Consider the following 1132375-nt stretch of genomic DNA (forward strand, 5'->3'; position numbering starts at 1 on the left):
CAGCAATAATTGGGGTGAAATTCTGCACCCATAATTTAGGCATTTAAGTAACCAAAATACGTGTGATGCCAGATAAGGGTTTCTCTACGCAGGAAATAAACTATTCAGCAATAGCTATTCTGGAATAGCTCCCTTTGTGGACACACTATTCCAGAATAATTACTCTGTGTTGGAAGCTCACTAATTGGCTGAATGATGGGAGGCCCTACCCTGGAGCATTTGTCTGTCTGTTTGAATGTACTGCAATCACTTTTTAAAGGCCACATTTGATTAATTCCAAAATTAAGTGAACATTCTAAGCATCAGTAGAGCCCGACTGATTTTGGTGAAAACTAGAAACCTGGAAGGGAGAGATGGGGAACACATGGCACCTCTGGCATCTGGTTAGCAGAGGCAGCAACTTTAACCACCTCTGTAATTGTGGATAGATCAAAGAACCAGTTGATGGCACTTTCCCGCGTAACAATACCCCCTATTTCAACTCTGCCCACCCCCCCAATACTGTTAACAAGTGGACATCCTGAATGACTTATTTTCTGACTGAGACAAAGGGCTGGTGGAAGGGAGAGCGGAATAGGTGGGCTCACACAGCTCCTGGCCTGGTGGGGGCGAATGAAGGACTGTGGTGTGGAGAGAGGGGAGAACATGAGAGACAAAGAATCCTGGCTGGGGGAGAATGAGAATGAGAATGAGAATGGGGGTAAAAAAGGGAAATTGGGTACACACCGAGCCCCTGCCATGGTGGGGAGGGTGGGGAGACAATGATATTGGGAGAGGGGGACATAGGGGACACACAATGCTTTTCTGCAGCACGAAATCACACCTGTAGGTTGCACAGCACAGAGAGGTGCACAATGTAACAGTGATGTAGGATCCATGCTGCTGAAGCCTTTTATAGCAGCAAACTCATGTTAATCAGGTGTCACTTTGGTCCTAGGGGAATCCTGGGAGAAAAAGATTGCTGTCCCCTGAGATCTCAAAGGGAAATTCTCGTTGTCCGAACCCGAAGGCTGGGATGATTTAGTTGGGTTTGGTCCTGCTTTGAGCAGGGGGTTGGACTAGATGACCTCCTGAGGTCCCTTCCAACCCTGAGATTCTTTGATTCTATGATTCTTCCTGGGCAATGCTGAATCAGCGAGCTTTGCAGACAACCCCTCTTCATTCCTGTGCAGCAGCAGCTCCCTGGCCCATCCTGCAGCCCAAAGGGTGTAGTAGTGGCTAAGGCTGCTGCCAGGCCTAGAAGATGCACCTATCCCCTTGTGCCCGCCCCTTTCCAAGCCCAGTCCCCTCTGCACAGAGGTGTGGATGAACCTGTATGACAGTGTTGCTCAGGTTGCGCCGTGCATAGAGGGTTTGTACCCACGGGATGGGGGCGGTTCTCCAGCCCGTGCCCTGGCCATGTGTAGTGGAACTTACTGCTCTGGTCCTGCTTAGCCCTTGATATTTTATCTCCTATGGATTTAAATGTATTGAAAATAAAATTCTCCACAGGTTCCTCAGGTGACAGGCTCAGTGGCGCAGGTATGGGACCGAGGTTGCCGTTCTCAGCTGTTGACTGCATTATTCATTTGCATGAGGCTGGGGATTTGTAACACCTCCCTTGTAGTGCAGCCTAACCAGTAGCAAGAGTCTCCTTTGCTGGCTCCCTTTTCAAAATGGGCAGCTGGGCCAGCACATTTGCCTCCTGGTTTACTTTTTGGTAACATTTCCATGATTATTTCCAATCATGCCCAACGTCATTGTAACTGTCCCATCTCACACCTCTGAAGATGGCAATGTGTCCCCAGTGGGTAAGCTTGATATCGTGTTTCCTATATGGGCAGAGTTCAGTGCAAGCAATCCCACCAGAACATGTAACAGTTTACCATAACACCTGTCTCCAGATTCTAAGCACAAGTTCTAACCTCCTGCTGGTCTGGCTGCTAGTTTAGAACACAAAAATGGAGCTGCACAAAAACTGACCACGCCCAGAAAGAGGGTGTGGCTTCAGGAGGGCATGCGGGAGGACCTAAAGCAAAACCTAAGGAGCCTGCGGGCTGGCCTGTTACTCTAGTGGAAATTTTTGGGGTGCTGACTGAGGACGGTGTGTGGCCCCAGGTGTGGGTTGGGTGTTTGCTAACTGAAGAAATTGTGTGAGGCTGAGAGTGTAGCTTTGCAGGTGATTCTTTATGGGTGCATGTTTCATAGAAATTTTCAACCATTGGTGTTGAAACACATTTGTAATAATCAGGAGAAATTTCCTGAGCTATATTTTTGTAACTTCTGCATGGGGCAGCCTTTAATGCCAATGCTACGCTGTCATTTCACATCCCAGTTTGACAGGGTTCTTAGAGTTCTACCAATGCATTCCAGTAAAAAAAACAACACTTACTGACAAAGTGCGGTAAGTGGCTTGTAAAAATGTCTCTCTGTGCTGCATAAAAAAGGAACGTCTCCCAGAATTCCATTCAGCTGTTTCCATTAATGTCTGATGGGGCGTGCAGCCAATAGAAAGGTATTAATAGCTGCAACGTGGCTTAAAGAACAGAAGAAAATCCTCTAGCTTTTCTTTTTGTGGGTTTGGCGTAGACAGAATTAGAAAGTGAGTTGAGGACATCCTAAGAGTTCAGCTTGGAACCAAGGATGCAGAGGAGGGACTTGTCTTCAAATCACAGAAGTTAGAGATTAAAAAAGACCAACTAGCTAGTGGTTCTTGGATGTTCTCATTCTGGGGACCTCTGCGATCCCCATCCCAGCTAGCCTGGACCGAGTCAGGGCCCTCGTCTCATTAGCAACATGGGGAGGGCAAGGTGGCCAATCCCCAGAGTATTCCAGGCCTTGCCAGGGCAGGATTGTCTCCTCTGGTATAAGATCTAGTGCCATTCTGCTTTCACAGCTTTTACAGCTTTGTGCCTCTCTCTGATCTAACCCGTGCAGCCATTCGGCCGTGTGACTCACAGCCACAGAAATGCCGAGGAAACACTCAGGCAATGCTTTGAGAATTTTCCCAGCGTTTTCAGCCTGGTTCTTTTCCCCAAGGGGTTTCTGAAGCAGGTGAAGTAAAGGCGGTGGCACCCGGAGCCGCTCCGCCAAGGAGGTGGGTGGGGACTTGGGGCACAAGGCTGGCACAGAGGCCCTGGGTCTCTGCACCAGTGGCCTCAGACGCCTGTAAATCCCTTCCGATTTCCACTTGGAGATAGCAGTGGAATCACTGCCCCTCCTCGGGGGGCCTGGCTCTCACTACACAGAGGCAGGGCCTCCCTCTTTCCCGGGGATTCCAGTGCGACTGCTCGCGGGGCGGGGGCAGCGAGGCGGGGCCCTGCGTGGCGCTGGGAAGACATTCCTAGACATAGCATTGGGGAGCGCAGAAAAGGGCGTTGTGCTTTTGGACACTTTTCTGTAATTACAGGAGTAACAAAACGTCAGGTCTGGCTGGGTGCAATGCAGTGTTAGGGCTCCTGTGCCACACTGCGGCTGGGTCAATCCTGCTGCATACGTTCAACCAGGCGCAGCACCAGCGCGGGCCCTCCCCATGACAGGGAGTCGGCTCAGCCAATCCGAGGCTCAGAAGACCTACCGTGTCATTAACACCGCCGAGCATAACCCCTCCCATGGTAACTTGAATGAGCCAGAGACACTCCGTCTCATTATTTTCACTTGACCGTTTCCCTCACAGACCTGTCGCCTTCAGTCCAGGCTGAATTCCCAGCCTGATTCCTGACTGACTGTCCCTCATGTGCCACGGGCTCCCACCGCCGCGTGTGCCAGGATATCTGCCTTCCTCCCGCACTGGTTCCATTTTCAAACAAGCACCTTTGTGGTTTCTTCTCTGCTGCCCCTCGCGCTGGGGAGCAGCTGCCCAGGAACCACTTCCTTGTCCTCCCAGAAAACCCTTCTGAAACCTCTCCTTCGCCAGCATGCCTGCGAAACACCTGACAACCATGGGAAAGCTGGCGTGCGGATGCCACCGCCCGGCGTCATGCCAACTGGTATTGCCTCATTGTTTCCTAATGCTCCCCTGCCTGTTCGAATCCACCTGCTGTTTCTCATCTCACAGATTGTCAGCGCTGTGGGGCAGAGACTGTCTTTGTGTCCTGTGTTCGTACAGCACCCGACACAGCGGGGTCCTGGTCCGTGACTGGGCCTCTAGGTGTTACAGCGATGCGCATGACAGTAACAATGATAGGGTGCACTGAAGGGTGATGGGCTGGGGGAAAGTGAGGACAACACAAAGTTGGTTTGATTTCTGAGGGCAGACCTCAGGGTTTCACAATTTCAGGTTTCACAAGGAAATGTCCAGGCAGCTCTAGTTCTTACCTCAGGCTGATGACCTGATGCCAGAAAGAAGCTTCCTCTCCCCTGTGAGGGGTGATGCACTCTGCGCTCTTGGTCACCTGGGCGAAGAGAAGGGTTTTCTTCAGATGACTTGACCTTTGCCAGAAGTTTTTCAAGGTATTTTTGTTTTTAAAAACAGGCCAGCCAGACTCTCAGCTGCTTGATCCCGAAGTAGGTGTGGAGATTACTCCTCCTGAGCCAGCAGAATGCCAAATAAGAGCTAACAGAAGTTTCAGGGAGGAATTAGTCAGATACAACAGCTGAAACAATACACGGCAGAGAAAGTAATCCAAGCCTGTGCAGCTACCAAACGGGGGCTTCAGCTGCTGACTTGAGTGTCAACAGAGCAAGAGCAGGAGGGGGATAAAGACCACGTGAAGCGCACCTGTTGCAACAGGAATGGCTCTGGGGCAATATTCATTTACACACACATGACAGCTGGATTTGCAGCTTAATTGTCATTATTAAAAGTAAGCTATAAAGCCCAGGACAAGTTGTGTTCTTTCCTTGGTTCTCTTACGAAGTCCACGTTCCCCGGAGGACTGACAAAGTGCCCTGTCACTCTCACCTGGGTGGATGCTGGCACTGAGGGGTGGAATAAGGGCCATCATTGATAAAACACGCGCAGTATTGAAAGCAGCAGATACAGCACAAGTCGGAGGTTCCATTGTTGACAGTCATTTTTCTATGACATCAAAGTAGCTCTTTGAGGCTCCAGTCAGGACCCCCCATTATGTGGGGCCCTGGACAAGGACGAAGGAAAAAGAGAGTCCCTCCCCAAAATGCTCACAGTCCAGGGCCCTGATCCTGCCTGCACAGAGCCCCTGTGACCTCAGCGGGGCTCCAGGGGGCTGTCGGGAGCCGCCTGCAAGGATCATGGTAGAGCTAGACTGGGGGTGTAGGTGAATGGCAAGAGGTGGATGAATCTAACAGAGGAGAGGGGCAGGAGGAGTTTGATCTACAGAGTTAAGTAAAGTGAGCAAGGCCAATGACTCCAATGCACCGTCTAAGGATTGGTGCTCCCCTCCCCTCGCGCAGGTGGGGAGCTGTGAGACCCGACACCACGGGGCACAGAAGTGGGGAAGATGTCGCTGCCCTGCTCCTCCTCCCCAGCAGCAGCTCCACCCAGCTGGGGCTCTCTGAGACAGGACGGGAGCGTTCTGGGGGCATGTCCAGAGAGCAGCCGAGCCGGGGGTAGCCTGACTTGAGCAAGGGACATGCTCCCACAGCGTGGAGGCCAGCAGAGCAGCAGCTAGCCTAGCAAGAAAACTTCTGGCTCCAGGGAGTGGGGTGGGGGTTGGTCCCAAGATCTGTGTGATCAGGAGGAGGCAAGGCCTCCAAACTCCACCAGGCCCCTCCCCGCTATCTCCTCCTGCCGGGGGGTGCCAGGAGAACTTTACTGAGCTTTGCTCCCCACAGGAGGTGGTTCAGTGGGGTATGTTCATGGAGGGGCCATTCTGGATCACGGAGCTGCCCCTGCGTTTCCGCCCAGAGCCTGCGGTTCTGTGGAGTTCACATACTCCACGCGCTGTGCAAACATTAAGTCCGTTCAATGCTCTTGCCTGCGCTCTCTCCCCTCTGAGAGTGCGGTTATCTCCAGTGCACTCTGTGTGCCAGCTCCCACAGAGAGCTGCCTGTGTTCATGGCTTTGCCAACGAGCAGGATCTCGTGTGACCTGCTCAGACCCAAAGCATACATGGGCGGGGGGAGGAATGGAAATGAGCAATGCTAGAGGAGCAGGGACCTTCTTTCTGAGATGAGACTATTAAATAAGTCAGAGATGCCAACGTTAGTAGACCTTCCACACTGCAGAGCGCTGCTCAGCATGAACGAGGCAGCCCACATATTTTACAGACCTGGTAGATATTTACAGAGGATTACGAGCATCTGATAAGTGTTTGCCCTAATACAAAGAAGTGCTGGGAAATGGTATGACATGAATTACAGGAAATAAGAGTGGAGCACAGGACTCCGAACGACGTATTCTGCTTTCCCAGTGAGGTTTGGTAAAGCAGAGTCTGAGTCTCACAAGTGTGCTGGTTACAGCAAACATCCTCCAGGCAATTTACAAAGTATTGCACATTAACTCAGCGGAGTTTTGACAGCCCTTCCTGACAACCATCCACAGCAGCAATGAACTGTAACCTCACTGGTGCGCACCTTCCTGTTTCAATAGCAAGGTGTGGGAAGGGGAGGGAATGGTTCACTGAGAATCCACCTCCCCATCCTTCTCTGTGAGATGCTCCTTTGATAATTATTGATCAGATCCTTTGTTCTCTGTCATCCTGCAGCTTATTGTGAAATGAAAAGAGCGAGCCGTGCCCTTCGCTGGTGCGTGGCTGTTTCCCTGTGGGCTTTATAGGAAAGTCTGGTTTCTCTTTCCGGTGCATCTTCTCCCATTGAAATAAACCAGGAACAAGGACTAGCATTTAAAATGCTTGGTGCCTACTGTGCCCACAGCAAGCATGGCGAGAGCGTCATTCAGGGGCAAGCTGTGACTCTTTTATGTGTGTGCAGAGTGGGTGGAGGGGGAAGATCCTGGGAGCCCTTTCATCCTCTTGTGCACATGCACAAACCCAGACAGGATACAGGTGCTTGCACCTTGTGTGCAGGGAGATGGCAGGCTCGGGCAGCCTCCTCGGACATCTCCCATTGAAACAATGGGGCTAGAGGGGGCCATCGCCCCATCTCTCTGCACCCATGGGTGCTCAGAGGCCAGCACTGTGGGGAGCCAATCTGGATCCCTTTTAGGGACTTCCCAGTCCCTCAGGGGCTTCCAGACTGGATCAACACTGCAAAGGGGATGCCTCCAACCACCACAGTATCTAGCCCAGTCATGTAACTAATCTATACGCACCAGTCTCACATGGGCATAGAAAAGCATATGCCATAAATCTTAGCAATACCCAGGGCATAGGAATGTTCACTGGGCCATTCTTGCTTCCATGTGGCTTGTTGTCCATTCCTTGAACATCCAAAAACTCCCACTGAATTGCAGATGGTGTGATTTTTCTAATTAGTAAGTGAGCAAATTGGGATATTCCATCACTGAACATGCCGTGGTTGTGAGTGTATCAGGATACCCAGGCTTTCCTTTCCATTGGCTAAGATACTGTCGGTAAATGTGCTGGGCAATCTCGGTGCCAGTAAATGACTTTCACCAAAGGACTCTGCTGTGTGATCTTTGCTAAGGAGAGGGAAGAAATGACTTTGATAAACGGTTGTGACTAGAGACACCTTATTATGGCAGCACTGAGCCCGGGGCAGCTGGGAGTCACCTCTTTGGGGCAGTGACCCCGAGAGTAGAGCAGGGTGACGTTTTTCAGATGATTAGCTGATTTGTTGAAATATGTGTTTTCAGTCAACCTGAATTTGACATGAATTGTATCAGTCATTCTCCAAACAGCCAGAGGAGAGGTGGAGCCACTGCTGCCCTCCCACCCTGACCCCTTTATCTGTAGCAGAGACATTGGGGCATTCACCTCAAATGTGAGAGATGCCAGTTCAAATCCCTGTTCTAGCACAGACCCCAAACAGGCTTCTTTGAGCCTCTGGAAAAGTCAGATTCGGTTCAACCCCAACCTAAATTTCTTTTTTAATTCTTCAGAACTGCCACCAAATCGAAAAACCAATGATTTTCCCAGCTCTCCTTGGGAGTCAATACCCCGTTTGTCAGCCACTGCTGTGTATCTCCGCTGGTGGGCAAAGAACCTAGTGCCAACCGAATGGATTAGCTGAACTCAGCGATATGTTGGGCCCTTACCTCATTCAAGTCTGTAGCTGGGCTGAAGTGAGGCAGTGCAGGTCTGCGGATCCCTGAACCCACCAATGTTCCCCAGTGACTGCGACCCTCAGCCTTAGCACTGCCCACTCCTTTCCTTTGCAGAGCTGAACACTGCGTCCCCCGGCTCGATGTCAGTCCAATGCTCTGTGGTATCAAGGACAAGGTTTCATATCTTGAGATGGTGGCAAGGCTAAAGGTCTTTGTGATGGCAGGGGGGTGGGAAGTGGACGTCTTGTAATGATTTGTGTTGGAAAGAGAGCTGGAGTTAAGGTTACTGCGATCTGCAACTGCTAGCAGCAAATATTTCCAATGGCCGGTGATGGGACACTAGATGGGAAGGGACTTACTACAGAGAATTCCTTCTCATGTGTCTGGCTGGTGGGTCTCCCCCACATGCTCAGGGTCCAACTGATCGCCATAGTTGGTGTCAGGAAGGAATTTTCCCTCAGGGCAGATTGGCAGAGACCCTGGAGGGTTTTCCCCTTCCTCTGCAACATGGGGCAGGGGTCACTTGCTGGTTTAAGCTAGTGTAAATGGTGGGTTCTCGGTAACTTGAAGTCTTTAAATGGAGGTTTGAGGACGTCAGTAACTCAGCCAGAGGTTGGGGTCTATTACAAGAGTGAGGTCCTGTGTTCTGCACTGTGCAGGAGGTCAGACTAGATGATCATGATGGTCCCTTCTGGCCTTGAAGTCTATGAATCTAGGGTCTCGAGTGCAGAGGTGCGGGAGGATACAGACAGGAAAGAAAACAGGAGGCCGGCGATTAGAAGAAAGTCGGCACTCGTATCCATGCTTCCATAGTGTGTTGTTTCCTTGGCTTGGCTCAGGAGTTGCATGCTTGTTATAAACGTCTGTACTCAGTGGAACCCACATTAGCCGCACGTGTCATGTAGAGAGTTCCTCAGCCCCGGGACTCAGCACCAGACACACACCAGAAGGGGCCCATTGGCTTTGTCACTGTAACAGCCGACGCTGACTCTGTTGTTAGGGCAAATTCAGATGTGCCAATTATACCCAGTTCTTTACAGCCTTTCCATCAGCAGCTCACAAAGCGCTTTACCCGGTCAGGACCATTATCTCCTGTAGCGGGGCGGTCACCCGCTCCAGCCCTGAAGGGGTTAAAACAGCCCTGGGGAGCCAATCGGGTAGGCCGACTGGGGAAGCAGCCACAGCTGGGGCCACGCCCAGTTAGGCGACAGCTGGCCCTATAAAGGGGCTGTGAACCAGGAGCTGGGGCATCTCTCTCTTGCTCTGGAGAGAGAAGCAACGGCCCTAGAGCCCTCCTGGCTTGCAAAGTGTTGTCCTGCGTCCTCTGAACACTAGCACAGCGCTTCTCACCCCTGCTCTGTGGAGCCCGGGCACTGTCGTCGAAGGAGCCCTGGGTGGTGGCCCACAGGCCCATTAGAACGGGAGGAGATTACCCCTAGACTGGGAGGGGAAGCACTCCGTAAAGGGCGTGTGTTCTCACTCATAGCAAAATGGAACCTGTGAGAACCTCAGCTCCAGTAAGCGCCAATGGGCTGATGAGAAACTTTTCCTGGTGGAATGTTGCTTTATGATTGTCTCTCAAAAAACAAGGAGAATATTCTCTGTTAATGGCACTTTCTGACTCAGTGATTTGCAATGTTGTTTTATCTTAAAAACAAACCAAGGAAATTGTATGGGGAAAGTTTGAGAGAGATGAGGGGGCTCAGCCCACTTCCTAAGAAATCCTACGTGCCCACTGCAAGGCTGACTCCAGAGCCGTCAGTGCTTGGGGTGCATGCTGGAATGCTGTTTGGGTAGCTCTGACAAAGAGATTTCCCCCACTAATTGCTTCCCCTCTCGGACAGAAATGCATTTAAAAACCGGAGGAAGTAAGCAAGAGACAGCTCTGGCTTTGTTGCAGATATGACAGAACTCGTATTAGTTTGACCTATACCATGGACCAAATCCACAGCAGAACAAAAGCAGCCAGACTAACACTCTTCTAAATAAATAAAAACAATCTCCACAGGGTCTGTTAGTACCAGAGACTCTTGGACGCTGGTAAATCAGAGCTCTGAGTCAATTGCTGTACCTTAGATACTAGCAGCCCTTATGAAGCACGTACCTCTAATCTTTGGCAACCACACTACCTAAGGGGTGAGCGAATATCTGAATTAGGGTCTTAGAGCAAAGGGGGAAGGGAAAAGAAACCATTGCAATTGATTTGTCTACCTCTTTGCTCTGCACCAATACACACAGGAGGAGAGTCCCAATGGCACTTATGCTCCCAACCTCCAATGACAGACATAATTCCCGCAAGGTCCTCTGTGGGGAGAAGTGTGGGGCAAGCCCTGGCGCGGTGCTGCCTGGGCGTGCCAGGGGAGAGAAGAGCTTGGGAGGAGGATGCCTTTTCTGCCAGCAAGCAGTAAGACAGAGTCTCTCTGGGAAGCGCAAGGAAGAGACCTGAGTTTCCACCAGGAATGTGGTTGTGTGTCTAGAAGGCAAATCCAGTCCCCTGGGAACTAGCCTGCAGGATGTGTGTATGTGCTAGCAACAAGTGCACACTGCACCCTCTCAGAGCAGCAGCAAATGGTGCCTGGCATCACATTCCCATGGCCAGGCTCAGCCATCCTACCCTGCAAGGGCAGGTCTCATCGGAGGTACTTACCCGGCCAGCATCACTGGAGTGTCTGAGCCCCTCCAACCCTGAATGTATTTATCTCCCCAGCCCCCGGGAGGCAGAGCAGGGCTGTTATCCCCACTGTACAGGGGAGGAACCCAGGCCTAGAGAAGCTAAATGACTTGCCCAAGGTCACCCAGGAAGCCTGTAGCAGAGCAGGGATTTGAGCCCCGGTCTCCCAAGCCCTAGGCTGGCATTGTAACCTCCTGTCTTTGTGCAGCTCTCTACCATAGGAGCGGGAACTTGGCCTCTGACTAAGCAGCTACCACGCTTCACTCCTGGTGATTACCGGCACATCGCAGAAGCTATTTCTGAATCCCCCTGAAATTGACCTTGGCTGCACTTCTGTTCAGTCTAAAAGGGTGAGAAAAATGAAGACAGATGGGGCTGGATTGAGTCTAGAACGGCTGTGCTGTACCCAGCCCTCCAGGGGGGCTTGCTGCAGTCCCTCGGTGGTGTGGTTATTCCTACAAGCCGCTGAGGGAGCGAGCCAGCAGGTGTGGCATGTTCATTCAGCACCTAGGAGCAGGCTGGCATTGAGATGCTTTCTGCATTCGGGCCCCATGATTCGGGAGAGATTTGGAGCCCTCCTGAGGCTGTGATCTGCAGCCAGACATTAACAGTTCATGGAAGGGGGCGGCACGTCTGGGTCTTTGGCGGCAATTCAGTGGTGGGTCCCTCAGTCCCTATTGGAGGGGAGGACCCACCGCCGAATTGCCGCCGAAGGATGAAGGGGTGTGGTAGAGCAGCCGCTGAAGTGCTGCCGATCATGGCTTGTTTCCCCCCTACTTTCTCTTCGCCACTTGGGGTGGCAAAAAAGCTGGAGCCGGCCCTGCCTGGAGCCTTGGAATGGGGAGTTGGTCAGGCGGGCGCCCCTGACAGCAACAGATGGCAAACACCAGTGAGACGAATAGTGCCAACGTACTGTGGGACTTGCTGCCCTGGCTCAGAGGCCGGCAGTTGTTGCAGTCATAACATAGTCTTTATTTTTGTTTAAGCTGTACCCATTGCCTCCCTTTGAATAACGACCATCCTGCTCTCCAGTTTAGCCGGGCACATAGTGCTGGTCTACACTCCTGCACGGGGTCGATCTAAGACACGCAACTTCAGCTATGTGAATAACGTAGCTGAAGTCAACGTACTTAGAGCTACTCACTGCGGTGTCTTCACTGCGGTAAGTCGACAGCTGATGCTTCCCCATCAATTCCGCTTGCGCTCCTCGTTCTGGTGGAGTACCAGAGTTGACGGGAGAGCGCTCAGCGGTCGATTTATTGCATCTAGTCTAGATGCGATAAATCGACCCCTGCTGGATCGATCGCTGCCCACCGATCTGGCCGGTAGTGTAGACAAGCCCATACTGTGCAAACACATGCTTCAGTAAAGAGCTTTGAGGGCCTGGACCAGGAGTAAGTCAATGGAGTATTACGAGGGTAAAGCAAGTGAAAGAGGTGAGGATCAGGCCCTGAAGTCATTCCAACTGTGTCCAAGAGCCTTTTATTATGATTCGCTTTCCCCAAATATTCCAGTAAACAAGTTTGCTGGCAAGACTGCCATGCAAACAGCCCCACAGGTTCCCAGAAAGCTCATCCAGAACTTGTGAGCGTTCCCACTAGCTGTCTGATTCTAGAGGCTGCACCCTTCCAGGTAAAGTGACACAAACTTACCATGTGACCTGTGCATCCAATCAAAACGAAGCACCCCACCTCGGATATCAAACATCAGATAGTCAAAGCAACAAACTGCTCACAGATAATCTACTGAGCATGATTTTTTCAGTGAAGATGATTTAGAGAAATTTCAACAAGCAAATTTGAGAAAATTGTAAGCTGCTGGTGAACAAATCACAAACAGAAAGAGAAGGAAAGTTAGATTTAATTATTCAGCCATCTCTGTTATCTGGTCCTTTTTCTTTGGGAAGCTCAGTAGGGTGCCATTTTAAAACTGTGACACTCACCCCACAAAATCATGTCATGATCTTAGGTACTTTGCTGTTCATTCCACTATGCAGCTTGAACTCTTCTGCGCTTCTAAAGTGTAAGGTTGTTGTTAAGAGTTGGTCCAATATTCTATTTGGTCCTTACTTTCACTGATCCTGGGAACATGCAGTTCATCCCTGCAACCATAGAGAAATTCAGTTACAAATGATTTCCTTGGCCTCTTTTCTTTCTTGGCAGTCCATATACATTCCTGAGAATGCAGCAACATTTCCCAGCTTCCATATTGAATCAAACAGATACTTAGTCACTGTTGCATTTAACTTTGTTAGACTACAAAGTGATCTGGAATTTCTGTGCATTGTATAAATCAGGGGTATTATTTTATGCTGAATGTCTCTCTCCTAGCTGTGGTGTTTTGTGAGAGTCAAATAACCATTTTCTAGACTTTTGTTATGTGCATATTATGAGGTAATATAGCTAAACTATATGAGGTGATCATGTGATATACATATTCTAAAACCAAAAGAGAGAGAGAAAAAATAAGTCCCTCATTTAGCGTATCTCTGTGTAGCGCCCCTCTCCACCTGGTGACCTCCTTTAATGGCAATCCGCTGACAGGTTCTGATGGACAGGGCTGGGCTCTTTTGGATCCCACCACCCACTCAGCAGGGGGAATCTTTTTTCTTTTTGGTTATGAAATTATCTGGCGGTGCCTCCACCCTCCTCGCTCCTGCCTGGCAGGGTCACCAGGGCAGCTTGGGCGGAAAATTCTAACTACAGAGGAATCCCCACGTACTTGCCAGATAGTTGGAGACTTCCAAGAAATAACACAACACATAAAAATATATTCAACACAACAATTATATTAAACAGGAAACATATACAACATAACAGGGGAAACACTATTTTAGGGTCACCGGTGCCCACACTGAGAATACCCATGACTTGATGTAACAAGTGTAAAATTAGTGTCCTGTTGCTACGCGTACTTTGCTGGGGCCCTTGATGACCTATACAATTCTCTGCAGCGGTTTAGCCGTGTGGCTGACTGGGTTCAGTACAGCCCAAAGGACCCACAAGTGGGAGGAGGTGGTGAATCCCTCCACAGGTGTAATAAGCAGTAGGTTATTAAATCCTCAAACCCTCACTCCCTGGCTTGAGGACACAGTTCAGGGAGTAGGGGGTCCCCAAAACAAATTCCCTGACTAACTAACTAAAGACAGTGCACTCACAAACTCCATGAATGACCTTCAGGGTTGAGGATGACGCTGGACTCCTCAGTCACTGCAGGTTGGCTGCGGTCAGGGATCCTCCTCAGGCAGGAGTCAGGCTGCGTTGGTCCCAGGATCTCCCCTCACCACAAAGAGGTGCAGGGCTCAAGGTGCAGGTTATACAACTACCCTAACATCCGAACTGTCGCCTCCTCGCCCAGCCTCCAGTCACACACTCTGCAGGCAGCAGCGCTGACCATGTGGGGACTGGTCTCACCAGGGGAGCTGGAGGTGAACCCAGCCTGGCTGGGCAAATTTCTTAGCAAATGTAACAATTGGGAATCATCCGTGGGGAAGGAAAATCCAGCTGAGGGATCTGCGGTCGGGTCCCTTGAGGCCAGTTCTCAGGGGGAACCTGTTTACAAGCCTGGGACTCCCCAGCTCCCCACACAGCCAGTCCTGCCCTGGCCCTCGCTGGCTCCAGCCTCTTCCAAATGGCCTCTCCCCTCTCCTCAACCCCCTGGGAGGGCATCTCACTCCCTAGTGGTTGCCTTGGCTCCTCCTCCCTGAGCGGCCAGCAGACAGAGCCCAGGAATCTAGGTCATCTCCTTGGGGGTTACATCTGTGACAGATGTGGCAATGTCCTGCAATGTCCTTTAAAAGCCTTTGTAGAGGTGCGCAGACTCACCCGGCGACGCCTCCTGCTGGTTGCCCAGGGAATTAGCTCTTCTCCAGCCGTCGGAGCGCCCTCTGCAGGCCAGTGTCCCACTTTCGCTTGGCCCCCATGTCCCTCCCAGACCCAGTGCCCAGTTATCTTTGGGGTGCTGCCCCCTGGCTGTACACCCCTCAGTCTCAGGGTCTTCCCTCCCCAGGGAACCCCCAACCCTCTATCCCCACCTCGCCTCAGTCACAGGTTACTGCCAGTCACCAACTAGCCCCCGCGCCCTGGGACAGACTGCAGTGTCAGCCGCTCATCACAGGCAAGGTTGGGTCTGGACCTGCTGCCTCTCTCTGCAACCCAGTGCCTCTGTGGGGCCTTGCACAAGGCCCTGCAGCCTGGGGAGTTGCCAGCCTGGAGCTCTCCAGCCCCTCTGGCCTTTCCCCGGCCCTGCCTCACTCTAGGTACCCTGAGCTTCCCTGCAGCCAGGCCCCTCTCTCTCTGAAGGCAGAGAGAGACACCTGGGCCTCTGGCTCCCAGCCTTTTTATACAGGCCGGCTGTGGCCTGATTGGGGTGTGGCCCAGCTGCGACCGCTTCCCCAATCAGCCCAGCTTTTCCCCTGCCACAGCCCTCCCCCAGCCTTATTGAATTAAGTGTCAGTATCTTTGGGGTCCATTGTATTAAATACACAGGTTCTGTATTATTTTGGGCCAGGATTGTGTGTGACCTCTTTAGGGAGGAGATGGGCTGTGAACCCTTGCTAGCGTTATGAACTTCAGAGGACTGTATTGAACAGTGAGCCAGGCAAGAATGGACAAACGGTGTCAGGGGGTTTGCCAGGGGCATCTCTAGGGGGAGGTGAATGCCAGTTCTCCCCCTCCCACCCCAGCATGCACAAAACCAGCCTTTTGAAGCTGTGCCATGAGGAAAGGGCCGTTGTCTGCTGAGTACCTGTTCCCAGAGTCTCAAGATCAAAGGCCCACGCTGTCTAAAGGGAAGACTGACCTATGCATAGGGTGTGAGTTCTGAGCTAGGCTGTTATGAACTCGTAACCACAGAAACTCCTTGGTGGTGTTTGAAGGGCTGACTCCCACCTGAGACTGAAGTTGGAGGGTGAGCTCTGGTAAGCTTATTAGCATGATATGTTTATGGAGGGGATGGTATGACAGGACTGCCTACAATGGCGTGTGGCCCATCGGCGACAGCCTGTAGCAAAAATCCCCAACAGCCGGCGACTGGACACTAGAAGGGAGGCCTCTGAGTTACTACAGAGAATTATTTCCAGGTGTCCATCTCAAGGGTCTTGTCCACATGCTCACAGTATAACTCATCACCATATTTGGGGTCGGAAAGGAATCTCCCCCGCATTTCAGATTGGCAGGGACCCTGGGGGGGGGGAGTTTCATCTTCCTCTTCAGCATGGAACACGGGTCACTTACAGGTGTAAACTAGTGTCAGTGGTGGACTCTCTGTAACTTTAAGTCTTTAAACCATGATTTGAGGGATCAGTAACTCTGACAGAGGTTAGGGGTCTATTACAGGAGTGGGTGGGTGAGGTTCTGTGGCCTGTGGTGTGCAGGAGTTCAGGCCATATGATCATGATGGTGTCTTCTGGCCTTAAAGTCTGTCTAAATCTATGCATGTAGGTTCTTTTATTGTTTTTAATATATTTTCTCTGTAATGCTTTCACCTTAAGAATAACTGTGCTTGCTTAGAAAGCTGTGCAGTGACTTGTGACTGCTAGCAATTGCAGCTGGTCATAGCTTTGGCAGAGAAAGCAAGGTGCGGACACCAGCCTCTTTAGGCAATCTGGCTTGCTGGAGATATCACAGTGCAGGCAGGGAACTGTGCCACCTGGAAATATTCCTGGTCAGGAGGGAGAGAGATGCGGGTCTCTGCCCAAGAGAGGCCAGGAGCCTAGAGCTGAGGCCCTTGAGGGACCGTGGAGAGGGAGTACAGGTGCAATTGCCCTGAACTGTGACAATCTCTATAGCAGGGTATCTGTGATAAAAATCTAGTTTTTGGTTAGAGTCGAAGCTAACATCAGCATGCCCAGTCCAGAGCTGCAGTGTGTAATAGCAGTAGCAGCCTTAGAGCATAATTACAGTGGCAATGAAGCATGAGCATGGCCTACTTAACCGAACTGGAGACATTGCACCAGCATTTGACATACTCTATCATGTTCGCCCGAGACAGCGGCTTGTACAATACGTTATTGTTTTGAATACTGCAATAGTACTGTGCACACCCACTTCCTGCAGGCTGCTAAATTAGACTGTATTCCTTCCGTCTTGCTATGGATCTCATAACAAACATCAGCCCCTCGGCTGGCATGTGACTATGGAAGTGGCATGTGAATGTCCCCAGGGATATAAGTGCTTTAAAAATGTTTTGTTCAGTTGTGTGTTTATGCCATGTGGAAATTCCTGGTTCGTGCCTCCTGGGCGCACGCGGGCTGTGGCACTCAGCAGACTGAAACAAAAGCAGACATGCAATAATTTCATCCTGATGCTGGGGGTGGGGTCAGCAGCCATCAGCCTGACTTTCTGGGAACTGGAATCATGCCTGGCTTGGAAGGCCCAACAACAGACACGAACAACAGAACAGAGTTCACATTGTGTCGCCAGCGCTGCAGACAAACAGACATGTTAAATGGGGCAGGTGTCGGTACGTCTTTCAGAGGGGGGTGACAACCCTGCTCTTGTTGCTGCCTATAAAGATGATAGTCACTGGGCAATGGCGGGGGGTGGTCTGTGCTTTCCTCACTTATGTGCAACTGTTCTCATAAGCAAACTAGGGAAACGCAGCCTACATGAAATTACTATAAGGCTGATGCAAGACCATACTCAAAGAGCAGTTGTCAGTGGTTTCCTGTTAATTAACCTGGGAGAGTGTATCTAGTGGGGTCCACCATCATCAGTCCCGGGTCCAGCACTATCCAAACTGTTCATTAATGAATTGGAGAATGGAGTGGAGAATATGTTTATAAAAATTGCAGATGACTCCAAAGCTGGGAGGGGTTTTCAAGCACTTTGGAGGACAGGATTCGAACTCAAACCAACCTTGACAAATAGGAGAATTGGCTTCAATTCAACAAGATGAAATTCAGTAAGGTGCAAAATATTTCATTTAGGCAGGAAACATCAAATGCATGACTACAAAATGGGAAATAAATAGCTAGGTGATGAAAAAGGACTTGGAGGTTATAGTGGATCACAAATTGAATGTGAGTCAACAGTGCAGCTAGAAATATTCAGAGTCAGACAGAGATTTAGCCTTGAAATTTGGTATCAAGCAGAATGGGAGTCACCCAGCTAAACCCCAGCTCGCTGTGCTGATGGAATTCCCCCTTGAGTCAGTCATTGTGATATCTTTTTGTGTTGTGGTTTATTGTCTCAGTAGAGCTGTGTTGTGGCGCATAGTCTGGCTGTGGAAGTGGCACTTGTGGATGGAATTCATTCCTCAGCTTTTCTGTGATTTACTTTGTGAAACCTTTAAACCCATAAAGCAAATGATGGCCTCATTTTCATGCCTCATGAAAAGATGGCAGTAAGCAAGCTTACACGGGTTGCCAAATGTGTATATTTAGAAGACCAATCTGTACGCAATTGGGGAGAGAGCAGGCCACGCTGTTCATGAAGTAATGTCCTGAATCATTTGTGCTGATGTTATGGTCAGGGTTTACTAAACTTAGCAATAGAGTAATGGTTTCCCAAATGCCGTTTCTGCTCCAATTTTTGAGCAGCCATTCCCCTTTAGTGTTCCAGATTTATTTCCCACTGCTCTGAGCAATTTGTTCTCCAACGATATGAAGAAAGAGGAAACTGATTGCCAGGCTCCTGTCTATCCATACAAAATCATTGTTAGACAGTTGTTTTTCCCCTTTTCCTTCAGGGCAGATACACTGAAAGATGATCTGGCTACAGCCAACTGGTCTTACACATGCAATGGGCAGTTGCTAGTATCATGTGATTGGCAGGAAAGCAATGGTTTGTGATGTTGCACCATAGTTGCCCCAGTAGGCTGGATTATTCCAGAGCCTTCTGAAGCTTTATGATTGTTTTTTCCTACTTTGTCAGCTTGAGTTGTAACACAGACAGATTGTAAATCAGTTCATGTCTCAGAGAGGAGTTTTTCCTTTGCAGAAGTGTCACGGGTGCGTATGTATATGTGTGTGCACAAGAAAGAGACAGACGCTGATGTTATGGAGAAGAGTGCTGTAGCCCAGGAGGAGCAAAAGAAATCTGTGTTGTAGGTTTTGGATTTGTTCATCCTGCGTTTCTCTTTCTTTTTCTGCCAAAGTCTATTTTAAATGTCTGACTCTACAATTGTCAGTGGTTAGTGAAAGGCCATAGCTTCTCACAACCCAACAAATCTCCACAGATCTCATAAGCATTGAGTGCTGTGCAGTTCGGACAAACTGTGCCCTGCCTTGATGTTTATACCTCATGTGCACAGAGGAGCTCAGGGTGTCCTACAACTGCAATTGCCAACCATTTCCAAGGGGCACCAGGGTGGAGGGCAGCTTTGCAAAATTGTTTTCATTTTGCTCAGATTTGGTTTTGTGCAAAGGTTGGGAAAGTTCACAGAAATCACTGGACTGGATTCGGCACCGTTGGTTCCAGCTGAGGATCTGGTACAGCATCCCGGCTCCAGGGAACGAAGCAGGTGCTTGGGGCGGCAATAGAAAGGGGCGGCGCATCCGGGTCTTCGGCAGCAATTCGGCGGTGGGTCCCTCGGTCCCTCTCGGAGGGAAGGACCTGCCGCCGCTGAATTGCCGTGGAGGAATGAAGCGGCGCAGTTCAGCTGCTGCCGAAGTGCCGCCGATCGTGGCTTTTTTATTTTTTTTCCTCTCTTTCGCTGCTTAGGGCAGCAAAAATCCTGAGCCAGCCCTGGTAAAGCAACAGTTGACTGAGGATAAGCAGCGAGGTGGTGTGGCTGTGCTGTTTACATCCAGTCTGAAATGCAGGAAGCCTCCAGTCCCAAAGCCGAAGAGGACAGTGTGCTCACTTGTTGTGCAAGTCCCCAGAAGTGGCTAAGTCCTGGCTGGCTGTAGGGTATCAATCCCCCATTGCAGGGTAAAGTCCCTGCGGGAGCTGATGAAGTTCCTCATCACAGAGGCTGAGAGTGGTCGGTGACCTTATCCACCTGGATGAGAAATCCTGAGAGGCAGATGTGGATTTTATGGCCACAATCCTATTCCAGGTGATTATTGGCTCAACTCACCTCACTGGTCACAGTCTTGACCTGGAGTTTGGCAACTGGCAACTAGATCACTGTCCTGGACTAACAATTATCGCCTGCGTTTCGAGGTTGGGGAGCATCTAGGCTTTTGGGGAGAGGGCTCTGTTTCCGTGGTCCACCTCAAAGGCTAATGGAACCAAAATATTCCCAGAGGCCTGGAGGAATATGCTGTTCCTCCAACAGGGCACTCTATTGATGGCTTGGTAGGACTTATCCCATAATCGTCAGCAGTGCAATGTCTGTCACCCTTCCCTCCCCCCCCCCCCCGGTGCCCTCTTCTCTGGCTCCACCCTGACAGGTCACTTCTTTGGTTTATTGCTGACCGATGAGGCAGGGTGGCCAGTGTACCAGCAGTATTAGCCTTGGGCTGAAAAGGAGGAGACAGTATAAGTTGGTGGGGTCAGATCTTGTTGACCCTGGTCAGCCTGGGAACAGCACCGAGGCTACACGGGGCGATGGAGGAGATCTGCCCCTGGCGATGGATAGAGCTGAAGGACCAGGTTCTTTGGACTGGGCAAGCAGCACTTGGCACAAGTCCAAGAGGGGCAGAGCTCGACCCTGGATCCAGTGCAGGAGCGGCTCTATGTATTTTGCCACCCCAACCATGGCAGTCAGGCGGCTTTCAGCGGCGCGCCTGCGGGAGGTCCGGCTGGTAACGCGGATTCGGCGGCTTGCCTGCGGGAGGTCCAGCTGGTAACGCGGATTCAGCGGCTTGCCTGCGGGAGGTCCAGCTGGTAATGCGGATTCAGCGGCTTGCCTGCGGGAGGTCCGGCTGGTAACGCGGATTCAGCCTGACTGCTGCCCTCACAGCGACCGGCAAGCCGCCCCCCATGGCTTGCTGCCCCAGGCACATGCTTGGTGCGCTGGTGCCTGGAGCCGCCCCTGATCCAGTGGGACTTTTGTGACCATGATTTAGCCCGTTGATCTTTCCCGGGTACAAATCTGGCCCTTCTGCCTGAGACATCACCCAGATCCAGAGCTGTCTTCTGACTATGTTGGAGTTTTAACTGAAAGCCCCTTGGCGGTGTACATACAGTCCCTCTCTCTCTCTCTCTGCTTGTAGTTCTGCTTCAAAATCAGGTTTTGTTACGTTCAGTTACCGCGTGCTTATTAACCACACAGCGTTCTCTCGTTGTGCTGCTCGGAAATGCATCTAGTCCAGCTCAGTTTCCCCAAGCCTAGGGGTGCTGGAACAATTTGTATAGCAGGCGTGCTGAGAGCCACTGTAAACCCTGTATGTGATGGAAACCATTTCAAGCCAGGGGGAGCGGCAGCACCCTAGCCTCCCTGGTTCCAGCTCCTAGGCCGAACAATATAAATCGTTGGTTCCTGCAGTGAAAGAAACACATTTTTTCTTTTCCTTTTCACAGGCGCAGTCATTTCTGAAATGTCTGATGAATCCCATCAATGCACTCTTCGTATGAAGGGGTTTTAAGTTGCATTTGAGAGAAGCTGTGTCCTCACAGGACTCTTTCAATGCACTCTAACAAGTATCATTCTAGTTCCATTGCCTGCTTCATTTATGTAATTGCAGTTGGCATTTGAACAATAAACACAAGTGCTGGTCAGTGATCCAGTCCCTAGTAAACAGGTCTGTAGGCATTTACCTTCTTATCTCAATAGAAAGAGAGGTAGACACGCATTGAAATCCTTGCACAATGAGGAGAGCATTAACACACCCTATAGCGTACACAGCACGTTATTCATTGGATAGTGTCACCGGGTGAGCGGCCCCTTTAAATGCAGCAGGGTCTGATGCAGCTGGACTGATCACCTGCTGCCCAATAGGGTTTAAAGGAAGGCACCTGGGCCTTATGGAGAGGAGACAGCTGCAGGTGGCTGGTAGATGGCTGCAGACACTTCAGGGAGAAGACAGCAGTAGGGAAGACTCCAGGCAAGAGGAGTTGGGAGGGTATGAAACAGACCTCAACACAGAGGGGCTGGGCCCAGTTTGGGACTGGGATGAAGACATAAAGCTGAGTTTTCTTTTGAAAGATTTTGTGCAGGACTTAATAAGCTGGACCCCAGATGTTCTAACTATCTAGCCTGTGGACTTTCCATTGTCCTGAGGGAAGGGGGAACTTGGCCAGAAGCCCCTAAGCCCATTATATTCCATAGTGAACATTACCAGGAAGTTGAGACTTCACGTGCTAGATAACCCGAGCACTGGGCAGGGATCAGATCACTTGTGTGACTGTGGAATTAGGCAATAAGCACCACTGCAGAAGGACCTATTGTTGTCTTTGCCACTCGAGCGTAATGGGGACCGAGATAAAGCAGAGGGGGATCTGCTCCAGAGTGCCCTGAGGTGCTCATGGCCCCAGGATGCAAAGAGCAGCCCAAAGATCAGTAAGGTATAAAGGTGGCCTTGCTTGGCCTGAACCAAAGGTCTAGCTGAGAAACACAGGGAACGATGACATTATTCTAATAGGAGAGACTGTAGCAGGTGCGATAGCAATATTAAAGCAGGCAAGGTAACTTCCACAGCAGCATGATGGGAGTCCTACGAAGAAATGAGCTTTTAGAACAATGTTTTTCACCCTACGTTTCCAAGGAGTTTTTAAAAAAATGTTTTAATAATACCTAGCTCTTACGTAGATCTCAAAGCACTGGACCAAGGAAGTGGCTTGCCCAAGGTAACCCAGCAGCTCGGACTACAAACCATGTCTTCTGAGTCATAGACCAGTGCTCCAACCATTAGGAAAGCCTGCCTCCCTTGTATTTAACAGTATCCAAAATATCCTGCTAATAGTGTGAGATCCAAAGAGTAACTGAAAGCAACAGCATGCCCTTTATCACAGAATCCTGACACTTCCGCTATTCCGGTTAGAAACCTTATGTTAATGAAATACAATTGGACTAAAAGGCTTTTATTACTGGAATATGGTTTGCATTGAGAACAAACAGAACACACTGATTTTCTTAGTACCACGTGCACTGAATTCCTCTTCAGCTTTATATTCAAAACTATTTGAAGAGAAAATGTCAATTCTATTACTCAACTATGATATTTTTTTCTTAGCTATCATCTGGACTGGGCAAAATTTGAAGGCATAAAGAATATGTAATGGGATCATATGAAGACAATGTGACTGCAAAAGAACAACCAGCCACACATGTGAAAACAATAACGCCTTGTTTCATGATGACAGTTTGGCTAAATGCTGTTAGGCAAGTGGGTTATGATAACAGTTTATAGAGGCCAGCTGTTAAAAATAAATATGTAATGTAGTGTAAGATAGGGATCTTACATCCAACTACCTGCAGGAAAAATATGGCCCATTTAATATTCAAAAAATGACAGTTCAGTCTTTGATACCAGACCATAATATACACACAGAGCTCTACTGAAATAAAAAATGAAAGAGAGGAAAGGATACTTTGCCCTTTAACCATACAGGCTCTTCCCCAGGGTACTGTTAAATATTTGCAACCCCCAAGATTTAAATCCTGGGCAGACAAATCTGTATTAAAAACGATGACGCCATTTTTTAAAAAGTCTGTTTATTATCATTTTATTTCTTGTTGCAAACGAGACAAACACAGTGTGGCAAGTAAAAAAATAAAACCCACAGATAAATGCATTATACCGTGCTGAGTGTGTAGGACACGTCCGAACTGAAAATGCCATTTGCACATCCGCTGTGACCCATTCTTTGATAACGTTAGTATCTGAACAATCCACTCTTCTCCATAGCCACTGACTGAGTGGGGCTGCGGTGTTTGGGGCAAGAACCCTGTAGTATCCGCTTGCTAAGGGATGCTATTAAAGAATAACCTGGAAATGAAAGAAATACTGAAAAGGAACGGGAAAAGGTGATTGCAGATAATGGGTTGTTCTGAAAACACTTAGGTGATCTGAAGCCCATTTTCCATTAATCTTTAATGGACTGAAAGCCTTAAAATATGCAGCCAAGTGTTTCAAAGTGACTTTGTGAAATATCCTCAACAGAGGCATTTCAATAAATTTTGCCCAGCAGCACACAACTAATGTAACCCTTCTCAGAAGTATCAAATGTTATAGTCAACCAAAAAGCTCCTATGCAGGTCACCCATGATGTCTTGGTACTAATATATAACTGTCTGTACTGGGTATTAACACACAAGGCGATTCAGTGGAGACCAACAGAGTTCAGTCAGCATTTCAAATCTCCAAAATCCAGTAAGGTAAAGACGAAGGAGAACAGCTTAAATGGTGCACGCTCTGTCAGCCTCTACCCGGCCTCTCACTCACATGTTCTATACAGTTACAAAATTGTAGTAATCATATTCAGCTTTGGGTGGGTTCGTTCACTACCCATATTTCCTCAGTTTGAGTGGAGTAAGAGTCTAGCGAGTGCATGGAATAGTTGCATTTCTTTTTGAGACTTAACAAGCCAAACTGCCCCACCCCCGAGCGGCCATCTTGCTTTGGCTGCCAGTGGTTCTACATGCTGGAGTTTCTGGTGGGCTTACGGGATCAGTGCTTCTCATCTCATCCTAATGATGCATTTCTGCCACTGTCTAGAGGACAGACTGTGCTGGGCATTAGTGCAGTTTGCACTTTCATCCTCCACGCCACGTCCCAGTTAAAACGCAGTCTTCCAGACACCGTTCCTACTCCAGAACGTAGCAGCGCATCGGGTCGAGACACAGGGTTCCACCGGGCTCTAGTGTCCCTTGTGGCCCTTTCTCTGCACTGCACCAGCTTGTCCTCTATCCTTGTGTTCACTGGCCCTCCAGCTCGGTCACTTCCCCATTTCCGGGGTAGCAAAAGTCTAATGTAATAAGTTCTGATCTGTTGGAAACATGAGGTCCTCTGCCCCTTCACAGGGCTATGCCCTGATTGCCAACTTCCCTCACAGCCCCCACTCAGGGTTTCCTCACAGGACTCTCTTTCTCAGCTTGTGGAAGAGTCTTCCCCTGTCTGCAGTCTCGCTCCCTCTGCCTGCTTATAAGACCCAGCGTCTAATGGATCATCACCTAGCTGGGCCCCATCTGGCCAGGAGGCAGTCAATCAGTTGTGGCACATGTCTCTAATCAGGGATCCCGCCTTTTCTAGCTGGTGCTGGGGGAACCCATTCACATTTCCGTGAACAGTGGAATTGCTCCAGAAACTAAGGACATCCTGCAAGCCATGTGAGTGATTCCGATCATCCACAGACGCCTGGGGTTGCAAGCTAGGTTGGTTGCTTACACTAATTACTCTGGTGACATGGTTTGGCGATGCAGAAGTTTCACGTACATCTGTACGTGGAATCGGACTCTTCTTTAAAAGCTGAGGGGCAAAAACTGAAGTCAGTAAAATCTGGTATATCCCATTATGTTGAAAATACATCCCAGGAGACTGTTGAAAAATTGGAAAGGGTTTGGAACAGAGCCACCAGAATGATTTGAAGTCTGGAAAACCTGCCTTATAGTGAGAGACTTAAGAAGCTCAGTCAATTTAGTTTTTCCAAGACAAGGCTAAGAAGTGACTTGATCACTGTCTATAAGGACCCTACAAGGGGAAGATATTTTGGATAGGAGGGGGCTCTTTAATCTAGTCAAAAAGGATGTAAGAAGGACCAATGATTGGAAGTTGAAGCTAGGCAAATTTGACCAGAAATAAGGTGCACATTTTTAACAGTGAGTGTAGTTAACTATAGGAACAATTTGCCAAGGATGTGGTGATTTCTCCATCACTTGAAGTCTTTAAATAAAGACTGGCTGTCTGCTCTAGCTCAGACAGAAGTTAATGGGGGTAGATGCAGAAATTACTGGGTGAAATTCTTTGGCCTGTGTTAGGCAGGAGTCAGACTAGATAACCATAATGGTCTCTTCTGGCCTTAACATCTGAGGAGATATGTTGTCCAACTTCCCTTTCCATGATATTGTTTGAAATATGTTGGTGTTCAAAGTGACATGCAGTGGGATAGGTTCTCTACTCAGTTCACAGGGGAATGTGCAGGCCTTCCAGCACTATCAGAATATAAATATTTACTACTCGTAATGATGCTATAATTCCCATTCATATTGGCAGGGCTTGCACTGAACTTCCGGCAGAGAGAGAAGATCCCCTGTGGCATTCTATGATATTACTGATGTTACCTCAAATAGCATTGTGATGGGTTTCCCCCCTCGGGTGCAACCTGGAATTGGGGAACCGCTGAGCCTCTGTCTCCTGGGCTCCTGTGCTGCTGTGGCAAACTGCAGCCCGCTCCCAGTCCTGCACTCACACAAGCACTTTCACAGCCAGGGACACACCCAGCTGCAGTTACATGAAGGCTTCTCCTCAGTCACTCATGAATTAACAATAGAGAGATTCCAGGCAGCTCACCCCCCAGCTCCCCAACCTAGGACCCCAGAGTTGTACGGTCTTGCCCTGGTCAAAAGCCCAACCAGTATAAATGTATTACCCAGTCCTCCCCTCCCTCGATGTGGAGAGGGCAATGCACCATCCCCTGTTCCTGAGCAGATTTCCCCACACATTTCAAGCAAACCACATTGTTTTAGGGAAAATATAAAACAGATTTATTGATAACAGAAAGATAGATTTTAAGTGATTATAAGAGTGGCAAACAGATCAAAGATGGTTACCTAAGAAATAAACAAAATCGCAGTCTAAGTCTAAGACACTAGGTAGGATTTGAATTAAGCAGAGTCTCACCCAGTTAGATAGCACAAGCAGGTTAGTTTTTGCATACACAGGCAGGGATCCTCTTTTCCAGCCTGGGGCCAGCACTTCCCCAGGTCAGTTTTTGCTCCTAAGGTGTTTCCAGGTGTTCTGCTGTAGAGGGAGTGAGGCCCCGTGGTGATGTCACTTCCCCCCTTGTATAGCTGCTTCCAGGTGTTTCAAGCCAAGCCCCCCAGCACAGTTTGTGGAAAAGTACAAGCACCAAGATGGAGTCCAGTATCACATAATCTAGTCACATGCCCTGGCATGCTTCAATGAGACGTGGCAGCCATTGTCCATATGCTGATTGAAGAGTCCACAGGTGAGGATAAGCTTTTTCCCATGGCCCATTGTCTTTGCTTATGGGCCATTCAACGTGAATAGGCCATTCACAATGTGCTGGCTAGACTGGATGTAAAGCTTTGTGTCTGTTACCCAGGAGCAAGCACACTTGAAATACAGATGCATAGTCAATATTTATAACTCCAGATACGAAAATGATACATGCACACAAATAGGATAAAAACAACGAGGAGTCCTTGTGGCACCTTAGAGACTAACAAATTTATTTGGGCATAAGCTTTCGTGGGCTAGACCCCACTTCATCAGATGCATGGAGTGAAAAATACAAGTACACAGCACATGAAATGATGGGAGTTGCCTTACAAAGTGGGGGGTCAGTGCTAACGAGGCCAATTCAATCAGGGTGGATGTGGCCCATTCCCAGCAGTTGACAAGAAGGGGTGAAAATCAACAGAGGGAAAATTATTTTTTGTAGTGACCCAGCCACTCCCAGTCTTTATTCAGGCCTAATTTGATTCCACTTCCCCCACCCTTCCTTCCCCAAAGGCCCCACTGCTTGCTGAGTCATTCCACACCCCTCCAAGACCCCCACCACCCAGTGCTCGCTGAGTCCCTCCCCCAAAGACCCCACCACTCACTGAGTAGCTCCACCTCCCTCTCCCGAGATGCCGGCCACATCCCTCCTCTCCTCCATCTCACGGGACTCAGCAGGTGGTGGGCGCCTCAGGGGAGGGGGATGGAGGGGAGACGGGACTCGGCAAGTGACGACCAGCGGGGACCTTGGGGGAGGGGTGGATCATGGACAGGGCCATGGGGGAACAGCGGGAGGGGGCCTCAGGGTAGAGCGCAGGTGGGGCCACCACAGTCCAGGCACCCGTGCTCTTGGAAGCGGCGGTTCGGTAGCTGCGCCCCAGGAAAGGCTTAGCCTCCCCTGGCCTCTTATACCCACCACCTCTGAGTCTCATTGTGCAAAGATTTATATTTCCTCCCTTACTGGATCAATACACCTTCCCTGAGTGCTGGTGCTATGTTAAATATGCACATGTCCCAGAAAAATACTGAACTGTGTTATCACTGTGTGTATAGTCAATGATACAGTTACAACTGCAATGGCCTAAGTACAGTATTATTTTTATATAGCATACAGATTTACATTACCAAATTAGAACAGTGGTAAACACTAGGAATTATACAGACATTTAAAACCTGTGTCATCCACACTAAAAAGAGGGTGCAAATATAAAAATCTTTATTTTGTATTTTTTTAAATCAAAATTGAAGGCTTGGCACACATTCCTCTTTTTGAAAGTGAGCGAGCGAGTGCATTCCAGGTTGTGTGGGTGATGTTTCCTGAGCTGGACAACTGAAAACCACCTCTTTGGATCTGGCAACTCCCTCTGAAAGGAGAAGAGGAGGGAGGTGACTTTGCGAACGTGGCTAAGATTTTTAAAAAGAGGAGCAAGAAGTGAGACTCCTCAATCCATATTTAGCCACCTGGCTGCCTTTCTGAAAGGCTGAGCACCCAGCCGCTCCCACGGACCTCAGAAATGTTCTCTAACCTCAGCGAGTTTGCTGGGTGTCAGCAATCCTGACAATCAGGCAGGCGCCAAACGCTGGATGCAAGAGACTAACTTGAAATTTCTTTTTATAAATGTCTTGGCCCATGTCTGCCATTCTGGGCAATGAAACTACAGGAACAGTAACCTGCAGTTTGCTCAGTGTTTACATGGCCTAAATCTGTTCTCTCTGCCTTTTATTTACTGTGCAACATCCTTTCCTGAGAAAGGAACCGTTCAGAACGTGGATGTTCCTTTACTTAAAACACAGCGTTAAGGGCCTGATCCTGAGCACCCACAACTCCCACTGAATCAAACCCTGAATGTACAGACACCAAAGTGGTGTTCACAGCGATATGATCACATGGAAAATTATGTGCACCAAGTACTGTGTTTAGAGCGGCTACCAATACTGAATGAGCTGAGAGTAAATGTCATGATCCACACAGAGCACTAGACTCGTTAATAAGTGTTTGCAGGATTGGACCCATTCCTTGGCTTGGTGTCCCGTTCGGCTGCTGTTTTCATTTCTCACTAAGTAGTTTTACAGACCTGGAAAGTATTCTCCTAACAGCCAGAGAAGCAAATGAAGATACACATATGGGTAAGAGCGAGCTGCCCAATGGAGCACTGGCCTTTGGGAAGTGAAATGATTTTGTCCTAGTTCATCATGGTTCATATGTATTTATAAGTGCGTGGTTGCCCAGGCGTGGTCTCAGACAGGTGTCTCTTGGTGAGGGTATGAGGGGGGTTCTATCACAGCTGCAATAATTACGATCAATAATTACGATCAATTACGATAAATAACTCCGGGTGCCAGAGCCTGCATCCACTGAGGTTACGATTGGCATCGAAGGGAGCAAGAAAGGGTTGGCAATTCCCTGCTGTCCAGACTCATCGGGTGAGATTCAGTGCTGCGCCTCGTCGAACTCGTGACTTGGGGAGGAGTGCCTTAAGCCACCTCTGCACCCTGCCAATCCTGGGCTGCTCCAGAGGATGAATGGACCCCGGTGTAATGTAGACAGGCCCTGGGGACCTAAGACTGCAGCTTCACTTGGAGCTAGGGAGGTGACTCTCAGCTCGTGTAGACGTACTCTTGCTAGCTGTCATCGACCCAGCAGGGTACAAAGAGCAGTGCAGCCAAGGTGGCCTAGGCTACCCATGCGGAGCACATCCCCACAGCATTTCGGCAGGTGTGTACAACTGACCAAGCGGCTCACCGCTGCTCATGTTACCCCGGCTGCTCTCCTGCTGTTAGCTCGCTAACTCGATGAGAGCTCGTGCGAGAATGTCTGTGCGAGCGTCACCCACAGCTCAAAGTGCAGACGTACCCCACATAACGGCAGCCGCCCGGCATGGCCTGTGGGTGGCAGAGCTGCCCACAATCTCCATGGCCCCATGGACACTGCCCCTGTGCTGTGCCTGCACCGGGGCAATTCTTTCCTGCCCCCTTGCAGTACAGTTCCTGCCCCAATGAGTTACTGAAATATCATCTATTGACCGTCATTGATGGCAACAAATGTTTTGCAAAGAGGCGATCACTGTACCGGCCAGAAGGAAAGATGGTCTAGCGTTAAATGCCTCTGGGAGACTTTCTTGATACAGGATAACTAGTCTATTGTGGGGGCTGGACAAGGCAGCTTTCAATCTGAGCAAAGCACTAATGTCTGCACCCAGCAAAGCGAGGAGTTTGAGCTCTTCGGCCTGCTGCTGGCACACTGATGGGCATCTTGTGTTGGATCATTTCTGCTGCAACTACTGCAGCTGGGAACATTCGTCTGGGTAAGTGTCTGGAGCCAGCTGAGGACATATTAGAAATATTAAGATTCTGCCCACAGCCCACTGACCCACCCTTCTGCCTTCAGGCACAGATGCCTTAGAAAGAATCCAAAGGAGGGGAGACAAGTGCTTGTTTTGTTTGTCCTGTGCTCATCCTGAAATAGTGCAATTCAGAAGGGAGAGTGAGGCCATTCAGCTCCCTGGCGTCTCACATAGCTCTCAGCAGCTGCATGCACCCATTGCATAATATTGTTCTTTAGCTGCCCTGGCTTTGAGTTTAAACAGCTTTCAGGTTATATTCATTGTAATGAATATCATCAACTCTGAGAGCACAGGTCATAAATAATCCAAACGCAAATTATACTCTTGGTCTAATTCGGTTACATCCTTAAATTGTATGTTTCCTCTTTCCTTCTTGAGGACGGCAGTTTTATCCTCTATAAGGAGCTGAACATTTAACCTTCCTGAGGCATCAGGTGTTTTGTGTATAGACGAAGCAAACTCCAGGCTATTTGCGTGTGGACTAAAGACACTATATGGCCCTATGGAGGTGATTCAGAGCCCAAATCTCCAAGTGCTCCATGCCTGGACTCCTAGTTCTGCCTGAAGGAAGTGCAGGATCAAGTCCTGGTTGCAGTTTCAGTGAATCACTTCTGACTAATTGCACAGGGGTCGAGGGGGGCGGTGGCACAGAATAAATATTTCTGGAACTTCTGACTTGCACTCGCCCCAGCTGGTGTTCATCAAAATGATCCTTGAGTTCAAATCACTGGCTGGTTGAGCAGAAAAGTACCATGAGTGGAGATGGGCCAAACCCACTACTATTTAATTGGTTCCAGCACAGGATCTGAACCACTCTTGGGTTTGGTTTTGCACAAATGAATGCTGAGCAATTAAGTTCTGAAGAAAAAAAGAACCCACTGAGATTAGTACTTGGAAGTTCTTCTGCCTCAGATTTCCTCATTTCGCAGTACTTCAGGCATTTACATCAGGCTGTGGGTGTATCTGTATCTTTAAAAATTCACAGGTTATCTGCTTAAGCTATTACTTTATTGTAGGCAGTAATAGCATAAGAACGGCCAGACTGGGTCAGACCAATAGTCCATCTAGCCAAGTATCCTGTCTGCTGTCAGTGGCCAGTGGCAGATGCTTCAAAGAAAATGAACAGAACGGGACAACCATTAAGTGATCCGTCCCCTGTTGTTCAGTTCCAGCTTTTACCAGTCGGAGGTTTAGGGACACCCAGACATGGAGTTCCATCCCTGACCATCTTGGCTAATAGCCTTGATGGACCTGTCCCCCATGAACTTATCTAGTTCTTTTTTTTGAACCTAGTTATACTTTTGGCCTTCACAACATCCCCTGGCAACGAGTTCCACGGGTTGGGGGAATGATTTTCCTGTCCTGAGAAAATTGCCAAGATTTTTAAAACTTTCTCTTCCCAACAAAAAGTCAAAAAAACCTGAAAACCAAAAATCTGAAGAAAAAAATATTAGTTCAGGTCAATCTAATTGTTTCATTTCAATAATTCTGAACTTTTTTGCTTCGATTTTGAATATATTTAATTTTTTCACTGTAATTAGCTTAAATGGCAAAACACAGGCACTGAGCCAGAAAACTAGAATCTTTCACTTAAAAAAAATGAAGAAATGAAACTTTCCAATAATTTTAAATTTTTTTAAACAAAAAACTTCAAGTTGATACATTTGTCAAAACCAGTCCTTTCCTGCAAAAAGTTTTGTTTTTGACAAATTGGCATTCTCAGATGAAAACTGTTTCATTGAAAAATTCATGACCACTTCTACTAGGTAATACCTGTTTAATTAATATATTTTCCCACTCTTTTGCTTCCTGCAACTTTTGGGGAAGAATGAAGTTATGCTGAGTATTCAAAGGATGCTATGTTTGAAGTCTTTCATTAACAACTATATTCTATGCCCTATGTAGTATGATAGACCCAGGCCAGTTGGGAACGGCAGAGTAGTAGAAGGGAGATATATTGGCCACTGGATACGCAGTTTTCTGTTCCCTGAGTGACCAGAGCAGGGGCTGCTCCAGGCTAATGAGATCACCTGACTCCAATTAACCTGCTAAGAGTCAGGTGAGGCTGTTAAGCACCTGACTCTAATTAAGGCCCCTCTGATGCTATAAAAGGGCTCACTCTAGTCAGGCCAGAGGGAGAGCCAGAGGAGAGGAAGTGCGTGAGTACAAGGAACTGGGAGCAAGAGGCGTGCAGGAAGCTGAGAGTGAGTAGGCACTGCTGGAGGACTGAGAAGTACAAGCGTTATCAGACATCAGGAGGAAGGTCCGGTGGTGAGGACAAAGAAGGTGTTGGGAGGAGGCCACGAGGAAGTAGCCCAGTGTGTTTTAATTCCTCCCAACTCCTGATCAGACACAGGAGGAAAGTCCGGTGGTGAAGATAAAGAAAGTGTTTGGAGGAGGCCGTGGGGAAGCAGCCCAGGGAGTTGCAGCTGTCGCACAGCTGTTGCAGGAGGCACTCTAGACAGCTGCCGTCCACAGGGCCCTGGGCTGGAACCCGGAGTAGAGGGCAGGCCCAGGTTCCCCCCAAACCTCCCAGCTCCTGATCAGACACAGGAGGAGTTAACCTGGACTGTGGGTTCCACCAGAGGGGAAGGTCTCTGTGTTATTTTCCGACCCACAGGGTGAATCTGTGAGGCAAGCAAATCCGCCAATAAGCGCAGGATCCACCAAGGTAGAGGAGGAACTTTGTCAAAATAGCTATATATACACACTTTTAGAAATCGCACAGCTTGTTGCAGAATGAAGTAGGTAGGATTAATATATCCTTATAGTATGGAGCAGGCCTGATAACATCTACAACTAGCTTTGGGGCAAAAATAGTTCCTAGACAATGAAGGTTACTTTCTCAGCCCCAAATGTTTATGCTTGGCTGGGACGCTTATTCTGCACCAATTCCTACTCCCATTCAATTCCCAAATGGCCATTTTGCCCTGGAGGCTCTGGGAACAGGACCATGCCCATTAGTTTACACACCTTCCTATGAGCAAAGCGTCACTAGTGACACTTTGGTCCTTAGTGTGTTTTAATTCAAGGCAAAGCCAAGGCCAGAATTGGTCTGGGAGGGTTGTCACCAGATAAAAAGTAAATCAAGCTGGGTGGTGATATCCTGGGCCAAAGAGGCAGGCTTGTAACCAGACTTCAAAGGGACTTCATCTTCCTTCTGCAGGGGTTGCCTTAAGACTTGCAGAGAGACAGAAGGGAATATATATTGCAAGCTAATGAAAGTCATAAAACAGGAATGGGAATTGATATGAAAGGCAATCTAAACTGCAGGAACTTTGCCACTCTGTTTGCATAACCTTCAATATGCTTATTCTTTATTTATTGAGACGTTTGGAAGTGAGAGTTAAATGGTCTTTGGCTCAAGGCTAGAAGGTATTGTGGTTTTGAAGCAGTGTGTGTGTTATATCATCCAAAATCCTAAGTCCTGTTATTGGCTTTCCTGGCTGGGCCACATGTGCTCATTCTCCATGGAAAGTCAATATTCTCTCTACCAACTCCAAAAAAGGAGTCTGCTCTATGTTCTGTACAAACACAGGGTCGGATTCAGCATCCCTTAATCAGGAAAAGCCCCTTTGAAGTTAATGGAGGTTTTGCCTAGGATTGGATTTTCAAGAAGTTCAGTAACAAAAATTCAGCCTCAGTCTCCTGAGTTTCAATGTCTGATGATTGATTGATCTTGAATTTCCTGAATAGCTGATGTAGCTACACTTAAGAGCAAATGCCAGCCGAGACTGGGAAATGGGATTGTATAATACCAGTAAAATAATTCAGCCATGGCCTCCAAACAAATTATTTAATAGAAAAAAATCTCTTTTCCTCTATCAATGCTTGGACTAGATCCACCCTCCACAGTCATTCACCCTAGAGCTGGTTGAAAGAAGTAAATGTTTTCACTAATTCATTCTGAAAATTTTAATGGTTATTCACAATCGAAAAACTTCAACCAGCTCAAATTCAGCCCAAGATGTAGCTTACTCTTTAGTCTCTGCACTTTTCTTCTTCAATTCCCCTCAAATACTTAAAACATCTGTTCCAGAGTCTTATCCTGTACTCCTTCTCAAGAAGAATGCCACCAGAAGTCAGTATGAGTGTTCCCTAGTGAGAAATGCAGGTGACTGGCTGCCATTAGAATACCTGGTGTTAAATTTTATATTACAACAAAAATTATTTCTCAGATGAAGAATTCCAGACATATGCTTTAAGTAGCCAGTTTTTTCATAAGATTAGATTTTAAAAAGGGGGGACCATTCTCAGGAGTGAGCTAGTCTGGAATTAAAGTGATACGGTTTATCTAGTTTTCCCTAGAAGCTAAGGGGAGAAAAACATGCTATCTAATCCAAAGTCATTTTTATGCTTGCATTATTTTGGTGTGGAGTGTGTTAATGAGCTCATCTGGAGGAGGATTTAGAAAAGAATGTGCTGCCTAGAAAACGGTGATGATCCTGTTTTAGTCTGCATTTGTCATGAGGCAGAGAAGCAAAACTGCTTGCAAACCTCGAACATGATGATTTCCACATGTGCTGAGTGCTGCAGAGCTGCCTTGGGTTCAGACAGAAGCACTTTGCTTTATTCCAGCAATGAGACGTGATTGGCTTCAATGCCCCAGAGCTCCAGTTTGTGTATTGAAGGCACAGAAGTAACAGCCGAGGAAAGATGTGACTTGCCAGGAAATTCTGATATTTCAACATTTGTGTTTTGTCCAAAATCAGAAAACAAAGTTAAGATATTGAAATATTTACAGAATGAAAAGTTAGAAAAAATTTCAATTCAGAAATGACAAAATGTTTTGTTTTGCCATTTTTATATGAACGAAAGAGTTTGATAGTCCCAGCTCGAAAAGATCCATTCAGTTTGTTGGCCTGAGGCAAAATGTTTCCTTTCTAGTCAGATCAAGGTTAAGCTATGGTGGTGCATTGCCTTGTGGGAGATGTAGTTTCGGATTCCTGATGCCAGCAGGGGTGGCTCCGGAGCCACATGCGGCTTTTCAGAGGTTAATATGCGGCTCCTTGTACAGGCACCGACTCTGGGGCTGGAGCTACAGGCACCAACTTTCCAATGTGCTGGGGGGTGCTCTCTGCTCAACCCCTGGCTCTGCCCCAGCCCTGCCCCCACTCCACCCCTTCCCTCCCCTGAGCCTGAGCCTACCGTGCCCTTGCTCCTCCCCCTTTCCCCCCCAGAGCCTCCTGCACATCACAAAACAGCTGATCGCGGCGGGCGGGAGGTGCAGGGATGGAGGGTTAGGTGCTGATCGGCGGGGCTGCTGGCGGGTGGGAGACACTGGGGACGGCGCGGGGGGGAGCTGACGGGGACCTGCTGACCTGTTCCTGTGACTCTTTGGCAAGGTACATTGGTAAATTCTGGCTCCTTCTCAGGCTCAGGCTGGGCTCGCTGGCTGGACACCATCCCATTTGGTCAGAGGGGAAGTGTGTTGCATCATGGAAGATGTAGTCCAGCCAGGGATTCTAGTTTATATAATAGATCAGGGATTCAAACTCCATCTCCCACAGGCACTTCCCCATAGGAACCTGCATTTAGGGTGACCAGATGTCCCGATTTTTTAGGGACAGTCCCGATTTTTGGGTCTTTTTCTTATATAGGCTCCTATTACCCCCACCCCCGTCCCGATTTTTCACACTTGCTGTCTGGTCACCCTACCTGCATTACAATGTAAAACTCGACTGTTGGCTTTTGTTCTTTAAAGCCCTAACGGGCTTAGGACCTGCCAGCTGGGGAGATGTTTCTCTCGCACCACCCCAGGCAGCGCCTTCGCTAGGAAAACGGGTGTGTCTTTTGCCAGTGTTTGCCCTGCAGGTCGCTTCTGCTCAGAATTACTTTGCTAAGTGTGCAGGGGGCAGGAGAACAGAAGTTTATAGTGTAGTGAAATGGTTAAATAAAAAGTAGTCTGTGGTGCACAGTGAACTTTGCGGTTCTAGTCAACAGGGGTGGCACAGGGTGGGCTGTGGCCAGGCCTTCTCCTGGGCTGAGCACGGCAGCCAGCTGTTTGTATCCTGTGAGCATCAGACTGAACACGCCTCTAGCCTGGTCATATCTGAGAGGAGTAAAGAAATCTCACTCCTTTCCCCCTCCCTGGTCTGGCTTTTGTCGCCTCTGCATTCGAATCGGGGAGCTGCCCCCTCGCGACTCCCTGCTTTCGGTTCTGATGCCTGCTGCAGCCCAGCCCAGAGCAGCCAGTCCAGGCAAGCCAGGCTGTGCGGGGATGGCAGATGTGCCGTTTGAGGAGCATTAGGAGCTGGGCAAGTGTTCACAAGGTTGACAAAAGCCACATCCCTGAAACAAAGGCTGTCTGTCCCCTGCCAGCTGTCCAGTCTCTGCTCCAACGCACAAGGAGAACTAGAGCCTTTCAAAGGAAAGGTCAGAGAATTTTTTAACATAGGCAAAAAAATGTTTTTCCCTATCCTCGTTTTCTGAACTGGCCGGATTGCTTTGGCCCGCCAGCAATCCAAGGCAGATATCTGGCATGGAACACTTCAGCCCAGTCCAAGTTTGGCTAAGTTAGAAACAACTGAAAACGGGGTCTTATAATGGGAAGTGATAAGCAACCTTAATAATAGATGGTGCTACCAGCCCCACCTATAATAAGTCCTTATACCACCGCGCACTACTGTAGTATTTGAGCACCTGCAGGCAGGGCATTCAGTGATGTGACTAACATCTATCACGTGTGGTTTGTCCTCTCTCATCCTCTAACCAGGGGACAATTGAATGTGATGTGGAGTGTTTTGTACTGATAGAATTTTTCCCCTTCATATCTCTGTTGTTCTATGTGTATTAGTGAAGGAAGGTGAAAGAAATGCACCTTGCCTGCGAATGCAAAATGGGAGGTTTGGTTTGGTTCTTAGTTCCTGGGGGAATTCATTCCACCATCTCGGACCAGCTCCCCAGAAAGCTGCACCTGCTGCCCAGTGGAGCTTTGCCCTTCTGGAGAGTTCCCTGAGAATCAAGGAGCAGCACAGTCAGCCAGGCTCTCCATCCCGGAACCTGAGGTCTTTTAGATACCCTGGACTCAGGCCTTGGAGTGCCTTGAGGATAAGGACCAAGACTTGATTAGAATTCTATGGGAAGCCAGTGCAGGAAGCAGAGGATGGGGTGAGTAGCCCGTGTTGTTGTGGAGATGTGCCACATTTGGGCCGGTTGGAGTTTTCTGAAAGCTCATATCCCTGGGCATGAGGTCAGCGCATTGCTGTAGTCCAGAGAGGAGGTGACAAAGGTGTGTGTCTATAACTGAGGTTCCATCATTGTCTGTGAGGATGGGATGGAGCTTCCTAGCCAATGAGTGATGATAGAAAGCTTTACTGCAGCTATGTGAGCTTAGTATCAGTGAGGAAACCAAACGGCTCCTAAACTATGGACTGAATTGACCAATTATGGGTGTGTGCCTTCACCTGAAGGACACAGCACCATGTCTGCAAACTCACCCAAATACTTTCCTCTGCCCATCAGCATCACCTCTGTCTTGTTCAGGTTCAGACAACTGTACTTCATGCACAAGCTGATCTCTTCCAAGCACGGGGCCATCTTGGTGGTAGGGGTGTGGCCATATATGGCGATGAGTCGGGAGAGCTGTGTGCCACCTGCATATTGCTGCACGAGTCGGTGTTGTCTGACCGGTGCACCCAGTGGCTGCGTATAGTTGCTGAGACGAACCAGTGGGAGAATTTATCTTAGACTCCTCAGGTGAGGGGGTCTCATGGTGGAGGTGCAGTTTCCCATCACTAGTTGTGGGGTGGACTAGTGATGGGAAGGAATCAAACCATTTTTGGCACATTCCCCTGGCCTTCTCCCCTGCCACCTCTCTCGGTATATCATGGTCGACAGAGCTGAATGCTGCAGAGAGGCCCAAGACGATGACAATGGAGGTCTGCGCTCTACCCACTGACAGCAGGAGATGTCCATCAGTGCCACTGAAGCTGATTCTGTCCCAGGTCCTGGCCTGAATCCAGCTTGTGCCAGGTCTAGAATCTTAGCTTTCAGGAGATGAGTGTATCATTGGCCCTTGGTTAGCTTCTCGAGGAGCTTGCTGAGTGATGGGAGGTTTGACACTGGGTGGGGGTGGCAGCTCATGGGCCTGGGGGGTGGCTACATGTTACTCACAAGCACCAGGAGAGGAAGAAGCACAAATAGTGGCCCACAGGGACGGTGAGCAAATGTGACTCAGACATGGGTATCCGCTCCAGGAATGCCTTAGAGAACACATGCTGAGCGCCACCAGGCCTAATCCTTCCCAAAAGCGCTAACATTTGCACAGCCCTCCCGGCAGCCTGAAGTTTAAAGACCTTTTCAATACTGGGTTTATTTGTACAGCATTTCAAGGCCTTCTTAATGTAAACAAAGCATTGTACGAACAGCTGGCAAGCATGGACACTTATGAGCAAGCCTATAGAGCAGGGCAATGTAAACAAAGCACATGCAAAGGAGATCTAGAATGCAAATGAGACTCTTACTCCGGTTGCATTACCATCACCCACGGAGACAGCCAGGGAGGGGGGAGGCATGGTGGGTAATATTTCATAGGCACCTAACTGAGCTAGTCCTTTCCTCAATCTAAATGCTGCTGAGGATTTAACCGAGAAGCTACAGTGATTGACAGACTGGGACCATTCGAGTTTTAAAGGCACCAGAGAAATCAATTTTCTACATGTTAGTGTAGATAATAAGTTCAGAATCTGCAGCTGTTGGAGCATGTTGTCCAAATCCAATCTGGATGAGGTGTGCGTGTGTGTGTGTGTGTGTGTGTGTGAGGAGGGGGGCACACACACACGCTCTCTCTTCAGAGATCAGACCCCAGTTCCACCCTGTGTCAGGCTCATCTGTAACTCTTTCCATGCCATAGACTGCAGGACGGCCTAGGAATATCCCTCTAGCAATCCCACTTACAGCAGGTGGGTTTGAGAGGCTGCTTCTTTCTGGGCAGAAATCCTGCTTCCGTTGATTATGCACATGAACCCGGTTACCGGGCTGATTCAGGAGTTGGAAATGTGTGAGCAGCATGGTCCGGTACCCGCGCATCTTGTACTCCTGTTTTATAGACTTGTCTGGAGGTGACACGGGGCAGCAGTGGGGAGAGAAGAAACAGGACAGGGAGAAGATGGCTTTCTAGTTAAGGCTCGGGACCAGGACTTGAGATCTGTGTTTTCTGCCTGCCTCTGCAATTAAAATGGGAAGCCACTGAAATAGTGTCCACAGAAAGCTGGCCCAGGACTGGGTGATCTGCCAGTGCACATAGAACCCTGCTAGATTTGGCTGTTTCTGCCTGGAGAATATTGTCCGTTATTAGTTTCAGAGGACGAGTAAGTGTCACACGCATGGCTGAGCTCGTAGGGGGGAGCAGCAATATGCATTAGCCTCCGTCAGCTGGAGCTGCTGCTGGTGGAGCACCAGGGCAGTGACTGCTCCTGCCGCGGATTACCCTTCTGCAGCTGTGCTGTGAAGTCCAGCTCAGTCCAGCTATTTTGTCACCAGGCCTAGGGTGGCTCCAGTTATCTAGGTTTGGTTCAGATGTTGGCTTATTAACCTGCACTCTCCAGAGCAGTGAATGCGGCTCTGCACATCCATAAACTGATTGATTCAGCAGCAGCATTTCATCAACCAGGTCCACCCGGGCTGGGTTGGCTTAGGTGCCCAAAGCAACTGGGGCAGTTACTCTTCACTCTGTGCTCTTTGACGGCTGAGCTTGGCGTGGACACACAAACCAGCCTTTGCAGAACTGTTTTTAGTTGATGACATGAAGCAATTGAACAAACGCTGCACCTACAACAAAGTACCTGAAGGTAAACTGGGGAGTTGCTAAGCAACTTGGGTCCAGGCAATGCTGTCTGCCTAATTAGTCCCCTGGCTGGACATTATTACAGAAGAACAAAACGGAAAATGCCTTTGTCCACATGATGCACCCAAAGGGACATGATTCTCATCTGATTTGCAGCGGTGTAAACGAGGATTAACACTACAGAAATCGGTGGAGTCTCACATCAATTTACTTGGGTGTATTTGTGGAGATGCCACATCTAATGTTTTCAGCTGTAACTAGTAAGACTGTAAGTTTAGATCCCTCTTAAGCCAATTAGTCTTTTGGAGCAAATGTGCTTTTTGGAAGTTCTGTCCCGCTCTCCACGCACACAAAATACCACGGGTTTCTTATGGAGACAAATTTTACACAACTTACTTCAAACAGACTCCCGTTTGAATAACATGTACTAGGAGAAGGCTTTGATTATCTCAAAGGAACATATTGAAAATTCTCAAATCCAACTGAATAAAATAATTAGGCTTCTGACAAGGATCCCCCTAAACATATCTCCATTAAAAAGCAACATACCGGATGCATGTTACCATGGCACTTGGAGAGCTGATACAGTTAATGACGTATAAGCAGTTTCATTCTAGACCGCTTGCATCAAGGAATTATAACCGAGCCATTAACATTTGCTTTGGGCTAAAACTTGGCACAGAATTTCTAGCCACGGTTGCTTGTTCTGAATGAATTGCTGTATTAGAGATAGGGCCACCAGTCTTCAGTGCTATCAGTCTAGTAGCCTTCGTGAACACTAAGTACAAAACAAAATTAAAGTGAGTCAATAAGCCAGAATGCTGCAGCTGAACCTGTTAAGTACTAATCCAAGCGATGGGGTAATCTGTTCATTTTACTCTAAACTGAAAGCTGGTTTAAACTAGTGAAGATTCCAGAAGTGTCTTTGGAACAACTTTATCTTTTGGTTTTGCAGACCTTTATCTGAAATTTGGCCAAATTTTAAAGAAGTATTGATTGCCAGGTTGAGATCTCATTAATCATGTGTATCTCCGCTCAGAACTAATTTTAATTTGTAACATAAACTCAAATAGAGAAGGATATGCAGAGAAATTTTTTTCTAGTACAGAGAATTTTGGAGGTTTTACGACTCCAGCTAAAAATTGCATGTTTCTAGGTGCACCGCAGATTAGAGGGGGAAATAACAGAAATACACCAGACTTTGGGGAGTTTGGATTACAACCTTAAATATACAACTTTGATCTATTTCCAATATTTGAGAAGGAAAGTCATCTCTTGTAGCCAGAGCCAGTCGGTCACCTATGAATGTAACAGATGTAATCTAGATTGAAAACTAGACAAAATATAAACATGGATACAATAAATGCTGTCCAAAGCATGTTGGTAAATTTCAGCATATTGTACTTTTCTGCAGATAAGAAAATGCAGAAATTCATTTGTCTGTTATAGTGGCACAGAAATAAATTTATTTTCTGAGGTCTGCTGACAGTTATTCATCACACCTACCAATAGAGAAGGATTAGTAACAAAAGAAGGAAAATCATTTGAAAAGGCAGGACAAATTGTCAGCCAACATACAATGGGCCATTAATCCTTCCTGCACCTGAATTCTACTTATGAGAAAGCCATGGCCTAGCAGCAAGCATGTGTATAGATGTTAAATCTGCGGGGGGAGGGGGATGATTACAAAGAAAATTAAGGCTTTTCTCCAGAGACTATCCGAGAGAGAGTGAACTGAAGAGACCTGGAGAACATGGCCCTAGTACTGAAAATAAAATCAGTCATCGCCAAACTCTGTCACCATGAAGCATGCCAATTGCCAGCCACAAATTGTCAGGACCAACTTTGAACCTGCTGAAGTTAAGATGAAGCCTTGACACTAGGTCAGAATATTTTCTGATGAAATTTCATTGGGTGGAAGTTGAAACATTTCGCAGATTCTCCTTCCATCCTTACCCAAAGAAAGCAAACAGCTGCCAATGAGCATCAACAGCCATTTTTCCATGTCTGAACCAAGTCAGAACCGCCCAACAGCCACTTGTCAAACTCCCCTGCAAGCCGCCCGAATCTAGCCCCAACCAGCCTTCCCTAGCCCAAACGAGAGACCCGGCAGGGGAGGGAATATCTGGTACTGGAACAACTTTTAGTGATATGAGAGAGAAGCTTTCGATCTTACAACACTGCACAGCCAAAACTAAGGCAGCCATAATCATATGGCACAAATGGCCACAATCAATCAGAGCCACCAGCCACACAAAGCTAAACATACAACCAGCCAGCCAGACAAACTAATGCACATTGCCTGAGCTACCTTTCACCCGGCCAGGAGCAGCCCATCCGCAGGGACTGCTTTCCATCTACAAACCATGGGAAAGCCACAAGCTGCCCCGCCCTGCCAAAAGCCACAAGCAGCCTATCAATAATGTCAATTGAGGCCAAGCTACAACCTAATCCCAACAAGATCCAAGCTAAAGGAACCCGCTGACAGCGACATCAGTCCGAAATCACCCCACCCATTACAACAGTCTCCCCACACTGGCCTGGCCGCAGCACTCCTCTTGCTGGCCCGTCTGTTGCCGTCAGTATATTCTCCCCAGAATTCTTGTAATTTTATCTTTTGTCATCACACCTTGGCCAGAGGTGGGATTTTGCTCTCCAAAGAGGAGCTTCCAAAACATAGGTTAATGTGGCGGGGCAGGACCAGTACATCCCTCTGGAGTACATGGACTAGTCCCAGTGTCTCAGGTATGGGCTGTGAGGACAGCACTTCCATGTTTTATCATCACATTTTTTTTGACAAAATACGGCTGTTTGACTGACTGGGCATTTTCTTGTGAAAATATTCACGTTTGTCAAAGTTTTTCTGGTTTTTATAGAGAATCTGAATGTTCTTTGGTTCTCAGTGACACGCAGGGGGCCCTTGGTTTCAATTTGAGAAGTGGCTGGTTTCCAGGAGTGGAGGGCAGCTCTGGTGGGGGAATGAGCAGGAGCTGGCTCTGACAGTTGAGTGCGTGAGGTCAAAAGCAACTTCTTCCTTATATACAGTGTGTTTCATAAACATTATAGGCCAGATCCTCAGGTAGTGCAAGCTGGAGTCACTCCAGTGACCTCACGGGCCAATTAATATGAGCTGAGGGTCTGGCCTCAGTGACTGAATCCTGAGAGGGGCTGAAATTCCCTTTGAATGGGCCCCAGAATGCATAAGAAATTGGCCGCCATCTTCTTTGTACGGCTGATGTAAATGTAGACCAACAGCTATAATTTTACACTCAGGTGACTAAACCAGATAATTGCATCTGGAGTGCAGAGCACATTGCTGCGATGCCTCCTTCATATTTGTGACTTAGTCATAGAGTTGTTATATGGTCCATGGTCTGTTCAGGGTCACCACATTCACAAACTGGAAAGTCTTTAATTTTCCATTTGTGCAGAAGTATCCACAGCTGCCATGGTTTGTGTGGATACGGGCTAGGGTGGCCCATGAGCTTCGTGGGAGATCGAAGCCAGGGATCTTTGGTGTGGGGTCTTTCATGAGGTGTTTGTCTGTGACTTCTTGTGAACCCCACTCGGCTTTCCAAAATTCATCATGGTCAGTTTCACCCTGATGAAACTGGCTAAATCCAGACTGCAATGACTGGTGGTCCCCGTGCATGCCTATTGGAATGTACTGGGATTTCCATGAAGTCATTGGGAGTTGGTTTCTTTACCCACCTTATTGATTTCAGAGCAAAACCATGCTTGGTTTGATCTCACCTTCCTGTCCTGCTCGTATGTCTCACACAATGATTCGCGTTGACATCACCTGATCTGAATTAAAGTAAATGAGAACATGAGCAAGATTTGGCCCTGCCAGGAAGACGGGACTGCGTATTCAACTGGTGATTTAACACAGTGGGAACCCAGAGCACACTTTAAGCATGCACATCCCCGTGGGAGCAGAGGAGGAACCACCTGCTTTTGTTTGGTTGCTTTTGTGTTGAATTACATGCACTGTTTTTGCTGAAATGCTCCAGTCGTAGCTGCAGAACAAAATGGAACGTCATTTGGGTCTAGTGCTGCAGAATGTCCCAAGATTAACTTCAGATTGAAAAGGTGCTAACAGGTGGAGCAAACACCCTGAGATGGCAGCAAGCCCTGAATTCTTCAGCATTTCCAGAATCCAGAGCCCATGAGCTTCTCAGAGATCATGTGATGTAGCTCTGCTAATGTGACGCAGCAGCAATATGTAGCGTCCCATATCTTTGAACAAAAATAGTTTTCATCTGGGTGTCCTCTTTCATGGGCCCCCTTCTCCCAGATGGGAAATCCTCCCCTGCTAAAGGCGCCCTATTAATTCTCCTGTGGGGCCTGGCTAATCCCCCTGTGGATCCACAGGAGGTGAAGAGCATCCGAGAAGGTCCTTCTGCTTATGTGCTACCTCCTGGGCTCCTAGTTCCCTGCCAGCGTACAGAGAGCCTGGCTCTTGCAGGAGCTGTGTTTCCAAGGGGGTTCCCTACCAGGGCTGCCCCTGCAAGTCCCAGCCCCCGAATGAGGATTTGCACTGTATGTTGTGTTAACTTTGTTTCATTTCCCACGTGGGCCTGGGAGGGAGAGAAAGCAGAAGAGCCCACATGGTTCCCCCTTTCCACGATTCTCCGGCTTTGTAGAGAACAAACTCCGTGGAGGGATTAGTATGAGTCTGGGGGGAGAACATGACCCAGAGGAGAACTGTTCCCTTCTGCAGACTCCCCTGTACAGGTTAATCTGAAGGGGCACGCTGTGCCAGCCAGATTCCTGCTTTCCCTGTTATCTTGCTCTGCTCTGCACGTAATTCCCTCTGATGAGCCATTAGGAGGGATTTAACATTACCGAGTCAGTTACTTGGGAAGATGCTTTTTTCATGTCATTGAAGGATGCCAGTTTCCCTTAATGCTCACCTAGGTTTCCTCCGTCTCCTTTGTGCTAGTGAGGGGGTAAGTTCTGAGGGATGCACCCTCTGATCACTAGAGGACAAGAGTTTGGCAATAAGGAACCATCTTCATGTTGCACTGAGCCTGAAAGATCCCACAGCACAGCACACACCCATAAAGATCACTTCCTCAGCCCTGGAATGTAGCCATCCAGGCGGCAGACAAGAGCAGTCTAGCAAGATATAGGCCCAGCTCTCCGTTGCCTGGCGCCTTGTGTAATCATTCACACCTGTGCAATGGCACCACTTTGCGGTGGTGCACATGGCCGTGCAAGGCAGTGGACAATCAGGCCCTGGAAAGCTACGTAAGCAGAGCCATGAGATCTTTGCTGATCACAAGTGGTCAGACTCTCATCCAACAGACACCAGCTCCAGCAGCGCAGCACCTTCGAATACCATGGGACATTGATTCAGGGGAACTCGGCTACCTGCTGGCTCAACTGGACACCACGTCCTGCGGCACACTGGTGTTCCGTCCAGGCACGTACCGCTCGGAGCAAACGGGCAGAGCAGTAATGTGCTACGGCTACAGCAGGATCCAAGCAAGTCTCTTTTTACAAGCTAAGAACTTCTTGTTGTAGGTTGTTAAAGATTTTTGTTTGTTAAAAGCCTGATATAAAAATCCCCCTTCCCGGGTTAAATACCTCACCCTGCGGTAATTCTGCTGTAGCTTCAAACCTCTGTATTAATTTCTTATTGTGGTGCAAAATGGGAAACATATCATGAGAGAGAGCAAAAATGTCTCTTAAATTTGGCTTTATAGCTGTATCGGTGTTTGCTGAAAAATAACACAGAATGTCTGGGCAAATGTCACTGACTGGATAGTTGCAATGAACTTTGCAGTTATATAAGTAAAGTGTGCTGAGCCCCTGTTGCAGTCTTCCATGATTTCACCACTTTGCAGTTCAACCCCTAAGATAACACACACATTTGTTAAATCACTTGGTAGAGAGAAGTTGCATAAGATACAGTAAAGGGTAAGGCCATGCATATCCTGCCTTCCAGCTGTCTCTTGCTAAGCACAACATGTACAGAAATGTAGCCAACTGCTGTAAAAACCTGAAATCTTGCAATTGTCAGGGATAGGAAGTGGCTATTTATTTATTTATAGAACTAAAATGAATTAGCAAATTAAGCAAGGACATTAGCATTGCTAACTGCTTTTTAGTTCTGTAGCATTGTTCTAGGTTTAAAGGTCACTGTGTGAATCGTGCAAAATGCAACCAGCAATTTCTGGGAGTGCTGTGTAGAAATACATATCAAGCATTTCCATAGCTTTATAAACATTGTGAACCCAAGTCAGCACATCTGAATCAAAGAGATTTCACAGTGACAGGTTGATATGCGGGAACATTTCTGTTTAAATATGGTTTAAAAAACCACAAAAATGGGACCCAGTCCTTGACACAGACAACACTCACAGATTGCCAGATTGGGCCTATTCTCGGGTTTTAAAAAATGAGTTTCTCTGCAAATGTATTATTCAAAAGTGCGAGTGCCAGTGGAAAAACAGCATTTGTCAGGGTTTTTAACCTGACTCAGAAGTTATGCAGACCAGTGACCAGTTAAAAACATGCTTAGGCTAAATAGTCTGTTCTTTAAGTTTCCTTTGCACATCTCTGTGCTCATGTATCTGATTATAGGGGTTCCTGAAACTGCTGCTAAAAGAAAATAAACCCATGGTGCCACTATGCTTGCTCCTACCATAGTTTGGCACTGGGGGCTATCGCTTATAGATTCATAGATTGTAGGGCTGGAAGGGACACCGAGAGGTCATCGAGTCCAGTCCCCTGCCCTCATGGCAGGACCAAATACTGTCTAGACCATTCCTGATAGACATTTATCTAACCTGCTCTTAAATATCTCCAGAGATGGAGATTCCACAACCTCCCTAGGCAGTTTATTACAGTGTTTAACCACCCTGACAGTTAGGAACTTTTTCCTAATGTCCAACCTAAACCTCCCTTGCTGCAGTTTAAGCCCATTGCTTCTTGTTCTGTCCTTACAGGCTAAGATGAACAAGTTTTCTCCCTCCTCCTGATGACACCCTTTTAGATACCTGAAAACTGCTATCCTGTCCCCTCTCAGTCTTCTCTTTTCCAAACTAAACAAACCCAATTCTTTCAGCCTTCCTTCATAGTCATGTTCTCTAGACCTTTAATCATTCTTGTTGCTCTTCTCTGGACCCTCTCCAATTTCTCCACATCTTTCTTGAAATGTGGTGCCCAGAACTGGACACAATGCTCCAGTTGAGGCCTGACCAGCGCAGAGTAGAGAAGAATGACTTCTCGTGTCTTGCTCACAACACATCTGTTAAAGCATCCCAGAATCACGTTTGCTTTTTTTGCAGCAGCATCACATTGTTGACTCACATTTAGCTTGTGATCCACTATAACCCCTAGATCCCTTTCTGCCGTACTCCTGCCTAGACAGTCTCTTCCCATTCTGCATGTGTGAAACTGATTGTATCCTTCCTAAGTGGAGCACTTTGCATTTGTCTTTGTTAAACTTCATCCTGTTTACCTCAGACCATTTCTCCAATTTGTCCAGATCATTTTGAATTATGACCCTATCCTCCAAAGCAGTTGCAATTACTAATAAAATGCTTATTACTAATAAAATATCACTCTACAAAAAAGTCATTGTGGAGCAGTGAAAGTTACTTCACATGTAACACATGTGGCTCAGACCCACAAAGGCAAGGAAGTGAAAAGTTAAGTCACCGAACAGCACACTCCTCCCCCTATGAGCACACACCTTGCCATTAGCCCAGCTGCTACAAACGAAGCCCCGCAACTTTCACTTCGCTCTCCACCTCCACGCGCCTCATTTCCAAACAACCCCCTACTAACCCCTCTGAGCAGTAGGTGTGTGGTGCTGGGAAGGGACTGTAAAGCAGGCAGTGGAAGGCTGATGGGAGGCAGAGTCGAGACTGCAATGTGTGGTCTTGGAGGAGGAGAAGATCATGTGATTCCAGATGTTATCCTCCTTGTGCAGAAATTCAGTGGTTTGTCCAAGGTTGCATCGTAACTCAATGGTAGAAGTTCAGGGACCACATTCAGTGCTGGTGCAATCCACCACAGCTCCATTGATACAAAGGAGCTGCTCCAGCTTCCACTCATAATGGAATGCCCACACATCTTCTGATACCCACCATGAAGAGATGTTGCCTCCTGCATTTGCTGTGTATTTTTTAAAAGTTCCTCCTTCATCATCCCTTTTCTTGGGGTAAAAGCCTGGATACTAGCATGGGCAGGGAGCTCCAGGTAGCACTAGCTATCTGTGACAAAGGCACGAGCAACCAACAAATTGATGCAGATGTTAGCAACACAGCCACTTGAAGGGACTAGCACCTGGAGACATTGGTGTCATGTGGAACGAAGATTATAAATGGCTGAAGAAGGTTTGAGACCAGATTTAGTACAAATCAAAGGATGTGAATAAATGTTGGGTGGCTTCAATCTTGTCAGAACCTCAGTTTAGAATAAAGAGGGCAGGTGATAAAAATTATATCCACTTTTATTTCCAAAAAAGGGCTTTGGGATGAAACAGCAAATTTTCACAACTAAATGAATGTTTTTGTTGAATTTTTTTGGCTTTGAATTGAAAAATCCGAAATTTGACAATTTTTCAGTTATCAACACCCAGAAATGACTTTTGGAGTTCTACTTTTTATTTTTATTTTTTGGTTAATGAAAAACAAAAAATCCCATGAAAAATTGTGACAAAACCAAAACCTTTTTGTTTTATTTTAATTTTTTCATGGGAACTAGAACACATTTTCAACTGCAAAGGTATTTGTCTGGGTGCTGTATGATTCAGGTCGAGTGGAGACACCATGCCAGAGGGTGCCATAAACAAAGTCAAAGATATGATCTTGTTCTTGCAGGTACTTCTTAACTTACTGTAAACTGATAGGAGGACCGGGGATGTGGGTGTGGAATGATATCAGCCAATCGCAACGCAGCTCAGGGCTGGCACCCGATTGCAGCAGCCTGCACAGGTCCATCTTCTGACAGCATGAATGGTGAATTTAACAGTTCCATTTTCTTATTTAGCCCCACCCACTTGGTGAGAGGTTTTTCTTCTAGGCATTTAATAGGTGGCTCATACATTTGACAAAGCATAGAGCGGGCGGCAAATAGCTGAGATAATAAGGAATTCCAGCCCCATGCCCCAAGACATCTGAAGTCCTCAGCAGTCCATATGAACAGGAAATCATTCAGCCACACATTAGGTACGTAGCGAGATACACTAAAGGCTTCTGGTTTGTTGGAATGAATTGTGAGCTCTTGGGACCCTGCTGAGCTCTTCTATACTTGGGTCTAGGGTGGAGTCCCAAAGAGGAAGCAGGATGTCGCTGTCATAAGCAGAATGGATGAGTCTCTCCCCTGGATGCCATCACCTACATCTGTTCGCATTTTGTGATGCTGTCAGCACAGGATTCCGTGGCCGAGCGTGATCTCAGCAGCCCGGTCAGGAGCCAGGCACACTAGCCAAACATCAGAACATTTCTGTTCTCAAAGGCTCTAGGGTTTAGAAAAGAACGTCATGTTGATTTCATTGAAAGTGGCTCCAGCATGAAAGACACTTCAAAGAGCCATCTCTTCAGCCTCCCGGAGACTCAGCAAATCCTCCCGGCCTAAACAAAAACCACATGCTGGTGAGCTGCTTGGAAACTGGGAGCGGGCTCAGCACTTGATTTGTGCCCTGCCTCTTATCTCATTTCTGCAGCTGACTTTTAAAGATAAGGAAGGAAAGCCTCACCGCTGGGAACTAAAACGTTGCCTTGTCCCAGCTGCAGCCACACAAGCCCTCCCTGGCGCAGGGTGTGGCAGCAAGTGCCTGTTGTTCTCCTTTGGGACTCCTTATTTGCCTTTGTTCCAGAGCGCCGTGCCCAGGCAAGAAGTGGGGTTGAGACAGCACCAGAGGGCTGCTGGGATGAGGGAACAGGGAGCGTTTTGTATCAGAACAAGGACAAAGAAGTCAAGTGACACAAAATATAAACATGGCTCAAGGGTGGAAGGAAGAGCTGACGATGAGCCAAGTAACGGAGAAAAATATGTTTAGGATCCATCCCCTTCTCCTGGGGGCTGGGGAGAGAAATGGCAGCTGGAGCCAGGTTCCATAGAGAACAGCAGTGCAGGCCTGAATTCTTTTTACAGCTCACTTGGCCGCAGGCTGGGCGTGGGACAGTGTTGGTTTCCTGTCCTGGAGGGATCAGTCTTTCAAAAGCTGGTGCTGCCACTTTGCTGGGTGACACATGGTGAAACATGATGCTAATTACAGGTGGTTGGAATGGATTTCTTCCACACATCTGAGGCTAGGTACTGTGCCCTGGCTTCTGTTGTGCTCCTGCTTGGTCTAAAACTCTGAACTTCTGGTGTTTCTGGGTGGGAAAAAAGAATGTGACGCATGGCCAGAAAGGGTTAAACATCCTGTAGAATAAATTACTCATATTCAACCCTTAAAGACCTGTGGGGAGATAATGTTTGTGGTTTTGTGTATTTACGGGTATATGGGTAGTGGTCAACAATGTAATCAACAGTCCCTGTCTATGCTGTATTCTGATAATTGAGAGGTCAAAAGAACATCCTAGCATTTAAATGAATTGTAAACATGGGATATCTCTGTATTCATCTCTCTTTGAAATGTATAGCAAATGGTGGAGGAACAGGCGATTGTCTTATGTTAATTCGCATAGCTAAGTACCGGTGATAGACTGCCTGGTGGACAGTTTGCCTTATGTTAATCTGTGTGAATAATTAACAAGGATGCTTAGGAAATGAGGGCCTATTGTTCCCCAAGGGACTCCAACTGGTCAAAGAAGACATGAAATTGTATAAAAGATCCTTGAGTCCTGATCCTGTTATCTCAATCTACTTGATGCTTCAATGCAGGGGAAGCTTAAGGCACAAGATTGGGATCCCAGTACTGACTGGTATGCTATTGGACACTGGACTATCACCTATGAACTAAATGCTAAAAGAAAAGGCCCTTGAAGAATTGTGCTCACAGAGGGGGGTTGCTGGAGGGTTCTCTGCAGCTTGAGGTCTTCAAACCACAATTTGAGGACTTCAATAACTCAGACATAGGTTAGGGGTTTGTTATAGAAGTGGATGGGTGAGATTCTGTGGCCTGCCTTGTGCAGGAGGTCAGACTAGATGATCATAATGGTCCCTTGGGACCTTAAAGTTTATTCAATTTATTCATAAATGATCTATTGGGCAACAAAAGATATTCTAGCACTAGATGTTCTTATGTTCTTAAAGTCTATGAGTCTATTTTATATCCCGTGTTTACAATTCATTTAAAGTAATACGGCAAAACACAAAGTGTGTCAAAAGTTCTTGGAATGTGCCAGGGCCAACTTTTTGTTTCAGAAGGTTGAGGAAGAACCAGGGGGACACCCATGTTAGACTTGATTCTGACTAACAGGGAGAAATTGCCTGCAAATCCAAAGGTTGAAGGCAATTTTATGGAAAGTGATCGTGGAAATAATAGATTTCAGGATTCTGAGGAAAGGAAGGAGTGAGAGCAGCAGAACAAGGACAATGGACTAGAAAAACAACCCCCCTGATGTTACCAAACTAAGCGAACTGGTAGGTAAGGTCTCCTGGGAAGAAAATCTAAGGGAAAAGGGGTTCGGGACAGCTGACAGCTTCTCAGAGACAACATTAAAGGTGCAACAGGAAACTAGCCGAATGCAAAGGAAAGATACGAGGAATAGTAAGAGGCCAATATGGCTGCATTAGGAGCTCTTTAATGACCTGAAGTCAAAAGGGAATCCTACAAGAAGTGGAAGTGTGCTTGAATTGCTAGGGAGGAGTACAAAACAATAGCACAAGCTTGCAAGGGCAAAAGCAGAAAGGCTAAAGCACAAAATGAGTTACACCTAGAGAGGGACATAAAAGGCAATAAGAGGTTCTTTAAATACATTAGGAGCAAGAGAAAGCTGAAGGAAAGTGCAGGTCCTCTACATAGCGAGGAAGGAGAGTTAATAACAGACAACATCAGAGGGCTGAGGTATTTAATGCCTATTTTGCTTCAGCTTTCGCTAAAAGGGTTAAAGGTGACCAGGCACTCAATGCACTTAGTATTAATAACAAGGGAGAAGGAATGCAAACCAAAACAGGGAACGTGTGACAGGGCGCACCAGGCCCTGAGGCCCCCTGCTGGACACTTCATGACCCTGCCATACCCCACCCCAGAAAAGGGAAGTGGAGGGGGTCCTCCAAGCTGCCTAGAGTGGCTGTGTGGGACACAGCCAATCAGAAGGGGCTACAGGGAGCAGCCAATCTGGGCCCAGCAGGCTAGTATAAAAAGAGCTGCAGGACCAAAGTAAGATCAGTTCCCTACTAGAGCTGAGTGAATGGTGTGCCTGGCTGGTGGAGGGAGGTACAGGAGCCTGGACAGAGCAGTGCTGGCAGAGGCCAGGGGGAATATGAAGGAGCTCCGGGCTGGCGACAAGGTAAGGGTGAAAAATGTGCTGGGGCCATGGGGAAGTGGCCCAGGGAATTGCAGCAGTGATGCAGTTTATTTAAAGGGACATGGCGGATGGCTGTTATCTATAGGGTCCCTGGGCTGGGACCTGGAAAAAAGGGTGGGTCTGGGTCTCCCCCACCAGACACTGGGAAAGTGGCCTGGACTTTGATACAACCCAGAAGGGGAACTGAACTCTTTTAGTGTCCCAGCAGGAGAGCTGGGGCCAGAAAGGTCCAGAGAGGCAGAGTCTCCAGGAGTGAGCCCTGGGGGACATGGCCCCACACCGGGGCCAGGACTCTTGAACAGAGACAATTTGAAAGAGCCCAGAAGGGGCTGACATACCGTTTGAACCAGAGTTCTGCGATAGGCCCTGTTGGACTGACTGAGGCTCAAGCCCAGAGATAGGGCTGCAGATGAAGGGACCTTACAGAGGGCTCTGAAATAGGGCCCCCGTTGGACTTGTATCCTGGAAGTGGTGTGATTTATCTCACATACAGACACTGTGTGTGTTGGCTGGGTTGCTGAAGACCCACCACAAACAGAGTCAGTGTGCAGGCACATGCACTGAGACGGGGTGCTCGTGAGAGGTGAGTGCCCCCATTACGCCAGGTTTAAGAATATTTAAATAAGTTAGATGTGTTCAGATCAGCACAGCTTGATGAAATTCATCCTAGGATTCTTAAGGAACTAGCTGAAGCAATGTTGGAACCATTAGCAATTATCTTGGAGAACTCCTGGAGGAAGGGTGAGGTCCCAGAGGACTGGAGAAAGATACTATATTTGCCTATCTTGAAAAAGGGAACAAAGAGGACCTGAGGAATTATAGTCCAGTCTGCTTAACTTTGATACCTCGGAAGATACTGGAACAAATAATTAAATAATCAAGTTTTAAGCACCTAGAGCAGGGATTGGCAAGCTTTCAGAAGTGCTGTGCCGAGTCTTCATTTATTCACTCTAATTTAAGGTTCCGCGTGCCAGTAATACATTTTAACGTTTTTAGAAGGTCTCTTTCTATAAGTCTATAATATATAACTAAACTATTGTTGTATGTAAAGTAAATAAGGTTTTTTTAAATGTTTAAGAAGCTTCATTTAAAATTAAATTAAAATGCAGAGCCCCCCCCAGACCTGTGGCCAGGACCCGGGCAGTGTGAGTGCCACTGAAAATCAGCTTGCGTTCTGCCTTCGGCATGAGTGCCATAGGTTGCCTACCCCTGACCTAGAGGATGAGATGGTTATAAGGAATACTCAGCATGGATTTGTCAAGAACAAACCTACCTAAATTCCTTCTTGGACAGGGTTACTGGCCTAGTGGATAGAGTGAAGAAGTAGATATGTCTTGATTTTTAGTAAGGCTTTTGACACAGTCCCACATGACATTCTACATAACATGTCCCTGTTTTGCTTATGAGAAGAAATTACATTAGCTACGTGCACAACTGGTTGAAAGACTGTATTCAAACTGTAGTTATCGGTGGTTCACTGGCTAAGTGGGAGGACATAGCTAGTGGAGGTCTGTCCTGGGTTCAGTACTAGTCAGTATTTTCATTAACGACTTGGATAATGGAGTGGAGAGGGTGCTTGTAACATCTGTGGATGACACCAAGCTGGGAGGGGTTGCAAGCACTTTGGGGCAGGATTAGAATTCAAAAGGCCCTTGACAAATTGGAGAATTGGTCTGAAATAAACATGGTTGGAAAAAAGACAAGTGCAAAGTCCTACACTTAGGAAGGAAAAATCACATGCACAGCTGTGAAATGAGAACTAGGTGGTGGTATTGCTGAAAAGGATCTGGGGGCTATAGTGGATCACAAATTGATTGAAACAACAATGTGGTGCAGTTCTGAAAAAGGCTAATATTCTGCGGTGTGTTAAAAGGAGTGCGTATGTAAGACACGGGAGGTAATTGTCCTACGCTACTTGGCACTTGTGAGGCCTCGTGAGCTGGAGTATTGTGTCCAGTTCTGGGCACTGCACTTTAAGAAAGACAAATTGGAGAGTCCAGAGGAGAGCAACAAAAATGATAAAAGGCTTTGAACACGTGACCTATGAGGACAGGTTAAAAAGACTGGGCATGGTTAGTCTTGAAAAAAGATTGAGGGAGGACCTGATAAGTCTTCAAATACGTTAAGGGCTGTTGTAAAGAGAACGGTGATTGATTGTTTTCCTTCTGTTCTTCCCATGTCCACTGAAAATAGGACTAGAAGTAGTAATTGGCTTAGGCTGCAGCAAGGGCATGTTAAGTTAGATAGTGGGGAAGACTTTCTATCTCTGAGGGTAGCTGAGCTCCGGAACAGGCTTCACGAGAAGTTGTGGACTCCCTGCCACTGGAAGTTTTTGAGACCAGGTTAGACAAAAACCTAGACCAGCCCTGACAGGTGAACTTGGTCCTGTCTCAGTTCAGGGAGCTGGACTCAATGGCCTCTCGAGCCATTTCCAGCCCAGCACGTCTGATTCTGTGTGTCATGGTGATTCTGGTCTGTAAGAGGCCAATAGTGCTCCAGACACAAGTAAGTAAGTCCAGCTCACTGCTGGCATGGTACCATTTTACATGGGCAGCCTGAACCGTGGAGATTTGGGATGGCCAGTGGTGCTACAGTGACGGGTGGGAGAGCTTTGTACACTGAACGTTTTCAGAAAGGAAAACAGGTTTGTGTGAAGCCAAAGTTCTTTGTAGGGTAAGTGGCTGTTTTCTCACCTAGGAAGTATCTGCTCACTAAAGTGTCTGTGCCCTGACATCAGGACGTTTTGCAGTGCGGTGTCGGAGCGTTTGCTGTCCAAACAGTCCTGGGACTTGGCACCCTGCCCAAGGAGCATTCAGCTTTGATACAGGGCAGCACAGAGTCACGTACCAGCCACGCACAGAACGCGGACAATGGAGTGAGTTAGGTGGCACCTAAACCCCTTGGGCCGGACTCTCCTTTCACACTAGTCTAAAACAAGCATAAGTAACTCTAGCGACTTCAAAAGAAAAAAAAACTAGGAGTCCTTGTGGCACCTTAGAAACTAACAAATTTATTTGGGCATAAGCTTTCATGGGCTAAAACCCACTTCATGAGATGCATGAAGTAAAAAATACAGGAGCAGGTATAAATACATGAAAGGCTGGGGGCTGCTTTACCAGGTGTGAGGTCAGTCTAATGAGATAAATCAATTATCAGCAGGATACCAAGGGAGGAAAAATAACTTCCAAGGAGTTACTCTGGATTTATACTGGGTAGGTGAGCGGGAAACAGGGCCGGCTCCAGGGGTTTTGCCACCCCAAGCAGCAAAAAAAAAAGCTGTGATCAGCTCTACTGCAGCCGCTTCAGTCTTCGGCAGCAATTCAGCAGCAGGTCCTTCCCTCCGAGAGGGACCGAGGGACCCGCTGCCGAATTGCCACCGAAGATCTGGACACACTGCCCCTCTCCGTTGGCCGCCCCAAGCACCTGCTTGCTGGGCTGGTGCCTGGAGCCGGCCCTGGCGGGAAATAGGCCTAGTGTCTAGTTATGTATAAATAAACCACTTTGCCAGATGTTGTAAACATCAGAGGAGTTATCTGGAATCCTAGATTGACCAGCTCCACCTCCCTATTTCCGAATGACCCTCCATGCAATACATGGCATACGGGTGCATTGATTTACCAATTCTTAGAGTTTAGGGCCAGAAGGGAGCATTAAATCATCTGGTCTGACCTCCTGCATATCCCAGGCCATTGAATGTCACCCAGAGACCCCCGTATTGAGCCCAATAACTTGTCTTTGGCTAACGCAGCTTCCAGAAAGGCAGCCCGTCTGGATCTGAAGACGACATCAAGAGATGGAGACTCCACCTCTCCCTTTGGGAGTTTGTGCCAACAGTTAATCACCCTCACTACTGAACACATGTGCCGAATAGCACATCTACACATGTGCTGTGATCATGTGACTTGGTCCCTAAGCAGTGCTCTGGCCCCCAAAGAGCTTAGTCTAAAGGCACAAGTCAGCTGTACAATGCACAGCTTCACAAAAGCACCAGGCCGATTGTACACAGGGTTTGGCGTGGTCCTCTGGCTTGACTGCTTCACTACACCTGGGGGTCTCTGGGTGTTCTGAGGAGGCGATTTGAAGTGGGCAAACAGATCAGTGTGTGATGAACCGGTCGTCATGTGCAGGGATTGAACCTGTGACCCCTGGAACTAAAAGCAGGACCCACCACTGCTGGAGCGAAAGGACCGGGCCCATGAGCTCAGCGGCAGTCACAGACTTGCATGATGTAGCCGCAGGATGGGGACAAAGCTGTGTCAGCGTGATGCATTGGCAGGCGCTTGAGCATCTAGGTCCCTGGGAGAAACTGTCCTGCAGCAGGGATGCGCTGGGATCTACCAGCCATAAGGAATAAGACTGTGGTTTGAGCTAACTAAGGTAAGTCCATGGCTCAGCGAGCAGACAAGGCTCAGTATGGGACTGGGGAGAGACCCGAGCAGGAGCACCGTTCTGCAGGGCTGCCAGGGGAGGAGAGAAGCTGGACGTGACGTGAGCACAAGCTGGTGTAACCGCCTGAAGAGAGGCATGTCCTGGCCAGAGCAGCAGGAGAGGAAGACTGTAGCAGCAGCATTTTGGCTGGGTGGGGAGAGGTGAGAGTGGAGGTTAAAGCAAGGGAGGAGTGCAGGGAGCGGGGAGCTCCGTTTATGACATGTGATAGCAAGAGAAACACGGAGGAACTAACCTGCGAGAGGGGGAGACTTGGGTGACTGCAGCGTCGGGGGTACTTTTGGGAGAGGATTCTTTTCAGCACTGCTCCATTAATTGAATTTCGGCTGTACAATGCAGCGTTCCCTATGGATAATGGTGATATAGGCATGTATGCACCAGAGCTCTTCTCACAGGGCCGGCCACTCACCAGCCAGGGGGTGACTTTCATTTACTGCCGACCTCCAGGTGCAAGCAAGCCTGTCTAACCCATTCCCATTCCCTTCCGGCGTCCCATTCCCCTGCAGGGGGGCACTGTACGCACAACTTCCTAGGCTGGATAGACCAGCAGGGAGAGGTTTGGAAAAATAACAGAGCATTTTCCTTAGGGAGTGGTACACCTCTACCCCGATATAATGCCACCCGATATAACACGAATTAGGCTATAACACGGTAAAGCAGCGCTCCGGGGCGGGCGGGGCTGTGCTCTCCGGTGGATCAAAGCAAGTTCGATATAACGCGGTTTCACCTATAACGCAGTAAGATTATATTTTTTTTTTGGCTCCCGAGGACAGTGTTATATCAGGGTAGAGGTGTATATTTGCATCCATTGTCACAGATTCATTGTCATAGATTCAACAGTGTGAGTCAAACAGTTTCTAAAACATAATCAAATTGGATTATCCATTTTATCTCCTGCTTGCTCGGCTCCGGTAGTCCAGTGTCACTCCAGAGTCACTCCAGTGCCCTCTGTACTCATGCTGCGGTGCCCCTGGCTTGCTATTGACATGGGCGCTAGTGGAAAGAAATAATCCAAACATGATTCCAATCTGCTCTAGAAAAGAGAGTTGTACAATACGCCGCTCTTTGCCCACTTAGCTTGTTGTACCTAAATTGAAAATCACCCTAGGACCTTACAAGCCGCAGCAGTTGTCAGCATCCTACTGCTTGGCCCGAAAGGTGAAATTCAGCCATCTGCGGCTACCATGGCTCTGGATTTCTTCAAAAACTCGGGTCCAGATTGTTCCCAACCTCCCTTTCCCCAGATCTGTGAGCAGAGCATGACTCTCCGCATTCCTGCACCAAAAGGGGCAGGTGAGGCCGCCACCTGTGTTCAGGTTCTCCTCCCCTTAGGTGCTATGGGTCTGTGCTGGATGATGGGGTGGTCACCAAAGTTCACTCTCCAGCCCTTAAGATGCAAATGCAGCCTGGGGTGGCCTTGTCATTTCCGCAGAGCCCATCAGCCCCAAAGCCCCAGGCAGTCTGCAAATGCAGCCCCTAGTTCTCCTCTATGCGGCCAGGTCCCCTCCCTCTTGCACTTTTCCTGACAATGAAAATGCTTCACTACGCTTTCCTCCAGGTTGTTCACTGTCTGGAGAGATGGGGCCCTCCTCCCGGCACCGAGACTCTGTGTCTGTCAGCCCCTCTCTCTCCGTAGTCTTCTGTTTGGCTTGAAGGTTCCAGCTCAGCTTGGTTCTGACTGTGGCGTTTCCCTTTGCAAACCTAACGCCCCCGGTTCCCGCACACAGAGATGTTCAACACGGCCTGTCTTATTCCGGGGGCTGAGATCCCAGAGGAATCCACCTCAGCTGCACTTTATTTTCATGTTGAGGTGAAATTTGTTCCTAGGAGATGTCAGACAGTCTGGGATAGTTTTCCCAGATGACTTTTAACTGCAGTTTCTTAGAATAAAACCAAAGCCCAGATGTTTTATTGGTTTATGCAAAATAAATATATTGGCCTCATTTTATTTATAGCTCGTTGGAGTATATGTGCCTCTCTTTGTGCACATGTAACTTCCATTAGTGTGAATGGGAGCTAGTGGCTGCATTCATGGAGAGGAGAGCGCCCCTGGGAGTTATTCCTTACTCTTTCTTACAGTGGGAAATGCAATGGCTGTACCAGGTGCCTGGCAAAAAAAAGGTTCCATGTGAATTGTTACTTTTTCACACCATGAACTTTTTTGATGCGTTTTCCTAAGCTGCTGCGAGTTACGAGCTGGGTTTTCTTTTGTACAGAACCATCAACATTAGCGATGGCAAAAACCTCTACGTTACTTAGACCCCAATCCTGCACTCAAATGAGGCGTTCACAAGTTGTTTTGTATGCCACTGGCCTTGTATTATAGCTGCAAAGTGTACTGATGATATAACTGCACTTCAGATAAGTATCAGAGGGGTGGCCGTGTTAGTCTGGATCTGTAAAAGCGGCAAAGAGTCCTGTGGCACCTTATAGACTAACAGACGTATTGGAGCACGAGCTTTTGTGGGTGAATACCCACTTCGTCATGCATCCAATGAAGTGGGTATTCACCCACGAAAGCTCATGCTCCAATACGTCTGTTAGTCTATAAGATGCTTCAGATAAAAGTCTGGTAGTTACTTGTTAATAAATAGCTAGCCACTGAGGAATGCTCTAAATTTCAGCTCCCTTCCTCCCTTTAGACAGACATTTTCTGCATACCACAATTAACTGTGGTCAAAAGCGAGAGGTGAGATTGGCTGATGGTGGAATCCTTTAAGCAGAGGCTCAGATGAATCCTTGCACAGCTCAGGATGTGAGGCATGAAGTGAAATTTTACCTCGAGGACATGCGTTCTTTGCAGCCTTAGAGGAGGCAGCCCAGGTAAATCGCCTTGACTTTTCCGATTGGCTGTGTCTAGCGGACTGAGGTGAATATTACCTGTAGTATCAATATTGCTGAGGTCAGTGCTTGCTGTGATGTGGTCATGCTTCAGAAGAGGTACTTCTGCCCCCGAAGAGACACTGTATCTAAGGGGCCAATCTTTCTGTTCAGGGCAATGGAAATCCTGCGCAAGGCATTGGCCTGGCAGTCTAAGAATGGGACGAGGTGAGATCTACTTATAAACCCTGACAACTCAGTCCTTGGCCAAAGTGGTAACGAAGCAGGTTCTCCCAAAGGCCCATACAAACTCCAATGCCATGGCCATTTGTTCATGGCAGGCCTCACGCGTCTCTGTGTCCTCTTTCTGCAGGAAGAGAACTTACCTAGCTGTGGGCACTGGTTTCAGAAGGTGATGTGATGACTGGGTACTTCTCCTTTCTGGGTGCAGCTAAAGGAGAGCCTGTGTGGCTGGTTTGTAGGGTCAGGGTCTGATAAACCCACTGCCGGGTATGTAGCCCTGTTGGCGTAGCAGCTGCTGTGTATAAGGAGAGTGGCTAATTCACCTGCAGAGGTGGACTCTACGATTCAGACTCTGCACCAGGAGGAAGGTCTGTCTGAGGTGCCCTGGGGGTTGCTGTAACCGGGTGCTGAGCGCCTTGAAGAACAACGGGTCCAGTTCTACCTGTTACTTTTTTTTTTTTACAGAAAGGAGAGGGAAGGTTTTCTCTCATTGCCCGTGTCTGAGGGCACAAGTGGGGAGTTCACTAATGTCCTCGCATCAGACGTGTTTTATAAACAGATTGGTGATCTCCGATCCATTCTCAGGGGACTGTCATCATCTCAGGAGAGTCCAGGGGGCTGAGTGTGGCAAGAGATTCACCTCTCCACTCCAAACTCCTGCCGTGTTCACTGGGGTTTATGAGCATTTCAAGCAAGAAAAGAAAAAAGCAGCCACTGAGGGAAGAAAATAATTCCTCCTTCAGGAAGTGTGCTAATTACAAATTGCCCGGATTACAACATGGACCAGAACCAGGAGTCACCCCCCTTCTGCTTTGTTGTTTTTCACTGCAGCATCACTTGACGTTCCTGGCTGCCCTTTCACAGAATTTTACTACTCCTGGCATCCAATCTTCAGCCCATTTTTAATCCTTCCTGACCTGTAAACAGGACCGGGTAGCTGGAGAATGGTGCAGTGATGGAAAATGGCTCTGAACTGAGGGTGCAGAAGTTGGTGACGGTGCTTCACCATGGCTTGTCATGTTCCTCCAGCACTGCTAAGACCAAGGCTCTGGATAAATAGTTCTGGTCTGCTTAATATGCTTCAGAATTGGCCAGAGTCATTCTGCTCCAACCCAGCCTTCTGGCCTGACCCTGGGAAAATTTAGAATTTACTCTAGCCCAGCTGGATATTTCATGCACTACATATGCAGCTTTTAGTGCCGTGTGTGTGGTCTGGTGCCTAAAGCCAAGACCCAGATACCGTAATGGTGAACACCTCTGAATGCTTGTAAATCTCGACTAATCATTAGAAAGGTCCCAAGACTAGCTCTGGCCCAGAGATACAGTGTGATTAACTCCAAGGGCTCCAGAATCATGAGATTAGCTGAAAACTCTTGAGATTTAGAAAACCAGTAATACTTGGGGGTTCTTTTTCTTTGACGTCTGGTTCCGGAGCCTTTAGGGGGCACTCGGGTCACACTTTGAAGCTTTTCTCCACAGCAGTGAGGGCTAGAAACTGACACTTTGCGTAAGTGGAGGCTGAGATTGTTATGAATTCACTGGATCTGCGGCTTTAATTAAAACATCGTCAAATATCATGAGATTTGTAATAAAACCATGGAAGTTGTCAACACTGCACTTAAAAAGCCTGCTTTGGGAAGTGGCTTAGTATTAACACCCAAGGCCCTGATCCTGAATGGATAAGGCTTCAATCATTTTTCACTGTTCTCTTTTCCTCAGTATTGGTGCAGCTTAAAGCAGCTACGTTGCCTATAAAAGCCAGTCAAAGGTCATCTGGCTGAAGAGTTAATGTCAGAGGTCCATGACTGCAGATGCAAATAATGCTCTGCTGCGCATATGGAAGTTGAACTCTGAAAGGGGCTATCTGATTTCAAGGGCACAGAGCAGCAGGCACCTCAGCCTAAGTCTCACCTGCACCTACCATAGGTCACAGCTTATTAACAAAATAAACATTCACTTCAGGATGACAGGGCTGGGAAAGCCAAGTATTCTACAGACTCTAACTAGTTTACTGGCCTTAATTTACTGGTTTTCAGTCAGTGCCTGGCCAAACCTTTATTATCACAGGATCTTTGTGGAAAACGATAACTCCATCAGGTATCTAACATGCTGCTTGATCCAACTACCTGCCCGTTCTGTTCCTGGGATCTTACACTGTTTCCTACAGAAATCTTTTTGGAATGAGGTTTCCACAACTGTGTAAATGTACTTTTATCTTCTCCACCGTGGGTTTATGTTTAATTCCGCTCTGCTACAAACACAATAAAATGAGGCTGAGTGCCATGCAAGCATATTACAACGGAGAGAGGAAACTGGGGAGTCATCTCTGTAGTGAGAAGTGGGAAAGCCCTGACAGGTCTCCAAAGCACATCTTGCATTGGCAGGGGAAAGTCCTAATGGATTTTAACTTCCATGTGCACAACCGAGGGGGAAATAGTGGCCTAAGTTAGCAATTCAAGTGTCTCTAAAGACACACGCCATGTGGGGCCTAATGCTGCTCTCCCCATCTCCGTGCATTGTGACACTCTGGACCGGTCTGTTCTCTGCTGCACGCAGGAAGATCTGCTGCTCTCCTCTTCAGGTTCAGCTCAGACTTCCTCTTTTTAAAAAACCAAACCTGCCGCTGTCTAATACACTCCCTAAATCTCCCCGTTTGCTTAGCTTATCTCCAGGGCGGCAGCAAGTCCAGAGGGATTTGCAGAGACGGGGGTGCAGGTTGGGTCTCAGGTTTCTGGTGAAATATTTGGAGCTCAGTTTCTGGCTGCCTGAATCCCTCCAAGGGCCCCTGAAAGACAAACAATTCTTACATGCTGATAACGGGCTCCACCTCCGCTAAGAACCCTTCCCCTGCAGGCTCCTCGCCTGGGATCTCCCAGCCGGGAAGTGACTTTACGCCTTGTGTGACTCGGCTTTGCAGCCAGGCTGAGAATTTGCTTGAGCATCCCCCCCTCGAGAAAATAAAAGGACTGGAGTCCAACAAGAGGGACAGTGCAAGGAGTGACTGTGGTGGAAGAGCAGCTCCCCATTTCACAGTCAGTGCCGAATGCACTTCAGCACCAGCCCAGTCTCCAGCTTCTACCAGGCCTGGTGTTCGATCATTCAGCTGCTTCTCTGCTGCCAGGATAGACTTGGCCAACTGTCTAGAGAGCACAGTCTGCCTTAAACCGCACTCGTTTTTGTCCTCGTGGGCCTCTGCTCCAGGAAATCAGACGCAGGCATTTAGAGCTCAGACCGAATTTCTGTTCCTTAACCCCCTGGGTGACTGTTGTAGGCTGGTTGTGATGGAGTCACTTGCAGGGATGCTGTTACATATGTTTTGCCTTGTGGTGCAAACTAATTACAAGAACTCTCCTTAGTTTGCAATGTGATTTTAAAAAGACAGAGGACGGCCTGCAGCCTGCTCTTGGTGGCCTCCCAAAGCATTGCTACACAGAGCTGGTGTTTAGAGCAGTAAATGGGGATGTTCCAAAAAGAGAGAGTCAGGATCGTTTGTTTTCAAAGACCAGGGCCTGAGTCTTATTCCCACGGTTCTGGGAGTGTGGAGGGACCTTTCAGTGCCAAAACGGTGCGAAGGAGCCTTGGTGTAAATGAGAAGCAGGCCCCAGATGTCTCGGCTGGAGGTTCTAGATGGGGCTGCTGGGACATTCCCGCCAGCATGGCAAGGTGTGCCTGAACTACAGCACATGTGCACAAGACACGTCATTGTGGCAGTTTGAGATTGCTCTAAAACGGTGAGCCCAGGATGCTGGGGTGCTGGGTGTTGCGTGCAGCTGGCCAGTCCTGACTGGGCTGAGAAGAGCTGGGAGTCGCCTGGAGCTGGTTGAAAGGCAGCCAGACAGGTGCAGTTGAGACAGCACAGCTACCAGGATGATAAAGGGCTGGAACAGAGCTGAGCCAGGCCGGGCGCAGCACCGGGGAAGGATGCTGCTGACCCCCTGTAAAGGAATGGGCAACGTTCTGCATAACCTGCCCCCTTCGCAGAAGCTGAGTTCTGGAGTCAGCCAGCAGCACATACATTGTGCCAAAGCCAGTTGCTAGGTGTGGGCAGAGACTCCTCCCCACGGGGCCGACACTAGATGCCTGCGGCTGGCTCTGCCCATCTGGCCCTGGGACTTATGCCTGGCTACAGCCCTAGGGAAACAAAGCTCAAAACTGCATTTCCGTGTGTGTGTGTGTTTAAATGGCACAGCTCAGCAATGGTGCTCACCTCCAGCATCCCAGCCATATCGATCGCCCTGCTCGTTCATTGCAAAGCAGCCCCCTTCAAACTGGACCAGATCCCAACAGGATTTCCATGACACGCTGTGATTGGGTGGTAGACTTCCTCCCACAGATACCGACACACCGGGCAGCCCAGCTGTTCACACAGCCAGATCAGGACAGCCAGCCCTACCCAAACCAAACCCGGCTTCTTGTCCCACTCACACCTCACTTTGGGACCATATCTGGCAACCCCTCCATAGACATGAGTTCAAAGGTGCCGTGTACATGAGACAGATCTGTTTACTGCAGAAAATGGGCGAAGTCCTGCTTCCCTCCTAACGGCAAGGAGGCAGACTGAAGCCAGCAGGTCTGATCAGCAGATGAGCATGATTTGGACCATGGCAGAACGTGCCCATTAACCATTGAGCTGGTGCCAGATCTTAAAGAAACACTTGAACTGTTCATGTCTCTAGTGGAGGTTATACAAGGCAACAATTATACAAGGCAGCTCTTGTCAGCAATTAAAGGGGGGAGCTGTATTTTGGTGTTTGATGACCACAAAAGCCATTTAATTTATTGTGAGCACAGGCCAGACCATGAGCTTTGCTTAGTTATTGGATTAGAGAGAATGTTTCAGTGCTTCACTTGTGAGTGCATGAACTTTCTGAGCCTCCGGTTTCCTGGATTTCCTGTTGACATCACTTCGTGCTGGGCTTAAGTGTGACGTGTCTGCTGTAATTTCTAATGGAAGTGCCTGTAGTCTGGAAGCTGAAAGATACAGTTGGACAATGAGTTTTTAGCACAGTTTTTTCTAATTGAAAATGCCTTCATAGTTAGAACCTGAAATGCTGCCTGCAACCCAGGAATGAAGATGGTCCTAAAATTGCAGCATTTTGTTTAGAAAAGAAACTATTTCCTCATTTGTGTTTAATGCTCGTCAAAGTGCTTGGTGTGCAGCTAGTGGGTCGCACGCTGCCCTGTCTGCCCACACCCCTCCCGGGGCAGTTTACTGGCAGAGCTAGGAGTAAATGGGCTGTAAGAGGGCGCAGGAGCCACGTTGGCTCAAAGGGGCTGTCTTGCGATGCAACTGACCATAGTGATCTGATGAGTCTAATGGAGGCCTTAAATGTGAGACTACACCTGCTGCTTTGGGTCAGTAACATGCTTCCAGGAACAATCAGAAGTACCCTAATGCAGTTACTCCTGCTGTCCATAGAACAGGAAGGTTGTGGGGAAATTGACAATGGAGGAAATTGACTGGGAACTCATCCCTAATCTGATAAACTCATTCAAGGTGAGGCTTTAGCTTGAGAGTTCAGCCAGACCTCCATTGAACAGCTAGAAAAATACTGACTGTGGGAGCTGCTGCATAAGGGGGGAAAAAATCACGTCCAGCAACGCTGGTCAAAATGATAAAGTGACTCCAAAATGATGGAGTCACTTATTTCAGCCAGTTTTCTGGGTGGTCTCTTCTTCTCTATACAGTGAAATGAATGTATCTTTGGCAGAAATGGATGATATGTGAGAATATCTGCTGCAGAAGATAGTGTTTAGGGGGCTGTCGAGAGCTTTGATTGGACATTAGTTTTACTAAATCCATATAAATGTTACCTGTCATCTCTTGCCCTACAATGCATTCGAGGCCATAAATTCTCAGTGATCTCCATGCGTCTTCTGGCAGCCTGGAAACTGTTTATTTAAAATAAAGTCAGACCAGTGCTGCTGTGAGTGAAATATTTTCCAGCGTTAGCAGATGCCCTTCCTTCCCTGTGGCCTCCAAAGTCTGTGCAATTTTGTTACCACTCCAGCTTTTCCCTCTCTCCAGCTGAAATCCTATACACCCAACTGCAGGTTCCTGTAAACAGCTGAATGCCGCCACCTGCTGGGCACGTGGTATGTTTGGGGGCTGGAGGAAACTTCTGAGCATGAAAATCTTAGTGGCAGCAAAATTATACAGGGCTAGAGAAAATGTTTAGCTCGCCCCAGTTTTAAATGCAAAGGTGATGCATAAATTCAATTTTGCAAAAGGAAAGATTCACGAGTCACTTCAAAATGCTTTCAATTGTTTCTAAGTTAGATATGTTAAGTCCATCAGTTACCTACTGCATTGAGCTACTAACGTATGCTGTGGTCATCAGTTAACTACCTAACTCAAATACAACGTAACTTACATTTTAGAGAATTATTTCACTATTTTATGCTTAGCAAGGCAGAAAGTGATGTTTTTCCAGTGCCTGACCCAATACGCCGTGGGCTGTGATGTTTTGGAATATTGCTGGTTATCAGTTCAGTCCACTTTTACATAGGGCTAAATTTTTCTCTTGCACCATCCAAATTCATGAGTCAGTGAGAACAAAGGGCAAGATCAATGTGGCCTTTAGCTCTTAGGTCTGCCTACTTTTATTTAACTAACCCTTACACCAAATACACAGTACAGCCATGTCGCTGACGCACGTACCAACAGGATGACAGCAGAGAACACCCTGATTGACTTGATTACAGCCTATAAGTAGCTACAGAGGGAACAAATGTTTAATAATGGGCTCTTCAGTCTAGCAGAGACAGGTCTAACACGACCCAATGGCTGGAAGCTGAAGCTAGACAAATTCAGACTGGAACTAAGACACATTTTTAGCAATGAGAGTAATCCTTGAAACAACTCACCAAAGATCATGGTGGTTTTTTCCATCACCGGCAATGTTTAAATCGAGTCTGGATGTTTTTCTAAAGGCTCTGCTCTGGGAATTGTTTTGGGAAGTTCTCTGGCCTGTGTTATAGAGGAGATCAGACTAGATGATCCATGTGATGTGGATGCATGATGATCACAATGAACATAATGTAAGAACGGCCAGACCGGGTCAGGCCAAAGGTCCATCTAGCCCAGTATCCTGTGTACCGACAGTGGCCAGTGCCAGGTGCCCACGGGGAATGAACAGAACAGGGAATCATCAAGTGATCCATGCCTTGTCCATCCTGTCCGAGCATCTGGGTATCCCTAGCCTCTGACTGCCCGAACATGGGGTTTCATCCCTCACCATCTTGACTAATAGGCATTGATGGGCCTATCCTCCATGAATTTATCTAGTTCTTTTCTGTTATAATTTTGGCCTTCACAGCATCCCCTGGCAACGAGTGTCACAGGCTGTGTGACGAAATGCTTCCTTATGTTTGTTTTTAAACCTGATGCCTGTTAATCTCAATGGGTGACCCCTGGGTCTTGTGTTATGGGAAGAAGTAAATAACACTTCCTGATTCCCTTTCTCCACACCAGTCATGGTTGGATAGACCTCCATCATATCCTCCCTTAGTCGTCTCTTTTCCAAGCTGAACGGGCCCAGTCTTTCTAATCTCTCCTCATACGGCAGCTGTTCCAGACCCCTCATCGTTTTGTTGCCCTTCTCTGCACCTTTTCCAATTCTAGTTTCTTTTTTGGTCCCTTGTGGCCTTAGAATTTATGAACAATTTAACAAACTATCTGCATCACCATTCCCTCTCTGGCAAGTTCATACCGTCTGGGATGAATGGGTTTGTCTTTTTTAGGGTCTGTTTGCAAGTTCACGTAATGTCTAGTGCTGTCCTGCATTCAGTGCACATGGAGAACAATTGATCACCGTCCTCTTTTAATGGCCCTTAACATATCTGAGGACTGTTATCAGCGTCTCCCCCTCAGCCTTCTTTTCTCAAGACTAAACTTGCCCAGTTTTCTTTTAACCTTTCCTCACAGGTCAGGTTTTCTAAACCTCTTTAGCATTTTGTTCCTCTCCTCTGGCCTCTCTCCAGTTTAGCCACATCCCTCCTACACTGTGGTCCCCAGAACTGGACAGAGTAAACCAGCCGAGGCCTCCCCAGTGCCAAGAAGAGCTGGACAGTTACTTCCCGTGGCTTACATACAGCACAGCCCAGAATGCTATTTTATTTTATATATATATATAATGACGAGTTTCTTAATCTTCCAGGCATGCTGCAGGGTCCATCTCCGCTCCCCAGGGAACTGGGGAATGGTAGGCGTGGGGTTGCGATGGGGGTCACTAAATGTCTGTGTATCCGTGTTGGTGCCAGGCAGTGTGATCCATGGGTAATGACTGGAGTCTGTTTATTTTACTGCCTGTATATTTTAAAGCTGGGGCTGGGCACCTTCTGTTCCTTGCAGAAGATAAACGGGAGTGAGGAGATACTTTGCCCCCTTCCCTACCCCCCCAGAGAAGAACAGTGGACCTGCCATGTGAGCAGGTTCTGTGCTTCTCAGCAGGTCAGGCTGCGCCCCATGGTGAACCACACGCACTCAAGGGACTGAGGCCCAGTATTTTGGTTAGACTAAAATGCCTGTTGAGGGCAAATCACTAATCAGACCCAACACTTTAAAGATGTTTTATTCGGTGCAATGACCTCTCATCCCACCTCTTTATAAATTAGTAATGCCTCAAAAATTCCTGTCCAACCACGTTAGTTGCTCTGCTGTAAAGCTGAAAGCGCGCTGTCACGCACGGCCCTTTCCCCGTCCGTGGCAAGGCCCAGGCCAGGCTCTGTACGGTGCAGGCACAGACTGAAGGAGGGGGAGCTTAGTCTGGGAAAGTCTAAGCTCCACTGTTCGCTCTCATTAGCCTTCATTTGGAGGGGCTGTCGGGAGGCCCCAGCCCTGCAAACTCGCTGCAGATAATGCCTTGTTTACACTGGGACCTTGGCCACCAATGGAGCTACACCGGGGCAGATCCCTAGTGCAGACGTGCTGCAGTGACGTAAAAACCAACGTGCACCAGCACAGGCTTCCTTGGCATCAAACCAGGGTCAGCCTCACCCCTGCGAGGCTCTTCACATCAGTGCAGCATGTGTCTGCTCGGGGTTTGCACTGGGGCAGCAACCTTAGTCAGCCCAGTGCAAACCCCCCAGCACGCAAGGCCTGGGTCACCCTCCTGATGCGAACTGTACCCCGACCACAATGGGACTCTGTGTGCACGCGCCAGGCTGGAGCCTTAGCTTGTAAAGTCTTGGGGTACAGACCCTGTCTTCACACGTGTTTGTAAAGTGCTTGGCCTGCCACGTAAGTCAATCGTTCAGAATTCAGGTGGACAAGAACTAAAGCAAACCACCCTAATAAACGCTGACACCTGAAAAGCTCCCTGAGACTGGTCCACTTTCCTTTCATCACCCGCGTGCTGGTTCCTCTCCTGGGTCTCAGACTCCCTGCCTTCCCAGGGCCCCCATCCAAGCAAAGGAAGAGAACAAGTGCTGGGCAAAGCCAAGGGGGGTGACAGGCTGGGTGCTGCCCTGGGAGCTCAGGGGCTGGCAGGATGCCTAGAGGAGGCCCCAGGAGCCCATCTGAGGGTGGAGGGCCAGACATCCTCTCCTGCACAGGAAGCAGTGTGGGGGGAGGGAGTCACTGCCACAGGAGCAGTGGGGACCAGGCTTGCCCCCAGAGTTGGTGGGTCCCCCTGCAATGATGGAGAACCACAGCTCCATGGCTTGCAGCTCCCTTAAAGACACGCTACCAGGGCCTGTCTGGCCACCGCAGCCCCCGGTCTCCCTGGCTGGGGGGCAGTTACGCAGAGCTAGGGGTCACTGCCTGCCCAAGAGTTTAGCCCTGAAGTTCTGGTTGTCCCTGCCCCAGCCAGTACCTTGACTCCCTGTGTGTACGCAAGGGAATGGTGTAATACCAAGGTAGCCGGCAGAAAGGGAATCAATTGCCTTTTATTGGTGGCCTGTTATTCAGGTTGGGCTGGATCCGCCATCCCTGGGCCACACACATGGCACTAGGGCAGCATGACTGTCCGGCTGCTGTTCCTCGCTGCCGTAAAACGCCTCTTGTTCCTCAGGCCGGAGAATCTCTCATCCAAGGTCAGGCTGGTCTGCAGGGGAAAGGGAGGGCACAGCGTGATTCACACCCAGATCTGCAGGGGGTATTGATTAAAACACGCCAGGAATGTGCTTCTGCAGCCAGCTAGTCAATTAAACTATCCATCACATGGAGTTGTGCAAGGAGCTTGATTAAATGCATTTGGCTGGAAAACCTCCATCAGCACCAGACCCGACCACTAAAGTATCCTCAGTCAGGACCAGAACAAGCAGGGGGCACCTGAGTGCACAGTATCTGGCAAGGAACTCGAGTAACCGCGAGGGAAGATAAAGCAGGAGCTTGGAGCTATTCTGGGTATGACAGTGTGAAAGCTAGAGCTGTGCGAATAACCAACGTTTTGATTCAGCAGCCAAACTGGAAAATCCCCAAACACGATTTCAGGTTGAACAAAATGTTTAGTTACCAAGATATTTTTTTTAACTTTTTAAAATATAAAATTGAAATAGTAAAATTCAAACAAAAAGGGGTTTTAAATCCAAATGGAAACATTTTGTTTGGAAAATCCGAGTGGTCACACGGCAACCGTGCCCTGCGGCCGTGCAGCACGGAGCTTGGCACATCCAGCTGATCTGAGCATTCACACACTCGTGCCATCCGCTCTACCTGATTCGCCATCGCACGGAAGTTGAATCTTAGCGGCACTCCTCGGGGCTGGGGCTTGGCTGTCCTTGGCGGGGGTCTCCTGCCTCTGAGGAACGGCCGCTTGCCTCCCGGCCTGTGGAATGGACGGAGCGTTTACTTAGCAAGCGAAGGTCGCTCGTTTTCAATCACTCTCTAGCAGCAGGCAGCTGAAAGGGCCACCTGCATCTCCTTAGCCTTTCCGGGGGTATGGTTCACTGCCGCCTTGAGGAGTGTGATTGACAGTGCAGCGTAGCTCCCAGCAGGCGTGCAGCACTGGGGCTACAGGGAGATGCAGTCTGGGCCATAGCCCAAGGCACTGGAGCCCAGCCCTCCTCCGCTGCTACTCCAGCCCCATGGCGGTGGGGTTGCTAGTTGCTGCCTGCATTGCCACTGCACAGCACTAAAGCCCCTCTTCCAGCCGGGACCTGGAGCAGCATCTCTCTCCAGTGCCCCTCTGTGGACCCACAGTACCCCCACGGGGCCAGTGGTGTCTCTCCAGCGGTTGCACAATATCAGCTACCACCAGCAAATGGAGCTGGCCCTTGAGTTCAAACAGATGCTTAGATTCCGAGGTCCCAGGTTCGCTCCCCACCACTAGTTCCACAAGCACTGTCCCTGCAGATCAAGCCAGGTAATGAATCAATGGGAGGATATTGCAATCTGCTTTCAGTTATTCCAGGAGCAGAAAGAGGTCATATTGTCTGGAAATCTTAATCTGAATTCTTCACTCAGCTCTAAAGTGCAAAAGGGATTTCAGGGGGGCCTTTTCAGCATCACAGATCTTAACAGCTTGTCTAAAACCATACACCATGGCCATGTACTCACATGTTGGTGTGGCTTGCCTGAGGATTACAGACAGAAATGGTTAGAACTGCTCCAGAGCTGGGCTGCAGCTGCCACCTGCTGGGGAAGAGAAAGTTAGTCCATTTGGTTTGCGTAGTGATTGTGTGTGTGTCTCTTTTAATTCTCCCAATTACCTTCTCATCCATGGTCGTTTACCTTCTGTGCGTGGTTCTGTTTGCTGTAAAATAAAATGCAGGAGAGAGATTGATTTTAGAAGCTGTCCCTCCGAGAAATAATTCCCTCTAAAGTAGCTTAAAATAATGGAATATCGCCACTCTACGGTGAATGGTCCTTTAGAATATTCACTAACTACTTACGCTAAACACTCTGTTCCACCTCCTATTTGCTGTGATGCTGGGAGCACCTTCCCCAGACCTGAGGAAGAGCTCGGTGTGGCTTGACAGCTTGTCTCTCTCCCCACCAGAAGCTGGTCCAATCAGAGAGATTCCCTCACCCGCCAGCTCTCTCTAATATCCTGGGACCGACATGGCTCCAGCTGCATATCCCCAACAAGTCAGTGAATTTGGTTTTCACTGTAATGTATGGATTAGTTGGGGCTAATTTTGCTCTGTTCCTTCTGTCTTGCAGTCCAAGCAAACCCGATTTTATCACCTATTCTACTGTTATTAGCCAGAGGCCAAAGTGGTAAGCTGAGACTCTGTGTTTGTAATCAGCGGCGGCTCCATGCACCAGTGCTCCAAGCGCGTGCCTGGGGCGGCAAGCCGCGGGGGGAGCCCTGCCGGTCCCTGCGAGGGCGGCGGTCAGGCAGCATTTGGCAGCACACCTGCGGGAGGTCTGCCGGTCCTGCGGATTCGGCGGTAATTCGGCGGTGGGTACGCCAAAGCCACAGGACCGGCAGACCTCCCGCAGGCAAGCCGCCGAAGCCGCAGGACCGGCAGACCTCCCGCAGGCAAGCCGCCGAAGCCGCAGGACCGGCAGACCTCCCGCAGCAGCGAAGCCGCGCCCGACGGACCACAGAGCCGCGCAGGGGCCCCGCCGCAACGCAGGACCGGCGGCAGGCCGCAGGCCGCCCAAAAGGCAGGACGACAGACTTCCTAATGCAGCCCGCCGCGCCTCTGCTCCTGCCTCTGCAGTCCGGTCCTGCACAGCTGGATGCCTGCCTGCCTGTTATGCAGCACGTGGCACAAGATGGTCTGGGTCCTGAACATAGTACAAGCATTATCTGCCCATGTTGTCTTGTTGGGTGCTGCTTTGTAATGCTGCAGAATGGATGTGTGCTGTTGTTGTCTTGTTGCAAGCTGATCAGGGCTTTACTGAGGCCAGAAATGGATGTGACCCATGTCTACGCAGCCCCCGGGAGCAAGTCCCCCCAGCCTGCATTGACAGACTCCGGTGAGCAGGGCGCAGAGTGCTCCCGGACAGCGGTGTAGACAGCCCTTCGAAGATGCCAGGCTTCGCAGCCCATCCCCAGCCTGAGCTGCAGCTTCAAAGCGCAGTCTGCACAGCTGTGTTCAGCATGCGCCCTGCTAACCCCAGGCTCTCGACCCAGGCTGGAGGTGCAGTGCTGTGGGCTGTGCGCACACCCCCTTAGAGGCCAGCACCAGGACACGTAGACGTGTGCAGGACACTTAGAACTGAGTGAACAGCATAAGAGCAACTACGGCCCCGATCCTGCATATGCTCACTCGCTTTTGGAAGATAGGCCCAGCTGGATTTCAATGGGTGAGGGGCCTTTGAGGCTCTGGGCCATGCACTCTGTATAACCACGGCTATTTCTCCCAGCTAATTGCAGAAGCAAGGATTCACATGTGGGAGGGAGGGAGGGAGACAGGACGATTCACATTTAAATAATTATCAAGCTTGTCAGATCTTACAAGAGCCTGTGGCACACTGACCCCTCTGGTAAAGCTGACTTTGGATTGCCTCTGCTGGAAGGCTGGTCTCCTGTTTAGCGGGAAAGGCCTGCAATGAAAAGAAAAGAGGCAAAGTGACGAAACGATTGCCTTAAGGAGGAGCATTGGGAAAGGTCTAGTCATCAGCTTAATAGGAAATAATCTAACTGGGTTTGATTTTAAAACACATGAAAAGCAACCCAGGAACTGCCAGCTGCCCAGGGCTGCCAACGTTGCTGCTACGAGTCAGACGTTCCAAACGCTTCTCGTGCAGAGCTGGGAGGAGCCAAAGTCTCTTGGGCAGCTCTGCACTTGGCCTAACAGGAGTTATGCCATGGGACGCTGTGCTGGGACGAGGCTCCTGTGCTGCTCCCTGTTACACTATTATTCCCTTAGGAGCGGATCAAACAGTTAGTTTTATTCCCAGGACAATTTCTGAACGAAATGACAAACTAAAGTTTGGTGTTTTCCAAAAAGAAAAAAATGTCAACTCTCAAGTCTCAGATTTGGGGTTTCTTCCCTGCCTCCTCCTCTCTCTCTCTCTCCATATTTTAATTTGGGGGAAGGGAGTAAAAAAGGAAAAGGGACGGGACAGAAATTAGAAAACCAAAACTTGCCTACAGAAATGTTTTACGCATTGGAACACTTCAGTTCAAAAGGCAAGGAACGTTTTGGTTTTGTTTCAAATATTTTCATCAAAAAATCACATTTTGTTGACATCAAGCTGTTTTTGTGAAAAATTCCGACCGTCTCCAGCTGCTGCGCTGAATCCTGCCCCTTGCGCCCCTGTTCCCCAGGACACAGTAGTGGGTCCCTGAGCTCACTCACACGTAGTGCAGCAGGGGCCTAGTGGAGCCCAATCTACAACTCATACTGGCAGACAAGTAACGGGGTGAAATACTGTGGCCTGTGTTATACGTCAGACTGGTCCCTTCTAGCCTTAAAATGTCTGCAGAGAGCATCAGCCTCAGCTCAGAATTTCCCTGCTCTCCTTATTTTCAGGCCCTTGGGCTGAGATTCAGATCACCTTGCTGGTCTCCAGGAGTCGGCTCACTGGTTTCAGTGGCGCTACCTGTGTCGTGAGGTACAATCTAGTGTGAATTAGGCTACTGGACTCTGGCTCTAAGGTTTTAGCACCTTTCCTTTATTTTATTTTCAAGTTACATTTTTTGTTTTTATAAAGGCAAAAGTAACAAGTGCAATCAAAGTGTCGGACAAAATGTTTAATACAAGTTGAAATTCTAATGTATTTATTAACAGTGGCAGAGGAAATGTCTGGTTATTAAACACAAGCATGCAGTAAGCTTATTTCCAAGTGATTTAGCAATACAAGAAGGAATATTTCATAAAGTACAGTGCACTCCATGGCTGCTGCACCTCGCCAGTCAATGCAGAACGAGAGGAGATTTAATAGCACGAGAGAGTCTTCCAAATTGACAAGGAAATAATTTCTCAGTCAGATCAATGTACCAGACTGTTTACCTTCTAGCTGGGGCTTGGCCAGGGACTCCCGCTGTCCTGAATCTCTTGGGGCGCTGGGGTAGCCATCTCTGTGCTTCAGGCTGTCCGCTGTCACTGCTTTTTGTAAGCGCTTCATCATGCTGGTTGCCCTAAAACATAGCAACAGCTCACTTGCGATCAGCTATAATTGCCGTGTTTGCTTTCTCAGTAGCCAGAGAAAAGGGTCACCCAATATGACAAAGCAGGGGATTAGTCTCTACCAGAATACTCGTATGAATGTTGTTCCTGATCTGTCCCCAGCCACACTGCCATGGGGGTCAGGCAGTGCTTACATCTATTTGTTTGTTTGCTGGACTGACTTGCTTCCCTTTTGTACATGGTTGTACTTGGTCTGCTGGAAAGACTGAGTGTGCCCAAACAGCCTGCGTTTCTCAGCACATCATTCAGGATGGGCTTTGTTTGGCAGTTTTCAGGGAGATTCATCCTTGGAATTGACTCACTCCCACTGTCCCCATGTTAATTTCACGGGGGCTGACTTCTCTCCTGTGCAGGGCAGCTGTAGCTGTGTCAGTCCCAGGATGTTAGAGACAAGGTGGGTGAGGAAATATCTGTTATGGGACCAGCTTCTGTTGGTGAGAGAGCCAAGCTTTCGAGCCACATCGAGCTCTTCTTCAGGTCTGGGAAAGGTATTCCAAGGGTCACCTTGTCTCTTATTTCCTACGTGACTTTTGTATTATTATGAAAGATCCTGATGTGTGTTTTTTCTTCTTTGATAATTGACATGGTATGTAATCGATCCCTTAAGCTTATTAAATCCTGAGATGTTTTGTGATCTTTCCCGCTATGACATGGATATTTCCACTGATCCATGATATTGTAGCAACTTCTTTTCCTCAATCATGTCTCTTTTTTTTTAACTGTAATTAACAATTTTTTGAAATTATGAATGACAGGATAGAATGTTTCAAAGGGAATGTGTGGGTGTATTATATTTCATAGGGAAAACAGAAATGCCAAAACTTGTTTGTGGAGACACAGGATTATGCAAAGACAGTATGACCCCAGGTCACAACCCCCCTGAAATCCTGCCTCATTCAATAAACTACTGCTTACTGTTCACCCATGCGCTGAAATACCTTGCTGGATCAGAGCCTTAGAATGTGGAAGATCAGACACCTCAAAAGATCCCCATTCAGTAAAGCAGAGCTTCTGCATTTCTTCTAAATACTGCTACTTACTATCCCCCTCCATGTCTGTAGGACCATCTCCATCTCACTGTCCCCACCCACTAACCGATACACGTTTCCACAGACTCCTACTCCGTTAATTTCTGTGGAATGAAAGCTACCTTAGAATTATGCTTCCTAGCAACTACTTCCTACTTTCTCTTAATATCCTGCCATAGTCAGTACGTACCTAATTCATTACATGCCCTTTAAATAAGTACCGAATTCTATACACCCGCAGATGCAGTGCTGCCCTCTTTCACTATCAGGAGATTGTCGTTATATGAGTTATCATTAGTTTTAAAAAACGTATTGAGCACATGTGAAATACTATTTTCAAACCTTCCTAACCCACCCAAATCAAAATGGATTTCTACCATGACAGCAAAAGGCAACTCTCCTCCCGCAGGGCGAGCTACATGCTACACTTCAGCTTTCTGTCCCAAACCATTTTGGTGCTAGAGATGTTCAAAACAAAGTTACAAGAATTATTTTAATGGCAAAGGTGTATTGTTCCCCTAGTCTCTCGATGCTAAAAGTAGCTGAATCACTTTTTCACTCAAACCTTAAAAACCAATCAAACAAAACCTCACTCCTGAAGGATTTCAGGCTGACACAGTGAAAGTCTGAGAAAGTCACAAGTTACCCCCAAGGGGAGTTTATCATGGCAGCAGTTGAGCACCTTAACCAAAGCTATCACTAGCACCCCTGTAGAATCAAAGATTATTATCCATATGCCAATGAGCCATACAGACCTAATCTTTCCAAACCCATTGAAATCAATGGATGTCCTCCCATTGACCTCACAGGGCACTGGATCTTGCCTTGTGTGGGCAAAACTGATGGTGACTCTTCAGCTATTTCCTTGGGAGAGGCCACAGTAAGGGGAGGTGACCTGGAATCTCTGTAAGACAGGGCTGCTTTTGCACAGCCAAGCGGCACAGATTCCGTAAAATACATTGACACCATTACAAGCTTCACATCCTATAAGCCTAACTGGACAACAAAGAAAATATTCTCTGCTTAGACTCTCTTCTCTTAGGCAAGTCAAGATAAAAACCCCAGGCCCTTCCAGAACGCTGTGACACTGAGGAACAGCTGTGGATTCCCCCCCGGCCCGCCTACCTCTTGAGCTAACGCCTGCCGGTTTAAAGGGCTCGCTCCATTTAATGTGGCAGCTACTCCTCCTCTTGGACCAGCCATGGCACTTCTAAATGGTCTTCTGTTATACTGCTGCTGTCCAAACCCTCTTCTAAATCGATTGGGTCCTAGGAAGAGAAACACTTGTTTTAGAATCCTTCACAACCTGGACTTAGGAATTTGAATGCTTCACCGGGTTCATTCACATGGACCGAAGGGTAACTCTGCTGACAGTGATCAGGGAGCTCTGGGGGCACAGCTACTCTGGGTTAGCATTGTTATCAATTCTTATTTTGAAAGCACCTCTTATTTCAAAATGTGTCTGGTTGAAACTTAGTGTCAGCCTGGGAGCAACAATTTTAATAATAACAAAATTAAAATGTACTGGATTTTCTTAGTACAGGAGCTTGAAATGTGTCTTGGAATGGTGGGATCTGTTTTGCTCAAAACCAAGTGAATTAATTTTAAAAAATGTAAGGGGGGTTGTCTTTCCAGTGACTCGATTTCAAGGTTTTAAAGCTGTATCTGATTTGATTTAGGAAAGGTCTGAATGTTAAGACGTAACTGACTTGTGGACAGAAGACAATTCTGACTTGTAATAAAGACAGTACCCCAACGAGCCTTCCCGTCTGCCGCCGAGCTCCCATCCCCACATTGCTATGAAATAGCTGTGAGATTCCAGTGCCCACTGGCCACTGACATGCAAATGAGCGCACACATCTGGAGGATTAACCTGCAAAAGGCTGGGAATGGTCATGAATGCCCAGATGATGATGCTTCATAAATGAACAGGGGTCTATTCCCTTTTGTAGCTTTATAAACCTTTGCATAAATTCTGCATCTACCTGCTGCTGTTGTTGGTAACAAATGAGCAGTCCACGCACACACTGCTTAAAACCCATTTAGCTTTAGTGATATTTTCTTTTCTCAAAGCCTGTTCATGCTTTTGTGCTTTCTGAACTGTAAAGAGAGAGTAAAACAGCTCTTAATCTTTAGGTGAAGTTATGGTGCATTATGGTCTAATTACTATATGTGATAAACTCATGTAGTCAGAATTGTTTATCATTTTCAGAGAGGCCATCTCAACAAACTGTATATTCACACTCATGTAGAAATTATTGGTCGGGACATAGTTTCAAGAACAAGCATAGCTCATGATGCTTTACAATGCTTAATATCTCAATGCAGTTAACAAAATACTGCACTCTACATAACTTCAGTAGTGCAAAATGCAAAGCAGGTACAGTCTATCTACAGCACTGAGTCAATAATTCATGATGACTTGAGCAGCTAGAGATGAAGTGTTCTTATGAAGCACTGATGTTCCTTTGACACATGGGTCTCACAGGTGACGTCTGCACTGCAGTGTAAGCCCAGGGCTCAAACTCAGGCTCAGGCCTAACCCCCCCCTTCCATCTACACACAAATCACACTAGCCCAGGGCTGAGACCCAGGACCCCACAGAGATGGATGGGTTTGACCCAGGGTACAAGCCCTGTGGCTTTGCAGTGTACATGCAGCCCCACTGGAGTCTTGTTCTGGAACTCTGCCAAAAGTACCCCACAATCCCACAGGCCGACTTCCTGTCCCCTGGACGGTGACATTTTCCCACACTGTACCACCAACAAAGAGCTGCAGTGGCCACATTTTGGGAGGACACTAGGAGTTCTGGGATAGGGGTGGTTGGACACAAGCTCACACAACAGAGTGTGGATGCTGGAGGCCCCGGTTGGGACCCAGAGTTCAACAATTCCTATCCTAAGGTTACACATGAGTGTAGATGCTCATTCAATTTGTGACTACCTGCATTTACCAAGAACAAATCATGCCAAACCAACTTGATTTCCTTCTTTGACAGAGTAACTGGTTTGGTGGCCTGGGACTACATGGTGGACATAATATAACTGAACTTCAGCAAGGCTTTTGACATAGTGTTGGAAAGTTAGTTGAGGGAATATAGTAGTTCAAAGGGGAAAGAAGGGAAGGGCAAATGTAGGATGCTTTGGTCCTAACAGCGGTGAAGCACTGGGAGGGTACTGGCTATTATGAAGAGGGGGCTGGCTGGGTCGATAGTCAATGGACATGGTGCCCCTAGATGGCGCTCAAGAATATGCAGCATTGTTCATAAGTTTTATAGGGTCAATAATGTCGTCTGGTTGTGGTGCCCTGCGAATGGCCACTCTAAATACTGGAGACTCCACTGCAGCAGTGGCTGCAGAATGAATGAAGTTGGTGCATCTGGGCAGGGAGGAAGAGAAGGGATAGAAAGCTGTGGTTTGATGTATCTAGATAATCTGGGCGGAGCTGGGGGCCTTCCTCCAGGAAATTAGCTTTACAAACGGATTTGCTCTGGAATCGTGTTCAGCATCTGAAGGAGGAAGATGCCTTTCACCCTCTTCTTCCACTGCTCCCTGGAACATTCCCCTCTCGCTCTGGCTGACAGAGGATGACTCATGGCCAGCCCTGGGCTCTCTCTCCTGGAGTCCTAAGCTGTTGTTAACCATTCTCCCATCCTGCTCTCCTTGTTCTGCCCCCATGGGGGTGTTTCTGTCTGCCCCCATCTTGTTTTTCTTCCTCGCCACGCCTGGGTTGTTCTCTCTTTGTCCCTCTCACCCAGCTGCCAGACGCCACTGTCACGCTCCCCACCCACCACCTTCCCCGCAGGCCGGCGAGCCAGCTAGCATGGCTCTGCACAGGGAGAGAAGAAAGCAGGCTCAGTGGTGCATTTCCTTGCCACCAGGAGGCACTGAGCTCAGCGGTGCCTTTTCAGGGGACCATAAATCCTGTCTTAGCGACCACCTCTGAAGAGAGCCCACCTGTCACAAGCCACCTGCAGAGGCCACAGAACTTTCCCCCCTATAATTTAACTGTGAAGAAACTATGAAAAGTGACCAGCTGTCATCTGTGACCCGTGACCACAATTTCTTACTCCCTTGAGAGCTGGGCACCCGGCCAGCAGCTGCCAATCTTCGCTCTGCCTTCAGAGCCGGGCAGCCAGAGAGCGGTGGCTACTGGCCGGGCACCCAGCTCTGAAGGTAGCACGGTGGCCAGCAGCAGTGCAGAAGTAAGGGTGCCAATGCCATATCTTTGAAGAGAGACCACCTCTTACAAGCAACCACTTTTGCTCTTGGCAGGTTTTACTGTATTTCACTGGTGCAGCAGGAGGGATTAATACTAACAGGAGCCAGGGTCAAAAAATCCTGCTCCTGCCAGTCAGTTCACACTGCAAAGCCTCCACTCACTGAGGCCTGAGGTTGTGTAAATCATCACTGCTCCATTGGCTTCCACGGCGCTCCCTGGATTTACAGCAGCTGAGAGTCTGACCCAGAATACACTGTGTGTATGTTGCTATTTTAAAAGTTGCAGACCCCACCTCTGATGTAGTGGGGGCAATGTTCGTTACAGCAGATTTTCCTAAACTCAGCAGGGCATGCCGCTGATCAGGGGACTTGCTCTGTGCTGACACGGGGAGCTCCAAACTGCGTTTGTGCAGAGCACAGCTATGCTGGCAAAGAGCCTCCTCTGCCCCAGCAAGCTGAGTTCTGAGAGGAGCTCCCATGAGAGCAGAGCTTAACAGTCCCTCTTGGAGAAGATTTAACACAGAAACTCCAATAACCGCTTGGCATTGCAGACTCTCTGGAGCAACCTTCACCAAGTTTTAGGCCAAATTGCAATACAGGCAATTGCGTTTCACCTGTGTAAATCCCTTGCTGCTTCATTCAGAGACTTAATTCCCTCTCCCTAAAGTGTTGTGTTGCTGGTACTTGTGATAAGAACTATCACACTTCAGCCCAGAGCTGGCTGCATTTCAGGGGTGATTGAATTGAAGTAAGCCCTTTCAATGTATAAGGCAGTGCTGAGCACCCTAAACTTCCACTGACTTCAACTCTGGCAGGGGCAGTGGGTGCTCTGTAGCTTACAGGAGCAAGTCTTAAATGCAGTTTAATCTGCAAAATGCTGAGGCTTGCAAAAACCACGATGTAAATTAAGAATAAGGGAATTTTTTTAAAGGAATACCTACACTAAAATCGTGACAGACTGTATCCCTATTTTCACTACTTTTACACAACTATGATACACATTGTACAAAGTATGCCTTGTGAAGTATCATTTGAAAAGTCATCATTTGCTGATCATTATTGTCCTGGTAAAATATGTGTGGCAATGTTGTATGTAAAGTTATAAGATTCTCCTGTATTGTGCTACTGAGGCATATTCCAAATCTGGGGAAGCAGCCCAAATCAGTTCCTCAGAGACAAAAGTTTAGCCAGCACCACAGCCTGGTGTCAGCATAATCAAATGGACTATCACCTGGTTAAGCAGCCATTCTTTGGCAGGAAGAAGGGTGTAAGCAAGAAATTTACATTTTGGCAATGAATCAGATGCGGGTTCCAGTGTGAACAGACTGGCTGTCACCCGAACCCCCGCTGGAGATGATTCTCAAAGAGGAGGAAAAGATATAAAGATTAGGAACAGAGGATACAAACCACCTCTTTCCCCTCATCTCTACTCATGGCATCAACAATGTTTGAAAGACAAAAGAAGCATCATTGAACTGGGTCCTGGCTGAAGGAACTCAGCCAGACTGCTGTGAGCATGTGGTGAGAGAACCTTTTTTGCTTCAAGTTCACTTAGCTTATCAAGTTAGATATTAGTTTGTGTTTTACCTTTTATTTCTTTGTAACCAATTCTGACTTCTATGCCTCATTCCTTGTAATCACTTAACATCTATCGTTCTGTAGTTAATAAACTTATTTTATTGTTTTTTCTAAACCAGTGGATGTTTAGATTGCAGTATTTGGAAACCTCCATTTGAGACAACAGGGTTTGTGCATATCGTTTTCTGCTAATGAAATGATGGACTTTCTAGGAGCTGGTACTGCACAGAAGGAAGGAGCTGGGCAGTACAAGATGCACATTTCTGGGGACAAGTCTGGGACTGGGAGTTTGTGGTGTTGCTCTGCAATATAATTCAGGCATGGCTGGCTAGCAGGACTCATAGAATTCATCTGGGAGTGACATACATGCTGGAGGCTGTGTGTGAACAGACAAGGAGCGGTAGTTCTCACAGCAGAGCAGAGTAAAAGGAACCCCAGGTTGGAGAATTGAGGAGACACCGCTGTTCAGCTGTCCAGATTGTACCCTGGGGAATGTCACAAAAATCTTTAGTTTGACTTAGTTACCTCTGAGTTCACTCTTGTCAATGGCTGAACAATGGTGGTTCAGGGTACAAGACCATCAACATCCTAAATAATTTTTGTCCCATTTGCTAGGGTAAATTAAGAGTAACTTCTTCTGAACCTTAGCAAGTTGAGGGCTGCTCATTGTGCTGACTGAGAATGTACCAAGAACAAGGCAAACACCAACAGGACCTATGCTCAGTACTCATACTGCACTACATACTGTTTGCATTGAGAAGAGAAATAGTTAAGATAGAGCAGAATAATCCTTTAAAACCTTCAGCAAACTTGTTTAACAGCAGTAAAAAACAGATGGAAAAATTCTAAGATGCACAAAAGAAGTCATTTGAGCTTTGTGAATAAAAAGTAGTAGAGCCAATTTAGATTATTGTGTGGTCACACATTATTATTCAAGGCACATCCTAAAAATAATGGGTTCAAGCAAAATGACAAATTAACTCCAATAACTGAACTATCAGAGGATAACCTAAGGGGTAATTTAAGTGTGTTCTGGGAAAAGGGGGGATTATGAGAGTATAATTAAAATATGCAAAACTCAAAAGGGAAGAGTTGATATTAAGTCATTTTGAATTAGTAATTCATGAGGAAGGAAGGCGGGGGAGAAAGGCATGAATTTATGCTTTGAAAGAGCCTGGATATTCAATTGTTACAGACAAATTCCTTTTTGCTAAGCTACCAAGAGCAAAAGTAGATATAACAACCGGCCAGGATTAGAGAAGCAAAGGTTTGGGACGATATCGCTTGGTGTGCAAATGTACACTCAAAAGAGGAGAGTCAGTGTGGTTGGCTTCACAGGTGTCCTTCCATCCTAAACCTCTCCTTAGTTCCTATGGCTGCACTTTAGCATGTACATACCTTGCAGGTTGCGTTGCATCCAGGTACGGAACCTGGGTCTCCCATTTCCATATGCTGAATTCCTGTTCTTGACTTGCTGCCTTCGTTTGTCCCCTACTAACTTTGCACCTGTTTGTCCTTTCCTGTGGCGCTTTATGATGTCATCTGGATTGGAAAACACAAAGGAAAAAAACTGGGAAAACTGCAATTTCAGCTAACATCACATTCCACTGTGAGTACTTCTAATTATCCTCCATATTGAAAACAAGGCTTGTGCTACGACAAACAAGGCTTGCCAAGCGCTAAACGCCCCAGCTCAGTCCCATGGTGGTGGCGGCATGTGTAACTATAACTGTGCATGGAAGGTAGAAATGAACAGAAGCGTGGGTTCACAACCTGGGCCTGTGACATGGTGACCACCTTCCCTCTCTTACAGCTAGACGTGGGGCGTCCAAAAACTTTTTTCTGCTGTACCCTAGGGTCACAGTTCGGGAAAGTTTGAACACTTGTGAGCTGGAACGTTCCATTCTGGCTACTTGGGAGCAAATAAACACCTGCAAGTAAAATAACGCACACACCATCCCAAAGTAAAGTCACCATTAAATACATTGCGAGCAACACAGAGAAACCGAGCGATTCACACCCAATCTCCTCATACTTACACCAGCTAGACAATATTCCCATTAGGTTTGGTTTGGTTTTTAATGGAGAAAAGACCTGCAGAAGGAATCAATCCGCTGTTTGTGATACCTTAGAGACTATGCAGCTTAGGGAGAGGCAGGTTAGAGCTGAAGTATTGTTCCTCCTGTGAAGCCACAGCTATAGAGCATTAATTTAATAGCTACACCTAATGCTGCTTGGTACCTGAATTTAATTAAGGGTCACATTCTGCATGGGCGCATATCTGGATTAAGTGCCTGGAGATCAGTCCTTATCTACAGCAATGTCCCTGAGAGCAGACTCTGGCTGTACGTGAAAATGGCTGTAGGGATTGGACCATGTATCTGCACTAGTCATACGCATCTCAAGGATGATTTAGTTGGGGCTGGTCCTACTTTGAGCAGAGGGTTGGACTAGATGACCTCCTGAGGTCCCTTCCAACCCTGAGATTCTGTGATTCGAAGGGCAGAGAGATGTCTGGCCTCCGGTATAGCACAGAAAGCCGGATGCTGCCCAGAGATCCCGCCCTTGGCATGACCCTCACAAGGGGCTTTCACACAGTCCTTCCCAGCCCCCTGCCCCCATAGACATTCATACATTGCCCCACAGGGGTAAGGAGGAGGCAGGGCCATGGATCTGACCCCCGCTGTGCCAGGCTCCGTGCAGTGTAATCCGGCTCACTGCTACCTCTGGGACAGTGCTGCAGCTCTGCACTGCCCCCATAGTGCACAACGAAGCCCTTGGTCCATAAGCAATTCGCCAGCAGCCACCCCCTGAGGATTGTAAGATGCTGTACGACCATTAATGAATTAATTGTCCCTGCAACTGCACATTTTACAGATGGAAAAACCGAGGCACAGCAATGATAAAGGCCTGAAAGTGGGGTGATAAATGAGGAATCACACTCCTTAGGGGTCTGAGTTCATTTAATGTGACATCAGTAAAGGTGTATACCCCCGACAGTGTTCCCAGCTCTCAGGGATCTATCGTGAGTCTTGTGATGTTTTTTCATAAAGCCCCAGCTCTGGGAGTTATGAGATTAAGTGAGAATCTCTGTTTCCATTTAAAAAATAAAAGTAAATTTCTAGCCCTGCTGGCTGCAAGGAAAAACTTTGAAATTGTGAACCCTTCAAAAGCTCAAAAACCAGCAGGCAAATAAAAACAACCCAAAGAGTATTATTATTATTTTAAAATCTCGTGACTTTTAAGACAATCTCATGATTTTCAGTGACCTGACTCAGGACTTTTGACTGCACGGGGTTGGTGATACTTCTCCAGTTGTTTGGAACGTGCACTCAAACCATTGGATGGGCCACATGAGCTGAAAAGTAACGGTCTTATCCAGCATGTATCAGCACGGAGCACGGTAACAGCATGAGAGGAACAAGCAGACGAGCACTGAGTGGGGAAATACCTGCATTTCATGGCAGGGAGGTAGATTCTCTCTAACAGATCCCTCCTCTGTCCTACACCAAGGGAACCAGCTATTAGGTTTCATGTTGAACAGAGGGGTTCAGTTTCCATGTTTGCCCCGTGGCCAGCAGCAGCAGCAGCAGGTAGGTATTTTGGAAATCGCCCACTGCCTGTACAGGAAAAGGAGAGAGCAACCCGCTGGCCCTCGTCCTGCTCTATAACGGGTTAGTGACTGGGACAGTGCCACCTGTCAGCTCTGAGTCAGCCTCAGCCCCGCCTCCCCACACATGGGTAGAGAAAAGGGACCAGGCAACACTGCTAATGTCCCAGACCTCCACAGAACACCTGCTGCAGGGCCTATAATTAGATCCGGGGCGTTAACTGTTCGTTCAGTGGGGAGAGAGGTACTGGGTCACGGTGCTCACAGCATGAAACCCAGCTGTTGGTCATGTCTTCTTTTGCTGGACTCTGTTGCCTTTCTGGGTGTATCATTATTGGTCCTGAGCCTGTACAATGCCACCCGTTCATATGGCTGCAATTAACTTTTCCTTTGATTAAACCCTTATACATTTAAACCTAAATTAGTGGCATTATGGCAGCAGGAAGGAGAATCTCTCTCTCTCTCTCTTCACCACTGTCTTACTCCAGTTTTTTGCTGGTTCAGCTCCAGTCAGGCACCTGTATTTCTGTTAGTTGCAGATTTCCTTAGACACATACCTGTGCCTATAGACCACTGTGATAGGACATGCTTTAGAAACACTTAAACCAGACACAAACAGCTATGCACCTTAGGATGGAGCATGGTGGTGCTGCTACTCTGAGAGGCTTCAGAAAGAGCTCCTGCCCCCCATGTGGGTTACTTAGGATGTGCCTGGGAGCTTTGCACAGTTTTGGAAGCTACCATCCATCTTCTGCAAACTTCTTACACTCTCCACAGGGCAGCATGTGGACTCTGGATCACTTTATGCATGTTTCAACTGCTTTTAGCGAAATGACTCTGCTAAGAAACCCTCCCCAGTTAGCCAAAGGCTCCAGTTCTCAACAAGGTGGATTAAAATAATTCTAGGCTTTGTAACCCAAAGTGTGTTGAAGTCTGGTGCAAAAAAAAAAAGAAGAGGTTCAAGAAATGAAAAGTACCTTTAAAATTTCATATTTCCAAAACTCGTTCAATTTGCCTCAAACTTTCCAGAAAGGTTCCAACCTGTCATCAGATAATGTATATGGAATTCCAGGCAGATTGTTTCAGTTTTCACCAAATTAGCGGGGGAAGGACTGTCAAAATCAGGCTTATAATGGAGTGTTCACTTCACCGCTGCTTATGCAGAGACTGGTGGAAGGTGCGTTCTTTGATGGAGGTGGCCACATGCCAGGAGATTTCCTAGAGCCATTATTGTGGGTACAAATCATTCCTCAAGTGCTTGTCATTTGTCAATCTCTATCAAATCTCTATCAAAAATACCAAGAACCAAAGGAATACAAGTGAACAGTGTCAGGTACGAGGGAGGCTAGACTCCCTGCCTGCTTTTGTGATTTTGCTAACCCGTCTGCCGGGAGCAGAGCCCATGGGGTGATCTCAACGTTAATGTGCTTTAATGGTCTCACTGAAGTGTTGCTGTGAGGTTGGAGCACGGACATTTTTGAGATGCATTCCTAGCTGAGTCCCTGCTTGCTCCTGGTGGAGGTGGGAACAGGGAGCAGATGTTGGGATCCAAGGACTGATGGAAATCGCTCTCCCTTTGCTATAAGTGAAAAATACTCAGTTGTTTGCTTGACCACCTTTCCATGCTGAAAAGGAAATAGCTACAGCAACGGTTACCGTGGGCCTCTCTGGGACCCTCCTGTAAATGCTGTAGAAAAGAGACAACAATGAGGAAAAATAATGTTCTGCTGTGTGACTGTGCATAGGAACTGAGTCTTGGGGCTATAATATCAGCATCTGCAGTGGAGTGGGACAGATCTTCAGTCAGTGTCAGAGCAGAAATATCTAGCTTGATGGGTGACTGGGATGATCCAAAGCAGTGCTCCCTCCTCCCTTCCGCCTTTGCAGTATAAACTCTATCACAGAGGCCTTCAGCAGTGGGATTAGGAGCTATGAATCTGCTTCTGATCTCCCTTAGACCCACTTCACATCACGGTATCTCCTTTAACTTCAGTAGAGTTACTCCTCATTGACAGTGGTATAAGGCCCAATATAGCTGAAAATGAAGAGCCAAAGACCTGATTTTGATGCTGAAAGTGTCTCCTTAGAGCTGCGGCCCCTACATTGCCAAATTAACCTCCCCCTTGAGGTAGGTGCACTTTGCAGGGATCACGAGTAGTGAGAGATGGAGCATAAAGGTTCTGCTAAAAGTGAGCCTTCAACCTGCCCTGAGCAGCGCCTTCCATGGGAGCTCAGTCAGTCCAGAAGGGACAACCACACCTCAGAGGACCCAGTGCTAGGGTCACCCAGAGTGACCCAAAACAAATAGTGAAATTAGGGGGCACATCCTCAGCCGCTGTAAATCAGTAGAGCTTCATTGAAGTCAGTAAAGCTACATCAATTCACACCAAGCCAAGGATCTGGCGCTGGGTTTTCTGTGAAAACAATAGAACTTTCTGTTGTTCTGCTCCAGAAGTTCTACTGTATCCTGATAGAAACAGTCCCGTGCAGCTATTAGAAGTATGAAGCTAACCCAACAATTCAAGCCTGGCAAAGCTTGTTTATAGAATGGAAATGTCAGTATAATAATCCTCCCGGATCTGTATCCCAAACCTCGTGACTTAATAAAAGGACAGTTGTTTATGCCCAGATCAACATATTCACTGCCAGAAAACGACTGCCCTAATGAGCGAGCTGCTATAAATAGTCTCAGCACCAAGTGACCACAGGCCCTGGCTCATGTTTTCATTTTGGCCGAGGGTCCATGTATGGGTCTCTCTCCGGCCTGCTGGGTTTGAAACTTTCAGCTCTGAAGTTAGGTTGTGTCTCAGCAGCGTTCAGAGACCGTTTTTTAAACTATGATTTTTTCCCACCTGCTCTCTTTCTGCCATTTAACACACACACTGTACATTTATCACAGCCATACATTCTCTTGGAATGTAACCTTGAGCTTTCTATTGTATGGGGCATGGTCTGTATGCCTGACAGCCTGCTGTCTTTCTGTGTAATTCTATGGGGCACTGTCACATAACAGAAACCTCAAAATACAGGGGGGAAACCTGACAAAACAGCTATTCTGATGTTACTGGTCCTTGGGAAGGGGCTACTCCAGCTCCCTTTAATATCCACGGCTAGGCCCCTAAAATTCCTAGATTATGCTGCAACTGGGAACTAATTTTACTTATAAAGGCCGAATTTTTCAACGGGACATGACAGAATTGGGCATCTAATCCACCTCATCCAGTCAAATGGCACTGGGTCAATTCCTTTTTCTTGTTTTCATTTATTAGCGCACAATTGAAAAAAGTCAGCATCCTTCCTGCTGCAGTATTTGGTTTTTCACCATATTCACAATATTCCTCCTCCTTAGAGTAGAAACATCCCAACTCTCCCAGCAAAGACCACATGTCATTCCCTATGAACCTGCTCACTGTAAATACCCAGAAACAAGCTGCTGGCCTGGGGCTGAGCCAACCCCCGCCTGCTGCTCCACCTGTGCAGACTCAGGTGTGGGGAAAGCAGCTCTACACCCGACAGCAGTTTCCTTTCTCTGGTTTTGTTTGCTTCTAGCACCAGACTCAACTGGCTGGGGAGCCCGGGGGGCCCTAGCCTCGGAGATCCCGGCTTGCAGAATGCCAGCTGCGGCTCCCCGGCAGGTAAGCGCCGCTTGAGTCCTGCACAGGCGGTAGTTACAGGCAGTACAAGGAAAGGCTCAGAATCAGGTCTCGCCTCCCGCCAGCATTTCTGCCCCTTTGCAGAGGGGCGCCGGGGAAGCGCCCAGCCAGGGGGCGAGGATGATTTCATGGCACTGGCATTGTGCTGAGGGCGGGCCGCTGGCAGCCGGGCGCAGGCAAAGCTCGGGCTGCCGGGCACCTCCCGTTCACTGCCAGCTCGGGCGGCCAGGCCAGGCGCTCTCGGACTCCGGGACACCAGGCGCGGCGCGCCCCGGGGCAGCTCCGCCAGCCGGCCCAGGGGTCACCCAGCGGGGCCGGGCGCCGTGCCAAGCCCGGAGGGGCCCCTCGCAGGGCTGCGGCAAACGCCAGCGCACGGGGCTCGGCTCGCCCCGTCCAGCCAAGGGGCTGCGCCCCGCGGAGCCCAGCGCAGAGACCGGGGCTGGCGGGGCCCGGCTCCCCTCCGGCTGCGCCCGGCGCACTGTGCGCTCTGCCTCTCCAAGCGCTCCAGGCTGCGCGCCCCGGCTTCCCGGGGCAGGGACCGGCACCTACCCAGGGACATGTCAATCTCCTCCGCGCCCGGCTCCGGCCCCGCGCCGGCTCCCGGCTCCGGCTCCGGCCCCGCCGGCTCCATGGCCTCCTGCTGCGGATCCAGCGCTGGGAGCGGAGAGGTAGTGCCCAGCCTGGCCGGTGCTCCGGGCGCGCTGCCCAGCTGCCCGTCCCCGCCCGCCGGCTCTGCGCCCAGCTCCTCTGTGCGCCTGCCTGGAATGTGCCGGGCCGGAGAGTGCCAGCGGGCCAGCCAGCACCCACTCCTGGTATCCTCCCCTGGCACCCACCCTGGCGCCCTCCCTTGGCACCCACCCCTGGTATCCTCCTCTGGCACCCACCCTGGCACCCACCCTGGTACCCTCCCTTGGCACCCACCCCTGGAACCCTCCCTGGTACCCTCCCCTGCTCCCAGCCAGGACCCACCCCTGCCACCCGCCCAGGGCACCTGCCCCGGTCAGCACCCACTCCTGGTATCCTCCCCTGGCACCCACCCTGGCACCCTCCCTTGGTACCCTCCCTTGGCACCCACCCCGGCACCCAGCCAGCACCCACCCCTGGTATCCTCCCCTAGCACCCACCCTGGTACCCTCCCTTGGCACCCACCCCTGGTATCCTCCTCTGGCACCCACCCTGGTACCCTCCCTTGGCACCCACCCTGGCACCCTCCCTTGTCACCCACCCTGGCACCCAGCCAGCACCCACTCCTGGTATCCTCCCCTGGCACTCACCCTGGCACCCACTCTAGGACCCAACCCTGCCACCCGCCCCGGTCAGCACCCACTCCAGGCACCCACCCCACTTCCCAGCCAGAACCCGCCCTGGACACCCTCCCTAGCCCCCAGCCAGCACCCACCCCTGGCACCCGCCCCTGGCACCCTCCCCAGCTCCCAGCCAGCACCCACCCCTGGCACCCACCCCAGTCCCCACCCAGCACCCGTCCCGGCCAGCACCCCCCCCAGGCCCCCAGCCAGCCCCCGGCCAGCACCCACCCCACGCACCCAGCCAGCACCCACCCCTGGCACCCTCCCCAGTGCCCAGCCAGCACCCTCCCCAGTCCCCAGCCAGCACCCACCCCAGGCACCCTTCCCAGCACCCCCCCCTGGCACCCGCCCTGGTCAGCACCCACCCCTGGCACCCACCCCAGTCCCCAGTCAGCACCCACCCCGGGCACCCAGCCAGCCAGCACCCACCACGGGCACCCTCCCCAGCATCAGCCAGCACCTGCCACAGGCACCCTATCCTGCCAGCCAGCATCCACCCCAGACACCCTCCCCAGCATCCAGCCAGCACCCCCCTACATAATCCCCCCCAGTGCCCAGCCAGCGGGCACCCTCCCCCAGTGACCAGCCAGGACATACTCTGCGCTGCTCCAGGCATCCTCCTTCAACACCCACTCAGCCTGTACCCTCTACCCCACCCGTGGCACATTCTCCCAGCACCTATGTGCCCCAAGCACCCTTCACCCCCCTGGGCACCCTCTTCCAGCACCAACCCAGCTTGCACCCTCCACCTCACCCTGAGCACCCACACCCAGCACCCAGCCAGCCAGCCCTCTCAACCCCGCTCCTGCCAGCCTCTCTCAGCACCCAGCCAGCCAGCACCCACCCCCACCCAGGCCCCCTCCCCCCAGCAGCCAGTACCCCACCTGAGGCACCCTGCCCCCAGCAGCCAGCCAGCTCCCCACCCTGCTCCAAGCACCCTCCCCCAGCACCCAGGGAGCCAACACTTGTCCCACTCCGGGCATCCTTCCCCCAGCACTCATCTAGCCAGCACCATACCCTACCCTGCCTCATGCACCCTTCCCCAGCACCCTCCTCCTATCCCTGCCCAGTTTCCCTCTCCCCAGCACCCAAGCACCCAACCTAAGCTGGTAAAATATAAGCCTAGGGAGTCTTTCATGTGGGTTCCCACATCTGTACCCCAGAGTTCATGGGGGGGGGACCCTGACAACCTCTCAGCACCCCAATCAGCTCTCTCCCTCACCCTGCCGTTCCTCCAGCAACCCCAGCCAACACCTTCCCCTTCCCAGCACCCATTCCACCAACACCCTCCATTCCCCGTATTCATTCCATCGCCCTCTGTCCCGGCCAGCATCTTCTCTCCCTGCCTCAGCTCCAGATAGCACCATCCCTTCCTCTTCCACCCCATTCCAGTAGCATTAGCAGTACCCACCTCACCCTTTCTAGCACCAGCACTCCCTTCAGCCCTTCTTCCAGCAGCAGCTTTCCACCCAGAGCTCCACCTATCTCAGCAGCTGCTGCCTCCTTTTCCAAATCCACCTGTCCCAGCAGCAACCTCAAATGTTCTGTCTTCTTCTCCTGACCTACTGCTCTCCTGTCTCCATTTATTACACTTATTTCATGAATTGTAGTGGGGGTATGGAGGTTCCACTACTCAGGTTATGCCGGGGCTGTCATGCTAACTGCAGGCTCATCTGAGTCTGAGCAGGTCTCCTCAGCGGTTGATGCTGCCCAGGCCCGGGCGAAGCCCAGAGGTGAATATAATTTGGGGAAATTATCCACCGTTTCTGAGTTATGGAAAAGGGGGAAATGGGCCTTCCCCATTGTAAGGCTTGTCACAGGGGGGCTGGCCCTTTGAAGGGAGATGGGTCTCAGCCACAAGTGTGACGCAGCCAACTCTCCTCCCCAGATGGGGAAAATGAAAAAGGTCTCCTGAGCCCATCAGGCCCCTGGAGGGAGAAGGAAAGGTGCTAGCCAGCTGGGGTCATGGAGCCTCGCTAGGGAGCCGGTGTCTGCAGGAGTCCCTGAGACTCTAGAGCAGTGGTTCTCAATGTATTTACCATTGTGGGCCACATGGAGCTGCATCCACACTATATATACACACACTGCCTGTATGGCCCTGAGCATGTCACATGGGCCACAGCTGTGTGCTGACTGGGCTATACGCTGCACACAGGTTGAAAACCACTGCTCTAGAGGGCTGTGCCTGGGTCTCCAAGCCAGAGAGAAAAGCTGCACCTGGTGGAGATGCCGCAGAGGAAGGATTATTGCTATGAAGGTTTTATTTTGAATTCTCTGTTTTGAAATGCTTTGCTACTAGCCTGGGTGGAATGGCCAGAGGGTAATTTGAAGGGAGCCGGGAGAAGCCCAGCCCCAACCCAGAAGAAGGGCAGTGTAATGCCTTAGCCAAGAAGGAAGGATGTGGGCCTGGAAGACCACTGGGAACTGTGTGGACAGGCTGTCATAAACTAGACCCCAGAAGGAGAGTTTTGTTTTAAATACTTTAGAGTGTGGAAAGTTACTGAGTGAAGGGGCTGCATGGCCCCCCTGGGCCTTGAGAGGGTGCCCTGGAAGTGGTGTTCCCACAAGGCCAAAAACCTGCCCTTTAAAAATATGGTATTTTCAGTTTGTGTTTAGATTGTAAACTCTCTGGGGGAGGAATGTGTTGCTGCTCTGTGTTGGTACAGTTCCTAGCACAATGGGGCTCCAGGCTGGGCTGGTCTCTAGGGACTATTGTAATACAAATGAATAATAATATGGCCTATTAAGTGCCTTCTCCTAATAGTGACCCTTCAGCCCACAACTGTTCCTGCTCAAAAGCAGCTGATGTTGGTGGTTTTACTTGGGAAGAGGTTTAAGATTAGGGCTTAAATTGGAGTTACTCAGGAATATTTTCTTGTTATTCCTGAATAACTCCACATTTGGGCACTGATATGGAAAAATAGTGTCCACACAGTTATTCCAAATAGCTGTTGTGCTCTAAATTCACACCCTACCTTAGTTCAAGTGTAGACAAACCATTAAGGAAGTACAAAGCATTTAGTCTCCTTTGGATCTTGCTGGCAGGGAACAAAGATGCTTTAAAATTGAATTGTGTTTCAAATCATGTTACCTCCTTTAACACCCAGCGTAGACAATAGTTTAACAACATTAAAATTGTTTCCCTGTGGCCGGCTAGCACTAAGGGACCAGCTAATACCATTTTAAGGTGCTATTATGTGATGCCAAGGGGTGTTTCAAATCTCATTAGCTAACTTGAGTTTGCTGACTCAGTTTCCGCAAGCACCTCTTTTCATCATCTAGACAAAACCTGTGTCACAGACTCCTTCTTCCCTACTTCATCTGTTAGGGACCTCGATGGTATGATGAAAGATAAATTAAAAACTGATAGATGCCTCCTTATAAATCCTAAATACCATTGTGTCGTCCTCCCCCCGCCAAAATTAGCAGTAAACTGCAGAGCATAATTAGTATGGACTTGTTTATTGCTGTTTCCTCTCTACCCTTTGCGTCGTCTCCCTTTTAAAACACAGTCTGTGTCCCCCATGAATAAGATCCAGACCCAAGTCTTAGCACCCCGAATGGATTGCAAGTGCAAGTCAGATTCTTCAATGGACATTTCTCTCCCTATACAAGAGAACAGGTCAATCCCGGGAACGTCCATCGCCCACTCTCTGAATGCAGAATGTCCTGCCAAACTATCTTCCTCTGCTTTCAATGCCTTATGGAGAAACAAACCAGAAAGGAATAGAAAATCTGCTGAAAGAACAATCTACCCTTTTAAATTGGGCTAATGTGATACTAGATGAATAGCATGTTTGTTTCTGCAGTTTTATATAACAATTGCTCTGAAATCGTCTCTGCTATAGGGTACATAATAAAGGTCACATAAATCACTGAACAAAGTTTGCACAACTGCAAAGTGTGGCGAGTTTCTGAGACAGTGTCTCATTTCCCCCAATGTACAGTACACAGTTCGAGTGGGGGCATTCGCCACATACAATGCACTACCTAATATCCCTGGAAATAGATATGAAATTCTTGGTGATACGGAAGGAACGTGAGGGAGCCAAAGTACCAGTAACAAGAGACAGCTATGAGTCATAGTTCCTAATAGATATGTGTGGAGGGGCCTTAAAAACAGGAGTACATTGAAATGCTAGAATGCTGAAGCTTAAAGGTGATGGAAGCGGAACAGACTCAGTCAGAATGTGGTCCAGGGGATAGGGCACTGAACTGGTACTTGGACAAGCTGTCACTGCTAACCTGTCCTGAGACCTTGGGCAAGACCCACCTCTCTGTGGTTCTTTCTCTTCCCACATGATGCCTTAAATATTTAGGACCGCATCCTGCAAACACTGAGGAGCATGCCTACCTTCATAGTGCCATTTAAGTGAATGGCACTGAAGTTAAGCATGAGGCAAGTGTTGATGGAATCAGGAGCTTAGATTGAAAACTATTCAGGGCAAAGATTGTCTCTTACTATGTGTACAGCCCCTAGCACTACCATAATAGAAATAACCTTTACAAGACATGGGAAAGCAGACTGAATTGCTGGGCTCACATTCAAATTGGAAAAGTGAGGGCAATAATTTAGGGAATTTACATTTATAATACTCAAAGAATAGAATGGTGTTAAGGTAGGAACAACCATCGCACTGTATTGTAGTGACACCATGCAATAACTACGTGATTATGATTAAGGCGTTTTACTGTTTCTGTTCCCACATTAGATTAATCTGGTTTTTAAAGACCCGTTAGACTTTTTCTTATTTCCCCTCCACCCCACCCCACCCGTGTCACGACAGGGCAAAGTGAAGGGTGGTTGAATTCCTTACCTGTATTTTCATACTATAACATGCTTGGGTTTCTTTTAAGTTTAACTTTGAATCTCCTGGGTTTATACTACTTGCTTTTGGGATAACTGCAATATAGCTGTAGTGTAGTTAATCTTAAATTGCTGATATGTGCGGTCAATCTTAACTCCATTTGAACATCTTTTGTCTAGGAATTTCTGTGGCATGTTTCAATTTTTAATTGAAAATGTCGTACATGAACGGTAAACAAGAATCCCAAAGAGAATGTTGCTGACCCAGCTGGGAAGATTAAGGCAAGATGCATCTGCAGCATGTGACCTGGCTGCAAGAGGGGGCATGGCAGTGGCATGCACATTCTAGTTACTATCTGATGTTTCTCAGGACTTTGACAGATGAAGTGTCAACCTTCCATATTTTTAAATTTAACTTTGATGGCCATGTTAACCTGTACACACGGGTTCCTTTCCCCACTCCGGAGCAGCACAAAGCAGCCTGAGCTTACTGGCCAGTTAAACAAGATTTACAGTTGCTTCCTATCGCCAGAGTAGCACAGAGCAGCTATACTGTATGCTCCAAATTCCCCCAGCCACTTGAATCTCTCTGCATTCCTCTGCACACCTCTTCCCAATCCCTCCTCCATTCTGCACCCCATATTTCCCTGTCTTTAAGCCAAAGTTGCTTTTCTTTTAATTTGCCTGGAGGGTTATTGGACCTTTGAGGTGCACTCAGTCTCAGTTCATGGCTTTGAGCTTTTCTCTGCAACAAAACATGAACGGATTGCACATTTTTAAGCCAATCTCTTGGTTTGAGGCCCGACTCATTTTTGAATGCTTGGGATTTGTAATATTGAACTCGATCTGCATTTTACTATAGTGTTAAATTGTAATAGGTTGTGAGGAGCCCCAGGGTGTCCTTTTAAGGGCAAGCCTGGGGCTGCACATCCCTGTTCCAAGTGCCATCCCCCTGAAGGCAGCCATTGTGGGAGCTAGTTATGGCCGGACGGAAGCAGGGCTGGCTGGGAAGAGAGAGAGGGTTATGTAAATCAAGCCTTTTGCAACAGGGAGGAAGCCAGTCGAGGGAAGGAGGAGTTTCATGGGGACTGTGGATGAGGCAAGATTTGGTGTCTCTCTCTCCAGTGAGGTACAGCTGGAAGGAGCAGCAGCTTGCTGGGCAGACTCTTCAGAGAGGGAAGGGCTGGCGGTCATGCCCGTCGTGGCCAGGGAGTTGGAGCTGGGGAAGGAACCTAAGACAGGCTGTGACCAGAATAGTGGCATGGGAGGAGCCTGAGAGCTGCCAGTAAAACAAGGAACCCGGGTGTGGGGGGGAGGAGGAGCAGGGTGCTTGATAAGACGTTTGTGGGCCTTGAACTGGGGAGGGGCAGGTGAGGTCTGTGCAGAGTGGTCATGGTTTCTGGAGCAGGGGAATACGTGAAGGAAAACCCCCAGGGGAACAAAGGATTGGTTGGAACTGAAGGCCTGGTGCAGGCATCTTCCGGGGGCCAGTTCTAGGGGTGGGTGAAGCAGGGCAGTCGCCCTAGGTACCAACTTCCAGGGGGCACTGGGCTGCTGTGGCAATCAGCTTTTTCTGCTGTGCTTGCCAGCCATTTTAGCTACGCTGATGATTGGCTGGCCTTTTTCTTGGCTTTTCTGATTGGCTGGCCTTTTTCTTGGCTTTTCTGATTGGCTGGCCTTTTTTAGGGAGGGGAGGTTGGCTGTTGGTGATGGTGCCTTGGCCTGCAAAACAGCTAAGGTCCGTCCTGCAACTGCCCTTACTTAGGGCTCCCAACAAGGGTGGGAGGAAGCTGCTCTTCTTCCCTGCATCTAGTAGGCCAGACGAGGGTGGACCCAGCGGAAAACACTGTAGCCTGCAAAGGACTATGGAGGCCTGCACTGAGGGGTGAAAGAGTTAGTAGCCTGCGGAGCTGAGGCTTTAAGAAGAACATCAAATATGGTGAGACATATGGTAAAATCGCCAGTTGGAAAAGCTATACTAGTGCTCTTACGGTTAGGAGGGAGTGCCAGAATGCTCACCCCTCGTGTGCACACTTGTGTCTGTCATCCATCTCGTCAGGTTCTCTACAGCTGGCACCTCAGCTGCTTGCACTGGGATAAATTCTTCTCTCTTCAGTTTTCCTCTGTAGATCCTAGAGGAACCCAGCATAAGAATAGGATGCCTTCTGGGAAGTTAGGAGATCTCTGGGCCAACTCTGATATTTGGTGTTTTTCTTAAAGCTCCAGCTCCTGGAGTCATGCATTACAAGAGAATCTCAACTTTTTTTTTTTTAATGAAAGTTCATAGCCTTTATAATTTTGGAGAAAAGCCTGAAAACACAAACCCTAAGTCTCAAGAACCAGAAGGCAAATAAAATTAATCCAAAATGTATTGTTTTAACAATCATGAGATTTTTTTAAAAATAATCTCATGGGGTTTTTTTGGGTGTGGAGTGGTGGTTCATGAATCATGAATGCTTGGGGCTCACCATATTTCCACTACATTATTTCTGTCTTACCCCAGTCTCTCGGGTGAGAAGAATACAATGGGGGTTGCACAGATTACTTTGTTACACCACTCTTACCCCACTGTAACTCCACTGACAATGGAGTTGACTCCAGATTTACTCTAGTGTGAGAGGAGAAAATTGACCCTGCTGTCCATAGTGATCATGAATGATACAGATCTAATTTTTCCCACATTGGTGCTATTTCTGAAGGTAACTGTTTGCTTCAGTCATCTAAAATCCAGGATTGGGGGGAGATCATTAAGATGCTGATTGAAGTAGAATAACTTGTGAAGAACTCTCCAGAGAGATCCTGGAGATCTTACAGTATTCTGTTAAATTTGCATAGAAAAGGCATCAATATAGACTTAAGAAACTGTGATCTGAACAGAGAGCCACCTGGGATGAGATGGTGGTGGGGGAACTGTATTTTATTTTGCTTCATTTCTCTAGTGCTAAAGATACTAAACAAAATCTACGTTAACTATGTTAGGGCTACTATGGCCATGAAATCAATTGGCAGATGTGATTGCTTGTATCATTCCAACTCTGCTGACAGAAATTATTTATCCCTTTTGGCATTAGGTATTTAAATGATTGCCCTAAGAAGATTTTTGTTCTTTTTAAACCTTGAAAGCGTAGGCTAAATAAATGAATGAATGAAATCTACACATAATGATTTTTTATCCAAAGGCATTTTTATTCTTTCCCTAACAAAGCCTTGGAGTTTTTCACAGTGTATCAAGGGGGTTTAGTGATGCATTTGTGATTTTCTGTGAAATCATAACAATTGCCTTGTTAAAACATTTGAAAAAGTAACAGACCTGTGGGATTTCCAATAGTGTTTCCTTTTACCACATTAACAGTGAAACAATGTCACTTTATCTCAAAGGTTTAAAGGTGAGAGTTAGAAATATTTTGAATCACAGAGATTAATTTAAAAGACAGCATGTATAGCAATATTTGCTGATTTGAAATGGCAAAACTAATTGTATGGAACTACAGTGCAAATGAGGTTTTTATATTTTTTTTTACTCTTACATATCCATATGATATTGGGATTTAGGAAGAAACAAAATTTAATAAGCCTAGATTTTAGGGCAGTGAATCGCCTTCATAGACAGGCGACTGAGATAAATAAGCCCAGATATTAGGGTTATAACCCTTCCAAACTAAATCTGTGACCTCATAATAACTTGGCAAATATCCCATTTGCCCTGCTTTATTTAAGACAGTCTAAGCACCACAGTTAATTCCATTCCACATAATTTCAGAGGTTAACAGTTTAAGAGTTTCACATTCTGATTGGCCTGCTAAACCCAGGGTTGTGAGTTCAATCCTTGAGGAGGTCACTTAGGGATCTGGGGCAAAAATTGGTCCTGCTAGTGAAGGCAGGGGGCTGGACTCGATGACCTTTCGAGGTCCCTTCCAGTTCTAGGACATTGGTATATCTCCTATTATTACCTAAGGTTGATAAAAAGGTCAAGATCTACTCTGTAATAAGTCTGCAACCCCAAAGAACTAAATTGGGTTGCATGAGAGTAACAGACAAATTTGGCTCTATCATTTTAAAATAACAGTTAATAAAAACTAGCCAAGTTACTGAATGTTTGTAAAGTATAATTGTAAAACATCTGGTCACCAGGAACAGATGGTATTCTCCTAAGAGTTCTGAAGGAACTCAAATGTGAAATTGCAGAACTACTAACTGTGGTTTATCATTTAAATCAGTTTCTGTACCAAATGTCTGGAGGATAGCTAATGTGATGCCAATTTTTAAAAAGGACTCCAGAGGTGATCCCAGCAATTACAGGCCGGTAAGCCTGACTTCAGTATCGGGCAAACTGGTTGAAACTATAGTAAAGAACAGAATTGTCAGACACATATATGAACATAATTTGTTGGGGAAGAGTCAACATGTTTTTTGTAAAGGGAAATCATGCCTCACCAATCTACTAGAATTCTTTGAGGGGATCAACAATCATGTGGACAAGGGGGATCCTGTGGATATAGTGTACTTAGATTTTCAGAAAGCCTTTGACAAGGTCCCTCACCAAAGGCTCTTCAGCAAAGTAAGCTGCCATGGGATAAGAGGGAAGGTCCTCTCATGGATCAGTAACTGGTTAAAAGACAGGAAACAAAGGGTAGGAATAAATGGTCAGTTTTCAGAATGGAGAGAGGTAAATAGTGGTGTCCCCCGGGGGTCTGTACTGGGACAAGTACTATTCAACATATTGATAAATGATCTGGAAAAAGGGGTAAACAGTGAGGTGGCAACATTTGCAGATGATACAAAACTACTCAAGATACTTAAATCCAAAGCAGACTGCAAAGAGCTACAAAGGGATCTCATAAAACTAGGTGACTGAGCAACAAAATGGCAAATGAAATTCAATGTTGATAAATGCAAAGTAATGCACATTGGAAAACATAATCCCAACTATACATATAAAATGATGGGGTCTGAATTACCTGTTACCACTCAAGAGAGAGTTATTGGAGTTATTGTAGATATTTCTCTGAAAACAGTCAATGTGCAGCAGCAGTCAAAAAAGTGAACAGAATGTTGGAAATCATTAAGAAAGGGATTGATAATAAGACAGAGAATATCATATTGCCTCTATGTAAATCCATGGTATGCCCACATCTTGAATACTGTGTGCAGATGTATTTGCCCCATCTCAAAATATATTGGAATTGGAAAAGGTTCAGAAAAGGGCAGCAAAAATGATTATGGGTATGAAACAGCTTCCTTATGAGGAGAGATTAATAAGATTGGGATTTTTCAGTTTGGAAAAGAGATGACTAAGGGAGGGATATGATAGAGGTCTATAAAATCATGACTGGTGTAGATAAAGTAGATAAGGAAGTGTTTACTACTTCTCATAACACAAGAACTAGGGGTCACCAAATGAAATTAATAGGCAGCAGGTTTAAAACAAACCAAAGGAAGTATTTTTTTCACACAGTCAGTCTGTGGAACTCCTTGCCAGAGGATGCTGTGAAGGCCAAGACTATGACAGGGTTCAAAAAAGAACTAGATAAATTAATGCAGGATAGGTCCATCAATGGCTATTAGCCAGGATGGGCAGGGATGGTGTCTCTAGTCTCTGGTTGCCAGAAGCTGGGAATGGGCGACAGGGAATGGATCACTTGATGATTCCCTGTTCTGTTCATTCCCCCTGGGGCACCTGGCATTGGCCACTGTCAGAAGATAGGATACTGGGCTAGATGGACTTTTGGTCTGACCCAGTGTGGCCGTTTTTATGTTGTGAAGTTCATGTTGCATTCCCCTCTGGTAAGATAAAAGCTGCCACCTAAATGGGTTGCTCATTAACTCAAATGGTAGCGATCTGTGCTCTGGTTCTCAGGATCCTGGAATGAGACTCTGGTGGGGATTGTTTCTCTGTGAAGATGAAAAATATTCCAGTATTCAGGAACAAGTACTCTTATTTATTTACTGGAAGATAGTAAATATTCTAGTTATTGTGGGATCTCCTACTCTTAATGTACCCTTGGGAAATATTAACTATTCCATAAACTCAGGCTTTCCCATGGAATCTGGATCTGATGAAAAAGCCACTCAAAATGCACTAATGGTTACCTGAGAAATGATCTAATCATCATGTAACTATGGCAGAAAACTAATGGAGCCAATTTCCCCTCTAGAGCATCAGAGTTTACCATACACTCCTATTGTGACACAATCACAATATAAAGGAATTCTAAAAGGCTTTTAGTTAATTAGAAAAAACAAAATCAACCCAAAAGTTAGTTGGGAATGGAACATATGCCCTCTAATTCCCAGGCAAACTATAATATCCCCTGAACTATTTTCTCCCACTTTTAGCAGTCTCAATGTATTCTGTTTGGAAAGTTACTAATTTTGTCATGATAGCCATACAAATTAATCTTAAATTGTATTACTTTAAGATAAATAATAATGTATATTAACACTGACCACTACTGGTATCTGATTTTTTTAAAACTTGTATATGATACAATAGCTATTTTATACCATAACACTGAAGCTATAAATCCTTCCTCTTTCATTAAGCATCCTAAAATCACATGCTGTAAAAGAAAATCAAGGCACTGGCATCTTTGGAAATGAAGATAAGATCTGTTTAATGTTATAAGGATAGCATTCCCCTGAAATCTTTTAACATTTGGTGTTTCCAGTTTTCTCTTTTTAAAGTGCAATTCCACATCTCAGAAGATTCACTCAAAGTAAAAACAATGTTATTTATGTAAAAGGTAAAAAAAAAAAAAAAACCAAACTGATCAGAGCCACATATTCTTTGTGGCACTTCTTATTTTGGCCACAAGGGTGCGTCTATCTTTTATTTTATTTTATTTTTGTGAGGGGGTGTTACTTGTCGATTTTTCAGTTAGCAAGAATTAGAGGGAGCATAATTTTCAGTTTGGTGGGGAGTACTGGCATCAGAAATGGAAATTTCATTAAGATTACATTGAAATCAGTGTATCACAGTAGAAAGGCTTATGTTGAACATATTTGTCATTCATTAGATCTTTCAGCAGCCCCGCCCCCCCCACTTGCATATCATCTATTAAAGGGGATGCAAAACTGGTTTCTTGAGGGAAAAGGAGGTCCAAATTATGCTGACTTTTCTTTACCTATTTTCCCCTTGCAAAATGAACTACTGAACCATATTACATATCACCTTCTGAGTGAGAATGAATATACATTCATTGAAATATTTATTATGGAATATTTGTCATTGTGCTATTGTAATAAATTGGGTAGTGTTTGCATCACCAGTGATTTCTACTGTTCAATCGTGTGGCAAAAGATCTCTTCCGTCAATTACCAATGGAGCTTTTCTTTTCCTACAGAACATCACCACCTTGCTAGCGGATGCAGCCTGTGCTACAAGATTATTCACTCTGGGGCAAGCACTGTCTTTGTTCTGTCTGTACAGTGTCCCCACAATGGGGTCTTGGTCCATTATTAGGATCCTGAGTGTTACAGTAATACAAATAAATAATATCTTCTTTTTTCTGTCTGAGTAGTATACGATTTGTTGTTTTTTGCCTGCTATCTGTGGAAGTTAAAGATTGCTCTTGGATTTTACTGTCTCTGGCATAAACCATATTTGGCATTTCTGAACCACATCGCACTCCATGAGAATATACCTTGAGAGAGGTGTCCATGGAATAAGCCAACACCAAGGTAGTGGGTTAAACCTTAATACTATCATGGGCAGCTGTTTAGGAAATCGTTTTCATTAACTTGGCCTGTCCTAACATATGGCTAGACTGGAAGTGAAGGTGTGTGATTGCAGCATGAGTAGGCATCTCCATGCTAGTTTTAATCTAGTTAGCACTGGTGACAACGGTAGTGTAGACAAGGAGGCACAGGCTAGCAACTCAACTACGTACCCTGACTTCCCGGCCATCTCGTACTCAGGAGGCTAGCCCGGGCACCTTGTCGACACTACTGTCATTGCCTGTGCTAGCTAGATTTAAGCTAGTAGGGGTATGCTTACCCACACTACAATTACACCTTTGTTTGCAATACAGACATAACCTTTAATGTGACTGCACTTTCAGAAGTGTCTTCCCTGAGACTAAAGTAAGGTTTTAATGGAAGACCACATTCTTAATTCTATCAAGAACCAGGACATGGGAATGCACTTTGTCATGGCATAGCATGCAAATTATTTAAAGTCAGAAGAGCAAACTCCCTTAAGACACAATTGTAGGAAGACTGAATGCAACGCACACCTTCATCCCAGCCTTGCCATCTGTAAAGAATTTCTAGCTTTCTACATATTTCTAGCACGCACGCTTGCCACTAAAATACATTAAGCTCATGAACTTCATCTTTTAGGGTAGAAACCCTGAAAATGTACTTTCTGTAGTTCACTGAAGCATTGACAGTTGTACAATTAAACAGATGCTCCAAATGGGGGATATATCAGGGAATTTTCTCTTTAACGGATCTTCTGTTTTATTGTAGTCTGTACAATAATAAAATCACATTTATTTATTTATTTACATATGAAGAGATGTTCACTGAAGCAGCCAAAGGGAAATTATTTTTGTTTCTTTTCTATTAACAAATCAGATGTCACAGAATAAGCCATGTCCATATCTTTCAAAATATTCCACTACATAAAGCATTAACACTTTAGTATTGACAGTGGTGCATTTGCCTTTTGTTCTAGCTAGAAAAATGTGGCTTGCTTCACTGCCAAAATGGGCCAATGTGTTGAGACTTTAATAGGATCTGTCCTTATTTATACCAAGTTTGAATTTGATTATTTGTGTGTGCACGTAAGGAGAAAGGGGGGTTAATTGACAAAAGAACCACTTAACATCTGTTTCTGTTGGCCTTTCTATCTCTGCTCACATTTACACGTGTGTCCAGGTGAAATCAGGCAACTGGTTCTTCAAAATAGAGAGAATGAATAGAAAGACAGTCAACCACCTAGCACGTGGGAACCTGACACATGAAACTGGTAGCTAAATACTGAAGGCATGCTTGTTAGTGTTATTCAATGTGTGTGTGAAAAGTGACGTTATGCATAAAAAAAGCCTCACAGGAACATCAGTAAAGTCTGAATGTTGAATAGTTCTTGCACTCTTAAAAGCCCTCTTGGATTACTGTGTTTAAAGACATATCAGTAATGTCCTTTCTTTAAAGAGAAGACCTTCAGCTTCATTGGTGTGTTTTCAACTGTTGCTCAAGCCTCTGCTTTCTCTTCCCTACGTAAAGCTTCTAAACCCTTGTCTGTACTTGGAAACTGCAGGGCTTCAACTTGCACTAATGCAATCACATTGCCGCAAGTGGCAAAAGTGTGGTGCCTCCACACACACTATTCTTGCAACCACTGCTTGATCTTCGATAGGCGCAACTATCTCACAACGCCTGGCAGACCCTCTCTGGAGCAAGTGCATACTGTCAGTGATGTATAAAAGCACATTTGGTACCTACTGGCAGCCTGCTGTAAATGGTTCTGTCCTACCACAGTATCCATGCATACTTCATGAAGGGCAGGGACTACTTTCTAGTTGGTATGCATACTTTCACCTTTTCATGTTCTCTGTATGTATAAATATCTCCTGTCTGTGTGTTCCATTCTACGCATCTGAAGAAGTGAGCTGTAGCCCACGAAAGCTTATGCTGAAATAAATGTGTTAGTCTCTAAGGTGCCACAAGTACTCCTGTTCTTTTTGCGGATACAGACTAACACGGCTGCTACTCTGAAACCTTTCTATGACCTGACACTCACACATGTTGCAAATGCCTTGGTGCAGATTCATCAACCCCTACACATATCAAACCACTGCTGAATCAACTGTGGGCCTAGCAGCCTGGGATGTACTAAGAATACCATTCACTCACCAAGGTGCTTGGAGAGATAAGGAGCTGTATTACTATTTTCTTTCTCTATGTCACTTCCATAATTATTTAAGTTTCTTTTTATGTTTGAAATTTGAACCAGAAGTTTCCTTCTTGTCTCCTGTGGAGATACTTGGATGGGAAAGATCTTGCCTGGTTGTAGAGGCTCACAGACTAGGGTGGGGCCAGAAGGGACCATTTTGCCATGGAAAAGCATGGAGATGTTTTTAGACAGCTGGGCTTTGCGTTGGGTGTGTCTCATGTTTCTGTATGTTATTAATGTCCTTTTTTTCCTTTTTCAGGCTTCCTTGGAGATTCAGCCGTCTCGCTATGATGCACACAATAGGGTAAGCACATTCATGGATTGCTGTGTGTGCATGCTGTCTAATGTATGAGCTGTCTAATGTGTGTGTTGTATGAGCTGTGTCTACATGCTGTCTAATGTGTGTGTTGGTTCAAAAAGTAAAGGTAAAAAGTAAAACAAAGTTCTAATATTTTATAATGTACTAAACTTGTTAAAAAAAAAACAAAGGAAGAGTCTAGTGAAATGTTACTTGTAATAGGGCAGTGCTTTTATTGACACAGGAGGAGAGAAGAAGACTTGTGTGTTGTATATGATGTCTTGCAGGCATGCTAGAGGGCAGACACATATGCACAAAGGCCTTATCTAGACATGGCTTCCTCAGGCTCTAACTCAGACACGTGTGAAAGGCAGGGTGGCTTGTATATATTAGACTTCTAAAATTATATGTGTGCTAGCACATAACACCATACCTTAAATCGTAGACTAGACAAGGTGAAGTTCATGTACAACGGATGTGGATAACCACAAAGATTCTCAAAGTGGAAGTTACCCACAAGAGCTGGAGACTTTGTAGTGGTTTTCAGCATCCTGAAAACTAGAGGTGTTTGGGTTTTTTTAGCACTGTGGGGAAGAAGCAATAAAGAAAGGGAGGAAATGGAGTGCTTATTAATAAAGACAAACTGGAAGGATAGTGAGAAAAAATGGTGAAAGATATGACAGCCAACAGAACAAGTGGAATAATAAGTGGGTAAAATTAGACTTCAGAATCCCAGACATCAAACAAAAGGTTGGATTCATTTACCAGAAACTCTCAAGTGAACACCAGTTTTCCTACCTGTTCCTCACTTAGAAACCTGGAAATCATAGGCACCCTCTCATAATAGTTAATTGTTGATCTGTAGCTATGGTGACCATACCATCATTTCAAATAACTATTCTCTTTCAGCCTCAGCCATTTCATTTAGCCCATCCTATTTGCTACTTATACTTTTTATTGTGTGAGTGAGCTAAAGGCAGCATTTGTCCATAGGTGGGATTGAGCCAGTACTTGATATACGCTGTATCAGTACTTTTCTGGTGGCCTCCAAGCACTTTCTCTCCTGAATTAATCTTTCACTAAAGTAATAGCTCTTATGGTTTCTAAGAAAACTTTCTGAATATGACTCAATATGGTGCTGCAAAACAGAGTTCAGACAACCTGCCTGGAATAATTGCTCTATGAGATGTGTGAGCAGCCCCTATTCATCTCTAAAGTTACTGAAACTAGATAGGAATTCAAATAACTGCAATTCTACATTTTTGCCCACATCCATGGCTCTAGGCAAGGAGCATAGCTCAGATGGGGGTTTGCAAAGTTAGCCTTGATACTTCCCCAGCCTGGGCTCTCTAAGAGCTGGGCTAATCCCCTAGTGCAATTTAGAGCAATCTTCAGGCTGCTGTAAATTTTTCCACTTGCCAAGAATCCCTAAGATTCAATAAAGCAGCTAACTGGTGTAGCAATGCCCTGGCCCTACCTCTCTTCTCAGGCCTCATTCCTACATCAGCAGCAGGAAGGAAATTGACATAGGAGACACTACATCAGCTCTGTACCACCAAAAGATTCCCCTCCACTAGGTTTCAGAGGGGTAGCCGTGTTAATCTGTATCAGCAAAAACAACGAGGAGTCCTTGTGGCACCTTAGAGACTAACAAATTGGGAAGTGGGTTCTAGCCCACGAAAGCTTATGCCCAAATAAATTTGTTAGTCTCTAAGGTGCCACAAGGACTCCTCGTTGTTTTCCCTCCACTAGGGTTATTCTTTCATGGCCAGATAGCTTCTATAAAGTGGCTGCTCCTGCAACACACCAGGATTTGAGCCCTTGATTGCATACACTAAATTGTTGCCATTGGAGACCACAATTTATGGATACTTTGACAGAGTAAAGACAGAAAAGAGAATTCCACTAAATCTGAAAGAAACAGTCACTGAGTTTAGTAATACCCTGAAGCTGCCTCTACTCACCAACAGCTCATTCAGCTTCTAAAACAAGACAGATTATTCCCACTGCTATTTGGTTGATATATTTTTTTAAAAATCTCATGAGCAGAGGGTGGGCCTCAGCTGAAGCACTAGAACTGAGCCCCCTGTTCTTTGGGAGAGCTCAGAGATCTGGGCTTTGCGGCTCAGCCTTTTTGGTAATGAGCCAAACCAAAACCTCTGATGCAAATATTCCCCAAACTCTGCAAAAATGTAGGTCCTGTTCTGAATATACTGACTTGACTCCATTTCTACTCAAAAGTATTTCAAATCTGTGGGGGGTTTTAACCTGGAAATCCAGATGCAAACACTATGTTAATCTAAAATACCACACTGCCACCAGTTAGTTCCCTGTGAGTTGTGCTGCTCCCATGCTGCTTTAATGCAAAAAAACCCAAAGCAAAACTAAAAAAAGGGAAGTCTCATAAGAATGCTGAGATCAGGTACACAGCAGTCTCACGATGCAGAATAATGCTTGCAAACACAAGAGTGTTTGAGACTCAGCCAACCAATAGCTGACTGAACCCTAAGGATACAAATTTGTATATGACTTTGAAGTCAGATCTGGAGTCGTTAACAACAAATTGTGACAACTAGAGATTATGTAGATATATTGGCCCTGATCCTCACATATGACTGAATGTGATTAGCCAGGACTCAGATTAGGGGGCAAAGGTAGCTTTATGCAACTTTTGTGCTCCTCTGAGCCTGGTGCCAGCCAGGTGCTAGTTCTACCTGCAGTGCAACTTAGAACAGCCTGGAGGCTGCTCTAAATTGTGGCCAGCTGCAATAATTTTCAAAGGAAGTTGTGGCAAAGAGGCAAGGCCAGCTATTTCTGGCCATACTGTCCTCTGGCCCGACCCCAACATACTACTTATGCTAAGAACTGTGAGGATGGTTGGCATTGGACTGCCTCTATTTTCTCCCATGTTGGGAAATCTTCAGCTGGCTGTTTAAGATAGCATTAGAAGACCTTTCTGCCTTAGGCTGGAGCAAAGCAGATGTTCTGGGCCACTGATACTACTTATGACAATTGCCTATTTCACTTCTCATGCTACTTCCTTCATAGACTTGGGATTTTTTGTAGGAGAAAATCAGTCTATTTGCAATGACATGATCATATTGTCTGTACATCCGTGACTGCTTCCTCATTAAGTTTTTCTAAACGATATGCCCTAGGAATTACATTAGGGGACTCCTATGGCCTGTGTTATACAGGAGATCAGACTGGATGATCTCAATAGTCGCTTCTGCCCTTGGAATCTATAAATCTCATTAAACATGCTAAACAGTCAAAGCACTAAAGAACTAAATCTTTCAGTCCTTGGTAGTTTCCTTCCTTATCTTGGCTAATTCTGTACTACTCAATTTCAGACAGATATCGCCCACACTGTATTCAAGGGCTGTTCCTCTTTTGACTAATAATGTCTCAGCTGCCTCACATTGACATATGAACTAATTTGCTGTCTGAAGGCTAGTCTCCTTTATAGAGCTCATAGAAGCAATTTCCCTCAGAGCCTCAAAATTAGTCATATCGCATATATAAAATTTCCACTTTAGGGAACCATAGAAAGATCTAAATATGAAAACAAATTCTGCTCTGTGTCGCACCCTGTGCAATCTACTGAGAATCTGCTTCTGTGGATCTTACTTTAGGCTTATTCTGCTTGGGAGCATGCCTAGCCATGTGATTCTTTCTGACTGACATGTATACAGTATCTCATATTTACAGAGCACCAATTTAGATAATTCCTCATGCAGAAGAGGTAGTATTCCAGGACACTTGCTAATCACAAAATGTTAAACAATTTTACAAGTACTAATAATATTACTACAGAGCATAGGATATTGCAACAGTGGCTTCTGATTTTCTATATTCCTCCACTTTGCATCCAAGATTTGGAGTCTGAGCATCAATATTTTTTTCCACATTCACTTCAACGTTACTTAATTTATCTTTCATGTTAGAACCTTACCTGCATCCTTTATTTCTGCTCTTTTGTATTGTCTGATGAGATTCCTTATTGATTTTTTTCTCTCCTACATCACAAATACTAATCATGCTCTGTAGTTATTGAACAGATGCTCTTACTGATTTGTTTTCACCATAGCATTTATGTTCCTGTATACAGGAATTTCTGATTGTTTGGCCTAGCCTCTTGTAAAACATTTCTCTCTCTCACACACACACAGCTAAACTGGTATTATGGCTTAATGTATACTTCTTTAAATAATATTTTTATAATAGTCATCTAAGAGTTGCCATGGCCACCATGGTAGGCTAGGATTGTGCCAAATTGTTAATCAAACAGGATGAAAATGGATCTTTCGTGTCTACCCTGCAAGTACCCTAGACTTTCATAGATGGCACACTGATGGGACTATCAGGGAAAGGGACTATCCTTTGCTTTTTCAAGGAAATTCTGTGACCCTTCAAGCTTTACCGAATCTCCTTCTTTTCAATACAGTGTACATTTCCTCCTCCATGTTATTAGCAAGATGATAGCTTGCAACAACATAAACCAACATACTCCTACAGTTCTTTCTAAAGTTCCTTATATTCCACACCCACTCGATATTTCTTCTTTACATCCATTCTATCAATATACAACTTTACAGAAGACTACATTCTCTGCTGGTGCAAACTGAGAAACACCACTGAAGTTTCACCCATTTATCCCAGCAGATGATTTGGTCTAAGAATGAATACTTTAATACTGGATTACTATGGATAAATTATAAACAGATTTTTATGATTACTTTAAACTGCAACTCCTCCTTTTTTTGTAGAAGCATTCATATGTTGGACAGTATAACAGAGTACATGGTGAAACCTTCCATTTTATAAATTTTGCTAAATGGCTTTGGAGCAATTAACAAATTAATCTATGGGCCCCATCCTGCATCCTTGTTCATCCAAGTCCCAGCCAGTGAAGTCAATGCACTACTCATGAGGGTAAGGTTGCAGGAGTGGATCCTATTCTTAAATTGGCTATTGATTGGTTATGACCGAACAGGAATTCTCACCTTTTCATGACTAATTATATTTGCATTGTATAGTTTTTACAAAGACTCTTAATGCCCATAACACAATGTGATGTGGAAGAGGACTATACGTAGTAAAAACTGTCTCAGTAGTTCTGTAATTCCCTCTCCAAGGACTATACCACTAAATACAATAGAAAGCTCTATCACATTTAACTTTATCAAATTGCTTATCCATATCTAGGTCACTTGCCCAGGATTTCATATGCATTTAGAGGACTATTATTTATTGAATCCTTTTCAGGAAACAAATACCTTGGGGAAATGGGTGGACAGCTGGCAAATATATTCTGAGACTGCCCTACAGCAGTAAAAAAGCAGTTCTCCAATCAGATGGTTTCCCACTTCATTTCACATCATCATGATTTCCAAGACTTCTCATACTGTGCCCTCTAAGGGCATTAGGATGTGTGCTACAGCAGAGCAGCTGAACCCAGACTTATTGCTTGCCTCACTGCCCATCCATTTGTGTATTAAATGATAGATTTATCTTCATTCGATTCTTTATCACTTTCCAGGTGTTCATCTTTTGACTCTGGCTTTTTTACATTGTAAAATTCTCATACTACAATTTTGATATTGCTCATTCAGTCTCATAAACTTGCCTCCACACTCACAAGTAGCAAGTAACGTTCGTACACGCTGATAACAGAAACGGCTGAGCTGCTGGCTTGGTGTGTTTTGATCCTGATATTCTTCTTGCAGTTGGCCCCTAGGCCGAGCCTGACAATGTGCAGTAGCAGATAGGCAGCGTGCTAACAGCCCAGCCCAGAGGGAGGGGTACCCAGGAGTGGCTGGAGTCACCACGGTAAGTACAAGGTATTTCCCCAAGGGCCCGCCCGCCCGCTTTAAAAACCAGCCTCCTGCGGGGAGGGGAACGGTGCCCGGTGCCAGGTGCCGGGCAGGGTGACCAGACAGCGAGTGTGAAGAACCGGGATGCGGGGGGGGGGGTAACAGGAGCCTGTCTGAGAAAACAGACCGCAGAGTCGGGGCACCGGGTGACCCTGGTGCCCGGTGCGTGTGGCAGAGCCCGCCGGGCTGTCCCCGGGCTCGGGCACGGAGCCGCTGGCCGGGACTGGCTGTGCCCAGCCCAGGGCGAGGGGACAGAGGCTCTGCAAGCCCAGCCCGGCCCTGATCTCAACGCAGGACGTGGCCCGAGCGAGTCTCCCTGCGGGGCCGCGCGGGGTGTGGCGGGGGGGGGGGGGTCGCTGGCTAAGCCGGGAGTTGCCTTGAATTGTTACGCGGCCGGCGTGAGGGCAGCGCGCCCCCCCGTCTCCACACAGCGCCCGGCCCGACCCTAACGCCGCCCTCAGGCCCCGCTGGCAGGGCGCTGAGGAGACACGCCGGGCGCGCCCCGGCCCTGCCCCGCGCCCGGCGCGCCCCCGGTCCACGCTCGCTGCCCCGCGCCGGGCGCGCCCCCGGCCCTGCCCCGCGCTCGCTGCCCCGCGCCGGGCGCGCCCCCTCCTCCTGGCCGGCGGCGCCTGCGCGCCGCGCCGCCGTTTGTTGTGGGGCCGGCCTGTCTCCGGCACTAACATGGCGGCCGGGCAGGGAGGCGGAGGCGGCGGCGGGCTGGGGCTCCCCGCTCACCTCACCCTGTGCTACCCCACCGGGCCGTACTGGGGCGCGGCCCCGCTGCCCCAGCCCCACACGGGGCGCAGCCTGGACCGGGCCCTGGAGGAGGCGGCCAGCTCGGGCATCCTCTGCCTCAGCGGCAGGAAGCTCCGCGACTTCCCCGGCGGCGGCTACGACCTGAGCGACACCACGCAAGCAGGTGCGGGGCCGGGGCCGGGGCCCTGGGGAGATGCCCGGCCGGTGGGGGCGGGACATGGGCTGGGGGACCGAGGAAGGGTGGGGGCGGGGGAGTGTGGGGACATGGGGGTGTGTGTAGGGGGGAGATGGGCTGGGGGACAGAGGAGGAGGGGGCTGGGGACATGGGTGTGTGTGTGTGTGTTGTGGGGTTGTGTAGGGTGGAGATGGGCTGGGGAGATATGAAGGGTGGGAGGGGAGTTGGGGACATGGGGGTGTGTGTAGGCGGGAGATGGGCTGGGGGACATAGGAAGGGTATGTCCCTAGCGGGGGATGGGGGGGCTGAGTGTGTGTAGGGGGGAGATGGGCTGGGGGGAGATATGAAGGGTATGTCCCTGGTGGGGGGATGGGCTGGGATTGCGCTTTGGGTAGGACACAGGCAGTCACTTATTTCTCTCTTTCAATAATCAGGCCTGAGTGTTGTGGCTCATCTGTCCCATTTTGGGGGCTCTGGCCCCATCAGGGTGGCAAGTCGCTCATGATGCAGCATTGTTGCTTGGGATTTTCCAATGTGCCTCTTTCCCATTACGAGTAAGGGGTAAGGCGGGGGCATAGTGTGCACACATCGCAGCCTGCGAACACAGTGTGCAGATCAGGACTGAATGTATTCACCATGTTACTAAATACAGATGTGGGAACCTAGACCATTGAATTTATCTAGACTCTCTTAAAATGTGAGGTGAATTGGAGGTATTTGCTTCGGTATAGTCTCTAGACAACCTGGTTTCTATTATAAGCTATGGGGGGGTTTATTGTGTATTTTTATACTCTTAATTTTGAATTTATTTGCTACTGGACTGGTCACTGAACATGAGTTAATTAGGGTAGGATGGTAAAATGAAATATATTAACTGAGGTCTGCTGTATTTTGATCAAAAGTAGTAAGGGTTTTTAACATATATTAGTAGGAAACAGAAAGTGATATTTATTTCTTTTTTTCATGGGATTGTGGGTAATTGGCTTATCATTCTGAAAGAGAGAGTCTGCCCATTGTAGTGCTTTCATCCATCTGTGACAATTCTGTGCTCCCATGGTTCATCAAATACTTATTCTTTGTTAGTCTTTGTTGTGGACTGCATTTTGTGTGTTGGGTTATAGGCAATCTTGTTCAATAAGATCACAATATCTTTTTTTTTTTTTAATGATTTGTGAAGGCCTGCTAAGAAACTGGATGTTTGGAGTATCCAGCAGTAAGGCTGTTAATGGTTTTATTCTCTGACACATGTAGTATATTTGCATATGCTATGCAGAATGTGGATAGGCAAGAGTGCTTTAATTGTCTTACAATGGATGCACAAGATTAATTAAAAAATGGGTTATGGAGTGAGAGCTCTACATTTTTCTGTTTAAAAAAAAAAAAAAGGGGGTGGGGGTATAAAATGTGCCTGTCAACACACTAAGCACTTCTATGTGTAAATACTCAACAATGAAAATATATATGAGGAAATGGATACAGTGAATAAAAGATTTCTTCTGTCTTGTATTCTGTTCATCATGGGTCCATACATTTAATGGGTATACATTGATCATAAGATACCACTGAAATGGTTTTGAATGTATACAGTAATTCAAATACAAAGTCAACACAATTTTGTGTAAATGAATAGCTATCTGACTCTTTTGTCAGAATGCCAATCTGACCTGAGTGATTTATATTACTGTAGTGCCTACAGTCCCTAATCGGAATTGAGGCTTCATAATGCAAGATATTGTGCAAACACATACAAAAAGAGGTCCCTGCCCCAAAGAGCTGTATGTGCTTTTATGGCATCAAGAAATTGTTCAAATAATTAGTAATATTGGCAAATGGCACCGTGAGTCTTCTGCTATTTGTATACAGTGGAACTGGTTTAATGCAGGACCTACTAAAGAATTAATCCTCAAACCATATAGGTTGTAGTTCAACTCCTATACAGATCTTTCCAAAAGTTGTTTGTAAACAAGAACTTTGTAGTTTTGTTTTTGATTTGGTTTTTGGAGTTATCTAATCTGTTTCTTTTGACTGGTGAGTGAATTTTTAGTATTCTGTGAGTGCATCAAAAGTTGTTACTTACAGATTTTCTCTAAAGAAGCATTAGATTCTTGGATCAGATTTGCATTATTGTTACACTATTTGTATTTATTTACAGGCACTTCTATGGCACTTAACACTATTAATAAATTAGCTTCACATCACAACATGCCTGTGAAGCAGGGAAGCATTAATCCCCATCTTGTACTATGTAATTTGAGGCACAGTGGTTCTGGTTAAGATTGCTCTGTTTTTGTTGCCTCAGTTCTTAGTTATTCATCTTGAGACATTCTTCCAGCAGTGCTGAGCACCCACAGGTCCTGTAAAAGTCAGTGGTAGTTGCCTGTGCTCAACATGCTGAAAATCAGACCCAAAATGTTTCAAGATGGGCATGCAAAATAAATGCTGTTTTTGAAAATTTGTCTGTAAGTGACTGACTTGCACAAGATTTGTGGTGGAGCTGAAAACAGGACCCTAGAACTACTACTATAGCTTCAGGGTTCTGTGCCTTAGCCACAACAACATCCTTCCTCCCTAGAGACCAATTTCTGTTTACTGAGTTGGAAGTACTTCTGGTTCACATTTCATAAAACGTCTATTGAATTAAGTGTAAATCAATTGTGACACATAAACTTGAACTGAACTGAATTGTCCTATCCAGAAAGGGGATGTGGGTGAGAGGATGGGTGTGAGAGTGTGTTTCCCAGTTTGAACACTTCCCTTCCTCCAGTTTATTTGTGTGGTCTCCTGCATATGCTGAAGTTTTAAATGCCTTACTAAACCATGAGTTGCAAGTGTTGTAGCAAAGGCCTGTGGCATCTTATCGCATCTCATTATATTATGTGGCAAAACTTATTTCCTGCAATAATCTTGCAGCAACAGTAATCTGGCCCTTTAACTCTGATTATGCATCTGTCAAAGCCTTTAAACTGGAGAATCTGTGTAAATTGGAGAATATCCAGTAGGAAATGCTCTGAGACCAAAGTAATTACAGTCTTGAGGCCCACATCCTCTCATTGTGTGGGCACTGTTAAGTCTGATGGGAATTAAGCATACAGGTCTATTACATCACTGACGTCTTGATTTGGCCAAGAAATGAGTTGTGGTGGTGGTTGGTTTTTTTTTTTTTTTTTTTTTTTGTAAATCTACTATCAGATTGACACACAGGAAGTGTCTTATGTTTTTGCTTTTTTACTTTTGTGATCTTAGTCATTTAAAAAAAAATGTGAATTCGATGCTTGTGAAAGGTGCTATGTTGACAGCCCTTGAAACTAACATTCTCTATACACAGAACAGGGACCACATAGTAAGCAGATTTGCAAACATCCTGACATTGTCCCACCAAACTTCAGCCCTCATTTATTTTTTCTTCAGATATTAAAAATGTGCCTATAAGCACCTGTCCAGTGCTATGGATGCCCATCCTGTAGACCAGGGTTTCTTGGTGCGGGCCGAGGGACTTACTGGCCACTGCTTCCAGCAGCTCCCATTGGCCCGGAGCAGCGATCTGCGGCCAGTGGGAGCCGCGACTAGCCGGACCTGCAGACGGGGCAGGTAAACACACCGGCCCGGCCGCCAGGGGCTTTCCCTACACAAGCGGTGACCCCTGTTTGAGAAACCCTGCTGTAGACGGAGGACTAACCAAGTTCATTCACTTCAACTGCTACCCTCCTCCACAGCCTTAACAAAGAGAGAGGTAAATGATGGGCTTTGCAGTGTGCCTGCCTCAAAAGTGTCTCTGATATGGAGAGGTTGTCGTAAGATGTAACGGGGAGGCTAAAACAGCCTAACTTCTGATTCCTTGATGTCTCTGCTGAGACTGTCAACAAGCATACCAATTTGGAAGGGTATATCATTGTCTGATGCTCCTGACATTATTTGACCCAGTTTATTTCATGTTTATCTGGCCCCTTTTAGATGGAGCAATTGATGTTCTCACATAATGCAGATAAGTTTACACCCAAAGAGAGTTGTTGTGGGCATGCTGGTTTGATGATTTACATCCTAGTCATCTAACCAGATTGTACCTTCTTGAATGAAATAGAAATGCGGTGTGGTGTTTTTTTTTGTTTGTTTGTTTGTTTGTTTTTTTATGGTACTGACATTGATAAGAATGGTGGCAGGTAGCTGGCCGGCTGCCAGATACTAAGAACTCAAAGAATCTGTTATTTTGGAACCAGAAACTGTTCCGTAATTTGTTGAGTCTAGATTTTATTGTAGAAATTGAGTGAGGTGCATCTGAAATAGAGAATATGTGATTGCAAACTGAAGAACATCCGTCTTCAATAAGAATCTGCAGATCATAATACATGTAAATTAACCTTACAGAAGCTGAAGCATATTATGTTGGTGCATTTCTTGCTCATGAAAGGTGCCGGACTAAAAGTTCTGAAAAATAGAATAGTTACAGCATAAAAAGGAATGGAAGCTTCTCTGCAATGCCTGTCTGCCTGCCAGTGTGTCTCCTACCCCTGTTTTGGGGACTACTCTGGGGTAATTACCCATTCATTCTATCCAGTCAATCCTGGGCTTATCATCTAAAAGATGACAACTGAGGTTGCCAACTGCAATGCTTCTTGGAGTTTTATGGACCTCCGTCCTTTAGGAATTGGACTGAAACTTTCAACTAGCCTTCTCTTAGATGTAGTCTGTGTTTATACCAGTGACCTAGAGACAAAAGATTTAGTTCTGATCTATTCCTTTTACCTAACTTACAATTTATATTTCCTTGACTCGCCCTACTAAATGGACTATCAGTTTTTTAGAACAGCATTCCAAGACAGCATTTTATTAGTACGCTTTAAAAAGCTCATTTTATAAAATTCCCCACATTTCTTCAGTTAAATATTATAAATGTACCCTATTGGAAACATGAAACAAATTCCAGTGTTTTGTCCATATTCATTTCCTATTATCCTAGAACAGAATCTCTTTAACTCATGTTTTCAGAGTTAGTGCATGTGTAGATAACTTAAAATATATACAAAAACTTCTTTAGCAGTAACTTGCAGATAGGAATAAAGGAATTGCTATCCTGGGTCAGACTCTAAAGATAGTCCAGTATGCTGTCTGTCAGTGGCCAGCAACAGCTGCTTCACAGGAAGGTGTAGAACCCTGCAAATGTGGGTTAATCTGGCATCTATATTGCCTTGCTTTCTAATAATTGAAAATTGTCTTAAGTCCTAAAGAATAACGTTTAATATCCCTTCCAAAACTCTTGTTATAATCTTGTTGTCCATATACATTTCCAGTCACTCTTTGAATCTTGCTAAGTTCATGGCTTCAATGACTTCATTTGGCAGTGAGTTCCACAGTTTTATTGCACATGTGAAAAAGTATTGCCTTTCCTTGGTTTTGAATTTTCCACACTTTTTTTTAAATTTAATTGAAAGTGTGCCCCTTGTTCTTGTGTTGCCAGATGGAAAGAAGAGAAATGTCTATCTTCTGTAGCTTTGATTATTTTGTATACTTTTATTGTGTCCTTTATGTATTTTTTTCTAAAGTAAACAACCTTTCTTCATAGAAGAATTTGCCTATGTCTTTCTTAGAATCATAGAATATCAGGGTTGGAAGGGACCTCAGGAGGTCATCTACTCTCAACCCCCTGCTCAAAGCAGGACCTGTCTCCAGACAGATTTTTGCCCCAAATGGCCCCCTCAAGGCTTGAACTCACAACCCTGGGTTTAGCAGGCCAATGCTCAAACCACTGAGCTATCCCTCCCCCATCATTCTTGTTGTTTTTCTACAATATCTGTCTTGAGATGGGCTGACCAGTACTGCTCAGAGTATTCTAAATGAGGCTGCAACCCTGATTTATAGAAAAGCATAATAATACTTTCTGTATTATTCAGCTTTCTGTTGCTTATGCAGCCTACTATCCTGCTAGCTGTTTTAACTGCAGCTGCATAATGAGCAGCGGTCTTCATTGAGCTGTCCACAGTGATGCCTAGGTCTCTTTACTGAATGGATAAACCAATGTAAAACCCAGGGTGGTGTATAAGTAGTTCAAATTTTTGCCTACAGTATGCATTACATCTGTTGTCTTTACTTTTGTCTCTTTGATCCATGAGGACTTAGCTGCGTGTGAAGAATTTTATCAAATGCCTTCTGAAAGCCTGAGTAAATTGTCAACCAGTTCTTTTTATCCACAAATTTATTGACATGTTCAAAGAATTCGAAGAGATTAGTAAGATACTATTTCCCTTGGCAGAAGCTGTGCTGGTTAGACCATGATCTTCCAGGTGTTTTAAGTTTATTTTTTCAGTTTGTTCCATATATAGATGTAAGGCTTACTGGTCTGTAATTCCATGAGTCACCTCTGTCCTTTTTTAAAATATAGGTACATCATCTGCTACTCTCAGTCCTTTGGAACTGTAGCTGCTCTCGGTTAGAGGTTACATATTTTTCTTAGCCATTCAGTCACTTCATACTTTTGGATTCATGCTGGGCCTGGTGACTTGTTGCTTTTTAAATGATCAGATTGCTTCAGTACATCTTCTGGCACTGCAGTCTTTGATAGTACCTCACCTCTATTACCAGTCCCAGACCTGTAATTTTCTTGTATCTCTTCAATATCCTTTGAAGACTGATGCAAATAAGTCATGTAGCTTCTCAGCAATGTCCTTACCTTCCTTAATTGCTCCCTTTAACCCGTCGAGATCCAGCTGTATGACCTGTATCAGTATGATACTGATAATTCCAAAACTCTAATTTTATTATTATTTTTATCTCTATTTGATGTAGAAAACTTGTTTGTTTGTTTTGGACAGTGCCTGCCATGTTTGAATTTGTAATGGGACTTTGGGAGGAAAGGTCCACACTAGCAGATCCCAATTCAGAATCAGATCTTTATTCGAACAAAGTCAGTGTTAATATCTCATCAACCCAGTGCAGTTGCTTAAAATGAAGTTACATATTGAAATAGCTGGAACCCAACACTCCACACACCTTTATTTAAATAGCTTAGTGCACATTGATTTTTAGAAGGAGGAAATACCATGTTCTGCTGTGTATGTTTCACTCTCATTGAAGGCTTTGTCAGAGAAACAGGTGTAAATGACTGAAGAGAATTGGAGGATTAAACATGTGAATAACTGGTTCAGAAATACTGATGTCTGTGTGTGGGGGGAAATAATGGCAGTGGACACTAGAAGAAAAATAATTTTGAGTATTATAACACCTAAATACTTCTGTCTGGTATGCTAGTATGGATTTCTGAGTTAAGGAAAACTTATTTTGAAATTTCAGTCTGCTCGGGTGTTCTCTGAAGAAATGTCATAATACTCTACTTTTTGAGCTTTCTGTGGTTTACTTGTCTTTTTGTATTTTAATTCAGCCAACTTTCATAGCTGGCTCTCAATTTGGGCAGATACTGCACTTTATAAAATACACCCAAGGACGATTTAATAGATGTACTAGCCTTTTTCCTAGCTAGTAATTCAGAACACCCATTGTCCTGGATGCTGTATGAACATGTACAAAGATTTGATTTCTTCCCCCATGATTTTACAGTCTGGCCTGACTATTGAAGATCTGCCAAATGTAAGCACTGTGGATTTCAGAACGATATCTTTTCATTTCAGTTATTTTATAAAAGCAGTGAGCATCTCCGAGTCCAGCATAACACTTGCTCATCAGATCTAAGCTTCAGATCACTGAAGCCTTCTGATCAAACACAGGTTTTTCAGGCTACGCACCATAAAAAGATGGTTGAAAATTTTGGATTTTCATCTATACTCTGCTATCAAATCTTCTTAAAGCATGGGCAGTCCCAAATGGCTGTGTGGTTCTGAATGTTCTTAAAATCATATTAGCATAATTAATGTTAATATAAAATAGTAAATTATAGAAATAAAACTAGGTCTTTTGATGCATGTGCATCCTTGAAATACAACAGACAAATTAGTCTGTTTTCACCATTCCAAGCAGCATCAGGAACAGCCTGCTAGTACAAAATTTGAAGTCTGGAAAAATGAGAGAGTAAATTTTGACTTAATTCAACATTGCTTTAAAAAATTAAAAACAAAGATGAACTAAATTAAATTTATGAAAGATTGGAACGTGAAAGTAAGATGATTATTATGATTTAAATATTTATCAGAAAACACACATCCTTGGCTATAGTAACTGGGGTATTGTAGAAACTTAAACTGAATAAAAGATGGGCCTAATGTCTGAAAAATTAGATGTACCCCGTACCCCTTATTAAAATTGGGCAAAAGAAAATCTGAAAAGCGCTCTTGCTTCCCAAACAGATAACTAAAAGTGGAAGGGAATCTACTTCTGAAAGCTATTAGAAAAGTTGGATGTTTTTTCTCTTTATATTACCAATGCATTGAATCAGAGCTTGAAAAATCCACTTGCTGCTAGTCACTAGGCAGCTTGCAGTGGCATATATGAGGACCTACAACAAATTCTGTCAAGTGTAAGCACACTTTCCTTACCAAAGTATTCTTTGTCCTTAAAGTTGTGGAAGAAACCTTCCAAATATGAACAAATGCAGCAGTATCTCCCGCAGCATCTAAAAAGCTCCACGGTCTCTGCAGAGTGTGTGTGTGTGTGGGGGGGGGGGGGTTATGCAGCAATAGAATGAATCTAACAACTTTGTCCAGTTTTTCCATTGCTGTTCAAAACTGTGACCATTAATGAAATTGACCAGAGTAATGCTAGGGTTTTCTGCTGCTGTTTGGGACAAAGATGAGTGGAGTAATTCCAACACTTGCCCCAAGACAGCTAGAGGGGGATAGAACAGCATAGGCCATCACCTCACTTACAGCAGCCCTGAGACTCTGGGGTTGGTGAGAGAAAGTGGTCAGTCTTCCTTTCCAGCAGCCAAATTACTTGTTTGGGGAAAAAGGAGTTCAAATTTGAGACATTGGCAGATGCTTTTCCAAAAGATAGCACCTACTCTTCCCGGCATCTGGGGCTTGGTCTTTGTCTAAAAGCATCGCCCAATGAGATCGCAGTTGAAGTCACTTATTTTTGAAATCAGTCTCCTGACTAATAGGTTTAGATCTGTGCAAAATGAGTGATTGGTAAAATTGTAAAGCCTCATCATATTAAATATCAGAGGGGTAGCCGTGTTAGTCTGGATCTGTAAAAGCAACAAAGAATCCTGTGGCACCTTATAGACTAACAGACGTTCTGCAGCATGAGCTTTCTTCTTTGGATTCAAGTTCTTTCAGAGCAAGTCTATCATATTAAATGTACATATTAAATGTACTTTGACTAACATTAATAATGTTTGTTAATATCAACAGAACTTATAATAGGTTGTTTTTATTTAAGAAATAACTGAAGAAGGCACCATTAACAAACTCAAAAGCATTTAGTTCCAGTAGAAAGTCTAACCTAAGTTGACATCTCATGTAAGTTATCTCACCTAGTTGTGCAATATTACTGTAGCTGGGAGACCTTTTTTTTTCTATAATCCTGCCTCTTCATTAGTAAAGTTTAAAATTTCACCAGTGAAATCTTTTATTCTCCGGAGTTTGTAAAATGTAATGTGAGCAGAGCATTAGACATTTATCTCAGTGGTAAAGTTTCTATGAATTGGCAGTTATTTTCTTTCCTTCCCTGTTTTATAATTGAAGATAAACATTTCCTGAAAAAAGCCAGTTTGGTTGGATAAAGGTGAAAATGCAATGTCAGTCTTTCATTAACTGTCTTCTGTAGAAGACTAGAAATAAAATGTATTCTTTAAATCTTCCTTTATTATAATGTCTAATAAATAACTCAACATGAACAGATTGGGCAGCGTATAAATTCTAGAAGTGTTTGAATAGCCTCCAGATTGCACAGGTAAGAGTAAAAGTTGCTTCTTCTCACCTGCTAGTTGCACTGATTCCTTAAGATTTTGCTTCAGTGGCCTATTTCAACAAATCTCAATTCAATATTCAAGCCTTATTAAAAAAATTTTCCCAAATACTTGAGATTATCAGGGCAAGTCAAAGTGATAGCACTGAATCATTTAAAAAAAAATACTATCAAAGCCCACCAGCTGATACTTTTCAGATTCTGTTTTACATGTATTAGTGTAGTAATCATACCCTGTATATTTTAATTCGGCACAAATGTGCCAGTTAGTAATTTACATACAACAAGGTATTTTATGAACTGACAGTATCTTTTGTTCTTTTAGAACAAATGATTTATTTAGGGAGCCTGTAAACAATGAATTTTAAAGGCCTTTCACGTATAACTAGTTTTTCCAGACAGTACCTGTCAAATTACCTTTTTATTATTTTTTTCAATTTAAATTTGGATAGTGTACTGTTTAAATGTATTCATCTAAAGAGCTGCAAAGCTGTTTTTTTGAGACACTAAGAATGCAGTCCTGTTCACATTGGTTACATGGTTTCCAGTTTCAAAATTAGTACTTACATTTACATTTTTGAAAACAGTCGGTGAAGGTAGTGGAAATAATTTAGCATCCCTAAATATCTAACTGAAAGGAAAATTTACTGTGAGATGAAGTTATTTGACAGCCTGGCTTCAGAGAAGTTAGCGCTCTGTAGGCATTGTGCATTTGAGCAAGTCTTTAAGGCCTCCTGGCCTCTTGGAAGCAGCCTACCACACACAAGGGTTTACAGTCTTTAGTTGAAAAGACTTATGCTGTAGGCCCATGTGGAACCTTTTGCCTGCCCTATACATTGCTTAACTGCTTTCATCTCACTTTAGATTAACTCCATCCGGGGCCATATGGCAGGTATTTCTAGTTGTGTTATGAATGAATAGAAGGTTGACCAATGTGTCTGCAGCCTCTTTTTGTCTGGTTTATTCAGGACCTGACACTGTGAAATTAGGATGCTCCCAATGTTGAGGAATATCAGTGTGGTCTTGACGAAGAAAATGGTGGCTCATCTTAGCCACTCAGTACCTCTGACATCAAATTCCTGATCTGAAAGAATATTTTCCTTGATGGTGTGACTTAATTTCATAGAGTAACTGAAATTCAGGCACTAATATCTGATCAACTTGATACCACATGCTGTAAGGATAAAGTGGTGCAGTGGACTCATCTGAGTTCTGTCTTAATAAGAGTATTGCATTGGCAACAGTTTTCCCCATAACTGCATACCCATCTTAAGAAGGCCTTTTCCCATATACTTGATGTCAAAAGGCCCTCACAGGTCTCCTTGGAGAGGACTAATTCTTAAATTCCACTTGGCTTTCTATCATTTAACTGCAGTTCCTCAGGCAGTGCAGTCAGTAGGTGACTGCATTTTGCATTGTGATGACCTTAAAAGCTGTGTCAAGGCTCATTCAATCTGAGGTAGAGTTATTGTTTCTATTGCAATCATATGTAAAACAGCCGCATGGCTAGGTGGTAGGTTTATAGAGCACTATTGCTTGGGTTTGGCCCCTGGTTTTTCAGTCCTGTAGAACCTGTTTCTGAAGTGGAGGGGTGGGGGCACAATTTGAACTTGCAGTTCAGTTGTTTTGGCATGGTGAAATATTTGAAAATTCTGGATTGTTAGAATGCACTGTACAGGCTGTTGTACTTTAAATAGTTTCGCACTCGCTTTAAAATTATTTTTACATAATGTAGTGTTAATGGAACAATGTCAGTTTAGTCAGGGAGTATATGAGTATATATTTTATATAATAGCTCTTATATAGTGCTTTTCATGAGTATCTCAAAGGAGAATGGTATCATTATCCTCATTTTACAGATGGGTAAACTGAGGCATAGAGAAGTGAAGTGACTTAGCCACTGGCCTTCTAGGCAACCTTGGGTAAGCCAGCAATAGAACCCTGGTCTCCTGGGTCTCAGTCCAGTGGTTTTTCCACTAGACCATACTGCCTTCTCAAATCTTGAAATAAAGGAATAGATCAGGGGTCGGCAACCTTTCAGAAGTGGTGTGCCGAGTCTTCATTTATTCATTCTAATCTAAGGTTTCACGTGCCAGTAATACAGAAAGAGACCACCTAAAAATGTTAAAATGTAAGTCTATAATATATAACTAAACTATTGTATGTAAACTAAATAAGGTTTTTAAAATGTTTAAGATGCTTCATTTAAAATTAAAGTAAAATGCAGAGTCCCCCAGACCTGTGGCCTGAACCCAGGCAGTGTTGAGTGCCACTGAAAATCCGCTCGCGTGCCGCCTTTGGCACGCATGCCATAGGTTGCCTACCCCTCGTATAGATGAAAATTTAAGCATCCTATCCAGTAGAACCTGATGATCTTAGTTTGTGATAACCTGTGTATATCTGGTTGTTGCGTGAGGTTGAATGAATGAGAAAGGAAGAATGCAGCTGCAAATACAGCAGTTTGATGTTTGGGCTACCTGCTGTGCATTTAGTGATTAAATAAGCTATGATGTTGATGGCTCTACAGTAGGTATAAATAGAGAAGCACTGAGTAACTAAAACATCCTTATGTACCTTTAAATATTCATTGTACTTTTTTCACATTTAATGAAAAAAGAGCTTCTGAAATACCTGTGCACCTTCAAGAACTAAGTGTCATTAGCTGCTCATGTCTTGCTGTTGGTTATGAGGATTAATTGTATTCTGTGAAATCCATGTTATTCCTTAGATGAGTTTTTTGTATCTGCCGATCAGCCAGACTCATATTGGTGGGGATGATGACATTAATTTAAAGTTAATAATCTTAATTGAACCTGGAGCAAATGTTCAGTTTTTAAAAGTGTATTACTAAGAACTAAATTGGCAAGTCTGATACCATCCAATTATTCTAGAATTGTTGGTTGTTGCTGCTGTTTTATCATGTTATGATGGTGGTTGGGGTCGAATGGGAATCATTGTGCTAGGTACTGTACAAACACAAGCGTAAGACTGTTCCTGCCCCAAAGATCTTCCAATCCAAATAAGCAAAACAGACAAAGGGTAGGAGAAAAGAATAGAACATGCATTGTTCACTACCCTTGTAAGAGCAGCAAATGTCATGTTAGTTAGTTCTGACTTTGTTTTTGCTAGTGGATTTAGGTAGATGTAAAGACTAAGGAAGGGAAGCGGCAAGAGCAAACAGTCACCACTGGAGTGGTCATCAGCTCCCCATGTTCCCAGTGTAAGGGCTGGTCCACACTAAGAAGCGGGGTCGAGCTAGGGTACGCAAATTCAGCTACGTGAATAGCGTAGCTGAATTCGAAGTACCCTAGTTCGAACTACTCACCCGTCCAGACGCCACGGAATCGAAGTCCGCAGCTCCAAGGTCGACTCCGCCACCGCCTTTTGCAGTGGTGGAGTACCGGAGTCGACCGCGGCGCTTCCGGAGTTCGAACTATCGCGTCCAGATTAGACGCGATAGTTCGAACTCTGAGAAGTCGAACTCACCGCATCGACCCGGCTGGTAAGTGTAGACTAGCCCTAAGTGTGTTGGGGAGAAAGGTGTGTGCTGCTTTGGAAATGGAGGCCTGGCTTTTAAATTAGTGTTCACATTCAGTTATGGCATGGTGACAACACAAGCAACCCGAGAGAAGTGGAGACTTCTGAAAGTTTTTGTCAGCCAAACCTGAATGGAATTTCACTGGACAAAAGACCCTTCTCCAGCCCATGGACTTTCCCACTGCTAAATTTGAAAAAACCTGCTGCAAACATTGAGGGTTTTAGAATTTCTCAAAGTCACAAAAATATTTCACAGTGGAATGTGTTAACCAAAATACAGGAGTGGAGTCTTTGCCAGCTCTCCTTAGAATACAGTTTTAAAGTAGCAACATATTATGTGTTGTCTTTTGTAATTTTAAAACCACTTTTCACTTACTAGCTTCTCTCTACTCTCTACTTCTTTCTTGTAATAGATCATGATACAGTTGTAAAGTACTTTTTTTTTTAAAAAGTGTGTAATGGGATGGGGTTTATTTCCATTTTGGTAAACTGATGACAGACTAATCTGTGAACTCCTTTTAGCTAAAGTCATTGAGCTGTTTTCTACCACTAATCTTCTGTATTGGTTTTATAAATACTTGTTTGTTTAATGCTACAATATAAATTCATAAGAATCATTAGAGGTCTTGAAGGCAGATATGTACCCATGGACATGTCTTGCTATTCTAAATGCATACTTATAGATACAGATATCTGTATATGACTTATGGACTGATTCAGTTTAAGGACAATAGATTGAGTCTTGTCTTTAAATGTCTGCCAACTTCTCATCAACCACATTTTTTCCCTTGGAGAATGGTATTATTATTCACATTGTATTTGTCATTCCTTTTTAAAAAAGACAATTGCATAAAAACAGGGCCTCTGTTCCTCAGTGACAAGAAAATATATACTTCCTCTTTCCAAATTGAAATCATATCCTCTGACACTGAAGTTAGTTACTGTGGAAATGATTGATGTCACAAAAAGATGATTACGGCTTCAGTTTGGGAATGAGCAGCAGAAATGGATCTCTTCTGCAGAAACAACTATCCTGGTTTGAAGTAGACTGTGTTTGTTATTTCCCTGGTTTACTATTACATAGTAGAACACAGTCAGTTTCTAAAGAAATGTTGTCAGAGTCCTGAAAGATGTGTTAATAGCAGTAGCACTTTAAATTCTTCAGAAACTTGGCACTTTTCTGAGTGGTATGGGCACGTCTCTCTTTCTGTTGTTATTATTAATCATACTAAAGAATGATGTTAGACACAAACTACATGTTGCTGTTGATGCAGGTGTTTTTTCCCCCCTGTTGCTCTATCTGACCAGCACTTCTGAGATTTATCCTCTTTTCTTTTTACAGGGCATAATAATAGGGAAAAATAACTGACAGTGGGAGTCTCTGGATATCTGGCAAGGGTTATATAGGTATTTGTACCTCTTTTACAACAGCTGAAATAATGGAATAAAAGCTTAGAAAAAGTCCTCAATAACCCTGCCAAGGAACCTTTAGTCTGCAATGATTGGATGCTGATCTATGACAGAGAGGATTCTTTCTCTTTTTTAATTCTTCATCCCTCTACTTAGAAGAATCACAGCTTCTTACAGGGCTTGATCTTGCACGATGTGCTGCTATCTTGCATGGAAGACATGTGGACTACTCACATGGTTTAAGCTATGCATGTGCTTAAGTGCTTTGCTGGATCATGCTAGTGTGCTAAGCACCTTGCAGAACTGAGCCCATAGAGACAGTCGGCTTAAAAACTGAGCTTTCATTGGACATTCCCCTTCCCTTATAGATTGTGGAATACTTGGTAAGGGCTTTGATCTGGAACATGATTGTGTGTCTTTTTCTGTTTCAGATGCACATCTTTGTTTTTTCTTTTTAAATAAGAATCTGGGATTGATATATCAAATATTTTGAATCATTTTCCATTGGTTGTCACAAGTGTCTTTCTCTTACTCCTGTACTCTATGCTAAATGAAATATTGTGAAATTTTTGTATACAGTGAAAGTTTCATTTCAGATGATTAGGCAGTTGTAACTCTGAAGACAGTTTGTCTTTACGTTGAGTAGAAGTGGGTTTTAATTGATTGACTATTTTTTTAAGTTGTTCCCAACATTAACTTTAAATGTTACTGATCAAGCAGCTGCAATAAGTTGCAGAGAAACTTATTTTCTAATTATTATTGAAAAGATTCTCTTGCTTTTTAATATTTAGACTTTAATATAGTGCCATCCATCCAAAAAATCAAAGCTGTTTACACACACTAATAAATTAAGCTTCACATCCCAGTGAAGTAGAGAACTATCTCCATTTTGTAGATTTACCATAAGTGTCACAAGAAGTTTGTGGTAGTTCTTGGAATACATCCCAGTTGTCCAGACTCTTTCTTGTGCTTTTGACAGAAAAGAATCCTTTCCCCACCTCTTCTCCACTGAAATTACATTGTGTATCAATGAGAAAAATATCACAAATATACACACGTTTATATAAAATTCCTGGTGTTTTGACTTTCAGGCCAGACACCTGGAATTACTTATATGTGGGTTCTGTAATCACATCACTGGTACAATAATTACTTAGTAAATTTAAATTTCATTTTAACTTTCTTTGGCCACTGATATGGTCATAGGAATCCAAGGATCGTTACCGTGATATAAAAAGTGCCTGTTTTATATTAGAATGACTACAATTTAGTATTAATAGATGTTTAAATGGCATCAAATCTTTTTCGTATCCAAGAGTGAATTAGTGCACACTCCAGTGGTGGTAGATATCGGAGTCTTGGGGCTTTTTTCCCTTTTGCCTTCTGTGGCTTACCATTCATCTTGAGATAGAGTCAAGGATCATAATTTTCCCTGCTCTGACAAGAAATCTTAGTGCTGAGGTTTACTTTTCTCAAAAACAAACAAACAAAACTATTTTAGTTTGTGATTTCATTCTTTCACTTTCCCCTTCTATCTGGGAAAGGGGCTATGTTTGTGTTGGATAAACTTATGAAAGATTAAATTTAAATGCAATTGTCCAGTCCATTGAGTATCAAAATTGGGAGCAAAAAGGAGCAGGTGCTAGATATGAAATCTGAGTGGTAACTTTTCCTTCCTTCTCTGGCTAATGGCTAACTTAATTTGATCATTAATGATTCAATTTCAATATATTCAGATGTGTAACTCAGATACTGGTGTATGACTTGTAAAACAAAGCATCCTTTGTGGGTCCCATATTTTCTAGTCCTGCACAGATTAATCATCGCCATGTAAACCTGTTCATGAGGAAATGATCCTGCTGTCATTAAAATGGTAAATTTGGCTTGTTTTTATGATGCATCAGTAATAGGCTAAGGAAAATATTTAATTATCCATCCAGTGGAATGATCTGGAGAAAACTAGAATGAACTCTTTTGGTCTTGTCTACACAGAGGCTTTCTTTGACATACCCCTGCCTCTTTTTACTTTAGCATGTTTGAACTGGCTTTCAGTGGTATATTGCATAGTCCTGGCTTGTGCTGACTAAGGATTAGCCAATTGTAATAAAAACTCCAACAGCTGGTTTACACGAGTGCTCCCACAATTACTAGTACTGGTCGAGTGTCACTGGTGCTAGAAGAATGGTGGGAGAAGTTCACAAAAAACGCAGTGTAGGTGATAGAGCGGCTTAGCCTCAGTGTGGGCTTACCACATAGGGGACCATATGCCTCATGGTTTGGCTCTATTCACACTTGTCAGAGAGAAACAAAGATATCTTCAAATGTGGTTCCCAACCCTAAATGGGTGGAGCCCAAACTGTACTGGCAATCCCACCTCCTAAATTAATTATTCAAACCCCTTGCCACCACCCATAGAACTGTAGTAACATTTCATAAAAATAAAATATGGTGCTTTAAACTGTGATTTGTTTACATTAATCTTTATAAAACAATGTTAATATTAAAACAGTTTTGTAAGCCATAATTCTACCCTGGGTTTACTGGAAAGATGGCGATGGGAAACTGAAATTATGACACAACAGGAATATAGGGTTAAAATATAGCGTATATTTTCGCAGCATTGTATATTTTAAGTATCCAAGATAAGTAGAATTTTTTCTTCACCCTCAGCCTCCCCTATTGTTGATCTGTCCTCATCAAAGCTGACAGATGTCATCAGGAGTGACACAAACATTGGGCGCCATTGTGAAACTGGAAGACTAATAATTGAATCCAGATGCTTGCCAAGAATTTCCATTTACTTCAGGTTGGTTTCAAGTGTGCCAGCATTTATGAGGGAGAAGATGACTTTTAAGCGGATGACTCTACATTTTTATGTTAGCGAAACATAAATAACACTATGAAGCATGTTCCCCCTGAACATTTGCAAGTTGCTTAAAAGCCTTAACACCCATGTGAGTTAGATAAATAATATTATACCACTTAGTACCTCCGTTTCCCTGCCCGTGAAGTAGCTTGCTCAAGTGAGTCAGTGGCAGAGTGGAAATAAAACCTAGATTTCCAGACCTACAACTTGCTGTGCTGGAGCAGACAAGTTGTCCATCTAGAATTGCATCCAGTTTCTGACACCAGCATATGCTTCAGAGTACAGTACAGGAATCCTTATATTGGGAGCTATTTAATAACCTGCTCATAAGAAGAAATATTTCATATATGAAATCCCACTCTATTTTCTGCGTTATACATTTATTTGTTAAAATTTGATGAATTCCAGGAACAGTGGGATTGATCATATTATTAGGTGATGATTTTTTGAATGGCTGATTACAGGGGCCAGCAGAAAAGACCTATGTTGGGGATCTGATGTGCAAGTTAACTGTAGTCTGCATAGTAGGGTCCCTTCTTGGAGTACAGGACCAGACCGTTGTTCCCGTGTTTACCTCAAGGCAAGATATGCTGTTTCCGTAAAACGGGAAGATGAAACTGTGGTTGAGGTGTGGTGCTTCTGGAGTGAAAGTGGGATGTCTGTAAAATGGAAATAATACATGTTTCATGGTGTTGATCCTTGATTGGAAAATTAATCAACAATGTGTAATTAGCACACTGTGAGATGTTTAAGTAGCACATCACTTAGTCATATGACTTGTTCCAGATGATTGTGTATATTAAAGTACACGACAAATCTGAAAGGAATCTTTCCAGTTAAAGTAGTATAATTAAAGAAACTTAAACTGAGATTCTTCGTAAGGAAATCCAGTAACTTTTTTTTTTTAAACAAGAGTGTGTAGCACTTAAATCCAGCTATTTCAATCTTGATTTCCTTCAACATATTCAGCTTTCATTTACATGGTTTTCAAAAACTATCCCTTGTGATTTGTAGTTTTGGAACCAAGAAGGGAACCATGAAAAGCTTGAATTCTCCTAGTTGGAGTGAGAATTCTCTAGAGCTTAAGAAGTAGGAGAGCTTCTGTGAGATAAGCACTCCTATTTTGCATATGTCAGGAAACCAAAAATCTCTTTAAACTATAACAGCTCATCTCATTGACATGCTATAATTATTCTACCATTTTAGCTATAGAACATTGTACTATAGGACTAAGCTTGCTAATAAAATCAAAGTCTTAAATACACTCACTTGCCACACTGCACGAAAAACAAAATACAAACACTTTACCCACAAGAATTGTACAGTAACGAATTGGTGATGGTCGCAGCAATCTTGTGTCTGTGTTCACTTCTGCATTTGTGGATGGGGGGCAATGCTGCAGCCCTTCCATGAATGGGAATTCCTTTGAATTTAGTGGGTGTTGACATACACGCAGAGCAGCTGCTGCATCAGTCCATATAACAGAAAGATAATAGTGGAACAGTCTTTATTTTTTTTATATTAGCATATGGCCTATAGGTGACACTGACACTTAATAGTAGTAGAGGTTTTTCAAGTTACTGGGTCCACATTAGCATCCTCTGAATACGAGGCCTTCATCCTTGAGCTTTATCTGTTGTTTTTGAGGATGCTCTCTGAAAAAGAAGCTCTCTTGTTGATGGCTCATATGTATTTGTTTTCCAACATTATGTTGTCTGGTTAAATGTCTATGGTGGTAGCAGATGTTGCAGTGTTTCAGCCTTTGTGGCTCCTGAGGGAGGTGTGTGTATATGTATATATGGGGAGGAAAGTTACTCTGAAACACTAGACATTTTTCTGTGCTGTTCACATACATGCTGTGCAGTGTCCCGTGCTTTGTCTACACAGGCTAGAATGGGACACATCCACTGTTGGCTGTAAAGGTGAAAGCTGCAGTGTAGCTCAGGCATGGTTATCTGTAGGGCTAAATGACACAGCTGTCAAAGTGCCTTAGCCATGCCTGCATTGTGGATTCCACCCTTGCTTCCACTATTGCAGCTCTGTCAAGGAAGGTGCAGATCTTGAGTTTGAGGGCTTTTGCTCCCCCTACCCACTTTTTGATTTTCCTCATGTCACTTGCCCTAGTGTTTGAAAAGAGGAAAAGGGAGTGACTGGATATTTGCCTTTATATGAGACAGGAATAATAGGTAGAGCATGTAATTACATTATGTATTTTGAGTGTTATATTTAATGAGCCCAGTATTTGACTGCATGTAGTTTATTCAACACCATTGCTCTGTCTAGTGATTGCATATGCACTGTGTAAAGGGTAATTTGATTGTGATATCTTATCATATTATTATTCCACGTATAAGGTGCCTCTCTCAGTACTTGGAGAAAATTACCTGTACACTGAGATGGCCATATGCATTGTGTGATCAGACCTGAACTGCAAGTGGAAGGTTTTGGAATCGCTCTGTAGTGTCTCTCAAAAGTTTGAGATCTTATGTGTATTAATGATGATATTCTATAAGGTTCTAGAAGAAGTATTATTTAGTTTGGAAGGGGAGGAAACAGAAGTGCTTTGCTATGTATTCAGAGTGAAATGTGTAGCATATTTGGTAGAATATATAAATTGAAAAGATGCCAGATTACCACTTATCTATTTACATTAAAAGTTCTCTTTTTCTCTCATTCTTTTTCTGTTGACATAACTAGTAGTAATCCAAGGATTAATAATAAACTAATCTAATCTAACACATTACCATGCCAGAGACTTTCAATTGTAAATGAGCATTATCACATAATGCAGGTTTGCAAAACTACCTGAAAGTTTACCAGGAACAGCACAAAATATAATCTCTCACCCTTTGGCATAATGACAAGGATATATGCTATGGAAAAATATATTCGTTTTCTCACTCCTCAAAAAGTGACTGACCTGGGTGATTAGAATTTTGCAAGTCTGGAATGACACCTGCCCAGGTATGGAAACATGGTGCTTACACAGTACAAGTTGTAAAGTCAGCTGAGGGAGCACAAAATTAATGTTTTTATGTCACATATAATTTTCCTTTGCTAATGGAGTCGTTTTTTCTTTTCCACAATGTGTACCATAGAACTTTTCCTATTGATTACAATTATCTTTATGCATTAAAATTCAGTGTCTGTCTTTAACAGCTGGCTAGGTACCAAAAGAATTAAACACACTTAGAAAATCCCTGCCTTTAAAGTATTAAACTATATAGATTGCACTGAAAATGCCATTTCTCAAAGGGCATATGGTAATTTATAGTGGAATATATGTGGGGATTTTAGTGCCTTTATTTCCCTTTTGCATGATAAGACTTCACCAAAACACATTTTCTCTGCTGGTTGTCAGTGAGGCAGATACCATTTGTGTTTATTAAGCAAGTGTAATAAAGTGCACTGCCCAGGTTTTGGACAGCCTCAGGTTTTTTGGTGAAGTAATAATAAATGGTATATTTCAAACAGGGAAGGAAACATTGTGGGTTTGGACAGTATTAACCAGTGTTAATCTGCTTTTGTTTGAAACCATCCTTAGTGTTAAATCATGTTTGAGCATATAAATCTGTTCTTTCAGAGTCTTTATTTGAGACATGAAATTTCTTAAATTGCAAGATATAATATATATGGCAGTAAAGGTCTACAAAGTGTATGAAAAGCATTCTGAGAACTGCGCTTAGTTGAGCTTATCTCCACATGCAATACTGCATTTTGGCACATAACCTCCTTTTGACAATTATCACAAGTGTACCTGTCTGAACATCAGTGGTGGCAAAATGTATTTATATGCCTGCATGCCTGTAACAGTTGCACTGTAATTTTATACTGCAGTTTTCTGCATTTAATTCATTTAAAATGCCTTGGATTAGTCAGTATCTGTGGTGTAAAAGCATCTGGATTAAACCTTAACCTTGTTTTAAACAATATTTTATTTCCCTTGATTTGTCTGCAACAGTTCATGGGGATGGGGACGGGGCGCAGAAGAGCGGGGAGATGTTCCAGAAGCTGGAATTAAAGAAGGGGAAAGAAGCCTTAAAAATCTAGAACTGGGGAGGATGGAGGGAGATGAATGGGAGTGAAAGAGGACAAATGAGACAGAAGAGATTTGGAAGCAAGTTCAGTGTGTGGATGGGGAAATTAGTTCGGAAGGTAATGATATTCCGGAGGGCAGGGGGATGTAACAGCATCAGGAAACAGAGAATGTAAATAATCCATCTTATTTATTTATTTATTCTCATTCTCTCTCTGTCTCTCTCTTCTGAATGGCCCTACAGGGTTCTGTTTTCTAGGACTTCCTCTCTCCCTCAATAACAGAGGGGTGCTCAGAAGATCCTCATGTACTGGGGCTTTGAAGGGCCACAACACTTTTCCCTTCCAACCTAGGGAAACTCCCATGAGCCATCCTATGCTAGATGCCTGTGTGGGGATGGGTTGCCACAGTTCTCAGCATTCCATTTTCCTCATATCTCTCCATAGGACTGATGCTGAAAGATATTAAACTTTTGTAAACCCCTCACTGACTTCAATGGGAATTGAGTGCTCAATACCTCATGGGATCAGTCCCAGAAGAAGGAAAATTTCTTCCTCTGTAGGCACTCTAAAACACAGGCTCTCAGTCACAAAAGGATAGGGGTTTCAGGTAGTAATGAACACTTTCTGGAGAAGATTTACTCTGTATTCTGATCAGGATTCCTGGGCCCTGTCCACTCCTGCATTATTTTCCGACCCAGATACTAAAGATAATTCAAGGTTGAACTTTATTTCATAAGTATACAGTAGAACCTCAGAGTTATGAACACCTTGGGAATAGATGTTGTTTGTAACTCTGAGCAAAACATTATGGTTATTCGTTTAAAAGTTTACAACTAAACATTGACAAAATACAGCTTTGAAACTTTACTATGCAGAAGACAAATGCTGCTTTTAGCTATCTTAATTTAAATGACAGAAACAATTTCCTTATCTTGTCAAATTTTTTTAAAACTTTTCCTACATTTTTTTTTTTAGTAATTTATGTTTAATAAAGTACTGTACTGTTTAGCTCTTTTTGGTCTCTGCAGCTGCCTGATTGTGTACTTCCAGTTCCAAATGAGGTGTGTAGTTGACTGGTCAGTTTGTAACTCTGGTGTTTGTAACTCTGAGGTTCTCCTGCATGTAAAAAAGCTAAGGAAGAATCCAATTTGAAGCAAAATATGCAGCATGTACAGGGATTATAGTTGGCTGGGGAATAAAATTTTTGTAATCCAGTGACTGGGTCACTGTTTTGTATATTTGAATAGACCAGTGATTTTCTTTCTACTAGATTTTCAATAGCTTTGCTACAGAAACCCAGTTTCAAGTAGGGAGAATCTTCCATTTTCTAGTGTTTTTTAAAAATCAAAGCATCTTGGAAGCAGAAAATTTTTGTTAATTAGGGTTATGGTGACAAGATGCATTCTTTCTTAATTATATAGATTTAGTTTTAATTCCATTAAATTACAGTAATAAACCATTTTAAATTGCAGTTTTTTGATCTAAAAGATTTTGCTTGCAAAAGCAAGTCTGTTTATCTAGGATAAGTTTGAAATGCAATTTTAACTATTATCTTTGAGACCTTTCTACAGTTATTTTGAATAAAGGAACAAATCTGGGTCTCTAATACACGCAGGAGTCCGGTGGCACCTTAAAGACTAACAAGCTTATGCCCAAATAAATCTTTGTGGTTTTTTTTACCCACGAAAGCTTATGCCCAAATAAATCTGTTAGTCTTTAAGGTGCCACCGGACTCCTCGTCATTTTTGTGGATACAGACTAACATGGCTACCCTCTGATATTTGCATCTCTATATTCTATCTAGATTGTGTGCCCTTAATCTCTATTTTATTCAATATGAGTAGGCTTTGCAGAACTAGATTTTATTTTATTTTATTTTTTATAATTTTGACTATCAGTGTTTGTTTTTAAGCATTTTTTGTGTGTTTTATCCCCATGATGAAAGGAGTGCATAACCAATGAAAAATCTTTCATGGACCTATTCAACAGCAAGAGGAAAAATCTGTTCTATGTGGTGATAATGCTGAAGAATGATAGTGCTGTAATACTACTTATAATTATTTAATGATCGTAGATCTAAAGATTTAAAAAGTTAAAACACAAATTGTCAACATAATATGTCAAAATATAAAAATAAATATCCTTAAATTAAAATCAGTGTTCTTAAGCAGCATTTTTCTTACTTTTGCCTTACTTTATCATCAGTGGAAATATTTTTTTGTCTGTTGTGTGTGGGTGAAATGATGTTTACCAATTTAAAAATCTAATTCTTCCAAGCCTAAATATAATTAACGAATTAATTCCATAAGTAAATTTACTGTTCATTGTAACAGATTATTTTGGGAGAAGAAGCTGTTTACCTAAACTGACAAGATGAGGTTAAGAACTCCCTGAAGATACACAAATGTATAAAGAAATACAAAGGCCTGACTCTTTCCCAGTCTTCCCGTTTTCTTGAAGAAAAAAATTATTCATGAATGAAAAATCTGTACTGGAAAAGATACTGTGTAGGTAGTTACTTTTTTAACATTTAAAATGTTATGTGAAGGTTGTCACGGCTCATTTAAACCCTGATGTTCAGGGATCTTATTTTGTTCTAAAAACGTGGGCTGAGATCTTGGCCACTGAAGTCAGTGGGGCCAGGATTTTACTTTGATCTTTACTGAAAATTGGCATAAAAAGCCAAATGTTCTTAGAGAGTGGCAAGGTCCTTACGCTGATGTCTACTTCTAATGTGATGTTACTGTTGCTTTGTACACAAATCATGCATTTATGCATGCAGTTAAGTTTGTTTAGTCTGGGAAAGAGAAGACTGGGGATGTGATAGTTTTTATGTTTGTAAAAGATTGTTATAAAGAAGTGTTAAATTGTTCTCATCCACTGAGAACAGCACAAGAAGTAATGGTCTTAAATGGTAGCAAAGGAGATTTAGGTTAGACCATAGGAAAAACTTTGTAATTGAAAGTATAGTTAAGCACTGAATAAATTTCCTAGGGAAGTTATGGAATCTCTGTTGTTGGAGGTTATGAAGAACAGGTTAGACAAATACCTGTCGGATAGCCTAGAATAATACTTAGACTTGACTCAGTGCCAGGGACTGGACTAAGCGACCTATTGAGGTCCGTTCCAGTCTTACATTTCTGTGCTTCTGTGTGGATATGTGCCCACCCACTCACTGTCCTGTCATAACTTAATTAGCTGAATGGGTTTTGCTCAAATATTAAATCACTCAGTTAGTAGTGAGAATGGACTCAAAGGGGGTTACTGATCTATCCAAATGAAGTCACTTGTCTTTATTATATATACTATTGTGCTAAGGATCTTGACATCTTTTAAAAAAAAACTTTTTTGGTGGTTAACTGATCAGTAAGGCTAAGATTTTTGTCATGGATATTTTTAGTAACAGTCACTGACAGGTCACAGGCAATAATGAAAAATTCACAGAAGAAGTAACCTGTCTCTGACTTTTACTAAAAATATCCATAACCAAATGGGGAGCCTGGGCATCTGCTGTGGGCTGGGAGCTCCAGGGGCCCCCTCCGTTGGTGGCTTCAGGCAGTGGGGGCCCCCCTTGCTGGCCGGGAGAGGTAGGGGCCCTTCTCCCCACTTCCTGCCTGGCAGCAGGAGGGGGTACCCTGCAGTTCTATGCCTCCACAGGCAACAGGGGACCCTGAAGCTCCCAGCTGGTGCTGGCTGAAGTCACAGAGGTCTTTGGAATTCACAGAATCCATGACTTCCCAGGCCTCCATGACTAAATGGCAGCCTTATTGATACCTCTGGAATTCAGGGTTCATATCACACTTTTAAATTGATGTGTATTAAAACTACCCAGTGTACTCACCTGTCAAAGATGACAACATGAACTGATTCTGTCACTTGATTTGAGAACGTAGACTTGATGAAGTCATTGTTGCAACTTTTTTATGGTATGGGAGCTTTTTTCATATAGTCTGTAGTATTTTGTTCTGACCACTTAGTTTCAAATGATGGCTTGCATTTTGAAACATATCACCATTGCGACTTGAATATGGTGGAAACTACACCCCTCTTCTGCCCACCAAAATAATCCTAGCGTTAGTTTGTCTGGATTTTATTCTGTTTTGAACTGTTTGATTAGTACTACTTAAATGGAAAACATGACAGTTGTGTTTTCTTGAGATGAAAGGCATGATAAATCTGCTAAAATAATGTTGTTTAACAGGGTGAATGGATAAGTTGTTTCTCAGCAGCATCTAGTAAAACCAAAATACTTATAAACATCAAACACCTAATCTTGCAGCAACATGGCAAGGACAGCAGTTATCTTGTGCATCTCTCCAATTTTGGTTAAATTTTTGACTTTTTGGAAAACTATCTTTTCTTTTCAGATCTTTCAAAGAACAGATTTACTGAAATTCCTCCAGATGTCTGGCTGTTTGCACCACTTGAGACTTTAAATTTGTATCACAACTGCATCAAATCCATTCCTGAAGCCATCAAAAATCTGCAGATGTTAACATATCTTAATATTAGGTGAGTAACTCTTTTTTCCTGTTGATGTCTAGGGATTATATATAGACCCTCAGGAAAGATGGCTTTGGTTGTAGATCAAGTAGCTCCTTCTTCCTTCATGGGAAGGAGTTGACTGTATTGCCATATTCCAAACAGTAATTTACAGAAGCTAACTATGTGGGAAGCTAATGGAAGTTTCCTTTCTTTCTGGTGCTATACAGATAAAAGTGTCTATGAAGGTTGGAAATAGGCTATAGAACCTGGATTATTCTCTTCAGAAGGCTCAATTGACTTAGCACACAAATGAGTAGCGAGAGAGCTGACTGTATTACTGAAAACAAATAGTGGGATCTTGTGAGACGAAAGAAACACCAGCTTTTCAGGAAGACTTGTTTATAAAGTCTAATCGGTATACATAAATATTGTATGGGGTATTATGGAAAACTGTAACCTTCCCATGTGCAGCTGAGACTTGTTTTCTACAATATGCCCAAGTTTTGGTCCCTGATCACCTAAAATCTTCTGGAATAATCTCTTCCACTGTACATTTTGCACATGGGATTTGTGACCATCCGTCATTTTGCTCTTGTCAAGTTTGAGGTGACTTGATTGCTAGAGAGAGAGGACTCAGGAAAAATAATTGTTAATCATGTCTTGAAAGCTCCAATGTGCCCCCCCCCCCCCGTCCTGTCCTTTTTTTTTTTTTTTTAAAACTCAACTTCAAGTGACGTTTAGTCAGAAGCTTATGGAGATGTAGTATACAGGGCCAAATTTGAAACAGGAAGGAATATTTAGGAAGTTATGCACTGGCAAATTTGCAGAGTAAGAATGGTCTGCTTTGTGGAGGTTTTAAAGAGCACTAGTGACATCTGAGAGATCTGTGCTGTTTTTCTTTTCCTGTGCAAAGGGGCTGTAAAGCACAATCCTTTTCTGCTTCTGGGGATAAAAGATGCAGGAAAAAACCTCCTCAAACAAGACCAGAACAAATGCACATTTAAGTAGGGGGTTTTATTTCTGCATTGAAGCAGGTTCTTGGGGTATTTGAGTGGCCTGTTCCATGATGTGCTTTACTTCTCTGGGGAAGTATCCTTGCTTGGTGAAGAGGAGGAAGGACTCAGCTGCTTTCAGACCCTCCTTCAGGATCTGTCTCTGTGGTTACCCAAAACAGCTCCCTCAACTCTCCCTCTGTGTTGCTAGTCAAAAGCACTGTATAGCTTGAGTGTTTCACAGTTTGGCCCATCATTCTCTTGAGCTAAGCTAGCTGGAGTGGAGTAACTAGACTCTACTGCTGGAATGAAGACAAGCCCTAACAGAGGTCTGGTCTACACTAGAAAATTAGATCAATCCAGCTACATTGCTCAGGAGTGAGAAAAATTCCCACCCCCAGAGCCACATAGTTTAAGCCAATCTAAGTTCACTTGTAGACAGTCTTCCATCAATCTCGGTACTGCCTCTTGGGGAGATGAGTTACCTACACCGACAGGAGAACTCCTGCCATCAGCGTAGGTCAGTGGGTCTCAAACTTTTTTTTACTGGCGACCCCTTTCACACAGCAAGTCTCTGAGTATGACCTCCCCCCCAATAAATTAAACACACTTTTTGATATATTTAACACCATTGTAAATGCTGGAGGCAAGCAGGGTTTAAGATGGAGGTTGACAGCTCGTGACCCCCCATGTAATAACCTCATGAGCCCCTGAAGGGTCCTGACCCGCAGTTTGAGAACCCCTGGCCTAGGTAGTATCTACTCCAAAGTGCAGCTGTTCTCCTGTAGCTTTTCAAGTGTAGAGAAGCCCAGAGATTCAATTTACAAGTCAATGGGTTTGCTTATTTTGTCTTGTTTATCTTCAGTCCATTTTAACTGACATTACTTGTACAGGCTGGTCTGCCAAGATGTTGAAATGTTTTTATAATTGCATCTTGTTCCCTAGTTTTACATCATATTATTGGAAGACTAAATTATTACACTAGAATGCTATTTTATTCAAATTGAATGGGGACATGGAATTTATTTGGCTACGGCAGGCTTTTTTCATGTAAGTGATTCACACTGGGGAACACAGCTAAAATTTGAATGAGGGGTATTGCTGTGTATTTTAATACCTATTGGAACAGAGAGAATGTTTTCTTGGAATTCATACAAGCTTCAAAAGACTATTTCAATGTAATCTTTTTTTCCCTTTTTAGTCGAAATCTTTTAGCAACATTGCCAAAATACCTGTTTGACCTGCCACTTAAAGTTTTGGTTGTCAGTAATAATAAGCTGGTATCCATTCCAGAAGAAATTGGAAAGTTAAGAGACCTGATGGAGTTGGTGAGTATAATTGTGTACACCAGTGTTAAGTGTATTTACAGTATAGATAACTTATTAGTGCTGTAAAAAAGTATAATTTGATACTACTGCTATTAGTAGTTTATTATGGTAGTGCAAGGGGCTGACTAAGAGTGGGGCCCTGTTGTTCTAAGCACTGTACAGAGTAGAAGACAGTCCGTGCTGTAAAGAGCTTACAGCATAAAGACACCCATCTGGTCGGGGAAGGGGATATGAGACAAAAGCAGTGTGAACAATATGACGGTAGCAAACGTCATGTTGCCTATATTTTTTTGGTGGGGGTGGAGGGAGGGAATCATGTAGGAGATAAGCTAACAGGGAAGGGGAACTGAGGGGGACAGGGCAGCGGAGAAGATTGTAAGAGGGACAAGTGTGGAGGTAAACTGAGGTGAAGAGATTGTAAGGGGCGGACGGGATGGAGAGGATTGGCGCTAACAGCTGATTGGCACAGGGCAAAGAGAGGCAAGTCAAAACTGTGAGAAGTTCTCTGACGGTATGTTTACACAGTGCTTTGAAGCCAGGGGAGCAAGTCTCCCAGCCCAGGTTGACAGCCTTGAGCTAGCAGGGCTCCTGCTAGCATTCTAAAAACAGCTGTGTAGACCTCTCTTTGAAGTTGTGGCTTGGTTGGAGCTTGGGGCATGAAACCTCGGGGAGGGGGTGATCTATTTACTTGGGCTGGGAGGCTTGGTCTTGTGGGCTCCAAAACTCTGTGTAGCCCTACCCGAAATGTCCAGAGCTCCCTACTTTGGCTCCTTGTGCTCCTCCTGGTTGGAGTCCGACTGGTTCCCCACTGTAGTTTTTCCCAAAGGCCATGTGGCAGGGACAAGCTAAGGAACCTCCTGGATCCTAATCCCTCCAGGTTGTGGAGACTCTCTCCTATACTGTTCTGGGTCCTGGGGGATGTGATTTATTGCTGCAGAATTCCAACTTAGTTATTGCATGGTCAGCATTTGATAGCATGTTACAAAAGTACAGTATATTGCAGAACTCAAAGTACAGTTACAAAGTAATTAATAGTTTAGAATAACTGAACATTGAAATATGTAAGTAATCAAACTTTTTCTTAATACATTGACATGAAAGATTTGGGAAACCTATTTATTGAATATGGTTTCTCAGTTTAATATGTAGTAACAAGTAAATTACGAAGGAATGTAGCTTCACTTACTATAAAATGAAATTGCATCTTTTAACTTAATTTTTGCTGTAGTTCACCTGTAACAGATATGCTTAGTCTAGAACATTGCACTCACATCTGTAATGAAACATGAGTGTATTCCAGGTCCAGCTTTTTCATTTCAAAAGTCAGAAATAAAGATTTAACTCAGTTTCCTTTGTGAAATATGTTAGTGAAATGAATGCCCATTATTTATACTATCCCTTTCTCTCGTGGGTCTGTACTATACCTTCTGTGTGCGTAAAGAAACATATTTTGGGGGGAGGGGGGAGAGAATACTAAATTTTGATCAGCTAGTCAGTATATTCGAAAGTACATTGTCACGGTATCTTTCATATGTTTAAAATGTGTTTACTCACTGTTTAAAGCCCCTTGAATCTGACATCTTTGCCATTTGAAAATGGGATAAATGTTTTTACTATTGGGGATTTTACAGGGGTTTCATAAAGTTCATCTTCAAAAACCAAGTAAGAATTAATTGCCATGTAATTAATGTGAGGAGGCAATCTGGTATTAAGTAAAGATTAGTTTTTTGCAGTCTGTCTACAATTGCACCCAGAATGGAGTCTGAGTGTACTAATGGCTGTATAATAACTCGATAGAACAATGAGGACCTGGGCTGGATCTGGTGACTTGTCAGTGTTGAGGTGCACTGTTATCTCACTGCACATTGTAAACAGCCTGCCCCCCATTTCTGTAACAATTCAGACTCAATGCCTTTGGTAATATAATTGTGTATGCTGTTCTAGTCACTTCTGCAGCGTTTGAAATGTTTTTTCTTATACTGTATATATGTAGAACTTGAAAATTCTGGCTTTTTAAAATTACAGATCCATGGGATCACTCACTGACCGAAATCTAGACCTACAGTTCTCTGTATATGGACATGTAAAATATTGCCAGAAATAAAAAATCCACCACAAGGTGTAAAATGTGATCTTGAATATATTAAATATAGCTCCTGTATGTGGGTTTGTGCTCTGCTGCCTTTACTGTCGTGGTTTTCAAGCACACTGCCAGCTGTACACAACATGAAGGTGTTTTTAATCTTGGTGCTTAAATACCCTTTCATGTCCATTTCCACTATTGTTTGATATCTGCATTAGAGATAACATCTCTAGCCTGTCAAGTAGGCATACTGTCTTTATTCTAAAGACTCAGAGCAACCGTTGCCAACCAAGAATATTGAGATGAGTATTTTTAAAAATATTAACCATTCCAGCTCTATTTTTGTCCCTTAAAAAAAAATATTTTCACTTTGTGTACGTCACCACTCTGCATTATAATTATCAAGAAAATTCAACAGATTAAAAAGCATTTGTTGCCACAAATAAAACTGAAGTGTAGATTTTTAATGTTTTTATCACCCTTCCTTACTTACTCCATGGACTTGGAATAGAAAACTCTGTTAAACTATTATTTAAGTGTACTGAAAACTGGTTAACAATCCACGTTGAACATTTAAGACTGGTAGGCAACCCAAGTAGTCAAATGGATGCTGGAGAGAGATGTTGGGAAGGAATTCTGTCCTAAAGTAGGGAGGCGGAAGAGAGAGAATGGGCACATGTATGCAAGAGTGGAGTCACTTGTCCCACCGCCTGAGCACGGGAGCTGCACAGGAGAAAAGCTGGATTTACATCTAGGGACCTACCCTTTAAAATCAATATCCAGTTTTCATCTGCAGCATTGTGTATTTAGACATGTAAGTGTTATCATTGCACACATGAATCACAGCTGGAAAACGAGCTATAGGTCTCTCTTGTTGAACCAGTGTTCAGCCAGGTTAGAAATTAGTTTTTAGGTCTTTTCCATATTTTATTAAAGCTTATGCTAAAATTATCTAAGACACTGGTTAATAAAGAAGTTTCTGTTCATCAGAATATAATGTTAAATTGTCCAAAAAGTAGCAAGTTTGATTTAAAAAGTCATAAAATGGATATAATACATAATCTGCAATATCTCAAATTAGGGTTAATAAATTTAACAGTACATTTTAAATATCAGTATCCAAATACTCAGATACATCACTCATGGAAACTTATGCTAAGAGTAGCTTGTGGAAAATATAATAATGAGTATAGATTGTTCCTCAATAATTGAAAATTTAAAGTATTTTGTCCATGAATAAATATGGTCCACCAGAGAAGAATTTCAGCTACTTTCCTGTCTTTGCTTCTCGTTGGCACTGTAGCTCATTTCTCCTGGTATTGCCAATTTCTGGTGATATGTTCTAGTCTAAATAAATGTCCCTTGATCACCTGATGGTGTCTGATGCTGTGAGTCACTGCTTTAGCCAGGCACTGAGCTGACTGATTCCACATTCTAGTAGCATTCGCTTGTTACCAGGATCCTGGGTGACCCAGGCTCCCACAATCAGTCCATGTGTTTGAACCTTGTAACCCCTGGCACTCAAAGCATCAGCCAGGGGAGTGTATTTCTCCAGCTTTCGAGCTCTAGCACTGCAGAAGGCCGGGGTTCTGTTCTCAAAAGGAACTGTGTCATCCACCATGACTGCCACCTTCTGTTCCTCATTAGTAATGACTATGTCCAGTTGCAGTTGATTCTCTGTTCCAGGGACGGTGGAGTTCATGGCAACCTTTGCCACGGTTGGTAGAATGGCTTTGATTAGGTGGTCTTGGATAGTGGTGTGGTGCAGCTGGCAGGCTTTGAAGTTGGGTTTGCAGCTGCACAAGATGTAGGGGGTGTCTCGTTAGCACAGTGAAGCTTTCTGCATTGATTGTCCCAATGGCTCCGTTCAGCAGGATGCAATTGAGCCAAACCCTATTGATGAATTTCTAGTCAGCAAATCAGGTGAAACTGTCCCTGGGGAGGAAGTGGTTGCTGGCATCCCACTTTTGTCACCTCAAAAGCCTTGACCTGGTCCGACTTCCGTCTTAGGTTTTCCACTTACTGCCAACGGATGGCATCCTTCAGTGTCCTCTTGAGTATGGTCCTTGCTGTCGGACTAATGACTGTGTGCTCGATGTTCTTGACCTGTGGCACCAAGACTCCCAGCTCCTGATGTTCCTCATACTATGTCCAGAGGCGGCCAATAAGCTGCTGCAGCCATCGTTTAGCATTGTGGGTACAAGTCCAAGTGAAGCAAAGTCTCCCCAGTCTGTTCCAAATTCGCCTTCCAGGGAGCCACTCAAGTACATGGCGACATCTTGGCTGGAAGGGGCCCTAGCTGTTGGCTTCCTGCTGCCATCACGCACAGCACTGGCTGCAGTGCTCCTCACCATAGCATCCTGATATATCAAAAGACGGAATGTGTGAGTGATCACCGCAGTGTTGCATAGATCACCATTCAAAGGATGTTGACTCTACCCTGCCTATGCAAGATGTCCACCAGTTCATTATTGGCCCTCTGGGGAAGGTACATCCACTTCTTCACCACCTGCCTTAAGGTGGTGTCCGCCTTGTTGAGAGGTACCTTCCCATGCTTACATGAATGCCTAAACAAACATTAATTTAGTCTTGCAACACCTGTGAGAAGTAGGTGTAAACTCTGCTTATTCATTGTGGCTGAACCAGAGAGGTTTAATGAGTCTGCAGCAGCCTTTGAGGGACCAGGATGATATCTTTTTTTCTGAGGCAGTAGAGCAGGAGGTTCCCAAACTTTTTGCTAGCACAACCCTATCTTAATTAAGTATTTTCAGCTGGGATCACAGACAGCATGGAGGATGCCATTTTATAGAGCAAAATGGCGTCCTCTGCGCAACGTGACCTTGCACGCTTCGTATGTGTGAAGTCATGCTGCATGGAGGATGCCATTTTGCTCTACAAAATGGCACCCTCTGCAAAGTGTGACCTTGCATGTCTGGTGCGTGTGAGGTCACACTATGCAGAGGATGCTATTTTGTAGAGTGAAATGCTGTCCTCCATGCATCGTGACCTTGCACTCACTGTACATGCAAGGTTATGCTGTGTGGCATGAAATGGCATTTTCCACACAGTAGAGGTTGCTGTCATCCTCTCTGCTGATGGTGTGACCCCATTTGGTGTTGCAACCCACAGTTTTGGAACCGCTACAGTGGAGGCTCATCATTTTAGATCCAGGGATCTCAGGTGATTGTGTAACATAGGGAAGAAGAAAAATTATTATCCCCATTTTGCAGAGGTACAGAATGTAAGTGAGCTGTCTGCAGCCACACAAAAGACAGATGGGAATCAAATCCAGATCTCCTGATTGGGTCCAGTGCAAATCTCAAAGGTGACCTTTCCTTGTCCATTGGATTAGACTCCTTGATTGGGCTCCCACACTACCAAATGTTGTTTCAGATTGGGAAAGGCTCTCCTGAGAGCTGGGTTATAGCAGCTCTCAGTTTGGTAAGAAAAGGGGGGAAAAGGAATGAGGATAATGTTCTTTAAAACATGTTTTTGTAATAACTTTCACTGAAATTTTTCCTTTGTTTAATTTCAATCGAGCTATTCAGCTCATTGACTCATTATCTTTTACTTAGGATATCAGCTGCAATGAGATTCAGGTCCTTCCCCAGCAAATAGGAAAACTCCAGTCACTTAGAGAACTAAACATTAGAAGAAATAATCTCCATGTGTTGCCAGATGGTAAGCTGCTCACCATCCTCGTGTTGAAATAGGTAGATTACACAAAACATTAGGGTGTCTGATTTTGTTTTCTTTCCCCCTTAACAGAATTGGGAGACCTTCCCTTGGTAAAGCTGGATTTTTCTTGTAATAAAATTACAGAGATCCCAATTTGTTACAGGAAATTACGTCATTTACAAGTAATAATTTTGGATAACAATCCAATGCAGATACCACCGGCACAGGTTAGTATAAAAAAACTTCCATTTTCTCAACTTTCCCAGGATTTTAAGAAAGGGTGAGATGTGTTAGGTTAATTACCAACCAACTAGCAGTGGCACAAGGAAATATCATAAGGGCATTTCTTGACCCATAATCCTTTGCTCAAAAACATTATTTTGTAGTTTAGTCATTCATCCCACCCTTTACATTAGTTAATCTGGAGGCCAGACTAGATAATTGTAATAATTGGAGATATACCAATCTCCTAGAACTGGAAGGGACCTTGAAAGGTCATTGAGTCCAGCCCCCTGCCTTCACTAGCAGGACCAATTTTTGCCCCAGATCCCTAACTGGCTCCCTCAAGGATTGTAATAGTCCATTCTATCCTTAAAAAAACAAAACTATGAATAAACCCCTGAAAATCAGGCTAATGCTGATTATATTATGGGGTAATCTGATAAATTGTCATGAACATCCAAAGACTTAACCCAGGAGAAAAATTGTAGGTGTGAATGTTAGGGTCAGTCTTCTTTCTCCCCCACACAGCCATCTTTCTTTCTCTGCATCCATGTTTCTGCTTGTTCTTTCCATCTGCTTTCTGTTGCTGATCTTTTCCTCAACCCAGCCCTATAGAGACATAATGAGCAGGGTCCGCCCCCAAAAAGTCTTAAAAATCAGTTTAATCTAATCTGAAACCACAAACCATATCATTCACTAGTCATAATTGCATGTAATTGTATTGAATAACGTCATTACAGGGTGGATTAAAGGCACCCAACAGCCGTATCTTTGCATTTCCATACCTTAACATCTTTGGATTTCTTTTAAGTTTAATTCGAATATTTCTGGGTTTGTGATGTTTGTTTTGGAGATAATTACTACATCCCTGTAACTTTTTTTTTTACTGTTAAATTACTGATACGTACGCAACTTTGACTCCAGGTCAGCATAGTTTTTATCTGGATATTATATAGCACATCTCTACCCTAATATAACGCAGGTTCGCATACAACACGGTAAAGCTCTGACATGCTGCTCTGAGCAGCATGTTGAGGGTGCCGGGCCAGGCTGGGGCTGAGGGGTTCGATAAGGGGCAGAGGGTCTCGGGGGCAGTCAGGGGCTCCCCCCCCCCAGGGTCTAGGGGGCAGGAGCTGTGGGAGGGCACTTTTGGGGGCCCTGCAGTCCCAGAGTGGCCTGGGGGATTAGCAGGGGACCGGGAGCAGCCCGCTCTGCTTCCGTCGCCCCGGCCCCAGCCATGTCACTCGGAGGATGTGGCTTGGGGGAAGGGATCTCCCCCCCCCACACTCACCAGCAGTGGCGGAAGCAGAGGAGCCCAGCCCCAGCCAGCTCCACTCCGCCAGCTCCCAGCCGTGGTGCTCCATTTCCCACCGCAGGTGAGTACGTGGGAGTGTCCTTTCCCCAAGCTCCCCGCACTCATCAGCAGCGGGAAGCAGAGCGCCGCGGCTGGGAGCTGGCGGAGTGGAGTGGACTGGGGCCGGGCTGCTCCGCTTTCCGCTGCTGCTGGTAAGTGCCTGTCGGGGTGGTGGGTGGTGGATAGGGTTTGGAGCAGTCAGGATGGGGGTTGGGTAGGGGGTGAGGTCCTGGGAGTGATTAGGGACAGGGGTCTCTGGAGGGGGTGGTCAGGGAACAAGGAACAGGGGAGGGGCAAAGCAAGTCTCACCTATAACGCAGTGAGATTTTTTTGTCTCCCGAGGACCGTGTTATATCGGGGTAGAGGTGTACTTGTTTTTTCCCTTATTGAAATTTGAAAGTAATCATAAAATTTACTTTAATACAGTTGTATGAGTTGTACTTATTAGAAACATCTTTGACATAAGAAAATTAATGGTGGAGTTTAATTTTGTTTATAACCTGTATACTGGCTTAGTTTGATAATATGTATTATGAGTTTCATACAGCATGTATCAGAAATGTCCAAACTCAGCTCCTTTCCTCCCTGATCCCTGAGATGTCTTATTTACCTTTGTTGCGGCTTCAGCCACCCTGATACCTTTCCCTGTGATTGGTATTCAGATGCTTCTGTGTCTGATTTATGCAGTGGTGTTGTAGCCATGTTGCTCCCAGAATATTAGAGTGACAAGGTGGTTGAGGTAATATATCTTATTGGACCAGCTTCTGTTGGTGAGAGAGACGAGCTTTCGAGTTTACCTAGCTCAAAAGTTTGTCTCTCACCAAGAGAAGTTGGTCCAATAAGACACACATCGTGTCACCCACCTTGTCTCTGTGCCTGATGCCATTCAGACCACCGGCAGCCTTCTCTGCTGTCCTTACTCTGCAGGCAGGCCGGGCACTTTTATCTACCCAAAGAGCAGGTCTGCTTGTCTTGGGCTTCTGGACAATTAGATTTTTTTCCAGCCCTGACTGCTAAACTACTAAAGCTCCATTTTTTTCATTTGAATAGTAGAAAGTAAATTAAAAAATAACTCTTAAATGTAGAAAGTGTCTGATGTATGATATTATAAATATACCATACATCTAAATTAATTTTTTTCATGTGTTTCTTAACAGATATGTTTAAAGGGCAAAGTTCACATATTTAAATTCCTCAGTATTCAAGAATGCCTCAGAATAGATAAAAAACCAGATTCCTTGGATCTTCCATCACTGGGTAAAAGAATCCCATCCCAGCCACTCACAGACAGGTATTACCTTTCTTCTTTAGAACTACTTAATGTTTGCTATGAAATAAGCGTTTAGGATAATGGAGAACTATTCTCACAATAAGGTCATGTAATTTTAATAGTCAGAGGGGTAGCCGTGTTAGTCTGGATCTGTAAAAGCGGCAAAGAGTCCTGTGGCACCTTATAGACTAACAAACGTATTGGAGCATGAGCTTTCATGGGTGAATACCCACTTCATCGGATGCATCTTATTCTGCACTGAGAGTGGCTTAAGCGAGGCTGCGAGAAGGAACTCTTAGTGCACAGTGAGCATCGCTGTGCGGGGGTTAGTGCAGAATATTGCACTTGAAATTCACACAGCGATTGAATGGACTTTGGGAAACAATCCTGAATTTTTTGGGAAGTTGGACGAGATAACCTAGTTGATCTTCTCAACCTTAAATTTCCATCCAATACCGTTCTTTAAAATAACCTCTCAGCACACTAAACATTTCTATAGTGGGTCTTATGTCACAGATAGGTGTAAAAGAAAGCAATAAACTCTTTTTGTCCCAGCAACCGTAGAGATATGGGGGGAAACATCTTGAAAATCGTGTCTTCCTTTCACTTACCATTTAGAAAAGTGATATTTTGTCTTACCTGCAATGCCTTCTCTTTGTTATAGTATGGAAGACTTTTATCCCAATAAAAATCATGGTCCTGACTCTGGCATTGGCAGTGATAATGGGGATAAAAGATTGTCTACAACTGAAGTGAGTGGTTTTTTACTATTCACTGTATATTTTTACTTTTCTGTGTTGATAGAAGAGGGCTGAAAGGACAGTACTTTTCTTCATTTACAGAAGCAGTTTATCGTTTAGCTTGTGCATAAGTTTGCTGCAGTAAATTGCTTATTTCTTTGTCATTCAGATGTGCTTTGTAGAACTTGAGAAAGCTTAAATGTAATGCATTAAATGAACTCAGTAAAATGTGTGACAAACTTACTGTAAACAGTGTAATTGTAGCTGCATTGGTCCCAGAGTATTAGAGACACAAGGGGGGTGAGGTAATATCTTTTATTGGACCAACTTCTGTTGGTGAAACTTGCTGTAAAGCATAGAATGATACTAAATATTAAAATTATTTATGTCCCTCTGAATATTTAGCCCTAATTAGTTGCATGGTGCTCTGTCACCCCACTCCAAGCTTTTTCAAAATTGAACTCTGAACCAAATCAGTGGTGGCTTCTTTGGCCATTTTCAGATATAAAATGCAAGATAATTTTTTACAACAGGGAACAATTAATTTGAGAGTTGCTCTTGTTTTTCTAATAATTTCTGTATTAATTAATATAAGTTGAGGTATAATGTATTTTTCTTTGCATTGGCTGTTTATTAATGGGGACTATTGATTGACAGACATATTATTAGCAACATTTAAAAGCTATAAGGGAATTGGAGATTTTATCCTATTTTTCCAATAGCTTGCTTATGTAGCTGTATGGATCTTTGTGTAATCAACTACAGTTTGATAACAGCAGTACTAAAATTGAATATGGTAAAATTATAAAACTGGCACTAAGGGAAGATTTATGTCTAGGCTAAAAACTGTACTTGCAAATTCATCTGAAGCATAATTAGATTATTCGTAGGAAATCGTAAAGTGGAGGAGTATTCCAGGATTATGTCAAGAAGGTCAAACTGATTAGAAGTAAAGTGGCCACACAAACTTAATGGACAGAATCACAGATCCTTTAAGTGTGGTTGTGCTTGGTAACTGGGTAGAGAAATATCTGTGTGCTTCAGAAACTGTTGATTTTGTAGGTGGCACACTTTACTCAGCTAAGAGACCAGTGGCCCCAAAATTGTGCTGCAGGGCACTGTAAATAAAAAGTTCTGTCTTTCAAATGAAACAAAACCATGTTTTGACCATAGTTTGCATTCATATAAGTGTTTCATCTGAATCTCCTCTTGTAGTAGGCTTTTACGACACTCAGATTCTATGTTGTAATCTGTGGCTCATCAGTAAACTGAGTAATAATATGCCAGTCATGTTTTAATTCTGATTATTCTTTGCAGCCGTCTGATGATGATACAATCAGCCTTCACTCTCAGGTATCAGAATCGACGAGGGAACAGACGTTAAGGAATGACAATCATTTAATAGGAAGTAAATTTGACTCACATAAAGGTAATTCCTAATCTTTTTAGTACACAGAAACACTCTTGTTGCAGGTGCAGATAATTTCCATTAAGCACTGCACAAGATTATATGATGGTGTATTAGATCTGTGCATTTACACTCAAACAACATTGTAATAAAATTCTAAATACAAGATCAACAAAGAAAAAGCCATCTCTTGCAAATCTTGTCTAGATATAGCAAGAGCTCATTGTGTTAGTTATATTTGACTTTGTCACAAGTACCTCGGTTCAGAGAACTGTTTAACATTTTCTTTTTTTTTTTCAAACTTGATCAATCATCCCTAGACCAGGAGGTGTATGATTACATTGACCCTAACACAGAAGATGCAGCTATTCCTGAGCAAGGAGATGTACAAATGGGACCATTTGTCTCTTATGTTAAGGTAAGGTAACTTAATAAGTGGAAAAAATTAGATGACACATCTTGGTCATTAATGTCTAAACTCTTAATTTTTTTCCTTTTGTATAAGGAACGAGGAAAACACCCTGAGAAATTGCAGAAAATAGAAGGGAATGATGAGTGGGGAGATGAAAAAAGGTAGGCCTTATAAACATCTCTTTAGAAGTCAATATTTCCAAAGCATAGTTCTGCGATAGTGAGTACAAGCACCTGTGGTTGGGCAGAAGATCAACTTTTAGGAAGGGTTTATTTCAATTACTGTCAAGTAACACAATCATTTGCTTAAAAAACAAGTCCCCAAACATACATGCCTTTCCATAACCTACTGAAAACAAAATGTTTAAGCTAAATTAATCTTTCAGGCTTCAGAAAGAGCAGCTATTGGCAGAGGAATATGATGAATTGAAAGAAGTGACTGACTTGAGAAAAATAGCAGCTCAGCTACTGCAACAAGAGCAGAAAAACAGGTAATACAAAATCCAAATACAGTAAATATGGCCCACAACTCGTCTGACCTATTAATTTGTTTTTCCATTTAAGTTGTCTGGTTAAAACTCTTGTTTGTTTGTTTTTGTTCTATAGCTTTGAGGATAGACTTATGCAACTAAAGACATTAAACAGTCAAACAAATTCATACAGAATGTTTAGGTGTGTGTCTCACATGTCTGTTTTCATAAAATGGATAGAGAAGCCACAGTGTCCAGATGTAACCTGTATATTGTGATAGATAACAATTAATGATTATTTTTTTCATTGCTCATCTAGTGGAAACGAGAACAGGAAATCTATTTGACGTGAACATTTTATGTTTCATAATGTTAAGCTAGTCATTGATTATCTGATCAGGTGTTTAACACTGGCACTTTTCAAAGTGAGACACTCCTATGTAAAAATGATGGAAATTAGTAATGGCAAATTCTTGGCATTATTGCTGATGTGCTAAAATGCTCTAAGCGTAGATTATAAATGACTGTTTAGCACCATGTACTGCTTCTGTGTGGTTGGTTATTTTTACAGAATATGAAGTTTTCAGTGAATGCAGGATACCAGATTTTAGAGGGTAACTCCTCCATTCAGACTTCCAAGATATAACATTTTGCTAAAGGATGAGGAGAGAGGACCCTTGTTCAAGTATGGGTCTTTCAAATGATAAAACTCACAAACAAGTTGAATATCAGTAGTCCATCTAGCTAGCTGGCAGTTTCCAATAGGCATTGCAGAGGAAGGGGCTCTTGAGGAGGGATTTGGAGTGGGACAGGAGGACTGGTTTGGGCAGGGTATTCTACATATAGGTGTAACAAGGAAGAAAATAAAAAGGTGCTCGTGGAGGTGGGAAAACAGGTGATGGAGGCTGGCTGCCGTGGAGTGAGAAGGGGAAAGAAGGCAATATGAGAAGATACAAGAGAGGATAAGTAGGGAAGGGCTAAGTTGTTGTTAAGGACCAGAAGCTTGTATTTGATGTTGGGGAGAATGGAATAGAATCAGTGCAATCCTGAATGGAAGGGCTCTGAAAGGATTACTTGGGAGAGCCAATGGCATATTGGCAGATGGATTTCTGGATGTGGCATTCAGTGATGGTGAAGAAGTGGTGTTCTATAAGGAACATGGCAGAACTAAGAGGGGTTAAGGAGTATTTCTAGTAGGGGAGTCTGCATGGTCATAGGGTTTCCCACAAATGTGCTCAGCTGTGGAGGAGCAAGACTGAACGAAGCAGAGAGAGTGTGGCAGCAATCTGGCAAGATGACACATTCCATGATCAGATGAATATAGTTTTCATTAGTGTCTTAAATTTCAGCATAGCAATGAGATGATGGGGATGCTACGCATCAGTTTGTCTTAAAACATTTTGAAAGATATTAAACCTTAAAATATCCTGATATTGCAGCTGCATATTGTCAGGCTTTAAATTGGCCAGAGTTTATCCCCATCGAGTACTTCTTAAATCACAACTAATGAATTGGTGTTAGCTGAGTTTAATATTAACTGTGTGAAAAGATAATATGAATGTTTCTATAGCTTTAATTACTTGTAATTCTGTTTAAAGTATTTAGGAATGTGGATGTGTCCATAGGGAAGGGAAATACAATTAAGAAAGAGATAAGTAGGAAACAGTAATGTTTAGTCCTGGTTAGGTGGCAACTGGCAAAAAAGAATTAGAAAATATTTTGAATTTTTCCTGTACTATAAAATAAATATAAACAATATTTTAAAATTATAGTAAACATTGTTTCAAAACATTGTCATGTTAGTTTTTTTAAATGGTGATAATTATATTGGAAAAACATGTTGTAAATCTCCTTATGTCATCATTTGTTACACCAAACGTTTCCTCTGTGACCAGACTTCTAACCTAGTGCTGCTTTTAAATTACTTCTGTTAAGCATAGCCATTACTGTGCTGTGTTTAGTAATTGAGTTCAGAACACTAAATTCTGCTTTGGTTGGCATTGCAATGGTTATACTTGCATGAACCTATTGATTTGCTAAGCTTTACTGCTATATCCATGGCACTTGTATTTATTTGTGTGCATTTTTTAAAATGTGGAGACAAACTCAGCACTGATTTAAACTATATGCAATCAGCAAAATATAACAAGGTGTAAGTCAGCCCTGATTTTGGCTCATAATTTTTTGTGAATGTATAATTCCTTGTAGTGACAGCAATAAGAATTGGAATTAGAGATTAACAGTTGGAATATTTCTGGTTTTGAATCTACAACTTTGTAAATATTTAGATTGTGCAATTTTGACCTGGTCACATGGACTCCTCTAAAATTTGTGCAATCTAATAATTTCTTATTAACCTTAACTCTGATCATTTAGCATGTTTTCTTTTAATCCTGTGAAATCTATCCTCTTTTTCTTTACTGCTTGCTATACTAATGACTTCCCTGTCCTCTCCCATCTACTTCTCCTGCTTCCTTCTTCCATCTCTGGGTTTGGTGTACATGAAATGTGAATACAGACGGAGACCATTAACCTATAGAACTTCATTCAGTGAAAAACTCTTCCAGAGGACGAGGGCTGCAGGACGTGCATCCAGGTATCTAGTGTTTGTGGAGCTTAAAACTCTGAAGATCGCATGTTAGACAAAAGCAATATTATCAAGACTTGGCTTATGCAAAGTAGAACAAAGTAATTGAGTGAATTAGTATAGGATATTAAATGGCCAAAAAACTGATCACGAACTAAATTGTTATGAACACATTCAGTATTGTCCAAGAGGAAATGTGTTTGTATTTCAGAACGTTAGGTAGTTTAACATTAGCTATTCAGAGGTAACTTCCAATTGTAAGCTTGACTTTTTTTTTCCAGTCCCAACCACTGACTTCACTAGACCTAAGCAACCAGCCTGAAATTTCAAATATTATATCTTGCCCTAGATAACAATTTTCTGCAAAGTTCAAGATGGAGGGAGTTGGCAACCAGTAAAAGCCACATGGGATACAAGAAGTTCAGTGTTGGGATATGGAAGGAAGAGTCATATGTAAAGATGGGATACTGCCTTGAAAGGAATGGGGTCCTTCTCCCTATTGATTTTAGAATCCATCTGAATTCCTTCCCCACTTGCAAGACCCACCAAGGTCCTGTTCACCTGGCATATTCTGCAGGGACTCCTGTCACTGAGAAATTCTTGAGTATTTTAATCTAAGGGGACTTCCAGGCAAAAATCTTTTAATGTCCAGTTAATGTCACACATGACACAATTTTTCACTTGACTTGGAAAATTCTTGAGAACAATGTAGTGTACTCAGGAATCACAAACATTAGAGAGCCTACTAATGCCAAAAAAAACCAGGAGTACTTGTGGCACCTTAAAGACTAACATTTATTTAAGCATGAGCTTTCGTGAGCTACAGCTCACTTCTTCGGATGCATAGAATGGAACACACAGACAGGGGATATTTATACATACAGAGAACATGAAAAGGTGGAAGTATGCATACCAACAGGAAGAGTCTAATCAATTGAGATGAGCTAATGCCAAGTGAAGATTCCACATTATTTAAAAACGAAACAACCTATTAAACTTTGGAAAGTAAGCACAGGTAAGGTCAGCCCCCCATCATCCCTTCTAATCTGAATTTGGAGAAGATCCTGTACTTGTAATATATGTCAATGGAACACTGAAAATCGGAGTGGAGATTGTATACACTAGTTTGGTGTACAGCAAAATTTGTATAATTGTCAGGACATGGGATTTTTTTAAAGAGGAGAAAACGATGGAACTCATGCTATATGTCTTGCAAAGAAATACTGAAGTACTCTTCTAGTGATAAATAAGGCCAGACTCCCTTCAACTACTGATTATAGTACATGACAAAGAGTGAGGGCTGAGTGTGAAGATGGAAATGGTGGAATCTGTCCTGGTAGCATCACTCTGAGAATAATTTGTGAGTGACTTGACACATTCGTTTTGCATAGACCCTGCAGTTTGTTGGCTTTTTTTTTTATAAACTGGAATCTTAGTTTTGGAGTTACAAAGCTTACTAATGTCTGGTGGTTGTTTTGTTTTGTTTTTTGAGAAAAGTATAATGTTCTCAGGGGACGGGGCAATGTTTGGAATGAACGAATGACTCTTTTTCCAGTTCAGAGAACTTTACCTTGAACTGTTGGGCTTGGAAACTTAGTAAATACAGATTAACTAACTTCCATGCAGTTTTATAAACAGGTTGTAGACAACATTTTCCCGACGAACCTGCAAAAATCCATTTAGCTCTGTCATTCAGTCTCACAGGAAATTCAAAAAGCCCTGACTAGTCAAACATCCAACCACTAACCTGACAGATACTGAACTTGCTGTTACTTACCAGTACATTTACTCTGAGTTCACTTGTGATTATACCATTCCAGACTATTTTCAATACTGGAAAAAAAGAGATCTGAATTTATTTTTCCTAAGTACAGTATTTAAAATATATTTGAACACCCATATAAATGTCTTGGTTTTTAATGATTGGAAGCATCAGTGACTTGTGTCATTAATGGAAATAGCTTCAACCAGCAAAAATGCACACATCATTAGTATTTAATGTGTCAAACGGCTTATTTCTAAAACTGCGTGTCTGTCTTACATGAAATCATTTTATCTACACTGACACTTTCAGTTGTGGCATTAAAGTTAAGTGATTCAAATTAGTCCATGTTTTTAATCTTTAATTTTATTCTAAGGGTCTTATTTAGAGGATACTGATGGCAGAATTGTCCACTGACTTCAGTGGGAATATTTCCTGAAAACTAATGATCATAAAATGGTTGCATTATTTTACAGTATTTGCTATATCACATAGCACAAACATTGTAGCCTTATGTAAGTATTTTTTCTGGAGAATTAGAATTTTTTTCTTACCTCAAAACACCCCGAAATATTCAGTCCTTAAAGACTGAATACAGGGAATGTGGACTGGAGGGAGTATATTTTCCAGTTTCAGAGTTCAATCTGCATGATTTTATTGCGTTAAATGAGATTTGTACAGTCACACCACCATACAACACTTACCCTGTCATTGAAAAGTGTTTATAGTACCATTAAGCTGAGCCACCGATGATGAGGTTGAATGAAAGCCTGTGATACAAGTCAGCAGTTAAAATTAATTCACTGCTACTAAAGACAGTTGTAAGAGAGTGGTTAATCTGTGACTTAAAATGTAGGTGTCTTTCACTTTTCCAATTTTACTTTTTATCCTTCTAGTACATATTTGTTTTTATTATCATTATTATTATTGAATTCTAGGTTTTTGTATAATTTAAGGGTACACTTTGATTTCACGGTGAGCAGGACTGAGAACAGTGGAGTATTACAGTGCAATATTTTCTGTTCTAAGAATTCAAAAATCCTGAGTCCAACCCTAAAATAGCACGAGGCTTGCTTGAAAATCGTTCAATTAAAAAAATTGCTCTGTTTATTGGTTTGCCTTCTGCCTTTTTAATCCTTTAAGGGGGGCAGCCCCATCTCTTTCTACACTGTGTGTGATTGTTTCAGGTTAATAATCCACCCCTAAATGCACACACAAGCATAGGCCACCAGCTGTTTTGAGGGTGACTTCAATTGCCCATTCCAGAGTTCAGGAGGGTAATTGCCATTTTATTCAGCACCATTCTCCCCGTCATTGTTCTGACTCCCTCCCAATTCTCTCAGCCTTTACTGCGGTCTCCTGCTCAAAACCCCACTGCCAGTCTTCTGTTTGTTTTAAGTTTCCCCTGCTCCCCATGCTGTGCCTTACTAACCACCTGTATGTTCTTCCTGACTGCTCCCACTCTGCATTCCCATGTCCCTCTGTCTCCTATCTTTGGGTGAATACTGACTGGGCTTCTAAGCTGAAGGCTGGCTGGCTTTAAACCCAATGAGAGCAGCTGATGTGGCCTCTTGTGTGAAAAAATGAGGAAGGAGACCTAGCTTTTTCTGAGATTGTAAAGAGTGGGGTTTTTTTTTATGTAAAGAAACCTACTATTGCAAGACTTGAGAGAGCATAAAAGTTGGAAACTCTGCTATTGACTTCAGTGGAAGCAGGACTGGGCTCTGTTGGGTTTTCTTTATATAAGCACATTCAGATTCTATGTAAAATATGCCACAAATATTCAGTGTTTGTTTATTTTGTAGGAAGCATTTAATGGAGAAGGTGCTGTATACTTTAGAGGTTGCTAACTAGAGAGCTGCCAGATAAATGTGTTTTCTCTTTGTAGGCTTCTTAATCATTCGACCTCCGTAAGCACAAGAAACAGGCCAAAGCAGACCGTGGAATCTGAAAAAAGGTATTAAGAAATTTTTAGCGTTTTCTTTCATAGTACTGAAATAAAATTTTTATTTTTTTTTGTGGTGAACATTTCATACAGGGTAGGGATGAAGGAACACTGAACAGTGAGGACTGAATTCTGCCCTTGAATGTTCGTGAATAACTTTTATTGACTTTTGTGGGAGCCCCACACTCCTTCCAGTGACAAAATTTGGATGTGAAATACGGCTGTTGGAATAATACCAGAGCACTTTTTAGCTGTTCTGGGGTTGTGGTGGTGAACTTCTTCAAGAAATTATTTTTTGTTTAATTCTGGTATAACATGATCATTAAGACATTTTACAGCAATGTATATTTCTGTAGATCAGTATTTTTTCACACTGTGAAACATGATATCAGAAAGTTCTTATTCTTTCAGCCATGAGTTCATAAAAAGATGAGTATTCCGGACTGCTCCGTGCCCTTTGCTGTATCGCTACTCTGCTGGGCGACCTTATCTGCCTTTTGTGCTGAGAGACCCAAACTTGCCTTATACCAGTGTTGATAAAGGGGTATATTTTTTTAGGAAACAAAGGCCAGAGTTGCTTGGTGTCTGCTAACACCACCCTCTGACTCATGGTCCCCAGCAGCAGAAAACCAATCTGAGGGGGGTGAGGGATTGAGCAGAGAGAGGTTCTCACAGCTGAGAGTCTGGTTGAGGAGCTGATTCAATGGAAAACAGCTAGCAGAGAGGCCTGCACTTCCCAGGCTTGATTTTTCTCTCCACTTGGTCCCTGGTGGGCACAGTGAGGTGCAGTTTGCACTTCCCTGCACCATTGGGGCTGAATACTTACCTAAGTATCTAACATTCGTATGGTTTGGGTTGCTCAGATTCCATGGCTGAAGTTCAGTTATAAATTGAAGAATTTTGTTCTATATCACTAAAAGCTTAACACCAGTTCCTCTGATAATGCATGTTTGAAATACTCAGGAATGAATGGCATAGTTACCTTTCACTTATTTCTTTTTGTGAATATGTGCCTACTATATGATGTAGTAACATCCAAGATTATTCTGACAGAAGTCAGTGAAAATATCTTTATTTTATTATTTATTTCATTTTGTTTACTTGGCGCATTTGGCAGGTTGTTTGTAGAATCAGTTTCACTGTTTGCCCTCTTTTGTCAGCTTGTCAGTTTCTTTCTGGTTGAAAAGAACAGATAAAAGGTAAAAATTTATAAGACATTTTAAAGAAAAAACTCAGAACGCTCTCTTTGAAAGAGTGCCCTGTCAAAAGAATTTGTTTTAGTTTGCCAATTTTAAAAGAAATGCAAGTTGACCGTGTCCCTGAGATGTCAGTTTTGTTTAATTTTGGCATGTCCCTAATGGCTGAGAGAGCTTTTCATTGAGTTTAATTTACCAGTTTTATTCTTTGAAATATAGTCAGGTTAGTTTTTTATCTATATTAGGAATAACTTGGGGGTAAGTGTGGAATTTCTCACTTCGAACATTTAAGTAGAACTTGAGAAAATTAGTTTTGGTGTTTAACTTAAACTGTTAGTAATTTGAAAAACACTTCTGTATGGTGTAAACAGTGCATTTCCAAGTTATTCAGGCATTAAACTGAAAGCAAACTTTTTTTTAATCCTAAATTTTGTTTTTTTTCTAGGGATACTATTGCTTTGCTAGAGTTCTTTAATGGCGGTTTTTGCTGTTTGCAGCTGCTAATAAACACTTCCCAACTGTAAATAGTCAGAAGCATCAGGAGTGGAAAAGCTACTCTGCAAATCATATCAGTGAATAATGCCAAATCCTAAACCCAGCTACTGGGCAGGGGAGAGCACAATTACAATTACTTGGTATATTCAGGAGCAATCATGGGGGGAAGGCCCTCTTCATAAGGTAGATTTTAACTAGCATCTTTTTGTCTGTGTTTGAACCAGTCCTAGGTAGAGGACCGGTAGATATAGATATTCTATTTCTAAGAAACAAATTTGGCAGATACAAACTTCCCTTTTAATGTCAGAAGAAACCGTTTTTGAACTGTAAAATTAGAGCCCCAGAGTCCTAATCCTTTGTCTGTGACAACATAATCCTCTCCTCAGCAGCCTAGTCTGTAACTAACAGGATTTACTTCAAGTAAGGAATAATCAACGCGAGTGGATGGAACTTAAAAACAGGATTTTTGTTTCCTATTAAATACTTGCAATAATAAATGGAAAGGCAGAAAGGAAATAGATATACAAGTAAAATTTTGTCTAAATACAATTGTTTTTCAATGCTTTTTATTCAGATTGGATTTCTTTGATGAATAGGTCTATAAATGATAAATACATATTTAAGTGATTTAAAAATTGTGTATGATGTATCTCACACAGGACTGGTTCCAAGCATCTTAACGTATATTGTACCTTTTGAAAAAGGTACATTATCCATGTATAAACCAAAAATTAGTTCTTACAGGGTTCACTCACTGTTGGCAGCGCCACCTGCTTGCCATCCTGGCGATTAGGTCCGGCCAGGCCTTGTTCCCTCCCCTGGTGGTGTCTCTTCCTTTGTCCTCTTGCCCTGCAGACCCCTCACTCCAGGAACCCCAGCCTCCTTTTCATGACTCGACCCCTCTGGCCAGGTCACCATACTTGTTTCCCGACCCCCACCCTTCCCCCCCCGGTTATCAAAGGCCCTCTTGAAAAATGGGTTCAGGCAGTTTTCTTACTCACTGCCCCACTGGTGCCATTTCATCAGTGGCTGGTAGGGGGACCTGGATATGCCCTATACTCTGGGTCCTGGCTCAGGGGCCCTGTCATTGGCAGCAAAGGTTTGTCCTCTCCCATACCTCGCTGTTTTCCCCCTGAGCCTTGTCCTACTTTCCTAGCTTCCTCTCAGGTTTGCCAGCCTCCCAATTCCCTCTTCCCAAGGAGTGACTTTGGACTATCCTCTGTAGCAGTGGTTCTCAAACTAGGGCTGCCACTTGTTCAGGGAAAGCCCCTGGCGGGCTGGGCCAGTTTGTTTACCTGCCGCGTCTGTAGATTCGGCCGATCGCCGCTCCAGGTCAATGGGGGCTGCAGGAAGCGGCGCGGGCCGAAGGACATGCTGACCACCCTTCCTGCAGCCCCCATTGGCCTGGAGCGGTGAACCGCGGCCAGTGGGAGCCACGATCGGCCGAACCTGCAGACACGGCAGTAAACAACCTGGTCCGGCCCGCCCGGGGCTTTCCCTGAACAAGCGGCAGCCCTACTTTGAGAACCACTGCTCTATAGTCCGAACCATATCGCCCTTCACCCAGGGAGTGACTACAGACTACTTCCATGCAGTCCCCTCTGTTGCCAGCTTCCTGGATTATATAGGCCCCACCTGTTCCTGCCCATCTGAGCTCCCTGTCTCCTCCAGGTGCAGCCCAGGCAGTTAATTGGCTCACTTAGCCATTTTAACCCTTCCAGGTCTTTCACTGGGTGAACACTCCATCACAGGATTGTTTCTGGTTCGTTATTTATGTGCATTGCTGTTTTTCCTCCTTAGATATTCTAATGCAATTAAAACTAGGATTTTAACAAAACCTATAATGGCCCTCAGTAGAAATTTTGCAGCCTGTTTCCCAAATTGCAGCTTGTGACATTTATAGTTCTGCTCTCACCAGGACAGTATTGTAGAAGGATCATATATCTCATTCCTATTTTTAAATCTACCTGCTAAAAGTCTTGGCAGAGTATTAAGCGACTTTGTAGCTACTGCAGTTACCTTAGAAATAGCCCCTTGTCATCAGAAATGATTTACTGCTTTTTTATCCTTCCCTTTCTGTCGTGTTGTATTCAGTGATGTCATCATATTGTATGATGCAACATCATAATCCAGTTGCCCACTTCTGAGCCACACAACGGCCCCTGAGAATTTATGTACCAGCCTGTTTCAGGCCTAAGGCCTTGTATTCCTGTGCTGAACATCTTACCGGCCTGAGTCACTACATAAATTAATACTTATATTTAGGGTATAGGGGGGAACTATACTTGATATCTTTTATTCTTGATTACATCTGTAAGGCAACAACTTTGAGTAATCTACTGACCTTTGTTAAACACTACGTCTTGTGTGAGATGCCAGGTTCAGGAGGGCAGTACTAGAATAGCTGTTTAACCGTGTGCAGCTGAAATCCTTCTTCCCAGAGTCCTGAGGGAGTGCTGCTTGCCAGTCACCACAGAGGAATCCGCATACTCAGGGAACAGTTACATACTCTACAGCAACTGGTTCTTATCAGTGTGTATCCCACAGCCCATCCTCCGGTCCCATTTTCCAGAATCCCCAGTTTCCACAGGCTTTGAATTGCAAGGGAAACGAGAAAAGGCTGCAGCCGCTCTGCCCTTTGTCACTGCTCAAGAGCCCAAGGTGGCAAAGGGTGCTTGCGTCGCCCCAACAGATGCTGCTATTTAAAAAAAAAAAAATCCAATCTCGCATTCATGAGGCACATGCACATCTGCTATGGGATCCACACTGACTGCAACTCCTTGAAGAACCTTTTAACATAGGGCAGGTAACAGATTATTGTTGTTTATTTGTATTGCAGTAACATCTAGGAGCCCCAGCCATAAACCAGGAACCTATTGTGCTAGGCATGGTAAAAACAGAACAAAAAGACTGTCCCTGCCCTGAAGTCTTTACAGTCCTGTAGCCATGTGGGTTCCAGGATACTAGCGAGACAAGGTGGGTGAGGTGATAGCTCTTCTTGGACAGGCTTCTGTTGGTTGAAACGAGAGGCTTTCAAGTTTACCAGGTCTTTTTCTGGTCTGTGTAAGCTCAAAAGCTTCTCTCTTTCACAAACAGAAGTTGGTCCAATAAAAGATATCACCTCACCTGCCTTGTGTTTCTGAAGAATTTAAGCAGGCAAAACCTTCATTGTGGTTAGATCTCACTATGTAAGAGCTGCAGGATTGAGTACTTACATTGTAGTAGCATCTAGAGGCCTTGGCCAAATTGGTCCCCAATGTAACATGTTCCATTCAAACATATAGAAAATAGTCCCTAACCCCCCAAATGCTTACAGTCTAAAAAATAAGGCCTGTCAGGCAAATGAGAGAAATAAGGAGAGTGAGCTTGAGGAAGACAGACAAAATAGCAGGATATGCACAGTTCTTATGCAGTAGGAGCAGAAATTACAAGTTGCTACTCGTCTAACTGTTACCAAGTTGTAGATGACTCTAAGTGTAACCCACTGTTTGGTGAGTGCTATGTATCCCTCGCTGTGCAAAGTCCTCAGAAGGGAGGATCTCTTGCAGCCCACAGCTACTGTGTCTGGCTCTTCAGCTCATGATGGGACTCATGCTTTCAGCTCTGGAGGTTCCCTGGTTCGGTCCCCAGTGTCAGCCAAGATGGTTGTTGGTAACCATTACTGAAGCAGTGAGTTTTAAGTAGGAACTTTGAAGAAGGATTTTGTTCAAAGAACTTAAGTTTTTTAAGCTCATTTTTTGAATTGAATAATACAAGTAGTTTCAAGTACTATATCTACCCGTTAGTCCCCCTATGAACTTTTGAGGTTCTACAATTTAATTTTCCTCTTCTAAAATGTTTCTCTGCCTTATTGCTGTGTGAAGGATCCCCCCACACACAAAAACTGACCGTACAGGGCAAACAGTGAAACTGACTATATACGGGGCTGTTGCAGTCACAAAGTAAAAACTCTGGAAACGATAGAGAAATTTTTACTCTGAACTTTCAGTTGTTGTAATCTTAGATGTTCCTAATATTCAGTGTAAAAAAAAAAGGGGGGGGTGCCGTTAAACTGAAAGTGCCCTTTTAAAATGGCATTAGAACAGACTTCAGTTTTACTGTTAATTTTGAATAAAGTGTGTATCTGGTTCTTGAAGAAAGGCAGTAACTGAATTCCACAAGTAATATTTTAAAGATTTTGTTATCCAGTTGTAGTATGTATTGGAAATAAACTTGGAAAATAGTAAGCATAGTATGCTAAAACTATAAAGGACCATGAAATGGATCTGTATGCATAAATCTCAAATTTCATTACATTTTAATCAAATACTCATAAAACTACCTTTGACAGTATTGGTTATAAAGTTGTTGGGCAACAGACAAGACATCAAAACAGTGTTGATAACAATATGTATTTTTAACACTGCATTCAGACCTCAAAAAATCTGCTTAAAATATCAAATTTCTATATTCGTATAAAATATTTTAGAAGTCTTGCTATTAGTGTGTAAAAAGTAATAACATAGTTAATAAAACCAAGAAAATACATATACAAATAGGTTTTGTTTGTTTGTTTTTTAAAGTGTCTCAACAGATGAAACAAATTCTCCAGTGTCTCCTTACAGATGGCAGGTAAATATGTGTATGTAAAACTGTGTAACCTTTATTAGCCCTTGATAATCATTTCATCCATGGATGTGCTACTGGTGTAGCATAACTTGCATAGTGTTTGTGTTCACAGATGTATTTGTTTGCAATTTACCAATAAATTTATGTACATAATTGTGGTTGCAAAGGTAAAGTTAATCTAAAAATGTCACTCTTCATGCAAACTTCATTTTGTATTGCATCTTTAATACAGGCTTCATTTTTTTTCTTTCAAATAATGCTTATATGAATTTAAGATCTTTGTATTGCTTCTAAGGCATTATGGGTCTTAATTTCGCCCTACTTTATTCTTGTATCATTTCTTTGCCTTGTGCGTAACAGATTTTTCTGTTTTTCTCAGTTTTTAAATAGTCCTTATAGTGTAGATCTCTTGTTTTGCTTTTTATACCTAGATAGGAAACACATCAAAGTGCTGTGAAATGTTTGTGATAAAACTCAAAATGTTCGGTTGTAGACTTCAATTCAGTGTTTGTTTTATGTTCATTTTATGGTGCCCTTAGGTGGTAATACAAAGAGAGCTTTAGAAATGTAGAATGATTGATTTATATGTATTGTCCTTGTAGGTAAATATTTCCTTTTGAATCATCTTCCTTTATATTTAGTGGATATGAGAACATTTAATTATTTAAATTAACTGATCTTTTATGAATAAGCCTTTTATTGTCTCCTTCAAATTATTATATTAATTTACATGTTGTAAAGATGGATATCTAGATAGTGCCCATCTATTGCATACATTTGATTGTAGGTGGGAGTCACAAGAAAATGCTTTTTTAAAAAAAATCAGTGAGTAACTGACCTGATGTATAAAATTATGCACACCTCAATTTGCATGCACAGTGCCTCGCTGCGTGCTCAGATAGGGTAATAATCACACATGAATAGCTCATCACAAATCTACCTTTCCATTTGCATGCCTATTAGTGTATACAATTTCAGTACATGCCTAATTTGTGAAAATCAGGCCCAGCAGGGATAATGAAGAAAGCTGTGGTTTAAAAAAAAAATTAAGTAATTTAAGACCATCATTAAACTTATACTCTCCACCATATATAACTTATTTTAGAGTCTTGAAATGTAAGAAGTGCTGTCTGTAGAAGTGACCTGTATCAGAGATTGGTGAAATTACAATGCTGCAAAACTGAAGTGTAACAGAGGCAAATAAGGCCCAAGATAAATAGTATTTCTAGTTAAACCAACTTTTCCGTTCAAATTTACCTCTTTAATATAATTTCAGTGTCCTCATAATCCATGCTAATGTTTAAATACTTGCTGTCTTAAAAACTTTGTTGAACTTTGCAGCCACTAGAGAATCAAAAGGATCTGACAGATGAGCAGCACTGGCCAGAAACACAGCCTGTTATCTGGCAGAATGAAGAGAGGAGGAGGAGCAAACAAGTTAGAAAGGAATATTTCAAGGTATTGTATACTTATTTTTTCATTTGCTGCCTCTTTTTTCCCTTTTTGAAGAACTAATGTTTCTAGTTACAACTTGAGCACCTTTTCTGTATCCTAAAGGAAGACAATGTATTTAAGCTTAATTATCACCAGACTAGTATGATACAAACTGATACATTTATCTTCTGGTTCACTCTCTGCTGCAGTTTGTAGAAGTAAGTGTGTATATATCATCTAATCAAATACATATTAACAAACAGTATTTTGAAATACTGTGTTTTAGGCATGAATCATTAAAATACTATGGGCTTTATTTCTCTTTTGTAAGATACACAAGTGGGTTTTCTTGGGTAACTACCGTATTTTCCGGCGTATAAGGCGACGGGGAGTATAAGACAACCCCCTAATTTTACAGTTAAAATATAGGTTTTGGCCTATATTCACCCTATAAGACGACCCCCCCCCTTCCGAGGGGGGGAGCCCAGAGCCTTTTAAATCCCAGTCGCAGCCGGGAATCAGAGGGCTCTGGGCTGCCCGCTGTGGCGGGGAGCCCAGAGCCTTTTAAACCCCAGCCGCCCGCTGTTTATACCCGGCATATAAGACGACCCCCGATTTTTGGGGGTTGTTTTTTAATATAGAAAGTCGTCTTAAACGCCGGAATATACGGTAAATGAAGGGGCCTGATGGGATAGCATTTTCTTCTAACTTGCACGTGAGTTATATTCTCCAGTTGGTTCAATCCTGTTAGATTAATACATATGCTTCCAGAGCAATTTGAGAGTGCAGAAAACTGGAAACATTTAGCTGAGTGAGGAAATGCTTCTTATTCCTCTTATCTTCAATAGCAAATGTAAACTTAAAACTGTGTTCTGAAGGCAGAGAATAAAACCTAACCTAGAATCCTTCCAAACATCCATCATTTCTTCTTTTCTTTGCTCCACCTCAGGATTAAAACCACAAAAAATATCCAAAACTATTTTAAACATTTATGCTCAATTTGGTATTTTTGCAGTCTAAGAAAGATATACTATGTATCTTAAATCAGTTGCCATATCCTAGTACAGTATGCTAATATCACCCTTACATGTTTGATTTAGTAAGTATCTTACTGCATTAACTTGAGGGTGAGAGAGAGGAAGTACTCTGAAATTATTTCCATTTGTTTGCAGTGTGTACTAATGGTCACAAGATGTCAGTGCCTGCATGATGCAAAATAGGCACACGATCACGGGCAACAGAGCAGATGTAAATTTTTTCCCCAACTTCTGTAGATAATTGTGGTATTTTATGACAAGCTTTAGATTAGCCCTTCTATCTATAAAGATATGACAGCTTTAACAGTGTTACAGAAGATCTAAATAAACTGAATCCAATCGCACATTTCTTCTTTGAGTGCAAGTGCCTCTTTATATTCAACTGAATATATATGTGATCCATCCTCCTGAAAGTGGAGAATTATTGCAAATAGTGTCCGTTAGTCCACACCAGTGTCCCTATTCTCCTCATGCTCCACACTGAGGAGATAAGGGGTGGGGCTGACCGACTGCCTCTCCAGTTCTTTCTTAGCACCACATGGTCTGAGTCAGAATCCTCTAATGTCCAGAGCTGATACTTCATTATAATTTTTTCGTTTTATTTGTTATTTAGTGTTCACTAGTTATTGCTGGATTCCCCAACGTGAGATTCTTTCCAATCTCCCAACATGAGACTTAGATTATGCCTAGGATACCAGGTTTCAAAAACCACGTCTCCTCTCGTCACTCCTTTTGGGCCAGTGACGATAACCATACTGCCTCTACTGCCTTGGAGAAGCTTATATCTCCATTAAATGCAATAGCTGCTGTGCGTTTCTGCGAGAACGTTGGCTTTGGAAGCACCTTATGGAGTGCAGCAAGGCCCTAGTCAGGCCCAGGCTGGGGAGACCTCCCTGCACATCATCCTGAATTGGCAAGAAGTGTGTCCTCTAGTACTATATGTGACTCTGGAGCAAAGAGGGGGAAAGGGAAGGACTCTTTACATAAAGACTGTCCGGTTTGGCCGGTTTGTACATGGCAGAGGGGCACTGCTGGCACATATCACATCGGTAGATGTGCAGGTGAATGAGTCCCTGATGGTGCGGCTCATGCCCAACAAGGAAAATAACAGAACACTACTGGCCATCACCTACAACCCCAGCTAAAACCTCTCCAGCACATCGTCAACAATCTACAACCTATCCTGGAAAACAATCCCTCTCTCTCACAGACCTTGGGAGGAAGGCCAGTCCTCGCTTACAGACAGCCCCGCAACCTGAACAAATACTCACCAGCAACTACACACTACACCACAGAAACACTAACCCAGGAACCAATCCCTGTAACAAACCTCATTGCCTACTCTGTCCCCATATCTACTCTAGCGACACCATCAGAGGACCCAACCACATGAGCCACACCATTGGCCAAACCAGAAAGTCTCTACGTAAAAGAATAAATGGACACAAATCGGATATCAGGAATGGTAACATACAAAAGCCAGTAAGAGAACACGTCAATCTCCCTGAACGTTCTACTACAGATTTAAAAGTAGCCATACTTCAACAAAAAAACTTCAAAAACAAACTTCAAGGAGAAACTGCAGAACTAAAATTCATTTGTAAATTTAACACCATTAATTTGGGCTTGAATAGGGACTGGGCATGGCTGGCTCTCTACAAAAGCAATTTTCCCTGTCTCGGTATTGACACCTCCTCATCAATTATTGGGAGTGGACTACATCCACCCTGATTGAGTTGGCCCTGTCAACGCTGGTTCTCCACTTGTAAGGTAACGCCCTTCTCTTCATGTATAATGCCTGCATCTGAAGAAGTGGGTTTTTTACCCACGAAAGCTTATGCCCAAATAAATCTGTTAGTCTTTGAGGTGCCACGGATCTCTGTTTTTGTGGATACAGACTAACAAGGCCACCCCCTAATACTAAGGGCCAGTGATGACTTTGTCTTACGTAAGATGATTTTTTTTTTTAAATTATAGCTAAAATGTTTGTCATTTCAAAGAATGTTGCTTTGCCCATGTTATAAAATTTTGGTGACCCTTTCTTTAAAAAAATCTCTAGGGCTGCTGCTTTGGAATAGGTACTTGAAATTTGACAGGATGGTGGCTTTTGTGTCCAGGATGTGCCTTTTGCTGTCCCCACAAAAATCTGCCCAAATTTGGCCAAATTATAAGCCCTTGAAAAATTGCAGTTCACACTTGCTCAGTAGAGACATCTTCAGTTTTAGCAGCTAGAAGTTCCATAGGTGATTTCTGCACTGAGCATGCTCCAGCCCAGGGCTGAGCAGGACTTTCCCTGTAATTGCAGTTCTGGGCTGCTGCAGACTGTGCTGGGTCTAAGTCCGAGTGCCTGAACTAAGAACAGGGATGCTGTCTGTTTCCTCTTAGGACCCGTTCCTCATTCAGTGCATAGGATGGACCCTGTGGGGATGAACCAGGGTTGTCTAGTAAAGGAAGTGATTGTCTCTAGGTCCCAGGCTTCATTTGTTCCAGAAGTTAGAGGTGTGTGGTGAATGAGGCAGAAGATTGCAGAACGAGTGGTCTTATGATTAAGGCAGTTGAAATCTGCCATTAAGAATTTAATGGCTTTCGGCCTTTGACCTACAGGACGCCTTGTTTCATATAGCAATACATCCCGTACACAGGAAATACCTGCACTCTGGTATCATGGGCCGGGATCATTTTCAATATCTAGTACTTCCCTTTGACCTCTCTTTGGCCCCAACGGTGTTCTTAAAGCTTTTAGTGGTGTTGTCAGATGTTGGCTGTGTGTGTCTGTTCTTTCAGGGTGCTCTCCTAGCTCTGTGCAGATAGCAGACACAGCAGACCTAGATAGAACTGCCCAATAAGACCACAAGACTTGGTTTAGAAGCGAAGGCACCCGGCCAGGTTTATTGCCAACGAAGCATGGTCCTAGCTCCCCGGATCAATGTCTACAGTTACACTCACACATGTATGCCCGTGACAATGGGCCAGCTCAATTAGTGGTGGGTCTTTCCACTGCCCCCTAAGCCAGACAAAGACTCCCTCTAAGATCCATCCTTATACACCAGTACAAACAAGTTGCGTGTTGCCCCTCAGATGTAGTTAGTTACTGCTCCATGACGTGGTTTGGTACCACCCATTACCATGTATATGTTGGTTCAATCAAAACATCTCTGTCCATCACACTGTCATCCTGACCTTACCTCTAAGAGGGGGTCAGTGTATCCTTGCATCATCTTTGGGGAGTGTGTTCGTACTATACTTGGTGTCGGGGTGTTGTAGTACCACCCTTCTGGAATGTGCTTGCGTGAGTGTCCTGTGCCTAGCACTTAGGAGTGTGCATGTTTCTGCAATACCAGCCCTGTTTTTGCCAGGTTCTGTGAGCCTGCACACAGGCAGAGCCTGAGTTTTGCTAACTTTGCTTTCTATTAGCAAGGCTTGACCACTACTTTTGTTCTAATCTTAGGCCTCATGATGGGCTTCTGATACAAAGCCTCTTGTCTCAGGCTCTCTTTCTGCTACAAGTGGGGCTGGCTCCTTATCTTCATCAAGAAGCAGTTTTAGTCGTCCTGTATCTGAAAAGTCAAGGCCCAGTCTTACAAAGCAGTGCTAATTTCCATCCAGACAGCTCTCTCCCTCTTCCAGAATTGGGTGTCCAGCTAAATGTTAAGAAGTCCAAGTTATCCCCGTTCAGTTCTGACACCTTTTCAAGGGTAAATCAATCAGAATCACTTACAGATAATGTGGCTTGCATGTTCTATATCAGTAAACAGGAAGGTGCAAGATCACCAAAACTATACAATTATGGAACTGCTGTATAGCCCAGCAGCTTCAGATATTAGCTGCTTTCCTGGAGTCCAAAATTTCAAAGCCTGTTGCTCAGCAGGCGCTCCTCCCAGGACTATGAATGGGAGTTGGACTCTCAAATCCTTCATGGAATATTCCAGAGGTGGAGACTTCCACAGATGGACCTATTCACCACATCCCCCAACAGGAAGTTGCTCTTATTCTACTGAAGAGAAGGTCTAAGTCGCCTCTCTTTGGGAGACACCTCTCTGCTTCCTTGGATAGAGGACCTATTCTACACATTCACTCCAACACTACTAATGCTAGAGTGATGAACAAGATCAGGCAAAACAAGACCAGGGTTATCCTTGTAGTACTGACCTGGCCGATGCAAGCTTGATAGCTTTACCTGCTTCACCTATGTATCCAGCTGGCGCTCAAGCTTCCAACGGTCCCTCTTCTCCTCTCTCAGGATGCAGGTCATGTGCTTCACCCCAACCTAGAAGTCCTCCATCTCCAGGCATGGCTCTTAGATGGTTCAAGGGATTAAAATCCACCTGCTCAACATTACTAAATATTACTAATCAGTAAAAGGGAGTTAACTCTAATTATTTACCTTCAGAACTGGAAGAGGTTCAACCACTAGTATCAAGATCACCTCCTTGTGCCCGAATCTTCTCCTCCATCAGCCATATTGGATTATCTGCTGGGTTTAAAAAAATAGGTGTATCTATTAGTTCTATTAAAGTTCCTCTCACTGCAATATCAGCTTTTCATTTCCCTCTAGAGGGGTTTTCTATTTTTGTGCACTTAATGTCATCGAGATTTATTAAGGTCTGGGTAAATCTTCACCCACATGTTAAGGATCCTGCTCAGACTTCAAATCTCAACTGCGTACTTAGATATCTTATGGGACCTCCGTTTTAATCTGTAGCGACCTGCTCCTTGCTTCACTTATCTATGAAGATGGCCTTTCTAGTAGCTATCATGTCAGCCCTCAGGGTTGGAGAAATTGGAGCCTTGATGGTAGACCCCCACACGATATTTTTCAAGGACAAGATCTCTCTGTGACTGCACCCAAAGTTCTTACCTGAGGTGCTGTCGAATTTCCATTTTAACCAATCTTAACCAGTGTTTTTTCCTAAACCACATAAATCTCACCAGGAGATTTCTCTTCAGACATTAGTTGTATGATGGGCATTGGCCTTTTATATGGATAAGACTAAACAATTTTGGAAATCACCTAGACTCTCTATCACCATTGCTGAACGGTCAAAGAAGTGCATGATCTCTTCATGGAGACTGTTGAGATGGATCTCTGGCTGTATTAGTGCTTGGTATGATGCAGCTGGTGCTTTGCCTCCCCAAAGGACTGTAGCACACACTACAAGATCACAAGCAACTTCCACAGCATTACACACAAATATTCCAGCATCTGAGATAAGCAAAGCTGCTACAGTGCATACCTTTCTCAACCCTATGCATTTAGTTCACGCCACCAGATCTGATGCAGCACTTGGTTCTGCTGTACGGCCTTCGATTTTGGACTTGATTCCGAAGCTCGCTCGCTCCCTCTCAGTGAGCACACTGCTCGGGAGTCACCTGAAGTGGAGCACCCATAAGGACACTGCTCAAAGAAGTAGTTACACAGTAACTGTGGTTCTTCGAGATGTGTGTCCCTCTCACTACTGCCCTCCTTCCCCTCTGCTTCAGACTGTTCTTGTTGGGCAGTCAGATACAGAAGAATTGAGGGCAGTTTGCCTGTGTAGCCCTGTATGCCCTCAGAGTGTGGCATTAGGTTGTACAGAGGGCATGAGCGGGCCAAATGGACACTGCTAATGGAAAAATCTCTGATCAAGGGCTTGAGAGGTGCATGTGCACCTTATGTGGAGCACCCATAGGGACATGCATCTCAAAGAAGCACTGTTACTACACAAGGTAAGTAACCTTTTGTTTTTACTTCTGCAGCACTGCTAGCTTGTCAGCAGCCCTGTGACATAGGTAAGTAATGTGGATGGACAAAGGTAAGTAACGTGACCTGCTCGGGATCATGTCAGGAGTTAGTGGCAGTCAGGAATAGAAACTGCTAACTCCCAGCCCCGAGTTCTTCACCATTTAAAAACGTTTACTGAATGATGCCAATCTAGCTGGCAATTTGATGGACAGAGATTCCATTTGGTACAAATGAAACCCATGTTTCCTGTTTAAAAAACACAACTTGTTTCTGTTTTGTAGTACAAGTCTTCCAGAAAGAGTTCAAGTGGAAATGAAAATGATGAGGTGAGCATGATAGTGGTAAAAACTACCTCAGAAAATCCATTATTTATTTGTATTACTATACCACCTAAGAACCCAGTCGTGGACCAGGATCACGCTGGGCTAGGTGCTATACAAACATCACACAGACTGTCCATGCCCCAGATATCTTACAATCAAAATATAAAACAAGAGACAACAGTTGCATTCAGACAGATGGGAACACAAGGAAACAATGAGACAATGAAGCATGTGCGGATTTTTACATTTTAGTAGCAGTATAATACCGAACTAGTAACTGAACAAAAGCAATATATACACTGCTATGTACATACTATACACAATATTAGGTACTTCGGATGAAGTGACTCTTCCACAAAAAGCCTGTTCATATTTCCTTATGCTTTTTGCACCATATTATTTCCATAGCATCCATCAGCATGAAATGCTTATACTAGGACTCTCATGAGATTAAAAAAAATTAATCGTGATTGATTGCACGATTAATTGCGCTGTTAAACAATAATAGAATGCCATTTATTTAAATATTTTTGGATGTTTTCTACATTTTCAAATATATTGATTTCAATTAAAACACGGAATACAAAGTGTATAGTGCTCACTTTGTAATTTTTTTTACAAATATTTGCACTTTAAAAAGCAAAAGAAATAATATTTTTCAGTTCACCTACTACAAGACTGTAGTGCAATCTCTTTATCATGAAAGTTGAACTTACTAATGTAGAATTATGTACCAAAAAAACTGCATTCAAAAATAAAACAATTGAAAACTTCAGAGCCTACAAGTCCACTCAGCCCTACTTCTTGTTCAGCCAATCGCTCAGACAAGTTTGTTTACCTTTGCAGATAATGCTGCCCGCTTCTTGTTTACAGTGTCACCTGAAAGCGAGAACAGGCGTTTGCATGGCACTGTTGTAGCCCGCGTTGCAAGATATTTACGTGCCAGATGCGCTAAAGATTCAGATGTTCCCTTCATGCTTCAACCACCATTCCAGAGGACATGTGTCTGTGCTGAGGATGGGTTCTGCTCAATAATAATCCAAAGCAGTGCAGACCAATTCATGTTCATTTTAATTATGTGAGTCAGATGCCACCAGCAGAAGGTTGATTTTCTTTTTTGGTTGTTCAGGTTCTGTAGTTTCCGCATCAGAGTGTTGCTCTTTTAAGACTTTTGAAAGTATGCTCCACATCTTGTCCCTCTCAGATTTTGGAAGGCACTTCAGAGTCTGAAACCTTGGGTCAAGTGCTGTAGCTATCTTTAGAAATCTCACATTGGTCCCTTCTTTGCATTTTGTCAAATCTGCAGTGAAAGTGTTCTTAAAACAAACACATGCTGGGTCATCATCCAAGACTGCTATAACGTGAAATATATGCAGGTAAAACAGAGCAGGAGATGTACAATTCTCCCTCCAGGAGTTTAGTCACAAATTTAATGAATGCATTATTTTTTTTAACGAGCATCAGCAGCATGGAATCATGTTCTCTGGAATGCTGGCTGAAGCATGAAGAGGCGTATGAATGTTTAGCATATCTGGCGCACAGATACCTTGCAATGCCAGCTACAAACGTGCCATGCAAACACCTGTTCTCACTTTCAGGTGACATTGTAAATAAGAAGTGGGTAGCATTATCTCTTGTAAATTTAAAAAAAAATTGTTTTTCTTAGCGATTGGCTGAACAAGGAGGACTGAGTGAACTTGTGGGCTCTAAAGTTTTACATTGTTTTGGGTTTGAGTGCAGTTATGTAATAAAGAAAAATCTACATTTGTAAATTGCACTTTCACAGTAAAGAGATTGCACTACAGTACTTGTATGAGGTGAATTGAAAAATACTGTTTTTTAATATTTTTACAGTGCAAATATTTGTAATAAATAATATGAAGTGAGCACTGTACACTTTATATTCTGTGTTGTAACAGAAATCCATATATTGGAATATATAGAAAAACATCCAAAAATATTTAATACATTAGTATTCTATTGTTTAACAGTGTGATTAAAACTGCGATTAATCGCCATTAATTTTTTTTACTTAATCGTGTGAGTTAACTGCCATTTAATTGGCAGCCCTAGCTAATACCAAATGCACTCCAGCCTCGCATTTGAAAGTCTGGACTATAGTAAAGAGTTAGTGTTACTTTTGAAATTCATTTTTTGTCCTCCTTTCTTTGTCTTGTCTTTCATTTCTTGTTGGAAATATTTAAAGCGAAACCTTTGGCAAACCATAATGTTGTCAGTTACCTTTCCAATTGCAAGGTCAGGATGGCTGAAATATTCTTCCTTTATCTTTTTTGTCTTTTAACGATATGGAAATGCACAAAGCAATCCTTTAGATTATTATAACAGTTACCAGTTCAACTGCTGTAGTTACTCAAGTGTGAGTTAGTAGATGCATCTAAAGTTAAAATCTGGAGAAAAATTGTTCTGTAGTGTAGAAAAAGCTGGATCTCAAAGAAAGATCCAGTGAAAACTTACATTCTATTTTTGTGACCATCTTTAAAGGAAAACCACAGTAACTAGTCCGATCTTTTCCAAAATAATATTTATAGATAAAGGTGTGCTCTGTTACTTAAACGTTTTACAACTAAATGAAAGGACTATATTTTAAAATAACATTAGCTTCAAAATGAAGTATATCAAATTGAAATGTATTTAATGAATAATAGACTTATGCATTTTTCCATGTATTGAGGTGTTCAAGTTAAAGATGTTTTACAATAGGAAAAACTTTGTCAAATTATGGCTGTTGTACATGTGTGTTTAGTTGATTTGCAATTTTTTTTATTTAGTCACTACCACTTTGCCCGACACTTGAAGAAAAAATATTGCATGTGTATTTTGTATGCATTTTCATAATTTCATATTATACCTATTCAAAATCATAATTTTCATTTTATAATTTCATCTCTTTGATTTATTTTTAGCAAGACAGTGATAATACTAATGTGTCCCCACAGTCTCCTGTATCATCTGAGGTACAAGTTTGTGGTTTTTTTTTCTTTCAGTGAACATTTTCTGTGTGCTAATTTGTTTTCATTGTGGTTCACTGTGCAAAAACATGCAACTCTTGGACAGGTCAGAAAATGTTAATCAGTGGGCTTTGCTTTGAAAGAGGAATTGAAATATTATACACTTCTGCAATAATTTAAAAGCAGAAATAAGTAGGAATCAAGGACAGATTCCTTGTTAACTTCCTTAACTTGTCCTGCCTCCACTACCATCAAATCTCTTGCTCCCTCTCTGATTTTTTTGGAAGGTTGGAGTATAAGAAAGCGCCATTTGTTTTCTGCCTCTCTTACTCTAGCTGATCAAAATAGCTACTGAGAAGGGAGAAATCATAGCTGCCATATTGAACAGAGACAGAGTGTAGGCTACCTACATGTGTAGCATTTTAGTTTTAAAAACAAGTTATGGTGTAGGACCTCAGCGAGTCCATAGAGGAGCCAGAATTGTGAAAGGCCCCCTTCTAATTTAAGGGGTTTCATCCCCACAGTCATGACTGCCTTATGCATCTTTTACCCGGGCAGTGTGGTTCTCTGGCTGTTTGAGGGTTAAGAAGGAAAATGCTTTGTGGCCTGACCATGATGTTTCCCTGGCTGTCAGCTGCATTATAGTACTGACCCAGGAAGAAAAGACACCCAATGAAGCTGAAGGTTTCTACCCACTGTCATATAGGGATCATGAGGGTGTGGCATGAGGTAGGAGTCTCCTGTGTACAGTGGAGGGGGCTGGGAGAAGATTCCAAGCACATCAGGGATCTGAAGAGTTGGAGTTTCCCTTCACCACCTTTTGGGATGAGAGAGACCGCTGTCCCAGCTGTTGAAAGTAATTTCTTCTTGAAAACAGAAAGATAGTCCCTCCTGGGTCTATTTTCCCCCCATTTGAGCTGCAAAAGGGTGTCCAGACCAGATCTTGTTCTGTACTGTCACAGCAGGGGAGAGACAGACTTGGATTAGTGGCTGTCTATCTGCAAGTTGCTCATTCCACAATTACCTACCCATGCTGTCATTTACCATTGTTTTGTAAGTGGTTCTGGCCTTGCTTGCACATACAAGTGGCACCAAGTTAACTAGCATTGGCTTTTATATAGATTTAGTTAAATGGATCCCAGCTTGTGTGTGGATACACTTAGTCTTCACAACTAGCTTAGAAATGTGTCCATGCAGAGGCTTGCACTAGTTTAAATTGATTTAAAAACAGATTTGAATTAAACTTGTGCCACTTTTGTGCCTAGAAGAGGCTTGTGTCTTTTTCGATTCTGTGGATGATGAGTCTTCATTCGCTGCTTTCTTATTAAAATGTCTTCCCCCTTATTATAGCTTTTCAACTAAATTAAAACAGGTTGTCATCATGGAAACAAAAGTTTAGGGCGTGAAAACACTTTTTTTTAATTTTTCATCAAAAATTGGAGAAAATTGCAGAAAACTTGATATATTATCTCTTTAACAGGATTATGAAAGGACAGACAGTAACTCTCATGGTCCATTTGGTCTCAAACCTAGGTCAGGTAAGGTGGTGTTCTCTAATACAGTATGCCACAGCAAATCTTGCTTCCCACATTAGAGCTGAAGATAAGGGCAGCAGAGATGTGAGACTGGGCCTTTTTGGAACAAATAGAAGGGGAGAGGCCACTGCACAGTACAGTGCCCACGGTTGACTTATGGCAAGTGTACAGTTGGAAGAGGCATGGCTAGCTGCTCTGATAAGCTCATAACTGCACTGTCTCTAAATTGCAGTTTTGCTACATTGATTTCTAGAGTCCTGCACAGATACAAAATTTCGATCTGCATCGGAGCTGCAAAACTGGTCTGAGTATCCACAGATGCAGGTACCCGCGGATATAAAGCAAATATCCACGGATTTGCAGGGCTCTATTGATTTCTCTTTTGTGTCTTTTGCCATCCTTTGTAGGAGGGAAAACAATGCAGACCTGCCTTTGGCAATCAATGGCTGGGAGCTTCACAGAAGGGCAGGCTATTGTCCATTGACATAATATGTGGGGTTTCAGAGTTTGCCAATAGTCATTAGGCTCAGCACATTTAGGCTGCCATGCCCTTGACACTTCCAGAGTGCTGCTAACTCCTCTTATTTAAAGCAGACCTTAATTTTCTGAAGACTAGGAAGCAAGGCTACAAATATTTGTAGTTAGTGCTGTCTGCTGACATTTGCATCAATCATATGCATGTTATATATATTAACCATTTAAAGTATAGTTGAGAAATGCTGCCTTGGCCAAACAATGAAGAATTTCGGATGAACATCTGGGAGGTTCTGAGCTCATTAGGAAAAGCTTGCCTTACTTCTTTACAATATGTATTCAGGTCAATCTTTTGCTCTCTCAACAAATTTGTTCTTTGTTTTATACTAGCTTGTAAGCACTCAGTATTAAAATGCATTCTGCAGTTGGTCATTTATTGTCTCTGTGGACAGTTCACTCTCTAGCGTACAGTGTATTATAAAAGAGTTCCACCTTTTAAGAAGTTTATGCTTTGGGTATTTCCATAGACTCGGTGGTTAAGATGAGAATACACATCTTTTATACGTAGCATGCATGTCATAAAATGTACAGGACCAGTGTTGGCATTAGGAACAAGTTACATAAAACGCTCATTATTGGGGATGTCTAAATTCTTTCCTGCTAAGACGACCCCCCTCCCCCAAATAGAACCTCTTTCAATGTGTTTTCACAAGAATTAAACTTAAAAGTGTAATAAGTTACAATATTTCTAAATATTATGGAAATTCTTCCAACTTAAATACTGCAAAGTTATTGGTATTTGCAAGTATGAGGATAATCCAATAATAAAATAGTTGCCTGCAAGGTTTTTTGATAGTGGATAATGATAAACAAATGCAAACTTGAATGCTTAACCTTGTCCTTTCCATTGCAGCAGTGCGAAGCTTTGGTCAATAAGAAAATTCATACTTGTAACTTGTAGTTTCATAAACTTTCTCCCATGACCTAGTTTTAAATATTTATTTTAATAATTTATGGTTATAAATAAATTCAGGGAGTTCCTTCCACAACAGTTTTATGCTGGGCTACAGTAAAAAGCTGTAAGAATAGATATTTTCAAAAACCAGTATGGTTTACCCTGTCAAAAATGAAAGCACAGTTTTGTATCCAGACAGATTTGCTACCTACCTAATTTCCAGGCAAAAATGCAGACATTTGAAGGAAGAGCCAATGTGCTTCCCTTTGAAAATTTAACCCCTAAAGACTACATGTAGCTGCTAGGCCATTGAGCCTTAAGTTATTGTAGTCACTTTATAGCATTGAAACATACTTGTTCTGCTTAACATTTCAGTAACCGTGATTTTCTCTTTTACTTTACTGGCGGATGTTTTTTCCACAGTGGGGGTGTTCCAAATATTGACAACTGTCTGTTTTATAACAGCTTTCAGCCGTTCCTCTCGCCAGGACTCTGGAGTAGTGGACCCTGGATTTACAATGAGGAGGAAAATGGAGCATTTAAGGGAAGAAAGGGAACAAATAAGACATCTTCGCAATGTACGTTCCCATGACTTGCTGTTTAGGCTCCAGCTGGTGGGGCCACACCCTTGCGTGCAGTGCGCTTACTTTTCTTTGCACCACCAGCATGTACTTGTTGTAAAACCTGTCTACATGGTCCAGGCAGTGCAAGGATGATAACTGTGGTATTGTAACTCCATATTTGGAGTTTGTATGCAACACATCTCTCCTACCAGGTTAGGAAAGGGGGTGCATTTGGGATGCCCCTACACCATGTCAATCTGGGCCATACATTTGGCCCTTGAGAGCCAGTGCTGCTGTAATGTGGCACAAGGAAAATGGTGCCCACCTCTTGACTAGCGAGCTGTGCATTCTGGCATGTACCTGAAGAGTTGGTCCCAGGTTTCGAATCCTCATCCCTGAATCATCAGACATGCTTTGGTGGGAAGGACCTTAGCTGAAAAAAGTGTGAATAAAGCCATGTTGGATCTAAATTTCAGTGTTTTGAATAAATGTTTTCCTATATCACTCTATTCTGAGAATCATTTTGTAAGTTACATTCTTAATTATTAAAATAAAGTGTAACTCTTTTTTAATGCAACTAATGAAGAATGGTTAGATAAAATAGAAACTTAGAACAGTCAGTTCTTCTTGATGTTGTGTTAGTTATATTTTTAATTCATCCTCAAATTCTCAGCTGCCTGCATGTCATCAGAGGCTGCACACATCTAAAGGGCACATAATGTTCAGAGATTTCAGTTAAACACTGAGTCTATATTATAAACAATACCATGATAGCAGCTCCAGCTCCTGCTGCAGCAGCAATTTGCTCAAGTCCAGTTAAGCTGTTGAGGAAAAGCACTGCTCCTAAGATGATTAATTGAGTGTGCTTCCTGCCCCTTTTTCCATGAAGGCTTGTAGTTTGTGTGGTGAAAAGCACTTCCTCCTTCCTCCAACTCACTTGCTACACAGGTTTAGGTACTTCTACCCCTCACCACTCAATTATCACTTCCTGGATGGGTGACACCCCACCCCCCAAAATATGCTTCCACTCCAACCATCTCTCTCTCTCTCTGTGGGTATGACCCCCAGAGTAGAAGAAAAAAGAAGTTGCCTCCCATGAATAGCATGTATCAAACCCATAGCCTCCATATCTTCACCAGCAGCCGATGCTGCTTTTCAGCCTGACATTTCAGCCTACAGATCCTTCACCTTCAGAAAATGAATGTGCAAGCTGTCCATCATATGGACTTTGATAGGAGCAGTAGGTTTGTTTTCATAGCTGATCTGCACAGGTGAGCAGCTGCATGAGCTGCTACCTCTATATACCTGTGAACATAGTCACATCATTAAAAACTGAGCTGAGGAAAAACAAGTTAATTATACAAAGAATATTTGTACCCAGTAGCATAACAGTTTAGGCTTAGTGTTGCCATTTTTAAATTTATGGGATTACTGGATTTTAAATTAAATCAAAATTTCCTTGACAGTGAGAATATCGTTACTATGGATGCCTCTTCTATTTTACAGAATCTTGAATCGAGGCTAAAAGTTATTTTGCCAGATGACATTGGAGCAGCATTGATGGATGGGGTTGTTCTTTGCCATTTAGCCAATCACATAAGGCCACGTTCTGTTGCAAGTATTCATGTACCATCACCAGCAGTGGTGAGTCAGCTACATCATTTTTATTCTATCTGAAGTGAAAGCAAACTGTTGGAGTTCAACACTAGAAAATTGTGTATTATCTTCACTATTTTAAATGGTTATATTATCAATTTTTATTTTATTTCAGGATGCAATAAGCCAGTATTTGGTGTTACATTAAGGCTCAAGGGTTTAGCAGTCTGTTATGTACTAAGTCCTTAAATTAGTTTTGTAACTTTGCTTGTTTTCTAATACAACTGTTATTGAATTTGCATCATAATTATAAAGTCCTTTTATAAATGCGTAACAAAGATCTAACATCCTATCTTTACAGCCTAAACTCAGTATGGCAAAGTGCAGAAGAAATGTTGAAAACTTTCTTGATGCTTGTAAAAAATTGGGCGTGCCACAGGTATACTAATCACTTTATTGATTAATATACTTCATTAATAATCACAGATAAGATGTGTCAGCATTTACTTTTCTGGGTTATCTAGAAAGCATAGTAGTTAAAGCAGTGAAATGTGAGTTGGGAGACCTGTGTTCCATTCCTGGCTCTGCCACTGGCTTGCTGGATGACCTTGGCCAGGTCACTTCCCTGTGCCTCAGTTTCAGGGGATGATGATAGTGACCGTCTGTATAAAGTGCTTTGAGATCTACTGGTGAATAGAAGAGGGGTGGGTGTGTGTGTTTATCAGAAACCCTTCGTTTAGTGGCACATTGTGGCATGAATGACCGTATCTGCCTTGGAAAGATCTTGGGCTAGAATGAAAGGGATTTTGCAGATCACAAGGTGCATTGACAGAGCTACACAGAGGAAGCTTGCATGGCTCTTAACTGTACTAGCTCATCTGTAGTTTTTGTTACTATTCCCTCACTTTCATTTTACCCACGCTCATTCTTCCACCTTCTCCATGAAGGGAAAAATTAAGGGCCAAATTTTCTTCTGTGCATTAGGGGACAGGAAACTCCATGAGTTTGTATTTGCAGTAGCCACATGACTGTTCTGCTAGTGGCCGTTTAACTCCACCTCAGTAGGACAGGAAGGTGGCTTAACCCTGAAAACCGTAGTTCCTAAGCTATAACCCTGTGCTTCTGCACTGCTTCTGCTCCCACCCTCCATATCCGCACAAGTCATGTTTCCAACGACTCCCCTACTGGCTGCTACCCAGGACTCCACTTTGGTAGAGAAAAGGGGTTCATGTTGAATGTAACGCTTAAGAGAATTCCTATGGGTTTGGGTGGGAGATGAGTCATTCTTGAGTTCCAGCAGATTGTAATCCTCCTTACAGACAACTTGTAGTGGAGCTTCTGCAAGGACAAGGAAGGAAGAAGTCTGCCACTGACCAGCACTACCCCACCCTCACTCCATTTTGCTCCCTCTGTTTATGAAAGCAGATGGGAGTCTCCGGCCCTAAATAGTCAATAAACTGTCAGAGGCTTCTAAGAAATAGTGTTTATTTCTTCTTTGTTTAACATTTTAATGAAACTCTCTTTAGTTTTTGTTTTGCTCTAATTTATATTTGTGTGTCATTTTTTCACACTGCAATTATCAGATCTTATGTGAGATATAATTAACTTCTGAGCACCTTGTCACACTTAAAATTTTGCTGTAGAGATAGATGCATATGCAAACGTATTGACCAGAGAAGATTTCTACATGGATCTCTAATTAGTCATAGTGAGGTATTTGAGTGTTGAAGTCTTCTGAAAGTACACTTTTTACCCAAGCTGTGCAGAATGATTGAAACATGATGCATATACCATTTTATTTTTCAGGAAAGGCTTTGCCTGCCTCATCACATTTTGGAGGAAAGGGGTCTAGTGAAAGTTGGTCTTACAGTTCAGGCTCTGCTTGAACTACCTTCATCTAAAGCATCCCAGCTTTCTTCTGTGTAACATGACTTTTGGAAACCAGACAACTTATCATGGATCTATTGATTTAGATTGCTGCCAAGCAATTCAGCTTCCTCAATGGGAACATCCAAGCCATCAGAAGTAGTTTCTGCCCAGACACTTTAGACAGAGCCTTATTTTGGAGGGACATGTAAAACTTTGATTTCAAACTGACTGTTACCTGAATAAACAGTTATACTGATGTTTTAAAACTTGGATGCACAAGAGATTTTTAACAACATCAGATTCTCTGTCCAGGTAATATAAGTTCTAAGTTTCCCATTAATGTTTCATTATATTATTTTTAAAAGCTGGATTTTTCTTTTTACTACATTGAAAATGTTGTTTAGTTCTGTTTTATAAAGGATAACACACACACACACACACCCCCACCCCCAAACAAAGCCCTACTAGAAAAAGTTTGTCAATCATTTGGGTTAAATGTAAAGATAAAACAAAAACCAGCTACAGTATGATAATGAAAATCTGAGTGACAGATCACATTTAATCCATTTTTGTTTCATATAGCTCTATATTTGAGTTCTTTATTTCTTGCACTTCTGACTGTAATTTATATACTTCTAACATCTCCAGTATTTAGTTGGATGTATGGTAATTACACAAAACATTATATAGGAAAAAGGTGTTTTTTCCAATCTTCTAAGTTCGTGCCAAACTATTTTTTCAGTTGTACGGTAGATTGTTTACATGTGAAGTGCCTGTGTAATTGATGACTCTTAATAGTCTTAAATGTTTTTGCAATTTCTTTGTCTGAAATAGATACAATGGGAATTTTAATATTTTAATAGTTTTTCTTAAGGTCAGTAATATGTGAAGATTTAAATGATGCTTCACATTTTTTTGTTAGGTGTTTTAAGTTGCACAATTTGATTATGTTTAATGATTGGAAAATAATGTAAATACATTTTATTTATGCTATTTAATTTGATAATACCCAATCACTTCTCTTTTAATGTATTGTTAACAAAAATTGTCACTTTGAGTTATTTTCCGTCTTTGAGACAAACCATGACGTCCATAGTTAAATAAGAAATGTATGGACTAGTGATGCATACATAATAATCATTAAGGATGTTTTGATAAAGCTGCCAAAATCTCAGGTTTATGCTGTGACTTTCAGGATTTTACATCATGTTGTTCCTGATTTTGCATTAGTTTTTTTTACAGTAACAAATCACCACAAGTTAGATTAAACATGTTTGTTGAGAGGGACTTATTTTGGAAATAACCACCTGCATGACATACCGCATCATCACTTTGCACCAATGCTTCTCATTTGCACCAGTGTCACCAATTATCAACAGTTAAGTCTGTGCTGAGAATATCAAACTCTCGGGGACAAATGTTTAAAAAAAGAAAAAAATTAAATCCCCACAACAGAAGCTTTGTTGAACTTCTGGGTTTAAGTACTTGTTTGATTCTACAACTTTTCTGACTGATATTTTTCCCACAGTGTTCTGAGATATTTTAAGATTGATGGACAGTTGACTCCCTTTCTTTCTGTCTCTTTCCCTTCCTCCCAAACAAGTTTACCTTCTTAGTAAATATTTAGTATCAGAGGGGTAGCCGTGTTAGTCTGGATCTGTAAAAGCAGCAAAGAGTCCTGTGGCACCTTATAGACTAACAGACGTTTTGGAGCATGAGCTTTCGACATGCATCCGACGAAGTGGGTATTCACCCACGAAAGCTCATGCTCCAAAACGTCTGTTAGTCTATAAGGTGCCACAGGACTCTTTGCTGCTTTTAGTAAATATGTGTCTTAATAAAAAAAATGTTGGGCTCTGAATATGTCTCAGATGTATTTTTAGACTGTTACTTTAGATCAAGGGTAAAACCTTGTGTGCCAGATGATGTAAAAAAATTAAGTTGTACTCTTTTGCCAATTGACCTAAAGCTATTTCATTTCATTTGGCAAAGGAATGAGGAAGAAAATATTGCTTTATTTCTTCCTTACTCTCTTTAATTGAAGCATTAAAGCCAGTTAAGAAGAAAATTAAAATCCCGATGGCTAAAAGATTTAGAAGATAAAATTATTTTAATGTTCTTTAACTAAAATCCATTGAAATAAAAGTAATTCATAGGCTCTTGTTAACATATGCTATTGTTTATAGAGTGCATTCTCAAATACAGTTCATGCCCTCCTTTACAAAATCACATACATAAAAATATCATTTAAACAGGTACTCATGCAGAAACTGTAATTGGCTCAATATAATCAGCCATTAAAATAAGTAGTTTCATTTATCTTTCCTCTGAATTATCCTTTTTTATTGTTTATCTTAATTCATATTCATAGCAGAGGTCCATTCTAAAAAAAGAATGGGTAAATATTCTCATTTCACATAAATGCAATATCAGGGGGAAAAAATTTAGTTGAGATTACAATGAACAAGCACATTTTAGTTCAGTAAGCAGATTTTTGGTTGTTACTTTTGCTGTATTTTAATAGCTGAAGAATTACCTGATCATTCAAAGAGGGAAAATGTTCCATATTAAGAACTGTACTGTCTTGCAGGTTTTTTTATACATACCCTCTTGACCTCAAAAATAGCAATTCCTGTTCCAGTAGTGTTAACCATAGACTTGCAGGTGGCAAAGACATTAAGTTTCAGATTTTTGTAACCATAGTCTGTTGGATAATGCAAGTGTTTGTTGGATTGTTTAAATATGTTCACCAATCCTGAACGACACTTCAGTTTTCCTGATGGAATTAAGTTTCCTCTGTAAAGTTTGCTGAATACAGTGCAATCCTCACTTAAGACCCCTTCTAGTCACTTAGTTTTCGTTTATCCCGTGTGAAGTATTGCAATATGTCAAGAGAAGATTACATTCTGACTTAACATTTTAACACTAAAAAGTCTAGCTGTCAGTGTAGTACACTAGTTTCACTTAAAAATAAATAAAAGTTAGCACAGTTTTCCCTAAATAGCTTAAAATAGTTGGACAGATTTATTTGGGCATAAGCTTTTGTGGATTAAAAAACCCACTTCTTCAGATTCATGGAGTCATGCATCTGAAGAAGTGCTTTTTTTACCCACGAAAGCACCTCCTGTGCAGGGATCCAGAGGGAAAAACAGCCTGATGCCAGGTTCCAGGCTTGTACGGCGTTTCCTGTATGCCACCTCCTTCAGGGCATGCTGGGAACCACAACTGCCCAGAACCCTCGTTCTCCCCCCAGCAATGTATTTGCAAGCTAAAGAGCTGGACTTTGCTGGCCCCAGTGGCAGCCAGCAGCTCTGCAGCGCCAATTCTGCAGGGGAAAAAGGAAATTCTGCCCAGAACATGAATTCTGCACAAATTCTGCATTGTGCAATGGTGCAGAATTCCCACAGGAGTAGTAGTATCTGTAGAAGAAACTGAAAAAGGAGTTAATACGGCTCCATGTTTTAAGGACTGAAGAAACTATACCTCCAATCTGAAAATGGGGGAGGCATTGCTGTCTACAACATATCTTTTTCCCCCCACCTCAGAATTCAAAATAAACCCCAACTGCAGCTTTGGAGAGTAAGGGAAGGGCAAGGTTCCTTAGGTCAATATTGAATGAATATTAGATTTCCATGCAGAAATCAGGATGCAGTGTGGCAGGGCCTGGCCATTCCCTTGTGTTAAACCAGCCCACTGAGTGGAAGTAGCAGTCCCTCTCTCCTCCCATGTACAGACAAGGGGAAAGCAGCCTGTAGAAGGATGCTCCTAGCTGGTGGAATTAACTAATATTGCATATTTAGAGTGTTGTTTCTAAATGTCTTTAATCATAAGAAGCTATCATCAGTCCTTCTATTATCTATTTCTATTACTAACCACATCTGCTTACAGACCCATTAACTTCACCCCCTCATGCTCCCAGTAGCCTGTCTTCCCCCTTACTTTTCCATGTGGGAAACTGCCTCAGGGCTCTGCACTGGGGCATCAAATGGAGTGAAGAGATCCCAACATCCTGCACATTTGAAACACTGTTTCCATTTTGTGTAGGACCTTCTTTGGCTACTCAGATTGGGCTTTTTTTGGTGGGGGCTTCAGAGAACTCAGCATTGGCTTGACTTGAATAGGAATAGAGTTATGCCAACAGTAAGAGCTTTAGGAAATCTCACTCATTGCCTTTTGATGATTTAACTATCATAGGAGTTATTCACGTGCTGATTATTGAGCATTACCCCAAGATAATTACCCCAAGATAATTAAAAATGCATCTTATAGTTTTATATTATTATGTGTCTGAACATATCAATATGTTTTCTTTGGCCCTATATGTTTCTTCTCTTCCCCCAAAGATTGGCAGGATGTTTGGATGGCTCCAATGTCTCTCGTAAGAATGTTTTGTCCTTTAAGGAATAAGATATTTCAGCTAAGGCATTTCTAGGTGATTCATTGCACTACTTAAAACATGCTATAAAATGCTTAGTTCAAGGTGGCTGAATGACTTCGAACTGTCTCAGAAATACTCTTACTAAAGTGTCTCACTAGTTTACATATAAACAATTAAAGGCTGGACTGATCTGTGACTTTGATATGGCACACAGGAGTGCAAGTCATTGACAGACAATCAAAAAGCCTCAGTTGTGTCCAGATTTCTAAAGCCCTTCCATAACATAACCAAGGCCCTAAATAATGTCCTGTATAAAGGAGCAAATTAAGAAAGGAAATAGTAATTTTTTAACTATCACATGAATTGTAAGGATTCTGAGTAAAATCCTGGCTCCATTGAATTCATTGAGAGTTTTGCTAGTGACTTCAATGGGACCAAGACTTCTGATCTTATGGAAACCGAAAGCCTATAGTTTTTTGAAAACAAAATAAAGATCAGGAGAAGGTTTTAAAAGAGCTTAATGAGCCTGAGCAGAGGTTTGGGTGTGGAGGTCTCCACAGCAGTTTTTTAGATAATGCCACTGTAAATTTTAGAGTGCTTCTAAAAGCCAGTCAATGATTCACCTCTTTTCAGCTCTCTGGTAAGCTACAGAAAGCTCTAAAATATGTACATTAATACATTTATATAGCAAAGTACTATATTTTGTGTCATGTGCAGTACTAAGACAGTGAAAGAATTCCTCAGGAGCACAACTTTTATACCACGAGAAGCTAAATAGCATCAAGTGTGGAGGTGGGAACTATCAGCAGTTGTTTCACAATAGTGAAAACTGCATTTTTTTTTTTAAATGTTTGGTGACTTGGAGGCAGTTATCTTCCAAAATAAAAAATATTGGCATTAAAATCCATGGCCAGATTCAAGCCATGGTAAGATGTGATGTAGTCCATAAATATTTTCAATTTTGATCATTTTTTGACAAGATGGTGATTGTCTTCACTAAACCTCAGAAGTTCCATGTTTCTCCCCAGTATTTCAGGAAACGATAGTTTTAAAATATATTTTCAAAACTACTGGTGTTCACAGGCGGAGCGTGTGAAAATGAAGTAAAGGATCACTTAAGCTCTGACGTCATTTCCTTTTGATATTTTCTTAAATGCCAAAACACAATATAGGGCTGCATTTTGTCTGGCTTTTTCAAAATAAGTCTGCATTCCAACACAGAGACAATGATAAAACATTTATTTGGTAAACAAAGTCTTAAAAAGAAATGTATCTTTACCAAATTCCAACTTCCCCAACATGTTTTTCATAATTTGGTAAATGACAAAATGTCAAGCCTTCACTTGCATTAAAAGGCCTACTTTTACCATGATACAATCTAATTAACGTTTGTCTCAGTGTAGCAGGTTCTAGTTTATATTTTCACTGGTAATTCTTACAAGATTTTTAGCACTTCTTCCTATTAAAAATTATTCTGCACTGGTTAGGCATTCTACCTCTTCGAGTGATGGTACATGTGTGCACCATGCATCTGAGTCTGGATATTTTTAGTAAGCAGTGTCTGTTGGTCCACATACACAGTTGCTCTTCTCAAGCTCTGAACCGAGGAAGTATGAGGCAGTGTGGACCGATGCCTTTCCAATTCCTTCCACATTGCCTGAGGTGGAATCTTCTGCATCCACAGCTTCTTCCATTGTTTTCTTCAATCAATCAATCAGTCCCTGTGTCTATCTGTCTGTAGATAGTGCAAATACTAAAAACTATATTATTTTCGAGTTGCACTATTTGTATAGTGTAGCTTAGTTAGGTTTTTTTCCCCACGTTGGAGAAATTCTCCTCCAAGGGCAAGGACTATGCCCACAGTCCCAGGGTTTAAGAACTGTTTCCTGCCCTCCACTCCTTCTCAGTGAGTAACTAACACCAATGCTGACTTTACCGTCTTGGCAAGGCTCACATTCCTGCTACGTGCAGCATCCGCCACTCTTTCCCCAAATTCATGAGGGTTGAGCACTCAGACTGAGAGAGAACCTCATGGGGAAAAAACCATGAGACCACAGTTGCATCCAGACTGGGGAGACCTCCTGTACACCAATCTCAATCAACAGGCAGCACTCCTCTGAGCACAAACTCAGGAGCTCAGGCTACAACCTGCAAGGCTAAAGAATCAAAGGGTTCTCATGAGAGTATGGGGCACTTTCACAAGCACAGGGGCAAAGACCCTCTTCAAAATCTGACCTGAAGAGATCCCTCCCGAACTCCATTGAAGTTGGGTGAGTCCTTGCACACATCCCAAGGACTTAGGCCTGGGTAAACCACCTCTACAGGAGAATGTGGCATGCAGGTGTACAGATCTGTTGATACCAATCTCGGTGTCAACATAGAAACCAAAAGACAGGCATCCACTACCTTCAGCATCCAGATCAGACTCTGCACCAACAAAGTCTCAGAAAAATCTGATGTCCACTCTAACTAGGGAAGTGTTGGCTCCAGGGGCCCTGACCACCAAAACACCCTACACTATGTGGTAGTCTGAGACCTATGTCTCCCGTGGGGATATTTTCACTCTTGTGTCCTCAATCCCTTCTCCTCTCAGGTCCAACCTTATTTAGAGAGATCGTCATACCAGAGGAAGAAACCATCTTGAGGGTACAGAGTTAATCTCTCTCATACATGAACCTGAGCTACCCGTCCATCGGTATCAACACTTCCAGTGGTTGATCAGGAACCAAACTTCACATCAGATTAGTGAGAGGCTACATATGAACCTCTGCATCTACAAAGGGAGGCAAGTATGGACAGAATTTCCAGGAAAACAGGATTCAGTCCTCTGTCAAAGTATGACTTTCCAAGGGACCGATGGTTCCTAATGTCATGGGTCTACCCCCCCAACCAGTTGACCTCTCGCAATGGCATTACTGAGGCCCTAGGAGACTCTTACTCTTGGCACCCTGATCCATGCATGAGCCTTATCTACTATCTCCTACCCAACACCAAAGAGCTCCATTGGAGTGTGAGGGGGAGGAAGCTGAGCCAGATCTGACAGTTCCAGTGGTTCCGGTGGCCATTTTGCATCATCCTACCTAGATTAAGCAGTCACCCCATCTGCTGCTGATCATAGGCAATATCAGGAACTCTCACAAAAAGTGGTGTCTTAGTGCCAGATGCAGCTCAAGCAGGTTCAGGAGTCTCAGCACAGCTATTGGATATCTTGCAACTCTCAGGTCCAAGTCAAGAGGCCCTCCCAGACAACAGTCATTATGGATCCAGCCAGAGTAGTGTAGCACATTCCTGCCTCATGCACTCTTCTTCCCTGCCTCCCCTACTGCCCCCCCCCAAAAAAGCTGAGAAGCATTACTTCACTCCACTTAAAGGAGCAGGTTTTGTTCGCACATTCAGCACCCAACTTCAGCAGCCACTGAGATCCGGGCTGCAGCACCCCCAAGAGAACACCTTTGGAGAAGGGTGCCAAATGCCTCAGTCTCCTAGGGGGAGAAGTTTTCTCTTCAACAAGCTTTCAGTTGCAAATTGTTGACAACCTGGCCCTCTTAGCAAAATATGATTTCACCAATTAAGGGAAGTTTTTTGACTTCAAGGACAAACTTCCTCAGCAGGATAGAGCCCAATTCCAGAACCTAATTGATGAGGGTAAACTTTGTGGCCAAAACATTTCTTCATGCTGCAGTAGATGCTGCTGATATTGCTTCCAGAAAGATGGCTACTTCAGTTGTTATGAGGAGAGAATCCTGGTTACAGTCTTTTGGGTTTTTCTTGGGAGGTGCAAAGTACCATTGAAGATCTGCCCTTTGATGAAGTTAACTTATTTAATGAAAAGACTGAGTCTCTTCACTCTGTTGAGGACTTGAGAACAACACTTTGCTGTCTGGACATCTATACCCTTGTCCCACAGGGAGCATCACAAACAAGTGTACAGGCCAAGACAGCCCCCTCACGAACCACCACAGGAGCAGCAGAAGGTACAGAGACCAAGGTACACAGCTTCCTCAAGATCTACCACAGCTGATTCCAACCTCCTGCCCAAGAATTTCTTTTGACAAGACATGCAAGGTCCGCATTGCTGGGTTGATGCCTCATTATTCTGACCCTGTCCCCGGGTATTTGGTGACTACTTTATTCATTGCATCCCCAATTGGAGGGCAATAACAGACAAGTGGGTGCTGGAAACTGTTCACTCAGGCTATACGATTGAGTTTGTTACCTCCTACCCACAAACCTGCTTCTCAGCCCCCTTTCAGGGACCGAGTTCATGAGGCAGTTCTACATCAGGAGGTGGACTCTCTTCTCCAGCAAGGAGCCATAGAACGAGTGCCACCTCAACATCAAGGGAAGGGATTCTACTGCCCAGTTTTCTTAGTTGCCGAAAAGAACAGAGAATAGAGACTGATTCTTGACCTACACCAACTAAATGTCTTCATCTGAAAATTAAAATTCAGCATGGTCACATTGGCATCAATAATCTCCTCTCAGGAAGATGGCGACATGGTTCACAGATCTTGACATGGAAGATGCTTGCTTTCACTTAAGCATTCACCCATACCACATAATGTTTCTCAGGTTCTTCCTTGGGCAAGATCTTTATCACTTCAGAGTCCTCCTGTTCACACTAGATACAGGGTAATGGTGGCCCAGATGAGAAGGCCACCATGTCTTTCCGTGTCGCGAAAACTGGCTGCTGATGGGCAGATCTGGCAGGGAAGTCCAGTCAACAACCTTATTCGTACTCCACCTCTTCTCTTCCTGGCAGTATGCATCAACAAACAAAAATCTACTTTGATTCCCACAAGGACCATAAATTTCATAACAGCAACTCTGGACTCGGCAAGAACCTACCTTCTGATGGAGAGAATTCTACACCATGAGTAATTTAATAAAACAGGTCACCCTCAGACTACAGACAGGGTCTGCCTTTCCCATCTAAGCAACATGGCCTCACGCACCCACATAAGTGTTTACTGGGCGCCACCTCTGCTGCCTATAAACCTGGTTTCAGGCCATCTGCTCACTAGACAAAGACAACATCAATGCTGAATAACAGTCCTGGCCAAGATCCTGGCTTCTGTTGCCTGGTGGGGAAACCCAGTAAGGTTCCTTTTCTCACACTCGAGGATTGGGGAGCCCATGTGGACAATCACAGTGCACTAGGCACCTTGACCCCTTGAGAGGTCAGGATGCATATCAACCTAGTGGAATTAAAAGTGATCTGTCTAGCTTGCAACACGTTCCTTCCACTCATCCAATCCTGATCTATCTAGATAATATCTGATAACACGACAGTCTTTTACACAAAGAGAGGAACAAGGTCCCTTACTTTGTGTAGAGGCAGTTAACCTATGGAGTTGATGCATCAGAAACCACATAATGCTCAAGGCAGCATACCTAGCAGGTGTGCAGAACTCCTTTAGCAGCCATCTCAGAAAATGTCTTCTTATAGACCACGAATTCACAATTCTGTCCTAAATAAGAACTCCACCCTGTGGGGAACACTCTCTTGGGACCTCGTCATCTCATAGGCGAACAAGAAATTCACCTTGTGTACTGTTCCAGAGCAGCACTGGGCTGGGGCTCGAAGGGCAATACCCTTCTGCTACCTTGGACAGACCACCCCAGCCTTTTCTCCCATCCCACTGATACCACAAGTTCTGCTAAAGATTCATCACAATAAGGCTCAGGTCATCCTCATCACACCCAACTGGCCGGAGACAGTTCTGGATCTTGGATTTCCTGAAGTTCTCAACCCATCCTCCAAGCAGCATTTGACCATTTCCAGCTCTACTGACAACATAATGGTGTAACTAGGCATCCCTGCACAACCTCTCTGCAACTCATGATCTGATATTTGGATGGGTGGCAGTCCATTCCATTCTCAACCAAAGCAAAATGGAAGCCCTTCTCTTGGTCACAACAGCACTAGTTATCTCCATAATCCTTTGGCATTCCTGTCATTTTAGACTACTCTACTCACCTTTTAGACAGTAGATCCATCTTGTAGCAATCAGTGCCTTTCATCCTTCAGTCCTCCAATCGAGTGCCATACTACCTTCACTCATCCAACAACTCATCCTGAAAGGGGCTCATTAGAACCTTCTCACCAGTGGTGAAATTAACACCAGAATGGGATCTCCATCTTGTCCTGTCAGTACTTAACAGATCTCCTTTTGGACAATAGCCACCTGTTCCATGTCCCACCTGGCGATGAAAGTTGTCTTCCTAGGCACCATCCCATCAATCAGAAGTGTGAGCGAGCTGGGGGAACTCATGGCTAACCACAACTAGCAAACAGCAGCAAATGAGAGTTTTGCAAGGGTGTTCTCAGATGAAGGAGGCAAGACTATGTGATCCTTGGGATGAGTTTTTGTCTTTTGTGTGCTTGCTTGCTGTGTGCTTGCTTGATTTAAGATTATAGTGTGATCGATTTTTGGGGGCTGTATGCTGAGCCAAGGGGCCGGCTGGGCTGGGAGCTTACTAATGAGGGTCAAGCCTGCTATCCTTTGATGGTAACCCCCTTTGGACTCCGTTGACAAGGGAGCAGGACTAACTCAGGGCGAATGGGTTTAAAACGCAAGTTTCTTAGCAACCAGAGGAGCTAGCAAATGGGAGCAGCAAACAGAGTTTTGAGGGAGTATGAGGCAGATACCTAACAAACATACTCTAAACTTAGGCCAATAACCATCACCCCTCCCACCCCTACCCCCCAAAAAGGCCGTTCAAGAGTCAAAAGTCCAGCAGCAGAGTGGGGCTGTCCAGTTTATTGCTCTGAAGGTGCCATGTGTGCATTCAGTGCAAGCAGCTCCTGGCCCTCAGAAACCAGGTACAGGCTCTTGACGCTAGAGTGGCTGAACTGGAGGAGCTAAAGGAAGCAGGTAAACAGGTAAGACTTTCAGGGACACAGCAGAACGGTCCCATCCCATATCTCATGGAAGAACATCCAAAATCCCATATTTGGAACCCTCCTTCCAGATGATGTCATGGTGTCCTCTTGCACTCAGGATACCCAACTGGGGGAGGCAACTCCAGTTATTGAGACAAACCAGATAATGTGGATCAGATTATTAGAAATATAGGTAGTTAGGGTTGTGGTGACCAGGAGAACATTATGGTAAATTGCCTGCCAGGTGTGAAGACTGTGGATTTCACAAGACATCTAGACAGTGCATTTATGTTCAGTGCTGGGGAGGAGTCAGTGGTTGTGGTACATGTCGGTGCCAATGACATAGGAAAAGGTAGGAGAGAGGTCCTGAGGGCCAATTTTGGCTGTTAGGTCAGAGATTAATGTTAAGGATCTCCATTGTAACATTATTTGAAATGCTTCAAGTTCCGCACATAGTGCCAGGAAGACAGGAAGAACTGCAGGGTCTCAATGTGTGGACAAGAAGAGTGTGTAGGGAGCAGAGATTTTAGGTTTATTAGGAAAGGAAGGATGGGCTCCACCCAAAATGGAACCAGATTGCTGGCACGTAAAATTCGAAAAGTTGTAGTTGATTTTTTTTTTTAAACTAAGGGCTGGGAGAAAGCCAACAGGTGCAGAGGAGCACGTGGTTTGGACCAAGATGTCCCCTGGGGGTGACTTTATTAAGGGGTATATTCTATATCCTAGTAAAGAGGATAGGAAAGAAGTTCGTAAAGTACAGATTGGAACTAGTGAGGAACAGTAAAACATAAGAATCCCATTTAAATAGAACACATGAAAGCAAGCAACTGAATGTTGATGAATGTTGTAAGTGCTTATATAAAAATGCTAGGAGTCTAAATACCAATGTGGGTGAACTAAATTGCCTGGCATTAAATGAGGATATTGATGTAGCAGGCGCCCTGGAAACTTGGTGAGATGAGGATAATCAATGGGACACAAAAATACCAGGATACAAAATGATTAAGTGTAAATTAGCAGTTTCCTCCCAAGAAAGAGATCTTGGAGTACTTGTGGATAGTTCTCTGCAAACATCCGCTCAATGTGCAGTGGCAGCCAAAAAAGCTAACAAAGTTAGAAACCATTAGGAAAGGGATAGATAAGATAGAAAATATCATGATGTTACTCTATAAATCCATTATATGCTTCCATCTGGAATACTGATGCCATTCTGGTCATTCCGTCTAAAAAAAAAAGATACATTAGCATTGGAAACTGCAGAGAAGGACAACAAAAATAATTAGGGGTGTGGAACAGCTTCCATATGAGGAGAGATGTAAAAAGATTGGGACTGATCAGCTTAAAAAAGAGATGACTAAATGGGGGTGTGATGGAGGTCTATAAAAATCATGACTGGTGTGGAGAAAGTCAATAGGGAAGTGTTACTTACCCCTTCACAAGAACCAGGGTCACATGATGAAATTAATAACCTGTGGAACTTGTTGCCAGAGAATGTTGTGAAGGCCAAAAGTATCTAGTTCTTTTTTGAGCCTCGTTATAAGTTCATGGAGGATAGGGCCTTCAATGGCTATTAGCCAGGATGATCAGGGATGCAGCCCCATGCTCTGGGTGTCCCTAAAGCTCCAGCTGCCAGAAGGTGGAATGGGATGGATCACTCAAAATTTCCCTGTTCTGTTCATTTTCTCTGAAGCCTCTGGCACTGGCCACTATCAGACAGCGTATTGGGCTAGATGGCCCGTATGGCCACTCTTGTATACGGAGGATTTGCCTTGAATACCACTTTTCATAGAGACACCTCTCTGCCTTTACCTGGAATTCATCCCTAAAATAATTTGAGTTTCACATAAAACAAACCATCCACTTATTGGCATCTTTTTTCCCAAAACCTCAACGCTTCTGATGCGGAGAGTAGGCTTCGCTCTCTAGATGTCCGACAGGCACTGGTGCTCTATGTGGAGAGAATGAAAGCAAATCAGAAGCCACCAAGACTTTAGCGCCTTAGCAGAGCAATCAACAACTCAAGCATTCTCTATGCACAGACTCTCTAAAAAGATCTCGAGCTGAATCTTTGCTACCAACTAGCATGTCTCTCTCACATCCTGAAGGGATGAGAGCCTGCTCCACTAGAGCCAAAAAACCTCTCTATCATCTCTGAGATGTACTCTGCTAGATACAAGCAGGGAAGCTACCTGAAGCTCTAGCAGTACCTTCAGACATTATGCGCCGGTCCATACCAGTGCTGCAGATAGAGCTGTGGGAACAGCCGTACTACAAACATGCATACCATCTTCATCCTTGCTCCCACCTCCTGTTTGACTACTGCTTACTAATTTCCCATGTGTGGAATATCCCTAGGAACCATCACTCAAAGAAGAAATGGAAGTAGGTTACTTGTTACTGAAGGTTCTTTGAGATGTATGGTCCCTAGCTGTATTTACTACCCACTCTCCATCCCCTCTATGGTGGCTGATGACTGGATTCATGGTAAGAGAACAAACTGAAGAGGCATAAGTCTGCACTGCTCCTCATACCCTCAGTTCAGAGCATGAGGAGAGCAACTGCGCACATGTGGACCAATGGACATTGCTTACTAAAAATCTCTGGATTTGTGTGTGGTGCATATACTTACCCAAGTGTGGAACACAGATAGGGACCACACATCTCAAAGAACCTCTAGTTACAGGTAAGCAACCTCTTTTACCATTTTCTGCACCAGGTTATACCAAGGGGTGCATCCTTTTTTAAATGAGCATTTTGAAACACTTGTCTGTCATTTCCAACAACTTCCAGCTGAAAATGAAATGCCTGGCATTTGAAAAAGTCACATGTAAATAAAGGAACACCACTCTGATCTGAAATTGTAAAGGCAAATTCTAACGGTCCATATACAAGAGGATATGTGCAAGTTTTGTGTGGCGTAGAATTTCCAGTGGGGTGTATGCTGGCTGCATCCCAGAGCAGATTATTCAGAAGACAGGTTAGCCTGATGAAGTGAATTGGGGGAAGAAAGTAGATGGTTTGGATTTACAGTATAGTTTTAGGGTTGAAAGGATCAGCTCCTAGTTCTGGACCCACATCTCTCTGTACAGGCTATAGTAGGTATAGAATTGGCTTTCTCAGTTTCCCAGAGGCTAAGGACTCTGTTCCTCTATCCTCGTCCTGCAGGAAGTCCCTGGCTGTCTCTCATAGGTCTGTCAAGAATCCCTTCCTGCTGTCCTTCTCCCCCCAGTCATCAAGGAAAGAATGCTCCCTTCCCATCCTTCTGTGCACATCCACTCTCCCTAGAGCATTGGGCAGTGCATAGAACCACTACCTCCTCCAAGATCATTTCTGCAAAGACAATTGCTGTATACAAGTAAGGGGGCTAGGATTTTGTGGCTGTGAAAATCCAAATCCTCTTTTGTGGAGCATCTGAAGGGACAGTACCCTCTCTGCATAGAGAGCAGGAAATCTTAGGAAAGACCAGAATAATTATTTGGGAAAAGTGAGGTGAGAGTGGGCATTTTCCAATAATTGTCACTCAAAAAAAAATACTGACATATTGGACTCATGAGAGGAATGCTTGTTAGGGGAGCGTGCAGTGCTGCAAACGAAGACATTTCTCTGGAGTTAAGATTGCTTCTTGACTCCAGTTTGTGAGCCACTGTACAGTAGTTGTAATCCTATGAAAAGAAATACTATTAACACTCTTGGCCATTACATGTGCAACACACAGTTAAGCATAATATACACACAATGGATTTATAGAGGTCTCTGCACACCTGTGGGGAAAATATGTATATAAAATGCACAGATTTTTTTAAAAAAGCACAATAAGTTTTATGTACAGTTATTTTGATATAAATGTGAAAAGAAAACATTACACTTTTATTTCTAATGTGGAAATTGTTTTCTCTACATTGCCCCTGTGATTAAAATAGAGAAGCTTCCTTCTCAGTTTAATTCCAGACAGTGATTTTAATTTTTATTTCATAGAATAGAGCTTTGTATTGATTAATTTTAAAAAGATATTGTCTATAGGGCATTTCTGTTAACAGTCTTAAATTATAGTTTTATACTACACCGTGTTTCACTGTCATTTTCTTTATTTCTTATCTTTTTAAAAAAAATATGCTTTAGTTTATAAAGCTACCTAAAGATTATTTTTAAGGCTGGCAGGAGAAAACAGTAACAACCATGATGGCATCAGTCACTCTGAATGATATTCTAATTGCTTTTAAAGTAAATTAAAATTAATATTTTTTAAACAAAGGTTCTTTAAGTAAACGTCCTTCTGTTCCATGCACCAGAATGCCAGTCCTTGCTAAGCTATACAAAACTTCTCCCTCACTTTTCTAACAAGTCTTAAAATAGAGGAATTGATTAAACCGGATACAGATTAATTCCCGATGGGTGAAATTCTAGCCCCATTGAAATCAGTGAGAAAACTCTCCTTGACTTCAGGGAAACTAGGCTTTCCCATGTGTTTTATAACTGAGCTACATAGCAACCCATTTAAAACAACCTGTTGGCACTTAAGACAAAGTTAAGGCTTTCCCCTTGGTGGAAGTGTAGTACTTTCATAACGCCAGACAGATCAAATATGTGGAGGTAACCACAAAAGTGTGGGAGCTTTATGGGTTTTTTTCCTTTTAAATCAGTAAAGTCTGCCCAGAATGGCAGTTCTTATTTTGGGCCTGACCGTGTTGCTGCCCACGTGGAATTAACATTGAACAATGGGAGTTCTGTTGGCAGAGCACATGCGGGAACAAGCCTTTATTTGCAAGTATTAGTACAGTTTTGTTTGCTGAGCCCACATACTGTAGTAAGCATTGGTAGGGCATTGCCACAAGAGTGGAAATTTCCAAGTCACTGCTGTTCTGTGTTGCAGCTACAGTATATGCATATGTTAGTCCTGTTTGTGTAGTGCGCACACAAACATTGTAAAGGGATTGTTTGGTGAATAGTGTGGGATTAATGTGAATTAACTTTTAACTATTGTGTAATCTGTAGAACCAAGAAAATGTGATTGCTTAAAAACCATGTTAAACTATCACTTGGTCCGTATTCAGATACTTTGTTTTGTACCTTTTTTTGTGATTATAAAACTCAGAAAACACAATGTAACCAAATCAGCAACATGTAAATGTATGCAAAATTTACAAAGTAATTCTGAGACAGATATCTGGAAAGTGATCACATACGTAGCAGCAGATGCTTAAATTGTGTAAATAGTTATAATACAACTATTTGATATTGCGTTTCAATTCGTTCTGCATTTCATGTTTTGTAAACCCTTTTCCTCATTTTTAAGTTCACCTGTGTGTACAATACTGTATCTTGCGTCTCTTTTTCCAGGACTTCCATTATTGCTGGAGCTTCCAACATGTACATGTTTCTTTGAAAAACAATCCTACTGTTATTTTTTGTAAATAGTTTTGTATTGAATTTGCATGGATAAAACCCACATGTCCAAAACCAGTGTACATATTCTATGTATAAAATACAAACTGTTTCATAACTTCTATGTAGTCAAGTTATTCGTTTTTAATCTTTTATATCGTATGGTGTATAACTTACCAAATTCAGATTTACCTATTGTTTAGTCATAGCTTCTTTTAAAGGCCAGTACTCATGTTTAAGAGGCAACAGTGAAGACTTTTTGCATCACAGTTTTTGTTCTCTTAACAATTAATATACTTTTTTCTGCCACAATACTTTGTGTATTGAAAGACCTTCTTATGGGTAGGGGAGATTGTGATGACTTGCTTGACCAACAATTCATAACCTGTGAAGACAGAGTCCTCACTTCTAGTGAGGACTTTTTGATGTGAAATCATTCCTAATTTATATTACATAAGACCAACAAACATCCTGTTGGTTGTATATCTGAGGGCCAACTCATCTGTGTGTTTTCTGACTCCTAATGTTTAGTTGTCATGGTACAAAATCATAATCTAAGATACAAGACTTCAGTGCTGATGGCACCCTCTTCTCTGCCTGTGTTTAGCTTTTAGTTAATTTTTTTTAAACTGAGATTTTCTGGGCCTTAGGGTTCCTGAATACTAAAAGTGTGAAAGCTTCCCCTTTGCATAGGGTGTTTTTGGCATTTTTTTCATTATGTAAGATTTGGCAGCTTGCAGCAGAGCCTGGTCTTCCATTCTACTATTGTGAAGCCCGATTTGGGAAATTATGAAGTAGAAATTGAGAAACAGCATGACAAAGAAAGTGGATCAAATCCCGTGGAAAAAGCTTGTAAGCGGGTATTAAAAGAATTCTTTTATAGCAAAAATTCAAGGTTTTAAGATTTAAACATAGAATGTTCTTTGGTTAAGTCTGATACTCAGTTTCCACACAGTCATGGAGACAGGTCAGTACTGCATAGAGGAGATTTAATAATCTAACAATCTGCAATCTCCACGTGGAGGTGTTTCTAGAAAAACTGAGCCTCCAGGGGGCCCTCGAGAGATGTGTCGGGAGAGGGTTAATTTATTAGGCCAAGGGGACCCAAGAAAAATGGTCCCTATTATTCCAGCTTTTAGGATGCCACCTGCTAGCTATGTAGTTCAGACAAGGGCAGTACTTACTGTTTTTTCTTTTACCACCTCTGTTAAAGGCAATGCAAAAGGCAGATGCTCTTGCCAATACTATTGATGAAGAGAAGGGAAGAGGACTTTGTAACTCTGAGTATATTTTCTAGAGAATCTTTATTGCAATACCTTTTTCCTCTTAGCTGGTAATGCAAATGTCATTTATGAACTGATGCAACTTTCTGTTCACATCTCACTAGCTTGGGCAGTGACACAGGAATCTTTGTTTTCATGTGGTTCTTGTGCAAGACCTCAGTCTGTTTTTCTTCCCTGTGACCTATGCATGACACTCCATGTATGATTCCTTCATCACATCAGGTTGACTGTTGCAAGGGAAAGGTTCTCTCTCCATTTGTGGTTTGAAGTTGCCAGTGCGTCTCAAGATGGACTTTTAACTAGTCATGTAATACACGTTCTCATTCACATACAAGTCTATTTTTTTAAATCTATCTTCAGTTGTCACATGACAAGCAGCTGATGTCTCCCAATTTCCAACCGTTGTTCTGTGATTTTTCGATTGAGATTCATTATTCTGACCTTAGCATTTGAAAAATTCCCCCCTCTAAATGTGTGCAGGAGCAAGAGAATTTTTGTGCACTCAGTTGAGAATATTGATCATACAACAATCCCTATTTAAACCGCAACATTCCAGTACATTTTACTTGTGGAATGAGCATAAAATATTTTTTAAAAACCCAACAAAACCCCTTCAAAATATATTTGTGGGACTATATTAAATTGAAATAGCGATCAAGGTATTATAATTAGCTACAAATTTAGCATTTCAGAAAGCTGTTAAAAAGTTTGAAGTGTTTTCTGTAAATCTTAGAGTTCTTTTTTTAAAAGGTTGCATGTTATTTCAGCATGTCAAAACTATTCCCAAACCGCATATGTAATCGTTTGCTTTATTTTCAAACGAGGGCTCTGTCAGGATGGAAATCTCATAGTAATAAATGTTCTGATCAGACAGCTTTATATCCTAATTTAAAAAGTCATTTCAACTCATTTGCCTTTGTAACTGAATGACAAACATCTCCGTAGGGGAACACAACAATAACTTGCAGGTAATAACGGATAGTGTAAAAAGAATTAGAAAACGTTAATTACCTGTGAACTTCAGAAATACGGTAAAGATTTAAATGTGTATCATTATAAACTCATTTGTATTTTAATAGGAAAATGTTACAATTAACCAGCCTGTATGTAGTAATTCCTTAAACTTTTTAACTGATATTTTAAAATATGATATTTATAAAATGATTTGAATATTTGTATTTTTCAGCTGCTCAGTAAACGTCTGTCCTTCCAGTATTTTAACATTGGGTTTATTATTAAATGGTTATCTCTTTAGTATAACAAAAATGACATGTATTTATACACACATAAGGTGGAATATATGACCGTGTCCCATAAAGGTTTTATCAGCATGATGTTGGCATTCATGGAGTGGACGTAACTTTTTATGGCCCTTTTTAACTCTCCAGCAATCAAACTACAGCCCTGTAAAGAAATAATTTTTCGACTTGTCCTTTAAGAGATGAAAATACCCAATTTCATAATCCAGGTAAGTGCCCTTGAGATAATGCACAGGCCCCACACCACTGCTTCTCCCTGGTACAGTACACCACAGAAACCCTAGGAATTACTTGGAGTTTGAATGCATCAGGATGCTAAAGTAGGTTTTGCTTAGCTCTGTTTTTGCAATACAGGAACTCCTCACTTAGTCATCCCAGTTAACGTCGTTTCGTCGTTACGTCGCTGATCAATTAGGGAACATGCTCATTTAAAGTTGTGCAATGCTCCACTCTTACATTGTTTGGCTGCCTGCTTTCTCCACAGCTGGAAGCCTCCCTATGCAGCCTCTCCCCCGTCCCCACAGCGCCTCCCGCCCGCTGGTAGACCCCGCTAATCAGCGCCTTCCCCCACCTCCCACCCACGGCAATCAGCTGGCTTGCGGCGTTTAGCAGGGAGGGGGGAGGAGCAAGGCTGTAGAGTGCAAAGTAAAGGGGGAGGAGGTGTGGGGGAGAAGAGGTGGGTCAAGGGTGGGGCTTGGGGGAAGGGGTGGAGTGGATGGGCCGAGGGTTGAGCCCCCCGCCCCCAGCAGAGTCAGTGCCTGTGCTTGCAAGAACAGCGAGAGGAGCAGCCAGACAATCCATCCTCTTGCACTCTCTGACTCCACCACCTCGACCAAGCTTCATACTCAGCAGTGATGATTGTAGTATTAGATTGTTTTGTTTTAAAACTTGTACCTGTATTAAATTGCTTGTTTAAAATGTATATAATGCCTTTTGTCTGCCAAAAAAAAATTTCCCCTGGAACCTAACCTCCCCCCGCCCCACACACACACATACACCATTTACATTAATACTTGTGGGGAAATTGGATTTGTTTAACATCATTTCACTTAAAGTCGCATTTTTCAGGAACATAACTACAATGTTAAGTGAGGAGTTACTGTATATCTATTTGTATATTCCCTTAATTTCCAGTTACTTCTAAGATTGTCATAATGTCATGAAAAGTGGCAGAGCCCTGCAGGGGAGTAAGACGTAAAAGTGAACAGTAACCTACTGTATTGGCCAACTGCAGCTCTGCATCCATTCACAAGGAGTGCCCCCCAGCCTGTACTGCTCCTATGGCATGAGACTCGAGGCTCCCTGGGTCTTCTCCTCTACTTCATATAACCTGTCTGGGGCGGCTGAATGCCCAGGCTGACCTGAGAAGCTGGCCACGAGCAGAGATGACTCCTCATCTGCATCTCTAGCAGCCAAGGAGTCACTGCCATCTTGCCATGCCAGCTCCATGCTAGCCGGCCGAACAGCTCTGCAAAGTGCCATTGCTGACTTTAGCAGCCTGTCACCGCTGCAGCCACTTCCTGATGGAGCTTCTTGCGGATGTGTTGTGAGAGGGACGAGAACGAGCCACTCTATTTGCCAGACACCCTCTTCCCCACCCCCTGCCCCCGCGCAAACAGAAAAAGCTCCTCCCCAACACAATTAGAAAAAATAGCTGATCAGGGAGGTTGACCACCTGTTGCTCCGCATAGGTGGGCTTTCTAATGAGCATGGAGGCGGTTCACTCCAACATGGCCTCTGCAGCCACCTCCCAGTTCTGCACTACCTGTTGCCCAAACTTTTAAACTACACGTTGTCAGGGCCTTGGTCACACTACTTTTATCTTCCAAATTATGTATGCAAATTTGTAACTAACTTTTCTTCTTCGAGTGATTGCTCATATCCATTCCATGTAGGTGTGTGCGCGCCGCGTGCACGTTCGTCGGAAGACTTTTACTTTAGCAACTCAGTAGATCGGCTGGGCGCCCCCTGGAGTGGCGCCACCATGGCGCCGGATATATACACCAGCCAACCCACCCACTCCTCAGTTCCTTCTTACCGCCCGTGTCGGTCGTTGGAACAGTGGAGCGCGGCTTAGCTGACCTCCACTTCCCTAGCTACTCGTAGTTTCTCTCGTTAAGTATATAGTTCAGATGTTTATAGTTGTAGTTAACTTTATTTGTTTGTAGTATAGATAGTGTATTTATTTCACAGGGGTTCGGGGTTTATCCCCTTCCCCTCACCCGGTGCCGGGTCCGATGCCCGGGCCACAGGGTTTTATAATGCTCGGCCGGCCACAAGCCGATGCTGACAAGAGATCCTCTCCTAAGTGCCTCGAGGAATCTCACCTCACAGATAAGTGCCGCATTTGTGAGGCCTTTAATCTGAGAATAAAGGGGAGCGGGACTTTCGTCTCAAACAGCTCCTGAGGGAGGCAGCTCTTGCTCCTCCGCTCTCGGCGCCGAGCGCTGGTTAGTCTTCAAGGAGCGCTCCCTCGGCACCGGATCGCCGGTACCGCCAAGGCCTCTCGGCACCGGCCGTCGCTGGCTCCGATGTCCACTCGGCATGGATCCCTCTCCTGGAGGATGAAGAGGCACAATATCCTTGCTGCGTCCGAGCTGCCTGCTCCGCAGCCGAGCGCTATGCTCAGTCGGATCGCCCGGCACCGATGTCTGCCGCGGCACCGACAATATCCGCACCATTAACTCCGGCCAGGCAAGAGCCGTCGAGTCCAGTGATGGAAAGCTCCCCGGTACAAACCGTGGTCGAGCTCACTATTAAGCTGCGTCAGAGCTGCCTGCTCCGCAGCCCGAGCGCTCTGCTACATCGCACTGCCCGGCATCTGTACCTGCTGCGGCACCGACAGTATCAGCACCGTCGACTCTGGCCACGCAAGAGCCATCCAGTCCAGCACCTGAACGCTCCCCGGTGCGAGCTGTGGTTGAGCTCACTATTCCCTCCACGCTGGAAACATTTCCACAGCGAGGGAGTTGAGGGCAAGGGCAGAGCCTGCGCTGCTTTAACCCCCGACACCGCCGGTGCGGGTTATATTGTCTATTGGCGAGCCTGTCTTGCTCAGGCCACCCTGCGTCGGCACCACAGAGCGGCACCGTTCTCGATCGTGGTCCCGCAGATGTTCTCGGTCCTGTCGCCAAGCCAGGTGCCGGCACCGCTCACGGTCCTGGCACCGTTCCCCATATCGGTACTGGTCATACCCGCGGCACCAATCAGCGTCCCGTTCCCCGACCTGGAACACTCGGTGCCGATCCAGCTCCCGGCACCGCTCCAGTCACTGGACTCCCGTAGACACTCCCAGCGTTGAGCCTCGAGATCTCGGTCAGCCTCCCGGCACCGGTCCGGTCGCAGGTCCCATTCTCGCTCCCGGTACCGGTAGGCCTCACGGTACCGATCCCCAGTGCCGCGTCGAGCACCATGAGCTGGAGAGGGAGACTCTGCCCAGGGCTTTAACTTCTCCATGGCCATCCATTCGGATGTGCACACCAGTGTCATAGAATCATAGAATTCAAGATCAGAAGGGACCATTATGATCATCTAGTCTGACCTCCTGCAAGATGCAGGCCACATTAATCCACCACTCCTTCCAGCAAGCCCCCCCCCCCCCATGCTTCGGAAGAAGGAAAAAAACAGGGCCATTGCCAATTCCTCTGGAAGGAAATTCTTCGACCCCCAATATGGGCGTCAGCTGAACTCGGCATGCGGCAAGAGACTCTCAGAGCAAACTCTGGAAAAGGTTATATCATCATTATTTGACCATTTGTACTATTTATTGATTATCCCTAATCTCCACTCCGTTTAAAGTTTTAAGCGGTCTTCCGGGTGCCCCAGGCCAGGACCCTGACCCCATCAGTGGCTGCCCTGTACATCTTGGGCGTGCCAACAGGCCAACGGCCTACCTGTGATCCCATCGCGCTCTGTTCCGTCAGAGCACTGGGTACCAGGGCCGACAGTTAGCCGTCCCCCTCCGACCAGTACGGAGGAAGTCCGGTTCTGCCACCAGATTCCCACATCCCACCGGATCAGGAGGTCGTCCAGGAGCGTGAGCCCACACAGGACCCACTTGTCCCTGGCCTTTCTTCTCCCTCCTCCCCAGATGAGGCGGTGGCAGAAGCGTACTCTTTGGGCCCTTCCCTAATCGGCCTGGGGGCCCATCAGGACCTCCCGAGACGGGTGGCATTCACTAGGAATCTCCAAGTGGCCACTATCCCACTCGTGGGCACAGGAGTCGAATGCATGTGCATGGTATCCTCCAGGGGTGACGGGTACCTATAGGTACGTCTTTCCCCCTGCTCCCTTGTTATCTAGTCTGTCAATGAGACGCAATGCCATGGCCTACAGCCCCTATGTCCAAGGAGGCTAGCGTGTGGTCTTACTGGGCCGTAAGATGTACTCAGCGGGGGCCCTGCAACTTTGTGTAGCAAACCAGCAAGCCCTGCTTAGCCGTTACTATGGGCGGCGGTGGGACAATTTACGGAGTCGGTTTCTCATATCTCCCGTCAAGAGTTTAATGCCCTCCTGGAAAAAGGGCCGCAAGTGGCGAGAGTTTCCCTCCAGACCTTGTTGGATGTAGCGGACTCCACAGCCACGACTCTGGCCTCGGGTGTTGCCACGAGGCGCATTTCATGGCTCCAGTTATCGAGCCTTCCCTCGCAGCTGCCTCACACTATACAGGACTTGTCCTTCAATGACAAAGGCCTGTTCTCAAAGCTGACCCTAGGCTGCAAGGCCCAAAGGACAGCGAGGTCACTATGCACTCCCTCTCAGCATGTACGTGCCGATGTCTCACTGCCGACCTTTCCGCCAACCTCACCGCCCTTACCCTGCGCCTAGACAATGACAGGGCTTTGCCAGCAGGCGACGCTGAGGCAGTCGTAGGCGTTGGTCGGGACCCCTGAGGGACCAAGGTCCTCCCAACCACCAATCGAGCAAAACCTATCCCTCCTCGTCCCTCTTAGGGACCCCTCTCACGAGCAATTCCTCTTGCAAGAGGTGCGGGCGCTCCTCACCATCGGAGCTATAGAGGAGGTTCCAAGGACGAAAGGGACAAAAGGTTCTAGCCCCACTAATTCCTGATCCCCAAGGTGAAGGGAGGTCTCAGACCTATCCTAGACCTGCGGGAGCTCAACAAGTTATGATATACCTGGAGTTCCGCATGGTATCCATGGGGACCGTCATCCCATCCTTGGATCCCGGAGACTGGTATGCCGCCCTCGATATGAAGGGCGCGTATTTTCACGTCGCCATTTATCTTCTGAACAGAAGGTACCTCCAGTTTGTGGCCAATCGTCATTTCCAGTTTACGTTCCTCCTGGTCGGCCTCTCTACAACCCCCTGTGTATTCACGGTGTCTGGCTGTAGTCGCCGCCCTCTCCGCCACTGTCGGATACACGTGCTCCGTATCTGGACGATTGGCTCATTCCAGGGGCCACCGGGGCCCAAGTTACCACTCGTGTGGGCGTCGACGAGGTCCTATTCCTGCGTTTAGGCCTGATGATCCATATAGCGAAATCCACCCTGATTCCCACTCAGGGAATAGACTTAACTAAGGCCACCCTGGATTTCAGTATCGCACAGCCTGCTTACCTACACCTTGATTTCACGCGATGGTAACCATTGTACAAGGTCTACGGACCTTCCCGGCAACTTTGGCTTGAACTTGCCTAGGTTTTCTGGGCCACATGGCTGCCTGCACGTGCGTAACCGAACATGCCAGGCTTCGCCTCCGTACACTTTAATCGTGACTCACCTCAGTGTACCATCTGGCCAGAGACAGCATGGTCATGGTCGCCTCGATCCCCCCGAGCGTCCTAGGCTCCCTCGACTGGGGGTCGACGCCCTCCCTGATGTGTGCAGGGGTGCTGTTCCATCCACCTCACCTCGGTGTCCCTCATGATGGACGCCCCCATCTCTTGGCTGGGGTGCTCACTTTGGTCAGTTTCCCACTCCAGACCTTTGGTTGGCTCAACAGTTGCCCTTGCACATGAATGTCCGGGAGTTGAGAGCAGCCTGCCTTGTGTACCAGGCGCTTCAGCAACACATACAAGGCTGTTGTGTCTCGGTGTTCACAGACAACACAACAGACACCCGTTGCATAAACAAGCACGGAGGAGCACGGTCCTCCTCTCTTTGCAGGGAGCTATCCAGCTCCGGGACTCCTGCACAGCTCAATCGACGGACCTGGTGGCGTCCTTTCTCCTCGGGGTCCAGAACAATCTGGCGGATCGCCTCAGCAGATCCTTCCTGTCTCTCAAGTGGTTGATTCCTCCAGATTTTATCCATTACGTTTCCGGAACTTCGCTCTCGCGGGAACAGAACGAGAGAGAAGTTCTGCTCATGCCAAGGCCTCTCCCCGGGCTCGATCTTGGCTGCTTTTCAGATGCCGTGGACGAGCCGTCTGCCGTCCGCTTTCCCACCGCTCCCGCTGGTTCACAAGGTCCTGCTAACACTGCGCAGGGACAAAGCGCATCTGATCATGATCGCTCCAGTGTGGTCCAGGCAGCACTGGTACACCATGTTGCTAGACCTGTCGGTAGCCAAACGATTCCCCTGCCTCTTTGCCCAGACCTGATAACGCTGGATCACAGCAAACTTTACCACCTAGACCTGCAATCCCTGCACATCTCCGCATGCCTGCTTCGGGCCTAAACCGATCCGAGTTATGTTGTTCTGCCTCGGTTCTACAGGATTCTCCTGGGTGGTAGGAAGCCTTCCACTCGGTTAACGTATCTGCCCAACTGGCAGTCTTTCTCTTGCTGCTACGAATCACGTTTCTCCCACAGAGGTTCCGATCCATTTCCTCTTGGATTGCCTATGATCTTCATACAGCAGCGCCTGGCGCAGTTCATCATTAAGGGTGCACTTGGCAGCCGTCTCTACCTTCCTCCCAAGGGAGAGTGGCCGCTTCATATTCTCACACGCTGTGGTTTCTAGGTTCCTCAAGGGTTTGGGGCATTTATGCCCCCAGGTTCGCCGCCCCACCAACTCCTGGGTCTTCAACCTGGTTATAAGCAGACTTATGCCTGCTCCATTCGAACCACTGACAACATGCTCGCTGAGATACCTGTCCTGAGGGACAGTTTTTTTCCTTGTAGCCTTTGCATCGGCTGGACAAGTCTCCGAGCTTCGGGCTCTCACAGTGGACCCACGGTACACTATGTTGCGTAAGGACAAGGGGCGGTTGTGACCATGTCCGGCCTTCCTCCCTAAGGTGCTGTTGACCTTTCATATCATCCAGGATATCTTCCTTCCGGTCTTCTTCCGAAGCCCCATTCATCGCGACAGGAGCGCATTTGCCCTCCCTAGACGTCCGTAGGGCGCTCGCTTTTTTTATGTCGAGCGGACAAAGCCCTTTCGTACGCCCCAACTCTTCGTTGTCTTGGCAGACCGGATGAAGGGCCTGCCTGTCTCCTCCCAGAGCTTTCCATCTTGGGTGACGTCATGCATTTGCACCTCCTGTAACTTGGCCCATGTTCCGTCGAGCCACCTTACTGCTCGTTTCACCAGGGCTCAGGCTTCTTCTGCTGCCTTTCCGACTCACATACCCTTCCAGGGGCTATGTCATGCTACTATCTGGTCCTCGGTCCGGACCTTTGCCTCTTTGGTCTAACTGTCCGGAGCTGATGCAGCCTTTGGCTCAGCAGTTTGCATTCTGCGACATCTCACTCCGACCCCACCGCCTACGTAAGGCTTGGGAATCACTTACATGGAATGGATATGAGCAATTACTCGAAGAAGAAAAGACAGTTACTCACCGTTGTAACTGTTGTTCTTCGAGATGTGTTGCTCTTATCCATTCCAAACCCACCCTCCTTCACCACTGTCGGAGTAGCCGGCAAGAAGGAACTGAGGAGTGGGTGGGTCGGCTGGTGTATATATCCGGCGCCATGGTGGCGCCACTCCAGGGGGTGCCCAGCCGACCCACTGAGTTGCTAGGGTAAAAGTCTTCCGACGAACGTGCACGCGGCGCGCACACACCTACATGGAATGGATATGAGCAACACATCTCGAAGAACAACAGTTACAACGGTGAGTAACCGTCTTTTGTACCTCAAGTTGGCTTGGCTTTTAGTTGATTTGGATTTCCTGGTTGTCAGGCTTCCAGAGTTAAGTGGATTTTGTTTTCTAATTTTCATATTGAAATTAAGCTGGTCAAATTAATCATTTATAAATGTTTTTGTGACTTTGATCCTTTCTGTTCATGTGAATCACTTTGAAGCTGATCCTGATTTTTGTTAATCTGTGTGTTCTTCATAAGAATTCACCAGATAGTCACTGGATGAACTACTATCAGTTTACAGGCTAGTGAGAAACTGCTCTCTTCAAATATTTGTTCTTTGGGAGGATGTTCTTGGTCACCTAAGTCTCACGTTACTGTTTTTGTTATAATCAAAGCGTAATGACAAGCCAAGGAAAAGCAAATTAACACACCTTCCGGTACAAACATTTGGATGAACATCTTTGATTTATGAACAGTTTTTAAAGAGGTCACAACAAAAACCTTGTGATTCTATCCATGAAAACATTTTGAAAGTTTTCGTTTTAGTAATATTTAGTAACAAAAAGTATAAAAATGCATTTTAAAGTAGCCATATGCCCAGCATAAAATATTAAATGGCTGATGCACATTGCTAGGATTTGTGCAGGGGTGTAATGGATTTGCTGCCCCAGACTAGAGGCCCCACTACCTTGGCACACCCCAACAAAGAGAAAAAGAATAGCAAGTTCAGACCTGCAGGAGAGGGCACCCAGGACCAGCTACTGGCAGGACCAATATGAATTGGGCCTCCTCTAGCAACAAGAAGGGCTGGAAATGGGCAGAAGCCATTTCTGGATGAAGCTGTGGCAGGGGAGGAAGGATTTCTTCTGTCTTAATCCAAGAAACCCAGTCTGGACAGTGGCCAAACTGTGACTGCACCTTTTTTAGTTAGACCACCAAAGGACTGTTGTTCTAGGCCAGTGTTTCTCAAACTGGGGGTCGCCGCTTGTGTAGGGAAAGCCCCTGGCGGGCCGGGCCAGTTTGTTTACCTGCCCCGGACGATCGTGGGTCCAACTGGCTGCCGTTCGCTGCTCCAGGCCAATGGGAGCTGCTGGAAGCAGCGTGGGCTAAGAGACTTACTGGCCGCCACTTCCAGCAGCCCCCCTTTGGCCTGGAGCAGCAAACGGCAGCCAGTGGGAGCTGCGATCGGCCGGGGCAGGTAAACAAACCGGCCCGGCCCTCCAGGGGCTTTCCCTACACAAGCAGCGACCCCAGTTTGAGAAACCCTGTTCTAGGCTATGGAATGTAAAGCCTAGGTGACTGTCTTGAGTTAAATATTAGTTGATTGCTGTAAAATTAAGGCAGCTCACTTCATGAGACACTCCACTGACTCAGGCAAGCCTGAGGTAACAGGTTCTGGAAGTGTGAGATTTCTGACACAAGAGCAGGCCTGGGCTGAAACCTTTCCGCTGTTCCTGGAGGAGCAAGGGAGAGGCCTCGTGGGCTGCCTGGCAGCAGCAGGCTCTCTCTCTTAAGCTGGTTCAACAGCAGCAACACCACCACCAGCAAGTGTCCCTTTCAAGAGGTGGCGCTCCAGCGGATTGTCACCTCATCTGTCTGTGGAGCACAAGGTTCTGGTCTGGCCCTTTCCAAGCTGGAGCCAGCTGATGACCCAGAGGCATATCTGCTGGGGTCTGAGTGGGTAGCTGTATGCCACAGTGGGCTAAGGAAACCCAGACCACACAGCTTGTACCTTTCCTGTCCAAGGAAGCCCAGGTCGCTTACGGGGCCTTACACAATGAGGCGTCCAAAGACTATGACAGTCTAAAGATTGCTATCCTTGAGGTGGCAGAGGTATGTCAAGAGGCCCATCACAACCAGTTCTGGATGGAGCCTTGTGCTCCCAGGTCACACCACAGGCTGTTGCCCAGTGTCTGAAGAATTCCATCCTGCAATGTGATGGACATGATGTTCTATGGTATTAGAACAATAGTTGGGCACACTTCAGCTGGTATTCAGATTGGGTTCGACAACATAACCCCAGCTCCCTGGTGGCTGCCATCCAAACAAGGGATCAGAGAACTCTGTTGCCTCTGATCCCAGAGCTGACAGCTGTTACCAGGCATCATAGCTCAGTAAAACTCGGGAAAACATTGTAGGAGGTTGTAGATTCTGGGTGTTTTCACACGCTAGTCGTGGCAATCCTACTGGACCCCATAGTCCTCCACTGTGATGACCCGGCGCATGTTACCAGCATCCATGGGGATGTCCACTCCTGTCCTACCTCCTGGGTACTGCTGAGTAGGGGAGGACCCAGATTAGCAGGCGTGAAGAGTTGCTTACCCTGGAAAGTGATAACAGAGACGGACTGGCAGCATTTCCCCTCTCTACTATCTCCTTGCTCAGGCCTTCTGTGTAGCCCTGAGTCTGTACCCGACCAATTGGGCGACCTCCTTCCAATTGCAAACTTTGCTTCTGGCTTTTCTAGGTCAAAAGCCCTTCCCAAGAGTACAATGATGGGAACCCAGGAAGGTTGGTTACAAGGAGGTCTCACAGAAATGACTGAATCTGAGGAATGGTCTCACACCCCAGATGAGTACCCCCAACCCCTTGGCCAAGATGACCCACCATTCAAACTGGACAGCCATAGACAGAGGGAGGGAGACACTCTGGGAAAGCCTTATGCCCAGGTGGTGGTGATCAATGGTACCATCACCCACAGGCCTCCCAGTTCCCCACTTTGAGATACAAAATGGCTTGCTGCATGGAGCCAAACAGGACTGACAAACCTCCAACTCTTGGTCCCATGAGGAGCTAAGAGAAGTCCTATGACTGGCTCACTCAGTACCCTCCTCTGGCCACCTGGGAAAGGACAAAACCCTGAGATTGCTGGACAGGTATCCACAAAGAGACATAACTGTTGTGCTTCCTGCCCCAAATGTAAGCAAGTCGCACCCAACGAGGCCACCCAGGCCCCTCTGGTACCCTGGGAAAAAAGTGCAAGGGAACACTAGTATGTCCTAGTTGTGATAGACTGTGCCACCTGCTACCCAGAGACTATTTCTTTATGCCCCATGACAACCCAAACGATTGCAAAGAAACTAGTATCGGCCTTTTCCCAGGTAGGTTTGCCCACCAAGGTCTTCACTGACCAAGGAAACAAATTCATTGCCTGTTTACTACAGGAGATCTGGCAACTCCTTAAGAGTTGAATCTCAGTCTCTTGCCCCCAGACAGCTGGGTGTGTGGAAAGATTTCACCAGACCCTAAAGAACACATCAACCTTTTTTGTAAATCAGACCCCAAAGCTTGGGACCAGCTTCTATCATTAATTCTCTTTGCAGTGAAGGAGGTGCCACAAGCATTGACAAAGGTCCCACCCTTTGAATTATTGTGTAGACAGCCACACCAGAGAATCTTTGATCTCTTTAAGGAGGCCTGAGAAGAACAACAATCCTGCTCCCAAAATGTACTACCCTACGTCCCGCAGATGTGGGAAGTTGTAGGACAATTTGTCTGAGAAAATGTTCCACGAGCCCAGCAGACCAAGGCCTGACGCTACTGTGATGCTCTGTACCTCGGGGGAATACCCTGCGCCCCGTGTTCATTCTTATAATAATATTGTGGGGTATCCAATGCAAAGTTTGTCATGTCGGGTGTCTTCAGAAGGCTCATGATGCACTGAGCATTGTTGTTATAGTAATGTTATAGGGTGTAATTTCATGTATATACTTAGGAGGCTGAAAATGTGTCCTCATGGCTTAAAACCAGCCCAAGCAAAACTCTCCAGGAGCAGAGTTCACACCTCATCAGGGCAAGTATGGGACTAACCCAGCCCAGACTCATAGGAACAAAGGACACTGGCCTAGGCAGCAACCAATGATTTGTTGGACTCTCGAGTGAGTCACCCTCCTTCCCTTAGGCCTGGTCTACACTTGGGGGGTGTCGAACTAAGGTACGCAAGTTCAAGTTCAGCTACGCAAATAGCGTAGCTGAACTCAAACTACCTTAGTTCGAACTACTCACCCGTCCAGACGCCACAGGATCGAAGTCCGCAGCTTCCCCGTCGACTCTGCCACCGCCGTTCGCGGTGGTGGAGTTCCGGAGTCAACGGGAGCGCATTCAGAGTTCGATATATTGCATCTAGATGAGACACAATATATCGAACTCCGAGAAGTCGAACGCTATGCACTGACCCGGGTGGGTAGTATAGACGTACCCTTAGTCAGTTTGGGACTGCAATGAGGTTATGCTCACCTGACTCTGAACGGAGGGTGGGGGCGGCAAAGCCAAGAGGGAAGAAAGAACATGATAAAAAGGAGAGATGTTTGCCAGGCTTTTCCTCTCTCTTCCACCTACTTCTACAGACATCACCACCAAGCGACTGAAGCGCTGATCTAAGGGGAGAACCTGGCTGAAGGGCAACCAGCCAGCCTGGGGTGAGAAGCATCTAAGTCTGTAAGGGCACTGAAAGTGTTAAGATCAGCTTAGAATGCATTTTGCTTTTATTTCATTTGACCAAATCTGACTTGTGCTTTGATTTATAATCACTTAAAATCTATCTTTTTTGTAGTTAATAAATTTGTTTGTTTGTTCTACCTGAAGCAGTGTGTTTGTTTTGAAGCGTGTCAGAAACTCTCCTTGGTGATAACAAGCCTGGTACATATCAATTTCTTTGTTAAATTAACAAACTCATACAATCTTGCAGCATCCAGCGGGGATAACTGGACACTGCAAGATGGAGGTTCCTAAGGTTATGTCTGGGATCGAAAATAGTGGCTAGGGTCATTTGGTTGCACAATCCAAGCAGCAGCTGGCCAAAAGTGCTCACTCACATAGCTGGGAGCAGCTTACACGCAGGAGGCTGTGCGTGAACAGCCCGGGAGTGGGGGTTCTCACAGCGGAGCAGGGTAAGGTTGGCTCCCAGAGTCAAAGATTGGAGTGACCTAGCAGATCACCGCTCCAGATAACACCAGAGGGGAACGTCACAGCTACCACAAAGGGGTTAGGAAGACAGCATATCAGCCTGGGATTGTGAGTTGCGAGTGATCCCTGGCACACAAAGCAAACTCTGGGCCAAATGACAGGGCCCAGATGAAGTCATCTGGTGAGCTGGGCAGATGGATTATGAGATCCTCTATCCAGGAAAGAGAAAAGGGCAGGTATCTCATGGAAATCCATTTTAGAACAGTGGTGAGTCCAGACTAGTGGTCACATTACGTCCATGTGGCTTCCATCCTACAATTGCTGGAGGAGGCTGGGCTCACAGTAAACCCTCAGAAATGCAAGTCTGGCATGCAAGAAACAAGATATCTCGGGTGTCTCTTGGGAAACAGCTAAATCCAGCCCCTTCAGGACAAGACAGAGGCCCTTAAAAAAGCTCTGATCCCCAAGGCCAAAGAGGAAGTGTAGCATTGCTTGGGTTAGCAAATTATTACTCTTGCTTCATGCCCTCCTTTGCAACCTTGGGAGCATCTTTGACAGATGTCTCAAAGGCATCAGCACTAAACATGATCTGGGAGTGTGAGGAAGCCTTTGATAAGATAAAGAACGTTCTGTGTCAGTAAACTGTGCTCTGGCACCCAGACTTTTTGCTACTCTTTGTTGTGCAAATGGACACATCAGAATTTGGCCTGGGGCCTGTGACAGAACTGAAACAGCAGATTAACTTTGTGCTTTCCCCACAGGCAAAATATTTGTCCAGTGATGCAATAGAAGTGCCACTGCCAATAACTGCTTGGTCTATGACTTTGAGTCACGTAATCTAAACACTTAATTTCCAAGGAATATCCCTTGAATAGTGGTTATTGTATTTATAGTCAAATAATCCATGACTATATTTTTTTCTATAATATACATGTGCTGAACCCATCCAACTCCGTTAATAATATTCTGCTGACCTGTATTCTCTGACCTGTATTAGATGGAAATACAAGAATTTTGGTGATAATGCAGACCAGTTGTCCATGTAATCAAATATCATTTTTCTTCCAAACAGTGGATGGTGTTTGCCTTAACTCCTTAAGAATGAGGGTTTATACTGTATCCTTAAAATATAATCTTATCTAATGTAACTATAAATATTCCTATTAATAACATTTGCTTTTTTGTTGCATATCTCTAAGGTTTTGGCCTCAATTATACCATGTGACAATGAATGCCACAGGTTAATTAGACATTGTGCAAAACTGAATCGTATCAGTTTTTTGTCTACACCCTGGTGAATGAAGTGGTTCCCCTGATAGTTATCATTCATGTTTCACTGCACAGCAGAGAAGGATCTTTTCGAATGAAAGGTGGTGTATAAAAATGCAAGATGTTATTTTTTAAGCATTATTTTTATAGCTGCATTTCAGGTTATAAGCAACCCAAAATACGGAATTTCAGACTAAGTATTTTGGAAAAGTTGAATATATTGTTTTGCTGTCTTCTGGAAGGCAAGCTGACATCACACATAAACAAGGGGTGGCTAGGCCCTTCCTCAAAAAATCTCTGGAAGCCAACAAACTCACCAGTTGTCCTCCTGTCTGAAAGCTCCCTGTCTATTGAAGGCAACTGGAAAGGTGGAAACAATATCCAGCTAATCTGGGATTTTACATTTTTATCTTTATGATCGGGTTCAGACTGGGTCTGCACTGATATCTTTGGTGGTTGACAGCAATGGACATGGGTAAGGTGCCCATGGTGTTTCATTTACACCTCTCAGCAGGTTTTGGTGCTATTACCTAGATGGTATTGGTGGTTCACCCACTGGATCTTGTAGGAATGGACAAAGTGGGGCCCTTCGGTGGCTTTGCAGCTACATTCCTATATCAGAGGCTGTTGGTGGGACATTTTTCATCTCCCTCGAATCACCTCCCTTGTGGGACCCTGCAGGTTTCTCTCCCGTCACAGCTCCTATTCAGTGTTAATGGGCAGCATGTGAGACTGAGCGCAGAACCATTCTGCGGCTCCTGCTTGGTGCCACAAATGCACAGCACCCTGCCCACAACCCCCCCACAACTGCCCAGCACCCCACACTGAACCCCCACTCCCTAGTTCCTCAACACACAGAGATCTTCCCCGCTCCCTCACAGCCCCCAGACTCCCCACAGACCCACTCCCAGCTGCACTCACCGGCCCTGCTGGGAGGTGACTGTGGCTGCCAGGCTGAGCTGCCAGGGCTGGTCCCAGGATGGGGAATTGCTCCGGCACCTCAGGAGTGGTGCGATCAGCCAGGCCGGGCTGCCCCGGCCGGGCTCCCTCAGGACCCACCTGCCTGGAGGGGCCCAGCCAAGCCCCCGCCGAGACTGGCCAAGCGTCTGCATCAGTCCCAGTCGGGGACTGCCTGGAGCCGGAGGTGCACTGGGGTCTGGCCAGGGGGCAGAGAGGAGCCAGCGGGTGGGGCCGGAGGGCGGAGAGGAGCAAGTGGGGGTGGGGAGCCAGCAGGCTGGTGGGCTCTCAGGGCGCAGTGCAAGCAGAGCAGGCTGGGGCCCCTTCTGAGTATGGGCCCAGCTCCATGGTGCCACTGGTGCCATCGTAAACCTGGCACTGGTGTCTGACAAGTCAGGAGCCACCTGGATGAGCCCAAACTGGTCGAGATTCATCCTGGGACAAACTGAAATGATGCTTGTGGCCTGGGAAGCAGTTAGAAAGATGGGCAGAGGTGCCACCTCCATCCCTAAATGGTTTGCAACCTATTGCTGCTCCTGGATTCCACGGTAGCAGCGGCTGCTACGTTATGGCCTACATGTGGCCAGGAGCTTACAGACACTTGCGTCTAATGTGAACTTTACAAGGGTGAGCCACGCCACTGTCTCCTCCATGCTGATTTAACTACAACCAATCCAGCTGTGGCCGGCTCCAGTAAGTGCAGAATGCAGCTGCTAGTCTCTTCAGCAGCTTCCCCTTCACTCTGAGGTGCAATCGAAGAGATTTAAGGGCCTGACTGGTCTAGGAGCTGGGTGTGTGATCAGGAAAGAGGCAGTTTGTCACGGCAGTGAGAGGCAGGTTTTTCTCAGCTGAGATTTGGCATTAGGGGTCCCTCTTCCTGGGAGAGCTGGGGTGTAGCAGTATGGGGCAGCAAGCACAGGATCGTCTAGTTTGATTGAATGTCCCTGCTCTGCGTGTTTCATTTTGGCCACCGAAGCACCCAGCCACCATCAGCTGCCAAGAAAACCAGTAAAATGAATCCATTACATTGATACGTTAGATGCAGAGTTTTGAGTTGCAATTCTTGGCTTTCAGAGCGATGAGGGCTTGTTACCAGCTGGGGCCATCTCACAGCCAGGAGTGGTGGAAAGGAACTGAGGGTCGGTTGGTCACTCTACCCTTTTGATACCCTTCAGAGGGGCAGGTGCAACCAGCTGACCCTGCTAGCTAGTGTCCAATCTCCAGTGCATGGGGTAAGTGCACACCCCAGGTGGAACCCATGTAAATAATGTATCCCAAAGAACTCCGCTTACAATTGGAAGTGACCTTCCTACAGGCACTTGGTCCTTTGAATCATCCAGTTCCTCAGCATCACTACTGATGGGTGGGAATTTCCACTGTGAAATACCTTGAACAATGGTTGTAGACTCCTGTCACATATATACAAGGAAAAAATATTTGTTTCTCTTTCTTACAGCCTTTGCCCTAGGCTGACTTGTGCTCTCTGATAGTGTTCCTGGAAGCACTCTCTAGGCAGCCAAGTTTCATGAGCCTTGAAAAAACCTTCCAGTGTAAACTTGGTTGCTCTTCATCAATTTAATCTTTTTATGATACTTCATTTCTCTGACTCTTCTGGGACTAGTGAAGGCAGGATCCTGTAGCGGGAAGCTATTAGTAAGCAGAACTTCTATGTGTTTGGTGTGCATGTGTCTAATTCTGAATGCCCTGGTCTTAAAATCCCATGACTCATATTGAAATCTGTTAGTTTCCCCTAATGAAGCATGTTGCAGCATAGATGTAGGCTGAGTCTGTACACTCAGAGTAGATTTCCAGCTTGAGGAATTTAATGGGGCTAATTCAGAAAGTGCTTTAGTGTTTACTTGTGTGTGTAAATTCTGCACATACACACAGGCTTGCTAGGAAATAGTTTGTGATGGTCGGAGGCATTTCTGAAGGAGGAGAATGTATTACACATGTATGATGTTTATATTAAAAGTAGTGTAACATTACAGACACCTTCCAACCAGGGCATGAGGAACAACCAAACATCCATCCCACTCTTAGTATGCTATACATCGCAGGTTTGCAGGAATTTGGGTTACTGCATCTTTAAATTTACAGAGATGGATTTGCAAAAGGAGGCTGTCTCTTGAGTTTTACCACCGTCATGGAATTAGAGTATGTTTTGCACAAAGTCTGCCTCAGGAGGTATCATTCTAAAAGTCTTGATCTGTTGAACATTGTATGTGCTGTCATTGGTTGGGAAGTTATGAAGTTTTGCTGTGTGTGTTACTGAAATATGTTGTGAGGTTGGGAACACCCACAACCAGCCTTTCAGTACAACACTGAAGGAGCCAGATGTGCTGATGGCCCATTAAAGGGAATCCACTCTCCCAACAGCCATCCAGAGACTTCTCAGAGAGAGCATGTATACAATGGAGAATGCTTGACCAGTGAATGCCTGAGCCCCACGTCAAAAGATCTTTCCAGCAGGCTAGAAGAAACTATAAAAGAGGGGAAGTGACATCCTCACTTGGCCTCACCCCCCCCCCCCCCCCCCGCAGCTCAAAACCTGGAAACATGTCCAGAGGACCAAGACTTTGAACTGGGGAGGGTGGTCCTAGGCTGGAGGAGAATTCCAGCCTGTGTACTGAAGATCTGTGACCTGTTTATACCATCTATCAGGGTGGGACATGGCTTGATTTAAATCCTGTTTAGTTTGTAGAACTCAGATTGTGAATTTATTTCTATTTCTTAAGTAACCAACTTTGATCTCTATGCCTGCTACTTCTAATCACATAAAATCTGTCGTTCTGTTTGGTTTATATTTTACCTAAAACAGTGGGAAATCTCAGCTCAGCTTACCAAGGCTAATGTGTGTCCTCTCCACACTGAGGGAGGGACAGATGGGTAATGTGTTTGCACTGGCCAGGCTTCTGACCAGTGTGAGATGGTTCAGTTCAGAGGTGCAAGGTTGGGGCGCTGGGGGCAATTGGCTGGAGCCTCCCTATTGATGGTTCATGAGTGGCTGAGAGATCATTCCTGTAACACAGGTGGGTGTGTCCCTGCCTGAGGATGTCTGTGTCTGTGTAAGTGCAGTGTCTGCCAGAGGTTTGTGGCTTGACGTTGGCATCACAGTGTGAGAGGCAGCCCAGGTTGGAGGGACAGAGGGCTCAGCGGTTCCACACTCTAGGTTGCACCCCAGGGGGACACAATAACCCAAACCAGCTGTGAGCTATAAAAATCCCTCCAGCCATGGACAGCTAATTACCAGTTGTTTATTTTATGGTTCAAAGCCAGCTGAAATCCTTGCTTTGCATTGCTTCACTCAGCCTATATCAAAGTGCCGCAGCTTGAATACAGCACTTACCAGACTGGATGTCAGACACAAACCACCCAGGATCTCAAATCTCCCAATAATATAACACAGATATTAGAGGAAAGAGCTTATTTCGGAGACAATGTGTCGAATAGTTTACTACTGACGCTGAGTGAGTGCCTTTGAATTGTTACTGATTTTGAAATTTTGACAAAAGTGAAAAAACTTAAACTAAATTGGGATTTTTTTCTGTTCCTTTTTTCAGATGTGTTTACAGACCGTTATCCCCCAGAGCTAGTTAATTATAAATGTAATTCTTTCCCCAGGAGAGGGGGCTTATTTATTTTCAGTTTTAGCTGGGATTCCTCTGAAATGTAGAGTTCAAGGACCCTGAGGGCCGAGGTGAGAGGGAGCAGGCCGGCATGCTGAGAGTGGTGTTTACAATGAAGATGCCCATTTAGAGAAATGAGAGGCACAGTGTATCCTTCAGAATTAAGCTGGCAAAGCCATCTGCAGATCCAAGTCTGTTCCTTTGCAAGGGGAACAAGGCAGAAAAGATGAATCCTAGCTGCCTCTGGTTGGGGACAAGGGCCAGAACCCTGGGTCTCTGCCTACACGATGCGTGGAGCGTTCATGCTTGTAAGGGAACGGGAGAGCCCAGTGACGGGCACAGAGTAGAATGGGCTAGAGAGCTGGGGCCCACGATTTTTGTCAAAATTTCAAATTGTAACTTGGCTCCAGGAGTGCAGGGCTTTGTGGGTGGGCTGCGCTGAATGGCCGATTTGTATTCTGATTTTCAATTTAAACAAATGTTAGAAGTGACCCTACAGCAAGCTGGAGATGCCCTAAAGGTTAGTCAGACATAGGACTGCAAATACTGACACCTCCTCCCCCAACCCCCCCAGGATGGAACATTTAATTAGATACAAATAATAAATTAACTCAGCCACTAAACCAGTGCAGGAAAGCAGCAACCGCCACCTCCAGGAACAAGCCTTCAACCTGCCCCACATGCCCAGTCCCATAAAACATGGGCCCCATGCTCAGCATGCACTGACCCAGTGATGTAATATCTAATCATTGCAACACACCGCACCAGGCTGGTGCCCAGACTTTGTCCTAAGGGCACAATGTAGAATGAAGCCTCCAAAGCAAACTAGCCGGGTCTGGAGAGCAGGTGAACCCCAGCCAAAACCGCGGCTGCAAACCCTGAACTTCAGTGTGTTGCAAAAAAGAGTCAGACCAAGTCTTGTGGCTCGGTTTCTAGTTCAGTTTGGGACAGTGGCGCGTACCTGGGTTTGGCATAGATCCAACTGCTGCATTTCCCCAGTTCTCACTTAGAGTGAGAAATACAGGGGGGAGGCGTTTAAGAGCGAGTCTCCGAACAGACTGCGTCACTTGCAGAGTCCCAGCCTCAGAAATGCAAGGCTGATTCCTTCACCCTCTAATCTGAAAAGCCAAGCCCAAGGAGAGGGTTCTCGCATGGGGTCAGTCCCAGATGTTCAGGCGCTTTTCAGTGGGGATGAGTGTGTTTCTTTGGCTAGCAGACCTTTACCGTGGTACTGCAGAAGAGAACCGCAGAAATGAATTACTACATTGCTCTCAGATGGAATCTAAGAGAACCTCTCTGAGGTGTGCAGAGCAGTTTTCCAGTAAAAAGGAGATTGCCTAACATGGAGCATTCTTGCTTTTATAAAGATGGAATGTGTTTAGTGTGTTACAAAATGCTTGTTGGATGCTGCATGTATTGTTCGCACTCACATTATGACATGGGGTATAGTTAACATGGTATATAGCCTCTGTAACTAAGTGACCCATCAAACGAGAAAGAAGCCTTGTGTGATGCAGACGACTGTCTCTTACAAGAAGATGTTAAATCCGTTCATTAAACAATTCGACAGATCTCAGTTTGCAGTGACAGGCAATGGAATAGGCTGGACTAAGCTCCGGGGAGAACTGACTCACACTACTAATAGCCAGCCTCCAGCAAAACAGAACAGTACACTGGCCGGAACAGCCTGTAACTGGCAATACAGCTCTGCTACTCGCTGTAACACCAAGATACACACAAGCAGTTCTTACTGACTTTCGTGGAATGTGATGGTTTTGGGGAGTGAGTCGGTACAACTTACAAATTCTAGTTGTTAGGAAATTTCTGTAGCATGGGAAGCCCCCATGCCAGTGTTTCTCCCCCACGGCTGACAGGATCTGCAACAGGTGCACACCAGTTTGATGACAATGGGTAGTTCTTACTTTAATGACTGTGCTTTGAGTGGCAAATAGGTATGCTCAAGCTGTGAAAAGATACTTCCTCCTGTTGTCTGAAGGGAGGAGGAAGTGGAGAGGCAGAACAACAGGCGTCTAAAAGGGCTTGCAGGGAAAGGTGGAGCGAGGGAGCTTGGGCAGAAGAGGGGAAGGAGATGGGCTGCCGAGGACAGAGGCGAGCGGCAGGAGCAGGCCCCGTGTTTCAGAACCCACCGGCAGGGTCCCGGACGAGCTGACCCCAGCCCCAGGAATGCCCTGGAGCAGTGAGGGAATGGGAGCGGGGCAGTGTTTATTGTCTCGATGGAGATGTGGGTATTTCCAGTGGGGCAGAGGAAATAGGAATGCTGGGCTGGAGTCCTGGCTGAGTTACATGCTGATCCTTGTCCCGCGGCCCAAGAGAGTTGCACTGTAACACAAGGCTCACACCTCGGGTGGGAGTCTGGGGGCGGGGGGGACGGGTTTAAGGTCTGGGGGAGTTTGTCAAGAGTCCAGGGCTGGGCAGTTGGGCAGCGTGGTCTGAACGGAGGAAGGGGTGTTAGACAGAGGAGCTGTGCCCACCCCAGAAAGGGGCAGTGAGTGGACTCGGTTCAGATTCCAGAGGGTTAAAACACACAGGATCCGTCAGCTAGATTCCCCACCCGAGACAGAGGTGCACACCCGTAACTCAGGGCTCTGCCGCCTTTGGTCGAGGCTGGCCAGAGGGGTCAGAGTTAAGGAGCTCAAACAATCTGCATTTGTGCTGGACATGTATTGAGGTGAACCCAGCTCGTATAGCGTGTCGCAGGACAGTGCAAAGGCAGGGCAAGACAAATGGTCACGAGGCGGAGTGCAGGTAGCAATGGTAACAGCCGCAGCCAACGCCTCCTGGCCGGAGCCGACCTGCCGGAATATTAGCAGAGGCCCTGGAAGCAGGACTCCCTTGCCAATGGATGTGAGTGCATTTCAGAATCCTGTGGGGGAGCGGCTAGGGGAGAGAAGTCCTGGTAACAGCAGAGAGGTGCTAGGAGACGCAGTGGCACTTTATTTCCTGTGCGGGGGCTGGAGGAGCAGGGAGGTGCTTTGCAATCACTCTGGCATGGGGCATCACTCGGCGAGGCAGAGCCTGTTTGATGGCCCTGCTAGTACAGTGCAGCTCGTTATGCTGCTACCTACCGAGCCTGGACCCGGAGCCGCTGTGTTCAATACTGGGCTGGACATGGAGCTTTCATTGGCTGATGACTCCATCGGTCTCCTTCCCACCAGCTGGGACCTTCACCAACACTGGAGATGGGGAAACCTTACCGGTTTTGATGGCTAAAGGTAACTGCGTAGTTTTAATATACTTGGGCTTTGTAAAAAGTGTGTGACTAAGTATCACCCAATATTCTGATTTCAAAATGAGCACGGTCGCAGGCCCCTGTCAGTAGAGCCCACATTAAAAGGACTAAGACCTGGCTAACTGACAGAGCTTGAAGTTGTCAATGGGGATTCACCAAGGCTGAATGGGGTATTTCTAGCAGGGGTCCGTAGGAATCCCTGTCAGGGCTGACACGATTCAACATTCTCATCGATGATCTGAAAGTAAACACAAAATCATGTCACAAAACAAAATTGTGGCTGACACACCTATGGGTGGAGTGCTAAATAATGAGAAGGCCAGGGCAGTCTTACGGCGTGAGCTGGATGCAAGGTTATGCCTCTAGGAACAAAGAATGTAGGCCAGACCTACGGAATAGGGGGCTAGATCCTGGAAAGCAGTGGCTCTGAAAAGGATTTAGGGGTCATACTAAAGAAGCAACTCAACAGGTGCTCCCGTTGTGACACAATGACAAAAAGACTCATCTGCTCCTTAGATGTAGAGACAGGGTAGCAGTGAGGGGGGGTAGGGAGTTAATTTCAGCTCTGTATACAGCATCGGTGAGACCAATCCTGCAATAGTACATTCAGTTCTGCTGTCCACGTCTTGAAAAGGATGTTGAAAGGCTGGAGAAGGTGCAGAAAAGAGACACAAAAATGATATAAGGGCTGCAAAAAATGTCTGACAGCGAGAGACTTAAGATCCATCTGTTCAGTTTATTAAACAAGAAAATTGAGAGGTGTCTTGATCCTGATGTATACGTATGTCCATGGAGAGAAAGTGCCGGGTAGTGAAGGACTCTTTCCTCTAGCAGAGAAACACTGAACAAGAATCAATGGCTGGAAGACACAGATTTTTAACAGGGAGGGTGATTAACCATTGGCACAAACTCCCCAAGTAAGTGGTGGAAGTCATCAGACACAGCCTGGCTGCCTTTCAGATGCTTTAGCCAAACACAAGCTGTTGGGTAACAGGATGCAATGTAATGGCCTGTGATACATGGAGAGTCACACGAGAGAATCAAATGGCCCCTTCTGACCTAGCCTCTGATTTCACTGGCTCGATTAGGATAAGATTCCTAGGAGATTTCAGTAGGTTGCACAAAAGGCAACATTTGTCTCCAGATTTTTATCCTGATTTCCCCAAACCCCAGGGCATGAAAAATTAAATTTGAAATTCTCAAGAGAAACCCACATTGTACAATTCCCGCAGTCATAGCTTTTCCCGCAGTACTTGTGGCTTCATTTGCAATAATAAAAATTCAAGCTGGAGTCAATTAAATGTTGGTGAAAATTTCTGTTTCTAGTTGATCTAAATCAATTTGTCTGTTCATAGCCGAGAGCATTTGGTGGGAAAACTCTAATCTTCCCTAAAACTAGTCCTGGGCTAGTTTCATGGCCCAAGTACTCAGCTGTGGATGGCAGCTATTTTGTGCCTTGCAGAGAGCACCTCCCTTCATGTCTGGTACAGAGAGAGATAACCAGGATGGATCACATGGGTTTGATTCATCTGTGGATTGTTACATGTCGCAATCTGCAAGCTCGCTGGTATAGACGGGCTGCTAAGTCCCTGCCTGCAGATCAGACTGTAGCTGGTCCCGATGCAGATATTGAGGGGGGGATTGGGTGCAGGAAGCCTTCACACCTTCTGGTGCCCGACTGCAGGAGCTGGAGGTGGTGGCAGTTCCTGAGCTTGCTCCTGGTTAACTACAAAGGCCCAGGGAAGGGCTAGGGATTGGTCATCAGTCCCTCTCTGCAAACCGAGAGGAGTACACAGTGCACCCCTGATGGGAGGTAGGAATAAAACCTCCCTGTTGCCCTCCCACTGGTCGGAGAGACCCATTATGGCTCCAGGAGCTCCCCCTGAGGCCCGGCAGCTCCAAGTTCACAACTGAGCCCTGAGTTATTTATTGTACCTACAAAGAGCTCCACAGCTGTTGAATGTTAGTTGCTTTCTGCACAGTAACCACTGACTTGTTCAGTGAGGACTCTGTCTGCCAGCCCTCGGTGTGGGGCCGGTGGAGCTGTCATGGACAATAGGAATGAAATTAGCCCTACTGCAGCAGGGTGTGCCAGGCCAGACAGTGCTCAAACGCAGAGACTGCAGAAAGGAGGGTTTGCCCAAACCCTGAGGGACATCATCCCCTCCCATCCAGGCCAAAGGAGGCCAGAGAGTTCCAGGGTAATCGGAGCTGTAGAGCTTTCTCCTGGCAGGGTGGGGGGGGGGAGGAGAGCAAGTGTGTGTTATGAAAGGAAGAGCTGCTCAAAAAGAGAATCTCTCGGGAACGCTGCACCAGGCTTTAAGATGCTGTGAAGAAAGGAACTAGCAGATGTCCCTGGAGCTTCAGCGCAGGCATGGCACCAAGAGGAGCAGAGAAAGAACTCTTCACGCAGATAGTTTTGTATTGAAAGTTGAGGAGAAGAAAAATGACAGAGCTAGTTACTGTTTCTGATACAGTGGGTGAGCATTGAACCATTCAGAGCAGACCCCAAGGGAGTGCAGTGAAAGAGAGGGTCTATGGGAACGTCTACTAGAGGAAATGTGCCTCTCTGGAGCCAAGGGATGAGCTAAACAACTCCTCTTCCACCATTTACAAAGGCCTCAGCGAGAACAGGGTTTTTATATTGATAGGCAAAGATCTTGGGGACTGAATGCGGCAGTTCTTTGATGATCTGCCCATGGAAATGCACATCTGACTTGAGATGCCATTAAAACCAAGCTCTCAGACTGGCCATTGCTAGAAAAGCTGAATTCCATCCCATGACTCATTGAGGCTCACAGTGACCCTAAGTGTCTGATTTATGAATGCAAGGAAGGATTATTTTTGTTGCAACAATTTCTCCTCCTTATCACATCCTCTTAATTCACTCTCCCTTCATGTTTCAAGCAATTTCAAGCAATTGACTTGCTTAAAATGATGCAATTTGTGAATCTTCACTGGAGGGAACTGCTGCTTCTCGTGTTCCAGCCCTCCCTGTGGAGCTCATTTAGTGCGACTCAGGGCAACTCAACCAGGCCTCTGGGCCTCAGTTGTGTAAAATAGGGAGTCTCCGGTCTGGTCAAGGTCACCTAGCTGGACTTTTCCCAGGCTGCTGTGATGCTGAATAGTACATGCCCTTCGCAGAGTTCAGGCCGGTCCCTCGGCACGCACGCCAGGAGCGGCTCTAGTGTCCGACACCCCTCTTGGCAGTGGGACACCACAGGACAATTGCCTGGGCACCGAAACTAGCCCAGGCTCCCGAGTCTCCCCGCAGCTTGTGCATGTTCCCCAGAGTCCCGCCAAGGACACGAGCCTCCGGCTTCACACTTTACCTCTTCAGGGACATGTGATAGCAGGAGCAAAGGGGGACCGGCTAGAGCGAAAGGTGTCTAACCCCGTTAGGCCTTTCCGAAGAGAGCGCGCGCAGATCACTTAGAAAACAGCCACTCCCTGAGTGCAATGGACTTTGTTCCAGCTCCCCCTTCCCTGGGAAGTTCAGAGCTCCCCCAGGCACCTGCAGCAGCCCCCGTCAGCTGGATCACAGATCAGCTCCCATCCTTCCCAGTCTCCTCTGTCAGGTGATCTGATCATCCTCAACAGGTGACCCTGGATCCCAAGCAGGTGACTTTGTTGCCAGGTGATCTCTCCCTTAATCAACCATTATCCTGGGTGGGAGCCAGGGTGCTTCTATTTGAAGAGAGGACCAGCAAGGTTTAATAACCCTTCCAGGGTGACCAGACAGCAAGTGTGAAAAATCGGGAGGGGGGTGGGGGGTAATAGGCTCCTATATAAGAAAAAGGCCCAAAAATCAGGACTGTCCCTATAAAATCAGGACATCTGGTCACCCTAAACCCTTCATCGTTAGCCCTGGGCCACTAACCCCTGAAATTATAGCCCAATCTGAAGTAAACAGAGAAGCCAGACAAGCCCCATATTCAAAATGCAGCTTGCAGCTCAGTCAAGAGACACACACACCAAATTCATAAACTGTTCATGGACAGATTCCCCAAATCGTTAGGCCGCTGTGGTATCTGTCGATGGTAGATATATCTTACGGGTCAAGAGGTTTTATTATGACTCAAACCCATGTGATCCATCCCGGTTATCTCCCTCTGTACCAGACATGAAGGGTGGTGCTCTTTATTACATTCTTTGTATTGCAGAGAATGAATCTCTCAGGTTAAAAGCCGCCTCTTGGGATGTGTTTTCAATTCCTTTGTATTTTTCATCCCTTAACAATGAGTCCATTGACCTCAGAGGGCTTTGGATCAGGCCAAGTGATTTCAGTGACCACAGAAATTCCTTATCCACCATGTTGTTAATTCCTAATTCATGAGCTGAGCACTTGCCTCCTCAGCTGTGCTGTACATCTCCTAGCGATCACCCCCACCCAGAGCACGTTATCAGACCCGGAATCAGCTTCCTAGAAAACCTGAGATCCCCTGCGCTCTGGGAAGCTGCTGCTGCTGCACAGTCAGCTGGCAGGTCTGTGGTGAGATCACCGTACAGACGAGATCATGTTAACGACTAGACTAGACGAACTAGCATATCTCCTACCAACACAGCATCTTTAACGAGAAGGCAGCCGCTGATCTGCAGCCATTGTGCCCTTGGCTGGCCTGGCAACGGCAGCGACACAGGTCATTATAGAAGTTCATTAAGGAGCAAATTCTTTGCCCAGACTAGAGCCCAGGTGCAGGATTCGCTCCAGCCCTGCCCGGTGTGCTAAGCAGCTCTCTGCAGCCTACTCCCGTGAGAGAGAGGGGACGTCAGGATGTGCCCCTGACAAATCCTTGCCCTGCTGCCAGCCATGCCTTGCATGCTGGTCCCAAGGGCGCCGTGCCAGGCTCTGCAGCAGGGATGGGCACCGGGATTACCATCCCCATGGCACCACGGTCCCCCCTCCGCCGGCCCCACGTGCACTGCTCTCACCTGCCGACACCGCCCCCGCAGCTCCCATTGGCTGGGAATGGGGAACCGCAGCCAATGGGAGCTTCGGGGGAGGTACCAGTGTGCAGAGCCCTCTGCCCCCCTCCCCCAGGGGCCACAGGAACATGGTGCTGGCCACCTCCAGGAACGGCGTAGGGCCAGGGCTGGGGGATGGGGGCGGGAGGCAGGGAGCCTGCCCTGGCCCCGCTGTACGCTGCTGCCACTCCGGAGCCGCTCCAGGTAAGTGGCACCAGGCCGGAGCCCTCACCTCGAACCCCTCCTGCACCCCACACCCCAACCCCCTATCCCGAGCCCCCTGCTGCACCCCAAAACCCCTGCCCTGAGCCCCCTGCTGCACCCTGCACTCCCTCCTGCCCCTCGACCCCCTGCCCTGAGCCCCCTGCTGCACCCTGCACTCCCTCCTGCCCCTCGACCCCCTGCCCTGAGCCCCCTGCTGCACCCTGCACTCCCTCCTGCCCCTCAACCCCCTGCCCTGAGCCCCCTCCCGCACTGTTCACCCCCACCCACACCTCGCACCCCTCCTGCACCACTGCCCTGAGCTCCGTCCCACACTGTGCACACCCTCCTGCGCCCTGCACCCCTCCTCTGCCCCAACCCCCTGCCCTGAGCCCCCTGCTGCACACTGCACTCCCTCCTGCACCCTAACCCCCTGCCCTGAGCCCCCTCCCGCACTGTGCACCCCGTCCCACACCTCGCACCCCTCCTGCACCACTGCCCTGAGCTCCCTCCTGCATTGTGACCCCTCTTGCATCCCAACTCTCTGCCCTGAGCCCCTTCCTGCACACCGCACCCCTTCCCTGGCCCTACATTCTCGGCCCTGCAAGCAATTTCCCCATCCTGATGTGGCTCTCGGGCCAAAAATTTTGCCCACCCCTGCTCTAGAACCCACTCTGTACCTCTGTGCTGCAGCAGCAGCAGCCTGTGGCTCAGGGCCCCAGCCTTGCCCCCCCCCAGTGCCTTTGAACAGACTTCTCTGCACTGCGGCAAAGTGCAAGGGACACGGACACCACCTCAGCCAAAGACAGAGAACGGCATACGGCTGAATCGGGGAAGATGGTTAAACTCCCCAGAGGGCAGCAGGCTCCCTGTCATGGTGCTGGCCAACTCACTGTGCCCACGCAGACAGCCTGAGCGTCGTCTGGGATCCGTCTGGTGCGGCGAGCGTCCCAGTGACCAGGCCAACGTACGGCATCAAATAGGCAGCTCCGGGCTCTTCTCACCTTCCAGTGAAAACAACTTCCTCTGTGTGGGGAGTGTTCCCCTGCTTTGGCAGGTTGCCATGTCACCTAATCCCCTGTGCCGGATTTCTCCTCTGGGCGGTGCCGGTGAGGAGACAGCCAGGGTTGTAGGGTCAGATGTTTTGCTTGCACTGAGGCTCATGGAAACCCTGCTTGCAAATTTCTTAAGGTTTCTTGGATTGTGGCAATGCTGATGTTTTTCAGTGCCGGCCTTTCACAGCACTCCTGCAGGAACACCAGGACCAAGCAGGTGTCAAGTGATTAGGGATGTCTTCAGAAATTAAAAATTAATTTTGGATGTAAACTTTCTGCAGCCCACAGAGCTTTCACCCCAAACACAACAGCCTGGCAACAGTGCCTGTAAAGCAGGGGGGCAGGTGTTTTGTATCTATATTTCAGTATTCAGGCAGAGGGAAATGCAAAAGATAAACAACATAAGTGCTGACAGGTCAGGTCTGTGCTCCTCACTCAGAAAAAACTTCCACTGACCTCAGCTAGAGAATAATGGTATAGCTATTTGGACTGGGTCTGTTGGAAACAGAAATACAGTAAGCATTGGGTGGAGATTTGAGGTCCTTTCTCCCTCCTGATTCCAGTAAAGAAGTGGTTTTGTGAAATCTTTTCAAGGTACTCTGGTTTCTTACTGGCTCTCTGAGTAGCTGACAATAACCAACCCCTTGCAATATACATGCAGTCCCTACTAAAGCTGCCAGTTTGGCAGGCTCGGGAAACCAGCTGTAATTTTGGCCTTAGAACAGCCTCTATTGTTCCCAGATTGAGAGACTCTGGAAACACGCAGACGTAACTGTTGCAGAAAAATACCTTGAATTTGTTTTGGTTCATCCAGGACACTCCAGCTCACGCAGATGGAAATGGATCATTTATAGTGCAGCATCTTTGGACAGGTCTCTGCAGCTTCTCGAGACACAAGAAGCTCTAGAGTTTCTGAGTCCAGGAGGTGATTATTACTGGTCCCCAGGCCCCAGTCCAGGGTCAGGGCTACACGCAGGACAAATGAGTAATAAAAAGACGTCCCTGCCTCAGAAGTACCAGAGCAGGTTCATGACAGAATGTACCTGGGGGATGAAACGGGTGAATGGAAGAGAGGGAGGGAGCAGGGTGTGGGGAGATGAAGTAACAGGGAACTGAGAGCGCATCTAACAGCTGCTCCAGCTTGCTAGCTGCACAAACATGCCCCAGAGGGGACAGGTTTTTATGGGCACAGGGATTTGAAGGGAGGGGGGTGAGGCAGTGGCTTTATGGATCTTTTGTGAGGAATCCCGCCCCCCCATGACTAGTGGAAGGAAGCCAGGAGGTGTTGGAGGGAGCGATGGGGGGTCACAGAGTGAATGCAGGGCTCAGGGCTGGTTGAGATCCTACAGCTGATAGGAAGGGCTGAATCCTGAGGGGCCTCAGACCAGATCACCTGAAAGGGGAGAGAAGCAAAGGGGGGAAGGGCAGCCAGGGGGGTGGCGAGCTGTGTTACTTGGCAGCCTGGGGGGGGGAGGTGTGTCAGTGCCCCGGGGAAGGGGAACTGGAGATGAGAAATTATAGACGTGTTTCCCATCACGGTGAATCATCAGAGCACTCAGAAGATCTCTGTGCATTTACCCGGATATTTATAGCAGTGCTTAACACCAAGGCTTAACAAAGCCAGGAGTTTCTGGATTTCCTGTCCCAACAGCCAGCCTGGTCAAGGCTATGATCTTTGGCTATTGCAACATCATTACAATGGGTCACTCAATTTTGCGGAGGGAAACAGATTAAAGCACTCTGACTCGTGGAGACCTCCTAGTTCTTCAGATTATTAACCACGGCAGCTAAGGAACTGCCTGCTGGAAAGAACACTCACTCCAGCTTTAGCCTCTGCTGTCAAACACACCCCAGGGCTCTAGGTAAGAATTTTTGCAGTTTTAAAATGTCCTTGAGTTTTAATGTGCATCTTGGTTTAGCTGTAGCTCATTTTACAAATCTGTATTTGTTACAAACTAATTGCAATTATTTTTACTAAAATCTGCCTCATCTACTAGATGTTCCCTGTTGGCCGTTTGTGCTTAATTCTTTAGCTGGGAAATGGAACTCACCTGTGTAATTATTTCTGGTGGCTTTCTCAATTCTGCAAATCAGTGCTGCTCACAGGGAAGGTTGTACCAGTCTCTCACCTGACTCCTAAGTGTAAGGATCTTTCCGGTACTGGAACATATGCACATACCAAGTCTGATGTGTTTTTCAACAGGACACATTTTATGTTGTGATCACATATATCGTATCTGACTTTCTACAGACGAACTGCCCTCATTTACTGTGTGTAAATATCCCCCGGGTATTTCTTGATATCACACTAAAAATTGTCCATTTCAGTGTTGTCTTCATTTAGATCCAGAAACTAGAGCCACTCATATTCCTGTGGCTGTTGGCTTATGCTGGTCACTAACATTTATGTGAAGGTCTTTGATTTTGGAACGTACGTGCTTCCTGGCTCTGCCATTGCATTCTCTGGCACCATTCTGTTCTCTTTCATTGTAGCAGAAACCACAAATTGCAATTATATTAGGCTTTTAATCCAAGCACGTCAGAGCACTTCACTAGTATAAGCTATTTGAGCCACACAATGGCCCTAGGAGACAAGGAGGGAATATAGAAGATAATTTCCCCACCACTGAAATGTAGAATGTAATACTTTTGAAACCAATAAAGTTACCTTTATAACTGATCTTGATGTGTATTTTATAGACTCCTTCCGCTCCACCCTGTGTTTTTAACAGTGGGAATTCTTTACTGTTAGGATATTTTCTAACACCTGTCTTCAGTATCCCTTAATCTAGCATCAGGCTTTTACTTCTCTCCTGCCCCCTACTACTCTAGTGTCTAATCTCTTTCTGGCACTCAGCTGTAAATAAATTGAGCAGAGTGTGAACTGGAGCTGCCCAGGGTCTGCTTTATATTTACATGGCGGCTTTCTGTGTTTGCAGCCTGTCAGTCAGAGAAGCCCCTTGCAAAGCGGTTCCAGGACAAATCCCAGGTTCTGGTCTGCAGGACAGCATTCATTCAGTGGGTGGAGCGCTCTGTTGCCTGCTCCAGGGGAGGTCACCTGTGGTGTGTGAGGGTTCTGGCTGCAATAAATTTTGTTGGGTATTTTTTTAAGACAGTGAGGTTTCTCCTCACTCCATCAGATACCCGGGTACGGCAATATTCTTCTGGGTGGTAGCAGAACCAAAAGGACAGACCCAACCCTTCCAGGCTCTATGGCATTGCAAGCTCCTGCTAGAGGCATACCAAGCATGCAGTCCCTGTATTTTTTTCTCCTTCCTTTGCTAGACTTGAGCAAACAAAATTTGTGTGAATCCTTCTACCATATCCCATCACAATGTCAACCAGTTCTGCTGTAGTGTGTGATTAGTTCATAGTCTGTAAACAAGGATACCTTAGGAAGGCAAATCCCAAGTTGCTCTGATGCTGGACTGCCAGCTTTCTAATAACCTGCCCAATGCCTCTGTCCTGTAAGTGGCTTGGGGCTGAATGCCTTACACACCTATGGGGAAAACACATCCCTATTTCACAGGGTTTGCAAGCGTAAATAAATTCCTGTGTAACCTTCTCCACACCCCCCGGTGGCTCTGAGGGTGCAGACTCTGGGGTGCGCTTTACCTCCTGGGTCCTGGCTCATTCTGTCCATCTGGGTCTCCCTGCTGAAGTCAGGACTCCTCTACTGGTGGTGTCTCCTGGGAAACAATAGGTAACCCCCCGTCTCCCTGGGGACCGTACTCACTTCATAAAGGAGCAGACAGTTCTCAAATTACCAAACACCCAATGCGCTTTATATAAACACTCGACATTATAAACATTAACAATGCAAAGAACAAGTGATACGATCTATAATACAGGTGACTCTGGCTAGACTGTTAAAATATAGATACGCAGCCATCCATGGAGTCTGCCCTAAACCCTTTTTTCTTTCATTTAACCACTCACAAAGTCTCCCTGACCCTAGTTGCTAGGTCAGCTCTCTAGCCTGCCAGCCGCCAGGCCAGGCACCTGCCGATGCTGCAGGTGTCTGTCTTGCCTGAGGGGGTCCGAGGAACCGCAGAGTGGTCTGGGTCTCAGCAGTCACTTTCCATGGGATGGGCTAGCGAGCTTAGTGATCAGCTGTCCACTTTCCCTCTGCCTGAGGCAGGGTGACCAGATGTCCTGATTTTATAGGGACAGTCCCGATTTTGGGGTCTTTTTCTTATATAGGCTCCTATTACCCCCACCCCCATCCCGATTTTTCACACTTGCTGTCTGGTCACCCTAGCCTGAGGTAACGGTCAGTGGCAGCTCAGCGGTGGGCCGGACAGCCACTCCCTGCCCAGTGGTGCGACAGGCCCTGTGGGAACCGAACTCGACCGTTTCCCACTTGAGGGTTGGGAAAACTGAAAAACAGCCAATCAGTGAGGGGAGTGGGACGCTTCCCTCCTCTCTGTCTCTCTCATCTGTCCCCCCAGAATGAGCTCCCCTCCGTCGAGAGAGATGGGGCTGCTCTACTTCCCTCCCTCCGACCTCCTTTCTGTGTAGGGGAGGGTCGCTGGAGAATGGGGCAGCAACGGTTCTGGGATGCCACCTTCAGCCCTGCCCGGGCCCAGGTCCGTTCTGGTGAGAAGTAAGGGGGGGGGTCACACTGGTAGGTCTGAGGAGCTGCCCAAGGGAAAGCGATGTAAGAACAGACTGTTGTTCTTAGACTGAATCCCAGTCACGTTTGTCGGAGCCGAAAATTTCAGACTGGGAGAAATTCTCAAATTCTCCAAGAAAGTGGAATTGGTGTTTACTGTAAGAACCTGGGTTTCCAAACTCCGCTGTAATGTTGCCCCTCAGTCGACTTTACAGTGGAATTTGCATCTGCTGGCACAGGAACTGGTTCCTTGCCATCAGTCCCGGTCCCAGCGTAAGCAATGCTTACTAGTGCTCATACGCCATCCCCTGCATTGGCATCCAGGTGAACTTGCCAGCTTTCCCCAGTGGTCTGAAAGCAGTTTGCACTGGTGCCATGTGGGATCCAGTTCCCAAGGGGAGTAGCCATTCCAAGAAATCGTTGGAATCAGCCTTGTGTCTCGGGGTGAGCTGGGTGATGCCTGCGCCCCCTTCTCCAAAATCCCTCACTTCCTGGGGGTGGGGGGAGGTTGTCTGCTAAAGGGGGAGGGATGGGGCAGCGGAATGGATCTGGGTGTCTCTCCTGTTCCTGCCCTTTATTAATCCAGGATTTATTCAGGAACCCCTGATTGCTTTTCCCTTCCATCCCTACAGCTTCCTAAGTCTTCCCCTGGTTCTGCCTCCTGTGGGAGCCCCTGCCCCAGCCCCACCATGTTGTCTGAGTGGGGGATTCATGTAGGGCAGAGGCTGGACTAGCTCATCTGATCCAGTCTATCTGGAAGAGCTGGGCAGGAAATGAGTTTTGTTTCCATGAAAATAATGATTTGTGTGTGTGTGTTTTGCTGAAATCTTTCTTCAAAAATTTCCATGTTTTCATTGAGAAACTGGAACCCAGAAAACAGAGGTTTGGTTTTGATTTGTTTTGAGCCACCAAAATCTGAAATTTTGATCAAACGCTTGATGTTTCGGGGAGCTGGCTGAAATTTCTCTGTTTTCAGTTGCTCAAAGCTGAAAAGTGTTCAGGTTTCGGGGTTTTCTGTTTTCTGATGAAAACCCGAAAATGTTAACTAAAAATGGGCATTTTCTGCAGAAATCCTTGTGAGAGAGACAAGCTCACACAGGGCTCGTCTTCAGGTTTGTGTACACTTGAAAGCTCATCTCTTACCAACAGAAGTTGGTCAAATAAAAGCTATCCTGTCCCCCACCTTGGGTCTCTAATATCCTCTGACAGACGTGGCTACAACCACACTGCATATAACATTGTGATTGGCATTTAGCATCTACATTGATAAAATGCTTGTAAGGTTGTTACTGGTGCTCACAAGGCAGGGGGAAATCTGCTTCGCCGGTGTGGCTGGTTTTATACCTTAACTAGTTTTCAACCTGGCTTATTTTGTAGGTTTCTCGTGTGCGGATATTTTTCTGGCATAATACACTTCCCAGTGGGAAGCTTTGAAGTCTTACACACCAATGGACATCCAGTGGATTTGTGCTGTCACCATAATCCTAGCCTGGTTCTGCAGAGCTTCCTCGGGACAGCAGACATCAGGTAAATCAAGGCGCGTTCATGATGACGCTATTGTCTAATGCTTGCTTCAGATTAAATGGTGTGCAGAAATTTGCCAAGCTGTTTATAGAGCACAGGGCTAGAAGGGACTGCAAGGGCCTTCTAATGCCCCCCCTGCCAAGATGCAGAACGTGCTAGGTCTAAAACAGTACGAGGATGATTCCTAAATCTTAGCTTTTCATGGCTTTGACCCTGCAAACAGGCAGACCCCTGTGGAAGGGTTTACAATTGCTGGACTGGGCAAACATGCTACTGTGCTTAAAGGGGGCTTTGCAATTAACTTCAGTGGAAGCAGGAAGGGGCATCCAGTGCTGATGTACAATACATCTATTACATGTTGCTGTAATGTCTAAACGCACCTTGGGTGTCCGAGGAAAATACTCCTCAATATTTCCCAGTGAAGCCGAATGTAACAGGTTAATCTGGTGGATGGGGCTAATTTACAACCTGAAGGGAACTGACAATACAATTGTTTCTTCTCGTAAGGAATGTTTGTTTGCTATCAAAATGCAGTGTGTGCTTCCAATGATCAAAGAGAGGAACTGAAACCCTTCTGTTCCCCACTCAAAGATAAATACCTTCAGGTGATTGAGCCACGTGACTTGGGGACTCAGTGTTGCAGTCTTCTCCCACATGAAACTTCCGTGGGGCCAGATTCTCCAGAGCTGGCCCAGGGAGGTGTAAATTACACCTGGGCACCAGGAAGGAGTCCCTGTGCATAAGGACATGTGGTGGCACCGTTACCTGCTCTGCTTCAGGGTATCCACCGAGTGGAGATAGCTCAGCAGAGGCTGCCTCATAGCCCAACGAAGGCAGAGCAAGCTGGAGTCTTCTCCTTCTTATGCATCAGCAGCATGTACAAACAATTCAAGGCGAAAGCAGCAAAGAATCCTGTGGCACCTTATAGAATAACAGACGTTTTGCAGCATGAGCTTTCATGGGTGAATACCCACTTCGTCAGATGCAAGTGGTGGAAATTTCCAGGGGCAGGTATATATATGCAAGCAAGAAGCAAGCTAGAGATAACGAGGTTAGTTCAATCAGGGAGGATGAGATAACTAACCTCGTTATCTCTAGCTTGCTTCTTGCTTGCATATATATACCTGCCCCTGGAAATTTCCACTACTTGCATCCGACGAAGTGGGTATTCACCCATGAAAGCTCATGCTCCAAAACGTCTGTTAGTCTATAAGGTGCCACAGGATTCTTTGCTGCTTTTACAGATCCAGACTAACACGGCTACCCCTCTAATTCAAGGCAATTACCTCTGTGCAACCTCACTGAAAGCAAGAGGGCTGCCCAGGTGGCTGCAAGGCATCATTTGACTACATGAGATTGCACAGGTGCAACCAAAGTTCTTGATTTGAACCTAGGATTACTGGTGCTGGAAAGAGCCTAGTGTAACTCTCAGACGCCAGAGCTCTGCTCAGGCTGAGTGCACACGGCTGATTTTACATCAAAAATGTCTTTCCCTGGCTGTGCGCACATGTGCTGGGAGGTGGCTGAGTCAGCCTGGAAGTGTGAGAAACGTGACGTTTTTCACAGGAACAGATTTATTAACACTGGTGCCCTGTCCAAGTTACAATTACCCATGCCAAGCCTTGCCATTTCAATGGATCCAACATTCTTAATTACCCGTCCTAAACTGTTGAGTCTTGCTTTTGAACATTGTTAAAACGCATGCTTAATCCTGGAGGCGGTGGCAGTTTTATGGTGGTGCAGTGACCTTGGTGCAAAGCATTTTGAGATTCTGTGTCTAAAAGGCCATTTGTCTTCTGTGCAATATCAGAGTTTAAAACATCAGTTTGGTTTTTTTTATTTCTCTAAAATAACTTATTTTATCCATCTGCTTTTCCTGTTTCAGTTGAACCTCCCCGCAATCTTCAGATAATTGATCCTGGACTTTTAGGCCATCTCTATATAGAATGGCAGCCTCCACCTTCCCTGCTAACCCTCGATCAGTGTACAATAAAATATAAATTAAAATACCGTAGCACGGGTGATGCGGATTGGAAGGTAAGCTAAAGCATAGCTTGATGTATAGGCTATTGCTACTGCTTCCCCTTGGTTTCATCTGTCGATTACACCTTTTTTAAGTGAATGGTATGAAGTTGGTAAAAAAAAACAAACCTGGTAATTAAAGCAACTTCCTTTGACAAGGCCAAACTGTCAACCAAACAGATGAATGATGTAGAAAGGTAAATCTGGGAATAGGATGAAAATATTTTACAGTTTAACAGCAGCCGCCAAAACCTTTGGGACCTGCTTCTACAAACACTTCCGACTGGGTGTAGCACTGATTGCCAAGAGTAATTTCATAGTATTCAATGCACTAGTATTCAGTCTCTGCAGAACTGGGAGTCTGTAAAGTGCCTATGATCCTTCGGGATGAAAAGTGCTTTATAAATGTGAGATTACGTTTGATTCATTCTCATAACATTCTAACATTTCTTTTACCCATGATGGTATCTTTTATTACTGTTTACATTTATCTCTGAGAGATGGTCTGAACCGAAATCATCCATAAAATAAAATTGCCCATCTTATCTCATTAAAATGTAGCAAGGAGGAAGCCGATATGCCTGCTGCAAGGAGAATTGTTGAAATACTTGTCCGTGGGCAGGGAGATAAGGCTCCCACATGGGTAACAATGTAATGGACCCAGAGGAACAGACACCCGACACTCCAATTGCTCACTGTCAGATATTTAGAAGTGCCAAAAAAAAAAATCACCCAATATTGTGTTGGACACAATTCTCTGTAGGGCCATTTGCAAAACCCATGGCAGACAAGGGGAGGCTTTTCAGTGACCTCAGCAGGCTCCTAGAGAACAGGACATAGAATCATAGACTATCAGGGTTGGAAGAGACCTCAGGAGGTCATCTAGTCCAACCCCCTGCTCAAAGCAGGACCCATCCCCAACTAAATCATCCCAGCCAGGGCTTTGTCAAGCCTGACCTTAGACACCTCTAAGGAAGGAGATTCTACCACCTCCCTAGGTAACCCATTCCAGTGCTTCACCACCCTCCTAGTGAAATAGTGTTTCCTAATATCCAACCTAAATCTCCCCCACTGCAACCTGAGACCATTGCTCCTTGTTCTGTCATCTGCCACCACTGAGAACAGTCTAGATCCATCCTCTTTGGAACCCCCCTTCAGGTAGTTGAGAGCAGCTATCAAATCCCCCCTCATTCTTCTCTTCTGCAGACTAAACAATCCCAGTTCCCTCAGCCTCTCCTCATAAGTCATGTGCTCCAGCCCCCTAATAATTTTTGTTGCCCTCCGCTGGACTCTCTCCAATTTATCCACATTCTTCTTGTAGTGTGGGGCCCAAAACTGGACACAGTACTCCAGATGAGGCCTCACCAATGTCGAATAGAGGGGAATGATCACGTCCCTTGATCTGCTGGCAGTGATACAAGAACTAGGGGTCACCAAATGAAATTAATAGGCAGCAGGTTTAAAAGAAATAAAAGGAAGTTCTTCTTCACGCAGCGCACAGTCAACTTGTGGAACTCCTTACCTGAGGAGGATGTGAAGGCTAGGACTATAACAATGTTTAAAAGGGGACTGGATAAATTCATGGTGGCTAAGTCCATAAATGGCTATTAGCCAGGATGGGTAAGAATGGTGTCCCTAGCCTCTGTTCGTCAGAGGATGGAGATGGATGGCAGGAGAGAGATCACTTGATCATTGCCTGTTAGGTTCACTCCCTCAGGGGCACCTGGCATTGGCCACTGTCGGTAGACAGATACTGGGCTAGATGGACCTTTGGTCTGACCTGGTACGGCCTTTCTTATGTTCTTATGTTCTTATGCCCCTACTTATACAGCCCAAAATGCTGTTAGCCTTCTTGGCAACAAGGGCACACTGTTGACTCATATCCAGCTTCTCGTCCACTGTAACCCCTAGGTCCTTTTCTGCAGAACTGCTGCCCAGCCACTCAGTCCCTAGTCAGTAAAAGCAGCAAAGAATCCTGTGGCACCTTATAGACTAACAGACGTTTTGGAGCATGAGCTTTCATGGGTGAATACCCACTTCGTTGGATGCAAGTATTCACCCATGAAAGCTCATGCTCCAAAACGTCTGTTAGTCTATAAGGTGCCACAGGATTCTTTGCTGCTTTTAAAGATCCAGACTAACACGGCTACCCCTCTGATACTAGTCCCTAGTCTGTAGCAGTGAATGGGATTCTTCTGTCCTAAGTGCAGGACTCTGCACTTGACCTTGTTGAACCTCATCAGGTTTCTTTGGGCCCAATCCTCTAATTTGTCTAGGCTCCTCTGTATCCTATCCCTGCCCTCCAGCGTATCTACCACTCCTCCTAGTTTACTGTCATCTGCAAACTTGCTGAGAGTGCAGCCCATGGCATCTTCCAGATCATTAATGAAGATATTGAACAAAACCGGCCCCAGGACCGACCCCTACGGCACTCCGCTTGAAACCGGCTGCCAACTAGACATGGAGCCATTGATCGCTACCTGTTGAGCCCGACGATCTAGCCAGCTTTCTATCCACCTTATAGTCCAATCATCCAGCCCAGACTTCTTTAACTTGCCGGCAAGAATACTGTGGGAGACTGTATCAAAAACTTTGCTAAAGTCAAGGAATAACACGTCCACTGCTTTCCCCTCATCCACAGAGCCAGTTATCTCCTCACAGAAGGCAATTAGGTTAGTCAGGCATGACTTGCCCTTGGTGAATCCATGCTGACTGTTCCTGATCACTTTCCTCTCCTCTAAGTGCTTCAGAATTGATTCCTTGAGGACCTGCTCCATGATTTTTCCAGGGACTGAGGGGAGGCTGACTGGCCTGTAGTTCCCCAGATCCTCCTCCTTCCCTTTTTTAAAGATGGGCACTACATTAGCCTTTTTCCAGTCATCTGGGACCTCCCCCGATCGCCATGAGTTTTCAAAGATAATGGCCAATGGCTCTACAATCTCATCGGCCAACTCCTTTAGCACCCTCGGACAGGGCTGCCCGGGGGGGTGGCAAGTGGGGCAATTTTCCCCAGGCCCCGCAGAAGCCCCCATGAGAGTTTTTTTGGGCCCCTGGAGCAGGGTCCTTCACTTGCTCCGGGGGCCCTGGAAAACTCTCGCAGGGCCCGGGCCCCCGGAGCTTCTTCTACTCCAGGTCTTTGGCAGCAATTCGGTGGTGTGGGGGTCCTTCTGCCGCCAAATTACCACCGAAGGGGGGGGCCCTCTGCCGCCGAAGACCCCAGGCGCCCTGAATCCTCTGGGCAGCCCTGCCCTCGGATGCAGCACATCCACTCCATGGACTTGTGCTCATCCAGCTTTTCTAAATAGTCCCGAACCACTTCTTTCTCCACAGAGGGCTGGTCACCTCCTCCCCATGCTGTGCTGTCCAGTGCAGTAGTCTGGGAGCTGACCTTGTTCATGAAGACAGAGGCAAAAAAAGCATTGAGTATGTTAGCTTGTTCCACATCCTCTGTCACTAGGTTCCCTCCCTCATTCAGCAAGGGGGCCACACTTTCCTTGACTTTCTTCTTGTTGCTAACATACCTTCTTGTTACTCTTAATATCTCTTGCTAGCGGCAACCAGGTCAAGTTGATAGGTGAAAAGGATAGAAAGTGGACTATCAGAGTGCAGCCCATAGCCTGTCAACCAGCCACGCTACCACTGTTGGACAGTTTTGTCTACACTGGGCAGACACTGCCATGCTGCCATTAGCGCTAGGCCCCAGCCTTGTCTGGCTGACTATTCGGAGGAGAGTCCTAAAGCAGGGAAGAGCTCTATGAACCAATCCCCATTGCTAGGAGGGACTGAATAGGTTGTGAAAGGGGAAATGCGCTGCTAAGTGGGTGTCTGGGTTTCTCCACTTTGGTCGGGGGAAGTCAGAGAAGAAAGAAAAAGATCTTTGAAGAAAACAGCCCAACTTCTCTAAATTAGCAAAGATAATGAAGAAGAAATAAAGAGACAGCCTAGAAGAGCAGGAGCAGACGCAGATGTAGCAGCAAAAGTATCTTGTAAAATGCAGATCAGGAAGAAAGACAGACAGATAACATCATCGTGTGAAATATCGGTACCTAGTGTCCTGCCAAAAGACTTGACGCGGACAGGGCTTATTAACTAACTTACTCTCTTGGCAGCCCCGAGCGCACAGAAGAAATGAAAGATGAAGTCAGAGCATGTGCCCACAGGGAGCAGCTTGTGTAAAAGGCTGCGTGAGCGTCAGAGCCCTGGGGTAGTGAGGTTACTCAGAGGCTGGTCAGAAGCACATGGCTCAAGAGACTTTTTTATATTCTTGGGCTACTAAAAAAAGTGCAAGTGCAGGGGCTGTGTGCATCCATTGCAGTGATGCAGGTGGGACAGGAATCGGGCTCTGCTGTTTCTCTTCTTTTTCTTTAAATAAACCAATCCCATTTCTTGCTCGTTCATTTTAATCCTTCTCAATTTCTTTTTCCTTTTTGTTTTTTAAATTTAAATTTCATTTGTTTTCAAGTTACTTGGTGATATAAATTTTTTTCCAAGTTCAGGAAAAATATTAAATGCTCAAAAAATTGTCTGTGTCCCAGATTTGGTGGGATTAATTCCCAGCAAACTAGGAATTCCTAGCTCCATCTCCTGACTTGGGGAGATTGGTTGCACTTTGCCACATGAAGAATCAGTTAAAAGGGAACACAGATTTGCGTGACTCAGCTCCTTCTGCTGCTAGGTCCTTCTAATCTGCGCTGGCACTTTCTATAGCAGCTCTGTTAAACGCTGCATGCTGCAAAGGGACCCCCTGCCTCTTCGTTAAGATGGTCCCCTGCTGCAGTGAGAGACCCATACAAACGAGAAAGTAACTGATTAAGGGGCGACATACACTGGTCGTGTTAAGGAAGAGTCTTTCCTTCTGGGCAGGTTGTTCCAGAATTGTCTGTTTGGGAGTTTTCACACCTTCCCCTGTAATATCCGGTGCTGGCTACTGTTTGAGACACGCCATGGGAATGGTTGGATCACGGGATTAGATTGGATGAATTTCAGTGTTCCATTACAGTGCCATGAAGGATATCCATCCCCATAGAGGGAAGTGCGGGGGAGTGAAATGTTGGGTGCTGGATAAGCATTGGCCAGGGCAAATTTTGTAGGAATGTAAAAGATCTGGATTGTGTCCACAGGAAACATTGTGTGTGTGTGTGTGTGTGACCCTATGGTGTATATATAACACAGTACAGTGTAGAGAACAAGCACGCACAGCAAACTTTGCAGCCAATATAAACACCAAAAGTTGATTGCAGTGTTGCGTGTCTTACGCCAGGTTGTTTTTACTAAGAAATTAAAATATGGCGATGGATTTGATCTCAGCAAGAGAACTGAAGCAAAGGTCCAGACTCTGCTGGAAGGACGTTGTACAAATGAATCTGAAGTGAAGAGCGACTGGACTCACGCTACCTTCCAGGTGCCTTCACAAGGTAAGGTGCAGGCTGCCGGTCCCCACGCAACCTTTCCAGGCCATTCACCTTCCTGGAAAAATGTGTTGACCTGATTGAAGGTTCCACAACCAAGTTATTGCTGCCCCAGTACAGCTCCATCACCTGAGGTGCATTACGCGCAGCAGAGCCTGTCAGGCTACTAGATGCAAAAACTGTTCTTTGCCAGGTTAGGCCATTTTTTTTGCTTAGCAAATGGTCATTGTTTGAGGGTTGTGGACTTAGGGTCTCTCTACACTGCAGTTAGATGCCCCCGGCTGGCCCATGCCAGCTGACTCGGGCTCTCACTGTAGATTTTTGGGCTTGGATTGCACCAGAGCCAGCAAGTCTACATGGCAGTTAAATGGCCCACGAGCCTGAGCCGACCAGCATGGGCCAGCTGCGGGTTTTAATCGCAGTGTAGACACATCCTTAAACCCCATCATCCCATGCTTGTGCCCTGATAGCAGCACTCTGGCTTGACCTCCCGGCTCGCACATGTGTGTGCATGCATCCTCTCTGCAGTCCCTGGACAGGAGAACTCTGGCTCCATCTCCTCCACCGTGCCCTGCCAGAAGGGGAGAACACGACTGACCTTCCCCATCAGCGATCAATAGTAGTGTCTCGCCTGCACGCTGCCTTTCCCCTCTGGCTCGCAAAACCCTTTGCAGAGTATTGCAGAGCTGTGAAGTGAGTTGTCTGAGAACATGCATCAAGTCATAGACTGAGTCAGAAGTAGGGACTGGCCTCCTGCCTTGTGACCCTGCCTCTCTTAGCTGAAATCTGCTCAATTGCTCAGACAAATCACCTCTGAATAATTAAGCCGGGGTCACTTATTCACCCTTCCCTTGCAAATAAATACATGTAAATAGGGTTTGCTATGCAAAGGGTCACTTAAAATGAAGTGTTTGCCGAGCTAGCGAGTCCCTCTGGCACGTCGCTATCGAATTAGCCTGATTGGTCTGTTTACACGAGCCAGCATGATGGTGCAGAGAAACCAGATGGGCTGGCAAGGCTATTTCTCAGCTCAGCCCAAACAGGGCCTTTCAGATAATAACGTCATTCTTTCCTTTTCCTTTAACAGGAGAGCTGGAGTCACAGATCCGAGACTTCCACTGTGTCTATTACAATTGGGAGCACCTCACATGCACTTGGCAGCTGGGCTGGCTAGCCCCTCCTGGGGCACGTTATGAGCTATATTATTGGTACGTACCAGCTCGGCGGGGAAGCATTTGGGTGCCAGGTGAGCAGTCTCACAGGGCAAACAGCACACTAGCCTCACAAAGAAACAGCCATCGCAATTCTGTTTTCATTGCTGGTGTCCCCATTACATGACTCATAGGTAAATGCCACACACAGATGTTAGCACAAGACATGGGGAACAAAGCATTAACCCTGAAAGCCAAGGTCTGGGGCTCCTGAAAACAGCCGTTGTATCAAATTATTCTAGCAGAGATGTGCCCAAACCAAAAGCTCCCCAAACTTTGGATCTGGAACCAAACCTTGCAGCTTGGAGCCCTGTCTCTAAACTTGTCTGTACCAAACCCCAGGTCTCAATGGCCCTGGGAAAGTTTGGGTTTGGGACTGGAACCTGCGGCTCTCTAAATCATTATTACTGTCCTACAGTTAGCACTGAATACTCTAACAGGGAAGAATTCGTATTCTGCTGCCTGAGATTCTGTGATAGTCCCCAGAGTCTGGACTGCCAGACACTCTGGACTGACAGACAGCTGTGTCCCCTAAATTCTCCAGCCCCCACCAGCAAACTCCCAGTCCCAGACTTTCCCCCAGAAATGTGCCTCTTGTACTGCCCAGCCACCTCCTGTCATTTATTAATAGAAGATGAGATGCACAAGATCTGTCATTTATTAATAGAAAATGAGATGCACAAATCTGGTTATCCCAAATGGAGTTTCCCAAACATTTCAATCCAAACTCTCACTGGTTTAGATAAAACAAGAAAACAAATTTATTAACTACAAAAAGATTTTACGTGATTACAAATAATGAGGTGTAAAACTCAGAATTGGTTACAAGAAAATAAAAGGTAAAATGCACTTAACATCTAACTTAACAAGCTAAATGAATGCAAAGCAAAGGAGTCTCTTACCACATGCTTTAGCAGTCTTACTGGATAGAATCCTACCAGTCAGGCCCACTCCCCCACTTCAGCATTAATTTCCTTGTCCTTCAGGTGGTGGTGATGCCATGGTAGAGAGAAAGGGAGGAGTATTTGGGGACCGCTGTTCCCCTTTCTTATACTTGTCTTTTTCTTTGAAAATCATCTCCAGCTGAGGTTCAGGAGACAGAAAATATGTGGGGACCAGAACCACCTGCTGTTTCTTTGTCAAAATGTAAATTTCTTGCTCATGCCCCTTTTCCTGCCAAAGAATGGCCACTTAACCAGGTGATAGACCATTTGATTTTGTTGACACTTGGCTGAAGCATCAGTTTGTCTTTGAGGAACTATGTGCCTGCTTTTCTACACATAGAAAATGTCTCAATAATGTTATTCAGTAGAATCTTATAGCTTTACATACAAAGTTGCCACACACATTTTACCAGGACAGTAATGACCAGCAAGTTATGAGTTTTCAAACGATATCTCACAAAGCACAATTTGTACAAAATCCATCATAGCCTTGTAAAAAAGATGAACATGGGGCTACAAACTGTCACAGATTCACAGTCACACTTAAACAAATGGCTTAAAAAAGACTAAACTTTTCAGGATTCAAAATTGACTGGAGAGGGGCCCCTTCTGGCTGCCTTCAGGGTAACCTGGGACAGCTCTTAAAGGTGAGATCACTTCCTCCCACAGAGGAGGGCAGTACAGAAAAGAGTGGGTGAGGTTTACCTTCCCCCACTCTGCAGAATGGCTAGGGGGTTAGCCGTAGGACCAGGGACATTGGGGGATTCACCGCCTCTGCCCCCTTCCCCTCCCTGCTCCTATGTCAGCCACTACCCTGGATCCACCTGTAGAGAGGTTACACAGCATGGAGAGGCTCAGCGGAGATGCTAATTGCTCCTGCAGCTGAGTTCGGGCGGGGGGAAAGGTACCTCAGTCTGGACACTTCCCTCCTATGCCACCCATAGCGCCACGCCCTGCAGTCTGCAGAGCCCCGTCCTCACCTAGCCCCAGAGACGGGGCATCCGCCATGGCGAGAACTGCACACACAGATCCAGACCCCGGCCTTAGTTTGTAAATGCAGCCTCCTGGTGAGGGGTCCCTTTCTGCACCTGCTGTGTGTATTTTGCATTTGTGTGTTGCACCTTGAAGGCCCTGCCTTTCCCATCAGAACTAAAGCATGTCAGCCACGCATTTCGGCTCTCCATAAAGTCAGGTAAATCTGACTGTTGTGGGAATTGGCTTGAGTTCACCAGTCCTAGTGAGCAGCCTAGTCTGAAGGTTAATGCATCCAGGCTTTTGTCTTCTTTTGCACCCTGGCCACTCTGGGTCCCTGAATGCATATCCCACAAAAGTTAGGGGCTGTTAAAGTGTAGTGGTGCCAGCCCATCCAGACAAGTGCCGTTAATTCATGCATGGTCCAGCGATTTCTTCCGTGTAGTTAATCCTATTGACCTGCTGCAGGGTGCCACGTAGGTTTCTTTTCTTTAGGAAAAACAAAGTTGGACTTTTGGATCAAAGTAAATTAATAACACACTATCACATTTGTAATAAGTAATGCAAAAGGGAGCCAGTGAATTACTGGTAAGGCATTGTTTTTACTTTCCCCATGAAAATGAGACACCGACATCTTTCCAGTTGTTGGTTTCCACATGCTTTTAGCAACTTTGCCAAAAAACATCAAAACTGATTAGAAGTTGTTTTAGTAACAATAATGCCAAAGATCTGTTTGAAAAATGTGACCGTGAATTGGAAACCTCATCACAGAAACAAACGACTGGAGCTGGACTGTGCTCCAGTTAACACAGCAGCTGCATCAAGGTCATTTTTCAAATTGCAGGAGTCGTTTGCTTATTTATAAAGCAACGTCCAGTGAAGAGAGGGACCTTTCCTGGATAATGTATTCTGCACAGGGACACCCACTGGGCTTTGAACAGAATGGCCAAATTCAGTCCTCCTGCAAACTTCCTGGAAGGACTCCAAGCAAGTGGGAGTTGGGTACCAGCCCTGCCCTAGCAGAAAAGGACCCACTAGTGGCATGTCCAGGATCTGGGCAGGAAGGAGGGTTCCCTCCCTGGAGTGTGGCATGTTGGAGCTCAGTGTTAGGAAGTATTGGGGGAGGCGTATCTCCATGGGAACCCCAGAGGTGTAACACCTGCCGAGCCTATAATGCTCCTAGCTGGGCTGGGGAGGGGTATGTGCCAGTGGCCACGTGTACAAAGTCAGCCCTTCGGCCGGCACAGCCACCAACCAGTACACAGAGGGGTCAGGGCCAGCTCCGTGGCCCTGCCCTTGGCCCCTCCCTGCCGGGAATGTACGTCCTGCTGGCAGCACTGGCCAACGCCCAGCGTTCCTGCAGTGCAAGCAGCCAAGTGAGCAGGAGACCCCCTGGCGTGAGCTCACAGCAGGGTGCAGGCCTGCTTTGGCCCTGGCTGGAGGCAGGGCCGGCTTTAGGAAGCGTTGGGCCCACCCCAACAACAGTTTTCGATGGGGGCAGCAAGATGACTATTAAAATTTTATATATATATATATATATATATATATATATATATATATAATATATATATACATACTATTACTCACTTAGCGGTTGAGCGGGTGGTGGGGGGGCACTGGTGGTGGGTCCTTCAGCGGCGCACTGCTTCGGCAAGGACGCTGCCCGCTGCCAAAGCCCCGCCGACCACCGGGCCGCCGCAAAAAAAAAAAAATTAAAAAAACACCAGGCCTCAGGGGAGGATCTGGGTGCGGGGGCGGGCCTCTTAGGGGGGAAGGGGGGGATGGGGAATGGGCCCTGCCCCCCCTGCTGGAGGAATGGTCCCGGCACAGATGAGGGGAGGGATTCCGGATGCTGCACTAGGCTGTGATTTCCTTGGGAAATGTAACCATGCAGGAACTTACTGTGACAGAGAACGAGGTACCCCCAGCTGCCGGGTTTAGGCACCACTTCCTCCCCCAGAGCTGCTGGCTCCGGTGTTGCGGACACCAGGGTTCAGTACGTGTCATGCTTCCTCTGGAGGAGCTGGTCGCAGGGGCTGATGGGGAGCTCCTCCGCTAGCTCTGCTGGTACAGGCTGGGATTCGTAACCCTGGGATGAATACCTGCCGGTGACCCATGGTAGCAGTTGTTACACTAGTATCTCCCCAGGGTGCAGTAGCTGGAAAGAAAGGGCACGTGCCTCTTCGGCTTAGAGTCCATTTAGTGTCCAGACCTTCCAGGATTTCCAGCACACTGACGCACTTCGCTGCCTTGTGTCAGGGGATATGTTACTTTGCAAGCTTCCTGCACTGTGTGACCTCATTGCAAAAGGGAACATTCTGTATGTTCGGCTCCACATGGTAAAAGCTGCAGTCTCCACGTTCTATCACTCAGCCATATGGCACCTCATCAGTCCTCACGAGTGACTCCCTGATGGCTTACCCGATAACCTGGGTGTGCCCCTTTCCAAGAATGCTGCAGTGCTTCTCACCAGATTTGGACTGAGTCATGGCCTTCTTTGTAAACAGATTTTTAATTTGGTTTAGCCTGAAACTTTAGAGACGAGCAAATCAAAATACAAGACTTTTCTTCTGCCTTCTTGCCTTACTCATTAATTAGTTGCCATTTTTTTTTAACCCTCAATCTTGTAGAACAGGAAATGAAACACAACTTCTTTTTCAGTTCCAAATGCTTTTTCACCATAGCCAGCCTGGGAACAAAAAGGATTCATGTTTAATACTATGGGTGTTTTTATATGATCATAAAATAGTGATATTAATATTTATTCACTCTGACTGATGATTTAAAAGGCCATTCTGGTGTAGATCTTGATTGATCTCGCATATTTATTTCACTGAATCATTGGATCATGAATACTATTTTAGTCAAGGACCTGTCAGACCTTTCTGAAGAATAAAACACAGTGCAAATAGTTTAAAAATCCCTGATTTTAAATATGGCATGTAACAGAATTTTCTTACCTTATGCATAGGTATGAAGGGCTGGATCATGCAGTGCAATGCAGCGACTATATTCAGACTCATGGAAGAAATACTGGATGCAATTTGCAAAACCTGAGGCAGGCAGAATATATTGATTTCAACGTCTGTGTTAATGGTTCTTCAGAGTCCACACAGCTGAGACCCTCCTACTTCACATTCCATCTTCAGAACCTAGGTAATGACGACGGACCCATCTATTTTTGCAGGCTTGGGGGGGAAAGAGGCGGGTTCTTACATGGTCTAGTAGCTCCTGGGATGAGTCAGTAGCTGTCTTGGGACCATGTTTCAGTGGTTTGTAAGTACGATGGTAATTAACTGCCAGAACTGCTTACCAAAGGATGTGGTACAGTCTCCATCACTGGCCATCTTTAAATCAAGCCTGGCTGTCTTGGTACAAGATCTTCTCCAGTTCGACCTCAAATTATTGTGGTAGTTGCAGGATTTACTGGGGGAGGGTTTCCTACCCTGGGCTTTACAGGACGCCAGAGGGTTGCCAGATGTCCAGTTTTCAACCGAACACCCAGTTGAAAAGGGACCCTCCCCAGCCCCGTGAAAATGAGCAAGTGAGTGAGGGTGGGGGAGAGAGAGCAGCAGAGGGTTAAGGGGAGATGGAGTGGGTGAAACCTCAGGGACAGGGCGGGGCAAGGGTGTATGGTTTTGTTCGGTCAGAAAGTTGGCAACCCTAGAAAACTTTCACATCTATGAACTGAAAGCAAAGAAGCTTCGCTTCTCTACACCAGCTGAGGATCTCGCCCTTATGGGCTGGTGGAGTAGTTTTACGGTCTTGGCTCGGCAGCCTTAATAACTGGGTAATTTAGGTGTTGAACTGAAGTCTTCAAACTTTGCAGTAACTATTGTGTGCGTTAAAGACGCTGACAGCATGGGGAAAGTGCTGGGCACATTTTAAAAAAATCAGCTACAGGTTCACTTATAAGAAGCCAGTTGGTTCTAGTCCAGTCTAAGGGCCAAATTCAATGTCTCAGTAAACAGTGGCAATTGAGGCTGTCTAAACTGGTTTAACAGTTGCATTGAGGACGCTGGAAGTAGGTGTAAGTCACCTGAACTTATCCTCTCCCCAAGACCTCTGGATTTGGCCCTAAATGTGATAACTGGTCTACAAAGGTGTTTCCTAGTGCCATCCTAATGGCCATATTAAGGGAGAATTTTGTAAATAACCATGGAAAGAAACAAACTGTTGCAGATGCTGGGAGAAAGTGGGGAGGTGGGTTCCTGCTCACAGGACAGGTGTTTCCTCCTCTTTCACCTAGCGACTGTGTTACTGGCTGGCCCTTCAGACGATCGTCACTCTGAGAACGATGGGGCAGCACTGATGGAAGTCCGTACTGGTGGGAGCAAAGACTCCATTCGGTATTCTGCAGATAATACCTGATGCGGCATATTACTGGCTGTGGGTGATTTAATAAGAATGGCCATTGGAACAGAAACAGCTTCTCTGTGTCTTAATAGAACTTGTGATAATTCAGAAAAGTGCAGGGACCTTTCAGCTTTTTATTAAAACCAAGAGATACACAACTGGATGCAGTATGACGGTTACTGTTAGCCTGTTTGGCTAAAACCATAAGTGAGTTTAGAGGGAGCTGCAGCCCGGGGGACCAAAAACAGGTGTGTGGCTTGGACAGCTAATAGAAGAGAGTACAAATGTGCTCGCCTGCCCCTTGGTAGGGCCTCGTCGCATGGAAATTGCACCGGGCTACGTTCCCTTACTCTCACACAAACGTGTTGGTCCAGGGGAGGGAGCTGCCTGTATGACTTTAGGCAAGTCACATAATATTAGAACTAGGCAGAAGTTTTTGCCCGAAACATTTTGTGCCAAAAAATGCAGATTCAGGTTGACAGAAACATTTTGCAAATTTGTGCTGAATTCGCCAAATTACTTTTATTTGGGGGGAGTGGAAAAAGTCTGAAAACAATCTGAAAAAACCTAAACCTTTTTTTTCCAACACTTTCCAACCCTGATAGTCTATGATTCTATGATTCTATGATTTTTCAATTTGAAATGACTTTGTTCTGAAAATTTCTTACATTTCTTAAAAAATTAAAAATGTTTAAAAAGGCTTGAGAATGAAAAGAAACATTTTGACCCAAAACAAATTTTACTCTTTGGTTTGCTGAAAATATTTGTTTCAAGTTGACCTGAATTTGGTTTATTTAACGGATGGCGAACTGAAAAATCAGTTCCTCTCTCTGCGCTCTACTCACTAGCTCTGTAGCCCTGTTTGCCCGTCCGTAATAGGGGGACAATGAGCTCTCTCTCCCTCTGGGCAGTGTCACGAGGATGAAGCCATTAAAGCGTGTGAGATAAGTCAGGATTTGAGTGGTGGGGGAGACGCCTCAGGATATAGGTTGTGTAATAGAGTAGGGAGCTGTAATGGGTTTTGTTTACCATTTTACACATCACCTATGAATTTAGCTCCTTTAGCCAGCATTATATTTGAAGGCAATTTAGAATGTTTCTACCTAGGAAGTTGGCATGTGACTGGGATTGATTTATCGCTTCGGTATTAACAACATTTCTGATTGATATGCTGCTGGGCTTGGGAACAATCGTAATGACTCCAGAGTGAGGCTGGCCAACGTTTTTCATTTGAAAGTCTGTTTCTGATGAAAAACAGCCTTTTTAGAATATCAAATTACTGGTGAAAGCTATTTCTTTCTATCCAACTTTTCCATACTTACCAGGGTTCTCTTCCACCTCTAATTTCTGCGATTGCAAGCAATTGCGTTATTTTTAGAGAGCACAGATAAGCTTGCTGCTGTTCTGCAACATGTAACTTCATGAGACAAAGCTGGTTTGACCAAAGGATAATCTTAAATCCTGGAACATTTACCACTGAAGCCAAAGCTCTAAATATTATGGACTGTATTATGCCATAGGTTTTTAAGGTGAATACTCTCACAAATGCACTGCCATTGATTTTAATGTGAAATTCTGCTTAAAAGTCTCTCTGGCACATGATAGACCCTCACGTAAGAAGGGAGCAATCATTAGCAATTCCTATAGTAAAGAACACACGCTCCCGCTGTCACTTCCCCCCAGGAGGCAGGAAATGCCATCACGCTCAGACCCCAAATGTACACAAGAGAAGGCAAAGCCTCTGGCAGAGGGTGGATGTTCCCTTGGTGTGTGGACATCTCCGTACCCAGGTTCATAACAGCAAGCTAACGCAAACCCGGGTGCAGTTAGTGGCAAGATGGAGATTTGCTACAAGCTTTTGCACAGTGACAGATGATGTGCTGATGGCAGCAATATCCTGGACAAACCTTACTGAATTAAATGAATGTATCATTGTGGGCCAGGCATTGTGCAGAATTCCGTGGGGAGGGGATCACACCCTGCCAGAGATTAAGAACAGTGGAGGGTGGTTAGGCAAATTCACTTGGGTTGCAATATTGTCCAAGCGGTACCACCTCCTGGAGAGAGGCTCCCATGGACTGGTTCAGACTGGATTCTCCAGTGACCAACGGACAGAGAAAGGACTTAGGTTAAATAACCTGACTCTGGCTCTTCGTTCTGATCCAGCAAATGGACAGGGTCCAGTCTTTGCTGGGAAGGGTTGGAATGACTCGTTCCCGTCTGTTCTTGTTCTGAGCCAAAGGGGTTATGACCTGGTAACTGCAGGAAAACCTCCTGGGGCTGCTTAGCGCCCTTGTTGGCACTGAGGTGTTGTCTGGTAAGCTCATTCTCATGCCCATAGTTCTTTGATTGTGTTTTCTGTAATGCTTTCACCTTCGGAATATGTGCTGAGAAAGAGCCGTGTGGTAATTTAACCATGGCAGCTCCACTTTCTTGTCTCTGAGGAGGAAATTAAAGCAGTCCTGATGTTGCTGGGGAATTCACAGTGTAGGCAGGGAGCTTGGCAGCCTGAAAATACCCTGGTCAGGAGGGAGAGAGACGCACGTCTCCACCCAAGAGAGGTGTCGGCTGGAGAGCCAGAAGCCTAAATACGGGTGCCCTGGCTGGAGGGAAATACAGGTCCAGTTGCCCTGAACTGTGATGCTGACCAATGCCATTTCACCTACAATAACATCTCAAAATACTTGCCATGCGTTAAGGAGTTTTTAAGTACCAAACCCCATGTTTCAGAGGCAGAATTTAATTCTCAATTCGGAATTAAATGTAATGGTCCACATCTGTCTTCAAGGCAGCCTACATCCATGCAGCTGGTTGTCAGGGCCAGGGCCGGCTCCAGGCACCAGCCGAGCAAGCTGGCGCTTGGGGTGGCAGATTCTAAGGGGCGGCTTCCGCCCAATCCTAGGGCAGCACGGCCGCCCTTTTTTTTTCTTTGTTCGCTGCTCTGGCTGCCCTGTAGGGGGTGGCGGCGCGGAGGAGGGGAGCACCCTGCTGGGAGCCGGCTGCGGGCTCCGTCTGCCCCAGCCGGTGCCAGGACTGCAGCCAGCCTGGCAGCCCACGTCCTTCCCTCCCCGCCAACCGGAGCGGCGCGGCGAGAGGGGCCGAGTGGTGAGCGCCCCAGCTGAAGGAAGCCCTGGCCGCCCCCTCTTCTCTCTCTCTCCCCCCCTGCTTCCTCCCCTCTCCCCTGCTAGCTGGGGTGCGCACGCCACTGCCCGGGGCACGTCTGCAGTGCAGGGAGTCCCACTAGCCAAAAGTTTGCACCCCGGCTCCGGCCGCCCCGCAGGTTTATTTATTTATTTATTTATTTGCTTCGCCGCTCCAGCCGCCCCGCAGGTTTTTTGTTTTTTTTTTGCTTGGGGCAGCAAAGAAGCCAGAGCCAGCCCTGATCAGGACGCCAGAGGGCACTGGGTACCGTCTCAGGAGAAGCCGCTGAAGTTCAACCAGGACTGAAAGCAGCAATGATTCCCCAGTGGAAGGTCTAATCATGTCTCTCTCCTTTTCAGTCAAACCTTCTCCGCCTGAGAAGCTGTCGGTTTCCATTTCTCCCTCTGAGGAAGTTCATGTGGAGTGGAGCCCTCCTGCTGGGGGTACCCCCCCGCGCTGCCTGGACTACGAGGTGCAGCTGACAGAGCATGATGGTGATGCTGATGCTCCCTGGACGGTATGCGACACACACACGGTTGATAACCAACTTTCTTACACAGGCTGTAGTTTAAGATGCATGAGAAGGTTGCTCATCGTGAAGCCTGTTCCATCCCCTTGCTGTCAGGATGGGATGGGAGGGCTGGAAGCTGAAGCAGGCAAGGAACAGCCCTGAACTGAATGGTGGGAAGGCTCATTAGCTGCCACCTGTTTGTAAAAGCTGGTGAGGAGTGAGGTGCATTGGGGCAAAGTTTGACCAGCTGCAGAGAGAGAGACCTTGCTCGAGCCTGCTCCAGACATACGGTGGTGTAACAGAGGGCAGGATCTGACCTCTACAGCTGGAATATAAGGTGACATAAAAAGATCCAATCTTGTGCCTTCTGGATTGGATTGTAAGCTCTGCGAGGGGCAGAGAGACGTGGCTGGCAGGTTCTCCATCGTGCCTGCGCATGAATGTAAAAGCCTGTCATTCCTCCCCCCAGCTGAGCTCACTGCCCCAGGACTCTGGCTGTGCCATAGCTTCACCTCGGCTGATAGCCCCGGCACAGGACTCGACTGGATGGGAGGCAGGGGCAGCAGGCTGGCGTGCCCGGCTCCCCCGGCTCCCCTGGTGAAGAGCTGCCTGCACCACGCTCTTCGCAGTGCTTAACTGGGTGGCAGGGATGCTATTGTACGCGCCCTCCCTGCGTGGTGCCTGAGGGCAGAGCTTGTTATGCCAGACCCTACTTATTGCCAGCTCATGGAGAGACGAGAACGAAGGCTTTACAAAGGGACCAGACGTCTGTTTGGGGGAGGAGGAGCATATACTCACTTCTAGGGGTGACTGTACCGTCAGATGTTCATTTCTTTCTGGGTGAGGCCTGGTTTTATAGCTGTGGCCCTAATCAGGATTTAGGAGATCTGGGTTCGAATCTAATGTTTACCCAGACTCCACGTGTTACCGCAAGCTAGTCGCTTCATCTCTCCGGGGCTCAGTTTTCCATTTGTAAAATGGGGATAACAGTACTTCCTTCCTCCCAGCTCCTCTGGCCAGTCTGTATAGACTGGAGTCTCTTCAGGGCACGGTGCTGTGCACTGCCCCTGGCAAAAAGGAGCCCTGGCTTCTCCGGAGGCCCCAGGAGATACTTGGACAACTTTCCAATTCAAGCATCCAAAATATGAATGGTGTCAGTCCTGCAGCCTGCGCCCGGCAAAGCTTTCCGTGGAATCCACGGGTGTTTCGCCTGAGCAAGGATTTAGGATTTGGCCCAAGGCAAGTGTAATTTTAATTTCTTCAAAGAAGTGGTGATGAACACACGCTAACGCTGATGTGCAGCCCCTTTCCTCGTGCCTGTTCAGTTACAATATGGGCTCCAGAGTTGCTGGGATGAATCCCTGTAAGGCTGTGTTTACTGGCAAATTATAATCCACCAGTTAGGTCACTTTACGAAGGGCTCCACAAATTAGCAAGAATAAACTGTGGCCGTAGCTCACATGCCAGTACAATTGGCTTAGACGGTTGATTAGTTTGTTCATTTTACTCATGCTAGGTCTGTAGAAAGCCATCACTAAATGCATTTCAAATAAACAAAGCCAGCCTCCTGGGGGGTTTACCAGCGTCCGCAGGAGCAGTCGCTATATTGCCAGAAGACGCTCTCCCCTTGCACTGTCTAGCCCGTGTAACTGAGTAGCTCAGGGGTGTGGAGCGACACAGATATACTGATGTCAGTTTCTAGTGTCGAGACCTGGTCTAACTCCTGTAGCACATAATCAATCAACCTTCTTTATTCTGCATGTTCACCTCTTTCTCAGGCTGTCTCAACCCAAGTGGAAACCGCCTTTACCTTCTCCCAGTCCAATCGCAGCCGCGTCTCATGCGTCCGTGTACGAGGGAAAACAAACATGTTCTGCGCCGACAAGGGCTTTTGGAGTGAATGGACGCGGGAGTGTTTCTACGGTAGGAGACAGTAAAAGAAACTAGTGCGGTTGGGCCCCTTTATCGGTCTGTCTTGGGGCTGAGAGCTGGGCATCTGGCCCAGAGATGGTTTTGCGTCTTCAAAGCACATTGCAAACATGGGCTATTTAACCTTCACCAAACACCCCCCCACCCCCATTTCACAGGCAGGAAACTGCCTCTTGGTGGCCACGCAGTGCTCTGCTGGCCGCAGAACTGAAACAGTTTTGCTGGACAGGGGCTAATTTTGCAGATCTGACTATAGGGAGTACGCCCCAGCTCCATGAGAACGCTTTCCAAGTCTCTGTGGGGCAGGATTTCGGGACTAGGGACAGAGGCGGTGCTGTGCTGGCCATGGGTCCATTGGCCATTGTTTGTTCTGAGTACAGGACCATGCAGCCTCAGGAAGCAGTAGCCTGTGGAGAACCACATCCTGGGGGCCGGTTTCCTTCCCGGCTCAGCAGGGAGACCATCTGCACCGCCCAGCGTCGTGACCTTGGCGTGGAAGGCAAGGGTTTAGCTGCCAGAGGGGATTTCTGGTTGCTGAAATGGGGCTGGGGATTTGGGGAGGAGAGGGCTCTAGGAGGATGAGCCCTTCTCTGAGAAGCAAAGGGGCAGCACGTGGATACAGCCCCCCCCCCTTGCTATGAAGCAGGCGTGCATAGCAAATCACTTCCCAGGCTGCGCCACAGCCATGGCATTTCTGCATCTGGTCACCCCAGGAAAGCACCAGTCATGAGACTAGCGAGTAAACCCACTTATAGATGCGGTGACACACCACTTCTGGGAAGCAGCATGGAGGGGGGCTTGGTTTAATTAGCGGTGACAGCCGCAGTCTGAATGAACGCAGGGAGAGTGGAACGCTCCAACAGCCGGGACAGCAGGCTGGTGGGGCTCTGGTCAGACTTGGCTGCGGGGAATAGCTGGCTCTAAGCTCATGTTGCGGGGGGCTCAGGAGCACACCCCCATTCCCTGGAATGTGTGTCTCAGCCCACGTACTCAGACTGCCTCCGGCTGCACACTGGCTGCTAGCAGGCTGCGGTGAGAACTCAATAGGCTGCTGTTTTCCCAGCCCATATGCTGTGACCCTCGGGGGCGGAGGTGGTAACGGGGACCACCCCGCCTTGCGTCCACGGGGAGAGGGGAAGAAATCAGCAAAATCTTATTGTTGCTAGGAACCTCTCCTGCCTTCTGCTGCTGCCTCCTCGCTTCCTGCCTCAGAACCAGCCTCAGCTCTGGGGGCTGAGAGAGCTGAGCTGCTAGAGACCTCATAGCCGCTGGGAGAGGGAGGAGGAGACCAGCATCCCTCACCCAAACCACCCCCATTGGGTCTTCCCATGAACTAAATCCCAGCTGCCTTTGCAACCACGAAGGCTTGTGAGATGAGGAGGGAGGCATGATGGCTTTTTGGGGGGTGAGGGGGTTACACATTAATACTTTCAAGCTGCACTGGGTTATCATTGGATGCAGGTGACCAAGCGTATTGTTTCTGTGACCTGGCTACATGAGCGACATGGTTACAGTGGGACTTTCTGGACTGAATTCAAAATCAGTTTCATTAGGTTAGTTGTTTTGAGTCCTGATTATAAAAAGCTGCTAAGTGCCCTGTACAGCACATGATTGGCGAGGGCCCTGGAATCAGGCCTTGGTTGTGCCTCAGGCTTCCTGTGTATTCTTGGGCGGGTCACGTAACCCCTCTAGGCCTCACGTCCTCATCTGTGACATGGGGATGCCAGTCATTTCCATCTCCCCTCTGTCTGCCAGGGCTACTCAGATTGGAAATGTTTTGCGGGAGGCGCTTCCTTTCCTTGGCAATTGGAAAAGCTAAAACAAGAATTGTGAAAACGTTAATTCCCTTCGTAAACACACATTATCACCTCAATTCCACCACACTGCTGCAAATCTAAAGTAACACCCCAGACTCTCTCCAGCATGCGTGAGATCAGAACTGGGCTGGCTGCCTCAAGGTTTGTGAAAGATGGGTCCCTCCTGAAGCGAGTGGGTGATAAAATCTTAGTGCAGCAAAGAGCAGCACTGGTGGACATAGCTGGGCATAATGTGTCTAAACCTAAAATATTTGCAAGGATTAATGGACGTGTGCAGCATGTTAAATCTACTAATACACTAGCCCATATGCTGAGAAAATGGGATTTGTACTTGGCTCCAGTCTTGTTGCAGTGAAATGTAATTACTGCCGAATGGAGAAATTCCTTTAATGCTTTGTGGTTTGTCTTCGCAGTGTCCAGAAAAGATGAAAAGCAGCTGTTCATCCTCATTGCAGTAGCCTTAAGTTTTCTGACTGTCATCATACTATTTCTATTAGCTGCACAGCGCAAGAAAAGGTAAATGCCAAGGCAACTTGTAGGCTACATACGTCTGTCTAGCTTTTTCAGCTTGTACAGTTAGAAATGAAATGAAGTACAACTGCTATAATGTCATATTCTATCGCCATTGACAGTGACCTAAGAGCAGACCTTGCGCCTTAGACTGGCATTAAGCAGTATTTGTTTCACACTCTAGCAATGACTATTAAGTTTAATACAATAGTAACAGTTACTGTTAACCAACACCGCTATTGTGCATAAACGTATAGCTCTCCTTAGCACACAAATGGCGAAATAAGAGTGACAGTTTTTGTGTCGGTTTCATGATATAAAACGTATTAGAAAGGCCCAGGGAGTGAGCGGGTATATCTTCTTCCTAACTGTCTAGGTCAAATTCAAGTGATGTAAGTTACACTTCTGATCAGATTTTCCTAGTGATCTCTCTCCTGATCTCTCTCCTGCCATCCATCTCCACCCTCTGACGAACAGAGGCTAGGGACACCATTCTTACCCATCCTGGCTAATAGCCATTTATGGACTTAGCCACCATGAATTTATCCAGTTCCCTTTTAAACATTGTTATAGTCCTAGCCTTCACAACCTCCTCAGGTAAGGAGTTCCACAAGTTGACTGTGCGCTGCATGAAGAAGAACTTCCTTTTATTTGTTTTAAACCTGCTGCCTATTAATTTCATTTGGTGACCCCTAGTTCTTGTATTATGGGAATAAGTAAATAACTTTTCCTTATCCACTTTCTCAACATCACTCATGATTTTATATACCTCTATCATATCCCCCCTTAGTCTTCTCTTTTCCAAGCTGAAGAGTCCTAGCCTCTTTAATCTTTTCTCATATGGGACCCTCTCCAAACCCCTAATCATTTTAGTTGCCCTTTTCTGAACCTTTTCTAGTGCTAGAATATCTTTTTTGAGGTGAGGAGACCACACAGTATTCGAGATGTGGGCGTACCATGGATTTATATAAGGGCAATAATATATTCTCAGTCTTATTCTCTATCCCCTTTTTAATGATTCCTAACATCCTGTTTGCTTTTTTGACCGCCTCTGCACACTGCATGGACATCTTCAGAGAACTATCCATGATGACTCCAAGATCTTTTTCCTGACTCGTTGTAGCTAAATTAGCCCCTATCATATTGTATGTATAGTTGGGGTTATTTTTTCCAATGTGCATTACTTTTACCTGTTACCCCAGTGGAATTCTCAACTGTTTCCATTTGTTCCAATGGAGTTACTCCCAGCTTACAGCAGTGGAACTAATGCCAGCATCTGTGCCCAAAGCCATGGGGCCAGATCTTCAACCCTGGGGTAAATTTGTCTGAGCTGTACTGGAACTATGTCAGTTCACGCGGCGCTGCTGCTCCACTCTTTTGATGCCAATAGCTCTTTCATGCATTGTTGGGTAGACATTTTCCCATATTAATGATTGCACAGAGGGAAGCAGGTCTGGTAAATTAATTACCCACATCCTAGTTAATTAAATGGTCTTTGGGTCCGAAGTATCCCTTAGGATCTGTATCAAGCAAATTACCCATGAAACCTATGGTTAGAATCACTCTTTCTCTATAGCCACATAATCTCAAAGCACATGGATAGTCTGTTGTTTTTACTCATGCAGGTGTCAATACAGAGGAAGAGTTAGCTATAGAAATATTGTCACTCTAATAATAGATGAATTGAAGCCTATTAAATAGAGCAATTATTTGGATGTCCCGGCTTTTATACATACCTACATGTTGATATTTCTGTTTTTTAATTTGCCTTTTATATTTTTAAGACCAAATGGAGAGAAAAATATATCACCTACAGCTCTATATTTGGAATAATTCCTGACCAAAATGATTTCCAGAGATGCCCTCTGAGCTGTCAGCGGAACTTACTGCTGCATTATGCACGTTATTGATGGCCATAATAAAGACCCATGCCAACTTCTGGTTCTTGGCAAATTTCACGCTCCAGTGGGATGCTAACGCTGCAAATGGGCTTGCTGTGCAGCTTGTGTCCAATGGATTGCCCTTAGCATGTCATCCCAAGAACAGACATGAAACCTGAACTTCTTACGAGTCTTTTCTACTTCCCCACCCCTATTTAGTATGCTTCTATAGTCCAACAACGCAACGGTCAGAGAAGTTTTTTGACTGATGCTAGAATAATTTTTTATGATAAAATAACGGTGCAAAAAAGGAGGCAGTGGAGACTGTGATGAATAATATCGACAGGGCTGCTGTGTGTGTTTATAAGAATGAGTGGAAACACAGTTAACATGATGGAAACTCAGTGGAAGATCACGATTACACCCACCAGCCTAGGAAAGGTTGCTAGATGCTATCGTCCATAGTGAGCTGAGCACCATACGGTATATTTCCCTGCTGGCTCCCTCTCTACCTTCTTTGAGTCCACTGTTCGTTTTTAAACAGTGAACATTATTTAACTGCATTTATTTAATCATGTCATCTACCATGCCACAGTTATTTGTGAACGAGGAGACCTTGAAACAGTGTTTTTGCCGGGAATGGCTGTGCTTACAAATACAGTGCATGGCAGATGGCTCATGGGGGAACAAATCCTAAGGCTCCACTGTCAAGTGCTGGAAGGGGATGTCCTGCAGGACTTGGACATGGAAAACAGCTTTACAAAGCACCCAGAGGCTCCTAGATCGGAAAGAGCCTTATGCAAAGGACTGCCCAGCAGATGAAATGTCTGACCAGCTTTAAACGAAGCCTGTGGAGTAAAAACAGCCCAGTGCTGATCATGGCCAAGTGACATTGCACCGATGCTCCTGGAGCTTGCTGTGGGAGTAGCCTCACTTTCCACAACTCTCTCAGTGAACATGTTTCCTGGGAGGAGGGCTCAGAAGAAGGAGGGACCGCTCAGTGACTAGCTGATGCTTGGAAAGGTGCCTTTCAAATCACCACAAACCTGAGTCCAACAGCTGCCTTCATCCGATCAGAAAATGGTAACGTCCTATGGGCAAAGGGCTGAACCTGCATCCTCCCCCATGCCATGGGAGCTGTGTGCGGGTGGGGCTCGGAGACGGAAGTGCAGCTGGGGGACAAACGATGGTTTGAGTATGGTGCATGCTTGCTTTGTAACTCCATGATTGGGCCTTTGTAACAGAAGGGAGCAGTCCTGGACTTGACACTATAGCACAGAAAAAGTGAACATGGGCACGGGATGGAATCAGAAATAACTAAATGCTAGCCCTGAGCTGAGACACTCAGTACCAATCCACCATGTCCCCTCATGCAGACGTGTTTGGCTCATGGATGTTTCTAAAATACACTGGCAGAGGGAGTAGTACACGTGAATGCTGTCGGGAAAGTTTGTTTAAAAGCACACTGGCTCATTCTTTACTCTGCTTTTCAGACAGCACACATGCACACTAAAAATGTGTGTCAAACTGCCTGATGGATGTGTGCATCCGTGCACAGTTACTGCATGTCAGTCAGGTGTCCCAAGCAAGGGTCCCGCTGGGTGCATAACCAATGACTTGCACATGCAATGCAATTAAATGTAAATGCAAAAAAATGTAAATTAGGTGCAAGATTGCACGTGCAAATGGGAAATGTTTAATTTTCAATAAGACATTTTGAGACAAATGCCCAACTGACACAACAAACAAACATTGAGCCAGGCCCACTTCCTCACCCTTGTTTCAGGAGCATCCTGAAGCATCTTACCCCAGATGATGCAGCAATTAACTGATGTAGCACCTCCTCTAAGGTAGATGCAGCCCCCTCCCCCCACCCCCCGGACTCAGTGCCTCATTAGTGTTCACAATTAGGAAAGTTGAAAGCCTCCCGTAAGTGGCGAGCTCTGTAAATAAAATAGCTGCAGTAGAGCGCCTGCCTGCTGCAGATGTGCGCCGTTGCTGCGCTCTGAGAAGCAGGGCATCCCGGCCAGGGACTGCCCAAATTAACATGTATTGCACTAAGAAAAATGGCTCATGCCAGCGAGAGGCTGTTGGCAAGCTGCCTGGTGCTCTGCTGAGCAGTGGTGTGTCGGGGACAGATTATTGTGGTTTGCGGTGTCACAGCAGCACCTGACATGCTATGTGGGCTGGGGCGATGAGGGGCCAATTTCTTTTAGCGACCCAGGCTAAGTGACTGGTATCAGATTACCTGCCTGGGCTTTGGGGCAGGTGTGGTGTGTGCGTGTGAGCCCCTCATCACTCCCCCACATACTGTCATTTCAGCTGGCAACAAGCCATTACGAGCCGCTATAGTGGCTGGTTTGGTTAACCCAAAATAGCCCTCCCGGCCGCTATTATCTTAGCGCTCCAGTCGGTGAGTAATCCTGCACACTATGCTAGGGGCCAAGGCCACACAGCTGTGGTACTTGTGTGTGGCAACATAGTCTCCCATAGTCACCCAGCCTCTTCAGTGGTTGGCCTGCACGTTTTGGCTAGTAATAAACATAGTCACACTGACTCAGCCCCAGGACACGCAGTTTCTGCCGAGCCTTAGTGAGTAAGACACGCATGGGATTGTTTAAGGCTTGAGGAGGAAGAATGTATTCAAAGCATTGGGTAATGTTTATAATGGCAGGAAAAAACGGCTGGGAATTACCGTTGTCACACGAATGTTGAGGTGACGTCCCAACACCTGTAGAAGGTTGGAGCCGGCAGACGAACTTAACCGAAAGCACAGCTTGACTTCTGGGACAGTCACCAAAGAAATGACACTAATTAAATGTTGCTGCTACCTCACTCAGGCAAGTGTTACTGCAAAGTTTATTTTTTAAAAAATGCTTCTAAAACAGGCTAAGAAACTATGTACCTGGGGGACAGGGGTGAGGTGTGTTGGCTGCTTGGCCCAGTGGTTCAAGAAACATAACAGGACTTTGAGGCTCATTTCAGGTCCACTGCATCTGTCAGGTTGCTTAATGGCAATGTTCTACCAGGGTCTGTTCATTTACCTTGGACCATATTTATTTTTGATATTTGTATTAGTGCTTTCTTACTCCTGTGCCGGCTTAGTTCCTAAATTAATAAACTTTCTTGCCACAAAAATCAGTGGCCAAACACCTCCAAACTTTGTTATTCCAGTAGGGGGAAAAAAAGACCAGAATCAAAATAAGAATTTATTCCAAATGCACAAGTTGTCTCTTTACCCTGGTGATTAAAAGGTATTATTTTCAGATGTGCACTTCGACCCGCAGTACCTCACAACCTAGAACAAACCCAAGGGGGGGGCGGTGTCCAAATTCAGAGACATGCACCAACCATTACTGAAGAATTGAAAGGCCTGAGTGAAAAAAAAACCTCCAAAGAACTAAGAGCGTCTCTGCTGGTATAAAGCTGCGTCGTGCCATTGGCTCTGATTGGAGCTGCAGCAGGGGAGGATCTGGGCCAGCCCTAGCATTTGGAGGGGGTAAAGTCCCCAGCCAGGTAGGGCTTAGCCAGTGGGGTACAGGGAGAAAAACTGAGCATAGGCAAAGTCTTCTGAGAGAGAGAGAGAGAGAAAACCTCACCCCCAGGTGCAGCTGGGACCAATTGAAAGCACCACTGCTGGGAATGGAGGAAGCGCTGAGGCATAGCGGGTAGTGCTCACTCCTGCCTTGCAAGAGACCTGCCCAAGGCACTCCAGAAGGGCTCTTCCCTCTTCAGTGATGCTATGCTAGAAAAATGCTGCCGGTTCAGGGCAGGCCCGCCAGCCAGCTGGCTTGGTGTGACACGTCGTTCCTGCTGCATGACGGGGACCAAAAGCTATAAACGTATTTTGCTTTTATCCTGCACTCTCTCACTATGACCCCGGGGCCTGATCATTTTTTGCCAGCGACAGGGCAGGGAGCAGCTCTCATCAGGCCACCGCCAAAATCCAAAGCTTCCCTGCAGGGCTAACAATCAGTCACCAGAAATGGCTACAGGCTCCGGGGAACAGACAGCCACGTTTGAAACGTTTGGCTGTAATGTCCATGACCTTTTTTTTTTTTTAATAAACTGGCCTTCAATTCTTCAAATACTTGTCTTTATAACAGCAACTCTGCCAAACCCAGTCAGCCATTTCCCTCTGGGTTACACCAGCCAGCCAGCGCCTTAAAACGCAGCATCAGTCAGGCTGCAGGTGTAATCCTGATGCACAAACATGGCAGCAGGCACAAACTGCCAGTTTTCAGAGGCTTAGAACCTGTTTGCCTGTGATGGCAGGAAGCCGGCGCTCAGCGGCAGCCGGCAGAGCTGCCTTTCCCTGTGAGAGCCGCTCATGCGCTGCAAGAGCCGAGGTGCTGAATACCCTTTTTGCCATCCTCCAGAGAGGAGGGGGTCAAGTCCCGTCCACTCACTCACCCACACAAACAAAAAGGTGGTGGGTGGTGTGGAGGAGGAGAGACCACCAGGCGAAGGGCAGAAGGCTCTCTGCGGCCCGCGTCACGTGCGTCACCGCCTCTTTCGGCGTTCCGGCCTGGCGGCCTGGGCTGCAGGCTGGGCTGCTGCGCTGCTGCTACAGCTGCTGCACAGGCCGGCAGGGGCCGGCTGTGTTGTGCAGGGCAGCAGCAGGAGGGAGCCAGCCACTCCCACTGCCTGCTGTGGGGCTGCTGTGGGGGGTGTGGGGGGGGGGGTCACCTCCACACCACACCACACACCTAACCTCTGTGATAACAGGGCTACTGCTGCGACTCTGCCTCCGTCATGCCCAAACTGCCATTTGTCACCACTGAGGCCGCTCCGTGCGCCAGTGTCTAATCCTGGGGTGAGCCCCACCCCCAGCCTCCTCGCAGGCAACAGAACTAACCCTATTGCTGGGCGCAGGGCGTGCGTTCGCAGCCGCCCTGCCCTGTACAGACGCAGCCTGGCACTGGCTGGCTACACCAGTGTGGCCCCAGACACATTACTCGCAGCCCAGGTGCCCTCGGCTGAAAACGCAGGGGTAGCTGTGCTGGATGCAGCCATGGTACAGAACGTGTTTGGCCCGCGTGAGCCAGGCGGGTTAGCTCTGGGCTCCCAGCAGGCCAGGGTGGGGGGGTTGGGTGTGGTTGCGAGAGGCCAGTGTGGGGCTGTCATTAACCAGGCGTTGTGTGTTTGCACCCAGCGTGTGTGCAAACACACTGTGTGCATTGCAGTACAGGATGAAGGTTACACTCCGTCACCTTTGGCTAAAAGGCTCATGGCTGCTGGTACAAAGAACAGGCTCATAACCTGGGTTGCTGATGCCATTCAGCCCTTTGAGTAACACCCCAAACAAGTGCACTGCGCCAGTAGTACCTGGCAGGCCGAGTTACTGATCAGTGATGGGCAGGGGACACACACACACACCCCCCGAATTAGGCTGGCCAGGTGTATGACTGGAACGTCTGAGTGGAAAGAGAACCTGGTGGTGTTACCTCTGCCACGGGGTGGGGTGGGGAGATGCAGCTGCTGCTGGAGCCCGGGGGAGCAGCTCCTCCTGCCCCCAGCCTGCCGGGGACCGAGCTGCAAAGACAAAACCAGTGCCATGGGGGGGGGGGAGGGGAACCTGTCTGACCCCCCCGTACCTCGGTTTCCCCACCTGGCCCTTTGTGCCAGGGCCCCACATGTTCCCTGCTGTGCCCCGATTTCCCCACCCTAATCCCTTGCTCTGGGGGGTCTGATTCCCCCCCCCCCGGCTGTGCCCCAATTGGGCCACCAGGCAGGCACCACATCAGCTCCTCCCTGCCGGCTCTGCAGGCGGCGGTGATACCTGGGGGATGAGGGAGCGAGCGACAGGGCCGGGGCGGCATGGGAAATGGGGACAGGTGGGGCAGGGGGCGGGGCCTTGGTGAAAGAGGCGGGGCAGGGGGCAGGGCCTTGGCAAAAGAGGCGGGGCAGGGGGCAGGCTTCCTGAGTGTGTTCTCGCTGGCCCCAGTCACCCATGCGCGTCCATTCTCCAGCCGGACAGCAGTTTGGCCTCATCTTCCATCAACCTGCTCCCAGCCAGGCTCCTTCAGCGTCCGCCTGGTCCCCCCCAGCTGGATTCCCTGGGCAGACACGTTGCGGGCAAAGCCAGCTGCTGCGGGCGCACGCACCCCTCCCTGGGCTGCCAGTAAGACGAGCATGGCCCCCTGCAAGCCGAACCCCCGGAGCCGCACGGCGCTCTGTGCTTGGCCGCCAATGGCTCTGCTGCTCGGGTGGCTTTGCCCAGGAAGCGGTGGGAAGCAGGGACAGCCACCTTCCTATGGGCGTCCAAAAACCCAGTTAACCTCGTCTGAAAGAGCCATTCCTCTACCCTATGGCTCAGGGGATTGGGGGGTGGGGGCGACGGGTGGGTCGCCTAGTGCCTGGGTGGCACAGTGATTCTGGAACTGGCATGGCCACTAACCTTACCCGTTTGGAAAGTGTTGCTATTTATACTTGGCACGTTTGCACCGAAGGACCCCGGTAACAGTAAAACCGATCAGCAGTAAAATAATTGTGAGCTAGTAAACCACCCAAGGCCTGTGGGTAGTCGGTAAATACGGTGTTACCTGGCCCAGTTTTCATGTAGGGAAACAGAGTCACAGGGAGGTGCGTGCTGAGTCACAGCACAAGAGCGGGGCAGAGCTGGTAGCCCTGACGCGCAGGGCCCTGTGACACACGTGTTTTCAGTGAAAGGGAAATAATTGTGTGCTGCATGTCGGGGCCTCAGTAATGGAACCTGCTGTGCCCCACATCTTCCCCCCAAGGCTCCGCCTCTCCCCTCTCCAGCACCTACCTTGCCCCCATCGGTTCCTCGTCTCCCCTCTCCACTCCCCCGCCCCGCTGCCTGGCGCGGGTGGGACTCTCCTGCGGAGTCTGTCTACCACGCGGGGAGGAGGCAGCCCCGGCTGAGGAGGGGCTGGTGCCGGTGATGACCCAGCCCCTCCCCTGCCTGCAGTAAGTGGCCTGTGGGTGTCAGGGCAATAGATCTCACCAGACACTGTCAGGTCCCCCTTTCGACTGGACTTTCCGGTCGAAAACCAGGCACTTGGCCACCCAGAAGGGGTCGACAGTTCCCGCACGTGCCCCCCCACCACAGACACCCGGCCAGTGACCACCAGCCATTCAGCCCGCGGGGTCTAACTGCCAAACAAGGGAGCTATTCTCCACACCGGCCGGGCAGGCCGACTGGGAAACAAAACAGTCAGAGCCCAAAGCGAACTATCAGCCCTCGGCCCTGTAACGAAAGGCATTGGACAATGTGGCCTGGGCTCGGGGCTTGGGCTCGGGGGAAGTGTCTCTAGGGCAGGAAAAGGAGGGGGGCTCCCACACCCGGTGGCTGGCCAATGGCGTCCCCAGAGCTGCAGCAGGACTGGATTTAGGTTCAGGCAAGCGCCTGGGGTGCCAGGCTTGGGGGTCACCGCGCTGGGGGTGCTGTTTTTGTTGTTAGTGAGAGAGAAAATGGAATGTTTGAAGTAACATGGTTCAGGTATTCCCTATGTGGATTCATTTTTCATTAACCTCCTAGAATGTTCTGGACCTTTGTAGAATCTCATGGAACTTTCCAGACTTTTTGAGAACGACATTTTCCTCGAACCTCCTAGGATGGCACGTAGGCTCAGTTTAACAAACAGAATAAAGTCAGCAAAATTATTGTGTCCCGTGGCAGGCAAGCAAAACCAGAGCCGGATCTAACTTTTTTGCCACCCCCAAGCAAAAAAAAAAAAGAGTGCCACCCCGCCGTAACACCCCCCCCGTGAGCGCCGCTCCGCCAACCCCCCCCAGCACTGCGCTGCCAAATCCCCTGCCACCCCCAGTGCCGTGCCGCCAAAACCCCTGAGCACCGCTGAACCCTCCCAGCACCATGCTGCAGAAACCCCGTCCCCCCTTACCGCCGCGCTGCCAACCCCCCCCGAGCGCCATGCCACCGAAATCCCTGCCCCCGAGCACAGCCGAAACACTCCCCCCCTCCGAGCGCCGCCCAGCTGAAACAAAAACAAACAAAACCGTCCAGCGCCACCCTGCCAAACCAAAAAAAACCCGAGCGCCGCCCCGCCCCAAGGTGCCGCCCTAAGCACCTGCTTGGTCGGCTGGTGCCTGGAGCCAGCCCTGATCAAAACCCATGCCAGCAAAATACCTCCCCGCTCCCCCAACCTTAGCCATGAATGTAACCCCAGGTGGCTGCTCTTTCAGTCAGTCTGAGCTCGGGTGACCAGACAGCAAGTGAGACAAATCGGAAAGGAGGTGGGGGGGTAATAGGCACCTATATAAAAGAAAGCCCCAAATATAGGGACTGTCCCTATGAAATCTGGTCACCCTAGTCTGAGCTCAGCGACAATGCCCTCAGCATGGCGCAAACTCCACGAAGAGCCATCTCCACTGCAGTAACACTTGGCAAAGCACAGCTGGGGCGCTCTGTCTTTCATCACCCCATGTTTGCTGGGCGTGTTGACGTTCCCCTGGCTGAACCTCCCACTGTGGTTATGGCTTTTTTCTTACTTGGATCGATAAAGTCTTGGCACCATTAAAACACAACCCACAAGAAATGATTGTTCCTAAGGGTCTGTCCCTGGAGAGCATCAATCCTTGTCGAATACTTGCTGCAGGGGACTGACAAACCAGTCAGGGTGTCTGTCACTGCCTCACGGCCCTTCATTTGGTAAGTAACAAAGCAGAAGGGGCAAATGTCGTTATACTAAAGCACCTGCCTGCAAGGCTGAAAAGCACCTGAACAGACGTCACTGCATAGAACCCCGTGGCCCAGCCCTGGTTTCTCACCACAGCAACAGCAGCTGCTAGAAGAGCCCAGACCTTTCACTGGATCCTGGGCAGCCCTCGGTGACTCTTTCTCCTGGCTGAGTCACCCTGGGCCCCCAGGGAACCACTCTACAGTGGGTTGAGGTGTAGAGCCTGAGCCATGAGAAAAATGCCATTGAAAGAAGTCAGCTCCGGTGAGCAAGAGGCGTTTCACTCCGGTGGTGCGTGAGGGCATGAAGAAGGCAGACAGACGCTCTATTGCAGATGGCTCTGGAGCTGTGGGCTGGGTAAAAGGGAGCTCTTACAGGAGCGAAACGGGCATGACCACTGGGTGTCAGCATTTGTACTTGAATCCAAATGATGAGAACAAAGCAGAGCTGCAGTCACTCTACAAGGCCAGAATTTGGTATTTAGTTCACTAAAGTTAAATGGGGGCAAATTTTCCGCTGTAGCTGTCGTCTGCTCAGTAAGGGCTCCCCAGCTCCTTGATTCTCTGCCCCAAACCTGCTCCAGGCATGGCCTAGAGCTGCTAAATCCCTTGGGATGCGGCGGCTGCAGGGGTGGGTGTAGGGGTGTCCACTGCATCAGCTGTACACCTGCGGGAGAGAGGGCCAGATGGTATCTCAGCGCTTTGCAGTGCTGAGCGGACCTGACCTGCAGCTGATGGATAAAGGATTGTTATTTAGCAATGGCTTCTGGGGAGGAATGTGACCAATTTCTAGTTTGTGGCCAAATATAAACAAAGGCAGCTTCGAGCACGCGGGGGTGGTGGGGAGCATCTCCCACGGAAGCCTCTATGCTCGCGTCAAGGGGAGCGGACCAGTGGTGTAAGTGACACCCAGGGAAAGCCTCGGCTCAGGCTGGTGTAAATCTGGAGTAACTCCATTACAGTCAATGGAGCCACACCAGGGCTACAGTTACACACTGGTTTAGGTGAGCCTGTAAGTGGCAGCGCGTACCTTGCACCCCTCTGGCATCCAGCGTGTGCAAAGTGCGTGTGGGGCACACGCTGGGGCAGCTGCAGGGGGAGTGTAAGGAAATACAACTAAGGAAGCAGTAAGAGAAAGCAGCTCCCCCCAACACACACACACACGCCCCCCCACGCAGGTGATGCCTGCACCATCCCCAACGGGCCCGAGGGCCAACCTCACCCCTGGGGGAAAACTCTCACCGACGGAACAGTTGTGTTCATATCTGACTCTCAGCTTCTGCTCCAGGCACGCAAGCCCCCAGAGAACGGGCCGTGTATGTTCTCCTGGCGCCAGGCTGAGTACCGCTGACTGACCAGCAAGTGGTGATAATGCTGAAGGCCTCCTAAAAGCACATGTGACATCATGCCAGCCTTCAGCACCGACTTGGGCCATTGTCAAACAAGCACCTCTGTGCTTTGGCCCAGGCAGCACCCCATAAACGGACTCATCCCGCCTCAAGGCTCTCCTTTGCAGTGATGCTGTAGGGTGCTGGGATGCTGAGCCCACTGTGTGCTGCTGCTCAGTGTTGTTTCATTGGTTGCTTGTGCCCTCCCACATCTCCCGTTCGCCTGTACCCATCTGTTGTCTCTTGGCTTATGCTCAGATTGTAAACTCTCTGGGGCAGAGGGCTCTCTCTTTGTTTGGTGTCTGTACAGCACCTAGCGTAACACGCCCCTGGGGCTATGATAATATCCATAATAATGGCCAGGGTAGCTGCTGCTGCTGCCGCTAGGATAATCTCCTGTGGCGGCTTCAGAGGATGAAATATACAGTTATTTCAGCAGCTGTCACAGAGCTGATTTACACACTGAAATAACAAACGGTGTGAACCAAAACCAGTGCAGTCATTTCTGCGTGGGTCTCTGTGCTACCGACCTGCGCTCAATCAGCTTTAGGCGCTTCCGTCCCAAATGAAGGATTCACACTGATGTCACTGACTCAGGTCTAGCTCTCTTTAGTCCTGCTGTTGCTCTCTCTCCTGGCTAGATCCCCCTACCCCAGACCTCCTCCCCCCACCCAAACTCCCTCCCCGAGCCTTAGGCAGGTGGGGGGGGCGGAGTTTGGGCAGCATGAGTGACATTATTGGCTCGCTGGTGGGATTTGAGGACTGGCCCTAAAGTAAATTGAGTTTGAGACCCCTGGCTTAGAGGCAAACAGACACATGGGATTCCCGCCTCTAACAAATACAGCGCCAGGCAACAGTTTGCAAATGAGCAGTTTGAATGGTGGAAATAGCTCTGCAAACGGCATGTGTCAAACTCACCCTATGAACATGCAGAGAAATAAAACCACCGGGTGTGGAACAACGACCACCCGAAGCTTTATACCAAAATCACTATTAATTTTCTTGCCTTTCCAGGTGCTGGTCTCCTGTTGGGGCTAATGTCGTTCAGCATGACGTAGAATTATTGCTCAAGGGATCCAACCAATAAACCTCTACTTTAACAGCTATTATGCCAGAGACATTTCAAAAGGGAAAGCAATTAATAAATCCTAGCCAGAGGCAGTGGCACAGACATTTCTCCTTCAGTCAGCTCCATTCAGCTGGACAAAGCTGTTTAGACTGGCGTTTGCACCAATGTAAGTGGTATCAGATATGGGCCCTGAGCGTTAACAAGCAAAACTGCCTCGTTGTAACTTACATTGGGAAGCGTTGAATGAAAAGGCGTCTTGCTTCCTTCTGCCATTGCTCTTCACTTGCCTGTCAAGTCACTCTGCCCCTGTGGTGGTGGCTTCACCTCTGCAACGTGATCCCCCCGCTAGCGTGGGCTGCTGAGCCTCACTTGTACAACACCTTTAACAGCTCTTCCATTCTCCGTCTTGACCAAGCCCCGTGTGACTGTCAGCGCCACGTGTTGGAGAAGGAAGTGACTCCAAAAGAAACAAGCGTCCAGCCTTCTCCATTCCCCCTCCACCAAGGTCTCCTGGGTGCTCGCTGTCTGCAGCTGGACATCCTACTTGTCCTCACTAAGCTAATTTATTGTGGCCACTTTGTCCGACACTGGTGTCCTGCTCTAGCTCACCTGCTGAGCAGTGGCAGAATCCCAGGGCCTTGCAGGCCAGCTTTCGAGTGGAGAAGAAATCAGTGAGCTGTGTATATTCTAAGTGTAATTTGCTTTATCTGCCCATGTCACCAGCCCTGAAATGAGATGATCAAATAGCATGCAGGCAATCCCTACTTCCAGAAATCTCAGCCCAACACTAATGATCTGATAGCCAGCAACTCTGCACCAAGTAGTGATTCTAGCACAGAGCAAACCTTCTTGCTGCTTTCAGTTGCTTCGACTACAGCAAATCTTGCAATCAAACCTCCAACAACACAAGCATTTCTTCAACGACTAACAACTTGCTTACCTGCTAAGTGGATGACTATGTGTAACAGTGCCACCTGGTGACACTTGCCATAATGCTATTTTAAGTTTTCCAAAGTGCCCATCAACCTAATATCACAATACTAATTTCCGCATCCGTAAAGGTCCATCATTCACTAGCATTGCCCCTGTACAGCTTTCTGATGACACCACATCTGTTGAAATCCCCAATTGTGCTTTTATCTTCTGTCACCTTTACTCCTCTCCCATCGTTGCCCTTTCCATGATATATGCAAAAAGATGTTTCTCCTCTGCTCTCATGTAACAACCACAATCAACTCCATTGTCAGACATCCCTACTGGAGCCCCATTCGTTGCAGGAGATGGTTCAAAATGGTTTTAGATTTTCTCCATCTATTGATTGTCTCTCTCTTTACTGCCCTCTCCAATCTCCCCTCCCACTCAGCTGCATCTGTCTCCTTTCTGTTCCTCCCCACAACTGTGCCAGTGCTGGGCTGAGTACCATCTCTGGCCACCTCCGTGAACTGTCCTGGCTCTCTCTGCAACACGACCATCTCTTTTTTATAACATTCCCTTTCGCTCTTGTCCATGCCGCTTATCTCCTCTCTTTGCAGTGGAACACTTTCCATGTGTGCATCAGACACAGTTTAGACATCTCTGTTTCCTGTCATTTGTTGCAGTGTCACTCTGGGATTTAATCCGGTGAAGCACTGGCAGATGCATTTTCTGTGAAAGAAGCTAGACCCAGTAGCTCTGCAGGCCTGGGTGGAACAGCAGCCCACGAGGGGCCACCTCTCACCTGGATGCCACAATGCCACTGTTGAGGTGAGATGAGTGCGTGAGCTGGAGATCTCTCAGTATAAACAGGACAAGGTTGCTGGGCAGGCATTCGTTGGGAGGGACCCTGCCTTGTGCCACCACAGCCTGGATTTGTCATCCTCCAGGAATGCTGCGTTCCCCGGGTTCTGGGGAGTGCTGAGGGATTCTGGGGCGTGTTTCAGGGCAGTGTTTTTTATATTCTTATATACTGTGTACTTCAGTTTCCAGGATCGCTCATCGGATGAGATTTTCAGAAGTGCCTAAGAGAATTAGGCATCTCAATAGGAGATGACACATGACTCCAGTGGTGCTGTTGGAGATCCCACCACAGCGTGGGCCAGGCCAGGTGGCTGGAAGGATTCATTTGAAAGGCAAAATAAAAATATAAAATAAAAACAGCTTGAGATAATTTCATTTCATCTCCCCCAGACACAGTTACACGTATTTAAAGAACTAACACAACAGAATGTACTTCACTGGAATTCACACAAGGAAAGGGCAAACTAGAATAATAATTAGCAACACAGTTTCCTAGAGAAAGGTTTATGCTTCAAGGTTAAAATCTATAAACAGGCCAATCCTTCAGCACCTCCATGAATAGCTTAGAGTCACTCTATGAGCATTAAAGACCAATTTATCTGCCTTGAACTGGAGAGCAAGGACCTGATGGAACATATGGCAGATAAACATAAAACATTGAAAGCCTGGGTAAAAGCATCTTCTCTATATGTATCTACTTTGACTAGCATTGGTCTGCTTCTAAAGAGCTGCCATCATCTGCCTGGCTGGCGAGTCCTGCCGGCATTTCAAGGATGCATTCTCTGGGGCTCTACCTACGGTACATGCAAAAATTGCTTCTTCGCAAATATTAAGGCCTTGCATCAGCCCCCAAATCATCTCACACTGAGTGACTGTGACACACGAATGCTACTGTCAGTCACAACAAAGACCCCCTAGCACGCCTAGTAAAGAGTCGCCAATCACTTAGTTTTCTTCCGGAGTTGGCTCAGTGTAAATGAACAAGGAGACGGTTTCAGGGTCCATCAGTCCTGCCCTTGGCTCCAGGCAGCCCCTTGCAGCATCAATGCAAGTCCACGAACAGAGCTCTGACTGCAGCACTTGAAGCGCATTTACACCGTTAAAAGGTTGCTATTTAATGTGTTTGTTCTATTGCATTTGTTTTTATTCTTTTGACCAGGGCCTGAGGCACTTTGCAGTGGCTAAAGGACATACCTGAATTCAGTAATGATATTATCATTACAAGCACGTCGATGCTGTGATAATGGGGGCCACACGAAGCCCCAAGAGAGATTAAATAGGATAAACCAGTGGTTTAACCAGCCTCCTGCCAGCTGTCTCCTTCTGGCGGTTCATGTTTACACACGTCTGGTTTGTCCTTTCATAGTCCTCAGCTGCTTTTCTGCACATGCATCCACCGGCTTTGCTAATGACAGACTTACCGGCATCACAGAGTGAAGACTCAGGGTCGCTATCATTACCTGGATGTAGACCAACACAGTCCAGTGCACCTAACACTCATTTTGGGGTTACACCCATTAATAACTCAATCTTCAAGAATGCACTGGAGAAAGAAGGGGCCACATCCAGCAGTGAGGTAAATGGTGGTGTATATTACACCTCTGGCACAGCAGATTTAGATTAAATCTCAGGAAAAACTTCCTAGCTGTGAGAACAGCAGGACAATGGAGCAGACGTCTCGAGAGGTTGTGGAAGCTCCTTCACTGGAGGTTTGCAAAAGGATGCTGGATAACCACCTGTCTTGAATGGTTCAGACATAACAAATCCTGCAGCTTGGCAGACTAGATGACCATTGTGGTCCCTGCTAACCCTGTGGCTCTATGATTCTGTATTACATGGCAGGTGAATGTTTGTCATAAAACAGGTGTTTGAGTTCCAGGTTTTCTCAGAAGCCATTTTATGGCATCCAGATTGTACTGATCTCATGGATAGAATGTGCGTCCCCAAGACAGATGGCCAGAGATCTTTCTGCTCTGAATTTATACTTCCCTTCTCCCATGGAAACACTGTGATGTGTGACGAAATGTGCAACCAGGAGAAACATGTTGGAGATATGGCAACACCTTCCCAACAAAATGCTTCAATGGAGCTCTCTGTCACTGAGCTGGAGCTGGTGCCTTTGATTAAAATCTTAGTTGCCTATGAATGGAATCGTTAACAACCCTCCAATTTTGCTAGGTGTTAAATTCTCCAGTAAGAAGTGGCGTTGAATATTTAAGTAGAGAATTTTCTGAACATAAATGTAAAATACTCTATAAAGTAAAGAAACAAATCCAAACCAGGCATTATTCTAACGGGAGTTAGGTGACAGATTGAACTCTTTCAAATGTTTCTCCGAAGGCAAACTATCCTCAAAGAGGTTCTATGAAAGCCAATTGAATAATAAGGTTGTAATTCACTCAAATAGTAATCCAGTTTAGCTGTGACCTAATTACCATTTGACACAGAGGAAGGTTCAGAACAGCGGATTTAATTTACTCCTCTGTGATATTGTATGATTGCTCCGTTTGACAGCATTCCCTTCCTCACGCGCCCTAATGAAAACAAGTGTCGGTAGGCCAGCGGCCCCATGTTCCAGCAGGAGTGAAACAGCAGCCATCATCCCATTAACTTACTGACAAAGTTTGATTTAAATACCAGGAGAGCCGTATGTACTTGGGAAAGGGAAGCTAAGCACCGTCCATAGGAGAGGAAATGACTCCCCCTTTACTGCTCTTCATTTCAATCCCACCAAATTTCTCTTTGCTCCATTGCACACAGTAATTTTTCACCATCATCACCAGCCCAGAGCAATTAGAGTTTCTGCAAGCCTGTCACTAGGCACCTGTCTGCTTCTTTATGCACCTACATTCCTTTGAAAAGCTGGCCCTAGGTGTCTCGCCGTTTGTAACTGTTTTACCGTTGAAGATTTTGGTTCTTTGAGAAGGCTGCACCTCAGCAGCGTTCGGCAGAATGGTACAATCATTACTGGACCCAACTGCCGTAAGGAAATGAATTAAAACAATTTCTAGCCTGGTCACTACAGCAGTGCAGTAAGACGCCAGTGACCGTGGCGAGCTCGCGAAGTGCTGCCTGCACTAGGAACGTGACACGTTGCTAACACTGGGTGCAGCCAGACACAGTTTAACTGCCATGTGGAGACAAGCGCAAACCCAGTCCTGTTCAGCCCGCTTGCAGAATCCATCTTTGCTTTGGAAATGGCCGGGGCCCAGTGGGGCGAGTGTGAAACCTGCCAGGGAACCGTGCTCACTAATAATAGACTGAGTCAAGCATTACCATAATGTCACCCTTTCATAGCAATTGTGGCCTTCGCAAGGAACGTGTGTTTACACGACTTGTAATACTTTTCCAGGTGCCTTCTGGCAGCTCTCTAGCGCCACCTGGAGCCCCAGTTCCATGGGCGTTTGAACTAGTGACATCAGAGGGTGCCAGAGCAGGGCATAAGTCAGCAGGTGACGTAACAATGTTGTTTCCACCATCCCAAGGAAGCAAAGTTTTCCAGGACAGTAGGTGCAGCATGATGTTAGTGCTCAGAACATGGGTGTCTAATCTGTGCACGTACCTGGTTGTGCTACAGCACCCACCTCCTCCACAGTCACATGCAATCGCTCACCTGAGGCCCCTGCTCAGCCCAGTCAGAGCCATCAGGTGATCCCTGTGCAGCCAATAGGAAGTGATGCAGCTATTGATGGGGTGACATCTGCCAGGAGGAGAAAACCGCCCCAGGCACCGGGTGCGGGCTTCCGTGTGGCTGAAAACATCGTAATACTTCAAAGTGTCAATCATGACATCAGAATCAGCATCATAGGACTGGAAGGGACCTCGAGAGGTCATCTAGTCCAGTCCCCTGCACTCATGGCAGGACCAAATACTGCCTAGACCATCCCTGACAGGTGTTTGTCTAACCTGCTCTTGAAAATCTCCAGTGATGGAGATTCCACAACCTCCCTAGGCAATTTATTCCAGTGTTTAACCACCCTGACAGTTAGGAAGTTTTTCCTAATGTCCAACCTAGACCTCCCTTGTTGCAATTTAAGCCCAGTGCTTCTTGTCCTTGCCTCAGAGGTTAAGAAGAACAATTTTTCTCCCTCCTCCTTGTTACAACCTTTTATGTACTTGAAAACTGCTATCACGTCCCGTCTCAGTCTTCTCTTCTCCAGACTAAACCAACCCAGTTTTTTCAATCTTCCCTCATAGATCATGTTTTCTAGACCTTGAATCATTTTTGTTGCTTCTCTCTGGACTTTCTCCAATTTGTCCACATCTTTCCTGAACTGTAGTGCCCAGAACTGGATACAATGCTCCAGTTCAGGCCTATTCAGTGCAGCGTCGAGCAGAAGAATTATGGCTCATGTCTTGCTTACAACACTCCTGGCTAATACAGCCCAGAATGATGTTTGCTTTTTTTTTGTTTTGCCACAGTGTTACACTGTTGACTCATATTTAGCTTGTGATCCACGCTGCCCCCCTTCCTCCCAATTCCTTTCTGCAGTGCTCCTTCAAAGGCCGTCCTTGCCCATTTTCTGTTCCTTCCTAAGTGGAATACTTGGCATTTTTCCTCATTGAATTTCATCTTATTTACTTCAGACCATTTCTCCAGGTTGATGCAATGAAAAATCTCTGTGGCACATGCTACAATGACACGCCTACACTCTTGCTGGTCAGGCTGCCTGAGCTGCCTTTTACTGTTTTCGGAAAGGAACTTTACTATGTACCCGGTGTTGCAGTGATCAGCGACAGCCCAGCCAGGTGACATTTTTCTGCAGGGGTGGCAAGAGACAGCTCCATCTTCACCCTGGGACGGTCACTGCTCTGGGACGTCAGTGGGGGCTGATTTTGGTTATCAAATGTAAAGCCCCCTCGGAAGCTCTCACAGAAAGGATCTTTCTATAAGGGAGAGGCTGCTTGCTGTGTAATGTCTTTTCTTGAGACTACAATGGCACTGAGTAACGGCTTCGCTCTTGCGTGAATCAACATTTGTATGACCTGGCCCTGAGCTCCCAAAGCATTGAACGTTTGAGACGGTAACATGAATTCTTAGCACCATACAGTGTCCTGCTCGGAATAAGCATTAGTGGGCTCTAGTCAGAGCATTTAATAACCTTGAGTAAGTGCAGGGACAGGCAGCAGATAATTCGTGGGCACGTCTCCACTGGAGTGGGAGATGTAATTGCCAACTCGTAGACATGCCAGTCCGTCCCTGCTCAAGCTAGCATGGCTGTGTCCACTTCCAGTGCCAGTGTCGATGGACCTGCGGGAAAGGCTCTGTGTAAAACGCTGGCATCCTATGGCAGCACAGGACAGCAGCAAAGGGCCACAGACCCATGGAGCAGAAGGGTGGGTTGGCGGCATTCAGGGAATTTCTGTGTTAACATTTCTTGCCCCAGTGGCACAGCTGAACACTATGGCGTGTGTGTGAAGTGGGCTCATTGGGGCCCATCTAGCCAATGCCAACGTGAAAGCTGCTGGGTGAAGCTTGTCTCACAACAGTGGGAAGGCAAGACCCCAGGAACTCTGTCCCCAAAGTCTTCTGAAATCTCATCAGCGAAGCTGTTCAATTGCAGTGTCCCCCCATTTGGCCAGGCTCAAAGGAAAGTCTGCGTCTCTCCCATCTGCTGTGGAAAGGGAGAGGTGCTAAGATCAGCGCATTTATTCCCCAGTAACATTGCCAAGGAACTGTTGCTGTTTTACCTTAACAACAGAGTTAAAAAAAAGAAATCACTCACTGTGCTTATAAAGCAAACCCGACCTGAGCAGAGATTTGGGGACCCAAACTAAACCCCTTCCTCCTGGCAGACATGTCCACCACCCACCTCCAGATCGGTACGATACGCAGTACAATAGTGAACTGCTGGAATTTAGGGAAAGCAGGGTTGTTCTGAGGACAAGTCCATCTTGGTTAAAGCATAGAGGAATAAATCCACTTTTTTGGCATCACCTAAATTCATGTAATTCACGTCTGACAGTAGTGGAGGTTCATGTTCCTCAGGGTTTCATTGTGCTTTCTGTGTTTTGGGGAATGGACGGGTACAGACATTTGCAGGAGCTAATGTTTTGGCTTAAGTTACTATGCAACAGCCATAGGAATGGAAGAAAAAAATTAAATACATTCTGCGGATATTAGGTTTTTGGGGTAGGGTACATTTTAATTGGGGATGGGCAGAGGAGAGAAGAAAACAAAGTGAATATTTTCTTATCAAAAGACCGTGAAAATAATTAAATAAGAATTATTAAACCAACAATGTTTCTTTAATAAATTAATAGCAGCATCACAAAACCCTGGGGGTGAATGACCAGAAAGAAGTTGGGAGGTGACAGCATTCAACCATTCACAAAGATGTTCCCATCTGCTGGCAGGGAGGGAACATGGGGGTCATAAGGCTGTCCTCTCGCACGGTTATCTGAACAGGTAATATACATCCAAATGGTTTCAGCTGAGTAGCAATGGTCACCGGAGGTACAAGTCTCAGGGTGAAAGTCTCCTTTTTAAACATTTATAAAAGTATTGTAGCATCTATGTTCAATTCTCAGTATTTACATCCAAATGCAGGAGGTTCCCTGTGTATCATAACTACTGTACTTGCATGAACAGGATGGAAGGTTCCTAATCAAGGATGATCCCTGCATGTGGACTCTGCTAAATACTAGGATGCCATGACATATGAACTGTTTATACATGTGCTATAAGCTAGTATCATTCAACTTATTGCTAGTACTTTTAAAGTCTGTGGTTGCTTTTTTAAAAATCTAGATAGAGAGATTTATTTTTGGAAAAGATGTGCTGTGAATTCGCCCTGCAAAAATACCCAGCAAAAGGAAACACACCGTTCTGATCCCCTCCAGCACGTGCAGTATGTCAAACCTGAGCTAGCGAAAAGGGCAGCCACCCGAGGAGGGAAGTGGTGTCATTGTCCAGCCCCAATGCTACCAGCTACGATGACTGCGTAGAAATACAAACGGACGCATGAGCGAGGAGACATACTGAACATCCAGGCCAGTGCCTGCGTAGCTGCAGAATACATGCTGCATGTATGCATGCTGCCTTCCTGCAAAGCGGGAGCTCGATTCACCACAGCGGCACTCTGGTCCTATGCCAGTGTCACTCCATGATGGCAGTGGAAGAACTGCAGATTTACACGGACATGAATGAGAGGCGAATCAGGACCAGGGACTTCAGTGGGATTGCACCGGAGTCACACTGGAGCAATGCAGTGGTGGATCAAGCCATGGCTGCAGATTCCTGTAAGGGCCACAATCAGATAACTGCTGTCAAGTGCAATTCAACAGTGTAACCCCTTCACTAAAGCAACAGCTCCATTCTGCACTTCCTTTGTGGTTCCAGCTGGTGCCTAAGAACATGAAAACCAGTTCACATTAAGCAAATGCAACTCATCCTTGACATGCATCACCCTTGATATTCTTGGGTTTTTCATAAGCAGAGACTGCCAGTCACGCCAAAGGCACCTACTTCACAGGGATGTCGTTAGGTTTGTTAATTAGTTACAGAAGCTCTAAGTTGCTAAAGGCTAGCTCTGGCATGATGCAGAGTTCGGAGCCTGCAGCACTCCAGAACCTCACCCGAGTCAGTTCCTCACCTACTTCCTCGTACAGAAACGCCCCACTTAACGTCCTCCCGCTTAACGTTGTTTCGACGTTACGTTGCTGCTCCATTAGGGAACATGCTCATTTAAAGTTGTGCAGTGCTCCCTTCTAACGTCGTTTGGCTGCCTGCTCTGTCCACTGCTTGTAGGATTCTGTGGAAGAGCTGCGACTTTACAAGGGAGCATTGCCCAAGTTCTTCTTCTCCGCCTCCTCCCCCTCCCTCCCAGTGCTTCCCTCACCGTCAAACAGGCGGTGCGTAGGACTTTCTGGGAGGGGACGGAAGGAGCGGGGACAATGCATGCTCCGGAGAGGAGGTGGAGTGGGGGTGGGAAGAGGCGGGCCTGGAGCATCCCCCGGCAAAGACAGCACCTGTTCTTCTCCAGGGAAGCTGCCGCTGCTGCTGCGAAGCTGCTTCCTAGCGTCCTTGCCTGCAGCAGGCTGTGCCTGTGTGGGGTAAGCCAACACAGTACAGTCCAGCACTGTACAGTATATAATGCCTTTTGTCTGCCCCCCAAAAATTTCCTAGGAACCGAACCCCCCGCATTTACATTAAATCTTAGGGGGAAATTGGATTCGTTTAACATTGTTTCACTGAAAGTTGCATTTTTCAGGAACAGAACGACAGCGTTAAGTGAGGAGTTACTGTAGCTCCTGGGGCCAGTCGCTTACTGTTGGTTTACACCAGGTGGGTTGGTGCTTAGCCCGTTCCCAGGATGGAACAAGCAATGGCCTCGCTTACTCTGATGCACCTGGGCTCACGGGGCTGGGAGGGTTCTTTCGCCCTCGGGGAGGCTCACAGTCCAAGCAGCAGCCCTCCCAACACAAGCATGACGTCTGGTTTGCGGTGGCAGGATGCGCAGAAGAAAGCAGTGCTGTCTCTCCAGAACTGTGACACCGCCCATCGCAGGCTGCCGAGAAAACGAACATGGGAACGAACAAGGAAATGTCAGACTGGTGAGAGCAAGAGGCTAGGAAAGATGAAGCTGAGAGCCCCAATGAAACCAAAGCCCACTTCTCCGGGTAAAGCACATGACCTGAGCCCAATGACATGCCACTCAAAGCAAACAGCCTGACCCAGCAGCAAGCGAAGGGCACTCGGCTGGTCTAGGAGCTGTAACTAATAGACTTTGCTTGCAACTCTGCCCTGCACTAGTGTGGTGTAAAAGACCTGAACAGGAGCTAACAGCTGCTTCAGAGCCAGACACTGAGCCAAACTCCGTTCACCTTTCTGATGTGAGCCACCATCACATGCCCATCAGACAACAGGCAGGAGAAAGCGGAGCAGAGCCTGGCCCACTGCTAGCTCGGCATCCGGTGATTTTTAGGGTCCAGGGCAGAGTCAGAGACACTCTATTTACAAAGGAAGGGCCAAGAGAGTTTGCAGGTTTTAATGGTGCCATGAGAGTTCAGGATCCCAGGGTCAAATGGCCCTGAAAGCCCAGGGCTGCAGAAGTGCACTGGAGTCGCGTTCCCCAGTTGTGTGGCGTGAACAAGCATCTGCTAGGGACCAGGATGTGACTGCCAATCTCAGCACACTTGGAAATGAAATCAGAAGTGAAAACAGCTCTCCAGGGGGAAAGGTCACCCCGCCCGCACCCCCCAAGTGAGCAGTCTGCTTAGCCAACCGTTCTGTTGCAATACTGCGATGCTTGGCAGAGGGATCCCTTCCAGGAGTCTGCTAAGACTTGGTGTTGCACTGTTGCATGGCACATAACATGGGTGAGGATTTAAAGTGTATATTTACTGTCAACTTAAAAAAGTTTTCCTGATCAAGTCCATTTCCATGGAGTTGATCTATAGCTATGAATGAGCCACTCTGGACTCCAGCAAATGCCACCTGAGTAAGTATTCAGCATTTTTGTTCATACACTGGAAGAAAATGTCAGCATTTTGTCCATGATATAAGCAAAATACTTGATATTTTTGATCTAGTAGGAACAGTAAATATAGAACTTTAAACCTCCCCTCAGTGTATGTAGGATTTAAAGCACTGGGCTGGAAAGATGATTTTTTTAAAAAAAGCTTTGTTCAGGATGCAGTATTTACATTGTTCTTTGACTGACACATACATTTTTACACAGGTATATTTCAGCTGCAGAGCCACGGGTGAGACTCGATTACACACAGCTCACCCTTTCGCTTACAACATTGCAGTTGTTTATCGACAGCTCTGAAGTCCCTGGTTGCATTTCTAAGCCCTCCTCAGTTTCATCCAACTCCATGCTGTTGAGTTCATTGCCATTTCGGTAGCTATTTAAAGTAAGGTCTTTCCCGTACGAAGCTGTGGAAGCGACATTCAGACACTGGTTTTGTTGCAGTGTTGATTTTTTACTGGGCTTGTACTGGCAGCAGATGTAGTTGGCAAAAGCCCTGCGATAGGTTTTATTGAAGAGTGTGTATACCAGGGGGTTAATCCCAGAACAAATGTAACCAACCCACACAAACACGTCCATGAGTTCGCCCAGGAGGCTCCCATCACAGGCTTCCTTGCAAAGAACGGACATGATGTTAGTGATGAAAAATGGACACCACAGGATAAGAAACAAAAAAAAGACAATGCCCAGGACCTTGGAGGCTCTGCGCTCGTTGTTGATAGACTGCATGGTCCCTTTCCGAAAGAGCACGGCTTCCTTATTTGCGGGAGAGTTCAAGTGGGAGGCCGCCTCGTGGTTCTGGAGCATCGAGATGTTCTCTGTGTTGTTTTCTTTTTTGAGGCAGTTCATGCTGCTCCTTCGCTGCTTGGGCACCTCGCCGTACATGAACACCGTCGCTTGCTTCTGCAGCACCTGGACAGTCAGGCAGTACGAGATCACCATGATGATGAGCGGGATAAAGAATGCCACGAAGGACCCAAAAAGGACAAAGTTTTCATCATTCAGAATGCAGCTCCCATTCACAAACACCCTGGAGTCATCCTGCAATCCTATGACCGGGATGGGCATGGATATCCCTGGAAAAGAGAGAGCGAAAGCAGACTGTTACTAAAGCAGACAAGGACTCCAGAGAGCGTGTATAAATGATTCGTGCCTCACACACACCACATTTCACCCCGTGCCTACAGCTGTTCCAAAGACAAGCCAGTATCCCCAGGAGGAACAAGAACCCCTGTTGTAATGCTCAACCCCACTTGGTGGCAGCACGGCTCTAGTGACAGAAAGACCTGCTGTCTCGAAACATCGTGCAGGCATATTGGACTCCAGCGCCGATGCAATGAATCACCTCCCCAAGGTTTCAGTATAACTCCGCTCCTGGGCTGTTATTTCTAACGTTAATTCCGACCCGCAGACGCTGTCGACAAGGTGGCTATTTACGACACCAAAGAGCTTTGCTATATTCAGCCTGGCACCCAGGTTTGGGGCGAAGTGGAGGACAGACACTCTGAATTTCTGAGGCAGGCCCAGGCCAAACACAAGAAAGTGACATCCAGCTAGCTCGTGTGGCCAATCTGTGAAACAATATTGCAACGATTGTAAGAGAAAACCAGCCTCGTTCTTCCTAGCACTCTGGGGGAAGCACATGCTATTTTCTGGTCTCATCCTGAGCGGAGCTGACCACAGTGTTAGCTCTGGGTGCTCAGCACCTCTCAGGATCAAGCTTCTTGTCTGTATTTGTTAGGGGAGAGCAGGGGTCTCTGTAAGCCGCACAACCCATGTGTCTCCAGGCACAGGGGCTATCTGCAGCGTATACCTGGCAGTCATTATACAGGCAGTCTTCTCTGAAGCCTTAGAATGAAGCAATTGTGAAGTCTAACAATGAGGCATGCATCAAATAGTGTCTGTCTGATTCCTGTCCCTAGGACCCAGAATGCAACAGGCTACGGGTGTGTACAGGCTGCCATGGGAGGTACACCTGTGAGAACAGAAAGGGCGGAGGGAACCGCACCCCCCCCAGTGTCAGTGAAGGGGTTGTGAGAGGCAGTTGTGAATGACTTCAGCTCTGAGACTGGCCCAGAGGCACACAAATAAGGCTTTTGGCTGAGACGGGAAGCCCACTTTAAATGAATACATTCAATTTTACTAGGGTGCATCTTCTAACTTCCCCAACTACTGGGTCTGCTGACAAAACTACAGGAATCCCTGTATTTGCCAAGGGGGTTTCCCTTGCTCTCTGCACTCATCAATGGTTTAGACTGAGATAGTGGCACGGAGAGCACACTTATAAAGTGTGCGGACGATACCAAGCGGGGAGTGGTTGCAAGTGCTGAATAATCACAGGGAACACTGAAAAGATCAATAATTGATTAAATATGTGTGGAAGCCAGTCTGCTGCTGGCTGCTAAGCCACTCCCTGCTGCTCCTAGTTAAGTGTTTACATCACCAGCGAGCTCACCCTAGGTTTATACTGTATGTACAGTATCATCTTACTGGGTGATTATAATCTGGGGGGGAAACACTTTGCAATACCAGGACCTTTGTATATAAATTACATATCCATTGTCTTGTGTGTGTCATGTTCTAGAAGTCCAAAATCTTTATCTAAAAGCAGAGAGCGAAATGTGCTATTAAGCATGGCGTTCTTTTCCTGCCTTTGCTAAGCGACTCCAGAATCCTGAAGAATACATCTGAGAACTGTCAGCATCATACATTTACAGTTTGCCAGTAGGTTAGTGAGGGTATTTCTGCTGAAAAGCAATGACGCCTATAAATGCTTCACATACCTAACGCTTGTCCTTCATTGTCCTGAGCTACATCTACATTATCCAGCCATCTCGCTCTCTCTGCAGACTGCCAAAGTTCACATCCAGGCTCGCGTCTCATGTCTTCACCAATGTAATCGCCTCCTCTCTCGCCTTAACTATGACAACCTTAACCCTCTCAAGTCCGTTTAACAACCTGCTACTAAAAACCAACTTCTTAGCTTCTTGGCTCGGTAGCTTCATAGCTATTTAACAATTACTGGGTTGGATCCTGCAGCCCTTCCACACGTGAGTAATCCAAATGAAGTCAATGGAGTTATAGCAGAATAAAACCGGGATAGTGCATGTCTGAATAGATTTTTTGCTACAAGTTGTTAGTAAGAAACAAGCCCACTGTATTCAGAAAATAACAAGGGGCCAAATTCAAGCATGGTGCAACTTCACTGAGTTGAATGGAGTTCCACCAGAGCTGGATTTAGCCCACAGTGATTAGATGAACATTCAGGGTGTCATTATGGTCACATAACTAGGCAATGCTTTTGTATATTATGGAACCTAATTCCCTTCTCAGCAACACTTGCATGGAGCAGGAATATATTTATATCCTGTGTTTATATTTTAAGTCAAAGCAGATAGCTCTGTGGAAAAATAACAACTGCAGTCCTATTTTGATATCAATAACTGCAAGTGAAAAATGTTTGTGAAAAAAGTTTTAAAGAATTCTTCTTGGGAAATGCTGTTACCCTGAAGAATGATTGGTTGGCAAACAGGATGGGTCAGGCAGGCCTGTTGCACTTCTAAAAACGTTTGTAACTTTCACAGCTATTAAAATGAACTTAAACATACCTAAATTCTGATGGCTGACAAGTATATTCTACTCTGGATGCATCTGATCGGAGTCATCTTTCTTAACAACAGGTGAATATCTAATTTTGTGATGCAGCAAAGCCAGTTGTTGCAGGAACCATTTGATGGCAGGAAAAGGGAAAATCTCCGTTCTGAGAAGGGGAAATGAAATGACTTAAGAACTGGTGCCAGTGTCAGACTCTATTTCAGAGCTTGAGATGTCCAGGGTCAGGAATGAGTCAGACTGTAAAGCCAGAAGAGACCATTAGCTCATCTAGTCTGACCACCTGTGTAACACAGGCCATTAAATGTCACCTGCTTACCCCTGTACTGAGCTCAGTGTTGGATTAAAGCACGTCTTCCAGAAAGGGAGCCTGTCTTCATCTGAAAATATCAAGAGATGGAGAGTCCACCACTTCCCTGGGGAGTTTGTTCCAATGGTTAATCACCGTCTCTGTTAAACATTTGTTCCCAGTCTGTAATTTGAAATTCTCTGGCTTCAGCTTCCAGCCACGTGCTCTTGTGCTGCCTTTCTCTGCTAGAGTAAAGAGCCCTTTGGTATCCAGCATCTTCTCCCCAGGAAGGTACCGACACACTTATCATCACCTCTCTATAGGTGATCAGACTGAGCTCTTCAAGTCTCTCACTGACAGGCATCTTCTCCAGCCCTCGGATAATTTTCGTGGTTCTCTTCTGGTCCCTCTTCAGTTTTTCAACATCCTTTTTCAGATGTGGGCACCGGACCTGGACTCGGTGTTCCAGGATCGGTCTCACCAGTGCCATACACAGAGGTAAAATCACCTCCCTGCTCTGACTCCCTATCCCCCTCTGTCTACAACCCACCCACAGCATCGCCCTGGGAACTCATGTTCAGTCCACTATGACCCCATAATCCCTCCCAGAGTCCCTGCTTTCCAGGATCCAGTCCCCCATTCTGTAGGGATGGCCTGAGTTCTTTGTTCCTAGATGTAGAACTTTGCACTTGGCTATATTAAACCATGTTGTGTGTGAGTGGGCCCTGCTTGCCAAACGATCCAGATTGTTCTGATTGACTGCCCCATCCTCATCATTGTTTACCACCACTCCGCCAGTCTGCGCCATCTGCACATTTTATTTTATATTTTGTTTGAGATTACTGCTGAAAATTACAGGCCTAGTACTGATCCCTGCAGAACCCCTCTAGAAACACCCCCATTTGATGATGAGTCCTCATGGACAAGGACTTTTTGAAATCTGTCCATTAGCCAGTTCTTAACCATTTCGTATGCTCTCTCTCGATACTCCACAGTGGTCAGAGATGGCAGATGATTCGGAAAGCCTGGGATTATGACAGATTCCAATTTCTAGGAGGGCACGTATTCATTGCCTTTTAAGAAGAAAGGTTAGAAAAGCACAATGAACACAATAACTGCAGCATGGAGAACGTCGGAGCTTTCCAAAGACTGAACAAAGAGATCTTTAGAAGTTGATTAAAATATGCAAATGTTTCCGCATAAATTCCTTGCTTTAATCAACCCTCGCTGTCCTGGTTTTGAGGTTTTACAGGGGTGCTCCTCTCTCCCCGTCTGTCTCAAGGCCCAATACCGCAGCACTTTCCTGGGTAGCAGAGGCAGATCCTTTGACTCATGGATGCTGTGGATGTGAGTGGGCAGGAGAGCGCTCGCCATCGGTTAGTCTCTAGGAGTGTGTTACAGAGCAACAGGACAGCAGGTTTCTATTAGGGAGTGGGTGAAACAGTTCAGTTAAGATAAGAAACACCCTGTATCCCAAACATTGCCCCATCATTCACAGATAACCTCTTTTGGGCTGTAAGCGCCTTCATCCCCGAACAGTCCTCCCTCCAGCCTGGTACCATCTGAGCTGCTTGGTTGGGAGAAACCCCCCAGCTCCTGCTACCCTCGAGGTAGTGGTTAGCCCAGCTAGCTCTGCACTGCCAGGCATAATTCTGCTCTCATCCAGTCTTTGTGCATTGGTGCTTGCCTGGAGCTATTCCTTATTCACAGCCCAGTGGCTGAGAGCAGGATGAAGGCCAGAGGCATAGCACCCAGATGGGCTACTCCAATACCTGTTCTGTAGTTCAGTCAGGGGCCACCGCTGAATCTGCCCCTTACTCAGGACTCACCTTCTGGGAGTGGCCAAGTGACATCCCCCTTCTCCTCTATTCCACCTTCCCCCATTTCTCCCAACCGCAGCCATCCTCCCCATCCCCCAGCCTTGCAATCTGAGGGTTATCTTTGGCTGCCTCTCCCTCCCCCATCCATGGCATGGCCAGTAGATCACACGTGGGAGATGTGACCACAAGAACAGAACTTATGAGGGCAAGACTGGGACTTGTCCCGAGTCGTCTCCCTGCCTTACCAGCCTGACCTACTCGGCAGCCATTTTGCTAAAGGTTCGCTCTTAACCCAGCATTCTCCCCAGGCCTGGCTAAATGTATTTGTACGAGTTTACTAAGAACCCTTTGTAGCTCTTCAAGGGAGGGTCCATCTTTGTGTGCTATGTTTATGCAGTGCCTAGCGCAATGGGGCGCAAGGTCCATGACTGGGGCCCCCAGGCATCGGCAACCTTTCAGAAGTGCTGTGCCGAGTCTTCATTTAGTCACTCTAATTTAAGGTTTCGCATGCCGGTAATACAGTTTAACATTGTTGTATGTAAAGTAAATAAGGTTTTTAAAATGTTTAAGAAGCTTCATTTAGAATTAAATTAAAATGCAGCGTCCCTCCGACCAGTGGCCAGGACCTGGGCAATGTGAGTGCCACTGAAAATCAGCTTGGGTGCCGCCTTCGGCATGCGTGCCATAGGTTGCCTACCCCTGCACTATAGCAATGCGAATAAATAACTATTATGTAGTAGACTTCAAGGCAGCCTTTTCCTTTCTTGGAGCTGACTGGCACACAACAGGTCACACAACAGTTTCCAACCCACTACTGGGGTGCTCAATGCCTCTTTAGTCGAGTGGCATCTGAGTGGGAAGTCTCTTTTCAGAGCAGCACACAGTGGAAAGACCAGTGGGATAGTCTTCCTGCACCCCCTGCTTTCAGATTTTTGCATCTCCTCTTTGGCACAGGGAGAGCAGGAGGAAAGGGAGATGGAGCAAGACCCTTTGGACAACAAATTCAATTACAGTTGTTGTCTTAATGCCCATTTCTTGTCATCTTTTAAGGCATTCTCAAGCCAGCAGCTCAGTTCTCTGAATTTTGCTGAGATGCCATAGCAGTCACAGAGGGCAGACACTCCTCACAGTATAGTCTCAATTTATAAAACAAAAGCACAAGTGACCTCAAATACATCTTTGTAAAATATTTCACTATTTGATCCAGAGATAGTCTCATAAAAAATCCCCAAATGTACATGTACCATTGAAAATGTAATGTCACAGACAAAGTCTCTCACTGGGAGCAGACAACAAAACCCAACTGAGTCAAAAGCAATTTTGAAATCAAGATTGGATATTCTTTGAAAATATCTGTTCTAGGAATAATTATCTGGGGACAGATCTCTGTCCTGTGCTATACAGGAGGTCAGACTAGATGATCACAATGGTCCCTTCTGGCCTTGGAATCTATGAGCACTAACAAAGTTTTTTTGCCATTTCATTTCCTAGTGTTTTGAACAGAAAGAAAACTTGTCGGTAGGAGCTAGTGGTCACTGTAGCAGTTGTAGTTAGCAGGGAAGCCAAGTGGACTATTGATCCTGCCCCATCCCCTTCTCCTCCTCAGAGCCCCACCAATCAATCAATCAGCCCCACCAATCAGCCTTGTCCCTCCCCCTCCCAGCTGGCCCCATCGTACTATTTGGTCCAGACTCCTCCCCACCCCATGTTGCGGGGGGACATGTCCTGGATGTGCCTATGTGGCAGTGTACCCAGGTTTCCAACTGGGCCCAGCCTTGAACTCCAGCTGTCTCCCCCAGGCATGCCGAGAGAACCCAAAGACGCTTTTTAGAGCCACCCCAGTTTTCTGAAAAGGAGCTGCATTCTGTGCCCTGCTTGGCCCCTCACATCTCTCCTTCCCCACAGCACTACACATCCCCCTGCAGCATGGGAGGCTCAGCGAGGGGTGACATGGGGATATTCTCAGGTGAATGAGGACACCTCCAGGAGATGAACACAGCCTGAAACAAGAGTCTGCAGATGTGGGCGCTGCTCCACTCAGCGTCAGTGCATGTTCCCGTCCTCCCCTCCCCGGGCGAGACAGCCTGTGATATGCAACAAGCATGCCCATTCTGCACTGCTCACCCAGTGTCAGCATGCATGTGCCCAGCACGCTTGTGCTCAGCTGCACACCCAGATGGGCAGGGCTTTGCCAGATCCTGTACACGTGGGATGGCGGGGGGGGGGGGGAAGAGATAGGCTCCTCCGAGAATGACAAGCCCCCCAGATCCCAGCTCAAGTAACAGAGGTTAAGGAGTGGGGGGGGGTCTCAGACCCCTGTAGATGAGCTGCGGCCCCCCAGATCATGGCACACATGTGGGAGGGGAACGTAGAGCTGAGTGGTGCCTCTACCCCTATTTCCCCCAGCCCCCTCATCGCTCACCCTCATGTCTCCCTGCCCAGTGTCCCTCATTCCCCCAAACCCCTCTCTTACCACCCATCCCCTTATCCCTCTCCCTGCACTGCCCCCAGCCCCTCTCCAGACTTCCACCACGAATCAGCTCCACTCCAGCTAGCACTGGCATTTGTCATCTATTTTCTTTTAAAAAATCGCTTCAGTGCCTTGTGAATAGTCTGCTGTTCTCAGACTCCATTTCCCCTCCTTTAACAGAGGCAGCTTGGAGCAACACACCTCCCTTGTCGCTGTGCGGGACTCAGATTCAATGACCAGGCCAGTCTCAGAGCTGCCTAACTGTGAATTTTAGCTGCCTTTCAAAACTCTTGGTCTCGCTCTCTCTCTGCACAGACACCGTATAATCCAGGAGGTGCTTGAGCCCTAGAAATTCTTGCCAGTGTAACACTGTGATCTGATTTCTCCCAAAGGCTAGTGGGTGGCATGTGCTCTGCTGGGGAGACCCTGGTGGGGTGGGTGATCTCAGCCCTGGTTTGATCTCTAGCCGTATGCAAAAATGCGTTTCCAAAGGTCAACTTTACAGAAATCTGGGTTTTTCCCGGGGGCTGGATCTCAGGAACCCCCTGTTCAAATAGCCCCAAATTTGGATCTCTGACCAAATTCTGCACCTCCAAGAGGCACACAAACTTTCAAGGCAATCTGAGTAACTGTGCAGACTTCAGAGCACTTAGAAGAGTCAAGCTTTAAACAAAAAGCCTGTCTGGACCCTAACTGCAGCAGTCTGGGAGAAAGGGAATATCTGTTTTTCACAGATAGGGAACTAAGGCACAGAAATATTAAAGCCCTTTGCAAGGTCACACAAGGGATCTGTAGCCAATGCAGGAATTGAACCTGATCTCCTGAGTCCCACTCCAGTACCACAACCGCAAGCTCAGCCCTACTTCCCAAGCAACAGTGTCAGAGTCACCTGGCAGTGCTAAAGCCACCTCCATCATCTCTTCGAGCTCCAAAGAAGAGACCTGTCACACGGCTTAACAAAGCCCCGTCATTTCAGGCTCAGGAGCACATCAATCCACTTTCACTTTTCTGTCACCTCTTTTCTGTGCACCACATTTGTTATTTTCACGAATTAAGTTTTATTTTGGTTTTCTGCCGACGCAAGGTTTCCTGTCTCGTTAGAATTCCTTCACTGGGCGCCAATCAGCCAAAAACAAGCTGCTCCCACTAAGGAGAGGGTCTGTGAGAGGATTTAATGAACAACCAAGACATAGTGGGGGCAACATCTTTTTTTTAATTGGCCAGTGTATTAGAGCAGAGCTCCTTTTAGGATGAAATTCTGAACCTGCACCTGCTTTTCAGTCCTTGACTCGAACATTCTGCTATCTTTGGGCCAGATCTTAAGCTGGGATATGTCTGCATAGCCTCACTGTAGACAATGGCGCTATGCCCATCTACAGCAGCTGAGGAACACGTCCTATATGTGCAGAATTCCCATGAAGGTCTCCATTAGCAGTCAGTATTACAGAATATTGGAGACAAGAGACCAGCTGAAGCCACGTTTTCAGCTGGTCCAAATTGATGAAGCTCTAATACTTTAATGGAGATGCACCGATTTATGCCAATTATGTGATAATTGGGTCTACAAATTTACTCTAATTGTGAGCTGAACTGTAAAAAGTTTGTGAAAGTTCCTGAGATGTTACACTAACCGATAATAACAAATATGGATGGGAGCCAGACAGACTAAATTTGTCGTAACAAAAAGGCCCCCAGGACTGTATTAAGGTCAGGCTTGATGAACAAGAAAATGTGGGACTGGAAATCAGTGAACCAAAATTGGGGTGTTGGAAGTAGGCCTAAGTTGTGGACAAAACAACAAGGGGATCGGCTGTTCCACCCATCGCCCCTTGTGGGATCTTTAAAGAAAGAGACTTTGAGGGGAAAATAGGGAATAACAGACAGAGGCTACTGGAGTGAGCTTCACAATCATGGCTGCCACTGGCATTTCCTCCTGGGACCCCGGGCCTTCATGTCAGCCTGATCCTGAGAAATGTCCTGACCAGACTGGGCCAGAGAGAGGGGCCAGATGACATCGCCGCCTGCACCAGGTCGAGCTGAATCCCAACCACCACCTGGGATGAAATGGAGACTTAATAATAACAGTTCCAGCCCATCTCAACTACCTTCTTCTCATCTCCCAGCGGGACAGCTATCACCACCGAAGAGCCTGTCAGACAAGGAGTGAGGTTCCTCGCCAGAGCTCTCTTCAGCTAAAGGGGAAGGCAACAAGGGCAGGTGTGGAAAGGAAAGCCTCATTCAACGCTTTACATTTCAAAGGCTGTCACAGTATTTTCTTCTTTTCTGGATCTGTAATAAAAGGTTGAAAGGATTTGTAATGGAGTGTTTGCCGTGGTGCTAAGCAGGCTGAGGTCTCTGTATTCCAAACCCCAAACCTTGGTTAACACTGTTTAATGTTGGAAAGTGACTGGGTGACATAAACACCTTGGGCCCATTTATTCCATCTAAATTAACACAACAGCTCTCAGCCGGCACGTGAAGCCGAGCAAAAACTTTTGGCCACAGTGAGGGTCAAACAGACACTTGGTGTCCATAGACATTCTCACGACAGAAATAAAAGTACTGCGTTCCCCCAGATCTGGGGGTGTGTGGGAACGCCCTGTACGCACTTTCATTAACATGCAGTCACTTCACTTTTCAGTAATACTATTGTTGTGCCTGTCACAGAAGGAGCATTTCCAGGCAGCCTACCTTGATTCAAAGAGTTGGGTAAAGGCCCAGTAACACATTTAGACTTCCCATCTGTCATCCTGCCCATTAGTCACATTCTTCCCAGATTTTTCCTTGTAACGTGTCCTCAGCTCTGTTTGCTAACTTAGGGCTCAAGTATGCAAACAGATTCATGTTTGTGCAGCACCCCAGGGCACAGAGGGTCCATGGGGGCTGTTTCCATGATCCAGCTGTCCCTACCATAAAGAATTCCTTGCTGAGAAAGTTATCAAACATTAATAAAGACACCTCATGGCACAAATTCAAATCAAATCCAAGTAACGTGAACTTACTCTAAAAGCCTGACACACGAAAAGATGAAGGGCAAATATATCGAGTTCCACTAGCCTTCCCTTTACTTTTATATGTAACCTGCTCTGGAAAACTTCTGAATAAAGCATACGACTGCCTTTAGCCCGTGGGGCCCATTCTGCCAGTGTTCCCCAGATTGAGTAGGACACTACTCCATGAGTAATCCTACTGAGATCAACAGGGCTTTGATGTGCTACCTAGAGGCCTACAAGATGACTTCACTGGAACAACTTGCAGAGTAAAGTTCTACTCAGCGTGAGTAAGGATGGAAGGCTCAGACCCTCAACAGGAGACTATTATAAAATACCGTGGAATGTCGCTTAAGGTGAGATAAGCATGTACTTCACCTGCTCCTTTAGGTGTACGTTTTCATATTCCTATAAATAAAGCTCAGTGATAAAAAAAGATGCAACGCCGAGACAGTTAAATGTGGGTATGAAATCCTTTTTAAAGGTGAATGCTTTATTGCATTGATGAACAGGATGCCAATCTAAAGCCTACAGCATAACATAGTATGTGAATCATGGAGACTGATCTTGTTTTAACATAGTCCATGTCATACCCCAGCCATTACTTGACTACACGCTCGACTGTGTTTTGTTTTTCTTTAGTTATTTGTCATGTTTTCAATCCACAGAAGTTTTGCTTGGCAAGGGATCATTTTGAAATGGTAAAAAACCATGATGTTCACAATTAATACAACATCAACAAGACATGTGGAGGTCTGCGGCTCATTAAGACATAATGTCAGGATGCCAAAGAGAAGTCACAGCTGCTACCTGCTATGCAGAACGTGTGCAGGAGGTGCCAATTACTTTGTTCTCATGCAGTGCAAAAGACCTCAGTTGTCCTTATGCCAGCCTGAAATGGTGTCGTGCGAACAGGCAGGTTGAGAGATTGCCAGCCAGGCAAGCTGTGTAACCAAGCTTCTTCCGAAACTGGAACGAGGGATGGATAAAGAAGAGCAGCATTGAGTCTCAACTGGAACAGAGCAAATGGGGGACGTGCAGTTTTGTTGCTATTATTAATACGCTGGGTGAGTGATGCTAGAGAAACAGAAAATCTCATACCGTCCAAGAAGCTAGACGTTCCTCCACAGCAAGAAGCCCTGCTGCCGGAGGTTTGCTACAGATCTTACAGCAGCAGGAGAAGTTAGAAAAGACCTGCTCTAACTTCCTCTGGGGGCAGGTGGTTGAGGATCAGGCTGCCACTAACCACTCCCTACTACATCTGAGTAGCTTTGACGTCGTGGAGAACAGGGCCCCGGGAGAATTCCCACAAACCCACACTGCCGGGGATCGTGCTCACTCTCACAAACAGCTCTGTTGGCACCAATAAGTACTATTTTGTCCAGACTTCTCCCCACCCCCTGTTGCAGGGGGACATGTCCCGGATGTGCCTAGGTGGCAGTGTACCCAATGGTCTCGGCTGAGCTCAGCTGCTGCATGGGAGGAGAGGAAAGGTTCTGAGTCAGCCAGGACCCAACCAACACCTTGAGTGACACCCAGCTCCGGCAGCACCCACCCAGTATTCTCGATGCACAAGTTAGATTGTAACTATGCACAGTGCAGAGGCAGAGGCTCCCCACCCCAGGAGCAGCCTGGGAGACACTGTGCATTAGAGACATCCCATTGAGTCACGTTTCCTCCCTGGGTTCCGCCTCGCTGGTAGGGTAGTGGGGCCAGGCTCCACCCATTTCCTGTCTTGCCTTGCCCACTCCTGCCCCTGACTCCAGCAGGCAGCCTCACTCACTCCCATGTGCTTGGGCCCAAGCTCTGGTTAGCCTGCTTAGTGTGGGAGAGGTTCCTAGTCCTTTGTGTGGGCATGCAGTCCACGTCACAGCTCTGCCTTCCGCAGACAGGCCGCCACCTTCACGTGAACTCCCCTCCACACAGCCTGTAATGCACCAAACGAGGCAGCTTTGTTTCCTGCCACAAACAGGCTGCTCAGAGAAACCAAAGCTAAAAGTTTCTTAAAGGAGTCCATTTATTAAACAATCTAATTTCATCAGAGAGTATTAACGTGACTTCCTCTCTTTGGAGAACTGATGCAGAACTAGCACACACACAAACATGGGCTTCTAATATGTATTCGTGGTGCATCCATGACTTGGAAAGTATATTTCCCATCGTTAGTAAACATTAACCTATTACGATTTCTGTAAGTTAAACTCTCGCAATTCTTTTAGATGTAAGCAGGATCTGAATGAATTCTCCCCTGGCAACTAGCTGGGGGGAGGGAGGGAGAGACTTCAGGAGCAAAGTGTATTTACATGAACACACCTGCTCTGCTTAGATATCCAGCAGATAGAGCAGTGTTGCTCAAAGTGATCAACTTTGGCTGGTGTTGGCTCACAAATCACTTTAGTACTGAATGATATTAACCAAAATCCATTTTACATCGGGTATCTAGATAGTTAGTGCCCAATACCTACTGGAACTGAAAAGTTCTTTGTCCTTCAGTTGAACCTACTGAGTGTAAGGAAAATAAATTCAACAATAGAATATGTGTAAACTTTTCCCTGCTTTCCCCCCTGACATTACTAATATAGTCCAGGCATTGAGGGAAGGGACCACTCAAAGCTAATGAAGAGACGGCAGAAGTATGTTATAATAAACAAGACATGGTAATTGATAGGGGGCATCTTACAATCCAGTTCTGTTCTGTAACTGAAAAGGAATATAAGTTGCTGGCAAGGTTTTCTGTGATTTATGAAATAATGACCCATTGAAAGATGTTTTTAACTCATTAGGAAGTGCTTATTAGAACAGGTGCTCTTAATAATAACAATTGATTTAGAAATTCTTTTAGCTTATCAGTCATGTAAACTAAGGGTACGTCTATACTTACCGTCCGGGTCGGCAGCTAGTGTTCGACTTCTCGGAGTTCGATATATCGCGTCTAATCTAGACGCGATATATCAAACTCCGAACGCGCTCCCGTCGACTCCGGAACTCCACCACCGCGAACAGTGGTGGCGGAGTCGACGGGGGAGCCGCGGACTTCGATCCCGCGGCTATTCGCGTAGCTGAACTTGCGTACCTTAGTTTGACCCCCCCCCTTAGTGTAGACCAGACCTAAGACACCATAAAGAAATTCCATAAGTAATGAGGTAAAATAAGGTACTGAAACAGTACACATCTCAGGAAAGTAATTTTTCCCTCCGAAAAGAAACTGCTTTGTCTCACTCCCTATCAAAGGCGAGAGATTTGGGGGGTTAGACTGGGAATGAAAACTGTCAGCATCCCATCACTTACAGAGGAAGGAAACAGGGCCCAGCTCTTCACCCTACATACAGAGTGGTGCCGTATATTTTTTTCTGTATAATGCGGTAGTAATCTTTGACTGATAATCTTTGATTAAATAATTCCATTTGAGCCTCTTATTCGATGATCCTGAATCATTATTATAAATTATATATTCAAACATGCAACATCATTATCGGTCATTTTCTGTAGCTCCATGGCCAGCACTTACAAAGTGGCCTATACAGCATTGTAGACGCATGTCATCATCTTCATTCCAGTGAAGGATACCTCACTGCAGAGGGTACCGGATGAGGAGACCTTGCAGGAGTTCAAGGACCAAGATACAGTACATGTTTTTCTCGCAGCACACAGCTTAAAGCCACAAGCACAGCAGGGTGTAATGGGGGGAAAGGGACTTCCAGTCACATTTGGAATCTTGTCCCAACTGCTGTTTATACGAGCAAGACAATATAGCAGAGCAGAGCAAACTGTCCTACAATTCTTCTTGCCACAAATTCTTCTTTCCTACAAAACACTGAAACATTTTAATATTCCCCAAACTATCCCCCTTCACTTGGAATCTGAACTCCTGCCATTGGGGCACTCACTCGCTCTTGTTTCCTCCTCCTTGTACCAGGGGGTTTCTTTTACTGAAGTGGCTCCTCTCTTTGCAGTGGGCTGTTTTACTTTCAGAGTCTTCTCCAATGTCCTTTTCCTTCCCCATCTGCTTTCTTTGCACAGCAGTTTTATTGCCCCTTTCGGTTGTGTTGTGTCTGTTTATGGTGTTTACTGGCATACTGGTATGTAAGATGCGGTGATGCTTGACCATCAGAAGCAGTGGTGTTCTCAGATAGCATTGCTTAGTATGACCACTAGCCAATCAGAACAAAAGATTTCTACTTCCCATTCATTATTTTTACTCATGCAACCCAGGTAAATGTGCAACCTCTTAAAAATCCCAATGGAAAAGAGGTGTAACCAAGTGAGTTACTCGATAAGACACAGTTGGAGTGTGAGCCACATTGCTTACCGATTGATATGGTCCAAACTGCAGCAATTTTCATAATAGCCTTGGTGCGGGAATTGAAGCGGCTGTGCTCAATGGGATTGCGTATTGCTACATACCGATCAAGAGAGATGGCACAGAGATGCATGATAGAGGCAGTTGAAAAGAGCACATCTAGGGAAATCCATACGGGACACAATTGTTTAGGCAAAGGCCAAGCAGAATCTGAAACACAGAGAAGAGAAATGAAAGGAAAAGGAGAAGAAAATGATTTGGGAAGGTAGGTCATCATTTACAATCAAAGTGGTCTGGTATTTTAAGCCAATGCCATACTTTTAAGGGGTGCGTGAATGTGGATGACAGGGAAACCACCTCCAACATCCTCATCTTCTCAGTCCCTAGCTCAAGATGTCCAGCAAATTCTCAGCATTTCCCAGGTATCTATTTTCTGTGACCTGCGTTATTGTTCACTAAACACAACAGAATCCTGACCATGCTGAACTGTTGAGTCGGGAATGCATTTGGGTCCCAGCTTGATTCCATATTGCCCTGGTTTTCATCTCACCTATGCTTTCGTAAAACTAAGGGCTGCATATTGCAACATGCTATTCAATCCGCTTGAGACCAGAGCGTGCCACTCCCAACTGGGACTCGGACCGATACGTATTTGCTTCAAGCTTTCTCTTTAAAGGGTGTAAGGTACTGTAGCGGGGTGCTTACCCCGCTCCTGCCCTGAAGGGCTTAAAGCAGCCCTGGAGAGGGCTGCAGCTCTAACAGCTGAGCTGATTGGGGAAGCGGCCGCAGCTGGGCCACACCTGGCCTGTATAAAAAGGCTGGGAGCCAGGCGCTCAGCAGACTCTCTCTCTGCGTTCAGCGGGAGAAGGGCCTGGCTGCAGGGAGCTTAACTAGGTACCTGGAGGGGAGCAGGGCTGGGGACAGGCCAAGGGAGCCGGGGAGGCTCCGGCCTAGGAAAGCCCCAGGCTGCAGGCCTGGTGAGGTGTATTAGGTACCGGCGTTGCAAAGGGGCAGCCCACAGGTAGGCAAAGGCAGCAGGTCCAACCCTTCTTGCCTATGATGAGTGGCTGACACTGCAGTCTGCCCCAGGGAACGGGGGCTAAAGTGGTGACTGGCAGCAGCCAAGACTGAGGCAAGGTGGGGATGGGGGTGGGGGTTCCCCTGGGTGGGGAGCCCCAGAGTGTGGAGGTACTGCCAGGGGGCAGCACCCCAGAGAAAGGGGCACCGGGGTCCTGGGAGGGACACGGGGCCAGCGGTAAGGCAGATCACCGGCCTGCAGAGGGCGCTCTGACGGCTGGAGAGCTAATTCCCAACAGAGACCAGCAGGAGGCGCTGCAGGGGTGAGTCCGCACGTTTACAGGTAACTTTTCCACAAGCTGACTGGTACCGCTAGCTCTGAATTCAACTTTAAACATGCTTCCCAGCTTGGGCTGTTGCAGTATCTGAATAATACTTACCTGCCTCCCAGCGGAGCATTGGCCAAGGGGTTTGAAGCTGTAAAGTGCTAAGTATTATGATTTACAAACGTGAATATACTAGCAACCTGAACTGAGCAGATAGGTTCATCTGACTGCTGTTGGCACACGGCTAATAGGGGTGTCTACAATTATTAATCAGTTCACTAAGTAGTGAAGTACAGCCTGAGAATAAAACTGCCCCAGAAGGATCCTCAGGGGGCATTGCTATTTAAATTAAGGCTGGGAGAAAATTGATTTTTGTATGATACTCTGCATGCGTTAATGCTCAGAATGGATTGTAACAGATCAATGACACGTCCTGCCAACCTCTGTGCTTCCATCTCACCTATCAAAACAATTTAATCAATAGCGTCAACAGCAGCTGCAACCATGAGAGGTGCCCTAAGATTTGAATAATAAGGAATCCGCCATCAACAGCAAGTTGTTCATTATTCAGAACACTGATATTTCAGGCAATTTGCACACAGGCCCGTTCTAGATCTCAGCCAGGGAGGATTAAATAAATCAGCTATAGAATCAACTCTTCAGTAGGAGCAATGCTACATCTTACCTACCCCCCGGCCTCCCATTAATGGAAAACCAGGAAGGTTGGTCAGAACCTCACTGAAACCTTTTTTAAATGGGTAACCAAGCAGAACAGAGCCTGGAGTTTCCTTACACTTAATGGAATCTGAAATGAGTTGAACCAAATTAAATGATTTAAAATTGGCAAAGTGAAGATCAGGAACAGGTAGCAAGAGAACGTGTCAGAGGGGAAAAAGATACATTAGCCCCATCATACAAGTGGGAGAACTGAGGGAGGGACTAGCTGAGTAACTGGCCAAAAGCCAAACAGTGAGGCTCCAATTCTGGGAGTTACTTAAGCACACGTCTAATTTTCAGCGTGTGTGCGTAGCCCCACTGAAGTAAATGAAATGTCTCACGTGCTTAAGTACAATCCTGAATTGGTGACTGAGCTGGGACAGAACTCAGGAGACCTGACCCCAGGCCTGCCCTCCTCCTTACTGGATACCAGCCCCATTAACATAACGTTCCATGAACTTGTGGTGTCATTCACTGGGAACTAACCTAGGCCAAAGGCCCAGATTGACATAACCACCCGTCGTTCCGGAGACCACCGCTGTCCTCACTCAGCTCACTGTCTGGCTGTTTCCCATCCCCAGGGATACACCAGACACCACTCCATGAAACCAGCAGCAGGCGGTGCTCCGACAGCAGAAAGCGCACTTGTCATTTGCTGTGTGTCCGCGTTTCCCTGGGGGTCAGAGGCCTGTGTTCATTCTCACCCCCGGGAAGATCTTGGCTGCACACCAACATGTTGCCCTGCTGAGTTGGCCACCCTGAGTCTTGCTCGGTGGCATCCAGTCATCTGGCTTCTTTTGGAGCAAGCAGGAAGTGGTGGGTAATTAGTTTAGAGGCGCAAGCACTCAGGCTATGGCGACTCAGCGATTAAACACCCGCAGCTGGCCCGGGTCAGCTGACTCGGGCTGCAGAGCAGTAAAATTGCTGTGTAGATGTTTAGGCTCAGGCTGGGACCCTGCAAGAGGGGAGGGTCCCAGAGCCTCAGCTCCAGCCGAATGTCTACACAGCAATGTCCCCGCAGCCTGAGCCCCAAGAGCCCAAGCCGTGCTGTGGATCTTTTATTGCCGTGCAGACATACCCTAGAGACCCTTCGGGGAGGAGGTGAGGTCAAAGCCCTTGCTGCTGGAACAGCTGCGGTTGAAGGTGTCTGTGTGATATAAAATCCAATGAAATGGAACACGATTAACTTATGACTAACCCAGTTCCTAAGAGGATTAAGCATCTTTACCATAGATCAAATGATAAGTCCCCTGCGCTAGCTCACGCCTTGGACGTCCCTGCGACCAACCTGAATTGAGGTCAAAGCTTTAGCAGAGTGCAGTTCAGATTTGCTGGCTCTTTAATGATCATTTTCTGAATACCAATTAACGCCGGGAGGTGGCTTACACAATGCTGGAAAGAGGGACTCTGATCCCCTTCATGTGGTACAGTAGCTCAATATAAGCCCCAAGCCCTTGCCAGCAGCTGCCGGCCCAGGCTAACACATAGTCAGTCACAGTTAATGCCTTGTCAGTCTTTTTAGTAGGCATTTCTAGGAGCTGCCTTTCTCATATGGACTCAAGTAAGAGACGAGTATAGGAACTGCAGAATTATTATTATTGCACGTATTACATTGTGCTAGGAGCCCCAGTCTCGGACCAGGCCTCCACTGTGCTAGGTGCTGCACACACAAAGACAGTGCCTGCGCCAAAGAGCTTTGATCAAAGACAAGAGACAATGGATTGATACAGACAGGCTGATGGGGAAGTGCAAGGAAAGAATGAGACACTATTGATCAGTATGACAGGCAGTGGTGTCAGCACCCCAGCAGCCTAATGAATGAAATCAGGAACGATTTGAACATGACAGCATGCTGAGGAGGATGAAGTGGGACTGGTGAATAGGTATCAGATGAATGGATCTTTGCATGAGTCTCTGCTCAGAGAGTAAGGGAATAATATTTGCATTCCAGCTGGTTACCCCCCTCGCCCCGCCAGGCACAGTGCTGCACTGATCATCAGGGAACCTGGGCACACCCCAGCCTGGGAAGCAGGCCTTCCGAGCACCCCCCAAAGCAGCTTAACAAAACACTCTCCTTCCTGCCCAATACAATTAACGACACGGACGTCATGTGGGTGAACTCTGCCTGCTGAGGTTTATTATATACAGTCAAGAGAGCTACGGCAGCTGATTTTGCTGCATCATTTCATGATAAAAAGCTTTTTGTGCCTCTTTTCTTTTTTCAACCCCTCAGCTCCCACAATTGGTGCCTGTTAGGGCCAGCTCTGTCCCTGAGGCAGAACAGGCAATTGTACAGGGGCAGCAAAAGGTACAGCAGTTGTTTGCAGGCCTGGCCAGTAGTCCTGGGGCAGCAGAAATCCAGCCCTGGGGCAGACACCACAGCACTTTGTTATGGGAAGCCGAGAAGAGGCTTTGCACAGAGCTGGATAAATCTGCAGGCTGGCCTCAAGGCAAGGCGAGCACCCTAGTCTTCCCGAAGACTAATCCTTTCCATCTTTAGGAGTCCAGGGCCCCAGGAGGTGCTTACGCTGCAGTGGCAATTATATGTCAGCAGAGACACTTCACTTTCTCAGGGTGTTCCTTAAGTTATTGTGTGATATTAAAAATGTCACTCTTATGACGTCTGGGGCTCAGTGGCTGCTTCTAACATTTGACTAGGCCTTCAGACAACGGGTCACAAGGTATGCCCAAGCCACACAAGCAATTAGTTTTCAGTAAGAACAGTCTGTGCATATGAAAAACACCCACCCAGAGTACGAAGCCAGTCGTCTTGGTAAGAAAGAGCAATCGACTCCAGCTGTAATTTCATATGAAATGTAATCAGAGGTACAAGGTAGCTGTGCCATGTGACTGGTCAAGGATACAGACTAAGGAGAATAGAAACTTGTTTATTTTAAATGTATAATCTTATATTGCCTTCTCCCCAGAAATAATGTACTTCCCAAAGTTAACAGCTCACTTGGTCTTTTTTCATTTCCGTTTGACTGGCAAGTCTCAAGAAATGGCCATGACACCGTTATTAGACGTGCAAATGGGTGGGTCAATAATAACTGGATCCCTTGCTCCAAACACCTCTACACTTCAGTGCACGGACAAGTGTGTTTCCAAAGCCAAACTTGCACTTTAATCTGAATTTTGCTCCTGGAGAACGGGCAGAACCAACTCCCTGGATTCCGAACAGCCGGCACTTTGGCAGCCCTGAACATTCAGAAGTGGCTCAGAGTTGTATGGCTTGGGCTAATCGGTATCCTTCAGTTCACTGCAGCATCTCAGTCTCAGTTGTGGCGTATTGACAGCTCAACCTCCCAGAGCCATGTCTTCAGCATGAGTTCAACAGTCAGAATGGAGAAAATCCAACTCCATTTACAGGCATCCTTGTGATGACAACTAATAAAGCAAAAATGGGCAGTGAAATTGGCAGAAGGCCTGTGTGTTAGAGACAACACCTGTGCCAGGAGAAGTCGTCAATCCGGCGTCAGGCACTTGAATTCCACAGCTGCCTCACTGGTGTGAGAGTGGGCTCAGTGTGTGGGCCTGAATCATGAACAGCAGCACCAGGTGCACAGAGGAGGTTTCTCCGTCCAGGTTTCCAGATCACTTTAGTGAAAGCTAAACCAACCTGACCTGCTGCACAAAGGGACTGATTCAAAGCCGAGTGATGGCAGTGGGAGTCTGCCTGCTGACTTCAGTGGGCTGTGGGTCAGGCCCAACAGGACAGAACTTAAAAACAAGATTACACTGGGCTCTGTGCAACTCATGTGTGTGCCAGTGGAGTCCACCTGCCCCTGGCAGGAGGCTGGCGAGTAGAAAGGATGCCTGACTTGTCCTCTGGAGACCTGGCTTTCATTCCCAGCTCCATCTCTACAGCTGTGTGAAAACTGGAATTTCTGTCACCTGGGCAATTCTGACATTTCATCATTTGTTTCTGCCCCAAATTGGAATACAAAGTCAAAGTACTGAAATTTTGTACAGAATAAAAATTCCAAAAAATGCTGAATTTGGAAATGTCTAAAAATTTTGTTCAGGCTTGTTTTGACATTGGATTGCACCTGAGTGAGGTGACACAGTGTCTCGAGCCCCCATCCTTCCCTGTTGGGTGGGCTTTTTGGCCAGACTACATCTCCCATGATGCACCATGTTCATGGTAATTCCACAATGCACCAGTGTCGCTCAGCCAGAGTGAAGCCAGCAGTGCATCATAGGAGACACAGTCCAGCCAGGGAATTTAGCCCCTAGGGGAGAATGGAGGCTTGGAGCACCTGAACTACAACTCCCAGGGGGCACCATAGCTGCTCAGGTAGACACATATTAATATCGAGATCACCTTAAATGGAATATTTCATTTCAATTTTTCTTACAGAGTATATGGACCAGAAACAACATTTTCCATCGAAATAACATTTTGATGGCTAATTCCAGACCAGTTCTATCTCCCAATAGTCCATCTAACTCACTGTCTCGTCTTCCAACAGTGGCCGGTGCCAGATGCTTTAGAAGGAGTGAACAGAACAGAGCAATTTATGAGTGATCCATCCCCTGTCATCCAAGCCCAGCTTTTAGCAGTCAGAGGTTTAGGGACACCCAGTGCATAGGGTTGCATGCCTGACCATCTTGGCTAATAGCCATTGATGGACCTGTCCTCCATGAATTTATCTAATTCTTTTTTGAACCCACTTATACTTTTAGCCTTCACAACATCCCCTGGCAATGAGTACCACAGGTTGACTGTGCGTTGTGTAAAGAAGAATTTCCTTATGTTAGTTTTAAACCTGCAGTTTATTAATGTCATTGGGTAACCCCTAGTTCTTGTGTTATGAGGAGGAGTAAATAATAGTTCCTTATTCATTTTTTCCACACCAGTCATGATTTTATAGACTTCTATCATACCCTCTCCCCCCTTGGTCATCTATTTTCCAAACTGAAGACTCCCAGTCTTTTTAATCTCTCCTCATATGGAAGCTGTTCCATAGCCCTCATCATTTTTGTTGCCCTTCTCTGTACTTTTTCCAATTCCAATATTTCTTTTTTGAGATGGGGTGACCAGATCTGCACGCAGTTTTCAAGGTGTGATCATATCATGGATTTATAGAGGCAATATGATATTTTATCTCCTATTATCTATCCATTTACTAATGGTTCTTAACATTCTGTTGGCTCTTTTGGCTGCCACTGCGTATTGAGTGGATGTTTTCAGAGAACTATCCACGATGACTCCAAGATCTCGTTCTTGACGAGTAAGAACTAATTCAGACATTCACTTTGTATGTATAGCTGGGATTATGTTTTCCAATGTGCATTACTTTGCATTTATCAACACTGAATTTCATCTGCCATTTTGTTGCCCAGTCACCAAGTTTTGTGAGATCTTTTGTAACTCTTTGCAGTCTGCTTCGGACGTACCTATCTTGAATACTCTTGTATCATCTGTAAACTTTGCAACCTCACTGTTTGCCCCCTTTTCCAGATAATTTATTAATATGTTGAACAGCACTGGTCCCAGTACAGATCCTTGGGGGACACCACTGTTTACTGCTCTCCACTGTGTAAACTCACCATTTATTCCTACCCTTTGTTTCCTATCTTTTAACCAGTTACTTATCCATGAAAGGATATTCCCTCTTATCCCAAGATAGCTTACTTTCCTTAAGAGCCTTTGGTAAGGGACCTTGTCAAAGGCTTTCTGAAAGTCCTTCACCCTTGTCCACATGTTTGTTGACCCACTCAGAGAATTCTAATAGATTGGTGAAGCATGATTTCCCTTTACAAATGTCATGTGGACTCTTCCCCAACAAATCATGTTCATCTGTGTGTCTGATAATTCTGTTCTTTACAATAGTTGTTACTAATTTGCCTGGTATTGAAGTCAGGTTTACCAGCCTGGAGTTGCCAGGATCGCCTCAGGAGCCTTTAAAAGAATTGGTGCCACATTACCTATCTTCTAGTCATTTGGTATAGAGGCTGATTTAAGTGATAGGTTACAAACCACAGTTAATAGTTCTGCAATTTCATAGTTGAATTCCTTCAGAACTCTTGGGAGAATACCATCTGGTATTCATTCACAATGAAACACAGAATCTCTCTGATTTGTATGAGTTGCTGTTTCGAAAAAACACATTACACCAGAGTCTTCAAATGGAAAGAAACATGGAAGATGCAAAATTGAGGGAAATGACCCAAACTCTAAATCAAAAACCTGTGAGTTTTTCACTGTTTTTCTCTAGACAAGGAAGAGAAGGCCTAGCATACAGAAGGGTAAATTGGATACCTACCTCTACAAAAGGAAGTGTTCCCAAGGCAACGGAGCATGGGCAAAACACACTCTTTCAGCATGGGCACCTGAGAGGATTACTTGATCCAGACTTCCTCCATGCGTACTTGCTAACGTTCTCTCTGGCGAGGACTGGAGAAAAAGCTGTCTATTGCAAGACTGCTGTTAATCTTACTTCTTAGATCCACCAGCAAAGGGGGCAGGGGCCGTGTGTAAAGTGACTTCTCCTATCTGGCATATCACTTTGTCTATAATATCATCCAATAGCTTGGGCAATTTGAAAAGAAATGAAAATAGAGATCGCAGACCAAATTCATCCCTTGTGTGAGCAGGGTCTGGCTTCCATTGAGGTCTTACCATCATCTGAGTGCTACTTGCTTGTGCCAGGGCTCAGTTTGGCTCACTGTGTTTCATTCGGAGGCGTGGCTACTGCACACGCACAGTTACTGCGGTTCTTCGAGCAATCTGCCAAGTACCGTATTTTGCTCCAAGCCTGATCACTGTGACCATGCAGTGGGACACTCGAGCCAAATGCTGTATTAGACCCAGTGACAACATACGTGTTCACAAGACGGTAAAACAAAGAGTTTTGTAACATTAATCAAATTAGCTTCAGAAATTTTCTGTGGGAAACACATCTTAAGGTCCAGTGGCCATTTCGCTCCCAGCAGTAAAGAGGGATTTGGAAAGGCTCAGGTGTAGGAGTGGGTTTGTAACAAACACTGTGCTTAGATCAGAGCCAGGGAGGATAAAAAGCAGCTTTCAAAGCCCCACATGAAATGAGTTTATTTTTTCCCTTTTGGGCTCAGCTGCCCAATTAACCCAGGCCAGGAGTGAGGTGCTGCAGAATACACAGACAGGTGCAACCCCATTTACTGTTCATTGTCTTGGCAAGAAGTGCACATTTTCCCACATTTCTCTGTTTAAATCACTTCCTGCTTTATCTTCTTATTTATTCATGTTCTGCTCCAACTACAAACAGGGCCTGAAGTTCCTTCCCAAAAAACTGGGGGAAATGAGCATGAATTCCAGCACGGTTTACTGTATGCCATATATACCTGGCGGTCCCAGCGGGTGCTAATGATGGAGTGTAGCATGTTTTAAGCACTTCTTGATCATTCTCTGGAGTCTCGTTATCCAAATCAAACCAGAATATACACTACTCAAATAAAACCCACATATCCTGCCACTTATCCCAAGAGTTGGCTGGAAGAATACAGAAGAGGTTTTTCCTGGTTCCATGGGAAATGAGGCTATATATCCTTTTCAGTTAGTGATTACCAGCCTCTCGGATTCATTTACTTAATGAGAGGGCAATGCTACAATACTCAATTATAGCTTTCACTCGGATTGCACACATGTTACTGGGGCAGCTTTTAGTCCAGTATGTCTTCATCCATGTGCAATTCCCAGGGGACACAAGCCTATGAAATTATTTCCTAAACTTTCACTTTCAGACAGATTCTGCCATTTCTCAGATTCTTTAAAACATTTCAGGCTGAGAAGTCATGTAGTGTGCGGAAAAAACCTGTGCTATCTCCCTTGTTAAAAGCACAGAAGATGTTTTATACAGCAGTAATATATTGCAATTGAAGCATTTTCTATTAACCATACTTTCTGATATTCACTTTAAAGTTTCATAGCTGCCACAGACTATACAAAAATAGAAAGCAATTACATACAGTTTTAACATTACTGCTCTGCATTATTCTCTAGGGAACTTAAGGCTTTAATGACTCTCATTCCTCTCTCTTATCTGAAGAGCAAAGTATTTGTAAGCCTGAAACACCACATCACTAGATGTAAAACTATGTATTTCTCTTTCGCTAATTTACTTCCTTCTAACTTATGTCCACAGACAACCAATTCAGAAATGTCCCTGTCATCTTGTGAGTCATATAAATGAGCATATGTAAAAGTCTTCATCATAGTTGAGAGGTGCCAAATATCTTGTTTAATCATTGCAATTTTCCATGATTACCCTCTTCTTTTACAGAATAGAGCGCACTTGGGATCTTTTTACAGGGTGGACAAGTGTTCTGACTACAGGAGCAGCAGGACTCAAGGGCAGTGCTGCAAACTTTCATGACTTGATCATGACTCTCATGGTTCTTTTCTTAAATACCAAGCTCCTGGAGTCATGCTATTAAACCAGACTCTCAGCTTTCATTAAAAAAACCCACAAGCTTCTAGCCTTCATGTTTTTGGAGAAAAACTTTAAAATGTGATGCCCTAAGGAGCAAAAAAACAAGATGATGAATAAAATTACCCAAAATTGATTATTTTTTAAAATCTCATGATGTTTTAGGGTCTGTTTTAGGATTTTTGAATGCCTGGGGTTGGCAGTATGGCAACGGCAATTCCACAAGTAAACAATGCTCCCCACATCCCTAAAGATGATAAAATTGACAATCCTGATGTAGAATATATTCTGTTCTGTACTTGGAAAGAAGCTGGATGATGTTTTCATGTATTACAGTGATAACAAAATATGTTCTACTTCATCAATAACTAGAAAGGATGCTAAATGGTTCTAAATTATTCCTAGGGTAGGAATAAATGTCAGTTTTCAGAATGGAGAGAGGTAAATAGTGATGTCCCCCAGGGGTCTGTACTGGGCCCAGTTCTATTCAACATATTCCTAAATGATCTGGAAAAAGGAGTAAACAGTGAGGTGGCAAAATTTGCAGATGATACAAAACTACTCAAGATAGTTAAGTCCAAAGCAGACTGCAAAGAGCTACAAAGGGATCTCTCAAAACTGGGTGGCTGGGCAACAAAATGGCAGATGAAATTCAATGTTGATAAATGCAAAGTAATGCATATTGGAAAACATAATCCCAGCTATACATATAAAATGATGGGTCTAAATTAGCGGTTATCACTCACGAAAGAGATCTTGGAGTCATTGTGGATAGTTCTCTGAAAACAAGCAGATGTGGTCACCTCATCTAAAAAAAGATATATTGGAATTGGAAAAGGTTCAGAAAATGGCAATGAAAATTATTAGGGGTATGAAACAATTTCCATATAAGGAGAGATTAATAACACTGGGACATTTCAGCTTCGAAAAGAGATGACTAAGGGGGGATATGATAGAGGTCTAAAAATCATAACTGGTGTGGAGAAAGTAGATAAGGAAATATTATTTACTCCTCATAACACAAGAACTAGGGGTCACCAAATGAAATTAATAGGCAACGGGTTTAAAACAAACAAACAAAAGGAAGTATTTCTTCACACAGTGCAGTCAACCTGTGGAACTCTCTGCCAGAGGATGTTGTGAAGGCCAAGACTATAACAGGGTTCAAAAAAGAATTAGATAAGTTCATGCAGGACAGAACCATCAATGGCTATTAGTCAGGATGGGGAGGGATGGCATCCCTAGCCTCTGTTTCCCAGAAGCTGGGAATGAGCGACAGGGGATGGGTCACTTGATGATTCCCTGTTCTGTTCATTCCCTCTGGGGCACCTGGCATTGACCACTGTCAGAAGACAGGATACTGGGCTAGAGGGACCTTTGGTCTGACCCAGTATGACCGTTTTTATGTTCTTAAACAGCAACTACTTAATTTAAAAAAAAATCTTTTTTAAACCCTCACAATTGGGTAACTTGCGCCTTGGAGTATTAAAAGAATTGGCTAAGGAAATCTCGGAACCATTCATGTTATTTTTTAAATGAAGCTTGAAGCAGTGAATAAGTTCCAGGGGACTGGAGAAAGGCTCCCTTCGTGGCAATATTTAAAAAGTGTAAATGGGACGGCTATCAGCTGGTTAGACTGGCATCTTATCCATCCGGGCAAAATCCTGGAAAGGTTGATATGGGACTGTAAAGGCGCGGGACTCACCCCTGCGGCGCCTCCTGCTGGCTGTCCAGGGAATTAGCTCTTTTCCAGCTGTTGGAGCATCCTCTGCAGGCCAGTGTCCCGCTGTTGCTTGGTCCCCGTGTCCCTCCTGGACCTGGTGCCCCGTTAGCTGGGGTGCTGCCTCTGGCAGTAACCTCTCAGTCTTAGGGTCTCCCCTCCCCAGGGACCCCCCACCCACTATTCCCACCTCGCCTCAGTATCAGGCTACTGCCAGTCATTGTCTAGCCCTGCACCCTGGGGCAGACTGCAGTTATCAGCCTACTTACCACTGACAAGGAGGGTTTGGACCTGCTGCCTTGGCCTACCCCTGGGCTGCCTCTGCAACCCCCAGTACCTGTTGGCCCACTGCTAGGCCGCAGCCTGGGGCTTTCCAGGCTGGAGCTCCCCAGCCTGTCCCCAGCCCTACTTCACTCTAGGTACCTTGTCTCCAGCTCCCTGCAGCCAGGTCTGTCTCCCTCTACCGCTAGAGAGAGACTCCCCCTGCTTCTGGCCCACTGCCCTCTTATAAGGACCAGCTGGGCCCTGATTGCACTGGCTACAGCTGTGGCTGCTTTCCCCATCAGCCCAGCTTTTCTCTGCCCCAGCCCTCTCCCGGGCTGCTTTAACCCCTTCAGGGCAGAAGCAGGGTGACCAGCCTGCTACAGGGATACAATCAGTAAAGAATTAAAGGATGGTATCACAATTAATACCAATCAATATGGTTTTATGGAAAAGAGGTATTGGCAGACAAACTGATACTGTTTTTGATGAGATCACAAGTTTGGTTAATAAAGATAATGGTGTTGACATAATATACTTAGACTTCTGTAAGGTATTCAGTCCCGGATGAGCACTGTACAAATCAATGTATCCCATATTAAATGGATTAAAAACTGGTTAGCTAACCACAAAAAGTAACCGCAGTTATACAACAGCAATAGAGACCAATCTGGATCCCTTGATGGGCTCCTTTGATCAATACACGTTTTAACCCAGCCAAATGCAAGATCTGACATCTAGGAATATTGAATGTAGGTCACACTCCTGGGATTCGGGACTGTATCCTAGAAAAGCGGTGATCTGAAAAGGACTTGGAGATCACACTAGCTAACCAATGGAGCAAGAGCTCCCAAGGCGATGCAGTAGCTAGGAGGGAAAATGTGATCACTGGATGCCAGAGCAGGGTAATATTGAGTAAGAGTAAGGAGGTGGTATTAAGTGAGACCATGACTGGATACTGCAACCAACTCTGGGCCTATGGTCCACATTTCAACAGGGTTGTGGAGAGATCTGGCATGCCAGGGAGCTAATGGGGTCCCGTGGGTATAAATTCAGGGGTTGAGGCCTGTAACAAGGTTGTGTGTTTAAGCAGTTGTAGTGAGTAAGTAGGAGCAGCTGTGTGTGACCCTGGCCAGGAAGCAGAGGGATGTTCATTTCCTGGGCCCAGGACAGAGTGGATTTCTGCAGAAGCCTGTTTATTGTGTGTTCTTAATGCTGTTCAGAGAAACAGGACTTTGTGTATATTTCTATAAATAAACAGAGTGCGTCAAGGATTACACCAAGTCCATGTCACCGATTTCTCATCCAAAGGGAACCATCCCACAAGGCCTTGAACTTCAGCTTTCTGCTTAGTGGCACACTCCAGGCACTGTGACAAATACTGAGTACAGAGACTAACAGAGTGCTGAGCAGTCTGACAGTTTACTGTCCCCTGGAAATTCACTGACGGGGACTTTCTGACTCAGACTGACAAACTGCAGCAGAGTTGGCTGTTACAGTACAAGCCTCTCATCTCATGAGCTGCAACCACTAATTGATAAATGACTGGATTTTATACCAGATCCAACAATTATGGCCATTACAATATTATCTATAACAGAATTTTAAATTCCTGTGTTAGATTCTGCTTTCTAATCACCAGGGCAATGACTTGTGGCCTTGAAAGGATTTCTGAGAAGAGTGAAAATTTAAACTCAAACTTGAATTAATTATTTGATTTAGAGGACAGATGGCTGGATATCATTTTAAGAATTTTTAAAGGATAAGGCATTCCCATTGAGGGACTTTGTCAGATACAGTATTTCATAACATTCTTTCTAATAATGTAGGTTATTTGCTTAAAAGAAATTGGAAGAAACACATTTACATTTCCAGAGGTAATGTCTGTTCACTTAGAGAAGTCATCAGTATACTAGAGCTTGATCTGCCTTCATTGAGTCTATATGCAAAAGTAATGTTTCTCTTCATTGTTAGAGACAAGTGCTACCTTGGAAATCTCAGTATTGTTCTCAGCTTGCAGCATAAGTGTCTTTAGCCGTGTTCTGGAATTCCAACCCAGAATGCTCAGCGCATTAGTAGAGCAGTGATGTGATTGATTGAACTGCATTATTAACTATGTATGAAGAAATCCCTTAATACATTTTAACACAAACTGAGAATTGGTCTCCATAAACAGTACTCAGAAAGCAGATGTTCATAACACATTATCAAAACAAAAGGCCCCCAAGTCTAACAAAACGTACATTTTTATACTCCTCCCTAGTCATCTGTCAAAGTTTCCACTTTTTGTAAGCTTCCTTTTTGTGTTTAAGCTCACCGAAGGTTTCTCCTTTAAGCCAAGCTGGTCACCTGCCATATTTGCTATTCTTTCTGAGCATCGGGATGGTTTGTTCCTGCGTCCTCAATAAGGCTTCTTTAAAATTCAGGCAGCTCTCCTGGACTCCTTCCCCCCTCATGTTATTCTCCCAGGGGATCCTGCCCATCAGTTCCCTGAGGGAGTCCAAGTCTGCTTTTCTGAAGTCTGGGGTCCGTATTCTGCTGCTCTCCTTTCTTCCTTTTGTCAGGATCGTGAACTCGACCATCTCATGGTCATTGCTGCCCACGTTGCCACCCACTTCTACTTCCCCTACCAATTCTTCCCTGTTTGTGAACAGCAGGTCAAGAGGAGCCTGGCCCCTAGTTGGTTCCTCCAGCACTTGCACCAGGAAGTTGTCCCCAACACTCTCCAAAAACTTCCTGGATTGTCTGTGCACTGCTGTATTGCTCTCCCAGCCGATATCAGGGTAATAGAAGTCCCCCATAAGAACCAGGGCTTGTGATCTGGAAACTTCAGTTAGTTGTCCGAAGAAAGCCTCGTCTACCTCCTCCTCCTGGTCTGGTGATCTATAGCAGATGCCTACCACAACATCACCCTTTTTGCTCTTGCCTCTAAACTTAACCCAGAGACTCTCCTCCAGTTTCATACTGGAGCTCTGAGCAGTCATACTGCTCTCTTACACACAGTGCAACTCCTCCACCTTTTCTCCCCGCCTGTCCTTCCTGAACAGTTTATATCCATCCATCACCATGCTCCAAGTCATGTGAGTTACCCCACCAAGTCTCTCTTATTCCAATCACATCATAGTTCCTTGACTGTGCCAGGATTTCCAGTTCTTCTTGCTTGTTTCCTAGGCTTCTTGCATTCGTGTACAGGCACCTAAGATAACTAGCCGATTGCCCTACTTGCTCAGTATGGATCAGGAGGCCTCCCCTTTTGCACTCTCCTCCTTGTGTTTTGTCCTGGTATCCCACTTCCCCACTTACCTCAGGGCTTAGGTCTCCATCCCCCAGCTAACCTAATTTAAAGCCCTCCTCACTAGGTTAGCCAGCCTGCCTGCAAAGATGCTCTTCGTTAGGTGGACCCCATCTCTTCCTAGCAATCCTTCTTCCTGGAACAACACCCCACAGTCGAAGAATCCAAAGCCCTCTCTCCGACACCACCTGTGCACCATGCATTTACCTCCACAATTTGATGGTCCCTACCTGGGCCTTTTCCTTCAACAGGGAGGATGGACGAGAACACAACTTGTGCCTCAAACTCCTTTATCCTTCTTCCCAGAGCCACATAGTCTGCAGTGATCTGCTCATGGTCATTCTTGGCAGTATCATTGGTGCCCATGTGGAAAAGGGGTAGTGGTCCGAGGGCCTGATCATTCTCAGCAGATAGTCCATTGTGATGGGTTTGGTCACAGAGATCACCTTGGGACTGTCAACTGATGTGCTGAAACTACCTTTGAGCCCAGGACTTCCAGAGCCCTGTCTTGTGAGCCAGACACAGTAGCTTGCTGCAACACAGACCCAGGGTCCGGTCCACACCCCCAAAGCTGCAGACTTTAACTAAAAACAGCTCAGCAAGTTACCTGTCTCCAGCACCCAGACACCCAGGTCCCAACAGGATCCAAACCCCAAATAAATCTGTTTTACTCTATATAAAGCTTATACAGGGTAAATTCATAAATTGTCTGCCCTCTATAACACTGATAGAGAGATTTGCACAGCTGTTTGCTCTCCCAGGTATTAATCACTTACTCTGGGTTTATCAATAAACAAAAGTGATTTTATTAAGTATAAAAAGTAGGAATTAAGTGGTTTCAAGTAATAACAGAAAGAACAAAGTAAGTCACAAAAGCAAAATAAAACAAATTCACAAGTCTAAGCCTAATACATTAAGAAATTGATTACAGGTAAATCTCACCCTCAAAGATGTTCCAATAAGCTTCTTTCACAGACTAGACTCCTTCCTAGTCTGGGCCCGATTCTTTCCCCTGGTACAGTCTTTGTTAGACATCTCAGGTGGTAAGCAGGGGTTTTCTCATGACTGACAGCATCCTTTGTCCTGCTCCACCCCCTTGTATAGCTTTGGCACAAGGCGGGAAACTTTTGTCCGTGTCTTTCATACTTTTTCTAGGTCATGAGTTTGAGTTCAGCACAGGACAGCGGTGATCAAAAGTCAGTGTCATCCTGACAGTTCTTTGATGGCCTACATGAAATTAATTGGTCGTCTCACTTTAATTCTGAGCGGACAAGAGTCCACATCACAAGTGGCAGCCTCAACAGGGAGGCTGAGAATGGAACGGTCATGGGAGGAGAATTACATTCACAGCCCTAGAAGTTATCTTTCCAGGGCAGAGTGATGCTTGGAAATCTTGTAGGACTGCTGCCTCGGGTATATCTGTTCTGTTGAATAAAGGTTTTTGCAGGTAGCAAGCTCACACAACATCACTCTGACAGAAGCTTATGGCTCCATCCTGAAGTGTGTAATTTTTAGTATGAATTTATTCAGTAGATTTGATTGTAATTGTGATGTTAGCAGTAGATTTAGTGATTTGCACTTTAGGCAACAGTCTTCCATTGCCTCATAACTCATGGGTTTGCAGATGACTAATTTTTAAAACACATTTCTATGTATGAAAAAGAATATTGAGAAACTGAAAATCTGTCAGTACACCTGGAAACAGCACAATAAATTATCTTTTCAATCTTGCTACAATGGACAGGGCTGCCTTCAGTATGGCCACGTTTAATTCAGTGTAACTGCATAGTCAGAGTATAGGGATTCATTTGTTATCCTTGAGTCACCAAAGTCCCTTTTTGTTAAAGTGCCATTAAGAGGATTAGGTATACAAGGTTATGTATAATACCATCAACTGGCTGGTTAAGGTTTCTATTCTGCAAAGCACTTAAGCCCGTGATTAACTTTAAGCTTAAAATCAAGCCTGTACTTAAGAGCATTGCTGGATTGGGGCCAGAGTGATCAGCATCTTCCATGAGTGAACCCTTAATTAGCAATAGCTCATTGATTTAATCTACTTATCCTCTGAGCTAGCTGTTCATTTCCTTCCACGTAGGTTTGAATCCCAGGAGACAAGGTCATAAGAACGCTGGAGCTGAAGGTGGGGATGTGGAGGGGGGGAACAAAAGTGCTATAGTTTGAAGTGCAACAATGTTTTGACCTTGTGTCTCCTCATAGACTTGCAAATAATTTAAAGATTCATCTCTATAATAAGGGACACTTTTCTGCAGCTTTAACGAGAGCAGGTGTGACCGGTTATAGTTACATATATGCAATATAAACAGATAATAAAATACATACTACAGACAGTGCTGTTCATTATTAGAAGTGTAACACAACCCTAGTCATTGCTATGGCCCTGATTCAGTGCAACACCGATGCACATGCTTATGTCCCAATAACTTGGCTGGAAAGTTAAGCTAAGCCTAGACTTAAATGCTTTGCTGACTTCTGACCTATAAAAATAAAGCAGTGAGTTAACCCTATTTCATACTGTCCAGGGTATTTCATAGTGTGGATTCTGTGAGAGATGATAAGCCATCGTCAAGTTAGTGACATTTCACTTGTCTGATGACAAGGTTAAAAGCCAGCTAGTCTTTGTAAAAGTCTGCCCAGCTGGACTGACAGCTCCCCTGAAAACAGCTGGAAATGATGACTGTGGAGGAAATAGATCTAGCATCCCTGTCACACTGAAATGTGTCTACTTTTTATTTCAGCCCTTTCTCGCTCACGGAACAAGAGGTTTTATTGGTCCTAGAAAACCCAGGATCTAGGCTACTTATTCCTGAGTGCCATTTGTTGGCACCTTGTCCATTAACTGTTTACATACACTCATGTAAAGAGCTCTCCTATAAAAGTGTGCGCGTGGTGGTGTGGTCACAAATGGAAGAACCAGAAGCCTTTGTCATGACGCAGGAAGTCCCAGTTTGGAATTTCCTGGTGACAGTCTCAGGTAAGGAAGCTTTCACTAAGGGTGTCTGAACTTGTGTGATACAGAGAGAACACCTCAGCCAGCTTACTCAGTGGAATCCTTTGTTAATGGGTATTGTTGACTTAGCTAATAGCAAGGAAATCAAAGCCAGACGGTTATTACCTTTTCTAAATGGATTCTAGTTACTCCAACCAAAATGCAAGCAAATCCAAATTTCTAATAAAAGACATTCTAGATCACCCTAAGAATGCATACAATTCTAGTCAAGTCCATGTTCTGCTGTAATGATCTGCTGACCCTTCTAATAGTGCCTGTGACACATACATTGGAAAGAGAGACAGGCCACTTTCTGAGCTTCCAGAGCTACCGCGCAAGGATTCCCACAATGTTCCCACTCACTCTCCCACCTTAAAGGGCTGTTGCTCATAATTGTCTTTGTAATGACGTCAACACTGTAAAACTAGGGCTGGGCAAAAAAATTCAGCGGAGCCATGAGCTGACCTGACGCTTCGCTCACTCCTTCAGCTCAAACCTTTCACAGTGTGTGAGAAATAACCTGGCTCGGGATGTGTCTGAGCCCCTCTCCTGGGGCAACTCTCCAGGGGCCCTTCCCCAGCTCCTCCCCTCCCTGTGGTTCCACTCAGAATTCTGCTTCCTGTCGCGTGCATATGCACAGCCAGACGTGCGTAGCTTCATAGCAAGGGATCCTGCCATATCGCCCTATTATGTATACTGCAGCAGCGCTCACAGGCCACCGGCAGAATCAGGCCCCATTGTGCCAGGGGGAGGAGGGCTTCAAACAAATGAAAAGTCAGTCTCTGACCCAAAATGTGTAAAGTTGGAGGGCCAGATCCTGCCACCTTTACTCATGCTACTACCCGTGGGAGTAAACACTGCTCCACGTGAGCATGGAGAGCAGAATCTGCCCCGCATGCCTGAAGAGCTCATCCCCACAGCGCCTGTCAGCCCCCAAAGCTACCACAAGCAGAGATGTCAGCCCGACAACTCAGCCTCCCATCTCAAAAGCGCATTGTGTTGCTGAATGAGGGGGTGCCAGGTGGGCCACTCGCTGTGACTCGCCTCCAGAGCTGAGGGCAGCAGCAGCCACTACGTGCCGCACGGGGCAGACTGATTTTCACCCGCTGGCTCGGCAGGAATGCTCAGTGCAGGGCCGAGCTCTCCCGGCTGAGACTCCAGTGGCACCCTGCCGCAGCCACGCCACCCCCAGAAACAACTCCCACTTCTCTTGCTTTGTAACACTAAGTCCACGGTCGCGTTCCCTGCATGGGCTGGTTACGCCAGGGAACGGAGAGAGGGTTTACACACTGGCAGATTTAGGGCGATCCATTTCCCACTTGCTTAATCAAAATTACAATATACTCATTATTTGCCATTCAGGTGCAGCTGTTTGCCACCAGTTTTGCCCTCCAGCTTCTATAGATGGTCTCCCTCAAACCAGGGTAGGAGATAATTCAGCCCATTCTAACTGCAATGTGAAAGCTGGACTCTCTACTGTCTCGCACAGTAGAAGCCAGTTTATGTAAAAGGGGCTACCAGCTTGCGCTGGCTCCAGAACACATGTTCTCCGCTGAGTCTGATCAGGATAGCCAGCTGTGCAATCTGCGTTCTGCTCCCTCTTGGGTGGAAGCCCAATGCAGAGGGACAGCATAAGACTCATCCATCACTGAAATCCCTCTTCAGCCAGCAAACCTTGCATAATTCTGACCCCTAACATGCTTGCCCTCTATTGTCTGGTTCTGCACAGCTGACAGACATAACTACAGTGCTGAATTCCTGCATCTTTTGGACACTAATGGACCACATTCACTACATGTGGCTTTTCCAAGGAGACGGCTAACTTGTCAAATCAAATGACAGAATGTTAAAGGAAGTCGTATAGAATTTGTTATTGGTACTGCCTAGATACCTGTTATCAAAAGCTCTACGTGAGACTCAGACAAACTGACACTAGCATGCCTTTGCCCTGCAGCACTTGTACCCTGTAACATGTACATGGTTCTGAAACAGGTGCACAAAGGCACCCGCGATGATTTTAATCTTTGCACTCGGAAGGATTTAAAAGACCGCCACCAGCCACTCTGGTGCCATCATCCTGCAGTCCTGACCCCTGGTAGCCACAGAGTAAGAAGGGACCACAAGGGTCATCTAGTCTAACTCCCTGCCAAGCTGCAGTAATTTTCTTCCTGGCTGTGAGCTGAGTGGCTCGATCAGTTCTGGCTGGCTGAATACCGAGTACTCCTCACTCACCAGGAATCATGGGCAGGAGTCCCCTGTGAGAGAACGTGGTACAGGACGAGGTCATTACATTTCATAGAGAAGCTGCAATGTCCCCAGAGTTATACAGCACCAGAGGCGGAACGAGGCTCAAATATATGTTCACGTATGGATGAAGCCCTATTGTTTTAAATAGCACAAAGTGAGAACTCAATGTTCAGAACCAAAACAACCACAGGTTGTTACCTTCAGGTGATTTTGCCTCCTTAAGGAGACTGCCCCCAATTCATATATACGGACACTACAGAGGTATTTGTAATCTTCTTCCTCTTGCACAAGCAGGACAGATTAAAAAAAGGAAGGAGTGGAAAAGTCTGTCATGTGGTTCCAGTGTTTTAATAGCACTCTGATCTTCTACCGCTCTTGCTGTTCCTGTGTGGTCTCCTGATTTGGGATGGGAAAGGACTTTTATCACAAAGAGCCCATCATACATCAAGAGGACTATTATCAAAAAAATTATACTTCAAAAGGTGAAAATGGATTGGTCATGGATAACAATTGCACTGTGCTGATATCTTCAGCACAGTGGGAGCAGAGGGCTTATTGCCAGTTTGTTAATAGGAGTAAAGAATGGAAATCAAAGTACTCACAGAGCATGACAAAATTCAAGCTCTAGTTACAAACTTGTCTAGTCTGTGGACTCCCACATCTGAGAAGTTGTAACAAAACTGGGTATTTTATTGCTGTGGATCAATTAACAAACTTTATGAAGTTTGGAAACTTTTCTGAGCCTCTTTGATCTACAGACTGAGATGGAATCTCACAAGACAGATTCTCTCATGAAACTTCTTGTAATTTCTGGTTAGGTAGGAAATTTGATGAGAACAACAGAGTAGCAGACTCACAATATATTGGTATATCTGACACCAGGCTTGGCCAAAACCAGAATGCACTGAGGGGCATGAAAAATGGATTTGTTCCTAGATCTAACATATAAAACAAAAATGATGAGAGCTCTTGGGTTTAACCTTCAGGCCAGGATGCACAGCCCGGCACAAACTTTTACCAATGGTACATTGTTACCATCTAATACCTGATGAGAGGCCTGTGTGACAGCCTTCATTCAGACAGGCGTTCACATCACAAAGTTCCCGCCACCTATTTGTTAACAATTTTGGCACAGAAGCCACTGGAGGCCCACCCTTCCTCACACCCCTAGACGTGGTCCCTTGAGAAGCATGTCAAAATACAGTAGTGAGGTAGCATGGGAAGACTACCCAGATGTTGCGCATCCTGTGCTACTTCTACGGATGAAAGACGGCCTCAGCTGAGCACCTTCCCCAGCACTGAGTTCACAAACTTTTACATTTTCTAAAGAGAGAAGAGGAGAAGTTCACACCACCGTTCCCAGGACACCTCTCTTCATAACGACCTGGAGGGAACCAGGTTGGCTGAGAGGAAGAAAACAGGGGATTAAGCAGTGAAGGTTATGGAGAGAGGAGGGCAGTAAAGAAATTACTGCACAAGAAGTGGTACAAGCAAAGAGGAGAGAGGCAGCAAGCTTGTACCTGAACTTTTCCTTCTGCTCTCCAGAGTGCCTTTTCCTATTAAAGTTAATTTGCCTAATTATGCACCAGGGAGTATGGCGGGAAGATTTCCATTCAGGCAGCCAGCCAGGCTGAGCAGGAGCAAAACTTTCTTATGATAATTGGATGCACTGCCAGTAATGCATAAAAATCCCCTCCTGGCCAGGGGTTTCTGTAACGAGAGAGAGTGAGAGATGGTTCTGGTACTGCATGTCCTTGACTCTTAGCGTATTAACAGCCTTAAGGGCAGCATTCAGTTCCCACTTTGGCACACCCTGGGAAAACTACTTGTGTGCTGCTCAGCTGACTGCATAGGGATTTAGTGGCTACAGCGTTGAGGTGGAGGGCCCATGTGCCAATATTCCTGCCTTGAGCCAATTTCAAGCCACATTTGAATGAAGAATTTATCTGATCACCAGTAGAATCAGTGTTTTGAGGTTTGACATCTGAAGACTTCAGAATGCCCAAGTCTAGGCAGATGGTCTGGGACAGTGGAGACCTCTCGCAGGCGGAGATGTCTTATGCTTCTCCAGCATGATCAGTCTTTATTTCTGCCAGACAGTTGTGGGGAAGAGGCAAAGGGCTATACCTTCGCCCCCGCACAGAAGCAAAGCACCATTCCCACCTCGTGCTGGAGAATGCTAGGGAGGGGCACTGTCAGAACGCCATGGGCTGAAGGCACTGTGCCTGCCAGCTCTGGGGCAGTTCCCCGGCTGGCTCGTGAGCATGCTGGGGCACACGCTACCCCTCTTGCAGAATGGCTTGGATATAGGTGTAGAGTCAATGGTGCTTGGATCCCCACAACACAGCTCCTGCCCGCAGGGCACAGATTCAACCCACAATGTAGATGTATTTAACTCCCAATGCCTCTGCTCTCTCGGGGAAGAAGAGCATGTTAATCTTTTAACTGGCGGCTGCCTTCGGCACTTCTTTAGCTGTAACTTAATCAGCTCAAGAGAGGATTTTCCACATTCACATCCACATGCAATCCTCTGCACACCTAGTTCTGATACCCACTGCCAGAATGCAGGGGATCCAGGAGAGGACAGAATGCTAGGAATGTCTCAGAGATTCCCCAGCCATCACTAGGCGGCAGCAGTTGCAATCCTTAATACAATTCTCCAAGCAGCCTATGGTATTTCAATGGACTGTCCCCCATAGCAGCTGCACCCAGTGACTGTAACAGCCTACTACACACCTACAGCCTCCTCCTCTAGTTCAGCTGACCAGGGCTCATGCTTTCCTGCTGAAGATCACTGGTTCAGTCCTTGCTGAAGACTGTGGCATCTGTCTGAAGCCATGGTTTGTTACAGACACATACCAGTTCAGGTACGTGGTTCTCCTCCTCTTCAGCTTAGATGTCTGTGTTTATCATGCACCAGGTACTGTGGACACCAACCAAACTAAAGTGAACCAGTTATCACAATCAAATATATGCTGGTCCGGTCAAACAGACATTGGTAGGCTTTTATGTCTGCTCTACGAAAGTCATAGGGCTCATTAACTTTTAATCAGATTTGGGGTTTTAGTATCAATCTCCAGCACCTTACCTGTTAGTCCAGCAACACATGCTAACCTGTTCGCAAACATCTTTCTAACAGCTGTCCAGAGAAATGTCATGCAAATGGGAACGCGACATCAAAGTCACCATTTACTGAGAAAGATTTAATAAAACTAACGTAGAGACAAATGTGACCAAGTAGCAGCAGAAAACCTCCAAACCTTGAGTTCACTTACTTGAGCCTGGAAACGTCATTTAGGCTTCACAAAACAATCCAGAGCAGCATATAACACTGATGTGGTTTTCTTGTCATTGCCAGAAATGGTCCCCTCGCCTCTTTACCCCTTCTCTTCTAGCTTTGTAAAGTGTCTTTATTGTTACATGTATCAGAGGGGGAGCCGTGTTAGTCTGGATCTGTAAAAGCAGCAACGAGTTCTGTGGCATCTTATAGACTAACAGACGTATTGGAGCATGAGCCGAAAGCTGAAAGCTCATGCTCCAAAACGTCTGTTAGTCTACAAGGTGCCACAGGACTCTTTGCTGCTTTTAATATGACAGTAATCTCATTAAGAAAACCAAGAAAAGCTTCTCACAAAGAAGGAAGCAGACTGTATTTTCATCATTTTCCTATCTTTTTTTTTTTGCACGCAATCGAGTTTACCCAAATTTACCAAGGAGGAGATTGGACAAGATTACTGATGGCTGGGAGGCACCTGCACAGGACTCTAACTCCTACACAGGAAAGGGTGAAATTCTCTTTAAGTTACACAAAATTAAACAAAGTCAGATATGCAGAAGTACAGCTGACCATCATGAATCCCCTCTGCACTACCCCTAAAGTACTTCAGTATCTGCCGCTGGAGCCAGTGGGGGAAAAGAAGCCCAATGTTAAGCCTTGCAACAGACCGGGAGTCTAAGCAGTTTCTGAAATTATAACACAGCATGTTGGCAAATGCTGAGAAGTCCAGGCGACAGGCTAGCTTCCTGCTCCATATTCAGGCTGCTGAGATGAGCATAGAGAGATAGAACTGAGCAAGAAATTATTCACCCTGGATAAGTGGTGCACTGAGATTTCCTCCTTTGCTCAGGCAGCTTCTGGGAGCAGTGGCAGGGGCATTGACAGGACAGACTGTAGAAGAAACGAGGATTGATTCACAGGGTATTGGGGGCGGGCGAGGGGGGCTAATGGAATCAGTTCAGGGTGCTCCTCTGGCAATGCTGTGGCTGGCATGGCCACATCTGTGCTCTAAACCCCAAGGCCAGAGTAGATGGCAACACCTGGAAAGTGACACTTCCCATACCCCGGGGTGAGATGGTCAGGGCGGATCACACTGCACCAGTTAGGGCAGCTATAAGGCTGCTTTGCAGTGCAAGGATGTGATTTAGGATTTGTCCCAAGAGCTCCCTATTGCAATTCTACTCAGAAAAGTGACTATAAATAGCTGCTGAAGACCCTTCAGGCCTCTGCACTGCAGTCATGTAGGATCCAGTGGTCTTAAAGCAGGATTTCGGGGAAGCCTGCAATGGGGCAAGATTAGAGGGACTAATGTGTAAAACTGCTAGTAGCTGACATACCCTGAAATCGAGTATGTGAAGCTGCATGCACAGCCAGTCAGACGATCTAGACGTTATAGGAGTTAAACGCATACTTCAAAATGGTTTACTCTACAAATACGCTTGATTTTTGTAAAGTGTTTGCAATTCCAGTCTGGCTATTACTTTCATCTCTAGGGGAAAAAAAAGGCCAGTGAAAATAACCAAAGAACTATAACACCCTTTTTTTTGTTTTAATTACTATTTCAGCGAGACACATCACTAACTGACAATTTCTTCTTCGGAGCAGTTGAACATCAACTAATAATGCTTCCCCCCTCCCTCCGAAATCTGTGTTGTCTAAATACTTTCGACTGCTAGTTTTATGTTGGTTTATTATCCTTTATTGATTTTTGTTTTGCTACAGTAATGTGCATGTTTTTATTTCTTTTTAACAAACCCCCTAATGTTAATGACAATGAGGGAATGCATCCATATGGTGCTTACTGGAATGGAAAATGCCAAAATACCAGCATAAAAAGTAAATAAAGAATTCATGCATTCTAATTCATATTTAACGTCACAGATCTGTAAACAAAGAAGGCACTAGGATGCTGCATTGACAACATTGTGTTTTATTCAAATTGACAACAGGGCTCATGTAAAATTGAAATGCAACTAAACACACACAATGGAACACTTCATGTTTGTTAGGCTCCAGTGCTTTGATCAAGCACCTCGAATTCATGTATACGAACCACTAAATAACTTGTAAAAACAGCTACTGTCCTGGGTGTGGAAGCAAAGTATCCAATTTAACAAGTGAGACACCCTTATTTTTAATGCTCTGGATAGATCATTAAAGTCTTAAAAATCAGGATGCTTAGACCTAAACAATGAATTATATTTTAAAAAGAAACTTAAAAAACAGCAGCGATGCAGTGTTCTTCATTCTAACACTCACGCATGTACAGTCCATCTGCATGTGCAACTCTCACCTGCCTACGCATACATGCATATATATTTGCAAGCAAAACTTCAGTGGCTATATTTGAAAAAAATGCTACTCAATGAATGGTATTTGTGACGCTGACAGGCCAGGGGGCAGCACATGCCAAGGCTCCTAGCCCTCAATGAACACAGACAGATGCACAGCTGGAAGCAGTCTGGCTCACCTGTATGGCGCATGGTTACAAGAGATGTTAAGTTGATAAGAATGTGTTTAGACTTGATGAAATGCTTGTAGGATGGTGCATGGATTGATCTCACTTAGAACATCTGTCGCCGGTGGTATAAAGTTATATTGAGTGTTTGCATTGTAAAGCTCTGTAACTGTGTAACTCACCAAACAGGACAGCAGCATTCATTACAGTCACGCCCTGGCCCTGCACACAAGAAGGCTCATTGAAACCAAATGAGCCATTGTGAAACATCACAGGACAAAGACTTTGTTGATTGTCCCCGCTCCCTACCCCCCCCAGGAAGAGGAGACAGGTGCCAACCCTTGTGCCATCGGTTTGAAGGCTGGGGCAAGGGAATAAAGATGCCTGACCACAAGGTGCCATCTCACTGTGCTGCTTGGACTGTGAGGAGGGCAGGTGGAAGGTCTGCGGGGCTCCCACAACTGCCGGGCTCCCTGGCCAGGCTCCATTCGGGCCTGGCCAGGGGGTGGGGGCTTGGGGGGAAAGGGGAGGGGAAGGGGGTGAGGTCTGCTCTGGCAAAAAGTGGATGGGCCAGGCCCCCTGGCCCCCCTGGCCCCAGCACCACTGAGCAAATGACATCAGTGCTCTGGGACCTGCACTGGTCCCCAGCCAGTCTCTGGGTACACGTCAAGGTGTCTGGTTTAAACTACCCTCCCTAAATGGCCTGGGGACAGCTGACGTGACTGACCCCACCGTTCTCCCTCTGGGGCACTGCCACCGGTGTGATCATGGAGGTGGTGATGCCATATCCCCCTCAATGGGCAGAGAGGGACAGCTGGCCAGGCTTTCTCCCTAAGGGCCCCGGGGCTCTGCACTGCCCTCTCGGCCCGTCCGAAACAGCCCAGCTTTGTTGACTCTCAGGGCATGTGGAGGGCCCATTCTTTCCTCCCGACAGAAAAGTTAGGGCACCCAGACAGTGCTGTTTTCTGCGCCGAGGGATAAGGATTTTCTGTTCAGAGTTGCTGCTTGACAGATGGGTGAGGCTGACTGAGATGCATTTTGCTTCTGTCACTTTAATAATCTGTCCTGCATCTCCGAGCGCCAGCATGGGCACGTCTTGTTGCTATACACTGAAATAAAACAACTAAACACACACAGACGCTGGCCGTGCAGCGCCAGCAGACCAGAAAGAAAACTGGCCCTGAGAGATGCAGGGCACGATGGTATGGGCTGAGTCAGGACTTGGAAACAGGGAACCGTCCCCTGGCAAAGGCATAACAGTGATCCGATGCAGAGGGCCTGTGTATTATTTCTTTGGTACAACCTTAGTGATGGCTTTGCTACCAGCCCCCATCATCAGAACACTATTGTTTGGTACTGACAGAATTAAAACAATGACGTGGCACGCGAGGTGCCGTCCGTGGACAGACACGCAGACAGGACAGGATTACACTCTTTGCGATCTCACTTTCCCATCTGCATCATGTTGTTACTAGGAATGTAGCTATTGTTTAAAAAAGTACCTGTTTAAACTGTTAAAATTATATCGGTTAACGGTTTAATCGTTAACACGACAGGGGTCAGGGGCTGGGGCTGGGGTCCAGGGCTATCACCTGGCCCCACACAATGGGGTCTGTAGTCGGGGTGCTGCCAATCTGTTTTAAACTTTAACTGTAATATATTAATGGTAAGACCAATACTTATTGATTAACCATTTAACCGTTTAATATTTTATGCTAGAGCACAACTCCTCTCTTTGAAAAATCAAGTGAAATGGATTCCTGCTGTCCATCCTGGCCCCAAAGGGTAGGCTCAGCCAATCAGGGACCCAGATGAAACACCATGTATTTACCCTTCCGTGACCTCTCCCAGCAGCTGCTCAAATGAGAAATTCATCAGGGACCAGCAGCCCCACAATATTAGTGCAAAGAAGTTCCTAAGCAGCTTTCACCCAACCAACTTCCAGTGAAACCATTCTGTGTCTTCAAACTGACTCTGCTCCTGCAAAGACTTGAGCAGGTGCTTAAGTCCATGCACTGGGAGCAGTCCCACTGACAGACCTTGCTGTTTCTCACACTGCATAGGCACAGTTCGGCCTGTACTAAGTCTTTGCAGCATCAGGCCCTAGGCTGACGGTGAGTACAGCACATTTAAGGTTTGAGCTGAATGCTTCCTACTCATGTACTGTTAGATCAGCTGTTCTGGACACACTCCAGCTCATGCTCCCCACCTACCTGTGCCATATAATTTCAGCTGGACAGTTGCCTGCAGTGTGTGGTGTTGCTCAGCATTGCGAAGCAGTGCTGCACTGCAGTGGTGGGGAAGTGCTTGCCTGTCCATACTCTGCTGTCAGTAAGGATAAGTCTACACTGCAAAGAAGTGGCGTGTCCTTAACTTGCATTAGCCAATGTGGGTTAAAATAGCAGTGGAGACAAGGCAACTCTGCTTTTAACTTGGGTTAGCAATTAGAACACACCTTTTGTGCACTGCAGACATATCCTAATGCTTGTAGTGTATTTGGGAGCCATCTAGATGAGAGGCGCTTTGTTAGGATCATGGTAAGATGAGCAGCCATTATTATGCAGAGGAAGAGCAGAGAGAACTGGAGATGTCAGAGCAAACCTGCAGTGCTCTGCACGAAATCGTGGCCTCGCTGACGTCCACAGCGACACTCTCATTGAGTTCAGTGGGCTCTGGGGTTTCGCCCTGTGTGCTTCTCAGGTGACCATCCCTTTCCCCACCTGCGTAGCGCACAGCAAATCCCATCAGCAGGCGCTGTAAGGGACTGCAGCCTTTTACTACTGATGGAAACAAAAGAGGTGGCAAAGCGCATCTTACCTTTAGAAAAGAAGATCACGGGTGTCCTCTACCCTCTAACGTCTTTTCTTCTGAGGTAGAAAAATAGGACAATCTCTTTTCTGCTCAACATGCCTCTGTTAATCTGAACATGGATTCATGCTCCTGCGCAGCATTTTCCAGTTTTGCACAACCTTGTTTGGGCTTTTCTGCTACCCGTGCCATTGGTTAAGAAAGCTGGCAGCCCCACAGAGAAAGATTCCGCAGCATCCGTCTGCCACAGTCATGGCTCTCTGACAAAAGCAAAGCTCGGTCAGTGAGTCTTTCAAACTGGCAGTACTCTGTGGTCCTCAGAATAACAGGGCCAGATGCAGCTGGATTGTTCAGACCCACGATCTATCATCAACAGATTGCACCTGAAGGGAAGGCACTGCACTAGTTTCCAGGTGTCAGACACACGTGGCTACATTCAGACCTCAGGCTGCGCATGTGTGAAAAGCCATGGCCAGTTGGGGGAATGGTACGGCTCTACCATCAGCCACAGCCATGGAAGGGGATTTCAGAGGCAGAGCTTATGGCAATGGGGTATGATCCTCCTTATTCCCTCAAGCACCTGCTGTGGTTGACCATGCTCAGCTGGCCCAAGCCATCGCCAGGGATGGCTGCACGGGGCAGTGCACTCATTCCGGCAGCAGCCTGATTTCAGGTCCATGTTAACACGTAGGGAATGCAGACAGCACAAAGCGGCTAGGAGGCTGGCTCAGGCCCCTGTGATATTTCTGGCATTTTTGCTCCTAATCCTTAGCTGCTCTGGGATGTTTACACAGAGCACCAATTGACTTTCTTTGGGGGGGAAACCCTGTTATTCAATGAAACATACCACAACAAGGTAACACAACAGAGCAGACATCAGATAGATCTGCAACCGCAGAATACGTTTGAGATCAATGAACAGTTCAGCAATTCTGGGAAAACATCCATATAAACCTTCCCCAATGAAAAGCCATTACCGCAAGGGATGCCAAAAACATCTCTCTAGAAGCTTATCACACCAAGCATATTTAATCAGGTGGGCTTTGTTGATTCAATGGTCTTAATTGCACAGGGAGGTTACCCAACAGATCAGAGAGTACAAGAATAGGAGAGAACAGACGAAACACAGTCAGTGCACAGAAAAGAAAGACACACATAAAAGAAATAACAAGACAAAGGCAGGCAATCCCATAGCAAAGAGTAGCCAGTCTGCATCTGCACCTGACAGCAACATATGGCCTGCAGAGTCCAGTAAACTCATTGCTCTATGGGGCAGGTCGCAACTGGACGATCGGGATCGCTAGAGTAGCAAGGGACTGGCACAAAACCACTGGGCCAAACCCACTACCCATTCAATAGCTAGTCTTAGAATGATGTTCCCATGCATGCCCTTCTTCTGTAAAGCAGCTGTTAATTGCCTCTTGCTGAACGCCATCCCTTGTGTGTCCCCTCAAGCCATCCCCACCCCCAGGCAGAGAGAACTAGCAACTACTCTCCTCCGTCAGCAGAGATCAATTGATCCACCCGTCACGTCCCCTACAGGTGAGGAGCATGCTGGGGCAGGCGGCTGCTGCTCGGCAGGGTTAGAGCAGCTCCCTTCCCACTCTGACTCTGCAGATCTTCCCGTCTTGCACCTGTGTTCTGGGGACTAGATTTGACTTATTTACACTGCTCAGAGGGCATTTGCTGCTAGAGCAAAAGCTTGAAAACAGAATTGTTGCAATGTCTGGTTTTCCTGCTTTCACCCAGGGTTGGTGGAGCCAGAGAAAGGGTGAAGGTGTCTCGCTGGTGAGGAAATTAGTCTGCATTGGCATCTTTGCTCTGCCTGATTCAGAGCAAAGCTTTTCATCCCAGATGATGCTGACTCAGACAGAGGAGGGACTTGAACCGAGGGCTCCCACAGCCCAGCGCCCTGACCGCAAGGCTACATAGAATGTATGTCGTAGTTCCTCTTTTCTACCCCCCTCTCTCCCCTTCCCCCCGCCAACACACACCTCACTGAAAATGCTGTGTCTTTGCAAAACGTTTCGAATATTTCACCCGTTTCATTTCTGTAGAAATATTCCAACTGGCTCTATTTGCCACCACTTCCTCCATCATGGAAGCCGTTGTACTTGAGGCACATGCATGTCCAATGAAGGAGACACTCCAGCGTGCAGCACTCAGTGGACTATTGAGTACACTTAGTAAAAACGGATGCTTCACCAGCAGAACAGCATGGGGAAATGTCTTCAGAGGTTACTAACTTCCAGCACACGTACTGAAGGAGAATGACAACAGTGATCGTTCTCAAAAGAAAGGGCAGAGAAAGGTGCTCCTCGTGCAATATAAGCTTGATTCCTTTAATTAAAGTTAACGAAGCCTTACCAGAAGTCCAGAAGGGAGAATTGCACATTGATTACAACCAGTTGTTTATGTCCAGTTAACGCATCTGGCTTTACGCAACAGATGGCAATTTAGGTCAGATTTATATCAACGTATTAGTAAGATCCCCTGGTAATTGGGGTTGTTTATGTCGTTGTGTTAATGTTCCATCTTGCTTGCTGTGACATTGGACTCTGCTCATTATACACAGCAGAGAACCTACTCCGGAATGTGGCCTAACTGGAGTAAGTCCTGCCTGCACGGATTAAACCAGAGATTCAAGCCATGCTGCCAACAAAAAACAGCTGGAAGTGTTAGCACAGACAACGGTTTATGATCCACGGCATGTCTGATTTGTTACAAGAACGGATGAAGCGTCTATGTAAACATCGCAGAGTAAGAGGGCTATTCTCCCACCTTTTCTATGGGATATGGACAGTCTGAATCCCTACATGATACAACTCAAACCTATGCTTTGGGCTCCACTCAGCTACCAAACTCCCAGCAAGCCACGCAACTACCTTGTTTTGACAGCTTGAAACATTCCCCGGGGGCTGCAATGACTGTCCTACCCCTCCTGCATTGATAAAGCTGCTTCACGCTGCAGACCCAGAAACTGGCTGTTGCTTTTGTCTGCTCCCAATAAGTTCTGCTAAAGGACGAATGGGTTTTGTTCTGTGGAGTGAGAGAAGGGCTTCTGTGCAGAAAATTTACAGTGGGCCTTGAAAGAGAAATCCGGAGACATTTACCAAGAAATCCAAGGCTTCAGGGAAATCTGCATTTTTGCAGGGAGCATGTTTACAAAGAGTGACACTCTGTATAAAACCATCCCTAACAGCTGCAGCCACTCACAGAACGTTTCTCAGTTAGTGAGAAAGCACATTAGGCACCAGAGCCAGCGCCTTACCTGGGCAAAGCAACGGTGACAAGTCTAACATCTGGTGCTTTGGTAATGGCATCTGCTCATAGAGACACAGTTCACAGCCTGGGTGGATAGTGCTGCTCATGAGAGATGCTGCTCTGCGGCGCTTCCCGCTCCTGTCAGCCTGGGCCTGAGACACCAAGCTCGAGTGGCTCCTTAAACATAGCCAGATCAGGCTCCAGCTCCACCAGCCTCATCCATCCGTTAAGCAATCCTAGAGGCAGACCCTAGACAAGGCCCAGGAGCTCTGCTAATCAGCCAGCAGCATACAGTCCCTCATCCTGCCAGACCTGCCTCTCCAGGACAGTGCTTTCTAAGCCCTAACCGAAATGGCTTTCCATCCCTTGGATTGTTTCAGAAGGTGCAACTCAAGGAGACATGGAGAGAACGGAAGCCTCGGTTTGCAAACCTGATGCTACCTTTTCTTCCCAGGCCAGAATCTCAAGCTCATGCCAATGATGTTGCTTGTATCTTGAATTCTCTTATCGATAACCCACCAGCAGCTCTTCACGGAGAAGCCTGGAGATTTCCACTTCCTCCCTGTGTGCCGCTCTCACCTCACCTTTCCTCTCTCGCAGTCTCAAGCCGACTAGGAAAACCCCAGACCTAACCCTAGAGAAGAAAGAGCAGTGTGTGAAAATCACTAGTGTTGAAGGGCCGGGTAGGTATCCAGATGACAAGAGCAATCAGGATGGCGACTTCTGCCGATACGACATTCGACCCAAGGAAACAAACACAGGACCACAGGAGGCTCCACCTGGGAGATCGCAGCCAGCTTAGACACATTACATGATTTGACTGCAGCCATGGTTATGGGGAGTAGATTTAATGCAATCAAGTGTATCCTTTGTCAGGTTTCCTGTAATATTCTTGATTCTCTTTGGATTTTGGTGTGTGTACAGCACGAGGGGAACAGAACATAGGAAATAGGGTATGAGACATGACAGGAGAATTCTATCCAAACCAGAAATCACTGTGGTGAGGCTAAGATCTTTACTTCAAAGTGCACTGTATCACCTGTGAGTTACCCATTCTGCACTAGCTGCAAGGTCTGTCTGCACTGTGATAATCCAGTAATGGGAACTAAACAAAATGATTAAAAATTAACAGAAAGGAGGCAAAAATATGGAGCTGATAACCTCACAGACAGAGTCATACAGGAAATATCGGAGAAATCAATGTGACCAGCATTGCCGTTTTATTCAACAGTGTAAGAGAACCATCTTCTCCCCCGGTTTCTGTGGTATCATTTCTAGATGGCGAAGCAAATGGGGGGAGTCCGGGTAGGAATCTGTGGCCTGTACTTCAGCTTCTAGAGCTGTCTCCACAGCGCCTCTTCTTTCTAAATGCAGAGCCAAATTCTTCCCTCCGATCGGTTACCTCACGGGCAGCTCAGTGTGTGAGCTGAGAGCCCTTTGGCTCCGAGTGCTGGTGGGGAGCTGGGACTGGGACAGCCTCACATTTGTTGCCTTGTAAATGCACCTTCATTTGCCCCAGTTACGCACGTGTGATTTTGGGGCTGGGGAGTGACTCACGGATGCTGAATGAGGCTTGCCCGTCTGACCGCTCCTAGTTATTATGTGCTCCTGTTTGCTACAGCAGGAGTGGATGGGCTGCTGCTGTTTTCCATTCTTCTCACCACTGGTCTCTTCCCAGCCCGTGCCCTGGAAGTATCGTGCCTTTTCCCTTGTGCTGCTCACCGGGGTTGTTTATTTAGGTCACACTGGAAGCTCTCTCACCCAATTTTTGTTTTATCAACTGAGGTGGCGTTTGAGCCTTGGGCAGTTGAATATTCACCTTGATTCTTATTATCACCTTCTTCTTCAGCTACTGGGGCTCCGTGCCCGTGTTCACTCCGACTTTGCTTAGACCCTGTGAATTTACTCTTTACTAGGGCTGTCTGAAATAGCCTCATCATTAGCTATACCATTTTTGCATGTTCAAATATTTTTCATTCTAATCTGGATGTTTTCACACAGAAAAAAAATTAACCATACTTTCTGCAGGCATAAAATTGTCTCTTCACTACAAAAATCCATGTCTCCTGCGAAACTACCCATTTTTAAGGATTTCTACAATGATTCATAACTATGTGATTTTCACTATCAAAGGCAGTGACAAAAATGGAAATTGTTCCCCAAATCAAATTCACAGATGTTTATGACTGTATCAGGTAGTTTGGAACGTTTGTCTTCTACCTCTTGCATCATGTCACTGCCTTGTAAGGCATCGCCTTAGCGGGATTAGAGTTTACCTTTCTCGCGATGCTAACCACGTTAATATTTCATACCTCACCAAGCCCCGGTGAGGAGTAATTAGTAAATGACTGTGCAGCACGATGAAAACACCAGGTGCTACGTGATAAATATTCATATCAAAATCCCTCAGACTTCCATCACACCCAGTGATGCCTCAGGATCCAGCCCTAGCGCTATTTGACTCCTATTTCCTCCTGACCCTATTTTGACTTGTTCTCACTCCAGAGCCACGATACCCAGCTGAGCCTGCAGACCCCACAACACTGCTCTCATTGCTGTATAACTGTCTCGTTGACATCCAGGTTTTGCTGTCTCTGAACTTCCATAGACCAAACGTCTACCAGCTGGAGTAAGCATAGCTTGCTGGCTTGCAGGCGGCTATTTCACTGTTAATTTTTTTGAGACTCATTCTCTTTGACCTGCACTTGACACTCATGGCTGAAACCTCCGGCTCATTTCATTGTATTTAATTGTATAAATAACATACTGTTACTTTTTCCTACACCCTTCACACACACAATTCTGACCCACATGTTCAAGGCTGTCTGGCCACAGTTAATACTACATATAATGGATAGAGTAATTACTGTAAATTATCAGTGAATTCACATGGTGTATAGCCCCTGCTGTTTAGGCAGCATGTGTTCTGTGCTGCCGTTTCAGAAAATGTCAAGTATCCTCAAGATCTGCGGTCCATGTTAGCACAGCTGGAAGATATTTGCATATGCAAAATGTGGAGACATCTAGGTAAGGTATTCCAGCTGTAATGTATTGCTTCTTTATTTAATGTGTCCCATCACTTGCCTTTTGGGGCTGTTTCCCTGGGGTGAAAAGGGGATTATGGGGCAGCACCTACCTTCTCAGGCATTACATTAGCTCTCTAGTGCCAAGTAACTCGTTCAACAATAGCCAATGCTAGTCTTGCCCGACCCTGTCTATCAGCAGGGTTTCCATCCTGAGTAGCCAATGCCACAATAGAATGAGCGAGACAAGGTCAGGCAAAATTCGGTGGCTGAATGGGTTGCTTGATCCAAGAGCTGTTTCTAATTTCTTCTTTCTGCAGAGGGAACACACAGATAAATCTGCCACAAGTGCCAGGAGCATCTGTGTCACCATATAAATAATGATAATAATTACAGCTCATCATCATCATCATCTGGGTGTTCCAGCAGTTGGTACTAACACACACTGCCTCTAATACTAGCCCTCCTGGACATCTCGTTTATATTGTCTTCTAAAACCCAAGGAAGAGCTCTAAAACGTGGACTCCTGTAGTCACAGTACAGTGTGCTGGTCACTGCTCTCAGGCCACCTGCTAGTAACAGTTGGTCCCCAATTGGTTTGGATTTATCAGAGCCAAAGGTATCTTTCCTTTCTCTTGGCATTTGTGACAACTTTCCCAGTTATTTATACTAGGAATAATTCCTGTGAGAGTTGGGTTAATCTTAGGGACAAGAATGCATTCAGATACACAACACTTCTTTCTTTCTTGTAATTACCAGACACGATAGTCACCTAGCAAGGTTATATTTTTCCCAAGCTAATGCTAGTCAATGAGGATCTCCGCCAATTATCAAAAGCCACAATGCACACAGAGCGGCCGATGCCCTCACAGTTTAGTTTGATATCTATTAGCTACAAGATCACAAATTTGTCCATCAAGACTAAACAAAGTGTTAATTTCTCATCTACTTCCCCCCTCTACATATTTATTAATTAGCAAACTAATTTATTTAGTCCTTTAGGAATTACATGCCACAGCAGACATTCTAGGCTGTCAAAGAGAACTTGTCTATTAGTCCAAGACATTCAAGAAGGGCTAATAGATAAATATGTCAGAGCACTGACTAATTGGCAAAAGGTCAGGCTTGATGCATCCTGCCACCACTTCATTTGTAATTCATTTTTGATACTTACAACTTCATATTTTTTAGAAATAAAATCTATGCAAAAGCCTTTGGAGAGTGTCTATTCAATTTCCCAGATATGTCTGAAGTAAAACGTGCTTAATCTACTTCGTTAGATGAAAATTGAAGAAATGGACCTACTCTGCAAACTAAAATGTATCACTGGCTCTGAGAGAGTTGATGTGGAAATCCATAAGTAACTTTAATTTCTCATCAACTGAATATCTTATTTTAGGTGTTGTTTGGGGTCCCTTCCCGATTACCTACATCAAAAATCATTTTACAGATTTAGAACAGTCTATTATCAGCTTTGAACGAACACATGGCTGTAAACTCTGCACAAGTAGAAAATGCACACTTCAGAGATTTACACATTACACAACTGAGGCTTGGCAATCGTGTCTTAAAGCAGCATTATGCTCCTAAGGTAGAACTACCCGTCAGTCCATGGACATGACTCCAAGTTATCACCAGAAGAAGCACTGCACAAGAATTGAATGTGCTGTATTATTAGAACCACAGCTAGTATATTTCCCGGCTCCCTAGTACTAGGCTGTATGCTACCATCTGCCACGTAGAACGTAAAACCTACCCAAGTGTTTGTATGTTTATCTATTTCTTGCCCTCTAGCACCCTGAAAACAAGACAGATGGCAACAAATTCCTGCTACTAATGGTCACTCAAGGAGATTTCCCGAAATCCCAGACACCAGGAAGTCTATGCTGTCATCGCAGGAAGTGGTGAGATTTTTTTCTCCATCTTCCATGTACGTATGTAAGGTGGTGATGCCATGGTGACAACGATAGTGATGAGAATGTTCACATTTAGCTTTCCACTGTAAGCCCAATCTGACCTAACTTCCCAGCTTCCTTAGAAAAGCTGGTTTACACCATAACGTTTGCCTGCATGTTCTCTCGCGGGAAATGGTGGGTCTGCTTTGGTTTTTAAAAGCTACAATGCTGCACTCCCTTTCTTTCATTTTTATGTATCACATCAATTGATACTTTGGTAGCAGTGTGGAAAGTAACTCCTCACCGTGGGCTTTAGATCCACCCATTAAAATCAGGAGGCACAAAAAGCCCGTTGGTCTGAATCAGAATGGTCAGAATCTTCCCAAAGTCTTGAATCAAGCTGTTAGTGGGAAGGCCCGTGAGAGTGAGCTGGTGAAGGGACAGACGACAGGAGATATCACGGGCAGCGAGTGCTGCCCACTCCTCAGCCGTCTGGAACGTCAGTAGGAGCTTCGGGGTGCTGAGGCTGCCAAGTCAAACAATGGCATGGAAGATACTGAATGCAGAGGTCTAACATGTAACAGCCAAACGAGATCCCTCGTACAGCACTTCAGAAAATGGAGGCAAGACCGACCAACGGAACTGTGGGAACCTGGCTCAGAGGAAGCAACGCCATTTGTTAATGGTGTGGTTAACGCAAGAGAACCCGCCACGTGGCCATAAGGACAGCGGTGGAAGATGCATTGCTGAAGGTATTTAAATACTGCATATGCTAGGCACAGAATGTGTGGCTACTCAGTAGGGGCACACCGCATACTCCACAGGATGCCCGGCCAGCTCCGCCACCAACAGCGCATAAGAGCTAATGGTCAGTGAGTGGTACCATATGTGATGCTTAGGATACGCTGTGGTTACTACAAGTCATTGTTGCCACTGGACTTGGCACTACTGTATCCAATCCTACCAAGCAAACCTATTTTCTTGTTTGTCTTTTGCTTCTACAAAATGGACAGTCAAACCCCAGGGCACCTCCCTTCAGGGCTAGTGGAGGTACGGAGGTCTGAGAAGAGACACTGAGCACATGTTGGTCCAAAGCTATGCATAGTAATGGTTAACTAGTAATTATGATTTGTTAAGACAAGCAAGAATGGGTGAAACCTTTTAGGAGGTCAGGTTCCTACCGATGCCGGCTGAGGAGCTAAGCTAGATATTAGGAGGATGCTGGGTCATGCCCTGTAGAGTTGGTAAGAGGGTCTCTCCTATGGGAAGGATAAGACTTGCTACTGGTAAAGGAAGCAGTGCGCTTACCTATAGGAAGATGACCTTAAAACTATTCTGGTGACATCTGTAGCTCCTGAGGTGAAGGAGCAGCTGTCGTCACCGTTCCATTGGGACAAATACATTTTGATGCTGTAGCGGAACATGATCACCTGACAGAGCCTTGGTCCTGGCAGAGTAAATGGGAGTATTCACTGCTGCTGCCTAGCAGGTGGTCTCTCCTGGCAAAGGAGAGAACTAGGGCAGGCCATTTTAAAGGGAAAAGGAATGAAGTTTGAACGGATGGAAGAGACAGAGTGACGGAGATCTAAAGAAGAAGAAATTCTGCAGAAACCAGCAGACTAAGCACAGCAGGAAAGACTTGACGGCAGAGGTAGAGCATTGCTGTCCCTGGGACCAGGACGTCCTTCAGCACAATACAGCTAACTCCAGAAACTCAGCTACAGTTACTGTTAAAAGGAAAGCATCCCTAGAGAGCCCAGAAGAGGGAGATTCAGCTAGCGAAGGAGGGGTTCAGCCATGTGGACAGCCTGCAGCTCAGGAATGACCAATCAGCTCCAATGGCCTGCCATCGAAGGGGGTACTGTAGCCAACTGGATCTGAAGTCGTCTAGTGATGAGAGTGGCCAAAATCGGTGAATAAATCACAGCAATAAACTATCACTGGGCATGGAGGGAGAGGGAGATTGAACCATGAAATTGAGCCTGGTGGAACAGATAGAGCTAGGATCTAATGATGTCACCAAGAACATGGACTTGAAATAAATCCTTAGGGCTGGGTTTCTTTTCAGGAAGTCAGGGTCGTGCAGAAGAAGGACGTTCTTTGGCCAAGGCTGGCAAAAGGGGCAATTGGAGAGACTAGCACAGAACTACCGAAAAAATACATTCCAGCACCTTGTGCCTTTGCTTCCTTATGTTCTCACTTAACTGGCAAGTTAAAATATCACAGCTAAGATATAGTACAGAGAACGGACAGCTTGCATCTGTTGTGGGAAAGGAAGAGCTGTTTAAAGGGAAAACTGCCATGACTAGGTATAGTATCCTAGATCTAAACAAATATATAGTAAATAAGACTGTCTAGATCTGTATGTATCTGCACTGGAGGGGATTGGATGAAGCCCCCTGCACCCTTTCTCCACTGAACACTGGTATTTCTGGGACAATAGGGACTGCACCCCAACTATGCTTGTTTTCATTTTGCAAAACCAAAACCTGGCTGACAACCCAAGAACAGGACTGCATGGCCCATCTTGGATCCTATACACTGCAGGCAAACTTTCTCCAAGCCTGTGCAACTGTTTCATTAGCTTCACAACTGGGTGAAATTCACCCCTTTGCAAGGGACCAACACAAAACGTATGCCCCAAATAAGCCCTATGAAGCTTAGCATTGTGTGATAACGCACTCAAAGTAAGTAGGAAGATAGAGAGGAGAAATTTCATCCATAAATAATTCTGTATCACTCAATGAGAGTGATTTTGTCATACTTCCCAGCAGAAAGTCCCATCTGATGCAGTCACTGAAAGGAATATATATCCATTATTATTAGGCATCATTTTCTTTATTTATATAGTGCCACAGTTATATATGGCTCTTTACAGACAGATAACAGACAAGCTTCCTGCTGCTATGTTAAAACAGCAAACATCACCCCGGACAGGAGCAGGAGCGGGGTAGGGTAGAACAGAGGATGCACCGGAAAGGCAGGAGAGTTCAAAAAACCTTTCACCCAGTGTGATAAGCGCTGGTTTTCAAATGGTTGGCCTGCATAACAATTGTTTAATCACTCTTAAATTAATTCCTCTTCAGCCAAAGCTTCAGCCAGCTCAGTGTAAAGATCGGTTCAATGGGCATGGAGGTCACAGAGGCAAACAAGTGGTTAGGTTGATTAAGAAAAGTCTAGTGAATTACCCACTTGATGAGTGAACATCCTCACTTGGAAAGTTGTGCTCATGTTTGGTGACCCTGTTTTAAAAAGGATGTCACAGAAATGGCAAAGCTCTGGAGAAGGGCAAATAAAATCAATCAGAGACCTGGAAAGCTTGGGCGACGCACTTTAAAGAAGAGACATATGAGAAGAAATCTGACAGAGGCATATAAAATAATGCCTGTTCTAGAAGAAATCAATAGGACATTGCAATTGACCCAGGATGAACCACTCAATGAAATTAAAAGGCAACACATTTAAAACTGAGAACAGGAAATACATTTTACCCAATGCATAATTAACCTGTAGCACTCGCCGCCACTAGATAATATTGAGGCCAAGAGTTCAGCATGATTACAAAAAAAAGAGGATTTTTGGATTACTTTTATAAATGCTTAGTCAGTTGTAGCCACACTAGCTGGGATGAAAATGGCATCAGCCAACCTCTGACTGCTGGGGTTAAGAAGAAACTCCCCCTACTTCCAGGTTACAGCATAACTGTTCCTTATGACAGCGTAATGCCTTCTCCCAAAGGCTCTGGTGGTACCCACTGAGGGAGAGAGCACACTGGCCTGGACAGGCCATTGGCCAGATCCACTCTGACAATTCCAGCGCAGAGTTACAGAATGTTTGGTAAGGGTAAGACGCAAACCATCAGTGCCAGGAAGTTGAAAGCAAAGGGTTCCAGGCCACCTTTAGCTATCTAACCCCCTTTGTTGCTTACAGAAATGTATTTCAGGAGCTGAGCGCACTGTGAGATCTTACTGGATGAATGATACGTATTCCCATTTCAAAGCCCAACAGCATGAGCCGAGGTCAGAGTGATGAACATCCTGTCTTCAGTGGTTTCCAGAAAATCTTTTCATGTTATTTTAACACTGAACATTTGTTTCAGATGCTTCAGACAGAATTGCCCAGATCTTCCCCCTTCCCTCCTCCCCCACAGCCTTTCCAAGTCTGCAAAGGTTTGCTATCCACCTTTCGTAATGACTCAGAAAAGAAAAGGAGAGGAAGAAGAGGGGTGCAGTGATAATAAAAAGGAACAGAAGGAAATTGAGCAGTACAAAGTGAGAGCCAATGTTGCAGAGCTGGAGTTTGCTGGCAAGTTTTTCAGGAAGGAAACGCTCACCTCCTATCCTTGACTTTAAAGGTTATATACCTGACTTTAATGTCCTCATGTCAAATAATAACAACTCAAATTAAGGAAGTTTGTTCCATTTCACTGCACCTGGAGATGCAATTTTCAGCCTTCATTTTTCTAAATTAGTTAAGCTGCACTCACAAGCAGCTGCATGTGCTAGATCTGCTCTAGGAATTAATTTGGGGAAGTTCTCCAGCCAGTGCCATGCAGGAGGTCAGACTAGATGATCACAAGGCTTCCTTCTAGCCTTGGAATCTATGAATCTGATGCACAAATGCTGCAAAGAAAATGGGGTTTATCTGGCTTGTTAATGCCAAGTAGATTTTTTTCTGCCTCTCTGAATCATATGCCTTTACAATTAAAGGCTGTTATATAAATGGAATTTGAATGATCACACATTGAGATAGCAACTTCTCAGTTACAGAAAACAGATTGAGGGCCAAATGCATTTCTAGTGCAACTCCACAGAAATCACTGGAGAGACCCCAGGGACAAACTCATCCTGACTGAAGAGGAACATACTTGCCAAGACATACCCTGAGAAAAGATCACCAGTGGGTTTACCTAATCAGGCATCTTACTACCTTTCGGTAGTTGCTGATGCGCTGTAGGGGAGCTGTGCTACATTCTGTTACAAAACGACATTCCCCCAGGGTGCAGGGTGCAGAGGCCCCATTTGAACACAGCAAGAGGGGAGTTTCCTTCTGTAGTAAGGATACAGGTTGAGACAAAAGTCCCAACCAGGCATTCTGAGGAAAGCTGGGGTCTCCATGAAAGCAGCTTCCTGATGGCTGGAGGCAGAAGAACCTCTGTGGGAGCGCTGCTCTATTGCTGGCTTTTAGAGGGCGGGTTTAGTTTTTTCTGTTTGCTCTCACGCTCTACACCATGCAGTATATGGTATCCTTGAGAATAAAGTCTCCGGGGGAAAATCTTGTATAAAAAAAAGAAAGAAAAAAAAGAAACCTTTTGTTGAGGTTGATTTTCCACCCAAACCTACCTAATCCCTGCCTCCAAGACCTCAGGAATAATAAAGTGAAAATTGTGAAACACGGAGCATGTGAGGCTGAGGTTTGTGCCAGGGGCTGGATGCGCTTGTGGGTGCAGTGTGGCATACTGGGACCACGATGGAGCAAACTGCTATCTTCTTCTCCAGAACAAGCTTTCATTTGATTACAAAGGGTAAGTCTCCAATTGTTATGGTTGCAAAGAAAACCTCAGAAATGTGAATCAAGCATACCCGAGGCAGAGACATCTAGCTGAGTCTGCAGAGAGCTTGGCGCAGTCACTCTGAGACATGCAAACTGCCCTGTTCACCTCAGTGAGGGGTGAACTCAGATGCCCCGACACAATGATTTAAATGTTAACGATATTGTTAACTCTTTCATTCCTCGTATGAGACAGGAGGGGCAGGGTCACCCTCAGCACGAGTGACTGTGAATAAGGGCTCGTTTCGGTACCACACGTGGGTGGCATTTGGGAGACGGCAGCAGTTATGGTTTTTATCCTGGGCCAAGAAGGAGCTGAGCCGTAGGAGCCTGTCAGAGCCCATGGGAACATTCAAGTAACAAGGGCAGCCAAGCACAGGGAGCGCCACAAGCTCACACAGCACAGTTTGAACAACCTTCCCTAAGCAGTGTCTTGTTTTGGTGACATGCGTGGTTGGGGCTTGTTTGGCGGGCAGAGCATGGGCGAGCATCCCTTCTGTGCTGCCTCCCCGACCCCTACTTTGTGCTCAAGACAAGCGAGATGCTTTCTGCAGATCAAAGCCAGATTCTGAGCACTGGTGGCTCCATAACTGGAAACAGGCCGTCTGAGGCAAGCCAAGTTCTGGGCTGCAGTTACAATCTCATGCTCCTTCGTGGCTGTGTCAAGATCAGACTCTAAACTCCAGTGCACAGCTTTACCCAGCACACACCAGAGGCGTCCAGCTCACCTGTCTTCTGCACCAAGCACCTTGTTTGCCTTCTGATTCACAGATTCCACCTCTCTGTTTTTCACTGCTGTATTTCTATGGTCTTGGAGGATGAAATTAGGCAGGTTTGGTCCTGAGAGCTCCTTTTAGCTGTGGGAAATATCTGAGATACTGGGTAAACAAAGGTGGGGACTGTGCCAAAGACCATGGCTCCAAAAATGCTACCAATGAGAGAAAAAAGTTGTCTCTAGGCATCTCAGTCTAAATGCCCAAGCTACGGGCAAAAGAGGAAAATACTTTTTAAATTTTAAACCTGAATGGATCTGTGGTTCAATAAAAGCTTTAGTCAGTAGGCCAGACGGTTGTGTTATGCTCAGGGTTTTGCATTAAACAATCTTTTAAAGTCGCTTCCATCTGCTCGACAATGGATCGTTTATTATAAGCACTGTGATAGTGCCCACCAGCCCCAGTCAGGATCAGGGTGTAATGCTCATGCTTCTGCACACACCATTTGACAGTACATGCAGGGGGGTTGCTCGGTGCTGGCATCGTGCTTTTCTGCTCTCACACTGAGGGCTAAGATTCATTGCAGTCTCCCCCAGATTACACCAGCCTTCTGACGCTTGGCCACGCCCATGAGCAGCACAGCATTGTGAGCAATCTCCTTCCTCCCTTCCTCCTCCCGGCGAGGGGACACAAGCAGAAGGGGACTCGTGTGTGTGAGAAGATCGACTCTTCCTTTGCTTTACCCTGATCCCCTGCTCCCCTACCGCTGCTAGCAGGGGTTTCCTTCAGGCCTCCCCTCCGCCTCCACGGCTGCTGTCCCAGCCTGCCTATTTGCGCAGTTTGAATTACAAGTGGGATGGGAAAAATGATTTTGTCAGGAGACCCCGATCAAGAAGATCCGCAGGTTCCTCCAATGTGCCTGAACCAGCCCTGTTACCTGAACATGCTCCCCCAGTGCACTGCTGCCCAGTAATTCCTGGGTAAAGCTTGGGTGGTGGGACTCTGCTCTGTGGCACAGGGCACCTGCCAGGCAGATCCAGCACTAAAGGAAAGGGAATGAGGTAAAAGCCTCTAAAATGCAGCATGCACAAACTGGATGTTTTCTATTTAAGTGAGTTCAAGTAATTGCTCTCTTGGCCTAACAGAAAAATCTATTTCCATGTGTTTTGAAAACTGCTGAAGATATTTCATTAGGAAGTTCACTTCCATACATTGACCTTCTGTTAAACCATGGGGGTGGGCGATTGAATTATGCAAGCACAAGGTCAGTGCAATCATGCAGTGTTTAAGTGCTCCCATTTCAAGCTACAGGAAATATGGAACATTCCAGTACTATTTCTTACACCCTCAAGAGAAGTTTGCATGAAGTCAAAATAGATGTACTCTCCTTGTTGTAATTTCAGAGACAGTTCCATTTTTCGCCAGGCGATTCTGAGCATTACAGGAAGCGTAAATAGCAAGTGAAATCTAAACTCAGGAATTACTGAAAATAAAATACAGGTTCTGTGCAACTATCACAAAAGTCCAGTTTGAGGCTAGACAGACAACTGCAAATAAAAGGCTTTATGCATAAGATTTTGAACAGCTAGAAAGTCAAGCCATGAAATCCACACACAAATGATACAGTGATTTCATTCACTGCTGACATGACACATATAGCTTAGAAACCTGTGCACTTGGTCAGTGCATTTAGAAATTAAAATGCTATCTCATGCAGTGGTTCAGTCAAATGAAGAAGTCACATAAATATCCCTATTTTTAACTTTACAGGCCAGTAAACCAACCACTAATCAAACTCTTAAGTTAAGTAACCAGCATGGATTCGTATCTGCATTGTTTGTTTCTGAGAACTATTACTACTACGGCATTTAAAAAAGAATCAGAAAAAAGAGCCCTGAGAAATGCCGGCACATGTCTTTCCTCGCTGCAAAGAGGTAAATGCCAACCCCTTGGAACACTCGAGGAATTCTGAGTCTCAATACCAAGCCTCAGAAAAACAGAGCCAAACTTCCAGTCACACACAGAAAAGGACATAGATGGATATTACCCCTACGGGATGCTAACAGTGGTTATGCTTAGGGCTAGTCCGCACTAGAAGCATTACAGAGGCTAAAACCACCTCCACAAGAGGCACTAGCTATGTCGGCGGGAGAGCTGTCCACACCAGTGCTTAGGTCAGTGTAACATACGTGGTTTATTCACACCCTGGAGAAATGTAACTTTATACCAACATAAGTGACAGAGGGTACAAGCCCTCAGAAAGCCAATATTTTACCATAGTGCAGAATAATTTCCTTGCCCCCCCCCCACACTACAGTAGTCAAGTCAATAGTACAGCGATAATTCTTAGCGGTTACATAGCGCTGCTCACCCGTAGATCTTAAAGCACTTGAAAACGGAGGGTGTCATTCCCTTTGTTCTACTGATAGGAAACTGGGGCAGCGGTGGAACAACTTGCTGAAAGGCACATAGAGAGGCGGGGCACAGCTGGGAGTGGAAGCCATGCATCAAAGCGCCTCGTCCGGTGCCTCATCCGACAGATCACCCTGCCTCCCGGGAACAGATCAGTTTGGGCGATTGCTCCCACCTCAGGGAAGCAGATGCAGTGAGGTGAACGTGAGACTGTCTAGTGAAGGGAATGATGTGGCCAAGGCTACATAAAGAATAGCACCAAAAATGCAGCAAGCAGCTCATTGGAGAGTTGATCTAAGCAAGTTCCTGGCAAATTCTTCCTGGTGGGGTGTATATTGAAATAACGCTGCACCCCACTACAGTATTCAAGGGTTTGTCTAGTGTTCACTGTGGGGATGGCACATTTTTATCCTACATTTAAGTGTGTTTTTAGAGGAGTTACCGGTTCCGACTGCAGCTGTCAGGGCACTCAGAAGGGAGGCAGATTGATAACAGGGATCCCAAAGGAGAAGCCTGGCTGGGGATGTTCACAGCCTGACTACAGACATGCACCAATGCTGTACTCCGTCCGAAAAGGACAGAGGCTCCCACCTCGAAATGTTCTGGACAGTGTCGGTGCATGTTTTACAATCCTTGGGAGGGAGTTCAGTAGGTTAGGAGGAGCCTCCACTGGGGAGAAGCGGTAATGGGGTATCAGATCCTGATTAGGATGCAATGGAATTGTCACACTGACCCTGTCACCCACTGGAGAAGGGATGGGAGACAGCCCAGCCATTATGGTGAGATGTCATTCCAGAACCCTGTTGCTGAACCCGAGTACAGAGCTATGATTTGGTGTATGACAGCCAGAAATCATTGATCTAGTGTTTTTGTGGCATATAAAGCTGGATGTGGCCCAATGTGTGTTTTGTTACAGTCAGTTCTTGGAAAGCAGCTACACTTCTTCCTGCACTGGGTCCCACTCCTGTGAGATGCAGAGTGTCTTCAAACCCTATTGAAACCAATGCACGTTCACGGCACTCAGCCCTTCTTAAGACCTGACTCTGATTTAAAGCCTCTTTTGTCTTGCCATGAGACAAGTGAGCTGGAGCTGTTGGTGAGGCACTGCTGTTATTTTCTAGCTACTTCTCTCTATTCTGGGTTTTACCAGAATGATTTACAGCATATCCTCTGGGAAGGAAAAATATTCTCCATCCAAGCAGTTCCTTATAGCTGGCCTCGGTAAAAGAGATCATCACTTAAAGGTTTTTTGGAGATCGCTCCTATCCTGACAGCCTGGGGCCAAATACAGTTTCCAAAGGAGCACCCATTCCCCCAGTAAAACTAGAGAGAGAACAGTAAAGCCCATTATTTCCTCTAGCGTTCTACTCCTCTGGTTATTCATGCAATGGGTACAAACTGTGCACAGCAATTCATTGTAGCCACTGATACCAATCTGCTGTCAACTATGTTCAGCTGAACGGGGGAGAAAATGGAAGTCACTTACCGTATAGAATTGTAATGAGGGAAACGGGCATGACTAGGATCCCCACCAACATATCTGCCACCGCCAAGGACATTAGGAAGTAGTTTGTGGCATTCTGTAGCTTTTTCTCCAAGGAGACAGCCATAATTACAAGGATGTTTCCACCAATAGTCAGCAGAATGATAACCAAAATCAGGAGGGCTGGCCAGTTCTTCTGCCTCATGGACATACGAGAGACTTCTCCCCACTCAGAGGCATTAAGAGGGTCGGACGTGGGCAAACTCTGATTCAGAGTCAAATTGTTGCTTAAGGGCCAAGCCATCAGACCACCGTGCAAACTAAAATCTAGCGTGACAGACACCGTTGTTAAGCTGACTAATATCCCAGTACCACTTATAGTGCTCATTCTCTGGAGCTGATTTTCCTCTTTAATTGTTCCTCAATGTTAATTTCTTTTTCAAATGGAGGCTCCAAGGCAGCAGCCGAATTTCACAAAACCAGCGCCAGAAAATTGTTTGATCTTCCATAATGGACTAACCCTTACAGGAGTTAGAGTGGAGCTCTTCTGGTTTTCCTCTGAGATGATGTTAGATGACCACTGATTGGCAACCCAGAGGGACAGGAGATTTCATAATGTTCAACTCATTTTCATGTCCAGCATTCTGCAAAGAAAAGAAAAAGGCACCTTCTTTTTCACTGAAATCACAGTACATGCAAAATGCTCTACATCCCCATGCAAATGACATTCTCCTCCTCTCTCCTCCTGCTGGTTAGAATGTTCTCCAGACTGCAAGTAATTTATCTTATGGGGACAGACCATGCCTATAATTATGTTGGGGAAAAATCACATCAGTGTGTTCTGGCTGGTTAAAAGCTGATTATCGCTAATTAAATGTTTTGTGAAACCAGCAAAAGCAAGTCTGAAGAGCGAGACATGTTTCAGTTGATAGCCACTTCACAGATCTTCAATCTCATATACAGTAGCAATTGTACGATGCTAGAAACTCCAACAAATGCTGATAGCATGGCGAAAGCGCAATGTAAACTATAATCTTCAATGGAATTATTTGCACAGAGCTTGTATGCTCAGAGATGAAGCACAGGTGACATTTAAAACACTAGGACCAAAATGATTACTCCTGCCATAATAAAGGAGACTATACTTTGTGTTTGGTTTGACAAGTGCATAGTAAATCAAACCTGACATATATTCTTATCTGACACCATTGCTGCCAATCTTTCCAAATAAACAAACAATTAAAAACCAAAGGGGGAGGAAAGACAAAGCTCTGCTAAACTAGACCAGTATTTTTACACTTGCCTTCATCCCGCCGAGGCGAGCACACAATGAATTCAGTGGCCCAAATCCTGTTCACCTTACAGATGCAAGCTGAGCCATAGCCCTGAGATGTCAGAGCTGCTCAGCTGCTTTGTCATGGATATTTGTTTTCAACTTGGAGTTTCTAAAAATCTGTTTTTTCAATTGACAGATTATTTTTTCATAAATCGTTTAAGGCCAGAAGGGGCCATTGGATCAGCTACTCTGACCTCCTGTATAACACAGGGCAGAGAAAAGAACAAGGAGTCCTTGTGGCACCTTAGAGACTAACAAATTTGTTTGGGCATAAGCTTTCATGGGCTAAAACCCACTTCATCGGATGCATGCAGTGTAAAATACAGTAGGAAGATATATACACAAAGAGAACATGAAAAATGGGTGTTGCCATACTGATTATCACTACAAAAGATTTTTTTTCTCCTGCTGATAATAGCCCACCTTAATTGATTACTCTTGTTATAGTTGTTATGGCAACACCCATTTTTTCATGTTCTCTGTGTATATATATCTTCCTACTGTATTTTCCCATTGCATGCATCCGATGAAGTGGGTTGTAGCCCACGACAGCTTCTGCTCAAATAAATTTGTTAGTCTCTAAGGTGCCACAAGGGCTCCTTGTTCTTTTTGCTGATACAGACTAACATGGCTGCTACTCTGAAACAGGGCAGAGAGTTTTACCCAGGAACTCCTGCATTAATCCCAATAACTTTTTCTTAGGCCCCAGTTAAACAGGCACTTAAGCATGCTCCCTATGCTTAGCTGAATCGGGGCCTTAATGACTCAATTGTTTTGACCTCTGATCTTGCACCAATGAAACCAATGGCAATTTTGCCATCCACTGTGTAGGAGCCAGGCCTCTAATGAAATGCAAAATTTCACAATCAGAAATGGAAAGAAACTATGAAAGAAGAGCACTAAGCAGCATCAAAAGGAAATATGCTGTTTTTAGCACATTTTTCAGCTTCTTGTCATAACCAACAACATGCAAGTGATATTACGTCATCATTTTAAAAATATGGACAGAAAAGACTCTCTACCATATTGTTTGTATGTGATCCATCACTTTGCTATCCTAGGATCAAAAAGCTAAAGGTAATTTACAGGATTAAATTAAATGTTATGTAAAAAAGACGTGCTCCGAGTCTTACAATAAAATGTTTAGCATTCACAGTGGCTTGAGTTACTTACTAATGGGTTTCACATGGAAAAACAGTTCTCAAATGAGCAGAGTGTATAACGAACCCAGGTTTGCTTCTGAACTAGAGCTAATTAATTCCAAAGATCTGCAGACCTCAGAGTTAGGGAGACGTCTGTGAAATTTGCACAGAAAATAGTAGTGCATCTGCACATGCAACTAAAGTGATAAATCACCGGTAACCACTTATTTACTCAACTGTAATGCTCTTAAAAAATCACCAGTGACTTACCAGTAAATTGCAAAATACTTCCACAACATTCACATTAAAATGCTAAATGAAAATAGAGCTGTCTACAAACTGCTTTCCTTCTGCTAAGGGAGCACTAGTGAATGACATGCCACTTGGACTGTCTTAAAGCAGGGCATGAAGTTTTGCATTGTGACTCGCCCCCATTAAAGTTAACAGGAATCTCCTGATCAGAAATTCAGGGGCCTTTCATCAGATACATACGCACAGCACTGAAACCAATGAGAACTGTGCACCTGGGACTGATGGCAAGACGGGACTCCTGATGCAACAAGTGCTGATACATTATGTGCTACAACCATTAACACTCCTAAATTAAACTTGCTCAACATGTTGAAAAAAGATTTTTTTTCCAATTATTCTAGTAAATTAATAAAAAACAATAGCCCCCCTGGAAAGTAGCCTGGTGACTCCACCAAACTCTATGGGGTTCTTTGCAGTGTTAATGAGATCTTCAGAATGTCACAGAAATCTACCAGCAGCACAAACCCCAGGAACGTTGATAGGTCTCACTGGAACATTAGAACCCAGATGTCCAGAACAACAACAACAAAGTCAAAGAGCCTGGGCTTCACAGGAGGGAACCATTTCTTGTACTAGGAATTGTACCAGTCCCATTGATGATTTGGGGCTCGATCCTGCAAGGTGCTGAGCACTCTGATCCCAGTCCTGGAAGTGCTAATGTAGGTACCTCATTTTAAGCACTTAGGACCCAATCCAACTCCTAATGAAATAAATGTGTCTCTTTCCACTGACTTTAATGGGAGCTGGATTGGCTGTGTAAGGATTTAGGACTAGTGCCTTACCGGACTAAGCCCTCTATACAGTCGCATGAATTTGATCGGAGGCCATGTAATACACAGCAGGATTATTCACTGTTGTGCCCTCAGTAACAACTTAACTTTCAAACAAGCACCTCCAGGGTTTCCCCAACACCACCTCTGTTAGTTCTTTGAGCATTGTCTAGAACAGCGATACTCAGACCTCAGTGCTTGAGGAGCCAAATTAGCGATCAACAGTGCCCACAGGCGCCACGGGGGTGTGAATCATTCTTTCATTTACTCTCTCTCTCTATTATTCTCACAGCAAAATGACGGACCAAGTGTTCCACAATTGGTTAATACCATAGTAAAAGCATCCTGACTGGTTAATAACTTAGATGGGTTAAGAATGAAGTCACACAGTGTTTTAATAGCATGTGTTGCAAAGAGCCGCAGCCACTTGCAGCTCCCAAGCCTCAGTCTGACTGGTCTAAAGGAATGGGGCCCTCATCCCTGCCTGTGCTCCCCGAGGCTGCTGCAAGAGAAAGGAGGACACCTGTCGGTTCTAAACACGCGATTCTCATGACTTCAATAACACACTCACGCTAGGAAAGGAAGCTGGAACTGCCCCTAATTTCACTCTGATAATAAATGGGCCATGTTTATTGCTGCTACCGTGTGTCACATGATCCGATTAAAGTTCAGTCAATCACTCCACTGAGAGAGCAAAGAAACACCCCTGAAAATGATCAGAAAGCAAGAACTGCACCAGGTTAAACAGAGCCGTACAACCAACGTGAGATTATGAAGAAGACACATGCAGATGTTCTCATGACATCCAGGGCACATGATATCAAGAAGGCTGTTACAAAATGAGGTCTCACTCTGGAAGGTATCAGAATAATATGCAAAAGGCAACATTTTAGAATGGAAGCAGCCAAACAACGTCATGCTGGAAATGAATAACTTGGGTGGAAATGATGTCAGAGGCTGAATTAAAATTTCCCAGGGAGGAGATGTCTTAAAGAGAAGTTAAAAATGAGAAGCAAAGAACCAGAAACTCAGTATTATTTTTCCCAATTTCCAATTTTATAAAAGCTCCCATCACATTAACTATCTTGGGCCCTAACATTATCTCAGCCCAACGGCACAGAGATACCAGCCGTTCTTACATCCACAACAGGAGTTATAAACTGAGGAAGATTTCATGAAAAGAGGAAGATAAATCAATCTTTACAGACTGAATGAGAAAATCTTCCAACAGGCCTTGAATACACAGGAATTCAGGCAGACATCCTCCAGCAGGCAGCTCTACCATGGGTTTCCTGAAGCAAAAGGTCTCATCAGGGCAGCAGGTTGGGATGACCACAAAGGGCAACTTGCTAGGTGGTATGTCCAACCACACATCCAGAAGACAATTCTTCCATGACTAACATTACAGCACGGCAGGGAGGCTGCTATAGGCACACTCTGAGGCTACACTGGAGTAGACAACAAGAAAAAAATCACTCACTCACTCTTTCCTCACTTTCAGTTTTCAAAATGAAGCCTCCGTTCTTCAGACACTAATGTGCTGTGAAACCTTGAGCGCACAGAGCCATGTTTGACTGCCCACCAAATACAATTTGCATTAAATAAAATGATTACAAACAGGAGAAAACCGTTTATCAGAAAGACCCGAAGAAAGCAGACTTCCCTACTCGCCTTCTTGCTGCAAATGAGCTGATTGCACACACAGAGATAGAGCCTTAGTGAGCCACTTTGTATGCAAAGTGTGTTTTCCAAATCTGGTGGAAATATATTCTAATTTCCTATAAAGAAAAATAATTGAACACTCTTAAATCCAGCTCGTCTTCTCAGCATTCTGCTTCTCTGTATGTTTCAGCAGTTAGAACTGTACACATAATTATAGCAATAGAACAATTTGGCTATGAAATTCAGGAACTGAATTAAGGTTGGATTTAGGATTGGAAGGGTAAACAATTAACCCCACTCTCCAACTTCCAGTTTTGCTGAGAAACATGGAATTGTTTCTTTTAAACTTGGCCCATTAGCCTGGCTATTATTAACAGGGACAAGGGAGAAGAAGTCATTAGTACTGTAGCACAGAGGTTCTAACAAAACAGAAGGAAATGCACTGAACTATTATAACACCAAGGGACCTAAAATATGCTCCGTGTTTTTGGGGCGCAATAATGAAACCAGCGTTAAAACCTGTGGGACATATTTGTGCAGACTCTAGAATAGCTGAGTGCGCAGAATGGGGTGCGGAGGGCTTCTGAAAGTGCTCCTGAATGACAAGAGTAGGAGCCCACAAGTTTCCCTTTCAAACCAACAAAGTTCTGCTCAGCAGGCCAAGCCACAAAAAATCTCCAGCACTTTCACTTGGTCTCTTTACACCGGAGCTGTCAGCTGGTGAGAAGATGGTAGCCTATCGGTACAGAGAACCAGGTGTATGGGGGAGACAGCCCTTAAGCTGCTGAGAGTCCCAGTCTCCACTGACAGCTGTTGCCTCTTAGCTATTGTATCTCATGGTCCCCATAAATGAAGTGAAGAGGCACCAGGTTCCGCAGAGTTCCAATCACATAGGTCTCCTCAGCCCCATCTCAATTTCCTTTCCCCCAAGCTCAAAAATCCTTAGCGTCAGCTGGACAAGCTGGGCAGAGCTAGCACACATGGGAACAAGAGGTTAATAGTTGCCTGTGACTCCTGCACAGCTGGGCACAAGGACGTGAGCCATTGGAAAGAAAAGATGCCAAAGAAAAAGGGAGCACTGTTCTTAGCCCATAAAATGCTTCCATGCTGCATTCATTTATTTTTGCTCCGCTCCTTAGCGCTCCTTTTGGGGATTCCACACCTCCAGCCAACTGACCAGGAAAAATGCCATTTTGTCTGTGCATGAACTTGTAGCAAAGACTATTAACCCTGCACGGCTTTGCACATGGGCTTGGTCCTGACCTTTCTAACACTGGTTTGATTTATGCCAGCATAACTCCACTGACTTTAGCTGTTCTGAGGCAGCGTGTTCTATACTGGGCAGAGGGGAGACAATTGCTCATTCAGAAAAAGGATACTCTGGAACCTTCTCACCTCAATATCTGATCCACTCTGCTCGATAACCAGCTCTTCTCACTTGCTTATCTAGATGTGACCTGAGGCAAGTTTTGTCCCTCGCTCTATGGCACCAGGGCAGTTTTGGATCCAAGTGCTAATATCTGTGTTATAGTGAAGGAGTGGGTAACAAAAACAGTTTGGGCCTGTTCTTGTTGCCACTGAAATCAAAGGCAAAGCCCCAATCAGCTTAAATGGACAGCTGGACCGTTCTTTTCTGTAATACCCTGTTCTAGTTCAGATCACTAATATGTCCTCTTGGAACAGAAATGTCTTAGAAAAGTTATCAGGACGGAAAGCCATTTAAAAATGCAATGTATTTTGACCTAGGTTATAGCTGACTGTAAGAACCTATAGAGAGACAAGGTGGGTGAGGTAATTTGCGCAGAATTCATGTCCCCCACTGATTTTTTCCCCCTCAGAAAATAGATTCTGCCAGGGAGGCACTGCAGTTACAACTTTCACCCACCAGGGACTGCTGTGGCGTCAGAAAAGAGGGCAGCTGGCTCTGGGCGGGAGCATCCAGCTGCTGAGAGGAAGGAGGAGAGGCTGCCTTATTCACAGCACCCTGCCAGGGGGGCCAGGTAAGAGGATTTGGGATATCGGGGGAACATACAGAATGGGGCACACAGGGCTGCTGGGGAGTCATATAGAGTGGGGCAAGGGCACAGAAGCTAGGGGGGTGACAGCACTGAGCCAGGGGCTGAATGAGAGTGGGGTTGCAGGGACACGTGGGGCAGGGCAGATGTGCCTGACTGACTGAGAGAGGTTAGGGGTCAGCCAGGGTCTGCATGGGAAGGCTCCCCAACTCCCTAACAATCCCTCCCCCGCCAAATACCCCGTTCCATACTTCTCCCAGACACACCCAACGACCTTCCAGGTTCACTCCCAAGAAATTACTTCCCACTCCCTCAGCTCCTCCATTACCACCAACTGCCCCCAAGATTTTGCTTCTGCTTCTGAGGTATGTGGGAAATACAGCTCTACATTGTAGTTTAAATGAATTATTACTCAGAGTTCTGTATTAATATACCTAGTAAGGAATCTATTTGTCAGAAAACATCTCATGAACCTTTTTTGTTGTCTGTGTTGTTACAGACATACTTGCTGACAGGTATATTGAAATAAATTACCAAAATAATTGATATGGGCAGGATTATATTGTGCTATTTTGACAAATAAAATATGCAGAATTTTAAAATATTGTGTGCAGAATTTTTATTTTTTTGGCACAGAATCCTCCTAGGAGTATTTATTGGACCAACTTGTGTTGATGAGAGAGACAAGCTTTTGAGCCTACACAGAGCTTTTCTGCAGGTCTCAGAACATAGGTGGAAAGTCTCCTGTATTGTCTTAACGTAAGTTCATTTTGCATAATACATAAACCTTAATTGTATAGTGGGGCTGAAGGCTGAGCTTCATATGGAAAATCAGCCAACATCATTCAGCACCTAGAAATTAGGTTAATTTTTTTTATATAAAACAAAAATTTAAAAATTGGTTTCTGGGTTGAAGCCATCACATTATTTTCCTGCTGTATCTTTTAGTAATCATGAGGTGAAAGGCCTCTGACTAATTCCTTCAGCTACAGTCTTCTAAGCATATCACTATTGCATAAAATAATTAATATTTTATTAATTTTACATATAATTTAAAAATTATCTCCATAACTTTAAACTAAAACTTCGCACCTATCACAGATTTTGCTGAGTTAACATCAAAGGGAAGATGCTAGATTTTGAGGCCTATTGCCAATTACAGATCAATAAATTACCATTATTTCTTAAAATAATTGTTTAGACATCAACAGAGCAAATTCTGTTCTGTGCCATTCTTCTTTTTGGTGGAAGTGGGTGAGTGACAAACACTAGAATTCTTTAATCTTTGAAGCTTGATCCCTTGTGTACTGAAGCTAGAGTAACGTTTTTGTTTGTATTCTATTGAGAATGCCTGAATTATTTCAAGTGAGAGTTTGGAAGGCTGCACATCAGAGAGGTTCTGGGAGACAGAGTCAAGGGAAAACTAAAGTTAAGTATGTGCCTCAGCCTGCAGTACTGGGGCTTTAGTAGGGACGCTGTGCCTTTCAGGAAGGTCTGCCATTGATGCTCTGCCACGAAAAGAAAATAAAGTAATTCAAACTTTCTTGGGATCAATATTATTTTTTCCTTAGATGTTGATATATTTGTCTTTAACTCCATCTCCACCTTGATAGCTTAGCAAAGATTTGCAGACCCTTATTTGCTCTGAAGGAAAACAGCTCTCTCATGATAAATTTTCAATATTTTTCTATAAAATGGACTAGATCAAAGCACATTAAAGAACTGTTAATGCACATCAGCAGGGTCCACATGGGCAGTTAATCCACACCAGGCTAGTGCAGAGTATATTCACACCCCAACTTCAGCAAACTAAACATTCGTGTAGACAAATCCGAAAACTAACCAAGGACCCAAGATGCAACTTTATGCCTAAGTGTTCTCTTGAGGGTTTTCTGAATTGGGGCCTAGAAACTAGTGCTTGCTTTGGGTGTATCCTTTCATAGTAGATACTCGGCACATCCTCCAAGTTGTTCAGTGCCACCAACGTAGTCAGGAAGATAGTAGCAGTTCTCAGAGAAGGTACAGCAGACAATCAATGTAAAGAACACTGAGCAGAATTTCAGGGACTCTTCACTGAAGAAAACTTTTTATCAAATGTTTTTTTTCTTTCTGGTGCAGCAACGTATTATTTAATGACATGCACAGTAAACAAAAAAATAATCATTATTCACTTGCAAGAGAAAAACAGATTAGCTTAAACCTAGGATCAGTTAATTATATTTCTTCGGGTCATAATTATGAATCACCATAATTCCTCCCCAGAACAAATAGCATTAATTTCCCTCTCTCTATCTTCCCTAATACTGTGTCAATACGACACTAATTTATTTTCAATGGCAGGGGTGCCTTCAAAACAAAAACTCACAGAAAACAGCTTCATCGATCCTCAGTAGGCCAGACTAGGGTCTCTCTCTCTCTCCTTTAGTTCCTCAACCTGAGGAATGTGGAACACCCCAAACACATACTCAGCACCTATCCTAATCAGCTCCTTAAAGATCACTAGTGGTAAATGCGCTACTCAGCTCAAATATATGATCAGTGCAGTGTTATGACTCAGGGTCTTATCTAACTTACTGCCACTGATGTTTACTAAACGGAGCATTGTTACCCTCTCTTTTTTTTTGCACACATTATCTAGCAGAACAAATCTGCTAACAATTTAATTACATCTCTGTTCTATAGGCTAGTCACCGTGGCTTGACATTCACCCCCGTACAGAGAGCCATGTCAAGGACACCATTCCGTTTGCCTTAAGTGCTGCAGAGGCTTTGTACTGACCCTTTGTGTGGGGGGAGAATTTCACGCCAGAAGAGTATATCTGATATGATACACTAAATTGTGATGGTTTGCAAAAAACCACTTGGCTTGTGAGCTGTCTGGCCTGATTCAGGACAGCATCCCTAGTGAGGACAGCACGTAACCATGTACTTCAGTCCCATTGAAGTCAACAGGACATAAGCAAATGCTTAAAGTTAATCAGCTTTCCTGATTCAAGGCCTCTGTGAGCCTTCTCCTCTCTTTGTGACTGCAGGGACCCCCATCATGCTGCCACTGGAGTGACTCTCACTCAAGTACAGCCGGGTGGGACACTTTTGTTTCATGTTGACAGAACGTGGTGTTTCCCTGAAGCCAAAACCCTTTCGTAGAGAGGTATCGGTTTCCATGAAGCTTTAATCAGGAAGGCTTTTGGGTAGGGGGCAGGCGAATGAGAGACAGGTATAGCTGGGAAGTTAAGGTACTGGGATAGGTGAGACCATGCTCAAGTCCTGCTCTCCTTGATTCGGAATGAAAAAGCTCTTCTCTGAATCAGGCTGAGCAAGGGTTTGGTCACAGCTCTCTCACATCCCAGGCCAGCACCCTAAGCACTGGGCTAGAGACACACACTGCTAGTTTTGTGGAAGGGTTTTGTTTTTATTCCAATGTGGAACAAAAACACATTTGGAAACCTTGAAAGTTGGCATGAAATGGAATTGTCGGCCTATGGTCAAGCTCCTACTTTCAAGTCCCTCCTTATCTTTAGCAGACAGAGTCATGGTACATTTTTCAGATAATCTCCTTAGGGAATCTTCTGTGTTAGTTTTTCATCCCAAAGCTTTACTCTCAGTGCTGCCATATTAAAAAGCACATTTCATTTTTTTTCTGTTCAGCTCTGACTCCCTCACACTCTTCTGCCATTAGACAATCCATCTTTTTTTCCTGTCTCCAAAAGCTGAATGCTGCAGCTCCCCAGCTACTGTGTCTTGGGCTGGAAACCAGCTCTTGCGCTATCTGTTCCGGGAGTCCACAAAAATGTTCAAGCCCTCAAAAACTATTAGTTTCTTGTGTCTCTTGTCCTCTGAGAGGCCAATATAAATGCCTGCCACCTGGAGTGAGGTTACATGAAACCCAGATTTGTAAAAAAGAACCTGAAGAGTTTGACTGGCATAGCTCATATTTAGGATAAGCAGCTTGCTGGTGCTCTAATCTGTGTATATAAATAAAAGCATAAACCAGAATATACACATACACACATATTTTAGGGAAGGATAGTGAGGATTCATCTATCATTTCATAAAACCAGTTCCTCAGCTTTTGCATCGAGCAAGAGATCTGTTCAACATATTTCTGTTTGGGCCATTTTTTTTGATCTCCACTCCAATTTTCTGTACTTTCACAAATTATCCCAATTTTGAAACATCACTCATTCACTATCTGAAGAAACAGGGAAAGGGCATGTGACTAAAATAATCTTAAATGTTCAAAAATATAATCTAGGGAATTGGTTTTCTGTATCCTCTCAACTGTGCCATAACTTTGTGCATAACATGGGCCATATGTTCCCATGGCCACTGGATTCCGATGTCTTCACTTCTAGAACTTGAATTCTGTTACTTTTCACTGCTACAAGTCTCTAAGACTCTCAGCTAAATTTCTAAGAGATTGCAGCCTGCCAGGAGACTTTAGATGGTTAAATTACTTCCAGTTCAAAAAAAAAATTCCGAATGAGAACATCAACCTTTAAGGATAGTCGTGAGGACATATTTCTTCTCTGATGGCATAGTCAATGGTAGGTAACTGAATCGATTTTACTGGGACAGTATTCTGGTGATTTCAGTTCGAATGCTACCCAGAAAGACTCGTTATCTGAACTTGTGAACATACATGTTCTTCATCTACAACCACTTATTGTTTTGAAAAATAATTATTGCTAGATAAGGTGAGGCCCCAGATCCACCATAATCACTTGTAGGAAGCTGCACAGTGTCTCCTCAAAAATAAAGCTTAGAAATAGATCCCACCTAATAACCCTATCAAAATCTAACCTTGATACATGTCATCCTAACCAGCCTTTGTTTGTGCCAAGGATTCCATGCTAACTAAGAAAAAACATCCTACATTCAGGTCTTTATTTAAGTTAAAATCCACAAATTAGTTATTCCGTTTGGCATGAAGCCTTAAAATAACGATTTCCACATTGCTGGGTGTAAACAGATGTTCTTGTTGTGGTGTACGAATGCTGTTCAGTGCTGAAGACCTTTTAGCTACTCTTGCAGCCAGAAAGCTATTTCCCCTCGCAAACTAATGGAGCTCTTTGTTGTTTTTCTTCTTGGAAAGATTAGGAACCTAGGTAGAAAGAATAATGGTGTCACGTTCTCTCTGGCACTTCCTACACACGTGCACTTGATTGTAACAGTTTCTGTTCTCAATTAATGTTGTTTCAGATGCCCAGAATATGTATAGCTGAGTCCTGTGTTGCACCTCTAGTGCTGTACAGTCACTCATGTACATTAATGCTGTCACCGTTGCACTTAGGTTTCTCTACATTCTAATTGTTTTAATGCCAACTCTTGATGCATCTTTTATTTAGATAAGAGGAACTTGTTACTCATATTCCTTATTTCTCTCTGCTGTACCTTACATTTGAATGCACTGTCACATGGATTTCTCTAATTCAAGTCCTTGCAGAGGTGTTTATTTTAAACTACAAAATGTTTGATGGTTGTTTTCAGCCTGCTGTGACTGCAGGGTGATAATAGGGCTTATGTTAATCCTCCCCAGTTTTAGGTATTGCTTGGACTTCTTTAAAGAAATCAGATAAGTAGGGAGAAGAAAATAAAAAGGCAGCCACAACAAAGAATTTGTCTAATGAACTGGAAAATTGCTCACAGTTTTTCCATAAATGTAATTAAACCCTAGTAATGAAGTAAATCTTCTATGACTAAAAGTTAGTGTTATTCACAAAAATGCACGCTTTCAGAGCAGATGACATTAAACAGGGGAAGAGATATTATTGAAAGAAGAAAGGGGTTATTATATTTCCCTCTATTGTACTGCGTGACAACAGTAGCTGTAAGAATCAGCAAACCATTAGAATCTGCAGCAACAACCTGCTACAGACGACTACTGAAAGGCTAAAATTCCAGCCTCAGGGCAATGCGAGAGACACCTTTCCGTCAGATGTGACTCTCTTACAGGGGCAGTTGTGGTCTAGGGACATGAATTTGGGGCTGAGAGCCAGGAACTGCTGATTGCTAATTACAGCTCTCCTAAGAGGCTGGCTCTGCATGTGTGTAGAATTACACTGCCCTGCGGTAACTGGTCTAATATTGTGGATACAGGACTGACCAACTTCAAGCAGCATTAACTTCTGCTCAGGGTCTGAAGGGTCAATAACAGACACTAGCCCTTATGCACCCCCCGTTGCCAGCGTTGGTATGACCCTAAGGCGGGAGGGCATGATACCATCGAAGCAGCATTCCTCCGGTCCAGGCTCAGACATTTACCCCTTGGCTCCACCGAGGCTCTTAAAATGCTTCTACAGACTTTCCATCAACATTTACACAGAGCTGATTCAGTTTTCATGGCTGCAGAGAGTTTCTAAAATCCCTTCCCCACATTTTGATGACAGTGTCTGATGGGAAGTTTTCCTAAGGGAGCACACAGGATTATTGCTGGGAGCTTGTCACATTGCCCACTAATTATTTGCACCCTGGTTGCACAGCCCCATTGCTGCACTGGCCACACAGTCTGAGGAGTGAGGGCACATTCACCTGTGCTACAGACTCTAGACTTTTAGGGATAAATAGTTCACTGGGTTTTTTTTTAACTTCTGCCAAAAACGGTGACCCACAAGCATCCTACTTGGCTATATTACCCGCAATCTGCCTCTTGAGTGCTTGCTATTCTGATGGGGAGGCATGCGGCACATCTTCAGGCTGTTGTTTATTACGGGCTCAGCTCCCAGAGGCAAAAAGAGAGAGCTGATTTTTATGCAAATTACGTGCAGCAGCTTTGGAAATCATTTAAGGGAGGAAATGGATCAATGTCGCTTTCCTTCTGGAGCCACTTTCTTCTCAGCGTTGTTTTCAATGTGACCATGGCCTATATATATATATATGGGAAACAACAATTAATTACGTTTTCTCATAATACTATATATTATATTTTCTGAGTTGCAAAGTAATCAGCTCTCCTTGTCACTTGCAGGTGGGAGGAAGGGAACAGCTCTGCAGATTTCATGGCCTTTGTTGTTAATATAAAATAATTGAGATGAGATTATCATTGGGATATTAATATTTCTTCTCTCTTCTGGGACAATGGCCACGGAAAATAGAACTAGAGCTAGACTCTGCCCTCACTGGCACCCATCCAACCCCAATGCCTTCAGCTTCAGCATTCCCTGGCTCTTCTCCCATCTAATGCTCTCTTGGTATGTCTTTGGGCCTTACGGATAGTTAGTAAAGAAGGCAAGAGTGTGGCCCTTTGGATGTTAGCTGAAGCAGCGATCTGAGGAAAGGTAAGCCAGAGAATTGCTTGGTGATATTAAAAACTAAGAACTGTAATAATATGGCATGAGAGTCTTTAAAAAAGTCAAGGCAGTTTATTCTGGGAGATTCATACCCCTTCAGGTCCAGATGGATCAGTGTCACTGCAAATGCAGAAAGCCAGCGCTGCTTTGATTTTAACTACCTAGCACTTGGTTACTACAACACTAAAGGGAGTCCTAAGAGACAGATGGAAAAGGAACCCTTAACTCCTGGTCTAATAGTGAAGGCCAAAAGGGCAATGTTAGACAGGAACGTTACAGAGCTAGTCTTTACGTCCTTCACACTCTTGATTTTAATAAATTGAGAAGAAAGAGCAGACTCTGTTTTAAGAACTGGGTATTTTCAATATTCTGTTTCTTTCATGTAGGCATGCTAGATCATGTTTCATCTTTTCATTCAAAGCATTCCCCACATTTGTTCTTAAACTGTTTTTAACATGACATTAAAGTACATTTCTTCAAGCACCTTAATTCCTTCAACTTCCAAATTCCACTCTCTGAAAGCGTAGTCTGATGATTAACCCAAAGTCCGACACAATATAGTTCTTCTTATCAAGAGAACAACAATGCCAGACGAAATCTGTTCAGATACCTAACACTGCTAACATGAAGCAAACAATAGTTAAGAAGATGGAATTAGATTGACTATTACCCAGAGAAATGAGAAATACTGGCTGACTAAAACTCATTAAACAAACACAGTGGAGGCTTTGCCAAGTTGGTTTTATCAGCAGGAATGTGCATGCTGGAGCAGCCTGGCGCAATGGAAGGGCCAGGACTCAACTTTCTTTGATCCAAAGGCAATCACAATAGAGGATGAGGAAACAAGGAGGAAAACCAGCAAGATGCGGTACAAATACATCACAGCAGGAACTGGGAAGAGCTCAGGAAACAGGGACAGAGCAGGATACACTGAAATATACGCAGCGAGGTAAATACCTGCTATGTGTGTGAAAGTCTCATTGTTGCCTTTGTCTCCCGAAAACGTTATGCCCTAAGGGCTTGATCTTGCCCTCAGGCATGGGGGCAAGTCACATGTATAAAATCTGCTGCTGCTGCTGCACAGCCGGTGTGATGGTTTTGTAGCATATGGTGGGGTTAGCTGGGTCTGGAACACAGAGCAGCAATGGGGAACTTGTCGCCCTGTTCCCATGCGTGGCCTCAGCCCCCCCGGCTGTCCCTGTAACCCCGTCCCTTCCCAGCCCCGTGTTTCTAATTCTGCCCTCTCTTCTCTTACATGCCCCAGTTTCTTCCCATCACATCACCCCACACGCGCAGCTTTTCTTCCCCCCTCCTCTCTGCCCCGAGGAATACCTAGTCCTATTGCAGCCCCCCTACCATTGCCTCTGCTCCCCACCTCTGCCCCAGTCCCCTCCTCCTCTCTGCCCCGAGGAATACCTAGTCCTATTGCAGCCCCCCTACCATTGCCTCTGCTCCCCACCACTGCCCCAGCCCCCCCCTCTGCCCCGAGGAATACCGAGTCCGATTGCAGCCCCTACCATTGCCTCTGCTCCCCACCACTGCCCCAGTCCCCTCCTCCTCTCTGCCCCGAGGAATACCTAGTCCTATTGCAGCCCCCCCTACCATGGCCTCTGCTCCCCACCTCTGCCCCAGTCCCCTCCTCCTCTCTGCCCCGAGGAATACCTAGTCCTATTGCAGCCCCCCCTACCACGGCCTCTGCTCCCCACCACTGCCCCAGTCCCCTCCTCCTCTCTGCCCCGAGGAATACCTAGTCCTATTGCAGCCCCCCTACCACGGCCTCTGCTCCCCACCTCTGCCCCAGTCCCCTCCTCCTCTCTGTCTGTCCCACTTCTTCCTCGTCTCTTCCCACCGCGATGTAATGGGAGGAGGCGCACAGCTCCCCCTCTACACAGTGCTCATCATTGATTGGTTTCCTGCTCATTAACTGTTCCATGAACACGTGTACCTCATATTACAGCTTAAAGATGCCACTGCAGCCCTTCCCCCCAAACCTGCAAGAGTTCTTCATCCCCACACCCAGATTTCACCACCCTGCTCAACGGCTCTCCCTGAAACACAGGCTTCCTGCAGAAGTCCCAGATGATCTTTACTTCCTTTTATCTTTTTCCTCCTAAAGTTCACTTCCTTTCTTTCAGTCTCTTTCCATCTTCGACCGACTCCTTCCATGTCTCACTGCCCATTTCCATCTGGATATATTTTCATTACTCAGTTCCACAGTATGTCACCAATGTTCTTTCCATTTTCACTATTACTAGAGCCAGTTGAATGCTTTCATGGTATTCCCCCCCCCACCCCAACAAAAGTGGCTTTTTGACCAAACCATATCAATTTGGTAAAGGTTTTCAGTAAACATACAAATCATTTTTGTTCTATTACGGGTTTCCTCCTTTTGGTGTTCTGTCCTTTCCCCTCCTTTTCCAGTGGAAGAAAAGGGGGGAAGTAGGAAATTGAACTGAAACTGAAGAACCTCCATTTTTCGTTTCATGGTTCATTAAAAAAAAAAAAGTAAATGAAACCCAGCATGAAAAAAAATCACACTCCAGTGACATAACTATTTTGTTTTTTGCTTTCAATTTTTTTTCTTGGAAATTACCAAGTTTCAACCAGCTCTAGTATTATCTACGTTCTCCTACTACGGATTTTCTTAATACAATAAATTATATTACAAAACCATTAGCAGTCAGAGTTCCTGAGCTTTTTACCTAGTTTTCCCTGTCGTTATCTAATTTCAGTTCAGGTTGCTACCACTTCCTGTTCAATGTAATTTGCTTATAATTGTCATTAGCTCAAGCAGGAGACCTGGCTATTTGCACTTGTGGTAATTGTGTATCTGTATCTCATCCACCCTTTTGAACGAGTGTAATCCTCAGCAGCAAGTGTTTTTCCATCTGTTCCATTTTCTAACAAAGTATTGTGCATTTTGACAGCACTGTTTTTTAATTCTATCATCCCTCATGAGAGAAGATGCTTTAATTTGGAATGCCTCCTGTCTCCGGCTGCTGCTCACAAACAACCCAGACAGAAATTTTCATCTCATTTCCACCAGCGTAAACCAAGAATGGCTTCCTTAAAGCTAATGAGTCTGATTTGCCTCATGTCAGTGTAAATACACCCATTTCAGTGTAGTCACTCCTGATTCATAATGGAAAATCAGGTCCGTCGTGAATGAGATTAGAACCAGGCTCTTCACTTACAGTGATCATTTAATCTTAAAACTATTTGACAATTTTCACACATATCATCTGTGAAAGAGTCATATGCCCAAAGCAAAAAGAAAGAAGCCCACTGCTATGACATAACAGACACGTAAGCACATCTGGGCAGGGATGTAACAATGCTATATTATGTAAAATGGTAATTGCGATGAGTGGAACCACACAACACACACACACACACACACACATATGTATTATTTGCTGTAATAATTTCCATGGAAGCAAATTGCAATGACAAACTATTGCATATGACATCAGTAGATGAGTCAGGCAAAAGGAAGAGAAGGAAGCTAAATATAATGGAAAATGTTTCTGTTTTCATACCTATAGCTTCATAATAGGCAACGAGAAGAAACTCAATATAAAAATTCAATGACAGAAATATATCCCAGTATGGTCATCTGAAATTATGCAGCAGGCAAAACCACGTGATGTTTCGGGGGGGTGGGTGGGAGGGGCATGACACTTGCTTTGTGCTCAGGCTGTATAATACACATGAAAAATGACTTCAGTTTGAAAGAATAGAGAGAAACCTGTTCTCATGGTCTGAACACAGGACTCAGGGTGTCACATAATCCCGAGTTCTAATCCCAGTTCCATCACTGACTCTTCTATGGCGTTGGGCAAATCAATTTGTTTGCCTCTAGTTCCCAACCAGCAGAATAGAAAGAATAATTCAACTAAATTTACTTCCCCCACATGGATGCTGTGAAGAGTAATTAAAGGAACATTGTGAATTTGGGAATCTGGTTAATTACAAAAATGAGCTTCAAGTAATTTCTTGCCCTGTACTTGTCCCTGACTTCCTCTGCCAGTTTTGGTGGTTTTACAATCACATTTTCCAATTTGTTTAAAAAGAAAACAGCTCCCTTTTTCCTGTGTAACAGACCAAAACAAACAGCAGAGGGCCCTTAGAGATTCACAGATTACAAGGCCAAAAATGACTGTTGTGATCATCTAGTTTGACCGCCTGTATAACACAGGCCAGAGACCTGCCCCAAACCTGTTCCTAGCACAGAGCTCTTAGAATAACTGCCAACCTTGATTTAAACATTGTCAGTGACGGAGATTCCCCCACAAACTTTAATAAGTTGTTCAAATGATTTATTACTCTTATTGTTACAGCTTTATGCCTTATGTCCAGTCTACATTTGTCTAGCTTCACCTTACAGGCATTGGATCATGTTATGCCTTTTTCTTCTAGCCTGAAGAGACCATTATAAAATATTTATTCCCCATGAAGATACCAACACACTGTAATCAAGTCACGCCTTAACCTTCTCTTTGTTAAGTTAAATAGATTGAGATCCTTGAGTCTATCACTATAAGGCAGGTTTTTCTAATTCTTTAATCATTCTCATGGCTCTTCTTTAAACCCACTCCAATTTATCAACATCCTTCTTGAATTGTGGATACCAGAACTAGACACAGGATTCCAGCAGCGGTTGCACCACTGTCAAATACAGAGGTAAATTAACCTCTCTACTCCTATACGAGAGTCCCTTGTTTATGCATCTAAGGATCGCATTAATCCTTTAGACCACAGCGTTGCATTGGGAGCTCATGTTCATGGTCAATTATCCACCACAACCCACAAACCTTTTTCAGTGTCGTTGTTTCCAAGAATAGAGTCCCTCCATTGTCTAAGTATGGCCTACATTCTTTGTTCCTAGATGTATACACTTACATTTAGCTGTATTAAATTAATATTGTTTGCTTGAGCCCAACTTACCAATTGATCCAAATTGCTCTGTACCAGTGACACGCCCCCTTCATGATGTACCACTCCCCCAATTTTTGTGATGATTTTATGATGATTTTATGTTTTCTTTCAGGTCATTGATAAGAACATTACATAGCGTAGGGCCAAGAACTGATCTCTGAGGAACACCACTAGAAATACACCATTCAATGATGATTCCTTGTTTACAATTACACTTTGAGATCTATCAGTTAGCCAGCTTTTAATCCATTGGACCCTGACTGACTGACTGGGCTAGCAAATGCACAAAGCAAACAAACTGAATAACGAGAGATGGAAGTGTGATACTTAAGATGACAGTGCCCACTAAATGTGCAAAAGGGGTTCTTTAAAGATGAAAAACACTACACAAGTGTTAAGTATTATTAGCAATAATACATATTAAATGTGGTAGAGATGTGTTCCTTAACACAGCTGAGTAACTTGAGACAGACAGGTTTGGACAAAAATCTGAGCAAACTGCACCTTCTCGCAAAATGCAATCAGAGCCTGAATCTTTGGAGACCTCTATTAAGGCTGCTTAGCTCCATTCTGGTAGTACAAAACAGGCTTCTAGTCAGCCTACACGATCAGCTGCAGATTCCCCTTGCACAGGGGAATCCACCCGCAGCACAGAACTGTTGTATCACGCTGCATGCAGACTTATTCAGCTCTGTAGCTAGAACAATTCACATGCCTGCAGAGTCCAGGTTTTGTGCCATTTCCTGGGGCCAGCTGTGAGGAGCTGGGTAATTGGCATGCCAGGTCCACTCTTCCCCAAGGCTGCTCCCCTTTTCTATCCTGCAACCCCTGAGACATGGAACGCTAGTGGTGTCTGGTGCATGTACCCCTCACCTGGAACCAGAGAGCATCCCCAAAACCTTACAGCTTCAGGGATGGGCTTCGTTCACGGCTTGTCTTCACAGCAGAGTTAACTCATGCTCTCATTCAGGTGTTGCCCCTAACCTGGCTGTGATCCACACACAGAACTCCCTTATCTGAGCATGATGGTGCTTTACACCCCGTCTAGCTGGCCTGTCCTGGAATACAGCCTAAAGCCCAAGAGCGGTTTATATTTGGGCTGATAACCTGCTCACCTTGCAGAGTAGACACAAGCTAAACTACTCGGGTGCAGATAATCCTCCAATGCCTCCTCAGATTCCCCCACCCCCAGGGGACCAGAAGGACAGTCAAGTTCTCCCACAATTCACTGGGAAAGAACTCAATTGACTGCAGCACAAAGAATGATGAGATGTGCTTTCAGAAGTCTCAGCCGCACACTGAAGTGAGTGCAGCACCAATGGAGACACAGCAACTCACTCACACTCGAGCTAGGCTAATACAGGCGCTGATCAGGTAACTCTGCCGTGAACACATGCCTTCAGAGAGCACTCTGTGCCTTCCCATTCTCATTCCCAAGAATGCAGGACAGGCCACTATGTGGCTGCAAACACTTCGCTTAAACAATAGAAAGACTAAGGCAATAATAGCTGAAACCCAGGAAGTAAAAAAAAGAATGAATATTAACTTTATTTTATCATAAAAACATGAATCATTGATATGTTGCCAGCTTTAACTATGAATTTCTTGGTTTCTCCTTCACTTCTCGCTCTCTGGCCCCTGCATCTACCATCTGAACTAATCCCCAATATAATCTCTTTTAATTCAATTTTTTTACTTTTCACAGAACTCTAGGGATCAGTTTCACAGTTCAAAATTATTTGGCATTGGTTTGCTTAGCAAACATGAAAGTGATTTGTGCTAATTTTGTTCTCTTTATGAATATATGCAGAAATAAAGATCAGATCTAATTTGGATTCTATCCCAGATAAGACTTGAATACAAAATGGCTGCAACAGAGTGCGAATGCCAACCTCATGGCATTTCCAGCACAAACGTGCTCAAAATACAGTGAGGAAGGGAAGGCACCCTTGCAGTGTTCGGTGCTGCGAAACAGTAAAGCAACGACTGTTCAGTGGCATTTTATGGCAAAGGCTAGAAAATAGGATAGAGGCATAGTATAGAGGCTGAGAGAAGAAAATAAAGGGAGATCAAGGCTGGGGAGACTAATGCAGAGTAAAACAACCTGTGTCCCAACTGACAGTTTGAACAGACAAACTAGCATTTAGAATGTATTCCATTCGAAATAATCCCAAAGCCACTAATTTGCCATTTTCTTTTTAAAAAGAACTTATTCCTAGAATAGAAAGTTAGAAATTAGATAAAAATTGACAGGAGCATTAGACAACCCTTTTCAAGAGGATGAACAATTACTGTATTCTGGGTAGTTGAAATAATAGTGCAAATCAAAGACAAGCTCTAGTTTGTATGAACGATTGATGCAACAGGATCAATATCTTCTTCCATAACTGATGTCAGGCAGAGTGTCAAGAGACAGGTGGTCAAATGCACTTTTAATAAACTCAAATAAAGAACAATAATGAAACTATCAAAACAGCTTCGATACAAATCAGGCAGCGTGTGCACTTTAACTGCTGAAACAATGGCAACGGAACCTTAATCGAGTCAATTTTCTCCTGAAAATGATTACTAAATTGCTGACGTTTTGTCAGCCAGGTGATATCAATGTGAAAAGCTCAAAGTTATGGAGGTAACACACTATCTATTGTCTAGGGAAAAACGGGTTTTTATCTTTTGCTGTGTAAAGTACATTTTGGGGTGGGAAAAGCCATTCTACCAGCAGCCAGGCAAAACTCATGCAGCTTCCAAGGAGGGAAATGAGTCCAGCTGTTTCCAGCGTATGGGTTCATTAGTCCTATGGCTTTTGACTCTCATTGGTTTTAGTAGTGCTGTGAACTAAATACATTTGGGTGAACTCCTGGGCTTATTGAAGCCAATGGGAATTTTGTCTCTGACTTCAGAAGAGCCAGAATTTCACCCTTTATGGTTAGTGTGACAGAGAGATAAGCATGTGTTTGAATGTAATGGACATGCAGGATTCTCCATTTCTTGAACTCTCTAAAGCAACATTTGGTGTCTCCCTAAAAGATGTTCTAGGCTTGATGCAGAAATTACTGGGTGAGCTTTTATGCCCTTTTATTCAGGAGATCAGCCTAGCTGGTCTTAAAATCTATTAATCAAATCAAAAGAAAAGCCGAGGAATAGAACTCAACAGTCCTGACTTCCTGTCTCACTCTCCACTCTCTGCCTACTTTAGCTAAAGTTAAGGCTCCTACCTATTAGGAGATCAGAATTAGAAATACTGCTATCAAAATCTCCTCCCACAGCCCAATATTTGACAATGCCTAACTCCTCTTGACTTCCATGGATTGTATCCTACAGTTTAATTTTCCAAAATGCTAAACAACTAATATAAATTAAATAATCACAGTCATAGCTAAGGTCTGGCAGCAGCAGGCCACATGAGTAGCAACTTAAGCACCTTTACACCAGGTTGTGTAACTTTCACAAATCCACAATTCAATACATTGTAGATATTCTAGACATGAAATATCATATTATTTACATTAATTACAAGGCATAATAGACTTCCGTGTGGGACTGGGCCAAAAAAATCTCATCTTATTTTTGAATTAAACCGGCATTGTCTTCTCTCTCATACACATTCTGTGCTAGAGGGAAATTTACATATAAACTCAACCTAGTAACAAACACATAGAGCCTGAGTAACTGAGTTCTACCCAGCTGAAGAAAGTGTCTGTCCACTCCAGGCTGTTTGTGAGACAGGCACAGAGCACAGAGTGCTCATAAATGCAGAGCTTCTCCTCAGATATTCTGCTCACAGCCCTCAGCAGTCTGCTCAGCCCCAATATCGGGATTAATTAGTGCATGTGAATATCACTCGTAGACCATAAATTAGCTGCTGCATCAGAATTCTCTAAAGTAAAACTGGGCAGACTAAGAATTTGGATGGCCCAGGCTGTGATCAATACGTGGAGATGGGGAAGACAAACACACGGAACTATCCAGAACCCAGATATCCACAAAATCCTGAACCTGGGTGGGTGGTGCTGAAGTCCAGTAGCACAAGCCCCATCTCCAATCACAACATACAATTTCCCTACACAATGGAAGGGTGCCTTCCATTCAGCAAAAATCTCACACTGCTGAATGAACTAAAATTAGATCAGTGATAAAGATACAGCTGACTGCACAAGTCATCAAACTTAGATCTTTGTGAGGACATTGACTAACCTGAGATGTTGTAAAGATGCCTGGTGTTCAGAAGCATTAAGCACCCATCTTCTGAAAATCAGGACCATAAAAAGTACCTCAAAGGTGAACGCCCAAAAATTGAGACACCCGAAATTGCGAGTCGTTTCTGAAAAACTTGGCCTCTACTTTTAGCAGCTAGATTCTGCCATCCCGCTATTGTTTCAAATCTCAGCGTCCTCTGCAGTGACCTGGTGTTCGAATAAAAAGACAAAGAACCAAAAGTTGATTTAGAAAGACGCAATTCAATGTGATGGATGGACCTTAAAAGACTTGTAGATGTGGCTTGGTTTTGATGTTTATCTAATGTTTACTCAAACCTCCTCGGTTTACAAATTTCACCCAAAGTGAATTTCTTCTGAGATTTCCAGTGATTCCTGGTGCTAGCTGGATCAGAAGTACCTGGAACCCTCTCTCCTAAGGTATATTGCACAACAATATGTGACTTACGTTTTCAGAAGCAGAAGCCAGAGTGATGCCCACAGTTTTCTACACATAAATGCCGCCTGAGACTGTGCAACCCACTTGTCAGCGTGTCTTACACATCCCACTCTGTGCCCAATCCGGATGACAGTCTGTTGCAGATTTTAGCTAGCAACCATGGCTCTTTATCTGAAGGGGAACACACTTGTGCTATTAGCTCTAGATGTCTCTGGTTCAAATACCCAGAGGACCAAAATGGTAACCCACAGTCTAAGAGCAGACAGACAGGTCATAGGAAGGGAACATGCAAGCAGGGGGAGTCCTCGCCCAGGTAACCCACAGTCTAAGAGCAGACAGACAGGTCATAGGAAGGGAACATGCAAGCAGGGGGAGTCCTCGCCCAGGTAACCCACAGTCTAAGAGCAGACAGACAGGTCATAGGAAGGGAACATACATCGTAGTATGTATTTAGTCCATATACCTTTGGATTTTGTTTTCTTCCATAAGATAACACTCTGCATTAACTTGCCAGTAAAGACTCATGGCCTGCGGCAGTAAGAAGAAATGAAGTGTAAACCTTAGGAGTTGTAATCCCTCTAAGCTACTGCCTAGGTCTGTTTTTGTTCCTTCCTCACGAGATCTTTTGAGTGCTATTCATTTTAGAAGTTTTAAAAGAAAGTGCTAATGTTTTTATTGGAAGCTTTTAAAACCTTTAGCGAATGTTACAGTTTTTGGAAGGGTTCCAAGATTTCCCATAGGGATGTTTTACAACCAGTCTAAAAGTCTACCTTACGTCTCTTCTCTCCTCACTCTCTATTGCACACCAAGAATTTGTAATCAACCACTCCACAGAATGTCTTGTTTTCCAAAGGGGATTGTTCCAGATTATTTATCCAGTTACAGAGACTGTACAGAACCTGGATAGGATTAACACAGGAACATTATTTTTCTATGTAAATTATTTGCAAATATATTTTTTAAACCCCATATTGTAGCCATGGTAACAGAGCTGTGCAAACTTTTTTCCTCAAAATGGAAAACCCTGAAAAAATGCACGATTTTGAGTTAAAAATGCAGTTTCCTCTGAATTTTTTTCTATCAGCAAATATTTTGCAAAAGTTTTTTGTGTTTTTTTCCTTTCACTGTTGGTTGCCAGGGGAAATGCCAGGGTGAGTTTTGTATCAGAGGGGTAGCCGTGTTAGTCTGGTTCTGTAGAAGCAGCAAAGAATCCTGTGGCACCTTATAGACTAACAGATGTTTTGTAGCATGAGCTGAAATTTCCAGGGGCAGGTGTGTATATATAAGCAAGCAAGAAGCAAGCTAGAGATAACGAGGTTAGATCAATCAGGGAGGATGGGGCCCTGTTCCAGCAGCTGAGGTGTGAAAACCAAGGGAGGAGAAACTGGTTCTGTAATTGGCAAGCCATTCACAGTCTTTGTTTAGTCCTAAACTGATGGTGTTAAATTTGCAGATGAACTGGAGCTCAGCAGTTTCTCTCTGGAGTCTGGTCCTAAAGTATTTTTGCTGGAGGATGGCCACCTTAAAATCTGCTATTGTGTGGCCAGGAGGTTGAAGTGTTCTCCTACAGGTTTTTGTATATTGCCATTCCTAATGTCTGATTTGTGTCCATTTATCCTTTTCCTTAGAGACTGTCCAGTTTGGCCGATGTACATAGCAGAGGGGCATTGCTGGCATATGATGGCATATATTACATTGGTGGACGTGCAGGTGAATGAACCGGTGATGGTGTGGCTGATCTGGTTAGGTCCTGTGATGGTGTTGCTGGTGTAGATATGTGGGCAGAGTTGGCATCGAGGTTTGTTGCATGGGTTGGTTCCTGAGCTAGAGTTACGTGCAGTTGCTGGTGAGAATATGCTTCAGGTTGGCAGGTTGTCTGTGACTGGCCTGCCACCCAAGGCCTGTGAAAGTGTGGGATCATTCTCCAGGATGGGTTGTAGATCCCTGATGATGCGTTGGAGGGGTTTGAGCTGGGGACTGTATGTGATGGCCAGTGGAGTCCTGTTGGTTTCTTTCTTGGGCTTGTCTTGCAGTAGGAGGCTTCTGGGTACACATCTGGCTCTGTTGATCTGTTTCCTTATTTCCTCATGTGGGTACTGTAGTCTTGAGAATGCTTGGTGGAGATTTTCTAAGTGTTGGTCTCTGTCTGCGGGGTTAGAGCAGATACGGTTGTACCTCAGTGCTTGGCTGTAGACAATGGATCTTGTGGTGTGGGATGGAAGCTGGAGGCATGAAGGTAGGCATAGCAGTGTTAATGTGACCACCACTTATTTGCACCGTGGTGTCTAGGAAGTGGACCTCCCGTGTAGATAGGTCCAGGCTGAGGTTGATGGAGGGGTGGAAGCTGTTGAAATCAGTGAGTTTTGTGGTTCAATTTCAATTTTCATTCTGGGTGGCTGAGTTAAGTCAAAGTCAGAGTATTTCTGCAGGTTCCCCGACTGGCTGAGGCTACCTGATTGAGCACAGGTGGGCCAGCAGAGTCTATTTTGACTTGTTGGGCGAGACCTCTGTGGGATGGAGGAAGGAGACGTGCTCCCAAAAGATACCATGGCTGGGAAAGGGCTAAGCTCTGCACCCCAGACCTATAACTTCGCCTACCTAAGGAAGTACGACTAAGGTGTCTGTGAGAGGCCCTGTGGAAGACAAGGAGATTGGATGGCTACTGGGCCTCACGGACTTAGTTTAAATAAGCAGCCACATTTTGGGATATTTCTCCAAACCAAACATCAGCCCTTTTGTGATTTGCCCACAAACTAGTTTCATTAGATTTCCCAGTCTTCAGGGCACTTTACACTTCAGGGCCTTTCTAGGTGGCATTGTGATTGGGAGGCTGCTTGCTGTGGTTTTCTTCTCCACTATGTAGCTTTGCTATTATGAGGCACTGGTTTACCAGGCCCTTTTATATGTGGCTTTGCAATGAGCAGGCTGGTTTAGTGTGTGTTCTCAGATGCATTTGGCATTTCTTTCCATTTGTTGCCCTTGTACTCTTAGATATGCAACAAGACTCACTCAGAGGAAAAGGAAAGACTAGTTCAGATTGTGAATTACAGCTGACAAAAGGAAATGTGAACAATGTAAAATATCCATCCGCACAGTCCTTTAATCCAAGGTTGAAATCACTTTGTCATGTCTCATTCTCTAGTTCCTATGTAGCTCAATAACTGTTGGCTTGGGCTCAGGATCACCACTAATCTCCTCTCACATTCCATAAATTCATAGATTTTGAGGTCAGAAGGAGCCAGTAGGATCATCTAGCCAGATTTCCTGCATAACATGGGCCAGAGAATTTCATTAAGTGATTCCTGCAGCCTAGAACTTCTGGTTGACTAGACCAGATCTTTTAGAAAAAGACATAAAGACTTCAAGTGACACAAAATCCACCAGGGCCCTTGGAAGGTTGTTCCAATGATTAACTACCCTGACTGCTAAAAAGGTGTGCTTTATTTCTAGTCTGACTGTCCAGCCATTGGAGCTTGTTATGACTTTGTCAGCTACACTGTACAACCCAGAAATCTTCAGATCTCATCAGAAATTCTTCCCCATATAGTTACTTATAAACTGTGATCAAGTTACCTCTTAACCTTCTCGTGGATAAACTAGACAGATTGAACTTCGTTAAACTCTCACTATAAAGCAGGTTTTCCAGACCTTGAATCATTCCTGTAGCTCTTTTCTGAGCCGTTTCCAAATTGTCAACATCCTTTTTAAAGTGTTAAGACCAGAACTGACCACAATATTCCAATCATGGTCTCACTAATGCCTCATATAGTAGTAATACCATATCCCTACTCCTGGGCAAGATTCTGCTATGCACAACATTCAAGTTATAGCCCAGCTAGGGCTTTGTCAAGCTGGGCCTTAAATACCTCTAAGGATGGAGATTCCACCACCTCCCTAGGTAACCCATTCCAGTGCTTCACCACCCACTATTCACCCTCCTAGTGAAATAGTGTTTCCTAATATCCAACCTAGACCCACCCCACTGCAACTTGAGACCATTGCTCCTTGTTCTGTCATCTGCCACCACTGAGAACAGCTGAGCTCCATCCTCTTCGGAACCCCCTTTCAGGAAGATGAAGGCTGCTATCAAATCCCTCCTCACTCTTCTCTTCTGCAGACTAAATAAGCTCAGTTCCCTCAGCCGCTCCTTGTAAGTCATGTGTCCCAGTCCCCCTGATCATTTTCATTGTCCTCTGCTGCTCTCTCTCCAATTTGTCCACATCCTTTCTGAAGTGGTGGGCCCAAATCTGGATGCAATACTCCAGATGTGGCCTCACCAGTGCCGAATAGAGGGGAATAATCACTTCCCTCGATCTGCTGGCAACACTCCTACTAATGCAGCCCAATATACCATTAGCCTCCTTGGCAACAAGGGCACACTGCTGACTCATATCCAGCTTATCGTCCAATGTAATCCCCAGGTCCTTTTCTGCTGAACTGGTCCCCAGCCTGTAGCAGTTCATGGGAGTCTTTCATCCTAAGTGCAGGACTCTGTACTTGTCCTCGTTGAACCTCCTCAGATTTCTTTTGGCCCAATCCTCCAATTTCTCTAGGTCACTCTGGACCCTATCCCTACCCTCCAGCATATCTACCTCTCCCCCCAGCTTAGTGTCATCTGCAAACTTGCTGAGGGTGCAATCCATCCTATCATCCAGATCATTAATGAAGACGTTGAACAAAACCAGCCCCAGGACAGACCCCTGGGGCATTCCGTTTGACCCCTGGGGCATTCTGCTGCCAACTATAAGTCAATCTTTCACAGGACTGTGTGCAAGTAGAAATTCAGCTTCCATTACGCTTCCCAATTAAACCGTCACGTTAAAGAAAACAACTTACTGTTTTGATGGCAAGTAGCTTCACAAATGCACAATCCCACTCTTGACCTTCTTTTACACCTTTATCCTGTCCCTTCCGACTGGGTGGTTCCCATTGCAATGAGTTAGCATTAGCTTTAGCCAGGATGGCGGGATTTCCAGCTTTCCCCCAAGGATATATTTAATGCTCTTCTTTAGAATGAGATGTGTGTGTGTTTGTGATGCTCTGCTAGAACAAGTCTCTGATCCCCACAGACAAAACAAATGGACATCTTGCCCATACACGATGTGGTTTCCCACTATGCTCAAGCAGCCAGCATCCTAATGTTGCTCCTTCGTGCAGGAAACTCAGCATAATACTGCAGAATATTATGTCTGTCTAGCTGCCTGCTAACGTATTACTATTTTTTTAATTTATTCATTTTGTGGTTGCCTTTCACACTCAATAAAAAGGCTAGATAATATTCTAACTATGCTAAGTCTGGGTATCTGGAATCTTGAGTTAGTGATATGATTAAGTGGGACAAGATGGGTGAAGCAATATCTTTTATTGGATCAACTTCTCTTGGGTGAAAGAGACAAGTTTTTGAGCTTACACAGAGCTCTTCTTCAGGTCTAAATGATGGGGTCTAAATTAGTTGTTATCAGTCAAGAAAGATTTTGAAGTCAGTGTGGATAATTCTCTGAAAATGTCATAGAATCATAGAATATCAGGATTGGAAGGGACCTCAGGAGGTCATCTAGTCCAACCCCCTGCTCAAAGCAGGACCAAACCCAACTAAATCATCCCAGCCAGGGCTTTGTCAAACCTGACCTTAAAAACCTCTAAGGATGGAGGTTCCACCACCTCCCTAGGGAACCCATTCCAGTGCTTCACCACTCTCTGTGTGAAAAAGTTTTTCCTAATATCCAACCTAAACCTCCCCCACTGCAACTTGAGACCATTACTCCTTGTTCTGTCATTGAAAACAGTCTAGATCCATCCTCTTTGGAACCCCTTTCAGGTAGTTGAAAGCAGCTATCAAATCCCCCCTCATTCTTCTCTTCTGCAGACTAAATAAGCCCAGTTCCCTCAGCCTCTCCTCATAAGTCATGCGCTCCAGCCCCCTAATCGTTTTTGTTGCCCTCCACTGAACTCTTTCCAATTTTTCCACATCCTTCTTGTAATGTGGGGCCCAAAACTGGACACAGTACTCCAGATGAGGCCTTACCAATGTCAAATAGAAGGGAATGATCACATCCCTCGATCTGCTGGCAATGCCCCTACTTATACAGCCCAAAATGCCGTTAGCCTTCTTGGCAACAAGGGCACACTGTTGACTCATATCCAGCTTCTCGTCCACTGTAACCCCTAGGTCCTTTCCTGCAGAACTGCTGCCTAGCCACTCGGTCCCTAGTCTGTAGCAGTGAATGGGATTCTTCTGTCCTAAGTGCACGACTCGCTCAATGTGCAGCAGCAGTCAAAAAAGTGAAGAGAATGTTAGGAACCGTTACGAAAGGGACAGATCATTAGACAGAAAATATCATAATGACACTATACGCCCACACCTTGAATACTGCATGCAACTCTGGTCACCCTATCTCAAAAAAGACATATTAGAATTGGAGAAAGGGAACAAAAATGATGAGGGGTGAGGAACAGCTTCCTTGTGAGGAGAGCTTAAAAAGACCGGGACTGTTCAGCTTAGAAAAGAGATAACTAAGGAGGTGGGATATGATAGAGGTCTACAAAATAATGACTGGTGTGGAGAAAGTGAATAAGAAAATGTTATTTATCCCTTCACATAACACATGAACCAGGAGACACTAAAAATTAATAGGCAGCAGGTTTAAAACTAACATAAGGAAGTATTTCTTCAGATAACACCTAATCAACCCGTCAAACTTGTTGCCAGGGGAAGTTGAGAAGGCCAAAAATATAAGTAGGTTCAAAAAAATAATTAGATAACTTCGCAGAGGATAGGTCCCTCAGTGGCGACTAGCCAAGATGATCAAGGATGCAGCCCCATGCTCTGGATGTTACTAAAGCTCTGATTGACAGAAGCTGGGACTGGACAACAGGGGATGGCTGATGTCCCTGTTCTGTTCATTCCCTCTGAAGCATCTGGCACTAAAACAGGATACTGGGCTAGATGAATCGTTGATCTGACCCAATCTGGCCATTCATATGTTCTTAGGTTTGGAAAAGATTACCTTCCACCAACAGACATTGGTCCAATAAAAGATATTTCCTCATCTACCTTGCCTCTGTCCTATCCTGGGACAAACACAGCTCAACACACTAAACAATGATATGAATAGTAAGCAAAATCCTACCAGTATGTAGCCTCAGTACGATACCATCCAAAGAACCACCCAAATGGTCCCATCCACACTGCAATTGGCCCAATAGTGGGAAAATTCTATCCTAGATTGCATGAGCATAACCCTCCTTTTGTCTGTATGAGAAGTTATTTCCTCCTTTCACGTACTACTGTCAATGAACAAAACACAAGCATACACTGAAGTACCTCTGTGGGTCTATCTGAAACTAAGAACAAGGCTCAGACAAAGGTACCCATCTATCCTTAACTCACTCTTGCCGATACCAGGTATCCTGCGGGTGACTGAAACACGTTGAAAAGTAACACATTTCAGAGTTACTGAAATACTTGTGCACAAAAAGTTACAGGTCAGGTGGCAGCTTTCATAGATATCATAGAATCCTAGGACTGGAAGGGACCTTGAGAGGTCATCTAGTCCAGCCCCCTGCACTCACAGCAGTATTATCTTAGTCCTTTAACTTCAAACTTCCATTCTTTTCTTGGTTTAAGTCAAACATATACCATTTTTTTTTACTATTGTTATATTTAATAAGAGAACTATCTTGGTTACCAACATGGTGTTTTCAATTTATTTTAAATAGTAGGTTTTACAGGAGATTCTGTTTGTAAGGAATGAATTGGTGCTGCGTATAATGGAAAAGAACAGTCCACATCCATAGTTCAATGCATGTGGACAGTTAACCTGCTTCTAGGGAGACCGTCCAGTTCTCCTCAGGATGCAGAGAAGAAGGCATAGCTCAAGACGTGCTGCACAGAAGCTTCGCTTTTCTGAAATGTCTATCTCCATTTCCCCTGGATGTGCCAACTGCTGGATCCCAAGACCAGCAGTGTAATTCTGTGTTTTTGAGACAGAGCAAAAATGCTCTGAAAGCAAAGAAATGTGAATGTAATCCTCCTGTCACCTCCCCAGCATGACTGTGTAGGAGGACAGACATTGTTCAAGTGCAGAAGTTAGGAGAAAAAAAAATACCCAGAGATTGTAACTTCATTGAGGATTCAAAAGGCATAACAGTGCCAACTGAGTTTTTGATATTTGATGCTTCTATATTGTTCAGCTTCATTTTGGGGACTGAAAGGCATGTGTTTTATACTTGTTACATAAAAGGGACATTGTAGTCATTCTGATTTAAAAGGGCTCTATTCAGCCGAAAATATCAACAACTCACTGCAGCGTTTAAACCTGCGGAAGCCATGAAACACTCTGAAACTTTACTCTGTATCAGGCCAACTGATTCATTCAAAAATCAGGACACTGCATCCCCCACCTTGCTCCCACACAGCGCCATCAGCGGAGTCCACTGATATCACAGGCGTTGATCATATTCCATGTGCAGCAATGAGATAAAATTGTACCTCTTCATGTCTTAGAGAAAAGTACAAATTTAGCACTCAGGTTCAAAAGCACTTGTAAGCTTACACAACACCAGCTACAACTGTGCTGCAGGGAGCAGGACGATTGGGGCTTAATTCTAGAGGACGACTGATGGTCTACTGCCTAGTTCATTGACAGAGCTATGTATATTTAAAACAATAACTACAAACCCTTCAAAAACCCTCTCCAAGCAAAACACTCCAGTGCCCACACAACTCTCCCCCAGGGCCGGGTGGGAGAGACAAAGAACAACACACGACAGCTCTTACTCCCATTGATGCACAACTGGGAAGCACTCAGGTACTGCAGGATGAGGGCAGGATACAAACCTCTCCAGAGCAGAACAGAAGAACACCCAGCACTTTAGAATGAAGATGAAATTACAATGCCACAACATTTGTCTTTTGAATGACACTGCAGTGAGAAATTCTAACAGACTCCTTCAAATATAGTATTTTTGCTGCGACATACTATTTATTATTTGATGTCAAGTGGATTCTTTTTTACCACAAATGGAGCTTCCAGGTATGCCTCGTAATGCCAGCGAGAGTTATTTGGACTCCTGCTTTCATTCAGCTTGAAAATAAAAGACAAGCACAACATTGCCAACTCTCATCATTTTATCATGTCTTCCCATATTTTATGTCTTCTAAAGCCCCATCTCCTTGAGTCAGGTGATTTTGTGAGAATCTCAGCTTTTATGTTAAAAAAGGTAGATTTCTAGTCCTTGTGGCTACAGAGAAAAGCTGGAAAACATGACCTCCTACAGTCACAAAAACCAGAAAGCAAACACAAATAACCCAGAATGGAGCATTTTTAAAATGCTCATGATTTTGGGGCACTGTAGCGGGATTCACTTAGGGGCCAGCTGGCCTGGTAGACAGGCCACAGCTCAGTCTCCAAAGCTCTGGGGGGTCTTGTGGGACAACCTGGGGGCCTGGTGGAAAAGTTACAGTCTGTCCCTCTTTGGGTTCCCCCCAGTTGGACTAGGGCCATAGGGAAGGGAAGGGTAGCAGGACCTGGGCCCTCCCTCTCCACCAGGTCCCATCCCAGGGCCCAAGAGGAGAGGGGGTTTGTTTCCATCCCTTCTAGCTGATACCCCAGACCAGCATAGCCTGGGCCACTTCCTGTCCCGCTCCCCTGTTGTTCTCCTCAGTTTGGGGTCACAGCCCTCTGCTTCCCTCCTCATCCAGGGTTGTTCAAACAATGATTCAGCCAGTTGGGGCTTCCCAGCATCCTTTGCAGGGTTCAGTGATTCCCCTTTGTCCGGGAGAGAAAAAGGGGTCAGGCCCCTGGCTGCTTGATTGAGCCCTACCAAAGTCCAGGTCATTCCCTGTGGATTCCTGTTTCCCAGAAGACACTAGCTGGCTTCCTTCCGATCAACAGCTTCTCCTTCACTCTCCCCCTGCTTGACTGCCAGAGTCCCATTTTACGCAGCTCCTCCGTATGGAGCATGCTCTCCAGCTGCTGAGGGGCAGGGCTTTCTTGGCCACTACTGCTCCATCCTTTCATCTTAATGAAGGGTCTGTGAACCCCATCCCAGGCACCTAACTCCTGACTTTGGAATGCTTGGGGTTGGCAACGCTGCAGTCAGAAAGCTGAAACGAGAGTTTAAAATGCTAAAAGAGCCCCACTTGCAAACACAGTCAGATCACAATTACAGCCATCAAGCCTCAATATCTGAAAGAAAGCTGCCCTTCTCCAGAGTATTATGTGCAAGGCACCCCCCCCCCTTTGCTAGTGTAAGGTCAGATCTATGCTAGAAAAAGACATTGGTTTAACTATGTTGGTCAGGGGTGTGATAAATCCACACCTGAGCATCACAGTTAAGCCATCCTAAGTCCCCATGTAGACAGCACTAGGTTGACGGAAGATTTCTTAAGTGTAGGTACCATCTACATTGGAGAGCTACAGTGCACAGCTCTGCTACCAGAGCATTTTAAGTGAAAAGCCAGTGAAAATGAGGTAGGATCAGAGGCTAAAATAGGGAAAGAACAAGTTAAAAATCACTTAGACAAGTTAGATGTTTTCAAGTCACCAGGGCCTGATGAAATGCCTCCTAGAACACTCAAGGAGCTGAGCGAGGAGGTAGCTGAGCCATTAACGATTATCTTCGAAAAGTCATGGAAGACGGGAGAGATTCCAGAGGACTGGAACAGGGCAAATCTAGTGAAATAAGGACAACCCGGGAATTACAGACCAGTCAGCTTAACTTCTGTACCCGGAAGGATAATGGAGCAAATAATTAAACAATCAATCTGAGAACACTTAGGAGATAATAAGGTGATAAGTAACAGTCAGCATGGATTTGTCAAGAACAAATGGTGTCAAACCGACCTGGTAGCTTTCATTGACAGGGTAACAAGCCTTGTGGATGTGGGAAGCAGTACATGTGGTATAGCTTGACTTTAGTAAGGCTTTTGATACTGTCTGGCTTGACCTCATAAACAAACTAGGGAAATACATGCTACATGGAGCTACTATAAGGTGGGTGCAAAACTGTTTGGAAAACCATTCCCAGACAGTAGTTATCAGTGGTTCACAGTCAAGCTGGAAGAGCATAACGAGTGGGGTCCTGCAGGGATCGGTTCTGGGTCCAATTCTGTTTAATATCTTCATCAGTGATTTAGATAATGGCATGGAGAGTACACTTATAAAGTTTGCAGACAATACCAAGCTGGGAGGGGTTGCAAGTGCTTTGGAAGATAGGATTAAAATTCAAAATGATCTGGACAAACTGGAGAAATGGTCTGAAGAAAACAGGATGAAATTCAATAAGGACAAATGCAAAGTACTCCACTTAGGAAGGAACAATCAGCTGCACACATACAAAATGGGAAATGACGGCCTACGAGTGGGGAGTACTGCGGAAAGGGATCTGGGGGTCATAGTGGATCACAAGCTAAATATGAGTCAACAGTGTAACACTAATCCAAAAAAAGCAAACATCATTCTGGGCTGTATTAGCAGGAGTGTTGTAAGCAAGACACGAGAAGTAATTCTTCCATTCTACTCTGTGCCGATTAGGCCTCAACTGGAGTATTGTGTCCAGTTCTGGGTGCCACATTTCAGGAAAGATGTGGACAACTGGAGAAAGTCCAGAGAAGAGCAACACAAATGATTAAAGGTCTAGAAAACATGACCTATGAGGGAAGAGTGAAAAAAACTGGGTTGGTTTAGTCTGGAGAAGAGAAGACAGAGGGGACATGATGACAGTTTTCAAGTACATGAAAGATTGTTACAAGGAGGAGGGAGAAAACTTGTTCTTCTTAACCTCTGAGGATAGCACAAGAAGCAATGGGCTTAAATTGCAGCAAGGGAGGTTTAGGTTGAACATTAGGAAAAACTTCCTAGCTGTCAGGGTGGTTAAGCGCTGGAATAAATTGCCCGGGGAGGTTGTGGAATCTCCGTCACTGGAGATTTTTAAGAGCAGGTTAGACAAACACCTGCCAGGCATGGTCTAGATAATACTTAGTCCTGCCTGGAACCTGAGAAACAATGGGTCTGATTCTCATCAGCCTCACATGCAGGGATTTTAAATGACACTAGGGTGAATGCAGAGTAAGTGTGAAATGCTGCCCTTGTGGTTTAACAGCATTTTTCCTCCACTTACCACTCATTCTGCACAGCTGTATTAACCATACAAGGTGCCAGGCCATGGAGAGGCAGCCCTGGGGTTTCCAACACATTGAGTTCAGAGCTGGGAGAAGGAAAATCCTGGGCTATAATCCTGGCTCCCACCTACGGCTTTGGACATGTTCCCTAGCCCATGGGTAGAAGAGCAGTTACCTCCCTACCCAACATGGATGCTATGAGGAGCTACAGAAAGGCCCCGATTCTAATGTCTGGCCAAACTATGCCTGAGGCAGGACCTGCAGCATTAGGCAAAGGCAGCTTAATGGCACAGCTGTGATTATCTGAGCATGGGCTGCAGATGAACTGGTTTAGCCTCTGGGGTAAGTTAGATCAGGGCTGCCCACAGCCAAAAGGAGAGGTTCTAGCAAGTGAAGATAGGGATCCCCAGGTGTACACAGGTGTGCCTGCTCTCTAGCGCCCCCTCCAGGCCTCAGGTGGTTTGGCACACCTAGTCTCAGTTTCCCTTCACCCAGGAGCTCCTAAATATGTCCACCCAAGCATGAGTCACATAACAACACCCCTTCTTAGGGACTGGTTTATTAATATACAGTAGCTTCAAACATGGTCTTTCTTCTGTGCGCTGGCTTCATTTATCCACAGCACAGCACAAGATTTCAGTCCTCCCCCACTTCTTCCTGCTCTCTCCCCCGCAGAGTCAGTGGAGTTACTGACCCCTTTGTGCTCTCTGTACACTCAGGCCACTCCTTTCTGAAGGAGCCCCCAACCATTCAGCCCCAGCTCAACCAGCACCCCAGCTGCTTCCTCCGGCCTCTCAGGAGCTCTTCCTCTCTCACTGAAGCTGCTCCCCAGCTGCTTTTCTCTGTCTCCAGCAGCACTCCCTGGCTGTTCCCAAGTCTCCTTTTCCGGGAAGCTCTTACCCACCTCCTTCCTGTCCCCTCGCTCTGCATTATGAAGCCCAGCTACCACCTGCCTTTTCAACCAATCAGCAGCAGGCAGGCAGTCACAGGCACCTTCCCTTTCAGATCTGCAGGGTTCATGCCCCCTTTCCACCAGTGGCGCGTCCAAGGGGCCTGAAGCAAGAGGGAGAAACAGGCACATTTTCATAAATCTCCACAATTAATGGGAAGTGCTATATACATTCTAGTCATTGTTGTTGTTATTGTTGTTCACTCTCTTTTTGCCTCATGATGCAACTTCAGTGCTTAAGTGAGCACACTTCCTTAGCAGGACAGAGAGAATGCCTCAGATTAGACGTGGCTAAAACAGACTCTAATCTTCCTTGCCAGCATCACAACAGAAAGCTAACTTTGACCGATGGGAGAGAAAAATGAATTATAAGTATGTACACACGCACATGTACTAACCTCCTGTCTTCCAGGCCTGTCAAGAATAGCCTCTTGCATTAGCATCAAACGGCTGACAAAATAAAGCAGATGAGATTGCACTTTTTAAACTAATAAGCTATATTGCCTGATCACATTTTCCCCTAAGTGAGCAAAGCAGAGCTGATTGTGTAGTTTTGCTCCACATGATTATAAAGACAGAGAGTGAAGGGCACTGAAAAAAACAGAATATCTATATTATACACCCCCCCAAAGCATTCTTCCAGGAGAAGGCGCTAGGAGATGAGAGCCCTTTACAAATATATTTCTGCTTCCTTTCTTGTTATGGAAGTTTTATTTAGAAAATGACATTAAAAAACCCAGCAGCATGAAGTGTGTTTGCTCTGGTGCACCTCACTATAAGGCAGGCAGTCTCCAAAACACGCATACATCAGCCGGTAACTGCACAACCTGGCATTCCGGTTTTGTGGAGTGAACAGTCCGACGTTCGTGCACTCAGACACAGCCTTCCCTCCCCCGACACGCCCTGTCCTCGTAGAGCTGTGTACGATAGCTAGAGGCCACCCGCGTGGGGAATCCCTCTCCGTAAGGGTACTTTGTGGAGTTGAAATGATGCTTGAATCTGCCCTAATGCGTGCAGTTATAAGTCACCAAAATGCCACAAGCTGTAGACACTCCCAGGCAGACATTATCTCAGAGCTTCTAAAGTGGTTTGCCATTGAAACCTGTATTGACTTCACATCTCACTGGTGCCAGGCGGGGTTGGAAGCCATTAACTGAAATATATTTCGGTGCATGCTGTTTGTAAGGACACTGGCCACCCCTGCCCTCGGTGCACCGAGGGTCTGATTCTGGCCCCACTGCTGGGAAGGAGCATTAGCTGCAGTGCTGTGCCTCCTGAGTCTCAGTGGTGTCACGTTAGGATCAGGCCCTCTACCTGTAACATGAATGCTCTCTCACATCACCCCCATGCCAGCTGCTCCACATCTACTGCCTGTTGCTGAACTGGAGGCAATACGTTGGCGAGGACTTGCAGAAACAACAGCTGTTTCCTTTGCCCTCCTCAGCTTTCACTGCTTTGCCCCAGGAACTCCCACTCGTGCTTCTGGAAGCTTCACATTTGTTCACGTGAGAATAATTCCTGCACGTGGACAGTGAAAGCGGAACATGACCTGGGTGCTCATCCCGAGCCATCCCACACACTTCACAGCACTGCACGGAGGTTCTGGGAAGATATGAACTGTGATTTCTCTGAAGTATCATGTAACCCTCCCAAAGGGTAATATACCCTGGCTTTCCACTTCACTAGATGGTCTCAGTAATAAGTAGCTCCTTAGTCATTTCTCTGTATAAGCAGGGAAAGCACAGTTTACATGCAGAAACTGAGCTGGGGCTCTCGCGGAAGCTACATGCCACCCACAATTCAGAGGAAAAGCGGGTGTTTAAAAGGTGGGACACATTCACATTCTTTAGGTATAAAGTATCAGAGGGGTAGCCGTGTTAGTCTGGTTCTGTAGAAGCAGCAAAGAATCCTGTGGCACCTTATAGACTAACAGACGTTTTGCAGCATGAGCTTTCGTGGGTGAATACCCACTTCTTCAGATGCAAGCAGTGGAAATTGCTTGAACCACTTTAGAAGCTCTGAGATAATGTCTGCCTGGGAGTGTCTACAGCTTGTGGCATTTTGGTGACTTATAACTGCACGCATTAGGGCAGATTCAAGCATCATTCCACTGCTTGCATCCGAAGAAGTGGGTATTCACCCACGAAAGCTCATGCTGCAAAACGTCTGTTAGTCTATAAGGTGCCACAGGATTCTTTGCTGCTTGTTCTTGTAGGCAGCTCTGTAGCCATGTTGGTCCCAGGTGGGTGAGGGAATCGCTTTTATCGGACCAACCTCTGTTGGGGAGAGAGACAAGCCTTCAAGCTTACACTGAGCTGAAGAAGAGCTTGGCCTGGTCTACACTAGGGGGCGGGGTCGATGTAAGATACGCAACTTCAGCCACATGAATAGCATAGCTGAAGTCGAAGTATCTTATTCCGACTTACCTCCCATCCTCACGGCACAGGATTGACGGCTGCGGCTCCCCCGTCGACTCCGCTACAGCCACTCGCTCTGGTGGAGTTCCGGAGTCGACGGGTGCGCGTTCGGGGATCGATATATCGCGTCTAGACGAGGCGCAATATATCGATCCCTGATAAACCGATCGTTACGCTACCCGATCCGGCGGGTAGTGTAGACATAACCCTTGTCTCTGTCACCAATGGAAGGGCTCCTCACCCACCTTGTCTCTGCTTAATCTTGACAACGTTGATAAAACCAAGCAATGTAACAATTCCTTTTGCTTGCATCACTTGCCATGGGTTAGTCTGAGTAACAGGAATGAAGAGAATGGTTGTTGTTTATTATTATTATTAGGTTATCCTTTCTGGGGGGAAGAAGGGGTGAGGGAAGGGAAAATTTGCTGTCTGGATCCAAACTCTTCCCTCCATCATGTTCAGATTGAAACGTGTGAACAGGCTCCGCATGGAACACAAGTGCATTGTTTTTCTTCACCTAATGAACTGCGGCAAGAACACCGCATAATTATTCCCTTGGAAGAACGACTGCGCTATGCGAGACACCAAAGAAGTGCCGCTATTTGGCTAGCGCCCATCTCTGCGAATGCTGTCACAACAGTCTCCAGACTGTCACTTCAGCAACTGCCCCACACAGGAAAAACATATTTCTTCTAATTAGACCAAATTCTAGCTCCATGTTTGAAGAGTATAATTTGATCTTTTCACTAGAAACTCATTAAGCACTTGAGTTTATTAACATTTGCTTTCAAAATGCACTGAATTAGCTAGCAAGTGAGGAAGTGCAGCTATTTCTCTGTTTGGATTATGACTGTCACCATGGTACCTGGGCACATTACTACGGAAAGACCACGTGGCCCAGGGGGTGCTTTGCACTGCCTGGGGAGTCAGGAGCCTAGGTTCTGTTGCTGCTGCATGGCCGTTCACAAGCCACTTCTCTCCAGGACTCTGTTTCCCCTCCCAGCCTGTGTCTGTCTGGTCTATTGAGACTGTCAGCTCTTCGGAGCAGGGAGAGTCTCTCGCTATGTGTCTGTACAGCGGGGCAGTAATAGAATGCTAACAACTACTGACGTTAAATAACAAGCGCCGCTGGTGACTGGTGCAAGCCAGAGAACTGGTACCATCCCTGCCCAGTAAATGGGAAACTTCCTGCAGGTGTAAATTACAGAAAGGATAGAGGCCCTGCACAGCCACGCAGGGACGAGGAGATACACAGGGCAGCTCACAGCCGCAGACCCTGTGCTCCCTTCGTGCTGGAGAGCAGGATGTGGCCACGGAGCCGGAGAGAGATGCTGGTGCATACTGTGCACTCCCTGGCCACAGGGGACAGCGCTGGGGGGAAGCACATGCTCCCCGGTGCGCCTCAGGGCTCCACGCAGCTCGCGCCGGGAAAAGGTTTTTGGACAATGAATTTTTTGGTGAAAAATAAGTTGACTCAAGTCGACCAAAACATTTCATGAAATTGCATCAAATTCACCAACTTGTTTTGGTTAAAAAAAAAATGCACCACAGAAGAAAAAATCCCCCCAACCCCTGAAACATTTCATTTTGCCATTTTTTAAATGAAATGTTTTGATATTTTGATTCAAAATGACTTTTTGTTTTGAATATTACTTTAATTTCATTTTTTCAAAGGTTAAAGAAACCAAAATGAAATATTTCGGCCAACTTGAAACAAAATTGTATTAAGTATATAGCATACAGGATACAATGAAGTGATCTCCATGCTTCGATGGAAGTTTAGCAAAGTAATACAAATCCACACTGTATTAACTATGGAGGCATTTAAAAAACCTCTCTCCGATATCGCACGTACAAACAGATACGTGTATTGGGCTTGGGTCACCAGATAGCCCGTGAGATGATCGACAACACTCAACACCCTTTCTCATGCACAGATGTACATATGTGCATTGGCTGGGCAATTTTAGGGTATGGGTTGAGGATACGTAGCTCAGTGAATGATCATTAGAGCACAGACACTGTCAAAATATCATGAGTTATATCCGGGCCCCATTGACATCAATGGCAAAATTCCCACTGATTTCACTGGGGCAGGATTTCACCCCTATGTTCCAACCAACTGCAGTATTAGTAGACATGCAAGGTCGTGGATTGGCTCCAGCCCCGGTTAATCCACCAAGGAGACAGGTTCAGTTTGACACTGGAGGCCTGTTAAAAAGGGGGAAAAGCATGGAAAACTAGGCAGCTGATGGAGACGTTCTCGGACATTTTAAACTCCCCCCTGGGGCCACATAGTGAATTCTAAAGATGATCAGGTTGGAGTAGCTCAGCCGTAGGACGTCACCGGGAAAGCTGACATGGGAGTCCCTCTTTCTAAAATTTGTTTCAATTAAAAAACCAGTCAACTGTTCTTCATGTATATTTAAAACAGAAGAGTTCACGTGTTCAGGGGTTTTCTTTAAAATAAAATCATCAAGCTATAGCTCCTTTCCTGAAGGCCGTTTCTCATATCAGCCACAGGTGAATTTACTTCCATGTTAAGTCATCTGTAGAATTCCCACAGCAGGCTGAAGGGGTCCCCTGATATTCTTCAATACATATTTTCTACAAGCCTATAACTATGTGTCAGTCTGTGGGACTCTTCAGAAAACAGCCCCACTCTAGCACCAGCTCTCTCGGATTGGGCCTGCAAAAACAAATCTTTAGCACTTCCGCTTTCCAGCAAAGGAGTCTAGCAAAGCTGAGTTTTGGCTGAAGCAGACACTGTACGCTTAACCCACTTATTTTTATGTGGCATAAAAGCTCATGGCTGAAAAATGAGCCCTTCCAAGCTCCCAGTGTTGAAGAGAGTTTTAGAGAGGAATAATAATAAAAACTCATGCAAAAGCCTCCTTATAAACGGAATGATCAATCTGCATCTGTTGTATTTTTGCATTTGGTAAATTCAGGTGTAGCAATTCCTAAAGTTCTCTGGCTCTTACAAACAGACATGACTGACAGCCTCTAAGTACTGTGTCTTTCATAACAAAAATGATTGACAGCCCCTCAGTGGATAGCCCAGTCAGCCTAACAATGTTATTGTTCTCTAATAATTGCCTGATTTAAAAAAAAAATTAGTTACTGTTCACCTAAACATTGTCAGAACTTTTGAAAAGTTCATTTAGACCCACTGATTTTTATGTTTGCCTGGCTGCAGCTCTGCTTCTGTGACTCATGCCAGTGAAATGCTGGGAGGCAAACATTCATCTCCTTACGTGTAATGTTCATAGGAACAGTAGCAGAAGTAGGGGAATGGGTGATGGGATGGATCACTTGATGATTCCCTGTTCTGTTCATTCCCTCTGAGGCACCGGGCACTGGCCACTGTCAGAAGACAGGGTACTGGGCTAGATGGACCTTTGGTTTGACCCAGTACGGCCGTTCTTATGTTCAGTCTTTTTTCTTGCTGGTGATGCTTCTTCTGGCAAAGAGTGAATACTGAAGGCCAAATGTTTCAAGAGCCACGTTCACTTTACCAGCCACGTATGCCAGTTCTCACGTTGACATTTGTCACTAGATGTCCAGCCAGGGGTATTTTATGTATAATGTGAAATGTTTCTTCTCTTAGCACTGCCCATACTACATGAACATTGGACACATTATGTGTGTATCTGTGGTCACAGAGCTGCATGGGATGTGGATCTGAGTTCAGTTCACCTGGCAGGGTCTATCATTTTCACACTCCTCAGGACTGGAAGTTTGATTAATTTGTGCCTAAAGAAATAATTAAGATTTTCCATTTTACACAGAAATCATTTCCAGACATGGTTCAGAGTCAGGGAGCTGGTATGCGTGAACAGCTAACAGAGACCCAGGCTCTGCTTCTTGAGTATTTTCTGCTACTTGCATCCTTATCAAATAAAATTAAACTCTTTTTACAGAGAGTTATACTGGAAATGCTGTGGTGTCGATATTGTCTCTTCCTGTGTAACTACACATATTAGGCATGGGTGACCCTGGTTAGAACACAATATAAGCCCCAGCACCCATTTCTGGAGTTCAGCGGGAGCAGTTTGGAAGTGAATTATTTCCTCTTCAGTCCCAGTTTCCAGCAGAAGTCTCAAAAGATATCTTGTTCTTGTAAGATTCCCAGCCTAGTTTGGAAGGCTCAAGAGATCCCTATGCCTGGAAATATACTGGAACCAATTATCAAACAATCAATTTGTGAGCACCTAGAGGATAATAGGGTGATAAGGAATAGCCAGCAAGTATCTGTCAAGCACAAATGTCAAACCAACTTAATATCCTTCTATGACAGGGTTATTGGCCTTGTGATGGAGGGTTAAACGGTTATACCGTTCAGGCACTAGATGTGTCATGTGTAACATACTTTAGCTCACCACTGCCATTCCTGGCAGTAATTTAAAGGATCTGAGAGTGAACACACCTGGTGTCTCTCTCTCTAGGATGGAAGCTCTGTGGCCAATCCATGGTGGGTACAGAAGCTTGAATTGCTAGTAGCCACCCAGCAATCTACTGTGTAGAAAGTGCACATGATCTGGTGTCAGAAGTCAACTAGCCCCAGAGAAGAACAGAAACAAAAGCTGCAAACAGAAGGAACTAAGCTGTTGTGAAGGGCTGGCCTTGGGCTCGTCTCTGTGTAGGATGATAATTACCCTGGGTTACTAAGCGACAAAGGTTGCCAGATCAATCTCATCAGCATGCCACCCTTCAATGTCTCGAAGAACTTCAGTTCTGAGACACCTTCAAAACAGAATGGAAGAAGCAAGATTCCGCATTGCTACTAAACTCCATAACAAAACTGGAGATAGTCTTTAATGTATGCAATGGGGAAGCAGCATGGGTGGTTGGTGAACCTCGGGCTTGGGGAGGTTAGCTCCTGGCTGGCCCACCCCTTCTGCCCGGGGCCCCGCCCCTCCCACCCGCTCCCCTTGCTGGAGCCCAGAGTTTCCCCACCCAGCCCTGCAGTGCCGGGTAGGCAGGCAAGCGGGCAGCATGCCCCCCTGACCGCCGGGTGGGTGGGAGGGCGGGCGGCAAGAGCACCGGCTCCAGCTGCCTGGAGTGCCTGGCTGCAGGCTGGCCCCACTAGCTCCAGTACAGGACAAGGGCACCAGAGCCATCCAGTTAAGCACTGGAACAGACTACCAAGGAAGGTTGTGGAACCACCGTCACTGGAGGGTTTTAAGAACAGGTTAGACTAACTCCTTTCAGGAATGCCCAGGTGTACCCGTACTTGGTCCTGCTGCAGCACAGGCTGGACTAGATGACCTCTCAAGGCCTCTTCCAGCCCTGCATTTCCATGACTTCACGATAAGCATCTGGATTTTTCTATGCATATCCCAACTGAACCTGAAAGCTGGGTCTAGAGCGGCATATAATGTTCCACTGAGACCAAAAAAGCATTGGAAATTAACCTGCATTTGAGTTCAGAGCTTTGATCACAAACCTCAGCTCATAATCATGAAAGTCTGGTCAAAATAGACGGAGTATTGGAAAGCAGACAGACCCAGCTGGCCTACAAGAATCCTACTGAAAATATCTAAGACAAGACAATGATTGGTCCTAGGGCTTATTGAGTGAGGAAAGAGCAGATAGCTGTAATGGGTTCCTTTGGAGCACTCAAGTTGGTCAAAATCCAGCCTCCTAATGAACCTGCAGTGGTAGATTAGCTTCTAGCCGGGACCTAGCTACTTCTGTTTCCTGAGAACCAAACTGCTTGCTTCAGTTCAGAAGCCTTTGTCATGAACTGAATTTTGCAGAGTTTCCTCAGATCTGCTCCAAACCATTTGCAGGTCTGTCCGTCTCTAACACTGACTAAAAACACTGGACAAGCAAAGACAAACTGCTAGTTTTGAGGCATCCTCTTGCTGTATATTATCTCTGTGCACACAGCATAGCCAGCTAACGGCCCAAGCTCATTCTTGGTGCTCTGGAGAGCTGGTGAGGTCAGCATTACATACAAGGTCTGCAAAGAACCCTTCAGCGTAGAACTTACCCGGAAAAACTATTGCTGCCGGTTATGCAGAACATGTTATGGGGTTGGGTTTTTTTTTTTAAAAGCATTTTATAGTTTAAACTGGATACCCCCTTATTTTGATAGTTACCCATAGTTCTCCTTACCATCAAAATATGGAAGGCCACCTTTATAATCTGAATACACCTATTCTGTCAGAGAATTCTTCCCCAGCAACTCACATATACCACTGCTGTTGTAACATCTTCTCCACAAGAGAAAAGTTCTCTAACTTCTGCTTTTATTTCTGGGATTTTGCCAGCTCTCATTAAAGGCAGGTCTATAAGGAAGGATCCTTGCTGACAGGCAATGACTCATCTACATGTGCACAGTTAGGATCTCTGCATGTCCAGGATATGCCCTTGCGACATGGTGAAAAATCAAAGGAGCTGTTTTTACTTTGTAGATGTACTGTAGGGAAGGGAACTTCAGGGGCTTTTAAGGTTGATTTAAAAGTTTTACAAAAAAATTTCTAACAAGTCATAAGGACCTAAATGTTTTCTCAGATTTTTTACTTTTAACCGAGTTATGTAGGTGTTCATCATAAGAACAGCCAGCCTGGGTCAGGCCAATGGTCCAGCTAGCCCAATATCCTGTCTGCCGACAGTGGCCAGTGTCAGATGGTTCAGAGGGAATGAACAGAACAGGGCAATTATTGAGTGATCCATCCCCTGTCATCCAGTCCCAGCTTCTGGCACTCAGAGGCCTAGGGATACCCAGAGCCTGTGCTTGTGTCCCTGACCTTCTTGGTTAATAGCCATTGATGGACTTATCCTCCAAGAACGGATGGAATTATTTTTTGAATCCATTTATAGTTTTGGTGTTCACAACATCCCCTGGCAAGGAGTTCCACAGGTTGACTGTGCGTTGGGTAAAAAAATACTTCCTTATGTTTATTTTAAACCTGATGCCTATTAATTTCATTGGGTGATCCCTGGTTTGTGTGTGAACACTTCCCTATTCAATTTCGGCCAGAGGTGAAAGTAAGCCGATACGCCCTGGTACAGCATACCGGCAAGAACCGGTACGCCGTACCGGACCGGCTTCCCCAGGCAGCGATTTAAAGGGCCCTGGACTCCGCTGTGGTAGCAGCTGCTGGGAGCCCCTGGCCCTTTAAATCACCACCGGAGCCCCCGTTGCCGCTGCTACCACAGGGCTCCGGCAGCAGGGCTCAGGCAGCGATTTAAAGGGCCCAGGGCTCTGCTGCAGTAGCAGCGGCCAGAGCCCTGGGCTCTTTAAATGGGCCCTGAGCCCCAGGGCTCCCAGCCGCCTCTGCAGCTGGTAGCTCTGGCAGTGATTTAAAGGGCCCGGGGCTCCCAGCCGCCACTACTGCAGCCGGAGCCAGGGCCCTTTAAATCTGGATTTAAAGGGTGTGGGGATCTAAAGGCCCCCCTCTTCTGGTTGGGACCACGCCCCTTCTGGCTGAGGCCCCGCCCCTTGCTCAGGAATTCAGAGTACTGTTAAGTCCTTTAAGTTCTGATTTTGCCACAACATTTATGACTTTATAGACGTCTATCATAACCCCTCTATCTAGTTGTCTCTTTTCTTAGCTGAACAGTCCCAGTCTTTTTAATCTCTCCTCATAGGGAAGCTGTTCCAGACCCTTAATCAATTTTGTGGTCTTTCTCAGTACTTTTTCAAATTCTTTTTTGAGATGGGGCGACCAGAACTGCACACAATATTCCAGGTGTGGTTGTATATAGATTTATATAGCACATTATATCTTCTGTTTTATTTATCCCTTTCCTAATGGTTCCTAACGTTCTGTTTGCTTTTTTGACCACCATTGCACATTGAGCAGATGTTTACAGAGAATTATCCACAATGACTTCAAGATTTCTCTGTGAGTGGTAACTGCTAATCTAGACCTCATCATTTTGTATGTGTAGTTAAGGATTATTTTTTCTAGTGTGCATTACTTTGCATTTATCAACACTGAATTTCATCTGCCATTTTGTTGCCCAGTCACTCAGTTTCGTGTGATCACTTTGTAACACTGCAGTTTGCTTTGGACTTAACTATCTTAAGTACTTTTGTATCATCTGCAAATTCTGTCACCTCACTGTTTACCCCCTTTTGCAAATCATTTATAAATATGTTGAACAGCACAGGCCCCAGTACAGATCCTTGGAGGACGCTACTATTTACTTTTTTCCATTGTGAAAACTGACCATTAATTCCTACCCTATGTTCCCTATCTTTTAACCAGTTACTGATCCTTGAGAGGACCTTCCCTTTTAGCCCATGACAGCTTACTTTGCGTAAATGCCTTTGGTGTGGGACTTTGTCAAAGGCTTTCTGAAAGTCCAGTTACACTATATTAACCAGATCACCCTTGTCCACATTTTGTTGACACCCTTAAGGAATGGTAACAGATTCAAGCCTGGTTTCTTTTTACAAAAGCCATGTTGCTTCTTTACCAACATATTGTATTGCTCTAGGTGTCTGATAATCCTGTTCTGTACTATAGTTTCAGCCAATTTGCCTGGTACTGAAGTTAGGCTAACTGGCCTGTAATTGCCAGGATCCCTTCTGGAGTTGTTTTGTTTTTTAAATCGGCATTACATTAGCCATCTTCCAGTCATCTGATACAGAGGTTGATTAAGCAATAGATTGGTTACTATAATTAGGGGTCCGGTGGCACCTTAAAGATGAACAGATTTATTTGGGCATAAGCTTTCGTAGGTAAAAAACCCACTTGTACAGGTGCATGGAGTGAAAATTATAGATGCAGGCATAAATATACTGACACATGAAGAGAAGGGAGAACCAGTGCTGACAAGGCCAATTCAGTCAGGGTGATGAGGAGGTGTCAATACCGAGAGAGGGAAAATTGCTTTTGTAGTGAGCCAACCACTCCCAGTCCCTATTCAAGCCCAAATTAATGGTGTTAAGTTTGCAAATGAATTGTAGCTCTGGAGTTTCTCTTTGAAGTCTGTTTTTGAAGTTTTTTTGTTGAAGGATGGCTACTTTTAAGTCTGTTATTGAATGTCCAGGGAGGTTGAAGTGTTCTCCTACTGGCTTTTGTATGTTACCATTCCTGATGCCTGATTTGTGTCCATTTATTCTTTTACATAGAGACTGTTCGGTTTGGCCAATGTACATGGCAGAGGGGCACTGCTGGCACATGATGGCATATATCACATTGGTAGATGTGCAGGTGAATGAGCCCCTGATGGTGTGGCTGGTGTGGTTGGGTCCTCTGATGGTGTCACTAGAGTAGATATGGGGGCAGAGTAGGCAGCAGGGTTTGTTGCAGGGATTGGTTCCTGGGTTAGTGTTTCTGTTGTGTGGTGTGAAGTTGCTTATGAGTATTTGCTTCAGGTTGGGGGCCTGCCTCCCATTTTCCAGGATAGGTTGTGGTGGGCTTCTTTAGTATTTTACCTCTACATGAATATTACATTTAATTACATTATGGTCATTATTACCGAGCGGTTCAGCTATATTCACCTCTTGGACCAGATTCTGTGCGCCACTTAGGAGAATTGCCTCTCCCCTTGTGGGTTCCAGAACTAGTTGCTCCAAGAAGCAGTCATTAACGGTGTCTAGAAATTTTATCTCTTCATCATGTCCTGAGGTGACATGTACCCAGTCAATATGGGATAGTTAAAATCCCCCATTTTAATTGGGTTTTTGGTTTCTAGAGCCTCTCTAATCTTCCCGAGCATTTCACAGCCACCATCCCCAGCCTGGTCAGGTGGTCGGTAGATATCCCGACTGCTCTACCCTTATTATTCATGCAAGGACTTGTTGGTTTGATGATGTGCACTGGGGAAAAAAATTAGGGGTTAATTTGTGGACAGTGTCCTGGATAGGCTGGTATTGGTAACTGTTCTTCCTATTTCTGCAGTTAGGTGCCGTGTATCTGAGATACTGGACTGAAATGATTTCTGCTGGAGTACTTTGAAAAAATGGACTTGCTAGTGACGCTGCAAAGGTGCCAATCAAAGAAGTTTCTGGAGAAGAGAGGAAGCCCAGTTTTCAAATCTGGGAACCTTACTGGGCATTTTGGTGCTAATCTTGGTAATTAGGTGACTAAAAGGGGTATTTGAGTTATAAATGCACAGCTGGAAAACTCAGCTGCTCAGGTCTGAACTCTGGGCCCTGCACATCTAAGTGTAGTTGACACACTGGGCTAAGAACTGACTGGAAGGCCCCAATCATGTGGTAGGATATGCTGGTACAAGTCTCTGCATCCTTGTGGGGTGTAAGCCTAAATCTGCACACAAAACACTGCACCCACAAAGCATTGTCCCCACATTTATTGGGAGTGCAAACAAGTACATGAGTGCACAAATTGGGTAGCGAAATACAAATGGGCTAATTCTACCTACAACCACTTGTACACAGAGATTTAAAGGTCATAATAGAGCCAGGTGAACATTGGGGCTTTATGCTTTGTTAATTTGCTTTCTGGTGCTTCTGCGTGTGACCGGCATATTTATAGAATCAGTAGCTTCATGTACTGTATTGTCTACTGCCCTGGCCGCCATGATTAATTGTGCATAAAATTGGTTCTGTTATCTATTGTTTTTTCCTTATTTTAAATGTACTGGATGTTTCCTAAAAATTGTTTTCAGGTTTATAATTGCATATAGAGTTCTATAAAACTCATTATGAATCACTTTAATGGCTCTGGGCTGTGCACTGTCTATTTGAATATAGACAAGAAAAGAGGCTATGGATTGCATGCAAGTTACAAAACACAATATTAAGTTTCAACAAGTATTCCTCCATCTGCTGTCTGTTCATGCACTGTGAATGAGAGCGAGGAGGTGGGAACCATTCTCATCATTGTAAGTATCTCTGAAATAAATGGTAATGAGCACAACGTCCTCCATGACTTAAGTACATGACACTACTTGATCATTTATCTATCCCACTTTGTATTCAAAACTGTTTCCATTGTTTATAGCCAGGTTCATTTCAGGAATGCATCCTGCTCCTCTGTCTTTTTATCATTTATGCATCCCCATTTTATGGAACCAAAGTGAGGCCAAGTTTTCACCAGGTTGGAAATGTGACTTTTGACTCCGGGTTGTTAAAAATGCTACGTGATGGGGGTGGGTGTGTGCAAAACAGTCCCTAGGGAGATCACACCATCCACATGGAGACAGGTGGGAAGGTGCTGCCCCTCAGATATCACTGCACATTTTCCTAACTCGCCAAAGCCTACATATCACAGTCATGAAACCCACTCTGAGAGCTGCTTCTGGGAGCAGAACCTCCCTTTAGGATTCCACTTCCCCTCCCCAGCCAGAGAGTCAGTCAGATCGGAGAGGTCCTGAGGGTCCCAGGCCTGCAGTGGATTCTCAGTGAAGCAGTGGCCTCGCCTTTCCACGGGAGCAGCAGAACGGGCAATGTTCTGCAGCGGGAGCTCTGCTTTAAGAAGTACTCACTCACATGGGGGTGAGAGGACTCCGACCCACAAGCTGGTCTTGAATCCTGCCCTTGAACAGAACTGTATTCTGGGGCATACCAACAAATTCCCAGTGAGTGGTCAGCAGACTCGCACTCTGCTTTGTGCACGTTGGTGAAATATCTTTTGAATGAAATATTCACTCCCTGCCTGCAGAAGTTGTTCAAGGCTGAAACAGCAGCAGAAAACTGGTTACTTATAAGGGCGAGAACATGTAAATATCCACTGTCTTTCTGTTTGTATCTGGACATCCCGCCCAACCATCAGTAGCAAGAACACAGCTTTTCACTCACGTGAGAGCAATTTGTGTATAATCAAAGAATTGTAGGACTGGAAGGGACCCTGAGAGGTCATCTAGTCCAGTCCTCGGCACTCACAGCAGGGCTCAATATTATTAAGATCATCCCTGACAGGTGTTTGTCTAACCTGCTCTTAAAAATCTCCAGTGATGGAAATTCCACGACCTCCCTAGGCAATTTATTCCAGTGCTTCACCACCCTGACAGTTAGGAAGTTTTTCCTAATGTCCAACCTAGACCTCCCTTGCTGCAATTTAAGCCCATTGCTTCTTGTCCTAGCCTCAGAGGTTAAGGAGAACAATTTTTCTCCCTCCTCCTTGTAACAACCTTTTATGTACTTGAAAACTGTTATCATGTGTGGAAGCAGGGAAAGAATTAACAAGGATTTGAAGGGATCTTAATGCATGTCAGTTAGTTAGCATGAGTTAGGCTAGCAGTGACCCTAATTACGTGAGATTTGTAGAAGCAAGATAATGTGAGACAGACGAACGAACTGTGTAAAAGGTTATTACGACCTTGCAATGTTAACCAAATTTGCAGGCTTGCTTTTTCTAGTAGTGAGACAAATAAGATAGCAGAAAGGCTTATGTATAAACAAATGCAATTGTTTCTCTTTTACTGTCTCCATTATTGCTAGCTATTGTCTGTAACAAAGGTATAAATGCTTGTTGTAATTGTTTACCAATTGAGAGAGACCTGTCCGGGACAAGGGGCAACCCTGTTTCCTAGGACACTCCCTCCCTCTATTGTAATTACTAGAGAAAGAATAAAGTATTTGATTTTGCTGCACCCAAACAGAAAGCGAGAACTGAGTTTTTCTCCGACACATGTCCCCTCTCAGTCTTCTCTTCTCCAGACTAAACAAACCCAATATTTAAAATCTCCCCTCATAGGTCATGTTTTCTAGACCTTTAATCATTTTTGTTGCTCTTCTCTGGACTTTCTCCACATCTTTCCTGAAACATGGCACCCAAAACTGAACACAATACTCCAGTTGAGGCCTAATCTGCGCGGAGTAGAGCAGAAGAATGACTTGTGTCTCGCTTACAATGTTCCTTCTAATATACCCCAGAATGATATTCACTTTTTTTTGCCACAGTGTTACACTGTTGATTCATATTTAGCTTGTGATCCACCATGACCCCCAGACCCCTTTCCGCAGTGCTGCTTCCTAGGCAGTCAGTTCCCATTTTGTGTGTGTGCAACTGACTGTTCTTTGTCCTTATTGAATTTTATCCTATAATGTAGCAGAGGGTCAATAGACCTGGGCAGAGAGGAAGTGAGGAAGTGAGAAAGGAGCCATCCTAGTCTCCTAACTGCTGCAGGCTGCAATTTGAAGACAGCTACATCACCACCGAGCTGAGCAGCCTCTCTATTCCAGGAACTTTTTCATCAGCGTGGATTGTTCCAGAGCCTAGCACAGGGGTGCTCAGATTTTTCCACAGCATGGAGTACATCTTATAAGAGAGCTTCTCTCACAGACACCTCACTGCGTGGACCACCAGCTCTGGTGTTCATTGAAAGTTAGCCCTGAGGCAACTGTAATTGCTTATGTGGAAAACTCACATTAGGAAAGCGTTTAATGTGTTTTAGCATCGTTTAATGCAATCTAGCAGATGGAAACTAGGAACAGGAGCCAGCACCATGTGAGCAACCAGCCCTTCACAGACCACAGCGGTCCATGGACAACAGTTTGAGAACCTCTGGGGTCTTTCATACAAAAGAACAGTTAGCACCAGCAAGCTAATGCCTTAGATCAAATGGCTGCAGAGCCACAGTATGGGCTGTGTTATATACATTGAACTGAGGACAGAGCAGTGCCGAACTCAGAGGGTTCTACTTTACATGTGAACATGCCCTTGAATTTTGATGCCTTCTAGCTTTGTCTCCTCTCAATCGCCCTCCATTCTTCAAAGATTCACTTTGAATTTGGGGTTTAGACAAACCAATAAATCTCCAGGTGAACCCAAAGTTTCATATGGCTTCATGAAAGGCTAAAAACCATCAAAGGCTATGAATTATCCATTCATTCTGATGTCATGGGATAAGAATGGAGGTGCTCTCATGGACTGGTAACTAGTTAAAAGATAGGAAATAAATGGTCAGTTTTCAGAATGGAGAGAGGTAAATAGTGGCATCCCCCAGGGGTCTGTACTGGGCCCAGTCCTATTCAACATATTCATAAACAATCTGGAAAAAAAGGGGTAAACAGTGAGGTGGCAAAATTTGCAGATGATACAAAACTACTCAAGATAGTTAAGTCCCAGGCAGACTGCGAAGAATTACGGAAGGATCTCTCAGAACTAGGTGATGGGGCAACAAAATGTCAGATGAAATTCAGTGTTGATAAATGCAAAGTAATCCACACTGGAAAACATAATCCAACTATACATATAAAATAACGGGAGTCTAAATTAACTGTTAACACTCAAGAAAGAGATCTTGGAGTCATTGTGGATAGTTCTCTGCAAACATCCACTCAATGAGCAGCGGCAGTCAAAAAAGCGAACAAAATGTTGGGAATCATTAAGAAAGGGATAGATAATAAGACAGAAAATATCATATAAATCCATGGCTATTAGCCAGGTTGAGCAGGGATGGTGTTCTTAGCCTGTTTGCCAGAAGCTGGGAATGGGCGACGGGATGGATCACTTGATGACTACCTGCTCTGTTCATTACTTTTGGGGCACCTGGCATTGGCCACTGTCGGTAGACAGGATATTGGGCTAGATGGACCTTTGGTCTGACCCAGTAGGGCCGTTCTTATGTTCTTATTCAAACTCCTAAGTCAGCCTAGGCTTGCTCAGTATGCTCAAGAATCTTGCAGGAGCTGAACCCGAGCTGAATTTCAAGTTTGTAACAAACAGAGAAACCAAGCACATGTAGTGTTATTGTGGGTTTCACTCTGGACAGAGCACGGAGAGGCGGCCTTAAATCTTAGATTCCTTTTGTCATCTCAGATTATTCTTCTACCAATCTGTATGTTCCCAATGCTCTCTCTCGTTCATTTTTCCTTACAAGTACATGCTAAAACCAGATTCTAAGAAATCAGAATAAATTCAAGATGCCCATTTCACCAACCATTGATCAGATCAGCTAAATCAATTTTGTTCAGAATTATATGCTCATTTACAAAAACAAATTCCTCTCTTTGTTCAAACATTAAGATAGTTAAGTCAGTGACTAATTCCCTACATATTAATCACTGATCAAGATATGACATATTATTAATAAGGGAGCTCAAATTGGCAAGAAAATGCTTTTATCTAGACATATCCTTTTAATTCAAAAGTGAATTAAAGCTAGAAAAAGCAAATTATGTTACTGAATAAAATGGCGTCTGGGAAATTAAGCTAAATCTTAACATTTTCAAAGGCAATACTGGGAGTAGTATAATTTAATATTCTAAATGACCTGGATAATGAGCATATTGATCGAATTTGCAAATACACCAAAATGTAAGGTAATGAAGGCAAAGTCACAAGAGAATAAAGAAGACTACAGGAAAATGATATGAATTTTGTGAACCGGCATAAGGATGCCAACATGAAATTTCTCTGACTATGCAGTTATAAAATAGGTAACTGACGTCCATGTGTGAAAGTGATTTTCTGGGTTTAATTAATTTTATTTTATTTCTTTAGTACTGTTCTCTCTGTTTTGTTTTTTTTCCCATTTGGCCCTGACTAGACTAAGGAAATAAAGTTTTTGTAAAAAAAAGTGCTAGGTAACATGTTAATATATTTTAACCACCTCTGCGTACCTAGTCTAGACCTGATTTAACACCATTAAACGAGTGTTAGCTGATCCAGGTCAATGCGATACATTTTTAGTAGTGCAAGGTGGTGTGTGAATCACTACATTAAGTTCTAAGTGCTATTTAAAAAGGAGTTAATTAAAATGTGTTAGGCAACACTTAAAGAAAAGAATCACTTTTTATTCCTAGTCTAGACTGGCCCTTTGAGACAGAAGCGTTCCATGCTCTGCAGCCCTTTGTTCATCATCGTTCGGCACAGCAGAGGGCCAGCATTTCACTTCCACCCACCTCCAAAGGAGAGTCGTGCTGGGCTTCTGAGTCACTGCAGTTTTGAGAGGTGTCTCCAAATGTGATATTAATGGGCAGTGCATCTATGTCGCCGAGGTGAGATTTGGCCCATATAATTGATTACTCGTCTTTAAGGACTCTGATTGTTATTACCAAGGAAGCTAATGCCAGTTCATTTGATGCAATCCCTAACAGTGTCATCTTACTGTGAGCGACATTCTTTTGCAAGCTTTAGATTCCTGAGACTTTAGAAGTCACATTAGAGAATTCCTTTAAAAAATGCATGTTACTAAAAAGACAATCTTCTTGTACAACAGGAAATAACATACTGTATGCTCTACATTCAACCGCATTTTATGGCCCTCAAAAAAACTCTTTTTGTAGGGAAAAATAATTCCCCTCACTGGGAGGGTTACTCAGGGAAGTCCTGTGGCCTGTGTTCTGCTGGTGGTCGGACCAGATGATCACACGGGTCCCTTCTATGAATCTCTGATGCAGAACACGGCATTTCTGAAGCAGATCCCACTTCCTGTTGAAGTTTATTTTATTCTAAAATAGCTGTGCTCAGATTGTAGATGTGTAACCCACTGCTGGGTGTGTCTCATGGGTCCCCCTCTCTGCAGAGGATGTAAGTTAACAGAGCCGCTGCTGCGGGAGCCACAGCTCCTTAGCTCAAGCTGTAAAAGTTTGTGCTTTTAGCTCGGGAGGTCCCCCACTGCATCCCTGCTGTTTCAGTCAAGATGGCCGCCATCACGGGTGCTTGAGCGTTATTTCTCCCTGCAGTAAATGTATGCTTTTCACTCTTTGCTGAACAGCCTCTGTTTCTTTAACCCCCGCACAGCTCATGTTCAGCTGATTACAAAGAGCTCAGTGCTTTGGGGTTTGAACCAGCCCACATCTTAATATTAAAAAAATTAATAAAATGCTATTTTTTTAAATGAACTTTTTTTCTAACCCCAATTTATTTGGCAATACATCAGCAAAGGGATTTCAGCAAATTGAACGAATACATTCATTTGTGTTCAGTTTCCAATCACACCCCCAGTGAGGTGTCTGCCAAAGACCTGACTCAGAATTTTTCTGTGTTATGAAAGTGGGCAGCGCAGTGTGGTCTCTGCTTGTCTCAAGTCCGAACACCCATGAGGTCAACTATGAGAGTGCTGCACAGCACCACAGCTCCCTTACCAACTTCCACATCTGCTACACAGAGAGAAGGCCATTGTCTCTCAATCAGAAACAAAATCCAAGGGGAGCTGTCATGCGGTGGGCAAACTTCAAGAGGTTCAGATGTACCCCAAAAGTTCCTGGACCAGAGTCTCAGCTGATTTACACTCTCTGAAGATCTGGCTCCATATGCTTAGTCTGAGCTAATTACATCTCTTCAATCTGCAAAACTGGGTTAGGAATCTCACCCCAAAAGCATCTCCTGAGATACTCAGCACTTCCGGCTTCAGGTCAGGCTTGAGAGCAGCAGTATTTTTTGCAGTATGTTGGCAATCATATACCAGACTTGGCCAGAACTAGGAACTGGAGAGGTGGAAGGGAAAAGAAAAGCAAAGAAAAGAAAAGCTAACTGGATTTTTTCCAATTACAAAACAGATTCAGGTCTGGATCAATGTGAAATTGGACTAAGGATCAGACAAGTTCTTACTTTAGCTGAACCAGTTCCCTTGCCAATAGTTTTAACTTTCCTACCATTCCAAATCATAGATACATTAATTACATCCTTTGAATATAGCTAGACTTCCTCACGGCAAGTATTTACACCTTTCATCCCAGGTCTTCCAAACATTAAGTCTTATGACACTATGATACCCGTTTTACAGAGGGATAAACCAAGATTTAGCAATATGTATAAAGTCAGAGAGCAGAGAGTATAAAGTCAGAGACTCTTGGCAGAGTCAAGAACACACCCTAGGAGTTTCCTACTCTAGACTCTCAGGTTATGCCTACTCTCGAAGCTAAGGATGGGATTCCTAGTTAGCATAGACATGGTCATGGTAGCTCTCATCAACGTAGCATGCTAAAAATAGTCATGTAGCTGGGGTAGCACAGGCAGAGGTGAGCAGCGGCACTGGTTAGCTGCCCGAGTACGTATCCTTGGGGTCCAGATGGGTTTGCCCTTTGGACAGTGAGACTATGCCCATGCTAGCTTGATGAGAGCTAGTGCAAGTATGTTGATGCCGGTTGGGAATCACACACCCCAGCTCCAAGTGTAGATGTCTTACTCTAGAATTCCTGGATCTCATTCTCTTCCCTGAAACAAGACGGGAAGCTTCCACCACAATTTCCAGAACAACATTCTGGCCAACTCCAAGGGTTAAAAAAAATTCACAAGTCAGCCCCATAATATCATGAGATTTGCTTAAAGATTAACGTGTTTAAAAATAGCTATTTTGGGTTTATTTTTATTTGTTTTCTGGTGTCATAGCATTTTCATGCTTTCTCCACAATTAAGATGGCTAGAAAATTGCATTAAAGAAAACTAAGCTGTAAAATAAGCTGTAACATAATTACATAACTCCAGGAGCTGGGACTACAAGAAAAGCACAAAATATTGTGAGATTCATGATATAATTGTGAGAATTGGCAACACTGGATCACATCATGTTTAGTGCAACCCTATTGCTTCAATGATCATTAATTACTATCTTCATTGAAATTCACCTTGTTGATTTCACCTTGACAAATTGGAGAATTGGTCCAAAACCAAAAAGATGTAATTCAATAAAGACCAGAACAAAGTACTGCACTTAAAAAGGAAAACAAACAAACAAATGCACAACTACAAAATAGGGAAAAACTGGTTAGACAGTAGTGCAGCAGAAAAGGATCTGGGAGTTATAATGGATCACAAATTGAATATGGCTGAGGGAACTGGGATTGTTTAGTCTGCAGAAGAGAAGAATGAGTGGGGATTTGATAGCTGCTCTCAACTACCTGAAAGGGGGTTCCAAAGAGGATGGATCTAGACTGTTCTCAGTGGTAGCAGATGACAGAACAAGGAGTAATGGTCTCAAGTTGCAGTGAGGGAGGTTTAGGTTCGATATTAGGAAAAACTTTTTCACTCGGAGGGTGGTGAAGCACTGGAATGGGTTCCCTAGGGAGGTGGTGGAATCTCCTTCCTTAGAGGTTTTTAAGGTCAGGCTTGACAAAGCCCTGGCTGGGATGATTTAGTTGGGAATTGGTCCTGCTTTGAGCAGGGGGTTGGACTAAATACCTCCTGAGGTCCCTTCTAACCCTGATATTCTGATTCTATGAGCCAACAGTGTGGGATGCAGTTGCAAAAAAGGTTAATATTCTGCAGTCTATTGACAGGAGTGTTGTATCTAAGACACAAGAGTTAATTGTTCCAATCTATTCAGCACTGGTGAGGCCTCAGTTGAAGTATAGCGTCATGTTTTGGTCACCACAGTTTAGGAAAGATGTGGATAAACTGGAGACAGTCCAGAGGACAGCAACAAACATGAAAGATTAGAAAACTTGACCTATGAGGAAAGGTTAAAAACATTTGGCAAGTTTAGTCTTGAGAAAAGAAGACTGAGAGGAGACCTGATAAGGGCTCTTCTAAAGGGGACAGTGATCAATTGGTCTCCATGTCCAATGAAGGTAGGACAGGAAGTACTAGGCTTACGGGAGAGATTTAGGTTGGCTAAGGAAAGATTTTCCAACTCTAAAAGTAGTTAAACTTTGGAATGTGCGTTCAAGGGAGGTTATAGAATCCCTGTCATTGGAGGCTTTTAAGAACAAATTATACAAATCCCTGTGTCAGACGGCCTAGGTTTACTCGGTCCCGTGTGAGTGCAGGGGGCTGGACTAGATGACTTCTCAAGGTCCCTTCCAGGCCTACATTTCTATGGTCCTGTAGCAATGTATAAATAATTACTTTGGATAATATAAATACAAATAACATTTGAGAATAGTTTCTCCAAAGGCCTGATCCAACTTCAAAGACCTGTGAGCACAGTTCAGGTTAGATATCATCAGATAGTAACGTATTTAAAATCTTTACTGAACAAAGGATAGTCAGCAAATGGCTCCTTCCTCTCCAGCAGATCTCTGACCCACTAATACAGTGGAGTAAACCAGTTTAATCCAAAGATCTGAAGTGTGTTTTTGAGGAGCTGAGAACCAAAGCTGAGTCCAACATTACCACATTTACCAAGAAAGAGAAAAAAGTAATGCCCAGATCTGGTTCAGGCCTTTATATTAATTCAGCACCAATCAGCAAAACTTACTTGAGGCTTAGCAGCTCCGCTCATTACACTACATGCCAGAAGCACTAAGACAAAGGTCTGTGGAATTATCAGGTCATAATAATGTCATGAGGCACATTAGTCATGTTTACAGTCCAGCAGGATTCATATTTCATTTTAAAACATGATTCAATCTTTATATCACAGTAAGAAAGAAAAGGAGAAAACAACATGCCTGTAAAACACTAGACCAATTAAATGAATTTCTAATCGCAAGCACATGCTGGCTGTTTTTGGGTAATGCCACATTTTCCGATCTCAGGTGCAATGCTCTGCTTCTCTGAGACCCAAAATTATGCTGGAACATGACTACAGAAACAAACCAGTTGCTAAATGACAGTTCCAATCACATTTAGGTGTAAGATAATGATCTGAAGGACAAAATGGCACAAAAAGGGAGGAGACGATGACGTTACAAGAAAAGGAGCAAAGTGCATCCTTTACTCTTTTAGTTTAACAGGTCTCTTGCCCTGCCACAAACAACACTTCTCTGCAGACTTTCAAACGACCTCCATTTGCAGGGAAGTTCAACAGAAACCAGCTTCAGGAATCACCCTTGGCTTCCGCCAGGGACCATTACTCTGACCAGGCTGAAAGTGATAAACCTGCTTTACTTTATAGCTCTTCCCCTGGAAGACACTATGGATAAAAAAGTTGATAGATTTTGATATCCTAATTGCTCATCTAATGTATTTTTAGTAGCAATTCCTGCATTCTCCTTCCATTTCATAAGCACTAACCGAGGGAAGTTGAAGGGAAGAGAAAAGAAACCTAAGGGTAAAGTTATGGAAACCTTTATCGCATGAACCAATTCTTGCTTCTGTCTGTCAACATGTTCTGGATCAAGCTAGAATTCTTTACTTCCCTCTACATCTTAGCACCTGATTTAACTAATCAGGAGCCATTTGCAATGCAAACTGAAGGCACTTGTAATGTCTCAGGAGGACACTGTAATGCTCATAATGATGCGAAAGCTAAAACTAACAACCGGGAAGTGATGGGCTAACCTGCTCAGGAAAAGCAAAGGGGGGGGGCGGTATCTGCTAAAGAAAAAGCATGATGCTGCTCGAGGAAATGCATCTGCCCCAAAACACGTTCAGACCGTCAACAAGTTGTCTTGGCGGCTCTCAGAAAGATAGACAAACTAAAAGGAGTATCCATCCTTCAGTATTTATCAAAATCTGAACACTGACAGTGAATATATGGAAAGGGAAGGGGCATGATTCTCATCTAGAACCACAAGTTATTGGGCAGGGGTGAAACTCTTTGGCCGGTGTCCTGCAGGGGGCCAGACGAGATGATTACAATGGTCCCTCCTGGCCTTAAAATCTATTAATCTGATCTTGCAACTGACATGGTCTTTCTTAACACAGTGGTCCCTATATTTTTACCTGTGCAAACTACATGTCTATGGTAATGTTACATTTATATATTTACTGTCTTTGATGCTGAAGGGTACGCTATATTGGAACTAACTAGCTGGGCTGGATTGAAAGCAATATATAAAGAGATATATAGGCATCAGAACAAAGCAGATATTTGTGATGGCACCTGGATGCCTTTTATCACTTATAAAGTAATGATGAATCAGCATTACAGTGGCATAAATCACATGGTCAGGAAAAGAGCTGCTGGAAGTTTAGGAAGGTCTGGCATGAAATATGTTTGTTCAGTCTTGATTAAATTCTTTTCACTGACATATAGACACTCCGCACAATTATACATATTTATGTGCATCTTTTGTTAATGCTTTTGTTTTTATTTGAAACCATTGTTTTCTGCAGCTGTCAGATGGGATGATTCTGCTACCTTCTTCCAGTCTATCCACCAGCCAGCTGTACTTTTATACCATGCTAACAATCATAGCGTTTGAGTGTTTCACCCCGGTCCAGAGAAGGGTGAGAAAAATGACAACAGAGAGACGCAGCATGAGGAGAGGTTTAACAGACTAGCGCTCTTCAGAATGGAGACAAAGAAGAGATGGACAGGATGGAGGTACATAAAATAAAGAATGGGATTGAGACGGTCATTTGGTCACTTTATCCGTTCTCTCTCATAATACAAGAACAAATGGACAGACACTCATTATACTAGGTCCCTTCCAAACACAGTCTTAAAGGGATTTTAAAAGGGATTAAGCTAAACTGGAAAAAAGCATTCTTATTCTGGAATAAAGGTGTCCAAATGGGGCTTATACCCAAATCACTAATTATTCCAGATTAGCTATTTCAGTAAATGTCCAAGCGTAGGCAAACCCTCACATTTATACCCACTTGAACACTCCTTTATGGTACCAGAGGTGTGTGAAGTGGCGTTAGGGTAAGTGAGAATTTGGGCCTAAGTGAAATTAAAAGGTAACCTGTAAAACTGATAGAAGAGAATATTCTTGCACGCACCAGTGTAAAATGTGGTATCCATTGGCACAGGCCATTACTGAGGCAGAGAACTTCAAATGTTTTCTCTTGGATGATGATAACACAGAAGAATCCTCATGCTTCAGGCCACAAACCAACTACTAATTGCCTATGGCTGGAGGAAACCTCCCTCCAAGTTCAGGTTGCTGAATAATGACCTGTTAGGAGGGTTTTATACCTTCCTTTGATGATCTAGAAACAGCCACTGTCAGAGAAACAACAATGGTCTAATTCCTGTTCCAAACACCACAAACTGTATTGTAAACAAAGAGCCAGTGTCATCAGCTCAAAGAGTTGGCAATGTTTGTTGAGTCTTCTTTGTAAGATACAGAGAGACTCTGCACCGTGTCAAAGGCAGTGTATAGCACACGAGTGAGCAATGGGTGCAGAGTCAGGAGAGGCAGCAATCTCACTATTTTATCTAATTTCTTGTTTCCTTCACAGATTTTTTCCCTCATAACATCTGGAGTAGAAATGAAGTGCCCACCTCCAGGATGAATACAATAGTTATTATTTAGCAGGCACTTACATCCACAGTACATTGTGGTGAAAATGTCAGAAAGTTGGGGTAATGTGTTTGTTTGAGGATAAGTGCAGACTGCTGGTGTACACAGACGGCTCACAATGATTTAACTCATTTTCCCTTATGCAATCTGTACCCATTTTCCCTAACGTATAGCTGCTTTTATTCAACAATACAATATAGTAACTAGTAACAGAGGGGTAGCTGTGTTAGTCTGGATCTGTAAAAGCAGCAAAGAGTCCTGTGGCACCTTATAGACTAACAGACGTATTGGAGCATGTGCTTTTGTGGGTGAATACCCACTTCGTCAGATGCATGTCGAAGTGGGTATTCACCCACGAAAGCTCATGCTCCAATACATCTGAGAGTCTATAAGGTGCCACAGGACGCTTTGCTGCTAATATAGTAACTAGACATTAACTTTATATCAGCCAGCCGTCAGTTCAGCAGAGACCTCAGAACTTTTCTTGGTGACAATCAATATGCTACTGAAGTACCACATATTTTGGTGGTTTGAATACCAGTGTGGACTAATTAAAGGTTGTGAAATTCAGGATTAGGAATCATCTGCTGAACTGATGTTGATTTCACTGGGGCTATTTCCAGAGTAAGCGATTATCTAGGTGAGTAAGCATGGCAGATTGTCTCCGATTGTTTTCTATTCTGGGACACACAGAACAACCTGTGTATCAAGATATTTAGGATAAATGTAGCAGGTCTGATTCTTATCTCAGTAAGAATGATGCAAATTAGGAGCAACTCTACTGAATGCAATGGAATTACAGTAATATAAGAAGAGAGTGAGCAAGATTAGAAGCCAATCTAGTAAATAAAGAGTTACGTCCAGTTAGAATCCACCTCTGCATTTTGGTTGCATGTTGACTTATGCAGTTGGATATAGGGATAAATGGTGTCTTGGGAGCTGAAGATAAGGGGCTTACAAAAATCTAATTTTATGGTGCATTCTCTTAAAAATTTATTTTATTTTAAAAAGCATTGGAAATTAAACACATTACTTAACCTAATTACTGCCCCAAAGGCAGCGGTGAATAATATTAACGGAATCTTTTTTTTCATGGCAGGTAGTTACTGGCAAATTAATCAAGTGAATTAATTAGATGCATTAAAGTGTACAGCACCAGCTAGTACTGCAGAAACCAGAGGTTGTGATGAAAATTTGATTTTGTCGACACTTTGACACTTTGAACTGGGTCCATGCAACATTTATCAGAACACCTCCAGCAAAAGGGTCATTTAAATTCAGTGATATGCATTGTAAAAACTCCCTCCTCTGCTCCAGCCAGACTGATTAGCATCATGTCCCAGTATCTCCTAGCTAACCTTTCACACTGTACCAGGTATTGGATATTTTCAGTTTCATAGTGTTTGGCAGCTATGTTCCCTTCCTCCTACCCAGAGTTTTCCCCTTCTTTCCTTCCCTTTCCAACGATTTGCAAGAATCATTCTGGATAACCCATTTCCTGGAAATCCCCCAAATCCTGTTCACAACAGAACAGAAGCCAGGAGTTCTTGGCTCCCAAGCCCTGCTCAGTTCACTAGACAATGCTGCCTCCCTTACATACACGTCAAACAAAAGCTACCTCCGTGCAATTTTGCATAAGTTATGTGAACTTTGAAACAAGCAGGAGGGATAGCCCAGTGGTTTGAGCATTGGCCTGCTAAACCCAGGGTTGTGAGTTCAATCCTTAAGGGGGCCACTTAAGGATGTGGGGCAAAAATCTGTCTGGGGATTGGTCCTGCTTTGAGCAAGAGGTTGGACTAGATACCTCCTGAGGTCCCTTCCAACCCTGATATTCTAAGTTTTTTCCTACAGACATTTAGCAATACATGTTTTGCCCTGTTCCACTTAGAACCAAAACTATAAGTCACATAACTGGAGAGTATGAGATTTTCTAGTGCTTCAATCAGCCTTCATCCATGATACATATTTCATTTGATACCTACTCCTAAGCAATTACGTTAATTGAACTTGCTTATGTCCCATAGCGACCACCCTTCTAACAGAGCCAAACTTCCCCTGAAAGAACACTGCACATTTTCAAAGAAATAAAAGCTTTGTAAATCATGAGTGTGCTAGAAAATTTGAGTGTTCTCATAAGTGCTTGTTAGAGGGCGGAAAAGGGAGGAATTGCAGATCCTTAGTTCTCCTTTGGTCTGTGGCAGCACAAGTCAGAAGTCACACTGTGCCAACCAATCAAATTTACTAGCTGGGATACTTAGCAAACTCTACTGTTGCCCAGGTTACTGCATACAGTACCGAGAGCCTGATCTTGGGAAGAGCTGAGTACCCTCCCTTCCCACTGAAGATCTGGTCTCTTGACATAAGTTACTTGAGGGCAGGGCCTGTATCTCCTCTTTGTGCCATTCAGTCCCACCTCACTCTGTGTGCTCCATCGTTAGGTTTGGAAGGATTAGATTTTCATCAGTAAATGTCGGTACACATCAATTTCACCGTCCACACACAGACTGACAACAAAATATTTTCATCAAAACCTACAGAAAGGCTAAGTAAGAAAAATGCTGCTTCCAGTTTGATTTATGGATATTTACTTTGTATATTTTGACATATGATGCTTATGATTTGTCTTTTAATGGTTATAAAGCTTTAACTTTTTGAATCACAGCATCATTCAGTAATCATGGTCTGACACGCCCCCCCCTCATAATCTCACACAACTGTGAAAATATAAATATATAAAAACCTAAAAAAATTGCTTAAAAATAAACATTGATATTATCCATTGAAATTATAGAAAATCAAAATCCAATTCTGTTAAACCTCATTAGAGTTAATGACACTAAAGTCACTGGTGAAACTCATTACTGCCTGTATGGTCTGGGAATAAGGGATGGGATCACACATAGTGACATTCCCACTTTGGTTCTATTTTCCCTGGAAAAAATGTTTGTTGTCCCCAGGGTTCAGTGTAATGTGGCAAACTTCGTACCAGGGAGCAACCTCCAGGTGCAAAAATATGCACAAGTCTGAGAAGAATAATAGAGAAAAGGTCAGAGAGGCAGCGGAGATCAGCACACTAATAAGCAATGTATGTATTCATTATTATTCACCAATCTTCCTCTCAGTAACTTCAGCCTATGTACTGGCATGGAAAATGCCAGATGAAAAATTCAACTGCTTCCTGTTGGTTCTGATAGGGAACCAACAGACCAGTTAAAGAATTGTAATTGAGTCTTCTGGGGCTTCTGCTGGGGACAAGGTGCCATGTTTGTTTATCATTCCCACAAGCTCCTTCTAGCGATTCTTGGGGTTTTTGGCCATGGTGCTAGACAGAGCATCAATATTTTTCAGAATTGCAACTTCACGACAGATTGGCCCAGCCTAATCCCTAGTGCAGATTTCTTCAACCACTGTCTGCTCAAGAAATGTCCAAGACTAGAAGAGAGAAGGCTTGCAGAACAGAACTGAGGTGCGCTAACAGAACTGCACACGGAAAGCTGCAGTATGTGCATTCAAGCTCCCTCTAGCCGGTGCTCTGAGGCCCGCACTTTAAAGAGTCACCCCAACGTTTCTTTGGAAAGGTGGCTGTCCAACTGATGTTGATTTGGTTGGTACTGCTGTTATTTTCTGTTTTGTTCACCTTTTATTCACATTAAAAATGCAACACACAGTGAACAAAACACATACAGATGTGCAAAACTTCCCCAAAAAAACACAAAAGTCAGGCCCATAAATCTTTTGAGGAAACTGGGCCAAGTTCTCAGAAAACATGGACCAGTGGTCCATTCTTCATTCCATAACACAAAACTCATTGCCTGGGATGGTTTTGATTAAAGTAAGAATGGGGCAGGGAGGGGGTGTTCAGATTTTGATTAGGTTCTGGCTGGGGTTCGGAATTTGGGTTCAAGACAAATCAGGGATAGGGTTTGGGTTTGGATTTGTTAGGCATTTTTTCAACTCAAGAAACTTAATCCTAGTTACATCTTTTAACCTGGTTTTTTAAAAAAAAACATAATTTCATACCCATATTTGAATCCAGAAATAGGTCTGGGGAGACTGACATGTTGATTAAGTCATCAGACAAAATGCTGATGTCTCTTTGGAATCAGCAGCAGCAAGGCAGCAGCTGTTCCTAAGAGCAATTTTGTCCCATGTGGTGGAGTTGGCAGGCAGAAAGTTAACATTTAGCTCCTGCAGGAGCTGAGCCCGTCAGTAACAGGTGGTGCTGAGTCAGCAGATATGCATTCTACCCACAGGATATGGATGGAAAGGAACTTCTGCCTTTACATTAATTATTTAATATACTTGACACAACCCTTATGTTCACAATCTGGGTCTGCACAGAAAACCTGTAAACTACCCCAGATCTCAGCAGATTTTAATAGTTACAGAACACGAAGGAAGAACTTGTCAACAACAGCAATTATTGAAAGCTGTTAGCACTTTCAGGCATCAATAGCTTTGCATGAAATCCCACTTTACCTCTGGCTCAGGCTCTCCGTTGGCAACGTCTGGCTATCCCGGGGCACGTATCGAGCAGAGCCAGAAGCAGAGTGGGCACATGGACAACCGTACTGGTCTCACCCAATCAAGCAAACATCTTGTGGGGGGAGCAAGACAGCTTCTCCAAATTTCTGGGGTTGGTATCAGAGTTCCAGAAGCAGTGATATGCCTCTGAAGGCACTGCCTCTGGGAACCATGTAACAGTTGATGTGTGTGCATAAGCAACTATTCAGGATAGCCACAAGTACAGTTCATCAGGTTTCCAACCAACACACAACCAGGAACAGCTCTGCTGGTGCTGACAGACAACCACCCCCTGGCTGAGGACAGCTATTTGTCTCCTGATAGCAGCACAAAACCACACCTGTTACTGGGATCGTCAGAGGGAATAACAGTGTTCCCCAGTAAGCTTTATGGTAAATGTCACTCCTGAATACATTTTCATAGCTAGGTTACAACTTTGGCCACAGTCAAAATGATGGATTTCTACTGTAAATACTTAACCCTTGGTGTCCCTTTCTAAGCCACAAAAACCTATTAAAATCTGCCAGTAACAAAGGGTTACATCGTTGTCAAGACTTGTGAGCACCGGGATTCTTATGTTGCAATTCCACACACATCTGCTGCTGCTGAATCTCTATAATGCCTGTCTGGAAGAAGGCTAATAAAACTGCACAGCTCTCAGTTACGTTAACATGAGCTACACCTACAGAGTGCTGAGGGGAGAGAGAGCCACCTTTACCACAGCCAGGTCACTGCACTGCTGCCTCTTTCGCTGTACAGCACCAGCAAGAACAGTTTGGAAAATGCCAGCAGAAAATTCTCGACAAAAGTCACAAGGTCCAACTTTATATTTGCTTCTCTACCATGAAGGGGCCAGTCAGGGCTTCCCAGTGGAAAGCAGAGACACATTGTGATACTTTGAGAACACACGGCCCCAGAACAAAACTCTCCGGCTTGTTTCCCCGCTCCATTACCCAGCGTGACACCACAGCCACTGTTACCAGCTGCACACATGAAGCCCTTGCAGTGGACAGCAGCTGGTTTTCTTGGTCCTACCAAACCCAGGAATATCACCACATAGTCTCCTGGCACCTTATCTATTCACTTGCTATTTACATATATACAGAGATCTCTCTTTTACAGAGCATTTCTGGAACAGCAAGGCATGGAGTGGGAGATGGTTCCTGCGATGTGAGAGCTGAAGACTGTATGAACACCCACAGTGTGAGGGATGCCAGAAGGAAGTCTGGAAGTGCCACTAAGTTTTTGGTAACCAGCCAAAGTTCCTGGATCACCCAGTGCTAGGAATACACCTAAGGCCTTGGTCCCACTAGATGTCCTGGCAGGCCAGCCCTGCACTCCCTGGTCTCTGCCTGCACAGAACAGATATCAGGCCTGTGTTCCTGTGTGTCCCATCCCACACCTGAACTCAGGTCTCTGGAGTTTAAGGGCTACTGCATTAAACATTGAAGAGGCTCCAGAAGAGACATTTTAAATGAAGACAAACAGTCCCTGCCATGATTTACCCACATGCAGCCTCTGCAAGCTTTTGTAAAGCAAGTAAAAGCTGATAGAGCAAACCTCTCCGGCGTATCGATGTTACGCGCCGTCCTACTCCGCCCCTTCCATGCTGAGAGCGCTCAGCAGCAAACATGGCCGAACACTTGCAGTGCTACTGCCAGCCTCATCCCCTGCCGCTCAGTCACTGGTCTGACTTTCCGGTTTCACATCCACTATCGCAGGGAGATGGGAGAGAAAGAGGCAGGTAATTGTGCCTAAACTCAGAGTCAATGGCTCCTTGAGGCCTGTCACATTGGCTGCTGGTTGACCACCCTTGCCATGTAAAAGCAAGGCAGCAAGATATGAGACTTTCCATTACTGACTGGCCCAGGACTGACTACTGGCTCTCCTGGTCAGCAGGCAGGTGTAATTTGGAGAGGTGGGGGAGGGGAGAGGGTTGACACATTTAGGACAAAGGAGGAAATATGACTTTGGCAGGCTAATTTAAAGAAAAATGTCGGGTCTCTCCTGGGGAGAAGGGGCAGTGGAGGTCCGAGGCTAGCCACGGCAGAACTCCGCCCTCAGCATCCACTCTCAGGGCCTCCGGGCTTATTCGGAACCGTGCCCAATGTACCTCCATTTCCCCCGTACATTGTTACTGGATATTTTCCTCCGGCCATCCCTCCTCTCAGCAAACAACAGTCAAATACTCTGCAGCTGCACTCAGGCTTCCAGCCAACCACCACCAAGTGGGATCAAAATTAGCCAATAAAGTTGGACAGCACCTAGCTATTCCCAGCTACTCCCACAGGCTCTCCATCTCCGGCTCCTGAACGCTGCAGGGGAGAGAAAGAAACCAACCAACACAATAAAAATCATGGCACTAATATGTGATCTGCAAACCACGACATTGTTCACTTTGCTTCTAGGTTCTGTCTCTTCCTCCCAACTCTTCGTTTGTCCTGTACCCTTCGACTGCAAGCTCTCCGGGGCAGAGACCGTCTCCTGGTGATTGTTTGTCTGCACCTAGCACAGTGGGGTCCCCGTCTCAGCGGGGGTCTCTACCCACTACTAGTAAAAACAATAAAGAACTGATCTGTGCTACAGGAAGGCTGGAAGCACTGCAGGTCCATTTACAAGCCACCCCCCCCACATCCCAGAGTATTTTAACCTCAGCACTAGAATGAAAGGCAAAGGGCAGGCACATGAGGCTACCAGTTCTGTCAAGATCAACTTCTTCATATAAACTAGGATGAAACTTGTCTAGTCTAGAGGAAAAGAAACCCTGGAGCTGTCAGGCCAGTGTGCACACGCTGTTAAAATGTGCCTTCACAAACTTTAACAGTATTTTGCTTCCACCAAAATAATGAAAAGACGTATGGAAAGAGACACCTGACAGTAGTTTATGATTAGAAAAAACAACTCTGGCTGGTGCTGAGTTTAGAAGGGTAGGTTGTAAACCATGGCTAACAGCTGCCCACTCAGACAACCCACTAGGGACCTCCAGGACTGAAAGCACAAGTTTCAACAGCTTCAGCTAAAGAACCAGGCTCTGGAGCTGGGACTCTCCCAGCCTCACATCCTCTATGGATCAGGCACAGAGCAGAGACGAACAACCCACACTGAGCAGGAGGTTCCCACACACAGAGAAAAATTAATTCATTGATCTCCTTCCTGCCATGGGGTGGGTGGGTTCCCCCTAGGGCTCTGTCAGGAGAACAGGATTTCCTTCCCCTGCCCCCAGTGGGAAGCCCAGAGCCTCTGCATTGGCTCTGTGTTCCTGGTGACCCCACTCCCTGCCCAGGGACTGCCCCTGGCCACGGCTACCCTGGGGATCCCCCTTAAAGGGAGTTTCTTCCCTCCCCCATCTCCACGCTCAAAAGACAACCTTTCCCTGGTAAACTCTGCAGGCCACAAGGGGATGATGTGAGTTCTCCCTGCTCCACCCACTCCTTCCCCACACATCCGGTCCCGGCCCTCACCCCGTGCAGACCCCAAGAACATCACCAGGACACCACAAGGTCTGCTGCCATGTGGGAGGAGAGAGACCTGCACAGACCTCTAGGGGGCACAATCCTTATCCTCCACACCCCAATTTTTGTCTGTTGTATTACTCTCCTGGGAGAGGATTAGAAGGCAAGGGGGAAAGTCCCTCTCCCAGATGCTGGGCGCTGCAGTCACCAGCAGTGCTGATCATCAGCTTAAAAGCCATTTTCAATGCAGTATTTCAGGAGAGGAGGCACAGATGAGGTTCATTCATTTGGAGGAAGAAGAAAGCCTCCCATTCCTGGGAGCCTGTCGTTGGACCTACTGTGATAAAACATTTTGAATTTCTAGGCTGAAAACTTTTCCCGAACATAACAGTCAGTTCAGAGACAGGTCTCGTGCGCTGAATGCAAAGTTATTTTCTTTCTCAACATCTGTATGTGCCTTTCTTCTCCCAGCGAGCAGCCCTGGCAGCTGTGCTCACCCAGCTCACCCCCCAGACTCTAATGAGCTTTTCAGACCAGCTGAAATGGATGTATAGCAAACCACTCTAGCTGCGTACAAGTGCAAAGTACCTGTAGCTGAGTGAAAACACGTTAGGTGGGCAAAGCACAAGTCAATGTAAAATCATAAGAGACATGGGAAACATTGGGGTTAATTAAAAGTTGCAAGGAATCAAAAGCAATAAATGCTAATGAAGTCTTTAATCCAGTAAACATTTCTAACCAGTTCCTTAACAGCAACCCAACCGGAATACACTGGCCTGCTCAGATATGAGCTCTTCTTGCTTCTTGTGTTAATCCCATCTCATGGGGTCCCCTCCCTCCAAAGTGCTCTGTCCAACACCAGATCCTCTATCACACCCATGCGAACATGTCTTCCTTTATGACATCCCACCACTTCTTGCACTGGCCCCTGTCAGACTTGCTCTGCTGGACTCTGTTATCCATTTGAGGACTCAGGAGTCAGTGTGTGGTTTGTGAGTGAGCTTAAACACAAGAATGGCCAAACCATCATTTTCCCAAGCAAGCCACCACACCACCTTGCAATCACCCTCTTTCTGGGCGACACTACTGTCACACGAAGGAAAGGCATTTTTCTCCCCTTGGTTGTGACAGGCAGGATTTACTTACCACCAGCGAAGCTTTTCTCACAGGAGCGTGAGTTTGTTCTTTGTTGAGAGGGCATTGTTATTGTCTGGAGTGGTCTATGTAGCTCGTGTTTGATTACATCGCCCCAGTTCAACTGGGGGTTTGAGGCAGGGGGACGTATACTTGGATATGGAATTAATGCTTTTTTATCACATCCTACCCTAGATAATGCTGTCCATTACTCTTTGCTAAGAGTCATCATGACTCAGGCACAGATGGCAGCATGCTGTGAACTAGAAGTTTTGCCACTGCAGTAGCTGTAACGATACGGATCTTGTGCTGGCGTACAGCAAATGAAGGGCACAAAGGTTACTCTAAGTACTGACTCACTGTCTTGCTAACCCACCTTCAACAGCATCTCTTTGGTGGCACTCTTGGTCTGTGCGTGGGCCGCAGTGGGATTCCATACAACGTGATGAATTAAAATACTGCCAGGGTGACCTTTAAAAAAAAGAGAGAGAGAGAGAGAAATTGAAAACAGTGTTCGTCTACCCCAATATGGACTCTAGACTCGTCAATGAATCTGAGAGGATGTGGCTGTGGAGAGACTTTCCAGAGGAGACGGGGTGAATCCAGATTCTGACTGTCTTTGGGAAATGATGAAAAACCTGCCACTTTGAAATGGCCTTTCCACCCTCACAGGAATTAAATGCACAATACTGACACCCTCGCTTGCCCCTAACCCCTAATACTGACACCCCATCCTGCCCCAACCACTAACCCTGCCACCCCCTCCTGCCACTCAACCACTTCCAAACAATCCCTCCCCCCAAATCCTGTCCCGAGCAGAGGCCTGATCCCACAAATGGAGACGTGCCAGAGATTCCATGAAGTCCAGTAGGAACACTGCTATTGATTTTACATGGAAGACGTAAGAAGCGATGAGCAGAAATATAAACCCTAAGATAGACGAAAATACATAAAAATTTGCCTAAGAATAGAAAACAGATTGTGTCAATCAAATGGGATGTTTCGGGGTTAAAATAAGTAACAAGTATTGTTCCTTAAAGATCAGCATTGCCAGAGGACTCTCCCTTGTAGCTTATAGAAGATGCTTTTCAGGAGTACAATTTCCAAAAGTATTAAATCTGCTGGGAAGAGACAGCTAGGGGGAAGTAGAAGAATTCACAAGGATTGAGACAGATTAGATCTATGGACCAACCAAACAGAGCATGCAGGTAAGCAAGAAGTGAAATGTAAGGATGCTAAGAAAAAACAAACAAATGCAGCCAGTGTTCCAACCTGAAACCATGCACAAAACAGACAAGAGAAGAGCTCTAAAGCCAGTCACACAACGTAGTAGGAGTGTAAAGCAAAGGCAGAAAAGGCATTGGCCTGTACACAGACCTAGTGCTATGGAGCAAAAATCAGTGAAAGTGAGTTTGGCAATTTATAAGATACTCAGAAAAAAAATCTGTAAAATACTGTACTTGGGTTTCATTTAATGAACATTTTGTAGCAAAACTAAAATCAAACATAGCACAAAATACACTCGCAAGAGGGTCAGAACCCAGTTCTGCTGCATTCAAGGGCTCAGATTATTTCGCATTTTGCAAAATTAAACCCATAGTTGCTTGAAAAAAAAAATCCAAACCAGGAGATTTGTTTCATTCGTACTGAGATGTGCAGGGCCTAGTCACCTTGTTCTTGGCTGTCTGATAGTGCAGCCAGAAGAGGAAGCCTCTCCCATTGGGTAGGAGAGTGATCAAAATTGCCCCTGAGAAAAATGGAAGAAGCAACCTGAAAGCTTGGTCTTGCTTCTACTGAAATGAATAGAAGTTTGGCAATTTGTGTCTCTGGGATCAGTACTGGGCCCTGAATGTCGATCTTCCTTCTTGAACTTTCATAGATTCACAGAGTTTGCTCCTTCCCTGTGGCAAAGGAACTAGTCACAGCTTCCTGGCTCAGCCACCCAGCCCCAGTGGAAGTTAAAGCTGCAGAGGGGCACTGTTAGTTTGCTCCTCGGGTCTCTCAGGGCCCTTATGTCAGTGTCTCTTTGGGCCACAAGCCTTCCCCTCTCCTCCTAAGGCTCCTTCCCTCTGTGCCCCGGTCAGACGTGGGATTTCCATCCCGGGGGGAATCTCCAGCGGCATGACACAAAGTGGTAAGACCCGGACACTCCAGGCCATCGAGTTTAAGGCCAGAAGGGACCAGTGTTCTCAGTGCATAGGGGGGATTAACCCATTCACGGAAACAGAGAGTGACGTCTCTTGCTGCTGACAGAGTCGAGCGAGAGAAATAAATAATTAAACTCATGGGGAAGGTGGAGGTGCTTTGGGGATAGTACAGATTACCGCAGAGCAGCCATGAATTGTGCCTCCAAGTTAGAGGGATGCTGTCTGCTTCCCCATCCCCTTCCTGTCTGAACTCATTCTCACACGGCCCTGCTACAAGCAACACCTAACCTAAGCGTACTACTAAGGGCACATCTACACAGCGCTCTGGAGCCTGCAGGAGCCCATCTCCCACCCAGGCTTGCGCCCACGCTCTAACAGTAGCTATGTAGGAAAAGCTTTGAACTTACGGCTTGGGCTGGAGCTCGGGCTCTGAAGCTTAGTGAGGAAAGTTGGGCTTCGAAGCCTGAGCGCCAGCCCAAGCTGCAATTTCAAGGTGCTGTCAAATGCACAAAGTAACCAAACTGAACTAAGTCTGGCTGGGATGATTTAGTTGGGTTTGGTCCTGCTTTGAGCAGGGGGTTGGACTAGATACCTCCTGAGGTCCCTTCCAACCCTGATATTCTATGATTCTATGATTGTAACCTCCTGGGTCACGTCTACACAGCTATTTTAGAGAAGCAGCGTGAGCCCCGCTAATCTGAGTCCATCGACCTGGCCCGGGAGGCGTGCTGCCGCAGGTTCCGCATCACTAAGGAGTGATGTTTTTCCATTAGTTCAGTTTGTCTCCTTTGTGCATTTGACAGCACTGTATGTACAGACGGCTTCCCGGCTTCCCCGCAGAGTCAGTCCGATGCATCTGCTACTTGTATGGGTCTCTTGCAGCAACAGAGCCAGAACAACAGAGAGAACAATAGGAAAATGGGATAATAAAACAGTAAAAATTGTCCAGAGTAGGTGTAGGACCTGAAAATACCTTTGAACAGCTTATTGTTCAAAAGGGACTAGATCTGAAATTGGTGCTGTCCCTTTAAAATAAAAGGTACAGACTGATTCATATATATAAAGGGTCATATTGAGCTGTCAGGTTTTAGCAAAATTGTCCTTGACGCCAGTGGAAAGTGCTGTCTATAGCTGATAGAATCCTAGCGCAATATTGGGCCAACTGCAGATTGTGATGCATCTTGGAGGCAACATCTCCATTGCAGCTCACAGTATTCTCAATATTGCACAAACATGATGGTTTGGGCTTAGGCTCCTCTCCTCTTCTGCAAACACTTACATACATTCTTAACTTTTAAGAACAGTCCCATTGACTTCAGTGACACTAGTCACACGCTTCAATGGAAGCATGCACGTGTTTGCAGAATTGGGGCGTACGCTCAGTATCTTTTCCCTCTCTTTGGTGCCATATGTCCCGGGTCTCCTGTATACAGTATCGTGAGTAGAACAGCAATTCCCGAAAAGCAGAGATGAAATGTAGTATTTGTAAAAATAACCTGTTGCAGGAGAGTGTTTGAGAAATATATTCCCTCCATCGAAGGAGGGTTGCTTTTGGAGTCCCAGTAGTATGCACAACTTTAGACAATATTTCTCAACTCCAGTAACTTTTTAACTAATTCCTGATTGGTTTCTTAAGTGGATTCAGCAGACAAATTATCACCCAGGTGATATTAGCTTCCTCATTCAAAGTCTAATCCATTTTGAAAGATTAAGCAAATTCTATAAATATTTAAATTCAATAAAAGCTGCATCTGCTTAGTGATCTTAATGAAGAATTAAGCTGATGTTCTCATAAAACAGTGTAAATGTTCAAAGCGACTGTACTAGCAGGCTAGTGTTGGTGCATCTCAAATTATGTACAATTGATTAATACGCATTTTTGTAAGCTGCTGTCACAGGCAGGGTTCAACACTGTATTTGATTTCAAATCCTGAGGGAGCCGCCTATTCTCATGCTCAGACTCATGTTAAACTTGGAAAAATCATCACTTCTTGACTGTTTTAGAGTCTGACAGAAAAGTGCCTTTTCAGGTTCTTTTATCTTTATTATCACTTTACATATAATTTTTCTGCACTTCTTCTCCACAGATAAAACCCTGAACCTATAAGTCAGTGCTGTTGGGATTTCTTCCAGATGTTACTGAAGAGACTTGCGAACCATCAAATTGCTCTAAAACGAAATACTGCCTGCGACAACTCCGCATTATTCTCTAGAAAATCTAGGTTGGCAGAGTGTTTAAAGAGAACTGTTTGCCTCTTTCATGAGGGCACGAACTTTAAATCAGACCAGTCGACTCCATTCGTGCTGTGTAAAGACAGGAATAATATATCTGTTTCAGCATGTATACATGGCATACTCGAATTCAGCTCCATAAATCTGTTAGCTGAATTCAGTGCAGATGATCCTGGCCTACAGCATTGCTATCAGAATGCGCTGGAGATAGAGTGGCCTCATTTTCTTCCTCATAAAACTGTGTGTTTAAAGCTACATAGGCCATGCTATGCCACGTTTCAGAGAGAGTCTCCTTGGAATACAGCACTTACACCTCTCTGGTTGGGGATCCTTCCCCTGGGGATTTGTACAGTGCAACTGGTTTATCATGTGCTGAAATTTCCCCAATAGAAAAGGAGCAAAATTCCCTTGCAATGGAGTGAAGCCAGCCACTCCCCTGCAATGTAAGTGACATTTCATTACAACCAAATTCACGGTAGGACTGTACCAGCACTATCCAGATCAATACGAAACCTCCCACTGGCTTCAAAGGTGCCAGATTTGACCCCCAAAATGGGGTCCACTGCTACAGAGCAAGACTAGCCTGATCCACGCATTTCTGTATAAAAAAGGTTGGCTTTTACTGAAACATGAAATGAAGCTTATCTGCAACTGCACAGGCCAGAATGAAGGGGTAACAGCAACAATGAAGTGACCATTCCTGTGTAGCATCAACACAAGATGTGGCAGAAATGTGGACATCAAGAAGGATACAAACTGTTCTGTCTCAGAGCATAGAAACTGAGAAGTTAGAGAAATAAAACACAGAATACTCCTGCTAGAAGGTCGCGGTGTAACACTACTTGATCTCTTCGAATTCCGAATAATAAAGCAAAGAGAGACAAAGCAGGTTGCTCCCTGGAACAGAGACGCACAGCTCACCTCCCCTTACTCTAGGCTGACTGGCTGCAAACTGACTGCTGCTCGTCACATTCTTCCCTATGGAGCCCCAGCGCCTGCAAGCAGGACCAGGAAGCCCTGAGCATTCAAAGTGAGAGCTGTGCAGTTTTAATAGTTTTCCACACAAACTGCTCCTTATGTGTAGCAGTGTGGATGTGTTACAGTGGCTGGTGATGAGGAGCATGTGCTTTCCTCACTCCTTGAGCAGAAAGAGCCAGCCCCACACATATGCACCACATTTCCAATGTCCCCACCCAACAGACAGTCTGACTTGTCCCTGCATCAGAGGCAATTCCCATGCCTGGGGATTACATTGGCGAAACAGAGGGAAATGCAAGGAAGATGAAAAGAGGACTGAATATTGACAAATTAAAGGCCCGAGCTCAGGAGTGAGGATAGGAACATTATGGGTATTTAATTAGAGAAGCAGCTATTATCATAGATTGCAGTTGTTTAATGATAGGTTTAGTGAACTAATGTAATTAATTGTTGCATAGCAATGGAGAAACATGTAACAGTTATAGATCTTGGGAAGGAATAACCCAGGAAGAACAAAGTACAAGGGCTACTACCCTGTGATGTGGTAGCAAGTTCCTTACTTTCTTGCTCCACTAACAATGAAAGAGGATTTTCTATAGTGCCTCCTCCTAGGCATCAGGGTGCCTCCCTACAAAGTAAGAGTTCCCCACCAATAGGTTTTGTTTGTTTTAATGTCTAACCTCTGCTCCACATCCAACACTTCAGAGACAGGCAGCCAGCCGGATACAAGTTACAGCTCCACAATTCTCTTCTTGGCTCCACCCCACCCGCGGCATAGTCTCTGGGCTGCCCTGATGTACGCCAGTGGCAACAGTCCCATGGGGACCATCTACCAGCTGAGGCCAGCCAGTCCACCGAGCCCTCCACTCATGCCTCCTCCACCTGCCCCAAGGCCGAAGGTGGGGTGGAAATCAGCTATGGGTGCCTGGGATGACCCCCACATGATGTGGGGGAAAGCAGCATTCACCTCATTCTGTCTACTCCCCCCGTCACCAGGTTTGTCGTTACAATGGCAAATTCAAGATTTTGGAGCGGAAAAACTAAATTTTCCAAATGAATGCGATAGAGTGGCCTCATTTTCTCCCTCGTAAAAGGGTGTGTTTAAAGCTATATAGGCCAACCTACGCCAAGCTTGAGAGAGAGTCTCCTTGGAAAAACGAACTTTTTCAAATGAGAACTCAGTGCTCAGACTCGGAGGGAGTGAGAACCACGGGACTTTTCCCAGCAGCAGGCAAACTGTGCCCACAAACCACACCACACTGTGTGGAAATCGGCACTTCTGTCTTGGTTCAGTTTGGCTTCTCTGGTATAAACAGAAGGCAGCTTTGGCCTTTTCTGTTTCCCTTCCTTCATTCCAATTGCATGTGCCCACTGCAGGCTGGAGAGCGAGCCCGGGGTGAAGAACCGCACTTACCCGTGATTTGAACATGGAAGAAACTGACAGGCAGACATGGGAGAAGAATCCTTATGGTGTTTTCCTCCCTTTGGCTCAGCCCATGGGTCTGACTGGGGGAGGGGACTCACGATTACCAAATAGCTGAGCTAAATATTGAAATGAAATGGAGAGTGAGAGAGAGAGAGCGAGAATACGAGCTCTTTAGTACTTTTAATACTTTCCCCCCGATTAAATTCTCTCTCCCTGAGCTGGTTTGGTGCCAACCCATAGTTTTAACTGCTGCAGGAGACGACTGGGGACTTTATGATGAACAGTATGGGTAGGGGCAGGTACAGAAGATCCCTGCTTCAGATGCTGAAAAGTAACATCCCACTGCTCAGGCCTGGCATTAGGTAAACAGACCTGAGGAAGAGCTGAGTGTGGCTGAAAGCTTGTCTCTGTCACCAACAGAAGTTGGTCCAATAAAAGATATTCCCTCCCCCACCTTGTCTCTCCATTAAGTACACAGTCAGATTATGTGTTCCATGGCAACAGTGGTAATTTAATCACAAAGAAAGAGGCTCCTTTCAGCCACTGATGTCAAACACAAAATACCCTCACAGGACAAAAGCTCTCTCGGGGTCAGTATGATACGTTCCCAAGCACTCCAGCCCTGATCCAGCAATGCACTTAAGCATGTGTTTTAACTGAAGCTTGCAAGTAGTCTCGCTGATGTCCTAGAACCAAGGGTCCAACGAACCCAATATCCTGTCTCCCAACAGTGGCCAATGCCAGGTGCTTCAGAGGGAATGAACAGAACAGGCAATCATGGAGTGATCCTTCCCCTGTCATCTGGTCCCAGCTTCTGGTTGTTGGAGGTTTATGGACACCTGGAGCATGAGGTTTTGTCACTGACCATTTTGGCTAATGGCCATTGATGGACCTATCCTCCACGAACTTAGCTACTTGTTTTGTGAACCCAGTTATAGTTTTGGCCTTCACAACATCCCCTGGCAACGAGTTCCACGGGGTGACTGTGCGCTGTGTGAAGAAGTACTTCCTTTGGTTTGTTTTTAAACTGCTGCCTATTGACTTTATTGTGTGACCCCTGGTTCCTGTGTTAAGTGAAGGGGTAAATAACACTTCCTTATTCACTTTCTCCACACCAGTCATGATTTATAGACTTTATCACATTGCCCTTAGTCATCGCTTTTCCAGGCTGAACAGCCCCCAGTCTTTAATCTCTCTTCAGATGGAAGCTGTTCCATACCTTTAATCATTTTTGGTGCCCTTCTCTGTACTTTGTCCAATTCTAATATATCTTTTTTTGAGATAAGGTGACCAGAACTGCACGCAGCACTCAAAATGTGGGCGTACCATGGATTTATATAGTGGCATTATGATATTTTCTCACTTATTATCTATCCCTTACCTAATAGTTCCTAACATTCTATTAACTTTTTTGACTGCACATTGAGCAGATGTTTTCAGAGAAATATCTATGACAACTCCAGAATCTCCTCCTTGAGTGGTCTCATATGGGGTTTATAAACTAGACTTTCACCTCCATAGAATTAAATTAAAATCTAGTTAATTCATAAATGACAATAGATTTGATGTTCATTTCCATGCAAAAATGACTAGATGCATTCAAAACTAATTCTCAGGTATCTGTAGGGGTGATGGATTTTTTGCATTTTGGTTTAGAAAAGAGAAATAGCAACATTTACCCTGGAACAATAATTTTTCTAGTGAATAGTGAAAGTGACTTGGACGAATATAAAATAGGACGATATCTGAATTGAAACCTCAATCTGCCTCTAAATTAGCATGCCCAAATATCACATCATTACAGCGATTCATCAAGTGTCTCAGCTGTCCAGAGGCATGAACAAATAGGTGTTTGCCACACTAAAAAGTGGGCAATTTATGTGGGGAACTCTTGGTGTGCCGATTTAATGGTAGCTATTGAAAGTCTGGCCCTAAAACACTTTCAGGAAATAAAATAGAAAGGAGCAGAATAAAAAGTCAAACATTAAGCAATTTCTCAACCAATAAAAACATATGCCAAAGTGCTCTCCGACACATCTAAATAACTCTTCGCTCTCTGGTTCTCATCTAATGCCATGTTTAATTTCAACATGGCACAGGCTAGCACATTCTCCATAGTTAATCACGGGCGTAATAAATCCTCAACAGTTCTGCAGCACCTTTCAGATTTCTCCTTCTGTGATTTCCATCTTTATTGCAATTCTTTGCATGGGCAACAGGGCCAATGCAAACGCCATCTCTATCTGTCTTGGGGAAACGTCTCCTTTCTCTTCCATGTAATTAGCAGTCAGTTACTCAGTACATTACTCATAATAATTTTTAGTGCAGTCATCTACTTCCTCCTTAAGTGAGAAGGTTAATGAAGGGTTCTGTTATGCTAAATCTGCCTTGTCTGAAAAGGGGAATTTCTTTCTTAATAACAAGAAACCATCTCCTTTTCCTGAAAGGTCTCATCTACCCGTGCACCAAACAGAGATGAGGTTAGGGAAAGCTCGTTCCTAAATCATTCCAAAGCATTACTTGGAAGGTTGCTTGATATTAAAGGAACTTCATTTTGGAAACAGGAGGATTATACCCTATAGTGTGTTCAATAACTGGTCCATAACACAAGCATGCAGATTGCCAAATAGGATCAGACCAAGGGCCTATCTTGTCTAGTATCCTGGACCCAATGCTTCAAGAAAACACACAAGAAATCCCACAAATGACTGGAAATAACTGTACAGCCTCCACCAGTGCCACATGTAGATGCACATGTGCTTGGAGGTTTGGGCACTGAGTGTAGAACCAAGTATATGGTGGAGTTTAAATGCTTCAGTAATACTACTCCTTGCTTTCTAAATACCAACTGAGTGAGTGGGTCACACAGCCCTTCTGCGAGCCAGTTCGGAACGGTGAGCGCCATTCCACAGACAGGGCTACGTGACTTACCCCTCGTCACAGAGCCAGTCTGTCAGAGCCGGGATTACAGCTCAAGAGCTGCCGGCTGCCAGCCCAATGCTCTGACCACTAGACAATGTCTCTCCTTGTGGTCACGTGTGCTGACATTTAACTATTAGAGGTGAGGGTGATACTCATTTTGCTTATCTGTTGTACACAACCATTTACAGTGGTGCTGTTCAGCATGTGGGTAACATTGAAAAGACTCCTCCTCTAGTTGACTCATCTGCAGCAGAGCTTTTAAAGATCGGGAATGGAGAAAAAGCAGCTTCAGTTATCCATGCAGCCCAGCATGTGATGTGCGTACGAATGCAGGCACAGACGACAGAGGAGGCTGGATAATAGTGAATAGTATTTGTGTTGTCACATTGTGTTAGATGATCCTGGGGGAAAGAATCTCATTATTCTGTGAGCTAAAACAGCTTCTTTAGTCAGAAACAATTCTATCTCCATGCTAAATGAAACTTCACTTTCATTATGTACTTGAAATATACACATGCTAGTAGTCAGGTATTACAAATGAAGTCATGTTAAAACAACTGGAACATTTAGACATCTCATTCTTTAACAAACTAAGCACACTTAACTGGCGGTTACATTTGATCAGTTTTAAGTTTATTCCACCTTTCTTGACACTTTGTCCAGGAAAGGTGGCCAGGGAAGGAAGCCCTGAAAGATCCCATGCCTGGCAGATGTGTCTTTATTTTGGACTTTCTCTAAAAGGCAGACAAGGGAAGACAAGGTGTCAATTGGAGAAAGAGGCAAATTCAACAGTGGAGCAACGGTGGTGTCTGTGACTCATGAGGTCTGACCCTCCATTGCACTCCAGCAGTTTTACACCAGTTACTCCACTGCAGCTCACACAGCTACACAGTGTAAAACTGGCGTAATGGGAGAATCGGGCCCCGGGGGTGACTGAGGGTTAGAAAACGGATGTCAATGATGGAACTGCGTGGTGACCGTGTGCATGAAGAATGACTGGATCGTATGCGAAAGGCAGGGGCGAGGGCGGGCTCCCTTAGAAAGAGAATCCTGCCGAACTGAACACCGGCCGCAAACTCCGCAGCAGCAGGAGCATCTGCACCTTACTCACGAGGGCTCTTTTAAACCAGGGGCTGTGCAGCAGCCTGGGACTGGCCCTCCTACGCTATCTTCAGCCCTCCTGTTATTTGTGTTACCTGCTACAACCCCCAGCGCGCTGGGTGCACCCACTGGGTTGCCCACGGCTAGGCAAACTGGGCAGGTTCCCTCACTGAATCACTTGCAGCTATTTCCTGACTTACATCACTTTTTGCATCACTACTGAGTTTGGCCTGAGGCTTCCTTGGGAGACATCCCTAGTCTAGAGTTGGCCCAGAGTTGCAGTATAAATATTCCCTCCTCGTGGAGAAAAGGAGACATGTTCACAGCTTCATTTACAAGAACCTTTCTCCAAGTATCAAAACGAGCATGTGGCGAAGAGGGGCATCAGCACCATGTCTACCTCACCCCGGCCAGAGGAGATTGCAGAAAGCGGGAGAAGGGAGCAGCAGTGCCAGAAGAGAGCAGGACTAGAACTCAAGAGATCCATCCTAGCTCAGCCACATGTTAGTCCATCCTGTGGAACCTTGGAAAAGCCACTTCAAGTCTGTGCCTCAGTTCTTCACCTGCAAATGGAGACACGTCTACCCTACTTCAGAGGAGTCCCCAGAGCACAGCCTGGGCATCACCAAGGCTCTACCATGTATTTTGGTCTTGTACTGGTCTGCTCAGAGGGGTCCATGGAACTGAAATTCACTGATGTTCATAAAGTGCTTTGGGATCATCTAACAGAAAGTGCTGTAGGAATGCAAAGTAACAAATAATATCCAAGGCATGGGGCTAGTCTTGGATTCAGTTTGGCATATGATTTCCCATACACTTGTCTGTCTCTGAGTAGAGCTTTATTCTTGGCAGTGAAATGACAATTATTCATTTATGATGATGAGGTATTAAAAAAAAGTCTTCAAACTGATTTGCAAGTAAAATGCTGTAGCCCAGACATTCCAGGTGTCCTGCAGGGAGTCCCATGGTGAGTGCGCCGGGGAGACTCCATATGCATGCAGGGGAAGCAGCATCTCTCTGCTATCAGAAGACATTTCTGACCAACCCACAGCCCTGCTTTTGATACTGAATCATCACATCTAAAAATGTTCATGATGCCAGGAACTTCCAGCCTGAATCCAAGAAAAGCAAAGGGACTTTCCCCTAAACCAGCATCTCCCTAAACCAGCATCTCCTTCAAACATGGGGACATGGCCACTGTACACTGTGCTGGATAAGGTAGGCTCAGGGAGCAGTGCAGGAAAGGGACAGATGTTCCTGCAGCCGTAATTCCCGTCCCCGCTGAGCATGTTAAATAAAACTTCTAACCTGCTTAAGAGACAAAAACAGCTGGAGGGCTGGGGTGGAGGGCAGAGGAAATCTATTTACTTAGCTGTACCCAAGGCAGGTTAAACATGGGGACTGAATTGTCCAGCTGAAGAGAGATTAAAACAAACATTCCTGCGAACGTTCCCCAGGGCCTCACAGGGGTGTCATGACCTTTCCACCTGACCCACTGGTACAGGGCAGTGGAGAATCAGGTAGAGCGTCTTCAAAACGTGGCAGAAGTAAGTAGGAAACACGGTTAGGGCACTAGCCTGGGACTTTGGAGACTGCGTTTCAATTCTCTGCTCCACCACGGACTTCTTGTGTGACCTTGGTCTGAGTCTATTCCGGAAAACGGGGATAATAGCACATCCCTGCTGCGCCAGGGTGCGCCAGGCTGACTCGATACGAGACGGTGAGGTGCTCAGACACTATGAAAATGGGGCTGTAGAAGTACCCAAGGGATAGAAAGCTGATCTCTTAGCCAAGGAGAAAAGCAGCTGGATAGGAGTTGCTCAAATGGAGCCTTGACGATAACCATAAGAAGTACAGAACCGTTAGATTTGTGTAAGCGTTTAATTTTAGGTCTAATGCAATAGCATTGCCAATTTTTGCAACTTCATCATCAGTCTTGCAATATCTGGTGTTTTTCTTAATGCCTCAGCTCCTGGAGTCAGGGATTATGTGAGAATCACAATCTTAATTTAAAAAGAAAACATCTAGTCCTCGTGGCTGCACAGAGAAACATGAAAACAAGAATCCTAAATATTCAAAAAAAGAGAAAGTAAATTAGAAGAACCCAAAATATTTATTATCATCATTTTGAAGCAAATCTCATGATGTTGGGAGTTCTGGCTCATGGTTTTTCAATGTTTGGCAATACCTCATTGCTAATAAATCCATTTCCAGCATGACCATATGCTAATTCCAAACCACATCTCTAATGTTATAATGTAATCGGTGGAAAAAAGAATTACCTAAGGCCTAGCAAATGTCTCCAACAGACATCAAATATTACAGAACAGGTGCATTAAAAATTAAGGTTATTTGTTCTCAGGGTGGATTTTAAACATTTATTTCACAATATAGTATCAAGGATTTGGAGAGATTTTTAGTATTAGGATTAGACTTCAAATTAAACTCTGACACACAACTCGTACACTGGTTACACCTATTAAATGGAGTGGCTTTTCCTGCAGTTTAAAATCAAAGAGCCAGAATCTGGCTAGAGAATGAGTCCTGCATTAGAAGCGGTAGGGCATACACTTAAGGGATAAAATTTACCTCTGGGAAGAGAGCTTACATAAAGCCGACTGGAACGTCAGGCACGCATAGCCCTGGTACTGGCTCTGTGCACAGGAGTGAATTTTACCCAATGGCATGAAGTTTTCTGCTCTCAAAAATGGAAAAGAATCAACACATTAGTCTAATGAAATTATTGTAGATTTTGTTTGCCTACTCCAACAGGATGGGAGAGCACTCAGGAGTTTTAAAAATCCACTGTGCAGTTAGTGGATTAAATGCAATAGTAAGTTCCTGCGTTCTAGCAATGTTATAATTTCCTATAGTTTCTTTTTGCAAAAATTGCTATTTTGTCTTTTCAGAAAGAAATCGCATTCTGATAAGGCTTATGTCCAACACCTTAAACTGGCTACGGGCTCACAGCATTATCACTGCCAGGAAAGCAGTTATGGATGTACAAAACATTGGGAGAATTGAGAAAAGTACCTCTGAAATCAGTTAGAAAGACTTCAGAGTCTACGTGCTCCTTGATGAATGTACCAACTTCGGTTAATGCTAAGGGGATGTACCCATAGCCAGGCAGAGCTCTCCAGCTCCAGCAGCTATGATTTTATTAGCTCAGAGTCCATTCCCCTGCCTGGCTGGGATTGCAACCTACAGAATACCAGTTTGTTTTCCATAATGGTCCTAAATGTCCCCAAGCAATGGGGCACTTCCTACTTCCCAATTCCGCAGGCCATTTGGGACGTGTTTTCAGATATTCAGTGTAAATTTCCATTTTCTAACCTGTTCCTCCCATGTATGGTCCCTTGTTATTGCCTCAAGGGACTGATACGCTCATGGCATATTACATTATGCCCCTGAAACGCCAAGTTCAGACATGAAATTGCAATGAATTAGTCACATCACTATAGTCAAGAATTGAAATCTGCTGTTCCCAGTTGTTATATTCTGTGGAAGCCAAGTTCATTAATTTAGGGTTCCTGAGCTCCACGTTATCTGATATAATTTGCTCAAAAGCCCTTCAGTTCTGTCTTTTAATCTATCTCATATTTTTCATAATTTTAAATTTGACTCCACCTCAATGAAAAATTTAACACACAAAAGTCAGAGAAAAATCCTAAACCCAGATCAGAAAACAACTTATAATCATATGCCTCCAAAGTATCAAATGCTTAGTTTGTTTAAATGACCTTTTTCAAATTGTAAGACATTTATTCTTGCAAACACCCCTCCCCGCACACAAAGTAACATAAAATTCTCTTTTAGTTAGGTACTTTGTCCTACAATCGTATTATTACTTCCCAGGAGAAAAAAATTCCTAGATGCTAATATGAATATTATTTCAAGGTAAAAATAACTGCAGAGGTAAAACTTTATTCATGACGAAAACTAGAACTTTATTCAAAGTTTTAAAGACTTATTTAACATTGGTAGATACCTCCTAGAGAATTGCATTAATGAAGACTACGCCCGTACTACAGCTTGTCAGACAGATGAGAACATCAAAGTGTTTCAAAAAGGAAGAACTTGAGGCTTTAAAAGCAGTCAGAAAACAGCCCTGACAAGAAGTAAGTGCAATGCCTGAAAAGAGTGTAAGAGCGGGATTTGCACGATCCAGGAGCAGTGGAGACAGGAGACAGGAGATATGTAACGTTCTATAAAAACTCTAAAAATACACCACCCTGATGACCTACTAATGGTCTGAGCCAGACTCACTGAAATCAGTGGAAAGGCTCCCGTTCACTTCCATGGACTTTGGATCAAGCCCTAATATTGTAGCCTCGAGAGTCTCCATAGACAACCATGCTCAGCTGTGCAAACTATGTGGAGACCTTATGTGAATGAATATCCACCAACATCTAGAATGAGACAATCAAACTCATGTTCACTTGTGACCTAGGGAGGATGTAAACCCAAGAAGTAACAGAAACATTATTGCAATGTGTAGTCCTCATGAGTCACACACTTCGACTATTCTGAGTAAATGTTTCGTACAATCTCCAGATCACAGTATGATAAAACCTTGTTGCTTTGCCTAGTCTCTATATAGTAATCAGAATCAGTAAGTGCAGATTCATGAAAACCTTCAATGAGGAATGACTGTTTATTGTTCACACTGAAGAACTTTTCAAAAGAAGGAAACTAAGAGTGAGTTAGCAACTTAACCACATACCAGAAAAGTACAGCCTGTCTGAGCTGCCTAACCACCCATATACATTTCTTTGTAAGACCACACACCAACCTCTACAACCTTCACACAGTATAATAGTTCCCTAAAGTTTCAGAATAATATTGTTTTGCACCCAGCACGATTTATAATTAATCTCCATTTTTGTCTTCTGTAACGCACGCTGCGTTTGCAGTCTGCATGCCAGTTCTGGAGCAGCAAGGTTTAAATCCCCAATGGAAAGAGCTACAGCTGCTGTAAATGTTTGAATTAAAGGGATTAATCCTCAAAGATCTCATCTGAATCCCATCTCATGGAATTCATTGTTGCGTTAGCCTCCACCAGGGCTTTATTTGTAATGTCCTTGCTGTGAAAGAATTGGAAGGATGATGTTTTAGTTGCTAATTTCATCGGGTGAAGGCTTTTTAAAATACGTTTTCTGATACATGATTATTTGAAAACCCTTGAGCTTAATCTGGAAGGAACAAACAAACATAACAATACATTTCATTCAGATGGCTTCATTTGTGAATGCCACTGTCTGTCTATATAAAACGGCTGGTTCTCAGAGACACTTGTATGTCTGTCTGCCAGTTTTGATAGTGAGGGCACTGCAATTGCTGGGGCTATATCCCCCTGCCCCAGGGAAACTGAGAATCCTAGGAGATCTGCTGGAGGCACAGAGGCCCTGCTCGTCTGGCCCAGCTCTAGGACTCGCTGCCCACACCCTTTGACTTCCTTGTAGTGCTGGGCTCCAGTGAAGCCAACCTGTGACTTCCCATGAATCCTCTCCTTGCCGCATAAAGGAAACTTCTGCCTCACAGAGGGGTTTTCACTCAAATGTCAATGCAGCCCTAATAGATCCTTGTTGGCTCTGTCCCCTCTGTGGGCCTAGGGATGGAGGAGTGGTGAAATAAAAGGGACCAGCTGCCTAAACCCCTTTCACGTGAGAAAGTGAAAATCTATGCACAAAAAGGATGGTCTCTGCTCCACAGCTGGGAACTTACCATCCTTGTGCAATGCAGCAGTAGATATCTGTCCAGTGAACCTCATTTTCAAAAGACAAACTACCCAAAAGACAGCATGTCCCCTAGCACAGCCTCTGACTACTGGCTCAAAACCAACTCGGAGAGCAGCAGCATCCACCAAATTGTCAACATAGGACTTCCTGTGGCCTGGAGGTAGGTGCTGTTCCCCGCAGCTCCCTCATCCAAGTACTGACCCAGTCTGGGGGAGCTGGAAAGATCGTAGCAAAAGATGGTCAGGCTCTAAGGTACAGCAAAGTGTCTTCTCATCTCAGTGTTGGACTAATCATAGAGTAAAGCAACTGGAAACACAACCAAAAATGAAAAACAAACTTTAATCATGGCCCAGGGCTTGTTGCCAGCTGGAAATAATCTGATGAGATGCCAGCAAGCTCATTACGATCCAGCATCCAAAATAAATTGTATATTTTCAAAAACCAAAAGATGTGTAATCAAAGAAATTCTATAATGTCATTTACCCAGGAAACAGCATTATAAAACAATCTCCTCTGCTGTTTGAAATTGAATCTAGCCATGGAATTTTGTAAATGTTGATAAATATTAACTGGTTTTTGGTTTTGGTTTGTTTTTTGTCTCCCAAGCAAAGCAAATCTTATCATGCCAGTGCTACGCCCTTAACCAGCTCATCAACCTAAGTTCATGGTGATAAGATGGTGAAAAGTAATGAAGATCAAAGATAACACTGTTTTCAAAGCATAATAAAATAAATAATCCATCAAGTCTAGAACTGAATAATTACTACTGGCAGGAAAGTTTCTAGAAAATATTACAAAGCAATAGCATCAGCATTCCTCAATTAAATACATTGAGAAAGGCATCCCTTCTGCATCTCACCAAACTCTTCCGGCCACAAGACCTTGCATGGTACAATTCAATCCATCTGAAAATTAAGGATCAAGCTACAAAAAGAAAATGATAAGTTCCAAGCCAAGACACCAGAAGAAATTCTATTCAAATTCCAATAGACACCTCGGATAGTAAAACCCTGAAATACAGCTGCTCTCCTTTGTCACACAACCAAATCTTAGCTACATTACTCAGCACTGACTGTTCTGATCTGGAAGTACACTGGCTTCCTCATTAGAATTTCACCGCAGAGTCACATACTACACCCATGTCTAATTTGTTCTTTTCTGTTTTATTTACTTGGGCCTCGTATGGAGAAGAGACCAGCCGAGTGATAATCTGTTTTCTTTTTCACACTGGTATTACCCAAAAGGGCACAGCAACGGTGATTTGCTTTCTTTACTGGTCTCTTGCTCTCCTTTCTATGAGTATTTATGACTGAGGTACAGTCATATATTACAAGCCTATCCGGGAGAAAGTGATCATCTTTTATGTGATGCGACTACTAATGGAACATAAAATTCATAAAAAGCTAGCACAGCCTGTAAAACTCTCTGTAAAGTGGCATATTTCACAGTTTCTCCCTTAGCGACCTGGAAGGAAGAACACATTCAGTTCAAGGCCCAGATCCTCAACTGGTGTAAGTCACTGTAGTTCCATTTATGAGGATTTACACCAGTTGAGGATCTGGCCCTGTGTGATCAGCACCTCATCCGTGTTCCACAGATACCCTTGTATTACAACTAATGCGGTTTGTTTTCCCTCTCCTCCACCCAGATTTATGTACATTAGAATCTCTAGCTCTTAAGACTGAGAGGGTCAAAAGAAGGATTTAATTCAGAACAAAACAAGCATATTTATCTTTAAATCATGTTTATGTTGGTATTAACATATTTTCTAACAGCTAATTAACTGAAAGTAGAGAAGGTTCCTAAATAAACATCCCAAAGTATTCCAGTTTTTCTGACATCAGGATTTACATGAAGAAGAAATTCACATTCTGGTCAGAGGAGCACCCAACATGTTCTAACAGCGGTTCTCCAAGTGTGGCCTGTGGAACACGGCGCGTCCGTGGAACTCTCCCTGCGTCTGCAGACAGACCGCTGCTCGCTCTGTGCTGGCTCCTCTGCTTCTCATTCCCAGGTGCTAATTTGCATTTGAAGACAGCTAAATCCACACTAAGTACTTTCCCAAGGTTACCTTTCTATGTAAGTACTGTAATTGCTGTAGGTGCCACAGAAATGCTGCATGCTTGCAGCTCCGTGAAATCCAGTAGTCCTCCAGGCAATCTCTCTATTAAAATGGGCTCCATATTTGAGAGTGCCTGGTTCCTGCTAAGAGAGATGACAATATTTTGCATTTCAATAGCACGTTGCACCTCCAGAACTCGTTAAGTCCTGGATCCCAATGGCCTGCTCTAACCTGTAGATGACGTGCCCTACTGGTGGTTATGTTTGTTGTGTTGCTGCATTAGGATGGATGAATGTATTAATCCAGCTTTCCTGCGCTTGCATTTAAGGCTGAGTAGTGTAGCCTATAAAATATGTTAAGTAGAAATTAGGTTTTAGCCTAAGCGTAAAGGTGTATGGGAAACTGAGCATGCTAGTGTGAGCAGAAGTTAGAGATAAGTTGGAGGCAGCAAGCTGGGAAAATAGGCGTTAGCAAAGACATGTTCCATAGTAATGTTGCTGCTATGTTTTGGGTATAACTCCTTTGAGCAAGGTTTTTAATGAGTGTTTTGAGAACTGTGATTTTTTAAAGCTATCTATGTTGATAATATAGGAAGGACACTGATACAGATGTTAATTTAAATAATGTGCAATCTCAAGAGCCAATAGGGAGGTGGTGGAAATAATTATGGTAAGGGACAGTTTAATGTTAATTAGGATTATAGCGGTTATAAAAGGAGTAGCCTTGCTAGATGGCAGGAGAGCTCCAATTAGTAGCAAACTGGTATCATTAGGTTCCAGGATTAAAAGTCAGTCCTCTGTCAGTAGACTGACCTCCCATTGAAACATCATTTCATCTTGGAGTGTAAATATAACTGTAGCATATTGTAAGTGGGAACTGCAGGTCTGTTTCCTTAACTAATCATTTTTCTTTCAAATAAAGTTTGATTTTATCACTCAAAGTCTCATCTCATGGTCTTCTACTAAACACATTTTCTGTAGCCAACTGAGAGGCTCAAACCTGAAAGCTAAGTTGGCTTTTATTGCACCCTTATTTTAACTGACTTAATGTGAATTGGGATCATTTCAACATAAAGGTTATGATAGCGAGAGACTAATCAACTCAAATGAGAAGGCATTGTGATATTGCTGAATGTTATGTACCAATCCACCTAATTCCGGAATGCCATTTGAAGCTTCTGCATGTAGGTCACCAGTGTGACAGTTCGGTCACAGAGACCCCCTTGGGACTGTCACTTAACGTGCTGAAACTACCTCTGAGCCCGTTTTCCACTGCCAGCTTGGGACTCCAGAACCCTGCCTTGTTGAGCCAGACACGTTAATCTGTTGCAACACAGACCCAAAGCTGCCGACTTTAATCAAAAACTGCTCAGCAAGTCACTTATCTCCAGCACCCAGACACCCAGCTTCCAATGGGGTCCAAACCCCAAATAAATCCATTGTATTGTGTATAAAGCTTATACAAGGTAAACTCATAAACTGTCCACCCTCTGTAACACTGACAGATTGATACACACAGCTGTTTGCCCCCTCAGGTATTAATCACTTACTCTGGGATAATTAATAAACAAAAGTGATTTTATTAAGTATAAAAAGTAGGATTTAAGTGGTTTCAAGTAATAACAGACAGAACAAAGGAAGTTACCAAGCAAAATAAACCAAAAAGCACATTAAGAAACTGAATACATGTAAATCTCACCCTCAGAGATGTTCCAATAAGCTTTTTTCACAGACTAGACTCCTTAGTCTGGGCCCAATCCTTTCCCCGGTACAGTTCTTGTTAGTTCCAGCTCAGGTGGTAACTAGGGGATTTCTCATGACCGCAGCCCCCCTTGTTCTGTTCCACCCCCTTGTATGGCTTTGGCACAAGACGAGAATCTTTTGTCTCTCTGGGTCCCCACCCCTTCTCCTCAATGGAAAAGCACCCGGATTAAGATGGATTCCAGCACCAGGTGACATGGTCACATGTCCTGTGAGACCCCAAGCCTCCATTCTTCCTGGCTTGGCTACACTTACAAATTTGCAGCGCTGCAGCAGGGTGTGAAAACACACCCTCTCCAGCGCTGCAAATTGCGGCGCTACAAAGCGCCAGTGTGGTCGCGGCTCCCAGCGCTGTCCGTTATTCCCCACACGGAGGTGGAGTACGGACAGCGCTGGGAGAGCTTTCTCCCAGCGCTGGTGCTTTGACTACACTTAGCGCTTCAAAGCGCTGCCGCGACACCGCTACCGCGGCAGCGCTTTGAAGTGCTAAGTGTAGCCACAGCCTTAGAGGAACACAGGAAGCCTTACAAGTAAACAGAGCCATTTACGACCAATTGTTCTGGTCAATGGGAGCCATCAAGATTCCAAACCACCATTAATGGCCCACACTTTGCATAGTTACAGTAGGACCTCAGAGTTATATTTCCTATTCCTAATTTCATATTCCAGTTACATCATATTCACATATTCATAAATTACATCATATTCACACTCAAGCACATTTTCATAAAGCGTACGGAGCGCAACGGCACGGTCAGGGCACTGTAAACATTTATGCACAGATAATTTCCGGTTTATTAATGAGCTGCTTACCCACTAGAGTTATGCAGAATCCTTTGTTTGGAGGGTAGGGAAGTTATTTCAGCACCACACCTGCATCACAATCCTGTCTAACTGTGAAAGTGGAGGCCAGCTGCAGCATCTAGTGGCGGCACCAAACGAATCACAGTGCTCCTCCAGCGCTCAGCTCCTCACACCTAGGCCAGCTGTGGCTGGGGGGAAGTGCAGGCAGCCCCGGAGGAAGAGGCGCAATCCCTGTCTGGACTCCAGAGGGACACTGCACAGAGGGTACTGTGCCACCCAGGGCTGAGCACGAGATGAGCCCATAGGAGCAAGAGGTGCAGAAGAAGCAGAAGAATTATTTCCAAAAGGTGACTGGAGAAGACAGTAGCAGTTGCTCTGCCATCTAGTGCCATTAAACCACAGCTGCTTCTCCCAGCTCTAAGGATCTACCCTAGAAAACTTTGGCACTGCACAGTGAGGGACGTAGGCAGGGATTCCCCGTCCTGTGTAAGTGCCACACTCCCTTACATCTCCGGGGGGCTGCTAGGCCATGTGTCACCACAGAGACTGGCCTTGGTTTCAGACGGGACTAGACAAAACTGAAGAAATAAGAGACAGAGATCAAACTACAGTCCAAATCTGCAAATCCCAGGGCTGGTGTAAGGAAAGATGGGCACAGCAATTGCACACACCATACAGAAGAACACAAAGCAAAACAGCTAACCTTGAACCCAAATGAAAACACCAACACAAAATTAACCTGGCTTGCCAGGGAAATAACACCGGCTACACCACATCCTGCAGAAACCTGCCTGACCTAGAAAAAGACCCGCATGTAGTCTGGCTCCCCTACCTGCCTGCCACTCGCCACCAACTGATTTATTTCAGCACAGAACTGCTTGGCTTCCTATTAGTAGTGTGACGAGATTGTAAGTCTCTCTGTGTTGCTTCCTATTCACATAATTTCCCGTGTAACTTCTTGGACATTCTGCAAAACTATTTGCATCATTTATGTTAGATGTATTCTTCGGACACCCCCGGAACCAGGCCTTTAAACTGCAAATCAATACTTTACTCAGCTGAGGTGTGTAAACCCCACAATAGTGGCTGCACAGAATTACTTACAGTATACTGTGACAGTAACATTTTAAATACACAGAAACATAGTCCAACCAGAGGACCCCGATGGGTCAAATCCTTTGAATAACCCCTTCCCATTGCTAACACACCCAGTGCAACAGGCAGGGGTAGGTCATATGCAAAAACCTCAGAACAATTAGCTAGGTGAGAAAGACAAAGACACTTCAGAGACCCCTCCTCAAACCCATAAGCACTGGAGGGCTGCCAAATGACAATGTGCCTGCTGCTTCCTTCTTTAGACACATCCAAGAACAGACATTTCTGCAGTCCGCCGTGTCTGACTCACTCGTTTACTTCCACACAGCCAGTGACCTTGCCAGCAATGCCATAAAACCAGCTGGAGTTTTGCTAGCTTTAATTCTGAAACCATGCAGCAAGAGGCCCGGAATTCAGGATAATCTGCTTTTATGGCAGGACTAGATAGTGTGGAAATACTCAAGAGACTGATTAAGGATTCAATTGGGGGGATTAAGCTACAGTGAGCTAAGGCCACTTTACTTCTCAATGAGACACTCACATGGGGGTTTAATGCACTTTAATTTATGCCCATTAACTTCACACCTTTAGGCAATTCGTCTGAACTCCCCATGTAGACAAGCCCCGGAGCTTGAGAGACCTCACCAGTGATGGCAGCATGGCCGAGATCCTTCCGCTTTAATCAAATCATCTGATAATCTGCACTGGGACCACGCTGGAATAGAAGGGCATCTGCTCAGGACAAAGGCAAGGAAAATCAGAAAGCCGAGGAACCGGAACCCCCAAAACAACTGGGGCACCCTGTCATAGGGTAACTGGCTCTCCGAGGGGGCAGGGTCCAGTGCCCTTGGACTGACACTAAAAGGAAAGCACCTGGGCCTTAGGAAAGGGGAGGCAGTTGTAGGTTGTTGGCGGATGCCTGCAGACATTGCAGGGGTCAGAAGGCTCTTGCAGGGCCCTGAGTCAGCAGGGAGAAGACACCAGGTGGGAAGGCCAAACTCCAGGCAGTGGTGCTGGGAAAGCAGGGAGACAGACGTGCAGGGAGGCAGGGCTGGGCCCCATTTGGGACTGGGATGAAAGAAATGAATTCTTAAAGAGAGGGCAGACCCCCAGGGAATGGGCTGGGCCCAGCTGAAACTGGGGAGAAGGCTTGGTAAGTCTGACTTTTCTTTTGAAAGACTTTGTGGAGGACTTAATAAACTGGACCCAGAAGGAGGAATTTTTTTGAACACCTGGGCTGCACCTGAACCACACTGGCCAGGAGGGGGCGCTACAGGGCAGGCGTACCCTGCGACATGCCCACATGAAGATACAATGACCCACTAGGCAAAAAAACCAAACAAACACTTTTGTAGTGCCCTCTTTAAATGAAAATACGGGCCGAGGTTTTCCAAAGCGACTAGTGAGTCTGGGCCCTCAATTGGACATACCCTTATAGGAGCCTGATTTTCAGAGGTTTACGACTCAGCACTTCCAGAAACCAGGCCCCTTTAAGATGTCTCAAACTGGCCACTCAAAATCACTAGCCCCATCTGAATATCATGGCCCCTACACCTGGTGATGCTGCAGCACATTATCACAGACCTTTTGTTTATTATGTCCGGGTTTGCAATACCTCAGCAGACAGGACACTGGGCTAGATGGACCTTTGGTCTGACCCAGTCTGGCCAGTCTTATGTTCATATGTTATGTTCTTATGTGTTAAGTTGGTATCCCTTGAATAGCTCCATGCCTCAGTTTCCCTATCTCACCGATGTGTTGTGAGGCTCTCTGATGAAGCCACTACAGGAGCAAAGACTGTCGTCATCATCATGGTGTCAGAACAGGCCCAGGATAGAATGCTGAATGCTGGAAAAAAACACTGTTACCTAGCCAGTATGTATTGTGAAAAGTTCCTCCTCTCTCTTGGTGGGTCCTGCACTTATTGGTGGATTTGCTTGCCTCAGAGATTCACTCTGTGGGTCGGGAAACAGCCCAGAGACCTTTCCCTCTGGTAGAACCCACAGTCCCTGTCAGTTCTTCCTGTGTCTGATCAGGAGCTGGGAGGTTTGGGGGGAACCTGGACCTGCCCTCTACTCCGGGCTTCAGCCCAGGGCCCTGTGGACTGCAGCTGTCTAGAGTGCCTCCTGGAACAGCTGTGCGACAGCTGCAACTCCCTGGGCTACTTCCCCACGGCCTCCTCCCAACACCTTCTTTATCCTCACCACCGGACCTTTCTCCTGGTGTCTGATAACACTTGTACTCTTCAGTCCTCCAGCAGCACAGCCTCTCACTCTCAGCTCCTAGTGCCTCTTGCTCCCAACTCCTCACACGCCCACCACAAACTGAAGTGAGGTCCTTTTTAAACTCAGGTGCCCTGATTAGCCAGCCTGTCCTAATTGATTCTAGCAGTTTCTTCTTAATTGGCTCCAGGTGTCCTAATTAGACTGTCTGCCTTAATTGGTTCCAGCAAGTTCCTGCTTGTTCTGAAACTGCCCCTGTTACCTTACCCAGGGAAAAGGGATCTACTTAATCTGGGACTAATATATCTGCCTTCTAACACACTCCTGTAGCCATCTGGCCTGACCCTGTCATAGTATGTAACACCAACGTGCCATTCCACTTTCCTCATGGCCCAGACCACTCTCTTAGGCATAGCCATAGTCAGAATGCCAACCCCAAGTGTTCCAATATCATGAGTCAGGTCCCCAAAATCATGAGCTTGCCTTAGAAATCGTGAAATATTAAAACAATACACTCTGGGTTCTGAGCCCTGAACTGTTTGTACATTTTTCTCTGCACCTCCCTTTTTTCAAAAGGGAAACTGATATTCTCATGTAGTCACATAACTCCAGGAGCTGATGCTTAAAGAAAAATACCAAATATAATGAGACTCATAATAAATTTGCAAGATTTTAGACCAGTGTAAATCGAAGGAAACACCACTGAAACCCTTCTCAGTTTATACCAACGTAAACAAGTCCAGAAAGTGCCCCTTAAGGGCTGGCTTTGCATGAGTGTCAAGACTGCAATAATTATTACTTAGCACTGTGGTACTGCTTCAGCAAGTAACACGGATTGTAGTAATGCAATGCAGCATGTCACAAAGGAGCTTACTGCAGTCTCTTTTCCATTTTAATTTTCTTGTAGTTATGAACTTAGAGAAGATTCATTTATTGCAAGGCACCTTCATGTATTATTATTCATGGAGCTCCTTTCATATATTGTCAGGCTGACAAAGGAACCGTTTCTTATTCAGCGTGAACAGTTCTCAGCAATGAGACAAACTCCGTATCAGCAGAAGTGATGGAATGACATTCACAGAGCAGTCATTTTCCTTTGTCTATTTCCTGCACTAGTCTTTATGGAACTCTGAAATGTACACAGGTCCGGCACAGTGCTGCTGGAAGGCAACGTGCTCCAATGGGTAGGGCTCTGAACTGGAAATCAGAAGCCCTGGGTTTTGTTCCCAGATCAGCCACTGACCTGCTATGTGACCTTGGGCAAATCACTTCCCCTCCTTGGGGCAGGGTCTCCCCTTCATTTGCTCAGCACCTAACACAATGGAGTGCTAATCTCAGGTGTGGCCTCTAAGCATTACTGTGATCCCAACAACAACAGGATAGCTAGTAGCCTTCAGGATTTCATCATAGAGTGAAATCAAAGTTCGTGGCTTGTGAATTCAGACTGCCTATCTTAGTTCCTCTGTGTCTGACTGCTGAGAGGGAACTGAACTGCGCAACGCACATCCTTAGCCCTTTGGAAGCTACAAGGAGCAGCTGAGGGCAATCAAAAGTGTGAGCGAAATGGCATCTGCTTAGGCCACCCATCCTTTCTGGAAAACCCTTGCGCTGCTTAACACCCAAACTCCCCCCACGTTAGCCTGATATTAAGAGCAGGTCCTTTCCCTTGCGTGTGTGTTCAGGGGTTGCGTTCCTTCCTAAATTTCACCGGCTTAGAATAAAAATCCCAAGGACAGACTCCAAGGCCTTCGATTCTGCTGTATCAGGGACTAAGTCAAGGCCCAAGTGCTCATGACTGTGGTTTGGTACCATGCTGTTCTCCTTCCCTTTCCATTTCAGGGGGATGTGGGCGCTGTTTTCCAGCCTTGACAGACAGGGGCGTTTTCCCTCTATGCTGGACTGGTGGCTTCCAGCTAGATCCATATATTTATTTGTTTGGCCATTGATCCCTCAGTACAGTTAGCTGAACAAGCAGAACAAATGGTCAACTGGTTGCAGATAATGGTAACTTTGAACTGATGTAAATGACTTGCAGTTTTCTCCCCGCTCCCTATGCTCTATTTTGCTGCTCTGGGTTTAGACGAGAGCTGGTACATTTCTACTCATCTGAAGATTTGGGGTCAAATTCTCATCTGTTGGAAACCAGCATAACTCCACTGGAGACAACAGAGGTATTCTGATTGACACCAGCTGAAAATCCGTCCCTGAGTGTCTGATATTTCACTCGGAGGCTGACGGTCGCCCATCATTTTTATGTGCTTTGGCAGCACTGGGCCATTTTAACAAAAAGGAAGATAAAAATATATCTGGGCTAAGTCTTGCCGTCCTTCCACAGAAGCCTGAGAGTAAAGATTTCTGGGTTTGGTCACAACCTTTTCTACCAGCTCCGAGCTCCCTTCTGCACGTGTTGGGCCAGGATTCTCCAAAACCTCCCATCTAACAGCCTGAACTGACACGGTTTTAGCACTCTGCTGGGCGTTATGAGCCTTCCTCCCCATCTCAAACTCCCCCAGACTGCGAAGATACCATCATTAAAGCTGGCCTGCCAGTGTTCTCAGCAACACACATGTAGTTCATTCAGTGCAGGCACAGTAAGTCCCTTCCCTCACATACGGCTCCGCCAGCCTCTTCACAAGAAATCAAAGGCCACATGTAGAGCTGAGCGGGAATCTTCCAGTGAAATAGCTTTTCATCAGAAAATGTAGATTCATCAAAACCCAAATGGTTTGCAGAAAAGGTCCAATTTCGACAAACTTCCACTGAATCACGGGCAGGCTTCCAACAGAAACCTGCCTGCTTTCCTGCCAGCTAAGGCCTTCTGATTGCTGATAGCATTGGCTGCTTTGCAGAAGGAAGCCTGGAAGACCTGAGCACTCCAGCTGGAGATAAGGCTTTCAGGCCCCCTAGCAAGCATCCCGGAGCCTGGCAGCTGGCTGGAGCTAATTTACCTGGTATTTATTGATATATATCTATAGACCCAGTGTTTCAATCTGTCCCTCCTGACCTTTATGACTTAGTGTCTTTCATCACCCTTTCCTTCCTAAGACCCCACAGTACTGCTAAAACCGCACGCATACATTAACCTAAAATAGGTGAAGATACAGAGTAAAATTTAAAAACACCTAGCTGGATCAGAAGACCACAATTTTTGTATTTACAGATGATATAGCTGAAGTCAATAAGTCAATTACTTTTAGACAAGATGTCTCCCTCAAAAACCAGTTGTCCAAAGCTGCTAATAAGCATTCTCCAGTTCTCAATTTCCACATAGATGAACATATGAAAGTCAGAAAGCAGATGGTTTTACAGATGCTTTAATTACAGAGATCACCTGCATAAGACTAGAGACACAATGTGGAAGCCTATTGAAATTACATACTGATTTCACCTTTAGATCATACACTCTCTGGGGAGGGTCTACTTCTGTGTTTGGAATGCTCTTTGTATATTTTGAACACTGTCTCCATACGCTTACAAATAATAACGGTGCAGACTGCTTTAGTTTTATAATGAACAGACAATTACATGAGAGTAAGGAAGTCCATGAAACTGCCCACCCTTAGTGCTAGTGTTTGGAAGCTGCTGCTGCTAGTGCTTTTACTGGGAGAAGTTACCTCTCCTTTGACTGATTCCCTCCTTTTAAAGAAGATGCATTTTCCCCTGACTGCATAGGAGAGGAGGTCCCATTCACATGGAAGCATGGAGGTTAATGACAATAGCAATCTGTGATTGCTAAGTTGGTACATATTAACGGTTGGTCCAAATGCTGCTACCACAGTACCTGTGTTACTTGAAACAGGAAATCAAAAGATCCTGTATATTTAAAGGGCAATTTTCTAGAGCAGACAGACACACTATGTGAAAAGCATACCCTGCATGAGTATTTTAAATGCTGACAGGGATTGGTGTGCACTACCGAGAAGGATTTAGGATGGTTTTGGTTCACATGCAGCATAATCTGCTAAAATAAGTTTACAATTAACCTGTGCTGGAAAGGACTTGGAACGAAGATGCTCTAATACAGTGTTTCTCAACGACCGGTGTGTGGACCGGTGCCGGTTTCCCTGAGATCTCCCTGACACAGTTTAGGAAGGAAGCAAGCTGGTCCCTGGTATCAAAAAGGTTGAGAAACACTGCTCTAATTAGGGTGACCAGTGAGAGGAACAAAATATCGGGACACCTGCGGGGGAGGGGCCACCAGTGGAGCAAAAAAACCCAAAACAAACCAGAGTGCCGCCGGCGGAGTAAAAAATAACCCTGGAGTGCGAAATATTGGGACAAATAGTGTCCTGACCAAACATCAGTCGGGACCCGGGACAAACAACTAAATATCGGGACGTCTGGTCACCCTAGCTCTAATACACATCCGCATACTGAACCCGGCCTTTGTCATCCCTACTGAATTTATATGATTTGGAATGCATGGGCCAGGCAGCTGCTGTCTTAGATCTCTAAACTGCTCTGTACACCCAAATCCATCTATAATTATTAAATAATAGCACGAGCCAAAGCCATATATTTCACAGATCTCTGGACGAATACCCTGGCGACGATGTTTTCATTACTTTCAGTAATTCTCAGCAAGTATCACAAGGAATACACAGCAACCAACAAATGCCATTATAGAAAATAAATCACACTGCTGTGTTGTTTCCATGCTAATGACACAACTTAGAGTTCTGTTACAGTGACTGCATTTATTCACAGTGATATCTTACCATCAATAAAACTGATTGCACGCTCGCATGCTCATTCCTAACGTCATATGCCTAGTAAATTCAGCCACTTATTTTTCTAAAAAACCAAATCCCAGACACTGCATCCCTTGTGTATCTGGATCACGCTTTCTAGGCTGGATCTGAGAACGTATGGCTGTATGCTGTCTACTTTCATCCTTGTCTCGCCTTGATCTCTGAAAGGACACTCATGTAGTTCATCAACAGAGACTAAAGGAGATCTTTGGATGCCTCAAATCAAAACAAAGTCCTTATTGATTTGTGTTGATTTTATTGTATCTGTTTGCAATCCGCCCACTGAGCCAAATGCTGAACTCTAATTCTGCTCAGACAGGATTCTCCTCTGCACAGCCTTTCCACAATGACACCTCAAAGGTCCTCCTACCCTTGCTGAGATCCAAGGTGTTACTGTGTGTGCTATGAAATGTCTGGCCTGGGTATGTACTGGCTGATATGCTTTTGGGGGTGGAAACCAGCCCTTCCTATCAGAAATATGCAAAAATCAGAAACAAAACTGAAAAGTTTCCAAAAACTGGAGATTTTCATGGTCCGGTGTCAAAAAATGAAACCGAAACCCAGCACCATATAATGACTTTCAAAATCTACACAAAGCCACCCAGAAAATGCCAGGTTAAGAGTTAATGTGAATATTACAGTCTGCAATAAAGTCATAGCCAAACTGTTCACACTCAAACAACAGCAAAATGAATAAAAAAGGTAACTCATGTCAAGATGTTTTATCTTTGCATCCTGAAGGTCACCACGCATGCGCTCTGGCAGACCGGCACAGGAAGTGACTTTCAACGGAGAGAGCTCGCTATAGAGAAAGTCTTTCACCAGTTCTGGAAACTCACTCCTGGATCCTGAGCACTCCATCCAGTCATAACTACCACAGGAAAGACTTTATCTGGAAAGAAAACTCTTATTTTGATTTCATTCCCAAACATGTCTCCATTCTGGCTTGGCAAGGCAGATTGCTCAATAAGGATATTCATAGATGTTAAGGCTAGTGGGGACCATTAGGTCATCTAGTCTGAACTCCCGTGTAATGCATGCCATAGAATTTCATCCAGTTACCCCTGTATTGAGCCCAGTAATTTGTGTTTCACTAAAGCATCCTCCAGAAAGTCATCAGTTCTTACTGTGCAGATATCAAAAGAAAAAGAATGCAAAATTTCCCTTGGTACTTTGTTCCAAAGGTTAATGGTCCCTGTGGCTGCCACTGTACCAAGAGGATCAGCATCCACTTAAACACTCCTTTAATATTAAACCCACAACAGCCTACCAGGTTGAGATAGACAGGTTTTTACCTTGAAGTGGTGTTAACGTATGTGATGTATTCAGCTAGGCAAGGCATTAACCACAGGCTAGATGTTGGCACACTATTCTGCATTGCAATGAGTTCATCCTCCGGGAAACCTAATCTTCATGCCATGGTGAGCACCCTGGGAACCATTTTCATGCCTCCACTACTTCAACCTGACCTTGTATTGAAGTGCAAGATGCTTGTTCAAGCAATTAATTGTCTGTCCTTGGGCATATACTCATATACCCCTGAGCTTGATACTTTCTCATTTGAAGATTTAAATATCTTCCTTTGCCTTGCAATCATTCCTCAAGCTGATTTAAACAAAATTTGGAACTCAGTCCATTCCATCAAATGCACTGCAACGGCTACCAAGTTTTAAAATTAAAAAGTGCTTCTACTTATCTTTCAGCAGTTCTACCTCCTAACGCTCCACTCCAGCCTTTGATCTGAAATCCATGTTTCCACATTGTTAGTCAAGCCACCCGTCTCTGCAGCCTGGTGAGTACGGTAGTATCACCATTCGTGGCTAGCTCATTGTCTGTACTTACCTTTCTGAGTACAGGCTTTGAAACATGGGAAGCTGAAACATCTATGCTGGTTCTGAACCAGTTTTTGATTTACTTTCTGGTTAAGTACTGAAGAAAAATCTCATGCCAACAATGGTCTGAAATATGTGCTTGATCAATACCTCCATTCTCATTGCCTGAAACTCAGAGTCCTAACATCCAAATGGTGTACATCTATTTACATCTGCCCCTTGGCGCTATGTGGCTTTTTAAAATATGTGGTAATATCAGCTTTAGAAAAATAGTTTTAATAGTGATTCAGTCAATACACCTTCCATATAAATGTAAAGAAAATCTCCAAATGTGATACCATTTTAGAATGAATTGTCAGCATAGGTATCCAGTAACCATGCGCTTTTATCAGAGCTGGTCTGGCACTGAAATAGCTCTGGTATATTATTACAATTTCTTTGGGCAGTCCTCAGATCAACATATGATACTATCTCAGAAGGACGCACCCAAAAAGCCTTCCCCATGTGCGAATTATTGGGGGAGTGAGGAAAGGAAATCAAGAAAAATACTTCCCTTATGAGTCAATGGACAGTATTCGTCCTAGATTAGATGTACATTTTACATTCAAATTGCAGTTCTCAATATTACTGTACAGCACCATATTTTTATTACATTAGCATATACTAGTATTAAAACTGCAATAGCAGCAACTACTGTAAAATTTAAATCAACTTATGCAAAAAGAGTGTATGGCACTAGGCTAAGCTCTGGCAATACGTGTACCTTCAATAGGAAATACATTTTTTCAGCATTTTGCAACATTTATTCCTTTCTGCACGAATGAAGTGCAGAATGCGAGTTTCCTGGAAGGCAGAAAACTGATAAAACCTGAAGACTGGTATATTGAATGACAGGTTTTTTATACAGGCCGAGTCTCAAGTGATCTGAAGTTCACAAAATTGTTGTTGCATATCAAGACCTTGCAGGACTCAGGTACAACTCTGGCCATTGTGAACAAAATGTTTCTCTCATCTCTGCTCCAGTCCTTGTGAACAGGCACAAAGGGAGAGCCAGATTGTCGGTTTCAGTACTCCCGCCAAGACAATTGCTGTATGAAATTTCTAGAGACATGAAATGGCTTTTGATATGCAAGATCTAATCTGAGTGATATTCTTTCAACCCTGGCTTCAAACTAGTGCTATCTGAAAAGGCAGACTAAGAGTGGGTCAGGCGTGAGAAACTGCATGAGAGAGAGATGGGGGAGGGTTGACAGTTCCCAACGTTATTTCCTAAAGCCAAAATGAGACAAAGAAAGGCAAAAAGCACCCAGTGAAATGAAAAAAAGCACAAGGCGGCGAAGCTCACCAGAACATCCAGCTGCCATAACTCCCTGAAGGTGACATCCAGACCCTGAGCAATTGGGGGTTTTGTGGGAAAATTCTCCTATGCAGGAGGCTGGAATTCACTCCACATGAAGTTCAGTCTTTAGAAGGTCACTACTCCAATTTATAGGCTGCCATGTCCTTCTGCCCCCTACATCCTCCCCGCAGTAAAGTTTTAGGCCTTTAAAGCCAATTCAATGTAGCTCTGTTATGGTAGCCCCTTCCCATGACTTCCTCTACACTGACCTGTACATGGCCTGCAAAGAGCCCCTCTGCGTCACACAAAATGCATCGTTTTGATGAAAAACCTGGCATGATTTGAAAGGACTGACTGAATTTCGATTTGGGATTCCTTCAGACCTGAAACTAAGAGACAATCTAAGGGTGTGGGGGTTGAAGACACAATTAGCAACGAATAATTTATTTATTGAATTGAGCTTTTTCCTGCTTGCAAACTGTTCAGGAGCAGATCACAAAGGTGTCACATTTATTCATCATTATGCTTGAATTTCTTTGCAAAAAAAATTCCCCTTGCATGAGACGCTTTGAAACAGTTTATGACAAATACATAATATTCACATTTCTAAATGTGGCCAGTTGGTTAATTTTATGGCTTCTGTTCACTGACTGGATGGGTTATATAACTTTTACTAACCAATACAACACAAATTGCCTATTTCAAATATGACAGTCAAATATATAAATGGATTTTCACTGTCAGCTGTTTAAGACACATGTATATGCTCCTTCCAAACATTTCCTGCTATTTAAAGGAAATCTACCTCCCTGTTGCTCAGACTGCCATATTGATAGTTCCAAAGACAAGATAACACCTCTCCATGAGAAAAAATTCCAAAATAGTCATTTGGCAGTTTTGACGTCCCGGAATTCACACTACATTTCCTGTAATTTTACTTCAGTGAGGAATGCTCTGAAGTCAACCAAACCCAAACTGAAATTAATTTGAAACCACTGATTTAGATGCAACACCAGAAACCATCTCAGGTTCATTTAAATACCTTAGCTGAGTTTGGAAATCTGAAATCCAGTGGATTTTGCATGGCGTTTGGTTAGGTGATGGCTCTGGTCGGCTGATCTTTGGTCTTTGTGCAACGCCTGACATTCCTAGAAAGCTTTGCCATGACCCAATTGGGAAGATGGAGGCTATTTTAATCCCTGTGGTAACTCTATTTGAGTTCTGTGGAGTTGATCCAAAGCCCTCTGGGCCAGCATGACATTTCATTGATTGTCACATGCTTTGGAACAGGCCTTGAGTGTTTTAGGCTCATTCTGTATCAATTCAAGTTACAGAATAACCAAGAGCCTGAGTAGTCTGAGTAGTAATAACTCTGTACCTTTACTCACCAAATATTTTGACAGGTTTCCACACACTTCTGCCACCTTATATCCCACCCTCCTTCTACCATTTCTGGAGGTCCTGAGTAGCACATATGGACATAGACATTTTTGGTGCCTTTGGCAATTTTGGGAAAAAATGAAATGTTTACAAATTATATTTAATACTGGAATCATTACAAATCAATTCATGAATATAGATTTAATGTCTTTTTCTCAGTTTCAGAGGAATATCCAGGGCCGCCCGGGGGGGGGGGAGGAGCAATTTGCCCCAGGCCCTGTGCCTCGCAGTGGCCCCACAAGCCCTGGTCCGGCGGCGTTCCGGGTCTTCGGCGGCATTTCGGCGGCGGGGGGCCCTTCAGTGCTGCCGAAGACGCGGAGCGACTGAAGGGCCCCCTGCCGCCAAAATGCCCTGCGAGCCCTGGCCCGATGGCGATCTGGGTCTTAGGCGGCATTTCGGCGGCGGGGGGCCCTTCAGTCGCTCCAGGTCTTCAGCGGCGTTTCGGCAGCAGGGGGCCCTTCAGTGCTGCTGAAGACGCGGAGCGACTGAAGGGCCCCCTGCCGCCGAAATGCCGCCAAAGACCTGGACTGCTGCCGGGTGAGTACAAACGCCGCAGCTCCCCCGCTTTGCTCCAGGCCCCCTGAATCCTATAGGTGGCCCTGGGAATATCTGCTGTTTATGTAGTTAGTATAATTATAAATAAAGTCTATTTAACAACTGTGCTAAGCTTTAAGGACAGAGAAACAACAGAAGTGTTAACATGTACACACACGCACACACACACACACACACCATGAATTTTCCTCATTTTTAGAAAAAAGTGATTTTTATGAAGTTAGAACATTTCTGAAAAAAGTGAATTAAACAATTGTAAAAAGTCTTAATGACAGAGAAATAAAGTGTTAATATGTATCATGTATTTTCCTCATTTTAGAAGAAAATATTTTCATACAGTTAGTACATTTCTAAATAAAGTAATTAAATTGTCCAAAGTTTTAATAACAGAAGAATAAAGGGTAAGTGGATACAATCTAAATAGAGATATCAAGCCTTTTCCTCATTTTTAGAGGAAAATATTCTTTTTATGCAGCTAATACATTTCTAAATCAAGTCATTAAATAATTTTATAAAACTGCTAGTACAATTCTAAATAACTTAAATATATGCCAAAAGGCTTAATGACAGAAAAATACAGAAGTGTTTCTATATGTATGTATTCATGCCCGCAGGTAGTACAATTCTAAAGAAAGTCTATTGAACAATTATACAAAGCTATAATGACAAAGGAATAGTGTTAATAAGAAAGTGTTAAGGATTAGTGTGAATACACACATACACACACACACAAACACACACACAAATCAAGCATTTCCCTCAGTTTCAGAGGAAAGTGTTTGTATGAAATTATACATTACTAAATAAAGTCTATGAAACAACTACACTTCACATAACATATGTTAATTTAGCAATTGGCTTTATTTGTAGAGTCCCTAATGTATGTGTGACTTATTGAGAAAATGATATAAAACCAGTCTGAATATATGCTGAATGTGGGTTGTCTATAAATAGCACACAATTTGGATGAAATGTATGCGTAATTATTTTCGGAAGGAGGACAGAGACGGTGGATAGTGCTGTGTCCTTTGGGTGTGTGCAGAGCTTTGCTACATGTCCTCTAGAAAGTAATTAAGATGGTTTATCTGTGTTTTATACAAAGTAGATACCTGTGTTGCCTAGTGCCACAACTGCTGAACCTGCTCTAAAGATTTCAGAAAAAAACATCTTTTTGCTCATAGAACTTCTCTGAGGAGTTTGGGGCAGTTCAAAAGGGTCTCTACAGTTCTATTTCAATTTGTTAGTTAGCAGCCACAACTGAGAGCCATGTGTGTGACTTACTTACAAAATAATAGAAAACCAAGCTGAATGTGAGTTTAAGGTGATTTATCTGTAAGACTGTACAAGTTGGTTTGAATCTATGTTTATTTGTTTTGGGAAAGTGGAGGGAAGATGTGTGTGTTGGTAGTCTGTGTTGTATGTTTTGCTAAACTATATTTTTCTGCCCTTCAAAAACTTTACTAAAATTAAGAGGCCTGCAATACATCATAAATCAATAGTCAATTTCCAATAAACATCAAAGAGTATGAAGAAACATAATTTTGTGTAAATGGAATAAAAAAATTGGAATAAATTGGGCATGTAATTCCATTAGGGTTCCAGTTTTTAAAAGGGCAGAAGTAGGTGTGAACACCTGTCAACCTTTTGTGATGAGTAAAGGTATCGCATTACTACTACTAGCCTCTTCTGTGTTTGGCAGGTGGAACAAAGGTCCTTTGACCCAAAGTACACCTTTCCCAGGACACAGGATTAGCTTTGGCATGAACACTTACCCTGTGTCTCTGGAACCCTTTTTCACAGCTAGATCCATGTAGAATTTGGATGGGTGTTCATTACCCTGCTTCTCAAACATGAACCTCTGCAGTTCCAGTTGAAGCCAACGAGAACATAAGCACTCCATACCTCTGGCACTCTGGTCACTTTAATGTAGCAAGTCTCCTGCTGTTGGTATTATTTTGTAGCTCTCCCTGACTGTAGACTTTAGCCTTTAGAATGTAATAGGCCCTGGATACGTCTGGCACCCACACAGTTAATGATAGCAGCAGCCGCAGGATCACATGTGGCTCTTTATGTTACTGTGGTACTTTCTATTTCAGGAAAATTCCTTCCTGAAATGCAGAAGTCAAGGGCACCAAAGGCAACAGAGAGAGAAAAATTCACCTTTCACTTTCCATTATGCCAACAGAAAGTAACGATACAGTCAGACAAAGTATCTAGGAAATGTCCTGGGCAAAACAAAACGGGTGACTGGTTCCATGACATCACGGTCACTCCTTGAAAGTAGCTATTGGCTGTAAATATATGGCAGTCATTACATTCCAGGTGATGAGAATGGGAACGAGTGCTGCTGGTCTGACCCGAAAGCTCACCGGACTAAAATGCACATCGTTCTAAAACTGCAGGCAGGAAGCATTTGTCATTCTCATGCTGTTTGTTCCTCTCTCCACAGTTCCACAATCATCTCAGCTACGGCACGTAACACAGCTGAGGGGCTCTTAGAGATGACTATTTATACCGCTCACCGACTCACTGGATTTTAAAAAATTCCTGAGCAACTGTTAACACAATTATCTATTTTCCTGCAAACACGAAGTGTGAACTTGCATTTTAGTTTTGAACTGGAATTAAATTCAATGTAATGATAAGAATATGTTGATACAGTAAAATATCTGCTGAATAATTCAGACTCTCAGGAGTGAAGCTATGAAACAGACATTTTTAGATAACTTTCAGTTGACAGGCACGTAAGGTCAATATGTGTAACACAATGGAGAATGAGTCGGAAAGCCAACGTGTGTCATCTTTGCTGCTCATTTACTTCTCATCAATAAGAAATGGCATCAGCATCATGGTTTTATTTTAAATTTCAAATCAGAAAGATTGGAACATTCACACACTGGAAAGCAAAAGTAGCTCAGGATGACGTCCATAGCCAGACGTCGGAATGAGTCAGTAGCACACTGCTGACAAGCAGATGGAGTGATTGCAAGAGAGTTTAAAGGAGCCATTTGAATATGACCTAAAAGATTTCCAACACTGGGTAGGAAAGAAAGATGCACCCAGCTTTGTATTAATTCCTACTGCTGCAGTCTCCTGTATAGAGTGGGAACAAAGGATCCTGCAAAAAGGACCAAAAGAAAACAGTCTCCCTCTGCCATATATTCTCTAGGGTTCGTCACTTAAGCTAATGTGAATTTTGTCCAAGGAAGGACTTCAGAACTGGGCCCTACATTGTATCCTGTAGAACTCAAATACAAATGAGGGGATGAGAAAATTGCAGGCCCTACATAGGACAACGGCTAAACTTGCAAACCAAGGGATAATGATACTTGCTCTCTCTAGTTAATTGAAGCAAAGACTGGCCAGTCCAAGTGCTGAATTTCAGAAAGACTTGTGACATCTCTGAATGAGTCCAGAAGTTAAGAGAAATATATTTTGCAAAGCAGGTTATGTGCCAATCAATAATTCAGAACAAAAGTTTTAAAAATGTATAATTTAATTACATGGATTTATTATCTAGAGCAGTAGGCACTGATAACAAGAGAAGAAGAAAGTGCCTTAAAATGTCTGGCAGATGCACTGGTATAATTTTGAATGATCTATAATCTTACCATGTCATTCTGAGAATATCCTCTGGATGTCCATGTAGCCTTATATCTCTAAGCTACCCACCACAGAGTAAGTAGGATTCCAGCCTACTCTGGGAATAAGACTGAGTATGAGATAGAGTGTCTCAGACACAATTTTGAATAATGACCTTCAATAACCAGGTTACTGGGATTCTTTCTGGTGGATGAGTCCCAAAAAGCTAGTGTTACAAAGGCATTTATGTACCTAATGATGAAGAAAGGCACTTAGTGGGGGTTACAAAAGTGCCTAAAGCAAATTAGGCTCCTAACTCCCATTGACTTGCAATGAGATTTAGTCTCTAAGTGCCCAAGTCACTTTTGAAAACGGGACGTAGCAGTCTAAATCCTTTAGGCCTTGCAATGCTAGTGGACCAAGGCCTAAATACCGTTAAAATATCTGAGCCTAGGTGTTTATGTCAAACCCACAAAGCACCTATCTGCATCTTTAGGCACCTAAATACCTTTCTCATGCTGGCCCCACGAGCAGCATGAAAACAGAATTATTTCATATACTAGGGACTGCCCTCCATCTGGCATGTGGCAGATAACTCAGGGCCAGGGCTAACACAGCTAGGTGCCAAATGGCTTTTTCAAAAGTGTCCCAATGCCTGACTCCCACGAACAACGGTGCTGACCAGCCATTGCAAAACCCCACTAGCACGGATGTGCATCGTTAGGTGCCTAAACGTCTTTAAAAATCTGGCCCTTATAATTAGCTGTTTTCCTAATATTGTGTAACTCAACTGTATTCAGCCTGTGATATAAGACCAATTCATTTGCTGTTTTAGCATCAAATTGATGGCCCTGACAAAGACATCAGAATTAAAATTACCTTTCGGTATGAGCTATTACCTAGATGTCAAATTTAATCAGTTATGCTACCTTTGGTGTATCCCAGCCAACATGATGTATTTGCAATAAAGTTCGGTAATTACATCAGATACAAAATTATCAACTTCCCACTGTCAACACTAATTGATCGCAGTTAACTGGTCTATTTGCAATTTCCATTCAGTTTGCTATAGAACGCTCATTTAAAGCAACCAATCAGTTTCTGACCATATAATTCAAGTTAATGACACACAGTCATATACACAGTGCTCGTGCCCAAAATTTTAACTTGCCATTAAATTATTATATGGAACCAAAAATAATACGTGGCTGATTTACAATGTAATTTTCAATGGGATAAGTGATCATATGTTTGACAAGTGATAGAATTAAGCCAGTTCCTACTTCCTTTCAACTCATGTCATTTACATTATTGGATTATAGTTATTAGAAATTGGGGGAGGAGAGTGGGTAGGGAAGGGGGACTAGGTTTAGTTGTTTAATAGGCAATATGAGTAACTTACTCATTTTGGCACATACAGCAGTGCCTTTTTTTACATAATCCATAGCTCCCCCTTCCTCCCCCCCCATGTGCATCCACCCACATACAGCTTGAAGATGGTACAAGTCACATTAGTTATGTAATGGCAGCATTTTGTCTCAGCTATGTAGGCTTGTGTCACAGCACATGAAGGCGGGATCAAGCTTCAGTGGTTGAAGTCTCAGCGAAATATAAATGGGTGTGGGGCAGGGTGGGAGGGGACAGGGAAACAGGGTGCTACTCATATCTATTCCTCTCTAGGAGTCTAGTTAGTACTTTTAAGTCTCTTAAAAAAATCTCCACAAACAGATATAAGCAATTTTATAAAGATCTGTAGTGGGAACACAAGGAACCTAGTTGTCCCTTGGGGTGCACTGTAATTAACGTTAATGAAAGATAGATAAAGTTAAAGAAATGTCAGAGAAAGAACAGTTTCCTAATCTCCAAGCATCTTGGTATCCAAGCTCCTTTCCTCCCTCTGTTTTACTTGTGTGTATCCCATGAGAGGAAAAGATGAGAGTTAAGACTTCTATTCTGTGCCACCAATTTGAAAGATACAAATCAAAGGAAAAATCAGTGGGACCAATATGCGAGTATTTTACAGCATGAAAATCTTCTTGGTATCATTCAAAAATAATCTGCAAAATTTGCTTTGCTTTTGCTTTACCCCCCCTCCTCCACCTCAAATACTGAAAACATATTGAAAACAAACATGATGAAATTCATCCTAGGGTACTTTAGGAACTAGCTGAAGCAATCTCAAAACAGTTAGCAATCATCTTTGAGAACTCATGGACAACAGGTGAGGTACCAGAGGACTGGAGAAGGGCAAACATAATCCATATCTTTAAAACAGGGAAGAAAGAGGACTTGAGGAATTATAGACCAGTTAGCCTAACTTCAATACCTGGAAAGTTCATGAAACAAATGATGAAACAATCAGTTTGTAATCACCCAGAGGATAATAGGGTTCTAAGGAATAGCTAGCACTGATTTGTCAAGAACCACCCAGGGTTACTGGCCTGGTGGATAGAGACAAAGCAGTACATGTGATAGATCTTGATTTCAGTAAGGTTTTTCACACAGTCTCTCATGACATTCTCATAAGCAAATTGGGGACATGTGATCTAGATTAAATTACCACAAAGTGGGTGCACACTGGGCTGAAAGACTGTGAATGAGAGGGGAACCAAGATCTTCATCCCCTGAACTCACGGCACTGATAATGAAGTTGTTGGTGAAGGTACCCACTGGGGAAAATGACTCAGAAAACGAGGGGAAAGCCCAGCCCCTTAGCTGTAAGTTAACCCTGTTCTTCATGCAAGCTTATACAGATTTTTTTCCCCTCCCACGTGAGGGGCTACAGTGTCCTGGACTGTGGGATGATTTATAGGTTTCCTCAGTCAGGCAACTATAAGGGTTACCTCTCTCTTTCTGCCCTGGTCCTTTGGGTTTTAGCTGCCCACCCATCATCACTGTCTGCTGGGCCACCGAGAAGCTTTCCTACCAGCGCCTGCAACATTCCTGACAGTCACTAATTAATACCAACCACACCAACTCACCAGGGGATTTCTCACCAGATTATTCTTCACATTAGACACCACTGGATTCCAAACTGGATTCCCATAACTGAATGGAGATGAAGCGGGGGAGGGGAGGCTGACTTTATCTCTCCAGTTCTGAATTTGGCCAATTACAGCATAGGCGCCGACTCCATGACAACAATAGGGGTTGCTCAGCACTCATGAGCCACCAGTAGGTGGCAGGCACATGTACAGTGAAACTGGAAGGTGGAAAGTACCCACCGGCAAAAACAGAAGTACTATTGTACGCAAATCATGTATAGCAGAAACCACACCCACAAGCAACCTATGCACCGTGAGTGGGATTTTCAGAAGTGCTCAGCATTAGCTTAACTCTGGTCCCTGCCCTGCAAACAGAGTCTGGCCAGTGCTGAACAGCTTTGAAAATACCACCCTCTAGGACTGAATTATACCAAAATGAAAGAATCTGATTGTTGAGGCACCCACATAATTAACAACATGATGGGACTGCAAGGGTCAGCCTGGCTCCTCTCCTAGGTCACTCCTCAGTATGTGTGGGAGCAAAGTGCTCTGAGGTGCCTGAGGAAATGTGCACACTCTGCATATCCTCCAAACTTCAATGGCTGCAGTTCACCCATTTGGCTCAGATCTTGCCTATGCTTTCGGCTTGGCTACAGGTCAGTCAAGCAGCTTAGTGGTACCTGAGTTACACACTTGAGCCTGTTTTGCTCAAGGGAGCAGTCTGTAGGTTCACATGGACACAATCACTTCCCACTCTACATCATTTATTATGTTTGAAATGAAGGTTTCTGATTCAAATAGGAATTTCTGAGCTTCTTGCTGGAGGCAGCTCTGTTATTGAAATGTGACATTCCCACAAGTACAGCACAGAAGCCCAGAATCAGCTCAGACGCTGCAAACCAGTTCCCAGCCAGCTTTCATGGTGCTTAACAATCAGGAGAAGCACTTTAACATTTAACTTTGCATTAAAGCAACACGGTTGATGTTTAGAAGGGATGACTGCTCTCATTCTGCTAGTTTAATGGTTACTGGAAACTAGTTTACATCGCAAATGATGGTATTTTTCAGCTACATCACCACCATCACCAAGAGGCTGAGAACTGCCCACAGAGACCAGATTCACTGCTTTCAATGGGAGACAGGCATGTCCACCTTGGGAGGAGAGTTTGCCTCTTTATGTTTACATTGAAAAAACCATTACAACACTAACCTCTTTTCATATTTCAGAGTAATATTATCTGATTGATCATCCAGTTATGCAATGAATTTGCAGGCCTGTCAACAAAGTAAAAACACTTATCACGCTGTCTTTAGTTAGGACAGAGACGATGGCTTACCAATTAATTAACACACTATAATGTCAGTACAAATGCTAGAACAATGACTATGAATAACTACACTTCTAACCTTTTAGATACATTTCAAAATATGTGAGTTTAAATGAGAGTTGGGTCAAAACTGGATCTTGGATTTGACACTGTGAAACATAACCTCCTTGAAAGACACGTTTGTTCCACTGACCCATAGATGTAACTGCATTCCCAGTTTTAGATTCATTAACTTTCGCTAACACAGGAAAACATTTGGGGAGGGATTCTGCCATCTGCTCTGGATCCTGAATGATTAGGGCCAGATTTTTAAAGGTTTTGAGATTCCTAACTCCCACTGAAATCAACGCAGTCTCCTAAATATCTTTAAAATTTGGCCCTAAATCCAATTTTCAGAAATGACATAGGCCCTGTTAAGCCCAAGTGTCACTGCAACTTAATGAGGCTTGGGCTCCTAAGTCACTTAAGAGCTTTTGAAAATGTTTCAGAGAATCTTATTTTAAAATAAAAGATTCTACGTTTAAGAGTTTTCATTGGTTCCTTATAGAAAGAACCTCCTGTTACAACACTAATTTCTGGGCTTGTCACAGTGCACTGAGAATGGGAAGTTAGAGCTAGAGTGTTTTGCAGGGATGTGATTTAGCACGAGTAGGTCAGGTACCACACTTTTTCTACAGGATTATTGTCTAGGACTGTGAAAATCTTTTTTTTCCGGTTAAATACCCTGAAGGATACCAGCATTTATCTATTTATAGCAGTTAACACTCTCAGTCAAAATCATCTGCTTGCTTATTGTCCAGAGCCTTCACATGCAGGTGGAAATGGTGTGTCATACTGTCGGCAGTAAAAGTCTTTACAAAATAAAGAACCAATCTCTGGGACTCCAACTACCCAAAAGTCAATTGTTAGTCAGGATTTGGGGATCAAATTAAATTTTATAATAGATTCTTCCTCTCGGAACCTGTGCTCACACTCTTGTCACTCTGCCCATAGTCACTGGAGGTAACAGACATTGCATATAATGGGCAGAAAATGAAAGCACAAATCCATCCATTACAACCAGCATGTGCTGTACACCACTGACTTAAAGAGTCCGGCTCCCACTGATCTCTCCTTGCTACAATGAAAGGCTATTATAGTACTGGACGGTGGAGCCCCTGAATTTCATGTCTTGATATTCTCCCCAGCTATCTGTAATCTACTGTGGAGGAGTTGAATATTAGTTCTCCTGTCTCAGCCCTGCTTAACAAGTGGGACCCCTGCCAGCTTCACTTCCCACTTCCACAATTCTGGAGTTTCCAAATCCCACCTGTACTCCCAGCGAGGAGCGCCTTTTGTTCAGGAACTCAACAGGATTCATGAGAGCTGGTGAGAGAAATTCTGATCAAACATGGTTTTGAAAGAATTTGCAGATACAGTTTGATTTTGACAAAATTCTAACTGAACCTAGGCAGGGTCCGAAACCTCCTTGGCTCCCTGCCAGCTTGCCCGCCCAGCTCCTTGGCAGCCTATGCCAAAATGCTTTGGAGACAGGAACCAGGTTTCCAGGGGCCATGGCTATGGGGCAGCCTCTGAATTGGGGATCTCAGAGTTTCCAGGGTCTGTGGCGCTGGGACAGCCCACTGCGCAGATGGCCGCAGAGCTGGGGCTGTATTCCTTTGGCAGAGAATTTTGAAATTTTTGGTTTTGGCCCAAATTGGAACAAAACCAAATTTCAAAACATCGAACTCCTCCCTGAAATGAGGTATCTTTCTCCGCCCAGCTCCAGCGTTCACTCTGTAGGGCAGGCGAAATGTAACAGCTCCAGGACTATAACTCTGCTCTGCTGCTGAACAATACATATAAAATAGTGTCTTAGTCTTTATCAGGTTTTTGTAGGGAAGCAACAAGGCATTTGTCTGCTCCACACATTAAACAGAGCTGAAAAGGACATAATCTACACGCCAAAAACTATTTACTGCATAAAAAGGCCAATTTTTTCAACCTTGTCCTGGTAGGGGGAAACCTTGGCCAGTAACCACGTGTTCCTTAGTTCTAGGAAGCAACGTCGTTATTAGTGTTAGTATTGTTACCATGGCAGCTTAGAAGTCCTAGTCAGAGCCCAGGACCCCGTTGTGCTAGGCGTTGTAGAGACACTGAACGACAGATGGTCCTTGCCCCAAAGAGCTTCCAGTTTAAGAACAAGACAAGAGAAATCAGATGGACCCAGAAAACAATGAGGCAATACTGATCAACATGGTAAGAAGTGTGGTCAGCACACCAGCAATTACATTCTAGCCTGAGTAAAGTTCTTTTTCATAATTGTAGGTCTTGGCATCCTTTAAAAAGTTTGGAGCCAACTTATCATACAGCGTGTGCTGTACCTAAAACACAAATCCTGGTGTTTCCAGAGTAGAAAACTGCCATCACCAGCTACTTGTGCTAAACTCTCTTTTCAAACTTGTGTTTAGCCGTGACGCTCTGAGTAGCTTTCCCAGACCTGAAGAAGAGCTCTGTGTAGCTTGAAAGTTTGTCTCCCTCACCAATAAAGAAGTTGGTCCAATAAAAGATATTACTTGACCCAACTTGTCTCTCTACTATCCTGGGACTGACATAGCTACAGCAACACTGCACATCACCAAACCAGCATTTTGGCTCGGGCTGTGACAAAACTTTCTACTGAAAGAGATTTTGATTTGTTTCTTACACTTAGCTCAGGCTAAGTTTGCTGAACTTCAGGAATCAGGGCTGTTCCAGGCAACTTATGATCACAGATGGAAACTCTGCAAAGCCTTCTGGCTTCACTTGAAGTCAACTCAAAACAAGACAAAAGTTTGGCTGACATTTCTTTGAACCCAAAATTCAAAGCACATTTCGTGGTGGGATGGGAGGGAAAGCCACATAAACTGAAACTGAAAAGAAGACAATCACAAACTGAAATGGCCAAGTTTTCTGCACAGCTAATTGTATGACATCATTGAAGTATGCAGGCAGCCAGAACAGAAAGCTGATTTAGAAGGGAGAAATCTACTAATTGTACATAAGCATGCTGATATGCGGCAACAAAGGAAAAGGAAACGCAGGAAAAATTTGCAGAGCATTTTATCAGGGTGTTGGGAAGCTATTACTAAGCTGAGGAGATCTGTTTTACCAGGTGCTAAATATATTTGCATGCATAATCTTCCTTCAACACAATCCTGAATTCCTAATTAAGCAGATAGTATGGGCTACATTTTCAAAAGAGCAGCTTTCATTTTGCACCTGCAAAACCATGCATCTGGTTTTTTTGCACCTGATGACTGCAGATCAGGTCCAAAGAGACAGAAATACTAAGATATGTGGCTGCAATTCATCTTCCTAGTGCAAAGATGCAGATGCAGATTTTTCAGGTGGAAAAGGGGAAGCTGAACCTCAGCCCTTCTAAAATTACCTAGAAACGTACAATAACACAAGGTAAATGTTATGTTTGCTGCTCCATTTGTATCTAACTCGCTGTGCAATGACTTTTCATGCATTGTAGAGTAGACGTTCACAACTTCAACAACCACTACTCATCCACCAAACTCTCTCTAGAACATTCCTACACTAGCAGCGACTCAAGAGACAATGGTTTTATGTTCATTGAAATAATTTCAAAACACCCTTCTGCCTGCTAAACCTTAATTGACTACTTCATTTTAAGTGGTCTCCTACAGCATGTGTAAACCCCTTATGCTTAACAATCTGTCCCAACTTGTATTTAGCTCCAGACACACCGGTTTCCTTCCCCAGATCTGAAGAAGAGCTCTGTGAAGCTCAAAATCTTGTACTTTCCGCCAATGGAAGTTAGTCCAATAAAAGACATTACCCCACCCACCTTGTCTCTCTCTTTTTCATGCACTCTCATTTTAACATGTTGTTTGGGTTACTTTTCATGGTATGGATCACAACAAAGAACTGCATCTTTTTAATCTGTGTTAAGCCTCATGATGTTACAGTCTGTAGAATGTATTACATAGAGCTAGAAGGGTGTGTGGTTTTGCTGGCTACACAGTGTGCATCTAGAGATCATGAAAGCCATTACTCCAGAAAGCCAGCGAGGTGAACACATACTGTTGTGAAAGCAAAGGTAAAACCCACAGGCACATCTAGAAAACATAACCGTCTAATTCTTGGAAATAATACTGTATATGCATACCAAGAAATTACTTGTGGCCATTGTGGGTCTGAGGAAAAGGAGCACGAATTGTGATTACTATGCCACTCAAGGCATTTAGCAGTAATTTGAGAATTAACCAAGCCTTATTTTTTGGTTGAGTTTTTCAATGACTGAAAACAAAGGAGCAGCATTATGATTTATAATCACATTTGAACTGTTATTTCAGAAGACTGCCTTTTTAAAAACCCAATTACGACTTAGAAAATCTCTTTCCAGTTGAGTCCCAGGATTGGAAATCTGCACCCTTCACCCTTCAGCAACCACTGGAAAAAAGTGAGTGGAATGCTAACAAAAACGTCCCTCAGAGCCACAGAGGGAAAAGGAATTCAAACAAAAGTGGCAGTGGATTGCTGAACGGAACTGGGATAAAGCTTATTCCCAAGGAGAATTCCCAAGTGAGGTCTGGAATGTAGAGAAGGCACAGAAACCATGAAGGCAACAATAAATAATAGAATGTGATTCAAAATGATGGGGCAGCAAGTTCCCCACCAGCAGGTAATGGGAAAAATTAAAAGCAGCTTCAAAGGACAGAATATGGGTGAGAAGTACTCGTTAGACAGCGGGAAAGTGTTGACTCCCTCAGGGAACGGATGGGCAGGATCCCCTGGAAAGCTAATAAGAGGGGGATTAAATGAAACTTTACATTAAGGTGCCTGGTTTACTCAAACATTTTCTAGTTTCTATCAGTTATATTTTCAGCTGAAAAATGTCCAGTCCAAAAAATGCCCTGATTTGGGATTTTCAGTTTTTTGACCTAAAGCAGACATTTTCTATTGAAACTTATGATGAAAATGAAAAAAAAATGGATTTCTTGAAATTTTCCATGAGGGAAAAAAGCATTTTCCAATCAGCATTTACTTTGCATCTCAGGAAACCAATATTGTTATTATTTATTGGTACTTTGGTTGTGCCCAGAGGCCCAGCTCATTTTGGGGGACCGGCTGTGGGGCTGGGTTGTCATTTTGTTTTGTTGATTCTCTCTTTTGAAGTTTGTATTTAAATTGTTGTTTGTGTAAACAGAGATCCAGAAAGGCACATTTTAATAAATAAAAAAAATAAACAAAAAAAGTTGCTTCAATAAAGATTCTATGACACCAAAACAAGAGTAGTTTGATCTTTGGTCTTTCGGCAATGGAATTTTCCCTACCTTTAGCACATTATGTGTTGGACTTTTAAAATCCATATGGAAGCATTAAGCAGCTAATGGACTGCCAAACACCTGCACAGAACATGAAGCGGAGGTCAGAAAAGAAGGGTAGTGCTTCACCCAGTAAATTTCCAGGCTTAAAAGGTTCCATTTGCAAGATAAGCTTTCAATAAATAAACAAATAAAATACAGGAAAAGGGAGATTAGCAATTCCTGCTGAGACTGCATAAACCACAGATTTATGTTAATGTTTTCTGCTTCTATAGATGTGGTATATACACACAGCTTGTAATTGCAGAAATGGAATAGAATTTATGACTTACTGTTGGGGCTTAGATAATGAGATAGCATCCTGGAAAGAAAAATTACAGCACCAAAGGTGAGTCTGAGGCCACTTCTGAGGCACAACTTTCCCTCTGGTTCAGAGATTTGCATTTGTTAGTATAATATTTTTTTTTTAAATTAGCCCCCAGGTTGTTTCATGTCTCTGAACAACCTTCATCCTCCAACTGATTAAAGAGTGGCAATGAACTGCCTGTAGAAGCAGTTTAGTCCTGGAGGACAAATGGTGACCATAAAACAAGAGACATGCTTCAGTATCAGAGATAGGAGTATGCAGAGTAAGGGGGACACAAGGAAATTCAAGATAAAATTGTCTAAAGTGACTCACTTACCATCCAGCTGGAGGTACCTCAGGCTGTATTTCCAACTGAAGGCAACATACGAGCCATGAATGGTCAGTGCTACTGGAAATCAGGTCCAAAGTATCTGGCATTGGCTATGCAGAAATTAAGCCAACCAAGATCAGTAGCCTCTTTGGAAAATGTGGGTTTGAAATGTTTATGACAATTTTACCTTGTGGAAACTAAAGCAAAAGCAGTTTTCAAGACTTGTCTATGTAAAATCAAACATATCCTTTGAGCCGTATTTACAGCATAGGAACTCCTGGTAACACTCTGCTCGGGAGAACGTCCAGCAGGGCCATTCTGCTTTCTGTATTATACCATGCCCACTAATGCTTTTACAACTGTTCCATTCGTGAGACTTATTTCTTTTTCCCCTTGGCAGCCTTGGCTGGTAGGGTTATTCCTCAGCATTTTCTCTCCGCGTGAAAAGGCACTTCCTGGCACTTGTTCTTTAACTGACACTCTGCCCCTCTTTTCTAGTCACTCTTGCAAATTGCACATTGTAACTTGTGTCCACACTGCTCCTCTCCAGGCTTCTCCTGCAGTTTTTACTCAAGTAAGGCTCCCAACGACACCGATGGGCTATCTGCCTTTGGGCTGGGCCCACTGGACACATCACATCTGAATGGAGACACTATTGACTCTTTCATTATTTTTGAGGCGTAGGGTTTTGTCACAGCTTTCAATCTGGGGGCCAAACAAGGTGCCTCTTTCATCCTGGCTAACAGGTTTTTTCTCTCAAACAAACTGACCAGAACCACAAACAATATTTAAGTGCGTTAAGTGCTGTTTAAAATATTTCCTCTTAATGTCAGTATTATTTCCCAGAATTCAACTCATATAACAGGTGGGGTTTTTACTACTTCTCATCCACCTGGAGGAGGGCCTTGTGCTAAGCAGGGCCAGGCCTGCACTAGGGAAGCAGTGCAGGGAGTGACATTCTCGCCAATGAGTCAGCCTTGCTAGGCAGCGGTATGCCACTGTAGGTGCTGTCTTCTGACAGAACCCAAGGTTCTGATCATTTCATCCATTAAAAATCCCATGACATTTTTGTAAGCACCGGAGTATTATTTTTGCTTGCAGAGCAGCAGTGCCAAGGAGCAAAGCCAAGCACCGGAGCCCCACAATTCTAGGGGCTGGATAGACACAGATGAAGGAGGCGGTTCCTGTCCCAAGAGCCCACAAACAAAGCCGGATGGTAACCCCTAGCATCCTGGTCAAATTCTAACTCAGAAAATTAACCAGAATTCAACCAGAACCAGAACTGGGACCCCTCTGTGTAAAGCCCTGTACAAAAACATATTCTTCTTCATTTTCTGTCCCAAACTATTGTGTAATGTTGATATGGTCTGGCTGGTCTGGCAGTTCAGGCACTACACTGGGACTTGGAATACCAGGGCTTAATTTCTAGGCTATCACAGACTCAGTGCATGACTCTGGGCAAATCACATAATATCTCTGTGCCTCTGGCCCCTCTTTGTAACATGGGGATAAGATCTTCCTTCCTCTATTTTGTAAGCTGTTTGGGGGGGGGCATTTTACTTTGTGTGTATACAACACCTAGCACAAATGGGGCACAATCTTGGTTTGGACCAATAGGCACCACCCTCTTAATAATTAATACAGCACTGTGCTGCATCCTGAAATGGCTGGATTTCAAGGCGGGAATAGGTGATGACTCGCTTGCCTCGTGGGTGTGTTGCAAATTGGATCATTCAGTAAACATCTGTAAAGTGTTCTGAGATCCTTGAGTGAGAGCGCCAGTAAGAGGCAAATTATTAGCTTATTGTTGAGGTGTATAGGAGAAACCTTTCTGCACTGATTCAATTCAGTGGATTTAGTACCAGAGTTTCTATTTAATGTTTCCATTTCATTTAGTCCATTTGTGTTTAGCTTCTGCTCTCTCATCTTATCCTATCATGATGAGCCTTTTATTCTACTCTCTTAAATGTAGGCTTCAAACTTTCCAGTTAAAGGCTGACTACAATCAATTGAGATCAGTTTCAGGTACTATAGCTGTATTGCTTGTGGCTAGTTATTTGCCAGATGGCAGCCTTGGGGCCGAGATGAATAATTTTTAAGTAGTGAATTGTCTTGTTCAGTTAAACATTTAATAAAGGTTTAATTAATGAACTAGAAGACCTGAGATGGGAAAATTGCAACAGTGGAGCAATACTGTCTTGAAAACAATGAGAAAGAGAGAGAGAGAATTTTTTGAAGAACTTTCCAAACAGGACGAGTCCTTGCCACAAGGACTCCTCGTTCTTTTTGCTGATACAGACTAACAGGGCTACCACTCTGAAATCTGTTTCCAAAAAGGATGCATCCTAGAAATGAGCTCTCTGTAGAATGGTTGCTTGGTGGCCAGTTTAGAAAGCAACCTTCCAGAGAATGAATTCTAGACATTTTGCATACTAGTAATTTCCCTGAATTTTGGAATATAAATGAAACATCACTGAGACCTCTGTGTAACCTCATCTGGAAAACAATGAAAGGACTCTGAACTGATTCTTTTCTAACTTGTTATCCTGTGAATAAATTAACTGCACAGACAGTGTTTTATAGTGGAAACTTGCAGCTGGACCAATTTTCTGCATCTTCTCAGTATTTTCTTTTCACTCTGTGATCTGACCACACTGTCCTTCTAAATTTATATCACTGTCATCATCATCTTGCTTTTGCAGCAAACCTGAGCACTTTGAAAGAGTAACCGCCGATTGCTGTAGCCCTCCATAGCACTCTGCAGGTGTTTCATTTAAAGATGTGCTCTAGCTGTGGCCCAACCAGATACTTGTCCTGTACAGTTGACTGGGTGAATTCACTGTTCAAAAGCACCCTAGGGCAAATGCTCACATATGAAACAGCAATCCCATAACGTTAATAAAATGGCAATTGAGCCATGTGTCTGTATCCAAGCACGCACCTAATTTTATTTAAAATGCTTCTCAACTGGAGACTGTTCATCTCATTACAATATGTTCGTTTGTTTTCGCTTGTTTAGCAACTCATCATATGCTACCACAGAATACTCTAGCTTATAAAAAGGGGAAGGAAAAAAACCCTTTTGATGATTGATTAGCTATCACTTTGCTCCTAAGTACAGTGTTTCTGAAGGACTAAATGGAACAGCCCCAAAGAAGTCCTGGTCTCTGTACAATAAGTATTACTACACCAGACAGCCTACAAACGCAGCATCTGAGAAGCACGCACTCATCTCTAGCTGCTTTCCTTTGCCGCACTGATCCTGTCCTACGTCTCTGACCCACTTATGCCTTTGAACTTGGCTCCCTTTCTACCTCCCCCACATCCCTGCTCCCTGTGTCTATTGTATTTGCCTCTCCACTGATTTCTAGTCACTCTGCCCCTGTACGCCTTGTCCCCTCCTCTCCCTCTGCAGCTTTGTCATCCTAGCCTCCTTCCCAGCACTGACGCAGGACCATGAATCCCCCGTGCAGCCAGGGGATTCAGTCACAGCTCACCAGCCATGTAATTAAAATAAGCTAAATGGAGAATGGGTTCAAACTAATTGCTAGAAAAGGCGACAGGGAAAACAAGTGACCCAAGTCCATTGTCCTTATAAACCCAGGCTGTAACATTAGGGCTACACTTTCCTCCCCGTGACTATGACTTCCCGTCACTGCAAAGTTACAGACTGTGTTGGCGTGGCCTTGCAGAACATTCAGCCTGTCTATCTGCAGCACTGCACCCTAAGGCAGAGAGATGGGCCCCAAACCGGGGCCCTCAAGGGTGCCTGTGCGAAGAAGAAAATGTGTACTGGCTTGTGAGCTGAAAACGTGCTCCGCACGCTGCACCTTGGCACTTCCCAGTGGAGGTGTTTGCATCAGGCCCCTTCCTCTGCGTAGGAGGCAGGATTTCTGCACCCCCACTGCACCCCCTACCCCAGTAGCACCTCCACCGGCCACTTGCTCCATTGCAGGAGAAAGAGGAAAGAGTAGATCTGCCGGCTTCCTTCTCCCAGAGAGCGGGAGAGCGGGACAGTTTAACTTGAGCCAGGGCGCCTCTAGCAAAGGATGGTTCCCTCCCCAACAGCAGCCCAGGAGCGGGGGTGGGGAATGGAGATGCTTAGACCGGACAATCCCCAGCCACAGCACAGACAGAGCCACCTCGGGCTGCTCTAACTTGCACCCAGTGGTCTGGCTTGTTTGAAATAAAATATTCCGTCCTTGGGCTGAAAGGCTGGACACGGCTGGACTCAGAGATCCATCCAAAGGGCATTTGTTGTTAAGGGACTGAAAAATCCCATTTCTGTCGGAACGTATTTTACCTTCTCTTGTTGCAAGTACCCCTAATATCACTGTAAGTGGGAGAGATGCTGTGTGTGTGTTGGCGCAGGGGGGAATTCTCTACCCTTTTTGGCTTCTTTCTGCACTTTCCATACCGTAAGGTCACTGTTCTCCTGGGTAGCCTGTCACTCAATTTCTCCTTTAGTTTGTAAGGGCAAAATCTCAGTAAGAAGGGAGAGAAAGACAGGAGTGTGAGGCCGTAGCACTATCTCGCCAACAGCAGTTGGTCCAATAAAAGATACGTACCTCACCCACTGACTCTCTAATGTCCTGGGACCAACACGGCTACAACGCTGCCAGCACCATCAGATTGTCCAATCTCAGCACTCCAATGAAACCCAGGAAGTGCTTTTCAGCCACAGACAGCACTGCCAGCAGGGACGATATGGCAGTATCTAGAGAGAGGGTGAGCGCCTTTGGGGCAGGTTTAGAACTCCCTCAGCGTGTAGATACATGGTGATAGGGGCTCTAGAAACCCAAGAGTGGCTGCTGGATTAGACAGAAAGCCAACCCTCCCTTCAGTTTGCAGTGGGATGGTGAGACATGCTCCTCTCTGCCCCTTCCACTACACCCTGTACCTATGGGGCACAGCCGATAATACTTTCAGAGCTACACATACCGGTGAAATGAGGAATAGAGAAATACTGGCATACATGCAGCATTGCTGAGTTAAAGGTTTGGGAACAGCATTTAGCTTTTGTAATTTCCTGACTTGGAGTGTGTGATTTGCCAACCTTTATGCAAACCAAAAGCAACACTTTAGTTCTAGTCAGGAATAACAAAAGGCATTTGAACAGTGGGGGAGGAAGGTGGGGAAAGAAATAATATAGCACATTTACAAGAAAACAGCAGGATTAATACAGCAAACAACCAAAGCAGAATAATTCAGGTTGAGGGGAGGTATAGATGCACTATAGCAGAAGAGTTTTTTATACCTTATAATAAAAATCCACCATTGTATTTATACGGGTTGCTTTTGTGACATTCTTTTATTCACGCTTAACAACCTTGTTTTTAAGGAGAATCTATATTGTTTTTTGGTACCTGATGTTGTGCTGTCTGCGCACATTAGGCACTGATAGCTCCCCGTGCAATGCAGTCCCACTCTTTTCCCACTTCAACCCTATTTTCATTTGTTCATTTAAAGTTTGTGCCTGGTGGGCATCGGCAGTGAACTTCTTTCACTGCATCTTCCTTTGGGCTTCTCACTGCTACCTGCTTCATTAACACACCAGCACTGTGTTTGTTTGGCACTGCATTGTGCTGCATACTGGAAAGGAGCAAACAACTTACCAGCTCGGTCATTTTCTATACACAATGTACATTATTTGTTAAACGGAGTTTAAAAATAAAGCATCATCCCTAGTTCTAATTGTATCTTTTATCCAGTAATGGATCCGTTTTGGAAAAGATCTCAGGCTGAAACACAGTGAAGAGAATCCATCCATCATTCTCACTAAAACTATTGCCAAGTTCCCCAGCACGTGCCTTGTACTGCTGGTTGAGCCTCATCAGCTAAAAACTGAACAGAGTGTGATATGCAACCAGCCTCTACTGTTCCTGCTCTGTCAACTATCACTGAAGGACAGAGCAACACAATCAGTAAGTAGCTAGGAGAAAAGCATGGTACCAATACTTTAAACAGACTTGAGATGGCTACCAATACCTCTCAGAAACCCCACAGACAGCTCAGGTGGATTACTGCCCTTAACGATACAGAAACAGACTATGCAGATCTAAGGAATGACAGCGATTGGTATACATGTTAATGGCAACAGCACTCCGTGTGACATTTTAAATCCTCAGTACAGTCGATCCCAAAGACTTGGAAACTAGGAAGAGGAATTTAACTGCATGTTCCTGCTTAGAAACCAGAAAACCCAAAGTGCAAGTGTCCTGTCAATCCACTTGAGAGCGAGAAATTATTGACACCTCACTAAAAAGTACTTAACGTTAAGCATGTGAAACTGCTCTCACCTCAGCGTGGAAGATTGGTCTATGACTATTTGCTGTAATTGACATAAAAAGTACTCTCCATTATCTCTCTGTATTGCATTGATCTGAATTACTCTCCCAACCCTTTCCCTGAAACACAACCACTAGAGTGTCTCTGGGTTTAATTTTATTAGGAATAATCACATCTGATGGGTCAAGTAAAATGTATTTAATCACTTATCCCTAATGGCTTAGCTATTTTTAATGTGTGTACCCTAAATCAGTGACAAGTTGCAGTCAAATAAAGACAAGAGCCATTCTTAACTTGACTATGATACATTAATTCAAAAAACAAGATACTGCACCCATCATGGTCTCTGCCTAGCCTCTTAAATGTGTTCTCATCCGGTATCAGAGAGGTTGAAAATCCCACTCTAGTCACCCAGATCTTCCGTTAGCAGATGAGTTACGTAGTTCTCATGCCTGAAGGGTATTTGGGAAGATCCTTTACTAATTATAGGCTAGCCTCCTATCATATAGTTCAGCCCTTATTCAACACTGGTCCTTTCTTCTCTGAACATGGTCTTTCCTGACAGTCCATCAGCTGAGCGCACAGTCCCCATATTTAAACAGGGATTGAGGCTGGAAGCGGATTGTTTACTGTGTGGGCCGCACACTAAAACCTTGCTCCCCATGCTGGTCAGATTTAGGCCACGTCTGGACACACTCTGTGGCTCAGCTGTCTATAGAGGCTTCTGCATGAGGGCCTAGTCGAGAGAGGTTTGAGATACAAGCCCTTGAACTGGGCATGGAGTCCATTGGTTAACTGGTAACTCTGCTATGCAATTCATGTGCTTTCTAACAAAACACAGACTCATGGACTTCAAGGCAAGAAGGAACCAACATGATCTAATCTGACCTCCTGCATATCGCTGGCCACAGAATCCCACCCCACCAACCCACTCCGGTAATAAGCCCATAATCCTCTGGCTCAGTTACTGAAGTACTCAAAGACTTCACGTTACGGCGCATCCACCATTTATTCTGGTTCAAATCAGCAAGTGACCATGCCGCACGCTGAAAAGGAAAGCAAAAGCCCCCCAAGTCTCTGTCAATCTGACCTAGGGGAAAATTCCTTCTCAAATCCAAATATGGTGATCAGTTGGACCCTGGGCGTGTGAGTGAGACCCACCAGTCAGACATCTGGGAAAGAATTCTCTGTACTAACTCAGAGCCTTTCCCATCTAGTGTCCCTTATCTGGCCACTGGAAATGTTTGCTAGTAGCCAATGGGCCAGATGCCATTGTAGGCAGTCTCACCATACCATCCACTCCATAAACGTATCAAGATCAGTCTTAAAACAAGTTAGGTTTTTTGTCCTCACTATTCCCGAACGTCACTTCTCTGATGGTTAGAAACCTTTTTCTAATTTCAAGCCTAAACTTATTGATGGCCAGTTTATATCCCTTTGTTCTTGTGCCTACATTGGCCCGTAACTTAAATAACTCCTCTCCCTGCCTGGTGTTTATCTCTCTGCTGCATTTAGAGAGAGCAATCATATCTCCCCTCAGCCTTCATTTGGTTAGGCTAAACAAGCCAAGCTCTTTAAGTCTCCTTTTGTATCATAGATTCTCCATTCCTCTGATCATCCCAGTAGCCCTTCTCAGACTGAACACGTAGAGACTATAATAAGCATATAATACAAATCTATTTTTAAAACTCCTTTAGTTTATTGCTTTAGAATTTCCAAGGTCCCTGCTCCTACTTATTCCTCTGTCACTCTATAAGACTATTCATCCCCAACACAATCACTCATTCACATTCCCTCTTTTACTTTTATTCTTAGATATGATGCAACCTCTATTCAAGATCCATTTCCATTTTCAAGAGCAAATATTTCTCTGTAATCCCTGCTATGTCATTATTCTCTTTTTATTACACGTACTTTAAATGTCAAAATCCATCTTCTAGAATTAATCAAATATAAAGTAAACCTGGCAAAAGAAAGTGATCCTGAACTAGGTGTTCCAGATTAAATAGAAACGTACACTTCCTTTTTAAAAAATATACTTGTTTTTTTATTGACTCTGCATTTTCAACTGGAGAGAGATCTATCTATCAGAAGCATCTCATAGTGGTAAGGTTGCCAACTTTGTAATATATAAAAACCGGATACTTCACCAGGAATGTCGGAACCTCCCCTGCCCTGCCTCTCCCCCCAAGGTCCCGCCCTACCCCACCCCTTCCTCCTGAGGCTCCACTCCCCATTCACTCCTCTTTCCCCCCGCCCCAGGCACTCACTGCTCTTCCCCTCTCTCTCTCCCTGTCCCAGTTGGGAGCACTTCACTTGCAGAGCTGGGGCTGGGAGCTGCAGCCACCCGATGCAGGTGGCCTCAGCTGAGTAGGGGCCACGGGTGATGACTCGGTGCGTCCCCATTTCCAGTAACTGGACTTTGGGTGTCCGGTCAGTAGATCTGACTGGACACCGCCAGGTTCCCTTTTTCAACTGGACTTTCCTGTTGAAAACCAGACATCTGGCCACCCTAGACAGAGGGCCAAATTCATCCCAGGTGCAGCTCCATTGAGATCATCAGGCATTGAGATCACCAGAACTGAGTGTGTAAATGTCAAAGAACTAACTGGTCAGACTGGCTGTAACCTCTGGGGGGTTTCGCCTTCCTCTGCAGCATGGAGTACAGGATACTTGCCAGGATTATCTGGGTGGATCTCACTTAAACCTGTTCCTGCCATTGCAGAGGCCTCAGGCACCAGTGCGCCTCTGTCCCTCCTATTCTCAGCAGAGGGACATATTAGGTTAGTCTCCTGAGGGCTGTGATACTTGGGTTTAATTTCGGTTGTCGGGTTTAGGGTGCGGGTATTGGCGGCCTGTGCAGGCAGTCAGCCTAGATGCTTTGGTTGTCCCTTCTGGACTTCAACTCTTTGACTCTAATACCTCAAATGTACCCAAAGGCAGGGAAATGCATCATAATCCAGGCCATAACTTTAATATAAGTTTTTCTTCCAAAACAGATTATTAAAGGAAGTTAAAAAGGAAGAAAAACAAGAGATAGGTGGCTGAAATGAGAGGGTGGTGTATTTTGAGAGTAGAGGGAAGCTGTCTATGTTGCATTTGTTTAACTGTTTTTAATCAGTTTTGTGAATTAACTTTTTTCATACTTACCGTTAGCTGTGTAGTACCTCAGAGGCCCCAGTGATAACCACTTCTTTATACATTTTCTAGAACCGCATTTTAATGCAGTTGTTTCAAGCTTCTTAATTTCATTCAACTTTATGCTTCTATCTTGTGCTCTGTTTATTTGCAGTTTGAATGCCTGACTTATCAAAAGCCCCCAAAGTAATGCCTTGCCTACAATCCATAGCAAATTACCCTTTTGGATGCCTATATTGTTTTTTAAGAAACACAGAGCATTTTTAAAATTGGTTTCACCCTTTGAGGGTTTTGTATCAATAAACATTTCACCTTCCAGCTTTTCTTTTTCTGGTCTCCTAGTATATGTCTGAAAGCATTTCTCTGCCGGGGCACAATCTGAGTTTGTGATAGGGTGCATAACTTCCCGCATTGGCAAAAGTGCATATAAAACACAGGATCTTGCCTATTTTAGTGTGCAGGTTGTGTTGAATTGGACTAAAAAGAATAATCTTTCATTTTAGGATTCTGAGATTTCCACGTGCCACAAAGAGGTCAGGCGGTTAAATAGGTGTTTAACTTGTTTCCTGCACCATTATTCATTAGTGGATTGCAAACTGGATGGGGGGCCAGGAGACCTGAATGCTATTCCTTCATCAGGTGGGCAAGTCACTTCACTTCTCTGTGCCTCCAGTTCCCCTCCCACCCTGTAGCTGGCTTTTCTGTTTAGACTGGAAAACCTTAGGACAGTGTGTGCCTGTTCGGGGCCTAGCAAAATGGGCTCTCTAGGCTCTGATGTGATACAGATAATCACCTTTCTGTCTGGTCTACCCAGTTCTGGCTTCAAAACACAGGTCAAATCTCTTCCTATTACACTTGCTGAAGGCTTCAAGTTCCTGAAAAATGACATTATCGAAGTTTGACTGTCGCCGCATATACGGATTTATGCCCAAAATGGCATTTCCCCTGGGGGGAGGGGGTACCTGTAAGGAGAAGGACTTTACCTTATTCACCTTTAGTCTCTTCTACCCTATAAAAATTCTGCAAACCTCCTCCTCCAGCACTGCTAAAACTGGTTTAGCTTCCCCAGTGTGGTGTTAGCAACCTGGGGAGCCCTCATGCAGATAGGCCATCAGCTGCCGCTTGCATTTTAAGCACTGTGCCATCTAATCCAATTGTGCTATAAATCATAAATAATTATGTAGACATCTACAGGTCAAGATATTTAATGCTCTTGTTTAGGATAATGTCAAAATTCATGGGGCCATTACCCAGCATTCCATAGGGGTGACATAAGGTAATTGCATTGTATCCACACAATGTAATCATTAGTGTCGATGGACCTAAATTATAAAGATGTTTTTTCTCTAGCCCTTTGCGTCCTTGCTTCCTGAGTCTCACACTGGGCAGGCAATCGGATGGTTGGTGGCATGATTCCACACCGTGTTAAGCCTGCTGAGTTTACAGCCAATTTTAATACAGATGAACTCTTCCATGAAGCTCTAATCCTTGCATAGCATAATTGAAATCTTCATAGGCGTTCGCCTAATGTGCAGCGAATGCATTTCCCTTTCATTACTGAGCATTCAAAGGTATTGATTTTAAACAGCATCCTAGGCTCTGCTACACGAAATAACTCCTATTTCCATTTGAGGGCATGGAAGTGCATGCGGTGTCGGACCCTCCAGTTTCTGACCTCAGCTTTGCTCCCAAACACCTACTTGCCACAGCCTGCCCCAAAGAGAGGCATAAATGGTTTCGGTTCCATTCAATAACTTATGCATATGCAGAAAGGAAAAAGCATTCTCTGTGAGCTCAGTAATTACAATTTCAGAGGTCGAGCAAGGCATACTAATGTACCTGATTCCCGGGAGAACTCTCCTGACTGTGCTCTCCACATACTGAATAAACGGAACTCAAAAGACAACGCACACTGCTGGTGAACATTTGCTGTACGCACTATGCAAGGCATCAAGGGTACGAGTATAGGGCTCCACTACAGTTGTTTGCACATAAAGAAACTATGAAGAGGGCTTCATCAAAGAATTTCCCTGGGGTAAAGGGAGTCTCTGGATAACACAGAGCTGCTGTGGAGAGGGCATCTGAGGCATGAAAAGGGGGCTGGCTTTTGTCCCTGTGCCTCAGTGATCCCTGGCTGCCAGAATGTTATAACTGCTGTTATTTATTATTGATGCTTCAGACACCTTAACAGGGATCTGCGTCTCATTGTACTACGCAGCACACAAAACAAATAACTCACAGACTCCCTGGCCCAGGGTGCTGGCGGTCTACGATGCAACAGGTGAACAGACTAACAGAGGAATGACAAGGTAACAGTTGTGACAGGATGGAGTCCAGTGGGCCAGCTTACATCTATTATATTCACTGCTTTGTCTTATATTCTGCTTTGTATCCTGTAAGTATATTATGTATTATATAATATGTATAATATATGTATTGTATTCTGTAAGTCATTGGCTTCAGCAGTTAGCATGAGGCCTATGAACTTTGGCACAGATAAACTTGGGTAACACACAAGTTTGGGGGAACTGGAAGTAGAGCGTAGGGGGGTATTTTGTCCATAATGACATCAGCCAACCACAGAACATGAACTGACACCGGCTTCTGGAAGGTTTTGGTCAGAACATCCAACGGCAAGAGTGCCATGACAATGAACTGATGTATATGATAATGGGGTGAAATCATAAATACACTAACCTATAGAAGAAGGACATCTTAACATTGGTAAGGGAAGGAAATACATACAAGGAACCCCCCTATCGAATATGCATTAGACATGGTAACGTCAGTGTAACATATTATAAAAGTGTCATCCTAGGGCAGTAGGAGACAGAGACGTAGCCCTTGGGAGGGGCCAGAATGATGGCCACTGAGGAGGATGAAGAAGGTGACGGTGATGAGGAAGATAATGGTTAACAGTTCAGGTTGTTCTGCAAGGGATGGTGTGAGCATGGATGTTCAGATGTACAGTCTGTATTATCTCTCTCTACCTTACTGAGTTAGAGCGTGGGGGGCTTTGCTAAATGTATTAATACATTATTTATTGGGAACTATAGAAGAGTTCCTATAGTGTGAGTGCTGCACATGTGCACATCGGGGTTCCCAACTACGTAATCATTCTAATCATACTGGGCCTGATCTTGGGACAAGAACCTATCAGCCATCATAGTGGTAACTTGGAATTTTATTCATAATCTATCCATCAGGCTACACAGGGCAGGGCAGCCAAGCACAAGTGAGATCAGATATGACTACAGGGTGACAGTGTGTTACATGAAGAAATACTTCCTTTTGTTTGTTTTAAAACTGCTGCCCGTTAATTTCACTGGATGATCCTTGGTTTGTGTGTTATGTTAAGGGGTAAATAACACTTCCTTATTCACTTTCTCTGAACCAGTCATGATTTCATAGATCTCTCTCATATCCTAAGAACAGCTCTACAGAGTTAGATCAATGGTCCATCTAGACTATTTATTAGATAAGTTAAATGTACTCAAGTTGGCAGGGCCTGATGAAATTCCTCCTATGGTACTTAAGGAACTAGCTGAAGCAATCGCAGACCCATTAGCAATTATCTTTGAGAACTCAGGAGGGCGGATAAGGTCCCAGAGGATGGGAGGATGGCAAACACGAGACCTATCTTTAAAAAGGGGAACAAAGAGAAGCCAGAGAATTATAGACCAGTCAGTCCAACAATGATGTCTGGAAAGATCCTGGAACAAATTATTAAACAATCAATTTGTAAGCACCTAAAGGGCAACAGAGTTAGAAGGAATAGTCAGCATGGATTTGTCAAGAACATATCATGTCAAACCAACCTAATTTCCTTCTTTGACAGGGTTCCTGTTGTAGAGGATGGGCATGAAGCAATAGATGTGATATATCTTGACTTTAATAAGGCTTTTGACACAGTTCCTCATTACATTCTCATAAGAAAACTAGGGAAATTATTATAAGGTGAGTGCACAACTTGTTGAAAGACTGTACTCAAAGACTAGTTACCCATGGTTCCCACATCAAACAGAGAAGGTTTACCTAGTGTGGTCCCGCCAGGGTCCCTCCTACGTCCGGTACTATTCAATACTTTCACTAATGACCTTGACCTTGGCTGCCAATAGCTGTGATTTTTGTAAAAAGAACAGGAGTACTTGTGGCACCTTAGAGAATAACACATTTATTTCAGCATAAGATTTTGTGGGCTACAGCCCACTTCATCAGATGCATAGAATGGAACATATAGGAAGAAGATATATATACATACAGAGAAAATGAAAAGGTGAAAGTTGCCATACCAACTCTAAGAGGCTAATTAATTAAGATGAGCTATTATCAGCAGGAGAAAAAAAACTTTTAGTGATAATCAAGATGGCCCATTCCAGACAGTTGACAAGAAGGTGTGAGGATACTTAACATGGGGAAATAGATTCCATTTGTGTAATGACCCAGCCACTCCCAGTCTCTATTCAAGCCCAAGTTAATGGTATCTAGTTTGCAAATTAATTCTAGTTCACCAGTTTCTCGTTGGAGTCTGCTTTTGAAGCTTTTCTGTTGCAAAATTACCACCTTTAAGTCTGTTACTGAGTGGCCAGAGAGGTTGAAGTGTTCTCCTACACGTTTTTGAATGTTATGATTCCTGATGTCAGATTTGTGTCCATTTATTCTTTTGCGTAGAGACTGTCCGGTTCGGCCAATGTACATGGCAGAGGGGCATTGCTGGCACATGATGGCATATATCACATTGGTAGATGTGCAGGTGAACAAGCCCGATAGCATGGCTGATGTGATTAGGTCCTATGATGGTGTCACTTGAATAGATATGTGGACAGAGTTGGCAACGGGCTTTGTTGCAAGGTTAGGTTCCTGGGTTAGTGTTTTTGTTGTGTGGTGTGTGGCTGCTGGTGAGTGTGCAGTGTAATGCAGACACTTGTCCAACAAGGCGCAGACTGAAACCAGCACAACTAATGTCTCGCAGACCACAAAACAAATAATAATAGATAGTCACAACTCGCTACTCAGGCAGTGTAAGATTTCTAGGCTGACTGGTCCATATATGATAGTTTTAATGCTTTCATCAAGCCAATTTGCCCCAGGCTGGATTTGCTCCCTCCTAGCTTAGGGAGGGGCCATGGGAGCTGCTGGAGGCGGAGCAGGAGCAGTGAATCTGCTGTTCTCCTCCCCGAACCTGGGCAGGGAACCGCTGGGGCTGCCAATGGGGAAAGGCTGCAGGGTTGGCAGAGCTCCAGAGTTGGGCTCCGCTAAGGCTTCACCATGGGACAGCAGCAATGCTCTCACTGCTGGGCTGTGTATCATTGGCTCACCGTCTATTTTTAAGGTTTTATTTGCAAGCAGAAGGGCTAGAAATTTACTGAAAAAAAAGTTTTGGATCCTGCTGAAGTCGCTGGACGGGTCCTGCTCATCCAGGAAGACTCTTCCTCGCCTTAGGGGAGTCAGTGGGTGAGATTTGGCTCGGCTGCTAAATGTATTTGTGGCAATTTCATATTTTTAATGCAAAATTTATGCACAACCACCTGGCTTTCACACCAAGCTGATTTAGAACCAAGTAACGCATTTGTGCATTTCTAGGATTATATTTGGCAGTACAAAAATACGACCAGAACCCACCATCCATCCAGCTACCGCAAAACTATAACTATAAATATGTCAGGCACATTACAGAAGCAAAGGACAAGGCAAGGGAAAAGAACAGCCACTGATCACCAGCCAATATGGGTAAATGAAATAAAACACAAAATGGATGGTGGCCATCAATCAATCCTAACCCAGCCTTCCCCTACAAGTCACCTTCTCCATCATGACCCGCTGTTCCAAGGATGCTAATTAAAACACAGCACACATTGCCCTTCCATGGCGGTAAGGAGCGCTGCACTGGCAGGCAGCATGGTTCCTACCTACCAGCAGGACCACAGCACTGAAATCCACTGAAATGCAGCACTCCGCTGAGGCAGCTTAGTTTCTAGGGGGCCACTCCCCAAACGTGCCAGGTGCTGATCAGTGGAATTGCAGAGTGGTCAGCACCTCCCAGACCCCATCACGTGTGTTCTTTGGAAAGCCTCTTGACTAACACTGAAGCTGTTAGTTATTCACCAAGGAATGTAACATATGCTCAGTTTCACATGCAGTTGATGTATGCGACTTAGAAAAATGATGGGGAAATGTGTTAGGGGCTTGTCAACAAGTATAAATTAAGAGAATGCCTTGAACCTGCGGGTGCTGTGTCTTAGACTGAGGCAAGGCAAAGGAAGAAACACCAAGAGATTTACCTTCCAACCGAAATAAGTTATAAACATTTGGAGTCTATTTGAGATAGTTCAGAGCCTGAAGGAGAGCCAGGGAAACAAAGGAGGCTAAGACATTCCTTAAATCTCTCTTCCTCGATCTTTGTAAAGCTTTTATCTACTACAGGAGGGACAACTTGCTGCTTACATGTTCATTTTCTTTAAAATCATGATCACGTGCTATTCACAGAGCTCAATGAGAAGAGGGATTTGACTCCCCTTTTATTTCCACATTCCCATATCTGCACTTGGCTGGATATTTTTTCTCTTAATAGCAAAATGTGATCCATGTTTTTGGTAGAGAAGTTAAAATGAGCTGCTCTTTCCTTCACTGCGTCTGTTATGAGTCACTATTATCTACTGCCATTGAGAGTGCTTCAGAAAGCACAACATGGCAGGGAATCTTTATGGAAATAATTCTTGTCATTGGTGGACAACATTACATCTGTGCCACGGCAAAGATATGAAATAATTCCAATCAGCCCTTGAGAGAGACATCCCACAGTTAGTATCAACAAGGAATTTTTAGCTGTGATGTTTTGCATTCATAGTTCTCATTTTTTTAAACTTTAGCTAGACTGGGATTAGCTAGAGTGGATCACTGCACCTTTCCACTGAAGTCAGTGCAACTGCAAAGGAGTTTAGGGTCTATTCTAGCTGATTCTGATGCAGGATAGGGGGCTATTATTTTAATTTCTAACAATGCAGCTGACTGATTTGTTGCCTTATTGACTTTTGTATCTGGTTGGCTTTTTCACATCCATTTTCATGACCTCCTGGATACCTATACTATTACCATACAGCACCGTGAAATGTGAAACCAAAAATCAAGTGGTTCAGAGAGAACCATAACAATGAAATGGTTTAGGAACTAAAGTGTCGCCAAGAATGAAGAATCACAACTCCTCCTAAAGCCTTTGTGACATACCAGGGCACAATCCAGATCAGTGGGGGGGCTGCATCACCCCTGCCCTGAATCCTTGGGTGCCTCACAATGCGTTACTGCTGTAGCTCCCACCTGGGCTCCTCACAAACAGCCTCCAGCATACCAGCCACATCCTGAGTATCTGTGTGTAACTGCAGCCTGCCAGCTACCCTGTCTCTCACCAGCCTGTGTTACATTGCAGGGTGACCCCAACACACCCCAGTCCCGGATCTTCCCCCAGAAATGCACATCCTGTATGCCCAGCCCTGGCCTGGACAGTGCGACTATTTTAAGTCCATTATTCTTTTAAGAGAATAATATCCCATCTTCTTTTAAGTAGCATTACCCAAACACTTCAATTTCAACACACTGGATTAGATAAAACAGTGAAACAAGTTTATTAGCCACAAGGAGATAGATTTCAAGTGAGTACAAGTAAGGAGGCATAAAAGTCAGAAATGGTTACAAGAAAAATAAAGATAAAACACTTACTATAGTAGATAAAACTATATTAGATTCTAGCAAAATTTCTTCCCACATGCTTCCAGCCAGGTTACTGATCAAACTCTTCAGGTCAGAACCCCTCCCCCAAAGTGCAACAGCTGTTTCCTTTTGCCATCTTGGGTGCAGAGAATGTGATGGGCAAAGAGAGTGCGGGGGAGGGGGGTCTCTTGGGGTGTTTACCCCTTCTGTTTATAATTTCAGTCCACCTCATGAAAAACATTTCCAGCTGGGATCTGGGAGACAAAGAGTTTGTGTCGAAATATGTTCCCTGCTGTTTTTTTCCACCTGTTTGAGCTCCCTTTGTTTTCCCTTCCTGCTTGATGACTTTGTTTACTGCTTAAATGAAAATTAAGGCAAACATACACTCCTTTGTTCAAGACAGGTGTGTTTGCCAATATCTGCTTGGGCGGGGCTTTGAGGTTTGGAACACATGTCAATAACATCATACAGGGAAATCATATAACTTCGCATACAGTGTTGCCACACATGTTTTACCTGGACAATAATGACTAGTAAATTGTGAGTTTTCAAAGTTTACAAGGCATGCCTTGTACAAAGATTATTACACTAGTGTGTAAGGTGTGAATACAGGGGTGTATTCCATCACAGCCTTAATTCAGGGCCCCAGAAAAAGCAGGCTGAAATACTGCATTCTGTTAAGGAAAGTGTAACATCAATCCAGGGGTGGAGGCAGGGAGAAGCTACTTCCAACAGTTCAAATGGGCTGGAAGCTAATCAAAATTCAGTCATAAAGATAACATTTGAAATGGGTTTACCTCTACTTTTCAAACAAAGATGGCTGCTTCAAGTAAAAATGTGCTCTACAATATATTATTGATGGATTTTATTTCATTCCTTGGTTGTACATAATTTACCGTAGGTATTGATTTTGGTCATTAAAATTAATATAATAAACCAGCATCTGTTCCCTCTGGTCTTTAAAGCCTTATTTCACTACATATTAGACACTTTAACAGAATCATTTAGAAAATAGAGCAACCCAACATAACCAGGTGCAGCAGAACATGTAAATAACTAGCATCAGTTAACATTTCAGCACATTTTTACATTTAAATTACCTTTTTTATTCTTTTAGCAGATTCTTGGATTTGCAGCCCTGAGGTTGCAGACTCCGCGCTCCCGCTGAGACATCCCAGCTTGCACGGAACTGGAGACATCAGGATTTATTCACTGCTGAGCAATACCTTTCAGAGCTAACCAGACTTACCTTTTCAAAACAGGGAGATTATGAGCTCCAGCTTTAAATCAAAGATGTCACTGATGTCAAAAGTTTAGCATATGCTGGAATATCTGAGCAGGGGCCCTGTCGCTGAAGGACAGAAGTTTTGGGGGCTTGCAGAAGAAAACAGAAACAGTATTTTGATGTCCAAATTTGCTGCAGTTGAAATGCAGGCAATATGTATTGCATGTAAACTACAAAGGTAAATGATACAAAAGAAGCAATGCACTGAGAAACATTTTCTTGTCTCCGTAACAAAATCTGATTAACCTGGATTTTGTCAGCCTGGGAGCTGAGTTAGTTTACAGAATTAATTTACGACTTCTCAGATGAGACCAATCAGTAGCAGGCCAGTCTGAGTGCTTCCATGGAATAGCAGGAAGGGAGAAACTCCTCACCTGCTCTACTTGGGCCTTTCTCAGTACTAAGGTTCTGGGTGTGCTTAGGAAGTTGCAATCAATCGCCATGACATGGACCCACGGCCTTCACTGCCGCTGGAAACCAAAAAAAAGCCCCATGGCCCATCACTGACCAAATGATGAAAACTTCCATCACCGAGGACATGATTCCAGACTTGCCATGCCTTTGCTCAAAAACCTCTCCCGGGATGTTAGTAACCTCATCTGTTACCAGCTGTCTCAAGCCTCCCTTTGGGTCAGGATAGGCATCTGAAAAGATGGTGATGTGCCAACTTTAACAACAGTGGTGCTTCAAATACTGATGGATGATAATCTCCCTTTAGGAAAGGACCAGGGTGAAGTGCTCATGCTGGTTCCATTGGCTCTGTCATCATCTCTTGATTCCAAGGCACTGTTGACTCACATACAACATTTTGCAGGTGTGGCCTGAGCCACTGAGTCTTCACTGGGTTCGCTCCTTTTCAGACAGGTAGTGCAAGGGAACTGCTTATCCACCTGAAGGTCCTCAAAGAGGAGCCCTCGTAGGTTCTTTCTTGTCACCCGCCCTTTTGGAAGGTTAGGCAGAGCACTCTGGGAACATGGTTATGAGACATGGCATCTTTCACCCTCTGCCTTTGTCCAGGTAAGATCTTACCTCTTCTGGCTGCTGTCTGAAAACGCTAGTGCTGCATATAGAGGAAGGCAAAACCCACCCGTGAGCCCACTGGAGAGCTCACTAGTAGAACAGAAAGTAACAGATGGAGAAATATTTTTCCACCTAGTCAAAACCTTAAAAAAAACAGAAAGAAAGAAAACTGGTTCTTGTTTGGGGCCATACTAGGTAATATTACTAAGCTGTGCACTCTGGACGGCAGAATTTTAATAAGTGAACCCCAGCCTCAGAAACAGAGCCACCAGCCTCTGAGAACAGAGGCTAGATCAAGGTCAGAGTCGGTGGAAGGCAGAGTGGCTTAGTGTCAGATGTACTGCCCATTAGTCTAATCAGGAAGGTCACATATAGTATCATCAGAGAAGCAACATCATGGCCATTCCCTTGGGTCACTCATCTGGACCATAACAGAGTGAACAAAGTAAGCAGAGCTGGAAGACAATGGCAATAAAACATTTCTAAGGCTGTAGAAGAGAAACAGAAAGAGCTTAGATCAAATACATGTATTTTCTCAAAAAAGGGAAGTTACAGACCCACTAAGTTAATAATCAGCAGCAGCAACGTTTGCACTGTTCAGAAAGCAGATTGTGCTCTCTCACGCCCCATAGAACAGCCATTGTTCAATTTCACTTCACCTAAGCGAGCAACAAAACTGGCTGGTGCCAGTGCAGCAGTGCAAATTTAAAAAAAAAAAAATTGAATGTCGTTCTATGGTTCTCCCTGCATGCTTGGGTCCCAGGGTGACTCTTGTTTTCCAGCCTGCTTTTTTTCACTCTTTCACACACAGCTCTTCTTTATTTGGGTGTCTATGGGGATCAACATCATGATTCAAGGTTCCATGTCTCAATCCCTGAGTAAACTCCCAGTTATACTCTCAGAAAACTTTTGGAAATTTAAAGAAAAAAAAAAGAGAGAGAAAGAAAGTTTTGACTAACTGGCAATGTCGGGAAAATTCTGGTTTTCATTGCTCATTGAATTCACTGTCAGTACAGAGTTCTCCAGATGGGCCTTTTGCTGGCACACAACATTCCAGGTGTGACTCAGGGCCAGAAGCACAGAGCTGGCCACCTACATGAGAAACGGGGTCGTGGCCCATGACTGGGGCTTGTCGGTGCTATGATAACACAAACACATAATCATAATTGTTTACTTCACAGTCCTGTGGCAGGACTAGGGAGAGGCAGAACATTGCTTTACATTACCAAGCAGGCCATTTGCCTAGACTCAAGGTGGAAGGAAATATCTCAGTGAACTCTTCTCATGGTTCCAACAAAGACTAAAATGTAGCGGATTCGGATTTGGGAGCCGAGCTCTGTGATGGGGGACTGCAGATTGGACCTCTACTGTGGGCTCATCCTCCTCCTATTGTCTTTTCTTCTCTGCTACAGTTGTGAATGGAGGAAATAAACATACTTGATGAAATCATGCCCCCACTGAAGTCAATGAGTCTTTCCACCGTTGACTTCGGTGGGGCCCAGATTCCACATACAATGCATAATGCATCTGGCCTCTAGCGCAATATACAGATGGAAGGAGTTCAAAATAATGCATGGACTGAGCATTCAGACACATCCTACCAAGCCGTTGTTTGAGGGACAGTCTATTCCAGAATTGTAAGTAGTAATCTGATCTCTTCCCTTCCCCGTGGGCTGCACTGTTTCTTTCTGTGTATCCAGCATATTCCATATGTCTGCAGTCTGCAAAAGGTTAAAACATATCCCCATGACTAGAGCACAGCACAGAAGAAATCTGCCTCTGAAGCTTTGCTGTAGGAGGAGAGATAAGCCTACAGCATCTTTTATGTGAGGATCCCAAAGCCCTTCACTATAGGACACATTCACCAGCTTCATCAAGGGCTATTACATAAAAAGCATGTACTGTAGGAGGCAAGGACATTGGGAAATTAATGTTTATTATTGGCTCAAGTTGTCAGTGTTCCGTTCTGAAACTGCAATTGACACACCAATAATGCAGATGAATACGGGAACGAGTATAGCATTCAGGAAGATGCTCGTGGCGTTTCTGACTTCCAAGCAACCTAAGAAAGATTACAGCTTGTGTTATTAAAATTAAAAATTAGTTCAATGTTATAAAATGAGGCAATAAATATAAAGAGTCCAATACAATTCATTGGAATGAATGGGAATAACAGCGAGATCTCTCTGCCCTGGAAATTGAAAGCTTCCATTGAGCACTCTGCCTTCTGGAGAAGCACCCTTACAGGGACAAGGGGTTATTTTTAAACAATTCCCTTTTGTAGGAACAGTTAGGAGCAACAAAGTGCAAAATTGCATCGGGAAAATACATACTTTTTCATAACCGGTAGTTAGGGTTGTAATGCAACTGTAAAGTGGGAATGTGCACAAAAGTTAGTGTCCATGTAAAGACAGCTGCAGCTGCTACTGCTTACCCAGCTGGAGTGATGATGGGAGGACATACAACTGTACTGTATATATTGTGACCTCTAGTTCTCTGCTAGCAACTCAACGAGAGAGATGTCATGGCAGGAGTCTTTCCCTTTCCATAGGTAAAGCAGTCTACATTGGATGCAGAAGGAACAGGGAAGTCAGTGAAGATATTTTGTGGTATGAGGAAAGATGTCACATGGAGAGAGCAGCAGGACTGAAATCTGCTGACTTTCCCAGAACTGCTCAGTGGCCTTAGTCAGGGTCAAAAGGAGCCAGTCAGTCTTCTGGCTTTTTTTTTTATTTTATTTTTTTAAAGTTGTGACAATGAGCAAAAAATGTGACCTTTGGTTCTAACTCACAAGGGTTTGGTCTCTGCTTTGATCTTTACAGCGGTCAAATCACAGTGAGGGTTTGGTCATTGTGACAGACTTGGACTGGAAGGTGTTTCCCAGAACTGAAGCCCTGTTCCATCTAGTCACAGGACCAGCTGGGGTCTCCGTGTCTGCAGAGCCTGTAGTAAACTTGCTTTGGGCAATAATGTTGCGGCTCTGGTCTAAGTCAGGAAGAGGTTTCATTTACTTCTTCTTCCCCCTTCCCTCCCAATTTTTTTATTTGTTTGTTTGTTTGTTTCCCTTCCTTAACCCCATGGTAAAGTTCCTTTGGATGATCACAGTGGCACAGACTACATGGGACCCAAACATTACATTAGCATATACCCGCACCAAAGTGTTCCGGTCCATATCCTTATTCTCCTGAACACACTCGCACTTGCCCTCCTTCACAAATCTGCACTATTGAAGACAACGGACACATTATTAAACACACAAAACTTTGCAGACACATAAATTGAACTATCATCCAGAAGAGACTCTTTATTATTTTAATTTAAAAAATAGAACAAAGCAATGTTTTTTCCCTTCATGGAGCTACAGTAAATCATCTAAGCATAAGGAAATACATGCAAAATGATGGCAACACAATCCATATTCCTAACCACTGCATATAACTGATCTGCCACTGGTTTACCCCTTTGAAACTGCCTTCTAAAATGGTGGAAATAGATCCTGCTCTTTTATTTCTGTCTTCCTAACTGATGTTTAATTTAATTTTTTTTAAAAGAAAGGTTTTCAATCAGGTATGAGGAAATAAAACATTTATATTTTTTTCCACATATAGTTGATGTCAGACAACCATCTTTATTCAGCACATTGAATTGCTAGTGCCAACCAAGCTGAATAGCAATGTGTGTGTTAATTCATTTGACATATGTTAGTGACGTGTACGAAAATGTGAATGATACCAAAACCGTAGGCCTCTGAGCAGTTCTGGGAAAGTCAGCAGATTTCAGCTGGCAGTTATTTGGCAAATCTGATTTTCCTTTTTGGTTCCATGGGTTCTCAGTTATTTCCTGCATTTTGCTTCCAAGCGGAACCTTCTACATCTTGTGAGACTGACATGCTGGTAACAAATTCCCATAATCATGCCACAAAGGGTCCAACTTGTTTATACAAAGAGGAAATTCAAGTCACACACCACATCAGTGTGTCACAGTCATGTCACATAGAGCTAACTCACATTAGTTTACCACTCGTATAGTATCACAGGTATCTATGGTAACATCAAACTGTACTTCACGCCCCTAGTAACACATGTCAGTTATTCATATTTGTTCAGTCCCAGATTGCGGGTCATGCAGCATGATAATTGTAGACATTACAGGAGGCAGCTACCTACTGGGTCATCCAGCCCATCTCCTTCCCAAGGCAGGTGTGTTCCCAGGAATATTTACTAGTGTTTTCTCTAGCCCAGTTTTAGTTACGCTGACCAATGGGGCTTCAGGCTCTTTTCCTAGAAGACTACTCCACAACCTGAGCCTAATGCATCTCCCTGTCAGGGAGCTTTTCTCCTGATACTAAGCTTGTATTTTCTCTACATTCCTTCACCTCATGCATCACCCTAAATAACTTCCCCCCTCATTGGTGTTTACTGGTTGCTCCTTCATTGTCACTTTGCCCACTCATACATATGCAGTGGATTTAATCTGGTCTCATAAATCATCTTCTCCAGACCTCTGATCATTTTTGTTTCTTTTCTCTCAACTCCCTTCATCTTCCCACTGCCTTCCTAATGCTGTGCCCAGTGCTGGAGACACCAGACAACAGGGGACAGTTCTAACTCTCTTCTAGGATATATGGAGATATACCTATCTCATAGAACTGGAAGGGACCCCAAAAGGTCATAAAGTCCAGCCCCCTGCCCTCACTAGCAGGACCAAGTACTGATTTCACCCCAGATCCTTAAGTGGCCCCCTCAAGGATTGAGCTCACAACCCTGGGTTTAGCAGGCCAGTGCTCAAACCACTGAGCTATCCCTCCCCCTTCTTGGAAGCCTCTTGGAACCACAGACTAAAAATTACAGTTGGTGTTTCTTCTGCATTATCATGTTGCAAACTCATGTCTAATGGTTAGTTCTTTATCAGCCCTAGGCCTCCTACATCTTTACTAATTTTCCTCTTCCTCAGTACTATTCTATGTCTGTTTTGAATTTCCATCCCCAGGTCCATTATCTTGTTGTTTCACAGAGTGAAACTCGTAGTTTTCTGGCTTTGTTTCTACGTTCTTCAGATACCTTTTAATTATTCCTTCGGTGTTTGGAACACCAACCAATTTACCTATTTTGCTAAGGCTGTTTATTCCCCTTCGTAGATCAATAAGGAACCTATTTGGATCAGACATAACACACACCACAAGTTATCCACACCCACCTCTCATTAGTCAATTAATATTTATGATTTCCTCTTTTCCATTTGTTTGATGATTTTCAATGTGCTTTATTTTCACAGACTGCCAGGCCAGAACGGACCATTATGGCTGGTATTAACGATTAGGGCCTTTTTGGACTCCCTCTTGGAAACCTAAGGGTCTCACCACCTTTCCAGCTAATTCAGTTGCATGATTGTCACATATAATTATCATGGCCCCAAAAACAAGGGATCAGGGTTAAGCACAGGGAGTGCTCCAACCCCAAATCAAACCCAATATCAAGCACAAAAGTCAAAAGAGCCCGAGTCAGCATGACTTCAAACTCGGCTGGATACATTTCTATAATAGCAGCAGAAAGTATCTGTATTTTACGTGGAACGTGGTGAAGTTCTTGACTTTACTGGCCCCACTGGGGAGAGGACAGAGGTCCTGCTGCCCAGTGACAGGACCTAGAGGCTCTCTTACTAACTGAGCCAGAACACCGCTAGAACTCACAAGTGTGTGTGTGCGCCCCAGTGGGAACTGACACCCCCTTCAAAGAGGTGCAGTATGCACCTCCTCTTGTGATGACTCTGTTCTCTTGGCTGGTTCAAAGCGGGGGCAGAGCATCTGCCCCTTTACCGCGGCTGGGCATACATACCTGCAGGGCATTGTGTGACAGGAGTGTAAGCACCAAGGTTTTCTCCGCCCTTTATGCTCTTTGCACAATCACTTAGGACTAGCCACAATTTCACCAGACTGCTCTTGTGTCCACATCTCTAGGCAGGAAAAAACTGGTTTGTATCGAGCAAGAACCAAATTCACCCAAAAGGAACCACTGCCGTGGTTCAAAAAGTTTGGTGAACCTATTTTTTCAGCCACAACCAGGAGGACAAGTACCAAAGCACAAGAAAAATGACTCTCTCTCTTCTTCTGACTCAACCAGAATTAAGGAGACCTAGAAATAACACTAAAAACGCTGCTCTTGTGAGATGTCCGGCCTGTTTTCTAGATCAATAAAGTTCACAGATTATCTGAACTCAACCCTTTGAAGTTTACCCTTAACAGAAACATAACCAATAAAAACAAAAGTTTTCCTAGTAAAAAGGATGACTTTTGCTCTGAGTGGCAACCCATGCAGCTTGTCCCAAAGCAGCACTCCTGTATAGACCAGTCAAAGCAGGTTGCTAAATTCTGTCACTTCCTTCTATACAACTCTCAGTCTCCAACATACATTGTTCAGGAACATTATGCAGTTTTAAAGTAGGAGCAGATTCAAAACACACTCCAGTAACAATACAGTCACATTCATTTCTCATTACAGGTTTGATCTGGCAGGGCGGTGCTGGGTACTCTGGTTCAGTCCAGAAAAGCACTTACCCACACGTTTAAATTTCAGCATCTAAGTAATCCCCATGAAGAAAGTGGCAATTGCTACTTGCACTCTGCTACGGATAATTTCCCAGACAAAATGTGCAGTCTCAGAGTTCCAAAGTACACTGCTAGTAATGTTACTGTATGCTTCTATAATGATGACAAATATTTTTTCATAGAAAATTGCAGAGAACAAAATAAACCACTGGGAAACTGAACATCAGTATGCATAGGAGGGTTACATTTACTGGATAACTATTGGGAAATGACACAATCCCGTCTGCATCAATGGGGCATAACAGCTAAGCCCATCTGCACTGCTTTGACAACTTATTTCAGAATGTTCTCCTATAGCGGGTAAATTTCCAGTCACATTGGCTTTCCCAATGCATTACTGAAGTGCAAGTGTTCCAATGAATTTAATTAGGATATTCTGCAGTGATAAGTCACAAGTTGGAGAGTTCAGTTTCTTAAATATGTGAGAGCAAAAATTTCTCTATAGTTCAGTAAATATTGCTGAAGTTTAAAGCTGCTCAGAACTTAGCTAGAAATCACTAACAGTTGACAATTAGCAAGTTAGAACTTACTGTATTGGAAAGTACGTGCAGCATCCTGACTTTTGGAGTGTTTAGCATGCAGTACTTATTAGTCACTATGAACTTCTGAAATTATGCCTCTAGGAAAATATGAATTTTCAAAAGAGCTTGGAAATAGTCCAAGATTCACTACATCTAGTATTCACAAAGAAGATATAAATTAAAACTGCGGCTGGGAAAACCTGCCAAAGAAGCTCATGTAACAGAATACAAGTTTGCAAAGCTTAGGAAGGAAAAATTAAAGTTAATAAAGGATTTTAAAAGGGTAACATTATAAACATGGGCAGCAAGAAATAAAAAAAATATTGTTATAAAGTAATTTAAGGTAAGTCTAAGGGGCTCAATCTCAGGGATATATAACATGTCCTATTTGGCTGAGGTAGGCACAGGACTGCTACTTAACTGAGTTTATGCAATGGGTAAAAACTATGCATCAGAATGTCATGTCGCAAAGCTACAATGTTAGTTAGAATACTGCACAGTCATGTAATGAGGTTGTATCAAACACCATCAAGGTGCGATACGAGGACATTTCTAAGACCCAAATGTTATTTCAGAACCTCTTAAGTTCATGCAAGCTAAACCTGGAGAACATGAAGTTTACTCATCAAAACTGGAATGAACCCTTAAAAAAAACTCTATTGGTGGCAACCCCAGATCAGGTAGAAACACAATAAAGCAAAATCTAACAACCACCATCATCAGTCCACAAAGTATCAGCAGTCACAGAGTCTGCTTGTTCTTGGACATTTACAACATCCTACTAAAATATCAGACATTCCCAGAGGTACCATAAAGTGCATCAGAGGTTCCAGTTATTCCTTGTCCTATAGACAGGAAAATACTGGGGTGCTCAGATACCACTGGGCACAAACACCACACAATCCTGATGTTTTAACATACAGTAATTCACTGTACTTCTGGATATTACTGGCAGGCATATGGCAAAATTATTGCTCTTTTCTTGGTTGTATTTATGATAAACCAATACGTTCCCACCAATCTCTAGCTAAGTCAGAAATTATTTAACAAATGGGAGAAAAATAACAAAATATTATTTATTGAGCATCTGCCTGCCAGTATAGACAGCCCTTACGCCATCACCCACAGTATACATTACCCAGACAATACATTACAGACACAAAGTAATGCTTGAAGAAAAACAGCTCAGAAACCTTACTGCCACGGTACAACTTCAGCCAGGAAAGTCAAAGCTGTCAAGTATTGGTATAGTATCAAGTAATAATTACCCAGAAAGCAGAGCCTCTGTCTAGTCAATTCACTGGTTGTTCAAGCTTTAGCCCCTACAGCACACTGCAGAAAGGGAAATCCCAGAGGAAAAACAGAAATCTGACAAGGAGAGGTGATAGGAGAAAAGTAACGAAAACATGTATGTTACTGTGCTGTGGATTTTCTATTCAGTTCCTCTTCCAAAGCAAATCAAGTAACCCATATCTCTCTAAAGCCAGCAAACGGCTGCTTTTTGAAGATATCCACACAGCACAGCAGTGCCCCAGCATTTGGCACAGCAAAAAAGTGAACAAAAACTTGAGAACATGGCCATGTTCCTGCATTTTCATGTTTGCTCAACAACCTTCTCACCCCCACAGTCATGCTTCTGTTTGGTTGACAACTAAGAGTAGGCCAATTAATAACAGGCAGAGACAGTATTGCATCAGCAGGCATTCAAAGGGAACTAGCTGCACCTTAGAAACTTAGAAGATCATAAGAGAAGGATCAAGGACCACAAAAACAAGTTGTCTTTGGCGTTTGGAATAGGTAATACTCGTTCACTGAAGACAGCAAAAGCACATTATTTTATATATGGGTTATCAAATGTACCATGTCGGACCACAGATCTGTCACACGAGCAAGAACCCTAACACCACATGGAATTTGAATTTCCTACCTATATAAAAGTGCAGCAGCCATACAGTAAAGCCAAAGGCAAAAACCGAGGGAATCCATGGACCAGAAGAACTCATGCTCTCGAGTTTATATTGGATTAGTAGAATAGATCTAAATTAACCATTGCCAGCTTGCTCATAAAACAGTTGCTTAGAGTGACTCTGGTCCAAACACTGAGGCCCATAGTTTTAACTCAATTCTTCTACAGGCAAACTACCACTGATGTCAGGGGTTTTTACATGTCTAAGGACTACAGATTACTAAGTGTGGACCTCAGGCAATGGCCTCAAAAATACGATTAAAACAGAAAGAACTAAGCATGGGCAAAAGTGCTCAAGCTGGAGGTTTGGGGAGCTTCGTGGATCTCATCAAGCACCTCTGAAACAGGCCAGTGAGGGGGTGCCTGTGAAACTCCTGAACTTTTCAAAAAGAGAAAAAACTGCCTGGAACACTTGGCCTGGACCACGTGAGAAGGTCCACACCAAGCTCTCTCCACTCTCCCCTCACCACACACACAGATCAGGCATGCCTGGCCTGCTAGATTGACCTGGGGTTGTCCAGGACTTTTAAAGAATTGGATCTGAGAAATCTCAACCCTCAACTGCAATGCGCAGGGCTTCAGAGAGAGCATCACCTCTCCCCACTGCACCTCTCCAGGGAAATCTTCTTACGTATTTCACATTCTTCTAGAGTTTGCAGCTGGCAAACCAGGCCAGCTGCAGGGTTTGCCACAGATGTCACAGCTTTAGGAACACCTTGGTCCCTGGAAAGCCATCCTCCTCTTGTCTCTTTTCCCTCGCCACATCCACAGTTGCACTCCCTAGTCCAGGAAGTGAACTGGGCACTTAGGTGGTACTTCCCGCTAACATGACTATCACATTTTTATTGCTGATTCATCATCCACTCTGACTTGTTTCCACCTAGTTTACTGGGCATTTTGTTTTGTATTTAAGGAAAACTCTGTGGTGTGACTGTCAGACATAAATTGCACCAGGCATTTGTAGCTTTCCACAGGGCGGGTGCAAGGCTGTTTCGCACCCTAGGCGAAACTTCCACCTTGTGCCACCCCCCCACACTCACCCCTCGCCCTGAGGCGCTCCCCCCCCCCCGGCGGAAGCTCCTCCTGGCTCGGGGAGCCGTGCGGCAGCTCTCCGCCCCAGCTCACCTCTGCTCCGCCTCCTCCCTGAGCACGCCGTCGCCGCTCCACTTCTCCCGCCTCCCAGGCTTGCAGTGCCAATCAGCTGTTTGGCGCTGCAAGCCTGGGAGGGAGAGAAGCAGAGCAGGGCGGCGTGCTCAGGGAGGAGGCAGAGAATAGGTGAGCTGGGGCGGGGAGTTCCCCTGCGTGCTGCGCTCCCCCTTACTTGCTGCAGGCAGCCCTCTCCGTGCCCCCCGGCCCAGATCCCTCCGCCTAAATGTCGACGACGACCAGGGCGGCCGAAGACGCGGTCACCGCAGAAGGACCCGAAATGCCTCCCCCCAAATGCTAGCACCGTAGGCGACCGCCTAGGTCACCTAATGGGTTGCACCGGCCCTGGCTTTCAATATGGAAGTATCTCGACTTTGTTTCTACATAAAGGGGGTGGTGGTCTCTTATTATGTCCCATCTGTGACACACCTTCTCATGAACAAAAGAAGTTCCCTTGCCTGCCTTTTAATGCATGTACATCTAATATTTCTAGAGCAGACTAGTCCAAAATGAAAAATGAGTTTTTACCACAGTACATTTCCTCTTCAGTAGATTAAGTCTAGCCTAGTTTTCTCTTGACAGCCAGACACTTGCTTCCCGGTTCTTTAAAAAACGTCAGGACATCCAGCAAACAACTCTGGATACTTCTGCAACAAAGAGTGGACAATGGCTACTTCCAGGGACTGTAGTACCTGCTCAATTTTCTCTGGGGTACAGGGGGGCAATTCTCTCCTCCTTGTGCAGCTTGGTTATGCACCTCTTTCCGGACTACCGAATGTTTAAGGTCAGTTCTCCACAGGAAAGCTAGACTTGGAGAAGGAGTTAAAATAAACTTGCCTGTGTTTACCAGGAACCCCACAGGGCCCTTTTAACAGATGTTCTAAGACTCTTAAGTATAACTTTAGCTGTTATTCAGTTGCTGTTGGAAACAAAATATTGTCTCAACAGATTAACATCTTTAGCTATGATGGATTCCAGGTCTCATAACCACAATGCCCAGCCTTGAGTCAATGCATAGACTAAATATCATTACTTCTAACACTTATTCTCTAGAAATCTTTAGAAACTTAATAAAACTGTAGTGCAGAGTAGTGCTTAACACTTTGCTTAGGTTTGTCTTTGCTCTTCAAACCCTTCTGCTTATGCTCCTTCTGTCTACACAGAAGTGCTGAGTGCTAATCAAACTGTGCAGGGACCTGAGGTCTAGTGCTGGGAAGTCACCTAAAGATTTTGGAACAAAAAAAAATTAATGAAAATGTATCCATCCCCTGACATCTCTTCTGTTCGAAATGCTTCTCAGGCTCAGGATTCTGAAATGTTCTTGGTTTCCATCTCTAAAACTGAGGTGGTTTCTTCATTCGATTTTAACTGAAAGGGTGGATGCCTGGATTTGGACTGTTAGTAATGTACAGCTTTCACCCGTCTGGCACTCGCTGAAGTACAGACAGCGAGGGGTAAAGATGCTCAGAAACCCGTGCACAGAGCCATAGTCCGCTTGCTGATGCTAGGCACCCAAGGCACTGATAGGACTGCAGATGGAGGTCTTGAGAGCTACCCTAGGCTTCATCTCCAGGATTACCAGCAGAACGGTCTGCCTCTAGCACCAGGGATGAGTGGTCTTACTTCCAGAACCAGCCAGGAAAGCAGATGGAAAGTCTTTTAAGGGGCAAGATGTGAAGCTTCCCAGGGTCTCTCATAGTGTTGTTCACCCAGGCACCATGCAGGTCCCAGGAGTTAACCCCAAATGCTTTATTTTTCTGCTCGGTGTAGGAAGCCAGGGAGAAACACGGCTTTGGGTCTGGAAAAGTCTGCAAACATCTACATTAGCATCACTGAAGCCCTGGATAAACTCCATGCATAGGGAACACTAACAGCAGACTCTCTTTACATATCCAACTTCCCAGACAAGAAACCAAACATTAATGTTTATTATTTCCGTTAATGTTAGCATGTCCTGAGAAAGACCATTCCTGGCCAGAGCACTGATATTTCCTATTTATTTAGCATAGAAAGAAATAAGCAAATCTGAATGAGTCTGAGCATTTCACTGTATTTTTCAGACACAATTCAAGAGGAGATCACTTTGTCTCCCACCTTTTGCAATTAGGCAGCCCTGAGGTGGCTGATTGCCTTCAAAGTCCCTCCTTGTCATCAGTTTGTACCTTGAATCGTGCAGACTGACAGCTTGCATCATTTTAAAAGGTTTCAGAGTAGCAGCCGTGTTAGTCTGTATCCGCAAAAAGAACAGGAGTACTTGTGGCACCTTAGAGACTAACAAATTTATTTCAGCATGAGCTTTCGTGAGCTACAGCTCACTTCTTCAGATGCATAGAATGGAACACTTGGCTACACTGGAGAGTTGCAGTGCTGGTGGTGGGTTTACAGCGCTGCAACTTACTCACTGTCCACACTTGCAAGGCACATACAGCGCTGCAACTCCCTGGCTGCAGGCCTGGCTGTACTCCTGCTCTGCCTCGGGTATAACTATTGCAGCGCTGGTGATGCAGCACTGCTCCGCCAGTGTGGCCACCAAAAGAGCTGTTATTGGCCTCCAGAGGTATTTGGAGGTATCCCAGAATGCCTGTTCAGCCACTCTGCTCATCAGTTCGAACTCTACTGCCCTGGCCTCAGGTGACCTGCCCTTTAAATGCCCCGGGAATTTTAAAAATCCCCTTCCTGTTTGCTCAGCCAGGTGTGGAGTGCAATCAGTGAATCTTTCCAGGTGACCAGGCCTCCACGCGCCAAACGAGCCCCAGCATGGAGCAATGGCGAGTTGCTGGACCTCATCAGTGTTTGGGGGGAGGAAGCTGTGCAGTCCCAGCTGCGCTCCAGCCGTAGGAATTACGATACCTTTGGCCAGGTATCAAGGGCCATGCTGGAAAGGGGCCATGAGCGGGACGCGCTGCAGTGCAGGGTTAAAGTGAAGGAGCTGCGGAGTGCCTACTGCAAAGCCCATGAGGGAAACCGCCACTCCGGCACTGCCCCCACGACCTGCCGTTTCTACAGGGAGATGGACGCGATACTTGGGGGTGACCCCACTGCCAATCCGACAACCACGATGGGCACTTCAGAGCGGGGGGAGCAGGAGGAGGAGGGGGAGAGGGGGAGGAAACCGAGAGTGAGGGTACTGGGGTGGGGGGAGACACCCCGGAGTCCCTGGAGGCATGCAGCCAGGAGCTCTTCTCAAGCCAGGAGGAAGGTAGCCAGTCGCAGCAGCCGGTACTTGGTGAAGGAGAAGCAGAGGAGCGGGTTCCCGGTAAGCGGCTTTTATTTTCAGGGTGGAAATGTTTCGGGAGAGGAAGGGGGGTTATGGCTGCATGCATGCACGCCTAGATGTGGAATAGCCCATTGATGTGGTCTATCACGTCACAGTAATTGGCCTCGGTAATCTCCTCAAAAGTTTCAGCCAGAGCGTGGGCAATGTGCCTGCGCAGGTTTATAGGGAGAGCCACTGTGGTCCTTGTCCCAGTCAGGCTAACGCGTCTGCGCCACTGTGCCGTGAGGGGTGGGGGGGGACCATTGCTGCACACAGGCAAGCTGCACAGGGGCCAGGGCGGAATCCGCATTGCTGTAGAAGAGCCTCCCGCTCTTCCCAGGTGACCCGCAGCAGCGAGATATCTTCCAGGATTAACTCCTGTGGAAAATGTTGGGAGAGTGTTCAGTGCAGATGCCCCCTGTTTGCTGTCCCCAATGCACAGAAACCCCTGCACAGCCCTGAAGCAATCAGTCCCCCTTACTCACCATTTCGTGGCTCCTGTGGGTTATGTGTGCTGTTTGGTATGGGAAAAGTATGCTAAAGTGAAGACTGTAAACTCCTTCACTGTGTGGGAATAACTGTCTGGATGAGATTATAAACAATGCTGCCTCTGTTAACTGTTGCCATTTTTTGCCTTTCGAAAAGTGTCCTTGACTACTGGACTGCCTGTATCATCGACTGCTCAGAGGCTACAAAACCTCAGGAAGAAGCCACGAAAAAGCAAAGAAGACATGCTGAAAGCAGTTATGGATCAGTCTGCCAGAGAGAGTAAGAAAGTGCAGGACTGGAGGAAAAAACTGCAGGACTGGAGGGAAAGGGAAAGCAGGATCCGCCAGAGAAACGCAGCGGCTAAGAAGAAAAGCACAAAGCAGCTGATAAGCATCCTGGCGTGCCAAGCGGACTCTATCCAGTCACTCGTAGCCATGCAGGCAGAGCACTACCGTGCTGGCCCCCCCGCCCCAAAGCTCTTTCCCTTGTGCCCCAATGTCAGCTCCAAACCCCCTTCCCCAGCATCCAGGTTCTTACCACCAGCAGCTGCCTCCAACACCTGTACGTTCACCAACCAGGCCTGAGAACTACGACCCTTACCCTCTGCACTCAACCCCCATCACCATGCAGTATAGGCATCCTGAAGTGCAGCACTCATTGCACAGCACTCCAGACAGGACATATTCAAACCTGTGACTGTACAGTCCACCACCCCACCCCCCTGCCCTTTTAGGTTCCCAAAATGATGTGTGTCTGTCAATAAAGTTATTTTCTTTTAAATAAATGAATTATTGGCTTTGAAAACAGTCTTTATTATTGCAGAAATTGAAAGATACCGTAGCCCAGGAAAGAAACAGGCACTGCAAATCATTTTAGGAAAAACAGATTCCTACTAACATTGTAACCACTGCACTTCACTCCCGTGCAAGGCAGCAAACATTACTGTTGGTTTTCAGCCTCAAATTCCTCCCTCAAGGCATCCCTAATCCTTGTAGCCCTGTGCTGGGCCTCTCTAGTAGCCCTGCTCTCTGGCTGTGCAAATTCAGCCTCCAGGCATTGAATCTCGGAGATCCATGCCTGACTGAATCTTTCACCCTTCCCTTCACAAATATTATGGAGGGTACAGCACGCGGATATAACCGCGGGGATGCTGCTTTCCCCCAAGTCTAGCTTCCCATACAGAGATCGCCAGCGCCCCTTTAAACGGCCAAAAGCACACTCCACAGTCATTCGGCACTGGCTCAGCCTGTAGTTGAACCGGTCCTTGCTCCTGTCAGGCTTCCCTGTATACGGTTTCATGAGCCAAGGAATTAACAGGTAAGCGGGGTCTCCAAGGATCACAATGGGCATTTTGACATCCCCTACTGTGATCTTCCGGTCTGAGAAAAAAGTCCCAGCCTGCATCTTCCTGAACAGGCCAGTGTTCCGAAAGATGCGTGCATCATGCACCTTTCCAGGCCAGCCTGTGTAAATGTCAATGAAACGCCCACGGTGATCCACAAGCGCCTGGAGAACCATAGAGAAATACCCCTTACGATTAACGTACTCGGATGCTAGGTGGGGGGGTGCCAGAATAGGAATATGCATCCCATCTATTGCCTCTCCACAGTTAGGGAAACCCATTTGTGCAAAGCCATCCACAATGTCCTGCACGTTCCCCACAGTCACGGTTCTTCTTAGCAGGATGCGATTAATGGCCCTGCAAACTTGCATCAACATGAGTCCAACGGTCGACTTTCCCACTCCAAACTGGTTCCCGACCGATCGGTAGCTGTCTGGAGTTGCCAGCTTCCAGATTGCAATAGCCACCCGCTTCTCCACCGGCAGGGCAGCTCTCAATCTCGTGTCCTTGTGCCGCAGGGTGGGGGCGAGCTCAGCACACAGTCCCATGAAAGTGGCTTTTCTCATCCGAAAGTTCTGCAGCCACTGCTCGTCATCCCAGACTTCCATGACGATGTGATCCCCCATCACTCAGTGCTTGTTTCCGAGCTCATAAGCGGCGTTCCACGGTGCTGAGCATTTCCGTGAATGCCACAAGCAATTTAGTGTCATACGCGTCAGGCGAGTCGATATCATCATCGTCGGACTCCTCACTGTCACTTTGGAGCTGAAGGAATAGCTCAACTGCCAAACGTGATGTGCTGGCGAGACTCATTAGCATATTCCTCAGCAGCTCAGGCTCCATTTCTCACAGAAATCACACTGCACAGAAACCGTTGGGAGAGTCACAATGGTGCCAAACGTGAACGGAAAAACAGTGACTGCTGGGATTTGAAGCGATGCATCACGGGGCGTTGGGACAGGAAGCGGAATGACCTGCACCCTTCCATCCCCTTCCCACAACCCACGGCGCCAAAATGGGATGAGGTGCTCTGTGGGATACCTGCCCATAATGCACCACTCCCAACAGTGCTGCAAATGCTGCAAATGTGGCCACACTCCAGCGCTTTCCCTGCACAGCCGTACGAAGACAGCTGTAACTCCCAGCGCTGCACATCTGCAAGTGTAGCCAAGCCCACAGACAGGAGATATTTATACATACAGAGAACATGAAAAGGTGGAAGTATGCATACCAACAGGAAGAGTCTAATCAATTGAGATGAGCTATCATCAGCAGGAGAAAAAAAATCTTTTGAAGTGATAATTAAGATGACCCATGGAAGGTGTGAGAACTTAACATAGGGAAATAGATTCAATTAGTGTAATGACCCAACCATTCCCAGTCTCTGTTTAAGCCTGAGTTAATTTTATCTAATTTGCATATTAATTCAAGTTCAGTCGTCTCTCTTTGGAGTCTGTTTTTGAAGGTTTTTTGTTGCAAAATTGCCACCTTCAAGTCTGTCACTGAGTGGTTAGAGAGGTTGAAGTGTTCTCCCATTGGTTTTTGAATGTTATGATTCCTGATGTCAGATTTGTGTCCATTTATTCTTTTGCGTAGAGACTGTCCGGTTTGGCCAATGTACATGGCAGAGGGGCATTGCTGGCATTTTAAAAGTATGCCTTGTAACTCCTTTGAATGCTCTGCTTTTCAGTTTCACTGTATCCATTTGTTCTTGTATTGCAGGACAGGCCAATTTACATATTACTGTAATAGCAGCTAAAATGAAAATGTGAAAATACGAAAGGCACTTTTTATTACTATGCTTTTTGGGGAAAAGTTCACTCCTATGTAGTGGGCCAGCACAAGGTTCATTTGCTATTTAACTTCTACTTAAGCCTTCTGTAACCCTCCTTCCTTACACCCTTTCAGATCTATGGATGAAAAATATTAGGGCTTTTATTATTTAGTTGTCACACAGCCTCAGCCTAATTCAAGGGACAAAATCAATGCTTGTAACTTAACAAAGACCCCAGAATGGCCACAGAGACTTAAGACCTAATGGTGAGAGAGAATTTTACCCTAATTACTAGAGACCGCATTGATTAAGGGAATTTGGAGTGGCAAGGAATCCACCCAATATGCATGGTATTTTCTGTCCATATGCTGTGTTCTTACATGTCACAGCATAACGAGCAGCCAGAGCCTGCAATACCATTGACCTGCTCGTGAAAAATCGTCACCTTCCAAAATAGTTATTTCAGCTGAGACAGAAACCAGACTTGTGGGGAGGGACTGATGTTTAAGTTTCAAGTTAACTCCTTAACAGTGAAGAGTAAAAGTAGCTTAGGAGAAATAGAAGACAAATAAACTGAGTTATGTTTCGCTATTAGCTTTTACGTTCCCTCAGACGTGCAGGTGGATAGGTAATCTATTTTTGCAGTTATAATCTTAGTAAGTCATGTCAATGTCAGGGCTGCTCTGCAAACTTTCAGTGAATTTACTGATTCTCTTTCCTTTACCTTAGGACAAGTTAGCGCTGCCTCTTGCTGGTAAAAATAGACTCCGAGTGTTTAAAAAGACCCGAAGCATATTCAATTTGAAGTTTCTTGCTGCCTAATGGCCAAAATTGAAAAGCCAAAATCAACCTCCAGAGATAATTAAAAAAATTCAACTGTGAAATGAAGCTATCAGCATGTTACCTTTTAACTAAAACCGATTAGCGTTATGTATGCTGGGAGCTGATATAGCCATACCCAGGTGGGGTCCCTGCTGACTTGTGAGCCTTATTAAAGGCTGCTTTCATTAAAACACAAAGTTCTGCAGGTTCATTTAGACTCAAACACAGAATTTGACTGAGTTTGCAATTTACAGAAATGAATTATTTTATTCTCACCTAGACGTTGTTCTAGGTAACACCACTTTAGAGGCCAAAGCATTTCAGGGTGTGGGATCAAATATGTGGGAGGTGTTTACTATGGTTTAAAGGGAGTAACATATTACTTTGCTTTAACCCAGATAATTCCTGTTCTTTCTCCTCTTGTTAGACTTATTTCCTAATACGCAAATATTTAGCCTTTTAACCAAGGTTTTCAGTTTGCATTTCAAAATTTAGAAATGTAACATAATTTCCAGCTCCCTTAAAAACAGAAGCCCCCTCTAAAAAAAATCTTCAGGACAGATTGTAATGAACTATTTCAGTACCATAGACACGGGAACTCTGAAGTGTGTGAAACAATTAAAAGCACTCTATTACTTACCATGGAATGTTGTGTTACCTTGGTTACTTGTAAGTAAGAATGAATTGAGACGGATCCTCGGAAGCAGAAATGACTGTACCTAAGGCATTGCCAACTATTTTGAATTCATTAGCAAAATTGTAAGACTACTTCAAAGAATAGGAGGCCCTAATCTGGCAATCAGATCTGTGTGCACATAACCCTCTGTCCATGCAGAGTCCCAGTGAACTTTATGTGGGCTCAAAGGCTCTGTTCCGGATTGCCTCTGACAAACTGCATCCTTTACACGGCACGGTTTGTGAAACCCACTAATACACATCCATGAGCAGACAGCAAAAAATCACCCCACAGGTCTGGGAATAAAACAAAACCAGGATCACGTTGAAAAAGATTTTAATTGGTATTAGTTTTTTGTGTTGCTGTTATCTATACTCAAATTATGTTTATAAGTAAAAAAAAAAAGAAAAAAAGACTCAATCCCCAAAATAACCACAGCCACCGCCATGGCCAGCGTGCTTCCTGCCCATTTCAGAAATAGAGTAACTTGTACTTTGCATTGGTACCCTGAATAGCTTTAGACCATAAGCTTCAGCATTTCTGGTCTGGTTTTTGCTAAAAATCGATAGCTGAGATTTCACTCAAGCTATTCTGATTATAGAGCGTCAGTTGGTTTCTATGACTGAGACAGCAGGGTACAGTGGATAGGGAATCAAACAGGGAGCCAGAAAAAATTATTTAGATTCCCAGCTCTCTACATGACCTCTGTCTGTGCTACAATTTCCCTCTCTACAAACGGGGTGGTGGTTCTTACTCCCATATAATGCACTTTGAGATCTCTGGATGTAAAGTATTATTATTATTGTTATTAACTATTACTTAGCTGCAACGCAGCCTCCGTCTAATTCATGGACAAAAGTCTTTGGATTGTGCCAAATAGCTGAGACACAGATTTAGGCTGAAAGCTTTTAGACTAACAGGCTGCTGAAAGAATAATTCCACTCATCAGTAATGTTCTCTATACACATTTCAAGGGGCTTTTACTAGGGTTAGGAAATGGCTAATTGGCAGGGTCTAGCTTTTATTCTCTACAATCAAACACCACGGGCTGGCTTTATTTCTGATAGAAAACCATTGCCTTCAATGGGCTTAAGCCAGGGATCAATTAGGCCCAGCAAACATTATCTGCTTGCGCCATGGGCCTTTTCTCTGTGGTCTTTGGGTTCATCTGCTATAACCACATTACAGCAAGGTACAGCAGCTGGGGATCTGCCTCATTCTTTTTTATTTCCTTTTTGATACATCGAGGTGCCTGCCATACCCGCCAGTTAAGCAACCATGAGCCAATTATTTCTCAGCCACATCTTGTGTTCCAAGTTTCCCAGTGTGCCAGTAACATGCTAATTGTCTTCTTGGCAGCCACAAGTCTCCATGATCGTAGTGTTCTCATGTAGGCACTCTGGCTTTGACACGTTAACATCTGAGGTGTGATCAAGTGTAAGGCCATGTGAGTGCTTCACTGCTGGCCCGGGGGATGACACTTGCTACAGCATGCAGACTGCTCATCCAATCCAAATCCATCATTGCTTGGCCTCTGCGCTCCAGCTGCCTTGCCAGCAGGCAGGGTGCTCTCCTAACAGACCAAGCGTAGGGGGATAGGACTGCTGGCAGCAGCAGCACTTCCTGTTCCTGAAGGCGGGGCATGGCTTGGTCTCAGCGGCATTAACTTAAACAACAAAATAGCTCGATAGATAGGTGAGGTGAAAGGGTGGCTCTGCTGCTGCCCTCTCTGACCTTGTGGCCAGGTTCTCCAGCTTTAACTCTGCCCTCTCCTCTGTTGATTCCTTTGTCCCTCTCCGAGGGATGAATCCCGACATCCTTCCTCAGCTTACATTGGGTCCTCCTGCAGACAAACTTCCCCTGAAGCTGGTGTGAGAAAGTCCTGGATTAACTTTTCTGGATAACTCTGCAGGGTCAGAGGGAGAACAATATCTGATCCCCAGGGCCTGTCCGCAGCCACCTCTTCCTGCATGCCCCACAATTTCAGGGAATTTTCTGCAGGATGTAGCACGTGTCTCTGGGTGTGTGTGTGTGCGCGGAAATTACACTATGGGGCCTTCTGAGCCACCTTCCATTCATGAGGACTCATTCACACACCCATGCAGAGGGCTCAAGCTGTCTGGCTTTGTCTCTCCACACAAAGGCCTTACAATACTAGACAGCTGAGCTAGGCACAGAGCCATATCTAAGGGGATACAGAAATGTAGGGCAGGAAAGAAGAGTAGAGCAAATCAAATCCAATCTCTGCAGAAGGCTGAACACCACAAATTTCAGCAGATAGATTCAGCTAGTTTCCCAAGCAAGTAACAATTCTTTTCTAAAAGAGCCTAAGGTTTGCAATAAATTCCTTGTACACCTTGGGTAGTTAAGTCATTCATAATAACAGTCATGTGGTTTGGCCAACTCCCTGGAAATTATCAACATAAGGACATAAGCATTAGATATAGCTTGGCTCCACACCAATTAATTAGCAATAAACTCTTAGTCAGCTCCCATTGTGATGTTAACAGTATTATGATTCCAGAAGAGCTGCTGATCAGGCACCAGAGTTTCTTCCAAAAAAATGAGCCGTGGACAGAGTGGTTTATAATATTAGTTGAACTAATATGCTCATCTCTAGGCCAGCATGAGGCATTTGATATATATACTGTTGCCCCTTCACCCTGAGCAGATAGCCAATAGTAGAGGCCTTGCACGGTTGTTTCCATTAGGGCAGGGGTAGGAAACCTATGGCACGTGTGCCGAAGGCAGCAGGTGAGCTGATTTTCAGTGGCACTCACACTGCTGGGTCCTGGCCACCCGTTCGGGGGGCTCTTCATTTTAATTTAATTTTAAATGAAGCTTCTTAAACATTTTAAAAACCTTATTTACTTTACATACAACAATAGTTCAGTTATATATTATAGACTTATAGAGAGAGACCTTCTAAAAATGTTAAAATGTATTACTGGCATGTGAAACCTTCGATTAGAGTGAATAATCACTTCTGAAAGGTTGCCGACCCCTGCATTAAGGTAAGAAATGGATGATAGGGGTCAAGTATTTCTTTGGTGCAATCTAGTTTATTTACAGGGTCCTGTTTCCATAAACACAGAAGAAACAAACAACAACTATTTCCTTTGCTCAGTAATACACAAGCCTGTTACTCCAGCAAACTCTGTGTCTGAAACCCCATCTCTGCTTCCTCTCTGGATCATTCTCATAAGTCTTTCTCCAGGCTTTTTCTGCCTCTCACACAAACACAGGCTACAAAACCAGTGTCCCAGCCCCACTATTTGCAATCAGGGAAATCCTCAGCCCACATGGCTTAGCTTTGACCTGCCATTTGCCTTGGGCTGTCTCTCCACTGCCTGTAGCTGTCTCTCTCTCTATATATATATATTCTTAATAATCGTTATTATTGGAAGGTCATTCATAAAACATTTACACACCTTTTAACATCAAGAATACATACATTTATGGGGGGAAGCCTAGAACAACCTCAAAACAAACCAAAAATCATCCTCAGGTATAAATTTCGGATCCAGGTCTGGCCACCCCTAAATGCTGTTTGGTGCAAATGTGGTGATATGGACCTTCTTCCAGTCAGTACCTATTAAACCCAGCAGCCAAAATAATAATAATCTGTTGGGCAAGTCAAGAAAGAGGTCGGATCTGTCTGACAAAGTAATTCTTGTCTCCAAAGAGAAAAACACATGCTCACTCCCAAAGGGAAACGCTTTGTAAAATCAAGTACATAACTTAAACTCAGTACCATGAGTCATGCATTTGGCCCTTCACCAAAGTTTTTCTCTCTCTTCACTGTATGAGTCAGGATTTCTCAGTGGATACATTTTTATCTCCCGGCAAAGTCATGCTTTTCTCTAAATCTTTCACACATCCTGGGTAAGCACTTATATATAAATATAATCTAAATAAACCACATAACTCCTGTAAGGGAAATTCTGCAGTACGGCTAGGGATATTAATAGTTCTGACATACTCACACCAACCTATTCTCACTCGGTGTATGGGATATCAGTCAGATCTCACGTGGGCCACTCTTCAGGTACAGGTTAGCCAAAGGTGGCCTCTGGGGGGTTCCACTCAGTGGAGAGAGGTGTGGCCCAAGCATACGACTCAGAGTTAGCAACTCCCGAGTTCTAGTCCTAACTGAGTCACTGACACCCTCCCTGGCCTTGAGCAGGTCACTTAATCTCGCTGTCACAGCTCCTCCATATGTGAAATAGGGATAATAGTTACTGTACCAACTCTCAGCATTTACGATAGAACCAAGTGCAATAAGATGGTATTTAGCATAGGGAGATTTCACATGAATATCTGGAAAATGACCGTGAGAGAAGCTGTATTAGGATGTGGAGCAGCCTCCCTTGGGAGGTGGGGGAAGGCTCATCACTTGGGACGTTTACAAATAGACTGGCTAAAACAAGGTACATGTCCAGGAAGGACAACAGCTGCGATTAGTTCATTGTGAGGTTCCATAGGTTGGGCCTAAGTGATGCAGGAGCCTAAGTCCCATTTTCAGAAGTGATTTAGGCACTCAGGAGCCTGCACATCTCTGAATGTCGATGGGACTTAGTCATTTTTGAAAATGGGGCTTGGACTCCTCAGCCAGTCTGGGTTTTTTTAAATCTTTACCCAGTGTCCCCAGCACTAAGACCCTGGCCAGAGATGAGACTGTGCCACAGCCTGACCGTGCAAGACCCACTCTCTGCCAAAGCTTTCTCCCAAAATGTCTCCATGGTCGGCATCTGATGGGGCTGGCAAGAGCTCAGGGTGGACCAAGAGGAAGGATAATGAGAGCGAGAATAAAAACACAGAAGAGATGGAATGAAAAAACTTCCCTGGCATGAAGCAGAGATGAGCTAAGGTAAGAATGCCACATAACGTGCCATGGATCAAAGCAGGGTCATAGTAGCGACAGACACCCAGAGGCTCTCCGGCCAGTCCAGGCACACCCACACCTTACTTACACGATAGCGGTGGCAAACAAAAGCCATCAGTACTTTTATCACTTCCATCAACTACACAAGTAATACAAAGTCAGGAGCTGCTGCTTGCCTCCTTGAGAATCACATGGGCAGGCTCAGGGCAGCAGGGCGCTACATCTGTATATTTACCGGGCTGCTGTCCTCTCTCCTGCCTGCCCAACGCAGGTTTTATTTGCCCATCTTTCACTAAAACAAAAACCAAGGAAAGAGCGAAAGCCCCAGACTGGTGGCCACAGCCAATCTGCAGCGGAGGAGAGTCTGGGCACAAGCAGGAACAGCGGGCGGTATAACTGGTGCAGCTGAGCACAGAGGAGGAGTGGACAAACCCATCGTGCCATTCACAGAACCAAGCCAAGCCTGCACCGGAACCCTCTAGGCTCTGCCAAGCACTCCCATCGGCCCAGGCCCACAGAAACACCCACTTACCTCCAGCAACTGGGCACTCCTCCCCTCCTTAAATCTTCTTCGATTTCCTGAGACCCACCCTGTCTCCCTGTCCTATGGCCAGCACCCCAAAGACCTGGTCTGGAGTGTGGACCAGTGGCCTCCCTGAACACTCCCCTGGAGTTGTGGGCACCTGGCTCACTTTGAAGATTGGCTCCAGAAGAGGGTATCATCCTCACTGCCACAGAGCAGTTGAGGAGAGGGGATCCCTATGCTGTAGGGGACAGGGCTGGCCAGGCTATGTATGCGAGGAGGGTGCAGCTCTGGTTCCGTGAAAAAAAATCAGTCCAGATCTGCAAGTGTTTATCAACTTGGGTTTTTGTGCATGTCCGAGCACTGACTTCAGTGGGGCTGCTCAGACAAGCCAGGCTAGCAGGGATCAGAGCCAGAATGCAGAATTAGTTGTGGGCTCTGAATTCCCACTGGCCTTGCTTCCAGTGAAGCATTGATTTCTTTTCTTTTCCGCTCCTATCACTTAGGTTAAATTCTGCCCGTGCTTCTCCATGAGGCTCTTTTTATTCATTTCTTTGATTGTTTTCAGATTTCAGTTTATTCCTAAAAAAATACCACTTTTTATTCTAATATATGTCTGTCTCCCCCTCTGCCCACCCGTATCTCACTGCCTCCTCATAGCACAGTCCTGTATTTTTAGCATGTGGCACTTTACCTCACTAGATATTTTCACCTTTGCATAAGTGGTTTTCTGTGATCAGGGAAGAGAGAACATTTCCGTTTATGGATGCAGAACTAAACAGGAGTCAGAAAATTTATCTTTATCACCCTGACTGCCAATTCATCCAGACAGAGTCCCCTGCCTAGAAGGGCCCATAAGAAATTATATTAAATGAAAAGCAAAAAAGTGTATGTGGTTTGGACGGGGGGTGAGAAGGAGCAAACAGTGCAAGAGCCTGTGTGTGGCAGAAATACAGCTGGCAAATATGACCTTGGGGCTGAAATTCTACACAGATATTTTTAAATGCTTGTTTAATAAAAAAAGAAATAATTTACTATGAGCCTGGCATTGCTCAGGGTTGTGAATCACCACCAGGTGACGCGTCATTAGGAGACAGCTCTGTGCATCATTCTGTTTGGGAATATTCTTCACCGAGTGGATATAAAAGAGTAAATTCTCAATGCCTTGTCCTATGCTGTGGCCTTTCAGTATCTTTCCTAGTCAGCGCTCTCCCACCTGGGCACATGGATTTAAATCTCTAAGCCGGGTCTACTTTTTCAGGCATTAAGGAAAAAGTCTTCTGCAAAGAAGGCAAAAAATGAGAGCTCAAGCAGCTGTAGTGATGATGAGAGTGGCAAGCCCTGGAAGGCCACAGTATCTGGCATATAACTTACTCAGTAGGATTGTTTCATGGCACCCAGTTTTGGGGCCTAATGGAGTAAGCATGAGGCCAGGAACTCTAGGCTCTGACACCGACTTGCTGTTTAGGTGTGGGCAAGTCTCTTAACCTCACAGTGTCTCAGTGTCCTCACCTGCAGGGGCAGCTCCAGGCCCCAGCAAGCCAAGCGCGTGCTTGGGGCGGCATGCCACGGGGGGCGCTCTGCCAGTCGCCGGGAGGGCAGCAGGCAGGCAGCCTCCACCGGCATGCCTGTGGAGGATCCGCTGGTCCCGCGGCTCCGGTGGTCCCGCGGGACCAACGGACCCTCCACAGGCACGCCTGCAGGAGGTCCACCGGAGCCGCGGGACCGGCGACCGGCAGAGCGCCCCCCGCAGCATGCCGCCGTGCTTGGGGCAGTGAAATGTCTAGAGCCGCCCCTGCTCACCTGTAAAACAGGGACAACAACACTGACCTAACCAGGGCACAGAGGGAATTAGTGAGTGTTTCGACACAGAGTAAAGTGCGGTGCATGTTCATCCTACCCATCCCCAGGCTTCCAGACTTGTATTCCCACAGTGCACACACGTATTCTGAATCCTGGTCAGTGCCAGAAAAGCATGCAACAGTGGAAATGCTACTGCCAACATGCTCCTCTGTTCATGGACAATGCTGCCAGCAAAGTCCCACATGGTCCCACTGGATTATCAAGTGAAACATCTGACAGTCCCGTTGCTGCCAGTACTAACACAAACACTGCCAGGATGCCAGGGAAGCATACCGCCATTGCCATGGTACCAGTCACACACAGTCATGTAAGGCTCTTCTCTGAGCCAGAGAATTTTTCCACAGGGAAAATGTATCCTTCTCGCTTTATCGTATGCTCTGTGACTTATGAGGAGAGGCTGAGGGAACTGGGATTGTTTAGTCTGCAGAAGAGAAGAATGAGGGGGGATTTGATAGCTGCTTTCAACTACCTGAAGGGGGGTTCCAAAGAGGATGGAGCTCAGCTGTTCTCAGTGGTGGCAAGTGACAGAACAAGGAGCAATGGTCTCAAGTTGCAGTGGGGGAGGTTTAGGTTGGATTTTAGGAAACACTATTTCACTAGGAGGGTGGTGAAGCACTGGAATGGGTTACCTAGGGAGGTGGTGGAATCTCCTTCCTTAGAGGTTTTTAAGGTCAGGCTTGACAAAGTCCTGGCTGGGATGATTTAGTTGGGGTTGGTCCTGCTTTGAGCAGGGGGTTGCACTAGATGACCTCCTGAGGTCCCTTCCAACCCTGATATTCTATGATTCTATAACAGCATTAACATTTTAGGATGGAACCAGGCCACTACAGCTGGTCTTCAGCAGATACGTGTGTTAGGATATAGATATTCAGGCCTGACTGCAAAGGCCTCTATTTTGTATGTATAATGTATAAGAATGTAGGTGTATTCTTATCACTTAGCTAGTTATAGAGGTATAAAAGAAAGAATCAAAATCACTGTCTGCCGGTGTAAGGGCCCTCTCTTACTGTGATAGTCTGAGGCCTGGTTCTTAGGCTAAAGCCTTCAGCTAAGCAGCAGAGGCCAGCCATAAACTGGGAAGAGTATGGTCACATCCTCACATTCCAAACTAGTCACACTGAAATAAGGTGCTATTGGGCTGTTAGGAATACAGTCCTGTCCTGATATTCCTGTCACCTCCAGAGAAAGGGAAGAGCCTAGAAGATGTAAAAGGAAACTTAGTTTGATAGCATCCTGTCTGGCAAGAACTCACTTATCAATAGCTGGGATGTGAAATCCTCATTTCTGTGTTGTTCTATCACTGTAGTCTCCACTTCCCTATTGTTTGTCTGTATAATCTCTGTCTGGTTCTGAGATTGTTTCTGTCTGCTGTATAATTAATTTTGTTGGGTGTAAACCAATTAAGGTAGTGGGATATAATTGGTTAAATAGCCATGTTACAATATGTTAGGATTGGTTAGTTACATTTCAGTGAAATGATTGGTTAAGGCATAGCTAAGCAGAATGTCAATGTTATAGCTAATGTTTTATACCCTAAAGGGTTTGTTTATTCCCCTCCAAATGGCTCTGACTAGACACACCGTCAGAGCTCCAGTTGTAACTTGTGGTTTATCCATTATGGACGTTAATGGTCTTCTGAATAGTCCTGAGGCAGCAGCAAGGGATGCAGGAGTGCACAAGAAGGAAGAACTGTGCAGGAGACCTGCTTACTGGCCTCACCGCCCCTACTCCTCTGCACTCTGTCCACACAGAGCCCATTGCTCAGGTTTACACAGGTGGAGAGAGTTTCAGCCACATAGAGGCACAGCACATACAAAAACCGAATGTGGTTTCCCTGCTTATGAACTCTCAACTCAGGTACCAAACGCTGAGGAAGAAAAATTCATGCTATTACATTCTGGACCTACATCATCTCAAATTTATACTAATGCCAATCAATAATACTTCACATTCATACAGCAAGGCATGAGCATAGAACAAGTTCTGTACTATTTCAGCTTTTCTGAGCAGAGATCTTCCACTGATGAAGTAAGATTTTAATTACAGAGGTTGTTAGAATGCCAGTGAGGTTTCTGTGTATTTGTCCATACACACATATCTCTGCTGAAGGGCTCCCAGTAATTTTGTGCATATATACTTTAATACTTTCTCTGATTAAAAGAACGTGGGTGACAGGTGCCTTTGAAAAATGACAGAGATTAGGTGGACAGACAGCTGGGACACAGAATGAGCATATTGTTAAGAGCAATTCTTGGAGTCCTGAGGATGCTGTTAATATAGCAAGTGACGTTATTAGACAGTACAAACATTGTGTAAAGATAAAAATGTTAGCACAGAAATTTACTTATTTGGGGTGGGATTTTCAGAGGCACCTAAGCAATTGAGGAGCTTCTGAAACTCCAAACTAGCTAACAATGGACTATAAGCACAGTCGACCAGAATATTTTACATCAATGAACACGTTTGCCGAGTCTTCAGGTACACAATAAGTGATGGGAACAGCACACTGGCAGAGTCCAGACGGGTGTGTGATTGGAACTGCTCTGCAACACACAGCCCAGCTTTACTCACTTGCTAGTGAGTTTGTGACAACAAGCAGAGTAGGAAAGTTATCTGGTTTTGCTGTTCAGAGCGCTAACTGAAGCCAGTGTTTTCCCTGTTCCAGAGACATAACATTAAGCACTGCGCTTAATTTGTAATGAAAGAGGTGCTGGGGCTCAAGCAATTTTTTTACATTCATAACTGATGCACCAAGCTCAGAGGTCCCGGGGCTCTGAACGGCTGAGCCTAGAGGTGCTGTGGCTCAGCCCTGGCATAAATTAAGTACTGATTATGCATCAGTTATGTCAATTTAGGATGTAAAGGGAGTTTATTTAAAATTCAACTGATAATATGAGGCCAATCCTGCCCCCCACTGTCTTCAGGAGAGTGGGGTGGGGCTCTCACACATTATGATTGTGAATGTACAGTTTAATTCCAGTCAATTCCTCTCTTCATTTACTATTCATTTCCTGATGCAATGGAAATTCTGTTATATCTGTAATATCTAACACGAATTCTTAATTCATGCTCAAGCTGCAGTTCTTACTGCGTCCTTACACAGGATGCTATTGCAAGTGGCAGAGGACATTTAAATGGGGAAGCTCCAGTTGGAGTGAGTGCAACAGAGAAGTTAGAATGGCTGCATTGTAATGATGATGTGTTGGAATTAATTCATTGCCATCTGTCTTTATTTTGCTAACCCAGTCGATCAGACACTACAAATATATTCAAACATGGGCGAAATATTTAAATTATGTGTATTACATCTCTTCTGAACATGTAACTCTCACTGGCACTCAGAATGTATTGGCACCAAGTACCCTTTGGAGCAGGACAGTCATTTTTGTCCAGTCCTCTGGTATGTAGCCATTGCATTTTAAAGTCATAACATGAAATGAAAGCAGACAAAGACGTTACATTAGGGTGGGTTTTTTAGAGGCATTCAAGGACAAAAAAAAAAGCTGACAAAAGGAAACTTTAGCATATCAGTGTCAAAAGCATAAAAGGATACTAGAATCTCATTGTCTATAACATTGTTTCTTATGTAAAACATACTTGCAAAGGACAAGGCAACAATAAAGAAAGAAGGGACTGTAGGCCCAATAAGGAAAGAGAATTAAATTAAGGCGAAACCAACAGGAGAAAGTTAATAAGGACAGAGAAGGAAATAAATCCTTCGCCCCAGCACATCCATAAATGAATGACTGTATTCTAAAGAACTGAGCTTACAATGCCTGATTCTCCACTCACGTCAGTTTTTTACCATTGTAGCGCCACTGAGTTCATGCAGTCACGCCTGGCTGACATTGGTGTCAGGCCAGAAACAGGGCCTTTTTACCAGGCAGGAACAGAAAAATGATGATTTAAAATGTTTTACAATGACACGAGGGGGCAGACAATCAGAGCCAGACTGATTCAGCTCACAGGTAATGCCCTTTGTTTTCCAGTGTAAAGTGCAAAATGATGGACCAAAACTACAAACAGAAATTCGATATGCTAAAATCATGAACAATGGGATAAAATGGTCACTGTTTAAAAAAAAAAAGTCACCCTCTGCCAACACCCAGGGCACCCTGCCGTCTGAGTACCAGGGCAGCTTTCACTAGACTTTGGGCGTAACAAATAACTGCAGCGTCTCACACCACCTGGGCGAGTCAAGGCTGATTCCTTGAATGGCGCACACTGCCTTGGACTGTGCTCTGACAAGGCCTGGGCGATAATCTACTAGGGTCATTCTCCACAGTGTCTTGGCAACACACAGACAACAAACATCTTGAGCACACGTACAGGATCAGAATTTCCCAAAGCCGGGGACTGCAGGGGTGGACAAGTGGCCTGCAACAGCGAAACAGATTTGGATCTGCCCTGCTCTCTCTGCTCTCTTTGCCTTTGACAGTGTTGTGAAGTCAATTTTTGAACCCCTTCTTCAGAATGATTATTTGCCCATGACCCAATCAGGTCTAATCCCAGAACCAGGGCTGGCTTCAGGTTTTCTGCCGCCCCAAGCGGCGAAAAAAACCAAAAGCTAATCGGCGGCACTTCAGCGGCAGCTCAATCCCGCCGCTCCATTCTTCGGCAGCGCTTCGGCGGCGGGTCCTTCCCTCCCTCTCTTCCTCTTTGGCAGCACTTCAGCGGCAGCTCAAAGAGGGTCTGAGGGACCTGCCGCCGAATTCCCACTGCCCCAATCATGGACGGAGTGCCGCCCCTTTGTATTGGCCGCCCCAAGCACCTGCTTCCTTCGCTGGTGCCTGGAGCCAGCCCTGCCGAGAACTGTTCTTTCAGTCCTCTCCATTGTTCCTCCAGGCCTCCTGCCAAATGCTTTTCCACCCCACCAGTTTGCTCCCTTTCTATGCTCTCCCATCCTATCCAATACTGAAAGGTATAACTGCAGCCCCCCAGCCATGGCCTGCTCAGTGGGGCTGGAATACATGCCATTTCTCCCGCAGAGTCTGACAGGAGACACACAACGCAGCCAGCCATTACACCAGGAGGGAACCCTCACACCTGGAGCACTGCTCCCTTTTCATCATGCAGACAGTGGACATTGTATTGAGACTGAAAGGACACAGAAGATATCTGCCCCAGAGTTGAAGGGGGGGGGGCGGAAATGAAGCAGAAAGATGACCAGGAGCAGAAAAGCAGTAACTACTGAAGCGTTGGGATTGTCCTAGGACGGAAAGGAAGAGATTGCTGACAGTGACACAGGAACACGGCCAAAGGGAGGCCTCTCTCTCTCCCCCCACACAAGCACTGTGGAGAGCAGACAGGATGTACTGATATTTGTTTGTTCTTAGAGCTGAGACTTGGCTCTCCCCACCAGCCCCGAGACGGGGAGCCTGTCTGCCGGCGGGGTGCCATTCTGACTTGGCCCTACTACAAAGAGTGGCTCTTGCCAGTACGCGACACATTCCGCCTCTGCAGCCAGAGGGGGCTCAGTGTCAGAGGCTGAGACAAGATGTTTTAAAACAGAAAGAAAAGAGGAAGGGAAGAAAAAGAAGAGAAGAAAGAGGAGGACGGAGGAAGGGCAGAAGGGCCATTACTAAGCGCCCCGCCCATCTCATTCAGCACACCAGCACTGGTGGGCAGCCCTGAGGGCCAGCACTCATTCCTTCACAAGCAGGAGCTCAGGCGCTGAAGCTGATGAGGGGATCAGAATACAAACTGCTCACACAAGAGAGGCTCCTAATGACAAGAAGCGCGCCACAGCCACTGAAGCTGTGAACTCCTCATCGGTTCTAGGAGGAGTGGGACAAATCTTCGGGGAGAAAAGGTGATTCAGATGCTGCAGGAAGGACCACTCTGTGCCCCTGAAATGCAAGCATGGCAGAAACACACCGCGCGCCTCATGATAAATTTATTATATTACCTTCCTTTGTAGGAGGACTGCCTGGCAGCAGTGCTGAGGGGCCTGAGTGCCGTCATGAATCAATGCACTGCTGCTTAGGTTCAGCTGTCTAGTCTACCGGGAAACATTTAGGAGCTGCAGTGGGCGGTCCAGCATTGTCTGGAGAGCTGATTAATTGAAGAGGATGACCAGTAGGCTTGGCAAACAGGAGCCCACTTTGCAAGAGGTTTAATACTATATTTACCGAGTTGTGCTCTTAGGCCTCAGACTTAGGATCATGTTAATTTTTGGTTATTTATTTATTCCACAGCAAAACAGAACCTCACAGGGGTTTTCTGTCTATTAAAAAAAAAATCTTACAACTGACCCTCACTGACTAGCCCACTCCTCAGGCCACTCACACTTACAGAAAACTGCCACTTTGGAAGCAGGAAACACATTTCCAAAACAGATAGGCATTTTAATGTACATGGTTCTTTTAAAAGTATTGCACTGTAAGACAGATGAATCCCTGTGATCAATGATGTGGCTACCAACAAACGCAGGAGGTAAGGGACCTACCCCCATACAGGAGATAACTATTAATCTGCTGTGTCACCATGCGTAGGGTGAACAAAGGAATACAAGCAACCCAACAAGAGCAGCTCAGTGCAAATAGAAGGACCTGGAAGTAGTCTAAGGTGCTTCTCTAGCTCTGTGTTTTATGTTTAGATAGATTTCTGTTCCGCACTAACTAAAGCCCTGGGGCAGTGCTCTGGTGGACTGCCATCCCCAGCCGAGATGAAATCCAGCTACAGCCATGGCCTGAGTCAATAGTGCCTTGCAGGCACTGCTGGAGCTGAAACAAATTGTAACCTAAAAATGATTAACCTCTGCTTTCTAGCTCAGGAAACGACACGGCCTGCAACTTTACTTTAGTCTCATCTCATAAGACATAATATTTCTTACAGGGAAATCAAGAGAATTTTCTGTTTGTCACAAAATTTTGGTAATATAGCAAGAGTGTCTTTGATCTGTTGGCAATCACAGACTTCATCAAAGCTGATGGGCCTGCTAGCCCCCTTTCATTCAGGCTAAATGAGAGAGCAACTAAATACCCATTTGTTTAGTCATAGCTGAAATATTGGAAGCCACTGACCAAGGCACAGACCAATTCGAGAAGGTTTATGTAGAATCAGAGCCATGTGGCCTGATTGCAAATGTAAGGTCAGGGGCATTCATTTGGACGCAGCTGTGTGAGTGTGTACAGATGAAACTAGAAAGGAAGCAGGCAGCAAGAGACGCAGTGTGATTGTGACCCTGGGAGGAAGCCAAGAGAGAACGGCTTTTGGGCAGAGTACTGGCTTGAAAGGCACAGGTGTGGAAACAATGAAAGGAAACTGCCTGCCATTGTTGTTCCTACTGTGTTTGGGGAAGCAGGACTTCGTGGACATTTTCTGTAAAGAGACAGGATTGCACCGAAGAAATACCCGACTCACATCAATTTCTACTCCTAATGGAAGCAGCCTGGCAAGGCGCCGAATATTGGCTAACTGTTCAGGCCAAGGATCAACTATAGAGAGAGAGATATAGATACAGGTGCTAGGCAGAAGACATATTTCTATGCCATGGGAAATTTCAATATTTATTTTCATCCCAAATTGAGATGAAAAGTCAAAATGTCAAAAATTTTCACAGAAAATAGTTCAGAAAAAAAATCTTTCAGAAATGCAAAACAAAAAGTTTAAACATTTCCCACTGAAATGAACATTTTTGTTACAGAATGCTGTTTCTAAAAGAAAAAATTCCTTTCACATCAGCATTTTGACTTAAAACAACAACTTATGTTGAAATGTCCATTTGAAACAATGTAGTTTTGAAACAAAATTGCAAACAAACAAAAAGTCAACTGGTTTTAACATGTGGATTTAAATTGAAAAATGTAGCTTAGATTTTACTAATGAAAATTGATTTTTTTGGTCAAAAATCAATATTTTCTAATTTAACAAAACTGCATTTTCTGATGGGGAATTATTTTTGGTAAAAAAATTTCAGGCAGCCCTAAACACCCCCACCCCATAGAATTAAGACCTCCAAAAGCCACACATACTTCCCCTCGGATCTTTTAAGCACCCAAGACTTGCTTCATGGATCGCTGTGCGAGAAGCAGAACTGCACAGACATTCTCTACTCTGAAACATACTGTCAGTAGCTACCCGGTAAGAATCCAAAGCAGCAAACATTTGTTGGGTGTGCGTCTTCCTGCCAGTCTCATCCCATTGCCAGTGGATAACGCCCAGGCAGATGACCCGCAGGGATTGCTGACAACATTCATTACTTCTTATTTATTTGTATCTTAAAACAAAACTTTGACTCCAAAAAGCAGCTGCTTGTGCTCACAGCATCTCTGTGGAAGCACACATTCCCCTCACAGCTCCCCCTGATCTCCCTTCCCCTTCCACAATGGAGCCGGAAGGGATTGGGACCTCTGTGTGATACTGGAACACAGAAATAAAAACCTACATTGGTACTAGTGATGGAAGTCAATGGGACTGCCCCGATGATGAGTATACTCCAGATCAAGACTAAATGATGTCAAAAAGCAGAAATGAAAAAAGGAGACGGAAAGATGAAAGCTGGTTATACAAATACATAGATCAAATAATGAAAAAATGCCATTTACCACCAACAGTGTGGGAAGGTATTAAAAAAGCACAAACGGAAATAAATGAGAAAGTCAGGAACTCAGCTCTGAGATTTATCTCAGTGCCCCTCCCATCCACCAGAGCCGCACCCGGTGATGTGATGACAAAATACTATCTGTGAGGCAAACACACTGCTCTCTGCTAGAGCTGGTAGCGTGCACTTAGCTGCATTCCCCCCGCCGGTATTTGGTGGGTCTCAATATTTGCAAACAAAGAATATAACTGAAAACCATGATACCACACACATATAGAATCATAGAATCATAGAACTTAAGATCAGAAGGGACCATTATGATCATCTAGTCTGACCTCCCGCAAGATGCAGGCCACAAAAGCTGACCCACCCACTCCTGAAATAATTCTCTCCCTTGACTCAGCTGTTGAAGTCCCCAAATCTTGATTTAAAGACTTCAAGTAGCAGATAATCCTCCAGCAAGCGACCCCTGCCCCATGCTGCGGAGGAAGGCGAAAAACCTCCAGGGCCACTGCCAATCTACCCTGGAGGAAAATTCCTTCCCGACCCCAAATATGGCGATCAGCTGAACCCCGAGCATGTGGGCAAGACTCTCCAGCCAGACACTCAGGAAAAAGACTTTCAATATCCCAACATTGACCCTCGGTACTAATTACCAGTGGCGGCACGTTATTGACCTATTGACTAAATCACGTTATCCTATCAAACCATTCCCTCCATAAACTTATCAAGCTTAATCTTAAAGCCAGAGAGGTCCTTCACCCCCACTGTTTCCCTCGGTAGGCTGTTCCAGAATTTCACTCCCCTGATGGTTAGAAACCTTTGTCTAATTTCAAGCCTAAACTTCCCGACTGCCAATTTATATCCATTTGTTCTCGTGTCCACATTAGTACTGAGCTGAAATAATTCCTCTCCCTCCCTGGTATTTATCCCTCTGATATATTTAAAGAGAGCAATCATATCTCCTCTCAACCTTCTTTTGGTTAAGGAAAACAAACCGAGCTCCTCAAGTCTCCTTTCATACGACAGGCTTTCCATTCCTCGGATCATTCTAGTGGCCCTTCTTTGTACCCGTTCCAGTTTGAATTCATCCTTCTTAAACATGGGAGACCAAAACTGCACACAGTACTCCAAATGAGGTCTCACCAACGCCTTGTATAACGGGACTAGCACCTCCTTATCTCTACTAGAAATACCTCGCCTAATGCATCCCAAGACCACATTAGCTTTTTTAACGCCCACATCACATTGCCGACTCATAGTCATCCTGCGATCAACCAGGACTCCGAGGTCCTTCTCCTCTTCCATTACTTCCAGCTGGTGCGTCCTCAGCTTATAACTAAAATTCCTGTTACTCATCCCTAAATGCATAACCTTACACTTCTCACTATTGAATTTCATCCTATTACTAATACTCCAGTTTACAAGGTCATCCAAATCTCCCTGGAGGATATCCCGATCCTTCTCCAAATTGGCAATACCTCCCAACTTCGTGTCATCCGCAAACTTTATCAGCCCACTCCTACTTTTGGTTCCAAGGTCAGTGATAAATAGATTGAATAAGATCGGACCCAAAACCGAACCTTGAGGAACTCCACTGGTAACCTCCCTCCAACCCGACAGCTCACCTTTCAATACGACCCGCTGCAGTCTCCCTTTTAACCAGTTCCTTATCCACCTCTGGATTTTCATTTCGATCCCCATCTTTTCCAATTTAACCAGTAATTCTTCATGCGGTACCGTATCAAATGCCTTACTGAAATCAAGATATATTAGATCCACCGCATTTCCCTTGTCTAAAAAATCTGTTACTTTCTCAAAGAAGGAGATCAGGTTGGTTTGGCACGATCTACCTTTCGTAAAACCATGTTGTAATTTGTCCCAATTGCCATTGACCTCAAGGTCCATAACTACTCTCTCCTTTAATATTTTTTCCATGACTTTACATACTACAGATGTAAAACTAACAGGCCTGTAGTTACCCGGGTCACTTTTTTTCCCCTTCTTGAAAATAGGAACTATATTAGCTAATTTCCAGTCAAACGGTACAACCCCCGAGTTTAGAGATTCGTTAAAAATTATCGCTAACGGGCTTGCAATTTCACTCGCCAATTCCTTTAATATTCTAGGATGAAGATTATCCGGGCCGCCTGATTTACTACCCTTAAGCTGTTCAAGTTTGGCTTCTACCTCGGATACTGTAATTTCCAACCCCGCACCTTCATTCCCATCAGTCACTCTGCCACTATTCCTAAACCCTTCATTAGCCTCATTAAAGACCGAGGCAAAATATTCGTTTAGATATTGTGCCATGCCTAGCTTATCCTTAATCTCCACTCCGTTTACAGTTTTAAGCGGTCCCACTTCTTCTTTCTTGGTTTATGTAGACACACGCATGGACATATTCACACAAAACACACCAGCAGCTTTGAAGCCGTGATATGTATTTAAGAAGGAACAAAAAGTGACTTTCATCTTATCTAGTTCTATTATCGCCCTGTCTACAAAAGAAAGTTGTATCCGTTTAATTTAAATGGGCTTTCAAACCCATTTAAATTAAACCAGAGCAAACCCCTTTTTGGACACTCATACTGGGTTTAAGACTGGCTTATTTCAGTTTAATTTAAACCAATTCCTGACCAATTTAAGCTAAACTGAAATAAACCAAAATGAAACTGTCCACACGGCCTTTTGCAGCCCTTGGTAACCAAACTGGTTTAAAATCACACTTCTAGCGAAGACCGATGCTGCCTTCTCATGTAGACAAGCCCTAATGTCCTTGCTAATGCCCTCTCCAAGGATCACAGCAGGCCTCTGAACAAGGGGGGGTTGAGGAATACTATCAAACACAACAGGCATTCTCCATTCCCAGGGACTGCTTAGAGGGACAAAGCCCTGCCAGGCAATGAAGAGTTATGAAAACAAAGAAAAATAAAACTATTTTATGAGTTTAGAAATTGCAAATTACCGATGGAAAATCTCAAGTATTACAGGATTAAAGCCTGAATCTAAAAATACTCCACATTAAAAGATTATCCCAGTATGTTCTCACACCCGCACCTCGTATAGCCTGGACTAAATCCCGGGCTCCCATGAGGTACCTCTGCTGAGCTTCTCGTAGGAAGCTCTGGCTGAAATTTAAAGCTGCCCTCTCCTGGCAGAACACTCCATGGCTTCAGCATCACATGGATGGGACGCCTCCCCCAGGGCAGCAGCCACCACTGGGACAATTCACTTCTAATCCCCCAAGAAGAGCAGATGCGAATACGTTTTACTGGATCTATTGGAAAAGGCAGACCCCAGGGCTCAGTCACACAAATACACAGCCTGCTAGAGCAGCAGCACTGGCCAGAACGCAGGGACAGGAAGTGCTCACCAATCATCCGGGCTCACTCCACTTCACAGTCCTCGGAAAATTATTTCTGCAAGAAATGGCACAGCCACCTGAAGAGACCCTTCATTGCACTGGAGACTCAGAAGCTATTCGATACCAGTTCGAGACACATCTGCAGGTGTCGCAGCAGGACGGCTGTCAGCATAGGATACATCAAAGGTTAAAAAACTCTATTCCGGAGCAAAACCATTCCAGTCCCAGGCAGTAGCACAGCAAGCTTCATCCAGATTCACATGAGCCAAATCTTGGGAGCACTGAGAGACTCAGAGCTTCTGTCCTCCTTTCCTCTCCAACACGCATGTCCATCCCTCCACCACGCTGGGCTGTATCAGGGGCAGCAGGTTCTTTACAGAATCAACATATGGAAAAGCAGACTAGACAGCTGGGAATTCTGGTCCAAACTGGAGCAGCAGGAGGATGTTCTTTGTGGCTCAGCTCACAAAGTTACGAGCTGTTGTGAAATTTCAGTACATAGGCTAGTGATTTTCACTGAGGTTTCTTTATCTGAAGCCATCCTACATTTCCTCAGTGTCCTGGCTGCGCTTTCAGCCCAAGGTTAGTTGCCAGGCAGTGTGTCTAGGCTGGGAAGGGATCCAGCAGAGAGCAAACACACCACAATCAGACTCCTTGTTTCCTTTCCTCTTCCCTTTGCTTCCTCATTTATGCCCTGGTTACAGTGCTGAGTATCGGTGGGGCAGGATTACACCCTTCAGCACCCATTGTAGGTGCTAAGGAAGTTAGAACGCTTCTGAGTAATGTGGAGTAGCCACTGGTCTCTGTCCAAACTCCTGGACTGCAAATTTGAGGATCAGTCTGAGCAAATTTCTGGGGGCAATTTTCACTCCAAAGAGCAACATAACAGACCTGAGTGTCTGTGCCTGGGCATGCCAGTTTCAGTACACCCTGAAGCATTCGCAGAGTGCAGTCAGTGACCTTCAAACCCTGCTATAAGGCAGGAATTGCTCAGCACCTCCTCAGGCAGGTGGTCTTAATTTCCCTACCCCCAAACTAGCCCATATGAAAGGCCCCTAAAAACTCCAAATGCCACAATGTAGGGCCCAGGCAGCATCTCAACCTGGAGCGAGGTCTGTCATGACATTGGCCTGTCTTAACACAGGGAAAGAGGAAGCCGGGGTAGGATCCCTGGGTGCCACAAACCACCACCTGCCCCTGGAAATTTCCACTACATGCATCCGACGAAGTGGGTATTCACCCACGAAAGCTCATGCTCCAAAACGTCTGTTAGTCTATAAGGTGCCACAGGACTCTTTGCTGCTCAAACCACCACCGTCATCATCTCTCTCTTTTAGGTTGCCTTTTGATCAGGGTTTCTCAAACTGGGGGTCGCCGCTTCTGTAGGGAAAGCCCCTGGCAGACCGGGCTGGTTTGTTTACCTGCCCCGTCTGCAGGTCCAGCCAATCGCGGCTCCCAGTGGCCGTGGATCACTGTTCCGGGCCAATGGGAGCTGCTGGAAGCGGCGGCCAGTAAGTCCCTCGGCCTGCGCCACTTCCATCAGCTCCCATTGGCCTGGGCCACTGGGAGCCGCGATCAGCTGGACCTGCGGACTGGCCCAGACCACCAGGGCCTTTCCCTACACAAGCGGTGACCCCAGTTTGAGAAACCCTGCTTTTGATTCATGTTTGAAAAATCAGGAGCTGTTTTAATGCCTCCCAGCAGGAAATAAGAAAATAAGATTTCCAACTACCGCTCTAAGGCTCCATAAAAGCACCATTAGCAGGACCAGCATACCTGTGACAGTCTTAGCTAGTTAACAACACTGCCCATCTTCAGACGTAGTCCAGCAAACAACACTATTCATACAGTTCCGTGTAATTGTTGCGTGTAACCTCTTGCGCCACTCCCAAACCATGCAGCAAAGACTTAGCAGAAACCCAATCAAAAAGCAGGGAAGAGAACAAGCTTCAGTGCACATGAGGGTTTCGGCCATGCAATATTGTTCCTTTCAATGATTTCGCCTCTCTTGCCAAACATCCCTCTGCTCCAGACGCTGCCACTTTGACCCCAATGTTGAATGGGGCATCCAGCAGCACAGGCAAAGCTGCAAAGCTTCAGGCTGTTATTTTTCAGCCTCCCCAAGCAGGAAGTCAATGGAGGAATCAGAATCACAAAAAAAATTAACAATGTCATTTAAAAATTGTTAAAAGATGGCTGCTTAATTCAAGCTGAGCCCAAGAAATAAAAGTCAAAGTAGTCTATACAATTGCTATTACAATTACTCTATAATTAAGATGTAAATAAGGCTCAGCATTAGTCACTCCTTCCCCTGAGATGCAAATGCCTCACCTCTGTGATGCTCCAAACTCCTGCTGCCCCAGGGAGTTCAGATTCTAACCTCACTAGTGTGGCAGTAAAACACTGCTTCCTCCTTTGCAATGCTAGACCCCCTTCCCCTGTCTATGAATGGCAGGCAAGGAAATCAGGGTGTGGAGTAATTGTAGAAGCGGCATTATCAGTAAATTGAGCTGGACTTTGGTCTACTGTATGTGGTGCCGCCTGGAGCCATGATCGGAACAGATGGATTCCCGGAGACTATGAGGAAAATCCTGGACTACTGGACTTTTAAGTCAGTGTTGAACAGAGCAGTCATTGACAACCTCTGCAGTTTCTTCTACAGACACACAAGTAACTGCATGCCAAATGAGTGCATTTCCCCAGCTTTCCTCTGGAAAGCATGCGGTACACTTTTAAGGTAACTTGGGACTTGGTGCATGACTCCATAATGGTGGTACCCTTGTAGTTAAATCCTTCTCTCTCTCTCTCTCTCTCTCTCACACACACACACACACACACACACACAAATTATATGTCACAATGAGTCCTCTATGATAGTTTGCACGAAAGCTCTTGATCTTAATTCATGTTTTGGGATTTCCAGCCTTACACTGCTCTAATTGATATTCTTTCCAAATCAAGCTACATAACGTAGTTCAAATTAAATCAGACCAATTGGGAATTTCATTAGTTCAGTCATTCAAGAGTAATATATGTTTTTTCCCTGAGAAGACTGTTTTCAGGCTCACGGCTGTTGAAGGATTTTGGATTAGTCTTTTTTTCTTTGCTAGGACCAATGACAGGAACAATCCCAGGTTCGAAGCTCATGAGAGCAGTGCTGCACACAGAGCCATTCCCTGATCACTCGGTGGTGATGGCTATTTTCCCTATTCATTAAACAAGAACACAGCATGACGCAGAGTGAAGATTTATGAAATGGCTCTGCGAGCAGAGGCAGCACGGTATGTGTACCCTAACCAGTGCTGGGGCTATCTGTGGCACGGGAGCACAGCATACTATAATCTGCCTGTGAGCTGTATTCCTAGTCACTCCATTTCTGTGGCTTTTGACTTGATTACTGAACTGTTTTGCCTGTACAGTTCACGTCCTGTCAGTGAGTGGCTTAAGGACATTTTAAGGGATCTAGTAAACAATGTTGGAAGTGAAACAGATCAATCATCTCATCAAAATAAAATGACAGTGTACAGAGAAAGGGATGGCTTGATGGCATTGTTAGCTACCATTAAAGTACTACAAAGATTAAAGTGAACACCACATTTTGCTTGAGCCCTTTACTGCTTGTTTATGCACAGAAAGAGACTCTATACCCATGTGTAAGACTCGGGTCAGATCCTCAGCTGGTGCAAATTGTCATAGTGCCACTGACTTCAATGTAGCTGTGACAATTTACACCAGCTGAGGATGGCTGTGGAGTTCAGGCCCACCAAAGATCTTGCTAGTCTTCCAAAATCAGAGACAAGCCAGGGTCTGATAGTCCCACTATTGCTTATAGCACTTTTCAAACATGTCACAACAGGAGAAGGCACAGGTGTAACATGGCCAGGTCTGTGTCTAGATTTCCCCCAGCAGGGCCATACTCAGAGCTATTGACCCTTAACACCACTTGTGGTTTTCACATATTATATGCCCAAATGGTTGTTTCCATTCATCTTTTAGGTCTTTGTAGTTACTTTCCATTCAGGCAGTATTGAGTAACCGCTACACAACGTGGTCTCTTTTGCCCCAGGTAGTTCACACTATGCTGCCTACACAACCCATTTGCATTCTGCTCTATTTCCATTCCACTCTGGCAGAAACGTCGGGTGTGTGGCCCTCCTCACCCAACTTTCCAATAGCTGCCATCGATCTGTAACCCACTTCTGCTGGGGTCAGAGTTCCACTTCTGGGAGCACTCCACCCCACCGATGGTATTCAGTCAAACCAGAAGCCACGGTGACAGCGTGCTGAGCTCCTGAGCCAGCACACCAGTCACTAGCCGTACCCCTGGGGACGGCCTGATTGAACAAGGGTGACCCAACAGCAAGTGTGAAAAATCGGGATGGGGTTGGGGGGGGGGGTAATAAGAGCCTATATGAGAAAAAGCCCCAAATATTGGGACTGTCCCTATAATATTGGGACATCTGCTCACCCTAGATTGACCAGAGATGTACCTGATTACCAGGCCAGACGGGGGCTGGAGAGTCCATGAGCAATGTAGCCCATTACAAGGGAAATTGTATAAAAGGAGACAGGAAGGGAGGGGTGGGAGGAAGAGAGGAGGAGAGGAACAGAAGGCCAGGAGAGCCTGAGAAAGGAGGTCCCTGGGTAGAGGCAGCTTTGGGGGAACAGGCTAGAAAGTTGAGATACAGGGTGTAAAGGCCTGGAGACACTGCGTAGATTGGTGGAGGGATTCAAACACTGTAAATAAACGACACGGGGTGTTTACAAGCAAGGTGGTCTCCGTGCGGCCTGTGTTGGTGGCAGAGGCGGGGGTGCGACACGCTGCCCTCACAAGGAATACAGCGCTGGACATTTGAGCTACAAAACTGTAAAATATTTAAAGAGTAATTACTGCCCTGGAGTAGAAGGTTATCTTACCACAGGACACATCTGCTGTTGTGCAGCTAGACTAAAGCCCACTGGTGGCCACATACAGTAGAGTTGCAACAATTCCTCTCTAGCAGCCTGAGGGCTCCACATTTACTGAAGCCCTTGACTCCAAGCAGCTGGTCTCTCTCCACCTCTCTCTCAAGTCTTCTAGCCAAGTCTCCACAGTTTCTTCCATCTTCCTATATCACAGAAAACAGTGGAGTCTGCCGACACTGTCCTTTCAGAGATCCCTGACTCACCGCAATCTAAAAAAGATGCTGCAGCGCATCTTTCTTGCTAGCCCGGGATAGAACTAAAGTACATTGATCAGCACTGCCTGGAGACTGAATTACTTTTATTTAAATCAATATTTCAACACAGCCCAGACTTTGGGTTGCCAATTGTGGTTGGATGTATTCCTGGAGGTTTCATCATGTGACATAATCTTTAATTATGGAGAGTTGAGGGTTGCAAACCTATCCAGACTAGTAGCTAGAATCTCACAGTGGGACACCTCCAAACGCCTAATAGCAGTTAGAGCCAGTGTGGATGACAAAATCTAGCAATGAGCAGGGGTACTCAAAAGAACCAACAAAATGCTATTTCATTATTTGCCTTGGACAATGAACACTAGCGCTGCCCTAAATGACATCTGAAAATAAACACAAACTTGGCAAAGCTGCTGGGCAGAGAACAAAGATCACAGAGGTACTGGTGAAAAAGGGAAAGTATTTAAAAAAAAACCCAACTTGACAATGACCACAGAGAGCAAAACACTTTGCCAGGAGTTTTACTTATACTGTGAAGCAAACCTGTTTATTTTCTGTTGCTGATAGACTATTAAATTGACAGTAAGTGTGGTATTTGTTTTCATTCCCCTAACAATCTGAGACCACTTGCATAATTCCAGTGCTACAGAGGAATTGATTCACTGCTTAGTTTATTTAAACCTTGTAGCTGAGAGGGCAATATAGCATACCCCACTGTTCAAAATACTAGAGAAAAGATATTAGGCCCGGATTATTAAACATATTTAAGCATTCCTGCACGCAGCGTCACAATGCCCAACTGATTTAGGAACCCAAATATCATTTTCAAACAGGATTTAGGCTCCTAAGTGCCTAACCTCCTTTTGAAAAGGAGATTTAGGTTCCTAAATGAGTCAGGCATTGTTATACTGAGCACAGCAATGCCTAAGTACGTTACTATCTGGGCCTTAGTGCTTCGGGAAGTACAGTGGAACCCAGGTGAATGAAGCTGATTCTGGAGAACTGAATAAAGATGAGAGCTGATCCAAAATTTAAACTTCTTCCCCTTTTTTTTCATTTAAAAAAATGAACATTTTTGCATTTCATTCAAAATTTTCCAGGTTTGTTGACAAAAAGCTGAGACAGAAAATTGGAAAGTTCAGTTTTCTTTTAAAAATGGGTTAAACACCAAAAAACTGAACAATTTGTTCAAAAATGTTTCAAAAATCAAAAAATTTCCATTTCTTGCCATTCCCCCCTCCCCCACAGAAAATACTTACCATTTTGCAACCACCTCTAGTCAAGTGAAAATGTTAAAGGAGACAGGCACAATCTCACTATAGGATGGAATCACTATGGCCTACTAAATGTTTTGAAAATTATGGCAGGCTGAGAGACACTATTGGCATAATGAGGGGCTCCAAAATGGGAAAGAATAGAGCTGTTGCAATGGCTCTGGAAATGAGACTCATGTCTGCTGCTCCCACAGTCCAGAGAGGAATCAGACTGGTGCACAAATACATGACACACTGCATGGGACTCCAGAACATACAGGTTATTATATGGAGTCATATGACAGGATGGACTTGGAAAACGGCTCCCACCCCACAGCCCCACAAAACTGTGTGATGCCAGAACAGCTGTTTCTGCATATGGCTTTGTGCCACAGCAATAACTTCTGCCTTATCCCAGGGAGGAGTGAGAAAAACTCTTCCACCAAAATACTGCCACGCTGCTCTAACCCCTCAGCGTTCATCCAGATCTCTTGGTCACTTTTTTCTTTTGCTGCAACTTGTCAACTCATTTCACAGGGAACCTGGGAGAGTCCGTGCTCTCTGGTCAAAGACTGATATTCTCAGCACAAACAGAATTAATCCTGGATAAATCCTGGCCACATCCCAGCACCGGATAGGTCCGCTTTGGCCCCTGGGAGCTGACAGCTGCAGTTTTGGCAGGCTTCCCTTAACCACTTCCTCCTTCAGAGTGAAGCCACTCTATCGCCCTTTGCTCCAAAGCTAGTAAACTTGTTGGTGTGACTCTGCAATCCTCAGCTGAGCTTGTAAATGTCTGTAACCAAAAATCAGCAAGTTAATTACCTCTGCTGGCATGAGCACATCTATTTTAAAGTTCTCCAGCTCACGGCTTAATTACATTTTCTGCTGCACACGCTTGGTCCAGCAGCTCCAAATGTTCTCAACTTCCTTGTCTGATAACCATTATTTTCACACTCAGCAAAATGTGTGCTCGTTATAAGCACACATACAGTTGGGACCTTTCAAAGTTCAGCGGCTTTTAAGTTATCTTTGTAGAAGGGAGAAAAATAAGGAAAATGAATGTATATGTTTTCAATCTATTTCATGAACTCCAAAAACAATTGAAGAGATTTCACACAAATTTTCTAAAATCACCATAGTACAAAAAGCCTTGTTTGCCAAAACGCATTTCCAAAAGCTACATGCTTTTGTAAAAGAAGCTGGTTAGAATAAAAACAGTTTTGCAACCACAGCTATAGCTTGTATGACCAGTGAAACTGCTAGAGAAACGCGTACACATGTGCACAGAATAGCAAGACATCTAGTTGTAAAAATGACAGAAGAAATTATAGCAGCAATCTACTCAAAACTATTAACCCGCAGAGATGGCAACTTATCCTCATAGCCAAAAGTGTCTTTTGTAATTATTTAAGTTAACAGCATGGCATCTTAATCATATTCTTTAGCATGTATTAGACTGGGGAATGGGACATCCTTTTGTTAAAAGCTGTCTGAGTTTGAAATTTTCTTTTCATTACAAGCATCAAAGAAACCAAATAAGAATGTGGAGCAATTGTCTTGTGGCAATGATAGAGATAATGATTGGAAAAAACACATTAAAACTTGTAACGTATGCAACAGTGGCACCTCGTAAAAACAAAAGTAATTCTCGCTAATGCTCTTAGAAAATTGTTTTCTTGTTCAAGACACTGGAGTCTGTATGATCTATTATGCAGTTGGACATATTGAATAATTGGATAAACAGAAATACTGGTTTAGGATCAAGTAATAAAATCCACAAAACTAAATCAGCCGAGGGCAACCCCGGAGTGAACCGGAGCCCGTCGGTTGGAGTTCGCACTAAGGGTCTGAAGGCAGAGCGAGTGGAGGTTCCTCAGCACCAGGAAGAAGAGGTAAACATCTGACAGGCTTTGCCCCCACTATCTCCTCAGAAAAGATATAAGCAAGCCAAGTAAATTAATTCTCACCGCACTGCACCGGCACTAGGGGAACATTTTTTGCCTCCTCAAACATGTCACTGAGACAGGGATGCATTTTTCATCATCTAATAACAGGGCTTTAACGAGATTTCTGTAGCCTCAGGTGCAGATAATCAGATGAGGCTGCCAAGCTGACACCTCAACATTTAATTTGACCACTAACCTATCACCGCTTTCCCTAGCCAGCAGAAGTTCATTTTTTATTTACAAGGATGTCCCTGCACACAGTATCAGATCTAAATGGCTCTATGCCATCTCTCACACAGATTGTCAGAGCGTTTTCCATAAGTAAAAACTAGATGTTCAAGTTCCATAAAATATCAGATCATACAGATTATTGTTTAATGAGAGTCACACCACTATACCATACCATCGCCATTTATGCAACACATACAAAACAGAGTAGTGCCCTAAACCACTATGATCTGACACCTTTTTTCACATATCTGAATACAGTTGGTTCATTTAACTTTGAGACTGTAAGAATCTAATTCATATCCTCTAATCTACATATCACTGAACACGTGTAACGGTCACAAGAGTGAAATGCCTGCAAGCCGCCAGGAAATTGTATAAAAACACCATAATAGAGGCTCACATTAAATGTATACAACAAATAAAAAAAATAGTAAGAGGACCAAAAAAGAAGTGGGCCTCCATTTTTGTTACTGCATCCACTACAAAAACTGCAGGTAGAAAGTTTTCACTTACAATAATTTTGCATGCAATTCAGGATTTTTCAATACTTGTGGGGATAATCTGCCCAAATTAGCCTGTGAACCAGTGATTTTCAGGTGCAAAATTGCCAGTTGATGGTGCAGAAATGTAGGCCTGCTTCTGAAAATCTGGCCCAATGTTTGTTCATGTTAGGTTTGAGTCTATCCAGGAACTCAGTGATTTAGAACTGATCAAAAATGGTATGTTCTGTTAAAAATAATAATTAAACATCCTATCTTCATTAAAAATATTAACATTATTTTTTACAAAATACAGAAGTTGAAAATCAAAACATTTTTGTTAGGGCTGTCAAATGATTAAAAAATTAATCATGATTAATCATGATATTAAAAAAGTAATTGAGGTTAATCACAGTTTTAATTGCACTGTTAATCAGAGTACCAACTTAAATTTGTTATAAATATTTTGGATTTTTTTCTAAATTTTCAAATATTTTGATTTCAGTTACAATGCAGAATACAAAGTATGGCGTGCTCACTTTATATGATTTTTATTACAAATATTTGTTCTGTAAAAAACACAAAAGCTTGTGCAATCTACAAGTCAAGTCATGAAGAGGCGTGCGAATGTTTAGCATATCTGGTATGTAAATATCTTGCAATACAGGCTACAACAGTGCAATGCAAATGCCCGTTCTCACTTTCAGGTGACATTGTAAATCAGAAGCAGGCAGCATTTTCTCCCATAAATGTAAACAAACTTGTTTGTCTGAGCGATTGGCTGAACAACAAGTAGAACTAAGAGAACTTGCAAGCTCTAAAGTTTTACGTTGTTTTGGTTTTGCAGTTATGCAAAAACCAATTCTACATTTGTAAGTTGCACTTTCGTGATAAAGGGATTGCACTATAGTATTTGTATGAGGTAAATTGAAAAATACTATTTCTTGTGTTTATCTTCTTTCCTTAAGTTCCTTGAGAACATAAGAACGGCTGTACTGGGTCAGACCAAAGGTCCGTCTAGCCCAGTATCTGTCTACCAACAGTGGCCAACGCCAGGTGCCCCAGAGGGAGTGAACCTAACAGGGAATCATCAAGTGACCCATCCCCTGTCGCTCATTCCTACCTTCTGGCTAACAGAGGCTGGGGACACCATCCCTGCCCATCCTGGCTAATAGCCATTGATAGACTTGTCTTCCATGAACTTATCTAGTTCTTTTTTGAACCCTGAAAAGATTCCAACATTTTCATTTTATATTTCAAAAGGTGATTTTTCATTTACAAAGTTTTGAATGAGAAAATGTGACCAGATCTATTAGAGATGAAGTATGGTACAGAGACCAAAACCAGTGAATAGCTCAGAGTGAATTACAGCAGCAGCGGGTGAAATATGTATACAGGATGAAATGCACCTCAGTGCAGAGCACAAGGCCTCGGCTCCATTTAAATCCCACTTAAATATCATTTTGAGGATTTCAGTAAGAATTAAATGTTACACAGACCTTGTGCTAGCCCTCTATACAAGAGTGAATTTCACTTACAGTGTAGTTTTGAGACCCCGTCTCACACACAATGAATCCTCCCAGTGAGGAATTTGCAAAAACAAATTAAAATATTTCTATGAAACATAAATCATAATCTCCTTAAAATTCATCAGCTGTATATTGATCTCCATTATGTCCACATTGCATGCGCTGTGCATGTAATAAAGATACACACAGCATGTACAATGAGGACAACATAGAGCCAGGTTTGCAGAGGCTGAGCAGCAGGAGCAAAGGGAAAACCAGCAATCTGTTGTCCAAATGAGATTTATTTTTTGGACTGGCCTTTACTGAAATATGAATTCACCTTACTGAAGACACAAAACAGCCTTGAAGATTAAAATGCATTGGAGAAAACCATTAATTATCAGATTTCAAATTCAAAATTAAATATAGTCCAAACAAAGACTTTTTAAAATATATAGAGGAAATAATATATTGACAATGCCAATCAAACTGATAACAGTCTAGGAGTTTGCCAGAGTTGCTTAGAGCTCAGTGCACTTGCCAATCCACCTGGGGAGTAGGTTTTTAAAGACAGCTTTACTTACATTGTTTAAAACCTCTTCTATTACACAGGTTTTTTAAAAATTAGTTTTTATTGATAATTGCTGAGAACGCTCTGTAAAACATGAGACATTTCTTCCGATTATGTCAAACTGAAATTGAAAATGTTTTTTAAACGCCACAAAAAAGTGCACAACTTAGTGCTTCAGTTTTGCCATAAAATTTCCTAATTAAAACCCAGAGATTTTACACATTTACTGAAGTTCGCCATTCAGATTGTAAAACCACAGTGGGAAGTACCCATCTGGAGACTCAGAAACCTCCAACAGGTGATTAAGGAATAATCAGTCACATTAGATCACAATAGTTTGGGCAGAGAGGAGACGTGATCAGTCACAGGTGTGGGAACTAGGGGTGCGGAGGGTATTGCAGCACCCTAACATTTTACATGGGTCCCAGCTCCCCCTCTACACACTGGGCTCTCGGCTGCCTCTCCCATGCCTGCCCCCAGCTGTGGCCACAGCCTCGGCCCCCTTACCCCTGTCCGGGTCCCCCCTCCTGGAGACACAGCCCTGATCCTGGCCCAATCTTGGGGGGGGGAAAGGGAGGGAAGGGGGGGGACAGGGGTAAGGGGGCTGACTTTAAGCACACCCACTATTTAAAATGTTCCAGTGCTACTGTGACCAGTCAAGACTTCAAAGTTCTGTGACACAGAAATTTATTAAAATATGAAATGAACCCTCTTTGTCCTACTGAGCAGCACTGCAGCCTGTGTAGGATTCTCCAGATTCATGCTGTAGCCAGGGTCCTAGCTGCATTAATTAAAACCTGTCTCTCCAGACTGTGGGCATATTCCTATCTCACAGAGCTGGAAGGTCATCAAGTCTGGCCCCCTACCTTTGCTAGCAGGACCAAGTACTGATTTTGCCCTAGATTCCTAAGTAGCCCCCTCAAGGATTGAACTCACAACCCTGGGTTTAGCAGGCCAATGCTCAAACCACTGAGCTATCCCTCCCCCCAATCTTCTTAATCTTGTTTATAGTAACAGACTTTTTCTTAACCAATACCCTCTTTATATGTCAAATGGGAAACACTCATCGCTCATGTTAATGTCACGAGGAACTAATGACCATCAGTGCATACTGACATATGCAGATAAAAATTCCTGGGTAGCACGTCACATGCTTTCAAAAGTGATGCAGCATGTCACTTATTGCAAGCAAATTAAGCACACAGTTAACATGGTTAAAATGTAAAGACTACTGGAGCATAGCCCCAGGAAGGGACAGGAGGGAGCTGACCCTCTCCACCAATGACTTCTGACCCAATAGTAAAAGAAGTCTAGATTTGGCACTGGTTCATCCACTGCTGGAATCCCGTGTCCAGTTCTAGTGCCCACAGTTCAGGACGGATGTTGATACATTGGAGAGGGTTCAGAGAAAGACAATAAAAAGTGATTAAATGATTGGAAAACATGCCTTATAGTGATAAACTCAAGGAGCTCATCTACTTAGTTTAACAGAGAGAAGGTTAAGAGGTTATTTGATCACTGTCTATAAATCTACATGGGGAATAGAAATTTGATAATAGAGGGCTCTTCAATCTAGCAGACAAAGGTATAATGAGATCCAATCACTGGAAATTGAATCTAGACAAATTCAGACTAGAAATAGGGTGCAGTTTTTTAACACTGAGGGTAATTAACCATGGGAACAATTTACCAAAAGGCGTGGTGGATTCTTCATCATTGAAAATTTTTAAATAAAGACTGGATGTTATTTTAAAAGATATGTTCTAGTTCAACCCATAGCTATTTGACTTGAAGCAAGAATTAATTCAGGGAAGCTCTATAGCCCATGTCATACAGGAGGTCAGACTAGATGATCACAATGGTCCCTTCTGGCCTTGGAATCTAGGAATCTATGAAAGTCTCCTGTGTAGCCAATGATTTTAGTTTAGTATCCATTTATTGTGTGAAGTTATGATTAATCAATTTATGTTACATATATTCATTGTATGTTAATTAGAGTTAATTTGTAGGATTATAAAAATATAAGATTGAGTCCTGCATTTAGGACGGAAGAATCCCATGCACTGCTACAGACTAGGGACCGATTGGCTGGGTAGCAGTTCTGCAGAAAAGGACCTAGGGGTTACGGTGGACGAAAAGCTGAATATGAGTCAACAGTGTGCCCTTGTTGCCAAGAAGGCTAATGGCATTTTGGGTTGTATAAGTAGGGGCATTTCCAGCAGATCAAGGGATGCGATCATTCCCCTCTACTCAGCACTGGTGAGGCCTCATTTGGAGTACTGTGTCCAGTTTTGGGCCCCACACTACAAGAAGGATGTGGATAAATTGGAGAGAGTCCAGCGGAGGGCAACAAAAATGATTAGGGGGCTGGAGCACATGACTTATGAGGAGAGGCTGAGGGAACTGGGATTGTTTAGTCTGCAGAAGAGAAGAATGAGGGGGGATTTGATAGCTGCTTTCAACTACCTGAAAGGGGGTTCCAAAGAGGATGGATCTAGACTGTTCTCAGTGGTAGAAGATGACAGAACAAGGAGTAATGGTCTCAAGTTGCAGAGGGGGAGGTTTAGGTTGGATATTAGGAAAAACTTTTTCACTAGTAGGGTGGTGAAGAACTGGAATGGGTTACCTAGGGAGGTAGTGGAATCTCCTTCCTTAGAGGTTTTTAAGGTCAGGCTTGACAAAGCCCTGGCTGGGATGATTTAGTTGGGTTTGGTCCTGCTTTGAGCAGGGGGTTGGACTAGATGACCTCCTGAGGTCCCTTCCAACCCTGAGATTCTATGATTCTATTATTCTATGATCAGTATTTAGAGGAACCAAATGTTAGACATGGGTAAGAAAAGCTGAAACGCAAGACCCATAGGTTGAGGCCTGCAAGACTTTAGCTTAGTATTTTAGGCCTTGGAGACAAGTGATAATATTGCACAAAATCACCCAGAAGATTAATATTAGATCATAAAAATACCATAAAGGTGCATCTGTCTCAGACATGTGTCTTAACCACAGGGTACAGGTCGTGCATTAATGCTAATGAGAACAAAGGGAACGTACACAGCCTATAGAAAATTGGGGTCCCTTAAGTTTCCAGGAGATACAGACCAATAAGAGAAAAAAGCGTTGTCAGTTTTATGGACATGCGCAGAATGTAGGTGTAGACAGAATCACATTATAAAAAGGGGATGCCCAGAATGGGAAAACTGAGCTCTCTCTGGGAAACTCCAGCAGGAACCATCCCTCTACTGATGATCAAGCCATGAGAGACCCATCTGACCCTAACACTGTTATTAAGGATGTGAGTATAACTGTATTTGTAACTTGTGCATAGGTCTGTATAGAATTCCTATATGCTTGAGTAATCATAACTTTAATTGTAACTTTAATAAAACTTATAAAATAGACTAGACTTTGTACTGGTGAATGTATGTGTGGTCACTACCCTTGGTCTTTGTGTGTTCCTAGAGACTCTAACTCTGAAGCAAGTAGCAGAGATGACTTTCACTCTATTGAGCTTGAAACTGTAACCACGAGTGCTGAACCCACGGTGACGTAATACCATGTTATAAAACTCACTTTAAATAAAATAAAAGGCTACACCTGTACAAATTTCCAAATGAACCCGAGTGGGGCAAAACAAGAGGGCTAGAGCCTTCTGATTTTCCAAGTTCCGGGGATATTAGTTGATTTGAAATGTGGTCTCAGAAGTGAAGGCAGATACTGTTCAATTTTATTTTTAATGTCACTGTTAGAATAATTGGGAGATTTCTGTACTCACTGCACTCATTGTTCCTGCCACTAAAGTTGCTATGGCAGCTTGAAATACAATACAACCCTCTTTCTGAGCCAGCCGAATTCCAAAAGACAATTCTTCCTCCTCATCCCGAATATTAATTGATTAAAAAATGTCTGTGGGTTAAATCTTTCAGTTGATTCTAAATGCAGGTTTGTCCTGAGTAAATGCCAGGCGAAGATTGCAGGATTTGGCCTAATTAAAGAGCCGTGAGAACTGTTGGGACTTTGTAGAGAAATCCACTAGAGTTATAATCGAGTCTCAAATGGATTCTGGGTTCTACAAAAGAATCAGGTTTGTTAACATTCTTCACTAGGTCAGGTACCTCCTCAGTGCCTGTTTGAGAATCGCACTGTGCCAAACATTCTGGAAGGCATGAAGTCTGCAACCTCATTTCAGCAGCACTGTGTGATATTAACAGCCACCCAGCTGTCTAGTGCTTCCAAATATTCAGATGGAGCCCACAGCACTGCAGAAGCCATTTTCATTAGTGGGACATTAAGGCCAAGCAGGCACGTGTCATAAATCCTTCATAATCTGTAAACTTTGTACAGCTCAGACATACATAAGATAAAATAACAAGGTTTTCAATAAGATGAATAGGTATCGAAATCCAGAATATTAAACCTTGCTGAGATAGTTGGAAATTTTTACAGGAGACTTTCATAGATTCCTAGATTTTAAGGATAGAAGAGACCACTGTGATCATCTAGTCTGACCTCCTCTATGACACAGGCCATAGGGCTTTCCTGAGGGCTGTAAAGTATGGACCCTATTATATTCCCAAATACCGTCTACATCCCCGTACTGTTTAACTTTCAGAAATCTGCCGTTGTGCTTGTACAAATACAGACCCCAGCCTCTGGTTGTTATATATTTCTTACTGAGGTAACAGCATATGGCAAATGATTCCAAGAACTGGGGAGGGTCTGCTACATGTCTGGGACTGAAATCTAGCTTTAGTCTCCACAGACACGAGGAAACAGTTCTCTTCTTAGCAAAGGAGTATCTATTCTATGATCCGCAAACCTGCCCCTTGAGAACAGAAGAATGCCCATACTGGGTCAGACCAGTGGATCATCTAACTCAGTATCCTGTCTTCCAACAGTGGCCAGTGCCAGATGCTTCAGAGGTAATGAACAGAACAGGGCAATTAGCGTGTGATCCATCCACTGTCATCCAGCCTCAAATTCTGGCAGTCAGAGGTTTACAGACATCCAGAGCATGGGGTTGCATCCCTGATTATCTTGGCTACTAGCCATTGATGGACCTATCCTCCATGAACTTATCAAATTCATTTTTTAATCCAATTATACTTTTGCCCTTCACAACATCCCCTGGCAATGAGTTCCACAGGTTGACTGTATGTTGTGTGAAGAAGTACTTCATAGAATCATAGAATATCAGGGTTGGAGGTCATCTAGTCCAACCCCCTGCTCAAAGCAGAACCAATCCCCAACTAAATCATCCCAGCCAGGGCTTTGTCAAGCCTGACCTTAAAAACCTCTAAGGAAGGAGATTCCACCACCTCCCTAGGTAACCCATTCCAGTGCTTCACCACCCTCCTAGTGAAATAGTGTTTCCTAATATCCAACCTAAACCTCCCCCACCGCAACTTGAGACTATTGCTCCTTGTTCTGTCATCCGGTACCACTGAGAACAGTCTAGATCCATCCTCTTTGGAAACACTGGGTGAGGTGCACAGGCCCTCGGGCCGGAGCTGAGCACTGGCACTATAAACAGTAGCAATAAGCCCAGGCCCTGGGTCAGGGCAGGGCAACAAGGAGTCAAAAGGCTCAAGCCCTCAGGCAGGGCTGAGCAGTAGCAGTAGGCTCCAGCCTCCTCAGGTCTGGGGTAAGGGGGAGACTGACACCCATGAGTTGGGGGGCAGAGGGGACACAGGCCCACCCACTCCACGGCATCCCAGCCCGGGGCCCTAGCAGCCGCACAAGACCCGCTGCCAAGTCAGTGGGATCCTGGCCGCAACACACCGACATGGGCTCTGGCAGTGCTGCAGCCAGACTAGGGTCAGCTGCCCCCGGGCTGCTTCCAGACTCCCCTCGTATGGTACCTGGGTCAGGGTGTTGTCCTTGGAGGGTCCAGCACCATAGGTTCCTCAGGGTAGTGGATGAGTGGCAGGCCTGGCAACTCCTCCGGGTAGCGGGCGCAGGGCAGGCCCGGCCAGTCCTGGCGGCCGCCTTGGACTGCGGCGTTTTCCCAGTCGCGGGCTAGGCTAGAGACGTCTGGCCTCTCCGGCGGCTGGGCCCCTACTGAGCTCTGAGGGCGAGCCTTTATACTTCCGGGTCGCCGATTGACCTGCTGAGGGGCGGGCTCTGAGCTCCCTAGCTCCGCCCACTCCAGCCTCCGGATGGGCTCTTCCCACTCCGGGGCGGCGGGGAGCCACACCACCTCACTACACAGCCCAAAATGCCATTAGCCTTCTTGGCAACAAGGCCACACTGTCGACTCATATCTAGCTTCTCGTCCACTGTAACCCCTAGGTCCTTTTCTGCAGAACTGCTGCCTAGCCACTTGGTCCCTAGTCTGTAGCAGTGCATGGGATTCTTCTGTCTTAAGTGCAGGACTCTGCACTTGTCCTTGTTGAACCTCATCAGGTTTCTTTTGGCCCAGTCCTCTAATTTGTCTAGGTCCTTCTGTATCTTATCCCTGCCCTCCAGCGTATCTACCATTCCTCCCAGTTTAGTGTCATCTGCAAACTTGCTGAGGGTGCAGTCCATGGCATCCTCCAGATCATTACTTCCTTTTGTTTCTTTTCAACCTGCTGCCTATCCTTTCTTTCCTATCTTTTAACCACTGATCCATGAAAGGAACTTCCCTCTTATCCGATGACTGCTTAATGATGCACAAGAAAATAGTGTTCTCCAACATGCATCTGACGAAGTGGGTATTAACCCACGAAAGCTCATGCTCCAATACGTCTGTTAGTCTATAAGGTGCCACAGGACTCTTTGCTGCTTTTACAGATCCAGACTAACACGGCTACCCCTCTGATACTGTTCTCCCTTGCTCACTCTCCACCTAAAAAGACTGAAATTCATGCTGAATGAGGAAGTGCATAATTACCCCAATATATTTTCTATATTAATATGATAATGAGCCCTATTCAGTATTCCCTAGTACATTTGAATGAACAATTGACTATTAGGCATGTGAGTATTAAATGCCAGAAACGCACTCCGAATATTTAAATATTTCAAATAGTTAGGTTATAACACTAAATTATTAAATTCCTCATAAAGTCTCAGATCAGACTCACTTCATTGGCTAATATATGTTGCATTGTTATCCACGTGGATTAGAAATTGCTGACAGAGTAAACGGCTTAGGGGTTAGTTTAAGAAGCCATTAACCTGGAATCATTTTCTGATATTTTCCAAAACTACCTGTAGAACTGAAAAGGGACTGAGCATGGTCTTCAATATGAGTGTGTTCATCGCTTTGTCTCTTGCAAAATCAGTTTCCACATAATTTATGCATATGCATGTGCAGTTGCTAGTTCTACAAAAGATACAGCATTTTGCATTTCCCTGTGTGAGAGCAGTTTCAAGCTTAGAGATACCATATGGTTTTCCTCATAATAATTTGGGTACTTCATTTATGGGGCAACTGCCTAAGCATAGGTGGGGTCAAATACTTTTATAGCTGTTTACTAACCACCCATCAAGAGACTGGATAACCGCAACCCTTAGCCCTTTGTTGAGTCCTTTCCATCTCCAAAGGGACACTGCCAGTGCTGTTCAATAGAGTGAACCTGGGCGAGCATGTGTGGCTTCCAGAGCACAAAGGTGCCACCATTCTGCGGCACGTGAACAGCAAGTACCAAGACGTCCCAACAGACCCCTGAACTCTGAACAGAAGGTAGTTTAGGGAATCTGGAGAATTACAAGTCTGATCTGAAGACAAATCATCCTGGGAGCTCGCCAAAATTCCGCTCTTAGCATAACGAATGAGGAAAAGATTTTACAAGTAGAAATTTTAGGATGGCATTGTCCCTTTAATTAGAGCCCGATCCAAAATGACATCTCAGACTCAAAGCCCCTCCAAGCACGGGAGTGCCTGGATTTGATCCTCAGACCTGAGCCCACCTTCTGGATCTTGGCTCTATTTCCACAAAGCCAGTTTGAGGCTCTGGTTTCAGAAACGAGCTCATCTCTGGTCTTGCTGCACAACCCTACCCAGACCTCTCATAGTCCCACCTCTCTCTCATACCCTGATGGTATCATCCAGCCTTCTCCCTCTCTTCTGTATCCTACAAGCCCAGTTTTGTCCTCTCTCACTTCTCAGAGCATTTGTCAGAGATTGAGGCCTGGTGACTTCCCATCCCTTTCTTCCTGAGGGGCTCTTCTGGGGTATGGATCCCTCTCTTTTGGAGGAGTGCTACCAGGACCCCTCAAGGGACCTCAGCAGAAGGCTGGGGTTGTTTGCCACCCTCCAATTCAGTAGGGAAAGACACATCTCTGCTCATCACTACCCTGCAGCCTCAGAAGACAGGAGTGCATGGTTCCCTAGCAACCGCATGATGACTGCAGGCTTCTGCAGGAATGTGGGTGGAGTATCTAGAGCCCCACAGAAAAAACCCTATAGATGGGATGCAGCAGCTCCCATTCCATAGGTTCGGAACGTGTGGGAGAGACGGATGACAGCTGGCACTGCAAATGGCCCAGGAAGATGAGGAGGAAGGAGGCTCTCCTTCCCAACAATGGCAGAAGTAGGTGATGCATGGGGAAAGGACAATCAAGTGGGGCAGCAATCTCACAAGAGCTGCCCTTGCAAGAGGGTTATTGTTCTGGCAGACAGCATCTGGCAGCATTTGGGAAGTCATCCAAATCCTGAAACTTTGACTTGCCAGAATCAAATCTGAGCAGTGCCACCATGGCAATGATGAAGGCTGACTGGTGAGCCTGCAACTTTACAAGCGCTAACTGACCTGCTGACTATCTGTCAGGGCCTTCAACAGTCTGAAGATTTATAATGTTGAACTTGAGGTTTGCAACCTATTTAATTCCCTCATCACCCTAGAAGCAGGAGAAGAATTATTTTAAGGGCAAAAGGAGATTATGTTAGCACGAAAATGTCACAAAAGCTGGTGCATCAATGTAAAATTCTCCATATACCTCTAAGTCCTAAATCCAAAACCAAAACTTATGGGGAGTTTGCTTTTGCCAGCGGCAGGACAAAATACGACTTAAATTTCCAAAACTCAGTCAGCCACCTAAATCCAGCTCTTCTATTCATTATTAAAATGAATATTAAATATTAATATTCAAATTAATATTCTAATATTCAATCAGGTAACAAGATTAGCTAACACACATGAGCTAGTATTAATCATAGAATCATAGAATATCAGGGTTGGAAGGGACCTCAGGAGGTCATCTAGTCCAACCCCCTGCTCAAAGCAGGACCAACCCCAACAAAATCATCCCAGCCAGGGCTTTGTCAAGCCTGACCTTAAAAACCTTAATGGGGGATTTTAACTTCCCTGATATCTGTTGGAAGACTAATACAGCAAAACATAGTATGTCCTGCAAGTTCTTAGCATGTGTAGGGGACTAACAGGGATGAATTAGATGTGAAGGTGGTTGAACTTGGGAGGAAGTGATCCTGATCTAATAGAATTCAAGATCCTATGGAAAAGAGGACATGAAAACAGCAAAACAAGGTCACTGGACTTCAAAAAGGCAGATTTCAACCAACTCAGAGAAAGATAGGCAAAGTCCCATGGAGAGACCAATTAGGAAGAAAAGGAGTCGAACGGTGCTGGCAGTTCCTAAAAGATATAATACTCAAGGCTCAGGATAAGTAAAGAACGTGTCAGAGATCTTCTGACTAATTTGAATAAATTCAAGTCAGTGGGGCTTGATGCTATTCACCCAAAGCACTGAAGGAAAACGCTGAAGAAATCTCAGAGCCATTGGCAATAATATTTACAAACTCATGGATTACAGGAGAGGTCCCGGAAAACTGGAGAAGGGCTAACATAATGCCCATCATCTTTAACAAGGGGGGAAAAGGAGGAGCGGGGGAATTATAGACTGGTCAGCCTGATCTTGAGACCTGGGAAGCTGCTAGAGCAACGTATAAAACATTCCATGTGCAAATACCTGGTCACTAGCAGCCAGCATGGATTTACCACGAACAAATTATGCCAAACCAATTAATTTCCATCTTTGACAAGATAACTGGCTTGGTGGATGGGGGAATGCAGTGGACATAATATATCTGGCTTCTGCAAGGTATACCTTCTCCACGGCTTTTGACACAATCCCACATGACATTCTCATAAGTAAGTTGGAAAAATGTGGGCTCGGTAGAAATACCATTAAGTGGATACATAATTGGTTAAACTACTGCAAGCTAAGAGTAACTATTAATGGAATGATGTTAGATTGGATAGATGTCTCAAGTGGGGTTCTACAGGGATCTGTTCTGGGTCCAATGTTATTTAATATCTTTATTTATTACGTGGATGAAGCTATAGAGAGCATACTAATCAAATTTGCAGATGACACAAAGCTAAGAGGGGTTGCAAACACTTTGGAGGATAGAGCTAAAATTCAGAGAGCTCTTGATAAATGGGAGAACTGGGCTATAGACAACAAAATGAAATTCAACAAAGACAAATATGAGGTACTACACTGAAGGAAGAAAAACCAAATGCACAATTACAGAATGGGGGATAACTGGCTTGGCAGCAGCATGGCTGAAAAAGATCTAGGAATTCTGGTGGATCACATCCTCAACATGAGTCAACAATGCAATGCTATTGCAAAAAAAAGAAAAAAAAAAGAAAATGTGCATTAACAGAGCCATAGCATGCAAGTCATGGGAGGTGATAGTACCACTCTACTCAGCAATGGTTGTCTGGAGTACTGTGTCCAATTTTGGTCACCACTGTATAAAAAGGATGTAGAGAAACTGGAAAGATTCCAGAGCTGAGCACAAAAATTTGCAGAGAGATGAAATGCAGCCATATGAGCAAGGCTGAAGGAACTGGGTATGTTTAGTTAGGAAAAGAGGGGATTGAGAGTGGACATGATAGTGGTCTTCAAATACTTGAAAGGCTGCCATGAGAAAGATGGAGAAAAGTTGTTCTCTCTGGCCACAGAAGGCAGGACAAGAGGCAACGGCTTCAAGCTACAGCATAGCAGATTTAGATTAAATCTCAGGAAAAACTGTCTCACTGTAGGAGCAGCAGGACAATGGGACAGATGCCTCAGGAGGTTGTGGAATCTCATGCGCTGGGAGTTTTCAAAAGGAGGCTGGATAGCCATCTGTCTTGGATGTGTTAGACACAACATATCCTGCATCTTGGCAGGGGGTTAGACTAGATGACTCCCTTCAAACTTTATTGCTCTATGATTCTATGATTCACTACTTAATAAATAGAAGTCTTTCTTACTCATTAAAATATTCTGGGGAAAGAAATCCCAAGACCACGCTTTGAAGTAAGGACCAAATCCAACAACCTTTCACTCACATCTGACGGAGAAGGTAGGATGTGGAGTCTTTAAGTCTAAAGTTGTTTTGAGCCGGACAAGAGAGTTACTCAAACAGCAATGCAATGGCATCTTCTCAGAGACAGAGTGCAAACCAGACCTGCACATCCCTACCAAGCAACAGCTCAAGATTACCCTTTGGGCTTGTCTTCACTGCCGGGGTAAGTTGACCTGTTATGCTACTCCAGCTACATGAGTAACTTAGCTTACGTTGACTTAACCCAGTGTCTTCACTGCACGGCATCGACGGAGATGCTCTCTGGTCAACTTCCCTCACTCTTCTCAGGGAGTTGGAGTACTGGAGTTGACCGGAGAGCACTCTGTCGATGATATAGCCGGTCTTCACTAGACCCACTAAATCGCCCGCACTGCATCGATAGCAGCAGCCTCAATCTCCCCGGTAGCAAAGACCAGCCCTCAATCTGCACCCGAGGCTGCTCAACCCACTGACTCTGCACTTCTATCACTGTGGGGGGAAGACAGGAGGGAGGGGAGAGAAGGACAAGAGTCAGTAGCTCAGATCTCTGTTAACTGACTGGAGACTTAACAGGTGGCCTTGCCAGCCAGGGGGACAGAGGGCATTTTACTGACCCAGGAGAGCAGGGAATGAATATTTCTCTCTATGAAAACACTTCCATTAACATGATGGTAGCGTAGTAGTTCTCCCAATTTAACGAAACAACAGTAAGAGACCTGACAGTTCAGCAGCAGGGTTCCATCCCGTCCCATACCAGCCTGTTTTAAACAAGTGCAACCCCCCGGCTGTTTTCACACTATAACATTGACATTGATCTCCTTTGAAAGGCACATTGAGATTTATAGATGGAAAGTGTTCCGTGAGCGCTAGGGATTATGATAATCATAATTATTATTACTACTTCTTCAGCCTGGCCTTTAAGAAGCACATTACAGCCGATCAGTGGGCTGAGTCTTTTTCCATAGCATGCTGCCAATGAGTAAGGAAGCAAGAACTCCTCCTTTCCCTCTAGTTTCCACGCCTTTTCCGGGAGCAACCCCGCCATGTGGCATCTGCAGGACAGTGTACATCTGTACTCTAAACAGATCAACATGAACCGCTGATGTGTTCATGCTATTACAGACCGGACATTTCTTTGGGAGAAAGACATGGGCTCCAACAGCCTCCACTTCCGCAGCTCAGGGGAATGTCAATTTGCAAAACCACTACTGTGTATTCAGTTTCAGTTTTATTTGCTTCAGTATATTGCACTTTCATGTCAGAGGCAGAGTAGACCACAGCCTATGAAGGTTAACAACAATGAAGGATTTGGTTACTCAAAAGAAAGCATCCCTGGCATTCAGCTTAGTCAGTGTAAGTCACACTAAGCAGAGCTTTCTTGGTATTTAATATGACAATTCTTGGTGATTATAAACAAGCTAGGATCAGTCCTGTAACCTAATGTCATTCTAGGAGCCTGAATCTTAAATTATTTAACCTTTAATAACGGGGGATTGGAGAACCTCAAACAGTTCATCATTCTGCCTTGGAATTTGCAATTTTGGGCAAACAGGATTTCTCACAAGATTTTCAGCACTTCTGTTCCCAGACCTTGTTAGAAATTCCACAAGTACAAGCTTTCGCATGGGTTTTGCTTTTTCAGTCCTTTATTGGAACTAAAAGTAAGAAACTCTCATATAAATAATTTCATGACATCAATAAATGTCAGTTTGAATTCGATTCTAAAAATGGACAAAAGTTCAAAACTGGGCGGACAAACCCAGTTCTCCCATTTCTAAGTTCCTCCCACTCCAACATTTATGTTAGCATTGCAAAATCCCTATGTATCTGGAATTAAAGCAGAGCGAATGATTAACGAACCAGTCCAACACATTCAATTAGCCTTTCTTTCTGATTGTGAAACATCCTTGAGCCCCGTGCACTTTTCTTAGACACAGTCTTTATTCCAAATCGTTCAGTGACATTTGTGGAGTGTCTGTGGAAAGCAAACACAAGGAGCAGGGACAGCTCCACAATGAATGTGTTTGCTTCAGACGCACAAATATTCAGAGACAAATACCCGGCTGTAGCTGGAATACAGTTGTAGGTCACTTGTTCAAATCTCGTCTGTGTCAGTACTGACCAGAAGTCGTTATCATCTAACTCCGATTTGGCAGACTTAGTGCGGGTCATAGTGCACGGCTATTTGCAGCACAAAAGGTGCCATCACAGTCTATTCTCCTGTCAGTGTTATTAGCAAAGAGGTCAAGGATTGGATGGGCAAGAAGGAGGAACTACTCTCTTTGCACTTGAAGTTGGTCCCTACAGGTCAGGGCTGAACACGCTGCCAAGGCAGGCAAATATTCAGAGACGCAATCCTCCCTCCAAAGAAGAAAAGCTAATGCAGTTGCTGTAGTAGATAAATGTCCATTTATAAATCAGCTTAGAGTCCCTTGCTGTTTGACAGTATTTTAATCGGGATATTTATGCAGCACTGAAGGAGCACAGTTGCTGAAGCTGTAGCTGTGAAGTCTCTCCTGGGTCACAGCATACGGCTGTGAAACTGAACTAAAAGCCTTGCGGGGAGGACTTAAAAATCTTCCTTTCTCACACAAGAGGAGAACTCTGACATCTGCTTTCTTCATACCATTCAAAATGATTGTGAGGAGTAGACAAAGAATCCAGCCAAAGAAGCAGACGTGTCCATTTCAGTGTGACGAGCCCAGACTAGTGGCGGGGGGAAGGGAACGGTTTGCTGGTTGGTTAATAAAACAGCAGCCCTGGTGATTTACTGTGGGAAGTGACACCTCTCAAGTGCTAGCAGAAAATGTGTCTCTTTAAATGATGAATTCTCTGGGCACCAGCAGGTTTCTGATTCTCCCCATTTTCTCCTTTCACTCTTCTGCTGTGCTCTCGCTCTGTATCATCCTCCTCTTCCCCGGGCTGTCCTGTCTTTCATCCCTCTGTCTCCTCTACATCCTGCCACCCTGCATGGCTTCTGACCCACCTTCCTCCCCACTGCAACAGCATCCTCACATGCCACATTTTATAGCCACCCATCACAGAAACATTTCTCACGCTGCGCCTCACCAAGGCCAGATCAGGGGCGGGCGTTTGCTCTCCCCTTTTTACCAGCAATGGGGGAGAAGGAGGGGGCAGAGAGGAGCAAGTGGGGGCAGAGTCTTGGGAGGAAGAGGCAGTGTGGGGGCAGGGGTAGGAGTTTGGGGAGAAGGACTGTGTGGATGCGCTGGGGCCATGGTTCGGGCGTCGGTTTCCCCCCCACTTTTAGGGACCTTCTGCTGCTCCTACTCCCAGACCCCTACTCCCTTCCCTCCCTTGCTCTCCTTGTTAGTGTTATTCTGCCCATCAGCCAGCGAGTCAGACTTGGCTGAATCTCAAGATCCTTGTTTTAAACAGGTAACACTCCACCGACGTCAGAGCAAGTCCTAAGGAAAGACTGGCAGTGGGCCACATCTGTACTGAGCAAAACCTAAGCAAAGATGGTAGGATTTGGTCCTTGGAGTTGAGTTTCTATATGCTGGAGGCCAAAGAGCTGTGCCCTAAAGGAGGACAAGGGACACAAAAACTTCAAAGGAGCCCTTTCCACCTGATGTAGCACTTCTCTGAACTGTGACATCATCTCTGCATCCATAGCAGCACCACAGGGATCCGCATGGCCTTGCATTGACATCATTAACCTTGTATCCATGTCATTGCATTTTGCTTTTACACACATCACGCCATCCCCCCCAGTGCTTCATTATGGGTTTGTCTGGACACCGTTTCTGTACCATTTAAACTACATAGGTTTGAAACCAGTACTGCTGAAGCAGTACAGAGCCTTCCTGTGGATGCAGCTATACCAACAGAAGCCTTCCTGTGGATGCAGGAAGCCTTCCTGTGGATGCAGCTATACCAACAGAAGGCAACTTTTTATACTAGTATCATTGCATTTAGATCCCAGTGAGGGAATAGCTCTGATGACAATTAACCAAGGACTATGCTCAGTAGGAATTTTTCAAACCTGAGGTTCTGTTCAGAAATAGTGTGCAGGAAGCCATTGCTGTGGCTTCTGCCATGATGAGGAACCATTTCTTTTGCATTTCCATAGCCACTTTTTGCAAGGGTAAGTGGCAGAGATCTTTGTCTTCCCCTGTCCATTGGGCATTGAGAAAGGTAAGTGCAGAGATGCCCGCTTCCCTTAAACCTCAGTACAACCAGGAAATAGAAATGTACTGCTAAAGCATGCATCTGCCATGTGGCTAATTAGTGCGACACACTCCTCATGCCCATGAAGCTGTGACAGGCTGGTGACAACTGCACTCTCCCTTCACAGAAACAAGCCTGATTGTTCACTTCTGGTGAGGGGAGATTTTAATGCTTCAGGAACTGTTTTTCACAGATGGACTCCAGATTTACAGGCACAATTTTGCATCTGCAAATAATTCCACCCTCAGTGTACTTCTGGTACAAATATTTGCAGTGAGAAGCCTACCTACCTGTTCATTCAATTTAGACTCAAACAGTGGGTAGAATTATTTGTGGGTGCAAATTGCTTATGCAAAAGCCATCCCAGGTTGAGGTAGATCTTAAGATCAGACCCCTGGAAAGAAAACTAAGAAGAGGAGAGAAAACTAAGGGATCTTTTCTAAATACTAGATTATGTGGAACTACTGTTTACAAGTGCTAGAAATAACTACTGTGGATGGGAAGCAATATTTCAGCCCATTCTATGAAAATATATTTAATTATCATTAATTAGTGCCAGCTAGTGTCCAATAGTCACATTAAAGTAGATGAAAAATCACCACAACCTTTTGCTTATCTAATGGATGTTAATTATCCTTTGTGAATGTAACCCATTAATATAATATATTGACCCATATTAATATGGATAAATTTCTAAAGAAAAAATGTGTAAGCTTCTAAGTGTTCTGAAACAGAAATGAACCAGCTTTTTAACCAGACGTACTCTGACATTGTCACACAAAGGGCCTAGACCTGCTAATCTCACACAATCCAAACCCCCTAGTCCCAGACTGGTTTCAAGGAGAAAGTATTTCAGATGTATTATAGCAGTACAGCATTGTAGGGCTTCCTTGGCGCTCTCATTAGATGTCATGATTTTTTAGGGTTTAATAATTAAAAACCACCACAGGATGCGACTTGCTATAGAAGATGGCATCTGAGAAAATGTTTTTTAAAAAAAAGTTTCAGAAAGCATGGCTGCAAAAAAAATTTAATGTTTTACTGTTTCAGAAAACATTCCATTCAATATTCTGGAGTTAAGATGTTTTCTCAGCCTTGTTGGCATTTTGCAAAGGATATATATTTTGAAATAGCTAAGGTATTTCAGGAATGTCTCTGGGACAGTTTCAGAGCTCCATTACCACACAAACAAACCCTAGAGAAAATGCTAGCCTTCCCTCTCCTAAAGCTTTGATTACTTCTTTCAGCTACACCCAAAGGATCTCAACAGGACAGAATGGTACTACCGAGGAACACAGGAATTGCCAGACTGGATCAGAGCTGACGTCCACTGTCCTATTTCTGACAGTGGCTAACACCAGATGTTTCAGGAGTTGTAAGAACCACACAGTAGTCAGATGCAGGAATCTGCCCCTCATGCTGGCTCTCATCCTAATCCCTAAGAGTTAGAAATTGGTTTAAACCCTGAAGCAGGAGGTTTAATATCCTTCCAGAATTGTTGTTATCAATAACTGTTTAAACTCAGGACATTCTTTTTATCTAAATAAATGCCCAATCCATTTTGAATATTGCTAAATTGGTGGTCTCGGTGGTCTCTTGTGGCAGTGAGTTCCACGGTCAAATTACACACTGTGTAAAAAAGTATTTCCTCTGGTCACTTTTGAATCTCTCACCTTTTAATTTCTTGTGTCCGTGTGTTATGAGACCCAGCAAACAGGAACTCCCAATTTACTTCATTGTTGTGTGCACTTTTACCATGTTCCCTTTAGAAGAGATCCCCACTTCTGAGGAGCGTTTATCAGAAGACTCACAAGATCAGAACTTTACATTTTATTTTCCAAAATTCAGAGGGCTTTGTAAGCGCACATATTTTTGAGCAATACTTTCCATTAAGGATCATGTTCCATCCCACTTCCTCATGTTCAGTGGTACTTTAAGGTCTGAGCCAAAGCCCACCGAGTCAAAAGACCTACTCAATGGGCTTTGATTTAGACTCTCACAATGAATGTAGCCCATTGATATCGATAGGAATCCCTGCAGAGAAGGCTACTATAGGAGGTGATGCAGGGTGAGGGGGTAGAAACTTGCCCTAAGAATTTTTTGTGAAAACAACAGTTGAGACAAATTATTTTGAGACGGGGGTGGGGAAAAGCCAGCAAGCCAAATCCAAATCTCCATGCAGACAATGACAGGAGGCCATGATTAATATCTTTGCCATGGCCTTCGCAAGTCATTAACATTACCACACATTAAGAGCATTCCCTCCAACATCTATAGGGAATTGCACAGTGAGGCGCCTATTTGCAAAAGCTAACTTGTAAAGGTTTTAATAGTGCCCACTCCATTTAAGGAACCTACCATCTCCTGCAGCAAAAAGAAAAGAAACAAGTGAACAGCTCCAAGAAAAATCCTCACGCTGAATCCTGCAACCTTGCTCACACGAGCAAAGAAAGCAAGGAAGAAAGATCATGAAGTCAGTGGCATCACTCATGAGCTTTGAAGGACTGAGCACAGGCTGAGTAATGCTTTGCAGCATTGAGACCTTAGGCATCGGCTCTTCACACTCGTACACACCTCCTCGGTTCAATAGCACGGCCCACTTACAAACATAACCCTAGTACCTCACAAGCACAGAACGACAACGGATTTCAAGTATTTCTCAAGAGCAGAAAACACTTTGTGTATATAATCCAGAAAGGTTTCCAGAACATGAGGGGGACCTGTTTAACCAATCTACAATTGGTCTTCTCCTAGAAAGACACCCGAGGCAATGATAATCATTCCACCTCAGTGGACTGTCTATCCAGTATCATAGTTTGACTCACTTTGCTGCCATTAGTACAATTATCAACCAGGTGTCCCCTCTCTAGATAGGTTCTAATGTCAAAAGCGTCAGTACTAAAACAGCTGGTGAGTCTGACATATCTGAATCAAGAACATTATATATGCCTTCCTCAGCTCTTGTTTGGACTACAGCAGTGCACCAGACTTGGGTTTGCAGCCGTCAGCAAACTCCAGCTGGTACATATGCTGCAGTGCAGCTCCTCAGCAACACATGCTACTGCAAGCACATCAAACCTGTCCTCTGCTCCCTACTCAGCTTCCCGCAGAACTCTGAGTGAAGTTCTAGGTTTCAATGTTTATCTTCCAATACTCAGTGGCCTAGGCCCAGAGTATCTAAAAGGCTGAAGACCATCATCAACAATTCCCCTCCTCTGGCACAATGGAACTCTCCACAATAAGGACAAAGCATATCCATGCAGGAGACAGAATTTTTGCAGGGGGCAACTCAAGACTGTGGAACCAACTCCCCCAGGAACCAAGGACCATCCCAAACCACACCTCCTTCTGCTTCAAGTTCAAGGCAAAATTTCTTTAACCTAGCTTCTCTAATATAAACATATAGCAACATGCGTATAATTTAGCAGTTTCAGATAAATTGCATCCAAGAATTTTAAAAGAACTGGTCAAGAAGCTCACTGGAGATTTAATGCAGATTTTTCAATACGTCTTGGAGCACTGGGGAAGTTATAGACAACTGCAAGAAGGCTAATGTTATGCTAATGTTTTAAAAGGGTAAATGGGATGACCCAGATAACTGTAGGCCCATCAGCATGACATCGATCCCTGGCAAGATAACAGAATGGCTGATATGAGACTCAATTAACAAAGAATTAAAGGACAGTAATATAATTAAAGCAAATCTACATGAGTTTAGGGAAAACAGATCCTATTAAACTAATTTGAGATTTTTGTTATAAAATTACAAGCTTGACTGATAAACATATCAGTGTTGGTATAATATACTTAGTCTTCTGTAAGGCATTTGACTTGGTACCGCATAACATCTTAATTAAAAACCTAGACCAATATAAAATTAACATGGCTCACATTAAATGGATTAAAAACTGGCTAACTGACAGGTCTCAAGACGAAACTGTAAACGGGAAATCATTAAGTACGTTTCTAGTGGGGTCCCATAGGGATTGTTTCTTAGCCTTATGCTATTAAACATTTTCATTTAATGACCTGGAAGAAACCATAAAATTCATTAGCGATAAAGTTTGCAGGTGACCCAACAATCAGGGGAGTGGTAAATAACAAAGAGGACAGGTCACTAATACAGAATGATCTGCATTGCTTGATAAGTTGTGTGCAAGCAAGCAATATGCATTTTAATATGGCCAGATGTAAATGTGTACATCTAGGAAAAAGGAATGTAGGTCATATTTACAGGATGGGGTACTCTATCCTAGGAAACAGTGACTCTGAAAAGAACTTGGCAGTCATGGTGGATAATCAGCTGAACATAAATTCCCAGTGCAATGCTGTGATCAAAGGGTTAATGCAATCCTTGGATGCATAACAAGGGGAATCTCAAGTAGGAGGAAAGAGGTTATATAACCTCTATGTGCAGGGCCGGCTCTAGACCCCAGCGCGCCAAGCGCATGCTTGGGGCGGCATGTTACCGGGAGGGCGGCAGGCGGCTCTGGTGGACCTCCCGCAGGCATGCCTGCGGAGGGTCCGGTCGTCCGGCGGCTCCGGTGGACCTGCTGCAGATATGTCTGCGGAGGGTCTGCTGGTCCCGCGGCTCGGGTGGACCTCCCGCAGGCACACCTGTGGATGCTCCACCGGAGCCACGGGACCAGCGGACCCTCCGCAGGCACGTCTGCAGGAGGTCCACCGGAGCCACGGGACTGGTGACTGCCAGAGTGCCCCCCGCGGTGTGTCGCCCTGCTTGGGGTGGTGCAATTGCTAGAGCCGCCCCTGTCTATGTGACACTAGTGTGACCACTGCTGGAATAATGTGTTCAGTTCTTGTGTCCACGATTCGAGATGGATTTTGAAAAACTGGAGAAGCTTCAGAGAAAAGCCATGAAAAATGATTAAAGGATTAGAAAATGCCTTACAGTGATAGATTCAAGAAACTCGATCTGGTTAGTTTAACAAAGGGTCTTAATCACAGTCTATAAATATATACATGGTGAACATAAACTTGGTCATAGAAGGCTTTTCAATATAGCTGCCAAAGGTCTAACAAGATCTAGTGGCTGGAAGTTGAAGGTAGACAAATTCAGACTAGAAAGAGGGTGCAAATTTTTTAACAGCAATGGTAATTAACCAATGGAACAACTTACCAAAAGTTGTGATGGATTCTCCATCACTTGACATCTTTAAATCAAGACTGGATGTTTTTCTGAAACATCTGCTCTAGTTCAAATAAGAATTAATTCAAAGTCCTATGGCCTGTGTTATGGGGGAGGTCAAATGATCATGGTGGCCCCTTGTGGTCTGACCTACGAATATAACAACAAATTCCACAAGACACTCCCCTGAACACACTTCTCCAGCTGGGGGGAGGATGAGAAAACACACAACAGGTGTGTGTCACATGTTTAATGCACGACTTGGGGCGGCGGCGGGGGGAAGGAGGCTCAGATACTAGAGTGAGGACTGCAGAATAGAAAAGAGAATTCTAAACCCAGTTCCCATCTGACTCTGGCATTTGCAATGTTGACAATCTGCCCATTTCAACAGACTGCCAATACCGTGCATTTATGGTTTTTAAAATACTTTAACTTACAATTTGCATTTCTTACTTGTGTATTTTTTAGTAGACCCACTCTTGATAAGTAAATGATTTGCAGTGTCTTGATATGGTGGGTGGTATTTTTATCAAACTGTGGAAAGGATACAACTGTACTGCAGCTTTTAAATTTCACACTAAATTGCTTGAAATATAGCCAACCCCAAAATATGTCATTAATCTCTGTCAGGCCATTCCACTAACTTTGCCTTCTCATTTAACTGTTGCTTTATAATTTTCTCAAAAATGTATTTCAAAGTTAGGGCCTCTAATTGAATCTGCCCTGCTAAAACCAATTTATTTGACAACGTACGTTAAGTGAGAGATTGACTTTTAGGACCAGTTCAGGTCTGATAGAGATTGCAGAATACATTGTGAAAAGATATGATTAAAAAACCCTATAGCAGGCTGGCCCTTTGGAAGAGACACCTCATCACAGTACTTAGCCCTTTCCATCCACAAATGTCAAAGCACTTTGCAGAGGTGGGCAGGTGTCCTTAATGCACTTCACAGATGGGGAAACGAGCTAAGCACCACCACCATCAAACTCACTGCACAAAGGCCACTTGTCACTCCACATGCCAGCTGCAGCACAGTGCAGGTCGGACCTGCTCCCAGCCCTGATTGGCTAGGAGGGGCAGACAGGGCAAGCTGCTGGCCTCTCCACCCTATGTCCTGCTTCCAGACCTCCTCCCACTGGAGCGTGGGGATGACATTTGAGTAAATATGTAGGGCTGCTGGACAGTGTAGGGATGCAGTAAGCCAGGGCCCTGAGCTCAGGTCTGGTTGATGGCCCATGGAGCAGGCTAGGAGCGTGGCCACCACAGGTTCTCACTGCAGGCAAGACTCAGTCACTGCCCAAAAGGTGCAATGGTCAGAAGTAAAGGACAGAGGCTGGAGGGGCAGATGGGATTGTCTGTTTGCTGAGAGAGTTAGAGTTCCTTTGTGAGGCACTGACTTTATTACACTCACATTCGCCGTCCCAGTCAATGACACGGTCAGCTTTGCCAATTCTCGTGGCTTTATGGCAAGTCTCATGATATTTGGTTGTTTTCCTAAATCTCTCACTCCTGGAGGCACGTGATTGGGCAAGAACCTCCATTTTCATTTTAAAAAGAAAGTTTCCAGCCCTCATGGTTGCCAAGAAAAGCTTGAAAATGTGCTCCAAGTGTAGCCTAAAGACTCAAAAAACAGAAGGCAAAGAAAAAAAAACCCACTTTAAAAAAACAAACAAACAAGTCTTGTGATCTTTTGGGCTCTGACTCCTGATTTCCGAGTGCAGGAGGTTGTTATACTGTATTGTGGTTCTGTGACACAGGTGCTGAAATAGCTCTGCGCGCTGCAGTGATTCCTGAATGTATTCCTCCCTGTGCAGAGGGCTCGTCTCCCCAAGGCAAGGGCAGGGAGTTTGGAACAGCCTACCAGGAAGGGAGCTCCACCACAACACTATCCATCAGAGCCGACAGTAGGTGGTGAGAACTTCCATTCACCCAGACGGGAAAGCTCTGTGACCCATCCTGGGGCATTCATTTTGCTGTACAGAATGCCGCTATGTATAGAAAGGCACAGTCTCTATTAAAAACAGCAGACCACTGGCTATAATTCTCCCCATGTACAAAGAGCAAACACACACTTTCAGGCCAGAATGGCCGTTATTTTTTATTGGGGGAACAACAAGCCAAAGAAGAACGCAAGTAAAGTCTGCAGGAGACAGCAGAGATTGTGCGTCTCCTCTGATGGCCTGTCCCGAGCGACAAGAACAAAAGTTGTGCACCACTAGAGTGCTCAGAAGCTCACAGGTGCAGTACACAGAAAACAAAAGGCGTCACAGTTTCATAGCTACCAACACTAGAATTAACAATATGCTTCTCGTGCCCTTTGTTACCAGTGAAATGCAAGTGCCAGTTTTTGGATTAGGTTCTGAATGCATTAATTTGGCACAATGAGTTTTGTTCAACAATTTGCACTGGGATATGTCTGCACATTTTGAATACGTTGGCCTGCATTGTGACTGGCCCTTCTGCACCTGCACTGGTGAGGAGTCTCAGCGCTGGTCAGGAATTTTTCAACCAAATATTTTTCCCCTCAGAAAATGTGGATTCATCAAAACCAAACCTTTTTCCAGAAACGTGATCAGTTTCAGGGAAACTTTTGTTGAGGAAGATTTCTCGTGCCCAGGATAGCATTTCTGGAAGGAGGAGACAGACACTCACCCACAGAATAGCCAATCGCCGGGACCCACACCTGAGATATGGGAGACCCAGGTTCCAATTCCTGCTCCTCTTGATTCTGCACATGGACTTAAACATGGGTCTCCAACATCCACGGTCAGGGCCCTAATCCCCAGGCCACTCTGTGGGGGGCCTGTCTCAGTCTTGGTCATTGGGGCTGTTCCACTTTGTACAAATAATTCACAATCTATTGGGCCAGTGAGAGAGACTGATTCTATAGCCCAGTGGTTGAGATGACAAAGCTGCGACTTGAATCTGGGACTCCCCCGTCCCAGGCGAGTGCCCTAACAACCAGACTATAGAGCTCTGGCTCTCCTCCCCCCGGCATGTGACTACAATTATTTATACAAAGCATAACAGCTCCAACAGGAGACAAACAGGCCAACCGCGTGGGTGCTGGCACTCACCTGGGTCTCCAAACCACCAGGCTATTGGCTATTCTTGGATTGGTTTCTCTCTCTCTCTCATTTTTTGTTGAAAGGGCTCCGTTTCCTCCCAATGTGGTGCAAAGCCTGGACCAGGAATTCTCGTTTTCCATCCAGCCCTAGTCCTAAGGAGCCTTCACTCATGCGAGTGTTCCTGGCAAGGGCCAGTTACCTTGCAGTCCCTGTGCTCAGCGGAGCGCAGGAAATGCTCCTTCTGACCATCAAATAGTGAGCACTTCACCCCCAGGAGGGGTGGGGGCCACTGCCTTGTCTGGCCCCTACGGAGCAGGCTGGGCACATGGGTCCGGGGGAGGCGGTTAAGGCTGGAGTGCACAACAGGTTGATGTTGGCTAGCTCACTGGGCACCGGAGCCCCCAGCTCAGGGCTTCCCCTTACAGATACACCTGGCCCATAAGAGGCTGTCAAGTCACAGAATAACAAATTATCTAGATATGTTGGCAATTAATCAAAATTAATACACTTTTTTTTATTTTGAAATTTCTTACTTTCTGCTTCTGCTCAAAAGGCAATTCAGCCAGCATTCTGCTGCTGCACCACTGAAAACATGAAATCCTTTCAGCCAGCTTGATTTTGAAAAATTTGCAAGAAAAATCCTCAATCTAGAATAGTAAAGGTGAAACCCAGAGTTGACGCTGTGACCATGTATAAGAATCATTATTGTTAGAGGACAATCTTTAAAAAGGCAGGCTCCCAATATATTTAATGGCTCATTTTATACTTCTATTTGTCATGTTATCTCAGCTCTAGGAAAAACCACTCCTTTTGATGTAATTGTCAGATCAGATGAAAAACATCAGGGGTTATCTTACTGTCAGCCCGTCTTAGGCAGCTGCTGTCAGGGTAGATTCTCATTTACCTTTCCTGGACACCCTGCATGGAAGGGCTGCGTTTTTCATCACCAACACAAAGAGCTAACCCAGTACGTTCTGTCTGGATGCCTGGTATATCAGACTGATGGACCAGCAAAGACACAGACAGAGCGTTACACAAAGGGAGCGTGGGGAACTGTATTGTTCACTTTAGCAGCCACACTGAATCAACCCCCCGCAAACAGGGAAAGCTGCAGTACACGGAAAGCAGAATCATCACACTGGCCACACCTGTGCACACCACATACAGTATGTGCAGCCCTTGTTATAACTGATGGCTAACCCCCGCCCGAGTCAGTTCACCTCCACTTTTATAAGCCTGGTTGAGCCAGGTGGACGAGGCACAGAAGAGGGAACAGGTTTCAGAGGGGTAGCTGTATTAGTCTGTATCAGCAAAAACAATGAGGAATCCTTGTGGCACCCACAGCATCCCACTTCCAGTCCCCTGCGGGCCCTTCCAAAGGCAGCGAGAGGGCAGCTTAAGGCAAGATGGGGGACGGCCATCATCTGTGGCAATGCCCTAAAGGAAACCAGCAGGAAGTGATAACGCTAATGAACCACAGTCACAGATGCACACCTGCCGCACCAAAAACACAGGCTCCGATCACGTCAAAGAGGAGCTCCTCCAGCTTTCAGGTGGCAGCAAGCTGGTTAGTAACTGGAAAGAGTCGTTTCTGGGAGGCATGTGCACACACTACCATGCTCACTGCTCCTCAAGAGAGACCTGGGATACCCCTGCAGGGCCTGACCCTCTGAGCACTCTGCTCTCCCACGGGTGGATTGGATTGTCCTCACCCGCTTGGCGAGGAGCTGCAGAGGGAAAGAGGCCTCTGAAACTCAAAGATAAACAATCCTAACAACGTGTATTAAAAGATAACAGCAAATCAATGCCCATGCATTGCCCAGGGCATGCTGATAACAAGTGTTCCGCTCACACCTGGGAAAGAGAAAACATTTGAAATGATGAATCTTATAACTAAGGTTTATTCTTCTAGAGGAATGTGTGACGAGTTCTAACCTGAGGGCTAGTCCAGAAAGGCCTCAGAATAATTTATCCAAGGTGTTTAATAAAAGATGAATGTAGAGTGGCAATACCCAGCTTTATGGTCATCCTGGGACCACTGCTGCTTAGCTAACGGTACAGAGCCTGGCTCCATTCAATCTGTTCAGCTCCCTTCTCGCTGGCAGGCCAAAGGCGCAGGCCTGGGAATTCCAGACCTAGTTTGGGCTCAGAGAAATGTTTAAAAAGCCCTTACCGACAGTCTGATCCTATACAGCTCTACTGTGAGTTAATCTGCTCATAAACATTATCGCCTTACTTCCACAGGCCGGGCTGAACGTAAGCCAGGCTGGGCAGCAGCAGCAGCGTTATGCCACTAAGAAAGCTCTACTACATTACGATTATTCTGTATTAAGGTTTATTCTACCATAGTAATAGAAAAGTCAACATATGACTAGAAATTGAATTTTCCTAATAACAATGAATATTAACATGACATGGTCTAAATGAGTAACTGGATGACCAGAATGATTTTTCAGCTCCCCACAGTACAATAGGAAAGAGCTTTCTGTGTTGGAACCTGCTCTGACATTAAGCTGGGTTTTTTGTTTTACCTCCTCAAAGGGTTCTGTATTAGATTCATCCCAGTGAATAGCCATTGTGGGTAGGTTTGGAGACAGAATACAAGAAATTGTATCTTAATGTTGCTGTACTGTCCAACGTGACTGAAATGAACCCTACCGTCTACTTTGTAAGAACACTCAAGGTCCTTGGAGACTCTCCATGTGTCTGTCTAGATGGAAGGTTGAAAAAAGCTTTGGACTGTTACTATTGTTTTATATCATATCATAAACAGACAGCCAGAGCCTCAGCTGGTGTAAACTGGCATTATTCCACTGACCTCAATGGAGCTACATGGATTTACTCCAGTTGAGGATCGGGCCCTTAATATCCACCCACAGAGAGCTGTGCACTAAGTAACTCTAACAGAGGTGGGGGGAGAGAGATCTGATACCAAAACGTACAATCGCAAGCTTTGGAAGCCATTTACATTCCTTTTATATAACATTCTCTGTCCAGAGCACTGACAATATCCTGGTTCCAATGGATGTCAGAGGCCAGAACTGCTGCTGGGGCAGAAGAACAGAAGTTATGCATTTTATAAGATCAAAAAAGTATTCCTGAACATTTACAAAAGGCTTTAAAGATCCTGGCTGGCCTTTCAGCTCCAACAGCATCCCCAAAGTTGGCTGTCCTTTCCTTGCCCTGCTTCAAAACCTCAGCAGGCATCAACTGAGTTTACTAACTTCCAACAAAGTCATAGAGCAATCTGTCCAGATGTTAGGGTCAGTTTCTATAGAAATTAAACTGTTCTTTTCCTGTTGCAGGAATAGATAATTGTACATTATCACTGTCCAAAATCCGATGGGCCAGTGATAACATTACCCGGGATGGGCTCAAACCTTCATTTACCCCTTAAATCAAACCACAGCTGGACTTTGCTTTGAGATGAAGCTGGAAAGCAGAGGTCTGGAAATATCACAAGACAGACTATTTTCAAGTTACTCCCAGGACTGGGAACAGACGATACCAGCAACATCGCAAGACAGACAGTTCTCATGACATCTCCAGACCAGTACGGCAGACCAGAGAGGTCTGCGTAATTTGTGTAAGGGTTAGAACCGCATCCAAACTTATAGTTGCTTAACTGAACCAAACAATTGAAATCTAACCTATCACTAAATATAACCCTTCTAGCCACTTTACATGACAGCTCATTTCCCCAGAGATAAGAACATTAGATGAATGAAAAAACATATTCATCTCTTCATGGTCGATAGAGCCTGTTCCTAGAGGAATCCTTCAAGGGAGCTGGATAAATAGTTTTATTACTGCAATACATGGCAGTTGCTCATATTGATTTATTGTCCACTCAATTCCAAAAGGCAGGGAGCAGCATAAAGCACATGCAAAGAGCAAATGAAAGAGAGTGTGCTATGAAGAATGGGAGGCCAGCAGGAACGGGAGCTGGGAAGGTGGACCACTTCCCAGCCAGAACAGTCATGAGTCTTGCATAGATGAGGTGTCATATTTTGTATTTTTATAACTCAAAGCTAAAAGAACACTACTGATTTCATTCACTCCAAGTTTACATCAGCATAACTACTGACTTCAGTGCAGTTACTCCTGATTTACACCACTGTGAGATCAGAATCAGACCATTAGTTTGGACAAAAATAACTGCACTTTTGCAAGGTTTCTTATGCCAAGGTTAAGTCTACAGCAAACTTGCCTATTTTAAACCCTCCTAAAAATAAGGGATCTAATTATGGAAACAGCTAAATTCTTACAAGCCATGCAAACTGTGCCCTGGTAATCTATAATCAATGGTGACAGGTTTTATGCAGGAGGGTCGTGGTGCTTCATGGTGCTGCACACTCTGGCCCCAATCCAGCAAAGCACTTACACTTAAACATGAGTAGTTCCACTGATTTCAATTACATGATTCACCTGTCTAAAGCTTAAGCACAAACTTAAGGGAGAAAGATTTCCAAAAGGAACCCATGGGAGTTGGGTACCCAGCACTCCTCTACGCCTTTGCAAATATCCCGAGTGCTTGGCTGGCTCAGGGTCAGTGCACAGAGAGGGGGCAGGATGGTTTCGGCAAGTCGGTCAGTACTCTAGAGCAGCTTCGGTAATGTACTCAATGGAGTTCGTGTAATTACTTCTTCGCATTTACAAAATACAGCTACAGGCACCATCGTAAGCTCCAGGTGCCTACCCCATAGAGTAATACACACACAAGGACTGTCCATGAATAGGATCACCCAGCCCTCCTCCCACTCCTTCCTCGCTAGCCTGGGGAAGGAGAGAAAAGCTGGGCTTCACAGCATGCCCAGAGGGTTATCAACGGCGGCTCCAGTGGTGCCAGGAGGGGCCGGAGTACCCAAGAGGGACATTATTTCTCTGGTTCTTTCCAGGGTGTTGACTATGTGTGTGTGTGCATGGTACTGGTGTGTACATGGTCGGTTCACCTCTGCACTGACAATGTAACCCCCTTCCTAGTCTCCTGCACTCCTAGCAGCTGACAGCAGCATTCTCATGCACTGTTCGGGGGACGGGGGCCTGCTCTCCCCCAGTCACTCCAAGAGGGGGTAGCAGATGTTATTGCAGTGTTTGGTGGGATTCTGTGCAACTGGACTGCCACTGTTGAGTCTTCACGCCCTCCCCTGCCAGCTCAGCCTACGCAAACTGCAGCTGGGAAGCAGAAATGACTTCACAATTTTTTCTTAAAGTTGCAAGAGAAAAAAAAATGGACAGTGTGCTACCCCCAGCCCTGCAAAGACCTATCCTTACCTCACTAAAGTCCCACTTGTTCTGGGTGCCTTAAGGCAGCATGCAGTCCCCCTGTAATACGGTAAACTTCAGCCTACTGACAGTTCTTTTCAGGATACTATTTCTGATCTCATGTAACATTCAGTGACAAGTATAAGTGACATCAGCAGATTTCTTCACTTGTGCTTAATTAAAGTTATAAAATGCACCATTATGTAATGCAGCATAGAATGAGCTAACTATGAATGACTTCATTTTTATGTTCCAGAATGTCAAGTTATACCAGATATTCAGGATTTCCAGTGTTCATGGTTTTTTCAGGGGAATTTTTTTAAAAGTTTGTTTGGTTTATTCGGAGGAGGGAGTGTTGTTTTGACAAATTATGATGCAAGAATCACTATCTCCCTGTTCAAAATGTCTTCTCTCTTAAATCACACCAGGAAACTTTGTACATCTTTGTAGTTCAGCTACAACAAATGTACCGTAAATTGAACAAAAATTGATTTGCAGCAGCAATTTTTGGTTTAAAGTAACACACCAGGTTGCATCAGGACTCAAACAAATGTGTAAGCAACATCAGTTTGGCTTCCTCTATTTTTATGCATATGTTCGTCAGTAAGAGACAGCAAGTGATTTCTATCTTTCGCATCCATCAGTGAAAACTTTCCCAACACTTTGCGCCCTCACGGAAAGATGGAGAAGAGAGCTCAGGCAGCCATTATGCCAAGGAAAGGCACTGCGCATGGGGTCTGGATTGAGTCAGTCTGAGATTCTAGACTCCTGACTCTGGCGCAAAAGGGACCGACGAGGAGCGCCAGAGTGAGGGGCCTTCCTCTCTTCTGGCTGGGAGGGGCACAGCCAGAGACCACAGGGGTGTGTGCTTAAGGAGAGCACCCTGCATGGCCTGTGACTACGTTCTAGGCCTTCAACGCGTGCGTCCAACTAAATAAACAAGGCAGGATGCATCTTCACATCTCAGTGGGGCTAAACCCTCAGATGCTCTGCTGGGGAGAGGAAGAGAAAACAAAATGCCTTATCCTGATGGAACGACCTGCTGGAAACCACACTAGGAAACTCCCGGGCTTTCCTACCTCCCACCTGTCCCACCCGCTCACTCCTCAGGCTGCTAGAAGCTGGAGATCCTGTAGAGGCCAGTCACTTTTTCCCATTGAAGGAAATGCATTCGGTCTGTTACTCAACAGTGACCCCTGTGGCCAAGCGGGGAACAGCACTGATAAGGTGGGTGGATGGATGGATGGGGGAAATGGAAGGGTAACCCTACAAGAGGAGCTGCGACTCTTCCTGCCTAAGGCACAAGGAGCCTGGACTGGAGAGTATGTGCTCCTTGTTGTGGTTCCAGAAAGAAATCACATGTGTTCCCCCCAGGGGCTGTTGCCTATTGCAGCCTGCGTGGGGGAGGACTGGGGGGTTGCCTACGATAAGCTAACAGGCCACACTTCCATTAGTCAGAGCCTCCAACAATAGCAAGCGCCACATGCAGACGATGCCCAAGTCCTTCACAGGTGCACTGGCAGGAAAAAGGGAAGAAGCAGCTCCTTGCACGCTCTCCTCCACCCAGCATGCCCTTCCCAAAAGTCAAGCGTTCCGTTCTCATCCTGACTTGCTATGCAGCTTCAACTTAACCCAGGCCGTCTTTTGATCAGAAATCCATCAAAACATTTAGCAAATAGTTGTTGAATAAAAAGTCAAAGTAGTTTTATTCTTTATAGAGTCTTAGGTATAAGAATAAAACTAATGAAGGAGAGTGATGCGTACAAGCTTCATTATAAGCACCATCTAAAAGCACTGTTGCAAACTGGTAGTAATATGCTCTACATTTGACATTTTATTTCCCTCACAGCAGTACGAAGGGACTTGGAATAAAAAAGGATGCATAATCAGGAAAGAAATACTAAAAGCTGAATTAGCACAAAGTTACAAAACTCTGAAGGCCTTTTCAACATTTATGATATGAGCGTTTTAAAATCTAGTTATTTAGGCTGATTGTTCTGTTGTGGACTATTGTCCACAATGTTTCTGTTCTTATTCCTATTCAAAGTGCAGAAAAAGGTTTAGTGCAATCAAGAAAAGATGCCAGATACTTTGTTGTCTACCATTGCTTGCTTTTTCTACTATTTGTTTAACAAAGAGAGACCTTAACTTTTCTTAATTAAAACATAGATCTTTCTATTTACAGGCAGCATCTACATTTGATTTCTGAGTGAACCTTATTTTGTGTATGTAATTAAATACTATACATTGTGGCCTGATTTGTTCTCACTTATTCCTGATTTACACCAGTGTATTTCCACTGAAGTCAGTGAAGTTGCACCTATGCATAAGAGCAGAATCAGGCACTCTATTTCTCTAAGGTACTTACACATACCTATAGAGAGAGGGCTGTGGGGGGGAAGCAAAACAAACTCGGCGTTTTCAGGGGGGGGCAGGGTGTTGAGGGGTTTTGGGGGGGCATGGGGAAGGATGGTTGTATTTTTGTAAAATGAAAGGGCAGGTAGCTCTGACATGCATGCAGTAACGCCTGTTGCCTCGGAATTAGAGCTGGATGTATCACTGGTTAGAAGAGTTCCATTTAATCTTCTTGGTGCTTAGGAATATTGCTTCCTATTTGCCATATGAGGTAGTAGAGAAACCATTTGGCTGTCAGTAGGGGCAATGATTTCTGGTCTTCACTAGTGACAATAATATATCTATAGGATACGACTGCATAGCACTGAAGGTTTTTTTAGACTGGAGACATCAAAGACTTTTTATAACAGTGCAGCTTGAATATAAAGTACAATGAAAGCCAATGCAGTGCGGTACAGCCTGTGTGATTTGTAATGTACACTGCAGTATAAGCCCCGAGAATTAGACCCCTTCCAAGATACAATTTATTACTGGTCAAGCACTACCAGTGATCTTGGCACATTACGGAACACAGCTTCCAGCACGCTCCTACCCCACAGAGCTTGCATTCGCAGTGATGTATTGTTTGAGTTTGGGGAACACGGGTGCTAAAAATCAGTGAGCATTTTGGGAATGCAGCATAGGGTCCTTGAGATCTCCTCCTTTATATGTAATGGGCCTGGCTCACAGCTGGTGGAGTTGGGCTACACTAATATATGCCAATTGAGGATCAGGCTCACCGTTTCACTCACAGAATGGCCTTCTTGTTTTGTTATTTCAGCAGATTGTCAGGAGCTCCCATATGCCCTTTCCCTTTGCTTCTCCAGTAAGCAGTGTTTGGTTGTTTTTACACACGCACTCTCTCTCTCAATCCTACAGAGACAGGACTGCAAGGCACAGGTGATTGATATGTAATGCACATGACATATTTTAAGAAGCCGAAGAAGATCAACAGTTTACTTTGTATTGCCATTTGTCTCCCGTTTAAACCTGTATTTTTCATACCCGTACAAAACTCACACTGTCTTAGAGCAGCTTAACTGGTTTCTAGCAGCTATGGGCTGCAGTGTCGTAGCTACAGGGGCTGCATGGGGATGATCAGATCTGGACAGGCACTTCCTCTGAAATCAAGGCTTTCTGATCTGGGCTTTGGGTCCAGTTGTGAGATACAGTGTTCAGATCCAGATCTGATTTGACCACGTTCAGATCTGCGCTCTCAGTTTTCTACTCAATCTCAAATCAATCACCGCACTTAGTGAAATACCTGCAGGTGACACGCTGACATTCTCTGACGATGACGTGTGGGAGAAAGGTGCTTTCCAGCAGGGAGAATTACTCACACATTGTAAAGCCATGAACACGTCTGCAACTGAGTGTGGGTTACACCTTTAGGTCGGGCTTCTCCAAGGAGCCTAGGGGAGTTCTATCTGTCTGAGGTACTTACTTCTACAGCTCCCATTGCCCTAAGTACGTGCATGCTTCAGAGTCTTTAATCTGTCCCCACTTTACAGCTGCCGAACTGAGGCACAGGGGAACGGGGAGTGTATCTACATAGTGGGAGCAGCCTGTGGCAGCAAGGCTCAGAGCCCGGGTTGACAGATCTGGCCTCACTGAGCTCTAGCTACAAAGAGCAGGGTAGACGTTGCGGCTTGCACTCTGCAGCCGAGCGAGGGGAACCGGCTTCAGAGCCTGAGCAGCAAGAGGTTGAGTCTGTCACCCTGGGCTCCAAGACGGGCTGCTGCTCCCTGGGACGATGTGCCCGTGTGTCTACACTGCGATTAAACACCTGCGTCTGGCCCCGCTCTGCTGACTCCGGCACAAGGGGCTATAAACTGCTCTGTAGATGTTTGTGCTCTGGGACCCTCCCCCTGTCATATCCTCACGTAAGCCCTTTGTGGGGCTCCAGGTCCAAGCAGGAACATCTACATGGCAACTTTACAGCCCCCCAGCCAAGCCCCACAAGCCCACGTCAGCCGCAGGTGGGTGACAGCAGGGTAGACATACCCTATTAGTACTTGAGATTTTCCAAAGGAGCCTGACGGAGATCTCTGTGAAACTCAAAAGCTTCCACCAACACAAGTTGGTCCAGTAAAGGATATTACCTCACCCACATTGTCTCTCTCTTAGATCCTGGGACCAACACGGCTACAACACCATGGTAAACAGTATTTTCAGTTAACATTCAAAGAAAACATCTTCAGCTAGTGTAAATCAGTGCAGCTTCAGTGACTGCAATGGAGCCAGGCTGATGTACAGCAGCTCAGGGGCTGGCCCCAGGTGTAGGATCTCAGTTACTGTTCTCTGAATCCCTTCATGCAGTGCCAGCTGGTTTGCTATAAACCGCAAAGGTGCCATACAAATACACTTAAAAGGATGGACCCTTCCCTTCGTCAGCGCTGAGGAATGAAATTAATAGCTCCTCTTGTAAAAGGGGAGTGTGGGCTGGTGGTATGTACTCCTGGCAAACCAGAGAGAGAGAAGAGCAGCACTTCAGGTTCTTTTGTGCAAGGAGATTAGCCAAGAGCTGTTTTCTTCCATTTAACAGCTTTACTGTGTGTGCTCTCATAAGAACATAAAAATGGCCATACTGGGTCAGACCAAAGGTCCATCTAGCCCAGTATCCTGTCTCCCGACAGTGGCCAATACCAGGTGCCCCAGAGGGAGTGAACAGAACAGGGAATCATCAAGTGACCCATCCCCTGTCGCTCATTCCCAGCTTCTGGCAAACAGAGGCTAGGGACCCATCCCTGCCCATCCTGGCTAACAGTCATTGATGGATCTGTCCTCCATGAACTTACCTAGTTCTTTTTTGAACCCTGTTATAGTCTTGGCCTTCACAACATCCTCTGGCAACATGTTCCACAGGTTGACTGTGCGTTGTGTGAAGAAGCACTTCCTTTTGTTTGTTTTAAACCTGCTGCCTATTAATTTCATTTGGTGACCACTAGTTCTTGTGTTATGAGAAGGAATAACACTTCCTTATTTACTTTCTCCACACCAGTCATGATTGTATCGACCTCAATCATATCTCCCCCTTAGTTGTCTCTTTTCCAAACTGAAAAGTCCCAGTCTTATTAATCTCTCCTCATAAAGAAGCTGTTCCATACCCCTAATCATTTTTGTTGCCCTTTTCGGAACCTTTCCCAATTCCAATATATCTTTTTTGAGATGGGGCGACCACATCTGCACACAGTATTCAAGATGTGGGCGTACAATGGATTTACATAGAGGCAATATGATATTTTCAGTCTTATTATCTATCCCTTTCTTAATGATTCCCAACATTCTGTTTGCTTTTTTGACTGCCACTGCTCATTGAGTGAATGTTTTCAGAGAACTATCCACAATGACTCCAAGATCTCTTTCTTGAGTGGTAACAGCTAATTTAGACCCCATCATTTTATATGTGTAGTTGGGATTATGCTCTCATCCAGCACAATCTACAAACTACTATGTTGATAAACTAGAGATGATTGTCAAAGATTTTGATGAAACACTTTTTTATCAGAAAATGTTGATTCATCAAGAGTGAAATGTTCCATGGAAATCTGTCTATTTCAACAAAATTTCACTTGCAGGGGAAAAAAAGAGAGAATGGAGCATTCTGATGAGGTTGAAATGAAAGGTTTGATTGTTTTAAAACAACTTTGCTTCTTTTGTTCTTTAAATTATATAATAAATTTTTAAAAAATATGAAATCAGAATGAAATGTTTCATTCTTTATCTGAATTAAACATTTCAATCAACTCAAAACAAACTTTTTTTTTTAAATTTCACACCCTGGGAAACAGAATTTTTTTGTTTTCATTCCATTTCAAAAGCGAAGACATTCTGAAATTGCAGAATTTCCTGCAAAATGGAACATTAGTCTCTGTCCAGCAGTAGCATTACATAGAAGTCCGTGGACAATTCAGTCATTTAATCAAAACCAGAAAAATACTGTACCAATTATCTACTCATATGTCAGCCTGTCTAAATACTTTCACTGGAGTTCACAAGTAAGTAGAATTCTATAGCACAATGAATTTCAGAGGAGCAGTAAAACCAGAAAATCCCATCTCACCTCTGTCTTTTGGAATTTTATTTCCAATCTGTATTCAATTCTCAGGTTACCTACATCTTTCCCCTACTGTCAGCACTTTCCCACAGCTATTCAGTTCAGATGGGTCATTAACAAGCAAGACAGAAAAGAAAGAGATCACCATTATCATACTGTCAGTATTGCCAGGGCTTCAGTCGCCTTAACATCTAGAAAAACAACAAGGAGTCCGGTGGCACCTTAAAGACGAACAGATTTATTTAGGCATAAGCTTTCGTGGGATGCATCTGAAGTGGTTTTTTACCCACGAAAGCTTATGCCCAAATAAATCTGTTCGTCTTTAAGGTGCCACTGGACTCCTTGTTGTTTTTGTGGATACAGGCTAACCCGGCTACTCCCTGATACTTAACATCTAGGTGGCATTTCAGAGATTACAACATTTGTCTGCAGCGGATTGAGCTGATTTCAAAAAGTAACAACATAATGGCAGCTCTGGCCTTTTCTCATTTGCCCCAAGATGAGCAGCAGTGTCTATTTCTCTCTCTCTCTCTTCCTTCGAATGCCAAAAAGATCTTCTCCAGTATCCCTAAGTACCTGGGGTCCATAGAAACGCATTCAACATCTGGGCCAGTGGGAGAATATTTTCATGCGGAAATGCATATCATGGTACACATGCTACAACAGCGACAACTGAGAAATGGCTTAGTGCCTGCTCTGCTAAATTTAACACACAGAAAAGAAATATAGTGAATGCTGGTAGAGGAACCATGGTAGGCTGGGAATGCAATCCAGAGAAGCCACGTTACAATGTCTCATTTGCTTACAGAGTATTCTGGAAAAATTCTTAGACTACACATTTGCTTCTCTGTTTTACAGCTCAGAGGACGAGGCTCAACAGGAGGCTGAGTGGAGAGCTCGCCTCACTGATTTCTCTACCAGTGGTCTGCTCTCTCCTTTGCAGTTTCTGGCTGGAATGCTCTCCCATCCCATATCACATGGCCCCAATCCAAAGTTTTCTTCTTGAAGCCACAGTTGCCGAAAACACACCAACAGATGTAACAGACAGCACTAGGCTATTTAGGTTTTTGTTTTTTTAAAGACAAGTCCCATAATACAAGAACCCTTCCAGAGACAATTTTTTTTTAAATGCAGGCTGATAAGAAATAAAGTGTTTATTTTGGCAAGTTAGCCATGTGGACTATCCCAGTGTGCAGGCACGCCGTAGAACACAGAGAAATGGCTGAGCAAACCATTGGCTTGGCTTCCTTTGTTTTTGCATTTCCCACCCACTCACACTGCCTGAGAAAGACAGCAATGAAAGGGGCATTCTGGCTATTCCATCTCAATCCAAATGTAAATTGCTACCTTTATGACTCTCAGTCAGGAGAGTTGATCATTCTCCACTATCCAGCACTTAATTAGTTGGTATTAAGCCCTTGCGAACAATGCAAAATTGTGATCACCTAAAACTTTGTGCCTTGATCAAAATGTCCAGCTTAACATTTGGCATGTTCTGTTATAAAGGGGAATTAATATCTTGCAGAAAATGTCCGTTCCTCTGCAAATCAGATCCATTTGGAAGATAAAATGCACACACTTCTAAAAGATCTGCCATAGCAGGGAACACCTGTGAAGGAACTAGAGGAAGCGTCATAGAAAAGCCCTACAATGGCTTTTTTTAAACCAGAGGTTTTGTTGGAAGCTCCCTTGACTTGCATCATTTTTTAGTTTAGTGTCTTCGTTACTATTTGTGAGTATTCCAGCTCCATTAGTATTTAATTATCTTTAATGTAATTGTCAAGTCTGATAATAAATTATGTGTTACTATTTATTATGATAACCCATGTATTCTAGTGTGATTTGGTTAGCATGATATTGATACGTACAATGATCTTTTACAGGGTATGCATTGGCCTCCTCCAAGGGACTATGGATCCTTTCCCTCTAGAGGTGTCTGCAGGGGCAACAGTATCTTCTTGTGGCACCTAATACTAGTCTCCCATCAAGGTTTACAGATATATGGCTTCCTTTCACCTAATTCAAATACTCTTTAGCTATATGGTTATGGAACTAAGAATATTTGTGTGCTCTGTTGTCATGGAAATTGGAATCCTACTCCGTCACCCCAGGGTAACAGCCATGGTGTAACTGGTGGCCCATTACAATTAAGTTCCCCCATTGTATACTATGTGAAAAACATTAATTATACTCTATGCTAAAAAAGTGTGATTCAGTTCTCAACGGGGAGCATTATTACCCATACAGTGTTTGGCAGCTATAGTATTGCTACATTGGCTTTGTTTTTGTAATGTATTTTATACCTTTTCCTGCTAAATTTGAGAGCTGAAATTTGCTTTTCTTGAAGTGTACAAGTGAAAGGATTCTGCAATTATTTTTAATAAAATAAGATCTTTACCTTCATAACAACTTCTTTCAGGTGGAAAGATCCCAGAGCACTTTGCAAGTATACCTACATACATGCAGCACCACTGTAAACAGAAGAGGGAACTAAATGATGACAGAACTATATTGGATTGTCCAGGTGACAAAAGTGCCATTGTCTGTGACATGATCCAAAAAAGGACATGGAAAAAAAATGTAGAATCCGTCATTAGAGAAGACATATGCCTGGACTGGAAATTCATGGGTTTGGAGATTTTAAGGCTAAAAGGGACCATTCTGATCAACTTGCATAGCACAGACCAGGTAATTTCACCAGTGATTCCAGCATCTAGCCCAGGGAAGATCCCAAGGAAAATTCTAATGCATTCAGCAATTTTCTAGCAAAGATTGGAAAACTGGGGTGCAGGCCAGAGTCTTAAAATTTGCTCTGAGACGTACAGATGGAAAAAACAGGTCAGGGAAACCAAAAAAAAAAAAAAACTAGAAACAAAAATAACCTAGAAAAAATTGCTTGTCTTCCTGAGTAGAAACTCCTGGAGACATCTTTTAAACCCTTTGGCAGTTCTTTGTCAGTTTCAGAGCCTCTGCTGGTTTCTTCTGTTACCAATTTCCAGTAGTGGGCCACTAGCCCCAAGAGCCAGTCAACAAAAGACCCATTGTTCAACTTCAAATGCCAGTTGGCCAACTGCTGCCAGCTGGAATTTCCAGTAGGACAACTTTTAGCCAAAGGTTAATAACCAGAACCAATTAGAGACCTCAGATAAAGTCTTTGTATACTTCCAAGCCTTACAGCTGCTTGTTGATGAAGAATTGTACAAAGCAACACAGTGTCTCATTCATATGGCTATGCAGGACTGGGGAATATAAGTTATACCTACAACCATGTATTTCATCATCTGCCTCTAGAATTATAGGAGCACTTGTGGCACCTAGAGACTAACAAATTTATTTGAGCATAAGCTTTCGTGGGCTACATCCCACTTCTTCGGTGCCACAAGTACTCCTGTTCTTTTTGCGGATACAGACTAACACGGCTGCTACTCTGAAATCTACAATTATAAGCACCGGAACGTGGATAGGTCTGCTGTCTGTTCTGGATTTGAATATAATTCTGACAGGTACCAGACGGTAAGGGCAAATAAGTAATACAGCTGGTAACATCAGGATTGTCAGGAGGGAAAGAATTATTTGCAGTTTTCCTGTTCCTGGTAACAGAACACTGAATTCCACATAAAATAACATTTCATTCAAACAGGCAGATGCTAGCTAAATAGAATGTGCAATAGGATCCCCGGGGATGGACCGATGTATGCAAGAAACTAACAGCCATGCATTTCTCAAGAGGTCTAAATTAAACCAAAGTGGAACAGGAAAAAAATAAAAAACCAAAAAACTCCTAACCTCCGCAAGCGTGTGGGGCTGGAGGACTCTTAATTTTGGGAAACTGAAAAGGCGACTACCAAATTCTACCCTGAACGATTCCCTGAGCAGCCCACTGCACTGTATGGGTGCCAAGGAAGAGCTCCTCAGAACAGAAAATAGCTGGATGTTTAAAAAACCAAAGGCCCGATCCTGCATCAGGATCTGAAAGCACAGAAACCTGCCTGTGGGTGGAGTCCCATTGAAGGGTCCATCCCCATGGGTCCATTTGTAGGGCTGGAGCCTAGCTGGATACGGTTAAAACACTGGGTGCCACATCCCTTCACCTATCCCTCTGGTCTGGCAGCTGTCTGCCTAGTCCCCTGCCCACTCAACCTCCAACAGACGCTGCGTGAGCAGACTCCTGTGCCCACTCGGAGCCCCAGTGAAGACATAAGGCCCCTGCCCATGTCAGGCACTCACAGGATTGAGATCGTAGCTCTCTGGTTCAGGACCAGCCGCTAAAGCAGCAGCTCACTTGTGGGTGCTTTCTACTTATTTTCAGCAGCCGTACCACTCCCGAGCAAACAATTCATTTGGTAAATCCTGCCCGTGGAGGCTTCTCCTGGCTAATGTGAAGATGACATTTTAATTAAATGGTTTTGTATTAATTGGCCATTCCTCAGTCCAGGCTTTCCACAAAGTAGAATCGAAGCACAGTTCTGATGCGTCAGCACAGTCAGCACTGCCAGCTCATTTTTACTCATTATCTAAAAATGTCTATGGCACTCTGTCACAGGGCACTTAACAATAATTATTTAATCTCATGAATAATCAAACTACAAACCTCAGCAACCAGAAGGCCACTGTTGCACACAGCGTACACGCACACACAGGTATATTGAATAAGAATTCCCTTTGCTATCTGTGGGAGTAACCAAAGTTCCAGCAGGGTTTGTTTTAACATTGTGGATTACTAAAAGGAGAAAATTTAGAAATCCGGCCAAAATATCAAGAGTAGAGCTTTAACTAACCCGTAGTTGATATATGAAAGGCCTCCACAAGCGTCATTAAAGTCTAACATTGTTCCTTTAGGAAAAAAACAAAAAGAGAAAATCATGATGCCATTTCAGCCATGTAAATAGTGCAACATTAATGGAAGTGACCAGACAGTGCTATTGCAGATGGTCTTGCTAGTTCTATCTGTCTGAATGAACAGGAATTAGATCTGAGAGAGGTGCTCATTGTCAGCAGTGATTGCTCTTCTTTCTTAGACGCTGGGCATATCACCAGAAACGACTGTTCTGCCTAAATGTCTAAAGAATTATTTCTTAGATGTAAAACTGTAGGCCACACGTTATATCCAGGAAAGTAACACCACAACGGAGAGAAAGGTTGGGGTATGTGGGGGTGAGGGGAGGGAGAAGGATCTGGATTTAACTGAGATGTGTAATTAATTTGCAAAATCATAAACAGACCAAATGTTCTAGACCTTTATGTCTTGATCCAGAGTCCCTATTCCCTGGTAGGCAGGAAGAGAGGCAGAGAGTTGAGGCCTTTTTTGTTTTCTGGTTTTTTGCTTGAGGCAAAATTCCTTGTTCCAAATCTAAGTCAGCCGTATTGCAGCATCGGGGAATATTGATTCCATGAAGCAACACCACATTTTTCAAATCAATCTTTAATGCAACTGGTGCCCTTGCTCCAGAAGAGTCCGTCTCCCACAGAGCTGGCTGCAGGCAGCACATCATGATCAGTATGTTCAGGTCCCAGCCCTCCCCCAGCCCAGGGCACAGGGGAAGGCCAGAGTGACAGATTGTTGTTGTTCTTAAGGCTAGAGCTCCATCATGTCAGCTCCTCTGAGGTCTGAGATGGGCACAAAACACCTGCACCCAGAAAGTGAAGATAAGCAGCAGCAGATGTGGCCCCTCAGGCACAAAATACCACTCATGACGCACTCCGCAGGGGATGCCATTGTAGCCAGAGCAAATTGGATCAGGAGGCAGGTCTTCCTCGTCATGGTCTATCACCGACCACGCAGTTCTGCCTCCACGTGTCAGAGAGGGGGAAGGACTGAACAGAAAGTAAGGAAAGAAGAGGGGGCAGGATGCTATGGCCACTGGCAGTTAGAGAAACTCTGATGCTGGTGGCAGCCAGGTCCCCACACTGGAGACGAAGAAAAAAATTGCAGATGATACAAAATTACTTAAAATAGTCAAGTCCCAAGCTGACTGCGAAGAGTTACAAAGGGATCTCACAAAACTGGGTGACTGGGCAACAAAATGGCAGATGACTTTCAATGCTGATAAATGCAAAGTAATGCTCATTAGAAAACATAATCCCAACTACAGATACAGAATGATGGGGTTAAAATTAGCGGTTACCACTCAAGAGAGATCTTGGAGTCATCGTAGATACTTCTCTGAAAACATCCACTCAGTGTGCAGTGGCAATGGCAAAAGCTAGCGGAACGCGAGGAACCATTAGAAAGGGGATAGACAATAAGACAGAAAATATCAAAATGCCACTATATAAATTTACTGTGTGCAGTTCTGGACACACCATTTCAAAAAAGATATATTGGAATTGGAAAAAGTGCGGAGAAAGGCAACGAAAATGATTAGGGGTATGGAACAGCTTCCATAAAAGGGGACATTAAAAAGACGAACTGTTCTGCTAAAAAAAATGAACAAAGAGAGATATGATAGAGGTCTATAAAATCATGACTGGTGTGGAGAAAAAATGAATAAGGAACTGTTATTTACCCCCTTCATATAACACAAGAACCTGAGGTCACTCAATAAAATTACTAGGCAGCAGGTTTAAAAATAAACAAGAAAGTACTTATTCACACAATGCACAGTCCACCTGTGGAACTCATTGACAGGGGATGTTGTGAAAGCCAAAACTATAACTTGATTCAAACAAGAACTAGATAAGTTCATGGAGGACAGGTCCGTCAATGGCTGTTCACTAAGATGGTCAGGACATAAGCTCATGCTTAGGGTGTCCACAAACCTCTGACTGCCAGAAGCTGGGAGTGGAGGACAGGGGATGGATCACTCGCTAATAGCACTGTTGTGTTCATTCTCTGTTAAGCATCTGGCACTGGTCACTGTCAGAAGACAGGACGGGGGCTAGATGGACCGCTGGTCTGAGTCAGTCTGGCTGTTCTTATGTATAAGATACTTCTGCTACCCAGGAGTGCAAAGCCACAAGGCGATATACATCATGGCAGACCAAGGAGGAGGGATAATAACGCAAGTTACTGTTATGGGACAGGTTTCAGAGGAGCAGCCATGTTAGTCTGTATCAGCAAAAAGAACGAGGAGTCCTTGTGGCACCTTAGAGACTAACATTTATTTGGGCATAAGCTTTCGTGGGCTAAAACCCATAAAACTGATACAGACTAACATGGCTTATGCCCAAATAAATTTGTTAGTCTCTAAGGTGCCACAAAGACACCTCGTTCTTCTTGTTATGGGACAGTCGCTTCTCAGCCCCAACAGGTGCCCGGTGGGAAGGAGCTGCAGAGGAGCACCCCTCTGCCCAACTGGATCTCCATGGATGGTGCGGGAATGGAGGCAGAGCAGCTCCAAGGACAGCAGAACAGACCAGGTAAGGGGATGGCCAGCCATCTTGCAGGATATTGGGAGTCTGGGAGGCTTTGCTAACCACAGTCCCTGCCACCTCACAGACTAGAAGAAAAGCTGAGCTGGGTCCTGGGACCTCTAGAGACACGGACATTTTTAGTAAATATATCTAGAAAAAAAAAACTTGTGCTCATTGTTTTTGGCTCAAAAACATGTGAAATGGAAATATGGTGACACTCAGCTGCTTTGATTTAAAGCTGGCGGGGGGGGGGGGAAATGAACCAGAAACTCAAAGTGAAACTCAGTGGGTGAGAATCCATGATCCCAAGCTCATGAAAAATACACCATCCCGGTGGTCTGGGCGAGAAGTGCTGGGCATGACACAGCTCGGCTCTGGTGACAAAGCAGTCTGTCTTCGATTCTGGGCCTCAGAACTCCTTGACTGAAATACAGGCATGAATTTCAGGAGGGACTATCTAACGGCTGTATTTGTTAAGTTCCCGCTGTGATGAATACACAGTGGAAAACAGAACTTTATGAGACCCGTGGAATAGGCATCAATTGTCTAGACTGCAGCAATACAAGCCTGTTCTCTCACAGCATGCGTGTCAATATACCTCCCAGTGCATATACCAGTGTGACATTTCAACTGTCTAACTGCTGAAACTGTCAGGTTTGGAGAGCTACGATTGTCAGATCCGTTCTTATTGAGGGTGGCTTTGTGACAGGCTTTCAGAAACTACGGATTAGCACAAAGCAAACCTTTCCCTTAGTCCTCTAAAGGGCTTTAACTTGGAACCATTATTAGTTTATTCAGAAATCACTGCATCAGGACCATTCTTAAAATCTGACATGGAACCAAATCTTGTCTCTGTGCAGAAAAATCATCAATCATTTCCTTCCCCTTCCAGCGCTAATGGCTGAGAGTTTGCATCCGTCCTGCCTGTCCCTATCAGGGCTGGGTCGTGGGCAGCCAATGACTCAGTTACCAAGCTGGAGTCTGGATACCAGGGAGTCAGGGTCAGGCACCAAGCTGCAGACACAGGCAAACAGAAGAGTTGGGTTCAAACCAGGTCAGAAGCCGGCGTCTAGGCTCCGCGGCGAGGTCGGGAGCAGAAGCAAGCCTGCGGTCTGCATTGCTGCTCAGCAGCTAACGAATTCATCCTCCCAGCACCAATGTAGGTCTCACCGTGTTTGTCTTTACTGGGGGGTGGGGGGGAGTACATGCGGTGTTCTCACGTCTGTGGTTTCAGCACAGAGGTCGTCTGCACTCCCATAGGCAGGTTCCGTTTTGTCACACAATGGGCTGGATCCTGCAGTCTTTGCGCAGGCAGAGCTCTGACTTAAAAGACTACATTGTTTTGAAACAAAGTCAGAAGCATTAATGGCTTACAACGGCTAGTCACAAAATAGGCCAGTGTTCTCAGGTCAGTTGATATGATGAGAAACTACCTCGTTTAAATCTGTGCAGAAAACACATAAGGAACTAACTAATTTCTCCTCACCATCACTTCTCCACAGACGGTTCAAAGTGACGTCCATATGTCTGAACCTGCGGCAGTATCTGCGAAACCTCAGGGAGGCTGCTCACTTTTCAGCCAGCCTCTGGTCCTGGGCCCATAAACCCACTGACAGGAAGGGGAGCTGCACACCCACTAGCGGGAGACTCGTTTGGTTCCTCAGGGCAGAGGAGTACCCCCTCTGTCACACCTTGATGTCTAAGCTAACCATGTCGATGAAATGCTCTGAACTGCCCACCAGGCTGTGAGACAACCTTCCCTGGGAGATGGCAGAGGGGAAGTATGTGCCGCAGAAGCTAAGCCATCTGTCGCCGAGCCCCGTGCATCCCAGAGCAGAGACTCTTCCCGGGAGCACAGAGGGGTTTGGTGGAGGACCCAGAGGCTCTGTGACATACACAGGCTCAGAGCAGAGAGGTGGGAGGCAGCTGGCAACAAGTGCTGCTGCACTACTCTGGCTGTAGCAGGGACAAAAGCCTGGCTGTGCAGCTGCCTTGTACCCTGCCCGAAGGCTGACAGGGAGCTTTTCATCCCCAGGACTGGTCCCTGTCACGGAGTCCCCGGGCGCTGCTCTGGAACTGCTCCCCACCAAGCCAGGCAGGACTCTGGGGAGCCTCCTCTCCCTTGGAGCAGCCTGTCTGCAGGGCAAGAAGCTCACAAGGCTTCACCTCCTGGGTCTCTCCTTGGCGCATTCAGCATCCTCTGCCCCTCCGTGTGCTTCCCACAGGGAGTCCGCCCAGGCAGGGTCCTGGGGAAGCCAGAGGGTCCTGCATCCCCACTTCGCAGTCAGACGTGACTCTCAGCCAGCCAGAAAAACAGAGCTTTATTAGATGATAGGAACAGGGTCTAAACCAGAGCTTGTAGGTACAGAGAACAGGACCCCTCAGCCAGGTCCATTCTGGGACCCAGTGAGGCAGACCCCCACGTCTGCCCTCACTTCCTGTCCCCAGCCAGCTCCAAACTGAACCCCCTTCCAGCCCCTCCTTTCTGGCCTTTGTCTCTTTCCCGGGCCAGGAGGTCACCTGATCTCTTTGTTCACCTTTAGCCATCCCCTTGCAGGGGGGAAAGGGCCCCAGCCATTTGTTGCCAGGAGACAGTGTGTTGGCCATTTATGCATGCTGGAGACTTAAGAAATACACAGGGGAAACTGAGGCACCCACACAGTATTTAGAGGAAACATTAAGAACAGTCCCACTTCATCACAGTCCCCTCATGCAGACCCTTTTTACTCTGGATTTGCACAAGGAACCAAAATTCCCCCCTTCCTTAGGCCCTCTCAGGGAGGGGCAGTTAGGAATGTGCTTCTGTGCCCCAGAAGTCAGTGGGACAGAGAGAAGGGCTCTCCTGAATCAGGGCTTATGGGAAGAAGCTGTGAACTTGCATTGGGCTGCTGTACTTCTACCGACGCTTTAATAAAAGTGGTTCTTATCAAAACTCTGATGTGCTTTAACACGCCAATCCCAGTCAGCAATCCGGGAGAGCTGTATCTGAGCTCTCCAGACAGATTTTGCTCACTCATTTTTATCTAAAAAGGAGAAAGCAAATTAATCTAAAACTCCCTCTGGATTTTCCAAGGGAATATTCTTATATTTCAGTGGATGCTTCTTTATTGCAGACATTCAGGAAGTCTGTATGGTCCACAGAACAGAAACATCCAAGAGAGCCACTGCTTTACTAATGCCACGTACAATCTATATTAGGCCAACTTTCCGCCACAGCAGTAATCACTGCAGTGTGCATGTCCACACTGCCGTCCTGGGGTCGGTGCTGCGCATCCTCACCAGGAACACTTCCACGGACCTAAGAAAGGCAGCGTGGGGTGTTGAGAGCCTGGGGTCTCAGCTCTGCTGGCAGCTCCCTGTCAGGACCCCCACTACCACACAGGCTCCTGCCCCGCAGAAGCTTCTTGCCCCAGCTCCCAGTTGGGAGTGGGGTCCATTCTCCCCCAGCTATTGGGGTGGCTTCTGAGACCTTATCCAATCAGTGTCCTCTGGGACCTTAGCCACTCGGTTCCCAAGAACTCAGCTCTGAACTTGTCACGGAGGGTTTTTTACTGGCATCCAATCAAGTTGATCAGGCTCAAGCACAGGGGCTGGATACGGAGCATACTACACATCCACAGTACATAGCCATGAATCAGCTTAGCAGCACATTCGACGTAACACTATTGGTTAATACGTTGGGTCACACACTTTATGATTGGGCTACTAATTTTGGTAGTCAATCCCACCTAGGTCATGAGCTGTTCACACGCTGTAGTACCTGCTAGGCCATGGGTGCAAGCTGTGGCACATTGCTTACTACCCGGCTATCTCTTTTCTACTAGCTACAGCTTTTATGTATTGTGGCAGAGCTCTGACCTTGCTCCTGTGGGTCCTGCGCTTCTAGGTGGTTTATGCTAGCCTCAGTGGCTCACTGTGACCCTCCCCGTAGCCCTTCTCTCTCTAGGGCCAGGGTTACAGTCTACTGAGCCCTTTTCATCATAGGCTGCAAGGAGGTTGGTGAGAGAACTCCCACGGTCTCTGTTCAGCCTCCTGTCCTGACAGGGGCCTGACTTCCCCTTCCAGGAGATGTTCCTGTAGTGGTGGGTTGGGGGGAACCCGGGCCCACCCTCTACTCCGGGTTCCAGCCCAGGGACCCTAATGGTAGCAGTTGTTGGCAGCCGACCTTTCACTGCCAGAGTTGCTACATTTCCCTGGGCCACTTCCCCACAGCTCTCCTGCTTCTCCCCTCTTCACCCTTACCTTAGGGCTCCCTTAACGATGGTTTGAGGGTGTCTTCAGTAACCAGCCCTTCAGCCGCACTTCCTCTCCTCTGGCTCCCTGGCTCCCCTGCCTGACTGGAGTGAGCCCTTTTTATAGTATCAGCAGGGCCTTAATTAGAGTCAGGTGGTCACATTAACTGAATAGCCTCACCTGACTCTTTACAAGTTAATTAGAGTCAGGTGTTTCTCATTAGCCTGGAGCAGCCCCTGCTCTGGTCAGTCAGGGAACAGAAAACTGTTAATCCAGTGGCCAGTATATCTGCCTTCTGCTATTCTGCTGTACCCAACTGGCCTGGGTCTATCACCGTATTTACAAGGTTACTGTAAATTCACACTTTGTTCACTGCATCGTGGCCTTTCTCAGACTAGACCTACGCCCCAGCCCCAAAGTCCTTTCACTCGAAGATTTCATGCCTGACTACTGCCTGTATCCTTCTCCCTCTCGCTCATATCCACGCTGCCCCTCTGTTTGCTGGAGTGGCTGGACACTGCTACCCATCTGCCAGGTCCCTCCTCAGGACACAGTCCTTCCATGCAGCCTGCTAGTCTTCATCCCACCACCCTGAACAGTGCTGCTGTTTCTTAATCGGAGCCAAAGACACTAGGGGCACCATGTGTGCTGAACCCAGTGCATTGTGTCTCCGGTTGTTCCATGCGTTTGTCTCCTCTGGGCAGGGACATTACCTATACCCTAGGTGCCGGCAGCGCTGGGTATGTTCTCAGTGCACCACAAACAATAGCTAAAGTAGACACTGCTGGATTCTGCTTTCAGTTTTGGTTAAACGGCCTTTTATCAGGACTGGTTTCTCCTTTCTGAACAGAGGTAGGAACGCTGCTTCTTCCCTCACCTGCCTCGTTATCTGTTTGTCTAGGATAACAGGGCAGCATCTTTTGCCAGAAGCATCCGAGGGATCGGTCTGTAGCTGACTTACACCCTTTGCTATATTTTACCACTGTGAGATCATCTTACCAGTTTCCTTCTTCAATGCCATGTCAGGGAGCAGATACACATCTGGCTCCCCTCTCCACCTCAAGGCTCATCTACAGCGGGCTGAAGTGACTGCACTGTGTGTCACACTCATTAAAAGCTGATCCGTCAGCCCTTTCAGGCTGTAGTGAGAAACTTTCCCCCCTTCTGCCCCGAGAAGTGTGTGGAAAGACTGCAGAATGACTTCTCATCCTTTGCTAGAAACTCTGACTTCTGGTTTTACATCCCCAGAACTCCCGTACACAGGAGAGGATAACTCACGATACAGGCCCTCTAGCCCCAGGGTATCTGGGTGACTCCACTGGCTGAACTGCCAGACAGCTTAGTGACTTGTGCAGACCATCTCTTCCCAGTGTGTCTCCCTGTAAATTGCTCTGCTGTTCTCCCCTGTCCAGCTGGCACTGCATTATTCTCCCAGGAATTCTCACACCCTGCTCAGTAATACGAAATATCACCAACGTTCCCTCTCCCTACACAACAGTCTTCACTTATTCTCCCACCTCAGACTCCCAGCCTTTAGCTACGGACTCCCAGCCTCAGCCCTCTCCGCCCATGAGAAGTGGGACAACGCCACAAGAGGAATTCACCCAAAGGCTTCCCAAATAATTCCAGGGTAGGACTGCAGTTTGCCTCTGCCCAGGGAGATGCAGATTCTGGGAGATTCACAGAAGGCCTGAGTCATCTGCACACACTTCGGGGTGCTCTGATTCCCAGGCACCACAGCATCTATGGAGCCGCGCTGCCAGGGCTTCTCCTGATGGCATTAGCCCCTTTGTGCGAGGGGGGCCGTGGAAAAGCTAATGCAAGCTCAGCCTGGCATCCACTTAATACATTGATGCCGGCTCATAACTATGGAGAACTTCTGTTCATATCCTCAGCTTTACACAGATCACAAGCCTGAGCTGTGAACCCAAATCACTACAGAGAGATTGGCATTTAACCAGCTGCCTTTTACAGCAGGGCTTTTCGGTTTTCTTCATTTATGTCAGCTCAGATTTCTAATTAAATATTTAATCGGAGATTTTTCTAAATTTGCCTCTTTTTAATTGAATGTTTGGATTAATTGTCTCAGAGATATTTGATGCTTCCTGACGATAAATTAACAAGGAAGTTCAAAGGGAAGATCTGACAGCAATAATTATCAAATTAATCAGTGAAGCCAGTTCCATATTTGGGGAAAAACTTCTGTTTTGATAGACATGAGAGTGGGAAGCAAAACTTAGGAGACAGAGAAACCAAAGAAAGACAAAATGACTTTCTACAGGTGGCAATGCCCTAGATACTGGACTATAAGATGCTCTTGCATCATGAGGGAGAAAGGGAAACATTTCATTTCGCTCTGGAGAGTCTCTATAGCATTTACCACCATACACAATACACTGCCTCCCAGCCCTAATGGAAAGGACCAGTGTTCTAATCTGAAAAGCTAAACTGTAGCAAGCAGCATTGTGGGGTTCCCTGGTCACTGACTACCAATGATTTTCCGATCAAATGTGCTCCGCTGAGAAGTAGAAAGATGTTTCCCCTAACCTGCCAGCCCTGCCACATTAAACTGGCACTTGAGAAGCAATCTGGGTTCTTTTCTTTTCCAATGTCAGCAGCACATAAATGTTGTGCAAACTCAGTCAGACCATCAGTGACAGCTGTGTAACCCCACGGCCTTCCCTGAGCCCTAACAGAGATAACTGACCGGAAGGCAATACATCTTCCTACTGGGTGAAGAACACGAAGGAGCACCAGCCAACACAGGACCTTCAGTGCTAAAAACGTGCACTATAAGGTATAACTCTATCATCCAGCAGCATTAGTAGGCTCTTAACCTCTTGTGTGGACCAACCACCAGATGAGGATACCAGCCTGGGTGTACTACCTTATTTTAGCCACGGAAGCCGCTAGAACTGACTAGTAATACACACAGGTAGCAGAAAATGCCATTTTCACTGCAGAAGCACATTATTACAGTTGTAGAAGTCACATTTTTTTTAAAAAAAGCAGAGCTGAAATTAAGTAAGCCCCTGAGAGGAAGGCGGACTGATCAGCAAGCAGCAAGGCAAGGTAAAGAGTATATTTTGTACAATAAATCCAGGGACAAAAAGTCAGGTCATTCATTTTGTCAGCACAACCGGGATTGTTAGCAACAGCATGTTGTTTTGCTTCTGAAGGGTGATGTTTTCACCAGACAATTGGACAATTCTTTAGTTTTGCTTCAGTTTTTCCTCTGACAAATGTTACCTTAAAATTGCCACTCTCATCATTCCACTCTCCATGCCCCCCAGTGACTACAGCGAACCGGCAATGGAGACTAGCTAGGCTGGCAGCCAGCAGGGACGTTGGATATTTAGCTTATGTTTTACAGTTTTGTTGAACTCCTACGTAATCAGTATGAAGGCATCTGGCTACGCACCACTGGCCCATGTAGAGATGTTTCTGGACTATGCACGATTTTATTAGCTTTCCCCGTCCCCCCTGCCCCTTCACATTGTTTTACACAAACTTCGCAGCTTGTAATATCTCCAGCTCTGTGCTCTTTGTACAGCACCTAGCGCCATAAATCCCCTCTCCTGATTTGGGCCTGTGAGTGTTACAGCAATGATAATACTAACTCTAGCCACTGACGGCCTCCACCATCACTGATTCATAAACAAGCTAAAGGCGAATTTGCGTTTCAGCATGTACTTACATTCCAAAGAGGAGCGTGTTGGGGTGACAGCATGATTTGTTTGCTGAAAGCCTTAGTCTGGATCCCTCCGTTCCCTAGAAAAGCAGAGATGTTCACTGTTAGACACTGCCTTGCCACAAATCCTTTAGCTAGTCACGTTTGAAACAGCACATTACGGTAGCCCTAAAATTCTTTGACATCACTGTAGGGAAGCTATAGCCACAGACTTTCCAGCCCTATAGTAATGAATTAGAGCAGAAATTAAATGGCAAAGCACCAGGGTTAAAATGAACACATGCCTGCTGGCTGATTCCAGCATAACTAGAGCTTTTGACACAATTTAACATAATTTTGGGGGGTGCGGGAGGGGGAGGGGGTTAGGTCCCAATCCTGAAGCCCTTATTCATGTGATTTTGTTGATTTCAACGGGACTATTCAAATAAGACCTAAAAGTTTTAATTTCAAAGGGATCCAAGAGGACATATAGCTGAGCGGGCCCTTCATAAAACCACAAGGATACACTTTCTAGCTATGCATTAGTGGCATTTAAATGAAGCGGCACATTTACTCACTAGACCAACGCATCAGAAGTTATTATTTGTGTTGCAATAATCCTACAGGTACCAGGCAGGTCCCAGCACTCCAGTGGCACAGCACTATGCAGAAACACAGTGAAAAGCCAGGCCTGGCCTCAGCTGCTCACGGTTTAGATTATAATGAGCATGCAACACTGTAAAACCTATAACACAGCAGAGCAGCTCGACACTTCTAAAGATACCCACATTGGACAGGAATTATTGATAGACCTCATTCTGGGTCGAGTGAAAAATCCTCCCAGAATATCCAAAGTATCTAAATTTAAAGTGTGCATTAAAATCTCAAAGGTGAGCATTCCCATACTGGTAAAATGGGCACAGAGTAGGTATGTGCAGTGGTAAAATACATCAACTCATCTAGATAACTGCCTAGTTTTACATAAAAAGCACTAGCAAAGTCACCACAAACTAAAATTTTATACAATGACTTTATACTGCTCTATATACTATGCACTGAAATGTAAGTACAATATTTATATTCCAATTGATTATTTTTTTAATTACATGGTAAAAATGGGAAAGTCAGCAATTGTTCAATACTAGCGTGCTGTGACACTTTTGTATTTTATGTGTGATTTTGTAAGCAAGCAGTTTTTAAGTGAGGTGAAACTCGGGGTACACAAGACAAATCAGACTCCTGAAAGGAGTACAGTGGTCTGGAAATGTTGAGAGCCCCTGTGTTTTTGAGCTAGTCCCAGCAAAACCTCTCAGATCACATGGCTTAACACTGCTCAGTCTTTGCTATGCAGTCCAGTACCTTGGGCAGTAGGGTCTATTGTATCCAGCTTTCACTCCATAAAGGGGTTTAATTGCTCCTCCTATTTAGCCTGAAAAAGGGGTTGTTAGCACACCCATCAGTTTTATCCAGGTCTGTGATTAATCTACAGATCAAAGACCTGCTTGAAGGGGACCATTAGCACATTTCAGCCTAACGATAGATTTGAAATTTAGGAATGTAAAATAAGCATTTTATCCACAATATGTTTAATTATTTTATCTTGATTTACTGGTCAGGGTATGGAAAGGAAAGCGGCGAAAGGCCAGAGTGAGTGTACGTTGTATAGAGACTCAGGGAGTAACGTTATACATGCAGAAGGAGATGGAGGGGAAAGGTTCTGTGCCGGCAGTCTTGCATTAGCAATGTTTTAGCAAGTGGAAAAGGTTGAAAGAAAGAGACACTCAAATTAATAACTATCTACAGAGGCATAAACTAGCTAGGGTAGCTGTCAGAGATGTGCCAGAACAAAGCAATCCTGCCCACTGGTAGCAGGAGAATGCAGTAAATAGAAACACTTCAGTGAACAGTGGCTGACCTTATATTGCCAGGAAGGCTCAGTACAAGAAAGCAAAATGGATCTCTTGCATCGAGGCAGAGGTGTTATTACTCTGCAATAGTTAAATAAAGGGAGACTAGAAAGTTCAATGAGGAATTATTTTTCTAAATTCTCACACAAAATGAAAAAACAGAGCATGGCAGAATTGGCAGCATCTCCAAGTGCCTTATATTGTCCCGCTTTAAGCTGCTGAGCCAAAGCCCATTAAAGCTAATGACCCCCTGTGCACTGATTTCAAATCCATCCCTATATGCTGAAGCAAGTTAAGCAGAATTTGAGCTTTTGGAAAGCAAGAAAGAGGGCACAATTTCTATTCTAGTCCATCCCCACAGTCTCTGAGCTCCGCGTGTGCCTCACTGGCATAGGCACATCCCCTGTTTGGAAACCCAAGTCAGCAGAGGAATGTTTGTGCCAGTTTAAACCTCAAAATGCAGGACATGGATACATGGGAAAGCTGGGTCCAGAGAGCGAACTGACAGCTGGCTAAAGGCATTTACAGCGAAGAATTTCTACCAATACCTTCGCACTCAGAAAAACTACCAAATATAGAAAATAGATGAAGGAAGCTAAGAAAATTATCCATGTAAGCAGGGAAGAGATGTATCAAAATGAGAGTGTCAGGAAATACTGGTCTTTACCCTAAAAGAATGTTAAAGGTCTGATCTACCAACCAACCATATCAAGGACTTGTTGAGTCAGTTTAAATCCTTGGTAAAGCGCCATTCACTTGAGGCTGCTTTCCTATCCCTAACTCATGCCACTGCACTGCAGAGGCCTGAGCAGAATGAGTGCTCCAGAAAACGATACAGATATTGTATGTGCTAAAATATTCAGGCACAAGATGTGGGGGGTTAATGGAATGACCCATTTAGGGCCCAATCCTGCAAGAGTTTGCATGATTAGACCTTTACACGGCACTTCCCTTGCTTCTTTGGATTATACCAGGAAAAGAGGGAGGAAAACTCCCTTATCAGATTGTCGCAACAATAAGGGTGGCGGGGGGGAGAACAGGAATGGAAGCTGTGAAGAGATAGTAAATGTGCTCATTTTGTTCTAGGCTCACAGTTTCTCGCCACTCGCCTCACTTTCAGATAAAACGGAATCTCTAAATATAAACAAATCCCCAAAGTAGTGGCAGCTTGTAAAATGCTAACTGCTGAGGGTTACTATGAAGTATTATTCCAGGCATGATTCTTTCATAAGCTAATGTACAAACTGCACATTGTTCTCGAGCTTTTCACTGCATGGAAAAGGGTATCTAATAGCTACAGGCTGCCTTAGATCAGTGGTTCTCAATTTTTTCATTTGTGGATCCTAAGAAATTTCAAATGAAGGTGGGGACCCCTTTGGAAATCTTAGACATACTCTGCGGACCCCCAGGGGCCACAGACCACAGGCTGAGAACCACTGCCTGAGATATATAGTTGGATAGTTAGAGCATGGAAGTGGAAGTCAGGACTCCTGGGCTCTGTGACCTGCAAGTCACAATCTCTTAATTTACCCATCTGCGCAATGGGGTGATGAAGGCCACGTGTCATGAATTCCGTGCTTCCCATGTTCTCTAAAGAGCATCCATGACTTTTAATCATCTGGGATTTTTGCCAGTGGGTAGCAGGTTGCAATAGCCAACAAGTGAACCTGCTTTACTGAAAGGCTTGAGAGCTTGAATCGCAGCCCTCCACAACGCTCAGGATACGGTGGGGAGCAGGGACTCCTGCAGCTAACAGATTGTCACAATTTCCAACATTGCTCTGGGTGTTGGGGAAAAATCCAGTGTCATTAATTGGGAGGAAGAGGGAGAGGAGAGAGATTGGTGAAGGTAGAGGTCTGATCTCAAATCCATTGACGTCAGCGGAGGGGAGAGGGAGAACTAGGATGGAAAGGGAGAGTAATCTGGGGGACACAACAGAGTGATGCTGACGTCACAGGGAGGTGGGGAAGAGAGGGCTGGAGGGGGTCAGGGGAGCAAGAAAAACAGAATACGTAGAGCAAAAGCAAAATCTCAATTACATTACAGGGGGAGGGATAGTTCAGCGGTTTGAGCATTGGCCTGCTAAACCCAGGGTTGCAAGTTCAGTCCTTGAGGGGGTCACTTAGGGATCTGGGGCAAAAATTGGTCCTGTTAATGAAGGCAGGGGGCTGGACTCAATGACCTTTCAAGGTCCCTTCCAGTTCTAGGAGATTGGTATATCTCCAATTATTTATTTAAAGAAAGAGGTGGAGAGGAAGCAATGTGCCAGGGGCATGGTGGGGCTAACATACAGATCAGTCACCAATGTGCCAGGGGCAAGATACACCCAGGGCTGCCCGGGGGGGGCAAGAGGGGCAATTTGCCCCAGGCCCCACAGGGGCCCCCACAAGAGTTTTTTGGAGCCCCTGGAACAGGGTCCTTCACTTGCTCCGGGGGCCCCGGAAAACTCTCGTGGGGCCCGGGCCCCCGGAGCTTCTTCCGCTCCCGGTCTTCGCCGGCGGGGGGTCCTTACTGCCGAAGGGGGACCCGCTGCCAAAGTGCCCCGAAGACCCGCGGCGGGGGCCCCCCGCTGCCAAATTACCACCAAAGCAGGGGGGCCCCTGCTGCTGAAGACTCCAGGCCCCCGGAATCCTCTGGGCGGCCCTGGATACACCAATCCCAAAAGTTTGAGAATCTGAGTTAAACATTAATGATTTTAAGTCAGACTCATTCCAAATAAGGCGAATTTGGATTAACACATGCTGACTCAGAACTGACGTTTCCTTCTGTGATTCTGTGATGGCTGCCTTATTTCCATGGACAACCATGAGTTTTCACATATTTACCATGACAATCCAGCCCTAAGTACACAACTGGCTTGCCACACAGGCTGTTGTAAGGTTTAGTTACCCAGAGCCAGGCTCTGGAGGAGTAGCTCTCGCGCCAGTGAGCAGTCCTGTTAAAGTCAATGGGACGACTGATGAGCACAGCTCAACAGGAGCAAAGGTGGCAGAGCCTGGTCTGGTCTAGTCATCACACTTCCACTCCGAGTAACATATCCACTTACCCCAAAGGGCCATGCACCACTCAGGCCAGGCACTCAGACGTTACTGATGTCAATTGGACCTACAACCAGCCGAGCTGCATGTCTGGACTGAGGACTGAATGGGGCCCCAATAGACAAATTTAAAATGACGGAACCCACTATTTCGGCAGAACCTGCTTATCAGCTTCTAGCTGTACATATGCAAGTACAGCAGCTGCATTCTCAAGATACATGGCACTATAGACCATGCAGATGAAGGTGAAATGCTTCTAAAATGCAGAACTAAGACATCTGTCCGCCTGCTTCATTTGTTTACTATGGAGTCTGATTTGTTCTAATCTTCTAACTCAGATTTTTACAGCAGTTAATTTTTTGCTGCTTTTATCAAACTGGAAATATTAATAAATATTTATTTAATTAAATGGAAGGCATTAATTATTTGCAATTTCAGAAACTGGCTTCAGATCACAGCCCCACTTAACCCCAAATCAGCTCTATTACCCAGGTGTAAATCAATTGAAGCTAGTCTGGATTTACATTGATGAAGCACAGCAGGGTCCATTCCTAAACAGTAACTGAATCTCAGCTTATGAGAGTACCTTGTTAGAGAAGCAACAGAGTTATTCCAGATTTACACCACTGCAGCTATGAGCAGAATGTGGCCAAATCAGTCTTAATATTTTGAACCTGTTCATCTGATTTTTTTAAATTTAATATTCTTGTGGTCAAAGTTTGCTTTATGGAAGAAGAAAGATGCAAACTCCTCTTGGTCAGAAGAGCAGAATTTAACCTCAGATCTATAGCTACGAAGAGGGAATGCTGAAGAGCCCGGTAATTATTACTGTTAGTTACTGGCAGCGCTCACAGCATACTGAGTGCTCTCCAGGCATTAGGGAAGGAATGGCCCCTGCTCCAAGGAGTTCACAGTCTAAGGAACCCTGTCATTTGTTAACTAAACAAGCTGCCAGCAACAACTGCTGACATCCCCACCCACAATATTAGTTTGATGGACAAACTAAAGACAGTTAATCAGACCAACAACAAAGTAAAGATTTACCTTGGTAAACTGTGTCTTTCCTTTTAAGATGAACAAGTGCAAATCTGAGTCATCTGGCTCTAAGTTACAATTGTAAGCAATTATATCATTTTTACTGACTGTTCCTACCTGTATATCATTTTAAGAAGAGTGACTGCTTGAACTGCGTACTAGGTGACAGATTACACCTAAACATAAGCAGAGAGAATTGTTTCTACAGAGTGTGTTAAAACAGACGGTAAGCCAAGACATTTTGGGGAGGATTTCTGATCTCCCTGCCATCTCTGTGCTTACCCACTCATGGTGGTGCAGAGGCAGCACAGTGCAGGGCCGCCCGGGGAGGGCGGGGGGGATGGGGAAGTGGGGCAATTTGCCCCAGGCCCTGGGCCACGCAGGGACCCCGCGAGCCCTGGCCCGGCGGCGGTCCAGGTCTTCGGCGGCATTTCAGCGGTGGGGGGCCCTTCATTGCTGCCGAAGACCCAGATCGCCGCCGGGTGAGTACAAGCGCCGCGGCTCCCCACTTTGCCCCAGGCCCCCTGAATCCTCTGGGCAGCCCTGGCACAGTGTGAGAACTGAGCCTTAAAGGTGATTTTATTTCAGGCACTAAGTGTTCAGGGATTTTTGTGTAGCCTTTGTGTCTCTATTTAGTGAGATGGTGCAGTAAATGCCTGGGCTCTTTTATGGAAAAGGCAGATTACACTGCATAAGTAAACTATCAAACCAAGAAAAAAAAAAAAAGCATGCGGGCAAAAAAAAAACCCTGAACAAGTAAAACAATTAAAAAGATAAAATACTAGGTAAAAAAAAGACAGGGGCCTGGACTTCAAAGGGAGCAGTTCAGCCAACTCTAAGTGCTTAATTTTAAGTAAACTCTAAGTACTTAATTTTAAGTAAACTTTTACGTCTATTGTATTAAAACGAGAACCACAAAAGCCTGCAATTCTGGCACATTTACCCCACAGTTTTGCCTGTGGGTAAGATTTCAGAAGCTCCAACTTTACTTCTGCAGTAATTGCCAACATTTCATAATCTTTCCATGTTTAGATTTCATCACCCAGTGCCAACACTTTCTTTTCCAGACATAGTGCTCATAGCCCTGGGAAAACTGGGGTTAGTTAAAGAGCTGGCTAACTATGATTTTCAGATTTCTAAAATGATGGCAAGTTCCTTTTGGGTCAACTAGCATCTCCTGCCATTACCTTTTATTGTAATTCCTTCATCATCGATGCCTGCACAACCAACAGGAGCTCCTGTGGCAGACGGTTGGTTACATCCTCTCACAATCTAATATGGCATCCCAAACGGGGCTGACTTTAGCAGTAACGGGTCTTATTCTTTAGATCGCTAGTTATACAAAACAGAAGAAAGAGCCTGATTCTGATCTCACACCAGTTTGACAGCAGTGTAATAATTTTGCTTATCTCAATGAAGACACTTCTGATATGCACCAGAGTAGATGTAATCAGAATCAGGCCCAAAAAGCTTGATCCTTCACCCATTTACTTCACCAGAAGTAGGATCCAGCCTAAAGACACAAAGGAGGGAAAAGAATGTGGAAGTGCAATTGTCTGCACAGCTTCACACAATTCTGTGTGGAAGTGGTGTGAACCCTGATTCTCGCCTCACTTACACCAGTTTTAGCCTGGTAGAAAACTGCTGACTTCAGTGGATTTACTCGAGTCCCACCACTGCTAGTGAGCTCAGAATCGCTCTCCCTGCAGCTGGGGTTCTCATCTGGAAACTCCCATTTACCTTTGCATGTTTTGTAATCCATCCCACGCCTGTCTAGTTTAATCCTCAAGTCATCCCTACCCCATATGGGTACATTAATAAAAGACTTTTTTTTATAGTTAAGCCTGATCAGACGGTTCCATGTTTATATTAGATTTTACTTTCAAACTTTAATACTCCTAAATGAATACAGATGAAGGTACCACAGAAATAGTTCTAGTAAGCACCAATTGATTACACAAGCCTTCTGAGTAATGCATGGGTAGAAGTCACCTGGAGGAAAAGCCAGGTTTTCTAGTCCCTGAAAACTACATTTATAGAGGGCTTCTTTACATTTTCTATGACGGTCTGTTACAGTCATCTATTGATGTACAGCATTTCTTATGCATTTGCACAATGCCTAGCACAGTGGGGCCAAACTGATGGAGGCTTCTAGGTGCCTTTCAGGTAGTTGAAAGCAGCCATCAAATCCCCCCTCACTCTTCTCTTCTGCAGACTAAACAATCCCAGTTCCCTCAGCCTCTCCTCAGAAGTCATGTGCTCCAGCCCCCTAATCATTTTTGTTGCCCTCTGCTGGACTCTCTCCAATTTATCCACATCCTTCTTGTAGTGTGGGACCCAAAACTGGACACAGTACTCCAGATGAGGCCTCACCAGTGCTGAATAGAGGGGAATGATCACGTCCCTCGATCTGCTGGCAATGCCCCTACTTATACAGCCCAAAATGCCATTAGCCTTCTTGGCAACAAGGGCACACTGCTGACTCATATCCAGCTTCTCGTCCACCGTAACCCCTAAGTCCTTTCCCACCACCACCTTCCTATCTATATACAGATTTGTTTCCAGCCAGGCTTTACAAGCAGCAGACCAGAGCCACCCACCCCTCTGCCTCTGGCCTCTCCCTTTCTCCTCCTCCTGTCTCATTCCCCTGGCTTCCTTCCTCCCAGCCCTTTTACAGCCCCTGGCTAATTAGGCTGGCAGCTGTTGCTAGTTGCCAGGCAGGTATAGGCCTATTCAGCCAGCTCCCATCTACTCCCCTTGATGGGAGCTGGCATGGCAGGGGGCTGGTTAAGCACTCCTTACCCAGCATCCTGTCACAGTGGCACTGAGGTGACAATGGACCGTTATGTTCAATACAGAAAAATCTGAAGGGACTGATTTTGGGGCTGTTGGGAGTTTTATTGGGTGTACCAGCTGGGTCAGGGAGAGTTGGGTGTTGACACCTAAACATCCCAGGGGACTCTGAATGAGGGACCTACCCCTTCCCACCATTGCGACCCCTGGCCAGAGGTTAAGTCTCAAAGGCTGAGTTCTATCTTATTTCCAGAAGTTCCATTTTCACATGCTGGTGCGTGAGAGGAATTCTGAAGATTCAGGTGAAGGCAGGCTAGAGCTGACAGCCCTGTGAGAAGGAATCAGAGAATGAACTCACCCCCCCCTGCGGCGCACAGAACAGGCTCTAGAGATAGCCAAGCCTGTCTCCAGTCAGTCAACAATTTCCTGTGCCTGCAGTTAAACTCTTCCAACTCTGTGCTGCTAATAGCCTCTCTTTCTGGGATAGTGTCATGCTCTAAAGAACTTTGCTTTGGGAGCTAATAAAGGAACTGCAGTTTAACTATTTACTTGGTTTTTATATCTGGAAAGAACCTGCAACAACATAAACCCGCAACTTAACCGGTAATTGCCAAGAAGCCCAGTGCAGAGATGCAATCCTTCAGTTTTGTGGAGACTGTCGCTGCCCTGGAGTTAAACAGAATTGGCAACCACTGAAAGACTTGTAATGTATTATTACGTGCAATGGTCTGCACAGGAGTTAGACTAGTGAGATACAGTCTGTTTCAGCTTTCAACAATCTCCCCAGACATTAGAGGGAATTACGTGTCCAGACCCCAGCCCACATAAGAATCTCTCAACTAAGGCACATGTATGTAATGGGCCAAACTGGGATCTTGAATCTGATTGTTCTACACTGTGCACAGCAAGTCGATATTATTCTTTATCTAGAATCACCTTTGCTGTCCCTGTTTTTATTCTAGGGGGGCCGGTAGCATCTCCTGCTATTAAAGTTGCCAGACACTTCCCTTTATAGGACCCTGTTTTCAGTTGCTTATAACCTTGCCAAACTTGAACTCTTTGGACTGAGTTCTCCATGCTGGGTGTCTGCCCCAGGCTGAATTATTATTATTTTAAACTTCGCCCAAAACAATGTAGCCATTTCCAAGAACGAGGGTCGGGGTAAATGTGCTGTTCTGCCCAAGTGAAAAATGTCTGGTGACTGTTTGTTGGCAAAGCTCTAGCTCCTCCGGGCTTTGGAGCAGGGATTTGAAGTTGGACAAAGGGGTGACCTTTGTGCCCAGGATGTGCCTGTTACCATCTCCAAGAAAATCTGCCCAAATATGGCCACTTTATAAGCCATGGGGGTGGGGAGAGAATCATAGTTCACACATGCTCAGTAGAAACTTCTTACATTTTAGCATCTAAATTCACAAAGAACCTCCTTTACCTTAGCTCAAGGGAAATGTAGATCTGGCTATGAGAACAAGTTTCTTTTTGTTTTTACACCATTTCCTGTTTTTACTAAACCTTGTCCTTGTTACGAAATCTGCTTTGCATATGGTGAAGGTTTACTCAGCCCATCTCCAAGGAGAAAAGGCACCTGCAACCTCAAAAGAGAAGAGGCCAAAGAGGATCTGGAGCCGAGAATCTCCCTCCCGACCTCCCCCACCTTGGTCAATAGGACACAGGCAAAAGAGCTCACTCCCTGTGAGGTGTATTGCAAAAACGGACAGAAATACCTGAGGAGATACGGCAAGAACAAGGAAGTGAGTTTACTTACTGGTGGAGACAGGTAACAAGTAATCACACATTTAGTCTTTCCCATTCCCTCCCTCACCCCTTAGCAGTAACCACAACTCGCCTCCCACATTTCTTCCATCTGCTCTCCCTCTATAGCTTCACCAGGGCCCTCTGCCAAGTGCGAAAGCCCCCTGCCCTCTCCCCCCACTGGCCTCTCAGGCACGTATATTCTGCCATCTCTTCTCATCCACCGGTGCCACCCTCCTGTAGGAACTTCTCTGGGATCCATGCTGGGTCCTTCTCACCCCAGCCCAACCTCTTGACTCAGCACACCTCCCTGTTGCTGGTTCCCAGCCAAATGGAGACGTTAGGAGTCAGTGTTGGTTGGTCACGCTGGGAGCACAGACCAGAGGAGAGTGTACCTTGCCAGGAGTTACTCTATAGTGGAGTCCCAGCAGCCCAAATCCTTTACTCCTTAGCAACCTCTGAGTGATTCCCACAAACTCCTGGATTTGGCCAGTGAGCAGGAGAAACCCATGTGGGGGATCAGCTAATCCCTGAAGGGTCCAATGACTCCTCAGATCCCATGAAGCACTTATTACCGTAGGAGTCTGACTTTTCATCAATGTGCTTCCAATCCTCCACCTGATACGTATTCTCCACAGCTCTGAATGAGTCACACCCAGAAATATGGTATTACGCCGGGAATTGTGCAAATGCAATATCCTCTCTGTAATCCCAAATCAGGATTTTCAGACAGTCTCTAGTCATGCAGTCCAGCATTTAATTTGGATTTCATTACAGTGGTACCTAAGATGTAGAAATGGAGATATTTCTACTAAAGGCACCTTTTATTTTAGTTGACACTTCCTGGTTTTGTTCTTTGTCCTCAGACATACTAGCTTTTCTACTGCATGGAACTCAATTTGTGATCTATCTGCTTTAGTACTAAAAAGGATCTAAATCTTTCTATACCAGATTGCCAGTTTCTCCCTCTTTGCTGTGCTGCTAGTGCAGCATTTGTTATAAATATGGGTCGTATTTCAATATTACCACTCCAAATATCTCCCTCCCCTTCTTGAAAGAGAGAAAATAAAATATTAGCAGGTCAAAATACCCAGAAGCAAATTTCAAGACTGTGCACCAACAAAACAATAACTGGTTTTGCATCCATAACTAAGGTTGTACAATATGCTATTGAGTTTTAAAGGAACAACAGTATTTCGTGAATTTCTACAAAGACCTTTTGCTCTGTTGATCTCCACCTGCCCCTCCTCTGCACCACCCTTACTCTCTACATTTTTATCCTTGTATTTGGCTTTTTTTTTTTTAAAATGTTCACACACACAGAACTCCAATGATTCTGAAGTCACACAAAGTCATTCAAAATGGCAACCAAAGCAACATACAACTAAGACAGGGATGGGCAAACTATGGCCCGCGGGCCGGATCCGGCCCTTCAGGGCTTTGGAACCGGCCCGCGGGATTACCCCTGGTGGTGCTGAGGGCCCGGCGCTGTTCTCAGAAGCAGCCCCCGGGCCGGGAGGCAAAGGGCTCCATGTGCGCACGCAGAGCCCTCTGCGCCCCCTCCCCCCCCAGGTGCCGCAGCACTTCCTGGAGTGGCGTGGGGACAGGGCAGGCATGCAGGGAGCCTGCCTTGGCCCTGGTGTGCGCCACTGCCCGGCATTCCAACCACCTGCCCTGAGCTCCCTGCTGCACCCTGCACCCCAACTCCCTGCCCAGCCCGCTGCACTCCGCACCCTCCTGTTCCCCACAGGGAGGTGGAGTGCGGACACGCTGGGAGAGTTTTCTGCCCCAATCCCTGTCCTGAGCCCTTCCTCCACATACGCCTCCACCCCTGCTGCCCTGCAGCGCTTTCCTCAGAAATGCAAAAGTTTGCCCACCCCTGAACTAAGAGAACATTTTTGTTTAAAAAGCATAGGACTCAGGAATCATGATGTCTTTGTGATTCCACTGTGCTATTTCCACATAGTTTTAGAACTAAATATATGAAATAAAGATATGACAAATGGTGAGGTACAACAGAATAGAATAAGTGACTTCATAGCCATGGTCTGTCAAGAAAGTCAATGTGCCCATTAGAGATATCAGATTCGCAACCTTTCTTAAAGCTAAGGCTCGTCTCTAAACTAACATCTCAGAAGCAGCAACACATACTTGTAAAAATTATCTTCATTTTCTGTGTGTGATTTCACCCTCACTCCTGTTGTGTTATTCAGGCCATATTAACCCTCTCAGCAGTTCACATTTGGCTGCCTGGAAGCACTAGCTGCTCATTCTTCTAGCTGTCTGTGCTGTCCCTTAGGAGTCCTCATCGTGCTTCCAGTTGTAGCTTGGTGCTATTTCTCACAAAACGATTTCTGCATCAACTTGCTGCAGCATAAGGCACATGTTGTTCATTGTGACTGATCTTATTTCTAAGAAAAATAATGGCCTCCAGGTGTTGCAATGTGACACTATTATAGCAACAACAGATTTATAGAGTATTTTTCTTCCAAAGAACTTTACAGATATACATACTCAGACTCCAAGGCCAAAAGGGACCATTGTGAGATCATCTAGTCTGACCTCCCGTGTAACACAGACCACAGAACTGTCCCCAAATAATTCCTGTTTGCACATACACGATCCTGTAGGATGTCATGGGTGTATACGCACACCCACTCAATAGGATTACACATAATACACAAATATAATGCATACATTTAACTTTATATTTATAAATCAAAATATATGCTAAATAATAATACATCAACTTATCATGAACATTTACTTATCCAATTAATGCATGTAAAAAGTGGTCTGATTTGCAAAGGTCCTGCGCACCCAGCAGGTCTCATTGGCCTTCATCAAGTCAGAAACACCTTCCTCCCGGGCGTAGCCTTCCTTGTACCTAAAACAACAGCACACAGACCTTTCCCTAAGCTTTCTCTCCAAGCCAAACTGTTCTTAGGGGTTCCTGCAATGCAGAAGCTGTGTTAAATGAGATAAACACACTAACAGGAAGTTAAGAAATACCTCATCCAGCTGGAACTTCACCTGGCATGTAACCGCCCAAATAGAATTTGGCTAGGACATTTAGGAAAACATCAGGAGATTTTTAATGACGACAACTGTTCAAGAGTTTAATTATCATGGGTGATCCCCAATGTTGCCATGGTGTTTCTATTGCCATACTGAGGCATTGGTTGTTTCCTGACAGAGGAGAATGCCCTCTCACTATCACCATTCCCTTCAGCATCTACAGTAGGTTTTATTCAGTGAGGCCCAGCTCTGCTTCGCTCCAAAGATCTGACAAGAACAGAGTCCAAATAGATGGCACCAGGGCCTGCCAGTTTCTTTGCATACTAGCAGGGGCGGCTCTAGGCATTTCGCCGCCCCAAGCAGGGCGGCACGCCGCGGGGGGGGGGCGCTCTGCCAGTCGCCGGTCCCGCAGCTCCGGAGGACCTCCTGCAGATGTGCCTGCGGAGGGTCCGCTGGTTCCGCGGCTCTGGTGGACCCTCCACAGGCACGCCTGCGGGAGGTCCACCACCGGAGCTGCCTGCTGCCCACCCGGCGACAGGCAGAGCACCCCCCGCAGCATGCCGCCCCAAGCATTCGCTTGGTGTGCTGGGGCCTGGAGCCGCCCCTGCATACTAGTACATACCTCTGCAGGTGGGTACAAGTGAGGCTACAATTCTTGACAGACATCTCCATTTTTCCAATCCCAATTGGCTAAGCGGCAGGTCCCCAGAAGAGGACCTGGGGATTACATGCAAAGTAAGATAAATGCTACTGAACAGATTCCATGAGCAAACTCTCAAAAATTTAATGCATACTTTTCTACTCCAGTCCCCCTGGAAATTAGCATTTAAATGTATATGCATACTTTATACTGGAATACAATTGAAGTGCACAGATAAGTGAAAATTTTGCATGCACAAATACTGTGAGTTTAAGATTCAAATGTCCATTTTGCTGTTTTTAATATATGTGCAAAACTCTAGCCATCCATCCAAATCCATTTACAGATTAGTAATGCCTCTTCGCCCATTCAGGACCTGATTCTGCTCCTGTTGAAGCAGAGCACAGGAAAGGGCCTTTCCAGTTACTTTGCAAGAGCTTTTGGCTCCCAGTGTTTCTTTCAGATTTTTATACAAACTATTTTTCTGGCTGCCTCGCTGTCTCTCTGTCCTGCTTCTGAGTCAAACCAACCAACCCCGACCAAATTACTGGTACAGAGGAGATCAGGCATTTGCCCTTTCAGCACTTATCACTTATTTCAGCCTGAACTGCTAGTTGTGCGCAGAGCACCATAAAGACACCTTTGCTTTAGCACTGAAGTCTCTGGGGCTCATGGGAAGTGAATTGGGAAGGTGCTCCAATACTACAGGGATGGGTGGCAGTGTAAAGCCACGAGCTGGATAATTTCATGACCCTGTGTGTAACTGTAAAGTGTAACTTAGCATGGGAGGTTCTCATGTTCATCTGTACACTAACCCTCTCCAATTTGGAATTTTTAATTGTGACAGCTACTAATCCTTAGTCTGTTTCTAGCATTGTGGCGTCTGACAGACCTTCCCCTCAGGTGCCTCAAGAAACCAGCATTGCTCCTTTTATGTCATTTGTCACTCGCATTTTTCAGAACGTCAAACTATTAAATCCAGCACTTTGGCATTTGGCTCATTTCTCCCCCAGCTAGTTTGACACCTGAATACAAACCACTTCCCTGCCTCCTCAAATCAAACTCCCTTTGGTTGGATTCTTCTATGTGTCTTTGTTCGATTCCTCCACTCCCTCAGGAAGCTTCTCAGGCCCGGTTTTGTCCGCAAACACTGCACTTATCTTGCTTGTCTCTCTCCCCTCTCTGTGGCTAAGATCATGCCCTCAGCATAGGTAGTGGCTCTCGGGAGTGCAGGGCTGAGCTTCATCTCCTCTCCTTAGATGTTTTCCTTGTGATTAAACATTTCAGCTGTGGCAGCACCTACAGACCAGCCAAGGGCTAGTGCCCTACACACAAGCAGGCCTCCATTGTGCCATGTGTCAGACAATCTCAACCCCAAGGAACTGTCAGTCTTACAGACAAGGCATCATTAGTAAATGGGGCAGATAAGCAAGAGGTGAAGCAGGTCAAACAGGGTAACAAAAGTAACACGACATGCGTAACCCTCAGCCAATGAGGGACAGCAGCCACAACTCAACACCTGTCCCTTCGCGCTCTTTGTCAAAGGGACCGGTTCCATGACGCTATATATCTGAACATCATTCGCTGTCTGTTTCAACCAACAATCATCACCACACGCCTGGAGAGATTAGTACAGAGAGAACACAAAGCCCGTTGATATGGGCTAAGCATCTCTCGGTGCAGACTTGGTAACGTTTGAAGAATGTACATAGAGAGGATGGAGAGAGATTTAGGACACAAAAGAGGTGGAAGAAATTAGATAAAATTAATAAAAAGAAGATTCAGGCTGAATACCAGGAAAGTCACCCTGATCTCAAGGCAAGTCTCCCAAGGGAAATGGTGAAATAATCTCCCGATTTAAACAGCGAGTGGACAAAGCACTAGCAAATCGACGTAGCACTCACAAATTGGCAGGAAATGGAGTAGAGCTGTGGCTCTCAACCAGGGTTTCGTGTATCTCTGGGGTACACAGAGCTCTGCCAGGGGGTACATCAACTCATCTAGATATTTGCCTAGTTTTACAACAGGCTACATAAGAAGCACTAGCAAAGTCAGTACAAGCTAAAATTTCATCCAGACAATGACTTGTTTACACTGCTCTATATACTATACATTGAAATGTGAGTACAAAATTTATATTTCAATTGACTTATTTTATAATTATATGGTAAAAATGAGAAAGTAGCAATTTTTCAATACGAGCAGGCTGTGACACTTATGTCTGATTTTGTAAGCAAGAAGTTTTTAAGTGAGGCGATACTTGGGGGCACGCAAGACAAATCCAACTCCCCCACAACCTAGCTAGGTTCCTGCTTCTCTCAGGACCCTCCCCTGGGATCCCCTGACAAACTCCCAAACCATAGAACAGAGACGTAAGCCCACTGTTGCCTTCCTGGGGCTTGACCTTATTCCCATCTCAACTTTCCCCTGCTCTGGTCCCTGACTGAATGCCTGCCGGGGTCTCTCCTTGGAGGTCCAGTTCCTGTCCTTTAGTCAGGGTTTCCCACCAGAGTCTGCTCTATGCCAGTGGCTGCTATGTCTCTCCTGGCCTCCTGCCAGATGTCTGTAATCAGGACGGGATCCCAGAGTGAACTCTCCCCAGTCTCACTGTAGTAAGAGGAGGCCCTAAGATATAAATCTTGGTGTCAGAGGCCTGGTATGAGGCCTGAGGCCTAAACTAAAGTAATGGTCAAGACTTTGCTAACATAAAGCAAAGTTAAGCTGTGAGCCAGAGGCAGGCCCTGCTCACAGAAGCTGGCAAGGAAAGGGCTGATGCTGCAAGAAGATACGTACCTAAAAGGTACTGAACACTAGATAGCAGAACATTCACATACTCGTACATTCCACCCCAAAAGGGTAATATGATGGATAGAGTTGTTTTGTTCAAACCAACATGTACAAGGTGAGAGGCAGCACCTTACTACGTAGAAGGGTTGCACGTCATACGTCAGGAGTGATGTGTAACTTGTTTGTACCTGTGTATAAGAATGCATCCCTGGGGCGGTGTCTTTGTCCGGCCAAGGGGGCAGTGGAAAGTCCCACCACTGACTGAGCCGAGTCCATTGCCAAGAGGCACTCTCTCGTAGTATGCCCTGTAGAGTAACTATCTAGAGGGAACGGCAGTTGTGTCCATACGGCAATAAACCTGGCCGACGTGCCTTTGTACCTTACTAGACTCTGTGGTCATTGGGGGTTCTCATCGGGTCTGCTGTGTCAGCTATCTTCGAAGAGCTGGGACAGCACACAGAGGGAACACACGCACGCAGCCGAGTGATACCAACATTGAACAGAGCAGAGCACCACACCGGTAGCACCTGACAACACTCCAGTCCCACAGAGTGAGGGTAAATTTTCTCCCTGAAGCCTCCTTCTGCTCCAAACTTCCTCTGTTAAAACTCACCACCCAGCTCCTCTCCCAGCTGTGACTCATCTTGAATTAAGCCTGGCCCACCTTCCAGGTGCAGCAGGTAGTCTTCCTGGCCTCTCAGGCCCACATTAACCATTTCAGAGCCTGTGCAAGGTACACTCCCCATCACAGTTGGGTCCCTCTGCACAGGAGTGAATTTCTCCCTTTAGGTGTCTACTGTACTTATTTGAGAACTGATCTGCCTGCCTGTGGACATGGGGAACGCAGTGGATGTGATATCTCTTGACTTTAGCAAAGCTTTTGATACGGACTCCCATAGTATTCTTGCCAGAAAGTTAAAAAAGTATGAATTGGATGAATGGACTATAAGATGGATAGAAAGCTGGCTAGATCATCGGGCTCAACAGGTAGTGATCAACGGCTCCATGTCTAGTTGGCAGCTGGTATCAAGTGGAGGTTGGTCCTGGGGCCGGTTTTGTTCAACATCTTCATTAATGATCTGGATGATAGGATGGACTGCACGCTCAGCAAGTTCGCAGATGACACTAAGCTGGGGGGAGAGGTAGATATGCTTGAGGGTAGGGATAGGGTCCAGAGTGACCTAGAGAAATTGGAGGATTGGGCCAAAAGAAATCTGATGAGGTTCAACAAGGACAAGTGCAGAGTCCTGCACTTGGGACGGAAGAATCCCATGCACTGCTACAGGCTGGGGACTGACTGGCTAAGCGGCAGTTCCCCAGAAAAGGACCTGGGGATTACAGTGGATGCGAAACTGAATATGAGTCAGCAGTGTGCCCTTGTTGCCAAGAAGGCTAACGGCATATTGGGCTGCATTAGTAGGAGCACTGCCAGCTGATCAAGTGAAGTGATTATTCCCCTCTATTTGGCACTGGTGAGGCCACATCTGGAGTATTGCGTCCAGTTTTGGGCCCCCCCATTACAGAAGGGATGTGGACAAATTGGAGAAAGTCCAGCGGAGGGCAGTGATTAGGGGTCTGGGGCACATGACTTATGAGGAGAGGATGAGGAAACTGGTGTTATTTAGTTTGCAGAAGAGAAGGGAGGGGAGAGATTTAATAGCTGCCTTCAACTACCTGAAAGGGGGTTCCAAAGAGGATGGATCTAGACTGTTCTCAAGTGGTGGCAGATGACAGAACAAGGAGCAATGGTCTCAAGTTGCAGTGGGGGAGGTCTAGGTTGGATATTGGGGAAAAAAATTTCACTAGGAGGGTGACGAAGCACTGGAATGGGTTACCTTGAGAGGTGGAGGAATCTCCATCCTTAGAGGTCTAAGGCCCAGCTTGACAAAGCCCTGGCTGGGATGATTTAGATGGGGATTGGTCCTGCTTTGCGCAGGAGGTTGGACTAGATGACCTCCGGAGGTCTCTTTCAACCCTAGTCTTCTATGATTCTATGCTGTCTATTTCTTGAAAACTAGTATTTAACAAATGGGAACCCATGTTACTAACCTAACATCGTTCTGAAGTCACAATGCTCAAAGATGCTGCTTTGAATTTCACTTCCTTTCTAGAAATGTTTCAGCTACCCAGAGGTGCAACATGGCACCGCACCACTTTGCAAGTCACACATTCAGTTCCTAAGCTATTTTCTACTACTTGATACTTGCTACACTGCTGACAAACAACAAGGATACAAGAAAAGACTTTGTACTGTTAAGGGAAGAGGCCATATGCCATATTAAAACATATCACTACATAAAATATTCCCATTGTTAGACTTATTTTCTCCCTGTCAATTTCTTCATTCTAGTTTTTGTTCGGTGTTACAGAAACGTTCTTGTTTCTTCATTTCCCCCTTAATGCTTCCAAGCTTTTGAGGAGCTTTTTCTTATGGTTTTTCTTACAAGTTTGACATTGCTCTTCCTCAGTTCCTCTTTCATCATTTTTCTTATAGTCTTGCGCAGATTTTACAAATGCTACTGCATGTTGTTTCTGACATTGAAATCCTCCTTCATTTCTCCTTTCCTTTAGCAGCTGCCCTACCTTTTGAAACACAATTCTAGATTTATCTGACTTCACCATATCTTCTTTACTGCCATTTCTTTTCATTTGAAATTCATGTTCCATTCTGCTTCTATTACTTCTTGAAAAGCTACCCATCAGGTTTGGCTCTCCCTGGTCTTCCATTCGCTACAGGATGATATGAACATTTCACAGTGAATTCCCCACCCCACACACACACATGCTCTCCGTTCCTTGGCATTGATCAAGGGCCAAATGCTGTTATTTTGATTACGGTAGCTCTTCGAGGCCCTAATCAGAGATGAGAGCCCCATAGAGTGCATGTACACAGCCCATGAGAGCAAGCGTCTCAGGCCGGGTTGAGAGACTTGGGCTTGCAGGGCTTGTGCTCATGCTCCAAAAACAGCTGAGTAGACAGCACTTTGCTGTCGTAATTCGGGCTGGAGAGCAGGAGTCACAACATCAAAGTGCTGCCCACACAGCTATTTTTAGAGCACTCGCGTGAACCTCGCAACCCCAAGTCCATTGACCCAGACTTGCTGCCGCAGCCTGTGTAGACATAGCCAGGTTGCTTGGCTCCATACAGACATAATGAGAAAACTGCCCCTACTTCAATGAGCTTACAATATAAACGTACAACAAGCAAACCTGGGAGGGAAAGGGGCCACACCAGGGAACAGAGAGACAACTAAGAGGCGTGCGATCAGCAGACCCTCGATAGTGGCTACCTAGCCATCACGGCAGGTGAGTGCTAAGTTGCAGTTGTGTCCTGACAAATTCCCACTCATTTCAGTGGGAGGCCCCCACCTAAAACCAAAAGGTAGCACTTGGCTCATTTAAGTCGATGACGTGACACTTGCATGGCCGATGGCCGAATCTCTTTGTTAAGTTCAATATATCCCTGCTGGGGCAGCGAGATAGAAATTGCTCATGGGCAGCAGAGGCTCCCAAATCTAAATCTGTCTGGTGTTTGCAGCGTTCAGGACAGACTGCAGGCACATTTCCTTAGGCATCAGGGGCTCCATGGCAGTGCCGAGTGAACTTACTTTACTGCTCATTGTGCTCAGCATGGGGATGCTGTGCCATTTGTTTATATGGAGATAAGCACAAGAAATGGAGTTTGAATCCACTCCCCCCAGAATCCAGGGGACGGCAGCTCTGGTTTGGGCCAATCTCTAATGAGTGAAGTCCCGTGGAAATGATGCATCAATTTAAAATCCATTTTTCTGAAGTCATCCGTGGGATGACATTAGAATCAGTAGACTGGCTTCTGGTAAAGCAGCTGATTTGCATTCTGAGGTGCTGTGGTTCAACAAATTCTTGTCTCCATGTCAAAAAAGTATTGATTTTTCAATCTGCACCAGCAACCCCACAGCCACACAGAACCAATTAGACGGGCACACACAGATGTGGGCAAAGCGGAGAGCTATTAAGATCTACGTTCAGTGACCGATGTGATTGAGAGAAACCCAGTCACAGAGAGTGCAGAAGTGACTCAGAGGCACAGAACCATGCGACTTTACAGACAAGTTGCAATGGGTGCTTTAGCTACAGGATAGGACTGGCCCGACCCAAACAAATGATTGTGATGAGAGAGACCAACAAGACAATATCGTTTTTCATTTCAGTTCAGTCTTTCGGAACCCACCTCCTCAGCCGATGCTCTCGTCATAACCCACTATCTGGGACACAAACATCAGAGAGGAAAGCGGCATCCAGAGAACTCTGGGGAAAAACCAGCGCAGACTTTAAAGTGTTTCTGTAACAACCCGCCGGTCAGTGTTTATTACAGGGCCCCTCTGTGCCCAGTTCAGAGAACATGGGTCTGTTACCACCCAGGCTAGAGACACTCGCCTCCTGAGCTCAAGGCGGACAGATTCACCCGTCTCGCTCTGGAGGCCCCTGCCTCAAACCCCAGTGAGCCAGCCAAGATGGCGACCGTCACATTAAGACTTTCAGTTCCAGAGTCTAGAATGTCTCAGCTTCTCTGGCTTCTCCTTGAAACCCCTTCCACGTCTTGAGATAAGGTAATACTGCCCACCACCCAGCAGAGCACACAGACCCCCGGGGCACAGTGCTGGGATCGGGGTTACTTCAGAAACATATTCAGAGTGTAAAGGGCGTGGGTTTAAGACACGACCTTAACGCATCACCATTATTAACCAAAAACCTCTTGTGAGCACATCACCACATCTGGGCAGAAGCTAGACACCGTGCGAGGCAGGGGAGCCACATGCTGATCTTACACTCGCCTCACATATGGGGGTGTAATCACCCCCCCACCCCCCACCCCTGGAATTTACACAGGGTGGGGGTCTGTGCCAGGGGATGGGGTGGAGAGAGAGTGGGCCAGTGGGATGCACGCCACCCCCTCCAGTTCCCCGGACCTGACCTGGGCAGGGTAACAAGTCCTGGCTGTGTTTTCTTTTCTGTGTAGCTCCCATCTGCCTCCCGCCAGCCAAGGCATCACTGGAGGATGCTGTAGTGGTGGGGATGGGGGCAGTGGAAGTCTCTGGTAGAACAGCTCCAGCTGTGGTCAGACGGGGGAAGAGGACGTCCCTGGTAGGACACCTCCAGCTGTGTTGCTACACAGCCAGCAGCCACCCAGCCCTGTGAGAGATGTGGGCTGAAGGTTGAATTGCTGAGGAGGGGAGAGATCATGCAGCACTGGTACTGCAAGGGGACAAGGCAGGAAATAAAGGCACACCGACCAGTGAGGGAGATCCGCCACTGGCATTAACTCCCCAGGAAAGGGGGGGCGTTTACGCTTCAGTCAAACACAAACGTGGCTGGCACAGGCTCCTTATGCCAGTGGCGGGTTGGGGCCAGGCCCAGCCTGTCCAACATGCAGGTGGGTGGGTAATGCCACCAGGAGAGTCTCCACTGCGAACTCCCAGCTGGCTTACGCCACTTTGCACGGCCTAAACACAGAGCAGCCTGCGGGACCAGAGAATTGGGTCTGTAGCCTCTTATTCATTAAACAGTGGAGCTTGCTCTGGAGCCTATTCTGCTACTGCTCATTGGAGGCAATTCCAAGGTCCTGGAGCTTCTTCCCTACCTGGCTCTGAACACACGGCCCCACGCAGGCCCTGGCCGAACAAGAGGTAGGTTCAGTGCGCCGACGGGCGGCCGAGAGTCGTTGGGGACCTCCTACCACTCCCCACAAAGATACTTCCTGGCTCCGCCACAGTAACGGGCTCACCACAGCAGTGCCAGAGAACACCCCTGACCCAGTTCTGTAGTGAAGAGAACTGCCAGCTACTCCCTGATCCAGCAGCTGAGGGAAACTGCTGCACAGCCCTGCCAGGGCTGGGGGAGGAGAGGAGCCAGGTGAAAGACCCTCTGAGATTCTGATCTGGCACCTAAGCCCCACAAGTCTCTGCTTTCATAGGGATAAAACCAAGGCCAATCTGTATGTCTAGAACACACCCACACACTGTAAGCTATTGGAGACCTGTTTTGTCTCAGCTCCCTGGAAGACAGAGCAGGGAAAATATGCTGACCACATGAAAAAAGAACAGCCTAAATTTCCCTGCAAGTTGTAATGAGACCAGTCTGTAAGGTACACTCCCTACCTGCAAGATACTGGAGCTGATTGCCAAGTGTAAACGGACTGTCCCACCAGAAACTGTTACCATATGAAACACTGAAGTAGAATCATTATCAGGGTCACTTGCGTTTGTAAACCTGAGCTCCAACAAGTCCCCACGATGTATAGGAAAAGCTCAGTGTAAATTATGTCGAGTTATTGTTCTGCTTAGTTGTTGTTATAGCAATGCGAACATTCTGGTTACTAAACGCCGCTCTCCTCCATGAGCTGCTGTGCAGCTGGAGAAAAGGTGATTCAAATACAATGAAAAAAACAATATTTTGAACTGCAAAGAGATGAAACACGGCAGTGGGGTAACCCCCAAAGGAGAAGGAAAGGGAATGAACACAAGGCCACAGTGTCACTCAAAACACCTTTCCACTCACTCCTAAGACACCTGGGCTTTTAAAAACTGGGCAAGAGAGACTGGCACAGATGCCGAAAGGGGGGTGTATCACACAAGATAGGGTCCTCCTCAAAGGCACAGTCACCCCGCGGCCCTGTGTACCAATGAGATGGTCTTGAACACAGCCAACACCACACAAACAAACCATCGCTCCGTAGTGCTGCTTACTCTGCGGCTTGTCTAGATGGAGCCTGAGAGCGTGGAAAGTGAAACTGTGGATGTGCCAGGCACTAAGTGATGAAGGCAGCAGGCACCAGGGTAGAAATGAGTCGTGGTTTTTATTGGACACTCAGTGTATAACCCCACGATGACTGTGAAACTGGGTCCTAGAGTCCAGACTGAGACTAGTTTTATCTTATTCTGTGTGTCTTGTGCCATTTAAGATGATGTCATTTTAGGTTACCCCACCAGATTTGATGGGATCAGCTATGTAATTGGAAGTAAAAAACAAAACGACCCTGTATCTTTCTGCTGTTTAACGAGTAAATGAGTAATGAGTAAATGGGAGCAAATGAGTCACCCGTAATGGGGTCCTACAGAAACGGCATTCAAGGGGCTTTGGCACCTACATATTTCAGTCCCATATGTCTGTTTGCTACATCTTTTGACCAGGCATGTGACTGAGACAGGACAGACACAGGATTATGACACACCACAACTGCCATCCAAATGGGTTTCTCCAAGGGTGAGGTATCACTCTGCTATTACTATGTCACTTCTGTGTTCTTTGTTTCTCACACTGGTTTGCTATAATTTATTTAACATGAGGTAAAAACTGCTGCAAGAACTTATGGATGGCACCTTCGGTACAGGATAAAGGGGCAGAGATATTTGCTGGAAAGTTATTTCCAGTCAAATAATGACTTAGGCCTGGTCTACACTAGGACTTTAATTCGAATTTATCAGCGTTAATTACTACTAACCAACCGTCGTCCACACAGGGCCAGCCATTTAATTAGAGGGCTTCTTCGTTCGAATGTACTCCACCCCGTGGAGTAACGGGTAGCTAACTAACGCACTTGCATTAGGCTTGGGCTGCTGTAATTTGATGCTAATCGAACAGCAGCTCGGGAGCATCCCACAGTGCACCACTCTGTTGGCGCTCTGGACAGCAGTCTTGCTTTCTTCTCTGGCCAGCCAGACACAAATGAAATTTGATTTCATTTTTTTTTTCATTGTTTTCTGTTGTTGAATCTGTTGTTCTGGTTTCGGGCGACAGCGACAGCACCTGCAACCATGCAGAGCTCTCTCTCCAGCAGAGAGCAATCCCAGAATGAAAGAGGAGAGGTCCCCAGCATGGGACTGACGGAAAGGAGGATCTGATCGCTGTGTGGGCGAGGGCGAGAGTCTGTGCTGCGCTCGCTCGCTCGCGCAGCGACCTTGAGAAGACTAGAAGATGAAGGAAGAAGAAGGATAAAGGATGCGATGGGATGCGATGCAAGTGAAGTGAAAGGTGAGACCTAAGAGACAAGAAAAGTCAGAAGAAGCGCGCGGCCCGGGGACGCTCCCCCCAGACATGCCCCATGCATGCCATTGCAGGCACTGCCATGCCATGGGTGTGTGTCTGCCGCCAGCCCCACCAGTGACGGGACGGACGAGACCCGGGGGATGTACCCTCCTCCCCTTCCTCCCCCTGAGGGGATGGGGTCTTTGAAGGGTTTGAGCGCGGCGCGAGCGCAGGCCACTCCCGCTTTCCCTCACAGAGGATCTCCTCTTCCTCACTTCATCACCCTCACGAGACCCCCCCGCCCGCCCGACCGGACGCTCCGCAGGGGAAGGGGATCGGTAAGTGCTTCAGGAAAAAAGGGAAACATTTATTTTTTTAAAAAATATTTATATATATAAAAATATATAAATATATATAAAATTTAAATAACTAACTAAACAAACAGCAATATGAAACTATACAAACAACAGGTCTACACATATAGGAATGGAGCAGCTCAGAGAGCTGCTGGAAAAAGCAAAAGCAGCTGCAGCAGGAGAGTTTCTTGGGAGAGGGTGCTGAGACACTCGTGTTGTGCTTGGATTCCATCCCACCCTCAGGTACAGGGGACCCTGCCCATCCAGCATACCAGCGTGGTCTGTGCAGGGTCTGGGGGGCAGCATCTGGTCTCTCTCTGTGAAGGGCTTCTGTTAAGCCTCGCTGTTGTGGTGCGTTGTGGAGGTGTGCAGCATGGTGTGTTGTGGAAGTGCTGTACTGTATTACTGGTGCATGTTACTTTACTTTGCATAAGAATGACTTTGCATAAGAAACTTTTTTTGCAAGAATGACCCTTTTGCATAACAGACAGAGTTTTTGTTTGCAGGTTTTTGACCCTCGCATAGCCAGAAAGGAGACAGCCTCCAGGGGCAGGATCTTCAGAGGCAGGTGCGTTCACTGGAGCATCTCTGCTCATTTTGATTGCTCTGCAGGAGATGCACATTGATAGCACACCTAAGCACTAACTGATAAGCACAAGGTGCAAGCACTCTTGTGCGGTAAGGTATGCAGGGATCTGCACTGCAGCTATCTCAGCAGTGCGCATGGCGCTATCTCTCAGTGCAATGAGAATCGAGGCGTCTGTCTCTCAGAGTGACTAGTTCTGAGATCTCCTGTGACTCTTTGGTCTCTTTGACTGGTGTTGACTCAACTGTTTTTACTGTGTTGTCACATGTGTTGTGTAAACATGTGTTCCACACAACATCACCACCTACTTTTTCACATCCCTTCTGCCTTCATCTCCTCTCCGGATGCCCCGCCATCCCCTAGAGGAAAAAGATGAAGAAAGAGAGAGGGGAACTGATGGCCAGGCAGAGACATGCCAGGAGAGAGCAGCCGGAGAGCCTGTGTCAGGCCGAGAGAGCAGAGCAGAGCAGCAGGAGGCATAGGTGGCGGCAGGAGGACCTGCCGGAGCAGGAAGACGCTGGGGCAGGAAGCAGAGCAGCAGCAGAGTAGCTGCAAGATGAGCTTAGATGTTGCAGTGCAGAGCCTTCAGCGAGAGAGCCCCCCTGGAGAAGACCCCCACCCGCCCAGTCAGCCCCGAAGTCCAAACGCAAGAAGTCCCCTCCCCCTGTCCCCGGTCCCCACCGTGCGAGAACGGAGTCCACCGTGAGCATTTCGATAACACAACTGTCAATGCACAAAAGAAGCCAACTTGTGTGTGTAAATTTCAAGCACCTCCAAATTTACAACATCAAGTCCAACAACTCCGTTCATACCCCCAAAGGTATTACATTATTAAAAGCGGTTGGTGTTACTTTGTTGGTTCCTGTTTGTTCTGTGTCAGAAGTGGGGGTGTTGTTCTGTGGGCATGGCTGTTTCATGCAGCCTACACTGCATGCTCACTGCTCTGCACTGGCAGGGTGGCTGCAGGCAGCACAGGGCAGGCACAGGTACAGTCTGTGTGCAGCTGCTGTGTGGTGTGTAGGGCCCAGGTGTATGCTTGTGCAGGGCCTGGTGTGCCACATCCTTTCCTGGTAAGTCCGAATCCCTAGCCCCGAGCTTCCTTCCTCACGATCCTCCCGACAGCTCCACCCCTCTGCCCCTCAAAACCCCCAAACACCCTCTCCCAGTGCCCCCACCCCACCCCTTCCCCACACCCAAACCCACCCAACCCCTTCCCACCCTCGCCCCTATCCATCATCCCACCCCCTATCTGCACCCTCCAACCCCCACAGAATGCCACCATACCACCACATGCAAACTCCAACCAACACAACGAAGAACAGAATGCAAAAAAAACAAAAAATTATTATTTATTAAAAAAACAATGTTATAGTTTAAAAACGTCATATACTTAAAACTAAAACAATCATGGATTAAGCAGTCTTACTGGAAATCAGTGGACAGTCTGAAAAGCACTGCTCTCTGCTGCTCTTTGCTTCAATGGGATCTCCCCTTCCCCGCTGGGATATTCTCTCAGCACGGGTCTCTGGCTGATCAGCCAGCTCTCTGAGCGGCCAAGCCAGCTCAGCAGCTGGCAACCCAACCTCCAAAGCACAGCGCCCTGCCTCGCTCTCCTTCTCACACAGATTGTGGCAGCTGATAGCAAACAGCTATATCCTTTCGCTGCCTTCGCTGATGTCCAAGAGGTCCGTCAGGTCCCCATCTCTCCAGCACACGCCCCCACCATGCTGCACTCCACCACCAACATGCGCCGCCGGGTCCCTTTTCAGTGTCCAAGGCGCCTGTAGAGTATCCATAGGAGCCAGGGCATTAGGCGGGTAGTGGCCCATCGGCCTTTCCGAGGCGGCTGCACATCCCATCCGTGCGTTATTTTAGCTTGTGGGGCGGATAAACTGCCTGGAGTTACTGAACGCAGACCAGAGTTCCTGACACGCGTTCCCGCGTCGAAACCCCCGCCCAGCGTTGATGTTGCGTTGGTAAATGCCCCTAGTCCCACCAAGCCCACTTAAGCTTTGAAAAGGTAGCCCTTAGCACCAATAGGGATGCTGCTGGCCTGGTGGGCCAGGTGCAGGGATGAGAGATGTCATCTGGCCCCCACCCCCAGTTGGGGGGGATTTTGCGGAGTCCATACCTTGAGATGGCCTGGACATCATTCATTTCACTACCGCAGTGAGAGCAGTTGCTCAACGATTATGCGGCTACTTTGAATTCCCTACCCCAGGTGGGTAGCTGCTTTGCAGTGTTTCCAGTGCTTCGGAGCTGTTCTGTCTGGCAAGTCGGCAAGCTCAGGAGGGCTATGGCCAGAGGCGCTTCAAGTCAGGCTGCTCGCATCCCTGTGTCCTGGCGCTTCAGGGCTGGGACAGCAAGTCACACACAGTCAGGGGAAAGTGCCCCACCAGCATCCTGAAGTTTCCCATCTCAGTGTCATCCCAGACCACCCACAGCATGTCCCACACACCTTGCTCCTGACCCGGCCCAGAATTCCACCACACCACCCACTTCTGCAGCACTGCCACCATCTCCACTGCCCGGCGTGCTGCCCTTTGTAGAGGAGCCCCGCCACTCACTGACTGTGGCGGACCCTCTCCTGCTCGATCGCGAGCATCTGATGCCACTGTGCTGGAGGAGCACGGACGAGGAGTTGAGGATAGCCATATGTGCGAGCGATGATGCGGAGCCATAGACTGCTCAAGGTGCTGTGGCATCGCACGCTCCACGCACAGAAGCCGCGATTTTTCCCCCCAGCATGCAGCCACAAAAGATTTTCCCAGGGGGCATGGCGGGCGCAATGATGAAGACAGGGGCCCGGGATGCAATTGAATCAATGTTTCATTCCCCCCAGAATGGAGAGGGGGGTGGGATGGATTCTTCAACACAGGTCCACCGCTTCCAAAAGCGAATGGAAATGAGAATAAGGACAAAGGGATTCAAATTGTGTATGGATGGACTTTTCAGTTCGATAAATGTATTTAGTGTGGAAACACCCATAGACTTAGAAGAGAATAGACATAAGTCATGTAAATATAGTCATTGTTTTAAACTGAGAAAGAAAATCCACCATTTAAATTAAAAAAACAAACAAAAAGACAACACACAACGGGCAAAATTCTCTTCCATGCCCCAGAACCTTATGGAAAAACCCTACAGAACTGAACAGGAAAGCAGTCTTTCTGTATGTTGTTTAAAGACCATCTTCTAGAAGTTAATACAGAATTACACTGATGACTCACCTCCCTGAAACCCCAACGCGGCAGGCTGAAGAAAAATCCCATGCCCAAGTTTCTGTCAGGCCCTTCCCTCCGGGCAGAGTTTATCAGTTCAAACAAAAAACCACCACCTGCACCTCTGCTCCAGCTGAGCTCCCTGTCTCAGCCTTTATAGGGACCACCTGCCTTCTGCCCAGCTGGTTCTGATAATGGGACAGGGCTGGCTGCCCCTGGCCCTTAAAGCCACAGCCCACCCTGTGACACAGCTCCCACACCGGAACAAGTTCTAGAGTCTATTCCCTCACCAAGGCAGTCTTCACTCTCTTCCGGGGGGCTCCTCACCCTCCAGGTCTCCAGTGTCTCATCCTTCTCTACCATGCCCAGCTCTGTAGGGGGATTTAAGGGCGAAGCACCATCATCTCATCCTCCAGCACCAAGTGCTGCTACTCATCATTCGCTTCCTTCACCCCAGACCAGTTGTTGCTCCCTCACAGCCAGTGCAAGGTCCAGCAAAATCTGGGCCAGTACACGCAGGCATGCTCTGCTCCCCGTGGGCATGGCTGGACGTGGAGCCGGTGAGGGAACACCTCCGGAGTCGATCCCCCGCGGGCTAATATGGCAGCTTCTACCTCAGAGCCAGACTGCTCACTGCTCAAGGCCATCCTGGTGGCCCACGTCAACTCCCCCAGCCAGCAGCACTGGCCACTCACTCAAACGTATGGAAAAATGCCTCAGGGTCATTTTATGGGCCCAACTTCACCGACACCAGCTCAGGGCCAGGCCTGCCTGAGCTACCCTCTCCAGGACCAGCTAGCCTCCCAGGAGCCCATTTGCTTCAGGAACTGCTCCTGCCACTGCTGTTGAGCAGCAAACTGTGCTTCCGGCTGCTTCTGTGCCTTCCCCCAGAGTTGCAGGAGGAGTGTCTGGGTCGGCTCTTGTTGGGCGGACACCAGACAAACCCCACCTGCTACCAAGTCTGCCCCAGGCTTTTCAGTAACTGCTTTTTCTCCTCCGCTGCCTACCCTTCTGCTGCCTCAGTTTCCCTCTGTTCCAGGGGCCGACTGCCTGCCTGCATTCTCCACCACATGTAGGCTGCTGGCCTGTCTCTCCTTCCAAGGGAGGGCTAATGCCGCATCCAGATCTCTTTCAGGCCCTTCTCCCTCGAAGCACAATGTACTAATTCAAACAAAAGACTCAGGGTACCACAAACCAGAGTCATTCCCCCGCCGGGCACCGGCTGCAGGGCCCAGAGGCCTTTCGCTCTGTGCCTCTGTCCACTCCAGCGGCTGCCCCAGCAGCCCACCTACAGCTCTCCTGGCGCTTACCGGGATTGCCTGCCCCAGCTGGGCCCAGTAATTGAACAGACACCCTGGCCCTTACAGGGGCAGGCCACCCTGTACAGGCAGCCTGTTGCCTCAGTGTCCTGCAATAGCCATTGCTGGCACTGCTACTGCCCCTGCTCGGCTGTGGGAAGGGGGGGCCAACAGCAGATCCACCAACCCCACCCCACAATCCCAGCTGTACAGCATCACCTAACGGGCTGGGAGAGCTCAGAGGGAGGGAAGCAATAGGAGCCCCTCTGCAGGTTCCCCATCTCTGGCCATCTCCAGCCCCTCCATAGTAACCCGCTGTATTTGGGTGCCCAGGCATTGGGATAGGAGGGGCAGGATCGGCCCCAGTGTCAGAGTGCAGACTTGCTGGATGGCATCTTCTGCAGTCCCTCTGTCACACACACTCTAGTACTGCCCAGGGGCATGCACCAGCTAGTTATCTGGGTTACTCTAATTCCACAGACACAGGGCAGCCCAGGCATGGCACAAGAGCCAGGGGCATATCCGGCCAGTCACTTTAATGTGACAGGGTTTTATTAGAACAGGAAACACGAGTTACTTTAGAGTTCTGCCTGAAACGTTATGAACACTGACCAGTCCAGCCTCCTACATCAATGCCAGCATAGCGCAGCGACTGAGGGCCAGATCCCCAGCTGGCGCAAACAGACGTTAAGAGCATCTTCAGTGCCTGAGGGGAGCACGGCCAATTTACACCAGCTGATGATCTCGCCCAATGCATTTGAGGGAGCTGACAGCAAAGGCTGTAAGCAGTAGCCTGGGCCAGGCTCAGCTCTGCAGATTGCACAGCAGCACATCACTCTTGCTGCTATAAAAGCAGGGATGGGCCCAGCTCATACAGCCAATGCAGCAGCTCCCCCAGACTTCGGGGACATTTGAGCTGAACGTTACCTATGATGAGGACTACAAAGGAAAGCGGGAGGGGGGGAATATATGGAATAAATGAATAGCGAGGCATGCTCATTAGCAACCTCCATGCTAAACAGCAATCTGGCCACTGCTGGGAGCCATCTCCCCATCCCCGGGGAAGCAGGTACTGCACCTGCAAACTGGAAGGGGGTCAAATCACATCAAGTTAAAGCTTCTTGTCACACGTTTCAAAGATGTGTTTAACTCCACTCCTCCCTCCAAATCCCCCCTCATGCCTGCTCCCCAGCATCCATCTCTCACCCTACCACTGATCCCAGCCTGGCCTGCCAACTTCTCACATAATCACCTCCACACATTCTCCCACACTGCCCATGGGGAAAACCTGGCTCTACTGATGATTTCACCCAAAGTCTGTGGCAGTCCCCATGTATGTCATGCCGCTTTCAGTGGATCACATTGGCTTGTATGTAAACTGCCAGTAGTTGCTTCCCATCCCGTGCTCACTTGTCTATCCTTGAATTGTGACCTCCTGAAAGCAGGACTGGCCTCAAGCATTTTGAAGGTGCCACTAGCATATAATGGATGCTACTGCAAATAAATAATAAATAGTCAGTATGGCCTGGCTGGAAAGGAAGGTTGCACTGTGACGGTTGTGTTAATCATTATTGTACTTTCTTCCCTGTGGCTTCTTAGTCCTGAGACTCCTCTTCCTTGACCCACTAACTCATCCCTATTGTCCTCCAAGTCCCTCCTTAAAACACCCTATTCCAAAAGGTCCATGGACCCTGGTTCCTCACCAAATAAATATAAAGAATATACAAAAAGACACAAAAACCCCAACACACGTGAAATACGGTGTGTGCTAAGCCACCATGCTGCTTATCCTTTTCTTCCCCATCCGTGGTTTGTACTTGTCCAGTTAGGGCCCACCACTGCGCTGTGAATGGTGTAAACACCCATACACAGCCAAACGGAAGTCAACGGGACTCCATCCAGGCACAGGGTCTGCCCACGCAGTTCTCAGTGCAGCAGTGGGGCCTTCAGTTGCAGGCTCTTTGGCTTATAGGATCTTGGGCTGAATTTTTAATATGCACCCAAATATCTTATGTCAACAAGTTCCATTGATTTGAACAGCTTTCATGCTCCTAAGTCACTTAGGTGCACTTGAAAATCCCACCCCTTGTCTTTATACATGTCTGGACACTGCTGGGAGTCTTTAATAATAAATGAGCCTGATTATTTCCCAAGACAACCATCAATAAAGAGAAAGGTTTCGATATGTCACTATTAAAAAAGGAGTTAGTCATTTTACATAGTCCATCTTAATTTAAAAACCAAACTTGTATATGGATAGGCTGGCTAAAAGTCACTGCCAATTCACGCACTTGGCAAAATGCTCACCACATTTCAATTACATACATATGGGAGGTGACTGGAAACATTTGGCTGGTGGCATTTCAATAAAAGTGAATCTGGCTCCATGGTTGCCATTTCATTTGCAGCAGTCCTGGATATAAAATTTAAAAATTCTCTGGTCATAACTGTCTCTTCAAAATCAATACCCCAGGAGCAGGGGTGGGACCTAGAATTTATTCTTGAGCCAACGGAGATCATAACAATTAAAAGATCAATAACCTACAAAAGGGAGGAGAAGGATTGTTGGTTTTGATCCCCAAGAACCCAAACTTTCTAACTACACAATATCAAAAGAGTTGAGTCCCACACACTCAAGTTTTCTCTGACTGTGCATTCACTGAACATTTAGGGCATTATTCTGATCATTTAAAACAGGGGTAAATCAAGATTAACTCTACAGAAGTCAATAGAGTTGTACCAGTGTGAGATCAGAATCTGGCCTTTATGATGTAAACAAAAATATAGGATTCCATTGAGTGGCAGTCTCTTCTATGCACAACATTTAAAACCCTGACTGCAAATTCCATGGACCAAGTCCTCAGCATCATTCCAGTGACTTCCCCTGATTTACACCAGCCAATATATTAAAGATGTCCATATTTTATGCAGAAGGAATTTTTCTAAATTAAAAAACAAAGTCCAGCATGCCGTTCTCTGTCACAGCAGTATTATGCACGGGATCAGCACCATAAGTTAAAGCACATGCTTAAATGCTTTGCTGAATTGGGACCACAGTAACTTGTACCACTTGAAACTCTAGGGAAATGTTGTGTCAATATAGGGTGAGTGAACCACTTAGGAATTTCAACCCATTTGCCCATAATAAGCTTCGGGCTGTGGGAGCCTGAATGATTCTTCTGGTCTGAATCAGGAAATATTTTCTTTGACTTTCTCAGAAAGATTGATAAAAGCAGCTGTCATAGCTTACTGTAGTTAAAGGGACAGGCCATCAATTAATAACAATGAGAAGCACTATGCTAGATTAGTACACACTGCATTGAACCTTTCTCCAATGCCTGATTGATGCTTTTGGAAAGGGTCTCGAGCCTGAGCAATCTGGCTCTATAATGGGATTATGGCCTCCGGGAACATTCCAGCTGCCCCGACTTGCAGAACTCACTCGGAACCAGAGACTGTTTGACCAGATTCCATCCAGTTCTCCCCCTCCCCGAAACAGGATTTCATTTCATTAACCCAAGTGCATTGGGCAGGCGCATTTCTAGAGACTCTAGTTCAGGTTTCCGGGTGGCACCGGAGAACCCCTGCCAAGCGCGGGGCGGATGTTAGGACTCGCAGGGCCCTCGCACCTCGGGCCCTTGGGTGCGAGTGGAGGCGGGAGGGCTAACCCTATAAGCAATCCCAACTCCTCGGCCATGCCCAGGCTGTGCTCCCTGACACAGCATGCACATCTGTCTATCCAGCTCCCCCTCCAGGAGCAGCTAGAACAATGGTCTGAAGCAGTCATCTCACCCGCTAGCAGAGGCCGTGTATTTGGGAGGTTATCCACAGACCTGCCTAATCCATACACTAAGTGGGTGGGGGAGGGAAGGCTTCTGCACCCCTCCCCCCTCAAAGAAACCCCAACTAGGCAAAAAGCCCGGACCAGGCCCATTGACTAGTTCACAAAAAGTGACATTTGTGAGGGAATCCTCGAACACAGAGCACTGGGGTAGCGCTCTGGTTTTAGGGGCTGTTTGTAATTTTCCACTCCTTTCACACCCCTGGGTCCAGCCCCAGCTAAGAGCCCTTCTTAGCGCATCAGTGAGCGGCGTGCTGTCTCCTGCTACGGCCCGCATGACTAGACTGCTTGTCTCTCATATCCCAGGCACCGTGGCACCCCTGGCCCAGCACGCCTGCCCCTCTTCTCATCTTTACTCCCTCTCTTCCCCCACGAGGGTGACCTGACAGCCAGTGTGAAAAATCGGGATGGCGGTGGGGGGGGAATAGGCGCCTAAATAAGACAAAGCCTGGAATATCAGGACTGTCCCTATGAACAGTGGCGGCTCCAGGCACCGGTGCTCCAAGTGCATGCCTGGGGCGGCAAGCCGCGGGGGAAGCCCTGCCAGTCCCTACGAGGGCAGCAGTCAGGCAGCCTTCGGCGGCACGCCTGCAGGAGGTCCGCTGGTCCTGCGGATTCGGCAGCAAGTCGGCAGTGGGTACACCAAATCCGCGGGACCAGGGACCTCCTGCAGGTGCGCTGCTGAAGGCTGCCTGACTGCCGTGCTTGGGGCGGCAAAAAAGCTAGAGCCGCCCCTGCCTATGAAATCAGGACATCTGGTCACCCTGTCCCTCACCCCAAAGACACAGAGAGCCCGCTGCTTTCCTGAGCTCCCGAAGCCCTGTAGTGAGCATCCACACACCACCCCTCCGAAAGGCACTGTCCTCTCGCTGGCTGGTCACTGACTCGCCTCCCCCCGGATAACCAGGCTGGGCTCCGTGCTGGCTCCTTCCCCTGCTGATCTGAGCCACGTCTCCGCCTCGTAAGCGAGGTCAGGAAAGGGCAGCAGGGCCACCGGCTGAGGAGGGAAATGGTTCTTGCAGAGAGAGGCTTGCTCCAACCTAGACCCTGAACTAGCCCCTCCCCTCAGCAGCCCAGAAACCTCCCGCCTTCCTGAGACGAGCCAGTTCCCAGCCAGGGCCAGTGGTTCCACACAACACCCCTCACCCCGTCCCACAGCAGGTACACAGCAGCAGCCGCTAGCCCTGCCTATGAAACGGTGCAGTGTGCACTGAAATATCCCCCGTGCTGTGTAAACACACCCACCACCGCCGCACACCAGCCAGGGTACATCCTCCACCTGAGAACAAACAGCAGGGAAAGCAGGGGGAGGCGGAGAGCTAGCCACGCCATTTTCTGTAGCCGCTCTTCGATATCCCATAGTAGCTTCTCAAGCCCAGCTGGACGTCTCATGGGCCAGCCACCTCCACTCAGCTACTCCTTCAGCCCGGCACCACTGGGTGGCAGCGCCGTAGCCTCGCCTTTCCACGGCACGGGGCTGACAGAACAAACCACTGAGATGTATGTTCCAAGGAGGAGCACCTAGAAATTTCTCTTTCCTCCCACAGAGCCTCTGTCCGTCAGACATCTACAGCTGCACACCCAGCTCTTTATTTTTGTAAGCCGAGCTCTGAAGCTGCTGTTTGTTTTAACAATGAGAAATCCCATTGCTTTCCCTAGACCTGGTACCCCAGTGCCATACTGCAGGGCTGCTTGCGCGACCGAACCCCTAGGCCAGGGAGACCAACTCCCGTAATACGGTCATCACAACGAGGGAGCCACCCCGTTTGCCAGGAGCGTTCCGGTGCTGCGAGAGCCGACGCAGATCTGAATCAGCCAGTCGGAGGGGACTGCCAAAGAAAGGGCCATGGGAAAGGCTCAGCTCTCTGGGCTATTTGCACACTGTTCGTTACTCCAGATTTCTGCCAACTCATAGAATTATTAAAAATGCTTGGCACATTTTGCCACTTTCCAGCCAAGAAATCTGTTAGCTGTTGGCCAGCCTCTCCGACTGCCTGGTTAGCAGGCCCGCCACACACGTGCTGAACTAGCTGCATTTTTCTGCTGTAGTTATAATGCACCCGTAACACGGCGGGTGCTCACCGCCACGGCGCCGCCTGCTGGTCAGTCTGGGAATTAGTTCAGTCCAGTCTTGGAGCGCCTCCGGCTGGCCGGTATCTCCCGACCGGTACCTGCTTCCTCCTCCATCTCCACCACTGTTCTTCAGGCACTTCAGGCCCCCTTATCTTGGGATGCTGCCCCACAGCAGCAGCCCCACACTCAGGGTCTCCCCTCCCAGGGAACTCCCCTCCCCCTAGGCCCACCTTGCCTCAGTGGCTACTGCCAGTTGTCATCTAGCCCCCTTTCTCTGGGGCAGACTGCAGTCTGTAAACCACTCATCACTGGCAAGGGGGTTGGACCTGCTGCCTTTCTAGCCCCAGCTGTCTCCCTGCAGCCCCAGTCCCTCCTTAGGCCTTCCTGCCAGGGCTCAGCCTGGGAGGTAGCCTGGCCTGAGCTCCCCACTCAGCCTGCCCCTTCCCCAGCACTGCTCTGTCGAAGGTACCCTGTCTCTCCCAGGCAGCTAGGCCCTTCTCACTCCAAGGCTGGAGCGAGACTCTCTCTGCTCTGTACTCACAGCCCTCTTAGCAGGGCCACCTGTGGCCAGTTACCCAGCCAGCCTCCCTCAGCTGCTCTCACTCCGTTTATCCAGGAGTGGGGTAACTGCCCTGCTCCAGCACCGTATTGCTCTATATTCGTAGAGGGGCAGAGTGCGCTTTTCTGTATGATCTGCTAGCCCCATCGTACACTAGTCACCTGTCACACTCATGAATGCCACATAACAGACACAATCATAGACTACAAATATACACAGCCTCTTATTTCCCGACTCTGACACAGCTGCCCTCACGCTAAAGATACCCGCGCCTATGGGCAAGACTTTCAAGAAGGAATTCAGACCATCTCTTTTTGAGCCTAGAGCTAATAGTGATTGATTAGACTTCACCAGCACGGCTGAACTGCCGTCCCCTTTATCCTGCACCCGGGTGTTCAGAGAGAGAGGCGGTGCCTTTTTTAAACCTGGACTATGCACTCTTATCAAGCCTCCAGACACACAGATAACATCGAGCACACAAACAGTTCTTCCTATGTTGAAGCCAAAGCATGAAGGCATTTCCAAAATAACCTACGGACCAACCCACCCTCATGCTAAACTCACCTTGTTTAAGACAAGAGGCAACGAAGTGGGAGTAACAAACAATAGAAGGGAAAGGGGAGTGATAAGGAATGAAGGTAAACACAGGGTAATTCAGATTCTGCAACTAAATACTCCAACAGGGAGCAGGAAAGAAAGTTATTTACATTATAGTAACTGGAGTTCTTCACTGCGTCTGGTCCCTGAGGATTCACTGTGGCTGCACGTGCACTGCACTCACCTGAGACTGGAAGATTCTTCATTAGCACTAGCCGTTGGTCTGCGCCACTGCCCTGGGCCTCCTTACGCTGAGCCAAGAGCATAAAGGGCGGCATGGACTGACTGCCTGTCCAGTTCCTACTCTACTGCAAACCACAAGAGGATCAGAGCAGAGGGGAAGGAGGGTGGGTCATGAATACCTATAGACACCACCCATCACAAAGAACTCCAATGACTGTAAGGCCAATAACCTTCCCTTCCTCCTGCAAGTGCCAGTCCCTGTGGGAATTCATTGTAGGGGATTCACAGGCACTGCTCACTGATGGGGGAGGGGGACGCAAGGGTCCATGCTTCACCACACACTGAAGGAAGAACTGGCTGAAGAAGCCTGGACCAAAGCACAGTATCTGGTACAGGTCTGCAGTGGGTTCCATGTCGCCGCTCTCCTGATTTCCACAAGAGGCACACACCTTGGAGAGATGCTATAGCGGCAGCGTGCGCTCCAGTCAAGTGGGCCTCACACCCTGAGGAAAAGGGGTGTCTGGCCACAACACAGTCAGATGCAGCTGGAGATCCATTGCTATGACATTGTTTTCCCCCTCCGCTTGATGAAATAGACAAATAATCTCAGGGATTTTCTAAAGGACTTCGTCCTCTATAGGTAGAAAACCGTAGCTCTACAAACATGCCGAGCATGGAGCTCCCTGTCGTCCTGGAGTCGTGAGGTTTGGGGGAGAATCCCAGCAGATGAGCAGTCTAATTTGGGTGGAATTCACAGGCAATTTGATAAATCAGGGATTTGATCTGAGGGACATTTGCTCTTTGCGAAATACTATATAGGGAGGCTCCACCGTAACAGCCGCAATTTCCCCTAGTCTCTGAGCAAAGTGATAGCTGTGAGAAGGCCACGTTTGTGGATAAATGCAGAAGCAAGCAGGAGGCCAATGGCTGAAATGGCCAGTTCCTAAGTGCTGACAGAGCCAGGTTAAGATCCCAATGAAGCGTTGCCACCGACACAAGAGGGAAGGTTTTGACGAGGCCTTTCAGAAATCTCCTGATCATAGGATGCATGAACACCAAGTAGTAGTCAACCGGACGATGGAAAGCATTGATTGCTGCTAGATGCACATACAGTGAGCTAACGGGTAAACCCAATGATTTCAGGACGTACGATTCCTAGCTGTAGAAAGGAGTCCACTTTCTGCTTATGAGAGGGAAGACAATCACTGCAGCGATTGGGGGTGACCAGATGCAAGAAGAAATTAACAGCTCTTGAAGATCCATCAAAATGATTTTTTGGTGGGAGGCTGTGGGTGAGGAAGAAAGGATACGTCATAGTCGTCCTCTCGCCCAATGGAAAGGGGCAGAAATTACTATGCTGGTTCTAACTGTGCTCTGGGATTACCATATCAAACGCAGGCTCCTAATGAAAGGCTCCCGAAAGCTATTACTCCTTTCAGTGGAGCCAAGGCTATTTTTCAGCATGTCTCCGGAAACATTAATCTGATTGTGTGTGCAACAGCTAGTCGTGTCTGAAAGCCTGCAGGTTATGGGTTACAGCTCTCTGTGGCATGACCCCAAATTGGTGCTGCTTACAGACATTTAACAGCCTTTTCTAAGCACAGGGCAATAATTTGGGTCCCAATTTGGGTTTCAAAATTAAAGCTGCACTAGACTGAAGAGGTTTTTACAATTAGGCTCAAGTGTTACTGACTCAAGTGCTTCATTTAACAAGCGAGGAGATACTCCTCTGAGACAGTCGGCCGAGCACGGACATTGGCAAAGCGTTCTAGGATATTATATTACCAGAGTTCATGTGTCACACACCCAGGACGTTCCCTCTGGGTCCCTTTTTATTATTATTTGGAATGATCATACAGCCAAGCAGCCCTAGTCATGGCCCAGGCTCCCGTTGTGCCAGGTGCTGTACAAAGCCAGAACAAAAGACAGCCCCTGCCCCCAGGAGCTTACAGACTATGAACAGAATCAGAGAATCGTAGAATCACGGGATTTTCTTCTTTTGTTTCTTAAGGACTCTTGACTGTTTCTTTTCATTATTATTGGTTTTACCCCTTGTGGCTCAGCAGCACCTACCGGCCTCATTACTCCAGGCACTGAACAGACACTTAGCGAGAGAGAATCCCTGCCCTGAAGAGCAGCCAACAGCAGTTACTCGCGTGTGCCTATGTTGTGTGAGTGGAGTAAGAGGATCCCAGTGGGGCCCTTATGAATAACGAGCTGCTGTTTGCTTAAACTCAGAGGTTTATTTTTATGGAAATTATGGCCCAGCTATCAAACTATCAACACATTGTTTAATTATTTTCTTTTAACTATTTTTGAATGGGCATCCAAGCCGACGTGCAGGAGATAAAATGTTTATACAGTAGGGGAAGTCAGCAAAGCACAGTTACACTTACAAGCATACAGGCAAAATAGGAACAAGGGGTGGGGTGGGGGGTAAATTTCTCTGCAACATAGTCAACACCAGTTTCTAACCAGGGCACTAGTTTCATAGCGAGACCCTGGCATGACTTTACTTTAGAAGAAAAAGGAAAATGAGAGAAAATTCTTGCTAGTGAAGCCATTTCGTCTAGAGACTTCAGAGCCCTATTGTGAAACACAGCAATGAAATGTGGAGTTCGACGCAAAGAGCTCGGTAATATCACACCAGCACTCCACGAGCCTAGCGGGGAGAACGGAAGAGTTACGCAGCGAGGTTCACTCAGTGCAATGGGAAACGTTCGATGGTTCAGAGCTTCACATTTGCCACTGGTGATGTTAATATAATAATTGGAGATACACCTATCTTCTAGGACTGGAAGGTCATCAAGTCCAGCCCCCTGCCTTCGCTAGCAGGACCAAGTACTGATTTTTGCCCCAGATCCCTAAGTGGCCCCCTCAAGGACTGAGCTCACAGCCCTGGGTTTAGCAGGCCAATGCTCAAACCACTGAGCTATCCCTCCCCAGACATGTAGCTAGTGAGATGAAGACAGCTGGGAGACTAAGGGTCAGCCAGCTGGTGAGTATCTCTGGGGCACGTCTGTCTGAGTGCTATTGACTAACACGGGGGGAGGGGAGAAGAGAGCACTTTTCTGTGCTGGGAATGTGCCATCAGGCTCAGTAAAACTCTGGGCTGGTTGGCTGTGTCTGAAATCTTGGCTTAGGTGCTGCCTGGGTTAGGATGCCCTTCAGCTAAGGTGGGTTAGTGTGTGAATTCAAGCAGGGCTCTTGGAAGTGAAAGCCATCGGACAGGCCCACCGTGCCCTGGAAACACAGGATATATCTCAACTCTAGTGACGGGAGGTGGGACAGCAAAATGGCTCCCAGATGCCAGGAAAAACCTTTGAATTGTGGGAGGACTTGAGAGCCAATCAGTCCCACCCCACCTGTTCAATAGGAGGCAGAGAACCTCTCCCCAGGCACACTCCAACATACGCCTTGATGCACGAGGAGGGGCTGAGCTCTCTCCCCTTGCCTCTCCGTACCTGGAGCATCCCCCTGCTAGCCCAGACAAACCTGCCTCCTGCTGAGCTGGGGAGGGGCATTATTATAGCATTTATTTTTAGAGTTATTCCTTGTGTCGTCTTCCACATTTCCAGCTGTAACTTTGATGTGATATTATAGATATCATTATATACATGGTGCCTGCTGAAGCCTGACGCTCACAGAGCATAGGTCAGAACAAAGGAATGGCCGTACTGGGTCAGACCAAAGGTCCATCTAGCCCAGTATCCTGTCTACCGACAGTGGCCAATGCCAAGTGCCCCAGAGGGAGTGAACCTAACAGGGAATGATCAAGTGATCTCTCTCCTGCCATCCATCTCCACCCTCTGACAAACAGAGGCTAGGGACACCATTCCTTACCCATCTTGGCTAATAGCCATTAATGGACTTAACCTCCATGAATTCATCTAGTTCTCTTTTAAACCCTGTTATAGTCCTAGCCTTCACAACCTCCTCAGGTAAGAAGTTCCACAGGTTGACTGTGCACTGCGTGAAGAAGAACTTCCTTTTATTTGTTTTAAACCTGCTGCCCATTAATTTCATTTGATGGCCCCTAGTTCTTATATTATGGGAACAAGAAAATAACTTTTCCTTATTCACTTTCTCCACACCACTCATGATTTTAAATACTTCTATCACATCCCCCCTTAGTCTCCTCTTTTCCAAGCTGAAAAGTCCTACCCTCTTTAATCTCTCCTCATATGGGACCGTCTCCAAACCCCTAATCATTTTAGTTGCCCTTCTCTGAACTTTTTCTAGTGCCAGTATATCCTTTTTGAGGGGAGGAGACCACATCTGTACGCAGTATTCGAGATGTGGGCGCACCATGGATTTATATAAGGGCAATAAGATAGGTGGTTCCTGTGATTTCACCACGTTACTCTGCAAACAGCTTTCTGCCCTGCAGAGCTTGTCCATTTGCTGCTGGGGCAAGTATATTTTCTAAGATCTTATTGTTAAATTTTTGCTTTAGTCAGAGCTTTATTGATTTTGACTTAAAGTCGAAAAACCTGGCTATACACAACCTATTGATCACCCTCTCTTTCCCCTTTGTTACATACTCTGGTTCAATTGCACTGATACTTGGAGCGGTTTCCTCTTTTCAAATAAAATAGTAACATCAACCACCCATTTCATTCACTTGTCTAAATACTCTGTATGGAGACGCCAGCAGTAGATTTATCCTCTACAGCAGTGTTTCTCAACAGCCGGTCCGTGGACTGGCGCCAATCCCTCAGATCTCCCTGACACAGTTTAGGAAGGCAGCAAGCCGGTCCCTGAAATCCAAAAGGTTGAGAAACACTGAGCTATAGCATCCTGGGGTTATTTTGCAGCAATAGTTTCAGATTCAGTAACCACACGGTATAAGTGCAGAAGGAAAACGTGGCAGTGCATAGCAAGTACGGCATAAGGGTTGTACTGGCCTAGGCTTGGGGTGACCACATTACTCATTGTGCAGGTCTCCCAAACTTATGCCAATTAAACTTTTATACTATGCAACCCCAGGAACTATTCTCCCTATGAGATGTTTTCAACCCTCCCCCTGCACACATGCACAGTTTTAGGAACATTTTGGAGAGTGCAAATATTGCCTGTCCTGCAGCTCCAATTAGTACCATTTATTTATTTATTTCTGTTGAGGGGTTGGGTGACATTTGACATTTGCTGAGAAGGCAGGAGAAAATATGTTCAGGTTGTTTTAAAAATGGCAGCTGTTAGAAGCTGCTCAATGAAGAATGAATCCCACAGGCTGAGTGGAGGCGAGGGGGTCAAAGGTGCCTGGTAAATGAAATTTATTACATAGCTCAGTGATTTGTCACATGGTGATCACCCCCACATATGTGCTATACAGAGCTGTGCGAATCAGTGATTTATTTTGGTTCAGGAAAAAATAATCCTTTCCCCTCTCCTATGGATGATGATCCTCTAAACAAGCAGTTTTATTTAACAGTTTAACTCCACTGACACTCCCTCTTCTCCCTACACACTTTGACAATAGCTGCCAAGGATGTTACGCCATTGTCCTGGAGAAGAGTGATTAATGAAAAACAATATGGCAATGTAGTTTACAGATCTTATTAAATTAAGCAGCTAGTTGGTCCCATAATAATGTGAACCCGTGGGCATTCTGTCTATATGACAGATGTGTGTCCTAGTAAGTATTATTGTTTTTGCATGAGTAAAGAGCAAGTGGTCACTTCAGATAACTTGATCTTATCTTAATCAAGGTTTTAAACAAAATATAAACTCAGTTTCCAATATATGGAAACTCAAATGGCTCATGCTGTTTATGAGCAAACAGTGCTCTTGGGAGCTCGTTCAACTCAAAGCTAAATGGTTTCGTTCTCTAGCTTTTAAAACTTTTGTTTAATAAAACTGAAGTAAATTTCAAACCAAAAAAATGGAAACATTTCATTTAAAAATGTTGGAAAAAAAATCTGGATTTTCCCCACACACACACCAAATCGATACATATGTGTGAAATGTTTCAGTCAACCTGAACCTGCATTTTCATTGCAAAAAAAGTTTTGTTCGTAACTTTTTGCCCAGCTCTAGTGGTATAGGCTTTTTTTCTACAGTCCATAGCGAACTCTCTACTGGAGAGAAATTCCCTTCCATTCTGACTGAGCAGGTCTGGATATCCCCACACCTAGGAAAGAGGCTGCTCAGGGAGGTGGCGTAATTATGCGGCTGCCAAGAGAGCTCTCTCCCATTGGCACAGAGCATCTGCAGGGCTACAGCGGCGCAGTGACATCAGTACAGCTGTGCTGCTGTGGAGATTCTAGTGTAGACTAGCCCTTATTTTCATGGGTGCAGGAGTGTTTCTGGTTAGTTTGAAGAGCTCCTGTGAGATACTGGAATGTAGGTATTGTGCAACAAGGCTGTCTCCCCTTAAATTCACACTCATCCCCTACTACTTTATCCTTTTTCAGTTTCCAAGTGGAGTTTTTCTACAGTTCAGTGTATATTAAATAGCATGGAGTGGTAAAATTAATTTATTGCTAACACAGATTTATTTTTTCAGGTATGTTACCAAATTTAAAATATGGCTCTAATGGAATCAAGGACATTTTCAGAAGTGTCTGTTCTCAGGATGTTTGGCACGCCACAACTCAGACACATTTAATGCCCTAAAAACTCCTATAGATTTGGCTATTTTGCTTTGGTAATGTATAATTTATCCCCTAAGGCAGTGGTTTTCAGCCTGTGGTCTGCAGACTCCAGGGTGTTCACAGACCATATTTAAGATTTCCAAAGGGGTCCGCTCTCCATTCAAATTTTTTTAGGGTCCGCCAATGAAAAAACGACTGTCCTAAGGAAGTCAATAAATAAAGAGAAACCTCCACAAGAGTGTACATTTTTAGGCAACTACCTAATTGACCATCCCAAAGGATCACCAGTTAAACACAGTACAAGTCTGCTACACTTTCTGTTACGCACTCCGTCCCTTCAGATGAGTTTCACTGTACCTGAAATGAAGATAACAAGTAATTCTATAGCCATACTTCATAGGAAAGTTCCATTTCCCTCTAGGCACTAGTTCAACTGCAGCCCAGATCAAAGGTGACAGTGAGTTGCGACTCTCTAATGATCCCAGTCAAACTTGCTGGTTGTCCGGTGTCCACCTTGCCAAAACAACTCCACAACTGGTGCCCTTGTAGCCAGAACACAGGCTGCTCCTGCGTTAAACTGCGCTATGCAGTCAAGGGACGCACTAGCACGAAGCCTCACTAACCGTCACATCTGCTTCCAAATGTTAGGGCTTCTTGTAATTGTGCCGCATCCAGCCATAATCTTTGAGGATATTCTGAGGCTCCTGTTTTAAGTGGATCATTGGGTCACCTGACATTCCAGAGTAGGACATTAAACTTTGTTTGAATCTCAATCAGCTGCCATGCAGCAGGGCCAGAGGGCAGCAGGAGAGTCGCCCATGGGAAGTATTTAAGCCCTAGGTTGATCAAGGCCTTAGTCCCTTGCTACAGGGTAATTGGAGCAACTGGAGCCAATGAAGGCCCTGTCCAAGACCTCATTAAAAAGCCCTGCTTCAGTCAGACATAGAGGAGGAAAGAGCTGATTAGTGTTCAGAGCAGTGTGGCTGCTAGCCATAAAACCATACCAGGGGAAGGGAAGCCCTGCCCGAGCAGAGCAGAGGGGCTCCCCCGGCACGGGAGGACTGAGGGAAACCCTACCCTACCCTACCCTGATCCTGATCCTGCAGCAGCTGCATTGTTCAGGGCTGCAAAGAAGCTAGAAGGGTCTGTTAAGATGGTCTTTTCTTATGGCAGATGCAGCTCACGGAGGACTGAGGGAAACCCTACCCAAGGGGAAAGAGGGTAAACATCCGCAAGCTGAAGCGGCTGGGACCTGGAACCGGACAGCAGACCTGGGTCCCCTCCTCACTTTCTCCCACTGGGGCCAAAGCAGAGCCCAGAATGTCCAAGAATAGGGGCAAGGGGCGGCGCCCTGACTCCCCCCCCCCCCCCACACACACACACGAAGGAGAAGTACAGGACCCACCACAGTAACATCGACCATTTGCCACACAGCCTAAAGGTTTTAATCCCAGACAGAGCACGGCACCGGAAGGATACCTGCAAATTCAGGGCTGTTCAGTTATTTAATTGTCATTACAAACAAATCAAGGAACCCAACATATCAGCATTAGGTAATTACAGTAATGGGAAAGCACCACTTACACTTTGAAACTCTTAACATTAATAGCAACAGAATCCATAAAGTCAAATTCCTCCCCCATTAAGCTGTTTTATTTCTATTCTGTTCCACTAAATATGGCCTGTAACTCTCGAGAGAAGGCGCTGCTCCTATTCTGGGAGCTAGTGAGAGAAAAGGACGCCATCTTGCTTGCCACAGGCTCCACAGAGAGAAATAGTCGCCTCAGAGGGAGCCTCACTGTTGACCTCAGTGGGGCCAGGAGTTCACGCAGAGTTTGTGCATGGCTGCAATAGCTCCTTTTTGAACAAGGTCAAAACCTGCATCGTTGAGTCAAGGTGCAGTGAAAGGCTGAGCTGATCTACAGAGCAGATAAGTCACTTAGTGTTATTTTCTCTTCTGAGCACTTTGAAAATACAAAAATCACAATTCTCCCACCTCTGATGCCAGTGAGCATCGCACCTGCATGTCCGAGGGCTGGACTCTAAATAACCCCTCACAATACACCTGTACAATAGCTAAATAATTATCATCAACCTTTCATAGGTAGGGAAACTGAAGCTGAGAGGTTAAATGACTGGCCCAAGACCACAGATAGAGTCTGTGTCACAGCTGAGATGGCCAGGGCTTCACAGATTCCAGCCCCCCACAGTGAGTGCAAGACATCACCTGCCTCCCAGCCCATCAGCCACAGGAACACTGAGAACTAAAGCGATGGACACAGAGGTCTGTTGTATTAAATATTCACTCGCTGGTTTATTAAGTAGCAGCTTATAAGTGACTTTACGAACAAGTTCCTTTGCTATGTTCTTGTGTGTTAAACTACAGGTCTTGTGAAGAGCTGCTGCCAGATCAGGGCCCATTCAGTCCCTGGCCCTTCTGCAGAGACTGCCAATTAGTGCCAATTGTAGCAGTGATTTTTCGGTCGGGGAGGCCGGAAGACAACCCATGTAAGACAGCTACATCGTTAGCATCCCCACAAGTATTCAGCTCTCTCTGTACTTTTATTTCTATTTTGAAGATGTAAGTGAGGATACCGTAGGGTCAGCAGGCATGGTAATAACTCACTAACCAATGCACTCCACTCATGCTAATACTTCTCGCCTCTTCGCCCAAATGACTGGATGTTTTTTCTTCTTTTTTGCATTAAGAAAGATTAAATATTTAAATACTTTAAAGCAGTAAATGGAAATCACTGAGAATAGGGTCGTTAGCCACCAGCTGAGAAGGATTCGGAGACAGTAGAAAAGGTGAAAACTGTCATTTAGAAAACGCCTCTGATTTCCATTGCTCTTCCATAGCAGCATGTTACCCTTACACAGGGCAGCACGCTGCAATCAGAGGAATCTCAGCCCATTTCACCTACTTGCCAGCCTTAGGACCTAATCCAAATGCCCATGTGACACGATAATTTAGGACGAGAAGTGAACACTAAAATGCAACTGATGGAAATATAATTAGGCCGAATATAATTAACCACATTGGATTTAGCAAGGACACTAATATGCACATATTAACACCAGGTTTAACAACACAGAATAAATACACCCCGACTTATGCAAAACTATGTCATGGAAGTTTTAATAACCACACATGATCTGGGCCTCAATTTTAGATGTCCCTGAAAAACAGGCTCTCCCACAAGATAATACACCTCTACCCCGATATAACGCGACCCGATATAACATGAATTCGAATATAATGCAGTAAAGCAGCGCTCCGGAGGGCGGGGCTGTGCACTCCGGTGGATCAAAGCAAGTTCGCTATAACGCGGTAAGATTTTTTGGCTCCCGAGGACCGTGTTACATCGGGGTAGAGGTGTATGTCCAAGCACTACATTGGGGCCTTGGCCCACCATTGACTCTGAGAAGAATTCCCATATTGAGTCACCCAAACCACTTCCTGCAGCAGCTAGATTTCCCTTGGAGGGTCTCATGTGCAAACACTGACTAGGCAATAGGATAGGATATGACCCGAAACGATAACCATGTATTTGAAACACCCCCTCACACGAGGGTGCACAGAGTCTGGAGGAGGGGAAACTAGATCCAAATGACTCTTAGTTTGGGGTCAGGTCTCTGCCAGATTTCCCCATTGCCCAAGAACCACAGGGCAATGCGTATTCCCCACCCTGTGCTGCTGATCCTGCAGGAGCTGCATTGTTCAGGGCCGCAAAGAAGCTAGAAGGGTCTGTTAAGATGGTCTTTTCCTATGGCAGATGCAGCTCAGTTTGGGGCACGAAATCCCAACGCCATTCATAAGGCCGATGGTGTCCAAAGCAACTGCTGATGTAAGACTTGCAAGGAAACCACCTATCAAGTTTCCACTCCACCTATAAGGGAATAACCCGGACAAGGACTAAATGCAACCCTCATTTGTTATGTAAACCCAGTTTGAAACCACGTCTCTATGGGGGGCTGGTATAATATCTGTCACCAAGCACATGCGTCACCAAGCACAGTAACATCATCATGTTAATGTGCATTCAGGAAGTTTGTAACGTGCATCAATTACAATATTATTGTATTGTGTAAATCTTATTGTGATGTTAAACTAGTAGCTATGCATTCTAAAAATGACATCTTGAGAGTCATTGTTCCTGCACAGTAGTCTATTTTCAATTATAATTAATACTGCTATTTCAAAACATCCAATCAACAGACTAAACACCCTAACAAATTAATCTGAAAAAAACTATTTTGAATCTATAACAGTAAGTTGTCCCCTTCTTAGTAAACATTTCACTAACTTAAATCATGGAAATACTCATTCTTTCCCCTTCTTTTTGTGCAAAATTCATGAAAAGAAAATTGCTTCCAGGCCTGAATTTTGCATGGCAAGTTTCAGGTCCATTTGAATTTTTATGGTCAGGTAAACTCCTCCTGAAGACAGGGATTTAGAATATAAACCGCACTTTAAAAAATAGATGGTGCTGCTATAATAGTTTTCCAAAAGCCTTAAGACATACTAAATTCAATACGAAATTTCTAACAAAAATGTCCTGCCATGCACACGCTATCTAAGAATTCATAGTGATTGTGCAATTATTTTACCTTGACTGTCCAGCAGCCACTGGGGTTTTATAGTTACCTACTGTTCTGGATCAGGGGCTTTTACAACTTACTAGCTGGTAATGAACCAAATATGTCAGCTGGGGTGCAGTATTCACACTGTGCCTTCAAACAGGTCCTCCTCTTATGGTAAATACTCATACTGGAAAAGTTCTCTTTTCCTCACATGGTTTTAAATTTTCCACTCTAGCTATTCACTGCAGTATGCACAGTACTTTTTATGTAGTAAAATAAACTGATTTGCGCTGTTTCACAACATCAAAAATTAAGATGAGAATTATTTACATGGGAAATATTAAAAGGTGCACAGGACAAAACATTTAAGCAGTATCCAAGTCTCCTGTATATAAAATAGCAGAGGAGATGTTCAAAGATTAAATGAAACCCATCTCCTACATCAAAATAGTTTCTTTAACCCTAGAAACTATTTCAAACTACCTGATGTTTATCCAGTCAACAGCCTTTCCTTTCTTTTTTGGGTCTACTGTGGAAGCATATACCTATTCCTTACAATAAAATAGCTGCCACTTGCAAAATGCCACAAGCTTTCCAGAGATTAGTTACTATATGAAATATTCAACTGTAACACAATTACTTGTACAGAAAGTATAAAAAGAAAACTGCCTTGTGCAACACAATTATTTTCCAGAGTAGAAAAGGTTCATGTGACCTTTCATATCCCTTACAAGAAAGAAAGAGAAGCAGTGTGGCTTATCAGCCTGCCAGAAAAATTCAAGGATTTTAATGGATCTGTGGTGCTGTGTCCCTTTTGAATGAGTGGAGCCTGGTCAGCAAGAAGAATGTGGATTGTGTGCACAGTGGTGCAAGGAGTGTGAAGTAGTGTGATTCGGGGAACATAAGCTTGGCTCTGGAGTTTTTGTTTATCACACTGAGTATGAAGCACTGTGGGGCATAAAGGAGGCTGCATCAGAACTGCGAGTTCTCTCAATACTGAAGAGCTAACCTGTGTGCTAAATTACAAATCCTTGGGCTCGAAATGGGAAACAGACCATACTTTATGGTGGTGGGTTGACACCGAACCACACCTCTAGCACTTGAGCTAGTGGAGTAATTCAGTTACTCAGCAGCTGTAGAAGGCTGATCTCCTCTAAGTGGACCAGCCGCTAGGCACACACTATGCAAGTGTGTTATGTTGGGACAATCAGCTTTGCAATTCTTCGGAGACAATCACATTAAGAGGAGATACATGCTTTACTGATTGCAGAGATCGGCTGAAATTTTTACATTGATTCCCAAATTCACTTTCCTAGTAAGGGTGTATGAGTTAGCAATGAGCTCTCTTGAAAGAAACAGAAATGTATTCTGCCTCCTTGGATAGTTATTGTTTGATATTTTTTCCTTTTAAATTAGTGGTTTGGATTCAAAACTGCTCATGAGGTTTATCTACAACCTTTCTGTGCAAATAGCTTCACATTTATTTTGGTAAATTAAACTTAACTCCAAGCAAGACCACAAGATCTGCCTGGGATCTGCTAAATAATTCCCCTTCCTGACAAATCTAAATTGTGCACAGAGCACTGATACTCAGACCTCATTGCAATGCATTATTATGATCATTGTTATTCTAACAATGGGTTTTGACAAGACCAGTTATGAGTAAGCACCATTAATTTGTTCTGTTCTCTTAATAGTTTTTATGGGGTGCTGAAATTACATATGTTGCAAAAATGCTCATTTCTAAAGTATAATTAAAATTTAATAGAAAGGCTGTGAAATTAACTCTATTACACAATGTGTTCATTGTTATGAAAAATAGGTAAATTATTAAATACATAATAGATTCAGTACGAATGAAAGGAGATTCATGTGGCATAGGGATAAATCTGCATGCCAATGTGTTATCTTATTGCAGAACTTTCCCTGCGACACAGAAGTGAGTGGTACAGCAATGAACAGTTACACACGCGATGTAGGCTGCAGGGGTTACTGCTGCACTGGAGAGTTCCCTATTGCTTCAGCTTTTACTCAAGACTATTTCAAGACCAGACAAAACCGTGGTCACCGTGAGACTGCCTGGTGTAGTGGGGGGGAGCATTTGGCCCATTTTCACTATGAGCCAGACAGGATTTTAAATAAGAACTTCTAATCACTGAACCAATTCTCAATGCTGTCCGGCTATTTTTCCATGTAGGCGCAATGTAGTTTCATATGCTAGATTCTACCCTTGAGTTTCCATGGAACTGCCTTAAAATGAACCAGTTTGGGGATTCTTCTCATCTCAGAAATTGGGGAAGCAGAGCAGTCCAGTATGAGTTGCATTAGTCCAGAAATGCTGTGCATGAGCCTCTGATACGGAGAGACGGAACGAGCACAAATTGCTCACAATCCCAGCAGAGATTTCATTATGATGATAATCTTGGGATTAGACCCAGCATAATCACCATGCTGCATTGAGGCTGCTTCCCTGCCTGCCAACAAAACATTTGGAGGTGAACAATCCCTCTCAAAAGACATGGTGCGGGGCTGGGTGTTCTTGTTTCTCAGGGAGGTAAGTGTACTTAGGGATGACGGCACAACTCACTCTGGAAACTGGGAGATGCACACCCCGAAAGCAGCAGCAAGGAGAGCACACCACAGATTGCCTATCCTGGCAGTACTTCAGCATAAAACAGCACATGTCGGAACATCTCAGGGAGGTGAGCCCTCTTTCTAGAGCACCCTAGAACTGGGCCTTGGCTGAGCAGTGGGGAGAAATCACTGGGTTTGTGTGTGAATTACAAACCAAGATTGGATGGGGGGGTTCTGAAAGACGTGCTCTAGCTCAAACAGGAATGAATTCAAGGAAGTTCTCTGACCTGTATTACAGAGGAGGTCAGACGAGCTGGTCACAACGGTCACTTCCAACCTCATAACTTTAGTCCACAGCTGTGTCCCAGTAACACAGATCCTAGCGTCAGTGGCAGAGGTTTCCAGTAGAAATATTCTAGTCGCCTAACTGTAGCAATATACAGCACAGGGGAGCAGTGCTGAAAATAAAAAAATATTCCCTTTCCAAATCACGACAAAACGTCAAAAATCTCAAAAAACATTGGTAACCAAAAATCTAGGGAAAAATGTGGATTGGGACAATCAAACATTTCACTGTAAGAATTTTGAATAATTTTGTTTTGTTTTTTGTCCTTTTAATATTTGATTTGGACAGAGCGGCGAAACAAGGACAGACACATGCACGGAATTAAGTAGTAGGCTGCAACTTTTATTAAACTTTAACACGGGGAGAGGTGTTACCCGCCCATCAGCCGGACTCTCTTATCCCAAGCATTTAACTGGTTCCAGTGCAGATCTACTGACCGGACTCCCAAAGTCCAGTCACTGAAGGCAGAGAGGCACCGAGTCATCACCCGCATGAGCCTCTGCTCAGCCAGGACCACCTCCTACCTCCACACAGGGGAGAGGGGAAAAGCAGTGAGCAATGGAGGGAGGGGGAAAGAGGAGCAAACAGGGGGCGGAGCCTCAGAGAGAAGGGGCGTGGCAGGGGCGGGGCCTGGGGAAGGGGAGGTTCGAGTGCTCCTGCTGGAATATCCAATTTTAAAATATTACAAAGTGGGCAACCCTACTTACAGGGCTCCCTACCTTATCACCACGTAGGCTCTCCTCAGTCTGCCCCCCAGGACTCAGCTGTTTGAGTTCTAGTACCCTCCCCCTGCAATGAGGACAGGGGATGCCACAGGGTGGGGACCTCGGCTTGTGAAGGCCACATCTCACCCTGTCCCATGAGCCTAAGGCCCAGCACCAAAATCCCAGGTCTTTTACCTCTGGGAACCATTCACTTTCTTCTCTTAACCATCCTGGAAACCACTAGAGAGGGTGCTAGTGACTAGTGTGGTCACTCCCCACCCTACATGCCGCCTGGCATCACACCACCTTCCCAATCGGTGCCTGCACATGCTGCAGACATATACTGGCACCTCGATCCTACAGATATCCACCATCATCCCTGGACACTTCCAGCCAGTTGTAAGGGATGTCCCGAGGCTGAATCACTGAACCCTCTGGCCCCAGGAATATCTTGGTGACCCCCTTATGTACTTTCTTTCTAGCCTTGTCCACATGGGCTGGATCTGCTCCCGCCCTAGCCTGCCAGCGAGTGCAGAAGCGGCATGAGCCTGCCTGCATGCCTCTTCTGGATGCAAACAGCTTCAGCCCGGAGGCCCTGCTGGGATCCAGCTGCCCTCTGGTGGGCCCAACGCACTAGGGCGTGCCCACGATCCAGGCAGTCATACGCTCTGGGTAGCTTCAGCCTGACTCTGAATTTTGAGGACTGCTGCTCCTGGAGGCCGATGAGTAACCCATTCTCTGCTGGAATGGAGCTGAAAGAGGCTCCACATGGCCCCTGCACCAGGCTAAATCCTGGGAGATGTGGAGTGCTGACCAACCAGCACCCCTCTCCCTCAGCTAGCCAATGGGTGCCAGAGACTTGCAGGGGGTGGAGCTACCTATTATCCCTGGGGGAGTGTCTCCCCCCTTTACTCCTGGGACTGATCCCTTTCACAGCTGGCCCCATCAAGTGCCCCCACCCTTCGATGCATGTGGATGGCATTTCTAAAACTTTTTGTTAACTATCGATTAACTTGCACTTAGAAACAAAAAGTCATTTTGATCCAAAACTTGAAGTTTTTTCATTTAAAAAATGGCTGAAACAAAACTTTCAACAATTGCAAAACTTTTTTCAAAAAAATTTCTAAACAGAAAATTTGTTGGCACTTCCCCAGGAAAGGTTTAGGTTTGGAGAAATCCACATTTTTTGGAAGAAAAACATTGTTGAAAAATTCCTGCTCAGCTGCCAGCACAAGCACATCCCAGCCTGGGGGAAATCTGAGGCAGACCCATAATAAAGATGACCAGCACTGACAGCGTAACACGTGCCCACATCACTCAGGAAGTCAGTAGCAGAGTCGGGCATAGAACCCTGGTCTACTAAGAGCCTCTCTGATAGCTTGACTAGCCACTGATCCACACTACCACCTCTCCCCGAATCACGCTGCCTCCATGGAATTACAGCGCAGGACTGTACCACACACTTGCCTATGTACGGTTACTGTGCACAGAGGGCGAACACTGAAAAGCGCGCAGCGTGGGCTCTGCTCCCCTTCAGGTCAGTAGGTAAAACTCCCGCTGATCACAATGGATGCAGTTAGACTAACATTGAGCACGCCTGAAAATCCCACCAGCAAAGCAGAAATCTGACTGCAGCCCCTACAGTGGGAATAAGGCACCCGCCTCCTGGCTCCTCCTTAAGACAAAATTTGAAAATCTGTCAAGAGTTACAAGGAAACAAAGCATTTTTCCTCCTAAACTCCTTGCAGGGTTGAGTTTACTTTTTCATTCCTCTGCAAGAGCAAAGGGATATTTGATCATTTTCATGGGATTTGTTCTCTATTTAGAATAGGTTTAAGGGATCATGGAGGGTGTCAGGGCAGAGAACAGTTTCCGTTTGTACACCCTGTACGTGGGGAAGAGGAATGGAACCCCCAGACTGAGTGAGAAATGGGACAATCTGGGGAAGGGATGGGAGAGGTGATAATTCCAGCAGCTAATCTGACTATTAGTGTTTAACTGAGACGAAGACAATAGAAGAGCTCACAACATATTCTACCTCCCCAGACAGAACTGAAGAACTGTATGTCGCTATCACAGCTAACTGAACAAACTGCACTGACTTTTCAACTGATGCTACAGCCAGACTGTTTCTGCAGCATCAGATGTTGCTGATATGGCTTCCGTGGATAACATACATTCCAATCAATAACAAAAGGATACACTAGAGGAAGGCAGGCTTCAAACACACGCATCTTCCGTGAGATAATTAACTATCCACTTGGTTTGTTCTATGTAACCAATACATTAATGAGACTGTGCTGCCTCCAGGTGAGCGATTAACACAAACACACCTGTGCACATTGTTTGAACTATGCCCGCCGCGTGCATCTCCTGACTCCGCGCTGAGATCAGACACAACACGTACTGACCCAAGGGGGTGGTAAGCTTCAGAATGCAGGAGCACTAGTCCCATCTTTGAATATAAACAAGCGGATGAGAGGTGGGTTGACAGTCAACTGAGGTCAAGTGGAAGCCCTAAAAGGACAGGCACCTACTCTGTGACTGAGTCAGAATTAAACAAGATTAAGAAGCCCTGCCCCAGTTTGTGCGGGACGGGAATTCCAGGTCGGGCCAAGGGAGGTTTCACCCTTCCCTCTCATGCTGTCCATTTCCCGTCGCCATTTGCTCTCTGCCCTTTTCCTTCCATTCCTCCCCTCTTCCTCCACACAACTGAGTTCCCCTTTTTCCTCAATTCTCTGTGCCTCCTTTTTTCACCTCCTGCCTTTCCTCCTTCAGCAAACATTCACAGGAGCCTTAGCACTTTCCATCCTGTGACTATGAAAGAGGTATATGGTGTAAATACCAGAGAGCACTACAAAGCAGACGTAACTAAAACTTCCCGGAATGAATGAACGAATCCTTAATCAACTGATTTGTAGAGTCATTGATTTTTTTAAGCCTGAAAGGGACCATTATATCCTGTAGCTTGACCACCTGTATATATCATCCAGCTACCCCTGTACTGAGCCCAATAATTTGTGTTTGGCTAAAGCATGTTTCAGAAAGGCAGACAGTTTGGATTTGAAGACGTTACAAGATGGAGAATCCACCACTTCCTGTGGAAGGTTGTGCCAATGGTTAAAGATGAGGGTTATGCAGAAGGGAATTCCAGCAGACTGGAGCCAGATGTGTGAAAGCCACTTGCCACGTGCTTGGATGCTGAACAGGGCACAGATGGTAAAATGGGCAATAAACTGGGCTTGAAAGATGCAGGACAAGTAGGGAAATAAGCAGGAAGAGATCTGAAATGTTGCGAGGAAACCAAGATATGCCGAAAGTCAAAATCCAAGCTAAGCTGCTCCTCAAGTGCCTGGGTACCCAGTGGAATGATATCATTTACAGGCATTACACACAAGCTCTGAGGTGTAAATAGCAGTGGTATTTTGAATGGACAGTGAATGAGAGAAAGTTGAAGCAGGAGCACTGACTGCCAGATGGCTACTCCCACCCAATTGAGAGCAATCCAGAGCGTGGAGCAAAAGTCTGACTGCTGGCTTGGTTCAGTATCTGCTGATTTTGTGAACCCTGAACAGTTGGAGTGACAATCTCTGCATAGCAAATCAGATACTCAGAAACAAGAGACTTTAAAAGGGTCCCCTAATTATGTATGTAACTCCTAAATGCTGCTACTGAAAGTTTTCACTTTAGCTGATTTGCCTTCTTAAATATCCATAAAACTACTGGAAAAACACCTGACTATATGCCATAGAAAAGTGTCTTTGTCCAGTGGATAATTATAGACCCTGAGCCATCTTCCTCATATTTTCACTTGGTAGTTCACATTGTGACTGAAGCTGAAGGATGAAAACATATGTATGGAAGCAGGGCCAGATTTAGGGACAGGCGATCCAAGTGACTGCCTGGGGTGCCAGGCTTGGATGGTGCCAGGCTTGGGGGTCACCAAGCTGGAGGTGCTGGTTTTCTTGTTAGTGACAAAAGGGAAAATGGAATGTTTGAAGTAACATGGTTCAGGTATTCCCTATGTGGATTCATTTTTCACTAATCTCCAACTATGTTCTGGACCTTTGTAGAATCTTGTGGATCCTTCCAGACTTTCTGAGAACTACGTTTTCCTCGAACCTCCTAGGATGGCATCAGCCATGCTCTCGGGTGTATAGGAAGGGTGGGGCGTCGCCAGTCAGTCAGTGAGATATAAGAATGAACTGAAGTGGAGTGAGAGTCCAGCTGTGAGACTGTGAACCTTGTTTTATTGTGAAATTTTACATGATTAACTTTACATTTAGAGGGGGGACAGGAGATGGGCTAGTTGAAATGATAATTAAGGCCCTGATCCCGCATGTGGTTCCACCCAGGCAGATCTCTATGACCGTGCAGAGCCAGTTGCAAAATTGGGCCCTAAAATATACATTCCTCTGTGCCCATATTCTCCCAAACCTCACTGCAAAAGACGTGTGCAGGGTTGTTGTAGCTGTGTCGGTCCCGGGCTATTAAAGAGACAGGGTGGGGGAGGGAATCTCTTTTATGGGACCAACTTCTGCTGGTGAGAGAGACAAGCTTTCAAGCCACACAGAGCAATTCTTCAGGAGAAAAAGAGGAATTGTGGAGCAGTATTAGAAATACAAGCCTCGATCCTGAGCTGAGCTCCAGACTCATCAAAAATAAATACCTTAATAGAATTCAAAGCGAATAAAATTCACACCCATCATTGATTATCAGTAGGACTATGATTATGTCACAGAGGTCACAGAAGTCAAATAATCTGTGACTTCCACAGATCTCCGTGACATTTTCTGCGGAAAACCCCCCCCCACCGCCTAGCCGCTGGGCAGCAGGGGGACCCCGGAGCTCCCTGGGGCTCCCCCAGAGCTCCCATTCGCCACGGGCAGCTGGGCTCTCCACAGCTGCCCAGCTGCGCCAGGTGATGGGGGACACTCCCCCCAGCAGCCCAGCCATTCTGGGCGGCAGGAGCCCCCCAACAGCAACCCATCCTGGGGTGGGACAGCCAGAGCCCCCTGCAGCTGCCCAGCCGCCAAGGCGGGGATTGGACCCCACAGCAGCCCAGCCGCTGTGGGTGCTGGACCCTCCTCCTCCCCCTTTTGTCAGGGATGATATTAGTAAAAATCAGGGACAGGTCACGGGCGGCCGTGAATTCTTGTTTATTGCCCGCGACTTGTCCCTGATTTTTACTGGTACTATCAGTGACAAAACCTGAGCCTCAGTTATCAGTATTAGCACCAGGTTTAATACAGTCATTTCATAATAGCTCTCCAGCCCCTCACTCCCGCTGCTGCAGCCTGCACAGGGTTCTCTGGCTGCAAACAGGCGGCATTCACAAGGTGAAGCTGCCAGTGTCCCATGCAGGGGCTCCCCTCCTGCCTCTCTCTCAACGATGGCGGCAGCCTGAGGCTCCGGCCCCATGTGGCTCCGGCCGGCTGCTCCCCAACTCCCTGCCACCGGAAAGCCAGGCTGCTTGCTGGGCTGACCGCTGCAGGGCAGGGATGAGCAATGCCCACCTGGGGTGGGATTTTGTAATGGCAACGTGCGACTGTGGGACAACTTTAAAAATCGGGGCCAAATGCAGGACACTTGAGAAGATGATAGGAAGAGTCAGGGTGCAGGGCCAGGTGCAGCCCAGTATCTTCCCCCTAACGTCAACAGCTCATGTCTTGCTACTCAACAAACTAAATGTTTACACCGTGCCCATCACCATGGCATCTGACACTCACATTTAAGTAGTCGTTATAACCGGTCCTACCAGGTCTCCCTCTCTGGACCACTGCAATCCCTTCTGTTTCCAGTGCTTCGCTGTTAGATGCTACTTGTGGTTCTCTAGCACTTGTAAAGGACGAGCTTTCATAGCCACAAATCCACCAGATTTGGTGAGATTAGGTTGGGACTGCCCTTGTGCTAGGAAAGTTTAGAATATAAGAATTCCAAAATGCCCAGTCTGGCAGTTACTCACATAAAACTCCTCCCAAACTCCCATAGCCCAGGGTCAACATAAAAACCTAAGGGCAGACAAATAATTGCAGGATCTGGCCTTCTAGAAAAGCTCTTCTTATGCTCTGAGTGTATTTCTAAGTGTATGAAAAATCTCTCGGCAATTCTGGGCTTGATGCTACACGTGCACATCTGCACCAGATTTAGTACCATTGGGATTCAATGCTCTGTAAAGCTGCAGATTGGATTTTCTCTTATGAGAGAATTAATCAACAAGAAGTGGATAATATGCTGAAAGCAGGATTGCCCCTTAGTCCACATACTCAGTGCCTATTTATTTTCTTGGCTATTTACAACAATCCTGAAAGCTGCAAAGCTTTTATACAATCTCTCATGCTGAAAAAAAATGTTTTTATTACCACCTGCAAATACAACAAACTGGGGAATTGGTTAGTTTTAAACTGACGGAATGCCAGGCCTTGTTAGGAAATATTTACAGATTGTTTTAGATAAACCCATTTCTACATTCTAGCCCACCTCAGCCGTGGACTGAAGATGTATCAGGGCACTAGCTCTTGTAGAAGTCAGTTCCATTGACATACATGGGACGTGTTATCCACAGAGACCCACAAAACAGCAGCCCAGGTCCTCCGCTCCAGCCCAGCTGTGCCTGGTGCAGCACGTCAGGTACCATACCAGCTCCCAGCACAAACTGGAACAACCAGTATAACCCCCATCCACACCCCCTTTTCCCCAGGAATCCCCCTACACCAGACTGACACACAGCCATCACCCAAGGATTCTTACCTCTCGCCAGAGCAGCACAAAGCACCAGAATCAGGCCCAACATCTGCTGTGAAAGTAGCCAGATGCCAGGGTGGGGCTAACGGCAGCTGCTTTCCAAGGCCAGCCATTCATGTAGATTTTGTGGATATATTTCCCTCTTGTAGGCTTTTCAAATTCAGCAGCCTTGCCACATCAGCAGCCTGCATATTTATTTATGACCAGATGACATCAGCAACGTCTGATGCTGAGAACCTGGTTAAAAAGGATGGTGTGTTTGGCATGGTGCAAAGCAGGCTGAGGTCTCTGTATATTGAATCCTGACCCCTGTTTAAAACAGTTTAATGTTGGACAGTGACAGGGTCGTGTTAACACCTTTGACGCTTTGGGACCATTTATTCCAGCAAAATTAAACACAAGAGACTCCCTGCCACGGTCCCAAAGCGTCAAAGGTGTTAACACGACCCTGTCACTGTCCAACATTAAACTGTTTTAAACAAGGATCAGGATTCAATACACAGAGACCTCAGCCTGCTTTGCACCATGCCAAACACACCATTAAAAACCCTTTTAAACCTTTTATTAAAGATTGAAAACAGAAGGGAACCCTGTTAAAGCCATGGCAACGTGCAGTACTAGGTGATTAGAGAGACAAGGTGGGTCTGGTGACACCTTCTAATGGACCAACTTCTACTGAGGAGAGAGACAAGCGTCCGAGCTTCCACAAATCTCGTCTTTGGGTTTGGAAATGGACTCTGAGTGCCACAGCTACACATGAGGTGGAACAGACTGTTTAGCATAAGTAGTTAGCACATATTTCAAGGGCTCATTCAACGTGAAGTGGCCCTTCCAGTCATAGTGGGACAAGGAGAAAAAAAGCTGGGGGGGGGGGGTAGTAGGTTATAGATTGTTCTAATAAGCCATAAATCCAGTGTCTCTATTCAGTCCATGATTTTTAGTGTCAAACAAAGATGAATGTAAGCTCCCAGCTTCATCTTTTGAAAGTGTTGGTGCAGATTTCCCTGGAGGATGAGGAGTGAGAGGTCACGTGTAGAGTGATCATTTTGGGAAATGTGTTCACCCACGGGTGACAGGGTGTTTTTGCCTTTTATCATTTTCCGGTGTGAGCTCATTCGAAAGTGCAGTGATTGTCGGGTTTCACCCACATAGGAGTTATTGGGGCACTGAGTGCACTGGATGAGGTATAGCATATGTTGGATAGGCGTGTATAGGACCCATGGATCTTGAAAGGTGTGTTGTGGGGGTTGTTGATCATTGTATCAGCAGGGATGTGTCTGCAGGTTGTGCATCTGTTGTTCTGGCAGGATCTGGTGCCACTTTGTGTTGGTGTCTCCTGGTCTGTGGGGATCTTGCTTCTGATGATGAGCTTGGAGAGACTGGGGGGTTATTTGAAGGCCAGAAGAGGGGGTTCAGTAAATATCTCTTTCAGGATGTGGCCCCCATGTTGTAATTGTTCGATGATACCCCATATGGCCTCCAATGTGGGGTGGCAAGTGACAACAAGAAGTGTGCAACTGGAGAGAGTTTTATTTCTGTATTGAAGCAGGTTCTCCTGGGGTATTTGGGTGGATCATTCCATAATGCGATCTACTTCTCTGGTGGGATGTCCTTGCTTTGGTAAAGGCAGTTTTAAATGTGTTAAGGTGTATGTCCCAGACACTCTCCTCAGAGCATATACTGTGGTATCTGAGTGCCTGGCTATAGATAACAGATTTCTTGGTGTGTTTCGAGTGGTTACCGGATCTATGAATTGGATGGGCCGTGGTTGTTGATGTTGTGCTGGAAATCTATGAGTTCATCAATGGAAGATGATCTGATGGGGTTATGGTAGATTCCAGGGTTTTAGGAGACAGCAGGGTGGCAGCCAGGATGGTACAGCTCGCTCCTTCAACCTCTTTCAGTCAGCCAGCATCCCCACCTGATTTCTCCCCCGACCCCAGGTCTTTTCTTTTAAGGACACCAGAAGGGAGTGATGATGGAATAGCCCATCCCTCATTATTCTGTTCACCAATCAGGCCTAATTTCCAACACATCAATTTAGCACACTGATTTCCAGTCCCACACGTCTCGTTTGCCTGGCATGATCTTAACACAACCCTTGAGCTGTATGTCAGGAGGCCTTTTTGTTTGTACAAAATCAGTCTGTCTTTTGCATCTTTTCCCATCACTATTATTGTGACAATTTATGAACTGTCACCTTTCACAGTTGAGCTTACCATTAAGGTAAATTTGCAAGTCCAATTATCAGTGACTCACAATAGTATTGTGTCCTTAGTACAACCAATGGAATATACGGCCTTGGCATTGCTGCAGTGTGAATCAGAGCTCGACTCAGTGCTCAGTTTAATGCAAACTTTGTCACAGTTAATAATCAGAGGATGTGATATAACGGAATAAGTGCATTTCACATACCTCCTTTACTTCCCAGCCTGGGTTTATTCAGCCCCTTGGTAGTGAAAATAGTTCAATTAGCAATTTCTGGTTCTTTGAGGCATGAAGCCAAGCATCTGAGCAAGTGAAGGCAGGTGTGTCGGAGAGATGTCACTGCAGGAGAAGCAAATGGCAAGGAGCAGCTAAAGGAGAAACGTGCTAGTGAATTACTATGGCTGGCACAATCTTCCAGACAAGCTGCAGCTATTCCATTAACAGATATTGTACACAAATGATCAGAACAGCTGAGTTTTGGCCAGGCACTGAAAATGGACCATTGAAACCATATCTTCTCAGGGCTGAATATCTCAGCTCTCGTGAAGCCAACTGTTCCCTTAATCTGCAGCACCAGACACCCCTGGGATTTTTAGGCAAAGAATCATGTTGCCAGCTTTCACCCCCAAAACAATCTAGAACCATTCCCTGGGCAGCCCAGAGTCACTGACTCATGACAGGTTCCTCCCATCAGAATTCATATTCTTAGAGTTTAATGGCAGCAGAGACCAGTTTGACCAGTAGGACTGGCCTCCTGATAACACTGGCCCAGCAACCTGGACCAGCAATCCTTCCAGCAAGCTCCGAACTTCCGGTCACGCTAGAGCAGGCCTTTCAGAAAGAGGCAGCCAATCTTGGACTTAAAGACTCCAAGTGGTGGAGAATCCACCACATTCCTTGGTAAGCTGTTCCACTGGTTAATTCCCCATTGCTAAACATATGCTCCTTATTTCCAGTTTGAATGTCCGTAGATCCAACTTCCAGCCATCAGAACTTGTTCTGCCTTTGTCTGCTAGATGAAAGGGCCCCGCTCTGATCAGAAATCATCTCCCCATAATTGTCTCCAATCATCCACCTTAATCACATCCCCTTTGAACTGTCTCTTTGATCAACTAAATAGGGCTGGCTCAGGCCTGCTGCTGTGTGTGAGGGCAGGTGTTGGGGGTGGTGACAGGGTGACCAGGTGTCCGGTTTTTGAACAGAACACCAGGTTGAAAAGGGATCCTGGTAGCTCCAGTCAGCACTGCTGACCGGGCCGTTGACTGTCTGATTGGCGGCAGCGGGGCTGGCAGGCTCCCTGATAGCCTCTGTGCTGTGCGGCTCCCGGGAAGCAGCCGGCACGTCCGGCTCCTAGGCTTAGGGGCGGCCAGGGGGCTCCGCGTGCTGCCTCGCTCCCAGCCTGCAGGCGCAGCTCCCATTGGCTGGGTCATGGCAGGGGAGGAACTAGCGCGACTCGCAAGCGCTCAGCAGGCAGCTGTTGAAGGATCGTGTAGTGCGCGCCTCTCCTGCTGCTGCCTGGCCTCTTCTCCTCCTCATGCCTCTCCCGTGGCGCGGTCTGTCGCCCCTATCGCTGGCACCCAGGAGTTCAAAGTACATATCCCCACCTCAGAGTGCTGGGAATGGGGCTGCTGGAGGGGAGGGGAGGAGAACAAGACGGACCCCGTGCCCAGCCCGGCCTGGCCACCCCGGGGAGTCGGGGGCGAGCCCGGCAGCACCGCCCCAGCACCATCTCCACCCCTACAGCACCTGGGCCGAGGGACTGGGAGGAGCCGGGTGAGGCTGGATTTGTTGGTGGGGGGAATGGAGTGAGGGGGACCAGGTAAGGCTGGGTGCTGGGGTGCAGTGGGAGGGGCTTGGGTTGGCAGGTCCCACTGCTGTTGGGAGACGTGTGGGAGTGAAATAGCCGGTGCCCAGAAAGACGAAGCAGGGCTGCTGCCCGGCACAGAGAGCTGCTGCAATGGGGCAACAAAGCAGGGCCTGTGAGCCACCCCAATGCCTGAACCAGCAGGGGCCTGGACACCCCGGAAGTGTCTGTGATGGCAGCCATGGAGGGGCCTTCCAGCACTGGGTGGCTTAGTAGTCAGAGGATAACAGGCAAATAGCCTTGCAGACGAAGGACCTTTAATGTCTGGAGAATTCTGATATGCCAGAGAGACCGTCAATTAGGTTATTGAATTAAATGCAAAAGCAGTTAGACTCCAACCCAAACTGCAGCTGTAATTTACTGTCTGTCAGGATTATAACCCACGCTTGGATTTGTTATCAGTATTGATGCAGAGTTGGACCATATCCACAGAAAACCTCAAGCGCTGTCAGTCTCCGCTCTCCCTGACACTTGTTCTCTCTACCCTTAGGCAAGACAAATGGAAGTTTTTGCGACAGCTTCAGACATTTTTGTAAGTGTGGGCATAGCACCTATTAAACCACATCCCCACTGCGGGAGCTCTGTGTTTCTTCTCACCCGAAATGTGTTAGCAACACCCTCTCCCTTCTCCTGCCAGGTACTTGGTTTGCTATAGCCGACAGTCGTGTTTAAAGGCTCCAGGGCCAACTCTGTGGACTAAACAATGCATCTGCTGCTTTGCGTATTTTACATAGTGTTGTTTTCTTTTAACCAGGCATCAGGTGGTACCATTTGCTAAGTAGATCACAGGAAGTGAGCAACACGCTATATAAAGACTAAACTAGAGTTTTATTTTAATATTATTCGGCATTTAATTACAAACAACATTAAGCTCATGTTGTGGGGAAAAACACCACATTTCTTGAATTATTAGCTGTAAAATGGACAATTTTTCAGTTAAATGACCCATTTCCAAGCAAAATAATTGGCGCACACACAAACATAAGTGGCTTCAAAACTCACACGCTTGAAATGTCATTTTCAACATGGAAAGGCCATTTTGTCAATTTCACAGGCAAGTGACATTTGATGGAGGAGATTTTGACATGAAACCACAAATATTTAATGCAACTGTTCATTAAAAAGAATAGCTGGATTCATGCCACTCTACGTAGACCAAAGAGCCACAAAATAAATTACTGCCCGTACTCTGACTCCACGGAGAGCTGTTGCCAGCATGCCTGGCCTGTGGTATACACAGTACGGTAATAGCAGCACACAGTCATAGAACGAGCATGAGACTCTGGTGGTACAAGTCACTCAATAGGCGTCACTGTCTGCTCAGTGGATTGCCAGCAGTTGGGCTTGCTGCAGAGTGGTTCTAATGGCTACCATCGTTACACTGACTGTTTATCACAAATGATCCTGCATGAAAGCACCTAACTATTTTGAATCAATGCAGGGAATTATTCAGAGGATACTCAGCAAAAGAACAGCTTTTCCTGCCAGGTTAGGAAAACAGACACTGCAAGTTTAAACCTGGGATCTGCCATATGGCAATGCTCTCCCCATAGATAGCCACTAACCTGTCATTAAAGGAACATCTGAATTTTGACTCCTGTATGTTTTTCAAAACTCATATCAATAATGATTCACTTGCACAGAGGACCAGTGACCTGTTTGTTTGTTTTAAAATAATCAAAGCTCTTTGTTTAAAGTAAAAAAAGGGTTGGAGCTATTTTACATTATCAATAATACACTTTTATGAATCAAGAACGCTTTTCCTTCTCCAGTTCTGTATAACAAATCTGCTCACTGAGAGAAAAAAAGATTTATACTATGTAGATTTCAGCCCAGAGCAATTCTTTCTACCTATGTTATGAAGTTCTGGAGTGGGTGATTTTTAAAGACCACTCAGCCTCTTCATTTCAGTAACTGGCACTGATGTGCAATTCTTGCTCTTGAAGGTGTCAATACATTTGCTACTGATAGTTTCTTGGACAGAACAGCAACTTATGAACAACAACAACTGCATGCATATTAGGGTTCCATAAGTCTATGGAAAAGGGAAAATAGAAGACACTATATTGCAACAATGGCCCAGGAAAGATACTATTTTACTGATTTCTACAGCAACTATTGCTGTAACAGCCAGATGCTTTGATCATAAAAATTAACATACAAAACCCACTCAAAGAACAAAAGTAATGACTCCAGTGCTAAACAAAATACATGCGTTTTGCATGGTGCCCTGAAGGTTGCTAGCCTCAGATCTGCACCCAACCTATAGTTCTGTGTTGGACCCCAAATCAGAAGGAACCCACTTTAAAATTCCAGTTCAGCTGGAGCTGAAATATCATGGGACCAGGACATTATTAATTCTAAATGAATAAACCCTCTACCCAAGTGGATCAGGGAATGCACCCAAAGTTTCAAAAATTTGGAGGAAAATTTCCAAATTTCAAATAATCAATACCTTAGAAAAATCAGTTTATCCCTAATTAGATAAATAACAATAGGTCTTTGATATAGCCATCATTTTCTATGGAAGTCTCAAAAGTGGTTCCCAAGAATTTGGCACAGTGAAACCCAAGCCAATAGCAAAATTCCTTTGCTTTTCTTCGGCCTCTAAACCAAACATCAAACATTAATGTGCCTGCCTTGGCTCCAGAGACCATCTCCTCAGCCCACCTATAATTATTACTTCTGAAAAAGCAATAACCAGAGTGATATCAGCCATCAAAGAACTAACCTGAGCAAGATGGAAGAAACTGACATTTCTCACTGGAAATTCAGAGCTATAATGGGGGGTGGGGGGTTGTGTTTGGATGTAAACCGAAAAACAATTCCAGCAAACATTGTTCACTTGCTCTCTGAGCACCACCAACAGAATCATGTTTTCAGGCATTGCAGTTTTGTTCAGGCTTCTGCCACCTCTAAAATTATATAATTGCTTTTCATCTCCAGATTACACTGGGCACTGCTTTGTAATCACCTTTGTGTTCAGATTTCATGCTCCTTTCGGTTTGTTTTTAATTCAATAACACCCTCTTCTGTTCCCCCCGCCTCTTTTTTTTTTTCTTTTTTTTTTTTTAATTTATTTCCATCCAAGTCATTCTTTTGCAGCATTTCTTGGGTTGCTCATTTGGAAACAACGGTGTTGTTGGTTGCATGTTGTATTTTTTTAATCTGCTGAGCTGCTTGTTTCTTTATTCTGTCTCACGCATTGTTTATTCCTTTCCCTGTAACCCACAACTTAATTGAAAAACTGGGAATCCTGAATTCTCTGTATGTGTTATTCATGTTTATAATAACATAGGCCATACCGAGCACAGCACCAGCCACATTTGGGTGCCACAAAGATCATGAATGCTGGTGAAACACTTCCAGCTGGCTAAATCAGGGGAAAATAGGGTCATTAGCATCCCCCCAAAGTGTGATTCTGTTTCCCATTAAAATGTCATTTGTTTTGATTTTGTGACTGTCATTGTGACCCATCAACTCTTTTTCTTCCAGTGAGATTTACCTATTTACTGTGAATGCAAAAATCTCCTAAGTAGCCAGAACGCAACTCAAACCTGCCCTGGGAATTTTTAGTTTTTAAATCAGGCTCAGTTTGTTCTTTCCAAAAATGACACTGGGTTTTTTTAATTAATGAAGAGCCTACAGCTGATCCTGCATAGCCCATTTGTGCAGAACGAGATGCAAAATCCTGCTCTGACTGTGGTTTCAATTAGGCACTTCATGGGAATCACTGGAAAATGAACCAGACTTATGTAGAAGAAAGGACTTCAATGAATATAATATCCATAGGCGCATTCAGTCTTTTACCATAGTTATGTTTTTTTATGGTAAAAACAAAGCAAAATGGCACTTGTAACCACAACACTGTGATCTTACAATCCGCTTCTCCATCCAAAATTCTCCCTGTCACCTAGGATTCTGATAGTGAATTGTCCTTTATAGGGGTATCATTGACTTGAAACACCCTATCTCTCTCTCTCAATTTGTGTACATTCTGAAGTTACCAGCAACACTTAAGATTGCTACAATCAAAAGAAATCAGCAAAAAAAAAAAAAAATCCAAACATCTTTTTTCTCATTCACTTTGTGCACTTAACCAGGATGGTTGGTTTGACTGTTTCCCCTGTAGATTGGTTAGCTAGTCAGTTTCTCGCTTTCAAAGAGACCTTTTTAAACATAAGAAAGGCATCAAAACATGTATACAGTTTTTTAAAAGAAATATTTAAAAATTCAAGGCATTCTGTTTACAGGCTGCTCTATCAGAAGATGAATATTTAAAATATTAGTTAATATATAATAATACAAGCAGACAATGTCCCTTTAATCACCGTGTATTAGAGCAATCCTATACTATGGGGTCCGGATCAGAGTATCATGGCACCCTAGAATTACATGATTTTGGTTTTCATGGACCTGCTCCAAAGCCCATTCAAATCAATGATTCATAGAAACACAGATTTTAAGGCAGAAGGAGCCATTCTAACCTTCTCACATCTGACCTCCTGCATTGCACAGGCTGGAGAATTTCATCCAGGGATTCCTGCATCAAGCCCATAACTTCTGAACGAGCTAGAACTTCTCATTTAGAAAGACATCTAATCTTAATTTACAGACTGCAAGTGATGGAGAATCCACCATGCGTCTAGGTAACATGCTGGTTCATGATCCTCACTGACAACAATATGTACCTTATTCCTAGTCTTAACAGGTCTGGCTTCAGCTTCCAACCATTTAATCATGTCGTTCTGCCTTTGTCTGCTAGACTGAAGACTCCTCTATCATAATTCTCCTCCCCATGTAGGTACTTACAGACTGTGAGCAAGTCACCTCTTAATTTTTTTAAACTAAATAGAGCTTCTTCAGTCTCTCACTATGAGGCATATTTTTTAGACCTCCAGTCTTTCTCATTGGTCTTTTCTGAACCTTTTCCAGTTTGTCAACATTCTTTTTGACGTGTAGACATCAGACCAGGACACTGTATCCATTAAAAGTCTCACCAATGCTGAAGACAGAGCAATCCCACATCCCTAGTCCTACGCAATATTCCCTGCTTATACATCCAAGGATCATATTAGCTTTCTTGGCAACCACATATCACTGAGAGGTTGTGTTCAGCTGGTTTTCTCCATGATCCCCAAGTCCTTTTCAGAGTCACCACATTCTAGAATATAATTCCCATCCTGCAAATGTGACCTACATTCTTTGTTCCTAGATATATACCCGTGGGCTTGGCATATAAAAATGTATGGGAGTCTTTGCGCTGATTTCAATGGGCTGTCCATCAGACCTCAAGAAGCAGCTCTTGAAAAGGGTCTCTCACTTCAGGGTTATGGGGGAGGGATGTTGGAAACTTGTTCAGGTATTACTCCCCCACCTACCACCCACCCTTTGCCTGTGGCAGCAGATATATAGTGAGGTCAATTCTTGACCTTCCAGCACTCTGCACCAGAAGCCAGTAAGAGCTCCACAGAGCGTCCTGTGGGAGAAGCAGCCCCTAAATGGCAGCAAGCTGGCACCTACAGAGTGATTTTCCGAGTCTCTTGCCCTGCCAGTGCAGTCCTGCTTTATCCTTTTGAATGAGGGGGCTGGTGCTTGGCAACATGAATGCGGAAGCTGGACCAAATAAAATCCTCTTTTTTAATTTCATGCAATAAGTAAAAAACAAAACTAAAAAACCTGACAGACACTGTGGAAAGGGTACAAGGCCCGTGATGATCCCAATCTGTGTGATGAAATAAAAGCTAATGACCACACATTGCTATGGAATAAATTGCTTTATTTTTATAGAAAATCTATGGAAAATAGCTTTGCTTTGTTGGCAAGCCGTCACCCAAGAGAGGTAAAGTAAAAACACGTCTCATAGACTTATAGACTTTAAGGTAAGAAGGGACCATTATGATCATCTAGTCTGACCTCCTGCACAATGCAGGCCACAGAATCTCACCCACCCACTCCTGTAACAAACCCCTAACCTATATCCGAGCCACTGAAGTCCTCAAATCATGGTTTAAAGACTTCAAGGTGCAGAGAATCCTCCAGCAAGTGACTCGTGCCCCACGCTGCAGAGGAAGGCAAAAAAGTCCAGCTGTAAGATGCAGAACTCATGTACAAAATCAAGGGGCTTTCTGCAGTAGTGTCACAGAACTGTTACTGCTGTCAGATCACGGAAAGTGATGATTAGAAAACCCAAGAATTGGATATGTTATTCCCTGATGGCAATACTCCAGTCTTTCCTTCCCACCTGCTTCCAGGCAACATGATCCCATACAAGCCCTGCCCTTAAAGCCGGAGCCAGGTCGGACATGGAGGTAAATGGCAGTCTTTCCCTTAGGTTCAGAGGTCATGTCAATCCCTCAAGTACAATTGTGCACGTCCCACTGAAGCCATGGGGAATATATACTTAGCTGAGTGCAGAAATGAGCTCAATGGCACCAGCATTTCGTGTGAGTAAAATCATCTTTTCTTTTTATGCCATGACACAGGATAAAAATGGTGGTGAGCTCCCTACCTCACAAACCAGGGGAGCGCGACTGGAATTCCTACAGCACGAGGAAAATGTCCTGGTGTCTGGTGAGCCGCTGTCTCAGGGCTATCTGTTCTCTAGCCCACAACAGAGTGAGGTGCTGCCAGGTACACCCAGGCAACCCCCGGGGTTCAGCAGCACTGGACAAGAGTGGGACTTGCCTCAGGCCGTTCCGTTTGCCAGCATGTAAAATCGTCCGGAAGGAACCATGGGGACCAGCTACTCATCCTCCGGCTCTTTCACAAGCAAACACTGTAGGGGCATCCCATGTAATCTGGGAGCGTGGTGAAGTTATGGGGTGCCTTCCTTAGCCTGCCAGCTTTGCAGACACTTGGGGTGAAATGCTGGCTCCGACGAAATCAATGACAAAACTCCCACTGACTTCAATGGGGCCAGCCTGCCCTTTGCCTAGGTCCCAGTGGTAAAACAGTTGTTCTGGCTCGCAGTGGTCTTCCTGATACTGTCAAAACTTCTATTTTCTATTGGCTCAGCACTTTGCATGCAGTCAGTTGCATGGTTTCCCTTGCATCCTCCGTCAGTTTCCCCTGTTGTTTGTGTGGGACTTTCACACAGCCACAGAGGATAGAAAACACTTGTTAAAATACAAAAGGGGGATTCAGACCTCAAAAATTCACAGGGGGAATCAAGGGCAGCTGTCATACCTGAAACAACCTTTAACTCATTTTTAAACTGACCAGATTTCATGCTGATTGTTTCCTTTTAGAATTTTATAAATGTAAATGGCAGCCACAAACCAGCATAAAAAGAGAGAGAGAAAAAAACTTTGCTCCCTCCGTATCTCTTTGGTCCCCGCTCCCTTCCACCACAACTCAATTTCTCTATGCACATCCCCATCCTCTCCCCGGTAACCTCCTCTCCAGGCATTCTTTCATGCTGCCGCTGTGTGTGGGACGGCACCCCTCGCCCACGCATGTGCATACACACATCCGGTGCACCAAACACCACAGTGTTATACGCCAGTCTCTAACTAGTGGGGACAAGGAGGAGACCTAATGCTGGGGGCAGATTATCCCACATCCGGTTGCTGCAGGGTTCTTGCACCTTCCTATGCTACGTCTGGAGACAGGACACTGGACCTGATGGCCCTCGAATCTGATTCAGCCTGGCACTTCCTATATCAGAGTTAACATGTCAGGTCTTTGAGGTTTTTACATATCACTCTTCATGTATTATCTAAAGCACCGTGAGCAGCTAAACCAATAGAGAACACATAGTGCTAATAAACAGACCTTGACTACATCTAACAAACTTAACACACATATTCAGATGCAAATAACCTATGTTATTAGAGAGAGACTCAAAACCACATTATGTCTCACAGTCTAAGAGCCACTACAAAAAGGCTGCCAATTCTGCCACCATATCGTATTTTCAATCATCCGGCGTGCAGTGCTTTTTCCCTACTGAAAAGGCATATAGGGAAAGTGGCTATTCATGTCGTAATTAATATCTGTAAGGAGTTAAAACAACATTTCCCTTCCTAATCCCTTCCAGATAATTAGTATTTCTGCCTCAGCATCATTAAAGTAGGCTTTCATCTGCTGCTGATATTCTCTTTGATTACAACAGCCGTTGTTGGAGTGAATGAATGAAGGGAGAGAGCTGCTTGAAGCTGTTTAGTGGTGCCACTGAGGATGCCAGTGGAATGGGACATGGATATTAATGCTGATCCACACTCCCCTGACCATCGTGACATTACGAGCATGAAAACTTGCCTGCCTCTTTTGATCATCTGTTATTTTGCATATGCCCTTTCATGACCAGCAGGTGAGTTAAAGTACGTGATCATTCCCCATTCCAAGAGGCATTAGCTGATTACATTGTTGTAATGAAAAAAGGTTTATATTTTATTTTATTTCTTTTGTTGCTATTTGCATATAAGATTTCATCTCACTAGATACGAGATTTTTTTAAATGCAGCCCACGGGAAGAGAATCTTCTCTTTTTAATGAATGAATGTGCAACGCCCACTTGGAGTTTGCCAGCTCCTGGGGGGCCAGAATGACCCCCTTGGGCAGTGGTTCTCAGGGAGGGGTACACGTGCCTCTGGGAGTACACAGAGCTCAGCCGGGGGTACAGCAACACAGCTAGACATTTAGCTAGTTTTACAAGCAGCTCCATAAAAAGCAGTAGCGAAGTCAGGACAAACTAAAATTTCATACAATTACTTATTTGTACTGCTCTGTGTCCTATACACGGAAATGTAAGTACAAGCTTTATATCCCAATTGATGTATTTTGTAATTATATGGTGAAAATGAGAAAGTCAGCAATCTTCCAGGAATAGTGTGGCTGTGACACTTGTATTTTTATGTCTGATTTTGCAAGCAAGTAGTTTTTAATTGAAGTGAAAGTTGGGGTACGCAAGACAAATCAGCTTCTGAAAGGGATTCAGCAGTCAGGGAAGGTTGAGAGCCACTGAAGTAGGAGGCTCGACCAACAGGACTGCAACCGGAGTGGCTGCCAGGGCCCACTGACACCATTTCTCAGCAAGCTTGGAGACATGGCGGGGAGGGACTAGGAACCCTCCTGAGGCCAAACGGGAGTTCTCTATATGGCATCCAGACAAGCAGCTCTCTGGTCCAATGAAAAGCCAGGGCTACCCAGCCTGGTTTCTCTGCCTTTATAGGGCCAGCTGAGTCATTTGGGGTGTGGCCCCAGCTGCAACCACTTCCCCCAATCAGCCCAGCCTAAAAGCTGCTTTCTCCAGCCACAGCCCCCTCCCAGGGCTGTTTTTACCCCTTCAGGGCAGGAGCGGGGGTCCAGCCTGCTACAACTCCTCATTCCTTTTGCTGATACAGACTGACACGGCTACCAGTCTGAAACCCGGAAAAGCTGTGTTAGGCTTTTGTCCATTCCACTGGCCAGTGCAGGATTGTTTGCTGTAGTGTAGTCTCAAGATCTTTACGCATTTTAAATAACATGTGATGGAGGTTCCAGAGTTTAATAGCTCTTTCTTTTCTGTTGCTCATCCTGAATTTGCCTTCGCTTTATTTAATCCTATTATTTTGTTTTACCACTTGGACCACCCTAGGTAATTCTTCTCCCTTTTCAGTGTTACACTATCCAGATACTTGCAGTTATCATATCTCCCTACCCAACCTCCACTTCCTTAAAGTGATTGGTCAGGTTAGTCATAGTTGTTATTCTTTCTAGGATCTCTCATACGTCTATCTTTTTAAGAGTGAGTTGCTCAGAACTGTACTAGTCTGTATTGTTTCACTTTTACCATATTCTCTGGTCTCTCTATCTGCATTCTAATGCTCCTGTTGTCGTAGAATCTAGTGATATAATCCTTTATCCCCAGTTGCCTGATCTATTGATTATTTGTTGGTTATGTTATTGATTGAAATTCCCCATTAGCATGTCATTTGGTAGGTTCATGTCCCTAGTTCAGGCCCAGTATTATCAGTTACTGCTTTGGGAGCCAACAATGGTCATACTGAGGGAAGACCTTTTGTAACTGTAAAACTTTTATTACTACAATGATTAGTTCAATAAATAAAGAAATCCAGAAAGTAAAGTGAGAGAACTACTCAGAGAGTCGTTATTAATGGTTCCCAATCCTGCTGGAAAGGTAGAACAAGTGGGGTTCCGCAGGGGTCTGGTTTGGGACCGGCTCTGTTCAATATCTTCATCAACAACTTAGATATTGGCATAGAAAGTATACTTATTAAGTCTGCAGATGATACCAAACTGGGAGGGATTGCAACTGCTTTGGAGGACAGGGTCATAATTCAAAATGATCTGGACAAATTGGAGAAATGATCTGAGGTAAACAGGATGAAGTTTAATAAAGACAAATGCAAAGTGCTCCACTTAGGAAGGAACAATCAGCTTCACACATACAGAATGGGAAGAGACTGTCTAGGAAGGAGTACGGCAGAAAGGGATCTAGGGGTTATAGTGGACCACAAGCTAAATATGAGTCAACAGTGTGATGCTGTTGCAAAAAAAGCAAACATGATTCTGGGATGCATTAACAGGTGTGTTGTGAGCAAGACACGAGAAGTCATTCTTCTGCTCTACTCTGCGCTGGTCAGGCCTCAACTGGAGTATTGTGTCCAGTTCTGGGCACCACATTTCAAGAAAGATGTGGAGAAATTGGAGAGGGTCCAGAGAAGAGCAACAAGAATGATTAAAGGTCTAGAGAACATGACCTAGGAAGGAAGACTGAAAGAATTGGGTTTGTTTAGTTTGGAAAAGAGAAGACTGAGAGGGGACCTGATAGCAGTTTTCAGGTATCTAAAAGGGTGTCATCAGGAGGAGGGAGAAAACTTGTTCATCTTAGCCTGTAAGGACAGAACAAGAAGCAATGGGCTTAAACTGCAGCAAGGGAGGTTTAGGTTGGACATTAGGAAAAAGTTCCTAACCGTCAGGGTGGTTAAACACTGGAATAAACTGCCTAGGGAGGTTGTGGAATCTCCATCTCTGGAGATATGTAAGAGTAGGTTAGATAAATGTCTATCAGGGATGGTCTAGACAGTATTTGGTCCTGCCATGAGGGCAGGGGACTGGACTTGATGACCTCTCGAGGTCCCTTCCAGTCCTAGAGTCTATGAATCTATGCTGGGACAGGACTCAGGAGTTTATTCAGAGCTGTGTGAATACTCATATAGTGCAGACATGTTCAGTACAGCTCCTTCTTATGCACCTCTCTACAATATTTTGATTTAAGGAGCCATCCAGTAACCTAGGATGCATCACTCACCTCAACCCCACACATTCTTATAGTTAAAGAAATAATCACTATTTTGAGGCCTGCATTCTCATCTGATATTCATAGGTAGATGATGAACAAACTAACAGCAACATAAAAGTCATGTGGTCGGTATTTGGTAAACCCCCACACAAACTCTTTCTTTATAGCCTGCCCTTGACTGAGACAACGATCCTCAAAGAAGTCTCCATCCCGTGGGAGGTTTGACTTTGTAGCTACTGTGACAAACTTCAGAGACTGCATTGAAATGACGAGTTTCATTTTGTTCCAAAACTCAATCCTGAAAAACACTGCGACAAATGGGAACAGGCCCAACAACCAGGTTCTTTGGAGGCTCTGACTTGGACCACAGAACCTATAACTATACAGCATTGGTAACAGCCCTTTCTGAAAGCCAAAGAACAGGTAATAACTAATTACATTATCCCCAGAATCCATTCAAAACTTGAAATATTTTTAGAATGAGATCTGCCTTCATTGCCATGGCTTGTGTATGGCAGTGGCTTGTATAAAAGAAAAGAATGATGGAATTAGGATACCATTCATCTCTGGTAATCATTTGTTTCTTCTGAGTTTTCCGGAGACAGTGTCTGCATTCCTAGCAACAAACATGGCCTCTGGTGCAGGAAATGACATCCCTTCTATGCTATTGAAAAATGCGAGACGATAAAGTAGAATAAAAAAGTATCTATAATACACAAATAACTTTCCTTGACTAGCCTCCTCAATCCCAGACAGTGATAGAATAGTGTTAAATCTTGTCCTCCGTGCCATCCATCTCCTCTGGGATCAACAGCTACTGCAACACCCAGGCATTTTCAGACCACTAGGGATTTCACTGTTTGATTGATATTTTCCCTCTTCTTTCCTCAATCAGCCAGCAGTGAACAGGAAAAGTCTGGGAGAAGCACTTGGTGACAGAGAACAGTCTACTGATCTCCAGATACAAAACCTTTTCTCCAGAAGTCTCAAAACGGAAAACAACCCCAAACTCCCCATTTCAAGTGAGTGATATAGTACTGCGATCACTTGGCTCACCTCAAGCTGTTCTTGACTTTTGCAAGATTGTAAGAGAACACGGCACAGTTTGAAAGTGGACTGACAAAGTGTTGTTCTATCGGTGATGATGTGGTTGATAGGTTATGCCTTAGCTCAAATCAAGAGAGGAAGAGCTGTCTGAGAATGCTGAGACCTCTTTAGAAGAGCATTATGTGAACAGTAAGAAAGGGTTCTCTCTGTCATTGGCATTAGAGTCTGTTCTTTTGTTCAGTCGTAGCCAGTAAGGATGACCTGCAGATCATTAGAATTGCATGATTAGCTAAGCTTGCTAAGTCTGAACACGACACTCATTGGATAGCAATCCAAAACTGCGTTAGAATGCCTCACCCAAAAGTGATACGTGTTTGTTTTCCCCATGGGCTCTGTGTGTAAAGTTAGTCACCTTACTTCTCTCTCATAGCTCAACTCCCAGAGCAGAAGTTGATTTGGAATGTCAGGACTTGCTCATCAACTGCAGGTAACTGAAATCCAGCTACACTCAACATCTCTTCAGGAGAAGGGCACGAATCTCAGTGTGACACCCCCTCTCATTTTACCAACCGTCCTGGAGACAGTCAAGAGGCATTCCTATTCTCACGATATTGACACGGCTGGACGGTTCCATTCAGACACACATTCACTGTGCGAAAACATGATGAAGGAGACATACTTGAAAATGTAAAGGAAATGTGCTGCAGCACAATTAACTCGGGTGTGTGACACCTCTTTCTTAGCATGACACCCCAGCATCCTGCACATTACATACCCTCCCAGGTTCTTTACAAATCGATTACAACTGGCTAGGTGACACTACCCAATAATTACATACAGCACTTGACTCCAGTAATGACATGCAAAGTTTCCTGACATAATTAAAACCAGTGACACCGACAATGTGAAAACGCCTATAAACGTTTAATGATTATTTTTCATAATTAAAACATTCACTCATTTAAAACCTTTTCAGCCCAAGGTGCTAAGCACCCTCAACAACTCTGGGAAGAGGGGAGGTGCTATGAGCCAGAGTAGGAAATCCACACCGGGCAAAATGGATAGTCTCAAAACACTCTGGTTCATTCTGAAAAAGGATCCAAAATGTTTAGTACCAATTAAAAACAACAAAAGGAACATGTGTCCAAACATCATGCCACTGGGCTGGAACTCGTGTGGGAATAGCCTTTCAACCCATGACGCACACGCTCCTTAATAGGTTCTGATGTGTCTCAGGGACACAGGGGAAGACGGTTCAGTGATTTTCACTTCAGCCCATGTCGACAGCAGTCAGTGCTGCAGCCTCTCCACTATGGGCCAAACAGTGTCACGACATGTCGCTCATCAACAAGCCAACTCCTTTGCCAAGACAACAATACAAACCTTGTCTTTATCATCAAAAGCAATTCTGCTGACAGCACTGGAGACCCCATACGCAGACGGAGCCTAGCCCTTCATCAGCAGAGTAGGCAAATGCTGCCTCCTTGAGGACTGCACAAGTGCCGATTCACCAGACAGGGCAATAACTGCTCTTCCGCCTGCTCTCCAGAACAGCACGTCACCGCGGCAGCCGGGAAGGCAACACAGCACTGGCCCTGCTGCAGCAGGGAGAGAGATGAAAGAAAGGAAAGATCTTCCCTCTCTCCCCTGAAAGACTTGGAAAAATTTAAATCAGCAGCCTGAGGTGAGACAGCCTTCTCAAGCAGACTCAGGCACCAGCTAAATCAACATAAATTGTACAATACAAATTGAAGATATAAAAAGAGAACGATCATAAAAACTACAGCCAGCAGCAGCCAGTGAAAAGCAGCTTAAATCTCCAGTTAATGGGGTCTGTTATTTTCAGGATTCGACACAGACTAAAACACTTCACCTTGTCTTGGAAAAGTACTGGTTCTTGGGTTGAAAAAGGGGCCTCACCCAGTATTCCCACTGCCAGATGTTTTCAGTCAATGGAGCAATCATGTTTCATTACAATTCTATGCTCTAATCAACATCACAGCTGTTAATATCTTGAAAAATATACACTTGGGCTGTTATTGGGCCTGTGCAGGGACACATTAGCTTAGCATTTCCTGGTCTTCTGATGGTTGAGCTCTGGTTTTGGAAGTCCCATGCTGAGGAAGGGCATGCGAAGCAGAAGGGTCTAAATTAGCTGTTACCACTCAAGAAAGAGATCTTGGAATCATTGTGGATAGTGCTCTGCAAACATCCACTCAATGCGCAGCGGCAGTCAAAAAAGCGGACAGAGTGTCGGGCATCATTAAGAAAGGGATAAATAATAAGACAGAAAATATCATATTGCCTCTATATAGATCAACCTTACGCCCACATCTTGAATACTGCGTGCAGATGTAGTTCCCCGTCTCACAAAAGATATATTGGAATTGGAAAAGGTTCAGGAAAGGGCAACAAAAATGATTAGAGGTATGGAACTACTTCCATAATGAGGAGAGATTAATAAGACTGGGACTTTTCAGCTTGGAAAAGAAGCGACTAATGGGGGGATCTGATTCAGGTCTATAAAATCATGACTGGTGTGGAGAAAGTAAATAAGGAAGTGTTATTTACTCCTTCTCATAACACAAGAGCTAGGGGTCACCCAATTAAATTAATAAGCAGCAGGTTTACAACAAACAAAAGGAAGTATTTCTTCACACAACGCACAGTCAACCTGTGGAACTCCTTGCCAGAGGATGTTGTGAAGGCCAAGACTAACAGGGTTCAAAAAAGAATTAGGTAAGTTCATGGAGTACATGTCCATCAATGACTGTTAGCCAGGATGGGCAGGGATGGGTCCCTAGCCTCTGTTTGCCAGAAGCTGGGAATGGGCGACAGGGGATGGATCACTTGATGATTCCCTGTTCTGTTCATTCCCTCTGGGGCACCTGGCACTGGCCACTGTCAAAAGACAGGATACTGGGCTAGATGGACCTTTGCTCTGACCCCGTCTGGCCATTCTTATGTAAGGCACTGTTCTGTCACCGCAACCTTAATTCTCTCTTAACCAAGGTTTGTTATATATGATAGAAGGTTAGAATCCCAGCAAGGGACTGTCTGATATGATTTCCTCACACAACAGTAGTTATCCTCAACACCACCAGGCAGAGGCACTAAAACCCCAGATGAAATGTGCTGAGATTAAACCTGGGCTGGAGCTGGGAGGGAAACTATTTGCCTACCCTTTACTTTTTAACATTTCAACTTCCTGACCCGTTCTCATGGCTCTTCTCTGAACCCTCTCCAATTTATCACCATTCTTCTTTCATTGCAGACTCCAGAACTGGACGCAGGATTCTAGGAGCAGTTGCACCTGTGCCAAATACAGAGGTAATAAATCTCTCCACACCCGCTCACAAGTCCACTGTTTATGCATCCAAGGATCAGTTAGCCCTTTTGGCCGTAGTATCACACTGGGAGTTCATGTCCATCACACACCATGACAAATAAGTCTCTTTCAGAGTCCCTGCTTCCCAGGATACAGTTCCCCATCCTGTAGGTATGGCCTGCATTCTTTGTTCCTACAGATGTAACTTTACATTTGACTATCATATTGTTTTCTTGCACCTATTTTACCAAGGGATCCATATCACCCTCTGTCAGCGACACGTCCTCTTCTTTACTGGCCACTCCCCCACTCTACTAAACTTTAGTAGCTGCTGTTTAACATCCTGAGTTACTTATTTTCCAATGGAAACTGTTTCATCATCATATGATATGATGACATCATCCGTATTTCTCAAATACAGAACAGAAATATTTATTGAACACTTTTGCCTTTTCTGAATTATTATTGATCAGTCTACCATTTCCATCTAGTAATGCACCAGTATCATGGGTAAGATTTTTTTTGTTACTAATATACTTTAAAAAAAATACTTCTTTTTGTTCTTAACTCTGCTGCCCACAGATTTCTCCCTGCATCCATTAGCATCCTTTATCAATTTTCTACAATTCCTAGCTTTTGATTTATATTAATTACTACCAACTTCTACTTTCTTACATTTGATATATATTGGGGTGGGGGGTTAATAGCTGTCTTCACATCTCCTCTAAGCCAGGTTGCTTTTGTAATCAAGATGAAGTACATACCACCAGGGAAAAATCCTGCACTAGCTAAAATGGCAGACTCCTTAGAGCCTGATTCAAATCAGTGGAAGACCCCTACTGACTTCAGTGGGCTATGAATAATGTCTGATCATGCTCCCATTGTAGTGAATGGAAAGAGCCCCAATAGAGATGAATTGAGCCCCACTAGGTTTTGACATCTTTAATTTCTATTACTTTATTAGCATTAGTGTTGACGTATTTACCATTATCCTTTTGTGCTTTATTCTTGAGATAAAAGTTTCAAGGATTTCTCCAAAACTTTTCCTGATATAAAAATAAAAAGTCCAAATCAAAACAAAAAACTCTCTACCATGAAGACAGATGAGGTTGCATAAAAATACTCAATTAAAAATTCTTCCCCTCCGATGTTTTATCAGCAAATCTGACCATCACCAGGGAATAAATCTCGCTGCCTTCAGTGTGGTTGACTATTTAAATTCAGGCTTAATTGGGGGAGTGCCGGTAAGAGAGAGGGACCCAAATGGAAAAGAGATGTTAAGTGTTGAGTTAAAGGGCGAAAGTCAGCAACATACCTCCCTAATTAAACTGTTCAGGCCTTGGATTTACATAGCAGCCCGCACCTATTTGATCTATTGCCCTAATGGAAGACAGCCCCGCTGACGGCTACTGTTTTAATTTAGTCTTTGGATGAATTTTAATTCCATTTTTATACTTTCGTCCCCCAGTTCTGATCTCTTCACATGGTCGGGGGATTGGCCTCATTGATTTGTTCTTTGTCTCCATATTTGAGAGAAATAAAATAAACCGAACTAGACCCATGAAGCTGTGTAGGGAACAAACCAGTGCCGTAACAAGGGCGAGGCAAGTGAGGCCCTTCCTCGGGCGCGCAAAGCGCAGGGGCGCAGCCCTACCGCGATTGGTGGCGCTTCGGCAGCAGCTCTACCGCTGCCTCTTCTTCGGAGGCAATTCGGCGGCGCGTCCCTGTCGGACGGAAGGACCTGCCGCCAAATTGCTGCTGTCGCTTCATTCATTCATTCATCAGCGGCAATTCGGCGGCGGGTCCTTCTCTCCGAGAGGGACTTAGGGACTTGCTGCTGAAGAATGAATGAAGCGGCCGCGGCTGGTCCTCCAACAGAGACTCGGGGACCCGCCGCTGAATTGCCGCCAAAGAGCCTGGAGCCGGCTCTTGCCTCGGGCGCAAAAATTCCTTGTTATGGCTCTGGAACAAACCCGAACAGCTCCCTCTCCCTGGAGCTCTGTGACTTCCCGCTCTGTTGTAACCCATCATGTGACATGCTGCAGCCCAGCCTAGGGCGCAATCCTGCACACATTTACACGCGTAGGGTTACTCCTGTGTTGAGCCCCAGGGGCCTGACTAGGGCTCTGTGGAAGTAACAGCAGAGCAGTGACTGAATGTGTGCAGAATGCACAAGATTGTGAGCTGATCGGCATACGGACCTGTCTAAAGTGCCTGTCACATTAAGCCCTATGGGCCAGATTTTCCAAGGCATTTAGGCACCTAAAGATGCAGACAGGTACCTAGTGGGATTGTCAAAAGCACCCAAGTAGATGAGCTGCCTAACCGCCATTGAAATCAATGAGAGCGAGGTGCCTCGCCTGCTCAGGTGCTGCTGTACATCCCACAGGGCACCTCTCTGCATCTTTAGGCATCTAAACACTTGGAAAAGTTAGGCCCTTGGGGGCTGACAACAAAGCCCATTAGTCAGTGGCCTTGGGATCAGTCCCCAGAAAATAAACTGAAGTTCTAATTCCACCTTCTTTGTGTATCTTTTTCTTCTGCTTTAGAGACTGAAATTGCAGCCTGCTTTTACCAAGGATGATGGAGCATGACATATTTACACTCTCTGGATTCTGCTGGTTCTATTTATACTCTGTTTGGATTTGACTCGTTATTACCCAAGGATACATACATATTAGCACAATTGTGTTACAATGACTAAATACAAAGGCTAGAGCAACTGACAGAGTGCATTAACCCCAGTTTCATGGGTTACTGATTATTACAAAAATAGTCTCCCACTTAGCTTAAGAAATTGCAAAATAAGAGAAAAATCGCCCTGCTGTTGTGCTGTGAGGCAGCTCGCAGTACGTGGACTTTTGACTGTCAGCACCAAGAAACACGCCTTCCAAGGTGCATGGGACCTGTAGGACCAGGATTTTGTCACACAGATCACAGTGGCCCACACTGACCTGGGAGCTCCTTTTTAAATGTCAAGTGAGCATGGAACACGTCCTCTCTCGCCCTGGTCATGGGCAAATCCACTAGCAGAATGACGCATAGGGAAGTCTGATGCTGGTCTGTGAAGTCACACAAGCAATTTCCAGTATCACCACCAGTGCGGGATGAATGGTTATGAAAACCAACACCCCAATAAAAGAAAAAGGTTCTCTCAATCCCAAAGGACCAAGCCCCAGACCCAGGTCAATATACACATCAGATCTTACCCACAAATCACGCTGTTGCCAATCCTTTAGAATCTAAAATCTAAAGGTTTATTTACAAAGGGAACAAGGTAGAGATGAGAGGTAGAATTGGTTAAATGCACTCAATTACATACAGTAATGGCAAAGTTCTTAGTTCAGGCTTGCAGCAGTGCTGGAGTAAACTGCAGGTTTAGATTAAGTCTCTGGAACATGATGGGTCCTCAGTCAGGATTGAAGACAAGATGGAGATGAGGCATTGGCTAACATCAGCTTTGTCTGGGACACTTCCCAGAGGCAGAGCATAATACAGAACACAGACATTACAGCAACTACAAAATGATACACAGACATACAGACAGCATAATCTATGGTCCCCATTTATATCAATAACGTCACATGGTCTCAGCAGGCACTAGGACAGCACAGCACAGGCACTCTTCCATCAATACTGGGAAATCCATTAGGAAGATTCATGCACTCAAGACACAGCAGTGCAGAGGAGGGTCAGAGCGGCCCTTGGTGAGCTCACAGGATGCCCACTGCCAGGCTCAGGCAGCAAGGGAAAACCCCGCACATGGCTCTTCCCCTCCATGCTGTGGCAGTGGAGGCTCGAGGGCTCATTTGGGCATGATCACGTGGCTCCTGCAGTGTTTGAAAGGAGCTGGGGCTGTCCCACAAGTGACTCATTGAAAAGCAAGCCCAGGTTGCAGCAGCAAAGTAGAGAAAACCACCCGTCCTCCCCTGTGAGGGAAGGACCGGATGGTGATGGAGCTAGGGGATCCAGGAGAGCAAAAGATGTCATCAGGTGGAACGTAAGACACTGCTCTTCCTGAAGCACGAGGGGCCCCGTCCACCTGAACCGACAGAGCGGGAGCAGTTAGTTTGTGCCACAGTCGGGGCAGCAGGGGCTCTCAATGGTTGCCTTTTGTTGATGCCATCAGTTCCCAGAGTTTCGGTTTAGTTGTTACCTGAGGCACCACTGCCGCCGGAGCACGGTCTGGTACCGAGGGAGCCCTGGATTTGTGGGCTTTATTGTCATGACCCTGAGACTTTGGACATTTTAATTTCCAGGGGCTGAGCAGAAAGACTTACATGACTTAGGCAGGGTTGATACAACTTCTCTGAAGTGGACTTAGAGGAGCATTTGCTCTCATGTTTATGAGAAAGCTCCCTGCCCTCTCGACAAGACCCCAGTGGGGGATCTGTGGGAGCAGAGTCCCATGTTCCTAAGTCAGACCTCACAGCAGGAGGCACACTCCTTCCTGAGTGAGGCCGATGTGTACGGGTGGGCTCCTGGCTTGGGTTCAGCTGTGGCCTCATGGCCTTCTCCATTCGGTGCCTCTTAAGGCAAAGTTCCTGCCCCTCACGGGTATGATTGGGAAACAGGTGGCACCTTCCCCAAGGCAGTACAGGCCACGCTGATGGTTGTTGCTGACAGAGAAGGAGCATGGGCAAGAAGCACTGACTTTGAAGCCTGGAGTCCTGGGCATACTCCAGTACCTGGAACAGGGTACCTGGGGGTGGAGGTGGCAGTGCAGGGAGAAAAAGGAAGACCAAGCTCCGGACACTGGAGGTTTTGACCTTAGCCATGTGGTGGTGGAAGAACTGGAAAGGGGTTGGGCCGTTTCACCCTTTATCTCCTCAGATAGGCAGAGCGACAGCGCAGACCAGTGGACTGCTTGAAAGAATTCTCCGATTCCGAGCATTGGGCGTGCATGCACACTCACAGTGGAATACACATAGGCATCAGCACTCCAAGAAGAAGGGTGCTTCAGGTGCTGGATCTCATGACAGGTTGCATGGAAGGGGAGGGAGTTGTGTGTGAGCCTGCATGGTGGATAGAAAGAGGGATCTACATGTTTTACACACACACACACACACACACACACACACACACACACACACACCCCTCTTACCATTAAAGACTCTGCTGTTGAAAGCAAGCCTGGAAGAAAGCCAACGTCATACCAATCCTGACAAAGGGCAAGCAGGATGACCTAGGTAATTATAGTCCAGTGAGCTTTACATTAATCCCAGGCAAAATTGTGGAGCAGCTGACTGAGGACTCAGTCAAAGAATTAAAGGGTGATAAAATAATTAAATATCAGTCTGCATGATTTTATGGAAACTAGTCACCATCAGATGATCCTGACATGATTCTTCAAAAGCATTACAAGACTGGTTGACAAAGACTGCTGTGCTCACAAAGTACACCTCCTCTTAGTACTGCACAACATGCAGATTAAAAATTAGCACTAGGCACAATTACTATGGTGCACATCAAATGGTTCAGAAACTAACTGATAGATAGTACAAGGTAATTGTTAATGAGGACCCATCAGTGGATGGGCTTCACGGGGATGAATTCTCAGTCCAACGCTATTCAGTATTGGTCAAGGTGGTAATATAGGCAAGGACAGGTTCATTGATATAGAGTGATCTGAACCACTTGGTAAGCCGAGCACAATCAAACAAGCCAAATGCAAGACCATGTATCTGGAAACAACGAATGCAGGCCATACTTACAGCATGGGGGACCCATATCCTGGAAAGCCGTGACTTTGAAAAGGACTATGTGGTCATTGCAGATAACCAACCGAACATGAGCACCCAGAGCGCTGCTGTCGCTAAGACAGCAAACGCTATCCTGGGACATACAAACAGATGAAATATTGCATGAAAATAGTGAAGTGATATAACTTCGGTATATGGCATTAGTGAGACGATTACTGGAGATACTGATTCCAATTTTGATGTCCGCACTTCAAAAAGGAAGTTAAAAAACCAGAGAGGGTCCACAAAAGAACTGCAAGAATGATTCAAGGTCTGGAAGCCAGAAGCTGGGAATGGGCGACAGGAGATGGATCACTTGATGATTATCCGTTCTGTCCATTCCCTCTGGGGCACCTGGCATTGGCCACTGTCTGAAGACAGGATACTGGGCTAGATGGATCTTTGGTCTGACCCAGTATGGTCGCTCTTATGTTCTAATGGAAAATATGTCTTACTGTGAGATAAAAAAAAAAAAAAAAAGGACCTCAGTCTATTTAGTTGCACAAAGAGACGGTTTAGAGGTGACTTGATTATAGTCTATAAGTACTTCATCTGAAGGTTTCTGAGAGCAGAGAGCACTTTAATCTAGCAGACAAAGGCAGAACAAGAGCCAACGACTGAAGGTTGAAGCTAGACAAATGCAAATTGGAAAATAAATACTTTTTTTTAAACTGTGAAAAATTGAGCACTGAAACAACTTCCCGAGGGAGGGAGTAGAGTCACAGTCATTTGGAGTCTTTACATGAAGATTAGAAGTTTTCCTAAGAGACGTGCAAGAATCACATGGGTGAAGTTCTCAGACCCATGGTAAGCAGGAGGTCAGACTAGATGATCATAATGGTCCCTTCCATCTTTAAAATCTTTGAATAATGTCATCACAATATTTACTGTACTCCTGACACTTATCCAGATGTATGGATTCACTTTAGCGTTTACACTTGAACCCACTCTTAGAAAAGTCTGGAAGGTTATGGATAAAAAATAACAAAGGCAGATCATTATGACCAGAGTCCTCTTTGGTACAGATGTTCCTGTGTGTGTTCCAGGACTCCGCTGTGCTTTTACTGCCACACTGGGCACCATAAAAACTAACAAATTAAAGCGTCTTCCTAACAGGATTCATACTGAAACAAAACTGGAACTACAGAGCTGCAGTTTATGAATGAGACCTCCACTAGCCCCATTAGAACTAATAAAACTACGGTACCTTGGATAAGAGTTGTATGTTAACTGTTGGCAAATGATCACTTTTAACGACAACTGCTGTATATTAATTATCCAAATAACTCTAACTCAGCATTTTATGTAACTTTTTGTAACTCTTTAGCAACCAGCCGCTATTATCAAGTCATGACGATAAATGCCTGTTTAGAACTTACGGCGCGTTAACAAAATTCTGTGCTATACCTGCTGCAGAAAGACAAAGAGGGACATCACTGGCCAAATGCTGAAGCCCTCCCGTGTGCAAAGATAACGAAATAATCTCTGAATTCAATGAGAACTTTGCCTGAGTGAAGACTGCCAACGGAGTCCCTAGTAGGTAGAATAGTACAGGAGATAGTTTGTTACATGAAACACTGATTTTATTACTGTTTCTTGCTTTGGAAAATTTGCTTTTTCCACATGAACAAGTAGATACAGAATAAAAAGCAGGATGAGAATGGGAGATCTGTGAATGCCACTAAAGCAAATATTGTATTTATTCAACTTTATCTCCAGGGTGGCAGGGGATACCTAATTCCATTTCAGCATAAAAGAATTGTAAACTAGGAAGATTTTACTAACTTTTGACAAAGAATGTTCATATTTATGATGTTTATTCATGTAATTGCATAGAATAGTTACAACAATACCAGGATCTGAAATTGGAAGTATGCCTGCTGTTTGATGGTAGGGTGGGAATAGGCATCGCAGACTGCAATGCTACATTTTATGCTATCAATTAATTATGTAATTCAAGATTTGAAAGAACGTTTAACTCAAAGGGCCTGATCCTGCGAGGTGCTGAGTCCCCTGAATTCCCAGCCCCACCCAAGAGGCACTCAGCTTGTTGCAGGGTCATGGCCTAATGAACAGCCTTAGCTGCAAAGCACCTTCTGCCCTTCAATACCAGGTACTTAGATATACAATCAAAAGAGCCGTGCTTTCAGATGTCACTGCCGTGGAACAGGCAGTCGGGTTTTCATGACAGCACTGACGGAGGTGGGACACCAGCTGAGGCTTCATTGCCTGAGGCAGAGCCCAAAATAATTATTCAGCCACCTAAGAGCTCTAACAAATTGGCCTACAGGAACTGGGTTACCAAATCCTGTAACACCTGTGATATTCCCCGAGAGAGTCAAGTGCTGATGGAAATGTTAGTCTGATACCAGGCTAGACAAGTAAGTGCAATGCCCGTTACGCAGCCTGAAATCTCAAACTGTAGCCCTCAAGTGGAAATATTTTAGATGATAAAATAAAATACATTCTAAATCCATTCCGTTCACACTACATGAACAACAAATACCTGGTGATGTCAATGCACAACAGCTTCTCTCTGCTACACTTCCCATTTATCCTCTGTGCAGAAACTATAGATTTGAGACAATATTTATAAAGAGAAGATTGGACTTAACTGACATGAAAGACAATGTCATTTGTCTAGTGTGTGTTGACTTGGGGACAGAACATGGGACCCAACAGCTGCCATTTCTATTCATCCTTCATTAAACAAAAGTAAACCCATTACAATCCATGTCATCTGAAGAAAGGTAGCATGATCCATGGACTCATGCCACTGCAGCTTTACAGCAAAGCTATGGGTCCGTGAACAGTTAATGATTCCCAGTTATACAGCTAGCATCATCTGTGTGTTTGGAATGATAGTTCAAAATAATCTGACTTTGGGAAAGCACAGCACTTAATTAAAATTAGTAATAAAAATGACAGCATGCAGGGGGAAAGGAACACGACACAGTATTTGCAGCTGAAAGAGGAGACATATCTGTTGGTATCGACTGATTGTTTTCTTTAAACTAAGAATTACTAACAAACCGAGGTAATAACCTTCTGGAGCAAGAAATGATAGAGAGTAACTGCCATTGTATCTTTGAGGTTAAGAGCCACTTGATGATACTCTTGTATTTCCCAATAGTTTTCTTTTGCTGTGGTGTAAGTCCTGTGTCTATAATACAGGAGCTTTTCTATATATTTTCCAGCTGACTAAATCCTACCACTTCATTTTGACTTTTATTGCTTTTCAACCCGGTGAGAGCCCTATAACGATTCATCATTAAAGTAATCTTTAAGCAGCTTTCCTCCTATTTGAGGCTATATATATTAAGTGGAAATTGCTCTTTGAATTCACCTCTAACGTCAGATTCCATTTTTTGTCTAACAAGAACGGTATCTCCAATCATCCTCGGAATGCAGTAAAATGGGAAAACCTTGCATAATACACATAAATCCTCTATCACTAAGAGGAGTCTGACTATCACCTAGTGTGTGCACATTTTACAAACTGCACAAAACCGGATATATTGCAATTGCACTATTACACTCATTCAAAGACATCTCACCTATCACCAGAAAGGTATATTTTATCTTTGGTTCAGCAGCTTCTGGACAACAGACCTCTGGTCACCTGTGGCTGGTGTAGCAGAACATTCAAATCAGAATTCAGCTGCCTTTGAATCACTGCAATCACATAATTATTATCTTCTGCTTATTTCACCATGGGAGCCAGGGGAATATTCCATAGCATTTTTTTTGACAGATTAAATTAATCTTTTGGCATTTGTTAATTATCTGTTTAACAGATCATGATTTATTCATTATTCAATACATGATTTGCTGAGTGATTTCTGCAGATAATTCTTGGTCTATAGACCACGCATGAGAAGTTTGGTGCAAGTACTTGGCATTTGAAAAGCAACCTATTTTAGGTATGACCTCTAGATCATATGGCTAGTTTCTGTTCCCTGATTGGATGAGCATAGCACATAGAATCAGGATTGTAGTGCAAATATTCACACTGGAAAATTCAAAATTCACTGCTTGTGACAATTCTCCAACATGTGCTTAAAACCTGGCTGTTTTGACAAACATTCTCAGCAGTAAACACACTTGCTAGCATACTGGCACCAAGTAACACAGAAGAGCTGCCAGTTGAACCAAATTCATTTAGAGTTTCGAACGCATGTTTGTGGGGAACATTTTGAGAATTCAGCCAGCTCTAATTGCCATTCTGTCTATGTGTAATAAGCAGTAAATGTGATGACTACCATAGAATGTTTCCAGTGTTGTCTGCACCCAGTTACAATGGTCATTTGATTACTCAATGCTCATCACATTTTGTAGGTGATGTTTTAGAGACTGGTCTAGCTTCTGGTCTCATTTACACCTGTTTTACATTGCTGTAACTCCGGTATATATACTGCTGTCAGTATAGTTACTCCTGATTTACACCAGCATCAACAAGAGGAGAATCAGGCCCTCTGTCAGATAAACACACGCTGGCTATGGGACAAATCCCATCCCAAGCACGTTGTTTGAGTAACTGGGAATCACCTCTCCCAAGCCACAAGCCACCAGAGTTGCTGCTCCATAGCCATCACTGCAGCATTGCTCACAGCTCCTGCATCACTCCTCCGGCAGCTGACGGGTTCACACAGCAGCAGATCTACCTGTCCCACCCCGATCCTCCACTCCAGACCCTAAAGCTCCCCCCATCCTGTGCTACAAAGAGCAGAGAAACCTTGCAGAGCAGAGTTCTGGGGTACATGCCCTCTGCATGGGCTCCCTACATCTTGTTCCACTCCCACACAAAAGAACCATATTCGTTCCCTGCATTTGCTGGGGCAGAATTTGCTCCTAGTGTCCCTAACGAGCTCTTCCTAGCCTCCCCTAGCAGGTACACAAGTACTTCCTCAAGCCCTGCGCACTGATGCTGGGAAGTTCAGGAAGCAAGACGCGATCTGACTGAACTGTTTAAGCAAGAAGTCATTCCTGTCAGGAAGCCACGACTAATCACACAAAAGCACATAAAAAGATTGCTGTGAAGGTCAGACTTCTGCTCATGTTCCTTAAGGGCACTGTTAGGAAAAACACTTATTCTGCCACATTAAACATGCTGAAAATATTACTCACCGATGGCACTGTTCTTTTGCTTATCGTAAGATAACTGCAGTGCCAGCAACCTGCAGGATTCTCCCTGTGTGCTTGGAGTACATAATCCGTACACTGCCTACTTCCATCTCCAATCCATGCTTAAACCCCAGATATCATGTCCTGTACATGCATGACCAATTTTCCTTGGCAGGGGCTGTGTTTGCATGTTCACAGGCTAATTAACATGGGCACACGGGTCAGTCATAGGAACTTGCCTCCCCGCACTATCAGCCCAGCTTTTCTGGAGGAGAACTGGCTTGAGAACTCAGCCGGAAGGCTTCCCATTCAGCTGAACCCTTGAAGACTAAACCCCTCAGTTGTGCCTCTGGGCAAACCTAAAGCGCGTCAGCAGCTGGTGAGAGAGGAGGAATGGCACCAGTTGTCACTGACTTCATTAGACACTTTCCAAGACGGCATCTTTCTAAAAAGTCTGTCTTAGGAAATGTGATGAAAGCGGCAGCTTCTCTCTCTGGGGTGTTCATGCAACAAAAATTCAGCCACAGGTTCCGGGTGGGAGAGCAGTTAGCAGAGGGGAACAGAGAGCTGGCAATAAAAGCCCCTGTGCCCAGCCGCCCCTCCTAAAATAAGTTTATCTTCTCCGGAGAGAAGAAACTGACACCTGGGAGCCTAGAATGCCCTGAGCCCCGAAGAAGCACTAGCAGCCAAGCCAAATCTCATTTTACTCCACAAAAACAACATTGCTCCTGCCTCTGCGCTCCTCTCTCTACACTGGTCCCCTTCGGCCTTGCCACGGCCTGGGACAGCAAAGCAAAGGCTCCTGCACATGCGCCATGCCCTACTCCCTGGTCCCCAGGCATGACCTTGCCTCTCCCCATCCCAGAGGTCACCCGGGAAGGAGGAACAGTCCAAAGGGTCGATGCAAAGACCCCAGCAAGTTTGCTCTCATTTTGTGCAACCACTTTGCTTGCAGCACTGAGAAATATCACTCAGGTCGGCTGTTCGGTGTCCTGGCTCTCTCCCCCCTCCCTTCCCAGGTTTAGGGGACAACCCCAAACCCTTCTCTCTCCTCTCCCACATCTGTGGAGGTGTGTTCCCCTGTGCAGGGCGGAGGCTGCCAGCACTGAGCAAAGACCAGTGCCCGTTACACTGGGAATGGCACCTACCTTGCTAAGAAGCTGGAGTGGGCAGGTGACTAATCCCCTCAGACAGCGACAGCTCGCGCTGCCAGGGCTCTGCTGCCATGCACAGGGCTTCGGACACACCAAGCGAGCATCTTCTGCAAGCAGAGCTGCTCTTCACACACACCAAACTGCAGCAGCAGCAGCAGCCTCGGAGAAGCAGCAGCAGCTGAACTGCTGTACGTGTACCTCTGCAGACTAATTCTCACTCCAACCCTTGGAGCAGGGACTGAGTCTCTTAACCCTTTGGAGGCCTGTGCCCTGGCAGCTGCCACGCTTCCTCTTTGGCACTGAGCAGCAAGTGGCACTAGACGCCTCTGGGCCGGGATGGAGGAGCCTGAGTGGCGAAGCAGCAGGCATTATCCACAAAGTAGCACAAGCCTCGAGTTAGTCGCAGCCGCCTCTTACCTGGCCAGGCAGGCAGCCCCGCACCACAGGCAGCGCTGTCTCCTCGGGGCAGGATACCCGGGTACCAGGGAGCAATCGCAGAGAGGCTGGGAACAGCAGTGCTCACAGATCCCGCCAGTGCCCCTGCACCGGGTGGGGTGGGGCTGCTGTGCCCTGGTGTGTCACCCCCACATCTCAGTGCGTGGGCAGCGGGCAGCGTCAGACATTACCTACTGGATGAGTCTTTCCTTGGGTCACTGGAGCTTCGACTTACTGGAAAAATGCTGCTCCTCTAGCTGTCTCCCCATCCTGTCCTCATGCCCGTGCCGAAAGCAGCCTCATCCCCTCCAGCCAGTCTGCCTGCCAGCGAGCACAACACATCCAAACCCAGCTAGGCGCAGGAGCGGCTCCCTCTCGCAGCCTGCGAATGTGACTGAAAAGCATGGCTGAGAAAACATGTTACAATTAACAGGGGGGAGGGGGCTCCGACGGCTCAGCTGCTATTCTTAAAGGCACATCGCCCATGGGTCCCGTCGGGGAGCAGACTGCAGGGGGGCACCGTGCGGGGTGCTTCTTATTTGCAGAGGGAGAAGGGAGGCATGCTGACCAGGCACCCACTTCTGGGCCGGGGGGCAGAGGAGACAGCAGGAAGAGCCAGGGACGAGGAGGGCGGCGAGGCAGGCCTCCTGGCATTTGAGCACTAAGGATGCTAGCCTGGCCTCCGTTTGCCTGGGCTGGTTCTCCAGAGATGAAGGGTTAGCTCCCAGGGGCTGGCAGCATCCCTGCCCATGTGAGTGCTCCAGAGAGACAGTTGCGCACCTGCCCTCCCTCAGCCCCCCTGAGGTCCTTGGAGCCAGGCTTCCTGACAGCTCCCCCTCCCAGCTACTCAGGGCCTCAGCCTGCTCGCTCCCCGCTCCCTGCTGGGTCCCTTCCAGAGGGAGAGAAGGTGGCAGGTGAGAGCATCTTTAGAGCTGCTGATGCAGGTGTTTTGTAAGTGCTGAGCATGGTCCTCGCTACAGAGAGGAATCATAGAAGTGTAGGACTGGAAGCGACCTTGAAAGGTCATCGAGTCCAGTCCCCTGCCTTCACAGCAGGACCAAAAACCATCCCTGACAGGTTTTTGCCCCAGATCCCTAAGTGGCCCCCTCAAGGATTGAACTCACAACCCTGGGTTTAGCAGGCCAATGCTCAAACCACTGAGCTATCCCTCCCCCCAGGTGCCTCTAGGTGTCAACTGGCAGAGGGCACAGGGGGCACATACGGTTTTACAGGGATCCCTTGGGTCTGACAGATGCACAGTAACTCACTAAAGGGTGGCATGTGATGTCTCCGCCTGGAGCCAGTCGCCCACTGCTTGTCAAAATAGCTGCAAAACATGCGTATGGCTCATTTGTACCGAGTGAGGTGTCTACTGAAGACAGGTAAACAGGAGGAGACGTGTCTCCGACAGGAAGTAACAGACAAGGCTGTCTCTGGCTGGTCACATGTGTACAGACGTGTACAGGAGGTGACAGGTCTCAGACAGGAAGTAACAGATGAGGCGGTCTCTGGCTGGTCACGTGTACAGACGTGTACAGGAGGAGACGTGTCTCCGACAGGAAGTAACAGATGAGGCTGTCTCTGGCTGGTCACATGTGTACAGACGTGTACAGGAGATGACGGGTCTCCGACAGGAAGTAACAGACGAGGCTGTCTCTGGCTGGTCACATGTGTACAGACGTGTACAGGAGGTGACGGGTCTCCGACAGGAAGTAACAGATGAGGCTGTCTCTGGCTGGTCACATGTGTACAGATGTCCCTAGGGAGCCATGAGATCTCTTTTCTTCCCTACCCCCAGGGGAGTTGCGCTCAGCAGGGATACTTTAGCATGGTTCCAGCTCACAAAATGCCACAAGGAACTGCTACGTTAAGGGGTGGTAGCTATATGTTTGGTTTAGCATTTTGCTGGAGAAAGGCCTAAAAGAAGGACCCAGATCTTTGCCTTAAAATTCAACCCCACCTAAATGTTACCAACAAATTCAAACAAGTATCAGAAGCATTGTTAAAAATATCCATTGCATGGATTTTAGCGTTTGGGACTTATTAAAAAGTGTACTTAATTCATTGAAACCGCTCAACACAAATAGCCAGACACTGCTTCATTGCTTCAGGTCAGAAAAGCGGGTAGAGAAAGGGACAGCAATGTAATTACTCAAAATTGTCTTAAAATTATAAATTAAGCACTGGAGTGTATTAAAGAGAAGCCTCTTTGATACCAAACCTACAAAATGTGTTTAAGTAATAACCAAATTGCTGAGAGAGGCACTTCAAACTTTGTACTCTGGAAGCTCTCTCTGCACATCAAAGACCACATTCCTTCCATCTAGAATAGTTGAGGCTTTCTGAAGTATAATGCTTTATGAACTAATCTGATTAGCACGGAAACACAGCAAAGTGATTCTAGCAGCTCCCTGCAGCACATTAAAAGGGAACATCTTACTGCAAACAGACATCATTATCTTTTGAAGAGTAAGACACGATTTGTCAATCAAAATTAAATTCCAGCCCAGACTCTTCCTGCTGAATTCCTAAAACCATACGTGGATTTCCATTATTCCACTGAAGGCAATAGAGCGACGGGTGTTTCAAGACCAGAATCCACACCTCCGGGCCAAATTCTGCCTTCAGCTATGAGATGTGTCAGCAGGAATTATGCACATGCATCCAAGGATGGAATTTGGCCATAATCAGCTGCAGAGTATGCCAGCTCTTTGATTCAGGGTAATAAGAAATGTCTTTACAATTCCAGTAAAGTGAATAAAACCTGCCTTAAATACAGTCTTATTATAGAAAACTGAAGCATTAAGAAGTCTATAAATAAATGCAGGAGCTGCCATTCTCCCATAACTTCTACTAAATTGTATGTTCCACCAAGAATTATATAGCCCACAGAGACCACAGACTACAGAGTGCTGCACTGAAAAGAGCACAAACAACTCTTCTCAACGGCTTTACTGTTCTAAAAACTGTAACAATCAAATACATGTAAAGCTAAAGCAGCAAATCCACCCATACAATGGCTTTAAAAACGCTGTCCTGAGCATGTGGGAGCCTTGACCCAACAGACCATAACAACTCTGAAAGTATCTGAGCTGGTGAGGTCTGTAGTGCAAATTCTGCACTTCCCTGATCCAAAATGTTGTTCATGTTGAAGATGCCAATCTGGAAAGAGCCACTGACCAGCAGTGGTGTTAGAAAACAGTTAGACCAGCATTTCCACTGCAGGAGCTATCGGGCAGGGAATGCCCTGACCGTGCTTGGAGCGGTTAAGAAACAAACAGCAGCCAATTAAATGGTCACTTTAAAACAGAAACTGAGTACTAGGAACAGACAAAGGCCCAACCCCACTATCCCAGGAACCCTCCCACTCACATGGGCACTGGGGGCCACACCATGGTTGGTAGCTCAAAAAACATTTTCCAAAACTAGCCACAACTTTGCTCCCCACCCTCACTTCAGCTCATTCACGATGGTCCATATTCGGTTACACTTTATAAAGAGTTTAGTAAAGGTTAATAAATGTTCAACAGTTTCATGAAGGGCTAATCCATTGTTAGAGTCGGACTTCACTAGGCCCTGGTCTACACTAAGGTCGGGGGTCGAACTAGGGTACGCGAATTCAGCTACGTGAATAACGTAGCTGAATTCGAACTACCCTAGTTCGACTCACTTACCCGTCCAGACGCCGCGGAAGCGAACTCCGCGGCTCCAAGGTCGACTCCGGCAACTCCTCCTGCCGCGGTGGAGTACTGGAGTTCGAACTAGCGCTTCCGGAGTTCGAACTATCGCGTCTAGATCAGACGCGATAGTTCGAACTCCGAGCAGTCGAACTTGCCGCGTCGACCCAGCAGGTAAGTGTAAACGTGGCCTAGGTTGCTTATGACCTTGGCTTACAACTATCTGTAACCTGTTATTCGTGTCTGTAACCTGCTGATGTATCTTCGCTATATTACTCACCGGTTTTCAGGAGTACTTACAAGGGTATCTGTAGCAGGGTGGTTACCCTGCTCCTGCCCCGAAGGGCTTAAAACAGCCCTGGGGGAAGGTTGTGGCTGGGAGCTACTAAGCTGGGCTGATTGAGAAGTGGCTGCAGCTGGGCCATGCCCCGATCAGGCCACAGCTGGCCTGTATAAAGAGGCTGGGAGCCAGGAGCTCAGGAGTCTCTCTCTAGCTGTAGAGGGAGAAGGGCCTGGCTACAGAGAGTTAGACACAGGGTACCTGAGTGGAGCAGGGCTGGGGAAAGGCAGAGGAGCTGGGGAGCCCCAGGCTGCGGCCTAGCATAAGGCCAAGTGGTACTGTGGGTTGCAGGGGGCACCCCAGGGTAGGCAAAGGCAGCAGGTCCAAACCCCTTTGCCTGTGATGAGTGGCCGATACTGCAGTCTGCCCCAGTGAACGGGGGCTAGATGGAGACTGGGCAGTAGCCTGATACTGAGGTGAGGTGGGGTTAGTGTGTGGGGGTTTCCCAGGGAGGGGAGACCCAGATCAGAGGGGTACTGCAAGGAGGCAGCACCCCAGTTAAAGGGGATCACCAGCCTGCAGAGGGCGCTCCGGAGCTGGAATCGAGCTAATTCCCGGAAGTCACCAGCAGGAGGTGCCACAGGGGTGAGTCCACACGTTTACAGCAGTGGTCCCCAATGCGGTGCCCGTGGGTGCCATGGTGCCCACGGGGGCATCTTAATGTGCCCGTGTCCTGGCCCCCGGGAGAGCACCTGCCGAAATGCCGCCAAATTTCAGCGGCATTTCGGCGGGGACGCCTTTCGATGACGCTGCTTGCCGTCGACAAGTGACGTCATCAAGAGGCGTCGCTCCCGAATTTTGGCAGGGACGCCTCTCGATGACATCACTCGAGAGGCATCGCGGCCAAAATGCCGCCGAAATGCCGCTGAATTTCAGCGGGTGCTCCACCGCCGCAGTGGTCCTTCGGTTGGCGCCCGCCAGCCAAAGAGGTTGGGGACCACTGGTCTCTACAGTATCCTTAACAGGAAGTGACCAAATATTTACAGTTTTTATGCTGAGAACTGGCTTCAGTGCAATCAGTTTCACACAAGTTCTACGTGGTACAACACGTGTGCAGAGCCACCGGGTACACTGCCTACAGTGGGAACGTGGCACTACTGCTGGTGCCAATGGCATATGCACATGTGGTTATAAGGGTGAAATTTTCAGAAGCACCTAACTGATTTAGGACCCTCATTGAAAGTCCCTGGGACTGAGGTGTCTAAGTCACTTAGGTGCATTTGAAAATGTTCCCTTATCTGGCCCTAAGGTTTGTATTACTCTATTCGATAGCCCACTGCAGAACAATAAGGGTAAATGTAACCCACACACCTCCTGGGGGTGGGGTTCTGTCCCATCTAGTGGCACCGAGACCACTTAGAGCGTGTTCAATGAGTCTGCTCTACAGCCTTAGCTAACAGGCAGCTGGCTTTTAGCTCATGCGGTGGACACTCATGCCCAGAAGTCCCAGGTTCAATCCCGCCCACCGACAACTGGGATCTATCAGCATTACCTAAATCTCCTCTGCACTCCCTGGCCAAAGGAAAATACCATGCCAACGCTGGCCAGACCTTGGCGGCAGAGCCTCTCGAAAGAGAGCAGCTCCAGATATATGCTCAGAAACAACAAGAGATAGGCCCAGTGCTGCACTCCTCACAGAGCCCAAGTCATAATGGGATTTTGGGGTGCTCAAAACCCAAGCACTGGGGCTCTCAACCTCCCTTCATATTGCCAAAAACAGGAGGTGGATCCCAGGGAGGAGGGATCAGGTTTGAGAGCAGGAGAACCAGTGTCCTAGAGCTTTAGAATTTAAAGAAAAGAAATGATCCCATCATACTCCCAGCAAACCTAAAGGCGACAATGAACATTCCTACAGAGGCAATGACAGAGCATGCTGCAGCAAGCCTGGGTGTGAACGTCAGCACAGCGGGGCTGACTGACGCAGAGCTTGCTTACGCTCCCGAAACTCCAGGCCACGCCAAAAACATGTCCCTCCAACCCTGATTGCCAGAGCGGCAGCATCTTAGTGGCAGTCCTACCAGGGCCCATCTGCAGTTGTTACACAGGCAAACTCACAGCGATCTGCATGGGAGTTCACCTAAGGAAGGACATTAGGGATATTAGTCAATCACTATCGTTTCAAAGACATGATTGAGAAAACCAGAAACATCCTTTTTACCTGCACTTTTTGGAGGCAGATCAAATTGCTTCTGTGTCTTCAATCATCTTGGCTCTTTATCAACATTTCAGGTTGTGTCTGGAACTCAGGCGTTCACTGCCATCCCTGTGGCACTGATAGTGAAATGGGAGCATTTGTATTGTGAGGCGGGCTTGAGAATTCGTTGAGTAGGTGGGCACAAAGTCAAAGGAGTGTGTTCACCCAACCTGGGGATGAGAAATTCCCTTCAGCAGTTTTTAAACGAGCTTTCCAGTGTAACCAGCAGGGAGGCTCCTTTTAGATTTGCTGATATTACTCAATTTGTTTGAAATAAACAAGGGCACGTTTAATGGCAAAACATTAAAATAAAATACGAACCTTAGAAAAAATCAGGAAAAAGCCATACACACACTGAACTAAAGCTGTGAAGAGAAAGGTCTTTTTTTCCCCCAGAGGATTTTGGTATTTCAAAGTTTCATTTCATTCTGATTAGGAACGCAAATCAAAAATGTCAAAATTCTCAGCAAACAGGAAAACCCTGGAGACCTCAGCTCAGGGACAGTCCCACTGGTGGGCTACCAAGGAAGACTAATGGACAGAAGACCAGACAGATTTCAAAACCTTCCTGGTTTTTGGAGCAACTTCATCAAGATAGAACTTTTTCACGGACCATTTTGGTTTTCACAAGAAACTGTTTCTTCAGAATTTTTCAAACCACCTTGATACGGCCCCCTGGGTGCAGTCTCAGAACATGGGGCCCAGTCCTAGAAATACTCCAGGACCCGCTGCCTGACACATGGGTATTCCCAGAGAACAACTCACGACCACTGCTGCATTGGTAGCGCTTGTCACCCTGGATTTTCAATACCTCTTTCTGTGAGGCAGTATGGTCTACTGGATAGAGCATTGGCCTGGCACTCAGGAGACCTGGGTTCCATTGCCAGCTTCTCCACTGGCCTGGTGGGTGACCTTGGCCAAGTCACTTAACTACTTGGTGCCTCAGTTTCCCCTTCTGTAAAATGGGGATCATACCACCTTGCTATTTATAAAATGCTTGGCGCTCTACTGATAAACACTGCTGTGACTGTGGCGCTGGAGAGGCCATGCTGGAAATGCTCATTCAGGGCAAACTGCATAGACTAGGGCAGACGATCCCCACAACTGGTGGTTTAATCTAGAATTAGATTCCACCAAGCCAGTAACCAAACAGCTTCTGTAATACCTTATTGGTTACCGAGAAGCCAAAATACAGTCCCCTTTAAGCACTCCAGCCTTTGGCTCCCACCCAGACAGCCCAGCCTACTATAGGGAGGGTTACTAAAAACCTTAGTCACCATATATTTGAGGACTTCAATAACTCAGACATAGGTTAGGGGTTTGTTACAGGAGTGGGTGGGTGAGATTCTCTGGCCTGCATTGTGCAGGAGGTCAGACTAGATGATCATAATGGTCCCTTCTGACCTTAAAGTCTATGAGTCTACATATAAAGTTCTACTAATTCCAAGAGATTGGACACATTACCAACCAGGTCAATGAATATTACAAATCTTACCCAAATACACTCTTACAGCCAATCCTTATTAACTAAATCTCAGATTTATTAATAAAAAACAGCGTTGCTATGGTTAAAGATCATTACACATACAGAGCTCAGTAAAGTTCTTCAGTCAGTTTCATGGCAGAGACAGTGAAGCTGCTAATTTGTAAAATTCCTTCTGGAATCAATTTCAAAGGTTATAATCCAATAGGCAGCCCATGTGCAGAGTTTCTTCAAATTCTTCCACGAGAATTGCAGGGTTAATCCAGAGTAGACCTGGAGACCTCCGTCTTGCAGGCTTAGATTTTCCCTGTCCAAGGGCAGGGCTACACTACGGGGCTAAGTTGACCTAAGTTACGCAACTCCAGCTATGTTCGACATAGCTTAGGTCGACCTTTTGGGGTGTCTACACCACTCTGGGTCGACGGGAGAAACTCTCCCATTGATTTACCTTATGAGTCTCATTCCAGTGGAGCACCAGAGTCGATGGGAGCGCAATCGGCAGTCGAAGTCCTGCTAAATCAACCCCCGGTGGATCGATTGCCGCATGTCGTTCCCCCGGTAAGTGTAGACAAGCCCCAAGTTTAAGCAGATCTGAGATAGCAAGGATCCGGCCCAAAACTTCCTTTATAGCTTGAAGTTCAGTGGATAAGCCTCTTGACAGCAAATCATCACAGCAGGCCTCCCTTGGATAAAGATTAGGTAATGTGTACATTGCAGCTTTGAAACTAAACTCTGTTTCCTAGGCATACACCAGTAACAAGTTGGATTCATTAGTATAAGGAAGTTAACCATTCAAATAGTTCACAGGTAATTTTACTATGTGGAGTCGTGGATTTCAAAGAGAAATGAAGACAATAATATTACACCACAAGTTCCATCTAAATGATAATATCCACTTTTGATCTCTGAATCAATAGAATATAGTAATGAATCATTATAGACAGAAACAGAAGTTTAGCATCTACAAGCTAATTAGATCACATTGGTTACCTATATCTTGTTAGACGTTTAACATAGACAAAAACAATTAGTATCTACTTTTGACCCTCTAACAATACAGACCTACATATCAAGGATTCTAGTCTACTTAATATGGTTTTGATAACTATCTACAAGGAATGGTCCCATTTACCATTTCAATACTCTTCTAATTTGTCCTTAGAAGGGCTGCTTTTCGGTCACCCAGACTGCTGGTTGCTTAGCCCTGGCTGGCTCAGTGTCACACCCGCTACATAAGACATATATTATTATTTTCCAGTTACATCTCTCTTCAGGCTCCAGTTGTGCAAGCTGATCAGGGAGGCAGTCTACAGCAACTGCGTGGAACCTCGCCAACTTCACAGTCCATAGACACAAAGATCTGCCCATGCAGATCCAGTGGTAGGACAGTGTAAGCTTCTTGGGTAAGACAGCGTCTATTTGATTTGTCGATAAATCACTTTGCTCACTCTGGACACTGTTGACATAGTAACCCTATGAGATAGAGCTGCATGGAAAAGTGAACCTGATGAAAGCATAACAAGTGACTTGGATGTGTTCCTGAGTTAACTGTTGTTCCTAACACACAACAGGGGTGTCCAACACACACAGAAGAGGCCCAATTCCATACTCAGATGTGGGCAAGCTTGAGGGGAGCCAGGTCAGTGCCACCAAGCAGCATACGTGCCAGTTGCCTTATTCACAGAGAGAGAAATGTCCTTTCCAGACGCTATAAAGAAACACAAGCTGGCTGGGATGTCGCCACTAAATAGCTACTCATGGAAGCACCAAACCAGCCATGTTTTGGAAGCATCCAGTGGGTCAGATATGCAGTGTGTTGATTTTACAAACCAAGGACCCAATCCTGCCCTGAAAACACAGAGCTCGAGCCTGGCCTCTGCTACAGCTACAGGCTCTTCGAAGGGTTCTCCGGGCATGACCAGGGCCTTAAACATGTCACAGGCGACTCTCAAATGCTTCAAAAACTATTGTGGTATTTTCCAAATGGACCGTTCCTTTCATTTGATAGCCTCATACTGCTTCTTATCTGCAGTGCATTTTTTATTCATATACATTTTATTTAATTATTTAGGGGCTGGTAATAACTTATTATGGTTTTTGGTAAATAATTTACATTCTAAAAGGATTCTGTCATATTTCTGTGAATTTATTATAAAATAAAATCGGTTTCTCTCCAGCGCTTCCTGCTCAGCAACATGTAAACTGAGCCTGGGGTCAGCTCCAGGGAACTGCTAAGCTGACAACTGAGGAAGGGGGGCCTTAATTTTTCATAAATGAAACAAAGCATTAACCATAAATTGCAAACCGCGTGTTGGTGTTTTCCCTTCTCAGATCTAGAGCACAAGCACTGATGTGATGGAATTGGAGCAAGACACACAGAATACCTAGATCTAATGTGCCAGGGAGAAAATGGAGGTAGATGTTATGGGAAACTTGTTGCTGGGAAGCCATAGACAGCGAGGGGAGGAGAAATTCTGCACTAGTAATACCTCCTAAAGACAGGAAAATGTCTCTGGTGGCCCCGGGGGACATTGTCCAGACACCCTATGGACTGGTTCAGCAATCAGTTCCCATGCTGGCCTTGATCCACCTGCTAGTGCGGAAGGCTGGGGACAGCACCATAGGCCCCCCCACGCCTCTGGGTTGTCTAGTGACACTAGGGAACCCCAGGACCTTGTGTTCTGGGCACACAAAGAATGAGACTGAGGCAGGAGCACCAAAATAGGGAAGCCTCCTTGTCTTCTCTTTCCTTGCCCCAGGACCCGCCCCACCCAAGGGGGGAGGAAAGTGAGCTGACAACACAAGGCTCACCAGGCATAAACGGGTGTGTGCCGCACAGGAACGTTCCAGTCGTTGCAAGGAACTCACCCCAGCACACCCACTACCTAGCGCAGCCATCCTGGAGATTTCAGCTGTTCTGAAGCCTGCAGTCTGGCCTGGAGTCAGGAAGGCGGATTCTGCTCTCCCAGCCCCTGTGCGGGACACACACAAATCCCGCTTACTCAGCCTGAGCATATTAGGCTAGCTCTCCAGTAGAGCTGAAAAGAGGCTTATCTTAACAGGGTTGGAAGAAAAATGACTAAGCAGCTTTGGCAGGAGGGGTGAAACCTATCATTAATTTTAGCAATGAATGCTCTAAAATATATACACACATTGTCCTTTCATACAGGAGCCTGGCTTCTCACTCTAGTGCCACTTTAAAAATGTCATACTAGCTCCACCTAGCACACTGAATGATTATACTAGCCGGTCTGAAGTAAGTACAGTCATTGTGTTTCAGTCTGATCAAGTGGTTATTTTTTGCAGTTCAAACGAGTGCTTCCATTTAATTCCTTTTACAAACTTCTACTGGAAAAATGTGACTTTCAACAGACATCCTCCAGAGGTGTATGACAGCAAGAGAACAATGGCATATCCCTCAGCTTTGCATATTTCCTAGGCTTGCAAAGACTTTACAAATAGCAAGAGAAAAAAATCAAAGTTAAAAAATAGTGTCTATATACGATGCACAACAAAAGTCCATTAGAGTTGGTAACAAATATTGCAACTCCATGCAGCTGCAAAATCTTTGGGGACCATATTGTATTAAGGTCATGTAACACTGTGGGCCAAGGATGTATAGAACTCAGGGGGGAGGGTTAGCCCCTCTGGGAACTAAGAACTGGGGCAGGAGACGGGTCAGGTGAATCACATAGGTTATAAACACCTCCAGAAAGGTACCCCACCCATGGGGAGGCTTGCATAGAATGGTTCACACTGAATTTTCCAGAGACCAACAGAGAAGTAAGGGCTTATGGCATAAAAAGGCTGCATTTAAACTGACCCAAGACCTGCTTTCTGATCCAGCAAACGGACAGGAACTTCTGCCCATGAGGGGATCCAACCCTTGCAGAAGAACAGGAAAGACTTTGGCCTATTAGGGCCATATAAGATTGATGGGTGACCTGGGGTTTGTTGAGTGTCAGTTTAAATCTATTTATTGTTTTAATATGTTTTCTCTGTATTGCTTTTACTTTAAGAATAAATGTGCTTGCTGACAAGGAGCTGGATGGTAACTTGTAACTGCTGGCAATACACTGGTCAGAGGCCTTGGAGAGAAAGCAGAACATACAGTTGGGCTCTAGGCAGTCTGGCTTGCTGTGGATATCACAGTGTAAGGCAGGGAGCTGGGAAGCCTTAAAAACCTGGTGAGAAGGGAGAGAGAAGTATGTCTCTGCCCAAGAGAGGTGACAGCTGGGAGCCACAAACCTTACATGGGTGCCCTGGAGGGACTATGGAGGGGGAATACAGGTGCAATTCCCCCCCAAATTCCTCCAAAATCTATCACAATATCAGAATCCAGGTGGATAATTAATACAAGCAGTACAAAACTTGAAAGGTCACCTGATCTGGAATTGCTTGTACAACAGGCGTGCTCAGACCAGCGTCACTGCTAGCAGACACTGCTTAATGACCCACACCCTGCAAGCTGTCGAAGGATATGGGGCCAGCTTGGATCAGCAGTATTCCATAAAAGTTTCTTCTCAGTTGGCAGTTAATAAAGCGGGATTCGAATACCACTCGTTCCAGAGGAAGGCAGCACACAGTGAAACTTTAGCCAAGACTACATCATTGTGGACATTGCCAGCTTCACAATTAAAGTGAGGGAAAAGTGCAATGCCAGCAACAAGCAGGATGTCATTTACAGCATACAAAATAAAGAGCCTTATGGAGAAGACACCAGACAGTGGCACGCATTCCTACACAGCCTGTGCCATTTGCTGACTTCCCAGCAATCCGCGATGGATTGCTGGTGACTCTAAGCTACCTCCCACTCAATAAGCCAGGCTGGAGATAACACCACTGCTAATTGCCTTTGCAGTAACAGCTTTGCCAGTCCAGCAGCATGCCAGTTTTTGCAGCAGTTTTTCTGTGATTGTTGCACTGTGGTTCAAATGGGATGGATTCTTGCTGAGCAATCCCCAAATGTGAATAGCAAAAGATAAATCAGTTGGGAAATATTTTCCACTGTCTTTGGAACAAGGAGAATGTTTCAAAGGAAACTTCCATGCCATTTCAATGACTAATATATTCCAGGCCAGATCATCACCTCCAGGACGCACCCAAACAGAAACCAAAGTGGCATCAGCAGAGGGAAGGAGAGGAATTGCACAAAGCTGCTCTCATATTCCTCAGGCTGAAGCTCCGTCCAAGCATGCGCCTCTTTCAGGGCCAGATTCTGGCTTTGGTGCACGCACAGCTGCATGCCCGAAGCCCTGCAGGCAGGGGGCACAGGATGGACTGAAGTTCTCTGCTTCCCGGCTGCCACAATAATCAGGTGAACCGCACCTCTGATCCCTCCTGACTCATTGCACACACACACACACACACGAGCCTCAGGCCATCACCTGGCTGTGGGCGACTCATGTGACTCCCCCGCTCTCAAGCAGACTCTGGCTGTCATCCCCTGGTACTACCCAGCGTCACCTTGGCAGGCCTGACTTAGGTGCAGACCCTGCAGCTCTGCTCCCTCCAGGAGCAGTGACTCCAGGACAGTGTCCTTAAAGCCAAGTATTATTTATCTAACAGTCACAGCCAGCTCTGAGCTAGCCCTGTTCCTCCGCAGAGCTCAAAGTGCCTCACAAAGGAGGTCAGCATCACGCCATGTGACAGCTGGGGAGACTGAGGCACAGAGAGGTGAAGTGTGTCAGCCACTGACCGAGCTGCAGATGGAGTCTGGGCCTCCTGAGCCGCAGGCCAGTGGGCCATAAAAGCATTTCAGAGAAAACCAGCAAGCAACAGCACTGCTCTCTAGCCTAGCAGGTGTCCAACCACTCCTAGTAGGTCTAAGCCCCCTATAGACACCCCTTCACGGGGAACCCCAAGGTCTGGCTGGCAGAATCCATTCCCCTCACTCACAAGCCGTTTCTCCCCCTATGCTTCCGGGAGGGTCCCCTTTAAAAGTTGTTTGGTCTGTTTGAGCTCCAAGTTCCCAGCCTGGCAAAACCAGCTGGTCTCCCTTGGAGACAGGATCCCTGAAGCTGCAGCTCGTTCCATGGTCTTTGGCTGCTTATCAAGACCTATTGTGCGGCTTTTGGTTTGCCCTTCCCACAGCTCCCTGCTACATTAGACCAATACATCCACACAGGAACTCCCCCCGCTGACAGGTCACTTACAACAGTCACACCATTATCCCCCATCGGTACTCACAGACTGACACACAGCAGCTTCTAGTCCTCACACCCCAAACCCAGCTAACACTGCAAACCCGCTGCAAGAACAACTGGGAGGAGGAAAAAGGTGAAGAGCCAAAGAGGGTATTGGGCGGGTGGCAAAAGATTTCAGAGGGGGCGAATCCACAGCTCAACATGGCACTGCAATCAAAGATAAAACCAGCCAAGTACAATATACAGAGCAGGAAATGTGTTCGTTTATAAATACATGATTGGCCCCCAGAGTTACTGTACCACCTCTTCGGAAAAACTTCAGAAAAGTAATAAATTTAAGCCTTCTACGGAAACATGAAGATGCAAATGATTATGCAGACTTCATCCTATAATCCACCTCTCTCTCTCACACTCACACTCACAGTTTTGTGTTTGATATGCCTGGGTTTAGGCAGAGAAACTCAGGACAAGTCAGTTGTTCTGACATTCCTGTGTGGGAATCCTGCCCTCGTTGAATAAATTCACTGCTTCTGCTGTACATTCTTGGCTCTCTCTGTTCAGTCCCATATGCTAGAACCGCATTGTGCCCATTTACAAGACGTGCCAGTTTGACGAGGGCAATAGGTTCTAAACAAAGCTGCCTACAGATGGGGAGTGTGCATAACGATGCAAGTGGCGTCTCTCTGGCAGGATGCCACTCTGCTGAGAGCGCAATGCCATGGTGGTAGCAGATGCTTCTCACACCTGTTGCTGTGTACAGCACAGTCCTTTGCAAAGAGCTGAACCAGCGGAAGGGTGACGCATGGGGTTTGCAGGCTCCGGGGGCAGCCAGCAAGATAGCTGCTCTCCATCTGCCCCGGGCGATAACCAAAGACTGTGTCATGTGAGGGCCCAGAGCCTGGCAATGTCAGCAGCCGTCAACGGCTCCAGGAGACAAAGGCTTCTAGCCTGACGCAGTCAGAGAGCAGGAAGAGGAGTGACAAGCTGAAGCTGCATGACGCGGAGTGATCGACATGGTGGTGGCTCAAGGCAGGTGAAGAGAGAGAGCCTCGCACAAGGAAGCGGGATGTAATGCAGAGGTGAGGTGCTGAGGAGAGGTAACCTGGCTTTAACCCGCATCTAGCTCATGCCTGAAGTGAACCAGAGCCTGGAAATGGCTATTCGATTTGCACAGACAGCAAGGAAGGGAGAGCGCATTTGTCTTTCTGAATGCCCTGACCGCAGGGCTTCTTCTCAAGCTGTCAATACACGGCTGGTGTGTCGATGTCATTGTCGCTGCTATGGTACCGGCCACTTCCTAGTCACGGGGTGCCTAATAGCTTCCGTTTGTACAGCCAGCTTATTCAGGAAACCACCGCCTGCTGTGTGAGTCCACGAGCAAGGGGCAGCAACAAAATTCAGTCCCCAACGTTTGCTCGATCTCAGCCAGCTGAGCGACAGCTGAAAAGCTTGGGAAGGTCTCTTGGCTTCAGCATTCACTTCAGATGGCCCACTGGTCCGTTCCTCCTTCTTCCCCAGAGGCCAGGCGGGCTGGGAATCCTTCTCCCTGCCCCACTCCCACGGGCAGAGAGAGGGCCCCGCGGCCGACGTGCCCCCGCTGTTGAGGCACCAGTAGAGCAGCGGCACATCGCTGGGGCTCAAACCCCTCCTCGCAGGAAGAGTGCCCCATTTTGAACATCAGTGTCGGCCTGCTCCGGAGGTGAGCCACTGCCAACGTGGCTAAAGCACCTCAGGGACACTCCCCCTTCCACACGCCACAGGGCCAAAGAGGCCCATGCGAACACAGACTTGACAGGACACCAGGAGCTCTTCAGGGCCGGGGCTGTACTACTCTGGGTGTATGCAGGGCCCACCAGAGCAGGGCTCCGGCCTTGCATGGCTCTGAGGCACCACTGTAAAAAACAATTAACCACAGCACTCCTGTGACAGACGGACAATATCCGGTCTGATCCTGCATAAACCGCATGGAATGAAAATAAACCTTATCAAATTAGGATGAACACACTGTATCGGAAGTGCAAACGTTCCTGTCCTGTGTCTGGAATGTGTGCAGCAAGACGATGAGATGAATGCAGTCTCTGGAAGGTATTAGGAACTTCAAAGGTCTTTTTGGAACAATACATGCGAAATGGATTTCCTAGGAAGTACTGTGGGGTGAGGGGAATGCAAATTCTCCCCTCCAAAACCCTCGTGTACGAATTTCCAGGACAGGTGTAAGAACCTGAACTGTATAACCACGTTCTGAGCTGAGGCAGTGACCACAGGGAATCCCCTTGGGTGGGCGGGGAGGGGAGAAGGACTGTTCGCGCCAGAATCCATGTGAGAGTCGGGGTTAATTCTGGTGAGCTCATTAGCATGCAGGTGGTGGGGGTATTGTTTTTCCTGTGATGCTTTTGACCTCAAGGATAAAGTTGGCTTGCACAGGAAGAACCATGTAGTATTGTATAATTGTAGCAGACACCTGTTAGCCATCTCTGCAGAGAAAGCCAGCAGGTGTCTAGGCAACCTGTCTGTCCTGAGATATATACAGTTAAGGCAGGGAACGGTGCAGCCTGGAAATACCCTGGTCAGAAGAGGAAGGGACACAGGTCTCCACCCAAGAAAGGCCACAGCTGGAAGCTGAGATTGGGTGCCTTGGCTAGGCCGCTGAGAGGAAAGGCAGGTACAGCTGCCCTGAACTGTGACAATTACCTATTAGCATTTATAAAGCACCAACGCAATGCTCTGGGCACAGGACAAAAAGCTAATGAAACTGAGCCTTATCCCTTCTCCCCTGAGATCTCTAAGCAGATCCGGGCCCCCTTGTTGTGTCATTTACTTTTCTTTTTTTACAGTACAGTCTATGGCATCTTCAAACTGAAGAGAGGCCTTTCTCCACATCCACGGATGTTTTAAATCCTTCCTCCCCCTGCACCAGTCTCTGCATTCCCCTCTGCTTGCTCGGCTGTACGAATTCATTCTTTACTATTCTAAATTCAAATAGCTCCGGGGCAGTGGTGTCAAGCTTCCCTGTTCCTCAGATTCTGAATCAATCCCCCCCGTTGGTAAGACATTGATCTAGGGATGTTTCTCCGCTGGCTAGAATCTCCGAGCCCTTGATGGCAGCACTTTCTTTTACAGAAGCTAGGAACCTTTCCTGATTTACCAAATGCAGCTTCTCACTCTGAGCAATCCCAACAACTGCTCAGTGCCGTTTGCTCTAATGGGTATCCAGCAAAGTGACCAAGAGCACAGTAAAACACACAAGCCAGCCTGGCAGGGGAGCTGCTACAGATGTTAAAGGAATAAAATGGTAATTTCAGTACGTATTTTCTTTGTTTAAAAACACCAAAATCCATTTACCTCCGCTGAAATATTTTGGACAATGCACCTTTATAATCGGGACTTAGTTTTCTATCATGTGTCCACAGAGGGTGTAGATTAGATTAGATCATCTAGACAGACAGACGCTGTACGCAGGGTTGTTGTAGCCGTGTTGGTCCCAGGATATTTGAGACACATCGTGGGGGAGGGAATCTCTTTTATGGGACCAACTTTGGTTGGTGAGAGAGACAAGTTTATCTGAACTCGAAAGCTTCTCTCTCTCTCTCTCTCTCCCCCCCCAAAGAAGTTGGTCCGATAAAAGATGTTCCCTCCCCCACCTTGTCTCTCAGACAGACAGACAGACAATCGATGAAACGCAGAGTGCACAAACTGACAACTCTAAAAAAACATTAGCACAACACTCCCTACCTAAAGGAGAGATAATTGCCTTGTTCCAAGGCATTGTAATTTCTAAGGAAGTATTTTTATTGGCTTGGAGCAACACGTTACTCTTCTCTGAACATTAGGTTTCAGTTAGGTTTCTTTTATAGCCCCGGTGTATCAGTCATAGTGTGGAATCCCAGACTGATCTGAGACGATGATGACATTCGTTCACTTAGCATTAAGCCATCCCCATTATTTCTAGGATTCTCTCTCTCTCTCTCTCTCTCTCTCTCACACACACACACACACACACACACACACGTTAAATTTAAAATAAAGGCCCCAATCACTCGTGACCTCTAAGAGCCCATGGCACTGCTTGTAGAAATGAGTATTAAATCTGACATCCAGGCCATCACCTAGCCCCTAATCCGGCACCCTGGGGCACACAAGCAGCCCCCTGCACCTCCGCAGACCCTTGCATCTTGCAGAACCAGGAGCCAATTATAAACTTTTTCATGTTGAGTGAGGCAGGGCTCCCCAATGCCCAAACCAGAATGGACTAGGGGATCCCACCTCATTCTCAAGGCCTATAAATTGTACTCCAAAGCTTCTCACTTACCACTAGGCTGATTTCAATACACAAAACTGTTCACCTTACATGTTTCAAAATGTGTTTAATTAATTACACAAAAAATGTTCATTAAGAACACTGGCTGATGATTATGTTCTTAAACCTCATAACTCAGGCATATAAAAACTAATTTTCACCAAGACACACCAAGACAACTCTCCTAGGCAAATTCCCACTTTCTACGCTGCTGCCTTGACACTAAAGCCATACAAAACCAGAGCACAACAATTTGCAGTGGGAAAAGTCCATTTTTTCTCATACTCACAAATGGCTGGATTGTTTTCACTTAAACATTCTATCAGAAAGGCCACCGAGCACAGAAAATTTTAGCATGAAAAGTTCAAAACGTAACTGAAAAACATCCTTCAGATTGGAATCACTTAGGCAACCTTAAATATAGCTTTTGTTGGCACTCCGGCTCCATTATACAGGTAACCGCATGTTTTATGTACAATGTTCTCAGTACCCTGATCAGATTACAACACTTTCTGATCTCGGGGGAAAATGACAGAATAGAATATTCAAATACTATAGAGTGCTTGCTTCACACTGAATCCAAGCAATTATCTCATCAAATGTACTATAATACAGAATCAAACAAAGCATAAAGTAAAAGCAGGGACTGAGGCGAGACCAGCTGCCCATGAAAAGCACAGTTCAGTCTTTTTTATTTTAAACTAGTAGATTTTCTGAAACAAAATCATGTATCTAGTATTCTCAGTTTCAATTACTCTGGACTCAATTTTCTGCCCAAGCCTTGTACTGGGGCTTGCTACTGAGGAGACCATATAACATCTTACACCTTGCAGTAATACCATCAATTCTCCTTACAGTGCATTGCACTAGATGGGTTTTTCATCCCAGAAGAGTTTGTGTATTTCTATCTATTAATATCTAACAAAAGCAGAAAACTGCCTCTTGCTCATCTTTGGGTTTTACCATCTAAAGCATGGGACATTTTTATCATTTTTAATTTTACAACCAAACAAGAGTAAATACAGTGAGAAAATATGTAACATCAGCAATGCTGGAATTACAAACTTCCATTGGTCAGTGACTGTTCTTTGGATAAAGGGACATTTGTAGAACATCTGAGGCCACAAAATGCTTTAAAATTCTAAAGGAGCCCTGTTTGAAAGGCAAAAGAAGCTGGGAAGATAAGGAAAACAAAGATGCCTTTATATTTATCAAAGCAAGAAGTGGATCAACGCTATTGTGTGGCAGGCAATGTTTTCTAGTAAAAGGAGGTTCCACACTTTTCAAACCCTTTGTCTTTTCTGGGATAAGGCAAAGTGACATTCTTATGGGGTTGTGTTTGTTAGCCTACCTGCAGCAGTTTAAAAAAAACAAACTAAATTTGTAACTAATAGAAACTGGGTTCTCAAGCCCCTGAAGAGTTGCCCATTCTAGGAGTTTCCAGGTCTCTAGATTTTAAAAGAACGGGCACTTCAAATTTGTATCTTCCTTCCGAGCCCTAGCGACTACATAACAACTGTTCCCTCTGAACGAAAGAGCCACAGAAAGAAATATGAGCAAGTTCAGTGCTATCTGGTGCTCCGAGTGCGATTAATTCAGTCTAATATCTGGATTGTTCTAAGACAGATCTTGAAGGATGCGAAGGCATCGGGGCAGGGGAAGGATAAGCCTGCTGCACTATGGCAACTAACTTTTTGTTGACTTTTGACCTCTAAACTGTACCTGGGCCTCTGCAAATGCTAAGGGTCAATAAAGGGGAAAGAATGAGAGAGAGACAGAGAGATACTGGCCCTGAACTGCACCTCTACCTGTGGAGGGCAGGAAGATATTCCCAGAAAGTAATATTGCCTATAGTCAGTCTTGGGCTAAGCCAAATGCTGGCACTTACTCAGGAAAACATCAATGACAGGAAAAGGAACACGGTGGGCAAAGTGACACGCTTTGGGGGGAAGCCTTTCAATGACAGAAAAGGCAGGGCACAGTTCCCCTCACACATCAAATGCCAGCTAACCTACTCCCGTGAAGAATCTGGCCTGACATCTCTAAATGTTAGGGGACAGACCAGCCCAACCTAAGGAGGGGAACAAATCACCAGAACCAAGACATGTTACAGCACGTTCATACCATTACCTAAGGATGGAATTGATTCTGTCACTTGAAGCCTGTACATTGGAAATTATTAGTTAAATTGGAGAAAATGGGGATTAATATGAGAATCAAAAGATGGATAAGGAACTGGTTACAGGGGACACGACAAGTCGTGCTGAAAGGTGAACTGTCAGGTTAGTAGTGGAGCTCCTCAAGGTCTTGGGGCTGATCTTATTTAACATTTTCACTAATGACCATGGCACAAAAAGTGGGAGCGTGCCAATAAAATCTGTGGATGACACAAAGTTGGGAGCTACTGCCAATATGGAGGAGGTCTGGGATATCATACGAGAAGTTCTGAATGATCTTGAAAATTGAACTAATAAAAATGGGCTGAAATTTAATAGTGCAAAGTCATGCACATAAGCACTAACAACAAGAATTTTTGCCATATGCTGGGGACATACCAGTTGGAAGCGACAGAGAAAGAGAAAGACCTGAGTGTATTGGTTGGTCACAGGATGACTATGAGCCACCAGTGTGATGTGGCTGTGAAAAAGGCTAATGCAATCCTAGGCTGCATCAGGCGAGGTATTTCCAGTAGAGACTGGGAAGTGTTAGTACCATTATACAAGGCACTGGTGAGACCTCATCTGGAATCCTGTGTGCAGTTCTAGTCTCCCGTGTTTAAGAAAGATAAATTCAAACTGGAACAGGTGCAGAGAAGGGCTGCCAGGATGATCAGAAGAATAGAAAGCCTACCTTATGAGAGGAGACTTAAGGAGCCTGGCTTGTTTAGCCTAACCAAGCAAAGGCTGAGGGGAGATACGATTGATCTTTACAAATACATCAGAGGGATAAACACCAGGCAGGGAGAGGAGTTATCTAAGTTAAGGGCCAACTTTGGCACAAGAACAAGTGGATATAAACTGCCCATCACTCTGTTCAGGCTTGAAATTAGACAAAGGCTTCTAATTATCACAGGAGTGAAGTTCTGAGACAGCCTTCCCAGGGGAGCAGAAGGGGCAAAAAACCTAACTGGCTTCAAGACTGAGCTTGATAAATGTATGGTGGAGATGGTATGATGACCCTGCCTGTAATGGCATATGGCCCACCCGTGACTGCTATTAGCAAATATTTCCAGTGATGGGACACTAGATGGGGAGGGCTCTGAGTTACAACAGACAATTCTTTCCCAGGTGTCTGGCCAGCGGGTCTTGCCCACATGCTCAGGATCTCACTGATCGCCATATTTGGAGTCAGGAGGGAATTTTCCCCAGATCAGATTGGCAGAGACCCTGGTGGTATTGCGCTTTCCACTCCAGCATAGGGCACGGTCACTTGCTGGTTTGAACTGTAGTAAATGGTGGATTCTCTGTAACTTGAAGTCTTTAAATGGAGGTTTGAGGATGTCAGTAACTCAGCCAGAGGTTACAGGGGTGGCTGGGTGAGGCTCTGTGACCTGCAAGATGATCATGATGATCCCTTCTGGCCTTAGAGTCTGTGATTTAGCCACACATGCCTATTGGCTGTTTCCTTTTGGAGAGGCGAAGCAGTTACACCTCCTCCTGGATCTCAAGCGTGAAACCGCCAGGTGAGGAGAGACATTGTCTCCCGGATCCTTCTTTTCCCCAGCTAAGTAACTATCAGTCAGCTGTGTAACATCCCAGCCTTTGCTTTAGGATAACAGAGGCCACACTGAACTCACTACGCGTGCTCTCTTCTTTCCATCCTGGCCTACAGACCCCAATGGGCCCAGGCACATCCTGAGGGCTCGACACATGCTTACGTACCTTGCTGAATTGGGGCCTCAATACAGAAAGTATCAATACACGGCCAAGACCAACCGGAATTACCTACAGCTGTATGGCACCAGCGGGAGGCTGGCAAAGACCCGCCTCCAGGCACCGCCCAGGGAGATGCAGTTTGGTGTCACTGGGTCCTGCTGTGAGGAACCAACGTTTTTGTAAAGAATAGAAGGAGGAAAGAGTGATCACGAAGGGGACTAGGGGCTAGGACAAAGTGATGAACACAGTTAAATCATGTTGAACTCGCAGGAGAGAACAGATTAGAAAGCCAAACAACTCTCTGTTTCCTCAGTGCTGTCATGGCTGATGCTTTACAGCCTGCCAGAAGTTCCTCTAGGGAAGCCTTCCTTGATGTACTGCGAGCAGAGAGAGAACAGGGAACCAGTCAATATCTCACAGCTTTATTACTCACACACCACCAGATAAATCCAACTGCAAACTGGGGTTACACTGAAAAAAAGAACTCACCATTTATAACAGCAGTCGTCCATGTAAAGGGTGGGGGGTTAGTTCGAAACAGCCACACGGGTGTTAATTCACTGGCTTTGTCTCTCAGAAGCTCCCACTAGAAGAGTTTCCCAAAATGCTTCTGTTGCCCAAATTAAACGCACCAAATAATTTTTAAAAAATTCCGACCCAGTGGGCTGCTCCCAGGGACACATTTCCTCTAGCCACACAGCTCAGACTGTGGGATTGGGGATTTACCCCCCAATCCTGAGCCCCACGCACCGGGGAGGCTGGAGGGGATGTTTGAGATTAAAATGTGCTGTTCCGTGCCTTTCCTCAGAAAGGCAATTGGAGAAAACAGCTGGACACCTTGGGGAGCCATTCAAAAGCACCGACAGGATTAAAGTAAACAAGTCCCAGTGACTTTCCCTTTTGAAAAGTGCCTCTTTTCTGGGGAAAAGTCTAGAAACAGGGTCTCCAATTGTCTTCATAAAGACAAAAAAGTGTGTCTATTATTGACTGACTATTATGGAGCTCTGACTCCATGTAAGCTGTTTTTCAACAGTCTCACTGCTGGAGACTGTAAAAGCTGAGAACAGCTGGCTGTTTGCATTCATGAAGGAGCTTGTGAACAACAACCCCACGGGCAGAGGAGAGAACAGCGTCATGGCCAAGGGAACAGGTTTTCAATCTTGAACGCTGCAGTACACATCAGGAGCGGTTCTGGATTGTGCTTCAGCAACGAGAACCCACCTCATAGCCAAAGAAACGTTATTCCATTTTTTTTAAAAATTCTTTCCTTGTGGCAACATACCATAGTGTCTGCGCTATAATTCCACTATCATACTGGGCAAAACAATTGTTACATTTTTTGGACCGTGCTAAATCTGCACTAACAATTGCTGCATTTTGTAGGTCATGAATTTTAACACAGCATCTCTGGATTTCCCCTGCTGCACCACTGGGGAAACTGAGGCACAGAGTGGTGACATGACCTGCCCAAGGTCACACAGTGAGTCGCTAGTAGAGACAGAAATAAAAAACCCAGATCTCCTGACTGCTAGTCCTCTGGCTGAACCACCAGAACATCCTTCCCCGTTAGTCAGCCAGCATCAGCAATGAGCGGAGCATTCTCAGCACCAAGGGAACAACCTGGCTGGGGAGATTAGAGAGTCCAGCTGTCACCATGTTCAGATCCAAATGCAAGAGGCCTTCTCCTGGTAATATTATCTCCCTCGGGTCCTATCCAGAACAGGGCAGGTAGGAGGGGAAAGCAGGCGGCAAGCAGGAAAGAAGTAACAGAGAGAATGGGAGCAAAAGGAGAGGGAGGAGGACGATTTAAGTGATGCGCAGGGAAAGGAGGGAGTTTGGGGCATGCAGTGCTTCTTAATGACTGCATGATGCACAGGTGCCATGGTGAGGCCTTACAGAGATCTAGGATTAGTCAGACAGAGCCACGGGGCTTGCTTACGCCCAAAGAGAACTGAAGAGGTTAACAAAACATTTAGTACAACAGCATTATCCAAACCATGTCCAATGGGCAGTCCCCTCCCTGCTTTGCATAGTCTACATTGAGAATTGTGGCTTTATGGTGGCTCCCATTACCAGACCTAACGAGGATCTGGCCAGACATCACACCACAAAGCTGATAATGGTCCACGGTTAGCGGTGACACTCGGAGAGCCTTAGCCAGACCTGAAGGTGAGCTCTGTGTAAGCTCGGAAGCTTCTCTCTCATCACCAGAAGCTGGTCCATTAGAAGGTGTCACCACACCCACCTTGTCTCTCTAATGGCTAAAGGGGCATTTCAAGGAGAGACATTTAATATGACAACCCTGTGCGGAGGAGATGGTCATTCCCCTTCTTTCTGCACGTTTAAGGGCAGGGCTGCCCGGGGGAGGGGGGGGGCAAGTGAGGCAATTTGCCCGGGGGCCCCCATGAGAGTTTTTCGGGGCCCCTGCCAGGTCTTCGGTGGCAATTCGGTGGCGGGGGAAGATCCCAGGCTCCCTGAATCCTCTGGGCGGCCCTGTTTAAGGGGGCATCATAACAATACCCTAGATTGATGTATGTGTCCATTTCTATTGGCAAATGCTATGGATTCAGCTTTCAAGTGCAATGAAAGGATTAAACAGCCTCCTTGGCCAGAGAGAGACTGGTCCAGGGAACTGAGCTAAGCCAGGGCTCCTGACGTGTGGATGTGAATCTCCAAATACTGAACACACACTCTGTTAGACGGAACAACAGGCTCCTGATTCTGGCTACTAGCAGCAGACCAAAGGTAGAAAACGTGAGTGTTGTTAATATTAGACAACTCTCTAACACCACGGCATGAGGCTGTACCTTCATTTTTAAAATGTTTTCATGAACAGCCAGTCGATACTCAGCAAAGCAACCTGCCTAAAGGAGTCTGCAACACTGCAGTTAATGAAAGGGCCGGCCTGACTCTGGCTCTGATGCTGTGGCTAGGATACAAAGCATTCCCCTTCAGGGAGATTTAAAACACTGCCTTTATTTTTGAGGACTCAGCATGTGAAGCAGGTTTTGTGGATTTCTTGACACACTGAGAGCCGGCTTGTGCCACCCTGACTCATCCAGGGAAGCACTTACTCACACAAGCAGCCCACTGAGGTCAAAGCGATGATATTATTCCTGTCAATGTTTTTGCCCCTCTCTAGTCCTACCCCAGGGGTTGTAGCTGACAGATGTGTGTGATTAACCTCCCTCGGCCTCAGTCTCCTGATCTCTGAAAGGGGCACAGTCCCACCTCTCCACCTTCAGACGGCATCAGAAAGGCATGAGCTGGAGGAGCAGAGTTCATTCGCTTGCTCCCCGGGAGCGGAATCAGAGCCCAGGAACTACTTTGCTGCTTTGTCGCCGATGGTGCAGTTTAATCCCAATAAAAATGAGCTGCTGCTTCTGGCTGCCCAGCAAATACAGAATCTCTCACCTGGGCTCTCGATATGCACAGCTGTACTCTCTGCCTGCCACTTCTAATCCATCTGTGGAAAACATCACGTGTCACTTCCTTTGCTTGGGGTAATTTGAGAGAGAGCATAAAAGGAAGCTGCTCTTTCTCCAGGTTTTTTTCTCCAATACTTTATTTTTGCTGCTCTAACCTGTTTAATTTTTAATTCCATTCTCCCATCAGGCTGACTCCTTTATACCGACTGAAACAGCAAACAAACAGGTGAGCGCGCTACTAATAAAGCAGCTTTGTGTTTCTGTAGCTTCTTTCATTCAAGGGTCTCAGCGTGCTATAGAAACCTGCGCTATCAACGGCGAACGCGAACCCTTCCAGGGGACGCTGCCAGCGCTGCGGAGGGACTCCAGTGCTTACGGCTGAAGCTACCTTTCCATTACGAGCCTGATGGGCTGACCTGACCCTCACTCCTCTGACTTGCCAAAGCGAAATCCATCTGCCTTGGCCGTTCCTCTCTTGGGTTCTTACGCCAAGGCTGAAATTTTCTGAAAATGTAAAGCAAATTGAACACGGCTGTTCATTAGGGAGGTAGAATCATCTTGGGGACATCCTTCCACTTTCTCTGACTAGTCCTAAAATCAAGAACGGTTTGACCCACAGAGCCCAGTGTCTACCTAGCCTTTTGACCAGCGATGACTGGCGCTTCTGCTAGCTTTGGCTAGTTTGGTGCCAGATTATCAGGGATTTTAACTCTCACTCACAAATATTGGGAAACCCCCGTGGGGTCAGCAAGCTTCCGGAGGCACTTGGAATGTTGATGCCTGCTTCAGAAATCGTGTGGTAAAGCCATCTAATGCTCACAGGTTACCGAATTCCACACAGTGACTTGCGCCAGCTGTGTTTTCGGGGGTTCAGAGGCTCCTACCAGGCTGCAGAGAGAGACAGACCTACTTGAGGCAGCATGATTTAGTCGACAGTTCAGGTCTGAGAGCCAAGGATCCTCATAATCCTTGGATTATTAACTGGCTTTAATCATTTGCATTTATGTGGTGAATTCCATTCAAAGCACCTAATAACCCAAATTTAAGTCTTGCAATACACTGGTGTGTAGGTAACCAGCATTCATGGTTGTGTAATAGAGAAGAAAACTGATATTCAAGGTGGTTATGTGGCATTGACAGAGCCAGCCTCAGGGGGGAAAAAGTCATTAGGAAGCCAGAAAACTCAAAGTTAGGAAAGTGTTGAAACTTACACCTAAGGTCACTCAACCACCTTAACTTTGTCCTTGTATTGCTGCCACCCGGGGAAGCCGAAATATTGGGCAAGTAAGATCGATACCATGTTAAATCTCAATCTGAAAATGATCTGACATTTAAAACCCTGTGCACCTTGGCAGTCTCTCCCGGAATCTTGTTTTCTTGTCTGAGGACATCAAGAAGTCTACAACCCACAGAGAAAGGAAGCTTAAATTCTGACTCTTTCCTGAGGTCCAGTGTGCTGTCTGGCCGCTGGAGCACATAGCACTACCTATCTAAGGCTAGACACACGACATAGTTAGGTGAGCCACATGGCTCTATGGCATTCAAAATGGCCTCACTTACATTGTAGTGATCAAAGTTGTCCCCGGTTTTCTATCCATTCAATTGTTCATTAATGTGTCTATCCAGCTGCGTGTCTCCTTATTTTGGGGGGTGTTGCATGGGAGATGAGACAGGATCAAAGCTATGGTTACGGGAGTGATCCAGACATTCATACAGGCCCATCTCTTTAATAGCTGAACATCTAACAATTCATTCCCATGTATTTAAATGGCTTTTTCCCTAAAATTCAAAGCAAAACTGACTAACAATTTCAAAAAGACAAGGTGTGTGAGGTAATATGTGCTACTGGACCAGCTTCTGTCGGCAAGAGAGAGCCAAACTTTCGAGCCACGCCAAGCTCTTCTTCAAGCTCTTCTACACAAAATGGCAGTTCTCTCTGGATTTTCATGTAAAACCCACAAACCAATTGGTTTGCTTGTAGCTGGGCCCAGGTTCACTCAAAAGCCTCACCTCTCAATCTAGATATGCAGCCCTCTCTCTATAATATCCAAGCGCCTCCTGCATATCGATGACATTGTCCACCCAACCCCTGTGCGGCCAGCAAGTCTCACCATCCCCATTTTAACGATGGGCAACTGAGCCCTCAGGAGAGCCTGTGACTTGAGCGAGGTCACATGGAGAGTCTATAGGAGAGCTGGGAAGTCCCAGGTCAATTCTTTACCCACTGGCTGAACAGGTTGTGGGAAAGTCAGTAATTTGTAACGGGCTACGGGAACAAAGTTTTATTTTTACCATTTTGGAGCAATCCACACTGTCCTTGCAGTTACCACTGCACTTTCCTTCCTCCGTCATTATCAATAACAACAAACATGCACATTGCACTAAATACAATACGGGGTAATGGGGTGACATTCAATGGCCGGTGATACACAGGTCGACTAAGTGGTCTAATGGCCCTCCCGGCCTTAAACTGTGACTCTATAATCTCATGATGCTCTCTACAATGGTCTCTCTTGTTAGAGGACAGGGTGAATTTTTCTTACTGCAGTTCTGTATCTGTCTCTCCTCACTGTGCACCTCAATGAAGTTTTATAAACCCTTCCTCCACGTACTGAACTCTATTAATAAACATTTTGCTTGTCAAAGGGTGGGTAGCTCACCTGCCCTTGCTTTTCTCCTTTCTCCAAGAGAGAGAGCAAAGCAGTGGTCATTTCACAAGTTCATTTGATTGACAAATGCCTGCAGCTTTCTTCTGATCTTCAAATATACACTGAGTCATACACTAAAGCACCAGGACTGGGATAGTTCATACACTGCCGTTTTAATTTCTGTCATTATGACTGAACTGCTGGAAAAGGAGATGATGTGAACTGCTAACATCATTTCATTTGTATATTTGAGTTTTGTTTTCAGTAATGTAGGCACTTGCTGAAGTTTTTAGAAATATCTACTACTCATTTACCCAGGAGTAAATGTAACAGTTACCAAGAAATTACTGTTGTTTACTACTTGGCAAACTCACACAGTGGCCTGGACTCTGTGGAGAACACTCAGACCACAGTGATGATAATAAAATAATCTTATAGCCAAACCTCAGATACTTAACTGGCCTGATTAGAGACTTGAAAAAGTTCATCGTCCCCTTTCCTAGTAGTGGCTCTCTGACATCACCCACAGTTAGCCTTAGCTGGAAGATACAGAACATCAGTTCTCCCTGATGAAGTGGGTCAGTATCAGCCTTCCGCATGGACAGCACTGTCCAACAGAACTGCAGTCTGGCAGCTTGAGAAAGGGCCAGGGGGCTGGTGGAATGGACGGGCTGCAGACCCTTTCTTACAAGAGCATCCTTCTGAGAGACGAGTGTTTGCTCCCAATGGAAACAGGGATCACGAGGGAAGCATTTTGTTATTTTGATTGATATTGAACTATTCGTATTCCAAACTCATGCCAGTAAGTGATCCCATCAGCATTTGCTTTTTAAGCAATGTAAAGCTCTAAGCATTTGGAGGTTCACTTCAAGTGAGTAAGTCAAAGCTCATCCAAACGGTTATGGTCTCATAGGCGGCTGGAAATCTGTGAGAGTAACAATTGTGTGATAATCCTGTGTTCTCATGAGATTCCTAGCGCCTCCCAATTAACGTGCACCAGGCTCCCTCCCTCGGTTCCTCAGAGAAACTTCATTCTGTCTGTGAAGAGTTTAGGCCATCCTGCTCCAGGTGTATCCATTGGGGCAGATCACCCGTTGGTGTAAACGGAAGGAGATGGAATTACAACATTCTGCTTTAGATTAAGACGTCCCCTGGGACAGAGACGTGCAGTGTTCAGTGCTTGTCACTAGAGCTAGTGGGAAAACGTCAACAGAACCAAGTTCAGTCCGAAAATGCAGTTCCATTCCAACTGAAGCATTTCGTGACACTGGTGATGATTTTACTCACATTTTGTTTTGGAGAAAAACCAGAAAGAGAGTTCCAACCACGTTGAAAGATCCCAATTAGAACTTTTTTGGAATGAAAGGTTTATATTTTTTGTTTGGAAATCACTGTTTGTTTTTAATGTGTTATTAATTGTGTATTATATATAATATTAAATTAAAAAGCCAAAACGAAATGAAACATTTCAATCTGAAACAGATTGTTGTTCACATTTTCTGTCACGGATACTTTCAAAATGTGTTGGTTTAATTCCAAATCGGAAAGAAAACTGATTTTGCAAATTCAGAATCCTTCACAAGACAGGATTTCTGTCCTCTGTGCAGTTTTCATCAATATATAACAGCATCCTGGCTTCAGTTGGATTAGAAATACTGTGAGAATGGTATTTGCACTCTAGGTCCCAGGTAAAATCAGGAAATGTTGTGGCGTCTGAAAACAGTCCTTGTGACACTGTGTCACCGAGCCTGGCTCCTTCGATTCACCACTGCTCAGCAGCCTCAGTTTGACTCTTGAAAGGACACCCAGCTTGTACCTCGACAGCAGTAGCTTGTTTGGGAGTTGGCTTTGCTGTAGCTTGTATTCTACAGACTCTCCCCAGCTGCCAGGATGGAAAAATATCATAATTTTTTAAACTTAAAAATATCAATATTTTAAAATGTAAATTATGTTTTATTTAAAAATCAGTCTGTTTTTAAACTTAAATCAGATTGTTTTACTTCCATGTTTCCACTTCTTTGCTTTTCTCCCTTGTAAGATCTTAAATTGCTAAAGGGGATGCTTTGTACGTGTTTCTTTAATTAGTTTTCTCTTGGTCAGAAATATTTCAGATTTTACATAGAGATTCTCTCCCGTAAGAACTTTCATACTTCAGCTCATCGTTGCTGACAAATACAAGCTCAGAGCTCTTCTAACACCCTGACTGTGAGAACACCACAAACTCAACCACAAAATTGATAAGCAAATAGCACAAGCTGTAATCGCAACCACCACCTGCTTCCAACTTTCGTAATTCCAGGAAGCTAAAACGCTTCAGCCTGGCTGTGCTCCTCCACCAGGGTCTGCAGCTTGAAGTCAATGGGACTTGGACTCCTAAGTCTCTTTGGCAAGTCCTTTCTTCCACTCTCTCCACCTCATGTGGTTACATTGCTCCTCTCTTCCGCTGCCGTGTCACTCCTCCAGTTCCCAGTTGCAGCTCAGTCCCTCCTCTGGAAAAGTCTCTCTTCCACCTGCTGCAGGTTCATGCCCTCCGGCCTATGCTCTGTTCCTCACCAAGCTAAGCTGTGCCCCCCTAATTAGGCCCATGCTTACGTGTCACTTAAACCATGAAGTCCGCTCACATTCAGAGCTCACCCAAGCCATGTCCAAGCCTTGCCCTGGCTTAGTTCCCCCCTGGCAGCAGTAACCTGTGGATTTAGGTAATAAGGTAATAATTGGAGATATACCAATCTCCTAGAACTGGAAGGGACCTTGAAAGGTCATTGAGTCCAGCCCCCTGCCTTCACTAGCAGGACCAATTTTTGCCCCAGATCCCTAAGTGGCCTCCTCAAGGATTGAACTCACAACGCTGGGTTTAGCAGGCCAACGCTCAAACCACTGAGCTATCCCTCCCCCACATCTCACTTGTCACCATAGACAAATAAAAGGGAGAAAGCTACACAACCGCATCATAATACGTCACAAGCTTCCCAGACGGACGGGATTTCTTTTGGTTCAACAGCTAAACGGAGGTTCAGCTTGGCTCTCACCTCATTCCTGACACCAAGGAAGCACATAGACCTTCTAACACCACCCTCCGGTCAGTCGCTTTCCCCACTATCTCCCTCCCTTTGGCCCCATGCCATGCGTGTTACCATACTGGCCAAACGCAGAGGAGATGCACAAGGGGTTGTAGTGACATGTCAGTAAGTGGGTGAGTCTTCTGGAATCTAAATGAGTATAATTTAAATGTTGAGAGGCCTGAAGGTGATGTAAATTATGCCATGTGAGTCTGTATCTGGCCATGGGGGTTTAAAATACCCCTCTGCCCCATTCTCACCCCTAAATCACAGGATGTCCATGACCAAAAGTGTATAGGGGCATTTCCTTTCCTTTCCTGTCAATAAGTCCTTAATTCTGCCCTTCCTGAGTCTGACTTGATGAGTTACACTGAGTTGTCACATCGCATTATGCATTATGTGACACAATGGTGTGAGTAATGTAGCCTATTTTGATGTGAAGCAACTCGACAGATTAGATTTGGGGAAGAAAGTGAAAGCAAACAAACATTCTTAACCTTTGCCTCCCTGGGACCAGCTGTTGACTTCAATTACAAAGGTATTATTTACCAGTTTCCTTTTCTTTTCATAAGAAAAATAAAGAAACGGGTTCCTGCTGGAAAGTATGTAAGGAAACATGCTGCACAGAATTTTTTGCACAATGCTTGGTCTTCTTCAACAACAATCTGGTACTAAACTGTCAGAGACAGACAGACATTTTTTTTAGGAAACTCAGGGACACAGGTAAACAGGGGATGTCCTTCTTTTCAGACTGATGTAAGAATGCACTATGCTTAAAAATCTGATTGAGCAGATGTTTTTCCTATTGCTACCATCAAACTGGGTGTCCAGGCACTAATCCAGGGAACCCAAAGGTTAACTAACAGCGTGTTAGTGAGCTTCCCAGCTACTGGTGGGAGGAATAGGGGGGTAATGAGGAATATGTCTGAATATAAACACCTTGTTCTGACCGACTCCTTGCTCCTTGCGTTCTGCTGAAGCCTAAGCAGTGATGAGAACATTCCCTTTTCTTTTTGACCACGTGTTGATTTCTTTTTCTAAGAGCTGACACCAGAACGATGTTTATACCTCCATGGGCCACACTCAGCTTAGCTCTCTGCATCCTTATGGGGTCACTTGAGCTGAACGGAGCTTACGCCATGGCAGACTCTGGCCCGTGGCTTTAATTTTACCCATTGTACTTTCACGGCACCCTGACTGGTGAACAACTATCTGCCAGTCCACAAGGAAAGGGCAGGATGCAGAGCCATGCTTTTCACCACAGCTGTCTCCTGAAAGCACAGAGTTGATGTGCCACCTGCTTCAGGTGATTTACAGAAGAGGCCACACACTTGAACCAAATTCACTCCTACACCAGGGATGAATTTAGCTAAATGAATTCTTTACATCAGTCTTAACAGCTGAGGATGTGAGAGAGATTCCCAAACCTGAGCCATTCTTTTTAGGTGACAAATCTGAGGAACTGTCCTAGATTGAGGTGTCATTAGAGGAGGTTTTGGAACAAATTGATAAACTGAACAGTAATAAGTCACCAGGACAGATGGTATTCACCCAAGAGTTCTGAAGGAGTTCAAATGTGAAATTGCAGAACCACTAACTATAGCCTGTAACCTATCATTTAAATCAGCTTCTGTATCAAATGACTGGAGGACAGCTAATGTGACGCCAATTCTTAAAAAGGGCTCCAGAGATGATCCCGGCAATTACAGCCCTGTAAGCCTGACTTCAGTACCAGGCAAACTGGTTGAAACGATAGTAAAGAACAGAATTGTCAGACACAGAGATGAAAATAATTAGTTGGGGAAGAGTCAACATGTTTTTTGTAAAGGGAAATCATGCCTCACCAAACTATAAGAGTTCTTTGAGGGGATCAACAAGCGTGTGGACAAGGGGGATCCTGTGGATATAGTGAACGTAGATTTTCAGAAAGCCTTTGACAAGGTCCCTCTCCAAAAGGCTCTTAAGCAAAGTAAGCTGCCATGGAATAAGAGGGAAGGTCCTCTCATGGATTGGTAACTGGTTAAAAGATAGGAAACAAAGGGTAGGAATAAATGGTCAGTTTTCAGAATGGAGAGAGGTAAATAGTGGTGTCCCCCAGGAGTCTGTACTGGGACCAGTTCTATTCAACATATTGATAAATGATGTGGAAAAGGAAGTAAACAGTGAGGTGGCAAAATTTGCAGATGATACAAAACTACTCAAGATAGTTAAGTCCCAGGCAGACTGTGAAGGGCCACAAAAGGATCTCTCAAAACTGGGTGACTGGACAACAAAATGGCAGATGAAATTTAATGTTGATAAATGCAAAGTAATGCACATTGGAAAAAAAATCCCAACTATACATATAAAATGATGGGGTCTGAATTACCTGTTACCACTCAAAAAAGATCTTGGAGTCATTGTGGATCATTCTCTGAAAGCATCCACTCAATGTGCAGCGACAGTAAAAAAAAGTGAACAGAATGTTGGGAATCATTAAGAAAGGGATAAATAAGAAGACAGAAAATATCATATTACCTCTATATAAATCCACAGTACGCCCACACCTTGAATACTGCATGCAGATGTGCTCACCCCATCTCTAAAAAGATATATCGGAATTGAAAAGGTTCAGAAAAGGGCAACAGAAATTATTAGGGGTATGGAACGGATTCCATATGAGGAGAGATTAATAAGACTGGGATTTTTCAGCTTGGAAAAGAGACAACTAAGGGAGGGACTGATTCAGGTCTATAAAATCATGACTGGTATGGAGAAAGTAAATAAGGAAGTGTTATTTACTCCTCATAACAAAAGGACTATGGGTCACCCAATGAAATTAATAGGCAGCAGGTTTAAAGGTAACAAAAGGAAGTCTTTCTTTACAGAATGCACAGTCAACCTGTGGAACTCCCTGCCAGAGGTTGCTGTGAAGGCCAAGACTAATACAGGGTTCAAAAGAGAACTAGATAAATTCATGAAGGGCAGGTCCATCAATGGCTATTAGCCAGGATGGGTAAGAATGGTGTCCCTAGCCTCTGTTTGTCAGAGGATGGAGAGGGATGGCAGGAGAGAGATCACTTGACCATTGCCTGTTAGGTTCACTCCCTCTGGGGCACCTGGCATTGGCCACTGTTGGCAGACAGGATACTGGGCTGGATGGATCTTTGGTCTGACCCAGTACGGCCATTCCTTTGTTCTGACCTATGCTCTGTGAGCGTCAGGCTTCAGCAGGCACCATGTATATAATGATATCTATAATAGCACATCAAAGTTACGGCTGGAAATGTGGAAGACAACACAAGGAATAATGCTATAATAATGCCCCTCCCCAGCTCAGCAGGAGGCAGGTTTGTCTGGGCTAGCAGGGGGATGCTCCAGGTATGGAGAGGCAAGAGGGGAGAGCTCATGCCCAATGTGCCGGAGCTGAGCCCCTCCTCGTGCATCAAGGCGTATGTTGGAGTGTGCCTGGGGAGAGGTTCTCTGCCTCCTATTGAACAGGTGGGGTGGGGCTGATTGGCTCTCAAGTCCTCCCACAATTCAAAGGTTTTTCCTGGCATCTGGGAGCCATGTTGCTGTCCCACCTCCCCTCACTAGAGTTGAGATATAGCCTGTGTTTCCAGGGCGCGGTGGGCCTGTCCCATGGCTTTCACTTCCAAGAGCCCTGCTTGAATTCACACACTAACCCACCTTAGCTGAAGGGCAACCTAACCCAGGCAGCACCTAAGCCAAGATTTCAGACACAGCCAGCCAGCCCAGAGTTTTACTGAGCCTGATGGCACATTCCCAGCACAGAAAAGTGCTCTCTTCTCCCCTCCCCCCGTGTTAGTCAGTAGCACTCAGACAGACGTGCCCCAGAGATACTCACCAGCTGGCTGACCCTTAGTCTCCCAGCTGTCTTCATTTCACCAGCCAGACACGTGGCTGGTGAGACATCACCATCAGTGGTAAATGTGAAGCTCTGAACCATCGAACATTTCCCATTGCACTGAGTGAACCTCGCTGCGTAACTCTTCCGTTCTCCCCCCTGGTGTGATATTACCGATCTCTTTGCGTCGAACTCCACATTTCAGTGCTGTGTTTCACAATAGGGCTCTGAAGTCTCTAGACGAAATGGCTTCACTAGCAAGAATTTTCTCCCATTTTCCGTTTTCTTCTAAAGTAAAGTCATGCCAGGGTCTCGCTATGAAACTAGTGCCCTGGTTAGAAACTGGTGTTGACTATGTTGCAGGGAAATTTACCCCCCTCCCTGCCCCTTGTTCCTATTTTGCCTGTATGCTTGTAAGTGTAACTGTGCTTTGCTGACTTCTCCTACTGTACTGGCATTGGCCACTGTCGGAAGACAGGGTACTGGGCTAGAGGGACCTTTGGTCTGACCCCGTGTGGCTGTTCTTATGTTCTTATGGCTTAATGAGTCCTCCACACTCATCCTCAGCTTGGGTATTTGGAAGTACAGAATACATCGTGGAGATATTTACATAGACGCACTGGGTTAAATTCTGTTCTTGTTTACCCTGGGACAATTCCCTTGCCAGGTGTAACAGAGCAGAATTTAGCCCTAAGTATTGATTATTCAGATTAAAGACTTTTCCTATAAAAATATATTACTGCATTTACCATGGGAAATGTGACTTCCGCAAGAATTTTGCACAGCAACTCCCTCGGCTCAGCACAGAATCTATGGACATGCACAATGATAATCCTTCACAGTTAGAAGGCGGCAAGAGGAGACACATCATACCCGAGGACAATTATCTTCCTACCAAGGCGGAATCTGTCATAGAGCACTCAGAGCCAAAACGTCTCTGTCTGCTGTACGTGAATCTGAAGAAGTTTTCAGCTTGAAAATTCTTGTCACCGTGAAATATGCAGCTAATGAATTCCCACCCGTCTCAAATACTGTAGCTACAAACACTATTCAAACTACATCTTTAATTGACTCAGAGCTTTACAAAATATTTGTTAAAATTAGAAGCCATCTTATTAGAGGTCTTCTAATATCTGCAAGAAAAATATGATTGAAAAAGGATCAGACCGAGCCTGGCTGGATCCCTGTTTGAATGAGAACACGGCTTTGTCCTGATCTTGTCGGAAGAGGTTCTGCCGGGGGACGATGTACACACCGACTCCCGTCACAACCCTGGTGAAGCCCTTCCAGCTGAACACTCACTAGGCTGCTGGATTTGGGTCCCCCAGGCTGTTACACTTCCCTTGATCGGCACAGGCTGCAGCAGTGTAGTGTCTTTCCTTGGCATCTCTGGCACACTTCTTGGGCGCAGGCTCTGTCTGTTACCTCTTCACAGAAGTGAGCCCTTGCAGTCCAGTTCCCCTAGGCCCCCCCAAACTCCCCAGGGGCATAAGCGCAGGGACCCTGGATAGCTGAAGTACATAACACAGAGACTTTGCAAAAGGGATTCTAACACAGTTATTCTTTAGACAGCACAAGATTTATACACATCCAGACAAAACAATAAAACACCGGGATGCACCCTCAGTTTCCTCACTCTTTGGGCTCAGTCAGAGTCCCCTAATGAGGTCAGGATCCTTCCTCTCTCACTTCCCTGCTGCACATGGCTTCTTCTCTGGACCATGTAGTCTTTGCTCACTCTTGCAGCCAGCCTTCTGCGCTCTCTCCTCTTCTCTCCATCTCCCATAGTGGCTAGTGAGACACATTTGCCTTTATAACCGCCAGTCCCCGTTGTCAGGTGACCCCCAATCAGCCTCATCAGATGATCAAAGTCCTCCACCAGCTGATCGTTGCTTGGTTACCAGTTCACCTGGGCAGACTGGCTCTTCTGGGCAGTAGACAATTCTTTGCCCAAAAGGGCTTCCACGTGACTAGAGGACTGTCAAGGTTTAATGACCCTCCGTTGTCAGCCCTATATCACCATCCCTTGGAATTTCAGTCCAACATGGAGGTAAAAAGACAGCAGAGTAGGCAGACAAGCCCCACGTTCCCAAAATGGAGTGGGCAGTGTGACAAAGATATATATACAGAGTTCATACACAATCTAGAATTCATGAGTTATATGTAGATTTCCCAAATTGCCATCTCTTACCAAACTCTGAGATGAATGGAGCTGGGGTATCTCTCAAGTACCCCAGGGGAGCTCTTACACCCCTCTGAAGCAGACCTGATGTTACTTCTAACTGTTTTCACACTTCAGATCATGACTCACTGAAACAGTCCTAATGATCATACCAATGCACAGTTTCATTAAAACATAGGTCATTTCCCAACCACATCGTACAGATCCCCTCCCTCGTTATCCGAGGGGAGGGACACAGCGGGGCAGAGTTTGAGTGCCCCCAGATGCTCTTGTCTCATCATTTGATTCAGAGTTTACAGCCTCTTCAGGTGACTGAAGACTGTTTGTAACTCCTAGGCCCAAATCCTGAAACCCTGCACTTCGTACGTGGACGAACCTGGCATGGACTTCAATAGAAATGTTGCCTATGGACAGAAGAATTTGGCTGAAAGAGCCTGCAGCAGGACAGCCCTGCATTAGTGACTAAACAGCAGGTTTTCTTCGCAGCCATAAGAGCTAGGCATTTCTTTTAAACTAACGCTGAAATTCTGGAACAGCACAGTGCCACCCTCAGCTCCACTCCTCCCCTCCTGGCAGAGCCAGAGAAACTAGTTTAATGAACATGCCAGGTTTGTAGCAGAGGCTTTGCCTATCTCTGTGAAACATGCTTGGTCTTCATTGTTCTTGAGGTTGCTTCTTATCCACTCAGGAGCCTTTGAGACCTTACCCACTTGGTTCCCAAGAACGCAGCTCAAGTTTGAACTCGTCACTGAGGTTTCTTTATTGACATACAATCAAACTAGATGTTTTGTTTATAAAGCGGTGATAATCCCAACTTTCCTCTACGGCTGCGAGACTTGCGTGACCTATAGAAAACAGCTGAAAAATCTGGAACGTCAGCACCAGCACTTTCTCCAGAAGATCCTCAACATAAAGTGGGAAGATCATCGCACTAATGTCAGTGTCCTCACAGAGCCCAACGTCTTCAGTGTTGAGGCCCTGACTATCCAGCAACAGCTGAGGTGGAGCGGGCACTGTGTGCGCATGCCTGATGTACCCTCACCAAAACAACGGCTGTATGCCCAACTCACCAAATGAGAAAGGAAACAGGGAGGCCAAAAGAAACAGCAGCCCAGGACAGACTTGTCAGAGAGGGAAGATCCATTTTTGAGGAAAATCACCTTTCCCTGGTCACAGAAAAATGCCAGAAAAGAAAGGATGGACAACTGTCACACACCAATCACAGCCCAACCTTAACTTCTAACATCATCTGCAATGTTCGCCCAAGGAGCCTGTGGCTTAAGGATTAGACTCTTTAATATGGGGATATTCCTATCTCATAGAGCTGGAAGGGACGTTGAAAGGCCATCAAGTCCAGTCCCCTGCCTTCACAGCAGGACCAAGAACCATCCCTGAGAGATTTTTGCCCCAGATCCCTAAATGGCCCCCTCAAGGATTGAACTCACAACCCTGGGTTTAGCAGGCCAATACTCAAACCACTGAGCTATCCCTCAGTCACCAAAGTACCCACCTGTGAAACAGATCATCCTCGAGGGATCGCCAACGATGACCATCAAACTACGCTGGAGTTCATTAGGTTCAAGTGTAAGGATGGGTACAGGCATATCACACATCCAATGTTTCATAGAACCCCGCTCCCTTTATATACATTTACACATCCCAGTACAGGCACTACACGTTTGGGGACTGGCTTGGTTACTGGGCAGGAATCAATCCCTGTACCGCACGCTCCGTCCACACACTGTCCATGTTCGACTTTGCGCTCTACTTCATCTTTACGCTCCTGACTCCTCTTGCCCATTATCTTTTTCTCAGTAAATGGTTCCCTGGGTGTTCCTGCTTGTATTGTAGCTAGTTCAGACATCTCTCTTTTAGCTCGTTGACCCACTGACTTATCCTATCACAAACAGACCATTTTCAGCCTGCTGACCTAGTTACTTGCTTAATCCTGTCTTTCAAGAAATGAGCCCTCCCCTCATATTTAAATTACTCACGTCAAGCCACGCCTACATTCCATTGCCTTTTCTTTCTTTTCTACATAATTATGCATTTGTTTGCAATTGTATATAAGGGTGCAGGCTCTCAGAGCAGCTCTAGAAGCCACATAACGCTAAGAGGTAAATCTTGCCCAACCAAGTCTCAGAGCCAGAAGGAGCTCTAAGGGCCTGCCTGACTCCAGAGTTATAGAGCAGAATCAGAAATCTGATTGGGGGCTGCTTCCCTAAGAGAGTGCTGGGGAGATCCACAGGGAATCTCCCCTCTGCTTCCCACTCTAGGCCATTAGGGAAATCAGAGAGGCCCACAGACTGCACAGAGACTCCTCTCCACTGAGGAGGTGGAGGAGAATCCCTGCATCCAAACAGCAACCATGGAGATCCTAAAATGGACCATGCAGCTGAGAGTGGTGGCATCAGAGCTTTTCCTCTACAGGCAATGAGAGTTGGAAGTGGAGTGAAAAGAAACCTATGAAGAGCTAACGAGGGAGATTCCCTTTGATGGATGGCACAGCTCGTCTCACCCGAGAGCATGTTTGCAGCCTACGCAGTCTAATCTAATCAGAGGATTTTAATTAAAGGGGAGTCCTACCGTGAGCAATAACAAATAAAGCATCTTAAACTGAGCTACTTTCACAATCGATATCAACTGATCAGTGCCACTAATTTTTATTTGGTTTCACAGCAGAGGAGGGCGGGCAACTATCCAGCTACGAAAGTGCCTCTCTCATGGCAACACCAGTTTGGGCATCTGCCAACATTTTATTCCACAGAAATCCCCAGCGAACTACAGCCCTTTTTCCCCCAGTGACATTCATGCTGTCCATAATCCACACGTCACTAGCGATGGACTTCATGCATGTTCTTTCCTGAACCGTTTGCATTTGCAATTAGCCCTCTTGGCTTAGAATCCATTAAAGAAGAAGGTCTGCTGAGAAGCAGTGGGGACCTAACCAAGAAGGCAGGAGCCCTCCCGGAGTCCTGTGGGGATGGAAGTACAGGGAGGTCCTGACAGCTGCACACTGCTGCAGGGAGATGCGGGCTGTGTCCTCCCAGCAGTGCACAGCAGCCTTGGCCACACCCCTGTGGGGTCACAGAGTACTGCTGGGTACACTAGCCAGTCCCGCAGCACGACCACTCAGAGACCTTTGCTGGGCCTTGCTCCTGTGCAGGTGTTTTGGGGCCCAGGGGCTGCCACCCCCTTCCCTAGATATTGAAGAGATAGTAGAAAACTGGCTGTGATAAAAGAAACCCTCGATATAGTTCTAGTGAGCGTATTTACTCCGAGCATTCACTGATATACCTGCTGCCTACAATACCAACTGCCTTCCATCGGAGCTAGTGCACTCCCCAGGGGTATAGCAAACCCCGCTTCAAAGCCATTGCCTACTATACCTACCTGAGGAACACTTGTTTGGTAATAAAACCTGACAAGAGCCTCAGAAAGCCCGCAAATAGGCAACATCACCTGCTGCAACATTAGAGTTCAGTCTGCAGTGGAGAGACCGGTGCAGCTAGTACCAAGTCAAGATCTGAAAGATTTGGCCTGCTTCATGCAGCTTTGGTTTCCCCTGCCAAAGCAAGGTGATGGGAATGCTGCCGCATTACCCACCAACGGTGTCTCTCCACTGCTAAATGCTCTGTTCTCGACTCCCTAGCCTCCAAACAGAACACAGATGTGATCTGCCTTGTCAAATTCTTTTCTGCCAACCACGTTAACATCAAGGTTATGACCTTGTGAGTTACTCTGAGCATTACAAATCTGGCCATGCTACTGTGACCTAGGAACTTCTTGGTATCAATTGGCAGAGGGCACATGAGATGCAGAGTTTTACAGGGATCCCCTGGGTCACTACGCCCCTGCTGAATTAAAATGAATTTTAGCAAGCGATCCAGATCACTCTGCATGACTGCCCTCATCATTACTTACCACTCTGCCCAATCTTTGAGTCATCCACAAATTTTATCACAAGATCTTATAGTTCGTTCCAGATCACTGATGAAAACGTTGAATAGCATCAGGCCTAGTACCGATCCCTGAGGAACACTGCTAAAAACACCCCATTCCATGATTCTCCACTGACAACTACTCTGAGAGCCGTCAGCCCATCCTTAACCCATAGAAGGTATGCGTTACTGACATTGTCTAGTGCTAATTTTTAATCACTTACAAAAGCGTAAGTATACATCTACTCAGTTACCTTTCGCAAACAAACTTGTCATCACATCAAAGAGTGAAATCAGGTTTATTAAGACCTGTTTTGCACAAAGCCATGTGGACTGGCATGAATTATAATCCTGTTCTTTAATTCTGTGTCATTTGAACCCATATCAGCTTTTCCATCGTTTTACCTGGGACTGATGTCAGGCTACCAGCCTCCATTTACCAGGGTCATCCCACTTGCCTGTTTTAATACAGTCACAACATAAGCGCCCTCCCAGTCTTCTGGAATTTCCCCACTTTTCCAACATTCCAACTTATCCAACGTTCCAACTTCTCCATCCCCAACAAACACTTTCCCTTGGCTTTCCGTGGTGTTATCTGAGACTCAACAATACCAGATTCAGAAACCGCGTCTGCGTTGCTGGTTGAGGAACCCTTTGCCTACAAACTTCTTTAGAGGTTTGATTTGCCTTCTTTTTTATTAGCCTGCTGTGTTGCTAGTCATTATACCAGTGTTTGATTTGCACAGGGTGATGATCCCGAATGATGTGTTTGGGACTCAAAAGAGGAGGAACTTGAGTACAGTATGACAGAGCTCAGCACAGGACGACTGCGGAGAATCTATTGAAGAGACCATGCCAAGCATCTACGTATACAGCAATTCCTCTCTTAACGTTCCCGTTATGTTCCTGAAAAATGTGACTTTAAGCGAAACGATGTTAAGCAAATCCAATTTCCCCATAAGAATGAATGTAAATGAGGGGGCTAGGTTCCAGGGAAAAATTTTTCACCAGACAAAAGACTATATTATATATACACACACAGTGTAAGTTTTAGACAAACAATTTAATACTGGTACACAGTGATGATGATTGTGAAGCTTGGTTGAGGTGGAGGAGTCAGAGGGTAGGATATTTCCCTTACTGCTAAATGATAAACTAGCAATTGGCTGAGCCCTCAAGGGTTAACTCTCTCTCACTCTACAAGGCAGCAGGAATGGAGGGAGATATGCGCATTTCCCCTTTAAGTACACTGCCTTGTTAATTAGATCAGCTTGCTGAGACCACAGCTGCTGCAAGCTCCCTCCGTCCTGAGCCCTGGTGTGTCCCCCCACTCTATGGAAGATGGGGTAAGCGGGGTGCAGGAGCAGGGGGACACCCTGACATTAGCCCCTCTCTTTCTTCCCTCCCCCCGCACAGCAAGCAGGAGTCTCGGCGAGCAGCTCCAAGGCAGAGGGCAGGAGCAGCACATGGCAGTGGGGCAGGGACAGTTGCAATTGCTAGCCTGCTGGGCAGCTGCCACACAGGGAACTTGGGGGAGCGGGGAGCTGAGGGGGGCTGCCGGTCCACCCTGGTTCCAAGCCCCCACCAGCGAGCTGCAAGGGGCAGCTCTTCCTGCAAGCAGTGGACAAAGCTGACAGCTGCCAAACAACGTTAGAAGGGAGCATTGGGCAACTTTAAACAAGCATGTTCCCTAATTAATCAGCAACGTAACAATGAAACAATGTTAGCCAGGACGACTTTAAGTGAGGAGTTACTGTATTCACAAACTTACACATGAAATCACTTTAAAATGTCCATACATGGAAAGATGCAAGTATCCATGCAATGCTCGGAGAGAGATTTCAAATGACTCTCTCTCTCATCATAGCTGCAGTAAGATTTAGTAATGTATCTACAATTGTTCTACATCTTTCATATCTTCAGACACGCAAGTTAAAAAAGCTTCCAAGGTCTCCACTGCTCCATCCCTCTTTATGAGGTTCCTGATCCTCTCCTCTCACCATTGCTAAGAAGTCTTCAAATCAGTTCCTTCCACCACCATTGCTGGTCTTTGCCTCACTTGGTCCTAGTTTGGGCTATTAGTTAAAAACAGCTTTTCCTACATGCCCAGACTGGTTTTGCCTTTTGAGTTATCTACTCGCTTATCAGATCTGTTCCCTCAAATTAACCTGCTCATTTCCCATGCTAGTCCCAAAGGAGGTTCTCTCAACAGAGCCTGGGAAGGTCTATACCAGCCCTACGCTGAGAGGGGGACATGGCTCACTTTGGTTATGGGCAAGTTAACATTGGGTCTGCCTGCAGGTCAAGGATGTTGTTTAACTTGACCTTCATTTTACATTTAGATGGAGCAGAATTCCCCTAATTCTGGACGATCCAAGGGGTCACCATAACTTTTCCTTTTTCTCCCCCTCCCTTCCCTCTTTTTATTTTTCCTGTGTGTTTTCACCTTTTGATTTGTTTTTAGTTCATTTTTTGTTTGATAGTGCATTGATTATTAAGGGTTTTACACACACACACACACACACACACACACACACACACACAGCTTGAGTTCAATGCTACCTGCTGTGCCTTTTAACATTTTGGGGGGCATGGACAGACCTCAGTATGGAATGATTCCACATTTTCCTTTACATAACGTCAGTCAGTTCTTTTCCAGCAATAACATTTGTTTAAGAAACTGACAACATTGAGAGTCAAGGGGGAAACTCCATACGCCAAACACATTTCAGCTGCTTAAGGCCCCTTCAACCTGTCAGCATTGCACAAATGAAGGGCAAGACGACCTCCTCTACTCCGAACCGTGATTCTCCACCGGTGCGCCTCCTGCACACGGAATCCCTTCACATCACTTGGGGACACTGATACAGAATTGGCTCAGCACATGCCCTGGACACCCATCCACTAGAGTGCTGTCGAGGGAAACTTTTGCCCGAAGTGCACATACAAAGCAATACACACCTCCCCTTATTTGACAGTCAGAGCATTCAGCATTCAGTTTAAGGAAGTGCCCCCTCAGCCTCTCCTATCTCCAAATTCCTATTCTTGGGACTGTGTCTTAAAACTGAGCTTTTCACATTTATTTTATTTTAACAAGTTATTCCTCAAATGCTCCAAAACCACATTACATTTCCAAATCCTGAACTTCCTACTCATTACGAGTGAAAATGTGCATTGTTACACAGCTATCCCCGAGTTCTGAGCAGGCCCCCCGGAGTGTGTGTGTGCACATGTGTGTCAGAGAGACACATTGAGCTACATCAGTGCTTCCACTTAAAAGATAAAGCTGAGAACAACTTTTGACCTGCCTACCTATATATAGCACATGTGCAAATCACCCTGCTATCTAGGCATCTGATCATGGGGAATGTTACTCCAGGGTCACTAACTGCATAACAACCAGAGATAATGACCAAGGTCTTCTGCTTCATATTCTCACCTTTCATGACAAAAATCAAGCAAGTAATTCCAGACAATTTCCCCTTCAGGAGTCACTGAATAGAGATGACATCATACACCTGGGTTATCAAGTCTTTTTTTAAATTGTGCTTAACGGTGGTTTCTGCTGATAGGAACATGTGCCACATAATGAGTTTTAAGTACAATAATCAGAAGGCCAATTTATGTCAAATGGCTACTCTGATCCTGGAACTGTTACACATATCTAGGCTGCTTTCCAAGAAAGCAACATCAGCATCAAAGCCAGGATCATTCCATTTCATTGCTGGATGCCTGGAAAATTGCCTTGGAATAAGAAGAAACCAACATTTTCCTTTAGACATAAGGACTGTCTAACCTTTCAACGCTGCCTGACGGTGTTTACAAATACTTGGGGTTGGGGACATTCCTGCCTCCATGAAGAGAGGTGGAGCACCTTTGAGCGCCACAGCTAGGACCGTCTCTCTCAAGGGATGCTGGCGTTTCAGCAGTAACTAGCCGATGGAATGTCAGACACCTCACTGGCCAGAGTGTGAGACGAAATTGCTATTTTACTCATACGTCCAAAATCTTAACTTGATCAATAGAGTTACAGCCTTACAGAAGTCCAACTAAGCTCGAAAGAAAATCAGGTCAGAACACAGTTCCTATTTTATTCAAAACAATGTTCAAAAGATAGGGCATGAATTATCCCTTTAAAAAGGAGTTCTCTTTCTTGTATAGTTAAGATTCATAATCAGGACTCTTGATAGGAGGGGGCTTCAAAGGACAGGTTTTCAGCAGTGAACGCAAACTTCTGCACATGCTCAAGCTCCACCACACATCTGCATCCCCTGTTCAGGCAGATATGGGCATCCTGGGGTTTGCACGTACACAAAAGCCATGGGGCACTTTTAAAAATTTTATCACATAAACTAACTAAACCTTTGTTCTTAATTCAAGGATACTGTACTAAGAAGCAGGAATGCCTCAATGCTGAATAGGTCTGAGTGCCTGCAGGTCTCTGCTCTAAAACCAGCTCTGATATCTTGTAAGTCCAGCAGTACGTGGGTGAATCAACAGCTAGCTCTCTTAACAAGGATATATTATACAAAGGCCCAAGGCTCATTTCTTTCCTTCATTCCTAACAAAAAAACCAAAAGCATCATTCATCACCTTCTGGCTGGCAATCTGTGATGGAGTCACAGCAACGTTTCTAAACTAAAACAATGGGTCCAATTGAATCTTGGAGTAACTATTAAGGTAAACAGAGATGAACTGACCTGTTTGCAGGGAGATAATGATCTACCCAGCTTACAGCCCTAGCCCAGGACCCAGCAAAGCTGGAGCTCTCTGCAATCTAGTTCAATAGGATTCCCTGAGTGCAATGTCCAAGATTCAGGGTGAGACATTCCCAGGTCCCTTGAAACCCGAATCCCTTTTGCTAACTTGTAAGCAGGGTGAAAGGGGTCAGGCTGCCTGGGAGTGGGTGTGGAATAGGGGCTGTATTCCAAACTGGTGTGTGTTGGTGGAGAAAGTGAAGGAAATAACAGAATGAGGTCTCCTGTACTGCATGAGGAGGGAGAAACTTCTAATGTGTCCCAACCAGAGCAGAGATAAAAAGGGAGATATCGTAAATTATCAGGGAGTGGAAGGTACAGGAGCAGCTCTTACTCTATCCCACAATGGGGTCTACTTTTATTTATAAGCCTTTTTAGGGTGCTCATCTCCATGGTATCTCAGCACCTCACAAAGAGCCTCCCAACCCCCTTGGGGGCGGGGAAGGCCTGTCATCCCATTTACAATGCAAAATGAGAGGCAACGCGACTTTCCCAAGGTCATACATTCTCTGTGGCAGAGCTGGTAAGAGACCCCCAGGAACCCCAATTCCCAGTTCTGTGTTTTAACCTCAGGACAATCCACCTCCCAGTATGCACTAAATATCGTTGTGACATTACACCTCATATTCTTCATAGAAATTTTGTTATGATATGAATATGGAATAACTAAGACATGTTTTATGCAAGATGGGTCATGTGAGATCATTGGAAAGGTTATGATCTACTGAATTTGTATGCATGTATCATTTCTGTAACTGAAGTTAGGAATATTGATTATGTAACAATTACAACTGGGTGTGTATTTGGGGAATGTCCACCAGACTGTAGGCAATCAGCCTGGATTGGCCATTTAGGAGTTACAGTGGATGAGAAGCTGGATATGAGTCAGTGTGCCTTTGTTGCCAAGAAGGCTAATGGCATTTTGGGCTGTATAAGTAGGGGCATTGCCAGCAGATCGAGGGACGTGATCATTCCCCTCTATTCGACATTGGTGAGGCCTCATCTGGAGTACTGTGTCCAGTTTTGGGCCCCACACTACAAGAAGGATGTGGAAAAATTGGAAAGAGTCCAGCGGAGGGCAACAAAAATGATTAGGGGGCTGGAGCACATGACTTATGAGGAGAGGCTGAGGGAACTGGGATTGTTTAGTCTGCAGAAGAGAAGAATGAGGGGGGATTTGATAGCTGCTTTCAGCTACCTGAAAGGGGGTTCCAAAGAGGATGGATCTAGACTGTTCTCAGTGGTAGCAGATGACAGAACAAGGAGTAATGGTCTCAAGTTGCAGTGGGGGAGGTTTAGGTTGGATATTAGGAAAAACTATTTCACTAGGAGGGTGGTGAAGCTCCGGAATGGGTTTCCTAGGGAGGTGGTGGAACCTCCTTCCTTAGAGGTTTTTAAGGTCAGGCTTGACAAAGCCCAGGCTGGGATGATTTAGTTGGGGATTGGTCCTGCTTTGAGCAGAGGGTTGGACTAGATGACCTCCTGAGATCCCTTCCAACCCTGATATTCTATGATTAAGAAGGACAATAGAACTTTGAAGATACTAATCTCCCACCTTCCTGAGAAGCTTCCTGGGATGTTGCTTTGACACTGCAGGGTCATCTGATGATGTCACCTGGTACGGAGTACCACCCTGGACACTGCTGGTAGTTTTCCAGTGGAAACAAAGGCTTCCCACCTTATGTAAATTCTATTGAAGGCTGAGAAGGAAGGCATTCAGGACTCTCCTCCTTTGCCTGCCCAGGAAGGAAGACTGCTAAAAACAGATTCAGATTCACAAGCAGCCCAATTTTGGAGTCATTTGTGTCCTTGTTCAGATATGTATTTTCCAGGTTGGACACATCTCATCCAAACAGGGTCTTCAGTACTGCACACAAGGATTCACACTGCTCCTGTTTAGCCCACAATATTTTGATGAGATGCCTAGTCACTGAACTGATAGAAACCTGATTTGAACACAGTTCCCTTTGAAATTTTAGCCATTCAATTGTGCTTTAGCGCTTATATTATATTGTTTTGCGGCATGCTTGTGTAGAGCAGAACACAATGTATCACAGCTAAATGAGTATTAATGCAATCTGAATGCTAAAAGCTAGGGAAGGGCATGCATCTATTTAATCAAAAGCCAGCTATCTATTTGGAGAGCAGGAAATTTGTCTCCAAATCTTTGGCACAAACGTATAATTCACAAAGTGGATATTCACATAAAGCAAATAATCTGGAAATGTTTGAGAAGGCTTGTTAGGAAGCTCATGTGTCTATTGGACGCTGCCTGCCATGTTTGTACAAGGGGGGGAAATGCCAAGAGGTGCTTCCCCGTCGCCCTGTCCCTGTGGGATCATCGACACCAGCACACAGTTAGCACGTAATACTACCACCCCTATCGGTTGGTGCTGCAACCTGCTCCGCACTGGTGCAGGGATGGGGAAATTCTTCCCCTCCCCCCCAGCCTGCAGAACCGAGGGTCAGTGGATCCTGGGAAGGACTCTTTCTCTCATACATTGTGGGACAAGCACTAAGCTACCTCCTGGCCAACGCCACCAACGGGAGTTTTCTATGAAGAAGGGAATAGCTGTATTCATGAAGAGACAGAATCCCATCCCTTCCCATGAGACAGTGGCCTGGAAAGCCCAAGTGAGCTGAGCTGCAGTCATATGACCCCTGTCCTGGAGAGAGCTTCAAACCCTCCCACTCACCAGGATGGAAGTCAAAGAACTCCATGCCCAATGGGAAAAGGGTCTTCCCGCTGATGAACACCAGAGGCAGGACTGAATCGACGACTCTAACCTCTCTCTGGGCTTCTCTGCACTGGCAAGTTTGTGCGCAGGAAAGCAGCTTTTTGCGCTCAAACTGCAGACGTGCACACACTGCCAAGCCACTTGGTGCGCAGAAACTCCTCAGGGCCAGCGCTGCAAAAACCCCACCTCGACAAGAGTCGTGAGGCTATTTGCGCAGAGGCTCCAGCGCTCTATTGCGCGCACGAGAGAGAGAGAGAGAGAGATTGTTGTGCAGCGAACCCAAGGAGGGAGGCAGGGGCTGATGTCGGGGTTTCCCTCTCCCCCAGGAGTGGTTGCTTCCTGCCGCCATCTGAACTTACAAGCCAGCATGCTGACACCGTCTCTCTCCCCTGTCCGTACACAGACACGCTGTCACACACTCTGCCCTGCCCCTTCAGTTGAAAAGCAGCTGGCAATGTAGTAGGATGCCCATGGAAGGATGGGATTGAGAAACCTGCATCATGTGATGCTGTGCCTGCCCCACAAGGCATTGCAAACCCTTCCCAAAGCACCCTGCAGCCAGTTGCACAGTGGGATAGCTACCACAATGCACTGCTCTCTTTGCCATTGCAAGAGCTGCTAATGTGGATGTGCTCCAGCATCACAAGGAGCCCAGTGTGGACATGCAACAGTGGTTTAATTCCAGCATGTTTTAATAAGTGGCGCAGAAACTTCCCAGTGTAGACATAACCTCTGAGCGAAAACTCTTGTAGCGGTCCTTTGTTGTGTCATCCACCCTCAGACTTGGGCTTGGGGTAGAGATGTGCAGAGCATAGTAAGAGGTCTTCCACTCAATGACTGTCTGTAGTTAGCAGTTAGACTCCATTCTCCCACTGGCACTTCATTTGACATCACTGCTCACTGATTAGTATTCAAGCTGCTTCCATAAAGCGGTGCGATGCCTGAGGAGCCAGAGCGACAGCCGCGTGGGGAACAATATGAAATTGCATCCATGGGCAAAAAACCCTCATGTGAGTAGAAAAATATAGTGGAGAAATTTCTGGTCCCCATCTAAGTGTGGGGAGGAGTGTCTTTAAATCCCTCTGTTAGGTTTGTTGCCTGGGGCAAACCCGTACATACTGTGAAGTTCATGCATTTTGCCTGGGGGAGCGCTATATACTTCAGGGCACATTGGTTTGAGAAGCAGGGGATGGGTCTGTCTGTCAGTTCACAAAGTCGTCCCTTTGCTGTTACATAATTTGTAAGGAGCTGGAGAAACATTTCTTTGTTTAAAACCACAAATTACTTTCAGTGAAGAATTGCTCTCCAAGGAGGAGCGGGACCTGCATCGTGCGGCTAAGACAATTGCCTCTCTGCCTGTTGAAGCATGCTAACTACTTTAATCCATAATTCAACAGCCCTTTTAAGCAAGCAAATGCTGGCAGAAGTGGGATAAGCCTCCTCATATCTTTCAGGAAAGGCATAAAACACTCCATGCGGGCAACAAAATTTGTGGGAAATCAATCAGCCCTGTGTGATTCCAGTCATCAGCCAATCAGGAAAGTGAACGGTCATGCTTTTAAGGATAAAATAATTAGAGCAGCAGGATTGACCAGCCCTGTCCTTCCTTTGAAAACTCTGTGAGCTAAGGACTTAGTCCCTAAGTAATGCTCTAGCCAACCACAACCCAGACAGCCATGGATCCGATACACCCTCCACGAAAGTCACTGATTTCACAGAGTTACCTGGGGCTACATATTGCCAACCTTCAGTCCTGCACATGATCAGTAAAAGTGGGATCTTCCGAAGTTTTCCACACGGGCCTAACTCTACTCCCACTGGAGTCAATGGTAACAGTGAGGGACTTCTGAAGAGCCTGATTTTCAGACCCAGACGCCACTTCTGCCAACGCATACGTATGCCTAACTTTAAATACATGAGTTGTTCAACTAATGGCAATGGCATTACTCACATGCATAAAGCTAAGCACATTCACAAATGTTTGCAGGATCAGGGCCTTAAACTGGACATTATCTACTATGTGTGTATGTGAGTCAGGATCATGCATTCCCTACCTCTAGTAGTAAGGGTTTCCAGAATCAGGCCCTGATCCTGCAAACATTTGTGAATGTGCTTTCACCCCACCTCAAAGAATGATCCAGAGTGGTGAGGAAACTGAGGCAGGGAAATGAGTGTAGGGTGTATTATTTTTGTCTAGATCTGTGTATTTCTGGTGCTACTAAGAGCAATGGTGTTATACACCTGTGCAGTGTGTGTGTGCGTGCGAGTGAGATGTGTTACCTGACGAGGTAGATGGTAAAGCCAGAGCACCCACATCGCTGGAGTTCTGGAAGAGGGTGTGTTCAAGCTCTGGAGGAGGCTGAAGGGTTAGCCCTGGTCCCAGGAGCTAGGCAGTTGGACTGCAATGTTGCAGCTCTCAGCAGGGTGCTAGACAGAGGATTTGTACCTTGAGAGGACACCTGAAATCCACACATGATGGGCAGGACCTGGACTCTATTCAGACTCCAGAGGCTTGAAGCGAGCAGGGACTCAGGGGTTGGAGCCCCTCACAGCAGTCTGGAGAACAGCTTGGAGGGGGAACTTAACTAGACATGTGACTCCTCCCATAGCTGGTTTAATATGCACGTGTCTGCAAATGTCAGCTTGAATTCTTCAACAAACCAGGTATGAAACTATACAGTGTTGCTGGCTTTAAATAAGTGGGAAAGGAACACGTTAGATTAAAGATTAACACAGGCAATCGTGATCTTCATTACGCAATGAGAAGCCAGAAAAGGCAGAGAAGTTGCATCACTGGTGCAAATGACTGGCCCCAAAGCAGCCGTTCAGTTATAGAAAATACAAAATACTACATCGTTAGGTTTATATAAACTGCTCCTTCCTTTACAAATGCTGGAAGGGTTGATGATAAAAGCCTGGCATATTACACATGAAGATAATTAACAAAGATGTCAAATGAAAGCCAAAAAGCGAACACGCGCACAGCAGCAGGCACGCACTCCACAGGGGTGGCCGGGGTCTGCTGTTTGAAAGGATAGCTCTATCTGAGAGGCTCTCATCCAGTCCCACCTAAAATAAATTTAGGTTTGAAAAGAACAGTTAAGTAAAGATGCAGCAAAGACCCACCAAGTCTGCCACCCTCCGTCTGGCCTACCGATTGCTGGCCATTTCTCCAAGCCTGCAGGGGAAGTTGAATAATCTACTGGGCTTTGTGATACCAGGCTCTTGTGAAATCAGAACAACATGTGAGCACTAAGGAATAGCTCTGGCATGTTTACAAGCCAGCCTCTGTTTCCCATCCCTGGTTCAATTTAGAAGATCTAAATCCAGAGTCCCCAGACTCTCACTCGCAGTGAAACATTCCAGGCAAATGTTTGTTTCTCAATCTCTCTCTCTCTCTCCATTTTTTAAAAATGTCCATGTTTCCCAGATATCTCATTTCACCCTATTCAAGAATGAAATCTGCTGTAAGGACTTCCTTTCTCAGATAATTCCCTGAGATCAGAGAAAATGGGGAATGCAGTTTTTTGATCCTTGGCTTTTAAGTGCACACTGCTGAATGTCATCAGCATTTCTTCCATGGACACCAAGACAGAGTTGAAAAAGGATCAACTTTCTGCCATTTCTTCTGACATTCTGTGCGTTAATTACGTGACTTTTGGGATATTGCTGCACCATCTGCTTACAACTAATCACCAAAATGAGAATGGGGAAAAACCAGAAATATGGCATTTCTGTCCATACATTATTTGTAATAGGCTAAATATTTACTGGATACATACACACACACACTATCTTATCCATACACCCCCGCGCCCCCATTAATCCATAGAGTTATCTCCCCACAGTGTAACTGCAAAATAAAAGGCACCTACTGCTACTGACTTGTGCCTGCATTTTTATGCAAATATGGGGAAATCTGGAGGATGTCAGAAAGCCTAGCAGTGTCTACAAGCAACCCATAGTAGAAAAGGATGTGACCTAAACCTTTGTAATCCCCCATCAGACATTTCTGTGGCAGAGTCGGGACCACATAAAGGAGAAGTTGAGGGCTAGGCCCTGGGCTGAGGGAGAAGCAGAGGTGTCTGCACAGCACCCTAGTGCACCCTTGACCTGGTTCAGCCCCTGGTGTGATTTAGAACAACCTCCGGGCTGCTGTGAATCGTGCCCGCTTGAAAAGCCCACAAAGGGGCCATAACACTGCTGGGGGGAAGAGGAGTGACTGGGCTTCAATGCAGCACACCTCCACGCCCGCCTCACACCTCTCTCCCCAGCACCCATCGCTGTGCTAGGTGGAGCCAGGAAGGGGCGGTTTAGAGACAGCTAGTCCAGCTTCCTACCTATTCTCAGCTGGCCAGAGAGCTGCCAAGGGGCCATTTCATGGGCTAAACTCTGACCCTAAACCTTTTCGCCCACCGAGATACTGTTGAGTCAATATTGTTACCTTCTGAGCAGGCCCCACTCACAGTCCTTTCTCACCTCCCCGGGGTGCTGGGCAACACGTCCCCCTCAGGCAACACAAACCAGCAGAGCTTCTGCCGAGTGAGAGCCTAGTGCAGTGTCAAATGTTCCTACTGGCCCAAGTTCCAACGGCTTCCCTCGCTAAGGAGCTTCTCACAGCCCAGTACGCCCGTCTAGAACAGGCCCGGTTACAGGTTCAGATTCCCTACAGAGTGCACGGCTCTGAGCCACCTTTCAGTCCTATAAAGCCAGTGCAGAGCTAGTAAAACACCCACACGAATTAAATACAAACAGTGGAACTTTGACTGGATAACAAGATGTCCACATATATTTGTTTACATGGACCCTGGTTACAGTTTCCAAGGTGCATTTTACTTCAAAGGCACATTATCGTATTTTGATGCTCACTTCTTTCGCTGCTTCTACCTCTAACATCTTTGGTTCATTAATAAGGTAAAAAAAAAGACATTACTGGATAGAAAATGCAGTTCCCATTACTTATATTTTGTTATTTTCTTTTCCCCAGAAGTAAAATTGTTTTTATCTGTAATTTGGCCCAGTTTGCAAGGTTTGCTTTTTCTCTATGGAGCCCACTCCCATTCATTCTTCCTTTGGTGACATCTTCATTAATTAGCGTAAATCCTTCTTTCCAAATGCTGCTCTCTCCCCTTGTGTAGCCTCCTACCACATTTCCTCAAGTAAAATCTGGCACACTTAACACACAGGCTCATCTTAATTTCAAACAAAAGGACCTAATCTACTACAGTTCTTTGATCACCCACCTAGCGTAGCGATTAGTTTCCATGGAGCTGTGATGCCATTTCTCAAGAGATCTTCCACTCTCCAAGCAGGGAGGCAGCCTTGCATTGCCGTCACTCTTTGCACACCATTATTCACTCAGACAGCCTGATGTAAAAGGTACTGCTCCGAGAATGGGTTCCCTCCTTTTCCTCTTTCAAGAAAACACCCTCTTTAATCTGTTGCCATTGATGGTTTGGAAGAGGAATGCTCTTCCCTGGGATGCAGAGCGGTGGAGCAGCAGGAGCACCCATGAGCTAGATAAGACTTTGTTCAAAAGCAATAAAATAACTCTGCACTTATTGTCTCCGATAGTCTGCCGTGAATACGAGAGCCGTTTTCATTATAAACTAATTAACCATGAATAGCTGTCAGACTCTCACTCTATCCATCTCAATCATTTAGCACTAGCTCTGCTCGGCGCTAATGCCAAGATTGGTTTCCAGTGGCTCCAAACACAATGCCTTGTTGCCACAGAGACAAAGGCCAGACGAGACCCCCAGATCAAGCCATCAACACCCCCTTGCTCCCCCACACTGAGCCCAATAACCAACACTGGATCACAGCATTACAGCGCTCAGGATGTGCCACAGGCAGAGAACAGGAGGGCCAAGGGGCGCCAAGGCCCCGGCAATGACAGGGAAATGATTAAATGAGATGCCCCCAGATAATCCTTGCAAGTGACCCGCACCCTGCACTGCAGAGGAAGGCAAAAAAAACCAAGACCACTGCCAGTCTGACCTGGGGAAAGATTCCTTCCCAAGCCCACACGTGGCGATCAATTAGACCCTGAGTTTGTGAGCGAGGACCAGCCAGAACAAGCACCTGAGAAAGAGAATGCTCAGTGCCCACCCTGTCCAGCGTCCCATCTCCAGCCAGGGAGGCCAAACTTCCTCCCCCAGAATACTTTGGTGTGGGGGCAAGGAATCCCTCCCTGGCCCCTGCAGGTGGCCAGCTGAAGCCCTGAAGCTTGAGCTCTAGAAATGTAAGACATGAACTGGAAGGGACACCTAGGGCTGCTGAGCCCTGCCCTCCACCATCACAAGCAACACTGTCATACAATCCCACTCATCAATTTGTCCATTTCTTTTATAACTAATCAAGTTGTTTGTCTGACAGCTCCTACTGGCAGGCTATTCCAGAACCTCACCCCCCTGTTGCTTAGACACCATCTTCTCATTTCCAGCCTAAATGTTTTCCTGACCAGTTTATACCACTTCTTGAGCTTGAATAACTCTTCACCCTCACTGGCATTTACCCCCGTGACGTATTTATAGAGAACGAGCATATCCCCTCTTTGTGCTAGGCTAAACAAGCCAAGCTCTTCCAGTCTCTGCTCATAAGATAGGTCCTCCATTCCCCTATCATCCAAGTAGCTCTTCTCAGCACCTGTTCCACTTTGAAATCCTCTTTCCCAAACACAGGTAATATGGGTTGAACAGGAATGACCGAACTGTACCCAGTACTCCAGATGAGGTCTTCCCAGTGCCCTGTACAATGGCTGTCTCTACTGGAAATACCTCACAGGATACCTCCTAGGATCGCATCTGCTTTTTTCACAGCCGCATTATATTGGTGCCTCAGAGTCATCCTGTAATGGACCCACATACCCAGGTCTCTCTCTTCCTCTCCCACTTCCAACCAATGAGCCCACAGCTTGCAGCAAAACTTCTGACTATTTGACCCTAAGCATATGACCTTACACTTTGTACTACTGAATTTCATCCCACTTCTGTCACTCCAGGCTTCAAGGTCATCCAGCTTTTCCTGTCTAATAATCCGATCCTCTCATGTATTGATGGTACCTCCCAGCTTTGTACCATCAGGAAATTTCATTAGCGCTCTCCTCCGTTTTCTGTCAAGCTCATTAATAATAATATTGACTAAGACTGGTCCCAAGACAGATCCTTGAGGAACCCCACTAGTACCCTCCCTCCAGTCTGACAGTTCACCTTTTGGCACAATCCATTGCCTTCTCCCCTTTAGCCAGATCCTTATCCACTTCACAATACTCGGACTGATCCCTATCTGCTGTCGTTTAACTAATAATTTCCCATGTGGTACCATGTCAAATGCTTTACTGAGTCCAAGTATATTAGATCTACTGCAGTGGTTCTCGGCCAGTGGTACGTGAACCCCTGGGGGTATGCAGAGATATTTCACGGGGTACATCAGCTCATCTAGATATTTGTCAACATGCTATATATAAAGCACGATCGAAATTGATACAAACTAAAACTTCATACAGACAGTGACTTGTTTATACGGCTCTGTAACGGGGTTCACTCACCCCTCCGGCACCTACTTGTGGCTGTCCCAGGGATTAGCTCTGGTAGCCAGTGCACCCTACTCTGGTGGTGCTTCACCACTCACCTCTTCTGTTCCTGGACCTACATCCCTCCGAGGACCGCGGTGTCCCCGTCAGTGACACAGACCCCCAGCTGTGTCATGCTCTGTGTCCCTCCTTTCCAAAAGACGTCTTTGCAATCCCTGCCCGGCCACTTCTCTCAGTGGTGACTGCAGTCTGTCTAGCCACTTCCCCAGTGGCAAGGAAGGGGGGAGGGGAGGAGGACCCAGGCCTGCCCACTACTCTGGGTCCCAGCCCAGGGACCCTGTAGAAGGCCATTGTTTGCTGGGCCACTTCTGAGTCCTCAGTACATTTCCCTGGGCCACTTCCCTGCAGGCCCAGCACCCTCTTTGCCCTTCCTCAGGGCCTCAGCCTGCAGGGCAGCCAGTCCTCCTCCCTCCTCGAGCTCCAGGTGACTGAAGCTGCTGTGCCCTGCAGCCCTTCTTATATGGGCCTGCCCGGCCCTGATTGGCTGCTCCTAGCAGCTCTTCTCTGATTGGCTGCCTCCTGCACAGCCTCCCAAGGACTGTATTAGCCCCTTAGAGCCCAGTGTCGGGCAGGCGCCGCATCACATGCTCTATATACTATACACTGAAATGTAGGTACAGTGTTTGCATTCTAACTGGTTGATTTTATAATTACATGGTAAAAATGAGAAAGTCAGCCATTTTTCAGTACTAGTGTGGCTGTGGCACTTTGGCATTTTTTTAGGTGATTTTTTGTAAGCAAGTTTTTTTTTTTGTGAGAAACTTGGGGGGGGGCACACACAAAAAGACTCTGAAAAGGGGTAGAGTAGTCTGGAAAGGTTGAGATCCCCTGATCTACTGCATTTCTTCTCTAAAAAAAAAAATTTTCTTTTTTTCTCAAAGTAGATGACATACACATACATTTTTTATTTTTTTAAAAAAAAAAAAAAAAAAAAAAAAAAAAATAGATAATATATAGCTACTGCCTCCTATCCCCTCCCCAGGCACTAGCAAAAAAGAAAAATTAGAAAGGGGCAGGTTTTGTTTGTTGTTCTGATGATTGAAATCTATAGGTGTAGGTGTGGTTGGGTGGTGGGGACTGGGGCCTAACAGTCCATTCACCCACAGCGCCTTTTGACCTTTCTTCTCTCTCTCTCTTTTTCTCTCTGCCTGCCTTTTAATTTTGTAATCAGAAAACCATTTAATCCCATTCACTTCTGACTCTCTCAGACTACATCAGATGTAATAGGAGCTAAGTACCAGGCAGGAGTTCAGGGCAGGGAGTTAATAACAGGATATTTCTGGCTGGAATGCCTAGGAAATGAAAGCAAAGGCTATTTTTCTTTTTTTCCTGTTTTTTTTGACTTTTGTTTTGTCTGTGTTGTTGTCGTTGCACAGAGCGTTAGCATGGGACACACTGTACATGTACAGTGTTTGGTATGTTGTTGTGTTCCAAATCCAGAAGCGTTAGCCCAGTGAGAAGCGGAGGGGGCACAGAGAGGGGGGGGAGGGAGAGCAAGAAGCTCAAGCTTGCAGGCAGTGTTCTCTTCACATGTGTAGGAGTGTGTAATTCATTCTTCTGAATTCTTTGAAAAAAGCTCTTCCCCCCACCCTTTGACCCACTGGGATAAGCAGGGCTGAGGATTCTAGCAAGCAGTTTTAGCAGCTTAGCACATTGTTACAAACCTGCAGTGTGGTGGCCATTAAAGAATCTTGCAAATGCAAAAGCATATCTGCATATATTTTAATTGCGCTGGTGTGCAGGATTTATTGGCTTCTTAATTCACAGTGCTACAGTGGAATGCAACAGTTCTATCCAAACACCATATTCACGGCATCCTTTTCAGTTGGACAACATAAATTCTACCCAAGAACTGGGGCAAATAAACCCCTCAGCTCCTGTGAACCTTTGTCTGGGAGCTTCTTTCTAACTAGCTCCACGGGTTTGCTTTGCAGGGCAAGCCCAGGTATGTCCAGAAGGCTTGTGATGACACGTGAGCCACAGTGAAAAAAATCCAGCTGTGCCACCGAGTGGCCAGGAAATTCAAACTGCTGCTAGCAATGTACAGTAGAGCTACAGCATTACGGCCACCTGGGAATGGAGGTTGTTCGTAACTCTGAAATATTTGTAGCTCTGAACAAAACATTATGGTGGTTCTTTCAAAAGTTTACAACTGAACATTGACTGAAAGCCGCTTTGAAACTTTACTTTGTAGAAGAAAAATGCTGCTTTTAACAATCTTAATTTAAATGAAAGAAGCACAGACACTGTTTCCTTACCTTGTCAAATCTTTCTTTTAAACTTTTTTAAAATAGTTTACATTTAACCTGGTGTTCTCCTGTAGCAGCTGTTGGCAAAGGTAAAAGACTAAAGGGAATGGATAGAGTAGGATCCAGCACCATGATCCCATCAGGAGCATCACATTAATTCTTCAATGGTAGCTAAGGCTTTGTCTATACTGATAACTGAAGGATAAAACTTTTGTCATTCAGAGGTGCTAAAAAAAGCCATATCAGCACAGTCATGTCGCTAAGAGATGCATCTTGTAGACAAAGCCTAAGTGAGGCTATAGTCGTGGGCTGAGAAAGAGAAGTAGCATGCAATGAGCAACCACCATGCTGAACACCATCACCTTGGGAGTTTCTAAAACAGACAAGACAGAGCACGGTACCAGCATCATTTAAACTCAAAGAGTAACAGAGGGTTTAAGAGAAGGAAACAGACTAGATTAAGCCATGAAAGGTTCACAAATAAATCTAATTAAGAGTGTCATATTCTGAGTTCCTCAGGCTTTGTAAATCCCAGACGGGCACTTTCAACACTAAACTACTATTTCGTGGCTCAGTAATTGAACACACTGCAGACTTGCAGACATGAGGTCTGATCACAGCCCCTTGCATTCAGCAGAAATACACCCTTCAGCTTCACGGGGCATTGGACCAGGCCAGGGGAACCACTGTGCACCAGTCAAAGCAATTTTGCTCAGCAGGTAAGTTCTGTTAGGCTCATCCTAGCTTTAGCTATGAATCAGAAATACTTTTTGGTGGAGATTACCACCACTTCACAGACATTTAAGCAACATGCAGCACTGAGTCCAACCAGCCAGTGATATTAATCATGTAATATTGGGAACTATCCCGTTTAACCAGCTTTTCAACTGCTGAAGATGCTCAAGCCCCAGAGCCATTTAAAATACAAACTTGACCCAACAGCACACGCTCAATACTGGCAAATTTCAAACAGGTGCAGCCCATGCACTGATGGTGCGGTTAGAGGGGGCACACTCATCCACTGCTTCAAAGTCACTTCTAGAACAGTCTCAACTTGCATGGTGCTAAAAGGCAGCAGTGAAACATGCCAGCTCCTCGTGATCTCTGTAGACCAGGTGAAGGAGATCCAATTTGCATTCTATGCAATAAAATCTGAAGATAGTATAAGAATATGGAATTGCTGCATAAGTTCAGCTCCTAGATCTGGTATCCCGCCACTTAGAGGAAGGAGAAAAACCCACCATGCATCTCACCACCTCTGCATAGGGTGACCAGACAGCAAGTGTGAAAATCGGGACGGGGTGGGGGGTAATAGGAGCCTATATAAGAAAAAGACCCAACATCGGGACTGTCCCTATAAAATCAGGACATCTGGTCACCCTGCCTCTGCAGGATTATTCATGACAGAAGAAATCCTTCCCTTGCCTCCACAGCTTACTACTCAGAAAGACGGACCTGTCAGTGTACGTGTGCTAATGGCCCCTGCTTCCCATTAAAAACAGAGGACTCTAGCGTCGAGATGCTGTAATGTTACCCTGCACTCAGAACAGAAATAACCTGTGGTGTGTCTATTAAGAAATGGTGGTAACTGAGGAAATGCAGCCACTGCCTAGGAAGATGCTGTTAATGTTCAGAAGGCCCCAGGAGGCCTGCAGGGGACAGGCATTATACAAGTATCAACACATTATTGATCACAGTTTGAAGTTAAACATGCAAGTTGCTGCTGCCTTTGTACCCCTTGCTCCCACCCCTCCTCACCCCCCCCCAAAAAAAACACTTGTCAATTAGAAAGGGGGAATCTTTGCTATAAATTAACATATGGAAGTACAGAAATAAACTGTAATTAACTACAATGAAAGCAACAAGCATGCTGTGCCGTGAATCTGCTGACAGCCTGCAAACACACAATAGGAAGCTGTAATGTTTTATGACATTAATGTAGTTATTGAATCCCTGATGGTGTCAAGTCGTCAATGCAATGGACCATCAAACAACTTGCTATTACCAATTATCCTAATTAGCTAACACTTCTTGGGCCAGATTCTCTCTAATGGACTCTGGTGGTGGGACATCAAGTTGCAGTTTATAGCTCCCTCATTCTCAAGTGCAGCTGCCCTGGTCCCAACATAAATTAGAGCAGTCTCTAGGCTGCTCTAACTTTTGTCAGCTGGCTCTGGCCTCTAAGGGAACCATAGACCAGCTGAGAATTGGTGGACAGCAGGTGTGCTCTCCCCTTACACACCGGGCAGGAGTGACTGGAGTAAGGAGCCGGTTTGGCTAGCTTTACCCAAGCCAAAAGATTCCCCTCAAAGTTCTGAGGTGTGCAGTTGCAGTGAGCAGCACATAGGGACATAAGCATTGCCAGACTGGATCAGACTTGAGGTTCATCTTATCCAGGGTTCTTCTCCCACAACGGTCAAAGCCAGAGTCTTCAGAGGAAGATGCAAGAGCCCTGCAGTAGCAGATGTGGGATAATCTGCTCCTGATCTTCAGTAGCCAAAGACTTGGGGCTGTCTCCAAGAGTATGCTTTCATTTCTAGATATCAGTTGCAGTAATCAAGCCTGGCTCACCATGGCCAGGTCTGCCTTGGATAGGACGGGATACGGTCTCCTGGCCAGATGCAGATGGAAATGGGGAGGATTTTGCAACTGTGAATATTTGGGCACCTAGTATCACCCAGGATCCTGGGGCTATGGACCAACTTAGTCTGCAAACAGTTGCCCTCACTAAAATGGGAATGTGAGAAAGCTCATTTTTCTAAGTGCTTCCCACAAGCATCACCAGCCAACTGCTCTTCATCAGGCTGCTTATAGTGAGCTAACTTCTAGCTCTTCAAATTCAGCCTTGAATCCGGGAGTCAAGCTGGGTGTTATTCTCATTCAGCACTATCACAGTTCAGCACAACTGCACCTGTATTGCCGTTCCATGGTCCCTCAAGGGCGTCCCTATAGGCTCCCAGCTCATTAGCCATCACCTCTCTTGGGTAGATCCCCTTGTCTCTCCCCCTCCTGACCTGTTTATTCCAGACTGCCCAGTTCCCTACCTTACCCTGTGATATTCCCTGCAAGCCAGACTGCCTAAACAAGCCAGCATGTGTGCCTTGCTTTCTCGCCAGAGGCTACGACCAGCTGTAATTGCCAGCAGTCACAAGTCATCGCACAGCTTTCTAAGCAAGCACATTTATTCTAAAGGTGAAAGCATTACAGAGAAAACATACTAAAGACAATAAGAGAACCTATGTGTATGCTAAACAGCTTACCAGAGGTCACCCCCAGCCTCAGGCGCTGGCCGATGTCAGTCCTTTCAACAAGGACTGGGCCATCAGAAAGAAGACTCTGTCCATTTGCTGATCAGAAGGAAAGCCCTGAGTCAGTTTAAACTCATGCTATTTATCCAAAGGTGCTTCCTTTGTCTGTTGGTCTCTGGAGAATCTAGTTGGAACTAGTATATGTGAGCCTCTCCGGGGGGTGGTACCTTATCGGGAGGCTACAACCCAGTCAATTTGCCTTAATCTCCATCCACTGTTTTTAGTTCCTGTAGGAGCTGTGGGAGCCTTCCCCGCCCATAGCAGAACACAATCAGACACAACACATGTATGTAAAACAATGGACCCCAAAGATACTGCATGGGGTTGCAATATTTGTCACATCTCCCCCCTAAAGAAGTTACACAGAATCCTGGCCCACAATAATATACAAACTTAATTCCATAAGGTCTTTCAAGGATACTGCAGGAAATTGCTATATCTGTCCCAATCACCATCGGTAACACAGGTTTTGCAGGCAAAATTAACCACTTAACAACACCTGTGCAGTGCCATTGCTTTCAGTGTGGAACATAGCAATCAAGTCTGTTCATGATGCACAAGGAAAAACAGAACCCAACTCACTATCTTCAGGTTTGTCTACACTCAAGACAGGCTAACGTCAGAGGAATTTTCAAGTGAGAACAGGCACACTGCGTTATAACACTTGATCAACACTGAGTGGCTGTTTTAGCAGGCAACAAATTGTGCTAAATCAAGCTGTGACAGACCAGCCAATTCAAGCTGAAAACACCATGCTTGAGTTAAGGGTTTGTGTGTGTGGAAAGGATTTGAGTTAGGGGCAACACAGGTTATGACGTGAGTTAATCTGCACTGAAGAGTTAGTTGCATCAGCTTTCCAAGGATAACTGAAGTAAAAAAGCTGTAGAAATTTATTTTTGTCACTAAAATGAGCAGCTGTGACTCTCAACAAATCCAAGGAAAAGATCAAGTATGAAGTATACGTATTTTTACATAATGAGACTCATGAGTGATAGGTGTACTTTTAAAAAATGCCACACGAATAGAAATGAAAGCTATTTCAATCTAGATTACGAAAGCAGAGCTGGGTCTGATTTGAAGGTTAAGGTTCTAGTCTAGATCAGAACTTTTCCAAAGTTCTAACAGGAGGGCTTGATTTCACCCCCACTCTCTAAGAGGCACAGCTTTAGGAAATTTGTTTTAATATTAATTTTGACAGATTGAAAAATTACCCTACCTGGTTTCTGTAGATTTTATGGATCATTAATTTCATCTCTTTTCATTATGTTGTCCTGAGATGAACCATCACTAAGTTAAATGAACATTGTGAAAAATTATTATAACCTCATCTGTGTTCCCTTCCATGCCCACCCTCCTCCCTTCTCAGAAGATTTCTAACTGGGGAGAACCTTCATTTTATGCAACTCATGACAAATCCCTTACGCACTTTACATTCTCTGGGGACTCGACTCATCCCTTTTATATGTAATGTGATTTCAGAGGCCACAAGATGGTTTCTTTTTTAAATACCACAAGTGCCAAATGCACATTAGAGATTGACTACCAATCCTGATAGAAAAGACAAGAATTTGAAGGTTTAAAATCTTCCAATTTGTTGCACTCCTATAAATTGGCTAAATCAATCCAAATCTTCTTCAACTAATACCATGTTTGTGTGTGTGCATAAATATACACATGCATACACACAACATATGTTCCAAGTTTGAGCCCAGCTCATATGTTTATGGTTGACAGACCATTCACTACTGTAGAGTGATGCAAAAACATACCACAAGTAAAATGATCACAAAAATACATACCTTATAAATCACAGTGCCTGAAAATAATCTCTACAAAAGTGTAACCTTTCACAGCCTAAAGCTCACAGCACTTCCTCTAAATGCTACAACATACAACTCTCCACTCACACTCCCAAAAGGAAGCCTTTTAAGTGCAGTGTTGAAATCGCCCCACCTACAACTTACTCAAAGCCTTGGCAGTATCCCTTAGAATTCTGCCCTTTTCCTTTCCCGTTTGCATATCTCACCTTTAAAGTACATCAGAAATATCTAAAAATAGAGGGAGGAAAAACAGAATGTGGCAACGCTGGTGATTCAGTCACTTCAGTGTTTGTGCTCCTGCGAACAGTTATAAAATCCTCTCTCTGCCTCCCCCCCCTTCCCAAACTGACTTTCAGTGAGACTTGGGCTCCTAAATCACTTAGGTATTTTTGAAAATTTTACCCCACCACAGGACAAAAGCCAATAACGGAGCTCCTTCTGCCTTACCCGGTATTATTTCTACAGATTTTACATACAAGGAAACGAAGGACCAATAAGGGAAAGTGACGTGCCCAATGCCACCCAGCAGTCAGGGGAAGAGTCCCAGAAGGCCTGCTCTCAGTGTGGTGCCCAGGGCCTTCATCTCCCACTGAAATCAACAAGATGCAGCTGGCTCTGCTGTCTCCACTCTTCCAAGGGAAGTGAATGTTTGCACAGGGTCAGGTCTCCTGTTGCTGGGTTAACAGCCAGGCAGAGCCAGAAGACTCATCCCCAAAGCCGAAGGGAGCAAGTGTTAGGAAGGTTGTGTTGCAATGAAACTGTCACCATTACACCCAGCAGCGAGAGCAGGCTGCAGGTTTTGTCTGACAGATGAATTACAAGCCCTCAACCGGCCATGAACCATCTCCACTGTACAAAGCACTAAGAACACTGCACCAAGAAAACAGACCAACAGCTGCCGACTGTTACCTTTGGAGCAATAAAACTCTCATTGTATCAGAAGGGCAGACGACTCCTCCCAGGGCGGATTAGACACTAGCAGAACAGGCCCGTGTCAAGAGCCCCTGTCTGGCAGGAAGCCACACGCCCAGCAATTGTGCCTCAGCATCTCCTCCCCGATGTGTAGCTGCGCTGGCTCTGCAGGGCAAACGCTGCCTACAGGACTCTCTGCAGGTGTGATCCATGCACAGCGAGCAGAGGGACCTGGGGGCACCACTTCCATCGCTGCACGCAGCCCAGCAGCAGTGGGTCCTGCTCTCACACCCCCAGAGAGAGCCGCTGAGGGGAGCCAGAGGGAGAGCAGTGCTGGGGCAGGCCTCAGGGAACCAGAGAGATGCTGAAGGGTAGAGGGGATCAGGGTCGCCAGACGACGGAGGGGAACCAGGGCAGCCAAGGGAGGGATTTGGTGCAAAGGCTATGCAGGAACTCTTGGAAAAGAAGGGAATAAAAGGAGGATGGAGATAGGAGGAGGAAGAGAGGGGCAGGGAGGAGTCATTCTCTGGGATAACCGGTAGGTGGTTCCATGCCGCTGGACAGACTGGGGGAGCAGCACCCTTCCAGGGGGAAAGGGGCTGGGACCCCGGCAGGATTTCTGACAAGCTGAAAAGCACTTTTCTCACTTCTCGTCTCACTCATTGATACAGGAAATAACCGACCATCTCCCAGCCTGTGCACACAAGCCCCAGCAGCTGGGTGCAGCCAGAGAGATGGACCACCGGGAGCAGTGCCCTGCACTGTACCTGCTCGAGCTGTCCCTGGCAGATGGTTTCAATGGTGGCAGAGATGGACTCTACACCCCCCCACAAGTTGTGGGGAGAAGGCTGCCAGGGCAGGGCTCTCCAGCGCAGCTTGGGGAGAGCTGGGCACCTGGGCTGGGGAAGGATTTACAGCCCATTGTCCTAGGAATGGGACATGTCCGCAGAACGATCAGCACCTCACGCAGTCAACAAGACTCCTGCAAGCCAGATATTTAAATCTACTAACTGCAGCCTGATACCAAGCACACACTTCACACACCGAGACCACAAGCATGGCCGGGGTCAGAATGGAACCGCACGGCCACCTTTTAGTAACGCAGTTACTGCTCAGAACAGCAGCCTCCAGAGGTTCCCCATGGAGAACACCTGCCCCCAACTAACCCCTCCTTGGGGCCTGCTTCCGAAGCTAGGCCTCAGAGCAACTGGCCAGCTACTAACTCTAGGCTGCAAGGCCACTGCTGACAGCTGATATTTAGTGATGTGAAAAACAAGACTCTGCAGTGAGGTGGAAGCATCACGTTGTGCCCCTGGTATCTATATCAATGTCTAATTGTGAGCGCCCTTGTCCCTCCCTGCCCATCCCTCTTACACCAAGGATTCACAAAAATTTGGTGGTTTTGGTGACAGAGAAAAAATATTCCCTTCTCACTCATTCATGAATGACATCACGAGTCACTCACACACTGAAAACATACCTGTGAAAACATTCCTCGGCTGTTCTCAGTGGTGGCAGATGACAGAACAAGGAGGAATGGTCTCAAGTTGCAGTGGGGGAGGTCTAGGTTGGCTATTAGGAAACACTATTTCACTAGGAGGGTGGTGAAGCACTGGAATGGGTTCGCTAGGGAGGTGGTGGAATCTCCTTCCTTAGAGGTGTTTAAGGTCAGGCTTGACAAAGCCCTGGCTGGGATGATTTAGTTGGGGTTGGTCCTGCTTTGAGCAGAGGGTTGGACTAGATGACCTCCTGAGGTCTCTGCTAACCCTGAGATTCTAAGATTCTATGAATTTATGTAGCAATGGTGTTTGCAGGATACAATGACAGGACCCTTTCTCCTCCCGTATCCCTCTCTCAAACGACCAGAGGTCAGTGTCTCTACATTCAAAAAATAAGCTGAAAAAATAGCAGCTGCATCCCTTCTATGCTGTCTGTCTTACAAACTTCAGTGGACTTCGGTAAGTAACATACCTTGACAAGTTTTGTCTGATAAACAGACATGATGTGCTACTGTACTTGTAGTACATAATAAAAGCTAAATTAGGATAATGTCTGTAAACATCAAAGAAGAAAAATTACTGCAAAAATTTGGTTGCAATTATATTTTATACCTCTCTGTAAAGAACTCCATCTCTGGCAGCCACACGCCTTTCCTCACAATGAGGAATTAAATGCCGCCATGCTTTAAATAGAACAGATGGCTTTGTTTATATCTGAAAATGTCCAAATGGTAAAATGCTTTCCTCCTCTTGGGCAAAGAAGATTTATCAGAAACCTTTATTGCCATGTCTTAGGAGACAATGTAGTGGAGATCATGAACAACAAAAACAAAGCCAGCTGCCAGGTTCCCTGATAAAATAGTTTGTATTGCATCTTCAAGAAATCAGATCTAAAAAGAATATCCCTGTCATGAATAGTTAGTAAAGGGTTAAAACATAGTACCTGGTAGGCACCTGACCTGAGGACCAATCAGGGAAGAGAATTTGAAACTCCTAGGAGGGAACTTTTTCCCTCTGTTTCTGTGTGTGTTGTTCTTAGCCGTTTGGAGTTGCAAGAGTCCAGACGATTTAATCAAGTCTCTACAAGTTCCACCTTTCTGAACTAATTTCTTCTAGCCAAGATAGTGAGTATTAGAAAGATACGCTGTGTCTCAAACTAATAATCCTATGTTTGCAATTCTGTGTGTTTGTTATTGATTATTCTTAATTCTGCTTGTATTGTTGTACTGAGAACGAGAGAGGATTCTCTCCAGAACTTAGCAAGGTTATACCCTATGAGTGTCCAGCTTGGGCTCATAGAGATTCTGTATTTTCTTGTTTTTCTTTTAATAAATTCTTCTATAAAGATTTGATTAAATCCCTTCTACTGTGGATACAGGGGGAGGGAGCTAAGAGACACTCTCTCGGTGGTGAGACGGCTTATCTCCGGGCAGAGAAGGGAGGGGGAAGAGAGAGTTCCTCCTGGGTTTGATTCAAGCAGTTTGAATCAGGTATCTCTTTCCAGGACTAGGGAAGGGGAGGGGGAGGTAAGTCCCTCTTTGTGTTGAGTCGGTGTATCTCTTTCCAGTGGCTAGGAGAGAGGGAGGGGGGAAGGTTCCTCCTCTGTGAGTTGATCTGTGTTCCCCAGGGAGTGTCTTTGGAGGGAGACAGGGGGAAAACAGGGGTGTCCCGGCCCACGTAATTGACCGAGGTGGTGGCAGCAAAAGGGAGACCTACCCTAGGATTTTGGGGTGGGGGAAGATATGCGGGTCCTCACCTTGAAACCCCCCAGTTTCAAGTGAGGGTAGACTCTGACAATCCCTGTTGTTTCAAAGTAGTTAGTTCCTTTCTCCGATCAGTTCCTATTTGCTGTAGAGAAAAGAGAAATGCAGCAGGCTGTCAAGCAGTGTTCTTGTTTGTATTAATAATCTAATGGTTCTGATTAGAATTCAGGAGTTGGCAACCTATTGCTCAGCTCTTCAGCACTGACAGTCTAGAACGTGCACTGCTAAATGCTGATTAACAGCAGTATTGCAATTAAACACTGGAAATCCCACAAGGGCAAAAACGAGCAATCAGAAGTACTAGAGCGCTCTAAACCTGCAGAAAAATGTGAGCAGATATAAATGTGCTAAAATAGCAACACTTGGGTAAACTAGTGAAGATGCCATGCTTTCTTATGCCTAAAATTTACTGAAGTGGTTTAAGCGAGACATTCAGTGCACAGAAGCCAAAGATACACTTTGCAGAATCTCCGTTTTCAGAACTTGTTTTAAGGCACACAAGGAATTAGAGAAACCCCTGAAACTAGAACTAGCCTGTGATGAAGAAGGCACTATAAAGTCTATTCAATTAACTATGAACTACAAGAATTACTACATCCCAGAAGGAATAATAATATTATTTTATATTATTTTTAACAACAGACATCTTCATCCTGAACCATTAAGATCAAATTATTCTTTTTTTTTTTTAACTCTGTATCCAAAGGAAACAGCAGCTCAGTTTTGCAATGCTAAGAAAGAGAACGTCCTGACAATCGGGCAGCTGCCTTACAGGCTTCCTCTGATCAGTGTGGTGTTTCTCCATCCAATAAGCCATGTCCCTGGCAGAATGAGCCCCAAAATAGGAACAGAGATGCATCAATGAGCTACCTGCCCACAATGGGATTCTTCCACCCACCTGAAGGACACCAGAGCCCTTTTAATGCCGCGGGGAGCAAGCTGGGCCTTGTATAGGTGACATTTTTATTTCAGTAGAAAGAAATGAGGCTGCCAAAGATCATCATAAAGTCACCAGGCCTCCTGTGCAGCCTGGAATGGTGTAGATCAGGGGTCGGCAACCTACATCACGCGTGCCAAAGGTGGCACGGGAGCCGATTTTTCATGGCACGCAGGGTGGGCTGAGCTGCTCAGCCCACCACCGCTCTGGGGTTCCCGCTGCTGGCCACTTGCCAGCCGGGGTCCCCCCTGCCGCAGCCCCACTCAATACCCGCTGCTGACCTGGGGGAAGGAACCCCAGGCTGGCAGCAGGCTGAGACCCCAGCTGGCAGGATCCGGTGATGGAAAGCCCAGAGCTCTGGCGGTCAGCCCACCGCTGCTCTGGGGTTCTGGCTGCTGGCCCCTTGCCAGCCAGGGTACCCTCAGCCCCACTCACCTTGCTTCCCATTGGAGTTCCAGCGCAGGCCCCATGCCAGACAGGGTCCAGGCCTCCGGCCCTGCTCAGCCCTACCAGCCACCAGCTCCACTCACCTCAGCTGCGGATCAGGGGTTCCAGCCGCTGACCTCCTGTCAGCCGGTTATCAACTTATAACTCAGAAGCCTGTGGGCAGCTTAAAGTATCTAAATAGGTGCCACCAGACATTGGAAAACTCAGCTAGGAAAAGCAAGGGCAAGGATCACACTAAACTAATAAGATCTGCATTTTAATTTAATTTTAAATAAAGCTTATGAAACATTTTGAAAACCTTGTTTACTTTACATATAACAGTAGTTTGGTTATATATTATAGACTTATAGAGAGACCTTCTAAAAAACGTTAAAATGTATTACTGGCACGCAAAGCCTTAAATTAGAGTGTATACATGAAGACTCGGCACAGCACTGCCGAAAGGTTGCCGACCCCTGGTGTAGATAGAAACTATGGCCTGGGGCACTTCCCAGGGGTTGAAATGCAAGTGGTCCGAAGGCTTAGGACTGGAAAGGAATTGACAGCTTTGGTGGAACTCAAGGTCAAAGCTGGGGCACAGCAGAGCTGGTCTCTGCATCTCCTCATCTAGGGAGTTGAATAGAAGGATCTACAAATGATGCATCAGAATTCCCCACTCACATCACCTTCCCATCAAAGAGACCATCATGAGAAGGAAGCGGTTATGCCAAAGGAGGACAGGCAACTGGTGTCCTATGCGGCATGGCCTTATCTCAGCCACTAATACCTCAGCGCAGAGATAAAAACATGCAAAGCCTTTTGGCACTGCTGATGCTTCTTGTGTCTAGTAATGAGATCTGTCAGCCATTGAAATTGTTTACTTGAGCATGTTTTTAAGAGATGCAGCCTGAAGATAGAGATTAATACACCTTGTTGGGGTTGCGTGTTCTCTGGTTCTAAACTGAATGAATGTTCTGCATGGGGGTATGGGAGGGGATGAAAAGTCAATGGTAATTATTAGTCATTACTAGTTTGCCACCCAAACTCCGAATTCTTACCATGCAGTAGTTACAGATGGTAACAGCTCAATCAGATGCAGTTTTCATGGAGCTTTCAATGGGTAAAATATAATCCAAATACTTTTGTTTTTCACCTTTACAATGTGCAGCTGTACAGGTGACTGAGAAGTGCAACATATGCACTATTGCCGAACTGCTACCGAAGTCCTTCAGTGGGAGTTTAGCCTACTGTATATAACCCACTGTATATAAAGGATGAGAATTACTCAAGCAAACATATTCAAGACTATCTTGTATTCTGAAAGATTCAGCACCTAGATTTAACTCTCTCTTTCCACAAGAGGTCACAATAAGAGAAAATACAATGGCAGTTACAGAAGTGTCAGAAAACAACTATCTTCGTGATGTCACATTGGAAGCGGAAAGCTAATTAAAAAGTGATTTTTTTAATGTAAATGTCTAATGCACTAAATGCAATCAGCATAAAAAATGGGATCAATATAAATCCAATGAACTTTGGAGGTTCTATTGATGTAATGCCATAAAGTATTCTGGAGTTTAAATTCTATTCATTCTGAGTATAGTGACCTTTTGAAATGCAATAAGAAAAGTAGATCAAATGTGTCTTTAAAACTGATTACTTTTGAAAGCCCAAAATACAAGTGCTATAAATCAGAGCACAGCTATAAAATGACTTCAGCATCTCAGAGAACATTTTTCCATTGACATATCCACATTTTAAATAGTTTCTCAGCATTGAAATCTTCCCCATATATTTGTTGCAGACACAGTGACCTCTCACTTAGCTTTAAGTATCTGTAAACACAGGGTACATTACAGGAAAGGAAAGGAAAAGATCCCTTTCTTTACCGTCCTTTTTCCACTAACCACAGCTGAGTCAGAGAATACACTCTCTTCTAGCTGGACAGAAGGACAATAGGAAAATTGTTTTACCAATAGTAATGAAGATCTGAGTCTAAGGAAAATGCAAGTGTTTCAATATTTTTCTGTCAAGCAGAGGCCTGGAAGAGCTCTGCGTAAAAATACTGCATTACATTACATTGGCTCCCCACTGTACTTATTCTAAATGGAGTGATTTTCTTCCCAATGTGGCTTTTTAGTGAAGTCTTATTTATTCATCTTACACAGATAAGAAAAATAACACATTTCAGCATGGTAACATTTGGTTTGATCACAAATACAGACCCAGGTCCTTAGGGAAGGGGAAGTCCAGGGGATTTCTGATTGAGCAAGGACCTAAAAAGGAGTGCAGAATTTAAGCCACAGGATCCTGAGAGACTGTTAGAAAGTACAGTGCTGCAGTGGTGACAAGCAAAGCAAGAAATAGAAACACAAATCAGTGTAATAATGTGAAAACTATATATCTACAATTGTAGCAAGTGACACCCAAGACCACTTAGAAGGGAAGAGATTTGAAAAAAACAATGTTTTTGCAGTTCACTTGTGCATATGATAGTATTGTGTGTAAAGTCAGTTTCACTGGGTATGTCTACACTACAGGATTATTCCGATTTTACATAAACCGGTTTTGTAAAACAGATTGTATAAAGTCGAGTGCACACGGCCACACTAAGCACATTAATTCGGTGGTGTGCATCCATGTACTGAGGCTAGTGTCGATTTCCGGAGCGTTGCACTGTGGGTAGCTATTCCGTAGCTATCCCATAGTTCCCACAGTCTCCCCTGCCCATTGGAATTCTGGGTTGAGATCCCAATGCAAAAACAGTGTCACAGGTGATTCTGGGTAAATGTCGTCACTCAATCCTTCCTCCGGGAAAGCAATGGCAGACAATCATTTTGCGCCCTTTTTCCCGGGATTGCCCTGGCAGACGCCATAGCACAGCAACCATAGAGCCTGTTTTGCCTTTTGTCACTGTCACCATGTGTGTACTGGATGCTGCTGACAGACGCAGTACTGCAGTGCTACACAGCAGCATTCATTTGCCTTTGCAAGATAGCAGAGACGGTTACCAGTCATATTGCACCGTCTGCCATTGTAAATTGGCGATGAGATGACGGTTATCAGTCGTTCTGTACCGTCTGCTGCTATCATGGGTGCTCCTGGCTGGCCTCGCTGAGGTCGTCCGGGGGCACATAGGCAAAAATGGGAATGACTCCCTGGGTCATTCCCTTCCTATGTTTTGTCTAAAACTAGAGTCAGTCCAGCCTAGAATATGGGGCAAATGTACTAGAGAACTAGCGAGCACAGCCGCTCCGTGTCAGAGCCCCAGAGATCCCGCAGAAATTATGAGCTGCATGCCATTCTAGGGGGTGCCCCTGCAACACCCCACCCGTTGCTTCCCTCCTCCCCCAACCCTCCTGGGCTACCGTGGCAGTGTCCCCCCATTTGTGTGATGAAGTAATAAAGAATGCAGGAATAAGAAACACTGACTTTTTAGTGAGATAAAATGAGGGGGAGGAAGCCTCCAGCTGCTATGATAGTCCAGGCAGTACATAATGTTTTCTTTAGACATGACGGGGGGGGCTGACAGAGCTCAGCCCCCAGTTGCTATGATGAGGATGGTTACCAGCCATTCTGTACCATCTGCTGGGAATGACCAGGAGTCATTCCTATTTTTACCCAGGTGCCCCCGGCTGACCTCACCGAGGCCAGCCAGGAGCACTCACGGGCTGATGACGAGGACGGATACCAGTCCTTCTGCACTGTACCGTCTGCCACCAGGGAGGGGAGGGGAGAGGATGCTGCTGTTTAGCGCTCCAGCACCCCGTCTACCAGCAGCATGCAGTAGACATAGGGTGACATTGAAAAAAGGTGAGAAACGATTTTTTCCCTTTTCTTTCGGGGTGGGGGGAAGGGTGTAAATTGACAACATACACCCTTCAGGCACTGGGAGCCCAGCCAAGAATGCAAATGCTTTTCGGAGACTGCGGGGACTGTGGGATAGCTGGAGTCCTCAGTCCCCCCTCCCTCCCTCCCATTGATTCTTTGGCTTTCCGTTACGCTTCTCACATAGCACTGTGCTGAGTCCCTGCTGTGGCCTCTGTCTATCATAGCCTGGAGATTTTTTCAAATGCTTTGTCATTTCGTCTTCTGGAACGGAGCTCTGATAGAACAGATTTGTCTCCCCATACAGCGATCAGATCCAGTATCTCCCGTACGGTCCATGCTGGAGCTCTTTTTGGATTTGGGACTGCATCGCCGCCTGTGCTGATCAGAGCTCCACGCTGGGCAAACAAGAAATGAAATTCAAAAGTTCACGGGGCTTTTCCTGTCTACCTGGCCAGTGCATCCGAGTTCAGATTGCTGTCCAGAGTGGTCACAATGGTGCACTGTGGGATAGCTCCCGGAGGCCAATACCGTCGATTTGCAGCCACACTAACCCTAATCCAACATGGCAATACCGATTTCAGCGCTACTCCTCTCATCGGGGAGGAGTACAGAAACTGGTTTAAAGAGCCCTTTATATCGATATAAAGGGCCTCATTGTGTGGACGGGTGCAGGGTTAAATCGGTATAACGCTGCTAAATTCGGTTTAAACGCGTAGCGTAGACCAGGCCACTGTTTCTCCTGGCAGGTGAGTTCAGGGACGGAGGGAGGGTGGGGTAACGACTTTTAGTTCTTTAAAAGAATGACAATTTCAAATTGATGGTGCCCTTTGGAGGTGAAAAGGAAGGAAGGATATTGGCACAGCTTCAGGAGCGGGGATTCTCCTGTGTTCATACTTACTCATATCATCCAGCAGTGGGAGCAAGTTACTGCACGTCAGAACTTGAGGCAGCAAAGTCTTCTGTGCCACACACCCTCTGACCTTGGGCCTGATTTTCAGTGTTGGTGAGAATTCACTGCTTCCATTGAACTCAAAGGGAGCTGCAAGTGCTCCATAAGTGAATCTGGCCACGCCCTGTGTGTAGCTAAGTTTGCCCATGTGCAGAATGGGTACAGCTCATCTTAGCTCTTTCATAGGGGAGTTGTGCGGGTTAGATTATTAATGTACTTCTAGAGCCTGGGATAGAAAGCTGGTGTGTCACTAGAAAGCACGCTGATTATTATCAGGAGCATGAGTACAAATAAAGTAGCAGCTTTAAAAGGCTCAGGGTATTACAACGGCCTCCCTTTGCTCCCTTTCCCTTGTCTGTTAAAACAAACAAATGTCAGTGTCCAGCAGGGTTTCATTCAGACATGAGAGGAAGAACAGAGGAAACAGGAAACAGGAGGTTTGGAGACGTTAATGACACTGTGCAAGTAGGAGAAGGTACAAAGGCTGACGAGGAAAGTTATTTATGCTCTGAACAGTTCAGTTTAGTTTCAGTTTAAAAGAGCCAGTCAGCTATTGTTACTCAGGATCTGCTTGTTCAGAAGCCTTCAGGCTCTTCCAGTCCTTGTTAGATGTTCACATGATACTTTTTAAAGGGCCTTCTGCAGGAGTTACTCTCACACTGACTATAGGGAACTATGCTGGTAGAAAAAGCACTTCTAAGACATCAGAAAAGTGAGTATTTAGACATCCCTTTAAAATACAAAGACATCGCTGCTGATGCAATTAGTGTTCTTGGGAGCAGGGATGGCTTGCGATCTGTTTTCAGATCACACTCACTCTGAATGTCCAAAGCCATTAGAGAGATTCATGGAGTTCTAGAAATCAGGCTGTTCTTGCAGAAGCAAGATGGCGTGTGTGTGGTTTCAAGGACTTTCTATACATATCTCTGGCATCCCTCTGATAAAAACCATTCCAGGCAGACTGTTACTGTATTTTATTCAGATGCTATAAAAGTACTGTTTGCTATTCGAACAAGGGCTCGGAGGAAGAGAGATTAGCTTTGTTCTGCATCAATTATACAGTCTTCCTTCCATTTTCATGCATAACTTGTTTATTTGAATGTTCTTTATTTGAATAATAACCATAGTGAGCTCCTGAAACTGGAGTAAACTGATAGGAAATCTTAGGGCAATTAATCAATTGCAGCGGATAGCTCATGAGGATTTTTAGTGTTACTTTTCCATACGTTTTGAACCTTATAAAACTAGAAAGAACGCACAAGTAATGCATATAGCTCTGGCTTCCCACTCAGTGTCAAAATCAAGCCTTAATGCAGATGTTTCCATTTGCAACGAATGGCAGGGGGTGACATAATGAGAGGGTAGAAGACACATTTCCTTATCCTGTTTTCTCCCCTTTCATTTTGCCCCATCCTGATGTCACTCCTCTTTGCCAGGCAAATTGACCACCATAAAAATTCAGTTCATGCTCAGCATATGCTTGGCAGGATGACCAGCCACTCACAATACAGGAAAAGCAAGACAGGCAGAAAGACAGCTCCACATCACCACTCAGTGCACCTTCTATCAGGAAATGCTTTTGAAAAGGACGATGCAGCAGGTAACACAAGATCTTCTAGACTGAGGCCAAGGCTGAACACATGGAGACTCTTGGAGCCAATAGCAGAACAGTCAGGGGAAGGCATCTGCAGTGCACAAGTTTGATACCCTGAGTTCTAATTTGCAAAAGTGCTGAGCACTCACAGGTGCAACTGAAATCAACTGGAATTGAGGTTTGAACATAGAAAGTGCTCTGAAAAAACACATCCCAGGCATCCTGAGGGCACCCAAATTAGTGGATACTTTTGACCTTAATCTCAGTCTCAGTTCCCTATCTGTAAAAAGAGGGTGTTTGTGAAGCACTCAGGTACTACATTGATGGGTGCCCCAGAAAAACCCATGAGGAAATTAATCCTTCTGTCTTTACAGCAGGGGTTGACTAGTGTGCGGTAAAAAAGGCCCAGGGTTACACACTGAACAAGGAGTAAACAAAACATTGAGTAGCTGCTCATAAAGTGAGCACCAAATGAGACAGGGTTGTGTGGGGAAAATAGCATACGACCATGCAATTCAAGTCTGTATCATCATGCGTATGCACAAGGCGGCCAAATTAAGGTTGCACAGGCAGGCTTATTTCTGGTATTTCCTAGCTTCTCCGTGCTTCCCCGTAATGACAGTCCTTTCAGTTTACTTTCTGTGTATGCGCATACTGAGCGTGTAGAGCACTCCTTTAACAAAGGCTCTGTGCCCCAGGGACAGCTGCAGCTCTCCCTCCCTCTGAACGGAGCCGCGCAGTGGTGATGCTCACCCCACACAATGACTCCTGAGTGCTCTGCTCCACACCCACGTCGAGATTCACCCCGTGCTCAGCTCAGGAGGGTGCCATGCAGGCGGATGTTAATCCAGACACTACTGACCACCCCATGCTGGACAAACCTAGGGGGAGGATCCAGGCCTAGGCACTAAAGTTACGGTGCTCCACGGCAGCCCGGAGGAGAACCAGCACCACAAACAGGGGTGACTCTGAAGTTTGCCCGTTCTTGCCACTCCATGGGCGAAGAGCAGCCCTCCCATCATCTTCTCCCAGTCAATCTCAAACGCCCCATGCACACTCCTAGTCTGACCTCCAGCACACCACAGGCCAGGGCACTTCCCGAGGCAATTCCTGCTGGGACTAGTGCAGACCTCTTAGAAAAACATCCAGTGACCGAGAATCCCCCCAGCCCCTGGTAACTCGTTCCAGTGGGGAAGTGCTGTTTGTTAGGTGTCATTCTCCGCATTGTATTGTATCATTTGGAGCAGTGTCTGAAGAACATAACGAGCTCCTTGTGGTTCAAGCCACGTCTTTCTGTTCTTTATGGTAATGCTTAGGTACCCTAAGGGAGATCATGGCCCCACTGTGCTGTACATGCAGAGTAAGCAGCCACCCATCTCGCAGAGCTTTCCTTGAAACAGGCAAGAGGTGAGCCAAAGGAAATAATATCATCCCCATGTTACAGGTAAGATACTGAGGCACAGAGATTAAGCAACTTGCCCAAGGTTGCCCTGGCAATCTGTGGCAGAGCTAGGAATTAAATCACGATCTCCTGAGTCTCAGTCCAGGGCTTCAACCACAAGATGGTCCTCCCCCCTCTGAATACAGCCCCGAACATGCTGATTGCACTCACTGTTCTCCAGACCTCCTCACTGTATTTAGAATGCAGCTCTGGCTGTACAGCGTAGTGCGCTTCAGGTACGCTACACTTAAAGAGCTGCAGCGGCGCCACTGTGGCGCTTCAGCAGACGCCCACTGTAGTGACAGGAGGGGCTGTCCCAACGCTGTAATTATCCCCCTCCCAAAGCATTGTCTACACAGCTCAGCTCAGTGACATCTCCAAGGGGTGTCCATTTTTCACAGACCTGAGAGACAGAGCGATGCTGATGTACACCTCCACTGCAGACCAGCCCTTAGTATTCCTCATTCTACTAAGTTGTATCAGAGATTTGAGTCTACAAGCTCTCAAAAAACTCAAACGTGGAACCAAATTCAAAGCAAAGAGAGAAGGTCAAAAAGAAAACCTTTCCAAACCCTCCACACCTGCAGGGCTGGGAACATCCTCCCTGTGGCCACAGCGCGAGGCCAGACTGTGGGAAACGTGTCAGAGACACGATATGGTTTCTGCACAGCTAGAGAAAGGTGTGAAAGGTTTGAAAAACCCTCGATTTTTAAAAGATATAAAGTAAAAATTTTCCAAAACCATCAATTCACTTGGATAGGTTTTACTCTCTCTGTTGTACAAGGAAATGGTGATATGAGGCTTGACACAGAGGGCAACCCTTTTGAAAGGTGATTTTTATCTTAATAGTCTGTACTTGAGCTTAAGGTGAGAAACTGCCGACATTGCTGCAGTATTACAGAAAACTGCAGGTCTGGTCACTTAGTAACAGCAGCTAGTCAATTTAATCAGCAGGGTGAAAGTGATGAGGCATCGTGAATTTACAACAGAAAACAAACGATGCAACTGTGTTTGAAGCAAGAGGTGTTGCCCCCTGCCTCATCTATAAAGAAAAAAAAGAGAGAGAGAAACTAAGGGTATCAGAATCTGAGTAATATTTTTCTCAAGGAGCTGTACCCTTCCAGAGTAAGGTACTACTTTGTGAGTAAGAGAATCAGAATCTGGCCATAATTAGCGTGGAAGCACATATGGGTTAATTAGACAGGGAATGAAATAAAGATATGGGCATTAGAGGAGCGTGAGTAAATGGAACTAGTGAAGCACTTAGACAGACAAGACAAACAGGAGAAGAGATGGGCACAGAAATATGGGGTGGAAGAGCCAACGAGAAGCCAAGACCCAGGACATCTTTTAAAAGGGCTTTCAAAAGGCTACACCAAATATAGCCAGTTCAAATTCCTGCACAAATGGGTGTGTGGGGAAATGTCTAAATATTGCCTACACATGGAAATGAAATTGTGAACAATAATTGCTGATGTTATCAACATTCATTCTCTGTGATACTTTTAATCAAAATTTTGATCACAATCATTTTTGACATTTTTTTGATTTCCAAAACCCAGATCTCAATATGCAAATGATTTGGAAAACTATTCTGATAAAATAAAATATTGTGTATCACTATTTTAAGATGTGTCCCAAAATAAGATTCCTCTCCAGGACTGTCTCTCTCGTCCTCACTGCATAGCTCATTCCCACTAACCGTTGTAAGCATTCAGTCCAGCGCATTCTCCTCCCTGGGGACATTTGATTTTCCAGCTATCCCCACAAAATAAGTTCCTCATCCTGTTCGTTTCTTTGCAGACGTTGTGAGCCTGATCCTGGCCTCCAATGGCAGGGGGACTGGGCACTGTGAGAACTGTGGGTCTGAAACACTGCGCCACCTCCTTCACGCTGGTCCTTGGCTCTGCCCGTGGCTGGTTGCTAGCTGAGCGCTCAGTGGGGCACACTAGCACGGTAAGGTTGTGGCCACACAGTGCTCTGGAGCCCATGGCTGGGACAGAGCCTCCCAATCCAGGCCAACAGCCTCAGGCCAGCGGGGCTTGCGCTCGGGCTGGAGTTTGGGCTCTGATACCTAGACAGGGGGATGGACTTGAGAGCTGAACCCCAACCTCAGAGCTACGGATACAGCGCTGGCATGAGCCCCATTAGCCCAAGTCTGTCGAGCCCGGGTGGCAGGCTCCATCCTCGAAGGGTTCCGGGAACGGCTTCGGGGCCTGCGGACCAGTGACTGGTATCAGCACCGTCATTACCTGCAGACATCGTTCACAAGTTTCATTATGATGCGCCTGCCTGTGTTGTTAGCCATGCACGCACCAGGCACCCGGACAGTTCACCAATTAAAATATCATCCAGTATTATGTCCAACCCTGATATTCTATGATAAAATACCTTGTACAGAAACTGGAGTATGTTTGGATGTTTAATAAATCCTTACATTTATTACCTTAAAATAAACTAAGGAGAAATATTACCAAGATGTAAATGTGAAAAGAACATGATTCACGGAAGGACACCTTTAGCAAGACTGCATCACCTAATAAACCCATTTCTAGAAGAATGTGCCAGTTCAGATTTCACATATGATTGAATACATTTAATGTATTCATTAATTTGATAACTTCAGCTGTTTCAGTTTCAGCTTTTTACCATCCATAACATTGTTAATATAGGTCTTTCAAAGTACTATACAAACATAAAAGTATTTACCTGAACTTGGATATAATTTCTGAACTGTCCTAAATATAAGAGAGTCTGGAAAATTTTAAGAGGCACTAATACATTTTTGACATTCCAGAAATAATTAATTGTTATCAACATCATTTATGCACATTAGAAGGTTAAAATGATGCAGGGATTCATCCATTTGCACAGTCAATTTATCATATTTGTTTACTTTGCTATTGTGATTCTTTGCGATCTTTGTGTCCCTGCGCACAGAGATGACAGAGAGAAAGAAAGGTGGAGGTTTGTGTGGATTGTGATTATTTAGCCAATTAAACTCACAGAAAGAAGAGGAACCATGGGCACATTTTTTTTTAAATGGGATATTTTTAAAATGCTTCCTCTGTAAAGGTTTTGACTCCGGGGATCACACAGCAACATAACAGCATCTGCATTTTGCCCTCCTGTGTCATCTTATTTTTTGTTACTTTTTCATGCTAGACTGACAGCTGAGCAAGGGGTAAGCATTTCAAAGAACAGCAGGGAAACCTAGTGGAGAGAGGCCTGCAGCTTCTGCTGCTGGAGAGCACAGAGAATTTGTCTCTGTTTACTCAAGCAGAGTGGAAGACAAACCAAGAAAAGCAAAAAACAAGCAATAATCACCCCCAGTTCTCCTCTCTTACCAATTTTACACCGGTGTGACTCCACGGACTCAAGAGGAGTTGCTCCCGATTCATACCTGGGTCGGGGAGAGGAGAATCAGACATCGGATGTTGGAAGATGTTTCCATAACTCTAGCTGTCAGCAACAGTTTCGGCTTCTGTTAATTAAAATAATTAGAAAATCAGAGAGTCTGGTCAATATTTGAATTGCTACAGAATGAACAAAAGAAAACTCTCAAACCACACTCCAGAAAAACTGATGGAGGAACAATTAGTCTGTGTGTGGACCCGTCACACCAGTCTGGTTTTCTGTAGTGGTTTTCCCTACTTTGGTGGTTCTCAAATCACCTGGGCCAATTTCAAACTGTGTTTAGATCAGGAGTAGGGTGACCAGACAGCAAATGTGAAAAATCAGGACAGGGGATGGGGAGTAACAGGTGCCTATATAAGGAAAAGACCCAAAAATCGGGACTGTCCCTATAAAATCGGGTCACCCTAATCAGGAGCTTCTGTTCTGCCCATCTCATAACACAAGAATAAGGGGATGTGCAATGAAACTAAAATGTGGGAAATTCAAAGCTGATAGAAGGAAACACTTTTTCCACACAATGCATAAACAAACTGTGGAACTCATTGCCACAGGATGCCACTGAAGCCAAGAATTTAACAAGATCCTCAAAAAGACTGGGCTTTTGTCTATCTCACAAAAATAGGAAATTTTTCCAAATGTCCAACCTAAACCTCCCTTGCTGCTATTTAAGCCCAATGCTTCTTGTCCTACCCTCAGTTGTTAAGAACAATTTATCACTCTACTTTTTATAACAATCTTTTATTACTTGAAGACTTATGTCCCCTTATCAGTCTTCTCTTCTCTTCAGTTCCCAGACTAAAAAAACCCAATTTTTTCAATCTTTCATCAGCCATGTTTTCTAGGCCTTTAATCATTTTGATTGTTCTCCTCTGGACTTTCTCCAATTTATCCACATCTTTCCCCAAGTGTGGTGCCCAGAACTGGACACAATACTCCAGCTGAGGCCTAATCAGTGCTGAGAAGAGTGAGATAATTCTCGTGTCTTGTTTACAACACTCCTGCTAACACATCCCAGAATGATGTTTGGGTTGTTTGCAACAGTGTTACGCTGTTGATTCAGATTTAGTTGAGATCCACCAGACCCCTTTCCGCAGTGCTCCTTCCTAGGCAGTCATTTCCCATTTTGTATGTGTGCAACTGATTGTTCCTTCCTAAGCAGAGTACTTTGCATTTGCCTTATTGAATTTGTCAAGATCATTTTAACTTCTAATCCTGTCCTCCAAACCAGCTGTAACCCTCTCACCTTGATATTGTCCACAACATTTAAGTGTACTCTCTATGCCATTATCCAGATAATTTATGAAGATATTGAATAGAACCAGACCCAGAACTGATCCCCGCAGGACCCCACTCGATATGCCCTTCCAGCTTGACTGTGAATCATTGATAACCGCTCTCTGACTATGGTTTGCAGGGTCTAGGCTATACTTACCTAGTTTGTTTGAGAAGTTCATGAGAGACAGTATCAAAAGCCTTACTAAATTTGAGATATATCACATCTACTGCTTCCCTCTATCCACAAGTTTTGTCACCCTATCAAAGACAGATCAAAGACAGATATTAGGTTGGTTTGATATGATTTGTTCTTGACAAATCCATGCTGACTGTTACTTATCACCTTATCTTCTTCCAGGTGCTTACAAACTGACTGTTTGCTCAATTATCTTGCTGGCTACCTAAATGAAGCTACCTAGTCTATAATTCCCTGGGTTGTCCTTATTCCCCTTTGTATAACTAGGTGCTAGTTTGCCCTTTTCCTGTTCTCTGGGATCTTTTCCATCCTCCAGCCTAGACCATTGGGATCCCAGAGGTAATTCAACCAGTTACCACCCTTACGCTATAGCTGATTTGCCTGCAACAATTTCATTGGCTGTATAAGGGAGATGACATAGATTATATCTTACTTGGCCTCACTGCTACACCGATACAACAGCACAAGCTTTCAGCGTCTAGTGACTATTTAATTATTGATGCAAAGCTGAAGGGCTCCAGCAGGAGGAAGACGGACTGACTCTAGTCCAGGGGTTGGGCACTCGCCTGGCATGTTGGAGACCCAGGTTAATGTCCCTGCTTTGAGCCAGGCAGACTTAAACCTGGGTCTCCCACATCCCAGACGACTGCCCTAACTAGCGGGATGTCGGCTGTTCTGGGGCAGGGCAGCTGTAATTTTGAAAGTGCTCAGATTCATTCAGATGCAGAATGAAAAATGTTGAAACCTTAAAATTTTTTGCTAAATGGAATTCTTGTTTTCTGGCCAGCCCTAGCCGGTTTGCCCAGAAAGGAGGGGTGGGGGTGGACCCTGCACTGCCTTTCTATGGGTGGGTGGGGGGAAGCCATATGGCTACCATTTGCGCTGTGTCCAGAAGAGCCCATCAAAGGCTTAATCTGAGAGAGTGATTTTTTCTTCGCTGGCCCGCAGCTCTCTCCCCACCTAGCCTGATACTCAGAAGCTGTGTTTACTCCCAACTTGGCTGGTTCGCTGAGCTGTTTTTGACCATTTTTACTCTCTGGAATAGAGATGTGTCTGCAATGCAGCTGTTCTAGGATTTCTTGCTCATTTTTATTTCCTTGTTAAGGAAACAGGTTAATTTCTTCTCCGGAAAGAGGACTGGAGAGTGTTGCTGGAATGATTTAACATGAACCACAAATCACAAAGAAACTGCCTTTGCATCATGCAGGTATACGCAAGCAGGCAGGACAGAGGATAACTGGACAACCACGGCTTTGTGTTCATCAGCTACCTAAAAAATGTGTTTGCTCCATAAACATCACTGAATGACCAAGCAGAAAAGTTCACTTCCATTAATAAAAAAAATCTTGTGCCAGGCTGCAGTGCTCTAGTGTTAATAGCGTGATAGCTGAACATGAAACACAAAATCTGGTTGATTATAACAGGATTTTTAATGCCTTCCCCTGGAAATTGATTACTCTAAAAGCCCCATCCCAATCCATGCAGCTGGACGACACCTGGATGATGGTTTTTCCCACGACCCATTCTGCCGCACTACACCTAATTCACAGGATAAATGTTTTTCAGCACTAGAAGGTAATTCATATAAAGGGCTTGATCCTGCACAGGGATAAAGTCTCACACACACAAGCACAAGGTTACCAATAGTGAAAATGAGATGGCAAGGGGCAAAGCACTGCTGGCCACTGAACCCACTGCTGGGAAAACAGGTTACTCTGATTTGCAAGGTCAAAGAGAAGAGCGTGTAATCAAGCCCCCCATTCATCTGAAGAGCAGGGCACCGACACCCCGGCCTCCTCAGAGAAACACAAACCCTGACCCTTCATCCTGAGCCGGAGAGCAAGGGAGCTCCACGTGCTTCTGCTCAAAGCAGAGGACTATGCCTATTGCCTACCCTTGCTTGGGTCCATATAAATCAACAATGGCCCATACACCGCATGGTGAAAGCTCCTGTGATGCAGCTACCAACTAACCTCACGCCTTTGGGGAGAATTTCCTTCCTCATCCCAGCAAGTGATCAGTTCACACCCTTCTCCACTAACAGTAATAATGCCTGTGATTTCTAGCCTGGCTACTGTTACAACTGCATTGTCAGGCAAATCCAAAGTGAGCACCAAGGCACAGTCCTCTGGTCTGCAAACTGGCCAGAAATGTCTGGGTAAGAATTATCCGGGGGCAGCAAAGCTCTCTGCTAGAGAGTTACCCCCATCCCCAGCATGGACTTCACCTTTCAGGTGCGCAATAGACACCTGGCTATGTGGATATATGTTACATTAGGAACAACATAGTAAACATATAGTACACAAACATTTTATTATAATGAATATTAGTGAGCAGAAATCAATAAAAGTTAAACATCGTCCTAGGAACGGGGAAGACAATTGCTACCAAGGACCATGCAAAGACACACTAATGGCTGCTGTCAAGAGTGCAGTACATTTAAATAAACTACGTACATCACTCTGACAAGCTCGCCAGCTTTTACATACTAAGTGAAGGACGCTGTGTATCCTCAGACATGACACTCCATAGTATTGGGGTATTACACATGGCATGTTAATAATACATGGTACACACAGAGAGTCTGAGCACATCACACACACGGGTAACATGCTATAGATGGCTCTGAGAATGACCCTAGGTGTGGCAGATGATTTAAGCAGTTTAGACTGCAACAGTCTAACAAGTGATTTGTGAAAACATCATTTATTAACAGTTCAACGTTACCCTTAGTAGAAAGCATGACCAGAGGGTGTCTGGACAGCAGCCAGCTCGGCTCAAACTCCCCTTCACCCATTTGGATGCTTTCAGGGCACTCAGTGACCGTACTGCATATGGAACTGCCCAAGTGGCAGGCTCAGACTCTGGCCTTGAGCTGGTGTTGGGTGCCAATGGCATTATTCCTTCTGCTGCATCTTCCGAGAATCCCTGGAGCCATCGTTAGACTCACTTTGGAGGAAGCTGCTAACCAGCCTTTACCCTATCGTTCTGAAGACGTGCCGATAATGTGCCGTGTCTAACAGAACAAAATGAATAGGAATTTGGAAAAGGGACATGGAAATAAGCATCCCAGTTCTGTTTTCAGAAAGGGAACAGATCAGCAATAGGGGGGACAGCATAACCCCGGGATAGTGCAGAAACATTGCTTGGGACAAGCACTCTCCGGAACGGAAAAGGGGACATTTTCCCATGCTGTGATAGCAACAGTGTTTAATCACAGTGAGTTCGTTCCCAATATAAACTGTCACAACTGCATATGGTCTGTGACTATGGTGCTTTGGGGTCTGTAGACATAACGGGGCTAGGAGAACGTCGGCTCTTCACGGGGAAGCACTTTGAAATACAAAGAGCTGCATCAGTGCTAAGCATTAATGTTTAAAAACAATATCGAGTGTTACAACACTAACGGCCCAATTCCCTTTGCCCCACGCAAAGCGCAGGAGGGGCCAGTGTGAGAGAGAAGGGCCGGAACCCTCCCCTGAAAGCCGGCGTGAGAACTTGGCACAACCGTGCAGCTGCTCCGTGCTCATCTGAGACCTCCCCAAACACAACTCTTCTCATTCCATTAAACCACCCACGTTTCTTCCCATGTGGACCAGGGCACTCAGCCAGGACCACTGCCACACCGAGAACTCAGGGGAGTTCGTGCACCCCCAGCCCCTACTCACTCGGTTCGCATTTGTTGGCCCTTTCGCGATGGCAGACGCTAGGCCTCGGCTGTAAGGGATTTGAAAAGTCTGCATCGGCATCTCTGTTCAGAACCTCCACAGTACCTCACCGCAAGGCGGGGGGAGCATATTTCCACTGAAGTCCCACATGTTTCAGTTAAAGGTAGAAACTCCTCAATCTGTTACGTGTCTCTGGAGTAGGGATGAATGTGACGATCGTGTGATAGTCGGTGAGAAGCCCAGCTCTCCCTGCTACCGCACTCGCTGGAAGTGGGAGTGGATGGAGCCCAATATCCTGCAGGCTCCCAGATTTCATACCCCACAGTGCTTATTGGGAAGGAAACACTACAATGCCTTTGATATACAAAATGTTCTGCCTATGGGGGAGCTCTCCAGAGGTACCGGGCAGCTGGGCCCCCTCCCTGAAGAGCCCAGCTGCAGGGACCTGGTGGCATAGGGTCACAGATAGCAGGGGAGCTTCACTGGTTTGGTTCACTCAAAACCAACCCTGCCCAGCCTCGCACTCCCCCAAACACCAGCGACATCGCTTCTTCACAAAATGCCCATAGAGCTGGTCCTGACAGCGGAGTCACTTCTGGGCAGCATCACCTTATACCGGAAGGGAAGTGTTTACAACTAGGGGCTTCCTAGACTCCTTGCATCTTCTGTCCTACTCCTCCTCCAGACGCACTAATCTCCTTTCAAAGGACAATCGAGGTGAGGAGGCCACCCTTGCAGGGCCACTGTGGCATCTGGCAGCCTCTCTGAAGATGTACTGCAGCAAGATGCTGCAAGATAGATGGCACCTTGTCAGTGCAATACATCAACCGCCATGCAGCAGGCAGGAACAGGAGCCCAGGAAATGTCCTTTACAATAACTTAAAACATAAAAGCTTATGCGAACTTTGTTGTGGATTGAGTGGTTTTGCTGCATGAAGGATCAGAGGGCTGTCACAATGAAGTCACATAAATTGAGGCCAGTGAATATAATACAAAGCCGTATCCATTGTGTCTAAGTATTTTACATTTTTCACAGCTTTATGATACAAGAAAATTCAGACAACGCAAAACCAAGGGGAAAGAGAAACAAGCCACAGGAAATAAGTGAAAGGTAACCTGCAAAGCAGAGCATGCCAAAGAGAGGAGAATCCATGCAGAGCCAGCAATGACCCCAGTCTGTCCCTAGCTGTGTTACCCCAAGCCCGTCAGTGGAGCTCCCTTTCACCATTCCTGGCTGATCTGTCAGATAGCTTCAGCTGTCTTGGCCTGGGTCTTTTACTTTTAAAGTGACTAGCTCTGGTAAGTTCTCTGACCGAGATAACTTACAAGGGCCATCATTTTCGGAAAGCGCAAAGCACCCACCTTCTGAGAATCAGGCCCCTTAGAACTGTCTGAAGCTGGGCACCCAAAATGAAGGCATCAAAAACAACCAATTGCATTAGGAAATCTCGTCCCCTCTGCCATCGAGCAGAGGTGATGCTAGCCCACTGGGGGCCCTACACAGGAATATTTCCCTCCCCTACACAAACAATACATAATAAAAAGTGAACAAGGGGCCCACTTGGCCTGCCCGTAGCCTAAGCCATTGCTTAGCCTGCTTATGCCTAACGCCAGCTCTGCCGTCAAGTGCATGGTGTTCTTTTGTATTATGCAAAATGTTGTCCCTATGTTGTATGGTCAGGGGGTACACACACTTTTTCAAATTTCCCTTCTGCACAGTTATTTCTCCGGGAGGAGGGCTGTGACGCTGGCAGACCAGGTGCCAGCTCATGCCAGGATCCCCGTGTCTCAACTAACTAGCAGGAATGAGTCTGGCTCACCTGTGTGTCAGTGTCGTTAAACAGGCATCAGAACTACAAAAATGTGTTTAGTGCTTAGGCTTTATGGAATGATTGTGGGTGGCCACCTGCATTTATCTCAGCTATAACAGCTGTATCCCATACTGTACGGGAACACTGGAGCAGCTGCATTGTGAGCCACTGTGACTGTGTAATCACCGGACAGGAGAGAGACATTAAGTCGTATGAAACGCTGGTCTCCAACAGAGAGCGCTACGTCCTGCCCAACAGGACAAGACCAGATGGTCTATTGTGGGATGATAAAGAGGACAAAAGGCACTGGTTGTTCTGCCCTCCCCCCGGGAGAATGAGTCACGCAAGTGGTTTCCTCCCAACACCTGAGTTTGCAGCTCAGAGCACAAGGGAGCAGGGGGACAGAAACCCCTTACAAGAAGGAAATGTATCTTTCTGCTGCTTGGACTCTGGGGGCTCGATTTATTAGGCATAAGCAAGAGATCCCCAGTCCTTAGCCTGGGCTAGCCCTAAAGGATGGGTAGAGCTTGCTTGTTACAGAAGTGTCGATTACTTTTTGAAACTTAACATTGTAACTAATTTGTGGTTATATGTTTACCCACATTAATCTTGTAAATAACTTTAGTTTCCTTTTCCTATTTAATAAATCTGTATATTGTTTATTAGAGGACTGGCTACAAGCGTTGTCTTTGGTATAAGATCTAAGGCACAACTGAGCTGGGTAACTGACCGGTCCTTCAGGACTGGGAGTAACCTGAATATTGTTAAGTATCAGAGGGGTAGCCATGTTAGTCTGGATCTGTAAAAGCAGCAAAGAGTCCTGTGGCACCTTATAGACTAACAGACGTTTTGGAGCATGAGCTTTCATGGGTGTAACCGACAAAGTGAGTATTCACCCACGAAAGCTCATGCTCCAATATGTTTGTTAGCCTATAAAGGTGCCCCACAACTCTTTGCCGCTGAATATTGCTGTGATTCTTGGTGTGAGGAGGCATCTATCACAAAGGTATGCTCACCTGGGTGGCAAGATACATTGGAACACCCGAGGAGAGTGTCTGTCTCGCCATGTATAGGCCGTTATAGGGCCTGAGTAGGTTACACTCGATAACTGGTTGGTGAACTCACAGCCATTTGGGGGTTTGTGCCCTGACGCTGATACCCAGGCTCTTGAGTCACTGCTGGCAGCTTGACAGGGGCCAGCTGGCTCCACACAGCAATGGCAAAAATGCGGATTGGCATTAACCACCCGAAAATATTCAGTATTGGCTGCTTGTTTTGCCCATGATGGATAGAGCCAGAGGATTGTTAACTGCCAAAGTACAAAACTATTTATTGATGGAAAATTACAGCATTCAGCATCTAGGACTGACAACAGTAAAGTACTTTGTGCATTCATCTGACCTGCAGCTGTTCCAATAACCTAAAGTACCGTGCTGCAATTCTTCACTGATACCCAAATACAGTGGGATCTCTCTCTTGGTGGATCAGAGAGGTACCAAGAACACAGTATTTTCTAATACAGATCCATTTCTAGTTAACAATTTTTTCCTTATGTAACTCATCAAATCTATAAAGAAACCCATAAATGTGTATGAATCTATTGAATTCAGTAAGAGCAACAAAAGAAAGAACAACCTGCAATCCCTCACCTTTCCCCTGGCCTCTCTGCATTTCTTGAATTAAATTAGTATATTGCACCTAAAGAATAATGAAGATGTTACTACAGTGTCTCAGCTGCTGTGATACAGACCATCCCACCAGTCAGGGGTCACATGTGAGGTTACAAATGCTGTCAGACCTCACTGTAAGAGAGACAAGGGGGGTGATGGAATATCTTTTACTGGACCAACTTCTGTTGGTGAGAGAGACCAGCTTTCAGCCACACACAGCTCTTCTTCAGGTCTGGGAAAAGTACCCCGAGTGTCACCTTTCCCAGACCTAAAGAGCAGCTCTGGGTAAGCTCAAAAGCTTGTCTCTCTAACCAGCAGAAGTTGGTCCAATAAGATGCTCCCTCTCCCACCTTGTCTCTCCGATATCCTGGGACCAATGCGGCAAACATGGAAGATGTCGAGGGAAGGAATCACGTGAGCATTGTTCACTAAAAGAACGGTGTGAGTATTGTACTACGCTCAGATACCATGACAATGAGCAAGACAAAAATACACCTGGACATAGCCAGCTAGTGTCCTCCCCATTGATCCCACCTTCCTAGCTGGTGCTGACTGGAAATATTCTTGCAGCCGGAGGACATCTCTGGTCCCAGGGCATTATGTGTTTTCTTCTCCCTGGGCATATTGATTTGAACAGCTGGGGGAGGCGAGCAGTAGTTGTCCAAGATCATCAGCAACTCGATCTTTCATTCACTAAACAGTTCAGTAAATCTGCAACACACAGTTTAAAAGAAAAGACCAAAGCTGTTGGGTAACAAAAGAAAAGAAAACAATTGGACCTAAAATCGGGGCAGATTAAAGACAAAGATTCTTAGGACTCCAGAAGGAACAGAAACGAAGGCCTTAATGTTGTATAAGATTCTTATTAATCCTAAATTCAGCTACGACATATGCAGGCGTTAAAGGTTATCACAGCCCCAGGAGAAAGCCTGCAGGCTGCCCCAGCAACACGCATCCTCACACTATGGCATGTAATGCTGACTGATGGCACAAGTTTCCAGTACACCACAATGATGATATCATAACAATCACTAGGTCATGCTGACCCACTGCCCAACTGCAGCTGAAATATCTTCACGCTCTACCAGAGCCAAAAGTACTTTAAAAAGATGCTCAGATTACTGGAAAAGGTGGCAATCACAAGCTCAGTATATGAACTCAAGAGCCACCACAAGCTAACGCACTCTTGGTAAGACTCCCAACTCATATACCGTAAACGCCTTTTTATCCGGCATGTTGGGGGATCGGGGGTGCCGGTAAGTGAAAAATACCGGTTAGCTAAGAGGGAGGGAGTTTGGGTCGGGGAGGGGGTGTGGGGCTGGGGGGGTTGGGGCATGGGAGGGGGGGTGGGGGGCAGGCTCTGGGAGGGCGTTTGGATGCAGGAGGGGGCTCAGGGCAGGGGGTTAGGACGCGAGAGGGATTTCGGGTTGCCAGATTCAGGGGGTGCTCATCTCGGGCGGCTCCCTGCAAGCAACGACCTGTCCCTGATGCTTCTAGTCAGAGGCACAGCTAAGCAGCTCTGCACGCTGCCCCCACCCCAAGCACCGGCTCCGCAGCTGTGATTGGCTGGGAACCTTTACCATCAGCATATGATATCTGGTAGCCTTGTGTCCCTTTGTTAACATTTACCCTTTAATGGGTCACAAAGATAAAGGCCAAGCATTTTTTCAGAAGTGAGTGCCTAAAATTAGTCTCCTAAATCCATATTTTAGCATCTATGTAAATAGTTTGATTATCAAAAGAGTTGAACAGTCCCATTGAGGTCACTGATTTAGGTGCCTAAATATGGACCTAGGAACCTAACTTTATGGACCAATTTTTTTAAAATCTTGGCCAAATTCTTCACCTACTTAACTCACAAATAACAAAGAGCCAAGGTGTACAGGAAACCACTCTGACAAAACACTCTGTCAAGATCACCCGAAAAGTATCCCTGAACATGCAAGAACAGTTCCATTCCAGGTGGGCAGCCTCTGTGAAGCAAGTTATATTCACCACTTTGCGTGCTGGCTTGTGACATATTTCTGTGTTCCAACATTTAAACACAGAAGTTGATGGTCCTTAGAATAAATACATCATAGAAGAATAACCATCATCACACCCTTGTGTCACCCCTTCCATGACATGCCAAAACATTCTTCCCCTCTGACCACCTATTGAATTTAAGGGTCCTATTTAATATTGGTGGCAATTGTATAGGTTGGGGAAAGAATCTAAACTGCACAGAGGTGGAGAGTAACTTTTTGGTTTGAAGAGACCTGAAATTTGTCCAACTGGTTTGGCACTGCTGGATGGCCACTGCTTACCCAATGCTTCTGGGGGGGGAGTTCACCCTTTGGACATCTTTCCCAGATCCCCAGCACGTGCATAATGTGCGTCTTTAGCTCTTTCCAGCTGAATCTTTTGCTGTTCAATCTGTCCTGTGGACCCATGTCACAGTAAATCTGCATTGGCTCACGCATGGTCTCATGGACAGTGCGAGCCTGCTGCTTGTTCTACCAAATGGCTTGCCCAGCACTGTTGCCTGGTTGGCAGAAATAGAATGACATGTTCATCAAGCTCCAGGTTTCCCTTTCCTCTATTATTGCAAATATTGTCTGTGTGACACAGGGGTTTCTATAAAGGCCATGAGGAGTATAGACGCCTGGTGTCAAAGCTTCAACTCTGCCCAAGCTGTTCTGAAGAGGAAATGGACCTTGTAGTGTTCTAGGGCCTAACACTTCACACTCTGTGATCCATAAGCAATTCCACAGTCCCACAGCTGGTGCGGCTTTGGCATCACATTCAAGTGTGCTTATTACAGGATGAAGACGCACCATCCACATCGCACAAGGAGATTTATGTCACCCATTTTCTCTGGATAACTGAGCAGTTAAGCTCCAAGGCGCACACACTTAGCATTTATCCAAATGCATCAAATAATGTCTTGGGCAATAAAACCTACATTGAATAAATTGTTAAGTACAGTGGCACTCACTAAAACCAAACATCGAAAAGCAATAGACTTGTAAAAATTGGATATCCCTTCCCCATTCCCTAATCTAGCCAGTGTCTTAGAGAGACAGGCTTCTGAATGGATTTCTCTCTCTCAAAACACGACTCTTCCTCTCCCTGATGTGATAGGCTTGAATTATTCTTTGCTTTGTGGAGCCATGTTACTAGTTCTTCAATAGATTTATATGCACAAAACGACCAAGGGATTAGGAGAGTGTAGAATTTTGCCTAGAGCGCCCTGTTTTTTGTATTTTCTTTTTTGTTTATATTCGGTTTGTTTTGTTTTGGGGGGAGGTTATAAGAAAGTAAAGCATGGCAAATTTGGAGTAAAATGTTTTTGGTGTTTAGTTTAACTTTTCTCAGTGCAGTTTCTTCTTCAAAGACCCGGAGCCAGACTTGGGAATGTTATTGCAGTAGAATCCTGAGGCCCACCCTTTTCACACATAAGGCTAAAGCATAGATGCCATATATTGCATATGATGCAAGACACATTTGTATTAGTGAGGGGTACCTTAAAGTTTGTATTCGTTCAGCTGCTCAATTTAACATTCCCAATTCTACAACATTTTTAACTAAGCTCTGCCAGACCTTCCCAATCAGGGAGGCATAACAGATGCTAGGAAGACTGTACTGAATGTTTAAATGAATGCAGTATCAGGAAATGTATGGTTTAAAAAGCAACATTTAAACTGCTGCCAGAAATATGTATTTAAATAAATAATGGACATAATGTTTATAATTTTCTTCTTCGGGATCTGACTTTCTACCACTAGTTAAACCCAATGTAGGTTGCCCGAAAAGTGATATTTTTTCAATCGAAGTAAAAAGGCATACCATCATCTCTGTAAAAGAGCGTCTGTAACTTTGCCGATCCTGTGAGGAACTTCCATTTCTTTCCCCAGCAATAGAAAGCATCGTGGTGCTCTTGTCACAATCCTAGCTTCTGCAGCTCCCGTGAGAGGAATGGCTCCCAATTCAGGCAACCAAAGAAGATTAGCATGCTTGTTATTCCAACTTCAGGGCCCACCTGCCAAGTAAATCCTTGGTTTAAAACACTGAAGGGATGGTTTATTCCTGAGACTTCTGCATGAGAATGCCATGCAGCACACTACACCCCCCACTACTGCCGTACAACCCGCTTGTGACTCGGAATTAGGCTCCCCTCCTTTCAAAATGACAACTTGCGTGTGAACAATGATTAGCCTCTTTCTTGGGTCATGACAGGCTTCTGCTGCCCTTCATGTGTCAGTCATGACCTAGAGCCTCCCTCCAGAAGTGGGGCCTCATTGCAGCCACTAGTTTAGCCTTGAGATTTTCCCATCCAAGTACCAGCCCTGTACCTGCTTAACGTAAGAGAGCTAACACATTCACAGCCTGGGTGGTAACAAGGTATAATGTGTGTGCTGAAACTGGGATATAAGATTGTGCTAGGAGTGTTTATGTTTCCCCATTAACCAGTATGCACCAACCACAATGGATACTCATGACCATGTCTGAACTGGTGTCTGTTAACTTAATTGCATTTTCAGAATCCTTAATTTTCAGTTGCCTTGCTGAAGAGGTTTCATGTGCATGATGACTCGAGAGGACTCATGGTGAGACAGGGCAATTTTATTTTTGGAGTGAGAACACATGCGGATTTTTATTTACCTTTTTTAGACAGACACATGTATGTCATGCCACAGAGAGCAAAAATTATAAACCTGACTTCCCTATAACTCAAGATATATTCAGTAGACAGATCTCCACCTCAGCCCACAACTTTTCTAGGTGAAACAGTGGAGAATTACACCCAAGTGAACCCAGGCAATAGCTTAATGATGCAGCCAACACCATTATCCCCTTGTTTCATTTTGAATGAGACATCAAAAATATAGTGTGAAAGAAAAGACCTTACATAAATGTAATAACGTGTTTCTTAAACAGGTTTCATCTTGATAAGTTTTAAAATAACTTCTCTATCAAGAAGTTTCCAGAAGATCAGATATTTGAATTATAACCAGTTCCTAAATAGAAAAATTTCTATAAATTGTCTTGTTTGTAAGATGACATCAATCATAAAGGCACACTTATTTTTAATTTTGCTGCTGGATGAATGTTGAATGGGTGTTGAAAAAGAGTCCTAGCAATCAGCTATTTTACAGGATGTTTTTTATACTGAATGGACTGTAAATTAATGAGATGACGTCCTCTCAAGATCATTTCACCCAGGTAAGACCATGCCAGTGTTCCAAAAAGCCGTCTCATGGATCCAGAGTTTTGATATTTGGGGGGTGGGCACAGACTTACAGTCTCTGCAGGATGGTAAAAGCACATTTTTAAATTGCTGATTTAAGTGGGACTTTCCTAAGTTGACTCTCAGCGAATTTGAACCTGAATACTAATACTGAACTTTCTGTACCTACCCGTTGGCATAGATACTCCACCTCCCTACTGTCTTTGCTGGGGGGTAGGTTGGTGTAACTGTGTCACTCCGGCTTCAGAGTCTAGCTTCTGACTACCAAACTCGTTCTGTTCAAATCTGCATTATAACATCTCTGTTCAGGGGTGGGGGTGTGCTAGGAAAGAACTGGTCACCACACAAGAATTGAAATTCTAGGAGGAATCTTTATTATTGGCTCTGGAGTTGTGGTTCAGAATTATTTAATTTGGTTTCAATACTAAGGTATTCAACCAATTCCAAATTAGAGATTTGATTAACTTTGGTAAAATTCTTTAGTTGGCAATTATAACCAGACAGACAGACACCTCAGAATGTACAAGGGGCTGGTTATTTTTAGTATTCATTTGATGATTTAACTCCAATCCAAAATTAAGACTAATTAGTTAATTTGACCTTGATCAGATAATCATAGGATCATAGACTATCAGGGTTGGAAGGGACCTCAGGAGGTATCTAGTTCAACCCCCTGCTCAAAGCAGGACCAAACCCAACTAAATCATCCCAGCCAGGGCTTTGTCAAGCCTGACCTTAAAAACCTCTAAGGAAGGAGATTCCACCACCTCCCTAGGGAACCCATTCCAGTGCTTCACCACCCTCCTAGTGAAATAGTGTTTCCTGATATCCAACCTAAACCTCCCCCACTGCAACTTGAGACCATTAGTCCTTGTTCTGTCATCTGGCACCAGTGAGAACAGTCTAGATCCATCCTCTTTGAAACCCCCTTTCAAGTAGTTGAAAGCAGCTATCAAATCCCCCCTCACTCTTCTCTTCTGCAGCCTAAACAATCCCAGTTCCCTCAGCCTCTCCTCATAAGTCATGTGCTCCAGCCCCCTAACCATTTCTGTTGCCCTCCACTGGATTCTTTCCAATTTTTCCACATCCTTCTTGTAGTGTGGGGCCCAAAACTGGACACAGTACTCCAGCGTGAAGCTGTCTCCGCGAGCTGGGAATTACCCCCCAGCTCCGAGCGGAGATGTAGCCAAAGTGTCAAGTAGAATTTCTGAACGGATGACGTGAGGGCACTCTTAAGGCATTTAATATAACTTATGTTCAGTCACTCAAGTGGGAACGGAGCAATGGAAGCCTATTTCTCTGCCTTGCCCTCCTTTCCTCAGCTCCTGCACTCCAGTGCAGCTCGGCCCGACTGGAGGATCTATTAGCCGTAGAAAACCTCCTCAAAATGCACGTAGAACATGTTGAAGGCTTCAGGGGTGACCTCAATTGGGTTCAACATAAATGAAAAATGTGTTCCTGCCTATGTTCTTATCAGCCACTAAATAACGGCTTGGTTGTCTAGCGTGTGCTCCCGCACAGGGCTACAGAACTGCTACATGGGACTTGGCCCAACGTACATCGTTTGCAATTCAGGCTAATCAATGCCGGCCAAGACAGCCACACTACAGAGCATTTATTTTCATGATTGATTATGGTGTTGATGCAGGTTAATTTCACACAAACACCGTGTTCTGCAGAACAATCAGCAGCGACACACAATAGCGGTGCAGTGCCGACTGGCAAGTGTACAAATGGTATTTACTAGCTAGCCAACCACAAACCGCACTGCACTGGCACATCGCTGGGATGTGTTTCATGTAAACAAAGCACTGGCAGTAGCTCACTGTATCACCCGTATTGCCTCCCTAGTCCTTCACAGCACAGGGAAGACGGACAGATTATAAATAGGGGTTTTCCCCAAGTTTCACTGTAAAAGAAAGAAAAACTTTTTGTAAGACTGGCTGAATTAACTAAGTATCAGAGGGGTAGCCGTGTTAGTCTGGATCTGTAAAAGCAGCAAAGAGTTATGCATGTGATGAAGTGGGTATTCACCCACGAAAGCTCATGCTCCAATACGTCTGTTAGTCTATAAGGTGCCACAGGACTCTTTGCTGCTGAATTAACTAAGGTCCTTCTGTTTGTAACAATACAACCAGCGTCATCAGTGCAAGAGGAGCAGTGAGTGTGTTAACACAGGCCACTCAGCTACTGGAGAATGAGTCCTGGTTCACTTTCCCCCAAAACTAGTCCAACTTCTTTTCCAACATACAAAGGGCCGAGATCCCTTTGTGGATGAGGGGCTCAGTTCTGCCTTCGGTCAGTGATGTCTAACTGGCCCCGTGTGTGGTGCTGATGTACATGTGCCCCTCTGCAGGCATGCTGCTGGCCAGGTTGTCGGCCATGCCCACTGTCCAGTGAGTGGCAGGGGCGTGCACAAGGGGGACAAGCAGGGACACCCCATAATCATTGGGGGCACAGAACTCCTCCAGCCCCAGGGCCGCAGTAGCGGGGAGCGCGAGCTCCTTCCAGAGCCGGGACAGGGAGTGAAGAGAGATCCTGCTGGAGCCGTGGGGGCCCAAAATGGGCCCCCCCAAAAGGGGTCAAAGTTAAACTTCTGTGCACAGCCCTGGTGAGTGGAGTGGTTTCCAAACTATTCTTCCACAGGCACCAGTGCATTGATGGTGTTGAGCTGAGCCGTGTGCAGCCCCTGCTGCCTGACCAGCAGGCATGGATTGGACTAGCCAGACACAATCCTGGCCTGCAGAGTGAGGGAGGACACTCGGGAGCGGGTGCCTGCTGGGCCTGCAGCTCCCCCCCTGCACTGGAGACTCAGGACGTCTGTCCTACCAGCAACCAAAGGCAGAGTTTGTTTTGCTGCCCCCAGCTCTATCCCGGCACTGCAGAAGTTTAGGGGCGAGCCTCCCACATGGTCGTAGGGTCAAAGTGAGGAACGTTAGATCGGTCTGATGGTTCAGGCTCAGGACTGGGACTCCAGAGACTGGGGTACCTCTCCCTGCATGGCCAAGGCCCTCGCGTTGGGTGAGTCATTTCACCTTGGGGATCAGCCCCCCACCATCTGTTCCATGGGGGAAATAATCCCTCCTTTTGCCTTCTGTGTTGTACACTATCCACTCCTGGGGCAGAGGCCGTCTCTCATTCTGTGTCCAGAAAATGAATGGTGGCCACAGCATATGGCCACGGGGAATTAATTCCAAAGTAGCAAAAGCCATCCACAGAGCACGTATTGGAGTTCAATAAAAGTAAGCAACCATCGACTATTAAACTACATGGAACTGGGCTGAGAAATCTGGTTTCTGCAGTAATACAAACAGCAATAATAAAGCATTTGATAATCTGCACCAATCACTTCATTCTGCTGTTCAAACTTGCTGGGCAAAGTGACCAATGAGTGGCTTTCAAGATACTTAGTCCCCGCCCAGCCATGCACCACATTTTCTCCAGTTGGATTCTGTCTTTAGCATTTGAAACCATTATGGAAAAAGTTAATTGGATTCAACAGACATCTGCAGAACAGACAAAATTACCTGCATCCGTGCCTGAGCTCAGTTCATATTGGACAAGAAAGTCTGCAGGGTCTTACCCTGGAGAGCCACTTAGGGTTTGTTCTGGGCATCAGCAGCCCACGCACCCTTGTGAATGGCACTGGGGTGAGTTTCATCCTTAATGGCTTCACACCAATACAGCAGAGAGCCAAACAGCGTGGGAACAATCGCCAGCTGATTAAAAAGCCCAGCATTTGTCAGCAGGTTTGAATGGGTTTGGCTCTTCCCATCCCATTGCTTTAATGACAGACTCAACCACTTCATTGTTATGACTCTTCTGTTTTCCCCCAGCACTTTCTCTCCAACATGAAGGATGAACAGTGATGTATCACGCAGGGATGCTTTTATTGAGTCATCTGCTTCTCATATGTTTTATTGACGCTTCAACAACTAAAATGATGTTTAACCTGCCTATTTAAAAATTACTCCGCAGGTGTTGTATTTGTTAAGGCAGCTGGAATATTTCTATATGGAAATAGGAAACAAACAGGTAGCCAAAACAACTATTTCTTAATTACATATTTTGTATTCTATATTTCTGTTTAATATGAAAAAAAAATATTCCTTCACCTACTGCGATGCAAAGTTGTGTGCAACAAAATTCCTATGCTACCCCTTACACACACACACACCCCTTCCTAGCTCCTACCCCATAGCTGTACGTGCCTTTTTATACCTGGCAAAATAGTCATCAACATTGAGAATACATAACACGGCTAATCTAGATCCCATCATTTTGTATGTACAGTTGGGAATTATATTTTCCAATGTGCATTACTTTCCACTTATCAACACTCAATTTCATCTGCCCTTTTCTGTCCCAGAGAGACGAGGTGGGTGAGGGAATATCTTTTATTGGACCAACTTCTGGTGGTGAGAGAGACCAACTTTCAAGCTATACAGAGCAATTCTTCAGGTCTGGGAAGGAACTCCCAGCATCATAGCTAAATGCCAGGTGGAACAGATTGATTAGCATTAAGGAGTTAGCACATATTGTAAGGGATCATTCAAGATAGAGTGGTCCATTAATACCTCTGCAGTCATAGTTGTTATTAGGCATTGAGTGCACTGGATAAGGTGCCCAACACCTTGGGATAAGGACACACACCCATGGATCTTGAAAGGTGTGTTGTGGGAGGTGTTGATCATTGTACCAATGGAGATATGTCTGCAGGTTTTGCATCTGTTGTTTTGGCAGGGTCTGGTGCCATTTTGAGTTTTGGTGCCTAGTCTGTGAGGAGCTTGCTTGTGATGATGGGGTTGGAGAGGTTGGGGGGTTGTTTGAAGGCCTGAAGTGGGGGTTCAGGAAAGATTTCTATCAGGATGGGGTCCCCATTGAGTGTGGGTTGTAGCTATTTGATGATGCCCTGTATGGGCTCCAGTGTGGAGTGGTAAGTGATGACTAGGGGTGTGAGTTCAGATGGGATTTGATTTCTGTACTGAAGCAGGTTCTCCTGCGGCATTTGAGTGGACTATTCCATGATGTGGTCTACTTCCCTGGTGGAGTGTCCTTGTTTTGGTGAAGGCAGTTTTAAGTGTGTTAAGGTGTATGTCCCAGACACTCTGCTCAGAGCATATTCTCTGTGGTATCTGAGTGCCTGGCTGCAGGTAACAGATCTCTTGGTGTGTTTGGGGTGGTTACTGGATCTGTGCAAGTAGGTGTGGTGACCGGTGGGTGTCTCGTAGACACTTCTCTGAAGGGTTCCATTGTCGAAGCTGATCACGCTGTCCAGGAAGTTGATGCAAGTGTGGGAATGTTCTGGAAAGAGTTCAGTGGATGGGTGGTGGTTGTTGAATTTCTGGTGGAAATTTATGAGGGAGCTTAAGCCATCTGCCCAGAGGATGAAAAAACGATCGATGTATCCCAGGTATACCACTGGTTTCACGGTGCATTGGTCCAGAAACCCTTCTTCAAGGGGGCCCATGAAGAGGTTGGCACGGGGGGAGCCGTTCTACTACCCCGGCTGTTCCCATGTCTGGACAGAGTGTGTGTTGTTGAATATAAAATGGTTATGGGTGAGGATGAAATGGGTGAGTTGCCAATGTATTTGGGAGATCCCTTTGTAAACTTCGGCTTTGGACTTATCTTGAGCAATTTTGTATCATCTACAAACATCACCACCTCACTGCTCACCCTCTTTTTCCAGATCATTTATAAATATGTTGAACAGCACTGGTCCCAGTACAGATCTTTGGGGGACCCTGCTATTTTCCTCTCTCTACTGTAAAAACTGACCATTTATTCCTACCTTTTGCTTCTTGCAACATCAGTCCCTCAATGATGTGTGGATTTTACACTACAAAATCATTGTTCAAGAGCATTTAGACAGACATCTACCTGATCCACAAGGCCAGATTCAAAGAAATGATGCTTTTCAGTGCTAAATGGCACTTCCGTTCACTGTGGATGCAATGCTGCCTCATCATACCTTTAGATCACAAATTCTTTAGGGCAGGGACTCTATTTTTACCTGTGTCCAGTGCACAGAGCAATGGCACTCTGGTTCCTGACTGGGTCTCTACGTGCTACTGCAATAATAAAACATTTTCCATAGTTTGGCCCCTATCTTTATTTATAGGAAGCCGTCGTTTCACAACCATGGGACACACAAGATCTGACTTCATCTTATGGGTATGGACATTGCACATTGTAGCAAGTTATTATAGTTAAGAGTCATCCTAGCCAAGTGACAGAATGGACAATGCCCTGCCACCATGCGGGGAAAGTGAGGGGGAAGTACTGCTTCAGTTGTTATCTGCACACTGGGCCTCTACGCAATAGCTGGGTTGTGGGTGTCTGGGGACATGGAGTGAGCTGCTTACTAGAAGGTCTCGGACCAGGCCAGGTCAAAACCCCAAAGTCCAAGTCTGTTACCAAACTGACAGTGCGAGGTAAGAATTGGAGTTGTGATGGACCAGGCTCTTTCACCAGGGTCAGCAAAGGTCTTAAGCCGAAGATAGTAAACCAGGATGAGGGTCAGGGGCTGGGATCAAGGTGAGTAGTGACGAGCAGGGTCTAAGCACACCAAAGGACCTGTGTTTCCTGGACAACTCCCAGAAATGGCTGCCTGCTCTCTATGGGGAGAGCTAGCCAATGACAGACTGCTGTCACTCTTGTCCCTTAGGACAGGACTTGCTGCAGGGCTCAGCCTCTCAGTGGCATCCCCACCCAGGCCTTAAATCCTGCAGACCCCAGTTCTAGGCCCGTGGGCTCTGAGACAACGGCTCTTCCAAACACCTACTTCGGACTAACGTAGTTTACTGCAGTGAATGTGTTAGGCATGGGTAATTCTGGGATTTGGAGGATATCTTAGTGTGATTTCATTGCCCCCATGACTGGCTACTGTACAACTAAAAGCAAGTGATTAAAATACAAATTTTCAGTACAAATCCCAGAGGGGACACAGTAATGGATTCTGGATGTTGAATCCAGCCCACACTCTAACCAGAAGTATAATTTTCTCTTAGCTTTTATTAGACTACACTTATAATTACCTTCTCATGTTAAAAATAGTTTATCCCAAAGTATTCTCTTTCCGTACTGTGAACGGCGGCACAGAACCGCTAGTGTGGATCTCCAGCCTGTGGGAGTATTTCCACTGAGACCAGTTTGCTCTGATACCATTTCAAAGAGATTTCACCAAGTCTCACATGGCACTTTTTTTCTAAAATGAATTTTTTTTTCCAAAAATGTAATGACAGTTTACACTGAAATTATAGGACATTTTACTGAAACCATTATATAAAATGTTGGTAAGCTGGTTTTCACCACTTTGCTTACCCAAAAATGGATTTACAGCAAATGAAGTTTCAGTAACCATTTTGATAAGGTTTGATAAAAATTTCTATGAAAAATATTTAGCAAGTGAGTCCATTTCAAGCTCTTCCAAACAAGAACAGCTCCAGAATTTGTCACAAAACTAGCTGTTTATTTTCCAACCTGTACAGCTGTTCCTGTAACTTCAACATCACTGCTCCCAACTCTCCTCTACACAAAGCATTCTGATGCAGACTTACAGTTTGCAAATGCTGGAGTCTTACCGGCTAGTTTCTCTTAGCCAAAGGACTCTTTGTGAGTGCTGGCTCACAGCTGCCATGCAGGGAACAGGTTCACTGACAGCCAGAGAAATACGCCTGTTCTTCTGAGGTACGTCCCCACTAGCCATGGCTGCACAAACCTCCATTAGTTATTGCCAGACACATGGATCATCCAATGGTTGGAGACCATCCCGAAGTCATACTCCTCTATCCAGAGCATGATATATTTAGTGCTTGCCTAGGGATAGATAGGGCCCCAGGAGTTTATTTTAAATTATACTGTGTGTGAGTTACGGATACGGAAAATGAGATTGTGTTTGGGTTCCTTTAAAAATTGCACTTGCACCTGTGATGGGGTGTACAAACCCCACACTGAAGAACAAGGGGTTAAGGAGCTGCTCCTGCAAAGAAGCCCAGGCAGCCCCATACCCTGCGTCTGGAAAACCCACACAAGCTGGAGGTGGCGCTTAGAAGGGGCAGGGGAGCAGCTCAGAAGGGGGCAGGCAGTGGAAGGGAACAGCCCTGTACTCTGAGCTCAGGGGAGGTAACTGCCCAGGAGTTCTTACTGCTTGAGACCTGACCACAGTGACGCGGCCAAGCCCTCAAAGCAGAGACTAGCAACTGTTTAGGAAGGTCAGAAACTTTATTTTCTGCTCAGTTCTTTCAATTTAGCCTCTGGGGGAACAGGGGAGCTCCGGCAGGAAGTGACCAAGGCAGGCAGCTGCTTAGCACCCCAAGGTGCAGAACTTAGCTTCCCACCATGAGGCCCTGGATCAGAGCCCAGTGGAGAGGGTGGGCCCTAAAGGGGAGACAGCAAAACGAGTCTAACCCTCGGCATGGAATCCAGCTGGGGACAGCCCTGAATACATAGGGGTCCAGACCCTACCCCCTGAGGCTAAGGAGAGAGCCCCGAAGCCCTGGCAGGCACCAAGAGACCCTGGCAGTATTGGATTTTTCCTTTTGCATACCCTGAACAGGGGGGACTGGAACACTGGCCCCAGCCAGAGAGCTGAGCAGCAAAAGAAGGGACCAACCTGCCACACCCCTGCCTGACCAGTAGCCAGCACTGCCAGTGAGGGTCACCCTTCACAGCACCAGAAGAGATTTTTTCCCCGGTGAAAACCTTAGCGTAACACACACACACACACACACACACACACACACTTGATACTAACAGTTATCTATGGAAGAGACCCAGGAGATGTTTTCCCCATCAGCACCAAGGGATTTTCCTCCCCTTTGAAAATCTTAGGTTACTATTGTTAAAAAAGGAGCCTAAGGGAGTTAGGTGCCAATGCTTAACACTCAACCTCCTTTGAGAATCCCAGCCACTAACCATTAAAATCAAAGGGAAATAACAAAACTCATTGAAATAAAATTAAGTTTTTGTCAGAAACTGACAAGAGCACATAAACTCCAATTTGCAACAATCTGTCTTCATCTTATCACTTTATGATTATATATTTCTGGAATCTCCAAGCAGGGAGTGATGTTTGGTACCAGAGATGTGGCAATATTTGATTATAATTGTATGTGTGTGTTATAACAGTACAAGCAACTAAACACACTCTGGAAAAATCTTCTAGTTGCTACGATGGCATCTGCACAGCTTGCACGTACATTTGGTGGTGGTTTTAATTAATATACTTGCAAATGTATTCTGAACTTTGTCATTCACTTCCCCCAATCTTTTTTAAATTAAAAAGTATGTATTGTAGAGAGCACACTCAATTAAGGGGGAAAAAAATCAAGTGTATATTTATGCAGAACCTGTTAGAATACAGACAATATCTGGTTGGCTCCTCAGTAACGCTGGTGGACCTGCGTGCAGGTTCACGCCTAACCCCTGTTGTGCGTTATTATTATTTAAGCACAAAACTGGCTGACTGGGCAACAAAATAGCAGATGAAATTTAATGTTGATAAATGCAAAGTAATGCACATTGGAAAACATAATCCCAACTATATGTATACAATGATGGGATCTGAATTACCTGTTACCACTCAAGAAAGATCTTGGGAGTTATTGTGGATAGTTCTCTGAAAACATCCACTCAATGTGCAGCAGCAGTCAAAAAAGCAAACAGAACGTTGGGCATCATTAAGAAAGGGATAGATAATAAGACAGAAAATATCATGTTGCCTCTATATAAATCCACGGTACACCCATTCCTTGAATACTGTGTGCAGATGTGGTCGCCCCATCTCAAAAAAGATATATTGGAACTGGAAAAGGTTCAGAAAAAGGCAAAAAAAATGATTAGGGGTATGGAACAGCTTCCGCATGAGGAGAGATTAATAAGACTGGGACTTTTCAGCTTGGAAAAGAGGCGACTAAGGGGGGATATGATAGAGGTCTATAAAATCATGAGTGGTATAGAGAAAGTAAATAAGGAAGTATTATTTACTCCTCATAATACAAGAACAAGGGGCCACCAAATGAAATTAATAGGTAGCAGGTTTAAAACAAACACAAGAAAGTATTATTTCACGCAACACACTGTCAACCTCTGAAACTCCTTGCCAGAGGGTGTTGTGAAGGCCAATACTATAACAGAGTTCAAAAGGTTCATGGAAGATGGCTATTAGCCAGGATGGGCAGGAATGGTGTCCCTAGCCTCTGTTTGCCAGAAGCTGGGATTGGGTGACAGGGCATGGATCACCTGATGATAACCTGTCTGTTCATTCCCTTTGGGGCACCTGGCATTGGCCACTGTCAGAGGACAGGATACAGGACATGATAGACCTTTGGTCTGACTGAGTATGGCCGTTCTTATGTTCTTAAGAGGGTTAGACTCTTTAGACTCAGACGAGCTCGGCCTACCCTGAATGCTCATCTTTGAAGTCGATGGGATGGGACATGGGCCACCAGCGATATTTATCCACTACCATCAGCTCACAATGGCAAATGTATCTTGACTGAGACATAAGGCTTAGAAAATTCATTAGAGAATCCCATTCCGAACATAAAGCCGGCAATAACTCACTTATGTTAAGGAGGGAAGTCACTTGTTTGCTGTGACTGCTGCTGGCTCCTTGATGCAGCTTTGGGAGAGGATGCCGTGCAGCTCAGACATTCTAGGCCATACTACAAGGGCAGAAAACACTGTTCATTATCCCACCTCAGGAAGTCCTTCAGCTCCTTCTGCGTCACCAGCACAAGCCATCAGACTCCTCCCTTAGAAGCCAATGAGTTCTTTGATGCCCACATATTGTAATGCCTGTGGCAGTCCGAGGAAACCACCATCAGGCTATACGGACAAAGCAAAGTCCAGCAACTTACTGACCCATTCCCAGGATGCCAATTCCAGCCCCACAGGACTAAGAGGTCATGACGTCACCTTTTCCTTTGCCTTCTGGACACTCCAACATCCTTCTAAAAAGTTAGAAACGTGGGCAGTTACATCGAGTCTACCTGGTAGGTGCTGGCAGAGACGCACATGGAAAACCCCAGCACCACAAGCTTGCAGGTGTTCACTGACAGACAGCCAAGTGCTCAGTAACAACCCCTTATATGGCAACAATGGTCATGAGCGAGGGTAAACATAAACAGGGCGGGGAATTTAGCAGGGAAATTAGAGGGCAATTATTGGGCCAAGACCAGAACTGCCCACCTGGAGAGGGGGAGGGGAAACGCAAAAGGATCTCGGTGCTCAGTCCTCCGGATGTGGGGGAGGGAACGAGTGTGGTACTGCTATGATTCTGCAGGGTGTAGTTGAGCTTCTGCTACAATAAACACACAACCGTAGCCGAAGACTCCAGTCTCCATGTATTCTTCTGCGTCCGTTGGTCGTGTCTGAAGACATAGGATACCCTACTTGCATGTCCGAAGACATACCCCAACAAGAAACTTCCTGAGCTCCCCGCCCAGCACCCCCGCCCCCCGAGCTCTTGAGATGTTCGGAAGTGTGCTCCAGAAGCACGCTGGACCCCACACAATCAGCCCCATTCCAGAGGAGGAGACTGAATCATGTTCCTTCAGACAAATAATCAGGTTTCTCCAGCCTTACGCATTGCTCAGTCCAATGGTTCCCGGATACAGAACCACACCTAGGGCAGTCGACCAGCACACACATTGCCCCAACATTTCCTTTACTACAGAGAGTTTGGCTGTCAGGAGAACGTAAAAGAGCCCATGAAGTCACCGTAACTTTATCCCAGGCTATCAGGGAGAAAGAGAAAAACCAAATATCAGCTGAGGACAGCAGCCTGCCCACTGCCCCCTTGGTACAGCCAGCTGGAGAAAAAACAGCATGTGCCATGGGGTAAATCAGCGGCAGGTAGGCACTTTCTCCATCTGTTTCCCACCTGGGACCAAATGACCTTCCTAGCTGACTTTGGCCGACAAGACTCCTTCTGGCCACAGGGAGGAACAAGATCTGCCCTCTGTGCAGGGAGAAACCCTTCCTCTTCTTCATTTCCTGTTCCCAAGTAGCTACAACTCTATCTCTATCCTACTAGGACTTGCAGCATAGGCAGGATGGAGCTTGTTCCAGGCTACTCTATTGACCTCTTGGGTTTTTGGACAGATGGTACGGGGCTGTGTTTGCTCCATCACAGTAATTGTTACCACAGTGGGACTCCTTTGCTTGAGAGCTTGGTTTCTGCTGCCTGAATAAGAACAATATTACAGTCAGGTGAACATATGCGACTCTTGTCCCTGCTGAGCCAGTATTCCACTGTCAAGTGGCTCCAATTATGCCTGATTAGCCTATAACAAAACATTCCCTATCCTGTACCAATACTGGTATAGAGCTGATATTTAACTCTTTATTTATAAGCAACATAAAGCAGACCACATCCTTTGCATAAAAAGATGTGCTGCTAGACAATCATACCTATAACCAGTAAGGAGGATTTTTATGGTTTGGGCTCATTATAGGTTTCTTAGTTGAAAAGTAGTTAAGGGAAATCTTCAGTATGTAAATAGTGCATAAATTATCATATCTTAAGGGGAAAATGGGTTGATGTTCTTAAGCTGACAAACTGTATGCCACGGTAGTAAAAGAGCATGGAGTTTACTGTAGATGCTTCATGGAAATGCTTTTAGGTTCTATCCAATACCTACAAATTTCAGAGCACAGATGGTCTCAAGATATTCGGTGACAGAAAATAGATATTTTTGCCATTGGAATGTGTAAATTCTACATCATTAAAATGAACAGATTTGTAATCCACAGGATGGTATCAAATGCAAGATGGTATTGCTGGAATGTTGCACATTTTAATGTACTGATCTAAAAAGCAATAAAGCTATACATGTATAAAGCATGTGTAACCCACACACCTCCTGGGTGTGGTGTTCGGTCCCATCTAGGGGCGCCGAGACCCCTTAGCGAGAGAGATTAATGAGTTTGCCCTACGGAGGCCCCAAGTTCTATCCCGCCCGATGACGACCGGGGTCTGTCGGTGTTACACATAGATTGTCTCAACCTAAGGGGAACTATTTGAGATAATGTTCTTTACATTTTCCTTTTCTATAAGTCTTTCCGTGTGTAGTGGAATTATATTAATTTCTCTGTGTGCTAATGTTAACTATTTGTCAAGCAATGAGTCATTAATTTGCTTTATGCAAAATAGCAACATGGCCTTGAAAAATTATGCTGACATAAAAAGATTATGGTAGGGCCATTATGCAACAGTTGACAGAAACATTGCAGAGAAAAAATTGTAACAGAGCATTGTTTTAGTGACACAAATCATCGTGTCCTTTCAAATCCTAACTTTAGTCTCATGCTGAGAAGGAAGCACATGGGCCTGATCCTTTACCGTTCAACAGGTCAGCAAAATTAAATCAGTCAAAACCCTCTACCCATGGAATATCACTTTGCCAGGAGGCAGGGGAGAAGAAAGGGGGAGATACCCCAAGATGTGCTTGGTCAATCCAAATCTCTTAACAGGGTAAGGTTCACACCCACTAACTCTTTATCTACACACCACTATCGTTTGTGACCGGTCCATCAACTTAATACAGCCTCAGCCTACAGCTTTTCCTTGCTTTGACCCAGACCCTCACCAATGCCCCGTCTCCTGGATACACCAGGTATTCATTCCCTAACCCCCAGCTGTGTGCATACTGCAGCCACACTGAAAAACAAGGACGAGTTTGGGCAGAAAAACTGCTAGTGACTCCTTGTATTTATTGGTCTAAACCATTTTAATGTTTTAAACGAAGTCCCAACCTGCCCTATGTTTCAAGGAGAGTGCATTGTACAGGCAGTTTGTAATTAATCCAATCTCCTGCCACATGGCATCAAAGTGACCTCGCTCCAATCAACACGAGAGGCAGCGCAGAAAACAGCTGCATTTGAAATCACTCCTGGAAGCACCTTGCACTATAAATCAGTCAGTCAGTAGTGATTCGTACTCAATGGATCTCATTTTAGTTGTGACTCAGAGTGTGGGTGAGCGAACCCAGCCCGTGCCCAGAGAATTCACTCGAGACGTGAATTTCTGGGTTGGGTCAGATTAGCCTGTTTGCACCACGCTTCACTTTGCTGGGGGGCTACAGCTTTTCACCCCGTTCCCCTGGCTCTGCCAGGGTGCCCTGTCTTTTGACTTTCCTCCTCTCCCCCCACGTTAATGCCTTTCGCTCCTGTCTTTACATACGGAAGTGACTTTGTTTCTTCCCATTCAATGCCACTGAGAAGTTTTATGCCAAGTTCACACACTAATATGTTGCTTATCTTGGGGTCCCCTTAGGGTTGCCAGGTGTCTGGTTTTCCATTAAAAGTCCAGCGGCTCCACTAAAAGTCCAGTCAGCAGCGCTGCAGGGCTAAGGTAGGCTCCCTACCTGGCTCCACGCGGCTCCCCAGAAGCAGTGACGTGTCCCTTGGCTCTGTGGCAGAGGCGCAGCCAAGTGGGCTCCACACACTGCCCCCGCCCCAAGCACCGACTCCACGGCTCCCGTTGGCTGGGAACTATGGCCAATGGGAGCTGCGGGGATGGTGCTTGCGGGCGGAGGCAGTGCACACCACGCAGAGCCACTTGGCCACGCCTCCACCTCGGAGCCGAGGGACACGTCACTGCTTCCCGAGGTAAGTGCCGCCCAGAGCCACACCCCTCACCCCCTCCAGCGCCCCAACCCCCTGCCCTAGCCCCAAGCCCCCTCCTGCACCCAAACTCCCTCCTGCATCCCTCCCCCCTCCCTCATCCGAATCCCCCTGCCCTAGCCCTGAGCCCCCTCCTGCACCCAAACTCCCCCCCAGAGCCCGCACCCCCTCCTGTGCCCCACCCCCCGTCCCAGTCCTGAGCCCCCTCCAACACCCAAACTCCCTCCCAGAGCCCGCACCCCAGACATCCTCCTGTGCCCCAACCCCCAGCCCCGTCCAGAGCCCCCTCCCGCACCCAAACTCCCTCCCGACCGCGGGTGAGCACAGCTGAGGTGGCAGCAGCCCCCACCCCCCAGGGACAGTGATAACGTTCTGTGAATATCGACCAAGGGGACCTCCCAGGGAGACGCGCCGGGGCCCCTGACGTGCAGATAGGGCATGCTGGGGCCATGGCTACACGGGGCAGCGCGAGGGAGAGGACACGTTCACCACTGCAACTCGCGCTCCATGCTCTGCACCACCTCATACGCCCCTGCGCCCGCTGCCAGCCTCACCGCTTCGGCCAGCTGCCCATTGCCCAGGCACTAAGCAGCCTCCATTCCTTCCCTGAAGTTCTATATCCCCCCAGCCCCACCCTCCATCAACCCACACCCACCCACGTACCCCAGCCTTATCACGTGCTTCCTCTGGCTCCATTCAGCCCAGGTTGCCTGGGTTCTGCCCTGTAACCCAGGGTGAAAGGCCCAGCAGTAGTGAGTCTGCCCAGCAGAAGGTGGTGGAGGTGCAAGAAACCCACACACGCAGCCAGCGCCACCCCCAGAGGCCAAGCGATCAGGCAGCTGCACCAATTCACTGGCTCCGCTGTCAGGGACATTTAGGTGCAAGATAAAACTGCCCCCCCCCTCAGCAGAACCCTGTCCTGAAGGTGCTTGGTGCAAATACCATCTTCTCCCCCCTCCTCACTCAGGAGCGACAAGAGCAGGGTGTGTTTGTCAAAACCCTGTGAACTCTGCCTCTCTCTGATCGCAGTCTCCATATGCCCCGGCTGTAACATTTGCCCACCGGGCCACCCGTCACTCTGCAGGAGAAGGAATCCATCTCTCCTGAGCAACACGGCTGGTTAGCTGCCCTTCCTTCATTCTGCCCATCGGTTCTGGGCCCCTGACCCCAACATCACACATCTCTGCCTGCAAGTACAGGCCGGAGACTGTCCCCTCCCATTCTCTACACAAGCACTAGGGTACTAGGGGACAATCTCATTTGTTTGGCTCAAGGACAAGCCCTGCTCCCATTCACCAGCCTTTCGTGAGCCACACACCACAACGGACCTTGCTCACCTTTTGTGTGCAGATTAGAAACCCCCCTGTATCTACCTCACTCACCTCTGAAACGAGGGGGTAAGTAACTCGTGAACCCCTCCCTTGAGAATCTAGGGTCCTTCAGAGTGGGGAGAGCAACACCAATGGGTCACCACTTTGCAAGGTTCTTTGATACTCCAGTGCTGGGCCCAATGAAACAGAAGGAAACCAAGCCTCCCCATGCAGCAGTCAGCGGGGGCAGGGCAGATTTCAGGGCCCTATTGGACAGATGTATTCATATGTACTATACCTTGACACACAGGTGATGGGCCATGCATGAGACCAACAACAGAGCTGGGTTAAGGTTATTCAGCTGTGATGGCTTAATGTTATTTATCATTGTCATGTGCACACCTCCAACCCTATGTCAGAGAGAGAGAGAGAGAGAAGGAAGTTCTTCTTCACACAGCGCACGGTCAACCTGTGGAACTCCTTGCCTGAGGAGGTTGTGAAGGCTAGGACTATAACAGGGTTTAAAAGAGAACTAGATAAATTCATGGTGATTAAGTCCATTAATGGCTATTAGCCAGGATGGGTAAGGAATGGTGTCCCTAGCCTCTGTTTGTTTGTCAGAGGGTGGAGATGGATGGCAGGAGAGGGAACCTGACAAAGGGACCGGGCCCTATCCAAACGCTCCTTCCCCTCCCTCCCCCACCTATCAGGAGCGGAGATGCCTACAGAAGACAGACATAAAAGCACTTCCTAAATTAGCTCCCTGCACTCTGATTCAGAGCTCTTCAGGGACAGGCTTTATAGCCACAATTGCATTAATAAACCTAAAATGCATTTCCCTAAATTCAGCCAACTAATTTAGGAGGGGTAAATTGAATGACTCATACTGCCTGTGCATTTCATATTTATTTCTCAGTAGTGTCAGCCCTGGAAGAGGAGAAAAGGCTTAGTGCTGCTATGGTAAATACCCAGGGATTAATACGTGCTTACGATTTACACCGATTCACCTCTGTATCTTAGTCGCCCTGAGTTATTTGTCTTTTATATCAACGCTCACAATGAGAAGTGAGCATGAACGTGCTGGATGCCTTGGCTGTGAGCATTTGCAGCACAAACACAGGCTGGTTTAGAAGTCTGCCCTTCTGCCCAACCCCTGAAATCACGTTGGTGCTTCCAGCTTCACGGCAGCTCTCCTAGAATGACTCCTCCTGGTCAGTCCCAAACACCATGGCTTGCCTGGGCTGCAACCAGACTTGGTGCATTCTACGAGACCTGTAGGAAACACTGCGGAATTCACAGGGGAGAAATAACATCCCATAGAAACAGTTAAGCCGATTTCTGTGCAGAGTCCCCTCCTCCATCCAGAACCTCGGGCATTCAGTAGATATTATGGAGTTTGGCTGCATTTTCTTTTTAGCTTTGTAGGTCCCATTTCAAAGAAAAATGTTTCCGGAATTTCACAGGCTGGATTTAATAAGGAATCTATCACATTGCTTTGAGATGGCCCTGTTTGACATATGCTGCTACTTATTACTCAGGTCTGGAACGGATTACAACAGTGAATGCACCAGGATCCATGCAGATGGTTCTTCGTCTCTGCATTTAACATTTTGATTTGCAGAAATCAGGAAATTGCATCCTAGGGTCAGAATGAAAGTTTTTTTCAGACTAGGCCAGCAGGGCTCCTGGCCCTGCAAAGCAAGCACCTCTTCTCTTCAACTTGAGTCAGGATGCTTCTCCCTCTGAAACGCCAGAGGCCATGGACAGAGTCCAGATGTCATCAGCTTGTACTTCATATTTAATAATTAAACAAATGAGCCTCTTTCCTAAAGGCTGTTGGCAAAGCAATGCCAGAGACCTGTCGATGCTCAGAGGAGCTTTGCATTAACTGTCTTTTTGACCGCACAAGCTGAGAAGCAGATGGCAGGTGTTGAGCTCTGCCCTGTTTCATTTCAGATTCCAACTGCGGTGGCTGTTGGAGCTTTGTTAATATATTTCACCCTGTGTTAGCTCCTGCTCAAACTGAATCACTCCCCAAAAGGGGGAGTATGGAGATTCTCTGCACTTGGAAACCCAGGCAGATGGAGAAAGCGGCAGGCCTGGGACCTCAGACTGAAATCTCATCAGGCAAAGAACCATCTCCTAGAGTTGGTGCAGTGCCTAGGACACTGAGCCTCTGGTCTACATGGGGGCCTTTGGGTGCTTCTGCTACATAATAACTAAGCAGAGTTTTGCCCAAGCAGGGACTTGAGAATGAGACTCATATTTACCTTCTGGGACATGTACTTGATTCTGTTTTTCAAATTCATTCAGCTTCTAGAGAATAGATATTCATTTGTTTTCAAAACAGTGTGAGGTGGTAATTATGGCGCAAACTTGGCTAGTTGAATCAAATTATCTCTTTGTTCAGCACACTCAAATTTCATCCACTGGAATATCAAATACTCACGTTCGGATGCATGTCTATCATAAAAATAGACTCTTCTGACACTAAGTTCAAACGTATCTAGTTCTTTTTTTAACCCTGCTATAGTCTTGGCCTTCACAACATCCTCTGGCAAGGAGTTCCACAGGGAGACTGTGCGTTGTGTGAAGAAATACTTCCTTTTATTTGTTTTAAACCCACTGCCTGTTAATTTCGTTTGGTGACCCCTGGTTCTTGTGACATCTCTCTCCTCTGGGCAGAGACAGGTTAGCTGTCATCACAGATGCTTGACAACATTCAACCAAGGAAAACCCATAAAATATCCAATTCAGCTGCCAATTTATACCATGAATGGAGAAAGGACCAAGGCAGGGGGAAAGGAGCCCCTGGGCTCCCAGAGACAGATTCCCATGTCACATGTGTGAGATACTGGCAAGTCTGATGTACTAGAACTTGTGCAAGTGCCCACCTGCCATTACTGCACACAGACCACTGCCATGGGCTTCAGCGGGGGCTGCAGTATGCACAGAGTGACAGGATCCAAGAGTTTGAGCCCATTTCATGGACACCTGCTCTGCACACTGGAGGATGGGCTCTGTGACTACTCCCCATCCTGCTCAGGAAAGTCGATGCAGGTTGTGCAGGTGTGGGTTCAATCAACAAAGAACGTCTGCCACACTTACAGGATGGGGGACTCTATCCTGGAAAGCAGCAACTCTGAAAAAGATCTGGGGATCGTGGCGGAAAATGAGCTGAACATGAGCTCCCAGTGCGACTCCTAGCCAAAAGGGCTAATGCGATCCTGGGATGCATAAACAGAAGAATCTTGAATAGATGTAGAGAGGTTATTTTACCTCTAGTTGGCACTGGTGTGACCACTGCTGAAATCTTGTGTCCAGTTTTGGTGTCCACAATTCAAGAAGGATGTTGATAAATTGGAGAGGGTTCAGAGAAAAACCACAAGAAAGGTTAAAGGATTCACAAACATGCCTTCAGTGACTGAGTCTATCTATTTAGCTTAACTTTCTCTTTTTAAGGGGTGATTTGACTACAATTTATAAGTACCTACATGGGGATCAAATATTTAATAATGGGCTCTTCGGTCTAGCAGAAAAAGTTACAACACGATCCAATGGCTGGAAGTTGAAGCTAAACAATTTCAGACTGGAAATAAGGTGTAAATTTTTAACAGTGAGAGTAACTGTGACCATTGGAACAATTTGCCAAGGGTCATGGTGGAGTCTCCATCACTGATGATTTTTAAATCAACACTAGATGTTTTTTTTAAAACATCTGATCTAGCCATTATTCTGGTCTCTGGCCTGTGTTATACAGGAGGTCAGACTAGATGATCTCTTCTGGCCTTTGATCTAGGAATCTATGTTACCTCCCTGGTCTAACCTTCAGGCAGATGTCTCAGAATGGCCTTGCCCTGATGTTCCAGCTAATGGGCATGTCCAAGCAGGTTCCAAGAACACGAGGGTAATCAAGGGAGGAGTTTCTTTGTGACCCTCTCTATTCGCGGCAGAAGCCAGGAAATCCAGAACAAAAAAAATGGCGTCAGGGAGAAGTCAAACGTCCACCCAGAAGGATTCCATGTTCAGATCTCATTGAGCCTGGGACCAGTTCTGTGCAGAGATCACTGCTCACACACTACGGTGATGAGCACGGTATAAGAATCTCTCTTAAACAGAGAGCAGAGTGAGGGGTTGTTTTTAAAGAATACACCACACCAGTTCCGAATTCTGCACACAGTCAATATGCAAGTAAAAAGGCCTCTCTTAAAACATTTGAAATAGAAATACATTCAATTTTAATATTCTAACCATGAACAAATGACACGCAGAGAGGAGCCTTTGCTCTCTGGTTATTTTAGATACCATGCTGGGTTTTGCTTTGGTTTTCTTAGTTAACAATGCCTAGAAAAAAGGTACCAAGGGGGGAGATAGTGTCTCTCACCAACAGGCAAGGGTCCTGTGACGCTGCAGTCTATATGGTTTTATAAAAAAATATGCTAATGAGTGAATATAATGTAACTGGACTATGCTTCATGCAAAAGTTTACCCTGTGTAGGCTTTATACAGGATAAAACGGATTTATTTGGGTTTAGACCCCATTGGGAGTTGGGCATCTGAGGGCTGGTCTACACTGGGGGAGGGAGTCGACTGCTACGGCTCCCCCATCAGGAGCCATCGACGCTGCTTACTCCTCTTGCCGCGGTGGAGTACGGGCGTCGATTCGCAGATCGATTTATCGCGTCTAGCCGAGACAAATCGATCCCCGATAGGTTGATTACTCCCCGCCAGGCGTACCCTGAGTGTTAAAGACAGGAACACTTCTATTAGCTGCTCTCAGATAAGCCTACAGCTGCCAGGGGAGGTGGTTCAGACCCGGGTCTGGCTTTGCAGCAGGCGAGCGGATCTGGCTCACACCAGGCAGGGCACTGAAGTCCCAAGCTGGCAGGGGCAGAAGTAGTCTTGGCACATCCATTGGCAGCTCCTAAGGAGGGGGTCTGTGATCCAGCCCCTCACAGGTCCAGTAAAAGACATTACCCCACCCACCTTGTCTCTCTAAGGGCTGGAATATTCATTAGTAGAAGGAATTGCATCTTTCTGGCTTGTATTGCAGCTTTCCTTCTCTAAATAGTGTAAGGGAGAAAATTTCAGGACAGTCTCCCTCTTGTGGCTGCTTTAAGAATCACACTTTTTCCAAGATCAGTTTATCCCAGGTAACTTGTTTTATAATGTTATCCAGGAGGATTCACCTGCACCTGGTGAATTGTCACACTAACTCCCCTTCAGAAAACCCAAAGGGCAGGCAAGAGTTTTTAATTTAAAAGCTTATTTTGCTTTGCAAAGTTCATTATCCCAACAACAAGCCTTAAACTCAGCACGAGCAGACTTTAAAATACTTGTTCAATGTTCCTGAAAAATGTGAATTTGAGATAAGTAATAACTCAAAAAAAAAAATCAACCAAATAGTGCAACCCACTTCCACCCTATATCTCAGGTACAGAAAGGAACTACATGCCACTAACAATATGACAGGCTACTATAGATTTAGGGCCTGTTTTTCAGAAGTGCTGAGCACGGCAGCTCCCATTGATTCCAGCTGAATGTGAGCATGCTCAGGACCTCCTAAAATCAGCCCTGGCACTCTAAATGGGCCCAAGGGAAGTCCTCAGGCCCTCAGAGCTCCTGCTGAAATCAAACAGTTTACTAAAATCCATCTCTAAGGGCCACCGTGAGGAGTGTTGCTGCTCCACAGGGAGCAAAACTCTTCCAAGTTTGCTCCAAAAACATCCCTTTCAACCAGCTTCTATGCTAGAAAGTGAGAAAAGTCTCTACTGTACTCACTGAATCACTAAGTTATTTTGTGGTCAATGCCCAGTTTGGATTCTTCTTTTCAGTTTTGGAAAATTAAATCAAGAGAATGTCATTCAGCTCCTGCGTGCGCTTCCCCAGCCTGTGTGTCGATGGGTAGAAACACAGGATCTAATACTACTCTGAGAATAACTCCTGCTCTGGGTGTCAGGGCCCATCTACACCTGGAACAAAGGAGCTGTAACCCAGTGCTGTAACAAGGGCGAGGCGAGTGAGGCACTTGCCTCAGGCGCGCAAAGCAGAGGGGCACAGCTCTACCGCGATCGGCAGCACTTCAGCAGCAGCTCTACCGCCACCGCTTTTTCAATGGCAATTCGGCGGCGGGTCCCTGAGTCTGTCTCGGAGGGAGTCTGTCTGGTAGCTTCATTCATTCTTCGGCGGCGGGTACTTCTCTCTGAGAGGGACTCAGGGACCCGCCGCCGAATTGCCGCCGAAGAATGAATGAAGCGGCGGCGGCAATTCGGCAGCAGGTCCTTCCGTCCGACAGGGACTCAGGGACCCACTGCCGAAGTGCTGCCGAAGAGCCTGGAGCCAGCCCTTGCCTCAGGCGCAAAAATTCCTTGTTACAGCTCTGCTGTAACCCATTGGAGGGAAAAGGCATAAAAAGGTTTCTTCCAAACATTAATGCTTAGGGTGCCACAAGGTAATCCCTCACCTACATGGGTGTTCTATCAGGTCTGAGTTGGCTGGTCAACCCAGATGCTACCTGGTCTTCAGGAACTCACCCTGCTGTATGAATGGAGCAGTGGGAGATGGAAGCTTCCAGTTTGGCTTAGTGAGCAAAAATCCCTCATGTTCCCAACCTTGTGGAAAACAGACTTAACCAGTATAGGGTGACGATGGCTTAGGGAATTTTAAAACCCACAACTGGGCAACAAAACTGGGAAAATCTCCCAAGCTTCATGGAAAGAGAGAATCGTTATCCATTATGTACAATCCAAACAAAAGAACAGCCACTCTGTTTAGAGATAACAGGAGATAGCTGAGGGGTGGTGTCACAGAATATGGATTTAGAACATGGAGTTTAGTTAAAGTACAAAATAGCAGGCTTCAGCTATCAGATTATTAACAGGGGAAGGTTTTGAAGAATGCACCGATAAGGTATTTTGGCTGAAAGTGATTTTTAACATTGGCTCTTCTACAATAGTTTATAGTTACAGCAAAAGTGTGGGGGAAAGTAGGTGATGGCGTAATCAGAAAGTGCACATAACACAAGGAGACCCACTCAGCCGTAATTCTGGCACTTCCTATCTCTTGAATGCCTGACTTGGCAACCTGCATGTTCTCTCACTGTCTTTTTCAGTCTGTAATTCTTTATATCACAGAAACGCAAAGAGCCACCATCAGGGCCCCATTATGCTAGGGCCTGTACATACACGAAAGACAAACACAGAGCCTGCAGCCTAAAGGCTCAGAGACTACGGCAGTAGCAAAGTGATCAGAGAGAGTGTGCGACACGGCAAGCTAGATCTGTACCATTCCGTTTGCTGCTAGACCCCCCTGAGTTTGGTTTCTCTTTGCTCAGCTGCTGGACTATTTGTATTTTCTGTAAAAGCCTCGGGAGGCGAATCTACGTGACTACAGGACAGTAGTTCTGTTCATGCAGGATGAGTGTGAAGCAGGCAGGACATTCTTTTTCCTCCCAGTTTTCACTCACTGTGCTCAAAATAAACTCCTGCTCAGAAGGGACACAGGTGCCCTTGGTCAATGGGTCATTTCTCCCTGTTTCTGCCTGAGGCTGTTCCAGCTGCTGCTTCAGCTCTAGGCAGATATGACGACAGGTCCTCATGAGAAGTCAAGTTAGACATTTATCATGGACGCTGCCATTCCTCCTGTGTCCTCTGGTCTTGCCATTGCCAAGCACTACAGTGCCAAGTCACTTGCCTCTTGCTTTCCCCGAGTTCTTAGGACACTTTATAGACTGACTTTCTTTGCCTTCCAAAGTACAATACTTACAGAGTTGGGTTTCCATAAATTCCCTCTCTATTGTCACTTGTTCTTTCAATGGAGTTTAGTTTGTCAATAACAATAAGTTTGGATTAAAATATAAAGTCAGTCAAACAGAAGTGTGCTGTACCCTCTGAACCAAGCACTTCATTCAATCATCATACATTTCACAAGCAATTACTCTCATTTCAGGGCATCTGAAAGTATCGGAGCTGCGTTGAACTGATGCAGCCCTCCAAGGCAGCGCCTCAACCCTGCGCCAGGGGATTCCACACATCACATTAGTTTGCAGGCAGGACTCGACCCATCAGCCCCATTACAACCCGCTTAACAAAATGTGCCCCAGCTGCAGCTGCTTTCTGTGGAGTTCATTCAGCAGCAGGTACAGACAACACCAAATCATGCAAACTGTGTGATGGTGACACAAGACAATGGGCCATGATCCCTCATGGCACAATGGCAGCATAAGGTAGCTGGTGAGAGTTTGTTGCAATTAACATAGGAAGGGGGTGATGTCCACGGGAGGGATGTTCTCCACCTTATACACCTCTACCTTGATATAACGCTGTCCTCGGGAGCCAAAAAATCTTACCGCGTTATAGGTGAAACCACGTTATAGCGAACTTGCTTTGATCCGCCGGAGTGCGCAGCCCTGCCCCTCCGGAGCACTGCTTTACTGCGTTATATCCGAATTCGTGTTATATTGGGTGGCGTTATATTGGGGTAGAGGTGTACCTAGGCTTGGAAGGATTCCATTTTCATCAGTCACATCAATTGCAGCACACACCTAAACTGGCAGACAGTCCCATCGATAATCATAGAAATGGACAGACAGAACGGAAGAGGAACGCTCTGCAAGAACGTATTCGAGTCCCACCGTGATCTGCATGTGTTGTAATCCCAGCGATAGCGCAGGATATTTCCTTTATCTATTTTGATGTGTGATGCTGGCAGCTTGTGTCTTAACAGTTATAAAGCGTGAGCTTTTTGAGTATCACTGTCTGCGGTCATTAAATAATTATTGTCGGACCCACAACTGAGAAAATAGATAAAAATCTTACAAACAAACATTGATATTATCCACTGGAATTATAAAAAAATAAAAATTGAAATCTGCCGAGCCTACTTACGCCTTCTAGACTCTCCCATAAGTTGCTTTTCCTAGGACAATCCCACTCGTGTGCAGTTCCTGCCTGTGACCCAGAGCAGAGCCTGGTCCACTTTCTCTAGTTTGCAGCTCTTTGTCTGGGTTATTTTCCAGAGATCAGGATAAAAGCTCTTGCCAAAATGCAACTGCTTCCGTTCTGCAGAGTGAGCTCAAGATGAGCAATCAAGCATTCGAACCCTGTGCCTGGTTCTCCTTGCACATCAGTGTTATCTGATGCAGCACCATTTGCTGAGCGGGACCACCACCATAAGGGACAGGGTTACACTGTTAGTGACCGTTCCGGAGAGGCCCGTTCTAGCTGCTTGGCATATATCAACACCGTTTCACAAAATATTTCAGTCAACCTGAATCTGTATTTTTCAGCGAAAAGCCTAGCTGGAGACTATCAAGATACATACTTCTGCCAGCTCAAAATTATAATCACTGAACAGAAACTGCAAATACAATTATGTTATGTTTAGAGCAGGGCTGTCGATTAATCTCAGTTAACTCATATGATTAACTCAAAAGAATTAATTGCAATTAAAAAGTTAATCCCGATTAATTGCAGTTCTATTTGCACTGCTAAACAATAGAATACCAATTGACATTTATTAAATATTTTAGATGTTTTTCACATATTCCAATATATTGATTTAAAATACAAAGTACCAAGTATACAGTGATCACTTTATATTATTTTTATTACAAATACTTGAACTGTAAAAATAATAAATAAAAGAAATAGTATTTTTCAATTCACCTCATACAAGTACTGTTGCAATCTTTTTATCATGAAAAGTGCAGCTTACAAATGTAGATTGTTTTTGTTACATAACTGCACTCAAAAACAAAACAATGTAAAACTTTAGAGCCTACAAGTCTACTCAGTCCTACTTCTTGTTCAGCAATTGCTCAAACAAACAAGTTTGTTTACATTTGCAGGAGACAATGCTGCCTGCTTCTTATTTACAATGTCACCTGAAAGTTAGCAGAAATGTTCTCAAGGGACTTTTTTAGCCTGCATTGCAGGGTATCTATGTGCCAGATATGCTAAACATTCATATGCCCCTTCATGCTTCAGCCACCATTCCAGAGGACATGCCTCCATGTTGATGACGCTCATTAAAAAAATAATGCGTTAATTATATTTGTGACTGAACTCCTTGAGGGAGAATTGTATGTCCCCTGCTCTGTTTTACCCACATTCTGCCCTATATTTCATGTTATAGGAGTCTAGGATGATGACTCAGCACATATTGTTTGTTTTAAGAACACTTTTGCTGCAGATTTGACAAAACGCAAAGAAGGGACCAATGTGAGATTTCTAAAGACAGCTACAGCACTTGACCCAAGGTTTAAGAATCTGAAGTGCCTTCCAAAATCTGAGAGGGACGAGGTGTGGAGCATGCTTTCAGAAGTCTTAAAAGAGCAACACTGATGCAGAAACTACAGAACCCAAACCACCAAAAAAGAAAATCAATGTTCTGCTGGTGGCATCTGACTCAGATAATTAAAATGAACATGTGTCGGTCTGCACTGTTTTGGATCATTATCGAGCAGAACCTGTCATCAGCGTGGACGCATGTCCTCTGGAAGGGTGGATGAAGCATGAAGGGACATATGAATCTAGTGCATCTGGCATGTAAATATCATGCAACACCGGCTGCAACAGTGCCATGCGAACGCCTGTTCTCGCTTTCAGGTGACAATGTAAACAAGAAGTGGGCAGCATTATCTCCTGCAAATGTAACCAAACTTGTTTGTCTGAGTGACTGGCTGAACAAGAAGTAGGACTGAGTGTACTTGTAGGCGCTAAAGTTTTACATTGTTTTATTTTAGAATGCAGTTAATTTTTGTACATATTTCTACATTTGTAATTTCAACTTTCACGATAAAGAGATTGCACTACAGTCTTGTAGGTGAATTGAAAAATATTATTTCGTTTGTTTTTTACAGTGCAAATATTTGTAATCAAACAGGCTGAGCACTGTACACTTCGTATTCTGTGTTGTAATTGAAATCAATATATTTGAAAATGTAGAACACATCCAAAGATATTTAAATAAATGGTATTCTATGATTGTTTAACAGTGTGATTAATCACATGATTAAACAGATGAATGTTTTTAATTGCTTGACAGCCCTAGTTTAGAGTGTTGTAGTCATGGTGGTCCTAGGGTATCAGAGAGAGAAGGTGGGTGAGGTAGTATCTTTCATTGAGCCTTCTTCAGTAAGGTCTCTGTGTAGCTCAGAAGCTCGTCTCTTTCACCAACAGAAGTTGGTCCAATAAAAGACATTACCTCACCCACCTTGTCTCCACAATCATTTTAGTTACTTAACAAGTTGCAATTGTTATCAGAAGGCAAAAACATTCTAGATTTGGGAGGAGCTAAGCCTATTGTCGTCAGTGATCTATAGCAGTGGCTCTCAAACTTTTGTACTGGTGACCCGTTTCACACAGCAAGCCACTGGGTGCGGCCCCCCCTTATAAATTAAACACTTTTAAATATATTTAACACCATTATAAATGCTGGAGGAGAAGAGGGGTTTGGGGTGGAGGCTGGCAGCTTGCAACCCCCCCATGTAATAACTTTGCGACCCCCTGAGGGGTCCCGACCCCCCGTTTGAGAACCCCTGATCTATAGCAAGTGGGAATGCACTGGAAAGCTACAAGCGGTTCCAGCCATCCTGGGCAGACAGTATTTTAAAGAAAAAAGGAAGTTTGTGTACCTGCCACCTTCATAGCAACGCAGTCATCTTTGTGAAATTCCACTGTATTTTACACATTGCAAAACTGTGCAAACCTGAACTGGTAATGGCAAGTTTTTCACCTTCTGTGAAAGTGGGAAAAACAAAATAGAGTATCCTGCGGCATCATATTATATGCACAGAGCAGTATTCACAAAGGCGACTGAAAACTCAAATTAGTTATTTTTAAAATTCACTCTTGTTGACTAACATATACTGGCTAGCATACAAGTATCTATTAGATTAATAACATGAATTGTCCGCACTAATATATAATTTGTGTGCATTAAGCACCAATAACGTTACGCACAAATCCTGTAATAGTGATATAGCCTAACCTGGCCTACCGTGTTCACTGATGCTAAGTACCCACAACTCCTTGCATTTGTTGAGTAAGCATTTGGCACAAGCAGATGGGAAACTTGTCAAAATCAAGATACATTTGTTCCATGTCTTAGAACAAGCTAGGGAGGTACCTTGACAGACCAGTACCTGGAACGCCAGAATCCAAACCAAAGCTAAAAAAGGAACAGAACAACACGTTCAGGGACTGGGACAAACTGGTGGGTTGGATTTTAGAGACATGTAAAGAGATGTGTAACTTGTAAAATCCTACAAATATTACCAGCTGAAATGTTGTTCTCTTAGTACAGAGCCCCGACAGGTTGCGTGAGGTACTCCAGCATATGGAGGAGGAGTCAGCTAAGACTGGTCTCCATGTTTCATGGTCAAAGATAAAACTGAAAAATCTAGGACCAGGTCCACCTGCAACTCCAATCTCTTTGAGCAACGAAACCGTCTAATCAGTTTCCAGCTTTTGCTATCTGGGTTCTGTACTTACCAGCTCCTCCACACACGGAGGTTCTCCATCTGAATGGCATCGCAGCATCTCCCATGTGACAACCAAGTTCAGGATTTATTCGAGTTGTATCCTTCCCACACTGTTGTACGGCTGCGAAACATGGACACTACGCTGCTCAGACTGGACAAAGCTGGAGGCTTTCCACACAAAATATCAACATCTTATATTGGGCATAAAGTGGGATGACTTCATCTGTAACGCAGATGTTTATGGTCACTCGGGTCTACAGACTACGGGGGCCATTGTCCACAGGCGGCACCTTGCGCTTTTCAGACATGTTGCAAGGACGACACAAAACGTTCCAGCAAACGCCGTTCTCCAGGAGGCTTGTAACATCTGGGATAAAATTCCTCCAACCAAGGGGTGGAGGCGGCACAGAGGCAGACCCCCTACGACATGGGCTCATCCAGTCTGTTCTGATGTTGGACTCTCAGGCCGTCAAACCCTTGCGGTTGTGCAGGAATGGACCAAATGGCGAACAATCACAACAGCAAACAGTCAGGCTAAGTGTTGGAGAGAGAGAGCTGAAATGTGTAACTTGGGGAGCACACCTTCTGTGTAAGGTGAATGTAACCTGGCTGCACAGGATTTCTCGTCAGAGACTGTGTTCTATAGAACCTTTTTCCTTTACAATATTAATAAATCTGACTGACATTGGCTGTTTAGTCACTTGACTATATTTCACACCAGACCAAAGAGTGTGGTCAAGCAGTTGACGGTACAATCTGTCAACAGTCTGGAACTAACACTGCTCGTGCTGTGTCTCACCATCCAGTCACACTGCTTCAGGGCTCCCCTCTCCGTTCAGCAGGTGTGCATTCTCTGGGTAGGGACTAACCAGAACTCCTTCCACCCAGGCAGATCCCTGCACCCACACACATCAAATTCAGGATTGGCGCATTAGACTTTAAGCTCTTTGGGGCAGAAACTTCACCTTCACCCATGACTGTAAAGGCCCTAAAGCACAGATAGGCACAGCTCTGGTTCCAGGTAAGAACACACAGTGTGTCTTTTAGATGGTGCGGGGAGGGGAAAATATAGATATTTACTGACATTTTCACCTAGATCCCCCAATTTTGGACACTCTGGGTCAAATTCTGATCTCACATCCTTGCATCTTTGTTGACTTCACTTTGGAGATTGAAGGTGCCTGAGAGCAGAATTTGCTCCTGTGCATTTCATTGTCAGACCTTCTCTAATGGCGTGTTCCAATTACCCTGGCAAACTTTCAGATTTTCTCTGCTGTAACAGATGCAGATATTTAGTCTTGTTTAGCAATGCATCATCCTCATAGCACGTCCGGGTGGAAGGCAAGCCCCAACTGAACATAAAAGCATGATGGAATACGAGCCATCAGTTCGTGAACAAACTGATCAGAAGGGAAACTTAACAGCCATAGTCAAGGGGACCTTCAGCCAGATGCTGAATTGAAATCAGCATCTATCACATCAACAGGCACCAAAATAATTCTGAGCAGTATTAACTGTTCTGAGAAAAGGGCTTTAGTGTCCTCTAGAGTCAAGTAACCCTTGTATACAACAACTTAGCTACAGCCTCTTCCGCTGCAGGACAGCACCCGGGTGCAAGTCTCCGTTTTATTGTACGGTCACATGGCAGCACTGCTGTAGCGAGACGGTACGCCATGCTTCCACTGGGAACCTTGTGTTCAGATGATTACATCTCCGAAGTTTCAGTGCCACCCAGGTCTCCACAGGAGATCCATCCATGTGGATGGGCTTGCAGCCTCAAGGCCCAAATTAGAAGCCACATGAAACAGAAGAACCGGTCAATAAACATGCAGTGAAGAAGAGAGCCAAAGAGGAAATTACTGTGGATATAAAAGTGAGACAGCAGATAGACAGGGCCCCAAATGCACCGCCTGGCACTGCGTCTTTGGGCTGCTTTAAAGACAATCTGGCACGCTGCCAAAAGGCTTTAGTTTGGTGCTTAGACAAACATCACAGACAAACCCTTGTTTACGTGAGCAAGATTTCATACAGGGCAAGAGAACTATAAATATGGCCTCAGGCTTCCTTGCCGGGCTATACCCAGGCAGCTTGCTGCATGCCAGCTTGAAAAGGGCAAGATATGCCACTGGCCAGATCCTGTCTGATAGTGGGTAGCTGAGGCAGCAGTAAATGCAGAGGCATTCGTCTCCTTTCAATACAAAGGGATAGAAAATGTCATTTTCAAAACAACTGTTTCTCTCAGCCCTTCATTCAAAGGGGCAGTAATGAAGAGAGCAGCTCCACTCCACAGATCAATGGTGGCCACACACTACAAGCAATGAACACTTTAACATACGTTCAACTCCTGTAAAACAAATCAACAGCAGTGATATGCAGCTTCGCAGACGCAGCTCCTGAAACAGAACGGGTAACGGGGGGGAAATGCCGTACTTCGCTTCACAGACGCAACCCTAGTGAATAGTTTTTAAAAGCAGTGGGTGCAACTTATTTACCACAAGAAAGGCAACATATATCCCGGAGAGCAGTTCTAGAGAATGTGCCCCATTCCTGGATCCCAGGAAAAGCGGGTAAAGCATTACAACCTCCATTCAGCAAAGCACTTCAGGATCTACTAACTCATGAACAGTCCCACTGATGTCTGTGAAAATGCACCAGACAACAGTCCTTACCAACCCCCTGAATATGAATGCAGCCATGTCTTGGAGATCTTTGAAATCCAATCCCAGATCCAGATTTCGCAAGTAACCCATATGTTCCCTATAAGGTGATGGACTGCTCACCTGTATTATACTGCTCAGCCACCAGGCGGCGCTCTATGTAACCCCTTATTTAGAGGGAAATCAGCCAGACCTGGCAGAGCATGAAAGGATCTTAAGATGAACGCAGCTGGGCCATACACTCAGGCTTTGAGGCCAGGCCGGATCTGGTACTGAGGAACATGACACAGAATGAGCTAAAGCCAAACCCTGATCCAGGCACTCCCCAGCTTTGGGGTGTTCATCACCCAGACCCAAATCTAGACTGTATGGGGTGTGTTGAGCACATCTGCCTGTCTGCCAAACCACTCCCCTTTCTAAGATGGTTGTTGACCACGCACATGCTATTGATGGTCACGTTTCACTTACACACACTGAGTCTGATGCAAGTCTGCTAAGCAATGAGAGCCGCAGGGGAGGCAGGTATCGGGGCTGACAGTCCATTTCCGGGAAGGTAACAGCAGTGAGCCCAGGTACATTCCCAGTGGCGAAAGGAAGCACCGGTATGGAGGACAGTGTTTAATTGTGGCAGGGGAACTTAACAGGTTGAAGCCCTCCTGGTACAGGGCGCTGGAGGTTTTAAAAGGCAGAGGCTGGTCTTTTCAGGGGCCATTTTCTCCAGTCCATGAGGGAGAGACCACTTGCCATGTGCCACCTCACATGAAGCCTGCATGGGCCAAGGAGGGGTCAGACGTTGCAGTTTCAGGTGTTCTTGTTTTAGATGATCTGCTCTCCCTGTACGTCACACGGATACAGGTGTTAGCCTGGGCCAAGTGTGTGTCCCGACAGGAAGGGGCCAGCAGAGCTCAGGCCTAGAAGGGCTGGGACAAGGAGGAACAGGAAAGCAGGGAACTCCTACGGGGATTGTAACGCGCACATGGGGGAGAACATGTGGTTGCTGAGGTGAGAGTAACAGCTGTGCACGCGGGGAGAAGCCTTCATTCAAGTAAGACTGTATCACTAAGAGAACGTTTGCATTCACCCAGGTTTCAAACAGCTTAACCTGGTTTCCAGGCAACACAGTGCAGCAGAAAGAATGGAGAGTTACCAGAGCTGTCAGAACTCAAAGGAATAAACAGAAGGGATATTTGGACCATAATAAAATATGTTGTTTGCAGTGTTGGTCCCAGGATATTACAAACACAAGGTGGGGGAGGGAATATCTGTTATTGGACCAACTTCTGTGGTAAAGAGACTCGCTTGCCAGCTACGCGGAGCTCTCCCTCAGCTCTGTGTAGCTCACAAGCTTGTCTCTGTCACCGACAGAAATTGGGCCAATAAAGGACAGTCCCTCTCCCACCTTGTCTCTAAGAAAATATGCCAGCTCTCCAGATGGCCTGGGACGCACTGGGGGGAGCAAGAGAAAGGACGAGCTGCCCTGCTTGGGACGATAAGGCGGGAGAGTCGGAGCTGAGGAAATGAGACTGAAGGGCAGGTGGGAAGCTGGCCACAAGGGAACTCTGTAAAAACTGAGAGTGACAAGGTTGTTTGTTTGCGGATACAGACTAACACGGCTGCTACTCTGAAACCTGAAGGTTGTTTCTATTCGGACAATCCAGGAAGACACTGAAAGATTCAGCATCAGGCCAGCACAGAGGGATTAGGAGGGAGAGTTTTGCAAAATAAAGCCAGCATCTCATTTGGACTAAAGTCCTAGCTTTAAAAAGAATTAACAAGGGCTGATCACAACAAACGCTAAGCGAAAGGAGCAACAGTTCCCACTAATTAAGGGGGGAAACGATATATATCTGAGAGAAGCAAAAGCGAAGTGGGTTCAGGAGTGAATTAATATCCTTCTGCGATCGCGCTTGGATATGCTGGGGGATTCCAGATGCTCAAACATGGGGCATTCAATGTAAGATGTGTAACGGCCACTGTCTTGGCCAACACCAAGGCCAGCTCAAGAGCAAAAGGAAAGTCTCTGCAGCTCGAGCTAAGGAGCCAGGCTCTGAAAAGGGAGTTGTAACAGAGTCGCACCGTCCCCGGATCTGGCAGCACAGGATGCAGAACACACACTGAGCAGAGAGTTACTGATGCACTTTGGTAAGTTGAGTCCCAGGAGTGGTGAGTTCCAATTAATGGATTCGATCGTTTTCAGGAACAGCTCTCTCTTCTCTAGGCCTCCATTCACTGCTATCAGCATGTTCTCCACTGTGCAGCTGTGATGTGTCCCTCGAGTTAAGTTAAAGATCTGTAGGAGGCGGTTAACTCAGGGCACTTTTTCAAATACAAGCCTTTGGATCAAACACTTGCCTCCTATTTGCACGCGTAGCCAGAGCAGGGGGTGCTCTGAGGTCGAACTTGGCTCTCAATACTGGCTTTTTGCTCCTTCCCATTCTAGGAGAAAGTCCCAGTGTTTCACCGAATCTCTCGCACAGGGAAGGGTTCAAACGGTTTACACATTTATTGTAGATTGGTTAGAAGTTGATGAGGCCAGATTGGCAGATAATTTTTTTTCTGGGTTAAAGCCTCTGCTTGTGTTTTTTAAACCCTGTTTAGAAAGAAGACCCTTTGTTTTACAAAAGGGGCTCTGAAGACAAGCCCTGACGTTTACCACTTTGCCTCCCAACAAGCTTAGTTCAGCTCCCTTGAAACTCCTCCCTCGTTCCTCACTAGCTCACACGGACACACCACCACTTGCCCTGTGCACATGCAGAGGCTGAATGTTTGCTGGTGTCACTGAGGTTGTAACTGGGGCTGTCACAAACTGTGAGGGAGACTGATGTGTTGTGGATCGTGTATTGCCTTATCTGTTTGAGGCAGACCGGCATTCGCGCACTGTGCCGATGGAGCGTGTGCCCCAGTCACTAGAAATGTGCTGGGTGGGCATTCAGGTATGGGAAAGAGGTGTCCCACAAATGGATCTTTCCTTGCTTTTTAAAGGGATCTGAGCTGGGCGTGAGGAGGTGTCACATTTACTATATCTGAATATTTTTTTACAAGGACAAGTAGGTGAGGGGATGTCTTTACTGGACCAACTTCTGTGGGCGAGAGGGACAAGCTTTTGAGCTTACACCGTGTAAAGGATAGCTCGTTTTGTAGCCTGCCATGAAGCTCTCTGCTATCTTAAATACTTCTCAGGGAAGTACTGTACCTCGTGCTTTTAGTCTTGTTCTTGGTTAGTATTAAGGGTTTTTAAAATTCATAATAAAAGTTAAAACTTAATACCATCATTTTCTGTTTCAGTAATTTGCCTAATTGTCCTGCAATTACCACCCATTAAAGTTTCTTGTATTTGTAATATTGTAATTTAGCGAAGCTATTAAAGTCTGAAAATAAGGAACACACAATGACAAAAGAGTGACCCAACAATAACATTTAAGAGATTGAAACAAGGTTACTCACAAAATACAGCAAGTCATTTGCACCCATTCTGTGCTCAGAAACAGTAGGATAGTGCCAGGTGGAAACTGAATCGAATTGTCTGACAATTGAAACTGCAGTTGGTAGGAACAGAAGCAGTTTTAGGGCAGACAAGTGCCCTTAAGCCATCTAGATTTCCCTTTAGAGTTAATAGCTGTACCTAACACCCACAAGCTCAGCCTCAAATCAGTGTTACAAAGACAGAGGATTTTGTTTATTGTTTCGCTGCCACCCCCATTTAAGCTGGTGAGTTAAGCAACTTTCCCTAGATCCCTCCTGTCCCCCATCCTGATAACGAGCACGTCCCAAGGTCAGGCCACAGTCAGCTAAACGCACACACCAGAACTTTACTGCAAGCACCACATTTATTGGGTAGCAAATACAAGCAGGATTGTGTTAATACGAAGGATTTAGCTCAGGAACAGAATACAGAGAGCAGATATCAGAACACCCCAAAATGGAACCCAACAATATATACTTGAGCATCGGAGTTTATTCAAACTTTTTCCTTTCACTATTAGTTAGTTAAATGTTATTAATAATAATAAATAATAATAATAATATGCCTGTACATGGGCTTTAGATGAACCAACACCCCCACAGCATCAAAACACAAACATTCAGACAGGAACAAATAACTCGGCCATCCAGCCACAAGATTCTCCTCCAGACACCCGGCCCATCCCACAATGAGCTGAGACACCTCTTCAGTCACGCAGCAAATGGGCCCCAAAGCAGATGTTCTCCAACGTCCACTCACTCCTACAGGGTTCATTGAGGAGTTAAAACTCTTACTGCTACCCAGCTCCCTCAGCATAACATACCTACGGCCAAATCCAACATCTATGGAGTCAACTGGAGTTTTCATTGACTTCCGTGAGCTTTGGGCCAGTGGCCGATTACAGCACAGACCTACAGGGCCCATGCCCGGGGCCCCAGCCAATTTGGTGGCCCCTGCAGGAGCATCAGAACCTGGGTAGAAGTGGGGGAGCCACTGGTGCTGGAACTGAGACCCCATCTCCTGCTCCTCCTCTTCCCCCTGAAGCCTCACCCCGTGGCCAAGCCGGAAACTGGAGCCAGGCACTGGTAACAGCCACCCAGGAAGCTCAGGCCACTGTGGGGAGCCCCGGACCCTCCACCTTCCCAGGAGAGGGGCCAGGTCATCTGAGAGCAGCCCCTGGCCTGTGTCCCTGCCCTCCTGGGGAAGGGGGGAAATGGCCACCTTTGCCCAGTTCTGGCACTCCCGGACCGCCAGGGTGTGAGGGGCCCAAACCTTCTTTGTGCCCAGGACCCCAATAAATCTGCCTCAGGCCCCCAAGAACCTCCTCTTTGCTGCAGGAATCTCCCTCTTCTCCAGCGGCAGATAAACTCCCAGCTCCTTCCAGAACAGTTTCCCCTTGCAACCAACCTCATTCTAGTTCCATCAGCCCCTCCCACGAGGCACGGAGAACGGAGTGGTAAGCTGCCTTGGAGCACAACTCCTTCCCAGGTGGAAATGCTGCTTTGTTTCTTTTCTGTGCGTCTCTCGCACTTTCAGAACTATTTATGCTCAAGTGCAGTCTTGAGAGGTGAGCAGGAAGCCACTCTCGCTAGTCTCTTGCTAATTTCAGTGGGAGACTTGCCAGGTCTCATTGTCATCTGCTGCAAGCTGCTTCTATTACTCAGGGAAATGGAAATGTGGAGCTGACTACGTTTCTTTCAAGTCTTGTCCTTCCTGAGTTTAAATCGATGTATCCTTGACATGGGCGCACACAGATGTACAGCATCCAGCCTTTGCTACTACAGTCAGGGAACAGGTTCGATTGACTCTTTCTACTGCTTTCCAAATTCTGACATAGTGTCTCTCTGGTTCTGGGGCATTCAGAGGACCAGAGCCAAAGATATATATTAGCTGGGCCCTTTGACTCTCCAAGCTAGTGAGGGGGGACTTTAAAATAGTTTGAAAACTAACATATGGAAGACTTTCAAAATCAGGTGGATTCTTTAGAACCAGCAGAAGGAACAGCAAGTGAGAAGGCAGGAATGGGACATGGGGGGACAGAATAGTAAAATCCCTAGCTAAGGATGTACAAATAGGAGATATCAATCCCTGCGGACTGCAGAGTAGTTCCAAAAAAAAGTGTTGGAGATTTAGTAAGAGCTAGAAAACTACCTGGTGCAGACTTGTTAGTGGAATGCAAAACCAAAGAATAAGTAGGATAGTTCCTTAAGACAAAAGATGCTAGCAAAGCTAAAAATAAACTGCCAGCTCCCCAGATTCCTACCTGAAACAAGAGGGGTGGTCTAAGATGTGCCACGTGAAGTGTCAGAAGAGGAAATAAAGCAAGGAATAGGTGAAGATAAGGTGACACATGCTAAGAGGCTAATTAGCAGAAGTCCTGTGAGCAAGCCCTCAACAGCCTTACTGATCACATTTAAAGGAAGGATACTTCCAGATGGAGTAGCTTTAGGGTATCAGAGATTCTGGACTAAGCTGTATAAATCTCCTCCAATGAGATGATACAGGTGTCAAAGATTTGGTTAGGTAACAAATAGTTGCAAAGGGAACATAAGAACGGCGAACATAAGAACAGGTCAGACTAAAGGTCCATCTAGTCCTGTATCCTGTCTTCCGACAGTGGCCAATGCCAGGTGCCCCAGAGGGAGTGAACAGAACAGGGAATCATCAAGTGATCCATCCCCTGTCGCTCATTCCCAGCTTCTGGCAAACACCATCCCTGCCCATCCTGGCTAATAGCCATTGATGGACCCATCCTCCATGAATTTATCCAGTTCTTTTTTGAACCCTGTTATAATCTTGGCCTTCACCGCATCCTCTGGCAAGGAGTTCCACAGGGTGACTGTGCATTGTGTGAAGAAATACTTCCTTGTGTTTGTTTCAAACCTGCTGCCTATTAATTTCATTTGGGAACCCCTAGTTCTTATGTTATGAGAAGGAGTAAATAACACTTCCTTGTTTACTTTCTCCACACCAGTCATCATTTTATAGACCCAATAATAGTGGGGGATTTCAATTATCCCCATATTGACTGGGAACATTTCACTTCAGGACAAAATGCAGAGATAAAATTTCTCGATACTTTAAATGACTGCTTCATGGAGCAGCTGGTACGGGAACCCACAAGGGGAGAGGCGACTCTAGATTTAATCCTGAGTGGAGCGCAGGAGCTGGTCCAAGAGGTAACTATAGCAGGACCGCTTGGAAATAGTGACCATAATACAATAGCATTCAACATCCCTGTGGTGGGAAGAACATCTCAACTGCCTAACACTGTGGCCTTTAATTTCAAAAGGGGGAACTATACAAAAATGAGGGGGTTAGTTAGACAAAAGTTAAAAGGTACAGTGACTAAAGTGAAATCCCTGCAAGTTGCGTGGGCCCTTTTTAAAGACACCATAATAGAGGCCCAACTTCAATGTATACCCCAAATTAAGAAAAACAGTAAGAGAACTAAAAAAGAGCCACCGTGGCTTAACAACCATGTAAAAGAAGCAGTGAGAGATAAAAAGACTTCCTTTAAAAAGTGGAAGTCAAATCCTAGTGAGGCAAATAGAAAGGAGCACAAACACTGCCAACTTAAGTGCAAGAGTGTAATAAGAAAAGCCAAAGAGGAGTTTGAAGAACGGCTAGCCAAAAACTCCAAAGGTAATAACAAAATGTTTTTTAAGTACATCAGAAGCAGGAAGCCTACTAAACAACCAGTGGGGCCCCTTGACGATGATAATACAAAAGGAGCGCTTAAAGATGATAAAGTCATTGCGGAGAAACTAAATGGATTCTTTGCTTCAGTCTTCACGGCTGAGGATGTTAGGGAGATTCCCAAACCTGAGCTGGCTTTTGTAGGTGACAAATCTGAGGAACTGTCACAGATTGAAGTATCACTAGAGGAGGTTTTGGAATTAATTGATAAACTCAACATTAACAAGTCACCGGGACCAGATGGCATTCACCCAAGAGTTCTGAAAGAACTCAAATGTGAAGTTGCGGAACTATTAACTAAGGTTTGTAACCTGTCCTTTAAATCGGCTTCGGTACCCAATGACTGGAAGTTAGCTAATGTAACGCCAATATTTAAAAAGGGCTCTAGGGGTGATCCCGGCAATTACAGACCGGTAAGTCTAACGTCGGTACTGGGCAAATTAGTTGAAACAATAATAAAGAATAAAATTGTCAGACACATAGAAAAACATAAACTGTTGAGCAATAGTCAACATGGTTTCTGTAAAGGGAAATCGTGTCTTACTAATCTATTAGAGTTCTTTGAAGGGGTCAACAAACATGTGGACAAGGGGGATCCAGTGGACATAGTGTACTTAGATTTCCAGAAAGCCTTTGACAAGGTCCCTCACCAAAGGCTCTTATGTAAATTAAGCTGTCATGGGATAAAAGGAAAGGTCCTTTCATGGATTGAGAACTGGTTAAAGTACAGGGAACAAAGGGTAGGAATTAATGGTAAATTCTCAGAATGGAGAGGGGTAACTAGTGGTGTTCCCCAGGGGTCAGTCCTAGGACCAATCCTATTCAATTTATTCATAAATGATCTGGAGAAAGGGGTAAACAGTGAGGTGGCAAAGTTTGCAGATGATACTAAACTACTCAAGATAGTTAAGACCAAAGCAGATTGTGAAGAACTTCAAAAAGATCTCACAAAACTAAGTGATTGGGCAACAAAATGGCAAATGAAATTTAATGTGGATAAATGTAAAGTAATGCACATTGGAAAAAATAACCCCAGCTATACATACAACATGATGGGGGCTAATTTAGCTACAACGAGTCAGGAAAAAGATCTTGGAGTTATCGTGGACAGTTCTCTGAAGATGTCCACGCAGTGTGCAGAGGCGGTCAAAAAAGTAAACAGGATGTTAGGAATCATTAAAAAGGGGATAGAGAATAAGACTGAGAATATATTATTGCCCTTATATAAATCCATGGTACGCCCACATCTCGAATACTGTGTACAGATGTGGTCTCCTCACCTCAAAAAAGATATTCTAGCACTAGAAAAGGTTCAGAAAAGAGCAACTAAAATGATTAGGGGTTTAGAGAGGGTCCCATACGAGGAAAGATTAAAGAGGCTAGGACTCTTCAGTTTGGAAAAGAGAAGACTAAGGGGGGACATGATAGAGGTATATAAAATCATGAGTGATGTTGAAAAAGTGGATAAGGAAAAGTTATTTACTTATTCCCATAATACAAGAACTAGGGGTCACCAAATGAAATTAATAGTCAGCAGGTTTAAAACAAATAAAAGGAAGTTCTTCTTCACGCAGCGCACAATCAACTTGTGAAACTCCTTACCTGAGGAGGTTGTGAAGGCTAGGACTATAACAATGTTTAAAAGGGGACTGGATAAATTCATGGTGGCTAAGTCCATAAATGGCTATTAGCCAGGATGGGTAAGAATGGTGTCCCTAGCCTCTGTTCGTCAGAGGATGGAGATGGATGGCAGGAGAGAGATCACTTGATCATTGCCTGTTAGGTTCACTCCCTCAGGGGCACCTGGCATTGGCCACTGTCGGTAGACAGATACTGGGCTAGATGGACCTTTGGTCTGACCCGGTACGGCCATTCTTATGTTCTTATGACCTATTTCATATCCCACCTTAGTCATCTCTTTTCTAAGATGAAAAATCCCAGTCTTATTAATCTCTCCTCATATTATGGGTATGGAATAGCTTCCATACCCATAATCATTTTTGTTGCCGTTTTCCAAATCTTTTCCAATTCCAATATATCTTTTGCGACCACATCTGCACACAGTATTCAAGGTGTGGGTGTACCATGGATTTATATAGAGGCAACATGACATTTTCTGTCTTATTATCTATCCCTTTCTTAATGATGCCCAACGTTCTGTTCGCTTTTTTGACTGCTGCTGCACATTGAGTGGATGTTTTCAGAGAACTATCCACAATGACTCCAAGATCTCTTTCTTGAGCGGTAACAGCTAACTTAATTAATCCCATCAATAGCTGGGATTATGTTTTCCAATGTGCATTACTTTGCATTTATCAATATTGAATTTAATCTGCCATTTTGTTGCCCAGTCACCTAGTTTTGTGAGATACTTTTCTAGCTCTTTGCAGTCTGCCTAGGACTTAACTATCTTGAGTAGTTTTGTATCATCTGAAAATTTTGCCACCTCACTGTTTACCCCTTTTTCCAGATCATTTATGAATATGTTGAATAGGACTGGGCCCAGTACAGACCCCTGGGGGACACCACTCTTTACCTCTCTCCATTCTGAAAACTGACCATTTATTCCTACCCTTTGTTTCCTGTCTTTTAACCAGTTACTGATCCATGAGAGAACCTTCCCTCTTATCCCATGGCAGTTTACTTTGCTTAAAGATCTTTGGTGAGGGACCTTGTCAAAGGCCTTCTAAAAATCTAAGTACACTATATCCACTGGATCTTCCTTGTCCACATGCTTGTTGACCCCCTCGAAGAATTCTAGTAGATTGGTGAGGCATGATTCCCTTTACAGAAACCATGTTGACTCTTCCCCAGCAAATTATGTTCGTCTCTGTATCTGACAATCTATGTGCCCATGTTCAGACTCCACAAAGCAGTTGCGCTAACCAATTTTCTCTCTGATGTTACAGTTGAGCTAAAAGACACATTGCTGGCACTAACCTCGGCTTTAGAGGTGCAGCCAGCAGCCATGGCCATCCTGTCTGATTCCTACTAGGGTTGCAGGCACCCTACAATAGCAAGTCTGACAGCAGAAACCACATACTTAATGAAATATTACTGCTAACAAGTGAACTCATGCAACTGGATGTGACCATAGGAATAGCACAGGTCCTGGGGCATGCAGAGGTAGCTAGCAATGAATTGCCAAAGAAGCATGAATTTAAACACTTAATGAGCTAAAGAAGAAACGGCAAGAACTGCGGGAGCACGAAGTGACGGGGGAAACATCCATGAAGCATGCCCTGTAGTTGATAATGCTGATATAACCCCGAGAAGAAGAGCAATGTGGTTCTACTCAGGATTATAACATGGCTTTGTGGACTAAATAGTAATCTATTTGTAACAAACAGAGGGATGGACCGTGCAAGACACGGAAGGTCCCAGAAATGATAAGTCATTTCTTACGGATTTGTAAAGACAGAACCAGTGAAAGGAGATATTTACATGGACAACTCAGAAGTCTTGTAGTAACAAAATTCTTTGCAACACCTTTCCAGAATACAAGGAAAGTGGAACCCAGTTTAAAAAGCTATTTTGCAATTCTTTAGAAATACTGGAAAAGGTGACACTCTAAGTCACCGCCTCTGCAGGAAATCCAGGGAATGGCAGCCATCGACTCCAGAAGTGAGCCTGCTGCACCACAAAGGCCAAGACGACGGCGAAAGGGGCTGCAGGGACAGAGTCTGCAGACACTCTCAGGGGGATAGAAGAGGTAGGAAGCGAACCAAGGAGGCAGCAAGGACTTGGCTGCTGGCTACTGGGTCCTGGGCTGGAACAAAGAAGAGGATGGGCCTGGGTTCCCCTACCAGCCACCAAGGAAGATGGGGTGAATCCCCCTGAGGAAAGGAATGTAAGGAGCACAGAGCACGGAGGAAGATGGAAAACCCACTGTAAGGTCATTGGACGATAGCTTGGTTGGATTCTGATACCCCAGCAGTGGTGCTCTAAAGCATGATCTGCCCAGAAGGCAACACTGTGGGAAGAGAGATCAACACAACAATGGAGCTACCGTCAGCTTCAAGCGTCATACAGGAAGGCAGCCACTATGGCACACCTGGCCCCAAGGAAGTACACCTGCTGCGAGTGAACCCCTGCCCCGTTGGATAATGGAGTGGATACTTACAAGATTTGCAGATGGCACCAAGCTGGGAGGACGTCGAAAGAGAGGATTAGAATCCAAAATGACCTTGACAAACTGGAGGATTGGTCTGAAATCAACAAGATGAAATTCAGTAAAGAAAAGTGAAGAACTTTGCACTTAGGAAGGAAGAATCATGTGCACAACTACAAAAGGCAGTAATACTGCTGAGAAGGATCGGGGCTTGTAGCGGATCACAAACTGAATACAAGTCAACAAGGTAAGGCAGTGCCAAAAAAAGGCTAATATCATTCTGGGATATATGAACAGGAGTGTCATGTGTAAGACCTTGGAGGCAACTGTCCCACTCTTCTCGGAACTGGGGAGGCCTCAGCTTGAGCACTCAGCCACTTCTGGGCACCGCACTCTAGGAAAAGTGGAGAGAGAGTCCAGAGGAGACTAACAAAAATGAAAGAAGGTTGGTAAAAGCTGACCTCTGAGGAAAGGTTAATAAAACAGGGCATGTTTAGTCTTGAGAAAAGAAGACTGAAGGGCGACCTGAAAACAGTCTTTAAATAGGTTAAGGGCTCTTATAAAGAAGACGGTGATCACTTGTTCTCCATGTCCACAGCAGGTAGGACAAGAAGTAATGGGAGATTGAGGTTAGGTATTAGGAAAATCTTTCTAACTCTCGGGGTAGTTAAGCTCTAGAACAGGCTTCCAAGGGAGGCTGTGGAATCCCTGTCACTGGAGGTGTTTAAGAACAGGCTGGACAAACCCGTCAGGGATGGTCTAGGTTTACTTGGTCCTGCCTCAGCTCAGGGACTTGATGACCTCTCAAAGTCCCTTCCCAACATTTCTATGACTCTACCGTTAGGGCCCAGGGCTGAGAGTCAGCAGAACTGGTTTCTATTCCTGGACTAGCAACCAACCTGCTGGGTGTTCTTGGGCAAGTCACGTCTCTTTCTGTGCCTCTCACTCCACTTGGTTGCTATACCCGTTTCCCTCCCCCTGCGTCTGTCTAGACTGCGAGCTGTTTATCACAGGGATGGTCTCTCACTGTGGGTTTGTGCACCACCCAGCACACTACGACCCCAACCTTGGTTGGAGCGTTTAAGTGCTACTGTAACAAACAGAACAACCGGATCCCACTGAGAGAATGTTCACCTTAGAATTACCCACGTTTGCTGCAACATTTCACAGCCCATTTCAGGCTTGATCCTGCACCTCTGGACTACGGGACTTCCTGATAGCAAGGATTGCTCACATGAGGAAGGGTTACAAGATGAGGCTCTTTTGTGGCTAACTTCTCTGATTAAAAGAATTGCAGGCCCAACACTAGCTGGTAAATTTTCTGCTAATAAAATGGATTTCCGAATGAACGTCAATTATCTGTTTGCTTAATCTAATATGTAAATTGAGTATGCAAGTAATTATTAAAAATCAGAGCAGGAAAGATGGAGAACGTCAGCAGAGAAAGAAATTGCTAGATTTTATTGCATTATTGGCCACTGATTTATATAGCCTTTGCATTCAGCCAGCATATTCTGTGGGTGTGGATTCGTTGTCTTGAGAGTGGTAACACTAAACTGTAAAGAATGAAATAAATAAAAATAATTCATTGCTGCCCACTATTTCCATAGAGCTAGACGCTCAAAGCAGAGTACGAGGAAGGCTGGATATGCTAGCTTTTGTTGAATTTTGGGTTAAAAATGTCTTGTTGTCGAGCTGTAACTTGCCTCCCTCAGTCGTAAGTTACTTTAGAAATAATTTTGAGACTTTTCAATCAGCTTTAGCGTATTAAATATAGTTTTGTTAAGATTTCTCAAAGCCTCAGTGAACAGACATCAGGGGGATCCTGCTGGCTCTTGTGTCAATGGTAATCTGATATCCTCTCTCTGCAGGATAGCCCTCTGCTACAGGAAGTTTTGCTTTCAATAATCTAGGCAATTGTAAACTTGTTTTTAAGTACCCAGGCAATACAACAAGCCTATTTTTTTTCCAAATCTTTGTTGAAACATGCACCTCATACTGGTTAGTCATATTAAAAACATCAAGCAAACCTCAGCATTTTCAGCAGCCTTGCACATCTGAAACCAATGAAGCTACATTGTCAGTGTTACAGGATTGATGGCACGATTTGTTTGCAGACTTCTGTGGTGATTCCTTTCACAGTTAAGAAGATTTGAACACCAAAATTAACATTTTACATTATACCCCAGAGCTCACTTTCTTCTAACTCCTGTTGTTATATAATGATAGTACGAGGAAAGCATGCGCATACTTAAATGGAGACAAAATTCCTTGTTATGTAAAACACTGGTGGCAAATTTAAACACAAATAAACCCAATCATTAGTTGAGATTTTCAACAGGTGTTCATTCAAACACAGAAAAATAAGAATTAATTATTGTAGTTACACAATAGCCTGTCAAAACATGAGAAAAGGACTAATTAGTGAAACATTTAAAAAAACTTTACTAAGAGATCATTAAATAATTCCAAAAAGCGTGTTCGGGGTGAATGGCAAAGCTTATAAAAACGCTTCCAAACTGAAGATTTCACCTTTACACAGACACTGGGCCTCCCTCCTGTTACCTGACATACAGTGCACATCAGTCAGGCCTAGACAGTATCTGAAACGGAGTGCGATCAAACTGTGCCAGGCAGCAGTGGCATAGCCCCATGCTACCCTGCCAAAATCAGTGCTGGGCATGTCCTAAGCTGGCACACCCAGGCCCCACTGACCTGAGAGTTGGCTCTGGAACACCGATGCCCTGACCCAGCAAGATGGCAGGGGAATCAATGAGCTTCCTTCAGTCATGGTGGGCACCTGCACTTCGCCTTCCAGAGACCTTATTCCCCTTGCTACCACCGTAACACCCCTCCCTTCCACTGGGGAGTCTTCCCTTGGGTCAACCAGACAGGCCCTGGTCTCAGGGTCCACCTGCACCCCTCAGCAGTTCTGGAAATCAGAACAGCTGAAATAATGCTGCCCCGCCCCACCACGCCTTTGCCGCTGGAGAGGGACAACATCCCATCCTGTGTGATTTGGCCATGAGCGCCTGGATCGTGGTGACCTCACATTTGACAGCTGAAAAACACCACGACTGGGAATGAAACAGCCAGACTTGAATAAAATCACCCCACTGGTTACAGACCACAGCAGCCTGTCTGAACTGCGACATAGGCCACCGCTCATCATGCCAGGGCTCTGCTCCTGCGACCGGCTTCCTGCTGAATAATGGGGCAGAGTTCTCAGTTGTGAGTCTCCCACGTTAGACCAGAGGATCACAGTTATTTAACATTTAAATTGTGGTAACATCAAATAGCCACAGCTAGGCTGGGCCCCACTGCAAAGGATGATCCTTGACCCAATGGACATAACTGGAGAGAATGCAGAGGAGAGGAACAACACCACCACAAGGTTTAGCAGGCCTGACTTATGGGCAAGGGTTGAACAAACCCAGTTCTTTATTAGTCTTGAGAAAAGGTAACTGAGGGGGGACCTGAGAACAGCCTTCCGATACGTTACAGGCTATTCTAAAGAGGACTGTGATGAATTGTTCTCCATGTCCACTGAATGCAGGACAAGAAGTATTGGGCTTAATCTGCAGCCAGGGAGACTGAGGTTAGATCTTAGGAAAAGCTTTCTAACTCTCAGGACAGATAAGCTCAGGAATAGGCTTCATGGGACGTTGTGGAATCTCTGCCATTGGAGGTTTTGGAGAACAGGTCGGACAAAGCCCTGTCAGGGCTGGGCTAGGTTCACTTGGTCCTGCCTCAGCGCCGGGGGCTGGACTCGATGGCCTCTCAGGGTCCCCTCCAGCCCGACATTGCTATGATTCGATTATGATCCCTTTTTCATACGTTTTAAGGCTGGTGGTGGCACGTCCTTACATTATTTTCAATACAGCAAAGGGAATATGGGAAATTGCTGACAATGGGGGAATCATTTTTACATTCTTTACTGTGAAAGTCTCCTCCAAGGAGATGCTTTAAAATAAATCCTGCTCAAAATGTTTAATCTTTGGTGTTCAAACTGTTTTCCTTTCCATGTTTAATAAATATTAATTCAAGAACAAATCTTACCTTGGCACAGACATTAATTAAAAATCTAAATCCCCATCAGACACATCTGTGGTGAATTTCCAAACACACCTAAACGACTCAGGTGCACAAGTCTCATGGACATTTAATGGTGTGCAGCCTGCTCCTAAACCACTTAAGCGATTCAGAAACTCCCAGGCTTGTGTTTCAGATGAACGCACTCTCACATACAACAAACTCTGTGAAGCAGTTAACTGCCAAGGCCCGAGGCCTCCGAGGAGAGGCATTTAAGAAACAAGTGGCTTAGCCCCATGCAGGATGGGCCATTACAACCTAGTGAGGAGACAAATATAAAATGACGACTTTACTGTAGGATCAAGCAGAAGGTGAAGCGATAGAGTTTGAGGAAACAGGGCCATAATTCATACAAAAAGAGCTTTAAGGAAATAGAAATCGGAATACAGAAGACTGCTGGCAAAAGAAATTGCACATATACCAGCATATGCAAGATATTTTTCCTTCTTAGCACCAGTTTGAAAAGGATTTATAGTTTTACAAAGTTCTGCTTTAATGCATTTTTAAGGAAGTGTTTATTCATTCAAATAGGCTTTACTGAACCGTAAGTTGTGGATTTGTCTGAAGACCCAGCACAGTCAATAAGACGACCATTGAGCGTTTAGAATGCAGCCAGCATGCCCACGTTCCTATAATTCATAAACCATCTTCTATGAAGAGTTTTAACTTGGGTGCTTTTCAGTCTAATCACAGAGAATGAAAACTTTGAAATCAAATGAATAAGCAGTTCTCCATTCTCCAAACGCAAAGTGCAGTGATGGAAAAATTTGAAAGGGTCTCAGAGTGCAATCTGACAAATGCCCAGGGCGCCCCATTAAATGAGCAAACCCCAGTATAAAACCACCCCTGAAGAAGGCAGATATCTCTAAAGTCACCCAATAATAGACAAATATCCAGGGAAGTCAACTTGATAGCCAGATTTCAAAAGCCTGCTAGCTTTGGGTACCAATTTATCTGGCCTTCAAAAACATGGGGGTTGACTTTGACAATTGAATTGACTTGCCAAGACACGCAACAGCAAATCTCAAGCCAAAGCCTTCTTTTTAAAATCAAAAAGGTTGAGAGTTGGGAGATGATTCTTGCCGACAGTTCTGATAAACTTCTCCAGACTCAAGTGTTAATTCAAAGCTCCAGTGCACTTGCCCCACGAACTCTATTCCCACCCGCCATTGCTGGTTACTGAGTTATTTCCATTGGAGACAGACGTTTTCTCCTTTCAAATCCATCTCTTCAGCACCCCACAGTCAATCAGCAATGCCATCAATTTGGCCTGTCTGACAACACCAATTCCAAGGTGATTATAAATGTCACAAACACCAGATTGCGATATCATTGACTCAATCAAATAGAAACAGCAGCCTGGAGATTGGAAAATACTGTTTGCAAACACTAAAACGAGTCTTCGTAATCAGCAGTGACAGGCAGGAAAAAACGCAGAGTTTAAGGGAGTTTTTGCCAATTTTGTTAAAGGTTCAAAAGCAGCAAGCTACTGACTCATGAATAGGGTCCCCCCCCCATCAGTACAGATACGTGATCTTCATGTAACACCACGATCAGACCGTCCCCTCGCCGTGGCATGTGAGCATCGAGAACAGAATGAAGGGGCTAGTAGTCAATGGCAAGGTCACAGTTCCCACCCCTCGAGTCCCAACCCAAAAAAGGGAGCCTGGCCAGCTGTGACCGGAGAAGCTACCTGGGATGCCACTGATGGGGAGCCCAAGCTAATCCAGCACTCATCATTCAGGTTCTCCCAACTACCGGCTCAAACCAGTGGCCCTGGGTCCAGGAAGCAGCACAACCAGCAGCAGCATTGCAGCTTTCACACGCTCCCTCGGCAATATCCCTAACCCCACCAGCAGAAAGAGTCCAACTTCCAGGGTCAGCACACCGGTGCTAGGCCTTGCTACCAAGCATGCTCCACCCTGGGAATTACGGAAAATAAAACATAAGCAAAGCATTTTCCTTTAGCTCTGAAGTGGATTTAATACAGTTACATCAAAATTATCCACATAACTCTAAAATCTGATTTTAAAACCACCCCCTCCCCCCGCACTAGTTAACAGCTACAGACACTGAATACTGACGCATTTCTCTAGCTGAGCATCCTTAAATATTAAAAAGCATCGTCTTTACAGGGTACATTTCTCTTCCTCCCACCACTGTTATTAGAAGTGCAGACCTGTGTGGCAGAAGCCTGTTGCGTTGTACAGCTGTGGTTTGACTGCAGGTTTCCATAGCTGCTAAAGTATAGATTCTCTGCACTGTCCAAGAAAGTCCCAGAGAACATGAATGATCATTCTGTATTAGGGGAAGCATACTGCAATCCCCTCAACATGCCAGGTTCCCTCACCAGGCAATAGGACCTGTGGTGGCAAGACTGACCCATTTGTTTCTTTTAAAAATAAAAAGTTGTATCACTCTGCAGAAGACTCCACGTCGCCTCCGTACCATACTTCTAGAATGACTTAGCTGGTAGGTCTGCACACTATGCCATTGAACACACAGCTCTAAATGGAGCAGAGCACTAAACGGATCCAGGTAGAGATGGGACTAGACTTGCAATCCTATCATTGAACTCACCATGTGAGGTGTCACAATCTCCATGCCTCAGTTTCCCTAACTATAAATGGGGGATAAAAAAATCCAACCAATATTTGTAATACATTTTGAGATCTATGGATGAGGAATACTCCAAGAGCTATGCGTGGTTATTACTGTAAAGGGCTCGTAAGACTTTTGCGTCTTGGGCCAGAGATGTCAGATGTCTGTAGTCACAGTGCGAAACGATGAGCTAGTACGGCCTCCAGCTCAGTCCCCAGGGAGCACAGAAACAGGCTTTCTGGAGCTTTACCAGCATGAAACCAAATATTATTAGGGCAGACCTTGGAGAGTATTATGACAAACTGAAGCTTTTCTATAGTACTTTGAAAGCATAGAGCACTAATCAAAACTGTTCATGCGAATAGGCACATTCTGGACTTGGAATGGTGGTACTGAAAGGAATATGGGCCTACAGCAAGGATACACGTTCCTCACTACAGCAGTAAAACTGCAGGACAATATTTCAGCACTGAGAAGCAGCCAATTTTCTGTACTCCACAGAACAAGGAGAGCCAGGGCCTACTAACTGAGGACATCAGAATCACCATCATCATCTACAGTTATTGAAGAGCAAACATAATGAAAAGAAAAATACAGGCAAGGTTGGTAATATGGCCTCAATCGTTACAAGTCGTTACGAGCTATCGAGGCTACACTGGACTTTACCACATGCAAGGATTACCACATTGAGGATGCGTTGCAGATAAACCTACTACACCTAGAAGACCATCCCTGTATTAAAGATGAGTCATCTGCTAAAACAGATTCTGGTATCTGGTGTAAGTGCCCCAACAACGAGCCCAACCCTGAACTCCTTATTCAAGAGGTGATTCAAAGAGATACTCCTTGTCCAGGATTCGCCCCATCAACATTTGTTTCATTAAGTTCACTTCTTCCTTTAAAGACAAGAGGAGAAGAAACATTTTTAAGATAATGGTGACAAATGTGCTGTTGACACAGTGATTGCCTATTAAATTTAAAATGAACAACAGAAGATTGAGAGCACTTGGACTACACTCCTCAAAGTCCCGACATGACAAAGTATCACTGCACCACAAAGGTCAGACATTTGGGAGGGTATTTATTCTAAACAGACAGCTAATGAATTTCCACTTCATTGATCAAATGCAATAGACCAAAGGCTTGACTATTATTCCCGACTGATTTACTGACATCGCCTTCGAGCCTTATTTTGGTAAGAATGTGATTTCCATATCTGCTAGTCTAGGAGGATTCACGGCTCCAATGGCTTGGAAAAGCACCCTCCTTCCGCAGGAGAAGGATTGTCTTCCCGAGGATGCTGCTTAGCACACACAGAACACCGGAGTGTTTGTCAGCAGAAGAGATTCCCCTGCTACATTCCAGGCAATTGGAGCCCTTTCTCAGCCCTCTAGAGCATGTGGAAAGACGGCACTGCGGCCCAGACGGCACTGAGGGCAGCACTAAATTAGAAGGTGAGAGGTGTGTGACAGGTACTGTGCCTTCCAGTTTGTTCAGACAGCAACTCGGGGCTGTGCTGGGGCCTCTGGGCACAGCAATAATTCCAGCTCTCGTGGAAGGAAGCAGCAGAACGGATAAATAGGGTGATCATGAGACAAGTTGTTTTTATTACCAGAGCACCTAGGAGCCCAGTGTGCTAGGTGCTGTCACAGAACAAAAACACCCCCCGCCTGCAAGAGCTCCAATCTAAAGATAAGTCAAGAGACACCAGAAAGATGCAGACAGCCCAAGGAGGAGAACAAGGAAACCATGAGATGATATTGCTCAGCATGCCAGGCAGAGGCCTCAGCACATTAGTGGCTTCTTGTCAATGTTTTTGTAGGCATCGTGGCAAAGACAAGTAGGGAGGACTGTGAATTAGGATAACGAGGTTGTGTTGCAGATGTTTGTGGGAAGCTTCTTTCAAGTGCTGGGGGCAGAATGGGAGAAAGTTTGATGAACCTGGTTTGAAAATTTAGCAAGGGAGCCATGGAGACTTACATCATGGGCCGATCGGAGGTGGGGGGTGACCTTTCGATACTGAATGAGATGGTAGGTAGGGTGGAAATAGACTGTGAAGGGTGTTGAAATGAAGACAAGTAGCTTATGTTTGATGAGATAGAGACGGGACAGCCAGAGGAGGGATTCAGAGAGACGGGTGACATAGTCGAAGAGAGAGGCTAGGAAAACCATCTTTGCAGCAGCATTCCAAAAGGACAGGAGCGGGGCAGGCCGGAGAAAAGGATGTTGTAGTAAGAGAGATAAGAGCCTAGACAAGAGGTTTATCTGTGTGGATGGTTAGGCAAGGCCATATCTTAGACACATTATGTAGAATGAATCACCAACATTTAGGCACAGCCCAGATGTGAGGTCCTAGGCAGAGGTATGAGTTGAAGATGATGCCTACAGACAGCCTCTGTCTACTAATAAGAGACTGGATTAAAATGAGTAGAATATCAACCTTGCATTCTTCGTTTTCTCATCCCCCACACGGGTTCTTGCCTAGACCCTGCACCGTTCTCTTGCTCTGTTAAATAGATCTCTTTACTGGAAGACGGGTAGTTGCTGACTTCATGAAATATGTGATAACAATCAGCTATGGCAGAACTCGTGCCAGGCACTACGGAGCCCTGATCCTTGAGCAGAGCCTGTAGGCACTAATGTAGTGTAACTAATGAAACTGTAATGATCAATAGATATTGACCACAGGGAAAGTTGGCGACGGCAGAGAACCCCACCGTCCTGGTGGTGCACTGGAGAAGCGAAAGCACTCAGCAAACATCACATCCCAACACTTAGCGTGGGGACGCCCGACTGAGATTCTTCTCTCTCCTGTGCTCCCTGAAGAGATCTGCTGGTGAGAACTCTGAAGATAGGTGACAGCCAACACATTGGGGATTGAACTGGAGACCTCCAGAGCTAAAGGCATAAGCTGCTACAGCTTGAGCTAAAGAGCTATGTCCCTGCAGCTGAGGCCTCAAAAAACTCATCTCCTCTGTGCATTGGAACAGCGTGGGACCCATAATACAACTCACCAGTGGATTACACATACATCATATTAATCTCTGATCTGTTCTATTTACGTCTAGTGACACGTTGGAATGGGTGCAGTGCCTCCGTACAGTTCTTTGGCCAGGCCAAACTCTGTGTCATTGCTGATGAACTCCTTAGTTGCTAGAGGAAATTGCAGACAACTATACACACTGAGCCATATTCATCCCTGGGCCAACCCCGGGCTTCACCAAAGTTTAAAATACTGTCTTTCTGGGCAACAGAGTCAAGGATACGGCTTTGGGAAGTGGCAGTGGTCAGCTGTACATCTTACTGTCCAGTGGCGAGAACTTTCATAGCTATGTATTTAGAGACCTGTTGTCCCTGGTTAGTAAGAGACAGATACTACTCTTACTGAAATACTGCACTGCCTGTACAGCAACCGGTTAGGAAATAGTATGGGATCCAATATGGTCATTGGTAATGTAATGCCCAAAATGTCAGAGATTTTTTCAGGTTTGAAGCCAATCCCTCCTGAGAAATGACTGCCATTTTAGAAACCAGTCCTGCTCCTTCTGAGGCTAGAGGGAAAACCTTGGATTTCCATGAAAGCAGCAGCCTCTCTCAGAAACAAACAGCTAATACAATATTAGGAATAGTAGCTAATAAACTTGTGATCATGGATAAAGCATTAGAACTTACAATAACAGAAAAACAAGATTAATTTTCCTAAGCTAAACAGCACAGAGCCAAAGGCTGAACAAGCCACCTTATGCAAAGCTAATAGGCAATGCTGAAGCATCCTGAATGCACCACTTTGCAGTACATGAACTAGCTCAGAAAAAAATCACTCCCTAGAGGGACTGATCTATAAACATTCTACAGTAACGTTTAATAGAAACTTACTTGGAACATCATAAAGTTCATTCTAGACACTCATTTATGTAACTGCTTTTATTGACTGTAAAAAAGACAGCCATGAATAACTGGAGCCGCTCCTGATCAAAAGAAACAATGCCTCGTTCGGAAACGGAATCTTCCCTTTCTCCTTCAAACACACAACAACAGTCTGATTGTCACTGAAGAAACACCACATCAGCCCTAGCCAACTACCGCCTAGTGTCAAACCTCCTGTTGCTGAGCAAACTCACAGAGATGGTACCCAAAGGCCATCTACGAGCTCATCTAATTTAAGCTAATATCCTAGGCCTGGTGCAATCTGGATTCAGGCCAAGGCACGGAACCAAAACCACCTGAGTGACACTGATAGATGATCTCCTGTCAGTGCATGGAAGGCAGACATCCATTCTCATTCTCCTGGACCTCTTCGCACCATTTGACACTGCTGATCCTGAGATCCTGCTATCTCGCCTGAGAGAGGCTGCAGATGAGATAGACTCAAGAGCCAGCAAGATGCAGATGACATACAGCTACTTATCCTTCATCCCAGACAACACACCACTGTCACCAAGATGGCCCAGTGTTCGGATGAGGTCAGCTCATGGCTGAAGAGCAGTTGGATGAAGTGGAATCCCAGCAAGACAGAAGTGATGCTAGTGAGCAAAGGAAGCATGTACACCCTCCTTCGGTTGAAGGTACACACCCACAACTGGTCAATTCAGTCCACGGTCTAGGAATACTCGGGGATTCTTCACTGATGCTCAGGTGCTTTCTACCATCTTTGGTTCGATAGGAGACAGTCTCATCCTGGCAGGCAGTGACCTGGCCTCAATTTTTCATATCTTTATTCTCTCTCAGCTTGACTACAGCAGCGAGGTTCACCTGGGTATGAAACCATTAGTATTAGGGGACACTCCGGCTAGTGCAGAACAGCCCAGCATGATTGCTCAGCAACATGGGCTGCCACAGACACATCACACCTGTCCTCCACTCACTCTACTGGCTTCCCATAGAATATCGAACCACGTTCAAGGTCTCAGCCCTTATCTGCAAGATCCTGCCTGGCCTGGGCCCAGGGTATTTGAAGAGCCTAAAGCTCAGGGGTGAACAACTCTACTTCTCCGGCACAGTGGAACTCTCCGCAATCAAGGTAAAGCTCATCGGTGTCGGAGACAGAACTTTCTCGGGGCCCACTCCCAGAGCATGGAAAGAACTGCCCCAGGCACTACGGAGCTTCCCAAACATCTCCGCCTTCTGCTGCCAGTTCCAGGAACACTCGTCTGACCTGTCTTCTCAACACACACACAGCAATGAGGACAGTGGAGTGCAGACACCTCCCCTGGAGGAGACAACGAGAGAACAAAACACATGACAAGCGCTCAGATAACACAGAGGTGAGCGTGGTTTAAGAACAACAGAACAGGAAAAGAGGGTGGATGGGGGGTGGGAGACAGACGTTGGTCTATAACACACCAAGCACCCCCCAGACTCAGGCAGAGAGTACATCTCCAGTGTGCTGCGTCAGGGGAGAGCACGGCACATCTGCAGGTCCAGGTCACTCCCTATGGTATTAACAGCCCCAGGAGGGTCTGCAGGAGAGACCTCCATGGGCACTCCCCCAAAGCAGCACACAAACGTGGCTACCGTGGCTTTGGGTGGGGGGCTACCCAGAAGACTAAGGCAGGTGGGGACTGTACCGCCTCCTATCGAGAACAGTGCTTTTGGCTCCCTCCCCAGGCAGTGCCCAGGAGGGAAGGGCAGTCATTTTGCGGAGTCCCTTTCTGTGCGCCAAAGAGTAAGGGCCTCGCCCTATGCCGTCACCGGGGCCCAGATATTTGGGAACTATCTGCTAAAATGTTTTAAATAAAGGGAAAAAAGGCTTGTGCTGCCATACTTGTGACCCAAGGACCTTGTGATGCCAAGTGGCAGAGGGGTGAATAAGGTACAGGGATCACTTGGGTTCACCAAAAGAATGTCATGCAAGGTCTCTAATGAAAGCCAGTGTCACACTGATCATAATCACAAGGAGATGTACACGCAGACATGTGCGTTATGGATCTATGCTGAAAACTGCGTTCCTGCCATTAAAGGCAGGCCAGTCAGAGGGAGCAAACTTTTGGGACAAACTTTTCCAGGCAGGCGGTGGGGACACTTACCTCCCTGCTGGAGCATTGTGTATTGTGCCTTCCAAGCAAAGCCTCTTAGCAGACTCCAATGCTAATGAAGCGCTTGTGGAGACTCCAGAAGGGAATTAACAGGAAGAGGTAAATAGTGGGAGAGAATGGGACCCTGTTGTCAGGTGAAGGCAAACGCCTGGTCTGGGCTAGCTGAGGATGCAGAGATGCCCTGGCATTCTACCATGTGTGAAGGCAAGCTCCCAGTGAGCTTGATCTTTCAAAAGGGGGAGGTCTCAGCCATCTGGACTGGAAACAGTGGGGAAAAGACTTGGGGCAGGCTAAGTTATAGGAGACAGAGGATGCCCTATGAGTTAAGGTCAGGCATAGAGAGCATGTTATGATTTTGTTTTACATGTAACCATTTGTTTCCCGTATTCTCACTTACTATCATTTGAATCTCTGCTCTCCGAGAATAAACTGTATTATATACGCAGTGGGGAACCCAAGGAGAAGTGGTGCGTGCTAAGCGGCGTGCGACTCTGAGCTGAATCTGGCAGGCTGGTGCATACTATTCCTGTGGGAGCAGCTGATCGGAGAGCTCTGTGAGTGCTCAGTGGCACAGGGGCTGGGCACCCCAGCAGGATGCTCGCAGGACTTGGGGTTGGTAGGTGCCTATCGCCACCTGCACAGAGAGTGCAAGGCCTGAACGTCACTGCTTGGGCTGCCAGAGGCGGACGGAGTCAGGGCACTGATACGCAGCAGGCATGGCCCCTCCTCCAAACCGCAGTCTCTAGATCGCCCAGCTCAGCTCATTGGGCCCATCAGTGCTACGTCTACACTGCAAGGAAAGCTTGTGGGCAGGGACTCGAACCAAATCCCAACTTGAACCTGAACACCAGTACAGAGGGGTTTGTGGACTGAACCGGAACCGAAGCCCAAAAAACAAAACCTGGTAAGCAGTTCAGGTGCTTTGGGGGGCTCTTTTGGGGGTGCTGAGGAAAGGCGCTCCCCTCTTCCACCCCAGAGGGGGCCAGAGGCTACATTTCCCAGGAAGCCTTTGGAGGAGATGAGAGGGAGGAGGTGAAGAGAGGGGTTCTGAGACTGTTAGTTCTCCTGTTCTTATGCCCATGTAGAGAACTGCCCATGACACCTCCCTCCCTTCTCCTCCTCCTTTCTGCTGAGGGCTTGTTCCTGCGACGCAAATCAGTGTAGAACGGGCATTTTCTGGGCTAAAATTCATTCTGTCACCTCAGCGGCTAGATCTGACTGACCGAGTTCTGGAGTAACTTGTTCAAAATATAAATAATTTTCGCCAATGAAAGAAGTATTGATCATTGTATTCTTTTGCTAGTTGTTACAATGCAAACTTAAGAGTGTGTGACAGTAATCTGCAGGAAATGTACCTGTGCCTGTTCAAACAGGTTCCAAGTGGTTGAACCGGTTACCAAACGATCATTCTAAGTTAGTGTCTGAACCAGAACCGAACCGGAGAGTTAGGAAATACTGATAAACCCGAACAGGAACTGAACCAAAAATGTGAATGGTTCAACTCCCTGCTAGTAGCACAAGGAGGAACACGTGTACTAGCTCGATTAAAGCTAGCATGGATAACAACAGTAGTGTAGACATGACACCATGGGCTTCAGCAGAGGCTAGCCACGCAAGTAGAAACCTTGGCTCCCTAGCCAGGTTGAACACTGGTTGCTAGGTCCTGATGAAGCCAATGTCACCACACCGACAGTACTGCTGCTACCTGTGCTAGCTAGACTAAGGCTAGTGTGGGAGTGCCTGCCCCATCGCTTGCAGTGTACACCTACCCTTTGCTTGTAGAATTTGTGCACTCGCTTGAAGACTGATCAGTGCATTCTAGAACTCTGAATACATGAGTGAGCTCACGAGTCTCTTGCCCGGGACTCCCCCAATCACCAAGCCAAATACTAGTTGCTAAAATGTTTTAAGTTTTCCAGTAGCAAATACTGGCAGATTTCAACCAATGTCTGTGCCTTTAAGAGGAAGTTTAAGAAACCCGACTCTGCGCAGGGATCTGTTTGCATGAGTGAGTTAGACCCAAAGCTACCACAGCTGTGATCTCCCCTGCTCCTGTACAGAAATCTTCACTTACAGCTCCACTTTATGGCCCTGTAACGACATATTCCGGCTCCCGTCTCATCCTCAGTCTGATTCATGGTCATTCGGGATAAGCTTACCCTTTGCTTTATGCAATATACGGTATTTCCAACTGTCAGAGGCTTCCCAAGAAGGTGACAAGCTAAATTCAGAATTCGGAGCTGTGACACAAATAAACGACAAGCCTGGCTGAGAGCTCCAGTGTTTTCAATGTGTTTAGTGCAGATTAGATGCTGAAACCAAACATGCTGCAGACAAACAGAACTGCTGAGCGTTGGCTAGGAATGCTAATGGATTAGAAGCCGTGGCTCTAGTCTGAGCTTGGACTGATTTACAATCTCTTCCATCTGGCTACTGGGGCATGTAGTCTGTCCTGCACTGTGGCAGATCTTTCTGATGTCTCAGTCTATATGTATTTGTACTACATGTAAGTTTGAGTTTATTTCTATTTTGTTATTGACTTTTATATGGCACCAGATTGTGCTTGGAAGGCCCAGGCCTGTGGCAGGTTTATTTGCAGGTGCTCCAAGAGAAGCAACATGACTGGCGAAAGACTAGGCCAGAAGAGATGAATTGAGAGACAAACCAAACTCCTCAACTCCATCAGCACTTCAATCTTTAAAACTTCCTAGTCTGTTACGAGGATCAAAGATAAAATTATTTCACATTCTTCACAAGCTAAAAGGCTATTTTGTACTTTCAAACAAAAAGTGTGAGTGGGAGAGAGACTGTAGTTTGAGCTAGAATTCTATCAAAATCTTTCCTTAAACATTTGAGTCCCAGTCTCTGAAGACTACTGCCAAATAAACACCTTTTGCTTGGTAAACATGCCATAGGCATTGTTAAAATGTGCACCAAGCCTTTCTTAATCCTTGACATTTCACATTAATGGTTTCTCTGTATCTTTAATAAAAGGTAAACAAATATTTTTAGTTATGTGTTTGCCATATGCAGGCCAAGGTCTTTGTATTCAAAACCCTGAACCATGTTAAGTGTTTGATGTTGTACAGTGACAGGATCATGGTAACACCTTTGATTCTGACCTTCTTAATTATAATATTTATCCATTTTCTCTGCTGAAATTAACATAACCTTCTTTACATTGGCTGTAATAATTAGGCCAATTATTAACCTAGTTATAACAAAATCATTTACAGTAATACTTTTCTAGTTGCTTTGATTCCCCCCTTGAAAGGCCATTAGCGTTGATGCTACCACATTGCATATGCCAGTTTGTGACTTAAGAACCAGAAACAGGATGGTAAGTAACAGGCAAAGCAATTCAGACATTCAAGAGAAGCCCATAATTCTATGGCAGCCCATCATTTTTATCCTGGAAATGTACCATGAACTACCTGAAAGCTCTTGCATAAGGGACATGAATTAATAATTCAGTGCTTTATTTAGGGTCTTTTAGTGCATTTAGCATTGAGTTTAAATTTGCTTAGGTGGGCGGTCTCTCTTACTGGTTTAGTCCTAGCAACTTAATGTCATTGCTACCTTCAGCTGCCAGAGATGGTAAATAACCACAATAAACTGCACACGTGCCCTCTAGCCAAATGTGCTCATTACAGAGAAACAAAGGAGATGATACAAAAGATACACTGCTCGTGATCAAGTATCTTCCACAGAATATTAACCAGTTGCTGTGTTACTAAATGTCAGTGGCTATTACTGTTTCACACTGATATTCATTGACATACAACCTTGTTTACAGCATACAATTTTGCCTGGAATTTTCCTCACAACCAATATTTCTGCCTTGCTAAAATTATATCCTTCCCAGGGGGTTGATCTCTGACAAATGATCATTTGTTTGAAAGTTTCCATTTTGTCTCTAGAGTAGAGAAGAAGCATCCAAGGAACCTCTGCAAGAACTTGGCAAAAACAGAAACAATTACTGTCAAGAGCAGATAATCCACATCTGAGAGCTGTTGATCAAAACAGTTCAAGCATGTAAAAGATATTGACAGTCATTCCCATAATCTCTCAAGAATAAATGGATTCACGCGCCGCACAGGATCCTGCTCATTAATTCTGCTATGAGAGTTTCAATTAGTTTATTCAGTTATTTTCTCACTTGAAAAAATGTCAAGCAGCGTAAGACAGTTTGCAAGGTGGGGTCATTGTTAACAGACCTGAGGAAAGTCCAATATAGCCATCTAATAAAAATCCCTGTGTGGCCACTGGGCCTTTGACTCCCACTCACCCTTCCTAACCTTCGCATCTTCAGTGGAATTACACACATCAGTAGGGTCACAAGCTGGGCTTATTTAGAGCATATGGAGGACACGTTCCTGCTCACATTACATCCCCCCAGGGCGGTCACTTATCTATGCTTATCAGGCCAGAGATCCAGCCCTCTCATCAAGCCAAAGGGTAGGCAGGAGACTCTTCATCCAGGCCACAGAATGGCTGCAGAGATTCCCTCCGACCCAACCCCCTGTGCTCCATGTCCTGGGCACTCCGCACAGGGAAGCCTAGCTCTCAGCCCAAATCAGCAGCTCTCCAGCCACATGACATATGTCGCTTGGCCTCCCTGAGCTTGGAGTCTGCGACTCTATATGTGCTATCAATATTCCTACTAGGAAAGAGTATCTTACGCCAGCCAGAAAATAACCCAGCTCCTGGTGTCCACGTCTCCTACCCGCCCAGAAGCTATGACAGCAATGCAGATGAACACCTGGTTTAGTTCATCCTAAATGTTCTACACTTGAGGGCCATACAGACCTGTGCCTGGGAGGGGAGCAGCAGAGTGGACCTTCTGCACCCTCCCCAGAAGCTGCAAGGAAGGGTGCAAGCCAACAATATCCCCCTTCTCCTGGGTCTGGCTAATTTAGTTCAAAGACCCTGGAGGGAAGTGGTTTATTGCTGAACGCACTAGAGGGAGCTGGAGGGAGTGTGTCTGCAGGACCTCACTGTGTCACAAGGGGGCGTTCCGGGCCACACCCTGCCACTGCGCTCCCCAAGCACCTTAAAGTCCAGACACTTTTATTCAGGTGTCTAAGTGAGGACTGAGCAGCCTGGCTGTGACACCAGCTATGAAAACCCTGGTCCTCTTATCAGATCAGTGACTGCTTGAGCGTGGGCAGTGACAGATTGTACGAGACATGGTATGTGCAGAGTCATGTCGCTATAAGCTTAGCGGTATGAGAAATATGCTGTATGGATCCCCCTTCAAAAAGCAATTAGGGAAAGCATGCATAACAAGAGAGTTCAGATACAAATGCAGACGAGTGCTGTGCAAATTGAGGACATTATACAAAATAAATGGAATTTAATCAGTTTACAGTTCTTTTGGTGGGCCTGCTGCTTACTGCTGTCAGTCATGGAGCTATAATTACCACCTTGTGCTGGCTGATTTCCTATTGTCTGGGAGTTTCCAATCTTCAATCACTAGATCTCACATTCTTCATGGTCTTTAAAAAAACAGTACTGTCAAATCTACAAGAGCAGTCTATCGAGGAAAAACAACAACATTTGTCACAGAGAGATTAAGCGGACTCAATTAACAGACCAAAAGAGGAATTGAACATCCACAGCTACATTAGATAATTCTTTTCAACCTAGCCACCAAAATTTTGGTAAAGGATATAAAGCCCCCTGCTTCAGGGCATCAGCCATCTCCAGCTGAGGGGACAGGACTGAGCTTCCTTTATGGGCAGATTATTCTAGTATTGGTCACGTCGAGTCTCTTGCACTCCTCCTCTGAAGCAGACCCGAGCGCGTCTGGTATTGTGTCCTGGCCATTATTAGAGACAGGACACAATACCAGACGCGCTCGGGTCTGATCCAGTCTGGCCTGTTCTACATTCCTAGTTCTTACATTTATGGTGAGAGTAAATCATAAGACAGTGAAAGCCCAGTATACTTAAAATTAAGGGTCCAAATCCATGAGAATCTTTCCATTGGCTTCAATGGGTATTGCCCGGGACCCTAAAGGAGATAGTCTCCCTTTCAGGTCTGTCCTCTGGCCTGGGCTAGTTCCTTTACTTTTCTAGTGCTAAAGAGAAACCTCTCCATGTGTAGTTCAGAGATTGTTCTGACATGCCCAACAGGCCATAACATCTACTAAATTACTATGCAGAATCAAGCCTTAAATTAGTTCAGGCAAAGCAGGCAATATGATGTGCAAATATTCTGTTTGTGCAAGGAAATACCATTTTACATGTGAAAAATAGATGCTCATATTTCAACCACAGAACCATGATCTGTAATCTCCTAAATTTTGTCACTTGAGAAAAAACTCCATCCACGCCAGAGCTGCACAAAGTGTTCACAGCACTATCAAAAAGCCCAAAAGTTAGCCAGCTTTGGGTTTGGTTATTAAACTGGAACTCCAGCCAGGTTCACGGAAAGTTTGTCTTATGCAATCTGACATGGGAATCACGAGAAATGCTGGTCTCTCTGTCTGAGATTGAAACCAGGCGACGGTGAAATTGTCAAACTGAAAACCACACTGATATTTTGGATTTGTTCAACCCTGAGCGGACGTGATGTTGGGGGGTGGGGGGTGAATCGACAAGGACCTGAGCCACACAAACCTATTGGAGCTCTAGAAGGTCCTAGTGCATACATTAGCATGCCCACTCCTATTGGTTCCTGCCAGCGCTTGGACCACGTCACTCTGAGAAGCAGGGAGGAGCTGGAACAGGCACTATGCCACATGCAGCCTATCACGCCTAGTGTCGCAATGGAATAAATCCCGCCCTGACTTTACAAAGCTACCCCATTAACCCGCACATTGCCAAGCCAAGCGGGAGGTTTGCACCGCTCGGCTGTCTGTTTAGATGTTTGAGGGGCATACACATGTCCCTGCTACTTTGCTTGTGAGGAGCCCGCAACATTCCATGTGGGTTCTCTTCAATGTAGATAGTGTGAACTTCTGTATGTTGCTGTATGTGCACACTGTATCCTCTTCATCCAGGCTCTCAGGCTCTGGAACCAAGTGCAGAGCCCTAGGAGTAGAAGCATTTCATTCAGGAGGTTGAGAGACTCCCTCATGGAACCATATTTCTGGGATACTGCTTCCCCTTGCAAGAGACCAAAAGAAACAGAGCAGGTGCTCCGGCGTATACTGTTGCCTAGCTGCAAAGGTCTGACAGACAGAATGGAAAAAGAACAATAACTGATTGATGATTGTAGTAGCTAGAAATAGGGTAGTATCCCTTTAAATAGTCTGTGGGCCTCTAGTGGCACTCACCATGTGCTCTGTTTCAAGCACCCAGAACCCAAGCAGAGTGTGCATGGCAAGAGCCTGTGCTGGGCCTGGCGTGTTTGTATATTTTTAGTAAGCAGGTTATTTGGACCCCGACAGTGCCTATGAGGTTTCTTGTTGCACAAGGAGCACAATCTAATGTTGAGCTTGTGATATAACAACAAACAAGAAGCATTTTCTTCTTAGAAGTGACCATACTAACAACTTACGCTCAGGATACCCATCCTGCAATCAGGCCCACTTTGGCAGTGGCCGATCTTAGCAAGCAAGCAATCTGCCCCATATGCACACAGCCCTACTTAGATTTCTCCCAATCCAAAAGAATATAAACCCGCACAGCAGGAATTTACTGCTGCAATAAAATTGCATAGATTCTGTTTGTTTAATATATACCATATACTCCATCGTTCTTTTCAGAGCATGGTTCATTAATACCAGTGACCTCCCTAAGAACAATCACCTTCATACCTGTCAAGAAATTCCCAACACTACTCTAACAAACTCCAGAGCACCGCACCTCAGCACTAAAACAGAACAACTACGCAGAAATAGGGACTCTTCTTGTGCTGAATCACAAAGCTGGCAAGTTGCCTGAAGATTTAGATTTCTCTGCACCTGTCACATTTTTAATGGGGAGACATTTGCCTCAGAATCTAACATGTTTCCTTCTTTACTTTTTTCTGCAAGATGTCACTTGTAATTCACATTACACAGCCCAGATTTATCTCACTGCTTCACTGACATGCACTATAGAATTAAACAAGAGAATCTGAACCTCAATCCCAAGCACATCTAAAAAATTATAATTTATTAATTTCTAGGTGGATGCCAAAGAGAATTTATTCCGCAAGAAGCTACTTTACATTAGAACTCGAAGCGAGCGATGGAACTGGAGCAGCTCTGCAGTGTCTGGATGCTGTGTGCTGGCCTGGTTATGGGGATGCTTACTGTATGCATATATTGGGGCTAACTTAACAGGAGCCTGTCTGGAAAAAACAGGCAGGATGGAAAAGAATGACTCAGATTAAGGTACCCCAGAAGAAACACTGGAATTGTGAAGGGACAATGCCAGAACGTGGGGGCAGGGGTTTGGGACTAGCTTGGAACAGAAAAGTCAAAGACCAGGAACAGAAGAACTAGAGCAGGCGGCTTTAAAAGGGACCCTCAATCAAGAGTGGGGGTAGACGTTTGGGGAACCCAGACAGACACAGGGACCTGCCTGGGTTACCATCTGGGGATTGTAAGCCTGTAGGTAAGAGACATGCATAGAAATGGTGTTTTAAAATACTTCCCTCTAAGTGCTTTGTTCCAAGGGTGCCACCGTTCCAATTGCTGAAAACCAACCACCCTTGCCCTGCCCCCAGATGCTGCCAGGTTCCCTTTTTGACCAGATGTTCCGGTCGAAAACTGGACACCTGGCAACCCTGTTTTTTCCTACTGTTGAAAGAAACAGAACCCTGGTTTAGGAAGGCTGCCCAGTCATGGAGCGCCAGGGGCCAGAGCCCTCCCACTTTCTGAAAGTGGATGGGCCTGTCCTGGCCACTTTTCGCCCAGTTCTGGCCCCCTGCCTAGGGGGTTGCCAACCCTCCAGGATTGGCCTGGAGTCCCCAGAAACTAAAGATTAATCTTTAATTAAAGATCTGAAATCTCCAGGAATACATCCAACCAAAATTGGCAGCCCTACCCTGACCCCTCTTCCCCCCCACAACCACCCCTGAAGCCCTGCCCTGCCCAGGCTGGAAGCTGAAGCTTGGGCAGATGTGGGGAGCCACAGACCCTCCATCTGCCCTGGGTGGGAGGTCTGGGGGTGGGGACACAGGCCAGAGGCTGCTCTCCCTGGGCAGGTGGAGGGGCCCAGGATCCCCAGCCAGGCTCCAGTTTCTGGGGGCAAACCCTTGAGGCAGAAGAGGAGAAGCAGGGGCGGGGCCATGGCGGGGTTGGGGCCTCTCGCCCCCTCCCTTTAAGGCAGAATCCATCGCCCCATCAGTCACTGGATGCCACCAGACACAGACTCCTGAAGGGAAGATCCACAGGCGCCAAACCCGGCTGGACCTCTGAGTAACCACAGTGGACACAACAGCTACTGTTGCTCACAGCTGTTCAGAGAGAACGAACTGCAGGAATCCACCCCCAGAGAGGTAGAGACCCAAGGCTGACACTGGAGGGGTGCACTCAGAGACCAAATGGGGACAGGTGTACAGCTGTTCCTACAACCCTAACAGGAGTCTTAAAAGGCAAGTCAACTATCTGAAGTTATCGGAGGCAAGAGATTGAAAACTCTCCACCAGCCATGGAAGGAATTCGGTTTCGATCACCCTACAGTACAGACTTTGTCAACAGCTGGTAGGTGTAAGCTAGGATGCCAAAGTATAGGAGGTTTGCGGTCCAATGAAGTTGTATTCCCTCTCTGAGGTGTCAGTGACGCAGCCCTTGTCTACATGGCAAGTTACTAAGCAGCAGGCCAGGGCATGAATCTACAGTGCACCAGCCTGCCATGTAGACAAGCCTTCAGAAAGGAATTGCTCAAGGATGAGGAAAAAACCTAAATTCATCCCTTTGAACAGGGCTTTGGAGAGGAGCCCGGAGCTGGAGCGTGGAGCAGCTCCGGGGCAGTGGAGCTGCAGGTTTTTGCCTGGAGCTGGAGCGGAGCCGGAGCACAGCTCCGAAGCCCTGCCTTTGAACGTAGTGGCGTTACAAAGAGTAACTTGGCCAGGAAGTGCTGTTTAGGATATGGGCCTGTCCATATACTGCCTGTACAGCCAAGTGCCCCTGTCACAGTCTATCCTCCAACATGATAGGCCATAGAAGCTGGTCTCCAGGATAAGGGGTTTTGTGGTGGAAAACAGATGCAACGTCCCATGTAACAGGTGCAGTCCTGTTACACAAAAACAGCCAAAAGAAACATGTTCTTGTACCTACATCAAGGAATCACGGGGTGGAATCTCTATTAGCTTATGTTAGTGCCCAAGACGCCCAGCCTAAGGTCACGGCCCCACCTTCTAAGGCCCTGTACAGACCCCGAAAGAGCTCACAGTGCAGCTGTCACACAGGCCCTGCCAAGTGAATGTGGTAGACGGGGCGGGGGGCTCAGTAGCAGACAAGCTGAAGTCTCAGCTCACCCTATGCCCCAGCAGGGCCAGACAGGGGCGGTCTGTAGGCAGCAGAGTAGAGGCAGGCTTTCAGCAGGGATGTAAAGAGAGGGCGGCAGGTTTACAAGTGCTCAGGGGACTTTGTCCCATGCAAATGGCAGAGGGGCCAGCGGGAGCAGCAGGCCGACATGCAATGCAGGCTGCCATCCCGGGCAGGGTCAGTAGCTCAATTAGCTCCTGCCAGAAATGACTGGCTAAGGAGGAACCCCTCCCTCAGCAGTGTATCTTGGGGAGGTGCTGAGCCTGCTTTCGAGGTTACACCAAAATATATTGGGCCATGATTTACTACATAGCCTTAAAAAATTATAGTATCAGAGGGGTAGCCGTGTTAGTCTGGATCTGTAAAAGCAGCAAAGAGTCCTGTGGCACCTTATAGACTAACAGACGTTTTGGAGCATGAGCTTTCGTGGGTGAATACCCACTTCGTTGGATGCATGTAGTGGAAATTTCCAGGGGCAGGTATATATATGCAAGCAAGAAGCAGGCTAGAGATAACGAGGTTAGTTCAATCAGGGAGGATGAGGCCCTCTTCTAGCAGCTGAGGTGTGAAAACCAAGGGAGGAGAAACTGGTTTTGTAGTTGGCAAGCCATTCACAGTCTTTGTTTAATCCTGAGCTGATGGTGTCAAATTTGCAGATGAACTGAAGCTCAGCAGTTTCTCTTTGAAGTCTGGTCCTGAAGTTTTTTTGCTGCAGGATGGCCACCTTAAGATCTGCTATTGTGTGGCCAGGGAGGTTGAAGTGTTCTCCTACAGGTTTTTGTATATTGCCATTCCTAATATCTGATTTGTGTCCATTTATCCTTTTCCGTAGGGACTGACCGGTTTGGTCGATGTACATAGCAGAGGGGCATTGCTGGCATATATCACATTGGTGGACATGCAGGTGAATGAACCGGTGATGGTGTGGCTGATCTGGTTAGGTCCTGTGATGGTGTCGCTGGTGTAGATATGTGGGCAGAGTTGGCATTGAGGTTTGTTGCATGGATTGGTTCCTGAGTTAGAGTTACTATGGTGCGGTGTGCAGTTACTGGTGAGAATATGCTTCAGGTTGGCAGGTTGTCTGTGGGCGAGGCTGATAAAGGAGGTGCTGTTGTCATCATGAACAGGTCTGACTACCAAAAGGAGGCCGCCAGACAACTCTCCAATACCAAATTCTACAGGCCACATCCCTCAGATCCCACTGAGGAATACACTAAGAAACTGCACCATCTACTCAGGACACTCCCTACACTAACCCCGGAACAAATCAACATACCCTTAGAGCCCCGACCAGGGTTATTCTATCTACTACCCAAGATCCACAAACCCGGAAATCCTGGATGCCCCATCATCTCTGGCATTGGCACTCTCACTGAAGGACTGTCTGGATATGTGGACTCTCTACTCAGACCCTATGCCACCAGCACTCCCAGCTATCTCCGTGACACCACTGATTTCCTGAGAAAACTACAATGCATTGGTGACCTTCCAGAAAACACTATCCTAGCCACCATGGATGTAGAGGCTCTCTACACAAACATCCCACACACAGATGGAATACAAGCTGTCAGGAACAGTATCCCTGATGATGCCACAGCACAACCGGTTGCTGAGCTCTGTGCCTTTATCCTCACACACAACTATGTCAAATTTGATGACAATATATATCTCCAGATCAGTGGCACCGCTATGGGCACCCGCATGGCCCCACAATATGCCAACATTTTTATGGCTAACCTGGAACAACGCTTCCTCAGCTCTCGTCCATTCATGCCCCTTCTCTGCTTATGCTACATTGATGACATCTTCATCATCTGGACCCATGGGAAGGAGACTCTGGAAAAATTCCACCACGATTTCAACAGCTTCCACTCCACCATCAACCTCAGCCTGGACCAATCTACACGGGAGGTCCACTTCCTAGACACCACGGTGCAAATAAGTGATGGTCACATTAACACCACCCTATACCGAAAACCTACCGACCGCTATGCCTACCTTCATGCCTCCAGCTTCCATCCAGGGCACACCACACAATCCATTGTCTACAGCCAAGCACTGAGGTACAACCGCATCTGCTCCAACCCCTCAGACAGAGACCAACACCTACAAAATCTCCACCAAGCATTCTCAAAACTACAATACCCGCACAAGGAAATAAGGAAACAGATCAACAGAGCCAGACGTGTACCCAGAAGCCTCCTGCTGCAAGACAAACCCAAGAAAGAAACCAACAGGACTCCACTGACCATCACATACAGTCCCCAGCTAAAACCCCTCCAACGCATCATCAGGGATCTACAACCCATCCTGGACAATGATCCCCCACTTTCACAGACCTTAGGTGGCAGGCCAGTCCTCGCCCACAGACAACCTGCCAACCTGAAGCATATTCTCACCAGTAACTGCAGACCGCACCACAGTAACTCTAACTCAGGAACCAATCCATGCAACAAACCTCAGTGCCAACTCTGCCCACATATCAACACCAGCGACACCATCACAGGACCTAACCAGATCAGCCACACCATCACCGGTTCATTCACCTGCACGTCCATCAATGTGATATATGCCATCATATGCCAGCAATGCCCCTCTGCTATGTACATTGGCCAAACTGGACAGTTCTACAGAAAAGGATAAATGGACACAAATCGGATATTAGGAATGGCAATATACAAAAACCTGTAGGAGAACACTTCAACCTCCCTGGCCACACCATAGCAGATCTTAAGGTGGCCATCCTGCAGCAAAAAAACTTCAGGACCAGACTTCAAAGAGAAACTGCTGAGCTTCAGTTCATCTGCAAATTTGACACCATCAGCTCAGGATTAAACAAAGACTGTGAATGGCTTGCCAACTACAAAACCAGTTTCTCCTCCCTTGGTTTTCACACCTCAACTGCTAAAAGAGGGCCTCATCCTCCCTGATTGAACTAACCTCGTTATCTCTAGCCTGCTTCTTGCTTGCATATATATACCTGCCCCTGGAAATTTCCACTACATGCATCCGACGAAGTGGGTATTCACTCACGAAAGCTCATGCTCCAAAACGTCTGTTAGTCTATAAGGTGCCACAGGACTCTTTGTTGCTTTTAAAAATTATAGTCACTTACACAGTAGGAAGGGAAGGTTTCTGGGGAGATTCCCAAATTCCACGTGGACTTGGGAAGGTAGGAGTCCAACGTGCATGGCTTGGTTTGTGCATGGGGAAACTGGCAGGGTTTAAACACTCTTCCAGGCTCTCCGCTGAGTGCGGCTCAGAACATTGTTTCAAAGCAAAGACAGTGAGTGCAGGTGTTCACACCCACTCCGGAACCTGTGTGTGAGGGAGCATATAGACCAACAGGAGGAATTGCAGGCACAGCTAGTCGTCTTGTGCCCTGCTACATACATGCTCTAGGGTATTTCAGATAACACAAGCTGCTGCCCTCCAACAACAGAGAACGACAGAGCATTTCTTCTCCGACTCAGCAGACATTTCCTGCTGTATCCAGGATTGCATAAGGCAGTGCAGCTTCAGTGGTGGAAACAACACACGCTACAGTAGTTCTACGTATGTATGGCACAGAGCAGGATTCCCCCAGGCACAATAGCTGAAACATGCTGCATATCCTCAAGACAAATGTCTAGCAATCAAATACCCGTATAAAGAATTGTAATAAAGCGTGAATACAGATTACTCACCTCTTTGCTTAGCTCTGTGAACTGCAGAATTTGATTCATCAACACCTTCAGTTACCAACAGATGTAAAGTCAGAAAAGGGCTTTTGGCCTTCAAATACAATTTAAAGTATTTTGGTAAATACACAAGTGTACACCAATCTTTTTATCAGACAGAGTCTATGAATTCTGCAGCTGGCTTTCTTGGCTGATACGGTATTTAGATTTCTCAATAGACTCAATCACTGGTTTCAATAGCCTCATCTTTATCCAGAGAAACAACAGCCTGATTCAGATCTCAAGTGCAAATGAAGAGCAAGTCAGCTGAAGTCTACAGTGTTACACTGGCGTAAAATGAGACCAAGTGAAAGCAGAATTGAGCACTTGATGTCCATGCTACAGGCAAAAACACAAATAAAATAAACCAAAACATTTGTGGCAGTAAAAGTTGATGAAGGAGTAACAGAAATGATTGTCTCCTGCAGAAAGAACTGAGTCTATAATTTCGACAGCTGTACTATTTCATAAAACAGATTTTTTTGATGAGCACTCAAGTCCGACAATAATTCCCAATCTCAGGACAAGGAATCACAATTCCTTTTTCTTGTCGCAATTTAGCTGATGTCTTTCAAGTGATGAACAATCATTTTGAATTCTCAGCGTCAGCCATAAAAGACTACCTAAAGGTTTCTCATCTCACAATCAAAGCTTTCCTGTTTGCAGGAAGATCTATGTGCAAATCTTGTTTGGTTCTGTGAAGACGTTTTGGATGTACTAAACTCACAGGCACTGTCACACTGGACAAAAACCAAAAACCACAGGGCACCATCTTCTTCCCATCAAAGTGAATTCAAGTTTTGTCTTTGACTTCAGCAGATCCATCTGAATGCAAATGGAAGCTGTTCGGAACAAACAGTACATTAGGTGGGTCACTGAAGTCCACCGAGTTAGCGTGTAAAAATCTGAAGCTACTTAACACATTGTCAAAGACTTCAAAAATCCTGGGTCAGCTTCAGAAGCAAACATTAAAAACCTCTGCCAAAAAAATCAGACAGTTCCTGTTAGCAAGGGATTAAAAAGCAGTTTTACCCTGCAGAGCATTTGAGAGTTTTACCGTAGGGATACGTTTTCAGTAGGCAATGAACAGTAAGCAGAACTGCAACAGGTCCTGTGGGGGAGCTCACACTGCAGACTCTCCCCTTTACCCAAACAGTTAATACTGTCATTGTTTAGTGTTTTATGCACTAATGCCCTCTGCTAGGGAGACTCAGAACCACTCCCCTGTGTCTCAGGCCCTGTACTGCTGCGTGAGCGTTCTGCGTGGTAGGGCCCAGGGTCCTGTAGAACCTGGGTCCAAGTTCAACTGCTGCTTTCACCAGGAGATTCTGAGTGGCCAAGGTGTGGCACAGCACAGCCATAAGGCCAAGGGGATCTTGGGATTGTTAACACACTGTTAACTTCATCCATTACAGTAACCTCCAGAACCTTGTGGAGATGGGATTCATGCCAACACGGTCTTAAATATGCACAACACATTGGAATGATTTGCATGATTCCTACAAACTTACTCAAATGCAGCCTACCTGAGAATGTGGGGGAATGAGGGTGGTCCTCACACACACACACACAGTCCCAGTCTTAGAAACTGTAGCCAAATGTTCTAGCTTCCAGAGTTACCAGATCAAATATGTTTACTACACGATTTTTCTTCACTCCATGGGATAACAGTCTTAAAACAATAAACTGCAACTTCCCTTAGTGGTGCAAAGAGAAGAATCCTTTGAAGACGGAAAAGCTCCCCTGCCAGAGTTGTAGAGACGACTACAATAGAACTGCTTCAACTGAACACCTTATTTATAAGGCTGAGGGTAAAACAACAATTCCACATGCTATGGGAGAGTCTCGTCTAAACTCAAGAAGGTAACGGACGTGCATGTGAAAGGTACAGGAGACCAGAGGCAGTATTCTATGGGTGGTCCATTATAGCCAGGGCCGGCTCTAGACCCCAGCGCGCCAAGCACGCGCTTGGGGCGGCGTCCCAGCGGGAGGGCAGCAGGCGGCTCCGGCGGACCTCCCGCAGACGTGCCTGTGGAAGGTCCGCTGGGACCGCGGCTCCGGTAGACCTCCCGCAGACGTGCCTGCGGAGGGGCCGCTGGTCCCGTGGGGCCAGCGGACCCTCCACAGGCACATCTGCAGGAGGTCCACCGGAGCCGCGGAACCAGCGTGCCGCCCTCCTTGGGGCGGCGGAAATCCTAGAGCCGCCCCGATTATAGCCATCGACAACTGTGTTTTTTCAAAAGCCTTTGCCTGCTTGTGTTGCTAGTCCATATTTTATGTTATGTTACATTTTCATAGAATCATATAAATGTCAGTCTAGAAGGGACCTCAAGAGGTCATCTAGTCCAGGCAGGACCGGTGGGAAGCGGCGACCAGCACATCCCTGAGCCCGCACCACTTCCGGCAGCCCCCATTGGCCTGGAGCAGCAAACCGCGGCCAGTGGGAGCTGCGATCGGCCGAACCTGCAGACGCGGCAGGTAAACAAACCAGCCCGGCCTGCCAGGGTGCTTACCCTGGTGAGCCACATGCCAAAGGTTGCTGATCCCTGGTCCAACGTGTTCTTAGAAACCTCCAGTTATGGGATTCCACAACCTGCCTTGGAAACCTGTTCCAGAGCTTAACTACCCTTATAGTTAGAAAGATTTTCCTAATATTTAACCATCGTCCCCCTTGCTACAGATTAAGCGCATCACTTCTTGTCCTACCTTCAGTGGACAGGGTGGACAATTGATCACTGTTCTCTTTGCCTTCACATATTTGATGATTGAGGGTGGGACCTGAAAACAGCCTTCTTTTCTCAAGGCTACACATGCCCAGTTTTATTAACCTTTCCTCACAGATCAGGTTTTCAAACCTCTAATCATTTTTGTTGCTCTCCTCTGGACTCTCTCCGGTTTTTCCACAACTTTCCTAAGGTGTGGTGCCCAGAACTGTACACAGTACTCCAGCTGAGGCCTCATCAGTCCTGGGCAGAGAGGGTCAATTATCTCCCATGTATTACTTTCAACATTCCTGCCGATACACTCAGGAATGATATTAGCCTTTTTCACAACTGTATCCAATTGTTGACTCATATTAAATTTGTGATCCACGATAGCCCCCAGCTCCTTTTCTGCTGTACTACTGCCTAGGCAGTTACTTCCCATTTTGTAGTTGTGCATTTGATTTTTCCTTCTTAAGTGTAGGACTTTGCACTTGTCTTTATTGAATTTCATCTTGATGATTTCAGACCAATTGTCTAATTTGTCAAGGTCATTTTGAATTCTAATCCTGTCCTCTGAGTGGTTGCAGTCATTTCCAGGTTGGTGTCAGCCACAGATTTTGCAAGCACACGCTCCACTCCATTATCCAAGTCATTAATGAAAATATTAAATAGTACTGGACACAGGACTGCCCCCTGTGCGATCCCTCTAGATACACCCTCCCACTAGGACAGCGAACCCACTGATAACTACTCTGAGTCCAGTCTTTCAACCAGTTGTGCACCCACCTTATAGTTATTTAATCTAGACCACATTTCCCTAGTTTATGAGAATGTCATATGTGACTGTGTCAAAAGCCTTACTAACGGCAAGATATAATATGTCTAGTGCTTTCTTCCTATCCACTAGGCCAGTAACATGCCAAAAAGGAAATTAGGTTGGTTCGGCATAATTGATTCTTGACAAATCTATGCTGGCTATTCCTTATTACCCTATTATCCTCTAGGTGCTTACAAACTGCTTAATAATTTGTTTCAGTATCTTCCCAGGTATTGAAGTTAGGCTTCCATAAATTCCCTGGGTCCTCTTTGCTCCCCTTGTTAAAGATAGATTCTCTGTTTGCTCTTCTCCAGTCCTCTGGGACCTCACCCGTCCTCCATGAGTTCTCAGAGATCATTGCTACCGTTTCCAAGATTGCTTCAGATCCTTAAGTATCCTAGGATGAATTCCATCAGGCCCTGCCAATTTGAATATATCTAACTACTCTTTAACCTGCTCTTTCCCTATTTTGGCTTGCATTCCTTACCTTCCTTAATATTAATTGTGTTGAGTATCTGGTCACCATTTACCTTTTTAGTGAAGACTGAAGCAAAATAGGCATTAATCGGCCTTGATGACATCCATTATTTGTTCTCCCTTCCCATTAAGCAGAGGACCTGCACTTTACTTCACCTTTCTCTTCTCTTAATGTATTTAAATAACCTCTTCATGTTGCCTTTTATGTCCCTTGCTAGGTGTCACTCATCATATGCTTTACCCTTTCTGATTTTGTCCCTGCAGGCTTGTGCTATACTTTTGTTCTCCTCCTTAGCAAGTCATCCATGTTTCCACTTTTTGTAGAATTCCTTTTTGATTCTCAGATCATTAAAGAACTCCTCATGGAGCCATACTGGCCTCTTACTAGTTTTCCCATCCTCTTCCTGTAGGTGTATGCTGCATATAAACTAGGGGGCAAAGCCAACCTGGCTATACCAACACAGGCTCCATAGTGTAGACACAGCCACAGACGTTCCCACATTGAAACAAACAAAGAACTGGCAACAGTTCTTTCTTACATCGTTCAGCCTGAAAGCCACCAACAGATGTAAGACCAATCAAGTTTTAATAATCATGAACATAAGAACGGCCATACTAGATCAGACCAATGGTCCATCTTGTCCAATATCCTCTCTTCCAACCGTGGCCAGTGCCAGATGCTTCAGAGGGAATGAACAGAACTGGGCAATTTATCAAGTGATCTATCCTGTCGTCCAGTCCCAGCTTCTAGCAGTCAGTGGTTTAGGGACACCCAGAGTATGAGGTTGTGTCCCTGACATCTTGGCAAGCAGCCACTGATGGACTCCATGAACTTACCTAATTCTTTTTTTGAACCCAGTTGTAGTTTTGGCCTTCACAACATCCCATGACAAGAAGTTCCTCAAGTTGACTGTGTGTTGTGTGAAGAATTACTTACTTATGGTTTGTTTTAAACCTGCTGCCTATTAATTTCATTGGGGGACCTGTGCTGCTTGTGTTATGCAAAGGATTAAACAACACTTCCTTGTTCACTTTCTCCACACCAGTCATGATTTTATAGACCTCCATCATATCCTCCCTTAGCCGTCTCTTTTCCAAGATGACCAGTCCCAGTCTTTCTAATCTCTCCTCATATGGAAGCTGTTCCATACTCCTATGGTCAAACTTCAGATTTGCAATAATGATTCTGGTTTGGAACTATTTCATGCTCTGCTTCTAGGACTGCCAGAGAGGGGGGGAAAGGAACAGTCGGTCCAGAACTTCCTTCCCCTTGGCAAAATGGAACAGCCCTCAGAAGCCTGTTCTAAATCTAGTGTCTGAGTTAGGGAAACACTCTGCTGAAAGTAACCCATAGAAAAAGCACAGAGGTTGAAGATAACTGAGCATTTCCTACAGACACATGCAGAGTTAAAACGCAAACATTTAATAAGTGTTATTGGTTTAAACAGTACTCTGCTTAATTATAATTGCTGTCTGGTAAAATGTTAATTAAATGCACAAATATTCATTGTAATAGTAATGTAGCAATAATTATCTCATTACACATATAGCTCATGTATAAATACTTGAGTTATTTACATCAGGGTTGAAATTACACATCACACAGCAATTAAACCCCTGAAAATTCAATTGATATTTAAAGTTTTATTTTTGACATAGATCTGAGTGAAATGCCTGACAAGGAGCTCTGGGTAGCTCAGAAGCTTGTCTCTCCCCAACAGCAGTTGGTTCAATAAAAGATATTCCCTCCCCCACTGTGTCTTCTAATGAAGACGTTTGTTTTTATGAACCTAGGATTTTTTTCTTGCCAGTCGACTTTACTGAAGTCAAAACAAATATTTCTGCTGTTTCTCATTTGGTATTTTCTTCTTGAAAACTCAGAAAGAAGAGAGCTGCCTGGTACCATTGTTTTGTAAAGGAAACAAACCCCACAACATCCTGGCTTTATAGGTTGTCTAATATGTCATCATCTGACTATTGGCGTGTTTACTCCTGGGGGAATGATGCACCACTGTGTGTGTGCAGCATTCATGTCCCCCACTGATTTCTTTGCTTCCCCACAGAAAAATGACTTTCTGATGGGGAAGCAAAGGGAAGCCACAAGAGCAGTTATGTGCCGCTCGCCAGCGGTGTTGGTGCATCGTTTCAGGTGCCAATAGCAGCTAGCCGAGAGGTAAATCACTTGGTGGGGGGGGGAGGGCTGGGGACGCCATGGCCAGGGGTGTCTACCCAGTTGCTAGTCCCAGCTGGGCTGGGGAGGATGGGACTGCCTCTTCCCCTGCAAGTAGCATCCAGGGCTAGGTCAGATGCACCCCCAGAAACCTCTCCGGCTGCAAGAAGTTCCACACCCCTCCGTTTCCTGTCTCCATTGCTCCTCAGCTGTGGGGGAGAGGGGTCACTGTACAGGAAGCTGCTCTCCCATCCGCCCAACCCTCATAAATCTGGACTCACCTCATATCCAGATCACCCCACAAAACCTCACCCCCTGCACCCGGAACCCCCATTGAGCCCCACCTCCCTGCATCCACCCCTGCACCCAGACTGCCCCCCACAACCGAACCCCCACCCCAACAAGCCTTACCCCTGCATCCAGAACCCTCCTGCACCCAGAACCCCTATTAAGCCCCACCTCCCTTCATCCAGATCCCATCCCTGCACCCAGACTGCCCCCCACCCAACGACCCCAACAAGCCCCCTGCACACAGATCCCCACCCCACTGAGCCACACCAAGCCAGCACCCAGACCCGCACTCCACGAAGCCAGCACCCAGACCCCCCACCCGATGAGCCCCAACCACCTTCACCTGGATCCCCCTGCAGAGTCCCAGTGCCTCTGCACCCAGACCCCCCCAATGAGCCTGTTCATCCAGATCTCCCCACCCCCCCACAACCAGACCCCTCACCAAGCCACCTGCACCCAGACTGCTCCACCCAGAATGATATCACCCCACACCTGGACCTCCCCACACTGCTGGGCTGAGCCTGCCTGCCTACATCGAGTGTGCTTGGCACGGAGGGGCAGGGCCCCGGGGTGTTTCTGGGGCAGGCCTGGCCCTTGCATTGTGACAGGATCAGGTGCAGCCTCACCCCCCCAGTCCGTGTCTGGGGCAGGCTGCAGGATGATCTCCCACCTCTGTGCCTGTGCTCCCATTGCCATGCTGGAGCCTCCACATTTATTTATTGAGCAATTAAATTTGCAGAATTTTAAAATACAATGCGTAGAATATTTACATTTTTGGTGCAAAATGTGTAAATTTCTAGTGCAGAATGCCCTCAGGAGTAAGTGTTGTACATTTCAATACAATAAGATTCCCTAGCATGTTTCTTAATCTATTCCTTGACCTTATATTTGAACAAATGCTTTGACTAAATGCATGATCAGAGAATACCCACAAAACCTGCATTTATCAATTCTGTTTTTAACCTCGTGGCATTATTTGCCCCAGCCATTTTAACCACTTCCTGAGGATGTGGAAGGGTACGGGATAGCTCAGGGGACTGATTATATAGCCAAGGTAAAAAGACAACAATATTGTAACTGGCATCAGTGGCTCAAGTCGAGGTAGGCTTGGTACTGTTCTACAGAAGTTCTTACTGAGCAGCGATGCAAGTCACTATCTGCTAGGTAATCAGTGCATCTGATTTGACAATTTCCATCTAGCTCTCAGCGGACAGGTGTGCGTATCACACCAGGCACCAGCACAGCTCACGTTAGTTGGCGCCCCTTCTTGGCAGGCCTAGCCAATTAAGGAGTGAATGGATCAGGACTATGCTATGGGCCAGATCTTGGACCCTACCCTACCAGTGCAAAGCAGCTGTGGCAGAGAAAGCAGCCAGAGAATCCCCTCTTGCCACTATGGCAGCACCTTGACGCAGTGAGTGTGGCTAGGAGAGAGGAACTGTCTTAGCATCTCCCATCTGGGTGTATGTTACAGCCCCCGTCTATGGTGAGAACCAGCTCGAAAAGCTGTCATTCGGCTGGCCCGTGCTAGTGACAGCTCACGCAACCTGCTCTCTTTCACTGAGAAACAAACGCGGAACAAGGTGTGATATATGCCTTCATGTGCCAGCAGTGCCCCTCTGCCATGTACATTGGCCAAACCGGACAGTCTGTGCACAAAAGAATAAATGGACACAAATCTGACATCAGGAATCATAACATTCAAAAACCAGTGAGAGAACACTTCAACCTCTCTGGCCACTCAGTAACAGACTTAAAGATGGTGATTTTGCAACAAAAAAGCTTCAAAAACAGACTCCAACAAGAAACTGCTGAACTGGAATTAATTTGCAAACTAGATACCATCAACTTGGGCTTGAATAGAGACTGGGAATGGCTGAGCCATTACACCCATTGAATCTATTTCCCCATGTTAAGTATCCTCACAGCTTCTTGTCATTATCACTACAAGTTTTTTTTCCTCCTGCTGATAATAGCTCATCTTAATTAATTAGCTTCTTACAGTTGGTATGGCAACTCCCACCTTTTCATGCTCTCTGTATGTGTATATATATCTCCTCACTATATGTTCCATTCTATGCATCCGATGAAGTGGCCCATGAAAGCTTATGCTCAAATAAATGTGTTAGTCTCTAAGGTGCCACAAGTACTCCTGTTCTTTAAAAGGGACATAGGTTCAGATTTTGATTGTCTCTGCTTATTGGAGATCTGGAGACAACAACCTCGCATAAGTAATCAAGCCAAATGCACTCTTGGGTGCCCTCAACAACAGGGGAGAGAATCAGCTTGTTGAATCATCATAAATATTCAACAAACAGTCACTAACTTTCTTCAGCGAGCTCATTACACAGCCAAACTTTTAGTCTGATTGCTTTAACATCTTTCCTCTCATTGTAATTTCTATATACTTGTTACAGAAGCATCCTATCATGTAAATTACGCTAACCCAGAACAGACAGGGATTAACTACGCCGAAAATCTTTTCACAGAAAGAGTCCTGCTGAAACTGCCACTGATGTCACCTGTCACAGTCCACTACAAACCAGATTTAAAATGAAAGGTGCCATGTATGTGACATAGCAGTAAACAACCCTTCATCTCAAATGTTCAACTAAACACTAAAATGCATGCTTAAAATTAAGCCGGTATTGAAAGCTTATCCCCATTCAAAGCACATTCCTCACTTTAATTTACATTAGTCAGCAAAATATTTTAAGCGGAAATACGTTTTTTTAAGCATTTGTTCAGAATACAGGCTGCTTGCTGAACATTCATTCCAGCGCCTTTTTTTGGTCTTTATGTTCTTCACAGCTACGTAAGTAGGTGCTGCAGTATAGATGCACAGCGTCTTTCCAACTGCTTTGCCGGCACACTGCATGCTTCAGCAGGTTTGCAGAATGGCTTTGCTCGTGGGTGAGAGCACAGAATCTATTTTTGAAAGATACATTTAAGATTTGAGACCTTGCGGTTACCCAGCCTCCCAAGAGAATGTCATGAAAGTCTAGACGTTCTTTGGTCATATCACCTGCATTTGGTCTGCAAGTGGCAGTAACCAGGGTCTTGTAGTAGGGGGCACCTTGGGTTCATTAAGCAGATCCCAAAGTCCAAGCCAGCTACCTGAGTGCCCTGCTTGCCTCCTGCTAGACCCCCGTCCCCTTGGCTCCCTCCCACGCTCTTTGCAGGGGTAGCGCTAATCTCCAGAGTAACGGTTACAGAAGCCAGAGGTGGGTAAGACACTGGGAGAGTGGGCGGTGCTAACTGCCCCCGCCTCGCCTCCCGGCGCTACAGCTGGGTGGGGAGACACAACAATCACAGCCCAGAGCACTACATGGGCCTCTCTAGATCCTGACAGTTTGGGACCTGATTCCCAACCTATTGGGACTGGCATTTCTGCTCTCTGGAGGTTGGCAATACGACACATACGGCCCGGGAGACCCAGGGGTGGGTTCAAGCCGGTCTCCAGTTCCCTGGAGGAGGGCAGGCGAGCCCCTCTGAAAGAGGGCTGGTTTGGAAACTCCTCCAAACGGATGGAATTCACCCCATCCAGGGGACAAGAGTCATTAGCTGTAAATCTGAACGCATGCTGGGGGCCTGCCGCACCAGATGTTCTGCTGGGTGAGCACCTTTCGCATTCAGCCCAATGGGAACGGGGTAAAAAGCTAAAACCTGCCTTTAGAGACTATAAAATGTAGCTACCACCTGCTAGCGGAGTTCGAATACGAGTCTCTAGGCTGTAGCAGAACTTCCCACCCCGAGTGCTCAAAAGTCATGAGCCCAGCCTCACCTCTGCTCCTGCCAGGCTTCATCGCTTCACTCTCCCACGCCTGGGGGGCTGCAGCAGGATCCCCCTCTCCCTTTCCCAGGCTGCGGGGGAGGCCAGCTCCAAGGGCGTCTTCACCCCTTCTGCCCCCTCCCAGGCCAGGTGCTGCAGGGAGGGAAAGGGGAGGAGCAGACGGACAGTCCTGGATGCGGGGGCGACTGGGTGGGCTCTTTGCTCCTTCCTCCCCTCCTGGGAGGGCCTCAAATGGCTTCGTAAGGGGGCTGGGGCATCTCACGTCAATGGGCAGACAAGCTCCAGAGCCCTCTGCAATCACTCAAACACTATGTGCGTTGGCCCTACTGCCAAAAAACGCCCACTGTTGGGAGTACTGTATCGGTGTGGCCGATCCTTCTGCCCGAGGAGTAAGTGCAGTCAACACAATGATTATAAAAGCTACTGACTTTATTGGGTTGGGCTTTTAAATTAACCCACATCCAATGCACTAGAAAGTTGTGAGCTGTTTTCCCAACACTCCACAGTTATCAGGGTTTAGCAGGCCAAAGGGAACCAGGTCAGTATAAAGTGATTAAATCAACAAGTTTGGTTTATTTTCCCTATTCACTTTAGTTGTCCCTTTCACAATAAGGTCCCAGGTTCAGGGCAGACAGAAGAGAAGTCAGACCTTTTTCAGGGTGCTGAGTGCTTGATGGGAGTAGAAATACTAGTGATGGTCACACTTACACACTATTTCCTAGCCTATTTTCCCCTCACAATTTAAAAATATTTTCTGACAGGCCTGGTCCCAGCTTCCTTCATCATCACTTACAAGACGTGCTAGAGAGGTTCTTAAAGGGGCCAGCCTAGTTGCTGCTTAGAATCATAGAATCACAGAATCTCAGGGTTGGAAGGGACCTCAGGAGCTCATCTAGTCCCACCCCCTGCTCAAAGCAGGACCAACCCCAACTGTCCTTATGCATGTTTAGAGCCAGTCTTCCACCATCTTCTAATCATCCACCTGTCCTAGAATTTCATCTCCCCAAAAAGTTGTCAGAGTCATGGAGATTTAAGGGAGAAGGTGTGGCTATTATTGAAGTGATCCAGATCCTCAGATGGAGGGTGCTAGAGAAGTATTATTCATCCAATTTCGCTGGTATGCTAATTGAAGCACAGCAAGAATAAACGACTTGCCTAGGGTCACATAGCGTCTATGGCAGAGCTGGAAACAACCCAGTGGTCTTGCCTCCTAGGCTCCTACTGTATTGTTTTAAAACATGGCATAAGATTATACACAGAAATAGATGTATGTGAATTAGAGACTATATATATTGTCACATATTAACAAGCATGTTGAAAGTGAATCAGTACATTGGTCACTAAATCCAATCCATTTCGTTAGTCTTAACTGCAGTTATATAACTTGACATTTACATTGAGCCGTTATGTTTGTATGCAACAGGTCACAGACTAGTTACTTAAATCGCCACTGGCCACATAGGAGAAAAAAAAATACTGAAGACAGAAGATGAATAAAATAAAAGACACCCATTACAGGGGGCAAGGCGGTACAGCAGGGTCCTTGCACCTCTGGGAATCAGAGTTCAAATCCCAGTTCAGGGCACAAGAGGAAATTAATTCTGTGGTCTCATTGTTGCTTCTCGTTATGCACATCACAAAATCACCATGGGAAATGCTGTCTTCTCAAAAGCACCACGAGACTGGAACAAGACACTATGTTCTCTAACCATGAAAGGCTCAAAAATTCAATGTGCTCCTTTCTACGGATCTAGGACTGTCTCCCCCTACCCCTCCCATGGCCATGCACTAACAGCGACAGGCTTTAAACAGGCAGTAAAAAGGGGACTGTGAGATCAGCCTTAACTCTTACTTTTGTTATGTGCATTTAGGTTCATTTTAAATAGAACCATCCAAGGAAAGGAATAAATGTTGTAGCTGCTCCAGTCCCTGTAGGAAATACATAATTAGGCTGGGGAGGGGGGAGGGGTAAAACGTGTACCTGAGAGATCAATTCATTATGAACTGTAAGTTATCTGAGCACAAAAACAGCCATCTGTGACCTGCAAACTTTTATTTTTCTTTTACTGCAAATAAAAATTTCCAAACCTACCGAACTGTCAGATCTGCCTTGTCCTTTGTATTCAGGGGCTGCTTTACAGTAGAGATCGCAATGCCCTGGGAAATAGGAGTTTCTGAAACTGAGCTTTCAGCTCACTGGCATGACCGGAATTTACAATGATGGGAACAGTGTGGCAGTCACTCGAGGGATAGCGTCTCTTAAGATGTTCACCTAGGACAGTGTTTAACAGAGAAACTTCGCAGACAAGCAGCACGGCGTTTGTTTGACTTGATGAATGCTTTATCAGTAGTTACCAATTCTGACCCTCTGCGGTTACCTTATATCGAGCTGCAACAGATCCCTGCTCTGAATCGCATGGCACTGCCTCAGCAGGAGGAGCAGCACTTCTGGCACCTGCCATCTGCCCTTTAGGCATTGGCCAGCAGCTGCCCGCACACAGCGTTAGAAGTACACCAAAGCTCTGGGGGAGGAGCAGGGTAAGCTAGCTATTACCCATCTGACCTGCGCCAGAAAGACAAGAGGCACAGCTCAGGACAAGACCATTCTTCGGACACACAGTACTTCACTTCAAAGGTGCATGTATATTGAAGTATTCAGGTATTTAATGTGAGGCAGGAGAGGGTGAGCAGTCACCAGAGAGTCTGATTATCAGCTGACGGGGGTGTCTGCTTTCCATGGACATTACAACACTAGAGATGGTCAAATTTAAAAAATAAAAAGACAGGAGCATTTCAGTTAATAGAAGTTCAGAGCTGCATTTGCTACATCAGAGCATTCATTACTCCTGAGAGTTTGGAGAACCACCCAGGACCCCTAGAAATGTCTGTGAATCCCAGAGTTTTCACAAATTAGGGACTATTGGCTAATAATGGCTATTCAGCTCAAACACTGGACCAGAGGTGGGTTTATTTGCTGTTCCTTATTCTACTTTTTGAAATTTTTGTCATCCAAGCAGGAAGCAGAAACAAGCCTGAAAGTTACTAATGAGAAACCAGTGTTTAGAAAATGAGGATTGGCTCACAAGCTATTTGCAAGCCAGAAATGTAGCTAAATGATTATCTGTTTTTATCTGAATAAGTCTCCAGCTCTTCACAGGACATCCGAGTCAAGAGGCTATAACTATTCAAATGTTTTTGTGACATTCAAACTAAATGTCTCATGACACTTAAGATCAGAAAATTTAAAAGTAGTTGTTGGATACAGGACTCCTATCTCCACCTTTTCCAAGGAAAATTCTTTGTTCCAGTAATAGTAAATCTACATTCCGTAGAGGTAGATTCTTATCTATTATAGCAGCATATTTTTAATTCTTCATTAAAAGGGCTAATACAATACTTAGAGCGTTAGACATTGTCCTGTACTTATAAAATGCCATTTAATTTTTAAACAATTTCTTTAATTATTTTGCTCGTTTTAAAATACATTTAGAGTCAAACATTCCTATTAAAAAGATCCTAATTACTTGCAGCCAGCTAGAACAAGTTGTGGGAAATTATGATTATTTCAGCAGCTATTCCACTTCAGCTCTTGCTCACCAGCCAGATGTCCTGAATCTTTGGAATTATTCTACATAGAATCTGGATGGAGGAAGTGAGATCTAGATAGAAGTCTCTGCAATGTTCAGAAAGGTTCATGTCTGGTATCCTAGGCTGACCCCTTTTATAGAGTAAAGTCTGCACCATTTGAAGATGGCATCCCGTGAAGTAAAGAGAAGATGGGTTCAGCTACAATGAGCATTAAACAAAGTTTTAGTAGTTCTTGCAAATGTCTATTGGTTTTATAGTTTTCCATACATTAAATGCATGCCAAGACTACAGATAACAGGCAGCACAAGATAGAAAATTCTGCCTAAACAGACAGACTACATTGTAAGCTTCCCTAGTCATCTTTTCTTCAGATTTCGTCATTCTGTTCTTCGAGAAGTAGCCTTCCTAGAGCTCGTTATGCCAAAGTGAAAGTACACACGTTAATTCCAAATCTAGCACCTAGCCCTCCAGATTCACCCCAACCCACAAAAAGTGACCAAAGTAATCAGCAAGCTGCCCAGCCCCTATTGCATTCTGCCCAAGCCTGGAATATCCCCCCAATGCTGCCACCCAGTTAGTGTCAGCTCAGCATTACTCAAGGTGTCTGTCCCTGTATCTGCCCTGACCCGGTCCCAGCCTGCATATACCCCCCTGCTGTGTTCATCATAAGATCCTTTATGCTACTCCAGGTATGGCTGAGATCCACTTGAACAGGGTATTTTACACACAGTGCCTCCTAGTGGCTGAACAGTATAAGACACGTTAGCATTCTGCCCATCTCCCCTTGAAGTTCTACATTCCTACCATTTACACTATTTGTACTATCATGAGGTCTTTGACGTTCAGTACATATCAGTCTTAAGTGGCTCTGAATCACACTGGTTTTCTGATTACACGACCTAAACACATAACAGCTTGGCCATCTGGCTGTCCATTAGCTGCAACAACTGGCGGTGATTGGTTTGGAATGCTTGAGTCGTCTTCCTGTTCTGCATCTGCCATCTGTACAGTTTGCTCTGTTGATTGTTCCTCAGAAAGAACAATCTGTAGATGTCGATGGTTCCTGTTGAACTCTCCACGGTTGGTCTCTATCACATTTGATCTGGGCACTTGAATTTTTTCTTTACGACAGGTGGAGCTGTTCATCCCATTTCTCCATCCAATTTCACATGAACACAATCACCAGGTTCAACACCCGTCGGTCCTGAGTGTCCTCTGTTATTAAAGTGTTCATTAGCCAAATCAGTTAAAAAGAATCTCTCCTCATCTGGCCACTTTGGAGATTAGAAAAAGAACCTAAGTTCTGAGTTGTCTTCCCATCAGGAGTTGTGCTGGACTATATCCAGTAGCTGCTATCAGCGTTGATCTCTAACTCAGGAGAGCAAGGAATGGATCCTCTTGCTTTAGGATTTTCTTGGCTGTCTGTGCAGCTCTCTCAGCCTCTCCATTCACTTGTGGGTAATGTGGGCTGCTGGTAATATGATCAAAACCATATTTCATTTTGAATTACTTAAATTTTGCTGCAGTGAGTTGTGGTCCATTATCCATCACTGGTGATTCTGGAATACTGAAGTGAGCAGAACTGCACTTCAGTTTCTCGATAACACTGACATGTTATTTCTTTCAAGTACATTATTTCTATATACCTGGAAAAATAGTCCACAACCAGGTAACAATGTCCTCTGAATTCGCACAAATCTCCAGCTAGTCTCTTCCAAGGTCTGTCTGATAGAGGTGTTTGTATGTTTCAGCGTTGTCTTTTAAGTTGATTTGTACGGGATCGCCTTTGAAAAGTCCAATATAATTGAATCCTCTGTCAGGTTCTTCCCCCTTTCTCACTAAGTCCATCATGGCTGTGTGTTACAGCTGAGACGGTTGTTGGTCTTTGAACCTTTGATTACATGCACTCTGAATTCAAAGCTTTTGTCTCTGTAAGTTTCTGTGACTGACTAGCCCATGCTAGGTGAGTTCAGCTCTGGAAGGGGTTGAAGTTGATTGTAAATCCCTTCTGAGATGACTGGGACCTCTGCTCCTGAGTCAACTGCAAAGTCAGTGTTACCATGAACATACAGTTTCACTTTCCAAGCAGGCTCTGTCATCATATGGGATAGAGCCCAGGAACAATGGCTCTTGAATGTTTGCTTTGGTGCAGCAAACAGCATAATTAAAGAAGATACCGGTGTATCTCCAGTTTCTTTATGGAATTTGTTTACAATTCAAAATCTTGCAAAATACTGTATCCAGTCTCTCCATTGTGAAGGTCTGTTAGAGCTGAAGTTCTCTGGAACGTTGAGGAGCAGCATGTTGATGAGATCCTGCAATCTCTGTTGCTTTGTTCCTAGTTTACTCCTGACACCATGTCATGTACTTCTATATAGATACAGACTGGCCACAGAGTGTGCTTATACACACCAGCTGTGTTCATCATAAGATCCTTTAATGGTCCACCAGGTACAGCTGAGGTTTGTTTAAATAGAGGGTGTTATGCAGCACCCCCGAGTGGCTGAACAGCACAGTACAATTTTGCATTCCATTACACAAGCTACAGTGCTCCGGCTTCCAATGAGTTTTTAGGAAAACTCTCAGCGTTGCTCACTTTTGGCCTCCTCTCTTTTCTTTTGAAGTCCAGGCCAATCCAGCCCGGCCTAGATCAACACTACCTACCCCCTCTAATATCCCAGGACGCCAGCGGCTCAGGGACATAGGCTGCCAGACTCATGGAAGGAGATTTCAAGAGTGAACGCTAGGACTGGGCGTGGATGGGCTCTCTGCCCAGTCCCTAGAGATGGATTATACCACAGCTCATTTGAGGAAAAAGGCTTTTGAGCTTAGTTCCCTTTCCTTGGGAGCACTCCGTTCCAACGCATTATCTGGCCGGCAGTGAAATCCCAGATTTAAAAAGCCATTTCCGCCAGGAGTGAGGAGTCCACAGAGATCCAGTGCCTCAAGGCCTCACAGTCAATAAGTCTACCCGTAACATGCAGGAGGTGCAGAGGTGACATGTCAGGACTGAGGTGCACTGGGCAGCGATTTGGTGGGAATCACCCGGGTCACCCAGGTTTACCATTAAATACCTTTTTTAATCACACAGCGTGTGCCACATACTTCATCAGCTCCAGAAACAACAGAAAACGAGTATCAGCTTTTGTACAAAATGCAGAAGTTGCTTTGTGTCGTGCACGCTAGTGCATAATGAGACTGTTTGCAATGTTTGTCCAAGTGACTGAAAGTGGCCGGTTTTTAGGATCCATGGAGCAGGCCGTCTGCTAGGGCTGATTCCAAAACACAGAACTGAAAAATATCCCAAAGTGATATTAATATTCTGTCTGTCACTAAGGATGCAAGACTGTCATCCCAATGCAAGAGAAGTGGTTTGATTTCCTTTCTAAATGCAGAAGAGTAATGTATTGTTATAAACAAAGATGAGCCTAATTTTGGAACATATGGACTCCACCATGTGCTTGTTTACTTAGATTGGATGCTTTAATTTGTCTTGGCACTTGCTAGTGTTTAGGGTGCCTTTCAGGATTAGGAATAGATGTATGGACACAGTGTGGGCTAGAATGGAATATAATTAGATAGCAAAAGCTTCACAAAATCCTTCTTTATTATATCCACAACAGTGAGCACATTGTATATTGCTGTACCCTGGAATAGAATACTCACCGTATCTTAGCAGACAAATAGAAAGATTTAAAACAGTAGCATGAACAATTTTCTATATGTATTTTCAGAGGGGAAAACTGACATACAAAGTTAATTCAGCTATACAAAATCCAAATGTATGAAGATTTCTTCACGTATAAATCTAGATCTGGTCTACCAAGACGTGATTTAGACAGAGCTGCTAAAAGCTGTAAGAACCTGTAATAATGTCTTGCTTATTCAGAATATTTAAAGAATTCTACTCACTTTGAGAAACCAGTTTAATCACTAAATATAAACACAGCATTCGCTGTGCACACCTGTACAGAGCACGTTTGTGGTTTTTATAATTGAGCCAAGTTCTGAAGTCTTGGTCAGGCAAAACAATTAAATCTTTGGACGTCAGACCTTGGTCCGTTGTTTGAATATGCAACCTGGTGCCATGGTAGATGCATTTTTATACTCAAATTAATTTTGCAGGCTTGACTTCCATCTTGAGAGTCTCAGATGGGCACTGCAGAGAACGCACAAACGTTCTCAAACACTTGCCACTTACTGGCTTGTTATAACAGAGTTTCAGTCTCTGGCACACAGTTCTATTAATGATGGTTCAAATTAGAACACATGAAATGCAAAGCCAGTAGAAAAGGGGAGATGCAAGCTACGGTTGCATCATCAAGTCAAACCCAGGAACTAGGTCTGTAGAACAGTTTTGTAACTAACTAACTAATTAAAAACTAGCGCTGACATTTTTAAAGTAGGAAGTCCTGGAGCAATGATTCACGAGCAGGGTTGCCAACTTTCTAAATGCACAAAACCAAACACCCTAGGCCTCGCCCCTTCCCTGAGGCCCTGCCCCCCACTCACTCCATTCCCCTTCCCTCAATGGCTTGCTCTCCCCCACCCTCACTCACTTTCACTGGATGCGGGAGGGGGTGAGGGGCCAGAAATGAGGGATTGAGGGTGTGGGAGGGGGCTCCAGGCTGAGACAGGGAGTTGGGGTGCAGGAGGGATTGAGGGCTCTGGGGTGGGGATGAGGGGTTTGGGGTTGGGCCAAAGGATTTGGAATATGGGAGGGGGCTGCAGGTTGAGGCAGTGGTTGGGGTGTGGAGGGGGTACACAAATGATAAATGTAGCTAGAGCAAAAGTCAGCCTCCCTGCCTGGCCTTCACTAGGACACTGTTGCACTCCCAGTTATTTATGGATTCAGTTTCAGTCATTTCGGCATCTGAATAGCTGTGCCTGCAGATCAGGTCCTTAAACATCTAAATGTTCTAAACAGAGCCAATAAAGAATCGTGGGGGCAAAAGTCTGCCCCGGCCTAGCTGAGCCCACAAGGATTGGATGCAAAACAAAACAAGAGGCCAGTGTTTGAAAGCCTTGCTGATAAGGGGCGGGGCTAGGCTACGTCTACACTGCTTAGTAAGCCTGCAGATTGGGTGTTTGCAAGTGTCCACACTGCACTGGACAATACAAAGGAGTTTGTAAAATTATATTAGAAACAAAAAGAATCCTGACAATAATATTGGTCCATTACTAGATGGAACTGGTGAATTATCAATAGTAATTCAGAAAAGGGAGAAGGGTTCAAGGAATGTGTGTGTTGTATATTTGGGGAAGAAACAGATTGTATAATCTCATTGTATGGTGATGACTTTTTCCATTCCCCTAGTATCTCTGAAGGATGTTCAACAGAAACGACTATAGTTAGACATTTTTAAATCAGCGGGCCCAGACAACTTGCATCCAAGAGTTTTCAGAGAGCTGGCCGAGGAACTCGCTGGACTGTTAACACTGATTTTCAATAAGTCCTGAAGCAGTAGGGAAGTTCCAGAAGGCTAGAAGGAAGCTAATGTGGTGCCTGTTTTTAAAATTGGTGAATGGAATGACCGGGTAATTATAGGCCTGTCAGCCTGACATTGATTCTGGGCAAGATAATGGAGAAGCTGACATGGAATCGATGAATAAAGACCTAAAGGAGGGTAAAGTAATTAATGCAAACCAACATGGGGTTATGGAAAATAGATCTTGCCAAAGTAGCATGGTGTTTTTTGGAGTTTACAAGTTTGACTGCTAAAGGTTACAGTGTTGGCATAGCTAAGGGGTGAATGACTTTACCAAACCTTTACTCGTGGACATCGTTCTGACTCTTGGGGCAGGTCTACTGCTGACATAGCTTCCGCCTCTCCTAGAGGTGGAGTAATTACGTTGACGGGAGAGTGCTTTCCTGGCTCCATATATCCTGGTGATATAGCGCTTCTAGTGCGGACTAGCCCTCAGACCTCTGTGCCCCCACTGTGAGAGAACTACTCCAGCATAACACTTCACTAGATTGGCACCAAAACCTTTAAAACAGGACTGCAGAGTGAGGCTGTCAAGCCATGCCCAGCAGCACTGGAACAACTCACTGGAGGGAGGAGGTGGGTTCTCCATCACTTGACGTCTTAGACTGAAGAACCTGTGGGGGTCTCCCTCATCCCAGGGCAATGCCCTAACCGTCAGGCCAGAAACAGAATATGTCAGTCTCTCTCCGCCCCGCAGACCAGAACTTACAACGCTTCACTGATGAAGAGCTTGTTGAAACTGAAATGTCTCCACAAAACGTTTCAGCTTTGACAAACAGCGTATTTTGCTGAAATTTCATTTAGTCCAAAATGTTCCAACCAGCTCCAGCTTTGAGCCCTGAGCTCGTTACCAATAATCAGCATTCAGGGCTGTGCCTGCTGCTGCTAACCCAGCACGCCACCTGCCAGGGTGTATCTTCCTCCTCTTTGTATTATCAATCACTCCTGCAGAGAACTACAGAAGTGGTGCTTCTAAGAGACATGTCTGGAATCTGAAGTTCTTCCAACTCTTCAAGCTGAGTTTGTAACTCCCACTTCTGTTTGCTTCTTGACCGGGTGCTCGATATCTGCCCACTTTTTCAATACCTTTGTATCTGCTGAATAGCAATGCGCTCTGTATGAGCGCCTCCGGCTAATTTCTCCAAATCAAACACCTGCCCAGGCAATTACAAATCCAACAAGAAAAATCAGATCTCAGTAAAAAGCTGCATTTACTTTCCAACAATGATTATACACTAAAAGCGACGAGGTGTAATTAGCATGACACTAAATAATAACTAGAATTATGAGAGAGGTTCTCTGTATAAAACGATGGAACAGTCAGGGTTTAGGAACAATTTTATCTCTGTCAAAGCACATGAATACTAACCAGAAACCTTCTCTGCATGCAACAGAGCCATGTCACAACTCTCCATATTCCCCCCCTCTGCTATTATAACCCCCAGGATAGGGCTCCCAAGGACTTTGGTTTGGCAACTCATAGGACAAGTTGCAAGACCCTCCAGTGTCCCCAGACCTTCTAAAAGGACAAGGGAGTTGGTTAAAGCAGTGGTTCTCAACCTTTCCAGACTGCTGTACCCCTTTCAGGAGGCAATTTATCTTGGATAACCTCAGGTTTCACCTCATTTAAAAACCAGTCGCTTACAAAATCAGACGTAAGAATACAAAGGTGTCATAGCACACCATAGGCACCGACTTCCCCTTTGCCCGGTGCATACTCACCCCCCACACCCTCCCCCCTTCCCTGCCTCTTCCCACCCCTGCACCATCCTCGCCCCACCCCCATTCCACCCCTCCCCTACCTCTTCTCCACCTCCTCTCCTGAGCGCGCTGCATCCCCGCTCCTCCCCCTCCCTCCCCAAAAGTCCAAAGCGCCGCCAAACAGCTGTTAGGCAGCGGGAAGCGCTGGGAAGGAGGGGGAGGAGCAGGGACCCGGTGCGCTCATGGGGAGGACGACATGAGGAGGGGGCGGGGGAGCTTGGCTGCCAGTGGGTGTGGAGCACCCGCTAATTTTTCCCCGTGGGTGCTCCAGCCCCAGAGCACCCATGGAGTTGGCGCCTATGCAGCACACTATTACTTGAAAAATTGCTCCTTTCTCATTTTTACCATATAATCATAGAATACATCAATTGGGATATAAATCTTGTACGTACATGTCAGTGTATAGCGCAGAGCAGTATAAACAAGTCACTGTCTGTATGAAATTTTAGTTTGTACTGACTTCCCTAGTGCTTTTTATGTTGCCTGTCGTACAAGTAGGCAAATCTCTAGGTGAGTTGATGTCGGAAGATCTCTGTGTACTCCCAGGGGGACACGTACATGTACCCCTGGTTGAGAACTACTGAGTTAAAGGACAGGGTGGATTCATTATTCAGTTCTGGTACAATGTGCTGGACAGACACAGAGAGGCATGGTCCTGGCAGACAGCTTGGACTCTAAAAGACGATAAACGCCAGATGGAGATAAGGCCAAAGGCGAGATACCGGGAAAGTGGCCAGGGAGGGGCTGGAGGACGAGCGCAATCCTGGAGTGGGTTTTGTTCAGGTTTCATATTGTTTCATGCTTCCCCTGTCCCATGACCTGAGCCTCCTTCTCAGGGACAGTGACTGAAACTGAGCACAATACTCCTCATGCAGCCTGGTCTCCCTGTACTCCTCAACCAATTCCCTTTACATGCTGCACTTTCAAGGCTGCTACGCTCAGCCCAGAAGTGACCTTACAATTGGTAGACAGGCCCAAGAGGTTTCAGGACTGCCTCCAGCCCTCTCCACCACCATCCCAAGCTCTGGGAGGAAGAGGCTGCTGAAGACACATTCCTTCTTATATATTTTGTTGCCCACCTCTTAAATACGTTTATATGAATTCAACTCAGGGTCATAGAAAGGCAGGATATGAGACTGGGCGACACCTCTGGGTCATCAGTTGTAGTCCCCTGATATCATGACATTTTGATTAAAAAACTAGAATATCAAATTAACATGGCACACATTACATGGAATAAAAATTGGCTAACTGATAGGTCTCAAAATGTAACTGGAAATGGGATATTGTCATCAAGCAGGTCTGTTTCCCATGGGTTCCCACAGGTATTGGTTCTTGGTCCTATGCTATTTTACATTTTTATCAATGACCTGGAAGGAAATCCAAAATCATCCATAAATGTTCTCAGTAACACCACAAAAATTGGGAGAGTGATAAATAATGAAGAGGACAGGTCACTGAATCAGTTGGTAAACTGGGCACAAGCAAACAACATGCATTTTAATATGGCTTCATATAAACATACAGATCTAGGAAAACAGAATGTCGGCCATACTTACAGGATGGGGAATCTATGCTTGGAAGCAGCGACTGAAAAAAAATTGGGGGGTGTGGTGAATAATCACGTGAACATGGGCTCCCAGTGCGATGCTGTGGCCAAAAAAGCTAAATGTGATCCTGCATAAACAGGAATCTTGAGTAGGATTAGAGAGGTTGTTTTACCCCTGTATTGGCACTGATGTGACCACTGGTGGAATCCTGTGTCTAGTTCTGGTATCTAGAATTTAAGAAAATTGGAGAGGGCTCAGAGAAAAGCCATGGGAATGATTCAGGGATTTAAAAACATGCCTCATGGTGATAGGCTCAAGGAGCTCAATCTATTTAGTTTGACAAAGAGAAGGTTATGGGGTGACCTGATTACAGTCTGTAAGTATCTACATGAGGAACAGATATTTAATAATGGGCTCTTCAGTCTAGCAGAGAAAGGTCTAACATGACCCAATGGCTGGAAGTTGAAGCTAGACAAATTCAGACTGGAACTAAGGTGTATATTTTTAATAGTTAGGGTAATTAACTGTTGGAACAATTTACCAACTGCTGTGTTGGATTCTCCATCACTGGCCATTTTTAAATTCAGACTGGATGTTTTTCAAAAGGATCTGCTCCAGGAATGGTTTTGGGGCAGGTCTCTGGCCTATGTTATGCAGAAGTTCATGGCCTTGGAATCGATGAATTTAAGTTCAGAGATTTCTTCAGCTGCATCCTCAGACTAGCTAGGTTGTTTGCCCCAACTGCTCCTACTGTGAGGCTGTTCCAGAACCTCATTCCTCTGATGGTTAGAAACCTTCTTTTGATTTCCAGCCTAAATTTATTCCTGTCAAGTTTATATCCATTTCTTCTTGTGCCAACATTGTCCTGTAGCAGACGTAGCTCTTCTTCCTCCCTGGTATTTATCCTGGACGTAATGAGAGCACAATCCAATCCACTCTCAGCCATTCTTCTCCTAAGTAACCTCGTCCTACTCTCCCAACAACATTCTCCACCTGATCACAAGCTATTTGGGTCAGTGACTGTCTTTGTTATGGATTTGTACTGTGCCTGCTGTCAGGGGGCCTGGTTAGGGCCCTGGGCACTACTGCAGTACAAATAATTTATCTGAAGGAATTTCCCTCCCTCTAGCTTACTATTCTACTCTGTGCTCTTGGCGATGGCCCCTGGGCACCTTGCCCCAACATCAACTGCTTCAGTCTCCCGTATTCAAGCCAATTCATTGGTCAGTTAAGGAATGCAACTCACGCCAACTGTTGACTTGTCGTTTAGCTTTTTGTATAACATGGCATCAAAAGGTGGAAGCTCCAGTAACTAGTGTCCATGGCTGGACCATGTTGACAATTTATGTTCAGTAAATTCTAGCATATGTGCTATTAATCACTGGATCATGTTATCTCCATATGCACAGTCAATAGTGTCCAGTAATGCATGCAGGCAGCAAGTTCAGAAGGTTTTTGCATCATCTAAAATATGGGGAATCTCTTTGTGCCTGTACAACTACTGTATTATCAATTACAGGTGTTTAATGTACTCTCTCCCTGAGCACATTTCTACAGGACATACCTCATTCAGACCTCAAAGACCAGCATCAGTTTAAATATCCATGGACTTGAAGGAGATGCCTGGGGGTTATCTAGAAGGCCCACAACTTTTGGTGGACTCAGAGGGAAGTGTGGCATCCCTTTCCTAGCTGGGATGCTGAAGGAAATACATTTTTGTGTTTTACAGGGCTAACCAAACCCAGGCTACGAGTCAAGTGCCTGTCTGAGGCAATGCCGTGGGTGGGAAAGTCATCAGAAACAAATGCATACAACATGCGGTTTTGCCCAAGGAAATGGTAAGCCTATCTACTTGATTTATTGTTTCACTTTGTTTTAGATCTGCAGCAAAGATAAAAATTTTCTAGTAATTTGTACACAGCTTCCAAAAGATACATAGATGCGACTAGCTGGTAAAGCAAGGATGCCACCGCTGACCTAAAATGTTCTCCTCAAGCATCTATTCCTGGAAGGAGAGGGGCAGCGTACTGTATCATGTTGGTATTCATTAAAGGTCTGACTATTTAAACCAGCACAAGAGTCAGGTTATTGGCTGGTACAGAGAAAGCAAAATCTGCAGTGTTTTTTGGTTTTGTTGTGTTTTTTTTAAATAAAGAACCTTCCGTGGTTTTCCCATTAAGTCACGATTACAAGACGTGGCTAGTTTACAATATCTGCAAACCATTCCAAATGTTAAATTCTGCCTTCAAATCTCTCCCCCCATTTACATTAACAAGTACAAATACCTGTTGAATTAAACAAAAAGCTGGTTAGAAACTGAGCAGAAGGCGATTCCACAGTTCATTACCTCTGCCTTCCCTGGCATTACTGCAGCTAATGGGAAACAGCACTTCAACATTTCACGGAGCAGCGTCTGACCCACTAGATTCCAGAGGCTTAGAAACGCATCTGCTAATCTTGTGCAGATTGAATTTTCCACCATTACAATCCACCATCAAGCTCTCTGTTTTAGATTAAATTCAAGTGCAGTTTAGAACAGATACTCCCCGCTCTCTTTCTGCAGCCACCGAAAACAATCAGTTGTTTGCTAGGATCATTCTCTTCATTTTAGTCAGTTTCTTTTTGTCTTTAATTTGCAACCTAACTGCCCAGACAAGTCAGCATGTTTAGCAATTTACTGGGGCTGTCAATTAATCACAGTTAACTCACACGATTAGCTCAAAAAATTAATCGCAATTAATCACACTATTAAATAGAATACTAATTTAAATGTATTACATATTTTGGATGTTTTTCTAAATTTTCAAATATATTGATTTAAATTACAACACAGAGTACAAAGTGTACAGTGCTCACTTTATATTTGATTATCATTTTTATAGTGCAAATATTTGTAAACAAAAGAAACTATTTTTCAATTCACCTCATACAAGTATTGTAGTGCAATCTCTTTATCATGAAAGTGCAACTTAAAAATATACTGCACTCAAAAACAAAACAATGTAAAACTTTGGAGCCTACAAGTCCACTCAGTCCTACTTCTTGTTCAGTCAATTGCAAAGAGAAACAAATTTGTTTACATTTATGGGAGATAATGCTGCCCACTTCTTAATTACATCACCTGAAAGTGAGAACAGGCATTTGCATGGCACTGTTGTAGCCAGTATCGCAAGATATTTACATGCCAGACGTGTTAAAGATTCATATGCCTTGTCATGCTTTGGCCATCGTTCCAGAGGACATGCCTTCCATGCTGATGATGCTCGTTAAAAAAAGTGTTAATTAAATTTGTGACTGAACTCCTTAGGAGAGAATAGTATGTCTGCTACTCTGTTTTACACACATTCTGACATATATTTCATGTTAAAGCAGTCTCAGATGATGACCCAGCACATGTTAGTTTTAAGAACACTTTCACTGCAGATTTGACAAAACACAAAGAAGGTACCAATGTGAGATTTCTAAAGATAGCTACAGCACTCGACCCAAGGTTTAAGAATCTGAAGTGCCTTCCAAAATCTGAGAGGGATGAGGTGTGGAGCATGCTTTCAGAAGTCTTAAAAGAGCAACACTCCAATGCAGAAACGATAGAACCCAAACCACCAGAAAAGAAAATCAGTGTTCTGCTGGTGGCATCTGACTCAAATAATGAAAATGAACATGCGTCGGTCCGCGCTGCTTTGGATCATTATTGAGCAGAACCCACCAGCAGCATAGAGGCATGTCCTCTGGAAGGGTGGTTGAGCATAGCCTTACTCAAGAACACTCTAATCCTGAACATGTTTCAGCCACTAGGCTCCACTGTGTACCCACAGAAGTTGGCCAATAAAAGATATTACCTCATCCACCTTGTCACAATGTATTTTACTTCGGGTAAAGTTAGGCACAGAGCAAATATTTGGAGCATTTTTAACTGACAGCATGCTCAGCCTCTTTTAACACTTAGTCTGTCACATGAGCGAATACAAACCAAAAAACTCAAATGGGCAGGTGGAACAGCCAGATAATTTGTCAGTAATAACAGTTCCAGAGCAGGTTTTCTCTGAATGCAGAGCACTTTGGTGCAGTTTAGTAATTGTCAATTGTTTGAGGGACACCCCAAAAGTAAAAGAAATCGTATATCTAAGACAAAGGTACCAACTTCAGGAAAAACACCAGAATGAAAGCAGCCGAGTGACTGTGGTCCTGGGGCAGTAACTTCTGCGCTAACCACTTTTATCCAACTTAACTATTCAATTACCGAAATGCGAAGTCAGGTACCTACTGATAAATACAGTCGTGTTTACAGGGCTAAGCTCTATAACGAACACACACACTCGGTGTTGCAGAAGGGATTTAGTGGGGCTCGTGTTGTTCTAAAGAGGATAATCAGAGCGGAGAGAAAAATAATCTTCTCCAAGTCCAGACCACTGGATCCTGGATGGCCTTGGAGCGCTTGCTTACAAGATGCAGAGATGTAACTGCTTCAGGGTGGAGGGTGGTAGAGGTGTAACCGCACAGGAAGAACCTGACCCAGATACACCTTGTCCAAAGCCTTGCGCTCCACCCAGCCGAGTGTGGTGTCTCCCCTCACTAGTGCTGCCAAGACTACGCTCTGCTGCTCCCTGGATTGCGGTTTCCATGGAGATTATCGTTACAGGGAGCAGCATTGTGGAGCAGAACCTGAGGAGGTTGAAAGCAGCCAGTCAAGCAGGAGAGCATGGTCCAAACCACCCAAACTCACCGGACCAGCTAGGGCAGCCGATGGGCAGACACATCTGGCAGCCACGGAAGAGACCTTAGCCCAGAGGTTCTCACCCTTTCCATACAGAGCCCTTTGCAAAAGTATTGTGCTGACTCCCACCTTCCCATCCTGGTATCTTACTCTTGCAACTACTGCTGCAAGAACAGCCACAAAATTGTAGTATGATGTCTCATTTGAAAGACGGCCCCTCCAGGAGCAAAATATTCTCCAGTGCCAGGCACTGACTCAGAAGGGGCAGTCACGAATCTAGCACCATCTGGTCAACTGGCCCCAACACCATCAGCTGGGCACAGGCAACAGAAGAAAATGAGAGACAAAAAGACTTGTCTTGTCACTTCATTAATTCACTCAAATTCCTTCTATGGATAATTCAGTTGTACACACTGAAAAGACAAGGGGGGTCTCTTATTATTATTTTTCCTTAGCTTTTTGGCACTCATTTGTTGACAAACATGGCATTTTTAAATGAACTGCCCTAAATTCAGACCCAAGCCTGGGACATGTAATTTGTAGCCAACCTCACCCCAAAGCAGAGTTTAGCTGGTGTTATTTAAACGTGTCACTGAGTGAGAGATTTCTGGAGCAGGTGAATAATTTCAAGGCGGACAGGAATGCCTGAACCTGAGAGACTAGTGGCCCAGTCCTATGCTAGTCTTTGACAATTTAGAGCAGTGGTTCTCAACCTGCGGCCTGCGGGCCGCTTGTGGCCCAATCAGCACAGAGCTGCAGCCCATATGACATCCTCAGGGCCATACAGGTAGTATTGGATGCAGCCCACAATGATAAATAGGTTGAGAACCACTGATTTAGACGAAAACAAAATTTAAAATTCTGATCTCACTTCTGCACCTTTAAATACTGGTTCTGAACTTGTGACTTATTTTCTTGTCTCGCTTAAAACACAGGAAAAAAAATCAGTCAAATAAAAGGTGAATGTATTTTCTTATTGTTTTAAAAAAGTTAGTTCGTTGTATCCAAGAAATCTGCTTGATACAGCTGTCATTCTCCTACCAACTTAGTGGTGAAAATCAACCTGAGAGTCTGAGTAAAGCTCCCAAGCTAAACAGAACCCTTACAGAAACAGAATGCCAGGATATGGAAATTCACTCGGAGCAACCAAAATATGAGTCCTGATGTACAGCTCAGTTATCACATTCCACAGTTTCAGGTTGTTTGAAGTGAGATGCACAATGCAGAAATCATCATTGTATTAATGCCATTAAAAACACGCACTGGTGAGCCCCGGGTTACTTTTGCACTAACTCAGCACGTGTGTGTGTCTGCAGCGTACCCACAATAACGAAACCAAAGTCTGCCCCTCATTACATCCACATAACGGAGGGTACAGCGCAGAGATCCAGGGGCTGCATTCTGAACTCAGTTACACCTGTGCAAACCTAGACCAACTCGCCAGTGCCCTGCATCTAGAATGGCACCCCAAGAGCAGGTCCGTCCCAGTATCATATTTAAACATTTTATTAAGAGGATGATAAAAAAGTGAATGGTGCAGAGTTTAAGCATAGAAGTTTCTGGTTATCTGGGAATAACATTCTCCTACATAGCTCTGTCTGGAGGTTATTGTTTTGTAGTGGCCAGAACGGGACAGACGTCTACATTAAGATTCCATGAAATCAATGGATCGTAGGTTTAGATTAATACCAGCATAACTGAAATTAAATCCAGTCCTCATACTCCAGTGATTTCATTTGAAGCTAAAAAATGACACAGACCAAATGCATTTGTCATTTACATCTAGGCAAGATCCAGGGCTTCATCAGTAACACGGCAGAGTTTTTTCCCACAGCCCCTGTTAAAATCTGTATTTTCTGACTCGCCCTGAGGCCATCATTCAGCATGGATGGAGGCCGCTTGGAGAAGAAGGCCTGCTGCATGTGAGAAGTAACTCTCAGTTTACAGTCTCAAGATTCCTGAATACCTTATTGCCCTGTGGCCCAAGTGATTAGCCAGCGCTTGGGGTCTTGCCAGGCTGGAGATACTGAGGATATAAGTCAGGTATTTCTTTGGTACAATCTTCTTTATTTAAAATGCCCACAAAGTTCTGGTGCCCTGAACACAGTAGGAACAATCTCAGGCAGTTTCCTTGCTCACAATTTCCAAGGCTGCCCTTTCTAGCTAGCCCTGCGTTCGGTCTCTGATCCCTCTTCGGGCCATGCTCACAACTGCTTCTCTGGCTCTCTCCTCATTTTCTGGTTCTGACACCATGGCTGCCATCTCAGATTTTGCGGGGATGGGACTTTAACCATAATTCCAAAGGCTACTTGGGCACCTGAAAACTTCTTGGTTTTTTGCAGATAACAACTTAGATACAGTGCACCTGTCAGATAATAATTTCTAATTCCTATATAAAGAAAGAAAATTAAATAAATATTAGACCCACCTATTCTAATACTTATTCTGGCATCTTGTGTCAATTCACTTAAGGGACACTGGTTAGGTTTAAAAAAAAAAAAAGTACGTATATTCTTACTTTGTTACTAACTCTGAATACAATCATTGAAACAACTGTAGAAAAATCTAGATGACTTTCTGTCACTTCTCTGCCGTTCGTCAAGCTTGGAATAAATCGTTTAACGTTTGGGGACATACTACTAGGGCAAGGCCCTGTGAGTTTATTTATACTGCACCTGCCTGGGGCTCTAGGGATGTTACCCCACTACAAACAACAGACTAGAAACTGACCTTAAACAGGAGTGAAAGCAACACTTTCAAGTCACTTTCACAGTATTGCCAAAAATCATGGATCAGGCACACCAAAAATCGTGAGATTGGCTCTGAACTCATGAGATTTTGTAAAAATAATAGTTTTTAGTGTTCTTTTTATTTACATTCTGCTTTTTGAGCCTTTGGGGTGCACTAGGGTCACATTTTGAAGCTTTCTCCACAGCCATGAGGGCTAGAAACGTCATTTTTCTTTAAGAATGAAGGCTGAAATCATCACGTATCCCCTTGACTCCAGGAGCTGGGGCTTTAAGGAAAACACTTATCATGAGACACACGACAAAATTGTGAGAATTGGCAGCACTGCTTTTACTTCTGTTTAAAAGGCTAGTTACTTTCCAGAAGGCTCTTAAACACAACACTACAGTGATTGAGTTGCAGTTCTCAGAGCAGAATATTTTAAATCAAACACCAAGAAAATTCAACATTTTACAGTTGGGGAAAAAATTGAGACTTCTGAGGTACATCAGGGCAACTGCAGGCAGGACAGGAAAATAAACAGGCACAGGAGCTCTGGGCAGCTCTTCCTTTAGAAAGAAGGTTGGAGCGTCAAATCTTCTAGTCCTTAATCCAGTAAAACATCTATTGCCATCAGTGCCTCTACTCAGATATAAACATCACAGATGGTGCCCAGTGAATAACACAAATCATGACAATAATGGTCGACTTTATGGACTCTATGGATGCAGTTTCTTTTGTGTGTTCTGCAACTGGCCTGGATACAGCTGAACACATCTGATACTCAGGCAACACTTTCTCATTCCTTCCTTTTCTCAAGCTCAGAGCAAACAATGACTGAACAAAGTGGTTTTCAGTTAAAATGTAAAATTGCACAGCAGCCATTGCTCTACAACCCAGCCTGGGGCAGAACCTGCCACCCCTTGGGGGTTACATGATCTCCTCTCATCTGACTCTCATTCTCCAGCCTTCCTGATGTCTGTCAGACATGACCTCCACCCCAATGCCTGGGACTGTTTGCTGGAGTCTCAGAGGACTGGCTGCCTTGGTTTTGCTCCCATCTATCAGAGGCCTCTATTTTGCAGCATGCAGCAGAGAGAAAAAGGCTGGTCCAGCGGAGAGGGAGCTAGCCCTGAGGGACCTACTCCCCTCCCCACCCCGACTTCCCGTCTGAGCTCAGGCCTGTGCCTTAGAGACAGAGTTTCAAAGGTTTTTAGGCACCCAAAGACACAGCTAGGCACCTACTGGGGTTTACAAAGCACCAAACCTTCTAGGTGCCTAGGTGCCTTTGGAAATCTGGCCGCTGGTCTCTCAGTGCCCCACCTGTACCAGGGGATAACAGCCCTGCTCTGCCTCGCTGAGGGGCTGGGATGTGAGGGGCTCAGATAATACAATGATGGGCCCACGTAAGTACCAGAGGTAGTGTGAGAACCTCTCTATGCCACTGCTATCCCTTCCCTGGGTTTTGGCCCCTTATTTTCACTTATGCCCCTCACATCTTCCTCTCTTCTGAATATAACCTTGGCTGTATTTCTTCTGAGTCCCCTGCATTCACTCTTCAACCATCCCCCCAGGGATTCCTGTTTTACAGTATCAGAGGGGAGCCGTGTTTGCTGCTTTTACAGATCCAGACTAAGAGTCCTGTGGCACCTTATAGACTAACAGACGTATTGGAGCATGAGCTTTCATGGGTGAATACCCACTTTGTCGGATGCAACGAAGTGGGTATTCACCCACGAAAGCTCATGCTCCAATGCGTCTGTTAGTCTATAAGGTGCCACAGGACTCTCTGCTGTTTTACAGGTTCATCTAACGACTTCCAGATCCTTAATTAAATTACCAGCCTTTTCTGATCTTAATCACCCTGCCTCTGTTTGTAAACAAAACACTGACTCCCGGCCCCAAGGACACAAGCTGGGAGAAGCACCTCTCCTCTGCAGAACTCACATTCCACACTAATGCTGAGCAGTTCAGCGCTCTGTCTGGAAGCGCCCCTCCTGTATGAAACTGAAGGGGGGGGGGGGGAAGAGAGGCGCCCCCCCCCACCTATTGGCACCCTTGTGTGACACACAGCTCCAAACAAGCAAAGCCCCAGATCCTGCATCTGCAGTCAGTCCCCAGGGAAATCCCTCAGCCCACATGACCCAGCTCCTGCTCAGGCTCTGCTATGCTGGCCTGTGCCTTGGGGAATTGTTGGGAATTGGTCCTGCTTTGAGCAGGGGGTGGGACTAGATACCTCCTGAGGTCCCTTCCAACCCTGAGATTCTATGATTCTATGAATGTGGCCTCCGCTGTCTCAGCCACCACCACACAAAAGGGTATTTAATTGCTCCCCCATTTAGCCTGAATGATGCGTGCTCCGTATACCAGTCCACTTCAGCTAAGTCTGTGATTGACGGCAACCACTGACACCCTCCAGTCTAACAGTATATAGTGCAAGAATAAAGTAAGAAGTTGTAACTCAGCTAAATCTAAAATAATTTGAGACTCCAGAGCATATCATCCCTACTATCCGATTCCAGGATCTCAGTGTCACCTGAGCCACCATCACAAATAATGGCTGATTGTTATAGCTGGTATGTATTGTTCATAGATGGGGGTGGACAGCTGTTTTACAAAAATCAGAAACTAAAAATAAAGGCACCCCTGTGACACTAAATCAGGGAAGTAGAAATGTAATGCAAACATTTACATGGTATTTCATCTTAGACTAGGAGCAATTGTTGAGGGTAATGTTGCTTTCTTCCCTGGGCTCATTATAATGGATTGTAGCCCCCCAGTGGTCAATCACTGTATCTCCACAACACTATTGGTGTGTTATAGGAACCATTCATTCGCACTGTGTCACAATTAAAAGATGAGTTTGTCCGGACCATACAAGCCTGATATTTTTTTCCTCTGAAGTCCTTGAAAACACTGACTTCCCAAACTGAATGAGTAAAGAATTGCTAACAAGGAGCTAGGCAAAAGGAGCGGCTGCTGCAGGAACTAGCTGTTGAAACGCTGAAGTATGACCTGCTCCTAAATGAACCAAGAGGAATTAACATAATTACAGGCTCAATGAAAAAGGCAGCAATACACAGGGGCCAAGTTGTAGCTTAATCAGGTTCCAGCTACGGTTTCCTCTCTGCCTGACCTCTTGGGAAGAGTCTCATTTGTCATTCTCACCACATTTACATACAATACTTAGTGGAGCCATGCTTCATTCTGCTAAAAGGGGGCTGAGTGCTCATTAACTCCAACAGATTGTTTTGCATAAGTTGCATAGTTCCTATCAAGTGGAAGTGATTAGCTGGTACAATAATAGGCTAATGTCACACCGGAACAGAGAAGGTTACAAACCTATACAGAGATGATATTCGCTGTAACACAGGTTGATTAGTGCTGCAGATTGTTACTGTACCGGCTTCTTTGATTGTGATCTTTCCCAGGATAGTTTAATAACAGGGTTTTGTACAGCCAAATCGACTGTTTATTGCAGTTTGGTTTTTAGGGATTTCTGCTAAAGCACAAAGCTTTTCTGCATGCTAGCCCATAAACCGGCCTTGTCGATACAGAGCAGAAGCTGTACTGAAAACAGGGATTCTGTGGGCAATTGGAGAGATTCTGGCAAAGGATCTGGTGTGTTGAGAAGCATTGGTCACAGCTTTACACTGTTCCTAGCCCTGCACTCTCAAGCTCATCCAGCTCACTTGTGGACAGCGTCTGATCCATCAAACAATGCTGAACAGCTGCTGGGGTGAATGCAGAGGCAGCTGCACCCTAGTAGGAGGTAAAGACATTCACCTAGAGCATATGGTTTGCATAGCCTTTGTTTATGCAGTGCTTTAGAAAGGTCAGTGATCAGGACTCAGGCTTGGTGCACTCTTCTGCAAGCTCTCTGGTATCTGCAGCACTCTTGGGAGTAGAATGGAAATCCCACAGCAATTTCATGCAAATTAAGATGATGGGGCCATCCTCACTTGGTGTAAATCAGTTAAACTCTATCAGGGCCAGCTCCAGACCCCAGCGCGCCAAGCGCGTGCTTGGGGCGGCATGCCGCGGGGGGCACTCTGCCTGTCGCCAGGAGGGCGGCAGGCGGCTCCGGTGGACCTCCCGCAGGCGTACCTGCGAATGCTCCACCGGAGCCGTGGGACCAGCGGATCCTCCGCAGGCACGTCTGCGGGAGGTCCACCGGAGCCGCAGGACCGGCGACCGCCAGAGTGCCCCCCGCAGCGTGCCGCCGTGCTTGAGGCGGCGAAATTGCTAGAGCCGCCCCTGAACTCTATTGACTTCCACGTATGTCACCAGGTTATACCATCTCAGCACCTGGCCCAGAGATTTTTTAAATTAAATTTGAAATGTCAATTTTGATATTACATTCAATGTACTCAACTCTCCGCCCACATGGTCAGGTTCAATAAGATGCAGATTTGTAGAGAGAGAGCACAGCACAAGGGATAAATTGTTGATGAAAGCTGGGAGCTTTGAGAGCCAGGAGACAATCAGTGAGAGAAGCATGGGAACTGGTAAGTACCTAGGGTGACCAGATGTCCCGATTTTGGGGTCTTTTTCTTATATAGGCTCCTATTACCCTCCAACCCCGTCCCGATTTTTCGCCCTTGCTGTCTGGTCACCCTATAAGTACCAGCTCTTAGAAGGTAAAATCCTTTGAGAAAGATTCCCATGGGGCTTTCCGAAGCTTTGAAATTTTTCATGATTTTTGGCATAACTGGTCTAAACTCTCGCAGGTATTGGCTGAGTCTTCAAGAGTGATTTTCATTAGAACACAGGAGAACCTCAGAGTTACAAACACCTGTTACGAACTGACCAGTCAACCGCACACCTCGTTTGGAACCGGAAGTATGAAATCAGGCAGCAGCAGCGACAAAAAAAGGAAAACGCACAAATAAGTACAGTGCTGTGTTGAAAGTAAACTCCTAGAAAAACAAAGCAAAGGGAGAGCAGTGTTTTTCTTCTGCATAGTAAAGTTTCAAAGCTGGATTCAGTCAATTGTAAACTTTTGAAAGAACAACTGTAACATTTTGTTCAGGCTTATGAACAACCTCCGTTCCCTCCTGTGTCCGTCCAGGGAATAGCTTTGGAGAGAGGCCATAACAAGCAAAGACACTTGTTAACAGTGTGGGGATGCATTAGGCTCACTAGAACGGCTGAAACTAGAAAGGGAGATGGAGGGGGAAAGAAATGTGATATTCGTGAAAGTTTCCACCAATTTTCTTTCAGAAAAAGTATGAATTTGAAAATGTTCAAACCCCTTGTGAGCCATCCCCATCACAGCATTTTTATGTAACTGAGATTTCAAAGAATGGAACCGAGGAGAGGTTTGTTATTTTAAATCCTTTCGACAACCCAAGACAGTTTCTTCTTCCTAATACACCTTTCTAAACAAGAAGAGCATAGCACTGCTTTATTCCCGTTCCCAGGGTTATGGTTGCCAAAATCCTGCTACATGTAAGCAGGAATGTCTCTGATACACCCTGTGTTCAATCAAAGTATCCTAAAAAATGGGGAGCTGGTCATCCATGTACTTTTTTGACCCCTGGGCATGCAAACTGCATTTACCAGGGTATGGCTCCCTGTACAACACCAGATTTCTTCATTACTAGTTAGGCAAAATGGGCAGAGTTAATCAAATATAAAACGTTCTATTTTTCTATATTATAAGAACATGACCTGATTCAATAATTCTGTGAAGAGCTTTAAAGAAATAGCCAAAGAGCATTTTTTGTTTGTTTAAATAAAACCAAGTCACAAACCACTGTATTTTCCTTGAACTGGTTTTCATCACAACTAAGCTTATGCGGCAGAAAAATCAATCTGTGTCCAGCCCCATGTGACACATTCCAAGTTGGCTGATTAGCTCCGTTACTCCGTACAGGTCTGTTTATAAGTGACTTGTTTTTACTTTGAATAAAATATTACAGAGGAATGTTTAGTTAAAGACACAAAGAACATTGCTGGGACACTCTGAAGGAGAAAACTTTGGAACAGGCTGTGCTGTAGCAAACAGACTAAAAACCCCTCACACTGAGACCAACTCAGCAAGTGACCATGCTAAAAACCCCTCCTGCGTTTTATTTATTATTCCCATTTCCTCTTGCAGATGCAAAAGCAGCAGCTTCAAAAGAGTATCAGCACAGTGATACAGAACAAGAGATCTCAATGAGGGAGGTGCTGTTTAAAGAAACTTCCACTTCCATGCACACTTGGACATCAAGTGGGTTATTCAACAAGCTCCCTAAGAAAAGTAAACACCTTAGGAAACCATTCTGTTAAAAAGGAGTGACTCCGACTACACACTGATTATTAAAATGGTACCTTTTGGGGCTGCTGGTGAACATGATGGCATGTGTTACTGGACCACTGAGATCAGAAGCAGGACTGCTGATGCCTTAAGAGACCAGCTTGTACTATCAGCTCCTGAAAGGGTTGGAGCTTGTCTAGCTGGGAACAGGGTGTTCTGGGAAATGTAGTTTTGGAATCAGGTGGTGGCACTGAGTGCTGAGCATTAACAGGTGGCTAATTGGCTCCCCCAGAGAGATCTGATTGGGAAATGAAATGCAAGTAGCTCATCAGGATAGCAGGCTGGGTGAGCTCAAGGATTAATTAGCCCAGCAGCTGAGGACTGATCAAAAAGGCACAGGAAGGCAATGGTGGGGGAGGGGACGAGAAGGAGACAAAAAACAAACCAGACCAGACCGGTGAGGTTAGCCTAGGGAGATCTCTGGGAAGCGAGACTGACTCTTCCGGGGCCCTTGTAAAATGACACGGTTGCCCACAGCTGGAAAGCGGGAGTCTGAGCAGGGCTCGGTGGAGTGTGAGGGCTGGGTGCAGACCACGTTCTGCTATGGCTGGCTAGTATCTTTGCAAGGAGTTGAACAATACACCATTGAGACGGGTATCTGAGAAAGCTACACTGCAGTAGTCCAGTGGGCTGAGTGTGGGCTATTTGCATGATATGAATATTTATTTTTAAGCAAACAGGAATCTTTAGGCCAGTTACTCAGGGGATCGTGAGTAAATCCCTCCTCTAAATCAGGCCTGATCAGTCCCATTGTGTTTCCAGGCCTCTACAGCAGCTGTGATCGCTCACGGCAAGGAGACCAGGCTTCAGAAGGAAAGGCTGCTGCTGGCCATTTGAATGGCTGGCTTGGATGCAGACCACGCCTGGCCTCATGGGAGGACACCGCTGTAGGGGCTCAGAAGCTGGACTTGCCCCACCGTAGCCAGAGAGGGGACCCCAGAATCCACCCCCTGAGCCCTACTGCCTGGGACTCCTTCCTACCCACCTTCCCCTCTCAAAGTCCTGGCAGGTCCAAGCTCACTTCCCAGCCCCCACTGGAGGGAGACGAGTGGCAGTCTCACCGGTTAGAAACCTCACGTGTGGAGCTGCAATGGTCAGTGCTGGGTGTGAGCCTGAACTGCTGCAATGGGCAGGAGAGAGGGACTCAGGTTGGGGCTGTAGCTGGGGCATAGGCAAGCTGTAACGTTTGGATCTGTATCACGCTGAGCTTCCCAAAGCACCGCTGAGCTAAGGGAGGGAGCCAGGGTTCCTTGCCTAGATTTACATACAGGCCAGATTCTGATCTCAGCTACCTCCACTGGTGTGCCAGACCCTCTCCGTGCCCTCCGCACGCAGCTTTTCCCTCCAGCTCTCCTGCCGGGGAGAGGTGCAGGCAAGGCTGATCCTAGTTCCCGGCACACAGTGGGCATGACTCTGACCTCATGCTGGTTTTACACTGATTGCAGCAGCTATTTCAGATTGATGTGAGGCTGCTGTGAACTAAGCCCAGGTGCAATGCTGTCCATGAAAGCCCAGCACACTGAAAACGGGAGCAGAGACAGAACCTCTGGCAGCAAGGAGCAGCTGTATGTGGAGGCCATGTGAGCAGAATGGAGATGTGAGCTTTCTGGCGGCTGTGCAGCCAATTCAGATCCTATAACACTGGCCTGACTCTGACCTCGCTCAGCGTATAGCAGGAGCGACAACACCTTTGCCTTCAGTGGATACATGTGCCAACAAGCCAGAGGCAGTGAGATCAGAATCAGGCTCATTTGACTGGACCTGTCTTTGCAACTAAGGAAGACTGAACCCCTCTCTTTTCTATGGGGGTAGTGGAGGAATTAAACAATATCTGCAGCCCGCAGAAGAATGAGTGGACCAATGAGGTAGAGTTCAGAGTGACAGCGATTGGGTAGTTCAAAATAGTTGTGCAGAAACACTTCATAAACAAACCCACATTTACACAGACCAAACTCATTTTTAAGGCTTCTAAAATATCCCACCTCATACCTAATATAGGGGGTTCATAAACTGTTCTCTTATGTTTGAGTATCCAGCTCCACTGTTAACGCTACATCATCTGTCAAGCTCTCTGTGCCAGGACTAAGAATTCCTTCTTTGACAGGTTTTTAGCTTTTCATATTTTGTTTAAATAAATGACAATAAACCTATCAATTTCTACCAACTGTTCTGTTCCCAGACTCTGAAATGATGTTGCATTATTCTTATATCCTTCTTTTTGAAGAATTGTATCTATTAGGCATGCACAGAGCTATTTTGAACAACTGCTGGAGAATTAAAATATTAAACTCCCTCTGCTGATTACTAATTATTTTCTTGGTAACAAAGCAGGAGTTATTAGAATTAAAAAAATGCACTGTACATTTCAAATAGATATTGAATTTGCACAAAAACTATGAATGCATTTTTGTTGGAAAAATGCTAGTCGTGGGTTGAAAAAACACATTGGCTGAAAAAGGAGAGCTCCGTGCACAGTTCTTGTATTGTATATCCAGATACAGGCAAAGCTCTCATAAATGTTCCCAGTGCAATTGGAGTACATAGATGTTAACGTGGGAGGGGAGTGTCTAGTCCACAGAATAGGGAAGAAACTGCATTTTCACTGCCGATAGTTCTCTATTAACTACATTGTGTAGGATATTTTAAAAACCTATATCAGGGGGGTAGCCGTGTTAGTCTGGATCTGTAAAAGCAACAAAGAATCCTGTGGCACCTTATAGACTAACAGACGTTCTGCAGCATGAGCTTTCGTGGGTGAATACCCACTTCTTCAGATGCAAGTGAAGAAGTGGGTATTCTGCAGCATGAGCTTTCGTGGGTATTCACCCATGAAAGCTCATGCTGCAGAACGTCTGTTAGTCTATAAGGTGCCACAGGATTCTTTGTTGCTTTTAAAAACCTATAGGAAGTTTACCATTTTTATTCAAGTCTGTGGGGGTTTCCTATAGGAGTTAACAGGCGCTCACTGTTATCCCTATAGGAATAGCTTTCCATTCCCACCGGGTTCCTTTCCCATCTGACAGCCAGTCCTCCTACAAGGATTTGAAGAACTGTCAGAGGAAAAGAAGCATCCCTGCACCCTCAAGAGAAGGACGCATCTAAGCCCAGGAGACTTGCCGGTATGAACAGAGCCATGGGTCAGGTAAGGGAGGGGGGGATGTGGGTGGGTAACTTGGGGAGGGTTTCTTGGAATTTGGAGTTTGTAGGTGTGATATTTCTCTATGGAGTATTTTTTCTGTGTGTGCGCGCACACACACACACACACACACACAGCATCAGATTACATGTGATAACAGATTACATGCTGGGGGGGGGGGTATTTGTGAGTTTTTACCAGCATCAGCACCCTGCAGGGGTGGAGGAAAAAAACCTCTCTCACCTCTTCTTGTCTCAGCTAGTGGTAATTGGGGGGGGGGAGAGAAGAGGGGATTCCACATGTGGGATGGAAGGAGGAAACATTCCCCTGGCAAGTTGATTATGTTTTGTGAATGACGACAGCTGCTGGGGGAGCTGGCTTCATGTGTCACTAAATCCTGGAGAGAAGGATTAGTGAGCAGGCAATAGGTGTGTGATAAGTTGCACAAGTCTGTGCAATTTATCGAATACTTGGCTTCAAAAGACCCACATATTTGTTTTAAGATGTACTGCATGGCTCCCAAGTTTATCACTCGGATTGCACCACCACAAATCTACACCATGTGTCAGATATCTGTCTGAAAGGGCAGTGAAGGCAGTAGAGCTTGTAGATGTGCAGTTATTAGATTTCACAGCACATCAGCAAATATGTACTCTTTAGATGCCAAGTATTTGATCCCCCCAGCAGATCCCAGCAGTCATCCATATTCAGACATGTATAGGAGTAGTACTCGTCAAATTAACGGCTAAGAAACAAGTGAAAGAATGCAAAACCCAGACACTCTGTTTCACTAACACCCATAAGGTAAAACTTAGTATTGTTGATAAATTTTCAGAATTGTTTAAGTCACTGACTCAGAATCATACACCTGTAAATAGATTTAAAGCTAGGGGAAAATCTGCAATAACAAATCAACGGGCTAAAAATCAATAGGGCTCAAGCTGTAAGAAGTTCTGCTTGAAGAGATAATGTAACATCTTGAGCTCACCAGTATTTAAAGACACTCAATTTTGTGCTGTCAAAAGCACTGCCTGTCAGAGCTTTTCAGTATTGAACAAGATCTTTTCCTGCTGTGGAACGTTCCTTTTCCAGGAATGTAAACCACCCAGAGTTCTAGCATTTGTCCTTTTGGTTTAAAAAAATTGAAAACATATCAAGTGGCTGCATCTGTTAGCTGTTTTTTGCTAGACCATCACATCCTTGTGCTGCACAAAGCACCATGACTTTGCCTCATGTAAGGCCAAGAGACCCCGGTCGTCGGCAGGCGGCACTGAACCTGGGACCTCTGGCGCTTAGTGCATGAGCCTCTACTGCCTGAGCTAAAAGCCACATCCCTCTTTGCTGTGACTGTAGCAGACTCGTTAATCTCTAAGTGGTCTGGGGGCACCACACCCAGGAGATGTGTGGGTTACATTTGCTCATTCCCATAATTCCCATTAGCCTCCCTGGTGAGGTCAACACAATTGAGAACTTTTAACTAAATTCAAGGACAGTGCAAATAATTTCAGCTGGACTCAGTCTCTCCCACTCAACAGCATGGGAGCTAGTGACAAGATCTTTGCCATCTGCAGCGACTGGCCTCCTAGAAAGGGTGGGCTAGTTCACAAAGACAGGCAGTAGTTTTCTTTCATTTTAAAATGTATTTTCAGCGTAGAGTTTGCAGCCACCCTAAGAAACTGAAGCTGCTTGTTGCTTTCTTATTGTGAGGAGGCTCATGGAGCCCGAGCTGATCATGGGGATTTTCCCCTAAAGAATTTGTATTGAAATAAAAGAAGCCCCAGCAAAGCGATGTGAAATTGGGAACTAACCTGATGTTCCTTTTCTTGCACTCCCTCTGGTGGCTGTTTTAATGTTTTACTGACTCTGCAGGGGCAGAGTACAAATACCGAGGCTTGGTCCGCCCTTGAGTTATGTCCACATAGTACATCAGTCAGGGGACGGGAAATACACACATCCCCAGACCTACGGATCTGTGCCAACGAGACCCCAGTGTAGGCTCAGCAGAAGAATGCTTCCAGCGACATAGCTAACGGTGCCTGGGGAGGGGGGTCCTCCCCCACCAGCAAATCCCCTTCTGTTGGCGTAGGAGCTATCAGGACAGTCCCACGAGCGGGATCTGCAAGCATTACACAGCACCCATACATTAATGTAACCTTGCATAGCACAAGGGGTAAGGGTCGAATGCAAATGCTTGCACAGCTCTTTAGCTGAAAAAGCAATTGTGGTTTGCCACCAAATTGTTCTCTACAATAGAAAAATTGGGGTGAGTATTGACTGATATGGAATCAAGAGGCCCAAAGAGTTGAAAGTGTTAACATAATGCAGTCACTGTCCAAGAGGAAACCATGGTAAGCCAGGGTCGGGGTTTGGTATAGACCGTCCAACCATGGCAATCAGATTATAAATCTGATGCCAAAGGTCAGAACTGTCTTGACTGAAGCACACAAAAGGGAAAGACTCAAAATTAGATAAAGAGCACTGAATCTAAAATTAATTGATTAGGAAAAACAAATTGAATCAAAATCTATCCAAGTCCCTTTCTGGAGACAGAGAATATCGGTTAAGTCTCTTAGTCAGTCAAACGGCCCTTGGTGGGAAAGTTCTGATGCTCAATTCTGAGTTGAGAATGGCAGTCGCTTTCCTGCTTTAGAGAAGACAGCCAGCCAGAGAGAGAGAGAGAGAAGATGGGATAGGTGGGAAATGTGGTTTTTGTTGATGTTCTGAAGATGGAGGGTGGCTTCTCAGTCCTGGGCGGATCCTTTGGGCTGGCAGGTTGGCCATACCAGCAGTTGTCTTAGGCCCTGGCTCACATCGTTGGTTGGTTTAATAGGGGCTGGGTCCTTCTCAAGCCAAGCAGAGCTGGACTGGCCGTCTCATCTCACCGTGCGAGGGCCACGCAGTATCGTTAATTTCAGGATCAGGCGAAAAGCTGAGCAAGAGCCAGGACAGGAGGAAGTTTGGGCAGAAGGGGACAGAAAGGAGGACATGCAAGGGAGAGGAAGACAGAGCAGGATCTTACATGAATCAGGTTGGGGTCCTCACCCGTGTAGTGATGATGGTCAAGAATTCCCATTGGAGTATCAAGGTCTGGTGTCACAGCAACAATCCTTCCACCACAGTCACAGTGACGGTAAAATAATTCTCTCTCTCCTCTTTATTTAAGGGCCCCCCCCCCAAAAAATCAATGGGTGGAATAATCCATTCTCTCATTATTTTGTCCACCAACTGATTTCTGACACACTAATTTTGGTTCATTGAGTTCTGATCCTCTTGTTTAACAGTCATAATCTTAACACAGTCCTTGAATAGACTTAATTTAAACAGAAGTTTCTACTAACTCAGTCTTTGTCTCCTTCTCACATCTTTTTTTAATCAGGTTTCTATAAGGGGACATTTGTAACAATTCTTGAACCTCTACCCACTGTTCACTGGTTAGACTAACAGGCAATGCAGGCCTGGTAGAAGATGGGAATCTTGGCCTTAATTCTACTTTTAGAACAGTGAAAAGAGAAGGCTGGTCGAGAGGCTTGGGAGCCTCTGGCTGGTATTCAGAGTCCAGTTTTTCAGCTAAGTCTTATTTTTATGAAATAATTTATCAAAAATATTATGACCCGCTACACAATGGTTCCACCCTCGTATTTCGCTGGCACGAGTGGCCGGACTTAGACTGTGGGCTTCCAGCCACAGAAACTCTCCCTGGAGCAACCGCCTGCACGCTCTGATGGGGGGGGAGAGCAGGCTGCATCCAGCAGTTGGAATGTAAAACTGCTGGGGGCCTGTAGGAGGCAGCATGACCAGCTGTCCTCTCCGGGGCAGATGGCCCAGGGAGTGCCAGCACGGAATGGTTTCAGTGGCAGGCTGACACCAGTACCGTGACCTTCGTAGCAAACACAGTGACCTGTGACTGGGGGGATGCCAAGATGAGCGTTACATCACCCCGAATCTGACCTCATGCTGCGTGCCCCTTGGGCCTGTCCCTGGGACTGACGGGAACCGTGTGCATTGGGCGATGAGGAGTAGGAAGAAGAGAATGCTATTCACTTGTCCAAGGGTTTTGCATGTAACAGAGTCTTCATGCCAGAACCACTAGTCAGATTATGCAGATATGAGCAATTCAACAGACACAAATGATCATGGCAGCAAAGAATGTGCCTGATGTGTACTCCCAGCACAGACAAAACATATTGAAAGAAACATTATTAGCTGTCACAGAAGCCTGGGGGAAGCAATATAGAGCCATAATCCATTTGCTAAGGAATCTATTAGTGCCTAATGTATGCAAAACTCCCAAACACAGAGACTCAGACACCCAAAGTAGCACTTTCTGCTCCAGGAGACGTCACAACAAATCGCCCTTTGAATTCTACATGTGTACTTGAGGAAGCCTGGGATAGAAAACAGAGTCTGGGCCAGCATCAAACCTGGATGGGACAGCCAGTCCATTTCAGCGCCCGATCGCTCAGCCTCCTTGCTTGTCTGCTGGGAAAAAAATAATTAAATCTTCCTTTAGAAATAAGGTCAGCACAGTGAGGAGCGAGATCTTGAGAACTCTTCGCCCTTTGCAGTGAGGAGTAAAGTTCTAGCATATGAGAAGGAAAGCCAACAGAACGAGCCCAGTGCGGCCTCTCCCGGCACTGGTGAATCTGGAGTGGGGCCGGGGGGGTTCTGCTGCCTGCTCCTCTCTCCACACTGGGCTCATGGAAGCCTTCCACATCATCTCCCCCTGGCTAAGGCTTAGTGTACAGCAGGGGTCGGCAACCTTTCAGAAGTGCTGTGCCAAGTCTTCATTTATTCACTCTAATTTAAGGTTTCACGTGCCAGTAAAACATTTTAATGTTTTTAAAAGGTCTCTTTCCATAAGTCTATAATATATAACTAAACTATTGTTGTATGTAAAGTAAATAAGGTTTTTAAAATGTTTAAGAAGCTTCATTTAAAATTAAATTAAAATGCAGAGCCCCCCTGGACCAGTGGCCAGGACCTGGGCAGTGTGAGTGCCACTGAAAATCAGCTCGTGTGCCACAAATTGCCTACCCCTGGTTTACAGGCAGAAGGAAAGTGTTTGCAGCATGTGGCAGATCCCACAAGTTTACACAACCCCAATGCTGAAGATGCAGCACACTTCAGCTACAGCTGTGTGCTTAGCTGCTGGGCCAAATCCTGCCTCCTTTTATTTCACTGAAGCAGATTGTGCAGGTTGTGGTGGGTCAGGCACCAGAGTGCCCCTTTGTGGCAGGGGTAGGATGGGGTGCCAACATCTCACCACTCTCGAGTCACTGCGTCCGCCTGTCTACGGGTGATCAATGACAGCCTCTTGGCCTTCCTCCCCACTGTCACCCCTGTCGGGTGCGGTAGCGTGGCCTAACAGCCAGAGTCCATATACAACCCCCTACAAGCAGGATAGTGCAGCCTAGAGGCCAGAGGCCATATAAACCCCCTTACGAGCGGGGTAGCACGGTCTAGCGGCCAGAGTCTATTCAAGATCCCTCATGGTGAGGGGGTAGGGGGACTCAGGCCCACCCTCTCCACCGAGCCCCGACCCAGAGCCCTGTTAGTGGCAAGCTGTCCTTGCCCCTCGCTCGGCAGGGATCCACCCGCAACACGCCAAGCATCACCACAGCTCTAACGCTGCTTGTCTCTAAAGTTCCCCTGGGTCACTTCCTGCCATGAATACCAGTTCATCTGGGGCAGGGGGTCTCTGGTCTGTTTCTCCCCTGTGACATCCTCTGTCGAGGTCCCAGGTAGTGCATCGGCTTGGCTGACTCCTGGATCCTGGCACGCAAACTCTCCCTCTTCAGGAGCTGGGAGTGTGCATCCTTCTCCTCCGGTGGCCAGCCCAGACTGAGCAGATCTGCAGGCTTTTATACCTGTTCTCCAGTTGGAGCATGCCCAGAAGAGCTTCCGGGGTGTGGCTTCCTCTGCTAGGAAGGAAAGGTTAACCCCTGCTGTACCAGTGTGGGGCTGCTTTGCCCCATCACACAGGTCAAAAGCTGGAAATGGCTTTGTGCAAAATACCTGCAACTGAAACCAAACCATTCCAAGAAGGATGCAGCTCCCCAGGGTGTAATGGCTGGCAGGACAACATATCTGCCTGGTGAGCTTTTGATGTCAGCTTTAATTTTATCAGAAATGCCTCCCGATTTCACCTGCCGTAACTGAATTGATTAAGACCAGCTGGACCCGGAGGATTCTACAACAACAAGAAACACTAGAAGTTTGAAGTGGATGAAGTGGGTTATAGCCCATGAAAGCTTATGCCCAAATAAATGTGTTAGTCTCTAAGGTGCCTCAAGGACTCCTCGCTCTTTTTGCTGATACAGACTAACACAGCTGCCTCTCTGATAGAAAACTTAGTTGCTCAGACCAAGACTTGTGTGGTCACAGCATTCAAAATGAATTATTGGACCAAACACAGTGCTTAATTATGTGCCTACTGGAGGGGTCCATTTTCAGAGAGGGACCCGGGGATTTAGCCACATGACTTCAGCTGTATGGCTAACTCCCCACTCACTGGGCTAACCATGTCAAACTACCCCTGTAGTGTAGGCAGCCGTGCATACTTCAGTGCCCTGCCTTACAACCTGCCAAGAGAGGAAGGCCTGATAACGTCTCATGCGCAGTCAGTGAAATGGGCCGTGTTACCTGGCCAAGGAAGGACTATGCAGTTTTATGTTTAAACAACTTTTCCCTTTAAGGGGTCAATTTTGCCAGCTCTCCATCCCAATTTTGCAGGTGCAGCTTTGTAAGCAAAAATGTGAGTGCAATTGGCAGCAGTCAGGCAGCAGGGTGACTGGCAGATGCAGTCAATTATTTAGCAGCTGACATGGCCTCAATGATACAAAACTGGGGGTGCAAAATGAAACCACATCTGAAAAGCTACCAGTTCCCTGGGTTCCAGGTCGGTGAGCTCCTCCTGCTATATCTGAGCAGGTCAGCGGCCCAGGGTGGCAGAGGGATTGCACACTCGCTGCGCATTGCGGAGATCTAGTGCCTTGCGGAGCCATTGACACCAGTGCAGAGGGGTGTGAAATGCTGCTGCTCTGAGAGCATTTCACACCCTGGCGTGAGCGACTCGCGGAGCTGCAGGCCCAAGGTTTCTATAATGGGTCACCATGCACGATGGGGCTATTGTGGGATGCAGAGCAGGTTGGCAGATTCGTGGCCACTGAGTGTGCACAGCAAGGGTGCCTTGGGCCACGCCCGGGATTCATAGATTCATAGACTCTAGGACTGGAAGGGACCTCGAGAGGTCATCGAGTCCAGTCCCCTGCCCTCATGGCAGGACCAAATACTGTCTAGACCATCCCTGATAGACATTTATCTAACCTACTCTTAAATATCTCCAGAGATGGAGATTCCACAACCTCCCTAGGCAATTTATTCCAGTGTTTAACCACCCTGACAGTTAGGAACTTTTTCCTAATGTCCAACCTAAATCTCCCTTGCTGCAGTTTAAGCCCATTGCTTCTTGTTCTATCCTTAGAGGCTAAGATGAACAAGTTTTCTCCCACCTCCTTATGACACCCTTTTAGATACCTGAAAACTGCTATCATGTCCCCTCTCAGTCTTCTCTTTTCCAAGCTAAACAAACCCAATTCTTTCAGCCTTCCTTCATAGGACATGTTCTCTAGACCTTTAATCATTCTTGTTGCTCTTCTCTGGACCCTCTCCAATTTCTCCACATCTTTCTTGAAATGCGGTGCCCAGAACTGGACACAAGACTCCAGCTGAGGCCTGACCAGCGCAGAGTAGAGCGGAAGAATGACTTCTCGTGTCTTGCTCACAACACACCTGCTAATGCATCCCAGAATCACGTTTGGTTTTTTTGCAACAGCATCACACTGGGGATGGGGAATGGGACACAGAGGCGGACACATCTGCTGTCCCCCTATGGCCAGAGGAGCAGTTGCGGCCCAGAGAGGCACCCACCCTTGCCTTTCCACAGTCCCTCTAAGCGAGGGTGCATGGTCACAGGGCAATTCCACAGGCTGCCCTGGGGCATGGTGGGCCTAGGCAGTGGATTGCCTCAACCAAGCCCTGGAAGGGATGTTAATTGTACTAATTCTCCAGGTGTGTCTAATGCAGCAGCAATGGTGGCTGGAGAGCATTCAGCACAGGCCTTTGAACAAGCACATTTCCCTTTGATGGAGCAAGGATAATCTCCCTCCTGGCCTGGGGAATCTAAAACCCTTTGGCGCTTGCCCGCTAGGCTGCTGCAGCCTTGTGTGGAGCCCCCCCCTCAGGATCCACCCTCTGGTCCCAGGATACTGGGACTCTGCAGAGAAAGGAAATCCCAGCCACAGCTAACTAGGAAATGCCAGAGCATGGTCCATCCCCCGTAGGGCCTTGTCCCCTCGCATTCATTGCACTAATCTCTGCTCTGGCTTCTCCCTTCGGTTCCTTTCTGCCCTTCCTACACTGGTCTCTTACTTTAACCCTTTGGGGCCGCTCTCAAGAGACTTGTCTTCACTACGCCTTATAGGGAAACCTCCTGCCAGCACAATACCTCCAGCGCAGCGGCACCCTGGGGAGCAAGAGCGTAGCTAAATCCACACCTGCTCCAGGCCTCAGCCAGGCATGTGTGAGCAGCACACTGCCATCTTCCCTCCTCCCTTCCGTGGTGGCAGGTGCAGGGTGTGCAGGGAGAGCGCGTGAGGATGAGCGCGGTGGTAGGTGCAGGGTTGGGCACGCAGGTGGGTGGTGAGTATAATAGGCCAGGGGAGGCTCTGCCAGAGGCCCTGTTCTGGGTTTGGCAGGGGAAGTTTTTCCTTTATTGTGCCCCATGCAGGTTCTGGGGCAGCTGAGGAGATGATATGTGCTATTCAGCTTCCTGGTTTCAGCAGTAATCTCCCTGGACTCCAGAGCAATGACTGATGGACCCAGGAAGCTGAGTAATACATACCAGCTCCTCAGCCGCCCCAGAACCTGCCTGGGGCATAGCAAAAGCTCAGGTTCTTCTCCGGGAAGAGACGCTGTCCCGCTGCAGCTTTTCCTGGGCAGCTTGGGGCCTGGGGAGCTGTGGCTGGCTCAGGGCTCCCCTGGCTGAGGGGGTGGGGGCACGCGAGCAGAAGGGGTGGAGCCTCCCCAAATGGGGGCTCCACCTGCCGCCCTTGGGCACACGCACACAGCTCAGACTGCAGCAGAGTTGTGCAGTTCTCCTCTTTTGTAAAAAATCTTCGGAAAGGATGTCACAGAGTGAGCCACATTGGCTCCAAAATGATTCTTCAGGTGGCTTAAACTGTGCTTAATGAGACAGCAGGGAGGAATAGCGTGGCTCAGAGTAGCCGTATTACAGGCTTCATTTTATATTGTCTCAAAAATCCTGGGACTGGGACAGACATTATCATCTCCCGCTGCAGAAGAGTCAGCAGCATCCCTCCCTGGCCAGATGCTGTTGACAATCGTCTTTTATTGCCTCTTTTACTTTTAATAGTAATTGAAGCATTTGGTAAATGACATTAAATCTTCTTCATCCTTTTTCAGCCTCTGGTGAAGAGTTTAGTTCAGCTTTGATTTGTCAGAGCAGTTCAGACAGGGCTTCACATTAAACAGCCACTAGTATTCGGGCACCCTCTGTCCCAGCGGAGATCCCCAAATATGAGCCGGTGCCCTGAAGAGCTCAGGTTTCAAAAGTGGCCTCTAGGGCCTCAACACAGCAAAACATTTCAGCACCTGCTTAACTTCACATATGTGAGTAATCCCAGCCCTGCTCTGCCAATCACTCACTGAGAGATTGTCAAAGATGTGGTTGCCCCATCTCACAAAAGATATATTGGAATTGGAAAGGTTCAGAAAAGGGCAACAACAATGATTAGGGGTATGGAACGACTTCCATCTGAGGAGAGATTAATACGACTGGGACTTTTCAGCTTGGAAAAGAGATGACTAAGGGGGGATATGATAGAGGGCTGTAAAATCATGACTGATAGGGAGAAAGTAAATAAGGAAGTGCTGTTTATTCCTTCTCATACTGCGGGAACTAGTGGTCACCAAATGAAATTAATAGGCATCAGGTTTAAAACAAACAAAAGGAAGTATTTCTTCACACAACGCACAGTCAACCTGGGGAACTCCTTGCCAGAGGATGTTGTGAAGGCCAAGACTATAACAGGGTTCAAAGAAGAACTAGATAAGTTCATGGAGAATAGGTCTATCAATGGCTATTAGCCAGAATGGACAGGGATGGTGTCAGTAGCCTCTGTTTGCCAGAAGCTGGGAATGGGCGACAGGGGATGGGTCACTTGGTGATTCCCTGTTCTATTCATTCCCTCTGGGGTGCCTGGCACTGGCCACTGTCGGAAGACAGGGTACAGGGCTAAGTAGACCTTTAGTCTGACCCAGAATGGCCCGTTTTTATGTTCTTATGACACAACTGGGAGTTTGGCATCCAGTACCTTTTGCTGAATGGGGATGGAATCACACACACTCTGAAAGCCAACTATATACTCAAGAACTTCGCCAAAAAGGGACCTTAATATGGCCCCAATCCTGCAATGGTTTTCTTGCCCTAGGGGCTGCCCATGCAGCGCTCAGGGCAGGATCACAGCCTGTGTAACTATTACTAGTGGTGGGTGAACACTTGAAAAAGTGTCCATGCCTTTGTTCTAATTTTAAAAGAAAATTGACCGACTCTGTCTCCGGCACCAGCGTGATGCTTTCCATGAATGTCCTAGCCAGCGAGTTTGCCCACAGAAATGGTCACTAAAACAGCAAGTACTGCAGAAAATTCACAGAAAGGCAAGTGTGCATTCACGACTACCAGAAGTCGCACAGAAATCTGATTTCAAGCCTTACGCAGCCACCATTCCCTGCTGAGCACAACCACGTTCCCTGGCAACCTCTGCCCGGAGGAGAGCCAGGTGGCCAATCTGCATCAAGGGGGGAGGGAGGGGTGCTGACCCTCTCTCTGACGGGCCTGGGACAGAGTCTGCCATGCCCTCAGGGCAAGGGCACTATGGGATGTGTGTGAACATTCATCTTCTGTAGACACCGAATGTGGTGATTAGCGTTAAACGTTCATCGATGTGTGAATGGCCCTTTCCCAAGTGCCAACGCCGCTGCCCGGCAGCACTCGCTGGCACCTCGGAGCTCAGACTGGGCTTCCGCTCCAGCCAGGGAAAGGAGCAGGCTACTGCAGCACCCTGAGCCATGCATGGGGAGGCCGGGCTTCCTAGTCAAACTTGGGGCTTCCGTGCGGCAAAGCACAATGCTGCCACACCCCACCGCTCCCACGGACGTAGTACCAACCATTCCTTTTCCTGGACACAGGTGCTCTCAGGTCCTAAGTGCCACCCATGCTTCCAGCTCCCTGCCCGTACACCCATCGTCTGTGCCATGCCCCCTTCCTCCCAAAACCCACCCCAGCTCCTACGCTCCTCTGCAAGGGACAGCATTCAAATGAATGCTTCACAGACTGGCACAACCCTGCGGGCACCAGGGAGAGAGCTCTAACGCGTTTTTAATTTATAAGGGGGGTCGCACTCAGAGGCCTGCTGTGCGAAAGGGGGCACCAGTACAAAAGTTTGAGAACCACTGACATAGAGTTTGATTGAGGGATCTTAGGCAAAGTAAAAAAACGTTGAAAGGAGAGGTAGATATGCTGGAGGGTAGGGATAGGGTCCAGAGTGACCTAGACAAACTGGAGGATTGGGCCAAAAGAAATCTGATGAGGTTCAACAAGGACAAGTACAGAGTCCTGCACTTAGGACGGAAGAATCCCATTCACTGCTACAGACTAGGGACCGAGTGGCTAGGCAGCAGTTCTGCAGAAAAGGACCTAGGGGTTACAGTGGACGAGAAGCTGGATATGAGTCAACAGTGTGCCCTTGTTGCCAAGAAGGCTAATGGCATTTTAGGCTGTATAAATAGGGGCATTGCCAGCAGATCAAGTCACGTGATCATTCCCCTCTATTCGGCACTGGTGAGGCCTCATCTGGAGTACTGTGTCCAGTTTTGGGCCCCACACTACAAGAAGGATGTGGAAAAATTGGAAAGAGTCCAGCGGAGGGCAACAAAAATGATTAGGGGACTGGAGCACATGACTTATGAGGAGAGGCTGAGGGAACTGGGATTCTTTAGTCTGCAGAAGAGAAGAATGAGGGGGGATTTGATAGCTGCTTTCAACTACCTGAAAGGGGGTTCCAAAAGAGGATGGAGCTCAGCTGTTCTCAGTGGTAGCAGATGACAGAACAAGGAGCAATGGTTTCAAATTGCAGTGCAGGAGGTCTAGGTTGGATATTAGGAAACACTATTTCACTAGGAGGGTGGTGAAGCACTGGAATGGGTTCCCTAGGGAGGTGGTAGAATCTCCTTCCTTAGAGGTTCTTAAGGTCAGGCTTGACAAAGCCCTGGCTGGGATGATTTAGTTGGTATTGGTCCTGCTTTGAGCAGGGGGTTGGACTAGATGACCTCCTGAGGTCTATTCCAACCCTAATCTTCTATGATTCTATAAATGTCTATTATCATCAGTGGAGATTTTTGGGGGGTCTGTTTCTGGGTGTACAATGAAATCAATGTTTATCAACAAAAAATCTAATCCTTCCAAGCCTATCTATAGGTATGAAAAAGAGAGTTCTGAAACCTCAGGCTGTGCCTTCATTGCAGCAAGTGCCTGTTTCGTACGCATGTCTCCTTCACGGGAAACCTCCCACCAAAATTCTAGAGATGCCTCCCATGTGCAAGTCCCTACAGACACAGAGCACAACCAAACACACCAGGAGCAACGTGCCAGGCATCCCTAAGCCCTGCTGCTACAGTAACTGTGACATAGTGATTGCTCTAGCAGAATTGTCGTGCTGTGCCTCACCTTCTTCCAGCAATGCAGGTCTCGGAGCAAATGAATTAGAAATGAAAGGGCAGACAATTGTGTGGAGAAAGGTCAATAAAGCCAATGCAAGAGGTGGGAGGCTTGTTTTAATTGCTAGTAATGATATGCTGCCACTGTCACGCCCCACCCCCGACTGCTCTGGCTGTTCTGTGCCAGGCTGCCATTGGAGTGCAAAGGCCCTTTGTAGCAGCGCGGATTTCCAGACAAACTCCACAGCCTGCCTTTGTCAGAGCTCTTCCCGCCCCCCTGCCGTCAGCAGCTGCCTGTGGAATAGCTCTTGTGCCCAGCCAGGGGAGGAGGATTACGGCCCTGCAGGGCAATGCTGATGGCGCCCACTGGAGAGGAAAATGTGGAAAGCCTGCCCTGCCCATGCTGTTCCTGTACGTCCCTAGCGCTGACAATCAGGCTCCTTTCACAAACCTCAGGTTTCAGTGGCAGCCGTGTTAGTCTGTATCAGCAAAAACAACAAGGAGTCCTTGTGGCACCTTAGAGACTAACAAATAAATTTATCTGTTAGTCTCTAAGGTGCCACAAGGACTCCTCATTTTTTTCCCCACAAACCTCAATTCACTTCAGCCTGAAACCCAGAGCAGCTGGATATAGCTGTACAGCAGCTTCTCTGCTGGGCTTGGCAACATGCCGCCTGAGAACCGCGCTGGGATCTGAGCACGCGAGACAATCCAGTTGATAATAGTGACAATCGGTGGAGCCAGCGTTTTCGGCTAGGGGAAGTTTCCCAGGTATTGATGAGCATATTGACTTCCTGCAGTGATCTCACAGACCCACGGAACCAAGAGAAGGATCTGCAAGCTAGAAAGACTCCACACAGGTGTGCTCTGATGGCTACAGAGCCTGTGACGTCACCATTCATCCGACAGATCAGAGCTTTAGTGAGGAAGCTACTCTGGTGAGCTGTAGCAGAGCCGTTACCTGCCAGCTAAATTAGTCTCTAATTAGGACTGAGCAAAGACGCTAATATGTAAAGACGCTCTAATACATCACTCAATCTGTTTAGACAGAAGGCGTGGCATGATAATCATACTTGGAAGCCTCTCTGTCATGGATGTGCTGGTAATTTTATGTCTCTTACTACACACACTGTGGGTTAAGACAAAGAATTTGCTACTGGTGGTAAATATTTTAAAAATATGCCACATGAATGCTTTTTGGAAAAATCTTTGGTACAGACTGGGAGTGGTAACAAGAAAGTCCTATGAGAATACTGCTTCTCAGCTAGTACCTGTTGACAGGCTTGGAGCTTGGCACAGCAGAGAAAGCATAACCAATCTAGACTGCTGTGTGGAAGGGGAAACTGAGGCACACCACCTCATGGCATTGGTGGCTAAATGCCAAGACATGCAAAAATGAGGTTAGTTAAACAGAAGTTAAAAGACATAGTGACTAGAGTGAAATCCCTGCAAGCTGCATGGACTCTTTTCAAAGACACCATAATAGAGGCCCAATTTAAATGTCTACCCCAAATTAAAAAACACAGTAAAAGAACTAAAAAAGAGCCACCGTGGCTTAACAACCATGTAAAAGAAGCAGTGAGAGATAAAAAGGCACCTTTTAAAAGTCAAATCCTAGTGAGGTAAATAGAAAGGAGCACAAACACTGCCAAATTAAGTGTAAAAATGTAATAAGAAAAGCCAAAGACGAATTTGAAGAACAGCTAGCAGAAACCCCAAAGGTAATAACAAAATGTTTTTTAAGTACATCAGAAGCAGGAAGCCTGCTAAACAACCAGTGGGGCCCCTGGGTGATCCAGATACAAAAGGAGCACTTAAAGATGATAAAGTCATTGCGGAGAAACTAAACAAATTCTTTGCTTCAGTCTTCACGGCTGAGGATGTTAGGGAGATTCCCAAACCTGAGCTGGCTTTTGTAGGTGACAAATCTGAGGAACTGTCACAGATTAAAGTGGAATTAACTGATAAACTCAACATTAACAAGTCACCGGGACCAGATGGCATTCACCCAAGAGTTCTGAAAGAACTCAAATGTGAAGTTGCAGAACTATTAACTATGGTTTGTAACCTATCCTTTCAATCGGCTTCTATACCCAATGACTGGAAGTTAGCTAATGTAACAGCAATATTTAAAAGGGGCTCTAGAGGTGATGCCAGCAATTACAGACTGGTAAGTCTAACATCGGTACTGGGCAAATTAGTGGAAACAATCATAAAGAATAAACTTGTTAGACACATAGAAGAACATACATTGTTGGGCAAAAGTCAACATGGTTTCTGTAAAGGGAAATCGTGTCTTACTAATCTATTAGAGTTCTTTGAAGGGGTCAACAAACATGTGGACAAGGGGGATCCGGTGGACATAGTGTACTTAGATTTCCAGAAAGCCTTTGACAAGGTCCCTCACCAAAGGCTGTTACATAAATTAAGTTGTCATGGGATAAAAGGGAAGGTCCTTTCATGGATTGAGAACTGGTTAAAGGACAGGGAACAAAGGGTAGGAATTAATGGTAAATTCTCAGAATGGAGAGGGGTAACTAGCAGTGTTCCCCAAGGGTCAGTCCTAGGACCAATCCTATTAAACTTATTCATAAATGATCTGGAGAAAGGAGTAAAAAGTGATGTGGCAAAGTTTGCAGATGATACTAAACTGCTCAAGATAGTTAAGACCAAAGCAGACTGTGTAAAACTTCAAAAAGATCTCACAAAACTAAATGATTGGGCAACAAAATGGCAAATGAAATATAATGTGGATAAATGTAAAGTAATGCACATTGGGAAAAATAACCCCAACTATACATACAATATGATGGGGGCTAATTTAGCTACAACTAATCAGGAAAGAGATCTTGGAGTCATCGTGGATAGTTCTCTGAAGCAATGTGCAGCGGCAGTCAAAAAAGTAAACAGGATGTTAGGAAGCATTCAAAAAGGGATAGAGAATAAGATGGAGAATATCTTATTGCCCTTATATAAATCCATGGTGCGCCCACATCTTGAATACTGCATACACATCTGGTCTTCTCATCTCAAAAAAAGATATACTGGCATTAGAAAAGGTTCAGAGAAGGGCAATTAAAATGATTAGGGACTTGGAACAGGTCCCATATGACGAGAGATTAAAGGGGCTAGGACTTTTCAGCTTGGAAAAGAGGAGACTAAGGAGGGATATGATAGAGGTATATGAAATCATGAGTGATGTGGAGAAAGTGGATAAGGAAAAGTTATTTACTTGTTCCCATAGTATAAGAAATAGGGGCCATCAAATGAAATTAATGGGCAGCAGGTTTAAAACAAATAAAAGGAAGTTCTTCTTCACACAGCGCACAGTCAACCTGTGAAACTCCTTGCCTGAGGAGGTTGTGAAGGCTAGGACTATAACAGGGTTTAAAAGAGAACTGGATAAATTCATGGTGATTAAGTCCATTAATGGCTATTAGCCAGGATGGGTAAGGAATGGTGTCCCTAGCCTCTGTTTGTTTGTCAGAGGGTGGAGATGGATGGCAGCAGAGAGATCACTTGATCATTACCTGTTAGGTTCACTCCCTCTGGGGCATCTGGCATTGGCCACTGTCAGTAGACAGGATACTGGGCTGGATGGACCTTTGGTCTGACCCAGTATGGCCTTTCTTATGTTCTTACTTACCCTTTAAAAGATATTGACAAGGTGCTGTCTCCATTGTCTCTGGCCCCAAAAGAGATTCTGAAACCCCTGCCACCAATTCCTGGCAGCCTCTTGTGCAGCGTCATGAAAAAGAAACATTGCCTCCAGTAATATATATACTTGGTGCTTTAACAGAGCCAATTTCACAAAACTGAAAACAATTGTCAGCCAAATCAGCTAGGAGAACAAATTTAATCAAAAAATGTAAATAATTGGGAATCATTTAAGAACACCTCACTAGATGCCCAAAAAGCCAAAAACCCACAACTGTGGCCAAAGGCTGTGCTGGTTAAAAAACTAACCTGGTTGAGAGGGTAAGTGAAGACAGCGCTAAAAAATAAATATATAATAAATGGAAGAAAGAGGACATTAATAGTAATGAATATAAATCAGAAGTTAGAAACTGCAGAAAACTGATAAGGGAAGCCAATGTACACAAGTAGAAATCTACGGCCAGCAGAGTTAAGGACAATAGGAAGGTTTTTTTTAAATACAGAGAAACAAAAAGAATTCTGACAATGGTATTGGTCCATTTCTTGATGGAAGTGGTAGAATTATCAATAACAGTGCAAAAAAGACAGAAGTATTCAATAAATATTTTTGTTCTGTGTTTGGGGAAGAAACAGATGATGCAGTCTCATCATATGTTGATAACACTTTTTCTATTCCACTAGTATCTCTGGGGAATGTTAATCAGAAATGACTAATGTAGACATTTTTAAATCAGCAGATCCAGATAATTTGCATCCAAGAGTTTTCAAAGAGCTGGCTGAGGAGCTCTCTGGACAGTAAACACAAATTTTCAATAGGTCTTGGCGGAGTGGGGAAGCTTCAGCAAGTTGGAAGAAAGCTAATATGGTGAAAGAATAAACGGGATGACCCAGAAAACTATAGGCCTGTCAGCCTGACATTGATTCTTGGCAAGATAATGGAGAGGCTGATACAGGACTCAATTAATAAAAAATAACCCATGCAAACCCCATGGACTGAAATGGGGTTGTGTGCATATAAATGAGACTGGAATTTGGCTCAGTGCCCCTGTTACTGTTTCTAAGGCACTTTGAGATTCATGGATTGAAGGCGGTGCAGCATATGTGTATAATACACTATAAGAGAAGGACTGTTATATGTCTGCCCCCATATTTCTCACACGTCCTGGAAAAGGCATCACAGAGACCACATCAGTGTTCTAGCAGAACAGCTGAGTCCAGCTCTTGAGAAGTTCTGGGATGTGGGCTTGTCTGTTTAAGCAGACAGTCTCTGCTGGCTTAATAGCACAACGGTAAAAGTCTTGCTCTCCCATACAGACCAATGCTGCCATTCCCACAGTAAACCAACCCACTTTTACAGCTGAAAGCTCAGAAAGAACAAGGGGCTTCCTTAGCCGAGTGCACTGACTGAATTAATAGTTTCAGTGCAACTCGGATGATTTTGCAGAAGGCCAGATAAGTTGGGCAGCAGTTCACAGGCGGCGTTTAATAACAGGGCCTCCTCGGTATCCATAATGACGAGACACGGAGAGGAGAAAAGCTGTGCTGTAGCTGTATGACGATAGCTCAAAGCAGCGATTGCCAACCAGACTTCATCACTACCCCCGCAGCAAATCCAAGGAGCGGAACAAGTAGTCCCCGCTCCTTTTATTGTGCACTGCCGTGCTCTCCAATCTCTTTGTCAGCGCTTGTACACTGCTGGCACGCCTCACTGTTCTGCTGCTACCACGGTCATAACAGAGTAACTGCACAGTGCACTCTGCTCTGGCCCTGTAGCACCAGTTTCAGAGCTCAGCACAGGCTAATTAGTGCCATTAATAATCCACACTCATCATTCACTTGTGGGCACACGATGGGAGCAATCATCTCCCCCGGGTTTCTGGTAATACGTAACGTAAGCCCTGCAGATCCCAACACCAGGCCTGGCAAGAACTCAGTCACGGTAATGTTTAGTTGTAGGGGTTTTAACTAGTGTGAAGGAGTAAACTCGCAAATATGTTGTTTTGCAATTACTCACAATTCTTTTAAAGAAAACTTCAAAATCTGAATTAATTGAAGCCCTGCTGGGGCTTATTCACCAACCCACCGAGCTAAAAAGCATGAATTTGGCACTGGATTACCCCACTCCTTCACAAATAATTATCTTGATTATAGCCAGACTGTGTGAGTAGCCTATGGTACACATAACTTTAAATGATTTCAACTTGTTAATTTCCTGACAAGTGCAATCAAGAGATAATGTAAGTTGCTTGTTAGAGTACAGACATCTCTGAATAAAAAATTCTCACTTCCATCATTAGGAACAAATGTTTTCTCAAAGTCAGAAGAATCAACATAATCTGCCTTTTGATGCTGTGCTGGTGCCTGGGGAATAAGTGTCTCATCAGGCTCTTTTAGTTCTTTAATCTCTTTAATTTAAGGCACTGGCAACTTTCCAAAATGATTTACGCTCCTTTGTATTGCCACACATCTTCCCAGTTTTGCCTCTGAAATTGTCTTTCCATGTCTCTGTCTAAAGAACTGCTATTCAAGGGGTAGATGGGAGCTACAGTACCTGTAAGTGAGGGGCTGCGTTATTAACATTGTTTAATGATGAATTGAAAAACGGAATACTCTAGGACAGAAGTTCTAACAAGCAGTGAGATCTTATCACGTCTGACAGAGAGGTGCTAGGTTAGGCTTGAATCTGTCATTTCCTCTGAATGCTCTATCACCGCGAAAGAATGCACAATAAGTATTAGTTCTTGTTACCTCTCGTCCTACATGAGATGTTTCACTTATTTTGCTTGGATATATAGGAGTTTGTCTTTCACCATCTGGTAACCTTATCTGCATGTACCCTGGTGTGTACAGAAGAATCACAGAGTATCCACTTCGATTTCCTCAACAAGTGCTTAATTTTTATTGTCAGAAAGAGAGACTATTTCCATGGCATGGAAGAAATCCAGAGAGATCCTCACCAGGTCCCAGCCCACCTGGCCTCCCAGGCAGTCAGTCCATACAGCTGACAGCTAAAACTTTCATTCACCTTCCATCTATTCCCAGGTCATTTCTACCCACTAGGAAATTAGCAATTCACAATGGACTTTAGTGCACCGTGATACAGTCGGCCTTTTAGGCCCATATGATACGAACAGCACATGACCTCACACACTGAGCGCGAGGCTACAAGGCCAGTCATTCAGTGCTATAGGCAAGGATGGCTCAATCTTCAACCCTTTCTTCGTAAATTGCAGCTACCATTTTCCCTTTGTAAAATGCTCAGATCATTACAGTTTTTCCTGTTAAACTGAATAATTAGGGCCCTACCGAATTCCTGGCTATGAAAAATGCATCACGGACCATGAAATCTGGTCTTTTGTGCTTTTCCCCTATACTATATACATTTCAAGGGGGGAGATCAATGTTTCTTAAATTGGGGGCCCTGACCCAAAAGGGGGGGTCACAAGGTTATTTTAACGAGGTCACGGTATTGCCACCTTTACTTCTGCGCTGCCTTCAGAGCTGGGTGGCCGGAGAGTGGCCACTGCTGACTGAGGGCCCCGCTCTGCAGGCAGCAGCGCAGAAGTAAGGGTGGCGATACCAGACCAGGCCATCCATACTTCCGCGCTGGTGCTGGCGGTGACTCTGCCTTCAGAGCTGGGCTCCCAGCCAGCAGCCGCTGCTCTTCAGCTGCCCAGCTCTCAAGGCAGCGCCGGCAGCAGCGCAGAAGTAAGGGTAGCAGTACCGCAACCCCCCCTGCAATAACCTTGTGAACCCCCCCACACACACAACTCATTTTTGGATCAGGACCCCCACAATTACACCACCGTGAAATTTCAGATTTAAATAGCTGAAATCATGACATTTATTATTTTTAAAATCCTATGACCGTGAAATTGACCAAAATGGACCGTGAATTTGGTAGCCCTCTGAATAATGTTGTGATGATGGGATGTCAAACGTGACTTCAGCGCAGGTCTCTCTCTCTCTCTCTCTCGCATCCCTGTGATGCTGGGGGCTGGAGTTGAGAAGTTCTGCAGCTTCCTTTCCGGCCGACATTTCTACAATTCTATGAAAGTGACGCACTGAAGCGCCAGACTCCGGCCCTGAGCACTTTAAGTGGTCATGACCATGAGCCCCCACTCATGCTTGCTCTTCAGTGGGTCTAGGACTGAACACAGTCTTTCCGCAGGTGCCCACAGGGATTACACAGCTAATGCTGCCGAGCGGTTGGAGTACTGAATGGCGTGTTCCACACGCTGCCCGGGCCTGGCCTACACGCAAGGTGCACTGGTTTAAATACAGGTACAATTTTAAACCGGTTTAGTTTAACTGCTGTAACTTTGTGTGTGGACTCTGTTAAACTCATTTACACCTGGTTTATAAATTTACACCTGGCAAGCCAAACTGAGAGAGCCATTTTTATACTGATACAAGTAGGTCCACACAAGGGTTAGCACCTGTTTAACTAATTTGGGATTTAAACCAAGTTAAACCAGCTCAACTCCTGTGTGAAGACCAGCGGTAAGAATGGCCCCTTGCTCCCCACATTTATCACCTACTCGCAGCTCAAGTCTGAGTCCAGCCACCCCTGTGTAGAGGCAGTCAGCAATCTAGGATATATTTAATCTCCAGGAAGCACATGGTTTTTCACTCTAAAGTCTGAGGGTCGGATTCTGATCTCTTTCGCAGCCCAGTAAATCCAGACTTACTCCAGATGTACAGTGGTGTAGATGAGATTGCACTCTGTTGCTAGTTCTTTGCGTTACTGTAGAGCCCAGAGGCCCAAATCAGGACCAGATCCCCCCAGCACTAAGGGAGAGGAAGTCACGGTCCTGAATTATTTCGCCACCGCGTCGGCTCGAGGATTGAATTTTTACATATCTGGTCTGTGTTTGGGAAACACAGACGGAGGCGACTCATGACTGTGTCCATGCTCAAATATTGCCCAAGATGGTCATTCGTCCTCTGTCCTGGCAGCCAGCAGCAGCCAGCAAAGGAAAACGTTTCTCCGCAGGATGTATTTGTAGGGTAGGAATTTAAATCTAGTGTCCTCCAAGATTTTGCTTTCGATATTATGACAATCCCACGGAAGCCCAATATAAATGGCCCTTGAGGCTGCATCAGGAGTGCAGTACTGAAATGCATTAGCAAATTTAGAGCTGTCTCCCCAGACAAGTGATTTAGTTCAACAGCAAAAACAATCACACGGAAATGCAGCTAACTGTTTTAGGGAAATGTTTAAGGGCATCTGCACAGATTGTAGTAGCGCTGGAGGCTAGCTTGTTGCTTAAATGAGCTTTATTGCTCCTTCTATTACAAAAGGAACATCTTTGAAGTGCTACCAGCTAATCAGGGCTTGTGACTGTCCAATGCTCTGCTCCACAAGTGTCATCTCAGCAGTTTCTCAGCACACTGAGAAATCGGGAGCAGTGATTATTTATGGTGCCACTGAAAACAATCACACAGAGTAAGGATGAGAATATGGCCTTCTGATGATTGCAGATGGTCATTAGCTTGGTTCACATAAAATTATGGTGTCCGATATTCTATTTGCCCCTCAACACGGCTTAGATTGCTTTCCAAGATTTTTTTTTCTAAATGAAAGAATAGTGTCATACTGGATTTGAATTTGGAAAACAGTTTCACATAAAGAAAGGAAAAAGGTCTCTGGGGTTCAAATCAAAACCATTTGGTAGGAAATTAAACCTGTCTCTGAAATCATATCGGGGGAGTTTCTTTCCCAGAACCAGCTGCACTATGGTAGCTCGGGTCTGGGGTGTGAATGGTGCAGGGAAGGAGGCCGCACTGTTTGAAGTGTCCAGGGAAGGAGCAACCCCACCCCACAGTACTTCTTTAGGCAGGATGTCCCCTGAGGCCAGTGGGGTTTGCATGTGTCTTAGAAATAACACCACAGTGTTCTCGGAAGTGGGAGCTTAGTGGTGCCTGGGCCCAGTGCTGGGCCCTGCTCAAGGCAGAATCTCAGAATCCTTCATGAACAACCTCTCCTCTCCACTTGAGAGGATTTAACACCATTGTCCAGGCCAGTCTGGATGCTCCCCAAACGTTTGTCCTGGGGTCCGATTGTTTGTGTGAGCCCGAGCACAGCAGGTGCCACTGTACACACACAACGCAGCAAAGGCAAAGGACTCTGAACTGCATGAGTCCTGCTGAAGGCCCCATGCCAGTGGTGAAGCAGGCATCAGCGCTCCCCTTTGCCATGTCCCCAGGACACCCTCCTCCCCTACACTGGGACCACAGAGTGTCCTCTGCCATCATTCCACCAGTCAGCAGAGGGGGAGAGTCTCCTCCAGCCAATGGATGTCCACTTTGTGAAGCAGAGCAGACTTAGCAGACAGGAGAATCCAGCTACAAGTCTTGAATAATCATGTTAGAAATGGAACCCGGATGCCGTGTTGGGCCCTGAGGGTCCTTTACAGCTCCCACTGCACACGACCACCTTTGTTCCCTTGGCTCCCACTCACGGGGCCAATGAAAGCCAGGCTCCAACTCACAGGGGTACTTCAGGCCGGCTGCTCAGGCCATGCTCTGGTAAGTCAGCAGCTCTGGGGCAGCTCCTGGCTTTGTTTCTAATCTTCTCATCAACACATGACAACATTACAAAAACCACTCCAAAAGCACAGAATCGCATCCCACAGGCAATGGGGTGCAGCTACCACCAGCTTTTGCTAGTGTTACACTGAGAGACTGGGGCTGAGAATATTTATCTTCCCTTCACTTCTTAAACCTAAACAGGATTTAGCACCTTGATCCCAAATAACTAGCATTTAATTTAAATACTCACACTCAATTAAGCCTCTGTGTAATTATAATTATTAAACATTCGTTTTGCGGCAGCACCTAGAGGTTAACCAGGGGATCGGAGCCCCACTGCACTGCATGCTGTAAAAAAAGAAACAATCCATGACAATCCCTGCCCAAAAGAGTCGAGCGTCTCAGAGACAAGGCATGACAGGTGGAGGAGACAAACAAGGGGACCAGGATGAGCTAACACAAATCCTAGGACGAGCACAGTTCTTAGCCAGTCAGGAACAGGGATCTCTGTCTCTCACACACACACTTTATTTTCTATATACAAGTTTGTAACCATCCACAGAAGCAGCATGAAAAGAACCCTAAACAAAATCAAGACTAGACACAATAGATTGATGGCTTGATGTCAATTCTGTTCAACCTAGTAATGAGACTCTTGATTCTAACTTTTGATTTTTGGCCTCTCTCCATCACTTCACTGGAATCTGACTCGAAATCTCCACGAAACTCTCTGAGATACTGGGCAATCCGCTGCCGCAGGTTCTTTGGCAGAACTGCTTTGTTCCTTACCCCACTAAGGGTAATTTCCCCATGCCACTCTTCCATCACTGCAGGGAGGAGACCATTGCTGCCCACAGGTGAGCCGCACAGGGGCCGGAGCGGAAGCCGCAGTCTTGAAGAAAACCCTCCCTTGATTCCCTGCTCACCCTCAGCAGCGAGATAGCTTCCATAATGGTCACATCCTGTGGAAAGTGTGGGGACAGGAATGATTACCAGGCCCCCCCCTACAGTGCTGGCTTTCCCCAGGAGCCACGTGCCCAGTGTACAGTATGGTCCTGGAACACTGATCTCACCTGCCCCTGCGGCTACTCACCATTTTGGGGATCTTGTGGCTGTCGGAGAAAAACTCAGTTCTCGCTTTTTGTTTGGGTGCAGCAGAGTCAGATACTTTATTCTGTTTAGCAGCTACAACAGGGAGAGAGTGTACTAGGACATAGGGTCTCCCCTTCCTAGACAGGTCTCTCAACAGGTAAACAATTACAGCAAGCATTTATACTTTTGTTACAGACAATAATAAGCAACAACTGCATTTTGTTTATACATAGGTCATCCTGATATCTTGTTTTTCTCACTTAAGAGACGCCAGTCTACATATTGTATTATCTACACAAGGTCGAAAAACAACTTCTCACACGGTTCTTTTCCACTCGCCTCACACAATCCTTGCTTCTACAAATCTCACGTTATTAGGGTTATAGCTAGCCTAACTCTGGCTAACAGAGACTGTCATGCATTAAGATCCCCTACAAATCCCTGTCAGTTATTTCTCTACTTCCACCTGGCTCACGTGTGCTTGCCTGGGGTCAGCCAGTTAGTGACAGGTATGTGAAAAGTGGCTGTGTTTTAAATCACTGAATCAGCGGTCTGTGTGTTGCAAACAATCCTGCTTCTGTAAAATGTTGCATTTTGGCTTCATAGAGATGACCTTGGGAGCCCAATCTCCCTCTTTGTTATCGCCAGCTGAACGGCTGCGCAGAATTAGAAAGTGGCCACGAAGAACTAAAGAGGACTTTCTGCATGAGGTTATGATGCACTCCACCGCCGAGAAACAGGAATTGAAGGAGTGGTGGGACAGCGAGAAGAGGGACTGAAAGGAGAATGCAGTGCGCCAGAATGAAGCCACGGAGCGACTCTTAAATGTTATGAAGCTCCAAGTGGACACACTCCAGGCACTACTAGCACTGCAAACCAAGCAGCTTCATGCCTGCCCCCCTTCCCTTCACAAATATAGCTTGCAGCTATAAGTGTAGGAATATTGTCATCGGCCAGGTCCAGCTTCTCATAGAGGCAGCACCAGCGGGCCTTTAACCAGCCAAAAGCACACAACAGCCATTCTGCACTTGCTCAGCCTGTTGTTGAACTGCTCCTTGCTGCTGTCAAGGTGCCCAGTGTATGGCTTCATAAGCCACGGCATTAAGAGGTAGGCAGGGTCTCCCAGGATCAGAATGGGCATTTTGACTTCCCCATACAGTGATCTTCTAGTCTTGGAAGAAAGTCCCTGCTTGCAGCTTTCTGAGCAGGCCATTGTTCTGAAAGATGCATGCATCATGCACCTTTCTGGACCAGCCTGCATTAATGTCCGTGAAATGCCCATGGTGATCCACAAGCAGTCATTCTGGGCAGGGATTCAGTGAAGAATGACCACTAATTATGTTACTTCCCTGCCTTAAATAGGGTTTATATATGGTGGGAATCCTTTGTTTTCCAGTGTGGTTCCCACCCCCTTCCCCCAATGGAAAAATACAGGTATTCTATCATGGAGTCCAGCACTAGGTGACTTGATCACATGACCCTGCAGTGTTAAAGCAGCCATGAGTCAGAGGCTGTTTGTAGACTCCAAGAAAGCTTCTCAGGAAGGTGGGAGATTAGCATCTTCAAAGACCTATTGTTCTCCCTAACGGTCCATTGACTTGTTCCCAGCTAGCCAGCCAGACTGGTTGCATTCTGTCTGGTGGGCATTCCCCAGGTGCAAAACACTTTTGTAGTACAGAGGTACAGTCAATATTCCTAACTTTATATACAAAAATGATACATACATACAGGAAGGGCGGCCAGAGAATAAGACAGCCCCAAAGACAAGACTCTGAGAGAGAGAGAGGTGTGTGTGTCAGCCACAGACTGCACCTGAGCCCGGCATCACAGCCCCCTCCACAGAGGGGCCTCCTTGGCTTCCCAGGGGCAGGATGCAGAAAACAAACTCCCAGCACTTACAGAGCTACACCCTGCAGGAGTCCTGCTCCTGTCAAACTCGTCAGACCCCCAAGGCCAGAGGAGCTGCCAAGACTGTGCTACTCTCAGTGGCAATCATGGCAGAGCCAGATGTAATGCTGTCATTGCTGGTTTAATTTAATTAGCGTGCGCCCAGAGCCGGCCAGAGGTGCTGTGGCAGAGACTCCTCTTATTCCAGGGGCCTTTCCTGGAAGCACTTTCTGCTGCTTATTCGGCAGCACTGTCAGTTGCCAGGAAGACGCAATCAGCCACTGCAACAGCCTATTCGGAGCTGGGGATGCTGAGACCAGGATGTTCCCCCCCACAGGAGCAGATGGCTGGACTCACGGTATTGCACACCTGCTCCAGGCATTTCCTTTTCTCCTGAATGTTACAATTTCCTAGTGACATCAGAGTGGTTTTATTCCTGCCTCTCCCCTGGTGCTGGCTGTACTGCCAGCCTGCCATCCAGACGCACAACTCCGCGGATAAGCTTTGTCTTCTGTTAAAAAACAAACCAAACCACCAATCTCTTCTGAACTAATCATCTTTGTGCCTGGAATGGAGTTTATGTTCCAGAGGAAACATATTTCAGCACTAATAGGACAACTATTTCTCTGCACTATTAAAAAATAGTGTTAGACGTTTTTGCTTTGTAACACAAAAACCTGCGTCCTCTTCCTAGCAGGCTGTGAAAGAATTTTCCTTATAGGGTTAGAGACTAAATCTCAGTTTCCTATTATGATGCAGAAAGGTAAAGACTATCTCACCAAGATTTATTGTGCTTATTGAGGCATTTAAAATTGAAGACTGTTTAACCGGTCAGCTCTAGCACTATTCCTGGTTCTTTGGTGTACAGGGCTCCCTTGCTTTATACATTATTTTATGGTTATAGCAACTATTGGAGACATAACACCACACAACTTTATACAAGAAACCTGTCAACATAAACTAAGTTCCCTGTAAGCTGTGCGGCTGTGCAGCAGCCTACTAAGTGCCACGCAGGCGCTCAAAGAACCTGCCCAGGAGTGGCCGGGGGAGGGGTGCCCCCGGCCCCAACCTAGCCCCACCCCCAATCTGGTGTGGCCGGGCACAGCCAGGGTGCCCCTAGCCCCAGCTGGCATGTCCCAAACCCAACTGGGGGAGTCCTCCCTCCCTCCCTGCCAGAACACCCTCAATCCCTCATCCCTAGCCCCACTCCAGAGCCTGCACCCCCAGCTGGAGCCCTCACCCCCCCCCAACCCTCTGCCCCAGCCCTGAGCCCCTCATCCGCAGCTGGAGCCCCCCTCACCCCTCCCACCCCAACCCTCATCCCTGGCCCCACTCCAAAGCCCGCACCCCCAGCCAGAGCTCTCACATCCCTGCAGCCCCAGCCCCACCCCCACCACATGAATTTTGTTATGTGCACCAATATGAAGGTCATGTGTCATTCATCACCTCCATGTTGGTGCACATAACAAAATTCATTCCGCACGTGAGTGGGAAAAATTAGAGGGAACACTGCCCATGAGCTGTATAGCAATGCAAATTTAGCAAGCCCACATCTTAGCAGCAGCTCTTCGGGATAAGGACGACATGGATCTGTGACGGGTTGGGTCACAGACACCCCCTTGGGACTGTCACATGACGTGCTGGAATTACCTCTGAGCCCGTTTTCCCTGCCAGCTTGGGACTCCAGAACCCTGCCTTGTTGAGCCAGACACACTAGTCTGCTGCAACACAGACCCAGGGTCTGGTCCACACCCCCAAAGCTGCAGACTTAACAGGTAACCTGCTGAGTGGTTTTCACTCTCCAGCACCCAGACACCCAGCTCCCAATGGGATCCAAACCCTAATCACTTACTCTGGGTTCATTAATAAACAAAAGTGATTGTATTACGTATAAAAAGTAGGATTTAAGTGGTTTCAAGTAATAACAGACAGAACAAAAACAGGAGTACTTGTGGCACCTTAGAGACTAACAAATTTATTTCAGCATAAGCTTTCGTGGGCTACAGCCCACTTCATCGAATGCATGCAATGGAAAATACAGTAGATAGATAGATAGACACAGAGAACATGAAACAATGGGTGTTACTCTAATGAGAGTGATCAGTTAAGGTGAGCTATTACCAGCAGGAGAGAAAAAAGACTTTTTGTAGTGGTCATCAAATGGTCCATTTGCAGCAGTTGACAAAAAGTTGTGAGGAACAGTGAGGGGAGGGAATAAACATGGGGAAATAGTTTTACTATTTTAGTTTTAGTTTATTTCCCCATGTTTATTCCTCTCCCCCTCCCCAGCAGCAGGGTTCCAGCAAGGGGCTGACAGCCTCCTGAGCCCCTCCCACCCCGCAGGATTCCAGCTAGGGGCCCGGCAGCCTCCTGAGGGGGCCCCCCACAGGGTTCTAGCCACAGGCAACAGTCTCGGGGGGGAGGCTAGGGCGAGGGCTGGAGGTGCCCTGTTTTCTCTTTGGGAAATACGGGCACCTTATCGCTGTGGCTCTCTGCTCCACGGCTGCCATGAGGAGGGCACCTGGCAGAAGGCTGCAGGACAGGAGTCATGAGCAAATGGTTAGTTTAGTCTCTCTGGGAAGGCAGTCATTTTGTGTAACTGTAAATTGGCAGAGGGTTAAAAGGACAGAGAACTATCAGAGCCATCAAATCAGGCAGGTGGTTGGCCTAAGAAACCACAGGATCTCCTCACCATCACCTTGGCTTCCATCTTTCCCCTGCCCCATGCAACATACATTCGTTCCATCTCCTCTGCGTTAGGCTGTAAGCTCTGGGGACGTGTTCGTACAGCATTCAGCACAATGTGTGCCCAGGCTAGGGAGGCTGTTGGGCGCCACTGCAACACAGGTAAATAATCCGCAAGGAAAATATTGAAATAAGTACTTTGAGCGTCGGTTTTAGTGCCCACAGAGTGCAGAGAAGGCCCTGTTCCTGTGTCGGGGCATTTCCACCTCTTGCTAAGCAAAGCAGATAGTGTCTCCCAAGTATTAAGAGTTCATTACTGAGCTCTGCTTAGGACATGAGAATACTGGGAACAGAAGGTTCCTTCCCTGCCTCATGTGGCCACCTGCTTGTGGCTTGATCAAATCCATGGGAAGGCTAAACAATAATATTTAGCATTTTATATCATATTTCACCTAAACAGCCCAAAGCGGTTTGCAAACATTGATTCATTAAACCTCACCATTAAGCCCCTGTCTGGAAGGCAAGTGTCTTAACCTCTAATTTACACAGAGGTAGATATGGAATGATTAAACCACTTGTCCTCTGTTTCACAGCAGACCAGACCAAAGAACAGAACTCAGGAGTCCCAGATGCCCGTTCCCTACTCTAGCCACTAGTTCACACTTCTAGGTGAAATGTCAACTGGTTTAGCCTCCTCAAGGAAGCCAGCTTCATACCTTGGAAAACACTGGCCTAAGGTTTTATAAAATCTCAACATCATCTCCTGCGTCGGTGGATACCAGCCTAGATGATTATGGCATCGGCTGATTGTGAACACCCTGCAGATGCTCTCAGCTGGGAGCTGTTCATTGGCCTAAAACAAAAAAGTCTGGTTGCCAAACAAGGTGAAGCAATCAAAGGCACACATGACCTTCCATGCTGATAATTCACTTATGCAAACAGCTAACCAGCAAATTACAAAAGTCAATATGACAGATTGGAGGGGACTGTCACTTTTGCTTGATCAATCAGAATTTACAAGATAATGTTAAAATAAAGAATGAAACATGCAAAAAAGATGACTTCACTCTGCTGCTTAGCACATTTGATGGGCTCCCCTACTGAGCAAACAGATTTTCTCAAGGTCAGAGGAATGCTTGGGCAGACAGGCTTTCTCTGCTTTAAGTGACTGCTGCTTTTCTGACACGCAGGCTCTTCGGACACAAGCTCTGCCATCCCTACTATTTTTTTTTTTAATTTGCCATTTGCAGAGTGTAAAAAAAAAAGCAAAGAGGCAACAGATTTTTTTATTTTTTATTTTTGAAAATCTGAATGAAATCTTGCCCGTTTGCTTCTTGCTTGTGCTTCTGCTCTTTTGTGCTTGTTTTAATTTGGATGGATGTTGTTCCAGCAGTTTTCCCCAAGTTCCACTCCACCCCCCTTACTTGCTGCAACCCCCAGACCCCATAGTGCACATGAAGGCAGAATTGGTCCCTTGAAATATGTAACATTTCATATTCAGCTTTGCAATATTGCAATGTTTGTTGAGAACCTTGAGATCCTTGGGGGAGCTATATAGTATATGGAGTTACTTTCCCCCTCTCAGAAGTTGGCATGCTCCAGAACTCTTCATCTATGGAGAGTTTCTAGCAGATTTTATACAAGAGCAACGCATGGTGCAGGAGGTGGGGGTCATCTGGTTTTTCAACCTTGTACCACCTTAAGCAAGATAATTCCTACCAGAAAAGTGACAAGTATTAGATACTGTTTTTGGAATAGAATTCTAACTTTAAAACTATTAAAGACTGGCTGGGATCACAGGACCTTTTCTACTTCTTCCCTCAATTATTAATAGTAAAACCTTCATAATCCTTGGATGATGGCTCCAAAAGGTGGGGAATTTTAACACTGTTAGCTCTGCATTGGATGTGGGTATGTAAGAACCCACCAGAGTCATAGTATACTCCTATGCAACTCTAGAAGGGCTTGTCCAGTGATGAGCTGCGAAAATATTAACAACCAGTTCCCTCCTCCTCACCCCACGAAGGGGTCGTCCCTCCCTGCCCCCCGGGACTCCTGCCCCATCCAACCCCCCACATTCCTTGACACCCCACCCCCAGGACCCCTGCCCCATCCACGCCCCTTCCCTGTCCCCTAACTGCCCCCTGCCGCCCCATCCAACCCCTCCTCTTATTCCTGATGGCCCCCTGGGGCCCCTGCCCCATCCAACCACCCCTTCTCTCTGTCCCAACTGCCCCTGGAACCCCTGCCCCTGACTGCCTCCCACCACCCCATCCAACCCCTGGTCCTTCCTGACTGCCCCCCCAGGACCCTTGCCCCCATTCAATTCCACTGTTCCCTGCCCTCTGAACGCCCTGAGTCCCGACCCTAATCCACCCCCCACCCTCTATCCAACACCCCCTCCCTGCTCCCTGCCCCCCTTACTGCGCTGCCTGGAGATGGGGGCCGCACCACCTAGAGTCGGGGCTGGGGGCCGGGCCAAAGCTGGGGGCCGGAGTTGCTGGCCTGCCCAGAGTCAGGGGCTAGCCCAGGGCCAGAGGCCAGCCCGGGTGTGTGGTGACTCTCATACCTTCCGCACCCAGGCAGAATGAAGGTAACAAGTCTTGGAACTGACGTGTACAGATGTAGGGGCTCATTCTGGGCTTTTACACTGACAAACTCATTGCGTTAGACGACATTCCTGATGATTCACACCAGTACTTGGGCGATCCCTCAGTCTGTGCGCATTAGAAGTACCACTGATTTTGCCTTCCCTAATACTTGGTGCTTATCTTGTGCATTATTCTTCAGTTGGCTGTGGCTAGTTTTGACTGGGGTCCTAGTGGGGAGCCAGTTGTGGTCACTTAATTAAGGTGAACTGCAAAGGCAGACAATCCCCAAAAGCTGGTGGATACTCCAATACTTAGGGTAACGTATGATCCAGCAGGGGCCAATTTATCACGTCTAGTCTAGACACGATGAATCGACCCCCAAGTGCTCTCCCGTCGACTTCTGTACTCCACCACCGCGAGAGGCGCAGGCAGAGTTGACAGGGAAGCAGCAGCAGTTGACTCACCACAGTGAAGACACCACGGTAACCGGGGCGGCTCTAGGCATTTTGCCGCCCCAAGCACGGCAGGCAGGCTGCCTTCGGCGGCTTGCCTGCGGAGGGTCCGCTGGTCCAGCGGCTTCGGAGGACCTCCCGCAGGCGCGGGACCAGCGGACCCTCCGCAGACAAGCTGCCGAAGGCAGCCTGCCTGCCGCCCTCGCAGCACCGGCAGAGCGCCCCCCGCGGCTTGCCGCCCCAGGCACGTGCTTGGCGTGCTGGGGCCTGGAGCCGCCCCTGCACAGTAAGTTGATCTAAGTACATCAACTTCAGCTACGTTATTCACGTAGCTGAAGTTGCGTAACTTAGATCGATCCCCCACCCAGTGTAGACCAGGCCTTAGATTCACCAGGCCAGCATAAAACAGCTTCTCTATTACTGTACTGGTTACTCAGAAGTCCAAACAACACAGTTCCCTTAAAGTGATCCAGCCTCAGGCCTTAGCTTTCAGTTCCTGCAATCAAATATATGTCATTCGCTGTTCATGTTCAACACAGGCATTCTTGTTCAGCAGCTTCTCCTTCCATATCAGATATTTTTTGTTTTTGTTCAAGTTCTAGTTGCTGGTTTCTCACTGCAAGCATTTTCGCTAGGTCTGCTTCCTTATTACGGGAAATTAACAGATTTTTCAGTTTCTGCTCTGGGGCCTTTTGCTTAAAATACAACCCTCTCTGTAAGCACAATTCTTCCAGGCTTTTTCTGTCAGGATCTTGATCATGGGTCGCTCACTGTTAAGGGTTAAAAATCAGTTAACTCTGCATTATCTAAATTAAATTTTGACAAGAGTATGGTTCTGAGCCAAAAACTCAATTAACCTGTGGTAATGTATATCCAAGCACGACTATGCCACTGGGACCAGGGTCTTAGTGGGGAGCCAGCTGTGGTCACTCAATTAAGGTGAACTGCAAAGAATGGGGCAGACAATCCCCGTAAAGGTGGTGGATATTCCAATACTTAGATTCACCAAACCAGCATAAAACAGCTTCTTTCTTACCTTGCTTGTTACTCAGAAGCCCAGATCTCTTAACAACACAGATCCCTTAAAGTGATCCAGCCTCAGACCTCCATCCAGGTACCCATGTCAAATATGATGAAAATTTCTGTAAATCTTATTTCATTATATATATATATATTATATATATATATATATAAAGGTTCTACCAATCTCAAAGGATCGGACACATTACCTCCCAGGTTAATGAATGTTTCAGATATTACTCAAATATGCACTACAGCCAATTCTTATTAACTAAACTAAAAAATTTAAAAAAACAAAAGAGAGAGAATATGGTTAAAAGATCAATTTACATACAGACATGAGTTCAGTTCATTGAGGTGCAGATTCACAGCAGAGATGGTGAGCTTTGTAGTTGCAAAGAGTTATTTCAGAAATAGTTCATAGTTTATAGTCCAATGTCCAAATATCACATTCAGGGCATACTAGCATAACTGGGACATCAGTCTTGTGACTCAAACTTCCCCCGATGAAGCCTAAGCAGATCTGAGATGACAGAATCAGGATCCAAGGATCTTTTATATAATTTCATGTCTTTTAGACAAGTTGGAGTTCCTCAGGGAACAAAAGGTAATTACGATGACTTTGAAGGAGGTTCATCACCGATACTTAGCTATAGAATTAACATAAGGCCATTTGCTTGTTCCTCCACCATTCACAGATTATTCGCTATACATTTCAAAGAGAGATGAATACAGAGATATCCCGTGTTTACAATTCATTTAAATGCTAGGATGTTCTTTTGACCTCTCAATTATCAGAATACTGCATAGACAGGGACTGCTGATTACATATGTAAATACACAAAACCACAAACAGTATATCCCCCCGTCTTTTGAGGGTTATTTATTTTACAGGATGTTTAACACTTTCTAGCCATGTGTCACACTAATATATGCAGGGTTGTGTTTACTGGATGTTTGATCAGACACATGGTTGCACTCTGCATTTCTTTAGAATTTGTCTAATTTAGACAAAAATTAGGCCCAGACCCTCAGAGTTATTAGTTGGCTAATTCCCATTGAAATCAAAGGGAGTTCGACACCTAGATACCCAAGAGGTTCCTGGCCTCTGTCACTACATATTTCAAGTCAATAACATTAATTGAATGTTAATACACTTGAATACAAACATTACTTTCTTCCATAATTACCTTGCAAGATAAGGTAAGGGAACGTCGCAGAGAATGGGCAGTGCAGCTTAAGAGCAGTTCTTTAGAACGCCGTGCCAGCAGCTGGCACTCTGCCTGTCACTGCTGGCCCAGAGCCATGTCATACCGAGCTGCGAAACAGCCTCCTGGGAAAGAGGCACACGCGGTGCTGTGAAGTATCCTGTTCTCCTCTGAACTGGCAGTGTCCAAACCATGGGCTTTATTCAAGGAAAAGAGAGACATTCTGCCTCTTATGCTCCTGTCACCCAGTAAAAGGGCAACACCTGAGCAGCAATCCCTTGCGGCTGAAACCTTCTCCTTGACTCTAGCACTTGGGAGAACCAAGCAGCATGGCTGAACAATCTGCGCCCCCTCCAAGCACTTATGCACCATCCTACAGCAGCTGAGAAGGCACAGCCTGCGCCTCACCAAATTGGCAGATTCTGAGCCAGTTTCTTTTTCTCCAACCTAAACATGGACCAGAATTCAGCCAGAGGATAGCGCTGCAATCAGAGTCTTCACACAGGCACCCTTCTAATAGGTAACGGAGTATAAACAGAACGGAGAGCTTTGTGAACAGCTCATGCAGAAGAGATCTTGGTGTCAATGTTTTATCTGATGGATGTGGAGAGGAAGCCAGGAGGGACAAGCCACTTGGGTGAGCTTTCAGGAAGCAATTATAGTGTTTTATTACATTGTGGAGGAGGAGAGTTTGGTTTGTTAGGTGGCAATTTATACCTTCCTGCACTTTATTTTAGCCATGTTCTGTTGCAGGTTCGTGAGCTAGAATGCCTGGAAAATCTTAAGGAGAAAGAATGAGGGGTTTTGCTTCACAGACTTTATCCAGAGTTTTGCAGTCCTAGTTTGCACTGGAAAAGTAAAATGTGAACCCTGAATTTGTAAAATACATTTTATGACTGAACCTTTGTCTTTGATCTCTGTAAAGATTCCTATGATAAAATTACTTTTAAATTGTATCAAAATTTATAAATTGCCCTGTGGAAAGCTGCATAAATGAAATGAAATGAAATGCCCCCTCATAAACATAAATGCCAAATAAAATCTCATCTGCATAATTTGGGTTTTGTTCATCAAAGGCCAATCAAATAGGCACCTACTTGTAGCCTTTTAACTATGGCATAAAAATAAGTCAAGATCTGAGCAGAACACAGAAAGTGAGGGCCTACCATCAACGTTCATAATAGCGTTATCATAGTTTCTAGCCCATTCCTTTCCCCAAATTGTTAACAGGGAGGTCAATTAACCACTGGAGCACCTGACCTAGGGATGTGATGGACCTGAAATGTATAAATCAAAACGAGCCGTCTCTTTCTAACTCAGCCCAAAGTTATGGGTTTGCTGCAGCAATGATCAGGTGAAATTCTCTAGCTTGCTATGTGGGAGGTCAGGATAGATTATCAGAATGGCCCCATCAGGTCTTAAAGGTTATTAATCTATTATGTAGCCTAATATTGTTTGGCATTTTGACTACTGCTGGCATTTCCATTGAGCTACCCACAATGACATTCACCCAAGCCTATTTCTAAAGTGGTTACAGTTAATTTAGAACAAAGAAGTGATTGTACAAGTTAGGCTGATCAACTTCTCATGTGACAAATAAAAATAACTTAGTTGGAGAAAACAAGGACTGAAGCCATTTAGGAGAGATACAAAAGGAGAAGAAAAACAAGTATGCTAGATTGGGAATGGCTTGATGACAAAAGGTCCAGGTTACTTAGAGACAACATCAAAATATATCAAGCAGATCGAAAGGCAAAACCTGTTTCTGTCCAAAACCAAGCTAAATGGAGAATTAGAGTGAACAGCTGATAAACCAGACAGCCAGGGAGTGGGTGAGAGAATTCCAATATGACTGAAAGCATGAAGTGAGGTAGAAATGGATAACGTTATCAAAAAGATAACTGACAAAAAGGATTAAAGAGGGAAGTTAGTGGATAAAAGCTAATTTCTGTCTGTATTCAGAACCCAGACAATACAGCTGAGTTACTGTGGATGAGTGCTCACTTGTGGGGAAACGACGGTTTACGTTAAATGAGCGTGTGTAAGTAATTTCACGGGAGTCCCTGCAGTTACCAGGTCCCACTACCACACTGATGTTCACACCCCCTTCACTTTTATTATCCAAAATTTTTGAACAAGCAGCAGAGATGTCTTCCTTTCCATTGCAGGTCGACTCTGCTGTCCAAGGCCCCAGTGCAAGTCGGGAGTCACTCGCAGGCCTCAAACAGAGTGACTATGGGTTGACACTAGTCAGTGACCTCTTTATCTGGTTTTAGAATCTTACACTTTGAAATACTCAGCTGGAGCATACAGGGTCAACTCTGCTCAGAGACAGAACGGAGAGAGGTAGAGGCCGGGTAAGAGTGCAGAGGCCGGATGCAATGGAGTGGGGTCAGGAGAGAAGGTTACTGACCCCTCGGAAGGACAGGCCTCCACCTGAAGGCAGTTGGAACTCTCTGGACTGGGATGCACTTGTACTGTATTATTCAATATTGATAATTTTTTCTCTTTGTCAAAGAAGTTTAATTCTATAACGGACAGTAAACTTGGAATCAAGAGCCAACTTACAAAACTTTCCTCAGAGTACTGTTATTTGTCTGCAAAATTAAAGTATTTTTAAATAAAATTATAGAAAAAAAACATACTAGAAGATTAATGGGTAGACCCCGGTTGTTGGCGGGTGGGATCAAACCTGGGATCTCTGGAGCTTAGTGTATGAGCCTCTACTGTATGAGCTAAAAGCCACATGGCTCTTGGCTAAGACTGTAGCAGATTCATTAATCTCTAAATGGTCTCAGTACCATTAGAGGGGACAGAGCACCAGGAGGTGTGTGGGTTACATCTGCAGCAGGAACGTACTATCAGCACGCCAAATTCTGCTCTCCCCCAATTCAGCATATCCACAAATATTGAACTGGTTGAATCTGCTGAGTTAATTACTAAGACATGCACAATTTCTAAGTACCATTATCCTATCCAGTTCGTGAAATTAATATTTTTCCTGTCTGATCAGTATCTAAGTTTTGTGCAATTGTCTCCAATGTTCCATTCATTCCAAAATATAAAGTGATTTGAAATTGTGAAGCTCTATTTCATCCAAAGCAGTTGTCCATATTTCTGGTGCTGTAAGGTTACAAAGCAAAGTTTTGTCATTACCTAGGGCTACAGAAATACAGCTCTATTCACAAACGGATAGGCTTCCCCAGGAGCCTGACTTTGATAGTAACGTTTAGAAAAACAAAACTTGTATTCATGCTTACCTGAAAATCTCTTCAGTTCAAGAAGCCAGGTGTGCAGCTACAGCAGAAACATTCAGTCTGCTTGCAGGTTTAAGGGCAAATTCAGAACTCGCAGGTGCTCCACCATCACTCCAAGATACAGGACAGCCTATTATAATATACCCCAATTGAAATTCAATTGTATGTGTCAGTTCCAGAATAAATGAAGTTCTTTCTACGATGTACTCTCTTGGCTTTTGTATTCTAGGTGGTCATCTGCTTTCTAAGGTCCCAGTCTTACAAACTACTCCACATTGGCTGAGGTCAGTGTCTGTGCAGCACCCCTTTCACTTTAATGGAATCCACCTGTGCAGACAACCTTGCCGCTAGGGGCCTAACTGACTGCATTCAGTCATTTGCAGTTGGTCTCCCAGTTACCAGTGAGGTTGTGCTGTGAGCACTGCCAGAATCCAGCCCTCTACCGACACGTTCCCAGAGACAGCCTCAGGCTTAAAAAAGATCTCTCCAGCAGAGATGTCCAGAGAAAAAAAACATCAGCTCCCCACACACATGCACAGCATCAACTCCCCTCTAACCCCCCCCGAACCTCAAACCCCCCGCAGTACATGGGTCAAGAGAACTCTGTAAAGTGTGAACATCAGCTCCCCACACACAATACACCCCATCAGCTCCCCTCCAACATCTCCCGAGCCCCCTACACACCCCATCAGCTCCCCTCCAACACCCCCCGAGTCCCCTACACACCCCATCAGCCCCTCTCCAACACCCCGAGCCCCCTACACACCCCATCAGCTCCCCTCCAACACCCCCCAACCCCCATACCCCATCAACCCACCTCAAACACCCCCCCATGTCCCCACACCCCATCAGCCCCCCTACAACACTCCACAAGTCCCCCACACCCCATCTGTTCCCAGCAAATGCCCCCGAGCCCCCTACACACCCATCAGCTCGCCTCCAATGCCCCCCAGTCCCCCACAGCCCATCAGCTCCTCCAACGCCCCGAGCCCCTACACACCCATCAGCTCCTCCAACACCCCCCTCCAACACCCCCCGAGCGCCCTACACACCCATCAGCGCCCCTCCAACACCCCGAGCGCCCTACACACCCATCAGCTCCTCCAACACCCCGAGCGCCCTACACACCCATCAGCTCCTCCAACACCCCAGCGCCCTACACACCCATCAGCTCCTCCAACACCCCGAGCGCCCTACACACCCATCAGCTCCTCCAACACCCCTGAGCTCCCTACACCCCATCAGCCCCTCTCCAACACCCCCCCAGCCACCTACACACCCCATCAGCCCCTCTCCAACAACCCCCGAGTCCCCTACACACCCCATCAGCTCCCCCCAACACCCCCTGAGCTCCCTACACCCCATCAGCCCACCTCCAACACCCCCGAGCCCCCTACACCCCATCAGCTCCTCTCCAACACCCCTGAACCCTAAAACCCCACAGTACATGAGCCAAGCAAACAATGTAAAGTGTGAACATCCAGTATCAACCACACACACAAACCCACTATCAGCTCCCTTCCAGCACCCCAAACCTCCCCTGCACCCGATCAGCTCCCCTCAATTTCCCCCAGAAACACACACACCATCAGCCTTCCTCTAACACCCCCTTGAACCTCCAACACCCCATCAGCTCCCCTCCAACACCCACACACACACATACACATCATCAACTCCCCCCTAATGCCTCCCAAACTCCTTCACCCACACCATCAGCTCCCCTCTAAATGCCCTCTCCCCCATGCACACATGAATTCACATCTGTGCGTCCCCTTCTGCAAGACTCAGGGACCTTCCTCTTCCACCAGCTCAGACCTGGAGGGACCCACCTTACCACAGGACCCTGAGCTCTCCCTGTAGTCTGAGGACAGACAGACACTTTGCTCCCAAGATTAGCAGTAAAGTGTCCCCAAATAAGCACTGAGAGCCAGAAGAAACAGGCCCCAAACTCCGGAGCTGCTGATTACACAGCAGGATTAACAACATGTAAAGGGAAGACTAGAAATGCAGCTGACTGGCTACCAGTTCCCAAAGAACCCCCTGCACCAGCCTGTGATCATGCAGAACTCAGGAAGAGGTGCACAGACTTTATCACAAGACAGGCACCATGGGGACTTATCACAGGCAGGTTTGTACTCCCAGACTGGGAACAGAGAGCACAGGCAGAACTGGGATTGTTTAGCACTTCCTAAGCCATTTTAGTTACACTAGCTAACCAGCTGAGCTCCCTTACCTAAAGGGCCTGTCTGATTACTGATAACGTCTGACATGGCCTCCTTGCACCGTACAGGTAGGAGCCAAAGGAGCAGGAAGAAGAGGGTGTATGTAGGGAAGGGGAAGCTTCAAGCCCAATGATTGAAGTGCAGGCCTGTGATTCCAGACTTCACAAGCTCTCGCACTCTGAGATCTCGGGAGGAAAAGCACTGCATGAGAACTAGGTATTATTGCTCCTAGCTCCACTGTGACTGTGGTGTTCTCTTTGACTATCAGTTCTTCCCCTCTGAAAGATGGGAATACAAATACTACTCATTTACCATACTAACCTACATACCAGTGCTCTAGTAACACTGTTCCTCTCCTAAAGTCATCCTCACTATGCTGCAAGAGTCCCCTTTTATATACACTTTCCCCAGCATGCCCTTGTGGGGGCCAGCCCTTTAAATTGGCACAGCCCAACAGCTGCAGGCTTGCAGGATAGGTTTTGCAAGTAGTAGCATTTCCTGGCTCTTTCAGCTGGTAAGTACCTACTCTTATTTTTCTCTTTGCTTTGCTGAGAAGCTGGTTAGTTATCCTGCTTTCCTGTCTCCTAGAAGTGCTGAGGCTCAGTTAGTTAGACCTGAAAAGAGCTGTTACAATGTGGCTAGTAAGTAATTAGGAAAGTCAAATGATAGCATCACCCTGTTAGGTCTGAATAAAGATGTAGCACAAAACCAGTTGTGCCAACCTGACTGAAGTCAAGCATCTAGAGGTTTCTGGGTAATCTCAGAGTGGAAAATACTGAGAAGCAGCATTGTCTCACAAAGCCCTGGGAAACAGTGAGATCAGTGAAGGGGCTGGGACCAGCTGTGTTATGTTGAGAAACAAACTGTCTGAAGAACTGATAAGACACACAAGCATCTCACAGTTCTGACTCTAACTCCTTGGTTTAGTGTTCGGTGTGTTTTAACTCCCTCGCATTCCTAACCTTTGGCGCTTGTTGAGATATTAACAATTTAATGCTGTAGAGACTAGGCATGCGTATATATTAAAAGGTGTCTAATTTCTAGTTGTTAGACAAAGGGGGTGGGTTGGTTAAGTAAATGATCTATGACGTAATAAAACTGTCTATATAAGCTAATACTAAGCTGTAAAGAGGCGGCTGGTTCTCTTCGGATACGAGCTGTTCTTTTACTGACACGTGCACTTGTCAATAAAGAACTTTTTATCGGACCTTGCTGGTGTTGCCTGTCTCACTGCGGTCAGACAACGAACTTCGCTGTTGGGGTTCGAGTCCCCGACATCCCTGAAAGGAAGTAAGTTTACCTCAAAATAAACAGGTATGTCAGACTATGCTAGCAAAGCTCCTCCCCAGACAGTCTGCAGGGACTGGGAGGAAGGGTACTGGCCCTATCTAGTAGCCCCTTATAATTGAAAGATGGGGGTCTGGCTGACTAGAGCAGCCTATGAGCCTTGGGGAGTGTAAGGGCACAGAGCTGGTCAGGGTGTGCTGCTGGTTCCCTGAAGGTGATAACAAGGTATATGTAAGGGGGATGGCTTCCTTTTGAGGGCTCTGGTCTTCTCTCCCAGAGCTAGAGAGCAGAGGGAAAAACCATTGTTAGCATGGTGTGGCTGACTGTGATGGAGACTGGTTCTCCCAGAACAAGCCTTGATCTAGTAAGGTTCTGGGCAGCAAAGATGGCCTCCTAACCAGTTTTACTGTAATATCCTTCCCCTGTAACAATAAAGCCCAATGGGCTATGCCCATCTTTAACCAGATTAGATAGCAGACACTGAAGGGGTGTGTGAAATGAGTATAAGATGATCAGGCTGAGGCCAACTAGGAAAGCAAAATGCTGTATGGCCCAACTAGTGGCCAGTAAGTACTTCTCACAGTTGTGATGGCGCAACAGTCTGTACCGATACCCAAGCATCTTTGTTAAGGCACCTAGTTCTATGTTTGGGTGCTGAAATGGGCACTTGGACACCGCAATGCTAATGGAGGTGTCCACGGTCAACTGCTGTCTCTGTGCCTTGTGATCTCTAGGCCCTGTGCTGCATGCTATGGTGAGAGCACTGCTGTTTCTGTGAGTCCGTTAGTTCCTCATTGATGCTATAACTGAGATCATGGTTTACCAGCATAGGCAGCCAACTAAAGCCAGTACATGGCAGAATTCTGAAATAGAAACTAGTAATAAAGAGAAGCTGGTTCATGCAGCAAACGGCTTTTCATTTCACAATATTTGTTAATGTGCTGACCTCTCAACAGCCTCCTATCATCCACAGGAAAGTGTAATTCTGTGGTAACAGTAATTCTGAGCACAAATTACAGGCCTGCCAACAGTGGAAAGCAAACATCCTATTACAAGGGATTGTTTTCAGTACTAAAATAATGGTATATTTTAACAGTTCGCAAAAAATAAAGAAGTCTGAATGCCAGAGTCTTTTTTTAGCAGAAAGATACACAGGGAAGGGGCAGATGAGAGGAGTATGTGCTTTTTGAAAAGAAAAAGGCCGCACTGTTCCTGGAAAACTTCATTATCAGGCAGAGGCATCTTATAGGCCAATCTATCACTGTTCTGAACGTGTTCAAATTCAGAGCAGATTAAGCTAGGTAGAACCTCAATATGCCTCTTTCAACAAATTACCTCTTGCTGGGCTAATTAGCCTTACTTAGGGCTTGTCTACATGAGGAAATTGACTGGCACAGCTAGAGTGGAATAACCTAATAACAATTATTCTGCTATAGCTGTTTTTCCCATGTAGGCAAGCCCAAAGAGAACTATGTACTCTTCTAAATCAAAGTGAATTATAGTTCCATAATGTATCTTACCAGCATCTCTTGCCATATGAAACCTGCTTTTTAATATGCTTGTTTCAAATCTCTTCATATTGAACAGTTAATTGCTAATAAGTCAATTAGGAAATGGCAAATAATCAACACTTTGAAATTAGTCCATAAATTCTTCACACAACAAATCATCCTCTAAAGGAAAACAATGATTGTGATCCTTTAGAACTCACCAGTGAACTCAGGCATGTGCTTCCTGCAGGAAAGATTAGAGCTCGGTGTGTCTCCTTTCCAGAGTCAAGCATAGGGCTTTACTGCAGGGCTGTTCTGCACACTGCAAATACTCTTAAGAATAAAATGGTGGCTCCCTCATACATGTGCATTATGATAGAATATGAACATGTAATTAAAGACTCTGTCTTCCACAGGCCTACTGCCTCACTTAGTGTACAGCATAGATAGTTATTTAGTAATTCCTTGTGTGCTTTCAGCATAAATTCAGTGTCTGTGATGAACTAAGAAACTATCTTCACACTACCCTGTGAGATGAGTCGTTATCCCAATTTACATGCAGGGAACTGAGGCATGGATTAAAGACAGTGTTTAAAAAGTATGAACTAATTTTGGGTGCTTCCTTCAAAAGCCAAAGGGCCTGAGTGTTTTTTTGGGGGTTGGTGGTTTTTGTTTGGTTTGTTTGGTTTTTTTGTTCAAAGCTCAGCGTCCACTGACCCCAGTTATTGCTGAGCACTCACAGCTATGCTGACAATCAGACCCCTGGTATCTCATGCTGGACACCCAGATAATGAGGCACACAATTAGTGATAACTCATGCTGTTTGGTTTAAGTGACTTGCCCAACATCACATAGAAACACTGTGGCAGAGGCAGGAATAGAATCCAGTTTTCTAGGGCAGCATTCAACTGCCTTAACCATGAGAACTATCTCTTTTTCTTCCTATTGTCCTCAACACCATTCACTTACACACCTTCCAACTTCTGCAACAAATGAGGCAGGGTCCTGTAGACAACACCCTCCTTCACTACACAGCCCTGATTCATTCCCAGGGCAGGTCCAGCCTATGCACTGAATGAGGCCAGTTCCTGTGGAAAATAGCATGTGACCAAGTAATTAAGGACTGTAACATAATGCATATGCACAAGTGGGCTCAATTAGAGTCGCATGGGCAGCCTTAATTTTGGCATTTCCTAACTTTTGAGTGGCTAGCTTTGTGACCTCAATGTTCGTTTAATATATTTTTAACTCAAATTAAAAAAAAAATTGCCGTGCAGTATTGACGTTCTCCATGCAGATCATCAAGGTTCAGATCTTTAGATTCACAGCACAGGCCTCTGCCATCAGAACTAACTATGTAACTGGTAGCAATAGAAGGCTGTTATCCACATGGACCTGCCAATACAGGGGAATGAGATGCAGACTTTGCCAGTGGATTTCTCAGCTGTTTGCTGACATTCGAGGAATGAGGAGACTTGGGACTCCTGGGTTCAGTTCCAGGTTCTGTAGGGAAGCTACAGACTGTCCCCTAACTCCTGCCCTCTGCTCCTGCCCTTCCCCACTCACTTCTTCCTCCCTCCATCTTCTGTCCTTCTGACTCCTGTTCCTCTCCCCTCTGCATTCAAGTCAAGTCACTCCGTTCCCTCCTTCTCCTCCCAGCACTCTCTTCAGGAAAATCTCCCACTGACTTCAGTGCTTATAAACCCATTTAAGCTATGAAAGATCATATATACATATAAGATCATTCTCATTAAATAGCATGAGTCCTGACTTCATGACAGTAGCTGAAACTATTTTAAAACCTCTAAATCAAAACTTAACATGTTACTGTCTCTAGGTGTAAAAATGAAGATATCAGGATATACAAGATGTTTGTATCTGCAGTAATATGTGGATGACTGTCAAACACTAATCCTTTCTCTAAATAAGTCTCTCTTGCTTTAGGGCTGAAATATTACAATAAAATTAATCAAAATAGTTTCTGCCCTTTTGATAATGGGGGGGGGGGGAGACGATAAACATAGTTTGACTCGGTCATTTAAAAGTTTCAATACAGATTGTTTAAAACTAGATATTGGTCTTCCCCAGTTTCAAATCCCATCTTAAACCAATTCAGTAATGTGTGGCACATGAAAGCTTAAATTAACGGACCATATTCCAAGAAAAACACCCAATCCTATAAGCGGCTATATGTAATAGAAACAACAAGAGGCAGAATGAAATAGCAGGCTGTTGCTGTTAACATAAAAATGTGTTAAATTTATGTTGTAAATTGACTGGCTTAAGATCTAGCCAAGTTGATGAAGTAGGACTTGATTTCTCGGTGAGTAATATAATCTGGGGCTCACTCCAGCATGTCTGAATATAACTTCTTGTCCCTGGCCATGGGATTTAAGCAACTCCAGCCACCATTGTGATATACCGATATAAATGTCCATACCCACTCAGAACAAATTCCAGCGGATCTTTTCTCTACTCCCATTAAAGTAACATATTATGTATAGACAGAACTCCAGTTTCAGAACAAAGAGCCACAGGAACAAGCAAAGACACTGTGTCAAACCTTGCATCTCTGTCATTGCTAGCAACTCCGATGGATTTCATTGGAAAATGAGAGCAGAATGTGTCTAACATGTACAAATCAGTCCCGTGTACAGAATGGCGGGACCTGAAATTCATTTGGTGATATTCACGCTGAAACAAATAGTTTAAATAGAATTAACGTACAACTGTACAAGGACAGAACCCTACAGATGCTCTCTGCTGCATGCCGTTCCAAAAGCAGCAATGCATTGCTATTGATTCCTAGTGCCTGAGGATCAGCTGTGCTAGTGCCTAAAATAAGGGCAAAAGCAAACTAAATAGCATTTCTGCTATGCTGTCATTGACCTTCTTACATCAGAGATGGATTTGAATAATTACCCTGAAAGCCAGCAAAATGCACACAGTGTGGGGCTTCCTGAGTAGGGCTGGATTTCAGTGGTGTCCAGCTGTAAGTCTCAAGACTAAGAATCTCCTTTAAGAAAAGAACAGATAGTTAAAGAACACACTTCAAAAGGAAGTGTTGTAACAGCTTAACGACCATTACACATGAACACTGCTTGCAGAGATTATGGTAGGCCATCATGCATCCTTTCCAGTCAACAACCACTAAACTGCATGCAAAATACCTCAACTCTTGAGTTGAGAGCATAAAAATTAGTACAACCAGTTAAAACTACAGGCCAAACTCTGGCCTCTTGCGAGCTCCCCCCACACACACATGCAGCTGATGCCAGAATATCACTCTTTATGTACTTCGAATTTATAACCCTCTACAGAGCCCTGTTCCAGACCTGAATTCATGACCATCATAGGGGAACAAGAAGCCCTGAAGATCAGATCCACAAATAACTATAAAATCCTTAGACTTATAGTTTGACTATAAGCTCTCTGAGGCAGGGGCAATCTCTTTGGTATATATCTGTACCATACCCTACATAATGGGGGGCTAGGGCCTCTAAGCACTGCTGTGACACAAATAAATTCACAAACAAACACTTTGTTTGACATTAGTTATGGCTGCTTTTAATCAAACTAAACCATGGAAAACTTGAAAATACGAAGTTAAGGATTGAAAGATTGCAAAATCAAGCACACTCAAGAAATGCCCCGGTTAATATTTCCTATGTAACCTTAATTCAGCCTCCTTGTGGATACGCATTATGCTACAGTCTTTAATTACTTAGAGGTGGAAAGCTTGGATTTAAGTGACTTGCACAGCATCCCATAGAAATTCTGTATCCCTACCTCTGCCACAGTCCAATTCTCTAGGGGGCATTCAGCTAGCTGTATGCACCTGTGGAAATATAGCATGGGATCATGAATTATGATACAGTCTGTAACTACAAGTGCACAGGAAGCCTTAATTCTGGTATGTTGTAAATGTTGTGTTTGACTTTGCAGTCTTAGTAGTGTGTGGAAAGAGATGACTAAAGGAGTATGAAAGAGGTCTATAAAATCAAGACAGGTGTGGAGAAAGTAAATTAAGGAAGTGTTATTTACTCCTTCTCATAACACAAGAACTAGGAGTCACCAAATTAAATTAATAGGCAGCAGGTTTAAAACAAAAGGAAGTATTTTTTGCACACAACACACAGTCAACCTGTGGAACTCTTTGCCAGAGGATGTTGTGAAGGCAAGACTAACAGGGTTCAAAAAAGAATTAGATAAGTTCATGGAGGATAGGTCCATCAATGGGTATTAGGCAGGATGGAAAGGGATGGTGTCCCTAGCCTGTTTGCCAGAAGCTGTGAATGGGCGACATGGGATGGATCATTTGGTATGGCCACTGTCAGAAGACAGGATATGGGGCTAGATGGATCTTTGGTATGACCCAGTCTCGCTGTTCTGATGTGTAATATCCTAGGCTTTCAAAAAACAAACTGAAAGAACTCTGTTTATTCAGTCATATGGCATCATATAGACACTGACATGGATCATCAGTAAGGGTTGCAATCTTTAGATCTACTTGAACTAATGGAGTAACTGAGAGCAGTAGTAGGCCGTCCTCCTCAGTGGACCAGCACTAGAGGGAGATGATTCATTCTGAGAGTGGGTTTCACAGATATTTTCTCTCAGCAGAGGAATGGTGAGACTCAAACCGTGGCCTCCATTCCCAGCTCTCCAGGGCAGTGTGCTCTAGGGGGCAAAACTCTTCTGCTCATTCCCTCCACCCCAAAGTGTGACCTTCCTGCCCTGTTCTCTCCAATGTGTCCCTGTCCTACCTCTTCTCCACCCTGGCTCCTCACCTAACCCATCTCCTCACCTACAATCCCAGTCTCCACCCAACAGGCTTCTCATCCCAGTCTCCTGGCTCAGTTTCCAACCCCACCCCCAGCGCCTTGTCCCAGTCTCTGCACAGCCCGTCCCAGTTCCCCCAGGCTTCTCATCAGATCTCCCCTCCCACCCATCCAACTGGGTCTCAGTACCAGTTTCCTTCCCTGCCAGTCAGTCTTCCACCCAGTCTCCCCACACTTCCCCTTCCAAGCTCTTTGTCCACCCAGTACCACCCCCATCCCAACTCCCAGTCTTTCCCTCCCTACCTTCCCACCAGCCCTCAGTCCAGTGTCTTCCCCCACCAGCTATTTGTCCTAATCTATTTCCTATTCCCCCTGCAATCCAGCTTCCTCCCCTCTCCATTTGAATCAAGCAGCTGCTTCCTCCATGTCACCTGGGCCGAGCAAGGGGGCATTTAGTGCTTAGGAGAGACGCTCCCTGCTCTCAGTTCAGGTCTCAGACCCCAGCACAACCTGAAGCAGCACAGAGCTGCAATTACAGGGAAAGTCCTACTCAGCCTCAGGCTGGAGCATGCCCAGTGCAGGCAAACTTTAAAGTCTGTAATGAGGATGTGTGAACTGCAACTTGGGGCATGTCTACACTGGCAGAGTTACAGCGCTGGCAGTTACAGAGCCACTCAGAGCGCTGAAGGGAAACCGCTGTTGTGTCCGAAGAAGTGAGCTGCAGCTCACGAAAGCTCATGCTAAAATAAATTTGTTAGTCTTTAAGGTGCCACAAGTACTCCTGTTCTTTTCGCTGTTGTGTGTTCACACTGTCAGCTACCTGTGCAATAACATATTCACACTTGCAGCAGTATTCGGAGTGGTGCATTCTGGGCAGCTATCCCACAGAGCATCTCTTCCTCTTCTGCTGCTAAGAGTTGTGGGAAGGTGGAGGGGGTCACAGGGCATCCTAGGTCCTGTCCCAATAACCTGTGATGCATTGCTTTGCATCCCAGCAATCCCTGTGCTTCCATCCACATTTGGTGCCATCTTTCAACAGTTTGTGTACTGCACACCCTGCCTCTTCAGGCTGCAGGAATGGATCCTGAACTGTTGACCAATATGCTGTTCGTCCTGACCAACATGTCATGAGTGGCAGTGGAGTTATTCCTTAAACTACAAAGGCAAGAGGAGTGTGACATTGATCTCGCCATGGGTAGTAACTATGACACAAGCTTGCCTGTGTCATTCACGGAGGTGCTGACCACAGTGGAACACCACTGTTGGACTTGAGGAAACAAGCACTGAGTGGTGGGATCACAATGTCATGCACGTCTGGGGTGATGAGCAGTGGCTGCAGAACTTTCGGATGAGGGAAAACTGCAGCACAAGGACACAAGAATGAGAACTGCCCTGCTGTTGGAGAAGCATGTGGTGATTGCACTGTGGAAGCTGGCTACTCCAGACTGCTACTGATTGGTTGCTAACCAGTTGGAAGTGAGAAAGTCAACCATTGGACTCATGTTGACAGAAGTGTGCAGGGCCATTAATCGCATCCTGCTCCAGAAGACTTTGCACAAATGGGCTTCCCTAACTGCGGAGAGGCGATGGATGGCATGCATATTCCAATTCTGGCACCACACCACCTAGGCACTGAGTACATTAATCAGAAAGGGTATTTCTCAATGGTTGTCCAGGCACTTGTGGATCACAATGGACATTTCACAGACATTAACGCAGGCTGGTCCAAAAAGGTGCATGATGCGCACACATTTTGGAACAATGGCCTGTTCAGGAAGCTGCAAGCAGGGACTTTCTTCTTGGTCCAGAAGATCATCGTAGGGGAAGTCAAAATGCCCATTGTGATCCTGGGAGACCCCACCTACCCCTTAATGCTGTGGCTTATGAAGCGATTCACGAGGCAACTTGACCGCAGCAAGGAGCGGTTTAACAGGCTGAGCAAGTGCAGGATGACCGAGTGTGCTTTTGGCCATTTAAAAGCCTGCTGGCGCTGCCTCTATGGGAAGCTGGATCTGGCCAATGACAATATTTCTATGCTTATAGCTGCATGCCGTACACTCCATAATATTTATGAAGGGAAGGGTGAAAGCTTCACTCAGGGTTGGATCACAGAGTGCTCCAGTGCCTGGAGGCTAAGTTCGAACAGCCAGAGACCAGGGCTATTAGAGGGGTGCAGTGCAGGGCCATAAGGATCAGGGATGCCTTGAGGCAGCAATTTTGAAGCTGAAAGCCACTGATATTTGTTGATCTGCTCGGGAGTGCAGTGCTTGTAATGCTAGGAGGTGATTGATGCACATGATGCAATATGTGGGTTAACATAATTGTATGTTGCTTTGCAGTTCTTTTTGCTTTTAATTAATAGAATAAAGACTGCTTTCAAACCAACACAATTCTTTTATTAAAAAAACTGGAGGAGAGAGTCAAACGAAAAAAACCCAACAACCCAGCAGCAGTGAGGGGGATGGGGGAACAGAAGGTCCCAGGAGGAGGAGGGGTCCTGGGACAGCTAAAGATTTGTGTATGTCCAGGGATCATATCCAACCTTCTCCTTTGGAGTACGTTGCAGTAGGTACTGTACGAGTGCAGTGGGTAGCAGGAGTCTGCAGGGCTGGACTGTGAGGGGGGAGGAGTGGAATGCCGCGGGTATAGACTGGAGCCAGGAGGTTGATAAGAGTGTGGTGGCAGTGTCTGGGGGGGGGGGGGGAAAGGGGGCTCATGGGAAAGAGTTTTGTGACCAGGGCTGCAGGGGAGGGTGGGCACAGAGCTGCTCAGTTTGAAGAGCTAGTATTGCCTGGAGCATGTCTGGTTGGCACTCCATAACCTTTAAGAGCCGCTCCGTGGCTTCATTCTGGCACACCGCAGTCTCCTTTCGGTCCCTCTTCTCACTGTCCCACCATCCTTCAGTTCTGTTTCTCAGTGGTGTCGTGCATCATATCACACACAGTCCTCCTTAGTTCTTCTTGGCCGCTTTCTAATTCTGCACAGCCATTCAGTCGCCGATAACAAAGAGGGAGGCTGGGCTCACAAGATCATCTCTGAAGTTTAAACGTAACATTTTACAGAAACAGTATTGTTTGTTAGCAACACAAACAGACTAGATGATCATAATGGTCCCTTCTGATCTTAAGTTCTATGAAACACTGATTCGGTGATTTAAAACACTGCCGATACTCTCTCACCTGTCACTAACTGGCTGACCCCAGGCAAGCACACGTGAGCCACAAAATCCCCAAAATGGTGAGTAGCCGCAGGGGCAGGGGAAATCACTGTTCCTGGACCCTGCTGTACACTGGGCACGTGGCTCCTGGGGAAAGCCAGCACTGTAGGGGGGGGCCTGGTAATCATTCCAGTCCCCACACTTTCCACAGGATGTGACCATTATGGAAGCTATCTTGCTGCTGAGGGTGAGCAGGGAATCAAGGGAGGGTTTTCTTCAAGACTGCGGCTTCTGCCCTGGCCCCTATGCGGCTCACCTCTGCAGCAATGGTGTCTCTTTTTCACCCCCCACCCCATGGCGGCACAGTGGCATGGGAAAGCTACCATTAAAGGGGCAAGAAACAAAGCAGCTCTGTTGAAGAACCTGTGGCAGCAGATTACCCAGTATCTCCACGAAACACTCATGAAGATCTGAGGGAGATTTCTATGAAGTGAGGGAGTCAATCAACGGCCTGGTCCACCACTCAGACTAGGCATGGGGTGGGAGATAAGCCTGCTTTCTGCAACCCTCCTGCCCCCAGCAACTCACTTTAGCAATTCCCAGAATCAGATCTACTTACCAGGGGCCTCCTCTCCTGTTTGTGCTTCACCAACATCTGACTGCTGTGACTGGCGAGGCTCCTCTGGGGTAGAGAAGAGCTCCTGGCTGCATGCATCTCTGGCCTCCGAGTCATTCTCTGCCTCTGGGTCCCCCCCTCCACATTCTCATCCAAGATTTCCTCCTCCTGGCTCGGTCCACTCTCGACTGACACGTGAGTCACCGAAGTATCCACAGTGGCCTTCACAGTGCAGGTAAGGTCACTGCCGAGAATCACATCTAGCTCTCTGTAGAACAAGCAGCTCGTGGGTGCAGCACCAGAGTGGCAGTTTTGCCTCCTACTCCTTCACTTTGACCCTGCACTGCAATGTGTCCTGGTCTTGGCCCCTTTCTGTCATTCATTGTGAAATGTGTCTGTCAGTATCATAATTCCTATGGCTGGAGTGCAGCTGGGACTGGACAGCCTCCTCTCCCCAAATGCTGATGAGGTCCAGCAGTTTGGCACTGCTCCAAGCTGGGGAGCACCTGGTGCGTGGAGCAGGCATGGTCACCTGGAAAGATGCACTGAGTCCACTGCACGCAACACTAAGCAAACAGGAAGGGGACTTTCAAAATTCCAAAGGAATTTGTGGGGTGGAGCTGATGGTTGGTTACCTGAGGGCAGGGCAGTAGAGTTCAAACTGATGACCAGAGAGGTGGGAACAGGCATTGTACTGTAATTGACCACAGTGTCTACACTGGCACCACTGTACACCTCTCATCAGGGTGGTTTTTTAAAGCACTACAACTGCGCAGTTTCTGTGCGCTAAGTGGCTTGGCAGTGTGCACCTCAGGAGTTACAGTGCAGAAAGCTGCTTTACTGCGCAGAAACTTGCCAGTGTAGACAGGGCCTGAATTTACTGACAGAGTTGTGCATACTGTAATATTTACTCAGAACATGTTAGTCTACAGGACATTAGTTTAAAATGTGCTTTAAAAATATTTCATTAGTGTGTTGCTGAAGAGTCTAAAATCACATCTCAAATATCCTTGCATTGGTTCCCCCCCCCCTCCTCCCCGATGCACAATCTGAGTATTCATCTTTAACCTTAAATGCTTGGATCTTCAAACATACAGTTTAAATAAATCCTTCAAAAGACCACCCTTATCTAAAATGCCCATTTTAATTAATTACTAAGTACAAAAAACTTGCTTCCAAAGTCTTCCTGTCCATCCCTTTCTCCCTTCACCCCCTGTTGAAGAGACCCTGTAAAGGGAACACACCCCTTTCCTTCCAGATAGAGAAACTCATTTGTCCAGCTTTCTTTATTTCTGACTATTTGATTAAATAGTTTTAAGAGAACCCTCCAGCAAAATCAGTACCGTAGTAAGATACAAAATCCTTTGTTATGCCTAAAATATTTGGAAACATTCTTTAAACTTTGGTGAAATTTCATAAACATGTCTATTGTTATGGCTTTAGTTATAAGCTGGGGACGCACCAGATGGAAGTAACAGAGGAGGAGAAGGACCTAGGAGTCCTGGTTGATCGCAGGATGACTATGAGTCGGCAATGTGATGTGGCTGTTAAAAAAGCTAATGCGGTCTTGGGATGCATTAGGCGAGGTATTTCTAGTAGGGATAAGGAGGTGCTAGTCCCGTTATACAAGGCGTTGGTAAGACCTCATTTGGAGTATTGTGTGCAGTTTTGGTCTCCCATGTTTAAGAAGGATGAATTCAAACTGGAACGGGTACAAAGAAGGGCCACTAGAATGATCCGAGGAATGGAAAGCCTGTCGTATGAAAGGAGACTTGAGGAGCTCGGTTTGTTTTCTTTAACCAAAAGAAGGATAAGAGGAGATATGATTGCACTCTTTAAATATATCAGAGGGATAAATACCATGGAAGGAGAAGAATTATTTCAGCTCAGTGCTAATGTGGACACGAGGACAAACGGATATAAATTGTCAGTCAGGAAATTTAGGCTTGAAATTAGACGAAGGTTTCTAACCATCAGAGGAGTGCAATTCTGGAACAGCCTACCAAAGGAAACAGTGGGGGCGAAGGACCTCCATGACTTTAAGATTAAGCTAGATAAGTTTATGGAGGGGATGGTATGATAGGATAACTGGCTTAGTCAATAGGTCAATAAAGTGCCACACTGGTAATTAGTACAATGGGTCAATGATAGGATATTGTTAGCCTTTTTCCAGAGGGTCTGGCTGGAGAGTCTTGCCCGCATGCTCGGGGTTCAGCTGACCGCCATATTTGGGGTCGGGAAGGAATTTTCCTCCAGGGTAGATTGGCAGTGGCCCTGGAGGTTTTTCGCCTTCCTCCGAAGCATGGGGCAGGGGTCGCTTGCTTAAGGAGTGGGTGGATCGGCTTATGTGGCCTGCATCTTGCAGGAGGTCAGACTAGATGATCATAATGGTCCCTTCTGATCTTGAATTCTATGATTCTATGAATCACACAAAATAAATTGGTGTTCCCTTTTTCTAAAAGCAATGAATTGTTATGAACACACTAAACCTCTGACTAATTTAAAATGTCTTTGTTTCAGTGAGTTAAATATGTAATCTGGAATGATTACTTTATGAAGGCTTAAGAGTACATTTAAAATATAAAATCAGCTTAGAAATACTGATTAAGAAAATGTAAAACACAGAAGAGCTGCATCATGCATTCCATATTTAATGTTGTATTCAGCAGGACAGATGACTTGCCCTTACTACAAAGTTTTTGCAAACATACCCTGAAGTTTGTCAGATTCATCAAAAAACCTGTGACTGACTTTTTTTCTTTTTTAATTCCTAAGTTTACTGATTTGAATTAGGTACCTTCTGCATGGGGCCAGATGCCCAAGGAGTTGGAGGATGTGATTGCAGAGCCATTATCTTTGAAAACTCATGGCAATCAGGGGAGGTCCCAGATGACTGGAAAAAGGCTAATGTAGTCCTTTTTTTAAAAAAAAAAAAAAAAAAAAGGAGGATGATTCAGGGACCTACAGGCCAGTCAGCCTCACCTCGGTCCCTGGGAAAAATCATGGAGCAGATCCTCAAGGAATCAATTCTGAAGCACTTAGAGGAGAGGAAAGTGATCAGGAACAGTCAGCATGGATTCACCAAGGGCAAGTCATGCCTGACTAACCTAACTGCCTTCTATGATGAGATAACTGGCTCTGTGGATGAGGGGAAAGCAGTGGATGTGTTGTTCCTTGACTTTAGCAAAGCTTTTGATACGGTCTCCCACAGTCTTCTTGCTGGCAAGTTAAAGTAGTAAGGACTATAAGGCAGATAGAAAGCTGGCTAGATTGTTGGGCTCAATGGATAGTGATCAATGGCTCCATGTCTAGTTGACAGCTGGTATCAAGCAGAGTGCCCCCAGGGTTGGTCCTGGGGCAGGCTTTGTTCAGTATCTTTGTTAATGATCTGGAGCAGTGGTCCCCAACATGGTGCCTGTGGGTGCCATGGTGCCCGCCAGGGCATCTATGTGCACCCAAGTACTGGCCAGCGGACCAGCAGCTGCCAAAATGCCACCAAAAAGAGGCATCGCCGCCAAAATGCTGCTGATTTTCGGTGGCATTTCAGCAGCGACGCCTCTTGATATTGCCGCTTCTCGGTGGCATTTTGGCAGATGCTTGTCCGCCGGCCACAGTCCTTGGTGGCTCTTCATCCAGTGTCTGCCACCCAGAAAAGGTTGAGGACCACTGATCTGGAGGAGGGTGTGGACTGCACCATCAGCAAGTTTGCAGATGACACTAAACTGGGAGGAGTGGTAAATATGCTGGAGGGTAGGGATAGGATACAGAGGGACCTAGACAAATTTAGAAGATTAGGCCAAAAGAGATCTGATGAGGTTCAACAGGGACAAGTGCAGAGTCTGCACTTAAGACACAAGAATCCCATTCACTGCTACAGACTAGGGACTGAGTAGTCTAGGCAGCAGTTCTGCAGAAAAGGACCTAGGGGTTACAGTGGACAAGAAGCTGGATATGAGTTGACAGTGTGCCCTTGTTGCCAAGAAGGCTAATGGCATTTTGGGCTGTATAAGTAGGGTCATTGTCAGCAGATTGAGGGACATTGGTGAGGCCTCATTTGGAGTACTGTGTCCAGTTTTGGGCCCCACACTACAAGAAGGATGTGGATAAATTGGAGAGAGTCCAGCGGAGGGCAACAAAAATGACTAGGGGGCTGGAGCACATGACTTATGAGGAGAGGCTGAGGGAACTGGGGTTATTTAGTCTGCAGAAGAGAAGAGTGAGGGGGGATTTGATAGCTGCTTCAACTACCTGAATGGGGGTTTCAAAGAGGATGGATCTAGACTGTTCTCAGTGGTGGCAGATGACAGAACAAGGAGCAATGGTCTCAAGTTGCAGTGGGGGAGGTCTAGGTTGGATATCAGGAAACACTATTTCACTAGGAGGGTGGTGAAGCACTGGAATGGGTTCCCTAGGGAGGTGGTGGAATCTCCTTCCTTATTGGTTTTTAAGGTCAGGCTTGAGGAAGCCCTGGCTGGGATGATTTAGTTGGGCTGGTCCAGATACCTCCTGGGGTCCCTTCCACCCGATAGTCCATGTTGCGAGGAGCTTGTGAGCAAAGGGAGAGGCAGGGCAAAGCCGTGCTGGGGGGGTGAGGCGGGTGATGGCTGTCCCCGGCCGCGGGGCGGGGGGGTCTGTCTCCCCAGGTGAGAGCAAGCCGGCGCGGCACAGGGGTGAGCAAACCGCACGTGGGGAGCGGGCGAACACCCGGCCCGGGAAGTTCACAGGGCGGCTGGCACCGGGCGGAGCGGGCCGGGCAGTGTCACAGGTGCCCCTCACCCGGCCCAGGGCGCCCCGGTCTGTCTCCCGCCCCGCGTCCATCACACACGGGCAGCGGGAGCGGCACAGACTGAGCGTCCCCGCGCACCGCCGCCAGCCGGGGCTCGCCTGTCCCCGCGCGGGGCACTGCGGGCTCTGGGAGCGCGTCCTGCCCCCCCGCCCCCCGCAGCGCTGAGCCCCGCGCGCCCGGCTCCGGGTCTGTCCCGGGGTCACGCGCGGCCCCGACAGCCCGCCCGAGCGGCAGCCTCCGCGGCTACCTGGCCGGCAGAGGCGGCGCGCGGCAGCAGGGGCGGGGCCTGGCCGGGGAGAGGGGCGGGGCCCTGACGGGGGAGAGGGCGCGCGCGGCAGCGGGGGGCGGAGCCATGGCCGGGGAGAGGCGGTGCGGGGGGCGGGGCCCGCCCGGGGAGAGGGGCGGAGCCATGGCCGGGGGGGAGAGAGGGCGCGCGGCAGCAGAGGGCCCGCGAGGGAGGGAAGAGGGAGCGCGGGGCGGGCAGGGCAGCTTGGGCCTGCTGGCGGCTCCGCTCAGGCGCCGGAGGGACGCCCGGCTCTCAGGCCGTGGGCCGTTGTGAATCGTGACTATCGCGATACTGGCTCGGCGAGGTTTTGCGTCTCACCGGCTCCCGGTTCCGCCGCCGTCCTCTTTGCCCTTATTCGAAATGGCCGCTGCCGCCCTCCGAGGCTACAGGCTGCCCTCACTCAAGATGGCTGCCAGTCCCAGGCGGCTCTGCGCGTGGCAGTGAGGCTGCCCCTAGTAAAAATGGTCCCCATCTCCCGCCGCTCCTCCAGGCTGGCCTCAGGGAGGATGGCTGCCGCCAGCGCTCCGTGAGGAGCCGGCTGGCCCGCTAGAACGGCCTTCCCCGGGCTGACCGAGCCCCAGGCCCTTCTCCCAGGCACCTGAACCGCCCGAGCTTTATGGCCAGGCAGTTGCTCTGGCGCCCTAGGGGGGGCCTCATGCAAGGAACCATAGAGTAAAAGGGGCGTGGGCAGAGTAACCCCAGAGCAGTCCCTATAGCCGGAAAGAGCCATAGAGCTGAAGGGGGCTGGGCGCGCACCCTCTCGTGGCTGGAGTGCGTCACTGCAGCTCAGCAGGTCCCCGCAGCAAGCCTTGTTCGCCCTGAAGGGGGGCTGGAGCCTCTTCCCTTTGTAACCGCGGGGGTAGCTCTGGGTGGGCAGGCCGGACCCCTGGCTGCACACCCCAGGCAGCACCACCCAGCTCCAGGGCTTGGCTATCTGGGGATGCTGCTTCGCTCTCTTCAGATGAACAGCGAGGAGTCCGGTGGCACCTCAAAGACAAACAGATTTATTTGGGCATAAGCTTTCGTGGGTAAAAAACCCACTGGTACAGCTGCATGGAGTGCAAAGTACAGCTGCAGGCATTGTTATACCCACACATGCAGAGACGGGAGTCGTATCCGTATAATAATGCCTGCATCTGTACACGTGGCTTTTTTACCCACGAAAGCTTATGCCCAAATAAATCCGTGAGTCTTCAAGGTGCCACCAGACTCCTCATTGTTTTTGTGGATACAGACTAACCCGGCTACCCCCTGATACTTCTCATCAGATGGATGCTAGTGAACCGGTTTTGTGAGCTCTGGTCTCCGGGTGCACTAGGGGCATGGGGGTGAGCCTGCGTCCATGCAGACAGGGACAGTGTGACTGGCAATGGCGGGAGAGAGCAGTGCAGGTCTGGGAGCTGGATTCACAGCGTGAAAACCCAGTGTGTGTAAACAGGTGACTTCCTGTCACCATGCAACGGGGACAGGCTGCTTCCCTGGGGCTGCTAGTGCTGGTAGCCCTACAGCCGAGCTGCCCTAGGAGATCCACTCCTGACCTGTCTGGTAAATGCAGCTGCGCCTGCCGCCGGGATTGCTCAAGGCTGCAGGGGGGCTGTGGTAACAGTCGCTGCTCAGCGGCCTCAGGAGACATCGGTTGTTCAATGCATTGCCTGGCAAGGCCAGTAACAGTCTGTAGTTAATGGGTGAACTCCCTTCCCTCCTTCTACTAGTTCCTCCCCAAAAGCCTGGACTGGCCTGGCTCTCCCAGCCGTTCACATCTGCACAAAGTGGCTGTGAAAGCCCCAGAGCAGAGGGAAGCCGTTCACATTCACTCTGTACGGCGGGGGGTTGGGGGCAGAGCTGCGGGGAATCCGGCTGGGTTCTTTCTTTGCCTCCGGGTTTCTGAGCCTTTAGGTGGCACACGGGGCCCAATTTCAATCTCTTCTCCTCCTCTTTTCATAAGAGCTAGAAACGATTTTTACAAACCCAAGGTGTGTTGTTCTGCAGTCACATGACCCCAGGGGCTGGTGCTCTTCGAAAAACGCCGACTGTTGGTGTGAGCCTCGAGAGCCAGCAGCACCGGAGTGCTTACGCTGAGCACTTGTCTCCAAGGACAGCAGCAGGGACCAGCGTGAGCCACGGGCTCTCTGCGTGGCCATGTCCGCGGATCCCACCTGGGTGGGAGGCAGTCCCAGGGAGTGGGGAGACAGGAGGTACAGAAAGTGAGTCTTGGCCAAGGCCCCTCCATGGAACGGCAGCGTTAGCACAGACAGAAGAGGCTGTTTCTGGGTTGCCTTGGCCTCTGCGCTGGTCCCCCCGCTGCCCTCCCCTGCCCCTCCACAGAACTGAGCCGGGGGATGCAAGTAAAGAGCCTAGTGCAGCCCCAGCTGGTGCCCCTGTTTCCTGAAGGGGGCTCAGCCTAGAGCCATGAGTCTGAGCCTGCCTCTGCCGCCTCCCCCGGCCCTCCCTGGCGTTTAATCTGGCGGGAGCGTGGGCTGCCTGCAAACTCCTGAGTGCTGGGGCTTGTCCCACTCCCCCTGGGGCCCCTTGGCCAGCAGCCCTGGGAGTGAATGACAGGCCCAGGGATGGGACAAAGGCGTTCTCCCCAGCCCTGCTGCCCCCTCAACCTTGAGTCCTAACTGCACTGCTGCTTCCCCTCCCCCTCCTCCCCCAGGCCGCCTGGCTGCTTGCCCCGCCTGTGAGTCAGCTGGGAGCAGCCCTGGAGGTGGCACTGCCTGGGAGAGCTGCACACCTTGGTGCAGGCGAGAGGAGGCAGGGATCCCAGGGCTCCGGAGTGGGGAGAACGAGGGACAGACCTGAGCCCCAGCGGCCCCACCTCCAGCAGGGAGCGAGAAGGCCAGAGCAGGTATTGCCCCACGCTGAGAGGAGAGGGAGCACCGTCCTGCTGGTGGGGGGGTGGGGGGGAGAGGAGGGCATGAGCAATAAGAAGGGGCTGCCCTTGTGGTGGGGGTAGGTTCCCAGGAAGAGGGGAGGACTGGGGCTGGTGCGTGGATTTGGGGCAGGCGAGCGCCACCTTCACTCAGTGTGGGCAGGTGACAGCAGGGCACTGGCTGAGTGCCAGAGCTGTGCTGTGCCAGCCGGGTAGGGAGCTCCAGGCACGGGTGGGTGGGGACCTGTGGGCAGTGCCTGGCATCAGCCCCAGCCCAAACAAGGGGTGACAGGAGCAGTAATGGCTTCCTGGGGGGCTCTGAGCAGCAGACTGCACATGTATCCAGCCTGTCCTTGGCACCATGCCTGGCCCCTGGCATCTTCTCCAGGGAGTGTGGCAGCCTGGGGCTACTCACAGGAGCCAGATGCTGGGGAGCTTCACACCCTCCACCCGCATGTGGCCCCAGTCCAGATCCCTGCCAGCCAGCGTGGACCATGTCCCAGTACAGCCAGCTCCGATGGTGAGACCCCCCAGCTCCAGCATGTCTGTCAGCAGGATGCTGCCAAGCCGGAGACTGTGCTGGCAGCCCCTTGGCGGCTGGGGCTTGAGGGGACTCCGCTGGGGCTTGGATTCAGGGCTCTTATCCTGGTGCCTCTGCACAGCAGGGGTGACGCATCCCAGCTGGGTCTGGGGCGTTCAGGAGGGGCCCGTTGGGTTGTGACTAACCCCCCAGTGCACTGTGTGCTCCTGAGCCGTGGTGCCAGAACAGGGACTCCTGTGTGCGCTGCCACGCTCTGGCGCACGTCCTTCGGGCCGTGCTGGGAAGTGCGTGGAGGGCACAGCTGAGATCCCTGATCTCCATGAAAGTGGTCGGGGGCTCAGAGAGCGTTTTGCTGCTGCCTGGGCTGCAGAGGACTGAGAAATGCCACCTTGGCTAACGACCCTCGGAGCATTCCCGACACCAGGACCTAGCTCCCCTGCTGCGCAGCGCCTCTGCCGAGCCCTCAAGCAGGGGCACTGGGCAGGGGTGGTAGCTCGTGTGGTCCCCTTTCCCTGGCGTCGGTGGGTTGGGCACTGCCCCAGTGAGCACACTGCAGCTAGGCAGGCCTGGCGTGGCGTCCCTGCAGCCAGCTGCGCTCACTACCCTTTGGCCTGTGGGGAAGGGCCGAGCCGCTGGTGGTGTCGAGGATGCCCCAGCGTGAAGCAGCGCTTGGTACTCGTAGGCAGCAAAGACCATGGCAGCGTGGCTCTGGGCCGGATCGCTGCATGGAGCCCACTGCTGCTCCCAGGATGGAGCCTGGGGGGGTCTCCAGCCAGAGCAGCTGGGATTTAACAAGGCGGGAGAGAGTCCTCAGCGAGGGCCCAGCCAGCCTCTGCAGCGCCCCCCCCCCACTGCTCTGCCATGCGCCCCACTCCTGGGATGGGCTGCACCCCACCCCTGCTCCTGCCCCTTGCCCTGAGCATCCAGCCCTGGGTCTGCTTGGTTGTGTCCTCTTGGGACAGCCTCTTGGAGACGTCAGCCTGCAGCCGGGCGTTTCAGGGCTCTGGGCTAGGCAGCAGCCTGCAGAACTGGGGCTTGAGCAGCCGGAGGGCACCCGGGACTGGCCGAGGCAGAGGCTGCTCGGGGCTGTGGCTACCTGGCACAAGATCCCTTGTCTGCCCTTGGCCGCTGGGTGTCTGCTGGCTGAATGAGCCCTGGCTGGGGGTGCAGAGCAGCAGCAGGGACAGGGTGAGGAGTAGGGAGCCCCCAGCCCTCTCAGTCGCTCTCTGCTCAGCCCTGAGCCTCCCAGCCTGACCTGCCAAGTACCTGTTGGGCTAATGCACATGGCAGCAGCCTGTGTCCTCAGCCCCTGCTCCTGGAGCAGCCTGCTGGCAGGGGCTGTGCTGGAGGCCAGTGGGTCTGTCTCACTTGGGCAGGGGATGGGGTCAGGACTCCTGGGTTCTAGTCTCTGCTCTGGCTGGGGTCTAGAGGTTCGAGAGGGAAGGAATGGGAGTCCAGCTCTGCCCCAAGTCCCTCTGGGACCAGTGGTGAATCACTTGAAGCCTCCGTGCCTCACTTTCCTTCCTGCACACAGGGGTAGCCCTGCAGAGGGGGCTGTGAGGGGCCAGGCGGGAATGCCTGCAGGGCTGGGGAGATGCTCTGAGCACAGGTCCTGCAGGTGGGTAAGGGTTAGCTCTGTGCAGCAAGCCAGCAGCTGGGATTTCCCTGACTGCTTCCTCCAGCTGTGCAGCAGGGTCCCTGCTCCCATGGCAAACACCGGCCAGCGCTGATGGGCTGGGGAGGGCCTCCCACCCTGAGACCAGCACTGTGCCCTATGGCTCAGGCTGTGTGCTTCCACCGGCAACCTGCCCTCCCCTCCCCTGCCTCGTGGCCAGAGCAATCCTCCTGGTGCAGGACAGGGGCGATTTCCCCCTGCCCTGGGGCATGGCGCTGCATGGGAGCTGTGCCTCTGGGGATCCTCCTCCCTACGGCTCCAGCTGCTCGCCAGCCCCCCAGGCTCCCTCGCCACCCTACCCCCTCCTGCTCTTCATTAACAAAGGGGTGGGCGGCAGGGGCTTGGCCCAGCACAGCCCCACAGCTTCCCTGCCGCTGTCCCTGAGCCCAGGCGCCTGCAGCACCCACGTCCATGGGGCAGCCTGGCAGCTGGGTGGCACGTGGCTATATCCAGCTGGCTCCCAGTGCCCTGCAGAGCTGGGGAAGGAGGAGCAGGCGTTGGGGCCTGAGGGGATCCCAGCTCCCTTCACTTGCCCGGAATGAACTGCCAAGGCAGAGATGCCAGGCCCTCCCAGGCAGCCCTGCCCCGGTGCTCAGGGCGGCTGGGAACGGCAGCCGCTGGCTGGGAAGTGGGCCGCTGGGGCCGCTGACAGGGCCGCTGTGAGTGTCCCCCTTTGGGCGGGGGGGGGCGGGGTTGGTGAGCATGCGGGATGGCTGCCAGAGCGCGCCCCCCCCACCCCCGTGACATGCAGGGAGCTATGGCTGTTGTGGGAGAGCTGAGGGGAATGGCAGGGGCCTTGGCGTGTCCGAAGGCCAGGGCATTTGTGCACGTGGGCCTGTGCCCTGTGAGCGCACTGAGCCCAAGGCAGCACTGGCAGGGGCCCTGCAGACAGGACCCTGCGGAGGTGGGGGGGGGGTCAGTCATCCCCAGGAAGATCCAGCCTGGGCCCAGGCAGGGGTGCTCCAGACGGATCAACTGCCCAGGACAAACCTGGTGAGGGCTTCCGGCCCAGCCCGGCCTTCCTCTCACTCCCCGTGAGATCCTCCCTACCGCGGCTGACGCATAAAGCTCTCCGCTCCCCCCGGGCATGGGGAGAGCACGGCTCCATGCTGTGCAGCTGGCTTGGGCGTGCCTGGGCGGGGGGGACAGCCTGCTGAGCTGGTTAGGCCGCACGGGTACGTTCCTGTTTGCCTCTTGGCCTGGCGCCTGTCCTCTGCGTCTGTGCCATGCACCTGGGGCAACTGGCTGGCTGAGCCCCGCAGCGATGCCCAGCCACTGGGGCCACGCAGGCCCCCAAACGCCAGGCTGCCCGGTCCCACCCTCCCATGTGCTCTCTTCCCATGCAGGAGTCCTGACCCCCCAGTGCAGTGCAGGGGACACAGACCTGCTGCATGGCGAAGAGCCCCGGCTGCTGCCCTGGCTGCTGCCACGGCTGCGCCACCTGCCTGCTCGGCCTGTACAGCTGCCGCTGGGCCAAGAACAAGAGGAAAGGCCTGAGTACCACCAAGGTGAGGTTGGGCCCTTGGCCTGCCCCTCCCGCCATGCTGCACGGGGAGAGCCTCGGCCTCCTGCTCATGGGGCGGGGGGGGGGGGGTGGAGTTCCCGGCATAACCCTGGCCCCTGCAGTGCGGCGGGGGGGGGGGGGGTGCTGGGCAGGCCCTCGTGGCCCAGGCTGTGGACGCTGGGCAGCAAGCGCACCTGTCCTCACGCCCGCGGGCAGCTCTCAGTGGGGCGCAGGGCAGCAGGTGCATGGCCCCAAGGGGGGCGATCAGACATTCCCCTCGGCTCGAGGCACCGAGCCCTGCCAGGGCTGGGAGCATCGCCAGACGCTGGGCCGGGGGCGCACGGCCCGTCCCATGCGCTGGGGGCAGGGGTCAAGGCTCCTCCAGCATGGCTGCCTTTCCTGGGAGCAGGGGTGATGTCAGACTTGCTCCCAGCCCTGCTGGGCTCCTGCACCCACCCTGCACTGCAGACAGCCCACAGCCTCCTGCGTGTGCCAGGGTCCCCAAGGCCCTGCAGTGCTGGGGAGGGGGAGATCCCAGGGGCTCTGCAGTGCTGGGGGGCAGGGGGATCCCAGGGGCTCTGCAGTGCAGGGGGGCTGGGGCTGTTGGGGGATCCCAGGGGCTCTGCAGTGCTGGGGGGCAGGGGGATCCCAGGGGCTCTGCAGTGCAGGGGGGCTGGGGCTGTTGGGGGATCCCAGGGGCTCTGCAGTGCTGGGGGGCAGGGGGATCCCAGAGGCTCTGCAGTGCAGGGGGGGCTGGGGCTGTTGGGGGATCCCAGGGGCTCTGCAGTGCTGTGGGGGGAGATCCCAGGGGCTTTGCAGTGCTGAGGGGGAGATCCCAGGGGCTCTGCAGTGCAGAGGGGCTGGGGCTGTTGGGGGATCCCAGGGGCTCTGCAGGCTCGGGGGGGGCCTGGGAGCCTCTGAGGCCTCTAGCTCCCATGGGTGGGGCTGAGTAGCAGCTTGTCCCATCTTGTTAGGAATTTGAGAGCAAACCCTGACTAGAAACGTGCCCTGCTTGGCAGCAGCAGCTCCCTGGGCGTGGGGCACGTGGGGCTGGCCTGAGCCCAGAGGACACCGTCTCTGGGTCGGTCCCTGCTTACGCTAGGGCACCCGGGCTGCCAGCACGCCCACATGTACCTAGTAACAGCACCGGCGGCTCTGTGCTTCCACCCAGGGTGTAACGTACCTGGCAGCCGCACAGGCAGGGCTTCATTTGTGCTGGGCCGGTTCTGAGCGGCGAGCCCTGGGGAGCATCAGTTATGAATGTAAAAAACTTACTTGAGCCCCGGCCCCTCTTCCATTGCACAGGGCACTGAGGCCGTGGGGAGGGGAATGACTGGCCCACAGTCACACAGCGGGTCGGGGAGGGGCTGAGAATAGAACCCAGGAGTCCTGGCCCTTGCTGTAAGGACTATTCCAACCCTAAGTTGTTTGAACCCCCACTGGTTCTTATGCGACTCCTGTGTCTGTGCCTGCCCCATTCGGGGCCGTGGCTCCATCCTGTCCTGCTCCGGCCTGTCCCCGAGGTGGGTAAAGCATGGCATCCCCCGGGTGGTGATCACCACCCTCTTTCCGGGCTTGGGGGAGGTCCTGGTGCCTCTTCCCGCTGTGCGTGGGAGCAGGGGAGGACAGAGCACAGAGCCAGGGAAGCAGCTGTGATGGCCTCTGGCACGCGACGGCTGACACCCTGGCAGACAGGCTTGGGGCCAGGCTGCCCGGGGCTTTCTTGCGGACGCTCTGCATGCCCGGGTGGCTGATAGCTGTGCTGGAGGGGCCAGGGCATGGCTGGTAGGAGCCCTGCAGTCTCTTACGTGGCCTCTTTGGTTTTCAGTGCGACTGTAGCTGGTTCTTCTTCCTCTTCTGCGTCTGCCTCTTCGCACTCGTATGGCTCTACCATGCCCTCATCATCCTCAATGACTTCCACAACTTCAATGAGTGAGTACCCCTCCCTGCCCCACACCGTCTGTCTCCTCTCCCCCACCCAGCGCCTGGCGCCTCCCTTCCCCACCCCCCCACCGTCTGCCTCCCCACCCAGCGCATGGCACCTCCTTTCCCCACCCCCTCACCGTCTGCCTCCCCACCCAGCGCCTCCCCCACCACGTGCCTCTCCCCCAGCGCCTGGCGCCTCCCTTCCCCCACCCCCACCCCCCACCCCAGCACATGGCACCTCCCCACCCAGCGCCGAGCACCTCCTTTCCCCACCCCTCACCGTCTGCCTCCCCACCCAGCGCCTGGCGCCTCCACCCAGCGCCTGGCACCTCCTTCCCCACCCCCAGTGTCCAGCACCTCCCCACCCAGCGCCTGGCACCTCCTTTCCCCACCCCCAGTGTCCAGCACCTCCCCACCCAGCGCCTGGCACCTCCCATCCCCAGTCTGTGCCTGCCCCTCGTGCCCCCAGCCTCATCTGACTGTCCCCTCTGCTTGGCAGGTTCCTCTTCAGACAGACGCAGTGGTGGGTAGACTGGTCCCTGCCCCTGCTCGGAGTCACGGTGCTGCTGGTCACATATTCGGCCCTGCTGCTGGTAGGTCCTGCTCTCTGGGGCCCTCGCTGCATCCTGCCTGCTGGAGACACTGCTCCAGATCTGCTGTGCTGAGCTTGCTCAGGTCCTCTGCGCTTTGGAAGCTTCTGAACGATGCCGATTGGCCCAGGGGCTGGGGCCCTGGCAGTCTGAGCGGGGCCCTGCTCTCTGAGATCAGTGTGTCCCAGGAGGGCTGCTGGGCGGGGGCTCAGGAGCTGTCCTTGCAGGAAGCCGGAGAGGTTATCCTAGAATCATAGGAGTGGAAGGGACCTCAAGAGGTCTCTAGCCCAGTCCCCTGCACTCATGGCAGGACCAAGGATTATCTAGACCATCCCTGACAGGTGTTTGTCTAACCTGCTCTTAAAAATCTCCAATGACGGAGATTCCACAACCTCCCTAGGCAATTTATTCCGGTGCTTAACCACCCTGACAGTTAGCAAGTATTTCCTAATGTCCAACCTAGACCTCCCTTGCTGCAATTTAAGCCCATTGCTTCTTGTGCTATCCTCAGAGGTTAAGAAGAACAAGTTTTCTCCCTCCTCCTTGTAACAATCTTTCATGTACTTGAAAACTGTCATCATGTCCCCTCTCAGTCTTCTCTTCTCCAGACTAAACAAGCTCAGTTATTTCAATCTTCCCTCATGGGTCATATTTTCTAGGCCTTTAATCATTTGTGTTACTCTTCTCTGGACTTTCTCCAATTTGTCCACATTGTTCCTGAAATGTAGCGCCCAGAACTAGACACAATACTCCAGTTGAGGCCTAATCAGCGCGGAGTAGAGCAGAAGAATTACTTCTTGTCTTGCTTACAACACTCCTAATACAGCCCAGAATGATGTTTGCTTTTTTGCAACAGTGTTACACTGACTCATACTTAGCTTGTGGTCCTCTATGACCCCCAGACCCCTTTCCGCAGTGCTCCTTCCTAGGCAGTCATTGCCCATTTTGTATGTGTGCGACTGACTGTTCCTTCTCATTTGTCCTTACTGAATTTCATCCTATTTACATCAGACCATTTCTCCAGTTTGTTCCAGATCACTTTGAATTTTAATCCTAATCTTCCAAAGCACTTGCAACCCCTCCCAGCTTGGTATCGTCCACAAACTTTATAAGTGTCCTCTCTATGCCATTATCTAAATCATTAATGAAGCTATTTAACAGAACCGAACCCAGAACTGATGCTTGCAGGACCCCACTCATTATGCCCTTCCAGCATGACTGTGAACCACTAATAACTACTGTCTGGGAATGATTTTCCAACCAGTTATGCACCCGCCTTATAGTAGCTCCATCTAGGTTGTATTTCCCTAGTTTGTTTATGAGATGGTCATGCGAGATAGTATCAAAAGCCTTACTAAAGTCAAGCTATACCACATCTACTGCTTCCCCCACATCTACAAGGCTTGTTACACTGTCAAAGAAAGCTGTCAGGTTGGTTTGACACAACTTGTTCTTGACACATCCATGCTGACTGTTACTTATCACCTTATCTTCTAAGTGTTTGCAAATTGATTCATATTTATTTGCTCCATTATCTTTCCGGGTACAGAGGTTAAACTGACAGGTCTGTAATTCCCCGGGTTGTCCTTTGCCCTTTTCCAGTCATCTGGAATCTCTCCCTCTTTGAATTTTTAAAGATCATTGCTAATGGCTCCAATATCTCCTCAGTCAACTCCTTGAGTATTCTAGAGTGCATTTCATCAGGCGCTGGTGACTTGAAGACATCTAACTTGTAATTTTTAACTTGTTTTCCTATTCTAGCCGCTGATCCTAACTCATTCACTACGTTAGTTGTCCAATCGCCACCAACCTGCTTGGTGAAAACCAAAACAAAGTCGTCATTAGGCATCTCTGCCATTTCCACGTTTTCTGTTATTTCCTTCCCCGCCTCCTGATTGAGTAACCGGCCTGCCCTGCCCTTGCTCTTCCTCTTCCTTCTAATGTGTCTGTAGAATGTTTTCTTGTTACCCTTTATGTCTCCAGGTAGTTTGACTTGCTTCCCTGGGATCTTACCTACCAACTCCCTGCGTTTGCTAAAGTCGCCTTCTTGAAATCCACTGTCTTTATTGCGTTCTCCCTCCTACCGTTCCGTAGAATCATGAACTCCACCATTTCATGATCACTTTCACCCAAGCTGCCTTCCACCTTCACATTCTCAACCAGTTCCTCCCTATTTGTCAAAATTAAATCTAGAACAGCCTCCCCACCCCCAGTAGCTTTCTCCACCTTCTGAAATAAAAAAATTGTCTCCAATACATTCCAAGAACTTGTTGGATAATCTGTGCCCTGCTGTGTTCTTTTCCCAACACATGTCTGGGTAGTTGAAGTCCCCCATCACCACCAAGTCCTGAGCTTTGGGTGATTTTGTTAGTTGCTTAAAAAAAGCCTCATCCACCTCTTCTTCCTGGTTTGGTGGTCTGTAGTCGACCTCTACCATGACATCACCCTTGTTTTTTTATCCCTACTGAGAGACTTTCAACAAGTCTGTCTCCTATTTCCATCACAACCTCAGGCCAAGTGTGTAAATTTTTAATATAAGGCAACACCTCCTCCCTTTTTTTCTGTGCCTGTCCTTCCTGAGCAAGTTGTACCGTCTATACCAATATTCTAGTATTATCCTACCAAGTCTCTGTGATGCCAGCTATGCCATAGTAAATAAACACAACTAGCATTTCGAGTTCTTCCTGCTTATTTCCCCATACTTCTCGCATTAGTACACAGACATGTCAGATACCGATTTGATTTCCCTCCCGCTCCAGTTCTGTCTTCTCTCTCCTTTATCCCTGCTCTAACAGCTCATGTCCCCCCCCACCCCCTCAAATTCCGACCCTCCTCCAGGTCTCCATGCATTCCAGCATCTCCCTTGTTCCTCTTGCAGGTTCTCGCTCTGTGCCTGCAGCTCTGTGGCCAGCCCTTGAAGTTGCATTGTCTGCACAAGGTAAGGGCCAGCTGGCTTCTGCCCCTGACACTCAGTGCATCCTGCACCGTCCATCCCCTCCCCCAGCCTAGCATCCAAGCCCTGCTCCAGCCCCCAGCACCTCCACACCCATAGGGGCAGGGTTTGTTTCCCCTCTCGGGGGAGCGATAGCTGCTCCAGGGGACAGCACTGGGCATGGTCAGCCCTGGGAGGCCCCCTGCAGTGGACCAGGCCCCCCTCCCCCCCCCGAAGTCTCAGTTTTCCCCCAGGGTGAGCCATGCGGCTTCACTGGTCCCTTAGGCCCAATCCCTGTGGCTCCAGCCCTCCTGCTTCACACTGTGAGGTCTGGTCAGCCAGTGCTGCTGAGCCAGACTCCTGGGAGAGACTGGGACCTGCTGCGGGGGTCACGCACTCAGCCAGGATCCTTAGTGACGCTCCGAGTGGGGCGAGCTGGAATACATGGGCAGGCCCGAGGTCAGTGCAGAGCTGAGGGCTAAAGCCCAGCCTATGCCGGCTAGCCCAGGCCCCAGCTCTTCTCCCCCCAGGCCTTTTGCCCCTGAGCTGGGGGATGGCATGGAGAGGTGGGGAAATCCTCTCCCTGGGTCGCCACACATCCGTGTCCCGGAGACAGGGTTCGCTGTCGTCTTCTCCGACTCCCCACTGATGCGGGGTCAGCCTCAGTCTGTCTCTTTCTACTGAGGCATCCCGGGTCAGACAACCAGGTGATATTCATCCCGCTGTCTCTTAGCCGGCTCTGAGAGCAAAGCGTCCTGCCCCCGACCCCTCTCGCACTGGGTACCAATATGAAATAGGGGAAACTGAGGCACACATCATATTCACAATAATATTACAGAACATTTCCCCCTTTGCCACAGGGAGTCGAGCTCAGCATTTAACCCAGGGTAGCAGGGCTCCGAGGGGGAGGGGCCCAGCATATGCAGGATGAGGGCAGGAGCAGGGACCCCAGCTGCAGGGCTTGGCTCACCCTGCCCAGGGGAGGGTAGGCCCTGGCAAGGTCCCTGGCTGCTCTGTGGTGTCCAAGATGCACCGGGTGCTAACTGCCCCATGCCCTGCCCCCTCAGTGCCTGCTGATCCTCACTGCCCTGGTCGTGGCCGCAGGCTTCGTCGCACTCGATGTGAAGTGGGCTGAGCAGTGGCAGAGTGCGCGCATCTCTCTGCAGGTGAGAGCAGAGGCAGAGCCCTTCCCGTGGCCCAAGGGCTCTCCCTATAGCAAGGGGGAGGGAATCCCCTGGCCTTGCCACCCTGTGGCTAGCCCCAGACCTTGTGAGGTTTGGCTGATTCTCCTGCCAGGCCTGTCTGTCTCCTGCAGCTCCCCCCCCCTGCCCCTCCCGCAACGGGCCCTGTGTTGCTCCAGGCCAGGGCCCTCACTGAGTGCTGCACGGCCCCAGTGAGAATAAATAGCCACTCCCAGAGCCCTGAGGCAAAGCCACCTGGCTCAACCACCTCCCAGAACCTGTCCCTCCTCCAGTCACTCCTCTTGGTGCGGTGATGCCGGCTGCTGGGCAGCCCAGCGGGCCGGGCCCAGCCCAGCAAGGGGGAGCCCTGGGGGGCCGGCTGTTCCTGGCAGGTGCAGGGAAGCCTGATGCGTGGGGTGGGCTGCTGGGAGCCCAGGGTGCAGGGTCGGTGTGTCTGATGGGAGCGTGGGTACAGAGTGGTGTTGGTGTGTCTGCCCCACAGGCGACAGGCCCCTTCCTGCACATCGGAGCCGTGGCAGGCGTGACGCTGCTTGCCTGGCCCGTGGCCGACTGCTTCTATTGTACTCGCCATGCAGGTACTCCTGGGCCCCGGGGTGCTGCAGGGGTGGGGCCATGGGGACTCGGCTTTTGGGTCACTTCGCCCTCCCACGCCTCCCCTCTGTGCTGAGCAAAGGCCTGTCTGCATCCTGCCCCTGGCATGCAGCTGCCCTGATGCCATAGCCCTGCTGAGCTGTGGTGCCTGCTCCCCAGGGCTGCACCCAGAGATGGGCCATAAACACTGTCCCAACGGGACCCCAGAGCTGTCCCTGCACCGAGGATGGGCTAGTGCCCAGCATTTGCCCTGAAAGCCTAGGCTGGGAGGCAGCTCTCCCTTTGTTCTCAGCCATGCAGGGTCTAGGCCACACGGCAGGGGGTTCCCCTCCCCCTCCCCTCTAGTACATGCACACGCTTCCTAGCCAGCACCTCCATGGCTCAGTCCTTTTATACTGGGAGCTCTGCAGGGCTGGGGCGTGACAGTCGGGAGCCCCAAACGCCAGCGACCAGCGGGGCAGGGGCTACGTGGGCAGCGCCCTGGCAGGAAGGGTCTGTGCAGGCCCAGCCGTGCGGCACGGCTTGGTGGCCAGAGCCTCTCCGGGCTGGGGCTGCCCATGCCGAAGCAGGCGGCTTGGCACGGTGCATGGTGGCCAGAGGCACCTCCGAGCCCCTGGCTAAGGGCCGCTCTGCAGGGGGCAGAGGGGGGGCTTGTCGCTCCCTATTCTCGGGCAGGGGTGGGGAGCCCCCCCCCAACACACTGCAGGGGGAGCAGCCCTGGCTAATCCCTCCCCACCTCCAAGTGCCTGCGGGGAGGCTGTCCCTGACTGGGCTCTGCCGTGTCCGTGTGTCTGTCTGCAGCCCCCAAGGTGCTGCTCCTGCTGGTGTATTTTGGTGTGACAATTGCGCTGTACCTGGCTCCCCTGATGATCTCCTCGCCCTGCCTCATGGAGGAGAACCAGCTGCCCCCAAAACCAGCGCTGGCCGGGCACCGCGGGGCCCCCATGGTGAGTAACCCGTGCCCAAGGGCAGCTGCCCATCTCCCCCCTGCCGGCAGTGGGCACGAGCCCTCCCTGCTCGGCCTGGGAAGCACCAGCTGCCTGCAAGCACTGTGCTTGGGAGCAGGCAGGAGCTGCGCCCGCCAATGAGGGACAGGTTACAGCCCTCAGCGCAGGTGTCGGGGGGGCGTGCCCCTGCCCTGGGTCCCAGAGAGCAGCGTCCCCTGCTCACACCTCCGACACAGGAAGCAGGTAACCCCCAGAGAGCCGTCTCCACAGACCAGCGCGGGGAGGGGAGTCCTTGCAGCCTGCCCTGTGGGTAGCCAGGCTGGACAGGCTGTGGGGCATGGTCGGGAGGGGCTGAGGCAGCCCTCGGGATTGAAGTCTCGCACATAGGGCCAGGAGCTAATTGAGACCTGTTTCTTCTGGGTAGCAGTTAACCCCAGCCCTGGGCTCCTGCCCCCCCCATACCCCCTCAATCCCAACCTGCAGCCCCTCTACTTGCCAGCACGGTGCCCCCCCTGCCCCCGACTCCTGCCTATGCCCCTCAATCCTGCCCTGCAGCCTCCTGCTATCCCAGCCCTGGGTCTCTCCTAGGCAGATCTGGGGATTCAGCTACTTCCTGAAATCCCACCACTGCCTTAGATCGAGTCTAGCAAACTCACTGCATGTCTGAGTCCAGAAGATTCGAACCCAGGACTCAGCACAGTGGGGCAAGCACCCGATGTGTGCACCCCGTCCCTCCCCAGCTTGGTTTGCCTGTGCCGTCTCTCCCTTGTCTAGCTGGCTCCAGAGAACACCCTGATGTCATTCCGGAAGTCAGTGGGCTGTGACGTGCGTGTGTTTGAGACCGATGTCATGGTGAGGTAAAGCAACACCCGGCGTTTCCAAGGGGAACGTGTGCTCGGCTCAGCTGCCCCAGCTCCCTGAGCCCCAGGCCTCTGCTCGCTGCCCCCTCTGGGATGAAGGGGGCAGCTCCATGCCAGGGGAGGTGTCTCCACACCCCAGCCTGGGCTTTGTGAGAGTCCCTCCTCTCCCAACCCCTCGCCCATCCCCACAAGGGAAGCTGAGCCCAGCCCAGCTGCCTGGTGCCCCACCCTGCTTGGTCCCCATTGCTTGGGGAGAGACATGGGGCTCCCCTCCCTGGCCTGCAGGGCCGGATTAACCTTTTGTGGGCCCCCATGTAGTCATTGTTCACTAGTGTGAAAATTTCATTGTGTTTTTCGGATCCTTTCTGTTAGCTGCATTTTCATAAGACTTCTGGTCTGGGGCTTCCTTTTAAAGAAACAAAACTTTAAAAAAGGAATGGCTACTGAAAATAGCAATTCCAGTCCTAGTTAGCACTGGGAAGACTCCAGCATTTGTTGCTCAATTTTATTCTACTTTTTCCTACAGCAAGTTACAGTGGGTCAGTATATTTGATTTGGGAGAAATGAAATAACAGCTCCCCAAATTGAGCCTGAGCACTCCTGAATTTTGAGGTGTTCAAATCTGGAAGGCAGGTGCTAGATTCCCTTTCTGAATATTGGATAAATCTGGAAAGGAAAAGTCAATTTCTGCTTCTGTGGCTCAGGAGTGGAAATCCTCCTGCGTGCCTGGTACTGTACCTAAAGCTGCCCAGGTCCAGTAGAGCCTCCCCTCCCTTACTTTTCATTTTAAATTCTCCTAGTGGGGTCCACATACCTCCCTTGCTAGGCTCCCGATAGAGAGATGCACTGTCCATTCATTCCACCCAGTTCCTTCTTTGGGGGCTGCCAGGCGAGGTCCCACCAGTACCGCTAATCCTGTCTGGGGAAGTCCTCTGAGGGTGCTAGCTTCTACTTAGGGTGACCAGATGTCCTGATTTTATAGGGACAGTCCCAATTTTTAGGTCTTTTTCATATACCGGCTCCTATTACCCCCCACCCCATCCCGCTTTTTCACACTTGCTGTCTGGACACCCTACTTCTACTCCTTGGGCAGACTTGTTCCCCATTCACACAGCCACCCCCTTCTAGCAGCAAGCTCCCCATCCACAGCAAGCTGCAGCACATGGGGTCTCTGCTTCCCCACTCCCTCCCCCTCCCTTTCCTGTGGCTAGCGGCCAAGGGAATGCTGGGAAATGTAGTTCCTTCCCTGCACCAGGGCCGGCTCGCTAGGGCCCCGTGGGGTCTCAGCTCCCAGGCTGGATCCCTGCCGCTGCTTGGGGGAAGTATGTTAGGGCCCCTTCTGAGCTTGGGCCGGCGCCATTGGTGCCATGGTAAATCCAGTCCTGCTGGCCTGTGAATGGGGGGAGGGTGGGACCTGGGGCAGGGCCGATGAGTGACCATGTGTCACCCCGCAGCACCCTGCACTGGCTCTGGCTCTCCGCCCCATAAGGGGACAGTCCCAAAGGCAGGCGTTTGGGAGGGGACTCCCCTATGGCCCATGTACTGGGACATTGCATGGCAGGGTGGGGGGGCTGCTAGGCTGATCCCTGACAGAGGGGGAGGGGTGCGAACAGCCCATGATGCTGCACTGGGCAAGGTCCTAACTACCCCACCCCTTGCCAGTGCTGATGGGATCCCCTTCCTCATGCACGACGAGACGCTCACCCGGACCACCGACGTGCGAGAGGTGTTCCCTGCCCGGGCCACCATGAACGGCACAGCCTTCAACTGGACTGATCTCCAGCAGCTCGACGCCGGCAGCTGGTTCCTGGAGGTCAGGCCCCCCTCTTCGGGGCGTGGTAGGGCTGCTGCGTGTCCTGGCCCTGCGCTGCCCTGCAGAGGGCTCGGCCCTGCTGCACTGATCCAGGCCGCTCTTGGCAGAGCCCTGGGGCCAGCCGCTCAGAGCCCTCCCAGGGTTCCCAGGCCTTGGAGAGTTTTGCCTCTGCAGACTATAGTGCCTCCCTCCGTGGGGTGGGGGTGGGGGCTACCTTCCGGAGCTGGGAGTTGCTGTGACCATCCAGAGGCATGGGGAAGGCTGGCTGGGAGGGGTCGGGCTCCTTGAGCAGCAGGAGGGGTGAGCTGTTCCCTGGCCGTGCTGTTTGGCTGGACTCAGTGCCTGCCTACGCAGTGACGCTTTGGTTCACACCTAACTGCTGAGCTGCTCTGGTCTCGTGCAGGTGGCAGGACGACCTGTTCTGGCTCTGTGCCCTCGCCCTGGGGTCTGAGCAGCTGCTGTGCCGTGCTAGGGAGGGGCAGTGAGCACTGGGGGCGCTGTGGGTGCATGGGAGAGCTGGGAGATGGTGTCGAAGGGGCAGTGTGGGAGGCCAGGGCCCTGGGGCCAGCTGTGAGGGCTGCCCCCCTGGCAGGGTAGCTGCTGACTCTGGCCTGTCCCTTTCAGAGGAATCCATTCCGCTCGGCGCAGGGCCTCTCCAACGAGGTGCAAGCCCAGGTGCGGGCACAGAAGATCCCGTCCCTGCAGGAGGTGCTGCAGGAGGCCAAGCAGCACAACGTCTCCATCATGTTCGACCTCCGGCCCGAGAACCACACGGACTACCAGAGCTTTGTTAACGTCACCGTGGAGACCATCCTCCGGTCGGGCATCCCGCCGCAGCTGGTGAGCCTGGCGCTGCCCCTGGAGTCTGAGGCCTGATGGGCAGCCGGAGGAGGGAATGGCTGAGTATCAGGGCCAGATGTCCTGCCCTTCACCAGCAGTGAGCTCCCCTCCCCATGGGGCAGGTCAGACCCACCTGTGCTCTAGTCTAGAGTCTCCCTGAGCGTGCTCCGCATCTGCCCTTGCCATGGTCCCTGAGTGCCCCAGCATGGGCCCTCTGTGGCACAGCACCCCACACGTCACACACGTGATGCCTGGGTGGGTCCAGCCCTGGCCTGTGTCCGCGATAGGCTGCTGGCCGAGCTGCTGCCCTGTGCCAGTTCCTAGTGGCCTGGGGTGCTTTGTAGTACGGATCATGTGCAGGGAGAGGTGTAAACCTACCGGGAACTTCCTGCTCAAGTGCCCCTCCCCCCACGTGTAACCAGGGCCCCTGGAGAGCGGTGGCAGTGAGCCAAGCTGGTGAGGAAGCAGGAAAATCAACTAACAAGCTGCCACCTTCGTACCCCTGCTGCTACCACACTCTGCAGCTCCATGGCTGCCTGACACTACAGCCTCACTCATTCCCTCCACCGCCAGCCCCAGCCCTGGGCACTGGATGTACGTGGCCCTGCCGAGACCAGCCTGGCATCTGGCTTCGCTGCCCCCTCCTGCTCCTGCTCACCCGTTAGGGGAGGAATTATTCCTGGAACGCTCTGTTTAGTGTTTACTTTGCAGACACAACATGCCCTGGAGTAAGGGGCCTACGGGCTCTCTGCCCAGTGGGTGCCCTCTGCCCAGGACCAGGGCACTGGAACAATGTGTGCAGTAGGGGGGCTGGGAGCCACTGAACCAAACTGGAAAGCATGTCAAGCCAGGGGGTGCTGCAGCCCAATACCAGCACCTGTGCCCAGGACTCGCTGGGTGCAGGGGCTCTGAAGGGGTTGTTGGGGCTCTGAGCCAGCCCAAAGTTCTGGGCACATCTTGGCTGGCCCCCATCATGCCTCGTCCAGGTCTGTCACTCCCAGACCTGCTGGGGGAGACTCCCATGGCAGGTAGCCTGCTGGGGACTCTGCTGGGGCCAAGCACCGGATGGGCACACAGAGCGGGGCTGGGTAACAGCTTCCACTTGGATGTGCGTGTCCGTGTGGCTGGCCCTGTAGCCTGGGTTCCAGAGCACAGCGAGTGCCCCCTGGTCTCCCAGCTCACACCAGGCCTGATTTTTCCCCCACCCCCAGATTCTCTGGCTGCCCGATGGGTTCAGGGAGCAGGTCAGACAGCAGGCACCAGGATTTCAGCAAATCTACGGTCTGAAGAGCAGCTGGAATGAAACAGAGTCTCCGCTGCGAGTGAACCTGCCGTACCAGGACGTCAGCACAGAGCAGATTGGGTGAGAGCCCCTTGTCGGGGTGCGGAGCACAGAGCAATGGCACCTCCTCAGCCCTGCAGAGGCGAGTCTAGTCCCCACTGTGGCCACGTACGCACCCTGACCCCACAGCTGGCAGTAGGGCTCGAACCTGAACACACAGGTCTCACCCCTGAGCATGGGGAGCGCTGGGTGGGGGCCAGGCTTTCCCAGGTCCTGCTGGCCTGTGTCACACTGACGAGGCTCCATCCCCTCCGCAGCCGGTATCGCCAGGACAACGTCTCCGTCAATCTGTATGTGGTCAATGAGCCCTGGCTCTTCTCCGTGCTGTGGTGTGCAGGGGCCGGCTCCGTCACCACCAACGCCTGCCAGGTGCTGAAGGAGATGAAGCGCCCCCTCTGGCTGCTCGTAAGTGAACCTACCCTGGGTGGCGCTGGCAGAGGCCTGCATGCCCTGAGCCCGCCTGGCCCATTGGCACTGCCACACCCCAGCAAGGGGGTCAGGGGGAGCTGCCAGGGCCTGTTCTGCTGGCGTCCCCATTGAGCTACTAGTCCTGTCTTGTTGCCTTGCAGCCCCGCAGCACCTACCTGATGGTCTGGATTGTGACCGACTGCGTCTCCTTCCTCCTGATCCTCTCGGCCTTCCTCCTGCTGCAGTAAGTTCAGCCTCTTCTGGGCTCCCGTAGCTGTCCATGGCATAGGAGGCCCCGTGTCTGCTGCCCTCTGGGTGAGCTGTGGGGTCTGCCCGGCCAGGTGCTGCTGTGGTCACCCATCCACCTTCGTGATCTGGGGGAGCTGCTCCGCAGTGCTGGGAACCCACTTCTCCCGCCTCGCACTGCGCTAACCTGGGACACAGTGGGCTTAGGGGGAGCTTTCCTCCCTGGCCTCTGCTGTGAGCCTGGCCCTGAGCCGCTCCATCCCACTGCTGTGGGACTTGGTCACAGCTTATGGGGCCCACCTATAAGCTGAGCAAGGTGGGCCCAGTATGGGAGCCCTCCAAGGGGACTCAAGTGACTCCATTGCCCTGGGACCCTCCATGGCTCGTTATGGTTTGCAGGAGCTCCCATCCCATTCCAGCCATGGCAGAAAGGCCTCTACCAACTCCGAGTTCAAACCAGGGCGGCCAAGTGATGGGGCAGAGCCCTGGGGGAGCGGCCCTGGCCCTGGGGGTGGGCTGATCTCCCTGCAGCAGGGCCTGAATGCTGACTTGCTCTCCTGAGTGAATTTCAATCCTGTTTTGCTTTCCAGAAAATGCTCCAGGAGAAAAGAACCGGCAGGTAATGGCCCCTGCTCCCTGCCCCACTCCCCTTAAGTCCCTCTCCTCACCAAGCCCTCTTGCTGCTGGTCTTCTCCTCCCTCTTCCTCTCCGATCACTGTCTCTCTGCTCACCTGCAGGGCCAGGCCCTTGCCAGAGCTTAGCTCCCAGGGGCTCTCCCCACCCCAGGCTGGGGAGCTTTCAGGGGGCTCTGCCAGCATGACAGCCTGGGCCCAGAGCCTAACTCTCCTGACAGAGAGGGGACGGACACACACACACACACACACACACACACACACACACACACACACACACACACACACACACACACACACACACACACACACACACACACACACACACACACACACACACACACACACACACCCTGTGGGGGAAAAGGGGAGGGAGCCCTGCCAAGGGAGCCCCCCTCCTGCTTCCCTAGCAAGTGCAACTCCCCAACATCACGGGGGTGCCGGGGGGCCAGGCAGAGCCTCCTGCAGGAGCAGCTGCCTCCCACCCCACGGTTGTTGCTGGGATGGGGCAGCCCAGGGGAGGGCAGAGGCTCCTGGAATGACCCTTTCTCCCATTTGGTTCCCCAGGGTCCAAGACAGACGTGCTGCTAACGAAGATCAACAGCCTCATGCAGGAATGACGCCCAGCCCCCGCAGTGCCTGGTGGTGGAGGGGTTTGAGCAGGGCACAGGTGGTGTTTAGCAGGAAGTGCCCAGACTTGCTCCTGCCAGCCTTGAATGGCCTTTCCTTTGCAGGGCCCTTTCCACAAACCCTCAGTCTCTACCTGTTCTGCAGTGGGCTGGGGCCAGGTTTATCCTGCCCCCATGGGCACATCTCCCCTGCAGGTCAGGGGCCTGTGCAGAAACCCCCTGGGTGATGGATCTGTGACCTACAGTAGACAGGCGTGTGTTCACCTCTCCATGGGGGCAGAGCTGGGGGTGGACACCGAGATCTTGGCCTTGCAGCCTCCTGGGGCTGTGGGAACAGATACTGTCTGGAGGATCCTCGCTCGACCAGCTGGGATTCTCCTTGGCTGTAACCTGCTGTGCAGGGGGCACTTGTACCACAGCAGGGACTGGTGCAGCTGCTGCTGTGAACTGGCTTTTCCTGGCTCCTGAAGCGTGGCTGCAGAGAGGCTGCTAGAGGTGGGAGGGGAGCCTGAAGGGTTTTGTTTACAGGGAGCCAGGTTTAAAGCACTCCTGGCCTTGTGCCATAGGGGAGCCTAGGACTAGATTGCTTTGAGCTGTGTCTGGGGAAAGGTGAAGGGGCAGGAGCGCATCGTAGGCCCAGGCAGCTGGGCTGCAGCGTGGGCATCCTAGTGCAGCAGGATGGAAATGAAGGGTCCCTCACTGAGCAGAGGAAGCCCATTATCCTCCTTGAGGCTTTGACACTGGCTGCTAGGCATGTGTGCGGGATGCAACTGTAGGCCCAGCCCCATGGGACCCCAACCCAGCTTGTCTAGTGGAAGAGATAGGGTTCGGCTTTGGATGGAGGGGATCGTGCGGGGGGCTGACTGTCCATACAGAACACAGGTGTTGGGTGAAGGCCCCCGAAGCACCATCCCTGGACTGGGTGTGAAGCTATCCTGCTGGTGCTGGGGTGAAGGGGTGTGCTGGGGCATGAAGCAGTGCGGCCTCTCTTTGCTGCAGGGGTCTCAGAGCATGTGTCTATTTTACTTGTTCTTAATTATGTATGTTAATAAACTGACCCAATTGGATAAAAAACCGAACAACTAGCATGTCTGAGCTGATTCTAAACTCCCCAAAGGGACCCCTGGCTCTAGGAGCTGACATCCATCAGCTCTTTGGGGGCAGGCCGTGTCTCTGGTCTGTCTGGAAAGCCTTGGCCCAGCAAGGGCGCTGTAGGTGAGGAATCCCTGCGTATGCTAGTGAGGTCAGAGTGTCAGGCAACAGCTCCGAGCCAGAGCCTCACCGCACTGAGAGCGTGAGTAGGGCAATCCCAGCTCTGCACTAGGCCTGCTGGGGGCCTGCTCTGTGCTCTGCTTTCTGCATCTGTAAGAGCCGGAAGCTGCAGCGGGCTGGAAGGATTAGTTCATGGTGGCTGGTCAAGTGCTGCCTCAGCTGGGATGTGCCGAATCACTAGTGGCAGCCCTGAGCAGTGGGCTCAGCAGGGACAGAGTGCCCACAACAGCGCCAACAGAGACATGGTCTCACTGAGCAGTGCCCCGACTGGGTACCCACCTAGGGCCTGATTCCCATCAGAATCTGTAGGAGCTTGGCACGTCTGCGGATCAGGCCTGAGGTAGGCATCGGCATTAGGAACTACACTGCTACCTCGATATAACGCCACCCGATATAAAACGAATTTGGATATAACGCAGTAAAGCAGCGCTCCGCGGAGCGGGGCTGTGCACTCCGGTGAATCACAGCAAGTTCAACATAACACGGTTTCACCTATAATGTGGTAAGATTTTCTTGGCTTCCAAGGACAGCCTTATATTGAGGTAAAGGTGTACTTTTGGAAAACTGCTTTTCCTATCCTTACCCACAGAAAGCTCCAAACATGTGAGCTGTGCTATCTGTGTTCTGTCACCACCACCTAGTGACGAAACCAGGAACTGGCACCTCTTGTTACTGCAGCGTTGTAGCCATGTCGTTCCAGGATAGCCAAGAGACATGGTGGGTGAGGCAGTATGTTATTGGCCCAACTGCTGTTAGTGAGAGACAAGCTTTGGAGATCAGTCCTCGTCCTCAAAGGAAACCTGTGCTTGACCTTCAACAGATGAGCCTGGGAGCTTAAATTCATAACTTGGCTAGACCCTAAAAATCATGGACTGAACAGACACTGGAGTTATGGCTCATTACAATGATCTTTAACCTAACAACTCCCCTCTTGGTCCTGTGAGTGTGGGGTGTTAACAGGCCACTGTACCTTGTCTGGTGCCTTAGAATATGTGCTAGCTTAGCGTACGGAGTTACCTGTTCTCCGCATCCCAGCTCAGTACCAGGGAGTTCCTTTCCCAGGCCTGGACAAGAGCTCGCTTGAGGCCCAAAGTTGTGTCTCTCACCACCAGAAGTTGGTCCAATAAGAGAGATTCCCTCGCCCTGCTATGGTTAAAACACTCCAAGCTGGGGGATGGCAAATGGAGTGGGATCAGGCCCAGCAGTGACAAGTGTCAGTTTTCAAGTTGTTTCCAGTACAAGCTGTGACTGCAGCGGGTCTCAGCATGCAGGGTGGGGGCTGGAGCTGGGCCTTGGGCCTCTGCCTGAATCAACTGGCCTTTGGGGCATGTGAGCAGGAGGAGGGAAAGGAGGATTCCCCTGACAGCAAAATATCTAGGCCCCCTGTCAAACTGCCCCCTTGCTCCAGGTGTGAGAGTCTGTGTGACTAGTAATAGCCCAGCTCCAGGGAAAATGGGGCTGAATTTAGCAGTGTGCAGAGGTACTGAGTGTGCACCTCCGAAGCTGAAGTTGTGAATGGGCTGGGCCCCAGAACACTTTCCAACCTATACAAGCAACTTTCCAAATACTCTGGGTTCCTGCTGTCCTCCCTGTAAAATGCTCTCTGCACCAGGGAGGGTGTACAGGCCTAGGCGCTGGCTCTCCTCCATCTCTTCTCGAGTGTCTGAAGTTCTGATGCCTTCTGTTTTCTACGTACTGCACCTTTCTACAGAGAGAGGGTGCTTAGACATTGAAAGGTTCAGCAACCATCTTGTTCTCAGTTGCTGCAGCTTGGTACAGAGGAGAGGTGAACACTGTGAGGGACCGTTTTTAGACAGGGCCGGCTCTAGGCACCAGCGAAGGAAGCAGGCGCACAGGGTAGCCAATAGAAAGGGGCAGCACTCCGTCCGGTATTGGGGCGGTACGGCCGGGTCTTCGGCGGCAATTTGGCAGCGGGTCCTTTACTTCCTCTCTTCCTCTTTGAGCTGCTGCCGATCAGGTTTTTCTTTTTTTTTTCTTTTCTTCGCCGCTTGGGGTGGCAAAACTGGAGCCGGCCATGTTTGCAGAGGCAGTAGTGGGGGGGAGGGACACCCCTCCTTGCTGGATCCAGGGCTGCCCAGAGGGGGGCGGCAAGTGGAGCAATTTGCCCCAAGCCCTGGGCTCTGCGAGCCCTGGCTGAGAATCCCTTCCCTGGCTAGAGACGCCTTTTTAATTTTTACTCACCCGGCAGCGGTCCGGGTCTTCAGCGGCTCTTTGACGGCAGGCCCTTCACTCGCTCCGAGTCTTCGGCGGCCGGTCCTTCAGTGCTGCTGAAGACACAGAGCGAGTGACGGACCTGCCGCCACCAAAGACTCGGAGCACCGCCCGGTGAGTACAAGCACCGCAGGGGGTGGTGCCTTTTTTTGTCCGCTCCCCTGCTTTGCCCCAGGCCCCCCGAATCCTTGGGACGGCCCTGACTGGATCCATCCTGGGCTCTCCTTCCTGCACCCCTAGGGCACTGCCCAGGTCTGCTCTTAGGAACCCCAGGCAGCTACTTTGCTCTGTTGTACTCCAAGCTGCAGCTCTCGATCCCAGTCCGGTCTGACTGCTGCCCTCTCCATAGCAGTGGTGTCCTGCTACCTCAGCCTAGCTTGTGGAGTCTTAGGGTACGTCCAGACTACCCGCCGAATCGGCGGGTAGCGATCGATTTTGCGGGGATCAATATATCGCGTCTAGATGAGACGCGATGTATTGATCCCCGAATGCGCTCCCGTCGACTCCGGAACTCCACCGGAGCGAGTGGCGGTAGCGGAGTCGACGGGGGAGCCGTGGACGTCGATCCCGAGCGGTGAGGACGGGAGGTAAGTCGGGATAAGATACTTCGACTTCAGCTACGGTATTCCCGTATCTTACCTCGACACCGCCCCCCAGTGTGGACCAGGCCTTAGTGTCCTAGACTGCAGCACTTAACTTTGGCAGCCTGCTTTCCCTCTGTGCCTCCTGCTGGGGCCTCCAGCTAAATGCTGTGATGAGGGCACCCTTGAGTCTTCATCCCTGGCTTCCTGCTGCCCTACCTTTTGAGTTCTCTCTCTCCAGACCCTTGAACTGCGTGTTAACCAGGCTTGTGGTAGGAGAAGGTCATTGCACTGTCCATCCTTCCCCTCCCAATTCAGCCCCTAGGTGCTGGAGCTAGGGGTGCTGGGGGGGGGGGGCTGCCACACCCCCAGGCCTGAAGCGGTTTCCATTATATCCAGGGTTTACAGCTTGGTTCAATAGCTCTCTGCACCCCCTTGTACACATTGTTCCAGCACCCCTGGTTCTGCCCTCCCTTTCACCCCTCGATCCTGACCTTCAGCCCTGGACTCCCCTGGCCAGAGCTCTGCCAGTGCCCCTCAGGCCTGACCCAGGCTCCCCCCCCCCCCCCCCCGTTATCCCAGCTGTAGGCTTCCCCCAGCAATCCTAATGGCCCTCAGCGCGTGCACACACACCCCCTTAGTTCCCAGCTTGCAGTAGTTCTGGTGAGGTCAGTGAAATCACTTCACATAATTTGAAGTCCTATTTGAAGCCTGTGGGGCGTGCTCCCCTGGAGAGCACAGAGGAATGTTTGGGGGGGGGGGGAAGCTGGGGCCTTGGCCAGCCCCCACAAGGGGGATGGGGGGAGTGACACCCAGCCCTGCCCCCAACTGTGGCCTCAGCCTCTTACCCCTGCCTGTGTCCCTCCCTCCACCCCCCCACCCCCGAGCTGCAGCCCCACTCCCAGCCCTGGCTTGGGGGGAGGGGCATGGACAGGGGTAACGGGGGTGGGGGGAGGGCACGAGGTAAAAAGTTTGGGGACCACAGCATGAGGGTGACCAGGGGACAAGTGTGAAATTGGGACACTCTTTTTCTGCAGGAGGGTGTGACGAGTGTCTATGTATGCAAAGCCCCTAATATTGGGGGGGCCTGGTCCCCCAAAGTCCCACCCCCCTGGCTGCGGGGCCTGGCGTCCCTCTCCTCTGGCAGTGCCGGGGTTAATGTCTGGCCCGGCCCAGCACCACCTTAGTCCCAAGCCCTGAAGTGCTGACACAGGCGGCAGGGCTGGGCCAGGCCCGGGTCCAAGGGGCTGTGCGGGGCCAGGCCCCCCTTCCCCTGCTGCCAGCAGTGCAGGCCAGCCCTCCTCCACGGCTGGGCCCGCCCCTGAGCCAGCCCAGCCCCTGCACTCCACACAGCCCAGGGCGACAGCAGGGAGCCTCGGCCCACCGCTTCCCTGGCCTGGCAGAGTTGGCGTGTGCCTGGCCCGAGGGGCTCGCCTGGGGCTGCCCCGGGGCACGGTCCCAGCACTGGCCAGGCTGGGCAGTAGCTGGGGGGAGAGGGCCGCTTCCCAGACTGCAGGAGCCTTTGCGGCTGGAGCTGGGGAAGGAGGCTGCCAGTTCCTTGTATCGCTTTCCCGGGGCAGGGCCAGGCCGGGGGGTCCCAGCCGCTTGCTGTCTCCAGGGACCGGCCTGGGGGCTGACATGAGGGCAGGTGCCTGGGGCCACAAGCACTGGAGGAAGCGTCTGCCGAGGGACCCGCAGCCCTGCCAAGCGGCGAGATGATCAGTAGGCAAGGTAAGGCCTGGAGCCCGAGCCCTGGCCAGGCTGCTGGGGCGAGGGCAGGAGACACCTGGCACTGGGGGCAGCCAGGGAGGTGTAGCGCCTCAAACAGCCCAGCCCAGAGCTGCCTTGGCAGTGCCCCGGACCCAGAGTGAAGGAGCTTTGAGTAGACACCTGGCTTTGGCTTTGCGCCATCAGGGCCAGGTGCAAGTAAAGCCAGGTTTCCCTGCTCCCCCGGGTTGGGCAGAGCCAGCTCCTTGTCCCCAGGACCGAAGGGGCCGAGTGACGCCTGGGAGTGAGGATGGGCTCTGGCTGCAAAGCGGCTCTGCCCGGTGCCAGTCCCACTGGGCTCCCAGAGCGTGGGCGAGTTTGGAGCACTGGCGGGTAGGAAACTGGAGGAGCTGCTCTGCCCTGGGGTGCTCTGCCCTGGGGTGCCTCTGCAATTCCTCCTGCACTAGCTGCAGCAGCAGCCCCCTCCCCCTCCCCCTCCTGCTAGCCCTGCAATTCTCAGCTCTGCCCAGCACCAGCACAGGCGCAAAAGCACCCTGGCTGCCAGCCCCTGCATGGGGCTAATGCCCAGGTGCCCGCCAGGCTGCCAGGCCACACCTGACTGGAAAAAGCCCAGCAGCTCCCTTAGGCGTGTCCGCCAGGGCACCTCTGCCAGCCAGCTCCAGGAGAAGCTGCAGCCAGCCGTGGCACAGCGTGAGCGAGGCCCAGAGACCCTGGGCATGGACTGGGCCATGGGTGCTGGCACTGTCAGGGTCCTGCTGGTCTCAGTGTGCTGAGGGCCTGAGCTGGCAGCTGTGCCTGGGGGTCAGCTGGGTGCTCACCCCCCTGGGCTGGTCCCTTGGGCCTTTAGCCCTTCGATAGCGGGTGGGAGGCACCTGGGCTCAGGCTCTCTCTGGTCACTGCTGCATCCACCAGGCCTCAGGGGGCTGTCGTGTGACATGTTTCCCTGGAGTCCAGTTTTGTCTGTGGTCGTAGGCCAGGGGACATGGCCCTCCCCTCCTCCTGGTCTGGTGTGGTGAGAGCCCACCCCCCAGCTTCAATTGTCACAGCAGGAGGCGATTCTGGGGCACTTGCAGAGGTTGTTTTGTGGGATGAAGATTGGGCAGACCCCCCCCCCCAGCACCTGCGGGGTGGGCCTGTGTGGGGTTCAGTGCACTGTATCCGTCACAGCCAGACAGTATCGGACCCCCTCTGTGCAGCCTCGCAGGGGAGGGATGTGTCTCGGGCTCCCCTGGGCTCATGCGCTTTCCACAGCCAAGCAGCGTGAGTTTTGGTTCTCTGTGCGTTTAGGGGGCAGCCAGCCTCCTCACACGGGCCCTTGCTGGCTCCGCTGTGTTAGTCTCAGGAACCAGGCCACGGAGTGAACAGGCTACAAGACTGACCCTCTGGCTGGGGAAGGGTGAGCTGGGCAGCGTGTGTGCGAAGCCGGGGCAGCCGCTGCCTGGGCTGAACTGGCTCTGTAGGCAGAGGGGCTTTAGGTTCCAGGGCTGGCAGGAGCCTGGAATCCCCGGCAAACCCAGTGACTCCAGCTGGCATCCCAGGAGATCCCGGCCTCTCACCCGCTCTGGGTGGGAGGGACTCTGTTTGTATTCAGGCTTATTCATGCTTCACCTGCTTCCACTTTCCATTCTGGGGCCTGCAATACACCAGTGTGGGAAGGTGACACACACAAAACCACCTTCCTCTTCCAGCCAAGAGATTGTGGGGCGGGGGGGGGGGTTTCCTGTCTCCCTGCCGGGACCATGTCCCTGCAGAAATCCCCAGGCCCAGAGAATGGGAGCAGGGACTCCAGCTGGCCTGAGTCTAGGCTCTGAGGGACACAGATCCCCTTGTTCTGTGCTCTGACCCCTGCTGTGAGCGCTGGATGCTTCAGGACTAGCAAGGCAGATCAACCCTTTTGCATGAGTTCCTAGGTCCAGAGATGTGCCCTGACCTCCCTCCTCGCCCACACAGAAATCCTTTGTTTTTCCTGCTGCCTCCATAACAAAGGGAAACATTGGCTGACAGGGATGGGACCAGCCCAAGGTGTGAGATCCGTTGCTCTGCTAGGACAAGGGGCTGCTCCTGCTGAGCTACAGGAGCTGGCCTGCGTCTATAGAGCTGAGCTCATCCAGAGAAACAGTCGACTCTCCAGATGCAAATGGGTCAGGCCCCTGCTGTCCCAGCCCTTGGCTCCCACGCCCACCTGTGTGCTTCAATCCCAGCCCCAGCCTGGACCCAAGCCAGCCTTGCCATTACAGCCCCTCTTTCTTTTGGTGAAGGCAGCGTGTCCATAATGTGAGGGAGCCCATCAGGCAGCTCAGAGCAGACGTGGCTCCTGTCTGCCAAAGACCAGCTTGGGGAGCAGGGGGTGTCCAAACCCAGCCTCGCTGAGAGCCAGCCGTGGCCCGGGGGGAGCCAGTGGGCAACACCCATTGTGCATAATTGCCCTAGCTTGTGGCTGCTCTCCCCTGCCGGAGAGTGGCCTCACATGGAGACCATGATTCCCAGGATGCAATGCAGCCAGAAACCTCTCCCCTCCCTCCAGTGGAGCTAACCGCCCTGCTCCTGTGGAGACGTGGGATCCCAGCATGCAGTGCAGCTGGGTGCACCCCCAGGATTGGCCTGTCTGCCTTAGGGCCAGATGCTGAGGGTTGGGGTTACAGTGTAATTCCAGCATGTTTGGGGGTAGGTGGGTACAGTCTGTCCGGTCTCTTACCTTCAGGCTCAGAGGAATCAGAACCACTAGTTCCATAAATTGTGCCTGGCTTCAGCAGTGACCCTTCGTCTTTCACTGCCCGGTAAATCAGTGGTGCAGGGTCTGGCCCATTTTCACCGATGTGCCTGAGGGGTTCCTGGTGGCAGGGATTGATCTGGTGGGTAGCAGACCCCTTCCTGGTGTGGGTACGAAAAGTGCCACGGGGCAGTGATGGGTGGTGACGTGTTGTGGGTGATGCAATGTGTTACGTGATGCTCTGACGCTGTCTGAGGGTTCTCCTGCGCTGTCTCTCCAGACACTCAACGGGCAGTGGCGATTCTGACCAGGTACCAAACCACGCTGAGGGCTCCAGAGGAGCAGCAGTTGAAGGCCTCTATCGGAAAGGTCTCGCACATCTTCCGAAGTGACCTCTTTCAGGCCCTGCTGGGTAAGTGCCTTCCGCCTAGTGAGCTGATTGCTGGCTTCGCACTGAACAGCCACTCTGTGGCTGACGCACACGCGTAACCCTCCCCTCTCAGGGTGAGGAGCAGGGGACCCGGGCTCTGGCTCGTAGTGTCTGCGTCAGGAGCCCAGCTTCTCGGGGGAGTGAGTTCTAAGGAACTTTCTGCAGCCTGTGTGTCAAGGCTTTTCTACACTCTGTCTGAGGCCAGAGAAGAGCCCTAGAACCCCCCCCTTTGTCTGCGGGAGTCAGCGACCTGAGCTCAATACCCAGCTCCTAGTGTGGCTGCACAGTGGTACAGAACGATTCCATTCATAGCATGTGGAAGAGCGCAAAGCTTCAGTGCAGCTGGAGCTGTTAAATGGCTTAACCTGGGAGACCTGTAACTGTAATAGTGAAAGGCAAAGCGGGTCATGCATAGGTCCTGTGGACTACGATTCCCAGAATGCTCCTCTCACTGACTGGTCTTAACCTTCTAACTGATGCCTCAGTCTTTCTTTTTCACTGCAGATTTGTGGGGCAATGTGGATTATTTTCACCCCTGGGATGCCCAGGCCAGTGCACGTTAAGGGGCCTTGAAGTTTTATAAAGCACTCCTTGCAGTGGTCAATCATGATGGTGTTTATGGCCCGTCAGCTATGGATCGTGTGATGGAGCTTTATGCACCTTCCCCTCCCAGCCCTGCCACACAGAGCCTGCTTGTGTCCGGCATTGCTTCTCTCTATTCTTATTACCAGCCCTTGGGGAGAAGTAGGTTTTTCTCCACTTGCTTCCTGTTGCAGATAATATTTCACAGGTTTGGGAAAGCAGCTCCCAATGCAGCCCTGTCTTTCAGGAACTCCAAACCTGAAGTATTTGCAAGGAATACGATGTGTTGAGGGAAAAGAACTATACACGAGAAATGGCCTTATTAGGCAGCCCCATCTTGCAGGTCAGAGGACTGAAAATGCCTTGGATCACAGTGCAGCAACCCCCTGGAATTACATCAGCGCAGTTGGAGTCTTATTAGAAACTAGACAAATACAGTGAGAGAAACTCCCACACTATCCTGTTGAATCTTCACACACACCGACTTCCTACTTTCATGCCCCTTCCCTGTTCACTTCCCATGAATTTTCTAGCAAACAAATTAATGGCCAGGACTGTTCCTGGAAGCAGCAAATTTTAAGTGATTACTACAGACTATTCACAAAAACGAAATCCTGAGTTCAGGACTGGCAGAATGCCCGGCAGAAACCTGCTTTTAACAGTAACCCTTGAGGTGCACAAACCCTACCATGTGACTTATGTGTCCAATCAACATTAACACAACTCCAACGCTAAATGCTACAACAAGCCGGAGACAAAAAGGTATCTGTGGGAATTAGTCTGCTAATAAGCTAAAATAATGAATACATGTGTGAGAACCACCATCGTTTGTGGACATCTAAATGAAATTAACTTGGCTTCTCCCTAAGGTACTTGTATGGCCCCTATCATCCTAGTACCCGAGCTCCTCATGATCTTTAATGCACGTCCCCGCAGACACCTGACAAGGCAGGGAAGTGCTAGCCTCCCCATGGGACACAGGAGAATGGAGGCACAGAGAAGCTAAGTGATTTGCCTAAGCCTAGGTCATATATGAAGTCTGTGGGAGAGCAGGGAATTGTCTTGAGACACAACCTAACACTCCAACTCCTGTCTTGCTAAATGAATGACTATGAATAGTTAATGACATGCATTTGAAGCTGGTGAGGTATTTCTAGGATGCTGGCTCCCACCTCCTTTCCTGCTGGACGGACGCTCTGTTGGCATGCTCCGGGCCACGCTGCTGCCTCACTCGCTCCCGCTGCATGTGGTTGCTTGCAGGCACAGCATAGGCAGAAGCTTGTCAGCGCCCAGGTGCAATGGCTCATGGGCTGCTGTGTGGCTCCATTTGCTGAGTCATGTGGGCTCAGGCTATAGAGAAGAACAGGTGTTTTGAACAGAGAGAGAACTCAGTGGCCAGTAATGTCTTTCCACCTCCCATTTCCAGGCCTGAGTAGTACAATTTGTTTGGATGGCATCTCTAACCATATCCCACCAGACTGAAATCCAACCTGCCTGTACATCTGGGGTTCTCAAACCTCAGTGGACTGCGACCCCCTTCTGACAACAAAAATTACTACACGACCCCAACTATTGTGGCTTGCTCAGTGGGGACACACGTTAATTATCTGGACATTAAAACGAAGAGTTAGCTGTTTGATACCAAATTTATATCCATCTAAGAAGAGTGTTTTGTTTTCATAGACTCATAGATTCCAAGGCCAAAAGGGACCATTGTGATCATCTAATCTGACCTCCTGCAAAACATGGGTCACAGAACTCTCCCATAATCATTCCTAGAGCAGAGCTTTGAGAAAAACATCCCATCTTGAGGTAAAAATTGTCAGTGATGGAGAATCCACCAGGACCCTTGGTAAATTGTTCCAATAGTTAATTACTCTCACTGCTAAAAATTTGCACCTGATTTCCAGTCTGAATTTGTCTAGCTTCACCTTTCAGCCATTGGATCATGTCAGATCTTTCTCTGCTAGATTGAAGAGCCCATTATTAAATATTTGTTTCCATGTAGGTACTTACAGACTGTAATCAAGTCATCCCTTAACCTTCTGTTTGTTAAGCTAAATAGATTGAGATCCTTGAGTATAGACTATACTATAAGGCATGTTTTCTAATTCTTTACTTATCCTTATGGCTCTTCTCTGAACTGCGGCTGATTTATCAACATCATTTTGAATTGTGGTCACCACACCTGGACACAGTGCTCCGGCAGTGGTCGCACCAATGCCAAATACAGAGGTAACATAACCTCTCTACCCCTACTCAATATCCCCCTGTAATGCATCCCAGGATTGCATTACTCTTTTGGGCACAGCGTCACATGTTCAGGTGATTATCTATCACGACCCCAACATCTTTTTCAATCACTGCTTCCCAAGGTAGAGTCCCTCATCCTGTAAGTGTGGACCACATCCTTGTTCCTAGTTGTACACATTTTATATTTGCTTATGCTAAACAATCTGTTCCACCTTGTATTTAGCTGTAACACTCTGAGTACATTTCCCAGACCTAAAGAGTTTTGTGTAGCTCGAAAGCTTATCCCTCTCATCAACAGAAGTTGGTCCACACACCTGGTCCCCCTAATATCCTGGGACTAACACGGGTACAAATCTGCATACAACAATATGGTCACTTTATATCATTCTAGTCGGGCAATCAAAATGTCGCGTGGTACCAAGTCAAATGCCTTAGAGAAGTCTAAGGATATTACATCAGCACTATTACTTTTATCAGCCAAACTAGTAATCTCATCAAAAAAAGATACCAGGTTAGTTTGACAGGATCTATTTTCCATACACCCATGTTGATTTGCATTAATTACATTACCCTCCCCTTTAATTCTTTATTCAGCGAGTCCCATATCAGCTACTCCATTATCTTGCCCAGGATTGATGTCAGGGTGGTAGGCCTATAATTGCCTGGGTCATCTCATTTGGCACAACATTAGTTCTCTTCCAGTCTTCTGGAACTTCCCTAATGCTCCAAGACTTACTGAAAATCACCCTTTACCAGTCCAGCAAGCTCCTTAGCCAGCTCTTTTAAAACTCTTGGCTGCGAGTTATCTGGACCTGCTGATTTAAAAATGTCTAACTTTAGTAGCTTCTGTTTAACATCCTCCAGAGATACCAGTGGCATGGAAGGAGTGTTATCACCATGTGATGAGACTATATCCTCTGTTTTTCCCTGAACTACAAAAAATAAATATTTGTTGAACACTTCTGCCTTTTCTGGATATTATTGATAATTTTACCATTTCCATCTAGAAATAGACCAACACCATTGTCAGGATTCTTTTTGTTCATAATACATTTTAAAAACTTCTTCTTAGTGTCCTTACCTATGCTGGCCATAGATTTCTCTTTGTGTCCCTTTTGCTTTCCTTATCAATTTTCTACCATTCCTAACTTCTCATTTATATTCATTGATATCAAATTCCCCTTTCTTTCATTTGTTACATTTTTTGTGTGTATTTTTTATAGCTGCATTCACTTCCCCTCTAAAACAGGTCTTTTTTGAACCAGTACAGTCTTCTGCTTGATTGTGGCTTTTGGGGCATCTCGTAAGGTGTCCTTAAATTATTTCCAATTATCTTTCAGATTTTTCTGAACAAATTCTTCCTCACGGCCAATTTGGCTCATAATTATTTTCAGCTTTGTGAAATTGGACCTGTTAATCTGCCAAATGTATATCTTTCTTGTCTTAATTTTATTCTCTTTGCACATTATACCTTGTACCCAAGCTACCATTAATTTTAGTTGTGTGTGGAGCCAGCAGGGGGAATAACAAATATATAATAATTTTGTGGGTTACATAAATACGAGGCCATTTAAAAATGTTACACCTTGGTGAAGGATTTTTTTTAAAAACAGAAATAATTTGACATCTAGAACCCAGAGGCTGCTCTGTTTTGTGCTGTACAGATCAGGATAAATTCTGGGCAGGAACTAGTTATGAGTGTCTCTTAAGATACAAAAATATAAAGACAATACCAGAGAACAATTTACAGCAGAAATAATCTTCAGTGAGACACAAGAGCTCCCTGTCGGAACTCTTCTCCTTGGATTCCACCTGCCAGTTGCCTAGAGACTCCAGACCTCAAGGGAAATGTGCAGCAATTCTAAAGTGTCTTCAGAGGTCCCTTAAAGGGATGTCTGATTCCCCAGTCCCTTGGAAAGAGAAGAAATGCCCCAGCTCTGCTGTTCCTCCCAAACCTCAGAGATGTGTCTCAGGCTCGTATGAAATCTTCTGAGTAAACGGTGGTGCATGTGAAAGCTCAAGAGCATCTGGTTAGCTCTGGCCAGGGGGTGAGAGCCTGGAGGATCCTCTATCCATTCTCAGTACACCCTATCATGGTAATTAATGGCAGCCAGTTCTCTTTCAGGCATTTCTGAGGTTCACATCACCATATGACCTAGGCAGTTCACATCTTTACCACATGTAGCTTCATCCAGAACCTGTTTCCCGCACAGCAATCCAACAGAGGGTGTTCTCCTTAGTCTCTCCTCTCCTGCCCCACTGACTCCTTGCATTCTGCCCCTTCTTCCCTTTTCGGCCGGGTTCCAGGAGCTCTGCCTTCCCTCCCCGAGAGATAGGAGCTATGAATGATCATCCTGGGAACAATGACAGAGCTGTTCCATAGCTTTGAAGAGGACTGCAGAGCCCTTGTCCTCAGCAGAACATGCTGCAGCTGGTCAGGGGGCACCGTGGTGTCAGCAGGAGGCGTAAAGATAAACTGGCTGGTGGTGTTTTGTTAGCGCAGGAGTGGAGATCAGCTACATTCCTGTGTCGTCTAGCTCAAAACAGGCTAATCTGGGGGAGAGGCTGAGTCCAGCAGGGAGACCCTGGCCAATTAGCTGAAATTTCTATATCAAATACATTTGAAATCCACAATGTTTGTTCACGAGCCAGATTTCCAGAGTCCTCTCTGAGGGTCTAGTTGGTTTGGAATAAACAAAATCCAGTGATGGGTCAGTGAGTCCCTGTGAGCAGGAGTGCAGCTCCTACCAGGGGCGGCTCTAGACCCCAGCGCGCCAAGCAGGCGCTTGGGGCGGCCGTTTCCCGGGGGGGCGGCATTTGGCTCCGGTGGAGCTCCCGCCGGCATGCCTGCGGCAGGTCCACCGGAGCCCGGGACGAGCGGACCTGCCGCAGGCATGACTGCGGCGGGTCCCGTCTTCCCGCGGCTCCGGTTGAGCTCCCGCAGGCATGACTGCGGCAGGTCCGCTGGTCCCGGGCTCCGGTGGACCTGCCGCAGGCACGTCGGCAGGAGCTCAACCGGAGCCGCGGGAAGAGGGGACCCGCCGCGGGACCGGGGAAGGGCGGCGCAGCGCTCCGCGCTGCTTGGGGCAGCGTGATCTCTAGAGCCGCCCCTGGCTCCTACACTCCACAGGACAGACAAACCATGTGACACGCAGGTGTATGTGTGCAGATGCTGCTAACCCAGGGCAGCTTTGCTGGGTACCTTCTCCTCCACTCCATGTATTTGTTTTATCCGCCAGCTGTTGTCTCATCACATGCATAGATTATAGGCTCTTTCAGTCTGGGACTGTCTTCCTACTGTAGGTGTGAAGATCGCCTAGCATAACTGGGTTCTGAGCCCCACCCAGGGCACCGAGGGGCTAGCACAGTAGAAAGTGACTCTGGGGAGGGCTCATGATAACATTAACCTGTGAAAATGGGGCTCAGCCTGGGTGGAATCCCCTTGTTGCGTGTGGCTTTATTGCCCGTGGCGGTGGCAGCCAGTGGGGCTGTGTAGCTCTGGGAGAGTCGAGGCAGTTTCAGTCCCAGTCGGTTTGCTGTCTCTCTGCTCACTTTCCCGCTGGGGTGGAGCTTCTCCAGCTTGGAGCCCAACATGTGTGTAAATCCCTGGGGTTGGCGGGGAGCTAACCCAAGGGCGGAGTGGCATTATTCTTTGTTTGGTTAGTACCCAGGCAGCTAGGCAGCTCCACTTGCTGGGCTCTGTGCAGACTCCCAGAAGGGCACCTGCCCTGGTGCTGGGCTGAGGAGGAGGTCTGTCACTTGGCGTGCTTTCAGGAATGTGGGGGCTGCTTTCTTTAGGCCCCTGTGTGCCCTGGGGGGACCCAAAAGCATGTGTCTGGCTTCACAACTGGGGCACTCACACTCCTGCAGGACCTGGGTGGCACCTGCCTTCCTCTGCTAGTGCATCCCAGCGAACAGGCCTTCGCCGCAGGGACTGTGTGTGTCGTTACCGGGCTAGGGCTAGGACGGGGCTGCTTGCTTTGGGGAGCGACTGGTGGGGGCGGAGTTGTGTCCGGCTCTGCGCCGGGAACAGGCCGTGCTTGGCTTAGAGCCACTGTGTGAGAGGGTGGTTATTTCCGGACAGAGTGCTGCTGCTGCTGATGCTCAGGAATGCATGAGCACCGGGCTCAGGCACAAAAGAAATTATCTGGCCATGAGCAGCGAAAACAGGATTTGCTGCCTCTTGCCTCCTGGCCTTTTTCTTAATGTGTTTGAGGCCTTTGCCTGCTGGTGAGCCAGGTTTGTGATTTGTAGTGAAACTGCCCAGGGAACAGTTCAGGCCCTCGGGGGCCATGGAGACCATGGGAACAGCCAGCTCTCACCAACATGCTTCAGGAGTCTCATGACGATTCAAAAACTGCAGCCGGTATGTGATTGTGTGTGGGAAGGAAGGGACTGCCCCACAGTACCATGGTGTATACGGAAGGTGCACTAAACTACTATCCCAGAGACCATCCATTCCAGACCTAGCTCTGCTCCTAGCTATTGTTCGTACAGCAATCCTTAGTACGAGGCAGGTTTCAGTCCGCGGGGGTTAACTATTATCCACTAGTTTTACAAAGAAGGTCGTTGTACTTGCACATTAGGCAGAACTGGGAACAGAAGTCAGGTTTCTAACATACCCGATGCCACCTTGCCCTACAGCCTTTCTGAAGGATCATGCTAAATCCACTCTACAGGAGTGGCTCTGTGTCACTCTCTAGACTATTGCGGTTTCTGACTCTGTTAGTGTTTGTAGACTAAGGGTACCTCTACACTGCAGTTATACACCCATGGCCGGCCTGTGCCCGCTGACTCGGGCTTGCGGGGGCTCAGGGTCACAGGGCTGTTTAATTGTGGTGTAGCTGTTCGGACTCAGGCTGCAACCCAAGCACTGAGACCCTCCCAGCTGGCAGGGTCCTAGAGCCCAGGTTCCAGCCTGAGCCCAAACATCTACATTGCAGTTAAACAGCCCCTTAGGCTGAGCCTCACGAGCCCAGGTCAGCCGCTGGGATCGAATTGCAGTGTAGAGCCTTAGAAATCTGCTTTAGCTAACGACCAGAGATCCCAGGTTCAGTCCCTGCAGACAACCCAAAGAAAGGCTTGGTCACGTTTGGCTGCAATGTTGGTTCTTCTTGGCTAAGGTTACAAAGAATGCTAGTGCTCAGTGTGTCCGTGCTGCCTCACAAATACTTGTGTAACCACTGGCATGTACACGCTGGCTCCGTTTGGACTGACGTGCACAGAGGATAGCAGTTTCTTAGGCCCGGTCTACGCTAGGAGCTTGGGTTGGTATAAGGATGTCGCTCAGGGGTGTGTAAATCCACCCCCATGAGCACCACAGTTAAACTGGCCTAACCGCCAGTGTAGACGGCGCTAGGTCGACAGAAGAATTCTCCTGGCTGCCTACCCCAAGGAGAGAATCCCTCCTGTCCGTGTGGGCAGCGTCTTTACTGAAATACGGGGCAGAGCTATTGGGGAAGCAGGACAGGTCTGTGCTCTCCATCCGAAGGGTGTGGGTGCAAACGACTACATCTCTGTATCAAAGTTAGCATAAGGGCCCTGAGACCTTGTGGGAGTAGTTTAGTCTGAACGACATTGTATGTAGACGTGAAAGTGGATCTGCCAATTGTTTTGTTGTTGCCTTTTTATTAGCTGTGTGTGGCTGAGGGAGAGCTGTCCCTCTAGGAACCGGAACAGGGTGCGGCAGGCTGGGTATGTGTGAGACTCGGGGGGGCCTGTGTGTCTGAGCTCCAGAAAGGTAAGAACTGGATTGAATAACCTGGTCTCTCCAAACAGCTGCTTCATTCCCGAAGGTGCAGCATTAGTGCTCCTGGGGGACTGGCTGCCTCCGAGCATTGCTAATGGGCTGGGCTAGGGTATCTTTCACCTTTAATCACAGCTTGGAATTTTGTCCAGCTCAGCAGAGATTAAAAGTCGTTCCCGGCCAACGGCTGGTGGATGGACCCGAGAGGGAATTCGTTTGGTCCCTGTTCCAGTTCCCATGTCGCACGCTGGCTCCCAGGCTTTGCATTAGACTGTAAGCTGTGGGGGCAGGGAGGGTCTCTGCTGTGTGTTTGTGCAGCATCCAGCACAGCAGAGCCCTGATAGCAGCTGGGGCCTCTGGCAGGGGACCACGGTGCCTTACTCCCGTCCATCTGGCCGAGCAGCAGCCCCACGCTTCTTCCACGGACAGGGGAGTGCAGAAATGAGAAGACAGCCCCAAAAGCCCAATCTCGTCTACGAAAAGTGTCCTGCTGTTTGGTCCCATCTCATGCAGTTTGAATGTTTGGGGCTGGTGATCCTGAGGCCGCTCAGCCTCCTGCCAGTGGCTGCGTGGGCAGCCTGATTCCATGGCTCTCTTGGGAATCGTCCTCTCTCACGTTCACAGCAGAGGCGGCGCAGGAAGCAGTCCCTGACAGCTCCTTCGTGGGCTGGCTACTGAGATGCAGCCTGCAAGGCCCACAGGACACATGCGGTCACGTTGGTGGAGCAGTTAGTGCTGGAGGATTTGCTGGGCTCCCTGGCAGCCTGATCTCTTCATTACTGCAGGCCCTACCCTATCTGCAGATTCCCTTCCCACACCTGGTGCACTGACCCAGCTTCCTGCTGTGTGCCCTCTGCTCCCCTTGTATGTCCCGTGTGCTGCACGTGATCCCTATGAAATCATCGCAAACCAGCCAGAGCTGCCGTATGCTGCCCTGCATCATTGCAGATGCTGCTGAGGATCAGTGCCTTACGTAGCCCTTTTCTTCCTCTCCGGCAAGAGCACTGCTGTCCTGTCTCCTCGGAAACCGACACCAGCTCCTGCTGCTGTAAGCACTGACTAATGGGAGGCTGAGTCTCTCCCTGGATAACCTGACTTCTGCTGGGTTGTGGGTGGGTGTGCTGGATACAGTGACCTCTCCGCAACGGGCACAGTACAAAGAGTGTGCCAGAGGACACACCCTCAGAGCATGGTGTTCATGGAACAGAAGCCTCTGTGTGTGTCTCAGTATCTGAGCCTCTGCAGGATTCTTGCTTGAAAACCGGCTTGTATCTGATCAGGGGTTTTTCAGTGATCCGTATGGAGTACTGGGTGGCCTGCTTGCTGCAAGGCACCGTTCACAGATACAAACCTGCCTTGGAGGGACGCTGCCCTGTGGTGTTGCAGGGCAAGAGGTGTGGGGGGGGTGGTGTAGTCCTGGGCTCCCCCTTCCTTCCTCTGGCTGCTTCCATTGTCACCCAGCTCCCTTTCCCCCTGCCCCTCCCTTCTCCTGACTTTTCTTTCTCACATGAGCACATCCAAAGTACGTCTACACCACAGATCCAGGTGTATTCGAAGTTTGGGTGGGATCATAGATGTGTCGGGCTGGAAGGGACCTGGAGAAGTCATCTACTCCAGCCCCTGCGCTGAGGCTGGACCAAGTAAACCTAGACTAGCCCTGACAGGGATTTGTCCAACCTGGTCTTAAAAACCTCCAATGACGGGGATTCCACAGCCTCCCTTGGAAGCCTAGCCCAGAGCTGAACTATCCTGAGAGTTAGAAAGGTTTTTCCTAACATCTAACCTAAATTTCCCTTGCTGCGGATTAAGCCCATTACTTCTTGTGCTACCTTCAGTGGTTGTGGAGAACAATTGATCACCGTCCTCTTTCTAACAGCCGCTAACATATTGGAAGAGATCAGGTCCCTCTCCTCCCCCCCCCCCCCATCTTCTTTTCTCAAGACTAAACACGTCCAGTTTTATTAACCTTTCCTCACAGATCAGGTTTTCTAAACCTTTGATCATTTTTGTTGCTTTACTCTGGACACTTTCCATTTTGTCCACATCTTTCCTAAAGCGTGACGCCCAGAATTGGACACAGTTCTCCAGCTGATGCCTCACCAGTGCCGAGTAGAGTGGGACAATTACCTCCCAGGTCTTACATACCAAACTCCTGTTAATACACTCCGGAGAGATAATCAGCCTTTTTCATAGCTGCATCACACTGTTGACTCATTCTGTTTGTGATCCACTCTGCAGTACTACCATATAGCAGGTTATTCCCCTTTTTGTATTTGTACATTTGTTTTTTCCTTCCTAAGTGAAGTATTTTGGACTTGTCTTTATTGAATTTCATCTTGTTGAATTCAGACCAATTCTCCAATTGGTTAAATTCATTTTGAATTCTAATCATAACATCAGAACAGCCATACTGGGTCAGACCAAGGGTCCATCTAGCCCAGTATCCTGTCTTCCGACAGTGGCCAATGCCAGGCACCTCAGAGGGAATGAACAGAACAGGGAATCAAGTGACCCATCCCCTGTCGCTCATACCCAGCTTCTGGGAAATAGAGGCTAGGGACACCATCCCTGCCCACCCTGGCTAATAGCCATTGAAGGATCTATCCTCCATAAATTTATCTAGTTCTTTTTTGAAGAATTTTGTCCTCCAAAGTGCTTGCAACCCTTCCCAGCTTGTTGTCGTCTGCAGATTGTAGAAGCATCCTCTCTTCTCCATTTTGCAAGTCATTAATGAAAATATTGAATAGTACCAGACCCAAGACTGACCCCTGCAGGACCCCACTAGATACACCCTCCCAGTTTGACAGCGAACCATTAATCACTATTCTGAGTACAGTCTTTCAACCAGTTGTGCACCCCCCTTGCAGTAGTTTCATCTAGACCAAATTTCCCCAGTTTGCTTATGAGAATGTCATGCAGGACTGTGTCAAAAACCTTACTAAAATCAAGATAGTATACTGCTTCCCCCATCCACTAGGCCAGTAACCCTGTCAAAGAAGGAAATCAAGTTGTTTTGGCATGATTTGTTCTTGACAAATCCATGCTGGCTGTTCCTTATAACCTTATTATCATCTAGATGCTTACAGATTGATTGTCTAATAATTGTTCCAGGATCTTTCCAGGTATCAAGTTAGGCTGATTGGTCTTTAATTCCCTGGATTCTCTTTGTTCCCCTTATATTTGTCATTCTCCAGTCATCTGGTACCTTCCCTGTCCTTCATGAGTTCTTGAAGATAATTGCTAACGGTTCTCATATTGCTTCTGCTAGTTCCTTAAGTACCCAAGGATAAATTTCATCAGGTCCCGCTCACTTGAATACATCCAATTTATCTAACTCTTCTTGAACGTGCTCTTTCCCTACTTTGGCTTGCATTCCTTCCCCCTTGTTGTTAATATTAATTGTGTTGAGTATCTGGTCCCCATTAACCTTTTTAGTGAAGACCGAATCAAAATAGGCATTAGACACCTTAGCCTCCTTGATGTCATCAGTTACCCTTCCTCACGAAATAGAGGACCTACACTTCCCTTCATTTTTCTCTTGCTCCAATGTATTTAAAGCGTCTCTTACTGCCTTTTATGTCCCTTGCTTGGTGTCATTCATTTTGTGCTTGAGCCTTTCTGATTTTGTCCCTGCAGGCTTGTGCTATTCTTTTGTACTCCTCCCCAGCAATTTGTCCATGTTTCCAGTTTTTGTAGGATTCCTTTTGATTTTCAGATCATTAAAGAACTCCTCATGGAGCCATATTGGCCTTACTAGTCTTCCCATCTTTCCTTTGCACTGGAATGGTTTGCAGTTGTGCCTTTAATATTGTCTCCTTGAGAAACTGCCTGTTCTCCTGAACTCCTTTTCCCCTTAAGTTTTCTTCTCATGGGACCTCACCTACCAGTTCTTGGAGTCTGTTAAAGGACTAGCTGAGCTAGCTTTATTGTAGCTACCAGGGGTAACGGAAGCAGTGAAGGTGTGCCAGCATGGACCCCAGCAGGGTGCAGGACCCACATACATTCAGAGTCCTGGGTGCAGGGGCGGCTCCAGGCCCCAGCACGCCAAGCGCATGCCGCAGGGGGTACTCTGCTGGTCGCCGGGAGGGCGGCAGGCGGCTCCAGTGGACCCTCTGCAGACGTGCCTGCGGAGGGTCCGCTGGTCCCGCAGCTCCGGGAGGTCCACCGGAGCCGCGGGACCGGCGACCGGCAGAGCGCCCCTGCGGCGTGCTGCCGTGCTTGGGGCGGCGAAATGGCTAGAGCCGCCCCTGCCTGGGTGGCTAGCATGCACCAAAGCCTGCACTACCACATGCTCCCTACCACTGTGGCTTGTGCCAGCGAGACTAAAGCTCGTGCAGCTGTATCTACCTGCGGTGACAACCCCGCAGACTGGAAGTGTGGGCTGGGCGGTGAGAGCGAGCGAGGAGCAGAGCACGGTGGAGTGGAGGTGATGGCGACTAGGGGTATGGAATGAACGAGGGTGAGTCAGTCTGTGGTGGAGAAGGAGAGGTGGTGTGTGACTGTCAAGTGGGAGTAGCAAGGGCGCGGTCAGGGGGCAAGGGTTGACTCATAGGTTTCCAACTCAAGTCATTTGTGCTACACCCAGGGAAGAAGCTGGAGGGAGCTTCGGTCTTAGGACATCAGGCACCAGAGAAGGGCCAGCCTGGGGGAGTTGCCTGATGTGGGGCCAGAGGAAACCACATCTGCCGTTAGAATGTGCCCTGGACATTTCACTCCCCGAAAAGAGGCCTGTGGCTGAAAGGAGCTGTTGTCTGTGGAGGCTGGAAAATCTAAGCACGGGGAGCAGAGACAGAGCTGCTGCAGGCAGTCCCTGCCCAGATCCACCCGCGGCAGCACCCCAACGAGCAGGCCGCCACATAATGGACAAAGCCTCCCCCTTTCACCCTCCAGGGCTGGAATCCTGTTGGAAACACCCATGAGCTGTCACAGCAGCAAACTGGCTGGAGCGGCGAGGCAGCCAAAGGTCCGGTGCTAAGAGCAGGAGCTGATCCAGCTCCCTGCGGCTCCTCTGGGGGAGGCTGCCCTCCAGCCAATTAACTCCCTTCTGACCCCTACCCCATCCCCTTCCAATTCATGCAGCAAACCTCCTGCCACAGAGTCTCTGCAGTGCCCCAAGGAGAGTGGGGGCATAGGCCTGCCATGCTGAAAGGGGTCTTTGTATTGCCCCCAAATGTTCACATGCCCTGGGGAGGGGATAGTGCACCCCAGCCTGGGGCTGTGGCATCAGTGTCCATTTCCCTAGGGATGAGAGCATCTGCTCTACAGTGGCACTTTCTTTGCAGGCTGGTGGCCGTATGCTGCTGATCCAGGGATTCCAAAGCCCTTCACAGGCTTATGGAACAATGCTTCTCCTACCACAGCCACCTCTGGGGTGGAACACGCCAGAGAGTAACAGTTTCCCAAAATGGGCTGATCTGATCATGAATGTAGCATCAGTGCTGCAGGCAAGAATCCCCAGTTATTTCAAAGTGCTGCACCTGTGTAATCTGAGGGGATGGGAAAGATGTCTATTCTGAGCAAGTCTCTAATCATGTAATTAAACGGGATGCGTTCTGGGGCCTGGATTGTCATTTTCTATATGTTTGTACAGCATCTGGCATGCCGGGTGCTCAGCCTTTTGGCCTCTAGACACTGCTGCAGTCTAGCTGTTAAATAATAATATTCACATGACGTTTCTACCCCAGGGGAAAGATTATGGCCAAATTCTGATCTCTGTTATCCCGTGTAAATCCCTAGTGACTCTTAGTAACTTCAGTGGAGTTACTTTGGATTTACACCAATGTCACAGTACAGAATTTGGCCCTTAAAGTTGAACATGCAACCTTAACCGTGGTATTTCCTGTCTTGTGCAGCTATAACATTCTCTTACTGTTGTTTTTGTGTAATAATTCTGTGTAACCAAATGTATGGGAGAAACAAACGTGCATTTCCTGATGCCCATGAGAAATTAGTGAATTTAACCACGAAGCTGGGCACATCCCCTAACCGAGACACCTGTGATGCTGCTGTTACTGCCTTCTTCTCTGTCCTGCCCTTCTCTACTATTTCTTACTTCCATCTACTGCATCCTGTCTAAAATGAGTCCCTGATCCTGGAAATGGCCAACATGGACTCAGGGGTTCTCTTGCACAGATCCTCTGCTTTGGGGCAGGAACTTTCGTATTTGCTCTGGGAAGTGCCTCACGTACTTGTGAGTGCTGAAAAATCGTAACCCCAGGCTCCATTCCACTGGTATGCCATGAGAGCTCAGTTGTACTTACCTAAATCCAGAGACTGGATTGTTTGGTGATACGCTGGGGAGAAGGTTTTTTATTTTTAATCCTATTTTCATAAAGTTTAGCGCATTCCAGGCAGTTGCTGAGAATAACTGAACAGGGAGGAGCCAGTACGTCTCTGTTACATAATGATTATTTTTATAACCGAGGACTAGATGTTTTCACACTAAAACAAAGTCCTGTTTGTGTTGCTTAGTAGTGACTGGTTACTATGATCTCATGTCTGTGCTAACTGGGCTCCTTGGGTGTTTGCTTTCTGGCTCATTTAGGATATGTGCCATATACTGGTGGTGCTGCTGGGGTCCAGGAAGGATGAGTCCCAGGTTCCCCTTACACCCTGTATTGTTAGCTGCCCCACTTTCTCTTCTGGATGCTTACAGCCATATTCTGTTCTGCACTTTTCAGGAGATAACACACATAGGCCATGGCCCAGGAAGGGGCAGTGGGGTCCAGGGAGGGAAGGTGGCTTTAAGAACATAAGAACGGCCGTACCGGGTCAGACCAAAGGTCCATCTAGCCCAGTATCTGTCTACCGACAGTGGCCAATGCCAGGTTCCCCAGAGGGAATGAACAGAACAGGGAATCATCAAGTGATCCATTCCCAGTCGCTCATTTCCAGCTTCTGGCAAACACCATTCCTGCCCATCCTGGCTAATAGCCATTGACGGACCTGTCCTCCATGAAATTTATCTAATTCTTTTTTGAACGCTGTTATTGGCTTGGCCTTCACAACATCCTCTGGGAAGGAGTTCCACAGGTTGACTGCATTGTGTGAAAGGCCAGAGCTCTTGACCCAGGCGGAGGAGGCCTGATGGTCACTCAGGGACGGGTGGTAGGGGAGCTCCCTCCCACCCGCGCTTCAAGCCATCCGATGGAGCTCTAACTTGGCATCTACCTTTCCGCCACGCATCCTTTTCTGCCAGAGGACTGGCAAAGGTTGGAGGGCAGGGTGGCTGAGCAGCTGCGGAGGTGGACGGGACTACTCCGGTGCCTCTCTCTGCGGGGGAGGGCACAGGTGCTCAACCAGCTAGTCCTGTCCATTCTCTGGCTTCGGCTCAACACCCAGGTCCCGGCCCCGGGTTTCCTGGCTGATAACCAGAAGCTGGTTCGGGAGTTCTTTGACCAGGACTGCACTGGGTCTCCACGGGGGTTTTACATCTTCCCCTGGAGGGGGGAGGACAGGGCCCGAAGTGCCTGCGCACTCAGGTCCATGTCTTCTGCCTCCAGTCCCTGCAGAGACTCCTGTATGGTGCAGGTAGCTGAGCGTGGCGCACGCTGGTGCATGCCTTCCTGCGCCGCCTGCGAGGGCTCTGATACGACTGGCAGCTCCTTTATCTCCATCCAAGAGGTCTTCCGCGAGACCTCTCTGAGCTGACCTCTTCCGGACCTGAACTCAGGTCTCGGCGACCGGGTCTGTGGCGGCCACCGATGGGGTAGATCTCCTGCACAATCTTCAGTTTTATGTGCATGTGGCAGTGTCCCCCTTGGTGTGCCAGAGTTTGGTCCTGGCAGAAGCCACCAGGATTGGGGACTTTCTGGACTGTGACTGGGGGGGCACTGGGTGGATCCCCTGGTGCGAGGTTGGCGCATGGGGTTCTCCACCCTTTGGACCCCCCCCCCCGGCACATACTTCAGGAGATGGAGGCTGCCTTACTGCCTGTTTCTCGGGTCAACCTCGAGTGGGTCCTGCGAGAGGGTGCTCCCTGCCCATCCCTCACCCCAGGCCCTCTGGATCTTTCCATTGGGCCCCTGCAGAATTTTCAAATAGTGTGTGCAGAATTTTCAAATTTTTGATGCAGAATTCCCCCAGGAGTATCTCCTTGAAACCCACTGTTGCTGTCCGTTGCTGACTCCCTGGCCTCAGCCATTCTTGTCTCCTGTCTCTCCCGCAGCTGCTGGGAGGGAAAGGCACCTTCCTAGGCTGGGCATGGGTTCGCCTCCTGGGTGCATCAAAGGGCTGTAGAAATAATGGAAGAGAGTGAAACATGGCTTGCGGCTTGACGTTGGGACACATAAGCACTGTAGATGCTTCACCTGCTAGATTGAATAGCCCTTGGGGGGTACCAGAACCCTGTCAATGCCTCCTACTTGCGTCCCCCTAGGTCTCCAGAACACCTCGCTGTGCACCCACCCCCAGCTGCTCTGGAAACCCACCTACTGGTAACCGAGATCGCAGAGGGGCTTGTGACCATTCTCCTCCCACCATGCCAGAGCGTGCCCAGTGCTGCGAACTTGGAAAGAGCCGCTCCCGAGCGCGTTCCCGTCCCCTCGGCCAGAGCCGCTCCCGAGCGCGTTCCCGTCCCCTCGGCCAGAGCCGCTCCCGAGCGCGTTCCCGTCCCCTTGGCCAGAGCCGCTCCCGAGCGTGTTGCTCCCCGCAGGTGGTGCGGGCGCCAGTGCCTCCCCCACTCGCAGGTGAAGCAGCTTCCTGAGGTGTCTGCCTGTGAGCGACTGTTGGAACAGGTGTATTTGGCTGTAATGGAGGGAATTCCTTGTCCAGACTGACTAGCCTGGCCTCTCACCTGGACGGCTCTGCTCTCCCGCAGCCAGTGGCTGGGGGAGCAGTAGCCCTGGGGTGCCTGGCCAGGGATGGGCACACACTGCCTCATTCCAAAAGGGGCTCAGTGCAGGTGTGACCTGCTCCTGTCCCACCGAGTAGGCTGTCCCTGTGCAGGCGGCATGGTGCCCTCTTCCTCCGCTGGGAGCTAGCCTAGGGCCCAAACCCCTGCCTGTCTTGGTTTCCTTTGGCTGGGAGTCAGCATCTTGCTCTGGGGACCACACTGTAGAGGAGAGGGGTTGGATGCAGATGTTGTCTCATTAAAAAGCAAAGCAGCATTAAATTAGAACTGGAGGGAATCCTGTGCCTACGGCGACTGCCCTCTCTGCTGTCCAGCATGTGGTTCTGGCTTTCCTTCCTCCGGGCAGAGCCAGTGAGGCCCTGACCACGCCCAGCCTCTGTCACCCCAGAAGGGAGTGGGTAGCTCTGGGAGTAGAAGGTGTGGCCCCTTATAATAATTACAGATGGATTAAGCAGCCTCCTGGGGAAACTGTCGCAGGGACCATCGCTCTACTGCCTCCAGCAGGGGAGAAGGCCTGGACCAGAGGTGACCTAACACTGAACCTCACGTGACGTCCTTTATTGTTTGATGCTGGTGAGACAGTTGGGACAAACCCAGCGATGGAAACATCCCTGTTTATTACGCTTGGGTTTGTAACTTGATTTATTTTTAGCAGTTGACTCAGATCTCCTGGAACCCAGGAGCTGGGTGTCTGCGCTGTGCCTGCTGTGTGTTGACAGGCAATTGATCATGTGCTTACACCCCTTCCACCTCTGGGGCAGCCAGCGTTTGGTATCAAAATAAGGGTTAAATGGCACCAGGCCCTCTGGACACCGGCAGCAGAATTCCCTGGGGGAGGAGGGAACTGGCAGTAATCCAGGAGCAGCTGCTGGCTGGCTAACTCGGATGGAACGGATTTGCTGCTCATTGCTGGTGCTTTCCCACGCCCCTTGACCTGCACTATTATCTAGCTCAGCAGCTAGCCAGTGCGGACTCCGGCCTGAGAGGGACTCGGGAAGGGAAGTAGCCAGCTCAGCAGCTAGCCAGTGCGGACTCTGGCCTGAGAGGGGCTAGGGAAGGGAAGTAGCCAGCTCAGCAGCTAGCCAGTGCAGACTCCGGCCTGAGAGGGGCTCGGGAAGGGAAGTAGCCAGTTCAGCAGCTAGCCAGTGCAGACTCCGGCCTGAGAGGGACTCGGGAAGGGAAGTAGCCAGCTCAGCAGCTAGCCAGTGCAGACTCTGGCCTGAGAGGGACTCGGGAAGGGAAGTAGCCAGCTCAGCAGCTAGCCAGTGCAGACTCCGGCCTGAGAGGGACTCGGGAAGGGAAGTAGCCAGCTCAGCAGCTAGCCAGTGCAGACTCCGGCCTGAGAGGGACTCGGGAAGGGAAGAAGCCAGCTCAGCAGCTAGCCAGTGCGGACTCCGGCCTGAGAGGGGCTCGGGAAGGGAAGTAGCCAGCTCAGCAGCTAGCCAGTGCGGACTCTGGCCTGAGAGGGGCTAGGGAAGGGAAGTAGCCAGCTCAGCAGCTAGCCAGTGCGGACTCCGGCCCGAGAGGGGCTCGGGAAGGGAAGTAGCCAGCTCAGCAGCTAGCCAGTGCGGACTCCGGCCCGAGAGGGACTCGGGAAGGGAAGTAGCCAGCTCAGCAGCTAGCCAGTGCGGACTCCGGCCCGAGAGGGACTCGGGAAGGGAAGTAGCCAGCTCAGCAGCTAGCCAGTGCGGACTCCGGCCTGAGAGGGGCTCGGGAAGGGAAGTAGCCAGCTCAGCAGCTAGCCAGTGCGGACTCCGGCCTGAGAGGGGCTCGGGAAGGGAAGTAGCCAGCTCAGCAGCTAGCCAGTGCGGACTCTGGCCTGAGAGGGGCTAGGGAAGGGAAGTAGCCAGCTCAGCAGCTAGCCAGTGCGGACTCCGGCCTGAGAGGGGCTCGGGAAGGGAAGTAGCCAGCTCAGCAGCTAGCCAGTGCGGACTCCGGCCTGAGAGGGACTCGGGAAGGGAAGTAGCCAGCTCAGCAGCTAGCCAGTGCGGACTCCGGCCTGAGAGGGACTCGGGAAGGGAAGTAGAACCCTGCAGGCACCAGATGCAGGAAGGAGCTGGAGGCTGCCTGCGAGCAGGAGCAGCAGGCTGGAGTAGCCTGGACACTGGCTGTGGAAGGAAGGCCACACAGCAGGCAGCGCACGTGCCTCTCCTTGGCTGGGGGCTCCATAGCAGTAGCAGGAGGATGCTGGGCAGCAGCCAGCAAGCAGGATGTGGGGGTGGTGGGAGGCTGGGATGGATGGGCCCCAATGGGACACGGTGGTTACCCTGACAGCTCTACTGAAGTGCCCCTCGGGGCTGAGTTCAGAACGACTGGTGCTGTTTGCATTGGAACTGGGGTATTCGCACCTTCTGATTTCCTGCCAGTCCCAGGAAATGAATCATCTATTACTTACAAGGGACCCCCTGGGGGCTAGCACCTGACGAGCCTAGTGCGGGGTGTGGGCGGGGGAACCGCTGAGCTCATCTGGTAGCCTGCGGAAGCACTGCATTCACAGCGACAGCCCGCAGTGGAGTGAGTGCGTATAGCACAGGATGGCTGTCCTGTGGGAGGCAGAGGAATCCCGTACCAGTTATCAAGGCAGACGTTTATCTGCACCAGGTCTCAGAGCCATTAAACATGAAGGGAATGCAGAGAGAGTGGAGGTCTGTCTGTGGCTCGCTGGGCAGGGCCCTCTCAATTGTTCAGTTTGGATTCCCCACTTCTATGGATGTTTCTCATACTGTTTTGCAGATATTCAGGAGTTCTATAAGCTGAGCTTACTTTCTGCACACCCGCAGCATCAGATCCCAGATCCAGCCCCCCGTATATCTGACAATCAGCATGATGCCAGAGAGCTGGGCTCACCTGCTAGCCCCGGAGAGCCCCAACGTACTCTGGAGGTAAGAAGGATGACTCCCACTTTCTGTGCCAAGCTGCATGAAAACCCAGATCCTCCCCACTTTGTCCTACGTCAGTTACATAGATCCCAGTCAAGTGAGGGGAAATCTGTAACCGTGCAGCAAATGGGTTTGTCCCCCCATACAGGCAGACAATCTATGTTCAGCACAGGCATGGGGTAGCCGCTGCTGACACTTTTATTCTGTTCAAGACACATTCTTAAACCATCCTCCCTGCGGTATCTGAGCACCTTCCAGTAATGCATCAAACGATGTGAGTAGCATCTGTTGTGTGTGGCTTGTCCTCTCTCCCATCTGCTCCTCACCTTGCACTTGACACGGAAGGTTTGGGAAGGTGGGAGTTCATTTCATAGTCTGGGGTCAGCCCACGAGGAAGTTCTGTCTGCACAGACGACGTTTATCCTGACGGTAGAAAGTTCCATTGTGCCAGGGACGTGCAGCTGTGGGCCAGAGGCCTCATCCAGGTGCATCAGGCACTCTTTTAGATATGCTTCTGGGCCCTGGCCAGTGAGTGCATTGAAGAGGAGGACCGGGACCTTTGAACAAAACTCTGTATTCATTGAGAAGCGAGTACAGGGAGCAGAGGAGAGGTGTGATGTGCTCAGGATAGCCCATGTCACTGAGGAGTCATGCTGTGCCATTCTGTACTAGTCTGACTCGCCAGGGTTGAGGGCCTTGTGCCCAAGAATATTGCACTGCTGTAATCCAGACTGGAGGTGACTAAGATGTGGCTAACAGAGGCCAGGTGGTTGTTCACCAGGATAGAATGGAACCTCCTAGCCAGCTGGAGATGGCCGAAAGCATTACTTGCAGATGCGGCTATGCGAGCCTGTGGGGGTAGTGGTGTGGTCAGATGGGGTGAATGACAGATAAAGCTGTGTCTCACCTTTATATGCTGGCAGCTGAGTCCAGTTCACCTGCTGTCTCCATGTAGGTGTTGACTAGGATCAGAGAGAACTTACCTTGTTGGGACTCCAGGGTCTAGCTGTCAGCAGTGGACCTCTTTCCTAGCATAGATGGAAGGATAGTTTCAAGGGCCATTACTGGATGGTAATTCACACTACTGTCTTGGCAAGAACAAGTGCTCGGGGCAGAAAGAGCAAAGATGGGAGGCTTTTCTGGTCCTTGGGTTATGGGTGCTTGACTTCCTCCCCACCTCAGCAATCCAGTCACATGCAGGGATACTGAACTGATAGCTTCAACACCAAGTGCCAATATAACCTAGTTCCCAAGCTAGCCTCTTGTCTGTCAGTTCGTCTTGCCTCACAGGCAATATCTAAATACAAGTACAAAAATGAAAATCATTGGCCACAAACCCAACCCTTGCACTCACCACCCATGGGTATTTACTCCACTGTTGTCTAAAAAGGTGGACAGAACAGATGTCCTAAAAAGCTGCCTAACTTTAGATTCAGAAGGCTGCAAATGGGAAATAAATACCTAGATTCATAGAGTTTAAGCCTAGATGGGATCATTAAACCTGCTAGTCTGACCTCCTGTATATCGCAGGCTGTTAAATTTCACCCAGTAACCCGTGTGTTGAGCCCAGTAACTTGCTGGTTAAAGCATAACATCCCAAAAGGTATCCAGTATTTATTTGAAGACATCTGAGGCATCACTTCCCTTAACAGTTTGTTCAAATGGTTAATCACCATCAGGGTTAAAAATTTGTCCTGTATTTCTAATTTGAACTTGTCTGGCTTCAGTTTCCCAACATTGGTTCTTGTTCTCTCTTTCTCCGCTAGATTAGAGAGACCCTTAGCACCCCATATTTGCTCCCATCTTGCAAAGAGAGCTCACCTTAATTTTGTAGTATTTTAGTAGTGGTCTCACCAGTACCATGTACAGAGGTAAAATCTCCTCTCCCTTTTCCAGATTCAAACTCTGGAGCCCAGGCCTCTGAGCAAGAGAACCCAGCCACCCATCCATTTACCCACAAGAGTTCATCACTGTGAATGATGCTTCTCAACCTGCCACGGCCTAAATATGGGACACAATGTGTGACAGACACAAAATTAGGGACACAAAAAAATTTAATCATACTGGAAACATAAAATGCTGCAGGAATCCTCCCTTTAATTAAATAACTCTTTCTATGACTTTAATGATTTAAGGATAAAAATCTTTCAGCTTAATGATTCTGCATTTCAGATTTACATAATTTTCAATTATGCCAGTGAGGGAACTCCAGATCAGTATGGAGTATAGAGAACTTTGGAGCTGACAGAAGTGATGTCCCTTTAAATTAAATTCACTTGAGAGGTAGAAAAGGATAGATAGCAATGCAAAGAAACCTGTAGTGGACACAGAAATGCTTTGACTCTCTGTGGGGTATTTTCTAGAGCAGCGGTTCCCAACCTTTTCAGATTGGCAACCCCTTATTTTAAGTCAAAAATTTCTGTAGCCCCTCCACTTTCTCTGTAAGTAAGGGTGGAACATGTATCAATGCTAAGCCTAAATCATTTATTCGTGTATGTGTTTCAAGAGACTGACAGAGAATATATAATCTTGAAACATAAGGGTGTGCAAAATTTTCATTGCTTTAGTTTGTAAAAAAGTCAATGCCACACACACACACTCTCTCTCTCTCTCTCTCTCTTCCTTCCCCCCCCCCCCCCTCCCGCCTTTAGTGACATCTGTTAGGGTTGGGACTAAAACAGTGAATTGTGGATTTTTTGGTTTGAGGGCTGAACTGAAAAATCTGAAAAAAAAATTGGTTTAGTTCAAACCAAAACTGAATTTTGTTGGGCTTTTTTTCACCAAAACAAACCTCTCCCTCTGCTACAAACATATTTTGGGTAAAAAAATTTCAGGTGTGTTTCACCTGTTTTTTTTAAATTAAATAAATTTTAAAATGAAACACTGTTTTGAAACAAAAAGTTGACAAATTTCATTCTGAAATCATGAAATGATTTTCAGGTTTTTTTAATCTGAAACTATTTGCTGAATTCGACCTGAAGTCATGACTAATTTTTGTGCCCTGAAAAATGCATTTTTCAGCAAATTTGCCATTCGCTGAAATTTTTTTTGCTCAGGTCTAGTTGTGACCCTGTGATTGAGAAACGCTGCTCCAGAGAACCTTTAGATCTTAGCAGCCTTACATGTGGTCAGCAGCTGGCCGGTGTGGGGTACCAGCCCCTGAGAATGAGCCAATGCACCTCGCTCTGATAATCAGTAAAGGCATGTGGAAACAAATGGGAAACCAAAACCAGGCGGGAACAGTAGAGTGGGAGGAATGTTTACAATAGCATCTTAACTGGCAGCCAGCGCTTGCTCAAGTGATAAGACCTGTTACACCCCAGGGCCCCATTGAGTTGGACTTCCTCAGATAGGCAGGATTTTAAACATTCTTGGTTGAGTGTTGGAAGGGAAGGGACAGCTGCATGTACTTTCTTTAATTAGTTGTTTGTTGTACGAGTAGCAGGGCTGGGGAATGGGATAGCAGAGATCTCTGGGCCTCCCCAGCCCTGAATTCTCTCCCATTTTCCAAAAGCTTAAAATCTCTCCTGCAACTCATGCTTTTGTTTCCTCAAACATATGTTTGCTTTACATTTGAAGTATTCCTAGTATTAAAGAGTTAAGTGCTGGCAAACAGAACCAAACAATGGCTCCTGCCCAGCCTAGCAGAGAGTAGGGGGATTTCCTGTAGCCCCTACCTCTCCCCCCTGAGAAGCACCCCCTTCCTATGGAGCCTGTGACCACTGTTCTGCACTGAAGACTCTGGTAGACAGTAAAGAGTTAATCCTTGCTACGGTCTGAATCTCACCAGGGTGGAATATGACCTCCCAAGGGACCTTCCGCCCCGCCCTGCGTTTCCCAGAGTCTATAAATGCATGAGAGAGTTCATCTGTCCTTGAGGAGTTGAGTTAATTTTTAACCTGTTCAAAACATGGCCACCAGGGGGCAGAAAAGGCACCTTCCTATTCCGCAGAGCTTGGCGGCCAGAGGGTGTGTGTTCCTGGGCAGCGAGATGCTGTGGTGCCAGCAGGCTGTGCCAGGCTGGTCAGCCTGCCCTGTTATATGGCCCCAGGCTGGGACAATGTGTCAGAAGCCGGTTCCCAGTGTAATTCTCTTTGGGAAGGAGGAAGGCTGGCCTTTTGGCTACAATTACTACGTATGCGTACAGCACCGGTCACAGTGGGGCCGTAGAATCCAAGCCACAGAGAGCAGTAATCCCTCCCCCACGAGCTCTGCTCTGCTCTGCCAGTCAGCACCCCAGGGGTGAGCACCAGCCTCTTGCCTGTCCCCCCAGACTGGCTAGGTTTGTGGGAGGGTGGCGCAGCCAGTCAGAGCTGCTTTTCCTCACTCGATAGCAGGCACATTCGCTTCACTCCTGCCTGCAGGCTCCTGCATCACTCTTTCCTCCACCCAGGGAGCATGAGTCTCTCATGCTGCTGGAGACAGGTTGAGTTTCTAGTCCTCCTTTTCCCAAGTGCAACAGCCTGTACCCGTGTGAGCTGTGCTTCCTGGCCCCACTCCATGCCTTCCTGTTCCCCATCTCTCTGGCTTGCAGAGGCAGGTATGCTGAGCACATGGCTTGCACAGCAAACACAGGAGTGGCCATAGCCATCTGATCTTATTAAGGGAGACCTGGGGTTTTGGCTCACTGGTGTGTCACTGAACTCAGTGGAGAATAGTCCCTTTTGTGCAGGTTTCAGGGGCCTATGGCACAATCTCTGGCACTCACTTGGATGGGCAATTTCTCCCTTTCCGTGCCAGTGAGACTCTGCCTAACACCAGTTCCTCAAGTTCAGGATAGCAGTAACCTGGGTATTTGTGTATTGGCAGTGGACAGAGCCCCGGGATGTCTCTGGGACGCAGAACCCCGGGGATCCCTGTGCAGCATCTCTCACTGAGAACTCTTAGTGCGGGCTGCTGGCACCGGACTGTCAATGTCGGGGGGTGACGGTTCTTTAGGAATGCAGTGGCATCAGAAGGAAGTGCCTGAAATGGAACAGTGCCAAAGCCACGAGCTTCTACTCTGGTGAGCGGCATAGAATTGCGTTCTCTCTACCAGAGGGGTACACTAGGTTGCGGTGCACTACTCAACCATCCAGCAGGGGGCAATAGCGCACTGACATGATCCAGCCAGCCCGGCACTGGGAACAGAAGGGAGCCTAGAAAGGATTCTCCTACATGCCTAGACGGGACCAGTGATATTCTCACCAGCAGCATGGGCACAACCACGGGGACGGGGATGGGGGCTTGTCCCCATCTAGGAACCTCACCCTCGGTGTGGCTGTGGGATTAATGCACCCCACCCTGGTTTCTCTCCACCAGCTACTTCTTGGCTGTGGTAACACTGCTGACGAGCAAGGCTGGCTTCCATTGGCACGGCTCCCTCAGCCAAGAGAGATGCGTTTGATCCATCTCGGCTTGTCTGACGCCCCCTTCCTGGGGGATCCGGGCTCCTCCACAGCCACCTCTCGGTCCCTCCTGTGTTTCCCTTTGCTTCCATTGGCCTGTACCCACCCATCTCGGTGTTCCATTGCAGGACACTCCTCTGGATACTGAGCAGAGACCGGCTCAAGGGGCCCAGGGAAGCAGCATGCTGGGGCAGCAGCCACAGCTGGTGAGAGTGACTGTGAGCAGCCTGGAGTCGCCAGCCAGTGTTTGCAGCCTGGTGGTTCGTGCCCACAGCACCCTACCCAAGGTGAGTCTCCAGGCAGGATCTGGCCTTTGATGCTCAGGGCTTCACAGGGACTCTTCATTGATGTAACTGGGTGTGGGCGCAAGGCCTTTGAGCAGGCTGGTAGAGTTAAAGCACCAAAATAAAAAGTGTAGACAAGCTCTAAGAAAAGGGGGAGCCTGGATTGCAGAGTAAAGCCCCTTTCAGCTGGTTTGGGACTGCACCAGCAGCAGAGCCACAATGCAGGAGTGTGTAGAAATCCAGTTCCAATTCTCTGCTTCCCAGGGCTGCAGCCAGATCCCATTCCAAACAGACATAAAAACCCAGTTCTGGTTCTTCTTTTCCTGGTATCCGGTGCTGGATAGTTTGTCTGTTCTTATGTGCTGCTTGCCTTCCCCTCCTGGCTGTGATGCTTGTCACTGGACCAGCACATCTGTTTCTCGTATGCAGTCTTGTGGGCACAAGGGGTAGAATGACATAATGGTGAAGGGCAGGAGAGGGTGCTGGCTCCCCACGTCGTCTTTTCCTGTTGAATTGATGTTTACAGACTCTCACCACGAAACGATGCTGACTCCAGATTTTTACTAAGAAAACTAAGACTGCTGTTTCTCTCGTGCAATTCAGCCGAGCCTGAGTCTATCCCAGGGTCCCTACGGACTCCAGCTCTCGAAGGCAACTTCCTGGGAGTCTGCCCAAGAGCTCGGAGTGCGAGTTCAGTGCTGCTATTGTGTCTCCATAGTAAATCGTGTGTAAGGGCTGGGAAGGCACTTCCATTCTTGATCCCTTTTCAAATGAATTATCCTCCAGGCTGAGAGCGATTCTTTGGCAAAGTTCGGTACCTTTCCATACGGGTGCTTTGGAGGCATCTGGGAATGGGGAGGAGCAGTATAAGAAATGTAGCAGATGCTTTTCTTGTGCCTGGGTAACACCAAAAACCAGGTTGTTTAAAAAACTCCTGCCTTATCGTGGTGTCAGTCCTCTGGGACCTAGAGAAATATGAGGTAGAAATAAAGAAGCTGAAAATCCTTCCCCACACCTTTGCAGTATTCCCGTTTTCCACTGAACTTTAAAAACAGTGAAGTCCAGAGTTTGGGTCACCAGACGTTTGACTCTTGCATCTTTCATAGCTGTGCACACTCCAAGGTTTCACATTGCACACTGAGTAAATGGTTTGGTTTGGTTTCCTCAGTTGCTACTCTAATATAACATGATGGCTGAGAATGTAACCTAGTTTTAGGCATTCATAAGAGAAAACATGTGATGCCTTTTTCCATAGGTTAGAGTGAGTGAGGTGAGTAGAGCCAGTCAAAAAAAATGGAGAAACAAAACGCAGCCTAGCAACCCAAGCAGCCAGTCTGCACATGTGCATTAGCTATTGGCTGCTGTTTCACTTCGTGTTGCACTGCTGTACCTGTACTGGTTTCAAACCAGTATTATAGTTAAACCTGTGTGTAGACAAGCCTCTAGATTCATGTATCTGCCTTCACAAGTTTATTGCAGTATTGTAGTCATGTTGGTCGCAGGACATTAGAGAGACAGTGTGGATGAGGTAATATCTTTTACTGGACTAACTTCTGTTGGTGAGTGAGGCACATTTTTGAGATCTGAAGAAGAACTCTATAGAAGCTCAAAAGCTTGTCTCTTTCACCAAAACAAATTGGTCCAATGAAAGACATTACCTCACCCACCTTGTCTCTCTTCAAAAGTTCACAGCCGGTAAACTGAGGATGTGTCTTTCCAAGTCCATTTCTGTGGGCAGCTTGTTAGCTCATAATCTACACAGTGTGATCTTCTGGCATTTGGTTACCTCCTGAGTGGTTGCTTTATAAACATCTAGGCAGGTGTAGGTAGATCACCTGTCTCTATGTGCACAGTTGTGTCCCTGAGAAGACTGAGAGAGTCAATATGTAGATCTGAGGAAGGAACAGAGGGTAATGAGTCCATTACAGATGGGAACAGAAATCCAGTTCAGGTTCTGCTCCTTCCAGAGATTTTATTCTCAGTTCACTCTATATGGACACAGAATCTGCATCAGTTTTCTCTTCTTATAGTCTTCACTATAAGCAGAGCCAATAAAAGCAAAGGGAAACATGCAGTCTTCACTAGGAAAATTATCCACTGAAAGTAGGAGTCAACCATGAATCTCCTGGTCTCTCTAATTTAGGTTAGTCAAGTCCGAAGAGGATGGTAGAGCTCTTCAGAGGGACCCATCCAAGCTAGGTGAATGGGTAACCCTATGGCAGATGGAGTTCGTTGTCGATAAATACAAAGTAATGCACATTGGAGGGAAATTTTAAAACTATTCTTACACCCTACAGGCAGCTGAGTTAATTGTATCCACTAAGGAAAGGGACCTGGGCATCACTGTAGACAGCTCAGTGAAGATCTCTGCTCAGTGTGGAGTGGTGGTCAAAGAAAGCAAACAAGATGCCAAGGGAATAATATGGAAAATATGATAATGCCTTTATAGCCATCAATAGTATGGCCTCACCTGGAACACAGTGGGCAGTACTGGTCACCCCCTCTCAAAGGATTTTGCCAAATTAGAGGAGAATTCAGAGCAGGAAGACGAGAATGACGAGGAGCCTAGAAAAGCTCTTGTGTGAGGAGAGATTGAAAAGACTGGGATTGTTTACTTAGAAGGGAGACAGCTAAGAGGGGCCATGATAAAAGTATCTGAAATGACTGGTCCGGAGAAGATAGACTGGGAGCTTCTGACCTCCCTGTCTCATAACAAAATAACAAGGGAACATTCAGTGAAATTTTAAGGTGGCAAATTCAAAGCAAATCAAAGGGAATACTTTTTCACACAACATGTAATTAAACTGTGGAACTCATTATCACAGGATGTCATTGAGGCCAAGAATTTAACAAGATTCAGAAGGGATTGGACATTTATATGGCTCTCCAGAATATCCAGAATTGTTGTAGTTAATACTAACGCATTTTGGAAGAGCTGTTAAACCTCATGGTTCCGGGTATAAACCAATCGCTAATTGTAAGGGATTAGGAGATGTAATGTGGGAGTCAGATCATCTTGTATCTGTTATTGTGGGTTTCTTGCATCTGTGTCTGAAGCATCTGGTGCTGGTCACTGTCAGACAAGATACTGGGCTAGATGGATCCTGGGTGAAACCCAAAATGGCTATGATTCTGTTCTCTCCACTGGGGTTGAAAATTGTTTGGGTGCCAGCATAGGCAGCACCAAACTGTTTCCAATATCTGTTACAAAATAGTAGTTAGACCCCTGGGGAGTGAGAGGGAATAAGGGGAGCTATATCTGTCACTTCTTGTCAACAGCTGGTGTGTCCTAGGAGTCTTCCATGCATGACTAGTGTATAATCAGTCAGCAAACCATGCTGTCTGGGATTCTCACATGGACCGTGCTTGCAAGTGTCAGTCTGGTTTATACTTTATTGTGTGGGAGCCCGAACCAGGCCTTTCATAGGTACTTCAGCGGGAGAGATAATGTACGTGCCCATGGGCGGTGGAGGCATGGGGTTAGCACTGGAGCAGAATGCTGGCCGGGCGCACCGGGATGGAGGGGAGGAAGGGAACTGGTGCTAAGCTGGAAGTGCGGCAGCACAGGAGTATGGCCTTTCTATTTGTAATGTACCACAAGTCCCTCTCGAGCCTAAGCAATAACAGAATTTCTCCTGCTGGAAACGTCGGAGAGTCTCCGTTCTGGCTCAGTCAGTGTTTGTGGCTGAAGTTGCAGCGTGAGGAGCGGAGGAGGTCCTGGCAGTGCTGTCGAGTTGTTTTCCACTCCCCATGCAGCCTGGATTTGCTGATTCCCTTCTTTTTGAATCCCCCATTTTACATCCTGTGAGCCAGTGTCTTCTTCTGGTTCCTTTGGTCCCCTTCCCAACAGTTCTGTGTCACTTCCCCTTCCGAGTCTGTCTGCTGTGAATGATCCAGTGTAATCCCTGCAGGTGGCTCATTAATAGCACACTTCAGGCAGCGGATGAGGGTGCTGGCGAAGGAGCCTGCACAGAGGAGAGCAGTAGCTCTCCCTGGATCTTCTCCTGGCAATTGACTGATTCACTCTTGTTTTCCATCAGTTTAAAATATCAGTTAGACAAAGAAATCTTTGAGGGGCAAAGTCCTGCCAGCCTGCTGACTGATGAGGAATCCGTTAGAGATTCATAGCGAGCAAGGTCAGAAGGGACCAGTAGTCTGATCTCATGCATTGCACAAGCTGGAGAATTTCACCAAGTGATTCCTGCATCAAACCCATAACTTCTGGCTGAGCTAGAGCAGATCTTTCAAACGAGACAGTCCATCCTAATTTACATACTTCAATCCACCCCTCCCTCGGGAAGTTGTTCCAATGGTTAATTACCTCACTGTTAAAAATGTGCTCCAGCCATTGGATCTTGTTCCACCTTTGTTGGTGCTATTAAAGAGCCCTCCGAAATCTTCTCCCCATGTCGATATTTATAGACTATGACCAAGCCCGTTCTTAGCTCTTTCTTTGTTAAACGAAATGGATTGCGCTTCTTTAGTCTCTCACTCCAAGGCAGGTTTTCCAGCCCTGATTTCTTTCTTGTTGTTTTTTCTGACCTTTCCAGTTTTTCAACATCATTTTGACATGTAGACAGCAGATCTGGGCACAGTATGCACGAATGGCCTCAATAATGCCATCTGCAGTGGTAATACCACCTCCCTGCTGGCGCTCAGTATTTCCTCCTTGTACATCCGAGGCTCACAGTAGCTCTCTTTGCCACCTCATTGCAATGGGGACTCAGGTTCAGTTCATTATCCACTATGCCCCAGGTCCTTATCAGAGTCACTGCTTTCCAGGCCAACCAGCGGTCCCTTCTCAGTAGAAAAGAACCGTGTGATGGGCATTGGATTGGGACTGGTGTGTAATATAGGAATCTGCTTTACGTTTACATTTTAATTTTCAATTGCCAGTCCTGGAGTCTGAAGCCCTGAATTTATTCCCCCAGGACATTTGCCACAGGCAGTACAGGCTTTCCACGTGCCCAGTCCCTCACCACTATTCCTCAGTCCTACTCTAGGGGAGATGGAATTCAGTCTGCCTGGGGCTCTGCTGAGGCTACCGATACAGGGGCAAGCTCCGACGTGGAACATCTTGTTCCACCTGGAACAAGAGACCTACCAGCTCACTGCATGCAGGAGCCCCTTGCTGGATAGTAAAAAAACAAACCAACCCTTTGGTGGCTGCAGACTGTAGCTGAATGTGAAGCAGGGACCTAGAGGTGAAAATCTCCATCTGCTTTGGGCTCGTTCTGGATGATTCTTGCATTCCCAGTGCCTGAGCCATGCAGCCGCCTCCTCTACTGCAGAGGTGGAAGGGACAGGGAGCAAGGGAAACTGCTCCTGTTAGTAAGAGTGAAGAGGAGTGATGACTCACTCCAGCTGGATCTCAGTCTGTGGAGGGACTGGGCAGCAGGAGGACGAGGGAGTGAAATTCCCCCTGGGGGAGAGAGCTGGTTGTGAGACTTGCTGGAGCTGGAGATGCTGAGAGCTGCCTCATCAGCAACTGGGGACCCTGCTGGGATCCCAGACCTCAGGATCTCCTGCTGCCTTTCACAGAAGCCCACAGAGTGGGGAGGAGGAAGTCTGAGAGCTAGATGGTTGGTTCGCTCTGTCCTAAAATGAGGGGGCCACTGAAAGAGCTGCTGCGGCTTCTGAAGGGGGAGTTGCTGGGGCCTAGCAGGGGTTATATCTGCATCCACCGGAGGGGAACAGCATGCCCCACGAGAGCAGATGGCAGTGTCATGAAGAGGATGCCACGGTCCAGGAGCAGAGACACCACCAGAAGAGGGCGCAGAGCTAATTCCCAAGACAGCCTGCAGGAGGCGCCGCAACAGTGAGTCGTGCCCCGTCACACTTAGCCTCCTCGGTTTACAGGCGGGATAAACATTCGTATCCTGGTCTAAGCGCATCCACACGGGGGCTGTACTGCTGCAAGCATATTGGCTCCCCAGGCTTCATTCCTACTCATGACCATTTTTGCTCTGATTTGGGCCTGCACTGACGTTTCATCCCTTCCTAAAAGCTGCTCTTTTCCCCCCTCCCGTCCAGGGAGCAGAGTGCAGGCAGCTGTGGAGATAAAATTAAAGAGGAACAATAACGCTGATGAGCAGACGCTCGGCGGCACCAGGCAAACGGTGCTCTTCCCCCTCCGTACATCTGTTTCCCACGTGACTCTGAACCAACTCAGACCTCGTCTCTATGTGCCTGCCGCTGTGGTCCATCCCCTCCCACAGTCCTCTGCTCTGAGCACACCGTCAGTGAGGTGTTGGCTCCAGGCCTTCCAGCCAGTTTGATTTCCTAGATCTGTGCCGCTATCGCTCTAGGCCCGTCGTAACAAGGGGACACAGAGAGACTATTTCAGAGAGCGCGTTTCCTGAGTGCTCCGAAATTGCAGGGTTTTGTCAGCCTGCCCAGTTTGGGTTGGGCGGCTGTAACATCTGCTGATTCTATATGCAGCCTATAAATAGGAAACCTCCGTGTGTGGAGATCCTGCCTTATTGGCAGTATGTGGGCGAGCAAGGGCATTGCTGAATGCACAGCACAGACCTGGGAGTTACGCTGTAGCTTGTTCTGGGCCCAGCAGGGGTAATGGCAGGAGCAGTTTTCCCTGTGCCAGCAGAGCTGAGGGCAAACTGTCCCCCTTGCAGAACTGGCCAGTATTTTATCAGGTGCAAAACAGTGGGGAAATTGTTGTAAAAGCAAACTGTGTACTAAGAAATGAGCACTGAGTGTAACTGCATATCCCCTCGGCCCCCTGGGAGCTGTGGTGTATTGCGGTGTTCAGTCCAGTGCACATGGCTGTGTGAGAGGGAGGCCTGATGGCCCTATAAATCAGGGGAAACCCCTTCTCCTAGTCGGGGACCTGCCTCCGTGTGTCTCTTCCCCTCCCTTGCACTTAGGTACTGACTGGCACTGGGGACAGATACACTAATGCTCCTCCTGAGGTCTCTTTAAATAGAAAACAGCCGCAAGGAAAGCAAAGCAAGGGGTGCAGATCCGCTGGCTGTGAGAGGGGCCGTGGGGAAGAGCAGCACCTGTAACCTCCTGGCTTTAGTTCATTGGTCCAGTGTCACGCATCCACCCTCAGGCCGCCTCGTCCAGGTGTGCTGCTGGGGCCAGGCACTCAGCCCCTAGGGCCTGGAGCTCCTCCCTGTGCAGCCAGCCTCTCTCGTCCCACCCTACTCAAAGCGACGGGGCTCAGTCCCAGAGCTGAAAATAGGAACCTGGAGGGCATTTAAAGGGAATTTAAAGCATGAAGCTGAGTTATGCGGCAGTGCTGGTGACTCCTTGTCTTCCCCACGCTCTGATTTCTCCGCACTCAAACAGTTAAAGGTCCCACACAAAGCTTGCTCCTGGGGCAGGAGTGGGTGCAGGCCACATAGCTGTAGGCTGTTGTTGCCGCATGCTCCCAAGATCAAACAGCTGGGTGTGTTTGGGGAGCTCCGTCTGGCCTGCAAACAGTTAGGTGTTCTGACCTGTCGTGCTCCACAGAAAGGGCTGTTGTATAACCAACATCCATCATGCAGCTCTGAATATGTAACTCATGCGAGGTGATGGGAGGGAGGGATAGAAATCCCTGTTTTTCTGGCCCCCCCAGAACAAAACGGAGAAGGAATTAGCAGGTGAACATGAAGCAGCTGCTTGCTAACCAAACAGGGGCCCAGGGGCCCTGCTTCTGAGATTTTAATACCTATGAATAAAGTCTTTTGCTACAGAAATGGCCCTGATACACATGAAAGTCCAGTCAGGCTGCTGGCAAAGAATACAAACCCCACAATGCATCACTGCATGGCTGTGTTGCATGTGCTCTGCTGTTCATGCATTTCCTCAAAGGATGGCTCCTGCCCTTGGCCATGCTGAAGCTGTCATTACAGAATGAACTTCCTGCTGCCTTATTTGGAGGCTGTCAGCTGACCAGTGCCAGCACCAGCCTCCTGACATCAAAGAACCTAGGAATTGCTAATAATAAAGAGGTGAGCAGAGAGGCACCCGGAGCATCAGAGGGAGAGTAAGTCCTCCCTGTTCCCCCGTGTTTATTTTTAGAAATGCTGAGCAGCTATTACCCATCGCTGAGTAGGAAGAGAAGAAAAACTGACCCACTGCCCAGGGGCCTGGAGAGCAGCTCTTGCTGGGGTCGATCAGTTTCAGCCGCTGGAATTTAGAAGCTCTTCAGCAGTTTTGTGTTTTTCAGGAGCGAGCACAAGTGCAGAAGCCGGAACAGTTGGGGTTCAAGTAAATATTTTGTCTTTGGCGCAAGCTCTGGTCTAAGCGAATTATTCAAACTGCTTCATATAACAATTGAAATCTGCCTGTGTCCAGAGGATGCTGCTGTTAGAGGGGATTTCAGCACTGAATGTGTCAGTGTGAACTCTCACGTCCCTGGATATTTTGGGGTTGACTGGCTCCAGTTTTACTAGAGGCTCTAGCTATTCCTACCCCAGGAATGAACAAGAAGGCAAGGGAGATGTGTAAACGGCTTCAATAGAGAGTAGAAAAAGTCCAGTAGATTAATCTAATCTAATCGCCTAGTGCTGCCCATCACCACAGTATCTGAGCACCGTCCATGTAAAATCAGTAGCAACAGTGAAGTCCCTAGTGGACTTCTTGGATTCTCTGGCACTTCTCCATTTCCAAGTATAAAAACTCTGCCTGAGAAAGGGTTATTTATTCATTGCTTGGTGGGTTCATTTGGTTGTTAATTTCAGATCTAATTGTGTTGATTTGGGGATTTATTTTATTTCGTGGTGGGGAAGACAGGTAGAAAAGGTGTGTCAGGGTTAGGAGCAGGAGGGGATGTGAGGGGGTTGTCAGTGTTAGGGGAGGGGCAGGAGGGGGGATTAGGGTAAGGGGGGTCAGTGTTAAGGGCAGGAGAGGGTGTCAGGGTGTGAGTCGGAGGGGTATCAGGGAGAGGGGATCAGTGTTGAGGGCGGGGGGGCGTGCCAGTGGTGTGCGTGTGACTCCTGTGGTGGTGGAAAGGCCTGTTCAAAGTGGTAGGTTTCTCAGTGGTCCCTGAGGACGGCCAGACTCTGGATTCATCCCGTCTCCTCTGCAGGGTCTCTCTGAAGCCACATCCCCTGGGCCCGGAACGCTGCATCCAGCCCCCCGGTGCTCCATGCTGAGGTCTGCTCTCTCCCGGAGCAGAACAGCTGTCAGGTGGCTCATCTGTCCACATTCGCTCCTTAATGTAGCTGGGGTTTAATCCAGTAACTGCTCTGAAGATGAGGACTAAGGCCTTAAACTGGCATCACTGGTGGACTCGGAGCCAGGGCAGGGACTGGCTGACAGGCTGGCTGTTTTCGCAGTGGCCTAAGCTGTGGAGGAGACAGGCAGCCCCATTTTGTACCAGCTGCAGCCTGTGCATTGTTTGCACATTCAGCTACAGCAGTGCGTCCTGCACCGCTGTGCCCCTCCCCCTCATGTTCCCACACAGCGTCATGGCGCGGTCCTGTGCCACCTTTGCCTGGTGCAGCTGGGCAGGAAACCAGAGATTGGTGCCCCGTTATCTGGGGTGCTGCCCCCTCATCCACTGTAACCCCCAGGTCCTTTTCTGCAGAACTTCTGCCTAACCACTCGGTCCCTAGTCTGTAGCAGTGCATGGGATTCTTCCATCCTAAGTGCAGGACTCTGCACTTGTCCTTGTTGAACCTCATTAGGTTTCTTTTGGCTCAATCTTCTAATTTGTCTAGGTCCCTCTGTATCCTATCCCTACCCTCCAGCGTATCAACCACTCCTCCCAGTTTAGTGTCATCTGCAAACTTGCTAAGGGTGCAGTCCACACCATCCTCCAGATCGTTAATGAAGATATTGAACAAAACCAGCCCCAGGACTGACCCTTGGGGCACTCCACTTGAAACCGGCTGCTAACTAGACATGGAGCCATTGATCACTAACTGTTGAGTCCAACGATCTAGCCAGCTTTCTATCCACCTTATAGTCCGTTCATCCAGCCCATACTTTGGGGGGAGGGATAGCTCAGTGGTTTGAGCATTGGCCTGCTAAACCCAGGTTGTGAGCTCAATCCTTGAGGGGGCCACATAGGGATCTGGGGCAAAAATTGGTCCTGCTAGTGAAGGCAGGGGGCTGGACTCAATGACCTTTCAAGATCCCTTCCAGTTCTAGGAGATTGGTATATCTCCTGTTATTATTATTAACTTGCCAGCAAGAATACTGTGGGAGACTGTATCAAAAGCTTTGCTAAAGTCAAGGAATAACACATCCACTGCTTTCCCCTCATCCACAGAGCCAGTTATCTCCTCATAGAAGGCAATTAGGTTAGTCCGGCATGACTTGCCCTTGGTGAATCCATGCTGACTGTTCCTGATCACTTTCCTCTAAGTGCTTCAGAATTGATTCCTTGAGGACTTGGTCCATGATTTTTCTAGGGACTGAGGTGAGGCTGACTGGCCTGTAGTTCCCCAGATCCTCCTCCTTCCCTTTTTTAAAGATGGGCACTACAGTAGCCTTTTTCCAGTCATCTGGGACCTCCCCCGATCGCCATGAGTTTTCAAAGATAATGGCCAATATTTATTTTCGGCAGTTTTTTGTGCAGCTGTCTCTTGTGCTTCTGTAACGAGTAAAGGTTGTATTGTGTTCCCTTCTGGTAGCTGTTCCACACAGAGGAGAACAGTCTGCTATTGTTACCAGCTAATTAAGTTATTCTTCAGGTAGTAGAAGCCTGTGTGGTTTGGTGCTCAAGGTCCTGTTTTTAAGACTTGCTGATAATTTATGGGGAGGGTGGTTACACTTGTGAAGGTTTAAAGGTTTGCTGTTGCTGGGACTGGGAATCCTCTGCTTCTTCCCGGGGAATGGGTGGTGCACGAAGAATAAGAAAATATGATTTACACTGTAAAAGTTCTCTCTGTTTTCCAGAGACCTTTGGCTACTGAAGCTAAACACAAGCAATCCATAGCTTAGCGTGGGTTAGGCTGTCTGGGGACCCTTAAACTTATTTCAGTGGTGGCCACATGTATGAATCACATCAGAACTCTAGTGTAATAGAAAAACAGAGAATTTATGTCCAAACAACCCATCTGTCCTTGTCTTTGAGGACAGGGGAACTGAAATGGTTGCTAAACACAGTGTACCTTTAAGAGAGACAAATGAACTGGCTGCTGCAGCTTCAGCATGCCACCTGATTGGCTGAGAAACTAGCAGGCAGGCTGAAGGAGGGGGCAGCCATTCAGAAATTTCCTGCATTACTGTCTTGTTTAAAGGGGACAGAAAAGGGGATGGCGGCTGAAGGAACATCCTGACTTTCCACCCCAGTCTGTGAAACATGAGACTCCTGACCCCCCCCTTCCACTGGGTGTTTCTCGGGATCCTGGTATCTCCTGCTGGGTCCCCAAGGCTCCCACTGACAGCACTTTTATGTAGTTCCAATCCAGTAAGGAGGCCTGAGTCCATTCAACAGAATCATTTGGAATGAACTCCAGATCGTTTATTAGCTGCTGCAAGGACAAACAGTATCAGAATTTCAGAGGCTGAGAGGCCAGGAAAACAAACAATGAGGGATGTATTTCAATCAGTCCAGCAGCACCCAGGGTTTCTGGTTATCCAGTCACCGTTCCAGTCTGGCCTGTTCAGAGGTATTGTTCCCGGACTGAGCAGGGATATTTTCTGGGCTGGGATGTGATGACACAGCCCCTGCCCAGTGATCGTTAAGGCTCAGCTGATGTTTTGGTTTTAAACCCAGATTCTCTTGAGTTTTTGTGTCGTTACCATTTCAGATCGCCTTGGGTGGGAGGTGGGGCCTGATTCTGCAGTGTGCTGAGTGGGAGGTGAAGGTGCTCAGCACCTCACAGGATGGTCCCTTGGTGTGCAACTTGGCAGTCTCCATAACCTGTTCTCCTTTTGTGTCCTACAGGGAGCCTTTACCTGTTCTCTCTTATCTGCAGACAGCTCTCAGGCCGGCCTTTGGGAGCTCTTGCTTGGAAACGGCAGTTTTTGCTGCAGGCAGGAAGACCTGAAAGGGGACTCTGTATTTCTTTCCCTTTAGGATGGTTTTGCCACAGAGCTCAGTTCCTGTGAGCCCAGGAACTGATTGGTCTGATTGGGGAAGGCTTCAGAGGCAGCATAACTCAGGCACTGGGACCAGGGGGCAAATCCCATGGAGCCTGCACAAAGCCCACTGAGATCAGTGTGAATCTTTCTCTTGATTTCAGTGGGTTTGGGGTCAGGCCCCTGGCTCTGAAGTGACCTTGCTGACTCAGGCTTCGCACTGATGTGTTCCAGAGAGAGCTGCTTGCTTTGGCTGAAAGAACTGGCTGGGCAGGTAGGAGGAGATAAAATAAGGGACCTTAGAGACCATCTCCCAAGGACCCCTCCCAAATTGGGAATGATTAAGTTACTGAAGTCTGAAAATTAGCAGCTCTGTTTGTCACAATATTGTCTATGTATTCAAAGCCCCCTCGTTACTTCTGTTGTCAATTCCTGCTAAGGCTGAATGTGTGAACGTGTCTGATACCTGCATGGGACTGGTGAGGAGTGGGCGAAAGGAAACAGAGCACAGAATGCAGCATCACCAATTCAAAAATCAAGAGTCAGGACCAAAAAATTACGAGATTTGCTTCAAAATCACGAGATCATAAAAAATAGATCTTTCCCTTTGTTTCCTGGCTTTTGAGCCTTGAGGCTGCGCTTGGGTCATGTTTTCAAGCTTTTCTCTGCAGTGGGGGCTGGAAACTTCCCCTTTTTGTAATGAAATTGAGATTCTCATGTAATTATGACCCCAGGCACTGGGCCTTTAAGAAAAACACGAGACTCGTGAAAAAATCATGAGAGTTGACAACACTGTAATGCAATGATCAAGTCGTGTTAATGTCACCCTTTGGGAATAAGGGCTTTTTTTATCCATGTGTCTTGTATGACACGACAGTGTCCTTGGGGCTTAAAGTGCAGGTCTGTTCTGAAATGTGAATATGCAAAAATGGGCTCCTGAGTTAACAAAGCTGCTCCCATGACACATACAACCATAGCAGTGTCGGGCTGGAAGGGATCCCGAGACTAAACTTGCCCAGTTTTTAAACCTTTCCTCAAGTTTTCTTTAACCTTTTATCATTTTAGTACCTCTTCTCTGGATGCTCTTCAGTTTGTCCACATCTTTCCTGAGCTGAGGTGCCCAGAACTGGACACAGAACTCCAGCTGAGTCCCGTGCCAAGCAGAACTGGACAGCTACCTCCTGTGTCTGACAAACAACACTCCTGTTAATACACACAGGAGAATATTAGCTTTTTTTCGCAGCTGCATCACATTGTTGACTCATTCAATTTGTGATCCACTGTCACCCGCTGACCCTTTTCAGCAGTATTACCACTTAGCCAATTATTCCCCGTTGTGCAGTTGTGCATTTGATTTTTTCAAGTGAAGTATTTTACATATGTTTACTGAATTTCATCTTGTTGAATTCAGACCATTTCTCCAAATTGTCCAGGTTGTTTTGAATTCCAATCCTGTCCTCCAAAGTGCCTGCAACTCCTCCCAGTAAGGTGTCATCTGCAGATTGCATAAGCATACTCTCCACTCCATTATCAAAGTCATTAATGAAGATACTGACTAGTACCAGACTGATGCAGAGCTGTTTTCTCATGCCCGCATATCTTGGTAGCAGAGATGCTGCTGGCTTTAGTGAGAAAAATTAGTATTCCCTTCTTTTTCTTTCTGTTGGCACTACAGAACCAGCGCAGGTACAGAGAGGGGGCCAAGTTCTGTTCCTGCTTGTGCATCATCAACCGAATTGCTTCCTAAGCTCTGAGAGACAAGGTGGGTGAGGTAACATCTTTCATTGGACCAAATGCTGTTGACAAAAGAGAGAAGTTTTTGAAGTAACACAGAGTTCTTCTTACTAAGTTCTCATCAGTTACACTTGTGCAACTTCACTGGAAGCCAATAGGTTTGCACAGGTGTCATTGAAGGTAACATTTGTCCTGCAGAACCTTTACTGAGGAGGAGGAGGAAGGAAAAGTCCAGTCTGATTCTGAGAGCTCTGTGGCGCTGGCAGTCAGAAATAAACGTCATTTGACTTGTAAATTGAGCATATTTGATTGGATGTCAAGGGGAGATGCTAAATGATTTAATTGGCAGTCCTTGTTCAGGGTAGAAAGACACTTTAGCTACTAATAACCATGCAAGCCTCTGGAAATTCTGAGGAAAGGTCCACACCATGTCTTTCTCTCGCCACATTCCAGTTAGGTATTGCCGTGACGCACTCCCTGAGGAGGGGGGTCTCAGAATAGGCAGCGATCTCATAGTGCTGCGAGCCCACTCCAGACCTACTGGCAGAGCCTGCTCTCATGGCAAACTGCACAGAAGTCAGAAAAAAACCCTCACGGCTTGGTACAATGTGTCAGGGTTTAGTGGCCATGTGGGATGAGAGATCCCTTCTCTGTTGGTAGCACCCTGCCCTCAACAGGTCTCTGGAGAGAAAACCTATTACCCCTGTATCCCTTGCAGTGATGTATGCAGCATCCACAGGGGTTAAACAATTGGATGACTTGGCAGGGGTCTCTGGTTACTCTGCCAACGAACCCCTCAGGGAGCATATAGCTTGCTGACCTGCTGTGGAAAAGAACCTAGGCAGTCACAGAGACTGGCTCCAGGGAGGGTCTCTGGTCCAGATAGCTAGAAGAGGGAATTTCTCTGCAGGGTAGTTGCTATGGTTTCCTTTCTTCTTGTTGTTTGTTTATCTAAATTGCCTTCTTTTAAAGGATTGTAGCAGGAGCCCCTGTCCTGGGACCCTAGGGAATGGGACCCTGGGGGTCTCATGATATTGTAGCAAAAAATAGAGCCCCTAGCAAGTGCCTGTTAAGTGGGTCTGAGGTCTCCTTTACAGAGGGGAGACTTGGACTCTGTTTGTGGAGTCTGCCGCTGGGTCCCCCGGCGAAGAGGATAACGCATCAATCCCCCTCCCCCTGTGGTCACAACCTTATTGGTTTGCCTTATTTTTGTCACAGAAATGAACTGTGGGTGCTTAGTGTGGAGCCTCACCCATTGATTCTGGGAGTAAAGCCTGAGGACCTGGCCCAATGGCTGTGGGTAACACGTCAGGAATCATCACATAAAATGAAGGTGTGTTTGGCTTGGGGAGGAGTAATCTGTGTGCAACCAGTTCCCTGGGGTGTCCAGTCATTATTATCCCTCTTTGTACTTAGCCCCGCATTAATTACTCCGCGGTTTTTGTGGGGAAACTCAGACTCGGCATTTAACATTTATTGTTCTTTCATCTTCCGACCTTGTCATGTGCACCCCTCACCCATGTCACACTAGCCTTGATCCCGTTTGTCTGCTCCTCCCACAACCTGGGCTCTTTAACGTCCTTGCAGAGCAGACAACTGAACAACCCACATACAGTAAATTGCAAATCAACCTTGCTGAGTTGGGAGCAGGGCCGGCTCCATCATTTTTGCCGCCCCAAGCGTCCAAAAAAAAAAAAGCCACGATTGCTGCTTTATCCTTCGGCAGCAGGTCCTTCCCTCCGAGAGGGACTGAGACCAGCTGCCGAATTGCCGCCGAAGAGCCGGACGTGCTGCCCCTTCCCATTGGCCTCCCCAGGCACCTGCTTGCTGCGCTGGTGCCTGGAACCAGCCCTGGCTGGGAGACTGTCGTTCTAGGGCGTCAGCACGAGCAGCCCAGCATTCAGACCATTGCATTACCTCCTCTCCCACTCCCTCGCTTTCGACCTAGTCTCACTGGAAACTTTACCGCCTGTGTGCCCTCATCTGTTGGGTTAATGGTTGCAGACTCCGCTATCTCCGATTCCTCACTTCTCTGTGGCTGGAGAGTATGTGGGAGATATCAGAGTTCCTAGCCCTCAGAAGGCTGGGCTGTCAGCACCTGCTCTAGGTTGCAAGTATCGGGGGGTAGCTGGGTTAGTCTGTATCCACAAAACCAACGAGGAGTCCGGTGGCACCTTAAAGACTAACAGATTATTTATTTATTTATTTATTTATCAGATACATGTGTTAGTCTTTAAGGTGCCACCGGACTCCTCATTGTTTTTGGGCTCTGGGATGTTGCGGCTAACAGAGATACACCCGGGGTAAAACTGTCCAAAGGTTTATCCCAGAAGAGTAAGCCCAGGTTGTCCCCACTCAGTTCTAGAACATGGTACTTCCCGCTGGGGGTTGCACAGGAGCACAGAAGCCCTGGGGGCCCAACTACCAAAGACTGTCAGCATCTGTGACTGTCCAACCAGTCCTAGAGAAACCGTCCCTACGTTCGACAGACATTGCGGCCTGCAGCCCAGTGTCGCCTCCGTTTCTCGGGGCAGCTAATCAAGAAGCTTGCAAAAGCCAGTCTCTCCAGTGGCACATGTTTAGCTGTCAGTGTTCTGGATACCTCTCAGCCAGGCATCAGGCCCGGGCACAGTACAGAAAGAAGCAGCATGCGTTGCTCTGGGGGATGACTTCCTCATCCCACAGACAAAGGGAAGCCGTCCGCATTTCCCTTGCTTAGCCTTTCTGCAGTGTTTGATGCTGTTCCCCCCACACTCCTGTCCCACCGCTGAGGGTACATCTACACAGCAGCTGGGAGCGAACCTCCCAACCCAGCGCTAGCGGAGCTGGAGCTAGTGCAGTAAAAATAGCAGTGTGGAGATTGCAGCTTGGACTCCGGGGCCTACAGCCAGCTGCAGTGTAGATGCACCCAGGGGCTGCAGCGTTGTTATTATGGGCAAGTATTCTACCTCCAAGTCCTTTCTTCAGGAGTTCCACCCACCCACCCAGCCAGGCAATTCTGACCTCCGTGAACACATCGTCCCAGTGCTGCTCTCACCAGTGGCTGGGTCCATCTAGTTCAGTGTCCTGTCTCCTGCTGTGGTCAGCACCAGGTGCCTCAGAAAACAATGCAAGAAAATCTGCAACTGTCAGATGGGGGATAATCCGTAAGAATTAGGGATTGGTTTAAACCCTGAAGCTTGAAGTTTTATATCTATCCCAACCCTTAGCCCCATCTTTCTTCACTAGCTATAACTCTGGATATTCTTATTATCCATATACATGTCCAGTCCCTCTTTGATTTACTACATTCCTGGCCTCAACAACATCCTGTGGCAGTGTGTTCCACAATCTAATATGTGTTGCCTGTAAAAGGATTTCCTTTCACTCAACGCACGATTAGCCTAACTGCTTAGATTGGCTTTTTCCATGAATCCCACTACAGGGTTAAGGGTACGTCTGTGACACCCCCTTGCAGGGCTGGCAGACACAACAGCCATTATTAAACGAGAAGAGCTGATTTATGTGCTGGTTTCCAGAGAACTTTGGGCTTTCCTGGGCTAGGAATTGTATTTGGCTTCTCGAAAAGCCTGTGGGGCAGAGGTGGCATTGTGAATGTTTGTAACGTGGTAGCGTGTGTCATTTTCACCTGAATACATATGAACCACCTAGAAACCTGTGCCACAGCCCCTTGCGGTTAAACAAGTGAGGGGCTCCGCAGATGACTGGAAACTTCATTCTACTGCCCAGCCCCACGTCAGCAACATACAGTGGGGGCTTCACACATCTCAGCTGGGGCCTGGGGTTGGTCCTTGGGGTCCCTGTGTGCACCACATCTTAATCAAGAGAGTGTTGGTGTCCATCTCCCCTCCTGCTGCGATCGCATAACATCCTTGTAGCGATTTCAGCAATTGCTCATGGGGGAAGTGACATTAGGAAAATATTTCTGTATTTTTAGCTCTTTGTTGCAGTTTAACAGCTGGAAACCAGGCAGAGAAGCCAGTGCCGTCCGTATTATTCATTTGTGTTGCACGGCCAGCCAGAAACCCCAGTCAGTATCAGGACTCCTGGTACTAGTTGATGTACAAACACATAGCAAGCGACAGTCCCTGCCTCATAATGCCTGCAGCCAGAGTCAAGAGAAGACACAATGATGTGAGCAGCAGGACTGTGCACACCCCCAGGAGATGCTCCATGGGCTAGCACTGTCTGCAATCAAGGAGCAGCACTGATGTGTCCCAAAGGAGTGTGGGAGATGGGGATTAAAGTGGGTAAAAATTGAGCCATTTGGATTTCTCAGCATCTCTTAACACCCAATTGCACTGGTTCTGAGCTTTGTCTGATGGGTGGGAGCAGCTCCCTGGGCTCTGGGCCAGGGAAGAAAGGTGTATTCATTATTCACCCTTCTCTCACACTGAGCAGTCTGCGGGGAAGCTGCGTACTAAGTGGGAATTTCTTGTGCTCTTAATCTCTCCATCTGCGCTTGGGTTTGGTACCTGGAGCTAGTCCCAGCAACTCTTTCATTGTACAGAATCCTAGCACAGAAATGATCACAGCTAGGCTCTGTCTAGTCCAGGCCCGGGGAGCTGGGGCAGGACTGTTCTCCTCAACGGTCTACAGGGCCTTATCCAGTCTAGTTTTAAATATCCCGAGTGGTGGTTCCTCCCTTCCGTGTCAGGGCATTTGTCTCAGTGTTTCATGTTTTCACTGTTCGTTGGCATCTAATCTGGTTATCTAGGTTCTAGACTCTGTGTTCAACCCATTGCTCCTAGCTGTACTACTGCTCTAAACAATTCCTCTCCCACCTGGGTGCGGATTACACCCTTCAGATACTTACAGGCTGTTTTCAGTTTCCTACTTAGCAGAAGCATGACGTAACTAAACAGATTCCTGTGATTGTCCCTCATAGCTCAGCCCCTGATCATTTTAGTGGCTCTTCTCTGAACTCCTTCCAATTCACTCCTTCACTTTCTTCCTAGTACAGAGGTGACCTGTATTCCAGGGGTCATCTGCAAGTACCTGCGTGAGGAATAAATACTGAATAATGGGCTCCTCAGCGTAGCAGAGAAAGATTTAACACAATCCCCTGGCTGAAGGTGAAGCTGGACAATTTCACACTAGAAATAAGGTGTCCATTTTTAATAGTCAGGTAGTTAACCATTGGAACAGCTTACGGAGGCTCATAATGGAGTCTCCATCGCGGGCAATGTTTAAATCAGGATTGGACTTTTTTTAACAGCTCTGCTCTCGGAATTATCCTGGGGCAGTTCTACAGCCTGTGTTACGCAGGAGGTCAGACTGGGTGATCGCGTGTCCCTTCTGGCCTTGGAACGTAGGAATCTGTGCACAGAGCACTGCCCTCTGCCTGCCCAAGCTTCTTGTACCGTCCTATGGTGACCTTGAATTTAGTCTCATCCTGACCCCCAATTTGTGCATATCACAAAACCACTGCACAAATCAGGACTGTCCATCTCTGCTCTAGGCCTGTAATAGCAGGGTGGGGTTGACACAGGAGAGAGTTATGGTGTGCATGTGGACTGGAATAGCAGGCGGCAGCAGGGTGGGACTGAAGGGTGTCAGCGGAGCTGCCTGTGGGGAGCCATGGAATAACAGTGGGAGCTGCTGGTCAGGACTCAGATTCCTGGTAGTGCTGTGTAGGGCCCAAGGCTGAAGTGACCAGGAAGTTTGCATGTCTGGATGGGGACAGGACTGCACTGGGAAGAGGGGCTACATGTCAAGACTGAAATGTGTTTGCAGAGTTGTGTTGTGGAAGGTAGTCCAGCATCTGCCTGTGCTACCGTTGATCCCAGCACTGAGCCTACCCACTGAAAACGTGTTATCCTCCCTACTTATGCTAAAAGAGAAAAATCGGGGGGTTCTCATTCCCAGTCAATGGGAGAGGGCCCAACAGCAGGAACATAAGGATTTAACCATTTCCCTCTATTCTTCGTTTCCCTCCATTGTGCCTAGGTGTTGCAGTACATGGGGTACAGAGCGATAGGCCTCTTGCTTTTTGGAAAGCAAATGAGCAGGCAGCCTTCCCTGGGAGTTCCCGGCCGTGAGGGAAGAGGCCTCCTGAGTTTGTTTTAATGTAGATTCTGGATTTACGGTGCAGTGGTTACCCTGACACACCTTCCAGTTTTTGCTTTAGATAATTACTATTGCTTCAGCGCATTCGCTATTCCCTAGCTGTTCCCTCTCCGGTATCCCGGGAACATTGCAAGTAGTGAGGGCACTTTATATGTGGTTATGTTAACTACCGTTCTGAAAGGTGACCACTGTACATGGCACCCAAATGCCAGATCAAAAGGGGATTGTCTGTGGAGGCTGCAGAATGACAAGCTTATCCCTTGCTTCTCTTAGCGACCTCCTGGGCCTTTTCCACCAGTAACTTCTGTGGGCCTGTGGATTTTGTGGGATTTCTGACGGAGTCATTTCAGCCAGGACGGGTTTTTGCCCCTTATTTCCAGCACTGTGATTGGCAGCTGGCTCCATGAGGGGGCTGAATGGTGCAGCAGGCTCCAGGGGTAGGAATGAGGCAGCTGTGTCTTTAAGGGCCTGCTGTTTAACATTCTCACTGCCGCTGCTGATGCTGCCCTGTGCAGTGATTGGCTGAGGGCCGGGAGAACGGGGAGGCTGGAGATAGATGCTCTCGCCTTCTCCCTTCTCATCCAGGGACCAGAGACAGCAGAATCCTCCAGCCCAAGCCCTGCAGGTGAAGCAAGCTGCCTTCTCCCCACCCCCTGCACATACCCACTGAGGGAGCCTGACTGCGCACACAGCTGCCAGGGGCCAGAGACTGCTCTGCCATGGACTGGGGGAGCAGCAAAGCAGATCAATGAAGCAAAGCAGAGAGCTGATTGCACCGAGCCCCCCACGCCAGCAGCTCTCCAGGGCCTGAGGGGCAGGCTGACATGCTAGCACCTGAATGGCCGGCAATGCAGAACAACAGAAACCGTTTTTATTGGGTGGCTGTCCTTTGGAGATAATCGATTTGTAATTCTGGTTTTTGTACAGAAGACTCTGGACCATCTCTGACTACAAGAGGGGGAGGGGGTGCATAGAGGGAGAGGAGGCGGGTGCATTTTCTGCTCGGGGAGGGGGGGTCCCTTTCTCCATCTCTTGCCTTTTTTTCCTTTTGTTCTTGGTTGTGTGTATATTATGAAATCAAATATGCACAAGCACCATCACTGTTGTAAGTGCCCAGAGTGCTACGAAGTGACGCGGATGGCGGCCCTGCGTCGCATGGAGCCTCCATCCTACGGCGAGTGGCAGCATGAGCAGTACGGCTACGGGGGCTATGGCTCACAGACCCTGCCATCCCAGGGGGGAGCCACCCCCACCTCTAGGAGTAAGAGCAAACTCATCCCCACCTCCCGGGACAATGTCCCTGCTCCCCTGAAGCAGGGGCAGGGGAAGAGCACCCCCAAGATGAACGGGAACAGCACAAACTGGTGGCCAGAATGCACATGTTCGAACCGCGACTGGTATGAACAGGTATGGGACACGGGTTGGCTCCCCATGGCCAACGGGGGGAGAGGGGGCTTTTATTACAGGGCTTGTTACCACTCCCCAGGCATCCTAAGCACTCGTTCGGCCTCCGTGTGTCTAGAGTAAATGGGGGGAGGGGGGGTTGAGGTACCTGTGGATGGGGCAGGTGGCTGGAAGGGCCCCTGGATTCTGCAGAATGTGGGTAAGTCATTCGAAAAGAGGCACGTGTTAGCAAGAAGGTGGTGTCCTGTAGCACATTTCGGCACTGCTTGGCTATTGGGGTTGGCTGGATGGGCCAGGACTTTCCAGGCCAGCATTGAGGCGGTGCACTCTCTCGTCTCTCGTTCTGCTCTGGGCTAGGCACAGCCTCCTGAGGCCTTAGCTGCTAAAACATGTCTGACTTCTGCTTGGCACAAGTACCGGTGGTCATTGGCACCCCACCCCAGGTTCTCATTGCTTAGGATGCTATTGCCTGAAGTCTCGGTGATGTCGAGTGTCCCATCGGACCTTGTGTGCGAGGCACCAGGCATACTGCTCACAGGGCAGTCTCTGAGGCTGTTGGTGCCAATGGCCAGCACTCCCCAAACTAGTTTCCCACCTTCCATTGGGCTTGAGAGCCTGTTCCCCATTCGTTATTCCTAGCTCTCCATCCTCATCGATAATTATATAACCCTCTTCTGGTCTCTGGCACGCCGTGTGCTTTCTGCCTCATTTCACTGCCTTTATTTCTTCCCATCTGATTACTGATCTCCTTAAGGAGCAATTGCCAGGCTGTCTCTCGTCTTTTCTACATGGAGAGACCATTCTTATTTTGAACCCATCAGCCAGCATAGAAAATGGATGGAGTCTGTTTGCAAAGCCGTAAAATGGAGGCTGGACGCAGGCTGAGAAAAAATTTACCTTGCTTTAATGTAAGTCAGCATTTACCTCTGTCTCCTGCTTCTCTCACTCATTAGCTTCAAACCTTACGTTGGACTTTTTATTGATTCTTCTAATTATCGTTTTAAGAGCTATACATGAACCGACAACAACAATCAGTCGGAAACGCTCCCCTCCAAACCCTGTTCTTTCCCCTCTACGTCCTTCTTGGTTAGTGGCTGAATCCCTGCATGTGTCTGAAATAATCTGGTTCTGAAATGAAACTCCCAGAGGAGTGTGTACAGAAAGTGCCCAAAACCAAACGTCCTCCTAGGAGGATGGTTTCTTTCCATCTGTCTCTTCACCTAAGTCTGTGTCTAGCTTTCCTGCTGGATCCTGGCAAGCTGGCTCCATCCCTTCTGTGCTGTAGCTCCATCCAATGCATGGAGCTCGAGAGGCGAGATAGGCACAGGGATGTCAAAGCAGCCAGTGCCTGTTATTCCTTCATTTCTCCTCCCCACCCCCAACCCTGGCAGAGACGGGTGCTGGGATGGCCCAAGGTCCTGTTAAGATGATTGCAAACGGTGACAGAGAGAGAGAAATGTCCGTTTGATCAGTGTCATCAGCCGAGCTGGGTTGGGCAGAAGGGGCCATGCTTTCAGATGCAGGAATCCTTCATGTTTTGCAATGGTAGAACAGGAGTCATTTTTCTCTTTGTGATGCTACCACTGAGTGTTAGAGGTTGGTTTGGCTTGAATGTCTGCAGATTGGAGAATGCTTTATTAGGTTCTACCATTGCTAAAGGGAAAAAAGCAAATCCATCTCCCAGCAGTGCAAGGTATAGATGGAGTGATGCCTTGCCGGTGTGCAAGCTTACATGTGGCTAGCAAGGCTCTGCATGTATCATATGGGGGGGTGGGGGTGGGGGTGTGTGTGTGGTATGAACACAGAATGTATCAGAGAAGGCAGAATTGCTCCCTGGTGTGTAGCAAATTTATGCACTGAGTAAAGCTGTGCAGCAAATGCCTCGGCAATGTTCCCATTCTGCTAGGAAGGTGCAAGATGTCTGAGCCTTAGGAATCAATGTTCTTCACCGTCCAGTTGTGGACAGGCAGAGGGACAAAAGGTGGACAAGTAGAAACAGCTGTGCCTGGCCAGTCCAGCAGTAAAGGGGATTGGCTCTGAGGCTGAAAGGGCTTTCGTGATCAAGTGGGAGTGTGATGGGGGCTGCGAATGCTAAAGGTAATTGTTCTGGAGGGAATGTGGAACAAACATCACGGCACTGTGTCGCACTAGGGATAAAGCCAAGCCTGCTCTTACATGGGGCTGTCCCTTTAAATGGCGTAAGTGTTCCTGGAACCACTTCTAAACCGGAGCTGAAAAGGAACGTGCAGACAGAGCAGGAGGAGGAAGGGGGGCTGGGGGACTGCACTGTGAGAGGAGGGACCCGCTCGTTTCGCTGTGGGCTCTGCACCTCTCTCCTCCTCCGTTGCAACCTGTTCTCTCTCCCTCACATGCAAGCAGGCACGTGTGCACAGTGTCTGCTCAGATGCTTGCAGGCATGCAGTATGCTGTGACACACACAAGAGGTGGTCGCGCATACAGTATTCACTCCCATATGGTACATGTTCATTTACCGCCTATAAACACATGTACTGTGTGCCCCACACAAAGGCTTACATTACGTGCCCACACATGCTGCCTTGCACAAAAGCACACCATATAATCAGAAACATTAACACACACCTCCTCCCACCTCTCATGGCCTGGCTTTTTCCCCTCCTCCCCCCACAAATTGCCTTATGCCAGCAATCGAGAAGCCCCTATGCCCAATTCCAGGAAGGGCAGAGGGCTCAGAATGGCTTCTCACTCCTTTCTCTCGTCTCTTTTCTTTTTATGCCCGACTGCCTCTCCTTTTCTAGCTCTCTTCCTTCTCTTCTCTCAGATCCACCCGTCATCTCTTTTCCTCTTATTAATTCGGTCCTTTCTTCTCCTCCACTTTTTCTTTCACCATCTCTCTTGTTCCTTAATTGTTCTGTTTTTCCACTTCCCTCCCCGCTCTGCCTGCCAGCACACTGGGAATGGGAAGTGGGGCCGGGCGTGGGTGAGCAGAGGAATCAGCGCTAACCCTTTCCTAGAGAAAGGAAAGAAAGGCAGAGAGCAACATTATCCTGTCAGGCAGCATCACCGAGCTGCAGTGGCTAGAGGAACTAAGTGCCAGAAGCCCCTCCCCTCCCCTTCACATTGATGCTCCAGGCTTCCCAGGGGAGAGAAGCATTTCGAAATTCCCAGTACGTCCATCTAAGGCTGCGCTGACATGTTGTGCTGAAGCCTATGCTTGCTTTGTCCCTTGCACTAAGGTTCTAGGACATGGATGCCAATGTTTGCACCCCATAAGCACGGCACAATTGCTAGCAGAGCAGGCAGGAACCAGACCCTTTCCCACCCCACCCCAGAACAATCTTCGGAACCAGCCTCAGCCGAAGGGCCTCCTCTCCACCCACGAGAGCCCAAAACACGGTGGGGTTCTGGTCACTGTGAAGGGGAGCCCCAATGGTTAGAAAGAGACAAACTGAGACATCCAAGTTTCAGAGAGTTGTTCTGGGATGCTAAGAATTTCCAGTGACAGATGGAGAATTACCACATGGGCAGAACTTCTGGGGTCCAGGGGGGAGCGTAGACATACTTTAAATTAAGCTGGTCGCTAACCATCCTAGTAGCAAATGTCCTGTATTTCTTGAGGCTGCCTCAGCTTCGCTGTCCCTGCTTGATGTGAAATGCCCATTACTGAATAAAGTATCCAGTGCAGCAGAGTTCTCCCACTGTCTCGTTCCATGGGCCTCTCTGGAATTCCGTGGCACTGTAGAAGTTTAAAAAGCCTGCCATCCATGCAAATGGGGGAGAAATATGGTCACGCAGGCAGAGTGGCATTAGAAGACCGTTCGATAAACAGCCAGACATGACTGTATCTGAGTGTAGGAAGTACCCACAGATGCAAACCAGGAGGTAGGTGATGAGGGTGGCTCCGAGTACCTGTCGACCCATGGCTCGGCTAGAGGAGCAAGAGGTGCCTGGTGGTGTCTTTTTCTAAGGGAACCTAAGGACTAAACTTCCTGGAGAGGGCATCTCGGGGATCCCAGCAGCACGTAGAAACGTCCCCTTTGGCAGGATTTTGTACCTGTGCAGGGAAAAGCAGTAGAAGGGTCAGGCAGCCATGTCCATGGGTGTGGGCTGGTTTGATGTCTGTGGGGAGTTGCTAAGGAAAGGTTAGTTGACCACTGAAAGTATCATTTGCTTTAATTTCTCCCTTCAGTTGGGAGAATTGACGTGGTGTTTTTGGCACAATCGTGGCAGGCGTGTCTGGAGGTAGCGCTTGGCCTGCAAGGGCCGACCTGCTGGTTTTGACAAGGATTAGGACGTTGGCGTTCTGAGACCCCAGGGGATAAGGGGTTGGAACCAGGACGACAAAGCACCAAGAATCCCGAGAACTGTACCCGACATTTGGGAAGGAGGAAATGGTTTTTAACGTCACAGGGAGCACTGGGGCTCAGAAGAATAAGGAGAGGAGTAAGCCAGGCTTCACAGCACTGTGAAAGGGGAAGAAGCCCATCTGGAGATGGTCTCAGGTGCTGTTGTGAGAGGGGTTGCTTCGGTGGGTGACCTCCGAGATTTTGCTGGGTAAGGGGAGGTTGATGTGGGTCTGTATCTGAAAAAGAGAAGATGTAGGGAAAAATTCTGAGATGAGAGTGTGGATATTGGTCTTCAGAATATCAGGGAAGACACAGTGGGCTAGTGAGCAGTGAATGGCCGATTACTGTAAAGGGCAAGATTAGCAAGCAGGACGTACACAGCGAGGGAACAGGCTGGAAGCCAGAGATGATGCCTCGCTGGCTTCCAGAAGAGGTGGAGGGGATGGTGAACAAGAAAAGGGTGATGGGGACATGGAGACATACGAGGTGGTAAGGTTGGCAGGCTGATGTTGCTATGGCTACTTATATTCTATTCATGGAAGAAATTAGCTAAATCTTTGTACTTGAAGATGGAGGAGGAGGAGGGAGTTCTCAGCGTTTCGCGGAGAGAGGAGGAGAGAGAGAAGCCAAAGCAGGAAAGGGGTAAATTTTCCTTCCAAGCTCCATTCCTGGTGTGTGGAGACGTAATTCTATAAAGTGTGAAATTCTGGCCTGTCCAGGCCAGGGAAAGTGAAGGAAGGTGAGAATTTACAGACCAGAAATAAGGCACAGTAGCGGCTGAGTCTCCAAGGCACAGTGAGCCTGTCAGCTGCCTCCAGCGGGACTGATACATTCCAGAAGGAATGGGGAATTGCACATGGCAGGCCATACTGGAACATACCAAGAGGGCCTTTTCGTGGAAGGAGCAAGCTCAGCTGCACATCAGGAGGGATTTGCTGCACATCAAGACTTGGTTTTAATTAAAGATTTCAAACCCTGTGAAAGCTATTTTTAGCAATTTAGACGTAGATAAAACAATAGCAAAATCCGCCCTTAGCCTCTCCTCTCCCCTTGCTGTTTCAGGGGCTGAATACAGTGCAAAAGAGGATGCATTGATCCTGTTCCTATATATGTTCTCCTCCTCCCCCCATTGCTGTCCCCTCCTGGTTTTCCTGTCACCTCTCTGACCATTCCCAAAGTGTCTTTCGCTGGGTTAGCCTCACCCCTACCCTTCCTCTCCCCTTGGTTGTGGGAGTCCTGGGGCTGCTGCCCGGGGCCTTCCTCTTTCTCTCACTTGACACCCTCTCTTCTGTTCACCTACATTCATTTACACCACCTCTTTGCTGCTGATGTGTAAATCTGTGTAGCTGCTCTCGCCGTGTCTCCTTCCATCCAACCCTACATATGAGCTAGGGTCTTCACAGTGCTTCCTGGCTGGCTTGCCATCCGCTAGCTGAACATGGCCAGAAACTGAACTGCTCATCTTCCTTCCCAGACCTTCGCCGCTTCCCCTTGGACAGATACTCCTTCCTGTCACTCATGCCCGTACCTTAGTAACCTTCTTCAGCTCCTCCCTCGCCCATGTCCTACACATGAAAAGTCTGTTCCTTTCCCTCTCTGTGCCTACAGGGAAACGTTCAGTCAGCCCCTGGTCATCTTGATTATTGTAACCTCTTCCTCTCTAGCCTTCCTGACACCCTGTCACCCCCTCCAGTCCACACAAAACGCTGCCACCAAGATAATCTTCCCGCCTGTTTGATAGGACCAGTCTCACACACTCTTCAAATCCTGCACTGCTTCCACCCCATCCGCTTCCAGCATCTTCTGCGCTTAAGTCATATTGGGCCAGATCCTCAGCTGTTTGTAACTCAGCCAAGCTCCATTGACTTCAGTGGCACTTTTTGCTACTTTATGCCATCTGAGCACCTGGCCCATCAAGGCCCATTAACTAGATGGTAGGATATCCCTGAGAAACTATCAGTGAGACGGCCTGAAATGCTGCATTAGACCGAGAGAGGCCAGGGGTGGAGAGGTAAATTTTGTGAATTATTGTCATAAAGATGGTAGTTGAAACCATGTGAGCAGAGAGATCACCCACGAATAAGGTGCAGAGGGAGAAAAGGGGAGTGAAATCCATGAGACCCCACGAAAAGAGGGAAGGAAGGGGACCTGGTTTCTTGTCTAATTAAGACATGGACCAACAATTCAGGAGAGGGGAGGTGTGGAGAATTTAATGGTGAGGGTTCCAAGGCAGGAAAGATTTTGTAAGATGCAGGTTTCAGGAGAGATGGTGCTTTATGAAGAAGATTGTCATGCCAGAAAGATTGTTGCCTCGTGAGAGTTATCAGGTTGTGTTACCATCACACACCAAGGCGGGGCGTGCTCAGCATCGCATCCTATGTGCTTTTTAACATGGAGCAATGACTCCTCTGGTCTGCAGTACAACTGGTCACTGCTATTCGTTCTCTAGTGTCCTCCCTGTGCTTCCCACGGAAGGTGACCTAGGAACTATTTCTGGTGAGCACAGAAATCCAGATCAGGGACCATTCTCCCACGGGGCCAATGGGCATTTCTCCGAGTAAAACCTGGGTAAGTGATGTCCCACCAGAGCTGACATTGCAAGGTGCTGAGAATTGGGGGCACTCCTAATCTCACAGGAGTGAACCCTCAATGATCAGTGATAACTCCATTCAAAAGCAAGTCTCCTGCCACAGTATTGTTGGCATGTGACGGCATGACACAGGGTGAGACAGATGGGTATACCGCCCTTGGAAGTATTGCGCCAAGTCCTGCCATGGAGTTGTAGAAAGGGTAAATAACCCACATGTGTACGTCAATCCAAGCTGGATCCCATGGTACAAAGCCTGCCGGCGGAGGAAGGTGCGAGTCCCAGACACCGGTGGGTGGCTGGCTGGCACAACGTAATTGACAAGCTCGGATGGTGGCCCAACTTGGCTTGCGGAAGCTGCACACTGACACAGCACAGAGTCCTTGTAACAGGCAGGCAGCTAAACCCAGGGCAACCAAGCAAGAAAGAGAAAAGCCAGCCCTCCCAGCTGCTCAAATCGCTGCAGACAGGAACCACCCAGAGGGCCAGAGCCATCATGGCTCCCACATGGCAAAGGAGAAGCGTCCAAAAATGTAGTAAAATGACCCTTAACCCTGAGAGTGGGCTTTAACTAGAACAAGTGAATGTTTCTATAAAAGGTAAAATATACAGCACGTCTGATAACTCATAGCCACGTGTCTAGCCACACCTCAGTGTGTTTGAGCGGATCAGGCACTGGACTAGGAGGATGGAAACCTGGATTCTGTTCCGAGTTCTGCAGTGACCTGGGGGTGGTCTTGGGCAAGTCCTTGTGCCTCAACTTCCCCCCCTGTACTACAGGGATCAGACCTGCGCTGCACAGGGATCTGAGCGCTACAGATGGAAAGTGCTGTGTACATCGAACGATTGTTATGTCTAAACCTAAGGCTAAGGAAAACAGATCACCCAGGGAAAATGTTGTGAAGTTGGAGCTATGGTTATAAATACATATCAGTAATTTAAGGGATAAAAAACCCTTAATACAACATTTAACAAACCCAAGCGTCTCTGTCTGAAACGTAAAGTTAGAATGTCAAAAGTTTACTTGACACCTACTATCCCGAGGTGCGTGTGAGGGTGAAAAGTGCCGGGGCTGCCTGGAGTGAGGATTCGACAGGGCTATTCAGATGCTATCAGCATAAAGTTCTCCTTTTTGTTACTTCTTTGGTTTACACTTCTGTGAACAATCATTTGGATTTGAGGTTCTGTTATCAAGGATGTGGTTTGCTTTTGCAGCACCCAAGAAATGCTTCTTAACGTTCAGTAACTATTCAACACACAGCACAAAGCAAAACAGAAAAGAAACTGTAATATTTGAAACTCCAAAGATTAAGCAAATCGTCCTTTAAACAACCTCCCATATTCCCTCTTTCTTTCTGTATCTGTCTTTGTTTTTAAGGGAGAAACCCTTGCATGAGTGTATCAGATGACAGTAAATGTTCTTGTTGTGGGAATGAGTCAATTTTAGGGGGTAACTGTCAGGACAAAAAGGATCTGTGAGTACATAGCACCTATAAAAATTGGGTTTAGAGGCTTGAATACGGAGCAAGACACCTAACTTTCATGTTCAAACCTAATTGCCTTAATTGTTTTTGAATGAAAATTTAGAGGCTTCAGAAGCTGACTGCTTTTGCCTGGGAAAGCTTCCTGTCTGCCCTATTCTGCTGGGTAAGGGTCTCTTCTAGTCCTAAAAGCCCCCCAGAGTGAACACAGAAAAGCATGGAGCTCTGTGTCCCTGCTAGTGAATGTTAAACCCTGCATATTTCTGCAGCCCAGCCAAGAATCCTTGCACCTGGGGACGTTTTCAGCCCTGTATGTTTCCCTGTTTTGCACAGATCTGGGATGTTTAAAACTAGGTCCACAATGATTTATGCAGCAGAGTGTATGCAGCCTAAGTACAAAGGTGTCTCTGGCTTAAGGTTCAGATTTGGAGTGGCTGACCGTAGTACAGAGTTTGCTAGGTTGTAAAATCTCAGACTCCTGGCATGAAAGCTGTGCATGGGGAAAGCTGAGGCGGCTGGATGTGTCTGTTGTTATTATTTGTGTGTATTGCGGTAACACCTCGGAGCCCCATGGTGACGGGCACTGTTCAGACACACAGCTAAAAGCAGTCTTTGCTCCAATGAGTTTCTGTGTCCAGGGTCACAGGGGAAAAGTATCAAGGGAAGGTGAAGAGGAGAACAGGCTCTGGTTTGGGTACCGGTATGTCTAGCGGTGAAGATGGGGCAGTGTGGACTCTGGCATGAACTAGGCCTGAGAGTATGTATCCAGGCCGCTGGACAGCCCAGGCTGACGTCTGCACCACTTTGTCTTCACTGCTAGTTTGAGCCACGCTAGCTAGATTGAAGCTAACACACGTATGCCTACGCCAGCTGCAAACAGACCACTGGCTGCCGTGTAGGCATACCCTGAGTGGTGTGGGTGGCTGTGCTCCGCTTGTGCTCACATACAGAGAGCTGCCGGAGTGCTGCTCAGCAGCAAGCAGGGGGCTGCAAAGACAAGACCCCTGTGTGGAACTTCATGGCCTATCTCTTCTCCCCACTTCCAGGGTTTCTCCTACAATTTCCAGCCTTGCAGTGGGTATAGGGCTTGGCTGCTGGCTCCTCTTCAGACTCACTGGGGTTGGGGTGGGTTGCGTGTGGTTTTGCGGTCAGACAGGTGGCATTTCTTTACCACTGCAGGCTTCACCCCTTTACCTTCGGGAAATGGTTTAAATGGCCTCAGCCTGGGATCACTTTTGTCAAACCCAAGAAAAAAACAAACAAATGGAGTTTTGTTTGAGCCCAGTCATGAGATAAGACTTCCTGCACTTTGCTGCAGGGCTGTTTTACAGCCTTATTGCCCACTCACGCCTTGGAAAATGTCCTGACGTTCAGCTTAAATTTTCCTTTGCTCAGTTTCATGCCATTCCTCCTAGTTCAGCTCCAGGGATCCCTAAACTCTCCCTCTCTCTCTTTGGAGTTTGCACACCTCAGACAAATGCAGACAGTTGTTCTGTCCTCTCTAGCTGTTCTATAAAGAGATGATGCAGGTAATAAAAGGCAGCTCCGGAGAGCTGCAAGAAATGGCCCAGATCCAACCAGAGTGGGGAGTGGAAAGAGTGCCGAAGCATCAGTGCCGTGCAGAGACTTACAAGAAGCCCAGCGAATGGCAAGAATGTGAGCTGGGACTGTAGGGAGCCCATCTCAACATGAAAGAGGAACTATACATCATCTCTTCATGGAAGCCTTATAAAAGCAGCTTTTCTAGGCCACCAGCCAGACGAATGCTTAGAAACAGTATATAAATCTGCATTCTCCTAAGGGTTAGACTGACAGATGTGAGCACTGGGCAGTCTGAAGGCATACGATAGGAGCTCCTTTCTACCCCACTGGAGAAACACAGATTTCTCTTTCTTCTGCAATCTCCTGGGATTAGAAAGAGGAAGCAAATCTGCTCTGTCACATTGGACGTGGCAGGTGAGAATCCTGCCAGACCTTTGATGGTAAGGCACGGTGACCAGGCTTTGGAGTGCTCCAAAAAGGCTGAACCGGGACAACTTGGAATCCCTTCGACACAGAGCCCAGTGCAGGAGGGAGAGACCAGAATCTCTTCTTCAGATACAGAGTGACATTCAGAGACACAGAGAGAACATCAGTGCAAACTGAATTAGAACACTGAGGATTACGCTATCACAGGCTTTATTATACACAGATTTCAGAGTGGTACCGTGTTAGTCTGTTTTAGGAACACAAGGAACCACATCAGCCACCCCATCAGGGGCTCGTTCACCTGCACATCTACCAATGTGATATATGCCATCATGTGCCAGCAATGCCCCTCTGCCATGTACATTGGCCAAACCGGACAGTCTCTACGCAAAAGAATAAATGGACACAAATCAGACATCAAGAATTATAACATTCAAAAACCAGTCGGAGAACACTTCAGCCTCCCTGGTCACTCAACAACAGACTTAAAAGTGACATTTCTTCAACAACAAAACTTCAAAAACAGACTCCAATGAGAAACTGCAGAACTGGAATTAATTTGCAAACTGGACACCATGAAATTAGGCCTGAATAAAGACTGGGAGTGGATGGGTCACTACAAAAACTAAAAACTAATTTCCCCATGCTAATTTCCCCCTCCTGTTACTCACACCTCCTTGTCAACTGTTTGAAATAGGCCACCCTGATTACCACTACAAAAGTGATCCTTCCTCCTATTGATAATAGCCCACTTTAATTGAATTGTCTCCTTAGAACTGACCCTCCTACTTGGTAAGGCAACTCCCATCTTTTCGTGTGTGTGTGTGTGTGTGTGTGTGTGTGTGTGTGTGTACAGCAGCGGCTCCAGGCCCCAGCACCCCAAGCGCGTGCTTGGGGCGGCAAGCCGCAGGGGGCGCTCTGCCGGCGCCGCGAGGGTGGCAGGCAGCCTGCCTTCCGCGGCTTGCCTGCGGAAGGTCCACTGGTCCCGCGGCTTCAGAGGACCTCCCAAATCTTCCTACTGTATTTTCCACTCCATGCATCTGATGAAGTGGGTTTTAGCCCACAAAAGCTTATGCCCAAATAAATTTGTTAGTCTCTAAGGTGTCACAAGGACTCCTCATTGATTATACACAGAGACATGTAGCCCCTTCCACATTCAAACTCCAGGCCTCGGACCTGAAGGTAGCAGCATCACTCCCCTAACTAACAATAGGAGGCATTTCACTTTACTTAGAAAGGGGGCTAATGGATCTAGACAAGCCCTCCCAGTGGTGCCAAGTCATAGATCAGATCCAGGTAAATGTATCTCTGGTGTAAAGAGAAGCAGGACCTGGGTTAGCTCTGCTCCAAAAGTTCAAATATAGACCCAAAATAACTGCACATCTATATGCTCCAAAGGAAGGAGCTGGAGGGATTATTGTTCTGCCTTCTGATTTGCAAGTCGCACCTTCCTGGCTCTCTGAGTTCCCCAGGGAGGAATGTCTTCATCCCAGGCATGATCAAAGCGTATGCTTCTTGGCGTCCTAAGGAACTCATTCATAGTGCAGCAGGCAGATCGGGTGGTGGGAAAAGAATTATCCATGAAAAGCTTCAGCAGAGGCTGGAGAGAAACAGATGAACAACTCTGTACGTACTAGGGTGAATCCTGCTAAAGGTAAGCCAGCTTGGTTTGCTGTTGCACAGAGACAGAGGCTCACTCCTGGGAAATTAATTAATTTAAATAGTGAGAAACTTCCCCACCTACGGCAAGACACTGCTTCTGTGGAGGTGACCTGCCAACAGAACAGGGTTTCCATGAATCTGTGCTTTCTGTACATCCTGTGGCGCTGACACTCCAGTGCAGTTGCCTGTCCATTTCCCAGTCAGTGTCTGACAATCTAGGGCCTTTCAGGCTGTCAGTTTATGAAAAGTTTGTACATTTGTGTAGACGCTCGTCCTGTGGCAGTGGGCGCCAGAGGATTGCTTGTGGCACATTCCTCACCGTGGATGGAACTGTCACTGAGCCTCTCTCTCCCCACTCTGAGATTCCAGGCATCACACTTTGAACGGGGACAAAGCTTCATCATCAGATATTTGAAAAAACATTTCCTTGTCTGTGTTACTAGTAACCCCTTTACAAAGTAAAGGCACTGAAAAGTCCAATTGGCTTTTCCCTCTGTATGTGGTTCATGCAAATGGAGGGAGATGCAGAAACTACCAAATGAAAATAGGCAAGTCAGTGTAACTTCTTGTTTCTCATGCACGAGCACAAAGCTACAGATGTGGCCCTCGGCCAGTGTGCATGTGTGTCACTCTGTGGCTGAGCCACGGGGCATGCGACTCTGTCAAAGAGCCTGGAAAGACAGTTCAGCCTCCAGTCTCTCAGCCAAGATGGCAGCCATCAAACCACACTGGAAGGAAAGGGTCATTGGTTTATTTTTTTAAAAACCAGCATTTCATGTGACTGGAGCACTTCTGTGGGCCTAAGGCTTTGGAAAAGCCTGTTTTTACATATGCTGAATTTTGGCTCAGGTACTGACAGGGGCGGTTCTAGCTTTTTTGCCGCCCCAAGCACAGCAGGCAGGCTGCCTTTGGCGGCTTGCCTGCAGGAGGTCCCTGGTCCCGCGGCTTTGGTCTACCTGCTGCCAAATTGCCACCGAATCCACGGGACCAGCGGACCTCCTGGAGGCGCGCCGCCGAAGGCTGCCTGACTGCTGCCCTCGCAGGGACCGGCAGGCCGCCCCCCGTGGCTTGCTGCCCCAGGCACGCGCTTGGAGCGCTGGTGCCTGGAGTCACCGCTGGGTACTGACCACAACAGCATAGGAGCAGAGGAATATTAGTAGTGTAAACTTCCAAAGAGTGTGACTTGTACTAGGCTCTTGTGCTGAAGGGAGCAGCCACCTCCTTGCAATACAGCTGAAATGGACAAACTCATGCCCCTTATTATACCTGGCCAGCCGGCGTGATCTTTGGCTGCATTGTGGAAGGCAAACAGGTCTTTGTGCATTCAGCCCCTGCCCTCCTTGGGCCTGGCGGCCACGAGCTCCTAACCGGCTGTGCTGTGGTGCCTCACAACTTGTTGGGGTGAAGAGAGCAACAGCAGCGTTTGACAGAAATTGTGAGAAGGACAAAGAACTACAGAAGCTTTACGTCTCACGAGTGTCCAGAATCGGAATGGAGGGGCTCCTAAATGGGGACGAATGCAGATCAGCTTGCCGGTGTATGAATGAGTGACAGACTCCAAAGGAGACGCACGGTAAAAACCAGCCAAGGGAAAAGCTGGAAAAGACGTGGGATTATCCTGTAAACTCTTCTGTGTGTACCACCCCCCCGCCATCCCGTGCTGATTGGGGCCAATAGGCACAACCTCAGAGTCAATAAACGTGACCATTTCTATCCCGTAAGTTCAGGTTCCTGACTCCACACCTAATAAATGGCAGCCCGGCAGGTCTGGATGGCCCAGGGTAGGTTTGAGGTTACTGTGAGGAATGGTTGAGAGCAATTGGAAGGAGGAACACACATTTCCCACCTCCTCCACCCAAACCTGCAGTCTCCCCTGCCAGCAGAAGTTCTTGCTTTAGTCCATCCCGGCAGCAGCTGTGCCCTAACCAACACTCTGCGTCCCCAGGGAGATCTGTAGGGCGCCAGACCTGTCCAGAGAGTCTGTGATTGGGCAGTCACTGGCTGCTTCCTCCATTGTTACTTGAGGGCTGGGTCTGGTGCTGACTCCCATCAGTGCCAATGTTTGGTGCTCTGGACGGCACAGTGTGCAGATCTTCCCCCCCTGCACCATAGACTGCCATGGCTGCTGGCAGCGTATTCCTGCTGGAGCTCAGGTGCCATGGAAGTCTGGCCTTTCCTCTGCATCCTGACTGCCCAAAGCTTGTTCATGCCTTGGCTCCTTCTCGCCTTGACCGCTGTAACCACCTGCTTTCCAGCCTCCCTGTGCTCCCCGCCAGTCCTCGTTTTCCTCACCTTCACTCCGACCACATCAGTGCCCCCTGAATCCCTCCACGCAGATCACCCTCCAGACCCTGCACAGCTGTCAGTCTCCCTGCTTGTTTCCTTCGCTCTGTCCAAGCCCCTTTGCTCGCCTCTGCCTCTGCAGCCTTCGCCCATGCTGGCTTTGTGCCGGCTTTCCTTTAGCTTGGGACAGACTCTTCTCGCGTCAGGCAACCTCCGCCCCCACACTTCCCATGAAGCCCTGCAATGAGCCCCGTGAGACTCCTGTAGCACTTCAAGCTCAGGCTGGCAATGGACACACGCTCTTGGCCTGATATTCAGGGGTGCTGAGCACCTACAGCTCCCGTGGATTTTAGTGGGATTTGTGGGAGTTCAGCCATGTGTCTACACTGCCTGGTTTGCGCCTGCCCAAGCTGGTGAGCTTTTGTAGGGCCAGAGCCACTTCTTCCATTTGTGCCACCCCAAGCACGGCGGCAGGGCTCAGTAAACAATAAGAATGTGATAGTGTTTTCCATGGAAGAGCTCTGACAGCCCCATTGAATGTGATCTAAGTGCACTGCTCTCGTTCCCTCTCCTCTCTGCGTGGGACCACACCGCTCACCCTCGGGCATAAATTACTCACAACTCCATGCAGACAAGGACAAAGTCAATTTGCCAACGTCGTCTTGCTGCCCAGCAAACAATAATGACATTCCTGCCCCTCCTGCTGCTGCCAGAGGGCCCAGTGTCTGTGTGATGGGGGAATCAGTTCATCTATAAACCCTCTCTTGGGCTTTCCGAAAAACACGGGCAAGATACAAACGTAGGGATCCCTGTAAGTGCAAAGTCACTAGGGACTAGTATCTAAACGCCCCTCCCATAATACTCGGCTTCCTGGAGTAGCTCCCAACAGGAGACAAACAGGGAGTTCCTGGTCTGAATTCCTTTTGCCCGGCTGTGGCTTTGTTTTAAGCAGCCACTTACATTACTGTTCTCCTGGGTCCCATGTGGGAAATTGCGCTCCTTGCAGTATTTTCAAATGTAAAAAGCGATCGCGTGGAATGACTGGGACGGATGCTCAGTGCATGGAGAGCAGGACATGGTGAGCAGGCGAGACAACGTGTAGCAATGCACAGAGAGGCAATGAGTTGTGGGATTAGTGATGGGGCATACCAGGGGACATCGGCTGGGATGTAAAAGCTTCTGTGGCTTTACCATTGAGAGCACCTGTCCTGCAGAAGGGTCACAAAGCACCAAGGTGGTGGTAATAGCCATGCAATACTTCAGGGGGCCATGCGATAAATTGCATTTACCTTTAACCACTTCCTCTGCACTCTGCTGCCAATCCATCTCCATCTCCATCTCTCAAGATGGCCTCTAGCATTTCAAACCTCTGAACCATCATTGTTTTTTAACCACCAGCTATAAAAGTGTTTTCTTTTTACTGTGAAATGTGGAATTTCCTCCCAGAATTGTACCAGTCTGGGACCACAGGCATGCAATATTCAGACCTGGCCCAGTGTCAGGTTTAAGATACTCCACCTCACAATTTATCAGGGTCAGATATGAGCACTCCGTAGTGCCAGAAAGGGGAGCTTTGCAGTGGGCACATCGCGCTTGCTTCTAAGCATCCTAGTTCCCAAGACATTGCAGCTTAAGTGTGACACTGCTTTATGTGTGGGTGGAGTTCGGCAGGAGCATTTGGAAGCAGTTGTGTTTGCCTGAGCTAAAGGAGAATTACCCATCCTCCAAATCTATCCTTTTGTAGCCTGTAGTTATGGCAGCAGGAGAGATGAGAATGCATCCATGAACTCATCAAATTAACCATCTCCTGCTCCATTCTGTCATCAGAATCTTTCCGGGTGAGATCGGAACTCCCAGCTTGTTGATTCCCAGTTCCCCCACCTACAGTGCAAGGAGAATTAAATGTTCAGAAATTCAAACAGCTCAGACATGACAAAATCAAAATTGGCAATGCTGGATCACACTCGTGGTCCTCTCTGCCAGTGGCTGGGACCAGAGGTTTCAGAAACCCAGTAGTAGGTAGTAATGGGATAATCTGTCACCAGGGCAAGGTTTATAGCTTAATAGGTTTTAACACCAGAAAGGTCTAGTAGGATCATCTAGCCTGACTTCCTGCATAACACAGGCCAGAGAAACTCATCCAGTAATTCCTGCATCAAGCTCATAAGTTTGAAATTTCTCCTACTCTCCCCTACTTAGGCTTTCTGATGACCTGAAGTAGAAGGGTTTATATCCCTTCCAAAACTTTTTTTAATATTTATTATTCCAACTCTGGCAGGTTTTTTTTTTTTTAATCCATACAAACATGGAACATTTTTGGAATTCTGCTAAACTCTTCGCCTCGGTGCTACCTTGTGGCAATGAATTCCATATGATTGTGCACTGTGTGGAAAGTATTTCCTTGTCTTAGTTTGCCACTTTTCAAATGTCATTGAGTGTCCTCTTGTTCTTCTGTTATAGAGCCACAGAAACGTAGGGCTGGAAGTGACCTCAAGAAGTCATCTAGTCCAACCCCCTGCATTGAAGCAGGATTAAGTATACCTAGACCATCCCTGACAAGTTCTTGCCTACCCCTTTCTTAAAGATTCCAGCGATGGGAATTCCACAACCTACCTAGGTAACTTGTTCCAGTACATAACTATTCTTAAAGTTAGAAAGTTTTTCCTAATTCAAACCTAAATCTCCCTTGCTGCAAATTGAGCAGATTACTTCTTGCCCTATGGAGAACAATTGATCACTGTCCTCTTTGTAACAACCCTTAACGTATTTGAAGACTCTTATCATGTCCTCAATCTTCTCTTCTCTAGAATATACTTGTCGAATTCTTTCAACTTTTCCTCACAGGTCAGGGCCTCTAAACATTTTATCATTTTTGTTGCTCTTTTCTGGACTCACTCAAGTTTGTCCACATCTTTCTTAACATGTGTTGCCCAAAACTGGACAGAGTTCTCCAGCTGAGGCCTCGCTGGTGCTGCGTGGAGTGGAACAATTACCTCCCAGGTCTTACATATGAGACTTCTGTTAACCCATCCCATAATTTCATTTGCCTTTTCTGCAACAGAGTTACATTGTTGACTCGTTTTCACTTTGATCTGCTGTAAACCCCCCAGATACTTTTCTGCAGTGCGGCCGTGTAACAGCCGGCCTGGAGGGATGGACAGCCTAGTGCTTAGAGTGCATGGCTCCCAATTCCCTACTTGGTTGTGGGGCCTCAGTCTCGAAGGCTGGTGGGGAGATAGAGAGAGTCCCAGGCCCTCCCTCTCCCCTGGGTCCCAACCAAGGTTCCTCTGTTTGTTAGCCCTCCCGGCAGGGGGTCTAAATTCGCTGCCCTGGGCTACTTCCTACCAGACTGTTTGGTTTGGGGCGGAGCCCCTCAAGTCCCCTTAGTTGGATGGCCTGTTCCTGTAGGCTCCTTCCCTTGAGTCTGGAGTGGCACCTCACCATGGTCCCAGGCTCTGTCAATGGTGAATCCAAGCCCCACGATATCGCTGGGCTTCACCCTCTCAGTTGCCTTTGGAGCTGGAGGTTCCTAGGTCTCCTCCAGAGTTTCCCATGGCTGGGGGCACAGGGCTTCCTCCCTGGTGGCTGCCTGGGTGGGCAGGTTAGTGATCCTTCCCCTCACTTAGAGAGGTGGCTTGCTCCTGCCCCTGTGCCAGTCAGCCCTGAACTGCGACCAGCTCGCGCCTTTTCTCCCCCTCCAGGCCTGGCGTTAGCTGGAGGTATAACAGGGCTAGCTGGGCAGGGGCAGGGGCAGAGCAGAGTCTCTCTTTAACCCCCTGCTGTGCTGGCTGGCAGCTGCTCTGCTTCGTCACAGGCTGCCTAGCCAGTTAGTCACCATTTTATAGTGGGGGATTTGATTTTTTCCTTCCTAAATGTAGTACTTTGCACTTCTCTTTCTTTTGTGCGAAAGGGAGACTATAGCTCAGCAGTTCTCAGCCCGCAGCCTGTGGGCCGTATGTAGCCCAGTTAGCACGCAGCCCAGGCCAGGTGGTGGGGTCCACGTTCCTGGGGGCCTGGTGCAGCGGGGGTCCAGGGCTGCCACCCAGCCCTGCATGGTCTGGGGTCTGGGTCACCAGCCATCCCCGCAGGGTCCAAAGTAATTGCCTGCCCCCCACAGCGGGGGTCTGGGGTCCAGGGCTGCTGCCCGGCCCCACACAGTCAGGGGTCGGGGTCACCAGCTGGCCCCGCAGGGCAGGGGTCCAGGGTTGGGGCTGCTGCCCGGCCCACAATAATAAATAGGTGGAAAACCACTACTATAGATGGTATGAAAATGGGTTCCCAATCTTCCTTCTCTAGGCCATTCATTATTTTGAATATTTTTATTAATTATGGTGGAAGATAACATCTGTTCCTATTGAACCTGCTTGGAAGAAGTGGAGCGGAAGGAGGCACATCCTTGAGAGCCCTGTTTGTGGGGAATGAGGAGGAGGAGGTTACCAAGCAGCAGCAGGTAGAACACAGCTGGTTAGGAGCTGTGTTGGAAGAGGCAGAGGAGGGGAATCTGGTACAGTAGCTTTGTTCTTCTCTGCCTGAGGTGAGTGTCAGGAAGGGAGGGGGTCTAGGTGGGGCACAAATGTGCGCAGGAACTTTCCATATGTCTGTAAAATGTCTCTTGTGTCGGAGGGTGAGTGATTTTGTGAGATATTCCCCTTTACTGCCTTGCAAGCCTAGTCAACCCGGCTTCCTTCTGGTGGCAGAGGGCTGAATGTGTCTCTTGGGAACACATCAGCACTGCTTCTGGCTGGAACATAGGAATCATAGACTCTCAGGGCGGGAAGGGACCTCAGGAGGTATCTAGTCCAACCCCCTGCTCAAAGCAGGACCAGTCCCCCACTAAATCATCCCAGCCAGGGCTTTGTCAAGCCGGGCCTCAAAAACCTCTAAGGAAGGAACTGTCTCACCAAATCAGACCATCTATCCAGATGCTTCCAAGGAGAAAACCCTGTGGTGGACAGTTATGGCCGGCGATGGCAATTCAAGTGATGCATCATTTCAGGGGTGCGGGGGAGCATGCTGTCTCCACATCAGCCCTGACTGTGGAGAGAAATAGTGAGTTGAGCAGCCAGCCTGTGATCCCGGTGTTTCAGGGCATGATTCTGTCTCTAGATCATTGAGCTCGGCCATGGGAAGGATTTCAGTGTCATCAACCAATGGGCATAATGGTTTTGCCCAGGTGAAGCCGTGTTCATTGTTCACTAAGTGTTTGGAACAATTGTATGTGTGTTTTCCCAGAGCTGCAGAGGGTCTGCAGTGGCCAGGATATGTTCGGTGCCTCCTGCCACTCTCAGTTCTTTGGTTCTTGCATTTCTCTCTAGACTGGTTTGTGGGGAGCATGAGCCCGGGGCAGTAGCAGGTTCTGCCTGGGTGCTGTCCTTCAGGAGGATCTCTTGCTGGACAGCTCCCCAGCAGGGCTGAACATAGAATCAGCACCAGAGCTGGAGCGGCAGGTCCCATGAATGGATCTACAGCTGATACCTCAGTAGCTGTGTCGTGTGATTTGTCCCATTTTCACTCTTTGTGTCTCACCTGCACTCATTCCAGACTCTGAGCCCAAGCAAAGGGCTGGAAGATGGTGATTCCCTGACACCCAAAGCACAGAAAAGGGATACAAAGCTCCTGCCTAATGGAGGGGATGCAAAGCGCCTGATGGAACGTTTGAATCTCTCAGTACAGCTCTCACTCTCTAACCACACAAGCCGTTGGGGCTTTATCACATGCTCTTCTCCACCTCTCCAGTGCTCATCTCCCGGCTCGCTCACCTTCTGCCATTCGGTGATCGCTGTATCCCCCTCCCATCCTCAGGGGCTGGACTAGTCCTTTCCCAGCCTCCATTCTCAAAACCCAGGGAGGCAGTGTCAGGACCGGGACGTGGACAGGCTGGCCCAGTGCTCAGGCCAGATGGTCAGAACCAGAGTCCAAGCCAGAGGTCAGAGCCAGAATCAGAAACCAAGGCTCAAACAAGAGTCAGGCGCAGTGCAGCAGCCAGTCAGAAAGTCTCTCCGTTGCTCAGACAACTTCCTGGGCCGCCTTCTGAGTAATGCGGTATGGCCAGGCCAGTCGCTTCCCCCAGTCAGGGTCCTTGTGGCTGGGGCCTTTGGGAGGGTGAGAGTTCTGCTAGCCCCTCACGTCCAGTAGTTCTGGGTGAGCTGTCCAGTGGTGCCTGGGTCTGAGGGCTGCACGGGAACCTGTGGGTCCGGATTAGAGGCCCACATGCCCTTAACAGGCAGGATTGGAAGTTGTGAAACGAATGTTGACGCCAGAGTTTCTGCAATTGCCACTCCCCTGAGCACGTTGGCCAGGCTGTGTGCTCCTGTGTGCTGTGCAGGGGCGGTTCTAGACCCCAGCGCGCCAAGCAGGCGGCGGGCGGGCCGTTCCGGGCGCGTGCTGTGCACATATTACTGAGTTCATTCCCACCACCCCCTCCAGGAGGGGAAGAGAAGGGACTCGCCCGAGGTCACAGAGTGCATCTGCTGCAGAATGGGGACTGGAACTTGGCCGTTCCCAGCTCCTGCCCGTGAGCTTAGTCCACCGGTGCCTCTCCACATGGTCTGGAAGTACCTTTTTTCCCTCTCCCCAGCTGCCAGGCTCCCGGTAGCCAGGGATTTGGGTACGATCTGTTCTGGAGCTGGGATAGAGGCTAGGGGTGGGATCTGTTTCCTTCCCTTCCTGTGCCGCAGCACTGGGGCTCCCCAGGGACAGGAACGCTACTGGACTGGATGCGGCACCTGGAAAGCCTGTGAGAATCTTGCCAGGTCTGACTGGAGGGGGCCTTGCCCAAATGGAGCCACAGCCAGGGTTGGGTATCTGAGAGGGAGAGTGCCAGAGAACACTGCCTTCTTTTCATGGCTTGCTCTTCTCTTAAGTACCGTGTGATTGTCTGTCTGTTGGGCAAGTCTTGGAGAGAGTGGCTGGGGGCTTGGAGCACTGGGACCCATAGCTCAGCGGTGTGATACTCTGGGTTTTGTCTCCGTCTCTAACAGGCTAACCCTGCTCCCATTATCGTGAACACGGACTCCTTGGAACCAGGGATCTCTGTAAGTCTCCTGCTTGGATTTTCATTTTTTTCTATAGAAATAACATGTTAACCCTGCCTGCCTGAGCCCGGGGGGATACGGCTCCCTGGGATCCCCTGCCTGCCTGCCCGGGCCCGGGGGGATACGGCTCCCTGGGATCCCCTGCCTGCCTGCCCGGGCCCGGGGGGATACGGCTCCCTGGGATCCCCTGCCTGCCTGCCTGCCTGCCCGGGCCCGGGGGATACGGCTCCCTGCCATCCCCTGCCTGCCCGGGCCTGGGGGATACGGCTCCCTGGGATCCCCTGCCTGCCTGCCCGGGCCCGGGGGATACGGCTCCCTGCCATCCCCTGCCTGCCTGCCCGGGCCTGGGGGATACGGCTCCCTGCCATCCCCTGCCTGCCTGCCTGCCTGCCTGCCTGCCTGCCCGGGCCCGGGGGATACGGCTCCCTGCCATCCCCTGTCTGCCTGCTCGGGCCCGGGGGATACGGCTCCCTGGGATCCCCTGTCTGCCTGCTCGGGCCCGGGGGATACGGCTCCCTGGGATCCCCTGCCTGCCTGGGCCCGGGGGATGCGGATCCATCCTAGCATGGCTATTATCGGGGGGGAGGGGGCTCTCTAGAGCTGCTCCTCTGCTCACACCTCACACCAGCTGTTCCCAGCTCATTGCCGAGGGAAGGCCATTTTAGTGCTGCTTCTGTCCACCCACCCCATGTGGCGTTTCTCAGCATCACTCGGGGACCTATTACCTGAAAGCAAAGCTGTGATCAGAGCAATTGGCAAATTCACCAGCCCCCAGGAGGAAAGCAAGGAAGCCGTCTCTGGGTGTTAACAACAGGAAGGCAGGGTGGAGGAGGGAGCCTGACGGGGGGCAGGGGTAGAAGAGTGTGGAACGGATTCAGGGAAGGGAACAGATACTTGGTGGTGGGGGAACCAGGGAGGCTAATCTTACTGGACAGGGGTTTTAACCTGGTGACCCATGAGACCACCTCCTCACTGACCCACTTCAGCCCTACCTCCGCCGTTCAGCGGAAGGGTTTGGCCAGAATCCTTAGCAGTGTCTCTGCACAGGGCAGAGAGGAAGAACAGTGGACAGTGGCTGGGATGAATACGTGGTTCCTGCAGCGCTGACTGCATAGCCATGGGGCACTCAGACTTTACCCCGCTGAGAGACGCATTGACAGTGTGCCAGGCCTCTGCCAGCTGCGCCTATTTGTCTTAGGAGGCAGCACATGGCAGCCACCCTCCTCTTTAACACAGGGGGCAGCTCTGGAGATGCCTTGTGCCGGGCTTTGCTTGGTCTTCTGCATCAGGATGGAGTATTGCACGCAGGGTCAGTAGTCCCCAGGTGGCACCTCTGACACAAACGCCAGTTCCGCACGCAGCCCAGGACGGGCCAGCACCATGCTGGCGGGTAGGTCAGTGTTGAGTCGGAGAGAAGGAAAACAGCAACTGAATCCTCCCCACTACTTGATGCATCCACTTACCTTTGTCTTAAATCTCAGCCCAGGGCCACCTCCACCACCATCTCCTCTCCCACCTGGGTGTGTCTCCTCTCACTCCTTGCTGGCTGCGTGGCTAGCTCGTGCGTCTGACCCTGCTGAGCTGCCAAGCTCTGGCCTTGCTCTCAGCACCAGCTTGCTCAAGTATGCGTTGATGCAGAGTACTGATGTAGGGGCATCGCCCCATGCTTCACTGCAGTCTGGGACGCTGATGGCTGAGGTGAAAGGTTCCCTACGACCCGCACGCAGGGATCACAAGGACCTGTGAGACTGACATCACAACCAATACTGGGCTCCTCCAGGGGGCCTTGGCCATGGCCCCCCAACTCCACACAGACCCATACATGGAGACAGCGGCTTCAGCATCCCTGTCATTGAGTTCCTGCCTGAGCCCCAGTTCTCCAGAAGCACAAGCTGGGCCTTAGAGGCTCAAGATAGCCCCTCACTTTTCTTCCTTCTCTTTGTTTTGTTTCCTTTGCCCTCCGTCCTGGTAGCTTTCTGTCTCTGTCCTCCTCCCCCACTCCCAGCTTCTTGGTGGGAGCCCTGTCTTGCCTCTCTATGATTTGAGGTCTGTTCCTCCTGCCCTGTTCTGGTGCGTTTGATTAGATTATTAGAGCACACTAATCACCATGGAGACAGCTGGCAAATTATCCCAATCATCTCGGGAGGCTGATCCTGGGGGTCTGATCCAGGCACCCAGAAATGTGTCCAGAAAATCAGCTGTACCCAGGGCTACGGACACCAATATCAAGGGCCACAAGTGGCTGTGCCTGGGAAGCTATTCTGTGGATCTTACTGGCTGTAAATCCAGAGGTGGCCTTGGGTTTAGAGACCTGGTGCATTTTGTCTTATCACCTTCGACTGGCACCATTTTGGGGCAGGGATCGCTGTGTTTTGTATAGAACCCAGCATCCACCACAGAATTTAATCTAACAAAACCCAGTGCTCCAGATACAATTCCCGAGTGCGTTAAATTCTGTTCTGTGTAGGTTTTTATCCCTTGCTTATCGGCCTACAATCTGAGCACCTAAATGAAAGAATCCCTTAGAGGATAATCCCCCTGGTGGGCCAGTTCTGTGCCCAAATGTGAGTCTGAATTTCTGCACATTCTCCATCAATGGCTTCCAAATGTCCTCTCCAGCCTGTCCGTAATCCTTTCAGAGAGAGCCACTGGGGACAAACGCCACCCAGACAGCAATGTCCTTCCAGTGTAACCCAAGTCCCCTCTGGAAGAACTGTCTCCAAACAGAAGTATCTGTCCTGTCTGTGCTAAGACACAGTCCATGCACAGTCCATGCACAGAGTTAAGAGTTCCGCAACTTCACATTTGAGTTCTTTCAGAACTCTTGGGTGAATGCCATCTGGTCCCGGTGACTTGTTAATGTTGAGTTTATCAATTAATTCCAAAACCTCCTCTAGTGACACTTCAATCTGTGACAGTTCCTCAGATTTGTCACCTACAAAAGCCAGCTCAGGTTTGGGAATCTCCCTAACATCCTCAGCCGTGAAGACTGAAGCAAAGAATCCATTTAGTTTCTCTGCAATGACTTTATCATCCCCCCTGCTAGTCTCAGTTCAGAGAAGGATCACTTGGGGGACGTAAAGGCCCTTTTCTGGCTTCTTCAATCCTTGTACCCCTCTGTTTCAGACAGTAAATTCTGGATGGCTCAGGCCACAAACCTACCTCTTCCACAATAGACTGATGGGGGATAAGGCATCCAGGCAGGCTTGTGTGCTGGTCCTTAACTCTCCCCTCACACTTCAAACCAAAGCAAAGCAAAACCTTACACCTGGAAAATTGTATCCTGTCTCGGCAGCATTATAAGGAAGGGCAGATCTTGAGGGCATGGCATGGCTGCCCCAGGGATTGGTTTAAGCACCCCCCCATGTGTTACAGGGAATGAGGGGGAGACAGCAGCTCACATTCTGTTTAGAAACAGGGTTAGAGGCAGGCTGTTTTTGATCACTGGTTAGACTCTGTACATGCCACCATTGACAGAAAGCCACTCCCTGTGCTTTGTGTAAAAACACTGCAAAGTTGCCCTTTGTCATACTAAAATGACCTGTGTTTATAGCATGTTAATTTCCTCAATGAGTGTTTTCATGTGCCAACATTCACCACATCTCAAGTTACAGAGACAGACAGGTGTCTGATTAGTGGTAATTCTAAATACCCTGGTTTTGGCCTCAAACCAGAAAAATTCAGCCTGGCCACATGCTTCATTGGATTCAGACTTCCAGACTCAGGCCTGGTCTGCAACGAAATTAGGTCATTATAATGACGTCACTCAGGGGTGGGAAAAATCCATCCCCAGGGCCATGCAGTTAAACCAATCTAACTCCCAGTGTAGACAGCGCGAGATCGACAGGAGACTTCTCCCATCAACCCAGCTACCATCTCTTGCGGAGGTGCATTACCTACGCCAACAGGAGAACCTCTGCTGTCCGCATAGGGGGTATCTTCATTGAAGCGCTACAGCCGCTCGACTGCAACAGGACAGCTGTGTCACTGCAGCGTTTTAGCCAAGCCCCCAGTGGAAAGCATTGTTACCTGACTACTCTGAAACGAGGCTGATCTTTTCAATCTAGATAATTGCCCACATCAAAAAATTACTCCACACTTTGGGCTAAGAACTTACAGTTTCACTCCCTTGCTCAGAAGAGGCCACGGTTGGGAAGAGATCAGGATCTGGGGTTGAAATGGGCTGGCTCGTTGTAGCCTGGGGAGCTGGTACTTGTCTTTTTTTAAGAGTCTGCATCTGCTCCTAAATCTGAACATCCGTTTTACAAAACTCCGCCTCCAGCTCTGGTAGTTGCTGAGAAAACCTTGCAAAATGTGATGCAAGTGTAACTGCCCAAGCGATGCCTGCCAGAGTGTGCAGACAGCCTGCAATGGCTCTGGAAGGAATGTGCTGTCCCATTTAGCTCACTCTGGCACTGTGACAATAATTTAAATGTCACTGATGTTAACTATGTGACTGCTGATCAAAACATGCCAGAGAGGGATAAGCATATTCTGAAAAATTACACAATCTCACGTGAGTTTCTCAGAGAGGCAGGGCTTAATTTGTGGGAGGACCTTGGGAAAGTACCATGACTTTTTCCCCCTCCACCTTGACTGCTGATCAGGATAGATCACTGGGAACAATTAACTAAGTCTTACAACATGCTTGTTTCATAAGTAAATATCACTATCTGCATGTTCATAGATTCCAAGGCCAGAAGGGACACCGTCATCACCCAGCCTGACCACCTCTATAGCACAAGCCATGGAACTGTCCCAGACAAATTCCTAGAGCAAAGCTTTTAGAAAAACGTCTCACCTTGATTTAAGACTTGTCAGGGATGGCGAATCCCCATCTTACATAGGGGGAAGCTGAAGCACAGGGAGGTATGCCTGCATTGCACAGAAAGTCAGTGGCAGAACAATAACCCAGGAGGCCTGTCTCCTGGGAAACTGTAAAGCTGAAAGAGACTGAGGAGTGAAAATAAACAGCATATCAGACATGAGATGGCAATTCAGTAGGCCAGCAAACATTTGGTCTGAATATGCAGATGCATCACATCATGGGACAAGGAGAGGGAGTAGTCCCTCCCTGCACGCCTGTGGTGTGATTGCACCTGGAGATTGGTGTCTGAAAGATACTGACAAACTGAAGTGAGCTCAGGCCAGGTCTATGATACAGACTTATATCTGTGCTCAGTGGTGTGAAAAATCCACCCCAATGCGCGACATAGTTACCCCCCTGTAGACAGCGCTATGTTGTGGGGAGAGCTTCCTCCCTCCTAAGCTACCACTTCTCGGGGCGGAGGATTAACTACGCTGACAGGAGACGCTCTCCCATCTTCCCGGAAGTGCTCCAGTGGCCTGCAGCAGCACTGCCACCATAGCACTGTATATGAAGACAAGCCCTCAGAGCAGAGCAGCAAAGCTGATTAGAGAGGGATTGATTTAGGGAGCGAGGTTAACGGGGGGGAATCCCCATGCTATGGGACCTATAGGCATGTATATGCTGCAGCTCAGAGAGAGCTTCCCAGCTCGGGTAGACAGACTTGCACTACCTCTACTTGAGCTAGCAGGCTAAAACCACCCGTGTGGACGTTGTGGCACCCAAGTCCAAGCCCGCCTGACCTCTGGGTCCAAGCGTGGGTGGCTAGCCTGAGCCACTGCCAGTGCCAGACACACTCTCAGCTGCAGTGTAGACATACCAGAAAGGCCCCTCTGGGGAATGCAGCGGTTCCCCTGTAGCAGGCATTTGGGAGCAGGTGAGGGTGAGAAGGGGAGTGGCAGGGGCACTGCTTGTGTGTTGTAATTGCTGCTCGGGGGGTGGGACCAGCAGCCCCTGACCAGAGAAGGGCAGCCCCACTGCCCTCCGTCCCGGGGGTTGCACGTTAAGCTGAATAGTGGGACTTTATTAAACCCTGTGCACTGCTCTGTGGGTGCAGCTGCCTTGCTTGCAGCCTGGCTCCTCACACACATGCTCTCCTGATGGCCCCTCCATAACAGCCCTCCAGGGAACATGGCCCTCTGACTCCAGTTCCACTGATCATGGTACAGGGCAAACAATATTGCTGACCCCAGGAGGAATCTGGCTCTCAGTCAGTGGCATGTAAACAACCGAGTCAGTGGCATGCTAACCAAGGAGGGAAAGGAATACTGTAATGTGGTGCTAGGGGATATAGAACGGGGCAAATAATTTCTTCTGGGTGAAATCCACCCCATTCAGAGGGCCAGTCGAAGGCAGACTTAAGGTGTTGGAATGCCTGGTAGTGTGCAGGGCCAGATTTCACCCCCTCTGAATCGCTGGATAGCCAACAAAGCACATATTCCACAGTCTGAATATTGACTATTTCACCTCTGATTTGATCACCCTGCATTTTACCAGGGTACCATAGTATCATGCGTCGTTTGTTCTTTGTTGCCCTGCTCACACCTTCCTAGGCTTTGACAGCAGTGAGATCCACTGTAGAAGAATATCTGTGCTCCCGGCCCCTCTGCCTGGCACCGCGCTCTGTAAGGGGCTGCCTTTATCATGGCACCTGTCCCTGTGGGTCAGCTGACCCGGGCTCGTGTGGCTCCGGCCTTGGGGCTGTCAAATTTCAGTGCCGACCTTTGGGCTCGGGCTGGAGCCTGAGCTCTGAGACCCTCCCCCCGTCGCAGGGTCTCCAAGGCTGGGCTCCAGTCCGAACCCAGACTCCACAGTGCAATTTTATAGCCCTGCAGCTCAGCTGATCCGGGTGAGCTGCAGCCGGGCCACGGGTCTTCTGTTGCAATGTAGAGGTGCCTTCGCACCCAGCACCATGGGTATGCGTGCATGTTCTGCCATGTGCTGCACCCGCTCACTGCTGACAGCCGGCCCAGCAGCCTCACTCAGGACGAGCACAGACCTGGCTGGGTGGTGAAGGCTTGGACAGGTTTATTGTCAACGAAGTCCAGTCCTAGCGCCTGGCTCAATGGTTACAGGTACGCTAACACATGTACGCCTGGCTCCCGTCAGCAGCAGAACGTCCTGCTGCCCTTTCGGCCAGACAGAGCTGCTCCTCCTGTGGCTTCTTTCTTATACATAGATACAAACAACTTACGTACCACACTCTTGTTGTGGTTAGTTACCGACCTACACCTGGTACCTGTGGATTTGAATAAAACATCTCTGTCCATTAGTTTGTCCTCCCGTCCTTGTCTTGATCGGGGTTGGTGTGTTGCTGTACAATCCCCAGGAATGTGTTTACATGGATACCTGGTACTTAGAGGTATCTGTTTCTTAGTGACGCTTGCTATGCCTCTGCCAAGTTCATGTGCCGGACAGCAAACTTGTAAGCAAGTGTCTGCTTTATGACAGCGGCTGCCATTTGCTCAGAGCCTGGCTTTTTGCTGGCTGGTTCAGGCCTCTGGCCCAGCGCTCCAGGCTCTCTGATCACTGATGGGCTGTGTGCCCTGTCACGGAGGCCAGGGCCTAGCAGTGTGCGTCTGTTGCATAACTAGTATGCCCTGCTTATTCTTAGACTCACAGACTTTCAGATCAGAAGGGACCAGCTTGATCATCTACTCTGACCTCCTGCACATGGTAGGCCACAGAACCTCACCCACCCACTCCTGTAACAGACCCATAATCTCTGGCTGACTTACTGATGTCCTCAAATCATTAAAGACTTTAAGTTACAGAGAATCCACCATTTACACCAGTTCAAACCAGCAAGTGACCGTGCCCCACGCTGGAGTAGAAAGCGCAACCCCTCCGTAGGGTCTCTGCCCTTCTGACCTGAGGGAAAATTCCTTCCCACCCGCAAATATGGCAGTCAGTGAGACCCTGAGCATGGCATGAGACCCACCAGGCAGACACCTGGGAATGAATTCTCTGTAGTAACTCAGAGCCTGCCTCATCTAGTGTCCCCTCTCTGGCTATCAAAGATATTTGCTAATAGCAGGTGTGGAAGGACCATAAGCCATTGTAGGCAGTCTCACTCTACCATCCCTTCCATAAACTTATCAAGCTCAGTCTTGAAACAAGTTAGGTTTTTTGCCTCCACTGCTCCCCTTCGAAGGCTGTTCCAGAACTTTTCTAATAGTTAGAAACCTTTATCTAACTTCAGGCCTAAACTTGATGGCCAGTTTATATCCATTTTTTCCTGTGCCAACATTGGCCCTTAACTTACATAACTTCTCTCCCTCCCTGGTAGTTATTCCTCTGATGTATTTATAGAGCACAATCATATCTTCCCTCAGCCTGCGTTTTGTTAGGCTAAACAAGCCAAGTTCCTTAAGTCTTCTCTCATAAGGTAGGTTTTCCATTCCTCTGATCATCCTAGCAGCCCTTCTCTGTACCTGTTCCAGTTGGAATTCTTCTTTCTTAAATATGGGAGACCAGAATTGCACACAATATTCCAGATGAGGTCCCACCAGTGCTTCATATAATGATAATAGACCTTCTCTCTCTCTACTGGAAATACCTCACCTGATGCACCCTAGGAGTCAATTACCTTGTTTTCATGGACACATCAGATGGACAGCTCATACTCATGCTGTGATCTACCAATGCACCCAGGTCTTTCTCCTCCTCTGTTGCTTCCAGCTGATACCTCAGGACTTTGGAGAGAGAGAGGCATGTGAAGGAGGGCCAGAGCAAAGAGCTGACCCAGTTTTCTGAGTTTTGTATAGGTCCGTGTGATGGGAGAGGGAGGAGGAGGTGGGTAAATCGTGTCAGTGGGAGAGCGCAGAGTAAGGGAGATGAGACCCTTAAGACAGAGCCTTTAGCCCCACCAAAGGGCTTTACTCTGTGCACACGAATCAATTCATCACCTGTGGTGGAAGGAAACAGATGTTTAACAGCTGCACAGCAATGCAGCACAGCTGCTTGGAGCCATACATACCCTGTGTTCAACTGAACGTTCACGGGAAGCAGCAAAGAATGTAATTACCTCAGCCAGAGTGTAGCTGGGACATGGGTCTAGCACCGCTACTTCCAGTAGAAGTCTAATTTTGTCCTTAGAAGTCTCCAGTCCAAGTACTGATCAAACCCAAGACTGCTGTGCTGTGCGGAGGAGATAATAGGCCCTGTGTGGTGGCTGAACATCTTGGCGGTAGATCAAGGAGCCAGATAAGTTTAGGGCAGCTTGCAGGTAGAGTTGCAGGTAGAGTTGCAGAAGGCAGCATAGACAAGGCATGGCACAGGCACCTCCTCAGATATATAGAGACAGAGCGGGAGAGCCAGAACCTGCTGCTTCTGCTCAGAGAAGAGAGTTTTTTCTAACACATCCCAAAGGGGATGTGCTGCTGATGTGAAATCATTACAGCTCATCTTGTAGTCCAACTCCATGGCAGGACATGTGTTTTAATAGCCTGTGAAACTGCCTCCTTATTTTCCCTGACTGTACCCAGAATTGCCACTGGTGACACAGGTAGGACATCCAAGACACTCTCAGCAGTACCTGAACAAGATGGGACCACCCACAGGTGCTAGATGCTCCTGTATGAATATTGCCCTGGAAAGAGTTGGAAAGGTTAATGAGTCTGAACATTGGGACTTATGTAAATAGGCTGCAGAACTAGGCTTGAAAGACATGGCACCTGCGAGGCTTTGAAATGCCACTTCTGGAGCCCTGTACAGATGTGATCAGAGCTCCAAGTAATGGGAACTGAAGTTACTGTTTCCAGACCAAATCGATCATAGACTGAGCAGAGTGCAGAGAAGCACACAGGCCTCCGAGGACACAAGAATCTGCTGGGTCCATTCTGTGCCATGATCACAGCTTCCTGTTCCAAAACCACAGCCAGGACCTGGTGGTGTCACTTAGCGCCAGTAGCTCCTTGGGAGACGCTGACAGGGGCACTGCATCAGGCAGTCTTCAAGTCTCTGCCTTTGATCTCCGCATTCACATCTGGGATCATTCCTCAATTTCCACATGGTCCTACTGTCACCAGCCTTTGCCAGCCCAGCTCCCGCCCAATTTAGAAAACAGCATTTTTGTTCGAAGTCAGGCCCCGGAGGGAGCAGTTCTGAAGCAGCCAGGTTCCCCAGGATCATCAGTAATGCCTGCCATTTTGTTACTCTGTAGCCCTCCGCAGTGGTAGTTTGAGGTAAGGGATTTTCTCTTTCTAGACGTCAGCCTCTTTGCTGATGGAATGTTTCCACGCTGTGGATGATTTGGATCATGCACCTGTTTTTTCTCTCCCCTTTTTACTGAAGGCATCTTGCCTCATGGATGGTGGTGGTGCCATCCCTCTGAGACAGTGCAGTGACTGCATGGGAGTCAGTTGCAAAGTCCCCTGTGATGATCCTACAGGACTGATTGAGTGTGGCCATACTGGGGGCACTCAGCAATTGAGTAACACATGACAAGACTTGTTTCACAGGTGTTTTGGGGTCAGCTCCTCATTTTGTATTGGCCACTTTCTGGAGTACACAATTCCTAGAGCTCACTTTCTTTTTCAACTTCTTGATGTGCTCTTGAATGTCAACATTCCATCTATTGTGACCCCTAGGTACAGTGGATATTTCTAGTGCTTGAGGATTGTACCTTTCCATGATATCTAGAGTTTTTGCTTGGCCTGACCATGTTTCAGGTGAAAGGCACATACTTGGGTCTTGCTAGGGTTGGCATTCAGGAACTATGTGAGATAATATTTTCCAAATATACTCAGGGAACCAGTTAGAACGTGCTCAGTGTCCTCAAACCTTTCTGATTGGGTAGCGATGCAAAGATCATCTGTATAAATGAATCTTCACACATCAGGGAATTCTCATGGGTCCCCCTCCCCCAAGAAAAGAGGTGCACCCATTCTTATTTCCAGTGAGTGAGACATGGCAGCTCGGGGGATAGTGATGGAGCCTCCCAGGCACTGCCCGGGACATGTCTGAAAAGCCCTTATGTTAAAAGGAACTAGAGGTGTGGAAGGGAGTTTTACCCTCACTCCCTTGTCGCACCACGAGAAGGAGGAGCCAGCCACAGGGAATGAGCCATGAGCACTGCATCATCCCCACAGAGGAGATTTAAAGGAGGATGCCAAGCAAATGGAAATGAGGTTTCGCTTCTGTGAATCTGCAGCTCTGTGAGAGTAAATTACCCCCTGCTTCCTTTCTGCTCCAGCACTGCTGGTACCAGGCAATTACAATCATTATCTGCTAGAGCAGTACTGAGTGGTGACAGCAGCCAGACCCTGCTCCTTTCCCTTCTACCATCACAGCCATTCTCCTCCTGTACACCAGCACATGGGCTCGTGCTTCTCAACTTGCCATGGCCCAGACACTAGGCAGAACGTGGTGACGAGGATCTGAAACAAGGCAGATAAGAAAATGAACCCAGAAGGAAATAGGAATGATGTGAAGTTTTCTTCCCCGTGTAAATAACATTTACCGCGGCCTCTTAATGCTCATGATTCCGGGTTTCAGATTTTAGTAATTTTATTACCTTAAAACTGAGCTAATAAGGTGCATCGGGATGCTGGTGAGTGTGTCACTCTAGAAACACGTGCTGTTCTTACTCCAGTCAAATCACAGAGCTGGGCAGCTCCTGCTGAACAATCCTGTGGCTACTTGGTTGCATCTTTCAGTAATTTTGTTTTGGCTGCATTCATATCCCTTTTCTGTTTGCTTTCCATGAACCTTGTGTTGAGCAACTTTATTGGCAAGAACATCACAGAAACGGGGAGTCTGAGAGAATAGTCACAGGGTGTGAATTTTTAACCTTGAACCCAACTATTCATGTTCATCCAATCAGGGAACAGAATCAATAGAATGTGACCTGTGAATCCAATAAAAAAATAACCAACACCTCTCAGATTTTGGATCTGAAATATTTGCAGCAAGCTGCTTGCACACAATCTATGGGCTGTCAATTAATAACGAATAAAAAACAAAAAGTATGTAAGCTGCTTGCAGGCCATTTCTGAACAACAACAACAGAGTCTAGGAACGTAGGAATTGCCAGTTTGAATCAGACCTGAGGTCCATCTAGTCCAGTGTTTTATCTCTGACAACAGCCAGCACCAGATGCTTAAGAGGAAAAGCATAGGAACCCCACAGTAACAGATGTGGGTAAACTGGTCCCCTCACAGGTCTCATTCTGGTCTCTAATAGTAAGATACTGGCTTAACCCTGAAGCTTGGAGTCTAGTATCCCTTCCACACTTTTTGTTATAATTAATGACAACTCTGGATATTCTTGTGATCCATATAAATGTCCAGTTGCTTTATGAATCTTACGAGGTAATTGGTCTCAATAACATCCTGTGGCCATGAGTTCCACTGTCTAATTACACATTGTGTGAATAGGTATTTCTTTGTATCAGTTTTGAATTTACCCCCTTTTGGTTTAATTGACTGTCCCCTTGTTCTTTTGTTAGGAGACAGGAAGAACAAAAATCTCCCAATCTTCCTTCTCTAGACCATTTATTATTTTATATGTCACCTCTTATTAGTCTCCTGACTAGCTAAACAACTGCAGTCTTTCCAATCTATCCTCCTCTGAACTCTTCCCCCTTCTTCCCCCCCCCCCACCTCTAATTCTGCTGTATCCTTCTGAGTGGGGTGACCAACACTGCACATGCTGTCCAGGTGAGGGAGTACCATTCAGTTTTATGTAATGGCATTATAATACTTTCTCCAGTCTCCATCCCATTCCCTATGCTTCCTAACATCTCTTTTGACCAGCTAAATTAGTGGAATAAATTACTCTCTGAATTATTTACTCCACCATATTAACTAGTTTATGTTAGTAAAGCATTTGGAAGGGTAAGGTGCAAGCTAAGTGTTATGTATAAATCAATTTTATTTACCTCAATAATATCCTGCAGCAGTGAGTTCCAGGGGTTAGTTATATGCTGCAGAACAAACAAATTGCTTTTTTGTTGTTTGAAATGCGCTGCCATTAAAGTCACAGAAGAGAGAACCAAGAGGACAAAGGAACTCTGGGCTTTGGATCAGGCCCAAAGAAAGAAGTGTTTGGCTTAATTTTAGGGAGGGGATTATGTTTGTGATTTTTCAGCTTCAGAGCCACAGATATGGGGCCTGATTCTCAATAGTAAGATGCAGGGCTGGATTTACACCTTATGCGCCCCTAGGCACAACATCTTCAGCGCTCCCCTACACAGTTTTGGAGAGGTAAGGTGTCCCTAGAACGCCGGCGCCCCTAGGCACGGGCCTACTGTGCCTAATTGGAAATCCGGCCCTGTTAAGATGTTGCAGGGAAAGCTGGCACCTGTCTAAAGCAAGAGATGAATCTCTGTGAGCTGGCTGGGGGTGTAACACACTGTCTCTCTTTCCCCAGGTAAACGGCAGCGATGGCATGTTTAAATATGAGGAGATTGTCCTGGAAAGGGTAAGTGCGATGTTGGTGCTTTCCAAGGCGGTGTCACTCTGAGCGCTGTGGGTCACCATGTGGGTTTGCTGATGCAGGAGAGCAGAGCACCAGCACAGGCTGATCACTCCCAGGTTGAAAAGCAGGATTTTCCCGTGCACCACAGTCCCCCCCCAGCAATCTCCCACCCGCTCACCCCGCTGGCCGCCTGGCACATGCAGCACATAGGATGCATGGGGTCTCTCACACACGTCTGCTCACGCACAAGTAGGTGGAATCTCTCTGTCTCCCACACACACAAGATGGAGAGTAGCTAGGGTCAGAAATCAGCAAACAGGCACATGAAGTCAGCTGTACCCTTTTCTGCCCTGTCAGCTCGTTGCGTATCACTTCAAGGTATTAATCACGGGGATATTAACCAGCAGAGACAGGTTTTCTAGTAAACTGGGTTGGAACGGGGGGAAATTCTTCCTGGGCCTTCTCCTTGCCTCTCTGTGAGCTACTGACGATGCAGGGCTGATGGCATATACTGTACAGACAAGAGCTAAAATTAGCTCCCACACAGGAGCTTGTACTAGGATGAGCTGGGACTTTCAGCAGAACGTGTATCTCTGCTGCACATTAATTCCTTACATCCTCTGGGCGGGTGAGTCAGGCATTGCTACAGGTCCTGCGTGGGAGGGCAAGTACTCCGTCCTGGAGCCCGTGCCGTGGTGAGCCAGGGAGGGGACTTTCCCGGTGACTCCAGATGGGAAGAGAGGCTGTCCTTGGGCAAGGCAGGAAGAGGGCTCGGCAGGCTCAAGGGGGAGCGATTTTCTCAGCTCCCTAGAGTGTCAAACAAAGGGCCAGAATCTGCTCTCAGACATACAGGCAGCTCTGCTGAAGGCCATGGGATCTGCACACCAAGGCCAGAATGCTGAGCTCTATAGCATGGTTGTATGAAACTGCCCCCTTCCTGCACCATGAGGGGCTCACCCCAGGCTCCAGGAGCCAGGGCCAGCTCCAGCATTTTTGCCGCCCCAAGCGGTGGGTGGGGGGAGCCGCGATCAGCGGCACTTCGGCGGCAGCTTTATCGCCGCCGCTTTATTCTTCAGCGGCAATTCGGTGGCGGGTCCTTCCCTCCTGGAGCCGGCCCTGCTAGGAGCATACGGATAAGAGCGGAGCCCCTGCCTCCCCCGGCACACTGATATGTTGCATGTGAGAAAGCAAGTGGCTTATTTTGATGGTGCTTTTGCTGCTGAGGTGGCCAGGGTGCCAGCCTGTGCAGGTCTCTGCACCGCAGACCAATGACAAAATGTTCTGATACTCCAGGATACCAGCTAATCCCCTTTCTTCCCACCACCGTTTGCCCAGGGGTCCCTGCGTTTTGCTCAGTTTTTACGGCATGTCATGGCCTGAGGGGATATACTGGCATTCCGATACCAGGTAGGTCAGGAATGCATAGGACATCGCATCAGGACGTCACCACACAAACTGGGAAGCCACTCCTGGCTCTGGGGTAAAGCTGGTGAAGGCCAGGCCAGGCTCAGGCTGGCCAGGATAGCAACAGCTTTATGGCCATTATTTCATTTGCACGGTACCTACTGGCAACAGCAGCCACGTGGGTTTCAGCCCGTGGGCCCAGGCAGCCACAGTGAACTGTGTCTAGGCTTGGCGGGGGCTCACACCTCACTAGTGAGAGGATAGTGAGATTTTCTTGAAGGTGGGTATCCAGCTCACTCCAAGGTAAAGGGATACTTTCTGGTTATTCTCTTGTAGGGACCTTCACTTCCCTGCTCCACCACGTCTCACGAGGGATGCGCACAGGGGCACACTAACATGAGCAGAGTGACACTAATTTGCACAAGTGCCAAGGCAAATCCCATTTTGAGTCCTCTGGAAACATAATCACCTTGGAGAACTTGTATTGGTCTCGTTAGCTTGTAGATCCAGCAAGGCCAGAGGCTATTTAGGGTTGACCACGGCAGCGATCAGTTTCCTGTCTTACAGAGCTACACCCCCGTGATTCCACAGCAGAGGAAGACATACCTTGTAACTCTGCTTTTCTTGGCCTACAGCCTCTTCTCCTCAACTTTCTATCTTGGTGGGTTGTACAGGGACGGAGCCTCCATCCACGCGTCCTTCCGCAGCGCTTTATGGCTCGGGAGCGAGCTGCGTGGATATAGGTCCTGGCACTTCCCATTACACTGGAATTAGGCTCCAAAGTGGAGCCGCATTACAGTAAGTAGGACAGGTCTGAGGTGATTTCCCCCTTCTCAGCCACTGCAGAAATCTCTGCCTGGTGCTCTGAACTCTCCATTGCACAAATCTAGGAAGCGCCTTTCTCACTGGCAGGAACGACAGACAAGCAGGCCCCTAAGAGCCCAGCGCAGTTCAGCCGCCCCTGGGGCACGCGAGCCCTCGCACAGATCAGCAGGTGTTATCACTCTGAATGCCATTTTTGTCAGGTTGTCAGTCTGGATGTAGCTGTATGGCACACTAGAAACGCCCCCTTTTCCTGGGCTGACTGCTGCCCACTCTAGGCTGAGCTCAAAGCAGGGGGCAGACCCCCATGCATTGTGGAGCCTCTCCATAGCATTCAACACAGTTGTCCCTGGAAACATGGCAGGGGCTAGCAGGGTTGCACTGAGATCAGGTTGCTTCTTCCTCTCCAGCTGCACAGGGGGTCATGAAGGGCACCTGCTCCTACATCTCCTGAGCCCCCACCCATGGAGCCCCACAAGGATCCTTCTGTCTTTCCAACAGCTGTGAGAAGCCACTTGAGGCGATTATGAACAGTGTGGACTGAGGTGCCAGCCACACAGAGGCAACAGCAGCTTTACATCTCCTTCGCATCAGACAAATTAGCCTATCTCCCAGTGCTCCCAGGGCCTGGTGAGATCAGCAGCTGGCCGAAGCTTAGTCCTGGAGGCACATGGGTGCTGCTGGTCGGGAGAGTGGGGTACATGGAGCTCTCTGCCTCTACAGTGTTATCCTCCAGTGAGCCATCCGCCCTCCCATCGTGAAGACAGTCCACAGCCACCTGGACCTGCACTGCAGTTGGACACCCAGATAACCCAGGGTGTGATGAGCAGCTCTTGCCACCCGTAGTTAGTGAGAAGACTGCCCTGTTCTGCCAGATTCGGCCCTAGCCCCAGGGCCAGGGGCGGCTCTAGAAATGACGCTGCCCCAAGCAGCGCGGAGCGCTGCGCCGCCCTTCCCCGGTCCCGCGGCGGGTCCCCTCTTCCCGCGGCTCCGGTTGAGCTCCTGCCGGCATGCCTGCGGCAGGTCCACCGGAGCCCGGGACCAGCGGACCTGCCGCAGTCATGCCTGCGGGAGCTCAACCGGAGCCGCGGGAAGACGGGACCCGCCGCAGTCATGCCTGCGGCAGGTCCGCTCGTTCCGGGCTCCGGTGGACCTGCCGCAGGCATGACGGCGGGAGCTCCACCGGAGCCAAATGCCGCCCCCCCGGGAAACGGCCGCCCCAAGCGCCTGCTTGGCGCGCTGGGGTCTAGAGCCGCCCCTGCCCAGGGCTCACCGTATTCCTGACCTCACATGCGGAGCACTGTCATTCTAAGCTATTCTAGTACTAGTCTGGCTGCTTCAAAAGCTGCAGCCAGGGCAGAACACAGCAGGAGGTGAGTTGCTCTAGAGGCTCTAGAGAGCAAAGGACAGATCCTGCCCTGGGGTTGCGCAGGATTTACTGAGTATTGCTCAGTCCTGTTCTCATGAAGTCCCTGACACAAGGCGGCGTGAGCCCCTGTGGTGGGCGCCGCTACTCCAGCAATAGCCACAGACGTTCTTCCCAAGCAGGAAGGACAGGAGCTCTCAAGGAGTTTGTTTAGTAAGATTAAAAATCTCTCTCTAAACAATGAGCCTGCAGCCTTTTGGAGAGCCACAGCCCTGGTGCTCTCACCTGGAGCAGCCCTGGGGCAGGCTGGAGAGTTCTCTGCGCTCGCCGTTGTCTAGGCTGCCAAAGGGAAGTGAAATGGCTCTAAGATGTGTTATTTGAGCTAAGTTCTCAGCTCACAGGATGGGTTGCCCCATCATAGTTAGACAATTAATGGTTCAAGTCCTGGGACAATGATCCTATATCTTAGCGCAACCTTCTCCTTTCCTAGCACAACTTCCCTGGGGAATGGACTCAAGAGAGCAATGAAGGAGGCCCCAGGGGCTAGTAAAGCTCTCTGCAGCTTTCCCAAGACTGACCATAAAGCTGCTGGAAGTCCCCGGAAAGGAGGGAGGGTAACCCCAGAGCAGGAGAAGCAGCTTTTATTGTACTGGAACCAAAGGTTACCTGTCATGTGCCTGCTTGTCAGAGCCAGTTTCCAACCCACAGAACAGCAACCAGGAGCCTTTCAGAGCGCAGCAGGGAGGAACATTTCAACACCTCCTGCACTACCTTGACATCCTACAATTGAAAATCATATGCAAATGCTATCGTATAGAATTCAGCTGCTCTCCCCCCACCATCTCTCTGCAAGCCAAGGGGAAAAGAGTGCCTTTTAAATTGGTCTAGAAAATCTACCATGTATGGAAGAGATTAACCCTTTTCCAGGGTAACAGATTTTGCAGCTTCTATTCTCAGTGTAGGATGAAACCCAAATGAACAAGAGGAATTTGTTCAGTTTTGGATTGATCTCTCAGTCAGATGGGCTAAGAAAAGCCAAATTTTATGAAAAATCTCAATTTTATAATCCACGAGACTGCTAGATCACCTATCGTTCATAGATTTCATACCTCAATCCAGCCAACTCATGTTGGATTCCTTCTAGCAGCAGTCATTGCTTTTGGTTTTTCTCCAGCATCTTGTGTAGTTTTCAAACAGATTCACTGTGTGAGCTTGGTCAATTCACTTTTTCTCGATGCCTCAGTTTCTTCATCTGGGAAATGGGGTAGTCATGGTATGGCTACTTACCTCAGGGCTGTTATGACACAATGCCTATATAGTGCTTTGAGCATGTAGAATCATAGAAGAATCATAGAATATCAGGCTTGGAAGAGACCTCAGGAGGTATCTAGTCCAACCCCCTGCTCAAAGCAGGACCAACACCAACTAAATCATCCCAGCCAGGGCTTTGTCAAGCCGGGCCTTAGAGATTTTTAAGGAAGGAGATTCCACCACCTCCCTAGGGAACCCATTCCAGTGCTTCACCACCCTCCTAGTGAAATAGTGTTTCCTGATATCCAACCTAGACCTCCCCCACTGCAACTTGAGACCATTGCTCCTTGTTCTGTCATCTGGCACCACTGAGAACAGCTGAGCTCCATCCTCTTTGGAACCCCCCTTCAGGTAGTTGAAAGCAGCTATCAAATCCCCCCTCACTCTTCTCTTCTGCAGACGAAACAAGCCAGATGATGGGTTTGTTGTAATGTCAGAGAAGTGTTCCCTGCGTGTCTGAAGAGCTGATACATGGGATGAACCCAGTTGTTCAGAGTGGGGAGAAGAAGGAGAGTCTCAGAGGACCCACATCATGAAAACCAAAGAGCAGCTGGTACAGCTCACGTGGAATCTCCAGGCTGTTTGCAAACTCCCAGCTCTGGGGTTGTTTTCAAACCCTGGGCTCTGTTCCACTTACATTCCTTGGCTTATTGGCATCCCCCAGCTAAGGATATATCTAGTCCTCTGAGTGTTCCTGTCCATCTCACCAGGTCTCTTCACAAGTGATTCTCCAAGCCCAGCTGTTTAAGGGGAGACCTCTAGCAGACAATGCCAGTGCTTGTCTGACATTGATGGGCTCTGTCTGAGGGGCTGAGCATACAATCACTGCATTGATCAGCCAAGTTCTCTAGGGTCCTGGGCCACAGAGGTGACCCAGAGCCCGAGGTCTCCCTTGTGAGAAAGTCATGATGGGGGCGAGACAAGGTGTCGGCCTTTCTGTATGAGGAGACAAGGAGAAAATATGCTTTTCCAAGGCAGAACAGCAAACCAAGGTGGTCTTGTCCACTCCAACCCCATGTAGGAGAATGGAAACTTAATCCGAAGGCCTGTCACTAACCGAGGCTGCTGCAAGCAAGAGCCGTGCTGCTGGGCTTGGGACACAGAGGGATGGGGTGTGGGCAGCAGATGCCTTAGGCACTAGGATATGGCAGGGAGGGGTGCAACGTAAGAACCCCGGCCGGACGTTCAGCACCACCCACCTGGTTTCTCACCAAGAAAGGACAATGCCCAGGTCACTTGGTTTCAGTGTCAGAAAGGAGGACCCTGCAGAACGTGATTCTGCACTGTCCCTGCTCTTGCCCCAGGCCCATAATAGAGCTGTGTGTACACCTGGCCATTCCAGAGTTCTGTCATTCCTACTCCGACACAGACAGGGGGCCTGTTCTCCACCCATTCACACCAATGTGCCTCAGGAATAACTCTGCCAAAGTCAGTAGTTACCCCAGTGTAAACTGGTGCATCTGAGAGAATCAGAGTCCAAATACCACATTTCTGGAGTTCTTCGGGGAGCGCACACACTTTCCCCTGGGCTCTAGAGACCAACAGAGGGAGGTGGGGATGCCAGGGGAGGTCTCTGTGAGGTTTCTGCTCTAAAACCCTCTCTGCCTCACACTGGCTCTGTGCTGAGTCCCTGTGCAGGTGTTCTCTCCTGGGAGGCACAGGAGATTCCCCGTGTCATCGGAGCAGACATGTTGGTACCAGCACAAGCCGTGGCTCTCTCCCCTGGCAGACATTGGGATCTCCTCCTTGGAAGCTGGCACTGGTGGTAGCTTTACCCCGGCTCAGGCTGTCTGCAGAGACATGGCTCCTGGGAGGGAGAGCTCTGGCTCTTAGCGTCTCCCATTCTGCTGCTGCACCTTCTCAGCACGCCTTGCTGGAGTATCAGAGCACCTCAGGCCGCGTGGTGAGCCTCTGTAAACCACTGTCCTCTCAGCCTGCCTGAGAGCCAGGGAGACCCGGATGAACCCAAATTCTGCAAGTGCTACTGTGCCATCCTGAGAGTTGCTGGTCTGGGCAGGTTTCACTGGCATGGCACCATCAGAGAGGGGAGGGCGGTGCCCTAATTCAGCCTCTGGCCTGGGGGGTGACAAGCACCTAGGGAGCAAGTTCCCTCCTCAGAAAGGCTCCCTGTGTTCTGCTTTTCCCCAGGGTAACTCTGGCCTTGGCTTCAGCATTGCAGGGGGAATTGATAATCCCCATGTTCCTGATGACCCAGGGATTTTTATCACGAAAATCATCCCTGGTGGAGCTGCAGCTATGGATGGCCGCCTGGGGTGAGTACCTAAAACTGCTGTCCTGGCCTGAGCACGATGCAGTGAGGTCACTTGGCAGCAGCTCGTTATGGCTTTAATGCTGCACAGGTCGGTGTTCACGGCACTCGCTTTCCCAGGCCCAGCGGATAGGCAGACTTGAAGCCCAGGGTTAGTGCGCAGGGCTTTCCAGCAGTGCGGAACAGGCTCCCCCATGCAGTGAGTTGGCGAGTCTCAGCTCAGTCAGAGAATTTGTTCACATGGCTTGATACATTTGGCAGCTTCTCCTCACAGGAGACCCCTGCCAGGAGTAGCAGGGAGCCTAGGGTCAGGACCGGGGCTCAGCAGCACTCTGGGGTGCTGTGGGGAAGCCCGTAGCCGGGATAGCCGGGAGCTGCAGGTTGAAACTGGGAGGCGTCGGCAGAGGTCTGTGTGTGTGGAGCTTTTGAGTAGCAGGGTGGTGCTGGCAGTACAAGGAGAGGGGCTGAATTCCTTGCGGGGAGAATGGGGTAATGGGCTAAAGTCGAGGGTGATTTGGGACAAGAGAATTTGGGGACTAGTTTCTTTGCCTATTCTCTTTATCTCCCCCTTTACCACCAATGAGTCATCAGACCCTGTCCCCTCTCTCCGTGTCAGGGATCTGCCATGCTTCCCTGTCCCCCAGCTGAGGCGTCTCTCTCACCCCTCTGTCATGCTGAAGGATCCTTCCAGCAGGATCCCCCATTCGCCGCAGGTGGCGCCTCCTCCTGGCCACTCTGGGGATTAGCTCTTTCCAGGTCCAAGGCCCCCTTCTGCTGCTCATTCCACATCCTGAAGCCGCTCTCTCCAGCAGGCTTAGGCAGTCTTCCCATTCACTGCCCCATGGTGCCACTTCCCCAGCGGAACCCGGGCCTGCCCTCTGCTCCGGATTCCAGCTCAGGGACCATCTGATCAGCAGCCAAGGTCTGCACGATCCTGAACCTTGCTGCCTTTTCCCTGAGACTTTCCTGCTCCTTCTGGCTCCCCCCACCAGGTCTGCCAGCCCTAACTCCGTCCTCCCAGGGAGTAACTGCAGTCTGCTTCTCTGCAGCCCCTCTCTGCTATCAGCTCCCTGGCTTTCTAGAAGCCCCACCTGCTCCCACACAGGTGAGATTCCCCTAATTAGGGCTGTCTTCTCAGCCTGATAGGTTAATTGACCCACCTGTCTTCCATTAACCCCTTTGGAGCAACTGTGGGGTGAACACCCCATCACAGGCCCCTCTCCACCCACCTCCTGCTCAGTGGCTGCGCTTGGCATGAGAGTGTCCGTACTGTAGTCCTGTCCACAAGCCCAGTGTCCTGATTCAGCATCTCTGGGGCTCAGTAGGATGAAAAGAAAGAGAACTGTGTTTTCAGTGGAGTTCCCGGGGGTCTGGATGGAGATCTGTGGCCTTGGCCAAGGTGTGGAGCAGTCAGAGGAGATTGGAGGTCAGTGGATGCAGGGGAACTCCCAGGAGATTCCCCAGAGATTTGAGGCAAGAGCTGTCTAAACACCGTGATGAGAGCATCCAGGGTCCAGCCAGTGATGCGTGTGCTGCTTGCAGGGTGAACGACTGCGTCCTGCGGGTAAATGAAGTGGATGTCTCGGAGGTGGTGCACAGCAAGGCAGTGGAGGCGCTGAAGGAAGCAGGCCCGGTGGTTCGACTTGTGGTGCGTCGGAGGCAGCCCCCACCTGAGACTATCATGGAAGTTAACCTGATGAAAGGACCCAAAGGTGAAATCTCTTAAATGGCCGCAGTAGCCTAACCCAGCCCCTGTCACCTGGACAGAAATGGCCTTGGGGGCTGTGGGTCAGGACTGAGGGGCAGCAGCAAGCTGTGTGGGGCCTGGGAAATCACAGTTCAGGATCTGTGCTGCACGGTTTTCCCTGCGCCAGTTGAACAGATGTGTGGGTATAGCAGCACTTGGTAGTCAGAGCGTACTGGCCATCCATACACCCCTGTTTGCTCGGGGACCGGAGCCCACCATCCTCTCCATCTGCTCCATGTGCTTAGCCAACCCCAAGTCACAGGGCACCAACAGGAGGAGCGGCATGAGAGCCTGGGCGGAGGCGCCAAGGGGAGCGAGCCCATTGGCGCTGTAAATGCCCCATGTCCCTGTCAGATGTTTTCCACTCACCATCTAGTGACTCTTCAATCTCCTCTCATTGCCTCTTGTGTTCCCCTCAGGACTAGGCTTCAGCATCGCGGGTGGAATCGGAAACCAGCACATCCCAGGAGACAACAGCATCTACATCACCAAGATCATTGAGGGAGGGGCTGCCCAGAAGGATGGCCGGCTGCAGATCGGGGACCGGCTGCTGGCGGTGAGTGCACGCACCTTCCCCTGGGCTCTAGAGACGGACCGAGGGAGGCAGGGATGCCAGGGGATGTCTCTGTGAGGGATCTGCTCTAAAGCCCTCTCTGCCTAGCACTGGCTCTTGCTCCATATACAGCCTGGGTTTTCCATTGCTCCAGAGCCCCTTTCTCCCCACCAGAAGAGCACAAGCTCTCCTCTCTCCTTCCCAAGGCCTGGGCGCGAGGGGTTACATGGGTGTGCCCCAGTGGGCAATGAGCAGGAGTTGTTAGTTTGTACTCACTGATCATTAGATTGCCATAACGACAAAGTCCCGCCAGCTGGATCCCCATCAGGGCAATGGTGAAGGGACAGGGGAGAGTTTGTCGCAGACCAGACCTGTGGGTAGTGGCTGCTTTGCATCACCAGGGTGACACAGAGCAGCTGGTGAATGTGGCCTGCTGGATGTAGGATTGTTTCTGGTTGTTACTATCACTGTTTGCTGACAAGGTGAATGTCCTGGCAGGGCTGGGGCCGGGGGCCCTGAGCGAATTCCCAAATATGACATTAATGACATGCCTGAGATTTGCTGTGCACTGAAGTCAGGGATTCCCACAGCTCCCTGTGCGGGGAAGGGACCGCACTCCAGGCACTGAATGAACAAAGGGTAGCTGGAGGATGATCATGTTCCTGTATTTTGGGATAGCGGCTGGGTGGGGCAGTGAGATGAGCAGCATGCAGACCTGGAGCAGGTACAACTGGCACCGTAAGGAAAAGTTTCTGTGTCATGAAGATAAACAAATACCCAGTGTGTAAAAGAGGAACAAGGTAAGTAGCCCGACTTCTGTTAGAGGAAGGGACAAGCTGTGAAGCTTCACAGAGCTCTTCCTCAGGTCTGGAGAAGGCAACCAGCATGTCCAAGCTAACCGCAAGGTGGGACAGATCGTTAAGCCTAAGAGGCTCACACATGCTGTAGGAGACCACTTAAAGTGAAGTGGGCAACTAAGGGTTAGCGGGCTGAAGGGTGTGTTAAAATGGTTGTAATGAGCCATAACACCAGTGTCTCTGTTAAGACCATGGTTCTAAGGCCTGGGCTACACTAGCTGGGGGGTTCGAACTAAGACATGCAACTTCAGCTACACGAATAGCGTAGCTGAAGTCGAAGTATCTTAGTTCGACTTACCTGGCCGTCCTCACGGTGGCGAGTCGACTGCCGCGGTGCCCCCGTCGACTGCGCTTAGTCCTCCTGCCAAGGTGGAGTACGGGTGTCGATCCCCAATCCATCGAACACTACCTGGCGATCCGGCAGGTAGTATAGACATACCCTTAGCGTCCAGCCGAGTTCTGAATGGAAGTTCCCAGCCTCGTCTCTAGAAGGTGTTGTGCAGGTTCCTGTGAGGACGAAGACTGGGAGGTCAGATACCAAGTGATCCCTTTGAGAAAAGTGTTCACCCACAGGTGACCGGGTGTTTTTGTCTTATTTTTCTTGTGAGTTCATTCGGGAATGCAGTGATTGTTGCGTTTCACCCACATAGTTGTCATTGGGACGTTGAGTGCACTGGATGAGGTACAGCACACGTTGTGATAGGCTTGTGTAGGACCTATGGATTCTGAAAGGTGCATTGTGGGGGGTGTTGATCATTGTGTCTGCAGGTTTTGCATCTGTTGTTCTGGCGTGGTCTGCTGCCGCTTTGAGTTGGCGTCTCCTGGTCTGTGTGGAGCTTGCTTCTGATGATGAGCCAGGCGAGACTGGGGGTTGTTTGAAGGCCAGAAAAGGGGATTCAGGAAAGACTTTTTTAAGGATGTGGTCCCCATCAAGTTTGAGTTGTAATTATTTGATGATATCCCAAAGAAAGGCTTAGGCAGTCTTAAGACAAAAACATACTGTCACCTGTGGGTGAACACTTTTCTCAAAGGGATCACTCAGTATCGATCCCCCAGCCCTTGTCCTCACGAGAAACCTGCACAACACCTTCTAGAGACGAGGCTGGGAACTTCCATTCAGAACTCGGCTGGACACTAAGAACCATGGTCTTAACAGAGACACTGGTGTTATATCTCATTACAACCATTTTAACACACCCTTCTGCCCACTAACCCTTAATTGCCCACTTCACTTTAAGTGGTCAACAGCATGTGTGAGCCTCTTATGCTTAACGATCTGTCCCACCTTGCGGTTAGCTTGGACATGCTGGTTGCCTTCTCCAGACCTGAGGAAGAGCTCTGTGAAGCTCGAAAGCTTGTCTCTCCCTCCAACAGAAGTTAGTCCCATAAGAGATACCTGGGACCAGTGCGGCTGCAAAGAAGCAGTGTTTGAAAGGCCTGGTGAATGGCTGACCTTGCTGCATGCTGCCTGGGAATCAGACTCTAGCTGTTTCTGCAGCTGAGATGCAACCCAGCACATGCTATGGAAACACCACTTGGAGACATGTCGTATCCCACTTCACCAGGGATGTATTAATGAAACAAAACCGGGATCATTTGAACCCAGTCCTTTCTCTCCTCCCCGACTTCTTATCTGCCTCTCATGCCTTTCTGTTTGTTTCCTCCGTCTCCCTCACCGCCTGTTCTCTCTCGCAGGTGAATAACACGAACCTGCAGGACGTGCGGCACGAGGAGGCGGTGGCCTCTCTGAAGAACACCTCTGACATGGTGTACCTGAAAGTGGCCAAGCCTGGCAACGTCCACCTCAACGACATGTACGCGCCCCCCGACTATGCCAGCAGTACGTACGCCAGCCTGCCAGCCTCAGCCCGGCTCCCAGGAGAGCACAGCTGTGCCACAGCGCCAGCGGCGGGAGGGGAAGGCCACAAGAACCCTTTGGGAAGGCTGTAGGGGGGGTGAACAGCAGGGCCGAAGGGAGAGAGGCATGTGAGAATGTGAAAGGGAATGGGAGGGTCTTGGGGCGTGGGGAGCCCCACGAAGTGCGGGGCACTGTAGGAAAATGTGCGCTAGCAATGAGAACACGGGGCTCTTGCGCCCTGTTGTATACCAGAGCAGCCGGGCCCAGGACTTCTGCTCCTGATTTTGTCTTTTCCTTCTCTGCAGCCTTCTCAGCCTTGGCCGATAACCACATAAGCCATAACACCAGCCTGGGTTACCTCGGCAGTGTGGAGAACAAACCCACCTACCCAGCCCCCCCACAGGCGACCCCATCTAGGTACTCGCCCATCCCTCGACATATGATCGGGGAGGAAGACTTCACCAGGTGAGCAAGGGCCTGAGGGTAGAGACAGCTCAGGGAAAAAGCTCCGGGAGCTCTCCCCCTCCCTCCCTCTCTTCTTTTCCAAGGGATCTGTGGGTGGAATGACAATATTTATTGACCCAGTGAATCCGTCCCCAGGCCTAGGGCCACAGGTGCTGAGCTTCCTTGCAGCAGGTGCCAGCACAAACCCCCTATTTGTTAGTGGGTTTAGCATTCTTTAAAAGTCCCTGGGACAGATTCTGCTTCCTCAGTCCTGTGGAAATGCTGAGAGATAAGCGCCAAGCTAGAGAGCTTGTTTCAGTGGCTCTGATCCCATTCCCCATGTCCCTCTCATTCCCCTTTGCCCCCTGTTCCTCTTTGAACTCTTTTGAGACTTAAGTGCTTCTACGTTTCTGATTCTTTGGCTTTCATTTCCTTTGCTCATTAAAATCCTGTAAATGCAAATCACATTTACGGTGGAATCCCACACGGGCAATTCAGGCCGTTCCCCCGCTCAGAGCCCAGGGACGCTCCCCACCAGTGCACTGAAACCTCTGGAGATGATGCTGAGATCCTTCGGGATAAGAGTGGTGTAAAAATGTTGGCAGCCCAAGTACATCTCTTCATCCTGGGCCACACATGCGTTTCTGCTCTGAGAGTCCTGGGTCTTCAGAGGGCTCCTCTGCCATCGGTTCATTTCAAACTGTTCATGCAGCAGGGATTCTGCCAATGCTCTGAGCTCTCCTGCTTCCTGCATGTTGCTCTCAGGTTCCTCCTCATCATTAACATCATACACAGAGCAATTCAACTTGGTTCCAAGTGGTGCCAGCTCTTGCCTCTCTCTCAGTGGAGCAGGGAGCAGAAATGGGTTTTGGGTGAGTTTGAAGTAGGAGGCAAAGCTCTTTGAGGCAGAGAAAGACAAAGGGATTTAGTCACTGTTACTGTGATTGGCTACTCTCTGTTTTCATCATACAGCTGGGGTTGGTTCAGGGTTAGAACTGACTTTAGTGTTTGGTAACAGCAGGGCTACAATTGGCTTTAGGGTTGGGGTGATGGCAGGGTTAGCACCGGCTCGGGGTGAGAGTCGGGGGGACGGGAAGGGTTAGGACCGGCTCGGGGTGGGGTTCGTGGGGGATGGCAGGGTTAGCACCGGCTCGGGGTGGGAGTCGGGGGGACGGGAAGGGTTAGGACCGGCTCGGGGTGGGGGGCGGGGGGGATGGCAGGGTTAGGACCGGCTCGGGGTGGGAATCGGGGGGACGGGAAGGGTTAGGACCGGCTCGGGGTGGGAGTCGGGGGGACGGGAAGGGTTAGGACCGGCTCGGGGTGGGGTTCGTGGGGATGGCAGGGTTAGGACCAGCTCGGGGTGGGGGTTGCCCAGCTTTGGAGCACGTTATTGGGTCCCAGATATAAATAATAAAGGACTGTAAATTGTCCTTGCGTGTCCGCTTCGTCCCACAGCCTGGTGCTGTTGCACTGCGGCAGCAGCATCACGTCATGACGTGCTGGTCTCCCAGCATCAGTGGATAGGGCGCTCCGTGTTGTGTGAAAGGGGATCCGAGGGCACACTGGGGTTGGACTGATGTGCAAGGTGAGGGTTGTGTTTCCTTGGCAATGGGAGATGCGCACACATGGTGTGAATACAGCAGCTGATTAGCTGTTTCAGCAGAGAATGGCGGAGCTCCTGTGCGTAGTGTCAGCGATTTGCATTGCATTCGCTCCCGAGACCCACCAGAGCTTGGGGTCCCCTTTGCAGCCCTGTGCTCTCACTGGGCCCCATCACTCGGGTCCAGGTGGCTGGGCTCTGTCCCTGCTTTAATTTCTCTCCCTGAACAGGAGCTCCTGCATGTCCAGAGCAGTTCAAATGAAGTCAAGCAGCTTAGTCCCTCCACCTTGCCCTGAACATGCACGTGTGTCCCCGTACCAGAGGTGAAAGTAAGTCGGTCCGGTCCGGTACGCCGGCAAGAACCAGTACGCCGAGCTGGACCGCACCAGCTTCCGCGGCGGGGATTTAAAGGGCTCTGGGCTGCCCGCAGCCACAGGAGCTCTGAGCCCTTTAAATCCCGCCCGTGGCTCCGGCGGCTAGGCTGGGGCCGGGATTTAAAGGGCTCAGAGCTCCCCGCAGCGGCAGGAGCTCCGGGCCCTTTAAATCCTGGCCCCAGCCCGGCAAAGCTTGGGGTTCCCCGTGGCAGCCGGAGCCCCAGGCCCTTTAATTTGCCCCTGAGCCCCAGGGGGCTCCCAGCCACCTCTGCAGCTGGAAGCCCCTGATTGATTTAAAAGTCCTGTGGCTCCAGCTCCCCTGGGAGCCGTAACATTGGGGGCTATGACTGGAGACTGTAGTGTATCATTCATGTTGGGCCCATTACCGACAGGCCTTTCTGTGTCAGATGCGCATTCATGGGGACAGACATGGTTAAAGCAGCCCCTCCTCTCCCTCCAGACCCTTAGCATAGACTAGGCGTGAAGCAGCAGTGACTGGGCCGTTGTTTGTGGTGCAGTGCCAGTGACTGGTCACTAGAGGATGCTACTGCATGCTGCAAAAGACTCTGCCCAGGAGCCATCAAGGCACAGACGCCAGGGAGGCTGGGGGGAGCTGTCTAACAGGCCAGTGCCAGCTGCTGTAGTATTTTCCAGGCTTGGATTTGTTGTGTTGGGCTCTGCCTGAGCACACTGCCTTCCTCAGCTACGCCAGCTTCACGCTGCATCTCAGTGAGCTGCCTCCAGCACTTGCGTTCTCCACAGCCAGCCCTGCACTCACCTCCCATGGCAGATAGTGCCCATGTCGTACCCCATCTCTCGCTCATTGTGCAAGTGGCTTCCCTCCCACCCACCCCTCACCCACTCGGGCCGGAAGGGAAGATAGCGGTAACGGAAACCTAGGCACGCGTTAGGCCAGGGGATGGGGGGGAATTGTTCGCTGGAGAAGTTCTATCTGAGTAGACACCAAATAGCAACTCATCCTCATGTACCATGTGCAGCAAAACCACCTTGATGCACTCCGGGCCCTGAGCAGGAGCCAGTGCAGTCTCCACGTGCATTTTACTGCTGCGTGACCAGCAGTCACCTCTAGCCCAGAGGGCAGCGAGGGGTCTTTCTTTCTGATGTCACAAGAGCTCTGGTAGCCTGCTGTCCGCTGAGTCAGCACTGAGCCCCTGTCCCTGCCTGGGGCGGCACCGCAGGGAGCAGTGTTGGTTCAGGCAGAGCCATTGTTCCTACAGTAGCATGGACCCCAGTGCTCACCATGCTGCTAGAGGGTGCTGGACTGCTGAAGGCAGCTGGGGTTTTTTGGTGGGTTTTTGGCGGGTGGGGTGGGGTAAGGCATAAAACCAAAGTCCTGGCCTCTCTGTAGTCATTAAAGACCCCACTGCATTTTGTTTGATACGAGGGTTGGGGCGTTAATGCGGCAATGTGCTCCTCACTAACTGCATCCTACTCTCATATGAGCGTAAGAGAAAAGAAGGGTGTGAATCATCACTGAGATCTGTTGGGTGGAATACGAGACTTAGTTCTTCGGGGCTTTATCCTATTCTTCCTATCTGTTGCTCCAGGTTCTTATAGTGTGCCCTTTGGTGGGATCTTGTTGTTCTGTCATTCTCTGAATCATCTGGGGCTGGTCACCATTGGAGACAGGATACTGGACTGATTGGAGCACTGGGCTGATGCAGAATGCCTGTGTTCTTGTGTTTTCCTTCTGTTTCGCATTGGAGACAACAAAAGGAGAGCTGTATGAAGCCCAGGAGATCAGCTTTGTATAGGCACAGCTTTCAGACCCAGCGCTGCGCGCCTTCTGTTCTCTTTGCAAAGCCAGAGAGCCAAGGACTTTTCACTGTGGACAGAACTCACTGGTTGGGCTCAGTGGTGGACCAAACCTCCAGGCCATCAGTGCTGCCCTGTTATAGCAATGGCCATTGTGATTCCAGGAGGTCAAGCTGTGTGTAGATGTGCGAGCGCTGGGGATCACAAAGAAGTAGTATGGAGAGGCCTTGCCAAGGCTCAAGGAAGCAGAGCAGGTCTCTGATACAACTGTAAGGCCCTGGATGGTTTTTCTCGCTGATGTTGGTGAACAAGAAACAAGATCAGACTGTAGTGACATTGCAGCTTTCTTCAACAACAGCAGCAGCTGTAGCACAAACTCCTTAGCAAACTTGCCTCAGATAACAGGATCAACTCTCTTGTAGCTGTTGTTGCAAAAATGCTTAAGTCCAGCTTGAGGGTCCGGGCCAAGGTCTTCCTTGCATTGTAATACAGGAGACACATGGGGATACTCCAGCTGTGAAAGACCGTGGTCTGTCATGAGGAGCAAAGGCACCTCCAGGCACTACTGTGTCCTGAGACCCTTAAGGCATGGTGCGTGTGAGTAGCAGGTCATTATGGTGCAGGGGACACACCTGTGTGCCGGTCTCTTCTTGTGCTTTCGATCCTGGAGAGGAAAGGGCTGCCTAGACTGGGACACCAGCTGGAGAAAGTGAGGAGTCTGTGTGGGCTGCATAGCCACCTCCTTCTGCCTTGGAACGTGACTGTGCAGCCCAGGCTGTTTGTCATGCCCGAGGAGAGGCACTCAGCACGCTCTGAGTGTGACTGGAGGAAGGAGCCCAGGAACCACCCAGCTGCTCTGGGGCTGGGCCATTGTTTTCTTTCATTTAAAATCTGGATGAAACAGAGGAGAGCTGTCTGCCTGCTTCTGGCTGCCATAGGGTGGGGGACTTCAGCACGCTCTGCAAGGGAAATCTGTGTGTCCGGGGCTGGCAGTGAGCTCCTGTCAGCCATGGAGGTATGCTGAAGTGAGCTCACGCCACCTGCAGCCTGCTTTACTATGGACCCCAGCTGCGAGTGAGTGATGTCCCCTTTTGGGGTGGGGATCTGCTCCTGGAGCTCTTGGCCAAGTCATTCGCCTATTTACAAACTAACCCCTCCAGTCCCCTGTGCTGCCAGCCACGTGACGTTTCCATAGGACTAGGCTGAGATCACTCTGTGCCCGTGCCTTTGCAGGGATAAAGCATTTACATTAGGCAGCTGCCATCCATTACTCCAGGCAGACACTTCAGATGCGGCTTCCAAAGCTAAAAGGGAAAGGGAGCAACTGAGAGGAAATGCACCCAGACCCGCATCCACGGAGTGGTTCAAACACAGCTAGGGAAGCAGGGTTAAAGGTGCTGCCCTGCTCTGGCCAGTCAGTGGAGATGAGGCCACACCATGTCAGAACATTGCTAGCCTCATCTAGTTGAGTCCTGTCTAGTCTGAGGTGTGGTTAAACACTGGCTGCACAGACCACGTAGAAACCTCTTTGGGTGAACCTGTGCTAAACCAGATTAAAACCTGGTTCCTTTCCTTGAGTCCTAGCCTGATATAGACAGTCCAGAGAGAGACGCTGGACACAGAGGACACATGAGTCCAGCCATGCAGGACTAGCACAAGGCAGGGTATTTGGGGCCAGTCCTGCCTGGAACAAAAGGGGCCATGATTTTGGTGCTGTCTCATCCAGCCCCACATGGGTTAGTCACTCCGTGCAGAAGAGGCCATGGCGGTGCCAAGAGCTGAGACGCTAATAACAAAGTGTTATTCCCAGAAGTTGTGCAGTAGCAAGAGACACTCCACGGTTTGCAGCCTCCCCAGTCCCCTGAGCCCAGGGCAAGTGGGCCCGGACTTGGAATTCCACATCATCGGCCAGCCATAGGCTCACCATCCGACCATCTTGTGGCATGGCCCGGCATTCCAGCAGCTCTTCCTCAGGATTTCAGTGGCCTAGTATGGTGAAGACTTGGCCTCTGGCCAGGCCTCAGGATAGTTCCACCCCTTCTGGGGTATCAATGTCCCAAACAAATAATGTCCAACAAAATAAGAGTAATCAACAGAACATCTTCCGGTACATCTGGACTCCTCTTCTGTCTCCCTCTTCTTCCAGAGCAGCAGCTCCCAGGGCTTCTCCCTGGAGTCGCTCAGCAAACCCCCAGCGTCAGACAAAATACGTAGTCAGCAACTTCTACCTGTGTCAGGCTGGAGCCTTTAGCCCATCTTAGGCTCTCCCCTGTTCCCTGCTCTTCTGCAGAACATCAGCCCACAGGGCGATGCCCTGGAGCTCTGCTCCTTTGTCAAGGTTCAGCACAGGTGCTATCTCCACCCCTGCAGCTCTGCCATGGTTCCCTCTCTGCCTGATTCCTGCCAGAGCAGGGACTCCAGCCCACCTCTCCCCTGGGTCTCCTCCCCACTGGTCTGAACTCCTTCCTCTGGACTGCGCCCTAGTCTGACAGATCTCCAGCTGGAACACGCTGGGCTAACAGAGGTCTCTATTAACCCCTTCTTACCACTGTGGGGTTTATACTCCCCCTCACACTGCCCCCTCCTCACAACCTCCCCTCCGCAGTCAGACCCTGCCTGCCTCTCTCTGAATGGGGCAGTCTGGACCACCTCCTGGGGCAGGGACTGGTCCTACGTCTGCCCCCCTCCGGTGGGAGGGTTACTCGTCTCCATAGCGACCCAGTCTGTTAGTCGGGGTGTGGAAGCACTGTGGGGGGAGAGGTGCTGTATAAATGGCCTCACCTTGGGAGAGGTCAGCCTCCCTTCAGGAGTATGATGCAGCCTGCGGGAAGGAGGAGAGAACATCTGAGCTCCTAACGCCCCGATTCAAAGCCATTAACACAGGCTGTTTGTAGTGAGCACTGGTGCTTTTGCCTGGTTTCCAGCCCTGCAGCCTCACTGAGTGGGGAAGTGTGGCAGGGGCCATTCCTGTCCCTCAGGAAGGCTAGGGAGGACACTGACTGAACTGAGTGGACAGCTGAGCAAATGCTGGCTGGGGCATGACCAGGAAAACAAAGGTCCTACCCAGCATTCAGGGAGCTCTTGGTCTCAGGCTGCCGCGTGAGACACTGCCAGGGGCAAGGCCTCTGCACGGACACTTCAGTCCCTTGTTACCAGACAAACCCAGTGTTCAGAGTGGAAGCTAGAGAGAGAAAAATCGGCCAAAGCCTCAGGACCTGGATGTCTGGGAGCTTAACTCTGTGCCTGCAGGATTTACTCAGGGCAGGCCCTTGTTCATGATAACCTGCTTACCACTGGCATAGCACTTTCCATGTTCTCTGCCCAACTTTCCATCCCCCCCGTCAGCTGGCTCCACTGCTGCCCCCACTCCACTCGCCAGCCGCGCATCCGGCCGCTCCGCTGCCCTGTACCGACAAGGTCCCCCACATTCCACTCTCGGAATTTCCAGTCGCATGGGCAGCACAAACTTAGCCTGGCCAGAGCAGCACACCCATCTTCCTCCAGAGCTGCACCATCTGCCCCCAACTCACCAGATTAGGCCGGGAGAGCGGTACTGAGATGGATTGTTTAGGGTGGGGATTGGGGAGAGAGGCATGTTGGGGTGGCAGTTTAGACTAAGAGGGTTTTGGGGTCACCAAATGAGGGTAATGTTCTCTTTTGTCAGACGTTCAGAGAGATGGTAGGGTCTGAGTACGATCACTTTAATATGATGGGTTCTTCTAATGCAGGGTTCTTGCATTGGTGATGGGGTGTGAGGCTTCTCTGCGCACTGAGCCTCTTGTGCACACAGCTCTGTGCTAGGGCAGCAGATAGAATTGTGTTGTCTGGTCTCCTGATCTGCCTGGACAGGCAGCAGCCAGTCCTCCCGTCAGTGTCAGAGCTCTGTTAGTTGCCCCGTCAGCTGACTGTGTGAGCACTGTTCTAGGTGAAAAGTCAGAGGCTGTTGGTACAGCAGATGGTTGACATGAAACAGGTGGTTTTGCCTGTGTCAGTGAGCAGTGTGCTGGTCCCTTGCACTCTGTTACTGCATGCTGATTTGGCCCCAGCTGCATAGGGTTTGATTGGCATTTTGATGCCATTGCACTTCTGTATTCTAGGGGAAGGTGCTACTGCGGGCCTAGTGTCAGTGCTGGTGGGAGAGGTTAACAGGGGCCAGGATCTGTTATTGGAGAATATTCCAAGTAAACTTGCCAGCTTATCCTTTGTTCCGTACCTCGGCTCGGATGATACTGGCTTTGCCTGCGAGGGCAAGAATGGGTTAAGTCCATAAGGTCTAAGGAGAGTGAAATAAGTGCTGAAGTCTGTGTCCTCTCAATAGCTGAGTGTGGGTGAAGAAGACGCGTGTCCTGCAGCAGCCCCAGGAGAGAGAAGGCAGAGATAAACAGAGCAGGGGGGTGAGAGCTGAGAGCATTCAGAACATTCCTGTTCCTCGCACGCTCAGTTGGGGAGCAAGAACCAGGCAGGGAAACCGCAGGCAGCGCGCACAGCACACCAATGTTCACTGTTAACGTCTCGTCATCCATGTCCTATGGGGGACCCCCATCTCTCTCTCCCTCCCGGCAGCAGCCAGGCCACAGGAAGAAATGGGACCAAAGGTACTGTTCTGTAATACCACTTAGTCTGAGCTGATGCAGGGAAGGGGAGTGGGACCATTGCTCAGGCAGCGAGGAGCATCTGGGAGAGGTTTCTGGGCACAGGGTGCGGTGTCTGGCTGGGGTGATACCAGAACTGACCGAAAAGTCCTAGCTATTCCATGCCTGGCATTTCTGCTTGTGCCAAGCCTTGGTATAACCTAGGAGTTAATGATGCTTGTCCTGGAAGGCAGACAGGAGTGCGTGCAGCCCCGGTTAACATCAGCTGGATGTAACGCAGACACAGACTCAGAACTGGAGTTAGGGGTTTGTATTGGGGGAACGGGAGCCCTCAGTGTCTGTGGTTTTGAGCAGTGGTGGGCGGAGGTTTGTACTGAAGCTTACTCCACTGAAACAACCCCTCCCTGCAGTGGGGAAGGGGGGTCTGTCTGTCAGCAAGACTGCAGGGCACTGGGACTTACAGACTCCAGATTCTGTAAGCAGAAGACTAAACACTCCAGGTTGGACACAGTGGTTTAGATGCCGCAGCCAAACAAACTGCTCTCCCCGCTGTCTGAGAGGTCCTAGGATCACAGAGAACAAGGCCAGCTGAGAGCCCATGGGCGCCAGCCTGGCCCCCTTCCCTGCAGAAATGCCACAGTGGTTTAAGGGTTACTGCCTATGAGCCACAGAGATGGCAGCTTTCAGGGCAGGAGGGGGCAGCCTATGAAGTGAGGTCCAGAGGTCCCATCCAGTCCATCTCCTAGGGGCCAGGGCAGGGTTGTTCTCTACTGAACATTTACTAGCATAGTGTCATGAGCAGTGGGACCCCCAACCCTTCCCCTGGAGACAATTCCATAGCTGGCTCTCATTCCTCGTCAGGGCTTGGTTTGACACTCTGTCTTCCTTTTTCTTTAATTCCATCACATTCCTCCTAGTGCCTCCTCCCTCCCCCCACCCCTGTTCTGCTCACACCACAGGGCCTATGCGGGCCTGGGGCGAGAGGCTCCAGCCCAGGCCTAAGCCCTCCTTAGACATCCTACTCTTCCTTCTTTCTTTCCTTCTCTTGCTCTCCCTCTCTTCCCGTAACTGTCTCCAAGTGACCCTGGCTCTGGGCTCCCTCCCGGTGTCCCTCGCTGTAAATCCTGCTGCCAGGATGAGTGTGTCAGTGAAGGGGGAGAAATCTCCCTCATGGCTCATGATGGTGGAGCCTGTGTCTGTCCCGTGGGGCTGATGGAAAAGGCTCCCCTGCAGCCTGGCAGCGTATTGCCCAGGCTGTAGCTTTTCTGGAGCTCCATTGTAGTGCCCAGAGTCGAAGTCCTTCCCTGTCCCAGCTCCTTTCCTCTGTTCAGTCCCCTGACAGAATCTGAACCCTTCCTGCACAACCAAACTTGACTTCGGCCATGAACAGGGTTCCACTCTCCCTGTCTGGCCTGGGCTGCTCTTTGCATGGCCTCAGGGTGGTTACATCCCATATGTTTTACTTCTCTGAGTAGTGTCCTGCAGAGGGATTACTGCCACTTTAACATGTTCCTCCACAGCAGATGCTCTGGCTTCATTCTTAGCACATGTCCTGGGTATTTCCATCATCTTCCTGGGTAACTTTAGAGATAAAGTGTTGTTAAACTCTCTGATGAATCTCAGCGTTTTGGTATAAATTTGTTCCACTGAATGCTTAGTATTTTCCTGAGGCATTTGCTTCTAAGGCCCTTAAATGTCTGTCTCCCTGTACCTTTGGTGGATTTCCAGCTTTCACATCCGTATGTTAAGATAGAAATAACATTTGGGCTCAAGATTTGTAATTTGTATAAATTAGATTTTCAATGACCAAATCTCGTTTTGGCTAGTAAATCAGCATTTCTCAAACAGGGGGTCTTGACCCAAAAGGGAGTCACAAGCCTTTATAGGGGGGTCACGGTATTGCCACCCTTCCCTCTGTGCTGCCTTCAGAGCTCGGTGGCCAGAGAGTGGCGGCTATTGGCCGGGTGACCAGCTCCGAAGGCAGCGCTGTCGCCAGCAGCAGCACAGAAGTAATGGTGGCATGGTATGGAGGGAGGGGGTCGTCAGATCCTGAAATATTTTCAGACGAGGTCCCAGCAAAAAGAGTTTGAGAATCTTTGTGGTAAATGCAGCTCCTGCCTTGCCAATTTGTGACATTATTGCTTTCTGGACATTCCCATTAGCTTGCATGTTACTGCCAAGGTACATGAATTGACTCGCTTCTTCCTTTGCCTTCCAAAGAAATGCTTGAGTTGGTAATTGCTGGGGTTCTTGTTCGATTTGTTTTTTCATAATTAACTATTAATCCCATCTGTTTTGTGATGCTGGACAGTCTGATTGAACTATCACTTAGAAGGACTATGTCATCAACACTAGTGTACTGTTGCTGAGCCATGCGTTGCCTGTGTTGGATTTGTCTATAAGGTAGTCAATGGCAAAGCCAAACAGGAGAGATGACAGAACACAACCATGCTTGACACTCACATCTGCATTTATTTCACCTGGGCGACCTGCACCTTGCTATAAAGCCTTGATAAAGTTAATTATTTGTGTTAGCCTTCAGTAGCACTTCAAGATGTTCCAGAGTGAATCGCGACGGAGATGATTTTGTAAAGTCCATTCCGTTGACAAGGAGTGGGTTTGGCCAGTCAGTGCTCTTTGGCTATTCTCAGGGTGAAAGTCTGGCTGGCATAAACTGCCTCCCAGCTCACTGCCAGGCAGCCATAGCCTGGTGGCGTGTTGCCGCAGCTTTTCTGGAGCCCTATTATAGTCCCAAGAGTCAGTCCTTCCCTTCCCTTCCCCAGCTCCTTTCCTCTGGGTACAGAGGCCTGTTCAGCCGGCTGCTGAGCTCCAAACGCCTCCAGCCCTTGGCCCAGATCCTGTGACTGACGGGAGCTCTAGGCTCCAGCCTGTTGGATGGTGCAACTCCCAGCACCTGCTCTGTGATTTGCCAGCCTTCTCATTGCTGGCTGATGAGTCGCAAGAGTCTGAGCTTGGGTGCAGGGAAGACTTCAGCCCTGCCGGATTCCAGGTGCATCAGGAAGCTCTCGTCCTGCTGTGCTCAGTGGCTTGCCTTCTTTCTGCACAGCAGGAAGCACCAGATCCCAGGGCACTGCAGTTGACTTTGTTGGCAGTTGTGCCCTCCTTTCTCTAAATGTCTGATGTCTGTTCACATAGAGAGCCCCGGAAAATCATCCTGCACAAAGGCTCCACCGGACTGGGCTTCAACATCGTCGGGGGAGAGGATGGAGAGGGGATCTTCGTCTCCTTCATCTTGGCTGGCGGCCCTGCCGACCTCAGTGGGGAGCTGCGGAGAGGAGACCGCATCTTGTCGGTGAGTCCTGTCACTACTGCTGAGAGAGGCCTCGACCAGTGTGCCGGGAGCTGCTCTCGCTGTTATAGCTGCATTATGTCTAGCAGTTTGCCTGTCTCCCCTACCTCGGGCATTTACAGAGTGCCTGTCCCCTAGCCTCTAGCAGTTCCTTTGAGCTCCTTGTGTTTTGCATTCCTAGTTATAATTCTCAGCAGTGCAGACACAAATCCATCTGACCCTTTCCACAGCAAAATGAGGCTGCCTGGGCAAAGCTGGGAGAGCAAGGCCTGGACACCGGGCCCTGCAATTAGAGTCTCAGCGGCTGAGTCCAGACAGTAATGTACTGTACTGCTGCAGTTCAGTCACAGACACGTGTGTTTTCATTCCCCAGCTCTGTGTGCACGGGGAGCTTTGCAGTTTGAAAACTGAGCAGTTTGGCCAACAAAACCTATATTCCCTCCCTCAAAGAGTGAGGAGCCCCAAGGTGCGGATGGGGGCAGTGGCACTGTGTGCATAAGGTGGGTAGCTGTGTGTGGATGCTGCCTAAAAACCATCCTTTCAGCCACACACCAGAGAGATTCTTAAGGGGTGTTCTGAGCTTGGCCTGGCCTGGCCGGGTCCATTCCATCTCTCAGTTTGGCCCCTGCCACTGGGGTAAGTGTATTGATTCCATGCAGATGAGGCCAGAGCAGATCTTGGGGGGTGGGGGCAGATTTTCCTCCATTCCCTGGGGTTTTGAAGATCCCCACCAATTTATGCCCTTACCTCACAGGGACTGACCTACAGATGTGACTCCAAAACTGAGCAGCAGTGAACGCTGTAGAGCAAGGTTCGAATTCCCCATCCTCAGCCTGACCCTGTTGTTCCTAGCACCACTGTCCAAGCTTTGCCAGGCCAGGGAGGGAGAGGCTGAGGCTAGGAATTACAGCTGAGCCCTGAGGCAGAAACACAGATTGCCACAATGCTTGGGAGGGGAATGATTCTCTCCGGGTGTGTCTGCACAGCAAGCGAAGATGTGATCATAGAGCAGGGAGGCATACCCACGCGCACTAGTGCAGGCAACAAGAGTAGTGCAGGTGCAGTGACATGGGCCAGCAACCAGAGCCCAGGCCCCAGGGACCTAGGTGTGTACTCAGCTCACCCATGGGACCACGGCTACACTTCTAGAGACCTCGGTTCGAACACAGAGGGGGTCTCAAGGGAGTTTGGAATGAAATCTCCAAGATGCCTTTGTTCACATCATAAAACAATAGTACTTGGCGTAACTGGCCTGGGCTGAAATCACGACTGCGGAGGCGTGGCTGGAAGTCCAGGATGGGACTAGCTGGAGGTGTCTTGGCAGACCAGCCCTGGCCTCCACTAGCCCTAGCTCTAAGGAGTTCTCTAGTGCTGCTGGAGTTGCTAGGGAAGACATCAGTCCCCTGGAACCCAGGCATGCCAGATTCCGAGGCATTTACTCTAATGGGGTTCAGTTGGGAGCTGGCCTTTGAGCTGAAAAGATCCCCAGATGCAGCTGAGAGTTTGGCCCTGAGCGAGCTAGTGGGAGGGCACTGTCTGGGGAGGAATGCCCTGGTGTCGCCTCCTGGACAGCGCCTGGGATGGGGCGGGGACTCTCAATCATCTGGGTGAAGAAGGACTCTAGTTTGATCTGAGAGACTCTGTGATTGTATCTAGAGCCGTTTTGGAGAGGGGTCAGTGTGTATGTGTGTTATTTGTAATGGTTTCCTGTTTGGCCGCTGAAATGGGTGTGTATCGTTCCTATCGGCTGTTGCTCTTAACTCAGCCTGTAGTTTGGAGTGCTAGTCCTTGTCTACACAGGACAGTGTTTCCAGTATGAGCTAAGGTGTGAATTCAAACTGGTCTAGTTATACTGGTATACTCCACCCTCCCCATGTGGACACACTATAGGCAACCTTTCAGAAGTGCTGTGCCAAGTCTTCATTTATTCACTCTGATTTAAGGTTCTGTGTGCCGGTAATACATTTAAATGTTTTTAGAAGGTCTCTTTCTATAAGTCTATAATATATAACTAAACTATTGTTGTATGTAAAGTAAATAAGGTTTTTAAAATGCTTAAGAAGCTTCATTTAAAATTAAATTAAAATGCAGAGCCCCCCAGACCGGTGGCCAGGACCTGGGCAGTGTGAGTGCCACTGAAAATCAGTTTGCGTGCTGCCTTCGGCACCCATGCCATAGGTTGCCTACCCCTGCACTATACAGATATAAGAGTAACTTTTTACATGTATCAGAGGGGTAGCTGTGTTAGTCTGGATCTGTAAAAGTGGCAAAGAGTTCTGTGGCACCTTATAGACTAACAAACGTATTGGAGCATGAGCTTTCATGGGTGAATGCCCACTTTGTCGGATGCACGTCATGTAGCTTATGCTTGGGAAGGGGTTTAAGAAAGCCACTCTTATACTGGAGTATGTGCCCACACAGAGGGATTGTATAACTAGATCAGTGTAACCAGTAAATCTTTTCCCTGTAGATAAGGCCTTAGTGATGGGAAAAACCCTTTCTCTCTAATGCATGTGAATTTGTTACTGGTAGGGTGCAGATATTGGCCTGACCTGCATGGGAGAAATTGTCCCTCCCCCTCAGCCAACTGAAATGCATTTTGCATCCACACACAGAAATATTTCAGTCAGTTGCTGGGGGTATAGCAGTCACTGCAAGTTAACCCAGAATTTGTAGAGGTGACCACCGACTGAGTTTCAATTGCTGCAGTTTCAATCAATCCAGAACATCTTGCTGGCACACACAGAGGAATGTCAACGCTGACAACTGTCAGCTTTACCTTCAGAGCTGTCAGCTCCCTCACAGGTTTCTTTCAGTTCACCAGCAGGCAGGCCAGGGGAAAATGGGTACATTCGCAGGACGACTCCCTCCCTCAAAGAGTGAGGAGTCCTAAGGTGCAAACAGGACAGTAGCACTGTGTGGATATACAATCCCGAATGGGGGAAGTGAGCACCTTCCCTGGGCTGTATAGGGGATGAGTGAAGCCATCTTCCCTCTGCACTATTCTCAACCAACATACTTGTGGTAGCCAAACTGCAACCTGCAGCGAGAGAGCTGTGCAGGTGTATCGCTGGCTAGGACTGGAGTCTGGGGTCAAACTATAAATGGGGTTTCTAGTGGTGTTGCAGAGGGGTCAGAGAAGGAACTTGGTCACTGATCAACAGTTGGATCGCTTGCTTAGCATCTCGGGGACGTTAGCTAAGGGGATTATTTTTGGCAAGGGGCTTCTGAGCAGACTTGAGAGGAGGGAGAGAAGCGTGTCTCAGTTGGTGTGCTGAGGACAGTTCAAGGCACTGTGGCTCTCAGCTGCCCTATCAATAACTAATCGGATCCCCTCATTTGTGTTTGGTCAGGTAAATGGTGTAAATCTCCGGAATGCAACTCACGAGCAGGCGGCAGCAGCTCTGAAACGGGCGGGGCAGACAGTGACCATCATCGCTCAGTACAGACCTGAAGGTAGGAAATTGCTGAGTGCTGACACCCGCTGTAAGGCCTGGCTGGGGGCCCGCTCCCTTATACACTAGCCCCAGCCAATCAAATCAAGGGCCCCAGCTCCAAGGTGATCCTTAGTCTGTGGCTATGTCACCCTGGCTATTAGATGTGGGGCTGGAGTGCTAAGTCTAAAGGCTCAGCTGAAATTGCTCCCCACTCAATGGATGCTGCCCAGTGTTGTCATTGGCTCACCTCTATCAGGAAACATATATTCCTCCTTGCACTGATATTCCAGTGGCCCCTCCTTTTTGTCTATATATGGAATTGGAAGCACTGGCAGCTACGCCTAGTGGTGACTTCGGCAGGCGTTCCTGGCTCTCAAGTAGTCTGTGAAGTTTATGTTTCTCCATGTTCTAGAGGTCAGGCCTAGACTGTGTATAGAGACCAGGACACACCGTGTCCCTGACATGCTTGTTTTTCTTGCCACCACATCTGGCTGATGATATGGTTCAGCTGAAGTCACAAGGTTGTTTGGGTTTGCAGTCCCCTATCATCCTCCAGTCAGAGGTGGAGAACCAGTCTCCATCCTGAGTGCAACTGGAGTGTCCACCACTGATGGATGAGAGTGGTGCTTTTATTGCTCCTGCCCCCCTTTTGGCATGCCCACCGCCCCCATGTCCCCCACCCCTCTCAGCGCACCCTGCCCCTCTTGGTGTGCCATCCACTCCCAAGTTGTCACTTTGAGGTGTCAGATCCTGGTGCAGATCCCTCACATCAAGACCAGCCTCTCTTCCAAAACTGCCACTCTGAATCAGTGTGGAAGGCCTAGAATGAGCCCTCCTACCTACACTGCCCGCGAGGATTCAGCAGTCATCGGGTGCCAGCTTAGATTATACTGCAGATGTTGGGCTAGCCTCTACTTAAGGTATCCTCAGAGGACAATGACATGGCAGTGGTCCTAGGCCAGACAAGGACACTCACCTCATGTATCATTCCTGATTCCCTCAGCCTTAAGATTGGTAGCAGGTTCACAGACTATTTACAGTCTGCAGGGAACTTCCAAATTTGTGGGAATGAGACTCAACTGCTTTACCATCCCTTGTTATATCTGGCACAGTGGAGTCCTGGGGAAGTAGTCAGGTGTTTTTGAGAGAGATTGGGGTGTTTAATAGAGCAAGTAGCAGTGTCTTCTCTCTAGGTCAGCATGGCTCACTGGCCTGAAATACTGGTGTTTAATAACTTGTTACAACTGGGAGCCCTCATCCTGCTCAGGGTAATCCAGAGTCCCTGCAAAGTAGCAGGACTTCATGTGTTCAGAAAAATCTATTGGCGCAGCCCCTGCCAGGTGAAGCAAGGTGCCATGGAGTAGACTAGGGCTGAAATTGGAGTCAGAGGAGAAATTCTGAATCACTCTCATTTACAGCCAATCTAAAATCCTAGTATCAGAGAGGTAGCCGTGTTAGTCTGGTTCTGTAGAAGCAACAAAGAATCCTGTGGCACCTTATAGATTAACAGACGTTTTGCAGCATGAGCTTTCGTGGGTGAATACCCACTTCTTCGGATGCAAGCAATCATCCGAAGTCATCTGCTTGCATCCGAAGAAGTGGGTATTCACCCACGAAAGCTCATGCTGCAAAACGTCTGTTAGTCTATAAGGTGCCACAGAATTCTTTGTTGCTTCTAAAATCCTAGAGTCCCAGCAGACCATACTGAGTATGTCTACATTGCAGCTGGGTGTGACCCATCCAGCCTAGTTAGACAGACTCAGGCTATTGAGGCTGAAGCTAGTGTGCTAAAAATAGCAATGTGGCCATTGCACTTTGGGCTCCCAAGCTCATCTGACTGCTTAGGCTTGAGAGCCAAGCTGCAGGCCAAGCAGCAATGTCCACACTGCCCTTTTTAGCACGCTGTCTAGCTCAAGCTTCACTAGGCCGAGTTTGTCTCATTCCCAGCTGTAAACTCTTCTGCCAGGGCCGCAGCCTGTTCCGGGTGGAGGGAAGGTTCTACACAAAACTGACATTCCTGTGTCATTTCTCATGTAATAACTTAGTTTTGCTCCAAGTCACTAGACAACCCCTAAAGTGACTTTCACGAACTGTACCCACTCACAGTGGGGTCTCTTATCATCGCCCTGCAGCCTGGTCATCTCCGCAGCTCCACCGCCAAGGCTGCGCACGCCGGCTGTGTAGGTTTAGTCCCAAGATGGCCCCGCTCCCCAGTCAGCAACAACGCAGCTTGGAGTCGCTCATCCTCCGGGTAACTTTGCTGAAGCTGGATTACACGCGGGATGAACGGGGCCCACACACAAGGCAGCTCCTTAAAAGGAAACGGTGCATCTTGCACGACGGGCCCAGGACAGTGTCTGCAATCAGCGGAAAGTCCCTTTCCTCCCGGGGAAAGATTAGCAAGTCCCCGCCGTGCTGGGACCAAGCTCTCCTGCCGCTTCCGCCTGCGGGGTTACTGGGCTCGCCTCACGCCCGCCCGCCCAGAGGGGGAGTTTTTAACCTCCTGAGGTGCCGGCTGAGTCGCTCGGGTCCCCCCTCGCTTGACCAGTGGCAGCCTGGGGGCTCCGCTGCAAGGCCCCCGAAGGCCCCGGTCGCTTGGATCTGGGCCCCGGCCCCGGCCCGGCCCCACCAGGTGTGGCAGCGGCGCGGCGGGGGCGGGGCCTCAGGACGAGCGCTGCTTCTTGCACCGATTTAGTTACTGGGGCGCCAGTCTGCGTGTGAACGCCCGGCTCGGTCCCCGCCGCGGGCGGCCTGTGCGGGCGCCTCCCCGCCGGGTCCCTGCTTCCCCGCCGGAGCCGGGCCGAGCCGGGGGCGGGGCCCGGCCTGCATGGCGGCGCTGGAACCGCCTCGCCAACCGCCGCCGGCCCGGGGCGGGGTCGGCGCGTGGAGGATCCGCCCGGCGCGCTGCGGGGGGAGGGGAGCGCCAGGCCGGCTAGACGCCTCGCGCCGCCTGCGGTATGGGCGGGGCGTCGTATGTAAAAGACAATGTCGGTGATAGGCCGAGCGCGTGGGGGCGGGGCTTGGTAGGGGTGGGGCCGAGGCAGTGAGCGGATGCTGATTGGAGCGAGTCAGGTCTGGGGGCGGAGCCGCCGCCGCAGCCTCCCGCCCGTGCGGCTTTGTGTCCGGGGCCGGACTCGGGAGCCGGGCTGCTCCGGCGCGGGCTGCCATGGGGCGCGGGGCCGCCTGGGATCCCGTCTGCTAGGTGAGCTGGGCCGGGCCCCTCCCCCCGCGGGGCTCCCCGGGCCCCTCCCCCCCTCCGCCCCGCTCACCTTGGGAGGCTCGGCCCGGGCCCCTCCCCCCCTCCGCCCCGCTCACCTTGGGAGGCTCGGCCCGGGCCCTTCTCCCCATGGGGCTCCCCCTGGCCCCTCCCCCGCTCAGCCCCCCTCACCTGGCGAGGCGAGGCTCGGGCCCCGGGCCCTGCACCCGCTCAGCCCCGCTCACCTTGGGAGGCTCGGCCTGCGCCCCTCCCAGCCCCCCTCCCTTCGGCCCGTCCCCCCCTCAGGCCGCTTCACCCGGGGGGTTGACCTGGGCCCCGCCCCCTCCCGCTTCCCCCCCTCCCTGGGGGGTACAGCCTGGGCCCCGCCCCCCGCTCACCCTCCCCTGCCCCTGTTGCATTGAGCCCCCCCAGCCCATTCCAGGGGCTGCACCTCAGAGCCCACCTGCCTGCCCTGCAGCCACTGTCTCCTTCCACGGGCTGGGCTCTCTTGTCCCCCCACCTGCCCAGCCGGCCTGGCACGCTTGGGCTGTGTCTGTAGGAATGAGCTGATTGTCAGTGAACTGACAGTCCCTAGCAGCCCTTTGCCTGCTGATCTGGATGTCCCACAAGCATCCCTTCCGGACACTGACTGGCCAGCACAGATGTGTGGGGTTTAAGGGCCCTGGTGATTTCCTGGGTAACAAGGCCATAGCATTTCACCCAATGGTTTCTTCTTTCCATCATTGGATCTCCTTCAGCCATTATCTGATAGATTAGCTTAATCCACTGGATTAAGTTAAACTGGAATAAAGCACACTCAGCTCCATATGTGGACACTTCTGGAATTCAGGAATAACTGTTGCACTTTAAACTCTCACCTACCTTGATCTGAATGAACGTTCAAGTGTAGGCAAGTTCTAAAGTCCAGCATTTGATGATAGTTCATTTTTGTAGCAGAGCTAAGATGCTCTTAATAAAATGCAGTTTGTACCAGCAAAACAGTGTTTTTGCCAGTATAGCTTCTACTGGTTCCCCAAACAAAATAAGCTGCCAGTAGCAGCATGTGTTGTTAGTATAACTGTGTCTGGAATGATTGTGCAGGTACATAAATGTCATTTAAAAAAATCATGCCAATAAGTGACATTTGAAGGTGCTTTAGCTGGTTGTATTGTAGCCTGGGATGCGCTAGGCTTTAGCTCTTCCAGTTTATGCAATATCTGCACTGCCAAAAACAAGTGATCTCTCTGTTTAAAAAAAAAAAAAAGCCATCTAACTTGGGATAGCGATCTTGCCGTAAAATCCTAGTGGAGACAAGGCACAGGTAGAGTTCAGCATGTCCTGAAGTGAGCACTGTATCCCACTCCCTATTGGGCATGTCTTGTAACCTGGCAGAAACCTTTGGGTATCCTGCAATAGTGTAATTTCTGAGCTCTTTGGGTTTAGCCTACTGTCTTTCTCCTGCGTGTGGGGGTGATGGGTGCAGGGCGAGGGGATGGTTAAGTGACATGAGCTCTCCTGACCCCTGAAAGCTGCTACTAGTGCCCCTTGCTGATGCTCAACATGGCTTTGAAAGAGGGTGGGAAGGTAATGCACTTAACAAACACGTTGAATAGTTGTAGTTCCTTAGAGGGCTCTTCTGGCATCTGGGGATGTACGCAGAGCTGCCATTTCTGGGGGGCACTGGGGCTACTCCTGTCTCTGAAGCAGGTGCTGCAGTGGCTGTGTCAGCAGTGAAGAGGTACTCTCTGATGCCACAGCTGGTGCTGCTTGGTGAAATCTGGAATCTCTGTGCTGCTTGGGAGTCAATACTGATGGTTCTTTCTCTGTTTACTGGAAGCAGAGTTTGTCGGGGAGACTGAGTGGGGGTGCAGATGTTTTGTTTCTGTGACAGGAATAGTAAATATAGTGCCATGGTGATGCTGAGGAGAAGTCAGCAGTGGACTCCCATGAGATCCTGTGGCGAGGCGAAGCTTGCCGACTGCCCAGGAGATTGGGCACAGAAGAGGAAGATCTGATCCTGCTAAGTATGTGGCTCTCATCCCTACTTAGTAATGTGCTAACATGGTAGCTGCTGTAGCCCATGGAATAAGCTGTCCCTGAGCATGCTGGGCTAGATTGTTTCTCTCCAGGCTACTGCCACAGGGGGATAGCTCTTAATGTATTAGTCAGTTTTCAATATGAAAGCAGTTGGTTCTGAAAAGTCCAAAAGAGGCTGGAGGTCTGTGATCCTTGTGAAGCTTGAGCAGGTGGTAGGAGTCTCTCTTTAAAAGATGCTAATTAAACATTGTTTTTAAAATTAACAGATTTGCCTTTAATCCCTTCACAAAGGTGTTAGCAGCCAAGTGGTGCTGCTAGTGCCAGGCTGAGTGGCAACTATTTGGCAAGGCAATTAATCCGAAGTGTCCCTGAAAAAAGGGAACAGTTGGGTTCTGACACCTTACTTTGCATGTTGCTGGGCAAGGCAGCTGTTAGTTATCTACTGACCCACTGGAAAGAATACGGACAGCTACCCTATGTCAGAACCGTGGACCATCCTGTCTGGGCACCAACAGACGCAGGACGCTTGTAACTGAATGTCCTCACTAGCCATACAAATGGCTAATGCTTTGTTGAATCCTACTGAGCTTTTGGCCACCATGATATTTTGTCACAGTTAGTTCCATATTCCATGTGTTGTGGCTTTAAAATATGGATTTTCTTGTCAGTTTTAAATGGTTCCCTTTGATTTCTTTGTGCCCTTATTCTTGTATTGTGAGTGTAATAGGAGCACCCAATCTCCCTTCTTTGCCATTCTTCTATACATTTCTATCATACCCCCTCTTAGTTTTTGTCCTCTCTGACCTCTTTATTCCTTTTCTCTTCCTATGGAAGGCTTTCCAGGCCATTGATCATTTTTGTTCCCTTTCCTTCTGTTTCTTCTCTATCATTTCCAAAGCAGGTGGTTTGGGGAAATGTTCATGTGATCCCTTCTTCTGCCACAAAGCCCATCTGTGAAGGGAGGTGCAGAGGCTGTCCCCGGAGAGGAGCGTTTTGTGCAGCCCAAGGAGTATGGCATGTGGTGGTGTTTCAAGAAGCACTTTGTGCTCCTGTATTTCAGGTTCAGTTTGCAAAGTGAGATTTGGCAAAGAAACAAGCAGGTGTGGGCTGAGCGTTTCTTAAATGTAGGAAAAGGCAGAGTGAGATTTTAAAATAAGCAGCTGGTCACAAAGCTATATGTTGTTGGGGTCTGTAGCCCATGGCCTTCATGTACTGTATGTTATGTGTCAAGTGTCATAATATGTTGGCCTCAGGCACACACGTGCATTAAAGACCATTAGAATGATCTGTTGTCTGCATGGAGAAAAGCAATGATATCTCTAGAAAAATGTTAGGTATTGAAGAGGTAAGCAAAGCCCTAGACTGCTGAGACTGGCTCCGTGACCCATGGACTTCCTCCGGATCAGAATCTGCTTGTGCTTTGCTGCTTTCAGTCCAGCCTAGGCAGAGAGGACGGTTAGTATTTGGGTGTGTGGGATCCTGCCTATAACTAAAACCAAAAATGGAAGGCCTGGCTTTCTGAGGCAGTTAGGATCTGTTCAATTCATGGAAGGTGCAGGGAGGCCATCCTTTGAGAGCAATTAGAAGGCAACAAATCAAAGTTAAGAGAAGTAAGCTGCTAACCTGGATAGGCTGGTGTAGTGAGTATCCCAATACCTCTTCCTAGGGATGGCAATAAGTTAAAGGAAATGCAAAATAATATGTCCAGATGTTCAACAAAATCACGTCAGCATTACAGACAATAGACTGAGAGCTCAAAAGAATTGGGACCCTAAGAACAACCCTAGAGAAGGAGAAACCAGTCAGAATGGCACTGGTAGCAACAGTGGTCCCTGCTTATGCACAAATAAAAGGGAACAGTAAACCAAGGAGCAGATGTGAACCCATGATTGCAATGGCCATGGACACAAGAGACAGGCATTTAGAAAGCAGTGGATATGAACTGCCCCTGTTCAGAGCCTGGCAGTGCAGGCCCATAGGAAGGAGCTGGCAGAAACTTACCCTTATCAGCAGAGATCCAGGATCTGCAAACTTATCCCCTCCAAACCCTGTGTGATTGCAGGAGAGGCTTGGGGTGCTTGTCCAGGGCTGTGGTAAGTGAATGCACCCTTGCTCATGCTGATGAGTGCCAGAGCTTGGACACAGAAATTCTGGATTAGTATTGACACTTATTCACTTGCCCAAATCCCAACAATTTGTGTATCTTCTTAATTTTTTTGGTTTATTTTTTCAAAGTGTAGACATTTATTTATAGGGCAGTGTATCTATTGGGTTTCTGGGAAACAGGGCGGGCAAAGCCCGCCCCATGCTAGCGGATCCCCCCCCAGCCTAAGGGGAGGTTCCACAGGGCCTCAGAAACCCACTAATTGCGGGGGACAACTAATAAAAGAACAGGGACAGGAGTGCGGTCAAAGGGTCATAAGAAGGGAGCCTGACGCTTCTCCTCACCCCAAACAAACAGATCAAAGATAAAATCATGGGGAGGCAAGTTACTTCTGTCTTCTAAGCACCTGTGCATAGAGATGGGAGCTTGGTGCAAAGCCTTTGGAGGTTACCTCAAGTCTTCTAAAAGAAAAAGCCACTTCCATGTGCTGTTCGGTGTTGCGATTCTAAAAGGAGCCCTTTCATGTTTTGTCTCTCTTCCTGTCAACTTTGCTTTCCATGGGCACAAAGGCCAAGATTTTGACAATGCCATAAATATCCATGAAGGAGTTATTGTCAGGCATGTGACCCAAGCCAGGTGCGCCCTTCATTTTTCAAATTTAAGAACTTTACTGTGGTGACTCTTCCTGCAGCTGACTTCAGAAGGGAACGGGAAACCATGGAGCCGGTACAGTGATGACTTTTTTTTAGAAAGTCACATGGCATTTCTCAGCATCATGCCTCAGCCCCTCTCCTCCACCGAGTGGTCAGTGCCAGAGGTGCATGCTGGACGCAGTCAGGGGAAATTAATGCATTAACCCCAAAGTTCAAAGGGAGAGAAAGTAACAGCAATAAAATAAGTCACTTTTAAAGCAGAAAAAAATCACTGACTGTAACTTTAGCACAAGGCAAGTCACAGGTTCCATAAGTGAAAGCAGGGGACCCTTTCTTCCCTCTGCAATGAGACTGCACATGGATGGTCCCAGAACAAACAAACCTGTTCCGTGGAGGATGAGGCTGTGGCAACATACTTAGCAAGCCTTCCCACATCTCCTCGGAGTGCCGTGTCCCTTCCCTGGCTTTGCAGGTGGATGTAGCCAGCCCGTGCCCTGCTGAGGTTCATCCATCCTGGGCAGCACTTCCTGCTAGAAATAGTCATTTTGGGTCCTGTTGAGTTTTGCGACTCTAGGTATGATTCACAGTCACTTCCTTGCCCACTGCGTCTTCGGTCTTTTGGGATGTTGGTTGGCTCTGAGCACAACTCCCATGTGCAGGGCTCCTTGTATCCTCAGGAGGGGCTCCTTTCCAGCTTTTACTGTCGCCTTACTGAGACTCTTCTTCTCTTTGCTCACATGGCTCCTTGATGGCTTTCATTTCCTCCCTTTTCACTGTTTCCTGGTGTCCTAGAAAGCTGTTCAGTGACGTGCTGTTGACAAGTTCTCTTTGTGGGTCAGTGGAGAAGCCTGGGTTGGTAATCTGGGGGGTGTATGTGTAATTTAGTATCACCAGCTAAGGGTCCAGTGTCATAGTAGCTGAAATCCGAGAGAGCCCTTTTATATTGGGCCACAGACCCACAGTCTGCGGGGTGCAACATTCTTCATGAAGTGACATTTAGTGGGAGGGAGATTCTGGGCCCAGTCACTTGCTCGGGTTGACATGCAGGGCTTTGCTGCTCAGTACAGGAAGCTGCTTACTGGCAATTCGGCTGCAGGTTGCACAGAACTGCAGGAAACTGCAAACAGACATGAAGATCTAACTCCATGGTTCTCAGACTTTTGTACTGATGATCTCTTTCACACAGCAAGCCTCTGAGTGTGGCCGCCCTTATAAATTTAAAACACTTTTTTATATATTTAACACCATTATAAATGCAGGAGGCAAATTGGGGTTTGAGGTGGAGGCTGACAGCTCACGACCCCCATGTAATAACCTCGCGACCCCCTGAGGGGTCCCGATCCCCAGGTTGAGGACCCCTGATCTAACTTAAACCCAGATGTTAGGCAGGCGGTCCCAGCCCCTGATCTTAACGGATCTGTACTAACTCATCACCGCCCACATGGTACAGGAGGTCCTGTACTGCTCTTGCACACTTATGGGACTCCCGGCAAGTCTGCTTCAGCCACAACTCTGGCACTGATGGGTGGCAGTTGTGTCCTGGGGGATTGCTTTTTCTGGGGGCTGTTGAGTTAACACCTAGCTGCTTCGCTGTTTTCACTTCGCTCACTGAATGCGTTTACCATAGAAACAACAGTCCTGGAGGAGGAGGAGTGCTACGTTCACAATAAACAGGAGCCCACATGGAATTGTAACTAAGACCATTAACACCCAGGCTCATTATTCCGCTGTGGGGGTGGAGAGGCAGAGAGAGATGCAGACAATAGTCCAATGGATTTCTAATCCTAGAGCAGCATGGTTTGGGGAGTTCCAGTCCTTTCAGGCTTGCTGTGGGAAGAATTCCAAGCACAGAGATTTCTCCAGGGTGGGTGTGGGGGTAGCGTTGCCCTGCGGCCTCAAGGGACAGATCTCTACTTCAGTACCAGCCCCCAGCTGCCTCGGGCTCTCTGTTTTACCTCCACTCAGCGTTGGGCTCTTGGACCCTGGTGCAGGGCTTGGAAGCTACGCAGTGCATGCGAATGGGAGTGGCGGAGCTGACACATCAGGAATGCAGGGCCTTGCAGGTCAGAAAGCTCTGAGTGGTGGGTTAGAGGTGCAGGGTCAGAGCACCTTGGTAACCTGGGCTCTTTCCAGAACCAACATCTTTACTGCCTCTCTAGGCACCAGTCATTGCCTGGTGTCCTGAGCAAACGCTGGTCTAGTCTGCTCTAGTGCAGGGGTGTATCTGTGGACACTGCTCAGCTCCTTGGCCTTTGCTGTGGCTAATGGTTACCTGGCTGGCAGCAGCAGGGAGAGAGGGAGTTGGGAGCTGGAGCACTCCCCTCCCCCCAATCCCTGCTAGTGAGCTGTTCCACACTGATCCTGCTGCTAGTTAATATTAAACCTGCCCCCGCCCCTTTCTGGCTGTTCCGTCTCCTTCTAAACCAAGCCATTGGCTTTCTCTGGCAGGAGTTAAGTTCATCTGTCAGCAGGCAGAGAGGGTTTGTGTGTAACAAGGGCTGGGAGGTCCCTGATCAACTCAGGACAGCTTGTGGGAAAGGCAGGGAGCTGGACTCCTCCCTCTCGTGAGGTGGGAGACAGGCTGTTATCCAGTGGAGTGCTTGGGGGTATGTGCAGGGGGCTGCTTCTCTGAAATGGGGGGATGCTATGTTTCGTCTGGCTCCTCCAAACGGTGGCCAGACCGAGCTAAGCGGAGGGGGCATCTGATGGGGATTCTGGGGTAGGAAGCCATGTGTGACCCACAAATAATGTTCTAGCCTGTTATAGACATGGGCAGTAAGTGCTGGGTCTCGGAGTCTTGGTCTGTCATTTCACTAGGAACACTGCAGCAGCTGGCTGGATCACCAAGGTTGCTTGTTAGCCTCTCCCCGAAGGGACATCTACTGTCCCGGGAAACTCAATGGTGATTAGTTCCACTTACATAAAAAGGCAATTGCTGGGCCCCAAACTGCTTCTTCATCTGCTGAGGGCAAAACCAGAAAGCTTCCCCCTTAGATTTGGGTAACTGAAACCAAAATAACCAACTGGGCTGTTTGGTGCCAGCCTGTATGTGGCTCTTTGACTTTAAGTGAAATTTGCAAAAAATCAACTTCCTGATTAAAAAGCAGATGATGGAGTTTGAGTGTTCTCACAGCAAATGACTATCCTGGCCTCTTGTCAGCATATACATAAGAACGGCCGTACCGGGTCAGACCAAAGGTCCATCCAGCCCAGTATCCTGTCTACCAACAGTGGCCAATGCCAGATGCCCCAGAGGGAGTGGACCTAACAGGCAATGATCAAGTGATCTCTCTCCTGCCATCCATCTCCACCCTCTGACAAACAAACAGAGGCTAGGGACACCATTCCTTACCCATCCTGGCTAATAGCCATTAATGGACTTAACCACCATGAATTTATCCATTTCTCTTTTAAACCCTGTTATAGTCCTAACCTTCACAACCTCCTCAGGCAAGGAGTTCCACAAGTTGACTGTGCGCTGCGTGAATAACTTCCTTGTATTTGTTTTAAACCTGCTGCCTATAAATTTCATTTGGTGAAAGGCAGTGGAGATCTGCCTTTCCAGTCTCTATCTTTGATTTAATACACTTGTAATGAAACCTAGTGAATAACGCTTCTCTGGAGAAGGGGCTGACTTGTGGCTGGAGAAGTGTCTTGTCTTTGTCTCATGACATTCTGCTCAGCTTTTGCTGAGGTAGACTGTTAAAAAATTGCCAGTTTCCTTTTTACTTTTCTGTTCCTTAGGAAAACTGTGGCAGCCTGTCAGGAAAACTGAACAGGAACACTGTAAGGCAGGGCTCCAGCTGCTACTGGAGCCGCAACACATGCTGTGCTGGCAATACTTTGGCGCTTTCAGCCCACCTATAGCAAGTGTGGGGCGAGGAGGGGGCAAGCCAGACCCAGCAGCCTAAGTTCCCTTTCTGGGGGCACCACATGGGGAAGGAGCTCCTGCAACTCCCAGGTAGGGGAAGAGAGAGAGAACTAGCCCAGGCTCCCCCAACCATCCCGTGGAAGCCCATTTTCCCTTGTTTGGGCAAAACAAGTTTACTTCCTGGGGAGTGGGCTGGGGGACTTCCTTGATTTTACAAAAGTCCTTATGACCTTCTTTTGAACATCAGTGGACATGTGTAGTGTAGCTTTGGGGTGTCGTGCAACCCAGCAGAGCTTCAGAGGCCTGTTCTGTGCATCTCCAGCTCAGACCCTTTGTTTTTTACCCTCACTCTGGCAGTTCAGTATAAAAAGGTTGTTCCAAGAATGCTGCTGCAGCACAGTTAAGTGGGTGGAAAGTCAGGAAATGCCAAGAGTTCAGGTTGCATAACCCTAACCCCGCCCCCTTTGTGCATGTGTGTTGATGTGCTAGTCTTTAATTATATTGTCACATACTGTTATTCAAATGCCACGTAATACGCATCTTTTTGTACAGCTTTGCTATACATGTGCAGTATCTTGTAGTTGTGTATACCAGGCAATCAATCCATGAAAGCTTTGTGAAGAAGTAGTACAGAGAACGCTGTTTATGTACAGCGTATGACAGAAGTTACAACATACTCATAGTCAAAGTTCTGTGGTGTAGGTAGGCCCTGGCCCTCTGCAGAGCCCCATTGACTTCAGTGGGGCTGTGCCGACACAGTCGCACATACGCAGCTCAGTGAAATTCCATGAGTCTCAGCTGTGAACTTGGCTCTGCAACTAACAACCTCTCTGAGCCCCTGAATTGCATGCAAGGATGGCTGTGCTGCTGGCTTAACAAGAAAATAAGTAATACGTAATTACCGTAGCTACCTTATAGTGAAGAGAGCTTGTCTAAAAAGTCTGCCAGTAAAGAAAAGGTTGAACCATTCTGACAGAAATCGCATGGAAATTACAAGGGTACGAAGTCTCTTATGCTCTTACGTAGGTATGTATCTAAGGTTAGTAAAAACTGTCATACTGATGTATTTGAGAAAGTGCGTGACCATGTAAACTATCGATGTACCTGCACAGGGGACAAAATTAAAGGCACGCCATCAGCTTACCCACCATACGGTGACTGAATTTTCCCCTAATACTTTTAACGAAAACATGTTAACATCAAGGGGCACGAAAACTGAAAGAAGAGGGCCAATATTTCTCTGTCCTCCATGTGTTTCCTGTGACAGCATGATGTGTCTGGTCAGTGCCTCTGCTTCCCCTGTTGTCTGTGTGGAGATCTCACAGCGAGAGGGGAGAGGAGAACGTCATAGAGAAGGGAAGTGTGTCTGGAAAAGCTCACGTTGACTGGGGTCTTGCACAGGACCTGAAAAGACTCTTCAGTCTTTGTTTAAAAAAAAAACAACAAAAATACTCCTAGATTCAAGTTGCTTCTGTTCCTTTGGCGTTTCCCGACTCTTGCGTGTTTAACCATCCAACCCTACCATTATACGGCTGTCGTTTGGGGCTGGGTTAGTACTTTGTGAGGAGGAAACTGGTGCAGCCAAAGGTAGAACACAATAGCAACATGACCATTAAAAGGAGGGAGAGTGTCTGGGAGATAAATGCTGAGTCTAAACTGCATTGCAAGAAACAATGGTGTCCCCCTAAAGCTATTAGAGCAGTAGCTCTGCTTGGTGCTCCAGGTCCTAGTGCATTTCTAAGGATGTCTTCAGCTCTAGCAGCAGCTGCTCCACCTTTTTAGGAAGAAGACGAAGGGACATCACTTGCTAAGTAGCTGCAGTAGCTGTTACCAAGGAGGAGACTCTGCGGGAGCCCTGGGCTGCAAAGCAGGAAGAATTCAAGCCACGGTGCAGCACTTGCGTTGGGGAGTCTGGTCGTCTCCCCTGCTCCCCACATAGGGAACCTGAGGGTTGTGATTCCATTTCTCTCTCCTCCTCACCCTGCTCAGGATCTTGTCTTGCACTGATCCTCCCAACTGAGGAAGGCTGGGAGGCAGCTCTGCTCTGTGAATCAGCCAAAGAACGGTTAAAACATAGAGTTCCCCCACCCCCACATGACCTGAGCACGCTCTGTGTGCTGTGCTCCCCACCCAGCCAAGGCAGCTTGGCACTGAATGAGACTTGGTTTTGCCAAGGCTGCTTTTTGCTGCTGGGCTCTGGATCTATCTCTTGGTGGAATCTGTGGCTGTATTTTGTTTTCAACATATGTGAATGGTGCCTCCATACTGGAAAGAGGCAGAGGCCTGTATATGCGATGGTAAGGACACAGCTTTTCTGAGCGTGGCAGATGGCCTGGGCAGATGTTTCCCCGGGAGTGCCTGCTATACCGGAGCAGAGTGTGTGTGTGTGGGGGGGGTCTCTTTCTCATGGGATTTGTGGGCTGTTGGTAAAAGGATACAATTTCATCATGGATTCCATGACCTATGTGACTGCTTCAGCCCCTGCAGCTGCGGGGCCAGAGGAGCTGTGAGCCGCCCGCCCACCCCAGTTGGGGCTTAGACTCAGGGGCGGCTCCAGGCCCCAGCACACTTAGCGCGTGCTTGGGGCAGCATGCCGTGGGGGGAGCTCTGCCGGTCACTGGGAGGGCGGCAGGCGGCTCCGGGTGGACCTCCCGCAGGTGTCCCTGCGGAGGGTCCGCTGGTCCCGCGGCTTTGGTGGGCCATCTGCAGGCATGCCTGCGGGAGGTCCACCGGAGCCGTGGGACCGGCAGAGTGCCCCCCGCGGCATGCCACCGTGCTTGGGGCGGCGAAATGGCTAGAGCCGCCCCTCTCTCCCCCATGGACAGATTGCAGGCTTCTGAGACACAACCTGTCCATGACTTTTACTAAAAATAACTGTGACCCAATAGCTAAAGTTAAGATTTTGTGTCTCCAGCAGGAAGTGACTTTGTGTGTTTGCTGTGCTATGGCTGGATCAGTGGCTTCCTTTCTTTACTGCCCTTGGGGGAGCTTCCTCCTCCCCCCAAATGAGACTTTGAGGGATGATGCTAGTGAGAGGAGAGTGTGGTGGCCCTTCTGCCCTGGAGTCTGGGGCAGGTGGTCTCAGTCCCGCTGTTCTCTGTGCAAATGCTCAGAAATCCCCTAGCAGAGTGAGTGGCAGCACAGGAGCAAACTTTCTCTAAGCTGCTCCTGGTGAGCAAAACCCTTGTCTCCACCCTCTGCCTTCCTTCCCCGACCTTTACACCCAGCTGAAGGTCAGCCTGGCGTCTGATGAGGGAGGAGTGTCAGGTGTTAGGAACGAGGTTGCAAGCAGCTCACTGCAAGGTCTTGCCAGCTTCTCTGGAGCTCTCCCCAGCCAGTGAGTTACTGTTCAGCTTCTTGTATGGTTCTTGGTGGGGTGGGGGGATATGCAGTGAATTTGTCATGTTCATCCTCCTGCCTTCTCAGAGCTGAGGCTTGGGTTTGATTCTTCCCAAGCCACCCCATCCCAGCTGCCTATATGTACACTGACACCCGTCTGGGGGAGGGACAGGCTGAGGGGCTGCTCCCAAGTGGGTCCCCAAACTAGGGAGGCCTTTGGAACTGGAGAGTGAGCCCAGAGCTGCGCAGGACTTTCTCTTAGCTAGGCTGTTATCTTTCCGTAGTATCCTAGCATCTTCTGGGGTTTGTTAAGTGACTAACATTGGTCATTCCTTCCTCTGAAATGCTTTGGTAATGAGTCTGTGCAGCTACTGGGGAGTAGCTGGCTTGGGAGCAGCAATGGGAGCCCCTCGCACTGGGCTGTTGCACGGTCCCCAGAGGGTGCAACTGCTCCTGCCACTAGCTGGCTGGCCCAGCACTAGGATGCTTGGTTCCATTCTCTGCAGCCCAGTGCCCTGCACTAGGAAGTGCTCTGTGCAGTATGACCCTCTCTTCAGGTGGGTCAGGCCCCGCACTGGAAAGGTGATCAGGTTTGGGAGCATCCGGCCCACATACCTGCTGGCAGCTCTCTGCTCAGCTCTTGGATCTGCACTCGAGGATGGCAAGCGGTGGGGTTCCCTCCCCAATGCAGAGAACTAGTTGTTTTGCAGATGGACTAGATTGGGGGCTAAGGAGGCAGCGCCTGCTCTGTGCGTCTTGTGCCTGCACTTCGTGTGCACACATCTTAGCAGAGAGATGCATCTGGTTTGATGCTACAGTTTCATCCTCCCTTGTCCTGTGTCTGGGTCTGAGAGAAGCTGCGTCCCCTCCAACTAGGCTGCAGCTGCCTCCTTTCTATGAAGCTTCTTTAACCTCAGAACATGGTTTCTGGCTCTCCCTTCTCCCTGGGACTGGGGTGGTTTGGTGGGGGTATGACAGGCCAGCTCCCTCCCTTCGCTAACCATCCCTTTCTCTCCGCAGAGTACAGCCGCTTCGAATCCAAAATCCACGATTTAAGAGAACAAATGATGAACAGCAGCATGAGCTCTGGGTCAGGCTCTCTCCGGACAAGCGAGAAGAGATCTCTCTATGTCCGGTAAGGTGCACTTCCTCCCCCTTTCCCAGGCTCACGAGGAGGGGGCTGCAGGGAACCCTCACCCCCACACCCAGGGCTGCTGAGGTTTGGGTGGCCTACTTCAGATGCTAAGGGTGAAATCCTGGCCCAACTGAAGTAAAGGCAAAACTCTCATTGACTTCATTGGTCCAGGATTTCACCCCAAGCCTTCACTTGGTAAACTGCAGCGTGAGGCCGTTCTGCCTGCTGCAGTGCCCCACGCCTGCTGCAGTGAAGTGTCGGGTGCTCTGTCCGCCCTTTGGAGTCACCTCCTGTGGGGACCTCTGCAGTGACTAGCTCCTGCTGGGCAGAGGCCATTGCAGCTTCGGCCCCACCTCTGAGTGTTTATACCAGGCCAGTCTCTGTGGAGAATCTCTGCCCAGGAGAGCTTTCTCTTCACCAGAGGGCAAGGTGGCAGGCCTGAGCAGAAGCTGGCTGACAAATGCAGTTCTGTCGGAGCCCACTGAGGGCCCTGCAGGCTGTAAGCTTCATCACCCTCCTTAACCCAGGGAGGAGGGAGCTTGGCTGCTCAAGTGAACCTATCTTCCTAGAAACGTCTCTGGCCCCCAGGCCGTAGGGGAAATAGAACCTAAGAGCAACCTTGTAGCTTAACAATTCAACCCAGCACTCTGGCTTCCACAGCAGCCCTGGCTAGGTCCATGTACCTGTGCAGAGTCTGTGCTGTCCAACCTTTGCCTCACTATAGCCCTTGATACAGACTGCCCAGGAGGCATGAGGCCAAGTGCATGTTGCTGAGGGAGCTGTGACTTTGCTGCCTAACGTTGCACTGAGGTAGGCCTTGCATTGCATTGAATCTCTAGTTCCCCCTTTTTGAGATGCACCCGCTTCCTGGTGCTGGGCTCTCTGCACAGAGCCTGTGGCAGATCCAGGCTCAGGGCAGCGTTGTCTCTGACTCTCCAGGGAGTGGGCCATTTGAAACTAAAAGGACCAATAGGAAATGGGAGGAGAAATTCAAGTGAGGCTGCCAGGGGCTGGAGTGAGCACTGACCTGGAATCCTCATGTCCCAGATCTGTCCTCTCTGCATTTTCCCATAGGAGGCACTTGGGGCAGGGAGGGCAAGCAGGTGACTCTCAGAACTTGGTGCACATCCCAGCTCACTGCATGTAGGAAGCCAGCCCCGTGGTGCAGTGAGCCCCGCTCAGGCAGAGGCTGCAGTGGATGCTGTGGAAGATGTAAAACCTCCAGAGCTCACCTTGGCATGCAGTGCAAAGGGAATTTCTGCTGGCTGCAGCTGGGGGTGTGGGTTCATACCCTGAGGGGGAGGGACTGGAGATCTGTGCCGGGGCTCTCACTGCTGCTGCACCCCCAGGGGCTGTGGTCGGGGTGTAGGATGCTTTCTGTGGGACTCCTCTCCTCCCACCCCCACCACATCCCTGAGGCAGGATCTGGGTGGATGGGAGGGGAGCTCTTAGCTGGATTATCGCTTTGATCCCTGGACAAGCTTATGGGTCAGAGCCAAGTTTGGAACGAGATGAGTTAAGTGACAGTTGCAATGGCCCCTTTATCCCTCCCCCTCCCAGATCCCTGCTGCAGCACCGTGGGCTCCCCTTCCACGGATCCAGCCATGCCCACTTCTCTTTAGCCCAGGGCTGTGTGAGTGACACAGGCTGCTTCAGCTGTGTAGAGCGTGACAAGCCTGTAGGGCTCTGCCGTACCTCCCGTCCTGTAGCATGGGGACCTCACTGGTGAGTCACTGAGCAAGGGGGTCCAGTTCTCCTGATGGCTGAAGTCCACGGTCTCTGCTGTACCTTAGCTCCATGAGGGCTGCCAGGAAAGGGTCCTGGGTGGGGCTATCTGGGCCAGCTGCTCACTGTCTTGTGGCACTCCAGCCAGGGGAGAGCAGAGCCAGTGGAGCTCCCAGGAGAGGAGTGCTGGCTCCACTGCTGGCGGGGACTCGGCCCTGTTCTGTAACTCCAGGTGCTCGGCCAGCAGCAGGTTATGTCTCTGATAGTCGCTTCCCTGAGGACTGGCATTTTCCCTCTCGGGCTTGTAATTAAAAGGTGTAGGGCTGGTGCTAAATAAGCTGTGGTTTGATGCACCCCTGGGTATTTCCAGGCACCGCTCATGCTGTCACCCTCTCCTTTCGAGTCCAGCCCTGGGAGGCCGAGCCGAGCTGCATGTGGGGACTGGGGTGTGTCATAGTAAACGGCAGGAGCTGCTGTGCTGACTGGCGCACCGAAGTGCTGGGTGCTGAAGGTGATGGTGACCAAGGGTGGCTTGTGGGTGCAGTATCATGGTCTGGTTCTGGGAGCTGAGCTGTGGAAGGGCATGGGGGTTGGTGGGCGGTTCACCGCCGTGCTCAGCCAATGGAAAGGCAGGTTGGCTCCCTTAGGCCTGGTCTACACTGGGGGCGGGGGGAGGGGTCAATGCAAGTTACGCAGCTTCAGCTACATGAATAACATAGCTGAAGTCGACGTACTTAAATCTACTCACCGTGGTGTCCTCACTGTGGTAAGTCGACGGCTGACACCCACCCATCGACTCCACCTGTGCCTCTCCCCCTGATGGAGTACGAGAGTTGATGGGAGAGGGTTCAGGGGTCGATTGCTGCCCATTGATCCAGTGCGTAATGTAGACATGCCCTCAGTGATGGTGACTAGCCAGGAGAGAATTATCTTTCCCTCTCACTCTGCTCACCCAAACTGCCTGGGGCACCTGGGGAAGGGGCAAGGAGAGGAGCTACACCTGTACAAGAGAAGCAAAGAGTCCTGTGGCACCTTATAGACTAACAGACGTATTGGAGCATGAGCTTTCGTGGGTGAATACCCACTTCATCAGATGCACCCACGAAAGCTCATGCTCCAATACGTCTGTTAGTCTATAAGGTGCCACAAGACTCTTTGCTGCTTTTACAGATCCAGACTAACACGGCTACCCCTCTGATACTGTACAAGAGAACGTCCCAGTGCGGAGCTATCAGCCTCCCATCAGCCTGTACTGTTCTCTGTCTGCCAGGTGTCAGGCCTTGCAGGGAGGTCGTGCAGCGTCCCCCTTGGGCCAAACAGGAGCTGACATGTACATCTGCCTTCCCTCTGGAAAGGGCTGTTCCTGGGATGTAGTTCAGGTGACCACCCCACTCCTTCCTACTGGGATGCATAAATGCATACAAGCCTGAGTGACTGGAATGATTTTTAACCTCAGCCTGCCCCTCCCCTGGCTCATCTCTAACCACCCATTAATGGCAGTCTGGTTAAACCGTACTCGGTCACAGACTGTCAGTGGTTCCTGTGGTTTGTGACCACACTTCTCAAAGCCATTTTACACCTGTCTTGAAGAGCCCTGCCCCAGCCCTTCTGGGTGGGGTAGTTTCGAGCACGATTTAGATGAAACTGGTTGAGCTGTCGTGCTGTGGACAGGACAGTAATTACAAGGTTTGCTGCCAAACTGCCTTAGTCAGTCCTCCGAGGCAATCCCACAGTACATGGCATGACATCAGTAGGGGAAACGCTTGTCCCATTGTCTTCCAGAGCAGGAAATAACCCCCTATTCTTGAGATGAACACACCTGCATCCCCTGGCTGTGGATACCCCAGACCTCCCCTGCTGTTGGTGAGCTGTGCACAAGTGCCTGCCTCTCTCTCTCAAGCTGGTTTATAGACTGATAGATTCCAAGGCCAGGCGGGACCATTGTGATCATCTATCTGACCTCCTGTATAACACAGGCCAGAGGCCTGCCCCAAAACTGTTCCTAGAGCAGAGCTTTTAGGAAAACAGGCCATCTTGATTTAAAAATTGTCAGTGAGGGAGAATCCATCATGCACCTTGGTAAACGGTTCCAATGGTTAATTACTCTCACTGTCAAAATTTGCCGTCTGGATTTGTCTGATTTCAACTTCCAGACGCTGGATCACATTAGACCTTTCTCTGCTAGATTGAAGAGCCCATTATTAAATATTTGTTCTCCGTGTTCGTACTTTTAGACTGCAATCAAGTCACCCCTTAACCTTCTCTGTAAGATCATGTGATTGTGCCATAGTTTAATGCACACTGGGGGTCCCCCTCCCCCTGTGAGATGTAGGTCAGTATGAATAGACTCATGGGACACCCCACCCCAATGCCAGCCCTGTGAGGCCCCAAGAGGCAAAGTGTATGTGATACTGGATAAGGCTTTACCTGGGCCGGGAAATGGATGTAAAACGTACTGGGAGTGAGGCCAGGGACCAGACGCGGTGCTGCCCGTGCCTTGACCCTCTTGCTACGTTGAATGCTCTAGTTTCTGTTCCCACCCCGAAGCCCAGGTGCCCCAGGGTCATCTGGTACTGGGGTACTGAGCTGGATGCCCATAGTTCTGCTCCAGCCTGGCAATTGCAATGCAGCTGAAGAGGGTGGCTTCCTTCTAGGGCATCTGGCCTTTCCCCAGGGCTGGTGTTGGAGACCCCAGACAATTGCTGTCACTCACAGAGCACGGCAGCCTTGTGTGCATTCTGAGGCCAAGACTTTTATCTGATTGTCAGGAAACACTGAGCACCCCATCTACTGCCCCCAAGAATCGGGCCTTGCGGAGTCTCAGATAGGGCACCTAGAATCCCTGAGCCACTTTGGAAATGGTGGCGTGCAGCTTTCGGCCGTGCTGTGTGTATGGTCTGGGGCCCTGGCTGAATCTCACTGAGATCCAGGATTAATCAAGTGTCGTGCCCATTTGTGGATCCCTGTTGTGGGTGCTCTCCATGGGTCTGCTTTTTGCTTTAATCCCAGACATAAGGCAGCTCATTTCCAGAGTGGGATCTGTTTGCCCCCCCACACCCCCCAAAAAAATCACTCGAGGAGGAGGGCAGTGCAGCGCAGCCTGGTATCACTGATTCATAGAACCACGGTTTCTCCTCCCTGCCCTCAGGTGTCTGACTCTGCAGAGATTGGGGCATCCTCTGCCTGCACACGGTATGCGTTAGAACAACATCCAGTCTTGATTTAAACTTGAGAATGCTTCTGTTGGCCGATGATGGGCACTAATGCGCACCTAGTTTAGGCGAGGCCTTAGAGTGCGGCTCCATGTTCTGCATCAGATTGCCAATCCCAGGCAGGATTCGCAGTTCACCTTCTAGCTGCCAGTGTTAAACTCCCCCTGAGGCCCACTGGCGGCGTTCCTTCTCCTGTCTTGTCACGGTCATGCAGATTCTGCAGGTCAGATGCAGCTCTCAGTGATACCTGTATGGAGCTTTTTGTCCTCAGACCCTCCCCAAAGTGATGCCTGCCTCAGCCACGGAGCAGTATTGTTGTACTGCTAGTTGCCAGAGTGCAGGCATTCTCATTAGTACCTTGCTGCCTTTGGGTCTGCCCAGGTGCCTCTGCAGGCTCAGACGTATTCACCCTTGAAATAGCAAGGTGACAGACCCCTCGGGAATATCCTAGGTAGGTAGGTCGGACAGTTGGGTTGCTCTTTGAGCCAGTCTGGAGCCCAGTTCCCTTTTCCCAAATCTGTGCTGGCTCTGCAGGGCATCACCAGTTTCTCCTAACACACAAGGGTAGCAGAGCTGTTGCACAGAGCATCTCTTCAAGCCATAACAGCTCTTCTGAACACTGCCTGGCTCCCCCCAGGCGTGCCCTGTTGACCATGCACTGGGTGATCTAACGTGGACGTAGTCAGGGTATGTCTACGCAGCAGTTAAAAACCCCTGGCTGGCCCACACCAGCTGACTTGGGCTCAGGCTAAGGGACTGTTGAATTGTGGTGTAGACACTCAGCCTTGAGCTGGAGCCCAGGCTCTAGGACCCTGTGAGGTGGGAGAGTCCCAGAACTCCCAAGCCCAAATGTTTACATGGGTCTGAGGGCCTGAGCCCCTTAGCCCGTCAGCTGGCACTGGCCAGCCCCGTCTAACTGCAGTGCAGATGTACCTTCACAGTGCGGTGTGTGCGCAGCTGTATGGCCAGAAATGCAGCAAGGCCTTTCTCTAAACTGATCCAGTCTTGTAGCCAGGATTCAGCGCCTTGGCTGTGTAAGCATCACAAGCTGTTGTTCTCCCTGCGTTAGTCTCACGGGAGAGGAATAGTTAAATAATTCTCCCTCCTCTTGTTCTTTGGTCATGTTTGTCCTGCCGAGCATCGGGTGGCTGGACTCAGCTTAGTTAATTCCTTTGTGAGCCACTGGATTTACCCTGTAGTAATATACCCAGCCAGCTCCCTGTGTTTTAAAGGCAGAGACGGTGTGGTTTTTGCCTGTACATTCTGTGTGTGTGCAGCAAGTTCACAGCTTGGAGACTGAAGGAAAGCTCAAAGGGCCTGTGTTTACTCTGGAACCTGCCTGACCAGTTCTCCTGGGCTCTCACATTTCTTTATATTTCTAATCACTCTGCTCCCAAGCAGGCTGTGCCAGCCACACACACCGCCTTAATCCATTGGCTTCAAAAGTTCCGCCTCTCTGGGGGTTATGTGCCCTTAGCTAAAAGGACCCTGCCCTGCCGTTTTCTGCTGTTGGCTCCCTCACCCGAAGTGCAGGGCTTGAGGCAGGGGAAGTTACGTCTGACATGTTGACTTGAATTCCTAGTCCCGGGTTTACTACTGAACAAAACAGAAGTGTGTTTTTGGATGTGGCTTGTCCGTTGTTGCCTAGAATGGCCTCCCGGGAGACAGATTGGGGCTGGATTATTTGGGATGCTTAAAACTGGACAAAGGCAGTAAGCTGTGGCTCTGCTGGGGTTTTCTGTGTAGTTCCCCAACCCCCACTCTCTAATGTAGGTGGTTCCTGTCTCACTCATTGTGAGTGAAAGCAGTGCCGACAGCAGGGACCCCCAAGTTTTAACTCGCTGGTGTTGATGGTAGCAGAGTCATAGGACAAGTGCTTTTGCTTCCAGGGGTTGCCTGGGATGTTGAAGTGCCTTATCCCCTCTGCTGTAGTCCAGAAGTTCCTGAAATGCCCATTTAGCTGACTCTGATCACTCACTCTCCCCAGCCTGGTTGTGCTGCAGTAGTTACTGTGTGAAGGGGCTGTAAATGGGAATCTCTTTCCTCTCCCTGGATGTTGGGGCATTGTGACCAGCTCAGTGGGGAATCCCAGGTGTCCCGAAGGGCTTTCCTGATGGCAGCACCAGGCTGGCTAGAGCAGGGGTGAATATCGCACAGGTGGCTAGGTACAGACCATGGACATCTGATTCACTTCTGCTTCTCCACCTGGCTTCCCTGCACTTGTGGTTGGAGCATAGGGTTTTGCTGGGGTGGATCCTGAGGAATTTCTCTCCAAACACAGCATGAGGCTTCCTTTCAAGGTTGCAAATCTGAGCTGGCATCTGAAGGCGCAGGCTCCAATTTTGAAAGGGCACGGTGAGCTCCTGAGCTCCCAGGTCTGCTCTGAAGAGTGGCAATGGAATGGCACTGTGGAGGCAGGGTTGGATTGCGGTTGAGACATTCACATCTCAGTTGCTAGTGCCTTGAGTTTTTCCTGGGTCTTTCCTGCTGAGACCTTGTCGTGCTCATTGGGAATAAAGATCCCACAGAAAGAACTTAGCCAGGGAAGCCGAGAATGAGATGTGAGAGACCAGAGAGGGAGCCACATTCTAGTGACTGCGCTGGTTCGGAGGGTCTGCACGACTTAGTCATTGGGTCAGCGGTTACCAGCTGGGGTGCACCCAAAGGACAGGTGTTGCTCTCCTGACCCCAGCCATGCCGGACTCATCGCTGTCACAGGGTTCCCCACGCTGCTGCAATAGATCCCCCTCCAGGTTAGTGCTCAGGAGGAGGAGAGGAGAGGCTCCTTTTATACACAGGAGGGAAACGTTTTTAAAGGAATGGTTTGGGAGAAGGCTACTTGAGACACACCGCAGGCCTGCTGCTTTGTGATCTATGGAGCCCCAGTTAAAGGGACGCAGTCAGTGGAAAAAATCACACTGAGACATTTGTACCTTCCACTGTTATGAGCCTCACCTCATGTTCCTGGAACTGAAAGTGATTAGAGAAAGAAAAGAGTTTCTCTGGCCTCAGCGTGTTTCCTGTGTGTGACAGCAGGCTGTGTCTAGCCAGTGTCACTGCTTCCCCTCTTGTCTCGGGGGGTCTCACAGCAACAGGGGAGAGACGAACACATTAACAGTAGAGGAATGTGATTGTAAATGCACAAATGTTGTCTGGGGCTCGAGGGCTGGATGTGAAAACTAGAAAGACTAGATCTTTCAAAGGACAGCAACAACTCAAGTTTCTCTTAGAAGCTCTGCTTTTAGCCCCCACCGCTCCCCAGTAATTCAGAAGGTAATGGCAAGAAAAGCTTCCTTGGAAGTTTGGAGAAATCACTCAAACGGTTTTGTTACTCTGACTTGACACTGTAGCTGTCTAACCTGTCTAGCCCAAATGACTACTTGGCTAATCGTCCTGGGAAGCTAGTGCCCAACCCAGCTGGTCAGTGAGCAGAGTTATTAGGGACTAGGGCAGTCGTTAGTGTGTGGTGTAGGCCATCAGGCTGTGGAGCTCTGTGTAGGACCAGTTCTGCATGAGAGAAGGCCAAGTGACTCTGAGATGAGTTAGAGGCCTGGGATTAAGCCGGTGCCAGGGTCTGTGCAGGGAACTAATGGAGTCTAATTCTGCTCTAGAGCCACAGAGTAAAGACAAGTCCGGGGAGAGAGGATTTTGTGTGTGTTGTGCTGGATTCTGCTTGATCACAGGAAGCTAGGAGCTAGTTGCATCTTAGAGTGAACATAAGGGTCCTCTTATGACAACAGTTAACAAAGCTTTCCTCTAGCTTGAGTGAAGTCAGCTGTAAAGCCAGGCTTCCAGTCCCATTCTGCAGCCACATGTGGCACGTGCCATGACGGTTCACCTGTACTCCTGCATTTGTTGTAGAATGAGTGTGTCTGTGTGAAGGAAGCAGGTCACACTGCTTTGGAAATTTGAGGTCGTGTAAAAACGTGCTGCGTGTGGAACTACTCGGGGGCAGCTTCACAGATACAGCTGTGGCTTGGATTCCAGTGTAAGCTCTGTATTCACTCCCCTCAAAACTTGCATAGAAAAAGTGCTGTTGTTCCTTTCCCTTCGACAGAAATGATCAGATCCATCTTTGTTGCTGCTCAGAAATGTTAACAGTGGAACTCCTGCATTGTAAACGAAATACGCTGGATAAACTGTTAGTGCAGGAAACATTTAAAAGTGTGGAAGGGAACTATTAAGGGAAGGTAGATAAATATTCAGACATATTCATAGTTCACACAGTCTCTGAAATACAATGTACACATGTATTCTGAAAATGGCCTGACCTGTTTGTGTGGCTGTCCCTATCCGTCTACAAGGGATTTAACCACAACTCTAGAAACACTTCCAATCCCTGCCTACAGAGGAAAGGTTAACGCATTCAGCAGGCCTGTCAATTCCCTTCTCTCCTCCTTGCTCAATGAGCAATGTACCAGCCTGGCTTGGAGAACAGGTCTACTTTGGGTTCTGCAGCGTTCATGGTTGCAGAGCTGTCTGACTCACATCCAAAGAGCAAATAAGGAGAGAACACTGCTGCTGTCCTCCCTGTCCCAACTGCTAGACTGGGGCTTGTGCTCTGTGTGGGAGGAAGCTGTTTCTGGAATACACATGAAGAATACAGTGGGTCTCTTTGATCATAGTGGGTAGTTGGGATAGGAGAGGGTTGTGTCGTCTCTATATGGAGAGTAGGTATATCTGGCCGGTAGTGGGCGTGGAACTGGAGGACAGTCTGTGGGTTATGTGTGGAGTGCCGCTGACTGAGGTCGCCTATTTTGGGAAGGTTTATGATGCAGGAGGAATGGGTATTGGACACTGGCGGGTTGAAGCTGGCAAGCGCAAGAGCTGAGTTGCTTTTAGAATGTGTGTTGTGATATTTAGTATTTCTCTCTCATGTTTTAACTGTGGCATTCCTTGGCATGCACTGGCTTCGGCTTTACTGCTCTGGTAAAGTTTGTTCTCAGTTAATTGCACACACAATGTAGGTTACAGCCATTTGGCTTTTACTGTTTCGCATACTGTATGTAGCCAGCCTAAAGCTTCCTAAGGAGAGGTCCTGGGGGAGGAGCCGGGGGAAGAAGGCTGCTAGCTTCTCAGCTGATCAGGAGTGGAACGGCACCCTCAGGACTCCTTTTATCCCATCCAAAATATTAAATGGCAACTTCTTCAAACCCAGGGCAGGGAAGCAGGTGTGGGGAGACAGTTCTGATGTGGAATGGGCCCTTCCTAGCCTTTCTGGGCCCCAAGCAGTGAGGATGGAAACCCTGATGCTGCAATACAAAAAATGTTCATAGACCTGCAAAAAGGCCATGTATTTTCTGAACAAATGACACTGCATGAAAGAGTGACTGTAACTGGAGCTGGTTTGGCGCATGACTTTCTCAAGAAATTCTGGTGGATTGGGGGTATTGAAGGCAGAGAATCTCTAGCCACAGGTTGAATCGGTAAAAAACAAATGCAAGTGATTGGCTCAAGGAAGAATTGACAGGCCTGGTGGATGGAGCAAGAGGAAGGAACCTGAGGATAGTGGGTCTCCATGAAAGGGAAATCAGATGATCTGCTTTCTTCTATCAGTAATTTCATCAAGGAAATCTGGGCTGAGACAGAACAAGCTCAGTACAGCCTCCTGCTGTTAAACCACCAGAGCAGGGAGCATGACTTAGTGTTGTAACACAATTAATTCAAGAAGCTACAAAAAAGAAGTGTCTTCAAAAGTCGCATGCGTCCCTCTTGTCTAATAAGGCAGGCTGGCAACCAGCTCCATAGGATGAGCACTCACAGCAAGGCTGATGCCAGCATTTGGAATCTTTGCTCCATGGTTCAGGTATCTCAAGAAACAAAAGAAGCCCAAACTGCACGTACTCTGCAACTGTGTTCTGAGCTCCAAAGCCTCAGGTCTCTCCCTTCCTCCTCCTCCTGCAATTCGAGGTTCCTCTTGCATCCAGGGATACTGGTGGTGGTAAACAATGAGAGCAAGGGTGGCATCTCTGTGCTCTGTCCGTTCACCTTTGTCTGTGTGCATCTGGAGGGCAGGTTCATCTGGTGGAAAGGAATTGGATAAATCTGACTCTTGCCCGCCCCCCAAGTCTCTTTTCCTGCCTCCTTGGTCCAACAGCCTCTGCTGGTTATTACTGTATATAGTCGTTCATTAGCCCGTTCGTTTATAAGTTGACCCCCCCAAGACTGTTAGGTAAAAATAGCAAAAAATGTATGACCTTTTCATAAGCCGACCCTATATTTCAGGGGTTGGCAAACTTTGGCTCCTGGCCTGTTAGGGTAAGCCACTAGCGGGCCTGGACGTTTTATTTACCTGGAGCATCTGCAGGCACGGAGCCCCTCAGCTCCCAGTGTCCCCGGTTTGCCGTTCCCGGCCAATGGGAGCTGCGGGAAGTGGCACGTCACTTCCCACAGTTCCCATTGGCTGGGAACGGCGAACTGCGGCCACAGGGAGCCGAGGGGCTCTATGCCTGTGAACGCTCCAGGTAAACAAAACGACAACGTATTAGATAGTCAATGATTCCATAGAGTTTAAAATCATCAAAATTTGGTGTAGACCTGTTTATAAGCCGACCCCCGCTCTTTGATGCGTCACTCTTTTACCAAAAATATTTGGTTTATGAACGAGTATATACGCTACTTCCCCAGTTTCTTCCCATGTTTCAGCCAATTTACATTTCTACAAGCACATTGGGAGGGCTTCTCTCGTGATTGAGAATAACCCCTCACCATGTTGTAGGAGTCTCTGGTGTCTGGCCTGTTATACTTCTTCAGCAAAGGGAGCTCATAGGTGACCATCTACAGTGAATTTTCCCATCCCCCCCTTGGAGAGGGAAGCCTGAGTGTGGTGTGTATGGACAATGCAGATGTTTTATCATTAATGTTAGTCAGGGCTGAAACTGCTTGAAGAAGTTATGGGATGTCAGAGAGACCCTGGCAGGTTAAATAAACCCACCTGCTCTGTGTTACTAGGAAACCAGAGATCTTGGAAGCTTGCAGGAGTTTTTACAATTTATCTTCTCAATGTGCTGTTCACATCTCTGGCCTCCCTTCCCTCTGAGCAAGGGGGACACAGCATTGGTCAGAGTGTCCCGCTGGAGTGGGACAAGGGGGCCTCAAATTCTACAGTAGCAGGGGTACCACTTGCCCAGGAAATGCCTCGCCACCTGGTCAATGTCTCAAGCTGGGAGAGGTCCTCACAGCAGAGCCAGGTGTGAATAAGGCATGAACTGGTTACTGAGGATCCCAAACGTGTAACTTCAGCCTCGGGTTCCCTTGGGGGGCCCAGCTGAGCCCCAGCAGGTTATGGGATGTCGCCTGGTCTGACCCACCTGCTGTCCAGTAGCCACTGGCTATGGCGGACTCGCCTGCTGGAGTGGCCTTTACCATTGTCCGCAGGGGAGAGTCTCACTTCCCCTTCTGTTCCTTTGCAGAGCCCTGTTTGACTATGACAGGACCCGGGACAGCTGCCTGCCAAGCCAGGGGCTCAGCTTCTCCTATGGGGACATTCTGCATGTCATCAATGCCTCAGATGATGAGTGGTGGCAAGCGAGACTAGTGACCCCCCACGGAGAAAGTGAGCAGATCGGGGTCATCCCCAGCAAAAAAAGGTGAGTGGCCCTGCAGCAGCCCTGTTCCCCTCTCCCCTTTCTCCACGATGGATCTGGCCAAGTGCAGGGACTGTGCCCCTACGTGGCATTGCACGGACCTGCTCCAGCTGCTAGGAGCCGTGGGTGGTGGTGATGCCAGTGACTCCTATCCCCAGTTGTGTATGTGACACCCCCACGGGCAGCTGCTGGGAGGCGGCTCTCACTGGTCCCCTGCGGGGCTGTGCACCATCAAGGTCAGGGTGAATAGGAAGCAGGGGTTGTTGATAGGTCTGCAGTGAGACCCTTTCTCCTGAAGTGACCTGGACTGTGAATTCCCTGAAGAACAGCTGAGGAGATGAGAAGAGCAGTTGGTCCTGTTCGGTCGGTGAGAGTCTGGCTCTGCCGTGGTTGAAAACGGGAGTTGCAGTCCCCAGCCCTGCTAGCCCTGAGGAGCTCAAGGCCCCTGATGCCAGAGCCATGCAGCCTGTGCCTTGTGTGCCACCAAGGATCTGCCTGTGAGCCAGGTCCCATCCACTGTGAAACCACAGAGCCCAGAGAGAGGAGGAACCAGCTAACCACCAGCTCTGCTTGTGGTTTCTGTGGGTTTCATGTCGAAACAGATGCTGGGGTGGGTGAGACGGGAGCGATGTTTTGCTCCCCTCTGCCGCCAGGCAGAGTGGTTGGGACGTGCAGGTGCCAGCGGGTACAGGTGGGCTCTGCTTGCTGCAGGGGCAGTACTCAGTTCTTGCTGGCAGAACCGGAGCCGCCTGCTGGGGGAGGGGAGGGTCCTGGTCTGCAGAGACAGAGAATGTCCTTTGGGCAGCTTTCCAGTGCGACGGGGTGAAGGCCTGGGGCAGAGTTCAGCCTTTCTAGTGGCGCTTGCTCCCTGGACAACCTCTGCACACTGGAGGGCTGTGACCCATTCCTAGTTTCAGGGGGACCAGCTGAGGGGAGGGGAGAGGCTTTCTGTGTCCTCATCCTGATCCCTCCTAGAGGTGAGCTGTTCTGCTGTGTGCCTCTGCCACATGTCTGTCCATCCATCTCCTTCCTCGGGAGTGCCTGGGAAGGGGCAGCCCCACGCCCCCTCTTCCCTCTGAAGGGCCCTTCGTGTTGGGCTCACTGGTCAGTTGATCAGCGTATTGAGGGCTGGGCTCCCCACTGGCTCCTCTCTCCTCCAGGTTCCTGGCGCTGGTTAGACTCATGACAAGCTGCTTGATCAAATTGCTGCTAATAGCAGAAGCTGCTCAATGGCCCAGAGCCGCCCCCAAGTGTTCTCTCCTCACAGATGGCATGGTCAGGTGGCTTGCGTGCCGGAGGGAGCCTTATTGCATGGATGGTGCGGTGACCATTCGGGTGCAGAGGTGACCCTCTGCCCGTTGCTGCCCACCGATGTCGCTCAGCAAGCACCGTGTGGAGAGGACCGGGGCAGGGCAGCGAGCTGCACACACATGAACTAGGGCTTTCTCTCGTTTGACTTTAATCAGGGTGGAAAAGAAGGAGCGTGCAAGGTTGAAAACAGTGAAGTTTCACGCCCGGACTGGGATGATTGAGTCCAACAGGGTAAGTGCCAGAGCGGGGGTGCCCGGGATGGCCTGAGGTAGAAGCTAGAGGGGCGAAGGAGCGTCCGAGGCTAATGTTGTAACGCTTCTCACTTGGGAAAACAGCCAGAGTGTTCCTGAGTAGAGAGCAGTTGAGACCAGCTGGACTCAAGTTGTGTGTGGCTGGGCTGCTGCTTAGGCTTCTGTTCAAACTGCACAGCAGATCCCCTCCCTGCCTGCGTGGGTTTTGGCTACAAATCTACAGAGCTGGCAGCCTGGGGCAGGCCAGGAGATTTCAACAAAGACACTTGACATTGTAGCAGAACTTTCCTGTGACACTGTGTGTGACCCCATAAGCTGGTGCTCAAGCCCTAGATCGCTTGTGAACAAAAGGTGTATCGCAAAACACCCTGGCTGGGTGGAGCTGACCTCAGACCGTCTTGCACAAGTGCATGAGCCTTCCCTACGATGGGAGGCTGGAGGTCAGAGCCTGGCTGCTTAATAAACAACACTTCCGACTAAGAAGGGGGCTTTTAGGGACACGGCCTTGCTCCTGTGGAAAGCGGATTGGGTAGTCAACTTCCAACATCCCTACAACATTTTCTGTACACTTAATTTTTCTCCTGCATTATAGTTTCCATGTAATCTCCATGATTTCATTTGAGGGTGAATGCCCTGCCACAGAGCCTCATTGTCTCTTCATTTTAATTTTTCGTGCATGCGTTAAACACCATTTGTTTTTTCTGTCCTCCCTTCCATCTCCATGTTCTTCACAGTCGATCAAAACGAAACGTAAAAAGAGTTTCCGCCTCTCCCGAAAGTTTCCATTTTACAAGAGCAAAGAGAACCTGGCCCAGGAGAGCAGCGGACAGGAACGTAAGTAGCCGCTGGCCAGAGAGGGCAAAGTGTGCAATCCCCACCCAAACCCCAGCACCTGCTCCGTGTGGCGGGCTGGGCTGAGTGCATTTCCCTCGCCAAAGAGCCTGCATTCAGAATAGCTGGGAATCCCCTTGCAAACGGCACAACTCCACCCTTTGAGAACAGTTCTGGGAGCCTTCTCCGTTGGAACTGGCTCAGCAAGGAGATAGAGGCAGGATGGGACTTGCTGTGGGACCAGTGGGTCCCTCTGAAACTGCTTACCAAGCTCTGGCTGCACCTACCCGAGTGTCCCAGTGGCTTCCCACCCGTATTGAGAGACAGACCCAGAGCCTGCAATGGTTTCCCAAGCTCAGGAGACTCAGATGGAGTGTTGCCTCTTCTCCCGCTGCCTAGCAATGGTGGAAGTGGAGATTCCTGCCTTGCCCTTGCCTCCGAAGCTGTTCCAGAGGCAATGGCACTCAGGCTGGGCTCTGGCCATCACAGCCATGGCTGGCGTTATAGAGATCGCACAGAACAATCCGTGTCACTGGGCAAAGCCAACCCCGGCCGGCCAGCCTGCCTGTAGAGAGGGAGACGTCTCTCCTACCTGCCTCATCCCTTCCCTACTGCCTGACTCCCAGCCACGGGTGCTGTGTCAGCAAAACTGCCTCTCCCAGCTGCTGCCTCTGGCCATGGCCCAGGATTTCTGTCCAGACTCTGGGCGATGGAGACCTGCCTGGCGCACTCTCAGCTGTTTGGTGATTTTCATCCTTTCACAACTTTTCAGCATATGCTCAAACCTCTACTCTGCCTTTCTCTGCTCTCCCTGATGCGCCAGGGGCTCTGCCTTTCCTCACTCTCAAAACAAGGTGAGGGAATATGGTGCTCAAAGGCTTGTGTTTAATGTTGTGAATGGGCAGGTGTGAGTGGCTGCAGCCCCTTGTCCCACTCCTGGAATTGGGAAACGGCCTTGCCGTCTGTAGTGAGAACCTGGCAGTGCTCATCTGCATGAACCAATTAGGAGTAGTGAATCCAGCCACCTCTGTGGGCAAATCACTGTGGCCCGCAGAGCTGTCCTGTGCCTGGCTCCCTTTCTGGAGGAATTCCAGCTGCCTGCACAGACAGCAGCACGTTCCATAGTGAGTCTGGCACCATTTCCCAAGGGGGTGGTAAGGCATGAACCCCGGGCTGGCAGCCTCATTGCACTCTCCCTGCTGGAAGGTCACCCATCCCGCTTCCCACATGGAGCTAGGAAGCTCCACACGAGGACAAACCCTGGATGGGGCCGTGCTCTGATGGTGCATGGCTGTGATCAAGGATCTCTGCTCTGACACCCCCAGCAAACCCCCTGTGTTGAATGGAGGGGGTTCAGAGTGGGGCAAATGGAGCAGAGAGACCAGGACGGTCAGAGGCTGCCCCCCACCCCCAGCACATTCTCAGCAGAGTAACAGCTGAACTGAGCATGTGTTAAGGTGTCAGTGTGGTGAAAACAGCAGAGTGGCTGGGTGCAAAGGGCTGTGCACACCGGTGCAGGGAAGCGCAGTCTATTCAGATCAGTCAGAGAGAAGCGTGTGGACCGTGCTTCTCTGAGGAACTGAAGGGTTCAACACCCAAACCTCCTACAAAGTGTTCCTACAGAGGGGTTTGCTGGCCAGTGAGCCCCTGAGGGAGGTGTTCCTACCCTGCGTTCTGTGCGGCAGGGCCACTCGCCTGGCACTGCCTTTCCTCTGCACGTGCTACATGTCATCAGCTTTCAGTAACACATTGGGTGCTTTGTCAGCAGTGTCCATGTAGACAGCTGTGGTCCTCACAGGTAGGAGAGGAGGCGGAGCCAGGCAGAGCAAACCCACCTGCCGTGCTGTATTCCCATGTCATGGTGCACTGCTCAGAATGGTCTCCGCTCTGCGGCTCAGTGCAGCTGGGGCCAGGACCAAGAGCCCGTCCACACACCACCTGCACGGCGTCTCGCCTTGCTGGCACAGACCTCCATCTGCTGTGCTTATGGAGGGAGAGCAGCCAGATTTTCAGATGAGTTCAGTACCCAGCCTGCTGAGCTCTTCTAAAAATCGGGCTCTGGGTGAGTCCAGCACGCCTCTTGTTCCTTCCTGGGCCTGACTTCAGCCATAAAAGCTGTATGTGCATCTGCATACTCCAGGGCCTGTGGCGTAGGATGTTGGTGATTTGGCTGCCCAGTGCGCTTGCTAAATGCATCTGCATATGTGTGGTTGCAGGTGTCATAACTAAGGTAGGACAGACCCAAACTGCACTGGCTAAATGAATATACAAATCCTCCTTAGGAGGGAGGCCCCCCTCTCTCGGCTCTGCCAGCGAATTGTGAAATCCCAGCGTCCCCTCCGCTCAGAGTGCACAGCTCACGGTGCACCAACATGTCCGTGACCAGTGGTTGTAGGGATTCGTGGGGGAGTGGGAGCCATGTCTGGGAGAGTCCCTGGGGAAGGGGCTTGGCTTGGTGCTTTCCCCCCTGGAAGGGTTTGTGGTCTGGGATCATTGGGGGATGGGGGACGGGTTGCTTGTAGAGGGTGGCATCAGGCAACTGAACATAATTGAATTCATGACTAAAGGGGACTCACTTCCTGCCTCTAGGCTCTGTAAAGTCTGTTTGAGGGCCCATTCTCTGCCAGCCCCAGGTTAGCATGTGCTCATGGTGTGGGGGTGGGGACACCACTCCCTGTCTAGTTCCTCTTATAGGTAGAAACTTGCAGCCCATCTCCCTCCCTTGAAATGCTTCACTGCACTTGACTAAATCTGCTTGTGGAGTGCTGGTCAGGGAGCAGAGTCCTTCCCCTGCGCACTCTGCACGTGGAAGTGTTGGGATTAGGGGAGCTGAAGCAAAGACCTGCAGAGGGATTTGAAGTGCTCCTCAGCCTTTCCAGGAAAGCTGCAAGGCTCAGCCTTGGAATGTACTAGAGCGTGGGTGTGGGCAGAGGGCTCTGCGGCACGGACAGTCCCTCAGACACCTGGAGTGGGAGATGCAACGTACCTGGCCTTCGCCAGTCCATCAAAAAGCTGAGTGAGGCACATTCTTGGGAATGCCTCCCCTCAACTTCCAGCAGCACCTCTGGGATTGGAGCAGCTCACTCGGGGGTGGATGTGTTAGCCTGCTCCAGGGGGCCAGCTCTTCCTCAGCGAGCGCCCTCCCAGAGCGCCCTCAGTGAGCAGGTAGCCTGAGAAGGAGTCTGGCACGCTGGCACCATTGGTCTCTGGGCTGTGGTTTTGGCATGGCTGCCCTTGGCCCTGTGGGGGCTGGTTGGAGGCCCTGAGATGGCCATGGACTGAGCGAGAGGACGCTGCTCAGCTCAGCAGTGCGAAGGCTGGTGTATTGCCTGCCCCAGCAAAGACACTTCTGAATTTGTAACCTCACTTGCAATTGCAGCTCTTGGCCGTTCTGCACTCCTGTCACTAATGCTCACCTGGCTCTGTCTTCTTCCTCTCCTCTCTCTGTCTCTTACTCCCCTCTCTCTGGCTCTCTGCCCCTTCCTGCGGTCTATGAAATCAGGACTTCCCTGGGTTAAGTGACGATTATTATGGAGCAAAGAACCTGAGTAAGTCTCATTTAAATGCACATCGTTCGCTCTCCATGTCTGGCATGTCTGGCACTGCGCCGGGGGGAGGCTGGGATCAGGACTGGGAGTTAGTGCTGCACTTGACGGACAGTGCTAGTCGCTCTGAAGGCTTTGCTCTTGCTTCTGAGGCTGCGGGTTCCAATCCCAGTCAGTGGAGGTGGAGGGGGCTGGGCTCTGGGGGAGCCCCTGGTGCTGCTCACATGGCGAGTTAGAATTCCCTAGCAGTGAATGAGGCAGCCCTGCCCTGACTGCGCCCCCTCCCTCCAGATTGCAGGGTGAGCTGCTCTGTTTCCTCTTGTTAGACTGATGGTCACAGCTGGAGCTTGGATCCAGCCGGCTCCCTGCTTTAATGCCAGCCCAGAGGAGTTAGCGTCATGGCTGCCCTGGAGACTGCTGCTGGCAGGCAATCAGGGGCAAGTGACCTGGGCTGCAGGCGCTTCACTAAGCAGGTAGCTGCGTCGCCTGCTCCCTGTGCTGGGTGCGTGCACATGTACCCTGAGCTGTGGAACGGCTCCTCTTCCTGACTCCCTTTGGAGAGACGATCCTCACAGCTTCTGCTTAGAGGCCAGCTCTGTGCAAGCAGGCCCCTGGCTGCCCACGCCTTTGGGACCAGCACAGCCCCATGCCCCTGGGAGCAGGCAGCCAGGGGGAGGTGCAGGCCGAGTGAGCGACCCAGTGTCTGCGGAGGGGCCGCAGCATTGGACATGGCCTAAACAAGCAAGGCCCCGAACTCTGTTCCGTCTTGTCCGTGTCTTGTCTCTGTGAGTCCCTCCCCCAGGCTGGTTTGCCCTCGTCAGACTGCACTTTGCTTTAGGGTTTGTGCTGGTGTATCCGTGTGCTGCGGCAGCTTCCCTCCTCTGCTCCTCCTCCCTGCATGACACCTGGCCCAGTGGGGACTCAAACTGAAATGTGACTGGACAGCTGGCAGGGGCCCTGCCCCGTGCCCCACCTCACCCCTCTCTGCGGGTTTATGGGGGGGCAGTTCCCTGCTCTTGGAGATGATGCAGGATGAGGCCTGGTGCATTACCTGGGGAGGCCATTACTAATGCCAGGGGCAGAGCTGCTTCCCATCCCTATGCACGCTGCCTGGGGAAAGGGAACCCACTAGCTACAGAGACCGCCCTGCCTCCGGCGTTCACATCTTCCCCCTTTCACACTTGGCAAGGTGCCCCAGACGCAGTTAACTGGATTTCCCTGTTGAAGCTACTGACTGAAGGACCCTGAAATGAACCTCCTGCAGTGGTGCCCTACACCTGGAAATGCCAGTTGTAATGCAGGAGGAAGGGATGGGGGCTGAATCTGTAAGAGGAATCTCACTGGGTCTACTGGCTGCCATCAGCTGTGGGGGCCCCACGGCTGTGCTCGACCATGTCCTCTGCCTGTGTCCTGTGGCCACTAGCATTGGGTGACTGTCTGTCTCATACCCCATGTGCCCTTTGTGAGTTCCTGGCTGCACGTGTTCTGAATTGGCGTCTTTTTCTTGTTGGTTTGCAGAGGGCGTGACATCAAACACCAGTGACAGCGAGAGCAGTTCCAGTAAGTGTCTTTCTCTCCTGCTGTCTCTCACCTCTGTGTGTGTATGTTCTAGGCATTTTCATTCCTCTGTTGTCCCCATGGTGTTTCCTGTTCGGAGGCCGATGCTTCCTTTGGCCACTCGAACTGAAGGCCCTAGAGATGCTGTGACCAGCTCCCTCGAGGGGATGGGAGCTTTTTGCCAGGCCTGGTTAGCAGTTTCCTTAGTGGCAGCGATGGGATGCAGTGATGTAGGAGCCATGAGGTGTTAGAGGTCACTCTTTGACCTGTCCCAGCAGAGAGTCCTGCCCCAAGGCGCTCTAGCTTTGGGGTGCCACGTGGCTCCTGTGTCCTGACTTCCAGCCCCTGGGATATCACCCCCATAGGTCTTGGAAAGCTTGTGCTCAGAGAGGAAGATCTCTACCAGCTGCTAACGCCCTGCAGGGGCACTAACAGCTACCGCAGCAATAAAGCGCATTCTGCCCGAGGCTTCTCTCTTCTCCTGCGACAAAGCTGCAGCTGCACAGCTTACGCTTCCAGCCAGGAACTGATCCTGCCCTGCCAGGATGCTCTGAACCAAACGCGCTGCGCTGGTGGTGCCGGCCAGGCAGCTCAGAGGGCCTGGCACAGAAAGTGTGTGCAATGAGGGCAGTGTCCCCAGCGCCTTTTCTCCCACAAGGCTTCAAACAGGCTGCACCCAGCCCAGGCAGGGAAATTGGTGCCAGGGATCCAGGACCTCTGGAGTGTCCCCACAGAGCAGCTGGGTGCTGGGGTTTACGTCTCCCCACACACAGAGAGGAATGGGAATGGCTGAGTTGGTCCTGCCTGGCTTGGAACCCAGAATCTGGCTATTCCAGGTGTCGTTCAGCCCGGTAACCCCGGGAGCAGTCAGGCTGTGGCATAGGATCCTCAAAGCAGCTGGTGGGCGGATTGCCCCTCTGGGCTGGGGGGGCCATGGGAAGGGAGGACTCTTGGCCTTTAGCCTGGGTCATAGCCCGCAGAAAGAGCGCCCTCTGGTGTTTGGCAGTGGATGTCTGACCAAGTCATGGGCCACCTGGGCTTAGAGTGCAGCCCACCTGCTGGCCAGACTAGCCTTTGGGTTGGCTGCAGGGGCAGCGTGATGGGGGAATGGCTCTCGCTCACATACTGTGTTGGGTCTTCCTGGGACAGTCCGAAAGGAACACTGCCCTGAGGCAGGCCTGGTCAGGAGCAGCACCCCCGGCTGGGACTGTCCTGTGCACTTCGCTGTCACCCTGGGACTTCACTGTCCAAGGAGGTGGGCAACCCAGAGGCCTTTGGGGCACTTCTGTGTATGGCAGCTCCTGGCTGGCTATTGCCTTCATGCTGCTTTCTGGTAGCAAAGGGTTGAGGCAGGAGAGGCCCCTGCAAACACTCACCTGCTTCTCCCTGGCTCTATTCCAGAAGGACAAGAGGACACTATCCTGTCATATGAACCAGTGACACGGCAAGAAAGTAAGTATGGGATGGGGTCTGGAGTGTGCAGTGGTCTTGAGTCCCAGCTGTACAGTGTGTGGTGGTCTTGAGATGTGCCTACGCACAGCGAGTCCTTAATCAAACCTTGCATCTCCAACCAACACCTAAAACTGGCCTCAGGCAGGCACGGGCCTGCAGGGACTCTGCTTTCCCGGCCTCCCAGAGCAGCATGTGTTGCGAGGTGTTTAATGAAAATGTGAGGGGCACTCTTGGCAGGCAAGTAGACACTGCTCATGAAATGCCTCTTTGGTCAATGGCAAATGCTTGAAACACTGGCTGTGAAACCGCCATTGCTAAAAATGTAACACTCCCTGCTCAAGCCCAGCCCTCTCTGTGCTGCCCTTCCAGAGTCTTGGGTCCTTCTTGTACCAAGCACCCGCTTTCACCTCAGACCACAGGCCACCCACCTGCTCTGTCTGATTCATGCCCCAGCCGTACTGCACCTCATGACTGCATCGGGTTGAGTGCCTGGGGCCAGAGGCTGGGAGGGCCAAGCACCTAGCCCGTTGTTGGTGCTTCATCTGTACCAACTCAAGGCAGCTATTCACCCACGAGCTGCCAGTTTGCTGGTTCCTCAGCCAGAGAGTAACATGTCATATCCTCCAGACACGAGTAGTGCAAGTGCCAGCAGCATGCCTGGGAGAAGAGGTGCATTCCTCCCCTGGAGCTTGCAGGCCGGGAGGTCTGAGCGACTGTGGTGGAAGGGCTTGGGAAGAGGGTGTGTTGAGGCAATAATTCAGGTGCTCTCACGGAGGAAGTGGCATGTGGAGGCACATAGAAGAGGTAATAAGCACTCTTGTGTTCTGCACCGTTTGCCTCTTTGGAGTGTTGCTGATGCGTTCTGTGGGCTGAGCCCAAAGACAAGTCCCTGGAAGCTGTTTCCGTGTGCGTGGGAAAGGTGTCCGTGTTCTAGCACGAGAAGGGTTCTGTCCTTGGGTAGACTTGGAGCTTTGCCGAGCTTAGTCCCCACTGCAGGAAAAGGGCCTTGAGTATTTCCACAGACCACAGGTGTGAGTGCTGTGCGAATGGCCGTGGTGTATTGACCACAAGTATTCTGGAGCCACATGGCCCACTTCAGGCTTCAGCGGGTGTGGGAGCAGCTGCTGGGATCAGAGACTCAGCCTCAGGGTTGTGGCTTTTCTTGTTTCCAGTTCACTATGCGAGGCCAGTGATCATCCTGGGGCCAATGAAGGACCGTGTCAATGACGACCTCATCTCCGAGTTTCCACACAAGTTTGGCTCCTGCGTGCCACGTAAGTGCTGGCGTTCGTGTGTGTCTCAGGTTGTGAGTTAGTGACCCAGTGCGGCTCTGGGCAGAGGTGTGCTCTGGAGAGGGGCCGCTGTTTCTCCTGCCTGCTGCATCTGAGCCATGTGGTGGCAAAGAGAGGCAAGGCAGGGTTGCTGTAGGTGCCTGGCAGGTTGCAGTGGGCTCTGTCTCATGAAGCCCCTCTCTTTCAGACACTACCAGGCCTCGGCGTGAGAATGAGGTGGATGGGCAGGACTATCACTTTGTCGCATCCCGAGAGCAGATGGAGAAAGATATTCAGGACAACAAGTTCATAGAGGCTGGGCAGTTCAATGACAATCTCTATGGGACCAGCATCCAGTCAGTGCGGGCAGTTGCAGAGAGAGTGAGTGTAAACGTGGAGGCAGCGACACTGCTCCGGGGAAGCCCGCAGCTCACCCAAATGATTTCTGACCCTCTTGTGGCTGCACCTATTGCCCATGTAACTGTGTGTGGAACAAGAGCCAATCGGACAGGGATTCCTGCCAAGCCATGTGGCCTTGTTCCACAACCTCATTACCCAGCCCAGACTGCCCAGTGCTCTGCCATTAAACCCACCTCCCTCCCCAGGCAGGAGTCCTGCAGAACTCAGGCCTCCTAAGCCACTGGGCTACCAAGGCCACCATTAGCAGCACCAGTGCCTGCGTTATCTTCACACGCGCTGGTGCAGAGGTTCTTTGCAGTGGGTAGAAGAACAGAAATGATCTGTGCTCAGAGCATGGCAGAACCCATTGCTGGTTTGTAAACAATGTCCTGAACGTTGAAAGGAAGCCCTAGTCCCTTCTGGGTGCTGCCACCCTGCCCCAGTTGGGGGTCCATGCTGGGGGTTGGCTTGTATCTTGGGATGGGCATATTCCATCCCTGGTCCTCCTGCTCCAGGCTACTTTCAGAGAAGGAAAGTGATTGACTGACCATGGTCTCCTCTTGTGCCCTGCCAGGGGAAGCACTGCATCCTGGACGTGTCTGGCAACGCCATCAAGAGGTTGCAACAAGCACAACTTTACCCTGTTGCCATTTTCATCAAGCCAAAATCCATTGAAGCTCTCATGTAAGTGCATATTTTCTACCTACCCCTTGAGTGCGATAGCTGCAGGGACCAGGAGCCTGCACTCCTGCTGCTTCTAATTCAGAAAAGGCTTGTGGGAAAGGCTGCTCCTGTCGCTATCATAGAATCACAGAAACGTTGGGCTGGAAGGTACCACAAGAGGTCGTCTAGTCCAGCCCCCTGCACTGAGGCAGGACCAGAGATACCGAAGAGCAGTGGCTCTCCAACTTTTGTACTGGTGCCCCCTTTCACATAGCAAGTTTCTGAGTGCAGCCCCCCCTTATAAATTAAAAATACTTTATATATTTAACACCATTATAAATACTGGAGGCAAAGTGGGGCTTGGGGTGGAGGTTGACAGCTCGTGACCCCCATGTAATAACCTCGTGACCCCCTGAGGGGTCCTGACCCCCAGTTTGAGAACCCCTGCCTCAGAGCATCCTTAACAGGTGTTTTGTCCAACCTGTTGTTAAAATCTCGAATGAGAGGATTCCATGACTTCCCTTGGGATCCTATTCCAGAATTTAACTATCCTCTGAATTGGAAAGTTTTCACAGTGGAGAGAAGTAAATAGCGGTGTCCCCCAGGGGTCTGTACTGGGACCAGTGCTGCTCAACATACTCATCAATGATCTGGAAAAGGGGGTAAACAATAAAGTGACAAAGTTCGCAGACGATACAAAATTACTCAAGATAGTTAAGTTCAAAGCTGACTGCAAAGAGTTACAAAGGGGTCTCTCCGAACTGGGTGACTGGGCAACAAAATGACAGGTGAAATTCAGTGTAGACAAATGCGAAGTAATACACGTAGGAGAACATAATCCCAATTACACATACACGATGATGGGGTCTAAAGAAAGAGATCGTGGAGTCATTGTGGATAGTTCTCTGAAAACATCTGTCCAATGTGCAGCGGCAGTCAAAAAAGCAAACAATGTTAGGAACCAATAGCAAAGGGATAGATAATAAAATGAAAATGTCATATTGCCTCTATATAAATCCATGGTATGCCCACACCTTGAATACTGCATGCAGATGTGGTCGCCCCATCTCAAAAAAGAGGTATTAGAATTGGAAAAGATGCAGAGAAGGGCAACAAAAATGATTAGGGGTATGGAACAGCTTCCGTATGAGGAGAGATTAAGACTGGGACTGTTCAGCTCAGAAATGAGATGGCTAAGAAAGGTGTGATGGAGGTCTATAAAATCATGAGTGGTGTAGAGAAAGTGAATCAGGAAGGGTTATTTACTCCTTCTCATAACACACGAACCAAGGGTCACCAATGGAGTTAATAGGCAGCGGGTTTACAACAAACATAAGGAAGTACTTCACTCAAAGCACTGTCAACCTGTGGAACTCATTGCCAGGGGATGTTGTGAAGGCCAAAACTATAACTTGTATAATTCACAAAAGAACTGGATAAATTCATGGAGGATAGTTCAATCAATGGCTATTAGCCCAAAATGGTCAGGGATGCAACCCCGTGGTCTGCGTGTCCCTAGTCTCTGACTCCCAGAAGTTGGGACTGGATGGACCACTCAATAAATTGCCCTGTTCTGTTCATTCCCTCCGAAGTATCTGGCACCTGCTACTCTCAGAAGACAGGAGGATACTGGGCTAGATGGACCACTGATCTAACTCAATACGGCTCTCTTTATGTTTGTACATTCTGAAAGTTTTTCTGAAATTTTCCTTGCTGCAGTTTAAGACCATTACTTCTTAACCGATGGACATGGAGAACAATTGATCACTATCCTCTTTGTAATATCCCTTCACATATTTGAAGATTGTTACCAGGATCCCCATTAGTCATCTTTTCTTAAGATTAAACAAACCCAGTTTGTTTAATCTTTCCTCACAGATCAGGTTTTCTAGCCCTTTCATCATTTTGTTGCTCTACCCTGGGCACTCTCTCTAATTTATCCACATTTTTTTAAGGTATTGTGCCCAGACCTGCATCACATTGACTTGCGTTCAGTTAGTGATCCAACCCCAGATCCTTTTCAGCAGTTATACCACCTACCCAGTTATAACTATTCTGTAGTTGTCCATTTGGTTTTTCCTAAGTGTAATACTTTGCACTTGTCTTTACTGAATTTTTCTTGTTGATTTCAGACCAATTCTCCAATTTGCAAAGGTCCTTTTGAATTCTAATCCTGTCCGTCAAAGTGTTTGCAACCCCTCCACGCTTGGTGTCATCTGCAGATTTTATGAGCATACTCCCCTCTCCATTATCCAAGTCATTCATGAAAATATTGAATAGTACCAGACCCAGGGCTGACCCTTGCAGGACTCCACTATGTATGTCCCTCCCAGTTTGACAGTGAACCACTGAATGCAGTGTTTCAACCAGTTGTATGCCCAGCTTATATTTAATTTTGTTTATACCATATTTCCCTAGTTTGCTTTTGAGAATGTCATCTGAGAGACTGTGCCAAAAGCCATACTAAAATCGCGATACATCACTTCTTCTTCTTTCCCCTATCCACTAGGCCAGGTACTCTGTCAAAGGAAATTAGGTTGATTTAGCATGACTTGTTCTTGACAATATAACCTATTTTTGTCTAGGTGCTTACAAATTGATTTGTTCCTGTATATACCCCGGTATCAAAGATAGGGTGATTGACTACTCTGTAATTCTCTCGGTCCTCTTTGTTCCCCTTTTAAAGATAGGTACTCTGTTTGCCCTTCTCCAGACGTCTGGGATCTCACAAGTGCTCCAGGCATTCTAGCAGATAATTGCAAATGGTTCCGAGTTTGCTTTAGCTAGTTCCTAAAGTACCCTAGGGTGAATTTCATCAGGCCCTGCTGACCTGAATACAGCTAGCTTATCTAAATATCTTTAATCTGATCTTTTCCTATTTTGTCTTGTGTTCCTTCTCCATTGTTTTTAATATTAATGGTGTTAAGTATCTGGTTATAATTTACCTCTTTAGTGATCAAAATAGGCAATTAATACCTCGCCTTTCTTCACATCATCATTGGTTAGCTCTCCTTACCCATTCAGTAGAGAACTTACACTTTCCTTCACCTTTCTCTTGCTCCTAATATATTTAAAGAACCTCTTCTTACTGCCTTTTATGTCCCTTGCTAGGTGTAACTCATTTTGTGCCTTAGCCTTTCTGATTTTGTCTCTACCTGCTTGTGCTATTCTTTTGTACTCCTCCAGAGCAATTTATCCGTGTTTCCATTTTTTGTAGGATTCCTCTTTTCGGGTCATTAAGGTGCTCCTGATGGAGTCATAATGACCTTTTTACTTTTTTTTTCTATCTTTCCTTCCCATTGGGATAGCCTGCTGTTGTGCCTTAAATATCGTTTCCTTGAGAAGCTGCCAGCTCTCCTCAACTCCTTTTGTCCCCTTATTTTTTCCCATGGGACCTTATCTACCAGTTGTCTGAGTTTGTCTGCTTTTTTAAAGTCCTTTGTGCTTATTCTGCTGCTCTCGCTTCTTTCTTTCCTTAGAATCATGAAATCTGTCCTTTAAGTAGTGTTCCTGTGGGCACTCCACTCCAGGTGCGCCTGTACCTTTGATCAGAGATGTTTGGTAGCAATGCCCCCACACCTTTGTGCCCTGGGCGGAAAGTATAAAGGGCTGTATGGTCGAACAACCATCAGTTTCATTTCAGCCACCTTCAGTCTGGCAGTCTGCTGTGTGCCTGTTCTCTTTAATGGTGAATTTAGCAGATAGTAGTATCTGGTTAGTTCTTTGGTAGTGTTTTGTAGTTCCTGGAACAGTTGTTCCCTTTTTTCCTTCCATTTTTTAAAAGTATTTTATAGATATAAAATCTTTCCTTATTTTTGGTTATTTTGCTCAGGGATGCCAGGCTCTGTGGGATTTAAAAGGCACTTCTCTCACTGCGAGGCTATCCTGATCAGTGACGGGTGTTCTTAATGCCTCTGCTGTTTGGGAGATGCTCATATTCCCTGTAAGTGCAAGATCTGCACTTTTTTTCCAAGGGTACATCCTGAAAAAATAGGGAGCCCAAGTTTAAACTGATGATGATGGAGCAAGCCTTAAGACCAGCTTTGGATGCAGGGGCAGAGGACCCCCCCAGTATAACTTACACTTATATATGTATATAGTGAAAACCAGTAAGTTTATTTAACAAAGTGCAGAAATTCAAGTGACCGCAGTAGAAGTATTGGAAACAAATGCTGTAGATAAAAGTAAATCATAATGTGCATTCTAGAACCTACACTTGCGTCACTAGCTGCTTTTCTCTCTTACAGAGCAATGGTCACCCAAAGTCCTTCCAGCGTTTTATACTCAGGCTTGTCTGGGCTCTTAAATAAGTCACACTGTCCGCTTGCCTCCTTGATGAAAGATCCCAGGTGCCCGTCTGCACATCCAGATAGAACAATCCACTGCCCTTATTTCTAAGCAGGACAGCCCTGCTGGCTGTCTTTTTCCCTGTACACTCCTTTCTGGTAGATTGTGAAATCTCTTAATCAGCATCTGGCTTAGTGTGGAAATAGGCCTACGTTGGCGGACACACTACACAATGGCCAGATAAGGAGATAAGCATCTGTTACCCCATGCCTGAAAGGAACCTGTCCGAAACATGCTACCTCCTGGTTACCTGTCTTAAGAACATAATTTTCAGTATAGACATGCAACTCCTTCAATATGATCCATCCATCCATTTCAGTGATTGATGACCAGTGGGCTACTGGCTCTCTGCAGAGACCTCAGACTCCACCCTTTTGTGAATTATATCCAACCCATGGAATCTCTGTAAAACTGTGAATCCTCTGTGCCCTCTGCTGGTTTGCACTACAAGGTTCTGGGGTCACATGGACTGCAGCAGAAGGCATGGGATTGCCTGGGCTTCCCAGCATACTTCTGTTCTTTGGGTGAAGTGGAAAGATGGTGCTGGAAGGAATTGCTGGAGCTGGAGTTGTATTGCACAGGGCAGCAAGAGAGCACCTGAAGTTAGATATGTGACCCAGTCTCTTGCAATAGAAGTCTGTAGGGGCTGCACCAGGGCCTAGCTCGCTGATGCGAGGAGGGTTCCCAGCACTGGTGGTGGCGGTAGCTTTTGGCTTGTTGTTTTAAGTTTAAAAAACAAACAAACATTCAGACTGTTCTCATCCATGCCTGGCAGGGAGATGAACCGGAGACAGACATATGAACAAGCCAACAAGGTCTTTGACAAAGCCATGAAATTGGAGCAGGAGTTTGGAGAGTATTTTACAGGTAAGAGTCCTGGATGGGCAGGAGTGACCCCTTCAGCACCACCTTGCTGTCAGGGTCATGGGAAATTGTCCCGCCCCTCCGAAAACAATCAAGAAATGGATACGAGTCTGTGAATGTGGCTTCAAGCAGGGGCCCTTCAGCTATCCGGAGGTAACAGCAAACCTGCCCTGGAGACGCAGAGGGAGGCAGCCATACAGGATCTTCTGAATTGCTGAAGGCAGCAAGGAGAAAAGAGGCCAATAGAAAAGCAAGACTTACGAATGCTGCTGAAGGGCTGCATGGGACCAGGGATTTTAGCACATGAGGGCAGGGAGCACTAGAGAGAGGAGGACCATTTAAAAGAGTTGAAGGATGAAATTAGTGACTTGACAGGTGAAGACTGAACTGCGTTTTACAGTCCGTCTTCAAGAAAAGCATGGGTACTTGGCTGCTTAGGAAGAGAAGCAGCATTTGCTGAAGGGCCGGCAAGGGAGTACTTGGCAACTTGTGCCTCCACAGATCAGCTGGCCAGCACAGCAGGTGTCCTCACGCGATGAGGAAAATAGCGGGCATGCTGTACCACACAATTTATTTCTGGAAAATAATGGGCAGCTTTGGAGGCACCAAGGCTGAAGGGGAGCAAACGTGTTACCAGCTTGAAAGGAAAGGAGTGATCCCACCAGTTGCCATCTCGTATGCCAGACTGCTACCCTAGGAACTTTCCCAGCCAAAACACCTGGCAGAGGAGTTCAGGCTAGAATGGGCCAGTTACTGGGAGGTTAAAACCCTCCCCAGAATATTGTCCTTTCACAAAGGTGAGCAGGAGAAGCCCGAGGAATTCCCAGTGCTTTTTGGGTTGCTTTTTGATACGCTCACGCCAACAGCTTGGGGAAACATAGGCGAGGCACACTGTGTCTTTATTTGCTACCAACAGACAAGTATCAGAGGGGTAGCCGTGTTAGTCTGGTTCTGTAAAAGCAGCAAAGAATCCTGTGGCACCTTATAGACTAACAAACGTTTTGTAGCATGAGCTTTCGTGGGTGAATGCCCACTTCTTCGGATGCAAGAAATGGGTATACCAACAGACAGTTTCATGTGGAAAATAAGTTCAAATTGGCTCATTGAGCTGAAAACGTGGGTAAAACCCATAAACAGGGTGCTGATAACCGGGAGCATCTCAAGGGGAGAGAGGGGCCTCTTTGGGAGCAGCGGAAGCTGGGGTGAGGCAGACCTTATTGAACATGTTTGTGATCATAGAGACAGGGTGAGCTGCACGTGGGTGACATTCCCAGGTGACACTAAATGGGAGGAGGCTGGAAACATGGGCAGGAAATAATGGAATGGGATTCTGCTGGGCAGGGAAACCAGGGGGAGCAGGAATGGCAGAGTGAGCCCTGCAGCAATAAGGGAGAGCAGATCAGATTATTTTGCAATGTAAAATGGCTGCAAAAGAGCCACTGTGATTCTGGGCTGCATGTACAAAGGCCTCGTGTCATGGATCATGGAGGGGGGGGGGGGTAGACTGCCTGTCTGTAGGGCTCTGGTGCGTTGTGGAAGCCAGAAAAATTGACAAATTGTGAGGAGTCTAACAAAAAGCAACAAAATGATCTGGGAGCTGGAGCAAATGAGTTCTGGGGAGAGAGAGAGCCAAATCTGCCTGGCTTCATTAAGCATTGAGTCCAACTCAGTAGGACAAAACCAAGCATCTACAGTTAAGTCAAGGCAACGACAACAACAGGAACGGGTTGTGATCCCCTAGGGTGTTACCGGAGAAATAAGATGGGATTGCAAAAGGGAAAACACATGTGTGAACTTGAAACTTTTGGGCAGTGAGATGCGATTGGCTGGGGAATCCTCTCCCAGGAAGCCCCAAGAACTTCTTCCCTTGGGAGCTGGAAACTAAACTAGGTCCTTGGGCCTGCTGGAAGCTGTAATGAGCCAGTCTTTATGAAAGTGCCTGCAGCTCCTGCTCAAAGGTAGATGAAATAATGAATACTGAATACTCCCAAAGGCTCTGTACCTAGTGTGTTTTAATGTAATTGTCTGAAGTTGATTCTCAGTCCCTTGTTGAGAGACTAGTTGGTACTTCGTACACGTGAAAAGAGTATGCCAACATGAGATCAGCATGAGCTCTCCCTAGAATTAATCTGCTTGGAGGTACTCTGTATCCTTAACTCCCCATGTCCCCGGTTTGCCTGTTCACCTAGCGCAGATCCAGAACTACTTACAGGATTCGCTAAGGTCTGCTGGTAGCTGTGCCGCACCGTGCCCTCCCATCCCCTCTGGCTGCTTTGCCTCACTCGCTGCGCAAGGGACCTTTGCATGGTGTGGGCACGTGTGGAGCAGTGTTGCCTGATGTTGACTGACTGGCTTGTTCTTTCCCTTTTTAGCCATTGTACAAGGAGACTCTCTGGAAGAGATATACAACAAAATCAAACAGATCATTGAGGACCAGTCTGGGCACTACATCTGGGTCCCATCCCCTGAGAAACTCTGAAGACTTCCCCCATCAACTTCCTTGTGAGCAGATGTCTGAAATCCCTCCCTCACCTATGCCCCAAGGCGGGGGGACATGAATACTTCTCCTGCCCCCTTTTTTAGATCGTCGCAAGATTGAGTTTTCTAGTCCTGTTTCTTTTTGTTGGGATGAATCAATCTCACTTACCACGTGACTGTCCCCACCATTCCTGCATGGACCTTCCCGCTGCTCCATTAGAGACAGATGAGATCCCATTCAAGTCGTTTTTTATTATTATTAAAATTTAACCCAAGAAGCAAGATGGGAGGAGGCAGCTGAGGACTTATGTAAAGAACAACTGAAACAATGGATTTTTTTTTAATATGAGCTAGGACTGGAGCTCCTGGGGGCATTTCTCCAAGCATGTGTCACTGCCTTGTAGCTCTGAACAGTGCAACAGAAAGCATTTTATTTATCTGTATATGTAATTTATATATAATATATATAAAGATATTATATATATATTATATATATGTGGACTAGAAAACCTGAGGGACCTCCTAAAACGGTACTATATTATTGCAAGGATTTTTTTAAATTGTTGTATCCCAGTCACTGGGCGTGGGAGTCCCACTCTGGTCAAGAAGAGATTGAAATGGTACCAAGTGCTTCAGATGCTTCTCACATCTGGTCAGTTTTCTGAGAACCAAAGCCCAGATCTTTGAGGTAGAGCAGAGAAACTGGGATGCTGTGCGTGCAGAGAGGGCCGAGGGTCCAGAATAACCTGTAGCAGCTGATCTAAGTGAAACTGGAAGACCCAGACTGAGCAGGAGGCTGCAGAGCGAGAGAGAATGGATATTAAATTGCACATTGTTTTACACACCACCTAATGTGTTTGCATGAGAGGTTTCCTTTTTGTTCTATTTTTTTAAGCAGATGTTAAACCAAAACCATATTGTGATGCTGTGTCGGCTTTTTTATTAGAATTTTCTCATGTTAATAATGACCTGTGGGTATAAAATCCAGTTTTTTAACTTATTTTTTAAGATGGTTACATTGTAAATAGAATCCAGACCCAGGGTGTCACAGTTAGGAAACAGCCCATGTGGAATGAGCAAGCCAGCTGATCTGTGCTGCTGCCAGAACACTTCAATGTGGATGCAGCAAATGCCATCCATCTGATCTCCCTGGGGACCTTAGACTGGATTTGAATCTGGTGTGTGATATGGTGAGGGAATTCCAGTCTTCCTCATGAAAGCACACCAGAATTCCCCTCTGCTGCTGGGAGAAGACCATAGCTGTGCCTGGGATGGAAGCTCACAACGTCCCAAATGAATAATGGAATTTTAATACAGAGTTCAGAATTCCAGTAACTGTGAAAACTGCTGTGTCCTCTGCAAGGGGTGAGGACCTTTGCTGTGGAGCAACTGTGCATGCAAAGCAGCAGAGCCCCTTCCTGAGTCCCTGGGACTCAGAGTTTGGCAGATAGTGCTTGTTCACCTCTTCTGTTTAATATTTCTACTATTGACAAGTGTCTGCATAAAGCCTGTTCTGAAGTTTGGGATCCACTTTTAGAAAGTCTCAGGAGCTTTGCAGTCTGTTGGGTATGGAAATGCAGACAGAATTGTACCATCATGCTGTATAATCAAGAGATCTTATGACCAGGTGAGTGGTATACGACCACAGACATGTAGTCTTCCTTGGACTGAGAGGCTGCTGCTTTTGAGAAGTGCAGGTGTGTGTGTTTGAATGTGGCTCCACCTCAGGAAAAGTGCTTCCAAAAGGATTTGTGGATTTTCCAATCTAGATTTTGTTTTTCAAGTACCCTCATTCTAATGCAAAAGCCCTCTCCTCTGCAAGGAAAAATGTAAAAACTTTCTCCATGCCACATTCCTGTACACCAGAGCAAAGGAGGTCACCATAAAAATGTGAGCAGGTATGTCTTCCTCCTTTCCATGTGGTGACAGTTGGATGTTACAGAAGGAAACCAAGCTGTTGCTGACCTCACCTAATAGGATCAGACCACTGCTGTTTCCAACTAGATAACACCAGCTAATACTGTCCACTCCCTGAGGTGATCGATAGCTGTTTGTGTCACTGTGTTTTGTGCAGTGGCCTCAGTTTTAAATATGAGTGAGAACTGTTGTAAGTATGTAGAGATACATTCTGGTAAGTGAGAAGCTATTCCTTCAGTGATTGACAAGTGTCACAGGAGACCAAAAGGGATTTAGCAGTCCTGAGAGACAGAAAGCTCATTGATGGAACTACTACTGTTAAGTGGAGCTAAAGGAGAGAGGACTGCTGTTGAGCTAGAGTCTCTCAAAAAGAGTAGATTCTGGACATGGACTTATGTCCAGTGTTATAGCTACTGCCTGCTCTATTGGTTCTGCTCCGGATGACACAAGCCCCATTCTCTAGAGAGCTGGCATAAGTGAAATAGGAGCAAGGTCCTAAGATGCTAGTCACAAGGTTCCAGATCCTTTACTTTTTTTCTAAGAGCCTGTCTCCCTCGCTTCTAGTCACATGGAGAAAAAGGCCAGTTTATTCCATGGCATAAGTGAAAGTATCCAATCAGTCATGACACTAGTTGGTTACCAGTGTTTCTTCCAAGGAGACATATATTTTTAATAAACAGAGAGTTGCAATGAACTCTGACTCAGAGACCTTCTTGTAAAAACCTTTTATTGTGTAGTGGATCCCTGCCATTTGGAGGCTGATCCTGGCACCTGAGTGGGGTCTAGCTGGGCTGCAGTGAACCGAAGGGTTAGGCTCAGTATGCCAAAGCCTGAAAATGTTTAGGTTTCCAGGTGGGAGGGGCGGGCCCCTAAAAATCAATCCTGAAGAAGAGCAGTTGTTGGGTTTAGATTAGTGACCATAGCAACAAGAAGGCCCCTTCTGCAGTATTACCAATGCCACTAGCTCTTTGAGGAGGGGTTGTGGTTGCAGGCCTTCCATAATACTGTATCATAATAGATTTGGCCAACACAGTTGGACCAAAGCCCCTTGAGGACATGAGAATCTGTGGCCTGCAAGCAATGTGGGGAATTAGCTGTACCACTTTTTATCAGTGGCAATTATGTGCCTTTATGAAATCCCTGCTGCATCTGGTCCTGCCCGTACTGCAAAGGAGGGGATGTGGCTTGTTTTTCACTGATAGGAATATGAAGCTGGGGGAGGGTCGTACTAAAATTTAACTTAGTCAAACATGCTATTTGTACACTATTGATGGACAGACGTTACAATGACACACTACACTAAAGTAAAACAGTGGGGGTGGAGTTGTCTTTATTTATTGTAGTTAAAACTTATTTTTGAAATTCCCGGTGTACTCATTTAGTGTGTGAATGGGTTATGTGCTCTCATGGGGAGAGGCTACTATTTTAATGGTGCATCACTGTACACTCCCAGTAGCAGGCCCAGCCTCAGAATCCAAAAAAAAAAATCAGCTCCCACATCAAAGGGCTGGAAATCAGTGTTTCAAAGTAAAGCCTAATTTTAAAAAGAAAAACTGACCTAATTTAATAGTTGGTTTAACTTGTTAAACTGAAACTTATAAAAAGTTAGAGCTTGTTTCCAGGTCATGTAGATGAGCTGAACTTTCCCCATTCTACTAGCTCATAAACCATTTTTTAAAGAAGTGGTTTCCTGTATGGTTATTTCTATTACAGACACTTTAGAAGTGTAATTGAATAACTGAGTTTTGATTTAGATGGACTGACTGAAAGCTCTTACCCTGCAGTTTTCCTTTCAGAAGCTGGAGATGCAGGAATAAAGTGGCGTTTGAAGAACTGGTAACAGAAAGCATGAGGTAGTTTACTGATGACTCTCAGGTTATAGTCCACATATTTAATTTTTTGTTTAGTTAAGCATATTGGTGATTATCAGACTGAAAAGATCAATAGTCCCTCTAGTCTGGTTTCTGACAGTGGTGTATATACCTGCTCCTTCAGGCGTAAAAGCTTCAGAAAAGACAATGAAATAGCATGACAGGGGAGAGGTTTCTTCCTCAGTCAGGGCTGTTAGTGGTTGGCTCATGTCCTGGAGCATGGGTAGTCACATAGCTTACAGACATCTCCAAGCCTGCTGTAAATGCAGATACCATACAAGTGTTGAAGCCTTTCTTGAATCGTACTGAATACTCCGTCCCCAAAATACCATGTGGCGGCAAGCTCCACAGCTTAATTACTCTGTGGTGTAAGGGTCTTCCTGTCCCAACACGACATGAACAGAAGGATAACAGTCCTGCCTCAAGTCCTACAAGAGCTCGCTTGGTGGGCAGACCCAGTAAACGAATGGAAAGGTGGTTCCTTCCTCTGCCACCACTCCAACTGACACTTATCGCAGATGCTCCAGGGACATGCTGGGGTACTCACCTGAAGCCAGCTACAAGAGATTGTTTCAGAACAATTTACAGCTACACATGAATGTCCTGGAGTGAGAGCCATCAGCCCAGCCTGGCTAGCATTTCTGCCTGTTCTGCAAAACTCCACAATGCAAATTCTGATTGACATGGCTGCACTTCACTATGGAAACAAACAAGGAGGCACTCAAGCATTTCCTCTTTGCCAGAAAGCCATCAAGCTCTGGAAGCAGTGTCACCAACACAGGATAAACCTGCTGGTTCTACATGTACCAGGGGTCAGCAATGACTGAGCAGATTTCTCAAGCAGACATGCAGTGACCATTCACAAATGGTTACTGAATGGGTCTGTCAGGCAGCTAATGTCTATCATGGGAGAGTGGGGGTGGGAGGGAATTGTCCTTTAAACTTCTGCTCAAGCAGAGGGGTGAGCTTAGTCTTATTGCCAGATAGTTTTCTCCTTTGGTGGTCTCAAGGATACATATCTCCCTTTCTAGCAATTGCCCAGATCCCTAAAATTAGTATACAAGATGAGGCAGGACAAAACTACAGTCATCCTGCTAGTCCCTTACTGGCCGAGACAGCTTTGACCATCAGACCTGCTACAGCTGTCCATGTGGCAACCTGTCTCCCAGCCAACCTAGATGTAATATCCCAGAACTAAGGTCAGCTCCTGTACTCAGACCTGCAGTCACTCCATCTGAGTGCTTTGATGGTGGCTGACTGACCACTACTAAAAGAGAGGCATTCAGAAAATTCTCATCCAAAACAGGAAGTCCATCCACCAGGAAGATTTACCTCTCCAAATGGGGAAAAAAAAATTCCACATGGGTGGTCCAAAAGAACATGGACCTAGTACAGGAATATACATTGACAATCCTTGATTAAATGCTGGTACTAAAACAGGATGGATTCGCATTTAACAAACTCAAGGTCAACCTAGCAGCAATATCTGTGTGCCACACACTGGTACAGTCATGAGACATTCTAACAGTATTTAAATTCCTTAAGGTCCTCCTTCATTCTTGCCCTCGGGTTACATAGGTTATGCCCTTCCATAGGGACACGGTGGTGGTCAGGACACATTCCAAGGTCATCCCTGAGATGGTCTGACTTCCACCTGAACCAGTCGCTCACCTCGTCAGTCTTCATGACGCACTCTTGATACCGAGGGAGAAGTTGCAGACTCTGGATGTCGGCAGGGCTTTGCTATAATACCTTGATTGGACCAAGCCTTTTCCAGTCATGCAGTCTTTTCACAGAGAATCTCCAACTTAATCTACAGTGCATGTCCATCTGCTATTAGCTGACTGATGAGCCTGTCCCATCAAATATCAAGGCACTCTCCAGCAGGGCACAGGGTGTGTTGACCACCTGCTTCAGGAACAGTCCAACCTCTCAGGTCGGTAAAGCTGCAGCTTGGAGTAACTCACTGAATTTTGTTGAACATTGCCCTTGACATGGCTACCTGGACAAATGCCCATTTGGCAGGGCAATACTCCAGTTGTTGTTTGGTATGGCTAGAACTCCACTCCCAACATTCAGGGAGGAATGTTTTGCCAGTCACCAACAGTGAGTTCCTCACTTCTTCTTAGTGCATGCACAATATGCCTCGGGTGGCACATGACCAGGATTCATCACCGAATTTGGTCTTCTGATTGGATCATTAGCTTCCTTGGCATGGGCCAGGTACTGATGGGGAGCACGAAATGAACACTGATCCATGCTCCTAAGCTCCATGCTGACATATACTCAAAGGATGGTTCCTTATTCTAAGGTAACTGTGATTCTTCAAGAGGTCAGTGCAGATCTGACGACCCACCCTCCATCGCCATTTTTCCAAGTTCACAAGTACTACAGGCTTTGAACTGCAAGGGAACTGATGAGGGGGTCAGAGTCACTCTGCCCTTTCTGCCTTCAGAGAGGAGCATGAGGTGGCACAGGGTACATGTGCAGCCCCCCCCCTCCCCCCAACCAACTACTGCTATTCAAAGAAATACTGTACAGATCTCGCATACAAGGAGGGGATCCATACTGACAACAACATATCACGGAATCACAGTTACTTTAGGGTAAGTAATTCTTCTAAGTCTACTACTTCAATTAAATTCTGACTAACTAGCATTGAAACAAAGTCTCTCACTGCTGACCTGAGCCATACTGAAAAGCATCTCATGCAATGTATATAATGTAAGTCAGGTTTTGTGAATTCTGCAATGGCATCTGCTTGTGTCAGACTTCAGGAAATGAGCTAGTTACCAGCGGTAGAACACCTCAGGAGGAGGCCTAGATAAGGGTTGCCTTCCAGCTGCTGGGTGGAGATGGGGCGTCACAGTGCAGACGGGTCATTAATCAGGCCCCCAAAACCATTAGCTTGGCTTTATGCCACGGTTTTTAAAACTAAATGTTGGCTTTTTAATTTGCCCTCTGCTTGTTGAGACTTTCGGCTTCACATGTCTAAGCGTCTCTCAAAGGCCAAGCCCTCCTGGCAGTAATCTTTTTATTTTACATGAAAGCAGTTCCTGGAGCCATGTGAATACCTGGTTTTGCCCAGATTGTTGTTGAGAAAAGTGTGAAACTGTGAACCTAAGCCTCAAAAATCAGAAGGCAAATAATCCAAAATGTGTGTGTTTGTTTGTTTGGCTTAAATGATTTTTGGGGGGGAGAAGTGAGGGAAGAAGAATGTTTGAGTGGGAACAGGCACCCTGTTGTTCCAGGCCTACAGAAATAATACTTTCACTATACAGAATAACATTGCAGCCCACTTTTTACATTCAGGAGCATCTGACCATGAGCAAGGGCTCTGCTAATAAAGCCCTTTCATACAGCACTTAATTGCAGGAGGGGGTGCAGTGGTGCCTGGACTTGGCCATTTTCCTTGTGGTCTGCCAATTGTGCACTAGTGTGGGAGTTAAGCACCAGCTGCTGATCTTGTGCACATACAGCTGAATTAAGTCATCTGCCAGTGTTGCGCTGTGACATTGATTCTCAACTTTCCTTCCAAAGAGCAGCAAAACTGACACCTTCAGTAACGGTGGCATGATCTTTTCTAAGTGGTAGTAGTACTACTGTAGGTACGTGCTCTAAAATCCACATGCTTTCTCAGATTACCTTAAAAAATCACTGTCCTTCCTGGACATTTGGGCTAGAGGGAGTGGTCCAGATCTTGAGATCACTTGAGTGCCAATGCCTCTCTCCTAGTTCAGCATGAGGTAGCAGTGTGCTGCAATTACTGCCTGCCCTTGTCAACCCAATGGTCCCTAACATAATGAAGAGCAGTTGCACTGGAGGCAAATAAATGAGGTTAAAACTCTGTGGGCCACCCCACATGAAATGCCCATTTATTTGATTGTTCTTCACGTCTGCTTACCATAAGGCAGCCCTGGCTGAAATATATTGACAGTGTATCCCCAAAGGCTCTCGCCTTCCCCACTCAGCTGTCTTAGGGTACGTCTTCACTACCCGCCGTATCAGCGGGTAGCAATCGATTTCTCGGGGATCGATATATCGCGTCTCATCTAGACGCGATATATCGATCCCCGAACGCGCTCATGTCGACTCCGTAACTCCACCAACGCGAACGGCGGTAGCGGAGTCGACATGGGGAGCCGCGGACATCGATCCCGCGCCGTGAGGACGGTAAGTAATTTGATATAAGATACTTCGGCTTCAGCTACGTTATTCACGTAGCTGAAGTTGCGTATCTTATATCGATTTTCCCCCGTAGTGTAGACCTGCCCTTAGAAGGTAATCACAACTCAAGCTGCTTTAAGTGAGCATGTAACTAAGGTTTT

The 1132375-nt window shown here is 46.8% G+C and overlaps 6 protein-coding genes and 2 long non-coding RNA genes across 29 annotated transcripts; 5 read left to right on the forward strand and 3 right to left on the reverse strand.

Annotated features, from left to right (window-relative positions):
* Positions 1-69617: 69617 nt before the first annotated feature.
* On the reverse strand, positions 69618-89680 carry LOC120372523 (UAP56-interacting factor-like). Its single transcript, XM_039489721.1, has 9 exons — positions 89512-89680; positions 83098-83241; positions 77027-77169; positions 74697-74824; positions 73197-73284; positions 71496-71539; positions 71344-71418; positions 70501-70612; positions 69618-69889 (listed from the first exon to the last, which is right to left on the reverse strand). The coding sequence occupies exons 1-9, from the start codon at positions 89591-89593 to the stop codon at positions 69794-69796; spliced, it is 912 nt and encodes a 303-aa protein (XP_039345655.1). The 5' UTR covers positions 89594-89680; the 3' UTR covers positions 69618-69793.
* Positions 89681-93726: 4046 nt separating this feature from the next.
* On the reverse strand, positions 93727-111466 carry LOC120372525. The gene is made up of 3 exons (XR_005585019.1): positions 110914-111466; positions 97096-97208; positions 93727-93969 (listed from the first exon to the last, which is right to left on the reverse strand). It is a non-coding gene; the product is annotated as an uncharacterized LOC120372525 (long non-coding RNA).
* LOC120372526 lies at positions 96795-111074 on the forward strand. The gene is made up of 3 exons (XR_005585020.1): positions 96795-97015; positions 105234-105278; positions 111002-111074. It is a non-coding gene; the product is annotated as an uncharacterized LOC120372526 (long non-coding RNA).
* A 338-nt stretch (positions 111467-111804) lies between the features above and the next one.
* On the forward strand, positions 111805-184335 carry LRCH2 (leucine rich repeats and calponin homology domain containing 2). 7 transcript variants are annotated; one of them, XM_039489720.1, is made up of 23 exons: positions 111933-112067; positions 129546-129681; positions 138147-138291; positions 140458-140584; positions 146243-146348; positions 146436-146572; positions 149079-149212; positions 149856-149943; positions 151249-151360; positions 151660-151757; positions 151845-151912; positions 152137-152241; positions 154739-154816; positions 158458-158526; positions 164768-164816; positions 166155-166271; positions 173288-173332; positions 176254-176304; positions 177779-177836; positions 179728-179840; positions 181332-181469; positions 181783-181860; positions 183228-184335. In XM_039489720.1, exons 3-23 carry the CDS (start codon positions 138269-138271, stop codon positions 183345-183347), a joined length of 1914 nt encoding a protein of 637 aa, XP_039345654.1. In that variant the 5' UTR covers positions 111933-112067; positions 129546-129681; positions 138147-138268; the 3' UTR covers positions 183348-184335. The 7 variants fall into 7 exon arrangements, with proteins under 7 accessions (XP_039345649.1, XP_039345648.1, XP_039345651.1 ...); XM_039489714.1 differs by lacking the exon at positions 129546-129681 and having other exon boundaries at positions 111806-112067; XM_039489719.1 differs by lacking the exons at positions 111933-112067; positions 129546-129681 and adding an exon at positions 136238-136286.
* A 48040-nt stretch (positions 184336-232375) lies between these two features.
* On the forward strand, positions 232376-261599 carry IL13RA2 (interleukin 13 receptor subunit alpha 2). The gene is made up of 10 exons (XM_039489688.1): positions 232376-232564; positions 236695-236844; positions 238727-238878; positions 244124-244277; positions 245359-245479; positions 250370-250554; positions 255255-255412; positions 257185-257329; positions 259566-259668; positions 261447-261599. The coding sequence occupies exons 2-10, from the start codon at positions 236766-236768 to the stop codon at positions 261493-261495; spliced, it is 1146 nt and encodes a 381-aa protein (XP_039345622.1). The 5' UTR covers positions 232376-232564; positions 236695-236765; the 3' UTR covers positions 261496-261599.
* A 22282-nt stretch (positions 261600-283881) lies between these two features.
* Positions 283882-936972, reverse strand: HTR2C (5-hydroxytryptamine receptor 2C). Of its 8 annotated transcripts, XM_039488615.1 has the most exons (8): positions 877486-877588; positions 770453-770645; positions 767159-767335; positions 757935-758071; positions 586298-586371; positions 419322-419416; positions 299404-299604; positions 283882-284989 (listed from the first exon to the last, which is right to left on the reverse strand). In XM_039488615.1, the coding sequence occupies exons 4-8, from the start codon at positions 758016-758018 to the stop codon at positions 284157-284159; spliced, it is 1287 nt and encodes a 428-aa protein (XP_039344549.1). In that variant the 5' UTR covers positions 758019-758071; positions 767159-767335; positions 770453-770645; positions 877486-877588; the 3' UTR covers positions 283882-284156. The 8 variants fall into 8 exon arrangements, with proteins under 8 accessions (XP_039344549.1, XP_039344551.1, XP_039344548.1 ...); XM_039488617.1 differs by lacking the exons at positions 767159-767335; positions 770453-770645; positions 877486-877588 and adding exons at positions 917789-917915; positions 936729-936972 and having other exon boundaries at positions 757991-758071; XM_039488614.1 differs by lacking the exon at positions 767159-767335.
* Positions 920478-959042, forward strand: GDPD2 (glycerophosphodiester phosphodiesterase domain containing 2). 2 transcript variants are annotated; one of them, XM_039488608.1, is made up of 16 exons: positions 920478-920521; positions 942845-943006; positions 944831-944934; positions 945428-945521; positions 948397-948456; positions 949518-949616; positions 950134-950227; positions 951045-951190; positions 951965-952047; positions 953713-953863; positions 954488-954703; positions 955915-956066; positions 956303-956450; positions 956615-956697; positions 957290-957318; positions 957899-959042. In XM_039488608.1, the coding sequence occupies exons 2-16, from the start codon at positions 942890-942892 to the stop codon at positions 957949-957951; spliced, it is 1629 nt and encodes a 542-aa protein (XP_039344542.1). In that variant the 5' UTR covers positions 920478-920521; positions 942845-942889; the 3' UTR covers positions 957952-959042. The 2 variants fall into 2 exon arrangements, with proteins under 2 accessions (XP_039344542.1, XP_039344543.1); XM_039488609.1 differs by lacking the exon at positions 920478-920521 and adding an exon at positions 939133-939258.
* Positions 959043-963392: 4350 nt separating this feature from the next.
* DLG3 (discs large MAGUK scaffold protein 3) lies at positions 963393-1126870 on the forward strand. Of its 8 annotated transcripts, XM_039486972.1 has the most exons (24): positions 963393-963776; positions 966764-966895; positions 987079-987227; positions 992740-992898; positions 1035371-1035424; positions 1048665-1048715; positions 1055764-1055888; positions 1057427-1057596; positions 1058051-1058187; positions 1060737-1060881; positions 1061205-1061364; positions 1072842-1072998; positions 1076349-1076451; positions 1092653-1092767; positions 1105117-1105293; positions 1106757-1106832; positions 1107587-1107686; positions 1112747-1112788; positions 1114187-1114237; positions 1115410-1115511; positions 1115717-1115889; positions 1116482-1116591; positions 1121693-1121784; positions 1124154-1126870. In XM_039486972.1, the coding sequence occupies exons 1-24, from the start codon at positions 963761-963763 to the stop codon at positions 1124258-1124260; spliced, it is 2703 nt and encodes a 900-aa protein (XP_039342906.1). In that variant the 5' UTR covers positions 963393-963760; the 3' UTR covers positions 1124261-1126870. The 8 variants fall into 8 exon arrangements, with proteins under 8 accessions (XP_039342906.1, XP_039342911.1, XP_039342908.1 ...); XM_039486974.1 differs by lacking the exons at positions 963393-963776; positions 966764-966895 and adding an exon at positions 974008-974114; XM_039486976.1 differs by lacking the exons at positions 963393-963776; positions 966764-966895 and adding an exon at positions 984099-984181.
* The last annotated feature ends 5505 nt before the right edge of the window (positions 1126871-1132375 follow it).

This window comes from Mauremys reevesii, linkage group 9 (genome assembly GCF_016161935.1).
Source record: "Mauremys reevesii isolate NIE-2019 linkage group 9, ASM1616193v1, whole genome shotgun sequence".
Lineage (NCBI taxonomy): Eukaryota > Metazoa > Chordata > Testudines > Geoemydidae > Mauremys > Mauremys reevesii.

Excerpts from the sequence above, each read along its gene's own strand:
- LOC120372523 (XM_039489721.1), bottom strand. The coding sequence starts at position 89,593 with ATGGAGCCGGCGGGGCCGGAGCCGGAGCCGGGAGCCGGCGCGGGGCCG. Across the intron at positions 77,170-83,097 it reads GATGCAACGCAACCTGCAAG|GACCCAATCGATTTAGAAGA; the intron begins GTATGTACATGC and ends TTCTCTTCCTAG. Across the intron at positions 71,540-73,196 it reads TCAGTGTGCCACAGGCTCTT|CAAACAGAACCACGCACAGA; the intron begins GTAAGATCTGAC and ends TTTATTTTACAG.
- LRCH2 (XM_039489714.1), top strand. The coding sequence starts at position 111,830 with ATGGCGGCCGGGCAGGGAGGCGGAGGCGGCGGCGGGCTGGGGCTCCCC. Across the intron at positions 112,068-138,146 it reads GAGCGACACCACGCAAGCAG|ATCTTTCAAAGAACAGATTT; the intron begins GTGCGGGGCCGG and ends TTTTCTTTTCAG. Across the intron at positions 181,470-181,782 it reads ATGTACCATCACCAGCAGTG|CCTAAACTCAGTATGGCAAA; the intron begins GTGAGTCAGCTA and ends CTATCTTTACAG.
- IL13RA2 (XM_039489688.1), top strand. The coding sequence starts at position 236,766 with ATGGACATCCAGTGGATTTGTGCTGTCACCATAATCCTAGCCTGGTTC. Across the intron at positions 250,555-255,254 it reads ATTCCATCTTCAGAACCTAG|TCAAACCTTCTCCGCCTGAG; the intron begins GTAATGACGACG and ends TCTCCTTTTCAG. Across the intron at positions 257,330-259,565 it reads GACGCGGGAGTGTTTCTACG|TGTCCAGAAAAGATGAAAAG; the intron begins GTAGGAGACAGT and ends TTGTCTTCGCAG.
- HTR2C (XM_039488611.1), bottom strand. The coding sequence starts at position 347,663 with ATGAGCACTATAAGTGGTACTGGGATATTAGTCAGCTTAACAACGGTG. Across the intron at positions 299,605-347,278 it reads CCTCATTACAATTCTATACG|ATTCTGCTTGGCCTTTGCCT; the intron begins GTAAGTGACTTC and ends TCTGTGTTTCAG. Across the intron at positions 284,990-299,403 it reads AGTTTGGACCATATCAATCG|GGATATCCATGCCCATCCCG; the intron begins GTAAGCAATGTG and ends TCTCTTTTCCAG.
- GDPD2 (XM_039488608.1), top strand. The coding sequence starts at position 942,890 with ATGGCGAAGAGCCCCGGCTGCTGCCCTGGCTGCTGCCACGGCTGCGCC. Across the intron at positions 943,007-944,830 it reads AAGGCCTGAGTACCACCAAG|TGCGACTGTAGCTGGTTCTT; the intron begins GTGAGGTTGGGC and ends TTTGGTTTTCAG. Across the intron at positions 956,067-956,302 it reads GTCAGCACAGAGCAGATTGG|CCGGTATCGCCAGGACAACG; the intron begins GTGAGAGCCCCT and ends TCCCCTCCGCAG.
- DLG3 (XM_039486971.1), top strand. The coding sequence starts at position 986,880 with ATGGCTGTCCTGTGGGAGGCAGAGGAATCCCGTACCAGTTATCAAGGC. Across the intron at positions 1,114,238-1,115,409 it reads ACCAGTGACACGGCAAGAAA|TTCACTATGCGAGGCCAGTG; the intron begins GTAAGTATGGGA and ends TCTTGTTTCCAG. Across the intron at positions 1,115,512-1,115,716 it reads GTTTGGCTCCTGCGTGCCAC|ACACTACCAGGCCTCGGCGT; the intron begins GTAAGTGCTGGC and ends CCTCTCTTTCAG.